Genomic DNA, 1,093,059 nt, shown 5'->3' on the forward strand with positions numbered 1-1,093,059 from the left:
TCATGACAAAGCGAGCCCAGGGATAGAACCCGCGTCCTCATGGATACTCGTCGGATTTGTTTCTGCTGTGCCACAATGGGAACTCCTAAAATGACTTTTGGGAGCAGTGAAGCCAGATCTTTCCAATTCTCTGTAAATAAGGTAAAAAGGAGAACAACTTTGAGCCTGAGAAAGAGCTTCCTTTCATCATGTGACGTCAGGAGGCCTGGATGGCCTCCACTAGTTTGGACCTTAAACCCTGGTTGGTGGCTTCCCTGAGCCTTGACTCCGGCAAGCTGCTCAGGGCTGCCTCGACCTCAGGGTATGTTTCTGGTCTGCAAATGAGGGTCCTTCCTCATAATCTCCTTTCTGAGGTCATAAGACGAGACACCTTTATTACTATTATTTTTTTTTTCCTTTTTTGGCCACTCTGGCATATGGAAGCTTCTGGACTAGGGGTTGAATGGGAGCTGCAGCTGTAGGCTTACACCCCAGCCATGGCAACACAGGATCTGAGCCACATCTGCAAGATACCCCACAACTTGCAGCCACGCTGGATCCTTAACCCACCGAGCGAGGCCAGGGATTGAACCCACATCCTCAGGGACACTATGACAGGTTCTTAACCCGCTGAGCCACAACAGGAACTCCTCATTACTGTCTCCAAAGCCCAATAACCCAGAATCTCCCGTCTCAGTTAGAAGCCTCTGCCATAAACCAATTAACCAGGCAGTGCTCACCAAGCTTTTGCAAAGGCAGGACAGCGGGGAAACATACTGTTTCAGTGCATCATGAAAAGAAAGGGAGCCGAATGTCAAACTTAACAGCCTCATTTTAATTTCCAAGTGCTTTTGGGTTTTTTCATGTTGGCTTCATGGAAATTTATGTCTGCAGAGAAGCCTGTATTTGCTACATGGTCTCGCTGTGTTCATTTAGCCTGGTAATAAAAACCGTCTGCCTGAAATCCTTTTTGGAACAAAAAGGGGTATAAACAGATAAGCAAATGGTCATAAAAGACCAGGAGGGAGGGGGAGGGCTGTCTCCGAAGGAGGAGGGGTGTGCCCAGCGAGTGCTGTCAGCCAGAATTTGCAGGAGCTCCGACAGCTGAAGGGAGGGGTAAGGTGATTATATAAAAATCCATGCAGCTTTCAAGTTCCCATTGTGGTTCGTCGGGTTATGAACGTGACTTGTGTTCATGAGGATGCAGGTTCGATCCCTGGCCTTGCTCAGGGGGTTAAGGATCTGGCGTTGCTGCAAGCTGCAGTGTAGGTCACAAATGTGGCTGAGAGCCCAGCCCTGCTGACACCTTGATTTTGAACTTCTGGCTTCCAGAACTGTGAGAGGATAAAGTTCAGTCACTTTTAAGTCTCCTGGTTTGTGCTGATGCATCACGGCAGCCACAGGAGCCACATCCAACCCCCTTGCTGGCTGGGAGCTGTTGAGGCTAGGGGAGGTGGGGCCATAAGAGAACCAGGAATTTGGTCAAATCCTTGGCCCCTGAGTTAAGAATCAAGGTCCGGGAGGAGGGCAGAATGGATCTTGAAATAATTCTTAAGCTTTATTGTTTGTAGAGTTTGTTGTCCTTCCACTTGAGAAGAGCTGGAGATTCCTGGGCTCAAGGAATAAGAAGATGGCCTGAGAAAGAACCTCAGGGTCAGCTCCATGGACAGGGGAGCCACCCTCAAAGCCTTGGCTCAGCTGGGGGCTGCATGTAGAGAGGGCTGCCCTCTGGCTTCCCGAGGAGGTAGGGCTTGGGAAGAAGTTGCAAGAGGCACTAGGTTTAGGGCTTCTGATATCTAACATAGCTTTTATATCTCCAGCAAGACAGTGTTCTTCTTCTTCTTCTTCTTTTGGCCACACTCATGGCATCCAAAACTTCTGGGGCCAGGGACTGAACCCACACCACAGCCACAATGGTGACAACTCTGTATCCTTAACCTGCTGAACCACAAGACAATTCCAAGACAGTGTTCTGGAAAGCTGGGCATTGGCAAGAGAATTTTTTTTTTTTTTTTGTCTTTTTAGGGCCCAGGCCAGAGATTGAATCAGAGCTGTAGCTGCCAGCCTACACCACAGCCATAGCAACATGGGATCTGAGCTGCATCTGCTTGTAGCAATGCCAGATCCTTGCCCCATCAAGCGAGGCCAGGGATTGAACCCGCATCCTCGTGGATACTCTGGGTTCTTAACCTGCTGAGCTAAAACAGGAACTCCCAAAAGATCGTTTTTAAAATTCCTTTATCTTCTATTTACCATATCAAGATCCAGACCCTGAAATTTACTCTCTGAGGTCCTTACAATCCAGAAAACTCAGGACATCGCATACGCATTTCTGCACGAGGAGTGGGGGACGCAGGAGTTTTCCAGCGCTGGCGGATGAGGGTGGGGATGGAAGCTGAGGTGGGGGAAGCCAGAGGCCACATACCTTTGCCCCAATTTGCCCCAAGTTGAACGTCCTGGGTGGGGGCCCAGAGAAGATGGGCTTGTCTTCTGCTTGGATGACCCCATGGCAACACAGGGGCACGTGGGTATTGGGGAGTACAGCACCACTGCAGGAAGATGGGATGAGTGAACTGCAGCCACGGTGCCCGAGGGCCTTCATCTTCTCTGCAGTGCAGAGGGGACCCAGGGATCCTCAGTGGCCCCCGAGCCAGGATAGCCTGTAACCAAGAGCCTTCTGGGAGCTAGCGGCTGTGAGGGGACCACCTTAGGCAGAGATGGAGTGGATATCCTACCAGCCCTAGGGGTCTTCAAGGTGACGTGGTCACACCTGAGAGCCCCCAAGCCTAAGCCCTCCATTCATGGCCTTTAGTGGGGACATCAGCTGGATGTAAAAGGCAGATGCAGCCGTGCACCCCCGGAAGGGCACGTGTCAGCTCACTCACCAGGACCAGCACAGCTTCCTGGCAGAAGGCACCACTGCAGGGGAAGGACAAGACCAGGAGACCTGTGCCCTCCCCGTGGGGACCACGAGCTTCCCTGTGCACCCGCTGCCATCTTGGATATGAGGGTGGGGAGGAGAGAAGGGCACTGATGGGAGCGGAAACTACCAATACATATTTCCTGATGGACCAATTTCCACTGAGGGTGATGGTTTCAGCCAGAGGGCCCAGAGGTAAGATGAATGACAAAGGAAACTGCTCTGTCCCCCTTGCAGAGGCTCCGTGGGAATGAACGAGGCAGGTTTGTGGCCCTCGGACACCCGGATGGTGGGAGTGAGTCTGCGTTCCCATCTCATCCTTGGAAGGATGATGGTTATGGGCTGAACTGTGTGCCTCCCAGAATTCCTGTTGAAGCTCTACCCCTCAGCACCCCAGGATGAGACTGCATTTGGAGAAGGGGTCTTTACAGAGGTGATTAAGGTAAAATGAGGTCCAGTGGGTGGGTTCTGATCCAATCTGACTGCTGAACCTAGACACAGTCACAGAGAGGACCGCAGGGGGACACCACATGAAGGCAGAGGCAAGGACTGGAAGGACACTGCCCTAAGCCAAGGGGTGCCAAGGCTTGTTGGCAACGTCCAGAACCTGGAAGAGATGAAGCGCCTTCCTTGGAGCCTTCAGAGGGAGCCTGGCCCCGTGGACGACTTCGTCTTGGACTTGGAGCTTCCAGAACTGGAGAGAACTCATTTCAGTTGGTTTTTTGTGTTTTTTGTGGTTTTTTTTGTTTTCATTTTTTAAAGTTTTATCGACATCTAGTTGATTGGCCAAGTTGTCAACATCTCTGCCTACAGCAGAGTGATTCGGTTCTGCATGTACACTCAGTTGTTTCAGATGCCCGTTTCTGGTTCTTTGCTCCTGCAGTCCTAGGGAGCTGAAATACACGGTTTTCCAGAAGGTAAGCTTTCCGAAGGATCGTGCTCAATCTGAGCAGACTAGAGGGTATAAGTTTCCTCCAGATTTTGACTCCTTGGGGAATTCAGGGCACAGGAGGACACAGGGCATGTCCTCAAGCAGCCCTTGCTCCCCCTTCCTGGTTTAAACCATCTGATCTGGAGCCCTAAGAGCAAATGCCCCTCCCCCTTCATTTGGGGGCTCCCTCCCACCCCATCAAGAAGCAGGGGGAGGAAGGCAAAGAGACGGCAGAGAACACAGCTTTTCTTTGCTTTCCAACAGGAAGCGGCCTCAAGTCTGTTTTTTTTTTTTCTTCCTCTTCCCTTTACATTGATCTTTCATATCTCCAATAACTCTTATCTTTCAGCAAACTCAAGCAGGCCCAGCGGGAGCTGTGAAATGACCAGACTTCAAAGGTTTCTCACAAATCATCTAAAAGGCCTGACCTGAGCCCAGGAAAGCCGGAATGAGGCCGAGCAGTCATTCCTTCTTTCATCACCATGGAACTGAGACATTGTCCCCCCTCACAGGTCACATCTGTCACCTTAACTGCCCCACTGGGGTCCCAACCACCTTGAGACACCTGCGTGACCTACCCTTCAAGGGCTGAGCTAGGAGCTGTGCTCCAGACCTGCTGCCAGCCCCTGGGATGTTATTCCGGGTGAGCCAGCTCTGGGGTAGCCTCGAGAAAGCCACGGTTTAATTTCCTCTGTTGCTTTCAGGGTAGTTTCAAAGGGAATAGGCAGAAGTGATGGTTTTCCGTGGTGGTCAGTGTTTCTTAGTCTCAGTCACTGGTGGTGATGGCACAGAGTGATCCTGTTTTGGTTTTGGTTGTGCTTGAGACCTGCAGGAGTTCCGGGGCCAGGGATCGAACCTGCGCCACAGTCGTAACCAGAGCCATAGCAGTAACAATGCCGGATCCTTAACCCACTGAGCCACCAGGGAACTCCAGAGTGACTTTGCTGACAGCAAAGGGGTGCCTTTGTGAGTTGGGACAAGGGCAAGCAGAAAGAGAAGAAAACCAGTAAAATAATAACAATAACAATAATAATGCCTTTTCTCCAGTCATGGAGGATTAAAAGTTGACCTTCCCTTCCCCATGGAATTTTATTTTACATCTCTTGTCTGGATTTAGCTATTAAAGACCAATAGGACAACTGATGGAAAAAAGATTTGTATAGCGGCAGCAAGACAAGAGGTTGAGCAAGAGAAGAGGTTTCCAGGCTTGAACTGGACACGTGCACTTATGTTCAACAGACACGTTGGGGGTGTGTTCCGTGACAGCCTGGTGTTGGTGGTAGAAACCTGAAAATGGATAAGAATCAGAGCAAAGCTTTCCTCCTGGAAAAGACACACACAGGAAGTGGTGTAGCATCCAGCAGCCCGCAGACAGCGGGGAGCACCCTCAGCAGGGTCCTTCGGCTGCATATAGAGATGAGAAAACAGCCTTAGCTCCGCACTGGGGCCCTCCGTCTGGGCAGCATCAGCTCTGTGCAAACGTGGGCCTCTTGGGAGCTGAAACCCCCACGGCTTTGCTGGCCGAGCTCGCTTCCCTGCCCCAGGGGTCATGTCCTTTTCCTCTAGGGGCTCACTCAGCAGAGCCACTTTTTTATAATCCAGCCACTCGGATAAAGGTGTCTTTGCCATCCAGGCGGCAGAATGAGGTGTCTTTTTTTCCACGTGGCACAGTCTCAGGGCACATGAGTGGCCCTGATCTGACAGAAGGGTGGCTTTGGTGAAGTGTCACTGGGGTGTCAGGGGGAGAGATGGCAAGCCTCAGGAAGCAAGCAACATACCACACCAGTTTGGTGGAGGCGGGCAACGAACCCCGAAAGTCATGCAAAACCAGCCGTCAGAATTTTCATGTGATCGGAGTTCCTGTCGTGGTGCAGTGGTTAACGAATCTGACTAGGAACCATGAGGTTGCGGGTTCAGTCCCTGCCCTTGCTCAGTGGGTTAACGATCCGGCGTTGCCATGACCTGTGGTGTAGGTCACAGACATGGCTCAGATCCTGCGTTGCTGTGGCTCTGGCGTAGGCCAGTGGCTACAGCTCCGATTAGATCCCTAGCCTGGGAACCTCCATATGCCGCTAAAAGAATTTTCATGTGATCAGGGCCATTTACCTTCAGCCTTTTCCAATTTTTGATTTTATAGGGGTTGTCCAGGACGAGAATCTAGGGAGGAAAATGGGGGTTCTGTGTTTTCTCTTTGAAATGACTCAATGCCTACATGGGAGAACAAGGCCCCCTCTTAACAATCAGTTGAGGGAGTTCCCATCATGGCTCAGTACTAAGGAACTTGACTAGTAACCATGAGGACGTGGGTTCAATCCCTGGCCTCACTCAATGGGTTAAGGATCTGGCATTGCTATGAGCTGTGGTGTAGGTTCCAGACATGCCTCAGATCCCACGTTGCTGTGGCTGTGGTGTAGGCTGGCAGCTGTAGCTCCAATTCGACCTCTAGCCCTAGAAAAAAAAATCAATTGGTACACGTTTAATTTCTGGAGGCGGCTCAGGAACCTTGCCTAAGCACATGGCCATGGCGGTAACAGTTTGGGAAACACGTGGAAGAGGGTGGATCAGAAAACATGCGAGGAGAGCAGAGTGTGGTGGCTGCTGTGTCCATCGGTTTCCTCCCCTGAGAACTGTGCCGCCTGTCCACCCTGGATGCTGATGGAGGGAGGTGCAGTGATGGGGCTTCAGCCCTACCTCTTCATCCCCTGGCCATCCTTCGCTCCCTATAGATGTGTCTTCAGCTTCTTTTCTTCCTCAAGCCCCCTGTATTAGTTGCTTAGGGCTGTCTGAAAACCACAAACATTAGAAGGCTGGAAGTCCAAAATCAAAGTGTGGGCAGGGCTGGCTCCTTCTTGTAGTTCGGAGTGAGAATCGGTCCACGAGTCTCTCCAGCTTCTGCTGGCTGCCATCACCCTTCAGTGTCTGTGTATCTTTTCTCCTCTTATAAGAACGCCAGTGGTGGTGGATGAAGAATCCACTTTACTTCAGTGCGACCTCATCTTAACTCTACTAATATTACATCTGCAGCAGCCCCCTTTCCAAATAAGATCACATTCTGAGATTCTAGGAAGGACATGCATTTAGGGTAGGAGACACCCGTTCAACCCAGTACACCCTCGTCCTCCACGGACATGGAAATCCTTGGAACCCAGTGCACAGAATTCCGTGGAATTGAATCACCCATGGAAGCTCCCAGGCTTGCAGCTCACCTCATCTCTGACTGTTTGTGCCCTGTTCCAGAAGAAGCCCTTCTCTTAACATTATGCTCTGACGAAGACATCCAGTCACCTGTACCTATTTAACCAAGTCTAAACTCTGGCACCCGAATTTTCAACCTGCCCCCTAACCCCAGCACAGGCATCATCCAACTATTGAGGTGGTTGCCCCTGCCCCATCTCCCAGACCCTGCCCTTCTCGGCTCTCCACCCCTCAAGCCCCAGTCATGCTGCTCTTCCCCTCTTTCCCCTCACCCACCTCTCCTCCTTCCCCCTCCCCTCCCCCTCCTCCCTTCCAGCAGGGCCCTTCCCCCATGCCATAGAGCAGCTTGTCCTTCAGCTCATGCTTGCTCTGCTGAATGCGATTCCTTGCCACCTTTCTGGAGCTCCTTAAGCTGCACTCACAACCTTTGTTTCCAGTCCCTAGAGCCACCCGTTATCCTTTGCTTCCGGATGGGCCGGAAGTCTCTCCATCCCTGACTTGCTCGCTGCCTCTCCAGTCCGCTGGTGTTTGTTTCACTAAGGAGACATCTCCCCAGGTAGATTTTAGGTTTCGTGAAGGCCAAGGCCCAACCGTGCTTCTGGTCCCCCCACCCCCAGCACAATCCAGGAACTGAGGAGACGCAGTAAGTTTTCACTTAAAACTTGCACAAATGTGGCCATTTTGCTTTCTGGGCTTGGGTTTCTGCAGAGAAATACTTGTCAGGGATTGAGTCAGTGGGGGAGTGTCAACACAACACGATTGGGATTAGAATTTAATTGTGTTAGAGTGTGGATCTAGAGTTTAGAGTTTCCAAGGGTGAGTCTTAGGTCTGCCCGTTTCAGGGCTGGCAGGGTTGCCTGTTAAAAGGGAGGTTAACTGCCCCGACCCAGATCTGCTGATGGAGAATTGTAGGAGGTGGGTCCAGGAATTTAGTGTTTACGTCAGCCCTGGCCCCGGCCCCTGGTGATTCTGATGCGTGGTCAAGTTGAGAATCACTGATCTAGACACGTGGACAATAAATATTGATTCTAGATGTGCTCGCAGAACTGAAGATAAACGGGTGACTTATTACAGGTCACAGAGCCAGCTGGGACAAAGCCAGAGATGATGCACTGCTTCCCAGCTAACCCATCACTCCCTATGGAGGACTGACATTCTCACAATATCAGAAGGCCAGTGGCAGAATCTGGGGGGCCTCTGGAGTGGCCCCTGGATGGTGCTGAGCCTGAAGCCTGCCCCAGCCGTCAACAGTCTACCTTGCCCTCCTGCTGGCCCTCCCCCACCTCCCCCCCACGGGTGGAGAATTAGAGCACGCTGTTCAGTTCTAATGTTTGCTTTGCTTTTGGAAACACCTCAGGGCAACTCAGGATAGGTTTTCACAGTGGTGTTTGACTTGGCTTGGCTGCAAAGTTCCCCCTTTTTAGTCTATTTATTACAAGTTAGCACACGGCCCCAGATCCAGGAGCTCAACACTAGTTCTCACAGAAATCAGGGGGCAGATGCAAGAAATGAAACATGGGGAGGGCCAAACAGCACTTCCCCATGCCTGTTCCTTGGCCTGGAGCGAACCTGAGGACAGGGTGGGCATCAGGCTGCCTGGGACTTGGCAGCCCCCAGCCTGGGCAGCCCAGGGATGACTTGGGACAGTGGGACACGTTGAGCCACAGCCTGCCCCACAACAAGCTCTGAAGGATTATTTCCCAAGAAAGAGATGTATTCCATTTTTAGCTCCTATTTGGCTTACATATCTTATCTTTTAAAAAGTCAATTAACTTTTGGTAGCAAATTCCTGTGGTCCTCCCCTCCCCCTGCCCTGCCTTTATTTTCCTTTTTAGGGCCATACCAGCAGCATATGGAAGTTCCCGGACTAGGGGTTGAACTGGAGCTGCAGCTGCAGGCCTACAGCACAGCCACTGCAACACGGGATCTGAGCTACATCTGTGACGTATGCCGTAGCTTGTGGCCACACCAGATCCTTAACCCACTGAGCAAGGCCAGGGATTGAACCTGTGTCCTCACAGACACTATGTCAGGATCTTAACCCACTGAGCCACAACAGGAACTCCCAACTGGTCCCTCTTGATGTCTACTCTCAAGTTTCAAGCCGGGGCCATGTTGCATTTGGATGGTGTCCCCATCATGGCACCTGCTGGCCCATTTACACTGTTTCATTTAATCTGCGCTCCATGTGCAGGGTATTATGAGATCCCCTTTAATGGTGAGAAAGCAAACTCAGAGAGGTTAAGTGAGCAGCCCAAGGTGACCCAGCTAATAAAGGGGGAGGGAGCAGGGATGTGTAACTCCTGGGATCACACCTTCTCAGCCACTTGGTGACGACCTCCTCTAGTAGGTACCTTCTTTTCTTGCCTCAAAGAAGGAACGAACAATGATTTACTGTGGGCTGAAAGATTTCACTTAAGTTTAGCTCCTAATTGCATTAAGCATATCAGCCCAGTGTCTACTGGCACGATGAGAATTGAGGAAAGTTCTGGGTTTATAGTGACTAGTTTGCAGGGCATTAAACCACACTGTTAATGGGAGCTTCTGTCTACACCGCATTTCCTTTTCACAAAGGTGAAAAGCCCGTTTGAGATTCACAAGTGTGGGTGGTAGAGTTTAAAATCTATTCAGGACATAACCAAGATCTTTGAGATGTGGCCCCCCCTCCTTTGATCCCAGGGAGGGTGGTGCTCAAAGTTACGTTGGGTGAAATCTGGGACATTTAGGGCTGAGTCAAATTCAACTAGAATTTATGGGTTTTAGAGAATGGGCCCACAAACTCCCAATTTTTTCCCATGAGAAGCTCTTCTTCCTACTATCTCCCTTCCATAGTTCCTGTGGCAGTGACCTGGACACAGCTCTTCTGCCCACACCCATAGGTCACATTGTGAACAAAGACTTCAGGCTCTGTTCATCTCTCTCATCAGCAGCCTGGCCTTAGTTCAAGGAGCCATGGTTCTCTCTCTATATGTAAAGGGACACACGGCAGGTTCCCAGCCAATCCCTGGCCTTGGATGGAGGTTGTTTTTGGTGGAAGGAGGGAAGATTAAAACGAGAATATTTTAGGACTATGATACTCGATCCTTGAGAGAACACCTCAGGATGAATTTTAAAAGCCCAGTTGTTGATTAAATCCAAGGAAGCCCAGAAAGGCGAAATTACTGGTTTTGGCTTTGTTTTTCTCTTTTTACAGCCGCACCTGTGACATATATGGAAGTTCGAGGGCTAGGGGTTGAATCAGAGCCCCATCTGCAACCTATGCCTCAGCTTGAGGCAACACCGGATCTTTAACCCACCGAGCAAGGCCAGAGATCGAACCCACGTCCTCAAGGACAGTATCTTGGGTTCTTAACCTGCTAAACCACAACAGGAACCCCTCAGCTATTGTTTGTATATGGATCTTAGTTCATAGAGGCTGGATGAGGCGGGCTAGAAGGGGTTAACTGTACCATGCTGCCGTGAGTATTCTGGAAAACACTGTCTTTTGACTCTGCAATGAGCGAAAAGTGGTAAGAAGAAACCACCATGAATGATAGTAAGTGCGGCTCCCTTTGCTGCCCGTGTGCATTTCACGTTTATATGTTTTAACTCTAATATCCACAGTAGCTGATGAAGTTGGTGTTGCTATCCTGTGTGCATCTTGCAGAGTAAGAGGTATGATGAGTTCAGTCATTTGTACCAGATTAGAAAGTCAGCAGTTGGTGGGCCCCAGAAATGAATGAAGGCCTTTCTTCTGGAAACTGTCTCCCATGAAACACTGTTCTTATCCCTGCTGTGGCTTGCTAGGTATCACATTCTACTTTGGTCCCAGCCAGAAGGTCAAGGGCAATTATACCATCGCTATAGTCTGCTTCGGGGCCAGTCTTGGAATTAACAGAGTGTGCTCACAGCCAATGAGAGAGTATTCCAAGCAAATGATGTCTTAGATTTTTTTTTTCCTTTATTGGTAAACATTTACTTGGCAGGGTTATGGCCTATTAAAGATACATTACTGTGACATCTTGTAAATGTTATAGCTACTGTTTTATACTTATTCAGCATTCCTGATCTCACTGTGCTGTTCAAATAATAGTGAGTGTGTGTGTTAGAATCAAAGGCCTGTCCATTGCTTGATGATACACTAAACGACGGTGTCTTCAGGAATGAATTTTTCTCGAATATCAGGGCTTTTGTGTTATTCATTATTGCTTAAATACATGGAGTTTTTTGCATTCATAATTATGATAGCTATAAGAAATGAGTGGCTTACTATAAAACAAAATGCCGAATATTTCTCAACTATTAAAAAAACCCTATATAATCTAAAAAGCATGTGGTCTAAATGCAGGAGAAAGGTCTCAGCTTGGGCTGCACATTAGAAGGTAGAAGCTTTGGAAGCCCTTACAAGCTCCTAAGGTGTGGGGTCCATCCCTAGACCAATCAGATAAGATCTCTGAGCAATGTTTTCTGGCTAGTTATAGTTCACAACATTTGCAGGCAATTCTGAATGCAGTCAGCATTGAGAACTACTGGACCTAGTCAGTAATGGATTTTAATTTTTTTAATTTTTATTTTATTATTATTATTTTTTAAAGGAGACCTCATTCTTTTTAGTTTTTTGGGGTTTTTTGTCCTTTTAGGGCCACATCCACAGCATCTGGAAGTTCCCAGGCTAGGGGTCTAATTGGAACTGTAGCTACTGGCCTATGTCAGAGCCACAGCAACACCAGATCTGAGCCGTGTCTGTGACCTACACCACAGCTCAGGGCAACGCCAGATCCTTAACCCACTGAGCGAGGCCAGGGATCGAACCAGCAACCTCATGGTTCCTAGTCAGATTCATTTCTGCTGTGCCATGACAGGAACTCCAGTAATGGATTTTTAAATTCATAGCATTAGGTCTCATTAATATCGATTCATTAATGTATCATAAAGCAGAAAGACCCACATTAGGCATTGTAAGAGTTTTGAATATAACACACTTAAAATATAAAGAGTGAATATATTAATGAAATAAATAAAGAGGTTATAGGTATAAAGGAGATGCTCAATAATAATACTGAGAAAATGGCTGAATGAACATCTTGCAAAGTTTCACATGAAAAATCATATTCGGACAAAACTAAGACGTTATCAATTGTAAGGCAAAGCATCACTGAGAAAGAAAAAGTCTTAAACTATGATGTGCCATATATTATAAACCACAACTCAATTTCACAATTTAGAGATGCGGAAAAATCTGATTCTCTTAATTAATGAATTAACAGTACTTATAAACTGCTGCATTTTAATTTTTCTGCCTTGTCTACTCCACTTGTTATATCACCAATTTCCACCAGATGCCGCTGTGACCCGCTACTTCCAAAAGGCAGTCTGAAAACCACTTTTTCTGAGTATTTAAAATTGAAACAGCCTGCACCTTTAAAGACAGAAGAATTTTAAAATCTCATATTTTGAGGGATTGTTGCTCACAATTTCCCTTCTATTACGATCCATCTTGAGTATCTCACAAAGTGTAAAATAATTTAAAAAGCACATTGAAAAGTTTTAATGGCTTGATAGGGAAAACTATCACTTCTCTTTTATTCACACCTGAATTACTGCTTCCCACACCGGAAAAGCTGTGTGGAAAGGGGACTACGGTCAGTGCAGCAGAGCCCCAAGCTAAACCCAACAACAACATTAATCCTGGGGACTGACCCACGGCCTCCATGGCTGAAACGTGGGACAAACCCCCCTACCAAATGAGAATGGCTCTCCCAGTGAAATAAGAGAGGACTTAGGATGGAAAGGAAACCCGCAGATGCTTCTGGGGGCTACTTCAAGCAGTGTGACTCCAACGGTTCCTCACCTCCAATGAGATGAGAACAGAAATTGAGAGCAAGCATTTCAAAATGCTTCTATATCAATATACCAAAGTGGAGTTCCTGTCATGGTGCAGTGGAAACAAATCTGACTAGGAACCATGAGGTTGCCGGTTCGATCCCTGGCTTCAATCAATGGGTTAAGGATCCGGCTCGGATCCTGTGTTGCCATGGCTGTGGTGTAGGCAGGCAGCTGTAGCTCCAACTGGACCCCTAGCCTGGGAACCTCCTACATGCCAAGGTTGCAGCCCTAAAAAGAGAAAAAAAAAAAAACAATATACCAAAGTATGTTTTTTTTTTTTTTTTTTTTTTTTTTTTTTTGCTTTTTAGGGACACACTTGTGGCACTAGGGGTCGAATTGGAGTTACAGCTGTCAGCCTACACCACAGCCACAGCAATGCAGGATCCGAGCCACATCTGCAACCTACACCACAGCTCACAGCAATGTCAGATCCTTAACCCACTGATTGAGGCCAGGGACCGAAACCGCAACCTCATGGTTCCTAGTAGGATTCGTTTCTGCTGCATCACGACAGGAACTCCAATGTTATGTCTGTTAAATGTAATAAAAAGAAATTGGGCTTGTATTTTGTATTTATTTTTTTACTTCATTTTTCTAGTAATTCAGTTTTTTCTAGTGTTTTGCAAAAGTATCAGTCCATAACCGATTGGAAATAAAAGAGTAGTCCTTCACCTCAAATAGCTTGGGAAGCACTGCAGAAAGCCCACCCTGAGCTGTCGAAGGAAGGGACCCCAGAACAATGGCCCTATCAGTCTCCTAAATAATTTCACAGTGGACAAAACAGGTAGAAAAGGGCTGAAGAACAGAAGCACTTGGGTTGTGAAGGACAGGATGACTAGAGAGGTAAAAAGAAATCCCCAAACAGTATGCCTCGGGGAACCCCAGACCCTGAGCCCACAGTCAACAGCTCACTCCAGAACTCCCCCATCTCTGCAAAGGCTTGGAGACCCCAAAACATCACCCCAAAGCTGCTGCCGTCACCCAATGCACACACAGCAATTTGAACTTGGGACAAGAGGAACTCAAGGGGCTGCAGTGAAAAGAAAACCACCCAGAACTGCCCCAATCTTATATATTTAGCTTCAGAAGGGAAATGCAGAAAGATGTCCATAGTTAAATTCCTCCCTGGCTTAATCCAGTCCAAATCATCTGGCTTTGATGCAAGAGAGGACTTCATGCCCTGTCAATGTCCGTTTGTGAATAACTGAGCTGCCATTGTGATTCCCAAAAAACTGCCCTATACTCATGCTCTATGCCCCATACTTACACTATATGCCCTATACTGCCTTATCAGACTGTTTGTATCGTTTTGGGGAAGCAATTTGGGATGAATTATCAAGATGTAAATTGTGACTACCCTTTAGCCCCACTGTAGAAATTCAGCCTAGAGTTATACTTTTAAAGCAAGCAAAGGCACACAATCCATTGTCCAATACTCATGGACTCTGTGGGAGGAAAAAAAAACCCAACAAACCCACTAAATAAAAGCTAAATGTCCTCAACGAGTGTCTAGCTAACTGATGACATCCATAAACTAGAACAGTACACCCCTTTGAAAGATTACATGCTTCTCAAGGGTCTCACGTGGAAAGAATTCCATGACACCATTTTAAGTAAAGGAAGCAAGGTGAAGCTCAGTGGCTGAGTCTGGTCCTATTTGCGTAAAAAAAGCAGCACATATACTTTGATCATGCAGAGAACCCTCCCAAGGCTCTGTCTGTTCACAGGGGTCGTCTCTGGGAAGTGGAGCTAAGGCTCAAGACTGGGGGGAAGCAGTTTCACTTCTAACACCACACCCTTCCATGTGCTTTGGACTTAAGTAAAAATAAGTACTAATTTCTGGACCAAAAATTAATATTTTATTCCAGAAATTAATATGGAACAAAGTACCTACCACAGAACAAAAAGAGCTACAAGAAATAGCAACAAACATCAGTCTGCCAAAGACAGGTCCTGAAGCAAGGGGCTGCATAAAGCAGTCATGTTCTAAATAAAGCTCGAGAGACTCTGGTCCATATTAACAAAGAAAAAACCTACAACTCCTATATTGCTCTCTTCCATGGCTGGTGAATATTTTTAGTGACAGGCAATACCAGTTGTGGGGGGGGTGGGTGGAGGGGGAGCATGCAACCCGGTGGACCATGTGGCAGGGAACCCAAAGCTCCCAGGCATCATGGCCACCACCACCAGGTGACAAAACCCAGAGACAACTTGCTTGAGTATTTAATTACTATGTGGAAATGGAAAGGGATTGGGGTTGGTTAACTAAACAAAAAGCCTGGCCCCGCTTCACAAATAGAGGGAGTGCCTTGGCTACTAGCAGTGCTGTTACTTTTTGCAAATACACACACACATTTGTTGTTTAATTTTTTTAAAGCTTTTTAGGGCTGCACTTGCGGCATATGGAGGTTCCCAGGTTAGGGGTCCAGTTGGAGCTACAGAAGCTGGCCTACACCACAACCACAGCAACGCAGGATCCGAGCTTCATCTGGGACCTGCATCACAGCTCACGGCAATGCCAGATCTTTAACCCACTGAGCAAGGCCAGGGATCAAACCCTCAATCTTGTGGCTCCTCATTGGATTCATTTCTGCTGTGCTGCGACAGGAACTCCTGTTGTTTAACTCTACCCTGCACGGTGCCAATTCATTCTGATACCATTAGCCTCAGAAATACTTTCCCTAAAAATTATATGTAATTAAACACACACACACACACACACACACACACACACTTTACTCTCAGGATGAGCGCTAGGGAGGGAGGCCTGTCCCCTTTGGGACCTTCAGCTCAGCACCCTGCACTAGACAGTATTTTCAGTGCTCTCCTCAGTTGAGTGTGTTCTGCAAATCACACCACTTACTCTGCTTTGGTCTTTCTCTCTGCCAGCTGTGGGTGGGTGGGTGGGTGGAGGGGGAGCATGCAACCCGGTGTTTCATGATCTAGGTAACAGTTTTGACCCCTTGTTTTGGGTAAATGGTGTTTGGGTGGTTACTCTGGACTTGCCTCAAAGGACAAAGGAAGGGTATTATGTTGGATGTCAGAGAGCCAGTTTCCAGGCAGCTCAAGTTACCTTCATGGAAATGGAGAAGCAGAGGGTGAAGTTCTGCCAGCCACTGGGGAGAGATGGCAACTAGCCCTGTAAGCAAGCAGTACTGAGGCCTGGGCATACAAAGAGGGCATCAAGGCAGAAGGCAGAATTACCCTTCTAAAGACCCAAAGGGCAATCCTGTCTAACCTCTGTGCACCTTCTGTGTCATGGCCTATCTGACACATGCTGGGGTGCCCCGGTTGCCAGGAGTGGTGGGCAAGGGGCAGGCAGGCTCAGAGCCACCCCCTCCAGGAACAGGGAGCACTCAGGCTTCCCAGTACCGTTGGAAAGAAACCACATTTCCTTTTAGCCAGGGTGGGCCAGCTGAACAGCTGCAGCATCACTGAAAACAGTAGCAAGACAGAGAGAGAGTCTTTTCTAGATCCGCCTTCAGGGGAAACAGCGGGGGAGAGGGGACGAGTACTTAAATAGGGCCTGGAATGCGGGGTTCTCAAGGGCCTGTGTAGGACAGTGTCTTCCGAGACAGGCGGGTGCCATTCACTGTGGGGCTTTTGTTTGCTGGGGGGGAGTAGAGGGAGGGATGGGCTGCCAATTTGGGGCCAGAAATGAATTCTCTGCAGGTGGGGGACAGGGTGAGGCTACCTCCTGGGGCTATTTTCTCCCACTGGGCCCTTCCTTTATTTATTTAGAGAACTCAGCCTTTCCTCTAAGTAAATACCAAAGAGACATTTTAAAACCACCCCTTTAAGACAGCAGCATATTGTCATCCGGGTCTCCACCTGGCAGAGGGCATGGCTGCCGTGCTCCCAGCCTTACGTCCTGACTTCCGGCGGAGCAGGAGGAGCCCCGCCCGCGGAGGACGGCACTTCCGGTGTCGGCCATCTTGGGAGGAAGCCCCGCTCGGACCGGAAGTGCACGGGGAGCGCGGCCTGAGGCCTCACCTGGGGCTGCACTAGGGGAAGGGGAGTGGGTGTGGGGTTTACCAGTTGGAAGCAGGAATTGGCATGGGGTGAAATTATGCAGACCCAGAGAAAGGGAGCTGTGCCGAGACAGCTGAGGTCCATGGAGGGTGATAGATCTGGTGGGGGCAGAGTCACTGTGGTGGGCAGGGCTGTCCAGGCACGAATTTTCTCCATGTAACCACCTCAGAGGCCTGGAGATCTTCTCATGAGGAAAGCAGGAGTCACCCCCTTAGAGGCACTGGTTTTAGATCAACATCTTAGAAACAAGAAGTCGGTTTCCTCATCACCTCCGCAACCTGTTAGTCCTCGAAAGACCATAAAGGCTCAGGGCCCTGCTGTAGACATCCTGCACCTGGTCTCGTGGGAGAGGTCCAGCCTTTGCTAGAGTGAACGGCATGAACAATCAAAGCCCGTTGCATCCAGGGCTCAACTGGAGTCTTGGCCTCCTCCTCATCCTCAAACCTGGAGAATACAACTCCCGGCTCAAGCCCAGCAAGTAGTGAGCTTCCCAGGACATTCTCCCACCAGCCAGACTGGAAATACTGGAAAAGCCAAGGTAGCTGCCCTCAGAGGCAGGGCTGGTATTTTCTTTTCTTTGGGCCAGTTTGGTTTTAACTAGAAACTGGAATAATAATTATAATGATACATGTTTACAGATCTTAACTAATTAATCCCTCAGAGTCCACTTTTGGGGGGGGAAAGCATTCGACCCACCTCATACATCAGGAAAACAGGGCCATGTGGTTTGGCTGGGCTGGGTGGTCGCTGGTGTCAGTACAAGAGCGGAGGCCTGGACTTCAGCAGTTCTTGACTTCTTGGCCTGTGTCCAGATTGCTGGGCCTCGCAACCCCTAGAAAGGTAACACATGAGAAATTGAAGTGGGCCAGACCATAAACCATCAGGAGCAGTTGGCTCTAGTTAGGAGGGCGGGCTCCACGGCCCTGCCTGTGCCTGTTTCTTTTGGAGAGACAGGCTTGGAGAGGAGGAAAAACCTATTTCTCCAGGGCTGTTTTGCCCACCTCTAATTACCAGTTAAAACAAAACATTCTATAGAGAAAACGGCCCTTGAAAGAAAACCCAAGTTGCTGGGAAGGTTTCATCTTTCCCTTTCAAATCCCAAGGTCCACAGCCATGTAATTCAGTGTTGGCCTGAAAAAATATTTGACTACAGAAACACCCACCTGGGGTTTTGGGGACACCCGTGCCCAGGCTGGGGGTGGAGGAGCCTGCATGGTAACCCTCAGCCAAATCCCTCCAGTTGGGTTCTGACCTACTTATTATGAACCCTCTTAAACCCCTTTTAACCAAAAGTATCTAGGTTTTTTCCTAATTCTTCTCTATCTGCCAGCAATATTTTTTCTCAACAAATTAGGGTGAGGTAGAAGGTGTGGGTGAAGAGAGAAGGATAATCCAGGTCTTTCAAGGCCATGGCTGTTTCAATGGAAGGGAGGAGAAACACAGAGCAAGGCAGGCTAGGAACCTTTCAACCCCAACAGTTGAAGACACATATAGAGGTACCCAAGTTGGCAAAGAAATCCAGGCTGGGTCCCCAGGGAAAATCACTTTTTAAAAAAATAAGCAAGCAGGCATGGTCCAGCATGATCCTCTCAGAGTGTATCAAGGCCGATTACCAGGCCCGTTTGAGAGCAGAGCCTTGCTGTCTCAATGGATTCTCCTTTTCAACCCCATATCAGCTTATATCATTGTCCAGTTCTTCATACGTGGATGTCCTCTTTCCCCCAGTTTAGTCGTTGACTTCCCAGTGGCAGGGACCAGAATTTTCATCATCAATAGTTTGATTATGATCACAGAGTTTCCCCTTGCATGCTATCAGCTGAGGGCCATAAGCTAATTTCTTTTAAAATCATTATTAGTCCTTCTGCAGCTCCATACCAAAAAAAACAAACAACCTCATCAAAAAATGGGCAGAAGATCTAAACACACAGTTCTCCAGAGAAGACATACAGATGGCCAAAAAATGCATGAAAAGATGTTCAACAGCACTATTAGAGAAATGCAAATCAAAACCTTACACCAGCCAGAATGGCCATCATCCAAAAGTCTACAAACAATAAGTGCTGGAGAGGGTGTGGAGAAAAAGGAACACTAGTACACTGTTGGTGGGATTGTAAATTGGAGCAACCACTATGGAAAACAGTATGGAGATTCCTCAGAAAACTAAAAATAGAACTACCATTTGATCCAGCAATCCCACTTCTGGGCATCTATCCAGAGGAAACCATAACTCAAAAAGACACGTACTCCAATGTTCATTGCAGCACTATTTGCAATAGCCAAAACATGGAAACAACCTAAATGTCCATCGACAGAGGAGTGGATCAAGAAGATGTGGTATATATACACAATGGACTATTACTCAGCCATTAAAATGAAAGAGATACCAGCATTTTTAGCAACATGGATGGACCTAGAAATTATCATGCTAAGTGAAGTCAGCCATACAATGAGACACCAACATCAAATGCTTTCACTGACATGTGGAATCTGAAAAAAGGACAGACTGAACTTTGCAGAACAGATGCTGACTCACAGACATTGAAATACTTATGACCTTTGGAGGATACAGTTTGGGGGTGGTGGGATGTGCTTGGGTTATGGGATGGAAATCCTGTGAAATTGGATTGTTATGAGCATTATACAACTACAGATGTGATAGATTCATTTGAGCAATAAAAAAATAAAATTATTATTAGTATTATTTTGTTTTTTTTTAGGGCTGCACCTGTGGCACATGGAGGTTCCCAGGCTAGGGGTCGAATTGGAGCTGTAGTGGCTGGGTTATGCCACAGCCACAGCAATGCCAGATCCAAGCTGTGTCTGTGAACTACATCACACCTCATGGCAATGCCAGATCCTTAACCCACTAAGCAAGGCCAAGGAGGGAACCTGTGTCCTCATGGATACTAGTCAGATTCATTTCCCCTGAGCCATGATGGGAACGCCATACTAATTTCGGTCTCACCCTCATTGCTTAATTTCCTTTCATAGTTCCAGGGTTCCTGTTAAGGTCCACATTTCGAGAGTCCTTATATGCTGAAGCACATCTGGAAGACATGTGTTTCTTTTCTTTGCTCCTTCAGGATGGTAATTTTTTCAGCTACTACAGGAAGCTTGGCAGATTCAGAGGTACAAGGAGCCCCACCAAGACTCAAGATGATATTCATTGATGCTATCAGCAGGTCTGAAGGCCAACATCTGCTTAAAGGTGTTTGCTCAGAGAAGTTCACCCAGTGCTAAATTTGGTGGGTCTGTCTTGAGATGACAGCCTCATATTGAAGTAATTTCTCCCCACCAAAGGTCTAGAATAGGTTCAGTTGTAATCTATTTTATGTAGTTGTGACTGCCTCAAGAAACCTGGAAAGGGGTACTAAGGGTGTGGGTGTGTCTAGGCATTTGGATAACTGTTCCCGCTCAACAGTCTGCGAACACCATTAGCAGCCCTTAAAATGGTTCTCCAGGAAGCCAGGGCTGTTAATAACCCTGACCTAATGCTCCTATGTGAGCCAAACAATGTATAACTTTGCAAGTAGCTCAAGTGCTCTGAACTGACAACCTGTTAGGCAGGTGGTGATGGTGTGCCACCCTGCACCCAGAAAATAGCGCCAAAGGGACAGTGGAAAATGATCACCTTTTCCTGGCCAATAGGTTGATGTGTCACTGTCATTAGACGAAAGAGTGACAAACTAATAGATTATGGAACAGTGTCCCTTCTGATGGCTCAGAAAAGGGCTCCATCTCAAGCAGTCAGAAGTACCAAGACTACTCTTATATGGAAAGAGAGAGACTCTTTCCATCAGTAACTGTTACTTGACTTTTACTTTGCAGGAAAATATTGTATTAAATGCTTGAGGATAAAAAGAAAAGTATGCCCTCGGGATGAGGCACAAGATTAAAAAGCTAGTTAAGATGTAAAGCAAAGGAATATCCACCCTATGGGATAACATTCCGCCACTGAACTGAATGAAGTAAGTCTCTAAGTACCGAGAGCTAAGTGGAAAAAGAGTAGTAGCCAAATGAAATAAAAAGGTAAAAATTAAAGCAAAACTCCTAGATGTGTTTACATTTGCATATATGCAAATGCATCAAGGGGACAGGAAGAGGACACTAAAATAGAGACTGATTCCTTCTGAGGAGGGCAGTGAAATTGGGAAAGGCTGTGAAGGACATTTTTCATATTTTAACTCCGCATGCTTCTGTAATGAATACATTTTTAGAACAAGATAGTATTTAAATATCTCTTTTGTTAAAAAAGAGGGGAAAATATAACAACAAAGTGAGCATGTGATAAGACACCAAGGGTGACCACAAAGGTAAGTTTGGTGGCCTCGCAAAGTCTGCAACTCCCCCACCCCCGGTGCCTTTGTCCTTGTCTTTAGAACCCAGTGTTGCTCAAGAATGAGGGCATGTGTCTCAGAAGATATAGGAAAGATAAAATCATGGTGGCCCCATCCCACTGTGGTGATTCCTGAGCTTGATAACATAGCATAGTCAGGGCCAATGAGATGTAAGGGGATGTCTGGGGGGCAAAGCGTTCTTGCTCTTAATGAGAGGAATGAAGACGAGAAAGCACATCTTCTTCCTTCCATCAGAGCATCTGGATGTGACTCCTGGCAGTGTAGTGGCCATTTTGTGCCTTGGGGAGCTACTCTGGGACCAAGCCAAACTCTGAGGATGCTGCTAGAAAGACGGAAAAACATCTGAGTCTTTGAAGACATTATGGAGCCAATGAATCAACATAACCCAGAGCTGCTCTACCTTGGGACAGCTGCTCCATGAGAGGGCACATTGTTCTTTTCACTGAGGTGGGATTATCCGTTACTTGCAGCCCAATGCATCCAAATGACACAACAGGCAGCAGGAACCCCATATGATTAGCTCCTTGGGCACATCCGAGGGAAACTTCAGGTCCTAGGAGCATACCCCCTGGGCACTGGCTCACACTCCAGAATGGAGACAAGGCCATGAGCCTTGTGGCTGCAAGAAGAGAGGCTTGGGGAGGCAGGGAGCTCATCCTGAGACCAGGGCACTCGTTCCCGTGGCATCTCAGTGCATGAGTGGGGCTGCCAGTGTGAGGTAGGAGGTTATCAGACAAGGGGCCCCTCAGCCTGGCCCTTGAGGTGTTTGATACAAGCTCCTAACAGAGGAAGGAGCTGCACTTGGGAGGCCATGACAGCATCACGGCCTCAGGCTAACTGCAGGCCCCGGCTCTCCTGGGAGGGTGCCTTCTGGGGGTGTAGGGAAGGCGCACAACAGTAGCCTCCTAAGGGCTGGAGCCAGCAGAGCCTGGGCCAAGTGGCTGTGGGGTGGCAGCACTTTAGGGGTGGCAGCACTTTAGAAGTGGCTCCCTACCACCAGGCTGTGGGGAAGAGGTGAGAAAGCCCCGGAGATGGCCCGCCGCAGGTGCTCCCAAGATCTACCACAAATTTCCCCAGAATTGATGAGGATTTTGGTTGGTTTTTTTATTTTTTATTTTTATTTTTGCTTTTTTTTTTTTTTTTTAGGGCCCCACCTGTGGCACATGGAAGTTCTCAGGCTAGGGTCGAATAGGAACTGCAGCTGCCAGCCTATATCACAGCCACAGCAATGCAGGATAAGAGCTGAGTCTGTGACCTACACCACAGCTCATGGCAACACTGGATCCCTAGCTCACTGAGAAAGGCCAGGGATGGAACCCTCATACTCATGGATACTAGTCAGGTTCATTTCCGCTGCACCACAATGGGAACTCCTTGTTTGTTTGTTTGTTTTGTTTTGTTTTGTTTTGTTTTTTATCTTTTTGCCATTTCTTGGGCTGCTCCTGCAGCATGTGGAGGTTTCCAGGCTAGGGGTTGAATCGGAGCTCTAGCCACCGGCCTACACCAGAGCCACAGCAACGCGGGATCTGAGCCGCATCTGCAACCTACACCATGGCTCACAGCAAAGCCGAATCCTTAGCCCACTGAGCAAGGGCAGGGATCGAACCCGCAACCTCATGGTTCCTAGTCGGATTCGTTAACCACTGAGCCATGAAGGGAACTCCAAGGAACTCCTTGGTTTTTTTTAGAGGAGTCTACCTGAATTTAACTCCAGTGACCCCCCACACTGCTATTAATTTAAAATGTTTTAAACTGGAGTTTAAACACTGTAGTGTTGGAGCTGAGCTCTGGAAGGCAGAGTAGGGAAATGAAGGCTTCCCTGTTGTGGTTGCCTTGAGTGGGGGAGCGAGTGGGAGAATTAGAGGGACAGAGACAGAGGTCCAGGGAGAGAGTGGGAGAGGGACCGAGTGGTTTCTCGTTTAGCCCGATCCTAAAGAGGCGGGTAGCCAGTTCCCACAGGGGCTCTGAACACCAGCCCTTGCATAGAGATACCTGTTTCCTTTTCCGATCTCACCTCCAGCTTGAAATCAATTCCCCCACTCACTTCATGGAGTAAAGTCAAGGAAGCTTTACTCTTAAATCACAAATTCTGAGAGGGGGTAAAACAACAACCACCACCACAATAGCACTGGCTTTTGAACTAATTTGTGGAACTTAAAGTGACATGAAAGTGCTTCGGGGGCTTCAAATGCACCACTCAAATCTCATCCTAAAAATGCTCTGATTCACTTGGGAAACAAATAAATGAAATGGAAAACGGGAACCAAGTGTTGGTGAGGATGTGGAGAAATTGGAACCCTTGGGCATTGCTGGTGGGGATGAAAAATGACACAGCTTCTGTGGAAAACAGTATGGCGATTCCTCAAAAAAAATTAAACATAAAATCTAGCAATTCCATGCCTAAAGAATGGAAAGCAAGGACCCAGACAGATACAAACAACCGGATTCATAGCAGCCTTATTCACAGTAGCCGAAAGGTGGAAATAATGCAAATGTCTATCAAGGGATGAATGGATAAACAACGTGTGTCCTATTCAGACATGGAATATCATTCAGGTTTAATAAGGAATGATGTTCTTTTTTTTTTTTTTTTTTTTTTTTTTTTTTGTCTTTTTGCTATTTCTTGGGCCGCTCCTGCGGCATATGGAGGTTCCCAGGCTAGGGGTCCAATCGGAGCTGTAGCCACCGGCCTACGCCAGAGCCACAGCAACGCAGGGTCCGAGCCGCGTCTGCAACCTACACCACAGCTCACGGCAACGCCGGATCGTTCACCCACTGAGCAAGGGCAGGGACCGAACCCACAACCTCATGGTTCCTAGTCGGATTCGTTAACCACTGCGCCACGACGGGAACTCCAGGAATGATGTTCTGATACAACAACCCAGACAAACCTTGAAAACATCACACTAAATGAAGCCAGTTACAAAAGGACAAATACTGTATGATTCCATGTGTATGAGGTACCGAGAAGTGCTAAATTCATAGAGGCAGAAAGGAGGGTAGTGGTTGCCAGGCACTGAGAGGGAGGGAGGAATAGAGATTCTTGTTTAATAGGTTCAGAGTTTCTGTGTGGGATGATGGTGATAGGTGGATAGTGGATAGTGGTGATGGGTGTACCATATAAAAGTATTCAATATCACTGAATTCGACACTTAAACATGGTTAAAATGGTAAGTTTTATGTTGCAGATATTTGCCACAATTTTTTTTTTGGCTGCACCTATGGCATACAGAAATTCCTGTGTTAGGAATCGAACCTGCACCATAGCAGTGACCCGAGTCACGGCAGTGACAACACTGGATCCTTAACCCACTGGGCCACCAGGGAACTCTTATTTTACCACAATTTTAAAAAGTTAACAATTTTTTTTTTTTTTTTTTTTTTTTGCTTTTTAGGGCCACACCTGCAGAATATGGAAGTTCCAAGGCTAGGGGTGGAATCAGAGAGGCAGCTGCCAGCCACAGCCATAGCAATGCCAGATCTGAGCTGTATCTGTGACCTACAGCACAGCTCATGGCAATGCCAGATCCTTAACCCACTGAGGGAGGCCAGGGATTGAACCCATGTCCCCATGGATAATGGTTAGGTTCATTTCTGCTGAGCCACAACAGGAACTCCCACCAAATTCTAATTACTAAAAAACTATAATAAAGACATCATAACCTTGCAAATACTCAAAAATACATGAAGTGTTCAGACATGGAAGACCACGGTCTGTGAAACTGGGCTTCCTTTTGCTTTCCTTTTGTGCCTTCCTGGGAATGAAGCTTTTTTTCAGCACTCCTCCGAGGGATTTGCATTCATTGCAAAGGTGCCAGGGATTAGGAAGTTTCTATCTCCTGCACTGAAATTTGAAAAATTCAGACTTGCCTTTGTCCAGTTAATGAAATTGTGGGAGCAGAGATTGTCACAGCCGCGGGAGCATGTTTTGTAAAAAATACCTTATGACATGCCCAACCACGACATCGTATTTGTCATTTATTCAAAGTTTCTGATGTTTCCTGTCTGACTTTGATATTCATGAGTAAGAATATGAAGTACCATTAGATATCTTTGTAGGACTGCTTTGGAAGAGAAACTCTCCTCTCCTTTTTCAAACACCTGGACAGTTTAATCAAAAAGCATCTTGACACAGCCCTCTGGAGCATGCCTTGATTTTTGTATCCATCAAAAATATACAGATGCTACCCATTTGAACTCATAAAATTTTACTAATAAAATACTACATTTGTTTCAAACATTGGGGTTTCTAGAAGATTCAAATCCCCAAGGGTTTCTGCTGATAAAAATAAAGTTTGAAAAGCACTGTATCTGATCAATTCCCCTTTCATTCAATTCAATGAATTTTTTTTTTTTTTTTTTTTTTTTTTTTTGCCATACCCACGACATGTGGAAGTTCCTGGGTCAGGGATCAAACCCAGGCCACAGCAGTGACCCTTGCCTCTGCAAAGACAATGCTGAATCCTTAACCTGCTGAGCCAGGAACTCCCAACGAACATTTCTCGATGGAAGTTCCCAGGCTAGAGGTCAAATTGGAGCTATAGCTGCCAGCCTATGCCACAGCCACAGCAATGTGGGATCCAAGCCATGTCTGTGACCTACACCACAGCTCATGGCAATGCCAGAACTTAACCCATTGAGCAAGACCAGGGGTCAAACCTGTATCCTCATGGATGCTAGTCAGGTTCGTTACTGCTGAGACAAAAGGAACTCCAAGAGTTAAGTTCAGATCACCTGCCAGCTAAGGATGGTTTTTACATTTTAAATGGTTGGATTAAACAAATCAAGATGAGAGTAATATTTCATGATACATGAAAAATTGTATGCAACTCACATTTCAGTGCCTATAAATAAAGTTTTATTGGAACACAGCCAACTTCATTCATTTATATATTGTCCACGGCTGGTTTTGCTCTGCCACTGCAGAGCTGGGTGGTTCTGACAGAGACCATGCCATCCCAAAGCCTAAAATATTTGCTCTTGGGCCCTTTACAAAGTTTTCCAACCCCTTGGATTAGACCTTGTCTGTATCCATATGAAGTCTGAACATCAAGACCCAAGAAGCCCATCATTCGCCTTGATATCGCCAACATTTCTGCAAGACTACCACATAATCCATCTGGATCAGTGCTTCTCCAGCCTGGGTAGAGCCAGCCCCCAAGGGGACATTCAGAAATGAGTGGGCACAACGTTGCTGTAACACTGATGGGGACGTTATCGGTGCTGAGTGGACAGGGACCAAGGGATGTGAAACATCCCACAATGGACGGGACAGCCCTGCACAGTGGAGAATTGTTCTGCCCCAAACATCAATGGCACATCCTTTGACAAACAGTACCCAGACCGTTCCTTGATTGGGCCATGGAGCCCAGATATTTGGTCAAACAGTATTCCAGGTGTGTCTTTGAGGTTGCATTTTGGATGATTAATATTTATTCATTTGTTTATTTATTTATTACTTTTTAGGGCCACACCCATGGCATACGGAGGTTCTCAGGCTAAGGGTCAAATCGGAACTGCAGCTGCAGGCCTATGCCACAGAAATGAGGGAATCCAAGCCATGTCTGTGACCTACACTACAGCTCATGGCAATGCTGGATCCTTAACCTACTGAGCGAGGCCAGGGATCGAACCCACATCCTCATGGCTATCCTGAAGATCTAGAACTTGCCGAGCCTCCACAGTCAAGGGAGCCAATCGATTCCTTAAAATAAATCTTTCTCTCTGTGAATGTGTCTCTCTATATAATATAGACTTCCTGTGGGTTCTGTTTTTTACTAATACAATTACTCAATTTTCCAGTTTCTGGTAAGTGATTTTTTTGGTCCACTTAATCCTGGGCTTTGCAAAGTTCACCTTTTTTTCACATTTCAAAAAATTTTTTTTCCTTTTAGGGCCATGCCCACGGCATATGGAAGTTCCCTGGCTAGGGGTAGAATCAGAGCTGTAGCTGTTGGCCTACACCACAGCCACAGCAACACCAGATCTGAGCCGCGTCTGTGACTAGACCACAGCTCATGGCAACACCGGATCCTTAACCCACTGAGTGAGGTCAGGGATCGAACCTGCAACCTCGTGGTTACTAGTAGGATTTATTTCCACTATGCCATGATAGGATCTCCTCAAAATTTTTTGCATTAAAAAAATGAGATAAAATTGTGAATTTTATCTTATCAAATGATTAAAAAAAAACCTCTCATGCAAACTATAGCATTTGGAATGGATTAACAATGAGACTGCTGCGTAGCACAGAGAACCATATCTAGTCACGTATGATGGAACGTGATGGAGGAGAATGTGAGAAAAAGAATGTGTACGTCTGTATGACTCGGTCACTTTGCTGTACAGCAGAAATTGACACAAAACTGTAAATCAACTATAATTTTAAAACATAAGGAAAAAAACCCCAAACCTCTCACATTCCTGCTCCTAGGACTTTAATTCAACTATGAAGGGTTTAATTGAACACCGGTGACACAGGGGTAGACGCAGTTTAGGGAGTAAGGCAATGTTAAGACGGAGTCTCTGTTCAAATTTACCCAAAATTAAAAAAAAAAAAAAGAGTTCCCGTTGTGGCACAGTGGAAATGAATCTGACTAGGAACCATGAGCTTGCAGGTTTGATCCCTGGCCTCGCTCAGTGGGTTAAGAATCCAGTGTTGCCATGAGCTGTGGTGTAGGTCGCAAATTCAGCTTGGATCTGGCGTGGCTGTGGCTGTGGCATAGACCAGCAGCTACAGATCTGATTAGACCCCTAGCCTGGGAACCTCCATATGCCGCAGATGTGGCCCCAAAAAGACAAAAACAAAAAAACAAAAACCAAAACAAAAAAAACAGATTTATCCAAAATTTAGAGAAGACTAATGGGGACGCAGCAAATACCAGACCAGCATCAAGAAGCCCTTTTACACGGATACAAAGCAGTGCCTGAGGGAGGGCTTCTCATAGGATGAGATTGTAATTCCAACTGGTCAGCTTGGGCATTCCCAAAATCGATGTTTATTTTTGTTTTCCTTTTCCCTCCTGGGTGATTTCTCTCCTAATCGGTATCAGTAAAGCCATAAATAAGCCTCTCTGGTTTCCCACCCCCATCCAGTAAGAGACAAATCCTGGGTCCAAATTCTGATCTTTCAAGTCTACCTCCTTTGGGCCATGAGGGCCTCTGCCCATTCAGCTGCTCAAAAGCAAGACACCATTCACACTGGTCACACATCCCATCTTTACCCACACATAGCAGCTTATCCCTTATTTCCAGCCACTCAGTGCGGCTCTTAAGTTCCTCCAGCACAGAGCCACAGGAGCAGGTGATTTCAATACAAGAGCCACAGGCATCCAAGAGGGCGTTTCAACTTCCTAGGCTTCTGTCCCCAATGGCCACAAACCAAGGGGTTTAAAACAATGGTTTATGAGCTCACAGTTCTGCGGGCTGGAAGTCTGAAGTCAAGGTGTCAGCAGGGCCATGCTCCCTCCAAAGGTTCTTGGGGAGGATGCCTCCTGGCCTCTTCCAGCCTCTGATGCTTGTTTGGAACCCTTGACACTCCGTGGCTGGTAAAACCATCACTCCAACGCCTGCTTCTGTCTTCATGTGGCTGCCTTCCCTCCCTGTGTCTGTGTCTCTAGATTTCCCACTTAGAAGGATGACAGCCAAAGGCTTAGGGCCCATCCTGCTCCAGCAGGATCTCAGTTATATCTGCAAGAGTTCCCACTGTGGCACAGTGGGTTGAGGACCCAACTGTAGCAGCTCAGATAGCTGCAGAGGCAAGAGTTCGATCCCTAGCCCAGTGCAGGGGGTTATGGGATCTGGTATTGCTGAAGCTGCAGCGTAGGTCACAGCTGCAGCTCAGATTTGACCCCTGGCCCAGGAACTTCCATATGCCGTGGGTGTGGCCATAAAAAAAGTTCTATCTGGGGTTCCCGTCATGGCACAGTGGAAACGAATCCAACTAGGAACCATGAGGTTGTGGGCTCGATCCCTGTCCTTGATCAGTGGCTTACGGATGAGCTGTGGTAGGTTACAGACTCAGCTTGGATCCTGCGTTGCTGTCGCTGTGGCGTAGGCCAGCAGCTATGGCTCTGATTAGACCCCTAGCCTGGAAACCTCCACATGCCATGGGTGTGGCCCTCAAAAAGACCAAAAAAAAAAAAAAAAAAAAAAGAAAAGAATGGGGTGCTCCAGAGACAGATGTAAAAAGAAAAAAAAAAAAAACCTCTATCTGCAAAGACCCTGTTACCAAAGAAGATCACGTTCACAGGCTTCAGAGCTGAAGACTTGAGCATCTTTTTGCAGGGGGAAGGGGGCACCATTCAGCCCACAACAGCTGCAGACTCCCCGCTTCCTGACAATGCACCAGAAGCCGCAATGACCTCAGGTGACACATCAAGCCCTGTCCAGCCCACTCTCCAACCATTCATGTGGCCACAGCACCATCACAGGGGCCCTCCCGTGGCACCCGGGCAGGGAGAGGAAACGAGTCGTGCCTTTTTCTTAGATGTTTGGCAGCAGGGAGCCAGTATGCCTCTTCTACCCTCTTTCTGGGTCCCCCGTGGACAAGGCTCACTGGTTCTCAGTGTGACCCTCTCGGGCTTGTTAGAGGTCAGATGCTGTGGTCTGGGCAACTGCTCACTTCGATATTGGAAAGCTGCACAGAGCAGAAGGCCAACGTGGAAGTGGTTTGGGGGAAGGCCAGGCTTTCTCAAAAAGCTGTCATTTCAGAGAGGAAGAAAAAAAAATCCACTTTTTTGGGTGGCAGGGGTGAGGGAGAGGCGCTGAGTGTCAAAGATTTAAAAACTTGGCTCTGACCACAAAATATCTGAATGTGGAGACTGTTTTGTAAAGATGAGCTTCTTCTTAAACCACCAGGCCATGCAACAAACAGGCTCTTGGCAGTGTCGGAGCCAGGATGCTGCCAGCAACCGGCTTCCAGGAGAAGCAGGAAGTATCACATGGCCGCTTCCAGCATTCATGTGGAAAAGGATGGAGAAGCAGAAAGAGGACAGGGCCCGGGGGTGGGTTGGAAGTTTTGTTTTGTTTTTCTTTTTATTGCCACACTTGCAGCATTTCCCAGGTTAGGGGTCCAATCGGAGCTGCAGCTGCCAGCTTACACCACAGCCACAGCAACGCCAGATCTGAGTCGCATCTGCAACCTATGCCACAGGTCAAGGCAATGCCAGATCCTTAACCCACTGAGCAAGGCCAGGGATCAAACCTGCCTCCTCATGGATCCTAGTCAGGTTCTTAACCCGCTAAGTCACAATGGGAATTCCTGGGAAGGTTTTCTTTTTCTTTGGTTTTTAGGGCTGCACCTGTGGTGTATGGAAGCTCCCAGGCTAGGGGTCAAATCAGAGCTGCTGGCCTACACCACAGCCATGGCAGTGCCAGGTCCAAGCCACTTCTGCGACCTACACCACAGCTCACAGCAACGCCAGACCCTTAACCCACTGAGCAAGGCCAGGGATGGAACCTGCAACCTTATGGTTCCTAGTCAGGTTCATTAACCTCTGAGCCACAAAGGGAACTCCCTGGGAACGTTTTCTAAAGGTGGTTTCCACCCTTTTCCAGCTCACTGAGACCCGGAACAGGAAAGTTCAGTGGCCTGTCGAATAGCTACAGAGGACAGAAACACAGCTTCAGACATCGCATCTTGTAACCAGAGCCATACAGCCCTCTACTTCTGCACGTTCCCATGGCCAAGACACAGATTTTCACCACATTCCAAGAAAAATCCTGAACTTGAGTCCTATGGATGGCTTGGAATGTTTCTGGCCAAGACAATGATCTTCCACGCCTCAGAGAGGCATCTGGGTGGGGGGCCCCAAGCTGCTGGTCACTGCTGGGGGCGGGGGCTGGAATGCAGGCTGGAGGGGGCGATCGAGCCCTGAGGCCCAGATAGTGCTGGGCTGGCCCCCCCCCCCGACTCCGCCCCAGGCCAGCTGATGGGGGAGCAGCAGGGTAGGATTCAGGAATACATCTGCTGTCCTAGTTCCCCTCTCCCCAAACTTCTCCGATGAACTGGCAGCTCCGTCATGATTTCCCAACTAAAACTCATGCAGGGGAATATTTAGGGCTGTCTAAAGAAGCTCCGAGGCTTTTGACTGTTCTATCAATGGCAAAATGTCAGTGGCAAAATTCCTATCAAGTTATTCTAGGAAATTTATTCATGCCTGAACTTTAAAAATAAAGGCCTGCCCCTCCCAGCAGGATCTCTGCTCTCTTCTAATGGAGACACGGATTTCCCCAGCTGAGATGAACAGCAGGGTTTCTGGCACCTAGACTTATTATAAGATTCATCTTCTTTTCACATCCAATAGAATCAAGGCAGCTACACCCCACGCTCAGCCGGCCCGTCCCTTCATTCCCCAATTCCAGGCCCCACGCCACACGAGAATACATGCCATTACCCTGGTAGGCAAGGAGCCTATCTTCAACTACAGTGCATGAGAACCACAGGGGAGTGACTCAAATCGTGTACCTTAGCTTGGCACTCCTGTTCCCACTTATTAACACTGAGCACTCCCCATGATGGGGGTGGGTGGGGGGTTGTACTCCCTCCTGCCCCAAGGCCAAGGCCGGCAAATTGCAAAATTGCAAAGGCGGGAGGAGTCCCCAGAACTGCCCCTCCGCCCCCACCCCAGCCCCTTTGGAGACAGAAGCTGGTTCCTGCCCGTTCCGGCTGCCCCGGATCACCAACTCCACACGACGGCATCTGGAGGACGCTGTGATATATGGTCCCTTCCAGAGAACAGGATACAGATGCGCGGGGGAGGGTAACCCGAGAATGGTGCGAGAAGATGCTTCTGTCCCCCAGAGTCCAACACATAAATTACAAACCACAACCTCAGATCCGAAGGGAAGTATTGACGTGTCTCTCTTTTGCAAACTTTGGCCTTTCTGTGCTCAAGGTAAGTTTGAGAGGAGTGTAGCTTTCACCCCAAGATGACTTCTTCCCATTCTAGTTCAGTTGTCTGCTGGGTCCACAACTAAAGTCAGTGTGTCCGTCTCGGTGACTGGGTCATGAGCAGTGAGGACCTTGCCTCCACTGCCCTGGCACTGCCAGCCACAGATCCCTGGGGTTTGCATGTGGTCTTTTCTGGGGGCAGAGGAGATGGGGGAGGGAAAGGGGGTGATGAGGGGGTGCTGGGGGCAGATACCCATGTCATTACAAAGACCAAGCCTAAGACCAACCAGAACATTCAGCATGGATTGTCCCCTTGCCACCCCATTCCATCCAGCACCACTCACTGTCCTCTCCTTACCCGATACTTTCATCCTCCCAGCTCCATGGAGCAAGAAACGAGCCTGAGCACACCCAGTATTCACACGCACACACGAGGGCTACAGGCTCCGTCACCCTCTTGTATATTTCTTTTCATTGTCTTTGTACAGAGCAAACTGACGGTTTCAAATACTAGATGGGTTTCCTGCACATCTTGCAGGAAACCAGGTTTTGGAAAGAGCAGATTCATCTCTTGAAACTTCATCTGGACACAGATCAATGTTTTGTGTGTGTGTGTGTGTCTGTGCATGCACGCATGTGTACCAGAAGAAACACTCTTAAGCTAAATTGTTTAATCTGTGTTCACTCAAACTTTTGCAAACAATGGATTGCACTCAGGATTGAAACTTTAATCATTTAAAAAATAACCCGGGACGGTTCCCAGTTGAGGTGGAAAGTGGATTAGGCACCAACCCAAGTGACAAAGGGATGTCCCTGTCAGCTGACTGCCTGCTCTGAGATGCTGCAATCCCCTGGCCCCTGGAGCATTACGTCCAGGACAGTGGAGCAGCAACGTGACAGATGGGGAGACATGTGACCTCAGCACTGGGGCCTGACTGCCCTTCCCGAGCAGGAGAAACCCTCCTGCAGGTATTTCCCCGCCCCCACCCCCCACCCCCAGCAGCACAACCGGCTAGGAACGGTCATCTGCCTTGAGTTTTAACTGGCACCGAGGGAGACAGGGGAATGGGTGACAGTGAGAATCAGGCTCCTCTCCCTTCAGGCAAGGCTTCACAAGGTGGAAGGAGAGGCCCAGAAACCAGCGAGACGGTCTGCAGGGGGCCATGTGATAGCCGGGATCACATATCCAGAACCTGCTGGACCCGGGCCCACTAGGGCGAACGCAGCCACTGGGTGTTCAAATGTCACTTCCAGTCCCCATGCTGTATAGCAGAGAAAATAAATTAAAAAAAAATAATAATAACTTGCCCCCCTACACCCCAGCCCCTGGTAACCACCATTACTCTTTCGGCTTCTATGAATCTGACTTCTGTAAGTACCTCACATAAGGAGCATCATACAATATTTGTGCTTCTATATCTGGCTCATTTTATTTAGCATAATGTTTTCAGGACTCATCCTCATTGTAGCATGTACCCTCCAAAAGTTTTAAATTTGAAAAAAAAAATTTGTTAAATGGCAAAAAAAAAAAGTCACTTCCAGACACAGCCACCGGCTGCTTTCCCACAGGACCGGTAAGTCCTGGTTAAGACGGGAAATAAGACTGGTGTGGCAGCTCCTGTCCCAGGTCCCCTAGGACTGGGACCTGGGTAAGAGTCCAGGGATGGCCATCTTTTCTAGGTCATTCCCGTGCATGCTGGGGATGCAAGGTGCTCTTTGCTTTGGCCCTCCCTTGGCCGCTAGGCCACCTTGACCTTTGCCCTTAGAGTTCTGGGCCCTCGAAGAACCCTCATCTTCTGCCGCCCATGGAAGCTGTTCTGTGGTCCTCTGCCCAGCTGAGCAGCCCCACAACCCACACGCAGAGGCTCCGCGAAATATCAGACCAGTTGTCCCCCAGAGAATAAACACCAGGGCTGGCCCAACCACTCAAGAATCACAGAACCAGGAGCTGCCCGTCTGTCAATATACGCTAGAGGAGTTGGGGGAGGAGAGACTGGTGGGCTTCGTGGAGGAGGTGAGCACTGAGCTGAGCCTTGAGGGATGAAGACATGGAGGCTGAGGGCGGGGGGAAAAAGGAGGTTCTGGGGCTGGAGGAGGAGCACAGTGGTCAGGATAGGGGATCTGGGGGTAGCCAGAGGATGGCGAGGAGCCCCCAGGCCAAAGCATGGGACAGCAGAGGAGCCAGCGTGAGGCCAGACGGAGGGGGACTTTGAGAACTGGGCAGAGGCTTTGATGGTGACTTCAGGAGCTGAGTAGTGACAGGCTGGGAACCGTGAGGATGGGTCTGGCAGCCACATGTGGGATGCACGGGGCAGAGAAGACGAGAGCTGATGCCCTTTTGGTGGTGGAGGCGGGGTGGCACATCTGGCCCTACAGATGAAGTGCCACCTACCAGATCCCCAGTGTGGCCCTTGGCCACACACTGTCCTGCACAAGGGAGGCCAGGTCTTCAGAAGGAGTGAGGGGGCCCCAGTACCCTCGATTTCCTTGTCGGGAATTGTCCACTGCTAGAGGGTTGTTGCGTCTTTAAAACATGAGGTGGGAGAGCTCCCATTGTCACTCAGCGGGTTAAAAATATGACTAGTATCCATGAGGATGTGGGTTCGATCCCTGGCCTCACTCAGTGGGTTAAGGAACTGGCGTTGCTATGAGCTGTGGTATAGGGTCGCAGATGCAGCTTGGATCCTGTGTTGCTATGGCTGTGATGTAGGCCGGCAGCTGTAGCTCCGATTTGACCCCTAGCCTGGAAACCTCCATATGCAGTGGGGCGGCCCCCAAAACCAAAAAAAATAAAATAAACAAGCTGGAGTTCCTGTCACGGCTCAGCGGAAACGAATCCAACTAGCATCCAAGAGGATGTGGGTTCGATCCCTGGCCTCACTCAGTGGGTTAAGGATCCGGTGTTGCTGTGCGCTGTGGTGTAGGTCACAGACGCAGGCTCAGGTCCCGTGTTGCTGTGCCTGTGGTGTAGGCCGGTGGCTACGGCTCCGAATAGACCTCTAGCCTGGGAACCTCCATGTGCCATGGGTGTGATGCTAAAAAGAAAAAAAAAAAAAAAAACCACTAAAATAAAACATGAGCTTGGGCCCCTCCCCAGCACCCCCCTTCCACTGTGAGCCTCCGAAACACGGCCTCTGGGGCAGAGGGAGGCAGCATCGGCAGGGAAAATACATTTATTCCAGCCCATCCAGCCTCCCCTTCTGTGCTCTGATTGCCTCGATGCTGTCCCTTCCACTCTGGTACCCAGAGGGCTCCTGTTTTTTTCCTTGTTCCCAGAATCAGAGATTTCAGGAAGAAACCTACATGGGGACCACCCAGTCCAGGGGCCAGCAAGTGCTCACTGGCATGGGCCAGACAGTAAATATTTTAGGCTCTGTTGACCACATAGTCTCTGGGACAACAGCTCCACCCTGCCCTTGCCGTGTGAAAGCAGCCGCGGTGGCACCGAAGCCCACGACATGGCTGCATTCCAATAAAACTTTATTTACAAAAGCAGACAGTGGGCCAGATCCAGCCCTTGGTCCGAGCTCTCGGCTCCGGCTCTTGGGCTCATCTTTACATCACCAATGATGAAGCTGAGCCCCAGAGAAACGGGCTGACGTGAGCAAAGACTCAGAGATCTTCAAGTCCAGCAGGACCCGTTGGGATGTTTGTGTTTTCACTGGGGTAGAGAAAATAAAAAGAGATGATGGGCTTTATTATTCTCCTGTAAGTGTGTTCATTGAAATCACCCTTAAGCCCAGCCAGGCAACCAGCAGCCCTTCACTCTCGTGAGATTGGCCCTGGGTAGTAATACCGAAGACAGACTTCACTCCAGTTTGATCATCACAAAATCTTTCCTTGGGGCCTGAAAAATCGCCTATTGAGTAGCAGAATCTGTCTCATTATTGAAGTCAGCCCTCGGCGAGGTACGGGAAGGTCTCATCGCAGACAGGCTTTTGTGGCTGGTGGGAGCCACACACCGACCTCCTGAGATGTGGAGCATTGATGGGCAAGACCTTGGCTCTGAGGACCACTGGAGAAGTGCCCGGTTCCCCAAAGTTTCAGGCATGCTCTCTCGTAAGGGCCTCTTATCATGGTCATTGTCAACTGCAGGTACCATATGCCCCAACGAAGAGGAGAGCAAATGCTCTAAAAGGGAAACCTTGGGCTCCATGCCACGTAGGCGATGCGCAGATGGTGCAACACACGAAGCTCAACTGTCCTTCCTTCCAGACGGGACAATTCCACCCACCCGGACCACCCTGTCAACATGTCAGACTTAAAATATTACACGTGGAATAATGAAAAATTGCCAACATCTCACCACCATCTTTTGATTAATGGGTAGCTCCTCAGAGATTGATCAGTTTGTTTGATTTTGTTACTCAGAGTGACGGATGGCTATTTTAAAAAATACTTAGCTTTAGAGCTACCCAACGTGAGATAATTTTCATATGCCTTGTGTAGCCCCGTCCAGAATAATTGGACTTTATTGCCTTCCTTCCATGCATGAACTGAGGTTCCCTGGAGAAGCAAAACAGATTCAGGCTTTGTTGCTTTAATATTTCCATGTAGATCAGCTGCTGTATTCAGAGCGCAGCTTTGACCAGATGGCCAGCCAGCCTCGTAGTGACATTTCCCATTTCCCGTCTATTACTCACGGATGGAAAATAATGCGACGTGAATTCCCCATTTTGGGTAATATGTGGTTATATCCTTGTTGTACCTGCACTAAGATAAATGACTTATGGTGCAATAATTTCTTAACTCCTTAGGGAGAAAAACAGGAGGAACAGCACTTTACCAAGTTTAGCAGGAAAAGGGAATCGTCACTGTTCAGGCATTTACCAGGACATCTATGTTTAAATTCTTAATTTATTTTTTTCCTGCTTATTTTTACATTACTTTTTTCCCCTGTTTATTTTTGTTACTTAGGTAGGGGTAAAATCCCTTTTTTTTTTTTTTTTTTTTTTTTTTTGGTTGCACCTGGCATATGGTGTTCCCAGGCCAACTATCAGATCTGAGTCACGGTTTCAACCTACACCACTGCTGTGGCAAGGCTGAATCCTTAACCTGCTGTGCCAGGCTGGGGATTGAACCTGCGTCCCAGCCTTCTGGAGATGCCACCAATTCTGCTGCACCACAGCAGGCACTCCAGGAAACTTATTTTTGCTGCTTAAAACCTTTTAAGCTTGGGTTTTAGAAGGGACCCTCCAATCCAATTTTTGTCACAGCCCTCAGAGGTCTCTTTCTAGACACTAGCCTGATGCAGAGCTGAGGTGGCCAAAGTTAGTGGGAAAAAGTCCAATTTTATCATCTAGAGTACCTCGCATCAGCAAAATTTTTTGCTTTTTAAAATCTTAGTTATTACTCTTCACTCTTTGACACAACGTTGCAAAGACTCTAAGATCAGCTTTGGCTTTCAATGTCTCTCACCTCAACCCTTGGTGGTAAACATTTTTTCACTATCACTCCCATTTAAGCAATAATGATATAGCCGTGTTAATAAAGAATATGTAATTAAACACTGTAAACCAGCCGTAATAGAAAAAATAAAAATCATTATATATATTAAAAAAAGAATATATAATTAAAACTAACATTTCACCCATCTTTAACATGTCTCAGGCAGTGTGGGAAGAGGATTACACCCTGAAGTCATGTCATGGTCACTACTGTCCTTGGGGGCAAGGACTGTCATTACCATCATTTTCCAGGTAAGGCAAGGGAGGCTGGAGAAGAAACTAACCTGCCTGAGTCCCACAGCTTGAGTGGGATGCGAACCCACGAATCTGATTTCAAGCTTTGAAACTCTGTGCATTGGGGAAGCCAAGCGCTGGGCAACCCTTCTTTCTGAACATCCGAAACTTTCCCATCCCAGAAAAAAGGCAACTCAGCTACTTCCTAGTTTTTGCTATTCCCACTGGGCTGTAGGTCTCTCCCTGGCTGGTTCTCACTGGAGGCAGAGCTAAGGAACGGGGCTGGGGTTCTTTCCCCATCAGCTGATGCTGAGGAGGATGTGTCCCCTGAGCCACCCATCCACGCAGGGAGCCTCTGTTCCCTGTCCTGTCCTGGACACCCGTGGCCCCGCTCAGTGGGTTAAGGATCCAGCATTGCCATGAGCTGTGGTGTAGGTCACAGATGCTGCTCGGATCTAGTGTTGCTGTGGCTGCGGGGTAGGCCGGCAGCTGCAGCTCTAATTCGACCCCTAACCTGGGAACCTCCATAACTGCAGGTGCATCCCTAAAAAGCAACAGCAACAACAACAAAAGAGTGAGGGTTCCCAGGCCCGTCTAGCCTGTTTCTTCTTCCATCACTACCAAATGTTTCCACTCCAGGGGAGTGATTCACCCTAGGCGCTGGGTTGGCTGCTAGCAAGTCGATTTTGCTCAGTGAAATAATCTGCACGTTGGCAGAAGCAGAAGGTTCTGGAAGTGATAGAAAGTTCTGGAAGCGGTGGAAAGTTCTGGAAATGGCTTCCACTCTTCTCCTCTCCCCTGCCTTTACCACAGGCAGAATCTGCTCCAGAAGGAGCAGCCACCTTGCCGTGGCCCTTGGAGCCCAAGAAGAATGCAAGCCAGGCTGCGGCTGAGAGCAGCTCTCAGCAACAGAACTCAAACCGAGACAGTCACCTGCCCGGAGTTTACCCCATTAGAAACTCAAGCCTTTTATGAACTCATTTGTATTCATCCAGACGGCTGTTTTGGCTAGAAAGAAATGCTTCCTCCTCACTAGAATTACAAATAATTTGAGCAGAAAGCTACAGGCAAGACGTATTAATCATGTTTGAAAGGATGTATCTTTTCATACGAAGGGTTTTCTCTATGAAAAACTTTCCCCAATCTGGACTTATGTCTAATGGTGGTTTTTAACACAGAGAGGATGGACAGCTTACTGGTCGCCTCATCTCATTCCCACCTCCCCTGCAGGTGAAAAGTTCATAACCTTATCCCATGTAGGGGCCCCTTTAATTACAGGCTTCCTTGGTAACTTGGGGGAGCATCCGAGGAATAAACAGCTATGTAGATTTTTCCATACGTTTCCCCTTATCCCTTATTTGCATTTGTGAGTTTAAAAAATTAGCATCACCAGATATACAAAATATGAGAGCTGGAAATTTTCCCATAATATTTTTCTTATTTCTTATATTTGTTAGTCCCAAAAATTAGCACCACCTGATATCTGAAATAAATGTAAAGAAATGTTCTATGTGGAGCAAAAAACTGCTGTATGGGTTTGATATTATGATAGTGTCAGAGCAATGCCAGCTAACTGTCCCCCTCCCATGACCCAGCATAACAGATACCAGAGCGGGGTGATGCCCAGGGAGAAGGGTTTAAATAGGATGATTGCAAAGGTTGGCATTGCCATTATTAGTTTATGCTCCACCCTGCATCTCAGTTAAAGATTAAGTTCATGTGTCAGGTTTTAGCTCAGAGGTAGGTTTAGGAGGGATGTGGATTTTTTTTTTTTTTCTGTCTTTTTAGGGCCACACCCACTGCATATGGAAGTTCCCAGACTAGGGGCTGAATCAGAGCTGCAGCTGCAGGCCTACACCACAGCCACAGCAACAGGGGACCTGAGCCCATGTCTGTGACCTACACCAGAGCTTGTGGCAATACCAGATCCTTAACCCACTGAGCGAGGCCAAGGATTGAACCTGCATCCTCATGGATACTAGTTGGGTTTGTTACTGCTGAGCCACAACCGGAACTCCCTGTAAAAGATCTCTATTATGTATGTATCTCAAACCAATAACAGTCTCTAGCAGGAGCAGGAAGGAATTAGGATTGGGTATGGGGGGTCTGAGTGGACTGTGGGGTTTTTTTTCTGTAATGTTTTTTCTTTTGTAATTAAGGAGAAGACATTCCATATTACCTACATAATGAGAAAATATTTTGAAAAGTTAAATCCACAATCTATTTTCATCCTAACACACGGACTTAAGGATATTACATTACGTCCTACGACGTTTCTGTTTGGTATTTTTTAGCCCCCTGGCTTCTGGAGAAACGGAATTACTGATCCATAAAACCTGGAGCTCACAGAGTGGAATGCCTTTCTTTCACATATGAGAAAATGCGGGTTTCTTGGGGTCTCTCTATTTATAAGCACGGGAAGAAGGATGTAAAGTAATTCATGGAAAAGTCATTGTTTTTTGTTTGTTTGTTTTTGTCTTTTTGCCTTTTCTAGGGCCACTCCCATGGCATATGGAGGTTCCCAGGCTAGGGGTCTAATCAGAGCCATAGCCACCGGCCTACGCCACAGCCACAGCAACGCTGAATCCAAGCCACCTCTGCAGCCTACACCACAGCTCATGGCAACACCGGATCCCCAACCCACTGAGCAAGGCCAGGGATCGAACCCACAACCTCATGGTTCCTAGTTGGATTCGTTAACCACTGAGCCACGAAGGGAACTCCGGAAAAGTCATTGTTGCCTTTAAGTTTTCCAAGCAGCTAGGAAAACTGCATCAAGATGCCCCCCAGCCCTGCCCAATTCATTTGCCGAGTTGTCTGCAAAGGGGTGCTCGAGTACAAGGCTCAGGTATAACACACTAGCAACCGGGTCAGGAGTCAGGCGAGTTCACTTCTGCCCAGAAGCCACCCTCAGGGTCCCCAGCCCAGTACGGCGGATTTTCTGAGCCCCCAGGAAACACCATTACCCCATTTACAACAAGATTGGGCGAGGCCAGTTTTATCTGTGAGGATAGAACGCTAGCCTTAAAAATGGGTTCTGAACTTATTTCAAAAGTGAGCTTCTCACCTAAGCTTTGCAGGATCCCTAATTCAAGAGATGGTTTGACAGAGTCAAAAAACACAAGGGCTTCTCTGGAGAATATGGCGAGAAAGAGAAATCACTATTTTGACTAAAGAAAATATTTAAGTTATTAGAAATATATTTGTCTAGATGTAAAAAAGGGGCTTCCCCCCTTAAGTATTCACAGCTGGCTCACTGACCAATGACTCAACTCCCAACATCTGTATTGGTGGCTGACACAACGTACTAAGGGCTATCGAACTCTGAATCACGACATCCCTGTTTGATGAAGGTTTATTTTATCAGCACCAAGAGCCTTGCACGTTTAACATCTGTGGGGCTGCTCCTAAAATTCCAAGCCATAAAACAAGTGAATTCAGCATGGGCTGAAATTCCAGAGCCTAGCAACCAACTGCGCAGAAAACAGGCTCGGAGGGGCTGGTGGGTCATAGAGGAGGGTTTATCCCCGACAGGACTGCACATCTGGCCGCATCTTCTAGGAACAAGTGTGGGAAGAAGGAAGCAGGGGCCCCAGGGTCCAGCTGGGCAGGGAGGGACGGATGGGGCGATTGGCACGGGAGAGGGCTGCTCTTTGCCCTGCGGTGGGGGCGATCCTAGTGCAGTTCACCATTTAAGGACCAGATTGTTGAGACGGAACAGAGCTCACTCATATCCCATGTATTGAAGCCACATCTGAAGATGACTGTAGCCTCTGCCATCATGGACTCAGCTCCAAGTCCAGTGCAGGGGAGTTAAGTCACACCTGCCTGCCTCTGGAGGATCACGGAGTCTTTAAGAATGATGGTTCCATAGACACTGAACCATGAGGGGAAAATACTGATGGTGAGACTAAGCCGAAGACAAAAAGCAGAAGAACCCAAGGCAGCAGCAACAGATACTCTGGTTAATCAACTGGTAAGAACTGACGTGCACACACAGCCCAGGGCCAGAAGTAAACACGGGAAAAGAGCAGTCGTTCCACTTCCTGGAGTGAAGTGTTTCTTTCCAAAAATGCTTCCATTCTATCCATGGAAATGCATAATTTTATGTTCTATGAATGGAAGTTATACTAAAGAAAATTAATCCTCAAAAGACACAATGCCTGCTTTTTAGGAATCCCAGAGTTCTGGGGGAGGCATGGAAGTGGCATATGAATGCAACACGGGTCAACAGTGATGGAAGTTATGATAGAAACACAGGACAAGCACCCCCCACCCCCGGGGGTGGGGGCAGTTAGAGTAAGTAAGATCATGAACTTCAAAGCACTTTGACAAGTACAGGATGATAAAGACATACAGCTTCTGGACAACTCACGGTACCCACATCTTCCCACGTGGCTGACACCCAGAGACCTTTCAGGTCAGTCTTCCCGAACACACGTGATGCTTTAGGTGCAAACTGTTAGAGAGAGAGATGCGGGTGACCGAATCACCACAGTGCCAGGCCACCAAGACGACCCACAGACTCTTCCCTGGCCAAACACAGGTCTGGCCACGCCTGCCCAATGTCCTACTCTGGGAGCCAGCAGCCTCTAACTTATCTGCCATCGCCAGCCCCGTGTCCCATTTTCACGATGCCACCCAGGTCTGGGTTCCTTCCTGCTGTGGCCCGTGTCCTCGCCCCTCTCCCAACACTTAGATTTCAGTAACATGACAAAACTTCAGATGTGCTGGCTGCATCTCACCAACGAGAGGAAATGCCATCACCTCCCCGCCCCTCCCCCACTGATGGCAGAAAGAGCAGCAGGAAGCTATGATCATATTGGGTAATTACAGCCACAGAAGTGTGATTTATGTAGGATGAAAAGGAGGGGCGGAACGATAGACTTTATCCAAAAATAGGGTAGTGGTTAAATTGCAGCACATTCACTCAATGGAAAATCACTTAATCTATTTTTAAAAATGACTTTGTAAAGATGATTACCCAATGGAAAAAAGCATATGATACAAAAATGAGAAGAGATACCACACAAAATTGATTATACAAATTATGATTATAAATATAAAAACATCTTTAAGGACTGTGAAGAAATACAAATACACATGTGTTTACTCATATTCATCTAATATAAATACAAGTATAATCATCGGTAGTCCTGTCGAAGAAATTAACAGGTGCACTGACAGAGAATGGGGAGTCCCTCTGAGCAAGAGGCTTAGCTAATTTTCAGAAGCAGGGGATCATGGGGAATATTTTTTCTCTATTGCCCAAAATTTCTACGAGGTCATATATAATGTGTAATTGCAAAATTATTATCTGAGACAACATGCATTTTCTTTTCTGGCAGACACTTTTCTAGAGTTCAAATGGACAAACTAAACCACACAGGTTTAGAGGGACACATTTGGCAGCTAACCCACCCCGGTGTCCTGCCTGGAGGCAGAGGCAGGACTGCATAAAGAAGGTCCTTCGTCTTCCCAGAGAATAGAGAAAGGGAACTCAGCTTCACTGTCGACTTTCTCTAAATGTTTTCCCAGGCAGGGAGGAAAGCAGCACGGCTGTGCTGTTAGGAGCTCTGGTTTGGCACTTAAGTGCACAGAAAAAAATTGATCAGAAAATCTTGGTGGAGCTTGTAAATTTAGCTGTGGTCACCTCTGCACACAGGTTGTCAGATTGGGGGTAGTCCATCTTGGGGAACCCACAGCTCAGGCTTTCAGCTTCATCCCGAAGGGCCAGCTATGCACTTGCTCTGTTTCTGCCCCCTCCCCCCCAGAGTTCAGCTGGGATCAGGGTCCAGCTGGGACCCAAGTGCTTCTGAGGACCTGTTCCCAGTGGCCCACGGAGACAGCGGGAATTGAGGACAAGAGTCAGGGCTGGGCAGTCCACCCATCCTCAGGGCACATCAGCTCTAGCCTTGCACCAGGTTAGATGCAGACATCAACTTCTGGACTAGACTCGCTTTGGTTTTTTTATGGCCGTGCCTGCAGCAATGGAAGATCCCAGTCTAGGGGTCGAATCTGAGCTGCAGATCCGAGCCTCACCTGTGACCTGCATGGCAGCTTGTGGCAACACCAGATCCTTAAGCCACAGAGCAAGGCTAGAGATTGAACCCATACCCTCATGGAAACTAGTTGGGTTCTTAACCCATTGAGCCGCAACAAGAACTCCTGGACTGACTCACTTTAGAAAATGATTTCACCACCTTCCGTTTTAATGCTGTGTCCCTGGCTTTGACCTTCTGTATTATAGAAGCAGCTCAGTGAAGAATGTTCCTCAACCATTTAGGAAGCTGTTAAAGAAGCTGCTCATTACTTTGATGTCATTTGTCTAAGGATTCATGGGACCTATTACTGTTATAAAACTAGTGTGTATAAGGCTCATATGTCCTGAAGATTTTTTTTAACTTTTTTTTTTCATTTGTGCTTTGGCAGCCAGAAACTCAAAATTAAATCTCATGTTTAGTTACGCTAACAGCACTAACATATGTTTATGACATATGTGCCTTCTCCTTCCCCTCCACCATCTCTCTCCATGTTAAAAACATTTTCTCTTTTCTTCAACAGACTTTCTATTTCATGGTAAATGGCCTTAGATTCTTTCTAGGAGGAGACAGTTTATAAATAAACCTGCACAGTACCGAATCTTGAGGAAATTGACCATTGGCAGAGACCCAGCTTTGTACATGAAACAATGCTGTTAACATCGCTCAACCAAAAACAAATCTACAGCCAGGACAGATCCAGAACGTGGCTTTCCATAAAACAGCTGGACCGGGCAGTTCAAAAGTCAAAGCCATAACAGAAAAGGCAGAGAGACTGTTCTAGATTGAAAGAGACAAAGAGACACAACAACCAACATTCTGAACTTTGATTAGATCCCGGTTTGAGCTAAAAAACAAAACAAACAAACAGCTATAAAAGATGTTTTTGATGCACTTGAGGAAATTTGCATATGAACTGGACAGCAGATGATGTTAAATTTTAATAGGTGTGCTAATGGTATTGGGATATATAAGAGAATGTTTTTCAGACAGTGATATATTTATTGTGAAGTGTCATGATTATAATTTACTTTTTTTTTGTCTTTTTGCTATTTCTTTGGGCCGCTCCTGCCAGAGCGTTCCCAGGCTAGGGGTTGAATCGGAGCTGTAGCCACTGGCCTACGCCAGAGCCACAGCAATGTTGGATCCGAGCCGCGTCTGCAACCTACACCACAGCTCACGGCAATGCTGGATCCTCAACCCACTGAGCAAGGGCAGGGACTGAACCCGCAACCTCATGGTTCCTAGTCGGATTCGTTAACCACTGCGCCATAACAGGAACTCCTATAATTTACTTTTAAATGGATGAGAAAAATGAAACACGTGTGTGTATATATATATACATATATGTGTATATAATATATATATACACGTACCTATATATATGCAGAGAGAGAGAACAAATATGACAAAATGTAAACAATTGCTAGATCCAGGCAGAGAGTCTTTCATTGTCCTAATTCTCTGATCTTGGCTGTGTGTTTGAAAATTTTCACAGGAGGTTGGGCAGAGGTATACAAAACTCCAACACTTGTAGATCAACCAAAGATGTTTTAAACCTGATGGCAGATCATTTTTGGGGACCCTAGGTGTGCCCCAAACGTCAATGATTGGGGCAAACACTACTGATAGGGCTCAAGGAACAGTCATCGACTTAGCAAGAAAAAAAGAAGGTAACCCCCACCACAATGTCACCATTGTCACAGGGTGGAGGAGGGCAAAGGAGCAGCATGGCAGGAAGGAATGGAATTTCAGAGGGTGGAGCTGCCCAGTGCCACTGTGAGGAGAGACTCCCTCTGAGATCTGTGACCCACTCACTTGAGGCAGATGGACTTGGTTGCCTCTTAGGTGGTCCAACAAGACCCGTGCATCAGAACTGGGGTGCTAGAGTTCCAAAGAAGCCGCTTCTATTAAAGCCTCTTTATTTCCATAGTCTTCGTGGACAGCATGCAACCCAACCAGTACCGACACTCCTGGACCTCCTCCTCTAACTGTGGGGATCACCCGAACCCAGACATGGTCAGAAGAAGAAGCAGTAGGGAGTCCCTGGCACCTGACCACCAGCAGCACTTCCAAGGCTGCAAAAATCCCACTTGAGTCCTTCCCATTTCCACCCCTACACGGAGGGTGCTGATCAGTGACGCTCTCTAAACTGAGCTTTTAACCATGGATTTGGAGCCAGACCTCCTACACTGTCCTCACTCCAGACTTTGGCTGGGCCGTCTCTGTTGCTGCTCATCTCAGTGTAAGGGATGCTGAGAATGCGCTCTGAATCACTCATTCATCCTTTTGAGAACATCTGCTGAGCACCTACCCTGGGCCAGGCAATGTGCCAAAGGAGAACATACCTTTGTGAATAACTCAGATAAGGATCTTGTATTCATGGGGCCTGAGGTCTCGCGGGAAATATAAGTAATGAAACAAGCAAATATGTGTGTGTTATATGTACACCTGTAAATGCAACTATTACGAATTGATTTGTCCTCTAAGGGCAACATATGGGGTCCATTTCAATGATGGCATTGATCACTCTCACTGATGTTGGACATTGGGCAGCGCTACCCCTGAAATCCTGCCTTTTTCTGCCATAAACGGGGGTGGTTCAAGACGGTGTCTCTGGGGAAGCGATTTGAGGTCAAGTCCTAGAGGAGGGGAAGGAGGGAGTCAGCACAGGTGAGACTGGGGGAAGAGGAAGCCAATTGCAGAAGCCACGTGAGGTGGGCCAGGTGAGGCTGGAGGAAACTGACCCAAGGTGGGCTTGGGAGGTGACATCAGGCCAGACCTCACAGGTGGCGATAAGCAGCTCTGCATTTATTCTGAGTGGATGGAGGGCCACTGAGTCATCTTAAGCAGTGGATGGACACAATGTGACTTAAGTTTGAAAACATTATCCTGCGGCAAGTTGGGTGCAAGTGAGCAAGCCTGTAAGCTACTGCTGTAGTTCAGGTGAGACATATAATTCTTAAACTAGGCTGGTGAAGTAGGAAAGAAGTGGATAGAGCTGACAAGTTTTGCCAACAGGCTGAGAAAAGAAGGGAAACAAGGGTGGCTTGTAGATCTCTGGTTTAAGCAAATCCTGGTGCCAGTTAGAGAGAGCAACACAACGAGAAGGGAAGAGACGGGTATAGGGAACATCTGTAGTACACAGGGCAGAGTTTTTCATCTTCTGAAGAATACCTCCTCCCTTCAAGTCAGTCAATTAACCAGGTGGTACTTGTTAAAGGTTCATCAGGCATCGAGCTCATTGTGTTTACCCTGACCATATATTTTTTCAAAGATGATTTGAAAGGACTTGCATTAAAAGTCACAGATGCAAAAAAAAAAAAAAAAAACCCTCTATTGAAAAGGTGTGTGCGTGTGTGTGTGTGTGTGTGTGTGTGTGTGTGTGTGTGGGAGAGAGAGAGAGAAACTACAAGAGCCAAGTAACAAAAGGATGGAAATAATCATATGTCTTAAATCTAAAAGAAGCTGTTATGTTTGCAAACACAAAACTTAGCTCTGAGCTTCCCAGCAACCAAAGAAAAAAGGGAAAATGTGAATTTTGTAGAAGACATCGTCCAAACACCGGAAGCAGGCTGACTTATGTGGAGAAATGAAACTATGCTTATTCTCTACTTTGAAAGCATTTTTATCACTACATAGCTTCTGTAAGGGCCAAGGATAAATACGGCAAAGTTTTGTTAATAACAATTTAACACAAAATACAGAGCCCTTCTATACAAAAGCTAAAAAGACAGCTCAAACACCCAGTAGAATGGACCATAGGGAGCACTGGTCCAGGGTACAGGTCTTTGGTTTCGTTTTTATTTTTTATTTATTTATTTTTAGGGCTGCACCCACAGCATATGGAGGTTCCCAGGCTAGGAGTCCAATCGAAACTGCAGCCGCCAGCCTACACCACAGCCCCACAGTATCCGAGCTGCATCTACGATCTACACCATAGCTCATGGCAACGCTGGATCCTTAACGCACGGAGCGAGGCCAGGGATGGAACCCCGCGTTCTCATGGATACTATTGGAGTTCACTAATCGTTGAGCCACGACGGAAACTCCTGGTTTTATTTTTAATCATGTCACTGTGATGGTTATCTTGGTATCCACTGATTTAACTTAAGGTTCATTTGTCTTGGGGTGTATATCATTCACGAGTCTCTCTCTGAAGATGTGTGTGTATTCCTTTTGCGAGTGAACTGCAGACTTTCTAAGACGATGTGATAAACCTTACACACTTCCCTCACCCCCACCCCCGTCTCCACCTCCGCCTCCCACCACCAGGAAAATTCTGACTTCACTTGGCTTTTGGGAGAGCAAGCTTCACGCGACAGTTTCCAGGCCTTGTCCCTGTCACAAGGGAAATAAATTCGCATGAACTCCTTTGTTTCTGTCCTCTATCTGCTCAACTGACACCCCCCACCCCGCCATAGCCAGGTAGACCTCTCTTACATCAGAACTTGCTTCTTGGGGGATTCCAGACACTGTAAGCTCCTTGGGGCCAACCTGAACCAGATTCCATTCTAAATATCCCGAAGCGGGAAGAAACGCCCCACCCTGGCTAAGGGAGACGCACACAGGAGGTGCCTGGGATGACCAAACCCCGGCAGCCTCGAACTCACCCTTTCTGGGCGGCTTCACACCAGCTCATGGCCGTTCATGGGTCCTCAGCTTTTCAGGGTAGGATCCTGGAGCCAGCTGCCTGCGGTGCAGCCGCACCGCGTTCCTGTGGGCAGCCCTGCCGCACTGGGGCCTCAATGGCCCGCAGGTGGCTGAGCACGCGCGAGGAGCGGATGAATAATTGACTAATTGAGACTGCGGAGTGGAGGAGTGGAATTACCGCTGCGGCTCCATCCCTCCGCAGCCCACACCTGTCCTGTGGCCGCAGCTGCCGCCACCTTGGGGAGGAGCGCTGCTCTCTGCCCAGGACGCCCTCGCCGCCAGCTCCGCACAGTGCACTGCCTTCTGGCTGGGGATCTATTTGCATATTGCTTTCAGGTTCAAATGTGCGCGCACAACCTGGGCAGGTTCCCCTCGGGCCAGGCCTGTTAGGTGTGAATCCCACCCCCCTACCCTGGACAGGGAGGGACCCATGGGCTGAGGCTGGGGCTGGGGCTGACCTCTGGGGTGGAGGGAGTCCCAGTTTCCATACTGAGGCGCTCAGAAACTAACTGGCTGCCTCCGTTCTCCATGCCTTTTTTTGGTTCATTTTTTTCCCCCAACAGATATTCATTGAACATCTACTATGTGCCGGGGCTACGTGTGTGAGGGAGGGGGAGGATATAGCCACGAAAAAAACCAAGTCCCTGCTTTCTTAGAGCCTCCATTTGGTGGGGAGGGGAGACACAATAAAGAAATAACATGGGGGGGGGGCAGATAAGAGCAATTACCCAGAAAGGGCAAGGGGAGTGATGCGAAGATAAGATGCTGAAAAAGTACCTCCCTCTAGCAAGTATCATTTATCAACTATGTTATTATTTACTGACAGCACTTATGAAGCATTATGATAAGTGCTTTCACATTTTTGCTTTATGTGACTGTCACAACGACCTAATGACATGTATCTTATTGCGCCCCTTTCACAAAAGGGGAAATTGCGACAATGGGTCCCAAGGCCACACAGTTAGTGGGTAGTCAAGCAGGGCTTAAAACCAGGCAGTTGGCTCCAGGGCCCCACTCTGAAATGCTGTGCCTACACACGCGCACACACACACACACACACACACACACACACACATTTATACATGTGTATATATATTTTTTATTTTATATGTATGTGTGTGTGTATATGTGTGTGTATGTATGCATACATATGTTTCACCCTCATTTCCAAATGTGATGGGGCCAAAATAAACTGAAATACACATTGCAGTGTTTTGAAAAGGGCCACACCCATTACATGATGTTTCTTCTCGTTCTTGCCTAAATTTCTAGTTGGTTTCTAAAGCGAGCAAGAGAATGTGGGACGGACTATTACTAGCTGAGGGAACTAAGTCGCCCAAGTGTCCCCAAGCTGCTGGCAGACAGGTGGCTTGTGTCACCAATCCCACCTGCTATGCTGAGCTGCATTTGCTCTGGCTGTGATGCTAGTGGCCAGTGGGTGACACTCAAGAAGCAGTCACATCAGTTCCTGGCTCCTGCCAACAAGGTTCCCATTACAAGGGTGCTGCCAACCAGCCGGGTGGGCAGTGGGTGCCCTCCAGGAACCAGTAGGAGACCAGCAGGATCACACCATGCCCTGCTGGGTCCTCGAACTGGGCTCCACCGTGCTGCTGTCCACCCCTGTTCACGAGACGGGTACCACTCCAGACAGTGCCCTGTACCTAAGCAAGAAGTGCCAGGGAATCCAGCCCCGGGGGGCAGAACCAGGGATCAGCCAAGACTTCTGAGCACCTCATCCCCATCCACAGGTAAAGCTGGATACTGGGTGCCTAGAAATCTTAGCCCCTGACATTAGAAGGAAATTCTCCCAGGTCACCCCTGCCCCCACCACCTGACTGTTCCCATAGGAGGACTAGGAGGTGTTGAAGCTGGTATTTGGAAGGAACAGCACATTTGAAGCTGGGTAGAATTTGGACAATATTGTGCATTAACCATGGTGAGCTATCCCCTCCCCCTCAGACGCCCCACAAGACAAAATAAAATTTCTCCGTGTTTTATCCAAATATGCTGTGGACTTTGGAATGAACTCTTACTCCTCCTTCCTGCTGACCCGACTGCAAATCAGCTTTGGATGGGGTTGGACAGTTGGGAGAGATGGGCAGCCATCACACTGAAATATGATGACAGGGGCAAGACTGTGAGGCTGTCCTCCAAGTAAGACATGTGCAGGGAGCAGCCATGTGAAAGTAATTAGGACAATAAATTTACTAATTGCTGAAAGTAACTTAATAACAAAACCACAATGCTCTTGGCCATTAATCCCAGCTACCGAGGCGGGACGGGTACAGATCGCCTTTTGCTTGCTGGAGGGGTTGTAAATATCAGGCCGGGGCTGCAGTGTTTGTGGATATCATGTGAAACAGCTTGCGTGGCTTTTGGTAATTGAAAAGTAAACCACTCTACAACCTCAAACCCATGTAGGGGTCCTTGGGGGTTTGAGGCATTTCTTAAACCTGTGCAGAGAGAGAGGAGGCAGGGCCCTCTTTCCTGCGAGGATTCTCTCTTCCTCTCCAGCCCCTTTTCTACCTGCTCCATTTAAACTAAAGCAACGGGAGTTGCTTAGATTTGGGAGGCTGGGTAATTGATTTTTAACAAGTGGAGATTCAAATGCCATATTTTAAGGAGACTTGGATTCTTAAGGTTGAATGGGTAGAAGGAAAGTGACAGGTAGGCTCAGGGATTCATTTGGGGTTTGGGTGAGGAGACTTCGGTCTCTGGGTGCCCAAGTAACCTGGGGGAATGCTTGTTCCTGATGGTTCTCCTGGTACCAGGAGTAAATGCAGTATGTTTGGAATAGAGAAGGACCCTTATCCCCACAGAAGATCAAAGATAACCATCAAATATATCATCGTCAAGAACCCACCAATGTGGAGTTCCTGTTGGGGTACAGTGGGTTAAGGATCCCGCATTGCTGCAGCTACAGCTCTGATTCGATTTAATTCCTGGCTCTGGAACTTAACTTCCATATGCTGCAGGTGCCGCTGGAGGAAAGACAAAAAACAAAACAAAACAAGAAAACCTTGAACTCACCAATATACGAAGGACTGCAAGTTCCCTGAGTAGGTGGGTTTTTGAGCCCACGTCTCTTTAAAGGTTTCCCAAGGCTTCAGGATTTGGGATCATTCAAGCTTAATTTTTTTCTCTCTAAAATATTCAGAAAAAAACAGGCCAATATATATATATACATATATATATTTGCAATATGTTTGTATCCACCTTCACTCTGTATCTGACGGTACTTCAAGGGGAAGTTATATTTACAAAAGCTGGGGGTTCTTTGGTACTTTATTGTGATGTTTTCATCCTTGCAATAGGCAGGTTAACTATTTCCCCCCCCCAATTAAAATAATAGCCCAAAGTTTCAGAGTTTTAAAGACCAAGTTTGCTCCTTGGTCCCTAGAAGATGTCCAGACAGCCCTGCTGGATGGCTAAGTGGAGGAGGGGTAAGAGGGATGCCAAACTCTTCCTACAGGTCCAGCCTCACTGAGGGATGCTGTTTTTCCAAAAGGCCTTAAGCTCTCCCTTGAACGGCAAGAAGGAGAGCCAGGGGGACCTAAACTGTTTCCCCCGAACAGCCACCTTCCAGGAAAGTCAGAGGTTATCACTTTGGACTTACTAAAAGTTTGGAGAGAAATCATGTTTCTGAGACCATGCAACCTCTAGCCCCTCTAAAGCTGGTTCTTGGATTAATTCAGGTCTTCAAAGACCTGCATGTGGGAGTGGATTGTTTTCATTCCTTGTGGAATCACTTTTACTAAAGTGCATATTAGACTTATCTCTTTGGCCCACTTCTAAAGAAGTAAGAGAACAAAGTCTCAGACACCATCCTAGAGTCTGAGCATTTCCAGGGGAGCCTGAGAAAAGCTGTATCCTGCTAGTGAAGTTCCTGGGCCAGGGGTCAAACCAGTGCCACAGCAGCAACCAGAGCCACTGCAGTGACAACAGTGATCCTTCAGCTACCAAGCCACCAGGGAACTCCCTCTGCTGATTCTTTTAGTCAACGATTGTCCTATAACATTTCTTTCAAGTTTCATTGTTAGGAAGAACAGTACTTATTCTGAACAACTGGTTTATGTTTTTTTTTTTCATCTCTAGACTCTTGTGCTTTTAACTGATCCTGTTATTTCTTTGGATTGATTGCAGGAATTCCAGATTCAAACCCACCCCTTGCAAAATGGACAAGACCTTACTCAGCCCATGTACTTTATGTCCATCTTCTAATTTCTGCCTTTGCTTCCCCTCTGCAAAGATGCACTTATCTTTCTTATTATGAAAAATTTCAAACATACACAAGAAAGCAAGTACTGTAATAAACCCTCATATGTCCATCACCAAGCTTTAAGAATGTTCAACTTCAAGAGTCAATCTTTAATGAGTATTTTCATGCTTGTTAGAATTCTGAATCTTCTGGAGTCCCTCCAATCCCTTTTCTAAGGAGATGGAGGGTATGTTCTAAATAACCACAGTATGTCAGTGGTTCTCATATGAACTGGTTTTGCCCCACCATCCCACCCCCTTGCCTGAGGACATTTGGAAATATCTGGGGGCATTTTTGGTTGTCACGACTGCAGGGAGGGCAGTGTTGCACTGACGTCTAGTGTGTGGGGTAGGAGATGAGCAGGATGGCTCCCACAGCAATGTGATGCTGCCCCAAACACCAATAGAAAAACTGGTGCTAAATGAAAAGTATTTTTCAAGCCAGACTCTCCCTAGGATGTTGAGTTTGAGTAAAGCAAAAACCGTATTTTCAAGTTGAAAACTATTCCACATACCATAGGTTTGGTGGTTTAGAATACATTCACAGGGGAGTTCCCACCATGGTTCGGTGGGTTAAGAACCCAACATAGTCTGCATGAGGATACAGGTTTGATCCCTGGCCTTGCTCAGTGTGTTAAGGATCTGGTGTTGCTGTGGCTGTGGCTGGGCCTGGCAGCTGCAGCTCTGATTTGACCCCTAGCCCTAAACTTCCATGTGCAGCAGGTGTGGCCATAAAAAAGAAAAAAAAAAAAAGACATTAATGGTACTTATGTTAGAACGTCAGCGAGAAACTTGTTCATGTGGTTACATCTGGGAAGGTGGGCTGGATGACTGGAGGACGGGGTGAGATAACGACGTGCTGTATTTTTTCTACTTTACTAATAAATCTATAAGCTTTTTTAAAAATTGAAGTATAGTTGATTTACAATGTTTCAGGTGTCCAGAAAATGATTCAGTTATAACATAGTATTTATTCTTCGTGCATATATCCTTTTCCAGGTTCTTTTCCATTATAGGTTCTTGTAAGATGTTGAATACAGCTCCCTGTGCTAGAAAGTAGGAGCTTGTTTATCTCTTCTCTACATAGTAGTGCGTATTTGTTAATCTCAAATTCTCAATTTATCCCCTCTCTTTCCCTTTTGGTAACAGTAAGTTTGCTTTCTAAAAGATTTACTGTTTCCTATGTATCTGTTCATGTTGTTTCTATTGTTTCTGTTCATGTCTTCTGTTTTTCTTCTCTTACCTATTTGAAATAGTACACTCACATAAGATAGAATGACTGCTTCCAGAGGATCAAAAACCACAAAATTCATCTTAAAAAAGAACTTTTCAAATGTCTGTGTAAGGAGACTGAAGAGAACCTTCCAAAAGGGCTTTGCAGAGCACCGTGAGCCTGTCAGACATCTCGTGGGACTTGGCAGAGCCCAGGACCATTAAGTGAATCAGAAACACGTGGAGGGGCGGCCGTCTGGTCCCAGCATGATGGATCAATTGTGGGAGAGACAAGTTAAATGAGATGGCCCCCGTGCCAAGCCTCTGACACTAATGAGCCTTCAACTCAGGGAGCAGGTCTCTGGTCAGGCAGGCAGGGGTGGGGGCGACTTGCAGACTTGCCCAGGAGCAGGGCAGGCAGGGGGTGGCCTCAGGCTCACAGGTTGGGTCCTGCTCCTGCTGGCTTGTGGCTACGTGCCCCAGGGAGGTCATTCTTCCTCAGCCTGATCTTTTGGAGGAGATGGCTATGATGAGCTGTGTACGTGGTGATGGAGGTGAGGTGAGATCCTTGCTTCTTTCAAAGAGAGCCACTGGCTAGCAGTTCCAACAAAGAGGCTGCACTCTGGGTGGGCTTGTAGGCCCTCCCACTTTTCCATCTCCCTCTTCCTCCAGGCTCCTTTGCCCTCTCAGCTCCAGCTCCCAAAGCCTTGCATCAGTACCTCGTACTCATCAAGTTCCCCTCCACCATAGGGCATTTGCACATGCTGTTCCTTCTATCACGCACACTATTCCTATTCCTCTCCCCTGGTTAATGTCTCCTCATGCTTCATCCCCTCCAGGAAGCACCCTTTGACTCCCTTAGTAGGTCAGATCCTTTGTTACAGGATATCTGGTCTGGGATTTCTCTCCCAGCACTTGGAGAGATGCATCTTCATACTGTTGATGCAATGACGTGATGCTACACATCTCTCCTCACTGGTCTCTGAGATCTGTGGAGGCAAGGTCTGAGTCTAGATCCTGGAGCAGCACCAAGAACATTCTTGGGACTCAAGTACCTATTGACCAAGTGACCCAATGAGTAACAGAAACAACCATGCCCCAGGGATGTGACCACTGAGAGCTTGTCAAGGCACTCCTGGAAGAGCTGGTGATCTGGGAGTAATGGATGAAGCCTCCAAGATGTGGGGGGAGGAAACCTGCATGTTCTGGAATCTTCCATGACTTGGCCAGGGGTGGAAGCCTATGTGTGGCCAGGTCTGGAGTCTGCCAGAGGGCATCTGGATTGTTAACCTGCCCACAACTCAGCATCTTCTGTTTCTCTTCTCTCCCACCTGGTGTGGATGGAGCAAGGCAGAGCTCAGTGATGCTTGAGTGATGAATTAATCTGATGTTTGTCGGTAGATGTGAGAAGCCAGGGATGGAAGAGCTAAGATTCTCCAGGATGATCTGGGGAAAATGAGGAACCCTCTTCCAAGTTGACCCTTGGAGAGGGGGGAGGAGGTCTCACCTTCCTGGCTATGGTGACCCCAGACTGTGTTGGATGCCCTTCCTCTGCATTCCCATGATGCTCTGAGCATACTCCAGTTGTTTAGCGACAGTAATTGTGCCCAACGAGGTTGCCAACCCCCTGAGAGCCAGACTGTGGATTTTTCTCCTTCCTGCTAATCCCCAAACCATACACAATGCCTCAATGATTAAGGTACTCAGTAATGCAGACGGAATGGGCTTCCCACTTTATGACATCATGCCTAGACAGTTACTTTTTAATTTTTTTAATTAGAAACATTTTTTTTTTTTGCTTTTTTAGGGCCACATCCATGGTAAATGAAAATTTCCAGGCTAGGGGTTGAATGATAACTGCAGCTGCTGGCCTCCACCACAGCCACAGCTACCTGGGATCCAAGCTGTCTGCGACCTGTACCATCACTTATGGCAATGCCAGATCCTTAACCCACTGAGCAAGGCGAGGGATCAAACCCACATCTTCATAGATACTATCTGGGTTTGCTACTGCTGAGCCACAATGGGAACTCCCCTAAAATTTTGTTTAAAGACATTTTTTTTGGTACTTTTTTTTTTTTTTCATTTTTGGTTGCCCTGCAACATATGGAGTTACCAAGCCAGGGATCAGATCTGAGCCACAGTTGGAGCTAAGCTGCAGCTGCAGCAACACCAGGTCCTTAACCTACTGTGCTGGGCAAGGGATCAAACCCACGTCCCAGAGTTCCCAAGACACTGCTGATCCCCTTGCGCCCCAATTGGAATCCCTTGATTTTTTTTTAACAACTTGTCCATCTTGCTGCAATTTCTGTCTGCATGAGAAGGGAAGGCTGAAAGACAGAGGGTTTGCTTTAAGCAAGACCTTTATATTCTTTCAGGTGTTCATTCAAAACACCACACCACACATACACACACCCTTCTCAGCTATCAAGAATTCTCACTGAAGCCGACAGGGGTAGAAAGAAGTGTAAGGAAATGCTGTAAAAAGAGAAAGATGTATTTGGTGTTGAAAAGTGAATTGATGGGAAGGAGTAACGTGTGGGCTCCCGGGTAAGGTGAGCCGCCTTGGGGACGCAGCGGGCTCAGCCGGAGCCGAGACCCACTGACAGGTGTGCGGGCCTCCCCAGGAGAGCCCCGCAGAGGCCGTGGAGGACGTTTTTCTTTCTCTTGCTTCCTACAGAGACCAAACCTCCTCCAGAACGTTTCTGTTTCCCAGAGGAGGGGCGGGAGGGGTGGGAATTGCTGCTGGGGGGTTGTACCAGCCACCGGCTGGGGCAGGGAGAGGAGAGGCTGTTGTCAGGAACTCTGGTCAATCACGCAGCCACTTCCAAGTGTGGGCTCTAGGCTCTCTGGCAGCTAGAGGAAGTCACCTGTGCCGGGTAAGGATGGGGACGTCAAGGACGACCTTGAATCAGAGACCTTCCTCTCGTCCTCCAGATCATCACTCAAATGTCACCTTCTCAGGAAGCCCTCCCCTGGCCAGCTTCACACCTGCAGCCCTTTCCTGGCCTCACAGGGCCACGTGTCCCCTCCCTGCCATGCTTAATTGTTCCCCTGAGCACAGGTGGCCTCCAAAGCCCGTGCTTGTCCCTGATTTCCTAACATCTCCTTCCCTCCTGAACTGTAAGCTTATAAAGAGTCCCTTCTCTGCTCACTGCTCTGTCCCCAGCATCCAGACCACAGCCTGGGAGGTGTGGACTACATGTCTACTGAATGGCTAAAAAAGCAAATAAATGCTGACTTTTGGAATGATGATGACCCCGTGTTCTGATTTGTCTAAAAATATTGCCTTCCAGGAGTTCCTTGTGTGGCTCAGCAGGTTCAGAACCTGACGAGTGTCCTTGAGGATACAGGTTGGATCCCTGGCCTTGCTCAGTGGGTTAAGGCTCTGGTGTTGCTGTGAGCTGTGGTGTAGGTCTCAGACGCAGCTCAGATCCTGCGTTGCTGTGGCTGTGGTGCAGGCTGGCAGCTGCAGCTCTGATTCAACCCCTAGCATGTGCACTTCAATATGCCACAGGTGTGGCCATAAAAGATACCTAGATAGATAGATAGATAGATAGATAGATAGATAGATAGATAGATAGATAGATAGATAGATCTCCTTCCAGAGTTCCCTGGTGGCCTAGCGGTTAAGGATTCAGCATTGTCACTGCTGTGGCTCAGGTTCAATCCCTGGGTCTAGAACTTCTGCGTGCCATATGCATGACCAAATAAATAAATAAAAATACTGCCTTCCTAAATGCCCCAAAGCACAAAGTGGTCCCAACCTATATTTGAAGCCCAGCAATCCCACTCCTGGGCATCTATCCAGAGAAAACCATGACTCAAAAAGACACATGTACTCCCATGTTCATTGCAGCACTATTTTCAATAGCCAAGACATGGAAACAACCTAAATGTCCATCAACAGAGGAGTGGATCAAGATGTACATATACATAGTGGAATATTACTCAGCCATTAAAAGGAACAAAATACCAGCATATTTAGCAACATGGATGGACCTAGAAATTATCATACTAAGTGAAGTCAGTCAGACAATGAGACACCAATGTCAAATGCTATCACTGACATGTGGAATCTGAAAAAAAGATACAATGAACTTCTTTGCAGAACAAATACTGACCCACAGACTTTGAAAAACTTATGGTTTCCAAAGGAGACAGTTTGGGGGGTGGGAGGATGTGCTGGGGGTGTGGGATGGAAATCCTATAAAATTGGATTGTGATGATCATTATACAACTATAAATGTAATAAATTCATTGAGTAATTAAAAAAATAAAAAATAAAAGCAAAAAAATAAAGTTTGTGTCATTTTCTCTTTTTTTTTTTTTCTTTTCAGGATACACTTTACATGGTATCTGGGACGTTGGGGCCATGGCACCTGAGTGCCCAGGTTTTGTCCTATTTCTGCCTTTTGCACAGGGGGCCCATTTCCCGTCTTGTCTGCAACAGGGGCCCTGGACCGCCGGCTCCCACTTCTCCGGTCCTCCCTGGTTCCATCCTTCAGGTCTCCGTCCTCACCCCTGGCCTTCGCCCATCCCTGGAGAGCTTTTCTCCTCTCTCTCTGCTTCTGTATTACACCAGCAACAGCCCCCGTGCCAAGGGAGATGCCAGGGCCCCCAGCCATGCTGCCAGTGGAGACTGTGGGGGCACTGAGCAGTGACCCTGTGATGAGAAAATCTTCTTTGAGATGTTCCGTGGGCATTTCACAGTGTGGCAGCCCTGCTCACACCAAGTCTGGACATTTAGATCCAAGCCTGAGGTTGGGATTCCCACCCCAAATTCCCTTTTCCTGGGGCTTGCTTTCTTTCTTTCTTTCTTTCTTTCTTTCTTTCTTTCTTTCTTTCTTTCTTTCTTTCTTTCTTTCTCTCTTTCTCTCTTTCTCTCTTTCTCTCTTTCTCTCTCTCTCTTTTTCTTTTTAAGTTTACACCCATGGAATATGGAGGTTCCCAGGCTAGGGGTTGAATCGGAGCTGCAGCTGCTGGCCTACGCCATAGACAGCAATGCGGGATCTGAGCTGCATCTGCAATCTACACTACAGCTCATGGCAATGCTGGATCCTTAACCCACTGAGCAAGGCCAAGGATGGAACCTGCATCCTCATGGATATTAGTTGGGTTCTTAACCTGTTGAGCCACAACAGGAACTCCCCTGCGGGGCCTTTTAAAATAACCACTTAAGAGTTGAGCCTGAGAAAAGTGAGTGACCTCCGGCCCAGCCACCTTATACGTCACAGCTACCTGCTGTTCTGCTCTGCATCCCCCACTGGCCATGACCTGGGATGGACAACAGACCGTCCTCCGGCTCACAGTGTCCCTCCTTTTCTGGGATCTGTGAGTAGTATATCTTGTAAACTTGACTTCCTTTGTGTGAATGAACTGAAACTGCGCCTCGAATCTAAATGACCTGGGGTTTTCAACTTTTCCAGAGGGGTAGCTCGGCTGCTGATGGAGTGACCTGCCAGCCCTGCGTGGGTGGCCTCCATGGTCAGCAGTCATCATCTGGATATCCTCAAATTCACACCCCAGCTCTGGCTGCCCAATTGCCCCCCCCCCCCCCGCCCAATTCATACCCACCCAGAACCTCAGAATGCGACCTTCTTTGAAAACAGTATCTTGGAGTTACTGTTGTGGCTCAGCAGTAATGAACCAGACTAGTATCCGTGAGGATGCAGGCTCGATCCCTGGCCTCACTCAGTGGGTTAAGGATCCGGCATTGCCACGAGCTGCGGTATAGCTTGCAGACATGGTTTGGATCCCACGTGGCCATGGCTGTGATGCAGGCTGGTAGCTGCAGCTCTGATTCAACCGTTAGCCTGAGAACAGTGTCTTTCCAGGTGTAATTAATCAAGATGAGGCCATACTGGAGAGGGTGGGTCCCTAACCTAAGGTGACTGGTGTCCTTAGAAGAAGGCTATATAGAGACACACAGAGGGAGGAGCTCAGCAGAAGATGGAGGCAGGAATGGGGGTGATGCCTCTACAAAGCCAAAGCCAAGGGTGGCTGGCAACCACTGGAAGCAACTGGAGAAGCCTGGAATGGTTCCTCTTTCAGAGCCTCCAGGACAAACTGACCTTGAAGACACTCAGATCTCTGGCCCCTAGAACCATGAGACAATAACTTAGTGTTGTATAAACTGTCCCATCTGTGGTGCGTGGTGACAGCAGATCCAGAAAAGTAACACACAGACCCGATGGCCTGGCTGAGCTCCCCTGGGCCTCCCCACTGAGGGAGAATGTGGACTCCAGTGAGACGTAGAGGTAAACATGCTGTTTACCTTCCGATAGGCTTTCTTGCCTGAGCTTCGTCCTCTCCTGTGCTGACGACTGGCACGCTGTCCACAGCCCACCTTTGCACATAGTGCTCTAAGGGTCCAGTTCTCTTGTCTGCTTTCCTTCCCACAGACTGGCTTCCAAGGTGCCTGGCACAGGGTAGGGTGATGCAAATAGCGGTTGGACCATAGCCACATGTTATAGGGAGCAGTTGGAACATAGCTGTTAGGGAAGCTACTTTTCTTTTTTAAAAATTTTTAAAAATTTATCTTTTTAGGGCTGCACCTGCAGCACATAGAAGTTCCCAGGCCAGGGAATTGGAGCTGCAGCTGCTGGTCTACACCACAGCCACAGCAATGCCAGATCCGAGCCATGTCTTGAGACCTACACCACAGCTCACGGCAGTGCTGGATCCCCAACCCACTGAGTAAGGCTAGGGATTGAACCTGCATCCTCATGGATACAAGTCAGATTTGCCACCAGCTGAGCCGCAGCAGGAACTCTGGGAAGCTACTTCTCTGATCTGGATCTGAGATACAACCTGGGCGGTGGGGGACGGTGGGGGACCTCTGAACCAGCTCTGTCATAACCACCCCTCCTGGAGATCCCAGATGCACCAGGCATGCTCCCTTGTGGGACCACACCCTAGTGGGACAGATTTTCACACGAAAGGAGAAAATTCCCCCAGGCTGCTGGAGATGCTGAAACAGACAGCAGCTCTGTCCCGCCAGCTGAGAGGAGGAGCAGCTTCAGCCTGCCCCTGCCTTCCCTGGACGCAGAGCAGCCATCCTTCTTGGCTCTAATTTTCATCGTGTTTAAAGGACGGTTGGGGGTGGGGAAGGTGGGGGAGTAGAGAGGAGGCTGTCTGGTGTGAGATTTCTACAGTTTGCTAACAGTAAAAAATGGGAGAAGTGATAAAGTTACTACATTCATCCGTCACACACCCTGAAACATTTGCAACTGATTACGTTCCTCAGAGCTGGCACTGAGTCATGAGGTAGTCTGGTGAGCAGCCTGCTGGCATGAGCCAAATGCAGGAAGACTAGAAGGTACCTCTGGAACACGCTCAGAAGGAAAATTCTCCCAAGCGATAAAAAAGATATAGAGACCGGTAGTTGCTTTTCTCAGCAGCAAAGCATCCAGTATTGCTTGAAAATAATAATAATAATAGCAACAACAGCAATAATAATAATAAAATCAGAATGGTCCTAGCAGCTGTAAAGATGCATGGGCTTTTTTGGCCTCAAATGGACTTCCTGAATCCCTGTCATTGTTAAAACATGTCCCATGGGGGAAGGGGAGCTGATGGTTGTATCGATGGGGTGGACTTGTGGGCATGTGTGGGCTCTGGGTTACATTCGTGGCCAAGCCCAGTTGACCTACCGCAGAATTCATTCTCCTTAAAGGGTCATGAATGACACCTGCTGGAAAACAATACTCCAGGTGCTCTCTCTCTGGCCTTCTAGAAAGGGCCACGGGGAGTTCCCATTGTGGCCCAGCAGTAACAAAACCGGCTAGTATCCATGCAGACAAGGGTTCGATCCCTGGCCTTGCTCAGTGAGTTAAGCAGCCAGTGTTGCCGGGAGCTGTGGTGTAGGTTGCAGGTGCGGCTCAGATCTGGCATGCCTGCGGCTGTGGTGTAAGCCAGTGGCTACAGCTCTGATTCCACCCCTAGCCTGGGAACCTCCATGTGTGTTGAGTGCAGCCTGGGAAAAAAAAAAGACAAAAAAAAAAAAAAAAAGGCAAAAAAAAAGTTCTGGAAAGGGCCATGATTGAATTGGATTAGGACTCCTGTCCAAAAAAAAACTACCCTACTTTTGGGCAAACTAGTTTTCATTGACAGGAAGTAAAAGAAGTTCGAATCCCTATCACAGGATGAGAGGGAATGAGACCTCTGCATTTCCTGAAACGCCCGTCCCCCGGATGCGTGCCATCCTTGGAAGAGCATGGTCTCTGCTTTGCATCCTTGGTCTCCCAGCTGGAAGGAAGCCTCGTTCCTCCCTGTTTCCTTCTCTGAGCTGGACCACCACCTGCTGGGGGGTGGGAGGAGGGTTCGGACTGATTCTGGGACTGATGCTGTTGCCTCGTGCATCCATTTCCCTGTCTAAGCAGGATAATTCAGCTGCCCAGCTGCCCTGCTGCCCAGGGGTCAGCTGAGATGAGACATATCAAGCCCTGGGCCAGGGCCTGATGGCCAATAGGAGCCGTTCCGGCATCAGCTGAATGTGCACTGACTCTGCAAGAGGCAGCTGCTTGGAGACCGAGGTGCTGCATCATCACAAGGTTGCTGTGGCCACGGGGACCCCGTTGGTGGGAGGACCCCCTTCTGGCTGATGGGGGCAGCTGGCAGTGCCTGCTGTGGTCTTACCTCTCCCTTCTTCGGCCTCTTGCTTTCCTGAAATAAGAGGTGCAGGGGCCCGGAGAAAGGGAGGGTGAAAATGGCAAGGGGGTACATTTCAATACAGTGGAGGCTGGCAGCTCCCACGAGGCAGGGTCCCCTCCAGGGGAATGGATGCCCGGGGGTCTCCAGCTCAGCTGCTGCTGGAACGACACACCTTCCAGCTCTTTTCTGCTGGGAGCCCCTTCACGGGCCAATACTCAGGGAGACGCGACAGCCAAGCCCAGCAAACCAGACTCCCTTCTCCCTCATTTCCTGCCGTACCTTTCCCAGAGCCCTGCTGATGCTGTAGAGGAGCCAGGCTCCGCGACGCTGAACTAGGCAGGCAAGTGGATGGGCTACCCTCCCACTGTGGGCAGTCAACCTCCCCCTACCATGGGCAGGATGCTGGTCTCACTGGTCAGCCCCTGGCAGGACCCTGCCACAGTCAATAGCACCTAGGGGAAGGTATTCAGGCTACCGTGCCTGAGCAGGGGGAGGAACCACAACCAGACACGCCATTGCATCCAAAGCCGTCTCAGCTCCAAAGCGGAAACCACGTCTCACACCATCTCCTACAGGAAAGTCCATTCTTTCTTCTGGGGACACTGATGGCTTCCAGGTACAGGCCTGGTCCCTGCATTCCAGCCACAGACCCTGCCTCCAAAGGCGGATGAGAGCACCTAGAACTGCAGTGCAGGATTAGAGGTGCTCCATGGTGGGGCAGGGGTGGGGTGGGGGCGGGCCGTGGTGGATAAAGGGCTCGGGTTATAACAGAAACGGCTGCACAGTCAGTGCTCAGTGTGAACCGGGCCTGCCTTGTTCTGGTCCACTCCTTTATTCCTCACAATATTCCTAGGAAATAGAGACTATCAGTATTGCCATTTCATAAAGGGGAAAGTGAGGCCCAGAGAGGTGAAGAAACTTGCTCGAAGTCACACAGCTGAGACCTGAAGTGAAAGCTGGTATTTGGGGATTTTACCCACTACATTCCAGTGTTTCCACAGGACACAGGCCTGTGATGTCTGACCTTCCCAATGCTAGTTAAGCTCCTTGAGGGCAAGGGGCCTATATATCCCCCCCAGAGGAGGTATTATCCTGGAAGAAGCACTTAATAAATCCTGATTATGTTCTTCTGCTTCTACCTCTGCAGGGTCAAGGGGCCCGAGGCAGCCCCGGAGGGATCTGCAAAACCTGATAAATCTCCCATATAACTTTCTCTGATTCTAAAGCCACCCCCAAATCACAGAAACAATTGTCTTTTGCCAGATTCTTCGATGATGTTTATAGGAGTGTTTCCTCCTTTACCGGGCAGCTCAGCTCACGGTGGGCCCCCTGAGAGCAAAAGTCAGCCTCTCTTCTATCCCCAGGGATCCCCCGGGCCAGCCAGAGGCCTCTCAGGCCACGAGCCATGGGCGGATGTTTGTCAAATGAATACATGAACACCCCTAGTCCTGCCCAACTCTGAGCTTCGAACAGCGCTGCTTTGCTGGAACACCCATCACAACTCTGCCTAACGGAGCAAGGGCTGCTTTTCTTGTATTTGGAAGCTATTAGGAGGGGGTTCAAATAAATTGCCAATATTCAACAGGCTAAAACTACTGTGGCTTTGCCAGAAATCGCTGGAGAGTTCTAGCTGGGGAGGGGGCTGTGGGCCAACGACCCTCACGTGCACTTCTCAGCACGGGAACCCAGGGAGGGGAGAGTAGAAATGCTTTGGCTCCCGGCGCCCTGCCTGGGGGTGCACTATTAGGCCTCAAAACAGAACTTATCAACGATTTAGTCTCATTAAGTTGTAAGAAAACAGGCTACGTGTTCCAAGGTCATAAGTTTTCTCCAACGTTCAAATGTTTCCAATGTTTTGTAAAACCAGAGGAGGCCGGGAGCCCCCCGGGGCTGGCTGGGGTGATGGATATATGTGGAGTTTGGAGGGAACTTTTCCAGCCGTCTTCAAAGCCAGCTCACTACCACTCCACCGGCTCCGGGAGGGCGCTCTGAGTCCCCAGCGAAGGCTGGTCAGTTGGTGTGTGTGACGATGTCCAAAGACTCGTAGGTCCCACTTAGCAGTTTCAGCTTTAACAGAGGCTTCCGAGACTGCACATGTGGACACACACAGCCAGACTTCCCCAGCTTTTCTGCAGGGCAGGGTGTGTGTGTGTGCGTGTGTACACAGTCACAGGTAATTTTGCATGGCAGATCTGATTTGGGCAGCACTGGGATAGGGAATTCAAAGACATTTCACTGTGATCATTACTCATCCCTTGTCTCCCCCTTTTTTTTTTTTTTTTTTTGGTTTTCAGGGCCACATCAGTGGCATATGCAAGTTCCCAGGCTAGGGGTCGAATTGGAGCAGCAGCTGCCAGCCTATACCACAGCCACAGCAACACCAGATCCAAGCTGCATCTGCGACCTACACCACAGCTCATGGCAGCGCCAGATCCCTGAGCCACTGAGTGAGGCCAGGGATGGAACCTGCATCCTCATGGGTACTAGCGGATTCATTTTCACTGCGCCACAATGGGAATTCCCCCACCTCTGTTTTAGCCTCAGAGATGCTTCTCTGTAAACATTGGCCCCAAATGGCAGTGTTCCCCCAAGGCCACTTTGCTGGGGTCCAAGTGACTGGTGGACAGTGAGTCATTTCCTTACTTCACTTCCTGATGCTGAGCAGGGCCACCTTGCTTATCAGCTGGCAGATGAGAGCAGCGGTTACAGCTCACCTTGGGGGCCCTTCTGTCATCCACCTTGCAGCTCTCAAAGCAAAGAGACTTGGTGTTTGCTTCTCTGAAGTCCTCAGTTGATAAGATGTGTGCTCCAGTCTTTTCTAGTTAAAACAGCCTACATTCCAGGTAGGAAAATCTTCCCTTTGGATCAGACTCACCTCCTGTGTTATTGGAGGTGAAGTCTACACGGCGACAGAGAAGCAGCGAGGTGCTGTCATGGGTGGCCGTGGACACTGTGGTCCTTTCGATACAATTCCTCTGAAGGCTCATGGCCATCGGTCCACAGCTTTAGGCTGCGTTGGAAATTTAGCTCAGCCCCTTCCAGGCAAACTGCCCATGTCAACCCTCGGGGCTCCCGCTCTGTGGGGAGAGATGCTGGCTTCAGCAGGTGGCTGGCTGTCTGCATGAAACCAGATGACCAATAGGAAAGCACTTAGAACAGTATCAAAGGGATGAGAGGTACCAGTCACTGAGAAGTCTCTTTACCTACCCTTGTCCTCCTAAAACAAATCTCAGGATATGAAGTTGCCTTCCCATTGGCTTACACAGCTCTTGGCCAAATTTCTTCTTTGTTTCCGGTTGATTTTCAAAGAGGATCTTACTCCGTGTCTACGTGCAGCCTTTCCCTCACCTCTGGGGTCATTAAGTTAATCAGCCCCGAGACAAGACTTGTATATGTTTGAAGAGGTCATTAAGGCAACCTGAGGTAGGTAGATCTATCTGAAAGTCAAGCATCCTCAAAATTCAAGAATATGCCTCTGTAACAGACAGGACTGGTGAAATGTGGGTTTGTCCACACATAGACACAGCTATTTGTCTTTAGAATGATCCCCATTGACAAGGGTGAGATCAAGACCATGGCGCCAGAAGGGAAGATTCCTGAACCCAGAACTTGGTTTCGCGTCCGTAAAGTCACACTTTGCTGGGACAGCAGATTCATGTACTCCTTCAAATGGGGCGGCTCTCACATCTGCATTTCTGTCTCTGAGCCCCACACTAGTTACCTCTTAGGACTCATGCCACTTGAGGGAATACATCTCTTGGGGGTTAAGGCACCCTGGGAGGGTTGGGGGGGTGCCCCCCCAAGAGGACACTCTGCAGGTGTGTTCCCTGAAGGTGCCATATGAGCTGGAGCCAAAAGGAGGCCTTGAGAGATGCGGTGGGGGTGGGGGTAGGATATTCATTCTCATTACAATTCCGACGTGCAGGAAACTTTGCCACGTTGCTTCTTTAATTTTTCCCAAAACTAATCCGATCTACCTCTACAAGTCCCTGTTCACTGACTTGAAGGGAAAAATAGTTCATCTGGTTTAAATCCTGGTCCCTTCCAACATCCAGTGCTTTCCAACTATCTGTGGTAAGGGGACCCTTTTTTTTTTAATTTCCAACCAGCTGCAGAGACTTTCATAAAATGCAATCGAAATGGATTACTGGAAAATAAAATTTAAGAAGACATACAAAGTACAAGCCAACATTTTTTATGATTGATTTCAGTAAACACGAAATTATCCTGTCAAATTGCTCCAGGGTGCTTCTGAATATCTACCCCCAGTTTTACTGTTTCTATCATCTCATGCCAGCAGCGTTGGAGGACCAGCCCAGCCCAGTCCTCAGCCCCAATGGGAGAAGCACTAATTGAAAGTGTCCAGAGATGCAACCTGACCCGTCTCGATTCCATCCTCACCCTGTCATTCTCCCCAAAGTAGTGTCTGGGCACAGGGAGGAAAGATGGGGGTTTGTGTGCATGACTGTGGGTGGGGCTGGTTGACCCCCTTGTGGGTAGAGCTGGCCAGCTGACCTCCGTGGCAGATGCAACCAAAGGCTATTCCTTCCTGACCCATCAGAGCCAGGTGGTGAGTTGGGGTAAGGTAGGGAGCCTTCTGGGATTCTGCCATGGCATCCATCTGCCTCTAGACACCCTCCGATGTGGGTCACTTGGCTCCCACCATAATGGGCCACTTGACAGTCCCTCCCCGACTCAGCTGAGCTAGCTGACAGCCCCTTCCCCACTCCGCTGAGCTCGCTAGTGGCCCCCTGTCTAGTGTCACTAGACTCTCTCGGCTACATAGTGCTCCACCATCCTCTTGGTTTCTCAAGGGCCTCTCTGTGCTTGTGAGAAATCACCCGACAGAGTGATGTCCCCCCAAATAAAAAATACAGAATGAACCCCTTTGCTTTCACCATCCCTTTGACTTAGCAAAGGTACGTCCCTCTCTGGGTCTCCCATCCCGGAAGAGGCAGGAGTGGGACCCACACAGCTCACCGCTAACTCGTCCTTCGGGCAGCCCGCATCCCACAATCTTCTAGGGCTGGAAGGTGCAGACGCCACTCTCCCTTTCCTTCTGAGTGTACAACTCTATGGTTTAGTCCTCCACTCCTGGCTTTGGGTATGCCAACGGACAAGAGGGAACTGAAGCAGCAGCAACGTGTTAGAACTCATCAACGAATTTGGCAAAGTTGCAGGCTACAAAATTAATACAACAGAAATCAATTGCATTTCTATATGCTAATAATGAAAGATCAGAAAGAGGAATCAGAGAGAATCCCATTTACAGTCAAAACAAATGAAAAGGAATTGAAAAAAATCTTTCTCTCTAAAATGCCTGACTTTTTTTTTTTTTTTTTTTTTCAGGGCTGCGCTCACGGCAAATGGAGGTTCCTAGGCTAGGAATCAAATCAGAGCTGTAGCTGCTGGCCTACACCACAGCTCACAGCAATGCCAGATCCTTCACCCACTGAGTGAGGCCAGGGATCAAACCTGTGTCCTCATCAGATTTGTTAACTGCTGAGCCATGATGAGAACTCCAAAATGCCTGACTTTTAAGCTTATTGTTTTGCTGCAAAATCCTCTTTTGTATAGCAGAAGCTAAATTTTTTATTCTCATTTTCTTTGCAATCCATCCATGATATTCTCAAATCTCTTGAAGAATGAAAGTGCAGTGAAAAATGACATTATTGTCATTATCTTCATCTAGGAGAGATGACATACCATCTGGCTAATGTATTCGTAAGGACCGTTTCTCTGACTCATCTGCCTGCATCCATTTTCAGGCAGGGAAACAAAGTCTGAAGGAATAGGACTGGGGTGGATGAGGTCTGATGGGGGTGAGACATCTGAGGCAACGAGGTTTTCCAGGAGACCTGCAGCGAGGTGTCCTTTTAGTAGACAGGAGTCACCAGGAGGACTCAAGGACAGGAATAGGCTGTAGCGAACAGGTGGGGTCCCCGGGGGGAAATGGGAAAAGCACAAAGATAAACTCCACCCACTTTATCATTCTACTTCCGGCTCATCTTTCAGCTACATTCTAAGCTTATTCTCACTTTCTGGTTCTGGAAACACAACGAAACTTCTGGAGCATTCCTCAGAAAAAGGGCCCATTTTCCTCCTTTATCACAAACCCCACCAATTCTCCATGCTGGATGGCTTCCAACCCACATGTCACCTTGTGTTTATGATTTATCCATCAGTGTTGCTTCAAAAAAAAAGTAAATTTCAGTAACCTCTGAAGACATGCGTTCTCTTATCTCTAAAATATTCAAATGACCCATCACCCGTTCTTTTGGCATGAACAAATTACACCTGGCTTCTTTCCCACCTGGTGCGTCAACAGGGATCGTGTGGGATGGAGACGTGGCTTGCTCTCCCCACCATGTCTGTTTGTCAGGCGGTGTAGTTTTGTGGTGAGCCCACTGGCCTGGGAATTCTAATAACCCTGGCTTCATGGGTAATTTGGGGTAAGTTATTCATTCTGTTCTTCATTGGCCTCCTCTGCAAAATGGGGCAAATAATAACGCAGCGTGATGTTGAAGCCATAACAAGATGATGGGAATGAAAGTGGTCGCCTTCATCTAACTATGAACTTGGGGGCTGCACGAATGTGGAATGAAATGTTATCATTCTTCAGTGGAGTCGGATTTCATGAAGCGCTCCATGTTTCACTCTTTTTTTTTTTAGGTAAAAGAAGGAAAGAAAAAAATGATACATGACTTCAGCCTGGGACACATGGGTTATGTTTTCTGTTGCTTGTTTGAGCGAGGGAAGTCCTACATGGCTTTGAAAAGTTAAACACAGGGCGCGCTGGAAGGGTTGCAACAGGCCTAGTGGCAGGTACAATAGGAAAAATACTGTGGCCCGAGAATCTCTAGGTATTATTTGTTTTTTAAAAAACTTTCGTTGAAGCATAGTTGATTTACAGTGTTGTGTTTATTTCCTCTGTACAGCAAAGCGAATCGGTTATACATGTATATTCTTTCTCGTGTTCTTTTCCAATATGATTTATCACAGGGTATTGAATACCCAGGTATTACGTGGATTTTAAATTCTTTTATTTTTTTCACGGAACTACATTTGATTTACAATGTTTCAGGTGCAGAGGAAAGTGATTCAGTTATATATATAATTCAGTTATAGGTATATAATTCAGTTATATATATAATTCAGTTATTTATATTCTTTCTCAGATTCTTTTCCATTATAAGTTATTACAAGAGAGTGACTATAGTTCCCTGTGCTATTCAGTAGGTCTTTATTGTTTATCTGTTTTATATATAGTGTGTATCTGTTAATCCCAATCTCTTGATTTATCCCTCCCCCTTTTCCCCTTTGGCAACCATGAGTTCGTTTTCTATGTCTATGTGGATTTTAAATTCTAAACCACCATATAAAATAGACGGTTTGGTTTAGGCTACCCAACTAGACAGGTTGGCCTGGTTTCCCTGCTCCAGAGCTCTCTCCCAATTACCAAACAGAAAAAAAGCAGGGCTTTTTTCAAAGTTGCAAGTCCATGTGCTGTAAACATGGGTCTGAGGTTAGAATATTGAATTCCACGAATATCAACAATCTGTCTTACCCCATTAATCAGAGGTTTCCAATCTCTACAGTCTCAGGAGCCATGGGGCCGTCATTGATAATTCTCTGTCAAAGAGAAATGTAGTCATCTAGACGTGTGCTTGAAGAGGAATTTTTCCCCTTGTTGATTTTACGTAGGAAATGATTATTAGAAAATGTTGGCTCACAGGCTGGACGTTTGGGGAGGAGGCCTCACACTGGGGAGGGTGGAGGCGAGGGCGACACATGGGGCTCTGTGACAAGGCCCTGCAGACCCAAGGAGCCTCAGCAATTTGTGGGGCTGGGTCACCTTGGGCACCTCTTCCAGATCAGATCAGATCATCCTCAAATCCACTCCCTCTCCTCGGGGGCTAATATGATGAACTTGAATTACATGATCGAGAGACAGACGTTGGTTCAGTTCCTAGACCCCAAACTCCAAGGAAATGGTCCTGCCTGGGAGAGAAAGCCCGCGTAGTGAATTAACTGTATTTCTTCTTTTCTTTTTTGAGCCGCACCCATAGCATATGGAGGTTCCAAGGCTAAGGGTTGAATTGGAGCTGCAGCTGCCAGCCTACACCACAGCCACGGCAATGCCAGATCTGAGCCACATCTTTGACCTACATCACAGCTCATGGCAATGCCAGGTCCTTAACCCACTGAGCGAGGCCAGGGATCAAACCCGCATCCTCATGAACCCAACTAGTAGTTGAGTTCTTAGCCTGCTGAGCCAGAGCGGAACTCCCTGAAAGCTATGTTTCTTAAGTCCGGCCTCCCTGCTCCCCTGCCGGCTCCACCCTGCTCTTTTAGATTCTTGGAAATGACTCCCTGAGAACGAAGCCTGACTCCAACGGGGGTGTGTGGGGGGGAGTTATCCAGGCCCACATTCAAGTCCCCCAAGAACAGTCTGTGTGATGTGTCAAGAAGGATGCCTGGTTCTCCAAGGTGGGTGCACTCCCTCTGTGTAGGGTTTGAACATGTGAGTGAGGGTGGCGGGCATCAGAGAAGGCCCAGCGGTACCCAAGCCAAGCAGAGCTGGAAACAAAGGACATGATTTTAAAGAGTTTGGATACAGTAATCATTTGGGGCAGGAGAATACTAACACCTCTAATTTTTGTCCTTAAATCTATGGAACTACCAGAAAAACCCATTCCCGGGATCCAGAACAGATATGGCTTCACTCTGCATTTCCTTGGCCATCACTGAGGATAGAGCCTGGGGTGGAGTGACTTTGGTTGGGTTCCTCTTAAAAAAAAAAAAAAAAAAAAAAAGGAGAGGGAGATGTAACTTGTTTTTTTCTTTTTATAGCAGCACCTGCGGCATATGAAAGTTCCCAGAACAGGGGTTGAATCAGAGCTGCAGCTGCAGCCTACGCCACAGCAACACTGGATCCGAGCTGCATCTGCAACTTATGTTACAGCTTGCAGCAACCGCCAGATCTGTAACTCACTGAGCAAGGCCAGGGATTGAACCCGCATCCTCACAGAGACAATGTTGGGTTCTTAACCTGCTGAGCCACAATGGTAACTCCTAGATAGATGTAATTTTATTTTATTTTATTTTTTTTTTTTATGGCTAAGAGGTTGGATTTTCTTTTTTTTTTTTTTCTTCTTTTTTTTTTATTTTCCCACTGTACAGCAAGGGGGTCAGATTATCCTTACATGTATACATTACAATTACATTTTTTCCCCCACCCTTTCTTCTGTTGCAACATGAGTATCTAGACAAAGTTCTCAATGCTATTCAGCAGGATCTCCTTGTAAATCTATTCTAAGTTGTGTCTGATAAGCCCAAGCTCCTGATCCCTCCCATTCCCTCCCCCTCCCATCAGGCAGCCACAAGTCTCTTCTCCAAGTCCATGATTTTCTTTTCTGAGGAGATGTTCATTTGTGCTGGATATTAGATTCCAGTTATAAGTGATATCATATGGCATTTGTCTTTGTCTTTCTGGCTCATTTCACTCAGTATGAGATTCTCTAGTTCCATCCATGTTGCTGCAAATGGCATTATGTCATCATTCTTTTTTATGGCTGAGTAGTATTCCATTGTGTATATATACCACAGATAGATGTAATTTTAAAGTCACTTCCAGGGTGTTTCACTGAAGACTTAGGTGGCACATGTTGGTACGACAGGCAAAATGGTTTCGCACCAAAGATGTCCACATCCTAATCTCCAGAATGTCTTGTCACAAGACAAGGGTCAGTTAAGCCTGCTAACCAGCTGGTTATAACAAGATTATAATATAACAAGATTAGTGTGGACTATCTGCATGGGTGCAATGCAGTCACAGGGGTCCTTACAGAAGACAGAATCAGAGGGTCAGGGTCAGAGGGATGCGATGTGAGAAAGACCCCACTGGCCATTGCTGGCTTTGGTGATTAAAAAAATGACCAGGAGCCAAGGATGCAGGCGGAAAGAAAGCTAGAGGCTGGAAAAGGCAAGGGGCTGGATTCTCCCCTGGAGCCTCCAGAAAGGAACACAGCCTGCCAACACCTGGGTTTCAGCCCAGGGAGATCCATCTCTCCAGAACCTTAAGATCAAAAATTGGTCTTGTTTTAAGGCAGTTTCTCGTCATCTATTACAGCAGCAATAGGAAATGAACACTTGCTTCACTGTTTTCCTCCAATTGACACAAGTTACAAAAGAACTGATTTTGCCACTCTCAGCGTCATGGCAAGTTAAGTGGGAACAGGGGGCTAGAGCATCGGCAGGCATGTGCATGAAAGCAGGTGGACGGGTCTGAGGTAGCAGGTGGCTGAACAGTTTTGTCGCTCGGCCTGCCTCTCTCTGTGGCTTGTGAGGACAGGATTGAGGATGCTGTGCTCTCTCCCTGGTTCTTTTGAAAGGTGGCCATTTATTCTTCAGAAGCAAACCTGCCATCTCTTTTGGCTGCCCTGGGGCATATGGGATTCCCAGGCGAGGGATCAGATCCAAGCTACAGTGCCAGACTGGGAATCGAACCTGCATCCTGGCACTGCAGAGATACCACCCCTCTCATTGCATCACAGCGGGAAGTCTTCTGTACTCTTCTTAGAGTATCATGGTTTCTACTTTTCCCAGTGACTCTTCCTTTAAAAAGTTCTTTTAATATGCAACCCTGCTTTGTTGGAAAGTTCCATAAGTTTCAGACTTCCTTTGCTGACGGCATGCTGGTCAGTTGGTTCTGGGGACTGGCAAAGCAGTTCCACTATAGCGTTTGCCAATTTCCATGGTATAAATGCTTCCACCAGGGCTGAGGTCAAGGTACCAACTTAACATCTCTGAAAGCAGAGGTGGGAAGAGATGTTCACAGTCTGAATTGAGCAGGCTTCAGAGCACCCCAGAGAATGTCCAAACCCTCAAAAGTGCAACCTGGGGTCCTGGGTTTTCAGAGAGCATAGCACACTGACTGTAGTTTGGCCCTGCCTGTAAACAGCACTGTGGAGTCTTTCAAAGCAATTGTGCTTTGTTTTACAGCTGGTCCTGTAACTAAATGCCCTCACCCTCTGCTGCAACTGCTCAAGACCAAGGGGAATTACAAAGAGCCAAAGAGCAGAGTTACAGGCAGCCATGAGTTGATTAAATACCCTGGTCACCAGTGGTCAAGCCCAGTTTCAACTCTGCAGTGGGTTTTCTTGAATTCTTTTTTCCTTTTTAACAGTTATTCTTCAGTCTAGTCTGATTGTATAAGCTTATTTGAAAACCACTGAAACCTGAAACCATCAGTCTCAGGAAAATTATTAAGAGAATTTTGATCAAACAAGCATGTCTTATTTTATAGCCATCATACCTGAAAGGACTAGTCAGTCTCATTTCTACCACTGACTATACCAGATCTATCAGTTAGCAGTTTGGTGAAGTGCTTAAACCAGTTTGTTGGAGGAATATTTACACACACACACACCGTGATATTATATACACCTAAAAATCCTGGAGTTCCTGCTGTGGCTTAGTGGTCTAAGAATCTGACTAGTATTTATGAGGATGCCGGTTCGATCCCTGGCCTCGATCAGTAGGTTAAGGATCCAGCGTTGCTGTGAGCCATGGTGTAGGTCACAGATGTGGCTCTGATCCACTGTTGCTATGGCTGCAGCTCTGATTTGACCCTTAGCCTGGGAATTTCCATATGCCATGCCTGTGGCCCTAAAAAAAAAAGCAAACTTTGCTTTCCAAATAGATTTGTCCAAAGAGTAAAAAAAAAAAAAAAAAAAAAAAAATTTAAAGAATGCAATTATTGACTTTCAGTGATATGAGGAGGGGAAGGATAGTACCTCCTGGTGGGACTGTTAGAAAGAGTATGTGAGTTAATATTTGTTAAGCACGTGGACTCACAGTAGGTGCTTTAGAAGTGTTTGCTCTTTGTTAAGCAAATAAACATGACTTTAAAAAATCAAGAACGTAGGAGTTCCCATCATGGCTCAGTGATTAACGAATCTGACTAGGAACTATGAGGTTGCAGGTTCGATCCCTGGCCTCACTCAGTGGGTTAAGGCTCCTGCGTTGCTGTGAGCTGTGGTATAGGTTGCAGACGTGGCTCAGATCCCCTATTGCTGTGGCTGTGGTGTAGGCTGGTGGCTACAGCTCCAATTCAACCCCTAGCCTGGGAACCTCCATATGCCATGGGTGTGGCCCTAGAAAAGACGGAAAGACAAAAAAAAAAAAAAAAAATTGAGAACGTGAAAGAACTTTGACTTGGGAGACTTAAATATCATTCAATGCTATAAACACAAATCATGGCATAACCAAATAATTTCTCCCTTGCAGTTTTGTTTGTTTGTTTTTTCATTTCATCTAAACAAGACACTCCAAGTGACTCTGCCCTTCGAGTTGGGCTTCTGGGGCCGCCCTGTCACCGCAGCCCTAGCGGCTCCAGTTTATGAGGCTCTGGGTGCAGCTGCTCTCGCGTGATTTAGAGGCCCCAGCGCCTTCCCTTCCAAATGGGAGCACCAGCAGGCTGCCAGGTGCAAGAGCCCTTTTCTCATCTGCACAACCCGAAATGAGGTGGTGGCCCCTTCCCCAGAGGCTCCAGTGTTCCCCCCCAGATTCACTGCCAAGGCCAGGTGATGGTCTGGCCTCAGTGGGCCCTGCTCACCGGGTTCAGGGTTATAAATCAGGGAGCTCCTGCTGATGGGCAGGGAGGCCGGAAGACATCTGTCTGCCAGCGGGGAGAAGGAGGTGCTTCCAGCCACTGGGCTGACTACAAACTCTTAAGCTCCCGGGAGTGGGAAGGTTGGGATGAAAGGAAAGGCGAACATTAAAGATGCTGGAGCTACATTTTCCAGAGCACATCTTCATCCCATTGTGAATTGATCTGCAGCCCTGGATTTCATCAGCTGCCTCATAACCTCAAAGTCGGCCAGGAGAGACAGCCGGCCGTCCCGAATTCACCAACAATTAGGAGGCCTGATTGGAGAGGCCTACCCTGCCTCAAGCTGGAACGTTGAGAGCATGTGTGTGGGTACAGACGCACGCCAAGAAAGGCTCGCCTAGCGATTGAATCCAAGTCCTTCCTGTGTTTGTTTTGCATGTTTTGCAATCCACCCTTGGAAGGGAAAGTTGGGGAAGGAAGACAATAATTCTCCAAGGCACACTGCTTCAATTAAGAGATAGAGAAGCCTGGAGGGGCCCAGGGGTTTCGAGAGGAGCCAACCGCAGATTAATGGATGTTGAGGAATGCCGGGTTCGAAGCTGGGAGCCACTGATTTATGTCTGTTCGCGTATTCCGAAGCATTTAACTCATCGGCATTCCTTAATCATAGCACGATTACATGACCACTCTCATCTGGGGGGATGGGCTGAGAGGGTCTGTTTATGTGGCTGAGCTTTAATAACTTCATTCTTTATTGCAGTGTTCTTGGTGAAAGCGTTTTTGTAAACTGAGAACAGTTTCCATCCAATCCCCTCTGTGTCTCCTTCTCTAGTCCCACATGTATCCTCCTTGGCCATTCTTTTTTTTTTTTTTTTTCTTCTTTCTTTGGCCTAGCCTGTGGCATGTGGAAGTTCCTGGGCCAGGGATCAAATCTGCACGGCAGTTGGGACTTGAGCCACAGCAGTGAGAGCAATAATAGACCCTTAACTGCTAGCCCACCAGGGAACTCCAATCCTTGCCTTTTTTTGGGGGGGAGCTGCACCTGAGACATATGCAAGTTCCCAGGCTAGGGGTAGAACCAGAGCTGTAGCTGCCGGCCTGCACCACAGCCACAGCAACATCGGATCTGAGCCACGTCTGTGACCTACACCACAGCTTGCAGCAACGCCAGATCCTTAACCCACTGAGCCAGGCCAGAGATTAAACCCACATCCTCATGGATACTAGTCAATTTTGTTTCCACTGCTCCACAATGGGAACTCCCTCCAGCTATTCTTAATGTGCAAAATGTTTTCTTTCTCTGAGCCTGAAATTGTCCAGGCTCCAACACCCCTATCCCAGGTGTTCTGTACTTGGTTTGAGCGAATTCAGATCTGCCATTTAGTTCACGGAAGAGGGAAGGAGAAAAGTGAATGCAGGACAAGCCTAAGTCATCCATCATGCTTTTCATTCATTTGTTCCACTCGGAGAACATTTACTGAGCACCTACTACGAGGCGGTTCCATGCTGGGCAGGAAATGTTCAGAAAGAAATAAGATTTCCCCCCTTTCACATGTGCTCACCGTCTAATAGGGGAGGCAGATGAGAAAATCTGTAATTACGGTAGAGTGAGAGGTCTTGAGAAAAGGCAACTAGGAAACACTTCCAGGACTAGAGGAACCCGGAGCTGAATATGGAGGCACATGTGGAGATTTCCGGGGCAGAGGCGAGCCTGCTTGGACCCGTGACGGAACTCAGCCTCTCCAGGAAGCTGTGGGCAGCCTGCGCTGGACGGAGCACGGGTTGGTGGGAACAGGGCCCATGAGGTCGATGAGGGATCCACCCTATGTGGGTGTGACCTGGGATGTGCTGCTCGGAACGTTTCGGGAAAGACCACGCTGCCTGAGGTCACCTTCCAAGCCAAGGTCATCCTGTTCTCAGGGTTCCCCCAGCCACTGGCTGAGAAGAAGGAGACCCCAGGCCTTGCTGCCCACCATGGAACTCCTCTACCAGGCAGTCTGTGCCCTGAACTCCCCTCTCAGATACCCGAGGGCCCCTGGCACAGGTGGGGGGAATTAGAATATACTGGCCGCTCTGATGCTTTTGACCAATGACAATGCAAAACTTCAAAATCCCAATACATGAAACAATGGGGGGATCTTTCTACACTCCCTCTCCGCTTCTCACAAACACACCCTCCTCTTATTCCTTTAGGGACCCTGAGACTGGGTCACTATGATGCTACAGGACAAGCCATAGCATGCAACGGACTGCCATTTGAATCCAATCACCAATCAACTTACTCAGTTTGACTTTATTGCTGGACTAAGTAGTTTTGAACTTACTGGTGCTCTGCTATCTTACAGACCTGAAATCCCATCAGGGGCTAAAGCCATTTACATCACGAGGCATTTACAACCTAAGGACACAGAGTTATTTTATTCCAAAGGTTCCAGATATTAAGCCAACCTACTCTAAACATTGGTAACTAAAGGAAAAATATTGGGAGGTATATCAGGATTATAAAAGAGCCCTGATTTGAGAAAAACCTCATTATGAAAGGGTGCTAGCAAAAAAAAAAAAAAAAAAAAAAGAGGAAAGAAAGAAAAGAAAAGAAAAATGGGAATTCTTGTTGTGGCTCAGTGGTAACAAACCCAACTAGTATCCATGAGGATGCAGGTTCAATCTTTGACCTCCCTCAGTGGGTTAAGGATCTGGCGTTGCCATGAGCTATGGTGTAGGTTCCAGACCCAGCTCAGATCCTGTGTCTCTGTGGTTTAGGCCAGTAACTGCAGCTCCACTTCAACCCCTGGCATGGGAACTTCTATATGCTGCATGTGAGAGAGAGAGAGAAGGAAGGAAGGAAGGAAGGAAGGAAGGAAGGAAGGAAGGAAGGAAGGAAAGAACGAAAGAAGGAAAGAAGGAAAGAAAGAAAGAAAGAAAGAAAGAAAGAAAGAAAGAAAGAAAGAAAGAAAGAAAGAAAGAAAGAAAGAAGGGGAAGGGAAGGAGAGAGGGAGGAAGGAAGGGAAAGGAGGGAAGAAAGAAAGAAGGGAGAAAATGAAAGTAAGCGAGCTAGGAAATGCAATAAATACTCAAAGGAGAAAACCGCCATTTTGGAGGCTTGAATGAAACAACGGACCCAGAGCAGGATTGCTGATGGATGCGAGAAGTATTCCTGGAAAGAGGGGTCAGGAGCCTGATAACCCACAGATGACTTACTCGTCATAAGGGTGAACAGATTATGATGGAGAGATCTGTGGTGCCCTCTGAACCCGGGCATCAATCTTCACATCCCTCAGAGTGGGGTCACCTGGCACCGACCTGATACAGTAGGAAGGACACAGCATTAGCAGGGAAGCTTTCTTGGCAAAAAAAAAAAGTTTAACTAGAAATCAACCAGTCCATGGAGTTCCCGTCGTGGTGCAGTGGTTAACGAATCCGACTAGGAACCATGAGGTTTTGGGTTCGGTCCCTGCCCATGCTCAGTGGGTTAACAATCCGGCGTTGCCGTGAACTGTGGTGTAGGTTGCAGACGCGGCTCGGATCCCGCGTTGCTGTGGCTCTGGCGTAGGCTGGTGGCTACAGCTCTGATTCAACCCCTAGCCTGGGAACCTCCATATGCCGCGGGAGCGGCCCAAGAAATAGCAACAACAACAACAACAAAACAACAACAACAAAAAAGACAAAAGACAAAAAAAAAAAAAAATAAGCCATTCAGAGAACAGAAATGCACAGCATACTCCCTGTAACACCTGTACTGCTATGTTAAAGAGAGTAATTACATTGAGTGTGGTTAAAATTATGCAAGATAGCTGTTTTTTGTTTGTTTGTTTGGCCCTACCTGCAGCACATGGAAGTTTCTCACAGGGTGCAAAGCCAAGCTGCAGCTCACAGCTCACAATACCAGATCCTTAACCTACTGTGTCGGGCTGAACCTGCACCTCCACAGCGCCCCAAGATGCTGGAGTCAGATCATTAACCCCCTGCACCACAGCAGGAACTCTGCAAGGTAGTATTTTATCGTATTTCTTTCTTTTTTGGCCGTACTCACAGCATTTGGACCAGGGACCAAATCTGAGCCTCAGCTGTGATCTACACCACAGCTGTGGTGACACCGGATTCTTAACCCACTGTGCCAGGCCCAGGACCAAACTGGCACCTCCTAAGAGACAAGCCAGATCATTAACCCACTGCACCACAGTGGAAACTCTGGGAGTGTTTTATAAAGCGCTTTTAAAACCTCCTGCTGCATCTCTTATGATGCAGAATGTATTCAATACAACGTGAAGATTGGCAAACTGTCGTTTCTACCCTGTTCTTCGTTGACGACATGGCCAGCGGTGTTCAGCGTGGCGTTACCGATCCCAAGAGCATGTGTCCTTCACTGTTGGAGACAAGGGGTGCGACTCTCACTCTGCGTCCCAGGTTAGAGACCCAGAGTTCAGAGAAGGCCTGTGGGTTGGAAGCCTTCCAAGAATGAAGGCGTGAACTCCAGACCTAACCGCAGATTGAAAGGATGGAGAGTCTTGGAAAGGAATGCCTTTTGGAATCAAAGAACATCCCGCTACGTCCAGGTGCCCTGATGGATGTGGAAGAGCCCTGCCAAATTCCATTCTCCAGACTGGAAATTCCAGGATGGTGCTGGTACCGGTGACTGACGTTTTCTTGGAATGTCCCCAGGAGTTTTAAAGTACTCTTCCCACCTCTACAGGTCTAAGGTATGAAGGGTAAAGGTCGTCCTGGAGCACATTTAAATTATCATAAAAACATCGCGATGGATTTAATTGGGAAGAATGCAGAGGGCGGATGGAGTCCGATGAATCGTCCCAAGCCCCTTTCTCAAGGATTCCCTCCTCCCTCGATGAAATCGGAGACAGCAGGGGGATTTTGCCAAGTTGAGTCTGCGCTGAGGCACAACAGGCTTTGTTTTACAAGCGTCTCTTTACGATTCCATAATCGGCCGCGTACAGGGGGACCTCGTGCTGTTCTGGAGCCCGTGCGCCCTGGGATTGTTACCGTGGGTTTTTACTGCCCGCGGTTGGGTTGGTTTTGTTTTGTTTGGGGATCGCTATGTAATTCCAGCCCTGGCGTCATCTGCGTCTGGGCAGGGGGCTTGTGTGGGTTGCGTGCTGGCGAATTGGATGCCCTCCCCAAACAGCAGGGGCACCCCAAGGGTGCTCCATGCAGCCTTCTAACTCGGCCTGCAGAAGCGCATCATCTAGGACCCCGTGGGCGACCTGCCCTCTGCGGAGGCTGGACTTGTGCTGGGTCTCCAGCCACGGAGCCCCACGGCCCTCACACAGCTCCCCATGGTACTCAGGGGTTGAAGATCCTGGTCCTCCTAGCACCTGGCTTAGCTGATGCAGAGACTGATCACCGCCCCCTCAACCCCAACACGGTAACAAATAAAACCAGGCATTGCTTCCTGCCAGCCTAAGAATTCCCAAGGCTGGCTAAATTCCTTTTTTCTTTGCGATACCCAGGGAGTGTAGAATTATGATTGCTTTTAAACAGATGCTTTAGAAGAAACGGTCAAAACTGTGAATTCTGAAGTCAAGAGTTTTGATGCAAACTTGATTTCTGCTAGGTATTGACTGTGTGACCTGGCAGACAGCTGGATCTGAGCCTCGGTTTCCTCATCTGTAAAACAGGTCTAAGGATGATTCTAAGTTTACAAGTTCTTTGAGAGGAATGAAGGGTGCTTGTCAACTGCTTAGCTCAGCTCCTGGAGTGTAGTCAGTGCTCCCTAAATGGATACTAGTCAGGTTCATTACCACTGAGCCACAACGGGAACTCCTGACACAACATTGTGAATCAACCATACGTCAATACAATTTTCTTATAAAGAATAAAGTATTGATTCACCCACAATATGGATGATAACATAATAACAATATAACATCTAACATATCAAACCTATCATGACACAACATATCAAAAGAAGTCACACTCAAAGGAATAGGTACGCTTTGATTCTGTTCACAAGAAATACAAATAAAGACAAAACGAAATCTCTACATAATCTATGAAGAAGTCAGAAAGTGATGGGGTGGGGGAAGGAGACTGGAGGGAAGTTTCTGGTATAATGGAGAATATTCTACATCTCGTTTTCAAGGGTGATTACCAAAGAGTATACAATTCTCAAAGCTTGTTGAGCCAAACACCTCATACCTGTATGTTTCATTTGTACAAATTATACCTAAATAAAACGTTTTGAAACAAGAAATGGAAAATTATTAGGGAGGGAATGTTTAATTGGTGAACTGCTTTCATGTTACATCTGTCCTTTCTCTACATGCTATTGCAGTGAACGCGTGCATGATGATGGCATCGGTCCTACCATATGACGTTTTCAGTTGTAGCCCTGTTTGAATTTTTAGGGTTCTTTTCATTCGAGGTTGTTTTGAGTAATGAAAGCGCAATAGAATATACTGCTTGTGGTGCAATTGTTTCTAACACAAAGAAACTCGCTTTTCCACTTAACCTAAATGACAAGGTTTAGATTCTTTTTTTTTTTTTTTTTTTTTTTTTGTCTTTTTAGAGCCCCACTGGCAGCATATAGAAGTTCCCAGGCTAGGAGTTGAATGGGAGCTGCAGCTGCCGGCCTACACCACAGCCACAGCAATGTGGGTTCCAAGCTGTATCTGTAACCTATACCACAACTCGTGGCAACTGGGGAATCCTTAACCCACCGAGTGAGGCCTGGGATCAAACCGTTGTCCTCATGGATATTAGTCGGGTTTGTTACCCCTGAGCCACAATGGGAACTCCTTGATTCAGTTTTTTTTACATTCCTATTAAATTTCCAGAGGACACAGGAAATGAAAGTCTTTATTTATTTGTCTTTTTTCTTTTTAGGGCCACACCCGTGGCCTATGGAAGTTCCCAGGCTAGGGGTCTAATCAGAGCTACAGCCTACACCACAGCCACAGCAACACCAGATCCGAGCCACATCTGTGACCTACACCATAGCTCATGGCAACGCCAGATCCTTAACCCACTGAACAAGCCCAGGGATCGAACCCACAACCTCATGGTTCCTAGTTGGATTCGTTTTCACTGCGCTACGACGGGAACTCCCAGGAAATGAAAGTCTTTAAAGCCAGTTCCCAGTGCTTTGCTTCCTCTGCTCTGGCCCTCTCCCCTACCCCCTTATCTTTATTTACTGATGGAGACGGTTTTAAGAAATAAAGCCATACTTAGAAAAAAATCAAACAAAAACCAGACATCCCTGTCTCTCCCTTAGAATATGGTAGAGCATGTCACCGTTTTATCTTCTTACGGGCATTCTCTAAACCATCTTCTCTTTCTACAGAACTGAAGTGCCCACTCTGCAATTGAATCAAGATGACTCATGCAGGTCTGCTTGGCTGTTGTCTCCTTTGCTGTCAGGCAACATACAGGGGCTCCTCGGCTCCTCTTGGGTCGATCCACTTTATGGACCCTGCTGCTCAGTGATGTCAAACAGTGATAATCAGCCAAGAATCACCCATCCATGAACCGAACCCTTACGAGAGGCCAGGCACTGAACTATGTGAGTATGTATCTCCACATGCAGCCCTGAGGTAGGACTATTATTCATCCCCATTTTACAGATGCGGAAGCGGAGGTACAGAGAGGTTGCATAACGTACATCTAGTTATGAGCAGAGCTGGGGTCTGAATCCAGGGCGGGTTGTCCCCAGAATCCCTGTGCTTAGCCACCATCTCACGCAACCTCGAGTCGGCTTTAGCAAAAGGGAGCAAATAAAACCGGAAGCAGGTGATGCCGTCGTGCGTGGTGTTGGATGGTGGAGACGGTCTTGGGAGTGGGTACACTGTCCCCAGGAAGCACAGCAAGATTTATTGGCCTAGACTGACATTTCCAAACACAGCTCTCGTGATTTCATAGCTCTTAATGGTCTTGAATTTTATAACACTGAGGCTGCTGATGAAGTGCCTCTGGATTTATACCTGGTTTCACTTACTCCCTAGAAGGAGCCCTCTTGCTTTTGGACCATAAAGAACATCACCGCCTTTCTGGTGAACCAAGCTCGGAGACCCCGAGAACACGCCTCTCTGGAATTCCACCATGGAGAAGGCGATGACATCTCTGCAGTTGCGGGGGTCCTGGAGACCCCCGCACGGCCCGAAAAAGCACTGGGGTTGATCTTTCCTTTAGAAACCCTTATGACAGTGAACCCTTATGATAGGCCAGCCGCTGAACTATGGTCACTTTTATCTCCACATGCTTAATTAACCAACACACTGAATTAACACAACGTGCACGTATCTCCAAATTACTACCCCATTTCCGGTACTCATACTCAGTGATTCAAAGGTAAACAAACCATCCTTTTTTTTTTTTTTCTAGCCATGCCCACGGCATATGGAAGTTCCTGGGCCAGGGAGCCAACCTGCGCCACAGCAGTGACAATGCCGAAGGCTTAACCACGAGCCCACCAGGGAAATCCCAAACCATCCTTTCTTATTGCAGTAAGGGAAAAACAGGAAAATGTTTTGCCGACATCCTCAGAGTCCAGCTAGAGACATCTGTCTAGACTCCAGGCCATCAGAGTCACTTAGTAAAACAATATTAATATTTATCTCCACATACAGCCCTGAGATAGGACTATTATTAATCGCCAGCCGCCTCATCTATTCACCCTTCTCTTTCAATTTTTCTTTCCCTCTTTCGCTTTCCTTGCTCATCCTACTCCCAGATCACTTGCCTGTTCTAATTATTTTAACCTTCCATGGTCCGCAGAGATAAAAATTAGGCGCAGATGTAATTGACAAACCGTTGTGCAACTCACCAGCATTGGCGTGTCCCCAGCCTGGTCCAGCTCTACCTCTGAATGCTCTTCTGGGTTCCTCTTAAACCGCCCGCTCAGCCCCTTTCCCAGGTGCCCCGGGCTCTGGGCTTTCACCTGGCTGGGTCCCCGTGCCTTCTCTCAGCAGCTTCCCCCAGCATGACCTCACCCCCAACCAGAGGCACCTGGTCTCTGCTCGGGCTGCGCTTGGCCAGTCCTCCCTGGAGCTACCGAAGGCTCAGCTGGTGTCTGGCTCCCTCCTGTGTGGGTGTCACACAGGCCTGTGGCACACCCAGTTTCTGCTGTCAACACTGCCCTTTCCGTGCCCGCCATCCCAGCTCTGTCCACTCTAAAAAGGGGCCAGTGTCCTTCGGGCCCAGCTTAAATGTAGAGTCACTCTTCCCTTAACAAAAGGCCAATCACATACTAATACGGTTTCACTGACGGCTCTCCCGGCTCAAATGACCTGTTTTCTTAGGCCTCATTGTTGCCGATCACCACTGGTGCCTCTTGGTGTTCAAATTCAGAAGAGATGCCAGGCCGAGGGCGGCATTAGGAAGCAGGAAGATATCTGGAGGAAAAGGGAGGGGCTGAGGAGGGGTCATGAAAGAGACGGCATGGGCAGAAAGGCCCACAGTGAGGCCCAGAGAGGAGGGAGGAGACGATTGGCGGGTGAGGTCCACGCAGGACGGAGGAGGAACACTCAGGAGTGCCGACTGCAAAACTACCACCTGCAAGTTGAGAGTTAAGTTTTATTTGGGGTAAAATCAGAACTTAAGCTGGGGAGACAGCATCTCAGGTAGCCCTGAGAAACTGCTCCGAGGAGGCGAGGGGGAAGCTAGGATATAAGAGTTTTTGCAACAAAGGGAAGATAGTAGGAACAAAAGATTTACAGATACCTGGATTTACAGAAAATTTACAGAAAACCTGTTTCTATGGGAAGACGTGAAGGTCTTACTGAAATCACTCCTTTGATACGCACCTCAGCTGTGGGCTGTTGGTACCCACCCTCATCTTTAAGGAATAAAACCCCCTATAGGACAATAGAGAAGGGGGCTCTTCTCCAAACTCCCAGCAGCATTTGCTTTCCTTTTATAAAGACCTTGCTTGCTTGCTGCCTGTGTGTTCGTGGAGTTCATTCTTCGACTGCCGTAAACAAGAACCCGGATTCCAGTATCATCTTTCCGGTATCACAGCCATGCACCCATTTTACAGAGGTTTGCTGCTGGTCTTGTGAAAGTTACGACTAGTCACAGACACCAGTCATCACTGACGGATTTTTAGTGTTTTTCTAGATATGAGGCGATGCAAGAATCGGGCTCATGAAATCATCTCCTGAAAACATCTAACTCTCTGAAGACCTGTTCTTCCAGTTTTCCCAGAGCACAGAGGGCCTCCCTCCTGGTCTCCACCCTGAGGTCTGCTCAGGGGAGGCTGTGGGTTGGCAGTTGCAGTGGCTCATGTTCTACTCCATGGAGAGGCTGATGGCAAGTGCCCAACTCCAGTTCACAGGAAATGACTCCTTAAGAAGAGTGAAGGCCAGGAAAAGAAAACAAGACTATCAAGGAAAGAAAAAAGAAAGCAAAAGAGGGGGAGTCCCCATCGTGGCTCAGCAGTAACAAATCCAACTAGGATCTGTGAGGATGTGGGTTCGATCCCTGGCCTCGCTCAGTGGGTTAAGGATGGGGGGTGGTGAGCTGTGGTGTAGGTGGCAGACGTGTTGCTGTGGCTGTGGTGTAGGCCAGAAGCTGTAGCTCTGATTCAACCCCTAGCCTGGGAACTTCCATATGCCACTGGTGCAGCCCTAAGGAGGAGGAGGAGGAGGAGGAGAAAGAAAAAAAGAGAAGAGGAAAGGAAAAGAAAAAGAAAAGAAAAAAAAGGAAAGGAAAGAAAAGAAAAAGAGGCATTCCCAATGTGGCACAATGGGATTGGCAGCATCTTTGCAGCACCAGGATGCAGGTTTGATCCCTGGCCCAGGTATCCCATATGCTGTGGGATGGCCAAAAAGAAAAAAAAAAAAAAAAAAAAAAGAGTGGGACTTAAAGATCAGGGTTAAAGCTGTCTTGTTGTCTGGGAAAGTTTAAAGGAAAAGGAATTTCTTCCCTCTGTGTGTTTTCTGCCCCGGTAGCTTTCCAAAGCATGCCCAATTCCCTCTTCCCATAAGGACCTCATCCTAATGACTGAAACCAGGCAGGCATTCCTGCTTCCCAGAGGTTCATGGGTGGATTTGAAAGTTCCAACCCTCTACTCGCTAGGTCTTGCTGGTGACCAGGCCCATCCTGGGGTTCCACCCGAAGCCATCACTAGCAAATGCTCAAGAGGGACTTCTCATGAATGATGAAGGGACTCATCACTCAGGAGTGCCAAGGGTTTGAGGAGCTCTGTGCCAGGAACCAGGACAAAGACCAAATACATTTATTATTACATCTTCAATATCCTTGCAATGTGACACAGCAGATCTTCCTGCTAGAACTTGAAGTTTATTTCTCCAACCTTTGATCTGGGCTTGGCCAGGAGACTTTCTTTGGTCAACAGGATGTTAGAAAATGGGACACCAGCCGAGATCTGAAGGGTGGGTGAATGGGGGCTTGCTTTCTCCTGCTGCTAGGAACCCATTACCCGCCATGTAACAAGTGTAGGTTGGTCTCTTGCGGGGGGTGGCTGGATGAGAAACCCCAGCCATCCCAACCTTCCACCTGAAATATCAGACATGGAAGAAAGGCCAACTCAGACCATTCAACCCCAGCTAAGCTGGCTCAGACCAGAAGAACTGCTCACTCAACACACAGAATCATGAGATGCAATAAATGCTTTCTATTTTAATCCATTAAATTTGAGAATAATTTGTTATGCAGCAAAAGCTAACTGGTACAGCAGCTCATACCTGGTAATAATAACCAGTATTTATTAAGAGCTTATTAGCTACAGGCGCTCTGTTAGGTCTGCCATGCTGGCTCTCCCTGGTACCCAGGACAGAGTTTTGTTTTGTTTTGTTTTTCTTTTTTGGCCACTCCATGGCATATGGAATTCCCAGCCCAGGGATCCAATCCGAGCTGCAGTTGTGACATACACCGACACTGGATCCTTAACCAAATGTGCCAAGCCGGAGTTAGAACCTGCATTCCAGGGCTCCAGAGATGCCACTGATCCCATTGAGCCACAGCGGAAACTCGCAGGACAGAGTTTAAACACCAGAGATTCCTGGTAGGTATTGTTTTAAGAATTAAAAAAAAAATTTTTTTTTTTACTGTGCCTGAATCCAGAAAGCTTAAAAGGATACTAAAATACAATCAAATAGCAAAAGGTAAAAATAAATGCAGGAGTTCCTGTCAAAGTTGTACAGCAGAAATGAATCTAACTAGTATCCATGAGGATGTGGGTTCAATCCCTGGCCTTGCTCAGTGGGTTAAGGATCCGGCATTGCCATGAGCTGTGGTGTAGGTCGTGGATGTGGCTCGGATCTGGTGTTGATATGGCTGTGGTGTAGGCCTGTGGCTACAGCTCTGATTAGACCCCTAGCCTGGGAACCACAATATGCCATGGGTGTGGCCCTAAAAAAAGACAAAAAGAAAAAAAGCAACTGTGGGAGACATAAAATGAAATTTAGCATAAGTCAAAAAACAAAGGAAACATGAACATCTATATGATGGTTTGGGCTAGGTATATCAGTCTGCTGGGGTTGTCATAACAAAATACACCAAGTAGGTAGAGTACACAACAGAAATTTATTTTCTCACAGTCCCAGAGGCTAAAAGTTCAAGATCAATGTGTTGGCTGAGTCGGTTCCATTTGAGGCCTCTCTCCTTAGCTTCCAGAAAGCCATCTTTTCGTTGTGTCTTTACATGGTCTTTCCTCTGTGTGTGTCTGTATCCAAATTTTCTCTTCTTATAAGGATACCAATCATATTGTATTAGGGACCAAGCTAATGACTTTTTTTTTTGTTTGTTTTTTAGGGCTGCACCCACGGCATATGGAGGTTCCCAGGCTAGGGGTTGAATCAGAGCTACAGCTGCTTAATATTATCAGATACTCCATTGCCAATGTTTAATGGGAAGTAAAACATACTTGGCTACATTCGAAGTCTTGAAGGGAAATATGACCATTTAAACAGGCAGATATAAATAGAGCACCTATGCGTATTTTCTTTTTTAAGTTAGAAAGATCAAATACTGAGGAAGAGCTCATTTTAGCTTAATTACCTTTCTGAAGACTCCAAAAAGAGCCACATTTTGAGGTTCTAGGAGTCAGGGCTTCAACATATGGGTTTGATGGGGGTGGGGACACAATTCCGTCCAAAACAGTAGAAAACCAATTTGCTTTGAGCTTCCCACACTAACACCCAAAGAGAGACATGGACGATTATGCAAGGTCATGCCCATAAACTCAGGAAAAACAGAACTGGTGCTAGCTCTCAGAGCAGATGGAGTTTCTACAAGTTTCCTCATAAAATGTCATGCATTTTCAATGCTTCTCTTACAGCAAAAACAACAGTAAGTTACAAATCCATCCTCGGCATTGGTCAGGGGTCCAAGCCTATAGAGAAAGATGATTTGAACCAGTTTTATTCTCAGCCTCATTAAAAGAAGGAGTAGCCAGTAGACAGGATAGCTATTAACTTCTGGACCATTCTTTCCACTGGAATAGTTCCATTTCTTTGGACATTAAAGGGGTTTTTATTCTCAAGAATTTTCCATTAAAATGCAGCACCGTGGTTGAGAGCCAGTGAAGGTGAGAATGACCTGGGTGTGCTTACTGAAGACCCCAGAGGGTAGAGGGGGAGAGAGAAGGTTCTAGACAAGAGATGACATGTGCCAAGGGTGTTTCCCCTCTTTTGCATCTTAGGTGAGCTACACCCTAACTCCCAGCATCTTCCTCCTTGTATAGTGGACATGTTGATCATGACTACAGCCCCACCTAAGGGGAGATAACCCAGCGAGGTCCTCCATGGATAATCACGCACATGGCAGCCGTGACCCTCATCTTCCCGGTCTTGATGATTCCTACGACGTATAGCTTTGCACAATCAGGTGTGTTCAGCCAATCAGACTCTCCCTCTCTCTCTCAGGAAGTGTGCCAGATGATAGGGGGGACCAGATCCCTTGAGGGATCAAACACAGACTGAAATTATCAGGCAGCAGAAACTGCAAGGAAGCAGAAGAAGCCATAAAGCATTAAAAATAAAAACGCACAGAGAGGGATCAAGATGGCCAAGGAGTATGATGTGGTGCTCACCTTCTCCCACAAACACATAAAAAAAAATCTGCATATAGAACAGTTCCCACAGAACATCTACTGAATGCTGGCAAAAGAACTTAAACCTCTAAAAAGGGCAAGAAACCCTCCACAATACCATGTAGAACAAAAGGAATAAAAGAGAGAGAGAGAAGGATTCCGGACAGGACGAGCACTCCTGAGAGGGAGCTGTGAAAGAGGAAAGGAACCCACAGCCTGGGAAGCCACCTAACCAACGGGGAGATCAGCCAAGATGGAGGGACCTCAAAGCCTCAGGGAAAAGCACAGCAGCTGGACTGAGGAGGACAAAGCAGAGAGAGAGCCTCACATACCATCTGCACCACCACCCCCGGAAACCACAGCCTGAGATGCTTGGGTGGGGGCTGGGCACTGAGACTCAGGGTCTGGAGGTCAGTTTGGGAGAGGACTAGGGTTGGCTGTGTGGAGACAGCCTGAGGGGCTTGGGAGCCGTGTGCCATGGAATGGGGAGCCAAGTGCTATAGATGAGGGAACCTGGGAGGAGGTCTGGGCCTGCAGCCTGCAGGAACAGCAGGGCCCCGTTGTTGGGGAGGGCAAGAGGAGGAGGGGTGGACCGGCATAGGAATATCTTTCTCTGCATACACATGGAATCTCAGAGGGTGGGATGCCTCTGGCATAGGCTCTAGGTGATGGGACACCTCTTGAACAGGCTACAGGTGGCCAGGCACCTGTTGCAAGAGCTAAGGGCAGTGAGGGGCTAAGCTCGATGCAACACCTCTAACATGGTCTATAGGTGGCAGAGGCAGACCATGGCAATCATCTCAGACACCAGAGGGAGGAATGGCCTGCCACCACTAGGGGTCCATGAACAAGCACCACCTGTGGCCCCAGTCACCTCAGAAGTCTACACACAGGAGGGCACTACAACTGAGCACCACCTGTTGTTGCTCTCACTCCCCTGGGAATGCAGATGCCCTGCCACTGCCACCGCCAAACACTCCAGGCACCACATTTAGATCACTGTCACCTCCAAGTGATGGCAGCCTGTGCCACCTTCCCATGGGTTATTGCCACTGTCAAGGGCCCAGTGGCTACTAGCTCTGCCCATTGCCTCCATCTCCTTGGAGGCACACAGAGCACCCTAAAAATAAATAGTAAGCCCTCACAAAATACCCAGGGGCACTTATGCATATAAATAGCCCTCTAAGACTACAGTAGTCGTTTTCCCTAAACTCACAGAAAAAGAAAAATATAAGCAAAATGAAGATGCTCAGGAACAATTCCCAGTTAAAAGAAGAGAACTCCCCTGAAGGAGCGAACAATGAAACAGACCTCTTCAGTCTAATAGACACCGAGTTCAAAAAGGAGATAGTGAAAATATTGAAGGAATTAAGAATGGATATAAATAGTGATGCAGATTACCTTGGGAAGGAACTAGAAAATATAAGGAGGAGCCAAGAAAAATTAGAAAATTCATTTGCAGAGATGCAAGCTGAGTTAAAAGCATTGAAGAGCAGAATGAATAATGCAAAGGAATGAATTAGTGACTTGGAAGACAGAATAATGGAAATCACCCAATCAGGACAGCAGATAGAAAACCAAATGAAAAAACATAAAAGCAATTTAAGAGATCTACGGGATAATATAAAGTGGGCCAATCTACACATAATAGGAATTCCAGAAGGAGAAGCAAAAGAAAAAGGGAGTGAAAATATATTTGAAGAAATTATGGCTGAAAACTCTCCAAATCTAAAGGAAACAAATATCAAGATACAGGAAGCACAGAGGGCCCCAAACAAGTTGAACCCAAACAGGCCCACACCAAGACGTATCATAATAAAAATGGCCAAAGTTAAAGATAAAGAGAGGATTCTAAAGGCAGCAAGAGAAAAGCAAAGAGTTAATTATAAGGGAACCCCCACAAGGCTATCAGCTGATTTCTCTCTAGAAACACTATAGGCCAGAAGAGAATGGCAAGATATATTCAAAGTTCTAAAAGGGAAAATTTTGCAGACTAGAATACTCTACCCAGCAAGGATGTCATTTTACGTAGAAGGAGAAATAAATAATTTTTCTAACGAACAAAAACTGAAAGAGTACAGCAATACTAAACCCATTCTAAAAGAAATACTGAAAGGGCTCCTCTAAATAAAAAAGAAGTAAGAACAGGGAGTTCCCGTCGTGGTGCAGTGGTTAACGAATCCGACTAGGAACCATGAGGTTGCGGGTTCGATCCCTGCCCTTGCTCAGTGGGTTAAGGATCCGGCGTTGCCGTGAGCTGTGGTGTAGGTCGCAGACTCGGCTCGGATCCCGCGTTGCTGTGGCTCTGGCGTAGGCCGGGGGCTACAGCTCTGATTAGACCCCTAGCCTGGGAACCTCCATGTGCCGCAGGAGCGGCCCAAGCAATGGCAAAAAGACAAAAAATAAAAATAAAAAATAAGAAGTAAGAATAAATAGGATGGAGGAAATCACAATTGGAAAGCAATCACTTAAATAAGCCAGTACACGGAGCTAAAAGGAAAAAAAACACTATTGTAAAAGTGATGATAAGCACAAGGACAAACATGAGGATGTTAAAAAAGGACTTCAAAATCAAAAATTGTGGGGAAGGAAAGTAAGAAAATCTAGACTCTCCTTTTTTTAAAGAATGTGTTTGAGCCTATATGACTATCAGGCAAAAGCAAGCAGACAGAGGAAGGAGCTAACATACTTGAAAAACAGGGCAACCACAAATCAAAATCAAACATTACATTCACAAAAACTAAAAAGAAGAGGACACAAGCAAAAATAAAAGGAAATAATCCAGCCAAAAAAGAAAGGAATAAGGGAGAAACATAGAATCAACTAGAAAAACAAGGTTTAAAATGGCAATAAAGGAGTTCCCATCATGGCTCAGTGGTTAATGAACCCAACTAGGATCCATGAGGATGTGGGTTTGATCCCTGGTCTTGCTAAGTGGGTCAAGGATCCGCCGTTGCTGTGAGCTCTGGTGTAGGTCAAAGACACCATTCAGATCTGGTGCTGCTGTGGCTGTGGCATGGGCCGGCAGCTGTAGCTCTGACTGAACCCCTAGCCTGGGACTTCCATTAAAAAAAAAAAGTAAAAAAAAAAAGGCAATAAATACATAATTATCAATAATTACATTAATTGTCAATGGACTGAATGCTCCAGTCAAAAGACATAGCAGATTGGATAAAACAGCAAAAGCCTACAATGGGCTGTCTACAAGAGATTTACCTTAGGGCAAAGGACACATATGAATTGAAAGGGAGGAGATGAAAAAAAGATATTTCATGTGAATGGAAAAGACTGGAAAACAAGAGTTGCAATACTCATATTGGACAAAATAGACTTTAAAACAAAATTCATAAAGAAAGACAAAGGACACTATTTAATGATAAAAGGATCCATTGAAGAAGAGGATATTACACGCATCAATATATATGCCCCTAATATAGGAGCACCCAGATACCTGCAACAAATACGAACAGACATAAAAGGAGAAATGGATGGGAATATAATAATAGAGACTTGAACATCCCACATCACATCAATGGACAGATCCTCTAGACAGAAAATCAGTAAGGCAGCAGAGATCCTAAATGACACAATAGAAAAGTTGGACTTAATTAACATATTCAGGACATTACATCCAAAAAAATCAGAACGTACATTCTTTTCAAGTGTACATGGAACATTCTCAAGGATTGACCACACACTGGGGCACAAAACTAACCTCAACAAATTTAAGAGTGTAGAAATTATTTCGAGTATCTTCTCTGACCACAATGGCATGAAACTAGAAATCAACCCTAGGGGAAAAAAGTGAGAAAAAAATGACTACATGGAGACTAAACAACATGCTACAAAAAAAAAAAAACCCAAAAAAACACAAAAAAAAAAGAAAAGAAAAGAAAATCCAAGAGCTGGTTCTTTGAAAGGGAAACAAAGCTGACAAATTTCTGACCAGACTCACCAAGAAGAGGAGAGAAAGAACTCAAATCAACAAAATAAGAAATGAAAAAGGAGAAATTTCAATGGATACTGCAGAAATACAAAAAAAAAAAAAAAAACCGTAAGAGAATACTATGAACAATTATATGCCAACAAATTTGATAACCTAGAAGAAATGAACAACTTCCTAGAGACATATGGCCCACCAAAACTGAATCAAGAAGAAACAGATCAATTGAACAGACCAATCACTAGAAATGAAATTGAATGTGTAATAAAAAACACTCCCTACAAACCAAAGTCCAGGTCTAGATAGAGTCACAGGAAAATTCTACCAAACATACAAGGAAGAACTTGTACCCATTCTTCTTCAACTTTTCCAAAAAGTTGAAGAAGAAGGAACACTCTCAAAGACATTCTTTGAAGCTGCCATCACCCTAATACCAAAACCAGCAAAGATACTATAAAATAGAAAATTATGGGCCAATATCTTTGATGAATATAGAGGCAAAAATTCTCAACAAAACTTTAGCTGACTGAATCCAACAACATATAAAAAAAATCATACACCATGACCAAGTGGGATTCACCCAAGTTCACAAGGATGGTTCAACATACACAAGTCAATCAACGTCATACACCACATTAACAAAAGAAAAGTCAGAAACTACATGATCATCTCAATAGATGCAGAAAAAGCATTTGACAAAATCCAACATCCATTCATGATAAAAACTCTTACCAAAGGGGGTATAGAAGGAACATACCGTAACATAATAAAAGCCATTTATGACAAAACCACAGCAAATATGATATTCAACAGAGAAACTCTGAAAGCCTGCCTACTAAAATCTGGAATAAGACAAGGATGCCTCCTCTCAACACTTTTATTAAACATAGTATTGGAAGTCTTATCCACAGTAATCAGACAAACAAAAGAAATAAAATGTATCCAAAATGGAAGAGAAGAGGTAAAATTGTCACTGAATGCAGATGACATGAGACTATATATAGAAAACCCTCGGGAGTTCCCGTCGTGGCGCAGTGGTTAATGAATCTGACTAGGAACCATGAGGTTGCAGGTTCGGTCCCTGCCCTTGCTCAGTGGGTTAACGATCCGGCGTTGCCGTGAGCTGTGGTGTAGGTCACAGATGTGGCTCGGATCCCGCGTTGCTGTGGCTCTGGCATAGGCCGGTGGCTACAGCTTCGATTCAACCCCTAGCCTGGGAACCTCCATATGCCTCGGAAGGGCCCAAGAGATAGCAACAACAACAACAACAACAAATGACAAAAAGACAAAAAAAAAAAAAAAAAAAAGAAAAGAAAACCCTAAGTACTCCACATGAAAACAACTTGAACTGATCAATGCATGCAGCAAAGTAGCAGGATACAAGATTACTAAAAATAAAAGTGAAATATTAGAAAAGGAATATAAAAGTACAATACTTTATTGTGCCCCCCCAAATTAAATATCTAGGAATAAACCTAAGGAGGTGAAAGACTTATATGCTAAGAATTATAAAACATTAAGCAAGAAAATTAAAGAGGATTCAAAGAAATGGAAAGAATTTCCGTGCTCCTGGATTGGAAGAATTAATATCATTAAAATGGCCATACTGCCCAAAGCAATCTACAGATTCAATGCAATCCCTATCCAATAACCCATGAAATTTTTCAAAGAACTAGAAGAAATCATCCAAAAATTGATATGGAACCATAAAAGACACAGAATTGCCAAAGCAATCTGAGGAAAAAAAAAAAAAAAAAAAAACCAAGCAGGAGGCATAACTCTCCCCGACTTCAGACAATACTGCAGTAATTGAGACAGTGTGGTACTGGTAAAAAACAAAACAAAACAAACAAAAAAAACCAGACATACAGACAATGGAACAGAATAGAGCACCCAGAAATAAACCCAGACATCTATGGTCAATTAATCTTTGACAAAGGAGGCAAGAATATAAGAAAGGAAAAAGTTTCTTCAGCAAGTGGTGCTGGGAAAACTGGACAGCTACAAGTAAATCAATGAAACTAGAACACACCCTCACACCATACACAAAAATAAACTCAAAGCGGCTTAAAGACTTAAACATAAGACAAGACACCATAAAACTCCTAGAAGAGAACATAGGCAAAACATTCTCTGACATCGGCTGTACAAATGTTTTCTTAGGTCAATCTCCCAAGGCAACAGGAACAAACACAAAAATAAACCAGTGGGACCTAATCAAACTTACAAATTTTGTACAGTAAGGAAACCATAAAAAAAACCAAAAAGGCAACCTATGGAATGGGAGAAAATAGTTTCAAGTGATGCAACCAACAAGAGCTTAATGTCTAAAATATATAAACTATCCATACAACTCAACAGCAAAAAAATCAACCCAAAAGAAAAATGGGCAGAAGACCTGAATAGATTTTTCTAAAAAGAAGATATACAGTTGGCCAATAGACACATGAAAAAATGCTCAACATCACTAAGTATCAGAGAAATGCAAATCAAAACTACAATGAAGTACCATTCACACCAGTCAGAATGGCCATCATTGACAAGTCAACAAATAACAAATGTTGGAGAGGGTGTGGAGAAAAGGGTACCCTCCTACACTGTTGGTGAGAATGTAAATTGGTACTACCACCATGGAAAACAGTATGGAGGTACCCCAGAAAACTAAATCTAGAACTACCATATGACCCAGAAATCCCACTCCTGAGCATATATCCAGACAAAACTTTCATTGAAAAAGATACATGCACCCCTATGTTCAATGCAGCACTATTCACAATAGCCAAGACATGGAAACAACCTAAATGTCCATTGATAGGTGAATGGATTAAAAAGATGTGGTATATATATACGCAGTAGAATACTACTCAGCCATAAAAAGAACAAAATAATGCCATTTGCAGTAACATGGATGGAACTAGAGATTCTCACACCAAGTGAAGTAAGAAAGAGAAAGACAAATGCCGTAAGATATCACTTATATCTGGAATCTAATACACAGCACCAATCAACCTATCCACAGAAAAGAAACAAACTCATGGACATGGAGAACAGACTTGTGGTTGCCGAGGGAGAGGGGAAGGGAGTGGGATGGATGGGAAGTTTGGGGTTAGTAGATGCAAACTATTGCATTTGGAGTCGATAAGCAATGAGATCTTGCTGTATAGCATGGGGAACTACATCTAGTCATTTGTGATGGAACATGATGGAGGATAATGTGAGAAAAGAATATATATATATATATATGTATACATATTTATTTAAACGCACACATGTATATGACTGGGTCGCTTTGCTGTACAGCAGAGATTGACAGAACATTGTAAATCAGCTATAATAAAAAAAAATCTTTAAAAAAATAACATAGCGCCCTTCTTTTCCATTAGGAGTAGAAAATACTATCAAAGGAACAGAAAACAACAAGCATTGGTGAGGATGTGGAGAAATTGGAATCTTCATGCATTATAGGAGGAAATGTAAAATGGTGTGGCCACTGAGGAAAACAGTACCATGATTCCTACAAAAAAATTAAACAGAGGAGTTCCTGTTGCGGCTCAGTGGTTATGAACCCTACTAGCATCCATGAGAATGTGGGTTCAATCCCTGGCCTTGCTCAGTGGGTTAAGGATCTGGCGTTGCCGTGAGCTGCAGTATAGGTTGCAGATGTGGCTTGGATCCTGCATTGCTGTGGCTGTGGTGTAGGCTGGCAGCTACAGCTCTCATTAGACCCCTAGCCTGGGAATTTCCATATGCTGAGGACCTAAAAAGAAAAAAAAAGGGGGGGGGGAAAGGGAGGAATCTGGGACAGAGGGGAGAGAGAGGGAGAGTCCGCAATAAGGAGAAAGGCTGAGAAGCAGTCTAGAAGAAGCAAGGCATCTGCAAGGTGACCCAGGGATTGATCCGGGGAAGGTCTGGAGGCTGGACTTCTGACCCAGCAGCACCCCTAAGCTTGGTGTTAGAACCTACAGGCTATTCTCGTACTGTCAATCTGCCCTAATAGCACAGAGGAAAGCAGAGACCCAGCAGCAGTGTGGTGAATACAGGTAAGGCAGAACACATGGGAGAACATGTAGGGGAAAAAGACACAAGCAGACACCAGAACCCTGAGACCGTTTGATAACACAGAAGGCGACTAAGGAGGTCAGGGGGAGCCTTGGTCCCAAATCACAGTGGCAAAGACAAAAGCATGAATGTGTAAAGATGAACCCCCTGCTCCGCCCTGTCATCTGGTTTGAGCTGTGGGGTCCCACAGGTGTTAACTGAGTGTGTGTGTGTGTGTGTGTGTGTGTGTGTGTGTGTGTGTGTACCAAACATTTTTCTAGGTCTGGGGTTACAACAGGGAACCAAACGGAAAAAGAAAACAGAATCCCCCACCCTAGTGAGGGAGACAGACAATCACAAGGTGAAGTGCAAACCACAGGGCAGCTCTGACAGTGACGAATGCCAAGGAGAAAAACAGCACAGGGAATGGGATGAGAAGGTCCGAAGCTGTTAGCCCTTTAAAGAGAAGTCCTCCCTGAGAAGGTGGTGTTTGGATAAAAACCTAAAGGACAGGGGGACCAAGCAGTGAGGGTGCCTGGGGAGGTGCAGTTCAGCCTTGGGAGAACAGCACATGCAAAGGCCCTGTGGTGAGTATGTTTGGTGTATCTAAGTATCAGCCAGGAACAGAGTTGCTGGGTAAAATACAGGACACTTGGTTACAGTTGAATTTCAGATAAAGAATGAATTGCATTTTGAAAAGTATGTCCCAAGTATTGCACATTGCAATCTTCTCTGCCACCTCTCTGAGAGATCTTAGGGAAAGACATAGCTTGTTGGATGGGACACAAGTTGAGATGACCCAGCTGTCAAGAGGGATGAAGTCTATTCCATCCTGGCTATATTCACGCAAGTGCATTCCAACAAAGAACACTTCTGGAACAGCAACATCAGGAAACCCACCTGCCTTTCTTGCAAAGGCCTCCTAACACTTGCCTGGTTTCCTGAATGGCTTAGACCTACATTCCCCATGGTGTGTTCCAAGGAAACCCTATCCCAAGGATACTCTGTTAAAAAAAGAGTTCCAGGAGCAGAGTTTGTGAAATATTGCCTGCTCCATCCTACCCATTAAAGATTCTGAGATGTACTTCCATAAAATTAACTCTGCATAATTTTGCTTAACTCAGGAGTTCCCGTCGTGGCGCAGTGGTTAATGAATCCGACTGGGAACCATGAGGTTGCGGGTTCAGTCCCTGCCCTTGCTCAGTGGGTTAATGATCCGGCATTGCCGTGAGCTGTGGTGTAGGTTGCAGACGCGGCTCGGATCCTGCGTTGCTGTGGCTCTGGCGTAGGCTGGCAGCTACAGCTCCGATGGGACCACTAGCCTGGGAACCTCCATATGCCACAGGAGCGGCCCACGAAAAGGCAAAAAAAAAAAAAAGACAAAAAAAATTTTTTTGCTTAACTCAGCCTCTCCTAAGCTCTGGAGTCCAGAACCCTTTTATTGGAGGGTGCAGCTCATTTGCCAGCTCTCCCCCTAGAGATGGTTGATTTTGTGTGTTAACTTAGCAGGGCCATGGTGCTCAGATATTGGGTCAAACATTATTCTGGGTGTTTCTGTGTGGGTATGTTTGGATGAGTTTGAAAGAAAAGCAGGTGACCCTCCATATTGGGGGTGGGTCTCGCCCAATCAGTTGAAGGCCTGGATGGAGCAAAAGGCTGGCCTCCCTTGAGTGAGAGGGAGTTCTGTCATCAGATGGCCTTCAGGTTCAGCTGCAATATCTGCCCTTCATGAGTCTTCAGCCTGTTGGCCCCCTCAGCAGATTTTTGGACTTAGCCTCCATAGTCATGTGAGCCAATTCTTTAACCTTTCTGTTAGGATTCTCCAAAGAAACAGAACCAATAGGATATGCAGGTATAGCTCTTTTTATTGAGCTTTGCTTTTTTGCACTTTGCAGATAATGTGACTTCTATAAGTTGAAGGTTTGTGCAACCCTGCATCCAAAGATCAATTGGTGCCATTTTTCCAATATTTGCTCACTTCATGTCCCTGTGTCATGTTTTAGTAATTCTCCCAATACTTCAAGCTTTTTCATTCTTCTTCTTCTTTTTTTCTTTTAGGGCTGCATCTACAACGCATGGAAATTCCTAAGCTAGGGGGTGAATCGAGCTATAGCTGCTAGCCTACGCCATAGCCACAGTGACGCCAGATCCAAGTCGAGTCTGTGACCTACACCATAGCTCACAGCAACACCGGATCCTCAACCCACTGAGAAAGGCCAGGGATTGAACCTGGCTACTAGTTTGGTTCATTACCACTGAGCCACAGTGGGAACTCCTTCATTCTTATTATATCTGTTGCAGGAATCTGTGATCAGGGGTCTCTGATGTTCTACTGTAATTTGGGGGGGCACACAAACCACTCTCATAAATAATGACATTTCATCAGTAGATGCAGTGTGTGTTCTGATTACTTCACGAAGCAGCTGTTCCCCCATCTCTCTCCTCGTCAGGCCTCCCTATTCCCTGAGACAAAATAATACTGAAATCAGGCCAATTAATAACCTTGCAGTAGCTTCTAAGAGGTCTCTCACTTTAAATCAAAAGCTAAAATTGATGATGCTTAAAGAGGAAGACATCAAAAGCCAAAGAAGGCAGAAAGCTGGGCCTCTTGAGTGAGCCACGCTGTGAATGCAAAGAAAAATCTCTATCTAAGATAACGAATGAGGATCCATGAAACAGTGGATATTCAGTATAGATGAAACAGCTTTATCTTTTTTAAATCTGATTGAAGTATAGTCGATTGACAATGTTGTGTTCGTGTCTGTTTATAGCAATGTCTTTCGGGTGTGTGTGTGTGTGTATACATACATACATATATATATATATATATATATATATTCTTTTTCATATTTTTTTCCATTTTTATCACAGGATATTGAATATCATTCCCTGTGCTATACAGTAGCACCTTGTTGCTTTTCCAGCATATATAGAATAGTTTGTGTCTGTTAATCCCAAATGCCCAGTCCATCCCTCCTCCACCCCCTCCCTCTTGCCAATCACAAGTTTGTTCTCTATTATCTGTGAATCCAAACAGCCTTCTGCTGGAAGAAGATGCCCCCTAGGGCTTTCCTAGCTAGAGAGAAGAAGTCAATGCCAGGCTTCAAAGCTTCAAAAGACAGGCTGACTCTCTTGTTGGGGCAGGTGCAGCTGGTGGCTTGAAGCTGGTGCTCATCTACCATTCCAAAAATCCTAAGGCCCTTAAGAATGATGCTAAATTGACTCTGCCGTTGCTCTAGAAATGGAACAACAAAGCCTGGATGATAGCACATCTATTTACGACATGGCTTACTGAATATTTTAACCCAACTACAGAGACTACTGCTCAGAAGAAAAAAAAAAAAAAAAGATTCCTTTCAAAATACGGCTGCTCACTGACAATGATCCTGGTCACCCGAGAGCTCGGATGGAGAAGGACAACAAGATTAATGATGTTCTCATGCCTGCTAACACAATAGCCATTCTGCAGCCATCATTTGGATTTTCGAGTCTTTTTAAAAAATACACTGTGTAAGGCTATAGCTGCCATGGATAGGGGTTCCTCTGATGGATCTAGGAGAAGTAAATTGGAAACTTCTGGAAAGGATGCATTACTCTACATGCCATTAAGAACATTTGTGATTCATAGGAAGAGGTCAAAATATCAACCTGAACAGGCATTTGGAAGAAGTTGACTCCAAACTTCATGGATGACTTTGAGGGGTTCCAAGGCTTCAGAGCAGAAGGGAACTGCAGATGTGGTGCAAATAGTAAGAGAACTGGAAAGAAAAGATGTGGAGCCTAAAGATGTGACTGAATTCCTGCCGCCTCATGAGAAAACCTGAACAGATGGGGAGCTGCTTCTTATGAATGAGTGAAGAAAGTGGTTTCTTGGTATGGAAACTACTCCTGATGAAGACTGCTGAAGTGGCAACAAAGGACTTAGAATGTTATGTCAACTTAATTTATAAAGCAGCTACAGGGTTTGAGAGAAGTTTGAAAGGTAGTTCTACTGTGTATAAAATGCTATTGAGGGGGTTTCCATTATGAAGAACCTGACATAGTGTCCACGAGGATGCAGGCTCGACCCCTGGCCTCGTTCAGTGGGTTAAGGATCCGGTGTTGCCTCTGCTACAGCAGCATAGGTCACAGGTGCAGCTCAGCTCTGGCCTGGCTGTGGCTGTGGTGTAGGCCAGCAGCTGCAGCTCTGATTCGGCCCCTAGCCTGGGAACTTCCATATGCCATGGGTACAGCTGTAAAAATTTTTAAAAAGTACTATCAAACAGCATCACGTGCAACAGAGAAATCACTCTTGAAAAGGAGAGTCAATGGATATGGCAAACTTCACTGCTGCTTTATTTTAAGAAACTGCCACAGCCACCTTGCTCCTTCAGCAACCACCACGCTGCTCCGTCAGCAGCCATCAACATCAAGGCAAGCCCCTCCACCAGGCAAGAGGTTACCACTCACTGATGGCCCAAATGATGCTGCGCATTTTTTTAGCAATAAATTATTTGCAAATTAATATAGGCACATAGGTTTTTTAGACATAACATTGTTGCACACTTAATAAACTATGGTATAGTGTCAATATCCTTTATTTTTTCCTTTTTCGGCTGAGGCATACAGATGTTCCCGGGCCAGGGACTGAACAGATGCTGCCACAGGGACAACACCAGATCATTAATCCATGGTCCCACAGCGGAAATTCCTAAATATACCTTTTTTTCCTCTTTTTTTCTTTTTAGGGCCACACCTGTGGCATATGGAAGTTCCCAGGCTAGAGGTTGAATTGGAGCTGCAGCTGCCAGCCTACACCACAATCACAGCAATGTGGGATCCCAGGCACATCTGTGACCTACACCAGAGCTCACAGCAATGCTGGATCCTTAACCACTGAGTGAGGCCAGGGATTTAACATGCATGCTCTTGAACATTTTGTCATGTTCTCAACTCATTGAGCCATGACAGGAACTCCCTAAACATACTTTTTATAGGTCCTGGGAAACCAAAAAATGCAAGTGACTCACTTTATTCCCACAGTCTGGAACCAAACCCACAATATCTCCCAGGCATTTCTACATACGAACATTTAGAAAGAGATGTATTATAGGAACTGGCTCATGAGATTATGGAGGCTGAGCAGTCCCATGGTTTGCCAATTGCCAGATGGAGGCCCAGCGAAGGCAGCAGTGTGATTCCAGTCCAAACCCAAAGGCCTGAGAACCAGTGGTGCAGGTGTTGAAGGCCAGGGGAAGATGGCTTGTCCCAGCTCAAACCGAGAGCACATTTGCCCTTCTTCTACCTTTATGTTCTGTTTGGACCCTCGATGGCTTGAGCGCATTGGAGGGCGCATTGGATGGCTTCTTTGTTCAGTCTACCAATTCAAATGCCAAACCTTTCCAGAAACCCCATAGTGACACACCCAGAATAACAGCTCACTAGCTACGTTGGCATGTCAAGATGATACACAAAACTAAGCCTCACAAAACAAACATACCCATCTCTGGAGGACCCTAATACACTCCAGACCAGCATCCATAGAACAGCTGAGGAACATCAGTGCAACCACTGAGGTCTCAGCCAGACCAAGGGTCCTGTCACTGACGCAGGACTGGCTTCCAGAAGCCCCACCAGGCAGGCTGTCGGGGAAACAGAAAGGCTCACAGACCAAGTCAAGATGCTCAGATCACACGGTTTATGAAATCAACTCGGAACCACAGCAAGAAACAAAGGGAGAGGTCTGGGGCTGGCTAACTCAGGCTCACGTGCTGGTGGGGTTAAAGGACCAGACTCCTGAATCCTGGGCTTTGCAGCGTTCACAGGTCCTCTCTCTCCGCTGCGTCAGTCTTCCCTGCCAATGGGGTGCTTACTGGGACCAGCCTAGAGTCAAACCAGGAGGCTCAGCAGATAGCAGGAATGCTTGCTCTTTGAAGAGTCACAGGAGCAAGTTCACTTGGCCAATAGCTGCAGCTGGACCATTAGCCTGTTGAGTGGCTGTGGGCTTTACCTGCATTTTGGGGGGCAGTGCACACATGGAACCAGAAAAGGTAGCATCCATGAGTGGCTGGGTTAAGCCCTCGTGAATATTGACCTCCTCATGTCTATTTGCTTCCATCCCTCCTAACTCCATTCAACGCAGACAAATGTTCTACTTTATCCAGGGCGAACTGATTTCACAAGCTAATTGCTCCTACACCTGGTTTCATCTACCCTCCTTATTCATTTCTGTTATCTTCTCTAGCAAAACAGAAGAGTCTCCAACACAAGAACAAACACCCCTTGCAGACTCAATGAGCGAGATGGCAATGAAACACTTTGCCTAAAACTTAAAAAAAAAAGACCCTAGCAGAATGGCTATTATCAAGAAGACAAGAAATAAAAAATGTCGGCAAGAATGTAGAAAAGGGGCAATCTTGTGGGCTGTTGGTAGAAAGGTAAATCGGTGCAGACTCTATGGCAACCAGTACTGGAGGTGCCTCAAAAAATTCAAACGAGAACTACTGAGCAAATCCAGCATCTCCTCCTCTGGGTATATAGCTGAAGGAAATAAAATCACTCTCTCAGAAAGATCTTTGTACCCCCATGTCCATTGCAGCTCATCTACAATAGCCAAGACTTGGAAACAACCTAAGTGTCTATTGACAGATGGCTGGAAAAAGAAACTGTGGTGAAGAAGAAAGAGATCCTGCCATGGACCACAACGTGGATGAAGCTTGAGAGCATAATGTTAAGTGAAATAAGTCAGACAGACAAAGCCAAATATTGTATGAAATCGCTTATCTAAAACACAGGCACACATGTACACATACACACACACGAGAAGTCATAGATACAGAGAACAGGTTGGTGATTCTCAGAGGTGATGGGGATGGGAGGGGGAATGAGTGAAGGTATTCAAAAGGTACAAACATGCACTTACACGTCCTGGAGATGGAGTTCCCTTTGTGGCGCAGTGAAAACGAATCTGACTAGTAACCATGAGGTTTCGGGTTCAATCCCTGGCCTCAATTAGTGGGTTAAGGACCCGGCGTTGCTGTGAGCTGTGATGTAGGTTGCTGACACGTCTCGGACCCTTTGTGGATGTGCCGTAGGCTGGCAGCTATAGCTCTAATTCAGTCCCTAGCCTGGGAACCTCCATGTGCCACAGGTGTGTCCCTAAAACCAAAAAAAAAAAAAAAAAAAACCAAAAAAATTCCTGGAGATGTAATGTACAGCATGATGGCTATAGTTAATAAAAATTTTGAAAGATTAAAAAAAGACCCTACAGAATGAACTTCTTTGCAGAACAGATACTGACTCATCGACTCTGAATAATGTATGGTTTCCAAAGGAGACAATTCAGGGGGTGGGGGGATGCACTGGGGTTGTGGGATGGAAATCCTATAAAATTGGATTGTGATGATCATTGCACAACTATAAATGTAATACATTCATTGAGTAATAAAAAAATAAAAAATAAAATAAAATAAGACCCCAGCAAAGATCATGCTTATTTTGTATATTGTTGTTGAAAGTAAATGCCCTGGATTGGAGATGAAAGCAAAGCAGGTGGTTTTTACTTCATGAAGGTTAGACTCTGCTTTGTATTCAAAACACACCAGAAGTTGTGAATTTAAAAAAATGAACATCATCTTTAAGCAGAGTGAAGACATTGTCGAAGGCAATATTTTAACTGGAGAAATGGAATGTTCTGGACAAAGGAAGGGAGAGGGTAGCAAAGGGTATGCTGAGTGTGCTGGGCTCCGCCAAGGATAGTGGGCAGGCGGGGAGCGGGGTGCAGGGGTGTGATGGGAACGAGAGTGAGGCAATGCAATAAATTTAAAAAGAGGAACAGACGCATATGTAAGTTATAAATCTCAGAAAAGATAAATAAAAGATTAGGAGTGAGCAATGGGGAGGCTGAGAGGTGTTATCTGAATGAATACGTTGAATGAAGGCAAAAATTTCACAACAGGATTAGGTAGAAAAATGCAACTTTCCCCTTTAACCAAAAGAGGCAAGGACTCTCCGAGGAAATATATTCTGCTCGAGAATGGCCCTGGTGATTTTTCAGCAATAGAATCAGACATTTTTTGGGGGGGACCTAATAAATGGGCTCTATCTCAGTGGTCAGAATGTAAAATGGAAACCAGACTCCAAAGACAGGCATTGATTCCCTGGAGGAGAAAGGATAAAGCTGAGATGAGAATCAGGCCAGCGCCGAGGGCTGAGAATTGGAATGTCCAAGGTCAGATTCAGTCTGCTAATCCCTGCCTTGCCTCCACACGAGGACTTGTTCCAAGAGGCAGCTCATCAGCCCGCCAGCGTGAACCGTTCAATCTCCTCCCATTGCTGATGACGAACATGCTCCGCTTGGCTTCAGACCAGGAATTCGACACACGTTCTCTCCACAACAAACCAGCTGGAAGAGAAGAGTCTTAAGTCTCTAGCAATGGATGCTTCTCTCTACAGTACCTTCCATTATCTTGAAAATTAAACTTGGTAATGACACAGCAAGACCTGCATATCTCAGGTGCCCTGTCCTCAGCCCCCTTTTGATGGCACTAGCCACAGCAGAGCACCTGGACAAGGCCTTGAATGAGCTGTCAGCTCCTCAACAGCATCTGGAAGGATACAAGGGCATCCTTCACTGCCTGTTCAGGGCTCCTCAAATCAGCTCAGTCCACACAGAACCACCCCCTACGGCCCCTCCCCAGCCCTCCTTGTGATTTCATACAATATATCCTCACTCTGCTTAAAGATGATGGTTGGGTTGAATTAAGAGTCTCAGTCAGGCTATTCACAATAGCCAAGACAAGGAAGCAACCTAAATGTCCATCGACAGGTGAAAGGATTAAGAAGTTGTGGTATGTATATTACAATGGAATATTATTCAGCCATGAAAAAGAATGAAATCATGACATTTGCAGCAACATGGATGGACCTAGAGATTATCATACTAAGTGAAGTAAGTCGGAGAAAGACAAATATATGATATCACTTACATGCGAAATCTAAAATACGAGACAAGGAGTTCCCATTGTAGTGCAGCAGAAATGAATCCAACTAATATCCATGAGGTTTTGGGTTCAATCCCTGGTGTCACTCAGTGGGTCAGGGATCTGGCATTGCCATGAGCTATGGTGTAGGTCGCAGATGTGTCAGATTCTGCATTGCTGTGGCTGTGGTGTAGGCTGGTGGCTACAGCCCCAATTCAACCCCTAGCCTGGGAACTTCTATATGCCATGGGTGCAGGCCCTAAAAAGCCAAAAAAAAAAAAAAAAAAAAAAAGTCTCTGCCAGGTTTCCCCTCCTGCCAAGGCTAAACCCAGGAAGAGAGTAGGGATGCTGGGCTGGAGGGAGAGTGGAAGGAATCCCCTCTTATTACATGTGAGACAGGGGAAGAGTAGCCTCAAGGGACCTGAATGGCCCCTGGGGGCCTGTCTCACTACTCTCTGTAGCAGTCCAGATGGAATCTAGGGATTTCCACAGATAAATCTCTCCCATCAGGGACGTGGTTGACAGACTGGGAAGGGCTGCAGGCACCTGGGAGATGCGGGGCCTCACTGGAAGTGAAGCCATGGGTGTCCCACCTCCCTGCCACCACCCTGTACAGACCCAAGGCCACCTGGTATTTGCCATCACTTCATCTTCTCTCCACCAAAGGTCTACCTGCTCCTGCTTTCAGGGACCCGCATGCTGGAGGCTCCAGGGAAGAAGGCTTGCAGGCTTCTTCCAGCCTCAGCTATTTGCCAGCCGTCCTTGGGACTGTTTGGCTTGTGGCAGCCTGACTCCCATCTCTGCCTTTGTCGTCACATGATGTCTTTCCTTGTCTATGTCTCTGTGTCCACATTTCACTCTTCTTCTTCTTTGTTTTTTTTTTCCCAGGGCCACACCCGCAGCATATGGAGTTTCCCAGGCTAGGAACTACAGCTGCCAGCCTACACCACAACCATAGCAATGCGGGATCCGAGCTGTGTCTGTGACCCACACCACAGCTCATGGCAACGCCGGATCCTTAACCCACCGAGCGAGGCCAGGGATCGAACCCACATCCTCATAGGTACTAGTCTGGTTCATTTCCACTGAGCCACGATGGGAACTCCTCATTTCACTCTTCTTATAAGGACATTGGTCGTCTTGGATGTAGAGCTCACCTTAACCCAGGATGACCCTCCCTTAACTTGGTTACATTGGCAAAGACCCTATTTCCAAACCAGGCCACATGCAGAGTCTCCAGGTGGACATGACTTTCGAGAGGATCCAACTCAACCCAGTAAAAGAAACCAGAGCTTTGGACTTTGTAGGCACAGCCAGCTTTTACTATGGGATCCCGCTCTCCTCCCCAAGGCGCCCAGCAATGACCAGGGGGCTCCCCTTTTGGTTCTGTAAATCTGGTTGAGCACAGGCAGAGCTCAGCTTTCAACATCCAGGAGTTTTCCAGAGTCTCTGCAGGTAAGGACCTGTGTTAACAGGGACTGCTGGCCAGGCCAGGCCGGGGGTAGCTGTGAGGAGCCCCTCAGGATTCCATCCAGGGGAGAGGGTATGTTGGCAGGACTCCTGACTCCCTGTGCCCATCACTCACTGTCCTTCCTGGCTGGTGGGTTTGGAAGAGGAAACCAGTCGTGAGCAGTGAGAGGTCCGCTCTTAGGAGGGTGAGAGGTCCATTCTTAGGAGTGTGCTGTGGAGTGGGGGTTGCCCAGATCCACCAAAACCCTCTGCTATGCTTGGACTTTCGTATTAGAGAGCTTATCTGCCTACGGATACAAACCATGTCCTTACCCTGGCCTTGATCAATTGCAAAGGTAGCCTTTGCAACTCCATTATTTCTCATGTGGTTCAGAACTTGGGCAGGGAAGAGCTGGCCTTTGGGGGGGGGCAACTCAGAGAGAGACACACAAGGCTCACCTTTTATCTTTTTTTTTTTTTTTTTTTTTGTCTTTTTGCTATTTCTTTGGGCCGCTCCCGCGGCATATGGAGGTTCCCAGGCTAGGGGTCTAATCGGAGCTGTAGCCACTGGCCTACGCCACAGCCACAGCAACGCAGGATCCGAGCCGCGTCTGCAACCTACACCACAGCTCACGGCAACGCCGGATCGTTAACCCACTGAGCAAGGGCAGGGACCGAACCCGCAACCTCATGGTTCCTAGTCGGATTCGTTAACCACTGCGCCACGACGGGAACTCCCTATCTTTTTTTTAATCATTATTATTTTGTGGCCATGCCCCTGCCCTGTGGAAGCTCCCAGGCCAGGGAATCAAACCTGCACCACAGCAGTGACAGTGCCAGATCCCTAACCCCCTAGGCCACCAAGGAACTCCCCACAGGGCTCACTTCAACACTATGTTACATCTCAGCACTTTACACGCAATCCAGCACTTTACATACAATCCATTTGTGTCAGCTCTGAAGGTGCCAAAAAATACACCTGAATCTGGAAAGCAGAGCACCTGGCCACATGCCGGAGGAGGGAAGCTTGACCTCTCCATAAAAGGCCAGGGAGGGAGTTGATTTATCCTGGGGTATTCTTACCTCACAATAGCTGGTATGCATTCTAAATAAGGCAACAAAGGAGCTAGGCCAAGTTGGGGAGAGGAGTTCAAGTGAAAATCTTCCACACACCAAAATCTCAAAGGAGAGGAAGTCCCTGGGCACCCCCTCAGCTCCAGTCCACCGTAACAGAGCCCATTTCTATACACCAGGCTTCCACGATTATCTCTTTGCAGAAATGTACAAACACAGCCAGCATACTCTGTGCCTGTGGAAAGACCTGGATCAATAGAAGTAACAGGCGAATGAAGGAAAGAGAAAAGAAAAGGTTTTATCGAGCCTATTTGCTTTAAAGATGCCTTAAAGACCTGCACAAACACACCTGCTTCTTCAGCACCAGGCGAGAGCCAAGCAAACATCCCTCCTTTAAAAGAAAAGCTCGGCGAAAGAGACACTGCAGCCTCTGAGCTGGTTGCCCCGGGAGGCACTCCCACCTCAGCGAGAGAAAGCAAGAAGCCTAATCCTCAGGTCAAGGTTTTTTAAAAAAATGAGTCAGTGATCACTGTATTATTTATTGGTTCTGAAGGAAGCCTACATCAGCCCGGGGATAGTGGGACACTGGAGAATGTTTAATAACTTGACCACCAGGGGGAAAGAAGCCCCTGATTTGTAGCATCTGCCAATTTCTGTGGTGTAAATACTCCCACTGTAGCTGATTTCAAGCTACTAGTGTGGCTCATGGAAAGGGGAGTTGGAGCTGCAGCCTGTATAGGATGTTGCCGACATGCAGACACAATAGATGCAAAGGATGTGTCTCAGCACAGGGAAGAATAAAATGAACACAGTTAGGAAGTGATGAGTTTCGAGGATTTAGTACCTTTATTTTAAATGGAATTTACTGAATGGTAAGCTTAGCTATTTGAATTTCTAATAGGGACTGTTTAACAACCAACTCACAAATTTTAAAAATCTGCTCAAGTTGGAACAAGCTGTTTCAGCACATCACTGCCTGGGGAAGTTTCTGGAAATACCAAGATCCCCTCTCCTTCCCACCACGCCATTGCCCGAGGCCCACTGAGCCAGATCCCCTGATGCGGCCCACCGCTGCATATTTTTAAAAGCTCACCAGGGTGGTTCTGATAGGCATCTTCTGCTGAGAGATTCCAGGGCATCACTACAGAAAAGGAAACTGAGTTTCAGAAGTTTAAACGTCCTGGCTGTTGGTTATCGCTTGACCAAACCAGAGAATGACTACGAGTGAGGTTTCATTTCTTCCTCCAGGCCTTCCCACTCGGGGTTGTGCGCAATTATTTTAAAAAATTTTATTGGAGTATAGTTGACTTACAAGGTTGGGTTAGTTTCAGAGGTAGAGCAGAGTGATTCAGTTATGCATATATGTATGTATCCATTTTCATATTCTTTTCCACTATAGGTTATTACAGGATATTGAATATAGTTCCTGTGCTATACGGTAGGTTCTTGTTGGTTATATATATTATATTATATTATTTTTATTTTATTTTATTTTTGTCTTTTTAGGGTGACACCCACAGCATATGGAGGTTCCCAGGCTAGGGGTCTAATCTAATCCGAACTGCAGCTGCAGTCCTATGCCACAGCCACAGCAGCAATGCCAGATCTGCATTGCCATGTCTGCAACCTACACCACACCTCACAGCAACGCCAGATCCTTAACCCACTGAGTGAGACCAGGGATCGAACCTGCATCCTCATGCCTGTGGGTCTATTTCTGTAAATATGTTCATTGATGTCACTTTTTCAGATTTCACATGTACATGATATCAGAGGCTATTTTTCTTTCTTGTGGTTTGGTACAATCATCTCTAGGTTCTTCCCTGTTGCTACAAATGGCATGATTTTGTTCTTCTTTTTATGGCTGAGTAGTGCAATTTTTGACCTATTTTTGAAATACGGAGCCTTATGTTAGGATCCATATTGCAAAACCTTATTACTTTTTAATTATTTTAACAAGAGCTGAACTAATGTTTCCCTTTAAACTGCCTATGATGAAGAGAAAATGCTTAACCAGGAAATGCGTAGGTAAGATGACTCAAAGGAGATATCAAAGCCCTCAAGAATCTTTTAAAGCCATCTTTGTATCTATTTTATACAAATCATCTGTATATGAAAAACAAGTGATTCTCGTCTGCTCACCCACAGAGGGCTGACTGAGCTGGCAATGTTTCGTTAGTGGTTAGTTTATTCTTTTTACTTCAAAAATGAGCTTACGCTGGCTAGTAAGATTACAGGTGATTTTCAGTTACTGTGATGTACTCTTCTATATTTTTCCTAAATTTTCTTCAGTAAGCAGAATGCTGGAATGGGCATACACTTTTAAAATGTTTCCATAATCAGGGAAAGTTGACTTTTTTTTTCCTTGGTTTTTTAGGGCTGCATCCACATCATATGAAAGTTTCTAGGCTAGGGGTTGAATTGGAGCTGCAGCTGCTGGCCTCCGCCACAGCCACAGCAACACCAGGTCTGAGCCTCGTCTTGGACCGACACCACAGCTCACGGCAGCACCGGGGCAGCACCAGATCCTTAACCCACTGAGCAAGGCCAGGGATCGAACCCGCATCCTCATGGTTCCTAGTCGGATTTGTTTCCACTGTGCCACACCAGGAACTCCCAACATTACTTTTTTTAAAAGAAACAAAATCTATTTCTTTTTGCACCCAGACTTTTCACAAATCCTATCTGACATCTCCCCCTGAAGAAAGCAATGAGGGCTTTAACTGAGCCTGCAGCTCCTTTAAACTTTCCTTTCAGGATTTTCCCTTCTCTTCCTGAAGCAGAGAAAAACCTCCTCTGAATTCCCACGGGTCCCCACAGGACAGGACACGGTGACCAGCAACAGGTCCCAGGCCAGTTTCTCTCGCTCCTGCAATCAGTGGAGAGAATATTGCTCTCCTAACTATGAACTCATTCCCCAAAGTTATAAAATCTGAGTTTCAATGGAAGCCGGTCCAGTGAAGCCAAGGCCAAATCAGAACCCATCTAAGCTAAGAATGAAGCCTGCTAGGAGTTCTCTTGTGGCGCATTGGATTAAGGATCTGGTGGTATTACTGCGGTGGCTCGGGTCACTGCTGGGGCGAGGGTTCGATCCCTGGGCCAGGAACTTCCATGTGCCACAGGTGCAGGAAAAAAAAAAAAAAAAGAATGAAACCTGCTGATTCTAGCATCATCCCTGTCCATCTCCTGGGGACATCCTTGCCTCATCCTGTGCCCGCAGAGGAAGGGGTTGGTAAGGAGGTGATGACAAGGCCGGGGAGCTGAGTGTGCTGGGTGGCGGGTGCGGGGCTGGCTGGAGGCACCTGTGCTCTTTCCTTAGAACAAATGCATGCCTTTTATCCTCTTCTCTTCCAGGTGAGCCAGACTCCTTGAAAAAGCAATTTTCTTCTCACATCCCAGGGAGCTCTGGTCTCTGTAGCCACACAGGCATTCACCCCCTTCAAAGCCACACATGCTAAACCCCAATTCTTTTTTTTTTTTTTTTTTTTTTGGCTCTACCCACTGCATATGGAAGTTCCCAGGCCAGGGATCAAACCTGAGCCATCGCAGAGACAATGCTGTGAATCCTTAACCCACTGCACCACAGCAGGAACTCCTGCTAAACTGCAATGCTAAGCCAGGCTCCCTGAGACTTGGGTCTCCCTGTGGACACCATGTCTAGTGTCAGGTCTTCCAGCGGGATGCTGCCACACCTGCCTGCCCTTCTGATGCATCACTCGACCCCAGGGTGCTGGGGCTCCTCCCATAGACAGTTATAGGGAGAGTCACCCCAGCCACCCCTCTCCTGCCCCTATCGGATGAGTGTTTGTGTGTCCCATGGCCTCTGAGCACCTCAGTGGCCTCACTGGCCAGCTGGGGTAATGACGTCCATCCATGAATCAGTGTGAGTGTGCAAGGAGCTACTGTGCCTTGTGAATGGTGCAAGGGGCAGAGCTCACACCAGTGCCTGAAGTAGTCTCCACTCTCCCTCCTGAGGCCCCTCCTCTGAGTCCCCTTTGTCTCTCTGCAGGCACCATCCATCATGTCCCCTGCCCTTGGTATAATCCATAGGGTTGCCAGTTAAAAATCAGGACGTCTAGTCGCATTGAATTTCAAATAAACAAGTCCTTTTTAGCGTTAAGTATAGCCCATGCAATATTTTTATTGGCTAAATCTGGCACCCCTGATTAAAGGAGAGTCCATTCGTCCCTGGGGCTGGCTACCACATCTGATTCGTTTATGCGCCCAGCCCTCCCCCCCGCGTCCCCTGCCTGTCACAGTGCCTGGCACACACACAGAGTAAGTACTGTGAGAGCACACAGCAGATAGGTGATCACAACAGGGGGTGGTACTGCCCCCTAGAGGCGGTTTTGGAGATCGGAGGAGGCATTTTTTGATTGGCACCAGCAGGGAAGGAGGTGAAGGAGGAGCCTCCCAGCCTCCAGGGGATGGGAGCCAGGGACCCACCAGGCATAGAACAGCCACTCCCAACAAAAAATTGTCCCGTGTCTCCCACACGCCATTCATGTACGTGATAACCTGCTTGTGAGTGTCAGCGCCCAGAAAGCAGCTCCGCATGAGAGTACAGTGAATTCTGCACCCATTTTACAGACATGCAAGTCCTGTGTACACCAAGGGAAGGCTGTATTTTGTTTCGTTCTTAACCAAGAGATCTTCCTTGTGTCGGGAACCATCGTAGCTGTGGGCCTAAGACGGTCACCGCCTCTGCAGTTGGGTTCTCAGGGCTGCATCCATGAAAAGCACACTTTGCTCCCCTGCCTGCTCCTTTCAAGGCTCTGTTTCTTTCCTCTTCCTTCGCTCCTTCACCCCTCACCTTCCTGTTGTCTCCAGCTTTATCTTTTTTGTTTTTTAGGGCCACACCTATGGCATATGGACGTGTTCAAGCTAGGGTCGAATCAGAGCTGCAGCTGCTGGCCTCCACCACAAGCACAGCAATGCCCAATTTGAGCCACATCTGCAGTCTACACTGCAGCCTGTGGCAACGCCAGAGCCTTAGCCCACTGAGCGAGGCCCAGAATCAACCCACGTTCTCATGGATGCTAGCTGGGCTCTTGACCCCCTAAGCCACAGTGGGAACTCCTTTCATTTTATCTTTTTTTGCCTCCCTCCCCCTCCATCCCTCAGCAGCACCAAAGCCATCTGTTCACCCCGACGGTTCAGTTAGTTGTTTTTTGGGAAAACACTCAGAACAGGGCATGGCATACAGTGATACCGTTATGTGTGGACATAATTAAATAAACATAGAGTTAGTGCTTTAGAAGAAAAGGAAATAAAAGAGGGCCTGGAATGACCCAGACAGGAGAAGCATGTCACAACTTGGCCTTATGCCCTCCCTCCCTGAAGAGAGCTGAGTTACCCCTGCAACCCTCTTTTTGCCTCTTTACCCAGGCAGAGGGTAACACTCTCAGAGACCCCCAGCTGGCTGTGGGTCAGACATCGAGGCTCCTGGATAGACAAAGAGGAGCTTGTTTGGGGACAGTCTGTGGCTGACCCTGCCTGAGACGTTGCTACCCAGAGCCCATCTTCTGAGGACCCCTGGGGGGCTGGGATTTACATGCTGCACCTGTATACAGCATTCCCCCTGCCCTGCCCCAGATATGACAGCTCTGAGGGGTCTCTGCCTCTGGGTGCCCCTGAGGCAGCCTCGGTCCTCCCTCTTGTAACTCCTAACCCCATCCCCACACGTCAAGGCAAATCCACAACCAGAGGCCACCTCTCAAGGCAGGAGCATCCTCCAAAGAGTCAGGTGGGGGAGTCTGGGGAACTCTGTTCCTGTCTTTCCTTCTCCAGTTCCAGAGGCGACAGCCTCCATATTTCTTTCTTTCTTTAATTTTTAGGGCCGCACCTGCAGCATATGGAAGTTCCCAGGCTAGGGGTCAAATCAGAGTTACAGCTGTCAGCCTATACCATGGCCACAGCCACATCTGCAACCTACACCACAGCTTTCAGCAACACCGGATCCTTAACCCACTAAGCGAGGCCAGGAATCAAACCAAAATCCTCATGGATACTAGTTGGGTTCATTACCACTGAGCCATGAAGGAACTCTCTCATATTTGTTTTTATCCAGGCTCCTCAGGTAACCTCACAGTCTAGGAAAATGCCTCCTATTTTGCTTTACAAGAGATGCCCCTTTCTCTCTCTCTCTTTTAAGGGCCGCACCCTTGGCATATGGAGGTCAAATCGGAGCTACAGCTGTCAGCCTACACCACAGCCATCACAGTGCCAGATCGGAGACACATCTGCGACCTACACCACAGCTTTCAGCAACATCAGATCCTTAACCCACTGAGTGAGGCCGGGGATCAAACCCGCAACCTCATGGTTCCCAGTCGGATTCATTTCCGCTGCGCCGCAATGGGAACTCCAAACGATGCCCCTCTTTACTGCCTACAATAGGTAGACAACCTTCTATAAAGAGCCAGACAGTGACTGTCTGGGGCTTTGTAGACTATCCAGGAGCCTCTGTCACAACTGTGAATGGGTATGACTGGGTTCCAATAAAACTTTATTGATAAAAACATGCAGTGGCCAGATTTGGCCCATAGGTCACAGTTTGTTGACTGCTGGCCTTTGAAGTGAAAGAGTCTAAAATGCAGAGGCTTTTCTCTTGGGATCCCTGAAGCACAACACAGGCTCCCTTTCCATTTTCCTGGCCGGGTTGCTCGGGCTCTTCCTAATTTCTATGCCCCTTTTCTGCCCTGCCAATCACCGTGGCCTCCGAGTCCTGTTCCTCTTTCCCTGCAAGGTCCTTAGAACACACCGCAGCTTGTTAAAAAATCCAGAACCCCGTTTAGCCAGCACGTCCTCTCTGATGCGTCTTTTATACACGCTCAGGAACAAGCTCCGTTTTGAAAATGTTTTATTACTACCTCTCGCTGAGCCAGTGCCAAGCCTGCGAAGATGAAGAGAGAGGAGATGAGGTTCCTTTTGCTTTATGGAAAAGAACCACCTCTCGCCTGGAGCTCCTGTGCCCGTGGGTATTCTGGTGCCTTCTTCAGAGGCCCGATCGGACCGGGTGGCTAACACCAGTGACAAAAGGACCTCTCGCTGGGACAGAGACAGGGCATCTGGAGATCTTGTTAGAACAGAAGCAATTCCAAACACAAAGGATCCCCAGGGCTTTATTAATGTATTTTTGGACTGTCAGACAAAACAGCAGTGTTTCAAAGCCGGAGAAGCATGGGGTCTCTTCCTGGATGATAGATTATGTTTCCAAGGAGGAGAGTCTAGGTCTTGCTTTAATTTATCCGATGAACAAAGGTATGAACTTAACGTTTTTCCCTCAGAGCAAAGATTCCTCAGAACAGGATTTTAAAACTCCTTCAAGTAGCTTAGAGAGAGATTTTTCTCTGAGTTGAAAAGTGTCTTTGACATGTACTAAACATGCTGGGTTTCCTGAGTAGGTGATGTACAGCTAGAAGGCGAATGAGAAGAGTCTGGAAACGATACTTTCTAAAGGAACTCTGAAAAATACCTAAGAAAAGGAGAGGGGGTGGGAGGAAGGCCAGTTTTCATTTTCTACCTTCCTGTATTCTTTCGGTTTTTGAATCGGATCCCTCTAATACCCAGGGATTTCCCCCCCCCCATAAAAGATTAATTTAAAATTAGAATTAGAATGATGCTCTTTAGGAGTTCCCTGGCGGTTCAGCAGGTTCAGGATCGGGCATTGTCACTGCTGTGGCGCATGGCGTGGGTTCGATCCCTGGCCCGGAAATGTCCATAGCCTCCGCCCAAAAAAACAAAAAGCAAAAGATGCTTTTCATTGTTATCTTCAGTCCAGCGGGGTCCTGCCAGCCTTGCGTGGCGCGGTGGTGAAGAACAGCGCCCCCTGGCAGGCGAGGTGTGTCCTAGCTCTGGTTTTAAGACACTCCTACCTGGGCCCCGTTACAGTCCCAGTAAAGGGTATCGGGAAATTTTCGGGAGCATTTGTGTTTACTGATTTATTGCTAAATGAGCTAAAGAGCACATCTAGAGGCGCCGCCGATAGTTTCAGAGGGGATGTGTGGGCGTCAAGCGGACCTCGGAGCCATGAGGCCGGAGGCAAGGAACTGGAGTCTCCCAGCCTGTTTTATCCATAAAATGAGGGGAGATCACCAACCTTATAGAATTGTGAAGTCATCAGGCGATACATTAAAACTCCTTAGGAAATCGGCTTGTTCTCAATAAGAGAAGCCAAGGCCAGCACCGGCCCAGGAGGGAGGACCCCAGGGGAAGAGCCGGGCTCCCCCCCCCCCCAAGGACTCCTGCCTCCTCTGTCTCTGGGCACTCCCTCCAGTGTGGCCAATGGGCTGCCCACTCTTCCTCCTCCCGCTCCCCAGGCCACCTCAGCCTGGGGGACAAAGTTCTGTCCCCTTTGCATCCCCCCAATAATCAACACTCTGCCTCCTGCCCCTGCCAGTAGCACCCAGTGTGGTTTCTCCTGGGCACCCATCCTCACCCGTTTTTTTTCTTTTGGCTGCACCCCGCAGTGTATGAAAGTTCACCTGGGCGCGGTGGTGACAATGCCCAATCCTTAACCCTCTGTCCTCACCCTGCCAATCCAGACCTAGACAGAGCGCTGGGCGCAGGATGGATGGGGGCTGGCATGGGGGTGGAAGTCTCTCTCTGGAAATCTGAATTTTGAGGAGCTGGGCTGCAAGGTGGGAAATGAGGCCCTTCCCTCGCCCCTCTCCTTCCACTGCCCAGGACTCCAGGCCCTCACCGGCCCCTTTTCCACCCACGCAGGTCTGGACCCTTCCTCCAAGAAAGCCCCCCCTTCTTAGTTCAGAAGGCTCCCAATGCTTCAGGCGGATGCAGCCTGCAGGTTCTTGGGTTGTGGGCTCTGACTCCCAGGCGGATGCCTGGCTGAATCGTGAGGCACTGGCCAACCTGCACTGCATCTTTTGTGGGGGGGGATTTTTAGAGCTTCACCCATGGCATATGGAAGTTCCCAGGCTAGGGCTCTAATCAAAGCTGCAGCTGCCGGCCTACACCACAGCCACCGCAACGCTGGATCCTTAACCCACTGAACGAGGCCAGGGATGGAACCCGCATCCTCATGGATACTAGTTGGGTTTGTAACTGCTGAGCCACAACAGGAACTCCACACTGTATCTTGGTGTGTATCTGTCTCCTGCCTCATTCCCCGCCCTGGGAGGCCTGCGGCTGTCTTTCAGTGACCTCCTGCCCCAGCTTCTAGGACAGCATCTGGCCTGTGGGCCCTAAGAACTGCTTCGAAGGTGCGGCATTGAATGCAGAGGCCCGTGCATTACAGAGAAACACCACCAAGACCCCATAGCCTGGCCTGCGTGCCATCCACTCCCAGCGGGAAACCCTCTCTGTGTGGTTGTGACAGAGACAGCTGATCCCAAGGAATGGAGACTGCCCCACCCCACTGGGGCTGCATCTGGAAGCTGGTAGGGAGGAGCATGAGGGTGGAATTTGGGACCACCCGCTCAGAGCACAGAGCCAGGCATGAGGGGAAGGGAAGATGCTGAATGCCTGTGTTACACACTGGCTGTCCCTGTGCTGACACCCCCAGTGAGGGGCTGTAGGAAAACCCAAAGAGGAGTTCCCGTTGTGGCTCGGTGGTTAACAAACCCGACTGGTATCCTTGAGGACGTGGGTTCGATCCATGGCCTCCCTCAGTGGGTTAAGGATCCAGCGTTGTTGTGAGCTGTGGTGTAGGTTGCAGATGCAGCTGGGATCCCGTGTTGCTGGGGCTGTAGTGTAGGCTGGAGGCTGCAGCTCCAATTTGACCCCTAGTCTGGGAACCTCCATATGCAGTGGGTGTGTCTCTAAACACACACACACACACACACACACACACCAAAACCAAAAAGAAAGAAAAAGAAAACCCAAAGAGCTGCCCAGTGGCACCAACAGCCAGAAAAGGGACCCAGCCTGGCTTCCGCCACCCCAGCACCTTGGGGTCCCGGGCTTGGAGGAAGGATAGAAGAGGTGCTTTCAAACTCACCCCCAAACACAGAGCCACCTCCCAGCCCTCTGCCCCTAGGAACCTCTGCCCTCAGAGGCCACATCTTGACCTCCCTGGGGGCGGGAGGGGCAGAGGGGGTCTGTGTGGGCCCCCAGGCCCGCCCACACCCCAACACCCTGCAGAGCCCAGGCCCCTCTCCAGCTGATTCTGGCAGAAACGGCCGGTGCTTAGGAAACAGAGGGGCTTTTGACCTAATTATCCACAATCGGTTGTCTCCCTCGGTCACACTCTCTTGATAATTGCCTGACCCCCTACTTCTCACCAGGGATAAATGGGGTGTGAGGCTGGGAACTGTGCACCCCCAACTTTCCACACACTGGGCTTTTGTGGAGGGGCGTTTTGTTTATCACCATTAAAATGAAAGGGGCACAAGCAGGAACGCGGGGAAGGGGGGCTGGCGGGAGGCAGGAGGCTCCTCGGAGAGGGAGTGGGCTGCTGTAAGCTGAGCTTGGGGCCAGGCCCCCGGTGGGAGCCCCACCATCTGGCCCAGACCCCACTGGCTCAGTCCCTGGGGTTTGCAAACCTTGATCCTGTGCAGAACCCTGTCCGGGGTCCCCTCCCTGAGGCCATGTCAGGACCTCGGCCTCCTGGGCCTAGCATTCAAGGCTCCTCCAGGCTCCCTCATCCTACCCCTCTGTTTCATCTCCCACCAGCCCCCAAATGGACGCGTGCCCAGTTTGAGCTCAGTCACTGTTTCTGGAAAGGACACTGAATTGCCACCTGGGGCCCTTGGCCTAAGCCAGTGTGTCTCCCCGGGCCCTCCCTCGGTCCATTTTCTGCAGCTCTGTGCAGCTCCCCTGCAGAGGCTTGCCCAGCCCCCGCCAGCTTCACCAGCTCCTCCCTCCACACTCTGGCCACCCACCCTGCCTTCTGTCCCCCTGGCTCCCAGCCTGGGAGCCTGGGCCTTCCTGGCTGGGTCTGGGTCCCGGCACTTGGCACCCATCACACCCATTCAGAGCTCAGCACACACATAAGATAATTGGGCAACAGGTGGCGATCGCCCCACTGATCCCCTTCCAATCTTCTTTTTTAATTTTTTTGCATTTTAGGTCCACACCTGCAGCACATGGAGGTTCCCAGGCTAGGAGTCGAATCAGAGCTGCAGCTGCTGGCCTACGCCACAGCCGTGTCAACGTCGCAGCCGCACCTGTGGCAACACCAGATCCTTAACCCCCTGGGTGAGGCCAGGGATCAAACCCGCATCTTCATGGATACGAGTCGGGTTCTTAACCTACTGAGCCACAATGGGAACTCCCACTGACCCACTTTCTTTCAAGAGCTGGCCCAGGCCCCTCTCTAACCTGCAGCGACCCCCTCTACCCCAACCCCCTGCACCAATATCGCTGAGCAGAGACCCCCCCAACACACACTAGATGCTCATTGTCGTTGAGCCTCTGGTGCATGTGGAGCTCCCCAAGCCAGCCTAGCAGGAGGCTTCAGCAGTGAACTTGAGCCTCACTCCGACTGGTGTCAGATTCCTCTGTGCCAACAGCTGTGTGGACGGTCGGCTCAGGAGGATGTTTAGAAAATCAAGTGCAAACGCAATGGGTTGGGACTGATGGAGATATTTCTCTTCGAACATGATGAAGGGATTGCAAACCGACCTCTCCTTTTCTCCACCTTTTCCCCCCCAGTCACCAAAAATCTAGCTGATGTGGGAGTTCCCCAGTGGTCTAGGGGTTAGGATTTGGCACTTTCACAGCTGCAGCCCTGGAGTTCAATCCCTGTTCTGGGAAATGAGATGCTCCATCAAGCTGCTGCACACCATGGCCAAAAAAAAAAAGGAACCGACTGGACATCCTGGCCAATCACTAATGTCAACCTCCCCCAACTGCATGTCCCCAGCCCTAGTATGGGAGCTGGTTATCTTTGCTGAATCTGATAACGTCCCTGTTATCACTGCTGGGGTTCCCTATATCTGTGGTTCTCAACCATGCAGGGGTGACCACTCCCCCGCCACCCTGGGGTGGGGGGTGGCGGGGGGACAATGTCTGGAAAGGTCCTGGTTGTCACAACTGGGCAGAGGAGTGTTCCAGGCATGGGTGGAGGCTGGGGCGCTGCTCAGCCTCCTGCAGTGCACAGGCCAGCCCTCTCAAGGAGAAGTAATCAGCCCCAAATGAACTTAGTCCCGAGGGCAGGTGACCTACGAGCATTCTGCAGCACAGTGAGGTTCTGATCATGACCTGCAGCTTCCAGATGATCCATCTGTTTGATGTAAACCCTGGGTTGACATCCTCTGCTGCTCTTCCTTGTCCAGGGAAGCTGCCAGCACCCTCCCAGGGGGAAGAAGAATGGACAAGTAACTGGGGCAGGGGGTGGGGTGGGGGGACTCCTAACTTGGAGAGGAGCCAAAAGGCGCAAGACTCCATGAACACAGTGACCGGGGGAGCAGGAGGTCCAGCGTGTTTCTGGGAGCCTCCCTTTGAAATTCAGAGCCCTCATTCAATCTGGCTCACAGGAAGGCTCCGGATGAAAGGTCGATGAGAGACGTGTAAAGAGAGCACTTTTGTTTCGAAGCTTACGGGGATGGGCGGGGAAATTTGTGAACAGGGCCAAACCACACACACCTCTATCAGGCCATGAAAAATGTGCACATCACCAAGACAAAATAATGCATGTGATTCAGCTTTTCATGCGCCTGGCACACATGGCTTACCAACTGAAATGGGAAGGCTTATTTGTGTAGTGGCGATGCTCAAATAATGGCTCTGCCTGTTGCGGCAAGTAAAACGCATAGTTTAATTGTGCTGGAGTTTTTCAACACAGGATCTCTCTGTTTGACAATATTTGAACAGATGGTGTCGGGCAAGGTGGGGGGAGCACCTATGACAGCGAGAGGCCCCAGCGGTTTCCAGCTTGAGACCCGGATCCCAAGGCCTCCTGTTGTTGGCCGATGCGTTTCTAGAACTTGGAGCCCTCAGAGACCCTGCCTTCGGCATCCCTGAGACCCCACTGGTCTGGATTTTATTGACACTTTCCCCTGCATGTTACTGACTGTATCAGGACTGCTTCCAGCGGCAAGTCGTGGCTGACTCACCTAAGAGGCTGAAGCAATGAAGATAGTCGATTATGTCACATCACAGGAAATAAGAAGGAGAAAATGCCAGGGTTTTTCCCCTGTGGTTCAGGGATGTCACGGAGGACTCTTTTTCTGCTTAGATGGTCTCAGCAAGTTAGACTTTTACCCTTAAATGCATCACCTCTGGTCCTAAGATGCCTCTGAAGCTGGAGACACAGCATCTCAGACAGGAAGCAATGGTGGTCGGCACCCAGGGTGACCAGCCATCCCCCTCTGGCCGGGACTGAAGGGCAGTCTGCCTGGAAAGTGCCAGACAGCCTGGGACAGGCTGGTCACCCCATGGTCCTCTCTCATCAGGAAAGGACAATGCCTCCAGAAGCCCCAGCACACTGCCCTTGTGTCTGAGGTCAAACCCTCACGCTAACCCCATGACTAGGGGGTCTGGGATCCCCAGCCTGATTCACCCCCTGCCCCAGGCTTGCCCATGGCTCAGACAGGGGTGGTGTTCTATTGGCCAGAAAGAAAGTGAAGACCCAAACATCTTCCGGGAGTACAGATACCTGGAAAATGGAATTTTCCAATGAGCCGTATCTTACCAACTGAGCAATCCATCCATTCAATCATTCATCCATCCATTCAATCATTCATTAAACAAGTATGGGTTGAACCCTACCTACACCATGCAAATTGAAGGGGTGGGGGTGGGGTTGCGGGGAGGTGGAGGAGGGGGTCCAGGAACACAGGCTCGGCTTCCAACCGAGCATGCGAGGGCTTGCACTGAAGACCTTATTTCAGTGTGATGCGAGCTCCAAGAATCAGAGTTCTAGGGCCCAAGGTAACAGAGAAGCTAGCTAGTCAGGGGGGGTCTTCCCAGAGGAGGTGACATAAGCAGAGAACAGAAGGGTGGATAGAACCAGACAGGAGATGGGGGTTGCGGGGATCAAGTCACTAATAAAGGGAAGGAGAGCCACCACTCCAGAGGGAAAGACATTTCCCAGCCCTGTGGGAGGGTGGAGGGTGGGCAGGTGCCTGGAGGACCCCAGGGGAGGCTGGAAGGGTATGATGATGGGGGTGCAGGTTAGGCGACTGTAGCCTGGGGCTGGGGTCTCCCCTGCCTTAGCAGCTTCATTGCTTCTTCTCAACTCCCCAGCCTCCAGCGGAACAGACCTTCCTTCCTGCCCCTTCCCCCCATTTCCAGAGGGTGGCTGTGCTCTTGCCCCAGCCCCCTCCTCCTGGTCCCTGGAGACCCCAGAGAAGGGGGCATCAGCAGAGCAGATCCATCTCACCGCCCTTCATCTGGGAAGCCTGCACCCCGTGAGCTGAGTTCTTTCTGCCAACAGACACCTTCCCCAGTGCGTCCCATACTTCAGTGTCCAAGCAGATCCCCTGTGGCTTGGGCATGGCTGACAAGCTCCCAGCAATGCTGGCACCGTGGGTCCAGAGATCACACTATTTACAAGGACCTGGGCAGATTCTGGAAGCTCACCATGCACACGTCCTGCCTGTCTTGACCAGGAACAGCGGTCTCCCACACCTCTGCTTATCCATCTCCCCCATCTCATCTCCTCTGTCACTCTAAAATTTAGGCTGGGACTTTCCATGAACCCCAGCTGCCAAAGAAACCCACTTACATTAAAGTATTCACTCATTTAACGAACGTCCTTCCTGTGGCCGCTGAAGAATTGATGGAACTACACCCTCCCCCGCCCCCCTAAGGGCCTCCGTGGCTGTGGACAGCACAATTTAGTGAACAGGTAACTCTTCCATCAAATTGGAAAACAGTATGGAGGTTCCTCAAAAAACTGAAAGAAAAAAAAAAAAAAGAACTATCATATGATCCAACAATCCCACTTCTGGGCATCTATCGAGGAAACCATAATTCGAAAAGATACATGCACCCCAGTGCTCATTGCAGCACTATTTACAATAGTCAAGACATGGAAGCAACCTAAGTGTCCATCGAAAGAGGAGTGGATGAAGAAGAGGTGTTACATGTATACAGTGGAATCATAGCCATCAAAAGAATGAAATGATGCCATTTGCAGCAACATGGAAGCAACTAGAGATTCTCATACTAAGTGAAGTTAGTCAGTGAAAGACAAACATCATGTGACATTGCGTATTTGTGGCATCTAAAAAAAGGATACAAATGAACTTATTTACAGAAAAGAAACAGACTCAAAGACTTTGAAAAACTTAGGGTTACCCAAGGGGACAGGTTGGGGGAGGGATGGACTGGGGGTTTGGGACTGGCATGTGCACACGGAGGTATATGGAATGATTGGCCAATGGGGACCTGCTGTATAGCACAGAGACCTCTACCCAGTATTCTGTAATAATCTATGTGGGAGAAGAATCTGGAAGAGAATGGATGTTTGTGCAGGGGCAGAGCGGGAGAGGGAAAGAAAGTTACCTCTGCTTGAACCTGGGCAGGCTCCCTGACAGCCTTGACCCCTAGGATACAGAAAAGTGTGACTTCTGAAGCTGAGTCATGAAAGGCCATGCCCACTCCTTATTCAGTGGGAACCCTGGTTCTTGGAGCCCTGAGCCACCATAGAAGATCCACCACTCTGAAAAAGGCCCTGTGGGGGTGCTCTGGTCCTTCCAAGCCCAGCCTACCAGCTCTACCTCCCAAGGTGCCAGCATCGCTGTCCCTCCAGACCAGCCCATCTGCCAGCTGCATGCTCCCAAGGACCTCCCTCCCTCAACAAGCAGCAGAAGAATCACCCAGCCAAGCCCTGCCTGAATTCACGAGTCATGTGCTTTATAGCATTGTTTACAGTAGCCAAGACATGGAAGCAGCCCAAGTGTTCATCACCAGATGAATGGATAAAGAAGATGTGGTGTGTGTGATGTATGTGTAATATGCCATTGTGTGTGTGTGTGTGCGTGTGTGTGTGATGTATATATGTGTGTGTGAATATATATACACATACATACATACATACATACATACATACACACAATGGAATATTACTCAGCCATAAAAAAGAATGAAATATTGCCATTTGCAGCAACACAGGTGGTCTTGGAGAGCACTGTGCTAAGTAAAATAAGTCAGAGAAAGAAAAGACAAACACCGTATGATATCGCTTATAGGTGGAATCTAAAAAATATAACTAATGAAAATAACAAAAAGGAGACTCACAGATACATAGAACAAATGAGTGGTTACGAGGGGGGAGGGGGAGGGGCGATAGAGGCGGGGAGGGGGGCACTAACAGGTACAAACTATTATGTATAAAACAAGCTACCAGGATATATCGTACAGCACCAGGAATATAGCCAATACTTTATAATAACTATAAAGGAAGTATAACCTTTAAAAATTATGAATCTCTATATTGTACATCTGTGACGTAATATTGTACATCAACTATACTTAAAAAAATAAAAAGAAAAGAAACAAAATCAGGTGCTATAAGACAGTGATAGCCTCATAGTGTTGCGGTGGTTTATTACACAGCAGTAGATGCTGGAACATGACTAGTACAATTACATTTTTTTTTTTTTTTTTTGGTCTTCTTAGAGCCACACCTGTGGCATATGGAAGTTCCCAGGCTAGGGGTCGAATCGGAGCTGCAACTGCCAGCCTACACCATGGCCACAGCCATGCCAGATCTGAGCTGCATCTACGACCTATACCACAGCTCACGGCAATGCCAGATCCTTAACCCACTGAGCTAGGCCAGGGATCGAACCCACATCCTCATGGATCCTAGTCGATTTTGTTACCACTGAGCCATGATGGGAACTCCCACAATTACTTTCATTTATTATCAGTAACTATTACTGCAATTATCAGTGCCAGTATTAAAAGACTGTTGTCAGGTGCAACCGTGTTTTCCTAACAGAGCAGGAAAGAAAAGGACAAGAGAGTTAAAACGGTGTGACCAGGTGAGTTATGAACACAAGTAGTCTCCTGGGTTGGTCATCCCTCCATGATATGGCATGAGACTCTGTGCCACGTCTTACACTGACCATTTCTAGCTGGTAAACTGCCCTGTAGGAAGCTACAGAGATATTCTGATCATCTGCTTCTCCAGGTCTCCACCTCCAGGAAAATCACTCCCCCTCTGTGATCTGGCCCCAAAGCACAGACCAAACTCTGTACAGAGTAAACACTTAAACACTGACGCTCATCATTCAAGACACTGCCAGAGGCAAAGCAAACCAAACGCCACGCTCACAAGCACTCCTGCCGTAGACGTTTTGAACAAAAATAATGTAAAGTCTAAATTCCTACTTGCCCTGAGTACAGGGGAGCCTTGGCCGATGCCGTCTCTGTAATACACCAGCCGAGGGGGTCCGATGACCTGATCCTCTGTTCTGTCAAAGTGAAGGAAACGACACGGTGCTTTTAATCAATATTTATGTAACACTCACCCAAAGCTGGACTTGCTGAAATAAAATATAACCTTTCTCTTTAAACACCTTTTACTTGTTATTTGAATAGGAAGTTATTCTTTCAGAATTAGCTCCATCTGTCAGCCCAGCATGCCTGGCTGCCACATACAAACTTCTTCCCGTTTCCCACCTTCTCAATAACGTCCTCTTTAGCTTCAATTTTTATTTATTTCTGCCAGCTCCCCAGGGTTTCCTGACATGAGAAATCTTTAAGATATTTAAAGGGAGTAATATGGTTTTTACATTCAGGGTTATGTTATTTTTTTTTTTTTTGATTAGTGTTTTCAACTCAGAAGAAGACAGCAAGGACAGAGCCATGCCAAAGGCAGGGAGGATTTTTTTTTTTTTTTTTTATTAATGGTCCCACAGAACAACATCTGCGTGAAAGCTTCATGTTCCAACTTTCTGGTCTCGTTGGTCGGTTTTAAGAGGTGCCCGGCATGTTCTCAGATGTGCTTTTGTTGGATCGGCAGAGGTTATAGCTCTTTGGCAAGGAAAACATGGGCTGAGCAGATGAAAATTCCTCGGATTCTATCTGTGCAAAACCCCGTACCCTCGATTCCAGGGTTTCATTACGTTGTCATAAATTGATCAGAATAAAACTGCCCTCTTTCTGCCATGCACGGATCATGGTTTATAATCCTTTATCAAAGGGTTTTTGAGCTTTCTTTAGACCTTGGCTGAAAAACACAAAGAAGATTGCCGTCTGCCTTCTGTCTTGTGTCTCTCCCGTCCTCCCTGTGATACTGGAACCCTATCATTCCAGTGACACAGAATTAGTTAGGTTAGTCTTGGCAACTTTCCAACAGAATTTTACCCCTAAGGCGATGGCAGGGTGCAGCCTTGGCTTGCTCTCCTAGGAGAACAGCAGAGAGAGGACCACAGGCTGTCTCTGGGGGAGGGTGGTCCTAGAAGAGGAAGATGCTTTGTTTAGCCCTGATGGCTACAACAAATACCTCTGGCTTTCTGTCGGCCACTTCCCTTTGGGCTTTTCTGGATGTCTTCGGATGTAAGTGGAAACCAGAGAGGTGGAAACCAGAGAGGTAGATACAGAGCTCTTAAAAGAGTGAATGCAGGAGTTTCCTTCGCGGCTCAGCAGTTAAGGAACCCAACGAGCATCCATGAGGAGGTAGATTTGATCCCTGACCTCGATCAGTGGGTGAAGGATCCAGCATTGTTGTGAGCTGTGGTGTAGGTCGCAGACACGGCTCGGGTCTGGCTTTGCTGTGGCTCTGGTGTAGGCTGGCGGCTACAGCTCCCATTGGACCCTTAACCTGGGAATCGCCATATGCCAAATGTGCGGCCCTTAAAAAAAAAAAGACAACACAAATGGATTGGTGAGATCCTAACCCTTCTTTTAAAAAAAAAAAATTGGTGAACCACTTTTTACCTGCCAGACCCAACCATCTTCAGGTTCTTGGTTGAACACCTATGGCAGCTCAGGTTCTAACGAGCAGGCTCACTGTGATATGGTCCATATTTAACTTGAAAATATATATTATATATGGTGCCCTGCCTTGTTCCAGAAAGAGTTTAAGGCAGCTAACTGAACTATAAGATCACGAAAAACTGATTCAACTTATTTGGCTAAAGGCATTCTGTTGCGAATGGAAAAAAAAGTTGTCAAATCCTCCTTTTCATTATAAAGTGAGTTATTCAAGATGAATTCCTTGTTGTACAACAAACAGACGTTTCTAGTAATTGAATACAGTTAAGCATCTGTCCAAAAACTTTCTTTTGACCTTGTAAATTACAGCTAATATATAGTGGTTTCATTTCTCCTGAGCCACCAGGAAATCTGATGTCATCACATAAATTATGCAGAAGAAATGTTTTGCACGGGCAAAGCTGGACAATCACAAAATGTGGACCCCCCCTCTGAGGTCAATGAGTTTGGCGCAGAGAGTCCCCTGCTCTGACCCCTCCCAGGGTACTCCGACTTGTTATTTTATTTTATTTCCACACTGAGACACATCGCCTTCTAATTTTTTCCTTCCACAAGCCACGTTAAATCCCACGTTTCTGTGATTTACTAAAGCATCTAAATGCTAGGTGTTCCTGTTGTGGCTCAGCAGGTTAAGAACCCAACTAATATCCACAAGAATGCAGGTTCGATCCCTGGTCTTGCTCAGCGGGTTAAGGATCTGGTGTTACCGTGAGCTGCGGTGTAGGTCACAGACACAGCTCCAATTCAACACCCCTAGCCTGAGAACTTTCTGATGTGGCCCTAAAAAGAAAAAATAAAATATCCAAATGGCATTCTCTTATGTCAGTTTTATAAATAAACTCTTGCCTGTATCCATAGGGCAGGGCCAAGTCTACGGTTCTCTGGCCAGGCTTTGGTGGGGTTCCATGGCAGTTTGTGGTCATGAGGTCAGTTTCACTCTGCTGGTCACTGCCACTGTTTCCTGAATCGATGGGCAGCTTCTGGAGAAAGAAGGAGAAGAGAAACACTACACCATCACGGTGGAAACAGACACCCACGTCGCCCCTCCATCCTGCCTTTGTTCAGGTATGGGCGGGGCCAACATCTGGTCCCCTCTAGCTGCCTTCTGGTTGAGAGGATACCCTGCTTGCCAGCCCTCTGGCTTCCTCCTAAAACGGCCACACCAAGGAAGCCAGGTTTAAAGACACGGCAACTTGGGGGAGAGGAAGGAACCCTGGGTGGGTGGCAGGCCCACTGGTGCTGAGGGCAGAAGGGGGCCTTGGAAGTTGGCTCCCGCAGGGGTCACTGAGGGCTGGAGCTGGGGCTGAGGAGGTGGCTGTGCCCATAGCCAGCCACATGCAGGCCACTCCCGGCTGCTGGAGCCTGGACTCTGGAGCCTGTATCATCTGAGGTTGAGGGACTTTGTTATGGTTTTCATTTATTTGTTTAAACCTGCTGTGTAGCACAGAGAACTCCATCTAGTCACTGGTGATGGAACATGATGGAGGATAATGTGAGAAAAAGAAGGTATATGTATGTATAACTGGGTTGCTTTACTGTACAGCAGAAATTGAACTTTGTAAATCAACTATTATTAAAAATACAAATAAAACAGAAAACAAGACGGTACATCAAAGAACAAAACAGAAAAAGGGAATGAGGAGTTCCTTGGTGGCTCAACGGATTAAGGATCCATCATCACTGCCGTGGCTGGGGTCACTGCCATGATGCAAGTTGAGCCCTGCCCTAGAAACTTCTGCAGCCAAAAAAAAAAGAAGGGAGGTGGAAAATAAAATCATAGAGGGTGCCTTCTTTTAAAAAATTCCCAGAGTTCCCGTCATGGCGCAGTGGAAATGAATTCAACTGGGAACCATGAGGTTGTGGGTTTGATCCCCAGCCTCGCTCAGTGGGTTAAGGATCCGGTGTTGCTGTGGCTGTGACTCAAGCTGGCAGCTGTAGCACCAATTAGACCCTTAGCCTCAGAACTTCCATATGCTGCAGGTGTGGCCCTAAAAAGCAAAAAAAAAAAAAAAAAAAAAAAAAGAAAAGAAAAGAAAAGAAAAGAAAAACAAAACAAAACAAAATCCCTCCTCATGTTTTGAGCTCCACAGGACAGGGTGGTTTGAATCAGCTGTGGTACGACAGGAAAACCCAACACTGATCGTCACAGAGGAAGGAGTTTATACCCACAGCTCCCGAGAAACAGGAGGCATGACATCCGTGCAGGGCCACCGGAGGGAGCAGCGGGGTGGGGCAGGGAGAGAGGATGGGGGAGGTTGAGGCATGGCAGGGCAGAGGTAAATTTGAATAATTCGGGCAGGCTCTGGGCTGTAGGGCTGTCCCTGGCTGTCTGGTTCCTGGCCCTGGGGTGATTCAGGGCAGGGGGACTATTGACGTGGCATGTGACAGTTGCAATGCGGGCTGTGGGTTGGTTGGTAAGCTTACTGAAAGCATGCTTGCTGGGGAGTTGCTTGCTATCTGCAGGAATTAGCCAGCCCTGGGCTGGGTGTTCACTCCAGGTTTGAGACCCCCCAATGCAGAGCATCAAGAATACAGAAAATAAGAAAACATAGTTAATACACAGGATTGGCTTAAGTGCATGCAGCTAATAAGGGACAGAACCAGGGTTCAGACCCAGGCAGCTCAACCTCAAGCCCATACGATTCAGACCCATGAGATGTTTCTCGCCCCCTACCACCCACAGCCAGCTGCAGGAGCCTCTTAGGAGCATATTTTTGTTTCAGAGAAAAAGAAGAGAAACTCAGATATGACTAGATAACACACACATACCCACCCCAGAAAAGTCACCACAGCAGATCAAAGACATTTTAAATGCTTTGGCGGCACCTGCAGCATATGGAAGTTCCCAGGCTAGGGGAACTTGGATCGGAGCTGTATCTGCCAGCCTATACCACAGTCACATCAGCACCAGATCCAAGCCACATCTGAGACCTATATTCCAGCTTGGGGCAACGCCAGATCCTTAACCCACTGAGCGAGGTCAAGTATCGAACCTGCAACCTCAGGGACACTATGTCATGTCCTTAACCTGTTGAGCCACAACAGGAACTCCTTCAAGGATATTTAGGTTTTCAAGGAGGCTTATGATTCTTTCTTTTTTTTCCCCCCCCATAAACTAATAACACTTTCCTGCTTTCTTTCCTTCTTCAGACCCACCTTTTTCATTCATCTTTGGGCTGAGGAATCATGTCTATTTAGCCAATACTCATGTGCAACCTAGGAGGTTTTGGAGACAGGAGAAGTGGCTGTCAGAGCTTGAGTTTCCAGAGGGTTCTCCTGACGGTGGAGAACCACCACTGGCCATGGTCCACATGTAAGCCCACTGTCCACACGACTGACACACAGGCGCACAGAGGTCCATGGAACAAGTAAGAAACAAATGAGCATTGTGTTGAGAGAAACAAATGAATGCAGTAGGTAGAGACCAGCCCTGTCCCCACAGACCTGCCTTTCTCACTGCAGATGTAATTTAAATTTTTCCAGTGGCCACATATAAGAGATAAAAGGAAACAGGTGGGAAAAAATTAGAAATCTATTCTATTTAACCCAATACATCCAAAGCATTTTCATTTTAACGTGGAATCACATTGATATTATATAAAAATTGTTGAGATATTTGACATTACTTTTTTATTGTCTTTTTTTTTTTTTTTTTTTTTTAGTGGCCACACCTGCAACATATGGATGTTCCCAGGCCAGAGACTGAATCCAAGCCACAGCTGCAACCTGCACACAGCAACACCACCAGATCCTTTAAGCCAATGCACCAGGCCAAGGATCAAACTAGCACCTCCACTGTGATCTGAGTTGCTGCAGTTGGATTCTTAACCCACGGTGCCACAGTGGGAACTCCATTTATGTCTTATCAAGGCTTTGAAATCAATGTGTAGTAGTTATATTTACAGCCTATTTTAGCTCATACTGGTGACATTTCAAATGCTCAGATTTCCCGTCTCTGGTGGTTCAGAGCCACTGCCCTGGACAGAGGTCAACGAGTCCCGGGACATTTGGTCTCTCAGTATCTATGAGAGAAGGAGAAGAGCTGTCCCCCATCTGGATACAAAGAACTTACGGAAGAGAGCAGGGCTGACTCTGAGCCTTAGAACAAAGGTGGGACAGAGCAGCAAACTCTATTAAAGAGAGAAAGACAGGGAGGAGAATCACAGAAGAAGAAATAAGATGCAGATGGTGCTTTGTGCATCGCACATCTGTCTGCTGTGTGAGCTGAGCTCCCAGGACCATCACTCTGAAGTTCTCACAGCTCCACCGGGGGAGTTTTTTTGTCTTTTGAGGGCCACACCTGCGGCATATGGACGTTCCCAGGCTAGGGGGTCGAATCAGAGCTGCAGGTGCCAGCCTACACCACAGCCACAAGCAACACTGGATCCAAGCCGCAACTGTGACCTATGCCACAGCTCGTGGGAATGCCGGATCCTTAACCCACTGAGCAGAGCCAGGGATTGAACTCGCATCCTCACAGAGACAACGTCAGGTCTTTAACCTAATGCGCCCCAACAGGAATTCCATGAGGGTCCTTGTTCTAAGACATCTCAGAGCCTTTAAGATGCCATTGAGATGTATGACTCTGCCAGTCAGGGAAGGGGCCTCTAGCTTTTCCTCCCCTTTTGCAACTACAAACCTCCCACAACCAGCCAAGGAGCAGTTTGGGGAGGTGGTTCCACCAGGAACACACTTTGGGAAACAGCCGTACTGTGCCAACTAATCAAATGGACCCCGATTCGCCACCAGGAACTTGAACCTTAAAGTTTTATGTTGCTATAAGGAATTTTTTAAAATAACATAACCTACCTATAAATTCTTCACAGCTTGGAAATAGACATAGCTTTCCTTTTTAGAAAGTTCACATGACTTTGTGAGGCTATCATTAATTTTGATTATTTTTTCCACTCTCCTCTCTGTTTCAGTTGCAGCTGAAAATGTAATAAATGTATGAAACTGATATTCATGGGTTTCTGGAAAATGTGTTTGCCTCCCTGCGACAAGACTTTTTGATGCTATAAAAACAACAAAAGTTACATATCACTTCTCAACAATGAAAATATGTTTTAACAAAATGAAAGCGCATGCTTTGGTGTGATGATGGCAACACTTGGCATTCGTGAGACATCTCCAAGGGTCATAAATGGGCTCTGATTGGGGCCGTGGAACTATTCCAAAAGTGGCACGAGAATTAGATCATCTCAGATCATTAAGTGTTTTTTCCACGATGACTCTTTTCATCTGTAACACGTGAAATTAAAGTCAACTTTATATGGCTTTGGATTTCCCAAAAGTCTTCAAAAAGTAAAGTTCTATTCAAATGGCTCGAAAATAAAACTGAGAAATACCAGCACCCCCCAAAAAAGAAGTTCCCTTTGTATCGGTAATGAACCCGCCTATGATCCATGAGGACTCAGGTGTGATCTCTGGCCTTGCCTTGCTCAGTGGGTTAAGGATTCGGCGTTGTCATGAGCTGCGGTGTAGGTCACAGACAGGGCTCGGATCTGGCGTTTCTGTGGCTGTGGTGTAAGCCAGATGCTGCCGCTCCGATTTGCCCCTTAGCCTGGGAACCTCTATAGGCCATGGGTACAGCCCTAAAAAAGCTAAAGAGAAAAAAAAAAAAGAAATACCCTGAAGTCACCCTTTAAAAGAATTTTCTGACACACTTGATGGTGATACAGGCCGGGAGGGTCAGCTCCTCGGTCCAGGGCTCCCAGGCAGGCAGCCCCGCAGATCACAGACTCCAGGGTTGGAGGAGGCCTGACGGCCACCAACCAGCTCACCTGGGTCCTCTCTGGTTCATCCCTCCGGGTCCCAGCACAGGCCCTGGACAGACTCCTCCCGGGGGCTAGATCGGGTGGTACAGAACTGTCCCTCCTGTGCAACCAAAACACACTTCCCCACCATTTCCATCTCTCGGGGAAGGAGAAGATGAGTCTCATTCCTCTGTCAGGTGAGCACCTGCCAAATACAGCCAGATGAACATAAGCTAAAGGAGCCCCGAGGGTCCAGGACATCCGACTGGGCAGAGACAACCTAGAGCTGCTGTCCCCAGGGAGTGGGACAAGTGGCGACAGGTGGCATCAGAGCTGCATGGGACTAGAGAGCCTCGTCTCCCTCATCTCACTGTGTCACTGTGACCATGAACCCTCACTGCCACAAGGTGGCCTTTCTTCCGGGAGCCAAACGCTGAGAATAAGAGGATGTTTGTTCCTGCAGCAAACTGACTCATTCACCCGCTGCGCGGGTATGTACATACATGTCCATGTATGTGTGTGTGTGTGTGTGTGCACAGATACACACAATACGGCACTTAGATCACATGCATAGATTTGCATAATGTTTCTATTATTGTTCCAGGAGGAAGTGCTTTGTCATTTTTATCAGTGGTGGGCACCAAATCTAAGATTTCAGGGTGTTTTCCAAGAGCATGGAAACTACATTTAAAATATTCTACATCCCAGAGTTCCTGTTGTGGCTCAGTGGAAATGAACCCAACCGGTATCCAGGAGGATGCGGGTTCGATCCCTGGCCCCGCTCAGTGGCTTAAGGATCCAGGGTTGCCATGAGCTGTGGTGTAGGTCGAAGATAGGGCTCCGATCCTGTGTTGCTGTGGCTGTGCTGTAGGCTGGAAGCTACAGCTCCGATTCAACCCCTAGCTTGGGAACTTCCATATGCTGTGGATGCGGCCCTTAAAAAAAAAAAAAAACAAAAAACAAAAATCAAAAAAAAAAAAACTAACTCTTTTAGGTGTGGTGTCAAGAGAAAAGTCTAAAATCTATTCAAATTCCTGTTCTGTCAGCTCAGACTTCTTCAGATAACACAGGGGTTGCTTTTCTCCTCAGCGCTCCCTTTTACAGCCCAGACAACCCACTTCTATGACAGATGAGAGAAAGCATAAGAAATATTTGAAGAGAGTTTGGTCAGGCCTTCCTCTCTGTCTGGGGCTGCTCAGGGAACTCGGGTTTTGTCCCATGAGCCCAGAGTCCTGGCATCTCCACACACACACCTGAGTGAGCTAGAGGCCTCTGCTAACTGCTGGGGTCCACTCACCTCCTGGCCTTGTTGGGGACAATGAACTGTTGTTTTCATGAAGAAGAAAATGACGGTTTTTTTTTTCATTTTAGGGCTTCACATGGAGGTTCCCAGGCTAGGGGTCAAATCGGAGCTGCAGCTGCCAGCCTAGGCCAGAGCCACAGCCACACAAGATCCAAGCCATGCCTGCGAACTACACCACATCCCGAGGCAACGCTGGATCCTTAACCCGATGAGAGAGGCTAGAGATGGAACCCTCATCCTCACAGAGACTTAACCCTCTGAGCCACAATGGGAACTCCGAGAAAATGACATTTAAGGAGGGCACACCCCCCTCGGGCCTCTGTGCCCATGATCTCACTTGGAGGACACAGGGCCACAAAATGCAGTTGTGCCAGGTGCCCACCGGGAGCCCACACACCTCAGGCCACAGCCCCTCCCCCCACCAGTGCCCCCACTCCTGCAGGTGTCCCTTTGCATCGTGGTGCACCGGCCTCCTGAAATTGGATTTCACAGGACGGGACTTCAGGGCGTCCTGAAAGCAACAAACGAGCCACTGGCTTTTCCTCCCCCCTGGGGACAAAGCAGCCACAGTCAGTTAACTACTTAACCAAAAAGCTGGAAATCACAAAATGCTGAAATACCTTATGGATGGTTCTCCCAGTGTCAGCATCCACTTTGTCAGGAGAACCCTGAGGTTGCCACGGTGATGCCCAGAGGCCATCCTCCCCGCTCCTGTTCAGCTTGTGTTTCTGCAACAGCAAGGGGTGCCCAAGCCAACACCCCGGGCCCAGCGCCTATCTTCCTGAAGGACAGTAAGAAAATACCTGCTACCTGAGATCTTTCTGCAGGTGAGTGAAGGCCATGGATCCACACGTGTGTTGCATCATCCTCAGAGATGAGCCTGCCTTTTTAACACACACTCCACAAGCCTCTGCAGGAGAGTGAGTTTAACAGCAGCTGCGACTCTCCTAGGGCTTGCAGGCAACAAAGACTCAAGTGTCTCGAGCGCTTAAGAGCAGGGTGTGGTCCTACACCCCTAAATGAAAGTCGCCCCAAAGACCAATTGTCCCCTGCCCCCATCCACTGGGACCAGCCCTGAGGAAGCTTCTGAAGCATCGACACATGTGTGTGCAGGGAGCTTCCGAGGCTCCGCTCCCCAGGAATGCTTCGAGCAGCGCAGGACCCCTGCCATCTGCTGGACCTCACCTGGGGATGGTCTCAGGTCCTAAATGGATTTATGTCCCCTCCCTTCAGGACGCTCGCCTTCCAGGAAAGTGCTTCTCTGGACCCCACTACTTTGGTGGCCCTGGAAGGGGGTTGCTTCAGCATCTTCCTGTCTACAGTGATGCTCTTAGATTTCATGGAGGTCATGACAAGAGGCAGCTGGATGAGGAGTGCTTTGCATTTGGCCTGAAATCATTGTCAAGGGCATGGCTCATTTGGTCACCCAGTGAGTCCTATAGAAGCTCCAAGGAAAGATTTAATATTTTTTTTTTAGAATATAATGCCACAGGGGGAAAGCCTCTTAAAAGATTGCTGGTCCCCGCTTTCTAGTGATGAATATTATGCAACTCTGACTCCTAGGAAGTTTAGAGCCAAATTCAAGGATAAATCTCAGGAGGAACTGGGATCCGCTTACTGTATCTGCTTCCTTGTCCTTTGCAAGGTCTTGGGTCTTTTGCTAACGTTGCCATGCATATCATTTGGTTTGTTTGTAGCAGCTTCCGAGGCTTTTTGGAAGGAGATAGAGGGTAAAGAAATAAGGCTAGATGTTGCGAGAGCCACAAACAAGTTTAGCTCTGTGCTGTCTGCAAGAATCACCTGCATTTTCAGGTCTGGAGTCACTTCCACGGCACCGTGAGCAGCCTCCACCCATAATAGTCTCTAAGACATTTGCAAGTCCTAGACACGTAGTAGGAGGAATCCGTGTTGGCTTCGTGAGGGAACTCTCTGATTTTGTGGCTGAAGGGCAAATGCCAAGTCCTTTGAAAATGGGATTTCCCCACCTAATTCCAGGAAGTGATGGGACAGGCTACAGGACTTCCTATAAGAAACATTTCCTCTAAGAGCACATCCCACTTCATCCTCCCCTGAATAGTCATTTTTAAAAATAAATTGGAGTTCCCGTCATGGCTCAGTGGTTAACAAACCCAACTAGCATCCATGAGGACTCAGGTTTGATCCCTGACCCCGCTTAGTGGGTTAAGGATCTGGCGTTGCCGTGAGCTACACCTCCAATTGAACTCCTAGCCTGAGAACCTCCATGTGCTGTGGGTGCAGCCCTAAAGAGATAAGACAAAAAAAAAAAATTCCTAGCTAGAGAAACCCTGTATTGTCACTGATTGGAAAACAAAACAATATCTCAAAAAAGCAGACTCATGGTGACCAGTGGGGAGAAGGAATGACAATATAGGGGGAAGGGGGAAAGAGGGTTATTATGGGGTTTATATGAAATCATTTGTGTCAAACTTTTGAAAATTGTAAAGCACTGTAAGATTTAAAGAGTATTTTTTTGGCCACAGCCAAGGCATATGGAGGTTCCTGGGCTAGGGACTGAATCTGAGCCACAGCTGCGACCTACACCACAGCTGCACAAACACTGTCTCCTTAACCCCCTGTGCCACAGCAGGAACTCCTAAAGAATCTTTCATGGAGTTCTCTTGTGGTACTGTGGGATTGAGGACCTGGCATTGTCACTGCAGCAGCCACTGCTGTGGCCTGGGAATTTCCACATGCCACTGGCAGGCCAAAAAAAAACTCCCATAAACTTAAGAAAAAACAGTTTCTAAGGGATAATTAGCACACTAAAGGGGAAGCCTCTTAAGAACATGATTAATGCACTATGGTTTCCAAGAAAGTTGTTTTTTTATGACACCACCTAATAACCGACCTATTGTCAAGCACATACAGGATCTGGGAAGGAGCTTACAATTATCCTACCCTCACTGAAGATTTTTCTAGATAAAGACAAGAGGAGGGGAGTTCCTGTCATGGCGCATCAGAAACGAATCGGACTAGGAACCATGAGGTTGCGGGTTCAATTCCTGACCTTGCTCAGTGGGTTAAGGATCCGGCATTGCCTTGAGCTGTGGTGTAGGCTGCAGATGCGGCTCAGATCCTGCATTGCTGTGGCTGTGATAGAGGCCAACAGCTGTAGCTCCCATTCGACCCCTAGCCTGGAAACCTCCATATGCCACGGGCGCGGCCCTAAAAAGCAAAATAAATAAATTAATGAAAATATAAATTTAAAAAAATTAAAGAAAAAGAGAAGAGCAGGAGGAAAGGACCAAGTTCTGCGTGGTGTCAATTATCCTTTCAGTTACGCAGCCAAAGGTTCTAATTCCCTCCAACTCTGCCCTTGACAACTGCGTGACCATGAAAATGCCACGACTCTTCTTGGTCTCTGTTTCCTTATCTTTGAAACCAGAGCGCTGTCTTAGACCATCTCAACGTCTTCTCCTCCTCTGCGCCTATTGCATCTTGGTGGAACCAACCAACCACTCCTAGAATTGCCAGCAGTGTCTTCCTAAGAGGAGTACTCGAAATGCCCACCAGGGGGCGCTCGATTCACTGCAACGAGTGGCCCCAGCGGATGAGGACAAACTGCGGGCCCGTGGGGGGACCCCAGTTTCCCCATCCAGTCCTGGAAGGATTCCAAGCATCTGAGGATGTAAGGTCCTCCTAGGGATTAGGCTAGAACAGCACCATCTCCTCTACCAACCTGTTTTGCAATGTATCCCCACCTCCGAGCAGCTGGTGTGGACAACTCCGTATTTCTGCAATTTCTGGCATTTGATAGTTTGGGGCCAGCTGCCTATGTGGGAAACGTCTCAGTTCATTCACTTATGATCCATCAGAAGCCAAGAATCTGGGATCTGGTCAAAACTGGAAAGAAAAAAAGTCTGTCTTTTGCCCTCAATCCCTGGACGCTGAGAACTGGGTTTGCGGCCAGCAATGAGTACTATGATTTAGATGGGGCCGGTCAAGGAGGGTCCTGGGGGTGGGAAGAGGGCAGAGGGAGGAGTGAGGATGGGGGTGCCAGTGCTATTCTCCCAAGATGTCCTGAACACATCTCCCCTCCTGGAGCCTACAGGCAACCAGGGACAAAATACGTTGCCAGAATCTCATGCCACATGGGAATTCTCTGAGTGTAATTACACTCAGACACCAGGTGCCCCTGTGCCTCCGAGGAAGTGTTGATTCTTTGGGATGCTGTTTCTAAAGCTTTTGAAGAACTTCTCCAGGTCTGTAGAACATATGTGTTATGGGTTTGTTATGTCCCCAAAAGACATACTGTAATTTTAATCATTGGTACCTGTGACTGCGACCTTATTTGGAAGGAGGGTCATTGCAGATGTAATTGGTTGTGTTAAGATGAGGTCATTAGGGGGCTCTTAATCCAGCTGTGACTCATGTCCTTACAAGGAGAGGGGATTAGCACCTGGACACAGACCCACGGGGAGAGAAAGCCGTGTGACGACAGGCAGGTGGAGGTGACGCTTCACAAGCATCCCCCAGCAGCTGGAATAGTCAAGGAAGGATTCTCCCCTGCAGGTTTTGGGTGCCGACACTTTGATTTTGGACTTCTGGCCTCCAAAACTGTGAGCGAATCAATTCTGTTGTTTTAAGCCCCCCATCCCCACCCCACCCCCCAGTTTGTGGCACTTTGTTACAACAACCCTGGGGGAAACAAATACAGTGTGAAGAGTGAAATGAGGGTAGCTGGGTTTGCATACCGCGTGATGGAATGCCCTGGGTGGCCACAATTTTGAAAAAACAGTTCCAGCCAATGTTTTGTGTTGTTTTCTTTTCTCGAATAGGGTTACTTTGCTCTTTAAAGCTGAACACAAGGCAGCCTTGTCAATTGTCTCCAAACCTGCTCCTGGAATAACTGTCTTGCAGTCATCCCCCACCCCTCCAACCTTCCCAAGCTTTTTTTTCTCCTGTCTTACTTTGGCACTTCTGAAAAAAGACAAATAGATCACTAACATTTTTTAACTTTTTTTTTTTTTCCTTTCTATTTAGGGCCACACTTGAACATGGAAGTTCTCAGGCTAGGGGTCCAGTCGGCCTATACCACAGTCACAGCAACATCAGATCTGAGCCGTGTCCACGACCTACACCACAGCTCATGGCAATGCTGGATCCTTAACCCACTGAACAAGGCCAGGGATTGAACTTGCATTGTCATGGATGCCAGTTGGATTCATAATCAGCTGAGCCACCACAGGAACCCCCTTTTTTAATTTATTTTTTTCTTCTTAGAGAAATAGATCACTAACTTTCATCTATATTTTTTCTCTTCTTTCACTCTCAAAAATGTCGGTTTATAGTCACAGTGGGTTGAATTGCAGCCCTATCAAAATTCATGTCCACCTGGAACTTCAGAATGTGACCTTATTTGAATAAGGGTCTTTGCAGGTGTCATTAAGGTAAGGATCTCAGGAGGAAATCATGCTGGATGGAGGGGAGCCCTAACTCCGATGACAGGGTCCCTGGAAGAGTCAGAAATGGAAAGATTCCCAGGGAGGAGGCCATGTGTAGACAGAGGCGGAGGTTGGAGCGATGCAGCCACAAGCCAAGAAATGCCCAGAGCCACGGAAAGCTGGATGAGGCCAGGAAGGACCCTTCCCCAGAGCCCCGAGAAGGGGTGTGGCTTACCGACACCTTACTTCCAGACTTCTGGTGGGCACCTTACTTTCCGGCTTCCGGTCACCAAACTAGGAGAGACGAAATTTCTCTTTCTTCAAGCCCCCCATTGTTCCGTGGTCATCTGTGCAGCTGCCCCAGGAAACTGCTACACCATCCACGGTCTCCTATTCAGCTTTGACATGGACGGTCTTCCCTTCCTGGGACACTCTTCAAACTTGGCTGCCGAGGTCCTGTCCCAGCTTCTGTTCCCTCCATAAACATGTATCGACGAAGCACTTCCGATGTGCCAGGCACGCTGGCAGGCCCAGGGCTACAGGTGCCGTGATGGAGCGTCCCGCCCCAGAGAGCTTGCGCACTTCCACGAGCTGGTCTCTCCTGCCGTCCGTCCTTGTCCCGCTCACCGACTGTGCCATCTCCCACTGCCCCTCCCTCTGCCCCTTGAAGCTTCTGTCCCCAGGAACAACCCTCGGATCTACAACCCCGTCCTGTTCCTGTGTCTCCGCGCTTCCAGACCTGCCTCCTTTGGATGCTCCGCGATGCCTCCTGGGACCTCCTGCAAATGCCATCCTCCCTCTAAGTGCCCCTAGTTCCATCAACATAAGCCCGTTCTCCTGCACAGTGCCCCGGTGCCCACACACTGAGGCAGAGGGGGAGAATCATTTTCCCTAAAGGCTGGTGGTTCTTCCCGGGAGCTCTTCTGGGCCCCAGCGGGGCGAACAGCTCTGGGTATGGGTCTCAGACGTGAGACCAGGCACCACCGGCAGCAGGGTGGGGGTGGGGGGACAATGGCCCAGGGGCAGGAGAGAAGGCTGGGAGCAGAGCCACTGTGGCCAGAACCAGGGAGGGAGGGGAGACCAGGCCTCAGGGAGAGGCCCGGCCGACAGCTGTGCAGGACCCAGGAGGAGAAGAGGGGTCCCGGACCTAGAGAGGCAGGCAGCTGGGCTGGGAGATGGCCATGGCAGGCCAAGGCCAAGAGGTCAGGAGGGCAACTGCAGACCCAGATGGGGGGCGGGGGGGCAGTGATTGCTGGCAAGGCAGGCCCTGGGAGGATAGATGAGGAAGCTCACCAGCCCAGGAGCTGCTGCCCTGGGAGCCAGACCTCAGTGCAGCATCCTGACCTGGCTGCTAGAGGAATGTGTCTCTGAAAAGAGAGGAAAGCCTGTTTTCAGAAGGGGACTGGCAGAAGGAGCAGTTCCAGAAACCAAGCTCCTGAATGTAGGGCAAGTGCTCCCACCAGAGGTGAGGACCCACCGAGGATAGGGGGCTGGGGGTGGGAGGACACGTGCACAGAGTGGGAGGAGGGAGGGCTGGCGACCAGGCCTGAGTCAGGCCAGGCTGCACCTGTCCAAGAGCCATGCTTTTGAAAACCAAGCCACTTTTTGGGCTTTTGCTTTGTCTCCAGAGCTAGGGTTTAGAAAACACTCTTGGAGTTCCCATTGTGGCTCAGAGGGTTACAAACCCAACTAGTATCCTTGTGGATGCAGGTTCAATCCCTGGCCCTTCTCGGTGGGTTAAGGTTCCAGTGTTTCTGGGGTGTAGGTCGCAGGCGAGGCAGGATCCTACACTGCTGTGGCTGTGGTGTAGGCTAGCAGCTGCAGCTCCAGTTCCACCCCTAGCCTGGAAACTTCCATATGCCACACGTGCAGCCCTAAAAATAAAAAAATTTTTAAAAAAATTAAAAAAGAGCCAGACAGTATCCATGAGGATGAGGGTTTGATCTCTGGCCTTGTCACACGTTGTAGGGCAGGTCGCAGATGTGGCTCAGATCTCGTGTTGCTATGGCTGTGGCAGGCCCGTTAAAAAAGAAAGAAAGAAAGAAAAAGCAAGAAAAAAGAAAACACTCTTCCTGCCTACACATCTTGGGTTGAAGACCTGGGCAGCAGTCAATATAATACCAACCAACACAGAGCCGGCCTGGAAAGTAGGCAGCCCAGATCAGGAAGGAGAAAGTCTTATGTGGCCTCCACCAGGTTCTTGGGCGAGATGGGAAGGAGTGGGTGGGTGAGCAGCAGACACTGAAAACTGACCTGCATTGATGTTTGCGTTGCAAAACCCAAGTAACCAGAAGGCTAATGTTTAGCTTTCTGCTGCCATTGATAAGAGCAGAGCCCGCAGCTAAGTCACACCTTTTAGCATTTCCTGACCTGGAATAAAAAATAGCTTCTTTGTTCCATCATTAGATAGACAGACTTGGGGTTTTATCCTCTAGTGAGTTTGGTCAATCCACAAATAGTTCATCTTTCCCTGTAATTCTTTAAAAAAGCAAAAAAAAGAAAAAGAAAAAGAAAAAAAGGCCACCTTGTGACAATGAAAGGGAAAAGTCACTGGCAGGAATCATTTGCAATGTCTCTCTTCTCTTTCTCCTGCCACCACCCGCTGTTCCATTTTGGAAAAGTGCTGGCAGGGGCGACGTCTCTGGATTAGAAATTCCGCGGCACTGTGGCCTCAACAGACAGAGCTGACACAGGTGAGTGTGAATGGTTGATTCTTATTAAGTCTGAGAACCAGAAACCTACCAGAAAAATGGCCCCTCCTGCTTCTGGAACTGATTGTCTAAAGAACCAGGCAGACAGGGACACCTTTCCCCAGGATGCAAAGCTGGCCCTCCGCGGTGACAAACACGCACAGAATCTAAGACACCTGGACACTCCCATCTGCCACCCGGTTACACAAGCAAAGAGCTACCCAGGGGTTCAGGCCCCTGTATCCTGCAGGCAGGGTTTTGCGTGAGACAAAAGCAGCGAGAGTGTTCTGGTGGGAATTATCTACATAGGTTCTCTGGTTGTTTTATTTTTTTACCCAAGAAGGGCAGAACCTGACGGGCAAGGGAGAAGAGCCAGGGACCTGACGTTTTGGTCCCGGAAGATAGAGCCAGCCTGGAGCCTGTGGCAGCACTGCATCCTTGTCTCAGGCTGGTCCTGAGGGTCCTGGGGTCCCTGAATCCCACCCATGGGGATGGAATGTTCTGGAAGAGAACACTCCCCTTTGCCAACCTGCTCCCCTCGAGGCCTGCACTTCGCCAGGCTCCCCCAGCACCACCGTGTGTCCCAAGCCAGATGCAGGGGTCATGGGAAGAGGCTTTGTCCCGAAGCTGCCAAGGAAGGCGCTGACTTCCTGACCCACTTTAGGGACCACAAGCCCCAGCAGCAAGTTCCAGATGGTGGGAGCCAGCTGGGCTTCTGGGCCTGAGGTCCAGCACGAATGCCTGATGGCCACGAGTGCTGTGTAAACCCCCTGTGCACCTGCTGGAACACAGCCTGCAGGAGGTGGGGGCGGGAAGGAAGGAAGGGGAAACAGGTCCTTCCTGGTGGCCACTCAGTGACGCTACTCCCAAAAGGTGTGGGAGATGGCAGCCATGCAGCTTCTGAGTGATGGGGCAGGGCCAGCCATGAGCACCCCATCAGGAGAACACAGTCCCCACCGGCCCTTGGCTCATCCATCCTCACCCAGGCCTCCGTAGAGCTGCAGGGGGCCCATCTCACCCCATCTGCCCTCCCAGCCCAGGCTGGGGGGATGGGGGTGGGAGGGTGGGGGGAGTGGCAGGAAGGAGGAGAGGAACCCAAGCTGGATACCTGAAGACCCGCCAGCTACTTACCAGGAAGGAGGCCTGGGGCAGGTCACTGAATCTCCAACTCCACCTTCTCCTGCACAATGAAGAACCCCAGAGCCACCTCTGCTATTGTGACAATCAAATGCCCAAAGCCTGTGACCGTCCTTGGAGCTGGGAACAAGTAGAAAGCTTCTCTCTTCAAAGGCAGAAGGAGGGTCTGGGCTTCATGGCTTCTCAGAGCTGGTCCTGCAGGCGTGCCCTCGGAATGGGACAGAAGGCAGGGATTGAAGAATTAGGAACATCTGCCATCAAGCCAAATTTACCCCCTCTGTCTTGTTGCCTCTGTAACAAATCCAAGTATCCCCGTTAGCAGGTGGATATTTGGGGCAGGCCAGAGCAAAGGTAACCCTTACCTTTGAAATTAAAACCAAGTAAAATCAATTTTAATTTAATCTCCCCCTCCCCCCCCCCTGCTTTTTAGGGCCACACTCACAGCATATGGAGGTTCCCAGGCTAGGGGTCAAATCAGAGCTACAGCTGCCGGCTTACACCAAAGACACAGCAACGCAGGATCTGAGCCGCGTCTGTGACCTACACCACAGCTCACGGCAATGCCAGATCCTTAACCCACTGAGCAAGGGCAGGGATCGAACCCACCACCTCATGGTCAGACTCGTTTCCACTGTGCCACAACGGGAACTCCAATTTTAATTTAATTGTTAATTTTAAAATAAGTTTCCAATGTTAAAACACACCAGCCCAGGACCACCTGGGACACACTTGTCGTCAAGCAGAGGTGTGTTGGCTTGGAAGGAAGAAGATGGGGAAACGCAGAGCATCTCAAATGGGGATCAGGAATGAACACAGACTCTTCCATTGGCTCATCATAGGATGATGACTTGCAATCAAGGCAGGTTGCCAGAATAACATCTTATCTCTAGAACAGATAAAGAACACATGAGTCAGAGCAGAGTTACCTGAGATCGGCTTATCCATAGTCTTACTAAGAACATAGGTCTTGGAGTTCCCTTCTTGGGTCATGGTTAACAAACCCAATTAGGATCCATGAGGATGAAGGTTCAATCCCTGGCCTCGCTCATTGGGTTAAGGATCTGGCGTTGCCGTGAGCCGTGGTGTAGGTCGCAGATGAGGCTCGATCCTGTGTGGCTATGGCTGTGGTGTAGGCCAGCAGCTGCAGCTCCAATTCGACTACTAGCCTGGGAACTTCCATATGCGGCAAGTACAGCCCTAGAAAAGACACACACACACACACACAAATATATATATATATATATTTATATATGTGTTGGAGTTCCCTTGTAGCTCAATGGGTTAAGGATCTGGCATGTCACTGCTGTGGCTCATCTTCAATCCATGGCCCGGGAACTTCCTTGTGACATGAGCATGGTGAAAAAAAGTAAAAAAGTTTTAAGAAAAAAACATAGGTCTGAGCAAGCTTGGTTTGTCTCATGTGTGGTGGTTTAATCAGTTTATTTTTTGGGGATCATGACACAGTTTTGAAGGCGTGACTTCTGTTTTGATTCTGTTTCCTCTCTCAGCCTGGCTACCAGTGGGTTCTTTTTACTTTATCACACATAATTTCCAAAATTTACTTTATCATGCAAAATGTGCCACATCAAAATTACAGTGCCTTGGGAGTTCCCATTGTGGCTCAGCGGGTTATGAACTCAGCTAGCATCCATGAGGATGCAGGTTCAATCCCTGGCCTCACTCCGTGGGTTAAGGATCCAGCATTGCTGCAAGCTTCGGTGTAGGTCTCAGATTCAGCTCGGATCTGGTGTTGCTGTGGCTGTGGTGTAGACCAGCAGCTGCAGCTCTGATTCGACCTCTAGCCCGGGAACTTCCATATGCCACAGGTATGGCCCTAAAAAGAAAAAAGAAAAAAATGGTAATGCCTTATCTTGATGTATCACCTTTAGAGGAAAGCCCTATAACTTACAGCTATGAAAAATGATTTCATTACTGCAATATTCCCCCACCCCTCCACCTTCTCCCCATTTTTGTTAGTTTTATTTTACTTTCAGTTCTACTGGTTATATGTAGAATTTTCAACCATTACTTCTCAAGGGGGGGAGCATCATTCTTCTGAGATGTCATTGGGGGGGTGACTGGAAACAATGTTTGGCTGCTACAACTTGGGGTGCCAATGACACTAGTGAGTAGAAGCTAGCAATGCTGCTAAATATCTTATAGCGCACAGGACCACCCCACAGCAGAAAATTCTCCAGTCCAAACCATAACAGGGCCAAGGTTGAGAACCTCTGCTTTAAACAATACTTTAAGGAGTTCCCGTCGTGGCTCGGTGGTTAACGAATCTGACTAGGAACCATGAGGTTGCGGGTTCGATCCCTGGCATTGCTCAGTGGGTTAAGGATCCGGCGTTGCCATGAGCTGTGGTGTAGGTCGCAGACTCGGCTCAGATCCCGTGTTGCTGTGGCTGTGGTGTAGGCCGGCAGCTACAGCTCTGATTTGACCCCTAGTCTGGGAACCTCCATATGCCGCGGGAAGCAGCCCTAGAAAAGGCAAAAAGACAAAAAAAAAAAAAAAAAAAAAAAAAAAGCTCTTGGTCCATCCGCTTGAGACGCTATTGGGCTTTGCATCCTCTGTGATGAAGGTCTGTGGCCTTCCTGCCCCCTCTATCGCTTCTCTCTCCTTCCACCACACCAAGGTTTGATCACCTCCATTCTATTTAGAGCAGTAACTGAGAATCTGGTCCAAAACCCAAACCCCAATAAATAGTGTTTACAGCACTGTGATTATATAAATATGGATCTCTGAACCACGTGACATGACTCAACCCAGGAAGAAGGAAATCTGATGTTTTGCCACCAGGTGAGGCCCCTCCGACGAAACTGAGAAAGATGTCAGGGCTCAAGGGCAAATGAGTTCTTTCCTCTTAGGCCGCATCACCAGCTCCAGTCATGCCCCGCTGTAGTTTGCTTCACATTCGAACCATGACCCCCTTGTGCAGTTTCTGGGGTTTGATGGATTGCCTTTACTTTTCTGTCATCGCCCAGCAGAAATGAATATAACCAGTGTCCATGAGGACAGGGGTTCAATCCCTGGCCTCACTTAGTGAATCGGGGATCCAGAGGTGATAGGAGCTACGATATAGGTCACAGACACGGCTCAGATCTGGCATTGCTGTGGCTCTAGCATAGGCTAGCAGCTATAGCTCCAATTTTCCCCCAGCCTAGAATCTCCATGTACCATGGTGTGGCCCTAAAAAGCAAAAAAAAAAAAAAGAAGAATATGTTTATGAAAGAATATATGTATATTTTAAAATAATTTTGCTGTACAGCAGAAATGAACACACATTGTAAATCAGCTATACTTCAAAAAAATAAATTAATTAAAAAGTCCTAGATCCTGATCCCAAGTTCTCAGCCTGTGACTCCATCCTGTTTCTAACATTAGCATCAAAGGATCCAAAGGGTTGGTTATACTGAAATCTACCTCTTACCTGGAGATCCAGACATCTCAGAATCTCTTCGTCACGGCCCTGGAAACAGGCCGTCTTCTGGGTGACTAGGATGTGTAGACACTGCCCCCATTGTCTCCTGGGCACAGAAGCAGCCCATACAGCCTTCCTCTGCCACCTGCAGAGCCATCGGTGGCATATCGCACTGCTCCGAGCGTCTTAAAAAACGGCAGGATGTGGCTTTGCATGGTAGTTTGAAATGATCAAGAAAATACATATTTACCAAAACAGGAGCTAAACTAGGATGTCCGGATGCTGAGTGTCAAAGCACCATGGATCAGTGTTTTAACAGCCGGGGCCAGGCCATCAGTTTTACGGGACTGATTCGAATGATGTTTGCAACTGTATGAGCGATGAAGAAAAAAGTGGCACATGGATTGGCTTATAGGAAAACTTATACATAAAGGGAGAAAGAAAAAACCAATCCCGGGGCGGGGGTGGGAGTGGGGGGAGAAGGCTAAAAGGAAAAATAAATGTACAAATGTACCTCTTAAGTCTCACAAATCTTCAGGGATTTGTAACTCAGGAAAACCCTAACGTAAAACACAAATCAAAAAGGGACCAAGAGCCATAATCCACATTCCTAAATAAATTGTCTTTTCCGGTAATGAAAAAAGAATAAGACTGTAAATATACAATATCTCTCTCCATCATTACAGCTTCTTTCATTCCTTTCTTAAAATATTACAAAGCAAACAAATCCTGCATTCTAATCCATTATAAACCAGTTCCATATCTAATCAACTTGAAGCCAAAGCCATATGGGCTGTGCAAACATTTAAAAAAAAAAAGTAATTCTAAGATAAGCAAAAACAGGAAATTGGAGGTTGATGATGATGAAACTGATATCCACATGGTAATCTGAGCAGTAAAGTCACTAAACCCTTCCTGCACCATAAACAGGGTTTCTTGGGATGTGTTTCGTTTTCCATCCCTTGAGGTTTGGCGGTAGGTTATACCAGGCAGTGCAAATCATCATCTTTCACTTTCTTGCCCCTGAGATGGCCAAATGTGCCGGGGCTGCAGGATCCGAGTGCACCAGGCGTTCCCATCTGCTCTGCCAAACGCTGTGTGGTCCACCCTTCAGCTGAAGCCCAGGGAAAGGGCAGATGGTTTCCCAGTGTCTGCGAGAGCCAGCCTGCCCGTCTAGACCAGGCTGCTCAACCCCAGTGCTAGTCACACTTTGGCCCCGTTCTTTGTCGTGGGTGGCATGTCCTGTGCCTGGTGGGCTCTTTAGCCGCACCCCTGGCCTCTACCCACTAGATGCCAGCAGAAATCCCTCCAGTTGTGATGATCAAAAGTATCTCCAGACATTGCCAGGTGTCCGTGTGTGGGGGTGGGGTGTTTGCACATCCCCTGCAGCTGAGAGCCACTTTTTTTTTTTGAATCTTGACTCTACCTTTATTAGCTTTATGATGGAGGGAAAGCATCAACTTCTCCAAGGTTTCGAATCAAGTAAATCAGTTCATCAGCAGCAACTTACCGAATGCTTAAAACTAAAAAGATGGTATACACAAGAAGTTTGTGCTGTGTGGAGCATTATAAAAAAGAAAATAATATTGATAATAATAGAAGTTAAAATAAATGAAAAGGTAATATCCTACGGGAAGCATTATGATATCACTTACAGAGATCACACAAGTATATGTGTTTATAAACACATCAAGATAATATTAGCTCCCCTATGAGTGACTTGCAAGGCCGTCCATGATGTTAAAGTGAAAACAGCAAATTGCGTACAGCGTGATTTTATTTCAGCAGCAACAAGCCATCAGTCTGTGCTTGAATACTTGAATATATTTGTAGAAAGAAAGTAATGGAACAGGTCTTCAGGCTATCAGGGGTGTGAAAGAGGTGTTCAATTTTCATATAATTTCATATACACACCTGCACACACACGTAACTTTGTATCATTTGCATTCTTAACCACAAGTCCCTATTATATCTGAAATTTGAGGAACAAAAGGATTTTTAAAAACATTACTAATATAAACACTTGAGAGGAGTATTAATAATATCCCCAAAAAGTCACCCAAGTGTGCAAGAGCATACAAACGAGAGCCCCTTATTTAAAGGAATCTCTCCTGGAAAAAGCTCAAATCGTGCATTTCAGAAAGTATTACTTTATTAGACTTCACAGAGGGAATTAGTCATGATGCTTTGGACTTGAATGCGACCTCCGTAAGACCTCCCCTGATGGCCCTATTGAGACTCACCTACTATTTCCATTACTTTCTTGTCATATGTATTGTTCAATCTTTTCTCTGCCCTCCTAGAATACATGCAACTCCAGGCACACCACGGGTGCTTAAAAAGCAATTGTTCAGGAGTTCCCGTTGTGGCTCAGCGGGTTAAGGATTGTCTCTGTGTGGATGTAGGTTCCATCCCTGGCTTCATTCAGTGGGTTAAGGATACCGTGTTGGCTCAAGCTGCGGCATAGGTCTCAGAGGCTGCTCAGATCTGGTGTTGCCATGGCTGTGGCATAGGCCCCAGCTGCAGTTCCGATGTGAACACTAGTCCAGGAACTTCCATATGCCACAGGTATAAAAAGACAGAAGGAAGGGAGGGAAGGAGGAAGGAAGGAAGGAAAAGGAAAGAAAGAAAACCCAGCCGTTGTTGAGTAAATGAATGGATGGAAGCCAAACTCCCCCTGGCATAAATGATGAAGAAGTACTTCCCCCAAGACCCAGCAATAAACTCCAGGGTTTGGTGAGTGTGCAGGGCCACAGCCACAGACCCCAGGGTCCTCCCGTCCTGCTCTGCTTCTTACCCAGATGCACCAGTGCCCAGTGGGAGGAGTGGTTTCCTCCCCATCTCTTTTCGAGAGCCGGGAAGACTTCCCACAGCTCCTAGAAGCCCCCGCCCCAGATCTCATTGACCAAACCTGAGTCCCAAGCTCATCCCTGACTCAGTCCTTTTCAAGGGAGATAGGCTGACCTTAAACAGCACAAACTGGGTTTACTCCTCTGCTGCAGACAGGTTACTTTCCCCAAAGAGGGGAGACTTGAACAAAAGCACAGAAGTAACAACAAAGAGGAAGGGGTGAGGTGGTGAACAGGCAAGGTCAGGATCACCTCCAGGAACAAAGGCACAGAAAAGATTGGTTCCTGTGTAAGTCTTGTGGTCAACACAGTTTTGTCCTGAGTCTCTGGGCCCTGGTCCCTCTGGCTGCCTTTTCATCTGTGCCATCCTGTGTACCCTTCCCCAGAGCCAGGTGCCAGTGGTTGCTAACCCTGACCCTCAAGCAGCAGTGGCTCATGGAGTTTTCTTTCCTCGGGGACATTAGGACTTTCCTGGGAGCCTTGTCTTAAAAGTCTTTCATAGGCAAAGGAATTAATCTCTAATAGTCAAACATCAGATTAATGGGGATTAATATCATGGGATTAATGAATTTTCTAGGTGTCTCTCAAAGCACCCCCTGAAGTCCTAGCCTCCTCTACCATTTTATTGAATCAGTATGGAATCCCCGCTGTCTGTAGCCGCATTCTCCGATGCCTCTCTGGGCCTTATCACTGCCTCATTCCCCCAACACCCCCAAGGCCTGGTCCTTAGGAACTGATTTGTTGAGCGAATGGACCAGCACCTTTTCTGGAATCAAGACTTCTCTAGCGTAGGATATCATAGGACATGAGATCCTAATTTTTCCTGAAGTTTCCAGGACGTGTGGTACTTTGCTGGAACCCTCTGCTCTATTCAGAAGAGACAGAAGAAGGAGACAGGATCTAAAACCTGGGAGCAGCCCAGATTCCTATTACCAAAGCCCTTCCATCCCTTGTAGATGGGTCACAGCATCCACGTGGAGGAGGAAGCTGACACCTTGGGCCCTGGGAGCTCCCCCAGGCACCCAGACCATCTGGAGACCCTGCCAGAGCAGGTGGACAGTGACCCGAGAGGGCTTATCGACCCAGGTAAGCAGGTCTGCATTGTTCCAGCTGGGGGCCGCGCGGTGCAGTGGAAAGGACTTCCAGTTTGGGACCCAGGCCCACAGAGTCACAGCCTCCTCACTACCTGGGTGTGTTAGGGTTCCCCCGAGAAACAGAACCGATAGGATGAGAGTGTGTGTTTTGTGGGCATGTGAGTGTGTGTGTACACGCCCATGAGTGTGTGGGGAGAGAAAGAGATTTTTTATAAGGAATTGACTCACACACTATGAATTCTGAGACGTCCCAGGATCTATAGTTGGCAAATGGGAGACCCGGGAGAACACATCATGCAGTTCCAGTCCTAAAGCTGGCAGGCTGAGAACCTAAGACAAGCCTGTGGTTTCTTCCTTCCCTCATTCCCTCCTTCCTTCCTTCCTCTCTCTTTTTTTTTTTTTTTTTTTTTTTTTTTTTTGCCTTTTAGGGCCACACCCACATCATATGGAGGTTCCCAAGCTAGGGTTCCAATCAGAGCTATAGCTGCTGCCCTACACCACAGCCATAGCAACACCAGATCCGAGCTGTGTCTGCAACCTACACCATAGCTCATGGCAACGCCGGATCCTTAACCCACTGAGCAAGGTCAGGAATCGAACCTGCAACCTCAGGGTCCAGTTGGATTCATTTCCGCTGCACCACGACGGGAATTCTTTCTTTCTTCATTCCTTCTTCCCTTCCTTCTTCCCTTCCTTCCTCCCTTCCTTCCTTCCTTCCTTCCTTTCTTTCTTTCTTTCTTTCTTGGGCCACACCTGCAGCATATGGAAGTTCCCAGGCTCAGGGTCAAATCCGAGCTTCAGCTGCCAGCCTACACCACAGCCACAGCAGTGCAGGATCCAAACCACATTTGCGACCTACACCACAGCTCATGGCAAACGCCGAATCCTTAACCCACTGAGCGAGGCCAGGGATCAAGCCCACATCCTCATGGATGCTAGTCTGGCTCATTACCACGGAGCCACAGCTGGAACACCAGCCTGTGTTTTCATTCAAATTTGAAGGCAGGAAACGACCCGGCTCAAGGCAGTCAGACAGGAGCAGTTCCCCCTTATCTGGGGGAGTGTCAGCCTCATGAACAGTCATGCTCCAGTTTAGGAAGAATCGTGAGTATCAGACCCAACTTCAATTGTTCTGTCTAATTTGCTATAACATCATATGAGTAGTGGGTGTCCCCCAGATAACCCTTTTTTTAAAAGTTAAGCCAGAATCAAATGAACACTCAATTCACTTTGCGAAATGCCCCCTTGGGCCCTGATAGCACAGCTGTGCGCTCACTCTGTCCCATCGGGACACACTTGGATGCCACAAAGAGCATCCCTGCCTGCTGGGCACCACGTCCTGGGAAGCAGGGAACTGCTGGGAGAAGCTCACGGCTGCTCACTCAGCTTCTGTCCTCAGGGCTTCAGAAAGTTCGAGACTGGGTCTAGATTCTGATCCTACAATTTGCCTTTTCTGGCTCCTGTGAAGCACTCACGACGTCTCCATCAGCAGCACCATTTGTCACTCTGGGATGAGCTGCATTTTTTTTTCCCCCACTGGGGCTGGTCACAGGATACTCCTGCTCGGCTCAGCGCCATCCTTACAGGGGAGGGCCTGGCAGGGGTTCCAGAGGTCAAATGCAATGCCCCATCAGGGCTGCCAAGGCCATCAGGCTGTCCCTTTCCTGCCCTGGCCCATCCAGGTAAGAGCATCTGCGTCACTCCATTTCCACCTGTGAGCTTGCAGAGCCAGCCCACGGCCCTCCAGAACCAGGAAAATGCCTATACAGCCAAGCAGGAAGCCACATTCACGCCTTCCATCAGCATTTACTAAGCACCTACTGTGTGCCAGCCCTGCAATTGTGGTGCCCAGCAAACACAGCCCTGCCCTCCCAAATGGAGGCAGGCAAATCAGATTTGTTTTGTTTTGTTTTGTTTTTTGGCTGCATCTGCGGCATGCCAAAGTTCCTGGGCAGGGCTTGAACCTGAGCCATGGCAGTGACAATACCAGAGCCTTAACCCACTGAGCCACTCAGGGAACTCCCCATTTTGTGGCTTTTGATAGTCTCAGAGTCCTGGCTACAAAGCAAAGAATAAAGATTTTTAAATTGCAAGTATGTGAGTGAGAACAAGAGAGAAAAAGAGAGAACGTGTGACAGAATGAGCTCCTGACATACTCAGTAGGAATCATTAAAAACATGAGTTCCCACTGTGGCACAGTGGGCTAAGGATCCAGCTTATCTCTTTGGAGGGACCGATTCAATCCCTGGCCCAGTGCAGTGAGCTAAGAATCCAGTATTGCTTCAGCAGTGGTGTAAGTCACAGCTCTGGCTCAGATTCCATCCCTGGCACAGGAATTTCCCTGGTGGCCAAAAAAAATCTCCAGGAGTTCCCTTGTGATGCAGTGGGTTAAGGATCCTGCATTGTCATGCACCGGCTTGGGTCCCTGGGGTGGTGTGGGTTCAATGCCTGGCTCGGGAACTTTCACATGCCGTGGGCACAGCCAAAACAACCCCAAAACCCCCTCCATCAGTAGTTCCCCCAACAACCATCCCAAACACTTCATCAGGGAGAGAAAACAGCTCCTTTTCCTCTTGAGCGCTGGTAGGTGCAGTGCTGTTTTTCAGTGTTTCAAATTCATAAACAAACTCAGTTATAAAATCCTATTTCACTCAAGAGTCATCCATCTTCATCTCAAATGTACACTTAAGCTCCTTGGTCAGAAAAAGAGAAAACACTAAACAGCTTTTAGTGACCATTGCATCAAATCCGGGAGGGTGGAGGGGCTCAGCTTTCAGACTTTATCAAGTTGGAAGTAACTCCAAACGTGGGTGTCATCTGAGAGCCTTTACAGAGCGCGGGGCTGAGGGCGGCTGGGAGGAGGAGAGCCCTGAAGGAAATTTTGAGCGGGATATTTAAAGCGGAGTAAAATCCTGCACTATCAAAGCAAGATAGGTTTTTTTTTGTTTGTCTCTGTTTTTGTTTTTCATCACTTTCTTTTTTTGCATCACATGGAGGGTCCGGGCTAGGGGTCAAATCGGAGCTGTAGCTGCTGGTCTACGCCACAGCCACAGAAACGTGGGATCTGAGCCACAGTTCATGGTAACACAGGATTCTTAACACCCTGAGCAAGGCCAGGGATCGAACCTGTGTCCTCATGGATACCCGTCGGGTTCGTTACCACCAAGCCACAACGGGAACTCCAAAGCAACATAGGTTTAGTAATAGTAATAGCCTCCCAAGAGCCCCAAGTGAGGTGTCCACCTTCCCAATGAGAGAGATATGATTCCACTCCCACGAGAGTTCTCAGATCCTAACTTTCAGGAGCTCACCCCGAGAACACTGACTGAACAACATTTAATTAAATAAAATAAATATCTGCCACCTTTTTCATTTTACAGTGGTTCAGCTGGGGAGTTCCCTAGCGGCCTAGAAGTTGGCACTTCAGCATTATCACTGCGGTGGCTGGGGTTCAATTCCTAGCCTGGGAACTTCTGCATGCCAAGAACTCAGCCAAAACTAATAATAATAGTAATAATAATACCTAAAGATGGGAAAGTTCCGTTTTGGTGCTGCGGATTAAGGATCCAGTGTTGCTGCAGCTAAGGCCCAGGTTGCAACTATGGCGCAGGTTCAGTCCCTGACCCAGGAACTTCCACACGCAGCTGGTGTGGCCAAAACAAATAAATAAATGAAATAAATAAATAGGCGTTCCTGTCGTGGTGCAGTGGTTAATGAATCCGACTGGGAACCATGAGGTTAAGGGTTCGGTCCCTGCCCTTGCTCAGTGGGTTAACGATCCGGTGTTGCTGTGAGCTGTGGTGTAGGTCGCAGACGCGGCTCGGATCCCGAGTTGCTGTGGCTGTGGTGTAGGCTGGCAGCTAGAGCTCCGATTCAACCCCTAGCCTGGGAACCTCCATATGCCGCGGGAGCGGCCCAAGAAATGGCAAAAAAAGAAAAAAGAAAAAAAGAAAAAAAAGAAAGTAAAATAAAAATAAATAAATAAAATGGTTAATTTTATGTTATGTGAATTTTGCCTCAATAAACACACACAAACACACTTGTTACTAGCAACCTGAAAAGAGGGTATGGCTTTAAACTTTCGCTGTCACCTGAATATCTTCTGTAAGTTGTTATGTCTTGACAATGAAACCTCTTTCCAGTAACACACAAGACGTATTCTTGGATTTTGATAGTATTTATTTTAAAAGAGGAGAAACATGCTAGTGTAGGGGCCAGATTCTAATTCTTGATCTGCAGTGGAGTCATACAAATCTTGATAAGAATAATTAGGGAGTTCCCATCGTGGCGCAGTAGTTAACAAATCTGACTAGGAACCATGAGGTTTCGGGTTTGGTCCCTGCCCTTGCTCAGTGTGTTCAGGATCCGCCGTTGCCATGAGCTCTGGTGTAGGCTGGGGGCTACAGCTCCGATTCGACCCCTAGCCTGGGAACCTCCATATGCCGTGGGAGCAGCCCAAAGAAATAGCAAAAACACACACACACACACAAAAAAAGAATAATTTGCTTGAGGAGTTCCCATGATGGGAACACACAAAAAAAGAATAATTTGCTTGAGGAGTTCCCATGATGGCGCAGTGGAAACAAATCCGACTAGGAACCATGATGTTGTGGGTTTGATCCCTGGGCTCGCTCAGTGGGTTCAGGACCCGGCGTTGCCATGAGCTGTGGTGTAGGTCACAGACTCAGCTCGGATCTGGTGTTGCTGTGGTTGTGGTGTAGGCCAGTGGCTACAGCTCCGATTAGACCCTTAGTCTGGGAACCTCCATATGCCGTGGGTGTGGCCCTAAAAAGACAAAAATAATAATAATTGGCTTGAGGGGGAAAAAATAGCTCAAAGCTAGAACACATGGCTCTCTCCTCTCTAGGAGAAATGTCATCAATTCAGAAATGAGGGTGTTTAGGGAAGAACATATATTTTGGGAGCGTTCCCACCCAGCCTGTGTCCCCAGTGCACTGTTGTCCCTTTAGAAGCATGTGGTCATAATGACAGACTCTGCTGAGTGCCTCCCCCACGTGCCGCAGGGGCTAGAGGACATGAGCTGTTTGCTTCAGTGCTTGAGGAATGATATGGGATGTCAGGTGTCACAAGGCATCAAAATAAAACTGCATGGAGATGGTATGGGTACCGTGTTTATTTGGAAGGGCCAGTGGCTGCTTAATTGCAATTTTGTAGAAATGAACTATTGGCTGATAGTCAATTTTATCAGTCAGGGGTTTTATGTTTGGTTGCTTGTTTCTGCCATTTCCAGGGTGAGCCTCAACTCCCGAGGCTGGTCCTCTGAGGCTGGAGTCAATTCCTACTCAGGCAGGGGGCTGATGGCATTTGGTGAGGAGCTCATCGCAGATCCCTGGGGACTCTGCCCGGTCTCACTGCTGTCCCGCAGGTTCCTGTCCTAACTTATCCCCAAAAGGCTCATGGCTTACAGACCCGTGCCACATGAGGGACCACCACCCACTGTCTACCCTGGGTTATTCCAAAGCGGACTTGCCCAGTTTGGGACTCATTCTGGGCTCTGGCTTCCTTCCCCTCCCCCTCCTCTAGGCCCTTTTGTCAAATAGCTCCTCTGCCAGGAGGCTTAGGCAAGTCAATCAGAAGGAAAGAAAAATCAAAAGAAGCCCATTTTGCTGGTTTCCCCTCCAGGAACAGGAGAATGTTTGAAGGGGGAAGGAGGCTCGGTAATTTGTACCACCACAGCTCATGGCAACACCAGATTCTTAATTCACTGAGTGAGGCCAGGGATCGAACCCACATCCTCAGGGATATTAGTGGGGTTTGTTAGTGCTGAGCCATGATGGGAACGCTTCCCTCTTAATTTGTGAATAAAGGTCCCTGCATTTTCATTTTGCACCAGGTGCTATGTCTGATGCACAAAAAATAAAGCGAACAAAGCCAGCCACGACAACTCAGACTAAGTTAAACTAAAAGGGAAACTAAATGGCATGAAAAATTGAGAATCCTAGAGTAGAGCTAGCTTCAGAAACTCCAGGAACCCACATGCATCACCAGATCTATTTGGCTAACTATTCATTCATCCCTTCACCTGTCCACCTGTCCATCTGTCTTTCTTATGGTCCTGCTTCTATTCGAGTATTGTTAAAGCACAAGGCTCTGAAGCCAAACTGTTGAGGCTCAAGGCTGGATTCCATTATTTATAGCTATGTGGCCTTAGGACAGTTTACTTAAACTTCCCTTGCCTTGGTTTCTCCATCTGCAAAATGGGGACAATAAACTATCTCATAAGATTCATGAGGATAAATTAAATTATTCTTGGAGTTACCTTCATGGTTAACAAATCTGACTAGCATCCATGAGGACTCAGGTTTGATACCTGACCTTGCTCAGTGGGTTAAGGATCTGGTGTTGCCATGAGCTGTAGTGTAGATTGCAGATGTGGCTTGGATTCTGCATTGCTGTGGCAGTGGCACAGGCCAGCAGCTACAGCTCTAATTCGACCTCTAGTCTGGGAACCTCCATATGCTGCAGGTGCAGCCCTAAAAAGCAAAAAAGTAAACTATTCTTGTAAAGCCCTCAGAACAGCACTGTCACCCAGTAATTGCTCCATAAATGTCAGCTCTCACCAGTATTACTGTAGATGGGCTCTTTGCACATGGCTGGTGTAGGTACGGTGGGAGAGGGGTGAGGCATAGCTCCAGACAACTCCAGCCCTGTGCTATTCCATCTCAGAAAAACTAAAGGACAGAGAGAGCTTTGCTCTTCCCAGAATCCAAGTATAAAAACCCTAGGAAGGGACATTCTGGTGCCCTAGCCTGGGTCACATACCCACATCTGGGTCACTCACTCAGGCCAGGAGTGAGGTTCTAGAACAGACCAAGCTGGTGTCATGTGTCCTAGGAGTAGGGTGTGTGCTTGGCAGCCTACCCAGAGCCCTGACAGCGGGGTGGCTGTTACCAGGAGGCAGGGAGGACGAATGCTGGGTAGATTAAAGCCTCAATGTCCCCTCCACTGGTAGACCTTCTGGGAGGGACTTCAGCACCTCTCAAGGGTTGTATATCACGATCATCCTTTTAGGTCAAAAAGAAAATTCATAAATAGCTACAGGGTAGACTGTGATGGGCCATTATTTCAGGCCCACCCTCTGGGCTCCAGGGCCTTCTGCATACCCTGCACAGCTTCCAGGGCACAATGGGCAGCACACAATGGGTCCTTCTTGCCGATTCTGCTGCCTGCCCATGCCCATGCCCATGCCCATGGTTTCCTCTTGTGCCCTGGAGTTGTTATGAGCTTATCTTCATTGGGGATTGTTTCTTCTGAGTGGGTTCTTTGTTGCCTGGTTGTAGGACCCATTTTAGGCGAGTTCTCAGATTAAGAGTTACCACGGGGGAAGGGATGGACTGGGGGTTGGGGCTGGCACGTACACACTGAGGTATAGGGAATGATTGGCCAACAGCACAGAGAACTCTACCCAGTGTTCTGTGACCATCTCTGTGGGAAAAGACTCTGAGAGGGAATGGATGTGTGCAAGTACACCAGAATCACCCACACAGCAGAAATTTTTATCACAACCTTGTCAATCAACTATTTGTCCATAAAACTTTTAAACAGGAAAAAGAATTCCCACAAAACTGAGGGAAATTGGTATTATAAACAGCATCGGACTTGGGCTTCAAGTTTTAATTTCTCATGGGATAACATTATTCCCCCACTTAGAACTTTGCAAGTGAAAAACAACAACAACAAAACAGCCCTTGGCCTCTGAGTCCTCCATTCGCAGAGGGTGTTGTTGCCTTTGAACGGTCTTCTCTTTATGCAGGGAGTCTGGGATCCAGGTCCTTGTCCTTAAGTGGGTATTAAAACCCAGTGCTAAGACCTAATTCAGGTGAGACTCCAGCTGCAGTCAGTTGGCTCCATTTCCTTCTGGCTTCCAGTTCCTTCTGCATTTCTAGCACGGGATTTCCCCTTTCTTTCACCTATGATTTTTTTTTTTTTTTTTTTTTTTTTTTTTTTTTTTAGTCTTTTTGGGGCTGTGCTCACAGCATATAGAAGTTCCCAGGCTAGGGGTCAAATTGGAGCTACAGCTGCCAGCGTACACCACAGCCACAGCAACATGGGATCCAAGCCATGTCTGCCACCTACACCACAGCTCACAGCAATGCCAGATCCTTACCTCACTGAGTGAGGCCAAGGATCAAACCTGTGTCCTCATGAATGCCAGTTAAATTGTTCCTGCTGCGCCACAATGGGAACGCCCACCTATGATTTTTAATTGATTTAGTTATCTGGCTCTCACAGCACTTGTGTCCAGAGCTGCTCCACATCAGCGTGGTCCACCGTGTTACCAAAACTGGAGGTGCATTGTAGACACTCAGTAAGATGTTGCCAAAATCCCGAGTAACGGAGAAATACACCAATGACCTACCACCTCAGAGAAAGTGAAGAGCCATGGTTAGCTTGCCTGCTAGTCCTTGTGTTCTCCAACTATTTGAAAGACAATTCAGAGACTATTACAAATCTCCCATTTTTCCTTTCCCATTTGGTTTATGAGTTTACCCTCATCAACTAAGAGACAAGAACAGCCCAATGTCACTGTCATTAGCAGCCGTACAGATTGCCATCCTAGACAGCATGTATTCGCCAGGCACCAAACGGTTAGTAAATGCTTTACCAATTATCCCCTTTGATGTTCATTATAATTCTGCAGAGTGCAACTGTATGATCAGTCATATTTGATAGATGCCAAACCTGTGTGATCCAGGTGTGCTGGGATTGAACTCAGGTCATTCAGACTTCAAATCTGCCTGTTTTCAGTTTTGTTTTTTTTTTAAATGAAAGCAAAATAGCAAAGTGGGTGGAAAATGCTGAATCAGACTAAATTTCCTTGGCGTTCACGGGGGCCATGTTGAGAGAACACAGCGCTCAGGCTAATTTACTTCACTCCTTCCCCATCTCACCCTCACCTCCTGCTGTTTTCCTTGGCTCACCCTCATCCCTACCTCACCCCCACTTACAACGTCTTTTCCCTGCCCTAGATCCAAGTTGCTGAAGCCTACACTCTCCCGTGATCTGGTCCAGGAGTCAAATGGCTGCTCACTAGAAAATTCACAGGCAATGAATATCAGTAATGCCCTCTCATCTCCCCCAGTCTCCCCCCCAAGCCCAAGTCTAGGTTCCGCATCTGCACCCTCTAGGGTCTTGTGGTAGGCCCTCACCTCAAGTTCACACACAAGGGGGCCTCTTCCTCTTGATACAAACAAGAACCAAGTGTGCGTTCCTGAGACCGTAGTCCCAGAGACAGGCCGGTGTAAGAATCCGATTCCACCACACACCAGCTGCAGTATGAAGACAACAGTCTAGACCTCGATCAGACCAAGGGAGAACTTAAGAGTACCTATCCAAGATATTTTAGGGAATTATATGAAGGAGGGGAGAGGGTACCCCAAAGAGTCTTCATGCCAGAACATTCAACCCACTGAACTAGAACCATCGGAGCCCGCCTCCTTCTGTTGACCTCCGTCCATCCCCGCCCCACTCCTCCTCAGAGCTGCCCTTTCTTCTCTTCCAATAACTGTCTCTTTTCCCAGATTTGTCTTCCCCCCAAAAGCTTTATCCCTCCCCTATTTGATGTCCCATGTATGAATCTAAGAGAAAGATGTGCAGACTTCTCTTCTCTAACTTACCCTCAGCGTCACCATTCCACACTGCCCCCCGCCACCACCCCCCCCCGCCAACACACACACACACCTGACAAGTGACAAAGGTAGACATCTTTGTTTGTCATCTAGTGGAGACCAATGGCATTTGAAAAGGTTATTGCTCTTACAGTAAACCGTGTAGCCCAGGGACAGTTACCTTGTGAGCTTCTTTATTCATGAATCCTCACTCTTCTTCCCAGGATGGATGGGTGACAGCTCCTTGTTCTGAGCCTTTCTTATATATATTTACAGTAGTTTCCAAAGTACATCCTTAATCAAAGGGGCCATGACTCATTGACACATCTTTGGAATATTACTGAGTAACTCATTAAAATGTTAATAGCTTCTGTCCAGATGTATTGATCGTGATGTCAACTATTCTTGGAATAATAAATAACATTGAGTCTTCAAATTTTATCTTTCAACCATGCTGAGTGATGAGTGAGCCAAGGAATGTCTGAGGGGAAATGAGTTACCTTGGAGGCCTCCAGGTGAACTGGGATCAAATAAAGAGGAATCTAGTGAGCTTTGCAATGGAAAATGTCATGGCAGAGGGAGTCAAGTTCAAACCCAAATGCAGAGTAGGAGAAAATACCCAAAATCCATGGACCATGGGGTTTTTTTTCCACCCCAGGATGTTTCTAAGGGGACCAATCAACAACGGTGATTTTGGCTCAACAAATTGAAAACTATCTCCTGGCTTCCCCAGGGGCTCTTAGCGGTAGAGACATGGCAACTACAGATTGTGAGGAGCTAGAATTCCAAGAGGCACCTTCAGCTTCCCAAGACCTAAGTCCAGATGGGCATCCTCTGGTGCTCTGGCCACCTGCCCGTTGCTCTCTGGCTTCTGCCACATTGACCTTTCTACCATTTTGATCCTTGAACACGCCATATTCATACCTCATTGGCCTTCTGCCCTTGCTCTTCCTTCTGCCCGGAAGGCTCAGATGTCCATGAGGCTGTGGCAGGTGGGATCTTTCTTGCCTGTGAGCCCCCAACCCACTCTTGGAGATGCTGCGTGGACTTCCCATCCTGAAACAGCCCCCCTCCCCCCAAAGCAAAACCCTCCCTAACCTGAACCCACTCAATTTTTTTTGTTGTTGTCTTTTATTTTAGGGCCACGCCCAAGGCATATGGACGTTCTCAGGCTAGGGGTTGAATCAGAGCTGCAGCTGCCAGCCTATACCACAGACACGACAATGCCAGATCCTTAACCCACTGAGCAAGGTCAGGGATGGAACCCACATCCTCATGGATACTAGTCAGGTTTGTTACCACTGCGCCACCACAGGAACTCCCCCACTCAATTTTAATGCCACATCCTTCTCTGAAGTCATCCCTGTTCTTTGTTGACTTGATTTTTTATGCCTCTTCCCAGGATAATGAGTAGGGGAGCATGTCTGTCTGATCCCTCATGGCAACCCCAGCGTTTGGTCCAGGTCGGGCACACAGTAAGCACCCAGTAAATATTGGTTGAATAAATGAAGAGTCCCCTGAAACAAGGAAGGGATCCTCGGATGCCAAGAGAGAGTTAAGTCAAAAGGGGCTCTACTAAGAAAAGCACGGGAGAGGCTGGGAAGGGACCAAGGTGGAAAAACCCCAGGAAATGTTTCCCACTCAGAGGATGGGAAAGAGGAAGGAATCTCTTTGGGATGCGCATGAAAAAGTCCAATTACTCCTGGGAGCTCAGGTCAGGAGGGAAAATCCTTCACACGGCTCTGTGACTCGGGGCCTGGGTGCCCCGGTTCAAGGACCTGCTTAACCCTTACGTCAAGGTTTCCAGAACAAACACCCACCACCAGAAGGGGCCTGGGCCACTGACACTGCACACCCCTCTCTCGGTCATTCCTGAGGATCTGCCATCCCAGTCCTGGCTGCTCTGATACCCCATCAATGCGCCCATTCAGACGGAGCCCCGTTTTGCATATTATTTTTAATAAACATTCATAGCACAAGCCATAATGGCCCTTTCAAGGCCACGGCTTTGAATGCGTGTGAACAACAGAGTCCCTTTGTGTACTTGCATGTGAAAATACACTGGCCACCCTGTTGATACGCGGCATATATATTTATAAATATTTATCACCGAGTCATGGCTGACATTTTCAAAATGCTGCATTTGAACTAGACCTCGGCTGTTGTTTTTTTTTTCCTGTCTCCCAAGCTGAGAGGCCAGACGAGGTTAATTAATCCAATTTTGCCTAATAACGTGTGGCATAATGATCTCCATGCCCTGGTTTCATTTGTCAAGGGGGAGAGGGCTCCAAGCAAAGGGTGAAAGGAGGGGCTTCTCCCCTCCAGGCTCGATCTCCAGCCAGCCTGGGGCAAGGGAGACGTGCCCACAGCAGCTACTGGAGGAAGCAAGAAAGACGAAGAAGGTTGCAAATAAAGTCCAGGGCTCTGGACTCAGGTTAGCCCCAGGGCAAGGGGTAAATTAGTCCTCATAGGTTTCTCTCCCAATTCTCTCTCTGTCTGCTGCCCAAGCCCATAGGAGATTCCTGGGAGACTCCTCTGATTCAGAAACAATCCAAGGAGTTCCCGTCGTGGCTCAGTGGTTAATGAATCCGACTAGGAACCATGAAGTTGCGGGTTCAATCTCTGGCCTTGCTCAGTGGGTTAGGGATCCGGCGTTGCCGTGAGCTGTGGTGTAGATCGCAGACACGGCTTGGATCCAGCATTGCTGTGGCTCTGGTGTAGGCTGGTGGCTACAGCTCTGATTAGACCTCTAGCCTGGGAACCTCCATATGCTGCGGGAGTGGCCCTCAAAAGGCAAAAAGACAAAAAAAGAAAGAAAGAAAGAAAGAAAGAAAGAAAGAAAGAAAGAGAGAGAGAGAGAGAGAGAGAGAGAGAAGAAAGAAAGAAAGAAAGAAAGAAAGAAAGAAAGAAAGAAAGAAAGAAAGAAAGAAAGAAAGAAAAGATCCGAATGTACTTCGATGAACTTGCTCTTCATGATGTAGTTGATATGAGAACACTTGCGCCCCTGTCTAGGATGAAACAAGTATTGAATCTGATAAGGAGGGGCCAGCAGGAATATCTGTTTTTAAAAGGAGGGTGGGGTGGGATGGAGTGCATGGTGCCAAGGCTTTGACCTCCTGCGTTGAGTTGGTTCACAAACCACCATGTACCCAAGACTTTTCTGCAAATCTGACTTCTCTCAGTTATCCCCAGGAGAGCCTCTTGTTTTGTATATTTTAACCCCTATTCAGATTCATCTTGTAATTCTTTTTTTTCTTCTTCTTTTTATGGCTGCACCTGTGGCACATAGAAGTTTCCAAGCTAGGGGTCAAATTGAAGCTGCGGCTGCTGGCCTCCGCCACAGCAGCACTGGATCTGAGCTACGTCTGCAACCTACACCACAGCTTGTGGCAATGCCAAGATCCTTAACCCACTGAGCCAGGCCAGGAATCAAAGCTGCATCCTCACAGAGACAATGTCAGATCCTTAACCTGCTGAGCCACAATGGGAACTCCTCATCCTGTAATTCTTGAAGGCAGGAGGCATCTAAGCCAGGACAATATTTCAAAAGGAGGTCTTCAAAGCATGTCTAAATCCCCTGAATCCCTCCTGGTCCTACTCAGCTCCTGTTTGGGTCTCGGCTTTGCCTGGACATTGTGGCTGCCTCACTCTTTCGGGCAATGGCTCTTGGTATCTTAGGAAACCTGCTTTCCATCCCCATGCAGGCTTCCAAGTCCCAGAACAGAACTCACAGATGACAGCTCCAAGCTCATTCTGCCCCATCACCTCCAGGCTTGTCCCTGCCCAGCCCTGCAGGGTCAGTGAGCTTCCGCATCCCACGTGGTCTGCCAGCCCATGCTCACCTCCATCAAGCAAACCCGGGCTGTCGAATCCCAACACAACAGTCCCATTTAACAGCGATTAAACAAAACCTAAGAAGAGGAGTTCCCACTGTGGTGCACACCAGGATCGATGGGGTCTCTGCAGCATCAGGACAAAGATTTGATCCCTGGCCCTGCACAGTGGGTTAAAGGATCCAGTGCTGCCATAGCTGCTGCATAGGTTGCAACTGCTGCTGGGATCTGATCCCTAACTCGGGAACTCCATAGGCTGTGGGGTGGCCAGAATAAAAAACAAAACAAAACAAAACAAAACAAAACTAAAAACAGATCTTAAAAAAAAATAAGTCAAGCACCAGCCAGCACCAATTTAGCTTTTAAATCATCTATTTTTAGATCACCTGTGTGCCACGGGGGGTCATCAGCACCTGGAGCTCACTCCTGATGGAGCCGGAGTCATAGACACCTCACTCAACACACTCCCACAAATGGCTTGACTGCCCAGTGAGCATTCATTGCACCTGTGTCCTTTTCCTTGTACTGTACAGCCAGTAAGACAGCAATGGACTTGAAATCAGAAACCTGGAAGAAGAAAAAAGATAATCCCAGTTTTGCCGCCTGAAAGCTGCATAACCATGACCTTGGGCCCATTACCTAACCTGTATGACCCAGAGGTTATGAGCATCCCACAGGACCGTGGCGAGCCCTGAATAAGCCAGTTTTTAAAAGTATCCATCGGCGTTCCCTGGTGACCTAGCGGTTAAGAATGCAGCGTTGTCACTGCAGTTGCATGCGTTCGACTCCTAGCCCAGGAATTTCTGCATGCCATATTCGCCACCAACCAACCAAACAAAAAGAGAGCATGCAGTGTGTTGCCAGGCCAGAGTAAGTTCTCAGCAAATCTCTGCTGAATCAGTGACAGAAGAAGTGAAATCTAGAAATGACTTCATTTCTGTTGCTTAAAATCAGGTTCAATAGTGCCTTGAGAGCTCCAGCAGCTAAGCCTTCCACCTCATAAAGCTAATGAGAATTTGTTGAAAAAAAAGGAAAAAGGTAAGTAAAAAATTTTTTAAAAGGATGCCAACATTTTTTCTTTTATTTATTTACTTATTTATTGCTTTTTAGGGCCGTACCTGCAGCACATGGAGGTTCCCAGGCTAGGGGTCGAATTGGAGCTATAGCTGCCGGCCTACACCACAGCCACAGCCACGCCAGATCCGAGCTGCATCTGTGAGCTACACCCCAGCTCATGGCAAAGCCAGATCCTTAACCCACTGAGCGAGACCGGGGATTGAACCCACAACCTCATGTTTGTTTCCTCTTCGGACTCATTTCCACGGCACCACGATGGGAACTCCGCCAACCATTTTTTTAAAACAAAGTTTCCTCCCTCTCAAAGGACCCCATGAAACTTTATTTGTGGTCTTGGAGGTATGTCTATGCCAGAGTGGAATCCCCTGATTCCAAGGGTCCTTATGTCATTACGCCCCTGGTGTGATTTGTCCTTTATAGGCCCGGAGCCAAGGGGGCCCTAGTAAGTATTTATGGATTAGCATGTGGATGGGCATGTGCACCAAACACACCTAATATGCCCCTCGAGTTCCCTCTTCCTCCTGGGTGTCGAGCTCAGCCTCAGGGGCAGAACAGCTTCCTTAGGCCCTGGGGTTCTACTGTCTGAGGCCAACCAGCTCCACGCCCAGAGTCTCTGGCTCCTCCTGATCCTTATGGATTCAGCAAAAAAGGATGAAATGCACACCATAGGGCATGGGGTCCGACTTCTCTCTGGCTGGGAAGGAGCTGGATGTCGCAATTGGTGGTACAGGGAAGTTCGCTGACCAAGGTCAAGCAGGAGACCGAAGAAGCCAGGTAGATGATGGGTGTCTTCTCTCTCTCTCTCCACAGGAGTACTCAGACACAGTGGCATCCCACGGAGCTGAAATCACATCCTCTAACCAGCTAGATCTGTCTTCATGATTTGATGCTCGCTTCCCACCCACCGTGTCTCAGCTCTCCCTCCCCTGCCCTGAGGCTGCACCCCCCAAATAAAGCCTTAGTCCTAAATCTTTGCTTCAGACTCGGTTTTCAGAGGAAGCTGGACCAAGACAGGTTATTTAAATGATGCACAAGTTGGAGTTCCCGCTGTGGTGCAACAGTAGCAGTGGTGTCTTAGGAGTGCTGGAATGGAGGTTTGGTCACCAGCTGGGCACAGTGGGTTAAGGATCCAGCTTTGCCACAACTGTAGCATAGGTGGCCACTGTGGCTTGGATCTGATTCCAGGCCTGGGAACTCCATATACTGTGGGAAGGTCAAAGAAGGGGGAGGACAAACGATGCCCAAGTGAAGAACACAGGGAAAATCTCCTGAATTGAGACTGTGGAAGAGACAGAGGCCAGGAGTGTTCTTTAGTCTGCTCACTGGATTTCATTAAACTGCCTGGTGAGCTTGGCGCTATGGCCTGAATTATGCATCTTCCCTTCCCCTCCAAATGCATATAAGCACCAGTGTGATGCTATTTGGAAGTGGGATCTGGGGGAGGTAATTAGATCACGAGGGTGGAGCCCTCAGGAATGAGATTAGTGCCCTTTTAAGAAGAGTCACAGGGAGTTCCTCATGGCACAGTGGTTAAGGAATCCGACTAGGAACCATGGCCTTGCTCAGTGGGTTAGGGATCTGGCGTTGCCGTGAGCTGTGGTGTAGGTTGCAGACGCGGCTCAGATCCTGCATTGCTGTGGCTCTGTCGTAGGCCGGTGGCTGGAGCTTCGATTCGACCCCTAGCCTGGGAACCTCCATATGCTGCGGGAGCAGCCCAAGAAATAGCAAAAAAAAAAAAAAAAAAAAAAAAAAAAAAAAAAAAAAAAGAGACACAAGAGAGTTCCCATCATGACTCAGCAGAGGTGATTCTGACTAGAATCCCTGAGGATACAGGTTGGATCCCTGGCCCCACTCACTGGGTTAAGGATCCGGTGTTGCTGTGGCTGTAGTGTAGGTCAATGGCTACAGGTCCGATTTGACGCCTAGACTGGGAACCTCCATGTGCCTCCAGTGAGGCCCTAAAAAGACAAAAAGAAGAAGAGTCACGAGAGTGCATGCTTTCTCTCTCTTTCTCTGCCATGTGAGGACACAGCAAGAAAGCAGCCACCTACAATCCAGGAAATGGGCTCTCACCAGGAACCCAAGTGGCCAGACCTTCTGGCTCCCAGGATGATGAAAAATAAATTTCTGTTGTTTATGCCACCCAGTGTCTCTGGCATTTTATCACAACAGCCCAGGCTGTCTAAGACACATGGTCAGAGCAGCTGCCCCCTTGGAGCCCAAGTCATCAGAAAAGCAGGGGCACCAGCCTCTGGGCCCCAGGGGCCACCTCATCTCACTGGGCTCATGCAGAACTAGCGAGAGAGTCCAGAAAGCCCTGCTCCCAGCCCCTTCATCTGAGGCTGCCTTCCTTATTTGCTTCAACTCAGCCAAGAAACCCAATCCAGGGCAGAGCGTCCAAACATCTTCTCTTCTTGGCCTGGGTTGTGTTCATGGAGAAAACGTTTTGCTCTCATGAAATGCTGAAAATATGGCCAGACCAAGGTGAGTCAGATGGACAGGCAGAAGGCCTGGACTCACGAGTCTCTGAGGTAGGCTGATCCACAACAGGGACCTCATCTTATTTTCATCCCTGGAAGAGTTCACAAAAGCACAAAGCCAGCTGTGCTTCTTAACCAGGCCACACTCACCATCCTACAAAGAGAGGGAAGAGTGTGTCTCCTTCTAAAAGAGCCCAGTTGAGGGCCCACATAAGTAAATTCCTGATTAAATCCAGAAGCCAATAGATTACAACTTTATAATAAAACAGTAACACACGCCTTGGATGTGGCATCTACCTTTTTAAAAATTCTTTTCAGGCACACTGAGGTCTACAGAATGATTGGCCAATGAGGACCTGCTGTTTAGCACAGAAAACTCTACCTACTATTCTGGGATCATCTATGTGGGAAAAGAATCTGACAGAGAATGGACGTGTGTAGACATATCCCTGAATCCCTTTGTTGTCCAGCAGAAATGATGACAACGCTGTAAATCAATTCTACTTCAATAAAACTCTTAAAAATGACCCAAAAATAAATAAATGAAAATTCCTTTCCAGGTGTTGTGCAATTCCATTGGACCTACAGAAGCCACAAACCTCTGTAGCAGCCTGGTACTGGGTTAAGCCATATGACCAGGTTTGTAAGTCAAAAATCGATGAACCTCAGTCCCACATAGTTCAATGTTATTTGAGAGCCAGTGTCCAAATTCTGGAAAAGAAAGCAGCGTAAGTAAAAAGAGGTCTTGAGAAGGTAAGAGCTAGAAGAAGAGACGCAGAAAGGGGGGAAAGGAAGAGAAATGGGCATTAAGTTAAATTGCACCAACAGTGACCTCTTTCCTTAGTAACAGGAGTTCAGTGTGGTTTTGAGGTTTGAAACGCGATCTGTGTTCCTTCAACCCAAGAATCCTATTCCTACAATTAACACATTTAAAAGTAGGTCTTTAACAAGTGCTGGATGACTGATAAGTGGACACAAAGGTCAACAGAGGGAAAAGGGCTACCAGCACCCCAAAATGAAACATCTGAGAGTGAAAACATAGCTTGTTTGTCTAAGCGATGGTGGAGCTTAAGCAATCGTGGTTTCTAATGTGGAATAATTTGTCAGGTGACCTTGAATGAGACTGTTAACCCTCTTTTTGTTTCTGTGAGAAGGGGGATAATACTTATTCCATACAGGGCAGTGCTGAAGGGGATAAACATGATTGATCACTGCGAGTTTGGGGAAGGAAGACGGTGTAATAAATACTAATTATAATAACTATTCCTGGCTTCTAAGAAAAATGCCTTTTTAAAAAAGGAAGGAAGGAAAGAAAAATTCCACCAAAAGAGGGTCCCCAGGGGCAGCCGTGGGGTGTCACGGCCTTAGGCTTTTCTGAATAAATCCAAAGGGAGAACGGCTTGATTATAGCTCCTAACAGCCAGAGCAGGCAGAAAACCATCCTTTAAAAAATTCTTCTTACAGGAAGTTCCCATTGTGGCTCAGCGGTCAGAAACCCGACTAGTATCCACGTGGATCAGGGTTCGATCCCTGGCCCTGCTCAGTGGATTAAGGATCCGGCATTGCTGTGGTATTGTGGTGCAGGCCAGCAGCTACAGCTCCAATTGGTCCCCTAGTCTGGGAATTTCCATATGCTGAGGATGCAGCCCTAAAAAGACACTCACACAAAAAAATTATTCTTACATACTCAAGCCATAAAAAAGAATAAAATAATGCCATTAGCAGCAATGTAGATGGACCTAGAGATGATCATACGAAGTAGAGTAAGACATGACAACTGTTGATGTCATTTATATGTGGAATCTAAAATATGACACAAACGAACTTATTTACAAAACAGAAAGAGACTCACAGATATAGAAAACTAACTTATGTTTACTAAAGGAGGAAGGATTGGGGAGGGATAAACTAGGAATTTGGGATTATCAGATACACACTAGTATGTATAAAATAGATAAACAACATGGACCTATTATGCAGCACAGGAAACTATATCCAGTCTCTTGGGATAGACCATGATGGAAGATAAGAGAGGGAATGTATGTGTATGTATCACTGGGTCACTTTGCTGTACAGCAGAAATTGACACACCTTGTGAATCAACTATCCTTTTAAAAAAATGTTTTTGTTTTTTGTTTGTTTGTTTGTTTTTGTCTTTTTTTTTTCAGGGCCACACCCACGGCATATGGAGGTTCCCAGGCTAGGGGTCAAATCGGAGCTACAGCTGCCAGCCTACACCACAACCACAGCAACACCAGATCCAGATCTGAGCTGCATCTGCGATCTACAGCACAGCTCACGGCAACGTCGGATCCTTAACCCACTGAGCGAGGCCAGGGATTGAACCTGCAACCTCTTGGATACTAGTTGGGTTTGTTAACCCCTGAGTCATGACGGGAACTCCCAAAAAAATGTTTAAAATATTTTGTGATAACCTATAATGGAAAATAATTTGAAAAAGAATATATACATATATGTATAAATGAATCACTTTGCTGCACATCTGAAATATTGTAAATAAGCTATACTTCAATAAAAGGAAAATTTCTTCTTCAATTTCATCTTTCGATTGTCAAATTATCCCAATTTTATTATGTATTTATGCTTTGTCTTATTGTCTTTTTAGGGCCACACCTGCGATGTATGGAGGTTCCCAGGCTAGGGGTCAAATTGGAGCTATAGCTGCCGGCCTACGCCACAGCCACGGCAACACGGGATTCCAGCCGCGTCTGCAACCTACACCACAGCTCACGGCATCGCTGGATCCTTAACCCACTGAGCGAGGCCAGGGATTGAACCCGCATCCTCGTGGATACTAGTCGGCTTTGTTAACCACTGAGCCAGGACGGGTACTCCAAATTATCACAATTTTAGATTAACATGTTGGAGCCAAAACTGGCAGGTACGTGTACATTTCTTCACTTCTGTAAACACTAAATATAAACATTTAAAATGTAAACGTCATATATTAGCCTTCTATAATAACTCAGATATATATAGCAGTGGATATTTTCATCAGCATCCCTGGGCTGTATTCCTGGATGAATTTTTTCACATAGTCGTGGCTTCATGACTCCAGTCCTATGTCCTCCAAAACCGCAATGGAGAAATTTGGAAACAAAGGGGATCACTTGCCTGCATTTTTGAGACGGATTTTCCAACCCTTTAGTCCTTCTCCTCTCGGTCCTCTATTTCCTCCCTGCCTCTGCCCAATACGCACGTGGTTTCTAGTACTTCCAGCCCCAATACAACAAACTCCGCAGGAAAGGGGGCTGATTGGTTTAGTTTGCGGGCAGCCTTGTAAGGGGTGGTAATTGACACTTTAACGTATGACATGTTGCATTCTTGCATCTCGCAGCCGTAATTGAATACACATGAACCCCTCCCTGCACTGGTGACCCCGGAGTGTGCCACACACCTGGAAGTAGTGAGGTTCAATTAATGTGTCACCGCCACTAATAGCGGCTACCAGTGAGAACCACCAGCAGCCGAGGAACAAAGCTGAGAGCAGCGTGGTGTAAACCCCAGGAGCGCGGCTCCCCAGCAGAGCGGTCCTGGACCAGCTCTTAAAAATCTGGTTTTCCCAGGAAAACGATTTGCTTTTAATTATTCTAATTAATTTTACCTAATGGCTTTGCTCATCGCTCACTCAATGAGTTATTTTTGTGCTAAAACACCCAAGCAGTCAACTGAAAGGAAATGACAATGACCCAAGTAAATTTCCCTGATAACACATTTTAATAAAAATTTAAAAAAATGAGAAATTGAATACGATCTGAAAGGCGGGACTCAAGCTGAGGAAATGCAGAATTAGTGTGATGAATTCCATCCTTTCATTCTTTGGTTCATTCCCCCAGTGTTCGCGTAGTGCTTACGATGGCCCAGGGACCCTGTGGGGATTAGTGTAACGGGGTTCCTGCTTCCCCGGAGCTCACGGGCTCGGGGTGAGTCAGAACAGTTATGTGGGACCAGTGCCAAGAGGCAGAGGCGGGGCGGCTCGAAGCGAGCGGAGCCTCAGCGGCGACCTCCCCGGGCCTGTCGATTCCAGAGGAGGAAGGAAGCTGCATCTGAGCGCAAGGAGGAGCCAAGTTCACCAGGGAAGGGGGGAGGGGGAGAAAAGTTTTGGGGGCGGAGACCAGCGTGCGCAGATGCGGGGAGGCTAGAGAGAAAGTGAAAGAACCCGGGGAGGGGGGCGGTGAGAAAGAAGGGGGTCAAGATGGGGAGGGGGGCGCCCGGGGGAGCTTTGGAGGAAGAACATGGGAGCGAGGACGCAGCCAAGAACTACGACCTCCCCATCTTCTCTATACGACACGAGTTTGGGCTTCGGTGTCAGAGTCTAGTTACACTTTCCAGAGCCAGTAGCCTTTTTCTTCCTTAAACAGACGCGCACACACGCACACGGACACACAGTGTGGGAGAGCACTAGTATACTAGGATTTTTAAAAAGGGGCAAGACTACAATTTTGGCCAGAAAATTTTCGCGGAAGAAAGAAAAAGTATATTGCGTTTGGTATTTGACAATCTTCATTTAATTTACATTAATTAATGTGTGTAACTGTTAATGGATAGACCGAACTTCTTTGCAGAACAGATGCTGACTCACAGACATTGAAAAACTTATGGTCTCCGGAGGAGACAGTTTGGGGGGGTGGGGGATGTGCTTGGGCTGTGGGTTGGAAATCCTGTGAAATCAGATTGTGATGATTATTATACAACTACAGATGTGATAAATTCATTTGAGTGATTAAAACAAACTGTTAATGAATTGCAGCGATTTCTGAAAGAGTGGACGTAACACCAAAGCTGGAGAGCAACCTAGTTCTGGAAAGTGACGTTTCATCCCTGACCACGCCCACGCAGCTGTCACTCAGACCACGCCCGGTCCTCATTGGCTCTGACCACGCCCAAGCCACTAGGGCCCTGGCCACGCCTCTGCCAGGTCTTTTCCCACCGAGTACGCCTCCCTATTGTTTTGCAGAATTAGCTGCGCTTTGCTTTGGTTCCCTGGGTGTCAGGTTTCGCTGTGAAACAAGGCGGCGGCTCTGACGTTAGCCCTTGGATTGGCCTCCAGGAGAACAGGCTTCCAGGAGCCCCACTGGTCCCTCAGTGACCCACTCCTGGCCCTTAAGCACCTGAGAAAGGCTTCCTCCATATAGGAGCCAGCCTGGGGCATCATAGACCGGAAAGGACTGTGGGCGGGTAAATTTCAGGGCTGGACACACGTTTCCTCTGCACTCCCTTCACATCCCGCTCAAGTGGCAGAAAAAGCGGGAAAACCGAGCAATGTCCTCCAAGGACAAAAAGGTCAGAGAAGGAGCATCAGAAAAGACAAAACCTTTTGAAAGGTGAAAACAAAACAAAACAAAACAAAACAAACGGTATCTAACAAAGCAGGAGGGAGAAAGATGCACCCTACCTGCTGGAGGGAGGTGGCACAAGGGAGGGAGGTCATAAGAAACAAAATGGTCCCCGCAGAGCCGCAGAAAGGCCCCGGAATGGGGCGGGGTGGGGTGGGGTGGTGACTGTTTCTGAAGGCGAGGGTACAATGTCACATTGAAAACCTGGGAACTGGCTGAAAGATTGTCCAGGAGTGGTGGGACCCTTGGTCCCCTCCCCCAGTGCACCTTTGTGGTTCCCCAGGAGGCGCAGCCACACCCCAAGGCCCTGCAAGGCCTGGAGGTCCCGTGTGGGAAGGTGGAGGCCATGAGTGACCTGGTGGAAATTGTCTCCGAATGTCCTGGTTATTAGGCTTTTGCTCTCAGCTCTACTCCTCCCTTTACGCTGTGCTTTTTGCTGCTGGGGCAGGGCTCTGTGGATTCCGTTGCTTTTTTGCCTGGAGACCCTATCAGGCTCTGCCACCAGGCATTGCAAAGTTCCTGGAAGGGCTGGGACCCACTCCTTCCTACTGCCTATTCCTTTTTGTTTGTTTGTTTGTTTGTCTCTTTTAGGGCCGCACCCACGGCATATGGAGGTTCCCAGGCTAGGGGTGTAATTAGAGCTGTAGGCATCAGTCTACGCCAGAGCCACAGCAATGCCAGATCCAAGCTGCAACTGCAAACTACACCCCAGCTCACAGGAATGCTGGATCCTTAACCCACTGAGCGAGGCTAGGGATCGAACCCTCATCCTCATGGATGCTAGGCAGGTTCATTTCCACTGAGCCACTATGGAAACTCCCAGGTAATTTTGAAAAAAAGTAGTCATACGCCCAAAGAGTACATACTATGAGATTCTGTGTACGAGATGTTCAAAAACAGGCAAAGCGAATCTACGGTGACAAGAGCAGTTACTTTTCAGGATGGTATTGACAGTGGGGTGAGCGATCAAGCCTTCTGGGGAGTTAGAAATTCTCTGTAGCTGGATCTGAGTGGTGTTCCCTGAGGGATATACAATAGAGATAGTTGCTGAATTGCTTGCTTAATGTTTGTGTGCTTGACCATGTGTCATTCAACCTCAGTGAAAAGGAGGATTCGGTGGGGATTGTTCAGGCATCTCCTGTCTGGTTTGGGTTCTTCTGGAGGCAGATCCTGAGGCTGGGAGCGGAGGCGGAAGTTTTATTATTTCAGAGGTACGACAGGGCTTGTGAAATAATAGAAAATATAGGGAGTTCCCCGTTGTGGCACAGTGGAAATGAATCCGACTGGTATCCATGAAGATTTGAGTTCAATCCCTGGCCTCGCTCAGTGCATCGGGGATCCAGCGTTGCAGCAAGCTATGGTGTAGGTCGCAGACATGGCTCAGATCCCGAGCTGCTGTGGCTGTGGCTGTGGCCGGCCGCTGCAGCTCCAATTCAGTCCCTAGCCTGGGAACTTCCATATGATGTGGGTACAGCCCTAAAAAGCAAAAAAAAAACAAAAAACAAAAAAACAAAAACTAAACAGGAGTTCCTGCTGTGGCTCAACGGGAGGAAAGAAAATATACATAAATATATATATGTCTCTCCCCACCTTCCCCCCGCCCCAATTCCGGGCTCAGAGCCCCCAAACCCTTGTCATTTCCTGGGTGATAGGAGTGTCTTTTGTTCCAATGGGTGACTCTGGGTGGACTCCTGGATGGGGGCTCCTCCACTCCAATTAGACCCCTAGACTGGGAACCTCCATATGCCACAAATGCGGCCCTGGAAAAGCCAAAAAAAAAAAAAAAATCCCCTAATCTCCAAAAGTATAGGCTTTGGTGAACTTCCGGGCGGTGAACACGCGGAGGTACTGCTGGGAGAGGGTGTGTAAACTCCACGCCCCTTTCTCCTTACCTCCCCCCCACGTCATCTCTTCATCTGGCTCTTTGTTCATCCATGTCCTTTATCATATCCTCAATAAGTTGGTAAATATGGGTCCGAGTTCCAGGAGTTACTCTAGCAAATTCATCAGCCTGGTGGAGCCCGTGGAAAACTCTAATTTGTAGCCAAATTAGAAGCTATAGGTAACCTGGGAACCTACCCCTTGCACTTGGCCTCTGCATCTGGATGGGAGCAGTCTTGTGGGACTGAGGCCTTAGCCTGTGGAATCTGATGTCATCTCTGGGCAGATAGTGTTAGAATTAAGTTCATTTGTAGGACACCCTGCTGGTGTCACGGAGAACCGCTGGGTTGTATGGAAACTAGCCCCTTCCCAATTACACATTGTAATGAGACCTGATAATCATTTTAGCACTGGTAGGAATTGGAGGATTAACAAGGAATGATAAAAGCTGAGCTGTGGGGAGTTCCCGTCTTGGCACAGTGGTTAATGAATGTGACTAGGAACCATGAGGTTGCAGGTTCTATCCCTGGCCTTGCTCAGTGGGTTAAGGATCCGGCGTTGCCGTGAGCTGTGGTGTAGGTCACAGATTCAGCTCAGATCTGGCGTTGCTGTGGCTGTGGCGTAGGCCGGCGGCTGCAGCTCCAATTGGACCCCTATCCTGGGAACCTCCATATGCCTTGGGAGCAGCCCTAGAAAAGACAAAAAGACAAAAAAAAAAAAAAAGCTGAGCTGTGGAACCAGCTTTCATGGTTGGCAAATGGGCTTAATTCCCCAAGGAAATTTGGAGAACCTTGCAGAATACACACCTCAGAATTATCCCACCCAGGGGGTGAGGGAGCTGGGGTATTTATGCACCTGCTCTGCAGAGTCAGAAGTTGAGGACAGCCAAGGACAGGGGCAAATGTCCTAGAACTTCTGGCCTGAAGGTAGGTGGGGTCAGTGAGCCCTCAGGCAGCTGGAAGTCCACCAGCGCACACAGAGGGACACAAATGGGGCAATGCAGTATCTGTGACACACTCGAATGGTACAAGTCACACTGATAGTGCCCATTGGTTAAGAGAATTCACGGAGTTCCCGTCATGGCTCAGTGGTTAACGAATCTGACGCGTATCCATGAAGATGCAGGCCCCACTCAGTGGGTTAAGGATCCGGCATTGCCATGAGCTGTGGTGTAGGTCGGCAGCTACAGCTCTGATTCCACCCCTAGCCTGGCAACCTCCATATGCCGAGAGTGCAGCCCTAAAAAGACAAAAGACAAACAAGGGAGAGAGAGAGAATTCACTACAACAAAAAAATGAACTCTGAATTGCCATGAAAGAAATGTGTATTTGATTCCATCATCATCAGAAAGCCAGAGGTACTAATGTGTTTTTGAGAAGCATCATTCAGGTGGGTTCTTAGGGACTTGTGAAGGGTCTCTGGCCCCCAGGAGTCAGTTCTTCAACCACTAATTCTCTTTTGGATGTGGAATGAATCAGGTGCCCCCCCCTTCCCCCAGCCAGAGCTGTTAGGGCGGGGGGGGGGGGCATTTTGATGGCTTAGATCACCTGAAGATAAAGTCACAATTTGGTCTTATCAAATTCTGAATTAAATGGGTACCCAATACGATCAATGCTAGAGTGAGGAGGAGGAAGGGTGCTCATTATATATTAACTGTTGCCCTCTTTGGTACAGAACTGCCGACCACAGGTCCCGACAGAGCCAGCCTCTGCAAAGACAGTGGCCACCGTCCTCGCCCACAGAGCTTTTTGTGTGGCTGGGTGGATACCCCATACTCCCTGCCCCATGCTGTCTCGGAAGCGCTCTGAAAACCTGAGTCTCCTGCATGGGGGACTTCCTCTGGCTCCCCTGGTCTCAGACCCAGCTGCCAACCTGCCCACAACGGGGACAGGGCTGCTCCAATGGGCTGTGAGTGTGAGATCCCCACCGACACCGCTTGGTTTGTGGTGATGGGTGGAGGAGGGCACAGATTTTCTTTTTTTTCTGTAGCAACTTCCGTTAGCTCAAGCCCCGATTTCTGCTGGTGGCAGGATATATTAATCCCGCCAAGTCAAGTTAAAGTCCAGGCATTTGACCTTCAAAGCGCAGTCCCTTTGAAGGATCTCTCCAGATAATTCAGGTTCTCAGGTCAACTGCCAGGTGTCAGTCTCAGGTGATTCTAGCAGCTTCTGCTCCCTCTGACCGCTCCTTTCCCTGGTGTTGGCAATGACCCAGCAGCTGCCTCACTGGTTTCCCATGTCACAGCCTAAGTCCACAGCGTCCCCTGCCCTCAGGGACCCAGTGCCTGGCATTATGAAAATGTTCCGCCCAGGCACACACACACACTCACCCTTCACCCATTCCCTGTTGGGCTGGAGAGGGGACATCTAGGCTCCATTCAGGGCTGGGGGCATGGTCACCATCTCTCTTGCCCTCCCCCCCACATCCTAGTGGCGTCAGTGTTTTGTCTTCACAAAGACTCCATTCCCTCACGTCTGGTTTTTTGTGGACCAAACATGAGACCCCAAGAGGGGCCCGCAAGCCTGACTGGATACACGTGGGTTACGTCCAGGCATGACCCCAATCCATCCCTCATCCAACAAAATTCACTCTGACAACTGCTTGAGGTCCCTTCTCCGTAATGAGTCTTTCCTTCCTGTTGTCACGTCCAAAGAGAACAGTCCCTTGTGCCTATTTTGTCTGTTTCAGAATCTTTTCCTCCGTCCCAGTTCTCTAGCCACGTGCTGTCAACCTAAAGGAGTTGCTTTTGAGGGTGTCTAATCAAATGCAGAAACAGGAGAGGACTCTGGAACCCAGGGGAGAGCAGGGTTGCACACGCAATGAAACCGGATGGAGGAGGGTATCTATGCAGACAAAGGGATGAGAGGAAAAGCAGAACAAGCAAGCCAAAGGGCTGGACAAAGAATGAAATGAGTGGGGAACTGATGACAAATACCTAAGCAGAAGCACAACCCCCGGAGTTTCAGCAGCGGGGAACTGGGCAGGGTGTGTGCTTGGGCCAAATAAGCCTTCAGGTCCCCATATCTGGAAGACCATAAAGCAAGAGGATATTGACACTGGCCACCAGCCTAGTGCCTCTGTGATGCCTGACCCAGCTTCACCAGATCTGCCCAGGCTGCCAGCCTCCTGACCTCAGCCCCAGCTGGAATGGCCCCAGGGAAGTCTCCTGCCATTCTCACCATCCCCAAGCCCCTCTTGGCCTCCCCCCAGGGGTGAGACCCTAGCCCAGCCTCCATTGTGCCTCCCAAAGCAGGAACTGCATTGATTTTGGTATACCCACGTCTGGCCTGACCCTAACCATGAAAATTCTAGCAACTGCTGGGAACTACAATCTAGAAGGATGGAGCAGTCTTGGCCAGGAGAGACAGTGGAGGGAACCAGCAGGTCAGTTGCTTCCCCTTCCGGCCCCTCCCAATACCACCCCCACCCCCACCTCCACCCACCCAGCCTGTTCCTAGCAGCAGTGGTTGAATGTAGCCTGAAGCTTGGAGTTCCCAGAACTTAGCCCTCCCCTGTGAAATACTACTACAGCCTTCATCGTTTCATGTTAAATCTATATTAGGTCACATGGTTGCATAGCATTTTATAGTAATTTGTATGTTTTTTAGCTACGACACAACTGTATAATAAAAAGCTATATATACTTTAGTAGATGTTTATTATTCAAGGATAGCTTCTTATTTAACCTTTTCTTATTTTTGTATTTTATGTGTGCTCTTCATCTGTATATCACAACATCAGTCCATAGTTGTGACTGGAATAGATTTGGGGGACACGGCGTTAACACACGGCGCTTACTGTTTGATATACCAAATTTTAAAATTTTTGTATCTTTAATTACCTATAATAGGACACCATTAACAAAACAATAAACGTCACTTTTATAACCTTAAAAAAAAAAAAAAAGGTTTGAAGTTCCCTTGTGGCTCCATGGGTTAAGGACCTGGCATTGTCACTGCTGTGGTGTTGGTTCCATCCCTGGCCCGGGAACTTCCAAATGCCTCGGGCGCAACCAAAAAGAAAGGAAGGAAGGAAGGAAGGAAGGAAGAAAATACAGCCTCAAGCTGTGGCCAGCTGGGTAAGGACCTGTCACTCCCCTTCCTCCCTCACTCTTATCACTCCCACCAAAGAAAAGTATTAGCACATGAGCTTTGCTGCAGGCTGTTTCGTAGGACACCTGGACAAGCTTTGCCCCAGCGAGCAGGCCCCCCACCCCCCGCAGAGTGGTGAGAAACTGTGCGCCTGCGCCGGGGTGTAAAAAACCATCGCATCCATTTTTCGGAATGCGTGTTGGAGGCACAGTCGTCTATTTCCTAGGGCGGCTGTAACGACGTACAGCAAACTGGGTGGTTGAAAACAATGAAAATTCATTCGCTCACTGTTCTGAAGGCCAAGTCCGAGATCAAGGTCCCGGCCGGGCTCCGTTCCCTCCCCAGGTGCTGGGGGAGAAGCCTTCCTTTCCCCTTCTAGCTTCTGGTGGCTGCTGGCACCCCCTAGCGTTCCTTGGCTTGTGGCTGCGTGCCTCCTGTTTCTGCCTCCATCTTCACGTCGCAGTCTCTTCTGTGCACCTGCCCACGCCCTCCGCCTCGCCTTTAAGGACATTCGCCATGGGTTTGGGGCCTGCCTAGATTATCCAGAACAATCCCCTCCTCTCAAGACCTTTATTTTACCACATCCTGCAAAGTCCCAAACAAGGCTGCATTCCCAGGTGCCAGGGATTCAGACGTCGGCATATTTTGGCAGAGGCGGGATTTTCCAATCGACCATCCTCACTGCCCTGGTTGGAATATACAGTAGAGAGAAAGAAAAAAAGAAATCAAGTGAAATGCTAACTTTACCAGCAAACAGCTCTAGGGAGAGAGAAGCACAGGCAGGAAAAAAGTGCTAATGTTTCCATTTCTGGTGCCGTCTGGGGCACGGGAAAGGTCTCCCTTTCCATCTTCATGTCAACATGTGTTATTTCTTCCTTGGGAGAAGCAAAACCGAATAACCAGCTCACAAGTGGAAGAGCTGGGGCTGGCTGGGTGCCCCTGGTGGGTGGCGGTGAGATCTGCCCACCCAGCCCCTCCCCCGCCTCCCACCGGCTCTTTCCGGCTCCTTTGGGCCCCAGAGCCCCCAACCCAGCCATAGCGGGAGTGGAACTGTCAGTGCCCCCATTTAAAACCCATCTGTGAAAGGCTCATAAATCACACCCTTGGAAAACTCACTCCTCATTATAACTCAGCAGAGAACAACTCTGTGCAAAGATTTAAATAAATGTGAGTATGTAGTGGTAAGTTGTTGGGGTTTTTTGGGAGGGGTCTGTGTAGGAGGATTTTGCACCATATTCTTTTGGCTGTTCACATTAATCAAGCCAAGAATAATGACAGGCATTTCTCTAACTATAGCCCTCTCTCGTAGATTAAGAGGCGGAGTTCCCTTCTTGGCTCAGTGGTTAACAAACCCAACTTGGATCCATGAGGATGCAGGTTTGATCCCTGGCCTCGCTCAGTGGGTTAAGGATCTGGGCTGTTACCATGAGTTGTGGTGAAGGTCTCAGACATGGCTCGGATCCTGCGTTGCTGTGGCTCCGGCATAGGCTGGCAGCTGTAGCTCTGATTCGACCCCCAGCCTGGGCACTTCCATATGCCATGCATATGGCCGTAAAGAGCAAAAAATAAATTAAAAAATAAATAAAAATTTTTAAAAACTCAGTGGACACATTAAACAGTAGGTTACAGTGTTAAAGGGAGAATCCATGGACTGGAGAATACATCTGAAGAACTTAGAATACAGCAGAAAGAAAGAGATAAAGACGTGAAAGAGTATAAGAGATATGGAGTTCCCTTGTGGCACAGCAGATTAAGGATCCAGCATTGTCACTGCAGCAACTCGGGTCACTGCTGAGGCATGGGTTTACTCCCTGGCATGGAAACTTCCCCATGCCATGGGTGTGGCCAGAAAAAGTCAGAGTTTCCATCATGGTTCATGGAAACGAAACCAACTAGTATCCATGAGGATGCAGGTTCAATCCCTGGCCTTGCTCAGTGGGTTAAGGATCTGGCGTCGCCATAAGCTGGGGTATAGGTCACAGATGCAGCTCAGATCCCGAGATGCCTTGGCTCTGGGGTAGGCTGGTGGCTACAGCTCCAATTCGACCCCTAGCCTGGGAACCTCCATAGGCTGCTGGTGTGGCTCCAAAAAGACCAAAAAAAAAAAAAATGTATAGGAGATATGGAGGAAAGAATGAGAAAGTCTAGCACAGACCTTGGCAGACTTATGAGCCATGTGCCAAATCCAGCTGGCCACCTGTTTTGTAAATAAAGTTTTATGGGAGCCACCACACTCGCATGTGTACTGTATAAGGCTCCTTTCACACTGTGATACAGCTGAGTAGTCATGACTGAAACCATGTAGCCTTCAAAGCCCAAACCATTTACTCACTGGCCTTTTATAGAAAAAAAAAAAAATTGCCCCTGGAGGAGTACGTACATGACTGGGAACCCAGGAAGAAACGATGGGGAGAAAGGGAGAGAAGTAATATTTTAAAAGATTAAATTTGGAGTTCCCATTGTGGCGCCGTGGTTAATGAATCCGACTAGGAACCATGAGGTTTCGGGTTCGGTCCCTGCCCTTGCTCAGTGGGTTAAGGATCCGGCATTGCTGTGAGCTGTGGTGTGTGTCGCAGACGCGGCTCAGATCCCATGTTGCTGTGGCTCTGGTGTAGGCTGGCAGCTACAGCTCTGATTCGACCCCTGGCCTGGGAACCTCCATGTGCCATGGGAGTGGCCCTAGAAAAGGCAAAAAAGACCAAAAAAAAAAAAAAAAAAAGATTAAATTTAAAAGCTGACTAAATTTTCCAAAACTGTTTAAAATATGTCACCACATCACTGGAGAGTAAAATGTATTCCTAGCAAGATAGAGAAAAAGGGTCATGCTGGCAAGATACATCCAAGTCCTCGTCCCCAGTACCTGCGAATGTGACCTTATTTAGGAATAGAGTTTTTGCAAATGTTATTAAGCTAAGGATCATCCTGAATTTAAATGGGCCCTAAATTCAACTGTTAGCCTCCTCATAAGAGAAAAAGGAGAAAGAGAGAGCCAGAGAAAGGGAAGGCTATCAGTGGCAGAGATACAGGGGGAGTTCCCATTGTGGCTCAACAGGTTAAGGACCTGACATTGTGAAGATGCATGTTCGATCCCTGAGCTTGCTTAGTGGGTTCAGGGTCTGGCATTGCTGTAAGAGGCGGCAGATGCAGCTCAGATCGAGTGTGGCTGTGGCTGTGGTGTTGGCTGGCAGCTGCAGCTCTGTTTTGACCCCTAGCCAGGAACTTCCATATGCTGCAGGTATGACCCTAAAATGCAAAAACAAACAAATAAAACAGACACAGGGAAGAAGGCCATGTGAAGGTAGAGGCAGAGATTGGAGTGAAGCAGCCACGAGCCAAGGGACTCTGGAAGCCCTTGGACGATGGCAGGGGCACGGACGGATCCTTCTCTAGTGCCTTGGATGGCAGTGCAGCCCTGCTGATGCTTTTATTTTGGATTCTGTTCTCCAGAACTGCAATGGAAGAAATGTCTGCTGTTTTAAGCCACCAAGTTTGTGGGAATTTGTTACAGCAGCCCTGGGAACTAACCCAGATTTTATTTAGTGTGGTAGAATGAAGATGATTCCAGGCTTTTTGTCATTGTCCACACCAAGACATGTCATTTATCACCTCTTCATTGGAACCTGGATTGGCCCATGATTGTTTCAAGGAATAGACTATGCAGGAGTGATGCTGTGCCAGACCCAGGCCTAAGACTTTAGAAGTCCTGGCAGATTCTGCCTCTACACCTCTGGGAGCCTCTGGCTGCCTTGTGAGCAGTGCAGCTACCCTGCTGAAAAGGGCCCATGGAGAAGCCCGAAGAGTCAGGGTCGGGGGAGGCGGAGAGAGAGGTCCTGAAGAAAAGCTGGAGCACCCAGCATTCCAGCAGCACAGCCTTCTAGCCTGCTTCTGGTTCTGCCTCCCTCCTGTCCCCTTCCAGAGCCTGGTTCTCAGGACAAGAGCCACTCGTGTGTTCTTAATCCCAAGCCACTGCCCCAGAGAGAACTCAGGCTCTACCACTGCTGCCAGGGCGGGGGGGGGGGGGGGGGAGGGGAGGCTGTCCCAGGTGGGTGGCCCAGATTGGATGTCGCAGCTCAGTAGATCCCCAAGAAGATGGCAGCTCCAGGCAATGCCAGGTGCAGCAGAAGAACCACCCAGCTGATCCCAGGCCACGCAGAGTCATAAGCAGACGAGGCATTGACAAATGTTCAGATACCCTTCCAGATATGGGTCCTGCAGGCAAAACCAGGTAGAGATGAAAGGCTGGTTCTTGGTTCCTGTTCTCAGTAGATGAGTATAATAAATGCTTTAGACATGTATGTGTAGGAAATTTACAAAGTTAGCTCTTGGGTCTTAGTATCATATGACTCTGATTTTTGTTAACCACACACAAGGAGTGCTTTATTACTATTCTTGACAAACAGGGTTTTTTTTAACCCATGTAAATAAAGCTATTAATTAAATAAAACAAAACATCACATGAAGAAATATTGAACTAAAAAAATCATAAAATCAAACTCATGTGGTCAAATATTTGTCTAGGGACCAGAAACTTAACCACCAGGTGGAACTAGAAGCAAAATGGCATCTTTTTGCTTAGAGGGAACTCATGTACGTTTCATCCCACAATCAGAAAGGAAAAAACACATCATACCTGAGATAAACAAACCAAACAGGGTCATAAAATAAAGGAAATCTAGAGCCCTTCCTGTAAGATACAGCTTCCTAGCAAACACAACTTCATCCCAGACGTTTGCGATGCTACCGTTTGGAGACTTGTGGATAATACAACAATCATGTGATAAATTTGCTGCTTCTCTTGCCATGCACAGACTAACTGTAATTTCAGTAGCCTTGGTAATTTTGTGGGTCTTTTCCTTTAGATACTTGTGTTTTTATTTGATGATCTAGTTCTTCTAACTCCTGGACACTCTTACAGATCTTTTTCAAGTAAGCTTCCTTTCTACAGGCTTTTGTCTCCAAATCATCCATTTACAGAGGCCCTGAACTCAGGGACAGTAGGCAGAGGAGAAGGTGGGAGTAGGACACTGGATGGAAAACAGGAGAATTAAGGGAGCATCTATACGTGCCCCCACTCAGTTCCCAGCACACGGGAATGAAGTGTCTTTTCCCCAGGCAAGAAATGGGAGGATTTATCCAAAAGGAAACTAGCAGTTTTGTGGCTCAGCAGAAATGAACCCAACTAGCATCCATGAGGATGTGGGTTCGATCCCTGGCCTCGCTTAGTGAGTGAAGGATCAGCATTACCTGAGCTGTGGTGTAGGTTGCAGACTAGGCTCAGATCTGGTGTTGCTGTGGCTGTGGTGTAGGCCAGTCACTGTAGCTCCAATTCAACCCCCAGCCTGGGAACTTCCATATACTGCACTTGTGACCCTAAAAATTAAAAAAAAGAAAGAAAGAAAATGAAACTAAAAGACCCCAGTTAAAACACTTAGAGGTACTAATTGTTGGGGCCTCTCAGTCACCCCATGTGACTCAGCTGCCCACATGTCCTTCCAGAATGCACAGAGCTTCCAGTCGGACCCCTCCTTTGACTCATGGAAATGCCAAGATCATACCCTTTTGTTTGTTTGTTTTGCTCTCTGTTTTTGTTCAATGTTCTGCTTGTTGTTTCATCATTTTAGACACCATCCTCTAACATCATGGGAAGAGACATTTTTCTATCATAGTAACACAATAAATAGAAACAAACAGAAGAAAAGGCATATGTAGGCAGCAGAATCAAAGCGGCAAAGAATATACCCCCAAATTCCTAGAACTTTAGCTACCTTATCTGGCCATGTAATTAGTTATTTTGAGATGAAATTATCCTGATATAGTGTGCCCTATATTCCATGACTGGCATTCTTATAGGAGGAAATGGGGTCCACAGAGGAGGACCACATGACAACAGATGCAGAGACCGGCGTGATGCGGTCACAGATCCAGGAATGCATAGGGTCACCAGAAGATGGAAGGAACAGGGAAGGATTCTTCCCAGGAGACTTCAGAGGGAGCATAGCCCTGGAGATGCCTTGATTCCTGGCCTCCAGGACTATGAGAGAAGAAGTTTCTGTTGTTTGTAAGCCACCAAGTTTGTGGTAATTTTTTATGGCAATTCTAGGAAACGAATACAAGCCATGCTACTAGAGAGGCAAAAATTAGAATCCACAGACCACAAGGGAGGAGGGTCCCTGAGACTTCTGAGGCTCAGGATTTAAAAAAGTTTTCAATGGAGACCTCACAGCTATACCCTGAATCAAAGGGAAATTAGATTTAGTCTGAACACCAAACTACATCTCGAGAATGAACAATGGAGAAAATTGCACATGAGACATGTGAAAGGTATAACATAGGTATAACTGGAGTGAGGAAAAGATGAGGGAGAGTATGGGGAGAAGTGATGTTTGAAGATACACTCGCTGAGAATTTTCCAAAACCAAGGAAAGACATCAGACCACAGATTCAACCATGATAAGTACCAAGAAAATTATTTCTTGGCAAGTCAGTAAAACTAATGGCTAAAAAGACCCACAATTCAAAACAAAGAATCCCATAAAGGCAGCTAAAGAAAAGGAAAAAAAAAAATGCGTTATATTCAAAGGAGCAACAAGCGGACTGTCGACTTTTCTACAGGAACAATGGAAGCCAGAGGACAATGAAATAGGAAGAGAATTGCTTCATCTGGAGGCAAAGAAGTACCTACAAAAACCCTGCAGCAGACATTGTGTTTAATGGTGAAAGCAAGCTTTTTCTCTTGGGACCAGAAATGAGGTAAGGATGCTGGTTTTAACTACTTCCCTTCAAAATAGCATTGGAGGTATAGGAGGACCATAAGGCAATGGATAAATAAAATAAAAGATACAGTGATTGTAAAGCATGAAATAAAATTGTAATTATCAGCAAACAACATGGGCATTCTTTGGACAACTTGGTAGAACAAACCTCTCACCCATCCCTGTTGCAAATAGAGAGTGTGTCCTGGTGCAGAGGTCATAATCCTTTGGGGGAGCCCACCAGCTGTGGGAAGGAGGTAGGCCTGTCTTGATTTGGTGCAGGCCCACTGTCCCACCATGGGGCCCTTGGACACTGGAAGAGTCCATACTCAGCCTGAAAGCAGAAAATAACAAGAGCGGATGATTCTTCTTGGCAGTCCCTGCTTTGTCTATAATGCACCCCTGAAGTTGTGCACTGGGGTCAAATCTGCGGGGCTGGAAAAATAGATGTACCCTTGGAGAAAACTTCCAGAGATCCTAACTTACACTTTCTTCTCCAAATATGTTTTTAAATTTCCATGTGGTTTGGTATGTATTTCTGAAAGAAAGAAACTTTTTTTTTTTTCTTTTTAGGGCTGCACCTGCGGCATATGGAAGTTCCCAGGCTAGTGGTTGAATCCAAACTACAGCTGCTGGCCTACACCACAGCCACAGCAATGAGGGATCCAAGCCACAACTGGGACCTACACCACAGCTCACAGCAACACCAGATCCTTAACCCACTGAGTGAGGCCAGGGATCAAAAACCACATCCTTATGGATCCTAGTCAGGTTCATTAACTGCTGAGCCACAAAGGGACCTCCAGAAAGATAAGAACCTTTTTAAAAAATATGTAACTACGGGATTTCCCATCATAGCTCAGCAGTAATGAACCCGACTAGTAACCATGAGTATGGGGGTTCAATCCCTGGCCTCGCTCAGTGGGTTAAGGATCTGGCATTGCCGTGAGCTGTGGTATAGGTTCCAGAAGCAGCTCAGATCCTGCATTGCTGTGGCTGCGGTGTAGCCCAGCTGCTGCAGCTCTGATTTAACCCCTAGCCTGGGAACTTCCATTTGCTGCATGTGTGGCTCTAAAAAGCCCCCCCCCCCCAAAAAAAAAAGCAACTACAGTATTTTTAAAAAAATTTTTTAAAAATGACATTGCTTTGATAACATCAAACATCCAGTCAGTTTTCACATGCCCCTGATTTCCTCATAGATTTTTACAGGTGATTTGCCTGAATGAAGATGCACAGTCCATAGAGTTTACATATGGCAGATGTGTGTCTTCATGTCTTTTCATCCAGATTCCCTTCTCCCTCCCCATTTTTCTCATCATTTATTTGTCAAAGAAACTGGGCTGTCTTCCAGATTTGCTGGTAGCAAAACTGGTAGTTAGAAAGGTCGAGTTAGAAACTGAATCAAATTCAGCATTGATGTTTTGGGTAAGACTCCTTTATAAAGGATAAATACCCCAACAGGAAGTACATAAGATCTCCAAGTTATTCTGGAGCCTCTCTCTCCCTCTCCCTCTCTCTGTCTCTCTCCCCACTTCCCCTTGCTTCCATAAATGAAGTTCATAATTGGATCAGAGCTTTACAACACGATGTATCTTAATTCTTGCCTGCTGTCTTTTTTACCCGGGAGAATCAGAATACTCGTGGAGAGAGAAATTTCCCCTTGTTACCTATTTGTTTATTCCACACGTAATGCTACTGTTGTGGCATCTCAGGCTTGTTCTTTTCTGCTGTTCTTTTCCTTCACAACTGACTCTACAGTTGGGGAGTGTAATTTCCTGGGGTGTGTGCTTGAGTCTAAAGACCCATACTTTCACAATATCTAAGATTCCTTTCTAATGCTGTTGCATTGCATTTCTGAGGTTTCTGCTTTCCTTTCTCCATTCTCCACTAACTCTCCTAAATTGTTTAAGAAAGGATGCAATAAAATATTCAAAGAGCCCGTTGTGGCTCAGCTGTTAGCGAACTCCACTAGCATCCATGAGGACGAAGGTTCCATCCCTGGCCTCGCTCAGTGGGTTAAGGATCTGGCGTTACCGTGAGCTGTGGTGTAGGTCGCAAATGCAGCTTGGATCCCGCATGGCTGTGGCTGTGGCTGTGGCTGTGGTGTAGGCCGGCGGCTACAGCTCCAATTGGACCCCTAGCCTGGGAACCTCCATATGCAGTGTGCGCGGCCTTAAAAAGACAAAAAAAAAAAAAAAAATCAAAGGATTACACAAACCTGACTGAAAGCAAAGACCACAACGTGCTGAAGTTTACGGGCTTCACAGGGACGACTGCCGGACAACAGTTCAGAAAGGTCCTTCACCAGCTGATGCGCCTGAGGCCGGCTGTGATGGGGTGTGTACAGCAAGTGGGCAGACAATGCATAAAGTCTATGCATGAGAGTCGGGCATCTTATATATCCCAGGACTGCGCTCAGCTAGAGTCCTTCTGTCCGCAGCGGCCTCAAGGCAGCCAAGATCTTACTCCTCTGGAAGCACAGGCATCTCCCCTCAGCATGGAAAGTCCTCATTTCCAGGACTAAGGAAGAAATCTGGGTAGACGTGGAAACCTCCTGTGGATACTCACTCCCTTATTCCAAGCAATTGACATTCAACCCGTGTGTCTTTCAACTCACAATATCGAGGGACATCCAAGTATTTTGTTTATTTTACGGTTATTGCTGTAGCCTTTTAGCATTTGACATTGGGAGTCGAACTCATGTTTAATGCATGAACCGGGGGAAATTTTGATTGATAGGCCAGATGGCTAATTGGTTAAGAAATCACTTACAATGATCAGGCTAGACTTAAAACAGCGGAAACCCTCTAGTGTGTAAGTAGCAGGTCTTCTGCAGAATGAATATCTCACCAAGTACTTTGCAGGAAAGGAAGCCTCTCCGAGTGAGTAATCTTGGCTTTGACTCATGCTCCTCCTGACCCATTAAATTATACAAGGGCATCAGTCATTGAAAGCTAAAATTAACACTTGTGGGTCTCGCCAGAGAGTTCTGATACGTCCAGTGGGAACTTTCCATGCGCTTGTGACAGACTAGCATCCACTGCTGTTGCCATGGGGAAAAAAATAAGAATTGAGTTTCCTGCCTCGGTGTTTCCAGCAGTTGCCAAAGTGGGCAGCCTGCTTGGCCTTTGGTGACAACTCCGCTCTGGTAACACTGACTCAACAACTATTTATTGGCCATCCACTGCACGCCCGGTGCGATCCTGGGTGCTGGCAGTAAAAAGGGACATGGGACAGACAGGAGGTTGGGGCCCCCAGACCAGCCCCAGCACTCCTTTGCCACAGGGTTCAGGGCCACGTCTCCAAAACCAAGTCAATTCTAGGCACAGGAAGAGTTCCCAGTGAAAGCAACACTCCACACCAAGCAAGTAAGAGCTGGATTAAATCCCTGCTCTGTCCCTTACCAGCTGTGTGGCATGAACCTTTGGTCATTTAGAAATGGCCAGAATGGAAGAGGCAGCAGTCAGGACGGCTGAGTGAAAGGGAGAGCTGAGGGTGACCGCATGGTTGTAATTTCTTTTCTTTCATCAGAGTGTAACTTTCATATAGTTAAATAGCATAACATACCCAAGTCTTAAGGATGCAGCTTGATGAAGTTTTCACTTGAATCCCATGTAACCACCACCCAGACTGAGGCGTAAAACATGTCCATCACCCAGGAGGTGTAATTTTTAAAGTGAAAATTCCCAAAGTCAAACCTCAGGACCCTGATTAGGTCACCACAAGCCGTGCTGCCAGCTGCAGAGTTGCTTCCTGACGAATGGAGATCAGCTTATAGTTTCATCCTTCTGGTGACCTAGAGCAATATTTGTAAATCGGTCAGCTGGAGGGAGTTCCCATTGTGGCTCAGCTGGTTAAGAACCCAACTAGTATCCATGAGGATGGGAGTTTGATCTCTGGCCTCTCTCAGTGGGTTAAGGATCCGGCTTTGCCATAAGCTGGGGTGTAAGTTGTAGTCGTGGCTTGGATCTGGCGTGGCTACAGCCATGAAGTAGGCTGGCAGCTGCTGCTCAGATTTAACTCCTAGCCTGGGAACTTCCATATGTTATGGGTGCGGCCCTACAAAGACAAAATAAAATAGAATAATCTGCTGGACGTGGGGGTACAGATGAAGTCTGTAAATCTGGCTTGGAACAGAGTTTAATGTGTACCAAGCTAACTGGCCAAGCTGATAAAAAAGCTACGATCTTACCCTCTCCTAACACCAAACTTAAACGTACAAGTTCCTCCCGCCAGATTTTTCTTGTTATAAAATTTACTAAGTATCATAAAATTACTATGCAGCCAACTGTAAAAGTTAGAGGGATATTATTCATTGTAGCCCCAAAGTGAAAACAACACAAAGGACCATCAATGAGAGAATGGATAAACACAGTGTGGTCTCTCCATACAATGGAGTATTACTCAGCCATGAAAAGGAATCAAGTCCTGATACATGCTTGTGAATGAGCTGTGAAAACAGTATGCTGTGAAAGAAGCCAGACACAGAAGGCCACATACTATAGGATTCTATTCATGGGAAAGTCCAGGATAGGGAAATCCAAGACAGAAGGTAGATCAGTAGCTGCTTAGGGCCAGTGGGTGGGGAGCAGTATAGGAAATTGGTAGATAAGGAGGTTTCTTTTTGAAGTGATAAAAATGTTCTAAAAGGGACTGTGAGGATGACTGCACATATCTGTGGCTGTACCCTTCCATGGTTGAACTGCATGGTATGAAGTTTTAGTTAAAATTCACAACCTTCTTGGAGTTCCCGTTGTAGCGCAGTGGTTAACGAATCCGACTAGGAACCATGAGGTTGCGGGTTCGGTCCCTGCCCTTGCTCAGTGGGTTGACGATCCAGCTTTGCCGTGAGCTGTGGTGTAGGTTGCAGACGCGGCTCGGATCCCGCGTTGCTGTGGCTCTGGCGTAGGCCGGTGGCTACAGCTCCGATTCGACCCCTAGCCTGGGAACCTCCACATGCCGCGGGAGCGGCCCAAGAAATAGCAAAAAAAAAAAAAAAAAAGACAACAACAAAATAATAATAAAAAATAAATAAATAAAAAATTAAAAAAAAAATTCACAACCTTCTTATGAGGCAGCTATTATCCCCATTGTACAGATCACAAAACTGAGGGTTAAAGAGAAGCCAAACTAGGTTGACACCAAAGCTTGCACTTTTTTGTGTGTGTGTCTTTTTATGGCCACACCTGCATCATATGGAGGTTCCCAGGCTAGGGATCCAATTGGAACTTCAGCTGCTGGCCTACACCACAGCCAGAGCAACATGGGATCCAAGCCGTGTCTGCGACCAACACCACAGCTCATGGTAACACCAGATCCTTAACCAACTGAGTGAGGCCAGGAATGAAACCCAAGTCCTCATGGATGCGAGTCAGGTTCATTAACTGCTGTGCCACGATGGGAACTCCCAAAGCTTACACTCTTAACCATTATGGCAAATACTCATTTTTTTTCTTTCTTTCTTTTTTTTTCCTTGCTTTTTAGGGCCATACTTACAGCATATGAAGGTTCCCAGGATGGGACCGAATCGGACTTCAGCTGCCAGCCTATGCCACAGCCACAGGAACTTGGGATCTGAACCATGTCTTCGACCTATACCACAGTTCACGGCAACTCCGAATCCTGGACCCACTGAGCAAGGCCAGGGATTGAACCTGCATCTTCATAGATGCTAATTGAGTTCATTTCCGCTGCACCACAACGGGAGCTCCAGAAAATACTCATTTTTAAAAAGGCTTTTTTGGAGTTCCTGCTGGGGCACAGTGGGTTAAGGATCTGGTGTTGTCATAGCTGTGGTGTAGGTCGCAGCTGTAGCTCAGATTCCATCCCTGGCCGGAGAACTTCCATATCCCACAGGTGCAGCCAAAAAAAAAAAAAAAAAAAAAAAAATTAATAAAATGAAAAGGACTTTTTTCATATTAGAAATGATTTCTATGGGACAAATGATGAGAAATAGAATTACTAGTTCAAGAGCAGTGAACCTGTCTAGGGCCCTCGACCCCCATTCATAGGCCAGAGTCTAAGCCATCATTGGGGTGGAGAACACCTCCCAGGCAGAAACCAGCTTTTATCCCGTGAATGCCTGGCAGGAGGCCTGGCACAACAGCATGTGTGCAAGTGGGGGGGGAGGGTGGACTCCCCAATTCAAAGAACCACATTTTTTTTTTTTTTTGCCTTTTAGGGTGGCACCTGCGGCATATGGAGGCTCCCAGGCTAGGGGTTGAATCGGAGCTACACCTGCCAGCCTATACCACAGCCACAGCAACACAAGATCCGAGCCATGTCTGCAATCTATGCCATAGCTCACGGTAACGCCAGCTCCTTAACCCACTGAGCGAGGCCAGGGATCGAACCTGCATCCTCATGGATACCACTCAGATTTGTGACTGATGAGCCACAAGGGGAACTCCAGAACTGCATTACTTTTGATGCATCATGTACAAGCTCCTTCTAAGTGAAACGAGCCCTAGACCCATGAATAATGGACACCTGGAACACACTGCCTTCAACCTGTCTGTTGTAGCCACCTTCACACGCCAGGGGACTCACACACAGGCGCCCCAGTGTAGTTGACTGCAAAGAGGTCTACAACGACTTAATCAGTGATGCCCTGGTGCATCAGAGTGACCACACACTGGGTCAGAAATTGTATCCATTCTTTTAGTTTCAGTAGAAGCATTTTTTTTTTTTTTTTTTTTTTTTAGCAAATGCAACTGCTTCCATTTGGATTATTTAATAAGTGAGCTGCCCTATTAAATACTGATGCTCCCTCTATATGAATACTAGCAACAGACATATATTGCCTCCGTTCACCCATGGCCAGGACAAGTCAGGCTCTAAACCCAATGTTAAAGCCTTGGGACCTGCAAAGTTTGGTGGCAGGAAAGTCTGTCTTGAGAATGTCACCTCGAAGGTGTCAAAAAACCCGTTGAACATCATCTGTCCTGTAATCAGGTGGGTCTATGTTCCAATGGGTTTATCTGCCTTTCAGATTCTATCAGATGGGTTTTCCACAGTGTTGCCCCTGCCCCAGGGAAACAAAAAACAAAAAAAACAAAAAACAAAAGTTATTAAAGGTATTTCGTCTAGTGCTATCTGTACCTTATTCACTTCTTGGACTACACCATGCAGGGGCCTTTAAAAGAAGGGCATTACAACTTGCATTGTCCATGTAGAAAGTACCTGGAAGGAGTTCTCATCATGGCTCAGTGGTTGATGAAGCTGACTAGTAGCCATGAGGATGTAGGTTCAATCCCTGGCCTTGCTCAGTGGGTTAAGGATCCAGCACTGCTGTGAGCTATGGTATAGATCACAGATGTGACTCGGATCCCATTTGCTGTGGCTGTGGTATAGGCTGGCAGCTGTAGCTCTGATTTGACCCCAAACCTGGGAACCTCCATATGCCGTGGGTACAGCCCCAAAAAGCAAAAACAAAACAAAACAAACAAAACAGAAAATACCTGGAAAAACCTCAGATGGCTTATGTTCCACTGGCTGCTCTTACATCCCTGAAGAGCTATCAGGTCCTCCTGGCACAGTCAGAGGCAGGCTGGGAGGCAGTCTGACCCAACCAGACCTTAATGATTTTATTTATTCCACATGGCCTAAAAACATGTTTGAACATAACTTGCCATAATTTTTCCGGTGATTTCTATGAATCACTTTTTAATTATGAATAATGTTTTCAGAGACACTCCTGAGAAATTTTACCCAAGGTTCCCTTGACAACCATCTCATAAAGTATCTGAAGTGAAGCTGCTTCCATGACCAAACACAGAACATCAACTCGAAAGCACAGATTCCTGAAAGATCCATTTGTCATCTTCCCTCAGGATGAATCTCAGATTCACACATGCAAAGGGTCACTGAGAAATTCGGATCCACCCACGTAACTAGCAAAATACATTTACTGTCAAATGAGGATCAAAGGACTTTTATACAAATATAAATTTTCTAACTTCACTTGGAGCATTTCTCTCTCTCTTTTTTTTTTTTTTCTAGCTAGAAATTTTTGTTTTTCTGTGGGTCTAAGTTATTGCCTTCCTATCCTCAGCTGAAGGTTTTCAGTTTTTCCAGATCTTCTCTGGCCACGGCAGGAAGGATCCTTGCTTCTTGGCTCAATCCGGGCCACTCAGAAATTAAAATGTTTGTGCAGGATGGATGATAAGCACAAATTTCCATTTCTGGGATTTACTTTAGGAAAATCCAAAGGCTGGATCTCAAACAATCAAGTAAGGTCCAAGCACTCTTCTTAAAGGACAGATGGGTAGAGGTTGGCTGGGGAGTTCCAGCACTTTCTGCAGGTGCAGCCTCCCTGGCTTCCACTTTCTTTCATTTGTCAGAGCTGACAGCTTCTCTGAAAAAATGACGATGTATATACATCAAGCTAAACAGAAACATAAATAGGTCAATTAGCTTTCAATGGAGCACTCTTTACCTTGCTTAAACAGGGAGGTATTTTCTGGCCAATTACTTTAAGTAGACATCGATAAACACTAAAATTATTTGTGCATGGGGAGATCTGGCGCTGAGCGTTTTCCTTCCTAGCCCTCAAACTACCCAGGAAGCAAAGCAGGTTCACATAGAGCTTTCCAGTGCTCATTACCTTGTTTAAAGTGTTCAATAAGAGTCTGGGGCGATCACTTTTGCAGCCAGATGTGGAACCTGGCGCCTGTTGCCTCCCGGGGTCACCGACCACGCACCTCCGACCGTGTTCACCTCCGAGCTCTTTCCCCACACCAGCCTGTATTTATTCAAAAGTTCTATTTCGCAGTAAACTCTTCCAAATGATCCACCTCTCCCAGCCCACCGCCCCACCCCACCCCCCCACGCCCAGCTCAGGGTCCGGCCGTTGGTAGGAACTCTCCAAAATGAAATGCAAAATTGAAACTAGGTCTCACACCACCATAATAAAGTGGTTTGACTGGCTTTGATCCTGGGAGTGGACTAGCAGGACTAGCATGTGCACAACCCCATAAAGTTACACTCGCACCCGGACCACCCCGACCACCCCTCCCTCACGCAAAAGAGAAAGCCGGGACAAGGTGCCCCTGAACATGAAAATCTGCCCGGCGTGGCGCCCGAGGGCTCACCCCGCCTGTTTCAAAAGCTTCTGGGGAGAAAAGTACAGAGAATTCCGTAGTCAGATTAAATAATGTCTTTGTCTACACCAGCAGAGCAAAACGATGGTTGGTGCTATAACTACGATTATTTTGTTTCCGCCCTCCCAAAAATGAAGACGGTGCTGGAGTTAGGGCCAAAAATATTCACAAACCGCAGTTTGAATCCACCCTATAGTTTATCAGCTAAGCGATATTTTTGCCAGGGAAAATATTCTTGAATTGAGAAGGGAAAAAAAGTGTTAAATTTAAAGTCTCTTTTTATACGAAAACGGGCTCTACCCTGTGCCTCCTCCTCTGGGTTATTTGCTCTGGCACCTAAAAGGAATTCTGTCTTGCGGAGGTTAAAAGCGGGCGAAGGGGAGCTCCCCTCCTGGCTCAGCGGTAACAACTGGATTAGGGTCCATGAGGACGCAGGTTCGATCCCTGGCCTCGTGAGTTAAGGATCCCTCCTTGTTCCCGAGCTGTGGTGTGGCACAGACCGGGCTGGATCCCTTGTTGCTGTGGCTGCGGTGTAGGCCAGCAGCCATGGCTCCGATTGTACCCGTAGCCCGGGAACTTCCGTGTGCCACGAGTGCGGCCCTAAAAAGGGGGGGGGGGGCAGGGATGATGAGGGACCGCGGAGGGGTGTTGGACCTTCTTCCTCAGATCTCCTGGATCTCCCTCTAAGAAGGCTGAGCCGCCAGCGTGAGAATTCCACTCTGCATCCGGGCTAAGAGCGTGAGAGCATCGGCTCAGGGGTCTTTGGCAAAGCCAAGATGAAAGCACCGAACTCTTAATTCTCACCAGACAAGCCTCCACTCTTAAGCACCTACTCTCATCCTCTTCTGCAGGCCCCACGAGGACCCCAGGCTCCTCTGCGCCCTTCTTCCCACGTGGAAAGAACGGGGGGGGGGGGGACGGAGTCGAGGCTAGGCTCGTAGGGAAGGACGGGACCCGGCGGCGTCCGAACGGCCACAAGCACGCCTATGAACGTCAAGCACACCTCCCAGCTGGCACGGCCACACATGCTTCCCTAGGTGCGCGCAGGGGACCCCCTAGTGTACACTGCGACCCCGCCGTGAGCGCTGGGCGCACGCGTGCTCTAGATCTTCCCACTCGTTCGTGCGCTGTGCCCGCTCCGTGCGCACCGAGTTCCCTGCCCCCGCGTGTACTGACACCCCCCACTCCGTGCGCTCTGATCTGCTGGGGTTCCCCGAGCCCTGAGCCCTCGGTGTTTACTGAGCCTTTTCCCCGGGCGTGCGCATTGCGCCCCCTTCCGCCAGCCTGCCCAGGCGGCTTTTCTAACCACGCGGGCGGTCCCCAGACTTTGCGCGCGCAAAAGGCGGGAACAACACGGCAAAGCTTGTCTGAAACAACCTGCTCCTGAGGCGGGGAGTAGGAGTCCTCAGTTCCTTCTGCGGAATTGAGAAGACCTCTGGCGACAAGGAAGCCTGAAGCTCGGCCCGTGTCCCCGAGTGGGCCCGCAGATTCCAAAACCGGGATTCGTCTTAGGGCGGGGAGGGCCGGCTAGGGGGCTCCTCCGCCACCAGCCGCGAATTGCGTGCCCTGCCGGACGGGATGCAGTCCCCATCCCCGGCGTGGCTCCCCGCAGTTCTGATCTGAAGTCTGGCTTTGGCGCGCCCAAAACCTCCGACACAGGACGGCCCTCTGCTGTGGGCGTCGCCTCCTTCTCCAGGGAGGGAAGAGAGTGTTCTCAGACACACACCTCTCAGGAAACCCTTAGCATGCAGCCCTTAAAATTAAAGAGAAACATAAAAATCTGCGCGAAGCAGAAAGATGCTCATGCCCCGGGTTGCGGGCGGCTGCCCGCGCTCAGCCCAGGCTGGAGGTGGCCGATCCAGTCCGCCCGCCCGCCGGCCCGCTGGCCTTTCGGTAACTTTGTCTACTAAACGGAGAATGAATTAGCTACCTCTTCGTAGATTTATTTAGATTAGAGACAAGGTTTCCCCCACGTTCGCTTCGCTTTGCAAATCGGCCCTTATACTAATCAAACGAAACGAGTTTTTGTCTTTAAAGTATTATAATAGCCATATATATATATATATATATATATATAAAATCAGCCTGAAGATACGTGTCGGCTATTACCATTATTACCTGCTAGAAAAAAAGTAAGCCTATCATGTTTGTACTTTCTTTGATGTGCAGAAATATTTGTCTCTGGTGGATTGGTTTGGTTTGTTTTTTAAGGAAAACTTTTGGTTGATGTTTTTGAAAGGTGGTTTCAGTGCCGTCGTTAATGAACTAACTGGTTTTCAAATTTCAAGGCCGTGTGAAATTGATATAACCACTGAGGAATTTCAGCACGCACACCGGACTGTTAAGGCTCCTCCAACTCAAGGGTTTCCAGACACAATCCCCAGCTCACTGGAGGTGAAAAGCGAGGTGTTGCCGGAGCCGATGGGCTGCCTCCACCTGAACCAGGATTTTCAGGCGACAGTTCTGTTTAGCTGGGGCGAGAGCACTCTGCGTGGGAGCGGACTGCGGAGGCTTGGGGCAGCCGGGTCATGGAAAGATGGGGGGAGGTCTCGGCGCAGGGCCCTCAGCTCCCCTCTTTGTCCACCCGGATCCCTGGCCGGTCCCTGAGCGCCGCTCCTGGACTCCGGGAGCTGCCTGCTCTCCAATAGTATCCTCGCTGTCCACCAAGGACACTGGATGTCTCTGTGCGTGAGGGGTGTCAGAATCCCGGGGACCTTCCCAGAGATGGAGGAGAAATTGGGGCTAAGTCTGGGAGACAGGGAAGGGAGGCAGAGGAAAGGGAGGCCACCCTCTCACACCCACCCACTCACCCCAAGTAAAATCAGAAGAAACGTGTGGCCTTTTACCCAAACCTGGAGCAGCTTCAATGGCTCACTGTGGCCCTCGCTGGGGACTTTGCTAATTGCTGTAATTAATTACCAGTGGCACTGTTTTTGATCCCTAAATGCATCGCCCTGAGGGAGGGAAAGAAGAAGGCAGTGGGGACTCTGTTCCTTGGATAGGAAGTACAGCCCCAAAGAGCCCCTGGAGCTTCAATCCCAGAAACCCAAGTCATTGCGGACAACCGAGTCCAAGAAGGACCGAGCTCTTTTCAGAACCCCAGGGGTCAGAGTCAGCCTTGGGCTGTTCTGGTTAGGCTACCAGGAGCCATGTGGGGCACCCTGCCTGCACAGAACACACAAGCATCAAGGGACCCCTGGACCCGGTAGAGGAAGGCAAATCTGCCCTAGTTACTGCGATGGAGTCAAATAATCAGAGAGAAACTGACAAATTTAAAAGCAAGCAATTTCTCCAAAGGGGTAACATCCAGTGAAATAATTTATTAAAAGAAAAAGAAGTAAACTTCTCTCCCTCTGCTACTTGAGTGAGCAGAGTGAGTTATTGTCTTGACCTCTCAAGAAATGAATCATTACAAAATAGCTCTGGATATCTGTAATTCCTTTTACACACTGGGTAGTATATCGTAATTGTTGTTCTATCCTTTCTGGGAGCAGCACTGATCCCAGGAAAAGTTAGTGATATCTCCACTGAGCTTACACACATGGAGAGGAGTGAAAAAGCGAAGTACTTTTTCCAGATAGCCCAGACCAAAAACGCCTCCCAGCCACGAAATAGTCATAAACATGATGCTGAACCCAAGCGGGATTTTCTAGAGTAACCAAATCGTGCTGATTGTCTGTGTAGAAAAGGGTTTATAAATCGAATAGTTTTGAATTTCCAAAGTCTTAAGTTTTCTGTTGTTGTTGTCTTGCTCGGCTGGTCGAAGTTCTCCGTAAACACCGCCGCAAAGGTTCGAACCTCTTCCCCAAATCTGGTGCTAGGCCTGGGAAAAGTCCTCCCCTCCCACACCTCCTTAGGGACCAAGTCTCTGATTCCCCTTCTGCCACCTCAGCAGCCCATCCCCAATGGAACATCTGCACATTTCCCCCTTGATCTTATTCGAAAGTCGGTTTCCGCGGGGGAAGGGCCTCAGGTAAGCGCCGGGCGCGGCCTGGGGAAAAAACAGTTGCGGAGCATCTGAAGCGGAAAATCCAAGCAGATGTGGGGCGGTCGGGCCCCGCCCCTTTCCTCCTAGGGCCTCAATTTCTTCCAGATCAGTTTTCTAATGGAAAATTTCTAAGAGGTGGGGGGTATGCGGAGGCGTGCTGGTGCGCCTAGGAGTGCGCTCAAGCGCACGATGCCGGGCAGACCGGGGGTGGTGACGCCCCGCAAGCAGATGGCGCGGCAGGAAGCTTGCTGGACTAAAGGGGTCCGACCCTTCTTCTCACCTGCCCTCTTCCTGCCCCCAGCCTCCCTTCATTCTAGTTCTTCCGACCCCTTCCAAGCCAGTAGGAGAGCAGCCGTTTCCGGGTGATGCCCAGGACTTCCGGGTCTTCCGTTGCTCTGTGCTTCTCCCCTCTGGGGCTGTGTTCTGGGTGCCGCGCTCGACTTTCTACCCAAAGCATAGACTCCGAGGTACTGCCCACGCCTGGAGCAAAGAGCACGCAGTAGGTGTCCCAACCGGTGGGCACCGGCTCTGCTTACTCCACTTAACCCGTGTTTAGTGTTTTTCCCCATGTACACAGAGCTTCTAGCCTGTGAGTGTCGTCCTACGTGTCCTAAGGGCCCCCGGCAGTCCCTTCGGTAGGGAGAGCCCTTGAGACGCCCCCCAACCAGGCTCCAGGGTTCTTCTATGCCAGTCCACGCAGAGGTCACTATTCTTCCCACCTGGGAAATCTCGAAGTTCCCGCCGAAGTAGTTTGGGTACTTTGTGTGGTGCTATGAAGGAGTCCAGGCCCCACTGCCGCAGGCGAGCGCGGGCCCGTGTGTATTGAAAGAACACGTATTGAGGGGACACAATATCCGCTTGGACTTTTCCTGGGAAAGACCGTGGGTCTGAAAGTGTCCCACAACCACAAGTCTTCAAACATCCCATTGTGCCACTACGCGGTTCGAACCGGTCTCGCCGAGGCGAGAACAGCCGCTGCCACTGCGAAGACCGGGTATTGAGATCTCAAGTACAATTTCCCGGAAAATCAGGGAACTTTGGCTTAAGGAAAGTTTCTGTTCCTTTTATTTGTCGGGTTTCTCCCACTTCCGCTTAGCCATGTTTCTGCGATCAGAGTAATCCCTTTCAAGCCCGGGAGGAATTCTCCCGGGTCCATAATTGAGGATCGGAAATCGTGGGGGTGAAGGAAGCGTTAAATCCTCCCGAAGCCAGAAAGGGGCCGGAGCGCACTCAGGGGCGGCCTGCGCAAGCGGCGGCAGGGCCCAGCCTTCGGTCCCTTCCCCCCTGGAGCCTCTTCTCCCAGAAGCTAGGAGACGACTGTCGGCGCAGCCAGGTACAGGATTCCGGGCGGGGAACCGCCTAGCGCCTCGCGTTTGGGCACTGCGTACCCGAGCCGCCCGCGCGCCGCCCAGACCCTGTGCGCACATTGCTGGAAACAGGCAAGCGCTGCTGGAGTGGAAACCCTAAGGAAAAGTCCTGGTTCTTTTATGCACCCAGCTTTTGGTGGGGGGGCCACTAAGTCTGAAGCTCACGTGGCTCGGTGGTTTTGAGCAAGGCCACGGCTGTGGGTTCCGCAGGGCGCTGGGACAGGTGGGGGCCGAGCCGGGGTCTGCGCACACTGTCCCGCCCACCAAGGAAGATAAGACTCCCCCAAAGCCTTCGAACTTCTGACCTTCAAAGGGGGTCCCTGGAAAAGGTCTGGAGTACCTGCTGCAGACTTGCTCGCCGTAGGCCCTGCCCTCCAGATGCGGGCGAGCGAGGCTAGTACCAGGTCATTGTACCGCAGTGAGTGCGCGAAGCTCCTCCCGAGCCGCGGGGAAGAGGCTGCACCAAGAACTGAGATCCTAGCGCCCAGCCCCGCAGCTCCACCATCTCCCCTGCGGAGCTGACTTCCAGACCAAGCCTCCACAGACCCATAACCTCACAGCCCTACAGCCTCGGCTTACGACCGAGGGACCCCAGGACCCCTTGTCCTGAGTCCACTACCGCTGCCCTCTGACCCCGCGCGCCAGGAAGCGGCAGTCCTCCCAGTGCACGCGTCCACACCGCGTCCGGAGAGTTCAGACTTCTAAATGAGACGGGGTTTGTGCAACCCCCGTAGCACGGGATCGTTGCGGAGTCTATACAAGAAGACCCGAGATCCAGTGTGGCCCTGAGGGAAAGTACTGGCACGCCCTACGGCCGGCCGCGTCTCCAACTGCCTCCTACCCTCATCATTTTGGCCACCACTATTTGTCCGCTGACCCTCGCTCGGCGCCCCTCGACCTGAAGCACCCGCCCCACCCGCGCCTCCCTGAAACTCCAGCAGCACCGGATCGCGCTTCAGGAGCTGGTGCTATTGGGCCCTGTTTCCCGCCGCCGCCCAGGGCGAGGCCTCACCGGTAGGTTCGGCTCCCCCGCCCCCTCTCTCCGTCCGACCCGCGCCTCCAGGCCCTCGGAGGAAGGCGCCAATCTCCGTTCGCTCTCCGGTTTCAAGGAGAGAAAGGGCAGAAGGGTCACTTCCGAGCCTCACTCGCGCCGTTTCCTGGGGGGGGGGGCGGTAGAGTCTTCCCCCCCCCCCCCCGGCCACCTCCCGCTTTCGGTTCTCCGACCTGCGAATTGAGGAGGGTAAGGGCACCGGGTCCCCCGGGCTCGGAGAACTCTGTCATCCTCCGCGGAGCACTTTCGCCGCGCCCGCCCAGTACCTGCCCGGGAACCACAGAGGCGGACTCTGCACCCCTTCCTCCCTCCCTTCCTCCTCCGCCCCTCCCCGCTGCTCTGCTTAGCGCCCAGGTCCCGCGACCCGTTCGCCGAAGCCAGTCCCCGCCGCGCGCCCCGTGCACTCACCGCGACTTCCTCGAGGCCGGGAGCGCGCGGGTCGCTCCTGGGAGAGTCCCTGGAGGCAGCGACGCGGAGGCGCGCCTGGGACTCCGGGGCCGCGGCGGGGTCGGGAGGCGAGATTGGCCGCCCCCGCCCCCGCCGCGGTCCCTCCCCCCTCCCTGCCCCCCCTCCCCGGGCCGCGGCGGCCGAGTGCTCCGCCCGAAGGCGGGTCCGCCATAAACAAACGCCGCTCGGTCGCACGTGGACCGCGGAGCTGCTGCGCCTCGCGACAGATCGCGGGCTCCGGGCGCCCTGCTTCCAGGCACAGGGAACCGCCAGGGAGGGCAGGAGAGCGCTCCCGGGCCGGGCCCCAGCCGCCTCCGCTCCCCTCCCGCTCCATGGCTCCGCAGCCCCCGCCGCCCGTGCCGCCCTCCTGCTCGGAGGGGCCTCGCGGCAGCGGGTACGAACACTCCGTCAAGGACTAAACAGCACGGCCGCCTCCTCGCGGGCCGCTCTTCACCCCCAAGGAAAGCCAAGGCAGCGGAGACAAGAGGAGGGAGGAAGGAAGAGTGAGCGGAGGCAGGCGGGAAGCCGGGGCTCTGCTCTCCGCGGGACAGTCCAGCCCGAAGGAGGCTGCGCCCGGGGCGGCGGCGGGCGGAGCGCGGGGCGGCGCCCGCCGGGTTGCCCAGGGCTCTTGGCCCGCGGCTGCGGAGGAGCGTCTCGGTGCCCTCGGTCGGCCCTGCGCACCTGCCCGCGGCCTGCGCCCCAGACCCATCTGGCCCCCGGCGTCCCCTTCCCCATCACCGCCGCTGCTGCTGGAGCGGGGCTCCGCGGGCCTGGAGCACGGCCGGGTCTAATATGCCCGGAGCGGAGACGCGATGAAGGAGAAGTCCAAGAATGCGGCCAAGACCAGGAGGGAGAAGGAAAATGGCGAGTTTTATGAGCTGGCCAAGCTGCTCCCGCTGCCATCGGCCATCACCTCGCAGCTGGACAAGGCGTCCATCATCCGACTCACCACGAGCTACCTGAAGATGCGCGCAGTCTTTCCCGAAGGTGAGGCCGCAGGTAGGCGGCCGGGAGCGCTAGGGGGCCCAAGCGGGGAGCAGGAGCTGGCCCGGAGGGGCCGCCTGAGCCTCCCGGCCGCTGCCTGGATGTCTGGACAGGCCCTGCCGGGAGCTTCGGCTCCTGCTGGGGAGGGCGGCCGGGGCCTAGCTGCTGGAGCTACCAGACCATCTTCTGGCCCAGGGCTGGCGGGGGGCGTATCAGGAATTGTTCTATGAGCATACGGGTCTGTTCTAGTCTTTCTTCTTTCCTTTCCTCTTTCCCTCTTTTTTCCCTTTCTTCACTTTTTTAACTCTTCCTTCTTTTTCCTCCCTACCTCTCTTTCTGTGGAGGGAAGCATGTGCACCCCAGCCCGGGGGTGAAGGGTGCTTGCTGGCTCCAGCTGGGAGAGTGAAATACACTAGCAGGCCCAGGCCGCGCAGGCCCCAGCGCCCAGCAGAGCACCTGTGGGGGCTTGGGCCTCAGACTTAGGCCTCTCAGGCAGTCTCTTCTCTGCTCGCCTTCCTGGGGGCTGGGGCTCTGGAGGTCAGTGTGGGAGAAACCTACAAATAGATGAGCTGAGATGAGGGGCAGGAGAGAGAGGGAAGCGGTTAGTTTGGAAATGGCAGGCAGGCCTGAGCATAGGCTTCATTTCCAGGTGGCAATTATAAGCCTGGAGGGGCAGGTGCCACGGTGGGCAAAGGTCCCCAGGGCCCACGGGTCCAGCAGGCTCTCAGTGGTCAGACATAGTGGCTCATGGGGTGAGCATATGGCATACCTCCTGTGGGTAACCATGGCTGCCAGGACCAGCACCTCTGAGCAGCAGAACCAGAGGAGGCCTGATCACCACAGTGTCCCTTTTGGTGTCCCTGTGGTTCTGAACCGATCACCTTCCAGCCGTGGTGGTGGCTGCGGCCTGGCAGAAGGGATTGACACTTTCTGGGTCACTCTGCTCTGGGGCCTAATGGGCAGACCCCAAGACCTGCAGGCCGAGGCGCCTCAGAAGCCGGCTCTGGTCTAAGGAGACAACTTCGGCCACAGGGCACAGGAAAGTCACTGCAGCACCATGACAGGTGTCTCTCCAGTGCAGGGCGATCCTAATATTAAGACAGTCCCAGGCCAGGAGATCCATCTGAAGTCAGTAAGCTCACCCTTTTTACTGTGAGTTAAGCTGGTTATCTGTAATTGGCTCTGGGTCATGGAGTTGACCAGACCGTGACACCCTGCCCTTCACACCGCCTCCCGGGTGGAGCTGGGCTGGCTTGTCCCCCAGCACCACTCCAGCTCTGCAGCAGGCCAGGCTGGGGAGCCGAGCACTGCAGGACCGAGGGCAGAGGGGGCCGGAAGCTGTGGCCTGTCTGGCCTGTGACTTCCAACTGCGCTGCTCGGCCAGGCAGGCGCTTTCCTCCCCGGAGGAGGAGCCGGTGACCCAATCGCCAGATCCTGGAGTTCTTAGAAGGGAAAGTTCTTTCTCTTTCCAACCCCGATCAACGCACCAAGGGTCCCCTACTCCCGCTGGTGCCCCTCCCTTTGGGAGTTTCAGTTGCTACTGGTAGGCTCTCCACCAAAGTAGGGGTGATTCCTCTCCTGCTGAAGTTTCAGTGAAAGTTTATAAGGCCTAACGCTCCTTCCCACCCGGGGATGAGAGATAGTAACTGGTTTGCTTGGTGAGCATTTTCTTAATCCGCATGCTACAAAGCAGGTGTGCAGCCCAGACAGGACATAGACCTGCTCTCCTTCCCTCCCACCCCACTGGAAATACAAATCACAAAGAAAGATATCATCAGAAGATTAAGTGATTTTTAAATAAGCCAGAAATTACAAAGTGAGGTCTGGAGAAAAGGGCTAATCGTAAATAAGCTTTTTTTTTTTTAATTTCCGGGAAAGCTGCTAAAAATTGGAAAGTGGTGGGGGTACTGCTCCTATGGGTCTGTTGGTTCCAGCTCTAGAAAGCAAGTCTCCAGGCCAGAATTGTTTGGCCCCGAGTCGGCTGCAGGGGTAGGTTGGCTGCGGTCTGGCCCCTGAGCATCAAGCCCCTGTGCTTTGTTTCTCGTGGTCTGGTTGAGAGGCAGCTGGACGTCTCCTGGGGGTGACCATCGAGGGCTCGGAAAGAGCTGTTTGGCCCTAGGGTTTTGGGAAGAGCCCTGAACTTACGAGGTTCTGATGGATGGGAAATGGCGAGGACCTTGTGATCTTGTCCGCAGCGCTCCTGCCTCGTTGAAGCAGGGAGCAGGGGCGCCGGCCTGGAGGGCGGACCACGGCCTCCGGACTCCTTCCGGCGCTCAGAGGCCTGGGGCCTGCAGCTCCGAAGTCGGTCTGGGATTGGAGCGGAGAGAAGCCAGGTGTCTGGAGCAGAGGAAAAGATGAGTTTTGAAAGACCTCAATTATGCAAAATAACTCGCTTGTCCCTCCAGTAGCTCGGGAGGGCGCAGGGCGGGAGCTCGGAAGCAGCACCCGTCATTGATTGAACCTGTTCTCGGGAGGCTCGGGTGCGCGCCGTGGGGGAGGTGGTGCGGGACTGGGAACGGGCCTGGCGGAGCCACGGGGGTCAGGACGAGGGCAAAAGGGAGGGTTTAGGACCATCCCGGTCCTGCACCGCGGCGGGAGCTCCCGGCTCTACTCCGGCTCCTCGGCGGCGAACGGAAAGATGCCCGAGCGAAACGGATGTGCCAAGCGCAGCCCCGCTGTCCGGTAGCCCGGGAGCAGGCGGGACCCTTGGGTGAAAAAGAATCTAGAAGCCAAGTTAGGACTTCGGGAGTCAGAAAACGAATAGCACGGTCCGAAGGAACCGCGGGGATCGCCAGACCAACCCTGGGTCTTTGAGGAAATTGAGGCCAGAGAGGGGCGGGCGTTTCCCAGGATCCCGCCGGGGGCGCCCGGGCAGGCGGTGGCTGCTGCGGCAGGAAGGCCGCGGTGCCGCCTGAGCTCCAGCTGCGCAGAGGAGGCCTCCGGCCTCGGCCTCGGCTCCTTTCATCCCTCCCGAGAGTGAGCGCCGAGCGGGAAGAGAGAAAGAGGTGCTCGGAGGAGACCCAGCGCAGGGGCAGAGAGGCGACTGGGGCCAAGGTGGACCCTCCGCGGGGCGGCCAGTCCGCAAGCGTGGGCGTCCTGGCAACCTAGACCGCCAGTTCAAGGCTCCGCTCTGCCCCGCTGGGCCTGTCTCCTTGTCTGTAAAATGGGCCCAGTAGCAATTCCATCGCTGTGCAGGGTTCCTGGGATCAGGTGTGAGGAAGCAGGAAGCACAGGTGGAAATCTAACGTGATCTGACCCCAGTGTCTCCTTCCTGTGGGCTCACTGCCTTTCCTGAGCCAGATGAGGCTTAAAAGGTGGCAAGCCCCACTGGGTGGACCTCTGGGATTCACTGCTTGCAGCTACAAGACTGACGGTCTTGCTGTTCCTCACGTTTTCTCCCCTTTAACAGTGGACTGAGAAGTGGGAGGTAGGTGGGCAGGGAAGAGGGCAGGCGAGCAAGGCTGGCTTTGGCAGTGGACCGGGAATTGAAAACTGCCAGTTACCCTGGTCGGGAAGGCCTGGTGCTCACAGGGCTCAGGGAAGCGCTGGGGCCCAGGGTCTCCTTGCCCGCTGCAGTGTGGTTTTCCCTTCAGGAGAGGGGGCGCTTTGGAACCACAGAAGCACCCAGGTGACCATGCCAGGCAGGATGCAGGGCAAGTTCTGCCACTACGGCGCACGGCAGTCATCGCTGGGCCTCAGAAGGTGGGGGTCAGACCTTCAGGATCTCCCTGGCCAATCACCAGGGTCAGGCCCCTTCCCAGGAGCTGGGGTTTCCGTGCTCAGCCCTGGGGCCGAGGGTGGCATCCCCTCGGGGCACTTGTACCAAAAAGGCCAGAGAAGGGACTGGCTCCAGGACCCAGTCCAGGAATGGAGCTTGAAACTGAAGCTGACTCTGGGAAGAGAACAGAGCCCCTCCCCCTCCCCCTCCCGCCACCCACCCTGAGATCCCAGACAGGTGTGGGTGAGAGAGGGGCAAGGACTGTGACACTCATCCAAGGCCATTGACTTCAAAGAGGCAAAAATGTCACTCACACACATTAAGTGGGGTTGCAGGCCTGAATTGTTCCAGGGATTTGTCTGGACCCTTCACACACACACACACACACACACACACACACACCCCTGAGTGTCGAGGACGGGTGGGGAGACTGTCCTGGAAATTGTTGTTGGGAATGGAAATGCTTTGATTTGGAGGGTTTGGTGAAGAGAAACTCCTCACCCTAAGCCGACATGGGGTTACTGATCTGAGGCTTTTCTCTAAAGCAGCCCGAAAGAACGCAGATTTTTGTTTTAAAGTAGACTTATTTTTTAGAACAAAGTGGATTTTTACAACCCTCTCCCCATCTCTCCTTGGAGGCCTGCCAGTCTGTGCGCCCGGTCTGGGAGGGAAAACTCACAGACGGGGAACAGGAAGCCTCTGCACGGGTGATGGGAGTCCAGGGATGCCGGATCCTGGAAGTTGGGGGCAAGGATCTGGAGTGTGGCCACCACCACAGATTCAGTCCCTGGGGGTCAGCACCCAAGACCAGGCCAGGGGTGCTCCCGGAAGCCTTGCTAGGATGGCACTGGCCACGAGCACCTGAGTACCAGCTCAGCCAAAATGCCATCCCATCCTTCAAGGTCTAAGCATCCCATCCCAAGGCGGTAGGATCTCAAGGCGCATCCATCTATGGTCTGAGCATGTAGGACACTGGCCAGCCACCAGGCAGTCCATGGGCTAGAATCCCCTCCCCTCTCCAGACCGGTTGGGCCAAGCCAGGCCTTGTGGGGGTGCCCCTACTTACCACCCCCTTCATACCCCCTTCCTGCCACCACTAGTTTGGAAAATGGTGCAATGGCCAGGTTTTTCAGGGACTCTGGAGACCATGAAGCATTCCAAGACCTGGGAAGTTCTGAAGTGCCACTCAGAACCACTGTCCAAGGTTGCCCTTGGGGAAGTGTAAGAACCACTGTCCATCCTGGAAGTTCTTATCCAAGTCTAGACCCTTCTTGGGATCTGGACCCATTGGTCCCCGGCCACAGTGAGTCCTGCTCCTGGGTCCAGAGGAAGGAGCAAACCCAGATGCCTCCTTCAGTTCTCAATTTGTGTGTACAATCACCTGAGTGGGGCGGCCCTGTCTCACCATTGAGGGAACTCCTCTATAACCTCCCTTTCACTAGGAAATCATCTTATTTGTGTGGTTTAATGTTTCTGGCCTGTGACCTGAACTTGGCTGAGGCCCTGGCACAGCAAGTGCTCAAGAGCTGTTTGTTGACTGACTAACTGAGCACACAGAGAGGAGGGGCCATATTTAGAAGCTTCTGTGATGGGCAGGGCCTGGCAGGGTTTAAGCCAAACAGCCAGCTGAGTGTGGGTACAAGCTGCAGGCCCCCACAAACCCTCAGAGGCGGGGGCGGGGGGAGGGATCCCTGGTTCCCTTTTCCTCTGACCCCCGTCCCCAGTGACCTGGACATCCGAACTGCCAGGAGCAGAGAGTCCCCATGTGATTTCCCTGCTGGCACAGGTAAGGCAAGGGGGACCCCAAGCTCTGGCCAGAAACCCCAGGGCAGGTTTGGACCTCCTCCCCCTGCTCCCCTTCAGTCACTGGGGTGGGAGAGTTCCCAGAATCAAGGGAGATGGACCACCAAGGGCCAATAACTTTGGAGGAGCTTAGCCCAGTCTTTTCTTCTGCTCCTCTAGTTTTTCTAATAAATAAAGCCCTTTGTTAGGTCCAGATAAGGGCTGCATGCCCAGCGCCTCACTTTTCCAGGAGTGTATTTGGCTTTATGATAACAAGATGATTTTTTGTTGTTGTTGCAAAACTTAACCTTAGTCTCTACAGCCAACCCAAAGTAGATTTTTATGGGCCCGGTGAAAAGGCCTTGCCCATAGTGATTTCTAATGGAAGAGCTGGCAGCGCCATCACCCATGAGGTGGCATGGGGGCAGGGACGCTTGAGGGGAACCTTCTTACCACCTTCCCCTCTTGTGCCAGCTCCAACTCTCTGCTGGCAAAGCAGAGGCATCAGGCAATTACAGGAAAAATTATAATGATATAAGAGAAGAGGCTCTCTCGATGTGTCCAGGTATTTGAATCCTACAGAAAATTGTCCTGTGTAGCCAATGCACTTTTGCATGTGGGACCAGAGCTTTGGAAGAAGCCTTTGGAAGACCCAGGTGGGAGAGTCTGGTTGGGGGGTGGGCAGGTTACCCCAGAAGGTGAAGATTTCCCCAGGCCACTCAGCCCCAGACCCTGGGAGGAGCCAAGGCCACAGAGGCCAAAACCAGGGGACGGGCTCAGGAGTGGGGTAAAGGATGGTTACCAGGGCGAGTTTGTCCATGTTCAGACAGCAGAATTCCCGGGTCCCTATTATATTCTGTCTTCATTCAAGCCCCTGAGGCTTTTAAATTTTGGTTCTTTCCATTTCTGGTTAAATGGAGTAAATGCCACCGCCGCCAGGTCGGCCTCTTGGGTGATGGGGAGGAAGGAGCTACATGAGAGCCAGTGGCCCGGTACTAAGGTCACAGTGTGGTCACCCTTGGGAGTGGGAGTGCGGTGGACGGTGATTTCCTAGGGCTAAAGAGATACCTGGGTTCATACCCTGGAGTCTTGGGGGGAGGGGTGATCCTATTTGGGAGATCAGGATATGAGGAAATTAGCCCCTTCTTTGGGGGAGACCGGGATAAGCCGGTAATTCTAGAGCCCAGGAGGAGAACTAGAGCATCCCTTTTTCAGTTGCAAAGTAGAACTTGCCAAGAGAGGGGTCTCCAACGGCTCTGGGAGGAGAGGCTCTCGGTGGGACACCCCGAGTTTTCTGCCTGCTGGGGTCAAGGGCTTCAGAAGCCAGGATGTTCTGGGCACCCCTCCTGGACGGTGGAGAGACCCAGGGTGCCTGTGCGACACTCTCCGCAACCCACTCGTCACCCACCATCAGCTTGGAGGGGCTTTTCGGTCCTGGGAATGATCCTCGGATTCGCTCTGGCTGCTGGTCGGCACTCCCGGGAGCAGCGGGCAGGGCACCGGTCAGACAGGAGGGGAAGCGCCCGCACCAGCGGGACCCACAGCTCACTCCGCGGGGTCGCAGTTCCAATGAGAGGCGCGAGAGCCGGTCTAGTGCCTGGGAGTCGATCCTCACAGGGGGTAGGGATGCTACGACAGCGGTCACCAGACTTTGCCCCTTCGGACCCGGGCTGTGGCGCTCACTGGAGTGGCCCCCAGCGAAAGGACTCCCTGGAGCGGCTTAGATGTTCTCCCAGCTCGGCTTAGAGCCGCAGTCTCACCCGGCTTTCCTGCTTCCTCCCGAGTGTGTAGAGGAAAGCCTGGCATCCCCGGGGTCACAGCAGCCGAGCCGAGGGCGCGGGAGAGGCATGTTCGGCTGAGCGGGGCTGCCTTTCCCCGGTGCGCTTTCTGCAACCCTGGTGGCCTTTGGGGAGGCGCTGGGGAGCACCTGGAGAATTGGGTGGAACAGCTAAGAAGTGGAGGGGCCGTGAGGCTTCAATTATGTGACAACAAATACCTCCCAGTTGCCGTCCAGTCTCTCTCCCCGCCTTCGCCCATCCCCCGCTCCGCCGATGGCGCGTTGGGAGTTGGCCTTCGGGAAGCCCCCAGGTAAAACCCTTCCCAGGCTGTAGCCCTTGGACTTGAGGAGGGTCCGTCTGAGGCATCCATGGTGGCTGGAGAGTCTGGGGGGATTATAGGAGGTTAAAAAGATATTTTTTTTCTTCTTCTTTTTTCAATGCAAGAAGAGCTGCCTCCAGGATGGCCAGGGCTTTAAGTTTGGGCCTCTCTGTCTTTGGGAAAATGCAGAGTTGCTGCCCCACAGGGGAGGGAGGGGAGAAGGGCCCTAGGGGGGATATTTACTGGTCAAATCGATATCGCCGCCGTTTGGCGACGAGGATGGCTGATTTCGAAGCAGATTAGATTACTTTGTGGCATTTCACATCAAACTACAATTTCAGAGCCGTGAGCACGCGGGTGACCCATGGGAGCTGAGGGCCTGGCGGGCTTGGACCCAAGGCCTTGGCGGGAATTTCTCTGGCCTTTTTCTTTTTAATCCAAGGCAAAGGGGCGACAGCGGCGGCCGGCGGGCGGGATACTGGGTGCTGAGGCCTCTCGCTGGGCGCTGCTGTTTACTGGTTTGTGTTATTCCCCGTCCAGGTTTGGGAGACGCGTGGGGACAGCCCAGCCGCGCGGGGCCCCTGGACAGCGTCGCCAAGGAGCTGGGATCGCACTTGCTGCAGGTAGTAGAGCCACCGCCGCCGCCAGTGGCCCTGGCCAGCGCCCGGGTGGGGGGCTCCCTTCGGACCCCGCCACCCCCTCTCCAGGGGTCCTTCCTCCAGGAACCCCGGGCGGCTCCCTGGGCCGCCCCCAGGCTGCAGACGTCTCTGCCAGGCGAGAGGCAGCGACCAGACTCAGGCTCCCCTAATGCCTCTCCGAGGCCGGGACCGGATGTGGATTTTGCTCCACCACTGCAATCTCGGTGGCCTCCCACCAAGCCGGCACCTAACTCACCTTGCCCCCAGCCCCAGCCCCAGGACTCTCTAGCCCAGGAGGGCACCCCTGGGTGTGGTTAAGTCCCTTCCAACCTTACTTCCCTCAGCAAACTTTTATGGAGCACTTGCTCTGTGCCAGGAGCTGACACCAGAGTTGGAGTGATCAGAGTGAGGCAGCTCTAAACGTTTGACAGTTGTGTGTGTGTTTGGAGAGGTTGCAATAGAGGAGAGACAGCATCAGTAATTGAATATTAGCAGTTGACATTTACTGAGTTTACTACCGACCAGAGTCTATTCTAAATCTTACTGTATCACAGCCCTTCACCACCCACCTAGAATGTGTTCTATTTTTAAATCCATTTTTTCAAAGGAAGAGGTTGAGGCACAGAATGGTTAAGCAACCTGCCTGAGGTCACACAGCAAATGGGGGAGCCTTGTTCCACCCGAGAGGTCCTGCAGCCTCCAGGGTCACCTGGCTCACGGAGGAAACCCTTGCCGGGTTTGTGGCCAGCGAGCCGCTTAACGGCCCTGGCCCAGTCATTCAGTCGGCGAGAACGGCCCCCGACCTCGAATTTCTCCCGCGGTGTCTGGGGCTCGGGTATGGGTAACCGTGCGGACGAGCGGCCACTTCCAAGTACGCGGCTGGCGCTAGGTGGGGACAGCAACGCCTCGCGTCTCGGAATCTTTTAAATGCCCTTTACAGAGCCTCATCAACGACCCGATTCATTCCCCCTCCCGTCATTCGTCTCTGCCACCGAAAAATGCCTGCCGAGAGCTATTTTGCATTTCCTCCTTCTATTTTGTGTTTTCTTTAAAAGAAAAAAAAAAGTTGGCTTCAGTACTCTGCGACTGGGGTCAGCGAATCGGCTCCGCGTTTCAAAAAAGCAGATCTTTTGAAAACTCTTTTGCCCCAGATGCCCTACTGTGATTTATTTTTTTAAAAAAATTAAAAATGCGTGCGCCAGGGAAGAGAAGATCCCAGGGATGTATTTGAAACCCGAGGCTTTTCGAACAGAAAGCCAGCGGTGTGGGAGCCGACCGGGTAAACGGCGCTCCTGGAGCCCTTCCCGCGCGCCCAGGGCTCTGCCGTCAAGCCCGCTTCCAGCTCCGTGCGCCGTATTTTGCATGTTTGATGCTGCTGTATATTATAAGTGACACTAATATCGGGGACAACTTAAGTGCCAGGGAGCTCTAGTGAAAACCCCGTGGCAAAGTCAAGCCCACACGTGTCTCCACTGTACATTTCTTTAATTAATTCCGGAGTGTGTCTGTGGATGGGCGGCTTTGCAGTTAATATACATGCGAGAGCATTAGGTCATTTACAGCCAAGAAGGCATACCTGACATTTTCCATTAAGAATATTATTTCTCAAGTTACCACGGGCAATTTTCAGAACTTAATTATGATAACTTTTTCTCTTTTACTCCTATGGTTAGCTGTCTGATACCATTTCATTAAATGTATCTCTTTAATGATTCCGGGGTTAAGCAAGAATGCAAAATGTGCCAAGACGCTGGAAACATTTGAAATTGCTGAATAGTTTTGAAAAGGGGTTTGGTTGGGAAAAGAGTTTGTAGCTGAGTTAGAAAGTCAGGCTTATAATGAAGATGCTGATTTCATCCTCAGCACTGGGAAAGGTAATGATAGCTTAGTTGGCAAAGAAGTTTTTGCAGCAAAACTGTATTTGAGACAGCAGGATGTAAGGATACCTTTCAAGTTTCACTTCTACATTCTTTTTAGGCCCCCCTCCAAAGAGGGGGAGGATTAAGAAAAACCAAAGGTAATCTGGTTTCAATTACATGTTGTAAAAATAGAATTTGTGGCCAGAAATTAATTTGGAATATTTTTTATGGGGGCAACGTTGTGGGTTGTATGGGTCTTTCACCAGCTTTATTGCTTTTCTTTGGTTCTGGTTCTAAAGTATGAATGGGTAAATAAAATGCAGTTTCCTTTCTCAAAAATAATTTAGTGTTCTTATCCGTGCCACACATAATCGTTACCTTTTATTTGTCTTCATTACTTCTTATAATTTTATTTTTTTGAGGGCTAGCCAACTTAGGCAAAAACAGAATATCACTTAGGTAGTTTTCATTTTTCAGAAATTGATACTTTTCCTCCTTGAATTGTGCAAAGGTTGTTTGATCTCTTGCAAATTCCAAGTAATTAATTCTGTAGCCATAGTCTATGTAAAAATAACCTGGTGTTTTATTTTCTGGGGAGTGGTACTGTTCAGAATTTATTATTCAAATGGTACTTAAGGATAACTAGAAATTTGTGGCAAATAAAGCATATGTTCTAGTGGTATAAACGGCTGCCAATTATGACATAAAATGGTCTATACACTGGTAGTTTTTCCCCTAAGTACCATAGAACTCCGGATTTGTGCTAAGTGCTAAAATAACCCCAAACAATAAAGCTACTACGTTTAAAGTGAGCATGATAGGAATTCTCAAATGTTTTGCATGATTTTTGTGATGTGGATGTAAGACTGTTTTTAAAGTGTTTTAAAAGCGTTTGAGAGTCTGGCTGGGGAACTAAACCAACAGCCCTTCTCAAGTACCCCCCCCCCCCCCGCTTCATTTCTGTATTTAATGAATATGCGTTGATGATAATATTTTGCATATTTTTCTGTCCTAGTGACAGTACAACAGTCAGGTTTAATTCTGATGTCTGCTATCTCTTACATTGATGCTTCTTCTTTTACAGACTTTGGATGGATTTGTTTTTGTGGTAGCATCTGATGGCAAAATCATGTATATTTCGGAAACCGCTTCTGTACATTTAGGCTTGTCTCAGGTGGGTACTGTCTAATTTTATGTACAACTAAAATAATAAATTAAGTGTTGGTGGAACTTGACAGCCTTACCCAACTTGAAAATGAGTCTGTCCGAGTGTCTGTTTTTGTATATGGACGTAATCCAAAATTGCAAAATCGTCTCCTTTAGGGCTTTTCTTCTCCGGGTTACATTTCACTTTTTTACTTTCTTTTTCCTCTGGGATTAATGCCTAGTAATATCTTTGCCACAGTCAGCCTTAGTCTGATAGCCTGGACTCCGCTTATACAGTAGAAGCTGTCTGGTGCTAACGAGAGCTTCACAAAGGGAGATTTTTCAGTTCGCATTTGATGGTCTGCACGCGGTATTGTGAGTTGCTATGAAAGCGAGAGAGAGAGAGAGAGAGAGAGAGAGAGAGAGAGAGAGAGAGAGAGAGAGGGAGAGGGGGGGGGGAGGCAGGCTGATATAGAACATAGATTTTATGCAGAATGTGCTTTGGGGAGAGAGAAAAGCGGGGTAGATTTATGAGTGTTCACATGGAATTCAGGGTAATTTTTCCTGAGTTTTTCCAGTTCAGTGGTCGTTTCAGTAAAGCATTTTATATGCTTGTGATAGAAACTCATAAAACTCGGTTTACTACTGTTTTGCCCAGCAAGGTCCTGGTTTCTTTAGAACATTTAGATACTCCCGTTTTTTTTCTGGAATCTTCTAAAAAAGGGTTCGTTCCCCAGAGGAAAGAGGTGCACAAAGCTTTATCTATCCCATCAAGCCAAGGGTTTGGGAGAGAATTTGGCTGCTGTCTGGGCCATGGCAGGTCTGGATGGTGGGGGAGTCTGTTGCCATTCCTATTTCTGATTTAACAAGCACGGATCACGGTCACATTTTAAAAAATACATTTAAGGGCTAAATGCTTCCTTACATTGCGAATTATCAGAGTGCTTTTTTTTTTTTTTTTCGTTACAACTGAAGACGCACTAGAGTTAATTAGATACAGGAAATGGGCTCCCAGGAGGCACATGAATAATCTGTATTGCACCAGCTTCCTCGTGTAGTTAAGCCAAAATAAAACCTGCCGATTAAATTGGCTTGGGTTTTCTCATTGAAAAACAATATTACCAATTTGGAAAGCCACATCTAGTGTATTCCTTTTCTTTTTCTGCCAAGATATTTTTTTGACTTTCCATTTGTTTATACCCTTCTTTTCCAATGGATGTATATCCTCATCCATACCCAAGCAGGTTTCTCTGCCTGTGTGTTTCTTCTGCAGAGTCTTCTAAAGTGGATCACATATGAAAATTGTTGGTATTTTCTTTTCTCTTCTTTTTTATGATACCAGGTCTCCCAGATGAGATTTACTAAGGCTTGACTCTTACATATATGTGGTGCATAGGATTCGTGTACTTGTAGAATGGGAAATACTGTTGGGAAGATGAAATTTACTCTTTTTATATTTTCCAAAGTTATTGTTCTCTGAATTTCCACCTTATTATTTTCTGAATACTTAGAACTATTTAAAACCCTTTCATTGGACCCAGCCTGGTTTCTACTTCTGACTTGATCTGTGGCTGACTGCCTTGGCCAGATTACGTAACTTTTTTAATCATCACTTATAAGACCTTTGATTGATCTTATAATAAGGTCACAAACACGACAAAACTTTTCACATACTTTAAATTAGGTAGAGTCGCTTTCACCGAATATTAAATTTAGAGTTGAGCTCCCTAGCAGTCCATGCAAAAAGGGAATGCATTCAGTTATATGGTTTTCATTGTCTGATAAGGGCAGGTCATTAACCTCACTACACCATAACTTAAATAAAAATATAATGCCTGTTCCACCCCTCTTTCAGGATTGTTGTGAGCAACATACTCAAGTGCCCATTTTGTGATTTATTATCCCAGTTTCATTAGCACTGTCCTTCAGATAGCACAAAAGTTGCTTCAAGTAGCATCCTTTGGTGGGCACATGTTAGGGATTCTTGGTCATGGTGAAGTTCCTGGACCATCCGAAAGCACTGTACCCATACCAGGACATTCCAATTCATCCCATCTGACTGCTCAATCTAGCATCCTACACCTCTGTTATTTGTCTCTTTTAATGTGGGACATGAAAATGATTATTTTGAGCACAGTAATTGGTAATGACCACAAGATTGGCCAGGTAACCAAATATACCTCCTGTTCATGATAAATGCCACAAAAGGAAATCTAGGCAGAATGACAATTTAAATTGTATCCCTTCTGGTCCTAATGCGGACAGAAAACTTTGTGCTTCATAATTTTGAAAGCGGAGGGTGTCATCCACTACCATTTTCCAAGAAGGCTGTATAAGTGTCTTTTGCGTATATGTTGCTGGGAAAAGTGTCTCTTTAAAATAAGTCAAACTGACTGTGTCGAGCAGCTGATTTTTTCCTAATCTCCTGGCGGGACTGTCTCAGTATCAGTCTCCAGCTACAAAAACACTTTCGCACAGACGTGAGCCTGCGTGAGTGTCTGGGGAGTGTTTCGTGGTGAACTGTTTAAATAAGCAACAACACACTTTTCCCTCAAATCAGCCTCCTGTTCACGATTAGCCCTGGAAATCTAGGCAGAAGCACAGTGTGTATTTTTTTCTCTGTCGTCTTAAATAGAAAAGTAAGGTATTGAAAGGAATGTCAAATCCCCAAATCCTCTTTTAAAAAATTTTGTTTGTACTTTTTAGATTATTCCTGTTAGTAACAAATCAGCCAAATATATCAGACATGCAAATTTTATTAAAATAGGCTTCAAGATTTTCTTTAATCACCAGAGGTGAAAGTGTTAATAAAATTTTACCCACTAATCAGAGTAACCTTATATTTTTATTTCTTTATTTATTTATTTTTTGTCTTTTAGCCTTTTCTAGGGCCACTCCCGCAGCATATGGAGGTTCCCAGGCTAGAGTCTAATCAGAGCTGTAGCCGCCAGCCTACGCCACAGCCACAGCAACATGGGATCCAAGCCACATCTGCAGCCTACACCACAGCTCACGGCAATGCTGGATCCTTAATCCACTGAGCAAGGCCAGGGATCGAACCCACAACCTCATGGTTCCTAGTCGGATTCGTTAACCACTGAGCCACGACGGGAACTCTCAGATTAACCTTTTGAACAGATTTTCTGATGAATAAGGACAGTGATGGCTTCTATTTACACAGGGCTCTTCTGTGTTGGAAGTCCTTTCAGTGAGTCTCAGTGACAGCATCTTAAGTAAAATGACATCTTTCACATTAAATCAGGGTTAAACCCTGTGTTAGCAGCTCCTAGGGAACATAAGCTTTCAGGTTTGCCATAATTGTGTGATAATTCATTCCAAAGTGGGTTTATTTTTTTCAATCTACACTAAATAACTTTCTGAATGATCTATTTCAGAATAAAAATAATTCTTCCTGTGTTATAAGCCCATCTGAATTCAAGGCCTTTTTTCAAACTTTTTTCTTTTCTTTTTTTGGCTGCCCTGTGGCATATGGAGTTCCTGGGCCAGGGATCAGATCTAAGCTGCAGTTGTGACCTACACCTCCACTGCGGCAGTGCCGGATCCTTTAACCCACTATGCCCAGCCGGGGATCCAACTTCGTCCTGGTGCTACAGAGATACTGCTGATCCTGTTGCACCACAGTGGGAACTCCATGAACCTTTTTTTTTTTTTTTTTCTTTTAGCAAGTATTGGAATAAGAAGTCTACTTCCTATGAAGGAGAGTATTAGTTTATTTCTGTGTTTGCATTAGTAAAGGCAGCAATCTTTTGCTGTTAGACTTTGGTACCAAAAAATGAATAGTGAACCCAAAAAATGTTGTCTCCACCCACAGTGCACATGTTGGGAAAGAGAGTCAAGCTTCTGCTCGAAAATTCTATTCAGTGTTTGCACACGTTCCTAATACATAATCATTCGTGTAGACAAACGTATCTCCTCGGGAGAGGTAGCCTGGGGAAGCACTCTTTATCCTCCGTGTTTGTCAAATGATTTAACTTCATGGTTTTTTGGTTAACATAATGAACTTATATTTGAAGAAGGAAAAAAGCCCTGCCTACCTGGTGTGTATTTATTTCCTCCGTCATTCTTAAAGTATCCCTGTGGATTAAATTTCCTTACCGAAGTCGCTTATGGCATAGGACATTTAGGTAACGGATATACATTTTCACCTAATACAGATATGGATGAACTAGCTGCTCATGCACTACATAAAGGAGAATGTAATATTTGAGACTGTGGCCGGAAGCACAATCATAAAAATAGCCATGGTGTTGTTTGGGGCCATAAGGCCTAATCCTTTCACTTCTGAAATAAAGAGAAAGAACAGCGTTTAATGTTTGTTGACATAACTTGAACCCTGAAACCCAAACCATCTTATTTTAAAATGCTTAATTTACCATAGTCAGCAAAACACCCAACGCAGGGTAATGGGTGTTTGCAGAGTACTGGGTGACTTTCCCCTTCTGACCCAGAATATATCCATTTAGTGCTGTATTTATCATATGTAGGTTTCTTGGCAGGAAGAAAAGCTATTCAGCAAAACATAAAAAAGCTCTTAGTAGGAAAGCAATTCATTTTGTAGTGAGCCGAGTTTTACAAATACTAAAATACCACATGGAAGGTCTGTTTTAATAAGGTTGATGTATGAGAGCTGGGGAGTTTTATAGCGACAACCATAATTTTTTTTTTTTTTTCTTGGTGAGGTAGCCACATTTCTTTCAACATTCAAAAGCACGAATAGATATGTAAATACAGGAAACATCATGTCAAGCCTAATTTTGAGTCAAGGTCAGCACTGTTTTATCATTCCCAAATTTGTTCTTTAGAAACATTTCCGTTACTTGAAGACAACTTTACTTCCCTGACAGCCTTAGAGGGTTTTAATTGACTCGAGTTTACAGGAAATCAAGCCTTTTAATTCACGGACCTTCACTTTAATTCTCCCAACGTGCGTGATGAGAATGGGATCTTTGAAAACAGATGCAGCCACTTCGGGATTAAAAGACAAATCAGGTCCCTAGGAGCACAGATGCAAGTCTTTTCACAAGGGTGTGAAGGTGTTTCTCTAAAAAGATGTTAGTTACTTTTTTCTAAAAAGGAACTTTGAGCGAACCAGAATTGTCATTTTCCTCTAAAACCCTGGGTAAGGGAGACCTGATCAGCCAACAAAAAATTCTATTTCTTTTTTTTTTTTTCACTTTTTAAAATAAGCCGTTGAAATTGTGAATCAGTTTTTAAAATAGCTCCTGTATTTATTAGCCTCTAACCACCTGTCAGAATGTCTTGGGCCGCCGGCTGGGCTGAGAAAGTTCCCTAAACCCAGCCGCGATTCTGGGCCCCCCAAGGGTAGGTTCACCTACCCTTCCCACCTGGGCCATAGGGCTCCCACTGGACGTGGTAGAAGCACCGTCACTGACCTGGGGTTGGCCGGGAAGGGGGGGTCCCTGATCAACCCTGGGTGTTCTCACTTGCTGTCCTGGTTTGCACTGTTGTATCTATGAAAGGGAACCACCCAGCACTGCTCAGAAGGCGGCACTGTTGGTGGTAATTTCTGGAATATTCTCTATCACTGCTCATCTTCCGCAGGGTGAGGGGGCCCAGGTCCTGAGACTCGCTATCATCCCCGATCTGGGCACTTGTCTTTGGGAGAACAACCAAGTTCTCAAAGTTAGGAACTGAGTCTTCGGGACCCCCATGGAAAGACCGTGGCTGTGGAGAACCCCGTCCTGCAAAGCAGGGTCCTCTTCAGCAGGGTCATGTCCTCCAGGCCTGTGGGGTGACCTCTGCGGGGTGTGTCTGGAAGTGGGTGGTGTCTGAAAGTCGAGGGGAGCAGCCCCAGTCACGTGGCTCTCTGGAGCGGCCCAGACCCTCCCAGAGGTCACAAAGCCACCCCACCGCACCCAAGGGTGGGAGCCAAGGGATTAGCACAGTCACCCTGGACCAGAGACACGTTTCTGGCCACGTGAAAGAGATGCAGCTGCCCCCAAGGCTCCCCGGCTCAGCCCCTGCGTGCATGAGCTGTTCCATCAGGCGCCCTGCTCTGGGTGCGGCTGCAGGTCTCCCGGCGGCCTGTCCTCACAGGTAGCGGGTGAAGGATGGACCTGGCTCCAGCCCGGTTGATGCCACCTCCCGTGTGAAGACTGCTGCCCAGGCCGAGAACGTCCCCCCACCCCACGGCACACCTTTCCCTCCTGCACTGCTTCCTCCTGCTCAGGACTCTCCTGGCCTTGTTGGAAAGTGTGGGAGACTGCTGCGTGCTAATGGAGAAAAGGCAAACATTTCTGGGGGGCGGGGGTTGCAAGCAGAGATCCAATATACCTTGTGTACCTTTCACCTGCACCCCCTCCCCCACGGTCCCAAGAGGCTTCCTGACCCCTCTTCCCTCCCGCGGCAGGTGGAGCTCACCGGCAACAGCATTTACGAGTACATCCATCCCTCCGACCACGACGAGATGACGGCAGTCCTGGCAGCGCACCAGCCTCTTCACCATCATCTGCTCCAAGGTATGTCCTCCAGATGAAAAGAAACCAGAATGGGAGTTCCCCTCGTGGCTCAGTGGTTAATGTATCCGACTAGGAATCATGAGGTTGCAGGTTCGATCCCTGCCCTTGCTCAGTGGGTTAAGGATCCGGCATTGCCATGAGCTGTGGTGTAGGTTGCAGATGCGGCTCGGATCCTGCGTTGCTGTGGCTCTGGAGTAGGCCAGAGGCTACAGCTCCGATTTGACCCCTAGTCTGGGAACTTCCATATGCTGCAGGTATGGCCCTAGAAAAGACAAAAATTAAAATAAAATAAAAAATAAAAAAAAAAGAAAGAAGGGAAGGAAGAAAGAAAAAGAAAGAAAGAAAGAAAGAAAGAAAGAAAGAAAGAAAAGAAAAGAAACCAGAATGAATGCCAGACAATGCTCTTTGCTGAGGGCTTGTTTCCCCTGCTGCCCAGGGCCCTTCCAGCAAACCCACAGCACCTGCCAAGTAGGGGGTTTGATTTAATGCCTCCATCCTTTAAAATAGCACTACTCATCCCCTTCCATGCACCAGAGACTGAGAGGTGCAGGGTAGGAGACAGAGGAAAGTGGTCTAAGATTTCTTCCCTAAGGTCCTCTTAGTTTAGAATTTTAGCGGCACAGGTCTAGACCTGGGCTTCTTATTTATTTGTTTGTTTGTTTGTTTATTGCCATGCCTTTAGCAAGGGGAAGTTCCCAGGGCCAGGGATTGAACCCACACCACATCTGTAACCAGAGCCACAGGAGTGACAATGCCGGATCCTTAACCGGCGGAGACACCAGGGAACTCAGACCTGGGCTGCTTTTTAATTTTTCATTCATTCATTCATTTTTGTCTTTGCCCTCTTCACGAGGAAATTCCCAGGGCCAGGGATGGCACCCACATCACAGCTGTAACCAGAGCCACAGGAGTGGCAATGCCAGATCTTTAATCTGCTGAGCCAACTTGGGCTTCTTAACCAGAGGGTCTGAAGAGAGAACTCAGGGGGGCCATGAAATTGCCTGGGGAAGATTACATCTTTATTCCCTCTAGCTGCAACCTAGCATTTCCTTTGCTTATGGATTGCAGACAGTAAGCCATCCAGCTATCACTAGTACTTGTGGCTTTGCCTGCAACCAAAACCACATTATCTTTATTTCACGTTATAGGTGTTGCAGGTATTTCAAGATATCAGTTATGCCCACCACTGCTTTGAAATTTCAGAAGCTATGAGTCTGCTACAGGATCTCGTTATGTAATGTATTAAAAAAGCAGCATATTTATAACCATATCACCACTCAATAACTGTTTTCCAATACAGTTAATCCCCTTTATAATCTCATATATTTTATTTTATGCCCTTAGAAATATTATCCCGATGATCTGTAGGCTTTGTGCTCTGGTGCAAGTCAGTTAAGAAGCCCTCTGAGGAGTTCCCATCGTGGCGCAGTGGTTAACGAATCCAACTAGGAATCATGAGGTTGCAGGTTCAATCCCTGGCCTTGCTCAGTGAGTTAAGGATCCGGCATTGCCGTGAGCTGTGGTGTAGGTCACAGACGCGGCTCAGATCCCAAGTTTCTGTGGCTCTGGCATAAGATGGTGGCCACAGCTCCGATTAGACCCCTAGCCTGGGAACCTCCATATGCTGTGGGAGCGGCCCTAGAAATGGTAAAAAAAAAAAAAAAAAAAAAAAAGCAGCCCTCATCTTGGAGTTCCCGCTGTGGCACAAAGGGATCGGCAGTGTCTCTGAAGCCCCAGGACAGTGGTTCGATCCCCGGCCCAGCGCAGTGGGTTAAAGGACTGGCATTGCTGTAGCAGGGTTGTAGGTTGTAGCTGCAGCTCTGATCTGATCTTTGGCCTGGAAACACCATAGGCTGCAGGGTGGCCAAAAAAGAAGAGAAAAAAAGAGAGAAAGAAGCCCTGGCCTGGAGGGAAGAGACGCAGGTCCCTCTGGCCAAGCTGGCTCCATCTGGGGAGCCTTCTCCTGACACCATTTAACACGTATTTTTTTATTATTTATTTATTTATTTTTTGTCTTTTTCTAGAGCCACACCAGCGGCATACGGAAGTTCCCAGATTAGGGGTCTAATAGGAGCTATAGCCACTGGCCTACACCACAGCCATAGCAATGCAGGATCCAAGCTGTGTCTTCGACCTACACCGCAGCTCATAGCAACGCTGGATCCTTAACCCACTGAGCAAGGCTTGGGATTGAACCCACAACCTCATGGTTCCTAGTTGGATTCGTTAATCACTGAGCCACAACCAGGACAGGAACTCCCATTTAACACATATTGATGTGGTCCCCACTGCAGTGAGCACCCTGGTAGGACATGGGTGGTATGGCTGTTTGGTGGCCGGTGTGAAACACTGTCTTCACAAAACAAGTTCTTAGAATTGCCATGTGTGCTAGGAAGACATAGAAGAACTGATTCCAGGGGCCCTGGCCTGAAACTCCTTCTGATGGTTCAATGAGACCAACCAGGACTACGGCATCCCCACTTGGCCAAAATTCCCCAGTGAGATAAATTGCCAGAGAAGAAGTGTCAAAAAATAGTGAGAATGGGGTAGCCAGCCACAGAAAAAAAAGCGGGTTCCACTCATGTGGCTTCCTCCTGGGGAGGGTCATTCCCAGGCTGGGAGGAGAGAACACAGACTAGCACACAGTCATCAAGCCCCTTGAGGATCCAGCTATGCAGCCCCCGTTATCTAGTTCCAAAAATAGTCACCATGCATCCACGTAGGAGGGAGCCTGGAACATTGGTTTCTGAGATGAGATGGGGCTTAGCTGTAGCTGTGGCCTCTGATGCTTACGTCCTTAGAGATGGGCTGGTTGCATAAATGAACAGGAATACGACCCTGAAGAAGTAATTTTTAGTTCCTGTTGTAGCACAGTGGAAATGAATCCTGACTAGTATCCATGAGGATGCAGGTTTGATCCCTGGCCTCACTCAGTGGGTTAAGGATCCAGCGTTGCCATGAGCTGTGGTGTAGGTCACAGACATGGCTCAGATCTGGTATTGCTGTGGCTGTGTCTTTAGGCGGCAGCTGTAGCTCCAATTAGACTCCTAGCCTGGGAACCTCCATATGCCGTGGGTGTGGCCCTAAAAAGCAAAAAAAAAAAAGAAGTAATTTTTAACAAAATGAGGGCTAAGGAGAGTACATTGCTTCTGAATCTAATGCTTCCACCATGGAGGTTGCTGGGTTTTTTTTTTTGTTTTTTTGTTTTTGTTTGTTTGTTTTTTGGCCATGCCAGTGGAAGTTTCTCAGCCCAGGGATCCAACCCAAGCCACAGCAGCAATAATGCCAAGTCCTCAACCCCTAGGCCACCAGGGAACTCCCAACTATGGAATTGATTAAAGCTGGACAGAGACAGCTGGAGTCTTAGAGAAGTCCTCAGAACATTGTGTGTGTGTGCGTGTTTATCGAAGTATAGTTGATTCATAACGTTTTGTTAGTTTCAGGTGTACAGAAAAGCCATTCAGTTTTATATAGATACATTCTCTTCAGACTCTTTTCCATTATAGGTTATTACAAGATATTGAATGTGCTGAGTTCCCACTGTGGCTCAGTGGAAATGAACCCAAATAGTATCCATGAGGACATGGGTTCGATCCCTGCCCCTGCTCAGTGGGTTAAGGATTCGGCATTGTCATAAGCTGTGGTATAGGTCACAGACATGGCCCAGATCTGGCATTGCTGTGGCTGTGGTGTGGGCCAGCAGCTACAGCTCTAATTTGATCCCTAGCCTGGGAACTTCCATATGCCACAAGTGGGGCCCTGAAAAGCCAAAAAAAAAAAAAGGATATTGAATGTGTTGTTTTGTTTTAAAAGTTACACCGTGTGTTAACTGCATGGGAGTGGGTTTCTGCCATTAGCTCTGGTTTCATTTCACCTTCCACATCATAGCCTTGAAAAAAGTGTTTAGAAAAAAATGACAGCAAATGAAACTTGGGACTATCGTGAGACCCTTCTAATTTCCGGGGAGGTTAACGTCTGAGGTGGGGGCAACTGTTCAGGAGGAGAATGTCCGGGAGAGGTGGGATCACCCACCGACTCGTTTTCACAGCCAACCAAGTGTGCAGGCTTTGAGGGCCTCACGGGCTCCGTGTTCCCGGGGACTTCTCTCTGCAGAGCTGATTTCCTCTGGCTGAACTGGCCTTGTTGTTTTATGGTAATTGTGGGGGAAATGAACTGTCCCCAGCAGTGGATAGTGAATTCCCAGGGGAGGGTCTGCAGCCCTGCCGCGCCGACCTGCAGAGGGAGCCGCCGGGCAGCCACGTTAATGGGAAGCCTTCTGCCCCAGACCCGGCCTGCTGCGGGGGACTGTGGGTAAACATGGCAGCACCTCCAACCAGGGCCAGGTGTGGCCTCGGAGCCCCTTACCTCCACCTGGCCATGCCCTCGGGGAGGGCCGGAAGGCCTGGCTTCCATTCCTAGCGGTAACCTTTCTTTAAAAATTAATTTATTAACCACCAGCAAATGGCTGTTTATTTCGAGTGGCATGACCTTGCTCTCAGCCCGGGGCGAGGACACTCTGCCATCCATGCCTCAGAGAGCTGGTGTCTGCTCGCTGTGGCGGTGGGTGTCTCCTGAAGTGACATTTGCATTTGCAGGCGTGAGGTCAGAGATATGTGTGTGTGTGTGTGTGTGTGTGTGTGTGTGAGGCCTGCAGGGGGGATGTAGGCAAGGCTCTGGGCCAGGCAGAGAAAGGAGGGTGGGACAGGGGTGCAGAGAGGAGGGGGTGGTCCATCCCAGGCTGTAACTGAGGGCAAAGCTCTGATCTGGGACCCTGTGCCCCATCCCACATTGTGGGGCCACAGTGCCTGTGGCCATAGGTGCCCTGGCAGGAGGGGCCCTGGGACCGGCTCCCTCTGCCAGGGAAAGGCTTGCACTTGACTTTTACTCAGTTGGATGGGCAAAGTTGGAGGCTTCTGAGCTTCCTGGCAGGCTCAGCACCCACCCAAGGCCAGCCAAGGCCATCCTTCTGGTGCCAGGCCTCTCTGTGGCCACCACGAGGGGACCACGGGCTGGTGGGGCTGTGCTGGGTCCTCGCACATCATTCCTATCTTGGCCCCAGGCTGATGTTTCCCAAGTCTTTGCCATGGCTGTGTTTCAGGCTGCCCTTTTCTGGAGCCTGCAGAAGCCACACCAGGACTGGGCCAGTCTCCTCAGACCCCCTTGGGCCTGGCCATCAGCCAAAGCTCTCTGAGTGGGGGTCTGGGCAGACTGGGCCAAGCCCTCTGGCTGCCTGATCCAGTCCTGAGGGCTTTTTTAAAAAATAACAGTTTATTTACAATGTTCTGTCCATTTCTGCTGTATAGCAAGTGGCCCAGTTATACACATAAATACATTCTCCATCATGTTCCATCACAAGTGATTGGCTACAGGTCCCCGTGCTGGCTGGCAGGATCTCACTGCTTCTCCACTCCAAATGCAATCATATGCATCCACTCACCCTGGTCCTGAGGGTTTCTTGAGAGTGTGGGCATGGAGACGGGAGCAGCATCATGGGACAGTCTGCCAACCTAACCTCACTGCTGCTTTCAGAGTATGAGATAGAGAGGTCCTTCTTTCTTCGAATGAAGTGTGTCTTGGCGAAAAGAAACGCTGGCCTGACATGCAGCGGATACAAGGTACCAGGAGCTGCGGGCTTGCAGGTGGGAAGGGGGCATGGGGGGGTGGTCTCCACTGTGCCTTGTATTTTGCTTCAGGCAAAGCACAGGCCCCCGAGTGCTTTAATCTACCTAGAGTAGAACTTTCTAAGGGATGCCGCTCACGGCAAGCGTGAGAGCTGGCGTCTGACAAGGATATTCCCCGAACGCTGCATTTTCATTGTCTGAGACCAGGAATAAACAGGGCCAAGGGCATCATTTGACCTTGGCACCTACAGGTTCTACTTTGCACTCAGGGCAGTCCCACTGGAGCCCCTAGACTTTGTCCAGTTTCAGAAGAAGGAGGTCCTAGCCCATCACCCTGGAACCAGAGGTAGATGGGAGCCTTTCGGAAGGAGAATTTGTGTCAAAGAAGGGGGGTGAAGGGGGGCAGGGTAAGGAGAGAGGGCACAGTTTTGTGCCTTTGTCCTGTCTTTCTGGAATGCCCCTCCCCCTCCTCCCCATCCCAAGGCCTGCCTTCTCCCCAGCCTCCCCTCAGCCCCTCATTTAAGCCTCACTCTTAGCTCTTTGCTTTGGCCTCTTTTTTTCCCCTCTTAAGGCCACAGGTGGAAGTTCCTGGGCCAGGGGGGAAATCAGAGCTGTACCTGAGGCCTGAGCCACAGCCACAGCCACAGCAGATCTGAGCCATATCTGTAACCTGTGCCACAGCTTGTGGCCAACCCCGGATCCTTAACCCACCGATCGAGGCCAGGGATCGAACCCACATCCTTACGGACACTTAACCCACTGAGCCACAATGGAAACTCCTGCTTTGGTCTTTTCCTCACTGTGTTTTGTGGTAGGCAGCCTCCAGCCCTGCCCTGCACCCCATAGACACTCTTCTGGAGTGGACACTTCTTCTGGAGACTTGATCTGCCCCTTATTATGTCCCAACTGCCTGATCTTGAGCAAAACCCATACCTTGTCCTCAGTGTCCCCATCTGTAAAATGGGAGAAGAGACTCCAAGGATTTTAAGATATGTTCCAACTCTACATACCGAGAGTGTGTTCAGGAATCTCAGAGGAAAGTTTTTGGAAAGAGGATTTTAAATTTTTACAGAGTTCCTGTTCTGGCTTAGCGATAACGAACCTGACTAGTAACCATGAGGATGCAGGTTAAATCCCTGGCCTCAGTGGGTTAAGGATCCCACTGAGCATTGCTGTGAGCTGTGGTGTAGGTCGAAGATGAGGCTCAAATCTGTGGCTATGGTGTAGGCCGGCAGCTGCAGCTCCAATTCAACCCTAGCCTGGGAACTTCTATGTGCCGCACATGCAGCCCCAAAAAGACAAAAGAAAACAAAAAAGTTGTCAAATTCGATCCTGTCGAGAGATGATAAGCATTGTGGTTACTAAAGAGAACATTATGGAACAAATGGTTAGCCTTTGCTGTGTGCCATCTAATTGCAGCTTGGCCATGACTTAATTACACATAAATCCATTATATATGAGAGAGTCTTAATTTGTGGAGTTACTTGAGCACAGTCCATTACATAAAACAACCCTTATATTTTATTATGATATCATTTCCTAAAAAGCAGCATAGTTCATTTCTTCCAAGTCATCATGTATGGAGGCGTCTGTCACTATGTTGGCTCAACAGAGGCTGTGCTGGGGGATGTTCTAGCATGTTCTAGAAAACAAGCAGGCCCAGAGCAAGGGGCAGTGAGTGCCAGTCTCACCCCTGATCTGCTGCCAGCTGACCCTACCTCTGCTTTCCCAGGTCATCCACTGCAGTGGCTACCTGAAGATCAGGCAGTATATGCTGGACATGTCTCTGTATGACTCGTGCTACCAGATCGTGGGGCTGGTGGCCGTGGGCCAGTCGTTGCCACCCAGCGCCATCACCGAGATCAAGCTGCACAGCAACATGTTCATGTTCAGGGCCAGCCTCGACCTGAAGCTGATATTCCTGGATTCCAGGTGAGTTTGACACCTGCTGCCACGGAGTTCCGGAAGATACGGAAGGTAGAAACCGGCCCCTGGAAGCTACACTATTAAACCAAAATGTAACAAGCCATAAGCCACACTAAAAATGTGCTTTAGAAAGAGATTTAGTGAAACCAAGTCAAGAAATGAAAGCATCAGTATGGACCTCAATCCTCAGGGGGTAGCTGGCTTCTCCAGATTATAGGTATTTATTATTTTATGTGCTTATATTTTCCATATCTCACTGGAATTTGAATTGGAAAAATGTGTTGTGGGCTAAAGTTATGCTTTTTTGGAGGCCCCTGATGTCAGGATTCCGCCTTGTATCTCCGTCAAGCTGGTAGGACTTTAAAACAAACAAAAAGTTTCTGAATAGTATGTGCTGTGGGAGGGTTTCCAACTCCAGCTGGTGGGAAGCTGAGCTCTGACCGTCACTGCAGGGCTGAGGCAGTGCACAGAGAGGTAGACTTTGCTGGGACCATAGCTCAGCAGACCCTGCACTGGGGTCTGGGCTGGGAGGGCCATTCCAGCTGACGGGGAAGGCGAGGCTGCAGTGTCCCCAGAACTGTCTCCCCCTTGGCAATGCCCAGCAACTTGAGAATCTCTTTGCAGGGAGAGGAGGGAGGGTGCATGAGGCAGATGGCCTGGGCCTAGGGAAGCCTGCAGGGGTTGGGAGTGGTCTGTGCCTCCCCAGGGCAGGCTGCAGGCCTGCGGGTCTTCTATGGACTTCCGCTTTCTTCACGCACTCTGCTACCCACAAGGCTGTTGGGAGAGATGAAACTAGATAGTAGCTGTGAAGCATCTGTAGACGTGAACAGCCTGATATCCCCAAAGGTGAGCCAATTTGCCTCTTAGTCTTTGAGATTCCTCATCCATACAGACAGGACCAAGGGTTCAGATATCCTACTCCTGGAGTTCCCTTTGGGGCTCACTGGTTAACGAATCAGACTAGTATCCATAAGGATGCAGGTTCGATCCCTGGCCTTGCTCAGTGGGTTAGGGATTTGGCATTGCCGTGAGCTGTGGTGTAGGTAGAAGATGTGGCTCGGATCTGGTGTTGCTGTGACTGTGGTGTAGGCTGGCAGCTATAGCTCCGATTAGACCCCTAGCCTGGGAACCTCCTTATGCTGCGAGTGCAGCCCTAAAAAGACAAAAGACAAAAAAAAAAAAAAAAAAAAAACAGAGAGAGAGAGATCCTACTCTTGACTTTTGGTGTGTGTACCTGAGCTTTCTGAGGGAAGAATTTTAGATGTACATGATAAAATTGTATATGTATATATACTATATATAAAAGTAACTATGTATAATATAAAACACACACACACATACATATCTGTAAAACATATATTTTATTCTGCATGTCCTGAAGCTAAGATTTATTGCTTTGTTTCCACTTAAAAAATTGTGGTAAGGGTGTTCCCGTCGTGACTCAGCAGTTAGCGAACCCGACTAGCATCCGTGAGGACATGGGTTCCATCCCAGGCCTTGCTCAATGGGTTAAGGATTCGGCATTGCCCTGAACTGTGGTGTAGGTCAGAGATGCGCTCAGATCCCGCGTTGCTGTGGCTGTGGTGTAGGCTGGCAGCTGCAGCTCCGATTGGACCCCTAGCCTGGGAACCTCCATATGCCGTGGGTACGGCCCTAAAAAGACGGGGGAAAAATTGTGCTAAAATATACATGACAGAAACTGATCATTTTAACTCTTTATGGAAGAAAAATAAACTTAACCTGGCTAAGGATGGGAGGTGAAAACTTGATTTAGTCTAGTTCACTGTGATGCATCTCAGAACCATTCAGAGGTAGAGAAGTGGCAAGGGCTGGTCTGACAAAGTTGTCATGCTCCCAGAAATGCCAGGCAAAGAGCAAACATAACTCCTCAGGGAAAGGATGCTGTGCCTCGTGGGAGCGCCAGACGCTGACAAGGGCTGTGTTCCTGCAGCCACAAGGGAGGCACCTGCAGGGGTCGGGGAGCCTGGCAGGTGAGCTGCTTCCAGAGCTTGGTGATGTGCTAGACGTCACAGCACGTGGGGAAAGAACAGCTCTTTCCAGAATCAGGAGCCACTTCTGAAAGAGGGCTGCTGGCGTTCCCATCATCATGCAGTGGAAACGAATCTGACTAGGAACCAAGAGGTTGCAGGTTCGATCCCTGGCCTCACTCAGTGGGTTAAGGATCTGTCGTTGCTGTGAGCTGTGGTGTAGGTTACAGACGCGGCTCGGATCCTGTGTGGCTGTAGCTGTGGCATAGGCTGGCAGCTGTAGCTCCAATTGGACCCCTAGCCTGGGAACCTCCATGTGCCGTGGGTGCGGCCCTAAAAAGCCGAATAAATAAATAAACAAACAAATAAATAAATAGAGGGTCTGCAAGGGTCTCTCGGAGACTGGCTTGCTCCTGACGGGGCCTCGCACGTGGGTTTTCCTCTCCTTCAGGACACAAGGTCCACAACCCAGGCGAGCAGAAAAGCAAGGTGGCCATCCTGAGAAGGATGTCTGGTCTTTCTCCCCCGACACCTTTTTTCTCCCCCGCACAGAAGGCATAGAGGTTCCCAGGCTAGGGGTTGAATCAGAGCTGCAGCTGCCAGCCTACACCACAGCCACAGCAACGCCAGATCCGAGCCACATCTGCAATCTACAGCACAGCTTCTGGCAGCACTGAATCCTTAAGCCACTGATTGAGGCCAGGAATCGAACCCTTATCTTCATGGGTACTAGTCAGGTTCTTAACCTGCTGAGCCACAATGGGAACTCCCAAGATGTCCTGTTTCTACAGAGGACAGAAAAGTGCTTCCTGCAAAGTACCAGGAAGCCTCTAGCAAAGCCTTGAGGTCTTTCTGAACCCTCTTCTTCTAGGAGGTGCGTAAGGGGTTGGAAACATGCTCGAGAACTCTTCACACTCTGGTCTTCAGGCAGTTGCAATTCGGTGGGCTTTGAAGCGGGGGCGCAGAGGAGCTGGCCCAGTGCCGGGGGGGCAGCAGAATGGCCAGCAGCATGGTGTCAGCCCTGACATCCAAACCCCAGAAGCCATGGGCAGGGGTTGGCCTGAAGCCCAGCAGCCCCTGAGTCACAGGGGCCAGGGTGGTGGGCCTGGCAGGGGGGGCGCAGCTGCCCCCACCCCTCAGCATCATCCCAGACAAAACTGAACTCGGCATAACCTGACATTTGGTTCATAGGGGTTTTGTGGTATTTCGCTTTGAAACTGTAGCTGGTGCTTTTGCTAAGGATGGGTGAACCCAGCGATGTTTGGGGTTTGGCAAATCCCTCTGACAGGTCTTCAGACACTAGAGGGTTGGAAGAAACCAAGAGGGCGAGCTGCCAAACCCTTTCCTTTCCCTTTAATTTTTTAAAGCCAGTGTGTACTTTGATGAGAAACTTAATACATGTGTTTCTGATTCATTTACACGTTTGGGGCCGTTGTTCTGAAACTTTCCGTCCAAAGGGTCTGCAAAGCCTCTTTCATCCCCACACCGGAGAGAAGCCTGGTTTTCTTTGGGGTAGGGGGGAGCCAGACGTCTCAATTTTCCTGCCACACAGAGTTAGACTCCGACGGGGCTTGAAGGTCTAGGTGGCCCTTGGACAGGTCCCCCAAGCCCTGAAAGGCTCTGGCCTGTGCGAATTCCCTCTCTACCCACCTCGAGCCCCAGCCCCTTCCTGCCCGCGAGGAACACCATGGAAATGTGTACACCAAATAGTATGTGAGTCCAGAAAAATATGAGGTTCATGGAGATTTACGACCCGGAGCCTGCACAAAACTCCAGAGAACAGGGAGCAGGCATGGAAGCGAGGTCAAGTTTCCCCATTTCATTTACAGCCCCTGCCATCCCGTCCCCACCGACGTCTCACCACAGCCTCACCTCCTTCGGAATCCCCGCCTATCCCCCTCTTTCATCTGTTCTCGAATATCTGTCACCAAGATGTTCCGGCCACCTCTGTCAAGGGTACAGCTCCCAGCGCAGTTGCCCCAGGCCTGGGAATCTGTACCTCGGTCCCCAGCAATTTTCACCTACGGACAAGTGATCAAGTGCCTGTGATGATGTGGTCTTGGATGCTGAGAACCACTCGTCTTCAAAGTGGAAAGTTAATGTGGCCAGCGCTTCATGAGAATGGAGGAGGGGGGTGATAGCCTGCAGGCACTGGGAGAATGCTTCATCTCCACAGCGAGTTTATGGTTTGCTTTCCAGGGAGTTCCCCTTGCAGTGCAGTGGAAACGAACCCAACTAGTATCCATGAGGATGCAGGTTGACCCCTGGCCTTGCTCAGTGGGTCAGGGATCTGGCGTTGCCCAGAGCTGTGGTCTAGGTCACAGACACAGCTCAGATCCCATGTTGCTGTGGCTGTGGTATAGGCCATCAGCTTCAACTCCGATTCGACCCCTACCCTGGGAACTTCCATATGCCCTGGGTACAGCCCTAAAAAAAAAAAAAAAAAATTGCTTTCCAGTGACTCTAGTTTTGAGTATTATGCTATTTTGGGGTGGGCTCTAAAACAGCCCTCCACTGATAAGAAGCTTCAACATTCCCAGTTATTGCCCAAAGCCCAACTGTAGGAATCACCCGATCACAGCATCATCCTGAGACCAGCCATGTCCAGTGTGGGACAGAGGGTTACAGGCTCACACACCAAGAGGCAGAATGTGGAACCAACCCAAGCATCGATTATCAAGTGAACAGATGAACAAAATATAGTGTCTACATAAAACGGAATATTATTCAGCCATAAAAAAGCATGACGTGGGAATTCCTCCTGTGTCATGGTGGGTCAAGAATCTGACTGCAGCTGCTCAGGTTGCTGTGGATGTTTGGATTCCATTCCCCACCTGGTGCAGTGGGTTAAGGATCCAGCGTTGCTGCAGCAGATTTGATCCCTGGCCTAGGAACATCCACATGCCTGGGGTGCGGCTGAAAAAAAAAAAGCTTGATGTTCTTGGAGTTCCTTAGTAGCTCAGTGGGTTAAGGATCTGGCATTGTCACCGCTGTGGCACTGGTTGGATCCCTGGCCCCGGAACTTCAGCACACCAGGGCTGTGGCCCTCCCAAAAAGCATGACATTCTGAGACATGCTATATACCATGAATGAACTTGGAGAACATGTTAAGTCAAAGAAGCAGGACCCAAAAGGTCAAATGTTGTATCTTTCCACTTAGAGGAAATATCTAGAATAGACAGACTCTGAGAGATGAAAAGTAGAGAGAGGTTGCTGGGGACTGGGGAAGGGGGGAGCCAATGTTCAATGAGGCAGAGTTTCGGTTCTGGGTGAGGAAGACATTCTGGAAATGGAAGGGGGTAGTTAAAATGATAGATTTTATGCTGTGCATATTTTACCACGATAGTTTTTTAAAGCTTCACATAAGACTCCCCCCCCCCGCCCCCCCGCATATCCCCAGCAAGGGGCCCTTTCTCCTCCTGGCAACTTCTCCCAATATCGGTATCAAAGTTCAGGCTCATAAGTATCCTCAGATAAACTTCACTTTGAAAAGGGATGACGTTTTAAGCCATCCCAAACATCCTTCTAGCCTGTGGTTTCAGGACATTCCTGCTCGGGAGGAGTGTTTCATCGTGGGCTGGGGTTCATAGGCTTGCTTTCTGCAAAAAAGATCATTCTCCCTTTCCAAAATCAACACTCCCCCCTCCAACACCCCACCCCCAGCCCTTTAGCACTTGATTCGTTGGCAAAAACCAATGTTAGTTTAAATGAAAGGCAATCCACGGAGCAGTGTAACTCACCGAGCCGCCCGTCCTCCCCCAGGGTGACGGAGCTGACGGGGTATGAGCCGCAGGACCTGATCGAGAAAACCCTGTACCATCACGTGCACGGCTGCGACGTCTTCCACCTTCGCTACGCCCACCACCTCCGTGAGTACCGCGAGCCCTGGCGGCCAGGGAGGGGGCACTGAGGACAGAGTGGGGACAGTGTCCCTCGTTTGGCGCCGTCATTGTCCTTCGTGTGCACATGCATCTTAAACCTCAGGCCTGTCTCCAGGCAGAGACCCCTCCATCTCAGGACGGCCACGCGCTGTCAGTTCGAAAACATCCAGTGAAACGCTGGCCAGTGTGGGAGGGTGTGGAAGTTGCTGGATTCGAGATTATGAATTCGGAGCCTCAATTTCTCTATGACATCTGGACACCAGTTGTGGATAGAAGCAGCGGCAGTGGAAGAACTGGTACTTCCGTGGCCCTGGCTACTGTCAGGCACTAGTCTAAATGATTAAATACCCTACCAACCCAGTGGGGGAGGGTCTCATGTTCATGGTCCGCCTTTTGCTGTTGAGGATGCTGAGATTCTGAGGGGTTAAGCCACTTAGCCACGGTCACACAGCAAAGAGGAGGCACAGCTGGGAGCTGAATCCAGCGAATCTGGCCTCCAACCGCTGTCTGTCACCTGGCTGGGAAGCTCAGGGAGACCTTGGGCTTCTAGGACAGGAGACGTCCACGTAGAAAGAGGAGAGGAGTCCCTGTTGTGGCTCAGTGGAAACGAATCTGACTAGTATCCACGAGGATGCGGGTTTGATCCCTGGCTTGGCTCAGTGGGTTAAGGATTGGGCAAGGCTGTGGCTGGGGCACAGGCTGGCAGCTGCAGCTCGATTCGCCCCCTAGCCTGGGAACCTTCACATGCCGCGGGTACAAAAAAGACAAAAGAGAGGAAAGAATCGCATTCTGTCACCAAAGGAGGCAGTTTGGGGAACATCTGGATGCAAGAGTGGGGGTACCAGTCACTGAAACGTTTAAAGAGGTAATACTTTTCTTCTAGAATCTAAATTGAGGCCACAAATAACTGGGAAGGAGCAGAAAACATTCTCCCGCCGTCCGGCCCTGCCATGCCAATGGCCAGTCCAGGGGTGCTTGTTAGTGGGGTGCAGAGGGCTGGGGGAGCCAGAGCTCTACAGGGGGCACAGATGGCACCTGCTGTGTGTTGACAAGAGGTATCAGAGGCCAAGTTCCTGCCATTGGTTGGAGGTAGATTGGCGGGTCCAGGGCCTGCTCTGTCCTCATCCACATCGTCTGCCTGGCTGTTGGGTAACAATAGGGACCCAGTTAGCACAGCAGTCACTAGGGTGTCACTGTTCCCTCTTCCCGAGTCACTAAAGGCAGAGACCCTGGGGCACTGGCTGCGCAGATGCTGACGGCTCCTTCCTGCTCCGAGTAATTCACAACAGTGGGAAAGAGCCCCCACGCTTGGAGAGATGGAGTTGGGAGCAGCCTTTGATTTGATTTGATTTTTAATGGCAAAATCATGATCTCATATAAACACTTCTGTCCTTCTCGAAGCTCAGCTTTAGAAAGCAACTGCCCAGTGATTGAATGGGCCCTGTGGGTCAGTGCCACTGATACCATCGCTCAAAACTGTCCTTGTGCAAACGGGGCAGGAAGTGCCAGTTATAGAATCTGATCTTCTGGAGTCTTGGATGGGCAAGTGGTGAAGGGGAGCAGTGGGGACCAGCTGCTCTGGAGTAAGGAGAGCAACTGGGAGATGGAAGAGGCTTCTGCTGGAAGGTGTGCACCAAGGAACAGTCTAGAAGGAAGGACAGGCTGGGGGCAGGGTTCACGCCTCCATACCTCCCTGCCACCATCAGGGAGTCTGAGGGGACGTCCCAGCACTGGGAGGGCCCCCGCCCGCCCGCCTGCCCCGTCCCCCGGAGGCAGGAGCACACAGGGAGCCTCTCAGCATGGGAATTGAAAGCAAACTGTTGAATTACACACATGAAGAGTTGTTCTTCACGGGGGGGCTGCAATGTGAGAAATGAGGCCTGTAAGCGCAGAGAAAGGAAACTTACAGAATTAAAAGTCTTCATTTAAAATACCATACTTCCAGGAGTTCCCGTCGTGGTGCAGTGGTTAGCGAATCCGACTAGGAACCATGAGGTTGCGGGTTCGGTCCCTGCCCTTGCTCAGTGGGTTAACGGTCTGGCGTTGCCGTGAGCTGTGGTGTAGGTTGCAGATGCGGCTCGGATCCTGCGTTGCTGTGGCTCTGGCGTAGGCTGGTGGCTACAGCTCTGATTAGACCCCTAGCCTGGGAACCTCCATATGCCGTGGGAGCGGCCCAAGAAATAGCAAAAAAATAAAAAAATAAAAAAAATAAAATATCATACTTCCAAAAAAAAGAGAGAGAAAAGTTTGGAGTTCCTGCTATGGTTCAGGGGTTAAGAATTCTATTGCAGGCGTTCCTGTCATGGTGCAGCAGAAATAAATCCAACTAGGAACCATGAGGTTGCGGGTTCAATCCCTGACCTCACTCAGTGGGTTAAGGATCTGGCGTTGCCGTGAGCTGTGGGGTAGGTCGCAGATGCAGCTCCGATCCTGCGTTGCTGTGGCTCTGGTGTAAGCCAGCAGCTTCAGCTCTGAATCAACCCCTAGCCTGGGAACCTCCATATGATTCAGGTGTGGCCCTAAAAAAAAAAAAAAAAAAAATCCTACTGCAGTGACTCAGGTCACTGTAGAGGCAAAGGTTTGATCCCCTGCCCAGCACAGTGGGTTAAAGGATCCGGTGTTGCTGCAGCTGCTGTGTAGGTTGAAGCTGTGGCTTGGATTCAGTCCTTGGCCCAGGAACTTCCATATGCTGTGGGTGCAAGCCATAAAATAAACAAATAAATACCATTTTTCATCCCTCACACTGCTTGGCTAAGAGATGGGAGTAGGGTTTTCTCCCCCAGAGAAAATAAATCCAGTTTGTGCTTTGGAAATGTAATGAAGGCCACGGTGGTGGCCAGTTAGAGGCTCCTGTGTCCTCGACATGGACCTGATGCTTTTTCAGGTATGAAACTCAAGGGAAGCTGAGCCCGGTAGGCCAGGTGAGGCTGGAGGTGGAGTGACTTGTGGGCGGGACCAGAGCCCGGGCCTTCAGCCGTTTTCACCACACGAGGGGTCTAAACGCGTCCACCAGGAGTCCCCCTCCCGTTTTCCCCAGCTTCTCTGACTCCCCAAACTTACACGGGGTTTATTCGCGAGGCCTCCTGCGATTCGCGCGTGGAATCCACCTTCTGCACTTGGAGTTGCATTTCCAGACGTTGCAGTTATCCAAAGGGACCTGAGAGGGACGGGGCATGCCAGCTTCCAAGGGGTACGCAGAAAAGGCAGAGGGATTACACACCCCGGGGAGTGCGGCTTTCTTTGCCAAAGAGCTGGGACTGGTAAATCAGAGAAAACAGAAAGGAGCAGTAGTGACGGCGATTGCTCCTGTGCTGTGACTCCGACCTTGCGTGTGGCCCCGAAACCACTGCAGGCGCAGGAGGCGCAGAGCACAGGGCGCCAGGCCCGGGACGGCGGGCGTGGCCTCGGGTCCACCGCGAGCCCCGGGTCGGTCCGACCTCCGGAAACAGCCGAGGCTCCGACCTACACAGCGGGCGGCCAACTCCGGGCTTCCCGCTCCGCCTCTCCACCCCCAGGGCTGCTTGGCATCTGCTCAGTTTCCTTAAACTCCAGAAGCTGAGTCTGGAGTTCAAGTGCGGTAGGTTATTTGGACAGTGAAGCGGAGGCGGTGAGCGGGAAGCGAACCGTGGAAGGGAGGGAACCAGAGAAGGGGCTTGTCCGGCCGGCTGCTGCCCGCGTGACCGGCCCTCGAGCCCCCAGGCGCGCTGGGAGGCAGGGCAGGCCCCCTGCTCAGGTGCGGTGCGGACGGGGGTATTTATACGCCTCTAGGCATCCGCTGAGGCTGCTCTTGGGTGTCGATTCCTCTGACTACCCCACGTCAGTCGGAGTGGGCTCGGCCAAAATGCAGCCTCCGAGGGTAGATGAGGCCTCTAAGACCAAGTGGGGCCTCTGGGGGGCGGTCTGGGGGGCGGCGAGGGCCTCAGAGGGGAGCTGGGGCCTCAAAGGAGAGGTGGGGCCTCAGAAGGGAGGTGGGGCCTCGGGGGGAGGTGGAGCCTCAGAGGGGAGGTGGGGCCTCAGAGGGGAGGTGGGACTTCTGGAAGTTTCTGGTGCACCCATGGCAGGAGGAAGCCCCAGCCACCTCGTCACGGGTTCCCCTCAGCTTCCTCCCTGCTCTGGCTTCACGGAGCCATTTTGCATCCAGCCCTCCCTCCACAAGCAGCCCCTCGACGTTCCTTGCACGCAAGGGTCTCTTCTCTCTGGGGGGCCCTTCTGCCCTCAGTGCCCAGGTCCCTTTTGGCTGGAGTGTCTTCCACTCCCAAACTCCTGCCCTGTGAGAGCTGAGGCCAGTGCCCCCCATCCCGTTCCCTGTCCACGCCCAGCTCGGTGCCCGCGGCTGTTCCCTCCACCGGGAAGCTCATCCAGTTCCTTCCGCTGCCACCCCCGGGACCTGGGCTCTGTTTCTGGACATCACTTTTACCTCTTTCTGCTCAGCTCCTTCTGCGGACGGGGTTCGTCTGCTGGGGTGGCTGAAACAAAATACACCAGACTTCAGCGTACTGCGGAAATGTGTTTTCTCACTGGCCTGGAGGCCAGAGGTCAAGGTCAAGGTCAAGGAGTCGGCCAGGTGGTTTCTTTCCTTGGCGTGTGGGGGCTGTGTCCTCACCCATCTCATCTCTGTGTGTGCCTGTGTCATCTCTTCCTGTAAGGACACGGTCACACTGGCTCAGGGCTCACTCTTATGCCTTCATTCACCTCGTCACCTCTATTTTTTTATGTATTTTTTGTCTTTTTTTTTTTTCTTTTTTCTGTCTTTTTAGGGCCGCACTCTGGGCATATGGAGGTTCCCAGGTTAGGGGTCTAATTGGAGTTGTAGCTGCTGGCCTACACCACAGGCAAAGCAATGCCAGCTCTGAGCTGCATCTGCCACCTACACCACAGCTCAGGAGACTTAGAAGGTGAGAAGCGTAATTTCACAATGTGACTTTGCCATCCTGTCACCTGCTGCTTCCGTGGCCTGGCCTCGCCTCCCACATGGGTTTTCCGTGGTGGCCCTGCTGACTGGGCCTCAAGTCCTCCCATCAGACCACAGCTGGAACTGATCTGGGGGCTACCCCAGGGCTGGGCTCACTTTGCACCCAGCACAGCTGAATGCGGCTGGAGGTGGCCAGCGGATACAGTGACCCACTCTCTGGGCCCCTCAGGCCTCCAAAGCCCTGGGGTGGCGTGGGCAGCAGGGGTGGGGGGGATAACGGTGGCGGGGTGGGGTGGGGGAGGCCCCTCTTCCTGTGAGACCTGCAGGTGCACCTGTTCTTGCAGTAGTTGAGGTGACTCGCTTCAGGAAGGACTAATAGCTGTCAACACCCAGGATCAGAGCGAGGTCACTGTCCGCTCTTCCCAGGCCAAGCTTCCTCCACCCCCGCGTCCACACCCCAGGAGCCGGCTGAAGGGCTCTGCTAGAGGCCTGATGGACCCAAGGAAGCAGTGGTTCTGGAGGACCGTGGTCAGCCGAATGGTTTTCACACATTCTTCAAAATATTATCTTCACTGGGAGCAGGAGTCCACAGGGTCCGAAGAAAGCACAGCTCCTAAAGAAAGGGAATTCAACACCTTCCAGAAAGTCAGCTTCACGAAGAGAAGCCGGGCTGGCCGGTGTGGTGTTGGGGAGCACAGGCTTCCAGAGAGAGAGACCAGCAGGACAGGGGCTGGCACGGCCCTAGCCCCTTGGCCCCTGGTCTGTGTGGCCCAGGGCACCCCCAAGTGAGCTCTCCATTTAGACTGCCAGGCCTTTCCCCAGAACCTTCCAAGGAGAAGTGAACACGGGGTCCTCAAGGGACTGTCTTGGACCTTCCCAGCCAGTCCAGGTTCACTGGTCGTGCTGGCTGAGGGGAGGCCCCACCCTGCAGCCCTGTCACGGGCTGCCTCCTGGCCTCCCTGCTCCCTTTGGGAAGCATTTGGGAGATTCTTTCTTGTTTGTAGGGGGCTTGATCTTTAGGTCCTGGGGGCAGGCAGAGGGCAGCCTGGTGCACAGGTGGGGCAGGCAGGGCAGCCTTGGTCAACTCGAAGGTCTGCATCCAGGGATTTCTCGTGTTTTGGAGAAACTGTGATGTCTGCCTGGCTGTTCACCCAAAGAAGTAGAGAATTTCACCTGGTTCTCCAGGTTGGCCCCTGTCCGGAGTGGGCCAAGCCTTAATCCCAAGGAGAACACAGGCTGTGTCCAACTATTAGAACATTTCAGGAGTTCCCCTTATGGCTCAGCGGGTTAAGAATCTGACTAATATCCATGGGGATGTGGGTTCGATCCCTGGCCCATGCTTAGTGGGTTAAGGATCTGGCGTTGCTGTGAGCTGCGGTGTAGGTCACAGGCACGGCGTGGATCCGGTGGTGGTGTGGCTGTGGTGTAGGCTGGCAGTTGCAGCTCTGACTTGACCTCATAGCCCGGGAACATCCATGTGCCACAGGTGCAGCCCTAAAAAGAAAAATTTTCAGTGTCACAGAAAGTCTTCAAAGCCTGAATTTGTTTACAAATTTCAAGCAATAACTTAATAAATTACAGGACAGCTGGGTTAGACCCACAGGAAACACACCCTAAATGACATGCAGGGATTACAAACTCAAATGCTTATGAAGTCCCATATGTAATGTGAATTTATGAAGGATAGGCTATAGGGAGCGGTGGAGCTTGTGGCTAACGGGAGAATACATGGCTTATCCAAAGGTACTCTGAGGAATAACAGCCCTGTGGCCAGCAAAGCACAAAGCATGTCTGTGGACACATGTGGTCCATGGGACCTCAGGCACGGCTATGGAACAGGGACAAAGGTCTTGGAATAGAAATTCACTGGAAAGGAGTTTCCGATCTACTGTCAGGGAGCCTGGCTTCCGCTGCTGGCCTCACGTGCCTCTGGACTGGAAGTGGACGATGGAGTGTCCTCCACACACAGATCCTCTCTTGCAGCTGCCCTCTGAGCAGAGTCTGGTGACAGAAGCAGCTTTGTCTTGCTGAGGAAGGTGCAGGGAGTGTGTGCTTTAAGGCGGAACAGGAGCAATGAAACAGGAAAAAATCTAGAAAGCACAGTGCGGTCTACACAGTGTCCTGCTCCCTGGAAGCAGTTTTGGATCTTAAAAGGTGTGACCTGATGAAGTGGGCTGAGCCCATCTTCTGTGGTCAGTGTCACCTTGGGGTGGACACTCTTCAACCCACAACAGCCATTTTTGGTGTCCTTTTCAGCTCTTAAAATTCACAGCAGAAATGGAAATTATGCTCGAGGCCAAAGTTTGCTTTGCTTCCAGCGGCCAGTTTGTGGACATGGCTATGCCTCCAGGAAAATTTCTGGAAGTAGGGGGGAATTCTGGATGAAGAGGAAGGCCACCTGTTTCCCTGTATGTTTGTGGAACTACAAGTTCCATCCCAAAGTGGTCACAGCTTTCCATTTTTCCCACTTTTTTTTTTTTTTTTTTTTGCTTTTAAGGGCCACACCCATGGCATATGGAAGTTCCCAGGCTAGGGGCTGAATCGGAGCTGTAGCTGCTGGCCTACACCACGGCCACAGCAATATCAGATCTGAGCCGATCTGCAACCTACCCCACAGCTCATGGCAATGCCAGATCCTTAACCCACTGAACAAAGCCAGGGATCGAACCCGAATCCTCATGGATGCTAGTCAGGGTCGTTAACCACTGAGCCACAACAGAAACTCCCTGTTTTCAAAGCCAAAGAGATGAACAAGCATTTCTGTTGAAGAAGAATGATATCTTGGGAAATCCCTAGACAGGACTTTGGTTTGATCATGTTGCCTGTCTTTGGGGGCCATAAGCAAATTGGTTAGCTGGGTCTCCCCTAAATGTTGGCCCACCCCCACAAGTAGTGACCCGGAACCTTTGCGAGGTGGCTGCCCCCTCCTCCCACACAATGGCCACTTAGAAATGGGAGCCAGAGCACCTGGCTTGGGCCCCAGCTCTGTCCTCAAGCTCTGCTAACCCGTTTCCTGGTGACACCCACCTCCCAGGGTTGTGTGGGGATAAACTGAGGCAGCGCAGGTGAAACTGAGCAAGGAAATAGAAACTTTGTATCTGTTGTTTAAAAAAGCAAACCTCAGGTGTTCCTGTTATGGCTCTGCAGTAACCACCCCAACTAGTATCCATGAGGACATGGGTTCGATCCCTGGCCCTGCTCAGTGGGTTAAGGATCCAGTGCTGCCCTGAGCTGTGGTGTAGGTCGCAGACACAGCTCAGATGTGGTGTTGCTGTGGCTGTGGTGTAGGCCGGCAGCTGCAGCTGGTGGCTCAGTGGTTTAGGGATCTGGCATTGTCACTACTGTGGTGCAGGTTCAATTCCTAGCCCAGGTATTTCTACATGCCATGGGCACAGCCAAAAAAAAAAAAACAAACAAACAAACTTCAAAAGGAAAAGCCCTACTTCCTTGGGCTCTCCTTTTCAGCATGGGATCCGGTTCCTTCCAAGTAAGTCCACTGAGGTGTAGACATTAAGCCTAGGAAAAAAAGAGCTGGTCTCCGTGCTGTTCCAGAGCCCAGCCTTGGCCTCTGGGTAGGATGGTAGTTACCCATTTGTCCCTGGTTTGGTCCCTAGGGGTACGGGGCCCCAGAGACATTATATTTCCCCTTCCCACCCCCAGATAGACTTGCTCATGTGAAAAATAACCAAATTTTCCTTCTGATTTAAAAACTAATCCCCCCTCCTTGTTGGAAATTTAGAAAATCAAGAAAAGAAAGTTAGTTCCCACTGTGGCTCAGTGGGTTGGGACTCCAACTGCAGCAGTTAGGGTTGCTGTAGAGACTGAGGTTCAATCACTAGCCTGGCCCAGTGGGATAAAGGATCTGGTATTGTCACAGCTGTGGTGTATGTCGCAGCCGTGGCTTGGATTCAATCCCTGGCCCGGGAGCTTCCATATGCCACAGATGTGGCCATAAAAAAAGATTTTTTTTTTTTTTTTTTTAAAGAAGAGAGTTCCTATTGTGGCACAGTGGAAACAAATCCTACTAATATCCATGAGGGTATGGGATCAATCCCTGCCCTGGCTCAGAGGGTTATGGATCCTGCGTTGCTATGGCTGTGTTGTAGGCTGGCAGCTGCAGCTCTGATTCGACCCCTAGCCTGGGAACTTTCATATGCCATGGGTGCACATTTAAAAAAAAAAAAAAAAAGCAGGAGTTCCCGTTGTGGCGCAGTGGTTAACGAATGGTTCTGACTAGGAACCATGAGTTTGCGGGTTTGATCCCTGCCCTTGCTCAGCGGGTTAAGGGTCCGGCGTTGCCGTGAGCTGTGGTGTAGTTCGCAGGCGTGGCTTGGATCCCACGTTGCAGTGGCTCTGGCGTAGGCTGGTGGCTACAGCTCCAATTCAACCCCTAGCCTGGGAATCTCCATATGCTGCAGGAGCGGCCCAAGAAATGGCAAAAAGACAATAAATAAATAAGCAAAGAAACAAAAAAAAAAAAAAAAAAAGAAAATGAAAACTACTTTTTTGTTTTTTAAGATCAGTCTTGTAAGTGAAAGCTAGTATGTATTAAGCCTTCTGTGCATGTCTGCCATTGTTCTAAATCTTCACATAGATAATCTAACCCTCACAGCAACTAGACGTAATTATCCTCTGTTATAACTGGGGAAACCAAGGCACAGGAAGTTGTCACTTGTCCATGATGACACAGGTGGGGGGTGTGTGTGCATGTGCATGAGCATTTTTCATAATTAGGATTATACACGATACAGTTCTGAGTCTTTTCTTCATTTAACAAATTCTTATAAATCATATTTTTTTTTTTTTTGGTCTTTTTAGGGCTGCACCTGCAGCATATGGAGGTTTCCAGGCTAGGTAGGGGTCGAATTGGAGCTGTAGCCTCCGGCCTATGCCAGAGCCGCAGCAACACGGGATCCAAGCTGCATCTGCGACCTACACCACAGCTCATGGCAATGCTGGATCCTTAACCCACTGAGTGAGGCCAGGGATCAAACCTGCATCCTCTTGGATGCTAGTCAGATTCATTTCTGCTGAGCCATGACAGAACTCCTAAATCATCATTTTAATGGCCGCATAGTACTCCATAATTTATTTACCTTCTTTCTTACTATTAGACAGTGAAGTCTTTCCTCCCTTTTTTTGTAAATTATAAGCAGGACTGCAAGGAGTCTCTTTGCACTTGAGTGTTTGTTGGCATTACTCATAATTCCCATAGGAGTAACTCCTAGACCTGAAATCAGTTGTGAGCGGCATGAGCTGTGTTTCGTGAAGGACCTCACCAATGCACCTTTCTTCCCCTCCTGCATCCCTCTCCCCCTTCACTGTCCTGGAGACTCTGAGGGGAATCGGCGCTGTTTAGGGGTCCCTGGAGGCTTTGGAAGTGGGCTGCCCAGTAATCCAGAATTTGCACCCCTGCCTAGAAAATGGGCCCACAGGCCCAGTTTTCAGAAATTTTGTAGCCCACCAGGGGTCTTTTTTTTGTTTCAGTAACTACATCACTCCCACCTCCCTTCCACCTCTGAAGAGTTTGGGGGATGATACCATAATATTTGCGTTTCAGAAACTAAAAAAGCAAAACCAATTCTATCACTCTGTCAAGTGCTGATGTAGTTTGGGGACCAATTGCTTCTCCCAGGGAAAGCGGTGACTATTAAGAGTGCTTTCTTCCCAGGGGAGGAGACAGAGTGTCCCGTGGACCCCATGAAATTGTAGGCAAAAATCTTGCGTGTGTGCCCGTGCCTCTGTGTGTGTGTGTGTGTGTGTGTGTGAGAGAGAGAGAGAGAGAGAGAGAAAGAAAGAGCACGCGCACACACACCCACACATCCTCTGGCGGAGAAAACCCACTCCCTTTGTCAAATTCTCAAAGGTGTCTTTGACCCCAGAAAGGTCCCGAAGCAGGGCTTTTGGCCGGGCGTTGGCGGGGCGCCTCCCCCTCAGCAGGGGGCCTGCTAATCATCCCTCGGGATTCCTGTCACCTTGTGCTTGCAGTGCTGGTGAAGGGCCAGGTCACCACCAAGTACTACCGGCTGCTGTCCAAGCTGGGCGGCTGGGTGTGGGTACAGAGCTGCGCCACCGTCGTGCACAACAGCCGCTCGTCCCGGCCCCACTGCATCGTGAGTGTCAATTATGTCCTCACGTAAGTCAGACGTATTTGTCTCTCCCCTTGCTCGCTCCTCCTCTCCTGCCTCATCAGACCACTCTCCTAAGTCCATCTCTCTCTCCCGCTCTCTTTCTGGAACTGTCCATTTGTCTCCTGTTCTGTTTTATTGAGCAATCTGGCAGTTCGGGAAGGTCCAAACTATTTCTACGCTCAGCATCGAGAGCCGGGCGCCAGGCAGCGGTGGGCACATGGGCGGGGCTTAGTTTGGGACCAGACAGCCCAGGGGAAGGGACGTGGGTGGGCTGAAGATGGGGGCGGGATGGGGAGTGCCCCCCATCTGGAACACGATGGGAAGGGGACTGGCCGCACATCCCGGACCACAAATACAAACCTGCACTCTCTGTACCAACATTTGGGTCATCCAGCCCACCGGTTCCTGAGACGGGCTGGCTTCCATGTTTCCTGTCCTCCTGAATGGCCTGTTGTAAATGATAGTGAACATTTAGCGCCTTTAAACCCCCAGAAACAGAATTCCCGTTGTGGCTCAGTGGATTAAGAACCTGACTAGTATCCCTGAGGATGCGGGTTTGATCCCTGGCCCCCACTCAGTGGGTTAAGGATCCGGCATTGCCTTGGGCTGTGGCGTGGGCTGGCAGCTGCAGCTCCGATTAAACCCCTAGCCTGGGAACCTCCATATGCCACCGGTGCGGCCCTAAAAAGACTAACTACGTAAATAAATCCAACCCCAGAAGGTCAAGTTCAGTCACAGATACTTTCAAGACCATTAGAAGCATGGGATATAAGTCTGCTTGGGACTGTGTCTTCCTCTCCGCCCACTATGCCTATGATGGGTTAAATCACTTTGCACCCAGCTCTGGCCTTGACCTTGAAACCCTTATAATTCCCCCAGGCACTCCCCCGCCCCCCGCCCCCCCCCAGCCCCCAACCAGGTCCTCACAGGCTTTCTGATGCAGTCAGGATTCAGGCTTTCCATTCTTTTATAGAATGCCTGCCATGTTCCTGAGGTTTTTGGAGTGTTTTATAGGGGGATTGTTTGGGATGTTTTTTTAGAGGTAGGGTGATTTTTTTTTTTTTTTTTTTTTTTTTGCAAAACTATGTGGGAAACAGCATTTTAGTCCCTTAATAATTTATCCTGAGCAGACAGGTGCGGGCTGAGGCTGGTACTTTGGGCATCTTCCCCTCCCATGACTTTGACCATGCTCTTTAAGGACAGAAATGGGCCCTAGATGTGGAAGCAGAAGAGGCTGGAAGCCAGGCTCCTGGACCCCCCAGGTTCCCTGCTCACACCCCCTGGATGCTGAAATAGGGCAGCTGGGCCACAGACACTCACACTGATCAGTCGCATTTCTGCCCTCACCCTTTGCCCCACTGACACCCTTCCTGGTGGCTCATGGTGTCCCCGGGGAAATGTGTTTGGGGCCTTATGGGACAGGGCAGAGTCATGCCGCCCTGCCTCGAATCCTGCCGAGTAACACTAACCTCACTCAGCGTGTCCAGGGGTCTCCGAGCCCAGCCTGGGGCCTGCAGGGTGACTCTTACAAGGGTCAGTGGCCCCCACATCCCACCCCTGTCCGACCTCAGGGAAGTGACATGGTGGAGCTTCTCAAGTGAACTGCCCCCCAGGGATGGTGCCAGGGATGCCCCCCAGGGATGGTGCCAGGTGCCACTGCCCTTCCTCGCAGCCAGGGGCCGTGACCTGTCCCACTCTTGCTCCTCAGGGATATCGAATACAAGGAACTGCAGCTGTCCCTGGACCAGGTGTCCACGTCCAAGTCCCAGGACTCCTGGAGGACCGCCTTGTCTACCTCACAAGAAACTAGGAAGTTAGCAAAACCCAAAAACACAAAGATGAAGACAAAGCTGAGAACAAACCCGTACCCCCCACAGGTAACCCTCGCCCCCAGCAGGGGCTCCGGACACTGGGTATCTTAAGGGATGATGAGCCTCTGACTGCACGTGGGAGTCTCCCTGCCTGGACGTCCCTCTGGGATGTCCCGCCCACAGGGCAGGGACTGGGACCGGGGAGGAAGGCACCGCTAACATCCGGTGGACGGGTCAGGTCCAGGAAGCAGAGGACTAAGGTGGGAGAGCTCATCAGCTGCCAGAACCTGTGTAAACGTGGCTGCGAACACTGGTGCCTCTGGTTTCCATAGTATTTTGTTTTTAATGGAACCCTCCCATCTCTGTTTAAAGTCTTTTGCCAGCTCTCAGAAGGTGCAAGTGGCTACGCATATCTGCTGTGTTGAGAAGCTGTCTTTCCACGCAGAGGGTGGGTCCCTGGGGCAGTGTTCACCGGGCACCTGTCCCCAGGACCTGGCGCAGGTGGCCGGGCTGGGTCCAGCCCTGGGATGGGGCGGGCTCGAGAGGATCAGAAAGCAGTTTGCTCCCAGCCCCTTCATCCGTCTTCTTTGCTCTGCAGCAATACAGCTCGTTCCAAATGGACAAACTGGACTGCGGCCAGCTCGGAAGCTGGAGAGCCAGCCCCCCCGCCAGCGCCCCGGCTCCCCCAGAACAGCAGCTCCATTCAGAAGGCGGCGACCTTCTGTACGCCCCGTCCTACAGCCTGCCCTTCTCCTACCATTACGGACACTTCCCTCTGGACTCGCACGTCTTCAGCAGCAAAAAGCCTATGTTGCCGGCCAAGTTCGGGCAGCCCCCAGGATCCCCGTGCGAGGTGGCGCGCTTTCTGCTGAGCACGCTGCCAGCCGGCAGCGAGTGCCAGTGGCACTATGCCAACCCCCTGGTGCCCAGCGGCCCGTCTCCAGCTAAAAGCCTTTCCCAGCCGCCAGCGAACACAGCTCGGCACAGCCTTGGGCCAAACTACGAAGGTGGGTCCTGTGTGCACGAGGAGGGGGCAGGACTGTGAACTGTGCCGGTGGCGGCCGTGGGTGGCAGATGGAAAAGGCACCCGCACGCTCTGGGCACACTTGCCCTTGTTTCTGCTTCTGAGTGGGAATGGCTCTGCTTTCCTGCTCTCACTGCGAGTGCTTCATGAGGGTGACGGAGTCACTGTGCCTCGTGGGCACCGGGGGTGGGGTGGGAGGCAGAGGAAACCGGGTATTTGGCCACCCTCCGTAAAAATCCTGGCCTCGTCTGCTCCCCTAAAGGGAGGAAAAATGATTTTCCTATGTACCAAGAACCCCCAGCTGTATTTATTTTACAAGATGATTTTCTATTCCACCCCAAAATGAATATGGGACACTCTGGTTTTCTTTCCATGCCAGTTTTCGAAGCGTGGAAAACAGTGGTGGAAAATCACAGACTCGGGGACAGAAACGCCACTCACCAGCCCCGGCAAATAACACAAACCCTCAGTTTCTTCACCTGTAAGATGGGATCATAAGCCGTGTCAAGTGCCTGCCGCAGAGCCTGGCACGCAGACAGGAATGACCTTCCAGCCAGCTCCTCCTGATGGTGGCAGGCAAGCAGAGGTCCTGTGTGGAGGTGCCACCAGCTGCCCCAGGTCCAGACAGATTCCTGTTTGCTCACTGGGGCAACCCCAGGCAGAGGGTGGAAGGTGGGGATTGAGAGTCAGCTGCAAGAGGTGTGTTCTGTTTCACCCAGACCGCTCAGCCTGTAGGTTGCTCAGGTTTGTGCAAATGTCACTGAGGGGACTGTTACTAGCCCCAGAAAAGAGTCACCTGCTTAAAGAAGGGTCCCTCCTGCCCCTCTAACTTTCTCTTTGGAGGCAGAGGCAGGCAGGGCTCTGCTGCTCCAAGGGCAGCTTTGCAAACCTCTTGCCAGTGCTGTGATCCAGTCTTTACAAGCCTTTGAGCCACATCTCGTCTCCAAATATGAGAAAAGGCCTAGACCCCGGGAGAAATCCACCCTAACTAGGACATGTTTTTCCAAAGTAGTCATTTTGAAAAAAGAACATATCAGCAACCAGGGCAGGCCAGCCCTGCCTTTTGGCCTCAGGCAGCCCAGGAGCCACCGTGTCTCAGATTCGGATCCCAATACCTGTCAGTGCATTGGGCCCCTCAGATTTCAGAGGAAGGGGTGTCCACCAACAGCCAAGGAAAGAAAAACAAAACAAAGGGTTTTGAGAACAGATGAAAATATTATGCACTTGAGACTGATTTGAATCGGTCATTCTTTTCTGTGAGGAAGTTGGCCAATGAGATAATACAGTATTTGATTTTTAAAATTGCGCTTTTGAAAGTGAACAGAGGTTAAAAACCACTCCATTTGTCAGACACTGGGTAAAAAATGGACCTAAGGTGCTAATCGGGGGCAAGTGATCGACTTCCTAGTCTTTTTTATATTAAAGAAAGACAAAGAATGTCTTAAGGTTAAAGGGAGGAGGGCTAATTGATTGCAGACTTCTAATTAGTGGGCGGGGTTATGACTTTAATTGCGAGGGTACTCAAGGGAGCAGAGTCATTACCACTCCACCCCGCTGAGGGGGAAGGAAAAAAGAGGGCAGACTGGGGCCGTCTAACACTAGGGCCATGGAAGCCTCTAGAGCAGCCTTGCCCAATATGATGGCCACCACCAGCCCCGTGCGGCCAGTGCGATGTGCTCAGAGGGTCTGCCCTGCATTTCGAAGACGGAAATAAATACGCTAGCTCCGTGATGTTGATATTGATCACGCACCGAAACGTGCTGGCTCTGTTGCATTAGGTATCTTACTAACGTTCAGCCCAGGCTCTTTCCTGCGGCTACTAGAACATTTCAAGCAGCATCTTCGTGACTGGACACCGCGGGGCGCTCACGGGGAAGGGGCGCGGGCGGCCCCCGGGTGGTGGCGTCCCCAGGGCTCTCTGGGTTTAGCGTTGCTTTGGCAATGTCCCTTTCGTCCCTCGCGCGGGCGTCTAACGTGTCGCCTGTCCCCACAGCGCCCGCCGCCGCCGCGCGCAGGTTCGGCGAGGACACCGCGCCGCCGCCGCCGAGCTTCCCGAGCTGCGGCCACTACCGCGAGGAGCCGGCGCTGGGCCCGGCCAAGGCCGCCCGCCAGGCCGCCCGGGACGGGGCGCGACTGGCGCTGACGGGCCCGGCCCCCGAGTGCTGCGCGCCGCCGGCCCCGGAGCCCCCGGGCGCGCCGGCGCAGCTGCCCTTCGTGCTGCTCAACTACCACCGCGTGCTGGCCCGGCGCGGGCCGCTGGGGGGCGCTGCGCCCGCCGCTCCCGCCCTCGCCTGCGGCCCCGGCGTCCCCGAGGCGGCAGCCGGCGCGCTGCGGCCCCGGCCCCCCGGCCCCGCCGCCGCCGCCGCCGCCGCCTCGCCTCCCGGCGCGCCCCTGCCGCACTACCTGGGCGCCTCGGTCATCATCACCAACGGCAGGTGACCCGCCCGGGCCGGACCGCGGGGTCCCGGGGCCGCCCGGCCTCGCGCAGGGCTGCTCGCGGGGAGAAGCCATAGGCCAGCCTCCTTGGCTCCCGTTTGGCAGAGTCCAGCCGAGTCACGAGGGGCGAGCTGTATATGCACGATTTAAATTAATTTATACAGAGACGACTATTTTGCTAGAACGCCGCCGCCGCCGCCTTTTAGATTTGTACCGTAGACGCCATAAACGCCGCCGTAGAGGACTGAGACTGCGACAGGGGGAGACCTGACCGCCCGACCTTTGTTCTCCAAGAGCCGGGTTTTCTGAAAGGGCGAAGCTGAGCGTCCCCGACGTCCCACGTGTGGCCTCACTTACTCCGTCTCTGGGGACCCTTGGGGTCCTCACCTTGAAACCAGGCTTGCGCGCCTTGCCTTGGCCCAGATGCTCACTGCCCCTCCGGGGGATTGAAGGGGGGTCCCCCCGCTTCACCAAATCCTCTACTTAAAGGAGGAAAGCCCACCCTGATACAGGTGCAGGGGGGGAGACCTGGAGGCCCCCTGTGAGTAACGAGAGCCCTTTTAGAGAGGCAGAGTGTGACTAAGTCCTCTCTGAACGGACAACTCCTCTGTCTTACATTCATGAGTGTCATTAAAAGACGTTTTAATTTAACCCTTTCTTTAGTACAAAAGTCAACAAGCCGAGACCAAAGGGGTGATGGTGGGTGTGTTTCACAAGTGCATTCACGAGCCCTTCCTTCCGAACCCCTACGAACTCTTGATACCGCCAAGCAAAGCACCTTCGGAATGTCCTGAATAGGCATTAAATGCAAAAAAGATATTTTATGAGAATGACATGTGGATGAATTAGGTGCCCAGTGGATTGGCCACCCCTGTCAGGTGTGATGACAAGGCAAGTTCCCTACGGCCCACACAGACCTGTACTTCTCTAGGCTCGTGTTTGCTACAAGTAGTGCTCATAAAGCTAGTGAAATTGCATGTGCAATACGGAAAATTGTCAGTGGACTGCGCCTCGTGGAAGAAAACATGCAAAAGGGATGTAAGGAAAATGATGTCCACTTTGTCTTCAGCGTTTTCTGCATTTTATACAGAGCAAGAAAACTCCGTGTGAACCAGTCATGTGTGTAACAGGTAAACAGAAACCTTTTTACGAAGCACCAGCAGTGTTTTTAAAATAAACTTCCATTAAATTTTGTTTTTATACTTTTGCTTCAAGATTTCGCCATTTAAAACTCCTATGATGGCTCTGAAGTGGATCAATACATTGAACCACTGTCTTTCAATCCGCCCTCCCCTCAAACACTCCCTCATTTTGCTGCTTTTTCAAAAACTTCCATGAGTGGAAAGGTTACTCACAAATGTCTTGAACTCACTGTTCTAGAATCAAAGTGCACGTACATTGACTGTTCTCAAAATGTGAAAGGATCTGTTGCCAACCCAGTGTCACTATGAGAACCTGCCTTTCCCCTAGGACAGGGTCAGTTGCCTTAAGGTACAATTTGCAAATTTAGGAACGTGTGTCTTACAGTGAAGGGGCAGAGTCTTAAGAATCAAAGGCACACACCACTATAACTGTACCTTCTACCACACTTAGCTATACCTCATGAACAGCTTTTTGTGAGTGTACACACATTAAATAAGCCTGGGCTATTATTTTTATGCTGCCGAGACCCATGATTAAACCACGATTCCTGGAAAGTGCAGGTTTGATGAGCAGGACATATCACCTGACATTTTTCAATAAAGTACCGTAAAATGCTTTTGTGTCTACCTGGTTATTAACCATTGGGGGCTGTGTAAATAAATACAAACCATGAAGGCTTTCAGAGCAGTTTAATATCAAAGGTTACTGTTAGGAAAGAAGACCATTATAGATGTACAAATAAATAGGCTTAAGGCTGAGCGTATATGTACTTGAAAACTAAAATGAGAACTAGAAAAACATCCCTGCCCAAACACTCATCAGTTTTCATAGACTAGAACGCGCCCTATGCCACTGGGCTTCCAGGCAGCCAGGAGCTCCAGGCAAAGTTAAGAGCAGTTACCATGACAACCTAATATTGTTACTTCATCTTTTAGCCCGTACATTTAAGCTGGGGTATCATTTCTTGACGTCTATGGGCTCTGCAGGAGGAAGAGGAAGCATTTTAATAAATATGTCCATCTTTCACAAAAAAATGAAGAAAGTTAGAGTGGGCGCTAGCATGCCAACAAAAATGCCTGATCAGATGGATTTGAGAAATAAGCCCAGTTCAAGACTGGCTTGGCCCTGCCGCCACTGGGCCTCCCAGGGAAAGGAATTCCTTTATGTTCACGGAAGCCCTTTCTAGAAAAGCCATTCCATTCATACCTTTGTAGAGAAGTGAGCAGGGTGTGGGGCGCTGCCGGCTCGGAGGAAATCTATCAGAGCCTGCATTTTCTGCTCCGTCACCCCCACCCCTTTTATCCTTTTAAAGTCTGATGCATCCTAAAGGTGGGAGAGGTTACTCCGTCAATGAATCCCGTATAAAGTCTACCCCAAGTATATTTTCTTGTGACTGAAAGGCGGTTAAGGTCGACTGTGGGGGCTGCTACAGATAAAACGGAATAAAAAGAACATTTTCCAAGAAATTCCATAGAATTACAGGAGCCTAAAATTTTAGCAAATCGTAGCCCTTGGCTTAGCTAAGATGCATTGTTCAAGCTATTCCTAAACTTATGGATGTATGATAAGTAAAGGTTAAAATCTTGGAGAAAAACTGTTGAGACAAAAGTCAGGCAGTATTCACAAAAAAATAAGAACGATCCAACAAGAACAAAATCTGTTCTTACATTAAATTTGCTGTTCCATTCAACAATTTTCAAATATAATGTTTTACCACATGAAACTTATTTCTCACGTCAGTTAATTGTTTTTAACTTTGGGGTTTTGCTAACTCTTATTCTTTGGAGTAAAGCAATTTCTCTTTTGTATGATACATAATACATGTGTCAAAAATACATTAAAACAAAGCAATCAGCTTTCTAATACTTAGAAATACATACGTATTCCTTACTATGTAAAACTATTTATTTTAAAAAATGTTTAAATATGAATAAAAGTACTGTAACCAAGAGGAGTTGTGTATTTTTACAAATGAAACATGGTAAAAATAACAACGAGCCCAAACTATATAGAAAGTCTTAAAGTTTATTTTGGTAGACTTGCAGTTATAGGCATTGGTTTAAAGTAGTTACTTTTCAGAGATGATTCTTTGAAAAACGGAAGATGCTGAGATTTCACACTTTATTTTCAAATATGCATAGTAGTGCCCCAGGAATAAGGACTCTCCATCTTTGCCTGAGAGCAAACAGATCTACAGAATGGAAGTCTAAAATGACTCTTTTATGCGCTCTGAAACTGCCGGGTGAGGCTGGCTTCGCTCCTGGTTCTCAGACTCAAGGGTGAGGGCTGACCACGTGGTAGTCCTCCCGCATGTATGGGGCGGGGGGGCGGGGGGGAAATGCTGCAAGCGGCCCCTCTCTGGGTCTTGCACCCACCCTTCCTTGGGCCACTTGATCCCATATTAGGCGCCAATGTGCTGCAGCAGCAAACCCCACCGGACACAAATACTTCTGACTTTGCTCCTTGCAGTGTACGTGCTGCTAGGACAACCACTGCCAAGGAGCACTGACCCAGCAAGGGGCCGCAGGAAGCCCTGCTATTGCTGTGTCCTATTTTAGGGCATTTGTCCTCAAGAATTACTCTGAAATTTGCTACCAGCCCAGAGGGGAGGGTGTTTTGCCTTTTACATAACTTGGTAGATGCTCAATGCACAGCCTCTGAAGTGGGGCACAATTCAAATATCCTAAAAGCACAGGCCAGTCCTGAGGTTAAATGCAAAAACTGTGGTCTTTAAAGATTAAGAAGGAAATGCAAAGTTCCCGTTAAGACGTTGAAGCTCCTTGAGATCACAGATTACGGGGTGCACAAACGCCCCAAATGGATGAGTGCAGTATAGCAGGTAGACAAGCTTCCTTAATGCTAAGAGCTATCAGTCAAGTGCCTTTATCCAGCTGTTCTTCTACAGGAAGCAGAATTAAAAAGTCTTTGGTTCATCTGAGGCAAAATCAGGTTTATGTAAAAACACTGCTCCAAGTATCTTCATCTCTGTGCCAAGTCTGTTTCGTCCCCCTCAAGACAACTGGGTGTCGGCCCAAGCAAGACGAGTCTTAGAAGCACAGAGGCAAAGCGATACGCCCAGAACGTCTCCATTGCTTCGACGTGGCCACACTTCATTAGTTTTAATTTACCAAAAGGAAATTAAATGATAACCTTTTTTTTTTTTTCTTCTCAAAGCAGACTGTCTAGAATAGGACTTTAGCTTAAAGCAAATCATGGCATGTTTTTCATTAAATAACCCCCCAAAGAAATCCAAAAAGTCAAGATGGCAGCTCTGAGAGATGACTCGCCTTCTATTACAAAGTTTGAGAAATGAAACTTGCAACATTAGTCTGAGATCTTTCTTCTTGGTGATATTTTGCAGATGTCCTCTCAGGGGTGATTTTGTAATTCTGGGGTGCTGTGGACTTTTCTTTAGACTTGGGCATTTAAGAGAGAGTGGTCGATTTTTTAAGAAAAATAATTCTAATTGAAGCCTTATTTGCAAAGATTACTTCTGAAGTTACTTTAAAGTTACATTTCGAAAACGCACATATTGCATTGGTGTACTTAACTAAACGTGTTATTATTTTCCTTCCTATGGAGGGCTGCCTGTGCCTGGCTAAAGGTAGACCGATTTTATACTGCAAACCACAAGTTTCTGGAGTTAGCCTGACTGCGTAAAGCTGGATAAAGATGGTGCTAGTGTATCATAAGGGGATTTTGTTCAAAGCTGAGAGCCTCATCAAATTTTCTTTCGACTAATTTCAGCTGGGATTGGCAGGAAGAGAGAAAAACGGACCCAAAAATGGCCTTTTCAGGCTGTAAAGTAATGCGTATGATTCTCAAGTTCAAGAGAGATAGGAGTTACATGGAAAAAGCATGGAATACATCTGGAAATAGCAAATGTATATCAAAAGGCTTCCTTTCTTTTGTTCTTCCACGGAGACTCTTAGGGCATCAGATTTGGAACGTCTTTTAAAGCTACACACACACACACACACATACACACACACCCTCTTAACTGAGGGTACCACTATTCAGTATCAATAACATTTTCTTTTTTGGCAATATAAGAAAAAGGAGGCAAAAAATATGACTTACAAATGAACGGGCATGTATTTTTATATTCTGTGTACTGCTCAGTCCTGCAAGAACGCTCCACATTTCAAAGCAAGGCTTAAAAGCTCCAAATCCTCCTTTGCGTGTGGTATGAGAGGAAGACTTCATCTCCAGCTGTTAGAGCCAAATCATCCACCCTCACGGCCCAGCAATTGCCTAATCAACGCGTTAAGGATCTTGAACTTGATCCCAGCACTTCAGAATATGCAATAAATTTAAACTCATGAAAGGAGAGCTCATTAATTGATGTCAAAGTAATTGCAAAGTAAAGTTAAAGGTCATGGCAATCATACCAGCTAGATGTGCTTCTGTAGCCGTTTAGACATCGTGACTGGACCACAAACCACCAGGCTGAGAGTCACTCTTAGGCATCCACCCTCTCTTTTCTTCATTAACAAAAAAACCAAAATGACGACCGAGTGCCAGCATATGTTCTGCAGGAAAACACTTCGCTTGTAAACTGTTCCCATGACTCTAACTCACCAACAGCCTGGGCCCAAAAGCATTTTTTGAAATTTGTTTTTAATAGTCTAGGGGTAAAGCTCTCCGCTACAGGAAAACATTTATTCCATTGCTGTTTCCATGTAAAAACTTTGTTTTTGTTTTTGTTTTTTTTTTGGTGAATTAGCATACACCCAATTCCAAGAGGGAAGAACAATTTCACACCTGTGGCAGGGCTTTCACCCGAACTAAATCTTCACCCAAACATCTTCAAACACCAAATAAAATGACGAAAGAATAAAATTAAAGAAGTCATAGGTTAACCGGAGGGAGAAAAACTTCGCCTAGAGCTCAGAGTTAGTTCCGCAGATCCACGGGCTAGGAAAGGGGCAGAAATCCAGCTGGAATGCGTCTGCAGGGCACTCGCATCGGGCCCGACTCATCTGAGCGGCGCGGGGCCTGGCCTCTTCCGCGGGCACTAAGGCCGCTTGGGCACGATGAGGTTTCTCAGCATGTCGAAGGAGTTGCCGTCTGGATGCACGGTGACCACCTCGCCATTCTCCTGGTGAACCAGAAGGAACCCGGCATCATCGAGGCCGACTATCCACACCTTTGGTCCCTCGGTGCTTCCCAGGCGGACTTGCTGAGCACTGCAGATGAAGAACAGCCCCGGGTCACCAGGAAGGGTAATGCTTGAGGCAGTTGAGGAATTATCCGCTCTGCCAGAGGGTTGGGGCGGGGGAGGGGCTGGACCAGATACAGTTGCAAAGCATCTGAGTTGAAGTCTGCATCGTTTGGTAAGCACCAGAAGGGCGAGGGAAAGCCCAGGATGGAGTTAGGAACCGCTTCTCTTGAGAACGAGGCCACTGCTAATTCCCATCACCTGGAAGGGTCATCGGACGCCACTTCCCTGCCCTCTGGCCCTTTAGAGAAACCATGGCAGCCGGCTAGGTTTTTTCCCCCTGAGATGGGCCTCTCTGGGGCTATATTGAAAAGTTTCATCTTATTGAGTTGGGTGGCATCAATTATAAGTTAACCTCACTCCAATTCTACTTCTTTTGAGTATTTTCCAAATGTACCTATTGAATTATATGCCTGTTAACAGTTTAAAAATTATAGAATCTGAACCTCCCCAGTTTCTATTCTGAAGAATTTCAAATCAATAGAAAAGCTGAAACATAATGAATATGAACCTCATATTCACACCAACTGCTAACATTTTCCATATTTGCTCTCTTCGCACACAGACGGTTTTGCTGGGGAGTGGAGGTTGGCTGATATTTAAAAGTAAGTTGCAGGCATTGTGACACTTTATACTTAAATACTTCAGTATGTAGCTCCAAAGAATAAGAATAATCTCCTACAAAACCAGAATAACATTATCACTCTCAAAAAACTTGACCTTGATACAATGACATTATTTAATATGCAGGCCCTGTTCAAATGTCCCTATTGTCCCATTAATACCCTTTGTGGCTATTTCCTCCTTTCCAGGATCTGATGATGAATCACATATGGCATTTAGCTGTCATGCTGCTCTAGTCTTCTTTAATCTTAAAAACCTCCTACCTTCTCTTTGTTCTAAAGACACTGACACTGTTGAAGGGGAAGAGGCCTGGTTGGTGTACATCCGCGCTGCTCAAACTGAGGGGCTTGCAAACCCCTGGAGCCTTTGTTAAAACACCAATGCTAGGCCTCAGTCTCAGCGTTTCTGATTTCAGAAGTTCAGGGTGTTCTGATTTCTGGAGTTCCCGTCGTGGCGCAGCGGAAACGAATCCAACTAGGAACCATGAGGTTGTGGGATCGATCCCTGGCCTCGCTCAGTGGGTTAAGGATCTGGCATTGCCGTGAGCTGTGGTGTAGGTCCCAGATGTGGCTCGGATCTGGCATTGTTGTGGCTCTGGTGTAGGCTGGCTGCAACAGCTCCATTTAGACCCATAGCCTGGGAACCTCCATATGCCACGGGTGCGGCCCAAAAAGACAAAAAGGAAAAAGAAGAAAAAAAAAGAATTGGCATTTCTAACAAGTTCCCAGGTAAGGCTGCTAGCTGCTGCCTTGGGAAAACTTTGAAAACGGTTATTATCTAGAATGTTCCACAATTTAGATTTGTCTGTTTTGTCACAATTAGATTTGGCTTAAACACGTTGGGCTGGAAAACCTCCAGTGATACTGTGTCTTTCCCAGTGCATCCCACCAAGGAGGCACAAGACGCCGGTCAGTCCCGTTACTGGTGACGCTAACTTGCTCGAGGGGCTACCTACCAGGTTTATCCACCAGTAGAGTAGAAACTAGTGCTCAGCTTCTCCTTAAGATATTATGGTACTGACTTACTAAGGGAATTTTAAAGAAAACAAAGAAAGCCAGCACTGACCTGTGTATCCAATATTTATAATACAGAGGAAGAACGCCATTGGGCCCCTCCTCCTGAAATGTGTCGATCAGTTTCTCCAGCACGGTCACAGTTCGAGCGATGAGATAATCAGCTCTTAAGGGCTTCAGGCCTGCACTGTGTTGCTTATTGTATTCTGTGATGAGGTCGTTGATGCATATGGTAGGGTTACTGTTAGTCACGTTAAAGCCACAGCCTGGACAAAAACCAACCATTGAAAACATGAGCAACTCAGTCTAATAAAGGCATCACACATTTCTCTCAGCCACCTGGAAAGTTTTTACTGTCAACTTCCCGCTTCCTCGTCCTCATTTCGAGTTGTTTCTGGACGCTTAGAGAATGACTTAGGTCTTTGAGCCCATCTTCCTTTCTCATCCTTCCTTTACTGTCTTCATCAAGCCGGGACCATTCCAACCTTACTACAAATAAGTTGGGGAAAAAAGCAAGCCACACAGTGAGCTCCCCTGTGGCTCAGTGGGTTAAGGAGTCAGTGTTGTCGCTGCTGTGGTTCTCGCTGTAGCCATGGTGCAGCTTCAATCTCTGGTCCAGGAACTTCGACACCCCTCAGGCATGGCCGGAAAAAAAAGCAAGCTGCTTTTGATTCAGTTAAGCAGACGCTCTGTATCAGACTAAATAGGGTTGCTTCTGAACCCATACCTCCGGTGGTCTAGCCAAGGATTGTAGTTCTTCACTGAGCCCGAGATAAAATAAAATTTCTTGTTTCCTTTTCTACTTGAGTAATGGAGCACATGCTTGAGAACAAAGAATTTTATTCAGGTCTTAAGGAGTAAACGCTGGATTCAGAGATTTCAGACCTTGGTCATGGCATCACCCTAAAATACATCTTTTAATACTGTATCCTTGGCAGTCTTGGGTCACACTGTGGGCAGAGGGCCCCACTGGTGTCCAGCGGGTCTGTTACAGGCCCAACCCAGGGCCTCAGCAGAGGGCGTTACTGGCTTATCTCGGCTGTTCCCAACACCGCCATCCTCTGCAGGAGAGGTTGGTCCGCAGAGAAGCTGAGCCTTCGTTTTCAGCAGGGCCCTGAGTCACCCTCAAAGAGGCCTTCAATGAGAAATGAAACACTGCGAGGCAGTGAGACTGCCGTTTGTTCAGGACCTCTGAGACCAAAACAATTCCCCAGAGGTCGCCTCGGCGAGAACGATGACACTGACAATAGCAGTATTTTTGGGTAAATGTTCTGAGCCATTTTCAGTGTGATGGGAAGGATTGATTGGCCCCGGATTTTTTTTTTTTTTTTAAATATACTTGCTATTAAAAATACAAAGCAAGGTAAATTACATCTGGGGGAAAAAACAAGTAACTATAGCAACGGGATCAGAATCTGCATTTGTTCCTTTGTCCTTTCATTCAAGAATATACACAATAGCTGAAGTGCCTGTGGAGTAAAGGCATTGCATTGAGTGTATAAAGTGCTCAAAAATCTCCCATGTATTCAGAAAATCCAGCATCCTAGGGAAAATAGCAAGAGGGACCACTGCTAAGTTAATTTAAGGGTGGGTCTCCTGGCAGTCTTTCTTGCATTCTTAACTTGACCTTTCCAGGCCACGGGAAAGTTGCTTTCATTTGGACCCTCAGAAGATGCTCCAGGGAGTTCCTGTTGTAGCGCAGCAGAAACGAATCCGACTAGTATCCATGAGAAGGCGGGTTCGATCCCTGGCCTCGCTCAGTGGGTGGGGATCTGGGGTTGCCGTGAGCTGTGGTGTAGGTCGCAGAGGGAGCTTGGATGGTACCCAAAGCCCATCTTCTGACGACCCTTGGGGGGCTGGGATTTACATGCACCTGTGTACAGCTGTGGCATGGGTTTGCTCCCTGGCCTGTGAATTTCACATGCCGTAGGCACAGCCAGAAGGAAAAAAAAAAAAGAAAACAATTGTTTGATGAAATATCAATCCGTTGGTGTCCAGGGGCATAGACAGGAACACTAGTCCCTTTGAAAGGCTTTCTGCCAGTTGGGCCTGTTCTGCATGCACACTGTGTTCTAGAACTCAGGACTCAAGGAAAGAAAAAGTAACCCCATGTGATAAGGCACTCCCCTCAATGTAGCCATGTGGGAACCAATTTTATTTTTATTCGGATAAAAATTCCAAGGGAGAGGCTTTAAAAACTTACCGACAAGTATGTAAAATGTTTCTCCCATAAGTGTCGAGTTAACCAGAACGCCACCGAGCTTCATGAGGTCATTGTAATAAATATCGTTGGGCCACTTCACCCGTAAGTTGATGTCCTAAAGGAAAATCTGTATATTAATCAGGCAGTCACAAAGGGACTAGAGGAGGCTGTCCAGCTAAAAAAAAACATGAGCAGAATATTCAAGAAACAAGTGGAATATGGAGACGCATCCTGTCATCTTTTTCGGACGGCTCATCACTTCTGTGGAACAATCCAGTGTGAGAGCACCCTTGGGGCTAGAGGCAAGGAGACTCACAGAACACCTGCGACAGAAATCCCAGTATTCTCCCACCCCCTCACTATCTTAGTGCCAACCACCACCACCATGCCAGGGCTCTCTTCCCATAAGGAGCTTGTGCTCAAAGAAGGATGGCCCTGAACTAACCAGTGTCGTACAAGCCAGGTAGAAAGGTCTCCAGCAGAATGCTATGGTGCAACTCGTTTTACTTAGTTATTAGAGGAGGTCTCCACAAACTGCCAACAGTCAACTTGGGTAACAGACGTGGACTTGTCCGCTGGCCGGCTGCCTCTCCATCCTGAAGGATGGGGCCTGTGCCCCAGTCTCCATGGAAAGGTCCAAGTGTAGGTAGAGCTTTGAACTGGGGCACCCCGACCCCCACCTCCGGCCCCACCTGTTAAGCTGGGGCACACAGATGGGGCGAGACCCAGTAAGCGCCGGCACTGCCAGGACTCCTGGGCCCGGGACGGGCAGCCAGGTGTGGGCAGAGAAAGCCCATCGGGACACATGAGGCTGGAAGAGAGACACTCAGCAGAATAAAACCAGGAGACCAAGAGTAGCTGAGTCCCACAGGGCTGGCTCTTTGCTCACTGGGGCAGGCATGGCCCCGAGCCCCATCTCAGTGATAGGGATGGAGCAGGCACAGGTGGTGGTAGAAGTCCCAACAGGGGATCACAGATGAAGAGGGAAACCCGGGGGATGTTGGGAGACCACTGTGAGTTCAGGAAAGACATAAGAACAGGGCAGACTTGCTGGACCAGTGGAGATGCGAGAATTGCCTCAGGTCATTGGCTGGGGGATGGGATGAGCCCGCATTCAGATTCAGACCCAGGACGAGAGTTTGAAGACCACCCTTCAGCAGATTTGTATACACCTCACCCGACGCCGAGGAGGAGACACTACTCCCAGAAAGGAAGAGGAGGGCCTTTCCAACACCCACACCCCTTGGATGATAAAACGGTGGCCCACCGGATCCTCAGGCGGAGCTTCCTTGTCTGCCCGCCTGCATCTCTTACAAGCATCCAATCCTAATGAGTCTGTTTCTTCCCTATCACTTTGTCTCTGCTGAATTCCTTCTGGGCAAAGGCTTCAAGAACCTGAACCTTAGTGAGTCCGGACACAGGGTGAGTAACTCGAATTTAAAACCGTGGGTTTAAGTCCCAATCTGGGTTTAGGCTGGGTTCGGGCCGTTAGTGCTGTCAGTTTCATCAGCACTCGTCTGTATGGTACTTATTCCGAACCTGTGTTGGTACTAGCATCACCTCTAGTGGGTTCACGAAGGAAGGACTGAGCTTAAAGGAGATGCCTGGCCTGGCTGAGGCTGCACCTCTGGCAAGTGGCAGAGCTGGGATTACAGACCCAGGGCTTTCTGACAGCAAGCCCCCAGGTGCAAAGCCACCTGCTGCTGCTGCCAGGCAGTCCCCTTCTCTCCCTCCAGCAGCCTTCCTTTCACCTTGGCTAGTGGGAACGTGCTTCTGCCCTAGAGAAGCTCCTCTGTCCTATGATGGGAGCTTCATCTTTCTTTTCTGACTAGAAAAGGGTTCTCGATGGAGGGTGGGGGCAAGGGTGGGAAGCCCGCCCCCAGGGGATATTGGCAACATTGGGAGACATTTCTGGTTGTCATGGGTTGAAGGGATCCTGCTGGCATCCATGGGGAAACGCCGCTGGTGCTGCTCCACAGCGTGTAACACACAGGATGCCCCACAACCGGGGTGCCGGCCCACACGTCAGTGGCGCTGAGTGAGAAACGCCGGCCTAGAAAATCTGTCACTTGGAGACTGGACCTGGTCCCTCTCCTGACTCCCCTTCTTCCGCCTTTCTTTTCTGCCCGTGTGTGCCTGTGGCCAGCACAGTCCCTTCCAAAGCCCAGAAACAGCTCCGCCGCCACCGGGCCGCCGCTTACTTTGGCGCTGGCCCTGGCTTCTGCGTCACATCAGATGTTCAGGTCTAGTTAGCTAGCGATGCAATTTACGAAACTGTGGGTTCCCATGCAGTAAACAGGGACGTCTATTCCAAGATGAAGAGAAAGTCCAGGTGCTTATTTGTCTCAGCCATTATTCAAACAGCTGCGACGGGACCCCATGTGGAAAGCTCATGGAGGCTCTTTGGGACCAACATAAAACTAATCCTGCATACGAAGAGCTGGTTACTTTGTAGGAGCTAGAGCTGGACCACAAATCCATTCATTCCCATGGAATCCTGCTTCCAGGCAAGCTGTGGGAGCGACCACAGAAGTGGCTTAGACATTTAAAGTGCCATATGGTGTCGGAGAGGGAAGAGTCTGTAGTTAGAAGTTTCCGGGCACGGCGTCTGAGGTGGGCCTCCAGAGGAACAGGACTTGGGGGTGCAGAGAAGAGAGAGGGAGCCGGGCTGTGTGGGTCAGAGGGGTCAGAGCCAGAAGAGACAGCGGGTGCAAGAGCAGGCAGCCCAGCGCTGTTCTGGAAGGAATAGCGAGCCATCCACTGATGCAGCCTCTGGTCTGGAAAGGCAGGGTATGATTTGTGTGCTGATGGTGACCTCTGGCTGGGGACAAGCTGGGAAGGACATAAGGAAGGCCAGCCCTACAGAACAGGAGGTCTACTTCAACCACCTTATAGCTCACTGAGTGAGCTAATTAGATTGTATTAAAAATAAATACTGAAGAGCAGGTCCTAAAAATTCTCATCACAAGGGAAGAAACAATTTTTAAATAACTATATGAGGTGATGGATATTAATTCAATCTACTGCGGAGATAATTTTGAGATATATACATGCGTATATTATACATGTGCACGTATGTGTGACGTCATTCTGCTGTGCACCTTAAACAGAGAGGACCGCTTCTCCACTGAAACACCCAGGACAGGCCCCCTTTGAAAATCAGGATGTTAGCATTCTGCTACAGTGCAGTATGTCGGTTAGATCTCAATAAAACCGACAATGAAATCCCATACAGATAAGGCTGAGCTGGGCAACTGCAGAAATGGTGGGAGCTTCTTAAGGAGAATAGGGGCACACACGTCTGGGTCCCCACCCCCACCCCCGTCCTGCTGCCCCACACCTGGCAGAGCCCTTGCAAACAGCAGGCACTCAAAGAATGCTAAGTTAACAAGTAGGTCGAAATCAAAACCATGAAAAAGCTAAACAGACTAATTTAAGTTTTATTTTCCTAAGACTAATTAACCTGCTGCTAGGGTTAAAAACATGTCCCCCCCCAACAGAATTTTCTCTTCTCAACTGCTTAGCGCAAGGTGAAGTGTCTCATGCAGGGGCTGCAGGCTGGCCTTGTGAAGGCTGGTGACCGTCTGATGAGCCCAAGCCCATCAGACACAGCAAGGATGCTGAGCAGCCAGTAATAAATGTCACACCAGTGACTCGATGAAATACGGGTCCCACATACTGTGTCTATGAGGACAAGGCCACATGGGAGGAGCTTAAGGGGCAGCAGAGAGGACCGCTTCTCCATGAAAACACCCAAGACGGGCCCCCTTTAAAAGTCACGATCCTAACATCCTGCTTCAGGAAGTAACAGAATAATTGTTTTTAGTCTGAGAGCTGTAGGTGGGAGGGAGGCTGGGAAGGAACCCCCCTTTGATACCCATATGAAATTTTTCCATGAAAAAGGAGGAGGGGGATAGAGCAGTGGAGCCCGGGGAATGGGAGAATGGAAAGACTGCTCTCTTTTCCTCGCCTTCTTAATAACTGACACCAAAGCATTCGAAAGTAATGATAAAGCAGGCGCATCTGTCCCTACAGCTGGGGGTAGACAGTCCCAAATAAGCAGGCACATTGAACTTGGGCAGCCACTGACAAAGGACAGCTTTGCTGAGCACAGAGTGTGGTAAATGAAGGTAGGAAATGGAAAGGTTTGTCTAGGTCTATAAAACAAGACTTTTCACCGGAAAAGCCCACAGATAGACCCATCCAAGTCCAATGTGCTGGAGGGAAGGAAGAAAAGAAAGAAAGAGGAAGAAAGGGAGCGGGAGGGAGAGAGGACAGGAGGAAGGAAGGAAAGGCTTGTCTTTACTAGAGTATATGAGAAGGCTGACAACAGGACTGAAAGGGAATTCTGGGAAATAAACACATTCCAGCAAACCTGAAGCAGCTATAAAGCTGAAGATGCTTTTAAAACTGCAGGAGCACTCTGCTGCCAGCTTTACAAAGAGCAGGTGGAGGCTCTACAATGCAGCAGTCATTTGACGCATACAACAAACCCTACCTGAGATGTGCACGCGTGCTCGGGATGTCACGGTGACACACTGCACATACCTGGTACTGGGGAATGGACCTCACCGCCTCCACGACGGCCAGGGACATCAGATGCTGGACAAACGGGATCCTCTGTCCCAGCTGGGACCTCAGTGGGATGGTGAGAAGCAGCGTAGAAAGAGCACACCCCACGGGGCTCAGCCAAGCATTGCTTCCCCGCCCTGGAACAGAAGCCCCATCAGGAGACCAGCCGCTCTACCCCATGAACAGAACCAGAGGCACATAAAGCCAGACAGAGAACGTGCCTGCCGAGGACCCAGAGCCATACGTGGGAGACATGCCCCACTTGAATAAACCTGGACTGAGGAAGATGCTTGGATATTCTAGGGTTAACTCAACAACAAAGAGGCTTTTGAAGCCTGAGGCTCTGTTGCCAAACAATTTCCAATAATTAGCATGATGTCTGCCTCTGTGAGCTTATCATTTATGCTTTGATGAGTCAAAGTCCTACATAGTGTCTGAACATCACTCTTGGCTTAATTCCCACCACACAGCAATGCGGGCGAAAAGGGAGACAGTGAGTGGGGAAACCAGACTGAATCCATGTTGTGCCAAGGGAGGTCCTGGAAGCCACTTTTTAAAGGGAGCACGATGGCTGATCACTTTGCTGTACAGCAGAAATTAACACAACATTGTGTTAAATCAACTATACTTCAAAAAAATTAAAAAAAAAAAAAAAGAAGCGATCCTATCGTGATGGTCCCGCAACCCTGTGAACATATTAAAAACCACAGAAGTTTACACTTTAAATGGGGGGACTATATGGTGTATGGATTACATCTTGCTGTTATTGAAAAAAAAAGAAGCTGGGGAGTTCCCGTCGTGGCGCAGTGGTTAACGAATCCGACTAGGAACCATGAGGTTGCGGGTTCGGTCCCTGCCCTTGCACAGTGGGTTAACGATCCGGCGTTGCCGTGAGCTGTGGTGTAGGTTGCAGATGCAGCTCGGATCCCGCATTGCTGTGACTCTGGCGTAGGCCGGTGGCTACAGCTCCAATTAAACCCCTAGCCTGGGAACCTCCATATGCTGTGGGAGCGGCCCAAGAAATAGCAACAACAACAACAACAACAAAAAGACCAAAAAAAAAAAAAGAAGCTGAATTTGGAAAATGATCCCTGGAGTTCCCATCATGGCTCAGCAGTAATGAACCCGCACGGTATCCACGAGGACTTGGGTTCGATCCCTGGCCTCATTCAGTGGGTTAAGGATCCGGCGTTGCCCTGAGCTTCAGTGTAGGTTTCGGACTGCGGCTCAGATCCGGTGTTGCTGTGGCTGTGGTGTAGGCTGGCAGCTGCAGCTCTGATTCAAACCCTAGCCTGGGAACTTCTATAGGCCATCACTGTGGCCCTAAAAAAAACAAAAGAGAAAAAAAGAAGAAGAAGAAAAATGATCCCTGGGTTATTTTTCTTCAAATAGAAATCAAGAAAATAAAATAATCAAAATGAGAGGTATAATCAAACTTCTACGTCTCTTTTTTTTTTTTTTAAACTGTATTGAGCAGCACCACAGCCTTGAATAAAGTGAACTTTTTTTTTTTTTTTTATCTCTGAGTTATGTTCAAAAGACATGCTCAAGAGAAAGGAGTGAAAAACAGTGGACTTCTTATTTCGCTGCTTCTTCTAAGGAGGGCATAAGCGCCTCTGAGAGTTAAAAGCATGTTTGGGCGGGCTTGGTGCCAGCTGAAGGTGGGGAGGGGCGGGGCCAGTGGCCTCCTCTATGACTGAGCTGGATCTCCTGCGGCTGGACCCCAGGTGGGCTCTGGGAGGATGTGGGTCAGCAGGTGGTGGAAGCTCTGGGCAGCCCTCGGCCTCTCTGTGGTCACTTTGTGAAGAGGCGGTGATCTTTGCTCACTCCATGCAAATTCCAGTGCCAGCTGAGGTGGGGGCTGGCAGAGGCAAGGACTCCCCCCATGTGATACTCAGTATAGACACAGAAGGCACCTCACAGAGAACCTTCAGGAAAATAAATGCCTCTGTGACATAGTTATTGCTCACACACCGCAGTGCCTAGAGCGTGTCAGAAAGAATTTACAAGATGTAGGTAACGGAACATTAAAACCATCGCAAGCGGATGTCAGCTAATTAATAAACATCTCAGTTTGAGAGGATGCTTTCATTCTACCAAGGTTCAATCTTTGCATCAATTTCCCTCCCTCTTTCTCCATGTCAGGGTGTGGGAAAACACACAACTCCTCATGTGAGTCCTCTCAACCATCAGCACATGCATTCAATCAGCTCTCTGGCCATGAGAGTCACAGATTTTAGAAAACAAAAACAACAGAAACAGTAACAAAAGATGACTGACCTTTGCCCTGCGTTTGGCGGCCGGCGATGGCTATTAAACCCATTTCCTGTGGCATCTGAAACATCAACCTGCAAAAGGGGGGGAGAGACTGGTCAGCCAGAACAGGGGTCCAGCAGGGCTTGAAAACCCACGGCTCAGACCACGCGGGGACACCGCTGGCACTCACTGGCGAATGTGTGGGTGAGGGGGGGCTGTCTTCCGGGTTGTAGGGGATACCGACCCCCTTCGCAGCCTCTGTGGTGAGAGCGATGGAAAAGGGGATGAGAAGACACCACTGATACTGAAAAAGATGGGGGCTGGGGCGCACGTTCCTGCCCTAGCTAGTCTTCCGTTTATTTAAGACACTGTTAGATTATGTTTCTTTGGAATGTCCCAACAAACTCTTTCTCCCCCCCCCATGTGGTGTCCCTTCCTCAAGTGACAACTAGCAATTCCTGACATTTGTTTCTACTTACAGTGTGTTTCCATCCCAACACTAGAGCGTAATCATAACAGAAGTTTCTGATTATTCAGAAAACTAATATGGTGGCAGTAAAGCCGTTTAAAAGACACACTATCCCCTGAGAACTAATTATGCTTTAACTATAGTAAATAAATCTACACCTTCTGAGAACTCAGGAGAACCTGGGATCCTTTAGGGTTTGAGTTCAGCTTTTAAAATGGTTTTATTTCAAAGAATACAAACTTCCCTTTGGGGGATCGTGGAAAAGTGCACTATATCTATCTCTCCACCAAACAGTGCTTTTTTTTTTTTCTTTTTTGTCTTCTTCTTTTTTTTTTTTTCCCAGAGAAGGAAAAGGAAAAACCCCTCACTCTGAGAATTTCCTGCCAGCTCCACTCTACATATTTAGGGCCAGAGCAGGGAGGTTTTGCTCTGCATTCTCAGGAGTTGCAGACCAGGTATGAACAGGCATGGTTCACGGTAGGATTTATGAAACAAAACAAAAATCAGAATTGCCCGCTGTCCGTGCAGCTGCAGGGGCCCCTTTGAAATACTTTTTTGGGGGAGGGGGGAAGTGGCAAAGGCAGGGATGACTGTAAGATGGTATTTTGTATAAACCAAGTTTTCAAGACGAGACCGAAGGGTTCCCCAGCACCCGGGTGCTAAGAAAGACCATCTCCTTCTCCTCCCGGCTCAGGGAACGGGTTGGAACTTTACTAACGGGAGGAAAAGAAAAACACTGAAAGGCCAAAACCACCACAGCGTCTCTGCTCACCAGCTGGCAGAGGGTCACTGTGCACAGGCCGGGGCAGGAGGAGCCAGAAGGCTCCTGTACTTGGTAAGAAGAGCCGGGCCACTGGGCAGGGGCTGGGCTGGGCCGACAGGCACAGGGCATTCCCAGCGAGCAGGCAGCCCTGCTGTCGGTGTGCCAAGCCCACTTCCATCCCACATGAAATACAGCTCCAGAGCTATTTCTCTTGGACACCATGAATAGCCCATTGAGATGGACTATGCCTATACACTGTTGGGCTCCAAGAATAAAGCGTCCTTTTCTTTCTCCCGTCGGGCCGGCAGAAAATTCTAAGAAGGAAGCTTTGTCCACACAGGGAAGGAACATTGTCTTCTAGGAACCCCCTGCTCACCAGAGGGACCCAGCAAGGCTTCACCTGGGCTCCTAAGCCCACGGGCTCTGGGGCGGAGGGTGGCTAACAAACTTTTCGGGGAGGGGAGCTTAGCACATTGTGAGCAGATTGCAAAAGCGCGCTCCACGGCAGGCCGTCTAGGATGTTCTTTAAATAAACACATAGACAGGAGACCATCATGTCTATAGCCAGCGATGGTGATGGTGGGATTAAGTGAGGGGAGGCAGGGGGGGTCAGAAGCCAAGCAGACTTTTCTACAACAAAGAGAAATGATGAAGGGAACATATGCATTAAACTGCTGGAGGTTTGGCAGCAGTTAACAGGGCATATTGATGAGAAGACTGGGCTGGGGCTGCTGAAGGCCGAGAGGAAATTCTGCAAGGAGGGAGACAACGGGGGAAGGAGGTAATGCTTAGTTCGAGACAAGTGGAGGCCGCCAGATTTATTTGCGCTATCTGAGATAACTCTGGGGGCCAAACCACACGGCTCACGGTCAACAAAGAAGCATTTATGAACTTCTGCAAAATGTAAATTCTGCATCTCTGAAAAAGAAGTCGCTAGGTCGCTTTTGCAGAAAGGAGACACCGTAAATGCATTTCCATTCCGAGTTGATGATGTTCTCACCAAAGGAAACAGAAAAAGAGGGGGGGAAGGAGGGGGTTACATAACTAATTCCCTGCCATTTTTTCCCCCCTTTGTTGGCAAAAGCTGTTTAATAAAAGGTTTCTGTGAGCGGAGGCCGAGTGTGTGCACTGTATCCAAGGGGCATGCGAGGAAGGAGTTCCGGTTTGTACACATCCCCCTCGGGGCGAAACACCCAGAGCCCAAAGGCTCACCTTGCAAACAGGACAGCGCTCCGGCCACTGTGTTACTAAGTACCCACTAGGTGCTCTGCCAACCAGAACGTCCTGCGTTTCACGTGGTCATTGGAATTAAGTTTCAATAATTAACTGAGCTAACCTAGAAGACAGGCCAGTATGACTTAGTGAAAATTCTGAATGAACAAAAGTTTAAATTCAGACCCAGTCAATCTACTTGGAGGACTCGAACCTAAGGAAAGAGTCCGCGTTCACCACGGTGCTATAAAAGTAAAGATTTGGAAATAGCCTAAGAGCTCAGCAGGGGAAATGGTTACATAAATTACGGTACTGAAGCCAATGGAATAATTTATAGTCATTAAAAGTGATGGTTATGAAGACCAGATAGCCACACAGAAGAAATGCTTGCAGTGGAAGGCGCACTGTTAAAAGCAGAATACAAAACTCCATATGCTTTTTTCCCAGTTATGTAAAATGCATACCAAAGGGATGGAGGGAATTTGACAAAACAATAATTGTGTCTCCATTAGGATGATTTTGAGGTCTTTTCTTTAGTTTTGACTAAAAGATCTGCTTAAAAATAAGAGAATAACAGTTACCCACAGCATCCATTTTACTATAACCAATGAGCAAGACCTCACTTGATAAGTAATTAATGAACAGAAATAAATGCTTAAAACCTGTCTGTTCATATGCAATGAGAGCCTCAAAATGTTATACCTTCTGACCCTGTGTTTGTACTTCTAAGATTGACTTTAAAGGAGTATTCAGACGGGGAAATAAAATTTTAGGGACGTTACTATTCATCACAGAATTACACTGTGAAAAATAAACAAGACAAACAGTCCATGACAGAGCAATGAAAAAAATCGTAGCACCCCGTGTGAAAAATATCATATAGCCATTAGTGATACGGGCAAATGTCCGCTGAAGGCCGTTAGATGATTTAGTAGGGATGGAAAATTCAATACACAGCATGATTCCAATGATGTTTTAAAATACTTTTGAAAACTGTTAGGAAACATACCAAAATAGCAGCTGTGGTTATTTTGAGGAGTGTAATTATTGGAAAAATACAGGAAAGTACAAAGTAGAAAGATCATCCAAAGAAGTCCTTCTTCTCATAAGAAATGTATATTCTTCTAGATTTTGCCCCTTTGAGAAAACTTGATTTTGGAACTCTCAAAATAATGCTGTAGATATTTAGTTATGGATATTTTTACTATGTTGATAGTTTTTTTTTTTAAAAAGGCTTAAAACAGCATCATGGTATGATCCCATTTGGACACCTATTTACAGTGGTTACCACCAGAAAGTGGAAGTAAAATTATAGGATGATTTTAATTTCTGTGTCATGCTCTTCTATGTAATCTCTGGGTAGCAAGATTTCAAGTGGTTTTATTTTCTTTACACTTTTCTGAATTACTCACTATTTCTACACTTGGATGCATTCATTTTCCTAATCAGGAAAAAATGCTCAATGAATTCAGCAAAGTAGCAAGATACAAGATTAACATTCAGAAATCAATTGCATTTCTGTATACTAATGATGAAATATTAGAAAAGGAATATAACGATACAGTAACTTTTAAAATTGCACCCCAAAAAATTAAATACCTGGGAATAAACATGACCAAGGAGGTGAAAGACTTATACGCTGAGAACTGTAAAACATTAATCAAGGAAATTTAAGAGGATTCAAAGAAATGGTAAGATATTCCACGTTCCTGGGTTGGAAAAATTAATATTGTGAAAATGGCTGTACTACCCAAATCAATCTATGGGTTCAATGCAATCCCTGTCAAATTACCCATGACACTTTTCACAGAACTAGAACAAACAACCCAAAAATTGATATGGAACCATAAAAGACCCGGAATTGCCAAAGCAATCCTGAGGAACAAAAACCAAGCAGGAGGCGTAACTCTCCCAGACTTCAGGCAATATTACAAAGCCACAGTCATCAAGACAGTGTGGTTCTGGTACCAAAACAGACATACAGACCAATGGAACTGAATAGAGAACCCAGAAGTAAACCCAGACACCTATCTATGGTCAATTAATCTTTGACAAAGGAGGCAAGAATATAAAATGGGAAAAAGACAAGTCTTTTCAGCAAGTGGTGCCAGGAAAACCGGACAGCTGCCTATAAATCAATGAAACTGGAACATACCCTCACACCATACACAAAAATAAATTCAAAATGACTTAAAGACTCAAATGTAAGACAAGATACCATCAGACTCCTAGAAGAGAACATAGGCAAAACATTCTCTGAACTCAACCGTACAAATGTTTTCTTAGGTCAGTCTCCCAAGGCAACAGAAATAAAAGCAAAAATAAACCAATGGGACCTAATCAAACTGACAAGCTTTTGCACAGCAAAGGAAACCATAAAAAAAAAAAAAAAAAGACAACCTACAGAATGGGAGAAAATAGTTTCAAATGATGCAACTGACAAGGGCTTCATCTCTAACATATACAAACAAATTATACAACTCAACAGCTAAAACAAAACAAAAACAAACAAACAAACAAACAAAAACAAACCAACAACACAATTGAAAAATGGGCAAAAGACGTAAATAGACCTTTCTCAAGGAAGATATGCAGATGGCCAACAAGCACATGAAAAAAAAATGCTCAACATCACTGATTATTAGAGAAATGCAAATCAAAACTACTATGAGGAGTTCCCATCGTGGTGCAGTGGAAACGAATCTGACTAGGAAGCATGAGGTTGCGGGTTTGATTCCTGGCCTTGCTCAGTGGGTTGGGGATCTGGCGTTGCCGTGAGCTGTGGTGTAGGTTGCAGATGTGGCTCAGATCTGGTGTTGCTGTGGCTGTGGCGTAGGCTGGTGGCTGTAGCTCCGATTAGACCCCTAGCCTAGGAACCTCCATATGCCACAGGTGTGGCCCTAAAAAGACAAAAAAAAAAAAAAAAAAAAAAAACCTACTGTGAGGTACCACTTCACACCAGTCAGAATGGCCACCATTAATAAGTCCACAAATAACAAATGCTGGAGGGGGTGTGGAGAAAAGGGAATCCTCCTGCACTGTTGGTGGGAATGTAAGTTGGTACAACCACTATGGATAACAGTGTGGAGGTACCTCAGAAAACTAAATGTAGAACTACCATATGACCCAGCAATCCCACTTTGGGGCATATATCCAGACAAAGCTTTCCTTGAAAAAGAGACACGCACCCCTATGTTCACTGCAGCACTATTCACCATAGCCAAGACATGGAAACAACCTAAGTGTCCATCGCCAGATGAATGGATTAAGAAGATGTGGTATACATACACAATGGAATATTATTCAGCCATAAAAAACATACATACACAATGGAATATTATTCAGCCATAAAAAACATACATACACAATGGAATATTATTCAGCCATAAAAAACATACATACACAATGGAATATTATTCAGCCATAAAAAACAACAAAATAATGCCATGTAGCAACAAGGATGGAACTAGAGACTCTCATATTAAGTGAAGTAAGTCAGAAAGAGAGAGATAAATACCATATGATATCACTTACATCTGGAATCTATTCATATATGCCACAAATAAACCTTTCCACCGAAAAGAAACTCACAGACTTGGAGAAAAGACTTGTGGTTGCCAAGGCGGGGGGGGGGGAGATGACGTGGGGGCAGGGGAAGTGGGATGGACTGGGAATCTGGGGTTAATAGATGCAAACTATTGCATCTGGAAAATGGATAAGCAATGAGATCCTGCGATATCTAGTCACTTGTGATGGCGGATAATGTGATAAAAAGAGTATATATATGTAAAAAAAAGAATTTGTTAAAAATCCAGATTTTCTTTAACTAGGTTAAGGTTGCATCTTGCAGCTAACTAGTTGGCAAACAATGTATTCCCTTCCGAGAGACGGCAGATTTACAATGAGGGCAGCCAGCTATCTGGGTGTTAGAGGCTCACTGTCCAAATCCTCCTCTAACAGCACATAGGTGCAGACACCTGTCCCTCACACTCGTTCTCTGGTGGACACGTGACCTGTGCAAGGTGGCCAGCTGAGTCCAGTTACTGTCCACACACAGTCCCTCTGGGCCAGAGCTGCCAGCATCCTTGGGGTCTCCACCCCTGGGGGCCCTAAGGAGCTTTAACTCAGGTTCTTTCTGGTGCACCTGCTTTTCCTCTCCTCCCAGTTTTCCCAGTGTGGACAGAAAGCCAGGTATTCTCAGGAAGCAACCCCCCCACACCAAGTTTTCCATGTAAAAAGAAACCCAACAAGGAGAGCAGGGAGGAGGTGGGAGGAGGAGGAGGGCCCAGGCAGTCACACACTAATGGCTAAGTACTTATTTCTGATTTCTAAAAACTTTACTGGAAGATGAGTTCTGACTATTCATAACTGTGTTTACTTTTGTGAGGATCAAAGAAAACTGTGCTAATCTCATATAAAGTTATTTTTAAAAGAGTCTCCAATAGTACAAACAATCTTCTATGCAAGAATGTACATTGGTGTTGTTTTTTGAAAGAAAACAAGTAGTGTTTTCTGCTCCCAACAACACAAAGAATGGAGCAAGGAGGAGGGTGGGAGGGCTCTGCCACGCAGGGGATGTGGTCTGGGGTGGAAGGTCCTTCACCTCAGACCAGTGACTTCCGAACAGGTAGCCAGGCAAGAGGTGGGCAGCGCTGAGGCGGATGGTCCCCAAGGAGCCTGGTGCTCTCCAGGGGCCCTGGGGGCCGTTGTTCCTGAGACCTTGAGAAACATCACGGCAAGCCGACCCAGGAAATGGGACAGATCGGGATTCTGACTCCAGTACTGATGGGAACTAACACTGAGTAGGTGGCGCTCTCCATCTCTCCAGGCACCTTGGCACGGTCTCAGTACCGGTAAAGCATGAAGGATACACAAAATGCTTGGACATGGGGTAGCTGCCTGAGTATCACATTCTCTTTGTTGTGCAGGTCTCGGAACTTCTGCTACCAGAAGACAAGAAGGGCTCCCATTTCCTCCTCTTGGGGAGAAGGTAGGGAGGAGAACAGTGGAGGAACCTGTGCGTTTTAGGACCCATGGCAAACTCTAGAGAGAACGCTTCTTCTCTGAGCCTCTCTCCCCACTCCGCATCTCTCTCTCTCTCTCTCACATACACACGCACGCGCGCGCGCGCGCGCACACACACACACACACACACGAATGTGATCTGAACCTAGGCCAAAAAGCTGTTAGCTTAGCTCTTACAATTGGGGTTGCAAAATCTTCATTTCCAGTCCTAGGGTCTTTGAACCCACTTGGCAAAGCTAAAAATGGCTGAACCAACTATTGTCTGCTTTTTAAAGATAACCCTTTGGGGGGGGTTGTTACTTACAAATAAGTAAGCTTTATAATTTATTTATTTGTCTTTTAAGGGCCCAACCACAGCATAGGGAGGTTCCCAGGCTAGGGGTCTACACTACAGCCACAGCAACGCAGGATCTGAATTGCATCTGTGATCTAGACCACAGCTCATGGCAACGCCAGATCCTTAGCCCAATGAATGAGGCCAGGGATTGAACCTGCATCCTCACAGATACTAGTCAGATTCATTTCCACTGAGCCACACTGAGGACTCCTACAAATAAGTAAGCTTTAGATCATATTCCCTTATACATGTTTTGGTGAGCATTTCAATGAGAGGGAAAGTGGGAATCTGGACAGCTCAAGAGTAGAACCATCAGAACGCCCCCCCCGGGGGGGGCTCCCTGGAAGCAGAGGCTCCACCTGCATTTCTGTTGAAGGCTGTCTGTGGGTCAGATGCTCTTTTTGAATTCCTTATCTCTTCACTACCTATCATTCACAGGTTTTCATTTAATTCTCCCCATTTCCTACATCAGACATAACAGCATCTATACTACTGCTAAATCATTCAACGGCTCACAGGGAGGGAGTCCTGTGGACTCAGCTTTCAGAATGAGGCACCTTCCTAGCACATCAAGCATTTACAGATGTTGGGCTCCATTATTCTATCAAGATGAGCACATACCATTGTTTCTTAGCCCTGACACTGCATCATAAACACTGGGTGTCTGTGCAGTGCCGTTACAGAATTCACAGATGGACAACTAAACCTGTGTAGACTGAAGGACTCATGGTGTCCACAGCCACCTCTGAGGCCAAGCCTCCAAGACTGTCCGGATCCTAGATCTTCAGCCACCACATATGGGAATTCAGACTTTGTCTTAACGTCTCCCATGGAGCCCCCAGATCACAGAGTCTCCTCAAGCCAATTCTCAGGCGCATCAGAGTTCATCATCTTCTACTGTGTGGAGAGGCTCCACCATGGAGCTGACACCATGGCTCAGCTACCCAGCAGAGGGTCTTCTGTTTGGAAAAGTGGCTGCCATTTCAGAAGATGGACACTGACTCATCCTGACCACATGGCAAGCAGACATCTGGGAATCATTTTCCTGAAGGCACTGCAGACGTTTCCACTTGGTTACCTGGAACTGATGCCAATTTTCTGCACTACAAGTCACACTTTACAAGCATTATCTCATCTAAGCTTTACAGGTGAGATGAAGACAGTCCTGGAAAGGCGAGACCACTTCTCTAAGGCCACTGAGCCAGCAAATCAGGAATCCAAATCAAGTTCTGGTTGATTCTAAGGCCTGTGGTATTTTGTTTTTCTTATTGTTTTTAACCTTTCACTCTGAAGTAATATCACACTTACAGAACACTTGCAAGGATAGCCTAAGGAATTCCTGCCTGTGCTTTACCCAGAACCCAGATTTCCCAAATGTTAACTTTTTGCCGCATAGGCTGCTCCATGTCTGTCTGTCCATATGTTTTCCCCTGAACTACGTGAAAGCTGCGGCCATAACATTTCTTTATCCCTATATACGTCAGTGCATTTTTCCTAAAAATTAAAGGTACTGTTTTACAAATCAGAGTATAATGATCAAAATCAGGAACTCAACATTGATACAGCACTGTTATCTCACCTGCGGCTTTAGCAAATGTTTTCTGCAAAAGGCCAGGTCTTTGTGAGCCATATGGTTTCTGTTACAAGTATTCAGCCCCGCTGTCCCAGCACAAAAGCAACGCAGACAACATGTAAATGAATAAATCTGGCTGCGTTTTAACAAAACTTTATAGATACAGAAATCTGAATTTCACAATGTTCACATGTCACAATACAGAATTTATTTTCATGACTAGACTTTGGGTTTTGAGTGGCTTTAGGTTTACAGAAAATCTGAGCAGAAGGTACAGGCTTCCCCCAGATTCCCTGTGATTAACATCTTATGTTAGTGCAGTACAGTTGTTATAATTGATAAACCAATATTAATATATTATTATTCTAACACCCATAGTTTAAAAGTAGGGTTCATTCTTTGTACTGTACAGTTTTGATGAATGGAGAGTGACATCTATCTGCCACCACAGTATCATACAGAACAGTTTCCCTGCCCTAAAAATCCCCTGTGCTCCTTCTGCCCATCCCTCCTTCCCTCCCTCACCCCTGGCAACCCCCCAGGCTTTTTAATTGTCTCTACAGTTTCACCTTTCCCATGAGGTCATATAGATTTTACTTTTTAAAAACATTTTTTTTCCAGCCATTTAAACAAATAAAAAATATTCTGATCACTTGGGTGGTACAAAAACTGGCGGCAGGCTATAGTGTGCCAACCCTGATCCAATCTATAGAATCTAGTCCGATGTCACCCATTGTCCCAAGGATGCCCTTGATAGGAAAACAAAATCAGCTTTCTGGTTGGGGATCTAAGCCAGGATCATTTGCTGCATTTAGTTGTCATATCGCCTTCGTCTCCTTTAATCTGGTTCAGTTCTTCCTCTTGTCTTTCAGGATCTACACAGTGGAGGCAGTCATTCTGTAAATTGTCCTTCACATTAAATGATCTGAAACCTCCCCGTGGTTAAAGGCAGATTAGCATTTTGGGGCAGGAACACATGTTAGTGAGAGTGTACCCTTCTCAGGGCATCCTAGCAGGAAGCCCTCGGTGCTGCCTTGTCCAGTACCAGCGAGTTAATTTTGATCCACTTGGGTAAGGTGCTGGGTGCTAGGTTTTTCCATCAGTAAGTTATCGCTTTTCCACTGAGGTAAATTAAGTACTCATGGGGAGATAAATAATATCTTTCTCATGAAATTTAATCTACTAATCTTAGCATCTGTGGATGATTTTACTTGAATCAATCCTTTATTCGATGGTTGCCAAATAGTGATTTTTCTGATTATCTCATTTCTTCCATATGTACTTGCTGGGGTGCTACTTTAAGAAAGAGTTTCTTCTTCCCGCACTGACTTTTCTTTCTTCTTTTCTTTATAGCAGGATGGACTTATGGAGACCCATCTATTCAACAGGTTATTTATTTTCCTTATTTTGATGCTCAAAGTATCCCAGATATGGCAAGCAGAAGCTCCTTCTGGCTGGTTCCTATCTCCTACTGACAACTATCGTCTTTCAGTACTTCCTTACTTTCTGTCACAAGAAGAGCTCCTGGGTCCTTCTTGGATTTTCTCAGCACCAGCTCTGGAATTGGCCTTTTCTCTAAGCAGTTCTGGTTCCTTTCAGTGGAGAATGATATTTAAAAAACAAATCTGGGTGTTAGGAAAGAACAAGAAAGTGTATGTGTTTCCTTCCTTCTTTCTTTCTTTCCATCCATCCATCCATCTTAAAAACCAGGAATTTATTGAAAATTGCCAGTTCCAATCCAACAGCACAAGTTCCATTTTATTCTTCCCATTTAATATTTGCAATTCCTTCTCCAATGAGAAATCTGGCTCCTATTATCACAAATATATTTACTTATTTGCTCAGTACTGTCACACTCAGAAAGTGGTTTCAGAATTACTGACCCATACCACTGTGAAAAACAAATTTGCTAACTAGGGTTCAATATTTATCTACAGTTCTTTTTTGTCTTTAGCCTGAGGATATATAGTCACATATTATGTTTAAAAGTTTTTTGGGTTTGCTCTTTGTTTCTTTTGCCTGAGTGTGGTTACATTAGTCTTCTGAAATGGTTAGTTTAACTGTACCTCTGTATCCACTACAGGGTCGCCCCTCCCCCATCCTTGTTTCTTTATTCTTTAACTTGGTTCTAAGAGTCAGAACTATACAGAAAAGGAAACCCTGAGAAGTGTCACATTTCCCCTACTTATCCCTTCTACCTAAGCCTCCTCCTAGAACTACTCTCTGTACATAAAAATTCAACTAATCTCACTCGTTTCTGGTTTATTTTTTCTCGCGTTTCTGCACAAATGAACATACCTTGCATGCTTTCTTATTTCTCTTTCTTTCTTACAGAAAGTTACCATTTTGCACTCTTCTGTCCTTTGGAGGTTTTTCACTAGGATAACCTGAAAACACTCTCGAGAAGTTTGTAGAGCTGTTTCTCATTCTTTTCTAAAGCTGTGTAGTGTCCCATTGTGCAGATGGAGCATAGCTTATTCAATCACACTCCCGAGTGCCTGTAGGTAGTTTCCAAAAGGACTGTATGTATAATATATACCCTGGTTCACATGTATTTTTGTACAGTTGGAGGTATATCTGCAGGGTAAATTCCTAGATGTGGGATTCTGGGTCAGAGGATAAGTGACTGCATATGGAATTTCGTGAGATACCAGAGATCGTGATGTCACACTGTTTAGTTGGTTTTTGTGCCAATCTGATATGGAAGAGATGGTATTTCAGTGTGCTTGTAATTTGCATTTCTCTTACATGTGTGGTTTTCATTACATACACGCACACACACACACACACATGTCTTTTGCCTATTTTAAAGAGTTCCTAATATTAGGGAATATTAGTGCTTTATCTGTGTTATTGTGCCAATATTTTCTCCTATTGTTTGGCTTTTCCTTTTGCTGATGGTATTTTTCACCATGCCAAAATTTTTTATTTTTATGTAGCAAAATGTATCAGTTTTATTTTTAATTAATTAATTTTTTTTTTTTTGGTCTTTTCTAGGGCCACTCCCACGGCATATGGAGGTTCCCAAGCTAGGGGTCTAATTGGAGCTGTAGCCGCCGGCCTGTGCCAGAGCCACAGCAACGCAGGATCCGAGCCGCGTCTGCCACCTACACCACAGCTCAGCAACGCCAGATCCTCAACCCACTGAGCAAGGCCAGGGATCGAACCCACACCCTCATGATTCCTAGTAGGATTCGTTAACCACCGAGCCACGATGGGAACTCTCTCAATGTTTTCTTTTACAATGTCTTTTGTTCTGGTGTCTTCAAAGCCTTTCCCTATACTCAAGTTATGGAGGAATTTATCCACTTATTTCTAATACTTACAGGGTTTCACACTTTAAATTTAGAACCCTGATCCACTTGGAGCTTCTTTTTGGGCATGGTGAAAGGTATGGAATTGATCTTATTTCTTTCCCAATGTCTATCAAACTGTCCCAGGACCATCCGCTAAAAATTGTATCTTTGCACTGGAATTTGGGATGCCACCTTTATTATACACCAAATTTCTATATGTACTTGAGTCTATTTCTGGACTTTCTATTCTTTTCTGCTGGTGTCTCCATGTGCCAATAACATACCATTTTAATTATGGAGGCTTTATAATGTGTTTTAAAATCTAGCAAAGCTAGGACCCCCTCATAGCTTTTCCTTTTCATTGTTTACCTGGATATTCTTACATATTTTTTTTCCCAAATAAACCTTATTATATACTTGTCTAGCTCCCTTTTTTTTTGGGGGGGGGTGTCTTTTTGTTTCTTTTAGGGCCACAGCTGTGGCATATGGAGGTTCCCAGGCTAGAGGTTGAATTGGAGCTGCAGCTGCCGGCCTACACCACAGCCACAGCAACACATGATCCGAGCCACGTCTGCAACCTACATTACAGCTCACGGCAATTGCCAGATCCTTAACCCTCTGAGCAAGGTCAGGGATCAAACCCTGAGTCCTCATGGATGCTAGGTGGGTTCGCTAACTGCTGAGCCACAAAAGGATCTCCATTGTCTAGCTCCATTTAAAACAAACAAAAAAACTTAATACTATTTTTAGTACAAATGCATTAAATTTATAAATTAACCTGGGAAGAATTGCTACCTTTGTGGTATTGAGTTGTCCTATCCTGAGCAAGGAATGTCTTTTTCCTGAAAACTTATGAAAATTTATACTCAAGGATTAAAATAAAAATGGGGTCCTCACATTTTTTAAAGAATTGAAATAGTGTCATCCTAACTTTTTAAAATCAAATACTATCACACTTCTGCCAAAGTTCATTCGCTCTGCCTCACATGTCTAAGGAGGTATTTTCCAGAGTTCCTGTTGTGTCGCAGTGGAAATGAATCCAGCTGGTAATCATGAGGTTGTGGGTTTGATCCCTGGCCTCGCTCAGTGGGTTAAGGATCCAGTGTTGCCGTGGGCTGTGGTGTGGGTCACAGATGCAGCTTGGATCCTGCATTGCTGTGGCTGTGGTGTAGGCCAGCAGCTGTACCTCTGATTGGACCCCTAGCCTGGGAATCGCCATATGCTGCAGGTGTGACCGTAAAAAGCAAAAAAAAAAAAAAAGGTATTTTCCCTGCTCTACATACATTCTGTTTCAAACATGCTGATCATTCCTCACCAAATTTACATAAAATACTCTAATAAGCAGTTTCCTTACCTACAGAGCCAAGTGGCTGGTGAGACAAAGCAATGTGTGAAGGTAATGAATTTCTTCCTCTAGAAAGGGAAGCCCCACCCTGCCACTCGGGCCCTCACCAGGCCCTTTTTCCACCCCTATACCACTGCCGTTTCAAGACTAATTATGAGGAAGAATTCCCTGGCCCTGCCAGCTGGCTTCAAACCACTGCTCCTTCCGCCACCATTGCTGCCCTAGGTATCACCCTTCCTCTTTCCCTCTCAAGCTCAGACCTCTCTCCAGAGCCTTCCTTGCGCCCCGCCCTGCCAGAGATCAAGCAACATGCCAGAGCTTGCTCCACCAGGAAGCTTAGCACCAGCTTAACTCTTCACTCAACGGGACAAGGGGCCTCTTTCTTTATGCAAGGCTTTGCTCCGTGATATGCTGGGTTTACGGCCCCCATGAACTAAACCTGGTTCAGAATCCAACTTGAAAAAAGATTTTTGTTCAAATGGTTATTTTCCAATCCTCCCTTCTCCCCAATCCCATTTGGGGGGAGGGGAGGCGGTAGGGGGGATGAAGGAGAAAAAATAGCTTTATTGCTTTGCCAAGCAAAGGAGGGTCACAGCAGGCTAATGCCTTAAAAACTGTATCTCCCCCACCCCAATCCCATTTTCTACTCAACTCTGTTAACCCCTTGAGGCTGGCTTCTAGTTGGGCCCCATGCTAGCAGAACATTTTATATCCTGCTCCCTTACTGAATTTTTTTTTATTGTTTCAGTTAATATTTTGTTTTGTTTTTCTTTTTATGGCTGTGTCTGCTGCACATGGAAGCTCCCGGGCTAGGAATCAAATCAGAGCCACGGCTGCCTGCCACAGCCACAGCCACACCAGACCCAGCAGTGTCTGAGACCTACACTGCAGCTCATGGCAATGCTGGATCCTTAACCCACTGAGCAAGGCCAGAGATCCAACCTGCATGGCTACTAGTTGGGGTCTTAAGCTGCTAAGCCACAATAGGAACTCCTGTTTCAGTTGTCTTATCATTGATTCTCTAAGGTCTCCCAGGTATACCATCATATCAACGGCAAACAGAGACAGGTTTACTTCTTTTTCAATTTGTATGCCTCTAATTGATTCCCCCGGTCTATCTGAATTGGCTAATGTCTCCAAGACTCAGTGAAGCACAAGTGGAGATAGTGGGCTTCCTGCGCTTGTTCCCAGCCTTCAGGAAATGCTCTAAGGATTTGGCTCTCAGAGACCCTCACTCTTTCCCAATACTGAGCGTCCTTCTCTAGCCCCACAGATTTTCCAAGGGGCTCTGGGAAATCCTATTTCCTCCCTTGCCCCTTCAGGCCCAGGGATGGCAAAGGATTTCCTCTGTGGCTGTTCTCTGGAGACACCCCACACGTAGGGTCTGCCAGCCTGCCCTTGCTCCCATAAGCTTTCCCCCCCTTCGCAGGTGGATCATGTCTGTGCCCGGATGACTGCAGGTACCAACCTCGTACCCAGCACAGCGGGAATACAGTATCCTCAACCCTATTTCAACAGGACACTTGTGTGTGCAGAGGAGAATGAGCACAGAAGTCAGCTTTTCCTGGGGATTCCCGAAACATTTCTCTCCTTGGTATCTTTCTCTTTGTCCTGCCCCTTTAAAAAGAAAGTGCTTCCCATTTGTTAATTTTTGAGCGTTTTTACTGCCCTTTTATTTTGCTGGACATTTTATAATCAATCTTCTGTATATGTTTATATACACTTTTCTATTTAAACTATTTTTTTTTTTAAATCTAAAAAACATAGTACCATACCGCCAAAGGTGTCAGGAAACATGCTCAAATAAGGACGGGCTCCAAAGACTGCTCTGCCAACAAAATGCCAGTAAAATCTGAAACCCGGGTTCAGACACACTGGGAATGTTCCAAAATTTAAAACTTAAAGAACTTCTTTATTCCAGTAAATCAGCTTCCCTGTGAATACCATCAAAATCCTATGCTTTAATGAGGGAGGGAATATCAGAGGAAGGGGTGGAGAAGGAAAGGATTTGGACCAGTATGAAATTTAATTTAAAAACTATTATGAGGAGTTTAATTTCCCCTCCCCCAACTAAATACATAAATCTTTCCCCCGTACATTTTCTTTGTTTCATTTTCCTTTAAAAAAAATTGTAAAGGCATCCTGAACCATCTTAAACAATGACAGAGTAAGTCCAATGGGGTGGAGTTTTTAATAATAAATATATATTCACTGGATTCCTATTAATTAAAATGCCATGTTAGATATATGGGAGAATGCAAAGAAATCTCAAGTTGCATTCTCACTGAATGTTAACTCAAACTAGGGGCAAAAGAGCCCGACAACAAGAATAATCAGCAATACAAGACCATGTAGGCCAGCTAAGTCACAGGACAGTAAGAGATCTCAGGATTCCGGGGAGACAGCTCACTTCATGAAGGGGGAAGTGGGCGGGGAGGGAGGTAAAGACAGCAAACCCTGGACTACATTTAAAGATGTGAACACAGGTTAGCCCACCCTAGGGCACTGGCACTTCCACTCCAGGTGCTGGTGTAAGTCAGCTCTGGGCACTCTTTTAAAAGCATTCCCTCAGAAATGCTTGGGATGAGGCACCACTTTGATCTTAACAGGAAATTGGCAATAAGTGTCTGCCTTCTGGGGAGGCTGGTCTGTTCCAAGTCCAGTACAACCACCACTCTGCAGGCACTTGGTCCCACCAGACGGAGGGGCTGCTGGTGCAGGAGTCCTCTGGATCCTCTGGATATTCTGGAAAAAGAGGAATTGTCTTGTGTCTACATCCTACTTCCCCTGACTGTAAAGAGGATGAAGAGAAAAGACCGGTGAAAACACCCGATAATGCTAACAAGTGCTGCGGAATCTTACTGGGGACGGAGTCCATCTCCTGCCTGATAAAGGTCCAGACCAACTGTGCGGATGACCAGGTGAGAAGCCCCCTCTGCCGTTGGCCCATCCACCCGAGGGTTGTTAGGGGTCCTTGCGGAATATCGCAACCTCTTGCGCTTATTTCTTTGTCTTGCCATTTCTCAGATCGGCTTGAGTTTGGGCAGAGGTATATTTTGTTTCCAATTTGCTAAATTCACCTCACCTCCCTCTAGTTTTACTTTTAGTTTGGTGACCACTTCCCGTAGAGGCTTCGTCTTCCTGAAGCGCCACTGTGCCCGCGTCCCCTCTGCACCCTGAGGAACACGCACAACTGGCAAATCCGAGGGACACGCTGCACCAGGTAGGCGCATGCGCAGAACAGGCGTGGCACGGCACGCGACCCACTACCCGGTGAATTCTCCCGCGGAACGTGGGAGGTGACACACCTTCGGACCTACTCTCAATGCTGTCCCAGCGAATGACCCTCACCCAGCCAAGAACAATGAACAGAACTTAACATTCTAATGAAATCGAGATTGCTGGGTGTGCTTACACGAAATGAAACTGCCTGGAACTTCTCATACAGCTTTTTACGATAAGCATTAAAATGCAAAGGGAAAGATGAAAGTCCCTGCGGCAGAGCCGGACTGTAATGAGACAGACGAGGCCTGTGGGCGGGGTCTGCAGGAAAGGTTTATGTGCTGCGTTACAGTCAGAGATCATTATGGAAAATGAGTGTGTTATTAAAAGTATCCTTAAGTTATAAAAACTCAGAGGATTTTTAGGGAGGATGAATAACTTCTTTGGAAAAGATGAGGAACTCCTAACACTCTGGAACACGAGGGAGCTCCGAGTGCAGTCGCCCCCTTTCTTATAGACTGGGGTGCCATCTTAGGTAGGAGTTCCTTAATTGCTAGTTGTTGGATTTCATTGTTTTGTAGGGCAGTGTGTGTGTGTGTGTGTGTGTGTGTGTGTGTGTGTGTGTGTGTGTGTGAAATGAGGAATATATTGTTTGATTGAGAAAGTGCCAGTGGGTATGAGAGTCCCTCTGGCTGGCAGATGAATACGTCGATTATCCCACTAGAAGAGGGCAGTAAAAGATGCCCATGTCCTACAGCCATACCAACCACCTGGCAGGAGGTGCTTTTACTCCTAAAACAGTCCACACGACCACCGTTAATTGTCACAAAGAGCATGAAATCTGTAGTCTGATGTGGCAGAAAAAAAGTTTTCTAATGCAGTCCTACTTCTTTCGAATGCATTCAATGAATTAAAGTATGCTGAAGAATGAATTTGGGCTTGAGCTACTGAGTAATTTTAAATATTTTGCCTATAATTTTGTTTGTGCTCATCAACAAAGAAAATTTCAGCGTCATCTCTGGATAATCATAAATTCGAAATTAGTGGTAGCTAAACTAATGCTTTCCTTTGCCATGGTTTGAAATATGTAGGATATTTAATTTATGAAAGCAATAACACTAAATAGTTTGGAAAACAGAAATGAAAGCTTAACTCGTTCATCCTAATAATGACTATCACTTCTCCACATGTTCTAATCCTTTCTCTGTTGTATGTCATAAAGGTTTTAACCTACTAACTATAATTTATTTTAACCTGCTTCTTAATTGATCTGGCCATTTCTCTACAGCGTTAATCTTTCTGTTGATGGATAAAATTCCAAGGGACTGTATACAACACATTACAAATCTTCCAGAGTATGGATTTTTCCATATATCTGATTATTTCTTAAGGGTAGATTATCAGAAGTAGGATTATTGGGTCAAAGGATATGAACTTATGATTCCTAATGCCTATTTCGAAATTGCTTTTCAAAAGGTTTTTCCAGTTTACACTCCCACCAAGGTTTGAACAAGGTTTAAGAGTATCTGTACCTGTTTTATCATATCCTTGCCCAGCCTGGATATCATTTAAAAACACTGCTTCGGCTAATTTAGTGCATGAAAATAATGCTCAGTGAATTGTGTAGTAGAGTCCTACGATGTCATTCGCTCCTGTATTCAGGGTAAAGACAAAAATAATCACCAAGACCTATTCTGTGTTTGGCTGCCTTTTGTAGAGTCTTGGGTTTCTGCTCATCCACACAGAAAGATCCAGAAGGCAGCAGGAATGCTCCAGTGTGGTCTGTCAAGACTCAGGCAAGCAAGGGGGGGCTGTCTGCACTGGAAGGAAGGTCAGCCGAAGCCATGTAACCCTTCTGGCAAAGCCATCACGTCACTCTGCCTGCACTTGAGTTTCCAGAAGCGCCAGACGGCAAAGAACACCAGAATGGTGTTCTCTTCACTGGAAACCTTACGGGATCAGAAGAATTTTTTAAGTCATTCCCTTCACCACCACTGCCTCTCGGTGTTGATTTGGCACTCATGTGGCTTCTAATTTTTTTTTTTTCTTTTTAAGCAGAATTGGAGTATTAGACTATGTGCTTTGTAAATAGAGTAAAATGAAGTAATAAATTAAGATATGCCTTAGTTTGAGCTTGCTTATAATTACAGTGGCTTACATATAACTTATCGAAGGTCTTCTGGAACATGAATCATAATAGAAAAGATTTCACACCAGGAAAAAAAATAGCAACATAGAGGTCTCGTGGAAACAAGATCCATTAGGCACCTCACTGTGCCTTGGGTTACAAAAAAACACTCTTGGTTATAAAAAAACTCTCATAGATACAATAAATAAGAGGAGCCCCCCAACCTCGCTCCCAGTCAACAACTGATAAGACCTAAATACTTGCAAACTGGAACTAGCAGCCCACGGCTCCCTGAGCCCTCCTCGCCAGCATCCAGTGACTCCCAGCGAGGCGGCTTTTAGCATTTGCGAGAAGCAGCACTTTCAACTGCCAAATTCCTGCTGGGTCGGCCAAGAGGTATGAACCAAAAATGAAAAAACATGAAGGATTTGTTTTTTAAAAGCAATACATCAAACATAAAAAGAGCTCTTTTGTATGAATTTTCGGTGTGGGAGCCAGAGAGAAGAAAACCATTCTCCTTCCCAAGAGGAAGCAGCTTGACCTCACCTGCGACTTTTCTCTTAACAGTGTGGATTTTTCTCACCCCATTAAATGTAACCTATTCTACGTGGGTTTGTACCATATGAGAGAAATAGAGCGTGATTGGGAAACGGCCAAGGGCAGGCTGGGGCTGAGACCAGCATCAGCGCCCGGGGAGGCGGGCCCTCACGTGCCACATAAGCTGGGGCCACAGGGCCATGTGGGATGCGACTGTTTCAAAAGAGTTTGTTTGCTAGAAGCACAAGGATTAAGTTTCCGTAGCCTCAGAAAGCTTAGGGGGAGGACCCGCAAAAAACAATCTGTGCAAAGGGAAGAGGAAAAGGGAAAGAGGAGGAAAGGCAGAAAAAAGGAGAATACCCAGGTTAGAATGGAGTGTCCTCTCGCCACAAAGAAAGGGCCAATTAGGCCGGATGGAGTAGGTTTCCACGGGGACCCCCAGAGAAAAAGCAGCGGAATAACAACCACCTCCAGTAAGGCCCGGCCCAGCCACAGAAACCCATGCGCGCGCCTTAAAATCCATGCGGCGGATGAACTACCTGTCGTCAAGGCACTTAGGCCCTTGCCGCACCGAACAGGAAAAGACAATCTTAGAAACCGGGTCCCTAAATCCCCATCCCATTAGCCAGGTGCCAATAGTGAAACCTATAAAAGGACCGCAGTTAAGTCACCTGGTGGCCACTCTGCAGGCTCCCAGCGCTAATCCCTGGGGACAGGCAGCCTTTTCTTTTCTTCTGTCACAAGCCAGGAGAAAGAGCTCACTCTGGGACCAGCTGCCACCTGCTCACAAACCGCTCATTGTAGTAGAGTGTGAGCACAAGCATGGGGTGGAACCACAGGAAATCGCTGACATTCCTCGGTTTTAGACCAACCTGCGAAAATGGCACTTCCCTGGGAGTCGAAGCGAGGAGGAGGAGCGTCATCGCCAGCTGATTTTATTGCATCAGCTCCAGTGAGCTCCTGCTAGTGATTTTATTTCATCCGAGTTGGGGGATATTACAACCCCAACAGCAGAGGGGGCAACTGAAGTTACTCGTCTAGAGACAAGGCTAGGAAGACTGTGGAGGCCTGGTATTCACAGCAAATAACTGCTTCCAAATTACTACACCAACAGCCAATGTGTGTCAAAATCACGAAGCTGTGAAGACGTCTGGTGCCTCTTGGAACTACAGCCAAGGACAGGAAAAGGAAGATGGTAGAAAGGCTCTGGGAAGAGAAACCTTTTTACCGTGGCACAGACAGAAAATGCTATCTGCATCCTAATTATGAAAGCTACCTTTTTATGCCCTGTGAAGTCACATGCCAAAGACCTTGGGGCAACTGCATCAAAGATTCTCCAGAACCTAGGTCTGCTTACCAACAGCTGATGTGGTGGGAAAATGTGCACCCACTCCTCTTCATTTCATCATTATTGAACTTTGCACTCACTACCCCATCTTTGTGGAAATGTTCACAGTTGAACTTGAATCCCTAATGTATCTTTATATCTAATCTGACTGCAGGAAAAGTCGCACTGAGCTAAGAAATCCTTTCCCCTCCACATCCTCCCACACAGAACCCCCACCCTGCCGCCGCCATGGTCCTCAGTGTGCTTTAGAGTCACTTGGCCAGAATTTAAAGAAGTACTAATATTTATTTGCTATCTATTAAGTGCTGCAGTATTAGATAGCATTTCCAGGAAAATATAAAACATGTACCAACACCACCAGGTTTTCCTCTTTGTAGAAACAAAGAGAAGAAGGCTTGACTTTATTTGGAAAAATAAAAAGTCAAAGCTGTTGAGCTCCTAGTTTGAGTCTTTAGTTTCAATTGTCCTTTTGACCATAGTAAAAGCTTTTGCACAGCAAAGGAAATCACCGATAAGATAAAAAGACAACCTACAGAATGGGAAAAATATTTGCAAGCGATGACTGATAAGGGGATAATCTCCAAATATAGAAACAGTTCGCAGAACTCAACATCAATCAATCAATCAATCAATCACCCAAAATAAACCAGCAGAAGACATTTCCCCAAAGAAGACATACAGATGGCCAACAGGCACATGAAAAGATTCTCAGCATCGCTAATGATTAGAGAAATGCAAATCAAAACTACGTGAGGTATCACCTTCCACCAGCCAGAATGGGCATCATCAAAAATCTACAAATAAATGCTGGAAAGGGTGTGGAAGAAGGGAACCCTCCTACACTGTTGGTTTGTATATTAATTGGTGCAGCCACTATGGAGAACAATGTAGAGGTTCCTTGAAAAACGAAAAATAGAGCTACCATATGATCTTGCAGTCCCACTTCTGGGCATATATCTGGAAAAGAAGAAAACTAATTCAAAGATCTATGTGCACCCCAGTGTTCATAATAGCACTATTTACCATAACCAAAACATGTAAGCAACCCAAGTGCCCATCGACAGATGACCGACTTAACAAGATGTGGTACACACACACACACAAATATTACTCAACCATAAAAAAGAATAAAACAATGTCATTTGCAACAACGTGGCTAGAGCTACAAGGTATTACACTTAGAGAAAGACAAATACTATATGATATCACATATACGGAATCTAAAAAATAAAATAAACCAGTAGAATATAACACAAAAGAAAGCGACAGATACAGAGAACAAACTAGTAGTTATCAGTAGGGAGAGAAAAGAGGGGGAGAGCAGGATAGGGGTAAGGGATTATGAGGTACATACCACTGTGTATAAAATAAACAAGCTATAAGAATATATTATACAGAACAGCAAATATAGCCAATATTTCATAATAATTATAAATGGAGCTATGGCTTTAAAACTGGTGAATTACCATGTTGTACGTCTGAAACTTACATAATATTGTATATCAACTATTTCTCAATTAAAAATTTTTTTAATTACCCTTACTAATGTTCACTTCTGGACTTGACCTTAGGAACCACTATATTTCTCTAGGGCGCCTGCCTCTCACAAACTGTAGGAACGACCAGAGGCTTGTGCCTATCAGAGGACTCATGAAAACACAGACAGGGTGCATCCTCATTAATGTGTTAGTTTTACTCTGAGAAGCAAAAAGGCTGAATAAGCAGAGAGGTGAAAGTATAATTTTTTAAAAATTATTTATTTTTAGGTCACAAATTCTTCAAGGAGTAGCACCAGTTCGTAATTTTTTAGAAAGTGTAATTTTTATATCGAAACAAACACATGCCAGAATTACAGAGTAGAAATCATGGAAAATGTGCAACAAAATGTTAAAGATAAATCAGACTGCAAAGAAATGTGCCTGTAGTGAGAAAAGATACTGCTAGAACTGGTCCGTTTCTCTCTCGGCTCCAACATTTTGAGCCAAGAACCTTGGGCCATTACTTAACCTGTCTGAGCCTCGGGTTCTTCAGCTACTGCTGCCTCATTCATCGGGCTGTTAATGAGGGGCCATTAAGTTAGGACCTACATGGACAGCTGCCCAGAAGCCCATTACACCCTGCGAAAAAGGCACCATGCCTCTCCACAGAACGTGTTTTCAGACATACCCCGGATTCTGAGCTTTTGCTGAGGACAAGCTGAGGAGGCAGACTGGGCCGTGCCCCCTGAACTCCCTGGAGTGACTCTTTCCAAGCGGAGACCTCCTCAAGCTTCTTGGCGCACATCAGCCAGGGTACATATAATTCAGTTAACGAGTGCTACATGCCAGGCCCTCATCTAGGCTCTGGGGTTTTGTTTGTTTGCTTGCTTATTTGGGTTTTTTTGTTTGTCTTTTTACCGTGAGGCATGCAGAAGTTCCTGGGTCACGGATCAAACCAGAGCCTCAGCAGTTACCCAAGTGGCAGCAGTGACAACGCTGGATCCTTAACCCTCTGAGTTCCTAGGGAACAGCTTAGGCTCTGGGGTTGTTACAGGGACAATGCTCTGTCTTTGCCTAGGGAGCCTTCTGGGGCAGGGCAGGGGATGGGGTGGGCAAATGAACAGATAAATACATAAACTGTCAACCTGGTGGGAAAAAAAAAAAAAAAAGCAGAATGAGGGGAAAGAAATGGACAAGGGATAGGGTGTTGATTTTCTGTTGAGTGGTCAGGGAAGGCCCCGCTGTTCAGACATTTGATCAGAGAGCAGAAGGAAGCAAGAGAGTGCATCATGACGGCATGTGAGACAGGTGGGTTCTGGGCAGGAGGGACAGCGAGGCGAAAGGTCCTGAGTAGGTCTGGGGAAGAACAAAGTGGCTGGCTGGGGTGGCTAAATACATTGCAGAGGGTAAGGGGGAGGGTATACAGAAATGTGGGGCAGGGGCAGATTTAAGCCTTTCTAGGTCTGGATGCTGGATCTCATTTTATTTTTAAATTATTATCATTATTATTTTTTGGCCATATGGCATGTGCAAGTTCCAGGGCCAGGGATCGAACCAGTGCCACAGCAGTGACCCAAGCCACAGTACCGACAAGACTGTACGCGTAACCCATGATGCCACGTGGGTATTCTTGGATTCTGGATTTTATACTGAATAAGAGGAGCAATTCTGAACCATTCTAAACAGAGTGATACAACCTGACTGATTTTTTTAAGAGCTTCACATGGTTGCTATATGGAAAACAGCCTAGGGCAGTGGTCGTGGGGAAGCAGCTAGGAGGCTCTGCAGGGATGCAGGTGAGACATAACACTGCATGGGCTCGGGTGGGAGTGTCAGAAGCTGGAGGAGTAGATGTTCTGAGAGAGGAACCAATAGGGTTCAATGATGAATTGGGTTCCTTCAAGAAAGACAGAGGACAAGGGTGAGAAGATTTTTGGCCAGCACAACTAGAAAAAGAGGGATGTGCCATTTGCTGAAAGTAGGAAGTTAGAGTGAACAGATGAAGGAATCAGGTGCTGGGACTGGATCTGGAAAGTGTGAGTTGTCTACTGGACAGTCTAGAAAATTGAAGCAATAGTTGAGTTGAGGAGAGAGATCTGGGCAGGGCTATTCATTTGGGAACTGTTACCATGGAAATGGTACTTAGAGCCATGGGACCAGATAAGGTCAGCAGGGGAATGAGTCAGTCTAGGGAAGACAAGAAGCTGATTAAACTGACTTTGCTTCTCTGGCAAAGGCACCAGGTTAAGAATTCAGAAACCTATATGCCCTGGTTTCTTCTACAAACCATGGCAACCATAGCACATCATCACACCTGAGCTGCAGACCTTCCAAAGGTAGAAACATGGACTCTTCCTATGCTAAGAAACATGGACGGTGCATCCATGTGAAGAGAGCAGGGCTGGAGGGAACACACGAGTCCCCTCTTGAGCAGCTCATGCCTTCAAACACACTCTTTTTTTTTTTTTTTTTTTAAGGGCCACACACACGGCATGTGGAAGTTCCCAGGCTAGGGGTCGAATCAGAGCTACAGCTGCTGGCCTACACCACAGCCACAGCCACAGCCTTGCCAGATCTGAGCCATGTCTTTGACCTACACTGCAGCTCTTGGCAACACCGGATCCTTAACCCACTGAGCAGGGCCAGGGCTCCAACCTGCGTCTTCTTGGATACTAGTCAGGATCGTTACTGCTGAGCCACAACGGGAGCTCCCAAACACCACTTTTAACATGTTCAAAGTGGCAGTAAATGAGGACAGTGTGCATCTTCCAAAATACTGACAACCTTTGACACAAACTACTGAAATCAATTTCACAGTTCCTGTGCCATACACACTGCCATACACAATAGGCATAGCAGGTACTTATTCATTCATCAACTATTTAAAATGTATGTTTCTAACTGAAACTAGAAAATCTGGGACCATGACTCTTTTGTGGCTCAGTATGTATGCAAAATTACTCTTTTGAGAGAGTCAAACTTCTTGAAAGTTCCAAGTGGTCCAACTCCAGAATGGACATGCTGCCTTAGGTAGTAATAACCAGAGCCAGGTCTGGTTCCCTTCTGGAAGAAATGAGGGCATGGCTCTTGCCATTCATTTCTCCTCCAGTGCCTGGGATAATGCCCTGTACAGAGCAAATACCTAATAAATCTAAATGAATGTCAAATGAATGAGTGAATAAATATTCATTACAAATTAACTGGACAGTTAATTTAGGTCACTCACTGGAAAAAAGAAAAACAGTGGAACTAGAAAAGTATCTTTTTAATTTAAAAGGTTAATTAAGGACAAGGTTTTTAAAAATATTTTGGTGGCTTAAGTAAACCAAGCACAACTGGGGTTCAAAACAGCTGCAGTGTGTAACTCTGAAAACATTCCATTATGTTCCACAAATTATAAAAAGAGGAAAAGCTGCCTGATTCCTTTCATGATTCTAGTATAGTCTCAATTTTAAGTAGGCAAGAAAACAAAATAATAGCCTCTCTTTACTTATAGACATATATAGGAAAATCCTAAGTGAAACACTTGGCTAACTGAATTCAATAGTGCTCTTATATGTAAAATGCATTATAATCAAGTAGAAATGCAAGGATGGTTTAACGTCAGGAAAAAATGTGTCACTGTAATGCGTCACAATTGGGCAAATGAGGAAAATCATGTGACTGTCTCAACAGATGCAGAAAAGACATACGATAAATGTCAGCAGATCTAGGTCAGTTGTCCAATGACCTAGTCATTAGTCAGATGATCAGTTTCCTGAATTTACTAATTCTCAAAAGCACGTTTCTTTTTACTATTTAAAATATTACAGTAAGTTGATCACAATCTTTCCTACGTGATTTATGGCTGTGCCACTCAAAGACAGTATTTTGTGCCATGTCTAAAATCTTATAATCTGGCAATAAAACAAACTAACAAGCAACTCTTCAACGGAATAGAATGATAATGTGAGAACACAGTATTGGTTCCATGCCCACAATTTTTTTAAAGAGCATTTAAGTACAACATTGTATACATATTATTAAAATTATTTTCTCCTCACTATGCCTTATATTTTTATTTTATAAATGGGATGGGGGATGAGGAAGACTAATTAATAATCGGTGTGCTATACCTCATTCAAGTAGTATCGTAAAAAGCTCTATACTTTTGCAAAAATGTTAAGGATTTCCAGTTTTAACCTGTTAAATAAGGTATTAAATGCATCTGCATTCATTCTTGGGTGTGCACTGCATCAGTTTCTCAAACCTACCTGGAGTCGGAGCCTGTCCAGCACGTGAATGAATGAAAAGGCAAAGGCAAACCTGCCAACACAGCATGCAGTGGCCCATAACTTGACAAGGCACGCAAACCCTGAAGTCTCAGCCTATCCGTCTGCCTGCATTCTGAGCTGTGTACATTCATGTTGTTTACCTAGCAATTATCTATTGAAAATTTATTATGTAGCACTATTTTCTAGGGACCAAGAAATGCAACAGTAAGCAAAAGAGGCTTAATTCTGGAAGGAGTTAATAGGCAAATAAGTGCATTACACATTAGGTAAGGAGGTTAGAGAAGGAGTAGTGAATGCTGTTTTATATTTTATAAAGGATGGGTAGATAAGGCCTCTCTAAATTGATGTATGAGCAGAGACCTAAAGGAAGTGAGGGCAGGAAAGATAACCGGGAGAGGACTGGTCCAGGCAGGGAGCATCTGAGTTAGAGAGGGTGCTTGCCACTTCTGAGCCCTGACACACATGTGTGCATGTGTGTGTACAGGAGAAAGTGTGGGTGGTCGTGGGGCCACAATCATGTAGGGCATCCAGACAGGTAAGAACCATGGAACTTCACTTAGCATAACATTTCTGAGATCCACTCACGTGGCTGCATGGACTAATATTATGAATAATGCTGCTGTGAATATTTCTGTACAAGTTCTTTGTGTGGATAAATGTCCGGGGCAAATCCCCAGGAGTAATGTTGCTGGGTCTTATAAGGAGTATATATTTAATTTCATAAGATACTGACAGAATGTTTTCAAAGTGGCTATATCTTTTTTTTTTTTTTTTTTTTTTTTGGTCTTTTGCCTTTTCTAGGGCCGCTCCCGTGGCATATGGAGGTTCCCAGACTAGGGGTCTAATCAGAGCTGCAGCCGCTGGCCTATGCCAGAGCCACAGCAACGCAGGATCCGAGCTGCGTCTGTGACCTACACCATAGCTCATGGCAACGCTGGATCCCTAACCAACTGAGCAAGGCCAGGGATCGAACCTGCAACCTCATGGTTCCTAGTCAGATTCGTTAACCACTGCGCCACAACGGGAACTCCAAAGCAGCTGTATCATTTTTGCATTCCCACCAGCAATACGCGAGAGTTATAGTTTCTCTGCATTCCCACCAATACGTGGTATGGTTCGTCGCTAGGTTAGCCCTACTGACGGATGCATAATGGTAGCAACTGCAATTTAACCTGCATTGCCATGAAGATGAGTGATAGTGAGCATCTTCCTTTGTGCTTCCTGGCATTCATATTTTCTTTGGTGAAAGAGCTTTCCAAATCTTTTGCCTTTTTTTTAAAATTGGTTGTCTTCTTCATACTGAGTTACAAGGCTCCATACATATTCTGGCAGCAAGTCCTCTGTCAGAAGTATGTTCTGCAAAGATTTTCTCCCAATCTGTGGCTTGCCTGTTTTCTCAACTGTGTCTTATAAAGAATAAAAGGTTTTTTTTTTTAAATGAAACTAACCCCATTTTAATCACTTTTATCTATTTTGTGTCTTATTTAAGAAATCTTTCTATACTTCTATATCACAAAGGTTTTCTCCTATGTTTTTCCCTACAAGTTTAATATTTTGAACTCTCATATTTAGGTTGATGATCCATTTTGAATTAATTCTTCTATATGGTATCAGGCAAAGATTGAGATTCTTTTTTTTTTCTCATACAGATATGCAGTTGTTTGAGCACCATTTATTAAAATGACTATCTTTTTCCCCAGTGAATGATGTTGGCACCTTTATTTAAAAAAATTCAATTGACTAAACGTTAGTCCATTTCTGGATTCTGCTCTGTTCCATTAGTCTACACCTCTACCCTTATACCATCAGACGTTATCTTGACCACTAGGGCAAGATAACTTTAAGAAGTCTCTTATCTAAGTCTAAGTATAGTTTATTCACATATCCAGTCAGCAAATGAATGTGAGAATCTGAAGACTGAGATGTAAATTTGGAAGCTATCAGTTTAGAGATGATGTTTTGGCCACGCCCACAGCATGCGGAAGTTCCAGAGCCAGGGATTGAACCCACGCCACAGCACTGACAACTTGGAATCCTTAACCCGCTGAGCCACCAGGGAAGTCCTAGAGATAATATTTAATCAGGGGACTAAGGGTGTGTGCCCAATGTCACACTGGTCGGCTTGTGCCAACAAAGTACAGTCTCCCAAATCTCTGATCTGTAAGTAGTGGGTTCCTACCCCCTATCCAGTACAACTCTAACTTGAATCTGCCAGATTTCCAAGGAGTAGGAAACTGGACCCTATGAATCAGAGTCCCATATTCAGCCGAGAGGCTCAGGAAGTCACTCATTCCAGTATCCAAAGCCTCGGTTCTCGAAGTTGGAAAAATGGCACTACAGTAAGTAGCCCAAATCACAGAGTTGTTTGTGAGCAACTAATAACAGTAAAATGGAAACATTTGGAAAAAGCCTCATGAGGAAAATCCAGTCTGAGTTTCATGATTCATTTTCTTATCTATGGACTGTGCTTAGTATCAGCACAGAGAATACATGCTAATAACAATTTCTGGACAAGTCATCTTGAGACCAAATGACCCCACAGACTCTGAGGCCAGTCAGTCTGACTCCTCAACAGAGGATCTGAAAGATGGCAGAGGTCAGCATAGCAAAGTATTTCCTGCTTGCCACAGATAACACAGACGTGGACAAACTTGGAATATACACTCCTGGCACATACAGCAAGTATATACGTGTGCAGCATACGGCAGGAACCACATAAATACTTGGTGAACACACACAAAAACAACAGGCATTTTTATAATAAGCCGAGGAACTAAAGATCTGTATCCAGCTTTCCAACAAAGTGAAAATCAGCATTACATGTGGATCAGATGCGGTCAAGGCAAACTTACACAAGCAGGCGAGTGCTCGCACCCTACAGGTACCGTTCCCAGCATTTCACAGAAACGAGTCATCAATCTTATGAGGTAGAACTAGTATTAACTCCGCTTTACCGGAGAGCAAAGAGGCAGAAAGGCACTGTAATAATTCCACGCCACAGATAAGGAAAGGAAGACCCATGGGAGTAGCAGGGCCGGGACCTGAAGCCCGGGGATCAGGCTGTGGGGTTCCCAGCCACCATGTTTGTCTTCAGAAAGCTTCCGTCACCTCGTATAAGACCGAAATCTGAAAATTCCTTTTCCATCATTTGTCATTTTAATGCAGCCTAACTCACACAACCTCAGACCACAAACTCAGTTACCATGAACATACAAGAATGGTAGGTTCCGTGTTGGCTGCGATTTCTTTAACTTTGAGGGGTGAATTCTGTCCATCAGTTTTGAGAGTAGAGAGTGGTGTCGAAGGAAAGAGTTAAGATTAAAGACTTGAAGTCAATTCATCATAAAGCATTTGTAGCTGCTGCGGCCATGTCACCAGTAGCAGCATTTGCCTCAGTGGAAATTTATATCGTGGCTATGGTTCTTAGATGTTTAATTCAGATGGATGAAAATGCAGGAAATGATATTTGGCTGGACATATTTACACAGGAAAATTAAAGAACAGACTGAGAAATCATTGATAATCACGAACGCCCCCTGGATAATCATCCTTGATATGTACACCAGCCCAAACACACCCGGTTCACAGCAGAGATACATGTCATTTTTCAACCTGCAATAATCTGCTTGAAATTGATTTTAGTAGTTGCCTGCCCTATGACATCGTAGAAATCAGATTCTCGCACATAATTAGCTCCCAGCTCAATTCATCTGAGCCACATGCTACTGTAATAACAGGGAAGGGGTATGACAATCTAGAAAAGGAAAACACAAGCTTTCATCTCAGAAACCAATCTTAACAGGTATGAAAATAATTTGAAAGAAAAAAAAAAAAAAGGCCTTGTTTCAAGGCCCACACCTAAAATGTCTGGGGAAGTTTTTAGCCAAACATACCTGGCATATGTTAAGTGCTGAATCAAAGACAGTTAATATTCTTTTATTATTGCTAATGTTTCTAGGAAGTATTCACCTCTCAGTGTGTCTATTAACTAGCATTGCTGGTTAAGATGTGTACAAAAATTTTGTACATATCAAAACAAACTTAAGGTTACCAAAGGGGACAGGTGGCAGGGGAGGGGAGATTTACTGGGGGTTTGGGATTGGCATGTGCACATTGTGGTATATGGAATCACTGGCCAACAGGGACCTGGCGTTTAGCACAGGGACCTCTACCCAATATTCTGTGATCATCTATATGGGAAAAGAATCTGAAAGAGAATGGATGCGTGTGCACATATAACTAAATCACTTTGTTGTACAGCAGAAATTACCACAACATTATAAAGCAATTCTACGTCCATAACACTTTAAAACTGAAAAACAATTTAATAAAACTTTAGATATGGACTTGCATCGTTGTGAGCAGTTGTGTCCTAAATTAAAAACTGCAAATAGGTTGATTTTCATTTGCACTTTTAGCAATTATATCATATTATATAAATGACCTTAAACAAGAGTATGCTGTATTTATAATATACATAATGTAAGATACCTAAAAATACAATTATCTGTTAACAGTAGCAAATAATGTTCTCTTCCAAAATTGTGATTAATCAGGGCAGGCTAATACTAGCTCAAGCAACTCTAAAGGCAGTGGCCCAAGTCCAAAGCTAGTCAGACGGCTCTCCTCCAAGTGACTCGAGGACAGGCCCCTTCCAACTTGTGACACCACTGTTTTCCCACATGACCTCCAAAATCTCAATAGAAAGGGAAAGGGAGAGTGGGAGAATCTGAGGGGCCAGACCTGGAACATGTAAACTTTATGCCCATCCCGCCCACTGGCCATGCCCACGACTCCAAGCCAGTGGAAAGAAGATCTGCGTGCCCAGGAAGAAAATAAAACAGGGTAGGAATCATGTAATATTTTCTCTGCCACAAATATTAACATTTGCCTTGTATTTTACTAATGTTTACAGTGTACTTTTGTTTTGTTTGGCTTCTGGTTTCGGTTTTTTTTGGCTGTGCTTGGGGGCATGAAGAAGTTCCTGGGCCAGGGACTGAACCTGTGCCACAGCAGTGACAACACTGGATCCTTAACCTGCTGAGCCATCAGGAGACTCCCATACATGGCACTTTTGAATGACGTCTTATTTATTTATCACTAGAAAAAGTTGAAAAGTTGCTACTGTTATTGCCATTTTACAGACAAAGAAACTGAGGCTTGTAGAGTCATTTAGTGTCCAAGGAGGTGAGGAATGCAGTGAAGACACACATCCCTTCCCTGTGAATGCAGCTCTCAATCCTTGCCACTATTCTTTGCATTGTACTAAACTTCAAGAACAATGGAGTTCCTGTAATAGAACAGATTTACAACAGAACTAAGTTACCTTTTCATTTTTATCTCAATGTAATTCAACATAATCTAATCTCATAGAGAAGTACCATCCCTACACAATGTATAAAGGCGGAATCAATAGAATAGTTTGAGCAGCAAACCACATGTTACTAGTAAGCAGTCATATATTAGTCATTTCAGGGAGCACTTGAAAAATAAAATAGGAATTAATATGACAATAATCCCAAAACATGACCTCTAATTTTTATTTTGAATATCAAAGACATAGGTACAGATACAGGTACGTGTGATTAAACTGAAAATGAATGCTGTGGAAAAAGAATTCTGCACAGGGTCAAATTTCTAATCCTACTCCTTTAACTAAAAGTGAACCCCACACCTAACACTGGTTGTCATGGCGACAGTGAGCCAGATGGAGTTTGAAGGCAGGTCAGAAGTCACTGCTAGGAACTCAAAGCCCAAGGTACCCAGAGCTTGCACACCATCCTCCAATGACAAGGGAGCCTTCATGAAGTAAAAGTTCAAAGCCCCATCTTTGAGAACTAGGTTCATGCCTATCTGCCAGGGGCCAGGCAGATGAACTGCCCACAGCTTCCTTCTCCATGTTCTGTGTCTAGCATCAATATTTCCATGTTCAGGATGGAACAGATCTTTCTAGCATTTAAAGTAATGCTTTCTCTTTTCAAAACAAGGAAGAATGTGTAGTATTAAATCTGGATTCCAGAAACGCTGGCATAGGGTGACCTTGTGCCCAGAAGTTTATTGCCAAGGTTCCAGTTTATGCCCACAAGGCCCAGAGCAAGACTCCAGATGCAGCAGCAGATTTTGGCTCCAATGGGTTTGGGCTGCATGAATTATCTGGAGATTGATTTACTCCACAATTTAAATTTCTTTTCTCTCCATCAAAACAATTCTACACAAATCATTTCCATGTTTCCAAAGCAGAAGTGGTGGAGGGGAAAAAAACTTCCCAGGATTAAAAAAAAAAAAAGCCTGCAAACGGTGAAGGATTTGCTATCCAACATTCATTTCAGGAAACCTTCAGGTGGAATTAGGCAATGTAATGGGCAATTTGGTCTTGACTCCCCAGCAGGAACACGCCTGCACACACATATACACACATCCATTCCCAGGTGATCCCCCGCACCAGACCATGAGCTTCTAGTGAGACCCAGTTCCTGTCAGAAGGGCAGTTTCCTTTTTGTTATACCAACATAATGCTTCATTACACCAAGACATAGCACTCTCCAAACCGCCAGGTAAATAAAGAACAGGGCTTAAAATTTACAGTAACATTTAAAATGCTAAGCATTTCCACCTTAAATGAATGTGTGTTCTACCAAGTGCTTCCCGGGGCTGAGGCTCCACAGACCTTCCTCGAGGCCCATTAGTTCCTCCTGGGCGGTCCCCCAGCTCAGGGCAATGCTCCCAGCAGCTGCTGTAACCGCCTCTCATTTCCACCCCCATGTCACACTCTGCATTACCAACAAGGGAACGGGGCGCTGCCTCCACTGTTGTGGGCTATTTGTTCACCAGAAAGAATTTCAAGCCGCTGGAGGTAAGTAAATCCAGTTACTCACTGGTGTCGGAAAAGATGCTAGATTCACCATATGCCATCAGAAGCAACGCCAGCTTGCCAGGAAGTAACCAAGCAGTCTGCTCAGTGACTTCCTGGTGGACTATGCCAAAATGACTCGCCATGTGCCATGGAACCAATGAAACAAAACAGTCCCCTTCGGTTTCTCCAGTTAGACGGTGCCTGGAGGGTCTTGTGACCACAGGAAAAGTCACACTGAGCTAAGAAATCCTTTCCCCTCCACATCCTCTTGCACTGCTCCCCCGTCTGCCATGGTCCTCAGTGTGCTTTAGAGTCGCTCGGCCAGAATATAAAGAAGTACCAATATATTATATAGTACTATATATTATTAGTACCTTTAAAGAAGTACATACACACACACACATATATATGTATTTTTTTTTTGTCTTTTTAGGGCCACACCCACAGCATATGGAGGTTCCCAAGCTAGGGGTTGAATTGGAGCTACAGCTGCCAGCCTACGCCACAGCCACATCAAATCCGAGCAGTGTGCGTCTGAGACCTACACCACAGCTCACGGCAACGCCAGATCCTTAACCCACTGACAAGGCCAGGGATCGAAACTGCATCCTCATGGATGCCAGTAAGATTTGTTTCCACTGGGCCACAACGGGAACTCCCAAGAAGTACCAATACTTATTTGCTATATATTAAATGCTGCCGTATTAGATAGCATTTCTAGGAAAATAAAAAACTTGTACCAACACCACCAGGTTTTCGTATTCTCTACGTGACCATTAAAATAAACACCTACCTTGGCTACAGTGAGCGTGCCAACTAAAAGCAACTAATCCTGACATGATTCAGTAACACCACCTCAGAATGGAATAATGTTTGACAGTTTACTAACTGCTTCTATATTTGATCTTCCTAAGAGCTTGGCCAGGCGAGCGGGGCACATTCGATCACCTCCAGTTTGCAGCGAAACCAACTGGAGAGACGAAGGCAGGCCTCAGAGCTAGGGGGGTGTTCTGACTTTACCACACCGAGCCGTCTCAAGAGCCACTGTCTAACCTCAACACTGCCAGAAACAGGGCCACAAGAGACGGTTTTTAATACCAAAGAACATCAGCTTGGGAAATAGGAAGTTGGCAAAGACACAAAGATGCTCCCAGATCTTAAAGGAAAAAGCTACATCTCTCCATTCCCCTTCACTACTGCATCCTAAATAAAAGCAACGGCCGGTATCCCCTCGACCTGGGTCAGGCCCGGGTCTGCGCCGGCTTCCTCATCCCTGGCCGCACAGACATCTGAGCCTGGCTGTGGGTTCTCGGTTTATGGGAGGGCGGCATGAAGGACATGACCACCTAAGCCCCGTGGCGGGTTAAGCAGCCTGATTGAACGTTGCTGCTAATTGAGGGCCCCTGTTGTCTGGCAGGACCATGGGGTACCTTCTGCACTTGTTCATGACCACAGCACCTCACTCAGAAATTAACTCTTGATGAGTGCAGACAGGGGCCCAGCTGGTCCTCTCGAGTTCTCCCAAGTAGATAAATGAAGTGTAATAAGTATGCTGCTGACTGCCAAGGCAAGAGGGGCTCTCCGTGACCTCCTGGTAAAACCCAGAGTATACTTTTACCGTGACTTAATTCTCTGCACTGGAGACACTTAATGCAGCCAGGAAGAGTGTGAATAGGCCGATGGCCACAAGGAGTGCATTGAGAAGTCCATCACCAAATGTCCACTTTATTAAGTCTGAGCTAAAAGAATAAAGAGGCAATGTATGGGAAACTAATTTTCAATTGGCAAATATTTTCTCTAGGTGAGAGGTGCTATTTTTCCCCATAACTCTTCACAGGTGTAGGGACAATGGTGACTTCTATCAGAGTTTGCAAATTGTACAATCATTCCACTCAGGTTTAAACTATTAAAAATAAAATATTAAACATTCATTTTCTAGCACTTATAGAGGAAATCTTTCCCTAAAGCTCTGTTTTAAAAGAGGAAAACAGTGGTTATTTTTGTTGGGCCTTCCAGACTTAGAAATCTGAGAGAAAGCTGTGTTCTGGTTCACACAGTAGAGCTGGCTCCGGCGGAACTGGAATCCAGGAGTCCCTCTACTCAGTTGTGTGTGCTCCAGGGCAAAGATTCTCTGCTGCATTAAAGGGAGGCGGTTAGACATAAAGGGGTGAGTAGCTGTATTATGTGCACATCACAAGACTATATGCTTAAAAAAAAAAATCAGTGAAATTCAGCTGAGGAAAGTACTATACAGAATGAGAATACAGGAATTCCAGTTATGGCACAGCAGAAATGAATCCAACTAGGAACCATGAGGTTGCGGGTTCGATCCCTGGCCTTGCTCAGTGGGTTAAGGATCTGGCGTTGCCGTGAGCTGTGATGTAGGTCACACATCTGGTGTTGCTGTGGCTCTGGCATAGGCCAGTGGCTACAGCTCTGATTAGACCCCTAGCCTGGAAACTTCCATATGCCTCGGGTGGGGCCCTAAAAAGACAAAAGACCAAAAAAAAAGAGAATATAGAAAAACTATGTGTTATTTTCCTTTATTTTGATTTTAAGGGCTGCACCCACAGCTTATGGAAGTTCTCAGGCTAGGGGTCGGATCGGAGCTGCAGCAGCTGGTCTACACCACAGCCACGGCAACTCAGGATCTGAGCCATGTCTGTGAGCTACACCACAGCTACAAACCTACCAAGCGAGGCCAGGGATCAAACCTGCATCCTCATGGATACTAGTCAGGTTCATTTCCACTGTACCACCACGAGAACTCCTATGTGTTATTTTATGACTATGTACTGCAATAGCTATGAAATAGATTTTTTTTTTTTTTGTCTTTTGTCTTTTTTGTTGTTGTTGTTGCTATTTCTTGGGCCGCTCCCGCGGCATATGGAGGTTCCCAGGCTAGGGGTCTAATCAGAGCTGTAGCCACCGGCCTACGCCAGAGCCACAGCAACGCGGGATCCGAGCCGCATCTGCGACCTACACCACAGCTCACGGCAACGCCGGATCGTTAACCCACTGAGCAAGGGCAGGGATCAAACCCGCAACCTCATGGTTCCTAGTCGGATTCGTTAACCACTGCGCCATGACGGGAACTCCTGAAATAGATTTTAATCCATGTTCATTGCTCATAAAAAGTGGAAAATGTGAAAGTAAGATGAAGACATTGTCATCTATGATTCTACCACCAAAAAGCATTTTAGTGTACATCCTTTAACCTTTTTTTTCTATATTGCGCAAGAGTGTGAATATATCACCACATTTAAAAAAATTACTGTCATACTATAATACTTACTGCCTTTTCCAGTTAATACAACATTGGGAGCGTTTTTCCCATATTAAAATGTTCTTCCAAAAAAATTCTGTTTTAAAGGGCTACCATCATGTTATTCTAATCTAATTTTTAAAAGCTATTTCCTTTTACTCACTCGGTAGGTCAACACAAAACAAAAACAAAACTATGCTCCTCTGCTTCTCGTTTCCTGCCTTTAAAAGAGTTGTTTGAATATCCATTTCGGTTCTTCCACTGGCTTTTCAGCTATATTCCTTTGCGTTTTTAAGTGGCTGCACAAGGGATTACAGTACATGTCATAATTTTTCATAGTCCGCTTACAGTCAATATTGTACCACCTCCTGTAAAGGATAGAAATCCTGCAACAAGAGAGGTTCCCATCTACCCTTATGGTTGCTCTATGTACCATATCTACAAATGTTGTAACCCCACAGCACAGTTATAATTTTTGCTTTAAATAATTATATGGTTAATAAAGAAATTGCGAGAGAGAAGCCAAAATCCAGTATTTTGTATTTACCCAATTGTCACCATTTACAAAGCTCTTCATTTTTCTTGAAGGGTCTGAGTTCCCTTCAGCTTTAAGAGGTTCCTTTAGTATTTCAGGAAGTACAGCTCTACTGGTGATAAGTTCTTATCATATTCTTTATATGAGTATGCCCTTATTTTTCTTTCACTCTTCCTTTAAAAGTTATTTTATTGAGGTAAATACACACGACATAGAATTTACCAGTCGATCCCTTTTTTTAAAGGTATAATTCACTGGCATTAAGTCCATTCACATTGTTGTACAACCATTATCATGACTCACTGCTGAACTTTTTCATCATTCCAATCCTTCATTCTTTTTTTTTTTTTTTTTTTTGCCTTTTCAAGGGCCGCTCCCACGGCATATGGAGGTTCCCAGGCTAGGGGTCTAATTGGAGCTGTAGCCACCAGCCTACGCCAGAGCCACAGCAACGCGGGCTCTGAGATGCATCTGCGACCTACACCACAGCTCACGGCAACACCGGATCCTTAATCCACTGAGCAAGGCCAGGGATTGAACCTGCAACCTCATGGTTCCTAGTCGGATTCGTTAACCACTGAGCCACGACGGGAACTCCCCCAATCCCTTCATTCTTGAAGGATGCTTTTGCTGGATATAGAATTCCACGGTGAAAATTGTTTTTGTTCAGAACTTTAAAGATGCTGTTCCATTCTTGTCAGTCTTCCATAGCTTCTGAGGTCAGCCACTAACTGGATTTAGTTCCCTCGCATCGTTTCTCTTTTGCGGCTTTTTTGAGGTTTTCTCTTTACCTTTGGTTTTCAGAATTTTGGGAGAGTCTGCATGGGCTTCTCTGTATTCACTCTACTTGGTGGTCCTTGACTACCTCGTACCTGTACATTTCTATTTGTCATAGATTTGGGGTAAAAATTAGCTATTATTTCTCCCAACACTTTTTTCTGCCCCATCTTTCCTCTCTCCTTTGTCATTTCCTTTTGTCAGTGAATCCACCCAGTGAATTTACATTTCAGATACTTATTTTCAGTTCTAAAATTCCTATTTAGTTCTTTAAAAAAAAATCATTTCTAAGCCTCTTAAAGATACCCTACCTTTTCCTCCATTTCCCATAGTTATTCTCTTGGGGTTGGACTCTGCTGACTGTCCTTTCTCCTGAGATTTTATTGATTTTTCAACTGTTGGCTCTTTTACTTTCATAACCTAGACATGATGAATGTTAATTGGTTAGATTCTGGATCTTGTTATTTTTCTTTGATGAGTGTTGTTTCTGTTGTTTGGGTTGGCAATTATCTTGGCTGAATCTGACCTGAAAACTCTGTTCACTGAAGCAGCACCTTCAGCTGCAGTTGTTGTCCTCATGAGGTGCGTTTCGGCTATTCCGTGAGAGTAGTTTAGCCGTCAGAGATGTGCACAGACAGAGGGGATTTGGGGATCCCCTCTCTGACGCTTTCCCTTCTGGCCTTCTCCCTCCCCCTAGTGGCAGCACTTGGCCTGGGCTTCCTGTGTACAGCTCCAGTCCTGGGAGTACCCCCCCCCAAAAGATCTGCTTCTACAAGGGCCCACCTGCTTCTGTTTACTCGTCAGTTACTTCAGGTAACTGTTTTTTGTATTTGGCCCAATTTTAACAGTTATTTTGGGGTACAAGGGGGTCAGAGGTCTGGTAGGCTCTGCATCCATTATTCTCAGAAGGAGAAGCTAAAGATCTTGGTTTCTAAATAACATTTTCCACTAAAAGAATCCAGAGTTCCTTATAAAAATGGTCAATGCTGGAGCCAGGTACAAGGTTTCCCTGGGACAGCTTGTTGGGCCAGAGAATAAAAAACCATTTGCAGATAAAGGAGGGGACTCAGGAATCTAGAGGACATGGAAATCTGTTGGAAAGGAATACCAGTGGCCAAATCTGGGACAGTTTAGCCGAGGATAAGGACTATAATCGATGAAAAAACAATTCATAAATGGATAGTGTTGGCTGAGAGAGAGCAAGAGAGAGAAAGGAAGTCACTTGTTTGTTGTTCTAGAGTGACTGTGATATCAACTTCCTAATTTGATCCTTCACAGAAGAATACCACTTTATTTATTATTATTATTATTATTATTATTATTATTTTGTCTTTTTGCCTTTTCTAGGGCTGCTCCTGTGGCATATGGAGGTTTCCAAGCTAGGGGTCGAATCGGAGCTGTGGCCACTGGCCTATGCCACAACCACAGCAACACGGCAACGCTGGATCCTTAACCCACTGAGCAAGGCCAGGGATCAAACCCGCAACCTCATGGTTAACCACTGAGCCATGGCGGGAACTCCAACCTTGATATCATTTTTTAAGAGGATCTAATAAATCTAATGATTTAGAGTGCAATGCACAACCATGGAGGCATCCTGATTAGAAATAACAACAACACAAGAAATTTTTATGCACCTGAGGAGATTTGACTATAAACTGGGTGCTACTGAATTAATATTTATATAATAAATATTGGCATTATGTTTATGTAGGAGAAAATCTTTATTGCCAAGAGATGCATGCTGAAGCCTTTAGGGGTGATGTGAAAAGACGTCTACAACTTACTTTCAAGTTTTCCATTCAGAGAAAAAAAAAAATCAAGAAAAAAAAAGAACAAAATATAAACAATGGCTGACACTAGGTGTTGGATATACCGGCACTCAGTGTGCTGTTTCATCGATTTTCCAGTGTACTTAAATTTTTCATAATAAAAATTTGGAGGAGAATTCTAGCCCACATTTGCACATGGTTGTGACCCTAAACCTGGGATAAAATTAAGATTAAAGTGTTTTTTTGTGGTGCGTGTTGTAACAGGATCTAGGTGACAAGTCAACCACTGGCACGGTTCGCTCGGAAAGCAGCTTAGAGAAGGAGAGGGATTGGGAGGTAGTTCTTCCTCCTCCGTGGTCAATAACCTGTTGATCCAAGACACTGGGAAAATAAAATGCAGCACCTCTGAGAATAAGGTTGACTGGGACCACTGGATAAAAGTGAGGTTTTAATGCCATTAATTCACATTATTCACAAGTTGACCTGCAATATGTCAGACGCTGATTTAAGTATGAAATATACCCAAGACCTCAAAGGACTACAATGTAGTCAGAGACAGAGAGAGAGAGAAGAAAACAGGTCATCCAAGTCAATAGAATAAACAGGATGATGAGTCAAGCAGCGTACTCTGGAGAGCAACACCAGATGGGGCAGGGGAGAAGGAGAAGAGGAAACGCCCCATGGTAGCCACGGGTGGGTGTCACTCAGACATCCTGCAAGACAGTCTAGCTGACTGACAGCTTCTGGCCACTGCCAGGACACAGTGCAGTTCCAGGCCCATGTGTTAGGTGCACGGTCAGTGTTTAGTAACAAATACATACATCTCCATCACCCTGCTTTCCCCGGTCCCCGCCAGCACTTCAGATAAGTGTGATGCTCACATGGGTCTCAGTTCTGGTTCTCTAGTCCATTATAACAAACCACCCCCAAATTTAGTGGCTTCAGTGACCCCATCAAGGAATTTGCTCACAATCTGCAATCTGGCAGAAGTGAGCAGTTAGTGTCCGCTGGGGCAGCTCCACTGGGTGTAGTAGATCCATTTCCAAGAGAGCACATGCACCTGGCTGGCTGGTTGGCACTAACTGGGAGTTCGGCTAAAGCTGAACCAGAACAGAGTTCGTCTCCAGAGAACTACATGGGCTTTCTCCAGCATGATGGCTGGGTTCAAAAAGCAGGTGTTCTGAAAACAAGAAGTTGAAGCCGCCAATCTGCTGATGCCTGGGCTTGGAAATCGGTGTGGTGTCACTTCTACCATAGTCTATTGGTCCAAGCGGTTACAGAGCCCACCCAGACTCAAGAAGAGACATGGACCCTACTTATCCACGAAAGGATCCATCCTACCCACATTCTCTTATTTTGAAATAGGCTATTTAAGAACTGAAAGGTTATATTTACCTAAACTATAGTACACATATACACTTACACATCAGTATCCACTGTGTATGGCATTTGTCAGCTGGAATTTGGTAACAAATCATGGGCTCTCCTTATCAAGTCAAAAATGGGCATCACTTTCAAATTGGTCGCAATCTAACAGGGAGCCAAATTCATATACATTTAACTCTGATGGGATGGAATTCATGGATGTCGGTAGTGAGCAAAGCCCATAGACCCACGTAGAGAAGGAGAAGGAAAGACAGAGTTAATTTTCCCCACCTTCACCCACAGGTGTCCACTTACATCTTCATTGCTCCCTGTCATCAACAGCTGGGCCTCCAGCCTTATGCTCTAGCCACACAGAACTCCAAATCCAAACATACTCAACATAGATCTCTTTAAATTATACATCCCTAATTGAGTTACTATAACTTGAAAATTACTATTAATCTTATACAATATTTAGACAAATTTTAAATCAATTGACTCAAACAATACATACATGGAGTTCCCATGATGGTGCAGCGAAAACAAATCCGACTAGGAACGAGGAGGTTGTAGGTTCAATCCCTGGCCTCGCTTGGTGGGTTGAGGATCCAGCGTTTCCGTGAGCTGTGCTGTAGGTTGCAGATGCAGCTCAGATCCTGCGTTGCTGTGGCTGTGGCGTAGGCTGGGCGGCTACATCTCCTACTCAACTCCTAGCCTGGGAACCTCCATAAACCGTGGGTGTAGCCCTAAAAAGACAAAAAAACAAAAAAAAACCAACAAAAAAAACCAACCATGCATGCAGTATAAACCCCACCCCCATGTCTACAAAACAGTAGCAATGGCCTTTCCTAATCGCTTACTCTGGTCTCATCACCTTCAATTTACAAACCTGAAACCAGATCGAAGTGTTAACATCTGAAAGGGTGCCTCTTCCTAAGATCATTTGACTCAAATATCAAAATAACTCCCAGCTAGAAATGGACATTTCTGCGTTTCTGAGAAGGCTACTTCCTACTCCAGAAATCAACGAGGAGAACAAGATCCTAAGGGATTATTATCACTACTGACATCAAGAGACGCCCGAAGATGCTAAATACTTTATCTTGGTACCTTCCCTTAACTGCATTTCTCTGGGAGACTTTAGCTTGTTCTGCCATTTAAAATGCTTAAAGTGTATGTTGCAGATTAAGGACGGCCACAGGTTCCTAAACACGCCTATGTGGAGGGGGAGGGGTCTGCATTCCCTCCCCTTGAACCTGGGCAAGTTCAGTAATTAGTCTGACCAGTAGAATACAATGGAACAATTTCCTGGCCCAAACCTTTTGAGATGGGGGCCCTGATGACTGCTTCCTAGAGTCCTTTGAGAGTTTTGAGCGGCCATGTAAAAAGCCTGAGGGCCTTGAGACTGACAGGCTGGAGAGGCCAGTTGTTTGACCTGGCCACGGCCCACCAGCCTCCCCCACAAGGTGACAGGTGTGTGAGCAAAGTTGTTTTTGCCCCTCCAGATCAGCGCATCCACCAGTGAGGAGCACCACCGAAGCAGAATAACCCAGCCTTGACCAAATTTCTAACCCAGAAAATTACAGAATATAATAAAATTGTTGTGGTAATAAGCCATTAAGGTTTGGGATGGTTTTGAATTTCAATAATGGACAACTGGAACAAATTTTCATGTTGAAACTAATAACTTTGATTGAACGTATACAAGAAACAAGGAGCTCCCACAGTGGCTCAGCAGTTAATGAACATGACTAGTATCCATGAGGATGTGGGTTTGATCCCTGGCCTTGCTCAGTGGGTTAAGGATCCAGTGCCGCTGTGAGCTGTGGTGTATGTTGCAGATGTGGCTGTGGCTATGGCGTAGGCCCTGGCCAGACTGCTCCCATTTAAGCAGTTTGTGATAGACTCCAAAATAATACATATCAGGGTGTACAACTTACATCTTAATAGATTATCTCTTAAATGCCATTCATAATGTTGTCCAGTTGTCACACTTCTAACTATCAAACATCTAGTCCCTGATTATTGGATTCTGTTCAGGGACAGCACACTTCTACCCCTTTAACAGTATAACTACCATGCCCTTTAAAATTGCATTATTCTAGTCAATCACAGGTCAAGCTAGTAGTGACTTGCTTATCTTGCAGGACCATGAACAGTATGCATCCCTTCACTTATAGATGATCTTCAAAAACCATAACCCACGGTAGGTCAAACCTCTGCATTCAGTAGGCGGGCACAGTGCCTCAAGGGCAGAGGAGCAAGGGCCCAAAGACCCTGTGGTTTCCGAGCCAGCATACCCTTCGCACCGCCTCTATAACAAACATATCATCTAGAATATTAGGACAACCAGAGTCTCAGCTTGATGCTCTGGAAATCCGGACACGACATGGTTTGCCTCTTAGAAAACGAGGTATGGAAATAATACTAATTTTGTAGTGGTCTTAGAGAAATTTAGTTCAAAAATCAAATACCTTACAGAGCCCTCTTTCGCATGTGTGACACCGACGACTCAATGCAGTAATAACCTCTAAACTTGCAGAGTGCCTGCTTTCAGTGCTCCCCCACGCTCCTGAACGTGATGCTGAAGAAGACCCACAGCGGGAGGAAAGGCACAGGACCAGGGCTTGGGAGCCACCACAGCAAGGGTGGCTGGGCCATTATTAACCAGGGGAGTAGAGACAGATGCCTGCACAGCCCTCAGTCTTGGTTTCTTAACCTGTATAACCAGAGGGATGGGGAAAGGCTTGCGAAGGTCCCTTCCTCCTCTGACATTCTGTGATTCCCTACTGTTCTAGAAATGGCTGGGACACGGAGAACACTGGGCAGTTCCTTCCAGGCTTCTGTAATCATTCTGCATTAAGTAGGAAATCGCGGAAGACAAACACTAGCCTCCTGAACTCAAAGACAGATGTTCTGTTACAAAGGACAAGATGTTTGTATAGCCAGGTCAAGGCAAAAACTATTGAGTGTTAATATAATCAACTCTGTATCTAAAATCTACTTATTAGGTGTTTCTGCCCTCTAACCTTCTTAGAGTCTGCTCAAATTGGAAGGTAATGGGTTCTGAATGGATTTCATACAGAGGGGAGAAAAGATTTACCTTCTGTGGTATTATTTACAATTTTTATAACACACAGAGTAGGTTAGCTAAAAACATTTTATTTTATTATTATTATTATTATTTTGTCTTTTTGCCATTTCTTGAGCCGCTCCCATGGCATATGGAGATTCCCAAGCTAGGGGTCGAATCGGAGCTGTAGCTGCTGGCCTACACCACAGCCACAGCAACGCAGGATCCAAGCCACGTCTGCGACCTACACCACAGCTCACGGCAATGCCGGATTCTTTTTTTTTTTTTTTGTCTTTTTGCCATTTCTTGGGCCGCTCCCTCGGCATATGGAGGTTCCCAGGCTAGGGGTCTAATTGGAGCTGTAGTCACCGGCCTACGCCAGAGCCACAGCAACAGGGGATCCGAGCCGTGTCTGCAACCTACACCACAGCTCAGGGCAACGCCGGATTGTTAACCCACTAAGCAAGGGCAGGGACTGAACCCGCAACCTCATGGTTCCTAGTCGGATTCGTTAACCACTGCGCCACGACGGAAACTCCCATTTTATTTTATTTATTTATTTATTTATTTATTTATTTATTTTTGTCTTTTTGCTATTTCTTGGGCCGCTCCCACGGCATATGGAGGTTCCCAGGCTAGGGGTCTAATAGGAGCTGCAGCCGCTGGCCTACACCAGAGTCACAGCAAAGTGGGATCCGAGCCACGTCTGCAACCTACACCACGGCTCACAGCAACGCCAGATCCTTAACCCACTGAGTGAGGCCAGGGGTTGAACCTGAAACCTCATGGTTCCTAGTCGGATTCATTAACCACTGAGCCACGACGGGAACTCCCATTTTATTTTATTTATTTTTTTCAGTATAATTCTTTTTACTCATCATCTTAATTACCACAACACATATTCTTTCTTTTTTGCTTTTTAACTTATTTTAGTATTTTAAAATATTAAATTTTTTGTCAGATATGACTTGCAAACATTTTATCCCAATATGTGGACCTGTGAATATGTATTCACCTCTTGATATGGCCTCCTCTTTGCTTCTGGAGTAGGATTTCTTTTTTAAGGTTTCTGGTCCCTTTGGTTGCTCAGCCTTTAGTTGTGAATTTTGTTGTTTTTAGGAGAGAAGTTGAGCTCCAGTCCTTCTATTCCGCCATCTTAATCCCATCTCTTAGCTAACAACATTTTAAAGTTTTATACCCTTTATATCATCCATGCTATACTTTATCCTTTGACTTTTGATCAACTGTTAGCTGCAGAATAAGACTGCCTAAATACTGAAATCTACCAAATTATGTCTTATAATTTTAAATTTTAAAATAGGTTTTAAAATTGTGATGTAAGGCTTCATAAGCCCTTATGTGTTTAAAATAAGAAATTATATATGAAAGAGCAAGTCAAAAACCATATATAGAAAAGATGGAGAATGAAAATTATTACAATATTCATCTCTGCCTACTGTATAGCACAGGGAACTATATCAAAAGTCACTTGTGGAGTTTCCGTTGTGGCTCAGTGGTTAACGAATCTGGCTAGGAACCATGAGGTTGCGGGTTCGATCCTTGGCCTTGCTCAGTGGGTTAAGGATCCAGTGTTGCCGTGAGCTGTGGTGTAGGTCGGAGACGTGGCTCGGATCCTGCGTTGCTGTGGCTGTGGTGTAGGCCAGAGGCTCCAGCTCCCATTAGACCCCTGGCCTGGGAACCTCTGTATGTCGGCAGGAGCTGCCCTAGAAAAGGCAAACAAACCAAAAAAAAAAAAAAAAAAAGAGTCACTTGTGATGGAACATGATGGAGGATAATGCGAGAAAAAGAATGTATATATCTGTATGACTGGGTCACTTTGCTGTGCAGCAGAAATTGACAGAACATTGTAAATCAACTATAAAAACAAAAAATAAGAAACCACCACCAACAACAAAATGTTCATCTCTGACTTTTCTTCTTCTCAAAACTAAAAATAAAACAACAAAAAAGTCAGATATACAAGGAGTCTTGAATTTCCATTTTCGGGCAAAATTTTTGCAAATACATAAACTTCATGGATAATCTTGCTGCAGCCAGGAATCTCTCTACCAGATTATAAATTTAGTCTGCATTCCTCCATACAACCTACTCTGTGATACTAAGCAACGCAAACACAACCGACGTTTTAATATTATGCCTTCCATTTTTTCCAGGACATAATTTCCTGAAATAATCTCATTCATGCCTGAGGTCCAAAGACATTCTTATTTACGATTTCAGGTCAGTATGCCAATAGCAGGGAGACCCATTCTTGAAAGGCTGAGCTTTTAGAATGAGTCCTGAAAGAAAGGATTTTACCAACACTGCTTATTTCTCAAGTAGGGATAATGTAAAAAAAAGCAAATTTATAAGAAAATGATTCTAATGCCATTTTTAGTTAAAAGCACTGGGAGATTTACAGAGATCAAATAATATGCCAATTTCTTTTAAATGTCGCCAACACTTGATGCCAACACAATTACAAGTTGGAAAAATGTGTAATGAATGAGGCAGCTCATAATTTCCCTTAAAATATGATGTACAACTTATTAAGTGGCATAAAAAGCAAAGAGTCATGGCAAATGCTGAAACCTTAAATCTGAGATTCATTGCTTTAGGGCATGTGAGTCAAAACTCCATCATCTGGAAATACCTAACAATGAGAATGTTAGGTCACAAGCTGTTTTAGAAACACCTGCAATACCTTCACCTAATGAGGTGAATAAACAAGAGCTTCGTGTTCCCCATCAAATAAGAAAACCTAACAATTTTAATCATATCATATTAAATAAATTTAATAATAAGCCTAAATTTGAACGCTTTATAATGAAAATACTCACAGGGAGGGCATTTTCTTTTCCAAATTTTGCTGTTCAGCTGTGCCAGCTCCCTCATCTAAAGCCACCTGGTGGAAAAATGTGCCCCCAATTCTAGGGTGGTGTGGGCTTTTGCAGAGCATGGCTTAATTTGATAGTCACTGGAGGTTCAGAAAGGTAAGGTATAATTTTATCTGATGTCCTCTGTCCTCATTTCCCACTCCCCCAAACACACCACATACCGACAACCCAGATCAGGAGAAAGATGCCACTGAGAGCTCACTCAAAGTCCCAAGTCCCATGCTTTTCTAAGTTGAATGGGTGGCTCTCCAGGCTCACTCTCTAAAATCACTTGTTTACCGTGTATACTACCACTTTGTCCCCCAAAGGGTTATACTTTCTCATTTTCGTCCAACCAGGGTTGCCAGATTTTGCAAAGAAAAACATAGGATGCCCAGATAAACAACAAATAAGTCATCGGTCCCAAATTTCACAGTACGTACTTAGACTAAAAAATTCTCTCTTACTTCTCTGAGACTCAGATTTAACGAAGTGGCCTGTGTTTTCTCTGCCAAATCCAGGCAGAGCATTAACATCTTTTCCTCTTTCCGACAGTCCAGGAAGCAGAAAAGAGGCAGCAACGAGGAGGGGTGGGAGAGGGGTGGAGTAAGAAAAGGAAAATGTAAGGAGAAAATAAGGGCTTTAGTAGCTTTCCATGGGGGGGCTTCTCAAACTTGAAGATGCATACACATCACCCTGGGAGCTTGTAAATTTCACATGCGGACCCTGATGTGGTGAGGCCAGGAGGCCTGGAGCCTCCACGTCCAAATGCTTCTCAGGTGATGCTGGTGCAGAGGCCATGCCTTCTGAAGCCCTGCCAGGCAAGGTGAGGGACAGTCAATAGTGTGGACATGTGGATGGTGAGGCAGAAGGAGGCCAGCAATTAAGGCAGCTCTTCTAGCAGGTAAGGGGAAATACAAAGATCTGGTCTCTTTGGAATTTTCTTCTAATTTCCCACTGTGGTAAATAACCATTATCATCATATGTACGAAGAAACTAGTTTTAAGGGGAAAACAGAAACAAAGAGAAAACCACATATCAAAAGCAAATGCATCAAACCGTTTTAGACAGGCATGCATTGTACTGTTGAGAAACAAAGCCACACATTTAAGAATTCAGCACCAGGAGTTCCCGTCGTGGCGCAATGGTTAACGAATCCGACTAGGAACCATGAGGTTGCGGGTTCGATCCCTGCCCTTGCTCAGTGGGTTAACGATCCGGTGTTGCCGTGAGCTGTGGTGTAGGTTGCAGACGCGGCTTGGATCCCGCGTTGCTGTGGCTCTGGCGTAGGCCGGTGGCTACAGCTCCGATTCAACCCCTAGCCTGGGAATCTCCATATGCCGCGGGAGCGGCCCAAGAAATAGCAACAACAACAAAAAGACAAAAAGACAAAAAAAAAAAAAGAATTCAGCACCAAAGCCTTGTCACATTAGGATAAACTAGGAAAAATGGTATAAAATGTACAGGATTCATCAAATGAGTGCTCTTAAAAACTAACTTGAGACCTCAGGTTCTGGCCATGGTTTGGCCCATAGGGGAAAGCACTTGACAGCTGCCTAGAAAACTGGCCAAGGCTCTCCTTGCCCCCTGTCACCACCACCTCCCCTCTGCCTGCTTTCCAGGGACTGCCTCTCATCCCCAGTGGGGATGAGCCTGTTTGGGTCTATGTTTTGGACCTCACTGTGCCCATGTGAGCTCTCAGGAGACAAGTGCTCCATGCCCCCTAGGTCTGGCCACCCAGAGCTGTAGCCACATATACAGTAAAGTATATGTGGACACACAAGTGGCCAGAAAACAGGCAGACATTCTCCTAATTCTCCTTTTGTCTTAATTAGGAAAAATGCCCCAACATGTAAATTCCTCAGAGCATAACTAGGCAAAGGTGAGCAGATTTTCCATACTAGCGCTTTTTATGGATGTGGGCATTGTTCAAAAGCATTCGCATTGATTTAGTTTCTTGATGGCAGGGCCTGGGGCTGCTGCTTTTGTGGGTGGAATAAACAGAGAATACAGAAGACAGGTGTGTCCGGACTCTTGGGACACGAGCTGGGCCACGAGAGCACACACACCAATCGCTGCATGCATTTTGCATTCCAAGAGCTATTTAGAGAAAAGTCTCCCTCCTGTGCAGGCCACGGGTAGACATCCAGATCCTGGGGCGTATGTATGTACATGAGATTTTACAGTCTCCTTCATGCCTTTGACTCAAGACAGAGCAAAAGTCACCGGTGACCTGGGGAAACATCAGAAATCACTGTAGGCATCCACAGAGGATGATTCCAAATCCCAAATTAAACTACTCAATTCACCGATTATCATGAATACGATGTTTCCATTAGTCACCTATTCAGTCTGAGACACCTATCCGGGGTTTTAAGTTTTTGGCAATTGTTCTTCCTTAACTCAGGGAGCTCAAAGGTGCGATGGTCCAGAGCACCGGAGTCAACCTTCTGTGCTAAATCCCGGCTCCAGTGCTCACTACTGGTGCCCAGGTCCCATAACCACATCTGTAAAAAGGGGTCAGTGTGTCACTGTGATGCCGTGAGGGATTATTGAAGACAGTGTGTCAAGCGCCAAGCACAGTATTGAGGAAGAGTTTGATAACCTCCCTGTTAATATATTGTCATTGCTACAGTGGTAATTATTGTTATTTTGTTACTTTGCATGAAGTTTTTTTTTGTTTGGTTGGTTGGTTGGTTTTTGTTTTTTGGTCTTTTTAGGCTGCAACACTGGCATATGGAAGTTCCCAGGCTAGGGGTCCAATAGGAGCTACCTACAGCTGCCGGCCTACACCACAGCCACAGCAATGTCAGATCCAAGCTATGTGCCACGAGTCTGTGACCTACACCACAGCTCAAGGCAACACTGGATCCTTACCCCACTGAGCGAGATCAGGGATCAAACCCAAGCCCTCAAGGATACGAGTCGAGTTCCTTACTGCTGAGCCACGACAGGAACTTCCTGCATGAAGTTTTGAATTGCTCAATATTACTCTGAAACCATGGACTAGTCACCCTAGATTAGGTTACCTCCTTCCATTTAGCCTGCATAGTGATAAAGCCAGTTCTCTAGCTGGATCCAAGGATGAACAATTTTTTATATATAAGTTGATGCAGGCAGCAGACATGTTGATACAGAGATAATGCTCTATCTCAAATATTTATTTTGGGAAGTGGAGCCACACAGCTCGGGTTGGTACACCCAGAATCCTGGTCCAATAAGTACTAAATACATACATTTATCTTGAAATAAACAGCCAACTTTTCCATTCATTAGAATTCAATATTCCAGAAGCAACAGATGTCCCACCTGATCAGTTTCAGAAACAGATATGATTAATCTAGATCACCAGGAGCTCTCTCACTAGCACATCACAAATTATGTAGCCAGAAGAAGGTGAAAGGCACAATTAAACCTGTTTTATCACTAGCCACACCCACAAATAAGAATAGCAAGAAACATTTCCCAAACTTCCTTTCCCCAGAAACTATACTAGTGGAAGGGATGGCCTGGCATGAGCAAGAAGCACCAGGACCTTAGCTGACCCCAGATGAGAGTCAGAACATGACTGCATTCTCAAGTATCGCAACGATGGTGCCAAAGGCAGGAAGGCCACAGCAGCCGTAATCTAAGCACTGCCCACATCCCCGCTTTTTGTTTTATATCCACAGGTGTGAGAGCAATAGGTGGTAATATTTCCTTTTCCATGATTTTCAAAAAGTCTGACAATTATCCTAATCACTTAAGCAAAGGATCTGAGAAGGCAGCTGCTGCCACTGTGCAGATCCCAATAAGACTTCCATTAGCAAAAAGTAAAGTTGGCCTTTCTCCTTCCTGGCAAGCCTTCTGAGCAAGCTTGTTTGGCTGTAATACACCATGACTGTCGTAGGAACTTTCCAGAGCAAAGAGTAAGCACTTGATACAGATAAAGATTACATTAAAATGAAAGATTAAGCATTAGATAACAGGATGCAATTCATACCATATTATTTTCAAAATGACATGACTACTAACACGGAATCCTTGGATACAAAGGTAGATTATAAACGTCAATACTTTCTTTCTTCACTAGAATTTGAATAGTCTGGTCTTAGCATGTGCGTCTTTGCTCAGTCGGGACTTAATTGGTTTCTCTGCCATTCCCCATAAAATTGAATCTTTTCTCCAAATGACCCTGCATTGGCCTTCATTTGATTTTCTGGATTTATAGCGTTTTCATCTTCTAAAAACCCTTACTTGGGCCGTAGCTGCAGATCCAGCATTTGTTTGACCGTGGCTCAACATTTTTACATTTAAAAAAAGAAGACTCTAAATCTCTCCATTCTCAGACCCTCCCCTCTTCCACCCCCACCCCACTCCACCTCCTTCCCCACCCTTTACACCAGGGCTTGTGGTCTTTGACGTCATGCAATTCCCTGAATAAAGGAGACTGGAGTTTTGTTACCAGTGAAACGAACTTTACATTAGAGACATCCCAATTGCGTGGATTTGGTATAAGCTTCTTTGAAAAAGTACTACTCCATTATTGGGAATGTTTATGCCTGAAAAGAAGATTCTGTGTTCTATTGTGTCAGAAGCTTTCAAAGTGCAATTGTTCAATTTGCAAACTGCAATTGGTTAACCAAGCTAAACTTAATTAGTTCAACGATCCTAGAGCCCACATCAAACCCCACTGTTTGATGTATTCTGCGAGGTGTCCAAGCCGCCTACAGCTGTCTAAGTGCCACAATGAAAAGGCAGCCAGGCTTAGGTCTGGGAACTGAAATGAGCTGTTCTAAGTGGAGCTTTTCTTCCATTTTCTGAGGCTGCACTGCTCTGACCTTCTCCAAATCAATCCTTTGCGGATTAACATGTAAAGCAGTGTCGAATTAATTTCAGAAAGGGAATATGAGATCAGCCTAGGATCATACAAAACATCTAACTCCTAAATACACTAATGCTTCTAGCCATTCAATGAGAAGCTGTCAATAAAGGGAAAAAAGTCGGGGAGGGGGTCGGCCAGAAGGATTTGAAGGTTGGAGCAATCTATCAGACTAGTTAGCACATTGCCTACTTCTGTGGCATGGCTAATGCATTCCTCTAGAAGTTAATCCTATTTCTAAAGACCCTCCCGCTAGGAGCACATAGGCCGTGATGAATGAGAACTAAAATGCATTAAAATTCTCAACAACTTCACCAAAAGGCACACTATTAGATTCTGAGTGTCTACAATAAGACGGTTCATTAAAAGTGCTGGTCTCAAAGAACCTGCTTTTGTCCCTACACACTAGGGAGAGAGGGTCCAGTGTGTCACTTGTGACACCTGCAGCCAAAATATTTCTACATTAGGTTGTCCAAGTAATCACATGAGAAACAGTACATGAAATGGCCAGGGAAGGCCCTTTTCCACCGGCTGGCTTAAACACTGTTATTATGCGCCTGCACTCGGGGGAGGCTGTGTCTCCACAGTATTAGCCACACAACAGTGTCATTAAACCCACTTTTAAAAAAATCAGACATGAAAGAGCACTTATTCAATTTCCCTTGAAGAAGCTGCCGTGTTTGAACACTTCTCTTGGTCTCCCATTGTATTTTGCTTGTACTCAATTAAGAGATAATTTAGCCATTTATCATGATGCAGTCGAGACTGAGCATTTACATAGGCATTTAGTACAGCCTTTATTACAGACAAAAATCTGTAATTATCAGTAGTGGGCCTAATACTGACTAGAAATCACATCTTGACGAGTTAGTTTTTAGTGCCTGTCAATATACTAGAGGGAAAGGCTGGACTACCTGCAAGAAGGACTAAAACAAATTACAAAGCAATGTCAGTTCTAACATCAGAAATGCCAAGCAAGAGATGCTGGAGGCACCATGGAACCGAGGAAGCAGCAGTGAGGAGGCTCTGAAAAACAAAAACACAGGAGGGAAGCACACCCAGAAGTGGGAAGGACTCCATTATCATTGCTAAGTGAATGAATGAGAGAATGAATGGAGTTGAACTTGGACATTGAGCTCAGGATATTTACAGCAACTCAGTTGGCGGTCACGTTTAGCAAAAATTCATCCTTGAAGTGAAACCCAAGGTTCAGCTGGGGGGTGGGGGGAGAGGTCTGGAGGGAGGGAGAAGAGCACAGATGAATGTGTGATCATGTCCACTTTGTTTCTGTATTTCATCACTTACATATGTGCTACATGTATTCCTTGGTATCAAATTAAATATTACACTGAAGAAACCTGAAGTTAACTCATTCCCTCTGACGTTTCATTTTCACATCAGCATCTATCACTTCTTTGTGACTTCATTAAACCTATAAACCACTTATCAGACGATAAACTACGTTGCATCTGAACATAACAATAATCATGGTTGTGATACCAGTGGTGCCACTGAGGGATGGCTTCCAAGGAGTCTCCGTTTTACATACATTGGCTCTAACCCTCCCAGTCCTTCAGGGAGGTGGCATCCTTGGTTTCCAGATGAAACACCTGAAGCTCAGAAAGGTCACGCGGCCAGCAGGCCCCAGAGAAATGCACTGGGATCTGTCAGACTCAAAAATCCAAGCTTTTTCCAATACTCTATAAAGAAAACAGCTGGAGTTCCCGTCGTGGCGCAGTGGTTAACGAATCCGACTAGGAACCATGAGGTTGCGGGTTCGGTCCCTGCCCTTGCTCAGTGGGTTAACGATCCGGCGTTGCCGTGAGCTGTGGTGTAGGTTGCAGACGCGGCTCGGATCCCGCGTTGCTGTGGCTCTGGCGTAGGCCGGAGGCTACAGCTCCGATTCGACCCCTAGCCTGGGAACCTCCATATGCCGTGGGAGCGGCCCAAGAAATAGCAACAACAACAACAACAACAACAACAACAACAACAACAACAACAAAAGAAAACAGCTGTTTTTCTATTGCAGAAAAACAAAATATGGAGTAGCAGAGTTCTGGGGGTTTTTGCTGTGGCTGTGGCCTAGGCCGGCAGCTGCAGCTCCGAACTGGACCTGTAGCCCAGGAACTTCCATATGCTGCAGGTGCGGCACTAAAAAGCATTGATTAATTAATTAATTGCGTTAATTAAAATAAACTTTTCAGGAGTTCCTGTGGTGGCTCAGTGGTAAAGAACCTGACTAGTATCCATGAGGACTCGGGTTCGATCCCTGGCCTTGCTCAGTGAATTAAGGATCCAGTGTCGCCATGAGCTGTGGTATAGGTCACAGATGTGGCTCAGATCTGGCGTTGCTATGGCTGTGGCTTAGGCCAGCAGCTGCAGCTCCATTTCAACCCCTAGCCTGGGAACTATCATACGCCACAGGTATGGCCTTTAAAAAAAAAAAAGACAAAAAAATAAAAATAAACCTTTCATTTTGGAATAATTTTACATTTACAAAGCTTTTTGTTTTAGTTTTTGCCACACCCTTGGCATGTGGAAGTTCCCAGGCCAGGGATCGAACCCGCACTACAGCAGTGACAACACCAGATCCTTAACCGGCTGAGCCACCAAGGAACTCCCACAGTGTTTTCTAAGATAGGGCAAACTCAGAGGTTTTCTTCGTGATGGACTTGGCGCAGGTGATGGCCACCAGCACATACACACAGGCCCTCCCCAGTCAATCGACTTGTTTGGAGATATAAGAATAAAGACTTGGATGCAGATACGGTATCTAGATATAACTATGAATTCTACCTCTTGTGGTAGCACAAAAATACCACAAGCCCAGCCAACCCAAACTCCATTTCCTATTTATTTGGATATTGATGCCAGGCGGAGTAAGAACTAGGTAAATATTTACTGAATCAATGGATGGCTGCGGAGGTAACAGTCATTGGTTAATAGGGAATTACTTGCAGCTTGCTGACAAACGGTCCTCTCTCCCCTCCGTACCTGCGCACACCTGGGACACCCCCTCTTCTTGTGTCCTTCATTAAAAGGAAAAGTCTGTTCAATCATTATGGCTACCTCCTCACTATACACCATAATTGCCATGGAAACCAGAAATGCTAACTTGCTAACATCCTTTAAGGATTCAAAAATCCTTCCATGTACTCTGTATGTGAAAACACGTGAACTCCGTCCATGATAAGACTAACAATAGTCCATTTACAGGATGTACTGGTTCCCCTTTTTCTGCCCGTGCCTTTCTCTGTTCCTGAATAGGGCAGGGAGATGGTATGTGACATGTTCGCGTGAATGTGCTTCAGGGCAAGGCACATCCTATGTAATTTACTTTATTTATAGCCTCCTATGACCAGATGTACAGAGTCAGGATCTCCTGTGTAAATTAGACCCAACCGGGTTTTTGTGTATGCATTATCTAGACAAATATCTCTCTGCATGTGAACTATGAAGACCAGGGCTATCCATCCATAGAGGACAAAACTCAATTTGTTGTCCTTGGAGACGCTCAGTGTTTTTAACACCACGAGCGCAGATGCCATACTTGCTGGAACATCAACAAGAAGGACGGAGGACAATGAAGAGAACTGGTACTAAAATATCATCAATCCTCAATGAAAACAGTAGAGGGGAATGTCACATTATCAGAAATTCAGTGGTAGGCCACTAACCCTGCAGGCTCCCTGGTATCACAGGTGAAGAAAGAAATCTTATATATAACCATGAAAACTAGAAGTTGTTGATGAAATCCCACTAACAAGCCATCAAAGAGGCACCTCGGCAAACAGCCCTCCTCCCCAGGCTTCCCTGCCATGCTAGAGGTTGCCATATGGTGTGGTGAAATCCAAATCTGATGCCACCTCTGCTATCTCTTGTGGGATTTCCCCCTCTTCTAGGCTTTCTTTGCACCATGCTATGTGGCAAGCTCCTCCCCAGGGGACTTGACAAGACCCGGAACGGAAGTGGAAACCTGGGTGAAAGAGGCACACACACAGGAAGCCAGAATGAAGACACATGCACGACCCTCTCGGCCATGAAAGAAACACAAATTAAAATAAAGAGCAAGACGTTTTCAAAGGGCCTGATTTAAATCTCTAAAGAGATGGTGGCCAAATGGTTACAAACACATGTTGGTGGTGCTTTAAGTTAACAGAACCTTTAGGAAGCAAGTTAGCAGTGATGAACAACAGCCCGTCATGAACAGATTTACAGTCTTTAACCTGGTGCCCTTGCTCCTTGAGTCTGTCCTAAGACTTCCTTTTGAAAGATACACAGATTTTCACATTAAAATGTTCAATAGAGCTTCAGAACCACAGGAATTTGAAATGACCTAAATATCCCCCAGGATGGAGAACACTAAAGAATATCACACTGGGCCGCTCTGCTGACTGTCTTGGCGCAGCTCTTCCCAGAAAGGAGCCCGAGGTGAGAGCTTCAGGGCAGGGGGTTTACGCTGGAAGGTGCAGGTGTATGGGGACCAGGGACTCTTCAGAGGAGCGGCCTAGATCATGCCAGAGACTTGTGTGCCCAAGAGTATGTTTACCCGCCTGGTCAAGGGGTGACCCAAGGGAATTCTCTTCCCAGGTGTGCCCATGTGATGCCAGTCAGGCTCCAGCAAGGTCCCACGTTCTAGAGGTGGAGAAGCAACAGGGCACATAGCAAGCTGGGGGAGGTGCAGTCAGGTGCACCTGCAGCAATGGCCTGGGGAGAAAGGGGACACAGGAAGCTAATGCACCTTTGCTGTAATTTTTAACTATGAAGGCGATGTGCCAACACTGAAACACGTTTCTAGTATAAAATCTGGTGAAAAATGAACACAAAATTCTGTCCACACTGAAATTATAACATAAACTGATTTTTGCTTACGGACATGGCCTGTGAGCTTTTAGAAAAATAAAAATAACTAATATATTAGTGTGATCACAGAATTTTTTTATGTTATTTTCATTACAACACAGTGTGTACAATAAACACGAAATGTTAAAAAAATTTTTAGGAGTTCCCGTCATGGCATAGTGGTAAACGAATCCGACTAGGAAAAATGAGGTTGCAGGTTCGATCCCTGGCCTTGCTCAATGGGCCGACGATCCGATCCAGCGTTGCCATGAGCTATGGTGTAGGTTGCAGACACGGCTCGAATCTGGCGTTGCTGTGGCTGTGGTGTAGGCCGGCGGCTACAGCTCCGATTAGACCCCTAGCCTGGGAACCTCCATATGCCGCGAGAGCGGCCCTAGAAAAGACCAAAAAAAAAAAAAAAAATTTTTTTTTAAATCTTTTTTTTTTTTTTTTTTTGTCTTTTTAGGGCGGCACCTGCAGCATATGGAGATTCGCACGCTAGGGGTTGAATAGGAGATGTAGCTGCCAGCCTACACCACAGCCACAGCAATGCTGGATCAGAGACCTATCTGCAACCTACACCACAGCTCATGGCGGCACTGGATCCTTAACACACTGAGCGAGGCCAGGGATCAAACCTGCATGCTCATGGATCCTAGTCAGATTCGTTTCTGCTGAGCCACAATAGGAACTTCTCAAATGTTAAATTTTTTTTTTTTTTTGGTCTTTTTGCCATTTCTTGGGCCGCTCTCGCGGCATACGGAGGTTCCCAGGCTAGGGGTCTAATCAGATCTGTAGCCACCAGCCTACGCCAGAGCCACAGCAACATGGGATCCTAGCCACGTCTGCAACCTACACCACAGCTCACGGCCACACCGGATCGTTAACCCACTGAGCAAGGCCAGGGATCGAACCTGCAACCTCATGGTTCCTAGTCGGATTCGTTAACCACTGAGCCACAACGGGAACTCCATGAAATGTTAAAATTTTTAATCAACCAGAATCCCTGAAGACGAATCTACTGCAGTGGTTCTGAAATTGTACAAACCCTGGAATGTCCCAAGGTGTATTTCTGATAATCATCCGATGATTTTATTCCAGTGATTGATATCACCACGGATCATCGCTGCCAATATTCACTGAATAGCAGCATGTGCCCAGGAGGGCTGAGTGAGGACTTTGATACTTCACTTAATCCTTGTTTCAAAGGAGGTAAGTGCTACTGTGCTTTTATTTTACAGATGACGGTGGTTTATAAAGAAACGCTAACTGACAACTAAAACAAGACGTTTGAATGGTGGTTGTGTGGTTTTGTTAAAAGCTCTCAACCATTATATTATGCAACCGCAGGGGAGGGAGGGTATCTGGTTAATACCGAGCTCAGACTGGCCTCGTCAGAACAAAGCATGTTGCATATTCATACCACAGGGGCATGCAGGACAATCTAAAATCAACTTTGGAAGCCCTGCTATGAATGTCCACCAGGAACTCATCTGAATCAGAGTGGAGACCGTTCAACTCACTGCAGAAGGAAGCACACAGAGAAGCATGGAGCATCCCAGTAAGAGGGGGCTGGGAGCCACTTACCACAGAGTCTGGGCTTGTGCTGACAGATTCTAGGTAAGGGGTGCAGACAGGTGGAACTATGTTCCCCACCTCAAAACGTGAGAGACCTAAACCCTTGGTACCTCAGAAATTTGACCTTATTTGGAAGTTGGGTCTTTATAGACATAAGTTAAAATGAGGTCATTAGGGTAGACCCAAACCCAATATGACCAATGTCTTTATAAAAAGGGGAAATTTGGGGAGTTCCTACTGTGGCTCAGTGGCAACAAACCCAATAGTATCCATGAGGATGAGGGTTCAAATCCTGGCCCCACTTAGTGGGTTAAGGATCCAGCTATGGCTGTGATGTAGGCTGGCAGCTGCAGCTTAAATTCAAGCCCTAGCCTGGGAACTTACATACGCCACATGTGCAGCCCTAAAATGCAAAAATAAATAAATAAATAGGAAATTTGGACACAGAGACAGATACACAGAGAAGGAAAATGAAGTGAAAACAGAAGGAGAAGGAGGTCATGTGACTAGAATGATACAGCTACAAACCCAGGGATGTCAAGGACTGCAGGCAAGCACTTGCAGATACATGAGGCAAGGAAGATTCTTCCCTAGAGCCTTCAGGGAGGACCAAGTCCACTGCTACCATCATTTAGAACTTTTAGCCTCCAGAACTGTGAGATAATCGATTTCTCTTATTTTAGGACCCAATAATATTAATAATAATTAATCAACCATTATGAAACTCTGAACATTATGCTGCCTAGAATTCAAATTCCTCTGGCTTTGTATTTAAAATAGCTATAGTGTTCGTCAACCAGCTCTGGAGATTGTCTTGGTTCTGACACACATGTGCACATATGTATATGTATGTACACAACATATGCATATATATTGTACGTAGTGATTTTTAAGAAGCCTCCTTCATTTTCCAAATTGGTTTGATTCAATTAAAACGCAGGAGGTGGCTCTGGTTCTATCAGCATGAAACCAGATCTGGTGGAGTCCAGCCCCAGGATTCCAACATGCTATAAGCACAACTAGCAGAACTGAGAGCACTGATCAGCAGTCCTGACCGTCAGCCACAGACGGCATTTGTAACATCTGGGAGGCCACAGTCCAGCTCTGGGGAGGTGGCCCCTGGGGAACAAGGGGCGAGGTGGGAATCAGAATTATCTCAAGGATAACAGAGGCTGGCTGATGACATGCGGCTTTGAACAATGAAGAGAGAACTAGAAAGCTGGCAGGCTGCCAGCCCAGACCTCAGAGGGCAGCAATCACGGGGACCATCTTTTCTAAGCCATCGAGGGCGGGAAACACCCAGGGAGGGGACAAGGGGTTTTCACCCGGCACGAGGAGTTAGAACAGAGTGAGTGATACGAAAATGCTGCAAAAATCAAAGCAGCCCACCAACTTCCAACCTGTGAGTGGAATGACAATGGCGGGAAATCATTCAAAAACTGTGATTTGCATTACCCTGCATACCTTGTGAAATAATCCTTGACAAGCCCAGAAGAATTTCGGTTCTTTTAATCCAATATTTAAAATACATAGTCATCTTTACCACTCTGGGGTTTCATACGTTTCCCAATGAATGAGCCTTTTAATCCCACTGCCCCCTACAAACTCATTCTTTTCTTAAGCTCTTGCAGAATTCTAGGAGTCGATATTTCCCAAAGAAGGGCCAAAAGAGCCTCTCCAATGGTCACATAGTGAATTTCTGCTTCTCTCTTTTTTTTTTTTTTTTTTTTGTCTTTTTGCCATTTCTTGGGCCGCTCCCGAGGCATATGGAGGTTCCCAGGCTAGGCGTCTAATTGGAACTGTAGCTGCCAGCCTACGCCAGAGCCACAGCAACGCAGGATCCGAGCCACGTCTGCAACCTACACCACAGCTCACGGCCGGATCATCAACCCACTGAGCAAGGCCAGGGATCGAACCTGCAACCTCATGGTTCCTAGTCGGATTCATTAACCACTGCGACACGACGGGAACTCCTGCTTCTCTATCTTTATCATTTGGTATCTGTTTTCTTTCTTAATTCCTCTACTTTCCATTCTACTGTGTTGCTGGTGGGTTGTTTTTTCCAAATACATCACAGGCATATGTCAGGCACTAATTTTAACTTTTTAAGTGACAAACATGTCAATCCCCACACAAGTTTATATATAATTTGGCATGAAAATAATCACTACATGTAAAACGGAGGTCCAAGGTCCTTATGAACAGAGATTCAAAGGGAACACACTCACATGGGAAGTCATCCCCCAGGAGAGGGGTCTCAGGAGCTGCAAAGGCTGTTTGATGGGCTGATGAGGAAAGAGCACTCTGGGACTGTGATGACGCTGTTTCTACGAGGACACAAAGGCAACAGCAAGCAGGCACATGAACGAGTCATTAGGTGGTTGAGCCTGAGATGAAAGGAAGAGCGGAGCTAAGTCTGTGAAGGAAGATACACAGGAAGTGATAGATCTCCAGTGCCCACGTGTGGAGTCTTTAAAAACAAAAAGAGGAGCTTGGATTTGGTCCAGAGTTTGATGGAAGATCACTGTGACACTTTACAGAGCAACTATCTCAGAAGAAGGGTTGAGGATGCAAATGAGGGTTCTAGAGGCAAGAGACCAACAGGAGGGGAGAAGGCGAACTCTGGGGCCAGAGATGAGAAGTGAGAAGAGGAAGGAGAGTGTTCCTCTCATGACACAGCAGAAACGAGTGCAACTAGGAACCATGAGGTTGGAGGTTCAATCCCTGGCCTCGCTCAGTGGGTTAAGGATCTTGCGTTGCTGTGAGCTGTGGTGTAGGTCTCAGACGCAGCTCGGATCTGGTGTTGCTGTGGCTCTGGCGTATGTCAGCAGCTGTAGCTCTGATTGGACCCCTAGCCTGGGAATCTCCATATGCCGAGGGTGAGGTCCTGAAAAGACAAAAAGACAAAAAGACAAAAAAAAAAAAAAAAGAGGAAGGAGGACTTGACCATGACACAGATGGAAACAGCATCTCCAACTCCCTAAAAGGAAGGCTTTGGAGGCATATGACAAAAGTTGGCCAATTAGATGCACTTACATGATATTTGGAAGGAGGAGGAAAGGCAGGGACCCTCCCCTGCTGCTATGGCCATTGTGCATCTAGTCCCTGGCTTGGTGGGAACAGTGAGATCAAGCATCCCAAGGCCCAGGAGGCAGAGAGGCATGTGCAGAGGCAGTAGAGACCGGACCTCTGGTCTCTACTATAGGACATGCTCCTAAGTCAGCAGGTCCAGGGGCTCCCTGACCCCTCCCTTCCTTAAGGGCGAGCCGCTTCAATAGCTCTTTCCTGGGTCATTCTTGGAGTTAGCTCAGAGTCAACATCTTCAGCCCTCTCACTGATCTGCCAGGTATACAATCATGTGCACTCAATTTTCTGCTCAAAATACCTGGAATCAAACCCTGATTGATGCCTACAATGTGCCTTCCTTTATCTCCAACTCTTACTGACCAAAACAGTAATGTTCTAACATGCGGCACTTTCTAGAATGGCTGCATCAAGTTGTACACCTTATCACATACGGTTAGCGAAATTTCACAACATACCATTACTCCCATTTTACAAATAAAGAAGCTTGCCCAAGTTTACACACTTAGCAATGAAACTGGAATTCCATTCTGTTATACTGCCTCCCAGTAAAAGTTCACATAATGAATACAGAACAAATATTCAAATGAAAGAAAGGTGGGAAGTGAGGGCAATAGGGAGTCCAGCACTGGCTTAATAAGTACAACTATGATGTGGGCATGTTCTTAGGCAAAAGGAATCAAGAAGAGCAGAAAAAGAATAGTCAAATGTGTGGATGAAGAATTCTACGGTAGATCGGAGTTCCCGTCATGACGCAGCGGAAACGAATCTGACTAGCACCCATGAGGATCGGGGCTTGATCCCTGGCCTTACTCAGTGGGTTAAGGATTTGGCGCTGCCGTGAGCTGTGGTATAGGCTGCAGATGTGGCTTGGATCCCATGTCACTGTGCCTGTGGTGTACCGGCAGCTACAGCTCCAATTCGACCCCTAGCCTGGAAATCTCTGTGGCCATTAAAAAGACAGGAAAAAAAAAAACAAAAAAAAAACAGACTAGTACCCATGAGAATTCGATCCCTGGCTTCGCTCAGTGGGTTAAGAGTCTGGCATTGCCTTAAGCTGCAGCCTAGGTTGAAGATATGGTTCATATCTGGCCATTGCTGTGGCTGTGGCAGAGGCTTGCGGCTACAGCTCCAATTTGACCCCTAGCCTGGGAACCAAAAAAAAAATAAAAAAGAGTTCTAGTAATGTAGACAAGAAGCGGGAGGGGTGTGGACAGAAGGGGTGGTGCTCCAAGGAGACCTAAGAGGCAGGAGAACACAGATGTCTGGTGCGGGCTTTGAATGGAGGGGCCTTGCAGAAGCCATTGGGAGCCTCTACGTGCAGGCTGATTTGAGAATAAACAAGGATAAGGGGCTTAAAGTTAAGAAAAGTACTAAAGGCCAACAAGAGTTCTTCGATGAGGGTATTCACCTGAGAAATGAGAAAAAACTGCCTTGCTAGAAAGGAGGAACACATCATTCCCAAAGTCAAAAAGAAACTCAGTGATGAGTATTTTTACGGCTTCCGCATGTTCTGAGAATTGAAGAAAGGATTAAATTTTGGTTGTATGTGCAGATCGAGGCCTGATTCCGTAGGTTCAGAGGAAGCAATAAAACCAGGGACCAGGATAGAGCAGTGAGCGGAGCATTACTAACAGGGCCGAATTTCTTGAAAGAATGTTCACACTTGTGTCTCCAAAGAGCTCAGCACTTGATGGACAGGAGCCAGAAGTTTGCAGAATGAATGAATGGGGAAACGAATCTGACTAGGAACCATGGGGTGGCGGGTTCAATCCCTCGCCTCGCTCTGTGGGTTAAGGATCCGGCATTGCTGTGAGCTGTGGTGTAGGTCGCAGATGTGGCTCGGATCTGGCATTGCTGTGGCTGTGGTGTAGGCCAGCAGCCGTAGCTCCAATTAGACCCCTAGCCTGGGAACCTCCATGTGCTGCGGGTGTGGCCCTAAAAAAAAAAAAAAAAAAAAAAAAAAGAATGAATGCTTCACTGGAGCCAGCAGAAACAAAAGCCTGAAAATATTACAGAGTGTGTGGAACAGAACTCTACTCAAGGGGACTACTTCTCTTCCCTTCATCCTTCCTTCTTCATAAAGGGGTAATGGCCTATTCAGCAATTTTTTCTCCTGATTATAACATAACATAATACCTTATTTTCACTAACAGCAAAAACAATTCACATTAGTAGGGCTTCTTCCATCCACCAGAGTTAATTTTTTAAGTGGATAAGCAATTAAAGGTGCCAAGTAGATTAAAATTGATCCCTAGCCTAAAAGTTGTGATCAATAAAAAACAATCTGTAAATTTGATTGCATAAATCCTTTTTACTTAAGTCCACCATAAGCATAATTTTCAGGATCACTCCTTTGATCTCACCTTCTGGAAAAGAAAATGTAATAAAAATTATTGCTGTAGAACTTAGTTTCCAGAAAAAGACAATATGCCTATTTTAAATTTTGAAACACTCATGGAAGACAAATGTGTGATTATCAGACCATGCTGCTAATCGCGGAAAATGTGTGATTAAAAAGCCCCTTGGGTCTAGCCAACCTCTGACACTAGTATTAAAAAAATGCTCTCCAAAATGCAGTATGTTTTATTTAACTGGTTCCAACTACCCCTGACTGGTTTTTATGGTTTGGCAACTTCATACATTGTCCTCTGGCTTCCTGCTGTGAGGATTTAACTAATTTTATCCATCATCCATCTCTTAGTTGTGCATCTGTTGCCAGTTCTACTGAATGACTATGAAACGACAGACAACATACCAACAACCCCTCTTACTGTTTTATCTTGCGGCTCGGTTTTCGAGAGAAGCACTCAACTACTTCATTCGGCTCTTCTGCTTCTCCTCCCAACTCTGCCACCCACGGCATTTCCATTCTAAGCACACCTCTTCTCAGGGCAGTGGTAACTCTTGGGATCTTCTATTGTCTATCGGTTCATTGATACATACCACCTTTTATTCAATGACACACAAATTACATCACTAACTGTATGGATATTATTTACTACAGAGCCAAACAGTATACCAGGATGATAATTTCCTTATCAATGGAGAATTTTTCTAATATTAAAAAGATCTTTTTTTTCTGTAAAAGATATAGTTACACAGTAGGTTGAATGGTAGCCTGCAAAAGATATGTCCATGTCCCAATCTCCCAAATCTGGGAATGGTGCCTCCCTTGGAAAAGTTTCTTTGCAGATATAAGCAGGATCTTGGGATGAGGTCATGCTGGACTACCCAGGTGGGCCCTACAAGTGTCTATAAGAGAAAGAAGACAAAGACACACAGAGGACGATGAGGGTAGAGACGGGACAGATGAAGCCACAAGCCAAGGAGGCTGGCAACCACCAGAGGCTGAGAGACACCATCTTTCCCCAGAGCCTCCAAGGGGAACACGGCCTCAGTGACACCTGGACTTCAGGCTTCTGGCGGCAAGACCTGTGAGAGAACACACTTCTATTGTTGCAAGCTACCCAGTTTGTGGTGATTTGTCCTAACAGCCACTGGAAACTAATGTCACAGGTCTAGGTTTTTACTATGATTTTCATCTCTATACACACACTTGCAGTTTCCTTTCTCTTCCAGGGGTTTGCCTCCCGGGGTGCTGTTCATTCCACTCGGAGGGTTCACCTAGCCCTCCCTTCTGACTGTCTTCTCAGGACCTCCTCAACTGCTTTTATAAATTGGACCCACTCTTTCCTGGCTCTCATGTTTTCAACATTCTTGGCTTGCTTTCTTATTTTGCCAAAGCATAACCTCAAGTAACTTCCTAAGAAAAGATAAGCATGAAGCTAACTAACTTTGAGACTTCCGGTGTAGTTTCCCCAAATCTCTTTCCTTGACTTTAAATTTGATTCCTTGGGTCGAAACTGGTTGGAATTGACTGTTCTGGGTAGAAACGATTTTAAGTCAAGAATGAATTCTACTCAAATAATTGGGTGGAAACCATTCTAGACTTAAAATCATCTTCCCCCAAATTTCGGCACAATGCTCTCTCATTCCTTTGTAGATATTTAGGGATAAATATTTAGTATTTATCCCTCTCAAAGGTTTTAGAACACTCTCTCCTTGGGTCCCTGAGAATTTCACAAGAATATGTCCAGAGATATTAGATATTAGCTATTAGAAATCCATTGTGCTTGGCTGTATGGAGGGCCTTTCAACATGGAGTCATGGATTCACAGATTGTTTATCTGAAAAGCCCCGCCCCTTTCTACTCCCTTTTCTCTCGTCTCCTTACGGGGTATCCAGGCAGAACCTGCTGGAAATTTTCTATAAATCTGCCCTGCCCAATAACTGTGAGCTACATCTGGTTACCAAGCAATTTAAATGAGACTAGGTCACTAGGAACTAAACTTTCATTAATTTAAATTTAAATGACCACACGCAGCTAGTGGCTACTGTATGAATGAGGTCAGTTGGATCTTTAGGACTTATTTTCCAAGACTCTGGTATCTTCTCTCATATTTCCCATCCTTTCATATTTTAGTCCTTATCTAAAACACCTTCTTGACTGTATATTTACTCTGGCCTCGATTTCTTTCAGTTTGGCAATCATTATACCTTTCCAATATTGTAACTCTTTAATAGAATCTTATTCTTGTTTTAAGGATGAAATATTCTTGACTGCAGATTCATATCCTTAAGTACATGTTTTCAAATTCTATTCATTTCCTTGAATTTGCTATTTTTCCTCAGTAGTCAGTTTTCCTGTTTATCTTGGCCTTTTTCATTGTAAGTTTTAATAACGTTCTCCGTAATCCTTGGCTTTCCATTCATATTCAAACTCGAGGTAATAAAAAGACTGAGGAGAGTTGGGATACAATTCTCCAGGAATATTTTCACATTTTTGCACAGTCCAGGCATTCACAGCGAACAGCACAGGCCAATTTGATTAAAGGATGACCAAAGACAAAACACATCTTGGTGTACAGCAACTATACCTCCATAAATAAACAAAATGAAAAGCAGAGGGGATCCGCTTTGAAAGCTAGAGGTAGAATGTACCTCACTCCAGAGACTGATGGATCTCCTTGGACCATTTGTTTACACTTCAGGTTAGTAAAAACCTAGTGACTGTCCATTCTCTTCTCCTGCTGCCCCCTTTGCTTTCTGTCCCCAGAGAGGGTTTGCTTATATTCCAGAGGAAAGTGTCTCCCCTCCCCCAGAGGGGAGGAGGGACAGATGTGCCAATCACCCTATAAAAGGTCCAAGTCTCCTAATTCGGGAAGGCCTCTCCTTTGGTACAAGCCAGCTGCACATGCAGGCTGTTAGGAGCTGACTGTGTGCCCCGCTCCCTGCCAAGTTCACCATGTTGAAATCCTAAGCCCTGGTATCTGGGAATGTGACTATATTTGGAGACTAGGTCTTTAAAGATGTGATTAAAGGTCATTAGGGTGGACTTTAATCCAGTATGGCTGGTATCCCTGTAAGAAGAGTAAATTTGGACGCACCACACACACACACACACACACACACACACACACACGGAAGGCAATGGGAAGCTATCTACAAGCCAGGGAGAAGGGCCTTCCCTCGTGGCTCTCGAAAGGAACCAACCCTGCCCACTTTGATTTCAGACTTCTCGCCTGAGAACTGTGAGGAAATTCGTGCCTGCTGTCTAAGCCACCTAGCCAGTGATACTTTGTTATGGCAGCCCTGGCTAAGCAACACAGAGGGTAACATCGGCCTCTCGCCGCATCGCCCCATGGGGACTGGAAGCTGAGAAGCTCTGTGTGAGGAAAACAAGTTCTGTTCTCTGATTCAGAAATCTCGTGTTTCTCGTCAAAATATCTGTTTGTCTGCCTGCCTGTCTATCTATCTATCTATCTATCTATCTACCTATCTATCTATCTATCTATCTACCTACCTACCTACTTCTTTGAGGTGCCAATACCACACTCACCGCTCTAGTTACCACCAGAAGGTCACTCCCTTTCTTTAAAGACAGGACACTTTACTTGGCTGGAACTACCCGCCGTTTCTGCCGGGGGTGCAGAGGAGCGGGGCACTGACAACCGACTATATACATGGCCCTCTATGTTTCCAGTCCTTCACAACAGATACAGCCCAAATTCAGGGCTTGTGGGGACTCTGCTGTGGACTCCCCCAGAACTGCAGATCCCAAGTGTACCCGAGGCTTCACCAGACATGCATCTTCCATCTGCTTTCCATCTTCTAGAAAATGGTGTAACTCTCCTCTGCTGATAATCTCTTATTTTCTTTGATGTTGAAGATGTTTAACTTTGACTTGCATACATTCATTTTAATGGGGGCTCCAAAAGGGGAGAAGATGAACATATGTATGCTGACTGCCATCTGAAACTGGAGGTGCCAAGAGTTTTCCTCAACTATTATTTCATGAGACTAAAATAGGAGACTCAGGGTTATCGTAATTAACATTTAAGTTAACAGCTAGTTAATATTCTCAAATAGCCAAGTGAACATACGACAAGTTATACGATACTTTTTTTTCAAAGCCCTTTCCAAGCCCTATTGAAAAGTTTTAAAGGAAAAGTGAAGAAATGGAAATCCTTGAATATGGTCTAAGGGGAGGAAAGAAGTTAGAACTTTCAGAATATAGAAATAAAGCGCTTGTATCAAGAGAACTGTTTTGTCTGGAAATTGAAAAATACCATATTTAGGTACTGCATTTTTTGGAGTTAGGTGTTCTTAGGAGGTAAAAGGGAAAATATTTTAAAAACTACCTTTTTAAAAACTATAGTTTCTTACATTCTGTTACAGAACTGGTTTCTGACTCACTGACTCAGGAATCTCACTAGGAGTGCTCCCCAGTGACTTGCCCTAGTCTAACAGTATCAAGATAACTGATTAGACGTAAGACGAGCAGCCCGAGACACAGGCCACCGCCATGCTTTTACAGCTCAGATTTTCTAGCTTCCTACCACCACCGTGGAAGAGAAAAAAACTGCTCTCAATTCCCTGAGACATGTGTTCTTGCACATAAATTGGCATTTAGGCTCAATTAGATACTGATGACTTGGTCCTTTAGAGCCAAGCAAGAAAGTCCCACCCAGATGAGTTACTGCTACTGTATATGCATCAGTACCTCTCACCCATGCCCTGTCTACTGCCTGGGCAAGTGGCCTTCTGGCTTGTATGTGCTTAGAGCTATAACCTGAAAGGGCAAAGAAGTAAAAGAAATACCTGATGAGGAGGAAGAGGATGGAAAGGAAAGAACACAAGGATTTACCTTACCGTTTACATGACTGGAATCCCAGCAGACAGTCACACAGAGAAGCCCGACGAAGGCTCTAACGTAGAGCACACAACAGAGAAGCGCTCCTCCTTTACAGGTGACTCAGTTAATGTATGAAGACAGTTGGTTAAACACGAAACAGTAAAGTAAGTGACAGCTAGAGCTCCACAACCACACTTGGCAGCCTAAGCAAGGACCCTTGTGGCCACAGACAGATTAATGTGTGCCAGGCATGGCTCCAAGCACTTGACCACCATTGCTCATTTAATACTCACAATACATTATTTTCACTTTGCAGATAAGGAGAATGAGGTACAGAGAGGTTAAGCGACTGGTCAAAAGTCACACAGCTAATAAGTGGCAGAGCCTCAGACCTAATACTGACAGTTATTCTCTAACTCCCCGTTCATTGTTTGCCAAAAATTATCTTTAAATTGCTTTCTCTTATTTAAGAAATGAATACTATGCTAACTCAAGAGTCAATAAAATGTGTCCTCAAGGGTAGGTAGGAAAAAACATGTTACCTAAAAAGACAGCCCTCATGGCAGCATGAACCTTGAAAGGATTCACAAACACCTTCTCTTAGCATTTAGCTTTTGATTCCCATATTTGGATGACTAAAGGAAGCACAGGAGTTTGCTCTTTATTTTCCAGGTTCTTGTCCCCTCAGAAAAGAATTTGCTTGCATGTAGTATCTGTCATTGGACACACCATGGCTCTTCATTACCACTTACTAGTCACATTAGTCTCCTAGGTTCTTCACAGTGAGGTCATCTGATTCCAAATGTGGAAGTGAATTTTCTTCTCTAATTGTGAGTGGGTATATGCGACAAAAAAGAAAGTAACTGAGCCGAGGTGTGCCCAAGTATAGGAGACACCATGAGCCAGAAAGTGACTCATTGCAAGAGTGACTGAGCATGCGAGCATGACCAAGCCTGATAGACTTACTGCGGGAATACCATGCGCGAGACACGCAAGCCTGACCCAGGATGGGTATGTCCTAGAGCTTTGGGTCCAGCAGACTGAGATTATACGTGAAAAGACTTTTCCAGCAAATACGACTAAGGCTTCATATTCCAAGTTTAACAATAAATCTTCAGATAGACAAACAAGAACAAGTTCTTAAGAAAAGAGTAATTATCCATCAGGAATTGCCTGGGTCAAGGACTGGCCATTGGAAGTCTTTTCAAGAAGACCACTATCCTGGACACCCAGATGAAAGTCTCCAGCCTCGTCTCACCCATTCCCAGGGTCCCAGCCTTATGGAACCCCATAGGGACCCCAAGGGCTGGGGAGGAGCCATTTCCAACGGAGCAAGCAACTGTTTCCAAGATGTAAAGCCAGGGGATTTCGAGGCATCTGACTGAGATTATCAGTAAAGCAACTTACAGTTTTGTCTTTTCTAAATATTGTGACAAAGACTTTAATTTCATATTATGTCAAGAGTTTTATGGCGCCAAGAAGCTTTCCAGTACTGAATCTCTGGTAGGAATCCCACGGAAATCAGACAGCGAAAGCAGCAATCATAACTTTCACCTTTGGGGTCGAAATTTTGATTAAAACCAACTGACAACTAAAATGTATTTTATTAGCAGTAAGATTAAATCCAGAGCGTATGTCAAAGCTGTAAAGTCACAATTGCTCTAGATTACAGTTGGAAGCAGTAATTTTATAACTGGGCCCCTCCCTGGCCCATAAATCCAAATACAGTTCTGAGAGCCGCTCTGAGCTGCAGGGCCGAAGACCTTGGGGAGGTGCTCCTTTCTCTGGGGCCTCACCCCACCCCAAGGGAACAGGGGGCCACACCAGGGCTCCCTGCTCCCTCGTGTTTATGGGCCTGGGCGTGTCTCCTAATCCAGGACCGGGATCAGGTGTCGCAGGAGTACGGTGTTCCTGCGTGTCCTGCATCAACTGTTCCAGGGCAGACCTGGCCCTGGAGTGGTCTAATTAGCCACCATAAAGATGTCATGTTTTGCCAACAATAATCAGTACCAAGTCATCTTTAGACACAAAAATATCCCTTCGGGCACGTCAGGGGTGGTGGTGCCCTCTTTTTGTGGGCTTCTCATGCTTCAGTCACAGCCCCAAAGAGCTGATCCCCATTTTTTTTAATTCCAACCAGGAGTCACCTGGCTTATAATCCTCTAGCCAATCATGCCCACAGCTAACCCATCTTCTCACTCAGGAATTCCATGCAAATATGCCCATGGCCTCTTCCCAACTCCTATCTCCAATGCCACTGTCTGAATTCTCACCCTAACTATGGTTTGCTTGGATTAGGGACACAGTCACCACATCAATCTACCACTCCTCCTGGCCACTATCACAAGATTATTCTGGAACACAGCCCCACTCCACATTCAGAGGGGCAGTCCTATCCAGGCTAGTTAATCTGCTTCTCCATTGCACAATACGATCAGGACCTAGGCTCACCCTGAGGCTAAGACAGGGCTACTATTTTGCTTAGCAGTTCTGTGAAAATCCTGGTGCTTAAAACAAAACAAAACAAACAAAAAGGCAATAAGTGTTAAGGAATGAGCAAACTTTTTTCCCCAAATCATGGGAACCTTATCAGAAAATGCTTGTTGAATGATGATAAAGGAACCTGGATGGCCCTTGACCTGGATGGCCCTTGACGGTCTCAGCTCTGGGATTTGATGTGTTTATTGTTCAGAAAGCTATTTATAAAGGAGACCTAAAACATAACAAAAACTATGAACTACATTGTGTAAGTGTTTATAATGTGGGTATCCTTTTCAATAGAAATCTTTACAACACAACTCAAAATTCCCCAAATACACACTGTAACAAGTTTTAGACATTTAAAAATACAAGACAGCGCCTTGGCCACCCATGTCCGCACCAAGGAAAAGTTCAAACAGAATGAAAGAATCCAAATGATAAATCCCAGCCCCCCCCCCAAAAAAAATCTATTAATTAAGAGGGCATTAATGTTTAACTTATCCAGTGGGTGTGAGCATCACAACTCCTTAATCTCAAACACAAAATTATCAGCAGAAATGGAATGACATTTGTCTTAAAAAAAAAAAAAAAAAAGGAAAGAGAAAAAGATTCTTTCCCAGTAATGTTAGCACACTGAAGATCAAACATTAGTAAGATCTACAGCAGTCAAACAGGAAGAAATGAGTGGTAATTTTTACACATTGGAAGAGTTGGTTTTTCATAAAAGTATAATTTTCAAGAAATGTGCAAGTCAGCTGTAATCATGAACCCTGTATCAAGCTCCATAATGAAAGCCGCTTTTGTCTTCACAGGCTCAGCACAGCCCAGTCCCTGTTGAAACCCTGATATGCTGTACAGCTAACCAAGTTCTTACACTGGGGGGTGTGGGGTCAGGGTGAGGGAACAGCAACAAAATATAAATTGAAAACAAAATCAGTATGTTCCCTGAAACGAAGCCAAAATCTGAATAATCCTTAGGTAAATGACCATGTATGCAGTTGATGGTTTTCCAAGTTTTTCTTTCCACACTTTTTAAGTAACATGGAAATCTGGGCCAATTTTAAAGCCAGAGAATACTTAGAACTATTTGTAGGTTACTTCATCCCATTTTTGGTTGACTAGTGAAACCTAGGCGGTAGTTTCATCTCAAGCTGCAGAGGAAGGTATGCAGAGTTCTCCCTACACGGGCGCCAGGATGCAAGCCTCCGCCCTCCCAGGAAGCTGGCCAGCGACACTCTATCTCCCTTCCTGCCATCAGCTTCCTAGTGATGCGAGCTGTCCTCCCTTCAGTGGTGGGTTAATGGTGGCCCTCCCTCCCCAAAGACATGCCCATGTCCCGCTGCCCAGACCTGTGAATGTTTTATTTGGAAAAAAGGTCTTTGGAGATTTAGTTAAAGATCTTGAGGTGAGATCCCCAGGGTGGGCTCTAAATCCAATGACACAGACGTTTCTGAGACAGAAGACACGAAGACAGGCACAGAGGAGAAGGTACGTGGAGACAAAGGCAGAGGCTGGATTATGACAGTACAGACCCTCAAACGCCAAGACCACAGGGAAGAGCCAGAGAGTCTCCCCTAGAGCCACAAGGGGAAGCATGGCCCTGCTAACGCCCTGATTTTGGACGTCTGGCCTCCAGAACCGTGAGAGAATAACTTTCTGTTGTTTTAAGCCACCCAGTTTATGGCCATATGTTTCAGCAACCCTAAGAAACTAATACATTCCAGATACACAGATAAATTATTCTCATTTCTAAGCAGCAAAGAAGATCACTTAAACAGTAACGGAGACCAACTTCTCTAGAGCAATCTAAGCATTTGGTCCCACAGTTATATTAAATAAGACTGAACGCGGGCACTGATTTACAGATTCAGGGCTGTGCAATACTCAGGGATGAAAAGACGCAAAACGTCAATGGACGGAATTAGCATTTCACTTAAAAAAAAGAAGACATTTTTCGATGTTGCTTTCATAAACATTGGAATGAAAGGGAGGAGGCTTGTGTCAGTCAAAGAGTCAGAAATGAATCGGAAATTGCTGACCACCTTTGTTAGATTTACATGTTAGGAAGCAGGTTGAGAAGATACCTGACTCTATAATCTCTAGCAGGAGCTACCTGGCTAAGGGGGTTAAGGATCCAGCATTGTCACTGCTGTGGCTCGGGTTCGATCCCAGGTTTGGGAACTTCAAATGCTGCGGGCACAACAGAAAAGAGGAAAAAAACCCTCTAACATACATTTTAAAGACTCATTATTTTGTGAGAATTTGCTTTTCTTCCTATATGGAAATGCAACCACATTTCTGCTTTACTATGGTGGAATGTTTGTAAGAAGCTGTAGCTGTGGTGTAGGTCAGCAGCTGCAGCTCCAATTTGACCCCTAGCCTAGGAACTTCCGTATGCTGCAGGTGTGGCCCTTTAAAAAAAAAAAAAAAAAAAGAGAGAGAGAGAGAGAGAGAGAGAAAGAAAAGATAAGCAACAAAGATATATACTGGAATTATATTCATTACCTCTCTTTTTTTTTTTGGTCTTTTTAGGGCTGCATCCACAGCATATGGAGGTGCCCAGGTTAGGGGTCCAATTGGAGCTACAGCTGCCGGCCACAGCCACAACAACGCCAGATCTGAGCAGTGTCTTCAACCTACACCACAGCTCACGGTAACGCCGGATCCTTAACCCACTGAGCAAGGCCAGGGATCGAACCTGCGTCCTCATGGATACTCGTCAGATTTGTTTCCCCTGAGCCACAATGGGAATTCCTATAGCCATTATCTTATAATAGTTTCTAATGGAATATTATCTGTAAAAATACTGAATTACAAGGCTATACACCTAAAACTAATATAAATCAACTGTAGTTTTATTTTTTTTTTTAAGGAGGTAGAAAAGCTAGGTAGCTTCCCAGGGAAGAAAGGACTTTGAGAGAACAGATGCCAGCAGAGGACCACTGAATGCCTGGAGGACAAGACATCATACATGACAAGACAGGAGTCAAAAACAAAGCTCAAAACATGGGCAGAGGAAATTAATAGGCGTTATCACAGAAGAGCTCTAAGTCCAACGTCCACAGGAAGACGGTCCAGCTCACTGTTAATGTTGTACGTGCATGTTTTTGAAAATTCTACAATGTTTTAAATACAAGGAGACGCCTCATACCCAAATACTAATCTGTAATGACGTCATACATGTGTTTTCCAACCGAACTACATCAACACAAGTAAAACTCAAAATGCCTACTAGCTTGAAAGATAAATTGTAAAGGTAACATTTATTTCGCTGAATGCCAGACTTTCAAAGAGCAAGAGTGTTAAAATAGTTAAGTAATAAAAAAGTGTTTCATCTGAATCTTAGCAATATTAAGGTATTATTGATTAATACTGACAATCCTCTTTGAAGTATTTTTAGATTGCATATAGTGAAACTATGACATGAAAAAAAAAAGTCTTACATATTTGGCTTAAACTTAAATTTTACTGGATTGAATATGTCAACAAATACTCTGTTGGCTTTTGATGTCATTGTTCTATCTGCAAACAAAACAAATAAAAAACAAGCTATGGCCAAATAATAGGAACAATTTGTAATGTATGTAAAGATCCAGAGCTGATTAACGTTTGATAATAAATAGCCCTGAACCATTGGTACATTATTTGCTATTACAATTATTTACAGTAATAATAAAATGCTATCTATGTAGGATAAAGTAAAGGATAAAGTTAATGATCTCAATTACATTATCTAGAAGTCACATAATGCAACTTCTTTGGGAGGCAAGAGGATTTAATCAGTGCTTAAATACAGCAAAGGCAAAGACACCATGGGAGCTAAGAACTCAGGCGTCATCAGCCTAGGCTGGTTTGGGATCTGTCTTTAGTGGACCCAAACCTACTACTGTCTTTAAGACTTTGGACGAATGCCAACATCTCATCTGTAAAATGAAGATGATACAATTTATGGTTCTTGTGGACTAACACATGTGAAAGCACTAGGCACGATGCCTGGCCCATGGTGGGCAATTATAAACATTAGCTGTGCCCTTCAGTTGGCTTGGCTCTCTCTGTCCCACAGCTACAGTTAGGCTAGCATCGTAGCAATGCTTGTTGTTGACAATCCTCAAGTAAGAACGCTAGTGCAGACCTTGCAAGCCGGCTGACCCTGACCTCTCACACATGGCTGGCTGGGAAACGGTTTGTCAGGAGGAGTACAAAATCACTCAGGCCGACGTGTGCATACGTCACAACACAGCAATTCTACTCCTCGGTCTACACCACACAGAAATGATTACACATGTTCACCAAGAGAACCAGACTGTTCATAAGAGCACTATTCATAAAAGCCCCAAACCAGACACAACCTAATTGCCCATCAGTGGTAGAACAGATAAACAAATTGTGAAGCATTTACCAGATGAGTATTGAACAGCAATAAGGATGAATAAACTAAGCCAGGCAATGATGTGGATGAACGCAGAAGAGTCCATGGTGCATCAAGCATAAAGCCGGGCAAAACTAAGATGATGCTAGAAGCAGAAGAGTGTCCCTCAGAGGGGGACAGTGACCAGAAAGGACCATGACAGCTTGCGGGGTGCTAGATGGCTCTATTTCCTGATCTGGTTATACACATTAGTTTGTAAAAATTCAAGTGTTACGCACTTAGGATACATATATTTTGTATACATATTATACCTTACTAAAACTTTTTTAAAAAATCTACCTCTACCACTAACAAAAGCAAAGTCCGCCCTCTGCTCAAGGCCATGTACCCAGGACAGCCCGAACGACTCCAACCCCTGGCCCTGACTGCCGCAGACCTCTACCAACCTAAGCACTTGTCAAGGGTGTACGGGGGCCAGACGCCAACTCCCTCTCCCACCATGACTTCTTCACTCATTTCTTTCTTTTTTTATTTTTATTTTTATTTTTTTTGTGTGGCTTTTTGAGGCCACACCCATGGCAGCATATGGAGTTTCGTTCCCAGGCTAGGGGTCCAGTCGGAGCTGTAGCCACCACCCTATGCCACAGCAATAGCAACACAAGATCCAAGCCATGTCTGTAAGCTACACCACCGCTCATGGCAACACCGGATTCTTTTTTTTTTTTTCTTGTTCTGATTACAAGTCCTGTGTTTTTAATCAAGATGCCATTTCGTGTTAACCTTTATATTGCCTTAACATTTTCTTTTTTTTTTATTTTATTTTATTTATTTATTTTTTTATATATATAATTTTTTTTATTTTCCCACTGTACAGCAAGGGGGTCAGGTTATCCTTACATGTATACATTACAATTACATTTTTCCCCCACCCTTTCTTCTGTTGCAACATGAGTATCTAGACAAAGTTCTCAATGCTATTCAGCAGGATCTCCTTGTAAATCTATTCTAAGTTGTGTCTGATAAGCCCAGCAACGCCAGATTCTTAACCCACTGAGCGGTGCCAGGAATCAAACCCTCATCCTCAGGGATACTAGTCAGGATGGTTAACTGCTGAGCCATGACGGGAGCTCCTCTTCACTCATTTCTAAGCCTGCCATCTCTCGGGTGCTTTTCATCTGTTCAAAACTGGGGCACTTTTCCCTGGGGTATTCCTTCTCTTCTAGACTTTAGCTATCATCCATACAGAAGGAAACTTCAGGTAAAAGATAACACCTCAGGATACAGAGCTGAAATGAAGTGACTGACATCAAACTCTTTCCATTAAACACGTCTTACCTCAGGCAAACATTTAAAATAAATATTCACCTTAAAGATATAATTTTAAATAAATTAAACCTTAAAAGAATCGTTTCTTCACAACCAATTGAAATGAAAGCTAGCAAATGACAGAATTTTCTCATTCTTAGATGTACATCATACCCTATCAACCTTAGTAAAATATATAAGGTATATACGATGTTATTTTAAAACATAAAGCACATGAAAATAATAAGTTCTCCGGAATTTTGTACATTCAGTTATAAAACATCAAAATGACTATTTCTTTGGACCACTGGGAGGAGAAATAGTTTCTTCTTAAAGTAAACACATCATCATACGAGGATATTTCAGTCAATCATGCCCCCTCCTATAGATGGAGCATAGGGGAATCTTTTAATGCAATGAAACTATTCTGTATGATAATGTAAATGGTGGATAGGTGTCATTACACATTTGTCCAAACCCACAGAATGTACAACACACAGAGTGAACCCTAATGTAAATGATGCACCGATCAATACAAGTTCATCAATTACAATAAATATACCACAATAAGATGGTAATAATGGGAGAACTAGGGCAGGGAGGGAGAGGAGAGGGAATATTACAGACACTCTGTACTTTCGGCTCAATTTTTCTATAAACCAAAAACTGCTTTAAGAAAGGAAGGCTATTAGTTTAAAAATAGAATAAAAGTTTCCCAGCTTTTAAGATTTCCACATTTCACTTCGCCGGGTTTGCAGGAAACCCCCATTTTAGAACACAAAAGCAGCAGGAAAGAACAAAAGCTTTCACAGATTTTCAAGGGTTTGCAATTATACATGCAGACATTTTTCACCCATTATTAATGACTAAATAGACACATTTTAAAAAATTCTTTATGGAGAATAAGGATCTTGGTTTTTTCTTTTTTCTTTTTAAACTGGTGTGGCATACTGTTCTTCTGTGTTAGAAAATATAATACAAAGTGTATTCAAATAAAAGCAAGAATAAGGGTTGACTTTAATACCTCAGGGAGAAATCCGATCGATTGGGTCCATAAGGAAAGATGTATGCATTAGGCGCTCCCTAATTACGACTGCTTTGGTGGGCAGCAGCGCTGGTGAAACAGATGTTGCAGATCTATTAAAGAACGGGTTTCAAACATCTGCTTACAATTTTAAGGCAATTGTAAATACAGCAGAGAAGGTCAATTGGGCCAATTAAGGCCGATGTGCAAATCCATCGCTGCAGGTTTCTTTTCAAGCTTATATGGACTTGATTTTTTTCATGCTTCTATTTTCTTCAAGCACAATTTTTTTAAACACAGGAAATTGGTTTAATAACAACTTTTACCCATTTTGATTGTGATTAAAAAAAAAAAAACTAGCAACAAACTTTCTGTTCAAGGCATTAACTGCACACCTCTTCCTTCGGGATGAGTACGTTCCCTTCTTCCCCCTTCCACCCTCACCGCCTGCTGCGCAGCTCCCTGCAAAGGGGGTCCACTGTTGCAGGTCCCAGGGAGGCGACAGATAACCAGAAGGAACAAGGGCAAGCATCACCTCCAGAAAAGTCGGCACTGTGACAGGCAATTTAACAGGGCCCTTAGCTGCACTGATGCTGAAACTGGGAGCCTTTGCTATTTCTACCACAGGCATCTTCACCACCCTTAATTAGAAAATCATGACGTTTCATGACCAGTAAAACAGTGGCACATGTTTCTCTCCCTTCTCTAAGTATGCAAAAACTAAAATTGTCCCTTGGCAGGAAAAGCACACCCCCGTCAGAGATAATAAAAAGAAGGCTCTCCTAGGAAATTCTAGGCAGTGACTCAAAGACCAGGGCTCCTTTCCTGCTCAAAGGCTGGCTGGGGGTGGAGACTCAGAGAGACGCACAGGGCCAGCAAAGACATAGGTTTCAATAAGGTCACTTTTCTAAAAGCTGAACGTTTACTAGTTTAATTTTTATGGTTCCCATGTAGGTAGAAATATCCAAGCAGCCCAGGCACCACAATGACCAGCTTCGATGGGCATAAGAAAGTAGCCTGACCTACCTCTTACTCATGAGCTCAGGCAGATGGCAAACTTTTTTGGCGGCCCAGACCACTTTTTTATTCTCTTGATAGAGAGAGGGGAAAAAAGCAAATTTAGGCACACCTAGATCCAGACTCAAATTTTGCACTTTCCAGCTGAAAGACCTCAAGGTTTGTTTCCTCATCTATAAAATGCCACCTTGTAAAGCTTTAAATGCTGACACCTAGTAGGCAACGGATAAATGCTGAGTCTCTGCCCTCCTTCTGAGACCTGCAGGACCTCCACAGGGACAGTTCTAGGGGCTTGGACCTGTTCCCAAGGAGGAGGGTGGGAGGACACAATTCTCTTGAGTTTCTGTTTATTTTGGGGAAAGGTCTATTCAGTTTTTGCGGTGATGTTGTTTTGTTTTTAGTAAAGCAAAAAAGAGGGTGGATAAGGAAGCTCTGCTCTAAGTTCTAAAAAAGAGAAAGCTTTAGGGAGCAGGATGGGAAGAAATAACTCAAAAAACAAAGAAAATTCTGAAGGAAAGTCAATGTAACACAGAGAAATCAAAGTTGAGAAAGAACTTTTTATGTTCCCTTTTTACTTTTCAACCTTGAGGCTCAGCTCGCTCAGGTCTGAGCAAGAATAAAGGCTTCTGCTTGTCTAAACAACTGCTAAATCTGAAAGCAAACAGCTCAGCTCGTGGTTCTTCAGCGACATTCCTGTCAATAAACCCGACTTTGCTCGATTGGTCCAACAATGCCAGATTTGGAGCCATCCGCTCATCCTTCGTCCCGCATGCAAGGGGATTTTCAAAAGGCCATTCCAGGAACAGCTCTCGCAATTTTTGCAGCCTTTTCAAAAACACAAAACTCTAATTCATTTGGCTCACTTCTTCAGCTATCCAGCTTAAACTAATTTTAAAATCTCCCTTTTGTAAATACTGATGTTGGGAACACCACCACTGCCACAGTATAAAATGATTGTATTTTTCTCTTTTGCAACAAATTCCCATTGTTTTAGCACTGAAAAACTTCAGGCAGAAGCCTTAGGAAAAACTACCTGGGGTTCAAAGTATACAAATGGCACCAGATGCTGAAAATCTTTTTAATACCAAAATTAAAGTTCAGAGGGCAAAATTTTCTTTTTTAAAAAAAACGAGTGTTTAGCATAGGACATATAAAAGTGACCAATAAATAAACAAGAGCTGGTAGTCATAGTAGCGTGCTAAAGTTGAGATCTAGTACAAACTCATTTCTATGAATCATTTAAAGGGAATTTCATGGTGCTAACAGCATCAGCACAGAAATTAAGCATTAACAGTAAATATAAATATCTTTATAAATATTTTCTACTTTGTTTAGTAGATATATATAGCATCTTATTTACTACCCTACAAATTGGTCTCAATTTGTTAGAATTGCATATTAAGCTAAGGATTTGCTATCTAAAGTACTTCAGTTTTTTAATATCTTAAACATAGATTTTATTTAAAATATCACATCTAGTAAATTACAAAACCAAAATAACTTTTGGGTCAAACCTCCTATGAAGTGGGATGTCAGTGAGCTAGAAAGAAAAGAGCAGAATAAAGAGAATCCACTTCCTAATATTCCAAATGGCTAAAACACTGACAACTTAGTTCTTTCAATAGGATTTATTTTTTCTTCCTGTTTAGAGCAGCCATGCATAGTCACAGAAGAAATTTTAGAAAAATCACAAAGGGGGACGTCTCCCATAATTTCATTCCCCAAAAGAGAACTGTCTTTAATATATTCTGGTCTTTCGATGTATACATAAACCTTATTTCTTTACTTCTTGTATTTACTTATTGTTGGTTTGTTTGTTTGGGTAAAGGAGAAAAAATAGCTCTATTGTTTTGCCAGGCAAAGGAGGGTCACAGCTAGCTAATGCCTCAAAGACTGTGCCCCCTCTTTTGCTTTTTAGAAACAAAAATTGGGTCATACGCTGGGTATTGCTTCTTGATCTGTTTTTAGGGTTTTATTGCGTTTTTTTTTTTTTTTTTAAACAGCTATACAAAGTAGTTTTAACAAATTATACAAATAGTCGAATGGATATAAAATTTAACTTCGAGTTACTAAGCACTGAGACCACCTCTTTTTCTATATTATAAATAGTGGAGCAATGTACATGAAGATATATATATATCTGTGTGCATCTTCATAGTTTTAACTTCTACAAACTAAATTATCAGATAAAAATATATGCACATTTTAAGGCATGTATTACATGAGACACCACAGAAAGGTTGTATTAATTCTGCACCAACAGTGTGGGAATGCCCCTTTACCCATATTTTTGCTCATATAATTCTTTAATCTTCATAATTTAGGGTGCCAAAAAGCGTGTCATTTCCCATTTTTATAATAATGATATTGAGATGTTTTCCCACATTTTTAATGCTCACCTGATTGCTTCCACTGGGAAGTGACTGCTCACTTCCCTTAACCCATTTTTTAATTGCAAATTTTTCTGTGTATTGAAAATATTAGCCCTTTGATTAATATTTACTGTTCCAAATATTTTTTCTCCATTGCTGTTTGACGTACACAAATTTATTACTATACATAAGCCTATCTTTTTTTATCATTTTTCCTTGGATTTTTAGGCTTGGAAAGGCCTTTCCTATGCCAAGAGCAAATAAACAATAGGTTTTACATATTGAACTACCATCAGGAGGGCACTGAGTTTGATTGCAATGATTAAGAGGGCAAAGTAGAGTTAAGGAATGAAAGAAGAAGTCCCGAAGGATTGAGAAAGAGGTGAGAAGGCTTCTAAAAATAACATTTGGCAGACATCGGCTAAATGCAAGTCTAATTTGCTTCTTAGTTAATGAAGGAGAAAATGGAGATGGTGAGGAATAAAAGGTCCATTCTAGAATGGTACTAATAAAATCCCCTCTGAAGACAATAACAACATTCTGGTTATACAAGGAAATCTAATCCTAAAATAATAAAGAATATATTGATATAACAGCTCTGTGAATAAATTCCATTTAAGCTATGTTATTGTAACAATGACCCAGAAAACGCTGGAACTAAAGTAGTTTGTTACGTGCCCAGCTTGGGGAGGATAATACCCACTTAGAGAACCACAGGTTCTCAGTAACATACCTGGAAAAGGCCTTTTTGTCTGCAATCAATTAATCAATAACTGTGTGCCAATGGGCTAACTTGCACATTGCTTTTTCAGAGATCATGCACAAACATATGTGCATTTACATATGAATTTTACTTATTTCAAAAAGTTTTTTAGAATTTTTGCCATGGGGCAGTGGGTTAAGTACCTGACTGCAGTGACTCTGGTTGCTGTGAAGGTGTGGGTTTGATCCCCTGCCTGGGGCAGTGGGTTAAAGGATCTGGCATTACTGTAGCTGCGGCTTGGATTCAATCCCTGGCTCTTTAAGAATTTAAGTTTCTTAAAAATCTATTACATTTACTCTTCAGGGTCCAACAAGAAAAGAATGACTTTGGCAGCTCTTTGGCCAAGCCTCTGCTCCTTCTTCCTGTGGGTGGAGATGGAACCCCTGGGAGCGTCTGGATGGGAGATGGCCAGAGATTTGCAGACCAGACAGACTAGAAGCCCAGACTCCACCAGCTCTTCACTTTCTAACTTGCTTCCCCAGCTCCCTCCTGCAAACTTCTCCTTCCTTTTGTGAGCTACCTCCTCTGCTCATGTTACTTAAGTCTTGACATGTAAAAAACTCAGCAGTTCCTGACGTAAAATAAAACTTAAAACCTGGAAGAGAGTTCCCATCATGGCTCAGTGATGATGAACCCAACTAGTATCCATGAGGATACAGGTTCAATCCCTGGCCTTGTTCAGTGGGTTAAGGATCTGGTGTTGCCATGAGCTGTGGTGTAGGCCACAGAGGCAGCTTGGATCTGGCGTTGCTGTGGCTGTGGTGTAGGCCAGCAGCTGCGGCTCTAATTCAACGCCTCGCCTGAGAACTTCCATATGCCGAGGATGTGGCCCTAAAAAGCAAAAAAACAAAAACAAAAACAAAAACAAGGAGAGATGTCCTTGATGCAATCATGTCCTTGGCCCTGAAGAATGCTTACCCTACCAAAGAGCTACCTCGTTTCTGCTCTTTCCTTCCCAGTACATCTCACAGGGTTTGACACTTAATTTTGTTCCTTTCACTTTCTTCTCCTCGTGCTGAACACGAATCCCTAAAACGGGTCTGGTGGGAGAGATAAGGGGGGGAGAGCAGGAGTGAGAAGAAATGGGAAAGTTGGCCACTTTCCTACTACTTTTCAGAAAACAGTTGTACACCAGCAGCAACTTTCCTGAAGCAGCACTGTTCGAGGCTATTTCCCCCGTGTCGGATGTGCACCTGAACATTCCTGCGAACATCTCAATACCTGTGTGTTCTCTCAGGGCAACAAGGGGACGTGGAGGAAAGCTCGGGCAGAAGGATGATGCGGTGGTGACCGGAGCAGCACACCCTCCAGGGCCTTCCCTTTAGAATTTAGGAGGCTGCTCAGCACTGCAGAAGCCCTGCCCTGCTGGGGGTTGAGGAGATGGAGGAGATGGCTCTCCAGCCTGTGCCTCGGAGCTGGGGACCCTCCTCAGGCTTGCAGGGGTGACGGAGAAGGAAGCCCCCGTGGAGACTGAACATATACTCAGGAAGGTCCATGCTGCACAAGAGAGGGGACACATGCTCATGTCTCTCCTCAGCGCCCAGAGCGCTGGGTGCTCCCAGCTCCCCCTCCTCATGGGAGGGCACAGAAAAGGGAGGGATGCCCTTGGGGTGCCCTTTCTTTGTGGCCACTTCTGGAGATTCCAGGACTGGGCAGGGCAGAGCAGTTGCAGGTCAACAAGTTTGAAAGCCTTGGCTGAATTCTCTCCCTCAAATTTCTTACTGCATTTTCTGGGTCCCGTCACCCCCAGCTCCAATGAGGAACCCCCTGTCCTGGGGCAGTCAGGTTCCCCAAGCCAGCCAGAAAGCAGGGGAAAGTTCAGGTGTTGGCAGATTCCCCCCCTGCCCCAGTGGGGGTGTGGGGATGTGCCAGGCTGAGGGCACAGTCCTATGGCCGGGGGTGGTGGGTAGCCTAGGAACCAAACGCTCCAAAACTGGCTGTATTTTCTCTTGGCAAAAGCCTTTTTGTGCTCCACTCCTCCCCCATCCTCCACCAAAAAACAAAAACAAAAACCACTATGGAGTAAAGCATGGTATTTCAACAATTAGGTTAAAAACCTTCTACATTTCAGAAACATGTATTTGAAAAATTAAACATTAGAAAAAGTACAACTGAATTGACCAGTTTTAGGTATGGATTCCTAGATAAATCTTAAAGTTTTTTTCAAGCTAACAGTATTACACTACAGTGCTACCCTATGAAACTGGCTAGTGTTCCTACAGTGAAGACGCTTCTGAGGATGCTACTTATCCTGATCCAGCACCCTTCTATGATTATGGGAAGAATGATTCTGTTTTCTCTAAGTGTTATTTTTAAACTGTGACTAGTTTAACAGAGCAGATTTTACCCTTTGCTGTTAGTCATTTTAAGGAAAAAATTTAAAACTGCAACAGGATCGGGAGTTTCTGTCAAGGCTCAGTGATTAACAAACCCGACCAGTATCCATGAGGACATAGGTTCAATCCCTGGCCTCACTCAGTGGGTTAAGGATCCGGTGTTGCTGTGAGCTGTGGTGTAGGTTGCAGACATGGCTCAGATTTTGCGTTGCTGTGGCTGTGGTGTAGGCCGGCAGCTGCAGCTCCAATTAGACCCCTAGCCTGGGAACCTCCACATGCCCTGGGTGCGGCCTTAAAAACAACAACAACAACCTGCAACGAGATCAGTAGAGTTATCAGAAAATTACCCATGAGCTCCTTCCTCTATATTATCTGGGCTAGAAGCCACATGTGACTGGGGTTTGTCCTGTCTCTCAGCTTCCTCTGAAACCAGAGGACTCTTCTGGCAGAAGGGGCAACCCCCAGCTTCCCTGGGGTTCAAGACAGTATCTATAAATAGCTGCCCCCCCAGCCCGCTGTCCCACTGACAAAACACCTCTTCACCTGTCTTATGTGAAGTAAGAGCAAGAGGGAAACAGCATCCTTCCCCAGGACGTACACCCACTTCATTCCAGCACATGGCCAGGTATACCTTTTCCATCAGTACTGAAGGAACAGGGGACCTGAACTTTGACAGCCCGTTTAAGGCATCCCCTGTGGTCTTGAGACCCCATGCAAGTCCCAGGGCACAACAGGTGCCTTCTGAAAAGGGTCCAACCTTGGGTACAGATAGCTAATCTAAGCCTTCATTTTGTGCATCACTTTTATTCATTCCTACCTTTGCTTTCGATATTTTTATCCAACCTCTGTAAATCTACTGATGTTTCTCCTTTTTTCTCCCTCCCAATTTTAACTCAGGATCTGAGAGGTTTTAGCATACTTCTAAATTGCCTTAAATAATTTCTGGGACAGAGACAGACAGAAAGGAGGGAAAGAAAGGAAGAGACAAAAAACACAACTTCTCTAACTTTCAAATGCAAGCACTACTTTCTTGCACATTCTTTGGCTTTCTAGGACTCAGGGCACACGATCACTGCAAGATGCTCAGGATTAATGAGGATTGAAAATGTCCTAAAATACAGCCATCTTCACACTGGGGCAAAACATCTTTCCAAGAGGACATATAAGCAATGAACAGTTTTAAGGGGGAAAAAGTTCCCAGAGCTTTAATTTTCCATATGTGTTCTTTCCTAAAACAAGTCTATTTCAGAATGGACTTGGAGTCTGGGCACACACAAGCTCTACTTTTAAGCCTCCCCCGAGGAAGTCTGCATGTGGCACAGTGGGTTAAGGACCTTCGCTGTGGTGCAGGCCACAACTGAGCGTGGGTTCGACCCCTGGCCCGGGGCCTTCTATCTACCTGCCTCAGGTGCAGCCTGTGATGATGAAGATGACGAAGAAGGTGATAATAATAATAATGAACAACCTCCCCTGAAACGACGGCCTCCCTCCCACATGACAAGACACGGAATATTTCTCACCCTCCCCAGATCTAAGTGGAGCACAGCCCAGGATGTAAAAGCCCCCCATGGGGTAACAAAGGGGGGTAATGCAAAGCACTGACGACAGTAAAACAGAGCCTTTCATCAAACCCCGTAAACAAGAGATCATTCCCCATCTTAGACACCGTTTGCAAAGTGAGGCATTTGGAAATGAGGTGTTGTGAGCCAGGATGCATGGTTCTTGACCGAGATGTAGCCTAGGGTCCAGCAGATGGAGTGCAGATGACTTTTTCACTCAACAATCTTGCCTCTTCAACTGCCTAACTTGCTCCACACAAGAACACTTTACTCCTAGAAAAATACCAAAGAGAACTACTGAAGACTGGGGCACTTTATTTCATTCAGGGAACAAACTGCATTTCTCATTCATTCATCCATCCATCTTCAAGATGTGGTCATGGGGCATCAATATTAACATGTTTATCTGAATTGAAAAATCATGGTGGGCTTTCTCATAGAAAGTTTGATTTGGCTCCTTGGTGTGCCAGTGAGGACTGGCTTTGCCAATTAGGTTATAAGACAGGTACTTCCACAAAATTGGAAAAGTGAAATCTGTAACTCAAGATTTTTATGAAAGTACATTTAAAACTTAGGATGAAAGAAAATCACTTTGTTTAAAAAGTGTTATATTACGAGGATGTGTTAAAATGTACTATTTCAATTTTCTTAACTATTCTCAAACAGATTCAAAGAGGTATCTTTCCTTTTTTTGGCTGTGCCTGTGGCATACAAAAGTTCCAGAGCCAAGAATCAAACGCACACCACAGCAGCAACCCAAGCCACAGCAGTGATAACACTGGATCCTCCACTGGGCCACCAGGGAACTCAAGTAGTTATCTCTAAGTAAAGTATTAATAGGTATAATTATAACTATTTGCTAAGCCATAATAAAGTCTCTTAGGCATGATCGGATGTTAAAGCAGTAAAGGAGTCTAACGACAAGTACAACTCCTTTTATAAAACAGGTGGTTTCTGGAGTTCCCGTCGTGGCGCAGTGGTTAATGAATCCGACTAGGAACCATGAGGTTGCGGGTTCGATCCCTGGCCTTGCTCAGTGGGTTAGGGATCCGGCGTTGCCGTGAGCTTTGGTGTAGGTTGTAGACTCGGCTCAGATCCTGCACTGCTGTGGCTCTGGCATAGGCTGGTGGCTACAGCTCCGATTTGACCCTTAGCCTGGGAACCTCCAAATGCCGCAGAAGCGGCCCAAGAAATGGCAAAAAAACAAACAAAAAAACAGGTGGTTTCGAGTTCTTCGCATTCAATAAAACTGAAGGAGGACCTGAGCTATTTACTGATAAATCAGTAAAAATAATTATTTATGAGAGAGCAATGTAATTTTCAGCATATAACTTGAAAATATCTTGAAAAACTAAGTGACAAAGCCACACTTGTGACATCTAAAATGTGACAATGCTAAAAAAGTGTTATCTATTTTTTTATGTGAAGAAATGTTCTCATTGGTTACATACATTAAAAAGAACAGAATCAATGCTATATTCTCTCATTCTGTAAGTCATATTCCTCCACAGACAAATGAACTAATTAAAACAAATTAGCTCATCCATTCCATTCACGGATATATTTCCAGTAAAAATTGAGTTATGCTTAATAAGCATTTGTCTAAATTTAGAACTTTTTTTTGATATATTGTATACCATTGACAATTACAAGAAGAACTCAGTTCAGAAGAATCCTTGTTCTAAGAGCCTTATATACCTAGGAAATATGGGGTTTTTTTATAGAGAAATATCTTAGGGTGATCAATAAAAGACTTTCAAGCATAAAAATGTTTTATATGAGTGTAAAATTCTTTGAGGGAACTGGAATGGAAATAAAATTATGACGTAAAATTTTGACCAACAAAGAAGAGCTTCATATAATTTTAGTGGATAAGGTAGGCCTAAAATGGGTAGATTCACTAGATAAATTTTAGAGATACTATTCTTTTGAACATCAGCATTTATCACATGTTAAATGATATACTTTGTACTTATTTAAACCTTCCACAAAAACTGTTAGAAGTCAGCTTAAACATGTGTAAGGAGATTTACAGATTTCCACAATTATTTTAGGTATTCACAAGTAAGAAAGTTTAAAAAAACAAAAACATACAAAAAGCAAACAAACAAAACCACTGCTATAACAGCATCCCATGACTCTACCATGGAGACAAAGCTCACTGGCTTCCCAGCTGAGGCAGGCATGTCCTGGGCGTGGTGAGGGACGCTTACAAAAACATCCTTGTCAAAAAGAAAATTTATAACATACAGCAGTTGCAGCAAGCATCAAAAGGAGATACATACAGATCCTCAGAGCTCTGCAGAAGGAGTGACCTCTTGGGATTGCTCTGACAACGCAACATTTCAGAACAGAAGTGAAACTTAAGCAGGATCTTGGGGCGCAGGGGAATGAGGGATCAGGGAGGATCAAAGAGTATTCTTCTCTCACCACCAATGAAGAAAGCGTCCCTCTTGTTTCAAAGAATATGGCCAATAACTTGAACAGTTGAAGAAGAGAGAAGAAAGCTTAACAAGTAATACCGCACTGATGAAGCCAATGTCACAAGGTAGCCCCAGAAAAGAGGTCCTCTGTGGGTGTAGGACTGCCCCCTAGGGGACATTTCAGTTTTTGTTTTTTTGTTTTTTGTTTTTTGTTTTTTTATTATTTTCTTTCGTCTTTTTGCTATTTCTTTGGGCCGCTCCTGCGGCATATGGAGGTTCCCAGGCTAGGGGTCGAATCAGAGCTGCAGCCACTGGCCTACGCCAGAGCCACAGCAACGCGGGATCCGAGCCGCGTCTGCAACCTACACCACAGCTCACGGCAACGCCGGATCCTTAACCCACTGAGCAAGGCCAGGGATCGAACCCGCAACCTCATGGTTCCTAGTCGGATTCGTTAACCACTGCGCCACGACGGGAACTCCCCCAGTTTTGGTTTTTTTGGTTGTAACAATGACTAGAATTTGGTACACAGAGGGCCCGGGGCCTCATGCAGTCCTGCAAGGAACAACCAGACTCTCCCATTTACTGAAACAAATTTTTAATGTCCTTCTGGTCACTCATGTAGATGTACAACCTGTTCAGAACTATCTGACAAGATAACCTGATTTTATTTTTATATATAAACAAAAAGCACTTTCTGTACAGTTTTACTGAGCTCTTCATTTTCCAAGGATGTTACCATCATATAAATCAATGGATGATGGATAAAAAGAAGAAATAAGGTACAGAGTTGTTTCCCATTTTGAAAAATCCTGTCATCCCAGGCCATACCATCGTGGTGCCTCACTTACCCAAGGCAACACATCTTTATGAGTCTATCCAGCAGCCGTCACATTCAAGTGCAATCACAAACATCCAACTACGTCGTGTTTTCTTGAAAAGGTGACTATGAACACATATTAAAATGCAAAATATTTCTTTTTCATTTCTCCATTTTAATTATGCTTAGAATATTACATTGATTTTTTTAAAACTATGTCTGTGGATTGGTTATATGCTCTCTGAATTTAACTTCAAGAGGTTAAAGACAGCATCACAAAATATCTGTTATAAAAAGAAGTACGGACATGCAACAACATGAACAAAACTTTCACTCAAAACTAAGGGAAAGAAGCCAGACAAAAAAGGCCGAATGTTATATGATTCCATTTATGTGAAATGTCCAGATTCAGCAAATTTCAAGAGGCAAAAAGTGGATAGTGGCCTAGACCTGGGGTGGGGGGATGGGAAGTGACTGCTCACGGGTAGAGTTTCTCTTTGGGGTGATGAAAATGTTCTAAATTTGATTGTAGTGATATCATTGTAGTGGGAATATACTCAAAACCACTGAATTAACTGTACACTTTAAATGCTGAATTGTATGGGATGTGGTGAATATCCTCAAAAAAATCTATTTTTCTAAACGTACGGGTCTAACATGGTTGGAAACCCTCTATTACGAGACACTCACATGGAAGAAAAGGCAGCCCAGCACATGTGGGGACTCCTGCAATGCTAAACTGGTGCTGTGCAGTGAGAATGCTTCTGGTACTTAGATTGTGGACAGCCTTAGTTTAAAAAGACCTGCGAATGGCAATAATCATAGGTGGGACTTTCTAAAATAGAACCTGTCTCAGATTACGAGTAAATACCGTGGCTTCTAGGGGGTCTGAAGGACATAAATAACACACACCACAGCAACAGTAGTGCTTTGAAACCCTCCAGACCCAATTAACACACTGAAAAAAGCACTAAAACATAACCCGTTCTAGGAAGTATATCATCAGGCCACGTAATACAGTCCTCACAGCAACAAAAAGAAAAACAGAAGGAAGAAAAATACGTGAAGGCCCAAATAGCACCCACGACCAATAATCACCTAGTTAAGGGAAAACCACATCTAGGGATCACGTTCCCTCACCTCCAGTTATGAGGTGGGTATGAGCCAGAGCATGAAATGGCTAATGGATTCTGAAATCAGAAAACCAGGGCAAAAGAACCAAGATTTACTAGGACGTGAAACCACACACTCATACACATGCGCACGTGTGTGTGTGAGCGCGCGCGCGGAGACACAACCCGTGTACTTTTTCCTGGTGATGTCATACTTTGACTACCTTGAATTTATTAATTTAATAACATAGGCCATTTCCACTTCGCACGGTACCATGTTAACTGAAACTCATGGGTGCGGGAACCGTGTCCTCACACACCGCCAAGTGAGGTCTCTGTTCTGACACGTACCCATTCCAGCCACCGCAGTGCCATGCACAGCAAGGGAGCCTATACTGAAAATAGGCCAACCCCATGTTTTTTAAAGACTTGACGCTAATATGGGAGTATGTTTAAACCCTTGTCCAGGGTGGCTTACCTCCTGTTTCACACTCCATTTCATACCACAGCCACACTAGGCATTCCAGTTCCACGTTGGCTGCTTCAGCGACACTCCAGAACAGGACAAGGACAATCCTCTAGATACCCTCTCCCGCCCACTCTTGAACTTTCCTGCCCCAGCCCAGCCCGTCCCAAAGCTGAAGATTGGAGGACAGAAGGCAGAGGCAGAGTAAGAGAAATACAGAGACCCTCCATCTCCTTATTACGCCTCTTCTGTAGAAGCCTGTAATGATTCATGTTGTTCGTACTTTTATAATTGAATTTTTATCTTATACTGGAGTACAGTTGATTTACAATGTTGTGCTAGTTTCAGGTGCATGGTAAAGTGATTCAGTTATACATACCTGTGTGTATTTTGTCTGTGTGTGATGGAGGGAAGCTGGCCAGGTCCTCAGTGAGACCAGCCACCCTGAACGAGGGCTTGGTAAAACAGGAAGCTCCAGGGCCAAGGGCCCAGCCTAGACCCTCCTTTGCTTGCCCACCCCAAACCTCCTGGGGCTCTCCTCCTGGGAGTTCTCAGAGCCTCTAAGGGGCCCACACGCTGGTTGCTTCATACAAGTTCCCCTAGTCAAAGCAGAGTGGCCTTGTTTTGTCTAAAAATCCCAGTTCTTAGCTAGTCGTCATTTATTTGGGAGCCATTGTTTTAACATATACTTGTATTTTAAACATTTTCATTAAATACGTAAAGTCATTAAAAGTTTCTATAAATATCTTACTCATTGCCTTTAAACATAAGAATCCTCATTTCATCAAAAACATGACTAAATCTCCACTTCTCATCTCCTCCTTTTTCGTGTTTTATATTTAATTCTTTAATCCATCTGGAATTTTTGCTACATCTCCAAAAGACAGAAAATTCCAAAAGTAGCTACTGGCTAAACACTTCTTGAAATATAAAGTTAGGACCCTCTCCCTAACCACCAAGCCTCTAAGCGGAACCACAACTGGCAAAAATGAGGTGCGAAAGATCAGTCTCTAATTTAAAAAACTGAGGATTGAGGGGAAACAATCAAAACAGCATTAAATGTGTCTTCTCGATGCATCCACTCATTCAGCAAACATTTACTGAGCCGCTGCCTCATCCAGGCTCAAGGAATACAGGGCTCAACAAGTCTCTGATCTTGTTAAGTTTGAATTTTAGAAGGACCCAGAGCCAGCAAACAAAATCTGGAGGCCAGGAAAAAGTGTGGACAGAGGGACCCTGGAGTGAGGCAGCACCTGCTGTGTCACAGTGGTAGGAGCTGAGCCACCATGGGGACATCTGAGAAGAGGCCCCCAGGAGACAGAGAGCAAGCATGCACATGGGTAGGCCGGAGCCGTCCAGTGAAGGAGAAGCACAAACACAGCACGCCTAAGGTCTGTGAAACACCCGAGGGAGCCTGCTCAAGAAGCCTTGTCCCTGACCGCCTTCTCCTGGCTCAGGGCACCTGCAGCAGGCTGTGATCTGCTGCAGTCAGTTTCCCATGGGGTTTGTGGCTGGAACTTCATTGCCACTACATGGCAGGTTTGAGGTCAGGATGAGCAGGACAAGAATGCATGGGTACCTAGGCATTGACATGTATGTGCCTGGTATGTAACACCTGTAGGGAGAGCAGTTAATTTTCATTGAGAACCTGCTCTGGCCCTGGTATCAAATGTAGCTATCTGATTTCATCTAGGCAGGTATTACTATTTCTGATTTTTCCGACGGGGAAACCAAAAAGAGTCGTACAGCTTCCCCAAGGTCATCCAGGTAATAAGTGGTGGAGAGGACTCCAGCCAGGTTCGTCAGACTCTAAAGCCATGCCCCACCCCCTCCAGAAGCCATGCTCCGTCCCTAAAACTGACCACCTAAGACAAAGTTTGAATTAGTAAAGTGAGGAGGGCCAGGCAGATCACTGGTCAGGGAAAGCTGCTGAAGTTGTGTTGTTAATTACACCCCAAGTCCAAGTTTTATTTGGAGACATTCAAATTTTAATTTTAAGCTACTTTTCATTAAGCAAAATACACAAAAATTAACACACAAGCATTATCGTGTAAGTCACATACACTAAATCAAGTTACAACTTCAGCTTTCTTTTATAAGGAAAAGAGGCTGAAGGAAGGGGCAATAAATAAAAAAGGGAAAATTATTTCCCTTAAAAATTCACCTGATACAGAGATTACTGCAGGTTTCAAACCGTGTCTAGTTTAGACGTGGCACATCTGGTATGATAGATGCTGTGTATGAATGGAAACAAATTTAGAGTAATAAATGTTTCCCAGTGTTAAAATAAACACCTCAGCAGTTCAGATTTTGGCCAAGCAATTTCTCCACAGTAGGAGGCACTTATCTACTTTAACACTCTGCTACTTAGAAATTATCACTCAATCAATTACTGTCCACATGGGTTTATTTTTACAGAGAGCTTCAATAAAATGAGTGTGAAAATAAGTTAAACACATTCTATTCATTTTCTCAATTTTTCACCTCTCCCAATGGCGGATATGTTGACAGAAAAATTACTTCGTTTTATTTCAACAGACATTTATGGAATGCTGACCAGGTTCTGCGTAAGGGCTCAGAGACAGGATATGCCAAAGAGGAATGAAATGTGGTCCCCTGTAGTTTCAGGAGCACATATAATCTACCTTATAACACGGGCAGTGTCTCTACAGCCCAGATGAAGGCAAAAATATGGAAATTCTGGACCCAGCAATCTCACAGCTCACTCTTTCTGGTCCCAACCCCAAATCCTCTTCACTTTGCCCAGATAATGAACCTGAGTGTGGTCAGAGCTGCTATTCTATAGGCAGTCAAGCCACTCTCAGCTGCTTTTAGATGTGGAAATGCCTTTCATCAAGAGATGTTTACCGCATTTTATTTTTACAGAGTAGCTTCTTGTTACGTCATTTCTGACAAACCTTTCTGAATTTCTGTATCACCTATCTTTTTTAATAACAGCTGTATTGAGATATAATTCAAATACCATATACGTTCACCCTTATAAAGTGTCACATCCATTGGTCTTGGTATATTCACAGTTAAAAAACCGTTCACTATCTAATTCCAGAACCTGGTCATCACCTCCAACAGAAAACATTTACCCAGGAGTAACCATTCTCAAATTCTCCACCTCCTTCCTGGCACCTTGGACATTCATGGAAAGGCTAGTAAAACCAAGTAAATTCTGCCACTGTGGCCAATAGCTGTGCAGAAAAGAGTTACGATCCCAGCTCCTGCGCTTATCCGTAGAAAGAGCTTGCACGGTCCTTGACTGGCTTCTGGGCCTTGGGTGTGAGGATATTCTCACCATTTCTAACTGATAATGGTGGCTTACTATGCCTACACCGTCTGTTCAAATAATATGGTTTATGCTGAATATCCACCCTCCTTCTGGGAGTCTAAAATTTTGCTAAGAGCCAGGCAGAGGGTGCCTACAAGACCAGCCCCCAAAAGAAACCCTGGGCACTGAGTCTCTAGTGAGCTTCCCTGATGGACAGCATTCTGTATCTATTGCCACTGCTCATTGCTGGGGAATGAAGTGCGTCCTGTGGGAAACCACGAGGAGGAACTTTCAGGAGCTGGCACCTAGTTTCCTCCAGGCTTCCCCCCTGTGCCTCTTCCCCTTGCTGATAAATCACAGCCATGAGTACAACTACATGGCCTGTGGGTCCTCCTAGTAAATCAGTGAATGTGGGGGTAGTCCTGAGAACCCCAATGTAATAATTGTACCAAAGGTAACTTCTTGCTTTTGATAAATGTACTTTGGTTGTGTCAGATCTTAAAGAAAGAGGAAGCTGTGGCAAAGTGTTACAGGAATTCTGGTTTTGCATAATCCCTATTTCAAAAAACAATTGTTTAAAAAATAAGTTAATTTTACTGACTCCACAAGTAATTCATGCCTATGGGACAGAATTTGGAAAATAGAGAGGAGCATAAAAAATAGAAATAAAATTCTTAGCAACCCTTTCTTCCCAAGAAGAACAGTCAATGATAAAATAACAACTCGGGAGTTCCCATCGTGGCTCAGCAGAAATGAATCTGACCAGCATCCATGAGGACACAGGTTCGATCCCTGGGTTAAGGATCAGGAGTTGCCGTGAGCTGTGGTATAGGTCACAGATGCGGCACGGATCTGGCATGGCTGTGGCGTAGGCTGGCAGCTACAGCTCCGATTCAACCCCTAGCGCAGGTACCTCCATATGCTGAGGGTGCGGCCCTAAAAAGACAAAAAACAAAAACAAAACTCTTCTCCCTCACAGGTTTCTACCCCATCAGATGCTTTCTCCAGAAGGACATGGAGAAAGAATTAGGGGCAATTCCACAGTAATGACTGTGGGGAAGCAGGTCTTAGGAAAGTTATATTGACTTGATGGGTCTCACAAGCTTCTGCCATCACACTTCAGCTGTAGATAATAATGCTGCTCCTTTACCTATAAAAAATTTTTGTCTGAAATGGATGGAAAAATGAAATGAAAGCAAACAGAGCTCATAAAAATGCTACAGCATACTGCAATAGGGAGTAATATAAAACAAGACAACGTATTTTTAAACAGGAGTTGATTCTTATTGTGCCAGAAAATAAGAAATGAAATGTTATGGTCCATCGAAAGGAGACAGGAGTTACTCTGAAGGGGTTGCTACTGGACAAATCTGGAACACTTTGAGCACCAAAATAAATATGACCTCTAGTACATTATAAACCACTGAATAAAATTAAAATCCACACATTTGTCCTGATAAATAAATACGACCTCTAGTACATTATAAACCACTGAATAAAATTAAAATCCAGGGAGTTCCCATCGTGGCGCAGTGGTTAACGAATCCGACTAGGAACCACGAGGTTGCGGGTTCGGTCCCTGCCCTGGCTCAGTGGGTTAACGATCCGGCGTTGCCGTGAGCTGTGGTGTAGGTTGCAGACGCGGCTCGGATCCCACGTTGCTGTGGCTCTGGCGTAGGCCAGTGGCTGCAGCTCCGATTAGACCCGTAGCCTGGGAACCTCCATATGCCGTGGGAGCGGCCCAAAGAAATAGCAAAAAGACAAAAAAAAAAAAAAAAAAAACAAAAATTAAAATCCACACATTTGTCCTGATAAATAAATACATGGATAATGAATGAGAAAGGAAGGTTACGTCTTACACAGAATCAACAAAGACTGTCAAAGGAATGACATGTTACCACCCGATTCATGCAAGATTCATGATAAAACTATTGGGGACAAGTTTGAGAAGGGCCTCAAAGCATCTCTCCATAGATTATTAGTTCCAAAAGGAATCTGGTGACCTATGGTCACCACCTTCACCAAGTGACACAAATTAACCTTGCCAGTTATCATGATGACAGGACACGACATCACATGTACTACATTCCTGCCCCAAATCGCCTGCATCAAATCCAGAATTCCTCAAACTATCAATGCCATGAAGGGTGAAGGAAGGTTGGGGTAGTGCTCCAGGAGACTCCAGAGACATGACGAGCAAATGCAACCGAGGGATCCTGGAATGGGGGGAAATGACTGCAGAGGAACGACTGGGACGCACGGCAACGTGTGCATAGACATGGTCAGGTAACAGCATTTTGCCAGTGTTCACCTGGCTAATTTTATAATTGTGCTGTAGTTACATAAGACAAAGTCTTGTTCTTAGCACTGAAGGCCATAGGGGCTTGATGGCTGTAGCCAAGTCTCAAATATGTATGTGTGTATTTATTTATTCAGTGAGTGACAGAGAAAAAGCAAATGTGCTAAATTGTAATTGGTGAGTCTTTACACCCATCTTTATTTCAAAAAAAAAAAAAAAAAAGAAGTTTAAAGGTTGTTATAACTATTGCAAAATGGAAATGGAAAATGAGAAGCAATGACGTCCTCAAGAAGCCTGCCCTGTCATCCAGGACAGCGTTACTCTAGAGTCATGCTAACAGCAACTCCCTGCACAGAAACAAAAGCAAGACAGAGCACTGGGGATGGGACAGCTTGCCAAGGCCAGATGGAGCTGGGGCAGTAGGTACAACCTGGAGAATTAAAAGTCATAGACAAGAGGCTGCACCAAGGAGAGCCCAGCCCAGTTGTTAGTAAAAACAATGGTGGCCATCCAGGAGAAGGTGTGCCCCACCCACGAATCCCAACAGAAGAGGTAGGTGACTGCTGGGGGAGGCGTCCCACTGGGTCAGTGGGAGAGGGGCCAGATCTGGAGACTCTTGCAACTAAGAATGGGCAAGATGGGTTCTGTGCCCTACAGCAGGAGGGTAGAAACTAGGGAGGCATAATTATTCATTGTAAGAAGCGACGCTGGTCTGGCTTCATCTTGCACACCTGCACAAGAAGGGGGAGAGAGGAGGGCATGGGAAAGGCTCTTGGTACATCCAAGGGCTCAATAAATATCTTTTAACTGGGTAACTCCTGCAAAACTAGGGAGCAAACCAAAAAGGAGGATGACAAAGGATCCACGAAAGAAGGGACACAGCATAAGAGTGAGCCAAGTATTGTCTCAGGATAGCGGCAAAGGGGGCACTTTCAAATGACAACAGGGCAGCAGGCCTAGAAGGAGGCTGCTGTAAAGGGAAACTGGAACCAATAAACACATTCAAACATATGGGAAATAATGCTGATAAGTCATATGTGCACCTACTATTTAGAAGTTTCAGAACTTTTTTTTTTTTTTTTTTTTTGTCTTTTGTCTTTTTTTTAGGTCCGCACCCTCGGCATATGGAGGTTCCCAGGCTAGGGGTCGGATCAGAGCTGTAGCCACCAACTTAACATCACAGCCACAGCAACGCCAGATCAGAGCCACATCTGCGACCTACACTACAGCTCATGGCAACACTGGACCCTTAACAAAGTGAGCGAGGCCAGGGATCAAACCCCCAACCTCATGGTTCCTAGTAGGATTCATTTCTGCTCTGCCATGATGGCAACTCCCAGAATATTTTTTATCAACTCCTCCCAGAATAATCTCCTACCCGTTATACATCAATCCCTATTCCCCACAACTGCCAACCCCTTGCAACTACTAATCTTATTTTCTGTCTTTAGCCTATTCTGGGCATTTCATATATATGGAATCATACAATACCCAGTCTCTCGCGTAGCACAATGTTTTCAAGGTTCACTCGTGCTGTATCACATATCAGTACCCCATTTCTTTCGATGGCTGAACACTATTGCATAGTATGGATAGACCACATTTTGCTTAACCAGTCATCTATTGGGTTATTTTCTCCTTTTGGCTATTGTGAATAATGCTGCTACAAACATCCACGTGCAAGCTTTTATGTGGGAATAGGTTTCATTTCTTCTGGGTTGATACCCAGAAGTAGAAATGCTGGGTCATACAGTGACTCTCTGTTTAATCTTCTGAGGAACTGCCAGACTTTCCAAAGCCGCGGCACCGTTTTACATTCCCACCCCCGGCATATGGCTTCCAACTCCTCTACATCCTCGGCAACACCTATTACTGAGTGTCTTTTCCGTCGTCGCTCTCTTAAGTGGTTTTGACTTGCACTTCCCGGATGGTGGATGATGACGGCTATCTTTTCACATGCTTTATGAGAAGATCTGTTTTCCCTCACAAAACATTCTAAGACTTCATGTATTCTTTCAAATTTCACATTTTACCCTGCCAGTTCGAAACGCGTGGCATCTGCCCCTCTCACCTCCTGTTCCCTGTGGTGTGCCTGCCTGCCTCACAGCCGAGGCCTGCGTGATCGTCCCACTCACGGGTGGCTGACAAGCCCTACAGAGCCTATAACTCAGCTTCCAGACATGGAAGGAGATGAAAGAACCTCTAATCAAAGCACTTATGAATTTGACAGACCAGAGAAAGAGGCAGAGGAAAGGCCCAGTGGCTTGCCAAAGCGAAAGCCATTCAGTGATGGCTGAAACGGAGACCCAAGGTCTCTGGACTGTTCTTTCCACTAAGTCAGGCCCCGCCCCTAATTCAACACCTGCCATTTCTTAACTGCCACAAATTCCCCTAAATACCACGTAAGCCAAAAAGGACCTGCGATCATGAACATGAGGGCCCTTTATTACTTTCCCATACCCAGTGTGGCATGGCACGAATAGAACACTCATCCTGCCTCTGGGTGTGCACAGTGGGGAGACACGGCACACACAAGTGCCAGAGTGATGCGGGGTGTAGGAGGGAGCTCTGAGCCTGAGCTCCACACCCAGAGACTGAAGGAGGCGTCCAGGGTAGAGACCTGACCAAGACTGCCCCGTGAGAATGAATGAGATGGAAAAGGCTGAGGAAAATATTCAGGCAGTGGGAATAACACATTCAAAGATCCACTTTCTTGGGCTACACCATGATGGACGACAATATAAAAAAGGGAATGTGAATATATATAAAAAATAAATGTGTTATATATATGTATGCATGACTGGGTCACGTTGCTGTACAGCAGAAATTGGTACAACGTTGTAAATCAACACTTTAATTTTAAAAGATGGAGAAAAAGGATCCACTTTACATGAATAAACATCTTTAGTCAGAAAATTTCATTCCTTTTCTCCTTTAACAAGAATTTCACCTAACCCCCAAAATTTCATCCTAACAATTTCAAGCATAAGCATGCTTTTATGCTTGAAAGCCTAAACCTCCCTGATTCATTATCAAATGTTTAAAGTATATAAACACTAACATTTTTAATTGTTTTAATTCCTCTAACCATAAAGCCCTAAGTATTAAAATATTTTATTGTAGGCTGATTTATAGTTGTAATTATCAATAGTAGAGAATTAACCAAAATAGAACTGTTTCAAATTTTAATAAAAATAACACATATATAGGAGTTCCCGTCATGGCACAGTGGAAACAAATCTGACTAGAAACCATGAGATTGCAGGTTCGATCCCTGGCCTCATTCAGTGGGTTAAGGATTGGGTGTTGCCAAGAGCTGTGGTATAGAGGTGGCTCAGATCCGGCATTGCTATGGCTGTGGCATAGGCTGGCAGCTACAGCTCTGATTGCACCCCTAGCCTGGGAATCTCCATGTCACGGGTGCAGCCCTAAAAAGACAAAAAGACAAAAATAATAACACATAATATAAACTTGAAATCCATTGGAAATACAACTCTTTCTTGCATCCATGAATCGATTATGACTTATTGTTAGAATGAGACAGAGGTCAACATCAATTCTATTTCTACTTTCAATTTTTATAGATGTAGACACTAAGAAATCTATCCAGGAGCTCCCATCATGGCACAGCAGAAAAGAACCCAACTAGGAACCGTGAGGTTGCAGGTTCGGTCCCTGGCCTCGCTCAGTGGGTTAAGGATCCAGTGTTGCCATGAGCTATGGTATGGGTGGCAGGCATGGTTCAGGTCCTGTGTTGCTGTGGCTCTGGTGTAGGCTGGCAGCAACAGCACCGATTAGACCCCTGGCATGGGAAACTCCATATGCCACAGGTGCAGCCCTAAAAAGACAAAAGACAAAACAAAAAAAAAAAAAAAAAAGAAAAAGAAAAAAGAAATGTATCCACATACATAAAAAGTACAAGGCAATAGAATTTTTACTATAGCAATGTCACTTAATTCTTTAAATTCTTTCCAACATATTTGCTAAAAATCACAGCCTCATCCATCATTAAAAGGTGTTTTTAACGATCCTTCAGCTGACAGATGGTTAGGTCCTCCTTCAGTTTTATCTAAAAAATTGGAAACCACCTGAAACGTAAAAGGAATTGCCATTCAGTGTCATTTGCTTTCTCGCACCAATACTTCACATTGTCCTTTCATTTGCCACCCCAGAGGCTGCTCCATCTTGGACAAGGGGATGGGTGAAAAGGAATTGTGATGGGGTGGAGCGTAGGAGGATAAAACGGGTCTGATACACCACACCACAGGCATTTGCGCCGGCGATCAATGTCAGGAAAATGCCCTTAGGCGCCTCCCGCACACGTTCCCCAGAATGTAACCCCAGGCAGAGACCACTGTCCCAGCGCACATGTCTACAGATTCCTGTGTCTTTCACTATCCTTCAGCTTTGAACTGGAGGCTCTATTCCCATCAAAACCAAGAAAGGATACCACAGCAGGAATGAATCAAAGGTAGAGAAGAATAGGAAAAATGTTAGAAAAAGAGAAAAAAAAAAAGAAAAAAAATTTTAATAGACAAGATTTGCAAATTAGAACCCTGCCACATGCCACACCGAGTCCACCAAATGAAGTCTGCCTTTTCAGCTACGTCCTCCCCAGCTCCTGCTTCTCTCTCTGTAAAAGCATCCGCAAAATCTCTTCTGACTTTGCACTTGCTTTTTGTTGTTGTATTTGAAGCAAAGGGTCATCATTTCAACTCAAGCTTTTCCAAACAAACAGTAAAATGGGATGGTCAATTCCAAACAATCCACCACCAGTGATCCTTACTATTCTGATACAGTCTAATAACTCAAAATTATTCCCCATCATATGCACTTCATATGACATCAGCTACCACACGAGTTTTTAATACACAGTAAGCAGGTGGCCCCAGCAATCTCTCCTATATCTCACATCTGGTATTGTACTCCATATAAGGTGCTGAGTCCGATTTTTTAATAAAAACATGGCCTAAGCTTGTAAAAGTTCAAGTAAAATATACCTCTAAAACTGCTGCATTTAATTTCCAGTCATGAAAGTCTAAAATTATTGTAAAATAATACTCAACTTTTTCATAGATCCGTTCAATGAAGCTTTAAACTACTTTCCTTTCAGAAAGGAAAAACGCTTCATAACTAACAGCTTCTTGAATTCACATGTGCTGTCTTACTTTTGCAAGCCCGAATTGTATACATTTTATAACCTTTCAATCTGGACAAAATTAGTTTGGTTAGTAGTGCAAAGAAATAATACATTGAAGTTTCTGGATAATGGCTGGGGGAAGGGAACGGCAAAGAGAAGGGCAGAAATGCTTACAATTAAATCAATAACCGGTAACTTGGATAAATTCACCTTTTTGCAATGAAATTTAAGATTTAAAAGATACAATCAGACATAAATCTGCTAACAAACACATAAATTATAAACACTATCTTATAATTAAAGAAATGACCCTTTCAACCATGCTATTTACTCTGTATATGACATTGGTACAAAAGGATGCCTACAGGAGTCCCCGTCGTGGCTCAGCGGTAATGAACCCGACTAGGATTCATGAGGATGTGGGTTTGATCCCTGGCCCTGGCTCAGTGGGTTAAGGATCCGGCACTGCTGTGAGCTGTGGTGTAGGTCGCAGATGCAGCTCAGATCCTTCGTTGCTGTGGCTGTGGCACAGGCTAGCAGCTGTAGCTCTGATTCGACCTCTAGCCTGGAAACTTCCATATCCCAAGAGTGTGGCCCTAAAAAGACCAGAAGAAAAAAAAAGAAAAGGTATGTCTACAAAAATGTACAGATTTCTGCAAGTTGAAACTGATATTCATGTATCTAACTAGACATAAGTTGTTGCGTTAGCACTAGATCTCCCCTCCCAGTCAATGGAAGGTAGGGTCTCTCTATTTAGTTAGTTTTATTTTTATTTTTTGTCTTTTCTAGGGCCGTGCCCATGGCATATGGAGGTTCCCAGGCTAGGGATCAAATCGGAGCTGTAGCTGCCAAGCCTACGCCAGAGCCACAGCAATGCCAGATCCGAGCCACGTCTGCAACCTACACCAGAGCTCACGGCCACGCCAGATCCTTAACCCACTGAGCAAGGCCAGGGATTGAACCCACAACCTCATGGTTCCTAGTCGGGTTCGTTGACCACCAAGCCATGACAGGATCTCCAGTCTCTCTAATTTAGATGACTATTTTCATGATTTGAGCAAATCCACAGCGGAAACACAGGGATCACATTCCTTGGATCATAAATTCCTCAAAAGCAATCTTGCTCTAAGGCAGCTGGTTCTAAACTAAAAGGTAACTTTCATTTCCTTTAAATAATTTGGTTTCATCTTTAACCATCATCTTCAACCACAGATTTTTAAATTGTTACTAAATTGGGTAACTAAGTAGAAATAAAGTAGTATTAGATGCCGGCTATAAAACAGAGCCAAGAACTAGTTTTTTTTTGTGTGTGAGTGTGTGTGTGTGTGTGTTCTGCACTAATGAATCTACTCAATAATAAATATTTCTGCAAAGAATTTTCATATTAGTATTTCATTTTTGTTTTTTTTTTGCAGGGGCGGGGAGGGGAAGGTTACCCTCCCTTACTGTAAATTAAAATCCAAGAATCAGCCCACAGGCCATTGTAGAAAAACTGGTTCTCTCCAGCTCCAAGTGAAATATCCAGTTTAACAAAGGCTGTCCAAACTAAAGACACATCTGTGATGACCCAGTTCCCACAGAAGAGGAAGGCTGCACATGTCCATAGCGAGCAGTGTGACACATGTGCCCTGCAAAACTGACTCCAGGAGCAAACGGTGGAGACCGGCTAGCTCTCTCTCTGTTAAGAAGGAAATTGCTAAACAGAGTTTTGCACAGCAAAGCAAACCATAAACAAAAAGACAACCCACAGAATGGGAGAAAAGAGTTGGCAACAAGAGATTTATATATAAAAAGAAAAAAAAAAAAATGGGCAGGAGTTCCTGTTGTTGCTCAGCAGTAATGAACCCAACTAGTATCCATGAGGAGCTAGGTTCGATCCCTGGTCTTACTCAGTGAGTTAAGGCTCTGGCATTGCTGTGAGCATTGGTATAGGTCGCAGATGCAGCTTGGATCTTGCGTTGCTGGGGCTGTGGTGTAGGCTGGCAGCTACAGCTCCAATTTGACCCCTAGCCTATGAATTTCCATATGCCACAGGGGTGGGCCTAAAAGGCAAAAAATAAATAAAATAAAATAAAATAAAATGGCAGAATATCTAGATAGACATTTCTCCAAGGTAGACAGGTGGCCAAGAAGCATATGCAAAGATGCTCGATATCACTATTAGAGAAATAGTGATAAAACTACAACGAGGTATCACCTCACACGGGTCAGAATAGCCAGCATCAAAAAGTCTACAAACAATAAATGCTGGTAAGAGTGCAAAGAAAAGGGGACCCCTCTGCACTGTTGGTGGAAATGTAAATTACCACTATGGAGAAGAGTAAGGAGCTTCCTTAAAAAAACTAAACTTAAAACTACCATATGATCCAGCATTACACTCCTGGGCATATATCCGGAGAAAACCATAAATCAAAAAGACACATGGCAGAGCCTCCTTGCCTGCCAGCTTGCATCTCTCACAAGTGTCTATCTTAATAAATCTATTTCTTGCCTAAAAACAGAAAAAATGCATGCATCACAATGTTCACCACAGCACTATTTATAACAGTCAAGACATGGAAGCAACCTAAATGTCCATCAACAGAGGAGTGGATAGAGAAGATGAGGTGTGTATATATACAACGGAAATATCATTTACAGCAACATGGATGAACTGACCACTCTATTTCTGTCTTATTCTATCTCTTATCATGCTCTTTCTTTTCTACTCTCTTTCATGCTCCCTCTTACACACAAAAGACACACACAGGGTTATAAAAACAACAACAACAGAGTGGTATGCTCGTGCTGTGGAATATTATGCAGTGGTTAAAAGGGATAGGCCAGATGGACACGCCTTAATAGGAAGTCTAAGATGAACAGCTGAATGATAGAACAATGTAGTAGCAAAGACAGAATGCACCCAGATCTGTTCTCCCCTTCTTCCTGGCTATGCCATGAATCTCTTCCCTCTCCTCCTCTCAGGACAGATGTTTGGGACCAGGCTCTTGACAATGGAAGGTGAGTGTGTGACACTGCGACCTCACTCATTCAGAAGAAAATCTCAGGCCCATTCTTTCCACCCTTTTGTCCTTCCTGCATTCAGAAGAGCAATGACCAGACGGACCTAGGAAGACACATGTTAAACATGCCAAGCCAGGGGACCTGGGATAACTGCATGGAACACAGCAGCCCACAGACCTGGATGACTTATCCTGGACTATCACATGACACATAACTGAAGGCTTTTCTTTTAAAGTCAATTATTGTTGGGTCTCTTGCTATTGAGCAACTCAGTCTTTTATCCCAGTGTAGACAGAGCTACAGTTAAGATATCTTCAAATAATATTATATTAAAAGTCCTTGAAAAAGATCTCTTAACAGTGATTACAGAAGTGGGAATGAGGGATGGGAGGGTGGGGTAAAGGAGACAAACAGGATTGGGTGGGTGTCAACATTACTTTTTTTTTTTGTCTTTTTGCTATTTCTTTGGGCCGCTCCCGCGGCATATAGAGGTTCCCAGGCTAGGGGTTGAATCGGAGCTGTAGCCACTGGCCTACGCCAGAGCCACAGCAACGTGGGATCCGAGCCGCGTCTGCAACCTACACCACAGCTCACGGCAACGCCGGATCGTTAACCCACTGAGCAAGGGCAGGGACCGAACCCGCAACCTCATGGTTCCTAGTCGGATTCGTTAACCACTGCGCCACGACGGGAACTCCACTTTTAATTTTTCATAGGAAAATATGTTCCTGTGTTACTGGTATAACTGAAAGCTGGTAACAATCTACAGATGGTCCCCAACTTAGAATGGTTCAACCTACAATTTTTTGACTTTATGATGGTGCAAAAGCAATATGCACGCACTAGAAACTTCAAATTTTGAATTTTTACCCTTTCCCCGGCCAGCAACATGTAGTACAACACTCTTGTGATACTGGGAAGCAGCAGTGAATCCCAGCTCCCAGTCACCCACACGATCATGACGGTAAACGATCAAGACTCTTAGAACCATTCTATATCCAGACAACTGTTCTGTTTTTTGCTTTCAGTACAGTATTCAATAAATTACAGGAGATATTCAATACTTTACTATAACATAGTCTTTGTCTCAGATGATTTTGCCCAACTGTTAGTAAGTGTTCTGAGCACATTGAAGGCAAGCTAGGCTAAGCTATGATATTTAACACAGCGTATTAAATGGATTTTTGATTTACACTATTTTCAACTTATGGGGTTTATCAGGATGTAACCCCATCATAGGTCAAGGAAGATCTGTATAAGATTTCATGGCTTTAAGTACTGATTCCATTTTTCCTCTAAATTTTGCATTGAGCTTATAATTTGATTCTAATTTAATTCCAGAAAATAGGTCCTTCCTCAAAGAAAATGATGGCCGAAAATCAAAATTGTAATGGGAAAAAAGCTTCAAGAAAACATTGGTTGCCTGCTGCCTTCAGAGAAGTACCAAACAACTGGCTGATGAAGCAGAGAACTTTGTCTTGAAGGAGTGTGGCCTGTACACGGTATCCCTTTCGCGAGCCAACACGTGCACCTTGGTAGTGCACGCCGGCTTCAGGATCCAAAGCACAGCCCATCCCCTGCCAGGAGAGTACCAGGCATGGCCAGCAGATGAAGGAAGGAGCACGGTGCCTGCTTCTGCCTCCTGAAGCATCCTTCCTCTGTCTGAGGTTGTCGGAGGTTAGAGCATCCTTCCTCCACCTGAGCTGTAGTTTCTTCCCATGACACACTGAGACACAGGTTCTTCCTGAGCTCTACCTCAGATAGAAGCCTCGGCTGGAATGCACTAAGGGGAAAATTACAACTTTTTTTTTTAATGACCTAAGTCAATCTATTAAGAACAAGAAACTGAATTTTACATGCGTTTCTGTCAGCCATCTCGTGATGTGTCAGAAAAGAAATTTTCATTTTCAAATCCCATTTCTTTCCTTAGTGTTACCCATGCTGATTTTATGTTTTCAAAATGTCCTTTGCTTTTAAAAAAGCAGTAGTAGGAGAACACAAGACATGCTTAAGAAGTTTCATAAAACTCAGAGAAAAAAAATTTCTGCCTTCAATAATTCTCATCTTTACCAGACTCACAGTTCTATGAAAATATCCACCACACCTAGACCACTGCTCTCTGACATACACCACATCCTTATTTTGTAAGTCCTTCACTTTAAACTTGCTGCCATCTTTAATCTTGTGTTTATATCAGCTGAGTTAAAAATCACAGCTCTCAGAACTACCTCAGGGATCAAATCCAATGCCTTTTTTTTTTTTTTTTTTTTTTTTTTTTTTTCTTAAGGAGAAAGGTCTTCCCAGCTAGGATCGTTTTATTAACAAAAAATAAGGGAACTTAACTTCTTGGGAAATCCTAGATCATTGCTTTTGGAATTTTTTAGGAGGGGAACAGGGGTAAGAATAGCAGAGAACCACCTTTAAAATCCATGACACACAAGTTGTACAGACTCTGAAGAGTAAAAGTTGTTTGCCCTGATTTTAAAATTAATTCTACACCAAAGTATATGTGCTTTTCACTTAAGAGATGCCAGAAATTGATGCTGAAGGACTGTCAGTGGCAAGATCTGGAGGCTTTTGTTTTTGCCTCCGTTACAGCAGCAGGAGTACAGCCTGTGGCCACCACCAGCCGGCACTCAAATTCGGCGGCACCTCCAAGGAGCTGGCATCTGGATTGTCGAGTCTCCTCAGATTTCAGGCTTCTTAATACCGCAGAGGGGCGTGGCGAGGAGTAAAGGAGAACAGGCAGAAGGTTCTTATTTAAACCTTAACTCTCTCATGGTTAGGAGCTATTAACTCAATATTTGTATTAGTTATTATGAGCAATGATTTTCACTTATTAAGAGCACACTTTTACTTCCCATTTCTTGAAACATCTACCCATCAAAAACTAGATTATCAATAAATAGGAAGAAGCTGGATTACTACCTATGTTACCACTCCATCAGTTACTGGCAAATTTGGAGATAGGAGGATTTTTACCTCAGTTCCCACACCAGAGGTCCTTGCTAAGGAATCATAGTTGAAAGTATCCCTAGAAATAAGCAGAAAGTCTTAAAGAGGGGCTTCAGGACAAAACATCACATAAGGGAAATTATCTTAAGGACTGGTTAACAAGAAGAATGTTCAAGAAAATTATGAGCTAGAGCAAATCAACTATGATAAAAAAATTTTTTTTAAACTGTGAGCTAGAGATAAAGAATAAAAATCCAAACACAAGAGAAGGAAGCTAACTCCTCATAGGTCCACTATGACTATCTGAAAGGACCTGGGCAGAAAGGTCTGGAAAATAGCATCCTAAGGGGAAGAGAAATTGGCACGTACCCCTCTCACCTCACCTCTGGCTCGAGCCTTGGAGAGGCTCTTTTGAGCGATTATGGAGTAAAATTACATCAGAATATACATTAATGAGAATATTTTAAATAATGAGAACATTGCTAATTATATCTTCCCCCTTTAACATGAGGTCAAACACTTTATGGCAACCCTGAGACTCGCAGCGTGCCCAGCAGGGAGCCTCCTATTCCGCACACACTTGTAAAGGCCATGACAGCAGGCTGGATGACATGAGGTGTGAGAAATGAAAACTTTATGTGCAGACAAATTTAGATTTTTTAAATATTTTCACTAGAGGCATAAGTAGAAAGAAACTAGACCACTGGGGTTTCAGAAAATGAGAATACAGACGGTGATTTTTGTTTTAAATTTTAGTACTGAGAATACCCAATACCTAAGGAGTAAACAATCCAGCTAGTCGCAAAAAGCAACACTTCAATTTTAACTTTTCATATATTTTAAGCTATTTTGTTCAGAGAAGGAGAGAAAAGTGTGTGCATTTAAACAAAAGAAAGAAGACGAGAGAAAAATGTATGAACGTGGGAAATAACACATATTTCATAAGGGGACCTTGATATTCAAGGGGTTACACCAAGAAGTTACATGAACACAGTTTTTCATAAATTTTAAGTTATGCTCATGGATATTTTTAAAAATTTTCCACAGTAATCTACTTATTATAAAAGTATTAATACATTACAGCAAGGGTGAAAATTTAGAGTCAACACTCAAATTCGTACCAGCTAGATTCTATTATTAAATTCTATTATACTTGCTTTAGTATATATTTATCAACACATCTACCCACCCACTTATTGTTCCATGTATTTCAACATAAACTGTAGATCCTCCCTCCTTGATACTTAGGCTAGCATTTAACTAGAGCTCAATAGTTTAGCTTTTATATAAAATTTGCCTACAGTGATATTTATAAGATGTGCTGGGGTTTATACACCTGTTAAACCTGTTTTAGTAAAATAAGAAACATTACTGTCACTCAAGGAGACTCCTCACAGCTCTTTCCAGCTGATGTCTAACCCCATCCCCCCAGAAACAACCACCCTTCTCCGATTTCCTCCCACCATAGATTAGATTTATCTAATCTAGAACTTCGTAAAAAAGAGACATACAGCAGGTACTATCTTGTGAAAGGCTTCCTTCACCATGTATAAGGTTTTTGAAATTCATGCAAGCTGGCGCATGTATCAGAAGTGCATTCTTTTTTCTTGCTGAGTGGTGTTCAACTGTATGAATATGCTACAGTGTATCCTATCCATTCATCTGTTGATGGGCTTTTGGGTTGTTTCCAGATTTGGGCTATTACAAATAAAGCTGCTATGAATGATGATGTGCAAGTCTTTGTGTAGACACATATTTTCATCATTTGTCCTGGGTAAATGACTAAGTGTAACTAAATGTACTTGGAAAGAACATGCATTCAGCTGGGTGTCGTGTTCCATAAACATCAATTAAGATGAACGTGGTTAAGAGTATTATTCAGATCCTCTTTGTCTTTCATGATTTTTGCTTAGTTGTTCCATCATCTGTAAAAAGAGTCATGTTAAGATCTTCAACTATGACTGTGGATTTGTCTATTTTTCTCTTTAATTCAGTCAATTTTTGTTTCATGTATTTGTTTTTAGAAAGCAAACTACCATGCCATGTTTGGGAATTGTGGCCTTGCCTAGTTTTATATATACATATATATCCCCCACACTGGCCACACTTGTGACATGCAAAAGTTCCCAGGCTAGGTATAGTCCCTTTTTCTTTAGCCTTTAGTGGTTTGTCTACAATGTGTCTGAATCTATTTTCATCATATTTATCCTACTCAAGGTTTGCTAAACTTCTTGAATCTGTCCATTTATGTCTTTTACCAAACTGGGGGATCATTTGGCCATTAATGATCCTCAACTTTTTTTTCCGCCCCAGTCTGTCTTTTTTCTCCTTCTGGGAATCCAGTTACACCTATATTAGACATTCCAATCTCATCCCACAGCTTCCTGAAGCTCAGCTTATTTTTCCTCAATCTTTTTCTCTCTTCTTCAAAGTGGATTATTATTACTAGTCTATTTTCAAGTTCAGAGACCCTGAGGAAGGTACCATAAAGTTCATTATGGCTGATCTTTGAAGAGTTACTGTGAACTAAACAGAAGCTAAGAGACATGCCAGTCTAATTTTGAGAGGAAATTGTGCTAACACAAAATGATCTTGCTCTGCTGAAATTCAAGGAAATAAGGAAATTACTACCGTTGAGCACCTATCACCACTATTGACACCAGCATAGTACAGGAATTATACTGGCACTTTCATATATACCATCTGATTTAATCCAGATCACAATCCATTAATATAAGTATCAATGTCCACATTTCGCAAATAATTGTACGGAAGAACAAACAAGTAACTGTCCCCCTAGTGAGCTCAAGGACTGGGCCTTTACCTTAGGGCTCCTGTTACCGCCCTTTCCACCACGCATCCCATTTCACAAGAAACAATTTTTTGGGAAACTCACTAAAAATTATACATGTCTCCCAGCCTGACTTCCTTCTGTAACACAATTAGTACATTAGTAGATGTTAGAAGTATGGTGGATATAGTATATTAGGATTTCAAAAAAGCATCTGTTGAAGATAATACTGTACTGGGGATTAAGCATTAAGGCTCTCGAGACAAATCTTTTAAATGCTGCTTCTACCACTGAATTCTTAATGTGGCTCTGGCCAAGACATTTAAATTCCCTAAGCAATAACTCCTAAAATGGAAACTATGATAGCATGTATCTCATAGGGTTTTGCTAAAGACTGAATAGGAAACACAGTAGCTGCCATGTAGTAAATGCCAAATTAATGTTAGCTATTATTATTATTATTATTAAAGTATAATATCTCTGATGGAGTTCCCATCGTGGCTCAGTGGTTAACGAATCCGACTAGGAACGATGAGGTTGCAAGTTCGATCCCTGACCTTGCTCAGCGGGTTAAGGATCCAGCGTTGCCATGAGCTGTGGTGTAGGTTACAGACGCAGCTCAGATCCCATGTTGCTGTGGCTCTGGTGTAGGCTGGCGGCTATAGCTCTGATTTGACCCCTAGCAGCCTGGGAACCTCCATATGTCGAGGGAGCGGCCCAAGAAATGGCAAAAAGACAAAAAAAATAAATAAAAAATAAAAAATAAAGTATAATATCTCTGTGGATAAATGATAAAATAATATAAAATCATATAATGGTGAAGAAATATAAATGAGAAATGTTACTAGCCTCATTCTTTTCAACTTCTATCAATGTCTGCTTTTATTTTGTAATTTTCCAATTATCTTTTAGAAAAGAAATATTTATGATGAGATCAAGAAAGATTCATATGGAACTGCTAGCTCAAAAAGTATACTTATTATTTATAGTAGGAAAACACTGGAAATAACAAGAATGCATTTGTAGCAGATTGCTTAAATAAATTACAGTCAAGCTATATGCACCCAATGAAAGACATGTTTTTCTTGTTTCAGACCATTTGATTGCATAGGAAGTGCCTATCTCATATACAATATAATCACAATTTTATATGTGTGTGTGGAAGGATAAAAGACTAGCATGAATATAGCAAAAAATTAATACGACCTGTTATAGGTGGTGACATTACAGATGATTTTCATCTCTTTATTACAAATTACTGTATTTCCAGGTTTTCTGTAATGAATACGGATGCTTTTTATAGTAGAAAAATATTTTGAGAAAAATAAATCTGAGTAATTTTATGTACCATGACTGGCTTCTATCAAGGTTTCTGGTCCTTCAGAACTAAAATTTTGATCTCCAACATGGAGATCCAAAGAAATGTTTGTAACTGAAGATGCTTAGAGAAAAGATGACGTGAGGATAAAGAAGGCCATAATAACTTTCCTATAAACTATCTTAATAATTAACAAATCTAACTATCATTTGGGAGAAATGTAGCTTTCCCTATTTGGATTGATGGCAGGATTTCCTTTGTGGAATCGGGTGAGTTCGAAAGGACCCATCCTGGGAGAGAGCACTATTTTAAAACTGGAATGAGCCACCTCAAGTTATAAGAGCCCAATATACATCCGTTAACTGGATAAATGGCAGGAATCTGTTCACTCTCGGGGTACTCAGGCACAGAGCAGAGGGTGTTGGGGCAGTTGAGGGCAACTGGTCTTCCAGGCACCCTCCCTCCAGATCTAAGAGTTTTGTGATGCACTCTTGCTCTGATTTGGGACTAAATGTCAAATCCTCAATGTATCCAATTATGACATCATGCTGGAAAATTTTGGTCTGTTTTATGGCAGTTTTCCACATGCCACAGTAAAAAAAATGAAACTGCCTGTAACCTTACAAGCATGCTCTACCTCCTTCATCCCAGAGGAAGTGCTCCCAGAAGATATCTAAGGACCTTCTAACACTTTTTTGAGGGGGGCATATGCTCTGCACATGGAAGTTCCCAGGCTAGGGGTCAAATTGGAACTGTAGCTGCCAGCCTACACCACAGCTCATGCCAACCCCAGATCCTTAAACCACTGAGAGGGGCCGGGGATCAAACCCGAATCCTCTTAGATAGTAGGTGGTTACCGTTGAGCCACAACAGGAACTCCCTGAAATTCTTGTTAGAGGAGAAAAGGAATTAAAGTTTCTAACTAAAGAAGTTTATTCATGTAAAGTGGAACATATTTTTTTCATTTTTTAAAAATTAAAGTATTATTGAACTTCAGGACCTTTAACACTTCAGAGGCACATACACTCTGCCTCAAAAAGAAGAGATGAGAAGGCGAGGTTAGGGAACAGAAAGGAACAAAACCTAAACCAAGAGCTATGGGAGGCATTTAAATTAAATTAAACAAAAAACATAGGAAGATGCGGTATATATACATAATGGAATACTACTCAGCCATAAAAAAGAACGAAATAATGCCATTTGCAGCAACATGGATGGAACTAGAAACTCTCATACTGAGTGAAGTAAGTCAGAAAGAGAAAGACAAACACCATATAATATCACTTATATCTGGAATCCAATATACGGCACAAATGAACCTTTCCACAGAAAAGAAAATCATGGGCTTAAGAGAACAGACTTATGGTTGCCAAGGGAGGTGGGGGGAGTGGGGTGGATGGGGAGCTTGGGGTTAATAGATGCAGACATTGCCTTTGGAATGGATTAGCGATGAGATCCTGCTGTGTAGCCCCGGGAACTATGTCTAGCCACTTACGATGGAGCATGATAATGTGAGAAAATAGAATGTCTACATGTCTGTGTCACTGGGTCACCATGCTGTACAGTAGAAAAAAAATTTGTATTGGGGAAGTAACAATTAAAAATAAATACATTAATTAATTAATTAAAAAACAAAACCAACTTCTTGTAAGACAAGCTCCACACCTGAGATTCACAATCCTGACAGTTTATGAGTAACACACATACAGCTTTGACATGATGCTAACAACCAAAGAAACGTGGTATAATCCATTCTGACTCCACAGTATACCTACAGGAGGTACAAAGAACTTATAACAGAGAAACTTAATTCCCAATGCCTTATATCCTCTTGGAACAGGCAGTGTATAAAAAGGTCCAGCCAACCAGTCAGCCTGCCATTAAGATACAACCATCCCCAGTCAGCTGGGCCTGTCCAAGTTGGAAGGACCCTGGCCAGTGATCTCGACACCCATGCTCTGAGCAACATGGGCTCCCCAGAAGAAACCAGAAGGCTTCCCCAGCCCAATTTGTGCAGAAGGATATTGCACTTGAAAGGGATTGTACTGCTTATTTAAAAAAGAAAACTGTTGGAGTTCTCATTGTGGCTCAGAGGAAACGAATCTGACTAGGAACCATGAGGTTACAGGTTCAGTCTCTGGCCTCACTCAGTGGGTTAAGGATCCGGCTTTGCCGTGAGCTGTGGTGTAGGTTGCAGACATGGCTCGGATCCTGCGTTGCTGTGGCTGTGGCGTAGGCTGGTGGCTACAGCTCCTGATTCAACCCCTAGCTTGGGAACCTCCATATGCCGTGGGTGCAGCCCTAAAAAGCCAACAACAACAATAAAAAAACTCGTGGATACATACAACCCTCTCATTTTAAAGATGAATAGACAGGCTCAGAGAGGTTGGGTGCTTTACCCAACATCGCACAGATAGTTTGTCAAAATGCCACTGATAAAGTTACAGCCTAATTTTTCAGAGTTGTTGACACAGCCACTCCACCAGGTAGTTTTATTTTTAAGCAAATTCTATATACTCATGTAATCCAGTTTTAAACCGTGAAAACCACATTAGCATCCAGGTGACCTCTGGAGAAAGAGGTGGGTGCAGACCTCACCGTAATTCCTTCCCCTTCTCTTGTCTCCTCTATCCTTCCCACATCTCAAGGAAATACTTCCCTGCCAAGCAATGACTTCAACTAATTTGAATACTCTCGTGGGAGAGCCAAACCAAAAATGAAAATGATGAATGACTCCTTATGCAATGCAGAAAAAATGCAGTGATTCGGATCTCGATGTGATGGAATACCCTTCATGCAGAACATACTTCTATCCAAAACAAAAAAGCAGAAACAAGGGTACCTCAGAGCTCCCAGTGTGTTTGGCCAAATGGCAGGTGTGCAAGAGATCATAAAGGGGCAGATGAAAGCAAACCAACCCTCACCTCCAAAACAGGTAGGAGTTTTCTTCTAAAAGAAAACAGAAGTTTTTCTAAGTAAATCACAAAGCAAAGTCAGGGGAGAAATAATAGAGGAGAAGGATGTTGAATAAGGGTGAAGAAAAAAATCTGCTTGATTATTAAATATCTCTACAGATTTTTGCCAAAAACATTTTTTTTGTCCTTTTGGGCCACACGATGGCATGTGAAGGTTCCCAGGCTTGGGGTCTAACTGGAACTGTAGCCACCAGCCTACGCTACAGCCACAGCAACTCGGGATCCAAGCCAAGTCTGCGACCTACACCACAGCTCACGGCAACGCCAGATCCTTAACCCACTGAGCAAGGTCAGGGATTGAACCCACAACCTCATGGTTCCTAGTCAGATTTGTTAACCACTGAGCCACGAGGGGAACTCCTCAAATACATTTTTTAACTCAAGAGCTCAGCCTCTATCTTCTTACCACATATATACAGGTAGGCAGTCATACTTGAATTATCCCGATCACTAAATTCTAAAAATATTTTTAAAGTTTTCCACACATACATTAATGTTAATTCATAAACCAAGCTCTGGGTTTTTTGTGTGTTTCGAGAAGTGTTTGGTTTTTAATTGGTATGTAGTTGAGATACAACATTGTGTAAAATTAAGGTGTGCGTGTTAATTTGACACATTTATAAATTACAATATCACTGCCATTCTAGCAATAATGAGCATCTCTATTGTTATATAACTATCATTTCTTTAGAGTGGTTGGAATAATTAGGTTCTGGTCTCTTGCAAGTTTGATGATTATAATAAATACTGTCAACATCCACTCTACCGTGCATTTGATCTCTAGTACTTATCTACTGCCTGTTGCAAGTCTGTATCCTTAAACAACATCTGTTCTCCCCCTACCCCCAGCTCCTGGTAACTACCACCTTACTCTTTGGTTTTGGCTTTTTCAGAGCCCACATATAACTGGTATCATACAGTACTTGCCTTCCTCTGTCTGACTGACCTCACCTAGCATAATGCTCTCAAGGTCTAGCTACATTGTCTCATTACCAAGTTTTTTAAGTGCTGTTTATTTACTGTACATATCTTTTGAAATCAGAACCTTGGAACATATTCTCACCCTTCATTTTTGCTATTTCCAAGTAAATGGCCATCAGCAGCCCCCGTAAGGGAAAAGCATCCGTCTTAGAGGCGCTTAAACCTAAAGAGGACCAGGGAGTTCCCATCGTGGCACAGTGGTTAACAAATCCGACTAGGAACCATGAGGTTGCGGGTTCAGTTCCTGTCCTTGCTCAGTGGGTTAACGATCCGGCGTTGCCGTGAGCTGTGGTGTAGGTTGCAGACGAGGCTTGGATCCCGAGTTGCTGTGGCTCTGGCGTAGGCAAGTGGCTACAGCTCCGATTCAACCCCTAGCCTGGGAACCTCCATATGCCGCGGGAGTGGCCCAAAGAAATAGGAAAAAGACAAAAAAAAAAAAAAAAAAACCTAAAGAGGACCAGCATTTGCTGACCACCTGCTCCATGTTGGGGGCTGTTTGACAGGCCTCACATTTCACTATTCCCTTTGACTCTGGCAACATGAGTGGCATTCCTGAATGGGCGTCCCTACAGTTTACCCATCTTAACACTAGAAGTGGTAAAATTCTCCCCAGGTGAGTTAGCAGCCAATGAAGCTCCAAGGCCTGTGCTGCTGCCCACCCAGTGTAAGCCAGACAGCTAATAAGCTCACTCTAGGTGCCCCGAGGTCATTTCAATGGCTCAGCTGCTGAGAAGTAACCCCTTTGCACTCCACAGCTATAGCAGAAAACATTCCACCCATCAAAAGACTCAATTCCTGGACTTCCCATTATGGCTCAGCAGGTTAAGAACCTGACAAAGTGCCCATAAAGATGCAGGTTCAATCCCTGGCCTCCTCACTCAGTAGGTTAAGGATCCACCGCTGTTGCTCGGCTGTGGCTTAGGCCAGCAGCTACAGCTCCGATTCAAACCCTAGCCCAGGAACTTCCATATGCTGTGGTTGAAACCATTAGGAAAAAAAAAAAAAAAAAAAAAAAAAAGACTCAATTCCTTTCCAAACTACAGTTACCACTACTGACTTTCTAAATTTGAATGGGAAAAAAAAACTTCACAACAACAACAAAAAGACACAAAAGACAAAAAAAAAAAAAAAAAAAAAAGGAGTTCCCGTCGTGGCGCAGTGGTTAACGAATCCGACTAGGAACCATGAGGTTGCGGGTTCGGTCCCTGCCCGTGCTCAGTGGGTTAACGATCCGGCGTTGCCGTGAGCTGTGGTGTAGGTCGCAGACGCGGCTCGGATCCCGCGTTGCTGTGGCTCTGGCATAGGCTGGCAGCTACAGCTCCGATTAGACCCCTAGCCTGGGAACCTCCATATGCCGCGGGAGCGGCCCAAGAAATAGCAAAAAGACAAAAAAAAAAAAAAAAAAAAAAAAAAAAAAAAAAGACTCAATTCCTTTCCAAACTACAGTTACCACTACTGACTTTCTAAATTTGAATGGGAAAAAAAAACTTCACAACAACAACAAAAAGACACAAAAGACAAAAAAAAAAAAAAAAAAAAAAGGAGTTCCCGTCGTGGCGCAGTGGTTAACGAATCCGACTAGGAACCATGAGGTTGCGGGTTCGGTCCCTGCCCTTGCTCAGTGGGTTAACGATCCGGCGTTGCCGTGAGCTGTGGTGTAGGTTGCAGACGCGGCTCGGATCCTGCGTTGCGGTGGCTCTGGCGTAGGCCGGTGGCTACAGCTCCGATTCAACCCCTAGCCTGGGAACCTCCATATGCCGCGGGAGCGGCCCAAGAAATAGCAACAACAACAAAAAGACAAAAAGACAAAAAAGAAAAAAAAACTTCTGTCACCATCTTTACTGAGTGCCTCTTCTAGCACCAAACCTTGCTTTCTCTTGCATCACCTTTTGTAGTCTCTTATTACTTGCTTAAATATAACAGAGACAGTTATACTCTATATATCAAGTATGGTATAAAATCAAGCAATTCTGCAGAGGAATAAATATCTGAGATGTTTAAGGAAATCCAAGAGAATGAAACAGTACCGAAGCCATGCATTTCGACTGACACAAAATATTAGTCCTTGGGGAGTCACCCCTGGGGGTTCTCGAGGAAGATGTGGGTAACGCATGAGGCTATCCTCAGGACTGACAAACATGTTCAAACAGTGAAGATGGGGCTCTTTTGAATGGACTCAGAAGTTCCCGTTGTGGCTCAGCGGTGACAGCACGACTAGTAGCCATGAGGATGTGAGTTTAATCCCTGGCCTCGCTCACTGGGTTGAGGATCCGGTGCTGCTCTGAGCTGTGGTGTAGGTCACAGATGCAGCTTGGGTTCCAAGCTGCTGTGGCTGTGGCATAGGCTGATTCACTCCTAGGCCGGGAACTTCCATATGACGATGGTGTGGCCCTAAAAAGAAAAGAGAAAAAAAAAAAAAAAGAATTGACTCTTGACTCTTGTTACCTAGGAAAATGACAAAATGATTCAATTAAAGAGAAAGTCTTATTAAAGGTAAACTCGAACAACACATTCTTGGCAAGAGAGTCCCAGTGATGAACAACTGTGCTTCTAGTGTGATGAGAAAGAATGTCAGAATCATCAACATAAACTCCACCCCAAGAAAACATACAGCACAATCTTGGCACAAGTTGACAATGATTTGATTCACGGACACCCATAGCACTCACAGAATGCATTGTTAAGGTCAAGAAGAAGAAGAAAAAAAAAAAATCACATCTAAATTTTGAATAATAATAGGAGTTCAATGAATATGAGCCATGAAATAGGCAAACATATTTCAGTACATTCTCACCCTGCCCCAGAGTGGTGCGCAGGCCTCGGAGGAGGCCCCACATCTGCTGTGTCCCCACTGAGTCCCAGGGCTTAGTGCAAAGTCCCACACACAGCTGGTGCTAAAGAGAAATTAGCTCAGTGATTGAACTTAAAAAGAAAAAAGCTGAGACTCTTACCAGCTACTTCATACAGATAAGGAAGTGAAGGCTTGGAAGGTTACTGGTTTGCCCAAGTTTATCCATGCAGTAAAAGGCGGATTCCAACCCAGGGCAGCAACACTCCTTTCTAAGGTCTCAGCCCCTAGGTCAAACCAACCCTCGGTCATGGAAAATGAGGAGACATGGGGAGCTTTGTGGCTTCTGCAAACACCTCCCACGGTACCTAGTTTTCTTCCTCTAAAAGTCTGGCTTACCCTCAAAAAATTAAGACCCATCATTGAGAACCTCAGAAGCCCGTGCTGTGAGTCTGGAAGAGGACCCCAGTGTAAGCGCAGCAGAAGCACCACAACGTCCTACATGCCCTGAAGTGTCCCAACACTCGCAGGGCATCCCTCGGTCTCACTCTTCTGGAGAGTAAAACTTGGGACCTTCAGGGATGTTAAACATTCAACATCAAGCAACAGAAAATAAGATCCAAGTCTAACGAAAATGCTGTCTAAACAGAACTCACTGTAACCATCACAAAACAGCAAACATCAGACACGAAATGTAAAAATAAACATCCCAGAACACAAATCAATGTGGGGACATTTCTGCAAAATACTAGGCCGTTTTATACTTCAATTCCAGGAGCCTGGCATGTGAAAGGTTAACTTCCTCAGGTGTTGAATTGAGACTTTAAAAAAAAGAAAGGCATTTGATGGAGAACTTGCCAGACTAACTCTTCAGTCATGACCACTAGAGTCAAAGGCTGGAGTTATAATCTAAACCTTAATTTAGAAGTAAACATTAAAATGATGATTTCTTTAAAATTCTCCAATAATTTTCACTTCACAAGGACCAAACTGGCCCATAAAAAAGCTCACACTAATTATTCCAAAGCAATCAACTTCTTCAAAACCTTTTATTTCACAATTAGACTAACATCCCATTAATTTGGGACACTTACCGATGTATTTATTCTTTGCTCATTACCTACGTGCACATTAAGAGTACACCAATAACACAATACAGGCATTAATATGTAAAACATCAACAAAAGCCATCTGGAAAGCTAATGAATAATCAAGGGATTTCAAATTAAACTACAGAATTTTCCCTTAGAATCTTTAGGACAACACTGTCAAGTTCAATCTATTCACTTTGCCTCCAGAATCAATTTTTCAAACTTTATGACAGGTCTAATGGCTTCCACCTGTGTCTCTAGCTTGACTCTTGACTGGCATGCTACCAGCCAGGGTGGAAATGTAGACAAAGACCCCTATTAGGATCCGGCTGTTTCTCTACTGTGAGGTCACTCAGCCATTAAATTAGTTCCAGCCCAATTTCTGTCCTCTCAGGCCTCAACTTCAGGGGAGGAGGGTGTGCACAGAGCCGAGTTAGGGGAGCAGAATCAGAAGGGAAAAGGGGGGAACGAGATGGGTGGGACTGACTAGACACGTACGCATAGAGGTGAAAAGCTGGGATCGGCCTCAAATTAGGAAACACAAATACTATCCCCTTGCTTAAATGATGCTGGCTATCCTCCCCTGTGCAATTTCCCCCAAATATTTTTTTCATGACTTCATGGGATTTTACCTTTTCTTTCCTTTTGCTTGTTGAACGTCAACTGTCTCCCAGTCAATATGGTTTCCTCAACTAACATGAAGCTAATTCACAAAACCATTCCAGCCCAAAGGCACAGGAGGTTACTAGAGCTAGAAAGGAGCAGAGCTGAAGGTGCCTGGGGAGCATCCAGTGCCCAGATCTCACAGGTGAGGAGGCCACAGAGACAGCTAGATAGCTGGTGATAAAATCTGCATTTCCAGCCACTTCGCTACCAGACTATGAGCCTTAACTGGTCCAAAAGCCTCATGGCTTGGTCTACGTCTCTCCCAGCATCATGGTACCTGCCACACCCACTTCTCTCAGACCAAGAAGCGTCTGTATGAACTGAAGGTGCACTGGGATCTGCTTCTTCCAATGCACTGTGAGGCAAGGACAGTGTCCTCCCATCAGTCTCTCTCTAGTGCCCAGCACAGTGCCTGGCATACATAATGCTTGTTCCATGTATGATGAAGGCAAACTTAAGCCTGAAAAAAAATCAAGGGACTTAAACAATGATAAGAAAATAAACTTATTTAATAAGGAAATCTAAATTATTCTTTACAAATAAAAAAATAGTCCAGCCATGGCCAGTTTCCTCAGGATATACAGGTGTGCAAAGGAAATCAGTATCAGCAAGTTTGTGTTCATCTGGCTCAGCACACACTGTGGCTTCGCACATAAGTAGTTTCAATATCTGACGGAGGTTTGGTACAAGTCATGGAAAAGATACTATCAGTCCAATAAAAGATGATTCCAAAGTAATCACAAGGACTCAGTTACCCCAAACTCTGTGCTTTGGGGTGTAGCTTTCCCCGTCCGGCCTACCCCAAAGCTTAGGGTCAGTCATCACTGATCAGGACGGTCAACGAAATAAATATGCATCGCTCCTGACCAAACCAGGGCACAGCGAGCACTTGGAGGTGCTTGTCGGGCAGTGATGACAGATGAGAGGTGGCCCATCCACAGCCCTTGTCTAGACCCCACCACCATCAACACAGTACTAAACCCATAGCCCTGGGACTCTATCCAAGCAGCTGAGCTAACTGGTGGTCACAGGGAAACCTATCAGGAAATAGCACAGGGAAAAAAAGAAAGACTAAGTGAACCCAAATCAGCAATTCAACCAAAAAGTGTTACCCTGATAAAAGAGTAGAAAATGCATTTCATAGTCAGACACACATGTCAGAAAAAAATGACTGGATTGGGAATCAGGGGGCGAAAGCACCGCTTCCACCCAGCTTTGGTCAGGTGGCACAGCCAGGTCAGATCATCAGGGAAGCATGACTTACTCAGATGGTTTTTGCTTTTTATTTTGGGAGGGGGAGCCCACCGAACCCTCAAATACCATGACGTTATCAGCAAGAAACTCCCATATTTCCCTCTGCCACTCCTCCTACCTAGAGCTCTTTCTCCTCTATGGAACCACAAACTCGGTTTTATAAATTCACAGGTGAGGCAGGAGATAAAGGTGGTGGTGGTTTGTGACTTCAAGACTAGCCTGCTCCCCTATCTTGAGATCAAATGAAAGTTTTTCAATGTCTACCTCAGTACCATAGTAATTTAAGCTGGGTTTGTGGTCAAAGAAGAAAACATGATACCCTCCAATAATTTGTCAAAAGAAAAATTTCCAAATCCTCTCAGATTTACAATAACACAGGAAAAATACCTCTAATGACACTGAGTAAGCAGTGAAACAAAACTAGCGTTGCCTGTCAAATAATGATTTCCTTCTAGGATTTGAAATCTTGCAAGCATTCTGGTGACCATAATACACTACTGAAAGGCTTCCAGTTACTTTTTTATTAGAGCGGCGAGCAGAAAGGAGATACCTGTGACAAAGACTTCCAACTGTCCGCTAATCCCCACCCTCCTCCTTGCGAACAGAACCCTGACTCAAGGGTGCCCAGCATAGAGACCGCGCATTTCCTAGCCTTCCGTGCAGGGAGAAGCACCACAGGACTACGTTCTAGCCCTGGGATTGAAACAAGAAAGTTAAGAGCAACTTCTGAAAGAGTGCGTAAAGAAGGGGAGCACACCCTGGCTGACCCCTTCCCGGTTACAATGAGAGAAAATCTGCAGGTCCCTTGTGGCACAGTGGGTTAAGGGTCACTGCTGTAGAGCAGGTTCCATCTCTGGCCCAGGGAACTTCCACATGTGCCATGGGCGTGGCCTAAATAAATAAATAAAGAAGCGGGAACATAAATACCTGAGTCACCTCTTGGACCACTGTGCTGAGGTGTCAGATCAACGCAATTGGGCCCTTGACATTGTGAGCCACAGGCTGGCCCTAGGCTGTCTACCTCCGTCCATCTCATTTACAGGAAATAAACTTCAATCCTATTTAAGCCATTTTCATATGGTGGGGTGGGGAGAAATCACTGTCTCACACAGCTGAACCTAATCCCAACTGACCTGGAAACTGGCAGTGAATGGGTTGTGCCAGGGCTTAGATCTTGGGCGCCCCACAAGGAACAAGCCTAAAAATGCAGGGGGACCTGGGTAGGGGCAGTTGGCAAGGACATGGGTCTCCCAGTTCCACCTCTAATTGGACACTGTCATGCAGCAGCAAAGCACTCCATCAAGGCCTGGCCTTCAGAGCTTGGAGGGTAGACCATGTGTCTGTTAGAAGTTGTACCGTTTAGGAAAAAGCTCTGCAAACTCACAATGTCAGTGTTTGCCAGAAATAAGCATAATTCCACAAAGAGTAAATTCTATCACCTAGCACTCTACATCCTGGTGTGATCTATGAAATTAGTCAATACATGTAAAGCACATGAAATTAGCCAATGCATACAAAGTACATGAAAGCAGTGTCTGGAAGATAAAAGCTTTTAACACATATTAGCAATTATCATGTTTGTTATTACCACCACAATAGACTATGCTCTGGTGAAGATAACTCATGTAAAAGCAAATCATAATATGAGCTGGAGAGATGTTTTTGGTCTTCCTCTTAGAAAGTAATAAGCCATGTGTTTCATTTATCTATCTTAGGGGCCCCTTCTGGACAATTTTGGGTGTTTTTGACACCCAGGTGACCTCTTTGAGTTCCTTCTCCTAAAGAAGGCTACAGCCCCCCAGGAATGTCTCACCAGGCTCACCGACTCAGCAGGCTTTGGTAAGAACTTTCTCTCTCAGTGTCAGGAAGGAACCCAGCACAGTGGAAGAGGGTATCTATAATAAGTCACCGTGAGCAACAATCGCATATTGTGTGTGCTCTGTGCCAACCAGCGAGGCTAATCATTAACCATCAAAGCCATTCTACCCTCTGCAGAGAAAAGACAAGAAAAGAAACAAAGAAGACTCCTAAATGCTCTGGGAAAAGCTGTAATGTTTTTCTCTTTTGTAAAAATAAAAACGTATGGAAGGTTCTGACTCCACTATGCTCAGCTAAGCACTTTTGCAGACCCAAGCTGCTTAAGATGGATTTTTTTTGTGTGGGGGGTGGGGAGGGGGCTTGTTTTAGGGCTAGACCCAAGGCATGTAGAAGTTCCCAGGCTAGGGGTCAAATTGGAAGTGCAGCTGCCAGCCTACACCACAGCCATGGCTACAGCAACGTGGGATCTGAGCCACGTCTGTGACCTACACCACAGCTCACGGCCAGATCCCCAACCCACTAAGCAAGGCCAGGGATGGAACCCTCGTCCTCATGGAGAACCTGAATCCTCGTGGATGCTATCAGGTGCTTTTCCACTGTACCACAAGGGGAACTCCCTGGAATTTTATTTTTTTTAAAAAGTTCAATATCAGAGTTCCCATCATGGTGCAGTGGTTAACGAATCGACTAGGAACCATTCAATCCCTGGCCTCGTTCAGTGGGTTAAGGATCCAGCGTTGCCATGAGCTGTGGCGTAGGTTGCAGATGCAGCTTGCATCCTGCATTGCTGTGGCTCTGGTGTAGACCGGTGACTACAGCTCCGATTAGACCCCTAGCCTTGGAACTCCATATGCTGCAGGAACGGCCCTAGAAAAGGTAAAAAAAAAAAAGACAAAAAAAAAGTTCAGTATCAAAAATGAGCTGAACTGATACTTAAGGGTAATAAAGCCATGTATCTACACAGCATGTGTTTTCCATCCTAAAACACAGGTTCACCAGGGTATAAAGAAACCCACCACTCTGATTACTCTGGCACCTCGGTCTCCCCACTCTAGCAGGCAGGGCACGCCCAGCCCTCCTGGTGACACAGTGCCCACTGCCCAAACTCCGCTGTGTAAAGGCTGCCCCAACACAAGATAGTGTCACTGTTCTCCACAAAAAGAACAAAAGTGGTCTGGAAGTGCCAATGTTTTTCTCTCTGAATTCCACCTCCCCAAATCTTTTGTGAAATGTTGTGCCTGCTTTTTTCATCTCGAAAATAGGATTACAGTGGGTCACCCTTTCAACATAACATAACGTTCACCGGAATAACAAAAGTTTATCACAGAGTTAGTACAAGCAGGTGATAATTGCTCCATTCAGGCTTTGTCCTTCTCTACAGGGATGGGAGAGATTGGCAGGGGGAGGGAAGTGGAGGCAGGAGGCAGGGGAACACTTAAAAACAAAAAAAAAAATGCCTATGACAACACAAAACAACTCAGGAAACAGGAACTGTTCATACCTTGGCGCTCATGATGCCCTTCCTACTCTGCCCCTCGCTCTGCTCATTCCCTCTACTTCCTATACATACACTAAAACTTCCATTCCATGACTCTGAATATGAGTCATACAACCCTAAAATGATCTCATCACTTGATATCAACATACTAGCAAATTCCAGAAATTATTGTTAAGAAGAAAGGCCAAAAAACTTCCATGTGTTCCATATGCTGAATTAGGTACCTCTCTAACTGTGCAGTCCCATGGGTGAAAAGTACCTAGAAACTGTGAATCCAGGGATGTCTGGGGGTTTTTTTTGGGTTTTTTTTTTTTTTTTTTTTTTTTTTGGAGACTTACATTCCTTAAATTTAGCCCCATGTTGAGGGAAGATGCTTTTCTTATTCACTCCCTCTATACCTCATATTTTCAACTATCTCAACATAAACATATGAATTAATACTAATTTGGAGTTTAAAAATTCCTTTCCTCTGCTTTCCATTATTTAACCTTTAATCAAAGTCCATGAAAGAGAAGGAATAAAAAGGAAAACTTGGAATAAGAGTAAATTTCGAACATTCAAATGCCATTACAGAGTGCTTTAAAAATGCATTGGATAGAAACATACCAAAACTGGTTCAAAAGTAAAAAGCTCTAAATTTATTTCAATTTAACACAGATTACGGGTTGTTCAAGTTTGCTACCCTAAATGCCTCTGCAAAACATCTTAGACTGGTTATAACATCTTAACACCAGTTATAACAACACAAACGTAAAACAGGAAGAGGAACAATAGCGCCACCTGTTAAACATGTTTTTTCATAATGTTCTTTATTCCAGATATTCTGAAAAGCCTGATTAGAGGAAGAGAGTTGCGGCGTTCCCGCTGTGGTGCAGTGGGTTAAGAATCCACTTTCAGCAGCTACAGTCACTGCGGAGGTGTGGGTTCAATCCCCAGCCCAGCACAGTGGGTCAAAGGATCCAGCATTGCCACAGCTGAGGAATAGGTCACAGCTGAGGCTCAGATTTACCCCCAGCCCCAGGAATTCCCATTTGCCATGGCTGAGGCTGGGGGATGGGGGAATAGGAAGGAAAAGAATTACAAGGCACAAGAATCCCCTGATCTTTAAAACACAAATCTTTGACCAGAGAACTTTAATTTCTCTTCCTACTTTTTTCTTTCTTGGCCACCCCATGGCATATGGAGTTCCCAGGCCAGGGATCAGATCTGAGCCATAGTTTCGATCTACGTCACAGCTGCGGCAACACTAAATCTTTAACCCGCTGTGCTGGGCCGGGGATCGAACCCACAATTCAGCACTCTAGGAACACTGCTGAACTCCTCTCTTCCTACATTTAAACTCTCCCATCTTGCTAAAGCTTTATTAAGAGCTATTATTCTCTATCTCTATTCTTCTCACCCTGCACTGGTTCAAGGGAACGGTCAACCTAACTTGGATTCCTCCAAGCAGCTACAGAAGCCTGCTGGGCCAGAACTCACCCGTCCAGAAGACTCATTGTGGTGGATGTCACTTCGGCAAACAGAATTATTTTTCCAAGTTTCTTGGTCTGCAAATTCTGTCGGTAGATCTCAAAGTTAAAATTTTCTGAGGAGAAGGCCGCCGTGCCAGTCACCACAGGTATGGCAGATGGGGTGATGTCCACCTCAGATGTGTAGGATGAAACGAATTTAAGGGAGAGCTTGCTAGATGTTATAACTCCTTCAGGATCCACGTGTTTCCCCAGCCACTGCATAAGAGGATCCCGGATTTCCTGTGTCGTAAACAAAGAAATGGAAAGATCGCAATTTGGCATTATGTTAGATGATGATAGCTTGTCCTTAAAATGCCATTTTGGTAAGATAAGTACTTCCTAACTCATGACCAGTAAATACCATATTAACATATTCTGAACACTTAAACTATGATACGGTAGACAATAAGAACACTAAGTGCTTAAGTAAACCAAGATCCAAGGAAGGAAGTACACTTCTAGCCTACACTACATCCTTAATTCCCAAAAGTCCTCTCAGGTTCCAGAGTTCCCGCGTGATCCTCTAGTTCTCTGTGCATTTTACAGGAAATGTATGACTGTATACTTCCAACCCTCAAGGAAATTCATTGTCTCATCTGGGGGAATAAAAACCTAGACAGGTGAAAAGTCACAGAAGACAAAGCATCTGCTCTCAGCCTCTGCAGGATCCCACCTCCTCCCACAGACAAGTTGACCACCATCTGCCATGAACGGGTCACCAACAGGGAAAATAAGAGGGTACCCAAAGATGCTTTCTCTTTGCCCCAAACGCAGGTGGGGGGAGGAAGCGGGGGGTGGAGGCAGAACTACAGGAGATAACACCTAACTCACTACAGAGCTCTCTATCCTATCTCCCAAGAGACTGCAAATTCCTCTCGGACCCTGGAAGACCCTGACGGGGGGAGTCATTATCCCAAGAGGCCAGCACAAAACATATTAAAATCTGCCAGTTATTTTATTTATTTATGTATTTATTTATTTTTTGCTTTTTAGGGCCGTACCCGCAGCATACGGAGGTTCTCAGGCTAGGGACCTAATCGGAGCTACAGCCGCCGGCCTACGCCACAGCCACAGCAACACCAGATCCAAGCCATGTCTACAACCTACACCACAGCTCACAGCAAGGCCGGATCCTTAACCCACTGAGTGAGGCCAGGGATTGAACCTGCAACCTCATGGTTCCTAGTCGGATTCATTCCCACTGCGCCACAACAGGAACTCCAAAACCTGTCAGTTATAGTAAATGCTTATCTGGGCTCCTGGGCTACCTTCATACAAATGCCAGGCACTTTGATCCATGTGCCTAAGAGAAGCAGCTGCAAAGATGAAATTTCATTTAACTAAATTCAATCACCAAAACTTTAAAACTCATTTCAACTTTGCAAAAAATACAGAGGACAGAGGGACAAGACAAGCAGCTTTAGAAGGAGGTGATCAGAAGAAATCCAGAGGGTGAGACATTTTACAGACCAAGAATCTCCGTGTGTGTGTGTGTGTGTGTGTGTGTGTGTGTGTGTGTGTGTGTGTTAGGTGAAAGAGTGTCCTGGGAATCCAATTCTGCAGGCAGCAGGAAGGTAGGAAGAGGATGATGGGCAGTGAGGACTGAGAAGTGACCACAGGACTCAGCGTGGCACAGCCTATCTCATGGAGGCAAAGCTGAACAGAATGGTGGAGGGTGAGAAACTGCAGACCCCAAGGACAAAACTCTGGTAAAGAGTTTCTTCTGATGGGAAAATGAAGAAGGGTTCAATGGCTACAGGGAGGAATGAAGTCAAAACAGGTTCCGTTTGGTTATTAACAAGAAAGAAGTAACAGCATGATTTTTCTAAGATGATGTGAATGATCCTGTGGAGAAAAGAAAACAGGAAAACAGGTAAAAGGCAGGTCCAAACTCTCAAGCAGAGACACTGGTCTTGAAAGCCCAGCTGCTCATCCCTCTGGAGACACCAGCCCTCCCTCACGCCTTTCTGTGCACAGAGCCATCCAGAAGAGCCCTGGGAACAGGTCTATGCTGCTGCCCCCCTGCTCCAAGGCCACCCCCAGACGGGGGTCCTGGTGGTGGGCGCTGGCGATACCACCCTCTGATTCCTTCTATTTTCTTGATAAACAGGAAGAAAGAACATCACCTAAGAGAGAAAAAGAGGAAGAAGGCATTGAGGTTTGAGAAGGGAGAGTGAGAAAATGAAGGAAGCAGGGATAATTGCATGGGCAACCGGAAGCATTCAAGGTTCACCCAAGGTTAGTGATTCTGAATTCAGAGTGAGCAGTCTGCATGATTTTGTGTTTTTATGCAGCTACACTCAGCTATGTGCCATGTGGGACAGGCACAGAGGAAGCTGAAGATAAACAGAAAACACCGACGTGACTGACCTACCACAGATGAGGCACTGGTGGAAATATACAGAGAAATAACGGAAGATCCGGGCCTAGAAGCTTAGAACCCAGTGGGGAGGAGACTAAGGAGTGCCCAGGACAAAAGAGGATGGAACAAGACAGGCAGAACAAAGCACCGCAAAAGAGGTGAAAAATAGGGGATGAGCCTGCTTGAACGGGCTCCAGAAAAAAGTCATTGGAAGAGGTCAGATTGAACGGAGACATCAGGAGCTACAGCACAAACTTTCCATCTTTGCACAAAGAACCAAGATACATTTTTAAATGGAATAGTCCCTGTTCCCTGTTAATTCGTTAATATACTTTACTAGAGGAAGAAGACAGAATGAATAAATTATAAGAGCAGCCCCTTTTATTAGAGCTCCCACTGTGGCGCAATGCGATTGACAGCATTGTGGGAGTGCTGGGACACAGGTTCAACCCCTGGCCTGGCACGGAAGTAACGTTAAGGGTGCAGGGTTGCTGCAGCTGTGGCCGAGGTGGCAACTGCAGCTCGAATATGATCCCTGGCCCAGAAACTCCCTATGCTGCAGGGTGGCTAAAAAAGGGAAAAGATAAAATAATAACCCCCTCTTATGGACTGATTGTTTGTATCCCCTCAAAAGTCCTGTAATGAAGTCCTATTCCCCAAGGTGATGGTATTTGGGGTGATTAAGTCATGAGGGTGGAGCCTTTATGAATGGGATTAGTATCTTTATAAAAGCAATCCCTGAGACCCCTCATGTTCTCCAAGCTAAAGGATGTTTGTCTGAAATCTGGGAGAGCGCCCTCACCACAAACACCATGCTGGCACCCTCATCTCAGACTTTCAGCCTCCATAAGGGTGAGAAATAAGTGTCTGCGGTTTATAAGCTGCCCAGTAAATGCTACCCTGTTTTAGCAGCTTGTTGACCAAGATACACCCAAACCCCAAACCTGGCCATTAGTTATAACCAACTTTGCTCCCAGTGCCGTTAAAACATAAAGTGAATAGATCTGAACTTCCTTCATCAGATTCCCCAGAACAGTTAACTATGACAAGGGCCTTATACAGGCTAAAAATAAAGACACATCAGTGAAGAGGTTAAATCACAAAAATAGACAGGTAAACTAGTCTGTACAACAAACATTTCTTAACTAACTTCAGCTTTCATTAATTCAAGCGTAGTTAAACAGTTATTCAGCAGGTGCAGGAAATGTGAATCTCCCATTCAAAGTGAATGAAAATCAAGATGAAAACAAAAAGAAATAACACCAGGTCAAACTTTCAGTCAGTCTCCTCTGGAATGATTATCCAACTGGTCATTCACCTAATAAATTGCTTGTTTTTTGAAAGCAACACTTAGAGATGCAAAACGATGCAAACTAAATTAAAATCGATGTAAGCAAAGTACAAGAGTTTGTTGTTGTGTTTCTTATGTTTCTTTCACATAGTCTTTTAGGACTTAATCAGAGCCAAATAAGTTGCTCAGAAAAAAAGAGAACCTAAAGATACAAAATGAGGCATGGACCCTCTAAAGAAATATAACTATATACCACCTACAATTCTCCTAAAAATTTATATTCACTATAGTGAAATGCAACTTTAAGCCATTAAGTATCACTGAGTACACATGGGAAGTCTTTAGGCTCCCCTGCCCTTCATTATCTCTGGACAGGAAAATAAAACTCCAGTTACAAGAAATATCAAAATTACTACCTGTTGATATAGTAACCTACCTTGTATGTCCTCTCAAATGCACTCAAGTTACAATGATGACTTAAGAGCTGCAGAAGTAGCTGCTAACACATATAAGAAATTAATTCATGATTCTTGGCTTAACTCTAAGGTAGGAGAGAAATGCTATTGAAGGAATTCCCACTGAGGCTCAGTGGGTTAAGACACCGACAAGTATCCATGATGATGTGGCTTTGCTCAGTGGATCTGGTGTTGCCGCAAGCTGCGGTATAGGTCGCAGATGCAGCTCAGATGTGGCATTGCTATGGCTATGGCATAGGCCAGCTGCTGCAACTGTAATTCAACCCATAGCCTGGGAACTTCCATATGCCATGGGTGCAGCCCTAAAAAGATCCAAAAAAAAGAAAGAAAAAAAAAAAAGAAATGCTATTGAAGAAAAAAGTTTAGGAGTTCCCTGGTGGCTCAGAGGGTTAAGGATCTGGCATTGTCACTGCTGTGGCTCTGGTTTTTGCTATGGTACGCATTCAATCCCTGGCCAGAGAAATTCCACATGCCACAGGCAAGGCCAAAAAAAAAAAAAAAAAGAAAAAAGAAGAAAGTATGGATCATATATATCAAGCCAAATGGGCTGATATATGTAGTACTACCAACCCTCTACCCCAAAACCTACCTAATTAAACACAACTGCCAGAGCGTGCAAAAATGTCACTTCTTTAAAGAAGACTTCTCTGACCCACAGCCCGTCCCAGTCCAGGTTAGGACTCTCTTTCATAAACTTAGTAACCTTATAGCACTTTTCAAATTGTAATTCCACAGTCTGTATAACCATTTATTCAATATCCCACTGCCTTGCTAGCTCCACAAAAACAACAAATGCATGTTTCTGTTTTGCTCCCCAAAGATAACCGTGGCACCCAGTACCAGGTCTGGCAAATAGGGCATGCTTAATAATCACTCATTGTATGAATGCATATTTAATTCCTTACCAAATAAATCCCACAAGTAACAGGCATAAATAGGTACATATCATACGGTAAACCCCCAAAAAAAGGCAATGATAAGAGATGGCCTTGAAATGGACATATATACATCAAAAAGAAATGTGAAATCTTTAAAACCAAATCAGTTCTGTTGAAAATAACTGCTATCAAATTCCATCCCAACGAAATTCATAAAAACCTTCTAATTAATGTTATTTTTTTAACATTTGAACTTCAAGAATTTAGTATTTACCTTTCTCTAAGATTTCAGGCTAATTAAACACAATTTGGGTGGAACCAAAAACAACATTTTATAGCCACATAAATGCTGGCGCCTTTGAATTAGCCACAGCACTAGGGAAACACTAGCTATTCTCAAGGAATGTGATTGTGCTGTTGTTTTTTATTGGGATATGTTGCACATAACCTGAAAAACCTCAAGGAATCCACCAAAAATGTACTAGAACTAGTAAATGAGTTTTTAGCAAGGTTACAGAATACAAGGTCAATACACAAAAATTGAGTATATTTCTAGCTATGAATGTCTGGAGTCTGAATTTTCTTTAAATACTATTTTCAACAGCATCAAAAGATCTGAAACATTTAGGAATAAGTTAAAATATGTGCCAGACCTGTACAACGAAAACTACAAAACACTACTGAATATACAATTAAATAAATCCTAAATAACTAAAGAGATATACCATGTTCATGGATCAGAAGACTCAATATTTTTAAGATGTCAATTCTTCTCCAAATTGATGTACGGATTCAGTGTAGTCCTAATCAAAGTCCTACCAAGCTTTCTTTTGTATAAATTGACAGGCTAATGCTAAAATTTACACAGAAATAGAATAGATCTAGTATGACCAAAACAATTTTGGGAAGGAAAAAGTTGGAAGACTTACACTACCTGACTTTAAGACTTATTATAAAGCTGCAGTAATCAAGACAGAATGATATTGGCATACAGACATATATTACTGAAAATAAAGTCCAGAGGTAGGGCCACAAATACATGCACAACTGACTTATCAACAAGGCAATTCTCCTAAAAAACAATCATCTTTTCAATACACAGTGCTGAAACAACTGGACATCCATATCCAAAAAAAACAAGACAACAAAAAACAAAATTTTGCCCCTTACTTGTATATGGAAATTAACATGAAAGGAATCATAGACTTAAATGTAAAACTATAAAACTTAGCCTGGGAACCTCCATATGCAGAGAGTGCAGCCCTAAAAAGACAGGAAACAAAAACAAAAACAAAAACAAAACACATCCACACAGACTTATACACCAATGGTCATAGGGACTTTACCTTTTTTTTTTTTTTTTTTTGTCTTTTTGCCTTTTCTAGGGCCATACCCACAGCGTATGGAGGTTCCCAAGCTAGGGGTCCAATTGGAGCTGTAGCTGCAAGCCTACACCAGAGCCACAGCAACGCGGGATCCGAGCTGCGTCTGAAACCTACACCACAGCTCACGGCAACACCAGATCCTTAACCCACTGAGCAGGGCCAGGGATCGAACCTGCAACCTCATGGTTCTTAGTCAGATTCGTTAACCACTGAGCCATGACAGGAACTCCGGGACTTTACTTTTAATAACCAAAAAATGCAAACAACCCAATGTTCACTAACAGAATAGATAATTTACAGCATATCCATGCAATGAAACACTACTTGGCAATAAAAAAGGAATGAACTACTCCTGTAAGCAACAAAATGGATGAAACAAAAATATAATGCTGGTTAAAATAAAAATAAAAAGACACAGAAGAGAGAGTTCCCACCGTGGCTCAGCAGTAACAAACCCAACTAGTATCCATGGGGATATGGGTTCAATCCCTGGCCTTGCTCCGTGGATTAAGGATCCGGTGTTGTGAGCTGTGATGTATGTCGCAGGCAGGGCTCAGATCCCAAGTTGGTGGCTGTGGCGTAGGCTGGTGGCTATGGCTCCAATTCGACCCCTAGCCTGGGAACTTCCATATGCCACATGTATGGACCTAAAAACCAAAAAAAAAAAAAAAAAGACACACAGAAGAGTATGTAGAGTATGTATTGTATGATTCAATTTAGATGAAGTTCTGGAAAAGACAAATCTAATCTATAATGACAGAAAGCAGGTGAGTGATTATCCAAAGATGGGCGTGGGGGTGGGAGAGTGGATGAAGACAATGAGAAACAGGATAAGGGAATTTTGTGGGATACTGGAAATGTTCTCTATCTTGATTGTAACAGTAGTTACTCCAGCGTATATACTTATCAAATTCTACAGAGAAATACATGCTTTTTCTGGAATATAAATCATTACCCAAAGTTGATTTTTTAATGCAAACAGCAACAACCTCATGCAACACTCACAAATAAAAACAATAACTAAAGGCCATGAGATGCTGTATTCACTAATGTATCTTATGGTAACCAAAGGGGAAAGGTGGAGGGAAGGGCTGGACTGGGGGGTTAGGACTGGCATATGCACACTACTGTATGTGCAACAGATGGTCAACGGGGAATTGCTGTATCGCACAGGAAACTCTACTCAGTATTCTGTGATAACCTATATGGAAAAAGAATCTGAAAAAGAATGGATGTGTGTATATGTATAACTGAATCCCTGCATTGTGAAGCAGAAATTATCACAACATTGTAAATCAACTATACTTCAATAAAACTTTAAAAATGGGGAAAAAAAGGAGTTCCCATTTTGGCTCAGCAACCACAAGGACACAGGTTCAATCCCTGGCCTTGCTCAGTGGGTTAAGGATCCGGCATTGCCATGTCCTGTGGCATAGGCCAATGGCTACAGCTCCAATTCAACCCCTAGCCTGGGAACTTCCATATGCCATGGGTGCAGCCTTAAAAAACTAAAAAACAAAATAAAATAAAAGTGGGTGGAAAAAACAATTAAAATCCACGAGACGTTACATTCACGACTAATGTCCAAAAGAACACCCATGGTGTCCCCACTTCTGAAGAAATGAATACTTAAATTTACATTTAGTGCAAATACACACAAGCAGTTGCCCCACGGTTAGCTAACATAGCTAACATATTGTAACATCTGCTACAGGGAATTAAGAGATCAGAGATGTGCAGAACGCTATGTTAGAGACTTTCCACCCATCGGTTATCTGCTAAGTTCATCCATCTAACAAGATTCAGTGTGTGAAACAGAGCCACACCTCTGATTCAACACTGGATGCAAAATACTTATTACCAATTCTGCATTTTGGTGCTCTTTTTCCCAAGAAACACCAAATAACAGATCTTAGCCTTTAAAGGTTTTCTATCTCAGAGACACACTTGCCTCATTGTAAATAATCAGATTAGATGTGCTTCAGTCATAACATTGTAAGTTGCTAGGCAACCACAAGCGGGTAAATCAGAAAATGAATCTACAAAGTCAGAGACTATAAGCTCTTTTTACGGTTGTTTTCCTTCTCAGTTAAATATGAGAGGAAACAGAAGTAGCAGATTTTATATGAAACTCTATACCAGAAAAACACACAAATCTTACTACCAGTATTTTACAAACAAAATATTCACTGCCAATTCCACATTCACTCAGTGTCTTCACACAAGTGATAAAGGCACACAGCACAGCAGATCTTTACAATGAAAAGATGCTGCTCCTGAAAGAGCAGGACTGGTTTTGGCCCTGACCTCATCTAAGGCAGGAAGTGCTCATACGGCAACCCTCAGGGTGAACGTTCATTCTGAGCATCAGAACCCAGCAGAGCAAAGCCTCAGGCAGGGTCTGAGACATGTGCGTTCCTCCTCAGCTGAGGGTCCCCCATGCACATGCTTCTGTTCCAGTTCCACGGGACCCACTACCGTCTCATCAACCACTATCTAACTTGTCCAGATTCCTCCTTGAATGGTACTGCACCCCAGCTTGGATTTCCAAGGCCGCCTGCCTTCCTGCTTCCCCAAATATGCTCAGCCCCTAATCCTCAGCACTCTCACCCCAGAATAAATGGATGGACCTGGAGGGGCTTCTAGCTTCAGTGACATATCGCTGAAAACAGTCCACCATCCCCATAAACATGCAGGTCGACTATTACCAATGGACCCAAGGGCCAAAATAAACCCAGGGACATGTTTTCCTTGGCCCATCCATTTGAAATTAGTTGTAACACTTAAAAATCAGGACACTTCACATCAAATTTCCTGCTTCTTTTGAAGAAATGGAAACTTTCCCACATGGGAACACCTGGCTAGGCTAAGTAGCACTATCTTCATTATATGGGGACATACGCTCTACCTAGAGTGCTGTGTGCCACCCCTTCTGCCCCTAGACGTCTGGGATTGAGACCACCTATCTTGGCCCTGGTAACCAGTCTGTCACCAAATCAGCAACATCTCCCATGAGGCCCTTGATGGTGTCTTTCTGGCTGAGTCTGATGTCATTCATCAGAGTGAATCCAGTGATGCCGACTCTCGAAAGAGAAGAGGTCCAATTTGGCAGTTCCTCAAAAAGTGAAAGATAATTAACACAAAAGCCTGCAATTCCCCGGTATATACCCCAAAGAATTGAAAGAAGAACCTCTAACAGAAACACCAGTGTTCAGTGCAACATTGTTCACAATAGCCAAAAGGGGGAAATAACTTGTCAATTCACAGATGAATCAACAAATGAATAGGTAAACAAAATATGGCATACACACACAACAGAATGCTAGTCAACCATAAAAAGAAATAAAGTTCTGACATGTGCTACAACATAAATGAACCTTGGAAACATTACACTAAGCGAAAGAAGCCAGCCACGAAGGGACATATATTACATGATTCCACTTCCATGAAATATCTAGAATAAGTAAATTCACAGAAACGGAAGGTAGAATGGAGGTTAACTGGAGCTGAGTGGACAGAAAATGAGAAGTTACTGATTAGTGGGAACAGAGTTTCTGCTTGGGGGGGATGAAAAAGTTTTGGAAATAGATAGTGGGGATGGTTGTACAACACTGTGAATGAAATTAATGCCACTGAGTTGTAAACCTAAAAATGGTTAAAATATCAAAATCTATGTTAAATTTTACAATTTTTAAAAAAGGGTCAAGCTATTTTCCCCCCAGAAGCTCCCTGTTCCCTCTGCAATCAGTCCACTGCCCACTGCCCTACATGCTCAGAGGAAGGCAGCCTGCACTGCAACCCGAGGACGCAACTATGCTTTCCTCAGGGTTCCTCCTTGCCTAACCTTCAAAGCACTAAGGGAGGTTACGACAGTGACTTCTTACAACAGGTGTTTTCCCAAGTGACTTTCCACCTAAGATGGTTAAGTGGTTGGCAACAATGCTTCTTACTAAATGACTTTTAAGTTCTGTCGGGTCAGGCACTAGACTATATCCACGGCATGAAAAGCTACCATTTATCGCATACCCACTCCATTCCAAGCACTGGTGCTTTAGACCAGGTTCCCAGTCCTCACCAGACAATACCACAGCACCATTACCACCATCTACAGAAGAAGAGACGGCATCTCAGACAGCTCTGATGATGCTCAAACTAGACAGAAAGTCACACAACTGGAATTTGAACCCACGGATCCAAATCTGTCTGGCTCCCAAGTCTTTGTTCTAATTCCTATCCCATAGTTAGCAAGAGATCCTGACCCAAAATGAAGCAAATAGGAAATGCCTATTATTTATTTATTTATTTAATCTTTTTAGGGCTGCAGCTGCAGCATATGGAGGTTCCCAGGCTAGGGGTCGAATGGGAGCTGTCACCGCTGGGTTACACCACAGCCACAGCAACGCAGCATCCTTAACCCACTGATGGAGGCCAGGGATCCAATCTGCATCCTCATGGATGCTAGTCAGATTCGTTTCCACTGAGCCACAGTGGGAACTCCGAAATGCCTATTTACTGTAAGCAAAATGCCAAGACACTGCAAAGAAAGATATAAACTTGGTATGACATGCATCAATGAAATAGTGATGAAACAGATATACGTACTTGGAGCTGGGGTCGGTGGGGGAAAGGGTAGCGGGCAAGGATTAGAATGCTTGGTAAGAGAAAGTTAAATGCGAAGCTTGGATCTACCATTAACTGTGTCGACACAGGCAAGCCCAGACGAGGTTATTTGCACAAATAAAAAAATTTTTTCTTTTTTCTTTTTTTTTTTTTTATCATTTGATTCCCTGTTCATCCTTTTCCAGTTTTAGGCAGAAAGAGATGTATACTCAAGAGCTCAACGGAAAGGCTGTTTGCAGAACTGTGTACAGGGTTAAGAGAATTAAAGAACAGGGATGGGGAAGCACAGCGACAGGCCTGGAGGAGCAAGAGGACAGAGCCACCAAGACAGGGCAGAAAGGAAATCTGTCCACCTCTCCCATCTCCCTGCCAGCACAACATTATGGCCGAGAGCAACCAGAGCCTGGGACAGGGTAAACTGGACAATGGCCAACACAACCGTTGATGGAGGACACAAAGCTGGGAGTGGGGGGCTTGCTCTGCAGTGCCTGCCTCTCACATCCTAGCCTTGGGGTATACAATCTGCACCCAGCAACAAGACCAACTTCTACACACCCTGATCTCTCATAATGACTAAACCAAACTTAGAATGGTAACTCCAAAAAACTTACAACAAATGGCATCAGATATCAAGAGTCCAGGAATAGGAGTTCCTCCTGAGCTGAACTTGTCACAGTCATTTCAGGTCCCCAGCACCTGGGACACAGTAGGCACTCAATAAATGTCTGTTAAACTGTATTCCTTTCATTATGTAAAGGTTTCGCTCAGGCGCAGGCTCGGAGAGGCCACGGATTTACTGCATTTTTTGTTACCTGCCAACTAGCGAAGACCACAAAAGGCTGGGGTGGACCCATAAAACAGAGGTAATGAATAAGTCATTTCTAACAAGGCTGGTTTTATAGGCATCACACCTCCGCTGGGCCAAACGGGCTCATTTTAGAGGTGAAATCTATTCTGTAAGTGCGGAGACCAAAAGAGAGCCACGGGCGGCACTAAAAGAAAAGGAGGCGTTCCGGGTCGGAGCTCAACCACCGCTCCTACTCGAGAGGCGCTAACTTCCACTGACGGGGCCCGTGGGTTTGGGTTCAACATCCGTAGAAGTCTCCAGGGCCTTCATTAAGCCTGCGCGTGTAAAACGCCCGCCATTTGTCCGAGGCCAACACAAACAGGCTCCTGACAGAGCAGGGAGCGTAGGCTGGGAAGCCAAAAAAGCCCTGCGTCCTGAGGCCGAGCTGCAAACCTCTGAGGCAACCACGTCTGCCTCGCGCTGGGCTGGCGTGTCCTGGCTGGCACGTGCACGGGCGCGCACATACGCACGCACGCACGCACGCACGCACGCACGGGGGACGCACGCATGCGCACAAAGCACGCACGCGCCCGCCTGGGCACTCACACGCATGCGCACGCACAGGTGGGAGCATCCACACCTCCGCCACGCGGAGGACGCTGCAGGGCAGGAGCGCCAAGCCCGGAGTTGATTTTGAGTCATAAGGCCCCACCCATTCTAAACTAGGGGCTTGTCATCCACAGCCTGGACTTGTCCTCTCTGGAGCACCGCGCTTGAGGACAGGAGCCTCTAGCAGAGAATCGGGTCAATAGCTCTGATCCCAGCTGGCTGGGAAGTCGTGCCTGTTACTCATTTTTGAAACGAGAAAATTGCAACTCCCCCTTCGAGCTTTAACACTCCAGATTCAGTGTCCTGTTTGTTTAATGCTCAGTTAAAACTGTAACATCATTTCTTGGATTTCAAAATTAAAATATACATGTTACCGACAAAGAGAGAAGTGACCAGTATGAAGATTAAGAGAAAGCAGAGAGCTTTCTATTCCGGTCCACTTATTTTAGCAAAGCTTCATTTTTTTCAACCGGTGGTCAAGACACTCTGGAAAGTTCAGAGAATCCCACATTGGAGGGGAGAAGGGCAGGTGCCCCATTCTCCTGGCCTACAAGGAGAGGGCAGATGTGCAAGCCAGCATCCCAAGGAGACAGTCTAAGAGGTCTGCCTTTTACAAAGCCCTACTACTTGACTGGAAGGAGCAGCTGACAGACCGGTGTGTACTTGGTATAGTTTCTAAACTGGAAAGCAGGTTAACGACAGGTAAGATTATTCCAGCTTTTTCCCAAAGCTCCATCTTGTCAGTTTTCTTCAGGTACATCAACAGCTGATTCTTTTATAAACTGTTGAATATGGTTGTTTATACCTGGATAAAGGGTGACAACCTAGATTGGACAGGGCAGCCAGTCCAAGGCCAGTGGGCTGTTTACTGCTGGCCTGTCCCCCTAGGCTCCTCCAGTCTCTTAGACAAAGAACTGGGGGAAGTGTTTCACAATACCTTAGTGGGAAAGACCAAAACGTTTTTTAAAGTCTTCAAACAAAACACACGTACTAATGCCTACTACAGGCAAAATACTGGAAAAGGGATACATAGGTTAACAACATATGGTCCCTTGCCTTCAAATGACCTTCTATTACAGTTCAATGGAGTAGACAGACATTCTCATAATATAATAGTATTTGTACACTACCAAAAAAATTTTTAACCTTCTTATAAAATACATGGGTTAGAAAATTGAAAGAAAAATTATAAATCCTGTATACATAACACGGTCATCAGTGGAATTTTCCTAGGTCAGTGTTGAGAATTCCTTTGCTGGGCATAAAAGATCAACTAGTCTTCACAGCTAAGATGTGGCTAAGATGTTTTATGTTACAGTTTAGAACTTTGAAAATGTAGGAGTTCCCGCTGTGGCACAACAGGATCGGTGGCATCTCTGCAGCACCAGGACACAGGTTCAATCCCTGGGCCAGCACAGTCGGTTAAAAGGATCCGATGTTGCCACAGCTGCAGCCCAGGAATGCCAAAAGCCACAAAGCTGCAAAAAAAGGGGGGGGGCTTGATATTTATTAAAAACAATGAAGATATTTAGGACATCAGTCACTAGATATCAGTCCATATTCACTACTTATATAGATTAAACATTCTATAATCATGAAATAACCTTAGCCAAAATCTTAAGACTATTTTTTTTTTGGTCTTTTTAGGGCCAAACCCACGGCATATGGAAATTCCCAGGCTAGGGGTCAAACTGGAACTGTAGATGCTGGCCCATACCACAGCCACAGCCACAGCCACAGGGAATCCTAGCAGTATCTGTGGCCTACACCACAGCTCACAGCAATGCCAGATCCTTAAGCCATTGAGCAAGGCTGGGGATCCAACCCTCATCCTTCAAGGATACTAGTCGGGTCCTTAACCCACTGAGCCACGATGGGAACTTCTCTTACAGACTTTAAATCAAGGGTATTTCTGTCATAGTCTACTGATCCATAGAATGTGTGGTTGATAGACTCCTCAGTAACTTTCAATCATGTAATTTATTTTATTTTATTTTTTTTTTTTTTTTGTCTTTTTGCCATATCTTGGGCCGCTCTTGCGGCATATGGAGATTCCCAGGCTAGGGGTCCAATCGGAGCTGTAGCCGCCGGCCTATGCCAGAGCCACAGCAACGCGGGATCCGAGCCACGTCTGCGACCTACACCACAGCTAACGGCAACGCCGGATCATTAACCCACTGAGCAAGGGCAGGGATCGAACCTGCAACCTCATGGTTCCTAGTTGGATTCGCCAACCACTGCGCCACGACGCGAACTCCCAATCATGTAATTTATTAAGAATAGGGATGCTTTTTTTCTTTTCCAAAAGAGAAATAAATTATACTGTAAGAATTTTGTAGACACCAACCCGTGTGAATGAAGGTGAGGTGTGTCCACAGCCCAGCAGGGTGACAACCAGCTCTCCAGAACCATTAGAAACCAGTAGGCTACTGTTTTTAGTTCAAATAAAGAAAACAAGGCCAGGGTCCGATAGAAACTAGTGCCACTCTCTTGCCAACTATTAGAAGCAAAAATGTGGAAGCCTTATACTATCATAAATAATTTACAAGTTCTATTCTTTGTATTTGACTTAAAGGCAGTAACATAGATCACTTATGATAAAACCAAACACTCTTTCTCAAATTGTGGCAAAATGTTAATCAGCGGGGAATCCAGGTGAAGGCTACATAGGGTTTGTGTACTGTTCCTTCACCCTTTCTTAGGGCTTTTTTGTTTGGTTTGGTTTTAAATAAAACGTTGGGGAAAAAAATAAAGGATTTGCTCCAGAAGCTCTCGCTAAGGCTTCTGCCAGCTCCAACATTCACTGGGTGTTTTTGTTCTGCTGTTAATCCTGGACTCATCAAAGATGTTGCCTTTGTTAAGTTTAAAAAAAAAAAGAAAAAAGAAAAAACCAAACAACCACCAAGAATACCTTCTAGAGTTCACACCTTAGTTGGACTGGCAAAACTCTTCATGCTGTCTGCATTAGGGCTGGGTTGCTAAGGTCACTTTAGGCAAGAACACCTCCCTGAAAAACTTTTTTTTTTTTTTTTTTTTTTTTTATTGTCACTGGCCACACCTCCGGAGGCCTAGTTCTTCAACAGTCCAAAAGCAGAACGTTCTTTCCTGAGCACAAACCCCAGTGCGTTTCATGAAGCTTTTCAGTATACGTGGAATCAGTGTATTAATAACAGCTTATTGGCACTGAATGAAAAACACACAAGTCTTAATCTCAGGTCTTGAATTTCGTCCAGGTCCTACGTAATAGCTGGCTGGAAGGGCTAGAGCCGTAAGCATGCTTGGTGACTGGAGGCTGTGTAGTGAGACCCAAAGTCTTGAAACCAGGATTGGTAGCTTAACAAAATTTACTGGTTGTAGAAAAAGTAAACTTGCCTCTAGGGAGGTGAGCTCAGCCGCACCATTCTGACAGCAGCCCCTGGTGGCCAGTTTAGTAAGAAGTGTTGGCTCTGATGCTGAAAGTTCTGACCTTGCCTTAATGAAGGTTGCTGCAAGCAGACAAGCCATTCTAGGTTAACAGCTAGAGGGTGATTAGGGAGGCAGCAAAAAGCCAAACTAGGGTGCGCCTTTGAGTCACATGAACTGACAAGTCATTGGCGTACCTGTCGCTTGCATTAAGCAAAAATGAAAAATAAAAATAAAAAAGGACTGCCTTTCGGTCTTTTGAAAGTAGGAGGGGAGTTCCCATTGTGGCTCAGCAGTAACAAACCCAACTACAATCCATGAGGACGCAGGTTTGTTCCCTGGCCTCACTCATTGGGTTAAGGATCTGGGGTTGTTATGAGCTGTGGTGTAGGTCGCAGGCATGTCTCGGACCTGGTGTTGCTGTGGCTGTGGTGTAGGCCAGAAGCACCAGCTCCAATTCAATCCCTAGCCTGGGAATTCTCATATGCTGTGCGTGCAGCCCTTAAAAAAAAAGACAAAAAACAAAAACAAAAAAAAAAAAAGGAAAGGAAAATTTATTTTAAAGGGGCAAGATATTGAAAGTTATCTCATTTCTTAATTATGTAGGAAACTTGCATTCCTACACAAAATAAAGCCTGTTCTACTTCCCTACACAGCACCACCAGGTACGCTAATTTCCACATACCCAATACTGGGAATTCCTACCGTAATAAAAGGAATTTCTCCTGTGGCAGAAACTTCTAGAAGTTGCCATCATTCGTTCAGAGAATAAAATAGTCAAGATAGCGAGTGAAGCCTGATTTCCAGCACCACAGATTCACACCATTTCACTGGATATAAACAGAAGAATGTTCAGAGGCTGACAGTTGGCTGCAAAGGCAGACAGCAGTAGAAGTAGAAGCCACAAGCTTCAAGCTGACTTCTTCGTAAGGTGCAGTCTGTCCTCAGCCACGAGAGAACAATCTGGAAACAATCTGCTGGGCAGCTGCTCTCATCAACAAACTGTTTATTGTAAGAAAGTGGTTGGGTCAAAGGCTAAACATCAACCTGAACCGAAAGCATACGAGCAAAAATCAATACCGTCCCTGCTAAGGAAACCCAGGACTTCACAAAAAAGAGAGGGTGAGAAATTCATGTTTAGTTCTGAAAGGGCAAGAGTCGGAACAAAACTTCCAGTCCTCAATACGCAGGGCTGTTTTGCATGTTATTACAAATACTTATTTGCTTCTATTTTCAGAACAGGAGCTAAAATATGACATACAAAACATACAGGAATCAGCTTTATTGATCGCTTTCCCTAAAAAAAGTTGCAATGATTTATATCTAGTTGCTTCCTTCTTGCATTTGTTTTATAAAAGGACTGACATGCTTATATACAATGCATGGATAATAAAACCCATCTTAAATAAGCCTCATCAGTAACTGCAACACCAAGAGATTATATGAAAAGAATTGTTTTATTGTAGATGCGATGGTGAAATATCACTGCTTATGTTTTTAAACAGAGGTTTTTTTGTGTGTGTGTGTTTGTTTTTTTAGGGCTGCACTCACAGCACATGAAGGTTCCCAGGCTAGGGGTCGAATCAGAGCTACAGCTGCTGGCCTACACCATAGCCACAGCCACACCAGATCTGAGCCAAGTCTGCGACCTACACCACAGCTCACGGCAACGTCGGATCCTTAACCCACTGAGGGAGGCCAGGGATCGAACCCACAACTTCATGGTTCCTAGTCGGATTCGTTTCTGCTGCGCCTCGAAGGGAACTCCCCCTAAACAGAGTTCTTATCTTTTAGAGACTCATGCTGAAATATTTACAGATGAGAGACGTGAACTGGGATTTGCTTCAAAGTAGTACAGGAGAAGTGGGTAGGAATAAATACAATAAAACTGGCCAGAATGGAAAACTGAAATGGAATGATAAATACATATGCCGGGGCTCATTACATTACTCTGTTTACTTCTGTATATTTAATATTTTCTATAAAACATTTACTTGTATGCCTAGTTCAGCAGTTGCTACAAAATAAGTGTTCTCTTAAATAAAAGTATTAACCTATCACTGCAAACTCATTAATTCTCCATAAGATTATACATACACCGAGGTATTACTAGCTGCCCAACATGGCTGTTTTCGAGCCGTGTCTAAAATGAAGTTGTTAAATTCTGAGTCAAACACTGGAGAAACAGAGACATTTAGGGTGTCCCAACTGTGTTCATGACCCACCAAGCCAGAATCTGACCACATGGCATTCCACGGTTTCACTGCATTATGGAGCATGAGGACATATCAGAACTGATAAGAAAAACCCAACTGACATAAATAACGGGACAGTGTTTTGAAAAGAGCCAATTTAGCACACAGACTTTGAAAACACAACTTGTTTGTAAATTTGAGGCTCCTGTATGCTGCACTGTTAATTCTTAAGTTAACAGGAAAATTAATTTGAAAAAGAGCCTTAAATAAATAAAATAAAGCAGGAAGCAAAACATTCCTGGAAGTTCCCCTATGCCGCAGTGGGTTAAGTTTGATGCCAGGCCAGGGAACTTCCACATGCCTCGGGTGTACCACCTAAAAAAAAAAAAAAAAATCCTTCATTAGGCTTAAATCAGTTGTGAAAATGTATCTATCAATGACTTCAAATTTTTCCAGGACAAAGGTAAAATAGTAATAATCACAAATTCTTAGAAAAGAATGCATTCAAAGGAACTGCTTTAAAAGTTTAAAAAAAAATTTTTTTTCCACATCCACTTGCTTTGCTGACACCAGCATAAATCCTACAGAGTCCTGAAAAGGATATGAAAGTTCTTTTTATCTACCCTCCCCAGACAAAATAGAGAGGATTTGGTGTTAAGAATTCAGTGTCCTTTAAAAGCAGAGTTCCCACTGTGACGCAACAGGACCGGAGGCATCTCTGCAGCTTCAGGACGCAGTTTGAACCCCTGGCCCAGCACAGTGGGTTAAAGGATCCAACGCTGCGGCAGCTGCAGCACAGATTGCAACTAACTGCAGCTCCGATCGGATCCCTGGCTGAGGAACTCTGTACACCACGGGGTAACCCAAAAATAAATAAAAATAAATAAAAAGCCACCCTCAGTGTCAGATTCGCCCGGCCCATCTAAAACAGCAGACCGGATCCCATCGCCATGAAGGGAAAATGCTAAAAGGAGACCTTTGGCTTTTAAAGCATTTTATGGACTGAAAAGCCACAAAAAAACTTCATGTACCTCACGGTTGCCTATGAAAAACAACCACCTAGAGTAACAATCTAGGCAATTCGAGGTGGACTCTGGACATTCCCCACCCCCCAAAAATGAACCATCGCTTTTGAATTTATGAAACCACAGTGTTTCCTTTTGAAATATATTTCCTTATTCACTGAGATTAAAAACCAGAAAGGGGACTAGTGGTGCCATCGTTCAGTTACTCTCTAGTAACTGCTGTTTACCGAATCCATTTTTCCTCAAAAATAAGCAATTTATCACTTTCCTTGGCACAGAAAAGCAAACTTTTTCGAAGTTTCCGTAGAAGAAAATTCACTTTTAACGCCTGCAGAAGGCAAGCAGGTTTAAACTAAGTTTTTACAGATCAGGGCTCAGGAGAAGACTCAAGGTTAATGATACTGACTCACGTGCCCATTGTGAATCCGGCAGTCCTGCTGCCTGGAGAGGGTCGGTAGCATTCTATTAAATAGAAGGTCGGGATTTTAAATCTTGGAGGTACAGGAGCTGCCTGCTAATGTAGTCTTTCTCTTTGCCCATAACCCCTCTCTCTCCACACTCACACATACACGCAGGAGACACTCAGGAGAACTTAAACCCATAGAGCAAAACGATGCTGTAGGATAAGCAATGAGATCCTGCTGTGTAGCACTGGGAACTATAGTCACTTATGATGGAGCCTGATAATGTGAGAACAAAGAAGGGATATACATGTGTGTGACTGGGTCACCTTGCTACACAGTAGAAAACTGACAGAACACTGTAAACCAGCTCTAACGGGAAAAATAAAAATCATTATTAAAAAAACGGTGCTGCTGTGTATCTCCATGTGTCACTGGGAAAGCACATTTTAACAAATCTCTATGTATAATAACCTAAGCCTTCTCTCATTCTCAGGGATAAATGGAGAGAGACCTCCACATCAAGGATGGCCTTAATTCAGCAATCTTAGAGCATTTTAAGATTTTAGTTAAATCATATGCATATAATTATGGCATTTCTTTATAAGACAAATACCACTAAAACATGTTCATTAAAACAAAAATTCTAAAGATTGCCAATTACTCTCATTTGAAGCCATGTTCTTCAATTGATCAAATGAGGTTTGATCTCATCTGTCTAGGTTTTGTATGAGGGATGATATCTTTGCCATTACTAAGAACAAGATTATAGTCTACATGCCAGTATTTCTTCCGCGGATTATATTATTAAACCAAAGCCTGAAACCATTTTAAGAAAGAAAAGTACTCACAACACAAGCAGAAGGATCATGCAGAACTGCATTTCTTGGAAATATTCGGGACCTGGAAGGCTGTGGGCAGCACAGCAGTGCCTGGCGACACGCACCTGCTCCTAGGCAGCCACAGAGGGCCAAAACAGGAACATGACCAAGAAGGCGATCGGAACTCTTCTTATCTCCAAGAGAAACTGATGGAAAAGTTTTGGCCGAGTTTTCCTGTTGCCAAGTTGGCCTGCTTTCCCAAGGAAGCCAAAGAAACTTTGCCCCGTACTGACCCAGCCTCCCTCCCGAGGTCCACCTCGGACCCAGGCTGCCGCTGCCCTTCCCGCTCAGGCAGGGGAAACGAGGATTAAACACCATTCCAGGTCCACAAACTGCCTGTCAGTGCTGAAACCCTGAAACACCATGAACATTTTCCCAAGACAGCACAATCCTCGGAGCAACATTCTCAAATTATTACCATGAATGGAAACAAAACCTGCTCCTCAGCTCTAATTCCCATCCCCAAAAGCTGAACTAGAACATTTCTCAAATGGGTTTTGGGTCTCAGACCCCAACATTCCTGCTCTGACTGGCAGCTAGGCCGCCAGGAGAGCCACATTCTGATGGCTCTGCTGTGACCGCGGGCTGCCTGGCTGCTGTGCCCACCTCAGTCCTGCCCTCGGCTCTGCACCTTATCATAAGAGGCCCTTTGATCACGCCTGCTAACCTGTATCCATGTGGCCTTATTCCCTGAGACGTATTTTTTGAACTTGGGAGACAAAAATCTGTTCTTAAGAGCCTTGCAAGACTTCCTAGAGACAGCTCCAGTCGACTTCCCCAGGAGGTAATGCCATAATCCATACGCACTCACACATGGCAGCTATTAGGAGCTGGTGTACAAGACAAAAAGCATTTGGTCCTGGAGGATTTTTTATTCCAAAAGAGCCTGCTATCCATCCACAAATCTGTAACTGCATAGGAGGAAGGTATAAATAGTCTGAGGAAATAAAACCACCCTTCCTCGATAGGGTGCTGTCCCCAGAAGGAAACCCGGAAGACGATGCTCCCTCCAACCCACTTCCCCTCCCCCAGGTCAGCCAGCAAGGGTGGCAACACAGGACTTCCTTCTGTGGCACAGTGGGTTAAGCATCCAGCATTGTCTCTGCAGCAGCAAGGGTTCAATCTCTGGTCCAGTGCAGTAGGTTAAGGATCCAGCATTGCTGCAGCAGTGGCGTAGTTCATAGCTGCGGCTCAGATTTGATCCCTAGCCTGGGAACTTCCATAGGCCCTGCGTTCAGCTGGAAAAAGAAAAAAAAAGCTACAACACGGAAAAAACCCAAACCATAAGAACATCAATTAAAAGTGGAGAACAACCAAAGTTGTGTCTGTCTGCATTTCCCACGAAGCACCACCAGTCTCTGCCTCTACTGTAGTCCAGGAGTAGTCACCCCAGAATCGCTCTCAAACTTTCTTGTGGAATCAAGATTCGAGTAAAGGATTTCCCATTGTGGCTCAGTGGGTTAAGAACCCACTAGTATCCATGAGGACGCAGGTTCGATCCCAGCCTTGCTCAGTGGGTTAAGGATATGGTGTTGCCGTGAGCTGTGGTGTAGGTCGCAGACGCAGCTCAGATCCTGAGTTGCTGTGGCTGTGGTACAGGCCGGCAGCTGTAGCTCCGATTCAACCCCTAGCCTGGGAGCATCCATATGCCACAGGAGTGGCCCTAAAAAGCAAAAAAAAAAATTCGAGTAAAAATTCAACACATACAGTAGCTGAAAAGCCTGCCCAACCCCCCAAAAAAACAGAATAAAAGGAAGGCATTTTCTAAGGAAAACATCCCAAGTATTCTATCTTTTGCATTTCAATGTCAAACTCATCATGTCACCTTTGCCATAGGTATTATGTTTGATAACAGGAAGTCAGTTGAAATGAACAAAAAATTTCCAGTTTGGGTGAAGGGCAAAGGAAGAAAGAAAAGAGAGCAAGAGGTATTTGAAAGACCCTTAAAAACATTCATAGCTATAAAAGCTTTTAAACGTTGGCTTTAATCTGCCAGCTGCTCTTGAGCTGGTGCCGAACTGTAAAATAGCCGCCACGACAGCCCATCAGCCACATGTCAAAAGCCATTCAGGGTGCACCTGGGATTCTGAGTTTCCCTCTACTTTGGATCTTCAAAAATTATTTTTAAGCTGATTTTAGAGGAACACTACAAGTTTCCCTCTCGCTGTACATTCAAGATTCAGAACTCGGATTAAAGGTGGAAGGAGGGAGGCTTCTGTGCCCAATGCTGTGCTAGAGAAAATGGAAAGCAAAGATTTCTGTTCTTTTTTTTCTTTCTTTCTTTCTTTTTTTTTTTTTTTTTCGCTTTTTAGGGACACACTCTCGGCCTATGGAGGTTCCCAGGCTAGGGGTCGAATTGGAGCTGTAGCTGCTGGCGGCCTTCACCACAGCCACAACAATGCAGGATCCAAGCCACATCCGTGACCTACACCACAGCTCATGGCAACCCACTGAGTGAGTCCAGGGATCGAACCTGCATCCTCATGGATGCTAGTCAGATTCATTAACCACTGAGTCACCACGGGAACTCCAGATTTTTTTTCTTAATTGGAGAAGCCTAGGTAAGTCAGAAAAATACGTGAGACTCTGGAGTTCCCTTTGTGGCTCAGCGATTAACGAACCCAACTAGGATCCATGAGGATGTGGGTTCAAGCCCTGGCCTCACTCAGTGGGTTAAGGATCCAGTGTTGCCATGAGCTGTGATGTGGGTTGAAGATTTGGCTGGGATCTGGCATTGCTGTGGCTGTGAAGTTCCGATTTGACCCCCTAGCTTGGGAACTTCCATATGCCAAGGGTTTGGCCCTAAAAAGCAAAAAAAAAAGAGTAATTCCTGGAGTTCCTACTGAGGTGCAATGGGGTGAGTTAAAAATCCAGCTGGTCTCTGTGGAGGTGCCTATTCGATCCCCTGCAAAGGAATTTCCATATGCAGCAGGTGTGGCCAAAAAAAAAATTAAAACATTCCCTTAGGTAGAAGGGGTTTTTTTTTGACACATTTACAAATATCAAAACCATTCTTATTAACAATACCTGTTTGGGCAGAGGGAGAAATGTTTCGCAACCAATTTGGGGTTGAATCAAAATGAAACTTAGACAAAAAAAAAAAAAAAAAAAAAAAGGAGTTCCTGTCGTGGCGCAGTGGTTAACGAATCCGACTAGCCATGAGGTTGCAGGTTCGATCCCTGCCCTTGCTCAGTGGGTTAACGATCCGGCGTTGCCGTGAGCTGTGGTGTAGGTTGCAGACGCGGCTCGGATCCTGCGTTGCTGTGGCTCTGGCATAGGCTGGCAGCTACAGCTCCAATTAGACCCCTAGCCTGGGAACCTCCATATGCCGCAGACACAGCCCAAGAAATGGCAAAAAAGACAAAAAAAGACAAAAAAAAAATGAAACTTATACTGGTTTTTGTTTTTAAGCACATGTGATCCATCCCACAACTCCCACACCACCAAAATTACACACATGCACAACATGGTAATTTTTTTGCTCAGTTGCTTTAATAACAAACCCAGTTGTCACTTCTCGTTTCGGTTACATCTTGACCCCAAGGCAAAGGAACCACATGCCCTGTGGCGGGACTCCTGCCAACATCCTGCCTGCTTCTGGGACTCAGGCTGCCTCCATGCCACTAACTACCAGCTGTAAGGAACGCCCAAAGAATCCCAGCTTTTTTTAAATTTTTAACTGGCCACACCCATATCATATGGAAGTTCCCAGGTCAAGGACTGGATTCAAGCCACAGCTGAGACCTACACCACAGCTGCAACAATGCTGGATCCTTAACCCACTACGCCAGGCCAGGGATAAAACTCTCACCTCCCCAACTACCGCAGTCAGATACTTAACCCACTGTGCTGGTGCGGGAACTCCAAGAATCCCAGGTTTATTGTTTCAGAAAGAGCAGGGGTGCCCAAGATCCAAACGGGGTGTCACAGGACAAGAGGGACAAGCTCTCCCAGGCTGCTGAGCTCTGCAAAGGGTTCTGCATGATCCCGCCCCCTTCCTGCTCTTCCTCCACCTCCTCCTCCCTCCAGGGGGATGGAAAAGGACCCGCTGGGGGCGGAGGTGCCGTCCCAGCCTGTCCAAAGCCACCAGCTGCCCCTCTGGACACAAACCCCTATTATCTCACTGCACATCTTCCTTCTGGCATTTCCCTGGCAGAACTAAAAACACCGACAGAGCCCAGAGAAATGGAAACAAGAGGGTGAGTTTCTGGACCAATTAGGCTTAGGGACTAACAGGGAAAGAGTGTGGCTCTTCTGTGAAATCAGTTTGTTGTGCACAAACACACGGGTGCCCCCCCCAACGCACACACACAGGAAAGGTGGATCCTTGCTAATGGCCCGTCCCACCAACAGTGGGAGGCCGGGCTGGCCGCCTAGCAGTCTCACTCCACAGACCCTGTGGCCCCCACGTTGAGTCTCAGGATCTAGCCACGCCTTCAGAAAGGAAGCTACCTGTTTAAAGGGGGCTGCCACCAAGACATCATGTCAACATGTATGTGGTCTCCTTTGAGAAATGGTTCACAATAGCTCCAAAGGCAAGAAACAGCGACATCCAATCAGCGGTACACTTGGTGGGGACACTTGAATTAGCAACTACAACCAGGGAGTTCCCACTATGGCATGGTGGGTTAAGGATCTGACTGCAGCGGCCTGGGTTGCTGCTGAGGTGCAGGTTTGAACCCCGACCCGGCACAGTGGGTTAAAAGATCTGACATAGCTACAGCTGTGGCTCAGTTTCAGGCCCTAGCCCAGGAAGGTCTTTATATCACAGATGTGGCTGTAAAATTAAAAAAAAAAAAAAAAAAAAATGGAGTTCCCATTATGATGCAGTGAAAATGAATCCAACTAGAAACCATGAGGGTGCAGGTTCAACCCCTGGCCTCGCTAAGTGGGTTACAGATCCGGCATGGCTGTGGCGTAGGCCGGCAGCTATAGCTCCGATTTGACCCCTAGCCTGGGAACCTCCATATGCCCCAAGTGCAGCCCTAAAAAGCAAAAAAAAAGTAAGTACAATCCAGCCACAGGAGCAAATGGATGGAGAGCAGAGGCCCTGACACACACATGCTGACCTGAGGGCTTCAAATCAAACCTAATCGTCGTAGCCAGAGTAAAGTCATTTAGTAACAAAGCTAACCCTTCTACAATGATTAATATAGGTGTCAAATGTTAAATAAAATATCAATACCCGGCCTTTTGCTTTGACCATTTATGAGATGCCTTCCAAGTCCAATGACATACAGTAATTTGGTTTTCTAATTTGTTGTTGTTGTAATTGTTTGTTTGTTTGTGTTTTTGTCTTTTCTAGGGCTGCACCTGCGGCACATGGAGGTTCCCAGGCTAGGGGTGGAATCAGAGCTGCAGCTGCCAGCCTATGCCACAGCCAGAGCAATGCTGGATCCGAGCCATGTCTGTGACCTTTACCACAGCTCACGGCAACGCCAGATCCTTAACCCACTGAGCGAGGGATTAACCTGCAACCTCATGCTCCTAGTCAGATTCGTTAATCACTAAGCCACAATGGGAACGCCATGGTTTTCTAATTTTTAATAACTGATTTTGCTCACTATAAAAATAATGCACATTCATAATAAAAAATTTAGAAAGTACAAAGGTATTTCTTTTTTTTGGCCTTTTTTGCCTTTTCTAGGGCCACTTCCCATGGCATATGGAGGTTCCCAGGCTATGGGTCTAATCGGAGCAGTAGCCTCCAGCCTATGCCAGAGCCACTGCACCGCAGGATCCAAGCCAAGTCTGTGACGTACACCACAGCTCACAGCAACCCAGGATCCTTAACCCATTGAGCAAGGCCAGGGATCGAACCCGCAACCTCATGGTTCCTAGTCGGATTTGTTAACCACTGAGCCATGACGGGAACTCCCCAAAGTCATTTCTTAAAGTGCATTAAAATAGTTACGCCCACCACCCAAAAATATACCCCTCGCGTACACTGTATATCCTTCCAGTCTGTTTTCTACAGACACATGTATGTGGCGTACAAGTGTGTGGGTTGTATGGTTTTACTACATGCTGCGATTTTGCAGAGCCCTAAATTTCAGTCCTGCTCCTGGAAGATTCAATTAAATGGAAGACCTTGGTTGGAAAAGAAGTCCAGCTCAGCCGCCCAGAGACTGCACCTCCACAGAGCCTTGAATTCGTGTCATGCAGGGTGACACGCATGAAGTCATACATGACTGGATTTTATAGCAGAAATCACATGCTACTGTGCTGTCTGGGTGTCATTGAAGGTCTCAGAACACACCTCCAGCAAACGCCAAGGGTCCACTGTACCTTGGGTGTTTTTTTCCCTGCATGGATCACGTGCTATTATTTTTTCCATTTCTATCACTGTAATATGGAAACACATAGGTGCCTCATAAATCTTCTGTACTATTTGCTATAAAGAGGGAGTGTCTAGGCACCAAACTGTATAAACACAGCTGGTATGCAGTAACAGTATTTAGATAACTAGGGTGTTTATTTTGCTCTTTCAGAGTCTATTCTGTAATAGTACCTAGTACACAGTAAATGTTTAATGAAAGATGAGTATTATTAACCGACTCTGAAGTTATTTCCACAGCCCCCCCCAAAAAGTGCCACCAATATAATGGAAAACTACTAATTATACTATGCAAAACTGATGTAGAGAGAGGAAAAAAATCCAATCTCCAAAGCACTGCTTTAGGGATCAGGATGCCCGCTCAGCAGGCAGCCCTAGCTCAGCAGCGACACCTTGTGGTGAGAGGTCTGAGTCCCAGCAGCACAGAGTATTTTCCAGGAAGCAGGAAGCCAAGAGCCGGCACAAGAATCTAATCCCAAAAGTAGGCCTTGTGTTACAGACGGCGGGATGCCAGGATCTTCCCCTGTAACTTAAGTCCATGGGGAGCAAGGAGACCTCTTAGGAAGGCTCGGGAAGGAAAATCGGATAGAAAGTACGATCCAATTCTATTACCAGTGGTCATTCTCCTCTTAATACTGAGCCACCCGCACAATGACTGGAAGGTCCCCAAAATGTCTCCACCTCAGGGAGCCCCAGGACTGGCCTAGCTGCCTCCACAAAGACCATCACAGTCAGTACGCAGCCACCTCCACATTTATTTGCATGATAATCCCTCAGAGAACCTGTATTCCAGAAATTCTGAATCCTTACATCCTTATCCACAGCAGACACAGGGTCATCTAAGAAGAGTAACAAACACTAAGAAAGGAGGATGCAGAGTTCCCTTCGTGGCTCAGCGATTAACGAACCCAGCTAGGATCCATGAGGATGCAGGTTCGATCCCTGGCCTCACTCAGTGGGTTAAGGATCCAGCATGGCCATGAGCTGTGGTATAGATCACAGACGTGGCTCAGATCCTGTATTGCTGTGGCTGTGGTGTAGGCGAGTGGCTCCAGCTCTGATTCGAACCCCTAGCCTGGGAACCTCCATGTGCCATGGGTGCGGCCCTGAAAAAAAAGAAAGAAAGAAATGAGGACGCATATACATAACAATCATTCACTCACGCTCAGTCCTTGGGCTCCCAAAGGAAAAGTAGACCAGAGGATAGATTCTCAGGAGCAAGCAGACCAAGAGGAGGACCCGAAATGAGAAGTCATTTGAAAATTACTCTTTCCCAGAGTTATTATGTAAGAAAGGGTTTGGTTGGCTTGGGGGCTGTGTGGAGTGTTTGTGTATGTGTCCACGGAGCAAGAATTTAATCTTATTCAAGCATTGCATTCCCAGGGTTTGTGAACAGGAGTTACCAATCAACAGGGGCAATGTGTTCCCCAGCCCTAGGCAGTTTAAAGAACCAGCACACAAATATGAAGCATCTACTGTGTACTGTACTATATACAGACACGCAAGACAAAGCCGTAGGTATTTCAGGTCATGCCCATCCTAAAAAAGACACCGGGAAAGCCTAGAATTCCACACCTCTGCTCACAGAACACCATGAAAGCAAGTCACTCTTTCCTCTCCCTTGCTACACCCAAGGGTCTCGGGACCAGCACGGCCAGAAGAATTCATGCGAGAGGTCAGGGAGCACTGTCAGGGCCAAGCCTGGGTCTACATGGCTCCCCGACCCGGGAGCAGGCAGGCACCCCTCACACGTCCCGCCTCAGCTCAGGAAAGGTCTAGGAGAGTGATAGCCACAGCCCCTGAGGACCAGTAACCCTCACCCCCAAGGCTCGGCCCAGTCCTCCCAGGTGGGAGGTCCAGAGGTGGCTGAAGCTGTGAGGACCGGCCTTATCTTGATACGCTTTTGTAAGTCACAAGACAGAGCCAATGCTTTTTCTATTAACATATAAAACAGAAATGATATGAGGCTTTGAGTCCTGAGATGAAGGTGCCCACAAAAGTCGTACCAGTAATTCCCAAGAGCACCCATTAAGAAGAGGGCAAACTGGCTAAAAAATGCAAACTGCAATAAAAATCCAATGAATATTTCTTCAGTGAAAAAAAAAATCACCCTTTGCTATAGTTTAATTTTTTTGTTGTTGTTGTCTTTTTGCTTTTTCTAGGGCCACACCCACGGCACATGGAGGTTCCCAGGCTAGGGGTCCAATAGGAGCTGTAGCCACCAGCCTACGCCAGAGCCAGAGCAACGCAGGATCCGAGCCGCGTCATCCGAGCCACGTCTGCAACCTACACCACAGCTCACAGCAACGCCGGATCCTTAACCCACTGAGCAAGGCCAGGGATCGAACTCATGGTTCCTAGTCGGATTCGTTAACCACTGAGCCACAACGGGAACTCCAGTTTAAATTTTTTTAATTAAATATATTATTTAGTCTTAAAAAGTAAGACTTTTTTTTTTTTTTTTTTTTAGCTGCACCCGTGGCATGTGGAAGTTCTGGGGCCAGGGATCGAACCCATGCCCCAGCAGCAACCAAGCCACTGCAGTGACAAAGCTGAATCCTTAACCCACTGCGCCACCAGGGAACTCCTACTTTGTCTAGACTAGGTACCAGGCATTTAAAAGGCACAGAATACACTTTTAACTCATTCAGTCGCCAAACAACAATAGTAACTGCACTAAGGCTTAAATAACACAATTTACCCGGAACTTCCATATGTATTTCATCGGTCCTCAAATAATCCTAAAAGGTATCCTAATCCTAAATGCTCTCAGCTTTTCTGTCTTCTCCAAGGGAGCACATCCTACCCGATTGCTCACTGCCCTACTCTCCTCTGGAAAGTAAGTTTGCCAAGGGTCAAAGGAGAATCCAAAAGAGAACTCCTGGAGTTCCCATCGTGGCGCAGTGGTTAATGAATCCGACTGGGAACCATGAGGTTGTGGGTTCAATCCCTTGCCTTGCTCAGTGGGCTAAGGATCCGGCATTGCCATGATCTGTGGTACGGGTCGCAGACGCAGCTCAGATCCCACATTGCTGTGGCTCTGGCGTAGGCCGGTGGCTACAGCTCCAATTGAACCCCTAGCCTGGGAACCTCCATATGCCTCGGGAGCGGCTCAAGAAAAGGTAAAAAGACAAAAAAAAAAAACTCCTCCTCTCAAAAATGTTGTGGGAAGGAGTTCCCTGGCGCCTAGTGGTTAAGGACCTGTAGTCACTGCCGTGGCATAGGTTCAATCCCTGGCCCAGGAACTGCCACATGCTGCAGGCTCAGCAAAAAATAAAAAGTGAATTAAAATATTGGGTGGAGGGTATGATTTGTTCTTTTCGAGAGAAAGCAGGTACGTTTGGTGTTTAGACGCACCTGGACTATATCAGGTATTTGCTGAAACTCCTCAGTTACATCACTAAACTCACACATTTCCCTAGTCAGGGGAGACAGAACTAAACTAACCAAAAGCTTAGCAAAGCAAAGGGATTAGGGAGAAGACACAGCTGGCAAGTCTAGCAACCTGCCCCAGCAGGCAACAACCACAGGGAAACTCCCGAATACATTCCCAACAGCAGGGCATTTTCCTTTTAGACAAGAGGACAAGATCTCAACTGAAATCCAGAGCCCCTTCTGCCACAGGAGGGCAGACACCAGCACAAATAAAAGGTGTGATTTTCCCAGGCAAAGACTCACTGAGAAAGGCCCAAATCAAAGCGAAGATTTTTAATCCCAATCGAATAAACAGTGGTCTCTAAGTACGCTCTTGACACATAAAACAGGGACCTTTTCCCCCTCAGGTGGAGAGGGCCATAACTTGAAGACAACACCCTCTAAACTCCAATGGTCTTCTCTCCCTCCCTTACAAAAAACACCAAAAAAATTAGTTACATTTGGACAACTTTAAGGTGGCTCCCAAACCTGAAGTCAAAATAGAAAGGGAAGAGACCCAAGTTCCCGTCGTGGCACAACGCTTAATGAACCCAACCAGGAACTGTGAGGATGCAGGTTCGATCCCTGGCCTCACTCAGTGGGTTAAGGATTCGGTGGTGCCATGAGCTGTAATGTAGGTTGCAGACACGGCTCGCATCTGGCATCGCTGTGGCTGGCGGCTACAGCTCCAATTCAACCCCCAGCCTGGGAACTTCCATATGCTGCAGGTGCAGCCCTAAAAAAAAAAAAAAAAAGCAAAGAAATAGAAGAGGTCCCTTGTGGTGCAGCAGGTTAAGGATCCAGTATTGTCACTGCCCAGGAACTTCCATATGCCACAGGGATAGACAAAAAAAAAAAATTAGAAAATCTAGTGGCCATCATTAGTAAATCAACAAATAACAAATGCCAGAGATGGTGGGGAGAAAAGGGAACCCTCCTATACTGTTGGTTGAGAATGTAAATTGGTACAACTACTGTGGTCCTTTTTTTTTTATTATTTTTTAGGGCCATACCCGCAACACATGGAGGTTCCCAAGCTAGGATCCAATTGGAGCTGTAGCTGCTGGCCTAAGCCACAGCCACAGCAATGCCAGATCTGAGCCATGTTTGTGACCTATACCACAGCTCACGGCAACACTGGATCCTTAACCCACTGAGGGAGGCCAGGGATCAAACCCACAACCTCATGGTTCCAGGTCGGATTTGTTTCCGCTGCACCAGGACAGGAACTCTAGGTACAACCACTATGGAAAAAGTTCAAAAATAAACCCTATGAGGACACAAAGCTGGCTGGTCCCATCTGGTCTGGAAACTAGGAAACATCTCTGGGACAGTGACTTCTAGGCAAAGCTCTGAGGTGAGACAAAGTCAGCTGTGCGTGGGTACAACCACTATGGTAAACAGTATGGAGGTACCTCAGAAAGCTAAATCTAGAACTACCATATGACCCAGCAATCCCACTCGTGGGCATATATTCAGATGAAACTTTCATTGAAAGAGATACATGCACCCCTATGTTCACTGCAGCACCATTCACCATAGGCAAGACATAGAAACAACCTAAAAGTCCATTGACAGATGACTGGATAAAGAAGATGTGGTACATAGACACAACGGAATACTACTCAGTCGTAAAAAAGAACAAAATAATGCCATCTGCAGCAACATGGATGGAACTAGACACTCTCATACTAAGTGAACTGAGTTAGGCAAATACCATAGATCACTTTTATCTGTAATCTAATACATGGCATAAATGAACCTTTCCACAGGAAGGAAACAAACCCATGGACATAGAGAACAGACTTGTGGTTGCCAAGGGGGAGGGCAAGGGAGTGGGGTGGACGGGGATTGGGGGGTTAGTAGATGCAAACTATTGCATTTGGAGTGGAAAAGCAATGAGATCCCACTGTACAGCACAGGGAACTCTATCCACTCACGTGTGATGGAACGTGATGGAGGAGAATGTGAGAAAAAGAATGTGTATGTCTGTACGACTGGGTCCCTTTGCTGTGCAGCAGAAACTGACAGAACACTGTACATCAACTATAATAGAAAAAATTTTAAAGAAAGAAATAGAAACTCTGAACAGAAATCAAAGTTGAAACCCCCCTCAACTGAATGAGTCCCCGTTTTGAAGACGGTCATCTGAGCGTGATGACCGGCTTTCACGGCCGAGCACCCACTCACCTCGGCGGACAGCAGGTAGAGAGGGGTTAAGGCAGGAACTTGCTTCACGTCACAGCTCAGGCCCAGGGTGGTCAGGATCTCCCTAAGGACTTCGTATCTTCTAAAATTGCTTGATTTGAGCAGATCGAAGTCCTCTTGAGTTTGTACCGCTGGAGAACTGGGAGGTAGTTCCAAGTGCACCTGAGGGAAAGAAAACACCCCTTCCGTGACACGGAGGCCCTGAGCAACATTAGGAGAAAGTGTCTTGGGGGAAAAATGTAATTGTAATGTATACATGTAAGGATAACCTGACCCCCTTGCTGTATGTCTGGGAGTTCCCGTCGTGGCGCTGCAGAAACGAATCCGACTAGGAACCATGAGGTTGTGGCTTCGTTCCCTGGCCTCGCTCCGGGGGTTAAGGATCCGGGGTTGCCATGAGCTGTGGTGTAGGTGGCAGAGGTGGCTCAGATCTGGTGTTGCTGTGGCTGTGGTGTAGACCAGTGGCTACAGCTCTGATTCAACCCCTCCATATGCCGTGGGTGTGGCCCTCCAAAAAAAAACAAAAAAATTTTTTAAATAAGAGAAAGTATCTTTACCAGTTTTCCTGAAAACTTGCACATGAATCCTCCAAATTTATCAGCAAGACATGAACTTGCAACCTGAATATTTGGAAAGGAATGACAGGCAATAAAACGATTGGTGGGAGCCCATTAAAACCATGGCCGTGAGGTTGAAAGGACATGGCAGACGTGACCCTGGAGAGGAATCAAATTTCCAGGTCCTGAGTTTTATCACTCATCGGTCATGGGCAAGTCACTTAACCTGGTTAGATGACCAAATCTTTAGGAATATGGTGTGCTGGGAACCCCAGTACAGTGGCCACTGAACCCAGGGAGGCACCGTGGGTCCTGCTCAAAGCCACTAGTCCACCTACTGGTCGGAGCTACTGGGGGCAGGAGTGGCCTTAGTCACTGCTTTAAGAGACTCTGCAGGAACTTTCCTCTAGCCTGTGGTACTGAGTCAACTAAAACTACTTTCAGCTATTCTTTTTTTCTTTTTTTTTTGGTCTTTTTGGGCCACACCTGCAGCATATGGAGGTTCCCAAGCTAGGAGTCGAATCGGAGCTATAGTCACTGGCCTACACCAGAGTCACAGAAACAAGTGATCTAAACCACATCTGCGACCTACACCACAGTTCATGGCAACACCAGATCCTTAACCCACTGAGCGAGGCCAGGGACCGAACCCACGTCCTCATGGATGCTAGTCGAGTTTGTTAACCACTGAGCCACGACAGGAACCTCCCTTTCAGCTCTTCTCAATTAACATTTAGGTAGGTGCTTCTGGAGTGATGTTATCCTAGTTAAAGCAGTTTCAGGTACGTTGAATGCGGTTCTTTTACACCACATCATCGTGAACACACTGGGAGGTGTGCTTTTTTTTTTTGGAAAATTCAAGGTGCTAGATCCCTAATACAAAGGGGAACATTTCTCATGTTTGTTCATTCCAGTTTATTTCCATTTAAAATCGCTTAGGTTAAGTGTAAGCTTTTTCAAAGTCAGTTTTGAAAACTGAAACACATTGCTAATACTGTAGGAGCTGGTGAGGCCTTGACTTAAAACTCTCTTTGTGCTGTGACTGCCTTTTGAGTGTATTTTGCTCAGCGAAACTTGTTACATTTTTTGTAAAGAGTGCCCGTTGTGGCTCGATATGAGCAATAATGAACCCGATTAGTATCCATGAGGATGTGGGTCTGATCCCTGGTCTCACTCAGTGAGTTAAGGATCCAGCGTTGCCGTGAGCTGTGGTGTAGGCCGGCAGCTTTAACTCCAATTCAGTCCCTAGCCTGGGAACTTACGTATGCCATGGGTGCAGCCCTGAAAAGAAAAAATAATAATAATATAATAAAATAAATAAAATTTTTGTTAAATTTGACTGTGAGATTTTTTTTCTTAAAAAGTCGGTTTCACACACACACACAGCATCTGCAGGAATTCAAACAGAGGAGTGGGGCCTGGGGGACTCCAGAAAGGCTGGTGGCACCTCCCTCCCTCACCTGATAAGACTTGGAACCTCATATGTTTAGGTCAGGCTTTGTTGTACCATTAGAGTAGCTTCGCCTATCAACAGTCTGTGTCTTGATACAAAGGAGCATACCGGGACTTCTTGCTGCTTTGAACTAGAACTTTCCAATCAGTGGTCTGTGTCTCGGCATGAAGGAATGTACTGGAACTTGTAGCTCTCTTGCGCATTAGAGCCTGGTGGGTGCCAGAATACTGACTACCCAGGAGAGCAGCCTGAGCTTGTTTATTTCATTGTGCATTTGCCCAGGGGCAGCTGTGGGCTTCTGTTGCATGCAGAACTCCCAGCCCGATGTGACAAGAACATTGTAAATAAAAAGCACAGTGCCAGCCTTCTTCAGGCAACTTAAAATCTCTCAATTCCCACTCAAGCCTCATCCAAACCAAAAACACTATCCATATGCCCAGTCCATAACAATCCAACCCAAGTCGAGGCCAGTCTGAAGATGTCTGTTGAGGCCTATCCAGCAGAGTCCGCACACTCCAGCCGCTCAGCTGAGGGCTGCCTGCTTCACCTGCGACTGAGCCTGTCAACCAGGAGTGGCCTCTGAACGGCCCACGAGAAGAAAAGTGGATCCCTGAAGGTGTCCGAGTCTAACTATGTCTCCTTCTACTGTGCATTCTTACCCAGAGCGTGTGCCTTCCTCTCCAGGGGACAAAGCCAGTGCTGTCAGCATGGCAGCAGGTCACATTTAATTCACGGAAGCAGGTGAGTGTCCCCGTGACAGGTGGCAGAAGTCAAATGAGTTCTTGCCCCACCTGGGCCCAAGGAGAGGGCCGGACGAGTGAGTACACAGATCTAAGGAACAGACTAGGGTAGATTTTCAGGGTAGACGGAAGTCAATGTCACATGGGACAGATGCCAAGAAGGAAAAGGACTCCCCCTATGAGCAGGCCTCTGGATTCCAGAGGTAAGAGGAAAGCACAGACGTTGACACCATGAGCTATTGTCAAGTTTTTTTGTTTGTTTTTTTGGGTTTTTTTTGTTTGTTTGTTTGTTTTTCGGCCATGCCCAAGGCATGAGGAAGTTCCCGGGCCAGGCATCAAACCTGCACCAGAGCAGTGCAAAGATCAAGTGCCTCACCGCTAGGCCACCAGATTCAAGATCGGATGCTTCTACAATGGCTCGGCACCCAATCCACAGGGCAGAAGGGCCACCGGAGCACGTGCACAGCACCCTCCAGGGCCTCTGTGGCAACCAGCCAATGTCTCATCCTCTGGTCTAGTGCTGTTAGCATGGTGATAGGCCCATCTCTGGAACCTGGCTTCATCTAACATGAAGGCTTTTAGGAGTTCCCATCATGGCTCAGTGGAAACAAATCTGACTAGCATCCATGACAATCCAGGTTCGATTCCTGGCCTCGCTCAGTGGGTTGAGAATCTGATGTTGTCATGAGCTGTGATGTAGGCCAGCAGCTACCGCTCTGACTGGACCCCTAGCCTGGGACCTCCAAATGCCATGGGTGCAGCCTTTAAAAAAAAAAAAAAGAAAGAAAATGAAGGCTTTTAGATCAGACCGAAAGCCAGAACTAAAAATGTCTCCAGTCACAGACGGGGGAGGGGACGCTATTAGCATCTGGTAGGTAGTGCTGTTAGCACCCAACAAGGCATGGGACGACCCCACAACAAAGAAGGATCCAGCCCAAAATGTACGGCAATGCCAGGGGTGAGAAACTCTGCTATAAAAGCTGAACCACCTCTGTCATGTGCTAAGCTAAATAAAACCACAAAATGTTTCAAAGCCATTTTAGAGGCTTGATGTGGGAGTTCCCACTATGGCACCATGGACAGAGTCTTTGTAGCAGCAGGGATGCAGGTTCAATCCCCAGCCCGGCACAGTGAGTTAAGGATCTGGCATTGCCGTCACAACTCCAACTCAGATTCAAACTCAGATTATGCCGTGGGGTGGCCAATAAAAAAAAAAAAAAAAAAAAAAATAGAGGCGTGGTGTGGACAACTTCATGCCAAACTCCTGGTCCAGTTGATAATCAAATGCCAGCATTAATCCACAGCCTTAAATGTTCCCTGCAAACCCAATCAGGAGAGCGGGTCTACCCAAGTTTCCTTTTTCTGTATATGAGGAGGCATCAGCTCCTTGGCCGTGAGACCACCGCCTACTGCGCAGCTGTGGTTTGCCTTGAAGTCCTCCTCTTACTGGGTTACATCATTACTGCATTTATTACAAAGATGAAAACTAGGTAATTGAACAGGGGAAGAGGAAACTCACCAGCCTGTGCTTATATTTATTAGTTGATGTTGGCGTCAAGCTACGGTACTGACACAGGCCTGAGGAGAAAACAGCGGCCCTGTCACACAGAGACTGGAAGTCATTTAAAATCAAAAATGACATTCTAATCCTCCGAATCTGATTTTTGAAGCTGCATCATATTGCCTGGGTTTTTTTTGGTTTTTTGGGTTTTTTTTTTTTTTTTAGGGCAATGCATGCAGTATCAAATTTTATGACAGTATTGGGGTCAATTTAAATGGTGCAGCAAGCAGATTTGCTATGTAACTTGGAGAAATGGATCGCAACAGTGCCGAATCAATTTTCTAGTTCACGTCTGCACACAGGGGTGGTAAAATTCACTACTCAAAAGTGAAATACGGCTCAAGGAAGTCAGGTTTTTAAGTGGATTTTCTGAGAATGCACAGTTACTATAGCGACCATGTTTGCAGAGAAAACGATAAGAAAAACATTTATTAGGCCTCAAAAACTAATTCATGTGGCTTATGGCTCACAACATGCCTGCTTGGGTTATACACGCTCATCTGCGCTGGTTCAGATTATCTGCTCCTGAATCTTAAGAACAAGTGAGTAGGCTTTAGAATAGTAAAGAAGCAAATCTATGCTCCCCCCCCCTTTTTTTTGTGTTTTTGCCTTTTCTAGGGCTGTTCACACGGCATATAGAGGTTCCCAGGCGAGGGGTTGAATTGGAGCTGGAGCTGCCAGCCTATGCCAGAGCCACAGCAACTCAGGATCCAAGCCACATCTGCAACCTACACCACAGCTCACGACAACGCCGGATTCTTAACCCTCTGAGCTAGGGCAGGGACCGAACCCGCAACCTCATGGTTCCTAGTCGGATTCATTAACCACTGCGCCATGACAGAACTCCAAATCTATGCTCCCTTGAAGAATGTTTGGTCAGAAAACCCAAGAGACTTAATTTCTAGGAGGGCTGGAAAGACCCACAGCATTTGAAAAAAATAAACCACACCAAAAAAAGGAAGCAATTCTCTAACTCAATAAAAAGACCCCTATAGGAGTTCTCATCATGGCTCAGCAGAAATGAATCTGACTAGTATTCATGAGGACACAGGTTCAATCCCTGGTCTCGCTCAGTGGGTTAAGGATCTGGCATTGCCATAAGCTGTGGTACAGGTCACAGACAAGGCTTGGGTCTGGCGTTGCTGTGGCTGTGGTATAGGTCAGTGGCTACAGCTCCGATTTGACCCCTAGCCTGGGAACCTCCATATGCTACGGGTTTGGCCCTAAAAAGACAAAAAAAGAAAAAACAGACAAAGGTCAGAAGCATCCTCTACCCCAGCAAAAAGACTTAACAACCTTTCAAAGTACAGCCTTAAAGAGCAAATGTGGGAGTTCCCGGTGGTCTAGTGGTTAGAACTCAGTGCTTTCACCCCTGCAAGCCGGGTTCAATCCCTGGTGTGGGAACTAAGAAGCCACATCAAGCCGCTGCACACCACAGAAAATACAAAGAGCATACTGCAAGATCATCACACGATGCTGCCTCCCTACCTGGCAAAGAACAGCTTCTCCTCCACGTGTCCCAAAAGGCACTTGCACAATCAGCCTGTCTTTGTCCTCACTGTCCAGGTGGCCCTGGAGCTGGCCCAGGCCAAGCGGCTCCACGGGACCCCCCTCGTAAATGCAGCCACTGCTCAGGATGCTCAGCTTCACCTGGCTCTGGTCAGCCTTGTAGAAAACCAAGCTCTGGACCGTGTCCTGCAGCAGGGCCTTGCTTGTCACTCGGAAGCCAGGAAGCGTGAAGGACGATGCCAGGGCCAGAACCTTCCCTCCCTGAGAAAGATAGGCCAGGAACCTCCGGGACAGGTCCTCAGGGATGGACTCCCTGGCGGCAATGACCAGCAACAGACAGTTGTCTGGCCACGGGTCCCTGAGGGCACTTTCCTGCGGCAGGTGGTAGAGGGTGTAACAGTCCGTGTCCACGCAGTCGGCCAGAGCCGACCGGACCTGCTGGAGCCGGTCCAGGGCATCCTGGGAGCCGGCGCCCACGTAGAGGAGGATGTTGGGTGCCTTTCCTGAGACATTGACCCTCCTCTCTCCTCTCTCAGGGCAGAGGTCATCAGCGACGCCCTCCAGACTGTAATCGTAGGGAAGATCTGGAATGTTCTCTGCCGAGGCGAACTTGACGGATTCAATGGTGCTGTTCTCAAGCTCCAAACACTCGTGGCAACTAGACAGATGGAGGTGACAGTGCTCGACGGGGCCCACGCCCCTGTCACTCTCCTCGGCAGGCTCCACCCCCGGGACACTGCCTTTGCCCAGCGTAGGCGCAGGACCCAGGACCTGTGGGTCCCCTTTGCCAATGTGCTCCATGGCATTTGGCTCGGGCTTCCTCTCAACAGAAGATTCGGGGTCGGGCTGGAGGATCTGGGCTGGCGTGTCGGAGGCCTGCTCCCTAAGTCCCTTCAGCGCGGAGTCCTGCAAGTGCACCGCTAAAGGGTGAACAGAAAAAACAATCCATCAATCCTTCCAGTTTGCCAAGCAGCCCAGTTCAAATCCTCAGGAGGCTCTCGGCCTCTATGACCTCTGTGCCAGGGCAGCCCGTCCACACGGTTCCACCTGCATCCTCGCCCCACACGCAGCCTCCTCCCCACACGCAGCCTCCTTGGAAACCACAGAAGAGCTCCCGCCTGCGAGGACCCCACCCCGCCATCAGAGGGAAGGAAATGGAGACTCCACAGCACCATTCCCGAAGGAATCAGAAAACCTCAGACTCCCTTATTGACCAGAGAAACAAATAAGACCTTAGAGATCATTTTTTCCTACTTACTTATAGATTCGATTTCATGAGTGTCAACCTCCTAGACGATAATGAAACTAAGAAACAAAAAAGGCACGTATCTCGAGTCTATCTGAGCACGCCCCAGGAAAAAGGACACTTCATGGGATCAGCCCAGGAGAAGGGTCTTACCAGCATCTTGTCTCAGGACTGAAAGATAATTTACAATCACTGATTCAGAAACCATTTATCAAGCACGTTCCTACACATGGGACATGGGGAAACTGAGTTATGCACATTTCCAGAGCTAGTGACACTCCTGTGCTCCAGGTACAAATGAAGTCTTTCCTTTTGGTTGACTATATTCCACTAAAATAAAATTTTGTTAAATATATATGTATATCTAAAAGAAGACTTATAGGAGTTCCCGTCTTGGCGCAGTGGTTAACAAATCCGACTAGGAACCATGAGGTTGTGGGTTCGGTCCCTGCCCCTGCTCAGTGGGTTAATGATCTGACGTTGCCGTGAGCTGCGGTGTAGGTTGCAGACAGATCCCGCATTGCTGTGGCTCCGGCATAGGTTGCAGACGGATCCCGCGTTGCTGTGGCTCTGGTGTAGGCTGGTGGCTACAGCTCTGATTTGACCCCTAGCCTGGGAACCTCCATATGCCGCGGGAGCAGCCCAAGAAATAGCAAAAATAAATAAATAAATAAATAAAAATAAACGAAGACTTACATAGATAGAAAGCCAACTTTGAAGGCTAATTAAGGAAGAACATTTTGTGTGTCTCCTGAAAAAGATGTGTTCATTTTGTTTGTTTGTTTTTTGCTTTTTAGGGCCATACCCAAGATATATAGAAGTTCCCAGTCTAGGGGTCAAATTGTAGCTACAGCTCACAGCCTACAACACAGCTCACAGCAGCACCAAATCCTTAACCCACTGGGTGAGGCCAGGGATCAAACTCACGTCCTCATTAATACTACTCTTGGATTTGTTTCTGCTGCACCACAGTGGGAACTCCCAAAATATTATGTATATATACATATTTTTTTTTGCTTTTTAGGGCCGTATTCACTGTCTATGGAGGTTCCCAGGCTAGGAGTGGAATTTGGAGCCGTAGCTGCTGGCCTACACTACAGCTCACAGCAACGTGGAATCCGAGCCATGTCTGTGACCTACACCACAGCTCACGGCAACGCCAAATCCTTAACCCACTGAGTGAGGCCTGGGATCAAATTGGCAACCTCAAGGTTCCTAGTCGGATTCATTTCCGCTGCGCCCCAAAGGGAACTCCCATTGTATGTATATTTTAAGTTAAAAAACCTGTTCAATTTAGAACTTCCCAGTAACACTCGCTATGCTCTCCATTCAATTAACCTAGAAACTAGTTATATTGCATTAGATCATGTGAAATAAATATTATCATGGATTTTAGAGTTTCCTGGTCCTCCGAGGGTTAAGGATCCAGGGTTGTCCCTCCTGGGGCTCAGGTTGCTGCCATGGCATGGGCTGGATCCCTGGCCTGGGAACTACTGCATGCCATAGGCACGACCCAAAAAAAGGAATTCAAAAGGCACTAACGGGAGTTCCCATTATGGCAAATCAGAAAAGAATCCGACTAGGAACCATGAGGTTGCAGGTTCAATCCCTGGCCTCACTCAGTGGATAAAGGATCCAGCGTTGCTGTGAGCTGTGGTGTAGGTGGCAAACACCACTCAGATCTGGTGTTGCTGTGTCTGTGGGGTAGGCCAGGGGCTACAGCTCTGATTCGATCCCTAGCCTTAGGAACCTCCATATGCCACAGGTGCGGCCCTAAAAAAAAAAAAAAGAAAAAAAAAAGGCACTAACGAAATACTCAGGGATAGGCACCTCAAAAAAAAAAAAAAAAAAAACTGAAAAAACAAAACCTGAGAAGTTCCCATCGTGGCTCAGTGGTTAACGAATCCAACTAGGAACCATGAGGTTGTGGGTTCGATCCCTGGCCTTGCTCAGTGGGTTAAGGATCCGGCATTGCCATGAGCTACGGTGTAGGTCGCAGACGCGGCTCAGATCCCGCATTGCTGTGGCTCTGGAGTAGGCTGGTGGCTACGGCTCCAATTCGACCCCTAGCCTGGGAACCTCCATATGCCATGGCAGTGGCCCAAGAAATGGCAAAAACACAAAAAAAAAAAAAAACCCAAAAACAAAAAAACAAACAACCTGACATATGCATGAATGTTACACTACAATGGTTCCATCCAACCTATGGCCTGTTGCAATGCTACTGCAAGGAAGCCTAGCAGACAGGAGCGCTCAGCAGTCCTTAAGCGCATAACTGTGACACCCACACTATGACACATTTCTAAAGTTACTTACAAACGATCTTTTGGGCTATCAGCCCATTAGCCATCTGCAGTCTGTCTTCCAGGAACGCCACCCCCAGCTTGCTGAAGTCCTCCACACTCGCTTTGGCGATTAATTGATAAGGATCCCCAGGTCTGCAAGCTAACGGCAAACAACAGTCCGACCACTTCACAGTCTGAGAAAAAGTGGATGAGGGATGAGGAGGAGAGACAGGTGAGAGTCTTCTTCTCTCAGGCAATCTGATATCTTACTTTTCCCTCTAGCTCCCACAACTATATTACACTCAAAGACAATGAATTACTAGATATTGGATTGTATTCACAGCAAAGTTGTCCTGGCTCAGGGTCAATGCTGTGGTCACTTCTTATTATTTACAAATAAATAAATAAAAGTAAATAAAGTCTTAACTGCTTTTTAAGAGAACAAAAGAGGGAAGGGCCATTCCCTGGACGTTGGAAAAACATAAACTTGCCCTTCAGTAACAGGAAACCAGAGAAAACAACAAGTCCACAGTATCCAATGATTCATGACCAGCTTTTCTCAAAGGGGGGGCTCTAGGAGTTCCCTCGTGGCTCAGCGGGTTAAGGAGCTGGCATTGTCACTGCTGTGGAGCAGATTTGATCCCTTCCCAGGAACTTCTGCATGCCACAGACACAGCCAAAACAAAACTGATTCCTGTTGTGGTTCAGCGGGTTATGAACCCGACTAGTATCCACAGGACTCGAGTTCGATCCCTGGTCTTGCTCAGTGGGTTAAGGATCTGGCATTGATGTGAGCTGTGGTGTAGGTTGCAGACGCGGCTCACATCTGGTGTTGCTGTGGCTGGGGCCAGCAGATGCTGCTCTGATTCAACCCCTAGCCTGGGAACTCCCATATGCCACGGGTGCGGCCCTAAAAAGCAAAACAAAAACAAACAAAAAAAAACTGGTGTTCAAGACCCCCTGCAATAGAACTCCCCAAGAGCATGCGAAAATTTCATGTTCCTGGGTCCTTCTCTCTGTCTGATGCCTCAGACTCTCTGAAGTTGCCATTCAGGAATCAGGATTTTTTGAACAGGCTTCCCCACTGACTACTGAAAGGATAAAAAGCCAAGGACGCTCCAGAGCTCCTGCCTCTCGCAATTCACATTTCCACCACAAGGGGGACAGGGGAAATGAGAGCAAAGCTCAGCCCTTTTCAGCCTTTCAGTGTTAAAAGAATTGGAAGCTTGAACAAGGATAAGGGGAGGCGCTTGAGGTTGAGAGCCTGGCTCTGGAGTCCCAGGTCTGGGTTTGGGTCAGACTCAACTTATTGTTGCTGTGTGTCCTTAGACAAGTCTCAGCTTCTTCATTCATAAAATAGGAATAATGCTACCATCAACTTACAGGTTTGTTACGTTAATGAGATTAAAGAGTTTTTGTAATGCCCAGTAGAAAGTTTTGGGCAGAAAAATTACTCAATTAATGAAAGCTGCTGTTATTAGATATTATGAATCTGGCTTTAAAAGCAATATTGAATATAGTGGTCCTTTTGAAGATGCCATGAATAATTTCCCCGCTTCCCAGGGATATACTGCCCCAAATTTCATGATCAGAAATACTTTTGGAGTTCCCACTGTGGCTCAGAGGGTTAAGAACCCAACATAGTGTCTGTGAGGATGTGGGTTCAGTCCCTGGCCTCATTCAGTGGGTTAAGGATCCAGTAGGATCGCAGATGCGGCTCAGATCCCACATTGCTATGGCGTAGGTGGGCAGCTGCAGCTCGATTTGACCCCTGGCCTGGGAACTTACATATGCCAAGGGTGCAACCCTAAAATGCAAAAAAAAAAAAAGAAAACATGCTTCAAAGAGCAGTTACAAGAAGTGAAAAAACAACTCACAAAATGGGAGAAAATATTTGCGAATTGTGTACTTGATGAGATTTGTATTCACAATATATAAAGAATTCCCATCACTCAACAAAAAGATACCCAATCTAGGAGTTCCCATCGTGGCACAGTGGAAACCTAATCCAACTAGGAATCATGAGGTTGTGGGTTCGATCCCTGGCCTTGCTCAGTGGGTTAAGGATCCGGCGTTGCCATGAGCTGTAGTGTAGGTTGCAGACATGGCTCAGATCTGTTGTTGCTGTGGCTGTGGCATAGGCCAACAGCTATAGCTCCCACTAGACCCCTAGCCTGGGAACCTCCATATGCTGCAGGTGCGGCCCTAAAAAGACAAAAGACAACAACAAAAAAAGACAGATACTCAATCTAAAAATGGGCAACAGTTTCCACTGTGACAACAGGATTGATGGCATCTTTGGCACGCTGGGACACAGGTTCGATCCCCAGGATAGCACAGTGGGTTAAGGATCCTGCGTTGCCACAGCTGTGGCATAGGTTGCAAGTATAGCTCAGATCTGACCCCCAGCCCAGGAACTCCATATGCTGCAGAGTGGTAAAAAAAAAAATTTTTTTCCAAAATTTGTTTTTAATTAGACTTTAAAAAAAGATTGAAACTCACTGATCAGTCTAGAATATTTGGAGAATTTTCTTTTTTTAGCTCTACATGTAGTCTTCCCTCCCTTTTACCACCTACTTCCGCCACCTCCTACAGACACACAGCCACAGGATACACCTGGCAGTCAGGGTGGGTTGGCCCTGAGCAGGGTTGCAGTCGGATTCTGCATTTCAAATACGGCACCTTTGATTCAGGATGGAGAGTTAAAGTGTACCATTCAGACAAATATTTAGTTGATGTCCAGCTCTGAGAATGCAGGAAGGATGTCAGCTCAGGAGGATAAGATAACCATCACCTTGGCCAGAGCTGACTTTGCAGATGAGGGTGAATGGGAAGCGTGACATGGAGTGATGGAGGCTAAAAGCACCTTTGAGCTCAGCCAGTGGAGACCCAGCGCAGGATTTAGTTGTTCCAAGGCTGATTTAGCGCCCTGCCGCATCAGGCACTGCCGGCGTGGAGCTGTGACCTTAATGTAAAAGGAGCCACTAAGTAAATCCTCCACCGGAAGAGAGAAGCAGGAGATAAACCTCGGGGAAGGACAGGAAGCAGCCAAAGAACAATACACACATGTCTCTGATCAAGTTTCTCAACTGCGGCCGGCTGCTTCCTCACTTAAGTGCATTTCCTTTTTCTAGGAACGTGGTCCGTGAGCCACAGACCGTGCAAACTCCTCCATGCAGCACTGCGGGCCCCCATCAAAGCAAAGCCACCGGGATTCGGCCAGGGCGCTTTCCCTCTGTCCAGAACTAAAACAGGGCGCATGCCATTTGCACTTTGAGATGGAGACAATGGAGACAATGGGGCAGAGAAAGAAAGGGGAAGTCAAGCAAAAGGTTTACCTCCAAAGATCAAAGCCACGGAAGCCCCAGTCACCCTACTCAAAGGGATTTCCTCTCCTGAGCATCACGCAGAAAGCACTCCCATAACGGAAGCTCGTGACTTGAGCCTGCACTGATGACAGCAAGCAGTGATGTGTCTGCTGTGCTCAGCACACATGTGCATGAGGAAAGGGACCCTGGGACCAAAGGCGCTGGGTTAAACTCTCATCTACCTGCCTGCATCAGGTGCTGAGCTGAAATTCTGCAGCAAATGGCGGTACAGGAATCTCACCAACCATGAGGTGATGGTTAATTTTATGTGCCAACTCAGCTAGGCTACAGTACCCCGATATTTGGCCAAATATCAGTCCAGAGGTGACTGTGAAGATAAATTTTTAGATGAAATTAACATTTAAAATGAGTTGACTTTGGGTCAAGTAGATTATCCTCCAAATGCAGGTGGGCCTCATCTAATCAGTTGATGGCCTTACAAGAAAAAGACTGAAGTTCCCAGAAGAGGAAATTTTGCCTCCAGACTGCCTTCCAACTTCAAGCTGCAACATCCATCTTCCCTGAGTATTTAGTCTCTGGCCTGCCCTACAGATTCTGTACTCACCAGACTCCACAATCATGTAAGCCAACTCCATAAAATAAGCCTCTTTGGGAGTTCCCGTCATGGCGCAGTGGTTAACGAATCCGACCAGGAATCATGAGGTTGCGGGTTCGGTCCCTGCCCTTGCTCAGTGGGTTATGGATCCGGCGTTGCCGTGAGCTGTGGTGTAGGTCGCAGACTCGGCTCGGATCCCGTGTCGCTGTGGCTCTGGCGTAGGCTGGTTGGTGGCTCCAGCTCCGATTCGACCCCTAGCCTGGGAACCTCCATATGCTGCGGGAGCGGCTCAAGAAATAGCAAAAAGACCAAAAAAAAAAAAAAAAAAAAAAAGCCTCTTTATCTCTGTCTCCCTCTCTCCCCCATTTCCTCCCTTTTTCTCTTTCTGTATGTGTATATACGTATATTATATAAAATGCACACACACACCCTATTTGTTCTGTTTCTCAAGACAATCCAGACAAACATGTTACAGTTGCCTTAGGTAAGACCAATGTCAGAGCATCGACACTGCTAATTTTTTGGCTCTTGTTTCTCCTAATTATATGTTGGGGGGTTGCTTTTAATGACCACACCCACGGCATACAGAGGTTCCCAGGCGAGGGCTCAAATCAGAGCTGCAGCCCCCAGCCTACACCACAGCCACGGCAACACCAAAAGACCTACCCCCACAGCTCAAGGCAACGCCGATCCTTAAACCACTCTACCAGATCCTTAATCCATTGATCAAGGCCAGGGATCAAACCTGCATCCTCAAGTGTACTAGTGGGGTTTGAAACCTGCTGGCCCACACTGGGAACTTCTAGATGTTAGGTTTTTTTTAAACATCCAGTACTGAGTTGCGTTAAGGAGGACTAGACACACAGAGACCATGATAATGCGGGGAAGAGGTTATTTCCACTTCTGAGTTATTTTCTTTTCTTTTTTTTTTTTTTTTTTTTGTCTTTTGTCTTTTTGTTGTTGTTGTTGTTGCTATTTCTTGGGCCGCTCCCGCGGCATATGGAGGTTCCCAGGCTAGGGGTCCAATCGGAGCTGGAGCCACCAGCCTACGCCAGAGCCACAGCAACGCGGGATCCGAGCCGCGTCTGCAACCTACACCACAGCTCACGGCAACGCCGGATCGTTAACCCACTGAGCAAGGGCAGGGACCGAACCCGCGACTTCATGGTTCCTAGTCGGATTCGTTAACCACTGCGCCACGACGGGAACTCCCCAGTTCTGAGTTATTTTCAATGCAGTTTGGGTTTAGAAACAGAAAGGATACAGGAGTACTACAGAATTCATTTTCAGGAGTTCCCGTCGTGGCGCAGTGGTTAACGAATCCGACTAGGAACCATGAGGTCGCGGGTTCGGTCCCTGCCCTTGCTCAGTGGGTTAACGATCCGGCGTTGCCGTGAGCTGTGGTGTAGGTTGCAGACGCAGCTCGGATCCCGCGTTGCTGTGGCTCTGGCGTAGGCCAGTGGCTACAGCTCTGATTCAACCCCTAGCCTGGGAACCTCCATATGCCTCGGGAGCGGCCCAAGAAATAGCAACAACAGCAACAACAACAACAACAGACCAAAAAGACAAAAAAAAAAAAAAAAAAGAATTCATTTTCCCTCTCTTATTTAAAAGGATACTGGAGTTCCTGCTGTGGCTCAGCGGTTAATGAATCCGACTAGGAACCATGAGGTTGCAGGTTTGATCCCTGGTCTCACTCCGTGGGTTAAGGATCCAGCGTTGCCATGAGCTGTGGTGTAGTTCACAGACGCAGCTCGGATCCCAGGTTGCTGTGGCTGTGGTGTAGGCTGGCAAATGTAGCTCCGATTGAACCCCTAGCCTGGGAACCTCCATATGCCGCGGGTGCAGCCCTAGAAAAGACAAAAAAAATAAATAAAAAATAAAAGGATACTATGCTCTAAGATGCTTTTTTTAAAAGGGGTACTGGAAAATCATATGAGAAGGGGCTTAAGGCCACAAAAAGTAGGTAGGAGTTGAAACAGGAGTTCCCGTCATGGCTCAGCGGAAAGGAATCTGACTGGCATCCATGAGGAGTCAGGTTTGATCCCTGGCCTCACTGAGTGGGTTAAGGATCCATCATTGCTATGAACTATGGTGTAGGTTGCAGACTCGGCTCGGATCTCATGTTGCTGTGGCTGTGATGTAGGTCAGTGGCTACAGCTTCAATTTGACCCTAGCCTGGGAATTCCCATATGCCTTGGGTGCAGCCCTAAAAAGACAAAAAAAAAAAAAAAAGAAAAAAGCAAGAGCTAGAGCAATAAAGTAGCCCACGTGAGATTTAGGTGGTTCTGCAAAACTGTGATGGACCAGACACTCAAGGAAAACGGTGGTCTGGGTTCTAATTTTCTGAATTACTGAGAGGTAATCAGGAAATAAGAGCAATACTCCTGTTGCCCTAACTTTAGTCTATTATGTGTGTTCTTTAAATGCCCCACAAGCACCAGAGGTCCAGCGTCTAGAGAGTAATGCATCAGCATCCACAATTATTCGCTGCCCACTTTCTACCCCTGCCCTACTGATGTTGGTAAGAGGAACAGCAGCAAGCTCTCTTCCAACAAGGAAAAGCAGAAGTTTTAACAGGCAGACCAAGTGTTCTGGTCTTCCTGACCCCCAAATTTACTGGCTTACACTAGTCATTAGTGTAATAACAAACCACCCCCAAATTCAGTGGCTTACACTTGTCATTTCTTTTGCTCACACATCTCAATTTGGACAGAGCTTGACTAGGAGGGCTCAACTCTGCTCTACGAGGCAACAGGCTAGACCTGCTGCCCCAGGTGGGTGCCAGCGTCAGCGCCCTGGACGCACCCCCAAGGAATGCTGCACCTCAGATTGCCATGGCGCATGCGCTGCATCAAGCTGCGTAGCCCCACCTCCAGCTCCCTGGGGAAATGACCTGACAACAGCTCAGGAAGAGAATCTGATTGATGCTGGTGTAGGCAGGTGGCATGTGGGCCTGTGGTCAGCCCCAGGACGCTGATCGGCACACAGTGGCCGAGTACACTGGACACTTCGGGATGCCAGTCACAGCCGGCGGCGGCATCCGACCATGGGGCACGTGGTCAAGACCCTGCTTGCACCACCACAGAGGTGAGAGGTTCAAAACAAAGTACTGGGGGTGTGGAGTTCCTGCTGTGGCGCAACCCAATCGCTGACATCTTGGGAACACTGGGACCCGGGTTCTCTACCCGGCCCAGCACAGTGAGTTAGGATCCATCGTTGCTGCTGCTGGGATCTAATCCCTGCCCAGGAACTCCATATGATGCAGGGCAGGAAAGACTGGAAACAAACAAAAACATGAACGGGGGGTGGGGCTTGCTGGATGCATGGAGAAGAGCAGCAGCAGCAGCCGGGAGCACTACTTCTCCTTCACAGGAGACAAAACGAAGACTGCACAGGCATCTCGGCCTCGGTTCTGAAGCTCTTCCTGCCCCCACAGCAGGTATCCAGCAGGGCTGCAGGGAGACCTGTGCCCATATGTCTACGGTCCATGATGTACCCAACGAGCTCAAAGTTTGAGAAGCAAATCACATAGACTCAGATTAAGGGTGGTAGCCAAGGCCTGCAAGCAGTTTTGCGGATTTGGGGGGGGGCATTATTTCTGTTGTTGTTGTTATTTATAGGGCCACACCTGCTGCATATGGAGGTTCCCAGGCTAGGGGTCAAATAAGAGCTACAGCTGTTGGCCTACACCACAGCCACAGTAATGCAGGATCCGAGCCATGTTGGCAACCTACACCTCAGCTCTTGGCAACACAGGATCCTTAACCCACTGAGTGGGGCCAGGGATTGAACCTGCATCCTCATGGATGCTAGTCAGGTTCGCGATCGCTGCGCCACTGCGGGAACTCCCGAGGCCTGCACTCTTAGGAGATGCTGCTGTCCTGAGGACGGTGGTGGAGTCTGAGGAAGAGGTGCCCAGGGTCCCCGTTGGGGCACAGCTCCCTCCATAGCTGAGCGGGTCCACAGATCTGCACCATGAGTTCCCAGCTCCTTTCCAGGGAAAGTGGAGGGGAGGCCCTGAGGATGGGCAGACCCTCCCTGGTCACCGCCCCGTAGGTTCGGGACCCTCCCACCCAGTTCCCCTTTCTGCAGTTCCCTGGGGCCATCAAGCCCTGCCTATGTCTCAGGTCTCTCTGCTGCAGCCTTTTCCAGCCTGGCCCCAACTCCTGGGGCAAGTGCCCAGCCACACTTCTCCTGGAAAGTCCCCCTTCCCATGCTGTGGCCCCCAAAGCCCTGTGGCACTTCTAGGCTCCTGATCTAAGCCAGAGGAAGGCCTCTGCCCCTCCCCGCTGGCTGTCCGCTACCTGGCCCTGCCCCTCAGGCCACACACCCCTCTCCTGGCCCTGGGGAGGAGGCTGCCCATCATCCCTGACACACCCCCATCTTGGTGCAGCAGAAACAAATCAGACTGGGAACCATGAGGGTGGGGGTTCAATCCCTGGCCTCGATCAGTGGGTTAAGCATCCAGCGTTGCCCAGAGCTGTGGTGTACGTTGCAGATGCAGCTCGAATCTGGCGTTTCAGGGCTGTGGTGTAGGCCAGCAGCTGTAGCTCCAATTAGACCCCTAGCCTGGGAACCTCCATATGCTGTGGGTGTGCCCTAAAAAGACAAAAAGAAAAAAAAAAAGGTTGGTCTCTTTATACCAAAATCAAGAGATTAAACTGTAAGCACGGCTTGGCTGGACTTTGGTTAATATAAACTTTACTGCTATGACTATGGAATCTCAAAGCCTAGATACCTTTAAAAATGGTCATTTATTCTTATGGCTGCTAAAAAGGATAAGGACACTGGTTAAAACCTTATCTACCTGGAGTTCCCGTCGTGGCGCAGTGGTTAACAAATCCGACTAGGAACCATGAGGTTGCGGGTTCGGTTCCTGCCCTTGCTCAGTGGGTTATGGATCCGGCGTTGCCGTGAGCTGTGGCGTAGGCTGCAGACTCGGCTCGGATCCTACGTTGCTGTGGCTCTGGCGTAGGCTGGCAGCTACAGCTCCAATTAGACCCCTAGCCTGGGAACCTCCATATGCCACGGGAGCGGCCCAAGAAATAGCAACAACAACAAAAGACCAAAAAAAAAAACAACCTTATCTACCACTTAGCAACTGCTGGCCTTAGAAAGGTCATTTAAATCTTATAATATCACTAATATGTAGAATATTAAAATATGATTGTGGCTCAGCAGGTTACGAACCAGACTAGTATCCATGAGGATGTGGGTCGATCCCTGGCCTCATTCAGTGGGTTAAGGATCCGGCTTTGCCAAAAGCTGCAGCATAGGTCGCAGACACAGCTCAGATCTGGTATTGCTGTGGCTGTGCCATGGACCAGCAGCTACAGCTCCAATTCAACCCCTAGCCTGGCAACTTCCATATGCCACAGGTATGACCCTAAAAAGAAAAAAAGAGAGAGAGAGGAGTTCCCACTGTGGCACAACTGGATTGGTGAGGGGGAGACAGAAACAGACTCACAGACATAGGAAAAAACTTATAGTTACCAAAACTATACTTACCAAAGGGGTAGGGGGGGATAAATTGGGAGTTTGGGATTAGATACAAACTACTATATATAAAATAGACAAAACAAGGTCCTACTGTATAGCATAGGAAACTGTATATATATATTTTTTAGGTCCATACCTGTAGCATATGGAAGTTCCCAGGCTAGGGGTTGAATCAGAGCTACAGCTGCCAGCCCACACCACAGCCACAGCAACAACAGATCCCCAACCCACTGAGTTAAGCCAGGGATTGAGCCTGCATCCTCATGGATACTAGTCGGATTCATTCCCACTGCGACTCGACAGGAACTCTGGGAAACTATATTTAATATCGTGTAATAGGAGTTCCCGTCATGGCGCAGTGGTTAACGAATCCGACTGGGAACCATGAGGTTGCGGGTTCGGTCCCTGCCCTTGCTCAGTGGGTTAATGATCCGGCATTGCCGTGGGCTGTGGTGTAGGTTGCAGACGCGGCTCGGATCCTGTGTTGCTGTGGCTCTGGCGTAGGCCGGTGGCTACAGCTCCGATTCAACCCCTAGCCTGGGAACCTGCATATGCCGCGGGAGCGGCCCAAGAAATAGCAACAACAACAACAACAAGACAAAAGACCAAAAAAAAAAAAAAATCATGTAATAAACGATAATTAAAAGAATAGGAAAAAGAATACATACATACCTATCTGAATCACTCTGCTGTACACCAGAAACACACTGTAAATCTACTTCGATTTTTTTTTTTAATGTCGTTTAATTTCATTTTTCTTTTCTTTAAAATGACACCACTGGGAGTTCCCATCGTGGCTCAGTGGTTAATGAATCTGACTAGGAACCATGAGGTTGCGGGTTCGATCCCTGGCCTCGCTCAGTGGGTTAAGGATCCGGCATTGCCGTAAGCTGTGGTGTAGCTTGCAGATGTGGCTCGGATCCTGCGTTGCTGTGGCTCTGGTGTAGGCCGACCACTACAGCTCCAACTGAACCCCTAGCCTGGAAACCTCCATATGCCATGGGAGTGGCCCAAGAAACGGCAAAAAGACAAAAAAAAAGAAAAAAAAAAAAAAGAAAAAGAAATAAAATGACACCATTAATATATTCTAGAATTGTGAGCATTAGAAGTAATGTATGTAGGAGTTCCCAATGTGGCACAGCAGAAAGGAATCGTAGTATCCCTGAGGATACGAGTTCAATACCGCACCTCGCTCAGTGGGTTAAGGATCCGGCGTTGCCATGAGCTGTGGTGTAGGTCACAGATGCAGCTTGTATCTGGTGTTGCTGTGGTTGTGGTGTAGGCTGGCAGCTGCAGTGCCAATTCAACCCCTAGTCTGGGAACTTCTATATGCTACAGGTACGCCCCACCCAAAAAAAGGGGGAGTTCCCTTTGTGGCACAGCAGAAAGCAATCAGACTAGTACCCATGAGCATTCGGGTTTGATCCCTGGCCTGGCTCAGTGTGTCAGGGATCCTGCATTGCCATGAGCTGTGCTATAGGTCACAGACAAGCCTCAGATCCCACATTGCTGTGGCTGTGGTATAGGCCAGCCGCTGTAGCTCCGATTCAGTCCCTAGCCTGGGACCTTCCATATGCCACGGGTGACAGCCTAAAAAGCCAAAAAAAGAAAAGAAGTAATGTATGCAAAATGCCCAGCAGGGGCTCAATAAATGGTATCATTACTATCCTAAGTATATATAAAGCTAAATGAAACCTTAGGAACCTGCAGGAGAAACTAAGTCATAGCACATGGGTGACTCTCAGGCCACCTGCCAAATCCTATGCCTCCTTCTGAGCCCCAAATACCGTTGCCTGCTCTCCTTTAACTTGACCTATCTCCTAACGCTCGTTTCCGTCCACCTTAAGCTCGAGTCCGTTATTTCTTTTTTTTTGTTTGTTTTTTGTTTTTTGTCTTTTGTTGTTGTTGTTGTTGTTGTTGTTGTTATTGTTGCTATTTCTTGGGCCGCTCCCGAGGCATATGGAGATTCCCAGGCTAGGGGTTGAATCGGAGCTGTAGCCACCGGCCTACGCCAGAGCCACAGCAACGCGGGATCCGAGCTGCGTCTGCAACCTACACCACAGCTCACGGCAACGCCGGATCGTTAACCCACTGAGCAAGGGCAGGGATCGAACCCGCAACCTCATGGTTCCTAGTCGGATTCGTTAACCACTGCGCCACGACGGGAACTCCTGAGTCCGTTATTTCTCATCTTATTTCTCTCTTTTGTTCATCCCAATCCCATGTCCTAAAGACAGTGTTGGTGAGATGAGGTCCAGTGACCACGGCGGTCATCAGCAAAGTCCCTCCTGGATTATCCGTGTGGCAGACGGGGAACACACGCTGGGTGAGTGAAGGCAGAAAGGACTCATCTCAGACACCCAAGCAGAAGCAGCCACAGCAGAGGCGAGGGCCTGCCTCCCGGGAGCCCGAGAGGCAACCACCTCTAGGGAGAAAGCACCACTGAAAGCTAAGGCAGGAGCTTGTCCCCACTGGATGTGTCCAGAAAGAGAACTCTGGCCATCAAGAGGACACCCCACAGAAGGGACACACAATAGGATGCTGTTTTCACATTCGCTTTCCCAAAAAGCTAATGAAGACGAGAATGGAATGCGGAGGAACGGAAGTGAAGGAGTAACGCTGAAACCCTTGGGGAGTGGAATTAGTAGATCTCGTGACTGACTGGCAGGAGGAGGTGAGAGGAAGCACAGTTTGGGGTGTCCATCTGAGATCTTCTATTTTTCTATCAGAGGAATATAAACAACCAGTTTGGGCTACATTAGTGTGTCCGAAGTGCTTTCAGAATACTCAGAGTGAGATGTCTAGGAAGTATGTGGCGATATAAAATCAACTGATTTGGGGAGTTCCCGTCGTGGCACTGTGGAAACAATCAGATGAGGATCCATGAGGTTTCAGGTTCGATCCCTGGCTTCGCTCAGTGGATTAAAGGATCTGGTGTTGCCAGGAGCTGTGGTGTAGGTCACAGACGCAGCTCAGATCTGGCGTGGCTGTGGCTGTGCTGTAGACCAGTGGCTGCAGAGACCCCTAGCCTGGGAACCTCCATATGCCTCAGGTGCAGCCCTAAAAAGACAAAAGACAAAAAAATAAAATAAACTGATTTTGGAGTTCTCTTGTGGTTCCTCAGGTTAAGGACCCAGTGCTGTCACTGCAGCAGCTAAGGTCTCCGGTTTGGAGCAGCTCTGATCCCCAACCAGAGAATTCCACAAGCCGAAGATGTGGCCAAAAAAATTTAAAAATAACTAAGTAACCAAATAAAATTTGGGGAGGAAGAAGTTGCGGGGCTAGACGAGAACACTGCTGCCTTCAAATCTAGCAGCCACATTAAAATAGTAAGGAAAAACAGGTGAAAGTAATTTTGCTAATATGTTTTTATTTAACCCAAAATATCCAAAAAGCAAGGGGATCCCAAAGATCAAGAAAGTGCACTCCTTAAAAAAACAATTTAGGGAGTTCCCGTTATGGCGCAGCGGAAACGAATTCGACTAGGAACTGTGAGGATGTGGGTTCAATCCCTGGTTTCGCTCAGTGGGTTGGGGATCCCATTTGCCACGAGCTGTGTGTAGTGCAGGTTGCAGGCGTGGCTCAGATCTGGCGTTGCTGTGGCTGTGGCATAGGCTGGCAGGCAGCTGTAGCTCTGAAAGGACCCCTGGCCTGGGAACTTCCATATGAGGAAGTACGGCCCTAAAAAGCAAAAAAAAAAAAAAAGTAAACCAGCTATAATGGAAAAAAATAAAAATCATTATATATTTTTTTAAAAAGGCAACTTAGGTTTGATTAGGTCATACAGGTGACAATACACACAGTACTCACAGTTTCTGGACAGGATGCCGGCCTCGGTCCCTCCGTACCCTGCGCCCAAATGCTCTCTGTCACAAATGCTATGTGCTCTGCTTCAAGTATGAAAGGAGAAACCAGAAAGAGCGCCCATTTGTTCAAGTCATCAATGGACTGGAAAGGGGGAAAGAAACACAAAGAGAGAAGATTTAATGTGACTCCAGAGGACAACTGCCACTTATCTCAACCTCCAGGGCATCTCTGTCTCTGTCATTCCAGGTGGCAGCTAAATAAGGTCACAGGCTACTCTCCTTGAAACCACATTAACCCTGCATTTCTTGTGTTGAACTGTGACTATTTAAACAGCTGCACATCCCTCGGGGACTCATGGCAGCTTCAACATCTGTAGGTATTTGTAATCAAGCGATTAATTCTGAAACTTATTCCCACCATTCCTTACTGCTGAGAGCATGTCGCAGCTTTCCAAATTATAACTTGGAAGCACATTTAAAGATGCAGCGGCTGAGAAGTGTGAGCCGGTCAGCAGATGCCTGTGGAGCTGCTCTTTCATTTCCTGCAGCCCTTACAGCATCAAGACTGGTTAGCAGATTGCTTGTGTCCAGTTATCTCTGCCCTCTTAGCGAAATCTATCTTAAAGGACCATGCATTCATCCTAAAAGGCTTTCCACCTGCTAAAAACAAGGCACATCCAGAGCAGAAAAAGCTGAAAACTAGGACTGCAGGTGAGAGCTATCTCACCACCACCACCACTCCCCCAAAAAAACATTTGGGTCAAGCTCCTGAGTATTGCTTATCAATTCAAATTTCCATTTGTTGGGAAGATCAGAGGGTGTTTTCAGGCCCGCTAACCTGGCACAAAGCAGAAGCTTAATAAATATCGGTTGAACTAATTAATGCATGAAAATGTAAGAGAGAAAAAAAAAAAAAAAACCTCCTTCTATAGATAAACATAATTATCAAAATAATAGTTAAAAACAAAAACATGAGTTCCCATTATGGCTCAGCAGTAATGAACCCGACTAGTATACATGAGGACATGGGTTTGATCCCTGGCCTCGCTCAGTGGGTTAAGGACCCAGCACTGCTGTGAGCTACAGTGTATGTTGCAGACACAGCTTGGCTGTGGCTGTGGTGTAGGCTGGCAGCTGCAGCTTTGATTTGACCCCTAGCCTGGGAACTTCCATATGCCACAGGCGCAGCTCTAAATAAATAAATAAATAAATAAATAAATAAATAAATAATAAAAAAAATATGGAGACAGCAAAGGCAAAAATTCAGTTCTACAAAGATACTTCATGGAGTTCCTGTCGTGGCTCAGTGGTTAATGAATCCAACTAGGAACCATGAGGTTGCAGGTTTGATCCCCAGCCTTGCTCCGTGGGTTAAGGATCCAGTGTTGCCGTGAGCTGTGGTGTAGGTCGCAGATGCGGCTCGGATCCCGCGTTGCTGTGGCTCTGGCATAGGCCAGTGGCTACAGCTCCGATTCGACTCCTGGCCTGGGAACCTCCATTTGCCGCGAGAATGGCCCTAGAAAGGCAAAAATATATGTATATACAAAGATACTTCAGTCCAGGTAGACTGACCAAACAAATTGAGGCAGGAGGTAGATGGGCTCCAGGATAGACATTGGCAAGTAGCCTCTTATTACACTTCCTGAGGCAGGAGATAGGTGGGCTTCAGAGCAAACATTTACAACCAGCCACATCCATCTATACCATAAGATAGAAATTAACAACAGGCACAAGGCAAATAACTGGTACTTGTCTTCTGTGAACGGGCTAAACAATGGTACTGACAGAATCAAGAGGGGCTGAGCCCTGCCTGGGCAGAAGAACAAAGACGTCACATAGTCCCCGTCTTCAGGGTCAAGGAGACCCCAACTGCACGTGCGCAGGGAGACCCCTCTGGGTCAGAAAGGGAGGGGGTGCCGGCCCTAAGTTTGGAAACCTTCCTGCCATCTTGGAATCTGGAATCCATCTTGGCCAAAAGATGTGCACACAGATGGGGAAGCGGCCCTGGGGCTGGTCAGGTGTGAAAGATAAACAACTGGCTAAACGAAGACAAAGACCTGGAAGAACTACCCCACGCAAATGGTGTAAGTCACCTCTCTGCCTTGCTCCTCATTCAGGGGGACGCCTGCCCCCTCACTCCTTTGGGTGTATATTCCTGCTTTACTCTGCCTTAGATATATAGATTACCTCTCTGTATTTCTATGCTCTCTCACACGTTGTACTGTGTTTCTAATAAACTTTATACCTGTTTTCATAGTCTTTGCCTCCTTGAATCATTCTTACTTTCAACAGGGGGCAAGAATCAGGGCAATTCTACTTCTAGCCTCCAGCTAGTCTAGTGGCTAGGGTTCCTGCTTTTCATCCAGGCTTGCCCAGGTTCAATTCCTGAGCAGAGAATTAAGATCTCGCTTAAAACCATCACTCACTGCTGTCTCTTCACAATCAAAATCATAAGCCTCACAGTATTTAAAACCTTAAAATAACAGTAGCTAATCGCAAATAGGCTTTCCAATTGTAGGTAGGCCTCAAACATGGCAGCTTAAACTCAACCTCTAAACACTCCTTTATTCATTGAAATATTGAGTGACAGTTACAGGTCAAGCTTCTAAGCTAAACTGATATCGTTCGTAAGGAGAAAAAGATAAAAACTGGAAATACATGATTTAAAGTCTATTGAGGACACTGGAGTTCTCTTGTGGCACCTTGGGTTAAGGATCCAGTGCTATCACTGCAGTGGCTCTCATCACTGTATGGTGCAGGTTTGATCCCTGGCCCGGGAACTGCCACATGGCTCAAGCAGGGCCAAAAAATTCAAAAATAAACCCTATGAGGACACAGAGCTGGCTGGTCCCATCTAGTCTGGAAACTAGGGAACATCTCTGAGACAGTGACTTCTAGGCAAAGCTCTGGGGTGAGACAAAGTCAGCTGTGCGTGGGTACAACCACTATGGAAAACAGTATGGAGGTACCTCAGAAAGCTAAATCTAGAACTACCATATGATCCAGCAATCCCACTCGTGAGCATATATCCAGATGAAACTTTCATTGAAAGAGATACATGCACCCCTATATTCACTGCAGCACCATTCACCATAGTCAAGACATAGAAAAAAACCTAAAAGTCCATTGACAGACTGGATAAAGAAGATGTGGTATATAGACACAACGGAATACTACTCAGTCATAAAAAAGAACAGGAGTTCCCATCATGGCGCAGCAGAAATGAATCCGACTAGGAACCATGAGGTTATGGCTTCGATCCCTGGCCTCCCTCAGTGGATTAGGGATCCAGCATTGTCGTGAGCTGTGGTGTAGGTCACAGACACAGCTTGGATCTGGTGTTGCTGTGGCTCTGATGTAGGCCGGCAGCTACAACTCCAATTGGACCCCTAGCCTGGGAACCTCCTATGCCTCAAGTGCTGCCCTAAAAGTACAAAAGGCAAAAAAAAAAAAAAAAGAAAGAAAGAAAGAAAAAGATACATGCACCCCCATGTTCACTGCAGCACTATTCACCATAGCCAAGACATGGAAACAACCTAAAAGTCCAACAACAGATGAATGGATAAAGACACGACAGAATACTACTCAGTCATAAAAAAGAACAAAATAACGCCATCTGTAGCAACATGGATGGAACTAGAGACTCTCATATACTAAGGGAAGTAAGTTAGAAAGAAAAAGACAAATACCATATGATATCACTTATATCTGGAATCTAATATATGGCACAAATGAACCTTTCCACAGAAAAGGAACTCAGGGACTTGGAGAACAGACTTGTGGTTCCCAGGGTAGGGGGAAGTGGGATTGACTGGGAGTTTGGGGTAAATAGATGCAAACTCTTGTATTTGGAGTGGGATGAGCAATGAGATCGTGCTGTACAACATAGGAACTATACCTAGTCACTTGCAATACGATGGAGAATAATATGTGGAAAAGAATATGAATATATATATACATGTACAACCAGGTCACTTTGTTGTACAGTGGAAATTGACAGAACACTCTAAATCAATAGTAATGGAAAAAATAAAAATCTTTTTTTTTTTGTCTTTTTAGGGCTGCACCCGCGGCACATGGAGGTTCCCAGGCTAGGGGTCCAATTGGAGCTGTTGCTGCCGGCCTACACCAAAGCCATAGCAACACCGGATCCGAGCTGTGTCTGTGACCTACACCACAGCTCGTGGCAATGCCAGAACATTAACCCACTGAGCGAGGCCAGGGATCAAACCCGCAACCTTATGGTTCCTAGTTGGATTCATTTCTGCTGCACCACAATGGGAACTCCTGTTCTTTTTTATGACTGAATATTATTCCATTGTGTCTATATACCATATCTTCTTAATCCATTCATCTGTCGAGGGACTCTAGTGGAAAAAATTAAAATCTTAAAAAAAAAAGAAAAGAAAAGAAAAGTTAACTGTGCGAAGAGCAGGAGCACATCAAGTTACAAAATCCCTAAAAGCTCAATGCTGGTTTGGCCCAGATGCCCCTACACCCAGCTGGAGCAGTCAACAAGGGCTGAAAAGGGTTAGTTACAGTTACGAAAGTTTACAGAAGACCCATAAAGTCATAAAGATGTGCAAAAGGAAAACATTCTTTCAAGAAAAGTAAGAATATTTGCATCTCAATATATTTGAATGTTCTCTAGGAGTTCCCATCATGGCTCAGCGAGTTATGAACCCAGCTAGTAACCATGAGGATGCAGTTTGATCCCTGGCCTCGCGAAGTGGGTTAAGGATCCAGTGTTGCCATGAGGTGTGGTGTAGATCACAAGCGAGCCTCAGATCCGGAGTCGCTGTGGCCGTGGCCGGCAGCTGCAGCTCTGATTCATTCCTAGCCTGGGAATTTCCATATGCCACAGGTGCAGCCCTAAAAGCAAAAGAAGAAATAAATAAATAAATAAATAAAACAAAACAAGCAAAAAACCTAATCTAAACCTCTTGGAGGAATTTTCTTTTCTTTTTTTTTTTTTTTTAAGGAAATGAATCCTGTTTGGAAACCACTCCTATAGAAAAATCCGCCTCTCAGTTTTTTCCTCATTTTATTATCTTTCTCAGTCAGGGTTCTTTAAAAGAAGTAAGTCCTCCTTTGCAAGGTGTGTCCAATCTAAGAAATGAATTAAAGTCTCCCCCTTGCCTCTAGGCAACTCCATACACACTCTCTTAGAACTGACAAAATACATGCTGGTTTATACAGTTCGCGAGCAAGGATGGGTATTTTTGATTTGTAGCACCAAAATATAACCCCCTACCTAAGCATAACCTCAGCAAACTATTCAAACCTGAGATATAATTTTTAATGCCCACAGGATGTATGGTTTTACATACAAAGAAAATCTCAATTTAATGCTAAGAGTGATCCAACTTTCCAGAGGGAAGGGGAGGGCAAGAAACCAAACCGATTAAAAGCAAAACCCTTTTTAACGTTAAACAACGCGGTGGTGTCAGCGGAAATTTGCGCAGAGCTGCACTATGCAGCCCATTTCCAATAGCTGTGTAGAAAGAACTATTGTTCCTGTTCACAAAAAGGTTTTGCCGAGATTAAACGGCTGCCCCAGGTCACACTGTGGGAGACAGCCGGCTGAATGTGTAGCACCAGGCTAAGAACTGGGCCAAATGACAAGGCTGCACGCAAACCGAAACCGAAAAGATATCAAGATAATTTGCAGGTGCCCGGGTTGGTAAACGAGGCAACTGACAACAGAGGTGGACAGGGCAGATCCTGTCACCATGGAAATACCTGGGAGAAAGCTGAGGATTTGCTGTCTTTCTCTAAAATCGGGTTCAACCACACTCCAGCCCAAAGGGTAGGCAGGAAGGGATGTCAGGAAAGAGACTGGGTGGGCACTCAAGTGCGAGTCGACATCACACAGGTACACGCCTATCCTGGACCGCCAAGAGCCCAGGCGTCAACCACCCGCGCCCGCACCCCGTGGACAAGTGACCAGATCCGGGTTCCGTGGGCATCGCGTGGAGTCCCCAAAACTGGCCCTCCGGGACCCCAAGTCCGCGGCCTGGGGGCTGCGGGAAGGGGGGCCCCCAGCCCCCCAGCCCCCCCCGCGGCTGCACAGCCCAGGGCGCAGCGCAGAGTCCCGGGGGCGCTTCCGGCCGGCGGCCCGCCCGGAGGCCGCGCCCCCGCCCCGCCCCTTGCGCCCCCCGGTCCGCCCCCCCCCCCCGGCGGCGCTCGCGGCGTCCCGCGCCCGCCCACCTGGCTCTCGCCGACGCAGAAGACGCGGCCGCCGTGGCTCAGGCACACGCGGGCGCCCCGGGGCTGCGCCGCCGCGCCGCAGAAGGTGAAGGAACAGCGCGAAGCGCGCAGCCGCTGCACGGTGGTGCGCACGAGGGCGGCCGGCCCGCGCCCCCAGCGCGCCCACAGGTACAGGTAGCACAGCGTGATGAGCATGGCCGGCCGGCCGGCGGCGCAGCGCGGGCCCGGGACGCTCGCACCACCGGCCGGCCCGCCCGAGCGCCCGGCCCCGCCCTCCCGCCGGCCGGAAGAGGCCGCGCCGCCGGGGAGAGGCCGCACCGCCAGGGGAAGGCCGCGAGGTGGCGGGGGAGGCGGGAGGGAGGTGTCGATGGAGGCAGATGGGAGGCTGGGCGAGAAGGGAGGGGGCTGGGGGCTGGGAGGTGATGGAGCGTGAAGGAAGGCGGTGCCGGGGGAGGTGAGTGGCAGGGGACCAGGAGAGGCGGCTCTGGTAGGAGGATGGAGACGTGAAGGCGGACGGTGAGGTGGGCTGGGGACCTGGGGGAATAAAGCCCAGTGGCTCCCTGGCGCGTTTAAGCCAGAGTGGCCTCCCTTCCTTATGAGGTGGGCGGCCGATTGAGGAAGGGGCTGCGCATGTTTATAATGTCAACAGCTAACATGAATTAATTAGCCCCGTGCCAGGAGCCAGAGTGTGCTAATACACACAGCCGCTACCCAGTGCAGGTGGGAAAATAAAGCGAGGCTGTTTTCTTATACTGGGCCTTCACGCAAAAAGGATTTTAAGATAAATTATATAAATTCATGCAATGCAGTCATCTGAGTGTTTCTGGACTCTTTTAAAATAAGGGCAGGAAACAAGTTGGAGGCAGATGAGTGTCTTGTTTTATGTGGGTCACCGGTTTGTGAGCATCCTAAGATCACTACAGAAAGGGAAAGGTCAGTTGGGATTCAGTGTTCTTGTCGCCTGAGAGAAGCATGATGATTCCTGACGCTGAGAGAAGTTTCTCCCCTGGAACCTTGTTTTTTTTTAAGGCAGTATGTAAAGAACAAGGCCCTCAGCCGCTCCGAAGGAGAGCACAGATTTTCCCCACTTGCTTCCTGTTCTGGCCTCTGCTGTAAGTGGGTAGCATAATGCAGTAACAGCAGTCAGAGAGGCCACTCCCAGGTCTTTCTTAATCCAAGGGCTGATTTTTAAAGTACCCTGACCATGTATTCACTTGCTTTAAAACAGCAAAGGAAACCCACTTTTGGAACCTCAGATTTCTAGAAGACCTAAGAAATCCTCCTCACTGCAGATTGAAAAGGAGACAGAAACCAAGAAGAAATAACCGGGCTCGTATGCAAGGTAAGCATCGGAGTTCCCGTCACGACGCATCGGAAATGAATCCGACTAGGAATCATTAGGTTGCAGGTTTGATCCCTGGCCTCACTCAGTGGGTTAAGGATCGGCGTTGCTGTGAGCTGTGGTATAGGTCACAGACATGGCTCAGATCTGGCGTTGCTGTGGCTGTGGTGTAGGCCGGCAGCAACAGCTCTGATTCGACCCCTAGCATAGGAACCTCCATGTGCCACAGGTGCGGCCCTAAAAAGCAAAAAATAAAAACAGAAAAACAAGGTAAGCATCACAGTGGACCAGAAATGGTAGAAAGCTGTTAAGTAATGAGCTGGGCTGAAGCCATATCCTACACTTCCCTGCAGGGCAGTGGCCGATGGAAAGTAGATTCCAGCACAGTAACAAGACCTACAGTTGCGTCAAAGGAGGAACAAATGAGCAAGTCTCCTCAGCCCCTTCAACAGCAAGCTACCAAGTCAGGAATTTTGAAAATGGGAGTTCCCATCATGTCTCAGTGGTGAACGAATCTGACTAGGAACCATGAGGTTGCGGGTTCGATCCCTGGCCTCGCTCAGTGGGTTAAGGATCCAGTGTTGCCGTGAGCTGCAGTGTAGTTCGCAGACACAGCTCGGATCCCGCAATGCTGTGGCTCTGGCATAGGTTGGAAGCTACAGCTCCGATTTGACCCCTAGCCTGGGAACCTCCATATGTGCAGGAGCAGCCCTAGAAAAGACAAAAAAAAAGAAAAAAAATTAAAGGGCTTAAGAAAGTGATATCGGAGTTCCCATGGTGGCTCAGTGATAAAGAACCCAAAGAGTATCCATAAGGACATGGGTTTGATCCCTGGCCTTACACAGTAGGTTAAAGATCCAGTGTTGCTTCAGTGACTGTGGTGTGGTCAGCAGCTACAGCTCCAATTCAACCCCTAGCCTGGGAACTTCCATATGTTGCAGGTACAGCCCTAAAAAAAAAAAAGACAAAAAAAAAAAAAATGTGGTCCTTGGATGCATGGGCATCACCTGGGGGCTTGCTAGAAATGCAGGATCCCAGGCCCCACCACTCACCCCCTGAATCGGCATCTGCCTGCACAATAAAATCCCCAAGTGATTCACAAAGTTCACACAGCACTGCAAAGGTCACCTCTGTCATTCCCTGCTCTGGATTGCTCTAGACTCTCTCTCTGTCTCTCTTTTTTTTTTTTAGTGACCACAGGCATATGGAGGTTCCTGGGCCAAGCCACAGCTGCTGACCTATGCCACCAGATCCTTTAACCCACTGTGCCAGGCTGGGGATCAAACCCAAGCCGCTGCAGCCGGATTCCTGACCCACTGTGCCACAGCAGGAACTCTGCTCTGGCCTTTAGCAAGACTTCCAAATTGCTATGGAGAAAAAGACCACAGACTAGGAATTCAAATGCAAGACACTTCCAAGAACATCACGGCAGGAAGGAAAACACTGCTTAACTGCCAGCGACGGAAGACCATCTCAGTAAGCCATCAAAGTGATTGGCTTCCCAGACCCAGTCGCTAGTCTTCAGGCCTTCAGAGGCCTGCCCTGGAAATGATGGTTTGCTAACAGGGCAGAGTGTAAGCCAAGGAATATCACTCCAAGGGAAGCTGTCCTGCCCCCCATTAAAAGGATGACTGCCCCCCCCCCGGAGAAGCATATCATCGAGACATTAGCTCTGTATAAAGTTGGAAAGTATTCAGAATGCTAATTAGCCAAATAAATGGCCAGAGCTGGGAAAAATAGTTTGTTTTTGAAATAAAGAATAAAGAGCCTAGGAGTTCTAGTTGTGGTTCAGTGGCAACGAACTATACTAGCCTACGCCACAGCTCACAGCAATGCCAGATCCTTAACCCACTAAGCGGAGCCAGGGATCCAACCTGAGTCCTCATGGATACTAGTCAGGTTGCTACTGAGGCACAGCAGGAACTCCCCAAAACTCATTTTCTGATTAATGATGATGATCTTTAATATTGATTATGTGTTGTCATAATATTTTGGATATATTGTGATAAAAAGCATTCAAAAAAATTTTTATATCTTTTTTTTTTTTTTTTTTGCCTTTTCTAGGGCTGCTCCCACAGCATGTGGAGGTTCCCAGGCTAGGGGTCGAATCAGAGCTGTAGCTGCCCACCTACGCCAGAGCCACAGCAACTCGGGATCCGAGCTGCGTCTGCAACCTACACCACAGCTCACAGCAATGCCGGATCCGTAACCCACTGAGCAAGGCCAGGGATCGAACGCGCAACCTCAAGGTTCCTAGTCAGATTCATTAACCACTGCACCATGACGGGAACTCCAATATATTCATTCTTTCTATTCCTGTGTCATGGGCTGAATTTATAGGGACCTCACATTTCCCATGACAGAAATTCTTATGTTGAGGTCCTGACCCATTTGGAGAGAGAGCCTTTGAGGTGGTGATTAAAGTAAAATGGGGTCCTATGGGCGGACCCTAATCCAGTATGACTGGATCCCTCATAAGAGATTAGAACACAGAGAGGAGAAACCATGTGAAGACACGAGGAGTTCCCATCGTGGCTCAGCAGTTAACGAACCTGACTAGCATCCTTGAGGATGTAGGTTCAATCCCCAGCCTTGCTCAGTAGGTTAAGGATCCAGCGTTGCCGTGAGCTGTGGTGTAGGTCACAGACACAGCTCGGATCCTGTGTTACTGTGTCTATGGTATAGGCTGGTAGCTGCAGCTCCGATTCGACCCCTAGCCGGGGAACCTCCATATGCCAAGGGTGTGGCCCTAAAAAAAAAAAAAAAAAAAAAAGACACAGCAAGAAAAGAGCCATCTACAGGCCAAGGAGGGAGTCCTCAAAAGAAACCAACTTGCCAACACCTTGATCTTGGCCTTCTGGCCTCCAGAAGGTGAGGAAATCAATTTGTTGTTTAAGCCTTTGTGGTCCTTTGTTATGGCAGCTGACCCACACATTCTAGTTCCAAGTAACTCTCTTCTGTCTGAGTCAGAATCTTTTTTTTTTTTTTGTCTTTTTGGCTGCACTTTGACATGTTCCAGGGCCAGGGACTGAACCCACAGCACAGCTGTGACCCGAACCACAACAGTGACATCTGATCCTCTAACTGCTAGGCTACCAGGGAACTCCCCACAGGTGAGTCTTTGCCCTCAGCTCTCCTCCTTGCCTCTGCCTGGATGGTTCCACTTGCCCTCCCGGTTTTAGTGGCCAACTGGCCACAATGCACAGGTCCTCTGGCCTCTCCCAGGCTCCCAAGCCACAATCACTGCTTCTACATTTCTGTTTGGATGGGCTTTTGGTATCTCAGGAGCAACATGAATAAAGCCAAATGCAATGTTCTCCCGCAAATTACCTCTTCATCCTTATTCCTCTCTATTAATGACATCACATTCTTCTCTTCACCTGGACCTAGAAATTAGTCGCCTTGGAGTTCCTCCTGCATCCTGTCTAGTTCTCTATCAGTGGATGGTACACACAGTCATTCAAGAATCTCATCTTCCCAGAGTGCCCTTCATGGCGCAGCAGAAATGCATCCAACTAGGAACCATGAGGTTGCAGGTTCGATCCCTGGCCTGGCGCAGTGGGTTAAGGCTCCGGCGTTACCGTGAGCTGTGGTGTAGGTTGCAGACATGGCTCAGATCTGGCTTGGCTGTGGCTCTGGCCGGCAGCTACAGCTCCGATTAGACCCCTAGCCTGGGAACCTCCATATGCTGAGAGTGCAGCCCTAGAAAGCAAAAAAAAAAAAAAGAATCTCATCTTCCCATCACTGTGCCTCCAGTCCAGGCCCCCATTCTGCTCCACTGGCACTGCCTCCCCACTTAATCCAGCACTCCTGCATTTGACTCCCTGATGCCGTCCCTCCCCTTCCCAAACCTGGTGCCTGCCCCTGGCCACCAGCAAGTAAGTTCAGGAGGTTCTGCCTGGTATTCAAAACCTTCCATTGTACCCACCTGCCCTTACTGCCGTCCATCCATCCATCACTCCACATCCACGGCACACCAAGCACTGCTTACCACTCCTCCACTTAACCCTCTGAGTAATTCTGCAAGCTAGCTGCTGTCCCCATCTTGAAAAGGAGGAAATTGATGGGGTTTTTGGAGGGTGAGGGGGTGGCATTCCCAAGTTCCTAAGCCAGGGGTCAGACCTGCACCACAGCAACCCAAGCCACTGCAGTGGCAATGCCAGATCCTAAACCCACTGAGTTTTAGAGCAATTAAGTGACTTGCTCACAGTCCCACAACTACTAGGGTGGAAGCTGGGGACCGGATTTATGTGTTTCTGGCACCAAAGTCCTTCAGTTGATAAACTGGGCACCTGGAAGTGAAGAAAGCTGTATGCACCACAAACAGTAAATAGAAATGAGACTCAAGCAAGATCCAAACACCAGTGACAAAAGTACCAGGCTGGGCCATTGCTGGCCCTGAGGACAGCCATTCGTATCCAGATCAGATAGGCTGGGGCTGTCCAGAGTTTAACACACCCAAAAAGCTGCGGATGGGATTTCTCCACAGCAGACAGCTGGCTCTGTAAACACACAAAACATCCTCCAATACAAGAAAGAGGCTTCTCGAATTCCCATTGTGGCTCAGTGGTGGCAACAAACCCGACTGATATCCATGAGGACGATGCGGGTTCGATCGTGGCCTTGCTCAGTGGGTTAAAGATCCGGTGTTGCCATGAGCTGTGGTATAGCTTGCAGATGCAGCTCAGATCCTTTGTGGCTGTGGATGTGGCGTAGGCTGCAGCTCCGATTAGACCCCTAGCCTGGGAAATTGCATATGCCGCAGGTGCAGCCCTAAAAAAGGAAAAAGAAGCTTCTGATATATTTTCTGTACAACAGAAAAATGTCACTAATTCATTCCTGTTTTAAGGAACCTCAAGTATTTGCAAATCCAAAGTTGAAAACTAGAGTCTAAATGCAGTGTGGTATCCTGATTAGATCCGGGAACAGAAAAAGGATTTTGGTGGAAAAACTGGTGAAATCTGAAATTTAGTTATTAATATTGTACTTCTGTTAATGTATGACTTTTGACAAATCCATGATTGTAACACTGGAGGGAGCTGGGTAAAGGAACCCTATTATTTCTGTAACTTTTTTTCTGAAGTCCAAAATTACTTCAGAATAAAAACTTAAGAAAATTAAAGGATAACCTTCTACTGAATTTCACGGGCATTTTTTCCCGTGTCCTAACTAGCCATGTGGTCTCAAGCACATCATTTCATCTCTCTGGATCCGAGTTTTGCAGCTGTTTTAAAAATCAGGAGGGTGTCCACTGCTGGCTCAGCAGGTTAAGGATCCAGCGTTGTCACTACTCTGGCTTGAGTCACTACAGTGGTACAGGTTCAGTTTCTGGCCCAGGAACCTCGGTATGCCACAGGCATGGACTAATTAATTTTTTAAAAAAGCAGGAGGGACAGGGAGTTCCTGTCATGGCTCAGTGGTTAACGAATCCAACTGGGAACCATGAGGTTTCAGGTTCGATCCCTGGCCTCGCTCAGTGGGACTCTGATTAGACCCCTAGCCTGAGAACCTCCATATGCCACAGGTGCGGGCTGCCCTAGATAAGACAGTAAATAAATAAAATGCCACCTTTAAAAAAAAAAAGGGCAGGAAGGACAGAAACCCAATCCTCTCCAACTTCCCCGTCAAGCTCTAAAATTCTCAGATCCTGACATTTCTGCTGTGGCACAACGGGCTAACGACCCAACATTGTTTCTTTGGAGGCCCCAGTTCAGTCCCTGGCCAAGCCCAGTGGGATATGAGTCCAGCTGTGGCATAGGTGGCAGCCATGGGTCAGATTCTATCCCTGGCCTGGGGAGCTTCATATACCATGGGGGTGACCAAAGAAAAAAAATTATAAATAAATAAAATTCTCAGATCCTAATACGTTTACAGCATGATTCAGTTTACAAGGGTTTGATCTGCAGTGACCTCTCATTCACCTCCCCAAGCCCCCCCATCCAGCATTAGCACAGTAGGTGCTCCCTAAAAGTTTTTGAAACTAAACTGGCGCATGGAATTTCCCATCGTGACTCAGCAGTAATGAACTTGACTAATATCCATGAGGACAAGGGTTCAGTCTCTGGCTCGATTAGTGGGTTAAAGATCCAGCGTTGCTATGGAGCTCCGATGTAGATTGCAGACTAGGCTTGGATCTGGTGTGGCTGTGGCTAGTCAGGCAGCTGCAGCTCCAATTCGACCCCTAGCCTGGGAACTTCCATATGCCACGGGAGCGGCCTTAAAAAGACATTCAACCAACCAATCAACTGGCTTATACCTCTTTGTACAGTGAGGTGGTACTGTTACCTCTTTCACTCAGTTGGCCACTAGAGAGCGAAATACTCAAAATTTCCTCCATAGAAAGCAAATTCATATCCATCCAGCAGAGGGGAGCGGTTCTTTCCAGGTCTGGCATGTAAAAAATCTCTTCCTGGTTGGGGAGGTGGGGGTCACCATCTGTGAGCAGTTACCTCCCATCAGTTGGGGTGCCTGGAAGCTTCCAGAAGACAGGATGACACCACACACACACAAAGCACTCAGCAGCCTCAAAAGTATAAACCACGGCTATGGATGGGAGACTGAACTACAAACAGGCGAGCCCTACCTACTTCCTCTGAGGTCTTCTTAGAGGTCTTGTCCCATTTTCTGAACAATGGTCTTAACCTTTTTTTTTTTTTTTGCTTTCTAGGGCAACCCCTGCAGCATAAGGAAGTTCCCAGGCTAGGGGTTGAATCAGAGCTGCAGCTGCCAGCCTACACCACAGCCATAGACATGCAGGATCCGAGCTGTACCTGCAACCTATGCTGCAATTCACAGCAACGCCAGATCCTTTAACCCACTGAGCAAGGCCAGGAATCAAAACCGCATCCTCATGGATACTAGTCAGGTTCGTAACACTGAGCCACAATGGGAACTCCTTTTTTTTAAAGATCTCACTTTTAAAGGGCCAGCTACAGGAGTTCCCTTGTGGTCCAGGGGGTTAAGAATCTGGCATTGTCACTGCAGTGTCTCAGGCTGCTGCTATAGTCCAGGGTTGTTTTTTTTTGTCTTTTTTTTTTTTTTTTTTTGCTTTTTAGGGCCAAACCAGTGGCATATGGAGATTCCCAGGCTAGGGGCCAAATTGGAGCTGTAGCCACCAGCCTATGCCACAGACACAGCAATGTCAGATCCAAGCCATGTCTGCAGCCCACACCACAGCTCACAGCAAGGCCAGATCTTTAACCCACTGAGCAAGGCCAGGGATCGAACCTGCGTGTCAGATTTGTTTCCTCTGAGCCATGACGGGAGCTCCTGTGGTCCCCGTTTGATCCCTGCCCTGGGAACGTCCACATGCTGCAAGCACAGGCAAAAAAAAAAAGGGGGGGGTGGCAGTTACAAAAATTGACTAAAACCTTTACAACCAAAATGAGAAAGCATTAGCAGTGCAGCCCCCAGCAGCACAGGACTGAGCCTGGGCGACCTGCAATTGTGTATAGTGAAGCATTCAAGGCCCCAGTCTGGAGGCAGGCATCCTGGGTTTAAAATGTTGCCTCAGACCCCAGACTCCACACACACGTGCTCACATACACATGAATGTGGTCGGTGGCCCTGTGACCGTGGGCAGGTCTCTACTGCAGGAGTAACCGCATCCACACAGCGTGGGCTGTGAGGATGGCTGAGCGGTGACTGCTCTGATCAGGGAACAGCCGACCTGGACCACGTCAAGAGGAGCAGAAGGGCAAGGCGCTTCCATTTCATCGGCATAAGAACTCTGGGGTGGACAGCACAAGAAACTTGGGCTCTGAGTTCTCTGCAAAGCGGGGCTCTTTTCCTGTAAATGGAGTACCCGTTCTCAGGCATGGAAAAGCACCTCCGCCTAAAATTCTTTTTTTCTGGCCACATCCACAGCATGCAGAGTTCCCAGGCCAGAGATCAAACCGAGCCACAGCAGCAAGCAGAGCCACGGCAGTGACACCACCAGATCCTCAACCCGTTGCCCCACCCGGGAACTCCCTAAAACAGTTGTCAGTCACAGTGCCTGAGCTATCACTTGAGTTACTCCTTAAGGCTAAGTCCTTTCATCTCCCAGCAGAATAACTGAAACTGAAGCCAGTGTCAAGCCTTGGGCTGCATCGTTTAATAGTACTTATCACATTAATTTAGAAAATTCAGAGTAGGATCACCCCCCCCAGGGCATAGAATGGGAGACAGAAACATTAAAATATTCCAGTATAAACTGCAGCCTGATGATTTGCTGGAAAGCAGCTTGGACAGGGCATATCTGAGGCCTGAGAAGGGGGCAAAAAAGAACACAGGGAAAAGCAGAGGGGCATCTGGGCACTGCTAGAAAAGTTCAAGGCACTCAAGGCTCAAAAGCTAAAAGGCCCTAAGGCTGAGTGCCCTGGGGGTGTTCGTATCCCCAGCAAATCACAGAAAAAGATGACTGTCAGAAATCCTGAGTCAGGGAGTTCCTGTCGAGGCAGAGCAGAAACAAATCCTACTAGGAACCATGAGGTTGAGGGTTCAATCCCTGGCCTCACTCAGTGGGTTAAGGATCTGGCATTGCCGTGAGCTGTAGTGTAGGTCACAGACATGGCTCAGATCTGACACTGCTGTGGCTCTGGCACAGGCCTGCAGATACAGCTCCAATTCGACCCCGAGCCTGGAAACCTCCATATGGAGCAAATGCAGCCCTAAAAAGACAAAGAAAAAAGGATAAAGAAAAAGAAAAAAAAAAAAACACAAAGAAAGCGGAGTCAACAATTAAAAAAAGAACAACAAAAAAGAAAGAATGCAGAGTCAGCCTGAAATGGCAGACACCACGGTGACACCCAGGACACCCTCCCCCCCTGTGGCTGAAAGCTCCACACAAAGGGGCCATTGAATCACATAATAATTTTCTCTTTTCTCTTGGCGCACCTGAACATTTTCCCCTAGAACTGAAACTCCGGTGATTAGAAAAAGCCAACTGCGGCTTAAAAGGAAAAAAAAAAAACACAGTCGTACCTATGATAAACTTTTGTTACAGGAAATTTCATGAGTTTGGAAAGGGAAGTTTGGTGAAATCAGTGGGACACCAGGCGCATGGATACAGCCTCTTACAGCCCCAGCATGGGGGCTTTGCTTCCTTGTTTTCACTGAATTTATGTTTCCATAGAGTCACCACTATCCAGTCTCCAGCAAGGGGGTCCAGGGAAGCTGCACTGCTCCTGTTGAAGTTCCTTGCTTTGCAGGTCAACCTCTGATTTTTAAAACGCCTTTATGCAAACCCTGCTTCTTTGCCCCCAAAGCTAAAATTTGATAATAAAAATAACAGCAAATCTGGTGAAATAAAAAGAAATTCAGACCGTGGACAAGGAAGAAGCAACTTAGTAACCACGGAGCTGGTATGTGCCCTGATTATAAAATGCTTGTAAAGCACGGGCAGAGAAAGGGCAGAGAAAGAGCACTTCCACGGAGAAGCGAAAGGCAAATGATGTAGCTAAAATGCAAACCGCTGTGAGCAGCTTGCTGTGAACAAGGTTGCAGCCCTGGAAAGCTGATCGCATCTAGCCCCCAGTCAGGCATCTTGAAAATGAAAAAAAGCAAAAGCAGAAGAGCAAGCCGTGATTAAACTGCTGCTTTCTATAAATAACTCCCTTTGGGGGATAAACTGCACAATCAGAGGCAGGAAACCAGAGCCCTTTGGTAGGGAACCCACCGACCAGAGTGCCCCTTTACCTGGCAAGACCAAGCTCCGGAATCGGCGCCGCAGTTGCATGTGGGCCGTGCAGGGACCCGTGGCAACTCTCTGGGCCTCCTGGCCTCCTGGCCTCCGGGCCCCGCGCCTGCGCCTGGTGCTGCTCCGCTGCCAGAGTGGGCGGCCGCCGCTGAAATGCACCCGAGGGGAGCAGGGGCGTTGCTACCAAGGACAGAGCAGGTGGCAGCGGGGGCGTGGGAAAGGCAAGGTCGGGATACCCCTTAGTGGGGCCCCGCTGCTGGGGCACAACCCCAAATCCTGACCGCTCCGCAGCCGGCTCCGACCATCACTGGGCACACTGGTGGGGAGGTCAGGCTGGTCCTTCTCGCTGCCCTCCTCCACTTGGCGGGCTAGAACAGAGCCTCGCCTGCCTCAACATCCTCCTACCTAAAAATTAGGTCTTGCCTTAACTGTCAAAATGTCACCTTACACAATCCCCTGGAACAATCCTCCCCACTTTGTCATTGTTGATGCAATGTGTCTGCTTTCCCCTGGAGACTGGAAACCCTGGGGGGAGAGGGGGAAGGATGGATCTGTCTGTATCCCGGGCTCATGGTGACTGTGGCGGAAGGTTTTGCTGAATGAATGAGAGAAGAAAGTAGCCAAATTGGGCTGCTCTTTTACTTTCTTTTTTCAGCCCTAACTGTAGGCATATGGAAGTTCCTGGAGGTGGCGTGGAATCAGAGCTGCAGCTAAAGTCTACACTGCGTTTTGCCACGAAGGGGGATCCACATTCCACTGAAGGAGGCCATGGATCAAACCCACATCCTCACAGAGACTACTGTTGGATCCTTATCCCACTAAGCCACAATGGGAACTCCCAAATTGCACTACTCTTGATAGGCTCTTTGGTGCAGAGCAAGGAGCTTAAATTTTTACTTAGTGGATTTTTGGTTTTGTTTTGGGGTTTTTTTGTTTTTGTTTTTTTGCTTTTCTTTTTTTTTTGTTTGTTTTTTGTTTTGTTGTTGTTGTTATTGTTTTGTTTTGTTTTTTGTTTTTTGCTTTTTAGGGCCAAACCTGCAGCATATGGAGGTTTCTTTCCCAGGGGTCTAATCGGAGCTGTAGCCGCTGGCTTACACTGCAGCCACAGCATCATCAGATCCGAGCTGCATCTGCAACCTACACACCACAGCTCTTGGCAATGCCAGATCCTTAACCCGCTGGTTGAGGCCAGGGATCTAACCCACAAACCCGAAGGTTCCTAGTCAGATTCGTTTCCACTACGCCATGACGGGAACTCTTACCCAAGTAGATTTTTTTCCCAGTGTTACTCCTTCCTTCATTACAAGAGTAATTCGAGATCTGGATTGTGTGTGTGTGTATGTGTGTGTGTGTTTGTGTGTGTCTTTTTAGGGCTGCACCCAAGCCATACATAGGTTCCCAGGCTAGGGGTCGGATCAGAGCTGTAACTTCAGACCTACACCACAGCTCACAGCAACACCAGATCCTTAACCCACAGAGCGAGGCCAGGGATCGAACCTGTGTCCTCATGGATACTAGTCATATTCGTTTCCACTGAGCCAAGGCAGGAACTCCTGACCATATTTCTTATGCTCTACATTACATCCCTATGGCTTATATATTTCATAACCGGAAGTCTGTACCTCTTATTCTCTTTTACCTATTTAGCCCCCCGCCTCAGTCATCCATTTGTTCTCAGTACCTATAAATCTCTTTGTCTTTTTAGATTCCACGTGTAAGTGAGACCATATGGTATTTGTCATTCCCTGACTTACTTCACTCAGCCTTGTACCCTCCAGCTCCATCCACATTGGCGCAAATGACAAAATTTCATTTTTTTCTTTTCTTATTTTTTTTTAAATTTTTTTAGGACCGCACCCATGGCATATGAAGGTTCCCAGGCTAGGGGTTGAATCAGAGCTGTAGCTGCTGGCCTACCCCACAGACACAGCCACGCACGATCCAAGCCGCATCTTGGACCTACACCACAGCTCATGGCAACGCTGGATCCTTAACCCACTGAGCAAGGCCAGGAATGAATCTAGGTCTTCATGGATGCTAGTCAGATTTGTTTCCACCGAGCCATGACAGGAACTCCCAAGATTTCTTTTTTTTTAAGAAACTTCATTTTATGAGTTCCCGTTGTGGCGCAGTGGTTAACGAATCTGACTAGGAACCATGAGGTTGCGGGTTCGGTCCCTGCCCTTGCTCAGTGGGTTAAGAATCCAGCGTTGCCATGAGCTGTGGTGTAGGTCGCAGATGCAGCTCGGATCCTGCATTGCTGTGGCTCTGGTGTAGGCCGGTGGCTACAGCTCCGATTGGACACCTAGCCTGGGAACATCCATATGCCACGGGGGCAGCCCTAGAAATAGCAAAAAGACAAAAAAAAAAAAAAAAGAAAAAAGAAAGAAAAAAGAAATTCCGTTTTATCACAACACAACAATGGGAGGAAAAAGTATGTATACATGCATGTGTAACTTGGTCCCCATGCTGTACAGCGGGAAAAAAAAAAAAAAAAGAAATTCCATTGTATAGATATACCACATCTTCTTCCCATTCATCTACTGATGAACACTTCGGCTGCTTCCACATCTTGGCTGCTGTAAATACTGCTGCAATGAACCTTGCTGTACATGTGTCTTTTCAAATGTTTGTTTTTCAGGTAAATACCCCAAAGTGGAATTGTTGGGTCAGGTTAGTTCTATTTTTACTTTGAAGCACCTTCATACTGTTTTCCGTAGAGGCTGTTCCAATTTACAGTCTCACCAACAGAGGGTACCCTTTTCTCCACATCCTCTCCAACGCTTGTCATTTTTGTGATAGTCTTACTGACAGGTGTGAGGTGTTATCTCCTTGTGTTTGATTTGTATTTCCCTGATGACTAGTGATGTTGAGCATCTGTTCGTGTCTGTTGGCCATCTGTGTGTCTTCTTTGGAAAAATATCTATTCAAGTCCTCTGCCCACTTTTGTCTTGTGTTGGTTTTGGCCGCACCCATGGTACATAATTCCCAGGCAAGGGATCAAACCCAAACCACAGCAGTGACAATGCTGCGTCCCTAACCTTCTGAGCCATCAGGGAACTCCCTTTTGCCCCTCTTTTAATAAGGTCGTTTGAGCTTGCATGAGTTTTGCACTGTTTGGATATTAACTCTTTATGAGACATATTGTTTTTCCCATTCAGTAGGCTACTTTCTCATTTTGCTCATAGTTTACTTTGCTGTGCCAAATTCCATTTTTCAGTTTTTTTGGTTTTTTTTGTTTTTTTTTTCTCTTTTTAGGGCTGCACCTGAGGCATATAGAGGTTCCGAGGCTAGGGGTCTAATCGGAGCTGTAGCTGCCGACCTACACCACAACCACAGCAATGCCAGATCTGGGCCACTTGTCTGCAACCTACACCACAGCTCTTGGCAACGCCAGATCCCCAACCCACTGAGTTAAGGCCAGGGATCAAACCCACAACCTCATCGTTCCTAGTCGGATTGTTTCCACTGCACCATGACGGGAACTCCCATTTTTCAGTATTGACATTAGTGTATGGTTCTTATTGTTTCAAGGGGTTTTTATATAGTAAGGATATTAACTCTAGGCTAGACTATTTGTGGCATATATATATATATATATATATATATATATATATATATATATTTTGTCTTTTTAGCTATTACGTGGGCCGCTCCCGCAGCATATGGAGGTTCCCGGGCTAGGGGTCCAATCGGAGCTGTAGCAACCGGCCTACGCCAGAGCCACAGCAACGCGGGATCCGAGCCGCGTCTGCAACCTACACCACAGCTCACGGCAACGCCGGATCGTTAACCCACTGAGCAAGGCCAGGGACCGAACCCACAACCTCATGGTTCCTAGTCGGATTCGTTAACCACTGCGCCACCACAGGAACTCCTGCGGCATATTTTTAACACAGTTGATCATTGCCTTTTAATTTTCTTTAAGATGATATTTGAGGCACCATTTTTACATTTTAATTAAATAAAACCTCAATTTGTTGTAACTTTTTCCATCAATTTTATGTTTAGAGTATCCTTCCCAATTTTCCAAACTATAAATGTCCCCTGGTACTTATAATTTTAGATTTTTTGTCTTATCTTTATATAAATCTAGCAGGGTAGTTAATAGGATGGCAGTTCCTTTTTTTTTTTTAAAGGCTGAACCTCGTGACATATGGAAGTTCTCAGGGTAGGAGCCAAATGGGAGCTGTAGCCGCCCAGCCTATGCCATAGCAATGCCAGATCTAAGCCCACAACCAGCAACACCAGATCCTTAACCCACAGAGCAAGGCCAGAGATCGAATCCACATCCTCATGGATACTAGCTGGGTTCATTACCACTCAGCCACAACAGGAAATCCCTGTAATTTTTAAATGGTTACATTTCAGATTTGATCATCTTGAAACCCTCTTCCAATCCTAAAATCTTATGGTTTCCTGATTTTTATCTACATTGCTATTTTCTTTTTTATACTAAACTTTATTTTTTATTTTTTATTTTTGGCTGCACTCAAGGCATGTGGAAATTCCCAGGCAAGCTAGAGATTGAACCCATGCCACAGCAGCAACCCAAGTCACAGCAGTGACAATGCCAGATCCTTAACCACTAGGCCACCAAGGAAACCCCTACATTTCTATTTTCAAATGTGGCATACAGTAACAGTAGGTACCAATGATTTTTTTTTTTAATTTTAAGCTATTACTCAACACCATGAGTAGAATTTCTGTAACCCATATGTAAAGTACAAAGTCTAGCAATAAAACGAACATTGAATACCTACCCCTCAATGTAAGAACTAGAATATTGCTGGAAACACCTGAAAGCTTAGTGAACTTACTTCATATCAAATTCTAAAGATTTATATTCTAAAAGTCACTAATCATAATCTGTATCTTTTTGTCTTTTTTTTGTCTTTTGTCCTTTTAGAGCCACACCCGTGGCATATGGAGGTCCCCAGGCTAGGGGTCGAATCAGAGCTGTTGCTGCCAGCCTACACCACAGCCACAGCAATGCCAGATCCGAGCCATGTCTTCGACCTACACCACAGCTCACCGGAACGCCGGATCCTTAACCCACCAAGTGAGGCCAGGGATCGAACCTGCAACCTCATGGTTCCTAGTCGGCTGAGCCACAGTGGGAACTCCTTTTTTGTCTTTTTAGGGCTGCTCTGAACATCCCCTTACTTATCACCAGGACCCATGGGCAACAGACCTAGAAGAAGAATTACTAGATCGAGTGAATATTCACTGTTAAACAAAGAAATAATGCCAACACAACATTGTAAATCAACTATGCTTCAGTTAAAAAAAAAGATAATGTGGAGTTCCCATCGTGGCGCAGTGGTTAACGAATCCGACTAGGAACCATGAGGTTGCGGGTTCGGTCCCTGCCCTTGCTCAGTGGGTTCACGATCCGGCGTTGCCGTGAGCTGTGGTGTAGGTTGCAGACGCGGCTCGGATCCCGCGTTGCTGTGGCTCTGGTGTAGGCCAGTGGCTACAGCTCCGATTCGACCCCTAGCCTGGGAACCTCCATATGCCGCGGGAGCGGCCCAAGAAATAGCAAAAAGACAAAAAATAAATAAATAAATAAAATAAAATAAAAAATTAAAAAAAAAGATAATGTTAACCTAATTTCTAAAGTGGTTATACCAGGGAGTTCCCGTTGTGGTGCAGTGAAAATGAATCCCCGACTCGTAACCATGAAGTTGCGGGTTTGATCCCTAGCCTTGCTCAGTAGGTTAAGGATCTGGCTTTGCCCTGAGCTGTGGTGTAGTTCCCAGACACGGCTCGGATCCTGCGTTGCTGTGGCTGTGGTATAGGCCAGCGGCTACAGCTCTGATTGAACCCCTAGCCTGGGAACCTCCATATGCTGCAAGTGCAGCCCTAAAAAAGCAAAAAAAAAAAAAAATTTAAGAAAATTAAAAAAAATAATAAAGTAGTTCTACCAATTTACATTCCCACTACCAGTGGTTTTTGTTTTTTCAGGCCAAATACTCTTTTTGTTGTTGTTGTTCTTGCTTTTTTGGGCTGCACCCTCAGCATGTGGAAGTTCCCAGGCTAAGGGTCAAATAGGAGCTACAGTGCCGGCCACAGCCACAGCAATGCAGGATTCTTGACCCACTGAGCGAGACCAGGGATAGAGCCCACATCCCCATGGATACTAGTTGGGTTTGTTTCCACGGACGGCACCACAATAGAAACTCCAAAATACTCTTTCTGTTTGATCTTAGATTTATACTCATTTTTGTAACTGTCTGGGAGAATTAGGAGCTTCTTGAACACAAAACATCACATCCTAGTTTTTAGGAAGATCCTTGAGCAGCAGCAAGACAGCGCATCAAACACCTTATTGGCCTATGTCCAAACGTAGGGCATGGAGGCTTGGATTACACGCATGTGTCCCAGGACAACGGAAGGGGTGTCACTAGCCTAAACAGTCTGCTGTAAGCGTGGTGCGGAGAGTTTTCCAGTAAGAGGAGAGTCCTTGGCGTGAGCGGCTGCTCTCAGAATCTCCTGCTATTTGCAGCTCGATGCTCTCACCTCCACATCTCATACAACCTTCTATTTAAATCAGCCACGCTTGGCATCTTGGGTTACTACTCCCTGCTCAAAGGCCATAAAAACATTTAACTCTTTGATTTGGTGCTCATAATTCTGAGCATTTATCCAAAAAATGGTAACAAAAGAAGAAAAAAAAATCTTTGTAAAGATGTTAATAGCAACATTGTTTGTAAGAATGATTTTTTTAAATTGGAAAAAATTGATAATATTCCACAATAGGGGAGTTCCCGTTGTGCCTCAGCAGTTAATGAACCTGACTAGTATCCATGAGGATGTGGGTTCGATCCTTGGGTTGCTCTGAGGTGTGGTGTAGGTCCCAGACACAGCTCCAATCCCATGTTGCTGCCGCTGTGGTGTAGGCCAGCAGCTACAGCTCTGATTTGATCCCTAGCCTGGGAACTTCCATATGTCCCAGGTGCGGCCCTAAAAAGACCAAAAACAGGAGTTCCTATCGAGGCTCAGTGGTTAACAAATCCGACTAGGAACCATGAGGTTGCGGGTTTGATCCCTGGCCTTGCTCAGTAGGTTAGGGATCCGGCGTTGCAATGAGCTGTAGTGTAGGTCACAGACACAGCTCGGATCCCGCGTTGCTGTGGCTCTGGTGTAGGCTGGCGATTGCAGCTCCGATTGGACCCCTAGCCTAGGAACCTCCATATGCCAGGGGACCGGCCCAAGAAATGGAAAAAAAAAAAAAAAAAAGACAAAAAACAATAGGGACTATATTTTGCAAATTGTGATGTAGCCACTCAGCAGTACAAGGTATACCACAGACTTTTTCTTCCCTGAACCGCTTGAGATTAAGTGGCAGAAATCATGACTTTTCACCCCCAAGTACTTCAGAGTGTATTTCCTAAGAGCAGGAAGGCTCTTAGGTAACTGCACTGCAGTGAGAACATTCAGAAAATTTAACATGGATCCAGTGCTAAGATCCACTCCTCAGTCCATATTCACATTTTGCCAACTGTTCCAGTAACATCCTTTACGCAATATTATTCTTCCCACTACAAAGCACAGCCTTCATGTAGTTGTCATGTCTCTTTGTCTTTAATCTGCAAGTTGGTGGGGTTTTTTATTTTTGTTTTTTGTTTTTGTCTTTTTAGGGCCTCACCCGAGCCACATGGAGGTTCCCAGGCTAGGGGTCCAATCAGAGATGTAGCCGCTGGTCTACACCACAGCCACAGCAACACCAGAATGGAGCCTCGTCTTTGACCTACACCACAGCTCACAGCAATGCTGGATCTTTAACCCACAGACCAAGGACAAGGATCAAACCTGCGTCCTCATTTTTTTTTTCCCCTCTGACATTTTTTAAGATTTAGGCCCATTACTGTGTGGCCTGTCCCTCATTTTAAGGTTGTCCTATGTGACTTCATGATCCACTTCTGCTTATGCAGTTGCGCACACGATGTCAATTCATCCCTTCTCCATGACACTGACATTGACTCCACTGAATTTTCTCATTATAAGGCTTCCTTTTTAACTTTATAATTAATAAATAATCTGTGGAGTTATCCTCTTCTTTTTTTTTTTAGGGTCACACCTGCGGCATATGGAGGTTCCCCGGCTAAGGGTCTAATCGAAGCTGTTGCTACCAGCCACAGCCACAGCCACAGCAATTCCAGATCTGAGCCTCGTCTGTGACCTATAGCTAATGGCAACGCCGGATCCTTAACCCACTGAGCAAGGCAAGGGATCGAACCTGCGTTCTCATGGATGCTAGTCGGATTCATTTTCGATGCGCCACAACAACACGGGATCCCAGCTGACCCCTAGCCTGGGAACCTCCACATGCTGCGGGTGTGGCCCTAAAAAGACAAAAAATAAATAAAAATTGGATTTTAGTTTTTCATTTCCTTCGTCTTTGAGTTATTTACATATTTGGGATATTAATCCTTTATCTGTAACCTATGTTGCCAGGCTTTTATTTTATTTACAGTTGAAGTCTGTTCCTTGATTTGGCTATATGGTTTTTGTCTTTCAATGTAATCAAATGTGGCAATTTTTTTTCTTGTCTTTGGTCATTAGAAACCACTACTGTATGGATCAGAGGAAATGAATCTTACTAGTATCCATGAGAATGCAGGTCCCATCCCTGGCCTCGCTCAGGGGGTTAAGGATCCACTACTGCCGGGAGCTGTGGTGTAGGTCACAGACACAGTTCGGATCTGGTGTAGCTGTGGCTCTGCTGTAGGCCAGCGGCTACAGCTCTGATTTGACCCCTAGCCAGGGACCCTCCATTTGCCACGGGCGCGGCTCTAAAAAGGAAAAAAAAAAAAAAAAAAAGGAAAAGAAAAGCCACTGCCCACACCCAGGTTGCAGAAGAACTCGCCCACGTTTTCTGGCCACGATTGCGCCAGTCCTATTCTTTGCCCCTAATACTCGCATGTGGGACACTGAGCCTGACGGAGCCAGCAGGCCTGGAAGCACTCAGGTGGCGTGGGGCCGCGCGTGCGCACTGACTAGCGAGCCGAGCCGGCAGGGGTCCAGCTGGGAGGCGTGCGACGGCGGCGGGGCTGGGCATCCGCCTGGTGTCCTGCTCGGCCTTTCCGGAAATTCGGCCTCCTCTCGCTCCAGCCTCCAGCCTTCTCGGTGCAACCCCGTGGTGCTGAAGGACCGCACGGCCCTCCCCGGAGCAGCGCCCGGCCGGTCCCGTCCGACCCGGAGCCGCACCGCGCCCCAAGTTTTCCTAGAGAGACCTGCCAGCTCCTCCGCCGGGGGTCGCCCGCGTGTCACCGCCTCGCCCTGCGCCCCCTCGTGGCCGCCAGACCACCGCGCGGCCTGGGGCTACACGGACGGCTTGCAAACACCCCGGCTTCTGCGGCGCCCGGGAGGATCCTCTAGTTAGACTCTGGACCTCCCCTAGAAGGGACAGAGAGCCCCCCACCCATGCTTCTCTTCTACCAGCCTTCTCTGCCCACCACGTGCCCGTCGTAGACTTTTTTTTTTTTTTTTTAGCCCTTCTTCAAGCAGCTCTCCAGTCCCTCACCCGCTTACTCCAGCCTTATAAATCCTTCAAGATGCTCGGCAAAGAGGCCCTCCGGCTGCCTACTGTGGTCTCACCACCCTACACACACCAAATAAATGCTTTTTTCCAACACAAATGACCAATTCTACAATTCTCTGCCCCCGCTTGGGACGCCAGCCACAAATGTGGTACCCAAGGCTCACCCGCATGTCTGAAGCCTGGAAGACTACACGTGCAAGGGTTCCCACCACCCAGCCCTCAGGTGTGATAATTCCCTGGAACACTCACTGAATTCAGCTGAGAGCTTTACTTACTCTTTGCAGTTTACAGCAACAGGCGAGACGAAGAGACAAGCAGAAGAAGGAGGAGGCGGCCCCAAAGGGTCCTCGCCCTCTCTGGGTGCCACTCTGGCAGCACCTCTCTCTGCGTAGGGTTTTTTATGGAAGTTTTAGGATGCAGATCAGGGAGAAAGTCCCAAACCTCTAATCACAAGGTTGGCTCCTCTGGCTTCCAGCCCCCACCCTAAGCCATTTATGAGCTCACCATTTATCACCTCATTAGCATAAATGCTGACCGGACTGAGAGGGGCTCATTAGGAATAACAAAGACTCTTATCACTTGTGAAATTCCAAGGATTTTGGGAGCTCAGATTTTAGGATCTGGTGACAAAGACCAAATACAGTTCTTCTACCACGCTCCTTGCAAACACAGACCCCAGATTCTGCAGGAGAGAAACCTCTGTCAAGGTTATAATAAGGAGTATCAATCAAAGAGCATCACAGCCTAGAGGGCCCTAGGAGATCTTTAAATGTAATGTGGTATCTGGATAGGATCCTGGAACAGAGAAAGGCCATAGGAAAAAAACAGGCGTAAGCAGGTAAGTTAGGGGATCCCTGGAGACAGAGAGCCAGGGACAGCTTTCTAGGCAGAAGAGAACCCATTTTTGCCTAAGCCATTTCATGATCTAACCCTGGAGCTACAGGGAGGGCTTGCAAATCGCCCAGCTTCTGCAGCGCCCAGAGGATCCTCTAGGCTAGACTCTGGACCACCCCTAGAAGGGGCGGAAAGCCACCCACCCATGCTTCTCTTCTGCCAGCCTTGCCCTTGAGCAGGTTTTAGGAATTAAGGATCTCCAGGCAAGAAAGGAATGCAGAAACTAGGGAAGAGCAGTCAAGAAACAGTAATGCAGTCTTGAATATCAGCTGATATGCATGGGAAACATCTTTGCCTTCTGCAGGAACTAAGGTGGAAAATGGAATGGTATTGACCCCTCAATCAACTAAAGCTTGGTCTCTGTCAACATTTGACCTGATTCTACGTTAAACTCTCTACTCAAGCATCTTCATGAATATGCATGTACCCTTAGCCTAAACTTCCCCAGGAGTTCCCGTTGCGGCTCAGCCCTAACAAACCCCACTAGTATCCATGAAGACTCGGTTTCGATCTCTGGTCTCACTGGGTTAAGGACTTGACATTGCCACAGGCTGTGCTGTAGATCACAGATGAGGCTCAGATCCCATGTTGCTGTGGCTGTGGTGTAGCACGGTGCAGGCAGCTGCAGCTCTGATTCAGCCCCTAGCCTGGGAACTTCTGTATGCTGTGGGTGTGGCCCTTAAAAAAAAAAAAAAAGACATGCACAAAAAAACTTTGCAATTTTACTGTTTGAGGAGACACTGCTTTGGGAAAGATCCCCAGTGTTCTCCTTATGTGCTGCAAATAATAATTCCTTCCTCCTCCCAGCCTTTGGCTTGGTTGTGTCCATCAGCTTGACCAAGAGGTGAACCCAGTTTTCAGGTAACACAGGAAATCTGAATAAAGAATGGACTACAGTTTTGATGGGGGGGGGGGGGAGTTGGCTGTGCCTGTGGCACACAGAAGTTCCCAAGCCAGCGATCGAACCCTCACCACAGCGGAGACCCAAGCCACAGCAATGGCAATGACAGATCCTTAACCCACTGAGCCACTGGGGAACTCCATGGACTGTAGTTTTTAAAAGTATCAATATGGGGAGTTCCCGTATTGGTTCAGTGGGTTAAAAATCTGACTAGTGTTCATGAGGATGCAGATTCCATCCCTGGCCTGGCCCAGTGGGTTAAGGATCTGGTGATGCCATGATCTGCAGGGTAGATTGAAGACATGGCTTGGATCTGGCCAGCATTGCTGTGGCTGTGGTGTAGGCTGGCAGCTGCAGCTCCAACTCATCCCTAGCCTGGGAACTTCCAATATGCTGCAGGTGCAGCCCTAAAAGAAAAAGAAAAAAAAAAAAAAAAAAAAGGATCCAGCGTTGTTTACATTGTGTATGAAAGGCAGGAGCCTTGCTACCTGAAAACTGGGTGAATAGTGAGCCAATACACACAACTAAGCCAAATTCGGGAAAAGGAAGGATTTATTACATGGAGCAAGTAAGGAGAACGCCAGAAATCTTTCCCCAAACAGTGTCCCCCTAAACAGCAAAACTGGGGAAGTTTTAAAATAAGGCATATTCATAGGGGCTTGAGCAGAGGAGAAGTCAGCATAGAATCAGGGCAGAAGCTGACAAAGTCCAAGTTTTAGTTGATTGAAGTCACCGTTATTGTTCCATCCTCCGCTAGGGTGGGGGGTCCTTGTTCCTGCAGAACTCGAGGGTTTATTATGTCTATCCCTTGATATACAAGGCTGCATTATAATTTCTTTTTCTTTTTTCTTTTTGGCCATACCCGCAGCATGTGGAGGTTCTCAAGCCAGGGACCAAACCTGCACCACAGCAGTGACCTGAGCCCCCGGCAGTGACAGTGCTGGATCCTTAACCCCTGCGCCCCAAGGGAACTCCTGCACAATTTTTTTTTTTTTGACTGCTCCACCTTTGTTCTGCATTCCTTTTTTCCCTTAAGATCGTGAATTCCTGAGATCTATTCAAGAGCAAGCTATGTGGCCAGGCTTAGAACACAAGATGGCTTAGGCCAAAACGGATGCTCTTAGGTCAAGAAAGACATTGCTGGATCTTGTTTTCTGGGGATTCCCCCCCCCACCAGTGTAAATGCTTACAGTTTGATAAGAAAATATAACTGGGGAGAATCATCATCTACTGGAAATTTTAGAAAGTTAAAAAATATCTTGGAGCGTTCCCGCTGTGGTACAATGGGATCTGAAGTGTCTTTGTAGCACTGGGAAGCAGGTTCAATCCCCGGCCTGGCACAGTGGTTTAAGGATCTGGCATTGCTGCAGCTGCAGCATAAGTCACAATTTATGCTGGGAAGCTCTGATCTGATCCCTGTCCTGGGAACTCCATATGTCACAGGACAGCAAAAAAAAAAAAAAAAAAAAAATTGTCTTGGAGTTCCCTGGCGGCTGTCAAAGATCCAGCATTGTCACTGCTTGTCACAGGTTTGATCCCTGGCTGGGGAACTTCTGCATGCCCCAAGTGTGGCCAAAAAAAAGCAAAAAGAAATTATAACTGTACTTGCTTTTATGTGCATAAGGAACCCTGAAGCATACAACAGAAGCTTTGAAGAGTGAGAACAGGGATGGAGTGATGAGAGCCAGGGTAGGAAGGGAACTTTTCTCTCTGTCATTTTTTTTTTTTTTTTTTCTTTTTTGGCTGTTCTTCAGTATATGGAGTTCCCGGGCCAGGTAACAGATCAGAGCTGTGGTTGCAACCTAGGCTGAAGCTGCCACAACGCCAAATCCTTAAGCCACTGTGCCAGGCTAGGGATCAAACCTGTGTCCCAGCACTCCAGAGACACCACCTATCCCATTGCGCCATAGCAGGAATTCTGGCTATGTCATTCTTTAAAGGTTGTGCCCTGCTCCTTTTCTTGCTGACTCAAGCTGGGCAAATTACTTTATTTCAAAGATTAGAAAAAAGTACATTCCAGGAGCCACAGATGCCAAGGATTTTCCTGCTTTTTCCTCCTCCTATTCTGGGTTTCTCTCTCAGCTCCATTAAAATACATGTACAGGAGTTCCCATCATGGCTCAGTGGTTAACAAATCCGACTGGGAACCATAAGGTTGCAGGTTTGATCCCTAGCCTTGCTCAGTGGGTTAAGGATCCAGCATTGCCATGGGCTGTGGTGTAGGTCGCAGATGTGGCTTGGATCTGGCGTTGCTGTGCTGTGGTATAGGCCGATGGCTACAGCTCCGACTGGACCCCTAGCCTGGGAACCTCCATATGCTGCGGGTGCGGCCCTAGAAAAGACAAAAAGAAAAATACATGTACGTGTCCTCACTGGAGTTCCCACTGTGGTACAATGGGATCTATAGCATCTCTGCAGCACCAGAATGCAGGTTCAATCCCCGGCCTGTCACAATGGGTTAAAGTATCCAGCAACGCTACAGCTGCAGCATACGTCGAAACTATGGCTCAGATCTGATCCCTGGCCTGGTGACTCCATATACCCTAGGGCAGCCACACACACACACAGGAAAAGTGTTCTTGCTTTCAACACCATAAAAACCCAGAGGGGCAGAGGAAACAGTCGGGGTCTGAATTTCACCTTCTAAGAAGAGAAGCACAACTTCAGTGTGGCCCAGAGCCTGGATGGTTTCCTTTGAGGACGATTAGAATGAGCCACAGATCTCGCTGCCACCATCCATTCCCCTCCCAACATCATTTATCCTTCCTGTGATGGGCCTCTGAGCTGTAAAGTGAGATCAGTTCCAAGAGGGGACAGCAGGAGCCCTGTCTCCTGTGCATCATGCTTGCTAAGCACCTCCTAAAAAGAAGACCACAGGCCCCAATGGGGTTCCGAGTGCTAAAATTCGTGATACGAAACTTAGGTTTGTTTGTTTGTTTGTTTTTTGCTTTTCAGGGCTTGGGTTCAATCCCTGGCCCAGGAACTTGACTAAAAAAACCAAAAAATCCCAAAAAAACATCAGGATGCTACTTTCAGAGGCTCCTTGCCTGTGTCTGTGTTTACGTATCTGTTTTTCAGCTTGAGCCTGGAGGTGAAAAACAACCATTTGGATCGAAGGGGGCCTTTGGGTTTCAGGATCCTGTAAGGTAATATCTGACATCGACAAAAGAGATCTATCATTCCCTTTTAATATAAGCATCAATACACTTTAGTATCTTCACGTGTGTAAAGTTTCAACAAATAGGAAATAATTCAGTATATGCCCCAATATTATTTAGTTATTATTACCCCATGGAACTTCAAGGATTTTTTTTGTTTGTTTTTAGGACCACACTCGCACCATATGGAAGTTGGAAGTTCCCAGGCTAGGGGTGGAATTGGAGCTGCAGCCACCAGCCTACGCCACAGCCACAGCAATTCAGGATCCAAGCCGAGTCTGCAAACTACAGAACAGGTGACAGCAATTCGGGATTCCCACAGAGTGAGACCAGGGGTCAAACCCACACCTCGTGAGCCAGAACGGGTAGTCTTTTCTTTTGCTGATAGCTCCCTTGGTCCATCTTCTTCTTATAAAATCCTTCTATTTTGCACAGCACCACCCTTTTATTTATTTATGTATTTATGTATGTATGTATGTGTGTATTTATTTATTTTTAGGGCCGTACCCATGGCATATGGAGGTTCCCAGGCTAGGGATCGAATCAGAGCTACAGCTGCCAGCCTACACCACAGCCATAGCAACACTGGATCCGAGCTACGTCTGGGACCTACACCAGAGCTCATGGCAATGCCGGATCCTTAACCCACTGATTGAGGCCAGGGATCGATCCCTCAACCTCATGCTTCTTAGTCGGATTTGTTTCCATTGCGCCACGACAGGAACTCCAGCAGCACCACCCTTTTAGCATCGCCTAATAACGCCAGTTAGATCTCCAAATGGACTAGGTTGGATTTTGTGGGTTGTTTGTTTGTTTGTTTGTTTTTGTCTTTTTGTCTTTTTTGTTGTTGTTGTTGCTATTTCTTGGGCCGCTCCCGCGGCATATGGAGGTTCCCAGGCTAGGGGTTGAATCGGAGCTGTAGCCACCGGCCTATGCCAGAGCCACAGCAACGCGGGATCCAAGCCGAGTCTGCAACCTACACCACAGCTCACGGCAACGCCGGATCGTGAACCCACTGAGCAAGGGCAGGGACCGAACCCGCAACCTCATGGTTCCTAGTCGGATTCGTTAACCACTGCGCCACGACGGGAACTCCTGGATTTTGTTTTTTAGCACTCCAGATCCTGGAGAGAGTCCTCCTGGGTTCATGTCTAAGCCCTGATTTTCTGGGTGACCTTAAAGAAATGCCTTAACCCCTCCATGGTTCAGTTTCTTCACCTGCAAAATGTAAATAATACTGCTCTCTTCCTTATGCGTTTGTATGGGCTGAGTGAATTAATATCCATTACCCACTGTGGCAGCCACAAAATAAATGGTCAGTAAATGTCTGCCAAAGTTATGGTTCTATGCTAGCTATTAGGAGTGCAGTAGGCAGGTCACCTCCTGAGTTTCTGACATCTCGCTCCTGAAATGGAGAAGAGCCAGGAATTGAACTCATCACTTCTAGCTCAGGCTCTGGGGTCCAGAGTTATATCTATATCTGTAACTGTATCTACACCTATATCTGTATCTGTGTCTATATCTGCCTCTATATTTATTTATTTTTACACAGCACTACAAAGTAGCAGGCAATATGCAACTAGGAATGTCTTTGTCGTCTTGCAGATACAGCTAAAAGGCTGAATCTTAAAAAAAATTTTTTTTAATTTAAAAAAAAGACTGAATCTTAGAAAGTTACCGTTGTGGCTCAGAGGCGTAAGAACCTGATATAGGGAGTTCCCGTCGTGGGTACAGTGGTTAAGGAATCCGACTAGCAACCATAAAGTTGTGGTTCAATCCCTGGCCTCACTCAGTGGGTTAAGGATCTGGCATTGCTGTGAGCTGTGGTGTAGGTCGCAGACGTGGCTCGGATCCCAAGTTGCTGTGGCTGTGGTGTAGGCCGGTGGCTACAGCTTCAATTAGACCCCAAGCCTGGGAACCTCCATATGCCACGGGTGTAGCCCTAGAAAAGACAGAAAAAAAAAAAAAAAAAGAAAAAAGAACCTGATATAGTGTTCATGAGGATGCAGGGTTGATTCCTGGCCCTGCTCAGTGGGTTAAGAATCCGGTGTTGCCCCAAGCTGTGGCTCAGATCCAGTTTTGCTATGGCTATAGTGAAGGCCTGCAGCGGCCACTCCCATTTGACCCCTAGCCCAGGCATATCAATATGCAAAAAAAAAAAAGAAAAAGAAGGCAAAAGAAAAAAGAAAACTGAATCTTAGACATGACTTTGGAGGATGTGTTAGTTACCTGGGGCTGCCATAACAAATTACCACAAACTGGATGGATGGAGTTCCCAGCGTAGCACGGTGGGTTAACAGTCCAACTGCAAGAGTTCCCATTGTGGCTAAGCGGGAACCCAACTGGTATTCATGAGGATGTGAGTTCGATCCCTGACCTAGGAACTTCCACATGATGCTGGTGCAGACATTTAAAAAAAAAAAAAGACACAACAACAATAACAATAACAAAACCCGGAGTTCCCGTCGTGGCGCAGTGGTTAACGAATCCGACTAGGAACCGTGAGGTTGCGGGTTCGGTCCCTGCCCTTGCTCAGTGGGTTACTGATCCGGCGTTGCCATGAGCTGTGGTGTAGGTTGCAGATGTGGCTCGGATCCCGCGTTGCTGTGGCTCTGGCGTAGGCTGGTGGCTATGGCTCCGATTCGACCCCTAGCCTGGGAAACCTCCACATGCCGCAGCGGCAGCCCAAGAAATAGCAAAAAAAAAAAAAAAAAAAAAAAAAAAAAAAAAAAACACCACAAATTACCACAAACTGGGTGATCTAAAATAACAGAGATGTCTTCTCTCACAGTCCTGGAGACCAAAAGTCTGAAATCAAGGTGCCTTCAGGTTGTTTCCTCCTGGAGGCTCTCGGGAAGAATCCACTGTGGGCCCCTCTTCAGATGCCTCGATCCTCAGCATCACTGGCTTGCAGGTGTATTCTTCCGATCTCTCCCTCTGCCTCACATCTTCTCCCTGAGTCTCTGGGATCTCCTACCTCCTTTCTCTTTCTCTTATAGGGACACCTGTCCTGTCGTTGAATTTGGGGTTCACTCTAAACTTAATTACATCTGCAAAGACCCTTTTTCTAAGTAAGGTCACACTCTCAGGTTCTGCAGGTTAGGACTTGGACGTAGCTTTGTGGGGGCCCCTATTCAATCTATTATGGCTGGAATACCATCCTCTTTCCCTTGGGACAGCCTGAAGTGAGACCCTATTACTTAACACTGGCCACATGTAGATAAAGCGTTACTTTCCAGATTCTCTCATGTGGGGTGTTAGGCCAACATACATACATGGCCGCTGCCATGTGGTTCTTCATTTTCTTCTGAAGCTAGATGTGGCCGCAGCCACACACTCTTCAACACCTACACCAACAACATCTGGCACCCACTATGTGTCAGATGCTGTTGTAGGCACCAGGATACAGTAGTGAACAAAAACAGTCAAAAGCCTTGCTTTCAGGGAATTCTCATCGTGGCTCAGGGAAAACGAATCTGATTAGTATCCATGAGGATGCAGGTTCGATCCCTGGCCTCCCTCGGTGAGGTAAGGATCTGGTGTTGACGTGAGCTGTGGTTTAGATTGCAAACACAGCTCAGATCCCGTGTTGCTGTGGCTGTGTGTAGGCTGGCAGCTGCAGCTCCTATTGGACCCCTAGCCTGGGAACGCCCGTATGCCAAAGGTGCAGCCCTAAAAAGCAAAAAAAAAAAAAAAAGAAAAGAAAAGAAAAGAAAAAGGAAAAGAAAAGAAACGCAACAGTAGGGATTGAACCCAACCTGAGCAGCAACCCAAGGTACAGCAGTACAATGCAAGATCCTTGACCTGCTGAGCCACCAGTGAACTTGGAAAGACTTTTGTCGGCAGAAGTGAATAGGAAGTTAATGGCACCAAAAGCAGACTGGTCCAGGCAAGTTCCCTTTCCTTTAGGAGGTGGCAGGATCTATCAGGCAGATGACCTCACCAGTGCTGACCAGGTGATTCCTAGTTAACTGGTTCAAGATTCTCTTTCTGGGGGTTCCCTGGTAGCACGGCAGGATGCAGGTGCTGTCACGACTGTGGCCTGGGTTCCATCCCAGGCCTGGCGCCCTGGGTTAAAGGATCTGGTATTGCTGTAGCTACGGCGAAGGTCTCAGCTGCAGCTCAGATTCAGTCTCTGGCTTGGGAACTTCCATATGCCATGGGCGAGGCCATACACCTAAGAAAGAGAGACAGAGACAGAGATAGAGAGGAGAGAGGAAGGAAGAAAGAAAGGAAAGAAGGAAGAAAGTGGGTAGAATAGAAGTCACCAGAGGCAAGGGAGGGGAAATAAGAGTTATATTTTGTTTTTTTGTTTTGTCTTTTCAACATTTCTTGGGCCACTCCCTCAGCATATAGAGGTTCCCAGGCTAGGGGTCCAATCAGAGCTGTAGCCACAGCTACAGTGGCTCAGTGGTTAACGAATCTGACTAGGAACCATGAGGTTGCAGGTTCGATCCCTGGCCCTGCTCAGTGGATTAAGGATCCAGTGTTGCTGTGAGCTGTGGTGTGGGCCGCAGATGTGGCTTGGATCCCGCATGGCTTTGGCTGTGGCTGTGGCTGGCGGCTACAGCCCCGATTCGACTCCTAGCCTGGGAACCTCCATATGCCGCAGGAGCGGCCCAAGAAATGGCAAAAAAAATAATAATAATAATTAATTTAAAAAAGATAACAATAAATTAATTAATTAAAAAAACAAATACCAAATATATTACTTATGCCCATGGAACAAATATATTTTTTTTTGTCTCCAAAAAAATCTTTTAGAAAATAACATCAGCAGCAGCAACATCTTGCAGCTTCTAACTCATCTTTCCGAGGGGCAGAGCGCTTTGTGCCGTGGGTGACAGGAAATAGGTTCCGTCTAAACAGAAGGAAAGGAAATGGCCATTTCCCTGCTTGTCTTCAACACTGTTTATGTAAAAATACTCTGCCCTCTCAGATGTTTGGCCTCTTGATGTCCTCCCTCTAGGCAAGCCGGAAACCCTGAGGCTTAACATCTTTAGTCTTTGTTTCTAAGTATCAGCTACAAGTCAATATATGAAAAAGAATTTTTTTTTTTTTTTTGTCTTTTGTCTTTTTAGGCCGCACCCCTGACCTATGAAGGTTCCCAGGCTAGGGGTCTAATCCGAGCTGTTGCTGCCGGCCTACACCACAGTCACAGCAACGCCAGATCCTAGCCGCACCTGTGACCTGCACCACAGCTCACGACAATGCTGGATCCTTAACCCACTGAGCGAGGCCAGGGATCGAACCTGAAACCTCATGGTTCCTAGTGGGATTCGTTAATCACTGATCCATGACAACGGGAACTCCCTGAAAAAAAATTTTTAATTAAAGAAAGGAAAGTAAGAAACAGAACGTCAATTTTCTTAATTTCCCACACTATTTCTCAGACAGGAATATACATACTTGAAGTTATACATTTTTTTTCCTGGTTTATGAACGAACCATGGGCCTAATTAAATTGAAGTTTTCTTTTCTTTTTTTTTTTTTTTTTTGCCTTTTCTAGGGCCACACCTGCGGCAAATGGAGGTTCCCAGGCTAGGGGTGGAAACGGAGCTGTAGCTGCCAAGCCTACACCACAGCCACAGCAACACGGGATCCTTAACCCACTGAGCAAGGCCAGGGATCAAACCCCAACCTCATGGTTCCTAGTCGGATTCGTTAACCACTACGGGAACTCCTAATTAAATTGAAGATTTCTCTACCATTCGCCAAATATTTCCTTTATCAAAGAAATCTTCTCTGGATCCAAAAAGCTTAAGAAATAATTATAATTGGTAATGCAAAAGCCCTTTGAGTTCCCAACAATCTCAATAGCACTTTATTTCTTTTCCTATATTTTAATTATCTTATCTGTAGGAAAAAAAAATTATTTAAAAAATCCCCCAAACCCGATTCTATGTTATCAATAAATTTATTTTTAATTAAATATATTTTTATCAAAAGCATGCATAATTTGCAATTTCCTGGTGGTCCCGTAATTAAGGATCAGATGTTGTCACTGCTGTGACTCGAGTTTGATCCCTGGCCAGAAGCAGGTGTGGCCAAAAAAAAAGGGGGGGGGAAGAAGTATGTATAATTTAAAAGCTCTTGTCTATAAAATCTCACTCCACCTCCTTGAGTGTTGAGTATCTACACACATTATTTGGAACTCTTGTGCCAAGAATACTTGTCTGTTATGCCAGGCAAAACAGTATTTATTGATGGTATGAATGGAGAAATATGCATACTTTGGGCTGTAATCTAATACTGTTTTATGGTTTTGTTCAAATTGTTCTAGCTTTGGCCAGTGTGATTTGTTTTTTTTGTTTTTTTGTTGTTGTTGTTGTTTTTTGTTTTTTTTTATCTTTTTAGGGCCACACTCACAGCACATGAAGTTTCCCAGGTTAGGGGTCAAATTGGAGCTACAGCTGCCGGCCTACACCACAGCTACAGCAACACAGGATCTGAGCTGTGTCTGCAACCTACACCACAGCTCACTGGCAATGCAGATCCTTAACCCACAGAGCAAGGCCAGGGATCAAACCCACAACCTTGTGGGTTTCTAGTCGGATTCGTTTCCACTGCACCACAACGGGAACTCCATGGCCAGTGTGGTCTTGCTTGTGTTTGGCACAAGGAAAAAGAAAACAGAAAGGCAAAACTGAGTGGGGGTGGGGTAAATTAGGAGTTTGGGATTAACATATACACACTACTATATATAAAATGAAAAAAGGTGGAGTTCCCATCGTGGTAGAGCAGAAATAATCCGACTAGGAACCATGAGGTGGTGGGTTTGATCCCTGACCTCGCTCAGTGGATTAAAGGATCTGGCATTGCCGTGAGCTGTGGTGTAGGTTACAGATGCAGCTCAGATCCCTCAGTGCTGTGGCTGTGGTGCAGGTCAGCAGCCACAGCTCTGACTTGGCCCCTAGCCTGGTAAATTCCATGTGTCATGAGTGTGTCCCTGAAAAAAAAAGACCCAAACAAATATAAATTTTAAAAAATAAAAAAAGGGAGTTCTCGTCGTGGCTCAGTGGTTAACCAATCTGACTAGGAACCATGAGGTTGCGGGTTCGATCCCTGCCCTTGCTCAGTGGGTTAAGGATCCAGTGTTGCCGTGAGCTGTGGTGTAGGTTTCAGATGTGGCTCAGATCCCGCGTTGCTGTGGCTCTGGCGCAGGCCGGCAGCTACAGCTCCGATTCGACCCCTAGCCTGGGAACCTCCATTTGCCGTGGGAGCGGCCCAGGAAATGGCAGAAAGACAAAAAAATAAAATAAAAAAGGATCTACTCTATGGCACAGAGAACTATATTCAATACCTTGTAATAACCTATAATAGAAAAGAATTTGAAAAAATATATATGTAGAACTGAATCACATTGCTGTACACCTGAAACTACTACAACATTGTAAAAAAAAAATAAAAAAAGATAACGAGAGTACCTCCTGTGTGCAGGGGGTGTTTTGGCTCCTTGGCAACACCAGATCCAGGGACCCTGCACCTCTGTAGTGACCCTAGCCTCTGCATGAGTTCTTAACCCCCTGTACCACAGCGGGAACTCCTGTCTTGGGTACTTTTTGCCCGTTAGATTTATTTTATTGGTATTTGGTTTCCAAAGCCCACGTACCTACCAGGACCAAGAGTGTTGCTTCTTTAACCAGATGGTGATTTTGCACTTGTTATCTACCTTCTTTCAACCCCATTTCTTAATCTGTAAAATGGGAATGATTCCTGTTTACAGGATTGGGTGAAGATTAAGTGGGTAACATAAAATTAATACATGCTCCACAAGTGGAAAACTGATTCCTATTATGCAAGCCTAGAATAGTCAAAGCCATAGAGACACAAAATAGAATGGTGGTTACTGGGGGTGGAGGGGAGGGAGGCATATGGGGAGTTAGTGATTTACTTTATTTTTATTTTATTTTTTTTAGGCCTTCTCCACAACAGGGAACTCCAGCAAATATTTTTTATTAGCCACCTGATGTTCCACTATCATTTATTTAATCATTCTCATATTTTCAGACATTTTTTTCTTTTTCATTTAGTTTTTTTAGACATTTTTTCAAGATTATAAAAAAAAACCACCGTAATGAACACCTCTCTGGGATTAAATACATCTTTCCTTTTTTTTTTTTGTCTTTTTGCCATTTTCTTGGGCCACTCTCGCGGCATATGGAGGTTCCCAGGCTAGTGGTCGAATCGGAGCTATAGCCACCAGCCTACGCCAGAGCCACAGCAACGCTGGATCTGAGCCGAGTCTGCAACCTACACCACAGCTCACGGCAACGCCGGATTCTTAACCCACTGAGCAAGGCCAGGGATCGAACCCGCAACCTCATGGTTCCTGGTCGGGTTTGTTAACCACTGCGCCATGACGGGAACTCCCTAAATACATCTTTCATTCTCTCTCTTTTTTTTTTTTTTTGGCTGTGCCTGCAGCATATAAAGCCCTTGCCACATGGAGTTCCCATCAAGGCTCAGTGCTTAACGAACCTGACTAGTATCCATGAGGACGAGGGGTTTGATCCATGACCTTGCTCAATGGGTTAAGGATCTGGCATTGCTGTCAGCTGTGGTTTAGGTTGAAGATATGGCTCGGATCCGGCGTTGCTGTGGCTGTGGTGTAGGCTGGAAGCTACAGCTCCAATTCGACCCCTAGCCTGGGAACGTCCATATGCCGTGGATGCATAAAAAGACAAAAGACAAAAAACAAACAAACAAAAAAACCTTGCCACAGCAGTAACGATGCTGGATCCTTAACTGAGCCACCAGGGAATTCCTTGGAATGCATCTTTAATATAGACACAGAAGTAGAGTTACTGGTCCAGCAGGTGAACATTTTTAATGCATGTGATGTAAGTTGTCATCCTTTTCTGCTGGCCTACACCACAGCCATAGCAACCAGTCCCAGTGGAGTCTGTGACCTATGAAGAAGCAGCTCCAGGCAACAAGGGATCCTTAACCCACTGAGCGAGGCCGGGGATGGAACCTCCATCTTCATGGATACCAGTCGACTTTTTAACCCACTGAGCCACAATGGGAACTCCTGTGTGAATTTTATAAAGTCTTTTTTATTAACCCCCCTTTGCCTTTTATTAGGTTTAATTATTGCCATAACCTGTTGCTCTTAAAGGAAGTAATATGGAAACATGTTAATCTCTGCAGTTTTATATATTTTTTATTTTGCCTTTTAGGACCACACCCACAGCATGCGGAGGTTCCCAGGCCAGGGGTCTAATCGGAGCTACAGCTGTCGGCCTACGCCAGAGCCACAGCAACGCAGGATCCAAGCCGAGCCTGTGACCTACCCCACAGCTCAGGGCAACGCCGGATCCTTTAACCCACTGAGTGAGGCCAGGGCCCGAACCTGCATCCTCATGGTTCCTAGTCGAATTCGTTTCCGCTGCACCACGATGCTAACTCCTAATCTCTGCAGTTAAAAAAAAAAAAAAAAAAAATTTAACCCATTAATGTAAATCACAAAAGTAAGCTCGCTTTCTCAGCCAGACACGGAGGCAGTGGGGCACCAAGCAGCGGACCGAGTGCAGTCCTCAGGATGCTGCCCCCCCTCCCCGTCTCCGTTTCTACGGATGCAAAAGCACTCCTCCCACCCTCCGCTAGGGCTGGTGACAATGGCGCGCTCTCCCGACCCCGGGAGCCCTGCAGCCGGAGTTCCCAGCCCTCGCGCGCCGTCCGGTCTCATCAAGGCGCTTTCTGAGCTTGGCCCGGACTAACCAGAAGAAAATTACACACCAACTCCCAAAGAAAGCCATGTCCCTTCCCAAGGTCCCCAGCGTTGGGAAGGGTGCTCACGTCTGGGGCTGGGGGCTCTCTCCACGGCCTTCCACCGCCTGGAAGCGTCGCTGCAGCCCCATGCCCAATCTGAGCTTCGCGGTCCAGCAAGGCAGGGCAGGTCCACAAGCTTCAGCAGCAGCCCCCCCAAACCTCGCGGCCTCTTTAAAGTGGTGGATGTGAGATTCTCCGCAAAGCTGGGGACCTAGATGCCCGCCCAGGAACCAGAAACCCGAGGACTGCTTAGACCCCAGGGAAGAGGAAAGAAGCCAGAGACCCTTCCCCTCCTACACCGCGCCAGGGTGGCCCCTGGTCGAGGGCCTTGCTGCGCTCAGCTCCAGGGAGTGCGCCCGACGCCACCGCCCAAGACCCCCGCCCCTCGTCCCGCTCTGTGTCACTTCCCGACGTCCCCTCCCCTAGCTTCCTCGCCCGCGACCCCGGCGACCCTCCCTAGGTTTCCTTTGTCCCCTCCACACCCTCGTCCCCGGCTTCCCGATTCCTCTCTGATGTCATCCCCTCCCCCTCGCGGCGCTCCCTCCAGGACCTTTGCTGGTCCCCTCCCGGAGCTTCTCCGGAGCCCTCCCCATCCTCTCCCGGGTTTCCCGTGTCCCCTCCCCGCCCCGCCCCCGTTTTTAAACCTGGCGCCCAACGCGCGGGTAGGTGAGCGCCCTCGCCCGAGCGGTTAAAGGCGCGGCTCATCGCTGGCGCCGCCAGTGGGGCGCGGGCTCCGAGGGCACCATGAGACCCGAGGCGGCGGCCGGAGCCCGGGAGGCACGGGGACGCGTCTGTCACTGCCCCGGGGACGGTCCCCGGGGACCACCGCCGGCGCGCGGGCTGGAGAGGTGAGGGTGTCCCCGCGGCGCGTCAGTGCAGGGAGCGCGGAGCAGGATGCTCCAGCCGCGCTGAGCCCCTGAGAACCCGGGCAGAGCCCGCGCGCCCGACGGCAACGCCGAGCAGTTTCCTTAGCCGGAGAATGGGACGCAGAATGCTCTCGGTTCCAGAGCGCAGTTCTGGTGCGGAGGCCCAGGAGAGGCCCGGCAAAGAAATGGGCCACCGCTTCGGTTTCTTGATCTGAAACCTACCAGGCTGGGAACGTTGACTGGGAACGTCTTGGGGCCCCTCAGCGAGCTTTGCAGGGGGTCCTGTCACGTTGACTGTCCCACTCATGGTGACATTCTTTGATTGCCCTGTGCTTGGAGCTCAGCGTTCGATGTTCTAGGGGCACCGGCCCTTTTTAAGGTAGTAAAGTTAAAATCAAAGGAGCAGGAAGGGGTAGATGTGGAAGGGGCTGGGTGACTAGGCAGCTGGAGAGGAAAAACCCATTCCACCGTTTTGCGTGGTAAAACTGTAGAATCACCTCTATACATTTAAGATCTTTCAGTAGTCTAGGCAGTCTAGGTGGCGTGGTTGAAATTGAGGAGTGACAAAGGAGCCAGCTGCAGTAGGAAATCAAAATTGAAGTATCCAGCCAGAGTGGGAGAGAAATTCCTCAAATAATGTGTACCCTGATAATTGTATCAGATTTGGGAGTTCTCACAGCCCAGTGAAGGCAGAGAACTGGGAATGTGGCAGGAGAAAAAAACACAAATGGCACTGGTTTATCCACAGATTAGGAACTTGAGAAAACATTCTGTGTTGACTGACTTTTTTTTTTTTTTTTTTTTTCTCTTTTTAGGGCCGCACCTGTGGCATATGGAGGTTCCCAGGCTAGGGGTCAGATCAGAGCTGTAGCTGCCGGCCTACACCACAGCTCACAGCAATGCCAGATCCTTAACCCACTAAGCAGGGCCAGGGATCGAACCCACAACCTCATGGTTCCTGGTCAGATTTGTTTCCGTTGAGCTAAGACGGGAACTCCTCGAGTGATTCTTAGACATTAGGAATGGTAAGAATGATAACTCTTACGATCTAATTTTAAAAGGAGAAAATGCTGAGGTTCACTCTTGGTCCCTGCCTTTCTAGCCAAACGCCGTGGAGACCTTGGATCCTGACCCCCCAGGAGGCTGAGCCCACCAGAACTGGAAGCGAGGTAAGGTTCAGCGTGAGCATTGTAGGTATGAACCATTTCAGCCAGAAAGTGGCACCATCTCTAATACAAGGGACTGTGAGAGGCCTCGCTGACCCGTCCCTCCCAGGGTTACCTAATGCAGAAATGCCGTGGGGTCTGGCAGGAGGAGCCTGGGCCAGCCAGGTGTTGATCGGATCCAAGCCATATATTAGCCACTGCTTGCTTCTCCTTTACTCGAAAAGCAAGCCAGTATGGCAGGACTCTTTCAAGGAGATTTCTTCTACGTTGGGTTTTTTCTTGCTAACCAACAGACAGAGGAGGGGAGAAGGCTGCCTCCGTCCCCCTCACCTTAGAGAAAAGTTGAGTGTGCCATTAGGGCTGGGCTGGTGCCACAGTGCAAATATGGGCAGAACCCTGTCTGGGGTGCCCAGATGATGCGGTTAAAAATCCCCATCGGCCGTCTGGCCCTTTCTGAAGCTCTTTGGGCCCAGTCTGCAAGCACTCCTGGTGTAGTCATGTTGTCTGAGCAAATACACTCCAGCTGATGGCTTTGTGGGTGAAGATTAATTGCCACCACTATTCTTTTGTCTCCTGTATTGGTAACTACACTGCTTTATACTTACTAGAGTAATGACTCGCTTTCATAGAGTTTGCCTGTCCTTTGTTCCCTTTTAAAATATAAATCGATGACTTTTTAAATGTTGGAGTTAGGCTGGGAAGGACCATTAGGTAACACCTGTTGCAGAGTGTGCAGATATAAGAAACTCAGGTTCAGACCTTTCATGCATTTCGATATTTAGACTCCTTTGTTAAATTAATCTGATTAAGAGGAGGGTTTTTTGTTTGTTTGTTTTTATGGCCACATTCATGGCATATGGAAGTTCCCTGGCCAGAGATTGAACCCGAGCTGCAGCTGAACAGCGCTAGATCCTTTAAGCCACTGCGTTGGGGTGGGGATCTAACATGCTGCTGCATAGGGAGCCGCTGCAGTCAAATTCTTAACCATAGTGGGAACAACAATGGGAGTTGTACTTATTTAAAGTTACTATTATTTAAAGAATGAAGCAAATCAAATCCATATTAAATTAGCAAGGAATTTTTTTTAGCCCAAATCATTCTTATATTCAATATCTAAATAATGAAACTATTTCTCTTTTTTGCATTCAAACTTAAGTTCTTCAACATAAAAGGTGCTTGGGAGAAAAAATTACCCAGTCTCCTTTGAAATAAAATGTATGTGGAGCCTCTCATTTTTGTTTTGTTGTTGTTGTTTTGGCTGTGCCGCGGCATGCGGAAATTCCCGGGCCAGGAATGGAACCCGAGCCACGGCAGCAATCTGAGCCACTGTGGTGTCAACGCTGGGTTCTGAACCCACTGAGCCAGCGAAGAAATCCTATCAGTTCTTTGCAAGAATGAAAATATAGCACACTTTGTACCGTTAAGATAGTTTATTTTTCTGTTATGATGACAATGCCATTTGTGAAAAGAATGAAGATGACTCGCAGAAAAATGTTGATCTATAACAATTTTCTAGTTTTTCACAAGCATGGCACAATGGATGAAGCAATTGCGTCCACGGATTTGGGGCGGGGGTGGAGAGTCGGTGTTCGTGGTGGCTGAAAAGCTCTCTGCCCAGCTACCTCCCACAGCCAGCTCTTTCCAGAGCCTGATTGGCGGGACAGTGTGGACAGCAGCGGGTGACTGCAGACCCGGATTACTGCGCAGGATTCTCCTGAGATGCTGCATTGTACCGCAGCCCGGCTCGGGGAGGGACCGGCTGCTTGCTCAGCAGCGCCCTCTCCCGACAAAGTAGGAGAATTCCTCGGCTCCTGAGCCTGTCGTGAATTTCTTGAGAAATATCTTTGGCTGGGAATGGTAGGGGTGGAGCTGGGGGAACTACTGCCTAATGACTTGTGCCAGGATTGCAGGTAAGCAGATCAAAATTAGAATACAGTCTAAGTTAGAAGGACAGTCTCAAGACGCTGCTGGGACTTATGTAAAGAGATACAGGAGTTCCTGCTGTGGCTCAGCGATAACAAACCCAACTAGTAACCATGAGGACATGGGTTCGATCCCTGGCCTCACTCAGTGGGTTAAGGGTCCGGCGTTGCCTTGAGCCGTGGTGTGGGTCGCAGATGTGGCTCGGATTAGGTGTTGCAGTGGCTGTGGTGTAGGTAGGCAGCTCCAGCTCTGATTCGACCCTTAGCCTTGGAACTTTCCATATGCCGTGGGTGTGGCCCTAAACGGACACAGACACAAAAAAATAAAAGCAAAACAAGAAAATCTCTATCACCTCTTGCCAGATGCCTCCAAGCCCTAACCTCACCAATCTAGGCTACCCAGTGTTGCCAGCAGCTACCATGATCCTTAAAATACAGAATCTGATTGTTGCACTCCCAGCTCAAAAATCAGTAATGGTCGGAGTTCCCGTCATGGCGCAGTGGTTAACGAATCCAACTAGGAACCACCAGGTTGCGGGTTCGATCCCTGCCCTTGCTCAGAGGGTTAAGGATCTGGCGTTGCCGTGAGCTGTGGTGTAGGTTGCAGACGCGGCTCGGATCCCATGTTGCTGTGGCTCTGGTGTAGGCTGGCAGCTACAGCTCCAATTGGACCCCTAGCCTGGGAATCTCCATGTGCCGCCGGAGCGGCCCTAGAAAAGGCAAAAAGACAAAAAAAAAAAAAAAAAAAAAATCAGTAATGGTCTTGAGTGCCTGTCTCCAGAATGAAACAGAGATTCCATAGCGGGTATTCAAGCCATTCAGGATCCGGACTCAGCTTCCCGTGGGAACCCTTTCACCAATGCAGTCTCTCATTCATTTCTCACTGGGCTCTACCCTGCATACCCAAGGGGTGCTCATGTCTCTGCCAGGTTCTCATGAACCCTTTCCTGATCCTCTTCCTTTCATAAAACAGTATCTTACTATGTGATGCTTTGTAGGGTGGTTATTTGCCTTCATGTGTGTCTTTCTCCGTTAGATTTAAAATGCATGAACTTGGGGACAGTGTCTCATCTTTCCATCTTGGGATCCCTCACAGTGCCCAGGACATCATGACAACAGCAAGAAGAAGAGGGCCTTTTTTTTTTCTTTCTCCTTTTGGTTGCACCCAACATATGAGGAAGTTCTTGGGGCAGGAATTGAACATGCGCCACAGCAGCAACCCAGGCCCCAGCAGTGACAATGTCAGATACTTACCCTGCTGGGCCACAGAAGACCTCTGACTTAGATTTTCCTTCTATTTTTTCCTAAGGGCCGCAGCCGCAGCCGCAACCACAGCATGTGGAAGTTCCCAGGCTAGGGGTAGAATCGGAGCTGCAGCTACCGGCCTACACCACAGCCATAGAAACACCAGATCCAAGCCGCATCTGCAACCCACACTGCAGCTTGTGGCAATACCAGATCCTTAACCCACTGGGCGAAGCCAGGGATCCAGCCCGCATCCTCATGGATACTATTGGATTCCTTACCACTGAGGCACAATGGGAACTCCCCTTAGATTTTATTTTTAAAAACTTTGGGGAGTTCCCGTCGTGGCACAGTGGTTAACGAATCCGACTAGGAACCATGAGGTTGCGGGTTCGGTCCCTGCCCTTGCTCAGTGGGTTAACGATCCGGCGTTGCCGTGAGCTGTGGTGTCGGTTGCAGACGCGGCTCGGATCCCGCATTGCTGTGGCTCTGGCGTAGGCCGGTGGCTGCAGCTCCGATTCGACCCCTAGCCTGGGAACCTCCATATGCCGTGGGAGCGGCCCAAGAAATAGCAAAAAGACAAAAAAAAAAAAAAAATTTTGGGATGCTACAGAGTTCCCTGCTGGCCTAATGGTTAAGGATCTGGCATTGTCACTGCTGAGGCTTGGGTTCAATCACTGACCTGGGAACTTGACTAACCCCCCCCAACCCCACAATTTCAGGATGTTACTTTTAGAGGCTCCTTGACTGTCTGTGTTTATGGATCTGTTTTTCAGCTTGAGCCTGGAGATGACCAACAACCACTTGGATCGAAGGGGGCTTTTGGGTTTCAGCATCCTGTAAGGTAATATCTGACTTTGACCTAAGAGATCTATCATTTCCTTTTAATATAAGCATCAATACACTTTAGTATCTTCAAGTGTATACAGTTTCAATAAATGGGAAATAATTCAATATATGCCCCAATATTATTTAGTTTTTTGGGGTTTTTTTTTTTGTCTTTTTTAGGGCCGCTCCCATGGCATATGGAGGTTCCCAGGCTAGGGGTCTAATCGGAGCTGTAGGTGCCAGCCTATACCAGAGCCACAGCAATGTGGGATCCAAGCTGCGTCTGCAACCTATACCACAGCTCACGGCAAAGCCGGATCTCTAACCCACTGAGCAAGGCCAGGGATCGAATCCACAACCTCATGGTTCCTAGTCGGATTCATTAACCACCGAGCCATGACGGGAACTCCTTATTTAGTTATTCTTATCTTAAGGAACTTCAAGGATTTTTTTTTTCTTTTTAGGGCCACACCCACAACATATGCAAGTTCCCAGGCTGGCAGTCAAATCAGAGCTGTAGCTGCCAACCTACACCACAGCCTTAGCAAGGCCAGATCCAAGCTGCATCTGCAAACTATACCACAGCTCAAGGCAACACCAGATCCTTAACCCACCGAGTGAGGCCAGGAATCGAACCTGTGTCCTCATGAATGCTAGTCAGGTTCATTTCCGCTGAGCCCTGATGGGAACTCCAAGGATATCTTTGATTATGGGAATCCCATCCATCCATCCATTCATTCAGTGTTTCAGTTGCAAGTTGGAACTAGCCTCTCTTTTCTTTTTTGTCTTTTTAGGGTCACACCTGAAGCGCATGGAGGTTCCCAGGCTAGGGATCTAATCAGAGCTGTAGCTGCCGGCCCACACCACAGCCGCAGCAATGCTGGATCTTTAATGCACTGAGCGAGGCCAAGGATCGAACCTGCAACCTCATGGTTCCTAGTCAGATTCGTTAACCACTGAGCCATGATGGCAACTCCTGGCCTCTCTTTTCTTTATATCTTTTGTTTATACCTCTCATTACATACTTTGCCTTGTGCTAAATTTAATTGCATATGAATTATATGTGCCCATCTGCTTATTTACTTAGATATTTAGGTACCTTTCTTTTTTTCTCCTGGGGTATGCGTCCTTGTATTGCTGAGTGCGAAGTAGCCCTAACCGTGAGTGGAGTAAGTGAGGGATGGACAGATGCTGAACCACAGGAGGATGCCCTGGCCTCTCTGCACGCTCTCCTGGTCCTGGTGGGGACCAGGACCCTCACTGCTGCATCTCTCTTACATTTCATCCATTTCAGGAAAGTGGTTCATGCTCAGGATTTGTATGTTTTTCTGTGTCCAGCCATCTCTCTCCTATTGCCCGCAGCCTGTCTCTCACCAGCTCTCATTTCCTTCCCCAAAATAAACCTAGCCATGGTTGTCATCTCTCGTGAGAATACTTTTTTTTCTATTTTTCAGGCCACACCCACAGCACATGGAAGTTTCCAGGCTAGGAGTTGAATCAGAGCTGCCACAGCCACAGCAATGCCAGATCTGAGCTGCCTCTGCAACCTACACCACAGCTCATAGCAATGCCGGATCCTTAATCCACTGAGCAAGGCCAGGGATCGAACCCGAAACCTAGTGGTTCCTTCGTTAACCACTGAGCCACGATGGGAACTCCTGCAGTTGGATTCTTAACCCACTGCACTACAGTGGGAACTCCTGGAAGTTTCAATAGAACCTAACGATACTAATGGCTGGAGATGAAATTAGGGCCCCTCAGATGAATCGAAGAGTGATTTTTGGGAAAAGCAAGTTTTCCTAGTGTTTTACATCAGTGGACTTCAATTGTTGTAGAATCACCAGGGAAGCTTTACAAATAGATATGGGCTAAGGATGACCTGACCCCCTTGCTGTACAGTGGGAAAATAATAATAAAAAAAAAAAAAAAACAAATAGATATGGGGCGATTCCTCTGGGTGTTCTAGAGAAAGGCTCAGGTATCTCTTTTATGTCCCTGCCGGGGCATGTGGAAGTTCCCAGGCCAGAGACTGAACCTAAGCCACAGCAGTGACCTGAGCCGGTGCAGTGACAACCCTGGATCCTTAATCCCTGCACCACAAGGGAACCCCAGGTATCTATATTTTTATAGGCTTCCCAGGTGACCCCAATGTGTGTGTTGGAAATTTTAGAAAGTTAAAAATTGTCCCAATGTTCCCTGGTGGCCCAGCGGTTAAGGACCTGTCGTTTTCACTGCTATGGCTCAGGTTTGAGCCCTGGCCCAAGAACTTTTATTTATTTATTTATTTATTTATTTATTTTGCCTTTTAGGGCCAGAGGTACTGCACATGGAAATTCCCAGGCTAGAGCTCATCTCGGAGCTACAGCTGCCCGCCTACGCCACCGCCCCGGTAACACCAGATCTGAGCTGCCTCTGTGACACATGCCTCAGCTCATGGCAATGCCAGATCCTTTAACCCACTGAGCAAGGCCAGGAATTGAACCTACATCCTCATGCATCCTAGTCAGGTTCTTAACCCACCAAGCCACAACGGGAACTCCCAGTGGAGGCATTCTAAATACTTCCCATGTATAACTGGAATCCTGAGTTCACAAAACCTGGATTTAGAGGTTTCCACTTTTCCATATTTCCTTCCTTCTTTCCTTCGTTTCCCTCTCTCCTTTTCTCTTCCCCCATGCATCTCTCTCTCTCCCTCTTTCTTCTAGACAAATTGCCAGGGTTGCTGTTTTCTATTCTGCTAAAGCGAGGGACCCACCCCTGCCGCGTCTCCATGGCCACATTCAAAAAGATGAGCTGCTTCTCCAGACCAGGGCTTCAGGGTCAAGTTTCCTCCAAAGTCACAAGTCCCCTGCTTAGAGCCGGGCACAGGGGAAATGGGTTGGGAGACAGGCAATACCTGAATAGCACCTGTTTTATCCCAGAATGGGTCAAGTCCTCTGACTTGACCTTGAACCTCAATGCTTTACTCTCCTTTTACCTTCAGGGAAGCACAGCCTTCTTCCTAACTTGTTCACTCAGATTACAGCTCATTTCTGACCTAGCGTGGGGTTCACTCCCAGGTCCCCACAGTGTTGTGTTCTGGGGTTGCAGCGAAGGCAAAATCCCAGAGGAAGAGTGGGAGTTAGTTGCTTCTAGGGAAGAGGATCCTCTAAACAGAATTTAGGACTGTTTGCACATTGATTAACAGTGTATTTGTTTCTTAAATATTAGACTTTATTTACCCATTTCTAAGCGTCAAGAGTACCTGCAGAGTTCTGGGGAGAAGGTGCTGGCCAGTTTCCCAGTGCAAGCCACGATTCACTTCTACGACGACGCGTCCGAGTCAGAAGAGGAGCAAGAGGAAGAAACCCAGCCCTCTGACCTTCAGGACCAGGAGGCGGAAGACAGCTCAGGAAGGAAGGGCAGAGACCGGCAGATAAACCCAGAACGGGGACCCGGTGGCCCTGGTGGCCATGGTGGTAAGGGTCCCCTCCCCCGCTATGACTCTCCAGAAGATGCTGAATACCCTTCGTCCAAATAAGTGTCTCCCCACCACACCTCCCAGCTCATGTGTACTCTTGGGGATAACCATACCAGGACACTGACTTTCCACTGGCTGTACAAGGACTTTCATTGTCTCCGGCCAGCACCCCAGTGGTGGCAAACACCCAGCTTTTACACATCCTTCTCCCGGTGACTCTTTGTGCCTCATCTCATTCATGCCTCTGAGAAAGGATCCTAGGACCAAGGCATGGTTTGCGTTCCCATGGGTTGTTATCGGTGGGGCCAACTTCCAAAGCACGCTCAGCAGTGTCACCGTGCAGATCAACGGACAAGCCATTCCCCCATTGATGAATAAGCTCTCGTGCCTCTCACTTAATCTGAGACTCCCTATTTGGCTGTTTCCACTTTTGTCAAAATGATTTCGCTATTGGCCAAGGTGGATGTGGTTGTTTAGTGACATTCTGAAAAAAAATTTATGTTTGCAAAACACCCGAAACACTGAATCACTTCCATAAGAGTAACAAGAAAAAGATAAGGATTTGTGGGGGATTGTTGTGGATAAAAATGTCTATGATTCTTGTCTGAGGGCCATGTGTGTGAACAGAGAAAAGAGCTTTCACGTAGTTGGGGACTGCTTTGGGCTTGTTCCTCGAATAGAATAACTTTTCAATCAAAATACCCAATGTAATATTATTTTCAGCTTTTTATATCTTGTTGACCAAATGAGTGTATTTGTTGAGGTTTTTTACTTAATTATCTTACATGTGGTTGTCTTCCTGGCTTCTACTTGAAATAAATATTTTGAAAGACAAAGTTGTTTGATAATCACTTTTCTTTTCTTTTCTTTTTTCTTTTTCTTTTTTTTGTCTTTTTAGGGTTGCATCCACCGCATATGGAAATTCCCAGGCTAGGGGTCGAATCAGAGTGGCGGCTGCCAACCTGCACCACAGCCACAGCCACACCAGATCTGAACCTCATCTGTGACCTATACCACAGTTCACAGCAATGTCAAATCGTTAAGCCACCAAGTGGGGCCAGGAATCGAACCCACATCCTCATGGATACTAGTTGGGCTCATTACTGATGAGCCACAATGGGAACTCCTGTTTAGTTTTAGTTTTTTTTTTTTTCTTGTCTTTTTGCCTTTTCTTGAGCTGCTCCCATGGCACATGGAGGTTCCCAGACTAGGGGTCTAATTGGAGCTGTAGCCACCAGCCTACGCCAGAGCCACAGCAATGCAGGATCCGAGCTGCATCTGCGACCTACACCACAGCACACGGCAACGCCGGATTGTTAACCCACTGAACAAGGGCAGGGACCGAACCCACAACCTCATGGTTCCTAGTCGGATTCGTTAACCACTGCGCCACGACGAGAACTCCTCCTTTAGTTTTCTTAATAAATCTATTTTACTGAGAAAAAGAGATCTGGCCCAAGCACCAGTTCTACTGCAAAGGAAACAAACCTAGGAGTTCTCCAATGGCCCAGCTAGTTAAGGATTTGGTGTTGTTGCTGATGCTGTGGCTTTGGTTCAGTCCCTGGCCCAGGAACTTGTAATAACCCATAATTGAATTCGAAAAAGTGTATGTATATATATGTGTGTGTGTTTGTGTACGTGTACAACTGAACCACTTTGCTGTACATTGGAAACTAATACAACACTGTAAAGTTTTTTGGTTTTTATCTTGTCTGTGGCGTGTAGAAGTTCCCAGGCCAGGGATCCAACCTGCACCACAGTAGTGATAATGCTGGATCCTTAACCCACTGTGCCACCAGGAAACTCCACAACATTGTAAATTAACTGTACTTCAGTTTTTTTTTTTCTTTCTTTTTGGCCCCATGGCATATGGGGGCCCAAAAATCCCTGGGCCAGGGATCAGATCTGAGCTGCAATTGCCGTCTAGGCTGCAGCTGCAGGAACTCGGGATCCTTAACTATAATTTTTAAAAATAAAAGAATAAAAACTAAAAGAAAAAAGAAAAAGGAATTCCCGTTGTGGCCTAGTGGTTGACGAATCCGACTAGGAACCAAGAGGTTGCGGGTTCGATCCCTGGCCTTGCACAGTGGGTTAAGGATCTGGCGTTTGCCGTGAGCTGTGGTGTAGGTCACAGGCGTGGCTTGAATCTGGTATTGCTGTGGCTCTGGTGTAGGCTGGCAGCTGAAGCTCCGATTAGACCCCAAGCCTGGGGATCTCCATATGCCTCGGGTGCAGCTCTAGAAAAGACCAAAAAAAAAAAAAAAAAAAAAGAAAGAAAAAAGAAAAAAAAATTAATTGAGTCTGCACCCTAACATATACTCACTTATAAACTCTCCCTTACATTGAACCATTTGAAATTGCTAATGTTCCCTTGATTTGACCTACAAAAATAGCAATTTCATATGATCACATACTATCAGGCTAGTAGTTCTGCACGTTATAAAATATACACACATGGAGTTCCCTTCACGACTCAAAGGTTGTCTTTTGTCTTTTTTGTTGTTGTTTTGTTGTTGTTGTTGTTGCTATTTCTTTGGGCCGCTCCCACAGCATATGGAGGTTCCCAGGCTAGGGGTTGAATCGGAGCTGTAGCCACCGGCCTACGCCAGAGCCACAGCAACGCAGGATCCGAGCCGCGTCTGCAACCTACACCACAGCTCACGGCAACGCCGGATCGTTAACCCACTGAGCAAGGGCAGGGACCGAACCCGCAACCTCCTGGTTCCTAGTCGGATTCGTTAACCACTGCGCCACGACGGGAACTCCACAACTCAAAGGTTAATGAACCTGACTAGGATCCATGAGGATGTGGATTTGATCCCTGGCCTCACTCTGTAGGTTAAGGATCCAGTGTTGCCCTGAGCTGTGGTGTAGGTTGCAGACATGTTGTAGGCTCTGATTCGACCTCTAGCCAGGGAATCTCCATATGCTTTGGGTGTAGCCCTAAAAAAAAAGCAAAAAAATAAAAATAAAATGTGGAGTTCCCATCGTGGCGTAGAGGAAATGAATCCAACTAGGAAGCATGAGGTTATAGGTTCAATCCCTGGCCTCGCTCAGTGGGTTAAGGATCCGGCGTTGCTGTGAGCTGTGGTGTAAGTCACAGATGTGGCTCAGATATGGCGTTGCCATGGCTGTGGCATAGGCCAGGAGCTACAGCTCCGATTGGACCCCTAGCCTGGGAACCTTCATATGCTGCAGGTGTGGCCCTAAAAAGACAAAAGACAATAAATAAATAAATAAATAAAATATATACACTGTACAGATTTTAAAAGACATCAAATAGCCATTTTAAACATAATTTTAAAATATTTTTGCTCATATATATTTATTATATAATTTAAGTTATCTCACAGAGAGCATAGATTCATATGAAAGAAACACATCATGCATGTAATAAATCACAGTATTTTTTTTTTTTTTTTGTCTTTTTGCCTTTTTCTAGGGCCGCTCCGGCGGCATATGGAGGTTCCCAGCCTAGGGGTCTAATCGGAGCTGTAGCCGCCGGCCTATGCCAGAACCACAGCAACGCGGGATCCGAGCCGCGTCTGTGACCCGCACCACAGCTCACGGCAACGCCAGATCCTTAACCCACTGAGCAAGGGCAGGGATCGAACCTGCAACCTCATGGTTCCTAGTCAGATTTGTTAACCACTGCACCACGACGGGAACTCCATAAATCACAGTATTTTTTTCAATGCCATCTGCACGTTTTGGAGAAATTCTAATTGTAGTTTAATATGTAAATTTTCATCTTCCTTGATGTCAATTTATTGTTTTTGGAATCAACAGGTGTTGCGTTTTGTATTTTTATTGGTGTACATAATATATTTATATCTTAGCCTAAGGATTCAAAAATGCCCTGAAAAATCTTAGAAGATTTATAAAACATTTAAAGTGCTTTCGTTTTTTGTTTGAAGGTATACAGATTTGGTGGTGTGTTTTTTTTTAACACATCAATTTCAGAAGAAAAACCACCTAATGGTAGAAATAATTCCAAACATCCATTTTCACAAGGCTCTTCATCATACCTGAGTTACTTTTTCACTTGTTTTTAAGAATATCATCTTTGCATCGAAGAAACCATTCATTTGTGTGTGTGTTTATCTTGTTAAAATATTTGCTAACTGGCATATTTCTAACAATCACTTAGCCCCCAAAAAGATCAGAAAAATGTAAAAAACTTTTTAGTTTGATATTCTTAAGTGCTTTGCTGAAAGATAGCTAGCTAACTTCTATTTGTTTCAAAATACCATTGGGGTCACTCTTCATATGATGACAAATGCTTGCAAAACTTTCCTTTTTGAGGAGTTCCCTTGTGGAACAGCAGGTTAAGGATCCAGCATTGTCAGTGCAGTGGCTTTGGTCGCTGCTGTGGTGCAGATTTAATTTTTGTCCTGGGAACTTCCACATGCCGAAGACACCGGCAAAAAAAAAAAAAAAAAAAAAAAAAAAAGAAAGAAAGAAAGAAAGGGAAAAAAGAAAAGCTATTTGAAAGGTCTTATTTTTATAAAGTTACATTGTCTAAACTTTCTGGAGTCATGAGGCTACCACTGGCTATTTTCATCCTACAGCAAAACAAAGAGCAGAGGGAGAGATGATTTCTCTTCAAGAAATCATCCTTTCACGTTGGCTTAATTAGGGAATTTCTTTTAAAAAATCTGCTCTCTGGCAACTCAGTTGGAGCTGAGTCATGGCTGTCCCCATTGAACAACCTTACACTTTTCGGTTCTCCAGTCTCCACCCTTCCCTATTGCATATCCTCTCCATTACTATTCATCTACAAAAAGAAAAACAAAACTCTTTGATGGTATTTTCTGAAATCTGCATTTCCCCTTCAATTTATTTCTTGCAATACGTTGCATAAGAATGATACAGCATGTAAATGGCATATATATGTGGGGTGCCATCTCTCTGCCTTTTCTCTGAAATGCTAAAAGTTCAAATCAGGATTGCTCTGGTGCCTCAGTAGGATAAGCATCTAGCATTGTTACTGCAGTAGCTCTGGTTATTGAGGTCGTGTGCGTTCAATTCCTGGCTGGAACTTCCACATGCCATAGGCATGGCAAAAAAAAAATTCAAATCAAAGCAGCCACTCCAGCAATGGTTACACTTAGCCATGGTCCCGTGCCACATCTGTAACCAGAGCCATAGCTGTGGCAACACCAGGTCCTTAATCTGCTGAGCCACAAGGGAACTCCTAAAACATATCTTGAATAAGTAATTTATGCTTCAGGCTGACATCTCTGACATGGTTTACTTGTTTATTTAGTATTTAATTAATTTATTTTTATCTTTTTACGGCCACGCCTGCAGCATATGGAATTTCTCGGGCTAGGGGTCACACTGGAGCTGCAGCTGGCCTATACCACAGGCATAGCAACACCAAATCCGAGCCACATCTGCGACATACACCACAGATCACGGCAATGCTGGATTCTTAACCCGTTGATCGAGGCCAGGGATCAAACCCACATCTTCACGGACACTGAGTCAGGTTCTTCACCTGCTGAGCCACAACAGGAACCCCTTGATTATTTTTCTTGATAATGTCAGCTATGTTTTGCTGCCTTCTCCTCAGAGCTTTTCACCTTGTTGATGTGGCTAAAGATGAGCTTGTGATGAACAAAGGTTTTGGCCTTGCTGTTGCAGCTTGTATGTGCTTGCCTTGCCTATATGTGCAATCCAGTTTCTTGGGCAGAAATTGTTTTTATCGAGTAATAACTCACTTAACTATAAAATTCACCATTTTGTAAACAACAAGGTCCTACTGTATACAACACAGGGAACTATAGTCAATATCCTAAGATAAACTGTAATGGAAAAAGTATTTTAAAAAAGAATAGGGAGGAAAAATTATGTATACATGTATGTGTAACTTGGTTCCCACGCTGTACAGTGGAGAAAAATAAATAAAAATATAAAAAATAAAAAATAAGGAGTTCCCTTTGTGGCTCAGTGGTTAACGAATCCAACTGGGAACCATGAGGTTGCGGGTTCGGTCCCTGCCCTTGCTCAGTGGGTTAATCATCCAGCGTTGCCGTGAGCTGTGGTGTAGGTTGCAGACGCGGCTCGGATCCCGCGTTGCTGTGGCTCTGGTGTAGGCCGGTGGCTACAGCTCCGATTGGACCCCTAGCCTGGGAACCTCCATATGCCGCGAGAGCGGCCCAAGAAATAGCAAAAAAAAAAAAAAAAAAAAAAAAAAGACAAAAAAATAAATAAAAAAAAAATAAAAACAATATTTGCAAGAAAGGGGAAAAAAAAACCCCACAGAATATAGGAAGGTCCTGAGTGGCTCAGTGGGTTAAGAATCCGGAGTTTTCATGGCAGTGGCCAGGGTCGCTGCTCTGGCTCAGGTTCTGTCCCTGGAAACTTCCACGTGCTGTGAGTGCAGCTAAAAATAAATAAATTAGGGAGTTCCCGTCGTGGCGCAGTGGTTAACGAATCCGACTAGGAACCAGGAGGTTGCGGGTTCGGTCCCTGCCCTTGCTCACTGGGTTAACGATCCGGCGTTACCGTGAGCTGTGGTGTAGGTTGCAGACGCGGCTCGGATCCCGCGTTGCTGTGGCTCTGGTGTAGGCCAGTGGCTACAGCTCCGATTCAACCCCTAGCCTGGGAACCTCCATATGCTGCGGGAGCAGCCCAAGAAATAGCAAAAAAACAAACAAAAATAAATAAATAAATTAATTAATTAATATTTAAAAATAAAAATAAAAAAAGAATGTAGGCATTCCCTGGTGGTTCAGCAGGTAAAGGATCCGGCATTGTCCCTAGTGTGGCTCAGGTCACTGCTATGGCACAGGTTTGATCCCTACCCCAGGAACTTATATGTGGTTTTGGCAGGTCCAAACAAAACAAAACAAAACAAAACATGGGAGTTCCCGTCGTGGCACAATAGAAATGAAATGAATCCGACTAGGAACCATGAGGACGCAGGTTCAATCCCTGGCCTCACTCAGTGGGTTAAGGATCTAGCATTGCCGCGAGCTGTAGTGTAGGTGGCAGACGCGGCTCGGATGTGGCATTGCTGTGGCTGTGGTGTAGGCCAGCAGCTACAGCTCTGATTGGACCCCTAGCCTGGGAACCTCCATACGCCGTAGGTGCAGCCCTCAAAAGACAAAAAACAAACAAACAAACAGAAAACCAAACATGTATGTATGTATAACTGAATCGCTTTGTTGTACAGCAAAAACTAACACAACAATGAAATCAACTATACCTCAATTAAAAAAAAAAATTTTTTTTTTTTTTTTTTTTTTTTTTGCCTTTTCTAGGGCCGCTCCTGCAGCATATGGAGATTCCCAGGCTAAGGATCGAATTGGAGCTGTAGCCGCCGGCCCATGCCAGAGCCACAGCAACGCCAGATCCGAGCCGTGTCTGCAACCTATACCACAGCTCACGGCAACACCAGATCCTTAACCCACTGAGCGAGGCCAGGGATTGAACCCGCAACCTCATGTTCTTAGTTGGATTCGTTAACCACTGCGCCACGACAGGAACTCCAAAATTTTTTTTTTTGTTGTTGTTGTTGTTGTTGATGTTGCTATTTCTTGGGCCGCTCCCTCGGCATATGGAGGTTCCCAGGCTAGGGGTTGAATCGGAGCTGTAGCCACCGGCCTACGCCAGAGCCACAGCAACGCGGGATCCGAGCCGCGTCTGCAACCTACACCACAGCTCACGGCAACGTCGGATCGTTAACCCACTGAGCAAGGCCAGGGATCGAACCCGCAACCTCATGGTTCCTAGTCGGATTCGTTAACCACTGCGCCACGACGGGAACTCCCAAAAACTTTTTTAATTACCCTTTTGGCATATACAATTTTGATTTTAGTATATTCACATTTTCACAACTATGTCCATGATCTCTTTCCAGAATAATTTTATTATCCCGAAAATAAACCCATTTTCCTTCTTTCCCATTTCCCCCCAAGTCTTCCAACTACTAACCTACTTTCTGGCTCTCTGGATTTCCTTATTCTGGAAATAAGGAATATATATATATATATATATATATTTTTTTTTTCTTCTTTGTCTGACCCAGCACCTATGTAGTGCCCAGGCTAGGGATCAGATCTGAGCCACAGTTGCAACTTAAGCTGCAGCTGTGGCAACACTGGCTACTTAACCCACTGGGCCAGGCCAGGGTATCAAACCACTGACCCAATGCTCCAGAGATGCTGCTGATCCCATTGAGCCATAGCTGGATGTTTGACATTATGGAACAGCTGGATATTTGACATAAATGGAACCATACAGCTTCGTTCATTTATCGTGTTTACAAGGTTCTTTTGCTGCAGTATATGTCAGTACTTGGTTCTTTTTCAATGGCCAAACAACATTTGATTGTGTGGATAGATCCCATTTATTTACCTGTTCATCAGCTGATGGACATCCGGGCTGTCCATGGACCCCCTAGCACCCTCCCCTGGGCTGTGTGCAGACCCCCTGGCCTTGATTACACCATCCTCAATTCTATACAATCTAGTTACCTGGGCTCAGAGGAAAAAATCGTTCTGAAACAAGAAACAAGCAAAACCTTGTTTTGCAAATCTCTGCAGTTGGCCAGGCTAGAAACACTGTGTTCCCCCAGCGGCTCCCCCCGCCCCCGGATGAGTCAGTAGGACCTTGCAGGTCCTGACTCATGCTGCATGACTCACTGTGCTTTCAGGAGCATCATCTCACGCAGGGGGAACAGAACATTCATTATCAAAAAGGCTGCGAAGAAATAGCAGCAACATGGACGGAACTAGAGACTCTCATACTAAGTGAAGTAAGTCAGAAAGAGAAAGACTATTTAAATACCATATGATTTCATTTATATCTGGAATCTAATATGTGGCACAAATGAACCTTTCCACAGAAAAGAAAATCATGGATACGGAGAAGAGACTTGTGGTTGCCAACAGGGAGGGGAAGGGACTGGGAGGGACTGGGAATTTGGGGTCAATAGATGCAAACTATTGCCTTTGGACTAGATTAGCAATGGGATCCTGCTGTATAGCACTGGGAACTATATCAGCTCACTTGTGATGGAGCATGATAATGTGAGAAAAATAATGTATATATGTACGTGTGACTGGGTCACCTCGCTGTGCAGTAGAAAATTGACAGAACACTGTAAATCAGCTATAATGGAAAAAATAAAAATCATTATTAAAAAAAAAGAAGGCTGCAAAGAAATAAAATATGCACCACCCAAAACCCATACGCCCATGGGATATACTTCTTGAGATTTGGTAGTAGGTTCTAGTGGGCTTCATACAAAGGAATTGGAGACTTTATTTTAGGTAGATTTTAAAGGCATAAAACTGCTCTCTGAAGTTATAGAAAAGATTATCATTTCTCATTATATTCCAGAGGTCTACTTTTTTTTTTTGTCTTTTTAGGGCCACACTCGCGGCACATGGAGGTTCCTAGGCTAGGGGTCGAATGGGAGCTGTTGTCGCCAGCCTACACCACAGCCATAGCAACTCAGGATCCGAGCCGCATCTGCAAGCTACACCACAGCTCACGGCAACGCCAGATCCTTAATCCACTGAGCTAGGCCAGGGATCCTACTTGCAACCTCCTGGACGTTAGTCGGGTTCGCTAACCACCAGACCGCCTGTAAGTTTACCATTAAGAAAATAAAATCACCCTTTCTTCCCTCTAGGCTATTTTTTCTTTTCTTTTCTTTCTTTCCTTTTTTTTTTTTTGGTTTCTTCCACAGTATTCGGAAATTCCTGTACCACGGATCAAAACTGCACCCCAGCAGTGACCCAAGCCTTTATTTTCTGAACTACCAGAGAACTCCTAGGCCAATTTTTTTAATGAGGCTTATGGAAGTTCCCAGGCCAGGAGTCGAATCGGAGCTGCAGCTGCAAGACTAAGCCACAGCAACCTGGGATCTAAGCTAAGTCTGCAATCTACACTGCAGCTCAAGGCAATGGCAGATCCTTAACCCACAGAGCAAGGACAGAGATGGAACCCTGGTCCTAGTTGGTTTTTTTCTGCTGAGCCACAAGGGGAACTCTTTTGCGGCTTTTTTTTTTTTTTTTTTTTGCCTTTTGTAGGGGCGCACCTGTGGCATATGGAGGTTCCCAGGCTAGGGGTTGAATCAGAGCTGTAGCTGCCGGTCTACACCACAGCCACAGCAATGTGGGATCCAAGCTGCGTCTGCCACCTACACCACAGCTCACGGCAATGCTGGATCCTTAACCCACTGAGCAAGGCCAGGGATCGAACCTGCAACCTCACAGTTCCTAGTCAGATGCGATAACCACTGAGCCATGAAGGGAACTCCCAAGGGGAACTCCTTAATGGAAATTTTTTTTTTTTTTGTCTTTTGTCTTTTTGTTGTTGTTGTTGTTGTTGCTATTTCTTGGGCCGCTCCCGCGGCATATGGAGGTTCCCAGGCTAGGGGTCCAATCGGAGCTGTAGCCACCGGCCTATGCCAGAGCCACAGCAACGCAGGATCTGAGCCTCGTCTGCAACCTACACCACAGCTCACGGCAACGCTGCATCGCCAACCCACTGAGCAAGGGCAGGGACCGAACCCGAAACCTCATGGTTCCTAGTCGGATTCGTTAACCACTGCGCCACGACGGGAACTCCCTTAATGGAAATTTTTTATTGAAATTAATACACCTGTAGAACTACATATATCGTAAGCTTGGTATGTTTTTGATATGTTAATGGGCTTTTACTTGCCTCTTTTTTTGCCTGCCCCTCAGCATACGGAGCTCCCCGGCCAGGGATCGGATCCAAGCCACAGTCTCAACCTAAGCTGAAGCCGAGGCAAAGCTGGATCCTTAACCCACTGTGCCCGGACAGGGATGGATTATGCGTCCCAGAGCTCCCGCTGCACCACAGCAGGAGCTCCCGTATATTAATGTGCTCATGAGAACAGCAACCAGATCAAACACAACACAACCCAGCATCACCCTTATGCTCCCTTCTGGTCGCCACCACCTCCAACACTGTAGATTCCATTTGCCTGGTTTTGCACTTGATCTCAGTGGACTCCCACACGTGCTCTTTTGTGTCTGGCGTCTCTCCTGTCATTGTGAGCTTCATTTATTCCACGCGTGCAGTTGTGGATGCGCCGTTCTCCTTGCTGAATAAACGGCCCTTGTGTGAACAAACCACCATTCCTTCATCCCTTCCATTGATGAGTACCGGCTTCGTTTGCAGTTTGAGGCTATGAGGAATGACACTGGTTTGCCCGTTCCTACGTATGGCTCTCAGTGGATACACGGGCCCACGTCCACTGCGTGTTGGTATAGGAATGGAAACACAAACACACTTGTTTATGCATCCACCTGCATGTGTCCGACTTCCTCCAGCCAGAAGATAATTTAAGAACCCCCGTGGGTGTCCATCGTCTCTGGAATCGTCCTTCTTCCTGAGTTGGGATTCTATAACGGGATTTAAGAGTTTACTTCCATGGGCACGGGATGTGAAATGGAAATGAGAGGAGACCTGAGACAGCCACAATCCCTTAAGATTCTGGAGAAGGAAATCTGAGGACGCTTTTCTGCAGGTTCCAAGAAATTTTCAGGAACTTCTTCAGGTTTCAAGAAAACTCTTGAACTCATTGCATCCCTTTCCATACAGAGAAAATCCAATGACAGAAAGTCACCTCTGGGAGTTCCCGTTGTGGCTCAGTGGTTAACAAATCCGACTAGGAACCATGAGGTTGTGGGTTCGATCCGTGGCCTTGCTCAGTGGGTTAAGGATCTGGCGTTGCTGTGGCTGTGGCGTAGGCCAGCAGCTACAGCTCTGATTAGACCCCTAGCCTAGGAACCTCCATGTGCCACGGGAGCAGCCCTAGAAAAGGCAAAAAGATCCAAAAAAAAAAAAAAAAAAAAGAAAGTCAACTCTGAAAACAGAACCCACATCTCACAAAATGCCCTCTTTCCAGCACCTGTGACGGAGCAGCTTCCCTTACCAGGAATTGCTTGCCTGGACCACTGGCCATGTCACTGCTCATGTCTTTCTGTAGCACATCCCTGCCCTGTGAATTATAGAGAAGCTACTGAGATTTTTCCATTATTTTATTTTGGACCATAAAAAAGGGACTGAACTCAGTGGTTTTTTGTTTGTTTGAGCAGTTTATTTTTATCACCTTTTTGTTTCTGTGATAGGAAGATGACATATCTAAATAAGAGAAAAACTGCCCTACAGACAAGTATCAGAGGGATAATTTTCTACTTTCCTGCAGGGTCATGGCTGCATGATTCATTTTTGTAGAACTGCTGGTGAAAGACTAAGGCATAAATAGGTAATGTTTTATGAGAATCACGAAAATGATGGATGTTAACAAAAATAACTTGACTGCCTCAAAGGTTGTTGGGCAAATCTAAAATACAGTATTACTATTACCATTTTACTTTTTAGGCCCTCACCCATGGCATATGGAAGTTCCCAGGCTAGGGGTTGGACCAGAGCTACAGCTGTCGGTCTACACCACAGCCACACAAGATCTGAGCCGTGTCTGCAACCTACATGACAGTTGATGGCAACACCAGAACCCCACCCACCCTTGGCAAGGCCAAGGATCGAATCTGCATCGTCATGGTTACTAGTCTGCTGCACCACAACAGGAACTCCTAAACTACAGTATTATTTTAATATTTCATTATACCATTACACGGTAATCTTTACAAGCAGATTGTATTTTATAGTTTCAGACATTTCAAAAAGATGCTCAAAAGTTATTAGTCATCACAGAAATGCAAATTAGAACCACAATGAGATACTGTCATGCACTTATTAGAATCCTTACAAATTTTTAAAAATTGAACTATGTTGATTTACAATATTGTGTTAGTTTCAGGTATATAGCAAAGTGATTTAATGCATATTTACTCTTTTCCATTATAGGTTATCACAGGATATTACATATAGTTCCCTGTGCTATATACAGTAGGATCTTGCTATTTATCTATTTTATATATAGTGGTTATCTGTTAATCCCAAACTCCTAGTTTTTCTTTCTTCACCACCTGCCCGTTTGGTGACCAAAATTTGCTTTCCTATGTCTGTGAGTCTGTTTCTGTTTTGTAAATAAATTTATTTGTATCACTTTTTAAGGTTCCACACATAAGTGATATCCTAGGATATTTATTTTTATCTGGCTTATTTCACTTAGTATGATAATCTTTAGGTCTATTCATGTTGGTGCAAATGGTATTATTTCATTCTTTTCTATGGCTGAGTAATATTCCATTGTATATATGCACCACATCTTCTTTATCCATTCATCAATTGATAGACATCCAGGTTGCTTTCATGCCTAGGCTTTTGTGAATAGCGCTGCTGTGAACATAGGGGTGCACGTAAATTTTGAATTATAGTTTTTAGTTTTTTAAGGAACCTCCATACTCTTCTCCATAGTGGCTGCACCAATTTATATCCCCACCAACAGAGTAAGAGGCTCCCTTTTCTCTATCTCCTCTCACGCATTTGTTATTCGTAGGCATTTTGCAGTTGGCCATAAAATGATTACCTTTTTTTTTTTTTTTTTCTTTTAAGGCTGCACCTGCAGCATATGGATGTTCCCTAGTTGGGTTCATTACCACTGAGCCACAGTGGAAATTCCCAATGATTACCATTTTTAAAAGACAAGTGTTGGAGTACCCATCGTGGCTCAGCGGTTACTGAACCTGACCATATCTACGAGGATGCAGGTTTAAACCCTGGCCTCAATCAGCATGTTAAGGATCCAGCATTGCCATGGCTCAGAGCCTGCAGTGCTCTGGCTGAGGTATAGGCCAGCAGCTGTAGCTCCAACTCAGTCCCTAGCCTGGGAACCTCCATATGCCGCTGCTGCAGCTCTAAAAAGACAAAAGACAAGTGTTGCCAGGGATGTGAAGAAACTTCCAGGATGTGGAGAAAAATGCCAGGGACTGGAATCTTCATACATCACTGGTGGGAATCTAAAATAGCTAACAGTTTGGAAAATAAATACTTTGGCCGTTTCGTTAAAAAGTTAAACAGGAGTTCCCATTGTGGTGCAGAGGAAAAGATTCCAACTAGTATCCATGAGGATGTGGGTTTGATCCCTGGCCTCGCTCATTGGGTGAGCTGTGGTGTAGATTGCAGATGCAGCTCGGATCTGGCATTGTTGTGGCTGTAGAGCAGGCTGGCAGCTGTAGTTCCGATTCGACCCCTAGCCTGGGAACCTCCATATGCCGCAGGTGTGGCCCTAAAAAGACAAAAAGACAAATAAAATAAAAAGCAGCATAAAGAAAAAGGTTCTAAAGAAATCCTTTGGGAGATCCTGTTGTGGCTCAGCAGGCTACAAACCCGACTAGTATCCGTGAGGATGCAGTTGGATCCCTGGACTCACTCAGTGGGTTGTGGATCTGCCGTTGCCATGAGCTGTGGTGAGGTCGAAGATGCAGCTTGGATCCTGTGTTGCTGTGGCTGTGGGGTAGGCCCCTAGCTGTAGCTCTGATTCCACCCGTAGCCTGGGAACTTCCATATGCTGCAGGTACAGCTCTTAAAAAAAAAAAAGGAAAAAGAAAAAGTCCTTTGGGAGTTCCCTGGTGTTGCAGCAGATTAAGGATCTGGCATTGTCATTGCTGTGGTGTGGATTTGATCCCTGGTCCAGTAACTTCTGCATGCTGTGGGTAAGCAGGCAAGAAAAGAAAAAAAAGAGCGAGGAAAGAAAGAAATCCTTTGGTTTCTTCTTTGGTCCTCTTATTAGTTTGTGACTCCCCTGGGCTTATCAAGTTCCTGTCTTCTGCACACTTGCAGTGACCTCTGAGCCATCCATCACATAAAGGTAAAGAGGTCCCAGGTGTACTTTTAAGAGGATGACTTCAATTCCAAAGTAAGACATGAAGGGGAGACCAGAGGCTGAGCTCCAGGTCATCACTAGGCTAGATATTTCGGCGAGTCTCTTAAGTTACTTTAAACGCCAAGATTATGTTGTTGAACAATGCAGTTTTCTGGGCCAGGTATTGAATCTGAGCCACAGCTGCCACCTGTGCTACAGCTGTAGCAACACGGGATCCTTAACCCACTGCACCACAGCGGGAACTCCGATCCATTCTATTGCTGCCAGACAGTTGGATCGCTTCCAGTTTGGAGGCTATTATGAATCACGCAGCTGTGAACATTTCTTCATAGATGCCTTTTGTGGCCACACATGTACATTTTGGCTGTGTAGATATCTAGGAGTGGTCACTGGGTCATAGGGTATGTGGAATGGTAGCTTGAGAAGAAATGATTTTTATTTTGCTAAAATCTAGAAAACCACTGGAAGTGCTTTAAGCATCAACATTCCTAAATGCCGAAATTTCCTAAATATAAACACACGTGCATTTTTCTTCAGAGCTGACCTGAGCAAACACAGGGGTGGGCAGGACAATTGAATATCAGTCACAGAGTTACTGGAGTGTGATCTTTCACAAACATAACTTCTGAAGACACCGTCTCCTGTGGGTTTTGGCCCTCAGCAGAAGAGGCCCAAGTGAACTTCCTGGCATTTCTGCAGGCTCCTGGGTGAAGTCTGGATGAGCGTGGTTTGTATTTGCCTTAGCTTTGATCTGGAAGAAAGCATTAAGTTTGTTCAGTTTTCTCTGTGGTCTGAAAATCAATTTTTTTTTTTCTTTTTAGGGCTGCACCCATGGCATATGGAGGTTCCCAGGCTAGGGGTCGAATCGGAGCTGTAGCTGTCAGCCTACACCACAGCTCACAGCAACGCTGGATCCTTAACCCACTGAGTGAGGCCAGGGATCAAACCTGTCTTCATGGATGCTAGTAAGACTTGTTTCCACTAAGCCATGATGGGAACTCCTTGAAAATCAATTTATTTTTCAGGGTTTTAAAGAGTTCAAGGTAGGGAGTTCCCTGGTGGTATAGTGATTAGTATTTGGTGCTTTCACTGCTGCAACCCAGTTCCATCCCTGGTCTGGGAACTGAGGGAACTGAGACCCATATCAAACCACTGCACACTTCGGCCAAAAGAATATGTCCAAAGTGATTATTAGCATGCTGAGTCTTTCAGGTTTTCTTTTTCTTTTGTCTTTTTAGGGCTGCACCCTTGGCATATGGAAGTTCCCAGGCTAGGGGTCGAATCACAGCTGCAGCTGCCGGCCTACGCCACAGCTACAGCAATGCCAGATCCAAATCATGTCTGCAATCTACACCGTAGCTTATGGCAACGCCGGATCCTTAACCCACTGAGCAAGGCCAGGGATCAAACCAAAGACCTCATGGATAATAGTCAGGTTCATTACCACTGAGCCACATTGGGAACTCTGGGTCTTTTGGTTCTTAGTGGGCATTTTGCTGTTTTCTGGAACTCCCTGGCTCTGTCTCCTGGGAGGCTCTATTGCCCAAAACGAGTTCTTCTGGGGTGGTTGTGCGCTCACATACTAGCCCATGTCATAGTCCAACCCCGACTTCCCATCTTGATATTTGAAGTCAAGCCAGGGAACACTGACTCAGCCCACTGTCCAGGGAACACTGACTCAGCTCAGCCCCCTGTGTATTCACGAGGCTGTCTCCACAGCACAGGTAAATCTTAGACATCGAGAGGATCTTCCCCAAAGAACAAAACTTCCCAGGGAGCATCCACATTAATTCCACTTGCTGGTCTCTGGACTAGAGGTCCACTGGGTTTCCTATGAAAACAAAGGATCCCCTGTAGCTTGACACTTGTCCTTGGGAAGTGGAGGGGTTCACCAGAAATTGAACACTTTGAGGATTTTTTACAACCTAATGAATTTGGCTAGAGGGAAGTTTCAGTTTTATTTTCTTTCAACCCCCCCCCTTTAGTCTTTATACGGCTGCACCCACAGCATACGGAAGTTCCTGCGCCAGGGGTTGAATCGGAGCTGCAGCTGCCGGCCACAGCCACAGCAATGCAGCAGCCCAGCTGTGTCTGCAGCTTACACCACAACTCATGGCAACGCTGATCCTTAACTCACTGAGCAAGGCCAGGGATTGAACCTGAATCCTTATGGATTCTAGTTGGGTTCGAAAACCACTGAGCCACAATGGGAACTCCTATCAGTTAGTTTTGAGGATGCTGTCCAAGGTTTCCACGAGGTCTGATGGAATGTTGGACCAGACAGCTCTGCTCAGATGGTAGCTGGGGCCAGGTCCAGCCTTGGAGAATTCGCAGTGCCTTGCCATCCTGCATGCTCACATCTCTCCTCCCGCTTCTCTCTCCTGCCTGCTGTGCTTTCATCCTGCAGCTGCCTGCTGGCCCTGCCCTGGGTCCTCCTGCAGCCCTAGCAGAAAGAGTGCTTCCTGCCTGACCTCGCCATCACCTCCTCCTCCAGTCCGGAGGCCCCAGGTCCAGCCCCTCCTCTTGTCCCTTTCTATCTGTCCTGTGTGTTTTGCCCACAACATTTTGCCTGGGAGGGCTGATAAGTCCAGAAAAATTCCATTTCCTTATCTGCATTGTGGGTTTATATCTCTCTGCAATCTTTTGAAGTCACGTGTTCCTGAACAGCAGGGGCCAACCCCTGGAAGCCCCCCCCTAGGCTGGGCTCAGCTGCCCCCTGCTCCCTCCTGGCCCCAGCCCTTCAGATTCTATCTCTGTCTTATGCCTGAGTCCCTGCTGGCTTCCTTCCGGGACTCTGATATTTTGTTGTTGGTGGTGGTTATTTTTCTTTTTTTAGGGTTGCACTTGTGGCATATGGAACTTCCCAGGCTAGGGGTTGAATCAGAGCTGCGGCCACAGCAACGCCAGATCTGAGCCATGTCTGCAACCTACGCTGCGGCTTTCAGCAACTCTGGATCCTTAACCCACTGAATGGGGGTTGGGATGGAAACTGCATCTTCATGGATGCTAGTTGGGTTCATTTCCGCTGAGTCAGAATGGGAACTCCATCCCTCTGGGGCTGTGGTCTAGTCTGTATGTCTCTTAGGTACCCACTTACCTAGCAGAGGGCTGGTCACTGCCAGCCGATCCCACCTGAATCTGACCTGGAGTCTCTTTGAATCTCCCCTAAGGTACCTGCCCACCCACCCAGGTCAATGGACCTTGAATGGCATTTCCACCCAGGGTCCCCAAAAAGAACCTGGTCAGAAATCAGAGGGGCCACCAGGCAGAGCAGTGGGGGCGGGTGAGCTGAGCTGTTGTGGGATAAAGCATGGCTGCTGCATGGGCGAAGGCCACTGCCCTGGGCCTCTCCTGATCTCCAAGGGCCTGGGCAGCCAGAGTGCTGCTGAGTCACCCCAGGATCCTGCTGGTCCCCCAGGAATGATACTTGCAGATTTCACCTGCACCTGCACCTGGCCTCTTGGCCAACAGTGACCAACCTGCCAAACTACCCATTGGACCACTCTTTGCTATACACCCTTCTGCTTTGGTGACAGGTTGTTTGTTCAACCACTCAGGTCATTCAATAAAAGTGTATTGAGCACCTACTATGTGCCTCAGGGACTAATGTCGGAGACCATTGAAACTGCTGAATGATGTAGTAAACAAATTTGGCGCACGTGCCACTGTTTAATCTCATTTTTCTTCTCTTATAGTAGGAACATACCATGTCCAGCCATCAGGACTCATCGCCCCTCGCCAGCAGGAAGCAGCTACAGAAGAGGGGACCGTTGCCCCTATCCCATTAAAAAAAAAAAAAAAAAAGCTGGAAAAATAGGTTCCCAGGAGGATGGAGACAGACCCCATCCCCTGAATGTGGCTGTTCAACTTGGAGACCTGCTGTGGACATGGTCTGCAGAATTGGATTGATCCACAGAAACCAGATGAACGCTCTGCAATCAAAATTTACTAGGACTGAAAAAAAAAAAAAAAAAAAAAAAAAGGAGTTCCCGTCGTGGCGCAGTGGTTAACAAATCCGACTAGGAACCATGAGGTTGCGGGTTCAGTTCCTGCCCTTGCTCAGTGGGTTAACGATCTGGCGTTGCCGTGAGCTGTGGTGTAGGTTGCAGACGCGGCTCGGATCCCACGTTGCTGTGGCTCTGGCGTAGGCCGGCGGCTACAGCTCTGACTCGACCCCTAGCTTGGGAACCTCCATATGCCTCAGGTGCGGCCCAAGAAATAGCAAAAAAAAAAAAAAAAAGAAAAAATTTATGAGGACTGTTCTTATGTAACAAATAAAGGGGCAGATACTGGAGACCATTGAAACTGCTGAACGATGCAGTAAGCAAATTTGGCACACGTGCAAAAGCACGACCACTAAGATAGCTTTATCATTACCTGCATCTGACTTTGCTCATGAACCTACGTCACCTTCCCTAATAAAAGTCATGTGGGCTAAAGCCTGGGCGCCTTTGGTCTGCAGAACGGAGTGCGACCTGGTCCCCACTTTTCTAAATGTAAGAGTCTTCTGTGTTCTGTTATGCCATGCGTCCCCTCTTCGAGCATCTCACGTTGCCCTGCAGCGCTGGACGTGGCAGATTAAGACACAAGAGGTGAGTAAGATAGATGAGGTCTTTTCCCTCCTTGGAGCTCACAGTCTGATGGGGACAAACCAGTGAGTCTCACGGTGGTGGTGGGGTGGTCTGTGGACATAGGGCCACAACCTATGTGTTACTGGGCTCACACAAGGTAGTGTGGAAGTTCACAGAAGGTTTTAGGAAATTCTCTAGTTCTTTGACCAAGTCATTTTTTTGGCCACGCCCATGGCAGGTGGACGTTCCTGGGGTCAGGGATTGAGGCTGAGCCACAATAGCAACCCAAGCCGCTGCAGTGACAATGCTGGATCCTTAACCTGCTGTACCAGGGACCCTGGGGAATTCCTTGACCAAATACTTTTATCTTTGTCAAGTCTAGTTAAAGAAGAGACTTTTTTTTTTTTTTTTGTCTTTTTTGCCATTTTTTGGGCTGTTTCCATGGCATATGGAGGTTCCCAGGCTAGGGGTCTAATCGGAGCTGCAGCCACCAACTTATGCCAGAGCCACAGCAACGCGGGATCTGAGCCGCGTCTGCAACCTACACCACAGCTCACGGCAACGCCGGATCCTTAACCCACTGAGCAAGGCCAGGGACCGAACCTGCAACCTCATGGTTCCTAGTTGGATTCGTTAACCACTGCGCCATGATGGGAACTCCAAGAAATTTATTTTCTGATGTGACAAAGTGAGTTAAGCATCCTACATTCCCACAGCTGTGGTCCAGGTCACAACTGGGGTGCAGGTTCAATCCCCAGCCCAGGAATTTCCATGTGCCATGGGTATGGCCCCCCCCAAAAAGAGAAATTTTATGTCCCTTATGCTTTTATAAATATTTTCTAAGGATATTATCATAAATAAGGACAAATATGTTTATAGACAGATATTTGTTTTACTATTTACTGTTCTTTTTATTTTTTTCTTTTTAGGGCCACAACTGCGGGTGGTTTATGGAGTTTCCCAGGCTAGGGGTCAAATCAGAGCTGCCGCTGCCGGCCTATACCAGAGTCATAGCCAGAGCCGTGTCTGCAATCTACACCACAGTTCATGGCAATGCCAGATCCTTAACCCACTGAGGTCAGGGATCGAACCCATGTCCTCATGGATACTAGTCAAATTTGTTACCGCTGAGCCATGATGGGAACTCCTGTTTTAATAATATTTATAAGAATGAAAACTTAGAAGCATCCTAAAAGTCAATAATGGGGAATCTGCTAAGTCGTGGTGCTTCCATATGACACAATATTACATAGTTGCTAAATGCTTACAGTGTTATTTGAAAAATGAGGCAAAATTATATTTACAGTGTGATTTTTATTGTTTTGGTTGTTAAATACATACATCCTTAGAAGGGTTATACAAGACTATTAAGAGTAATTATCTTTGGGTGATGGATTATTTAAATTTTGTTTCCTATAGTTTTAAAATTCTCTATATCATGTACATATTGCTTTAAAAATAAATGACACCAGGAGTTCCTGTCGTGGCTCAGTGGTTAACGAATCTGACTAGGAATCATGAGGTTGCGGGTTTGGTCCCTGGCCTTGCTCAGTGGGTTAACGATCTGGCGTTGTCGTGAGCTGTGGTATAGGTCACAGAGGTGGCTCGGACCTGGCGTTGCTGTGGCTCTGGTGTAGGCTGGTGGCTACAGCTCCGATTGGACCCCTAGCCTGGGAACCTCCATATGCCGCGGGAAGCGGCCCCAGAAAAGGCATAAAGATAAAAACAAAAAAAAGTAGGTGATACTATATGCCGCAAGTGTATCCCTAAAAAGACAAAAAATAAGTGATACTTATAAAAAACAACGTAATATTTAGGCCATCAGCATTAGATACTATCCATATCCATTACTTGTGTACATTAAATATTCTATAATCATGAAATAACCATGAAATAACCTTAGCCAAAATCTTACAGACTTTCAATCAAGGGTATTTTTGACATTCTTGATCCACAGAATGTATGGCTGATAGGCTCCTCGATACATTGTATTCGGCTCATAGCATTTTCATGATTAATCCAACAAGAAAAATCTGATTTAGTCCAAGGCGCTAACGACCACTAATCTTATTGGTGACAAGAAGCTCCTGATAAGAATGGATTGGAGAGGTGAGGATGAGGGCAAGTTTTGGGATTTAACTTCCCCGGGACCATTTTCTTTGAGGGATGGGATATCTGATCTGATTGCGTTTACGGCAGATCTTTGAACAAATCATTACAGAGGGGTGCAGGGGAGGCAAGGATTTAAGTCTCGAAGGAGCACTTGATTTAGGATTTGTTTTGCAATCACTTATCTACTGGGTTGTTGACAACGATAAACATTTTCTAAGTACCTGGAGGAATGAAATTAAATTGTCTCCCAGTAAGAAGTGGCAGAAGAAACTTGGTTATTTCTCTATAGTCATTCATTCAGATGAATGTTTGAGAAGGAAAACAAAACAAAACAAAAAAACTGAAAAACAACCCCCCCAAAAACAAAACGAACGAAACATAAGTTACTTTTTTTTTTTTTTTTTTAAGTTAACTTTTAAATTGGTCATGCCTCTGTTCCTGGTGTGTGGCCCTCTTTAAGATGACCTATGATAGATATTTATTTGGTAAAATAAGTTCAAAAAGGCAAAGATCTCATCAACTACCAAACATGCAGCGACTCCTGCAAATGGACTGTCAATAGGCACTGACATACATTCCTTATTTGGGACAGGAAGGGGTAGAGTTATTCTCAAGGTTAAGTAAAGGTCATCGCTCTCGGCCAACTGCCACTCAGTGGTGATGGAAAAGCGAAGGCTGGAGGTGGCTGCCTGGAAATTTCACTTGAGAAACAAGTGGCCCCAGTCTGTCTGCTCGCTCAGGTCATTTCGGTAGGTTTTCCCATAATTATACTAGATCAATCGTTAAGTGAAACGACAGACGCATCACTGATAGAATCTCTGTCCTGGGTTGACAATACTTTTATTTGTGTGCCTTCAAGAACAGAGGCCATTATTTCTAACTGCCTTTTCATCCTGCTGCAGTTCACCTATCTTTCACACCCACTGATTTTTTTTTTTTAATTTTAATTTTATTTTTTTGCTTTTTCTAGGGCTGTACCCACAGCATATGGAGGTTCCCAGGCTAGGGGTTTAATCGGAATTACAGCCACCAGCCTACGCCCCCACAGCCACAGAAGATCCAAGCCGTGTCTGTGACCTACGCCACAGCTCATGGCAATGCTGGATCCTTAACTCATTGAGCAAGGCCAGGGGTCGAACCCAAAACCTCATGGTTCCTAGTGGGATTCATTTCTGCTGTGCCACGATGGGAACTCCTCACACATGTTGAATTTAGTCTTTGTATTTGATGATGACTGGGAATCTGGTCTGAAATAGCTACCAGACTAGGTTCGTAAACTTTTGTAATTTCAGGGGAAAAAAATCTTTTCAGGCTCATCAAAATTTGAAAGTTGAAAAGAGATAATGATGGCTTTCCTGTTGTGGCTCAGTGGATTAAGAACCTGACTAGTATCCATGAGGTTGCAGGTTCGATCCCTGGTCTTGCCTCGATTCCCGTGTTGCTGCGGTGTTGGCCAGCAGCTGTAGCTCCGATTCGACCCCTAGTCTGGGAATTTCCATATGCCACAGGTGCAGCCCTAAAAAGCAAAAAAAAAAAAAAAAAAAAAAAAAAAGACTGGGCCCAGGATGAATCAGACAGGTCCCCTGGAAGAAAAGTAAAAACCAATAAAGGATGTGTGTGGACTTGTGTGTGCAGCATAGGGAACATCCAGAGGGAGATGGAAGCACATCTGCAGTGCAGACAGGGTGCAGCGGTGAGAACTGTGGGCCAGGCTCTGTGAATTCCAGGGGTTTCACCCACTCCCCCTGATTCAACTGCGGGATTATCCTGAGGCAGGTCTGTCCATTTAACAATGAAGCCAGGACTTGAGAACTGGTGTCCAAATCGGCTCTGATCCAAAGCTCACATTCTTCTTCTTTTTTTTTTTTTTCTGACTTTTTAAATAGCCAAGACATGGAAACAACCCAAATGTCCATCAACAGATGATTGGATTAGGAAGATGTGGTATATATACACAATGGAATACTACTCAGCCTTAAAAAAGAACAAAATAATGCCATTTGCAGCAACATGGATGGAACTAGAGACTCTCATACTGAGTGCAGTAAGTCAGGAGGAGAAAGACAAATACCATATGATATCACTTATATCTGGAATCTAATATATGGCACAAATGAACCTTTTCACAGAAAGAAAGTCATGAATTTGGAGAATAGACTTGTGGTTGCCGGGGTTGGGGGGGGAGGGAGTGGGATGGATTGGGAGCTTGGGGTTAATAGATACAAACTGTTGCCTTTGGAATGGATTAGCAATGAGATCCTGCTGTGTAGCACTGGGAACTCTGTCTAGTCACTTATGATGGAGCATGATAATGTGAGAAAAAAGAATCTATACATGTATGTGTGACTGGGTCACCATGTTGTACATTAGAAAATTGACAGAACACTGTAAACCAGATAAAATGGAAAAAAATAAACATCATTATATAAAATAAAAAAAAAGAATGAACCAAAAGCTAGAAATAAGATGTGAATTTAGCAAGGTTAGTGAATACCATGTCAATATAATCAATGCTATTTTAATATAGTAGCAATGAAAAGTTGGAGAATGATTATCATTTACATATAATTCAATATATGAACTGCTTAGAGATAAAATGAATAAATTATGTACAACACTAATACACTGAAAAAAAGTTTTATTGAAATGTAGTTGATTAACAATATTGTGATAATTTCTGCTGTACACAAAGTGATTCTTTTTGTTTATTTCTTTTTCTTTTTTTTGTTTTGTAGGGCCACACCTGCATCATGTGGAAGTTCCCAGGCTAGGGGTTGAACCTGAGCTGCAGCTGCTGGCCTAAGTCACAGCCATAGCGACACCAGATCCAAGATGTATCTGTGACCTTCCAGGAATCTTTAACCCCCTGAGAGAGGCCAGGGATCAAACCTACATCCTCATGGGTACTAGTCCGGTTCTTAACGCACGGAGCTACAACGGGGACTCCCCAGCAAAGTGATTCAGTTATGTATATACACACATCCATTCTTTCTCAGATTCTTTTTCCATATAGATTATCACAGAACACTGGGTAAAGTTCCCTGTGCTATGCAGCAGGTCCCTGTTGGCCAGTCATTCCATATACCTCAGTGTGCATATGCCACTCCCAAACCCCTAGTCCATCCCTCCTCCCATACCTGTCCCCTTTGGTAACCATAAGTTTGTTTTCAAAAGTCTGTGAGTCTGTTTCAGTTCTGCAAATAAGTTCATCTGTATCCCTTTTTTTTTTTTAGATTTCACAAATAAGTGACATCATATGATGTTTGTCTTTTGCTGTCTAACTTCACTTAGTTTGATAATCTCTAGGCCCACCCATGTTGCTGCAAATGGCATTATTTCATTCTTTTTTATGGCTGAGTAGTATTCCATTGTATGCAATGACTTCTTTATCCACGCCTCTGCTGATTGAATGTTTAGGTTGCTTCCATGTCTTGGCTGTTGTAAATAGTGCTACAGGGTATCTTTTTGAATTATGGTTTTCTTGGGATAGAGGCTCAGGAGTGGGATTGCTGGATCATATGGTAGTTCTGTATTTAGAAGTCCTAGATCAAGGCAAAGGTACATTTGGTGTCTGGTGAGATCTCTGTTCCTGGTTCATAGACGGCTGTCTTCTCACCATGTCCTCCTGGGGTGCAAGGAGGAGAAAGCTCCTGGGGTTTCTATTATTAGGGCACTAATCCCATATTAGGGAGCCCAATGAGGCTCCGTCCTCACATGTCATCACCTCCCCAAGGCCTTGTCTCCTAATACTGTCCCATTGGGGGTAGGATTTCATCAAATGAATTTTGGAGAACACAAGTATTCAGTCCCTAACACCACATGACTGTTGAGGCAGAGGTTGGAGTGACCTAGTTACAAGTCCAGGAATGCTGGCAGCCACCAGATTTGGATGAGGCAAAGGACAGCTTCTCCTGGAGCCCCTGGGGGGCCCAGTTGAACTGATGTCTCCAGAACTATGAGAGAAGACATTCCTGTTAATTTATGTCTCTAAGTTGGAGGTGACTTGTTCTGGCAGCCATGGATAGGATGATGCCAAGAACTGGTGGAGATGAAGCCCAGGTCAGGGCAGTGCTCACCATGAGGAAAAGCAAGAGGTAGAATTAGGATTACCTGAGTTCCCATTGTGGCTCAGTGGGTTAAGAACCCAATATAATGTCCATGAGCATTCAGGTTCAATCCTTGGCCTTGCTCATTGGGTTAAAGATCTGGTGTTGCTGCAAGCTGTGGTGTAGATCGCAGATGCGACTCAGATCTGGCGTTGCTGTGGCTGTGTTGGCAGGCAGCTGCAGCTCCAATTTGACCTGTAGCCTGGGAGCTTCCACATACTGCACAGGCTGTCGTTAAAAACAAAACAAAACATATCACGATTAATCATGATATTAGATAAGTGCCTACTGTGTGCCAAGCACAATTTCAAGTACTTTATACACTTCATGTTCCCCTACAGTCTATAAAATATATATTGTTTTACAGTCAAAGAAAATGAGGCTTCGAGAGGTCAAACACAGCCAAGGTCACTCTGCCTGGAAGGAGTCGAGCTGGGATTTGAACTCAGGGCTGATTGATACCAAAGTCCATGTTTTTTTACTTTGCTTCTTGGATGTTTGCATGTATTTGAATGTATATTTGGTCCCCATTTATATATAATGTTGAATTTTATTAGTATTCAAGTTTACAAATTAAAACTGCATATCATTTCTTTCTTTTGGCTGAGGCTATGGTATGTGGAAGTTCCTAGGCCAGGGATTGAACCGGCACCACACCAGTGACAATGCCAAATCCTTAACCACTAGGCCACCAGGGAACTCCTATTCCTTATTTTCTATATTAACAAAAGGGACACACCGTGATTACCGAGTCACATTCAGGCGTCTTGCTCATTTTTATACTATAGGTTCACCAAAGAAAAAAATACAGTGTCTTTCTTTCCTAACCCAGGAGGAACAGACCAGGAAGAAAGGATGGAAGTTTCCTTTCGTGGGGTGGTGAGTGTGTGTGTGTGTCTGGAGGAGGCGGTGTGGAGAAAGGATGGAAGTTTTTGTGCAGGTGGAGGGGAATTTGCAGCCTAGAGAGGAGCCCCAGCCAGGCTTTTCATCTCAGAGGCTTGCCATCTCCCCCTGTGTGGTCCATGGTCTATCCCTTTCACTCTCTAAGGATGCTTATTATACATGCAGATTCGGAGGATTTCCAGGCTCAGTGGAGCTGCATGTCAGCAGCCCCAGGTGTTCTCAGCTTCAAAGGTTGAGGCTAGACACCCCCGACCATTCTGGCAATTAGGTAGAGATAACGTCTCTGTGCCTAGACCCTGAAGGGAAATGTATGGCCTCAGGTTTGGCTGTGATCGAACCCAAAGTAACACAGGATTCAGGCTCTTTCTACCTTTTCGTTCTGCCACGTGGCTTTTACTTCTTGGGTCACTTCATGGTCCAAAGGGACACTTCAGGAGTTCCTGTTGGGGCTCTGTGGTAATGAACCTGACTAGTATCCATGAGGATGCAGGTTCCATCCCTGGCCTTGCTCAGTGGGTTAAGGATCTGGTGTTGCCACAAGCTGTGGTATAAGTTGCAGATGTGGCTCAGATCTGGTGTGGCTATGGCTGTGGTGTAAGCCAGCAGCTGCTGTCTCAATTCGACTCCTGGCCTGGGAACTTCCATATGCCATGGTGCAACCCTAAAAAGACCAAAAAAAAAAAGGGGGGGGACATTTTGATTTCCAGATTTCGGGTCATTGCCTCCACATGCTGGGCAGCGGGAATGAGGAGGAATGAAGAAAGGATGCTTGTCCTTTGAAAGGCACTTTGCTGAAGTTACACTCCTTCCCCTGCCTGGAAAAAACCGAGGCAGCGCTGCCTCGCTGTGAGAGAGGGGGCTTTGTTCCAGGGGACCACGTGGGAACCACTTCAAAGGAAGCTGGGGGCTGGTGAGCCTCCTGCCACAGGGTGGGTGCCTAGCCCCCCCCACCCCCGACCCCTGGATATGTTAGCAGAGGAGAGCAACTGAGGTCAGCTGGCCTGTGAGCGCGCATCACCCATGGTGGGGTGTCTTACAGGAGGTGTGTGGCCATGTGCATAAGCCACGTGAGCCTGGGGGCATCCGGGGGCCGGGGAGAGGGTGGCACAGTGGCAGGGACGGCCCACACCGTGGACTGAAAGCCAGTCTTTTCTCCCATTTTCTTGGATGGAATAAACATAAACAGCCGGGGAGGGCAAGGAAGGCCCCCAGTAAATGATTCTGAAATGCTTTAGTCAGATTTGGAAAAATGGAACACGGTGACATTTCAATGTCCTCCAAATGTGGGGAACAGCTCACACTCAGCTGTGTGTGTCAAGGTCTCCAGAGAGACAGAAGCAAGAGGGTGTTCACAGAAGCATAACGGCTTGTGATGGGAGTTACTATGGGAACCGGCTCACGTGGTCCTGGAGGCTGCGGTGTGCTGTGCCGCAATCCACCACCTGCAAACTGCACAACCAGGAGAGCAGGTGGTATGATTTATCTGGTCCAAAGGCTCCGACGTTCAAGGGCGGGAGATGAATGTTCCTGTTCAAGAAGGGAGAGAATTCCCCTCCGCTCTGCCTTTTTGTTCTCTCGGGGCTGGCCACGGATTGTAAGATGTCCACCCACACCGGGAGGGCAGATCTTAGTGCTTTTTCTTTTTTTGGGGGGGGGGGCAGACCTGTGGCATATGGAAGTTCCTGGGCCAGGGATCAAACTTGTGCCTCAGCAGTGACCTGAGCTGCTGCAGAGACAACACCGGATCCTTAACCTGCTGTGCCACAGCAGGAACTCTTTTTTTTTTTTTTTTTTTTTTTAAGATCTTCTTGGTCTTTTTTCTTTTTTTTTACATATGGTATTTGTAAATGCCATACACTTGTGGCATATGGAAGTTCCCAGGCTAGAGGTCAAAACATTATTTCTGGGTGTGTCTGTGAGGGTGTTTGGGAGAAAGATTAGCATTTGAATCAGAAGACTAAGAGGAGCTCCTGTTGCGGCTCAGCAGGTTAAAAACCCAACAGAGTGTCCACGAGGATTTGGGTTCAGTCCCTGGTCTCCACCAGTGAGTTAAGGATCTGACATTTGCTGCAAACTTCAGCGTAGGTCCCAGATGCGGCTTGGATCCAGCTTGGCTGTGGCTGTGGTGTAGGCCGGCAGCTGTAGCCTCCATTCATCCAGTAGCCTGGGAACTTCCATATGCTGCAAGCATGGCCCTAAAAAGAAAAAAAATAAATAAAATGAAATAGGGAAAAACAGGAGACAGTCTAAGCAGCCAGTGCAGGGGAACTGTGGGCTTTCTGCTCATTGCTACCTCGGTACCTGACACGCCTCTGTCTTCCTGGTCATTCTCTCCAGTCCCCACGCCTTACCCTCCTGGGGACACGTGTGACAGCGCTGATGGGTCGAAAAGGCAAGGGTGAGTTTCTGCCTGACCCTCCCAGGCTGCAGCCCACCACTCTCTCTAGTGTCTGCAGCTGCTCTGGCCAAGTGGCCGGTTCTACAGGTCCAGCCCCCTCGTGTCAGCTTTTCTTCCCAAAGCCTGGTTAGGCTTCAGGTTCATGAAATGGATATTGTATTTTAATTGCTGTTGAGCGCTTATCCTTCACAGAACAGTGCTGAGGAGGGACTGTGCTTCCCCCAGAGCTCGCCACCCCAGGAGCATGGAGAACACGGGAGAGAGGTGGGGAAAGTTTGCGTGTGTGTATGGGGGGGGGCTCTTGAATGGGTGTCGCAGCCGCCGCAGGCTGACTCACTGCTGCCTCTGACGTGCGGGGGCTGCATAAACATGTTAGTAACACGAGTGGGCCATTCCGGTCGGTTATGGTGCAATTGGACTGTGAGTCACTGAGAGGCTGGCATCATCCGGCCCTGGCTGCGTGATGCTCTGTGATGTGACCCACACAAGCAGAGCTTGGGCCCTCTGGATTTGCAGAAATAGCCCGAGACAGGTGTTGAAGTGAGGTTTTTTTCCTCTATCACGGGAAACAGATCTAAATTTTGGCCCAAAGATGTCCTCATTCAGAAATGATGACTATTTTCTATAATGCCATCATTTCTGACTGTGGTTCCCGAGGTTTCCATGCCATCTCTGCAACACTGGGACTCATGGACTTATGCGCTGACAAGGCACAGCGGGGAGAGAACATTTAGGCTTGGTCCTGAGTCCCTAAGGGGGACCCTTGAGATGTCGGCTGTCTCTGTCTCCCTGGCCCTACTCAGATTTGGTGGCTATTTCAAAGTGCTCATCTTTGAAAAATGAACTTTGTCATGTTTTGGCTTAGATTATCTGATTAGAAAAGGTGGAATAAGCAAATTTCTGCCCATTCCCAAGTCGTAAATGGTGCCACGGCTGTGGGTTTTACACTGAATGATGTGAGCATTTTGACACATGCCCCAGACTGCCCCTTAAGACGGGAAGACAAACCCAGAACTGCTGCTTTCTCTAGTTCTCTCCCACATCCCCTGCAGCCTGCACTGCCGTGACCGACGAGGAGGGGCTGTACTGTCCCAAGTACTGGGTTCTGGGATTAACTGCTGGAGCAGCTGCTTTAATCCGGCTTTCTAAGGCCCTGGGCTCATAAGTGATCTTAAGTGACTCTCAGAAAGTGGGATATTCAAGATTTTTGGCTGGTTCCATTGCAGTGACACCTGTTTTTTTTTTTTTTTTTTTTTTTTTTTGTCTTTTTCCCATTTCTTGGGTTGCTCCCACAGCATATGGAGGTTCCCAGGCTAGCGGTCGAATTGGAGCTGTAGCTACCAGCCTATGCCAGAGCCACAGCAACGCAGGATCTGAGCCGAGTCTGCGAACTACACCACAGCTCACTGCAACGCCGGATCCTTAACCCACTGAGCAAGGGCAGGGATTGAACCTGCAACCTCATGGTTCCTAGTCAGATTCGTTAACCACTGTGCCATGACGGGAACTCCTGACACCTGTTCTAATGAAAGCCGAGGCAGCAGCTTGTTGAGAAAATCCAGGCACCCAAGAGATCCTTCTGAGGAGAACAGGGCAGGGCAAGAAAATGAAGAAAGGAAGCAGCAGAATTTTGGATTTCAATTCTATTGGCTTTTTATAGGTGATTTCCTATTTGGATTTTTTTTTTTTTTGGTCTTTTTGCCGTTTCTTGGGCCGCTCCCTCGGCATACGGAGGTTCCCAGGCTATGGGTCTAATCGGAGCTGTAGCCTCCCGCCTATGCCAGAGCCACAGCAACGTGGGATCCGAGCCTTGTCTGCAACCTACACCACAGCTCAGGCAACGCCGGATTGTTAACCCACTGAGCAAGGGCAGGGACCGAACCTGCAACCTTATGGTTCCTAGTCGGATTCGTTAACCACTGCGCCACAGCGGGAACTCCCTATTTGGATTTTTTTTTTTTTTTTTTTTTTTTTTTGGCCTTTTTTGCCTTTTCTAGGGCTGCTCCCATGGCATATGGAGATTCCCAGGCTAGGGGTCTAATCGGAGCCGTAGCCACTGGCCTACACCAGAGCCACAGCAACGTGGGATCTGAGCCGCGTCTGTGACCTACACCACAGCTCACGGTAACGCCGGATCCTTAACCCACTGAGCAAGGCCAGGGATCGAACCCACAACCTCATGGTTCCTAGTCAGATTTGTTAACCACTGCGCCACGACGGGAACTCCCCTATTTGGATTTTTAATTCTCCTTGAAAATCTAATTACAGGAGGAGGTCTGGCTAAAACTGGAACATTTTTATACCACTGACTTTTTTTTATTTGGAGTATTTTATGATATTAGTTGGGCTTACTGCAAAATACAGTCTTTCAAATGTTTTTTTTTTTTTTTTTTTTTTGCCTTTTGAGGGCCACTCTCGTGGCATATGGAGGTTCCCAGGCTAGGGGTCTAATTGGAGCTGTAGCCACCGGCCTACGCCAGAGCCACAGCAACGTGGGATGCGAGCTGCATCTGCAACCTACACCACAGCTCACGGCAACGCCAGATCCTTAACCCACTGAGCGAGGCCAGGGACCGAACCTGCAACCTCATGGTTCCTAGTCGGATTTGTTAACCACTGAGCCACAACAGGAACTCCTTTTAGTTGCTGTTGTTGTTTTTTCCAAATGTTTTTCTTAAATTATGACATGCAGCAGGGAAACGCATCATATATCATGGTCCTACAACTGAAGCAACATTTTTACAAAATACAAACCTGTCAGCCCAGGCTCCCCTGAAAGCAGAGCCAGTTGACAAAGGCTTGTGTGGGCAGCTTATCTGGAAAGTGACGCTAGGGAGGAGTGGGAAGCAAGGGAGCAAAACAAAACAGGCGCCTATGACAGAGGTCACCGTTGTCATGGTAACCGCAGCTCAAGCTCATAAAGACCTGCCTGGAGCTCAGGAAAAGCAGCTCAGAAACAGCTCTTGGGGAGCTGTATGCCTGCCCAGGGTGTCCTGCTTCCAGGGGCACCTGTGTGGACCTGGTCAAAGCAGCATCAATGGCTGGAATAAGAGTGGGAGAGAAAGGACCTGAAGTGGCCATAAAAGGGGTTCAAAGAAGATAATTACCAAGTGCAACACTGCTACACGATATTGTACACACACACACACAGACACACACTAGTTAAGGCCCGCTAACCAGTGCTTCCCAAAGTGTTGTCTGGAGACCCTTTTCAGAAGGTCTGCGAGGTCAAAACCATTTTAAAATGACATCAAGATCCTATTTGTCTTTTTCACCCTCATTCTCTCAGGAGAATGCAGTGGAGTTTTCCACAGGCTTTGTGGCGTATGGTATCAGAACCTACTGAATGCAGACCCAGAGATGAGAGCCCAGCTGTCTTTCATTAAGCCAGAGGTTCAACAGATTCTACAAAAATGTAAAGCAATTCTACCAGTCTCACTGAATTTGTTCTGGAAAATATAGTTATTTTTCATAAGGTATGTTACCTAAATATATCAGGATGTAATGGGTTATTTATAAAGAAATACTTAATAAATTTTTACTTTAATTTCTAAATATAATTCACATGCATAAAAACTTTTTTTGGTCTTTTTTGCCATTTCTTGGGCCGCTCCCGCAGCATATGGAGGTTCCCAGGCTAGGGGTCAAATTGGAGCTGTAGCCACCAGCCTACGCCAGAGCCACAGCAACTTGGGATCCAAGCTGACCTACACCACAGCTCACGGCAACACTGGATCCTTAACCCACTGAGCAAGGACAGGGATCGAACCTGCAGCCTCATGGTTCCTAGTCGGATTCATTAACCATTGAGCCACGTAGGGAACTCCACATGCATAAAAACTCTTTGGGGCTCTTACTCTTACAAGTATAAGGGGGTCTTGAGATTTTAAAAAAAGGTAAGAATCACTGCACTTAGAATGATCACAGCCTTTAAAAGAACTGCAGCCCATAATATGGCGAGAAGAGGATAGCTTATTAACTGCCAGTTTCTCCTCCGAAGTGAACAGCTATTCCCCTGGCTGAGCACAGTTTTGGTTAAGGTCAGTCAATTAAGGCAGAGGTTCTGACCCTGGCTGCATGAGTGTCTAGAAAACATTAAAAATTATCCCAGCCTGGACCCCACTCCAGGCCTCCAGATAAATGAATCAAACTTTCTGAAGGTGAGACCTGGTACTGTTCTTATGAATCTGACCAGAATCTGTGAGGACACGGGTTCGATCCACGGCCTCGCTCAGTGGGTTAAAGATCCGGCATTGCCGTGAGCTGTGGCGTAGGTCACAGATGCGGCTTGGATCTGATGTTGCTGAGGTTGCGGCAAAGGCCAGCATCTATAGCTCCTATTCGACCCCTAGCCTGGGAACTGCCATATGCTGCAGGTGCGGCCCTAAAAAGACCAAAAAAACCAACAAAAAAACCCCCAAACAAACAAACAAACAAAAAACGAACAAATCTTGGGAGTTCCTGTTATGGCTCAGTGGTAAATTAACCAGACTAGTAACCATGAGGACATGGGTTTGATCCCTGGCCCTACTCAGTGGGTTAAGGATCAGGTATTGCCGTGAGCTGCATGTAGGCTGCAGACCTGGCTTGGATCTGGTATTGCTGGGCTGTGGGCTGGCCACTACAGCTGTGATTCAACCCCTAGCCTGGGAACATCCATATGCCATGGGTGCAGTAGCCCCCTCCAAAAAAAAAAAGAGCACAAATCTTAACAATTCTATTTTGTGTATCAACTCTGTAAAATTATTAGCTTTTTCTTTACTTTCATTCAGAATGTATAGTTACATTTGCATAAATTAAAATGTGCGGCTCCACTCCTGTGTAGAGATTTCAGTTGTCACACAACAGCAATGAATCTGACTAGGAACCATGAAGTTGAAGGTTCGATCCCTGGCCTCACTCAGTGGGTTAAGGATCCGGTGTTGCCTTGAACTGTGGTGTAGGTCACAGAGGCAGGTTGGATCTGGCATTGCTGTGGCTGTGGCCAGCAGCTGCAGCTCCGATTGGACCCCTAGTCTGGGAACCTCCATATGCCCCAGGTGCGGCCCTAAAAAGACAAAAAAAAAAAAAAAAAAAAAAAAAAAAAAGTGAAAAGGCTTTGAATGCTAGATGAATTAGTTTTGGTCCCACTGGCCAACCATGAGTATACTCTTACTAAGTAACATACGGTGTGTTTTTTAAACTTATTTCTATCTAAACTTTAATCTTACAGGAGACAGACCCAGATATTAACAAGGCAGTGTTACTCAAAGTAAATCATATACCCTCCAACCCTCAACTGCAGGTCCCCAAATCTGATTAGGTAGAAGCCTCGATCACCTACTCAGTTCCCTAGTCCAAAAAAAGCCTAGGAATGACCTATGATCCCAATTCTCTCAGGAGCCTACCTACCCCACACAACCAGATCCATCTACCCTGTCAGCAGTGGCTCTACCCAAAGCTGCAAAGCCACCCACCCTTCCCCAGCTCCAGCGCCTCCACGCTGCTCTAAGTGGGAAGCATCTCCTGCCTGGACCAATACAGTAGCCTCCTGCCTGGTTTCCCTGCTTCCACTCTTCTTCTTCTTCTTCTTTTTTTTTTTTTTTTTTTGCATGTTTTGTCTTTTTTTGTCTTTTCTGGGGCAGCATCTGTGGCATATGGAGGTTCCCAGGCTAGGGGTCTAGCTGGAGCTGTAGCCACCGGCCTACGCCAGAGCCACAGCAATGCCAGATCTGAGCCGAGTCTTCAACCTACACCACAGCTCAGGGCAACACCGGATCCTTAACACACTGAGCAAGACCAGGGATTGAACCTCTAACCTCATGGTTCCTAGTCGGATTCGTTCACCACTGAGCCATGACAGGAACTCCTGCTTGTTTAGTTTTTGTCTTTTGTCTTTTTAGGGCTAAACCCAAGGCATATGGAAATTCCCAGGCTAGGGGTTGAATCAGAGTTGCAGCTGCTGGTCTTCGCCACAGCCATAGCAACACCAGATCCTAGCCATGTCTACAACCTACACCACAGCTCACAGCAACGCCAGATCCTTAACCCACTGAGTGGGGCCAGGGATCGAACACACATCTTCATGGATATAAGTCGGGTTTGTTTTCACTGAGCCACAACAGGAACTCCATACTTTCCTTACAGCCTCCTAATAGCTCGGTATCTAAAGCGCCTCAAAGCCATCACAGTGATGTGTAAATCCAGACGTCTTACACTGCCCTACAAAGCGCTGGCACCCTCCCGCAGCAGGTGCTAGGCCCCCTGCTGGCCTTCTGTCCTTAGGACACACCACGCTCCTTCCCAGGGAAGGTCTCTGCCCTGGCTGCTGGCCATGAGAGCTCCCTCCTCCCCCTCTATTCTTTATAAGACTGGCTCCTGGTTTTGCTAATCAAATCTCAACCCCAAGATCTGGCGTTGCTGTGAGCTGTGGTGTAGGTTGCAGATGCAGCTCGGATCTGATGTTTCTGTGGCTGTGGTGTAGGCCAGCAGCTACAGCTCCGATTCGACCCCTAGCCTGGGGACCTCCATATTCCGCAGGTGCAGCCCTAAAAGGACAGAAGACAAAAAAAAAAAAAAAAAAAAAAAAAAACCCAAAAAAACAACAAAAAAAACCCAAAACCAAAACCCCTCGACCCCACTGCCTCTCTCTGAGCAGTCTTCTCTGACCACCTGTGAATCTGCTGGCAAAGACACACATTGGATGTGCCCTTCTCCCAAATCTAAGGGTCTGAATTGTGGGCTTCCTCTTCTTTTTTTTTTCTTTTTAGGTGCAGCAGCGTATGGAAGTTCCCAGGCTAGGGGTCACATTGGAACTGAAGTTGCTGGCCTACACCACAGCCACAGCAACACTGGATCCTTAACCCAGAGTGAGGCCAGGAATTGAACCTGCAACCGCTTGGATACTAGTCAGATTCTTAACCCACTGAGGCACACACCAGCATCTCCTGAATTGTGGGCTTCTCAGAACAAACAGCAGGAAGAACACAACTGCCTTCTGAAAATTACCATATGAATGCATGCCTTTCTGGAGGGACTTTTTGCTTCTACTGATGCTTCGTTTTTAAAAAGTCTGCCGTATGGTAATGCAGTATTTTAATTATTCTGTCCATTAGTGACCACTATTTGAGAACATTTATAATATTAATAGAATTTAATCTAAGAGAGGTTCAAGTTACATTTTTTATAACATTTATATACATTTTTATAACATTAAGACAGTCGAAATTATTATGGTTTTTTGGCTGTGAGAAAGAACATTTGGTTTACTTCGCTAATAGGAATGTCTCTTAGTGCTGGGATGGCCTCCTCTTGGTATTTCTTCTGCTGCTGATTTTTAGCATAGTTGTCTGTAAAAAGAGGACAAAAGGCTCTGTTCACTCAGGCAATTTCATCTACAGTATCTCTGGTTTGTGGGGAGACCCGCATCGTTCACTAGGCTAATGTTTGGGTCAAAAAGCAAATACCATGTTGAACATAATGAAAAGGCTACTTAAATTCTCTCTCTACAAGAAACAGCCCCGTGAGAATAAAAACCAGCAATGTACTTTTTGCAGTCTTTAACTTGGATAAGAAATTAATAATACGGAGTTCCCTTCGTGGCGCAGTGGTTAACGAACCCGGCTAGGAACCATAAGGTTGCGGGTTCAATCCCTGGTCTCGCTCAGTGGGTTGAGGATCTGGCATTGCCCTGAGCTGTGGTGTAGGTCACAGACGCGGCTTGGATCTGTCGCTGCTGTGCCTCTGGCATAGGCCGGCAGCTACAGCTCCAATTAGACCCATAGTCTGGGATCCTCCATATGCCTCGCGTACAGCCCTAGAAAAGACAAAAAAAAAAAAAAAAAAAAAAAAAAAAAAAATCATTCCACTCTACAGTGATGATTCAATTCCCATCTGGATATTTCCCATAGGAACAGGATTACATCCAGGCTTGGTAAATATATTTAAATCAGCACCCCAAACCATTAAAGCATTTGGTACAATCATTTGCACAAACCTAACAATCTCCTCTCTTTGCACAGATTGTCTATTTGCGGTAATTCCAGCCAAGTATGCTGGGAACACAGTAGATTATCATAAAAGAAATACCGAAAAGGTAAAAACATCATACCAGGAATTAAAAAATAGTTTGCTTCCTAGAATCCAAGTAAGCTTGCATTTATTTTAATCTTTGGAGTTGAAATAAAAGAACTTAAAAAAACACAAAAAACTACAAAAACATGCTATGGCTCTTCTACCAACTTAATTGGGGCAGGTATACACTGTGATTCCGAGGATGCAAACCCCCAGATTCCTCCTCCCAGACAAAGTCTGCACGGACCTCTTTGTACCCCTTGATCAACAGGGCCTGCTCAGGATAAAAGAAGTTTCTCTCAGGCAAAGTTGCCAAGGAACTTATTATATACTTGCGGTTTTTATGGGAAAATACACCTGTTAACTAGTTCTATAAACAGCATGTGCAGGAGAGCTTATTTCTGCCATGTAAACATTTCCTCTGGCAAAACCGTATCTATTTCTCTTAGTTTCTTTTTTTTTTCTTTCGGCTGTGCTGAAAGGATTCAAACCCGCACCACAGCAGCAACCAGAGCCACAGCAGTGACAACCCCAGATCCTTAATCTGCTGAGCCACTAGAGAACGCTTTGGTTGCTTTTCTTTTTTCCTTTCTCCGCCCCCCACCCCCCCAATTTTGGCTGCTCTGTGGCATATGGAGCTCCCAGGCCAGAAATAAGATCCACGCTGCAGTTGTGACCTAAGCCACAGGTGGGGCAACACCGGATCCTTAACCCACTGTGCCGGGCGGGGAACTGAACCCGAGTCTCAGTGCTTGCAAGACATCACAGATCCCACGGCACCACAGCAGGAGCTCCACGGCTGCTTGACAGAAGTGTTAATACTGCACTCCTCCCCCCAGCACTTTCCCTGGCTATAAATTTACCTGTGATTGTATGAATGGAGTTGAGCGGAGAGGTACTCATCATGTTGATCCCAAACAAGAGCACGTAACCGATGACTATCGTGATGAGCAGGTACACAGGCAACGCCACTGCCCAGTATCTGCGGAAGGGAGTATCACGTAACAGACGTCCTGAAAAGTTGCAGTTCTCGAGGGTTCGTTACCAACATACTTTTAAAAGTTAAATTTCATTTGTATTAAAATAATACATGCTACATGAAAGATGGTCAAATAGTTCTACAAGGCCTGTAATGGAGATGCCATCCTGTATCCCTCGTCTGGACCCTGGCGTCTTACTTCCCCAAAGGGAACACTTTGAGCACCTAAGCTGTTTCTTCTGGTACTTACCCCCATTTTTCTATACAACATACTCATTTCTTGAATTTTTTTTTCCAATTTCAGACATTTTCTCTGAACTTCCTAATACAGAGATGAAGAATTTAGCTCTTTCACGCCTTACTCTTTTTTTTGGTTTGTTTTTTTTTGGTCTTTTTGCCTTTTCTAGGGCTGCTCCTGCGGCATATGGAGGTTCCTAGGCTAGGGGTCGAATCGGAGCTGTAGCTACTGGCCTACGCCACAGCCACAGCAACGCCAGATCCTTAGCCCACTGAGCAAGGCCAGGGATCGAACCCACAACCTCATGGTTCCTGGTCGGATTCATTAACCACTGAGCCACGACGGGAACTCCTTTCACACCTTACTCTTAGCCTCTCACTGTACTTAAATCACAATCTCTGGTCATTATCAGCAATTTTTAAAAATTATTGTTAACTATGTAAATAATGTTTGCAATGAGCACCTTCATGAACGGTTATTAAGTTTTCTTGTGCAATTTAATGTTTTTCCTGAAATCAAGTAATTATTACTTTTTGTCTGCCTGGTTTCCCATACAGTTCCCTATCAATACTCAATCCTCAAATTCTACGACAGGATTCTACTGTGCCTCTCAATATATCAAGTGCTCTGTCTCACATGTTTTATTGGGTATGTTATTTAATAACTTCCTCCCTGTTTTCTCTTTCTGGAATTTCTTTTTTTTTTTTTTTCTCTTTAGGACTCCACCCACCGCATATGGAGGTTCTCAGGCTAGGGGCAGAATTGGAGCTATAATTGCCGGCCTACACCACAGCCACAACAAGACCAGATGCGAGCCAAGGCTGTGACCCACACGACAGCTGATGGCAATGCTGGATCCTTAACCCACTGAGCAAGGCCAGGGATTGAACCTGTGTCCTCGTGGATACCAGTCAGATTCGTTTCCGCTGAGTCATGATGGGAACTCATTTCTGTAACTTCTAAGAGATTTTTTTTACTGTTATATTTCCTCATCTTTTCTCTACTTTCTATTTGGCTTTATTTTGTTCTGCTTTCTGGAGATTACTTTTGGTTTTTCTTCTAATCCTTCAATTAAAACTTTAATTTTGCCATCAGTTATAATTTCCAAATGCAGTAATTCTCTGAGTATTCACTATTTTATAGCATCCTAGCATCCTGTTGATTCACAGTTACCGTCTTTTATTATTTTTGAGGATTTCGTTATTTTAAAAACTTCCTCTGTTCTTTGCATTAGCTCCATTTTCTTCCTTTTTTGCGTGTGTGTTTCATTTTGGAGGCTTTTTTTTTTTTTTTTTTTTTTGCAGTGCCCACAGCATGGGGAAGTTCCCAGGCTAGGGATCAAACCTGCACCACAGCAGTAACCAGTCACAGCACTGACAATGCAGGATCCCTAACCTGCTGAGCCACCAGGGAACTCCCTTAAAAGAATAAATATTTAAGAATTGCATTCTCTTAAAGAAAAATCTGATTCTTCAAAACAGCATTACGATATTTTTATTTTATTGAGGAAATATATTAAACTTACTTTTGAGGCCAATAGGTTAAGCCTAGAGAGTTTAGCCAAGATTCAGGAATAAAAGCCCACACAAGATACAGCACTACAGGAGAGGGGGAAAAAAAAAAAGGACAAAAGGTCAGTAAAGGCATGCATCCAAACTATCAAGATTCAGATAAAAAAGCTCCTTTGAAGCTTCCCTGATTAACTCAGAAATTTCCTCTCCTTTTAGTTCTAGATCCCTATCTGTACCATTCCTATAACATATAACATCACAATTATCTTCTGCTGGTCATTCTTAAAAATTGAGGTTAAAAAAACTCCAAGATTTACCACCTTAACCATTTTTCAGTGTAAAGTTCAGTGGTGTTAAGTGTACTCGCATTGCCGTGAAATAGATTTCTGGAGCTTTTTCATCCTGTGAATCTAAAACGCTATACCCATTAAACACCTCCTCTAAGTCATTTAAAAACTGTCTTACCTCACATTACTCACACGACATGGTAAGCAATTTAAGGGCAGAAATCACGCCTTAGCCACTGTTAGAATCCTAGAGCACCTAGCAATTTGATTTATACGTAAGACTTCCTCCCCCTGGCGTTGAAATCATTACAGTTTAATTGCATAAAGGTGAAGGTATCTGCTCTTGCTCTGGTCTACAACATCCCTCACCTCCCGGAATACATTCTTACTTCCCACAGTCTAGGTCTCTGGCACCCTGTACTGTGTCTCTATATAAAAACAACGGCTAACCTCTGAGTACTTACCGTGGGCTAAGCACGCTGCTAAGCACTTTCTATGCATTATTTCATTTAATCCTCAAGACAACCCTATGAGGTATTATGTGATTTTTTTTTTTTATAGAGGATGAACTCAGATCTTAGTAGTTACATCATCTGTCCAAGGTAAGTGGCAGAGACAAATTGCAAACTACCTGCATCAATGATAGAGGATGAACATCTCAACAAATATGTACTATGGAATTCTGTATGTCAGGGGTGTGTAATACTTTGGTGAACCCAAAAGAGGTAGCCTCTGCGGCCTATGTAGGTTACAGATGCGGCTCAGATCCTGTACTGCTGTGGTGTAGACCGGAAGCCACAGCTCCGATTCAACCCCTAGCCTGGGAATTTCCATATGCTGCAGGGGCAGCCCTAAAAAGCAAAAAAAAAAAAAAAAAAAAAAAAAAAAAGAAAGAAAAGGGGGAGGTGACATCTTTGGGGGACCCCTAAGTGGTTTTGGAGTGACAGGGCATAGAGAACAAAGCTGTGAGAGGTCAAGCTGGAAAAGTGAACAGGGTCCAGACCATGAACAGTTTTGAGTGGGGAGTATGGACTTTATGCTCTGGGCAAGGGGTGCAACTGGATATTCTGTTTGCAATTTAAAGTTACAGCAAACTACCAAGAGAGAGGTTTTCATCAGGGGAGTTTAGGTCTGGACCTCAAGTGTGTCACTGTGACTGCTGCGTGAGGATGCGTCTGTGGAAGAGGAGAGGCAGTCGGAGGCCCCAGCAGACTCAGTGGCAGGAAGAGATGAATGAGTCGGGGGAGAGGGAAAAGCACAAATGAGAAGGACTCCCAGGCTCTCCGAGTGGGTGTCTGGAAACTTCTACCTGGACGCAAGAGATACCAGAGCAGTCACTCTCCACACAGCATTGAGAGATTTTCCAAAAACACAAATCTGACCACATCACTTGTCAGTTCGAATCTTTCGATGCCCTTAGAATAAAATCCAAACTCCGTCCTAGGCTTGCAGGAACTCACACGGTCCGGCTCCTGCCCACCTCTCTGTGTCCAGCCTTAATGCACTCTGCTTCAGCTCCAGACAGTGTCTCATTCCTGGGCTTCAACAACCTCGCGGACCCAGGGTCAGGGCACCCTAACCCTAACCCTTTTCTGCCTGGAAAGCTCTTCCTCTGGCTCTTGCAGTGGGAATGCTTCCTTCACTTTCTTCATGTCTCAGCTCAAATGTCACTTAAGAGTGGCTGTCCCCAAATCACCTGCTATTCCAGCTGTGTGACACCCTCATTACTGCCTGTCATTTCACTTTATTTCCTTCAAAGCCATTCTCACAATCTGCAACTACTGGCAGGGACTGCGTATTTATGTCTCCCCACCCCCAGTTAATATGCTGGAACTCTAATCCCCAGGGGGATGGGTTTGGAAGTGGGGCCTGTAGATCCCGATGATGGACGTCCCTGCCTCCAGAGCTGTGAGAAATAAACATTTACGGTTTCAGCCCACTGGTCGACAGCAGCCTGAGCAGATTAAGACAATCAGCTTTTTTTTTTAATGGCCACACCTGCAGCATAAGGTGTCAAAAAGGGGCTGCAGCTGCCGGCCTACACCACAGCCCCAGCAACGTGGGCCATGTCTGTGACCTACACTGCAGCTCATGGCGATGCCGGATCCTTAACCCACCGAGTGAGGCCAGGGATCTCACCTCCATCCTCATACTGGTCAGGTTCTCGACCCACTGAGCCATGACGGGAACTCTGACAATGCACTGAGATAGTCATGTAACATCGCCGCCCCCATACCCACCACCTAGTTTCATCACAGCTGCTGGGTACTGGCCTCTGACCTCCTCTGTCCTATTACTTTCTGCCTCACTGCTGCAGGTTTCAACCTCACCGACCTCTACCTGTTCCCTGAAACCACTGGCTAGTCTCTGTCTGGGAGGCTCTTTCTCCACATGACTGACTCTCACTTTTCATGTTTGTGCTTAAAAGTCATCTGACCGAGGCATTTCCTGACTGCTGTATTTACAACAGCAACGCCTTATTTCCTCCCACGCCTTATCCTTCTTTATTCCATCACCATCTGACATTCTGCATGTTTTTTGGTCTTTTTTTGTCTTTTGAGGGCTGCACCCACAGCATATGGAGGTTCCCAGGCTAGGGGTGGAACTGGAGCTGTAGCTGTGGTGTGAGCCGCGGGCCCCACGCCGCATTTTCGGCCCACACCACAGCTCCTGGCAATGCCAGATCCTTAATGCACTGAACGGGGCCAGGGATTGAGCCTGCATCCTTATGGATGCTAGTCAGATTCGCTTCTGATGAGCCATGTTGGGAACTCCATGTTTTACTTATTTAATCTGTCCACTGGCTTTCTTCCCTCAGCAGAATGAAAAGTCTATGAAAGCAGAAAATTTTGGGCTGTTTTGCTCCTCCCTTGACTGGAACAGTGCCTGGCACATGGTAAGTATGCAAGAAAAATTTGCTGAATTAATTGCTGGTTGTGGGTACTATTGGATTTAGGTCTTAAAGTCACCTATTTTACAGCTTCTAATCTTTCAAACACTCTTAGAACATGGATTTATAAAAACGATGACGCTGATAACAGCAGCAGCAGCTAACATTTAATAAGCACAAGTATCTCCTGTTTTTCACAAGTTTGCTTTAAGCCATTTCGAGTTTGTGAAAGACTACATTAGTATCTCTTTTTGCTAACCAAAATAAACCTGAAGAACACTGTTGGAGTTCCCGTTGTGCTGCACTGGAATCGAATCCGACTAGTATCCATGAAGATTCGGGTTTGATCCCTGGCCTCGCTCAGTGGGTCAGGATCCAGTCAAAAGCGGTGAGCTGTCGTCACAGACGAGGCTTGGATCCTTATGGGGACGGACTGAGATACGGGAATGTTTATTTTATTTTGCTTTTTAGGGCTGCATCCGTGGTATATGGAAGTTCCCAGGCTAGGGGTTGAATCAGAGCTTTGTCTTCGACCTCCACCACAGCTCATGGCAACACCGGATTCCTGACCCACTGAGCAAGGTCAGGGATCTAACCCAAATCTTCATGGATACTAGTCAGATTCCTTTCCGCTGCGCCACATCAGGAACTCCTGAGATCTGGGAATGTAAAGCACAGCTGCCTTCTTTAACCTGATTCCTGTCGCTCTCTAGCTCCCACAAGGGCCAAACCATTACTTACTTCCAAGCCCCACCATGCCTTTGCTCAAGGCCTTCCCACTTCTTCCTTCTTAATGCTGAAGACAAATTCCCTGGGAGAAAACTAACTCTGATTTTCTAGTTTAATGTCTCGTCTCTCTGCTGGGTCCCCACAGCACTTAACACAGTGTTAACTGCAGATTTACTCATGTCTTGTCTACAAAACCGTCACCTCCTGAAGGGCAGGGACCAGGTTTCATTCACCTGGCAATCCTGTCTGGTGCTACATAAATATTTGAGATTAAATATTTTACGCTAATGTCTGGCATATAGAACACTCTGAACAAACAAGAGCTCCCTTCAGGTTTTCTCAAGAAGAGACAAAGGTAGAAAGAGTCACAGTTCACGTGTGCATATTCTATAAACAAACGCAATCATTTCCTTGTCCTTGAACTCCAGAGAATGGACCTGGCCATCCATCAGGAAAGTACTTACTGAAGCCAAATTGGGAGCTTAAGAAAAGAACAAAGCCATAAATCGCTCTTTCTGGCAATGGCGACGGTGAATTTTCCACCATTTTCCCTGTGGCTTTTGGAAATCTGTGGGGAAAAAAACACAATCATCTGTCAGTGATTCACTCCTCTTCACCATTGGTCTATTATAACCTCATCGCTTTGCTACGGGCGCAGCCTCTGCAGTTTACTTCCCAGCCTAAACCACTGCAAACAACCACCCTGCGCACACACACCTCCAACACAAGACTGCCCGCACAGTGGTGTACACGAGCACCCATACCTCGCCTGCACGCGCAACCAGCCCCCAAACCGCACGTGCACGCGCACACAAGCACACGCATCAGAGCGCGCATAGCCTGCAGTGGAGGATCGGGGAAGCGGGGGAGCAGGGGAGGGACTGATTCCGCTCCAGCTCTGCAGGCTTCGCCTTGGTGCGAAAAGGGAAGGGAAAGGCAGGGCAGGATAGGAGGCGTGCCCCGCCTCTCCAGGCCGGGGCTTCGGGTGCCCAGGAACGTGCCCTGCCCTCTCGCGGGGTTATGGTTCTCATTTCAACCTGGGGATGAGAGGCGCGGGTGGCCCTAGACCTTGGGCCCACGCAGCCACTCCCAGCAGTTCCGCCACCTCCGCACTGAGTCCGTTGCGCAGGCGCTGACCAGGGAGCCTCAGGGTGCGAGAGCACAGAAAACCCGAGAAAGGCCGAGTCACCACGGCAACCCCCGCCCGCGCGCAGGCGCACCGCGACCCTCGCTGGGCAGAAGCGCGCGGGCGCGGGGGCCGGCGGGATCGCTCGGCTCGTCGCCGCGGAGGTGGGGGCCGGGCGGTGCGACGGCGCATGTGCGTTGCAGCCCACGTGACGCGTCTGCCGCCTGCACAGCCGCCCGCTCCCCGCCGCCAGCTGGCTGACGTGGAGGGCCCGAGGCGGCGGCGGCGGCGGCCGGCGTCCGAGGCTCGCGGGCTGCCGGCCCCGGTGAGTGCACACCTGGCGCGCGGCAGGGCTCCCGGATGTGTCACCTTGTCGCGCTGCAGCGGAGATGCCCGGGGAGAGGGGCCCTCCACACCCCCTCCGTGGGTGTGTGGTGAGTGTGGGTGTGTGCGCGTCGCCTCGCGTCGTTGGCTCTGGTGCCCGCAGTGTGCGTGGGTTGAGTGCCGGTGCGTTGGGGGTGTGTGTGTGGCAGCCTTTGTAGGTCCTAGCGGGTGTGTCCCCTTTGTCTCGTGTCCCTTTTCTGCAAATGTGGTCACCTCTGGGGGTGTGCGGGGGTGGGAGTAGCCCCTTTGTGTGCGCACTCCCGGCCGCTTGCACACCCTCGGTCCGCTCTGTGCGGGGGCGTGCACCGGCCCGAGCGCGTGGGCACGCGCCCGTGGGTCCCCTCTCGGCCGCTTTGTGTCTGCGCAGGTTTTTCTCGTCGACAGCGTGGGCGCCCCCGGGAGTGTGGGTGGCCCCCCCCTTTTGTGTCACTGCCCCTCTCCGGGGGGGTGCGCGCCCCACGCGCGCGTGGCCGTGCCTCCTGCAGTCGTGACCCCAGCTGCAGCATCGTCCGCTGGGGGATGCGTCCTCGTGTGTCCCCGCGCGCCTGTTGCCCCTGGACCTGTCAAGTGCGTGATCTGTTTTCGGGTGTTCGTTCGCGAGTGTTCGTGAACGTTCTTGCACGCCCTGTCCTCTGTGTTTTGTGTTCTTTCTATCTGCGCCACCTGTTTTCGTGAGAATGGCTGCCGAGTCCGTGGAGGGGAATTGGGGGGGGAGAAAACCCAACCCTCTCTCCTCCCCTCGCCTTTTCGGAGCATCCTACCTCCCCCCAACGCTAATAAGGAGGGGGGACCGCAGCGGGTCTGGCCAGCTGTTCCAGAGTGTTTAAGATGTCAAGTAGGGCCAGTCAAGCCAGCCTTTTGGGGACGGAATAAGGAGGCCGAGGGCCAAAAATGGAGCCAAGGCGTAGGTGAATATTGGCAGGTGCCAGTGTGACGTACCTTGATTCAGAGGAGCCCTGGACGCTCAAAGCCCTTCAATTGCAGACTCCTTCCAAAACATATGTACACGACAACTGGGCAAATACATTCTAGCCGATCCTGGGCTTTCTTGATAATACTTAACGGTTCATGTAGTGTTTATGGCGTTCACATAAATTACCTCTTTTGGTTTTGGCCAGTGTCCTGGCTGGGGGAACAAGGTAGAGACATGTTACAGATTGTACTCCTCCCTTGGGGACAGTTTTCTGGTAGTTACAGCTCTAGTTAGGACATTTCGTCTTGGAAGAAATTTGCATTTTATCCTAAGGCAAATGGAATTTATTATAAGGATACACAGGGAAGGAAACATCGAACCTATGAGACCCAACTGCTTTTGCTCAAAGGTTTGTGCTCTGCGCTCAAGGGCTGCGTTTTGGTGTCTGTTTCTCGCTATTCATTTGCTGAGTTTTCTTACTCTTGCCTAATTTTCTTACCCTTGACTAATTAACTTCTGGATATTTCACCTATGAAATAACAGGGGGAATCTAACCAATCCATGACTAGGGTTTACAGATGTAATTATTTTGCCAAATTTACTTCAGATTTTTTTTTTTAATTATTAAAGGATCTAAAATTGCAGATATTGGAGGTGCTCTTAGGTTCCTCCCCCTCCTTGCCTAGGGATAGTCACCCTAGGGTTTGGGTTTGTGTGTATTATTTCTTTGCATATTTTATACTTGGATCACGGTGAATCCATGAACAGTATGTAGTGTTGTGTGTTTTAAACTTTAATGGTATTAAACGGTATGTATCTTTTTGCAACTTGCTTTTTTTGATCAGCATCACATTTTCAGATTAATATATGAATAAGTTGAATAATTATGTTTGGTTCACTCAATTTAATTGCTGGTATAGAATTCCATTGTATGAATATACCATAATTTACTTTATCCATTTTCCTATTGATGGACTTTGAAGTTTCCGGTTTTTGACTCTCAAAATCCTGCAGTACACACCTTTGTACTTGTCTGCTTGTGCACACGTTTGGAAGTTTCTCCAGAAAATACACCTCTTAGTGGATTTGTTGGGTAGTTGGATATGTGCATCTTCAACTTAATCAAATAGCACAAAAGCTGTCAAAGTGGTTGCACTAATTTTCACTCTAATCACTGGTATTGAGTGAGGACAGCCAGTTCCTCACATCCTTGCTGACACTTTGTGGTACCCGGCTTGTACATTATTGCCTTCTCTTTACTGACCAGCCTGTTTACAACCTTAGCTTGCGGCTAAATTTGCTTGCAGCCACCTTGGCTTCTGCTCTAGTCCTGTGTCAGCCCATGGGTTCATTTCTCACAGCTAACTGGCTCAGTCTTTATCTCATTTGGTTCTCATAAGGTTAATTTCAGTAAACATTGATTTTGTACCTAATGTATCAGTTCCTATGGTCGGTGTAAAGACAATTTCCATGGTATGTTATGTATACTTTTAGTGGCAGGTGAGGTGATTTAATTAAATACTTGTTTGCATATGATAAATGGCTTTTTAAAATCTTTTTTCCTTTTTAATGTAATATTTGATACTTTAAAAAATATGTAACATATATGCAAGTTGTGAAGCAAAACAATAAAATGAACACCTTTCAACCCACCAATCCAAGAATCAGAATGACCGACATTGAATGTACTTATCTCCAGAGTGACTACTATCCTGAATTGTGTGTCATTCCTTGGTTTTTTAAAATTAATTTGATCAGATATGTATATATCCTTCAATAATGTATTGTATGGTTTCTATTCTTTTGAGTTTAAGAAAGAAATACTGTATACAGCTTTCTGGGGCTTATTTCACTCAAGGTTATGTTTCTAAGAGTCACTGATATTCAGTACAGTTGTAAGTCATTAGTTTTCACAGCTGTGTCATATTCCATGGGTGAATATAACACAGTGTTTGCATTCTTCTGTTGAACATTTTGATTGTTTCTAGGTTTTGCTATTTTGAAGATTCTTGTACATATCTTCCAGTACACAGTTGCAAGAATTTCTCTCATTTTTGCAATGGGGCATAATGACTTCCCGGGGTGGGGGTGGGGGAGTAATGAAGAGTTTCCAAGGAGTACGTGGGCACAAGTGATATTAATGAATCAATTTGTAGATCATTAAATTTCATGTGTACCTTATCCTAAAATTGGTGATGCCTAAGGTGTGCCATAGACATGTCTTCTGGTTTCTGCTTTCCCACCTTCCCTTTTCAGTAGTACTTCTGCTCACCCAGAAGGAATCTTACCGGGGTGATGTCCCAAGCGAAAAACTGTCCATGGAAAACAAAGGGATAATTTAAAGTACATGCAGCCGTATAGGGTTAGGGAATGCCTCTTTTAATTTAGGCACCTCCCAGCTCCACAAAAGCTGCTTTTCCAATAAAATGTAACTTTTATGTTTAATTATCAGCATGTATACTAGTTATTTTTGATCAACTCTATGCTGTAATAGTTATGATGTTTTAAACCAATGATATGTTAGTTTTATTTTAAAATGTCACTATGAGACTCTAGAAATTCATCCATTGGAATTATTTATACTTAGGGCTGAAATCTTAGCTGTGAAGAGTGTGATTTGTTTTTCGTGGTTTATGACTAAGAGAATGTTGGAATACCACTGCGGTAAGCTATTTACTAGAAGTGGAATTGCTGGGTTAAGGGGTATGAATGTTCAGCTTGACAAAATGATACCAAATTGTTTTCTGAAGTGGTTGTACCAGCTTGTACGTTGCAAACGGTTTTGTCAGTTTATATAAGTTGATTAGCCCTGTGAAAGAGTTATAGTTGATCTGTATCCTCTTCAACACTTTTTACTCTTAGACTTCATATTTGCCTGTCAAATGGATACGAAATGATGTGCATTGTGGTTTTAATTTGCATTTCTTTGATTACTAGTGAGTTTGAGCCTTCTTTCATTTGTCTGTGAACCATCTGTTTCCCTTTTGTGAAATACCTGTTTGTATCTTTTGCCCATCTTTCTATTGGGTGGTCTTTTAAAATTAAAGACGCTGGTAACACCAATCGTTTTTTGAGTATATGCATTGTGAATAGCTTCTTCCAGTTCATGGTCTGTCTTTTCACTCTTTACAGTGTATTTTGGTGAACAGAAATTCTTCATCTTAATGTAATCTAATCGGAAGTTTTCCCTGCCCTGGGATTATAAATACATCCTCCTGTGTTTCTTTTTAGAAGTTTTAAAGTGATGCCTCTCACACTTAAGTTCCTAAGCCATCTGGTACTGATATTTGTGTATGGTGTGAGGTAATGATCCACATTCATTTTCCCCATGTGGCTGCAGTTGACCTCATACCGTGTGTTGAAGTGGCCCTCTGTTCACCAGTGATCTGCTGAAACCACCTTTTTTACATATTTAGTTTCTATTAGCATGGGTCTGTTTCTGGCTCGCCTTTTAATGCCACTTGTCCACTTGTCTGTCTCTGTGTTGATACCACACTTTCATTGTTATTGATACTATAGGTAAAGCTGTAGTATCTGGGTATGTATTTCAAGTATCTGAAATCTTGAGATCTGCGGGGCACTTGAGTCTCATTTGTTCTTAGACCTTTGTTCTTGGAAGCATCAGCTTGTTATATGACATGAAAAACACTTTCAGAATTAATTGGAATGATTGAAATCAATTTGGGGGACTTGAAATCTTTAAGATTTTGAGGTATGTATTTCCATTCATTTGGGTTTGTAATGTCTTTTAATATAGCTTTGTAAGTTTTTCCTTACATATCTAACATTAAAGTGTTTCTTCTGATGTTTCTAGTAATTTTATTGCTAGTACAAATGATGTTTTTTAGGTTCTATTTTCTGTTTATTAGTAGAAATTTAATGGATGTTTTTACATTCATCTTTAGTCATCCACTTGATAAACTGCTATTCTGATATTTTCTGTAATTCTTTTGGGTTTTCTAGGTGGATAATTATGTCACTTGTAAATAATGACACTTTTGATTCTTCCTTTCCAATTATTTTCTCTTTTAATTTTTTTTTCTTAATATGCTGGCACACTTTTAGATTATGCCCAGTGGGTGTGATTGGGGTTGTTCATTAGGAGTGATTGCAGTGAGCATACATGTCTTATTCTGGATTTTAAAGGGAATGTTTCCCCATTAAAAATGGTTGTTGCAAGTTCCTTTAAATGCTCTTTATTAAGTTATGGACATCTTTACTTGCAATTTAATCACAAGCTTTTCTGCATCCATTGAGAATACCTTGTGGTTTTTCTCCTCTTAATTTGTTAAGGTGTGATGGATTCTAATTTACATATTTTAAAATTCTTAATTCTCTCTTACATTCATTTTTAAGACAAACCCAAATTGACCTTGATGGATTGTTAGGAACTACTGGATGGAGTTTTATAATATTTTATTTAGGTTTTTGTATCTGTTTATGAATGGAATCACCTGTCATTTGTCTTTATTGACGTTTTTGAATCTTGTCTGATTTTGCTATTCAGGTTACACTGGCTTTATGCTGATTAGAGAGTAGTTCCTCTTTTTCTCTCCCCTAGGACAGTTTGGATTGGAGTGTTTTGTTTCTTAAAGGTGTTGGTGGCATTTATCTGTGAGATCATTTGGATCTAATTTTCCATGTATGTAAATTGTTAATAATTTAGCAGTGATTTAAGAAAAATAGTACTAATTATCAGTTGAATAATGATACGGTTTTAGGTTTTCCATTTCTTTATTTTTGGTAAGTGGTAGAAATTTGTTATTTCAACACAATTTTTAGGTTTATTGACATCAAATTCATGGTATTATCTTAATTCCTTTGTTAATGATATTTTATTTGTAGTTATGATCCCTTTTCTCAGAATATTGTTGTGTGGCTTTTTTCTTCATTAATCTTGCTAAAAGTTTGTCTATTAATCTTGGCAAAGGATGAATTTTTGGCTTAATTATCTCAATTTCGTTTTTGGTTTTTAGTTCGTTGATTCCCCCCCCCCCCTTATGATTCCCTTCCTTTTCCTCTATGAGTTTTTTTATTTTTCTAACTTGCATGATTAACTTATTTTCAGCCATTCCTGTTTCCTTCTATAAGCATGTAAAGCGATACACTTCCTTAAAGTTCATTTTTGCTTTATGTAAAATGGTTTAGTGTACGGTATTTTCATTAACTTTGAAATTTAAGTGTTATTAAAATTTCTATTTTGATTTCTTCTTTGACTTATGTTTTATGTATTTTAAAATTCCCAAATGTTTCTGTATAATATTTTTCCTTTTTGTCATTCATTTCTTAAATTGTGTTGTCAGAGAATGTGGTATGTATTTTATCTTTCTAAAAACATTTGTCTGCCCTTGCTTTTTGGCCTTGTGCATAGGGAGTCAGAATAGCCATTCTATGTGTGTCTATTAGATCAGGCTTGCAATTTGTATTGTTGAGACTGTCTTTACTAATTTTCATTTGTTTGACTTGTTATAAGAGAAATGTGTTGCAGTCTTCTACTGTTACCTTCTAACAGATTTCCTGTAGCTCTTAGAATTTTTCTTTTTTGTATTTTGAGATGGATTAGGTACATGCAGGCTAAATGTTTTCCTCGTGGGTTGAACCTTTTCTGTTACGTTGTGATTCTCTCTGTGCCTAATTTTGTTTCCTGTCTTAGGGTCTGTTTTGCCTATCCCACCTTTCTTTTGGTAGTAATTTTCCTAGAATAACATTTTCCTTTATTTTACTGTCACTTTTCTCATGTCCTTAGGTTTTTAGGTGTCTCTGTTGAAGACTATATAGCTGGTTTTTATTTTAATCCATTCAGATAATTTGTGTTTAATTGGTATTTTTAGAAGTTAGTTCAAGTCTCGTCGTGGTCAACTCATTTTTTATCTAAAATTATTTTATCTTTTTCTTCAGAGGTGATTTTGATGGGTATACAGATCTAGGTTGATACTTTATTTTCTGCCTATCTGGCGAGTATATTATTTTACATGTGAAGTTTGCTACCAGTTTCAATTATGGTAATTTGAAGAAAATATTCTTTTTTTTCCAGCTGCATTGGATTTTCTGTCTTTGGTGTTACATCTTCACTTTTGAGTCTAGATAGTGATTAATTTTTATTTATCCCGTTTGGGATATAAGTGTTTCCTGATTCTGAATTTTATTTTTCATGAGGTCTAGAAGATTCTGAGCCATTTGTTCTTTAAATATTCTTTTACCTATTTTCTCCACCCAGAAATTTAACTTTTTCCAGGAATTTAATGTATATAACACCATTTCCAGATCACTTACTTTCATCTTTCAATCTTTACCAGGACTTACAGTGCTGGATAATTTTATCAGGCACATCTTATTCATCAGTTTTCTCTTCAGCTGTGCCTAATCTTCTCTTTGAGCCATCTGTTTTATTTTCTTTTACTTTTAACAATTATATTTTTAATTTCTCAAAGTGCTTTTTTTAAGTTATACCCAGTCATTTTTTAAAATAATCTCATGTTGCTTGCTCACTTTTTTTCACCTATAGATATTCTGTAGACTGTATCTGGCAATCCCAGCATCTCCTGTCCTTAGGGGTCTAAGTTCATTGCTTGTTTTGTGTTGTTTTTGCCTTCCTCACGGTGGTGTCATCTCCTGTGCCTAGTGATTTTCAGTTATGGACTCTTACTTGATTAATCTTCCCCTGTGGGAATCTTGAGCGTCTGAAAGGATTCGTATCAGCTTTGGCGGGGAGCTTCACATGGGACCACTTTATGGTTCCCTCACTTTGCTTATGGCCTGTGACTTAGTGTCCTGACCCCACTACTGCCCTTGGCGTAAAGATTTGTTCTTAATTATCAGGTTGAGTTTTTAGCTAGAGTTTCATTGGTTTTTTTGGCGAGGGGGTGGCTTTAAACGTTGCGTATTTTTATGAGCTCAGCAGAGTTTCAAAATTAAAAAAATCTAGCATCTGCTTTGTTTTCCTATTAGGACCAGAGGTCCTTTACATTAGTATTTAGTTTTTATAATGTATTCATTTTAGTTTGTATTAGAAAAAAATTCTATCCTACTAAACTTGAGATTTCTTGGTGATATCAAATTTCCTACTGAAAAAAGTTTACATCTGGGTTAAAAGTTGAGTTATTCTAAATGAAAATATTAAGTGACTAATAGCACAGTTGGCAGGTGGATTTGACAAAGTGTTCATACTTTGGGGAATGTGAATAAAAAATTTGGGAAACACCGAAGTAGGGAATCAAGATGAGTAGGGCACCGTGTTGTACCCTCTAGACCCATAGTGAACCTACAGAGAGACACCTGTAACGACCAGTGTGAGAGCTGCTGCCAAAAGGATGATGAGCAGGGTGTTCTGGGCTTACAGAGAAGAGGTTCAGAAATCAATTGGTGGTAGTGGGAAGTTCAGGAAATGCTCCTTAGAATCAAGCGTTGAGGACTGGTAGGCATTCTGACTGCAGAGTAAGGTGTGTTTAGGAATGACTAGCAGTTGAGTCTGTCTGGCTTCTGCATGGCATGTCTTGGAGTGGCTAGAGAACTCAGGAACAGGATTACAAAGGTCTTTTGCGCTGTATAGTAGGGAGTTGGCACTTCATTCTGAAGATGAAGAAAAGCTGCCGAATCATTTTAAGCAGTAAAATGTTATTGTCAGGGTTTTAGAAGATGCTGAGATGGAGGGTAAGTCCCCAGTTAGGAGACTGCTTGTTAAAGTAGTTCAGAGGAGGTAAGATGAAGCTACAGCTAAGGCATGGGCATGAAGAGGGGTGTGTGTGTGTGTGTGTGTGGACTTGGAGGAGTCAGAATGACATTGGGTAGGAATGTTGAAGGAGACTGTGGAGTCCAGCTTGACCTCCAGATTTCTGGTTTGGGTAAGCAGGTGGCGTGTAGAGCAGTTAACTGGTAACATACAGAAAGAGGAAAGAACTTGGTTCCATTTATTCTTGAGAAGAAAAGATAAGTGTGTTTTTGAACTTAGTGCATCTGAGAGGCTTGTGGGACATCTTGGTTAAGATCCATTAGCAGTTGACAGGGAGTTTCTAGAAGTAATGAGATGCAAACCAGCCTGGAGAGAATTTGAGCGTTTTCAACATTTGGACATTTCAGCCATTATTTGCTACAGGGAGCATAAGATAATTTAAAGTGGTACATAGATGAACACTCGAACCATTTTTCAATAGTTAGGAGTTTAATATGTCTGAAGAACATAAGCTGTACTTCAAATTTATAATGTCATGAATATTAATCACTTAGGCCAAGTGAGCCCAATGAAAGAAGAATATTAAGTACCTAAAATACATATGGTCTGTGGAAATGGCAAAAATTGTGATGAAGCTATGCAAATGATGGGGAAGTTCAGAAAGTGCTGTTTTAAGCCGTGGGTGTGGTGGAGAGAGTAAGCATGAGAAGAAGAGAGAGTTGACATTTGGGTGGCGGGGAATGGAGAAGAAGAGCCCATGGAGACTGAGGAAGAGCAGCCAGAAGAATAGGAGGAGAACCAGGAGAAGATGGTCTTTGGAGTCCAAATGAAGAGTTCTGAGAAGGAGGAAGTGGTCAACAGCGTCAAGTAAGTTGTAAGCTGAAAAGTGCTCTTTGGACTTAGCAAAATTAAGGGAGACCATTTAGTTGGAGGCATCCAAGAAGTAGATTAAAAACCATAGTTGTCTAACATTAATGTTAACGATAGCTGATACTTTCAGCATTTCCTATGTGCCATGTGCTCTTCACAGCACTTTAAATGTGTGACCTCATTAATCAGGTGGGTAGTATTACTGACCTCATTTGATAGTTGAGGAAACTGAAGCCTAGAGAGGTTAAGTAACTTGCCCAAGATCACACACTCAGGAAATGCAAGAGCCAGGATTCATGCCCAGGCAGTCTGGTTCCAGAGTCCATGCTCTTAACCACTATGCCACATCGCCTCTCTGGTTAAAAAAAAATAGAAAATAAAGGTAATACCAGTGTCATAAGCGTGGTACAGTTGGTGTAGGGAATGATGTTGATGAGATATGCCAGGCTATGAATGACCAGCATGATGTCACAGTGGCTCGGTCTGCCAGGTATGAGCACATTAACTGTTTTGTAACCGATGCCATGATGCTGATTTGTGGGCTGTGACAGACAGTTCTTGGCTCTTTCTGTATTTATACACAAAAATCATTTGTGAGACAAATGAGCTTAAAAGTGTATATATTCCCCAGAACAGCATATATCCCATATTACGTGCCATACTTTAGGTGCTGAAATGTCTTTTTATTTTTTCTAGTCACTGTTTACTTTTGGAGTTAAATTCTCTAAACCCTGGAATTATTGTTCATCCAGAATAGGTCAGGTTCAGGGCATCGGAGATCTCCAGTCTACTGTAAAAGCTCACTAATGACTTTATTGAAACAGCTTCCCTAGAGTGATGGAAGTGGAAGTCCAATATTAGGAAACTGAAAATGAATGAGAATGGAGGATTTGATTGGGAGAAATAGGAAGAATTCTTGATGAGGGTGAAGAATGTGGTAGTGGGTAGGGAGATGGGACCCATAATGACTCTTGGCCATGGTCAGAGAGAAGCGAAGCAGAGTAAAACACTTAAAAAACTAGTTTAGACGTGGGCACTCATCAAAGGTGTGGCCTTGTCAAGGAAGAGCCTAGGTGAGGTGGACAGTGACGTTCATTTTAGGTGAGGATGTGGTTACACTGCAAGGCGAGGGTCTTGAAGGAGTCATTCACATGGACCTTGATGTGGCTGGGATGATGGTAGCGTTTGGAGGAGAGAGGGGACACTGTGAACCAGTTACCAGTGTTCTTTAACATGACAGCAACCAAGAGGTAACTAAGTGGCAATGATAAGGAAACATAGATTGAGTGAAACGTGTTTGAGAGGAGAGACCATGGAATCAGAAGACCTAGGTTTGAAACCTCCCTAGCTTGGTGACCTTGAGCAAATTACTTAAATTTGCTGTGAATGTTTCCCATGTGTACAGTGGAGATGATGCTAATTGGACCTGCGAAGAATTGCTGTGAGGATTAATGCGATGGCGCATGTAAAATGCTTGGTACAACATGTTTGCTAGGAAGACTGTTACTGCTCTTCACTTCTGATGTTGTGAGATTGTTTTACAGCAAATTGGACATAATAAGGATGGATTAAAGAAACAGTTGTGTTTTTCAAGGACTGATGGTGGTCTTGCTTAAGAAAAAAGAAACTTGGTTTATTCTAACAAGAGTGGATAATGGTGGTGATATGAAAAGATATTAAAAACGGTGTTAATGACGGTGCTGGCGATGACAGGGAAAGAAAGCCATTACTTGGGCAAGAGGTAGAAGTAATGCTGCATTTTTTTCATTGATATGTAGGTTTTGTAGCTGTTCTCTGATAGCTATCCATTTTTATTATTGAACTTTCTTCAGGAAAAAGGCCTTAGTCTGAAACTCCAGCTCTAATTTCCCTCTCTCTCCATCGACATAACCGTTTTTAAAATGTGGTTGTTAATGTGAGGGTTTTGTCCACTGCTGCAGTCTAGCAGTGCTGACTGTGTTGTAGTAGTTGTGAGAGCACTAGAAGTGCTTGCTAGGAGGATGGAAGGTCTGGATGCGGCTCTGAGGAGTTAGGGGTTGACATACTCTTCAGCTCTGCCCTTTTGCCTAAGACAGAAACACAACTGAGGCGTGGATAGGAGAATAGGAACAGCTGATAGGAAACTATTTTCTCAGTGGCATCAGGATTTAGTCCCAGCCAGGAGGTTGAGCATGTGGCCAAGTTTGTGTGTGATGAAATAGCCTATTTCACAGACACAGTCACAGCAGATGGGGTAAAAGGGCAGCAGTGGAACGATGTCTTTTGCTCATTCAGCAGACACTTATTTGAGGGCTTAGCAGGTGCCTGGCACATAGGTGAACAAGATGCCCTTAGTTGTCCTCTATCTAAGGAAGACATGTAAACAATTAAATGCAGAAGAGAGATGGTGACTCTTTGAACCTAAGAAGAAATAGATTAAACTGGTCTTTGAAGGGCATCAAGGGGAAAGAGTAGCAAATGCCAGGATGAGAATCTTCCAGAGCTGAGTGTTCTTAATGGGGTTCTTTCCTTGGGGTATAAGTTCCAAGTGTTTTTCTAATACACCATAGAAGCTAGGAAACTGCGTCTCATAGCCTCTCAAGTGCTTTAACCATTGATGAGGATTTGTGTTGTGTCCTTAGGATGGTGTACTATGGATGATTTTGCTCTGGGAAATGTCACTGTAGCAGATTATGCCTTGTTAGAAGATTGCGCTTATGTGGATGATTGTGTCTTTGCTCCTGACTTTATGTCCAGTGACTATGTTCGTGTGACTCAACTTTACTGTGATGGGGTGGTAAGTAGATTTCTTAACTTTTTGTTTTTAACGTTGTGACGTCTTAAAAGGGTTTTTTTTTTTTTTTTTTTTTTTTAGTTGAGATGTAATTGGCATATGACGTTAGTTCAGATGTACAGCACAATGATTCAATATATATACATATAGTGAAATCAACACAATAAGTCAAGTTGATATCCATCACCACATACAGTTACACTTTTTTTTTCTTAAAAGAACTTTTAAAGAACTGAAAAAGGCCTACAGATTCATTGGTTGAAGATGTATTCAAAGTGTATAAGTAAATGCACAGAAATTTTTTAGTTTAGTATTGATAACTCTTCCATTAAAAATTAAAAACTGGGGAGTTTCTGTCATGGTGCAATGGAAACGAATCCGAAGTTGCAGGTTCAATCCCTGGCCTCGGTCAGTGGGTTAAGGATCTAGCGTTGCCATGAGCTGTGGTGTAGGTTGAAGACAAGGCTCAGATCTGATGTTGCTGTGGTATAGACCGGCAGCTGTAGCTCCCATTGGACCCCCTAGCCTGGGAACCTCCATATGCTGAGGATGCGGCCCTAAAAGGCAAAAAAAAAAAAAAAAAAGAACTGTAGGGAGTTCCCATTGTGGCACAGTGGAAATGAATCCAACTAGTAACCATGAGGTTGTGAATTGATCCCTGGCTTTGCTCATTGGGTTAAGGATCCAGGGTTGGCGTGAGCTGTTCTGTGAGCAGAACTTGGCTCCTGTGTTGCTGTGGCTGTGGCGTAGACCGGCAGATACAACTCCGATTAGACCTCTAGCCTGGGAACCTCCATATGTCATGGGTGCAGCTCTAAAAAAGCAAAAATAAATAAATAAGAATTGTACTTTTTGCTTTTTATCAGATACAAATCAAAAGGATTTTTTTCTTTTTTTAGGGTAGGCAATACAAAGATTATACCCAAAGTGAGAGAAACTTAGGTGAGTACATTGGTATTTTAATTTGTTGAAACAGCGATCAAGGGAGGTTCATGCATTCACTTCAGCAAAACAGACTTAGGTAGCTTTAAAAAATTTATTCTTACTATAATGAAGGAGAAAACAAATCACCGTGTAACCAAGGCTAGGTACGGGGGCAACCTGCAGCAGTGCTGAGGCATCCAGCTATAACAGAGCTCCTCAGTTCTTCCCTCTGAAGCCCTGGAGGGTTTTCAAGCCTACTGAAACACGACAGAGCAGTGTCATCCTGAGCCAGCTGTCCCGTCTTTAAAGCCGTCTGAACACTTTGAAATGAGACTCAAGGAAAGCTAGTTATAGAAAAGATTGAAAACTGGAATAAATGCTGCATAAGGTGACTTCAGATCAAAGTTATGGTCTCTTTAAAGAAATGATAGATCTAGAAAAAAAACTTTTTAAAACAATTTTATTTTAAAGAACCATTCAATCAGTTACTTTCCATAAGAGTGAATCTCCGGTGCACACAGTTGTTAAACCTCACTCACCAGCTGTAAAGGCTTTACCCCCAGATTAGACCTCTTTCAAATCTGCTGTTCTGGCTCTTCAGTTTTTTGAAGGGCAGTCCCGAGTAGTCTGCAGGATAACAGCAATGGATGGTGTGTTTCTGGGGGACTGGACACAGACACTTTGGCTTCTATTTTCTTACATGTATGAACTAAACATGAACTGACTGAAGTTCTATCAGCTCCCATCTGAAAGACCAATAGAGGAGACTATGTTTATCTATTAAAGTAATTCGTAAATCTTTCCTGAGTACATTCTTTGTACCAGGCACTCGGCAGATAATGATAGGTGAGAAAAATGAACCTCTTTGTACACCTTTCAGTATGGAGAGATAGAAGGGAAGTTCCAGAGGGGAACAAGTCTTACAGTATATATGTTGAGGGGAGAGGGTAAGTCTGATAAAGTTATTTAATCTTAAAAAAAAAATCATTCTTACTATTTTTTCCACTAGCAAATAAAAAAGGTTTCTTTGTTAAAATAGTTTTAGCTAATACTTAAATATACTTAACATTTGACAGATTAAAATACTTCATCCAGGCAGTTGCCGTCATGGCTCAGTGGTTACCCAATCCAACTAGGAACCATGAGGTGGCGGGTTTGATCCCTGGCCTTGCTCAGTGAATTAAGGACCCGGTGTTGCTGTGGTATAGGTCACAGACGCAGCTTGAATCCTGCGTTGCTGTGGCTGTGGTGTAGGCTGGTGGCTACAGCTCTGATTAGACCCCTAGCCTGGGAACCTCCACATGCTGAGAGTGCGACCCTGGAAAAAGACAAAAAAATATTTCATCCGCTCATTTCTTAGCCTCTACCCTTAACATTGTTGATTCATTCCAAAATGAGGCACACAGTATTAATTTAAAATTGTTTTTTAATTAAGAATTCGACATCTGCACAATGTGGTGTAGTAAGCCTATTTCTGTCCTGCAAGATTATTGTGATGCCATTAAAATACACGTCTTCTGGCCACTTCTGTTTCAACGTCAACACAGTTCTGTACTATCACGCTTGCACCCCTGTGTGGAGGCCAAGTAAGTTCCTACATACACCTATTTTGTATAATCAGTGGTGAGCCTGTTGCCCACTATGGCGGTATGCCAAGAACAGTGGAAGGATAAGTCTCATTCTTGTATACTCTTGAGCTCTACTTTTGTTTAGTAGAATGGAAAAAGTTAGTACCTGGGATTTGGATATGAATGAATAATCACAGTAATGTTATAATGAGTGAAACCCCTAAGAACACTAGATGGTAGATTTGAAGCTGAGTAAGGAAAAGTTAATGTGCTTATTTATAAATGCCAGCATTATAGTACAGAAGAAAGAAAAAGGTGTAGAATTTTGTCTACTTAATAAACAGCTTATTATTACCTGGAATGAAGAAAAGGAGATCTTATTTTTTTTTCAGGTAGTTTAAATTAGGTATCACATATAGTTAAGTGTAAAATTTGGTGAATTTTTATATATGAGAACCTAATCTGTTAAAAAATAAATTTATTTTTAAGCAGTTCTCCTGCTTCTGAGATAAGTTTGAAGAAATTACAACATCTTGAGTTAATGGAAGATATTGTCGATTTGGCAAAGAAAGTGGTGGTAAGTGATAGAATGTTTCTCCCCCTTTATGTCAAGAATATAGATATTGGAGTTCCTGTCATGGTGCAGAGGAAACAAATCCGACTAGGAACCTTGAGATTGCGGGTTTGATTCCCGGCCTCGCTCAGTGGTTATGGATCCTTTGTTGCTATGGATGTGGCGTAGGCCCATAGCTATAGCTCCAATTCAAACCCTAGCCTGGGAACTACCATATGCTGAGAGTGTGGCCCTAAAAAGCAAAAATAAATATATATATATATGTATATTTATATGGTGTCAGGCCCATGTTCCTGGTTGATAGTCGGTAACACGTAATGATTTTAGTTTTCGTTAACTTGAACTTGCTCTACTGCCATGAGTTTCTGCTGTCTGAGAGACCAGGTAGATAATGCTGACATGATGTGTTGAGGACTTCTTTGTCATTAAGGAATAGAAGTTGGAATTTGTCACAAATCAAAGTGTGTTCCTGGTTCACAAAAACCTTTGCAGTAGGTTCTGAAAATTATACATAGGTTCTATCTTGTAACGTAAAATCATGCCACTGTTACCAGCACTGCTACAAATATTTTTTCTTTGGGGTAAACTTTATTGTGTCAGATTTGGGGAGGTATCCTTGTATTCCACTGAGGGTTTTGTTTTGTTTTTTCCTTGAAGGCCATTTACTAATTTTTCTTATTTCAGTTGGTTATGGAGCCAAGCGTTTTTCTTAATGACTCTGCACACTTAAATTTAGAAAGGGCATTCTGATTTATTTCCTGCAGATAATTCTTTGTAGTAACTTATATCAGCCAGTGTAATTTTATAGAAAAAATTTAGGTGTGATGAACTTTAAAATTCATACATATAAGAGTTGCACTAAATCATTTTATTATTAGAACCCTGTGTCAGACTATTTCCGACTTCTTGTTTTAGGGTCTTAAGGCAAATTGGGTGTAAAAGTGCTGTGGGAAGTGGACTACTCTGTACACGCAGTAGTAGTCCTAAAATGTTGGGGTTTTTGTCCTTTGGATAAAGAAAATATAATTGGGTGAATAAAGGGAAAAAATGCTTTGTCGATTTTTCTCTTTTGCAGAATGATTCATTCTTTATTGGAGGCTTGTTGAGAATTGGTTATAAGATAGAAAATGTAAGTACTCAGAGGGGAAAATCCAGCACAACCGCTGGTGACAAGTGGCGCTTGTCTCACTGCTCATTGCTCCTTGCACTAGGTCCATAGAGTCAGCCTTTTGAAGTTAGCATTTGGGAGTACTGATTTCTGCGTTTTACCTAAGCGGTCTCCTTGTTGTGGGTAGGGGTTTGCATCATTTTCTTTTTTTTCATATGTGTGTAGTGTAGTTTTGAGCTTCTTTAACAAGTTGATTGTTTTTTGTCTTCTAGATTATTTACCTGGCATATGTTCTCCCAAATGAAATTATTAAGTCCCTAGGATAAACTTTCTTTTTCCTTTTGCTGCCCTGAGGCATATTGAGTTCTGAGGCCAGAGATCAGACCTACACCACAGCTGTGGCAGCGCTGGATCCTTTAACCCACTGTGCTGGGCCAGGGATCGATCCTGTGTCCTGGTGCTACAGAGATGCCATGCATCTCATTGTGCCATAGCAGGAACTTTAAACGTTTTTGATACAATTGCTAGACAATCTCCACATACAATGATAAACCAATTTTAATGCCACTGGTGGCATAAACATGTACGTGTTCCCCTTAAGTCTGACACCAGCATTGGTAACTCCACTATTTAACTCCTGAAGTCATTTCAGACACTAGAAACATGAATAATATTTTGGTGAACACTTGATCCTTCATGAAGGTCATTTTTGCACTCGGTGCTGATTTGCCCAGCCACACCCTCCTCTTGTTGTCTGTATCCTTATTCTTCTCTCTGCCACACATCATTTAAAACACACAGTCCCGGAGTTCCCGTCGTGGCGCAGTGGTTAACGAATCCGACTAGGAACCATGCGGTTGCGGGTTCGGTCCCTGCCCTTGCTCAGTGGGTTAACAATCCGGCGTTGCCGTGAGCTGTGGTGTAGGTTGCAGACGCGGCTCGGATCCCGAGTTGCTGTGGCTCTGGTGTAGGCCAGTGGCTACGGCTCCGATTCGACCCCTAGCCGGGGAACCTCTATATGCCTCGGGAGCGGCCCAAAGAAATAGCAAAAAGACAAAAGTAAATAAATAAATAAAATAAAATAAAATAAAATAAAATACACAGTCTCAGAGTTCATTTGTGGTCCAGTGGGTTAAAGATCCAGCCTTGTCCCTGCAGTGCTTTAGGCACTGCTGTGGTGCTGGTCCCTCCCTGGGGATTTCCACATGTTGCTGGTGCAGCCATAAAAAAATTAAATCACATAGTCCCTTTCATGAACCTTTTCTTTAACCTTGAGATAAGGATGGAAGTCCTAGTTTAGTTGAGACCCAAGACCACTGGTCACCTTGTGTTATGGTACTCTCCTGCTAGCCAGGGCAGTGTCTGGCCAGGTTGTAGACCTCAACTTCCAGGTCTGTAAGTCATTGTAGCAGCATCCCGAACTCTGAGGGTGGCCTGAGATTGCCTGAAAATGTAACATGTATGTGTCTCCAGTGTCTTTTCACTTGTGTTTTGGGGGTCTAGCTGTTCTCATTTGCATGCTAGACTAATGGAAAATACGAGGTTGTACAAGTTTTGTATTAAAAATCTGGAGCTTCCATTGTGGCACAGCAGAAATGAATCCGACTAGGAACCATGAGGTTTTGGGTTCGATCCCTGGCCTCACTCAGTGGGTTAAGGATCCGGCGTTGCCATGAGCTGGGGTGTAGGGCGCAGAAGTGGCTCAGATCTGGCATAGGCCGGAAGCCATAGCTCTGATTAGACCCCTAGGCTGGGAAACTCCATGTGCTGTGGGTGGGGCCCTAAAAGGACAAAAGAAAAAAAAATCTGAAATACTGTGTAAGATAAATCGATAATGCCATAGGTCAACTTATAATTAATACTCCAATCACATTCTTCAACCCTCTTTTTGAAACAGAAAATCTTGGCAATGGAAGAAGCTTTGAATTGGGTGAAATACACAGGCGATGTAACTATTCTACCTAAATTAGGAGCAGTGGATAATTGTTGGCCTATGTTAAGTATTTTCTTTACTGAATGTAAGTATCAATGCTTTAAATTGTTACTTAACTCAAAAGAATGTATATATAGATACATAACTGGGTTACTTTGCTGTACAGCAGGAATTGACAGACTGTTGGAAATCAAGTATAATAAAAACATTAAAAAATTATTATTTAACTCAGTTTTATAAAGGTGCTCTTTCGAAAACTAGAATGTGTAGCTGAATGATTTCTTGTTTATCTTAGGATTTTTAAAAATGGTTTTCACTTGTTGAGAAAAGCCTAAATAAGAGACTTTAACCTTATAGTTAATTTTATATTTCCTGTCTTGATTTCTGTGACATTATACTTTCTAAACATCCTACCGAATGGACGCCTTAAGTTACTATCTATAATATCCAGAGAAAGAGACCCCACTGGGGCTCATGTATTTTCATTTATAAGAGAAGTGCGTAACTGAGCTAAGATTATAATTTTCGTTTCTGTAGTGAATCTGTTACTCTTATGTATGATGACACTACATAAGTTAGTAGTTGACTGTTAGTATAGTTATAGGAATCTTGAAACAGGAAGTGTTTATTTGGCTCTTTAGTTGATAATGACTGGTAATTTGCCCTGTCTACTTGACCTAAGTGGTAGAAATTAAGCTTAAACATGAAGACAGGTTTCTCTGATGTTTTTTTAAACAGTGGGCTATGGATAGAGGTGGTTCTCTTTGTTATTTTGGAAACCTTTATTATAGGCTAGATTTTATGGTGGAACTAAAGGACCAGTGTCATGTACTGGGCCCCATATGGGCTTGTTTCTGACTCTTCTTTATAATAGCCCTGCAAGGTAGTTGTTGTGATCCTGTTTTAGAAATGAGCACATAAAGCTTTGAGAGGTTAAGTGATATTTCTTCAGTAAGTAGTAGAACCTAGATGAAAAGTCAGGTCTCTCTGATCTCACGGCCTAGATTTTTGTTCTGTATTCTTATTTTGTCCTCTTAGTATTAGTTTACTTTATTTGGTCACCTTCCAAAATCCTTTCTGCAGTCTTAAATTTTAGATACTAGTTTTTCCTTGGAGATGAAATGTATTTGGCTAGAGGCATAACTCTAGTTTTGCTCCAATAAAACGGTTACTTACCACTTAAAAATCTTTTTTATAAAACAGCCTAAAATACAGAAAATGAGGTCTGGTAAACTTTTTTTTTTTTTTTTTTTAAGGGCTTCACCCACGGCATATGGAGCTTCCCAGTCTAGGGGTTGAATCGGAGCTATAGCCGCTGGCCTGCGTCAGAGCCTCGGCAATGCCAGAACTGAGCCGAATCTGCAACCTCTACCACAGTTCATGGCAATGCTGGATCCTTAACCCACTGAGTGAGGCCAGGGATTAAACTTACGTCCTCATGGATACTAGTCAGATTTGTTTCTGCCGAGCCTGGACGGGAACTCCAGGTCTGGTAAACTTTTAACATAAACTTTAGTTATTACCTATTGCATTTTAATTAGTTTATTAAATTTTTAGAAGAAATAATGCCTCAGATGTCTCATTTCAACATTCATGACAGTCAATATGTTGAATTAAGACCTTTAAAATTCTTCATTTTTTATAACAGATACATTTTAGAACATAGTTTCCTTGGGTTTTGTTTGCAGAAATTGTAGTCGAACTTTGTGGCAAGTACCCCATAGGCTGTCAGTAATGTTTCTTGAGTTGAGTAATTATAAGTCCTACGTGAAATGTGTTAACAGAGCATTGTTAACTCCAGTTCGAACTAGAGGTCTAATAAACAAGTGCTTTTTAATGCTAGAAATAGAACAGATTAGATTCATAGCAAGCAACCAATCTAATGTTTTCTGAAACATTTTATCAGTTGTTTATTTAAAATATATTATTGATACATATCAAGGATTTTAAAAAACATGCTATTTAGAAGGTATAGTAATGTAATGAACTTTACAGACTCACCTGCCTAACCTAAGAATTAGAACATTAATAATACCAGTTTTTTTTTTTAAACAAAATGTTCTCTCTCTCCTAAAAATAAAATTTAGACAAGTATCACATAACTAAAGTTGTAACAGAAAACTGCAATTTGCTTGAAGAATTTAAAACTCAAAATTGTGCGGAGTGTATAGAGGTGAGAATAAATATTTACTTGTAAGTATATTTTAAGATTTGCTTATTAGAACTTTGATTAACACTCAGAGGAAGTTCAGTAAAACTGCTGTCTGACAATACACAAGAAACTACTACAAAATTTAGTAACATGTTTGAGGGAAACTTTTAATACTTTGTTTAAATGTTTATTTCATTTTATTTTTTATTTTTTGCTTTTTTAGCCTGTACCCTTGGCATATGGAAATTCCCAGGCTAGGAGTCTAATTGGAGCTACAGCTGTTGGCGTACACCACAGCCACGGCAATGCCAAATCTGAGCTGTGCCTACAACCTACACTACAGTTCATGGCAGCACCAGATCCTTAACCCATTATGTGGGACCAGGGATCGAACTCAAATCCTCATGGATGCTATTTGGGTTCATTACCACTGAGCCACATGGGATCTCCAATTTTTATGTATTTTGATTGGAATCTTTTTTTTTTTTTTTTGACATCTTGATCAGAGTTTTCTAATGCTACAGATTTTAAAAGAGTTCATTGAAAATGGATTTTTTAAATTGTTTTTATTTTTATTTTTTGTCTTTTTGCCATTTCTTGGGCCGCTCCTGTGACATATGGAGGTTCCCAGGCTAGGGGTCGAATCGGAGCTGTAGCTGCCACCCTACGCCAGAGCCACAGCAATGCGGGATCCGAGCCGCATCTGCGACCTACACCACAGCTCGCAGCTCATGACGGGAACTCCTAATTAAGTTTTTAATTACTTGAGGGAATATGATTTTCTTTGGGAACAGCTTTATAGATATGTAATTCACACACCATACCATTCACTCATAGTAAATATGGTTTTAAGTAAGTTTTTTAAAAGGAATTTTGGAAAATATGTAATATTCTATTTAATTTTCTAGCTAAAGCCATTGACATAATCCAGCTTATTTTAGTTAATTTGTGTATTTTAAAAATTGAAATGTTTGAAGTGAAAAGTTTCAGTTATTCTGTAGCTTCTTTGATTTCATTCTTTTTTTTTGTTTGTGGTTTGTTTGTTTTGGGTTTTGTTTCACTCTTGCTAACTTTGTCACCTAATTTTTTGAGGGGCAATGAGTGTAGTCAACATTGCCTATATGTTATTGATCTAGATACTGTTTTTTAAGCACTGAGATTTCTTGAATAATAATATTTTCTGAACTAAAATTAGAATTTTGCCTTGAATCTATTTTTTCTGCATATGCAGGCTTAATAGGGTGTGTTTAAAAGTAGACCTACCAAATACTGTACACGAGGTGATTAGTATTATTCATAATGTGATGGTTTTGTAGACTTCTTAATAGTCTTTTATCAAAGTTAGCATTGAGTTATCAGGGGCAGGTTTCTTTAAATGTACATAGCAAAATACTGAGTATTGAGTTATCATTTTCTTCATAAATAATTCCCTAGGTTATTTCTGATATCCAACATGGAAACCCAGAACCATTTTTCCTAGATATTGGGGTTCCTGATTGTCTTTGCAGTTAATTGATGGCTCTTCTTTTGCCTTGATTTCTCAGCAAGGAGAACTAATGAAAATGAAAGGAAATGAAGAGTTTTCCAAAGAAAGATTTGATATAGCTATTATCTATTACACCAGAGCCATTGAATGTAGGTAAGAGCAAAATAGAAAAATGAGACCTTTTTTATGTGGCAAATCAAGGTAGAATCCTAGTCTACCTTGATGAGGAAATTGGAGAATATTTTCTGTTTGTTATGTAGGATGTATTTTCTCACCGTAGGTATTAGAAGCATGAGAAATGACCTGAATAGATGAACTTAAATGAAGCAGTATAACTCAAGCAATTGGGGAGAAATTGTGCATTTAGTTTATCCTGCTATAGTTTGTTGCCAAGCTTTCCAATACAGAGTCATCTATTTTTTCTTATTCTTGCTTTCCCTTCAACTGATTCCTTCCAGATTATTCAGATTATTAACTGATCAGAAAGGGTTCGTTACTAATACTTAAGGTGTCATCTATTCAGGGATTTGTGCTTTCTAGGGGGGAATAATAGTTGGAATTATTGAGAGAATGAACCTGTTCTCTCTGCCTTGTCTTCTGTATGCTCAGCTGCTAGAATTTTGTAGCATTCCTGCAAGGGTGCCCCAAGCTTGGCATTTCATTGGGGCCACCTAATATTGTAGCAGCCTTAGGAGGGTGCTCTGTAGACAGCTCCTCTCTTTCCTGCCTCCCCCGTCTCCATAGGGAGTGTGCGACTCTGAGTGGCACCCCACACCTGCTGCCCCGTTCTTCCTAGGAAGAGGTAGAGGAAAGGGGAGATAAATTCAGCCACACACATTGAGGTAAAACTAATAAGGATAACACTGGAAATTTATAGATTTCTTTGTCTGAGTTCTTTGTCAGCGTGGTATAGTCCTGACTTACATAAGTATTATAAGTAGTATAACTAGTTACCTGGGTGAGAGGCGAAGGAACCAGGTCTTAACCAGTTAGACTCGAAATCCTATATTCTTTCTGCCCCAATACACAGATAAACAATTTTTGAAAACAATTTCATGCCTTATGATTTCTGTGTTATGTTTGTTCTGTATGTAATGTGCTTTACTGATGAAACATTATTTCTTTTAAAGACCTGAAAATCACCTTCTTTATGGTAACCGAGCTCTTTGTTTTCTTCGCACTGGACAGTTCAGGTAAGTTGGTTAGAGTGCCTAATCTCTGCGCTATTATGCTAAATACCTATTTTTGAGAAATAATTTGTTTTACAGTTAGGCAAAGAAAAATCCTTCATTACTTCTTTGGCAGAAATAGTTAAATGGTTGAAAGAGAACTCCGTAGGTGTTATATATAACAACAACAAGTGACAGACAGCTATTCTGAGTCGGTCACATATGCTCTGCATTATTTTAAGCACTTCACATAGTGTATTGAATTCTCACAGCACATTGACTGTGTAGGTGGTGTTAATCTCCACATGTGCATTTGGACAGACTCATACCATTAATAATTCGTAATTGTGAATTTGGTTCTACCCTGCTCCCCTCTTTTTTTCTCTTTCTCTTTTGAGCTCTGATGTAGCGATGCCAAGATTTGAACACAGATCTCATCTAATGATGTCAAAGTCTGTGTTTATAACACCTATATTTTCTTATTTATTTATTTTTGGCCACATCTGTGGCATATGAACGTTTCTGGGCCAGGGACTGAATCCAGGCCATAGCTGTGACCTGTGCCCCAGGTGTGGCATCTCCAGGTTCTTAACCTGCTGCGCCAGCCAGGAATCAAACTCGTGCCGCTGCAGAGACAATGCCAGATCCCTAGCACTGCCACAGTGGGAATTCCCTCTATAACCTTCTTTTGCTCTATATAGTTCTGGAAGAATTTTTGCTCTTTTTGTTTCCTCTGTCTTGATATCAAAAAATTAACTACCTGTCCTTTGTAAGAGATATTTAATGTTTTAGATATGGGCGTGAATTAATTCTTAGTCCTAATGTTTAATTGAACTGTATTAGTTGAGATTGTTGACACTGCACCATGATTTTATTATTTCTCACTATAAGCATTAATATTGAGCAGTGTAGACTGTTAGGTTTAGCCACATTCTACCTTATTGTAAGAAGGCTTTAGGGTTGTTTCAAGAAGACATCCACTCAGTAGAAAAATAGTAAAAACAAAACAAACTAAAAAACCAAATTAGAGCCTCAGATCCTCAGAATAAAGCTGCATAGGCATGAGATCCTGCTTAGTTATAATTGATATTTGCGTCTGACTTTTCTGTTGCCCCAAATAAAAAGAGAATACCTGAAAAGTTACATAATTCTCACTGCCCATGAAGAAAGAGGACACTGGTTGCTCAGGTGAAACTCTTTTCCTGCTGTTTGTTTCTGGAAGGCATGTCTTACATTGCTTAGAAGTCATGTGGATGGCACGGTGGAGTAGAGGAGAACCTCAGCAGCAGTCCTGTTCAAAGCAGAAGCCTCCTTGAGAAGGCAGCTTTGGGTTTCACAGATTCCTTTTTTAGTGAAGTTGTCTCTCGAAGGAGGAATCTGGTAGCAGTTGTTTTTCAGTGAAAGCAGTTGGGTTGGGATGCGGGAGGGTGGGAGTGGGGAATATAGTATATTCCAAGTATGTAGCTTTCAAAAGTAACATTTATGTTTTTCTTTTATTATAAACAGAACACTTTCTCATGGTAGAAAATTTGGAAAATACAAGAGTTTAAAAAGAAGAAAATAAAAATCACCACCTCGGAGAATACCGCTGTATTAACGTTATGCAGCTTTTAGATGGCTTAAGCCGTGGATAAACCGAGGCTTTCTAGTCTAGAGGAATGGATGGGCTTGACACAGTCTTCCATCAATACCACTGTCCTCAACTGGTTCTGACAAGAGATGAGCCGCAAATGTCTTTAGGTTATTGCCTCTGGCTAGGTCCAGAATTGCACGTAACCTGTGCTGTTTGAAGGTGAATCTGTATGCTTTCAAGGTGACTAGGTTGGCAACTTGGCTAGCCACTTGTGAAAATCAAGGCTAGCTCTGAAAACCTCTCTGAAACCTTGATTGGGTGGGAGGTCATCCCCTTTGCAAAGGGGGTCGCCGGGAGCCGAGAGGCAAACCAGGGGGTTGCAGCCCTCTTTCCTGAGAGTTTAACAGCTAGACACTCAAGCAGGATCCTGCTGAAACCCTGCTGTAAAGGAGGTGCATCAAAATAGAAATGCAGAAGCCAGGTAGCCTGGTAAGGTCAAGGTCAAGAGCAGGGTTGTGCATCCATCCTTGTACCTCCTTCCTCACGGTCTAGCTTTATGGTTCAACACCAGTGGTGTTTTCTCTAGAGGCAGGTCAGCATTTCCTTCTTAGGCAATCACCAGTATGTACTGGATGCTTATTTAATGTCAGAAACTCTGTGCCACATTGGTTTTACTGGTGTTTCCTACCTCATTCATCGTTTATATGACTTGCTCAGTAATGTAGGGAAAATCTTTTCTGAATCTGCAACGCACATAACTCCTGAGCAAGTGAGTAGATAATGTGTTCAGAAAAGAACACACTGCTGGTGACTCAGACATGCCATTGACCCAGAAGAACCCATACCATTTAGCTGAGTTACCAAGATGTTCGAAGCCCTCACAGCTGAGGGTCAGTAGATCTGTTATGGGGACTGGCTGAGGGTAAAGTGTCAACCTCCCTGGCACTGTGCTGAGCACTTTGCCCATATTAACTCATAAAATCCTCACAACCCTGTGAGGTAGGTGCTGCCGTGTCTATAGATGAGGAGTCTGAGGCCTGGGGAGGTCAGGCAGTGTCCTTGGACACTAAGTGGGTGTGATAGAGCCAGAATTTGAACCCAGGTAGCCTAGATCTAGAGTCTCTTCTATTAAATCACCATGGAAAGGTGATGATTGGACCAAAGGGCAATGTGAAAATTGAAAAAAATTGAAACAAATCGTCTATAAATATTTAGTCAATAAACATGATTATCCTTACAGGACATGCAGATTAAAAACTGAGTCTTTCGTACCCATCAGATTGGCACAAAGTAAAAAAAACTTCATAATGCCAAGTGTTTGAGAGGATGTGGAACAAAGGAAACTTTCATGCTCGGCTGGAGAAAGTGTAAATTGGTGCAATCACTTTGGAGAGCAATTTGGCAAGGTGAAGATGTGTATACTCTGCAGCCCACTTCTGGGCTACCCAAGAAGAGATGTACAAGCCTTCATTATAGCGTTGTTTGTAAGAGTAAAGAAATGGAAACAACCTAAAGGTCCATCAGTAGGGGATGGATAAAATGAATTATGGTATATTCATACAATGGAATTCTGTGCAGCAGTTAAAATGAATGCAATTGAGTGAAAAAGCAAGTTGCAGAATGATTTGTACGGTATGATGCCATTTATATGATGTTTTAAAATGTGCAAAATGATATGCATACCCATAATTAATACATAGAGTGTATTAACAATGTTTTCAAAGTGCATGGCATGTTGAACACCAGGGGAGTGGCTGTCTCTGGGGAGGGAGGAAGGGAAAGCATTGGAGATGGGAAAAATGGTTCACAGTGGGCGTCAACTGTAACACAACTCTGCAAAAAGATCTGAAGTAAATATGGCAAAATGTTAAGATCTTGCTAAGCTGGTAACATGGTTGTTATGTTAATGTTATTCTCTGTACTTTTATGTATACTTGAAATATTTGATATAAAGTTACACAAAGTGTAATTAAAAATGCACGTAAGATGAAAAAAACCACTAAATATTAAGGATGCAATAAGCAAAAATAATCTTGAAAGAGAAATATAAATATCTTAAGACCAATGGTTGGGAGCCTGAGGTGAAGCATGTGGGAAAGATGATTCGTTCAGAAATGGTCAAAGTGGCGTCGGAGGTTTTGATGCCAGTCACCTGACCACCTTTGGGTGGATACGGGTCAGGCCAAGAGCCACTCAGAACTCTTTATCGTTCGCCGGAGGTGTGCACCTCCAGATCTGCAGCTCTGCACTGGGAAGTACGCCGAATGGGGTTGCGGGGTGGGGGGTGGGGATGGGTGAAAAATGCTCCCTCCAGCCCCAGCTTCTCCCCCTGAAGCCTTCCAGTGGAGGCTCGTGTGCGGTGTATCCCAGAACGCCTGGCTTGGATGAGGCTGTGCTTTTTATTTTTTATTCTGGTCTTCTATACGTTCACTTTTAAATATCATTTGGGATAGAGGGCATTTCAGAGTGACCGTTTTAATTGAAGTAATTAGAAATTTTCAGAGTAGAGGAGAATCTAGAAAAGATACAGGTGTATCTGTAGCTTTTGTCGTTAAAACAGTTACGCAAGGTATGCAGTTAGGCTTACTGTTTTACTTCATTCTTGAACTTGCATATGGGTGGAAATTTGAAATCTTTGGTGGGATGGGATAACCTGTGTAATGGGAAATGCAATTGGAAAAAAAGGGAAAGCTTAGCCTTGGGTATTTCTTAATTCATTTTGGAACGTTATGGAATTTTAAACTTCGATATTTACTTTGATGTTTTGGTATTTAACTGTCTGCTGATTATATGATATTCCCTTCTGTCAGATCCCAACTTGTGGTTAACAGCATGTGGATAGACTTTAAATGGGGTGTGTATGTGTGTGTTTCTGAATTTCCCTGAGGCTTGGGGTGTAATCAAGTCAACTGTATGTTTCTGTGCGAATTTCAAAAATCTTAGTGTGTTGGGGGGAAGCTTTAAGTGTGTGTGTTGGTTGGTGTTATTCCTCATGCTCTTCTCTTGCATCGTCTCTTTATTTTTGCTTAAAAGCTGCTGAATTTGCTTTTGAATTAAAGTTATTTTTTTTAATTCTTCAGGGTGCAACCCCTTTTTAAAAAGTAATAACAAATGCACATCGTAAAAAAATTGAGTACAAAAGGAGAAACTGAAAACCCTTGCCTGGCTGAGACCCCTGCCCTAATTCCTTCCTTCAGATGCTTGTGTATTTCCATATTTTATGCCTATCCTAACACTTATGTTGAGCCAAATCAAGTTGCTGCTTTTAAAAGTCGGAATAAGGCAGTTTTGTTTGGTTCAATGTCATGTATATGCCTTTTTTTTTTTTTAAAAACATGGGTAAGAGTATATTGTACACACTGTTGTACATCTTGCTTTTAATATTTAAATCTTGGAGTTGTTGCATATCAGTGTATATAGACATCTACCCCAATTCTTATTCATGGCTGCATAGTCTTTTACTCAGTGGATTAGTTTGCATTGGAAGATAGATGATTTCCAGTTTAAAAAATCACATACAACTCTGTAATATCCTCTTACTTATGTTCTCTGTTCGGATGCATATACATATATAATATATTCTATATATATGTAGGATAAATTTCTGATAAAAATTTACTTTGCTTGGTTGAAAGAGTATATGTAATTTCAATTCCAGACATTAACTTTAGGCTTAAAATGTGTTTATTCAGCCAGTGGTTAATTGTCTACATATTTGACGGTAACAGACCATGACATCTAAATCCTGCTTTTGTTGCTTCACTGTAAGTTTTAGAAACTTGGAGTAGTATTGTTATTTCTCTGTTAGTTTGGTTAGGCCCTCAAAGTGATGAATTACATTAGGGGAAAAAAATAACGCTTTTGTGGCTTAGAAATTCTTACATATTTACGTGTTGTGGTTTCAGAGGGTCAGGTAATAGCATCTCCTTCCTGTCCCCAGCCTAGAGTTAATTAGGAGATGGAAGCAGCAGGCAGACAAGTGATAATCCAGTCTTGCCTCTGTTACTAATGCAGTTGTTGGAGAACAGGACCTTTTCTGATAGCACATGACTTGATGTTAGTTCACCCACATCACAGGCAGAATCAGGCAACCAGGGGCCCTTGTGAACTTGAAGCTTGGAGGAGGGGGAACTGTGGTGTTACGTTGATGTTTAAAATAAAGTCCCCCCTCCCCTCACAGAAAGACAAAAAGAGCTCCCATTGTGGTTCACTGGTAATGAATCGGATTAGATGAGGATGTGGGTTTGGGTTTGATCCCTGGCCTCAATTAGTGGGTTAGGGATTCCCCAGTTACCATTAGCTGCGGTGTAGGTCGCAGATGCGGCTCAGATCTGGTGTTGCTGTGGCTGTGACATAGGCTGGCAGCTGCAGCTCCAATTCAACCCCTAGCCTGGGAACTTCTTTATGCCATAGGGGTGGCCCTGAAAAGATAGGTAGGTAGGTAGATAATGGATAGAGTCCCAAAGAGTGAGAAGAGGTTAAGCCACATGTGATGAATGTCTCTCCCCCACCTTTGGATAAGTTGTCATTATTCTCTTGGGGAAAAGTCAGGCTTGGGGAGAGGAGAGAGCCTAGGAGTGAAGATTCTAGCTAAATCCACATGGAAGCTAGAGGAGGGGGAGGTAAGTGTTCTTGCCTAACTTATTTTAGGGCAAAATGTAGCAGATTGTATATGAGGAAATGGATGGGGGCGGGAATTGGAGAAATACACTTTCCCCTGTAAAGGAATACATTGGAGCATCTGGGCTAGAACTGATTCTTACCCTCTGTTCAGTACGCTCACTGCTGTGTCACACAGTCTTCAAGAGTGAATAGCCATTTACATCTTGGATTTCCCTGTTTTCCTAGATGTATTGCGCAGGTGTTGCTGCTGCTAAAGTCATTCCTGCTCTCCATGGAGCAGGAATGACCCTGGGCCTCAGCGATTAGGATGAGCAGGAACACCATGTAATTTACTCTGTCCACTTTGCTTGAGTAGGTTAATATGTCAAAGGGTGGTACATGTGAAAACATCAGTATTAATGTTATCAATATACACATATATTATGATTTTTATAATACATGGGATTAAAATTATGGCCATATAGTACCATACATTATAGATGATATTGTATATTATCAGACATACACACCTAGTCCCCGTGTTCTAGACAGTGGACCAGCAGTGCGGGAAGGAGCATGGTACATTCCCATTTCAGTGTGTGTACTGCTGAAGTGAGCACAGTGTGTTGCGTTGATGGAATTAACAGCACGCCTGAATACAGAGGAGGAGGGGAGACGGGTGGTCAGGGGCTGGATCAGGAGGTTCTCGAAGGCTTCCCTGAGGCTGCCGGCCTTTAAGAGCATCAAGAAGAGAGTAAAGGACTTTGTTTTATTAGTTTTATTTTGTGGGTGCATGCACGGCATATGGAAGGTCTTGGGCCAGGGATTGAATCTGAGCCACAGCTGTGACCTACAGCAACGCTGGATCCTTTAATCTCTGTGCCAGGCCGGGGCTTGAACCCATACCTCTGCAGCAGCCTGAGCCACTGCAGTTGGGTTCTTAAATCACTGCACCGTGGCAGGGGAGAATAGCATGATTCATATCTTTAAAGAGCAGCCTAGTTGCAGTGAGGAGAGTGGGTTTGGGGGGATGTAGCATGAGTGCGGCTTAGGAGGTTGTTGCAGTGCAGCCAGAGGTGATGGTGGCTTGGAGCAGGGTAGTGGCGGTAGCAGTGGAGTAGAAGGATCTGGGATATTGGGAGATACAATTGACAGAACTTGCGTGCGGTTTGGGGTTGGGAAGCAAGGGAGAAGGCTGTGTTTGGAAGTACTGTGAGGTTTCTACCTTCATCTTCATGGATGATGGGCCCACTCCCTGACACTGGCATCACTCACTGGAAGTGGTGGAGTTGTGGGAGTGTAACTTGACTTCACCCTTGGACATACTGAGTTAAAGTGCTCTTGAAGGGTCCAAAGTGGAATATCATGTAGGCAGTGAGTGATGGGAGTCTGGTCTCCAAGGGCAGGTTTGGGCAGGAGACAGCAATTTAGGATAGTTAACCTAGGTAATTTGAAGTTGTGGGTGTGGATGAGATTGCTTAGGGAAGTGATTCTCGGCTCTTACTACACACTGGAATCACCTGAGCTCTGAAGGAGTTCCTGCCTCTTCCCCCAGAAATTCTGATTTAATTATTTGGGCTTTCAGAAGACCCCTAGATGTACTCATGTGCAGCCAAGGTTGAGCCCCGCTGGTCTAGAGAGAGTATGAGCTGAGATGAGAAGAGGATCTAGGACTGAGCTTTGAGAGGACAAACAGTGGCCAATTAGAGAGAGGTGGACCTGCCTGGGAGATTATTAGGAGGTGGCCAGAGTAAGTGTGGGATCGTGAAAGAGTGGCCAGCAGTCACTGGTTGTTGCTGAGAAGCCAGTTGAAATTTGGCCTTGGTTACATGGACATCTTTTAGTTGCCAGAGGGAGAGCTGTGGTGGGAAGCTTGGCGCAGGTGCCAGCGTGGAGTGGGTTGAGAAATGAGGGTGAGGAAGTGGAGACAGCGTAGGTGGCTGTTGAAGATATTCGGGGGTCAGGGAGAGGCAGTGAGGAGCGGAAGAGTTTGCCATTGTATTCAGATGTTTTGGGCTGCAGAATACATCTCTTATTCAGCTGGTTTAAATGAGGAAGAAGACTTAAACCTTGTCAGGCGTTCCAGAGGGAGGCAGTTCTAGGGTTGTGTGTTTAGTGGTTTAACCGTGTCTTCAAAGACCTAGGTGTTTGGTTTTTTTTCCCAGCCCCACTTGGTGACCCGAATCTCAGGCTTCCCTCTCAGATGGCAGGATGGTTACTGGATGTTAACCATCTCCAGCAGAAGTATCTTAAATAAAAATCTTAAAAAAAAACTTAATACACATACTGAGGAGTGTACAGTCCATAAGTGGATAGATTGAGTTTTCAGCAACCAAATGACATAACTAGCACCCAGGTCACAGCCCCAGCGCCCCTGAAGTCCCCCTTGTTCCTTCTTCCAGTCACTACCCATCTCCTCCCCCACGATAACTGCTGTCCTGACTCACAGCGCCATAGGTTAGTTTTGCCAGTTTTTGTGCAATATAAACAGAACCAGATGGTATGTGTTCTTGTATGTATGGTTTTCAGCACTGTGTTTGAGATCCATATTGTTGCATGTAGTTGTAAAGTGTTCATCTATTGCATGAATATACCACATTTTATCCATTCTATTGTTGATGGGCATTTGGTACTTTCTAGCACTTTTACAGGTGGTGTCATTGTGAACATGCGTCTTCATTTCTGTTAAGTATATAATCAAGCAGTGGAGTTGCTGGGACAGGAGGGTGTGCTGCTATCCAGCTCCAGCACGTACTTTCCAGTGTGGTTGTATATCATTTTACACTCCTGCCAGCACCACATGAGAGTTTCAGTTCCACGTCCTCACTAACACTTATTATTTTGTGTCATTTCATTTAGACATTCTGGTGGGTCTGCAGTATACAGTGCTGTGATTTTAATTTGCATTTCCTTAAGTTGAGTAAGGAGATTTAAGTTGAACATTTTTCATACGCTTATTCACTATTCAGAGACTCTCTTCTGTGAAGTGCCTGTTTGAATCTTCTGCTTTTTTTTTTTTTTTTCATTGAGTGTCATATTCATTTGTAGGAGATTGTTTTTTTTTTTTTTTAAATTCTGGATATGAGTCACTGGTCAAGTATATGTATTAGAAATACCTTATCACACTCTTTGGCTTGCCTTTTCACTCTTTATGTTTTCTTTTCACAGATGGAAGTTAGTAATTTTAATATAGTACAGTTCATCAATTTTTTTCCCATGATGATAAGCACTTTTTATGTTCTGATTATAATCTTTTCCTACTCTACAAAATGTTCTTCATTTCTTCTCAAAGTTTGATGGTTTAACTTTGATATTTACATCTGTCATTCATCTGGAGGCGGTTTTGTACTTAGTATGAGGTAGGGTTCAAGGTTCATATGAATGTTAAATTAACCCAGCCTCATTATTCTTTGCTTTTTTTCCTTGGGCCCAGGACCCCCCTCCTCGCCAGGGCCTGTCTTGGTGGAGCTGCAGTCCCAGGACAAGAGAGAGGGGCTCCCACTGCCCCAGCCCTGTCTCTGAGGGACAAGCCAGAATAGGGCTCCTGCCCCTACCCCCCGCCCCTGTGCTCCTCAGGCAGCCTGTGAATGGGGATCCGTCCACCTCTCACCACCCCTCAATCCTGCTCCTGCTGAGGTCACCCCTTTCCTGGCCTTACCTGCCGCTCAGCCCGTTTCCTAGAATCCCGTGCTCTGAGCACCCACCCAGGGAACCCACCTCCTCAAGCACTCCCTCTGCCCTGAGGCATCCAAACCCAGCTCTGCTGGGGGGCCCCTTACTTCTTTGCCCTTGGACACCGTTAGGTCTCTGCCCTTACCTCCAACCCTCACAGGCCCTCAGGCCCCCACCCTGGGGCCAGCCCATCACTGCCCTCTCTTCACCTCTGTGGCCTGTGCTCACTTCCCCACCCCCTGCCGCAGACTCCGTGCAGTCAGTCACCCCTACTTGGGACGCTTTTCCCTGGAATCACGGGGCTCTCCCCCGTCTCTGTTTGAGTTTCAGCACAAGTGTCACCTAGAAGTCTGCCCTGATCCTCCTCTCCATTCACCCTCTGTCTTAGTAGCCCTCGTATGGCTTGGAAATCACGTAGGTATTTGTTCCCCTATTATCTGTCTCCCCACTAGAACGTCAGCCCCAAGAGACCCAGGCTGTGTCTGGCTTGTCCACAGGGTGTCTGTGGTACAGCACCCAGCATGTAGAAGATGCCCAAGAAGGGGGCGGTTGCAGGAGGGGGCCTTCGTGGCTTCTCCACTTGCTCGCAGACCCACAGCCTCTTTGTGCTGCTGCCTTTGCTCTGCCTGTGGTGTGTGTGTGTGTGTGGAGGGCACATTCACTTATCTTTCAACATAAAACCAACAAGCATCTCTGTGCAGCAGGCTCTGCACTAGCTGAGGTATGGAAGAGCCCCTCAGCCAACCAGCCCTGTCTTCTAAGCGAGTGTGTTCTCCGTGCATTGCACTGCTACCTGCCACATAGATCATTGATTAGATGTAAGGAGCTGTTCTGATTTCTGTATCCTGTTCTGTTGGTCAGGTTGTCTACCTTTAGATAGCTTTTTATTTTTATTTAAAATATAGATGGCCTTTTAGTAGTTACTGCTGTCTGGTAGAATAAGGTATGTAGTGTTCTTCTTTGTAACCTGTGTAATTTTGGGGGGGGGGTAATCTCTTTAAGAGTGAGAAGTCCCATCAGGTCTTCATGACTAGCCCTAAACCAGTCAGTGGGGAGGAGCATGGGATTGCCGTGATTGGCTAAAACGAATTGGGAATTATTTTTAAATCTTTTTCTTCTCTCTTTTTTTTTTTTTTTTTTTTTTTTTGGCCATGCCTATGGCGTGTGGAAGGTGGAAGTTCCCAGGCCAGGGATTAAATCCACACCACAGCAGCCACCCGAGCTGCTGCAGTGACAATGCCAGATCCTTAACTAGCTCCCAAGGGAGCTCTATTTCTAAATCTTCCATTGGTGAGGTGAGCCCTCACAGCACAGGGCTTGTAGCCAGCTCAGAGGAGGGGCTAGCTGTGGCGTAGAGCACCAACAGGGTTTCCTTAGGGCGTAAGGCATTTTTCTAAATGTGTGTTTTTAGAGATGAGAGAGATCTGAGCATATTAAAAGTTGATAGGAAATTGCATAACGTTAATTACTTAATATCACTTTACACTTGAAATGGTTCCAGTGGTAAATCGTATGTTATATGTATTTTTACCACAATAAAAGTTGATGGTGTAGATTTTTGAGAAGGAATGGCTAGTTTTACAGGTGAGAGCTAGTTGATATTGGAAGGATGCTTAAGTTATATGGCACCTGTGGAGAGACTGGCCACATGAGGTAGACAGTTATTGTAAGGCTGCTGGAGAAAAGGTAAGGCCTGATGTGGGTTTGTCCTTAGGTTTTCGGGTAGGAAATTGAGAGCATTCTCTCTGATGTCTCTGGTTTACTCATTGAAATAGGAGCAGAGGCCATCTGCTGAGAGAAAGAGGAGTTGGAAGTTTGAGGAAAGGACACAAGGTTTGACAAAATCAGTTTACAAAAGTGGAGGATCTGATCTAGGATGGTTGGTAACTGTTGCAGGCCCTTGGAATCCCGAATAGTAGCGCTGCCTTGTGCTCTGCTGTGTGATGTTTCTCCAGCAGTACTTGGCTCCCCAGATGTCGTCATGGGCAAAGCAGAAAGCACGGTTGATCCAGCCTTGGGTTTGCTATGGAGCAGGGTGTAGACATGGGGACAAAGACGTATAAGGGATTCGTATGCATGTGAATATGAAGTGATGAACCAGTGACTCTTAGGCTAGATCAGTAAGTTAAAAAAGAGTCAGTCAGTCAGTGAGTTGGGCACCCTGAGGAGGCAGTAGGAAGAGTTGAAGCAAGAGAGGAGCTAGGTTATGGGGAGAGAGCAGGACGCCTGAATTAGTGATTTTAGGGTTTGAACAGTTTTAAAGTGGTGATGAAGTTCTCTGGGAGGGCAGGGCTGGGGTGGAAGAGCAGCAGGTCCCTGAATATAAGGAAGCCAGGAAACGAGAGACTAGCTATTAGACCAAAGTGCTTGACACCTTACAGAGTACTGTGCTGTGGCATAGTCTCTAAAAACAGGAAGAAGAGAATTATCATCCTCATTTTACAGATGAGAACGAGGGCCCAGAGAAGTTACTAACTTCTTAAGAGCCCCAGTGAGAGTTAGTGATTGAATTGGACTTAATCCCTGTCTCATCTCCCAGTATTCATGGTCTGTCCAGTATAGCGTAGCCAGTGTGTTGTGTCAAAGATCTGGGAGTTTTATTTTTGGAGATCAAAAGTCTTGCTAACATGCAAAAATAGCAACCCCATCCCCTACCAAACCATACAAATAGTAACAAAAAGTTAGACATAAATTAGATGTAGATTATTGTGTGTGAGGAATACTCCAGAAATATTAAAAGTAATTATTCCTGGGGAGTTGTGATTGTGACTCTGGGTGACTTTTTCCCTTTGTTTTACTTTTCTGTATTTTCCAAATTTCCTATAATGGATATATATATCACAGATTAAAAAATTAAAAACCAGATTATATATGGAAAATTAAAGTACAAATAGATATGCAATTTATAATGCTTTTATTTTTTAAAAGTTTGAGTATTTTATTTTATTTTGTTTTTAGAAATGCACTTGGTGATGGAAAGAGAGCTATTATTCTGAAGAACAATTGGACAAAGGTAGGTTCCTTTTATATTTTACATCAGGCAAATAGTGCCGTATCTGTTTATAGAAAGTAAATCTGTGTCAGAATGCTGGAGAAAATTATGCATAGCTCAGGATGTGGCTGGGGAATGGTCAGCTCTGTAATCAGAGGGAGTGGGGGAGTTCCCTTGTGGCACAGCGGGTTAAGTATCTGCTTTGTCACTGTAGCAGCCTGGGTTTGATCCCTGGTCTGGGAACTTCCGAATGGTGTGGGTATGGCCACAAAAAAGAAAGAAAGAAAGAAAAGGTGCAGCACAGCAGTGAGGGGCCCCCCAGTCTGAGGAGGACAAGTTGCCCACAGGAATCCTCAGGACCCCTCAGTGGTTGAGATGTTAACATCTGCATATTCTGGATGCATTAGAGACCTGGCTTTGGAAGATGAAACTTGAAACTTAGAAGGAACTATGGGAGACTGTAACTTTCATTTTTTTTTTTTGTTTCTTAATGAATTTATTACATTTATAGTTTTACGATGATCATCACAATCCAATTTTATAGGATTTCCATCTCACAACCCCATAGTATCCACCCACCCCCCAAATGGTCTCTTTTGGAAACCGTAAGTTTTTCAGAGTCTGTGAGTCAGTATCTGTTCTGCAAAGACGTTCATTCTGTCCTTTGTTCAGATTCCACATGTCAGTGAAAGCATTGGATGTTGGTGTCTCCTTGTATGGCTGACTTCACTTAGCATGATAATTTCTAGGTCCATCCTTGTTGCTAAAAATGCTGCTGTTTCGTTCATTTTAATGGCTGAGTAATATTCCATCGTGTGTATGTTCCACATCTTCTGGATCCACTCCTCTGTCGATGGACATTTAGGTTGTTTCCATGTCTTGGCTATTGTAAATAGTGCTGCAATGAACATTGGAGTACATGTGTCTTTGCGAGTTGTGGTTTTCTCTGGATAGATGCCCAGGAGTGGGGTTACTGGATCAAATGGTAGTTCTATGTTTAGTTTTCTGAGGCATGTCCATACTGCCTTCCACAGTGGTTGCACCAATTTACATTTCCACCAACAGTGTACTAGGGTTCCTTTGTCTCCACACCCTCTCCAGCACTTATTGTCTAGACTTTTGGATGATGGCCATTCTGGCTGGTGTCAGGTGGTACCTCAGAGTGGTTTTGATTTGCATTTCTCTCATAATGAGTGACGTTGAACATCTTTTCATGTGTTTTTTGGCCATCCGTATGTCTTCTTTGGAGAATTGCCTGTTTGGATCTTCTGCCCATTTTTTGATGGGGTTGTTTGTTTTTTTTGGTATGGAGCTGCAGAAGGTGTTTATGAATTTTGGAGATGAATCCCTTGTCAGTCGATTCATTTGCAAAGATTTTCTCCCATTCTGTGGGTTGTCTTTTCGTTTTGTATAGGGTTTCCTTTGCTGTGCAGAAACTTTTAGGTTTAATTAGGTCCCATTTGTTTATTATTGTTTTTATTGTCAATACTCTAGGAGGTGGATCTGAGAAGATGTTGCTGTCATTTATGTTGGAGAGTGTTTGGCCTGTGTTTTCCTCTAAGAGTTTGATAGTGTCTGGTCTTATATCTAGGTCTTTCATCCATTTGGAGTTTATTTTTGTGTGTGGTGTTAGGGAGTGTTCTAATCAGCACCACTTACTCAACAGGCTGTTTTTTCGTCATTGTACATTCTTGAGAAGGCTGTAACTTTCAGATGGGAAAAGATTTCTCAAGTAACGTACAGTGCATGCATAGATCAGTGAAGAGAAAAACTGATAAATTTGACTATGTCAAAGTTAAAAATTTCTGTATGTCCGGACCCCATGAAGGAAGTTGTAATCTGGGAGGAGGTAGTTTGTCATAGAAACAACACATATGGCTGATAGGATTTGTACTCAGAATAGGCAAAGAAGTAAAATAAGTAGGAAACCCAGTAGAAAATGGGCAATGGAAATAAACTATATTTCCTCGTCATTAAAATTGTAAAGAAATAGCAATCAAGAGGGCCCAGTAGAGAGCCTCTAAACAGACCCACATGCACACAAGTATACCCACAGGTGGAAGAAACACAGGTGGTGTTTGGGCCCATCAGATGGGCAAAAGTTCAGAGACCCGTAGTCCCACGGTTGGTAGTGTGCGTAGGAGCAGGAGCTCTCAGAAAGCCAGTGGGTGTGCATTGGTTATGCTCACCCTGGAGAGCAGTGTGATGCTGGGGTGTCATGACCGATTCCAGGATGTGCGATCCACAGACAGTCCTGTGGTGACATGTGTGCCCGTGGTGAGATGTGCAAGACTGGCCATTGCAGCCTTGCAGTAATGGCGCAGAACCACAGACACCTGAGTATCCATTAATAAGGCAGAGGTGTTTTCACGTAATCAAAGTTGTTCTTATGATCTGTTTGTCTGATCGATCCGCAGTCTTAATGCTGACCTCACTCCTCCTGCTCTCTCCCCGTCCCCCAGCTGGCCTCCTCACGCCTCAGACGTGCCAGGCTCATCCTTCTGCCTAGAACGTGAATGCCTTTCCCCAGGGCATGACATGCGAGCTTCCTTATTTCCTTTCATTATTCGCTCAAAGTTCTCTTCTCAGTAGAACCTTCCCTGACCACTTTGCTAACATGCCAAAGCTGCCCCTTCCAGACATTTGCTGTCCTTCTCTACTTTTTTACCTCTTTATATTTACTATTATTGAACAGGTGATATATATTGTTTTTTAAGCTGTGGGGTTTTTTTGTGTTCTCCAGTACAGTGTCAGCTCTCCGAGGACATTTTTTTGTTTGTTTGGTTCACTTCTGATTCTGGCCTGCCTGATGAGCTGCTTGGCACATACAAGGACTCAGTAAATATTTGTTGACTTAATGGCAGTTAAATAAATGAGTTGAAATTAGTTAACTGTCTTACCAACATTTATCAATTTTAAAAAGTATTTATATATTTGTTTTTAAATCAGAGTGAATAGAATCCTAGAATTTTTGGGCCCCCAAATTAGGGCCAACTGTGACTCAGTTGGCTTAGAAGAGTCTGGGGATTATAAAATTCTCTGGATGAACTTCTGTATCCAAAGTTTGGGGTCATTTTAAATTTTTTAATTTTTTGCTTTTTAGTGCCACACCTGTGGCCTATGGAAGTTCCCAAGCTAGAGGTCAAATTGGAGCTACAGCTGCTGGCTTGCACCACAGCTCACGGCAACGCCCTATACCTTAACTCTGAGCAAGGTCATGGATCAAACACACATCCTCATGCATACTAGTTGGGTCATTTCTGCTGAGCTGCAACGGGAACTCCTGGGGTCACCTTTTAAATGCCTCATTTTATAGATGAAGAAATTGAGTCCCAGGAAGGTGTGAAGTATGTTTGCAAGGTGTTGTTGCAAGTAAAAGACAAAATCGAATTGAGACTCCAGCATTGGAAATGTTTTGTATTTGAAGGCAGTCAGGTTGTTTCCATTTTTGTTAATGAGTTGCCATTGTACTTGAAATAGAATCTTTGCTGATCACTGAATCTGGCATTTGGCAGGTCCTCTATAAATTCATTTACAGAATGAATGGATGATAGACTTAATGCTGAAACCTACACCATGATGCTGGTTTTCCAGAGATGCTAATTCAATATATTGCCAATTTAGGAAAAGAAAAAGAATACCAGAACTTTTTAAATTACTTTGAGGATTTTATGTGGAATGTTTATTCCTGGCTTAATTTACCAAACATAAAATATTTGCCCTTTTTTTTCTTAAAGACTTTCCTAAGAGTTGTTTAGGTTCAAGAAAAATTAGGCAGGTCCAGAGATTCCAGTAAGTTCCCTGCCCCCACACATGCCCAGTCTCCCCCATTATCAGCATCCCCCAACAGAGTGAACCATTTGTAAAAACTGATGAACCTGTGCGGACGCTTCATAATCATCCCTAAGTGCTGTGCGTTCTACAGGTTTGGACAAATGTACAGTGACATTTATTCCACCATTACGGTTCATCCAGAGTATTTTCCCTGCCCTGAAATCCTCTAATCTGCTTTTCCATCCTTCCCCCCCTGCCCCCAAACTCCTGGCAATCATGGATCTTTTTACTCTCTGCGTAAGTTTTACCTTTTCCGGAATGTCATATAGTTGGGATTGTAAAATGTGTAAGATTCTCAGATTGGCTTCTTTCACTTAGTAATAGGCATTTAAATTTCTTCTTTGTCTTTTGATGGCTGGATAAGCTCTTTCTTTTTATCACTGAATAATGTTACATTGTCTGGATATACCTCACTTTATTTATTCATTCATTAATTGAAGGACATTTTGATTGTTTCCAATGCTTGGCAATTAGAAATAAAACTGCTAGAAAAAAAAAAATCTGTGTGCAAGTTTTTGTGTGGACATATGCTTTCAACTCCTTTGGGTAAATACCAAGGAGTGCAATTCCTGGATCACATGATAAGAATAGGTTTAATTTTTTAAGGAACGCCAGACTTGCTTCCAAAGTGGCTGTGCCATTTTGCACTTACAGCAGCAGTGAATGAGAGTCCCTGTTGCTCCATACCCTCCCGGCACTTGACATTACCAGTGCCCTGAATTTTGGCAGTTCTGATGGATGTAGTGGATCTTGTCGTTTCAGTTTGCATTTCCCTGGTGACACGTGGAGCATCTTTTCATGTGTTTATTTGCCATTTTATATCTTCTTTGATGAGGTGTTTGTTCAGGTCTTTGGCCCATTCTTTATTTGATAGTTTTATTGTTGAGTTTTAAGAGTTCTTGTGGATAAGATACATAAGAAATACAGTTTTACAAATTATTTTTTTGCAAATATTTTCTCATTTTCTTGATGTCTTCTTTTACAGAGCATAAGTTTTAATTTTCATCAAGTTCATCTTATCAGTTATTTCTTTCATGGGTCACGCCTTTGGTGTTGTGTCTAAAAAGTCATCATCGTATTCAAGGTTTCTGTGTTATCCTTTAGGAGCTTTAGTCGGTGATCTATTTCAAGTTAGTTTTTGTGGAGTGTGTAAGATTAGGATTCATTTTTTCTGCATGTAGATTTCCAGTTCCAGTGTCATTTGTTGGAAAGACTGTCTTTGCTCCATTGCAATGCCTTTGCTCAAAGATTAGTTGACTGTATTTATTTGGGTTCACTCATTTTTTAACTTGGGAATTTTTTGGTGACTGCAAAAGTATTTATGTAGATGAAAAACACAACTCTTAGTGTAAGTATTCAAAAAAATTGGTAACTATGTATTGAAGTCATTTATTATTTTATTTTACCAGAAAGGCGTGTTCATTAAAGCATAGTTTAAACTTGGAAAACAAAATAAGACTAAGGTGCATTCTTTACTTTTATAAGAGTCCTTTTACTTTAGAATTAATTATGAACCTGAGTCTTTTTTGTTTGTTTGTTCTATTATTTTAATTTTTTTCCACTGTACAGCATGGGGACCAGGTTACTCTTACATGTATACATTTTTTCCCCCACCCTTTGTTCTGTTGCAATATAGGTATCTAGACATAGTTCTCGATGCTACTCAGGATCTCCTTGTAAATCCATTCCAAGTTGTATCCAATAACCCCAAGCTCCCGATCCCTCCCGCTTCCTCCCTCTCCCCCCCGGGCAGCCACAAGTCTGTTGTCCAAGTCCATGATTTTCTTTTCTATGGAAAGGTTCATTTGTGCTGTAAATTATATTCCAGTTATAAGTGATATCATATAGTATTTGTCTTTGTCTTTCTGACTCATTTCACTCAGTATGAGAGTCTCTAGTTCCATCCATGTTGCTGCAAATGGCGTTACGTCGTTCTTTTTTTATGGCTGAGTAGTATTCCATTGTGTTTATATACCACATCTTCCTAATCCAATTGTCTGTCAATGGACATTTGGGTTGTTTCCAATGTCCTGGCTGTTGTGAATAGTGCTGCAATGAACATGCGGGTGCATGTGTCTCTTTTAAGTAGAGTTTTGTCTGGATAGATGCCCAAGAGTGGGATTGCGGGGCCATATGGAAGTTCTACGTATAGATTTCTAAGGTATCTCCAAACTGTTCTCCATAGTGGCTGTACCAGTTTACATTCCCACCAACAGTGCAGGAGGGTTCCCTTTTCTCCACAGCCCCTCCAGCACTTGTTATTTGTGGACTTATTAATGATTCCCATTCTGACTGGTGTGAGGTGGTATCTCATGGTAGTTTTGATTTGCATTTCTCTTATAATCAATGATGTTGAGCATTTTTTCATGTGCTTGTTGTCCATCTGTATATCTTCCTTGGAGAACAGTCTATTCAGGTCTTTTGCCCATTTTTCCATTGGGTTCTTGGCTTTTTTGCTGTTGAGTTGTATAAGTTGCTTATATATTCTAGAGATTAAGCCCTTGTCAGTTGCATCATTTGAAACTGTTTTCTCCCATTCTGTAAGTTGTCTTTTTGTTTTCTTTTTGGTTTCCTTTGCTGTGCAAAAGCTTTTCAGTTTAATTAGGTCCCATTGGTTTATTTTTGCTCTTATTTTTGTTGCTTTGGGAGACTGACCTGAGAAAATATTCATGAGGTTAATGTCAGAAAGTGTTTTGCCTATGTTCTCTTCTTGGAGTTTGATGGTGTCTTGTCTTATATTTAAGTCTTTCAGCCACCTTGAGTTTATTTTTGTGCATGGCCTGAGGGTATTGAACCTGAGTCTTTTGAGTCAAGCCTGTAGGATATAAGCCTCCATAAGAAGGTACTCTGTAGGTTTCCATGTGTGGGTGGGCTATTTTTTTCTTCTTTTTCCATACAGGTAAGACTGGTACAGCGTTAGTTATCTTAGATATACTTTTATTTCTTTCTTTATTATTTGTTATTATTTGTTATTGTGTTGATTTATAATACTATATAAGTCCTAACACATACTTTTAGGCTTAAGAGAGAGTGAATTATTGTATCCTAAAGAATGGGTTGGTTTTTTTTTTGTTTTTTTTTTTTGGCCCCACTTGGGGCGTGTGGAAATGGAAACTCCTACGCCAGGGATCGAACCCATGTCACAGCAGCGACAATGCTGGATCCTTAACCTGCTGTGCCACAAGAGAACTCCGGGAGTGAGTTTTTATGGTATAGTCAACAGCTATTTATACTTCCATGTGCATTGTCTTTTTTTTTTCCTAATTGAAGTATAGTTGATTAACAGTGTTGTCCCTATTTGCATTGTCTTTAGGTGATTCTGTATAGGATACAAACCAATAGCCTCACAAAATGTCCTCAAGAACCTTTTAATTTACAAAACCTAACTCGGATATGGCATAAGTAGAAGAGGGAATTTATTGGTTCATGTAATTGAAAAGTCTCGGGGTCTGCTTCAGGCATGATTGGATCCAGATCTGTACACATTTTTCTTTCTATTTCTCAGTGGTGCTTCCCTCTTTGTTAGCATCATTTTCATTGTTTTTTTCTCACTTTGCTTTCTCTGTTCCGTTTTACCTAGGTTCTGTTGCTCTGTCCTCAAGTTCACTGATCTTTTCTTCTGCTATGTCTAATCTGCCTTATTTCCATAGCATTCATCTATAGAATTTCAGTTTGAGTATTTCTTATATATTTCATGTCTTTAATATGTTCAGTTTCCTCTTAGCTCTTGAACATGTGAAATGTATTTATAACTGTTTTAATGTCCTTATCTACTAATTCTATCACCTCTGTCAATTCTGGATTGTTTTCAGCTGCTTGATTTTTCTCTTCAGTATAGATCACATTTTCCTTCTTTGCATACCTAGTAATTTTTGATTGGATATCGGATATTGTGAATTTTACCTTGTGTTATACTAGTATTTCTGTATTTCTGTAAATACTTCTGAGTTTTGTTTTGAGATGTAGGAAGTTGGAAACAGATCCTTTGGGGTGTTGTTGGGTACTACCATAGTGGTATTTGGTCTAGGACTAATTTTTTCTTCTGAGTACCCTATTTAATACCTACAACTTAATATTCTGTGAATATGTTTTCCCTTCTGGTCCATGGGAATAGAAATTATTCCTGGCCCTGTGTGAGTTCTGACTGTTGTTTGCTTCTCATCTTTCATAGTGGTTCTCTCCCTAGCTTGGGTAGTTGTCCCACATGGATGCACTGATGGATACTGAGCTGAAGACTCAAAGGGGACTCTGAAGATCTCTGGAGTTCCTTGTCCAGCTCTTTCTTCTCTGGTCCTCTGCCCTGTGAACTTGAGCTACCTTGGCTTTCCTGGACTTAACTGAGATTTTATCTCTCCTTGGGCTCCTTCTTCCTGTGCCGTGGCTTAGAAACTTCTTCACTAAGCCAGAGCAATCATAGGACTTGATTTCTGTGTTTCTCATCTCTCAGGGATCACTCTCTTGTTGGCTGATAAGCAGTGTCTTGCAAACCTTTGTTTGGTGTATTTTGTCCTTGTTTCTTTGTTTTAGGCAAGAGGGTACATCCAATTCCTGTAACTCCATCTTGACCAGAAGTGGTAGTTAGAACACAGGCTCCCTTGGCTTCATTTTGAAAAAGTAGGAGTCCCAAACTGACTGATACCCTAATTAATTCTAGTGGAAAGAGAACCTCTTTTAGTATTTATATAGTATACCTATTTATATAGTATTTATATACCTATAGTATGCCTGGTTGAGCCATGTTCCTACCTGTGGATCAATTACTATGTCCCGGTAAGTGGTGCATTTCACTTGGCCAGTTTCGTGGGACACCACTATGCTTCTCCTTTACCAGCCATTGTTGGGATGGGGGCACTGAAGTTGACAGTCCTGCCATTACTGTGTGGAGTAGGGACATGATGGCACCCGAAAGGAGTGGATGTTAGGCAGATGGACAGTGTATGTGGTAGAGAATGAGAATGGCAGAGAAGAGCAAAATTTTCTATTGTAATTGGGCTCAAGAAACTTTGTGAGATGCCTTTAATTTTAGCATCACTCAGAAAGATCTCAGAAAGCATCACTCAGAAAGATCTCAGAAAGCATCACTCAGAAAGATCTGAAAAAACCCCTTTCTCAACTGATAGAATTTTACAGAGGTTAGGGGAAAGGACCCAGTAAAAGATGAGAAAGGTGGGTGGAAAAGAGAGAGAAAAATAAAGTGTTCCCTACACATTTAGCAGGTAAGGTTTATAATTTCTCTGAATTGCCTATGCTGTGATTTTTTTAAATGCAGTTATCTAAACTTTGATGTTGATAACTGTTTAGTGGATAGAATTTTGATCTTGTAGCCTATCTGTGAGATCTCTTTATTTGCTTATGCCTTTGGAGGTAATGCAGAGTTTAACCACATGCTATCTGAATGTGAATCAATCTGAGCCTGAACAATCTGGCCAAGAAGTGCTCCGGGACTCACAGTCTGGGCGTGCGCCAGGGCAGGTTATATAGGCACTGAACCTGCGTGCACGGAGGTCCTCTGCTGGTTTCTGCCTCCTTTTAGTGAAAGGCTCATCTTTCTTAAAAGGATCACTTATTTCTGATTTCATATTTTCTCATAGAGTCAGAATATTCTTTGTAAAATGTGCAGCAAAGAGAGAAGAGCTCTGGACCTGGAGTCCTAAGTTCTTTGGTTTGTTTCTAAATCAATGTGGCGTTAGGCCAGGTTGTAACCCTTTGCGCTTGTAAATCATTTCTTCAGTGGAGATACTGTACCTAAAACGAGTTTGGTTTGGGAGTAGTTAGAAGAGGGCTTGGCTTAGTTAGCCCCGGGTTTGGTAATATTAGTTTTCTAGACTAAAATCTTCAGGCTTTATGTAGACTTCCCAGAGTGCATAAATGAGGCCAGCTGCAACAAAATAAAACAGCCTGATCTTTATAGAGTTAAGAGTAAATCAGTGGTTTTTGCATCCTAAAACCAAGAACTATACTGAGAGATAAAATAATTAAAAGCTGATTGAGAAAGGTGTAGTTGGGAGTTCCCGTCATGGCACAGAAGAAACGAATTTGACTAGGAACCGTGAGGTTGTAAGTTCGATCCCTGCCCTCGCTTAGTCGGTTAAGGATCCAGCATTGCTATGAGCTGTGGTATAGGTCGAAGACGTGGCTTGGATCTGGCATTGCTGTGGCTGTGGTATAGGCCGGCAGCTGCAGCTCTGATTCAACCCCTAGCCTGGGAACCTCAATATGCTGAGGGTGCGGCCCTAAAAAATGACAAAAGACCAAAAAAAAAAAAAAGAGGTATTTGGAATATCTAGCCTGGATGTACCCCTTATCTGTGCCCATGCTTTTCAGAGGGGTTGGAAAACTACTGCACAAGCTGATTCTAGCTCTAGAGTTCTTTTGATTTCAAAGGTGTAGGGAATGTAATGACTGAGAGGCTTATTTACTGCTGAAAGTATTTTTTTAAAAATTAAGTGACATAATGAATCATTTTTTATACTTTAGGACAAAATAATATTATTTCTTTATTAGTAAAATATGTACAATAAAAGTTAATCATTTTCTTTGGAGGAGTACAAAAAAATCTCAAGTGGAAAAACTGACTACTAGTCAATTGTTAAAAATTATTATGAATACTGTTCATAGCTTTTCACTTAGCTCATTTAGATAATTTTATTTCCTGAGAGGTTATTAACATTTTTATTTAGTTTTTATTGATAGGATCCTAATCTAACATTTTAAGTAACTAATCAGTTTGCAAGCAAAATATTCTTTTCTTTATCTATTTTCTTTAACTTAAGCCTATTTTTGAGAAAAAAATTAAATTTATCTTTTTGGAACAGGGTCATTATCGTTATTGTGCTGCCCTTTCTATGCTGGGGGAATATGACTGGGCCCTGCAAGCAAACATAAAAGCTCAAAAACTCTGTAAAAATGACCCTGAGGGCATCAAGGATCTAATTCAGCAGCATGTAAAGTTACAAAAACAAATAGAAGACCTGCAAGGTATTTCACATAAGATTCTTTTGGTTAACAGTTGAATTCCCTTTAAAACTTTGGAAGATGGGTTTCTTGGATTAATGGAGGACCATAAATCAAGATGATTTGTACTGATTTTGTTATGTTATCTTGGTCAACTCACTTAAGTTTTTAATTTCTATTCGTGTGGAAATATGTTAGTGTTATATTCCAGTAGGTAATTATAAATGATTTGTATTTTTTATTTGAAATAGATAGCAACAAATTATTTATTCTTCTATAGAAAAATGTGCCTTCTTGAAATTTTGAATGAAGTAAAGCCTTTTAAAAAACGAATTGGGAGTTCCCGTCATGGCTCAGTGGATGACGAATCCGACTAGGAACCATGGGGTTGCGGGTTCGATCCCTGGCCTTGCTCAGTGGGTTGGGGATCTGGCGTTGCTGTGAGCTGTGGTGTAGGTCACGGATGCGGCTCAGATCCTGCATTGCTGTGGCTCTGGAGTAGGCCGGCTACAGCTCGGATTAGACCCCTAGCCTGGGAACGTCCATGTGCCGCAGGTGCGGCCCTAGAAAAGACAAAAAGACCAAAAAAATAAAAAACGAATTGGTTGTAAATTTTTCTTTCATTATTTACAGTTATTTCCTAAAGAAAAGGCCCCTCAGTAGCGTGGTTTGATGTTTTTGCACCAAGTTTGTGGCTAATCCTGTAGCCTGCTGAATGTACATATATACACATATACATCAGAAATTGGTGTGCAGGCTAGGAATTCCCAATTTTTATTCGGTCCTTATTCTCTCTCCTGAGTCCTTTTGCCTTCTCCAGTGCCTGAAATCACCTTACTCTGCTGTGAGCATACAGCTCTTTCCTGCTCTTTCTTCTTGGGGTGGTTCGTGTCTTAGGAAGCTGACTTGAGTAGTTCTAGTTCTCTAGCAGATGCTGTCATCCAGCAGAATATGAGGATAAGATTGTGAGCTCCTTGAAGACAGGTACCATCTCTGATTCAGTTTTATAGATTGCTGCATCTAGTCAACGAAATCAGGTAATACGGGAGGTCACATGAGGTTTGTGTAACATTTTTGTTGACACCATCCTAAAACTAAAAATGTCCAGAAGTATAAGGTTGTTTAGGTTTAGTTTTTGGTTTTCTAAGTTCGATACTCTTACTGTCAGCTTAAAGGAAATGTGAAAATCTTTTAAAATATGTGTTTTCAATCCACTGATTACTATGTGTGTGATTCATTTTTACAGGTCTAACTCCAACTAGGAATCCAATTAAGGCCTTTTATGAGAGCAGGTGAGTTAACTAGCTGTTACTTGGAACGATCTTGCTCTGTGAGTTTCGGAGTTGCTATTTTACGCTGTGGTAGATAGTAGCAACCATTACAATAAAGTTGGGGTTGGAAGGACTAGAGGAGGCTTTTTAAGTGTTGGTTTGGGGAGAGAGTGGGATGGACTGGGAATTTGGGGTTAGTAGGTGTAAACTATTACATTGAGAATGGACAAGCATTGAGGTCCTGCAGGGGGAACTATATATCTAGTCTCTTGGGATAGAACATGATGGAAGATAATATGAGAAAAAGAATGTATATGGAGTTCCCAACGTGGCTCAGCGGAAATGAATCCACCTAGGAACCATGAGGTTGTGGGTTCTATCCCTGGCCTTGCTCAGTGGGTTAAGGATCCAGCGTTGCTGTGAGCTGTGGTGTAGGTCGCAGACACGGCTCAGATACCAAGTTGCTGTGGCTGTGGCATAGGCCAGCGGCTACAGCTCTGATACGACCCCTAGCCTGGAAACCTCCATATGCTGTGGGTGTGGCTGTAAAAAGAAAAAAAAGACAAAAAGAGAATGTATACATGTGTGTGACTGGGTTACTTTGCTGTACGGAAATTGGCACAACATTGTAAATCAACTATGTAATAAAGTTTTGGAGTTCCGCTTCATGGCTCAGCGGTTAACAAATCCGACTAGGATCCATAAAGATGTGAGTTCGATCCCTGGCCTCACTCAGTAGGTTAAGGATCCGGCCTTGCCATGAGCTGTGGTGTGGGTTTTCAGACACGGCCTGGATCCTGCATTGCTGTGGCTGTGGTGTAGGCTGGCAGTTGTAGCTCCAATTCAGCCTCTAGCCTGGGAACTTTCCTATGCTGCAGGTGAGACCCTAAAAAGCAAAAATAAATAAATAAATAAAGTGTTTGTAAGATCAAGCGACTCTTGACTTGTTTGATTTGTTTTGTGGAACCATTTGCATATGTATATATTGGAGATCCAAGCCTGTGGGGTGAAGTGTTAATTGGACACCACTGTGGTTGATTGGCCCCAGTTTTGGCCCCGAGGGTCCTGGCAGCCTAGAACACCAGCAAGGCTCACCTCTGTCCTGGAAACATCTGCCTCCAGCCTGCTGATAGCTTTTCACAAGCTAACACTCCTGCTAGAAACAGGCAGCAGATAGACATGAGTATGTTCTTAAGAAAACAAATAGCTGTCAGGATTCTCCATCTTTTTACTTGGCAATTAAAATAGATAAAGCTTTTCCCACATGCTTAAATACCTAAGATATTGAAGCTGTTAAATTAAAGCAGACTGACTTATTTTAATATTAGAAACCAGAAAACATAGAAACTGTTCATAGTCTATTTTGAAGGTTTTTTTTGTGGGGGGAGTGCTGCTCCCCTGGCAGGTGAAAGTTCCCAGGTCAGGGATCTTACCTGTGCCACAACAGTGACAGCACTGGATTCTTCATCCTCTGTGCCACAGGAGAACTCCTATTTTCAGTTTCTAACCACAAATTTAAAGTAATATTTATGTATAAAACCCAATCGCAGAGGTTGAGATTCTTTTTGAAGCTATATGACCTTGCTTTCAAGGAAAAAAGGCTATACTTGTTCTTTGTTTGAAGTTTAACTTTTTTTTTTTTTTTGTATTTTTTGCTATTTCTTGGGCCGCTCCCGCGGCATATGGAGGTTCCCAGGCTAGGGATCTAATCGGAGCTGTAGCCACCGGCCTACGCCAGAGCCACAGCAACACGGGATCCGAGCCGCGTCTGCAAACTACACCGCAGCTCACGGCAACGCCGGATTGTTAACCCACTGAGCAAGGGCAGGGACCAAACCCGCAACCTCATGGTTCCTAGTCGGATTCGTTAACCACTGCACCACGACGGGAACTCCTGAAGTTTAACTTTTAACAAATATTAATGGAAATAAAATAGTTCTTCCTTTCTTTCCTTTTTTTTTTTTTTTAAATTCATTCAGAGCCTACATACCTAATTTATCAGCACCTGCATTTAGTACTTCACTTAACTTTGTGGAGACTGAAAGAAATTCCAGAAAAACTAACCACGAAATGGCAAACGGTGGTAATCAGAATCTAAAGGTAAGCTCGGTTAAAAATTAAAATTATTTCAAGTATAGATGGTCTCACATTTTTACAGTATTTTTATGGTAATGGAAACTAAATGTTTTGATAATATGAACCCATTTTGCCTATTGGCATTGAGAGAATGATTCTTTTAATTAATCTGGTTCCCTCCTACAACTACTATTTCAGCGTTACAGAATTTTTTTTGAAATCACATTTGTGGATTTTCCCAATGTTTTTTCTAAATTTCATTTTGCCATTTCGATAGTTCTCTTTTTCCCCTTTACATGTCTTAGTCCAGTAGCCACTTGGAAATGAGTGACAAGTGACTGCTTGGCTGCTTGGCAGTGCACCAGCCCAGCCACCCTGTTTGTGCTGTGCTGGGCCTGGGAGGCACCCTATTCCTTTCTCTGCCCAAGGTATTTCTCCCGTCTCTTGTTCTTAACAGCAGGGATCCCCAGCCCTTGGTTCATTACTGTACTCAGAACCTATCTGCTCGTTTCCTAGGGCATCTCTAAGCCTGTAAGCTGGCTCTGTGATCAGTGTCCCGGAGGATGTGTATCTGCGTTTTCCTCTCAACTGTAGCATACTCAAAGCTCAGCAGGTTTAACCAAGTTCACAGTGATACTTCCTTCTAGGGCTTGAGGGGGAAAAAGCAAAGCGATGCCCTGGGGTTAGGTGGGTGGTAGGCGTTGAAGGGAACTTTTCCAACCCGCGGTCTAGTCCTTTTGTTGTTGACAACGAATGTGCCAGAGAAGCTGTACTCAGGGAGAGGAGCATGAGGAAAGTTGTGATAGTATTAATCCAGTAACTGTTGTTCAGTATTTATCATTTTATTTAGTCATCTGGTAAAGCTGGGTGTTTTAGGCACTTGGATAAATTCTGTTCTACTCTGTTTTATTATTTAGCTATTGAATTCTTCATGGCTGTATCTCTTTGAAAGTCTGACTCATTTTATTTTCATGGCAGGCGGTAGATGAAGCTTCGAAGGTAGATGATTGCGACTGTCATCCTGAGTTTCTGCCACCATCAAGTGAGTTTTTTCCTTATGTAAATTGGTGTTAAATGAGTATAGTGTTGCCTAAACTCTTGCGCCCTAAAATTTGCAGAAGCTTCACTCATGTTTGTTATCCCTCTTCTTTTACTTTACGATGCTTCAGTGTCAAGAAAACACTGAACATTTTTTTGAAATCAGTGCTCAGTCTTATATTGTTTAATGCATTTAATTTTGGACTCCAAAGAAAAGGAATGGAAAGGAAAGATGAAGCGCTTCTTGGTCTGCTGATTTCCCCTAGGCCAGTGTCACTCTCCTTTTATTTCATCATCTGCTCCCTGCCCCCAGAGCCTTTTTAGACATCTTTCCCCCTAATTACCCTGCCCTCCTGGAACTTTAATACCATCTGTTTCTTTCTTTATATGTTGTATATACATGTGTGCTTTATATATGAGGAGTTAGGTTTCCTTCATCGTCCAGTAACCAGTTACTACCTTTTTGCGGGTGATGTACCTGTGTTGAGAATGGATGCTTTAGTCTAATACTAGTTTGTTTAAATTGTATGTGCTTAGTGCATTTGTTTATTTCTATATCTAGGAAGTACGCAGACACACACAGCAAGACCTCATACACACCTTGGCACCTTGGGGAAATGAAAGGCTCCAGAAAAGCAGATACTCAATGCCTCATTTCTCATTGTCCATTTATGCTACTTTTGCTTTTGAAGGAAATCATTCTATGGTGGATTACACTCTTCTCTGCCTTTTAAAAATGGAGAGAATTCAGATTTTCTTGACCACTCAAGGTTGTTGTTACACACAAGCATCTCACGCTTTTGTGTGTTCCTTCTAGGGTTATTGTGGTGAGATTGTTGACCTCTAGTTACCGATCCTGTAACCTTCTTTTCCTTTCAGTTATTTTTTGGTTCATTTGTTTTTTCAGTGCTTTTACTCCTGGCAGCCATTTCTGTCTTTTACTTCCCGCAGTTTTGTCTTCTTTGGGGCTCCAGTGCCTTGTACCCACCCATTACTGCTGATTAGCACTTCAGCACAGCTACAAAGAGGGGGAGACGCAGGTGTTTGTCTTACCTGAGAGGACTCTAATAGCACGTGAAAAGTCTTTGAGAATAAAACCTTTTTTGCGAAACAGCTTTTAATTTATGGCATGTCTTAAGCCGTTATTATCAAACAGCACATTGAAGTAATTTAAATACCCTTCACACTTCCATATCTACATTCAGTTGAAGAAATTAAGGTCCCAGAGTTAAATAGCTTTGTCCTAGGTTTCATAGAAGGAATCACACTAAAAACTTGTTTCTTTCTAGAAACTGCTGTCGTTTTCTGAGGCCACCCAAAGCAGCTCAGGCTCTCATCCCCTCCCTAAAACACAGGCTCTGACTTGCCTTTGCCAACTCTCCCAAAGCTTCCAGCAGATACTCCCAACCCCTTGCTGTGCTCTGTGCTACACAGCTTTGTGCAGGTCACCCCCGTCCGCCCAGAAGCGTGCAGCGCCACTCTTCTCCTTCCAGAGGGATGAAGGCGCGCTTTCCCAGCTGGAGAGTCGGAAGCACTGGACCTGTGACACTCACCCCACCTGCCTTTGCAGCCCATTTCCAGTCTGCCCTCACTTAACTCACCAAATCACACAGGTGTACTTAGTTTTCTTATCATGAACTTCACTTGGCCCATTCTGTGCAAATCCTACTTGTTTCTTAAAACTGAACACAAATGCTACATTCCCACTAACGCTTTCCCCAACCACTCCAGATTGAAGAGATTTTTCCCTCCTAGGAGTTTTAAGAGCAGTTACTGTGGAATTAATGTGGCTATGTCAACATGGTACCTTCTTTTCCTCTTAGTGAGGATTGTTGTTTAATTATTGAAGGACCTGTCTTTGCTTCCCATCTGATTAACTACCTGAGAACAGCAACTCTAGCCTGTATCTTCTGTGTCCACTCTCAGCCTAGGTGATAATCATCATTATCATTTATCTTTGCAGTAATTTTCTAGCATACGTAGAAAAACATCATCCCTAGCGTCCTTTTTGGCTTGTTTATAGTTAGACACACATACAATACTGCTTTCTTATTCCAGTTTGCTTTTTTAAAAAAAATTGTTTCAGTTTCAAGCTTGTAGATTTTTATGTACACATTTCAGGAACAAATACTTCTGTATTCACAGGTCAGCCTCCAAAATATAAAGGAAAACAAAAATCCAGAAACAATGAATTGGAGAAGTTCAGGTATGTTTTTTATCTATGTTTCTTGTTTTGTTTCTGTAATGTCTTCCTCCCAAGAAAAAAGAAAAAGGAAAAATAAATCTCTTTTAAGTAATAGCTACCTTTAATTATGTGTCCTATGACAAGGTACTAAAATATCTATATATTTGAAAACATATCTTCAGGAAAGGGAATATCTTCAGGAAAGGGTCATTTTTGGCTAAAATATTATTAATCCTGGGATGTTAATACTGATTTCTGAAAGTCATGTAGTATGAGCTATATTAGTATTAATTTTTTAAATTAAATCTAAAATACATGCTCATAAGAGAAAAAATATTCAGAGAAGTATAAAGTGAAAATTTAGTATTCTCCCTGTTCACTTTATTTTACCTCTCTCAATTCCTTCTGTAGTGCCTTCCTTTAGAAACTTGCAGTTAGCAGCTTCTTGACCACCTAGAAACTTACTCTGCATATACCGAATACATAGATACATGTGTATATTCAGAAGCCCTATTGAGTAATTATCCCATTAGAGGAAAGGATTTACTGATGAACTGACCACTTATAAAATTAGTTCTAGGAGTTTCCATCGTGGCTCAGCAAACGAATCTGACTAGCATCCATGAGGACCCAGGTTCGATCCCTGGCCTCACTCAGTAGGTTAAGGACCTGGCATTGCCTTGAGCTGTGGTGTAGGTCACAGACTTGGCCCGGATCCTGCATCGCTGTGGCTGTGGTATAGGCTGGCAGCTGCAGCTCCAACTTGAGCCCTAGCCTGGGAACCTCCATATGCTGCTGCGGTGTGGCCCTAAAAAGACAAAAAAAAATAATAATAAAATAAAATAGAATCTGTTCTATCAAACATTCCCCCCGCTAGGAACTCTTGCCACTGTAGTTAATCCCCCATTACCTACAAAGATTGATTGCAAAGAGAAATTGTAAATTTTAGCACAGATACAGAAATTCATGAAATCAGTGAAAGTAATGCTGGAGAAACTGCAAAGCCAATTTTGCTACAGTTAAACTGGTGTTTAGCTTTCTCTTCATTTCTTGAGGCTGATTCCTTGTTGGGTGCTGTTTTTGATGTTGCTATGAAAGCTAAATATAAAGCAAGGCTATAGTACTTTATGTTACTCAGAAAAGTCCTGAGTCTTCCTCTTAGCCCCCTCCCCTCACCACAAAAAGAAGCCAAATCAAATGCTCATTCTGGAATACATAGTTAAAATTTTAACTTGTTTTGTTAAAGATAAATTTATTGATACTTTGTTTTCAAACGGAATGCTCTTCTTGATTATGTCTACTTTATGAGTTATTTAGTGATTAAATGGGGTAACTCCGTAAGACACTGAGCACCCTGGAACACAGTGAATGCTCTCAGTACACTTGACCTATCATTATTGTCAGCACTATCGTCTTCATTGTTGTTAGAGCCATTCTGTCCTTCAGCTTGCTTTTCTCTCTTTCCAAATGCCTTGAATACTTTCCCATATCAGACCATGGAGGTCTACATCCCTCATTTTCATGGCTGCAAGGTATTTCATAGTATAGATCTATGTGAAGGAGAGATTTCTAGAGTGCCATTGCTGTCAGAGGGGACATGTGGTTTTTTTTGTTTTTTTTGCTTTTTAGGGCCAAATCTGCAGCATATGGAGGTTCCAAGGCTAGGAGACAAATTGGAGCTACAGCTGCCGGTCGGTGCCATGCCACAACAACGCAGGATCCAAGCTGTGCCTGTGACCTACACTGCAGCTCACGGTAACGCCGGGTCCTTAGCCCACAGATGGAGGCCAAGGATCGAACCCGCAACCTCATGGTTCCTAGTTGGATTTGTTTCTGCCGTGCCATGACGGGAACTCCCCGGATGTGTGATTTTAACTTCAGTAGATATTGCCAGATTTTCCTGGGAAAGTGAGCCGTGTTCACAGTCCTACTAAGCTGTGAGAGGGTGTGGTATAATAAAAATGTATATGTATTCGGCCTCTGTCCCCAGTTCCTGGCACAGAGCTCCTAGGACCTTTGGGATTTCCTGAGAGAGGAGAGCATCTTTGTTATTCATAACAAGCCCCTTCCTCCCTGCTTGAGTTTATGCTGATAGAGTGGCTCTAGGCTGGGCTCCTCCTTTTGGGGTTGAAACTGCTGCCCAGAAAGACCAAGGGTGTGATGGGTTGGAACTTTCAGCCCCCTACCCCTGATCTCTGGGGAAGGGAAGGAAACTGGAAATTAAGATAAATTAAATCCAGTAATTTAATCACTCATGCCTGTGAATGAAACCTCTATAAGAACCTCTAAACACAGGGGCTCGGGAACCTTCTGGGTTGGTGAATACATCGAAGCGCTGGGGAGGTGGCGCACTCTGGGACAGCGAGAAAGCCAGCGGGGCCCCCCCTCCCCACGTCTTCCCGTGCCTCTTTTCTGTTGGGCAGCTCCCAAGTTACCTCCTTTATCCAAACTTGTGACAGTAAGTAAAGAGCTTTCCTGGGTTCTCTGCGTCGTCCTGGGGAGCTCGGGAAGCTAAGGGTTGGTCACGGGAATCCCTGAATTTGTAGTTGGCAGGGCAGAGGTGTGTAGTCTGGGGGCCACATTGTTGCCCAGGTGATGGTAGTCTTGTGAGACTGAGCCTTTAACCCACGGGGCCTGAATTATTAACTCCAGAGTTGGTGTCAAAATTGAATTGAATTGTTGGCTACTCGGTGTTGGAGGATTGGTGTGGAAAAGTAACTGGTACTTGGTGTCAAAAACCTACACCTTTAGCGTCAGAAGTGGTGTCAGAAAACACCACCTGGAGTACCTGAGTCTTTCTAAGCTTCACCAGCATCGGAGGTCAGACCTTTTGAAACAGTTATATATTATTATTCGATTTTCACATGAGCTGGAGCATCGTTACAGTGTTTATTGGGTACCTGTCTTGTTTCAGGACTTTGTTGTTACTGGTGACTGTAGATGTATAACAGTGTTTGGGAATCAGCATTAACCCCCCCCCCCCCCCGTTTCTTCTGTTTTTCTCAAGAGCTATTCTTCCATATCGTCTTTATAAATCATTTCATCTATTCTCCCCCACTATCACAGGAATTTTTATTGGATTTAGAGAGTAATTTAAAGATAATTGGCATCTTGGTAATATTCCTATTTAGGAACTATGAGTCTCCATTGACTTAGTGTTTAAAATGACCTTCAGTAAATAATAAATTTTTTAATACAAGCAGGATTGTTTTATTTTAAAATAATTGAAAACAGTGCTTTTCTCTTTTAGTTCTGATTCACAAGGGAGTTTACCAGTAGATTTGAAAAACATCTTGGAGAAACAGTTTTCGAAATCTTCCAGAGCTGCACACCAGGTAAAGGCAAAGGTTTTGCTGATGGAAAAGCAAAGTCTTTGAACGTAGCATTTTTCACAAGAATTATGTCTAATCATTTACATCTCTACTATTTTAAAGATAATTTTAGTTATAGACATATAATTTAGTAAATGATTGCTAAGAAACCAAACTGTCACTGATTTAATTCTTTTTTTTTTTTTGCCTTTTTGTCTTTTGTTGTTGTTGTTGTTGCTATTTCTTGGGCCGCTCCCGCGGCATATGGAGGTTCCCAGGCTAGGGGTCGAATCGGAGCTGTAGTCACCGGCCTACGCCAGAGCCACAGCAACGCAGGATCCGAGCCGCGTCTGCAACCTACACCACAGCTCACAGCAACGCCGGATTGTTAACCCACTGAGCAAGGGCAGGGACCGAACCCGCAACCTTATGGTTCCTAGTCGGATTCGTTAACCACTGCGCCACGATGGGAACTCCCCTAATTCTTTTTTTATTTTTGCCCCACCCATGGCATGGGGAAGTTCCCACAGTTGCTGCCTGTGCCATACCTGTGGTCATGCTGGATCATTTACCTGCTATGCCACAAGAGAACTTCCAAACTATCACTGATTTCAATTTTAACTTGATAATTGTGTGAACCAGAGATGTAACTAATGGTTAACCCTGCAGAATTGTTTGCTTCCCAAAGATTTAGCAGGAAGAAGCAAATCTTCCTAAAGATGTAAATATTTGGGAACCTTTGCTTCCCAGAGTTTTAACTATTAACTATTTTAAGATTTAAATAATTTTTAAAAGTTTAAACACTTGTGGTTTTATTACACTTACTATAAGCCATTAAAGAACAAACTTTTTCTTCTTTGACTTACCGGATAATGCTATATAAAATTTTTCTGTGGTATTTAGTAATTAATGAAAAAATCTACATTAAGGGGGAAGAGAGGAATAGGCAGAGCACAGAAGATTTTTAGGGCTCTGAAAATCCTCTGTGTGATAATATAAATGATAGATATAGTCACATATTTGTCCAGACATATGGAATGTACAAAACAAAGAGTGGATCATATGGTAAATTATGGACTTTGGGTGATGACGATGTGTCAGTGTAGGTTCATGCTTGGTTTAAAAAAGCATTCACACACATATACATACACGTACATACTTACCCACACAGACGCATACATAAAAAGCCACACACCCACCCACACATACACATAGACACACGTATGTACACACCTACACACTTATATGCCTACACACATGCATACATGCATGCATACACACACACACACACACGTACACACAGAATTCTGAGAAGAATGTGAGGGGAGGAGGGTAGATGGAAATCTCTGTACCTCCCTCTCTGTTTTGTTGTAAGTCTAAAAGAAAACATCTTAATGCGAAAGAGTACATCTAAAAGATTAAAGGAAATTTATCAAACTAAATGCATGTATTAAAAGAACAAAAGACATTTAAATTAAAGAAGCATTCATCCCCAGAGCTAGGAAGAAACCCCAAAGGAGAAGGAGATAACAAAATAGAAAATAATGAAATGGAACAACACATAATGAAGGCTCCACAAAACTAAAAGTTGATTCTTTGGCAATGTAAGTAAAATTTACACACCAGGACAGAGACTGATTAAGAAAGGGGGAAGAGAAGACACAATAAAACAATTACAAGGATGAAGAAGGGTGCCTTACTATAGACCCTTGAGTATTACAAATACCATAGCAAAATACTATTATGAACAACATTATACCAAGAAAGCTGAAAATACACACAAAATGGACAAACGCTTAGAAAAATCCAGCTTATAAGAACGGAGTCAAGGGAGTTCCCATCGTGGCGCAGTGGAAACGAATCTGACTAGGAACCATGAGGTTGCAAGTTCGATCCCTGGCCGTGGTCAGTGGGTTAAGGATCTGGTGTTGCCATGAGCTGTGGTGTAGGTTGCAGACACGGCTCGGATCTGGCGTTACTGTGGCTGTGGCGTAGGCCAGTGACTACAGCTCTGGTTAGACCCCTAGCCTGGGAACCTCCATATGCTACAAGTGTGGCCCTAAAAAGCAAAAAAAAAAAAAAAAAAAGAAAAGTCAAGAGGAAATAGAATTTTTGGCCGCCCTACAGCACCTGAAAGTTCCCGGGCCAGGGATCAAACCTGCACCATTGCAGCAACCTGAGCCACAACAGTGACAGCACTGGAAACCTTAACCTGCTGTGCCGCAAGAGAGCTGCAAGAACTAGGTCTTGATGGACTCTAGAATTTATAGAATGATAGCCAGTCACCATCCCATCATTGAATGCCTGTAGACGATGTGTTCCCAGGGAAAGATCTCTCTTGGTTAAATGGGTTTCCTAAGTCTGCTTTGACAGTACAGTGCTTTATGTAAATATAGTTCTGTTTCTTCTAAAATAAAATGTTGGATTTAAAGTTAACCCCTCAAAGTGTGTATTAGCATGGAACACAGTGCTTATGTAATATGTAGGTCATTTTAAAATTCAGTAATTACTTTAGGTATGTATGACAGATAATCTTACTAAGGGCTGCTGGAATGTAGCATGTTTCAAGCATTTTTAATCGTTTTCCTACAGCTTTCTAGTTAGTTGCATTTTATGCTTTTAGCATTCTTAGAATTTCTAATGGTTGGAGATTTTTAAATTGTCATTTTTATTGACCTGACTGATTCTAAAAACCATGAAGAACTTAAAGAGATGAGAAGATCATTTAAATCAAAATGATCTGTTATTTTTGAACCTTGGTTTGTTCATTCAGCACATGTTTAGTTGGCCCTTGCACATGCTGAAGACTGAAAGGTATGTGTGGTGCCAGTCAGCCCGCTTTCCTGCAGCTTTCAATGCAGATCTTGCGGCAGATGATCTGTTTCCTAGAATGAAAGAGATTAGAATGGAATCAGTTCCTTCAAGGCCAATTAAACTAGTAGTTGCAGGCACTAGCCCATCATTTCTGTAGCTGTTAAAATTCCTGTCTTAACATAAATATGGCTGTCACGGAGCTTTTTTTTTTTTTTAATTTTCCCACTGTCACGGAGCTTTTTAAATACTGTGTAGTAAAGACCAAGTTTATGTGAGAGCTGCTCTTTGCCATGTGTATTCTGGGGGAAGGTTCCCTTAAACTTTGATTCATTGGACAAGAAGCGACAGGCACTTTTATTACTGTGTGGCCAGCCTGCTTTCCCTGTGTGCTTTTGTGCAGTGGGTTCTGCTTTCGGATCCTCACTGATCCTTAGGAACAGTGAGATGTGTCACTTACTTGCATTTCCTGTTCCCTTGAGCGTGTACCTGTGTATGGCAGGGTGGGAGGAGATCAGGCGTAACCTCTAGGCTTGCCGTGCCAGTCTTTATGAAACGTTTTGTGTCTTACAGTTATTGCCATGTAACTAAAATTTAATTTCACATAATAATGTATGCACATGTATATTCAAACCAGAAGTTTTTTCTCACTTTATTTCAGGGTACATTATAGCATTTTTTTTCCTTTATGCTCTTTGCTTTGCATTTAACCTAATAATATCTTTCCCAATAATTTTATCTAGTTATATTCAAGTATATGTTAGGCAGGATTAGATTGAAATACCCATTTCTTGCAGAGAGTTAAGGTTTGATCCATGGCATGAGGCAGTTGTTAAAATCTGATAGTGACCAACAAATTGATTGCTTGTTCTTATTTGATTGTTTTGGTCTCAGCCAAATAATTCACTCATTTAAATGATGGCCAGTGTTCTTTGTCTCTGCTTTTAAAACTTGCAGATACTGTCTGTTTTGTCTGGAAAAGTGAGCAAGGCTTCACACCATGTAGTATAAAATGAACCACCCTTTCTTGTCATGGGCAGCACTGGAAGTGTTGGGATTCGGATGGTGAAGCAGTACCTTTTATTTTCCACTTTAAGGGTGCTGTGCTGAGGAAGGAGCACAGTGCATGGAGGGCAGCTTTGGGTATTTACATGTTTTATGGCCAGTTATACTTTGGCATCATAAGTTTTCGACTAAACATGTATAACTCTGGATTACTGAAATAGAATTTCTTTTTTGCAGGATTTTGCTAATATAATGAAAATGCTGAGAAGCTTAATCCAGGATGGCTACACGGCTTTGTTGGAGCAGCGCTGCCGCAGTGCCGCACAGGCCTTCACAGAATTGCTCAATGGCTTAGATCCTCAAAAAATAAAGGTTAAATTGCCCCTCCTGTACCTTGTCGGTCAATGCTAATGCCTTACAGATGAGTGTAGAGAAAACCAGGGCTTTGATTCATTGTATATTTTAGACCCTGTGAAGATGGACTGAATCTGCTCCAGGTTGTGAGACGCAGATAAGGCTCTGACTCAGCCTTTGTGGTTTCACGTAGTATACAACCCAGGTTTGGGCTCTCCTCGCATTAGAGTTTGGTGTTCCTTAGAACTCCTGGCTTCTTCTCTTATTAGAGTACTAAATCGAGGATTTGGACTCACTTTAGTCACATCTTCTTATCTAAAAAGAAGGTAATTAGGTTAGTGGTTTATGCAAGGTTGCAAGAGGGCAAATAACTTAGTCTATTACTAATATCCATTATACACAAAAGAATCTGACCTCAGTTTTCTCATCTGTCAGCAACCATGCCTTCGAGGAACTCTTGAGACAGTGATTCTGTGCTTTAAATACTTGATGGCAGTATAATTACATGTCTTTGCAAAGTGTATTTTCTGTTTCTCTTTGGCCTTTATCCCAATCCTAGTGATTATTAGATGTTATTATACTTCTTTTACTGTTGTGGTTAACGGGTCGGCACGAGGCAGATTGGGCAGAATCATGTTCAGATGTTTAATTGGAGTGCTTTTATTGACAGCAATTGAACCTGGCCATGATTAACTACGTCTTGGTAGTCTATGGACTTGCCATTTCACTCCTTGGAATAGGACAGCCTGAGGTAAGATGTGTAGATAATAAACCATTAAAATATACTGTTAATTTTAGAAGACCTGTTGAAATAGTTTTCCCATTTTGGCTTATTTCCTTCTGGGTACTTTTTTCTTCTCTTCCAATTTTATTGAAATGTAATTGACATATAACACTCTAAGTGTATAGGTTTAAAGTGTACAGCACGATTTGACTTAGGTATGTCGTGAAATGATTATTGCAGTTAGCTTAGTGAGCACTATCTGTATTCTTTCCTGATAATTTTTTTTCTGAAATGCCTACATTTATGTTATTTTTTTTTTGAAAAGAAAATTTGGTTTATGTTTACATTAGAAAAAAGTAAAAGTGCTAAAGTTATTATCTCTTAGTTCTGGATAGTAAGTACCTGGGTATTTTATTATTTCCCGGAGTGTGGGCTTCTTATAACACACATATGGGTGTGAGCACACGTGGTTTCCGTTACTCAGGGTCCTTCAGGGCTCTCCTGGAAAGCTTATGTACCTGCACTGCTCAGATTTATACTTTGCTTTCCATGGTTTTGCATTTTTGATAAAAACTGAAATGGTTCTAGAATTACCTCAGGAATAAACAATATCTCCTTTCTACCAGCTTGAGCTTCAAGCTTCCTAGGCTGTGTGAAGGTGTAACCCTAATTGCCACCTGGTAAAGAATTATTCGTCTTTCATGTCCCCTCTCTCAGTGCTCCATACAGTACCTGTGGTTCATTTTTCTTGTGACATCCTGCTTTCCTTGGACTTGATGTGACAGATGAATGTCTTTCTTTAGGGCCCCTCTAATTCTCTTTTCTCATAGATTGTTGGAGACGGGCCTGAATGATCTCAATTCTGTTCTTGACGGAGGAATAATACTTTACTCTGTTGTGCCTTATCAGAATTGAAGACATAGTTTATTACATTTTTTATTTACTTTGAAGTAGTGAGACTGATTTAAAAAAAAAATCAAATGGGTGTGATAGAACTTAGACATATTTAAAAGAATTTCATTTATTCAGAGTATCCCCTGAAGCAGTGTATTTTACTCCAGAACAGCACCTGTTGAAACATTTTTGGAATGCCTGCTTTGGAACCAGCCTCAAAGCTTCTTTTTTTTTTTTTTGGTTTTTGGTTTTTATCTTTTTAGGGCTGCAGCCGAGGCATATGGAGGTTCCCAGGCCTAGGGGTCTAATTGGAGCTGTAACTGCTGGCCTACACCACAGCCACAGCAACGCCAGATCCAAGCCACATCTGCAAGCTACACCACAGCTCATGGAACACCAGATCCTTAATCCACAGAGCAAGGCTAGGGATCGAACCTGCAACCTCATGGTTCCTAGTCGGATTCGTTTCCACTGCGCCACGACAGGAACTCCTCAAAGCTTCTGTACACTTCATTTTATATCAATGTTTCTTTTTTTACCCTCAGTGGAATTACTAATATTGCTTTGAGCTGAGTGTCTTGGATTTTTTCCAAAACAGAGTTTGTCCTCAGCATGAACGTTTCCACTGTTGAGAAGATTCAAAAGAATCTGGAGTCCCCGCTGTGACTCGGGAAACGAATACAACTAGGAACCATGAGGTTGTGGGTTCGGTCCCTGGCCTCGCTCAGTGGGTTAAGGATCCGGTGTTGCCATGAGCTGTGGTGTAGGTTGAAGATGCGGCTCGGATCTGATGTTGCTGTGGTTCTGGTGTAGGCTGGCAGCTGCAGTTCCAATTTGACAGCTAGTCTGGGAACCTCAATATGCCGTGGGTTGGGCCCTAAGAGGCAAAAAAAGAAAGAAAGAAAGAAAATGTAGGTTCTGTAAAGCTTTTACTAACAGGTTATTTTTAAGACATAACATTTGTCTTATGTCACCAAACATTGTGCCAACATCATTGGAATTCCTATGATCCCAAGGGAGCAGTATGTACTAGGAAATGTGTTAGGGTGTGTTTGTATCCAGATCAGTCTTTTTACCATGAATTCACACCTCTTAGTGTTAGCCAGCCCACACTGGGCCCTTCCCGTGGGTTGGTGAATGCTCATTTGGTTGGTTGTCTGTGTTTGGTGCCAACTTTTCATTCTGGAGCCACATCATTTTGGTTGTGTCTCTTAGTATCCATATGGTCCAAATTTATATAACTCCTAAGAAAATGAAATGCAGAAGTTGTAATTTTGCTGTAGAAATTTGTGGATATATGATTGTTTTTAATGTTACACACAAAGAATCAGCCGTCATGGAGTTCCCGTTGTGTTTCAGTGATAACGAACCCGATTAGTATCCATGAGGATGCGGGTTTGATCCCTGGCCTCGCTCCATGGGTTAAGGATCTGATGTTGCCATGAGCTGCAGTGTAGGTCACAGACGCAGCTCTGGTCTGGGGTTGCTGTGGCTCTGGTGTGGGCTGGCACCTGCAGCTCTGATTCGACCCCTAGCCTGGGAACTTCCATATGCTGCAGGTGAAAAAGAAAAAAACAAACAAAAAGAACCTTCAGGTGAAGGCTGTTGAGAATCGCTCTTTTTGTGTAAGTGATCACTGTCCTTGTTCCTGAAGGAATTATCTGAGGCTGAAAACCAGTTCAAGAGGATGATTGAGCACTATCCTAACGAGGGCCTGGACTGCCTGGCCTACTGTGGGATCGGAAAAGTGTACTTGAAGAAAAACAGGTCGGTGGAAACCCCATCCAGTCGGTTAACTCCCGCAAAGCCCGCCGAGATGTTGATTCCTTTCACGAGTTATTTTGGTATCTTCCCTGTGGCACGCTGTTATAATTGTGCTTATTTTTAAGACAGGCCTTTCAGTATTAATTATTAAAGTGAAGCCAGTCAACTCAGTTCCGAGTGCTTTCTAATTTTGAATCTAAGAAGGAAGTCAATAACAGTAATTGGACACAAATGACTTTATATTTTATCCTTTAGTATATGTTATTTATAAATGCTGACTGAATTGATTAAAAAAAAAAGTAGTGCTTTACAGGTCTGATTGTATGATTTTTTGGTTACATACCTATTTCCCCTCAAAACTTGTTTGAGGATGGTTTTACTGTGAAGTTTATATATGTTTAAAGACATCATGAGTTAGGAATAAAAATCTCTTTGCTAAACCTATAGTTGAAATCCTTACGCCAAGTTTACTATGTAGCTGTTCTCTAATTGTTTCATGTCTTAGCTCAATAAATGGCTGTATGACCATTAGGGGACAGGATTATGAATTGAGCTTTAAAAACAAACGGAAACCTTCCTGTTCCTGCCACTCGTACCCCATACAGTGGTAGATTACTTTTATAAAGAAATAATTGTTGGGAGTTCCCTTTTGGCACAGCAGGTTAAGGATCCTGTGTTGTCACTGCAGTGGCTTGGGTCACTGTTGTGACACAGATTCAATCCCTGACCTGGGAAGTTTTGTATGCTGTAGGTGTGGCCCCCACACCCCCCCCAAAAGAAAGAATTGTTGACTGTTTGAATATCATTAGTAACTTAATTATCCTTAAATTTTCATCTAATTGTTTAGAGTATATTTTGGGAATCTAGTCTTGGAGGAAGCCAAGAACACCTTTAAATGTCGAAGAAAGTTCTCTTACTTCCTAAAGCTACTGTCTGAGCAGCTCAGCTCTATTAAGAAACAGGGGAAGGAGTTCCCGTCGTGGCGCAGTGGTTAACGGATCCGACTAGGAACCATGAGGTTGCGGGTTGGGTCCCTGCCCTTGCTCAGTGGGTTAACGGTCCGGCGTTGCCGTGAGCTGTGGTGTAGGTTGCAGATGCGGCTCAGATCCCGCGTTGCTGTGGCTCTGGCGTAGGCCGGTGGCTACAGCTCCGATTCAACCCCTAGCCTGGGAGCCTCCATATGCTGCGGGAGCGGCCCAAGAAATAGCAACAACAACAACAACAACAACAAAAGACAAAAGACAAAAAAAAAAAGAAACAGGGGAAGTGAGGGTTTAGTTACTTTCATAATAATAACAAATGAAATTAATTTCAGAGTTTAGCTATAAGTTATTTAGGACATAACCTGTTTAATGCAGTGGTCCCATGCAGATATTCACAAGATTTGGGAAAATAACATAAATGTGTAACATCGTGGGTGTTACGGTAAATGAAGAAGTATTTTGTCGTTTTGGAAGGCGTTTAAATTTTAATTTCAAAATAATACAGTTTTGGGGTTCAGCGTCTAATAATCTGTTTTTTGCCGTTGTAATGTGCAGTTTCTGGTTTAATGTCCTGCTGTTTATGACTGTCTTAAGGTGGATGGTGGTCTAGCTTTTCTGTAGGTGAGGTCTTCTCTACCCAAAGGCAAAAATGAGTTCTTAAGTGGGGAGGTCGTTGCACGATGAGAGAGCAGGGACCCCTCTTTTTTCTCCAGTCGGAAGCAGAGGCACACTAGGATAACTTAATGATGCAATATTTTGATAATCTTTTACTGAATGGACTGTGCGAATCTGTTGACATTTTTTTTAAAGCCATGAATCAGAACTAGAACATTTCATGTTTATAGTTAAAAGAGTTTACATACATATTTGTTCTGTTAAAATAATGCGCTGCTTTTTAGTGGAAGAAAGATGTCTTGAATACATGATCTCTTTAAAAATTTTTCAGCAGAGAGCTTTTACTGTAGATGTCCTATTTGAGTCAAGTTTAAGAGCAATTTTTCTATATATGATTGTTTAGCTGAAGTAGAGCATAATTGTTGCTCTACAAGAATCTACTTTAGGAGTTCCTATTGTGGCTCAGCAGTTAAGGACCCGACATTGTCTTCTGTGTGGTGATTTATCAGATGTACTCTTGCCTCTTAATCTTGAAATCTGTGCCTTGTTGTGGGGAATGAAAATTCGCATCATGCCTTTAATGCCGTCTTCTTCATAACTATGACTTTAGATTTCTGGAAGCTCTTAACCATTTCGAAAAAGCAAAGACCTTGATTTGCCGCCTTCCTGGAGTGTTAACTTGGCCCACAAGCAATGTGGTTATTGAAGAGACTCAGCCAGGGAAAATAAAGGTAACCACCGTTCATTTCTGTAGAGAGCTTCTTTCGAGCCGTAAAACCGTCTGCTCTCGGACTCGGGGAGCAGAAGACAGGGAGGTCAAAGTACTCTGTCCTCAGGTCCTCCGCGTGCACTGCCCCTCTGAAGACTGGTGAGAATCACCAGCATTTACTGCCTGTTCCCCGTGTGCCCGTCCCACACCTTGCATTTATCCTCACCTTTAACCATTATGGCAGCCCTCCGTGACGATGGTTCCCGTTTTACGGATGCAGAGGATCACTCTCAGAGAGGCTGAGTGATGAGCTCAAGGTTCAATAACTAGGAAACAGTGGAGCTGGAACTTGAATCTAGGCATCCTGACTTCAGAGCATGGGTTGTTAATCAGTGCGATATACTAGTTACACTTAGAAGTGTCATTGTTTCATCATGGATATGGAGCTGGAATTTGAAGACTGAAAGTATAAATTCAGTCCCATATCCAAAAGCCTAGAATTCTTCACCATTCTGGAAAGACTACATGATGTGAATTTACTGGGATAGGCCTTTGCTTGTGGTGAACTGGGAATGTACTCTGAACTCCTTTTGGTCGAAGCTTTTAAAAACACAGGAAACAGCTTTTACAAATAAAGAATAAAAAGACACTCTGATTAAAAGTAGCCAAAAGAGGAGTTCCCGTCATGGCGCAGTGGAAACAAATCCAACTAGGAACAATGAGGTTGCGGGTTTGATCCCTGGCCTTGCTCAGTGGGTTAAGGATCCGGCGTTGCCGTGAGCTGTGGTGTAGGTCACAGGTGCGGCTTGGATCTGGTGTTGCTGAGGCTGTGGTGTAGGCTGGCAGCAATAGCTCCGATTGGACCCCTGGTCTGGGAACCTCCATATGCCACAGTTGTGGCCCTAAAAAAGACACAAAAAATAAAAGTAGCCAAAAGCTCTGAATAGGCATATATGCTAATAAGTTGTATAAATTATAGACATGTAAAGTGTGTTCAACAACAGCCATCAGAGAAATGGAAATTAAAACAAGATGCTACACACCCACTAGGGTGGCTATAATCAAGAAGGCAGACAATTGCAAGTGTTAGCAAGGAGGTGGAGAAATCAGTACCCCCCCCATACATTGCTGATAGGCTTGTAAAATTGCTTTGGAAAACAATCTGGCAGTTCCTCATAGATTAAAGATAAGAATTCCCACATGACCCAGCAGTTTCACTCCTAGGTATATACAGAGACAGGAAAACATACATTCTCACAAAATTTTATAACATGAGTGTTCAGAGCAACATTATTCATAACATTCAAAAAGTGGAAACACCTTGACGTCTATCACCCGACGAATGGTTAAATAAATGCAGTATGTCTATAATTGAATATCATTTGGCCATCAAAAGGAATGAAGTACTGACACATGTTACAACATAGATGAACCTCGAAAACATTATGCTGAGTGAAAGAAGCCAGACACAAATGACCACATGTTGTGTGCTTCTGTTTATCTAAAATCTCCAGAACAGGAAAATATATGTGTAATGACAGTCAGTAGATTTGTGGTTTTCAGGGGAGATTGAGGGAAGATGGGAAGGGATTGCTGATGGGTGTGGGGTTTCTGGCTAGGGGGCGAAGATGTTCTAAATTTAGGTATGGTGGTAGTTGTACAACCCTGTCAATGTACTAAAAAGCGCTGAACTATATACTTTAAAGGTATGAATTATATGGGATGTAAATTATGTCTCAACAAAGTTATTATAAAAGATAAAACATAGGGACTGTTGGCATGGAGGCATGGGATCTGGTGATAACAGGACGGGGTCTTGGGGGCCTCTGGGCAGTGGGAGAATTCTCCAGGGAAAGAACCACAGGTGGAGGGACTCGGGGAGACAGCCGTCAGAGTGCTAGGATCCTAGGTGAAATGACACTGGGAACAAGGAGAACAGTAGAGAGTCGTAAGGGTTATTCTGCCTCATTTGACTCCCTTTCAATGCTCAAAGGAGATTTCTGAGAGCTGCATGTTGTCGAGCAAGGTTTGAGAATTATAACACAGGATAAAAGTTTGATTCAGAGTCTGAAATTCTGAAAGAATTTTCAGTTCTTTCTTCCCATCTTCCTCTCTAGACTTGTCTCTCTGTCCGCCTCCTAGAAGGAAGAACTTTAAACGTTGTGTGTCGTTCTTGGCTAAAAGGCATTTAGTCATTCCTATGCTGGAAATATTTTGACGGCAAGAGCTTATTGAAATCACAAGCATTTTATCGATGAGTTAGTGCTATGATAATAATGTCATTTTTGTATACGTTTGTTGTAGATGCTGTTAGAGAAATTTATTGAAGAATGCAGGTTCCCTCCAGTGCCGGATGCCATCTGTTGCTATCAGAAGTGCCGTGGATATTCCAAAATCCAGATATACATAACTGATCCAGACTTTAAGGTACTTAATGAGTGTAGAGTAGGACGTTAACTTGTGGAATTCTGCCTTAAAATGGATTCAGAACAGATTTGGTAATTGGAGGCACCCAAGTTCTCTGGCTTGTCATTTTTTTTTTTTAATGTCCTCTTGTCCACCCCATCCCCTGGGCGTCTTCATCATCTCTCCCGGGGACCCAGAGCCATTGAAATAAACACGAGGGCAGGGGTAGTGACCTGAGAAGACAGGCTAGCTAATTCCATTTCCCCGTTCTAGCCACTGTTCCTTAGGAGCACAGGAAACAAAGTGAGGTTGTTGCCTCTGATTTGTTGCAGTTCTAATTTCTTGTAAAATTTGACTCCAAGAACCTGAAGGCCATTGTGATCACTGAATTAAATAACTCCTGGAGACTTAAGTCTGAGACGAAGTCTGGCAACATACTGAGTTGGGCTTGGTTTATTCAAGAGGATAGAAGTTGCAGTTCCCGTTGTGGCTCAGTGGGTTAGTGGCACATAGTGTCTGTGAGGATGCGGGTTCAATCCCTGGCCTCAATCATTGGGTTAAGGATCCAGTGTTGCTGTGGCTTTGTTGTAATGCACAGCTTGCAGCTCTGATTCAGCCCCTGTCCTGGAAACTTCCATATGGCACAGGTGTGGCCATAAAAAAAAAAAAGAGGATGGGAGTTCCCATTGTGGCTTAGTGGTAACAAACCTAACTAGTGTCCATGCAGGTTCGATCCCTGGCCTTGCTCAGTGGGTTAATCATCTAGCGTTGCCGTGAGCTGCAGCATAGGTCACAGACGCAGCTTGGATCCTTCATTGCTATGGCTGTGGCGTAGGCCAGCAGCTGCAACTCTGATTCGACCCCTAGCCTGGGAACCTCCATATGCCATAGGTGTAGCCCCAAAAAGAAAAAAAAAAAAGCTGCCCACTGTCCCTAGTTAGAAGATCAGATGAAATAAAGCTTATAGAATATTTGATATTGTAAAGGATAATACAGTTATAAGCTATGGAAATGACTATGTGTGTTTCCAACACTAGGCATTCTGGCATATAGAGGTATTATATTCCCCCATGAGGAAATGTGATATCCAGCTATCCGTCTGCCAGGTGAATGCAGACGGCTCGCTCTTTACCTTAATATGTGTGTGTTGCGAGTGTGTGTGTGTGAGAGGAAGAGAGTGGGGATGTGTGTATTTCTGTCTCTGTAGACACCTTTTAAATGCAAATTTCAAATTGTTTTAACCCCCCAGGGTTTTATACGAATCAGCTGTTGCCAGTTCTGTAAAATAGAATTTCACATGAACTGTTGGAAGAAGTTAAAAACAACAACCTTTAATGATAAAATTGACAAGGTAAAGCTAACAAGATTGTTTGGATTTTCTAGTATGCTTATTGCATGTGATTTTTTTTTTTAACCTGAGAATCTTCAGGGATAGTCGTAAGAGACTGTGACCTCCTCCCTGTGCATGAAAAATAATTAGTATTCACTTAAAAATTTAATGGTAAGGTAGAAAATCACTTTTTGCTTTTATTTTTATACAAGTGTGAAGCCAGTACCCATAGAGGCTTTTAGGAAATTGTTGGACTACCTTTTACATTGGGAATGTTAAGATCGAAAATAACAATTTAAGGAGTTCCCTGGTAGCTCAGTGGGTTAAGGATCTGGTATTGTCACTGCTGTGGTATGGGTTTGATCCCTGGCCCAGGAACTTCTGCATGCCATGGGTGCAGCCAAAAAAAAAAAAAAAAGAATTTTAAATGTCTGATTTTATTGTTATGATGTATATTGGGGCTTCGGATTTTTTATTTTCTAATAAAATTTGATGACATAATTTGAACTAGAAAATCAAATTTTGTCCTGCCACTTCTCCCTGGGGTTTCCCTTAATTAGCGAGGTAATGGTGTTTATTACCATTATACTTTGAGAGAAGTCATAATTTTATAATCTTACTTGTATTCATAGAATTAGTTTCTGATCCATATAAGCTATGGACTTAAAAAAAAACCAAAAAAACCCCCAAACCATTTACTGTACTGCTTAGCCACGTGTAAACCCCTGTCCTTATTGAGGACAAAAAATAAGGTGGTTGTGTTAGGTGTATGTTACCACTAGGAATTAAGTTTAGTAGAAGTAAATTCTCACATTTCACACATTCATGTAGTTAATGTACATGAATTGATCAAATAACTGTTGCCATGGAGTCGCTTCCTCTCTGTCTCTGTCTTCTTCCTTTAATTGAGATTCTCTAGCTATAGGTGCACTTCGTGATCTTAATCATTCCCATGGATTGAAATACCCTCTGTTAATTAGCTTTCACCAGGATCTATTGAAAATGTAGCCCAGATATCTCATAACCTTCAATAAGAAAGATTCATTTCTTGCTTATGTTACTTGTCCTGAAGTTTCGCAGTTGTTGTTCGGGGTCGGGTTGTAGCAGCTCTAGTCTGTGTTGTGTTGTTTCTGACTTGAGGTTGAGGAGTGACTAGAACATGTTCTCGTGGCAGAGGGGAAAGGAGAAGTAGACTCCATTCCGAGTTGCGTCAGCTCACCCTACGGGAGCTGAGCGAGTCCTACGGTCAGTCCATCTACAGCTGGAAGTACCTTCCTCCTTCAGGGAGGCGCCGGAAGTCAGAAGGCAGTGAACTGGGGCTTCGCAGTGCCTCCCTGAAGGGAGGTTTTCCGTCATATTTTGACTGTTCTGATGTAAGGTGGTATATACGTGTATAGCTTTCTGCAGAGAGAGATGTAGCCTCCTTTTTTTAAAATTATTATTATTATTAAATAGGATTTTCTACAAGGAATTTGTCTTACTCCTGACTGTGAAGGAATCATTTCAAAGATTATCATCTTCAGCAGTGGTGGTCAAGTTAAATGTGAAGTAAGTACCTAACAAAGGGGAACTCTTACTGACTTGATACCCAAAGTGCTTATGCCTTAAACAATACGATTTAAGTGGAAGTTGTACGATTTGGATCATGTGTTTTCCAGGAGACATACAAGAAGTTATAGGAAATAATAGGATGTGAGAATACTTCTTTGCAGTGAGGGATTCTCATATTCTTTTATCTCCTAAAGGGAAAGGATGCTTTTCTACATCTTACTCTTTGATAACCTTGCTTTTTTATTCCCCAGTAAAATTTTTGGGTACTGGTGAGGTGAGGGCCTAACGGAGGGAGAAGAGTGTCTTGAGGGGTTATTTTCAGCTTCACTGCGTGAGAGTTGTAGCAGTGGATTATTGTGATGACGTGTGTAGTTTATTTTATCTTCTGCGTACTCTTAATTTTTTTTTTTAACTTCTTAAAGCGTGTCTATTTTTCTTGTTCCTCCTTTCAGTAAATTGTTTATGCTAAAGTTCTCTGGGCTTTTCTTTGGGTCAGAACATCATCACTGTTCTCTATCAAATTGAACATTGACTGTATGCTTCTGAAATGCTCGTTACTTGTGGTTTTGTGCTTTATGTCATGGGAGCATGAAACAAATTTTGGATGTCTTTGTTTTATTTAAAGTTTGAACACAAGGTCATTAAAGAAAAGGTTCCTCCAAGACCTATTCTGAAACAGAAATGTTCTAGGTAAGATTTTTTTTAATAATCAATCACCTTAATAATGTCTGTTAGAATATAATTCTGTTAAATGCAGATTTCTAAATTATGTAGTTTTTAAAATTGGCTCTGCACACAAATTCAAATAAGTATTTTTAAGTGAATTTGATGGATTTTATAACTCAAGAGTACTAGCCTAGAATGGTTATTACATGCTAAAAAATTTACAAGTAAAATTATGACATTTGAACTATGACATGACGTATTTAATAAATTTGACGTTTGGATGAAAATTACATACTTATCTCAGTTGTTTAAACTTTAATTCCAAAAGCATCTTTCCTTTTACTCTTTTCAGCAAACATTGTGAATCAGTGACTAGTTCTCACTCCTAAATATTCAATGATCTGTCAGAATTATTCACTTCTTTGTATCTTATTGTTCAGATCAAATAACTCCAATCCTTTTTTCTTTTCTTTTTGGTTCTGCTTCTTGTTTTCCATTTTAAGAAGTTATTTTTTTCATCATTGGTGACTAAGAAAAATCAAAAGAAAAGATGGAACAGTTATTTGTTGAAGAGAATTCATTGTGATCACATCTCCAAATTTTAATGTTGTGGGCCATTATCGGGTTGTGAAAATTAGATTCTCCCGTGGGATTTTTCTTTGAAATGAGTTGTTCGCATGTATTGTCTTACTGAGTGATTTTTACTATTCCTGTTTACCTGAGCAGTAATTTACATACATGGAAATTACATCTGTGCGATCTATACATGCCACCCTCAATCAGAAGTCACTCAATCATTGAAGTTCTTGTTTTCATGAAACAAGGGTTCTTGTTTTGACTGAATTGACCACATGTTAAAATTTTTGATAATGTTCCAAAGTTTCAGGCCAAGTTCTTAACTAAAAAAGGGAACTTCTAATTTATATGAAGAATAGTTTCTACAATAGGCAAAGGGACATAGTTAACTGAGTTTATAACAAAGGTGAATTATCAGTTAACTGAGTTTATAACAAAGGTGAATTATCACTAATTGTAAGTATTTATCAGCCTAGAGAAGCTAAGGCTGAAAGAAGACAAAAAAATGAAGCGCAAGATCCAAAAAAAGGAAGCAAAAAAGTTAGCACAAGAGAGGATGGAAGAGGACCTAAGGGAAAGCAATCCACCCAAAACTGAGGAGCAGAAAGGTATGCCTGGGAGTCAGGGCGTGAGAACACTCTGTTCTTGCTTCAAAGTACAGTGATAAATGTTCATCTTATGTTAATTTCTACTGAATTGAAATTTAGATTTTAGTTAGTATTTTGATATTATCACCATCTCCTGATTACCCTGAGCTGGGGAGGTGTCTGGTGTGAGGGACACTGGATTTGGAAGCTGCACACAGGGATTGAAAACGGCACCTCACCGCTGACTCAGGGCGAACCCTGTGTCAGTTTCCTTATCTCCAAAGGGAAAGCGAGAATAATACCTGAAATGCAGGTTACATGTCTGACAGCAGTCTGTAGACTCGACTCTACAGATTTAACTTTGAAGCATTGAACTGTAGATTATCTGAGATATGCCAAGTTCAAATAAAGAAGCAGTTCCTAAAAGGTGCCAGAGAGATTTCCTAGTCCAGTCTTATGTTGTCTGCTCATCTTGTCACCCCTCCCTGATCCACATGAGAGCTGTCTTGGTAATTTTACTGTTGCTGGGAACTTACTTACTTGCAGGCTTTGGAGGTTATTTGAGTTTTTAAATTGAAGTGTAATTAGTTTCAGGTGTTCAGTGTAATGATTTGATGTTTGTATGTATTGCAAAATGATAACTACAGTACATCCAGTTGACATCTGTCACCATACATAGTTACAGAATTTTTTTCCTGAGCACTTTCAAGACCCACATGCAAATACACAAGACAGAATTGTGAACTATAGTCACCATGCAGTACATTGCATTCCCAGGATGACTTCCAGTTTTAAGTTAAAGTGCATTATCTCACTTTCCACTATGATTGCTGTTCCCCAAAATGAAATATTTCCAGAGTCTTTATTTTTCACTTACTATTTCATTAATGCTTCACATATTAGTCAAAGTTATCTTTCCTACCAAAAAGTTTTCAGTGAACATTTGTGTATTTTTTGTATTTTATTAGTATTTTGTTTTATATTAGCGTCAAGAGGCTAAATGGCCATTTTTAGGGGAAGATGAGCTTCTGAGATACTTTCCAACTTGGGATCAGCAAGTCCACAGGTCTCCAATTTAGGATCCAGCAATAAGATGAATATCAGTAACAAAAACTACCAAATATTAATTGAATTCATACCTGAGGAAATGATCCTTTCGACTCCAGAAAGAAAAAAAAGAAACATAACCCTTTGCATTTATACCTGAATATAAGGTTTGGGTAGTTGATGGGGTTCAGTTAGGATTGTTGAGGAAAGCACCTTATTTTGGAGGAACTAAGTTTTTAGATGTTAACCTTTGTTGTACAAGGGAAGAAAAAAAGGGCACCTGATATGTTTGATTTCATGTGAACCGTCACACCTTTTCATAGGTGTTGTTCAATGTTTTATTTATTTCCTCATTTAAAATGTTCGGGTTTATTTACGTCAACATGAAGACTACATTTGGGTCATGTTTTATATTGTTTATATGATGTTACATTAATTTTTGAGCGTATGTTTTTGCAAGGTCGTCTTTTTTCACTGACCACTGTTCTTTATCCTTAGAAACCATAGGCAGTGTTCAGAGTTGCCAGTTCCTTGATGACAGAATCCTGCAGTGCATAAAACAGTATGCTGACAAAATTAAGTCTGGTATACTCAATACTTCCAAGCTTCTCAAAGAGTTGCTTTCCTGGAAGGTTTTAACCACAGAAGACTACACAACCTGCTTTTCTAGCAGAAATTTTCTGAATGAAGCAGTGGACTATGTTATACGCCATTTGATTCAAGAAAAGAACAGAGTAAAGACAAGGGTTTTTCTGCATGTTTTGAGTGAGCTTAAAGAAGTGGAGCCAAAATTAGCCGCCTGGATCCAGAAGCTTAATAGCTTTGGTACGTCATTAAATTCTAAAGATGTGGTTTAGTAGGAAGGATAAATGTGGGTCTCTGAAGGCTTTTTCATTTTCCTGGATTTATTTATGCTTTTTTAAATGTAGGACTATAGATTTATATGGTTAAAAATACTATTTCCCACCAACTTAAAAATTTTAGGTTACTTTATGAATGGGTTACAGCATACTTTTTCAAAAGTTGTAATAATCACAGGAAAGTTGAGTCAATAAGAAAATCCAGAGAGTTCCCTGGTGGTCTAGTAGTTAGGATTCGGTGCTTTTGTCATTGCATGCCTCAGCCAAAAACTATATATATCCAGTCCCACTAAACTGTTTGTAAGTGTGTAAACTATGTGAATACTAGGCACAACTGTGGGTGAATAGCTCCTCCTGGAGTCAGCTGCTGTGGAGTGCCCCCTGGGATTGTGCCGTTCAATAGTCAGATTCCTTAGTGAAATATTTAGAGGGCAGAGTGGATGGAACTAATTGCTTGGGATACCTAAGGCAAATCTGTATCTACAGATTAAGGGACAAATACCCAGGGATTGACTCCGTTACTCTGTCCTGATTTTCCTAATTTGGTTGGGGAAGAACCCTCCAGGCAGGCTCTGTGACCAGCACCACGAAGGGTCTGCGGAGGACAGCTGCAGAGAGAGATGCCGGCTGATACTGGAGGGGTGATCTCTTTGGGTACCTGCCAGGGCCTTGTTTGTGTTGGTGACCAGTCTGGCAACTGCCTAATGCAGTAGGTGATCCATTTAGCAGCCATTGGGCAAAAGGCTGGCCGGAGCCTCAGCAGGGCGGGCTCTCTCAGCAGCGGTCCATAGGGAGAGCCTACCCAGCCTGCCTGAGTGTTTAAACACGGAGCTGATAGAATTCCAGGGTTTTGGAGGAGATGTTCATAAATTTCTGTCAGCAGGGACAGTCAGGTGGCAGCAAACTTGATATAGTTGACAGCTTCAGTGATTGCTGCTTGGAGCAACAGCAGATCTCCATGGGTTTCTGGCCTCAGAATTACTCTTGAGTGATGATGGCATTAGTGTCTATGACAATCAGATAAGTAAATTACAAAGTAATTTCTTTACTCTGCTATAGAAGAGATTAGTGGAGTTCTTCTGTAGCTCAACAGGATCTGCATGTCACTCCAGAGCCAGGACACAGGTTCAATCCCTGGCCTGGCACAGTGGGTTAAAGGATCTGGTGTTGCTACAGCTGTGGCATAGGGTGCAGCTGCAGTTCGAATCTGATCCCTGACCTTGAAACTCCACTATGCCAAGGGGTGGCGGGAAAAAAAAAAGAGGTTAGTTTAAACACAGCAAGAAGGGCGGGTTCACATTTCAGTACTAGATATGCTCTGCTGCCTTCCCTTCAGCGAGCGCAGGCTTCACTGTGAGCCTTTGATGGAGAAGCAAATTTGGGGTTTATTTTCTGGTGATTCCTCTAAACCTTGTATAAGTATTTTCTGTGGTCCCTGATTCTGGTGTTTAAATATATTAAATTTTCATGTAACATGACCTGCAAAGCTGTTTCCTCCGGAAGAAACAGCCATCCAGAGTAATTTTAACTTGGCCGTCTCTGCTTCCTACGCTGACTGACGACCTGTGGTCCCAGTCATGTTAGAGGCGTTTGGGGGAGAGAGCAGAGCCACCCTTTGCCTTTTGGAGGCTGTTAGGAAGTAGGAGTGGGTTCTCCATCCTCTCAGGAGTAGCATGTGAGGATGCAGCCGCCTCTTTTTCTGTGTGGAGAAGGGGGAGTAAAAGCGGAAGCAGTGACTGCCTTGATTCTTGTGAGAAGCCGTGATGTTTGCAGGGTTGAGGTGCAGTTCTTGGAGGTACGGGGGAGGATTTTACCCATTTTCCGCTTTAAAGGTATTTTGGAAACTCAGTATATATATTATGTCTTGTTATTATGGACTATACATAGAAAAGCATTGTAGTCTTTCTAGCTTGTACTAATTGGAATCAAAATATTACAAATTAGTGAAAAAGTTATCATATTTTAAAGGAGAGTAATGCTTTAGAAAGGGCCTTTTAAAGAGATTTAATTCCTTTTATCTCGTAAGTCTAATAAAAACAACTATACTAATAGAAGCCTTTGGCCCACCTCATTCAACTAATAGATAAAAACTACTATAATTAGGAGTTCCCATCGTGGCTCAGTGGTTAATGAATCCGACTAGGAACCATGAGGTTGCAGGTTCGGTCCCTGGCCCTGCTCATTGGGTTAAGGATCCTGTGTTGTGAGCTGTGGTGTAGGTTGCAGATGCGGCTTGGATCCCACTTTGCTGTGGCTGTGGCCCAGGCTGGTGGCTATGGCTCTGATTTGACCCCTAGCCTGGGAACCTCCATATGCCACAGGAGCGGCCCAGGAAATGGCAAAAGGACCAAAAAAAAAAAAAAAAAAAAAAAAAAACCAACTATAATTAGCATAATAATGTGAAATGGTATTTCTAAAGTGTGTAATAGCTTGAATAACTTTGTTCTCAAGTATTTAAATGTTTTCACTGAAAATGTAAGCAAATTATAATAGAACCAGTTTCAGAAATATGAAACAGAATGTGATTTTTTATAGCAAATAATTTTTCCCTTCTTCGGACTTGATTTTTGTTTTATTATAGGCTTAGATGCCACTGGACCTTTTTTTTCTCGTTATGGGGCCTCTCTGAAGGAGCTTGATTTCAGCATCATGACTTTTCTCTGGAATGAGAAATATGGTCATAAGCTAGGTTCTATAGAAGGAAAGAAGCTTGATTATTTCTATGAGCCAACGTCCTTGAAGGAAGCCCGATGTTTAATATGGCTGCTGGAAGAGCACAGAGACAAGTTCCCAGCACTGCACAATGCCTTGGACGAATTCTTTGATATAATGGGTATGTGGACTGAGTTTCAGTTTATATCTAATCTCAGGAGAAGATCCGTGAAGGATCTAGCTTAAAAACTTAGCAAAGAAAATAGTGAAATTTATGATGGTACAGCGGGATTATTTGGGGAAGTTAGCATTCAGAATGGTGACTTTTTTTTTTTTATTGTCATAAAACGTTTTTACTCTCCGAAGCGAAGTGTTGTAGAGATACGCACATGGGTCCATTACACAGACTACACATGATTCAGTTTTCATGACAGGCATTTTGACAGTGTCATGGCAAAGACTGCATGTTAAAGGGATGGAATTTATTAGGAAGTGGTTTGCTTTGTAGCATTCAAGAAAACATTGGCCTGCAGAGGTAGGTGATGTTTGCAGAACCTATAGCAGAGAGCGTACCTGTTGTAGTGGGGAGAACCTAGAACAGGGAGGCAGGAAAAGTGGGCTATGGTCCAGCTTCTTCCCTAACTCAAAATTCTTTGAAAACCTTCTGACTGCTGTTTCAAGGCCCTGTGCTAGGTGTTTACAAGGAATTCAGAAATACGTACATTAGTCCCTGCCCTCGAGGACCTTGTGTTCTAGAAAAGGGAATAAGATGAATATACAGATATACTGTGATATGGGAGTAAGCGCAATAAGAGAAGCTCAGAAGAAGTGCTGAGGGTCCTCCTGGGGGAAGAGGAGAGCCTTGGTGCAGGGGTTGAGTCCCAGCCTGGCTGTAAACGTCCAGGTGGAATTGGACAGGGTGGAGGGGAATGGGGGAGCTGTTTGGATAACAGCCTGGAGTCCATTTTGGCAGAATAGGGTAACTGGTGGTTAATTCCTTAGCTTCTCTTGGTTATTGGTTTCTTCTTCATGAAAATGAGTGGATTTGGAACCAGTGATGTGTGTGATTCCGTTTAGCTCAAAATTCTAATATTCTTAGATTCTAAATTATATTTCTCATCTTTGGTACTGTATGTATATCTTAGGGTAATGCCTGCCCCCTGTCCTCACTTTTTTCCTCAGCACCAGAAATCTGCTTTGTATGTTGTCAGGAGTCAAGACCTTCAAATTTCATATTGTTTGTTTTATAGGTACATGAAAAGATCTGACTTTGTACAAAAATGTTAACATGTTACAAAGTTCAAATGCAGTATAAGGAACAGAAAAGCTTACTTTTGTTTTGGTTCTTAGGAGAGAGTGCTCTCAGATACAGACAGCTTTATTTTTCCAGGACACTGCTTCATGACTGGAAGTGACATGCTTCTTGATAGACTGAATTTATTGCCATCAGTTTCCTGCTGCTGGTAATAAAATGCTTTTCTGGGACTGAGCTTTCAAAACTCAGTGCATGTTTGGATCACGCAAGACAGCTAAAAGGACACAGTCCCCTGTCGTTGTGCATTTCCCCTGATTCTTGTGTTCTAGACCTAAAATACGCAGTCCATCCAGCTGTGACTGTTTCTCTGCTTTTAGTCATAGATATGGAAGCCACCAACCACATGACTAGCCAGCACATTTTCAAGCCAATACCTCTGCCTCTCATCTTCATCCCAGACATTTTCAGCTTTATCTCCTTTCATTTAAAGAAATGATTGTATTTCTTAGAACTTTTCAAAATCCGCTGATCTCCTAAGTAAGGATACTCAACAATATTACCCATGCCCTGATAATCGGGAGACCGGGATTCTCTCCTGGACTCTGCGTGCATATTTCCCTGTTGGAGTTTCTGTGTAGACGGCCACGAAGCCCTTTAGGAGCAGTGTGGCTTAACCCACTTGTAACTCCAGAAACCTGCTTTCCTAAATTTATCTCAGATAATGATGCTGTGTATACTGCTTTTAAGCAGGGGACTCTGGAATTGGTCTTGACTTTTCCCTTTCCCCGTTACCACATATCTAGTTTGTTGCCAATTCAAATAAGCTTTATTCTTTTTTTTAATGATTTTTATTTTTTCCATTATAGTTGGTTTACAGTGTCATCAGTTTTCTACTGTACGGCCGGGTGACCCAGTCACACATACATGTATCCATTCTTTTTCTCACATTATCCTCCATCCTAAGTGACGAGATATAGTTCCCTGACCTATATGCAGCAGGACAAATAAGCTTTGTTCTTGATCTGTCCTTCCCTGTCCATCTCCACTTCCCTAGGCCAGGATCTTAATAAGCTTTCCGTGATCGCAGCAGCCCCCAAACTGGTTTCCATGCCTCTGACCCTCCCACTCCCAACTCTTTCGTTTATATTGCTGCTGTTGACTCTTCTAGAACATCTGTCTGGTCCTGTTGACTGTTGTTTTTTGACACACGCCTGCTTAGTTTTGCCTACAGATTGAATTCACATTGTCTGTCCCGGCTCATTATCACTCTGCCCAGCTGCCCTCCGAATACAAGCCCCACTTCTTACTGTGCCCAAACTTGCTTTGTGCTTTCTGCCTCCTGCTATTGCTCATATCCTACTCCTTTGCTTGTTCAAGTCCCCTCTTCCCCAAGCTTCCCCTGACCCCTTCTTGAGCGGCTCCTCTTGAAGCTTTGTTTTCACTGTAGTAACTGTGGCATTTAGCACACCGGGATGCAGGTGTTTGCCTCTGTGTAGTTTGCAGAACATGAGTTTATCGATGGCAGGGACTTTTCTATACATTTCTGTATTCCCAGCACCTAGCATAGAGTTTGGTGCCTCGAAAGCGCTCAAATATGCTGAATTGCACTGAAATTCTGTGGTTCTTTGTAGTTGGTTTTCCACTGAGTTAGCCATTTTGCTCTTGGTTTCTGAACTAACCTGGGTCGGAGCCAAATAAAAAGTAAAATAGTGGATGTTAGTAGTATCTGGGGTGGTTTTCTTAAGTCTTTTGTGTATCGTATGGCAATATAAATGTTTTGTTTCCTCATGAAACCATCTGTATCTTCCTACAGACAGCCGCTGCACTGTGTTAAGGAAACAGGACAGCGGTGACGTGCCAGTAAGTTACTTGATCACTTTCAGTGTCACATTCTAATTTGTGTCAGCCACAGATTAGAAAGGAGGACCAGGCCAGTGTTGACTTACACCACGGCAGGCGCACCAAGACCAAGTCCGGAGGACTTCGGATGTCACATACTGTTTCACTAGAAAGTTCATGCCAGTCTTCCTCTTGGGATTGGAGCGACAACCAGCAGACTCTGAAGCTTAGATTAGACAATGTCCGTGCAGTTTCGCAGCTAATAAATGTTAATCGTAGAAACAGGAAAGGAGTTCTTGTGTCATCTCCTGAAATAAAAATGAAATGTTATCTGTAGTGATTAAAATTATAATGTTTTGCTTTTCCAATTGAGTTTCAGTTAAAATCCAGATTTCTCTTCTTTACTAGTTTGTGGTAGTGTTCAAACAGAAGAAATGCTTTTGTTTACTGATTTTTACAATCAAGTCATCTACATTTGAAATTTCGTCTCAATTCACTTTACTAGACATTGCCTGGCTAAATAAGGAACAGCTAACATCGCCCGTAGGAAGTTAAATACTTCTTCTAAATTCACTGTGCTCTAGTGTCTGGCCAAGTGCAGAATGTCTAGTTTGGCTTAGTAAAAGGAAAATCATTAAAATATGATAAGCATATAACTGAAATTACTTTATTAGTCTGATAAATTACTTGAAATCACAATAAACCTTGCTGAAAATGAGTTTAAGATGTTGGAATAATTTAATTTTAATTATAACATTAGGCACCATTTTTTATTTTCTATTATAGGTTAAAACACTAGGGCTAACACACTATAGTGTTATTTTTGTTAAACATTTTATGTGATTAAACTTAGCACTAGTCTATAAAAATCACTATGGCATCTTTATAATAAATGGCAGCTTTATAATGTTGTTATTTGAGTCTTCAGTAATTTTTTTCTGTTTCAGTTTAATTCTACCAAGATAAAAAACAAAGGCAAGAAAAAGAAGCCAAAAGATTCAAAGGTATGGAGTATTTTCTGTATTGATTCTCATCTAAAATAATTAAATATATAAATAAGAATTAACCAATTCTTGGGATATTCTGAAGCATTTTGTAGAGAAAGACTAGGTTTTTAGTCTAAAGGTGTTTTGACCATCTTCTACATTTTGAGGAAGTTTAAGGTTCATATTGCATATAAGTAATTTTTCAAAAGGACTCTTTATGGTCCTTTTTATTTTCTAGGTATTTTCTAGTGAAATCATTGTCATAATATAGAACTTTGTGTGGCTGGTCATGGAGCAGCATGGCCAGGGCTGCTTTGGGATCAGGCAGACCCGGGTTCTTGTCTTGGTTCTACTAATTATTATTTTTATTATCTCATCTTAGTTCTACTAATTATTTTTTTTAACCTCTTGGGCAAGTTATTTGACTTCCCTGTGCCCTAGTGACATCATCTGTATGACAAGACACATCCCTATGATTAATCACTAATAATTATCTAAACTACTCAAAGATGATAAATACTAATCATCATGACAGCCTCAGAATTGATAGGATCTCTTCTTTCATCTCACCTAAGGCTCTGCTTCAGGCCCATAGATAAGTAGGACATTATTTTTAAGTCATACAGGGGCTCTCATGTATTTGGCAGAATCAGATAGAGGGCAGGGGTTGAGAAGGTGAACAAATATTAAGGGAGAATGAAAACAGCTTGTAAGTTCCAGTAACACTGTTCTTGTCATTGTTGAGTATGTATCTTTAGTTTATCTAAAATGAGAGTTTGGAGTTCCCACTGTGGCTCAGTGGTTAACAAATCCGAGTAGTATCCATGAGGACTCAGGTTTGATCCCTGGCCTTGCTCAGTGCGTTAAGGATCTGCCATTCCTGTGAGCTCTGGTGTAGGCTGCAGATGTGGTTCGGATCCTGTGTTGTTGTGGCCGTGGCATAGGCCAGCAGCTACAGCTACGATTCAACCCCTAGCCCACGAACTTCCACATACCGCAGACATGGCCCTAAAAATACAAAAAAATAAATAAAATGGGAGTTTACACTGAGTGATAGTTTAAAAAATTTTAGATCATTGAAAGCTACCTAAATGTAAACATTCATTTGGGCCTATTTATGACTGTTGAAATTTTTATTACTGTATGTTCCTGTTCACAAGAAAACTTAGGTAAGTCATATGTATTGACAGTTTGCATGTGTATTTATTTAAGCATTCATTGGTTTTAAAATGGAAAATCATTGTCATTTTTCTGTCTTTTAAACCAGCCTATGTTAGTTGGGTCTGGAACAAGCTCAGTAACACCAAATAATGAGACCATCACTTCAGGTGAAGATATGTAAGTACAGTTTAAAATGTTTTGCTTTATTTTAACTCAAGTGTTTAAACTTAAAAAGTGTGCTTTAAACTTGTGTTTTATTTCCCCTAACTCCTCTGTCCAGAGTTGTACACCTACTCTGACAGCCTTTGTGACCATCGTGGTTGAATTTATAGCGTGGCTCATCACTGTTAAGAATTCACATAAACTGCGTTGAAATCACAGGGCTGACGACATTCATTTGATAAGTTCGATAACCTACTACATGCAAGATACTATGGGAAAATCCTAGAAAGTATTTTTTATTTATTTATTTATTTTTTGTCTTTTTTTTTTTTTTTTTTTTTTTTGCTATTTCTTTGGGCCGCTCCCGCGGCATATGGAGGTTCCCAGGCTAGGGGTTGAATCGGAGCTGTAGCCACCGGCCTAACGCCAGAGCCACAGCAACGCGGGATCCGAGCCGTGTCTGCAACCTACACCACAGCTCACAGCAACGCCGGATCGTTAACCCACTGAGCAAGGGCAGGGACCGAACCCGCAACCTCATGGTTCCTAGTCGGATTCGTTAACCACTGCGCCACGACGGGAACTCCTAGAAAGTATTTTTTAAAATGTTTAATGAAGAGAGTGTCCTGTTGATAATTACTAGGAAGACGTTTTGAAGGCTACGTATGATGTTATGGTTTACTCTTAGATGTTATTGATAGCCAGTGGTAACTGGTTGTTGAAACTGAGTTTTCAAGAGATAAATAGACATAAAAAAAGTGAAACTACTGTTTACAAGAAGATCCTGCTGAATAGCATTGAGAACTATGTCTAGATACTCATGTTGCAACAGAAGAAAGGGTGGGGGAAAAAATGTAATTGTAATGTATACATGTAAGGATAACCTGACCCCCTTGCTGTACAGTGGGAAAAAAAAAAAAAGTAAACAAAAAAAAAAAAAAAAAGGGAAACTACTGAATAGCAGTGACCTTCTTATATCATACTCCTTTATGGACCAAAAACTCACAAAAAATTTTCCCCCACATTTCTTAAATGAGTTGTAATAACAGTTGTTTGGAACATTTTCATGGATTCTTTAAATGGAAGAATTGTTTTAAATTAAAATAATAATAGCCTAGGAGTTCCTGTCATGGTGCAGCCGAAGCAAATCTAACTAGGAACCATGAAGTTTCGGGTTCCATCCCTGGCCTCGCTCAGTGGGATAAGGATCTAGCATTGTTGTGAGCTGGATCCCTTGTTGCTGTGGCATAGACAGGCAGCTGTAGCTTCAGTTTGACCCCTAGCCTGGTAACCTCCATATGCAGCGGGTGTGGCCCTAAAAAGTAAAATAAATAAGTAAATAAATAAATAGTTAAAATTAAAAATCGTTGCAATTCTCATTTGAATAATAAAAATGAAAATAAAAAAATAATAGCCTATACTTTGATAATACTTACTCTCCAGGCATTATTCTATGAGCTTTGCATGTATAAACTCATTTAATCCTCCTGCCTTTCTGGGAGATCAGTGCTATTAATATGTCCATTCTGTAGACGAGGAAACTCAGGCACAGTGCAGTTGAGTGTTGTGCTCAAGGACTCAAAGCCTCTCCATAGCAGAGCCAGAATTTAAACCCACAGCAATCTGGTTCAGAGCCCACACTCAAACTACTGCAACTTCTCAGAGTGCTAGAATCTTACATTCTTTAAAAATGTCTTTTTATACCTTTTACCAGTCTTAATCTCACTTTAAATTGATAGCAGTTATGGTAAAATCTGTCATTTTTCTCTTAAGTTACAGTTCATGCAGCATTGATTTTTTTTCTTCTTCTTCTTCTTCTTTTTTTTTTTTAACCAGAAGTTTAAAAAAATTTGCCCTTGATAGCAAGAGTAATTAAAAGTGCTTACTCAGTATTCAGGTATATATATATCTCTTGAGTGTACTTGTGGAAAGGCAAGTTTTCTGCATTAAATTCTCTGGTAGCGTTTTTTGCATCCTAAAGCTGAGTAATACATTATTGTATTTTTCTCCATTTAAATGTTATTCTGGGTGTCCTAAAAGTTTATTATTCACATTTTTTTTTCTTTTTATTAGCAAACGCAATTCAAATTCTGCAGGCCCATTTGTAGTGCCTGACCACCTTCGCCAAGATGTGGAAGAGTTCGAAGCTCTGTATGAACAGCACAGTAATGAATATGTTGTCCGGAATAAGAAGCTGTGGGACATTAACCCAAAACAAAAGTGTTCAACTCTTTATGAGTAAGTCGTTTAACGTTACAACAACTGTTATTTTATACTGAGGCTGCCAGTCAGAGTCTTAAATTGTTCCATCTGTGTCCCTTATGTTTATTAAAGAATCTTAATTGGCTCCTAATGATTATTGGTTTTGGCAGTTTAAGCTGCTAATGTGGATACCTCCTCCTTCGCAGAGTATGTTCTACTGCCTGGGTATGTTCTGATAGGATGATAAACAGAGTTTCCAGGTGGTGGATTATTTGATCTCATTGTCCATATGTTGATGATGCAGTTGTTTGGTGTCTCGTAAGCCCAGGGGCAGGTAACATAGCTTGGTGAAATGTTCCCCTTCTACTGGGAAAAGGATCCAAGATCTCATTATTAGTTCTTTTGAGATAATCATTTAGCTGGTATGATAGTTCAGGCATCAGGAATCTGTATTGTATTGAAAACTTGACTTCCTGATGTTGATCAAATAAAAGAGAAACATACTTTCCTTTTTAAGTAACTTTGGGCTGAAATACTTTTGGATTGCGCCACCCAAAGCACCACGAGGGAACTTCCTATACTTCACTTTTAAAAAGAAACACAAGGAGTTCCCATTGTGGGAACAAACCCAGCTAGCATAGGTGAGGTTGAGGGTTTGATCCCTGGCCTCGCTCATTAGGTTAAGGATCTGGCATTGCCGTAAGCAGTGGTGCAGGTCGCAGACGTGACTTGGATCTGGTGTTGCTGTGGTACTAGGTTGACATCTACAGCTCGGATCTTACCCCTAGCCTGGGAGTTTCCATATGCCATAATTGCGACCCTTAAAAAAAAAGCAACAAAAAAAAGAAAAAATAAAAGAAACACGGTAAGATAACATCTCGCAACTGTTAGAATGGTTTTTCTCAAAAAGACCAGAAAGGATGTGGAGAGAAGGGAGCCCTTGCGTGCCGTTGGTGGGAAGGTAAATTGTAGACTACTGTGGAGAACAATACGGAGTTCCCTGGAAGTTGAACACATGTCCATGGCAACCACTAGCGTCTCCAGTAGAATAAACTTTATCATTATTGTTGTTTCTCTTGTCAAGCACAGTGTGCCCAGTCTTTGCCTGTGGTTCTAAAGTTGCAAGAACACTGTCCTTATTAGAGGCTGAGATTTTGGAGGGGGATAAAAGAGGAGAAGACTTTTGTCACTTGACTGAAGTTGAAATGATCGTGTCAACCTTCCCACCTCACTTGCATTTAGCATCTTAGCTCTTTGGAGTTCCCTTGTGGCCTAGCAGGCTACAAATGTGGTGTGTTGTCACTGCAGCAGCTTGGGTTGCTGCTCTGCCTCGGGTTCGATTCCTGGCCAGGGAACTTCCGTATGCCTCGGCCAAAAAAAAAAAAAAAAAATGAAAAGCTTTAGCCTCTTTCATATCTACTAAACAGCCACTCCCGCACCACTGTTCAGTGTGTTGATAAATGGATTCTAAGCCCTGTAAAACACCGGGTTATGAAGAAATAAGATTTGTGTTATTTTGGGCCCCATGTTTGTCTCACAGAGACCGTTTTACAAGGTTAGAAAAGTATATAAGTAGAATTAAAGTTCACTTTGTGTTGCATTTCAAGTAACAATTAGTATAAAAATTTTATTCCTCATGTGCTTATGACTCCCATTTCTCTTTGGGCTTAGTGACCTTTTTGAATTAAATTGTGTTGTTTGAATTTATGAAAAATTCATTGCTATTTAGCCAGTGGAAAAAACATGGAGGCTCTGTTTCTTTGAAAAAACTTTTATGATTATAAAAGTAATGCAAATTATTATGGAAATTTTTAAAACAAAAAAATTTAAAGGAAAAACTAAAAATTATGAGTAATTTCTGTCTCTCAGATATCACTACAGCTACCTTTTGGTGTGTATTTTTTCAGGCTTTTTTTTTCTTCCTCAGGCTTTTAAAACTTGTAAATATATAAAATATATTTTTAAAAATCTATAAACTGTGATTTTTTTTCTATGCACTCATCATTGTCATTTGCCCTTGTCACATAAAAATGCATGGTGGGCATTTTTTTGTATCCTTAACTGCTCTTTAAGAATCTGCCTTTTTTTTTTTTTTTTTTTTTAATTTTTTTTCCCCTCGCTGTACAGCATGGAGACCAAGTTACACTTACATGTGTACTTTTTTTTTTTTCCACCCTTTGTTCTGTTGCAATATAAGTATCTAGACATAGTTCTCAATGCTACTCAGCAAGATCTCCTTGTAAATCTATTCCAAGTTGTATCCAATAACCCCAAGCTCCCGATCCCTCCCACTCCCTCCGTCTCCCCCTGGGCGGCCACAAGTCTATTCTCCAAGTCCATGATTGTCTTTTCTGTGGAAAGGTTCATCGGTGCTGCATATTAGATTCCAGTTATAAGTGATGTCATATGGTATTTGTCTTTCTGACTTATTTCACTCAGTATGAGAGTCTCTAATTCCATCCATGTTGCTGTAAAATGGCATTGTCATTCTTTTTTATGGCTGAGTAGTAAGGAATCTGCTTTGTATTAGTCACTTAGTAATCATCACCAGATCTGCCTCATCAGTTATGTTGCTAGCTATTGAAAAACTCATTGCTCAGTTTCTGATAAGGATTTCCTTTCCTGTGGTCTCTGTTCTTTAATTATTACATTTTGTTTTGTGTTTTTGCCTTTTGAGGGCCACATCTGCAACCTGCACCACAGCTCACGGCAATGGCAGATCCTTAACCCACTGAACGAGGCCAGGGATCAAACCTGGCCCCACAGATGCTAGTTGGGTTCGTTAACCGCTGAGCCACAACAAGAACTCCTTTAATTATTCCGTTCTGGATAAGTATTTCAATCCAGGTAGAAAAGCTTTATTTTTCAGTGATTCTGTCCAGTATGCATCATGAAGAGCAAAATGTAAATACACATAGACCATTAATGAATTATTCTGCTCTTGCTTGATAGCAGCTCAGCACCAACTAGAAAGGTCTCTCTCAGAATAGATGGTGGGGCCAGTGTTACTTTTACCCGTCAGCCAAAATCCTCAACAAGGGTTATTGTTCCTGAGACTACAGTGATTTCTTTTTGCCTCACCCTCCCACAGCCCTTTCTGCCTTTAGAAATTTTCATTAAAGATGAAATCTTGGAGTTCCCATCATGGCTAAGTGGTAATGAACCCAACTAATATCCATGAGGATTCGGGTTCGATCCCTGCCTCACTCATTGGCTTCAGGATCTGGCGTTGCCATGAGCCATGGTGTAGGTGGCAGACGCGCGCTCGGATCTGGTGTTGCTATGGCTGTGGTATAGGCTGGTGGCTGTAGCTCCAATTCGACCCCTAGCCTGGGAACCTCCATATGCCATGGTTGTGGCCCTAAAAAGAAAAAAAAAAAAAGAGAGAGAGAGAGAGAGAGAGACTGATATCTTTGAAGTATTTAGACCAGCAGTGCAAAGAGAAGTGGCCTTTGGTCTTTATGTTTCAGTGTGGTGGTTGCTTTGAATAGGGGTTAATCACTTGTAGTTGTCCTGTGCATTTCTCTGCAGCAGCATCTGCACATAAGGTGGTTTTCTTTTGCTTCAAAGAAGTATCGTTTTTACCGTCCTCCTAAATAAGTTATCTTTTTGGTCAGCATTAAACACAGCGCCCAGATGGAGGCAGGTTAGGGGATTGGCCCCTATCTGTGGATCCTGCACTGTGTTGGTTTATTGATCAGACCCAACTGATTTCAGTATTTCTGAATCACTGCATATTTCTAAGCAGAAAAATGTTAATAGATTTACTATATACAAATTCCAATAGGGTTTTTTTGAGATTTGATATCCCACTTCTCATGTGATATTCTTGTTATTGATAGCCTTGTTATTTTTTCTCAAAAAAGTTTTCTTGCTCTTCATTGCTTTTTAAATAAGATTGAATAATTATTTAATTGAAACTTACAATTTTTAAATCTCCTTTTTTTTTCCCTAAAAAATTTTTAAAAGACTATTTCCTGAGGGGCAAACAGAATTTTATTTATAGTGTCATAGAGTGCAGTTAACCTTTCCCAGATTTAATATGAGTGTAATTTGTTGGGGAGGTGTTGAGATCAGTTAGGAATGAAGTATTTTGCTTTGGGAAAATTTTGGGGAAATACTTTTTTCAAATAATCAAGAGCGTCCTTATAACTTATGCAAATGTGAATTTTTTCTCAAGTTATTTCTCCCAGTTGTTGGAGGAACATGGCCCCTTGGACATGAGTAACAAGATGTTTTCCGAAGAATATGAATTCTTCCCAGAAGAGACTCGACAGATACTAGAAAAAGCAGGAGGTTTGAAATCTTTTCTCCTGGGATGTCCTCGTTTTGTTGTGATTGACAACTGTATTGCACTGAAGAAAGTTGCATTACGGCTCAAGAAAAAGAGAAAGAAGAAAAACATTAAGACAAAAGTCGAAGAAATTTCAAAAACAGGAGAGTACTTACGAGTTAAACTACCGCTGAATCCAGCTGCTAGGGAATTTAAACCAGATGTAAAATCCAAACCCGTATCTGATTTATCTTCAGCACCAGCTTCTGAGGATCTGAAGCCCCAACCTACTTGTACTAATTCTGCCCAACCAGCTTGTGAAGCTGTGAAGCCAAAACCAATTTCCGATAATTCTTCCAGATCAGTTTCTGAGGATGCGAAGCCCAAAGGGGTCTCTTCTGATCCCCCCAAACCAGTCTCTGAGGAGGCAGGTCACAAGCAAGTCTCCAACTGTCCCAAACCAATTCTTGAGGATGTGAAACCAACCTATTGGCCTCAGCCGCATTTGGTCACAGGATACTGTACGTATCTTCCCTTTCGGGGATTTGACATTACCCAGACGCCACCTGCGTTTATAAACGTGTTACCGACCATGCCCCAGTATAGCATTTACACACCTCTGGCCACCGTTTCTTCTGAATATCAGCTGCAAAGATCAATACCAGTGGTGCCATCTTTTGTAGCCAGCGACATAACAGACGTGCGTTTTGAGGGTCACCATTTCATTGCCGAGAACGCCCCTGGTCCCCAGATTGTCCCTGAAACACAGATCCTTCAGGACTCTTCGGAAATACCAGTAAAGCCACAGTGCCTCACAGATGGGGCTGATACAGCCCCCAGTGAGTCTAACAGAAACGATGGTCACTGTGGAAATTCTGCCAAGTGGGAGGAAAATCCAGAAAATACTGATGAAGTAACAGATACTCCACGTACACAAATGGTTGCCATACAGGTAAGACTGAAAAAGAAAAAAGTCTTCTTAATACTGAAGTTAAATTTTCCTCTTCATTTTTCATTGCCATTATATCTACTGAAATTGTTTAAAATGATGGAGTTTGTGAACCCTTTTGTAGAGTGTGACAGATCATTTCAGAAGGAATTTGGGGGTTTTAAGTAATAATTCTTCTTCCTGTCCAAGTTTTGCACTAGTTGAAAAATTTAAGAGAGTGGAATCAGCAGATGGAGCCAAAACATCACCTTAATAATTAATAAAAGTGTGGTGGAAGGTGTGGCTGTTTCTGTAGCGAGAGCATGTCCTAACAGTGAGGCCCGTGACATTCTGGCTTCCCCGCCTGGTTACAGCAGCCCTGGGCTAGGAGGCCCCCCCACTCAGGTGCCTGCCCTGAAGACAGACCGCTTGGAGAAGGAAGGGAGTGTGCGTTCTGCATGGGCAGCTGCCGAGAGGAAGGAAGAGGGGGCAGTGAGGGCTACACACAGCAGGGGAGGAGTGAGGAGTTAAAAGAGACAGTCAGGCGGAGAGACAGGAGGGATTTGAGTTAAAGTTCCTTCTAACAAGCGTGAAAGTAGCTTAAGGTTTCTCTGTGGTTAGCTTCAGCAGACACGGGTTCCTTAAACCCCCACTGGATTATTCTCCTACTCATTAAGTTTTTTGTTTTCTGGTAGGCTTTGAAAAAACATGTGAAGAGAAATGAGTCAAAATCATTTTCTTTTTAATAATTTGAATGTCTGTAGAAAGCATCTAAACTGGCGAAAAAAAAAAAACCTTGAAAAAAAATTATGGGCATGTTTGAAAATGTTATTATGTAACGTAATGGATTTATTTCACTAGTGCAATTGAGATAGATTGAATTTAAAGTGTTTGTTTTTCCCCAAAGGTGTCTTGGAATATAACACATCAAGAAGTCAATACTGAGCCATATAATCCTTTTGAGGCACAACAGGTTAGTCAAAATTGTATTAAACCGTTTAAAGGTTTAAATTCATTAATTTAACTAGATGGGAATAACAAATTTAGAGCTATTTTGGAGCCAGTTATTCATACAAAACATTCTTATAGAATAAGCTTTAGAAACTTAACAGGAAATTGTTGCTTTTGTTATTGAAATTTGGGAAGGGGAGGCAGAGGAAAAGATAAGTTTTTAATCTGGCTTATTTATTTTGAAGTATAATGTTTTTGTGGTTTTAACTGGTAATATGATCCAAACTGATTTATCAATAAGAGCTTGTTCACATGAATAATAAGGAAGTGTGAAGACCTTCACCGCTTTAAGAATGATTCGCTGAGAAAATCTGTGAATAAAACTCGTAGTGTATCTTAAGGGAAAAGTTGTTTAATCAGCTCCGTAGTTGCTGAAAAGATATTAGATAAAATTCAGGGTTTTTTTCCTTGACTAAAACTCATAGTAAAATGAGAATAGTTGAGTACTTTTCAATATGTGTATTATATCTTTCTCTCTTAAGCAAAACGCCATCATCTTGCTTCAAAGTTATATATCATCCTAGTGTTTATTATCCTGGAGATAATAGCTGACAAAATTAGGTAAGAGAAAACAAGATTTTAAAGGTGGAGATATGAGTATCATTATTTATAGAGGGTAGGACTGTCCCTGGAAAATCCAAAATGATAACTGAAAACCTAATGACAAAATGTTAGAGAATTCAGAAAAATGTTTGAATAAAATATTTTTCCATATATTAAGAACCCATTGCAAAGTATATTAAAAGATTCCATTTTCAGTAGAAACAGAAAGGTGAAACACGTGGAGAGTTCCCACTGTGACATAGTGGGATCTGGGGTGTCTTGGGAGCACTGGGACTCAGATTCAGTCCTCAGCCTCACAGTGGGTTAAGGATCTGATGTTGCCACAGCTGAGGCTTAGTTCACAGCTTGAATCTGATCCCTGGCCCCGGAACTGCATGTGCATTGGGGCCGCCAAAAAAGAAAAAGATAAAATATGTAAATTTCTTTACAAAAAAAAAAAAAAAAAAGGAGTTCCCGTCGTGGCTCTGGTTAATGAATCCGACTAGGAACCATGAGGTTGCGGGTTTGATCCCTGCCCCTTGCTCAGTGGGTTAACTATCCGGCGTTGCCATGAGCTGTGGTGTAGGTTGCAGACTCGGCTTGGATCCCGAGTTGCTGTGGTTCTGGTGTAGGCCGGCAGCTACAGCTCCGATTGGACCCCTAGCCTGGGAACCTCTATATGCCGTGGGAGCGGCCCAAGAAATAGCAAAAAGACAAAAAAAAAAAAAAAAAAAAAAGACAAAATATGTAAATTTGTCAAAGAAAACTTTAAAATGCTACTTTGAGTACTATTGTGGCTCAGTGGAAATGAATCTGATTAGTATCCATGAGGACACAGGTTTGATCCCTGGCCTCCCTCAGTGGGCTAAGGATCCGTCGTTGCTGTGAGCTGTGATGTAGGTCACAGACACGACTGGAATCTCTCATTGCTCCCGCTGTGGTGTAGTCCGGTAGCTGTAGCTCCAATCTGACCCCTAGCCTGAGAACTTCCATGTGCCTCGGGTGAGGCCCTAAAAAGTCAAAAAAAACAAGATTAAGTAAATGAGAAAGTGTTCACTGTACTTGACCAGGAAGACCCTATTATTAAAGAGATTAACACAATCTCAGTACAAACAGAATGCATTAGTTATCTGTCGCTGCAGAACAAGTTAGCTCGCAATTTCTGTGAGTCAGGAGTGGAGGAGCAGTTTGGCTCGATGCTTCTGGGTATCTCTTAACCTTAGTTCAGTCATCTGCAGGAGTCACTGGGACCAAAGGTTCTGCTTCCAGCAGGGCCCACTCCTGTGCCTGGCAATACGGTGATGGCTGTTGGTAGGAGGCTTCATTCAGTTGCTTGCCCGGCCTCCTGGGGCCTGGCTTTCCCCAGAGCAGGTGATCCGAGGCAGAGTAGTAGTGGCTTTCTTGACTTACTTGAGGAAGTAGCAATGTGTCACTTCTTCTGTATTTGTGTTGGTCACACAGACCAACCCTGATAAATTATAGGAGAGGTATCTCGGGGGGGTCCCCTTGGTAGCGGGCTGCTGCATAGAGTTTATCTGAAACTGGACGAATTGATTTTTAACTTCATAGAGAAAAACAAACAGCAAGATTGCCCATGGCAAAGAAACCGTAAGAAGGAGCGTTGTTTAGCTAGATATTAAAATATAATGTAAATCTATATTAGCACATAAATAGACCACGAGAATAAGAGTCTAGTAGAATAAAATATAGAAATGTAAGGTTTAATAAAAATGTTAACTATCGGTGAGCAAAAAGTAGATTATTAAATACATGGTGTGAGGGGAAATGGGTTGCCAGCTAGAAAAAATTTAGATCCTACCTCGTTCCATGTGCCAAAACAAATTCCAGGCTGATCAGATATTTAAATATTAAAAAATGGGCCCAGAAAAGTACCTAGAAAAAAAAGGAAATTTTTTTCATAAGGTTAATGAACAGCATGACAAAAAAAGTATGTTTGTGTGCATGTATACATACATGTGCATAACATATATGTATGTATGAACAAAAACATATACATACAATACCAAAACACAAATGACCAACTAGGAAGATTATTTGCAGCATAGGACAGAGAACTGATTTCCTTGCTTAACATACAAAGTTTGAATAAATCAACTAGGAAAAGATTTATAATCTCACACAAAAATGGGAATGGATGGGAATATACAATCCATATTAAAAGAAATAAAGGTGGTTTTTAAACATATAAAAAGGTGCTCGGAGTTCCTTGGTTAACAAGTCTGACCAGGGACCACGAGGTTTTGGGTTCGATCCCTGGCCTTGCTCAGTGGGTTAAGGATCTGGCATTGCCATGAGCTGTGGTGTAGGTCGCAGATGCAGCTCGGATCCCATGTTGCTGTGGCTGTGGCATAGGCCAACAGCTGCAGCTCCGTTGACCCCTAGCCTGGGAGCCTCCATATGCCTCAGGTGCAGCCCTAGAAAAGACAGACCAAAAAAAAAAAAAAAAAAAAAAAGGTGCCCAACCCCACTTAAAGCAAGAAAAACAGTTATTTATACACTACTGAAAGAACATAAAAATGTAAGTTTCTGAGAAAGGCAATTGGAATTTATCTGTACTCATATATGTGTACAGAGACCAGTGACAGGGTATTTGTACATTTGTTTAATCTGTATTTATGTCAACGAAAAATTGAATACAACTTGAATATCCAGTGTTAGACTAGTTAAATTAATGTTAGACTAGTTATAAGAATTTATAGTACACCCAGGAGTTCCCGTCGTGGCGCAGTGGTTAACGAATCCGACTAGGAACCATGAGGTTGCGGGTTCAGTCCCTGCCCTTGCTCAGTGGGTTAAGGATCCGGCGTTGCCGTGAGCTGTGGTGTAGGTCGAAGATGCGGCTTGGATCCCGCGTTGCTGTGGCTCTGGCGTAGGCCGGTGGCTACAGCTCCGATTGGACCCCTAGCCTGGGAACCTCCATATGCCGAGGGAGTGGCCCAAGAAATAGCAACAACAGCAACAACAACAACAACAGACAAAAAGACAAAAGACAAAAAAAAAAAAAGAATTTATAGTACATCCATATAATGAATATTACTCTATCATTTAAAAATGAAGCAATTTGGATTTCCCATCATGGTTCAGTGGAAACGAATCTGACTAGTATACATGAGGACACAGGTTCAATCCCTGGCCTTGTTCAGTGGGCTAAGGATCTGTGGAGTTGCTGTGACCTGTGGTGTAGATTGCAGATGTGGCTCAGATCTGGCGCTGCTGTGGCTGTGGTGTAGGCCAGCAGCTGCAGCTCGTATTTGTCCCCTGGTCTGGGAACCTCCTTTTGCCATGAGTGTGGCCCTAAAAAGACAAAAAAAAAAAAAAAAAAAAAAAAGAAGCAATTCTGTCATTACTAATAAGGAATGGTTTACAAGATGTGTAAGTAGGAAGAAGTTTAGAACTTTGTGTTATCTGCTGCTATTTGTGCAAATAGCTGTACAGTTTTAGCCAATTATAAAATATAATGAGCCCTTAAATTTTTTTAATGAACAGTACTGAAAATTATGGAAGAGAAATTATAAGTCATCTGCAGCCCCATCACTCATGTTAATATTTCGATGTGCAACCTTCCAGGCTTTAACATTTGCTTTTAAATAAGCGATGCTGGAGTTCCCATCATGGCTCAGTGGGTTAAGAACTTGACTATGCATGAGGGTGCAGGTTTGCTACCTGGCATCACTCATTGGGTTAAAGGATCTGGCATTGCTAGCTGCAGTGTAGGTCGCAGACGCTGCTTGGATCTGGCGTTGCTGTGGCTGTAGTGAAGGTCCACAGCTGAAGCTCCAATTTGTCCCCTAGCCTGGGAACCTCCATGTGCCACAGATGTGCGCCCCCCCTGCCCCCGAAGAAAAGTGATGCTTTTTAAAAGATGGGATCTTACCATATATGTTGTATTTCAGATTATCAGTCCTAATATATTAGACTTTTTCTATGTCAGTAAATATAGACTTTTTTACCATCTTTTTTTTTTTTTTTTTTGTCTTTTTGCTATTTCTTGGGCCGCTCCCACGGCATATGGAGGTTCCCAGGATAGGGGTTGAATCGGAGCTGTAGCCACCGGCCTACGCCAGAGCCACAGCAACGCAGGATCCGAGCCGTGTCTGCAACCTACACCACAGCTCACGGCAACGCCGGATCGATAACCCACTGAGCAAGGGCAGGGACCGAACCCGCAACCTCATGGTTCCTAGTCAGATTCGTTAACCACTGTGCCACGACGGGAACTCCTTACCATCATTTTTTATGCCTACTTGGTATTCCATTACATGAATGCATGGTAATTTTTTTGACCAGTTTCTTATTGTCGAACCTTGGGGTCGTGTCAGCTTTTCATGCTTACAGGGCCGTGGTGAACATTTTTCCTAAATATGAATATTTACCAAGTAGAACGAGTAGCGTTGAATTCTTATTTGGTACCTAGCTTTTAATCAGTTATGCTCTGTTGTTTGAGCCTCGGTGGTTTTGCCCCGTAAATAAGTATTTTCTTTAGTGTTGGGAAAACGCACACATGCTTTCTTAAATTCAAGACTGATGTTAGTATGGTCGATAGCTTCTCAACCAGTGAGGCAGTTGTTCCAAGAGCAGCTTCTTTCTTCTGGGACTTTGGGAGGTGGCCTGACCTCTCTAAACCTTGGTTTTCTGGTCTATAAAAACTGAAAATAACATATTTCTTGTAGAATTATGGTGAAGTTTAAGTATAATAACATAGAGATGGCATATACCTTGCCACCTGTCTCTGTTGGTGATTTGGGGGCATATGAGTTAATTCATAATACCAAGTTACTTTGAGATCTTTTAGCTGAATTGAGAATGAAAACAGAAATAACTAAGGTCTGAAACCATGAAGGCTTACTCATGGGTCATAGTAAGGTTCATGATTTTTCAATTATGTAAACATAGACAGTATGACTATTGCTGAACTTTGAGTCTGGACAGACAAACAAACTAGTGCTCTCCCCAGCAAACTGGCATGTGTGGTCATCTTAGCCATAGTTCACAGTTCTCTAACTGGTAATTCACAGAATCCCAAAGGCTTGATTCCCTGCCTTTTTTACACTTGGAAGAAGCTGAGATGCTGGGAAAGGGGCAGGAGGCAGGGAAGGTGGACGACGCTGGGGTAGATTTTTGAAGACTGGCTGCCAAGGTCCCTGCGTGTCTAGGCAGCGCAGTCACCTGCAGTTGGGAGGAGTTGCCAGCATCACACAGGTGCTTCTTTCAGACACAGATGTGTGATTGCTGAAAGCTTTAGTGGTGTGAAAGGCTTAAAAAAAAATAGGTGAATAAATGGTGCTTATTGTCCGCCAGCGTTTCACATTACAGTATGACTTCTGTTTGCTTTTGTTGTAGCTATCTAGGCAGACAGGTACATAACTGAGAATAATCCATTGATAATATTTTAACTTGTCTTTTTGCAATAATCAGCAGCTATCAGTTGAAAACTTTCTAAAAGTAGGGCCACAGTTGATGTGTACTGTTCATATCTAAAATATGCATGATATTTATAGTTTTTAAACTTAATAAGTAGTGATGTCAGTCGTGGAGGATGACATTCACATCCAACTGTTAATTTAATACCGAGCCTTCTAAAACAAATATTCAGAGCTAGTACACACGGAAAAGTTTCCTTGTGAATTCCAGTGATACGAATAATTTTTTTTTTAAAGAGCTGGCTTTGCCGAACAGTTTGTTTTTAATTCCTGAATTATTGTGATATTTCCCTTATAAATTTTCATCTGCCTTATATTCTCCTCTATTTTGAGACGGTTCAGAACAAGATCAGAAATAGGCTTTTTAAACTACTTTTAATAGAGAATTTTGTTTTGTACTTTCAGGGAGATATTTCACAGATTGAAAAGGAGTACCAGGTTTTACAAGAGCAGCTTAAGGAAGCCTGTGAAAACTACGAGCAGAGGAATATCGAGGGCTCAGAAGAGACCAAGGACTTGGAAGAAAAGTTGAAAAGGAACATAGAAGAAAATAAGGTATTCCTGTCTGAAAGCTCATGCAGTGCAACCCACATTGTGCTTGTGCAGCCTCAGCTGAGCTGCAGTGTTGGCCAAAGGATTCTTTCTCAGCGTTGTCGCTTTCATATTTCTCTGTGACATATTAAAGTGACAGTGTTTTTTGCATTGTTTTAGAACCTTTTAAGTTGCTATGTAAGAAAAAGGCTGGGAATTTGAATTTTCATTTATCTGTAATTCAGTTTGCGTGATTAACTAAAACTAATTTCTGGTGACTAAGTTCCAAGTTAGATTCTTGTTTTTAGTGAAAGAGGCAGTATAGCATTAGTGGTTCAGAGTATGATGCTTGGAGTCAGGCTGACTGGCTTCAGATCCAGACTTGGTTCTGCCCTAATTCTGTTCTTGGGCAACTTATTGACCATTTCTGTGCTTTGGTTCCTTATCTGGAGAGTTTGGATAATTATAATAAGCTCCCATTTTAGATTAGGTTAGATTAATACTTGTAAAGTACAGTCGTCCCTTGCTATTCGCAGGGGATTGGTTTCAGGACCCCCTCACAGACACCAGAATCCACAGATTGTATCCACCTTGTATACAGCGGTAGCATTCCGCATCTGAGAACACAGAAGGCCAGTTGTACTTACAATTGCCTGGTGCTTAATAGGAGCTTGTAAATGTTGCCTGGCACTGCTATTACTACTACTACTATCATCATCATCGTACTCCTCAGGAAATGCAGGAATGACCGTGGAGGTTTGGCACACTAGAACTGTAAAGTCACCCAGCGTCTCCTGGTCGAGTCTGCTGCTCTTGGATTCCATCCGCTAAGATTCACTTTCATTTTCTTGTAATTGGCTGTTGGAGTAACACTGATTAGTGGCAAGGCCCAGTTGAGTTAGTGGGAAAATGGAGTTAAAGATGTAAGGGAAACATGGTGTATTTCTTTTTTAAAACTAAGGACTTTTTTTTAAAAAATTGAAGTATAGTCGATTTATAATATTAGTTTCATATGTAGAGTGTAACGATACACATACATATTTTATTAGATTATACCCCATTTAAAGTTATTACAAAATAATGCCTGTATTTCCCTGTGCTGAATAGTATCTTTTTTGATTATTTATTTTATACGTAGGAGTTTGTACTTTTTAATCTTCTACTCCTATCTTGCCCATCATCTCTACCTCTCCCTATGGGTAGCCACTAGTTTGTGTTCTATATCTGTGAGTCTGGTTCTGTTTTATATTCACTCATTTGTTTTATACTTTCGATTCTATGTATACGTGATAAAGTATTTCTCTGACTTATTGCATTAAGCATAATACTCTGTAGGTCCCTCCGTGGTCTTCATTCTTTTTCGTGGCTGAGTAATGTTCCACTGTATATCTACACCACATCTCCTTTATCCCTCCATCTATTGATGGTTGCTTAGTTTGCTTCCATATCATGGCTGTTGCTGTGAATATTGGGATGTGTGTATCTTTTCAAAGGAGTGACTTTGTGTTCTTTGGATACATACCTAGGAGTGGGATTGCTGGATCATGTGGTAGTTTCAGTTTTTCGAGGCCCCTCTATACTGTTTTCCACAGTGTACAAGGGTTCCCTTTTCTCTGTATCCTTGCCAACATTTGTCATCTTTTTGATAATAGCCATCCTGACAGGTGTGAGGTGATAGCTTATTGTGTTTTTGATTTGCATTTCTCTAATGATTAGTGATATTGAGCATCTTTTAATGTGCCTGTTATCCATCTATTTGTTTTCTTTGGGGAAATATCTATTCAGGTCTTCTGCCCATTTTTAATTGGGTTGTAAAAACTGAGGTCTTTTGTATGGAGGTTACAAAGGGATGGTAGTCCATTTAAGAAAGGAAAAATTTGTTCCAGAAGTCTGAACCAGTAGCTGAGGTCACATATATTACATGGAAGAAAATTAGCTTAGTGGGACCTTAACAAACTCATTTATTGAGATTTAAGTGTACCCAGAAGAAGAGGGTTTGTTCACAGAGGTAACTGTTAACAGCATTCCTTAGGATATGTTTTTACTTGGGATGAGACTTGGGAGATAGGAGGAGTAAGAAGGGGCCAGCCTTGTTGCTCAGTTGCTGAGTTGAATGAAGTCTTTTTGATTGAGAAGAGGAGAAAATGAGCAAAAATAAAACCTGCACAGTCAGAGAACACTAATTTGGATAAGCTACTTGGGCAGGGCTTAACAAAATGAAATATTTTTGTGAACTTTGTGTTGCCCCAGGGAAATTCCCTTTTCATTTTAATAAGCCATCTCTACATGTGGATCACACTTCAAAGTAGTGGTACTCTCTTTTGTTCCTTGTATTTTCGTCTGTGTACATCCTGCAGCCACCTATCATGTTGGATGAGAGTGCCCGTGTCCACCCCCGTAAGTAACGAGGGCAGATTTGCAGGTACAGCCACTTAATTTACGGTGGGCATCCAGTGAGTGAAGTTTATGTCTTTCTGACAGAGGCCTGTCCAGTTTTATTAACTGCTGGTCTGACTGAGTCCTGTATTTGTGAATTCATCAAGACTTCTTTATACACAAGAAATGTATAGTAAATTATCACCTAGGGAGGAGGGCTCTGAGGGAGCAGTGGCTTTGACTGGTGGGCGTGGGCTTTTGACCTGCTTTTTAACTTTTCTAAGGCTCTGGTTCTGGTTGCACATGGTTGTACTTGAGGAGTCAGTCCATTTTCTTTTAAAGAACCATTCTTGGAGTTCTCGTATGGTGCAGCAGGTTAAGGATCTGGTGTTATTGCAGCGCAGCTTGGGTCTCTGCTACGGCATGGATTCAGTCCCTGGCCCAGGAACTTAGGATGTCATGGGTGCAGCAAAAAAAAAAAAAAAAGAAATTTTTTTTTTTAAAGAGCCATTCTGTAGTTGCCCAAATTACAAGACCCGTTAGGTTATTAGACTTCCCATGTAAAGTGTATACTCATTTCCTATCAGGATAAATTGCTCATCTCAGTTCTTTAGCTTGTTGTCTGTACAAGAGCAGATGAGATTTAGCTGTGGCCATTTCTTTTTTCTGTTTTTCTTTTCTTTTTGGGGGGGGGCGGGGGCGTGCTGTGCTCCTGGCATGTGGAAGTTCCCAGGCCAGGGAAGACTGAACCTGTGCCACAGCAGAGACCTAGGCTGCTGCAGCGACAACGCCAGATCCTTAACCCACTGCACCACAAGGGAACTCCTTAGCTGTAGCCATTTCTTTATTTATCATGATTATGCCTATAATTTGCTTGTGGAAAAATCTTTTATAAATATAAAAAAATTGTGTTTTTATTGCTCTTTCCCTTGGCCTTTGACTCTAGACCACTGAGGTTATGAGCTAATACTTGATAGCACATTTGGATGTATTGGATACAGCATCCCTTTCCCTTTACAGAGAAGTAAGAGGCAAGCAGTAACAACTCATGTTTAAGAATTTGGGGAGTTCCCTGGTGGCTCAGCGGGTTAAGGATCTGGTGTTGTTACTGCTGTGGCTCAGGTTCAGTCCCTGGCCCAAGCACTTCTCAAGGCTGTGGGCACGGTAAAACAACAACAACAAGAAGCAACAACAAAGGAATTCGGGCAATCGAGTCTGACTCCCTGGCTGGTAACTCCAGCACCACCACCTATAATGGCTTTGTGACCTAAGATAACTTACTCAACCTTTTTGAAATAGAGATAATAATATCATCTCTATTTCATAGTTTTGTAAGGACTCACAGGGGTGGTCGGAAATGGGTAGGGAATAGCCAGAGATAAGTATAATAAGGAAGAATTGTCCACTCAGAATGCCATCATGCCCTTGTTGAGAAAAATCGCTTGTTTACAAAGTACTTGAAGAATGTTTGGCATTTACAAAGCATCAGTACAAATCTGAGCTAGCTATTAACTTGAAGCTGATGGTGTTTGATTATCATAAGCTGGAGACGGCCCTAATAGATACTTAGGCCTGTTCCCTGCCAAAGTAAAATAGCCACTCTAAAGCCGGAGTCTGCTGTTGTTTTTAGTGTACCTCTGACCTGCAGCCAGCAGGTTCTGGATAGCTGGTTGCTGTATTGCTCAAAGGAATATGTTCTTTTTTGTTTTATTAAGATAAAATTCACATTTAACCATTATAAAGTACACAGTTCAGTGGCTTTTTCAGTATATTCACAGTGTTGTGTAGTCAATTACCACAGTCTAATTCCAGAGCCATTTTCATCACTCAGAAAGAAGCCCTGGACCATTAAGTAGCCACTCCCCATCTCTCCTAGGTCATATGTTCTTAAGGTGCTTTAATGAGGGTTCTTCTACCTAAGATGGGTATTTAGTTGACATTGATACTTAAATGTCACTATCATTTTGGCCCAGAATAATTTATGGAGTAGAATTTGGAATTCTGTCCTGTTTCAACAGAATCTGTGGCCCCTGCCTGCCAGAGCTTCCTCAGCCCACATCTGTAGAGAGATGGGTTCTCCTGTTCACTTACGGTCCTTGCCAAGTTCCGCCTTTTTTAATCTAACATTTGTGGAGCTCACGTTATGTGCTGTAAGCAGTTGTACATTTCTTACGTGTATTATTTAATTTCAAGCTGTCTTAACATACTCGTGTTAGAGTATGTAATATTATCTCCATTCTCCTGATAAGGAAATAAGAGGCAGGAATCGCTAATACCTCTTGCGCCAAGTCACAGCAGTGCGAAGTGGAACAGGTGCTAAGTGTCAGGCTCCACATCCTTTGCGTTTGTCCTCCCCTGGGAGAATGTCAGTTCCACAACCAGTTGAAAAACATTCCTCAGCACTTCATGAGTAGTGTGATGCCAGGTAACAACTCCCCACAAAAACCTCAGTGACATGTACCAATAAATATTAAATGTGTGAGTCTGTGCGTTAGCTGATCCTGATTGGGCTTGGCTTTCACCTTTGGGTCAGCTAGGGCTCAGCTGTTCTTGACTGTGCCTGCTCACATGTCTGGGGTCAGCTGGCTATGGATTGATCTAGAATGGCCTCAGCTGGGACAGTGGGGACAACTGGGTCTGTTTCACGTGTCTTGCATCTTCCAGTAAGTAAAAGGGCAAACAAGGACCATCCCATAAGCACAGTTCAAGTCTCTGCTGAATCAGGTCTGCTACTGTCCCATTAGGCAAAGCATGGGAAAGAGACTGCCTCTTTAGTGACGGCAGCCCCGTGGTCCCCACACGACAACAGGTATAGGTAACAGGAGGGGTGAGGGAGGGGAGGATGCCGTCCCACTGCCACAGTGATCACCAAGAGCTTAAAACCCTTCTGTCGTTGGTACCTCCCTCCGTCTTCAGCCACCTCCCTGACCAGTTCTCTGCCTTGTCTTCCACACTTCATGTGATTTCCTCTCTTCTGGACCTTTCCCCAGCACTGCTCCTTCGTCCTCAGACACTTTCTTGAGGAAGTGGTCACTGACGGCAACCTGAGGCTTGGTTAAAGGCCCTTGTTAATGCAGTGGTGATAACCAGTACCTCACTGTATTATACAGCAATTACCATTTATTGAGATACGATTCAGATTAAAATTCCCCCACTGAAAGTGTTCTTAGTACATGCACAGAGTTGTGTAGCCATCACCACAGTCTAAGTTTAAGACATTTTTATCACCCCAAAAAGAAATCTCACAACCACTCCCGGTCACTCCCTATTCTCCCTCCCCGAGCCCTGGGCAGCCCGTGATTTATTCTGTGGATATGTCTCTTCTGGGCAATTTATATAAATGGAATCATACTCTATGTGGTCTTCTGTGAGTGCCTTCTTTCCTTTGGCATAATGTTTTCAAAGTCCATCCATGTACATCCGTTTATCTGTGTAATGTGTTTCAGTACTTCATTCCTTTTTATTGCTGAGTGATATTCCATTGTTTGCTATGTTACATTTCATTTATCCATTCATCAGTCCATGGACATTTCGGTTCTTTCCACTTTTTGAGTATTATGAATAACACTGCAGTGAACATCTGAGTACAAGTTTTTCTGCAGAGATAGGTTTTCATTTTTTCTGGGTATATACCTCGGAGTGAAATTGCTGGATCATATGCTAACTCCACATTTAAGAGATTGAGAAGCTACCAGACTGTTCCAGAACAGCCATACCATTTTACATTTCCACCAGCAGTGTATGAGTGATTCAGTCTCTCCACATTCTCATTAACACTTTAACTATCATCTGTCTTTATGATTTTAGCTATTCTAGTGGGTGTGAAGTGGGTTTCTTATTGCGGATTTTTTTTTCCTCGTTGTGGTTTCGATTTGCATTTCCCTTAAAGCTAATGGTGTTGAGCATCTTGTCATGTGCTTAATGTCCATTTTTATCTTTGGAGAATTTGGAGAGATGTCTTTTCCCGTCCTTTGCCCATTTATTAATTGGGTTATTTGTCTTTTTATTTCTGAATTAAGTTTCATATATATTATGTATTCTAGGTACAAGTTGCTAATCCACATATATGATTTAGAAATGTTTTCTCCCATCTTTCATATTTGCAAATATATTTCTCCTACTCTCATTTTGTGCGTTATCTTTTCACTTTCTTGATGGTATTGTTTGCAGCACACAAGTTTCAAATGTCATTGTAGTCCGGTTTCTCTATTTTTTTTCTTCCTTTTATTGTATATGCTTTTAGTGTCATAGCTGAGAAATCAGTGTCAGATCAGAGGTCACCAAGATTTCCCCCCTATATTCTAGAGTTTTGTAGGTGTAGCTCCTCCATTTAGGTCTGTGGTCCTTTTTGAGTCAACTTTTGTTTATGGTGTAGTAATGATCTTTTGTGCATATTTTTCGTACCAAACTGTGATCTCCCTGAGAGTAAGGGCTGTTTCTTAGCCATCTTTGGAGCTCAGCCTACAGACGCTAGCTCTGCCGATGTTGTTCATTGTGTACTTGGGCTCCTGAAGAACTGGGTTTAGTGAATTGTGTCTTCATATGTCGCAAGTTAGCCTACGTGAAAGGCTAGCATGTTGTTGAGGGTGTTACTCATTCTTTCATTTGACCAGTATTTATTGGATGCTCCTTAAGTGTGCTGATCTTCCAGGACTTTTATGCAGTATCATCCTCTTTATGAGGCCCTGAGAAGTTGTTTCTCTGTTTCACTACTTGGGTTTCTTGGTGCAGTGAGCTTGTTTTTTATTTGACTTCTGTTTGCCAGAAAGTTTGAATACGATTTCTGAAGAATAGTTAGGACCTCGTGCCATTCATTTTTATATAATTCTCACTTTTGGTTTTATACTATCTTTTCTATCTTGTGTTTTCTTTACCTAGCATTCTTTTTTGTATTTTTTAAATTATATGCAATATTAAAGGCACCTCCAGTATTTATTTTAGAACACAGTTTCAGATTTTGAAAAAAGGTATGGAAAGCAAACGTTTTCTGAGTAAAAGACCTTCCGAGGTATTTATAATCATGTCAGTAAACTGTGCATATACAGGATGCAGTTGTATATAGCCTGTTATTTCTTTTATTCTCATGTTTCACAGAAAAGGATTCTGATTATTCCCTTTCATGTAGCCAGAGACAAGCTCATGATAGCTGCCCTAGGCCAGCTTGTCATTAAAGGGTGGTTAGTGCAAATGACAGATGAACTCAGGTAGCCTTTTCCATGGCTGAGCTGTGTGTGTGTGTGTGTTTACAATACTTTGTGCCTTTTGATACCTGAACTCCTTTAGATACTTGTTGCCAAGTAGGTTCTTGTGCCCCAGCATAACCTTGAGGTTGCACATCATCTCCTGGCCAAGGGGCTGAATCCGAGGTGAAATCACTGGCTCAAAATAGAGCACAGGATAGGCGAGAACAAGTTTGGCGTAGCCGCCAGCAGCAAGTCATGCGAATGGCCGTGGGCATGCACATTGGTCATGGTAGCAGAAGTGAGCCAGGTAAATAGACTCTAGGTGGGGAGGCATGGTGGTCACCACCTCTGTCACAGTAACGATTCAGCAAATTCAGGATCAGCCAGGTTGCAGCAGGGAAAAGGGGAGTTGAGCTGTCCCCATGCTAGAGGGAGTGTCACTGCGCGGCTGAACCTCTGCTGCCTAAAAACAGTTGGCCTGAGCGTTTCAAGGCCGCTGGAGTCAACCCTGCTTCCGAGGTAGGACTTGAACGTCCTTAAGGACCAGGACTGCCTGGCAAGCCCGCCTCCCAGGAACATTAGAAACCTTGACGTCTAAGGCCGCTGAGAAGTGTCCCTCCTTGACGCTGCTTTTGACTAGAGAGCGGAGTCTGTGCAGCTTGGCCTCAGGTACTCTGTCCTCTCTGAGGGAGGAGGCGCCGAGTTTCTGTAACTGAGTTCTTGTCCTCTGTGACCTTGTCACATCCTAAGCCTCATTTAAGCAGGAAGTTCAGGCAGCAGGGAACCTCACAGGAGGTGGGACATGAAAGGCTCCCGAAAGCAGAAGTGAAGCTGGGATTTTATTAAGCAGTTAGTATTAGTAGAATTTCAAACTGGAAGATATTAAATATAAACTTGTTTCTTTTAGTTTCTTCCAAATATGAGTCCATTCTGATTCATACAGTGATTGTTAGAAATACTTATACAGGAGTTCCCGACGTGGCTCAGTGGTTAACGAATCTGACTAGGAACCATGAGGACGCAGGTTCCATCCCTGGCCTTGCTCAGTGGGTTAAGGATCCGGCGTTGCTGTGAGCTGTGGTGTAGGTCGCAGACGCGACTCAGATCCCGAGTTGCTGTGGCTCTGGTGTAGGCCGGTGGCTACAGCTCCGATTTGACCTATAGCCTGGGAACCTCCATATGCCCCAGGTGCGGCCCTAGAAAAAGACAAAAAGAAAAAAAAAAAAAAAAGAAAGAAGGAAAGACAAATAGAGAGAGTATTTTTTTTTAATTATTTTGTCTTTTTGCTATTTCTTGGGCCACTCCCGAGGCATATGGAGCTTCCCAGGCTAGGGGTCCAATTGGAGCTGTAGCCACCGGCCTACGCCAGAGCCACAGCAACGCGGGATCCGAGCCGCGTCTGCGACCTACACCACAGCTCACAGCAACGCCAGATCCTTAACCCACTGAGCAAGGGCAGGGATCGAACCTGCAACCTCATGGTTCCTAGTCGGATTCGTTAACCACTGAGCCACGACGGGAACTCCCAGAGAGTATTTTATTTTTAAATGACCAGCATTGACAAGCCACATACCTGCTAGCGTTAGGAAGATGACACTTCGAAAATGACATAAAACTTTAAGAGAATTTGTAGATTCAGAAGACATTTGTTTCACAGGGCAACACTGATGTAAGAAAGCTGACTTCTCTGTGTGTGAGGTGGTGGTGTCCGTAACTGTCCAGAGCCTCAGGCTACAGCTTTTCACTTCCTTGGGTCACACCGCCTGAAATCGTGGTAGGTACTGCAAACCAAAGTCCTCTATGACTAGGCAGAGACAACACAATTGTATTTTAAAGAGCACACAAAGAACTATTGGACTTGCCATATGCAGACTTCCTGTAGACAAAGAGTGAGGTCTGAATACTTCGGGTGAGTTGAAGTGGCTCCTCAGAGCACCTTGCCACAGTCAGGCGCTCTGGCAGCGAGGGACTGGAAAGGCAGGAGCAGAAAGGCGTTTAGGAAGAGTCCGCCTGGGAGTCGGGCAGGCCCTCGATTGGGGTGCTTATGTCAGGGCTCTAGAGAAGCTTGAAGGTTTTGGGGGAGGGAGGCTAGAGGTTGGAACCCAGTACCAAGAGCAAGATGGGAGGCTCTGAAACCACCTCTGAAACCTCTTAACTTTCCTCCTTGTCTTTCCTGCACCACATGTCTCTGCTCCCAGAATCCAGGTTGAGACTGTTTCTTCCTCAGTCACAGAGACTCCCCTGGCCCGGGAACGTGTCCTCTTTGGCACCAAAGACCTCATTGTATTCAGCTTACCACTGAAACCATAAGCTTCGAAAGTGTTGGATGTTTAACTGATTCTTCTCACATGGCTTTTTAGGAGGAAATGCTTTCCAAGTTACAACCAGTTAACTGGTGACTGGACTTTTGGATTGTAGAATATTAATAGGATGGGGGTTTGCCGTATTGGAAAAGGTGGTTTTGGGGAGCCAAACACACCTGATTTGATGATGTGCTAAATAACTTAGCTAGAATAGCCTCTTAGAAGATGTGTGAATAAACAAGACTTAGAAATGCGCTATTCCTTTCTGGGTGATTATTTTGAAAGACCGTTTGAATTCAGTATTTTATTTCATTGATTTGTAAACTTTGTCAAGCACTTATGAATTTCTCCTCTGTCCCATCAAAATGATTGCAAGGTCAAGATGACTGAGTATATTTTATTGTTTCCTCATAAATTTATTTGGACATGCTTACCTTGGTTCATTTCCCTCTTTCCTGTACCTCCTAGTACATGTTTCCCAGTTCTCTTTTTTTGTTCATAGAATTTTGTGTACTAATGCATCCAAGGTAGAAACTTCCCTTAACTCTGTCACTGTCTGCTTTACATCTTACATCCCGAAGGACACGTGGTCCTCCGGGTTCTCGCTTCCTAAGGTTACTTTGTTTCCTTTCGCCATCCCTGCAGTTATCACCACCATCCTCGTTGTCGCTCACCTGGGCTACTGCAGTGAGATTTTAGATTTTACCTTCTTCTGACAGAGACTTTAACATTAAAGGTTGTAATTCATGATGGGGCATGAAGTCAGTTTAATGACGGTGACTAAAATTGTTTTTAATAATAGAGTATTTAAGAACAGAAAGATCAGAAGCCATTTCAAAGAGTGAGAACAATTTTTTTTTTTAGTTTTTTATGTGTATACATGCATACCTGTGTACACACATATGCTGTGCATCATTATGTAAATGTGTTTGCTGTACACACACACATCCCAGTCAAGAAAATGTGAAAGCTGCTGCTCTGGTCTAGCTTTCGTGTACCCTCTCACCCACCGCTCATCCACCTCTGTGTCTTTCAGAGTTATTTTTCTAAAATAAGAATCTCCTCATCTCACTGTCCTGCTGAAGAGCCTTCATTGGCTCCCTGTTGTCTGCAGGTTAAAGCCCACGCTCCTTAGCACGGCTTACAAGGCCCTTTGTGGTTGTAACCCAAGGTGCCCTGACTTGTATACGTCCCCCTCACACTCCAGCCCTGTGGCACCTCTTGCTTTTTTGTATAGGTGTGCCTTCCTCTTAACCTCTGCCTCGCTGTTCTCCCTGCTGGGAATCCGTTCTCCGTGTGACAGATCAGATAGCGCTGATTTTGAGAAGCTCTTCCCAAGTACCAGATAGTCTGTCATGTCTCTATCCATTCTTGTTTAACGGCCTCTCCTCTAGCCCCGATTCTCAGAGGCCACGTGAGGCCAAGACTGTGTGTTGTGCGACTTTGTGTTCCAGGTTGGGCCAGGGTAGCACAGCCTGCTGCAGCCAGGTCCTGGGTGTGTGTTCTGCGGAACTGGAGGCTTCCGTTAAGCTGTTCCACTGCCGCAATTCTGGTCTTTCAGGCTCTTTTTTTTTTTTTTTTTTTAATAAATCATTTTCATTGATTTAGGTACTTTCTAAAATGTTTTTAGATCTCAAAGACAGAATTAGATTGGTTCCTCAAAGACTTGGAAAAGGAAATTAATAAATGGCAACAGGAGAAAAAAGAAATCCAAGAAAGACTAAAGGCACTGAAGAAGAAAATGAAAAAGGTTTTAAATACCAATGAAACGTAAGTAACACTTGAAAAGCAGTGATTTTCGTTGTTTTGGGTTTTTTTTTTTCCCAGTTGGGGTATATTTTGAGTTATTTAAGCTATATCAAGTAAAGTGAAAATTTTGGATACTGTTTTCATTTTCAAGACCAATCCTTTGGGGAATTATCTCACCTAAAATTTTTTTCTAAACTTGCCAACAAAGATCTGACTTCCTTTCAGTCTGAACACCATCTCTGAGCTTTACCTTTGACCCCTTTTCCTCATTATAAAATGAGGGGGCTTGTCACAGAGATGATCCAGTGACACCTCCTGTGCTGAACCCCCTAGACGTACTCCGTCTGCGGACAGCGAAGACTGAAATAGGCGGTCTGTGCCGCAGGCATATGGCCTAGAGTAAAGAAAGAAACAAGGGGTCTGCCTCCAGGTGTGGAAGGAAAACTTCCCCCAAAGAAAATGACCCAAATTCTTTGCATACTTAGAAAATATTAGAAATGAAACCAAAAGAAATGTAAAGATTTCAAGAAATGTTTGCATGGATGTAGGTAGAATTTACTGTGTGGGGTCATGTTTTTTAAACTGTTTGAAAATTAATTAAAATGTTGTGGTTATGCTTTCATAGGTATACCCAGGAAAATGATGGAAAGGAGAAGGAACATGAATTACTTCTGGATCAATCCATTGAAATCAGGCAAATTCAGCTTAAATTTATTTTAATGTCTTATTATACTTTTAATACAGAGGCACAAATCTAAATATATTTAGACATCCAAATATATTTTTGCCTGTTTCTTTTAAATAATTATGTTCCTCTTTTTAAAATTTTCTGTTTCTATTTTATTTATTTGCTTACTTACTTACTTATCTTTTTAGGGCCATACCCACGGCATATGAAAGTTCCTAGGCCAGGGGTCGAATCAGAGCTGCAGCTGCCAGCCTGAGCCACAGCTCACGGCAATGCCGGATCCTTAACCCACTGAGCGAGGACAGGGATCGTACCTGCGTCCTCATGGTTACTAGCTGGGTTCATTACCACCGAGCCACAGTGGGAACTCCTGTTTTTATTTTATTCCTTAATGTTTAAATAAATTTATCCTTTAAATATTTGTATTTTAGATGTTGTTTCTACTTTGATTTCATGTTGTTGTAAAAAGTCCTTAGCTTTTTTTTTTTTCTTTTTCTTTTTTGGCCCCACTTGTGGCATATGGAAGGTCCCAGGCCAGGGACAAAATCTGGGCCACAGCTGTGGGCAGCACCAGATCCTTAACCCACTGTGCTGGACAGGGAATCAAACCTGTGCCACTGCAGAGAAAACTCTCGATCCTTAGCCCGCTGCATCACAGCCGGAACTCGTGAACTTGTTGATTTCTTTCCCTTTTAATTAGCTTGGAACTAAAAGTGTGTTTTTAAAACTTTTTTGGGGGTTCCCCTGTGGTGCAGTGGGTTAAGGATCGGACGCTGTCACTGCAGCGGTCTGGCTTGTTGCTGTGGCACAGGTTCAGTCTCTGGCCTGGAAACTTCCATGGGTACAGTGCCTCCCCCCAAAAAAATTAATAAACATTTTCTTTGTTGTTGTTACTTGAATTAACAGTCTTAACTGTATTATGGTAGTGTGTTCTGCAATTATAGATTTGTTGAAGAATTTTTATTATGAACCCATAAAGAGTTTTAATCTTGATCCAGGGAAATACTGTTTGCATATACTGGTAACCGATATATTCAGATAGTAAGCAGTCGTATTCTGCTTTTCTCATTTAATATGGTTCCATATACATGTTTCCATTCACAACGTGGTCCACAGCCCCCCATATTTTTTTAAGCAGTTGTAAACAATGCCACGAACAGCTTTGTACAGATCACTTTTTTCATTTGGGTTATTACCTTGTAGTATGTGTCCGAATAGAATTTCTGACCTAAAGGGTGAGTGTGTGCTATCAAGTTTATTAATATATCACTTTACACTTCACCTAACCACATAAAAGCGGTAAGCCAGTTTCTCAGCATTCCCGCCAAATGCTCTTTATTTCCCAGCTTCCTTTGACCATTGTAAGTGCAGAGAGCACATGTGAGTCTTGTACTTGTTATAAGGTCAAACACGAGGCAAGGATTTACTCCAGAAGACGTGATGAAGGTCTCTTTGAGGCACGACGTCAGAAAAAACCCGGCTTCGGCCTTCACGATCTCACTGGTCTTCTGCACTAAGGTTTTTCCGTTGTTACTTGCAGTAACGCATTCACAGAGGAGAAAATGAAGATGGAAGAGTGTATAAAGAAGCGCAGAGAGCACTATGAAGAGAGTCTTCAAAGGGCTGTCGAGGCAGAGGTGAGTCTGGGACACTTGGTGACAAATGTGGCAGGATGTCATTTGTTTACTTTGTGTGTAAATACACATGCGGCACGATGGGGTTACTGAAACCGGTGGAGGCTGAGGGGTATCCTTTCACCGGTAATTCTCCCTCCCTGAGATGACCGCTCCTTCCTTGTCTGTAGCTTTTGGAGGTTTTACCCTTATGCTTAGGGAATTACCCATTGTGCACCGTTTTGTACCCTTATTTAACATGAGCCAGTCATTTTCCATTCTCTACACTTTGAATGACTTTGTCATAGTTGATCAAGTGATGTACCATGAAGTAGCTAACCAAAACTCCATATATTTGCTGGAGTTCCCTGTTAAGAACCTGACAGAGTCTCTGTGAGAATGCAGGTTCAATCCCTGACCTCACTCAGTGGGTTAAGGATCCAGCGTTGCTGCAAACTGTGGCCTAGGTCACAGATGCGGCTCGGACCCAGTGGTGTGGTGGCTGTGGTGTAGGTCAGCAGCTGCAGTTACATGTATAGCTCTCCCTATATATTTGTCAGTGCTAGAAAAGGAACTTGAAAATAATCCATTTATTAAGAATACACTCTGTCCTCCTCTCAGAAGAATATATACCAATGTCTGTATACTATTTGAGAAAACTACTGAGACAAAAATAAAGATAATGACCTCTGGCTATATTTTATGCACTTCCTGAAGCATGGTTGTCTTTATTTTTCTAATTGAGAAGTAAATTTTTTGGGGGGAGGAGGCTTTTTGTCTTCTGAGGGCTGCACTTGTGGCATATGGAGGTTCCCAGGCTAGGGGTCTAATCAGAGCTGTAGCTGCAGGCCTACACCAGCGAGCCGCGCCGCGTCTGCCACCTACACCACAGCTCAGGGTAACGCCGGATCCTTAACCCACTGAGCAAGGCCAGGGATCGAGCCCGCAACCTCATGGTTCCTAGTTGGATTTGTTTCCGCTGCACCACGACAGGAATTCCGAGAAGTAAATATTATTTTTATTAGCATATGTGTCGATAATTATTCTAGGAAAATTAAAAACTTAGCTTATGCAGTCTGCAGACATGAGTCTTTCAGTTAAGTATCAACTATGCAGCTGTTTCTAAGGAAAAGTCAGAGTACTTCTACTTTCGGATCCTAGCCTGCATCTGTATTCCCGAGTGGCTCCTTTCCTATTTACCACCATTTGGCAATCAGGTCACTGTCAAGGTCCCTGACACCTGGATTAAAACAGGGCAGGTCTACGTTTCCTCCAGTGACTCTTATAAAAATGGCCAGTTGGTTTGTGGGGAAGCCAGAGAGTCTAAAGTGTTAAAAACACGCCCTAGAGGCTTTTGGTGCCCTTGCTGAGAACAGCTTCTCTGAGGCCTGGGGGTTATTCTGCAGGCCCCTGGCCCTCTGCTCGCCGTGGACAGGGCCATGGATGATGCACACCTGGTATCTTCATCCAGGTAGCCTGGCTGCGTGCCTGTGTACAGCCTAGGCAGGCAGCTGTGGGGAAGGGTTCATATCTGAGAAAAGTATCATTTTACGTACATAAGTTCACTGTCATTTTGTTACCGTGTTTTCAGATCTCAAGTTTTAATTCATACTCACCTGAGAGAAATTACAACATAATTAGGTTTTGGTGATTCTGTCATCCTGTATGGGGAAACTTGAATGTGGTTTAGAATGTTTGTTTTAACAAGCTTAAAATAGTTTCATTTCTTCAGTTTTAAAACCCTTACGTTCTCTGATTTAACGGTAGGTATCTGTGCTTGAAAACTGGAAGGAGACGGAAGTGTATAAATTACAAACCATGGAGTCACAAGCTGAAGGGTTTCTTAAGAACCTGAAGCTAATGAGCAGGTACTGTGGTATCACAGGTGTCTCTCTAGCATGTTGTTGGGTCTATAAAGAGGAGGGCTGATTTTGAAAAAAGAAATTGTATTAAGACCACTTTTATTTTTAATAGTTAATACAATTAATATATTTGTTTATAGAAAAATCAAAACATATAAACAAAAATAATACAAAGTACCCATAATTCCAGTTTGAGCTCTAATTAGTTAATATTTTGCCGTAAATCCACTGAATATTAATAAAAGAAAATACAATTTTTCACTAGTATATAGGAATCTTCCTTTCATATCAGTAATTGCATTTCGCCAACCTAGGAGAAGGTTGAAGGTTGAACAGTAGTCCAGTTTTACAAACATGTCATGATTTTTTAAATACCACTGTAATGGGAGAATTAGGTTGTTTGTACATTTTGTTAATAAAAGCTGCACTATAGCAAGTATCCTTGTAGCTTAATTTTTATGCACATTATTAGTCATTTCCACGCAACAGATTTCTAGAAAGAAGATCACATTTCTAAGGTTTTCTTAACAGTTGCCTTCCTAAAGAACAGTTACTAAACAGTCTTAATGGTAGCGTATACGAATATTGCTTCAAAAGGCTTTCACATACGGTCATTTTTCTTCCAATCCTCTGTAATCTTTACTTGTTTTTATTTGTTTTGCTTTGGTTTTAGAAGAAGGTCTACCTGGAAGGTCTCCTTCAGTCTAGCATTTAGCACTTGTCTGTGTGGATTCTTGCACATGGGATTGCATTTCATCTGGTCCTTTGATCATATTCCACACGCAGGCTTTGACTTTTTAATTCCTAGTGCTTTTTGATTTAAATTTCAAACTCTCAGTGTTGGACCAGAGAGTCTATGGGTTATGGAGAAACAGTTTTCATATACAGTTTTTTATTTCTTCATTTTTCAGGATTAAGTTTCTTTCACAGGAAAAAAATCATTCTGATAAAAGATAAATTGATACGCTGATTCAAATTGCAGGACTAGTACAGCTGAGGTTGAGATCGGGTGGTGTTCAGGTGCCAGGATTCAGCACAGCCCTAGGCTCTGCATTGTCCATCTGGGAGACGGAGATGTCTCAGGCCTCCTCTTTCCTGGTGGTGTTGATTGGCTTGTTAGTGAGCTTCAGACTACACGTAGCTTCTTTGTTAAGGAGTCTCTGCTAAATCTGCCTGTTGGACCAAAGGATAGCAAAAGAGAACAGCTGTTAAAGCAGTGTTCTCAGTTTTCCTGAAGATGTGTGATGAGAATGGACACAGTCACGGATTGGTGGTGTGATTGTCAGTAGGAGCAGAAGGCTTGTTTGTCACCTGCCTTAGGCCAGATTCATGAGGTTCTGAGAGGATTAACAAAGCCTGTCAGACCCCACCCTTTATGTTACCATCAGGTGGGAGTGAGGGGTTTTATTGGAGTATTTCCAGGCTGCTTGTGTTGTCGTTGTTTCTCAACGCAGAGGTGGCCTCTGGTGTTAAACATGAAGATGTCTAATGAAGAATGGTCAGACCTTCAGATCCGGGGAAGGAAATTCCAGAGAATATTTGCTCTCTGCCCACCAGTTTTGGGGTTTCGGTTAGATCCGTAATTTAAACTTACTAAAGTGTCTCTGGTGGTGACTTGATGAGATAAATGCAGTTTTTTAAAAGTAGTTGGGGGTTTTTTGTGTGTGATCATGTTTCTCTCATGCTTAAATGTTTATTTTCATTTGTACTTTAATGCTTTCAATTAAAAATATTTCTAAGTGGACATTAGCAGTTTCATATTTTTTCTGCTTTTTTCAGTGATTCTGCAACGTATCCTGACACTGAGTCTGACATACATTCATGGGAATCATTTCTTTCTGAGGTTAGAAAAGAAATTGAGAAAGCAGAGGTAAGTTAGAAAGTATTTTATAATTCTGTTAAAACCATCAAAATCTGTCTGATGGTTGTAATTCTAAAGAGGCAGTGTCATGTCGAAACTGTTTTTTGAGCTAAAGGCAATTTTTTTTTTTTTTTGGAATGAAGACTTTTTCATGAAAGAAATGCTGTTTTCTTAACTGTCTCAATCTTTGCCCTTGGTTGATGAGATAAGAGGAGTTGTGTTCAATAAAGGGAATTGTGATTAATAAGGACTTATTTTGAACTTCTTTCCTTACAAGAAGTAACCTTTCATCTCAGTTATGTTTCTTCGAAGATGGTTGGCCATTTGTAATGTATAGTAAGGAGAAAAAAATATTGACAGTTGTGGGTTTCCCTCGGAATTTGTTAGAAAAACTTAACACTTTTCCTTCTACCCACAGTCTCAGTTCGAAGAACAAATTCAAGCGATTAAAAATGGTTCTCGGCTCAGTGACCTTTCTAAAGTGCAGATTTCTGAGCTTTCATTTCCTGCTTGTAACACAGTAAGTCTGTCCACATCTTTTTCTTTCTTTTTCTTTTTTTAAGGAAAGAGAATAGAAAACTAGTGAAGCACCTTTTCTTTCTTAACTACCAAAAGTAGTTTTTTGTTGTTATTGTTTTGGGAGTGCTCATGAGATGGATTAATAGTTATCTTAATGTTTTCAGTAAGCATTAGGGCGAGCCCCTGTTAGGGGTACCCTGGGTACCCTGTTTGCCCCTCACCCTGTGACCCTTCTCTCCTATGCATTTGGTCTCTTAACTTAGAAAACGAGCTCTGGAGCTGCAGGCTGAAGCCTGATCTTAGGAGTTCCCTAGTGGGTCAGTGGGTTAAGGATCCAGCATTGTCATGGCTGTGGCATGAGTTTGAACATCCACATGCCACAGGTGCAGCCAAAAAACAACCAACCAAAATGAGAGAGAAGCTGATCTTGAACGTCTTTTTTCCCCCCATACCTTGCACACTAAGCATTCAAACTTATTATGGATTCATGTGCAAAAAAAAAAAGAAAGAAATGAATTGTGGAGTTCCCATCGTGGCTCAGAGGTTGACGAACCTGACTGGCATCCATGAGGACGCAGGTTCAATCCCTGGCCTCATTCAGTGGGTTAAGGATCTGGTGTTGCTGTGAGTTGTAGTCTTGGTCCCAGATGCAGCTCAAATCCTGCGTTGCTGTGATTGTGGCATAAGGCCGGCAGCTACAGCTCCGATTCAGCCCGTAGCCTGGGAACCTCCATGTGCGGTGGGTACAGCCCTAAAAAGCAAAAAAAAGAAACGAATTGTAACATTAAAAAAGTTTAGCCACCTTGAACTGGGTAAAATATTCTATTGAGTGCCACCATTTTTTCTCTTCATAGAGAAAGCTTCTTTCTAGTGAAGTAAGAAATACAGTTTTATTTAGAATTAAAGATCACCTATTTGTAGTGTTTCCAAGTTCTTCCAGCAGACATGGAGGGGAAAAAAAGCATTAGAGCGCAATAGGATATTTTACTCTTAATTTTTAATTCTAGCTTATGTGACTAGAATTTTAATATTCAGAACCTTGGGACCTCTTAGTGTGCCAGAAGCTTGAGTAATAACTATCCCTAACAGTGATTCCCTTTTTGTGTCATTTCTCCCCTATTTATTCTTGAGTACTTAGTGGTGATCAAGATTAGATGTGGTCTGTGACCTCAGAGTACATATCGGGTTTGGGAAATAGAGACTTTAAACCCATAATTACAAGCAGAGTGTGCCAAGGTTTTTCATAGGCGCCTAGAATGCTATGGCAGCATAAATTAGAGGCGCTAACCTAATGTAGAGGCCCAGACTGGGCAAAGATTGCCTCCTGGGGGTCTTAGTGAGTCAGAGATCTGGAATAGGAATTAACCAGGCAGGAGCGGGAAGTGGCTGTGTTTTTGCAGAGGGGTGCATGGTGTCTGCAGGGTCAGGATGCTCCAAATGGAAGAAACAGCGTATTTGGAGGCTAAACAAAAAGAACACTCCTTTCACAGCCGAAAAAGTAGTTGGCTTTGACAGAGGGGGCTGCAGGGAGAAAGGTTGTGTTGTGTTGTGTTGCGCCCACAGGCCAGGACGGAGGGAGCCTTGTCCAGTAGGGAGGCGTGTTCACAGGGTGGACCTGGCCTCGGGTCACTAGGAAGCCAGGATAGGTTTCCAGTCCGGGAGCGACATCAGCTTGCCCTTGGCTGCAGCGTGCCGAGGTGGTGGGCGAGGGGCTCGAGTGACTTCCAGTTGACCAGTTCCAGCTCACCACGCCAAGCCGTGTCCTGGGTCAGGGGAAGGAAAGCAGATCTGAGGGGTTGAGGAGGTCACCTGAGAGAACCGTGCTGCTCCTGAGATGGGGCGCAGTGTGCGTGTGCTGGGAAATTGAGCCGAGTCGTCTTCCGGTCAGTGAGGTGGGCACCAGAGGACGAGCGGGTGAGGAGACCGCGCCGAGGCCGGTTTGAAGACGTGAGTTTGAGTGCCTCTGGAATCACCCAGGTGGACCTGCCCACACGGAAGTTTGGGTTTGCAGATTTGGATCTCGAGGGAAAATCTCTGGACCCGAATCTTTTTAAAAGTGGGCGTTACTGGCCGCAAGCACACAGGCCCCGAGGTGTGAGAGGCTGTGGCGTGCAGTGGACATGTGAGCCTCTGACAGCGGCAGGATGCGCAGGAGCCTCAGGGAGAGCTAGGCCAGGCGCAGAGCAGGGGCGGGCCGTCGGCCGTGTGGAGTCACGGAGAGCCCGTCCTGAGCGAGAGACGGTGACCAGGAGCCTTGCAGGGCAGAAACATTGAATTTCTTGTATTCAAGTTTCCCGAGCATTTGAGCAGGCAGGTTTTAATGTAGCTGTGCCTGCTTGTTCGTCTTTGTTTATGGCTGTCGCTCTCGAGTGACCCAGTTACTCTGATGTGCTCCTCACAGGTTCAGCCTGCGTTACTTCCTGAGCTGCCAGGCCATCATGATCAAGATCCCTCCACTTCTACAAGTCATGAGACCGGAGACCCGACAGCAGTTCTCGAGGATTCGAGTCTGCTCCCTGCCACCGATGGCCTGGAGGAGTCTCCCTCCTGCGAGCTGGAAGTCGCCCCTCTGCCCGAGCCTCAGAGCCCTGGCCAGGCGGCTGAGTCAGAGCCAAGCCTTGCCGCTGATCAGAAGTCACCCGTTGCTGTGGGACGTGCCACCCGTTCAAGCCAGTCTCCAAAAAAGCCGTTCAATAGTATCATCGAGCACCTGTCAGTGGTGTTCCCATGTTACAACAGGTACGAATCTAAACTGTCGGTGACTCTGTTAAATGCCATAGTGAACTGAGGTTTCTTAATCAGATAACATTACGGGCACTTAGGGGCTGAAAGGGAAGGAACTACAGAATTGCTTTCCTCAGAAAGACAAGTGCTACATTTTTTTCTCTCTGTAAACATAAACATGAGCATTTTCAAAGAGATTGAAAACATTGAGCCCTGGTTAAGAACCCTTGGCAGTTTGCTAAGATTTGGGTGGACTCAGTAACACACTCCAGCGCTAGTTGTGGAATCACGAACTGAACTGCAAAACATTGGTTTTTTTATCATTTTGGGGAAGAACACCACATATGGCAAAGAAGGCAGCAGCAGCTTATACCCTGTCAGATGGCACGTCTGATTTGTTTGAGGCGTGAGGTTGAAAAGACCAGATGCAATTCGATAGCGAATCAGGTGTGTGAGCACCTTACAAAGGGGTCCTTACTAGAGGGGGGAGAGCCGCTCTTAACTGAGCTAGAGTTGTCGTCAGGCACTTCAGGGGGCTTCTGCATGGACCTCTGACTGCCCTCTCCAGGTTGGCGTGAGGCGCAGCGGGCTTCTTGTCTCAGCCGGGAGACGGGGTGGAGTGGAGGGAGTGTCTCTGGCATCCAGCTTGGAAGAGAGGTCCACATCCATGAGGGACCCTCTGCACGTCCCTCGTTATTTCTGTCTTTGATACGGTATTAGCCACAGGCTCTGGAATTCTACTTTTGAAACAACCTACTGGTTAAATTATGATTGGCCAGAATTAATGGTTTGCATTTGTCACTTGGGCCCTACCCTATCTGGTCTGCACATGGGTGTGTTCATACTTAGTCTGGCTTAAGTTTGAGAAACATTGTAAGTTCTCTCGATAGTAATAACCATGCAGGTTAGTAAAAAGAGTCAAATTGTAATTACCAAAAGTACCTTCAAATAAAGTGGTTTGTAATTCTCACTGAATTTTGCAGAATGTAAACCATCAACAGATACGCATCCTAGTTTTCTGCAAGTTAAAACTCTTGAGGTGTTAGTCCTACAAATATGAAGTTCCTATTGATTAATGAAATAAATCACATCTACTGATACTTATGAAAAATTTAGGCTTTGAAAATTGTTATTGGTTAGATTTTTTTTTTTTTTTGTCTTTTTATGGCCGTACCTGCGGCATATGGAGGTTCCCAGGCTAGGGGTTGGATCCGAGCTGTAGCTGCCAGCCTATGCCACAGTCACAGCAACACCAGATGCGAGCTGTGTCTGCGACCTACGCCACGGCTCTGGATTCTTAACCCACTGAGCGGGGCCAGGGTTCCAGTCCGCACCCTCATGGATACTAGTCGGGTTTGTTTCCACTGAGCCACAACCGGAATTCCTGTTGGTTAGATTTTTAAAGGGAGAAAGTCAACAAAACTAGTTTGTTCTTAGACAAGAGATTTTATTGATTTCAAGTCAGATCCGTTGGTGTCTGATCATTGATTTTGCTTAAAGCCACAGTATATCCAAGCTGTACAGAGTTTGTACAAAGCTGTACCTGACTTTGTACAAAGTCAGGTTTCTCAGTGGAGATGGTGATCTCAAATGGGCCTCACAGATACGCTCTTGCTTTGACAGTCTATTAAAATGAAAATTTAGAAATGGTAATGGAATTTTCATAATGCTCTGAAAGAGTGATTTTTGCTGCTTTTATGTACAGTTACTGTTTGCAAATGAATATTTATTTATTTTGTCTTTTTAGGGCCTCGCTGGCAGCATATGGAAGTTCCCAGGCTAGGGGTCGAGTCAGAGCTACCTACAGCTGCTGGCCTACACCATAGCCACAGCAACGCAGGATCTAAGACTCAACTGCAACCTACACCAACAGCCCGTGGCAACGCTGGATCCTTAACCCACTGAACAGGGCCAGGGATCAAACCCCAATCCTCATGGAGAGTAGTTGGGTTCATTTCTCCTGAGCCACAACAGGAACTCCCATTTCGCTTCTTCTAGCTGTTGGGTTAATAGTGGCACATACTATTTCTTTGCAATAGAAAACTTTTGGCTTTCTCTTTCATTATCCTCATTTTCCCTTTAGCACCGAACTTGCTGGTTTTATTAAAAAAGTGAGAAACAAAAACAAGAACTCGCTCTCTGGATTGAGTATTGACGAAATTGTCCAAAGAGTGACAGAACACATTCTAGATGAAGAGAAGAAGAAAAAGGTCAGTGTTTCATTCAGGTCCGATAAAATGTTCTACTTTATTCTTATTTATTCATTGAGTGTGAGAGTCGTGAGCCCAGAGGTGGAGAGCCGCTCAGTGGACTGCAGATGGTCAGTCTGGGTAACCGAGCCTGCTTCCCTCCTCCACCTTCTCACTGCAGCCAAATCCAGGAAAGGACCAGAGGCCTCCAGAGCCCAGCTGTGCCGCTTCTGTGACCGGGGCCACGCAGGACCTGCCGTCCGTGGTTGCTGGATCGTCACCCAGAACCAAGGGGCAGAAGACCGAGGACATCCTTGTGAGTGTTGTGTGTGTGACCCTAAGTCAGTCCCGTTCTGATGCAGATCAGGAAGGAAACAAAACTGCTAATGCATGGTTTAGCCCCATTCTTTTCATTTCTAGGTCAGATTTATTTGATCTTAAAATTAGAAACCAAGTTTAGATGTACTTGAATGTGTTGTTATAACGGCCAGTGAAGGCTGAGGGTGTCTGTCCACCTTCACAGGGGCCTTGGGGCCCCTGTGCACAGAGACAAGGACAGCTGTGACCGCCTTGTGGAAACCGAGCCTGTAGACAGATACATTCATCTCAGGTGTAAGTAGGAAAATTGATTTTTAGATAATTTTCTTCCACGTGACCATGGGCTTTGCAATCACTTAGTAACGCTGCGGTCTCAGATCACATGTGCCTGTTGGGGTTGGTGTCTGCAGAAAGAGCTGCAGCACAGTTAGCAGCATCAAGGGCTCTGCTGCGTCTGGAAAGGCTGGTTGCTTCCCCCACTCTCCCCTCCGGTGCCGGGGGATGGGGCACACCAAATAGGCTAAACCTGCCTTTAATTTGATGTATGGATGCAAGTTGTTTGTCCTCCTTCTAAACAATGGGAATGTTACAGTTTCAGAGACCTTTTTATGAAATACTGTGTCTGTGGTCTTGGTCCATAAGGCATCACACCTGCCTCTATCTTCTGACTGAGGACACAGGGCTGGATGACTCCTGCATCTCGTGAGGCGCCTTCCTTTGGTTTGGGGGCGGTTCCTGTCCTCACGTCCCTGACCAGCTCGTGCTGGGGACTGTGTGGTAGGGGCCAAGCGTGTGGTTGAAGGAGAGGTGGTCACTTGGTAATCCATGTTCATAGAAACCTTACCAGCATCAAAGAAAAAAGTTAAATCTGTCCACCACTGTTAACATTTTATCTTTGCAGACTCTTTGCTGGGCATTTCTGTACGCACACATTCTCTTTTAAAAAATTGAATTACGTAGTCATATGATACATACTGCTTTGTGGTCTCCTTTTATTCAGAGAGTTTTTGTGTCAGGGCTTACAGAGTTCCATCAGATTTAATGGTAAATCTATAGTGTAGAGGTGTCATAAATTGTTATTGTTTCCAACCAGTAGACAATTAGCTGAATAATTCAGCTAGGACTTTAGGTATGGGATAGAAGAGGGTATGTAAGTATAACTGAGAATGAGTTAACCATATAAAACTTTTTTTTCTGAAAAAAATTAAAGCTTTTTTTCCTAAAAAATGTTATTTAAAAATAAGTTGTTCCTGGAGTTCCTGTTGTGGCTCAATGGAAAGGAATCCAGCTAGTATCCATGAGGATGCAGGTTCCATCCCTGGCCCTGCTCAGTGGGTCAGGCGTCTGGTGTTGCCGTGAGCTGTGGTGTAGGTTGCAGATGTGGCTCAGATCTCGAGTTGCTGTGGCTGTGGTGTAGGCCAGCGTCTACAGCTCCAGTTCGACCCCTAGCCTGGGAACTTCATATGCCTCAGGTGTAACCGTAAAAAAAGGCAAAAATAAAAATAAGTTGTTCCCTCAGTCTGCTTAGCTGTAATTAGGCATAATTTGCCGCCTTGGCTGCAGAAGTGTTGGAAGCCACTTGTAAGAAGAGCTCATGCAGTGAAAAGTTCTCCTTTATCATGGAAATGCATGTGTCTCCACAGGTGTCTGATGCACAGTCCTGTGAAATATGCCACGAAGCGTTCAGATCCAAAAATGTGCGTGTGCTGAAATGTGGGCACAAGTTCCACAAAGGGGTAAGAATTCTCTGCCATCTTCATGTCAGGCATTTTGACTGCAGAGAGTTTGGACAGTAAAAGGGGACTTTTTTCCTAGGCTTTACTCGTTGGGTTTTCAGAGCATTTTCTTTGTAAGCCTTCCCGTGTCCGAGGTCCTTGTCTCCCCTCCCAGAGGCTGGTGCTGTGACAAGGGAGCAGGTGCCTGGGCCCTGCAGGGCACACTCTGCACGCAGTCCTCACTGCCCTGTCGTGGGCAGAAAGGCGCACTGGCGCCGTCAGTGGCTGAAACTCAAAGTTGATTTCTTATACATGTGGTTGAAGAGATCCACAGTGCAGCATTTGTCAGTTTAGGGCAGTGTGTGAAGTAAGTTTCCATTGTAGAGGAGAAACACTAAACCTGACTGGGTCTGTTGTGCCAGATCCTAGAAGATGCTGGCTGTACCCTTCCAAGATTGGTGTTCATTGTTTTGGAGTTTGGGGTGCTCTAAGCATGAGTCCTGTATCCCTGCTTCTGGGTTAGAGCAGACCAGATCTCTGCCCTGCCAGCTTATGACTCCCTGAGAGAAGGGATGCACGTGGTAATGGGACAGCTTGCGACTCTCGAGTGGCCTGCCTCCTTCAGGGAGGGTGAACTGCCTGGGCTCTTGAACTTAAACGCCCTCAGCTCTGTAGCAGCAGTGGGCCAGCCAGGAGCAGCTTGGGAGCATGCCGTGGAGAGAGGCTCCAGGAAGGCTGGGTGGTGTGCAGGCTGGTGGGGTGGGCAAGGAGCAAGACCAGGCAGACAGGGGTGAGTCCAGGGGCCCAGAAAACGCCAGCCTCCAGGAGTCAGGGCAGCTGAGGCACAAGCCTGGAGCAGAGTGTGGGGGAGGGGAGGGCAAGGCCACGCCCAGGGTCAGGCCCCAAGTGTCTGTGACCACAGTCTCAGGTGGGATTCTTTGTTCCGGGGGTTTGGGCCACACTCCTGACCTGAGCAGGACCTGGAGTCCCTGCGTGTTGGGCCTCTGGGCCCCATCCGCCCTGGGCCGTGTCTTGAGGAGCGGGCCCAGGAGAGCTGAGGTTCCACGTGCTGCCAAGGGCATCAACTGAGTATGTTTTCTCCTTTCAGTGCTTCAAGCAGTGGCCTAAGGGGCAGGGCGCTTGCCCAGCCTGCCTGGACTGTGACCTGTCAGAAGAGTAGCCTGCCCTCCGCAGAGGCCCGCCTGCTGTTCTAGGTAGTTACAGCCACTAACAAGTCTCTACTCTTTGTTGATGTACTACCCTTGATGCAAAAAGCAAACACTTGAAGATTCTTTGCACTGTCGCAATGCTACTAAATGGAAATCTTTAATATAGTTGAGAGTAAGTCATTCCCCAGCTCTGCTGAAACACCTTGATAACAGCCAGAAGGTGGCTGGTCGAGCTGGTGTACCAGCACCTTTCACTGTTGGGGCTGCTGCGGAGGGGCTCTCTGAGGTGAGTGCCTCAAAGCAGGACCCGAATTCTAAGTATTCCTGACCTATTAATGTGCCCCACGTCAAAGTCTTTATGAGATCAGTGTTCCTGAACACATGCCTGCAGTTTTCCTCAGAGATTCTGCATTTTAAAAACCGGGCTTAAGCAAACCACATTTTAATAAGTTGTAGTTAATGTTAAAATATTGGCTGATTTAGACCAAAAGATTCAGCTCTCCCGTTCATTGATTTTGATTTTTCATTTCATTATTGTATTTCTCCCCAGTAGAATTGTTACGTGCTTGTTTTCCATCTTCTGAAGACATGATGATTTTTGAAAATTAATTACGAAACACTAGTATCAGCTAAGACTTTTTTTTACCCCCGTAATCAAGGCTACTGTATATTCATCATCCGAACCCCGCATCTGGAGCTTACTCTCTGAATACCTTACTGTACTCGTTGGTGACGTTCGTCCCTCCTCGGGTCAGACAGCAGGTGTTTGCATATCTCTGTCTCGCACGCAGTGGGCGCTGTGCGGAAACGGGCCCGTCAGCCCCTTTCCTTACCCCCCCACCAGAGGGACACTTGTGTAGTTAGTCCTGAGGTGTCCCTGTCAGACGTTCGTTCTGTGCCTGACGTGTGTGTGAAGTAATGCATGCACTCCTGTCCTGTGGCCTGAGAACAAAACTATAACCGCGGTAGAAGCTGTTAGAAAACTAGTTATCTGTAGTGACTTAGAGACAGTAGTAAACATAGAAACATGAATCCTGGACACATTCCATTTCTCCCAAGTGGGAAGGATCAAAAAACACTTTCCCGTGTGTTCTTTGTTCCCCTCTGGAAGCTCAGAGTCCCAGGCTCGTGAGCTGACTTGATCGCCTCCCTCTGCCTCGGTTCCTCGTGAGTTTTGATGTCCTAGTGACGTAGTGCCTAGAAGCTCACCCCATATCTTGAAGCAGATCCTTGAAACACTGTCTGCATGTTCACAGTAACCGAGGACCGTGGGTCTGAAGATGCATAGGGACGAGTTTGTAGCAGCAGGTACCAGGGAGGGAGGAGCGGCTGGACAGTGCGAGGTGTTTTGTACGTGACTTCAAGCGTAGTTGTGAACATGCCTTACCCGTGTCCTCTAAGTGTCAAAATAAAGAGTATTCCAAAATGATCTGTTTCCTGTTGTGCTTATCCATTCTTTATCAAATGATATTTAAAATGTGTTCTTGAAAATTCAGGACACGACATACACTACGCCAGCGTTTTAAAAGGTGACTTCATTCTGAAAGGAGAGCCGTGGTACGTCTGCGTCTAACAAAGCAGTCTTAGGGCTTTTTAGAGCCTGGATCAAAACATCCTTTGTGCCTAAATAGAGGTTGGCAAACTCAGTTTTTTACAGAGATGATAGAGGTCCCTATTGTAGGCTACGGTAAGAGATTTTTTTTCATGTGACAACATATAAGAACGTTAATCAGATTGCATTCCTCAGTATTGAGTTTTTGAGAACACTTCTGATGGTTAGTAGACGTTTGGTCCAAAGCAAAATGTCCTTGATATTTGGACCCGTCCGGAGCCGTTTGACATGAACTAAATATGCTCATGGATTTTTTTGTTGCTGTTGTTTTTTGGGTTTTGTTTGGTTTTGTTTTTATTTATTTAGTTAGTTAGTTACTGCTTTTTAGGGCTGCACCCATGGCATATTGAAGTTCCCAGGCTAGGGGTCATACTGGAGCTGCAGCTGCCAGCCTACACCATAGCCACAGCAGTGCCAGATCCGAGCCAAGTCTGTAATCTACACCTCAACTCATGGTGACGCGGGATACTTCACCCACTCAGGGGGGCCAGGAATTGAACCTGCGTTCTAATGGATACCAGTCAGGTTCATTTCCACTGAGCCACAATAGGAACTCCACATGGATGTTTCATATCGGACCAGATTTCAAGAGCTTTTGATCCTTTGGGCTCATGGACTGCTGAGGCTAATCTGAAGGGTGTCCCTCTTAGAGGACCTTCTGGGTGTGTTGAGCACTTAAGAGATGATTGGAGAAAGCAGGTACTGAAGTTCCCACTGTGGCACGACAGGATCGGCGACGTCTCTGGAGTGCTGGAGTGCAGGTTCGATCCTCAGCCCGGAACAGTGGATTATAGACAGGACCTGGTATGACACAGGTTGAATCTGCAGCAACTGCAGCTCAGATCTGACCCCCGGCCAAAGATCTCCTAATGCCATGGGCTGACCAGAAAAGAAAAAAAAAGCCAGTATTATCAGTCTCTGTCTTTAATCTGATAGCGTTTAATCCAAAATAGTGTCTAACTTAAAGCAGTGACTATTCCTAAGAGTATATTTCCCTTGGTGAAAAGTTTATGCTATAAATAATGCGTAACCCAGTGTAACATTGAAATGGTACCCCAGCAAAATGTTTCTACATTTTAAAGGTAATTTCAAAGACTGTACAGCGGAAGCAGGTAGGCAAAGAGATCACACCGCAAAACGGAAGGAATGGAACTCTTTCAGGTAGTTTTTCCACCGGATGACCCTCTCTGGAGAAAGAGATTAAAGGAAACAGGTAAAAGACAACATGAGGTACTTGCAGATGATGCTGATGAAACGCAAAGACCGGGTTGTGGATCGGATGACTTGTCAGAAGGAGGACCGAAACATCTCCAGTGTGACCCGTCCCGAAAAGGAGGAAGAAATCCATTCCAGGAGTTCCCGTCGTGGCTCGGTGGTCCACGTACCCAGCTAGCATCCATGAGGACGCGGGTTTGATCCCTGGCCTCGCTCGGTGGGTTAAGGATGCTGTGGCTGTGGGGCTGTGGTGTAGGCGGGCAGCTACAGCTCCAGTTCGACCTGTGGCCTAGGAACGTCCATATGCTGCAGGTGCAGCCCTAGAAAGACAAAAAAGATAAGTACATTTCAGGTGTTTTATCTTTAATCAAATGTGATTAATAGATGTTAATCATCAAAATTTGTTAAAAGAATAATCATAAGAAGAAAGGGTCATCAGTCGTATCTAATCCCCCTTCCCCTCTTCATTCTGACATCTGTTCAGAGGACATGTCCGCCTTCACAGAGCCATGTGCCTTCAGTGCTTTGCTGAGAAGGATGGGCAGCCTCAGACCAGTGAAAACAAATGTGTGTGGAGTACCTACTGTGCACCAGGCCCTGAGCTCACATCTTTTTTTCCCACCCTTGTCTTTATAGGGCCGCACCTGCGGCAGGTGGAAGTTCCCAGGCTAGGGGTCTAATCGGAGCTGTTGCTGCCGGCCTACACCAGAGCCACAGCAACACCAGATCCAAGCCACATCTGCGACCTAGCCCACAGCTCACGACAACGCTGGATTCCTAACCCACTGAGCAAGGACAGGGATCAGACCTGCCACCTCACGGTTCCTGGTTGGATTCGTTTCTGCTACACCGCAACGAGAACTCCTTTTTTGCAGGGGAGGGGGTGCTCACATCCTGATGCGGCAGTGAAGGTGGGGCAAGGACTCTTTCAGTGATAGACAAAAAGCAAATTCAGAATGTAATTTCAGGTGGTGAGAAGGGCCCTTAAAGAAGTATCAAGGGAGGTGTCTAGATTAATAATAAGGAGTTCCCATTGTGGCTCGGTGGGTTAAGAACCTGACTGGTATCCATGAAGATGTGGCTTCGATTCCTGGCCTTGCTCAGTGAGTTAGGATCCAGCGTTGCTGTGAGCTGAGGTGTAGGTCGCAGATGGTGGCTCCGATCCGGTGTGGCTGTGGTATAAGCCGGTAGCTATAGCTCCAATTCAGCCCCTAGCTCGGGGATTTCCATGTGCTGCAGGTGCGGCCCTAAAAATATATAAATAAAATTTCTGAAAAGTGTCTGCATATTGCCCAGCGCATTACAGGAAGCTAGTGATCATTGCTGAGGTCAGGATTGGCACAGGGGGAGAGCTTGCTGGGCCTTCAGAGGAAAAGCTTTATTAGGTCAAGACTTAGATTCCTCAGTGAAGCCTGACTGTGGAACGTAGTCAGATGGACAAAAGGTCAAGAAGAAGTCAGGTCACCTCGAAGTTATTTTGAAAAATAGCGGTTGTGTTCCTGAAATCTCCGGGTTGACTTTGATGGCATCGTGATTCTATAGTAAAGGATCCTCTCACCTGTGGCTTTCCCAGATTACCTGGGTGAGCACTTCTGTTCAGTTTGGGTTTAGAACCAGTGCTGCATGCCTGGGGGAGGCAGGCGCAGGCCGACCGCAGCGGAGGAGGCGTGCAATCCCAACTCCCCCGGGAGTTTGAGGTGAGACCTGTTCTCTTCACCTCCAGTTTATATCATCTCTTCCTGTTTACCCTTTAAAGGGGAAGGAAGGGGAAAAAAAGAAAATGTTTAGCAAAAATCCAGAAATTAAACAGCACTAGAAAGCTACAAAATCCTAATGAGACAACCATCAAAAATCTGAAGAAAAGTTTTTAGCTGCATTAAATATAATAATTTGGGGTATACATTTGGGAAGAAAACATTGATCTCACACCACACGGAAACATCAATTCATGTTTCCTAATGCCCTAAATGTGAAAGATAAAATGATGAAGCTTCTGCAGGAAACACGGGGCCCAGGTTTATTGTCTTTTTAAAAATTTTTAGTTTTATTGAAAACAGTAACCACAGAAAAGTGCACACATTGAACCAGCCCCAGGAATGAGCTAGTTGTTAAATTTTCAGGACTTTTGCCAGCTAACTGTTAAACGCAACAACTATTAAAAATTGAATTGGCATTCCCATCATGGCTCAGTGGTAATCAACCCAACTAGTATCCATGAGGATGAAGGTTCGATCCCTGGCCCTCGCTCAGTGAGTTAAGTAGCCCCTCCCGAGGCCCCCGTGCTCCCCCGTCATGCCCGGCTCTGCTGCGGCTCCTCCTCTGCTAAAAACCAAGGAAGGCTCCTGCCTTGCTCCGGCCAGGCCCTGCCTCAGGAGCATGCTGGTAAATCCAAAGCCCATGAGCTTCAGGGTTGCCCAACAAGAAAGGAGCGTGAGGATGGCCCAGGCCAGCGGCTGCTGACTCATCGGCTTCCCGAGGGAGGGAGGATGGGGCACAAAGCGGGGCCAACGCTCAGCCAGGAGCCGCTACCGCAGAGCAGCTGGTGTTTATTCCCGGCTGCTGTGCAGGACACGTCAGAGGGCTCGCACTTTCTAAGGTGTTTTTGCATCAAACAGAGATGTCATTGTTCTCAGCAAATACCTTGGCTTCCCAGTGAATAAATACCATTCCGTTTTCTAACATTTTTCCCTCCACTTTTCAACATTGTGTATAAAGGCATTTTGCCTAATTCCTTCAGCCTGCTCTTTCAGCTTCTGTTCATTTGGTGTGATAGAAAGGTCTTCTTAATTTAGATCTCCCCGCTACCAGTTTCAAGAAATCTGCTGTTGGCTCCAAGCTCCGTGTCCTGAAGTGCCACCCTATCCCAGCGGGGTGAGCCAGCCTCTGAAGAAAGAAAGCAATTGAATGGATCGACCACGTGCTTCCAGAGCCAGCGGGACTCCGGCTCTCACTGGGGCCTCACTGGAGGCCACATTGCTTTTGCTTCCAGGTTTAAAACTACCACCACCTCTAACTTGGTCAGGCCTTTGAAAGCGGAGGCTTAGCCCTTGCTGCAACCCTTCTCTGTGACAGATGTGGCCACAAAGCCCAATTTCCTGGGCCTGTATGAGACAGCCATGCCTACATCTCCTTGTCCCCACTGTGGCCTCTCCTGGGGGGACAGGGACCTCATCACCCCTTCCCTTCTCCAAGGGAGCCTCTGTGCATCCCCGCTGTGCCCTCAGGAGTGAGCCACATGGCCTTGACCTTTTGATGGGCTCTCCATTCAGTCACCAAATCTCTATTCTGTCCAGCACATGAGGGCACTGCTCTAAGTGCTGGCGATGTGACAGGGGACAGAAGAAACAAGAGGCCTGTCCTCGGGTCCTTGGCGTTCCAGTGGGGGAGCCCGGTGAGTTCGACACTAATGGCAGGTGTTTGGTATGTCTCTGCAAATCTGGAGAAAAATGGAGCCAGAAGGGGACGAGGCCGTGTGCCTGGGAGGGAGGAGGGTCACGACTTTAGACCAGGCCAGGGGTGACATTTGCATGGAGGCCCCCTGGAAGAAGGTGGGGAGGAGCTGTGGTGGAAAGGAAGGGCAGCACCCAGAAAGAGGAAAGGCAGGAGCAGAGCTTTCCATCTGCTGGTGTGGAAGGAGCAGGAGGCCAAGCAGCCTTTGCTCTGGTGGCCGGTGCAGAGGTGGGAAGTTCTCTGGGCCAGGGGGCTGGGGCTTGGGGCTTGGACCTGAGAGCAGCAGATGGTGAGGTATTTCAGCAGCTGCCAGGCAGTGCAGTCTGCGGCTGACCCTTGTTCCATATGCTTGGAGTCACAGGGGACAGCCCCGGGCCAGGCAGAGAGCATTTTGGATACGATTTCAGCTGCATTCATCAGCCTCCTAAGTGACCCTTGCCTCCCCCTCAGCCCCTCGACCCCACCCCATTCCCCTCTAATCACCTACCTTCACTGGATCCACCTTGCAGGGTGGTGGGGACACCGGCGGGCCCACATATCCTGGACCGGAGCCCCTTCCCTCCCTGCCACCCTCCACCCTCCACCCCAGGTCCTCAGCCTCCTCCTTACTTCCCTTCCTCCACCTAGACTGTGTAGCCCTCACCTCAGCGCCGGCCTGCAGCAGCCGGCACCCTTTCAGCGCCCCCCACAGGCCGACACCCACGCCTCTCTCCCGCCCCATGCTGCCCGCATCCCTTTGGTAGTGTGCCTTTGGCAAATTATTCCACCTCTTGCAGCTTCAGTTTCCACCTTCATACAAGAAGGATTCAATGAGTGTGCTTGCATGTAGTAGCTGCGCAGTGAGCACTTAAAAAATACCCCAGCTCAGGCTCAGAGCCACCACTGCAACATGGCAAGGGTAACCTCTGAATCTGGTGCCTCCCGCCCCACCCAACCTGCCTCACAAGCCCCAGACACAGCTTCTGCCCGTCCCTGTCTCCCACGTGCTGTCTACAAACAGCCATTTCTCGAGTGTAGTAGAATGTTCTGGGTACTGCACTGAGTGATTGCAAACATCTCAGCACTTAATTTCTCCAAGAGGCCTGCAAAATAGAACTATCTCTTACCCCCATTTTACAGGTGAGGAAACAAACCCAAAGGTCACATAACTTCCCCCGAGGTCACATAGCTGGGAAATACCAGAGTTAGCATTTGCCCCACTCGGCCAGCTTGCTGCTCCAGCAGTTCACCTGCTGGCTGCTCCTTCCCCTTCAGCCCGCACAGCTCAGGTTCTCACGTGGCAACAGAAATTTCTCCAACCACCACAGAGGCTGAAAGCGCTCAGCCTCTTGCCACTAAGGATGATGTTCGCTGTAGGTTTTTCATAGACACCCTTTATCAGATTGAAGATTTTTACACTCCTAATTAGCTGAGGGTTTTTGTTTTTGGGTTTTTTTTTTTTTTTTTTTTTTTTTTTTGCCTTTTCTAGGGCAGCTTCCCTCGGCATATGGTGGTTCCCAGGCCTACGCCAGAGGCGCAGCACCACCAGATCCGAGCCGCGTCTGCAAGCTACACCACAGCTCACAGCAGCGCCAGATCCTTAGCCCACTGAGAAAGGCCAGGGATTGAACCCGCAACCTCTTGGTTCCTAGTCGGATTCATTAACCACTGCGCCATGACGGGAACGCCGCTGAGAGTTTTTTAAAATCAGGACTTGACGCTGGGTTTGCCAAATGCCTTTTCTTTAAAAAAATTTTTTTAATCAAGGTAGAGTTGATTTACAGTGTGGAGCAATTCCTTTTCTGCATCATGTTGGATCATTGTACAGTTTTCCTTTTTCCATCTGTTAATATGAGAAGTTACCTTGATTTCTTTTCAAATATCAAGGCGATCTTACTTTCCTGGGCTAAATAAACTCCACTGAGCCATCCTATTTGTCCTTTTGAATTTGATTTTCTCATTTGTTTTAGAACTTTTGCATCTATGCCCATGAGGAATTATCTTTTCTCTGTTAAGTCCTCTGGTTTTGATAATAGGGTGATTTCAAAATATAATGAGTTCAAAATATTCTTCCTTTTTGATTTGCTGAAAGAGTTTGCATGGAATTGGTACTATTTCTTTCATAAATGTTTGGTAGAATTTATCATTAAACCTGTCTGGGCCTGTATTGTTGTGTTTTCATTTTGAGTCAGTTCAAAATATTTTTTAATTTTGATTTTGATTTTCTCCTTGAGCCATCCATGGGTTGTTTAAAAGTATATTATTTACCTTCCAAATATCTGGGTTTTTTTTTCATGTATCGTTTTGTTAGTGATTTCTAATTTCATGTGTCATAGAACACGCGTTGTATGATTTGAATCCTTTTAAAGTTATCAAGTTGTTTTATGGCCCACAATTATTGCCAAACTTGGCAAATAGTTCATGTGCACTCAAAAAGAATGTGTGTTCTGCTTTTGGTAGGTCAAGTGTTCTATGATGTCAACCAGTGAAGTCAGTTGGTTATGTTCTTTAAGACTTCTATGTACTGGAGTTCCCGTCGTGGCTCAGAGGTTAACGAATCCGACTAGGAACCATGAGGTTGTGGGTTCGATCCCTGGCCTCGCTCAGTGGGTTAAGGATCTGGTGTTGCCATGAGCTGTGGTGTAGGTTGCAGACGCGGCTCGGATCCCGCGTTGCTGTGGCTCTGGCGTAGGCCGGTGGCTACAGCTCCAATTCGACCCCTAGCCTGGGAACCTCCATATGCCGTGGGAGCGGCCCCTAGAAAAGGCAACAAGACAAAAAAACAAAACAAAACAAAAGCTTGTATGTACTTTCTGATTTTCTGACAATTCATGCTCCAAATTAGAGTGTGACACTTCTGACTGGCAATTGTGGATTTCTCTCTTCTTGGAGTTCTAGCAGATTTTAGTTTGTGTATTTTGAAGCTTTGTTATTAGGTACGTAAATATTTAGTGTATGTCCTCTTGTTGAATTGCCTCCTTATCATTATGAAATGACCATTTTTTTATTTCTAGTAATATTCTTAGATTTGAAATCTACCTTGCCCGATATTAGTATAGCTACTCCAGTTTTGTTTTATTGTTGTTGGTTAGTGTTGGAACAGTATATATTTTCCCATCCCTTTACCTTTACTCTATTTATGTCTTTATATTTAAATTAGGCATTTTGTAAGCAGGATATAGTTAGGTATTATGTTTTTAGCCAACCTGACAATTTATGCTTTTAATTATTTACATTTAATGTAATTATCAATATGTTGTGTTTAAATTTAGTATCTTGCTATTTGTTTTCTACTTGCAGTATCTTTTCATCCCCATTTTCCTATTTTTGCCATGTTTTTGAGGAATCGTTTATTAATTTTTTGATTTATTAGCTATCTGAGTTTTGGTTTTTGATTTATGATTTATAATACACATTTTAATTTCTTTTTTAGGGCTGCACCTGCAGCATATGGAAGTTCCCAGGCTAGGGGTTAAATCAGAGCTGCAGCTGCCAGTCAATGCCACAGTCACAGCCATGCCAGATCCAAGCCGCATCTATGACCTACACCACAGCTTGTGGCAACACCATATCCTTAACCCACTGAGCGAGGCCAGGGATGGAACCTGCATCCTCACAGATACTAGTTGGGTTCTTAACCCACTGAGCTATAATAGGAACTCTCCTTTGACTTCCTTAAAATATTATGCTAGCTTTCTTACAAAAACCTTATAGCAGTAGTCTTCCATTTCCCCCTCCAGGCCTTTGTGTTATAATTGCTATACATTTTAAACCTGATAAATTATAAGCTCAGCACATTGTAGTTGTTTTTGTTGTGAACAGTCAGTTATGGTGTTTGGAAACAATTTTATCGAACTATAATTCACATACTATACAATTCATCCCTTGAAAGTGTCTAACCCAAGGTTATTAATACATGCAGAGTTGTGCAACCATCACCAATTTAGAATATTTTTATCCTTCAAAATGAAACTTTGTATCTTTAACAGTCACGCCTCTTTCTTCCATCCTGTGAATTCTAGATGACCACCAATCCACTTTCGTCTCTATAGATTTGTCTCTTCTGGACAAGTGATATGAACAGAATTATACAATATGTGGTCTTTCGTGATCACCTTCTTTCATTAGCATAGTGTCTTCAGAGTTCACCTATTTTATAGCATGTTTCAGTACTTTGTTTCTTTTTATTGCAGAATAACATTCTCTTGTATGAATGTGCTACATTTTATTTATCCGTTTTTCAGTTGATGGACATTTTGTCTGCTTCCACCTTTTGACTTTTATGCATAATGCTGGGATGAACATTCATGTTCACGTTTTTGCCTGGACATATGTTTTCATTTCTCCTGGGCATATACCTAGCAGTGGAATTGCTGGGTCATGTGGTAACTCTGTAATTAACTTTTTGAGAAGCTGCCAGACTGTTTTCCAGAGTGGTTGGCTGTACCATTTTTACATCCCCACCAGCAAATATGAGTGGTCCAGCTGCACAGTCTCACTGGCACTTGCTGTTGCCTGTCTTTTTCACATAGCCTCCTAGTGGGTGTGAAGTGCTAACTCATGTGGTTTTATTTATTTTCATTTTTATTTATTTTTTTGGCCACCCTTGTGGCAAATGGAGGTTCCCAGGCCAGGAACTGAAGCCACACCATAGCAGTGACCCTGGCTGCTGCAGTGACAGTGCAGGATCCTTAACCCACTATGCCACAGGGAACTCTGATTTGTATTTTTTTAATGGCTAAGGATGTGCATCTGTACCACCAACCTGGCTTTTTGTTGTAGAGTGATTATCATAATAATGTTAGTTAACATATCCATCACCATGACAGCACACATGAGTTTGCGTGTGTGTGTGTGTGTGTGTGTGTGTGTGTGTGTGTGTGTGTGTGTGTTGGGAACTTTAAATATCTAGCAGTGATCTCTTAAGGGGTCTTTTTAAATAGGTGAAATAGTCTTTTATTTCAACGTGTGTAGATTTCTAGTACTGTCTTATATGTAGGTACAGATTGCGTTCTGGAATTACTTTTCTTCTGCTTGGAGGATTTCCTTTAGCATTTTTTGCAAATCAAGTCCCCTAGTGATGAAATCATTCAGCTTTCGAATGTCTGAAAAACGCTTCTTTATTTTACCTTTTTGTGAAATATGTTTTAATACATATAGAAGTCCGAGTTTATAACTTTTTATTTTCAGTGCTCTGAGTATATTTACTTCATTGTCTCACTCTGGTCCCAGTATGAAGTCTGATGTCATTCTTATCTTGGTTTCTCTGCATGTAATGTGCTTTTTTTTTTTTTCCTCTGGCTGCTTTTTAAGATGTTCTCTTTATCTCTCTTGCGATGCAATGGGTTAAAGATCTGGTGTTGTCCCTGCAGTGGCTTGGGTCGCTACTGTGGCACAGTTTGATTCCCTGGCCCAGGAACTTCCCTATGTCTTGGGTGTGACCCTGGCATTAGGCTCCTTGAAGTTGTCTTACAGCTCAATGATAGGATGTTCCCTTTTTTTTTTTCAGTCTTTTTTTTTCCCCTCTGTGTTTTATTGTGGGTAGTAGCGGTATATCTTTAAGTTTCTTTTTTCTTTTTTTTTTTTTTTTTTGCTACAGAGTTTGATCTGTTCTTAATCCCACCAAAAGTATTTTTCATCTCAGACATAATTTTCAAGTCTAGAAGTTCCTTCTAGGTCTTGTTAGTAGTTCTGGGTCTCTACTTAATGTGTTTAACATTTGCTCTGCCTTCCTGAACATAGAAAATATGGTTATAGTAACTGTCTTAATGTTAATATGTAATGTCCTTGTCTGATTCTATCATCTATGCCCTTTTTTGGTCTGTTTCTCTTGATTGATTTTTCTCATCATTACGGATCATATTTCCCTGCTTCTTTGTGTGCCTGGTAATTTTTTATTAAATACTAGACAATACAACTTTTATCTTATTGTATGGCAGATATTTTTCTGTACCTATAAATATTTTAGAGCTTTGTTCTGCAATGTAGTTAAGTTACTTGGAAATAGTTTGATACTTTTTTCTTTTCCCTTTTTTTTTTTTTTTTTTTTTTTTTGGCTTTTTAGGGCCACACCCACAACATATGGAGGTTCCCAGGCTAGGGGTCGAATCCGAGCTGTAGCTGCCGGCCTACACCACAGCCACAACAATGCCAGATTGGAGCCGTGTCTGCGACCTACACCACAGCTCATGACAATGCCGGATCCCTCACCCACTGGGCAAGGCCAGGGATCAAACCTGTGTCCTCATGGATGCTAGTCAGACTCGCTTCCTCTGAGCCATGACGGGAACTCTAGTTTGATACTTTTATTGTTAGTTTTAAACATAGTTGAGACTAGAGTAGATTTTAATCTGGGGCTAATTTTTTCTTCACGTCTGTAGCAGTACCGTCGGAGTCTTCTGTCTGATGCCTTGTAAATTACTGGAATTCGCTGGAACCATTCCTGGTTCTAAGTGAAGCACAGAGATTACCCCGTCATTCCCCGGGGGGATTCTTTGCCCAGTCTGTTAGCGTCTTATTCGCGTGTGCTGAGCAGTACTCAGCTCAAGACGCAAGGGGGCGCGCCTGCGCATCCCCAGGCCGCTCTGTCTGACACCTTCCCTCTGGGTACTCTGTCTCCCCCTCTGGCTGCCTTGGCCCTTCTCACTCGCAGCTCCATTCAGGGAGACCACTGTCTCCACTGGGGTCTCCCCTCCTTGCGCGGTGGTCTGGGAACTCGGTCCCTGCAGTACGTTGGGACATTATTGTCTCGTCTCATTTTTCCCCTTTCTGAAGGATTAGTCTGTGCTGCCTGATGCCAGTGTCTGCGTATCATTGTTTCGTCTATTTTTTCTGGTGTTTTAGTGTTTGAAGCAGGAGCTACCTCTCGTCCTTGTTGTTCCTGGAAGCAGTTGTCTTAGAAAGTGTTTCTTAAAACTTGGGGTAAAACATAACATAAAATTTACCATTTTAGGGAGTTCCCATTGTGGCTCAGTGGTTAACGAACCCAACTAGTATCCATGAGGATGTGGGTTTGATCCTTGTCCTCCCTCAGTGTTGCCATGAGCTGTGGTGTAGGGTCTGGTCAAGGATCTGGTGTTGCCATGAGCTGTGGTGTAGGTTGCAGATGTGGCTTGGATCCCTCTTCCTGTGGCTGTGGTGTAGGCTGGCAGCTACAGCTCCCATTTGAGCCCTAGCCTGGGAACCTCCATGTGTCATGGGTGCAGCCCTAAAAAGAACAACAACAACAAAAAACTACCATTTTAAGTGTACGGTTCAGCAACATTAAGTATGGCTGACCCTTGAACAACGGACACCACCCCCCTCCCCTCAGTGGAAAATCCACGTATAGCTTTACAGCTGGCCCTCCGTGTCTGGGGTTCCTACCCACTGTGGATCATGCGGTGCTGTAGTATTTATGGAAAAAGTCCACGTGGACCCCTGCAGTTCAAACCCACGTTGTTCAAGGGTCACCTGTACATTCTCCTTGTACCATCATCACCACCATCCACCTGCACAGCCTTTTCATCTTCTCAAACTGAAACTCTGTACCCGTTAAACACTAACTCCCTTGGATTACATACTGGATATCTTGGATACTCCACTGTTGAGAGGCTGTGTTTGGTCGTCATCCTTTAAATAATGTGTAGATAATGTGTAGCTTTATTCTGAAAGGCACTTAATTTGCTGAGCACTCTTACTCCTCCCAGGTTTGTTAATAGGCTTTGTGCATGTAGGGTTTTTTGTTTGATTTGTTGTTTTTGCATTTTAGGGCCACTTCTGTGGCATATGGAAGTTCCCAGGCTAGGGGTCTAATTAGAACTGCAGCCACTGGCCTACGCCACAGCCATAGCAACGCCAGATCCGAGCCACATCTGTGACCTACACCACAGCTCACAGCAACGCCAGATCCTTAACCCGCTGAGCAAGGCTAGGGATCGAACCCATGTCCTCATGGAAACTAGTCAGGTTCATTACCACTGAGTCACGACAGGAACTCCATGTGTAGGTTTCGATGGCCTTTGCCCTGAGGCTGGCAGAGTCCTACTAACAAGCACTACCTTTTTCGCAATTAAATGACCAGGATGTTAAGGTCTCTCTGGTCTGGCTGGTCAGAACCTCAGGTGCTTCCAGCATTTTGAGATGTCCAAACTCTTCACTCATCTCACAGCCCCTCGGGAGCAGGTCTCTGCCAGGTCCAGTCCTGCTCACCCACAGCGGAGTACTGGGCTGAGCTGGGAGGAGCTTCTCTGCCCATTTCTGGAGCCCCTTCTCATGGGGGAGTCCTCCTCTCTTTACCCTGCCCCATGGGTGCCAGCCACCTCAGCATGCCAGTCAGTCTCTCTTATTTGTCCCCATTGAGAACCTCCCTGCTTGTGGGACCACTCCCCTAAGCCCCAGGAGGGAAAGTGTCCCCAGGCAGAAAGCTATGGCGAGTCTGCACTCACCTCACGTCTCACTTTCCTTGAGGACTGTAGTCCTGTGATGGTTCTTATCCAAGGTCTGGAAGCAGTTGCTTCATATTTGTCCAGTTTTATATTATTTCATTGTGAAGGAAGAAGTCCCATATCTGTTCTTCCATTCTGACCAGACCTGAAAGTCCTGGGGGGCATTTCAAAAGCAGGATGTCTAGGAGTTCCCGTCGTGGCTCAGTGGTTAACGAATCTGACTAGGAACCATGAGGTTGCGGGTTCGATCCCTGGCCTCGCTCAGTGGGTTAAGGATCTGGCCTTGCCGTGAGCTGTGGTGTAGGTTGCAGACGCGGCTCGGATCCTACATTGCTGTGGCTGTGGCTGTGGCTGGCACCTCCAGCTCTGATTAGACCCCTAGCCTGGGACCCTCCATATGCCACAGGAGCAGCCCAAGAAATGGCAAAAAGCCAAAAAAACAAAAACAAACAAAAAAAAAAAACACAACAAAAAAAAAACCCACAAAAGCGGGATGTCTAACAGGCCATTTGAAAATACAAATCACCCCTTCCCAACCCTCCCACTTCTCCGTGACAGCATCTATCGCGGTTAATCTGTGTGAGCTGAGGTCCTGCGCGTGGACAAGGTTGGGGAGGAGTTTCAGGACTCGGTGAGCTGCAGAGCAGAGCAGCAGACACCTGGAGCAAGAGTTGATCTAAGGACAGAAACCCCGTGGAACTTGCTAGTATGTTTAGGGGAAATTCGGATTTTGACAGGGCAAGGCAAAAAAAAAAAAAAAAAAAAGATTCAACTTAAACTTGCGTGAGGCAGAGATCCAAGAAAGCCTGCTGACACCTCAGTTACCTTTATATTCCCCGTATCGCACCTGACAGGGGCTTCCACTTAGAAAAGAGTAAGACGTTATCACAGGAACACAGCGAATAAATGCATGAAATGAGATTATGTTCTCACTTCGGAGGCAAAAGAGGGTAGTGACCTCTGTGTTTCCGTAATTTTTTTTCTCAAGCGGTCAAAGGATTTTAGATTTAAGTTCTGCCGTCAAACTCTCTTATATCCTAGTGCTCCCTCCCCCCACCCCTGTGCCACACTCTAAAAGAGGGTGGCTTTTTCCGTCTCAAAAAGCCTCTGCGTGTCAGGGCGGCCCCACCGCCCCGAGCAGGTCCCTGGCGGTCTGGAGCGGCAGCCTGGCGGGGACCGGGTACCCGAGCCCGCGCTTCCTTGGCGGGGCAGGTGGCGGAAAAGGGCCTGGGGGGGGGGGGGGGAGAGGAAAGGACCATGACTGTACCGAATGGAATCTACGACGTGTCTCCAGTGTCTGCTGCTCTGAACCAAAGCCCGGCAGGCTCTGCCAGCGGGGGACCAAGCCGGTGAGCGTGGAGCCCAGAGAGCGCCTAATATGGCATTGCCATCTCTGGCCCAGCAGACAGCGGGGAGCGGGGAACCTGGGCTTGGGGGGCCGGCCCTGGGGCCCCGGGCCGCCCTGCTTTCGTGCCTTCTCGCTGCCCTTCTCACTTTGGCCTTGTCAGCAACTCCCTCCCTCCCTTCCTGGGCCGGCAGGACCAGAGCTGTGCCCCGGCCCCAAGTTCCTGAGTCCGCGGCGGCCACAGAGCCACGTCCTCCTGGCGCTGAGTTGGGGGGGGGTGGGGGGCGGGGGGCGGGGAGGGCGGAGCCCGCAGAGCGCGGTCCCCGCAGATAAGAAACTGGGAAGGGGACGACGGGGAGGCGAGCCTGGAGCTCAGATGCAGGAGATGCTGGAAACTCCTTCCGCCTTCTTGCCAGTTGTTACCACACTGATCCTAAAAATAGTCTCTAAACCCCAGGAAGCAACTAGAGGAGAAATCCACTTTTTTTTTTTTTTCAAATATATTTTATTTAAAAAAAATTTATTATAGTTGATTTACAGCGTTGTGTCAATTTCTGCTGTACAGGAAAGCGACCCGATTTTATATATATATGTGTGTGTGTGTGTGTGTGTGTGTGTGTGTGTGTGATATTCTTTTTCTCACATTATCCTCCGTCATGTTCCACCGCAAGTGCTTAGATATAGTTCCTGTGCTATACAGCAGCGTCTCATTGCCTATCAGGACTGGTTTATTTTTAAATCTTTAACTGTTAGAGTGGCTGTAGGACACTCCGAGTTTCTGGCTGTCACACCCTCTGGTGTGCGCTGGAGCGAAGGAAACAACTGGCAGCTTGTGCCCCCCCCCCCAAAAAGAGGGCAGCAGATAGACACAGGAGCCTAAAATGAATAAACCCATCGGGCCTAACGAATGTAGCGCTGCTCCCATTTTTACTGCCATGTTTCCTCACAGCCTGAACATGGCCAGGGTTTAGGGTCTTGGAGTGGAGCGGCTGTGAGTTTAATGCCTGGCTGATGGCTTGTCTTGAGTGAGCATCGCTCTGGCTGCATATTGCCCAGCTGATCCAGGACCGCAAGGGGGGAATGCATCTGAAATAGAACCCTTCCCTGCTTCCCTGTCGCAGGCTCCTGTCCTTAGGGTGTCCAGTTGATGTCATCACTCAGCCGGAGTCTGCGGGGCCCAGGAGAACCTGCGGACGCTGCTCATCCACAGGCTGAGAGCTTAGTCCTCGCTCAGAGGGTCTCAACTGTGTCCTACTCAGAATCCCTGGATGTATTTCGGCATCCTATGACCAGCACCCCCAGACCTACTCAATCAGACTCCTGAGAGGTGAGATCCACACTATAGACTCAAATTCTGAGGTCCTAAACCCTATGTGACTGTATCTGGAAGTAGAGCCTTTAAGGAGGCAGAACCCTGATCCAAGGGATGGTGTTCTTACAAGATAAGGAAGAGACAGAGTTCCCTTGTGGTGCAGAGGGTTAAGGACCCAGCGTTGTCAGTGCCGTGGCGTGGGTTTGATCCCTGGCCGGGGAAATTTCATATGTCAAAGGCACAGCCAAAAAGAAAAAAAGAAATGGAAGAGACACAGAGACACACATAGTGCATAGAAAAAAGCTCCTATGAGGATGTAGTGAGAAGGCAGCTGTTTGCAAGCCAAGGAGAGAGGCTGCAGGAGAAACCAAATGTGCAGACACCTCCAGCCAGGATCTGCAACAGCCAGCTCCCGGAACTGTAGAGAATTTTTTTTTTTTTTTTTTTTTTTTTGTCTTTTTAGGGCCTCACCTGCGACATATGGAGGTTCCCAGGCTCGGGGTCAGATGGGAGCTGTAGCTGCCAGCCTACACCACAACTACAGCAACATCAGATCCGAGCAGCATCTGCGACCTACACCACAGCTCATGTGATGGATCCCTGACCCACTGAGCAAGACCAGGGATTGAACCTGCGTCCTCATGGAGGCTAGTTAGATTCGTTTCCACTGAGCCATGATGGGAACTCCGAGAATAAATTTCTTATTTAAATTGGCCAGTGTGTGATATTTTGCTATGGCAGTCCTTGAAAATCCAGCGTCAGCATTTTTCCTTCTTCAAAATAACGTTGGCTATTCTAAGTTTTTTGCATTTTCAATTTAGAAACAGATTTGTCATTTTCTACACAAACCCTGCTGGGGGTTGCAGGACTGCATTGAATCTATGGATCAGCTTTGGAAGAATAAATACCTGAACAATGTTGATTCTTCCAATTCCTAAATGTGATATATCGTCATTAATTTAGGTCATCTTTAATTTCTCTCATCAATGTTTTATAGTTTTCAGTCTGGTCTTTCATAGCTTTCTTTACATGGGTCCCTAAATATTCTATGTATTCTAACACTACTGGAAATGCTATTTTTAGACTTCATTTTCTAAAAAATCCAGTTTTTGCGGCATACAAATATAACCTTTGTATATTGACTTTGTATCCTGTAACCTTGATAAATGTTACTAATCTCGTAGTAGTTTTTTTTTATTTTTAGAATCTTCTATGTAGACAACCATGTCTGCAAATAAAGACAATTTTTTTTACTTTTCCCCCTCTGATTAATATTATGCCTTTCATTTTTTACTTAACACACTGGCTAGGACTCCTATAAAAGACATTGTCACCTTGTTCCTAGTTTCAGGGGAAGAGAATTTAGGCTTTCACCATTAGTATGATGTTGCAGTAAGGTTTTTTGGTTTTGTTTTTTTGTCTTTTTGTCTTTTTAGGGCCGCACCCACGGCACATGGAAGTTCCCAGGCTAGAAGTCTAATCAGAGCTGGTGCTGCCGGCCTATTCCAGAGTCACAGCATCGCCGGATCCGAGCTGCATCTGCGACCCACACCACAGCTCACAGCAATGCCAGATCCTTAACCCACTGAACGAGGCTAGGGATCGAACCCACAACTTCAGGGTTACTAGTTGGATTCATTTTCGCTGTGCCAGGACAGGAACTCCTTAGCAGTTAGTTTTCCATTCGATGCCCTTTATCCAGTTAGGGAAGTTTTCCTTCATATTCCTAGTTTGTTGAGAGAGTTTCGTGGGGTTTTTTTAATCATCAATAGATGTTGAATAGATTGTCAGAGTTTTCATGATCGTATGATTTTTCTCTTTTATTATGTTAATGTGATAAGGCGCATTGATTTTCAAGTGTTGAACCTCCAATAAACCCTATTTATTCAAGATGTATATATTTATATATTGCTGGATTATATTTGATAATAATCTACGGAAGACATTTGCATCTGTGTTCATGAGGGAGCCCAGTCTAGGGATTTATTTGTTGGAATGTCTTTTTTCAGGATGTGGTATTAGGGTTTTGTTGACCTTGTTAAAATGAATTGCAAAGCGTTCCCTTTTGTAAAAGAGTTTGTGTAATGTTGGTATTATTTCTTTGTTAAACGTTTGCCAAGTTGGATTTATCTCTGTGAAAAAGTTTTTTTATAATGAATATATTTAAAATATATAGGACTATTTCCATTTTCAATTTCTTTTTGAGTCAGTTATGGTATTTTGTGTCTATCAAGGAAGTTCATCAAAATTGTCAAATTTGTTGGGATAAAGTTTTTTTTTTTTTTTTTAACTTTCCCTTTCTGATATTTCTCTCTCTCTCCTTTTTTTTTTTTTTTTTTTTTGGCCATACCTGCAGCATGTGGAAACTCCCAGGCCAGGGATGGATCCTGCGCTGCCGTTGTGACTTATGCCACAGATGCCGCAATGCTGGATCCTTAACCTGCTGTGCCACAAGAGAACTTTCAAAGTTGTTTAAATATTTCCTTATTATCCTTTTAATATGTAAAGGACCAATAGATACTTCTTCATTCCTACTATTGGTTATTTGTATTTTCTTTTTCTTCATTAGTTTTGGCAATTTATCAGTTTTACTAATCTTCTCAGGGAACCAACTTTTGGCTTTGTTAATTTTTTCTATTGTTTATTGCTCTTCTTCTTCTAGTTTTCTAGATCATTGGTTTTAAACGTATTGTCTTTCCTATTGCATGCATTTAAATGATAAATTTCCCTCTAAGGCCTGCTCTAGTTACATCTTACAAATTTTGATATGTTATGTTTTCATTTTCATTCAGTTCAAAATATGTTTTAAATTCCCTTATGAGATCTTCTTTGATCCATGGATTATTTAGAAATGTATTTACCCCAATATTTGAAGTTTTTCTAAATCTTTTTGTGATATAATTCAATTATATTGAACTGTTGTGACCTAATGTAATTCAATTGTGATCTGAGAACCTACTTTGTATGATCTGAATCCTTCTAAATGTATTGAGATTTGTTTTATGGCCTAGTTTATGAGCCATGTTGGTGAATATACTTGAGTCTGTGCTGCCAGAGGAGGATTTGAAACATCAAAGATGAATCCAGGGGCAAAGGGCGGCCAAGGCGGTGAGGGCTGCAGCACGGAGTGTGCGGCTGAGGGGAGGAGGAGGCTGAAACTAGTGAAATTAATTTTGGCAATATATTTTATTTAACCCAGCATATCAAAAATAATACGTCAACATATGATTAGCAGAAACACTACTGAGATATATTCCATCCTCTTTAAAAAAAATGCTAAAGGAGTACCTGTCATGGCTCAGCGGTAATGAATCTGACTAGCACCCGTGAAGAGGCGGGTTCAATCCCTGGCCTTGCTCAGTGGGTTAAGATTCCAGCGTTGCCATGAGCTGTGGCGTAGGTCACAGACAGGGCTCGGATCCCGTGGTGCTGTGGCTGTGGTGTAGGCTGGCACTGCACCTCCGACGCGACCCCTGGCCTGGGAATGTCCATATGCCATGGGCGCGGCCCTAAAAAAAAAAGAAAAAAGACAAACAAATAAACAAATGCTAAACCTAGCCAACAACATGCAAAGCATCCACATTTCAAAGCCCAGTAGCCACATGTGGTCAGTGGCTCAGGCTGTGGAATTGGGCAGTACCGGTTGAGACCCTACCTTTATTTTATGTATGAATAACAAGTATCTTTTGAATTTTACTTGAATTTTCTAGGAATACGTTACCATACAAATAGACTGTATGGTAGACCATACAGTAGACCGTACTTTGACTGTACTTGGTTGCTGTTGTTTTTTCTGAACATCATGAAGAGCTGTTTAACATTTTGGAAAATATCCAACAGCACCCTGATTCACCATGTCTGAATCGCACCACCACACACCCAGATCAGCCCCGTTTGTAGCTGTCACGCTCATGGTCTGAGTGCTTCACTCCTCTGTCTCGAGGTCTAGTTTATCTGTGCCTGAGCATCTACTTACTGAAATACATATTATTTTGTAGCACGTTCCTTTTATTTCTTCTAGTATTATGGTTGACCATTATATTGATTTATTGTTCCCTTTTTGGCCGCACACACGGCATGAGGAAGTTCCTGGGCCGGGAATCAAACCTTTGCCACAGGCGTGACTCGAGCCACAGCAGTGACAATGCCAGATCCTGAACCCACTGCTCCACCAAGGGAATTCTGAAATTGATTTTTTTTAATTATGCAGTATAGGTGGCTTATAGCATGTGTAAATTTCTTCTCAGGTGACTATAAGAGATATTTAAATATATCCAACTAATATTAAATGTAAACATCATGTAAATATTGGTTATAAGTAAAGATATAAGAAGTACTAGTTATTAAGAGGAATATCGGCCCAGTGGGGGAGGCAGAGGAAATACCCGCAGGCTGTACAGCCGAGGAGGGGCCCTGATTTGGTTTTGTCCCACCCTGTCTGGAAACAGAACAGAAATCAGAACTGGTCTCCACTGTTGTCATGGAGAAAAGGGACAGATAATTTACTTTATTTGCTTTTTTATATGAAAGCCACCCCAAAATATCCCTGATTGTAGAAAACTTGGTGATGCCTTCAGATTATCCTCTAAGGTAAAGCCCTTCCCAGCAAATATCTCCTACCATGTAAAATGACTTTATAAATGCCATTTTCCCCCCTTACTAAACCAGATATTTCAACTATCAGGACCTCCTTTCATCCTCTCATCTCGGAATCCATTTCCGGGTCTTAATCTAATTCCATCCACCAGCATCTTTCAAGTTCCCGGCTCTGAGAAGTTCCCTCTTACAGTTGGGTGCAGCAGTTAATGGTTCATCCAAAGATTCAGACTATTATTCGATGCAATCACCTGGTCCCTTGTTACGCAGCAAAGGGCTACAGAGGAAAATACATTTTAGGCTTTTACATTTTTCTCAATGGCAATAAAAATAAAAGAACACTGATCTTTAGGTGTAGTAACTAAAACAAAAGAAACATTTATTGCCAGGATATTATAAATTCCAAATTTCTCAGAACTTTTAGCTCTTATTTTCTAGTTTGTTTTACCCTGAAGTGAGAGGCCAGTGAAGACAGGGGACCTCTGCTTGAGCACAGGGCCTGTCCCCACCATCATGCCTGCCCGCGGTGAATGAGCAGTGGGTATTTATTGATTAAGTTGACCTGTGTGTCTGTCGCTTGGTTGTACGTCTCGAGGGACTAGTAATGGCCCCCATTGACCCGGTGGCACTTCTTATGGGCCAGGCCCTGGGCCAACTGTTTGAATCCTTCAAGGTGGGAGTTACTGCCCATATTTTATGGATGAGGAAAGATGAATCTTTCTGCTGCAAATGCAGGCCTGAGGATTACATGCCGTCACTAACTAAATGTGGTTGAGCTAATTTAGGTTTTAGGCTCATCTGTTTTTCAAAACAATGGCCAATTCAGCTGTCCTAACCACAGGATGGTGATCTCACCATCTCCTTTCCGGGCCCTGACTCGACAAACTTTGTCCAGCACCTGCCCCAGGCAGGACCTGGGAGACTAATCAAAGCCTCTCGTCCTGGGTGATGTGAGCTGGGCCTGGGGTGTGAGATGGGAAACCCTGTTCCCCCAAAGTACTGCTCCGTATCTGAGGGCCAAGTTATTGAACTGCCAGAAAGCAGGGGTCTCAATGAGCCAAGCTCCAGTGAAGGCCAAGGTCCTCTGGCTACTTATGCATTGGAATCGCCAGAGGCCAGGCCTGGGCTTTCTCCTCGGTGGGTAGGGGAATCAGGCAAATTGTGGCCTAGACACTTGCCACGTGCGCCAAGGTTGAGGACCCAGGTACCTGCAGACGTTGGCCACTTGGGCAACTGAATCGATCACATGCGAACCAGGCCAGGAAGGGCTTTCCTTGAGAAGCGCCCGGGTTACCTTCCTCCCCGCAGTCAGGGACCTATGTGGGGACAAGCAGTGGTTGGGACAGCAAGCTCCAGCACTCACTTCTGGGTGACCGTGGGCAAGCTACACTGACCTTGCAATGCCTCAGTTTCCTCATCTGTAAGATGGGAACATAAGAGTACTCTCTTCACAAGCCTGTTGTGAGAATGAGGAGTTCATACATATGAGGCACCAATAAAAGTGCCTGGCGCCTGGTCGGTGCTAGATGGATGTAGCTGTTGTTAGAAGCTGCTTATCAGGTTCTGCCTCTCCTGTCTCCAGACACTCAAGCACAGCAAAGAAGGAAACCTCAGCCTTTCTTCCTCTCTGCTAGGCTGAGAGGCCTCCTCTGGACAGATAGTCCTGCCCGGTGTGGATGGAACCTGCGGTCATGGACGTAGGAATCCTGGCCAAGGCCTAACCAACAAGGACCATCCTGGAGCCCCGCAAAGGACCCCTTGAATTACGCAATCTCGTCTGCACAGGTCTCACTCATTTTTCTAGCCCTCTGCCTTTTCAGCACTTTCTGAGTCTTTACTCTTTTTTTTTTTTTTTTTTGGCTTGTTTGTTTCAGGTTTACATAAATCTCAGGATGAAATCTGTACATTGGCAAAGATTTAATGTCACATGTAGGAGCTCCCCTTGTGGCTCAGTGGAAATGAATCCTCTAGTATCCTTGAAGACGCAGGGCCTGGCCTCGCTCAGTGGGTTAAGGATCTGGGGTTACCATGAGCTGTGGTGTAGGGTGCAGACAAGACTCAGATCCCATATTGCTGTGGCTGTGGTGTAGGCCAGCAGCTGTAGCTCTGATTGGACCCCTAGCCTGGGAACTTCTACATACCACAGGTGGTGCCCTAAAAACAAAAAGCAAAAAAAAAAAAATAATAATAATAATGTCACATGTAGTATGAAAATTATAGCACACTTTCTTCACTTTAAAAGAATATTTTGTAGAGATTTATTTTCCCCTTGATTTGTACCATAATGTATTTGCATGTGTATACATAATTTCTATATGTCAATTTACAATCTCATCAGCAATGCCTTAGAACAATTTTAATCAAATTTTTTCTCTTTTTTTTGAGGTGTAGTTGATTTAAAATATCATGTTTCAAGTGTACAGCATAGCGATTATTCTTGCAGGTTACACTCCGTCGTAGGTAATTATAGGACAAGGGGTATGATTCCTGTGCCATGTGGTGTATCCTTGACACACTACTTTCCAGTTTGTGGGGCTCCCCACCCTGGAGGTATGGGGTTACTTACATCGCATAATCGCCCCTCCTACCTCTTGATGTGGCCTCCTCTTCTCTTCTGGAGAAGGATATCTTTTTGCAAGTTTCCAGTCCATTTGGTTGAAGGTTGCTCAGCATTTGGTTGTAATCTTGTTTTTATGAGAGTAGGTGAGCTCCAGTCCTTCTGTTCCACCATCTGAATCCCGTCTCCTGTGTGGTGTATCCTTGTTGTTGATCTATTTTATATACAGTGGTTTGTATCTGTTAATTCCAAACTTCTAATTTGTCCTCCCCTCTTCCCTCTCTCATGTGATAACTATGTGTGTGAGTCTGTTTCTATCTTGCATATACATTCATTTGTATTATATTTTAGATTTCACATATGTGATATCACACAATATTTGTCTTTCTCTGACTTAGACTTAATTTATTAAGCATAATATTCTCTAGGTCCATCCACATTGCTGCATGTGGTTCTTTCTTCCTTCCTTCTTTATTTCCGGGGCCGCACTTGTGGCATATGTACGTTCCCAGGCTAGGGGTTGAAATTGGAGCTACAGCTGCTGACCTGTGCCACAGCCGTGCGGGATCTGAGCCACGTCTGTGAACTGCACCACAGCTCACGGCAACGCCGATCCCCAACCCACTGAGTGAGGCCAGGGATTGAACCTGCATCCTCATGGATACTAGTTGGATTTCTTTCTGCTGTGCAACAATGGGAATTCCTGCAAATGGTGCTTTCATTCTTCTTTATGGATGAATATTATTCCATTATAAACACATACACACACATATATACACACACACATAGATAAAGCACATCTTTTCTTTCTTTTGGCTACACCTAAGGCATATGGAAGTTCCTTGGCCAGTGACTCAACCCGTGCCACAGCAGGATTGACTCAAGCCATTGCAGTGACAGTGATGGGTCCTTCACCCGCTGTACAAGAGAACTCTTATATACCATGTCTCCTTAATCCAATCATCTGCTAATGGGCACTTGGCTGTTTCATGTCTTGGCTATTGTAAATAGTGCTTCTATGAATGTTGGGGTGCATATACCTTTTCATGTTTTTCCAGCTATTTACCTAGGACTGAATTGCTGGATCATACGGTAGTTCTATTTTAACTTTTTGAGGAATCTCTATACTGTTTAGTGGCTGCACTCATTTGCATCACATTCCCACCAACAGTGTATGAGGGCTCCCTTTTTCCCACACTCTCTCCAACGTTATAGACTTTTAATGATAGCCTTCTGACCAGTGTGAGGTAATGCTTCAATGTGACTTTTATTTACATTTCTCTGTTGATTAGTAGTGCTGAGCATCTTTTCATGTACTTACTAGCTATCTATACATCTTCTTTAGAAGAATGTCTTCTGCCCATTTTTTGATTGGATTGTTTGGTTTTGATATTGAAGTGTGTGAGTGGTTCTGTAGTTTGGATATTAACCCCTTGCTGGTTGCCATAGCGCAGATATTTTCTCCCATTCTGTAGGTTGATCGTTTCCTTGGCTGTGCAAAAGCTTCTAAGTTTAATGAGGTCCCATTTATTTTTGTCTTACTTCCTTTTGCCCTGGGAGACTGATCCGAGAGAATATTGCTACAATTTATATCAGAGTGTTTTGCCTGTGTCCTCCTCTAGGAGCTTTGTGGTTTCCTATCTTACATTTAGGTTTTTAAACCATTTTGAGTTTATTTTTGCATATGGTGTGAGGGAATGTTCTAACCTCATTGTTTTACATGGAGCTGTCCAGTTTTCCCTGCACCCCTTGTTGAAGTGACTGTCTTTTCTCCAATGTATATTCTTGCCTCCTTTGTTGTATGTTAATTGACCACAGGTACATGGGTTGATTTCTGGACTCTCCTCTACTCTCTTCCATTGATTTGTCTTTTTTTTGTGCCAATACCATGCTGGTTTTATTTTCCCCTTTTTTTCCAGCTGCACCTGCAGCATGTGGACATTCCCAGGTTAGGGGGGCGAATTGGAGCTGTGGGTGAGGCCTATGTCACAGCCACACTGGATCTGCGCTTCGCCTGCAACCTACACTGCAGCTTGTGGCAATGCCAAATCCTTAACCCACTGAATGAGGCCAGGGTGTGAACGCACATCTTCAAGGACACTATGTTGGTTTCTTAATCCCCTGAATCACAAAGGGAACTTGTACCATGCAGTTTTGATTACTGTATCTTCGTTGTATAGCCTGAAGTCTGGGAGCATTAGATCTCCAGCTTTATTCTTTTATTTAAGTATTGCTCTGGCAACTTGGAGTCTTTGTGGTTCCATATACATTTTAGGATTATTTGCTTCAATTCTTTGAAAAATGTCCTGGGTATTTTGAAAGGAATTGCATGAAATCTGTAGATTGCTTTGAGTAGTATGACCATTTAGTAATAGTAATTCTTCCAATCCAAGAGCATGGGATATCTTTCCATTTCTTTGAATAATCTTTAATTCCTTCTTCAGTATTTTATAGTTTTCAGAATATAGGTTTTTCACATCCTTGGTTAAATTTATTCCTAAGGATTTTATTCTTTTTGGTGTAATTTTAAAGGAGAGTAGTTTTTTTTTTTTTTCTACATTCTCTGATATATCAATATTAGTGTATAGAAATGCAACATAATGGGAGTTCCTGTCATGGCTCAGTGGTTAACGAATCCTACTAGGAACCATGAGGTTGTGGGTTCAATCCCTGGCCTTTCTCAGTGGGTTAAGGATCCAGCACTGCTGTGAGCTGTGGTGTAGATTGCAGACGCAGCTCGGATCCTGCATTGCTGTGGCTCTGGCGTAGGCCGCCAGCTACAGCTCCGATTGGACCCCTAGCCTGGGAACCTCCATATGCTGTGGGAGTGGCCCAAAAAATGGCAAAAAGACAAAAAGACAAAAAAAAAAAAAAGAAATGCAACATATTTCTGTATATTGACCTTGTATATTGCAACATTGTTAATTAGAATAGTTTTGGGGTGGGACTTCATGTCCTCTGCAAATAGTGAAATTTTGTTTCTTCTAACTTAAATGCACTTTCTTATTCTTGTCTGATTGCTATGGCTAGTATTGCCAACACTAGGTCAAGTAGAAATGGCCAAGAGTGATCATCCTTGTCTTCTTCCTGAATTTAGTGGGGAGGCTTTCAAATTTAATCCATTGAGTATGATGCTGGTGGTGGGTTTGTCATAAATGGCCTTTATTATATTATGTTCCATCTATACCCACTTTGATGAGAGGGTTTTTTTTTTTTTTAAGTCATGAATGGATGTTGAATTTTGCCCAATGCTTTTTCTGCATTTATTGAGATGATCATGTATTGTCTTTTGTTAAGGCAGTGTATCACATTGATTTTCATTTTCTCTTTGCTTCAGTTTGGATATTTTTGCTCTTTTCAAATTCACTGTTTTTTTATTCTATAGAGCCCAAGTATTATTAACCTAACACTGTGAATTTTTATTTCAGATTTTTCATCTCTGGAAATCTTTTTTTTTTTTTGCGACACCTATGGCATATGGAAGTTCCCAGGTCAGGGATCGAATCTGAGCCACAGCTGCAGCAACACCAGATCCTTAACCCACTGTGTAATAGTGAGAATGCCCTATAAATATTTTCTTTATATCTTCAATTCCTTTTCTCATGTTTTTCCACAAATCCTTGAGTATATTTTAATAGCCATTTAAAAGTCATTATCTGCTAATTTGACTACCTCTGCCATTTCTGGATTTTTTTAAAATGGATTTTTCTACTATGTATGGACCACATTCTTCCTCTTGGAGTGGATGCTAGATATTGTACATTATATTGCTGAGTGATTGGAATTGTTGCTTCTTTTAAAGAGTGTCGTTTTCTGTTGTTGTTGTCATTTTGGGGGCCGTCAGTTAAACTTTTTGCAGATCAACTTGACCCCTTCAGAATTTGTTTTGTTAGGATGGGTTTAAGATTAGCCCTACTACTTACACATTAACTTTACAGAATCTACAAGCTGTTTGTTTGGATTTAAATAACTCCCAGTACTATGTCAGCTCTGGTAACTATTCAGCTTACGGATACCCAGTATGTATTGCTTTTTGAAGTTTCACCCTACACATAAGTTTTTAGCAAGAGATTCAAGAGGACTTTTTTCAAACTTCTGGGTCTCTTTATATGTATTTCTCCTCTCCAATATTCTAGTTCCTAAATTCCAACCATCCCAGTCTACCCAAACTCCAACTGCTCACTCCTCAACTCAGTGATGGACTTGGATCAGTTTCCACTGTGTGCATGGCCCATGGGCAAAGCCTGGGTACCACTACAACTCACCTTTTTTCCTTTTTTCAGGGAGCTCGGTTCTGCACTGGCTGTTCAAAAGTCTAAACATAGGTGTTTCACGTATTGAGTCTTCTAGTTGTTTATGACTAGAAAGCAAGTCTGGTACCAGATACTCTTTCATAGATCTAAGTTCCTAAGCACAATTTTTAAAATTTGTATCTTTTATTATGTATCATTTTAAACCCCATGATGGCATAAATGTTGATCTGTAAAAAAAGATTGGGTTTATGTGTAGGCTTAGAATGTGTGTTAAACATTTTAGTTACTTTTTTTTTTTTCGTCTTTTTGACATTTCTAGGGCCGCTCCCATGGCATTTGGAGGGTCCCAAGGCTAGGGGTCCAATCGGAGCTGTAGCCAGCAGTCTACGCCAGAGCCACAGCAACGCGAGATCTGAGCTACCTCTGCAACATACACCACAGCTCACGGCAACGCTGGATCCTTAATCCACTGAGAAAGGCCAGGTAACGAGCCCGCAACCTCATGGTTCCTAGTTGGATTCGGTAACCACTGAGCCATGACAGGAACTCCATTTTAGTTTATGTCTATTAAATGTTTGTGAAAGGGAGGTAACAAATCATGGAACCTATCTCAAAAATTAGAAACTTGGAGTTCTCTGGTGGTTCAGCAATTAAGGATCCAGCATTGTCACTGCTGTGGCACAGATTTTATCCCTGCCCTGGGAACTTCTCATGCTGTGAGTGTGGCCAAAAAATACATAAAATAAGGTAAAATAAATAGAAGTTTAACAGAGAAGAAAGCAAAAGATAGGATTTTATAATTTCAGTGAAAATAACAATCATATAATTAATGAATAAACACTATTTCATCTAAATTTTTTTTTTTTTTTTTTTTTTTTTAGGGCTGCACCCAAGGCATATGGAGGTTCCCAGGCTAGGGTCGAATTGGAGCTGTAGCCACTGGCCTATGCCACAGCCACAGCCACTCGGGATCCTAGCCAAGTCTTCAACCTATACCACAGCTCATGGCAACATCAGATACTTAACCCACCGAGTGAGGCCAGGGATCAAACCACACCCTCATGGATCTTAGTTGGGTTCATTAACTGCTGAGCCATGAAGAGAACTCATCTAGAAATTTTTATTTAAAATTTGAATCTTGTTATATCCAGCAATTTCTTTAAACCTAGAAGTTAAATAATATGTTGAGGGTGTTAAAGACTATTCAGATTTAAAATATGTGATGAGAGTATGTATCTTTTTCTTTTTCCTAATTAATCTATAAATTAATTGACTGATTTGTAATACTTATTTAGCAAAGAGTAAAAGCACAGAGAATTTGATTATCATGGAGCAGAGCCAGATTTTAGACCTAAGTAGTGTTTCTTTTCTTTTTTTTTTTCGGTCTTTTTGCATTTTCTAGGGCCGCTCCTGCAGCATATGGAGGTTCCCAGGCTAGGGGTCAAATCGGAGCTGTAGCTGCCATTCTGCGCCAGAGCCACAGCAATGCCAGATTTGAGCCGCATCTGTGACCTACACCACAGCTCATGGCAACGCCAGATCCCCAACCTACTGAGGAAGGCCAGGGATCGAACTCACAACCTCATGGTTCCTAGTTGGATTCATTAACTGCTAAGCCACGACAGGAACTCCTTAAGTAGTGTTTCTTGTTTTAATCTGCTTCATTGGTAGTAAGTTCTTTATCTCCCAGAGTCATAAATACTTTGTATCCTGTTTCTGTTGTGAGAAAAGAACAGAAATGTGTTAACAGAGAACCTGAACAAGAACAGGTTTATAGGTCATGTAACTGCCATTACAATTTTTCTTTTAAAAAAATTTTTTTAAAAGATTCTCACTTTTCTGATTTCATATATTTTTGAATCAAAGAAAGTTCTGACTTAATTTTATTTCCACATTTCTCGTAATACAGAGAACTTATGTACGTTTCAATGTCAGAGAAGCCATGCTTTTTACCCCATCATTAGGTATTCCAGAACAGTGGCTTATAAATATTTAATAAATGTATTTGCATACATGTAGAAATTAATGAGGCCTTTTTTCCACGAGTTTATTGGCCAAAGGCTTTCTTTTGTATTGTGAATTATCTATTCATATTCTGACCTATTTTCGCTTAAGGTGTTTTTTTATCTATAAGAATACTCATATATACAGTGTGTCACTACATATTTTTCCTAATTTGTCTTTTGAAATTTAACTTATGAAATTTTATTTATTGAAGGTTTTTTAATTTTTTAAAAATTTATTTTATTGAAAAAATTTTATTATAGTTGACTTACAATATGTATTGATTTTTACTTTTTTCATCAATATTTTTCATGATTTCTGTCCTTAGTGTCATGTTTTAAAAGTTTCACCATCCAAGTTATATATTATCTTTATTTTCTTAGGGTATTATGATGTCATTGACTTTTTACGTAGTATTCCTTGCTTGTCTCACATTTAATTCTTAATTATACATATAAGTGCAACTAGGAATTTTATATTTGATCGACCTATTTCTTTTGGCACCATTACCACATGGTTTTAATTCTCATATCTTCTTAATACTATTGAACATCAGGTTTTCTTACCTCTTTTCTTCCTTTTCAAAATGCTACTATTCTAAAATATTTATTCTTCCATATGAACTTCAGACCCAAAGAAAATATTACATTAAAACCTGGGAGTTCCCGTCGTGGCGCAGTGGTTAACGAATCCGACTAGGAACCATGAGGTTGTGAGTTCGATCCCTGGCCTCGTTCAGTGGGTTAAGGATCCAGCATTGCCATGAGCTGCAGTGTAGGTCACAGATGCAGCTCAGATTTGGTGTGGCCATGGCTGTGGTGTAGGCCAGCAGCTGTAGCTCCAATTGGACCCCTAGCCTGGGAACCTCCATATACTGCAGATGTGGCCCTAAAAGAAAAAAAAAAGAAGACCAGAAAAAAAAAAATCTGCATAGAACAGGAGTTCCTGTCCTGGTGCAGTAGAAATGAATGTGACTAGGAACCACGAGGTTGCAGGTTCATTCCCTGGCCTTGCTCAGTGGGCTAAGAATCTGGCAGTGCTGTAAGCTGTGGTGTAGGTCACAGACTCAAATGTGGCTCATATCTGGCATGGCTATGGCTGTAGTGTAGGCCAGCAGCTGTAGTTCCGATTCAACCCCTACCCTCGGAACCTCCATTTGCCCCAGGTATGGCCCTAAAAAGCAAAAAAATCCAAAAAAACAAAAAAACTGAATAGAACAAAGTTAAATGTTAAAATTTAAAAATTATTTTGAGGGAGTTCCCACTGTGGCACAGTGGAAATGAATCCGACCAGGAACCATGAAGTTGTGGGTCTGATCCCTGGCCTCGCCCAGTGGGTTAAGGATCTGGCATTGCCGTGAGCTGTGGTGTAGGCTGCAGATGCAGCTTGGACCTGGCGATGCTGTGGCTCTGGTGTAGGCCGGCAGCAACAGCTCTGATTAGACCCCTAGCCTGGGAACCTCCACATGCCACAAGTGCAGCCCTTAAAAAAAAAAAAAAAAATTAACATGAGGGGGCTATCAAGATAGTGGAGTAGGAGGTCATAAAGCTCACCTCCTCCCACAAAAACTTCAAAATATGCATCTATAGGAGTTCCCTTGTCATAGAGAATCTGTCATGATCACTGCAGTGGCTCAGGTTGCTGCTGTGGCTCAGATTTGAGCCCCAGCTTGTGAAACTCTACATGCCGTGGGAGCAACCTAAAAAAAAAAAATACATCTATATGTGGAACGATTCTTAAAGAATACCTACTGAACACTGGCAGAAGACCTTGTCTTCTGAAAGGACAAGAATTTCCTCATAACCAGACAGGGCAAAAGAAAAGAAAAAGAGAGAAAGGAATCTAGATGGGATCTGCACCCCTGGGAGGGAGCTATGAAAGAGGAAAGGCTCCCCCACCCTGGGCAGCCCCCTCAGAGGCAGAAAGACCATTTAAGATGGAGGGTGAGCCTCAAAGCCTTGGAGGATAGTGCAACAAATGGTTTGCAGAACAAACCTGCACAGACAGTCCGTGCTGCCACACTGTACTCCCCAAATGGACATGCATCCCCCAGTGCAGGAGGGGGCTGGGTGCTAAAGCTCAGGCTTAGGAGGTCAGATGGGGACAGGACGAGAGTTAGCTGCATGGAGACAGCCTGAAGGGACTGGAGTGTGGTGCACCCACAACCAAGGGTATACATGGACAGGGCCTGGAGCTGCCATGGAGGTGAGATGCCACTGTTGGAGTCTGCAAGGAGGGGGAGGGCAAGGCTGCCACAACAATGTCTTTCTCTGAATGTGCAATCAGCCAACAGGGCACTGCCTCCACTGGCCCTGCAGTCAAGCAACAGGTGCTGCCACCAACACTCTCATGGGTTCCATGGCTGCCTTACCTACATACCCCCTCTCAAGGCGATAACAGCCAGACACATACCAAGGAAAGAGGTGGCATGCATCCATACTGAAAACAGTCCTTGCACCAAAAACATTAAACCCATGTAGGAAATACAGGGACACTCTCACATAAAAATAGCCTTCCAAAACCACAGCAGATAATTGTTTCTCTCACAGAGTAAGAGAAGTGTTAAGTCAAATGAAGAAATAGAGGAACCACTCATAGTTAACCCAAGAGAATTCCTTTGAAAGAACAATGAAACGGACCTCTTCAGTCTAATAGATATCAAGTTCAAAAAGGAGATAATGAAAGTACTGAAGGAATTAAAGGCTATAGACAGAAATGTGCATTATTGTAAAAAGGAATTAGAAACTATAAAGAGGAACCAAGAAAAATTAGAAAATTCATTTGCTGAAACAAAAGCTGAGGGAAGGGCAATGAACAGCAAAATGAATAATGCAAAAGAACAAATACATGACCTTGAAAATACAATAATGGAAGTCACCCAATTAGTAGAGCAAGAAGAAAGCCAAGTGGAAAAAATAAAAATAAGAGACCTATGGTATAATATAAAGCATGCGAATCTATGTATATATAATAGATTCCAGAAGAAGAAGATAAAAGGAGTCTAAAAAGAATTTGAAGAAATTATAGCTGAAAACTTCCCAAACCTAAAGAAGGAAACAGATATCCAAGTATAGGAAGCACAAAAAGTCCCAAACAAGATGAACCCTAACAGACTTTCACCAAGACATGTTATAATTTAAATGGTAAAAATTAATGATAAAGAGAGCATTCTAAAAGCAGCAAGAGAAAAACAAAGAGTTAATTACAAGGGAATATGCATAAGGCTACTGGCTGCTTTCTCTACAGAAACACTGCAGTTCAGAAGGCAAGATATATTCAAATTCCTGAAAGAGAAAAATCTACAACCTAGAATACTCTACTTAGCAAGGTTATCACTTTGAATAGAAAGAGAGAGAATTACTCAGACAAGCAAATACTAAAAGAATACAGCAATACTAAATCTATCCTAAAATAAATTTTTTTTTGTCTGTCTTTTTTTTTAAGGGCTGCACCCATGGCACATGGAGGTTCCCAGGCTAGGGGTCTAATTGGAGCTGTTGCCGCCCACCTATGCCAGGGCCACAGCAATGCCAGATCCGAGCCTCATCTATGACCTACACCACAGCTCACAGCAATGCTGGATCCTTAACCCACTGAGCAAGGTGAGGGATCAAACCTGAAACCTCATGGTTCCTAGTTGGATTCGTTTCTGCTGTGCCATGAAGGGAATTCCTGTCCTAAAAGAAATATTGAAAGATCTTCTCTAAATAGAAAAGGAAGAAGCTATTGAAAGATCTTCTCTAAATAAAAAAGGAGGAAGAAGCTATAGAAAAGAGAAAATCACAACTGAAAAATCCTGAAGAAAATACTAGCAAACCCAAAGCAGCAACATATGAAGAGCATTATACAGCTGTTCCTCAGCATCTGTAGGACATTGATTCCAGAACTCATGTCCCTCCATCCCATGGATGCCAAAATCCATGGATGCTAAAATCCTTTATATACAATGGCAAATTTGAGGAGTTCCCATTGTGGCTCAAGTGGGTCAAGAATCCAACATAGCATCCTTGAGAGTTTGATCCCTGGCCTCACTCAGTGGGTTAAGGATCTGCAGCATAAGTCACAGATGTGGCTCGGATCCACTGTTGCCATGGCTGTGCATAGGCCAGCAGCTGCAGCTCCCATTCAAGCCCTATCCCAGGAACTTCCATAAGAGCAGGTGCAGCCATAAAAAGAAAAACAAAAAGGGCAAACTCTATCTGCAGTTGGTTGATTCTGTGGATATGGAAACCTTGGATACAGACAGCCACTGGCCACATTGTCAATTTATTCCAGGAATGCAAGGTTGACTTAATATTTGAAAATCAATTAATGGAATACACCATATTAACAGAATAAAGGGAAACAACCACAAGATTAAAACAAAAGATAGAGAATAAACAATTTAAAAAATACAATATCCTTTCCTGGTAAAGACATCCAATAAACTAGGGACAGATGGAACTTCCTCAACCTGATAAGAGTATCTATGAAAAACCCCTATCTAACATCATTCTTAATGATGAAAGATTGAAAGGTTTCCACCAAGATCAGGAATAAGATAAGGGGAGTTCCTGTTGTGGCTCAGTGAAAACTAATCTGACTAGTATCCATAAGGATGCAGGTTCAATCCCTGGCCTTGCTCAGTGGGTCAGGGATCTGGTGTTGTCATGAACTGTGGTGTAGGTTGCAGACTTGACTAGGACCACATGTTGCTGTGGCTGTGGTGCAGGCCGGCAGATGTAGCTCTGATTTGACTCCTATCCTGGGAACTTCCATGTGCCATGTGTGTGGCCCTAAAAAAAAAAAAGAGTAAGACAAGTATATCTATCCTTGGCACTTCTATTCAATACTAGGGGATCTAGCCAGGGCAATTGGTTTAAAAAATAATAATAATTAAGAGGTTTTCAGATAGGAAAGCAAAAAGTAAACCCATCTGTATTTGCAGATAATGTGATCTTGTACGTAGAGAATTATAAAGAATCTACCAACAAACAAAAAAACCAAAAACACTAAACCCAACAAAACAATAACAACCAAAACCCTCATCCATCAATGGGCAGACATCAGTCCAGGACAAACACAGACCCACAGTCTGCAGACCCAGCCCACCCACCAGCAGGCTAGCACCAATCCTGGGAACAGATAGGTCCTGGCCCCACCGACTAGCAGGTCAACACAAACTTCAGGACACCCTGGACCATGCAGCCAGCCATATTAGGAACTGGCCCCACACACCAGCAGTCCAACATAAGTTCTGGAATCCTTGGGCACTGCAACCAGACCCCAGGGGCTTGCTTTACCCTCCAGTGGGCAGGAACTAGACCCCTACCTAGACCCCTACTCTACCCAACAATGATACCATACTAGCCCTGGGACCCCCCAGGCTTCCACAGTCAGCTGCTTTGTGACACTGCCCTGTTAAGTAGTGGCCGTCAGCCTCTGCACAAGGTAGGGCCTGGAAACCAAGCAGACCAGGGGCCAACCAAGCCTACCAGACCACCCACAGTAGTCAGCCTGCTCCAACAGAACTCATGCAGCCCACACAGGGGCACTCCTAGAGCATATAGCTTTGGTGACCAGAGGGGAGTGCTCTGCTGGGATGCATAGGGCATCTCCTACAAAAGGCCACTTCTAGAAGGTCTGGAAACATAACCAAACTACCAAATATATAGAAATAAAAACAGCAAGTTAGGCAAAATTAGGCAACAGATGAACATATTCCAAATGAAGAAACATGATAAAACTCCAGAAGAATTAAAGTGATGTGGAGAAAGGTAATCTGCCTAAGAAAGTGTTCAGAGTAATGATCATAAAAATAATTATGGAATAATAATCAGGAAAAGAACAAATACACAGAGCAAGAAGTCTTAATTTTTTAACAGCTGGAAAATACAAAGATCAAACAAACACAGAGATGAATACAAAAAATGAAATGAAAAATACACTAGAAGGAATCAACAGCAGACTAAATGATAGAGGAACAGATCAATGAGCTGGAAGACAGAGAAATGGAAATCAATGCTGCTGAACAGAAAAAAAAAAGAATGGAAGAAATGAGGACAGTTTAAGAGACTACTGGGACAACATCAAGCATACTAATACCTGCAGAAGGAGAATAGAGTGAGAGAAAGGGGCAGAGAACATATTTGAAGATATAATGGCTGAAAACATCCTAGAAAACCTAGAAATGTAATAGATATCCCAATGAAAGAAGTGCAGAGAGTTCCAAAATGTATTAATCCAAAGAGGAACACATTAGGATGTAATTAAAATGGCAAAAATTAAAGATAAAGAGAGAATATTAAAAGCAGCAACAAAAAGCAACAGTTACATACAAGGGAGCTCCCATAAGGCTATCGGTTGACTTTTCAACCAAACCTCTAGACCAGAATGTAGTGGCACAATATGTTTAAAGTGATAAAAAAGAACAACCTAAAACCAAGAATACCCAGCAAGGAGTTAATTAAGATTTGGTGAGACCAAAAGTTTTACAGATAAGCAAAAGCTAAAAGAGTTCAGCCACATCAAACCAACTTTACAAGAATTATTAACAGGACATCTCTAAGCAAAAAAAGAAAAGGTCATAACCGTGATAAATGTAAACATTACAAAAGGGAAAATCTCATTGGTAAAGGCAAATATAAAGGTAGTAATACTCATCCATGCACAGAGCTAGTGGGATGCTTAAAAGACAAAACTAGTAAAATCAACTATATCCACAATAAGAAGTTAAGGGATACAAAAAAGAATTAGATGATGCCAACTGTAATATATGACATCAAAAACAATAATCAGGAGCTCCTGCTGTGGCAAAATGGGTTAATGATCTGGCTTGTCTCTGGTGTTGCTGGTTCGAACCCAGGCCCAATGTAGCAGTTAAGGGTCTGGTGTGGCTACAGCTATGGCACAGGTTGCATATGTGGCTCAGATTTGATTTCTAGCCTGGAACTTCCATATGTTGTGGGTGTGGCTGAAAAAGGAGAAAACAGACAATATTCATGAGGAGAGTAGAATACAAGTGTAAGGTTGTAAAAATGTGTTAAATTAAAAGATCAGCAACTTAAAACAACCATATATATATATATATATATATGTATATATATATATATATATATATATATAATGGTAACCACAAAACAAAAATCTATAATAGATATGCACACAAAAAAAAGAATCCAAACATAAATTTAAAGATAGTTACCAAATCACAAAAGAACAAAAGAAGACAGTAATAACAACAAAAAAGACCTACAAAACAACCCCAAAAGAGTGAACAAAAGGGCAGTAGGAAAATACATATCAATAATTGCTTTAAAAGTAGATAGACTAAATACCACAATCACAAGACACAGAGTGGATGAATGAATATAAAAACAAGAACTGTATCTGTGCTGCTTATAAGAGTCTCACTTCAGATCTAAAGACATACACAGACTGAAAGTGAAGGGATGGAAAAAGGTATTCCATGCAAGTGGAAATCCAAAGAAAGCCAGGGAAGCAATACTTATATTAGTGTGATTTATCCCAGGGTTATACGGATTTTTCAATAGCTGCAAATCAATAAATGTAATTCATCACATTAACAAAATGAAGAATAAAAATCATAAGATCATCTCAGTAGATACAGAAAAAGCTTTTGATAGAAATCAGTATCTGTTTATGATGAAAACTCTCCAGGGAGTTTCTGTTGTAGCTCAGCAGTAATGAATCTGACAAATAACCCAAAAATTTATATTGAACCATAAAAAACCCAGAACTGCCAAAGCAATCCTGAGGAAAAAAAACCAAGTAGGAGGCATAACTCTCCTAGACTTCGGATAATATTACAAAGCTCCAGTAATCAAAACAGTGTGGTACTCGTATAAAAACAGATATAGAGACCAATGGAACAGAACACAGAATCCAGAAATAAACCCAGACATTTATGGTCAATTAATCTGACAAAATATTATAAAATGGGAAGAATATAAAAGGGGAACAAGACCTGAATAGACATTTCTCTAAAGAATACATACAGGGAGTTCCCGTCATGGTGCAGTGGTTAACGAATCTGCTAGGAACCATGAGGTTGTGGGTTCGGTCCCTGCCCTTGCTCAGTGGGTTAATGATCCGGCGTTGCCGTGAGCTGTGGTGTAGGTTGCAGACGCGGCTCGGATCCCGGATTGCTGTGGCTCTGGCATAGGCCAGTGGCTACAGCTCCGACTCGACCCCTAGCCTGGGAACCTCCATATGCCACGGGAGCGGCCCAAGAAATAGCAAAAAGACAACAACAACAAAAAAGAATACATACAGATGGCCAACAGGTACATGAAAATGCTCAACATCACTAATTATCAGAGAAATGCAAATCAAAACACAATGAGGTGCCATCTCACACCAGTCAGAATGACTATCATTAACAATTCAATGAACAACAAATGCTGGAGAGGGTGTAGAGAAAAGGGAACCCTCCTACACTATTGGTGGGATGTATATTGGTAGAACCACTATGGAAAACAGGTTGGAGGTACCTCAGAAAACTAAATCTAGAACTACCATATGATCCATCAATCCCACTCCTGGGCATATACCCAGACAAAACTTTCCTTGAAAAAGATACATGCACCCCTGTGTTCAATACAGCACTATTCACTATAGCCAAGACACAGAAACAACCTAAATGTCCACTGACAGATGAATGGATTAAGATGTGGTACATATCCACAATGGAATACTACTCAGCCATAAAAAGAACAAAATAATGTGATTTGCAGCAACATGGATGGAACTGGAGACTCTCATACTAAGTGAAGTAAGTCAGAAAGAGAAAGACAAATACCACAGGATATCACTTATATCTGGAACATAATATAGGGCACAAATGAACCTATCTGCAAACAAACAAACAAAACAAATTCATGGACATGGACAAGAGACTTATGGTTGCCAAGAGGGAGGAGGAGGAACTGCAAGTTTAGGGTTAGTGGTTGCAAACTATTGCATTTGGAATCAATAAGTAATGAGATCCTGCTGTATAGCTCAGGGAACTATATCTAATCACCTGTGATGGAACATGATGGAGGATAATGTGAAAAGAAGGATGTATACAAATGTATAACAGGGTCACTTTGCTGTACAGCAGAAATTGACAGAACATTGTAAATCAACTATCATAAAAAATTAAAAAAAAAAACTTAAAATGGGTTAAAACTCTAAATGCAAGACTGCATACTGGAAAACTCCTAAAGGAAAACATAGGCAGAACACTCTTTGACATAAATCACAGCAATATTTTTAGGTTCTATCTCCTAGAGTAATGCAAATAAAAATAAAAATAAACAAATGGAACCTGATTAAACTTTAATGCTGATGCACAGCAAAGGAAATCAATGAAATGAAAAGGCAACTTACAAACTGGGGGAAAATATTTGCAAATGATGCAAATGACGAGGAATTAAATTCCAAAATATACAAACAGCTCATTCAAATTAATATCAAAAAAGTAAACAACCCAATCAAAAAGTGAGAAGTCCTAAATAAACGTTTCTACAGAGACGACATGCAGATAGCCAACAGGCACATGAAAAAGATGCTCAGTACCACTAATTACTAGAGAAATTCAAATCAAAACTGCAAGGAGGTATCACTTCATAGTAGTCATAATGGCCATCACTAAAAACAGAGGTACCTCAGAGAACTAAATGCAGAACTTACAAATAATAAACGCTGGAGAGGGTATGAAGAAAAATGAACCCTCGTAAGCTGTTGGTGGGAATGTAAATGGGTGCAGCCATGGAGTTCCTCTGTGACTCGGCAGGTTAAGGACCCAGTGTTATCACTGCTACAGCTCAGGTTGCTGCTGTGCTATAGGTACAACCCCTGGCCCAGGAACCACCACCTGCCATAGGCATGGCCAAAAAGAGAAAAAAATGGGTATAGCCACTATGGAGAACAGTATGGCTTCTCACAAAACTAAAAATAGAGTTGCCACATGATCCAGCAATCCCAGGCCTGGGCATGTATCAGAAGAAAACTATAATTAAAAAATAGGAGTTCCTGGAGTTCCCATCATGGCACAGTGGTTAAAGAATCCAACTAGGAACCATGAGGTTGCAGGTTCAATCCCTGGCCTTGCTCAGTGGGTTAAGGATCTGGCGTTGCCGTGAGCTGTGGTATAGGTTGCAGACAAGGCTCGGATCCCGGATTGCTGTGGCTCTGCCACAGGCCGGTGGCTACAGCTCCAATTAGACCTCTATCATGGGAACCTCCATATGCTGCCGGAAGCAGCCCTAGAAAAGGAAAAAAAAAAAAAAAGACATATGAAAAATAGGAGTTCCCGTTGTGGCACAGTGGAAATGAATCCAACTAGGAACCATGAGGATAAGGTTTCGATCCCTGGCCTCAATCAGTGGGTTAAGTATCCAGCGTTGCCAGTGAGCTGTGGTGTAGGTCGAAGATGTGGCTCGGATCTGGCATTGCTGTGGCTTTGGCATAGGCTGGAGGCTACGGCTCTGATTCAACCCCTAGCCTGGGAACCTCCATGTGCTGTGGGTGTGGCCCTAAAAAGACAGAAAAAAAAATGTTTATAGCAGCATTATTTACAACTACTAAGACATGGAAACAAATCAAATGTCCATCGATAGATAAATGGATAAAGAAGATGTGGTACACAGACACACAAACACAAGGGAATATTACTAAGCCATGGAAAGGAAAGAAAACAATATCATTTGCAGTAACACGGTGGACCTAGAGATATCATCTTAAGTGACATAAGACAGAGTAAGACAAATATACAATAGCATTTATTTGTGGAATCTTTAAAAAATGATATGAATGAACTTACAAAACAGAAAAAGACTCACAGACATAGAAGAAAATGCTTGGTTACCAAAGGAGATAGTATAGGGGAGGGAATAGGGGATTAACATATATACTATAATATATAAACTAGGTAAACAACAGGACCTATTGTATAGCACAGGAAACTATACTCAATATCATGTAATAACCTATAATGGAAAATTATCTTTTTTTGTCTTTTTAGGGCCACACCCAAGGCACATGGAAGTTTCCAGCCTAGGGGTCAAACTGGAGCTATAGCTGCCAGCCTACACCACAGCCATAGCAACGTCAGATGTGAGGCACATCTGCAACCTACACCACAGCTCACAGCAACGCTGGATCCTTAACCCACTGAGTGAGGCCAGGGATTGAACCTGCATCCTCATGGATACTAGCTGGGTTCATTACCACTGAATCACAACAGGAACAGTGGAAAAGAATCTCTCTGAAAGAGAACATGTATATATAACTGAATTACTTTGCTGTGCACTTAAAACAACACTATAACTACATTTCAACTTAAAAATTATTATTATTATTATTTTTTTTTGTCTTTTTTTTTTGTTGTTGTTGTTGCTATCTCTTGGGCCGCTCCCGAGGCATATGGAGGTTCCCAGGCTAGGGGTTGAATCCGAGCTATAGCCACCGGCCTATGCCAGAGCCACAGCAACGCGGGATCCGAGCCGTGTCTGCAACCTACACCACAGCTCACGGCAACGCCGGATCGTTAACCCACTGAGCAAGGGCAGGGACCGAACCCGCGACCTCATGGTTCCTAGTCGGATTCGTTAACCACTGCGCCACGACGGGAACTCCCTAAAAATTATTTAAAAAAGAAAATGCCGAAGTTCCCTAGTGGCTCTGTGGGTTAAGGGTCCAGAGTGGTCACTGCTGTGGCATGGGTTTGATCCTTGGCCTGGGAACCTCTGGTTGCTATAAGCACAACCAAAAAAAAAAAAAAAAAAACCAGAACAAAAAACTCAAGACACAACCAAAAACTACTAGAGCTCTTCAATGAATTCACTAAAGTTGCTGTATACAAAATTAATGTAAAGAAATCTATTGCAGAGTTTCTGTTGTGGCTCGGCAGATTAAGAAGCTAACACAGTCTCCACGAGGATGTGGGTTTGCTCCCTGGCCTCCCTCAGTGGGTTAAGGATCTGGCACTGTCACAAGCTGCAGTTTATGTTGCAGATGTGGCTAGGATCTGATGTTACCATGGCTGTGGCTGTGGTGTAGGCCAGCAGCTGCAGCTCTGATTTGACCCCTAGCCTGGGAACTTCCATATGCTGCAGGTGTGGACATAAAAAGAAAAAAGAGGAATCTGTTGCTTTTCTATACAGTAACAATGAACTATCAGAAAGAGAAATTAAGGAAGCAATTACATTTATAATTGCGTTAAACAGAAGAAATAATGTAGGACTAAGCCTACCTACTGAGGTAAAAGATCTGTACTCAGAAAACTTTGAAGAGTTCCCATCGTGGTGCAGCGGAAACAAATACAACTAGGAACCATAAGGTTGCAGGTTCGATCTCTGGCCTCACACAGTGGATTAAGGATCTGGTGTTGCCATGAGCTGTGGTGTAGGTTGCAGATGTGGCTCAGATCTGGTGCTGCTATGGTTCTGGCGTAGGCTGGCAGCTGTAGCTCCAATTAGACCCCTAGCCTGGGAACCTCCATATGCCGTGGGTACAGTCCTAAAAGGACAAAAGACAAAAGACAAAAAACAAACAAACAAACAAAAAAAAAACCCCAAAAAACCAAACCCCACAAAGAAACAAACCCCAAACCTTTAAGACACTGATGAAAGAAATTGAAGACGACACAAATAGATGGAAAGATATACCATGTTCATGGATTGGAAAAACTAATACTGTTAAAATGACCATACTACCCAAGGCAACCTAGAGATTCAATGTAATTTCTATCAATATACCAATGGCATTTTTCTCAGAACTAGAAGAAAAAAATTTTTAATTTGTATAGAAACACAAAAAACCTTGGATAGCCAAAATAATCTTGAGAAAGAAGAACAGAAATATGCTTCCTGACTTAAGACTATACTACAAATCTACAGTATTCAAACTAGTATGGTACCAACAACAAAAAGGAACATAGATCAATGGAACAGAATAGAAGGCCAAGAAATACCCTACTCACTTATGGTCAATTAATTTATAACATAGGAGGAAAGAAGATACAGTGGAAAAAAGAAAATACCTTCAAAAGTTGTGCTGGGAAAACTGGACACCTACATGTTAAAGCGTGAAATCAGAAATTTTCTGATACCATAAAAAAACAAACAAACTCAAAATGGATTAAAAACCTAAATGTAAATCCTCAAACCATAAAACTCCTAGAAGAAAACATAGGCAGAACATTCTTTGACATAAATCATAGCAATATTTTTTTATCCTTCCCCTAAGGCAAAGGAAACAAAAGCAAAATCAAGAAATGGGACCTAATTAACCTTAAGATCTGTTTCATAGCAAAGAGAACCAACAACGAAATGAAAAGATAATCTAGTGAATGTGTGAAAATATCTGCAAATGATATGACAAATAAGGGGTTAATATCTAATATAAATAGTTCGTACAATTCAAATATGAACAAAATATGATTAAAAATGGACAGAAGACCTGAATAGACATTTTTGCATGGAAGACATACAGATGGCTAACAGGCATAAGAAAAGATGTGCAATGTTGTTAATCACCAGACAAACACAAATCAAAACCACAATGAGATATATTACCTTACACCTGTCAGAATGGTTATTATCAAAACAACAAATAACCAGTATAGGTGAGGATATGGAGAAAGCAATGAGGTTGTCGCCTCCCACCAGTCAGAATGGCCATCATCAAAGAGTCTACGAATAGCAGTTCCTGTCGTGGCTCAACAGTAATGAAACTGATTAGTATCCATGAGGACGGGAGTTCGATCCCTGGCCTCGCTCAGTGGGTTCAGGATCCGGCGTTGCCGTGAGCTGTGGTGAAGGTCACACATGTGGCTCAGATCCAGCATTGCTGTGGCTGTGGTGTAGGCCAGCAGCTATAGCTCTGATGTGGTCCCATGGTCTCCCCTGGGAACTTCTATATTCCACAGATGTGGCTCCAAAAAGCAAAGGAAAAAAAAAATGTCTACAAATGAAAAATTCTGGAGAGGATATGGAGAATTAGGGAACACTCCTACGCTTTTGGTGGGAATGTAAATTGGGGCAGCCAAAATGGAAAACAGTATGGAGGTTCCTCAAAAAATTAAAAATGGAACTACCAACAATCTAGCAACACCCCTCTCCTGGGTGTTTATCTGAGGTAAACAAAAAGACTAACTCAAAAAGATATGTACACCCCTATGTTCACTGCAGCATTACAAGACCCAAGATACAGAAGCAAACTAGGTGACTATCTATACTTAAATGAATAAAGAAGATGTGTTGTATATGTTGTATATGTATATACAAAAGAATATTAATCAGCCATGAAAAGGAATGAAACCTTACCATCTGTGACAACAAGGACAGGCTTGGAGGGTATTATGCTTACTTAGTTAAATAAGTCAGAGAAACACAAATACTATAAGTTAATCATTTATATGTGCAATCTAAAAAGTAAAACTCATGAATAGAAAAAGACGCACAGAACTAGAGAACAAATCAGTGGTTACCAGTGGTGAGAGGGAAGTGGGTAGAGGCAAAAGAAGGGTAGGGGATTAGGAGGTACAAACCACTATGTCTGAAATAAATAAGCTAGAGGGATGTATTATACGGCACAGGGAACAGAGCCAATATAATAACTATGAATGGAGTGAACTTGAAAAAATTGTGATTCACTGTGCTGTAATCTGAAACTTTATACAATACTGTAAATCAACCATACTTCAATAAAAAATAGCCAACTTATAAATAAAAATGACTAATGAAAAATATCTACAAGCTTGTGATGATTACATGAAATAAGCTATGCCAAATTTATAGCACAATACACCTGGCACATAATAAGCACTCAGTAAGGTTATTATTGTTGTCGAAGATTTTTTTTTTTTTAATCTTTTTGCCTTTTCTAGGGCTGCTCTCGTGGCATATGGAGATTCCCAGACTAGGGGTCTAATCAGAACTGTAGCCACTGGCCTACGCCAGAGCCACAGCAACGAGGGATCCGAGCCGCATCTTCGACCTACACCACAGCTCACGGCAACGCTGGGTCCTTAACCCACTGAGCAAGGCCAGGGATCGGACCCGAAACCCCATGGTTCCCAAGTCAGATTCCTTAACCACTGCGCCACGACGGGAACTCCGAAGATTTTTCTAACTACTGTGTAGTCTATGCAAATACAAATACAAGCTGCCATGGAGTATATTTACATCCATATTCTAGAATGGATTTATTAGGTCTGCACACCCAGAAATGTAAGCAGTCCAATTCTGATAGTCCAAACCAAAACATCGGGCTCTGGTACCTGAAAGGAACGGCATGAATTTTAAGAATGTTCTATTTGTAGACTACAACCCCTTATCTCCAGCTTTTTACTCTACAGAGAAAATGCATGGATGAATTACTTATTTGGAATACTCATAAAATATGGTCATTACCCACTAATTAAAAGTAAATCTAGGAGTTCCTGTCGTGGCGCAGTGGTTAACGAATCCGACTAGGAACCATGAGGTTGCGGGTTCGGTCCCTGCCCTTGCTCAGTGGGTTAACGATCCGGCGTTGCCGTGAGCTGTGGTGTAGGTTGCAGACGCGGCTCGGATCACGCGTTGCTGTGGCTCTGGCGTAGGCCAGTGGCTACAGCTCCGATTAGACCCCTAGCCTGGGAACCTCCATATGCCGCAGAAGCGGCCCAAAGAAATAGCAAAAAGACCAAAAAAAAAAAAAAAAAAAAAGTAAATCTAAACTCTTAGGTATGAAATAAGCTACAAGGATATATTGTATAATACAGGGACTAAACCAATATTTTATAATAACTGTAAGTGGAGTATAACCTTTAAATTTATGAACCACTATTATACACCTGTACCTTATACAATATTGTATGTCAACCACACTGCAATTTAAAAACGTTTGAACATTTAATACAACCGACTGAGTGACAAGACTGTATTTTTAACGCAATCATTTTATATACCCGCAACCTCATGGTTCCTAGTCGGATTCGTTAACCACTGAGCCACGACGGGAACTCCTCACTGGTCCTGTTTTAGAAATGAGGAAACTGTGGCTTAAGGAATTTAGTTATCTTGATGAGGGTTACGCAAGAAATAAATGACTCAGTGCCCTGTTTCTTAGTACCTGCTTCACATACAAAACTAATAATGAATAATCGTGGAATTAGTGACTGTTACGATAAAATTTTTTTTAATGTAAAAAATGGGAGTTCCGATTGTGGCTCAGCGGTAATGAATCTGACTAATATCCATAGGGACGCAGGTTCAATCTCTGGCCTCGCTCAGTGGGTTAAGGATCTGGCGTTGCCGTGGCTGGGGCATATGCCAGCAGCTGTAGCTCTGAATTGACCCCTAGCCTGGCAACTTCTATATGCTGTGGGTGCTGCCCTAAAAAACAAAAAACAAAAATAAAAAATGAAAAATGTAAAAATGTCATGAGGCACTGATGCACATTGCAATGCAGATGAACCTTAAATGCACTTTGCTAAGTGAGAGAAGCCAGTCATGAAAGACCGTACAATGTATGATTCCATTTATAGGAAACATCCAGAATAGGTAAAGCTACGGAGATACAAAGTCACTTAGTGGTTGCTTAGGGCTGACCAGAGCAAGAGAGTGACTGCTAATGGCTTCAGGATTAGAAAATGTTCTAAATTTAAATTTTGGGTGGTGGTTCCACATCACTGAGAGTACACTAAAACTACTGGACTGCATACTTTAAATTTTGTGGTCTCTGAATTATCTCTCAGTAAAGATGTCAACACACATCTTTGAGTATGACATAATATGGCTCTGTCCTCTTCTCTGAGATCTCCAAAATAAAAGGTTAAAATAAGGGAACACGTACCTTGGGGTATCCGTCAAGATGATCCTTAAGAGAACTGGCACCTGACCTTTGACCTTCCCCCACGTTTATCCCTTCTCCCATCCTGCTACCCAGAATGCCGATGTGATGGCTGGAACTAGCTGCTACTGCCTTAGACCCCAAAGACAAGGACCACATCCTAGACAAGCTACCACAGTGAGCGGGAAGTAGCCTGGATCTTTAGACCTCTTGGCTCTAAGCTGCTGTGTGAACTCCAGACTACCTACCTATGGACATTTATGAGGCCTGTTTAAGCCAGTCTAACTTTGGGCTTCCCTTACTCACAGCTAAACCTAATCCTAACTGACAATGTCCCATTTTACATTAGAGCTAGGTTAGTTTCATAAAATAATTAGGAGGTTTTTTTTATCCTTCTCTATAGCCTACAACAGTTTAAACAGCCGAGGAGTTATCTACTTTTCAAAGCTTTGATAGAAACCTGCTGTAAAATCATTTGGGTCTGGCACCTCCTCAGTGATATTTGAGGGGGTGGGTGGGGCGCTTTTTAGGGCTGCACCCGCGTCATGTGGAAGTTCCCAGGCTAGGGGTTGAATCGGAGCTGCAGCTGTCAGGCTATGCCACAGCCACAGCAACTCCAGATCCAAGCTGCGTCTGCAACCTACACAAGTCATGGCAACACCCGATCCCCGACCCACTGAGCCAGGCCAAGGATTGAACCTGCATCCTCATGAATATTAGTTGGATTAGTTTCAGCTGCACCACAATGGGAACTCCTCAGTGATATTTCTTTGGCAATTTTTTCTTCAATTTCTTTCTAAAAGGTTATCATTTTACTCAGACAGCCTGCCTTTTCTAGAGTCACTCCTTATTTTATTGACATTGCAAGTTTATTAGCAGAAAAAGGATATACTATAATTCTTATTAGTCTCCTTATAACGTGAAATTTTTCCTAGTGTTACATATTTCTTTTTCTCCCTTTGTTTTATTTTGTTCTATTAAAAGATCGGCCACTTTGAATTAGTCTGTTTTTCTCTTTGGCCACTCCTCAGCATGTGGAAGTTTCCAGGCTAGGGATCAAACCTGCACCACAGCAGTGACCAAAGACACTGCAGTGAAATGCCAGACCCACTGTGCCACAAGAGAACACCCAGTCAGTCATTTCAAAGTATAAATCGTGGATTATTTATTCATAAATTTCCAGTCTTTTAAATTTCATATCAATTAATTACAGTTTTTATAACTGTTTTCGATTTATTGTTTTCCTAGGCTTTTTTTTTTTCAGGGCTACACCTGTGGCATGAGGAAGTTCCCAGGCTAGGGGTCAAATTGGAGCTGCAGCTGCCAGCCTACACCACAGCCATTGCAACATGGGATCTGAACCATGTCTGCAACCTGCACCACAGCTCATGGCAACGTGGATCCTGAAGCCACTGAGCAAGGCCAAGGATCAAACCCACGTCCTCATGGATACTAGTCAGATTTTTAACCTGTTGAGCCATGACGGGAACTCCTGTTTTCCTAGATTTTTAATTTGAATGATGAAATCAATAGTTTTCATTATTAAGTGTAACAAAAACATTTAAGGCTATGAATTCTCCTCTAACTGCAGCACTGACCATAGTGCAAAGCTCTTGCTATACAGTATATTCATTTTCATTAACCTATAAGGCTCTCTGGAGTTCCCATTGTGGCTCAGTGGTAACGAAACTGACTAGTATCCATAGAGATGTACGTTCGATCCCTGGCCTTGCTTAGTGCCAAGGATCCAGCGTTGTTGTGAGCTGTGGTATAGGCTGCAGATGTGGCTTGGACCTGGCATAGCTGTGGCTGTGATGTATGCCAACAACTACAGCTCTGATTTGATCCCTAGGCTAGGAACTACCATATGCCTGGGGTGTGGCCCTAAAAAGACCAAAAAAAAAAAAAAAAGAAAAAGGCTCTTTATATATTCTAACCCTTGGACAGACTCAAATATAAGTAGCTTTCAGTGGTCAGAGTGGAAAAGATAACAACTGGAGGCCTTACTCTCACCTCCACCTCTTAGACCCACATATATGCATTTTTTTCTACCCAAGTGGCTAGTTTTGACAGTCATGGGGTTCCAGAACTACTTATATTCAAAAGGCTTTCCCTTCACAGAACATTTTCTTAGGCAAAAGTTCTGCTGTATGATTTTTCATCTCTACTCTTATGCAGGCTCCCAACATAAGTTAGCTTGGATAAGCCTTACCATGAAAACAGATTTCTCCCTAGAAAACTTTCTTCTACTTTTCTTTTTTTTTTTTGCTTTTTAGGTCCACACCTGTGGCATATGGAAGTTCCCAGGCTAGGGGTCGAATTGGAGCTATAATTGCTAGCCTATGTCAGAGCCACAGCAACGTGGGATCTGAGTCACATCTGTGATCTATACCACAGCTCCTGGCAATGCCGGATCTTTAACCCACTGAGGCCAGGGATTGAACCCGCATCCTCATGGATACCAGTCGGGTTCTTAACTGGGCGAGCCACAATGGGAACTCCTCTTCTACCTTTTTGAAAGACAGCTGGGAATTATGAAGAGTCATCCACAGCAGTAGTTCATGATCATAGCTCCCGGAACGAAATCACACGTGTACTTTGACGACGGCTGGGTACCTAATTCCCTGTGGGGGTGATGTTAAGGCAGGAGTCGGCACAGCAGGTCACATCTTCTGAGAGCTCAGCTGCACAGAATATCCCCCGAGAAGGCTCCTTTGAGGTCATTTACTAGAGGAACGACCTCATTTACTGGCACTCTGAATGGGTCTAGAATAGCCCCTGATATTTTCACCCCACGTAAAGGCTAGACTACGGTCTGATTTACTTTGGACTTTTGGGTCTGCAATCACTGGCTTCACTCCTAAACTGCATCCAGCTGCAAATGATCTCCTAGTCATTTGACTCAGCTGCTCAGAGCTGCAGTGATGACACAAATGACGTGTGATGGGGAAACAGCAGAAAGGCACATCACTGACCTGGCCAAGTGGAGCTGAAATGAAGCAAGGTGATGGGGGACCAGGGCTTGGTGCAGGTAAAATCAAACACATTCAGCAGATGCTCCCGCAGGTGGAGGGGAGGTGTGTAGAAACCCGGATGGGGGGCCTTCCGTCCCCTCGCCTCTAAGTGGGGAGAAGACTTCCCTCCTCATGGGCAGCTACAGAACTAAGAAAACACCTGACAGCACTCAGCACAGGGCCCGATCCAGAGTAACAGCGATGCAGACACACAGCCGGTGTCCAACCCTCCTGCAGGCACAGAGTGGAGCCCTGGTTGGGAGCAGAGGCCCAGCCCTCGGGGGTAGGGGGGTGGGGGTTGGCCTCACCTGAGGGGCACCTCTGGCAGGTTTCAAGGTCACGTGGGAGGCGGTGCTGGACCACAGCAGTTCTGCTCCCAGAGCACAGGAGGGAAGGGCTGCATCATGGCTATAACCACGGAAATTATCTTGGTGTCAGCACCTCTCAGAAAACCATACCCAATCTTTTAAATCAACTGACCGGTTAGCGACCGTGAAAACCACTCTGGTCAGGGCTGTTCTCCTGGGTCGGCGGGGTCCTCCCCGGCATTTGACCCTTGTCCAGGAGAGGTTCTGGATCCCTGAGTCTTGAGGCAGAGGGTGGGCTTGAAGACAAGAGAAAGGAGTGGTTTTTATCCCCCACGCGTGTGGACCTCCGGCCTTAACAAGTGGCAGTGGGTGGGACTAGACCCAGCCTGTGAAGTCCCACCCTCCCAAAGCAAGCCCAGGGCTCCTGCAGCCAGGACACTGGAGATGACCCACTGCCTCTCCCTCCTGGGCTCATGACACAGGCGGGGGTGGGGGGGAGGCAAGCTGCTCTGCTCCCACATTCCCTGTGCTCCAGCACAGGCCGGGAGGATGCAGGCGTGGGAAGGAGCCCACACCAACTGCAAAGGAGTCGGAAATGAGCCTCCAGCCGGGTGGGCATGGCTCCATGGAAATGCAAGCGTACTTCTGAACCAGAAGGGGAGTCACGGGAGGCTGAGGAGAGCACTGGCGATCCGCCACAGCCCAGTCGCCACCAGCACAAGGAGGTAATCTTGCCCCGAAGGTCTTCAAGGTACATCAGACTCAGACTCAGGAATTATGAGACGCCAATGCAAAGGCGGAAGCGGCATCAGCGCTCCACCCCCGCCTGCCCCCAGGAAGCTCAGGAAAAACTACGGGAGAAGTCAGGCACAATGCTTCAGCTCTTTTTTTGTGTGTGTCCTTTTTAGGGCCGCATCTGCAGCATATGAAGTTCCCAGGCTAGGGCTTGAATCAGGGCTACAACGGAGGCCCACACCACAGCCACAGCCACAGGCACACTGAATCCAAGCCCCATCTACAACCTACACCTCAGCTCACAGCAACGGCGGATCCTTAACCCTCTGAGTGTGGCGCAGGATCGAACCCGCGTCCTCATGGAGACGAGTCGGGTTCCTAACCAGCTGAGCCACAATAGGAGCTCCAGCTTTTTTTTTTTTTTTAAGTTTTCTTTCCAATTCACCATCTTTACTATGGAACTTGCAAGGCGGCAGAGAACGGCAGCTGGGCTCCATTTCTGCTGGAGCTCCCAGAGCCGAAAGGAGTTCCCACTGAAATGGGCATTTCCCCAAAAATGGGCTGTTAGAGGCTCAGGGGTCACAGATCCTTTCCTTCACCCCCTTCCTCTCCACCTGCTCTGATGGGAGACCTCGGCAATGGACACGCCAGCTCCACCCAGGGCAGCAGCGTGACGGCTGCTGCCAAGATACCCAAACGTCCACGGTTTTCCTTGCTAATCGACAGTGGAAGTGTCGGTCCAAGAAGGGGAGGAGGTGGCCCTGGCCTGGCCCTCGGGGATGAATGAAACACTAAAGGTGACCTGGCTCCTGGCAGCTCTTCCGGGGATTATTCCCTAAGGAGAGTACCCACCACATTTACAGCCATAAAATCGGTTCGCTTAAGACATTACATAGCTATATACGTCTCCAAACTTTTCTCAAAGTTCTCATTTAGCAACCCCACCCCCGCCATTAAAAATGATTTCTACCTTTGAAGTTTCCCAGAAAAGTATGGACGCCTTGCTTTCGGCTCGTCTAAACCCATCATCAGATCATTAGTAATGTCACGTGCACATGAAAGGTGATTATAAACCAGAAATGTATTCTCTGGGACCATCTTCTCAAGGACTCAGTGAATAAGCCGCATCCAATTCACTGGCGAGCGGCACAGGTAAGCCGATCCCGAGTCAGGTTGCCTGCCCTCAGCATCACGTGTCACTGGAGCTGTCCTGGGACAACGACAGTACCGCCAGGGGACCGTCGGCAGGAGCCCCCCTGCCCAAGCATGCCAGGCAGAGGGGTGTCGGGGACAGCCAGGCAGCTGCAGAGGGCTTGTTTCTGAGGCCTCGCTAACTGCAGACCACAGAGACAACGGCAGGATGTGACGAAGAAACGCACCCTAACAGGCCCACCTCACACCACCAGTCACAAGGGCAGGCGCGGGAGAAAAAGGCTTCGCGCCAACCCCCCTTGGCTCCAACACAGGCCCCGAAGGTGGGGTGGAGGCGGGCCAAGTTCGGCCAGTCCAGGGCGTTTTTCTGGCCCTACTCAGCGTAGAGGGGCCTTGACTACCGGCCTGGGCCAGCTTCTTACCATTCAGAGCCCAGCTGACAACTGTAGGCACAGACACATTTTTATCCCCTTACACAACCTCGCATCTTCTGAGAGCAGGGCAGCGGTTCCTGAGATGTCAGCAATGCAGTGCCAGCCGTCACCTCCTGCCCCCGTGAGAGCAAGGCACACTTTCCCAGGCCCCTAAGGGCTCTGACGTTATCACGAAAAATGTTATAAAGAGAAGAGAGTGGAAAACACGCCCCATGTCCCCATGCCACGGCACCCTCCTAGCGGATGTGCAGAGGTCACAAGCACCTGCACACCCGTCGCCGCCCTGCCACGCCGCTGTGCTATGGACAGCCCAGGCCACACCCATCAGCCACACAGGTTTCCTTTGTCCCTGGGCTCACTTTCCAGCAAAGGTCAGACTCTGGGACAACTGCTTCCTGAACCCAAGAAGAAGCAGGTTAGTCAGGAGTCACGGGAAAGGTGCTCCGGGCGACGACCCTGCCAGCTCCGCTAAGAGATCCTGATGCGTTTCCGAGGAGGCTCTGATTAGAGGTGCCGCTGGGAGCAGGGGCCCCGAGGAAAGAGGAAGAAGGGTCCCCCTCGTTCCTGATCCAGAGCCATCAAGAAGACAAGTTCAACACTGCCGCCTCGGGCTCCCACAGTCGGCCACGGCTGCAGGTCCGCCTGGCCGCTCGGGCCATTCCCGGCCTACATCCTGCAGAGCTTCAGCGGGAAGTTCTCCGTGATGAGGTGGTCGGGGTGGAGCAGCACGACAACGTTGACCTCGAACTCTGGGGAAGAAAGGACAGGCTTTATGTTCACCGGCCCCAAGTGGGGAAGCCAAACACCAGCCCCACCAGGGGCGCCTGGAACTCTCAGCGGAGAGGGAATCCTGGGGCCTGCGCGGGTTTCCACAAGCTTCATCCCAAGCTTCCAGGAGAACCCGTGTAGACGGCTACACTGGCGCTTCTGCCTGAGTCAGTCTGTCCTCTCACCTGGGAACATGCTGCAAGGCCTCAGCTTCCCACTTTCCTTGTCCTTGTCTTTACTAGAATCTTCTAGAATCCTGTCAACTCATCTGTACTCTTTGGTGTTATTCTGACGTCTCCTACAGTTCTTAATGGAATAGCAGACTCCGAACTGGCCCGCAGCTGTTTAGGGACAGGTCTCCCGCCCCAGGGGAGAAACTGTTCAGAAGCAGCACGCGGTTTAACTGCGGTGCCTTCAGATGTCGGCTGACTTATCTGAAGCACCTGTTCAAACACTCCTCTTTACCTTCCAGCAGAAGGTACACCAGTCTTCCTCTACCAGCTCTGTAGCTGCTAAGGCTAAGCTTGATGGTGGCAGTGAAAAGGGTGTGGGTGAGGACGGAGCCCCCTGAAGAGAGACAAGCCCGACCCCCCCCCCCCAACACACACACACAGTGTGAGGAGGAGGGCAGGCAGGGCCCGCTGTGTGGCTGGGAAGCGAGCTGGGCCCGAGGGGGAGCACGTCGGGGGAAGGGGCTGGGTGTCAGCTCGGCTGGGGCCCCACCTGCGGCTGGATCCTGAGGACAACGTCCCTGTGTGGGGCTGTTGCCTGGGCTAAGCATCGGCCGGCACAGGAGTCGCACACCAGCAGCAGCGTCCTGTGACTCCGACAACCCTCACACACCGGGCCGCCTTCGGCCGCCTGGCACCGCTCTTCCCGCTCCTCCAGCCACCTTGGTGTTCTCCCTGGAGGGGGCATGATGTGGCTGGAAGAGCAGAGGGAAAGGCCCACGACAGGGAGCTGCCGAGGACAGCGGCACCGTGCAGCCGTGGGCCTGGCTGGGCATCAGACGCTGCCTGAGGTCAGCACCGCTGGGGTGGGGAGGGGAAGGGGCTCAGCCAGATGTGCACCCAGCGAGGGGTGGCTCACCCCCACCCCACCCCGAGACCAACCTCGCCAGCCACACAGCAGCAACCCGGGTCACGAGGGGCTGTGGCGCTCAAACAACGACCTCGTCACCTCCTTCCTATGGGACTCCGTGGGGGGGAGGTGGGGGGGACGGCGGGGGTGGTGCAAGCCTCACACTGAACCACGCAGGAGCCACAAAGACAAAGCCACTGACATCCTGGCCATGGACGGAGGGAGTTATTCACGGGGGGAATCACAGGCAGCACATCAAATGTCACATGGATGCTTTCCTAACCTGACAGAAACAACGTGCAGAAAATACAGATGCCTAACACATAGCATAGCAGAAAAAAACCATTTTCAGACCTTTTTTTCAACTTTATGTATGAAAACCAAGTTGAGAAATCATGGGATGAGCCCCTCTTTAACTTAAAGTACAGGGGACCCTTGAACAAAACGGAGGTGGGGGCACCGACTGTCCAGGCAGGCAAAAACCTGAGGATCATTCACGGTCCGCCCCGAGTTCGGGGGTTCCACCGTATCCGCCGTGCCTGCGGATTCAGCCAGCCTCGCTCCTGTAGCACCACGACATACTCTACTGAGGAAATCCTCAAGTGAGCAGACACACGAAGCTCAGATCCTATTACACAACGGTCAGCTGCACCCTGAGGCAAAAAATCCCCCTTCAGGAGTTCCCGTCATGGCTCAGTGGTTAACGAATCCGACTAGGAACCATGAGGTTGCAAGTTTGATCCCTGGCCTTGCTCAGTGGGTTAAGGATCCGGCGTTGCCGTGACCTGCAGTGTAGGTGGCAGATGTGGCTCAGATCCTGTGTTGCTGTGGCTCTGGCGTAGGCTGGTGGCTACAGCTCCATTTCGACCCCTAGCCTGGGAAACTCCATATGCCGTGGGAGCAGCCCCAGAAAAGGCAAAAAGACAAAAAAGAAAGAGAGAGAGAGAGAGAGAGAGAGAGAGAGAGAGAGAGAGAGAGAGAGAGAGAGAAAGAAAGAAAGAAAGAAAGAAAGAAAGAAAGAAAGAAAGAAAGAAAGAAAAAAGAATCCTTCAGAAGAGGGGGTGCAGTGTCGGAGGAGCACCCCAGGTGAGACACACAGGGCTGGCCTGGCAGCTGCTGGAGCTTACCCTGCACTCAAGGCCCTGGTGTCTCTGGATCCTGCACCATCGGCACAGGGTTTTTTAGAAAATCGTGGTATTTTACTAGCTCAGGTCAAGTTTGCGCAACGTCGTCTCTCAGCCAACCTTGCTGTGCTTTTCCATGTTTGGTGACCTGCTGAGTCTGCTGCCTCTTTGCTACTGAGGAGGGTGTCCGGAGCCCATGATGCTCTCGCTACAATGTGACATTACAGATAAAGCACTTGAGGGCTGCACAAATGACAGTGCTTCTGACCCGCTGGGCTGGTGGCACCCAGGGACGCATGCTCCACTCGGGGCACAGACAGGTCCCAGCAGTGCCTGGTGATGCCAGGAGCAGCCACTTTTCCTCCTCTTTATTAAAGAGCACAGACTCAACTTGAGGGATGAAACGACTTCAATTTCAAGGTACATTACTTAGAATTATTTAAAGTAAAATCAGAGTCCATAACAACATCAAAAATACTCGAGATTATCTAAAAATAAGTGCCTAATTGGGACTGATACATACACACTACTATATATAAAATAGGTAAGTAACAAGGACCACCATACAGCACAGGGAAATTTACTCAACCCTGCATACAGGAAAAGAACCTGAAAAGGGAGGGAGTGGGAGGGATCGGGAGCTTGGGATTATCAGATACAACTTAGAATAGATTCACAAAGAGATCCTGCTGAGTAGCATTGAGAACTATGTCTAGATACTCATATTGCAACAGAACAAACGGTACGGAAAAAAAATGTACACATGTAAGAGTAACTTGATCCCTATGCTGTACAGCAGGGGGGGAAAATAACCTGAAAAGGGATGGATATTTGCATATGTGTAACTAATTCACTGGGCTGTATACCTAAAACTAACACAACTCTTTAAGTCAACTATACTCTAATAAAATTAAAAAAAAAAAGGTACAGGAGTTCCCGTTGTGGCACAGTGGAAACGAATCCGACTAGTATTTGGATTACCAGGCGGAATGAGGTTGTGGGTTCAATCCCTGGCCTCACTCAGTGGGTTAAGGATCCAGCGTTGCTGTGAGCTGCGGAGTAGGTCGCAGATACAGCTCAGATCTGGTGTTGCTGTGGCTGTGGTGTAGGCCAGCAGCTCTAGCTCCGATTCAACCCCAAGCCTGGGAACCTCCATATGCCACAGGGACGGCCCTAAACAGCCAAAAAATACAAAAGAGAAAAAAGAAAAAGTAAAATCATGGTCTAATAAAAAAAAGAAAGTTCTTTCTGAACTAATAATAATGCACATCAGACGATTTAGGGGGAATGTGACATTAATAGAACACACTGGCTTAGGGAGTAAGTTCTCATTTCTCAATGAAGCAGGTCAAATCAAAGAACCACTTGCCAAAACCTCTGCCTCCCACCTATTTACCAGTGAACCTCGGGCCTGACGCTGAGCCGAGGAACACCTCTGTGTCTTTTTGATCTCTCTGCAGAAGGTCGGTCAGCCAGGGCACAGTCCTGCAGGTCTGTCCTACTGCGTCCTGGTAGTGGGGTGATGATTTTATCAGGATGGATGCACCATCGAAATATTTTATAAGAACCCTTGGTGCCATGGAGATGTTCACAATACAAAGTGAAGGGAGAAAAGACAGGCTGGAAACCTGCGTCTGTGCCGTGATTCAGATCTCGTGAAGACACGCATCCGTACAACCATGGAAAATGACCAACACACACCCCTCAGTCGCCGGAGCTCAAGTCCCCGGGAAGCCTAACATTCACACTGTGCTGTCACACGTGCTGCATCTCCATCAAACGCCACCCCATCAGAGAGCCAACCAGATGCCCCATGCACGCGGCTGGCCAGCCGCTGGCTGTGTTAGTGTCCTTCACAGAGTTCACGGTCACCTGCCCGGGCCCATGCCATCTCCCTGAGTGATGACGCAAGGGCCTCAGAGGCAGGACTGCTCACCGCAGACCCTCAGCACAGCTGCTCTGCGTGGGCTCTCGCTGAGTGACCATAGGACTGGGTGCTCTGGGCTGCACCTGCCCCAGCAGACCAGCGTGTCCAGCCCCTGCTGTGGCCACGACCTTCCCAGGAGCAGCCCGAGGGGAGTGCACCTACCCACTTTGAAGTTGGTGGTCTCCAGCGTCGGGCAGGTGAACAGCCGGGGGAAGACCATGTATATGGGCACAGAGAGGCTCCGACACACGTCCCCGTCGGCGATCTGGATGTTCTGAATCTCAGTGGCATCGCGGGCATAGCCTTCTGCACAGCCTGGAGCAGGGGTTAAAGCATCGCTTGCTCAGAACACAGCAACCCCCCGACCCTCTGCCATCAACCCAGTCACCTGCTCTCCCCCGGCTCTGTAGGATGCTGGAGGCTGCCCCTGCCTCTGCATCTCACGTTCCTCAAACCTACGTTCGGTGGAATCGATCAGGAACCCGTGGTCAAGGGCCTGCGGCCGGGGGGCCTTACCGCACGTCTCCACGCGGACCAGCTGCAGCTCGATGCTCTTGATGGCGGCCTCCGAGCTCTCCACCACCAGCTCTCCTGTGAGAGGCTGGGTGATGACACAGTTGGTTGAGTTGAGGTGTCCTCTGATGAGAAATTTGGGGAGCAAGGCTCTCTAAAACAAAGCCAAAACAAACACATCAGGAACGGAAGGTGCCAGGGGAAATTACTCAACAGTCACTTTGATAGAAATAAAACCTGACAACAGAGTCAGGTGATTTTCATAAAATCCACTGGGACCCTGGTTTACAAAATGGGACAAAAGATACAACAGCCCTTAGATCCTCTGACAACGTAACAGACTGAATTATTCCGCAACTACTGAAACAGATATAAGGCACCCGGACATTGCTGGTCCAGATGACCAGACCTCTCACAGGATCATCCTGCCTGGACTAGGTCCGGAACGCCCCCTCTCACCGAGCAACACGGCATAAAAATGTTGAGGAGTTGCCGAGAGTGTTTAAGGAGAACCAGTCACCACAAAAAAAAAAAAAAAAAAAAAAAAAAAAAAAAGGTTTTAAAAAGATAAATCAATTTAAAAACGTTTCCAATTACACATTTCTGAAAGACAAGACATGAATTTTATTTCAAGGACATTTAAAAAGAGATCTGTCTTCAAGGTCTGACTAAAAGCCTATGGACCTCTTCTCTCTGAACAGGGGAAAATGGCCATAGGCAGGCGAGGATGCTGTGGGAAAAACAGACCTAAAGATTACAGACAACGGTCCAGCAGTCTTTACTCCAGCTGTGTCCCAGTTACTGAAGATAATTCAGAGAACACCGCTGGGCAACAGAAACTTAACGTATGCCACAAATGTGAAACAAATGTGTAATTGAGAATTTTCTAGAAACTTCTAGGAGCAACATTAAAAAAGTAAAAGGGAATAGGTGAAATGAACCAATACAACCAAAACATTATCACCTCCACATATAACCAGTATTTTACAACTATGAATGGTGTTTACATGCTCTTTTCCATCCAGAGGCTTTGGAACCACTCAGTACTTCACACTTAAGCTCATCCTGAGCTGACCAGCCCCACCTTGGGGTCAGTGGTCACAGGTGCCTGGAGGTCAAGAGCAAGGGTGCTCCTAGCAGGTGGCCCCTAAAGGCAGAAAACTCTGAAAAAGTCAGAATTCTAAAAATAACCAAAAGAAGCGATTTGTTTAGAAAGTAAGAAACAGTAGCAGTTCACATTAAAATTCTTTTGGGCAACCGCCTGCCTCAAATCAAGGCTTAAATACCTGAGAAGAAAAGCTGACCAGCCCACTGGGGTCATGGCTCTCCAGAGACCAGAGACGGGAGAGATGTTGGAAGGCCCTTCTGAAAGGCTCTCACGACACACCCCTGCCTCAGCTGCGCCTCCCAAAGGACAAAGCCAATAATCCTCAAAAACTGGCTTCTAACCCGACTCCAGTCGGGAGGGTTTGGAGGGCAGCACGCAGATTAGGGTGGGGACAAGAAGACATGTCCAGGAGAGACCAGTGACCAGGGAAAGCCAAGAGACAAGGGGGCGTGGCCATCAAGACAGGCAATGATGCCCCTGAGGCTCAGGAGAGAGGCCTCTGACCACAGCACAATAAAACCGAGGAAAGGTGGAAAAAATGATAAACACATACCCTCTCTTCTAAAAACCACCCTTACAGGAGTTTCTGTCGTGGCTCAGTGGTTAATGAATCTGACTAGGAACCATGGGGTTGCGGGTTCAATCCCTGGCCTCACTCAGTGGGTTAAGGATCCAGCGTTGCCATGAGCTGTGGTATAGGTTGTAGCCGAGACTCGGATCCCACGTCGCTGTGGCTGTGGTGTAGGCCAGCGGCTACAGAGCCGATTCAACCCCTAGCCTGGGAACCTCCATATGCTGCGGCCGCGGCCCTAGAAAAGACAAAAACGAAAACAAAAAACCCCACCCTTCCACAGAGTTACTGAATTTAAGAAGAAATCAAGGAGTTCCCTGGTGGCTCAGCGGGTTAAGCATCTGTCATCACTGCCATGACATGGTTTGACCTCTGGCCTGGGAACTCCTGCATGCTGCTGCCTGGCCAAAAAGAAAAGAAATTAAAAAGAAATCAAAATTGAAAATATGGACTATACAAATAAAAACTTCCTCTTCCTGATGACTTGATATTCAGACAGAGACCAACTGGGCAGGAATCTGGCAGCGGATGTGGTTCCTGGGAAAGCCTCCCCCGCACTGGCCGCAGGGAGCACGTTACCTCTTTGACATTCTGCAAGGTGTCAGGTGTGATGGTGAAGTCCACAGGACTTGGGGTCAGCTTTCCCTTCTGCGGCTAAAACAGGAGGAACAACCAAAATCAGCAGAGAGTTCCACGGATCAAACCTGTCTTTCCCCATCTAAAGAAATGCAAGGCAGGGAGTTCCCATCATGGCTCAGTGGGTGACGAACCCGACTAGCATCCATGAGGATGCAGGGTCAATCCCTGGCCTCGCTCAGTGGGTTAAGGATCCAGTGCTGCTGTGAGCTGTGGTGTAGGTCGCACACATGGCTCAGATCCCCCATTGCTGAGGCTGTGGTGTGGGCCAGCAGCCACAACTCCGATTCGACCCCTCGCCTGGAAACCTCCACATGCCACCGGTGCGGCCCTAAAAAGCAAAAAGAAAAGAAACACAAGGCAGCACGGTGAACCAAGAAGACCCTGGTCCTAAGAGGCAGGAAGACTGGGTTCCAAACACAGCTCTGCCAAGAAACAAGGCAGTGTTCTGTCAATGTCTTCGTCTCTGTGACTCAGCTGCCTCATCTGTGAAATGAGGGCACAGGCTTCTTAGTCTCTAAGGTCCCTCCAGGTCCAGAATCCAAAAATTTGACTTGAGAGGCAGCAGTATCACTGGGAGATATTTACTCTGAATCTCTCATAGAATAAAAGCACACACACGCGACACTGAATCGGCACGTCGCAGCCTCTAGGCACAAGGGGCCGGGGGCCCAGCTCTGAGTGGGGGGCAGAATCTGGACCCATTCTTCACAAAGTTGGGACACTCTTTTCATTTAGGACATAAAATGGCATGCATCTTTTCCAGAAAATAATCTAGATTAAAAAAAATTTTTTTTTGCTTCAATTTGAAAATCTTTGATGGAAAAAAGAAAAATACGCCCGATTAAATCAAGTGACTTTCGAAAAAGAAATATTTTCATTATATTTTATACAAAAACATTGTATCACTGAAAGAAATACTTAACACTATGATTATTTTAAACATTTATAGAGGGAAACTAGGAGTTTCCACTGTGGCACAGCGGGTTAAGGAGCTGGTGTTGCCGCAGCAGGGGCCTAAGTTGTACCTGCTGCCTGGGTTCAGTCCCTGGCCTGGGAACATCCATGTACCGTGGGTGTGGCCATGAAGAAAATAAAAAATAAACAAAGAGAGAAACTACAAATATTGGCAGTTCTAAAAAGTCACAAAAATGATGCAAGTAAATAAAGGACATGAGTGATTTTGCTGAACTTAGGCCCAGAAGGTCTAAGCCTCACGTTTCTACTTCATCACCGTTAGGTGCCCACGCACATCTCCTACGAGGATAAAAGGCCCTGCCCCACAGCCACTGGGATAAGGCCCAGGAGAGGCTGTCACAGGAACCCAGGGCTGTGGGCAGGTACCTGCCACCCCGTGTGGCCTGCAGCAGTTGGGGGAGACCTGACCCTCTAAGTTGGCGCCTGAAAAGAATCTTTAAGGATGCTCTGTCACTGCAAAATACAGCAGACGGTGCCGAGCGTGCCTGTATGTTCTCGCCTTGTGTGCTCACAGTGCGAGGCCCTGGCCCCCTCGCCCCAGGCCCGGCCACTTCTCTGGCTGTCTGCTGAGGCTCCCTTGAGGGGTGGGGGATGTCTCCTTCCAGGACGAAGAGCAGGCCTGCTCACCACCTGCTGTAATGAAGGGGGCTTCCCAATTGGGGCCCCTCAGCTGAGGCACAAACCCCGAGGGGCTGTGGCATCACCCTGAGGCCCTGGCCCAGAGGAATGACATACTGAGGCTCGTGCTGCTGGCTGTGCTTGGAGAAATAAGGTGTCTGTCCCTGAGCCAGGAGTCCCAAGTCTCTCCCCAGCATCTAGCAAACACCGCCAGGCTAGCTTAGTGCGGTTAAGTGGGGTCAAGTCCCAGCCCCTGCAGAAGACTCCGATCCCTGAGCGCAGAGCCCCAAGCAGAGCTTACAGCCGAGTGAACGATGAATTCACAGGTCTTTGTCAGGTCCTTGGCCAGCAGGGACCGCTTCATGTCGCAGCGCAGAGTGTACTGTGGGGAAAGGCAGGAGAAGATGTCCTTTTAGATGGTTCGCTTTCATCGTGGAATTATGTCCAAGACACCAGTCCACACAATTTAGGGAAACTGTGCAATTAATGCCTTTTATGAAATTAATATACATAATGTGAGAGCTACTGTTCAAAATAAAGGCCTCTCTATAAAAAACCACTTTGAGGTAATTCCTCAGCCACACCCACAGCCACGCCCATGGCGGGACCCACCGAACAGGGGTGCAGAGTCTTGCCTGCAGCACAGGGGAAGACCAGAGAGGTAGAGCAGGAAGGGCACACAGGTAGAAGCGGAAGCCAGCTCAAACCCGGGTGTCCCTCTCACTCTGTGAGCCCAGACAAGTAACACACCATCTCTGAGCTTCAGCCGCCTGCCCTGGAAACTGGGGAACGAACACTGCCTTAGTGAGGACCCAAGGGATAAGGTGCGATGAACACAGGGCAGTGCTAGGTAAAAGGGCAGCTAGTTTGCTGTCTGGATTGAAAAACGCAGGCAGCAAGGGCTGGAAACCCCTGGACAGACAGCATCTGGAACTTCAAGAGCCAACTTGGGAGACATGGGCCACCCCCCACCTCCCTCTCGCTGGATGGGCTCTGTGTGGGCAGCACCTTGGTTGGCACCGAGCAGAGCCACATCCTGTGTCACAAAGAGAAACGATGCATAGAGACAAGCTTAAAGTCCTGGCGTTCGGGATGCTGGGGCATCTCAAGACTAGCTTCATATCTTAGCCTTAGGAGGAATAAAGAAGGGGAAGTCTTTGCAACATTTTCATCTTGGAAAATTCAAACGTATGCAAAAGTAAGAAGAGGAGTCTAAGGAAGCCCCACATATCCACCAGCCACCTTCCCCAAGGGTCGGCTCGGGGCTCATCGCATTCAACCTCTCTTCCCCTCAACCCTCTCCCACCTGCCCACTGCCCCCTCTCCCCTGCGCCCCCAGGCCCACACAGATACATCCTCTGAGCAAAATAACACGGAGAGGAAAGGAATGGCGCATCACCTTTGTTTTGTTAGAGTTTTGTTTTTTTGTTGCTGTTTTTTTTTTTGGCTGTGCCTTAAGCATGTTGACAGTCCCCTGTCAGGTATCAAACCCATGCTAAGGCAGTGACCGGAGATGCCGCAGTGACAGCACAGGATCCTTAACACGCTAAGCCCCCAGGGAGACTCCTTATCACACTTGCGTTGAACTTAACCATATTCGATTTCTCTGGTCTGTGTGCTATTTTTCTGAGCTGGCCACCACCAGTGCACCTGCTGCAAGATGGGCTCTGGCCCCCGAGGTGGAGCCCACCTATCTTCCCAGGGCTGGGCAGTGAGCTGAAAGCTTGGCTTCAGCCAGGACAGTTCCCTCACATCCCTGTCACTGGGTTGAGAGACTAGTAACAAAATTCTACAAGATGACTGCTATCTTAAGGCTTATGTTAAAAAAAATCAAGTAAGAGTTCCTGCTACGGCCTAGAGGGTTAAGGACCCACAGTTGTCTCTGAGGATGTGGGTTCGATCCCTGATCTGGTTCTGTGGGTTAAGGATCCAGCACGGTACATAGGTCACAAATGCAGCCCAGATCAGTGTTGCTGGGGCTGTGGTGTAGGCCGGCAGCTGTAGCTCCTATTCGACCCCTAACCTGGGAATTTCCATATACTGCAGATGCAGCCCGAAAAAGAAAAAAAAAAAAAAAATCATATAACATATGTTTAATAAAGTTACTGCGGTTTTGATCATCCAGGAAAAACTTTAGAATTATGTTAAAAATAACTTGTAGAACTGGAACTTTATGTATAGTTGAGTCAAGAAGCTACAACTATTAAGAACAATGTGACCACATTAAACATGAAGCTATTTTGGACCTAAGGTACTGCTGGGAGGTTAAAACTTTAAAAAAAATCATCCCTGTCCGCAAGGATGGATATATACAGACAAAATATTCCCTATCGGAATTTCGGTCGGGTTTCCCCAACCAGAGGAGCTCAGGAAGGCTATACTACGTATGCACGCAGCACGTGTGTGGTATCTACCTCTATGTGTGTGTGTGCCGTCTTCCTCCCGTACAGCCCACACACTGTCTGGAATAGGCAATATTCTGTTCTGACTTGACTGGTCTCCTTGATCTTCTTCCCAATGGGAACGTCCCTCACTTCCTTTTAGTTGCAAGGGTTTAGGCGGGGCTGAAGCCCCCCCACCCCGCCTGGCTGTGGAAGTGACCAGAAAGCCAGGACTGCTGCCAGGCTGTGGGGCAGAATCCTTCCTGCTGGGGTTGCCAACCCAGGAAGGAGACCGCAGGCCTGCAGCCACCTGCCAGTGGCCGGCTTCGCCAGGGCAAGCAAGAGCATGCCCGGGACAGGTCCCGCCTCAGAAAAAAAGGCCAAGCTGGAGGTGGACTGGTGTCCACCCCGGTCTAGCCAGCCCCTGCAACGGACAGTTCCATGATCCAATATCCCTCTTCCGGCTAAGCGGGTTTGAGCTGGGTTTCTATAACTTGCAAATCAAAGAGTGTGTGTAACAGGCACCAGCTTTTGGCCACTAAATGTTTTTTAAGCACGGAAGCAATGGTTGGTAATGAAAGGGATGAGTCGGGAGGGGGGAAAGGTACACAAAAGAGGACAATCCTTTGATGTCATTTACGTTCTAGGAATTGCGTTAAGTCCTTTTCCATGTACTCTCTTCAGTAATTCTGACAACAGGCATGTAAGAATCGTTAAGATAAGACAAGGAGAGTCACCATAATTCATTTCGTCATTCAGCAAGTATTCACTGGGCACATTCTAAGCACTGGGAACTCTGCTGATAAGTACTTCAACCCAAGACCGAATGAATCCTCTAGGAGGAGAGGCTGTGAAGGCCACTCGGGGTCATAGGGGTGGATGTGAATTCATACCTACCTGTCGCCAAAACCTATGGCCTGAGTCCTTACGCAACACTGTAAGGCAAGCCCAGGTCTGTCTGCTGCAAAGCCCTGGCTCTTTCACTCTACCGTGATCTTTCCCAATGACTACGGCGCGATCCAGGTGGTAAGAGCTACAGGAAGTCAGAGGGGTGGGCAGAGTCAGAGGCGGGCAGGGCGCCCCAGGAGGTACATGGGCTGGAACAAGGAAAGAAGATGCGTGTCCTTCCAGAAAGGTCATCTTCCCCGTGAACAAGGAGGACTAGCATCTCTATCATTTAATTCTGAATATACCACTTCAGCAGACATGTTGATACCACCATACTGTGTGCTGCAGTATAAAATCTTGCTAGTGGGCCACAAGAGCAGAACAGACATTACTCTTGCCTGGGATTTGAACAACTTTTAAAAGAAAAAGTGAGTTCCCATTGTGGCTCAGTGGTTAACAAATCCGACTAGGAACCATGAGGTTTTGAGTTTGATCTCTGACCCCGCTCAGTGGGTTAAGGATCTGGCGTTACGTGAGCTGTGGTGCAGGTTGCAGACACGGCTCAGATCCCACATGGCTGTGGTTCTGGCCTAGGCTGGTGGCTACAGCTCTGATTAGACCCCTAGCCTGGGAACCTCCATATGCCATGGGTGTGGCCCTAGAAAAGGCAAAAAAGAAGAAAGAAAGAAAAAGTGATTGCACAAAGGACAACTAGAAAAGACTAACAGCTTCTTGTACGTACTAACAACAAAGATGAGAAATGGAGGCAATGTGGCCGAGAAGAATCAGAGCAAATGTCATCAAGCTCTCCATCCAAGAAGTTACAGGGAAACCAACCCCTGCAAGTTGGCAATACTGGCTACTTTTTTTTTTTTTTTTTTTTTTGGTCTTTTTAGGGCTACTCCTGCAGCATATGGAGGGTCCCAGGCCAAGGGTCGAATTGGAGCTGTAGCTGCCAGCCTACACCACAGCCACAGCAACACGGGATCCAAGCCGAGTCTTCGACCTACACCACAGCTCTTGGTAATGCTGGATCCTTAACCCACTGAGCAAGGCCAGAGATTGAACCCGCATCCTCACAGATACTAGTTGGGTTCGTTAACCATTGAGCCACCACAGGAACTCAGATACTGGCTACATTTTGAATCCTTGATTTTGTCATAGGATCGTTTCCGTTTTTACATGATGTTACTACAACACGATTTCAGTGATGTAAGATGTCTTAGCATCTCTATAATTTGAGAAAGAGGTTATCAGGGTTCAATAACAACACTTTCTATCCAAAGTCACGCGCCCAGAATCTTCGTGCAACAAGCAACAGCATTAAGAAGGTGATGCCCTGTGTGACTGTGGTGGTCACTGTCCAACAGGAGGCCAGAAAAAGACCTGTTTAGAAACTGAGAGAATGAACTGATGAATGAAAGTGAATCAAGAAGCATAACCCTAGTTTCTCTCGAGAACTATATTTCTCAATAGAAGCAATGACCAATTTGAGTAAGAACTGGAAATTAGAGGAGTTCCCTGGTGGCCTAGTGGATAAGGATCTGGTGGTGTCTCTGCTGTGGCTTGGATCCAATCCTGGGAACTTTTGCATGCTGTTGGTGTGGCCAAAAAAAAAAAAAAAAAGAAAAGAAAGAAAAAAGAAACTGGGAATTAAATGTTAACTGTGGTTAAGCAGAAGAATGTCCCTATTTTTTGGAGATAAACATTGAGGTATTTTGAGGGGGTGTGTCAAGATTCTGTAACTAAACTTGAAATGATACAGGAAATGGAGTTCCTGTCATGGCGCAGTGGTTAATGAATCCAACTAGGAACCATGAGGTTGCAGGTTCAATCCCTGGCCTTGCTCAGTGAGTTAAGGATCCGGCGTTGCCGTGAGCTGTGGTGTAGGTTGCGGACACGGCTCGGATCCCGCGTTGCTGTGGCTCTGGTGTAGGCCAGTGGCTATAGCTCTGATTCAACCCCTAGCCTGGGAACCTCCACATACCGTGGGAGCGGCCCAAGAAATGGTAAAAAGACAAAAAAAAAAAAAAGAAAAAAAAAAAAAGGAAAAGAAATGATACAGGAAAAAATAAAGAGATGAAACAAAGACAGCAAAATTCTAATAAATGTCGAATCTAGGTGGTAAGTGTAAGGCTGACAAGCTCTTAAAATTAGAGGTTAAGACGACATCTCTTCCTTTTCAGAAACGTATGAGATATTTGGGGAGGTGCACAATTCCAAGCTGAGGTTAACCCTCAAAGTGGCAAAATCTGGTGACTAAAATAAAGGGGGGGAGTTGAGGTTATTATTTACCTTACTAGAGAGTTAACCACACGTTAACTCTCTTTTTGCATTTTAACTAGTTTTCAACTACAGCCAGCTACACAGGAACACACATCTTGTATATATATATATCTGTATGTTTTTCTTGGCAATATTGGGAAAAGGATGAGATTCCCAATTTTATTTGAAACAAAGTAATCTTTTAATAAGAATGATAAACCCAGGAAAAGAAACAAGAAGTATGACCACAGAAAAAACCTGATGTTACTCTAATCAGTTTCTAATGAACATACACTTCTATTATTAAATAAATGGCATCAGAAAACCACAATGGGTAAAAGCAGGTGGATGCCGATTCTGGCAAGAGAATAAAAGTAATTTTGAAAATCATCGTTTGAGGTATTTTCAGTCTTGCTAAAAAGGCGGTTTTATTATCTTTCATGGTGAAAATAGTTTCAACGTACAGAAAACTCATCAGAGGACCTGGGCCTCTGTGTCTGAAATCTGCATGTCTATGCTGGGAGCTTCCTTCGCCCCTAACACTTTACTGCTACTTCTCACAGGCTGCCCAAAGCCTTCAGTATACACATGGCCTGAAACAGGTGCACCGATAACAAAGGTTTTCTTTAAAGGAAGGTATTTATTGCAAAAGAGTACATCATACCACTTGTGTTTCTCCTTGACCATCTTTTAGGCAATTCATAAAACTCACATACACACAAACCTTTGGGTTCAACCTGCACAAGTGTTTTGAGGATTTTTTTTCTTTTTTTTTTGTCTTTGCTAGGGCCACTCCCTCTGCATAGGGAGGTTCCCAGGCTAGGGGTCCAATCGGAGCTGTAGCCTCCGGCCTACGCCAGAGCCACAGCAACGCGGGATCCGAGCCGCGTCTGCAACCTACACCACAGCTCACGGCAACGCCGGATCGTTAACCCACTGAGCAAGGGCAGGGACCGAACCCGCAACCTCATGGTTCCTAGTCGGATTCGTTAACCACTGCGCCACGACGGGAACTCCCAGGATTCTTATTTTTAAAGTGCTATTTTTTTAAGTAGGGGAATGGTCTCTATCAAGACCAAATGATCAGCTACAACTTAACAAATAAATCACAAACTTTCCTAACTTGCAGCTCTCTTGCACAGACGCAAGACAAAATACTTTTGTCTCATCCAGCAAGGGAAGGGCCGCAAGGCTGGTATCACAGAAGTACCTTTCTTTCAGCTGAATAAAGGAAAGGCTCTCTTTCTCTCGCTGAGTCATGACTCCAGACTGCGCCTGAGACAACAATAGCAACTGTGAAAGACCTCGGAACAGCCGAGGTGGGCGGGAAGTCACAAATCCACTTCCCCCTCCTTTACGAGGTTTGTTCGATAAAGAATACAAGCCTGTGTCAGAGCAGCGGCCTTTGGGTACTAAACAAAGAGATACTTATACGCATAAACAGACAAGTTAGCGCGGGTGCCAGAGAGGAGGGAGGGCCTATCTATTACCAACCATAAAAGCGCTTCTTACAGTGTCAGCGCGGCCGGAATGGAGCCCCAAAGAAACAGCGGAAGCTCTGAAAAGAAGCTACAGCACGGGTCCCTCCGGACGCCCATCAAAGGAAGGGTCGTGCATGAAGTACGTTCTGCAGGGAAAACTGAGACGCCTCCACCAGAGAGTTCACGGGAGGGCTTGGCAAGAAACACAGAACTAAAGAAATAAGAATACAGGAACTTTCAGTGAAAGAAAGACCGAGCTGTTTTGCAGAAGAAAAGTTACGGAGTCCAGGGCTCGGGATGAGGAGACGCGCACCTGGATGTTGACAAACACGCCGTGGTAAGTCTCATACAGAACTTTGGTGCCCTTCACGTGGAGAGGAAACTCAAAAGGAATCTCGGTTTTGCCACTGGGGAATTTTCCTGGCTTCGCCATTTCGACGGTGCTGTTGATGATCTGGATAGGCTGTAAAGAAAACCAAGCTTAGTCCAACAACACGCACTTTTTGATGCACCTTCTTTCAAGTTACTGGGTTGATTAAATAACCTTCTGAGAGACACATGCGCCAGCCCTTGGCCGCCACCATCCTGACGCCTGGGCAGCCAGGTGCCACGTCTGCAGACCAGCGCTGAGTCGGCCCAAGTCTGGTTCGTTTGCAGGCTGGACGCTTGGTGTTAGGTGCACAGTAAGAAGTGAACCAATGTCTCTCTCCCTCGTCCCCCGAAACATCTCAGTCCACTCTCCTAACACCCCTCCTGGCAGGCACCCCCATGTTCCGAGTGAAGCAAATGAAAGGTACTTGGCCAGGAGCAGGACCCTCCAGCAGCCCAGGGCGCCGGGCGGGCTTCCTGGGCCGGCCCAGGGAGGGGGACACTTTGAACCTGCCTTAAAGGCGGGTATGACACCTTCCTTAGTTAAGGTATTCTAAGCCTGGGTTTAGAATCCTTCTGAGAAAATCCGTAACTTTGGAAGTGAGTCTCTAAGTGCTGAGGGAGGAAAGTAAGAAAATTGTGGAAAAACCCCAGGAAGGCCCTGAATCCGAGTATTGTTACTGAGCCCTTCTTTCCTCCTCTTTCCCCCTCAAAACGCAGAGTTACCAAATCCTTCAGGAAAAGGAAGCTGTATAGCAAAAAGAATTTACATCCTGGAACACATGGCTGCACCCACAGCATATGGAAGTTCCCGGACCGGGGACTGCACATAAGCTGTAGCTGTGACTTAAGCCACTGCTGTGGCAACGCTGGATCCTTAATCCACTGCGCTGGATCCTTAATCCACTGCGTTGGACTGGGGATCAAACTCATGCTGCTGCAGAGACAACGCTGGATCCTTAACCCTCTGCACCACAGCGGGAACTCCCAACACAGAACTTTATTTTTATTATTTTTTTTAATGGAACATTCCTTTTATTTACTTAGTTTCAAATTATTAACCATACAGGAATTGAGATGAATGATTTTATAGTTTATACTTGGATATCAAAAGAAAAAATGAGAGGTGTGGCATAAAATTCGATACTGAAGCTTTCCTCACAAGTATTTTCTGTTCAAGCCTTTGGTCCCTTGGATCCCCGAAGGCAGTTATCATCCAACACATAAGCAGGTCACAGTAAATCCTAAGCCCAAGGTCACCTCCCTCTCCTCCTCCTCTCTCTCCCCACCACGCACACACAAAGCTCTGAATGTGTAAAATCCTCTCTTGTGTCTGAAGAATCTAGGCAAGATTCAGAAATGTTTCTTGCAAACAGCAAGGCACCATCTACAGCCATGATGAACCTCACATTTATTTTGAATTTAGAGCCTCTGACCTGTAACAACTCTTCAGTGATCCATTGGTTGTTTAGTAGCATGTTGTTGAGTCTCCATGTGTTTGTGTTTTTTGCAGTTTTTTTCTTGTTGATTTCCAGTCGTATAGCGTTGTGGCTGGAAAAGATGCTTGACATGACTTCAATTTTCTTAAAGTTACCGAGGTTGGATTTGTAGCCCAGGATGTGATCCATCTTAGAGAATGTTCCATGTGCACTTGAGAAGAATGTGTATTCTGTTGCTTTTGGATGGAATGACCTATAAATATCTATTAAGTCCATCTGGTTGAATGCTTCATTCCGGGCCTGTGTTTCCTTATTGATTTTCTGTCTGGTTGATCTGTCCATTGCTGTAAGTGGGGTGTTAAAGTCCCCCACTATGATTGTGTTATTGTCGATTTGTCCTTTTGAGGTTTTTAGCAGTTTCCTTATATATTGTGGTGAACCTGTGTTGGGTGTGTAGATAGTTAAAATTGTTATATCATCTTCTTGGACTGATCCTTTGATCATTATGGAATGTCCTTCTTTGTCCCTTAAAATAGTCTTCATTTTAAAGTCTATTTTGTCTGATATGAGTATTGCTACTCCAGCTTTCTTTTGATCCCCGTTTGCAGGAAATATTTTCTTCCATCCTCTCACTTTCAACTTGTATGTGTCCCTAGAAGTGAAGTGGGTCTCTTGAAGACTGCATATACATGGGTCTTGTTTTTGTATCCATTCAGCCAGTGTACGTCTTTTGGTTGGGGCGTTTAGTCCATTCACATTTAAGGTAATTATTGATATGTATGTTCTTATTGCCATTTTATTAATTACTTTGGATTTGTTTTTGCTGCTCTTTTTTCTTTCCTTCTTCTCTTGTTCTCTTCTGCCTATAGAAGTTCCTTTAGTATTTGTTGTAAGGCTGGTTTAGCGTTGCTGAATTCTCTCAGCTTTTGCTTATCTGTGAAGGTTTTGATTTCTCCTTCAAATCTGAATGAGAGCCTTGCTGGGGAGAGTAATCTTGGTTGGAGGTTTTTTCCTTTCATCACGTTGAGTATCTCATGCCACTCCCTTCTGGCCTGCAGAGTTTCTGTTGAAAAATCTGCCGATAGCCTTACCGGGGTTCCCTTGTCGTTACTTCTTTCTTTTCCCTAGCTGTTTTCAAGATTTTCTCTTTGTCTTTAATTTTGGTCAGTTTGATTAATATGTGCCTCAGTGTATTCTTCCTTGGGTTTATTTTATATGGTACTCATTGTGCTTCCTGGATTTGAGTGAGTGGTTCCTTCCCCATGTGAGGGAAGTTTTCGGCTATTATCTCTTGGAATATTTTTTCTGTCCCCTTCTCTCTCTCTTCTCCTTCTGGCACCCCTATAATACGGATGTTGGTGCGTTTCATGTTGTCCCAGAGTTCTCTGAGACTCTCTTCGTTTGTTTTCAATCTTTTTTCTCTTTTCTGTTCTGCATCTGTAATTTCCACTAATCTGTCCTCCACCTCGCTTATTCGTTCTTCTGCCTCCTGTATTCTGCTGTTAGCTGCTTCTAGTGAGTTTTTTATTTCAGTTATTGTATTTTGCATCTCTCCTTAAGTTTTATATCTTGTATCTCTTTGGTTAGTGTTTCCTGTAAGTTATCTATCTTTGCCTCCAGTTTATTTCCAATGTCTTGCATCATCTTCAGCATCGACAGTCTAAAGTCTTTTTCCTGGAGGCTGAGAGTCTCCTCACGGCTTAGCTGTTTTTCTGGGGTTTTTCCTTTCTCCCTCATCTGAGTTTTATAGTCCTTTATCTTTTCATTTTTATAGGTTTTTGGTGTGGTGACCTTTTTACAGATAATAGAGTTGTAGCCACTCTTACTTCTGAAGTCTGCCCCCCTTGTGGCTGAAGTCTATATGGGGGGCTTGCTGTAGGCTTCCTGATGGGAGGGGCTGATGCCTGCCCCCCCCCCCCCGTAGGTGGAGCTGATTCTACTCCCTCTGGTGGGTGCGCTTAGCCTCTGGATGGGATTAGAGGCAGCTGTGTGCCTGAGGGGTCTTTAGGCAGCCTGTTTACTGAGGGGCGGGGCTGTGATCCCACCTGGGTTGTTGTTTGCCCTGGGGCTTCTCAGCAGCTGGCTGGCTGATGGGTGGGGCCAGATTTTCCCAAAATGGCCCCCTCCAGAGAAAGGCACAGCTGCTGAATATTCGCAGAGCTTTGCTTCCAATGTCCTTCCCTCACAACAAGCCACATTCACCCCTGTTTTCCCAGGATGTCCTCCAAGAACTGCGGTCAGGTTTGACCCAGATTCCCTTGGTGACTTTGCTTTGCCCTGGGACCCAGTGCACGTGAAAATCTGTGTGCACCTTTTAAGAATGGGGTCTCCATTTCCCCAGTCCTGTGGAGCTCCTGTGCACAAGCCCCACTGGCCTTCAATGCCAGATACTCCAGGGCTCTTTCTCCCAGTGCTGGATCCCCACACGTGAGAGTTTGATGTGGGGCTCAGAACTCTCACTCCTGTGGGTGAGTCTCTGAACCAGTTAGTTTTCAGTCTGTGGGACTTCCCACCCGGGAGGCATGGGGTTGTTTATATCGTGAAATCGCCCCTCCTACCTCTTGATGTGGCCTCCTCTTTTTCTTCTGGAGTAGGGTATCTTTTTGAAGGTTTCCAGTCCATTTGGGTGGAGACTGCTCAGTCCTTAGTTGTGAATTTTGTTGTTTTTAGGAGAGAAGTTGAGCTCCAGTCCTTCTATTCCACCATCTTAATCCTGCCCCTCCCAACACAGAACTTTAAATGGCAAAAGAGAATGGCTCTCCCTGCATCTTACATGCCTGCCAGATGCAACAGCAACTGGGTTAAAGTAACACGTAAACGCACAGGTTTGTTTAGGAAGGAGAGGGCCAGGAGGCCCAGGTGTGACTTCTCAGAAGAGGGCTGGTCTCTTTGATGGCTGAAATTAGTCGACTAACAATCCCCCTAATCATAACAGGAATAAAAGCAGTACTCAGAATCAAAACATCTGAGGTTTTTTTCAGTTTGATGAGGAAGCAGCTAGGGCATGACTCTCATCATCCCTTGCAAAATAACGACAGCGACGGTACAGCCAGACAGCAAGCGAAGACCACCACACGTCTCCGCACGATGGACTGACGATGCGCAAGGCAAGCAGTCTTACCTTAACAGAATTATAGAACGCTTCGAACACACCCACGCTCTTGGCACTGAGCTGGAGGTTCACGGTTCCTTCCACTGTCAAGGAGACTCCCTGGTGCTGGACTGAGTCCTTGCCGGATATGACCACCACGCCGGAGAGCATCTCCTGGAGACAGAGAGAGCCACTGCCCCATTAGTGCACCTCTTTCATCCACCTGCTTTAGGAGCAAAGTCAGTCTCTGGAACGATTAACTCAAAGATGCAGACATTCACTGAGTGCTTATTAGAGAACAGATGCCTGGATGCCAGGATGGAGAAGGCCTGGGACTCTGCAGGGATGGAATCTCAGCCCATCGCTGCCCTCAGACACATCTCCACGCCCGCTAGAGAATCTGGTTTCAAAAGGGAGTTCCCGTCGTGACGCAGTGGAAAGGAATCTGACTAGGAACCATGAGGTTGAGGGTTCAATCCCTGACTTCGCTCAGTGAGTTAAGGATCCAGTGTTGCCGTGAGCTGTGGTGTAGGCTGCAGATGTGGCCTGGATCCGTGTTGCTGTGGCCGTGGCGTAGGCCAGCAGCTGTAGCTCTGATTGGACCCCTAGCCTGGGAACCTCCATATGCCATGGGTGTGGCCGTAAAATGCAAAAAAAGGGGGGGGCAAAGAGAAGGGCCTAGGGGAACAGGAGATTCAGAGCCATAGTACATGTGTGTGTGGTATCTCTTCAGAAAGAGTATGACACAATAGGGAGTTCTCTGGTGGTGGAGCAGGTTAAGGATCCGGGCTTCCACAGATTGCGGCACGGGTTCAATCCCTGGCCTGGGAACTTTCACACACCACAGGCATGGACCAAAAAAAAAAGGCTTTTTTGTAGGTTCTTTCTCAATTATGCTGGCTAAGATGACTATACCCTGTCAAATCTATGTGTTCAAACTGAACACAACTGCTGACCAGGTGTCCTTTGCCAGGAGGGTCTCGTGAGAGGACCTGCATGTCGTGGATGTAACACCCCCAGCAGCCACACAGCCCTGTCACTAAGGCCCTCCTAGGCCCCTCCATGTCCTGCTTTCTGCTGGGAGACAGTCGAGCTTAGATTTCCCTGATGAAACATTTAAGGAAGACTTTGCAATCAACAAGGACCGGCAGTACAGCACTGGGAACTCTCCTCAGTATTCTGTGGTAACCTGTGTGGGAAAGGAATCTGAAAAAGAATGAATATAATATGTATATACATGTGGCTGAGCCACTCTGCCCTACTGACTCAGCACGGTAAATCAACTGTACCCCAATATAAAATACAAATTCATCTTAAAAAAAAGGCAGAGTTCCCTGGTGGCTTAGTGGGTTAAAGATCTGGTGTTGTCACCGCACTTCACAACAGACTCTGTCTATTCACTTCTTTGGAGATGATTCCTGGACGGCAGTTCTTTCCTGTCGAGATGAAACCTGGAACTTGAAGGTCTCCACTTGCGATGGAGGTTTACATGGAGAAGTCGCGGAGATGAACTAGCACCAACTACAGTGAAGAGAATCCACAATCAATACAAAACGTGGTTCTGAAATGACCTTCAGAAACGGCGCAGGACGGGAGTCCCGGGGTGGGGGCTGGCGGGTGAGGATCCAGGCCCCGGGTGGACTCATTCCCTGGAAGCTGCACAGCCTCGGCAGGTGGGTCCAGGCTCAGCCCAGAGGGAGGCCTGGAGCAGTGGCTTCAAACACACACCAAGACAGGAGGCGCCCAAAGCCTCTGGGGCTCCCCGCTTTCTCCACAGAAACCACCCTGAGCTTGTCCTGAAAGTGGGAAGAGGCTGCGGCCTCTAACCCTGCCTCCTCTGGAGGTAGAAGGCAGCCAGCAAACCCCACGGCTCTTCTCTTCTTTGTTCTCTGGAATTCGCACCAAACCCATAATTAGGGCTCTGTGTTGGAAGGTGGTGGTGTCGAGTCAGCATCCCCCCCCTTCGCCCGGCCGCCTGGAAATCACCCAAAAGAACAAGACGCAGAACCACAAACTCCATCTCCAGCGAAGCAAGGAGACCATCAAATGCCATGAAATAGGCCGAGAGGAGCTGGGGCGGGGGCGCGGTCGAGAGCCAAGTGAGGCCCTGGCTGGGGCGAGGTGCTCCCAAAGGTGAGGGGTGGCGGACAGAGGCCTGGGAGCGGCTGGGGACCAGCAGTGCCTCCAGCCCACCCCAGCACTGCACCCCGCAGGAGGCAGCAGCTGTGAGTCCCTCCCCCAACCTGGGCGGAGAGGTGAGGGACAAAGGTTAAAGAAACTCACATCAAACCTCAGCCCACGGGGTCTAGGAATAAACATCTCCTATGAAGGAGCTTTTGCGAGAACGAGCAGAGGTGCTCAGGACACGTAATAGCCTTAAAAAGGAGGGACCGGGGAGATGCAAACAGCAGATGATGAATAAACACATAGAAGCCAGGCCAGGTGGCTTAACTCCTCTGTGGAGGCGCCTCATCTCACCCAGGGTAAAGGCTGGTCATTTCCCCCCTGTCCCCCCAAGGGGGGACCTGCCCGACCTCATCTCTAAACCCTCCCCCTGCACCACTCCACTCCCAACCACCAGCCCTCTGGCTTTGTCTTTTTCCTTTTTTTTTTTTTCTTTCCTGGCTGGCGCCTGAGGCATGCAAAAATTCCTGGGTGGGGGATCAAACCTACGCCACAGCCATGACAACACCAGGTCCTTAACAGCTAGGCCACCAGGGAACTCCCTCCCCGCTACTCCTCTAAAAGGCCAGGCTGGTCCAGCCTCCGAGCATCTGTACACACTTCTTCACCTGGAGGCTCTTCCTCCAGAACCCATAAGGCTTGTGACAGTCTCTCTCCTTGACCAAACTCTAGCAGCCTCTCTTGAGCGCTTTCTCAACTAGGCCCTGACTTTCGGTTTCCATGTTCCTCTCTCTGCTTCGTGAATGGCAGCAAGAATTCTGCTAAGTCAGATCAACTGTCCTGGGACTCCAACACCCTCAATATCTCATCAGCCTCCTCATCCTCCACCCCCACCCCACCCTCGCTGCAGAGGGTGTCTGACCAGCCCCACCTGCCTTCAGCACGACTCCTGTGAGGAGCAGGTTTATCCACCGACCCCGCCTCTGCTCCTTGGCTGTGGTGCCCACTTGCTCCCAGGGGACCTGCAGCTGAACCCGACCTCTTTCCCCCACTGCAGACCCCACTGCAATGCTCCCTCCGTCGGTCCCAGCAGCTGCCCCTGAATACAGTCTCACTGTCTTTAACAAGTGCCACGAGTAATTTTTTTCTCTCAAACTCTCTTCCTCCTTCCCATCAGGTTGGTGCTCAAAAGACCCCATTTTCATGGCACCTCCTCTGACCCCTCCTCTTTGAATCTGCACGACCCTCTCCCCACACTCCCTTATCCCCCTTCCTGACTCTGCTCTGTAGCACTGTCACCTTCTAAAATACAACATAAATACTTAGCTATCTTACTTATTATCGTACTCCTGGAATGTAAACTCCACAAGGGGACAGAGGTTATAAGGTTTACTAAACCATTAAACGACCACCCGCCAGGAAAAAACAAAAAACAAACAAACACCATCAAGCAGATGGAAACTGTGAATGTGTGTTTCACCATGAATTTTTTAAATATAAAGAAGCAACTGCTTCTATGAAAGATGAACACAAAACAGAGCTATGCGAGCTTAGGGATGATGAGGTAACAGAAAGACAAAAATGTAAGAACAGCTCAGAAAAGAAGTGGAAGGGAAAAAAGTAAAACAAAACCATCACAGAAAAGGAGGTGAAACTGAAAGGGGCTCAAAATACAGGGCAGAAATGAGAAAATGCGAACAAACTGGGCAAAAATTTAAGAAAGAATTAAAAAGAATCACCCAAAAAAAGAGAGAAATATGACTGACCATAAGGAACATCCAACACATGCATAATGAAGTTCCCAAATAAGAAAAACGAAATAATAGAACACATCAAATATTTACTGATATAATTTTTAATGACTGAAGGAGCAAATGAATTAGGTAGGGTTAAGAAAAAGACTCTAGTGAAATTATTCTACTTGAAAAAAGAGAATCCTTTTGGAGTCAGGTGAAAGAAAAGTCACTTATAAGAGGGGAGAAAAAAATCAGATTCCTTCTAAATGCAACTCAAAATGAAAGCACAGAGCTTTCGGCGGGGACCACCACGTTTCAGTAATTTGCCAAAATGACCAACACTCAAGGAGAGAAGAGGGGCATCCCTCTATGTTCTCTAGGCCTTTTAGAAAAACATGGAGTTAGGAGTTCCCGTCGTGGCTCAGCGGTTAAGGAACCCGACTAGTATCCATGAGGATTCAGGTTCGATCCCTGGCCTCGCTCAGTGGGTTAAGGATCTGGTGTAGATCACAGACGCGGCTCGGACCCTATGTTGCTGTGGCTGTGATGTATGCTGGTGGCTATAGCTCTGATTCAACCCCTAGCCTGGGAACCTCCATATGTCGCTGGGTACAGTCCTAAAAAGATAAAAAGACCAAAAAAAAAAAAACATGGGGTTGTTCCTCTGGCCACATACATGTGAATCGACACGAAAGGTGATGAGCACGGCTCAAAAGGGAATGCCCCACAAATGTTACCATGGCAAAACTGAGGCATCTACAGCATAACCCAGCATGCTGTTGGCACTGCTGTAAACACACAAATGAAGGGCAAGATTCTTGCCAAAAGAATATGCATATTGAGCACAACAAGCCCTCTGAGAGCCAAGACAGCTTCCTGAATCATGTGAAGGAAAATGATCAAAGAAGGAAGCCAAAGAGAAAGGAACCTGGGTTCAGGTGAAGTGCCAGCCTGTTCCACCCAGAGAAGGACCCTTTGTGAGACCCAATGGAAAGGAGTCTGAACTGCTGGAATCCATTCCCCATGAATTCATGGGATGATAGGTGTAAAGAAAATGAAAGACCTGGACTATGGAAAAAAAAAAAAAAAAAAGAAGAAGGAAGAAAAGAAGTAAGTATAGCAATACGCACTGCAATGCTCAAGGAAACAAAATATGATCCTAGAATTTTAATTTTTTTATCAAAGCCCATGCTTTATTCAGAGTTTGTTATCAAAGCCCATGCTTTATTCAGAGTTTCTTCATTTTCACCTAATATTCCTTTTATGTTCCAGGACTCCATCCAGGATACCACATTACACTTAGCTGTCATGTGTCATGATCCAGAATTTCATACCTACCTAAACAGTCACTCATGTATAAAAGAAGTTTTTTTATTTTTTTCTTTTCAGGGCCACACCTGAGGCATATGGAGGTTCCCAGGCTAGGGGTCGAATTGGAGCTACAGCAGCCAGTCTACACCCCAGCGAGAGCAACGCCAGAGTCAAGCTGCATCTACGACCTACACCACAGGTCACGGCAACGCCGGATCCTGAACCCGCCACCTCATGGTTCCTAGTTGGATTCATTTCCACTGTGCCACAAAGGGAACTGTTTTTGGTTTTGTTTTAGAAATTTTAAATATGCAAAGGCAAGTAAACAAACAAAACCCCGAGGAGCACTACATGAAAAGCGATCTTGAGACGCTGACTAAATAGTTAACTGTGACTCTTGAAGGGATGGCAGCAAACAGTGTCAAAGGAACCAAGTGCGAGGACCAGACTCGCTGAACTGGAAGAATAAGACTAAGAGGTATGTGATGATTGAGGTGAGAGGACAGAATGCAAAATACAAGCCCTGAGAGTGTAGACTATTTAAAAAATAGCAGTTGGGAGAATGAGGGAGCAAGACTGTGAGAGGCTGTACAACGTACACGGTCTCCTTACCTCTGACAGCTGGGGTTTCAGATACATCATCAAAACCATGTTCTCCAAAACGGCAGCCAGCAGCCATACGTGGCCATTTAACTTAAATTTATATTAAGCAATATTCAATAAAATTTGAAGTTCAGGTCCTCAGTCACACTAGCCACATTTCAAATGCTTAAAAGCCACCTTATGGCTAGTGGCTATCACAATGGACAAAGCAGATAAACAATATAGTCATATCATCACAAAGTTCTACTGGCTGATTTTAAGTTCATAAATCGAGGAGTTCCCGTTGTGCCTCAATGGTAACGAATCCGACCAGTATCCTTGAGGATGTGGGTTCGATTCCTGGCCTTGCTCACTGGGCTAAGGACCCTGCTTTTCTGTGGCTACGGTGTAGGTAGACTGGCAGCTGCAGCTCGAATTCGACCCCTAGTCTGGGAACTTCCATAAGCTGCAGGTGTAGCTCTTAAAGTAAAAATAAAGTTAATAAATTGAATAACATAGTACAAATAAAGTTAACAAGGGTGAACACCCACAAAGGTAGTATTTGAAGTAACTAAGATCAGTTGGTAGAAGAGACGGGAGAAGGAAAGAAGAGGAAACATTAATTTCATCACTGTTCATAGCAGAGAATTAATAAATAACATCCAAAACAAAGAAGATTTAGGGTACAATAAAAAGTTGTAATGGTGGCGTTCCTGTTATGGCACATCGGAAACAAATCTGACTAGAAACCATGGGCTTGCAGGTTCCATCTCTGGCCTCGTTCAGCGGGTTAAGGATCTGGCGTTGCCATGGGCAGTAGTGTAGGCCAGCAGCTCTAGCTCCGATTGGACCCCTAACCTGGGAAGCTCCATATGTCGTGAGTGCAGCTCTAAAAAGCAAAAAGCAAAAAAAAAAAAAAAAAAAAAAAAAAAAAAGGTGTAAGGGTAACAATTATATCAAATAAAACTCCAAATTATTAGAAAATCATACAAACATAAAGAAAAGAAAATAAGACTGCAGAGGGTAAAGTATTTTAAAAGCTACTTAAAAAACAATCCCCCCAAATGATAACAAAGCAGCAATGGCAAAATTAATGCCAAACATATGTCATGTTAATAAATGGGCTAAATTAGTATCTATTTAAAAAAAGACATTCAGATTATATCTCAAAGTAAAACCCAATTTTATGTTGTACGACAGAGATGCACTTAAAAACGGCAGGGGTGAGGGTGGATTTGGAAAGGCTGAAGAAGAAAGAATAAGCAAAGGTATATGAAGCAGAAGGAAGAAATAAATTGTGGGCTGTAATCTTACTATCAGACAAGGCTGAGTTCAGAGAAGGAAGGACTGATAAACACGACAAAGAGCACTGCAGGATTCTATAGGGGGGTAACTCACAGCAGAGACCCACGGGCTCGCTATGCATGGATCGTGGATCGAATGACACAGCATCAACATTCAAAGCAAAAACTACAGGGGATGCAAGGAGACGACTTGAGTAAACAAATTCAATGTGCTCAGGACAGTAAAGAGGACAAAAATAATCGGGAATATAAAGCACCCAAATCACACACCAGTAAGATACAACTAATTGAACTCTAAAGACAACATGCTGATTCTAAAAACAGAGAAAAAACACTCTTTGTAACATCCATTCACAAAAACTGACCAATTAGTCCACAAAGAGGTCCAACAGGTCTTTCTTTAGGGGAAAAAAAAAACAAAATGAAGCAAAGGAAATTACTAATCCAATCAAGAAATAAGAGCTAAATCAAAGATATCAAAGGTATACTAGTAATTAAAATAATAATAATAAGAGATCACACTGTTCAACTGCATGTAAGTAAATCTGAAAAGTAGGTAAAATGCATCATTTTTCTAGGAAAACATAATTTACCCAAACTAACTCCAAAGGAGACATGAAACCTAAGCAAATCAACCACCATAGAAAAAAATCCCAAAAAGTTATATATGAGCCCTCCCCAAAGCATCAGCCCCAGAGAGTTTCATGGATCATTCCCAAAGGTGTAAATTACAGAAAATTCCAATACTGAAACTATTCCGAAACACAGAAAAGAATTTCTTTAAAAAAAAAAAAAAAAAAAAGCAACTACAACAATAACACCAAAGTAAGAAAAAAAAATCTATACACACACAGGGAAAACTAGATTTTTCTCACTTACACATGTCAATGTAAAAGTTCTAAAAAAAATATTAGCAATACAATCCAGGAGCAACTGGAAGGAAGATCACACCATAACTGTGGAATTTAGTTCAGGAATGTATGGATAGCTCAAGTGTCCAGGAAAGCTACTAACGCAATTCATGGTATTAATAGCTCTCCAGAGAAAAATCACAGTCATCTCCACAGATGCTAAAAGTCACCTGCTAACATTTCATCTCCATTCTTGATAAAAATCTTAGGAAAATAAGAATAGAAGGATATTTCCTTACCCAGAAGGCAGCATCAACCTTAATGGGAAAGGAGATACGTGCATTGAAGTCGGGAATAAAACAAGGACGACTGTGATGACCACGGTTAACGCACTACAAGTACTACTTAGTACAATAAAAATAGAGATGGATTTGAGAAGTGAAAAACGCAGGCGAATTATCGTTATTTACAGGTGCCATGATTGTGTGCCTGGAAGAGCCCAAGGGAATTTACTCAGCACATCAACGTGAAGAGAATTTCAGGAACGACGATAGCTGGGTACAAAACACACGGAAATTGATAAGGCAGCATGAACACAACAGTCAGTGAGAAGACACACTGGAAGAAGCACCTTCTTTTCAAAACAACAAAAAGTTAAAACATTATAAAGCAACTTAACAGGAAAAATCTAAAACTCTCATAAGACGAAACCGTAAAACACAGCTGAAGGGCACAAAAAAAAAACAGACGGAAGGGCTACCGTGTTTTTGAACAGGAAGTTTTTTAACACCTGGAATGTGTCTATTTTCCCTCAATCCGTAGATAAAGACAACATAATCCAAAGAAAACACCATGGGGAATGTTTTTTCTTTTTTCAGGGGTGGGATGGGATGAGAAGAGGTAGACTAGACAAGCTGATTTTCAAGTTCATCTGGAGTAAGAAACTTTGAAATGAAGGGGGAGACTAGCCTAGCCCTACGAGGTTGTTATAACACTACAATAACTCAGAAAATGCGGTACACGTAGAGGCTGAAAGATAAATGCTACAGGATGGAAGCACCAGAACTAGACCCAGGTAGTATGGGAATTTAACAGATGATAAAGGAAACATTTGAAATACAGAGGGAAAAGGCAGAATATTCACTAAATGATACTGGTAAACTAGTCAGAGATCTGGAGGGGGCTATGGGGTGGTATCTGCCAGAGAACTGGCAAAAAAAAAATTAAGTTGGATCCATACACCAAACCTTTGTTAATAAAAGGTTCTAAAAGCATCAAAGACTTAAATGTAAAAACTGAATAACCAAAATTTTAGAAGAAACGACCAGGAATGATTTTTACCATATCAAAGTAGGGAAGATCTTTTTTATTTAAAAATTTTTTAATTTTTATTTGAAATATAGTTGATGTACAATGTTGTGTTAATTTCTTTTTCTTTTTTTTTTTTGGTCTTTTTTTTGCCTTTTCTAGGGCTGCTCCGTGGCATATGGAGGTTCCCAGGCTAGGGGTCTAATCAGAGCTGTGGCTGTCGGTCTACACCACAGCTGCAGCAACTCGGGATCCGAGCCGCATCTGCAACCTACACCACAGCTCATGGCAACACCGAATCCTTAACCCACTGAGCAAGGCCAGGGATCGAACAGGAAACCCCATGGTTCCTAGTCAGATTCGTTAACCACTGAGCTACGATGGGAACTCTAATGCTGTGTTAATTTCTGCTGTCCAGCAAAGTGATTCAGTTACACACGTGTATATATACATGTTTTAAAACATTCTTTTTATGGCTTATCTTAGGCCACTGCATACAGTTCTCTGTGCTCTACAGTAGGACCCTGTTGTTTATACTTTTCTAAGACTGTTTCAAAACTCTGAATAAATATGACTACAAACACAATTAAAAAGTTTGTTACACAAGTGATTATGAGCAACGTCAAATAAATGATAAACTAGGGAAATAATGCAACTTAATATAACAGGCATGGAGTTCCCATAGTGGCGCAGCGGAAACAAATCCAACTAGGAACCATGAGGTTGCAGGTTCAATCCCTGGCCTCACTCAGTGAGTTAAGGAAGGATGTGGCGTTGCCCCGAGCTGTGGTGCAGGTTGCAGACACAGCTCTAATCTGGCGTTGCTAAGGCTGTGGCGTAGGCCGGCAGCTGTAGCTCTGATTGGACCCCTAGCCTGCGAACCTCCATGTGCAGCAGGTGCGGCCCTAAAAAGACAAAAAACAAACAATATAACAGGCAAGGGGCTAATTAATTCTCTAATATTTTAAGAACTCCTTAAAAAAGAAAAAAAGAAACTACGTATACAACCTAATAGAAAAACTGGATGACAGGAACAGAGTTCACAAAAAAGGAAGTGCAAATGGCTCCTAAGCCCATGAAAAAGGCTCAGTCTCAATGATAACATGAGAAAGGATCATAAACCATCCTAAGGACTATTTCGCCCTATCGGATTAGCAAAAATCAACAACGTGATGACACAGTGGTTGAGGAGGGGACACCAGGCATTCTCACACATGGCTGGGGGAGCTGAGAGCACCACAACCTTGTAAGGGCTGTGCAGCAACACCAAAAACATTTCACAAAACCCTGAGCCCAGCAAGTCTACTTAAGAGTTGTCTTTTTTTTTTTTTTTTTTTTTTTTTTTTTGCTTTTAAGAGCCGCGCCCTTGGCATGTGGAGGTTCCCAGGCTAGGGATCTAATCGGAGCTACAGCTGCCGGCCTACACCAGAGCCACAGCCACACCAGATCCGAGCTGCGTCTGTGACCGACACCACAGCTCACGGCAACACCGGATCCTTGACCCACCGAGCAAGGCCAGGGATCGAACCCGCAACCTCATGGTTCCTAGCTGGGTTTGTTTCTGCTGTGCCACGACGGGAACTCCCAGGAGTTTTCCTCAGATACAGCTGCATGTTGAAATGACTTACAAACAGTCGTTACCCACTGCAACATGGTTGTAACAACAAAAGAATATGGACCACCTAAATGCCAATAATAGGAAAATGCTGGTTTTCCCCTTTAACAATGTCCTAAAGAGTATTCACGTTAGTACATACACGTTCTTTTTTTTAAGGTTGCATACTGTACTGCTGTGGAAAACGGGGGAGAAAGTGAACCTGTGTACATACTGACTTGTAAGTGCACACAGTATCTTTGGCAGGAATCGCAAGAAATCGAGAGCTTCTGGTTGCCCTAGATGAACAGCGGAGGGTACCTGCATCCCTCTTGAAACTCAGGAATTAAGAACCATCTGCACTGATTAACTGGTAACATAATCAACTTTAAAATAAGAGCAATCCCAGAATGTACGAAGTTCTAAGCCCCTTAAATCTGGAAAACCCCAGGGCACAGTCCCCAGGAAAAGACCTAGAGTGTAAGCCAGAAAGTCCTCTTTCTCTGGATTACCCCATACTTTGGACTAGAACACAACTGTCAGGGAAGTAAAAGCCTGTGAGCTAAGGCCTCAGCCAATCCTCCGCCAGCATCTTTCCTTCCTGATGGTCCCAGGGCGCGACGGGGCGCGACACCCATCTCTACTCCCAAGAGTCCTCTGCGTCTCTGAACAAACCCTTCCTCCCTGACATTTCAGCAGTCTTCTTAGAACCGCCTGAGACCCTCACACCACACTGGCCTGGAGATCTTGCACACCGAGAGTGAGTGGCCTCTCATTTATGAACAGGCATCAAACGTGTGAAGGAGTTACCTAATATTGAGGAAATCACAAGGCAAATCACTGAGCTCAAGGTAGAGGAAAACAAGTGGACAATGAATTGCTTGCTCAAACACTCCAGTCCTTCCTAGAGGCACTCAGAGACCCATTTGGTTGGAAGAGGGAAATGAGACACATCAGAGATTTCAACCTGTATTCCCGCCTTGCACACCATTCCATGTAACAGCTGTTTTCCCCCTTGTGTGAAAACACAATAAACCACCAGCAGCTATTTCTCCACATCTGAAGTAATGAGCCAATACTGTGCGGTGTTTACCAAGGCTGTAGATTGGAGAATTCTGAAGAGAGGCATCATCTCCAATCTCTCATTAAAACCAACACAAGGCTAAGAGACATCGCACTCTTCCATTTACTCAAATGAAATCAAAGATTACGTTCACACCCAAAAAATCTGTACATAAATGTTTCTTGTAATTTTATTCATCATCACCCAAGTGTCCAAGAGGTGAATGGACGACCAGGGACGCACCCCCAGACAAGACAACTCAGCAATAAAATGGAACGAACTACTGACACGCAGAGACTGAATGACCGTCCAAGACTAAGTGATGAGGCCAGATTCAAAAGGCTGTATATCTTATAATCGTACTTTGCCACATACGGGACCCCCTGCAAAAGGCCAACTACAGAGGCTAAGACCAGATCACTGCTTGCTTGTGGGCTGGGGTGGGTGTGTGGGAAGAAGAGACTGAGTAAGAAGGATGCAAGGGAACTTGGGAGAGTGACAGAAGTGTTCCCTATCTTGACTGTGACAGTGGCTAAGGTCTCGAAGAACCCTGTGCTGAAAAGAGCGATCTGCTGCAAGGGATATACCTCAACTAAGAAACCCACAGCGGGAGTTCCTGTGGGGGCACAGCAGTAATGAACCCAACTAGTATCCATGAGGACGTGGGTTTGACTCCTGACCTTATCCAGTGGGTTAAAGGATCCAGCATTGCCATGAGCTGTGGTGTAGGCCAGAGGCTGCAGCTCTGATTTGATCTCTAGCCTGGGAACATCCATAGGCCACAGGTGCGGCCCTAAAGAAAGAAATGCACAGGAGTTCCCTTCTTGTGGCTCAGCAGGTTAAGGATACAGCATTGTCATTGCTGTGGCTTTGGTCACAGCTTTGGCATGAGTTTGCTCCCTGGCCCAGGAACTTCCATATGCTACAGGGGCAGCCAAAAAAAAAGGGAAAGACTGTGCTTGTGTACCACATCTTCTTTATAAAGGGAAAGAGTGTGCTTGTGTACCACATTTTTATAAAGTAATATTCCACAATGGAATGGAATATTACTCAGCCATAAAAAGGAATAAAATAATGCCATTTGCAGCAACATGAATGGGACCTAGAGATACTAAGTGAAGTTATGAGAAACAAACATCACATGATATCGCTTATATGTGGAATCTAAAAAAAAAGATACAAATGAATTCATTGCAGAACAGACTCACAGACTTTGAACAAACTTACGGTTACAAAAGGAGACGGGTGGGGTGGGGGAAGGGGTGAACTGGGGATTTGAGATTGGCACATGTACACTGTATACTGAATGCCTGGCCAGTGGGGACCTGCTGTCAACACAGGGAACTCTACGCAATCAATATTCTGTGATAACCTATATGGGAAAAGAATCTGAAAAAGAACGGATGTGTGTCTGTGTGTAACCGAGTCACTCTGTTGTACAGCAGAAATGATCACAACTTGTAAATCAGCTCTACTTCGATAAAATTTTCTAATATGGGGAGAAAAAGGAAAGAGATTCACAAAGATAATCAAATATAGAAAGAAAGGTATTCTACCTTCTTGACAACAGGGTCATATTCTAAAAGAGACTGATACTTTAGTAAAAATCAAGCAGTAAAGAGACTGATAAGACTGATACTTTAGTAAAAATTAGCAGTGGAATTGTAACAAAATACCAATGATAATTTGTGTGGCTTACATACACTTACTGGCAAAATAGCAGAAACAATATAATCATTCATCCGACAAACACTTTTGGCGTACCTACCATGTGTCAGATACTGTTCCAGGCACTAAGGATAGGGCAGTGAACAAAAGAGGAACTCAGGGGGCTTCCATTTTAATACTGCATTCTCATGCTGTACTACTATGGAGAAATACGGCAGGCTGCTTCTTAGTATAGTGTCAGCATAGGTCTAAATGCTCAGTAAAATGAGCTGACAAAAATCACAGCTATTGTCTGATGAGGCTACTCTGAAATTTCTAGTTCTGAAATTTTCTTGAGTCTGGAGAAGAAACCTGAGCCACCAAATAAAAAGTCTAGAAGAAAGGAGCACAGCAGGTTAAGGATATGGCATTGTCACTGCAGCGGCTCTAGTCACTGCTCTGGCATTGGTTCCATATGCTGTGGGCACAGCCAAAAAAAAAAAAGGGGGGGGGGCAAAATGAGACTGTCAATACTGGTCAAAAGAGGAAAACTTCCGGGGAGTTCCTGTAGTGGTTAACGAATCCGACAAGAAACCATGAGGTTGGGGTTCGATCCCTGCCCTTGCTCAGTGGGTTAAGGATCCGGCCTTGCCGTGAGCTGTGGTGTAGGTCGCGGATGCGGCTCGGATCCCACGTTGCTGTGGTTCTGGCGTAGGCTGGTGGCTACAGCTCTGATTCGACCCCTAGCCTGGGAACCTCCATATGCTGCAGGAGCAGCCCTAGAAAAGGCAAAAAAAAAAAAAAAAAATTTACACTATTATCTTTTTATAATTTAAAAAAAGTTCTTCTCCTAGAGCTCCTGCTGTGGCACAACAGGATTGGCGGCATCTTGGGAGCACTGGGTCGCAGGTTCCAACCCCGGGCCCAGCACACTTGGTTAAGGAGCCAGTGTTGCTGCAGCAGTGGCTTAGGTTGCAACTACGGCTCGGATCTCATCCCCGGCCCCGGGAACTCCATATGCCACAGGGTGGCCAAAAGTGAAAAAAAAAAAAAAAAAAAAAAAAAAAAAAAAAGTTCTTTTCCAGACTGTTACTAAAGAGGGGAATTTCTGTCCATCAACCCTTCACTTTTCTATTGATGAGACTTCTAGTCCTTTCCCAAAGATTATGATTTGTGTTTGAGAGTAATGGTTTTTTGGTTTTTGGGTTTTTTTTTTTTTTTGTCTTTTTGCCTTTTCTAGGGCTGCTCCTGCGGCATGTGGAGGTTCCCAGGCTAGAGGTCGAATCGGAGCTGTAGCCACCGGCCTATGCCACAGCCACAGCAACGCCAGATCTGAGCTGCGTCCACGACCTACACCACAGCTCACAGGAACACCAGATCCTTAACCCACTGAGCAAGGCCAGGGATCGAACCCGCAACCTCATGGTTTCTAGTCGGATTCATTAACCACAGAGCCATGACGGGAACTCCGAGAGTAATGGTCTTAAATGATCTTTTCTGATAAGACAAAGGGCAGGCCAGTTTGGGGTTGACATGGTGGGTGGCAGTGAAACTGTAATAAACTGCATAAATAAGGACATTATCATGGGGAACAGGGCAGTGGGGATTAATGGACCCGCCACCATTAGAAAGCACATTCACCAGGGGGATACGCTAAGACCCTGCCCACCAACTGGGAGACAGCCAGTGTAACGCTCACGGTTCCTCAGGGACAAGGTCCTTCTTCGCATCAGAACCCCAGGGTCAGAACAACTTAATCAGGGACAGGCTCCCAACAAGAGCCAAACGGCACTGACCATCTCACACTGCCCTTTCCAGGGTGAGTTCAAATATCGGGAAGAACAACAGGAGTTCCCGCTGTGGCTCAGTGGGTTAAGAACCTGATTAGTATTCATGAGGATGCGGGTTTGATCCCTGGTCTTGCTCAGCGGCTTAGGGATCCGGTGTTGCCACAAGCAAGGTGGCAGATGCAGCTCAGATCTGGCGTTGCTGGGGCTGTGACTGACAGCTGCAGCTCCAATTAGACCCCTAGCCTGGGAACTTTCATATGCTGCAAGTGCAGCGATAAAAAGGAAAAAAAAAAAAAAAATCAAGGAGAACAACAGTGAAAGTGGACAAGACTCCACCAACTTCTGCTGGGTCTACTGTCCAAGAGCCCAGGGGAGCAGCTTACAAGGAGGAAACTGGCAGAAAACTAACCAAGGATGGTCATTCAGTCCAGAGTTGGAATTTATGGATGGTGGGTCTACAATCAGTATGGACTACTTTTTTTGAAAAAAGAGAGAAATTAATACCTTTATTTATTTATTTATTTTGGCCATGCCCATGGCATTCAGAAGTTCCTGGGCCAAGGACTGAACCTGGATCACAGCAGTAACCCAGAGCCAGAGATGTGACAACACTGGATCTTAAAACTGCTGAGCTACCAGGGAATTCCCAAGACCTTTTTTGACTTAAATCCTCCAGTAGATAAAAGCAAAACGTTTTAAGCCTGTTTGTATGCACCGCATCCTATCAGAAAGTTAACAGACCCACTAGAAAGCGACTCACAGCACCACTGTGGCTCAGTGGGATTGGAAGCATCTCTGCAGTGCCAGGAGGCAGGTTCAATCCCTGGCCTGGCACAGTGGGTTAAAGGATCCAGCACCGCTGCAGCTATGGTGTAGGTCACACTGCAACTTGATTCCAATCCCTGGCTCGGGAACTTGATATGCCACAGGGCAGCTAAAAAAGAAAAAAGTCAACGGAGCCTATGTTTTGGCATAAAATAAAATGGGTTGCTACAAAAAAACTTCAACCTTGTTGGCTCTACTGGTCATTACATCCTACAATTAGTACTTTTCAATCTGTGGACCACTGGGCCCGAGGTGTGTGCAGAGGCCTCAGCAGCCACTCTGGGATGTGAGGAAGGGTCAGGGAGTGGAGCAAAACGAAAGAGCTCTGTTTTTATCTGCTTATAAGATGAACTATTTCAATGGATATTGTATTTATTAAAACTGATATATTAGAATGCTCTGTGAGATTTAATTTAGTAAAAGAGTCTCACTGCTTAGAATTGGGGGGGGGGGGGTAGAATCTTTATCCTAAACAAACAATGCTGTTCATTTTATTGAGCTGTTATGAGGAACCACTCACTGTAGCTTGTGATTTAAAAGGGAAGAGATACTTTTCATCACCCTGAGAAAGGTACCATTTCTCTGAACCTGAATTTTCTTCCACAGCCATGCTGACAGTAAAACACCAAGGCAGCCTTTTTAAGAGCTGCTCACCATACAAACGTGCCCAGAAGGTCCCACGTGCAGGTGGAGGATCATACTTGAAACTGATAAGCATTCTTTATTTCACAAAGGAATTTTACAAAAATTTTATCTTTACCTGTTTGCGACTTTACGGAAAAGTATCTGAAAAGAACCAGGACCTCGAGGCCTGTAAGCATCCATACACAAGGCAGGATCTACTGCCCCACGCAGGGATGGGGACGGGCCTGAAGCGAGTCACTGCACTAAGTAACCTCTCCCTAAACCCTCTGTCCAAATAGGCCAAAGTTTATTTCTTGGCTTTGGTGTGTTGTGCTCTTTTTGTTGGCATCAGTTGCTGACTTGCTAATAACGCTCTTCGGAGACAGTCTGGCCCTCGTGCGCTCCCTGGGAGGGGATGCAGGTCAGCTCCCCCCCCGCCCCCCGGCTGACAGCTACAGATAAATGTCTGTTTTCCCAAGAGAATCAAAGCTGGGAACACTACCTGGGCGTGGGGCAGGTGTCAGCCTCGTCTAGTAAATGAAGTCCATTTACATAGGACAACTACCTGATTAAAATCTTTGAATGAAATCAAGAAATATTCAGAGCAAAGGGGTTAAAAACTCCCAAGTGTAGCTTAGATGAACACAAGAAATAAATGGAAAACCAGCTTCAACTCAGAACTTTTCTGGAACCTGCCTGTGCTAAGAGAGCAGTGACAAGCAAGAGGGCTGGAGAGCACATGGCGACAAAGGAGCCAGGGAAGGGAAACAATGGGAGAAGAGAGGTGCCACCCCCCAAAACCTGCCTGTGCAGCACATGGGGCGGGGGGGGGGGGGGATTCAGCGCTGGGGGACAATCCCTGGACAGTCACTGTGGGAGCGGGTGGTGGGCAAGGACTGCCAGTTTCAGCCCCCGGAGAGGACATGGCTGGCTGCACAGGCTGAACCCGGGACCTGTAAGGTTGGGGGTCTGGACTGCGGACTCTGCATCAAGAGGAAGGCAGAGGAAAACTCTACCACCTGGCCAGAGTCACAGCAGCCTGTGGGGGAGGGGAGGGGCAAGGGCGTCATGGGTGGCGGTGACAGGTCGAGACCTACCCAGCTGCTGCAGAGTCTAGAAATGGGAGGCCCACGGAGGCCAGGCAGGGGTCTCCGATGCTCAGGCCAGTGCAGAACCTGCTGCAGCAAACACCAAACTACATGAACACCCAGCGCATCCGAGGGTTCAAACCACCTTGGATGGTTCTGAAAATCAGACATTCCGTGAGGGTTGGGCTAGGACCAGGAGACAAGTCTTTTTAGGAGTATTAGACTACTGGTGAGAAAAATGACCTTAACGTTCAGATCACTGCATTCCTTAAACAGCTCCCCCTCCCCCCAACAACAAAAGTATCTTGAGATCCCTCTGAGCTCAAAACTCCTACTTTTTTTTTTTTTTTTGTCTTTTTGCCATTTCTTGGGCCACTCCTGAGGCATATGGAGGTTCCCGGGCTAGGGGTCGAATCGGAGCTGCAGCTGCCAGCCTACGCCAGAGCCACAGCAACGCAGGATCCAAGCCGCGTCTGCGACCTACACCACAGCTCATGGCAACGCCAGAACCTTGACCCACTGAGCAAGGGCAGGGATTGAACCCTCAACCTCATGGTTCCTAGTCGGATTCGTTAACCACTGCGCCACGACGGGAACTCCAAAACTCCTACATTTTTTTCCCCCCTGTTTTGGCCACCCCACACCATATGGAGTTTCCAGGCCCAGGATCAGATTTGAGCCACACCTGTGGCAACTCGATCCTTAATCCACTGTGCTGGGCCAGGAATGGAACCTGCATCCCAGCACTGCAGAGACTCTGCAGGAACTTCTCAAGGTTTTACACCTTTATACTCTATCTGGACCAGCATTCACTATAATCGACCATTCGTGTATCAAGAATCCAGTAGAACAAAGTAGAAGAGCCTTTCTTGCCTACTGTCCCAGCTTTACGATTTTTCTTCATAATAGCGAAATGGCATGTAAAGGATTTTTCCTCTTTAATCTTTTTTTAAAAAACAAGAAACTAAATGAAAGCCAAATAAGACAAAACACAAATCCAGAAGTTCTTGCAGTAGCAATAATCAGCCCAGCATGCATAAACTGCTTACCATGTAACTGGCTATGCTGGACAGTCAATCTCCAATTTATGTTTTTCACAATTGTAACATTTAACAGTGTCATTTTCATGAGTATGTGTGCCAGGATTTCAGAATATAAAACATTCTTTACTTGTAAAAACAAATGAACTATATTTACGTTACAAAAAGATTTACTGCAGGGCTCTTTTAACCAATAAGCTTCTCTAGCACACTGAAAATATAATGTGATTTACGATGCACTTGAATCCAACTTTTGGTTCAGGGATACGTCTACTGCACCAAGCAAAGGGCACGGCAGTGCCAGAACCACGCCCAGCTTTCAGTGCCCAAAATGCTGTCACCTCTATCTGCTCTCCTGGGTCACCGGCCCTCCATCCTCCAAGCCCACCGTGGAGAGACGTCCAACCATCTGTATCGCATATGACGCGCACTGACTATGCTATTTGTAAGGGTACAAATGATGTGATTACCATCAAGACAGAGCAATTCTGAGTCTGAAATGACCTCGTGAAAACAAAACGAAAAGTACCACCATCTATCAGCTGAACCCCTACTTTAGGTCAGAACCTATATAATAAATGTCTTAAAACATTATCTCATTTCAAATTCACAACAAAACCTCTGAGCAGGTTATCAGCCCCATCCTACAGCGGGAGAAGGCACAGAGTTCTGGGCTTGGGAATAAAAATGATGTGATTTCAAACATTCACTCTTAACATCAATGCCCTTGGCCTGTCGCTGATCTGCGCCTCCATCTCCACAACCGTAAAATGGGAGGAAATGCCATCTCTTTGGTACTTGTGAGGACTGAAGCAGCGTGTGGGTCAGAAAGGGCCATGCAAGTACCACGTGTTGTTATAAAACAGTTAATCAGCTAAGCATCCGCATAGGGTATGAAAACTTTTGCTGGAAATACGGAACTAGGGAATTTTTTTTCACGTTCCTGATTGTCTGGTACCATACATGGAGCTTTGGAAACACAAGTCAAACTTCTAAACTCACGGTGGGGGGGGTCTCAGGGAGAAGGTGGCATGGCGACGTTCCCACGCCCTGCAGAAGGTCTCCTCTTGGAGCTGTGGACACTGTGAAGGACACTCCGGGGGATCAAATCTGGGGTCCTTTCCTATTATTGTCTATTTCTGAGTGACAGAAGACAACCATATTTACAGGAATTCTGAAGTCCCCATTCCCATATTTATTTGAACCATTCTCTGAGGAACGAGTGTCCTAAAGCAAAAACAATGGGGGGATCCATGGGTAGCTTTGGGGGTATATCAAAGTTAGGATCTTATCAGCATTTGTCTAGAATTTACACCTAGAATACCATGTATAAATACAAAGCAAAATCTATAATATATCGATAAGATAGGGGTTTTTCCTTTCTGATCAATGTATTCATAAAACTATTAGTCTTGAATTTTGCTTAAAGTGCCATTATTTCATTCTTTTTAATGGCTGCATAATATTCCATTGAGTATCTATACCACAACTTCTTTATCTGTTCATCTGTTGATGGACACTTATGTTGCATTCATCTCTTACAGCATATGGAGGTTCCTGAACCAGAGATTGAACCTGTACCACAGTAGAGACCCAAGCTGCTGCAGTGGAAACACTGGACCTTTAACCTACTGTGCCACAAGGGAAATCCCCAGACATTTTTCAATACAGCTTTAATTGCATCCCGTAAGTTTTTTGTTTTTAAGAGGTTGGTGAATTATTGTATGAGCAAAACATCCTTGTAGCCCCACCCAGGTTCTTCAGGAGACGGGCAGGGGACAAGGAGGGAGAGAGAGAGAGATGGGAAGAAATAGAGTCACTGCCTCGATCCCACAGAAGACGCTGCTCCAAAGCAGTTCTGTGGGGATGCAGGGAGACCCTAAAATAATGCTCTATTGCCATGTCCCACTAGATTTGATTTGTGGTATTTTTATAACTGTGAGCTTAAATATCTTCTAATTTCTATTACCATTTTATTTGACATATGATTCGTTTATTTTTTACTTTATTGAAATATAGTTAATTTACAATGTTGTGTTAGTTTCAGGTATACAGCACAGTGATTCAGTTTTGTGTGTGTCTGTTTGTATGTCTCTTTTTCAGATCCTTTTTTCTTATAGGTTATTACAAAATATTGACTGTATTATGAAGAACAGTATGGAGGTACCTTAGAAACCTATACATAGAACTACCATATATATGACCCAGCAATCCCACTCTTGGGCATATACCCAGACAAAACTTTCCTTAAAAAAGACACATGCACCCATGTGTTCATTGCACCACTATTCACAACAGCCAAGACATAGAAACAACCCAGTATCCACTGACAGATGATTGGATTAGGAAGAAGTGGTATATATTCAAAATGGAATACTACTTGGCCATAAAAAGAATGAAATAATGCCATTTGCAGCAACACGGATGGAACTAGAGACTCTCATCCTGAGTGAAGTAAGTCAGAAAGAGAAAGACAAATATTATATGATACCAGAGTTCCCGTCATGGCTCAGTGGTTAACGAATCTGACTAAGAACCATGAGGTTGCAGGTTCAGTCCCTGGCCTTACTCAGTGGGTTAAGGATCCGGCGTTGCTGTGGCTCTGGCATAGGCCAGTGGCTACAGCTCCAATTCGACCCCTAGCCTGGGAACCTCCATATGCCACAGGAGTGGCCCTAGAAAAGGCAAAAAGACAAAAAGAAACAAACAAAAAAACCCATATGATATCACTTACATCTGGAGTCTAATATACGGCACAAATGAACCTTTCCATAGAAAATCATGGACTTGGAGAATAGACTTGTGGTTGCCAAGGAGGAGGGGGAGGGAGTGGGGAGGATTGGGAGGTTGGGGTTAATAGATACAAACTATTGCCTTTTTTTTCCTCTACTGTATAGCATGGGGACCCAGTTACACATACACGTACACATTCCATTTTCTCACATTATCATGCTCCTTCGTAAGTGACTAGATATAGCTCCCATATGCCACGAATGCGGCCCTAAAAAGACAAAAAAAAAAAAATCACTGCCAAAGTCTCTTCATCAAGTTGTGCTGGAAAAACTGAACAGTCTCAGGTAAACCACACCACATACACAAATAAACACAAATTGTTTAAAGACCTAATTGTTGGAGTTCCCATCATAGCTCAGTGGTTAATGAATCCGACTAGGAACCATGAGGTTGTGGGTTCCATCCCTGGCCTTGCTCAGTGGGTTAACGATCCGGTGTTGCCATGAGCTGTGGTGTAGGTTGCAGATACGGCTCAGATCTGAGTTGCTGTGGCTGTGGTGTAGGCCGGTGGCTAAATATCTGATTAGACCCCTAGCCTGGGAAGCTCCATATGCCACAGGTGCAGCCCTAGAAAAGACAAAAAATAAAGACCTAATTTTAAGACATGACATCATAAAACTCTAAAAGGGAATATACACAAAACATTTTCAGACATAAACCTCAGCAATACTTTCTTAGATCAGTCTCCCAGGGCAAAAGAAATAAAAGCAAAAATAAAAAAAATGGGACCTAAACTTAAAAGCTTTTAAACAGCCAAAGAAACCAGCAACAAAACAAAAAGACAGCCTACAGAATAGGAGAATAATTCTTGCAAATAATAAAACCGACAAGGGATTGATTTTCAGAATACACAAACAGCTCATACAGTTCAATTTAAAAAATAAAAATAAGGAGTTCCCATCGTGGCGCAGTGGTTAACGAATCCGACTAGGAACCATGAGGTTGCGGGTTCGATCCCTGGCCTTGCTCAGTGGGTTAAGGATCCGGTGTTGCCGTGAGCTGTGGTGTAGGTCGCAGATGTGGCTTGGAACCCGGGTTGCTGTGGCTCTGGCGTAGGCCGGTGGCTGCAGCTCTGATTTGACCCCTAGCCTGGGAACAGGCCTAGAAAAGGCAAAAAGACAAAAAAATTAAAATAAGAATTAAAAAATGGGCAGAAGACCTAAATAGACTTTCTCCAAAGACATACAGATGGCCAAGAGGCACATGAAAAGATGCTCAACATTGCTAATTTTTAAAGAAATGCATATCAAAACTACAGTGAGGTACCACCTCACATTGATCAGAATGGCCATCATCAAAAAGTCTGCAAGTAATAAATGCTGGAGAGAATGTGGAGAAAAGGGAACTCCCCTACACTGCTGGTGAGAATGTAAGTTGGTGCAGCCACTACGGAAAACAGTATGGGGGTTCCTTAAAAAAACTAAAAATGGAACAACCATATGATCAAGTGATCCCACTCCTGGGCACATATACAGAAAAGACAAAAATTTTAATTTGAAAAGAGAGTGCGCTCCAATGTTCACAGCAGCACTTTTTACAATAGCCAAGATGCGGAAGCAAACTAAATGCCCATCAACAGGACCACTGGCCTGGGCAGACGTGGTATTTACATACACCGGAATATTACTCAGCCATAAAGAAGAATGAAATAATTTCGTCTGCAGCAACATGAATGGACCTAGAGATTACCATATAAGTAAGTCAAACAGAGAAAGACAAATATTGTATCACTTATATGTGGAATCCAAGAAATAATACAAATGAATCTATATACAAAATAGAAACAGACCCAGAAACATGGAAAACAAACTTTTCGTTACCAAATGGGAAAGGGCATGGGATTTACAGATACAAACTACCACACGTAAAACAGCTAAGCAGTGAGGATCTACTGTATAGCACAGGGAACAATATTCACTATCTTATAATAACCCACAATGGAAAATAATCTGAAAAAAATGTTTACATATAACAGTATCCTTTTACTGTACACCTGAAACTAACACATTCATAAATCAACTGTACCTCAATTTAAAAACTATTAATTAAAAAAGTTACTGTCAAGGGGTTTCTGCTGCAGCGCAGTGGGTTAAGAATCTGACGGCAGTGGCTTGGGTCAATGAGGAAGCACAGGTTCAATTCCCAGCCTGGCACAGCACATTAAAGGATCTGGCATTGCTGCAGCTTCAGTGTAGGTTGCAGCTATGGCTCAGATTCAATCACTGGCCCAAGAACTTCCACATGCCATGGGTGCAGCCATTAAAAAAAAAAAAAAAAAAAAGATCAAATTAGATAAGGATGACAGGCTGTAAAAGATGGGGAAACAGAGTAAAAGAAGTCATTTACTGGACTCAAGATCGCTTTGCAAATATCTTCCATTTTTTTCTCGCTTTGTTCACACTGTCTATTCCTTCTGATGGAGACAGTGCCAGGTGGGGAGGGAGACTCAGCTTTTAAAGCTGGGAGTGGGGGGCACTGTGGGTCAGCAAGTTCATAACCCAACTAGGATCCATGAGGATGCAGGTTCAATCCCTGGCCTCACTCCATGGGTTAAGGATCTGGCGTTGCCACAAGCTGTGGTGTAGGTCACAGATGCAGCTCGGATCTGGCGTGGCTGTGGCTGTGGTGGAGGCCAGCAGCTGCAGCTCCAATTCAACCCCTAGCCTGAGAACTTCCATATGCCACAGGTGCAGCCCTCAATAAATAAATAAGTAAATAAATAAAACTAGGTGGGAGCATCACCACCTCAGTGGGGCTCCACGAGGGCCCCTCCCCAGCGCTGGAACCACCACACCTACTCTGTGCTCCCCTCACATCCCGCATATCCACCCACTCGAGCACATCAGCACCTTTTGTTTTAGGTCTTTACCTCTCTCTCTAGACCTAGAAGCCCCAGGAGATAAACAGACGTTGGCTGAATAAATTTGTTTTGAATAAGTCTTAAAAGAATCGGATTGACGAAGATGTGGTGATATGGAATCCAAGATAAAGCTGAACTGTTAGGCGAAAGGAACAGGTTTTGTGTGTGCGTCTGTGTGCGTGTCTGTACGTGTGCAGCCATTACTCATAGGAAACGTCTGGAATAGGGCAGAGACTGCCAGCGGATACCTCCAGGGACAGGAAAGGGGGTCAGGGAGGGGAAGAACCTGACTTTTCACTTTCCGGCCTTTTGTAAAATGTTGTTAACTTGGCATGCGTTATGTCTGTATTTTTTTTTAAATGATTCAACTGTGATTTAAAAAAACTCCATTGTTTTATCAATGAGCATAGACATATGTAGGTTACCAGACCAGGGATCAAACCCACGCCACTGCAGTGACCCAAGAAGTAGCAGTGACAATGCCAAATCCAAACCTTCTGTGCCACAAAGGAATTCCTATAGCGGGTGTGTGTGTGTGTGTCTGCATGTGCATGGTGGGTTTTTTTTGGGGGGGGGGGCACACCCACAGGATATGGAAGTTCCTGGGCCAGGGATTGAATTCGAGCTGCAGCTTTGGTGCAGGTCACAGCTATGGCAACATCAGATCCTTTAACCCACTGTGCTCCACCAGGGATCAAACCAACGCCTTTCCCATGATCTGAGCTGCTGCATTTTGATTTTTTTTTTTTTTTTTTTTTTTTTTTGCTTTTTGGGGCCATACCTGCAGCATATGGAGGTTCCAGGCTAGGGACTGAATTGGAGCTACAGCTGCCGGCCTACACCACAGCCACAGCAACATGGGATCCAAGCCACATCTGTGGCGTACACCAACCACAGCTCATGGCAACGACAGATCCTTAACCCACTGAGCAGGCCAGGGATCGAACTCACAACCTCATGGTTCCCAGTCAGATGCGTTCCTGTTGCGCCACAACAGGAACTCCATGTATTTTGATTCTTAACCCACTGCACCATAGCAGGAACTCCCCATAGCAGTTTTTTAATTGAAATGTTACAATGCTGGAGTTCCCATCATGGCTCAGTGGGAATGAATCTGACCAGTAACCAGGAGGACGCAGGTTCAATCCCTGGACTCACTCAGTGGGTTAAGGATCCAGTGTTGCCCTGAGCTGTGCTGTAGGTCACAGACGAGGCTCAGATCTGGCATTGTTGTGACTGTGGCACAGGATGGCAGTTACAGCTCCTATTCAACCCCTAGCCTGGGAGCCTCCATATGCTGTGGGTGCGGCCCTAAAAAGACAAAAATACATATATATATATTACAATGCTATTCATAGCACTCCTAGGAAATTAATAAAAACTATCCCTACATTAAAAATTCCTCCATCTTGCACAGAAATGGGGATCGTTAGGGAGGTGGTATCATGGTGTTGGCTGGACATGCTTTGCAATCTGACTGACCTGAGCTGGAATTCAGGTTGGTAATTAGTTGGTGATCTTGGATTTCAGCTGTCAAGAGTTGGTGATCTTAAGCAAATTCTTCAACTTGTTGAGCAGCAGCCTCCTCATTAGTAAAATGGGAGTGATGCTGCCAGGCTCACAAAACCCTAGGCCAGTGTTTTCCGAGTGGAACATGAGGCTGTCACCGCAGACACAGACACCTCTCACTTGAATGACAATCACCCAGGAGCTAAGAGTCAGGCTCACATAGGTGGCAGCCACCTCAAGGAAACCTGGAGAATTAGGGGTGCTGTGTCTGGCAGGCCCCTGGAGGAGTCAGATATTTAGCAACTGACTCCCCGCTGACGCTATCAAATGTACAGAGAAAAGTGCAAACTTGTACTTATTAGTCCCGCAGGCAGCCAGCTAAGAGTGGGGAGGGTGAGAAAGAGAGGACCCCTCCCCTCCCTCGCACAACCAAGGGGCAAACCAGGCTTGACACACATGCTGTCTGCGGGCACCAAGAGTTGATCAAGCAGCCAGCTGGCAAGAGGCCTGCCTGCTGGAGCTTCAGAAGCAGCCCTGACAGTGCTGGCCACCCACTCCCCTGATCCTGAATCACAGGAGTCACCCACCCCACATAGTATGCCCAGGTGTGTATTTTGTCAAATGATTACATTTATTAACTTAAATTTTTGGCTTTAATGATATATACATATACAGTTGACCCTTCAACATGGGTTTGAACTGTGTGGCTTGCTGTGTATCTTTTCCAACATTTTTGGAGATTTGCAACAATTTGAAAAAACTCACAAGATGAACCACATAGCTAAGAAACAGAAAAAGTAAGAAAAAGTTATGTCATCGATACATAAAATACACCCAGATACTAATCTACCCTTACATAGGCATAAGTGGATGATATTTAATATAAAATAAATGTGTTAAGTTTTCTCGCTGTTTTACAACTTTGATTTTAAGGAATTATATTACTGTACCTTATGCTTCTCTGTAATTGGAGAAACAGTCTATCGGCCTACCATGACAAGTAAGTTTTTTAACATAACAATGCTTCCAATCCTGTATTGTGAATATGTAATACTGTGTGCCAAAACAATTTTATAATGACGCATTTTTAATGTGTAGGCTAGGCTACTGCAAAGCAATCATATGGAGTACACTAAGCTACCAAAAAGCCATCATGTTACTACTTCTCCATTAACAATGTATGAATCGTTAAAATAAAAACAGTACACAAATATGAATTTGTTTACATTATCTTTTTTTTTTTTTTTTTTTAGGGACACACCCTCAGCACATGGAAGTTCCCAGGCTAGGGGTCGAATCACAGTTATAGCTGCCAGCCTAAACTACAGGCCACAGCCGCAGCCATAGGGGATCTGAACCACATCTGCGACCTACACCATAGCTCATGGCAACACCCAATCCTTAACCCACTGAGCGAGGCCAGGGATCGAACTCACAGCCGCATGGATCCTAGTTGGGTTCGTGAACCGCTGCGTCATGAAGGGAACTCCCTGTTTACATTACCTTTTGATTTCTGATTGTTAGTAATGCACATAGAATCTACAGTATTTGTATCATGTAAGACAATATGCATGTAGGTGCTGACAGATGCTTTATCTCAACAGACCACACAGAGTATTGATAAATACAGTACAGTACTCGGTAAATGTATTTTCTCCTCCTTATGATTTTCTATGTAACGTTTCCTTTTCTCTAGCTCACTTTAGTGTCAGAATACAGTATAGAACACACATAACATACAAAACATTTGTTAACTGCTTCTGTTATTGGTAAGACTTCAAGTCATCATGGGTCAAACAACAGTTACGTTTGGAAGCAGTGGAAAGTCATATGCAGATTTTCAACTATGCAGGAGGTTGCCCAGTTCAAGGGTCACTGTACACAGCAACCCTCTGTTTAGGAGAAATTATACTGGCGTTTCCTTTCTAACCACTGCAGAAGGTCTTCTTTTAAAATGCGTTTAGTGTAAAATGCACTAAATGCAAAAGTGACTGAAGACCGGGAAACACTGTGAAAAGCCAACAAGCGCAGATTCTGTTCCTAATCCGGGCATGAAGGCTGTGCACCTGATGGGCAGAGCTGCCACCTGAGAAGAGTGGTCTTGGCTTGGTAAGATGTGTAAAACCGACCATTCCAGTTTTTCATCTTTTTCAAATGTACTTTTCATGACTTATACCATATTTTAAACCACAGAAAACATCTCAGCTGGAATAACATCTTTGAATGGAACGTGCTAACTTTTGAATGAAGATAATAAGTTACCAAAGCTAAATGTACATATCACCTGTCACTGCCTATCTCAATTCTTACTTTCCTATTTCACAAGCTACAGAAAAATTAAGGGCATAGAATAGAGGAGAAATTGGAACCATCAGACACTGCTGGTGGAATGCAGAGCTGTGCAGGGGCTTTGGAAGTTTGGTAGGTCTTCAAAAAATTAAATACAAAGTTACCCTATCACCCAGAAAATCCACTCCTAGGTATGTACCCAAGAGAAATGAAAACATGTGTCCACACAAAAACTTGTAATAGGAGTTCCCTGGTGGCACAGCAGGTTAAGGATCTGGCATTGTCACTGGTGTGGCATGGGCTCCATCCCTAGCCTGAGAACTCCCACATGCTGCAGGTGCAGCTGAAAAAACCCCACAACCACCTTGTACTAGGATGTTCACAGAAGAAGTATTCATAACAACCTAAAAGTGAAAAGAACCCGAACGTCCATCAACAGAAGAATGGAATAATGTGACATAGCCATACAACGGAAACTCTTCAGCCATAAACACAAAAGAAAAACTGACCCGGGCTACCACGTGACGTTGACAGCACTATGCCACAAGCTGTATGTTCCCATTTATGTGAAATATCCAGTCAGGCAAATCCAGTGAGACAGAAAGTACTTCCACGATCACCAGGGGCCGAGAGGGAGAGGGGATGAGGAACGACTGCTAATGGTATAGGGCTTCTTTTCGGGTTGATAAAAATGTTCTAAAATTAGATGGTGGTGACGCCTGCACAACTCTGAATGTATTAAAACCCCAGGAGTTCCCATTGTGGCAGTAATGAACTGACTAGTATCAATGAGGATGTGGGTTCAATCCATGGCCCTGCTCAGTGGGAAGGATCCAGTGTTGCCATGAGCTACAGTGTAGGTCACAGACGTGGTTTGGATCCTTCGCTGATGTGGCTGTGGTGTAGGCCAGCAGCTGCAGCTCCAATGTGACCCCAGCCTGGGAAGTTCCATATGCAATGGATGTGACCCTAAGAAAGCAAAAAAAAAAAAAAAAATCCAAAAAACTAAATTGTACGTCTTAAAAGACTGAATTTTATGGTATTAGATCTCAATAAAGCTGCTTTTTTTTTTTCTTCGTAAAGAATACAAGGTAGATCCATACAGCTTTCAACTAGTTACCAATTTTTCTTTTCACAGCCTCACCTGCAGCATACGGAAGTTCCCGGACTAGGGGTCAAATGAGAGCCACACCTGCGACCTATGCCACAGCTTGCTGCAATGCTATATCCTTAATCCACTGAGAGAGGCCAGAATTGAACCTACATCCTCAGAGAGACGACATTGGAGCTTAACCCACTGAGCCACACCGGGGACTCCGATCAGTTGCTAATATTTTGGTACAGCTGCCTTCTTGCTCCTCACATGCACACACACACACAATTTATGGCTGGACCACTTAAAATTTAGTTACTGTGACATTTTACTCCTAAACAATTCAGCGTGTGGAGTAGTCTCCCACATAACCAAAATATGAATATCATACTGGGGGAATTCAACACCAATACAAGACTCTAATACATAGCCCATATTCAAATTTACTCATCAAAAATTAGGTATTGTGCTTGGTTGTCACAGCTTTCCTCTCTTGAATCTAAAAATACTGTTTTGACATATTTAAAGAATCCAGGCCAATTACTGCCTCGAATGTGTCTCAATTTGAACACACCTGTTTCCTCATGGCCTGAGTGAAGCACTTTTGGCAGGAACACTACACAGGTGAGTTGTGTCCTTCTCTGTGCTTCGTGCCAGGACCCTCTATTACCCTCCCAACATATTGTCAGTCTCATAGTGGTGAGTAAAGTGGTATTCACTGTTGGTCTTGGTTAGGATGATAACTATCAGATTCCTCCATTATAAAGGTAGCTTTTTCCCTTTGTAATGAATAATCTGGAGATGACCACTTGAACCTGTGTGAATAATAGCAGGCTGAATTATCTTGCACTCAAAGGTGTTAACATCCCTTTTGAGACCTCCCTGCATTCAGGTGACTAACGTCTACTCTCAATTTTATGCCACAGAATGTGAGACCTGGCTGGGATTTCAACCTGCACATCACGTCTTTGAAGGGTGAGACCCGGGTCACTGTAGTTTTAAATTCCCGGAGTGACTGATACTCCTAAGGCTGAGATTCCCCAAGTTAGAGGAAGAGGAACTTTGCATCCTCATTTGGCAAATAACAGAGGCCTGAGGAGGTTAGGGAGCCAGTGGCGCAAAACTTGTTAATTGCATAATTAAGATTTTTTTGACTCGTATTTTAAAACGATATTCCTTCTTAAAACAACAAAACCAGAGACATGAATAACTTTTACACGGTTTTTAGAGCTGACCAAGGCCTGCGTATTTCTGCTTCCAATTAATTCTGCCTGTTATGAGACTTTTGCATTCCCCTTAGAAGTGAGGAACGGGGCGTTTGGTCTCCGAGCTCCTCCGCCCTCAGTGGTCACTTAACAGCTCTAGCCCGCGGGCCCAAAGCCGAGCTGCACGGTCAAGGGGCCGCAAGCTTAGCGTTGGAGACCTAGCGCCAGCACCTCGGCCCTGCGCGGCTCCCAGCCGCGGAAGCAATTCCGGCGTGGACCGCTCGAACGGCAACCAACCGCACTAGCGAGACCGACCTGGCGGGAATGCAGCTGGCCGGGACGCACCTGGCCGGGATGCACCTGGAGGCGCGCCTCGCCCGGCCCAGGAAAGCCCAGAAATGCGCCGGACCTCGGAGACAACAGAACCTGCAGGCCCGTCCACCCCACTTACCCCGGCGTGATACACCTTGTTTGCTCTTTTAATCTTAATGTCCAGAGTGGTCCCCATCTCGAATAATCCGCTTCGGGCGCCACTTCCTGCTGCGCGTGACCAGAGGATAGAGAGCCGACACGCCCTTCCACCCGGAGCCCCGCCCCTTTCTCCTGTCCGCCGGCAGTTGCGTCACGTGACCTCGCGCCGGACGTAGCGTCGCCTCCCCGGCCTTCCTCCTTCCGGTGCAGGGGCGGGCCTTAGCGCAGGCCGAGGGGTTGTCACTTCTCGCCCCGCCCTCGCTGGGCGTGAGGGCGGGACCGAACTAACCCCTCCTTTTCCGTAAGACAGTCGTAACACCGGAAATACCCTGCTCCTCGCCCGTTTCCTAGAGGGAGGGGGAAACCCGGCTCTCCCGGCGTGCCCCGCGGCGGGGGGCGGTGCCGAGGAGGTGTCGCCGGGGCAGCCTGTTCTGTGGCTGAAGCTCCCGTCAGGCTGTGCGGCGCGAGGAGTCGCTGCGCTATTGAGTTGGCTTTAGGGCGGTGATAACTGAGAGTGCCTTCCCTTCCGATCGCCTTTTTCTCGTTGACTTTCGACTTCCCCGCTTTCTTCCGGGGGCACTGAGGGCGAAGGCCTCATGTCCGTTCCGGGCCGGGTGGTCCTCCCTGCCCTTTCCGCGGCCCCGCACTCCCGGCCGGCAAAGAAGCGAGGAACGGCTCTCCCGTCCCCACCACCGGGCCCGGGGCCAAGGTCTTGGGGAGCGCGAGTGACCTCGACCGCCCCGCGGGAGCCGCGGGGGCTTGTGGGTACTCCCCCGGCGCGCGCCCTGGAACGGGGTGTTGAATATTCATATTCGTGCGCAGATTGTGGGGAAGCGCCGCTGGCAGGCCCTGGGTCCCGGCAGTGCCTGGAAATGAAAACGTCAGACCTGAGACGCACGTCGTCGTCTTTTTATTCCCAACAAGAGTGGCTAGATAAAACACAAGAAATACATTGCTTTCTGGAAAGATTGCCTCCAGGCAGGGCAGCAGTACGGTGCTAAGCAACACACTACGTTTATTGAAATAAAATCCTTTGTCGGTGTTTTAAACAAGGACTTTTCCAGTAAGAAGTAAATTTTTAATTGTTTTGATAACTAAATATAGTGAAGTGCTTTTTGTTTTTTAAAAATTCTTTGATTCTGGTATTTATTTTTTTTCGACTTTTACCTTTTTTATTAAGATTTTTGTCTTTTCTGTTATAGTTGACGATATTTGTTTTTAAAGTGCTTTACTTGTAGGGTTACAAGAGAATTTTTCCACAATTTCCTGAGTTAGTATCACGAGTGCCTGTCTCTTGAGAATTTATTTTACAGGACAACAGTGATAGTGCTATAGCTACAGTAGCTTTTGAAGGTTGATACATGGATATTTCCCAATAATCAGGTCTCAGTTTTCAGCTCCTCTCTGGCCTCAGGGCTTCCCTCTCAGTCTGGGATAGCTTCCTGGCAACTCAAACGCAGCAATGCTAAAACAATTCATTAGGGACTTAATAATCACAGCCTGCTCTGCAATTCAAGAAGTGGATCCCTCGCCATCAAACCCATCATTTCTTAAAAACAAACAAACAAACAAACCAAAAACGGTGAAATACCAATCTTGGTAGACAATGCAGGAAACAGGAAAAGAAACACCTTACAAGAATCCACATTCTAAGCTTGATTGCTTCAACAAACCTGCTTTATACTTATTTTGCAACAGAACGTTTCTTGTTCTTCCAGGACAAGTGTGCTGTATTTCACTCATTTGTGTAGGTTGCACACAATCTATATGGAATGCTGGTGCACTGCAAAGAGCTTTATTTCCAAGCTATTATCGCTGTAATCAGTTTGTTGAGCCGTCTCTATGGGATGGATTCCAAATGGAAGAACAGTCCATTTTTCTCCAGCACTTCCCTTTTGAATCTTTTCTAGCCCTTATCCACACCTTAGGTGATACTGGGACATTCTGGTCAATTTCATTACTAAAAATCAGACTCTGTCAAAGTGTCAGTCTCATGGCTTGAGTGGGACCCTAGATCCTTAGTGATGGTGCAAAGGTGCAATTCATGGTTCTGGCTCTCACACTGTGTTCTCCACAAGGCCCGCTACCTCCTTCTGTTCCTTCCCCTGCCTTCTTCTAGAGATTGAGAAGGAGAGGATTGAGAAGGTATTTCACGGAAGCAGGGCTAGATCAGCTTTTAGTGTCCAGCTGCAATTGTAGGCATCTTTTGATAGAAGATGGGGTCCCGTGTTGTTTTTCGCTGTGAGTTTCACGCCTTTTCTGGGACAGGAAGAGAGGCCCTACTAAGCATCTTTTAGTGGATGCTGTGATGCTCTGGCCAGACCCTTCTTCCAGGACTAAAGGGCATGTTCCCTGAGCTGCTCAGTGTTATGGTCTCAACAGCTCTCAGCAAAGTCACCGTTCAAAACTTGTTCTAGGCTGAAGAAAACTGCCCAAAGTCATGGTCTCTTTTGGATAGGATTGCCCATATCTAATGCCTAGTCAATTTAGGGTACAAAGGCCTATTTCCCTCACCCCAGTTTGGGACGACCTTAAAGGACAAGTATAGCACCAAAGCTCTGAGTATTAGTGTCTATCCCAACATATAGTAGTTTAAAGTAGGTCAAGAACTTAGGAGTAGCTTCACTCAGTTGTGCTGGTTCAAGGTCTTAGGTAGTTGGAGTCAAGATGTTAAGGCCACAGTCATCTGAAGGCTTGACTGGGGCTGGAAGATCCAAGATGGCTTCTTCACGGGGCTGGGGGCTGATGACCTCAAGGGACCCTCCCTAGGCTGCCTGAGAGTCCTCACAGCGGGGCAGGTGACTTCTCCCAGAACAGACACTCCCACAGGGAGAGTAAGCTGTGCCTTGAATGGCCTAGCCTCTGACTCCTCACATTCGTTTTTCTTCTGTTCATTAGATGAGAGTCACTAAATCCAGCCCACACTGGAAGGAAGGGGAATTCGGCTCTGCCTTAAAAAGGGAGCATCAGGGAGTTCCCGCTGTGGCTCAGTAATAATGAACTCAACTAGTTTCCATGAAGAGGCAGGTTCAATCCTGGGCTTTGCTCAGCGGGTTAAGGATCCAGCATTGCCATGAGCCGTGGTGTAAGTTGAAGATGCAGCTCATGGCTGTAGCTGCTATGGCTGTGGTGTAGGCCGGCAGCTACAGCTCCGATTCAGCCCCTAGCCTGAGAACTTCCATATGTGGCACACGTAGCCCCCCTCCCCGCCAAAAAGAGCATTAAATAATTGTGGATGTGTCTTAAACCACTGAGTTCCCACTGGATGGAGAGCCTTTACTTGTAACTGCATGACCGTTCAGTCTTTTCCACACTCACCCCCTCCACACCGGTTGTTCACCTCCTAATATGCTTCTGACATATTAGTCTCCATCTCGGAGCCTGCATATCTGACAACCCAGCCTGCAACAATCCTGTCCCTCTAGCTTCATGACTTAGCTTCTCCGAGGCTCAGTTTTCCTCATCTCTAAAATGGTCTCATAATACTTTCATTACAGGGAAGTTGAAAGGATTCGTAAGAGGTCATATATCTACAAAATGTAAGGCAGGCACTGTTCCAAGCATTTTAAATATTTTAATCTATTCCATCTCCATAATAATCTTATGCTATAAGAATAGTTATTTCCTCACCTTTTAAAGGGAAAAACAAAGGCACCGAAAGACCACGTAGCAACAAAGTGGCAGCCATTCTTTTTTTTTCTCCTCTTTATGCCACACCTGTGGCATATGGACATTCCCAGGCTACAGGTCCAATCGGAGCTGCAGTGCTAGATCTGAACCACATCTGTGACATACACTTACACCGCAGCTTGCAGCAATGCTGGATTTTTAACCCACTTCGGGAGACCAGAGATTGAATCTGCATCTTCATGGATAGTAGCCGGGTTCTTAACTTGCTGAGCCACCACAGGAACTCCACAGCCATTCATTTTGATTCCAGAGCTCACATATGCAATTACCAATCACCATGCGACGTCTGTGGGCACAACAGAAGCCTGAGGTTAGAGCAAGGAGGCACGGGATCTTAATTAAAAGACTGAGCAAAGGTCTGCCAATCAAATGTGGACATCAAGCAGGGGTACAATGTCACAGTCAAAGGTGATATTAAAGAAAGGAATTGGGGGTCATTTATCAACTGACTGTGAAGACCCAATATTAAAACCATGGCAAGACTTCCTGCTGTGGCGCAGTAGGTTAAAAACCCAGCATTGTTGGAGTTCCTGTCATGGCGCAGTGGTTACCGAATCCGACTAGGAACCATGAGGTTGCAGGTTAGATCCCTGGCCTTGCTCTGTGGATTAAGGATCCGGCGTTGCCGTGAGCTGTGGTGTAGGTTGCAGACACTGCTCGGATCCCGTGTTGCTGTGGCTCTGGCACAGGCTGGCAGATACAGCTCCGATTCAACCCCTAGCCTGGGAACCTCCATATGCCTCGGGAGTGGCCCAAGAAATGGCAAAAAAAAAGAGACAAAAACAAAACAAAACAAAACAAAACCCAGCATTGTCTCTGCAGCAACTCAGATTGCTATGGAGGCTTGGGTTCAATCCCCAGCACAGGGACTTCCATATGCGGCTGGTATACCCCCCTCCAAAAAGAAGCATAGCAGAATTGTATAATGTATTAGTTTACCAGGACAGCTGTAATAAAATGCAATACTACAAACTGGTGGCTTAAAACAGCAGAAGTTGTTCTTTCACAACTTCTGGAGGCTGGAAGGCTGAGAACAAGGTGTTGGCGGAGCCGACTCCTCCTGAGGGCGGTGAGGGGAGGTTCAGCTGCAGCCTCTCTTGGGCTCACAGATGGCCATTCTTCCTGGTCCCTCCACATTGTCTTGTTTTTGTGTGTCTTCATCATCACCTGTCTTTCTCCCTTTGGCGTGTGTGTCTCCACACTGTTCCTTTTTGTAAAGATACATGGTATTGTATCAGGGCCCACACTAATGATCTCATCATGACGTAATTACCTCTGTGAAGATCCGATTTCCACTCTGTCACATTCTGAGATGTTGGGGGTTAGAACCTCAATGTATGAACGTGGTGGGGACACAATTCAACCTGTAACATATAGTTATTTATTTATTTATTTACATATTTATTTGGCCATGCCCATGGCCTGCGGAAGTTCCTGGGCCAGGGATTGAACCCGTGGCACAGGGGCAACCCGAGCCACAGCAGTGACAATGCCGGATCCTTCATGTGGTGAGCCACTAGGGAACTCCAAAATATTTCAGCATATAAAGATAGACAGGTAGAATAAGTACAAGATGTTAACATAATACACTTTATCAAAGATTGAGTGGATAAAAAATAAAGACATAGGAGTTCCCATTGTGGCTCTGTGGTAACGAACCCTACTAGTATCCATGGGGTTGCAGGTTTGATCCCTGGCCTCGTTCAGAGGGTTAAGGAGCTGGCACCTGTGGCGTAGGTTGCAGACGCAGCTCAGATCCCATGCTGCTGTGGCTGTGGTGTAAGCAGGCAGCTGCAGCTCCAATTCGGCCCCTAGCCTGGGAACTTCCATATGCCAAGGATGTGGCCCTAAAAAGACCAAAAAAAAATTTGAAAACCCAAAAAACAAAAATAAAGACATAGAGAATTTTAACAAAACAACTAATAGGAGCAATTAACAAATAAGATGGAATCCCAGGGAATTCACCTTTTCGAGTGGCCATGATGCATTTATAAGAGTTGGTTTTATACTAGGCCATAAAGAAACTCTCAAATTCAATTAAGTATAGTACTGGTACTTTACCAAAACTTTAACCATTTGGAGATTAGCACATACTTTCCCAAAATACATTAGGTCAAAGAGTAAATAACCAACTAAAAATAACAAGGTGTCTATGCTTCAGATCAAAACCTATGGGGTACAGCCAAAGGAAGAATCCTCTGAAAAATTGTTAGAAAAAGGGTTTGAGATTTTGGCCAGGAGTGAAATGATATGAAATCTGGGGTTTGCTACAAAATAACTCCAGGAGGAGGGACAGAAGGAAGAAGGGAGGAGTTGTGATTGGGCAGGATGATTGTTGAAACAGATGGTGATAATTACTGAAGCTGGGTGATGGGGACATGGAGTTTCATTACACTCTCTCTCCGATTTCTATGTGTCTTTGAATTCCATAGAAAAAGAAGACAAGATGAATATAAGCAGCAGGAGAATATTTTTAAACTATTAGCTAAATTTTTTTTTTTTCTGGCCACCTCCTGGCATATGGATTTCCCAGGGCCAGGGATCAGATCCTAGCTGCAGTTGTGGCAACGCTGAGTCCTTAACCCACTGTGCTGGGCCAGGGATTGAACCTGAATCCTAACACTTCCAGGACACCACCAATCGCATTGCGCCACAGCAGGAACTCCAGCTACAGTATTTTTTATACCTTGTAATTCGTAGTAAGTGCCCCCCAGCACTCCCTTCATCAAATGTATACTCTGAATCACAACAAGTGTGATAAGGAGTTCCCATTGTGGCGCAGTGGAAACAAATCCCACTAGGAACCATGAGGTTGTGGGTTCGATCCATGGCCTCACTCAGTGAGTTGAGGATCCTGCATTGCCGTAAGCTGTGGTATAGATCACGATACGGCTTGGATATGGTGTGGCTGTGGCGTAGGCTGTGGCGTAGGCTGGCAGCAATAGCTCCAATTAGACCCCTAGCCTGGGAACCTCCATATGCTGCCAGAGCAGCCCTTAAAAAAACAAATAAAAAATGAAAAAATAAAAAAATAAAAATAAAAGTGTGATAAAGAGATGAAATGTGTTTGGTCTAGAAGAAGGGGTATGAAAGGATAATGAATCAAAAAAGCCCCTGGGGTTAGATCTGGCTGCCTGTCCTCTGAAATGACAGCCCACTTCGGGGTGGGGTTGGACAAAGCTGTAGAAAATGGTAGAAAACTCAGAGACTGAGTGCATGTGAAGGAGCAGAAAAGTAGCAGATGCAGCCACGGTGAGCTGCGGGCTGAGTCAGCAATGGAGAGAATCCCTCTAGCATGGTGCTGTCTGGGCTGACAGGGACTGCAAATTACTCCAACTGGGACGTTGGCCAAGATATCTGGCATTTTCCAAACATGTGCCTCTCCCATCCCAGGTAGAAAACTTCAGAGAGAAGGCAAGGACAATAGGCATGGGAAGAGAGAAGGAAAAACTATCAGTTGAGTTCCAACTAAGTAATAAGATTGATTTTTTTTTCCCCTGCCCTCAGCAGAAATTATTGCTGGAGAGCTAAACTGAGTTAATTTATAGAGAAATGAAGGCTGTTACTTTTTTGGCCATTTATATGTTGTGCCTGTGAATTTTAAAACAGCTACATATACAAAAATCAATAGGCATTTCTATTTAACAGCAATAATCAGTTAGAAAATAAAATGAACGTAGGGATTGTATTCTCAATAGCAATAAAAATATAAAATACTTGGAATAAACTGAAGGTAATGTATATTTGAGTGACATGAATAAAACTATAAGGCTGAATTAAGATCTATGAATTATGAAAATAGATGTATAGTACTGCTGATTTGGAAATCTAAATACTTTTAAATGCTCAGTCTTATAAAATTAATTTTTATTTTTAATTATTATTAATTTTTTTTGGCTGTGCCCACAGCATCTGAACCTGGGCCACAGCACTGACCCGAGCCACAGCAGTGACAATGCCAGATGCTTAACCCACTGAGCCACCAGGGAACTCCTAAAATTAATTTTTTGGCTTAATTAGTTCCTCTTGATATAATTTTAATAAGGAAATTTAATGAAATGATGTTAAGGTTATTCTGAAAAATAATGAACGCTAAAACAATAATATATCTTTTTAAAAAGTTAATTGAGGTGGCTTAAAGACTTAAATATAAGACAAGACACTATCAACTTCCTGGAAGAGAACAAAGGCAAAACATTCTCTGACATCAATCTTATGAATATTTTCTCAGGCCAAGTCTCCCAAAGCAACAGAAATAAGAGCAAAAATAAACCAATGGGACCTAATCAAATTGACAAGCTTTTGCACAGCAAAGGAAACCAAAACGAAAACAAAAAGACAACTTACAGAATGGGATAAAGTGTCAAATGATGCAATGGCCAAGGGCTTAATCTCTAAAATATACAAACAACTTATATAACCCAACAGCAAAAAAGCCAACAACCCAATGGAAAATGGGCAAAAGATCTGAATAGACATTTCTCCAAGGAAGATATACAGATGACCAACAAGCACATGAAAAAATGCTCAACATCGCTGGTTATAAGAGAAATGCAAATCAAAACTACCATGAGATACCACCTCACACCAGTCAGAATGGCCATCATTAATACGTCCACAAATAATAAATGCTGGAGGGGGTGTGGAGAAAAGGGAACTCTCCTGCACTGTTAGTGGGAGTGTAAGCTGGTACAACCACTATGGAGATCAGTATGGAGACAGCTTAGAAATCTATACACAGAACTACCATATGACCCAGCAATCCCACTCTTGGGCATATATCTAGACAAAACTTTCCTTAAAAAAGACACATGTACCCACGTGTTCATTGCAGCTCTATTCACAATAGCCAAGACATGGAAACAACCCAAATGTCCATTGACAGATGATTAGATTAGGAAGATGTGGTATATATGCACAATGGAATACTACTCAGCCATAAAAAAGAATGAAATAATGCCATTTGTAGCAACATGGATGGAACTGGAGACTCTCATCCTGAGTGAAGTAAGTCAGAAAGAGAAAGACAAATGCCATATGATATTACTTCTATCTGGAGTCTAATATACGGCACAAATCAACCTTTCCACAGAAAAGAAAATCATGGACTTGGAGAATAGACTTGTGGTTGCCAAGGGGAAGGGAGAGGGAGTGGGGTGGTTGGGGAGCTTGGGGTTAATAGATACAAACTATTGCCTTTGGGATGGATAAGCAATGAGATCCTGCTGTGTAGCACTGGGAACTATGTCCAGTCACTTATGATGGAGCATGATAATGTGTGAAAATAGAATGTGCACATGTATGTGTAACTAAGTGGGTCACCCTACGGTACAGTAGAAAAAAAATTGTACTGGGGAATAACTATTAAAAAATAACAACAATAATAATTAAAAAAGTTAATTGAGGGAAGCAAGCCCTGTTTAGCACAAAACATAGTAAAGCTATAAGAGTTAAAACCACATCATTCTGGCATAAGATCAATTGGACAGGCTAGCTCAGAATAGATCCCAATATATTAGTGTATAAGGTTTTTATATATGATAAAAGTTACCACAAATCTATAGGGAACAGAGGATTATTCAGCAAATGATGTAGACTAAATGACTTGATATCTAGAAGAAAAATTCATCTAGATTTTGCAATCCCACTCTAAGTCCTCCTATCCCCTCCAACCCCCCCAAACTTAGCATGATTAAAGAGTTCAGAAAATAATAAAACAAGTGAGGCATAGACTTTTTTTTCTTTTTTTTAGGGCTGCACCTGCGGCATATGGAGGTTCCCAGGCTAGGGGTTCATTTGGAACTACAGCTGCTGGCCTACCCCACACTCACAGTAACACCAGATCTGAGCTGCGTCTGCAACCCACACCACAGCTCAAGGCAATGCCAGATCCTTAACCCACTGAGTGAGGCCAGGGATCAAACCCGCAACCTCATGATTACTAGTCAGATTTGTTTCTGCTTCACCACAATGGGAACTCCCAGGCATAGATTTTTTGAAAATGTGAAAAACCTGTGTGAGAAAAACTATTAATGTCTTTTTTCCTTTTCTTTCTTTTCTTTTTTTAAAAGAATTTTTGGCTGCTGCATGGCATATGGAGTTCCTGGGCCAGGGATCAGATCCCAGCCACAGCTGCAACAACACTGGATCCCTAATCCACTGTGCTGGACCAGGGATAGAACCTGTGTCCCAAGGCTCCCAAGACACCACCCACCCTGTTGCGCCACAGCAGGAACTCCAAACTATAAATGTCTTGCAAGAAATCTAACATAATTTGAGTGGAAGGAAATGTGTATTGTGTGCTTGGATAGGAAGTTTCAACATTATCAAAATATTAATCCCCCCTACTTAATTTATAAGTTTAAAGCCGTGTCAATAAACATACCATCTTCTCTTTATTCCTGGAGCCATGCCGACTGAATATAACATTTATTTATAATAATAAATGAGCAAGAATAGCCAGGAAAATCCCAAGAAGAAGCGAACAGGTGGGAAAGGGGGCCCGGGCCATGTATGGGGGATATTAGCACATGTAACTTACTTTTACCAGTAGCATGAGGTGAAGGTTCTGGGCCTAAGCCTTAAAAAGGCCTGGCAACTTCTGCTTTTGTGTCTTGAGAGCTCTGAGAACCATGTATGATGTCCCAAGATCCTGGTGGAGAAGCCAGGTTGAGGGGCTACAAAGAGCCCCCAGGTTCTAAGACCAGCCTTCCTGCCATTCCCTCCAGGGCCCCCCAGGTGAATGAAGCCACCTTAGACGTTTCACCCCCACTACCATCTGACGGCAGCCACGTGAATGACACAAGCCAGACCCGCTGAAGAATCCCTTAGCTGAACCTCGGTCAACCCACAGAACTGAATGAGAAATAATACAATGATGATTGTTTTCAGAGTTTCTGGTGGCCTAGAGGTCAAGGATCCTGTATTGTCATTGCTGTGGCTCAGGTCACTGCTGTGTTGAGGATTTGATCCCTGGCCTGAGAACTATCTCATGCCATGGGCTTGACCAAAAAAAAAAAAAAAAATGGCTATAGTTTTAAGCCATTAAGTTTTGAGATGGTTTGTGGTATAGCAATAGATGGATGACCAAATCATGCTTACCTTCAATAAGGGGAAAGACGAATCAAAGTGGGGGAGACAGAGATGGAAACTAGACGTCTCTGAATGTACCGTAGAAGGCCAGAGAATATTGACTTGGAACCTGTAAATGTTTTAGTTCAGTAAAAACAAAACAACAACAACAACAACAAACTTTTTTGACCCATGGCATGAGGAAGTTCCCAGGCCAGGCTTTGAACCTGAGCTACACCAGTGATAACACCGAATCATTAACCACTAGGTCATCAGAAAACTCAATTTTTAATTAAAAAAAAAAAAACACACAGAAGAGCTACAAAATATAATTGAATTTTTAAAATTTCAGTGGGGGGGAGGGGGGGTTCCCAGTGTGGCTCAGCTGTAACAAACCCAACTAGTATCCAAGAGGATGCAGGTTGGATCGCTGGCCCCACTCAGTGGGTTAAGGATCGGCTTTGCCGGGAGCTGCAGGATAGGTTGCAGATGCGGCTCAGATCTGGCATTTCTGTGGCTGTGGCTTAGGCCGGCAGTTTCAGCTCCGATTTGACCCCTAGCCTGGGTGCAGCCCTAATAAAAAAAAAACAAAAACAAGAACAAAAAACTTCAGTGGGGTTAAGGTAGATATGAAAAGACTTTCTAACTGGAAATTGACTGACAGGGAAATTTCACGATGGGGAAAGAGATTCAATTTAATACATATAGATTTTTACTATACCTGGAGAAAACCATAATAAAAAGGAGAGAATATATTGGAAAAGATATGCAACAAATATTACAAGCAGGGAGTTCCCGTCGTGGCTCAGCGGTTAACAAACCCGACTAGCATCCATGAGGATGCAGGTGTGATCCCTGGCCTTGCTCAGTGGGTTAAGGACCCGGCGTTGCCATGAGCTGTGGTGTAGGTCGAAGACATCGCTCAGATCTGGCGTTGCTGTGTATGTGGTGTAGGCTGGCAGCTGTAGCTCTGATTTGACCCCTAGCTGGGAAATTCCATGTGTCGCAGGTTCGGCCCTAAAATGACAAAAGACAAAAAAAAAAAAAAAAAAAAAAAAAAAATTGCAAGCAAAGATCTTATCTTGACTGTATAGTCAGGATGTGTTAGTTTTCTCTATCTGTTCCAGGAACTTGAAACAACATCCATTTACTAGCTCACAGCTCCTTTGGTCATTGAGTCTGGGTGGGCTCAACGGGGTTCTCTGCTTAGAGTCATGCAAGGTTGAAATCCAGGTGTCTGCTAGGCTGAGCTATTATCCAGAGGCTTTGTAACATCTCCCTCCAGGCTCATTCAGGTTATTGGCAGAATTCAGGTCCTGTGATTGTGGGACGGTGAGCACGGAGCACCCCAGGTCTTAGAGATCTCCTGCCTTGCATGGGGACCTCTCCATCTTCAGAGCCAGCAACAGTGCATCGAATCCTTCTCCTGCTTTGAATCTCTTTGAACCCCTTTCTACTACCAGTCAAAGAAAAATTTCTGCTTTTGAAGAGCTTATGATATTCAGTTAAGTCCCCCCGGACAATCTCCTTGTTTTATGGTGAACCATGCCACGAAACGACATTATCCTGGGAGGGATATTTCCTCATCTTCGTAGCTTCTGCCCACACTCAGAAGGGAGGAAATTATACAAGGGTGAACGTCACTGGGGTCCTTCTTAGAATTCTGATTATCAAATCTGTAAGAAGAACTCTAAAACAGGATATGAATAACATTTGCCAAAGAGGAAATTAAGTAGTAAGAAGGTATATGCAAAAAATGTTTAATTTCAATTTAAAAAACCCAAAGAAATGCTAGTCAGAAGCTTCCATTTCAGAGGTTAATTTAGCAAAAATGAAAAAACAAAAGCGCACACTCAATATTGGCAGATAAGAGGTGAAATGAACATCTTTATTCATTTATGATGGCAATGGGAAAGGTACAGCACAAATAGAAAAAAATTGGCAATATATACCAAAGTTGTTTTGTCTGTTTTTTTTGTTTGTTTTTTTGCTTTTTAGGGCCGCCTCCGAGGCATGTGGAGGTTCAGGCTAGGGATTGAATTGGAGCTGTAGCCGCTGGCCTACACCACAGTGGTAACGCCAGATCCAAGCCGCATCTGTGACCTACATTCAAGCTCATGGCAACATCAGGTCCTTAACCCACCGAGCGAGGCCAGGGATCAAACCTGTATCCTCATGGATGCTAGTCAGATTTGTTTCCGTTGAGCCACGAGGGGAACTCCCCAAAGTTTTTTAAGTGTTGATGTTCGTTGGCCCAGTAATCTGACTGCTCTGAGTCTATTGAAAGAAAATAATCCTAGGAGTTCCCTTAGTGGCTCAGTGGTTAACAAACCCGACTAGGTTCCATGAAGATGCGGGTTTGATTCCTGGCCTCACTCAATGGGTTCAGGATCCGGTGTTGCCATGAGCTGTGGCGTAGGTCGTAGACTTCAGCTCCAATTTGACCCTTAGCCTAGGAACCTCCATATCCCGAGGGTGCAGCCCTAAAAAAAAAATTTTTTTTTAAATCCTAAATTTGAAGAAAAAACTTAAATATCATGATATTCACAGTGTATCATTAGTAATGAAAAATTGGAAACAACCAATTGACAAAACAGACATAGTTTGGAAAACTATACCTTCAAATCAGTGAGAAATTATCAGCTACTAAAATTTACAGTTATGCTAAAAGAAATAAAAGAAGATCTAAATTCCTAGAGAAATATTCTATGTTTATAGAGTACAAGACAATATTATTAAGATGTCCATTCTGCCACTCAATGCAATCCCATTCAACAACCTCAGTAGCCTTTTTGGTAAAAATGGACGAGCTAATTAAAAAATGTATGCAATAGGAGTTCCCATCATGGCTCAGTGGTTAATGAATCTGACTAGGAACCATGAGGTTGCAGGTTCGCTCCCTGGCCTTGCTCAGTGGGTTAAGGATCCGGCCTTGCCATGAGCTGTGGTGTAGGTCGCAGACACAGCTTGGATCTCACGTGAATGTAGCTGTGGTGTAGGCTGGCGGCTACAGCTCCGTTTAGACGCCTAGCCTGGGAACCTCCGTATGCTGTGGGGGTGGTCCTAGAAAAGGCAAAAAGACCAAAAAAAAAAAGACAATGAAAAGATGTCCACACAAAAACTTGTATGTTCATAGTAGCATTATTCATAATAGATAAAAACTAGAAACAACTCAAATATTCATCAAGTGGTGAACAAAGAGTAGTATAGCCACAGCGTAGAACACTGCTTCTCAATACAAAGAAACAAGCTACTGATACACACAGCAGCATGAATGAACCCCAAGATAGGCTGCATAGAAGAAGCCAGCCATGAGGAATTCCCATTGTGGCTCAGCAAGTTAAGGCCCAGACCTAGTGTCCATGAGGATGTGGGTTTGATCCCCGGCCTTGATCAATGTGTTAAGGAGTGTTGCCTTAAGCCGCGCCATAGGTCACAGATGCAGCTCAGATCCAGTGTGGCTGTGGCTGTGGCTGCAGCTGTAGCTCTGATTTGACCCGTGGCCCTGGGAACTTCCATATGCCTGGCAGGTGTGGCTGCAAAAAGAAAAATAAATAAATAAATAAATAAGCCCATAAGGCCACATACTTAAGTTCCAAGCAGGCAAACTAATCAATAATGATATAAAATGGATTAGAGGAAACCTGTGAAGTGGTTGGGTGATGGACTCTAAGAGAAAGGAGGGTACTTTTTAAGCAGAAGGAAATTATCTATATCCTGAATGGGAGATAGTTACACAGATTATCCTTTTGTTATAATTCATCAAACTGTGTATACATATGGTGGGTGTGTTTTATTTTATATAAATTATATTTCCATAAATTGCCTTCAAAATTCAATAATATAGTTCAGCCAATCATATTCTAACACAGAAAATGGTTGTGCTAAAATAAAAATAAAAATTAAAAAGGAATTCAGAATTTTAGCTATGACATGATTATAGCTGGGAAAAACAGGCAAACAAAAGGATATACGCAACATAAGTCTCTAAATTCAACAGGCCAAGTTCCCAGCTGTGGTGCAACAGGATCGGAGGCGTCTCTGCAGCTCAGGAGGCAGGTTCAATCCCTGGCCCGGTACTGTGGGTTAAAGGATCCAGCATATCTGCAGCTGTGGCATGCATCGGGGCAACTGTGGCTTGGATCTGATCCCTGCGCCGGGAACTCCATAAGCCTCAGGGCAGCCAAAAAGGGAAATAATTAATTAATCGAACAAACCAAAAAAGCACAGAAAGCCTGGCAGACTAAGAAATGCTCCTGGGACTTCCCGTCGTGGCTCAGTGATTAACGAATCCGACTTGTAACCATGAGGTTGGGGTTCGATCCCTGGCCTTGCTCAGTGGGTTAAGGATCCGGCGTTGCCGTGAGCTGTGGTGTAGGTCGCGGACGCGGCTCGGATCCCACATTGCTGTGGCTCTGGCGTAGGCCAGCGGCTACAGCTCCGATTCAACCCCTAGCCTGGGAACCTCCATATGCTGTGGGAGCAGCCCAAGAAATGGCAAAAAGACAAAAAAAAAAAGAAAAAAGAAATGCTCCTGGGATATTAACAGTGTCTGTACTAAGGTGATTAGGGATATGGGTACCTATTGTTCTTTTTAGCTCTTCTCATAAATACACATTATTTCAAAAATATTTACCATCAATTTTCAAGTATTTACTCTTAAAAAGAACTAGTTATTAAATTTAAAAAAAAAAGGAAATTGATAAGAACAGAGTCAGGGGTCTTTCAACTGCAAGAGCCAGAAACGGATTTAAATGATCTTAAGCCAAACACAGAGATTATTGCCTTTGGTAACTGAAATCCAGGATGGAATTAGGTTATACGCAAGATTAATTTATTCATTACTGGGTTTTCTTCATTACAGAAGATCCTTACCATTTATTGGGAAGACGCTTTAAATATCTCTCATGAATATCTCTCAAATAGACAAATTGGTGAGTACTACATAATAAACATTTCCGGTATTAAAAAGACAATAAAGGAGTTCCCTGGTGACACAGCGGGTTAAGGATCTAGTGTTATCCACTGGATTGCTGCTGTGGCTCGGGTTGGAGCTCCTGGCTGGGGAATTTCCACATGCCAAAAACGAAAACAAACAAAAAAACTAAAAAAAAAAAAAATTAAGATTGGTGAAAGACATGTGACAAATCAGTTATAGCCAAGTGTTCATTCCAGAATCTCGGTGGTAGACATATGCCTGTTTACTGTACAATTTTTTCACTCCCTCTCTATGTTGAAAGTTTTAAAATAAAGTTGGGGGTGAAAAGTTCCTGTCGTGGGTCAGTGGTTAGGAAACCCAACTAGGACCCATAAGGACGCAGGTTCAATCCCTGGCCTCGCTCAGTGGGTCAAGGCTCCAGTATCGCCACGAACTGTGGTAGAGGTCACAGACACGGCTCCGATCCCGTGTTGCTGTGGCTGTGGTGTAGGCCAGAGGCTACAGCTCCCATTCAACCCCTAGCCTGGGAGTCTCCATATGCCACAGGTGCAGCCCTGAAAAGACAAAAAACCAAGAAAAAAGTTGCGGGTGAAAATCGAAATAGAGATACTTCTACAACTTACGGGGAACCCATATTACTCTTCCATTAATTTATTGGGTGCCAATTAGGAATTATGCTAAATTATGCTAATTATGCTAAATCTCACAAGACTCACAAGAGAACAAAACCGTTAGAGTTTTCCCTTCATGTAGTTTACAGCCTAAAAGAGAAGAGAGATGGTTGGACAAGCAATTCCAGTAGAGCATGAAGAGTTACTGTAGGGTTCACTCAAATGACCCCGTCTCACCTGATTCTCTCTCTAAAGACCCTACCTCCAAATAAAGTCTCATTCTGAGCACCTAGGGGTTAAGAGTCTAGCATATCTTTTTTGGGAGGGACACCATTCCACCTAGAACATGAGGTGGGCCAGCTGTTCACTTTAGAAAGATCCTTCCCGGAGTTCCCGTCGTGGCTCAGTACTTAACGAATCCGACTAGGAAACATGAGGTTGCAGGTTTGATCCCTGGCCTCACTCAGTGGGTTAAGGATCCAGTGTTGCCAGTCAGCTGTGGTGTAGGTCGCAGATGCGGCTCGGATCCCGCATTGCTGTGGCTCTGGCATAGGCCAGCAGCTACAGCTCCGATTAGACCCCTCGCCTGGAAACCTCCATATGCCACGGGTGCGGCCCTACAAAGACAAATGTCAGATCCTTCAGGATGTGACATGCAGACTATGTTGGAGAGAAACATCTCACTAAACATCTCAGGAGGTGTTTCTAGTAATCTCCGCGAGCGACGGTAGTAGCTGGACAATGATCATAGTGATGAGGTAGGATGGAAGGAAGTGGGCCAACAGAGAACGTTCTAGGAGCTGGCCTCATGGGTCGACGACCGAAGGGACTGAGCTGGGAGAGTGAGACGGGTTCTCCCTATAGAGGAGAGGTCAGGGTCCCACGTCTCATTCAAACTTCCATTCCCATCGGTGTGGCCGTGTGGCCTTGATGAAACGTATGGTCAGCACAGGGAAGTCCAGTCCCCTTCCTGGTTCTTCATGCTCTGGAGCTTTCCTTCTCTCTGAGATGGCACCCCCCCCCACCCCTTTCAGGAAGAGGCCAATGATCCAGCCACTGATAATCAGTAGATCATTCGCTGCACTCTAAGCTTCTGATGGGAAAACTGTTTATTTCTGGAACCGTCAAATTTCCATGTCCTGTTCTTCCCTGGAAAGTATTTCTGTGACCCTTACTTTTTTCTCCCCTAAGGGAATATTGCTGTCTCGGGGCTGCACAGAGGATGCTTGTTGTATTTCTCCAAAGATCTGCACGAGACTAGCAGCAATTAGGCAAAAACTGTCTGCCTGCTGGAAGCAAGCACACTTGCATGGGAATTGAGTCCATTCTCTGAAAATGTACATGCGGTCGTAGGGATTCAGTCAGGAACTCTGGAAGGCATGTTCGATGCCCCCAGCAGAAGTCCTCCCCTTCTTCTGTAGTCGTAGAAATTCCGTTTGTTTGTTTGTTTTTTAAAGCTTGGTGTTTGGCTGCCCAGAATAATGCCTCCATGTCTGTTTCAATAATTTGTTGGAAAGTCTCACAGAATTCACTGAGAACAGTCCTACCCATGGTTATAGTTTATGACAGCAAAAGGATAGAGTTTAAAATTAGCCAAGGGAAGAAGCACACAGGGCTGATTCCAGGAAAGGAGCCAACATGGAGCTTCCCTTGTCCCCTCCCTGTGAGGTCGTGGATGTGTTTCCATCCTGGCATGGATGTATGACGACACATCTGGAACACTGCCAGCCAGGGAAGGCCAAACGCTTTGAGTCCAGAGTTTTCACTGAGGCTCCATCACATAGTAATGCCGACTGACCAGATGGCTGAGCTCTGTCCCAAGCCCCTCTTTTTTTTTCCTTTTTAGGGCCTAACTCGTGGCATATGGAGGTTCCCAGGCTACGTAGGGGTCAGGTTGGCGCTGCAGCTGCTGGCCTACACCACAGCCACAGCAATGCCAGATCCAAGCCAAGTCCATGAGATATACCACAACTTGCAGCAACACTGGATCCTTAACCCACTGAGCGAGGCCGGGGATGGAACCCGAGTCCTCAGGGATACGTCGGGTTCTTAACCCACAATGGGAACTCCAGGAACCTAAGAACTAATTGACGTGAGTTTCCTCCAGAGGAAATAATCAAGGCCCCAGGGAAATCAAAGAGATCCAAAGGTCGCCCTGCCAATGAGCAGCAAAGCCAGAATCAGCACCCGGGTTGTCCTGGCGCCTGGGTCAGAGATTCTTCCGAACATCCCACATGTCTTCCGTGATGGGGACAGAAGTTTCCATCATCAAGGTTAAGACGAAAGATCTCAGAGTTCCTTGGCAGCCTAGTGGTTAAAGATCTGGCATTGTCGCGGCTGTGGCTGGGGTCGCTACTGTGGATTCAACCCTCAGCTTGGGAACTTCTGCATGCCGCTGGTGTGGCAAAAAAAATTATTTTTAATTGAAAAAAAAAAATGGGGAGTCCCCGTCGTGGCTCAACAGAAACAAATCCAACTAGTAGCCATGAAGATGCGGGTTCAATCCCTGACCTTGCTCAGTGGGTTAAGGATCCAGTGTTGCCATGAGCTGTGATGTAGGTGGAAGACTTGGCTCAGATCTGGCGTTGCAGTGGCTGTGGCGTAGGCTGGCAGCAACAGCTCTGATTCGACTGCTAGCCTGGGAATGTCCATATGCCCGCAGGTGCAGCCCTAAAAAGACCAAAAAAAAAAGATGAAAAATCTCATAAGCTGCAGACATGTTTAGATGAGCCCTCAGAAAACAATTGAATCCACCTAACCTGTGCTCTTCTGATTGAAAAGAAACTTGTATTCTAGTGAAGCAAAAGATTTCTGTCTCCAGAATAATGCAGAAACTATTTTCCTGCTGAGCCAAACCAAACCAAAGGAAGAACATGTCGATGCCCAAAGTTCATCAGCAAACACTAATCTGCTGAAGAATAACACTGAAAACACATCTCGTGTGGTTGTCCATTCCTCAAAGATAAGATTTTGTATCTGCTCGTGGTCTTAGCACAGGATTAGTGAGGAAATTTCTTTTTAATGAATGAAGTCTAGAAATCATTGCTTTATACCCTAGCATTGTGCCCCGTTCAGAAGAAGCACTTGGTAAACATATGTCTAATTTCCTGCACTGTCAAAAATACTCTTTAATCATACTGTTAAAAATAAAGACCCCCACGGCCGCCTGAACTAAATTCTTCAAACCACTAGATGCTCTTTCCTCGTTGGGCCACTCAGCTGTGCAGCCGGAACTGGATCGTGGCGAGAGAGCTGCAGCTTTTCCTCAAATACCCCGGAATGTTGGTATGTCAGAAAGGGTTTGGAGAATGCTTCGGAAGCCGAGAGACTATTTCCAAAGCGATACACATGCAAAGATATTTGAACCAGAGAATATGCACTCAAAAATAGATTCATGGAGCCCGTTCACAGAATATCACGTTTTTACCAGGTTGAGAAGCTGCAGTGCGTTACTGACAACCCAAGAATTAAGGTAACTGGAAAATCTGAGGGCCACAGACTGGTGTACTTGCACTCGGCGCATAGTTTTCCATTGATCATCTTGTGAAATATGTGATCAGGCTCCCAGCCGTATTATCAGTGGCATTACCAGGTAAATGACACTAGCGGGTTTCAGATAAAATCTGCATTAACAGTTAGATCTTGTACGTGTAGGAGGATAATGCAAAAAAAAGACTACGTATATACATATGTATGACTGGGTCACAGTAGAAATTGGCAGGACGCTGTAAATCAATGATAATGGAATAAATAAAAATCATAAAAAGTAAAAAGACTAGGACTGTTTGCAATGCTTAGGGGTCATATCATGAATGTACATTTTCTATTCCTTTAAAAAATTGACTTCCCTTATGTCAAATAAATATTTTTAAACATATTAAAATTCCTGTTGATTTAAAAAAAAAAAAAACAGCAATATTTTGACTTCCCGTTGTGTCTCAGCCGGTTAAGAATGCAGCATGGTATCCATGAAGATGCTGGTTCGATCCCTGGTCTTGCTCAGTGGGTTAGGGAACCAATATTGCTGCAAGCTGCAGTGTAGGCCGCAGATGTGGCTTGGATCTGGCGTTGCTGTGGCTGTGGAGTAGGCCTCAGTTGCGGCTCCTATTCAACCCCCAGCTTCGGAAACTTCCATATGCTGCAGGTGCAGCCATTAAAAAGATGTATAATGGTTTTTCACTGAAAAATAGGTATCTTTATTTGAAATCTACGTACATGAGCTGAGTGTTTAACCCACATTAGAACCGTCCTCTCTCATTCTCTGCCAACTTGCACGCTCAAAACGGTGTGTAAACTTCCCCACTGGACAGCACAGAGACGGGGAGGAATTGTCCAGTGTTTGAGTTTCTAGTCATGGAAAAGTTCCAACCACACCAATGTGAAAACATTCTGTTTCAGCGAGTAAAGACAGCCATCAGGACATTAAAAGAATCAACCCAATGGAATGCCACTCAGCAGGTACAAGGCACCAACTACCTATCTACACATCAGCCTGGATGGATGGAGGAAGTTTTCACTGAGTGATAGCGGTAAGACACAAAGACCACATCCTCGTTGATCCCATTTATATGAAATTTCCAGCAAAGGCAAAACTACAGAGACAAGTCGCTCAGAGGTTGCCTGGGGTCCCAGGTGGGAACAGAGAACAAACAGGCAAAGTTGCTTTTGGGGCGGAAAAAAGTGTCGGGAAACTGGATTGCAGTGGTGGTTCAGAAATGTATAAATTCACTGTAAATTGGTGTAGCAACTATGGAAAACAGTATGAAGTTTCCTCAGAGAACTAAAAACAGAGCTACCATATGGTCCGGCAATCCTACTCCTGGGCATATATCCAGAGCAAACGCTAATTCAAAAAGATGCATGCACCTCAATGTTCATAGCTGCACTATTTACAATAGCCAAGACATGGAAAGAACCTAAATATCCATCCACAGATTAATGGATAAAGAAGATGTGGTACATGTGTGCAGTGGAATATTAACCGCAAAAAAGATGAAATAATGCCATTCGCAGTAATATGGATGGACCTAGAGATTATCACACTAAGTGAAGTAGGTCAGAAAGAGAAAGACAAATACCATATAATGCTACTTATATGTAGAATCTAAAGTATGACACAAATGAATTTATCTATGAAACAGAAACCCTCAGAGACGTAGACAACAGACTTGTGGTTGCCAAGGGGAAGGGTGTCAGAGGGGGCATGGAGTGGGAGGTTGGGGTTAGCAGCTGTAAGCTATTATATACAGAATGGATAAACAACAAAGTCCTACTGTATAGCACAGGGAACTATGTTCGATATCCTGTGATGAACCATAATAGAAAAGAATATGAAAAAAAATGTATACATATGTGTATATATGTATAGCGGAATCACTTTACTGTACAGCAAATTAACACAACATTGTAAATCAACTATACTTAAATATTATTTTATTTTATTTTTGTCTTTTTGCCTTTTCTAGGGCTGCACTTGAGGCATATGGAGGTTCCCAGGCTAGGGGTTGAATCGGAGCTATAGCTGCTGGCCTACACCACAGCCACAGCAACACGGGATCTGAGCCACGTCTGCGACCTACACCACAGCTCACGGCAACACTGAATCCTTAACCCACTGAGCAAGGCCAGGGATTGAACCTGCAACCCCATAGTTCCTAGTAGGATTCTTTAGCCCCTGAGCTACGATGGGAACGCCCCAATAAAATATATTTTAAAAACATGTATAAATTCACTAAAACTTGCCAACTGTACCCTTATGGTATGGTGGTGTTTATAGCATGTAAATTGTACTTCAATAAAGCTGTCTTTATAGCACAGGAAAACCTACTCCATACTCTGTAAAAACCTATATGGGGGAAAAAGAATGGCTAGAGGTATGTGTATAACAGAGTCACTTTGCTGTACACCTGAAACTAATGAAGCATTGTAAGTCAACTCTAATCCAGTAAAATGCATAAATAAATAAATAGATAAGTAAGTAAATAATGCTTTTTTTTTTTTTAAAGAGAAATTAAGAGAAGATTCTTTCAGAGCCAGTCCAAGAGATCTTTACACAAACAGGTGTCCTCGCCGGTAATATTTGTGATGGCCGTTGTACTTTCCAAACGTGAGAGTATTTCTCCCAACAGGATGCCTTGACATATAAATCTAGATACTCTTCTATCAAATCAGATTGGTGGAGTTCCCGCTGTGGTGCAGCAGAAATGAATCCTACTAGGAATTATGAGGTTGCGGGTTAGATCCCTGGCCTCGCTCAGTGGGTTAAGGATCTGGCATTGCCGTGAGCTGTGGTGTAGGTTGCAGATGTGGCTCAGATCTGGCATTGCTATGGCTCTGGCGTAGGCTGGCAGCAACCACTCCAATTAGACCCCTAGCCTGAGAATCTCCAAATGCTATGAGTGCAGCCCTAAAAATACAAAAAAAAAAAAAAAAAAAAAAAAAAAAAAGATTGGTGACGTTTCCAAAATTAGAATGTGCAATTTCTAAACGTAATGATTATCATATCAGTCTACTCCCAGTAGTGCCATGTCTATGAATGTTAGTATATTAAATTGAGGGAAACCTACAAAGCACTTCCCTCATTTGGGAGATGGTGGTATGACTGGGACCAGGAGAGCTTCATGAGCTTTTCTTGAACCAGGCAGCTGTTTAGGTCAGCTCCTGGGGTAGGAGGAAAGGTATTTAGGGTGTAGACTTAAATGCTTTCACTAACAACTGTGGTATGCTGGCTACACTCATCTCTATCACCACAGAAATGTGGGGAAATTATATTAGGAAAATTCATCTTCTTAAGGCAGAAGAATGAATGGAACATTCTGGGGTCAACTGGACTGGTGTTCCTGGGCACAGCAAGTGGTTCTCATACTTGAGTGAGCATCAAATTCTCCCAAGCTGTTAAAAAAGCATATTTCCAGGCCAGGCTCCAAAGCTGCCAAATTGGGTAGGAAAGGAGTCTGAATTTTTTTTTTTTTTTTTTTTTTTGGCTATGCCCTTGGCATGCAGAAATTCCCAGGACAGGGATTGAACCCACACCACAGCAGTGGCAACACTGGATCCCCAACACACTGAGCCACCAGGAAACTCCAAGAGTCTGAATTTTTAACAAGCTCCCAGGTGATTTTTATGCTAATGGTCCTCAAAGCACAGGTTAGGAAAGCTGAAGGAAGGAAGAAGAGAGGGAGGGAGGGAGGAGGAAAACTGCAGGAGTTCCTGCTGTGGTGCAAAGGGATTGGTGCAGTCTTGGGAGCACTGGGACACAGGTTTGATCCCTGGCCTGGCACAGTGGGTTGGGTATCTGGCATTGCCACAGCTTTGGCTTAGGTCGCAGCCGTGGTTCAGATCTGATCCCTGGCTGAGGAACTCCACATGCTATGGTGCGGTCCCCCCCAAAAGAATCTGACTGCAGCATCTTGGGTTGCTGAGGAAGCCTGGGTTCAATCCCTGGCCCAGCACAGTGGGTAAAAGGATGCAGCTTTGCCACAGTTAATGTCGATCGCAGCTGTGACTCGGATCCAGTCTCTGGGCCTGGAACTTCTGCATGCCTCGGGGGTGGCCATAAAATACAATTTTTAAAAAGTGGAAATATGAGTACATAGTTTATAGTTTTTATTGGGATATAGTTCATTTACAATGTTGCATTTGGTTCAGGTTTACAGCAAAGTAAGAGTATGTTTTATTTAACAAAAAGTCCTTGTCTTTTAGAATTTACATATTGAGATATTTACACTCGAAATGATGTAATGTCAGGATTTGCTTCTAACTGATCCCGGAAGGCAGGAAGTGGGTGAGAGCATAGATGAAATGTAGTTGACCTTGAACTGATAATTGCTGGGTCTGGGTAACTGGGGTTCACTGAATGAGTCTGCCTACTTTGCTATATGTTTAAAATGTTCTTTAAAAAGAAATTCTAAAAATGCTGTGGGGATTTTTTTTCAGGGGATTACCTCTGAAATAACACCGCAACTATCAACATTCTAAAAAGTAAGAAGAAATCCAATTACATGATGGAAGATAATTAGAAAAAGAATGTGTATGGATGACTGGGTCACTTTGGTGTACAGCAAAAATTGGCACAACATTGGGTAAATCAATATATAGTAAAAAAAATTTTTTTTTGTCTTTTTTTTTTTTTTGCTATTTCTTCGGGCCGCTCCCGCAGCATATGGAGGTTCCCAGGCTAGGGGTCCAATCAGAGCTGTAGCCCCCAGCCTACGCCAGAGCCACAGCAACACAGGATCCGAACCGTGTCTGCAACCTACACCACAGCTCACGGCAACTCCGGATCGTTAACCCACTGAGCAAGGGCAGGGACCGAACCCGCAACCTCATGGTTCCTAGTTGGATTGGTTAACCACTGCGCCACGACGGGAACTCCAAAAAATTTTTTTAAAGTAGATAAGCAACAAGGATATGTTGTACAGAACAGGGACTTACAGGTGTTCTTGTGTAGTAACATTTAATGGAGCACAATTTATAACAATACTGAATCACTTGAAACTAATATTGTAAATCAAATATACTTCGATAAAAATAAATGAAGTAAAATAAAATCTCCACCCCCAAAAAAGTTAAGAAGAAACTTCTTAAATTGAAGATCTAAAAGCGTCACTCCATCCCAGCAGATAATCTTTGGATGATGTGTATCTTCCATGTCATGGTCTAGTCTATGCAGGAAAAATAAATAAATAAATAAAAGTGCCACCCCAAAGGCAGTCACTCCCAATGGGAGTGGGTCGAGTGCAGCTAGAGGGTGAATAAAAAAGTGTCAGGTGTGTGTGTGTGTGTGTGTGTGTGTGTGTGTGTGTGTGTCCCCTTCCCTTGAATGAAAATGGCAACTTAGAGTTTGTGTTCAATTCATCTTTGATGGTGCAGTTCAAAATAAAATGTCCTAAGATCTACAGCTTTCTTTTAAATTAAATTTAAAAAACCCCTACACCTACACACATTTAACTGTATACTTAGCAGGTTTTATTTGATTAAAAATTATTGGGTAGATTTAAAAGTGAGAAACATTGTCTCAAAGTAGAATGTTTTCCAAATAGGTGGAAAGCATGTGTGCAGGAAAATAAAGCATCCTGGCCACCCTCCAACAGCTCCCAGAGGCTCCGTGTAGCTATGCATGGGGATGTATCCAGGCATACCTTCTTATTTAGAGGACTGAGTAGGAGGTGGAGGTGGAGGACGCCTGCTGAGTATTCAAGAGCATCTGACTTCACTCTTTATATATTCACTACGGTTGAGAGTGGTCTTTTCTGGGGCTGTGGATTTGGGGAGACGTATTCAGAGTTTTCCTTTTCAGTAGTGATTGTCCATTTACCTCCATCCCCACCCATTTGCAAGGTGACCAAAGTCAGTTCTCTGTAAGAGCCAAGTGGACTGACTATCTGCTCCTTGCATGACCCATTGCCGTCCCGATTATATGCTTACTCTCCTGTTGTACACACATTTGGGGCCCATCTCTGAAGCCAGGAGTCCCAGTTGCCCTATCAGTATCTCACTGTAAATTCCTTTTCTTTTCTTTTCCTTTCCTTTTCTTATCTCTTCTTTTCATAATAGCTCATAATAATTTTGAGCTATTATTTCCTTATACAACTTTTGAGCTATATATTTCCATTACATTCTCTCAGGTTCAATCCCACTCTTGGGCATGTATCCAGACAAAACTTTCATTGAAAAAGATACATGAGGAGTTCCCATTGTGGCACAGCAGAAACGAATCCGACTAGGAACCATGAGGTTGCAAGTCCGATCCTCGGCCTCGCTCAGTGTGTCTAGGATCCAGTGTTGCCATGAGCTGTGGTGTAGGTTGCAGACGCGGCTGGGATCTGGCATTGCTGTGGCTGTGGTATAGACCGGCGGCTACAGCTCTGATTAGACCCCCAGCCTGGGAACCTCCATATGCTGCAGATGTGGCCCTGAAAAGACAAAAGACAAAAAGAAAAAGAAAAAAAAAAAGATACCTGAACCCGTATATTCATTGCGGCACTATTCACAATAGCCAAGACATGGAAGCAACCTAAATGTCCATTGACAGATGAATGGATTAAGAAGATGTGAGATATATATACATAATGAAATACTACTCAGCCATAAAAAAGAACAAAATAGTGCGATTTGCACTAACATGGATGGAACTAGAGACTCTCATACTGGGTGAAGTAAGTCAGAAAGAGAAAGACAAAAAGACAAACACAATGTGATATCATTTATATCTGGAATCTAATATACGGCACAAATGAACCTTTCCACAGGAAAAAATTCATGGACTTGGAGAACAGACTTGTGGTTGCCAAGAAGAAGGGGGAGGGAGTGGGATGGACTGGAAGTCTGGGGTTAAGAGATGCAAACTATTACATTTGGAATGGATAAGCAGTGAGATCCTGCTGTATAGCACAGGAAACTATATCTAGTCACTTGTGATGGAGCAAGGTAATGTGAGAAAAGAATGTATGTATATATATGTATGATGGGGTCACTTTGCTGTACAGTAGAAATTGACAGAACACTGTAAATCAAATATGATGGGAAAAATAAAAATCATAAAAAATAATGTTGCAAAAATATTCTTACATGTGTGTCATTCTGTACCTAAGCTAAAATTTTCCTAGGATATGTACACAGAAGAGAAAGCGCCAGGTGGTAACCTTTACCATGTAGCACCACAAATTGTCCTGTAAAGTGACTTGTACGCCTGCTAGCTGTGTAGGAGAGTTGCCATGTCGCTGCATCTTCAACAGTCTCCTCCAAGGAAGCATCTGCTGGTGCCTTAGCCATGCTGTCAACAGATCATTGCAATTTCTAGCAGGCTAACTGCTTCTGGATGCTGTGGTTTGTGACTCTACCATTGAACCCCATGTGTAGGGGTCTACCCTGTACCTCCTTTATTGTAAAGTGAGTCTCCGGTTGGATTCGCGTTGTATAGGATTCTTTGTAGACTGGGCGTTCTGTAAACCCCCAGATAGCGGTGAAGGCTGGGGTTTACAGGCAGGAAATGTAAGCCCAGGTCAAGGATAAAATCCATGCTGTGAGGATGACCTACTCAGGATGGATAAGGCCCAGCGTAGACAACTGGCCACCAAGAGAATGATTGCTCTCATGGAGGAACACTGCCAGTCAGGAGTTCAGGACTGGTCTCTGCGGCTGGCAGTTGGACATTGGAAGTGATCATAGCTATCCTGGCCTTGAAGTGGGAGTCCATGCTGTGGGAACCTCACCTAGCCTCTATCTACGCAAGGGGCCCTCTTATTCAGGTTCCATTGCTATGGACTGAACGCCTGTATCCTCCAAAAGCAGGTGTTGCAGCCTAGTTCCCAATGTAATGAGATTTGGAGGTGGGGCCTTTGACAGGTCATTAGGTGATGAGGGAGGAGCCCTTATGAATGGAGTTAGTGGCCTCATAGGAAGACACCGGAGAACTTCTTTTCTTTTCTTTTTTTTCTTGTCTTTTGTCTTTTCAGGGCGGCACCCACGGCATATGGAGCCTAGGGAGGTTCCCAGGCTAGGGGTCTAATCAGAGCTACAGCTGCCAGCCTACACCACAGCCACAGCAACTCAGGATCTGAGCCACGTCTGCAACTCATAGAAACGCCAGATCCTCAATCCACGGAGCGAGGCCAGGGATCGGACCGGAAGCCTCATGGTTCCTAGTCGGATTCGTTTCTGCTGCGCCACGACGGGAACTCCGAGAACTTGTTTTCTTCGTCTCTCCACTAGGTGAGGATATGACAAGAAGATGGTCCCGGCCAAGGAGATACCGGATCTGCATCTGCCTTGATCTGGAGGTCGTGCCTCCAGAACCACGAGAAATAAATTTCTGTTGTTTAAGCCTCTCAGCCTATGGGGATTTGTTACAGCAGTGAGGCCAAGCTAGGAAGATGTTTGCTGTGCCAGTTGGAGTGGCTAATGACCAAGGCTGGCTTTAGTGTCACCCAACTGAGTCTTTTGTGTACTTGGTTGGTTTTTGTTGTTGTTGTTATCGTTTTTCTTTTTTCTTTTTAGGGCCACATCTGCAGCATAAAGTTCCCAGGCTAGGGGTCAAGTCACACCACAGCCACAGCAACGCCAGATCCGAGCCGCATCTTCGACCTATACCACAGCTCCTGGCAACACCTGATCCTTAACCCACTGAGCAAGGCCAGGGATTGAACCCTTGTCCTCGTGGATCCTGGTCGGGTTCTTCATCCACTGAGGCGCAGCAGGAACTCCACACTTGGTTGTTGAGTGTCTCTGCTGTGGGGAACACTTTCCTCTCTTCCTACCGCTCCCCACAGCTTTATTGGGGTGTAATGGTTAAACTGCAAAGATCTGAAATACAAAATTGGGGTCATTTTAACATACATATATACCTATTCATTCACAGCAAGATAATGAACATATCATCACACCTCAAAGTTTCCTTGTGCTCCTTTGTCCTTCCCACCCTCCCCCCAATTTTTTTTTTTTTAATTTTAAGTCTGCACTCACAGCCTATGGAAGTTCCCAGGGCCAAGGATTGAATCCAAGCCAAAATTGTGGCAATGCCAGATCCTTTATCCCTCTGTGCCAGGCTAGGAATTGAACCTGTATGTCAGCAGAGAACCATGCATCTGCAGTCAGGTTCTTAATCCACTGGGCCACAGTAGGAACTCCCTCTCAAAACTTGAAGAGACACTTTTAGGCAAGTGATTATCAAAGTAAGTCTGACTTATATAAAGAGGTCAGAGAAACCTGCTTTCCTAAAGTCCTGTCTTGTTTACATGAGAATCACCTTAAGGCACATGGAATTACCATGGCTGTATTTTTTGTTTGTTTGTTTTGCTTTTTAAGGCTGCACTTGTGGCATATGGAGTTTCCCAGGCTAGGGGTCCAATCAGAGCTGGAGCTGCCAGCCTACACCACAGCCATAGCAACACAGGATACGAGCCGAGTCTGCATCCTGCACCATAATTCACAGCAACCCGGGATCCTTAACCCACTGAGCTAGGCCAGGGATCAAACCCTCAATCTCGTGATTCCTGGTTGGATTTGTTTCCACTGCACCACAATGGGAACTCCTGTATTTTTTGCGTGCGTGTCTTTTTAGGGGTGCCCCTGGGGCATATGGAGGTTCCCAGTCTAGGAGTCGAATCGGACGCTATAGTTGCCAGCTTACGCCACAGCCACAGCAACACAGGATCCGAGTCTCATCTACAAACTACATCGAAGCTCATGGCAACATCAGATCCTTAACCCACTGAGTGAGGCCAGGAATCCTCATGGATAAAGTCAAGTTTGTTACCACGACGGGAACTCCTCTTGTATTTTCTTGTTAAAAAAATATATTGAGTTATAACTCACATACCACGAAATTCACCCTTTTAAAGTACAAACAAAATGAAACAAAATAAAATTTAGTGTATGTTCATAAATTTGGGCAAAGATTGCAACTATCAAATTCTAGAACATTTTTATGCTCCCCAAAGAGAAACTCTGCATCCAGATATCAGTTAGTCTCAACCTCTTCTCCTCCCAGCCCCTGGCAACCAGAGGTCTGCTTTCTGCCTCTACCAATATACCTATTCTGAACACTTCATATAAATGAATCATACAACGCACAGGGTTTTCTGTGTCCCTGCCTGCAGCATTGGGAAGTTCCCAGGCCAGGGACTGAACCCTCGCCACAGCAGTGGCAACACCAGATCCTGAACTGCCAGACCCTAGGGAAATCTCTGACCAGATTATTTCACTTACCATAATGTTTTCAAGGTCCATCCAGGCTGTAGCTTGTGTCTGTACCCATTCCTTTTTATGGCTCATGAATATCCCACTGTAGGGATATACCACGTTTCGTTTATTCATTCATCAGCTGGTGATAGTTGCATTGTTGTCGCCTTTTGGTTATTACGAAAAATGCTGCTATGAACATTTATGTACACGTTTCTCTGTGGTCATATTGTTTTCATTTCTCTTGGGCGCCTGCCTAGGAAAGGCATTGTTAGGTCATATGGTAACTCTGTGTTTAACTTTTTGAAGAACTGCCAGAATGTTTTACAAAGCCATTGCTGCTTTCTGCATTCCCAGCAGCAAACCATGAAGTTACAGTTCTCTCTTTTCTTTAAATGGCCACACCCACGTATGGAAGTTCCAGGCCAGGGATTGAATTTAAGCTGCAGCTGCAGCAATGCCAGATCCTTTAACCTACTGCTCTGGGCTGGGAATCCAACCCATGCCTCTGCAGTGACCTCGGCTGCTGCATTCAGGTTCTTAACCCGCAGCACCACAGCGGGAACTCCGAGGGTTACAATTTCTCCATATCCTTGCCAACACTTCACTACCTGACATTTTTATAGTAACCATCCAAAATGATACGCGATAGTATCTCATTGTAGCTTTGATTTGTATTTACCTAATGATGACTAATGTCATGCATCTTTTCATAGGCCTCCTGGCCATTCATATATCTTGTTAGGTGAAAGGTCTGTTCAGGTCCATTTCTCATTTAAAAAAAATGAATTTTTTATTATCGAGTTATGAGTTCTTTACATATTCTGTATACAAATTCCTTATTGGATATATGATTTGCAGGTATTTTTTCCCAATCTGTGAGTTGTCTTTTGACTTTCTTCATCATGTTCTTGGAAGCACAAAAGTTTTAAATTTTGATAAAATCCGGTTTCTCTACTTTTTCCTTTGTTGCTACTGCTTTTGTATCTAAGAATACATAGCCAAGTCCCAGGTCATGAATATTTACTTTTATGGTTTCTTCTAAATGTTTTATAATTTAGCTCTTATGTTCAGGTCTGATCCATTTTGAGTTAATTTTTGTCTACGGTGTGAGGCAGAGCTGTAACTTCATTCTTTGGTGTGTGGCTATCGAGAGTCCCAGCTCCATTTGTTGAAAAGACTCTTCTTTCCTCATTAAATTGTCCTGGCACTCTTGTCAAAAATCAGTTGCCCTTGGAGTTCCTGCAGTGGCTCAGTGGTTAACAAACCCAACTAGTAACCATGAGGTTTTGGGTTCGATCCCTGGCGAGCTCAGTGGGTTAAGGATCTGGAGTTTCTGTGAGCTATGGTGTAGGTCACAGACGCAGCTCAGATCCCATGTTGCTGTGGCTGTGGCATAGGCCAGCAGTTGTAGCTCGGATTGGACCCCTAGACTGGGAACCTCCATATGCTGTGGGTGCGGCCCTAAGAAGACAAAAGACAAAAAAAAAAAATCTATTTCCCTTAAATGTGTGGGTCTATCTCCAAACTCATTATAGCATACAGTTGTCCCTTGGTATCTGCAAGGAATTGGTTCCAGGACTCCACTGCCGATACCAAAATCCAAGGATTTTTTTTTTTTTTGTCTTTTTTTTTTGCCATTTCTTGGGCCGCTCCTGCGGCATATGGAGGTTCCCAGACTAGGGGTCTAATCAGAGCTACAGCTGCCAGCCCTACACCACAGCCACAGCAACTCCGGATCCACGCCGCATCTGCGACCTACACCACAGCTCACGGCAACGCTGGATCGTTAACCCACTGAGCAAAGGCAGGGATCAAACCCGCAACCTCATGGTTCCTAGTCGGATTCATTAACCACTGCGCCACGATGGGAACTCCAAAAAAATCCAAGGATGTTTACATCACTTAGTGGGCCCTCCCTATCCAGTTTCCGTATCCAAGGATCCAACCAATCACAGATTCTGCACTATGCTTATGATCTTCAGTTGTTTGAATCTGTGGATGCAGAACCCACAGATGTGGAGGGTCCACTGTATTTCAATGGACACTTGTGCCTCCTCTGTCCAATGAACAAGCTTATTAGGGGGAAGAGCAGGGAATCAAAACCACAGGTAATAGGAGTTCCCGTTGTGGCGCAGTGGTTAATGAATCCAACTAGGAACCATGAGGTTGCAGGTTCAATCCCTGGCCTCGCCAGACACGGCTCAGATCTGGCATTGCTGTAGCTACAGCTCCGATTAGACCTCTAGCCTGGTAATTCCATATGCCTTGGGAGCAGCCCTATAAAAGGCAGAAAGATCAAAAAAAAAAAAAAAAAAAAGGAAAACCAGAGGTAACAAATACCACCTGGTGAACCACTATCAGTTTGAGCTCAGGTTTTCACCCAATAGGAAAAAAATGAGAAAAAAATCAATGCACCAAAGTGAGGTTTTCATAAAGGATATTTAAAAGAATAATCTTTTGAATAATATTTTTTGTTTGTTTTTTAAATTTTTATAGCCACAGCCGTGGCGTATGGAAGTTCTTGGGCCAGGGATTGAATCTGAGCTGCCACTGCTAACTTTGCTGCAGCTGTGGCAAAACTGGATCCTTACCCACTGCAGATCAAACCTCCACCTCCACAGTGAACCAAGCCACTGCAGTTGGATTTTTAATCCACTGTGCCATAGTAGGAACTCCTGTAATAAAAAGTTTTAACGTTAAAATGTATTTTTAAAATGAAACTGGAGAAATTCACGTCATGGCACAGCTGAAGCGAATCCTATTAGGAATGATGAGGTTCCAGGTTCGATCCCTGGCCTTACTCAGTGGGTTGATGATCCAGCATTGCAGTGAGCTGTGGTGTAGATTGCAGATGCCGGCTTCAATCTGGTATTGCTGTGGCTGTGGCTGTGGCTGGCAGCTGTAGCTCCAATTAGACCCTTCGCCTAGGAACCTCCATATGCAGCAGAAGTGGCCCTAAAAAGCCAAAAAGACAAAAAAATAAAATAAAATGAAACTGGAGATACAGATGATTTTTCTTTTTCTTTTAATGTCATATTTGGCAAAGGAAAAACATTAATAGCCATATACTAGCCATGAAATTTGTTCAGTATATTTTATTGGTCTGTAAAGCAGGTTACTTAGGTGGGATATAATGAAAACATTGAAAAATCACCGCATTCAGCAGTCAATTGTCTTTTAACAAAAATTTAATTATAGAGGAAATCATATTTTAACTCGTACCATTTCCAGTGCTTTTTATTCTTTTGTGCGGACCTAATGTTCCCCTGATATTATTTACCTTCAGTCTGTAGAGTTTTCTTTCTTTCTTATTTTAGTGTAAGTCCACTGGTGACAAATTTGGTTACCTTTTATTTGACTGAAAAAGTTGTATTTCCCTTTCCTTTGGGTGGGGAGAGTATTTTTGCTGGATATAGAATTCTAAATTGATGGTTTATTTTAATCCTTTAAAGATGTCTTCCAATTGCTGCTGGCTTTTTAGTTTCTGAAAAAATTCCACTGTAATATTATGTTCTGTCCTTTATCTTTTTTCCTCTGGTTACACTTAAGATATTCCCTCTATCATTTGTTTTTAGCGATTAGATTTTGATGCATTTGGATTGGTGTGTGTGTGTAATGACATCCATCTGGAGATCACTGAGCTTTTTGGGTCTACGTGTTTATTGTTTCCAAATTTGGAAATATTTTCAGCAGTTATCTTTTCAGATGTATCTTCTTTTTCTTTTTTTTTTTTTGTCTTTTTAGGGCCACATCCAAGGCACATGGAGGTTCCCAAGCTAGGGGTCAAATCAGAGCTGTATCTGCTGGCCTGTGCCACAACCAAGGCAACATGGCATCTGAGCCCAGTCTGTGACCTACACCACAGCTCACGGCAACTGGATCCTTAACCCATTGAATGAGGCCTGAATGATCAAACCCGTGTCTTCATGGACACTAGTCAGATTCATTTCTGCTGAGCCACAGTGGGAACCCCTATATTTTCTAATTTCCCCTGGAATTTCTTTTTGACCTATTATTTAGAAGTAATAGGTTTACTTAATTTCCAACACTTGGGGATGTTCTGTTTACCTTTTTGTTATTAATTTCTAGGCTAACTTCACTAGGGCCAGAGCACATTCTCTTTATAATGACCGTCCTTTGAAATTTGTTCAGATTTGCTTCATGCTCAGCATATTGTCCTTTTTTGGTAAAGATATTGTGCATACTTCAGAAGAATAGATACTTTGTACTTACAGTCACAGTGACCTACATAAGTTAATTACATCAGTTTATTTGCATCGTTTGCATTGTTCAAATCATCTATATTGTCAGCGATTTCTTATTTATGTGACACATTGTATCTTCCAGAGACAGCTGTAAAAAATATCTTCCATTCCTCAAGATATTCTATAATGTGTCCTGGCTACTCTTCCCATTAAAAGATGAGATCTTTGGAGCTCCCTGGTGGCTCAGTGGGTAAAGGATCTGGCATTGTCACTGCTGTGGCTCTGGTCACTGTTGCGGCACAGGTTTGATCCCTGGCTTGGGAACTTCCATATGCCACAGGGTGACAAAATTTATTAATTAACTACAATAGGAAAATAAAAGAAAAAAAGCAGAAAAATCTCCCTCCCCCTCATAAAAAAGAGATGAGGTCTTTCACTCCCTTTGGATCTAGTGGTTGCAAACAATGGACTATGGGAGGATTTTAGCTGTATGACTTCCAAGCGGAGGTCGTAAGTGGTGATTTCATTTCTGTCTTGTTTGCTGGCATCCTCATCCTTAGATCCTTGGGCTGCTACTGATAGAGGGCTGCAGCCCAGGCCACTGTGCCACGGGGAAGTCAAGCCCAGTAGAAAGACAACTGGTAGGTGTTTTGGTCAGCAGTCCTTGTTTCCCAGCTCTGCCAGTCATACAAGTGGATGGGTCTTCAGATGACCCCAGCTCTTTGCCACTGAACCCCTCTGGCCTTCACATCTTCCCAGGTGAGGCAGAGACAGACAGCCATCTCACCATGCCCCATCTGAGTTTCTGGTCCACAAATCTGTTAGCATAATAAAAGTGTTGTTTTAAGCTGCTAAGGTTTGAACTAATTTTTTCTTTTCTTTCTTTTTCTTTTTCTTTTTTTCTGATTTTTAGGATGGCACATATATGGCACAAGGAAGCTCCCAGGCTAGGGGCAGAATCAGAGTTTTATTTGCTGGCCTGCACCACAGCGACAGCATCTCATCCGAGCCACATCTGTAACCTACACCACAGCTCACTGCAATGCTGGATCCTTAACCCACTAAGCAAGACGAGGGATCAAAGCCACATCCCATCCTGTGTCAGGTTCTTAACCCTCTGAGCCACAAAGGGAACTCTAAAGTTTTGGACCAGTTTGTTAGGCAGTGATAGTAGCTGGGACAGAAATGCAGTATCTGGAATTGGGGTGCTACCCAGAACAAAGTAGCCAGCATAGGCCTTAGGCCCAGCACTGGATAGAAGCTAGAAAGGCCCCAAGGAGATCATTAATATAAACTTGAAGTCACTTGAAGAGATATTGTCACAAGTGAGAAACCAGGGAGGAAATTACTACTGGAGGATAGGAAAAGGCAGCCCTGGAGTTTCCATCGTGGCGCAGCAGAAACGAATCTGACTAGGAACCAGAAGGTGGTGGGTTCAATCCCTGGCCTCCCTCAGTGGGTTAAGGATCTGGATCTGTGGTGTAGGTCAAAGACTCAGCTCGGATCCTGCGTTGCTATGACTGTGGTGTAGGCCGGCAGCTGTAGCTCTGATTAGACCCTTAGCCTGGGAACCTCCATATGCTGCAGGTGGGGCCCTAAGAAGCAAAAAAAAATTGAAGAAAAGAAAAAAGGCAGCCCTTTTCTTGTCACGCTGTGAACTTTGGCACCACTCTCCCCTGTGGTGATACAGGAAACAGAAAACACATCTAATCAACTGATGGATTTGCCTAAGGAGCTATCTGGACAGAAACTCCTTTTTTTTTCTTTTTTTTTTTAAGGGCCGTACTCGTGGCATGTGGAAGTTCCCTGGCTAGGGGTAGAATCGGAGCTGAAGCTGCCTGGCTACACCACAGCCACAGCAACGCTGGATCCAAGCTGAATCTACGACTTACACGACAGCTCACGGCAATGCTGTGACCTTACTGAGTAAGGCCAGAGATTGAACCTGAATCCTAACTGATTCTAGTCGTGTTCTTAACCCACTGAGCTGCAGTGGGAGCTTCTGGGCAGAATCTTTAATGTGTCAAGTAGTTTTACCTGGCCACAGATGCTAACATACAAATAAAGAGTAGGAGTTCCCATTGTGGTGCAGCAGAAACGAATCCCGCTAGGAACCGTGAGGTTGCGGGTTCGATCCCTGGCCTCACACAGGGGGTTGAGGATCCGGTGTTGCCGTGAGCTGTGGTGTAGGTCCCAGACGTGGCTGGGATCCTGTTGCTGAAGGCCGGCGGCTATAGCTCCGATTCAACCCCTAGCCTGGGAACATCCCTATGCTGTGCGTGCGGCCCTATAAAGCAAAAAAACAAAACAAAACAAAAACAAAACAAAAAAAATGAAAAACAAAGAGTAAAACATTTTTCAAGAAAAATTTAAAAAACCATGAAGAAGTCAAGATTTTCCTCTGAAAATACATAAATAAGAAATCAGTGACAATACAGATGATTAGAACAATGCAAATGATGCAAATAAACTGATGTAATTAACTTATACAGATTACTGTGTATATGTATACCTATAACTCTAAGCACAAAGTATAAGAATAAAATTGCTTCTTCTTCCTGGTCTGAGCAAAAGATTTTCAAAGAAAGAAACAGTTTCAAGTCAAATATCAAATACAAGATTCTGTCAGAAAAAACCTCTCAAAGTTAACTGGATGATTCTATTTAAATTTCCAATTGCCTGGAATACCTAAGGATTTATTCATATGGCTAAATCAATGTTAACTCATGAATTAAAGCTCAATTTTAGATTTAATGTCTGTTTCAATCAAAGTTGTTAACTGTTTCCAAATTATGTCCCTTATTTTGTGTATGTGTATGCATAAAAAATTTCTAGATGGAGTTCCCCCGTCGTGGCTCAGCGGTTAATGAATTCCACTAGGAACCATGAGGTCACAGGTTCAATCCCTGGCCTCGCTCGGTGGGTTAAGGATCCAGCGTTGCCGTGAGCTGTGGCGTAGGTTGCAGACGTGGCTCCGATCCGGCCTTGCTGTGGCTCTGGTGCAGGCCAGCGGGTACAGCTCCGATTAGACTCCTAGCCTGAGAACCTCCATATGCCGTGGGTGTGGCCCTAGAAAAGGCAAAAATGCAAAAAGACAAAAAAAAAAATTTCTAGAGGCATACCCACTGAAGTGTGAATGGAGGGTGCTTCTGGGATATATAGGATGAAGAATACATGAAGGGGAAACTTTTCTTTCTCTATTTCTGTATTTTTTGAAATGTTTTCAATGAGAATGTATTAATTTTATAAAAATTAATTCAAAAACTTGAATGAATGCAGTAACAGGTGTGGTTTTGTGTTCTTGCCTCATTATTTACTCAATAAATATATAGATAAGTGACTGGACTGATACGGAACGTAATTTCGGGATATGTTTTGCAACCAAACCCTTGATATAATGTCTATTGATTTTGTGCGTGTTTCTCTTCTAAATGTAGAATGAGTTGTTTTTTAAAGCGAATATGAACATTTCCCAATAAAGCCATGGGAAGATAAAGAAGGCCTCTCCCATGGGCATGATTGGAAATCATTTTGAAAGTTCCAACTAATGCAAAAGGGAAAATACATAAGAGGAGAAAAATGATTATTTGTGGGTCGTAGCATTGCCTACCCAGAAAATCACAAATAATGAGCTAAAAATCTGTTGGAACCAGAAGTAGAGGTCATTGAGGCAACCACCTCCTAGATAAACACCCTACACAGAAAAAATGCTCTGCTTCATTAAAGATAGTATTTCCATACACTAGCGGTAACCAGCTAGAAAATATTATTAAAAGGAAAACAATTCCAGAGTTCCCCTTGTGGCTTAGCAGTAATGAACCTGACTAGCATCCACAAGGATGCAAGTTCAATCCCTGGCCTTGCTCAGTGGGTTAAGGATCTGGGATTGCCATGAGCTGTGGTGTAGGTACAGACATGGCTTGGATCTGGCATTGCCGTGGCTGTGACGTAGGCCTGCAGCTGCTGCTCTGATTTGACCCCTAGCCTGGGAACCTCTATATGCCTTGGGCTCAGGCATAAATAAAATAAAATAAAATAAAAGGAAACCAGTTCCCTTCCCAATAGCAACAGAAAGCTAAAAAGTAGTAAAAACTCAACAAATATTTGAGACCTCTATGAAAAGAACTATGAACCCCCCTGAAAGACATTCTGATTATGTAACCACAGTATTTCTGTTCTTGAATATGACCTTTAGATGTATTGAACACTTTTTATGTGGCAGGCACTGTGCTACTCACTTTATATGTATATCATATTTAATTCTTGTAATAGCCTCATGACATGGATACTGTTATTACCTCTGCTTTAAAATAAAGAAATTGAAGATTCAGGAGATTAACTGACTTGCCAAAGCAGAAAAGCTGTCTTTGTCTAATGCTTGTTTAATCATCATTGTTTTCAGGCTGCCTTTTCATTTCTCCCCAAGTGGTTATAGAGTCAACTCAATTCCAAGCAAAATCTTACGGGAAAGTGCTTTGTTTGTTTTTTTCTTGTTTAGCCAACCAGCCACACATGGAGTTCCCTGGCCAGGGTCTGAGACACAATTCCAACCTATGCCACGGCTGCCCCACTGTGCCTGGCACTGAACTTGCATCCCAGGGCTGCAGAGACATTACCAATCCCGATCCTGTTACACCACAGCAAGAACCCCAAGATACAGTGTTTTTGAAACTTAAAACTCCATCTGAAAGAGTAAATGTTAAAAACTGTTAAGATGTCTTTGAAAAGAAGACTAACAAGGAAAAAAAAATTGCTCTAGTAGGTCTCAAAGTGGACTATTAAAATAATGTCGGAGTTCCTGTTATGACTCAGCGGGTTAAAGACATGAATAGTGTCCATGGGGATGGGGGGTTCGATCCCTGGCCTCACTCAGTGGGTTAAAGACCTTGTGTTCCTGCAAACTTCATGTAGATCACAGACACCCCTCGCATCTGCCGTTGCTGTGGCTGTGCTGTAGGCCTGCACCTGCAGTTCTGAGTCAACCCCTCTCCTGGAAATGTCCACATGCCACAGGTGTGGCAGTAAAAAGAAAAGAAAAATAAAACCAAATAAATAAAATAAAACAGTGTCATTGAAAGAGTGCAGTAGAGGCCCCCCCAAAACTCATGTATTGACTCGGTAACATTGGGATTTCAGCTCTGCAGGAAATTGTATAAGAGGTTTTGGCTACTCTGCTGGGTTTTTGGTTTGGTTTTTATTTGCCTGTTTAGTGCCGCATCTGTGGCATGTGGAAGTTCCCAGGCTGGGTTTGAATCAGAGCTGTAGGGGCAGGGCTACGCTGCAGCCATAGCAACGCCAGATCAGAGCCTCTTCTGTAATCTACACCACAGCTCACGGTAACACTGGATCATGAACCCACTGAAGAAGGCCAGGGATCGAACCTGAGTCCTTATGAATGGTAGTTGGATTTGTTACCACTAAACCACATGGGGAACCCCTGCCTACCCAGCTGGGATCTGTGTAGATTAGATAGTATCTTCAAAAATAATAAAAAAGAGTTCCTGTCGTGGCGCAGTGGTTAATGAATCTGACTAGGAACCATGAGGTTGCAGGCCTTGCTCAGTGGATTAAGGATCTGGCATTGCTGTGAGCTGTGGTGTAGGTCGCAGACGAGGCTCAGATCCCAAGTTGCTGTGGCTCTGGCTTAGGCCGGCGGCTGCAGCTCTGATTGGACCCCTAGCCTGGAACCTCCAAATGCCACGGGAGCGGCCCTAGAAAAGGCAAAAAGACAAAAAAAATAATAATAATAAATAAATAATAATAATAATAGTAAATAAAAATGAAATTTAAATGAATTGAAGGTCTAAATCAAGCAATGAGTACCAACAAATAATACAGGCGAATATACGCAGGGATAATCTTTCTAAAAGACATTAAACCTGGAAACAAGAAGGAAAAAAATATGAGTGACTGGATAACTTGAAATATTAGCGTTTCTTGCTAAGAAAAAAAGCTCGGCTTCCCTGCTGAATAGGACAATGCAGATAAAACAAGATATCACTTTCCCTCCTATCATGTTAACAATTTTTTTTTTTTTTTTTTTTTTTTTTTTGGCTGTGCCTTCAGCATGTAGCAATTCCTCGGCCAGGGATTGAACCTGCATTGTAGCAGTGACCTGAGCCACAGCAGTGACAACACCAGTTTCTTAACCCTCTAGCCAATTTTTTAATGGTACTATTTGTCATTAATGAAGGTATGGAGAAAACCTCTCATTTTTGGTAGAAATGTTAATTGGCACAGCACCCTTAGAGGACAAACGGCATATCTAGCCAAATTTTAATATGCATTCCCTTTCACCAAATGAGCACACATTGAGTATTGGTAGATTAACCATAGATATGAATCCAGTACTGATGAATGGGGCAAAAAGAAAACTCTCTCTGACCTCATCCCAAAGGAATTTTAAATTTTATATATATATATATATATATATATATATATATACACATATTTTTTTTTTTTTTTTGGTCACACACAGCATAGGGAAGTTCCTTGGCCAAGGCTTGAACCTGTGCCACATCAGTGACCTGAGCCACAACAGTGATGACATCAATTCCCCAAATGCTAGGCCACCAGGAAACTCCAATAAGATATCTGTTTTATGCATTTATACCATTTTACATTCTCAATAACAGTGCACAAGTGTTCTAATTTCTCTGTATCCTCACCATGACATTGCGATTTTTAATAAGAAATGTATATTTGCATTCTTCCCCTTTTCTGGCACAGAACTCCTAAAACCTGAAGCGTTTCCTAGGAGATGAGAGCAGGATGGGGTCTTTTGTTGTGTTTACAAGATGACTTTTGGACTCCACCTGAGGATGGGGACTTGATGCCACTGAAGCCAGCCATGTGACTAGAGAGATGGAACGCTCAGCCTCACCACCTCTCCGTCCACCGCTGTCCAAGGAAGGGAAGGGTCTGGAGGTGGAATGGATTGGCCACAGCCATCGACTCAATCAATCATGCTTATATAATGAAGGCTCCATAAAAAGCCAGTTGGGTGGAGCTGAGAGGAAAGTGGCACACTCGGCCCCCATATCTTGTTCTATGCATCTCTTCCATCTGGCTGTTCCTGAGTTAGATCTTTTTGTAATAAACTGTTAATCAAGTAAGTCAATGTTTCTTTGAGTTCTGTGAGCCTGAGACACTCTGGCAAAGTAATGGAATCTGGTCAGGTGTTAGAACCTCTCATCTACAGCTGGTGGGTCAGAGACAGAGGTGACAACGTGGACTTGCAACTGGTGTCTGAAGTTGGGGTGGGAGGGGGGTCAATCTTGTGAGACTGAAACCTCAACCTGTGGGAGGTGGATAGATGCTATCAGAATTGAGTTAATTGCTTAATGGTGGTAGGGGACCCCTCTCCGCATTGAAATTGTGAGCAGAACATTTTACTCACAAACCCTTGTTATTGTATGGGTTCTGGGTTCTGGGTTTTGGATGTGTTTTTTTGTTTGTTTGTTTGTTTTATTTTTTGGCACTAGCCAGCTTAATGGGTGTGGAATCTTCCTCCTTTAATAGTGAATTTAACCCATTCATGTTTAATATAGTTACTGATTCTTGATATCTTATTTTAGGTTTTTTTATTTATGTCTCCCCCCTTTTATTTTTGCCCCACTTGTGACATGTGCAAGTTCCCAGGCCAGGGTCTAAATCCACACCACAGCAGTGACCTGAGCCACTGCAGTGATGTCAAATCCTTAACCCACTGCCCCACAAGGGAACTCCCTACATCACTTTAACTTTTCTATTTGTATTGAATAAAATGATCTTTTTCTTTTTGATCTCTGCCTTCCCCTTACCCATAATTTGGAAAGTTATGCATACTATTCCTATTCTTATATTGACAGTCCTTTTTTTTTTCTCTTTAGGGCTGTACCCACAGTATATGGAGATTCCCAGGCTAGGAGTCTAATCAGAGCCACAGCTGCCAGCCTATGCCACAGCCACAGCAATGCCCAATCTGAACTGTGTCTGCAACCTACAGCATAGCTCACGGCAATGCTGGATCCTTAACCTGCTGAGCAAGGCCAGGAATCAAACCCAAAACCTCATTGTTCCTTGTTGGATTTGTTCCTGTTGCACCACAACAGGAACTCCAGACAGTCCTTAATTTTATTAGCACCACGCTCTAACCAACTGAGCTAACTGACCCTTGCCTAGACAGTCCTTAATTTTAACACTATTTTTAAAAGCTTATATTTACTGAATACTTATATTCCAGACCCTCTGCAAACCATTGAACAGGTCTCAGTAATTAAGGGAAGTGAGGGAATATAGGAACAGAGGAAAAGTAGTCAAGCAACAATTAGAGATAAAAGAGTCTTAGTTCATCCTCAAGGAATATATATAACAACCTGACACACGTCTTTGCCGTCTGCAGAAACCAAAGCCCACAACCAGGTGGAGGAGGGAATGATGGTGTCGACCTTGACTTCAATCGCATGTAGCTTGGACTCCATTGACCTTCACCTCAATTCTCTGCAGACTTCTCGGCTCGAGCCTCTTCATGAGTATGCCTATACCCTTAGCTTAAAACTTTCCCAAGTTTGCTGTTCAGGAAACACTGCTTTGGGCAAGATTTCTGGTGTTCTCCTTACTTGCTGAAAGTAATAAATCCTTCCTTTCTTTCGCTCTTTGCCTTTGTCTTTTGGCTGGACACCCGCCAAGAGGTAAACCCAGTTTTCTGGTAGCAGTATTTCTTTCTTTCTCTCTTTCTTCTTCTTCTTTTTTTTTTGTCTTTTTGCCTTTTCTAGGGCCGCTTCCCACGGCATATGGAGGTTCCCAGTCTAGGGGTTTAATTGGAGCTGTAGCCGCCAGCCTACACCACAGCCACAGTAAGGCCAGATCCTGAGCAAGGCCAGGGTTCAAACCCGCAACCTCTTGGTTCCTAGCTGGATTCGTTAACCACTGTGCCACTACGGGAATGCCGCAATATTTCCTTAATTTTTGCAAATGTCTTTGATCTGATCCAGGATACATTACGTTTCGTTGTCATATCTCTCTAGCCTCCTATTGGCTATGACAGGTTCTCAGTCTTTCCCTGTTTTTGATGAATTGGACAATTTTGAGACAGCATTTAAATTTTTTTTTTTTTTTTTTTTTTTTGTCTTTTTAGAGCCGCCTGGAGGCATACAGAGGTTCCCAGGCTAGGAGTTGACTCGGAGCTGTAGGCACCAGCCTACACCACAGCCACAGCAAAGTCAGATCCGAGCTGCATCTGCAGTCTACACCACAGCTCACAGCAGCACCAGATCCTTAAGCCACTGAGTGAAACCAGGGGTTGAACCTGTGTCCTCATGAATCCTAGTCAGAATCGTTTCGACTGAGCCACGATGGGTACTCTGGCACTTAAATTTAATAAAAACTTTAAAACATGCTTTTCTATAAGCATTTAGAATGAATCAGTATAACTTTTCCTTCTAGAACAAGGTAAAATCTTTAACATATGTTGTAGAGCAATAACATGAAATTTTTGTTCCAGTTTATCATTAAACTTTTTACATTTTTCTATTTTATTTCTTTAAAAATTTTCTTAAATGTCTTAACTTTAAGATTTAAGTATAAATTTCACTAGCATATTTTTCCCATCACTTTTCTGTGTTTTGAATTTCATTCTCTTTCTTGGATTCCTTGTTTTTCCCCAAAAGCAAATTTTTCAGGAAAAATGAGTGGGTGATAAACTTTCTGAGTTCTTAATGGTCATGCTTTATTTTTATCTGCAAAGTGGAGATTATACCTACCTTATAAAATGTTGACAATTCAGTGAAGCAGGAGTTAATCTTCCAGCAGAGTGCCGGGCACCTTAGAAGCAATCCATTAAAGATAGTTTTTGTTACTATTGCAATGAGCTTGGATTATTTTGTAATTATAAAGAAAAATATATTCAGACATATGCAAATGAGGAAGAAGAGTGACAAGGAAGTTTATCATAAAGAAATAAAGAAAGATTTGATAGAACAATAGAATCGGTGATGTCACCCTTGTGAGCAACATGAGAAGTCCGGACAAAAGCCTGAGCATTTTTGGCCAACGATTTTAACCTGGGTTATGCCGTCACCTAGTCCAGAAAGCCACGTGGGTGTTCAAAGCCACACAGCCCATCTCTCTCCACAGAGGTCACTAGAGTTTATCAGCTGTTGGGTACCCTTCGGATGAGTCAGGAGGGTTCTGGGGAAATGTCTTTCTAGTTACAAGGACTGACAATTTAGTTCAAAGATTAATAAACACAAAATAACACTTGAGAAGCATATGTCATATGTCAAAGGAAGAATGTGTCTTTCAGAGGGAGGAAAAAAACCTCCGAGCGTTCCTTATACAGACCAGAATTTCTTCAATTGATTCTTTGTTATTCATGAGCCAGGAGAGAGAACAAATTGTTATGCCTGACACCAGATTTCAGGACTGGAATTTTGAAGTGTGATTCATGTAGCTATATTTAATATTTGCAGAGTCACAGAGTAACTCCTGTCCAAGCCCAGGGACGCCTTCACCCAGGGGATCCCTTCTGTCCCAGGGCCCTGCTTAGGGACCCTTACGGGATGGTCTGTGTACAGCCTGGAAATTCATTGCCCCTTTCAGTGGCTGTCCGGTGACTCCATCAAGATCAATGCTGGCAAAACAGCTCTAGGTCTTTCATATTAACTTAAGAATGTGTTGCCCTTATAAAGATAATGTGTTTACATCTCTTGATCTCACGAAAGGTCTGTGACCAGTCTGGAATTTTTAATCCCAGGGCCTTTGCTAGTTTCCTGGGTTCAGCTGCTGGAAACTGACATATACACACATGAAAAAAACAACCAGAGAAAAAAGTCAAATTTTTAAAAATGTGTGGGTTTGAGATCATTAGGGAAGGATATTGTGTTTAAATCTTCTTAGGATGTACTTGTAAATGTTGATGGAACAGTATTTAAATAACAAAAGACATGGCTTCATCAATTTGTACTTTAAAAGCTTTCACAGGAAAGAGATAAAGGACGATGTGGCTAATAAAGGAAATGCTGATAAAGTATCACAAAGAACAGAACTCTTCTGATGGCTTCACCTTCTGAATGGAAGCCTGGGAAATAAGCGAACACAAAATAAAACAGCTGGATGGACTCAAGGGAAATAAGAAAGATTTTCTCCCCTGTACATTCCTCCAAATAGAAACTAAGAGGAAAAATAAAAAATTGCTCCAAATCATTCCAGGAGAACATTGAAGAATCCTAATACTGTAAATAGATATGCAGGTTCAGCTTCCATGCAAAACTAGAACAGGGAATAAATCCTTAGGTGTCAATATAGTAAGAACATTTTCAGAGGTTTAAAAAAAATTACAGGATTTCCCGTCATGGCTCAGAAGAAAAGAATCTATTATCTATGAGGACGTGAGTTCAATCCCTGGCCTCACTCAGTGGGTTAAGGATCCAGTGTTGCTGTGAGCGGTGGTGTAGGTTGAAGCTGTGGCTTGGATCTGGTATTGCTGAGGCTGTGACGCAGGCCTGCAGCTACAGCTCTGATTCGACCCCTAGCCTGGGAACTTCCACATGCTGTGAGTCTGGCCCCAAGAAGCAAAACAAACAAACAAACAAACAAAAAAAGAAACCCACAAAACAACAAACAACAACAAAAAACCCATTCATTGTGATTGATTCAAGTATCTCTCTCTCTTTTTTTTTTGAGAAATTTATCTTTAATTGCCATGAATCAAATAATATTAAGACAATTTTTCCAGTTTCTTCTTGTTCTTGTTGAGTTTTTAATAATGATTTTTATCTTTTCCATGATAGTTGATTTACAGTTTTCTGTCAATTTCTACTGTACAGCCAAGCGACCCAGTCACACATACGTAAATACAGTCTTTTTCCCACCTTATCCTCCATCATGTTCCATCACAAGTGACTAGATACAGTTTCCTGAGCTATACAGCAGGATCTCATTGCTTATCCATTCTAAATGTAATAGTTTGCATCTATTAACCCCTAACTCCCAGTCCATCCCACTCCCTCCCCCTCCCTCTTGGCAACCCCAAGTCTGTTCTCCAAGTCCATGAGTTTCTTTACTGAGGAAAGTTTCATTTGTGCCACATTTAAGATTCCAGATATAAGTGATATTATATGGTATTTTCCTTTCTCTTCCTGACTGACTGCACTTAGTATGAGAGTCTCTAGTTCCATCCATGTTGCTGCAAATGGCATTATTTTGTTCTTTTTTATGGCTGAATAGTATTCCATTGTGCGTACATATGACATCTTCTTAATCCATTCATCTTGTGGAAAGTAACATAATGTCTTTTCTATCAAAGGAAATCTTGGTTACTCCATTTTGCTCCAGTTTTGGCTGAAACACCCTCCTGTGTGACACCCTCCTCTTTCCCTCTTCTCCCAGCAACAGTTTGTTTCAACTAGCCAACCAGGAAGAATGTGCACCCTGACCTGACCAATGGGAAGGGGACAGGTACATCACCTGTGTTAGGGATAAATAGGGAGGGTCTTTTCTTCTTAGTGCGTGCTTTCTGAGTACCCCCTCCCTTCTGCAGAAGTAAAAACCCTTGTCGAGATCTCCCTGTGTTCATGCGTCTCTTTTTCCAACACCGACAATCCGAACAATTCTCCAACAGTTTGTCGATGGACATTTAGGTTGTTTGCATTTCTTTGCTACTGCGAATAATGCTGCAACAAACATACAGGTGCATGTATCTTTTTCAAGGAAAGTTTTGTCCGGATATATGCCCAAGAGCGGGATTGCTGGATCATACAGTAGTTCGTATTTCGTTTTCTGAGGTACGTCCATGCTGTTTTCCATAGTGGTTGTACCAATTTACATTCCCACCAACAGTGTAGGAGGGTTCCCTTTTCTCCACACCCTCTCCAGCATTTGTTATTCGTAGACTTATTAATGATGGCCATTCTGACTGGTGTGAGGTGGTACCTCGTAGTAGTTTTGATTTGCATTTCTCTAATAATTAGTGATGCTGAGCATTTTTTTTCACGTATTTGTTGGTCATCTATATATCTTCTTTGGAGAAAGGTCTATTCAGGTCTTTTGCCCAGTTTTCAATTGGATTGTTGGTTTTTTTGCTGTTGAGCTGTATAAATATCTCTCTTTATTTATTTACTTATTTATGACCGCACCCGCAGCATGTAGAAGTTCCTTGGCCAGGGATCAAACCCGTGCCGCAGCAGTGCCCGAGCCACTGCAGTGACAGCCCCAGATTCTTAAAACACTGCACCACACGAGAACTCCTGATGTATCTCTTAGGACTAAAAGGTCTATGGGTGCTGCCGTGATTTCTCCGCTACCCCCTCCTGCAGGTCTCACCTAGGACTCAGCTTTTCATCCTCTGCCCGAAGGCTGTACCTCTGAGTTCCTTCCTCTTCTATTACATCCAGGCTCTAAAGACTCTGAAGATCTAGCAGAACTGTTAGTATCTAGGAGTGAGTGAGAAAACTTTTAAAAGAGCCCCTTCAACATTACCGAGGACACTTACAGGTCCTTACCCCTGGCTAAAACCTGTGTTGATCACTGGTGTAAGAAACACGAAAGAAAGAAAGAAAAAAAAAAAAAACAAGAAAGGCTCTCCAGTAGAAATTTCTCTGTGCGCTCACAGAGGTCCTGCTGGTAGCGACGTCATCCGTGTGGAATGCTTTAGAGGAGAGGCCTTGACACAGGAAGTACAAGCAAAGTGAAGCATGGGCAGCGTGTGTGCTCACCTTCAGGGCATCCTTGAGTTCACCCAGATGATGATTCACGCACAGGCTCAGAGACGTCGGGGACAAGAAGCCCCAGCTATAAGCCAAGAAAGAAAAACCTGGAGGTTTCCTAAATGCCCCTTGAAGAGGGGAAAAGCAATTCAAGAGTCGATCATTTAAGTAAAGGGAGATGGGGACACTCCATCAGGTCAGTGTCCAGCCAGTCAGCCAGGAGGCTCATGGGACAGATCCCGCAAAGAATGCTGCCCCTGGCTCCCTGCAAAGTTTCAGGAACTGGCTCATTGGGGCTTTAGCAGTAAAGAACTGGAGGCGAGTCCATCGACGCCCCACCTCCGTCCCCCTCATAGATGAGGAGACGTCAGCCTAGAGGGGCTGTGAGGTCTGCCCCCAGCTGACCCCCACTTAGCCGCAGAGGAGAGGGGAGACGGGCTCCCACGGCCTCTTCCAGGGCATCTCCCTCTCCTCTGCCTCCTTCTACCAGGTGTCTAGAAGGAGCTGACAAAGTGTTTGAAGCAATTTGAAGGAAATCACCCCAGCAATAAAGGTGGCCTGATGATCACCCATGATCTTGAACCCGGAGGCTCCCCTGCAGGGGAGGTAGGACTTTCCCTCTCCTTTCAAGGATCCCAGGCCAGGTCTTTGAAGTAAACTGGCAACAGGCAGATTGACAGCAGAAAAACATATACACATTTATTCATTGTTATTTTTATGTTACTTTTTTTTCATTTTTGGCTGCCCCACAGCACATGGAGCTCCCAGGTCAAGGATCTGACCCAAGCTGCAATCATGACCTAAGCTGTGGCTTCGGCAATGTGGGATCCCTAACCCACTGTGCTGGGTTGGGGATGGAACCTGTGACCCAGCGCTCCCATTCGTTTTTAATGAGATATGTACGGAGCATCACAAGGGAAAAAGCAGGTACTCAATAATAAATTGGTATTATTTGAGAGTTTAAATACTGTTGGGATAGGAGAAGGGGAGGCGGGGTGAAACCAGGTTAGGGGAGAGCAGATGATTTCCAGGAAAGGCAAAGGGGCCCTTCGGAGAAGAGACGGGAGACGGGATAGCTTGTGGGAAATTTCGTCTGGGTACCGAGCCGACATCTAGTCTCTTCTCCTCTGATAAGGGTCAGTCTTCTGCTGGGGAAGGGATTTATGACATTTGCGGTTCTTCTGGAGGATCTGACTTGAGGCAGATAAGGGGAGTTCAGAGAAAGCTCTCCCTGCATTTGCTGTTTTTCCAGTGGCTTCAGCACAAAATAATCAGTATTCCAAAGCATCATGTGTTGGGCTGGCATGTCCTGAACTCTTTCGCCATTAAATCTATTAAATGTTTGCTGAGTACGTCCATGTCACAAGAATACTGGGGGGAGGGGGGTGTCTTTTGCTTTTATTTTATTTTTTTTAGTTTTTAGTTTTGTCTTTTTGGGGCCGCACTTGCGTCCTATGGAAGTTCCCCGGCTAGGGGTCGAATCAGAGCTGCAGCCACATCTTTTGCTTTTAACATCAGGCTTGTTTCTCAGACTAAGTCTATGCCCTATAGCTCATCAGGTAGGTTCCTCTGGAAGATGAGGGTTCTGTCATCTGCTTTAGCACTGGTTTTTGCCCCAGCGCCCCTTATTTCCTCTTCTCTGCAACCCCGCCCCCCCCCCCCACGCCCCCTTCCTCGTCTTCCCATCACCACCAAGGATCAACTTATTTTGTGCAGAGGGTGGTCGAGAGTGGCTGGCAGGAAAGTAAAAAGGGACCATCTATTCGATGCCGTCTCTGCCCTTGAACTCCTTTCTGCTCCCTTCGGAATCGTAGTTTGAAAGGTATCTCTCATTATCAACGTGTTCTTTTTATAGATAAGAACTCCGGAGCCTAGAGAGGCGGGGGTCTGGCTCAAGGTCGCCTGAAGTGTCAATGGCAGATCCAGCCCAGAAACCAGGTCTCTGCGGTGATCGGGCTTTGGATCTTGCTTTATCGCACCAGAGAATCACATCTATTCAGCTACTGAGGAATTTTTGCAGAAACAATTTCCATTTGTGGTTGAGATGACTGACACAAGAATTTTCAGTAACAGAATTTCTGGGGGTAGATGAGGGGGGAAAAAAATCCCCACTGGGAACTAATTTAAAATGAAAAGCTGTGAAAATGAATGCCTCTCCCAGAAAAGGTGTTTAACCTGTTTCCTGGAGTAACTTGTGTTAGAGAACACTTAGTAAGCACACGCTGACCCAGTTAACACAGGGAAGGCATCAAACTCCAGCCAAAGGAGACCTGAGAGAGAAAAAGTCATCTTCTGAATGTAAACAGATACCATCTTCGTTTTTTTTTCCATTTTACTTTATTTATGCCCATAGGGGCAGTTTCAATACCTAATCATGAGCAAACATCTAGCTGTGAGCCATTCTATAAGACGACTGGAGTCCTGTCTTCAAAAAACAAAGTGTCATAAAGAATCTAGCAGGGCAGAGATTCTTCTAGCATTTAAAAGTCCAAAGAGGAGTTCCCACCGTGGTTCATTGGGTTAAGAACTCGACATAGTGTCTGTGAGGATGCAGGTTCCATCCCTGGCCTGGATCAGCGGGTTGAGGATCCAGCATTGCCCCGAGTCGCAGTGTAGGTCACAGATTAGGCTTGGATCTGGTGTTGCTGCGGCTGTGGTGTGGGCTGTCAGCTATAGTTCCTATTGGACCCCTAGCCTGGGAACTTCTATATGCCTCAGGTGTGGCCCTTAAAAAACCCAGAGGAGTTTCCATTGAGACTTGGCAGTTAATGAGCCTGTCTAGTATCCATGAGGACATGGGTTTGATCACTGGTCTCACTCAGTGGCCTTGCCGTGAGCTGTGGTGTAGGTTACAGAAATAGCTCCAATCTGGAGTTGCTGTGGCTGTGGTGTAGGCCAGCAGCTATAGCTCCTATTCGACCAAAAAGACCAAAAGACCAAAAAAAAAGTCCAAAGAGATAAAATATCCAAACGCAAACTATGTCTTTTTTTTTTTTTTTTTTTTTTTTTTTTGCCATTTCTTGGGCCAATCCCGTGGCATATGGAGGTTCCCAGGCTAGGGGTCGAATTGGAGCTTTAGCCACCAGCCTACACCAGAGCCACAGCAACTCGGGATCCAAGCCGCGTCTGCAACCTACACCACAGCTCACGGCAATACCGGATCCTTAACCCAATGAGCAAGGGCAGGGATCGAACCCGCAACCTCATGGTTCCTAGTCGGATTCGTTAACCACTGAGCCACGACGGGAACTCCCAAACGCAAACTATGAAATCTGAGTCTATCCTGGATGGAAAAACTATACATACAAACAACTTTTGGAGGACTGTTGAGGAACTTTGACTGGGGATTGCCTATCTATCCACATAGGGGATCCTAGACAATTTCCTTAGCTGTGGCAATGATAGTCTGTGTCTGGAGGAGAATGTCCCTGTTCTTTTGGGGTTTGTTTGTTTGTTTGTTTGTTTTTGTCTTTTTGCCATTTCTTGGGCCGCTCCCGCAGCATATGGAGGTTCCCAGGCTAGGGGTCGAATTGGAGCTGTAGCCACCAGCTTACACCACAGCCACAGCAACGCTGGATCCGAGCCGCATCTGCCACCTATACCCCAGCTTACGGCAACCCCGGATCCTTAACCCACTGAGCAAGGCCAGGGATCGAACCTGCAACCTCATGGTTCCTAGTCGGATTCGTTAACCACTGAGCCATGACGGGAACTCCTGTCCTTGTTCTTAAGGAACACCAGCTGGAGTATTTATGAATGAAGCTTTGTGATGTTTTCAACTCACTTCAAGTGGTTCAGAAAAAAATGAGAGAGAGAGAGAAAGCAAATGTGGAATCCAGGTTAAGAGTACGTGGATACTCTTTACTGTACTAGTCTTTAACTTTTATACAGATTTGAAAATTTTCTAGATAAAAAATCAGAGAAAAAAAGTCTATTGGGAAAAATCTCACTAGAAAATATGTGGTCTCCTGTTTCCACCCACTTCCTGTTTCCCAGGCTACCTGCTTTCAATGCGTTTAGTTGCTTGTTCTGGTTATGCACCTCCAAAGGTAAAAATAAATGCAGATGCTGCTAATTCTTAAGTCTGCAATTTTAGATCTATCTAATAACTTTCTAGGATAGAAAGTGACACTTTTAGCTCTTTGGTGGCGAGATCCATATTTGGTGTTTTCACACTCATAATTAAACAATATAAGGCCATCTACTGATTAAAGAATGAATGTACAATGACATTTCTTGATTTGAAAAAAATGACCTTTTTTATTTGACATAATTGCTTTATTTCTTCAGTTCAGTTGGTTTGCTTTTTTGTGTGTTTTTGTTTGTTTGTTTGTTTTGGCCACACCCAAGGCACACAGAAATTCCCAGGCCAGGAATCAAACCTGCAACCGAAGCTACAACAATGACAATGCTCAATCTTTAACCCACTGAGTCACCAGGGAACTCCTCAGTTGCTTTGCTTTTCGTGAGCTTTTTTTCTTTTTCTTTTTTTTTTTTTTTATTCCTTGCTTTTTAGGGCCATACCTACAGCTTATGGAGGTTCCCAGGCTAGGGGTCAAATCAGAGTTACAGCTGGCAGTCTACACCACTGTCACAGCCATGACACATCTGAGCTGCATCTGCAGCTTGCACCACAGCTCACGGCAATGCCAGATCCTTAACTCACTCAGCAAGGCCAGGGATCGAATCCAAATCCTCATGGATACTAGTCGGATTTGTTTCCACTGCCGCACAACAGGGAATCCCTTCATGAGCTATTGTTAAGTGTTTTCTCACCTAAAAGTAACATCTCTGGAAGATCCCATTCAATGCCATTTTCCCACAAACCATCTTGATAAGTTGCATTTTCTTTCTAGGACAGCCGACCGGGAACTCTCTGAGTACCTGATCGGGTCTGGACTGCCTGCTCCCAGGTTTAGCATTAACGGGGACCTTCCTTCACCATCTCCCTGCGAATTCCAAGGCAAGTCTCCTGTGTTCCTGGAGCCCATGTTTTCTTTGCTTCCTTATCTTAGAGCTATCTGCGTTTTGTTGAGGAGATGAATTCCATTCCAATTCCTGACCCTATGTTGGTGACCTCTTCTTCTCTCAAAATTCTTAGGATATTTCCTCGCATCTGATGTCCTGACATGGCACCATGGTGTTCTTGGATATTGGTCTTTTTCTACTCATCACGCTGGACACTCGTGGAATTTTTCATTTGGAAGCTCGGGTTCTTCAGTTATGGGAACTTTTATTGAACTATTTATTCACGAATTGCCTTCCTTTCTTTTTCTCTGTTCTTTCTGGGACTCCTGGTAGCCAGATTGGAGCTTCCATATTGAGCTTCTAATTTTGTTACTTTTTTCTCCTGCGGAACATATTCTTTTTGTTCCACTTTCAGAGAGATATTTTTCAGCTATTTTACTATTTTTTTCTTAATTGCTATCAAATGTGTTTACGTCCATCATACTTTAAGCTTTCAAGGATCCATTTTTTTTCTCCAATTTGTTCCATTTTAAGCATCCTATTCTTATTTCATGGCTACAATAGTTCTCTTATTTTCTGAGGATATATTTTTAATTAATTTTTTTTTAATTTTAATTTTTTTGAAATACAGTTGGCTTTTAGTATGTAGATTATAGTCCATTTAAAATTTTTCCAAAGTTATGACTCTATTTCTCTGTGCTATACCATATATCCTTTGCTGGTTATTTATTTTATACAGAGCAGTTTGTACCTCTTAATTCCTATTCTGATCTTACCTCTCCCACCTCCCCTCTCCCCACTGGTAACCGCTAGTTTGTTTTCAATATCCGTGTTTCTGTTTTGTTTTATTCATCTGTTTGTTTATTTTTTTAGACTCCAGATATGAGTGATAACATAGACAATTTGTTCTCTGACTAATTTCACTAAGCATATTACTTCCGGTCGATCCATGGTCTTGGCAAATGGCAGAATTGTTTTCCTTTTTCTGGCTGAAAAATATTCCACTATACTTATATATAAAACATCTTTCTTTTTTTTTAGTTGCTTCCATATCATGGCTATAGGAAATAATCCCTCTGTGAACATTGGGGGGCATGTATTTTTTCTAATTAATGTTTTCGTTTTCTTCAGATATATACCCTGGAGTGGGATCCTGGATAATAAGATAGTTCTATTTTTTTTTTTTTTTTTGAGGAATTGTTTTCCATAGTGGCTGCGTCAAATTATATCCCCACCAACAGTGTACTAGGCCCTTTTTCTATACATCCTTACCAAAGCTTGTTATTTGCAGACTTTTTAAAAAACTTTTATCGATGTAGAGTTGATTTACAAGGCTGTGATCATTTCTGCTGTACAACAAAGTGACTCCGTCATACATATACTCATATCCGTTCTCTTTCATATTCTTTTGCCACATAGATCATCATAGAATAATGCGTAGAGTTCTCTGTGCTGGACAGCAGGTGCCCATGGGCCACTCATTCCGTATATCTCAGTGTGCCTATGCCAACTTTGGTAACCATAAGTTTCTCAAAATCTATGAGTCTGCTTTTGTTCTTGCAGACTTTTTTAAGGATAGCCACTTTGGCGAGTACGAGGTGCTATCTCATGGTGGTTTTGATTAGCAATTCTTTGATGATTAGCAATGTTGATCATCCTTCTAAGTGCCTGTAGGCCATCTGTATGTCTGCTTTGGGAAAATGTCTGTTCAGGGCTTCTGCCCATTTTTTAACTGAGTTGTTTGTTTTTTGGATATGGAGTTGATGAGCTATTTATATATTTCGGATATGAACTCCTTATTGGTCATATCATTGGCAAATATCTTCTCCCTTTCAATAAGTTGTTTTTTTGTTTTATTGATGGTTTCCTTTGCTGGGTGAAAGGTTTTAATTTTAATTAGGTCCCATTTGTTTATTTTGCCTTAGGAGACAGATCCAAAAATTATTGCTATGATTTACATGAAAAAGTGTTCTGCCCATGCTCTTGTATGGTTTCAGGGCTTATATTTAGGTCTACTTTTTTTTTTTTGGTCTTTTTGCCATTTCTTGGGCCGCTCCCGCAGCATATGAAGGTTCCCAGGCTAGGGGTCGAATCGGAGCTGTAGCCACCGGCCTACGCCAGAGGCACAGCAACGCAGGATCCGAGCCGCGTCTGCAACCTACACCACAGCTCACGGCAACGCCGGATCGTTAACCCACTGAGCAAGGGCAGGGACCGAACCCGCAACCTCATGGTTCCTAGTTGGATTCGTTAACCACTGCGCCACGACGGGAACTCCCCCAGCACCAGTTATTGAAGAGACTGTCCTTTTTCCATTATATTCCTGCCTACTTTGTCATACATTAATTGACAATAAGTGGGTTTATTTCTGGGCTCTCTATTATTTGCCATTGATCTTTTGTGCCAGTATCATACTGTTTTAATTACTTTTCCTTTGCTGTATAATCAGATGTCAGAGACAGTGAAACTCTCTGCTTTGTTCTTTTTCTCAAGATTGCTTTGGCAATTTGGGGTCTTTGTGGCTCCATATAAATTTTAGGATTATTTGTTCTTTTTTTTTTTTTTTTTTTTTTAGGGCCACCCTTATGGCATATGGAATTTCCTAGGCTAGGGGTCAAATTGGAGCTGTAACCACTGGCCTATGCCACAGCTACAGTGGCCAGATCTGAGCCACGTCTGTGACCTACACCACAGCTCACAGCAATGCCAGATCCTTAACCCACTAAGGGAGGCCAGGAATCAAACCTTCATCCTTGTGGATGTTAGATTCGTTTCCGCTGAGCCGTGATGGGAACTCCTAGGATTATTTGTTCTTGTTCTGTAAAAAATGTCATGGATATTTTGACACAGATTGAATTAACTCTATAGATTGCTTTGGGTATTGTGGACATTTTAATAGTATTAATTCTTCCAGTCCATGAATATGGGATATCTTTCCATTTCTTTGTATCATCTTCAATTTTTTTCATTACTGTTTTATAGTTTTCAGAGTACAGGTCCTTCACTTCCTTGGTTAAGTTTATCCCTAGGTACTTTATTCTTTTTGATGCAATTTTAAATGGGATTGTTTTCTTGCTTTCTCTTTCTGAGAGTTCAGTATTAATGCTTAGAAAAGCAACAGATTTTTGTGTATTAATTGTGTGTCCTGCAACTTTACTGAATTAATGTGTTAGTTCTAATGGTTTTTTGGTGGCAACTCTAGGGTTTTCTATATACAGTATGATTTCATCTGCAAATAGTGATAATTTTACTTTTTCCCCTGAATTTGGATGCTCTTGCTTCTTTTTCTTTTCTTTTCTTTTCTTTTTTTGGCCACATTCACAACATGCAGAAGTTCCCAGGACAGGGATCAAATCTGAGCTACAGCAGTGACAACATCGAATCTTTAACTACTAGGCCACCTGAGAACTCCAGTAATTTTCCTTCTTTCGTAGAGTTTTTGTCTGGTTTTGGTATCAGGGTAATGGTGGCCTCACAGAATGAATTTGGGTGATTGTTCTCTTTTCTTCATTTTAATGGAATAGTTTGAGAAGGATAGGTACTAGTTTTTCTTTATATGTTTGATAGAATTCCCCTGTAAAGCCATCTGGTACTGGACTTCTGCTTGCTAGGAGTTCTTCTTTATTATTACAAATTCAATTTCAGTACTATTTATTGATTTGTTCAGATTGTGTATTTCTTTTTGATTCAGTTTCAGAGGGTTGTGTATTTCTAGAGATTAGTCCATTTCTTTTAGTTTGTCAAAGTTGTTGGCATATAATTATTCATAGTATTCTCATGATTTTTTTTTGTATCTCTGTGATATCATCTGTTACATCTCCTCTTTCATTTCTTATTTTGTTTATTTGGGTCCTCTTTTTTTCTTGATGATCCTGGCTGAGGATTTATCAATTTTGTTTACCATTTCACAAAACTACCTCTTGGTTTCATTGATTCTTTTTTTTTTTTTCTCTGTTTTTATTTATTTCCTCTTTGATGTTTATTATTTCCTTCCTTCTGCTGATTTTGGGTTTTGTCTTCTTTTTCTAATTCCTTTAGAGGGTAGGTTAGGTTGTTTATTTGAAATTTTTCTTTTTTCTTGAGGTAGGGTCTCTATTGCTAGCAACTTCCCTCTTAGAACTGCTTTTTGCTGAATCCCATAGATTTTGTGAAGTAGTGTTTCCATTTTCATTTGTCTTGAGGTATTTTCTAATTTCCTTTTTGATTTCTTTATTGAACTACTGGATTTTTACAGACTCATTGTTTAGTCTCCATGTGTTCATGTTTTTCCCATTTTTTTGTAATTGGTTTCCAGTTTCATACCATTGTGGTCAGAAAAATACATGATGTAATTTCCTCCTATATTTGTTGAGACTTGTTTTGCAGCCTAGCAATATGAACTATCCAGGGGAATGTTCCATGTGCACTTGAAAAGAATGTGTATTCTGCTGTTTGGGGATGAAATGTCCTATGGTAACTGATAAAGTCCACCCAGTAAAATGTGAAATTTTTTTTTGCTTTTTTAGGGCCACACCCATGGCATATGGAGGTTCCAGGCTAGGGATCGAATTGGAACTGTAGCTGCTGGTCTACACCACAGTCACAGCCACAGCAACATGGGATCCAAGCTGCATCTGCGACCTACACCACAGCTCATGGCAATGCCGGTTCGTTAACCCACTGAGTAAGGCCAGGGATCAAACCTGCATCCTCTTGGATACTAGTCAGATTTGTTAACCACTGAGCCATGATGGGAACTCCAAATGTGAAATTTAAGTCCACTATTTCCTGGACATTCCATTGTGGCAAAGACTGTTAAAAATCCACCATTGCCACAGCTGTGGTGCAGGTTCAATCCCTGGCCCAGGAACTTCCATCCGTTGGAGGGGTAACCAAAAAAACCCCTCACTATTTCCTTGTTTTCTGTCTGAATGATCTGTCCATTGAAGTAAGTGGGGTGTCAAAGTCCTTCACGACTGTTGTATTATTGTCAATTTCTCTTTTTGTATCTGTTGACATTTACTTTCCATAGTTAAATGGTCCTGTATTAGGTCCGTATATCTTAACAGGTGTTACATCTCCTTGTATTGATCCCTTTATCTTTATATAATGGTCTTCTTTTTCTTATGTTATAGACTTTGTTTTAAAGTCTGTTTAGTCTGATATGAGTACTGCCAACCCTGCTTTCTTACGTTTCCATTTGTATGAAATATCTTTTTCCATCCTCTCACTTTCACCTCATGTGTGTCTTTAGCTCTGAAGTGACTCTTGTTATCAGTACATAGATGGGTCTTATTATTATTTTTTTTTTTTGGCTTTTTGCTATTTCTTTGGACCACTCCTGTGGCATATGGTGGTTTCCAGGCTAGGGGTCGAATGGGAGCTGTAGACCCCGGCCTACGCCAGAGCCACAGCAACGCAGGATCTGAGCCGCGTCTGCAACCTACACCACAGCTCACAGCAACACCAGATCGTTAACCCACTGAGCAAGGGCAGGGACCGAACCTGCAACCTCATGGTTCCTAGTCAGATTCGTTAACCACTGCGCCATGACGGGAACTCCAGGTCTTATTTTTTTTTAATTCAGTGAGCCACCCTTTATCTTTTGATTGGCCCATTTAATCCATTGACACTTAAGGTGGTTATTGACCATTGTGTACTTATTACCATATTGTTACTTATTTTCTGTTTTTGTTTGTTTGTTTGTTTTTTAGTTTTTCTCTATTCTTTCCTTCTTTTAGTTTATTCCCTTGTGGTTTGATGGTTTCATTAGTGGCATGCTTGTGCTCCTTTCTCTCTAGTTTTTATGTATCTATTGTAGGTTTTTGATTTGGGGTTACCATGGGATTCATATATGTTGATCTATATAGTTGTAGTTGTTTTAAATAGGTAGTCATTTATGAGGCCAGGGATTGAACCCACATCCTCATTGATACTAGTTGGGTTTGTTACTGCTGAGCCACGACAGAAACTCTGGTTTTTTGGTTTTTAATCTTTGTCCTAGCTTATTTAAGTGGTTGGTCTTCAGCCCTAACTATATATTTACCTTTACTGGTGGGATTTTGCCTTTCCTATAGATTCTTATTTCTTTTTCCCTTAAAGAAGACCCTTTAACAATTCTGTCATGATGTTCCAGAGCACTTATGTATTATTCTGTATCACCCAGTCTGCTGTTAATTCCTTCTAGTATGGTTTTCATTTCAGGTGTTTTATTTTTCAGTTCTGACTAGTTATTTTTATATTTTCTAGTTTCTTGTTAAAATTCTCACTGTGTTCTTCTATTTTTTTCCCTAGTTCAGTTAGCATTCTTATTACTAATGCTTTAAACTCTTTATCTTGTGAAGTATTTAATTCCATCCTAATATTTTTTTTTCAGGGTTTTTATCTCTTTTCTTTCCATTGACACAAATTTCTGTTTTTCTCATTTTGCTTAACTTTCCCTGTCTCTATGAAATTAGGTTAAACAGTTATGTATTGTGGTTTTGAAGGGGTGTCCTTGTCTACATGTGCCCACTTTGACTGGAGAGCTGGATCTGAGACAAGCATGAGTCATATCTTCCCCTAGCATGTGCTGGTAGTTGTCACTTTGATAGCAGGTGGACCTGGAGATGGAGAAGCTAGGGCCAGAGCCAGAAGTCAGCCAGGAATTCCCTGCTTAGAGACCAGTACCACCCTACTGGGGACAGGGGTGAATCCCAAGTTTTTGGAACAGAAGCCCTGAGCGTCAGATCTGAGCTGGCTCTGTTCCTTTTAAGTGTGTGCTCTCCCGTCTCCCAGGACTGGCACCCTTGCCCCAGAGCAGAGCAAAATTGAAGCAAGAGGGGCTGCTGCTGTAGATGGTTGCCATGGCCACAGTCAACATCCTGGACTGCTTTTGATGCATGGCCTCCATAAGCACCAGCGATGGCTGCCCCCCATCCTGCTCAGAAACTGCTAAGGACTGAGCCACCTTTGCCTCTGACAACTGAGCTCTCCCCTCAGCCATAGCAGGATTTATATCTTTATGTCACTTGCCTTTGCTATCTTCAAAGTATAACCGTACTAGTAGCATTTTAATAATTTATTTATACAAATCTTGCACATTTCCTAATAAGTGAAATGTTACCATTACTTGTTGCACTTGAAATACTTTTTCTTTCTTTCTTTTTTTCTTTTTTTTTTATTAGGGATTTTTTTTTTTTTTGTCTTTTCTAGGGCCACTCCCGCGGCATATGGAGGTTCCCAGGCTCGGGGTCTAATCGGAGCCGTAGCTGCTGGCCCACACCACAGCCACAGCAACAAGGAATCCGAGCCGTGTCTGCAACCTACACCACAGCTCATGGCAACGCCGGATCGTTAACCCACTGAGCAAGGGCAGGGACCGAACCTGCAACCTCATGGTTCCTAGTCGGATTCATTAACCACTGCGCCACGAAGGGAACTCCCAAATACTTTTTCATTTGAATTCCATAGTTAAACCACCTGACATTTTTTTGTGAGAGGATTTGTCTGTTTTGGTTCCCTGGTCTTCTGGGGTCAATTATGGTAATTTAAATTTTCCATGAAAATTATCCATTTCATCCTATTTTTCTATGTGTTTGCATAGAATTGAGCAACATATTTAAGTTTTTTTCTTCCTCTGGTAAGTACTTTAGCTGCAGCTCAGAAGTTTTGAGTTAGCTTTTTTTTGAGATTATTTCTCAATATTATTCAATATATATTTTTATGTCTTGTGTAACCCAAATGTTTAAGAAAGAATTTTTCACCTTTCGGGAGGTAGCAGTCCTTTGTTTTTATATTTATTTATAACTAGTTATATTTCATTGTGATCCAGAACTGGGTTTTTTTTGTGCTATTCCTATTTTGGGGAATTATTGGTAATTTGGGAGAAGAAGCTGAGATTCTCTGTGTGGTCAAATATGTTAACAGTTTTGGCGAATGTTACACAGGCACATAAAAAGAAGTTAATTTTCAGACTAGAATTGTATATCACTTTCATCTGCCACAGTAATTATGTTATTTAGGTCATCTATGTCCTTATTCATTTTTGGTAATTTGACCTACTGTGGAATGAGAAGTTCTCTTTCATTCCATATGTTCCCAGCAATTTTTGTTTTGTGGGTGTTGATAATTAAAAATGTTCTTGGAGTTCCTGTCATGGCTCAGTGGAAACACATCCTGCTAGGAACCATGAGGTTGTGGGTTCGATCCCTGGCCTCGCTCAGAGGGTTCAGGATCTGACGTTGCCTTGAGCTGTGGTGTAGGCTGCAGACGCAGCTCAGATCTGGCGTTGCTGTGGCTCTGATTAGACCCCTAGCCTGGGAACCTCCATATGCTGTGGGTGTGGCCCTAAAAAGACAAAAAAAAAAAAAAAAAAAAAAGGAAGTTCTTCTTTGTCTCATTTTGCCTAGAATTGACCTCTGTGTGATATTAAGATCATTATATCTGCCACCTTAAAAAAAAAAAAAAAAAAAAAAAAAAAACTAAGGTGTTCCCATTGTGGGCTCGGGGTTAGAACCAAACTAGTATCTATGAGGATGTGTGTTCGATCCCTAACATCACTCAGTGGGTTAAGGATCCAGCGTTGCCGCAAGCTGCAGTGTAGGTCACAGACGAGGCTCAGATCCCGTATTGTTATGGCTGTGGTGTAGGTCGGCAGCTGCAGCTCCGATTCAACCCCTAGCCTAGGAACTTCCACATGTCACAGGTGTGGCCCTAGAAAGCAAAAAAACAATACAAAAATAAAAAACAACCAACAGCAATAACAAAACCTAATATGCCTTAACTGGTTCTTTTATTAGCAATTGCTGTGTAAATCCCTCCAAAGTGTTTCATCTCAGCTATAGGGAAAGTTGAGTCTTTCATTGGCCTGTCAGCCTTGCGTGGCCTGGCTTTCCCTGACCTCCCCAGGTGTGTTGCCCTCCTCATTCTCCATCTACCTGCAGGCATTTCTTCTTCTTTTTTTTTTTTTCCCAATGCCTGGGGCGTGCGGAAGTTCCAGGGCCAGGGATCAAAGCCCCAACGCAGCCGTGACCCAAGCCACTGCTTGGATCCAGTGACAGCACTGGATCCTTAACCCACTGCACCACAAGGGAACTCCTACTGGCACTTCTTTATGAGCTTCATTTTTCTCCAAAGGCGTCAGCATCATTGGATACACCATCTATTTGCTGGTTTCTTTTTTGTCTGTTTTCTTCTTTCCAAATTGAAGCTTTCTTAGGGTAGGGGCTTTGTCTTATTGGTTCATGGGTGTCTTTCTATCACCTACCTTATCCTGATAAAACTTTCTGAGTCACTGGTTTTAGGTATGTCTCTTGGAGACAGTTTGACTTAGTAATCAAAACTGAGATGGCAACAACAAGAACAATAACAGCAACAACAACAACAACAAAACTGAGATGGTTTTTTCCTTAGATACCACATTTTGACTCTATACTCTAAGGAATATTGAAATATTTTATTTTCACTTCAGCCCTCTTCCCTTTCCCTTTCACCATGCAATTCTACTTAAGTGTAAGATTTTTCTTTAATGTTTACCTTTATATATTTAAATATATGTATGCCTCATTTAACAGCTTTAAATTATTTCATCTTTTCATCTCTGGTTATCAAAACATAAAGAAACCTGTTTTTCATCTTTCCATGTTACTCACAGTTAGTTTCCAAGTTCTTTCACTTCTATAGTCTCAGGATTTTTTTTTTTTTTTTCTTTTTTTAGGGCCACACCTGAGGCATATGGAAGTTCCCAGGTTAGGGGTCAAATTGGAGCTGTAGCTGCCTGTCTACACCACAGCCATAGCAATTCAGGGATCTGAGCCACGTCTATGACCTACACCACAGCTCACAGCAATGCTTAACCCACTGAGCAAGGCCAGGGATTGAACCTTCGTCCTTATGGATACTGGCTGGGTTCATTACCTCTGAGCCACAAAGGGAACTCCTATAGTCTCAGGATTTTTCGTGTTATTATTCAGTTTGGTAAATACCGTCTCCCTGTTTGTCATATAGTTAAATGGATTTAATGCTCATTAATGCTTTGTATGGGGTTCTGCTATTTCTTATTTGCTATTCATTCCACAGTAATTTCTTTAAAAAGTGTTCATGGGAACCACAGACCTAGAAATAAAATACTTAGGATATGCATACTTTCGCTGAGAATGTTTGGAATACTCACCAAATGTTGCTATGGAGAAGCTGGAAGTTAGATAGGTTAAAAATATATATGTATAATTAAAGTTTATATAATTATTATATATAAAATTATATATAAATATAAAGAAATTATTATATTTTATTAATATATTTTATTTTATAAAATTATTATATATAAAATTATATATATATAAAGTTAAAGAGAAATAAATCAGCAGTCACAAACAAGGCAAATCCACAATCATCTCTCTCAATAAGTGATAGAACAAAAAAATATCATTAAGAACATAGAAGATTTCAGAGTTCCTGTTGCAGCGCAGCAGAAATGAATCCAACTAGGAACCATGAGGTTGTGGGTTCGATCCTTGGCCTAGTTCAGTGGGTTAAGGATCTGGCATTGCCATGAGCTGTGGTGTAGGTCACAGACACAGCTTGGATCCCATGTTGCTGTGGCTGTGGTGTAGGCTGGCAGCTGTAGCTCTGATTTGACCCCTAGCCTGGGAACCTCCATATGCTGTGGGTGTGGCCCTAAAAAGCAAAAAAACAAAACAAAACAAAACAAAAACATAGAAGATTTCAGCAGCATCAATAGCCAAATTGACCCATCAATCCAACTGATATTTATAAAACACTTCAGCCAACAATTGCAGAATACAAACTATTTTCAAGTCCACATGAAATATTCACTAAAATAGACCCTCCACTTGGCTTTTGTTGAGCCATAAAGCAAGTCCTAACAAATTTCAAAGGACTGAAATCACACTGAGAATATTCTTTCACTACAATGGAATTAAAGCTGAAATTAATAACAAAAACCATCTAGTAATATGTGAATAGTAAGCCAAACATTCCTAAATAACCCATGTTTTAAATAAAAAGCACAATGAATTAGAAATATCTTGACTTGAAATAATAACTAAAACATAACCTATCAACATGTGTGGGATATAGCCAGAGAAGTGCTTAATAAAGGGATTTATTGTTCTAATGCAAAAACTAGAAGACAAGTTGAAAGTTAACTATCTTTACTTCCATCCGAAAGAGCTAGAAAAATAAGACAAAATTTAACCCAAGGAATGTAAAGGGAAAGAAAAACTTTAAGTAAGATCAGAAATGAAAGAAATGGAAGAACTGACAAAATAGACAAGAACCAACAAGACCCCCAAGTTGCTCTTTAGAAAAGAATAATAAAGATAGTATGGATGTTTATAAGACTGATGAGCGAGAAAACACAAGTTATTAATACCAGTTATGAAAACTGAGATATCATTACAGATCCTACAGAAATGAAACGGATAATAGGAGGACTTTGAGAATAACATCATGTCAATAAATTTGACAGGGTTGATAAAATGGAGACATTTAAAAAAATCCATTTATCAAAACTGACACAAGATATCTGAGTCTTCTCATATCTCTTAAAGAAATGAGATCTGTTATTAGAAGCAGTCCCTGTATGAATACCTCCATCCCCCAAAATTCTTTCCAAATGTAATGAATGGAGTTCCCATTGTGGCTCAGCAGTAATGAACCTGACGAGTATCCATGAGGATGCTGGTTTGATCCCTGGCCTCGCTCAGTGGGTTAAGGATCTGGCATAGTTCTCAGAAGTGGCTTGGATCCCACATTGCTGTGGCTGTGGCGTAGACGGGCAGTTGCAGCTCTGATTTGACCCCTAGCCTGAGAACTTCCTTATACCATGGGTGCAGCCCTAAAAAGCAAAAATATATATATAACAAAGAAGTGATACCCATCTTGTATAACCCTTTCATAGGAAGGAGAAAAAGGGGCTATTTCTTCACGCATTTTATGAGGCCAGTCTCACTTTGATAACAGAATCTGACAAAAACATTATAAGGAAAGAGAGTTACAGACCAACATCTCCAATGAACCCAAAAATCTTAACCGATATTAGCTGTCATTAGCAAAATAAAGGAGGAAAACCATGATCATCTTAACAGGTGCATAAAAGTCACTCAGTAAAAACGGGAATAGAAGGAAACTTCCTCCCTTTAAATAAGGGCACCTGAAAAGCCTATGGCTAGTATATGAAATTCTGAAGTGTGAGTTACCGGGAGTTTTTCCCACTAGAATCAGACAAGGCGAAAATGTCTGCTCTCACCACTTATATTCAACATTATATATATATATATATATTTTTTTTGTCTTTTTGCCATTTTCTTGGGCTGCTCCCACGGCATTTGGAGGTTCCCAGGCTAGGGGTTGAATCGGGGCTGTAGCCACTGGCCCATGCCATAGCCACAGCAATACAGGATCTGAGCTGTGTCTGCAACCTACACCACAACTCACGGCAATGCCGGCAACGCTGGATCCTTAACCCACTGATTGAGGCCAGGGATCGAACCCGCAACCTCATGGTACCTAGTCGGATTCGTTAACCACTGCGCCACGACGGGAACTCCATTCAACATTATATTAGAGGTTCACATCTGTACAGTAATAGAGGGAAAAAAAAAAAAGAAATAAAAACCACACAGTTTGAACACGAAGAAGTAAAAGTATTATTCACAGATGATTGTGTGCACAGAAGACCCAAAGGAATTTACAATCTATTAAAACTAATCAGAGAATTAAGCAAAACTGTAAGAGTCATGGTTAATATGCAAAAATCAATTCCTTCTATATATTTGCCACAAAGTAATTGGAAAATAAATGGTGGAGTGAGAAAACTTTTAAAAGAGCCCCTTCAACATTACCGAGGACACTTACAGGTCCTTACCCCTGGCTAAAACCTGTGTTGATCACTGGTGTAAGAAACAAGAAAGAAAGAAAGAAAAAAAAAAAACCAAGAAAGGCTCTCCAGTAGAAATTTCTCTGTGCGCTCACAGAGGTCCTGCTGGTAGCGACGTCATCCGTGTGGAATGCGTTAGAGGAGAGGCCTTGACACAGGAAGTACAAGCAAAGTGAAGCATGGGCAGCGTGTGTGCTCACCTTCAGGGCATCCTTGAGTTCACCCAGATGATGATTCACGCACAGGCTCAGAGACGTCGGGGACAAGAAGCCCCAGCTATAAGCCAAGAAAGAAAAACCTGGAGGTTTCCTAAATGCCCACTGAAGAGGGGAAAAGCAATTCAAGAGTCGATAATTTAAGTGAAGGGAGATGGGGACACTCCATCAGGTCAGTGTCCAGCCAGTCAGCCAGGAGGCTCATGGGACAGATCCCGCAAAGAATGCTGCCCCTGGCTCCCTGCAAAGTTTCAGGAACTGGCTCACTGAGGCTTTAGCAGTAAAGAACTGGAGGCGAGTCCATCGACGCCCCACCTCCGTCCCCCTCATAGATGAGGAGACGTCAGCCTAGAGGGGCTGTGAGGTCTGCCCCCAGCTGACCCCCACTTAGCCGCAGAGGAGAGGGGAGACGGGCTCCCGCTGCCTCTTCCAGGGCATCTCCCTCTCCTCTGCCTCCTTCTACCAGGTGTCTAGAAGGAGCTGACAAAGTGTTTGAAGCAATTTGAAGGAAATCACCCCAGCAATAAAGGTGGCCTGATGATCACCCATGATCTTGAACCCAGAGGCTCCCCTGCAGGGGAGGTAGGACTTTCCCTCTCCTTTCAAGGATCCCAGGCCAGGTCTTTGAAGTAAACTGACAATAGGCAGATTGACAGCAGAAAATGTATACACATTTTTCATTTTTAATATAATGCGTTTGGAGCATCACAAGAAAAAAAGTGAGCACTCAATAAAACAGTAAGGAGTTCCTGCTGTGGCGCAGTGGGTTAAGAATCCAACTGCAACTGCTTAGGTCACTGAAGAGGTGTGGGTTCAGTCCCTGGCTAGGGCAGTGGGTTAAAGGATCCAGTGTTGCCACAGCTGTGGCTTGGATTCAATGCTTGGCCTGGGAACTTTCTCCTTTTTTTTTTTTTTTTTTTCTTTTTTTTGTCTTTGGTCTTTTTAGGGCCACACCCATGACATATGGAGGGTCCCAGGCTAGGGGTCCAATCGGAACTACAGCTGCTGGCCTGCACCACAGCCACAGCAATGCGGGATCCGAGCTGTGTCTGCGACCTACACCACAGCTCACGGCAACGCCAGATCCTTAACCCACTGAGCAAGGCCAGGGATTGAATCCCAAACCTCATGGTTCCTAGTCAGATTCGCTTCTGCTATGCCACCTCGGGAACTCCGTGGGAACTTTCTTATGCTGCGGGTGTAGCCGTAAACACACACATTTGCACACACACACAATGCACACACACACAAATGTAAAATTTGAGAGCTTATGCATCTCCTTAATAGGGGAAAGGAAGCAGGGATATAACCAGCTTAGAAGAGAGCAAGGGATTTTTAGAAAAGATGAAGGACCCCTTAGGAGAACAGGCTGGAGATAGGATAGTTTGTCTGGGTGTGGTGCTGGCTTCGAGTCTCTTTTCCTGGTTGTGTGTGTTTTTTTTGTTTTGTTTTGTTTTGTTTTTTTTTTTTTTTGTAACTTTGGCATGTAGAAGTTCCTGGACCAGGGTTTGAACCCAGACCACAGCAGTGACAACACCAGATCTTTAACCCGTTGTGCCACAAGAGAACTCCTAGTCTCTTCTCTGTGATAAAGGTCAATCTTCCAGGGGAGGGGATTTATGACATTTGATTTTCTTTCTTTCTTTCTTTCTGCATATGGAGGTTCCCAGGCTAGGGGTCCAATCGGAGCTATAGCCACCGGCCTATGCCACAGCCACAGCAACGCCAGATCCAAGTGCATCTGTGACCTACACCACAGCTCATGTCAATGCCCGATCCTTAACCCGCTGAGTGAGGCCAGGGATCGAACCCGCAACCTCATGGTTCCTAGTCGGATTCGTTAACCACTGAGCCACGACGGGAACTCCCCTAGTGGGGTTTGTTAACTGCTGAGCCACGAAGGGAACTCCCTAATTTTCTTTTCTTCTTTTTTTCTTTGGCGGGGGACTTGCCCTTGGCATGCAGAAGTTCCTGGGTCAGGGGTCAATGCAGTGCCACAGCAGCGACGTGTACCATAGCAGTGACAATGCCAGGTCCTTCCCTCGCTGAGCCACCAGGGAGCTCTACATCTGAGTTTCTTTTGCAGGATCTGACTTGAGGCAGATAAGAGGAGTTCAGAGAAAGCTCTTCCCACATTAGGTCTTTTCCCAGTGGCTTCAGCTCAAAACAATCCATATCCCAAAGCATCATATTTTGCGTGGGTATATCCCGAACTCCTTCAGGAAAAGCAATCTTTACACAAATATTTTTCTCCTCCTTTAATTCTCATGTCCACTCACTACTAGGCATTCTAGGTTACAAGATGAAAGCTGGAAGGGTGGATGAACCCTAAAGCATACACAGAGTGAGAAGCTTCAGACTGGGATTCCCCTGGACAAATTTCATCTACTCCTTTGTTAACCTGTTGCACCGCATGGGAACGTCCAGTCCTGCTCTAGTTTGTCTCCTTTCTTTCTTTCTTTCTTTTTTATTTTGGGAGCCCTGCGAATATGGAGTATCACGACTGCAGTCACAACCGATGCCTCAGGTGCAGCAGTGCCAGATCGTTAACCCGCTGTGCTGGGTTCCTGGTGCTGCAGAGATGCTGCCGATCCCATTGTGCCATAGCGGAAACTCCTTATCTGTCTCCTTGTTGATTTTCTCCTTCTGTCTTAGACTCTGCCAGGATTGGAACCCAATCTAATTCATCTTTGTATCCCCAGCACCGATCAGGGCATCTGACACAGAACAGACACTCGAGTGCATGTGGAGTCAGTTAATAGTAAGGACCATCGCTACAGGTAACTTACAATTCAGTTTGGAGCAAGTGGTGCCTGCATGCATGAAAGCATCATCTCAGAGGCCAGTTAAGGAGGAAGATGAGTTCTCCCTTGACAAACTGAGACCTCTGGTTTTTTGTTCCATTCGCTTATGTTTGATCACTCACAGTCTGGACCTTCTTTGTGGAAAAAAAACAAAAACAAAAAAACAAAAAACCCTTTAATATACAAAGTGGTGAGCAGATATCATATCTGCTTTTCTTTCTTCAGGGCAACGAATTCCAGTCCGTTTGGAAATCCAGTGATCAGAAAATAGACCATACTCTAATACAACATCATGAGTGTGGTGGAAGAATTAATTCCTGGTATTTTACTGGCTTAAGAATATTTCAGAATGGTGGAGCTGGCGTTTCTTTTACATGGTTCTTCTTTTAAGAAAGATATGTATGCTTTGTCTGCTTCTTCTTGGGAAGGGATTCCAAATCAATAGCTTGATCAAAGCTGGAGGTACAGCCAATGTCATTTGTAAGATGGAATAGAAATCAAATCATAGGCAGCAGATGAAGGAAATTTTAATGAAAAGGAAGGCTATGGGAATAGTTTTCAAGAATTTAAGGACATAGGAGTTCCCGTAGTGGCCCAGTGGAAACAAATCCGATTAAGAACCGGGTTTTGGGTTCGATCCCTGTCCTCTCTCAGTGGGCCAAGGATCTGGCATTGCCATGAGCTGTGATGTAGGTCCTGCATTGCTATTGCTGTGGCTGTGGTGTAGGCCAGCAGCTATAACTCCAATGGGACCCCTAGCCTGGGAACCTCCGTATGCTGTGGGTGTGGCCCTAAAAAGCAAAAAACAAAAACAAACAAACAAACAAAACAGAGTTTAAGGATGTAAATGAGGAACTGAGTACTTTTTGGATGCCCATGAGACTCCTGGTGTTCTGGTCTTATTGCTACATATTTATTTCTGAAATGAAATGTTGGAAGAAGCCTGTTCCAAAGATTTAGAACCTGGGCCATTAAGTTATAAACTATAGGGACATAGGGTCTATTTTTTCTCCCATCTGATCTTTTCAAAAATTTGAAAAAATCCACAAAAGCATAAAGATCACCTATAATCGTACCCCTCTGTCCTAAATATTACAGAAATTATTTTAATGTATGTACTTTTATCACAAAATTGTAGTCATACAAAATCTAGTACTTTATTCTTTTATTACATGTTCTATGTTGACATGACGCCGCATTTTTTTAGCTGAGCCTTCACTCTTGGACGTTTAGGTTGTTTCCAATGTTTCAACTTTAAGGATGCCCTTGAAGGAAGTCACTTGAAAGGTGGTGGGTTGGTCTGGGCAAGCATTAAAAGAAAAGGAGATGTTTAGCCTAAGAAAGACTAGATTCGGGTGGGAAAATCACAGCTTTCTTTCAATACATAAAGGTTAGCGTGTGGAAGAAAAATAGGACTTGGTCTGGGTGGTCCCAGCAGGGAAGATATGGAAACAGTGGGTGGAGACTAAGGGGAGATGGATTCATGGTGTATAAATTAAGGGTGACCTTGGACGGTCTGGGTGGCTTCAAGAGGTAGTGAGTTCCCAGCTCATGAAGATGTTTAAACAGGTGAAAAATCACTTACATTTACAGTAGGAAGACCCAAGAGTTTTGAAAACATGGAAGAAGTAACTAATTAATTAATTAATTTTTTGAAGGGGACGGTGTCTTGAGAAAGGATTCAAAAGCAAAATTTTGGGGGTTCCCTATGGTGCAGCGGGTTAAGGATCCTGCACGGTCGCTGTTGCAGCTCAGGTCATTGCTGCTGTGGCTTGGGTTTGATTCCTGGCCTGGGAACGTCTGCATGTCACAGGCGTGGCCAAAAAGAAAAAAAGCAAAAATTTGGAGGCAATTCTCTTATTGTTATTATTTATGTCAGGACCCATTATTTATATAATGATTTAGGTTCACAAAGTATTATAAAGAATCCCCTTTTTATTTTTGTTTATTTTATTTATTTATTTGTTTTTGTCTTTTTGCTATTTCTTGGGCCGCTCCCGCAGCATATGGAGGTTCCCAGGCTAGGGGTTGAATCGGAGCTGCAGCCACCAGCCTACGCCAGAGCCACAGCAACGTGGGATCCGAGCCATGTCTGCGACCTACACCACAGCTCACGGCAACGCCGGATCGTTAACCCACTGAGCAAGGGCAGGGACCGAACCCGCAACCTCATGGTTCCTAGTCGGATTCGTTAACCACTGCGCCACGACGGGAACTCCTATTTTTGTTTATTTTTAATTGAAGTACAGTTGATTTACAATGTTGTGTTAATTTCTGCTGTACAGCAAAACGATTTTGGTTGGAGATATATTTTTCTTAAAATTTTTTTTTTTTTTTTGTCTTTTCTAGGGCCACACCTGCAGCATACGGAGGTTCCCAGGCTAGGGGTTCAATTGGAGATACAGCTGCCAGCCTACACCACAGCCACAGCAAGGCCAGATCTGTGCCACATCTGAGACCTACACCACAGCTCACGGCAATGCTGGATCCTTAACCCACTGTGCAAGGCCAGGGATCGAACCCACAACTTCATGGTTCCTAGTCAGATTTGTTAACCACTGAGCCACAACAGGAAACTCCTCTTTTTAAAATATTCTTTCCATTATGGTTTATTGCACATAGTGAAAATAGTTCCCTGTGCTATAGGAGCTTGTTATTATCCATTCTATATGTAATAGTTTGCATCTGCTAACCCCAAATTCCCAATTCATCCTTCCCCAACCAGCCCCTCCCCCTTGGCAACCACTAGTCTGTTCTCTAAGTCTGTGGGTCTCTTTCTGTCTTGTAGATAAGTTCATTTCTGTCTTTTTTTCTTTGGCCATGCCTCCAGCATGCAGAAATTCTGGGCCAGGGATTGAACCCAAGCCACAGCAGTGACGTGGCCGGATCCTTAACTGCTAGGTCACCAGGAAACTCCATTTGTGTCATATTTTAGATTCTACATGTAAGTGCTATTGTATAATATTTGTCTTTCTCTTCCTGACTTACTTCACTTAGTATGATAATCTTTACTTTCATCCATGTTGCTACCAATGGTATTATTTCAAGGAATCTCTTTTTAAAATGAGAGGACAGATTGAGAGATGTTACGTAAACCTGCCAAGATCCTCTACCTGAGAGGTTGTGGAGTTAGGCTAGATTCCCACATTCTTAGTCCCAACAACCTCTCTCTCTCTCTCTTTTTTTTTTTCTAGTTGCCATTCTTACTCTGTTGAGCCCACCTGTCCTTCTCTTTTTTTAAAAAAAAAAAAAATTTATTTTTTTATTTTTATTTTTTTGCTTTTTAGGGTTGCACCCAGGGCTATGAAGTTTCCCAAGCTAGGGATCCAATTGGAGCTACAGATGCCGGCCTACACCACAATCAGCAACGCAGGATCCGAGCCGTGCCTGGGACCTACACCACAGTTCACGGCAATGCTGGATCCTTAACCCATTGAGTGAGGCCAGGGATCGAACCTGCCACCTCATGGCTTCTAGTCGGATTCGCTTCTGCTGCGCCATGATGGGAACTCCCACCAGTCCTTCTTGAAAGTCCAGACCCACAGGACTTTGCTTAGGCCCAGCTTCACTGAAAGAAAATGGAGATGTCCCTGAGACTGCAGTGGAGAGAATGTTACTGTACGGCTCAAGGTCAGGTCAACTCTGTGTATCTCCTGCGCCAGAGCAGTGACTTCATGATGAGGGTTTTGACGGGTGAGGTTGGTGTTCCTTCCTCCTCCAACATCCTATGATTCTATGATGTCTCAGGTGTCTTCTGCTCAGGACAGGGCCCCCTTCCCTGGTGGTCTGAATTAATAGACCTGCCGAGGGAGCCTTCTCTCATAGATACCTTCAACTTGGTGAGTTCAGGCCCCTGGAACACTGGGATCTGAGCCTCCACTCTGTCTAGCTGGGAAGCACACACCCAAGAAGGTATTCCTATTTCTATCACCCACTCGGAGTCCTTGTCTTCCCCGAGTCCTTTTGGGCTAAGCAATCTAGAAGGGTTGTCCTATCATCTTCTGGTGACCAGCTCCCAGATGCGCTCTTGGGGGCCCCTACTGCTCCCCCTGCTGCCCCCGCCTTTCTACCAAAGCAAGTCAGAGGGTCTGGTGATGGTGACCTGCTCCTCTGAAAACACCCTCCTTCCAGGCTCCACGAATCCCTTCCTCTGGGTTTATAACTCTCCCACCCTGGCTTTCTCCCAATCTGCAGGAAGCCTGCATCCTTCCACCAGGGGAGGGAGAGGAAGGCCGGAAGCAGATGGCTATCCCCTCTCCAGCCTAGAGAGAAGTGCATTCCTCTTGCTTTTAACCATTTCCTGGTTTCAGCTGCTTGCCTACAGGGGCCAGCTCTTGTAGTTTTGCAATTTGATGGTGACTCCATTCTTTTTTTTTTTTTTTTTGCCTTTTCGGGCCGTACCTGTGGCCTATGGAAGTTCCCAGGCTAGGGGTCGAATAGGAGTTCCAGCTGCCGGTCTACATCACAGCTACAGCAATACCAGATCCAAGCCATGTGGAACCTAGACCACAGCTCATGGCAACGTTGGCTCCCTAACCCACTGAGGGAGGCCAGGGATGGAACTTGGATCTAAGTCAGGTTCCTAACCAGCTGAGCCATAATGGGAACTCCCAGTGGCTCCATTCTTAAAAAAATATTTACTCGGTTCCCAGTATATGCCAAGCACTGGGGGGGTGGGGGGAAAGGCAAGCAAAGGAGGTTTCCGCTCTTGAGGAGTTTCCTTTCCTCCTGGCAGTTGGAAAAGGAAATCTGCAATAAAAATGCAGGAAGAGAAATGCTTTGATGAGGGAAGGAGACCGACCAGGGGAGAGAACAATGTTCTGGGGGTCTCCGTTGGGTAAGGCGCTGCCAAGAAGGCCCAAGTGGTCAGATCATAAAAGGACTGGGTGACAAACTAAGGAGGAGGAATGTTTTCTTCAAAGTAATGAGAGTCCTTTTGGTTTTCAGCAGGCAGTCGTATGATACTGAATTTGAGAAAGAGTCCTCTGCAGTCTGCTGGAGGAGGGTGAAGGAGGAAGGAGATGAGGCTGGGAGGAGGCTTGGACTCTTAATTTCATTCTGTTCTGTTTGGATTTTCAAAACACACGCTTGGATTGTTTTTATTTCTAAAACAGTCACTGGAGTTCCCATCATGGCTCAGTGCCTAATGAACCTGACTAGTATCCATGAGGACATGGGTTCAATCCCTGGCCTTGATCAGTGGGTTAAGGATCCTGCATTGCTGTGAGCTGTGGTGTAGGCTGGCAGCTACAGCTCTGATATGACCCCTAGCCTGGGAACCTGTGTATACCATAGGTGTGTCCCTAAAAAGACAAAAAACAAACAAACAAACAAAAATCACCCCCCAAACCCAAAACAAATGAAAAAATCAAAAAACAAAGTCATTATAATGGGTTTAGTGGTTCCTTTTGTCTTTATTCTTACATTCTTTATGTTACAGATTTTAAAAGGAAACACAATTTTTTTCTTTTAAAATTCTGGAAGTACATGCAGACATGGAAATGGACTAGTGTGTTTGCTGTCCTTCACAAGTGGTTTGGGTATTTGACTCTGCCCTTACGTTACTAACAGTACAAGCAGGTGGAAGGCTATTATTTTTTGCCTTTGGGATACAGAGTTCCTGCCTAAACCTCTCTCTGATGAGAAACCGGAGATTTCTGGGATGACCTGTGGACTGTGCAGAAACACTGGTTTGAGAAGCACTGTTGAAAGAGAACTAGCTACATGGTAATCACTATCATTACTGTATCTCTTCAGTGGAATTTTCTTTTTCCAGCTCTACTTACTGCAACAATCTTTCCTCTGGCACTAGAGAAATTCTGTCCATTTTAAGATCAGAGGAGAACATTTCCTGCTTCGATACAAATCATTGGACAGTTTCCCCTAAAGTCTGATGATTGCCAATAACCTCACATAGGATGGAGGAAAATAGGAAGAAAATAGCTGCAGATCACCATTCACTTAAAAATATAAAACAAAACAGTATTTACAGTTTGCCAGATAGGGTACCAGTGATACAAAGATGAAAATATATACTCAGCCATAAAAAAGAACAAAATAGTGCCATGTGCAGCAACATGGATGAAACTAGAGACTCTCATACCAGGTGAAATAAGTCAGAAAGAGAAAGACAAATAACATGTGACATCACTTATATAGGGAATCTAATATATGGCACAAAGGAACCTTTCCACAGAAAAGAAACTCATGGACTTGGAGAAGAGACTTGTGCTTGTCCAGAGGGAGGAGAAGGGACTGGGATGGACTGGGAATCTGGGGTTAACAGATGCAAACTATTGTATTTGGAGTGGATAAGCAATGAGCAAGCTCCTGTTGTATAGTACTGGGAACTAAATCTAGTCACTTATGATGGAGCATGATGGAGGATAATGTGAAAAAAAGCGTGTATATATGTATGTGTGACTGGGTCACTTGGCTGTACAGTAGAAAATTGACAGAGCACTGTAAACCAGCTTTAATGAAAAAAAATCATTTAAAAAAAGATGAAAACATAACATCCTCGCCCTAAAAGCACTTATCGTTTAAAACAGGCATGCAAATATGATATAATAATGTACCCCCACTGCTATACCTACATAAATATCTTTTGAATTGATTTGAAGCAAACATAGGAAAAATGTTGAAGATGGTAGCAGTAAATGCACATTTCAAAAAACACTGTAAGGGAGTTCCCTCTGTGGCTCAGTGGTTAACGAATCCGACTAGGAGCCACGAGGTTGCAGGTTCAATCCCTGGCCTCGCTCCGTGGGTTAAGGATCTGGCGTTGCCATGAGCTGTGATGTAGGTTGCGATGCGTTTCGGATCTGGCGTGGCTGTGGCTGTGGTGTAGGCCAGTAGGTACAGCTTCAATTCGACCCCTAGCCAGGGAACCTCCATATGCCATGGGAGCGGCCCTAGAAAAGGCAAAAAGACAAAAAAAAAAAAAAAACAAACAAACAAACAAAAAAACCACTGTAGGAATATGAAATGATGTCCACTACATTAAAAAGCCAAGAAAATAGCCCAAATTCTAAAGAACTGTTGAGCTAATGAACCATTGAAGTATTTGCAGCAACATGGGTGAACCTAGAGATTATCAAAGGAAGTCAGAAAGTGAAAGACAAATACCATTTGATATCACTTAGATGTGGGATCTAAAATATGGCACAAATCAACATACCTATGAAACCAAAACTGGCTCACAGACATAGAGAACGGACTTGTGGTTACCAAGGGGGAGAGGAGGGGAGGGGAGGGAAACACTGGGGGTTTGGGTTTCGCAGAAGTAAACTATTATACACAGGTTGGATAAACAACAGGGTCCTACTGTAGAGCACAGGGAACTGTGTTCAATATCCTGTGACGAACCATAATGGAAAAGACTATGACAAAGAATATACATGTAAAATATACATATGTACGTATGACTGAGTTACTCTGCTGTATAGCAGAAATCAATGCATTGTAAATCAACTATTCTTCAATAAGACTTTTTAAAAGATGAAGTAGCCTTTGTAGATTTCTGGGTCTCCCACCTAATTTTTAATTCCATGTACTTAATTGTTTTTCAGTGTCATTAGGACTTTTTCCCTCAACCTGATAATTTTGAGGATGTTATGACATATGTATGAATCAATATATTGCCAAAATGTTGCAAAATCTTTCAAGATATCCCCAAACAGTGCAAATATCCACTTTAACCTACCACTTCACATTTTCTATTCATCCTTTATCTTGATGTCACAGGAAAATAAAGTATTAATGATAATTTATGAAATAATATTGGTGGATAATTTTTTTTTTTTTTTTTGGCCCCACCTGTAGCATGTGGAAGTTCCTAGGCCAGGGATTGAAACAATACCACAGCAGTGACCTGAACCACAGCAGTGACAACGCTGGATCCTTTAACTGCTAGATAACCAGGGAACTCCAGGATTCCTATATGTTAGAACAGTAATACATATTGTATGGCTCTATAAAAACGGCACTGTTAGAATCACATCTTATCCTAAAACAATGTTGCAGGCAACCTTACGATGCTAGGAGAATGGCAGCAGAGCACTTGATCCAGGTGTCTGGTTTAAGAGGAGGGAAAAAGGTGAGGGCAGTGGGCTGAGAGCAAAGAAGAAGTCTGGGCTGGATCCACTGAGAGAGAGAATAGATCAACGGGGGTGACAGATATCTGGTGTTGCTATCAAACACTCACCTGACAACAGCATACAGCTTCCCAGTTTTCTCTCTCTCTCTCTCCTTTTTTTTTTTTTTTTTTTGGTCTTTTTGCCCTTTCTAGGACCACTCCTGAGGCACATGGAGATTCCCAGGCCAGGGGTCGAATTGGAGCTGTAGCCGCCGGCCTACGCCACAGCCACAGCAATGCCGCAGCAATGCCACAGAGCCGCGTCTGCGACCTACACCACAGCTCATGGCAACGCCAGATCCCCAACCCACTGAGTGAGGCCAGGGATCAAACCCGCAACCTCATGGTTCCTAATCGGATTTGTTAACCACTGAGCCACGATGGGAACTCCAGGATTTCCAGTTTTCTTTCTTTCTTTCTTCTTCTTTTCCTTCTCCTTCTTCTCCTCCTCCTTCCCAGCCATATTTTTTATAAAGAGAAATCAATGAAGAGATGACACCTCTTTCCTTCTCCCCTAAATGGGCATGGGATATATAGAAGCAGGGAACAAATAGCCAATACACATGTATAAAAAAAAGAAGACACTAAATGGTCAAGGAAATGCAAATTAAAACAAGAGAGTGGTGGAGTGTGGGAAAAAGTCATTCTCACATACCACTTTTAGGAGTGCAAATTGGTGAAATCATTTCTAAGAGATATTCTGGCAACACGAATCTCACATTTTAAGGATACATGCCCTTATCCTAAGGCAATAACTGAATAGGTGTGTAAAATGCATATATGTGATGTTTATGCAGCTTTATTTTTAATAACAGAAAAAAAGGAGGAAAACGTCTTTAAAAAATAGAGGAAGAGTTCCCATCGTGGTTCAGTGGTTAACGAATCTGACTAGCATCCATAAGGACGCAGGTTCGATCCCTGACCTTGCTCTGTGTGTTAAGGATCCAGCATTGCTGAGAGCTGTGGTGTGGGCCAGCAGCTGTGGCTCCGATTAGACCCCTAGCCTGCGAACCTCCATATGCTGCGAGTGTGGCCCTAAAAAAAAAATAGGAGCAATTAAATGAATTATGGCCCATTCAACTGATGCAATACGTAGCTTTTATTTTTTTATTCATTTTTAATTTTAATTTTTATTTATTTTTAATTGTTATTTCTCCAATCCAATTTTTTTTTCTACTGTATAGCATGGTGACCCAGTTATACATACATGTATACATTCTTCTTCCTCACACTCTCATGCTCCATCACAAGTGACTAGACATAGTTCCCAGTGCTACATACACAGCAGGATCTCATTGAACTTGTAGCTTTTAAAATAATGATCTAGGAGTTCCCTAGTGGCCTAGTGGTTAAAAATTTGGCATTGCTACTGCTGTGGCTCGGGTTTGATCCCTGATCCGGGAACTTTTGTTTGCTTCGGGTGGTGGCCAAAAAAATTATCTAAATTTCAGTTGATTAACACAAAAATGTGTTCACAACATAACTGTGAGGAAAGAAGGCAAAAGGCATAAAACGTGTCTCTGTGTGTTGTATGCGTGCACATGTGGTCATGCCTCCTTAAGAAAGTCTGCGAGGACATGTGCCTAAATGAAGATGATCATAGGTTTATCTCCGGGCGACATCTCTCAATAATCTTGACCTCTTCATTGTTTTCCATATTGTAAAACTGTCAGTAACAACCATACATTACCTTTATTTTTTGGTTTTGGACAGCCACTGTAAAGAACTTAAAGAACTCAGTATTTCCTTTTTTTTTTTTTTTTTTTTTTTTTGTCTTTTGCCATTTGTTGGGCCGCTCCCGCGGCATATGGAGGTTCCCAGGCTAGGGGTCCAATCGGAGCTGTAGGTGCCAGCCTACGCCAGAGCCACAGCAACACGGGATCCAAGCCGAGTCTGCGACCTACACCACAGCTCACGGCAACGCCGGATTGTTAACCCACGGAGCAAGGGCAGGGACCGAACCCGCAACCTCATGGTTCCTAGTTGGATTCATTAACCACTGCGCCACAACGGGAACTCCAGTATTACCTTTTTTTTTTTTTTAATGGTTTTTAGGGCCTCACCTATGGCACATCAAAGTTTCCAAGCTAGGGATCAAATTGGAGCTTTGGAACTGCAGTGGCTGGTCTACACCACAGCCACAGCTTTGCTGGATCCGAGCTGCATCTGCGACCTACACCACCTACAAGCTCATGGCAATGCCAGATCCTTAACCCACTGAGTGAGGTCAGGGATCGAACCTGCATCCTCATGGATGCTAGGTGGATTCCTTACTGCTGAGCCACAACAGGAGGTCCAAGTATTAACATGGGTTCATACAGCATACTACATTCATCAGCTTAAATAAGGCCCCTCTCTTGTTTTAATTTCTTTTTTATTTTTACATTTCATTTCTTGGCAGCACCCACAGCATGTGGATGTCCCTGGGCCAGGGATCAAACCCATGCCACAGCTGGAATCCAAGCTACTACGGTGACAACTCCAGATCTTTAAGCTGCTGTGCTGCAAGCGAACTCCCTTAATTTATTTTTTAAATGTTTGATATACATGCATTAGTTTGAAAAGCAGAACAAACAATATAGTTGTACAGAGGAACAATCAAAAACTTTCACTCAAGGTGTTAGATTCTGGCCTCAGCACCGTCCAGCCATGAATTGTAAATTGTTCACTTTGTCACCTGGTTTGAGGGACAGAGATAGGCTTCTTGGTTGGTTAGTCGTTTGTCCTTGGACTGGCCATGAACAGGTATGGAATTAAGCAGAAAAAAAAAAAAATCTCGAATTTTGGCTTAGATGAGTGTATCAGTCTGCTGGGGCTGCTATAACAAAATATCACAAATTGGGTGGCTTTGACACAGAAGCTGTATTGTCTCCCAGTTCTGGAGGCTGGAAGTCCAAAACGGAGGTGTTGGTGAGTTTGGTTCCTTTTGAGGCTGTGAGGGAGAATCTGTTCCAAGCCACTCGCCCAGGTCCTGGCAGACTCAGGTGTTTCTTGGCTTGTAGGTGGCGTTCTTCCTCTGTCTTCACATCATCTTCCCTGCGTGTATGTATCTGTGTTTCAAATTTTACCTTTTTATAGGGACACCAGTCATCCTGGATTCAGGCTTACACCAGTAACCTCATTTTGATTACCTCTGTAAAAACCTGATCTTCAAATAATCTTGGATTATTTTGGTGCAGTGGAAAGAACATAGGCTTTGCAATTATGTATGAGTTTATTTATTTTTATTATTTTTTTGTCTTTTTGCCATTTCTTGGGCCGCTCCCATGGCATATGGAGGTCCCCAGTTAGGGGTCTGATCGGAGCTGTAGCCGCTGGCCTATGCCAGAGCCATAGCAATGCAGGATCTGAGCCTCGTCTGTGACCCACACCCACAGCTCACGGCAACGCCGGATCCCTAACCCACTGAGCAAGGCCAGGGATCAAACCTGCAACCTCATGGTTCCTAGTTGGATTCGTTAACTACTGCGCCATGACGGGAACTCCCCTATGGATGAGTTGAAATCTTGGCTTTGCCACTTACTGGCGGTGTGATCTTAGGAAAGTTATTGAATCATTTAGGACTTGTTTTCACACTGGGATAATGGGGAATGTGATGTTGCCGAGCTGGAGAGATACTCTCTCCAGAATGTGCTGGATGTATGAAGGCTGTCACCATCTGTGATTTGGGGGTATTTGCTTTCGGAGGTTAATTTCTCTTTCTTTTTGTTTTACTCTTTTTTTTTTTTTTGCCCCACAGCATTCGGAAATTCATGGGCCAGGGGTAGACCTCTTGCTCCAGCCGTAACCAGAGCCACAGCAGTGACAGGCCTGATCCTTAATCTGCTGAGCCATGAGGGAACTCCTAGAGGTTATATTTCTATTAATGGATAGATACCTTTGTTATATTATACATCTGTCAGTAGATCTGACAGAGAGATACTCAGGAGAGAACAAGGGTTTAATCACTGAACCTGGTCAAAGCTAAACTGGCATCTGTATCAGAGTCCTTCCTGCCTACATGTGTTCACCTGTTTTGGGCAAGCATAATTTACAGGTGACTTTTTCGGGGAAGCCAATATAAAACCATTTTACAGCATTTTAAGCTGGACACGAAAGTTTATTGGTCAATGGTGTGTAAGGCCGTCACTCCGGGAAGGGTTGTGGTGGTGGTGGTAGTGGCAGAAAGAGTGAAGCCTTCTAGATACGAAGACCAGCAATGCTTTCTATTACTGCTTGGCTCAAGAATCTGCTTTGCCCTCCACTAGAATCTTCTAGATTGACTTGACAAGGGCATATTTCTTGAAACATTATCATGTTCTTTTTAGGTTATCTAGAAGATTAATTACGCAAGTTCCCTTCATGACCAGCAATAAAAAAAATGGACTGGGGGAGAGGGAGGGAGTGGGGTGGGTTGGGGAGCTTGGGGTTAATAGATACAAACTATTGCCTTTGGAATGGATTAGCAATGAGATCCTGCAGTGTAGCACTGGGAACTATGTCCAGTCACTTATGATGGAGCATGATAATGTGAGAAAATAGAATGTGTACATGTATGTGTAACTGGGTCACCATGCTGTACAGTAGAAAAAAATTATATTGGGGGAAATAATTCTTAAAAATAATAAAAATATATATTAAAAAAAACGGACTCAAATTTAACTTGGTGTTAAAGGTTGCAAATGCTTAAGGGTCCTGAGAGAAGTGAAACTGCCTGAACAGGATGGGGGTGGGGAGCAGGGAGAAGAGAAAGAAGCAGGAGGGAGGAGGTGGCAGTGTAAGCTGGGGAGCCGTCAAGATATCAGCCTCTTACCCCAGCAGGGACGCTTTTGGCCACTTCCTCCTGTTTAAGATGATGCAATGTAAATCCAGGTTGTAGTTAATTTAACAGAAAATAAACTGGAAATTAAACCACCACCCTAACTCCCCCCCACCAGAAAACAATCAAGTTGAATGTGGACTTTAATTACATTAGCAGGGCAATTTTGAAAGTCCAAAAAAACTCTTGATAGTCATGGCAGTTTGTGATACCATGAGAATCGGTCTAAGCTATTGGCCTACTTTTTGCCTAATTTATCTAAAGTTTAGTCTGTTTTCTTTCACGGTCTGTGCTAATTTCAATGGATGCCTTAGTAAATCAAGGTTCCAGTAGCCAGAGAAGAGAAACATTTATTGGAAACACTCGTGTCTTTCCTTGAGTCATAGAGGATTGAGCTCAGTATTTACTGTGGGGTTGTTTTTCTTTACTGGTATCTGCTGCTGCTTTACTTGTGAACAGTCCAAGCTTAAGACAAAATTGATACGAACACTATCATAAGATGGCAAAATCAAGCTTAGAAATCAATCAATAAATTAGGGACTTGGTGTAAAATAATATCCATAGTATCCTTTTTGGCAAAGATTAAATGCCATTTTACTAGGAATGGTACAAAATACAATTTTTAGCCAGTGGCTGTCTACTGATTACAAAGTAGCCAGTACAGCATGGCTACTTCCATACCTAGGTTTCAATGCCGAGAGAGAACACCTAGTAATATTCAGCCAGCCAGAGGGGTAGACAGAATAAAGATAAACGAAAGCGAGACTATTAATCAAGAATTGTGGGCGAATTAAAAATCTGGAAACTGAAATGGTGCATGAGAAAGAAAATCAGGGAGTTGGACAACGATACGGTATAGCCTAAGACGATTAATTTTAGGGGCATTCCGATGGAGAAGGAAGACTGCCTGAAAGGTGGGGAGGGGTTTGAAATCGGTGGGAAAGCCCGGCTGAGCATGCACAGCCTAAAAAAGTTTGTATGATGGCTCCGTCCATGATTTCTGAACGCTGGCACTGGCCGCAGCAAAAAGCCGAGTGACATGATTTAATCAAGGTGTCAGCCGCAGGGGCATCCCGGATTCGGGCGAAGCGTCCGGAATTCCTGAGATGTCTGAAACGCGGAGGCGGCCTCTTCCCCACCCCCCACCGCGGCCTCCGTGGGCATTTTCCGGCGAGGGGGGCACGCGGGGCCTTCCAAGAACAGTTTAAACGCGCGGACGTGCGCTGCCGGCGCGGTCCCCGGGGATGCAGGTGAGAGTCCCCAGCGCGGGCGCACCGGAGTGGGCTTCCTGGGTCCCCGCGCGGCCGCAGAGCCCGGCCCCCTCCCCCCGGCGCGGGCGGGGCTGCGGGCGCACGACGCGGAAGCGCGGGGCTCCGGGGGCGGCGGCGCGGAGGCCGCGCGCGCTCTCCGGGCCGCAGTCGGCGCGGGCGGCGCGGGCGCGGCGGGCGCGGGGCGGGGCGCGGCCGGGAGGCCCTGGGCGCTGGAGCACAGGCCGGCCGCCGCCTCGCCCCCCTTCCTCCGCCCTCTCCCTCCCTCGGCCCGGCCGTCCCCCTCCTCTCCCCTCCCCCGAGCGAATCACGCGCCCTCCTCTGACACTCGTAGCGGGCCTGAGCTCCGAATTTATCCTTCACGTGACCTGAGGGGGTTGGGTGGTTGGTTGGGGACGGAGGGGGAGAGGGAAAGGAGGGAACGGAATCTGCCGTTGCCCGAGCAACAGGCCCCGCCCGCCGGCTTGGGGCCGGGGGGCGGGAGGAGGACGTCAGCACGTCAGCCGGGGTTTTGCGTTTTGATTGACAGTTGCTATAGCGACCGGGTCGGTCCGTCGCCATTTTGTTGGTTGGTTTTTTTTTAAACCCTTTCGCTTCCCGCCCGAATAATAATAAAAAGCCCCATTGGAGTGAGGCGGGGGTGGCGGCGGCAAGAGCGGCGGGGGGATCCGGGGAGACTGCTGCCGTCGCTGCTGCTGATCGCGGCCCAGGTCGGGCTCAGGGAGCGGACACCCCGAGCGGGGGGTGCGGGCGCCGCCGCCGCCGCCGCTTCTGCTGCTGCTGTTCCTGCTGCTGCTGTTGGTGCCGCTGCCGCCGCCGGCGAGCGGGCGGGACCGGTGTGAGTGTGAGAGTGTGTGTGTGAGTGAGCGTGTGCGAGTGTGCGTGCGTGTGTGTGTGTGTGAGTGTGTGTGAGTGTCTGTCTGTCTGTGCGGGGACTCGGGGGCGGGCGGTTCTGGCTCTCCTGGCGGAGGAGCCGCCGCCGCCGCCGCCGCCGCCGCTCGGGCCCCGGCGCTTCTCGCTGCGCAGGTTTGGAGCGCGCGCCATTTTGTGAGATTTACAAAATCCTCCTCGGGAAGAAGCCGCCGGGAGCAGCCGCGACTCGGCGCCCGGCCTCGCCGCCGCCGCCCTCCGCGCCGGGCCGGGCCGCGCGGCCCCGCCGCCGGGAGTCGGGGTCCGGGGACTGCGGTATTTGCCGGGGAGGGGGCTGTCGCCTCCCCGGCCCCGGGCGCCGCTGGAACCGCGAGCCGGAGAGAGACTGAGAAGGCTGCGGCTCGGCCGCGGAGCCGGGAGCGCCGGGGGCGGAGAGAGGCGGCCGGGGCGGCGCTGGCTGCGGAGGCCCCGGCGGGAGCGCAGCGGCGGGAGCCCAAGGCTGAGACTCACCGGAGGAAGCGGCGCGAGCGCCCCGCCATCGTCCCGGTGAGTGTCCGGCCTGGCCGCGGCCCCGCCCGGCCCTGCCCGGCGCCCGGCTCCCCCCGCGGCCTGCAGCCGGGCCCGCGCCGAGGCCGGCCGGGCGGAGGGAGGGACCTGCCATTTTAGGAGGAGGCGCCGCGGCCCGGGGCTGGCCGCCGGGGGAGGGAGCCCGACGGGCCCGGTCCCGGAGGAGAGGCGGGTGCGAGCGGAGGGAAAGTTGCCGAGGGTGGGAGCCGAGGCCGCGGCCTCCCGGGAGCCGGGGCCTGGGGGCCGGAGAAAGCGCCAGACCTTCACTGGTCGCCCGAGCGAAGGGGAGGAGGTTGTCTTCCTCCTCCTCCTCCTCTTCCTCCTCATCCTCTTCCCCCAGCTCCTCCCTCGTCCCTCCTCTCGGTCCCCACCAGTGTGGGAACGGCCGGGGTTCTCCGCAAGGACAATGCACGGGTTAAGAAAATGGGGCTGGCTGCTGGGCGAGGCGTCGGGGAAGGTCGGGCGCCCGGTCCCCGCGCGGCCCTTGGGGCGTGGGCTGGAGCCAGGGCCCTCGGCGTGCTCCGAAGTTGTGCCGTGAGTGCGAGGGAGCCCGGCCCCTGGACGTGGAGGAATGACCTGCTTAGCGGGCGGAGGAGTTGGTGGCTGAGGATGCGTAAATTGGGACGGATACCTGCATACTGCCACAAAACTTCGCAAGTCTGTTAATAGGCACAAACCCACTCCCGCTTAGACCCACCGGAGCTGCTGAACAGCTCAGCGCTCAGCCGAAGGCCCCTGCCGGGTCTGAAGTAGCTAAAAATGGCAGAATTAGTGAGTGACTCTGACTCCTTCCCTGTGCCTGCCGTCCAACCCTAGATGATAGGGCTGGATCTTGTAATCGAGGTGCAGTCCTTGAATGCCAGCACCACTCCGCCCAGGTTGTCCGAAAATCCACCTTATAGCATTGTTTTCACATTGATTTAAAGATGAGGAGGAAGCGTGCGAGGCGCTCTTCTTCAGGGCTTTACGCGTATTAACTCGCTTATCCTCCCGGTAGGAACTGTTACCCATTTCACAGATGAGGAAACTGAGCGGTGAGTCATCCAAGGTCATACAGCTGAGACTCCGGGAGCCAGGAGTCTGCTGCCAGCCTGGACTCTTAATCACTAGGTTATAACTCATTATTATAAATACTGGCAAATTTTGGAGCGATTTGTGTTTAATGATTCAGGGTTCTAACCTGGAGCCGTGTCCAGGTATAGTGTTGGCGTGGAATTAACTTTGTGGTTTGCTTAGGTGGAAAGGAAAGATTTGAGGCGAGGCCCCCTTAATGACACTAACTTGTCAGTCTTCTTCCTCCCCCCGGAAAATTATGTAGACAGTTTTTGAATGGAAGGAATTAAAAAATATTCTTCAGTGCGATTTGTTCTTAATTTTAATTTTAGGCATTTAAAAACGCTTACTTTTAATAACAGGCATTTGATGAGTCATTAGAAAGTTTTGTGTAAAGTTATTTTTTTAATCTTTGAATACTTATATTTTCTCTGTGATTCTTCAGACTTTACATGCACAAAGTGTTTACGAATACATACATGTAATACTTTGATTTGGGGGGCATTTTATAATTCAGTGGAATTACCTTTAGTTTTTCTGTAAATTTCTCATATCTTGATTAGTTCCTTTATAAGACTATTACTTCAGATTATAAACGTGAGACTAGAATTAAAATTTCCTGTGCCAAGATTTGAACTGCAAGGAGATAGTTTCAGAGAAACAGCAGTCAAGAAAAAAGTTTACTTGGTTATATCAAGATTTTTAGTATACAGTGACTTACACTTAAAGTAGCCCAGTGCTTTTGGAGGATCTGCCTTGGAATAGCTGTGGTGTTTATGGTGGCTGTCCAGATTCACTTAGACTTCAGACCTTGCCCCAAAGTTGAGCGCTCCTGTCAATGTCCACGAAGTCGTGTTGTAAAACTGAGTGCAAGACGTTCCTGAGAGGCATAAACTCGGAAATTAATTCTCCTAGGAGGAAGGGTTACCCCTGTGTTTGTAAGGTGAAGGCCTACTCCTAAAAGAGATTTTGGCTTTGAATAGACTTGAGTGAGTTGGTGGTCATTATTGGTAGGGTGGGAGGTGAGCTCGGTAATCTAGTGAGATCTATATGGAATTTAGGCTTAAGATATTTTCTTAAATTTCTTTTAGAACCTTTGGTGGGGCTTATTGGAAACTTAACATACAAAATTACTGTGTCCTGGGAATTCAAAAATTGAGTTAGTGCAGTCTGTAAGGGCACTGACATTCAAAAGAAATGAAAATATTCCACTCTAATGCAGTGTCTTGTTTGGGAAGGTAGATAGGAAAAAGAAAAAAAAAAACCAACCCTGGGTTAGAATATTTTTCCCCTTCTGGAATATTGTCTGATGTCTGCCCTTTAGTTTTATTTATGGAGAGTTTTTGTGTTTATGACTTAAAGATGTGGGGGGTGGGGAATACTACAACTGGTATTTAAAGAATTTACATAGGTTTTTATAGTGGTAGGAATATTGGGAAAAGCAGAGTTAGAGATAACTTGTTATAACACATGATTAGAGTAACCTTTGGCCTACATTTTGTTTTGAAACTCTACAAAGAAAGAAGATGCTAATTTGTATTGAATCTTGGGTACTACTTGAAAACATTAAAAAAAAAATAAGAGCTAGCTTAGAAATTTAGAATGCACAGGGATGTTTTCACATGTATGTTTATGGTTGGGCCACTGTCTAGTCATGAGAAGAAAATTTGGGTAGAAGTCACTTTATTCTGAGTAAGAAGGAAGTTGATTGCCTTATATATCACCTTAAACATAAGCTTAATAGGAGAGGGAGCTTCATTTTGTGACCTTTTTGGCATTTGTGATAAGGTATGTGTCACATTTTCTTTGCCTTAGCATTCACTTTTCAAAGAACGTTCACGTTTCTTCCACCCCCACCCCCAGCCCTTTCTCTTTTATCCCCCAGAGAAAGAAGTTTAAACTATCTGAACCCAGCAAAACCTCAAAACTTCCAGAGTCTTCATGAAGAACTTGATTTCTCTTCCCAGATTTTATTAGTCTTAGAATTTTGTTGTCGTCCTCATCAGTAGTTTTAACTGTGAGCTAAGAATCACGACTTTCTGTTGGGTTTTTTGGTGTTTACCTCCAGATACTTGTGCATATTTTCTATTTTAGAAGGAGAGGTACTACTTGAAACTATCAAATGTGGTCACCTGAAACTTGATACCAGCACACTTTGTCCTGTGAAGTGAAATGAGTGACTTTATACTTTTGTGTGAGCACATTATGAACACACAGTGGTTATGCCTTTCACAAGGCTTCTAACCATGTTTTATTTTGACCATTGGGCAATGTTTTGATGGCTAGAGAAATTATAGTAGTTCATAACCCAAGGGTTGCACAATTGTGGGTTAAAATCTTTAGGGGGTTAGCATTTGTGTTTAAAATCATCAGATTATTTTAAATTATCTAAAATGTCTCCTCGGTTGCCCCTCAATAAAGAAATCATTTGAATCTTGCCTTAGGTCAATGCTTTATGTAAAGCTAGAGCCAAAAGTTTACCGTTGGTTATGTGAAAGTGCAATGTTGACTTCACGTGACTTAGGTAATTAATTTAAGATTCATATTAGGTAATTAGAGACAAGTCTTGTTCCCTAACCTAGTGGCTACAGGCAGTCTTAGTTTCATTTTTTAGTGTATGAAAACATGACTTGGAAATACGCGTTGTATAAACCAGCTACATTTTTTTTTTTTTTTTAATAAATGATGCTTTTGCTTTGAAATCCTACTTCCAGAGTTGTGTAGCAAGTTAAAATTCTTAATGGGAGGTGACAACTTAGAGTACACTTGAATATCTAAAATAATGTGGTTCCTTGCAGTCATACTTTTTACTAATACAGAACCATTTTGGCTTCTTAGCAGTTGATTATTCTTGCAGAGCTATGCATCTTCTTTTCTAGAAGGTGATTTTTAAAAGTTTGTAATAATGGTAAAGTTTTGTTTGTTTTAATTTTTGTTTGAGGAACATGTGCCAGTATCTAATATATAGTGCATAGTAGTTTAAAGTGTTTCTTTTTTTCTTGACGAATTGTTTTTTAGTTTTTATCTCCCCATAATCGAATTGCTTGTTTAAATTGACTTTGTGGACAGGGGCTTAGTGAACTGACTTAACATGGCATGAATCTGGCTTCAGCATCACCTTTATTTTTAAGTACATCCCTGTTAATTAAATAATTCCCCTAATTTTTCTAAGTATGTAAAATTTCCACTGACAAGAATTGATTTTTTTTTTTTTTTAATTTTATGGATGTTGTGGTTAAGGTTGGCATCTTAGCACATGCATTTGGGTAAGAAGATGCCCACATTGTGACATCTGTCCAAAGTCTGCTTGATATCTACTTAGAGATAGCGGTAGAGGGAGCATGGTAACTCTGGAGAGAGTATTGGCCTGTGAGATGGTACCTGGCAGGGTCTCCAGCATCAGGCACGTCTGGAATCTCAACAGGTCCTGCCACTCACTGGCAGTATGAACTTTAGGCACAGTGATTTTGCTAATCTTCAGTTTCTTCATGGTAAAATGGGGTTGATGGTACTTACCACAGGGTTCTTATGAAGACTGAGGTTACACACATAAAATTTCTTAATAGCCTTCTCCCTTCTCCCACCTTTTCTCTTCCTGGTACTTATCCTATGGTTTCAGCATGAATTCTCCTTCTTGAGAGAGGCCTTCCCGCAATCCCCAGTCTAAGTGAGACTCCTTGGCCATGCTTCTTAGAGGACTCTGGTTTTTTCCCCACAGCCCTTACTGTAAGTAGCTGTACAACTATTCATTCACACGTATTCATTCATAGGTACATTTACTCATTTACTGTCTCTCTCTCCGTTAGATTGTAAGGTCCCCTCTGGATAGGAATAATTCTGTAACTCCAGGGTCTGGCACATAGCAGGGGTAGATAAATGTGTCTGTACACAGAATGATGGAGGAACCTGTACGCCGAATCCTGCCTGAGCACCTCTCCTTAGTTGTGCAATCTTGGGCAGAGTAGCTTTTCTGAGCTTTAACGCCCTGTATAACAAACATGTGCAGCACCAGCTGGCCCTGCCCAGGGTTTCCAGAATGTGAAATGAGATACTGTAATGAGGTGCTTTGCAAAAGTGTAAAATGCCACAATAAATATAAGTTGGTACAGTAGCAATAATTTCAGTAGTGGGGTTACCAAGAATTTGTAATAAGAGTTTCAGCTTTACTAAGTTGGTATGTAGCTATTATGTAATATTTATTAGTAACTTCAACTTTCTGTGTGTGTGAGTTAGAACCCAAGATTGGGCCTATGTTCTGACTGAGTAGAGTGGCTTAAACAAGTTTATTTTTCTCCCCTATAAATCATCTCTAAGTTATAGGGGACCTTGGCTCCTGCTGTACTCTGTCTTGGTGCTTTCCTATGCTTGAGAAGACACCATTTCCTATGTGGTGCAAGGCACCACGTTCACGGTCCAGGAACAGGATGTGGGGAGAGAACATCCCCTCTTTAAAGACGAACCTGGAAGATGTGTACATGATTTTTGTTCATCCCTGTTGGTCAGAACTCAGGTGGCCACGTGTAGCTGCAGAAGAGGCTGGATATATGGTCTGTGGCAGGGGGCTTGTTGGGTCTGAAAATCGGTTTCTCCTGAAGAAGAGGAGAATGGGGATTATGAAACATTGCTTGTCTCACTTTCAGGTGTTTTGGAAGAAACTTGAAGAAATGAACTTTGAAAAGACAACTTATTATAGTAGTTAATAAGTTCATATTCCATATTTGCTTATGAATCTTTTGAACTATGGTGTGCAAATTTGAATAGACCATTAGTAATTGGTATATGTAACACACATATATATAGTCAGATTTGAGAAATAGCTAAACTTCCTAGTAGTAAAGGATTTTGGGTCTAACAGTACATAATTTTACTGCTGGTATTTTCTGGTAGAAACATGATTCTTGATTGCTGTGACTATTATATGTAAACTGTATTTGAAATCTAAATTTTTGAATTTAGTTTTAGTAGTCCCCTTGACTATATCGTATGGATTTGTGCTCAGATCCTCAGTAAACAATACTAGGATAAGACTTGTATCTTATCAGGCTATTAGTGAATGTGTGAATCACTGAAGTTGTAAGGAGGAGTATATCAGTGATACTTAAACATTTATTGTCCGGTGTCTTCCTCTTTATTTCTGTGGGTTTGACAAAAGAGGAAGGTCTAGGATTCCTTTGAACTAGATTATAATTCGGTCAGGTAGAGACCTGAGGAACTAATGGTTCTCAAAGTCTTTGAGAGAACTTGTCAAAGTTGTGGGGTTCCCAGACTCAGATACTTCTCTTTCTGTAGGTTTGGGGCGACGCTCTGGACTCTGCTTTCTTAATTAGGACTCCAGCTAATCCAGATGCAGTAGAAACATTGTGAGAGACATTGACATAGTTCTTTCCTCATTTTATTATTATTATTATTTTATTTTTATTTATTTATTTTTTGGCCATGCCTTCAGCATACAGAAGTTCCTGGGTCAGGGATTGAACCCGAGCCACTCCAGAGACTTGAGCTACAGTGGTGACAGTGCTGGATCCTTAAACCTGCTAGGTCACCAGGGAACTCCTCATCTCATTTTAGAGGAGGAAATGAATGCAGAGAAACTAAATGAATAACCAGTGCCTCAGAATAAACAGGTCTGAGGGAGTAGAATTTGTTTTCCTGACTCCTGGTTCTTTGTTTTTTTCTATAAAAGAAGGGGCAGAAGACTAAGTACCAACTGGTGGTGAATGGTTGGCTCAATTAAGTGTGCTCTTAGCCCCTTAGGAAAAGAGACTGAGTTGGTCAAGTAAATATTTAAAGGTGAGAAGTTGCGGATTTAAATCAGGTACTGTTAGTGTCAGCCCTGTAGTGGGTAGGGAGTGTATCTCCAGTATGAGGGGAGGTGACAGATAGGTGTCGAGTTGGCAGGATTAAAAGGAGCAAAGGTAGTAGGTCTTCAAGTTATTACTTTCTTTTTCATCTGTTTTGCTTACAGTTCTCACTGTTGAATTCTTTCCTTTAGATTAAGTAAGAGCTGGATTCCCTAGCTTTTTTTTTCTTTTTTCTTTTTTCTGTCCTTTTTTTTTTGCAATTTCTTGGGCCGCTCCTGTGGCATATGGAGGTTCCCAGGCTAGGAGTCGAATCAGAGCTGTACCTGCCGGCCTACACCACAGCCACAGCAACGCGGGATCCTAGCTGTGTCTGTGACCTACACCACAGCTCACCGCAATACCGGATCCTTAACCCACTGAGCAAGGCCAGGGATCAAATCCACAACCTCATGGTTCCTAGTTGGATTCGCTAACCCCTGAGCCACGACGGGAACTCCTGGATTCCATAGCTTAAAGTGGAAATATTCCCAGAGGAATATCCTTTATCTGTTATCAGGTTAACACTTTATTTTTATCAATTAGTTGGCTCTCATTTTAGACATTAGAGATTAGCACCTGCACTAAGAAGAGAGCTTTTTGGGATGGGGAGGGAAGTGTAGGGCACACGCCCTTGCCAGGGAAAATGAAGGGCATGTTTGTGAAATGTCTGCTTGTAGCGCAGTCCTGGAAGGATCCGTGGGGGCTTCTCTTGTGCCTGGAGGTTAGTAGCATTGAACTGGTGCTTACTGGCCTCCTCTCACTAAAAGGGAGTCGGTGATGGGACTATGGATAATTTTGCTGCGGACCCATTGGGCTTGATTGAAATAATTGTTGGAGTAGGAGTACCCTCTTTTTCTTAGTGTCTTGTGTGTTTAGGGCTCCTATTTGAGCAATCTTTTTTTTTTTTTTTTTTTTTTTTGTCTTTTTGCCTTTTTCTGGGGCTGCTCCTGTGGCATATGGAGGCTCCCAGGCTAGGGGTCCAATCAGAGCTGTAGCTGCCGGCCTACACCACAGCCACAGCCATGCCAGATCCAAGCTGCGTCTGCGACCTACACCACAGCTCACGGCAACACCAGATCCTTAACCCACTGAGCAAGGCCAGGGATGGAACCCGCAACCTCATGGTTCCTAGTCGGATTCCTTAACCACTGAGCCATGACGGGAACTCCTGTTTGAGCAATCTTATATCAAACATAAAAGGTGTGGTTTTGATCACCTAGGGAGTTTTAGTTTTTAAAGATGAACAGGTAATATATACTCATGGTTAAAAAAAAAAGATCCAGCCCTAGAGAATGGTGTCACCTGCATCTGCCCTCCACCCCCATCCCAGTGCTCTATAGGTAATAGCGACTCAGTTTTCCCATCAGAAATGTTCTCTGTGTATATATGTACAATTACATATAAAAACATTTAATATATGCATGTATGGTACAAAGCTGTGCTTAGTGCAATCCTTTTTTTTTTTTTTTGTCTTTTGTCCATTTATTTATTTATTTATTTTTTTGTCTTTTTGCCTTTTCTAGGGCTGCTCCCACGGCATATGGAGGTTCCCAGGCTAGGGGTCCAATCGGAGCTGTACCTGCCGGCCTATACCACGGCCACAGCAATGCGGAATCCTAGCCTCGCCTGTGACCTACACCACAGCTCACAGCAATGCTGGATCCTTAACCTACTGAGCAAGGCCAGGGATCGAACCTGCAACCTCATGGTTCCTCGTTGGATTCATTAACCACTGCGCCACGATGGGAACTCTTCTTTTGTCCTTTTAGAGCCGCACCCGTGGCATATGGAGGTTCCCAGGCCAGGAGTCTAGGGGTCTAGTTGGAGCTGTAGCTTCTGGCCTACACCACAGCCACAGCAATGCAGGATCTGAGCCTTGTCTGTGACCTACACCACAACTCACGGCAATGCCAGTTCCTTAACTCACTGAGCGAGGCCAGGGATGCAGTCCACAACCTCGTGGTTCCTAGTCGGATTTGTTTCCGCTGTGCTAGGACGGGAACTCCCTGATTTGTGTGTGTGTGTGTGTGTGTACACTGTGTCTGTGTACTTAGGATCAAAAGCAAATGGGATCATGTTGAACACAGTTTTGCAACTTAAGCTTCTTGATCTGTTTTATAAATATTCTCATATTAGGTGATAGTGTTTCCCTGTTGTTTATACTGATTGGGAAATATCCCGTGTTATGGATGCACCACAATTGAGTCAGTCTCCTTAAAGAGCATTTGATTTGTTTTCCAGTTTTTGCTATTTTAGACAGTGCTGCAGTGTACATCCTTGTACGTGACACTCTTCTGTGAGCGTGAGCTAGAGGATATATATTTATAAGGGAGATTGCTGGTTCACCAGGTGTATGCACATTTGACTATGTATTGCAAAAAGCAGCACCAGTTTGTATTTCATCAGCAGTGTTTGAGAGTGTACTCTTTCGTGTATTTCACTGACTGGTGTTATCAAAGTTTAAAATCTTTGTTGATTTAATAAGTGAATAGTGAAGTCTAGTTGCTTGAATTTGTATTTCTTTTTTTCTTTTTTGTCTTTTTGCTATTTCTAGGGCTGCTCCCGCGGCATATGGAGGTTCCCAGGCCAGGGGTTGAATCGGAGCTGTAGCCTCCGGCCTACGCCAGAGCCACAGCAACGCAGGATCTGAGCCGCGTCTGCAACCTACACCACAGCTCACGGCAACGCCGGATCGTTAACCCACTGAGCAAGGGCAGGGACCGAACCTGCAACCTCATGGTTCCTAGTCGGATTCGTTAACCACTGCGCCACGACGGGAACGCCTAAAGATGTATTTCTTTAATGAGTGAATTTGAGCATCTTAAGTTGCACTGTAAGTCTTGAACTTTACATAACAAAAATGTCGTTCTTTGTCTGATGTATAGTTAAAAATATTTTGTGATTTTCCTGTATTCTCTTCAATGAAAAATTGATATTTTCATAAATTTCGTAAATGCATAAGTAATTATAAATGTTGATAAACTGTACAAGAGGATTCTTGTTCCTCTTCATCATTGGGCTGTCCTCTGTATAAGAATCATGAATTCTGGTGGTGGAAACTTTGGCTACAAAAGTGAAAAAGATTTGGTGATCTCTGCTGTTGGTGTTGCGATAGTCTTGTGTGCAGGCAGAATCAGCACAGGAAAGACCATGGCTGCTAGCTGTGAGAGATGTTGATGTACGGAGAACTAGAAGAACCCAGGGAAGTTAAGACAGATCTGGGGATTTGAGGTGCCTTGTGGAGGAGCAGGGATGCATCTTGGTCTTGAAGAATGGGTGGGCTTTTTCGGTAGAACTTGGGTAATTGACAGTCTCTTCACTGGAGGAGACCATGTGGGCACCCGTGGTGGGTGTGCCTGTTAGGGAGAGAGAGAGAGAGAGTGTGTATGTTTGTGTGTGTGTGTGTGTGTGTGTGTGTGTGTATGTATGTGTGTGTGTTATGTTATGTTGGGGGAGGGGTGGGGACACTTGCATGAGAAATAAGAGTGCTGGGTCTTAAATATAGGGAATTTGAATTTGGGGCAGTTGAAAGTTTTTTCAGCAGGATGATAACAAATCCATGGGTTAGGGAGATGACACCCTAAGTAAGAAGGAAGTTTTGAAAGGCAGGCTCATTCTAGGTGTACAGGCATGAAGGAATAAGGAGAGGGGAAAAGCAGAAGACAGCCGGAAGAGTCAAGTTTGGAACAGCTTAAATTCTCTCTCACTTTAAAAAATTAAAGTATCGTTGATTTACAGTGTTGTGCTATTAAATTCTTAATTATTTAATTTTCAACAGAACAAGGTGAATATTTCTGGATTCAAATAACCGGTTTTTACGAAGATAGGAGAGAATTCTACCAACCTTGGTTGTATAGTGAAAAGTCATAAGAATCAAATGATTGGCTTAATGGGGCAGTTGAGAACATTTCCTAGTAAGTCCTGAAGAAACTGGAAGAACAGAGGATAGAATTATTATTGTAGTTCAAACCTTCTGTTAGTGACAGGTGGAAATAATTTATAGCACCATTAAAAATGAGATAAAGGGGAGTTCCCCTGTGGTCTAGTGGTTAGGATTTGGTGCCTTCACAATTGTGACCCAGCTTCAGTCCCAAGTCTGAGATCCCATGTCAAGCCACTGCATACTGCAGCCAAAAAAAAAAAAAGGATAAAAAATGAGGCAGTGGGAGAAGGCAGTGTTAGAAGTTGTGCTTCTGGGCAGGAGAAGGTTGTATCATAGTTCACAGTTGAAAAGTATAGAGTAGTTCACCGTGTGACAGTTTAAAATTTATTGAATGTCTTAATATTTTCCTGAAATCATATTTATTCTGTTTATTTTCATTTGTATCCTTATTGGGAGACCAAGCATCTAAAAAAGCATTTATCTTGTGAGGTGGATAAAGATCTTTGTTGAGTACCTGCTAGTGCCAAACATGGAACCCAGGGCCTGGGGATCAATGCTGAAACGAAGGCTGTGCTGTGTGTGCCATCATGGACATTAGTTCTAGTTGGGGATCTTTAATAGTCTCTGGAATTAAGGACTCAGTCTAGAGTAGACATACATTTTCATTAGAGGAAACACAGTCTATGAAATTGAATAAATTTTGATGCTTTTGTTTTTTGTTTTGGCCACACCCACAGCATGTGGAAGTTCCTGGGCCAGGGATTGAACCCGAACCACAGCAACTACCCAAGCTACTGCAGTGACTGACGCCAGATCCTTACCCTGCTGTACCACAGGAGGACTTCGATGTCGCCTTTTTTTTTTTTTTTTGGTTCCCAGGCTAGGGTTCTAACTTCCGGTCTATACCCCAGCCACAGCAATACAGGATCCATCTGCACCTTACACCACAGCTCACAGCAACGCCGGATCCTTAACCCACTGAGCGAGGCCAGGGATTGAACCTGCAACTTCATGGTTCCTAGTCGGATTCATTTCCACTGCGCCATGACAGGAACTCCCTCTGTAGTTGCTTTTGAAGGTCAGAATTTTTGTTGCCTTTATTTTGACAGTTAATTTTAAGTTATAAGTTTATTTGGGTATAAATAGAACTCCTGTCCTTAAGACAGATACTGGTCTGCTGAAAAACTTGTTCTGGTTTGATCATTTCTCCTTGAAAAAGAACAGCTGTCATCACAGTAGCGTGTTTTACTTCATCTTTGCATCAAGCGTGTTTATTTTTGAGAGACATTACTTCTGTGGTACAAAAGATTTTTCATAAACGTTTTCCAAAACAACAATAGTAAGAAAATTATTGGGATCTCAGCGTTATTTTACAGTCTAATTTCACTTTTTGAATTTCCCTATAGTGGTTCTGTGGTACAGTTCAGAATATCAGTAATGCTAGGTAAATTTACCTAGGAATTGGCCTGAAGGCCCACGGTTACTCAGCAGTGTTGGAGTCAGCTAAGCAAAGGGGAGAAATCGAAGACTGAGTCTTAGGATTCATGGGAGACATTTGGAAGAAGACTCTTGAGTAAGCTACAGATGTGGACCTCTGGTAAAGGGTGTGAGCGGATAGGGAAGGTCACGGAATAAAATGCCGTAGAGTGACTGGAAATGGACGAGGAATGTAAGCAAGTGGATGAACAAGAGTTCTCAGTCCTTAACAAGCAGTCAACAGACAGAACCCCACACCTCTTTAATGATTCATTGTGACTTCTGGGGTGAAGATCCAGTTAGTCAACAGGCTCCCCAGCCTGGAATTGAGCAGTCTTTACCTCCCAGGTCTCGGGATCCCATGTCTTTGCCTCTCTGTTTCCTGGGCCAGCTATCAGCTCCTTTTTTTTTTTTTTTTTTGTCTTTTCAGGGCTGCACCCTTGGCATGTGGAGGTACCCAGGTTAGGGGTTAAGTTGGAGCTGTAGCTGCTGGCCATATCTCACCACAATACTGGATCATTCACCCACTGAGCAAGGTCAGGGATCCAGCCCGCGTCCTCATGGATACTAGTTGGGTTCATTTCCGCTGTGCCATGACGGGAACTCCATCCCCTCCTTGTTTAGTTAGCTTCTTTTCCTCCTTCCCTTTCAGTTCAGATACCACTTTGTCAGGGGTGGCAAACCCCCACCCTAGTCACCTCTTCTGTTTTAGTATCTCATGTCTCCCTGTACTTTTCTTTCACAATGCTTTTCATAGTTGGTCTTTTCTTTTCTTTTTTTTTTTTTTTGTGTTTTTGCCATTTCTTGGGCTGCTCCGGTAGCATATGGAGGTTCCCAGGCTAGGGGTCCAATCGGAGCTGTAGCCGCCGGCCTACACCAGAGCCACAGCAACTCGGGATCCGAGCCGCGTCTGCAACCCACACCACAGCTCACGGCAACACCAGATCGTTAACTCACTGAGCGAGGCCAGGGATCGAACCCGCAACCTCATGGTTCTTAGTAAGATTCGTTAACCACTGCGCCATGATGGGAACTCCAATAGTTGGTCATTTTTTTAGTGTTTGATTAATGCCCGCCAGAGAGGAGGGACAGTGGTGTTTTGCTCCCCCTTGCAGTCTCAGCAATTGGCAAGTGTTTGGCATATGGTGAGTACTAAATAAACATTTGTTGAATGAATCGGTGAGTTGCATTTTGATTTTTACTAGTTGGTCTTACAGACCAAATGACTACATCAGGGGAATGACCTTTTGTAGTAACAGTTGGGCAGGGAATATGGGAGCCTTGAAAAGAAAGAAGAAGGTAAACCCTAACTTTTCAGAGATAAGTTTGGAAAACTTTATGTAGCCAGTAAAAAGACAAAGTTATTTACTCATGGATTAAAATTTTTTTTTTTTTTTTTTGTTCTTTTTAGGGCTGCACCCATGGCATATGGATGTTCCCAGGCTAGGGGTCAAATTGGGGCTGTAGCCACAGCCTATACCACAGTCACAGCAATACGGAATCTGAGCTGCGTCTGCGACCTACACCACAGCTCTCGGCAGCTCCAGATCCTTAACCCGCTGAGTGAGGAACCTACGTCCTCATGGATACTAGTTGAGTTTGTTGCCGCTGAGCCATGATGGGAACTCCTACTCGTGGATTCATTTAACAAATGCATGTAAAGTACTTACTGCTGTTAGAAGCTTGATGTTATTATGGAGTGGAAAGATTGTGCCTTTATTAAAGGAGTACATTATTAATAGTTTATTGAAATAGATACAGTCCTTGGTGGTTTGGAGTGGTTTTAAATTGTGGAGGGAATCAGCCTGGATTTTTTTTTATTATTCTTAGCTACAAAAGTGAGGTTCATTCAACGATTATATCTGAAATGTCAATCCAGCATTTGCAGTAGCTGTCAGATTCATATTTAAAATAAACTCTAGCTTTGACTCCATTTAAAAAATAAGAGGAGAAGTTCCCGTTGTGGCTCAGTGGTTAACGAACCTGACTAGCATCCATGAGGACTTGGGTTCCATCCCTGGCCTTACTCAGTGGGTTAAGGATCTGGCCTTGCCATGAACTGTGGTGTGGGTCGCAGATGTGGCTCGGATCTGGTGTTGTTGTGGCTGTGGCATAGGCTGGCAGCTACAGTTCCGATTGGACCCCTAACCTGGGAACCTCTATATGCTGCAGGTGTGCCCTAAGAAGACAAAAAAAAGTGGAGTTCCTGTTTTGGCTCAGCGGATTAAGAGCCCAGCATAGTAGCCAGGAGGATGTGGATTTGATCCTTGGCCTCGCTCAGTGGGTTAAGGATCCAGGATTGCTGCAAGCTGTAGCATAGGTCCCTGATGCAGCTTGGATCCAGTTGCTATGGCCGTGGCGAAGGCCAGTAGCTGCAGTTGGGAACTTTCATATGCCACATGTGTGGCATATGGTGTGGCCCTAAAAAACAAACAAGCAGAAAACAAAACAAAACAGAAAAGTTTGTTTGTTTGGATGCATTTTTGGCATTACTTTTGCTTCAGATTTAGATGATAGAACAAGAAGAATGCTTGAGAGAAAGTCACTGCATGGATGATTTTTCAAAAGGAGGAGTCTTGTAGTTAGAAAGTCATTGACACTGTCGAGCTCGCAGGTGAATGAGCTTTTTAAAAGCTTAAAATGGATGTTTTAAAATACTGTGGACAAAAAAAAATTGTTCTGAAACCTTTCTCAATGACTAGTTTCTGTAGTAAATATTTAGGAAAGCAGGTATTCAGATTTTATTTTTTGGCTCTTTGCCTGGCCCCGGGCTAGACCCTTGGGACATAGTCGCCAGTCACATGGTCCCTGCCCTCAGGAAGCTCTTCAGTGTAGTTGGAGCTCACCGTAGAGAGCTGGAGAGGAAAGGTGGCTGGCAGTGAGGGCCAGCAGTTCCTCGATTCCATCCGCCCGGCCTCCATTTATCCATCTGTTTATGTGTTCCTTGAACTTAGTTTTGGTGTCAAATGTTAGACTGCTGTAAGCTACTTACTTGCTGCTTTATCCCTGGCAACACAGGGGCTGAGGGGATAACATTTGCAACACCAATTCAAAGTGGAAACTTGGGTCTTCAACTGGTATTGGCAGATTCTTTTTTTTTAAAGAGAGATGTTCGTATAAACTAGTGAGCGTCTCTTGTTAAAAAATAACAATAGTAGCATAGCTGCTATTAATTGATTGCCTGCTATGGGCCAGAAGCTGTACATATTCATTATTAGTTATTTTGATATTGTTAGCAACCCTAGAAGGTGGTTGGTAGTATCTAAGTTAGGAAACTGAGATTCAGGGAAGTCAGTTTGCTTAAGGTTAATTATAGTAGATTGCTTATGCTGCTTCCAGGTAGGAAAAAACCCAGTACAGGGCCCTAAAGGTAAACATTTTAGAGAGACAAGAAAGAGAAACCGCTTCTGTAACCCTTTAATTGAAGAAATAGATAAAAGTTCAGGAATGCCGGGGTTGATGCCTTGTGCCACTGATTCATTAGTCTTTCAGATAATAAACCAGAACATCTAATAGCTTTCTGTGTTTGGGGAATTCTTAAGAATCTTGGTAGGAGGTAGAAATCTTCTGTTATGAAAGCCAGTTGCTCACTTTCTCTGCATCTTTTGGAGTTAGGATGCAGTAATACGACCTGGGGCCTCCATTCCACTACCTGGGAAGCCAGTGATTTGCTGAAGCAGGCACTTTGTGGAGTCTGTGTTCTGCAGTGCAGGGGGAATGGCAGCTGTGTCTCTTCTGGAGGCGGTCAGTGACAGATCCAGTCGTAGCATTTAGTTCCGGTGTCAGTGGTAGATGTACTCATCACGGGGAGCAAATCCTGTGCAGTCTCCACTGGACCAGATCTGTGGTTTGAATTTTGGGTGTTCTTGATTATGTAGCCTTCCAGCCTGGCCCTCCTGGGGTTTTCTATGAGTTGCCTAATATGCTTTAATAACTTCCTTTTCAGTTTCAACAAAGCCAGAGTTAGTTTCTTTTGTTTGCAACAGAGAACCTTTACTTAGATGGTGCTCATTAAGCTAATAGACTATTCTGAGGAACTCTCTAGGATCAGGGTTACCTGTATCTAGATTAGCATTTTCTAAGTGGAAGAGTTCACAGCATATGTTAAGTGAAATACTCCAAAACCACTTTGCTTATTAATTTAATGAATTTGCTGAATTTGAGTACCTGTTCTAGGCCAGGATGTGTTTTAGGTGTTGGCGACACAGGAGTGACAACATAGAGAAGATCCCTGTACTCACAGAGCTTATGTTCTATTACGAAATGTAGACCAAGCAGGAAAGCAAATAACCTCCTGACAAAGAGCGATGAAATATAGAGAAAAATGGAGACAGGGTAATGTGGTGATGATGTGTGTGTTGTGTTCGGGCGTTTTATAAAACATTTACTTTCAAATTGTTGTCAGGAGTCATGACTTCTGCTTTTGACTATGAATTTACCCTCCTACCATAGACAACTAGGAAACTGGACAAAATAGGTGGAAAAACTGTTTTCAGGTATTAGTAGGCAGTGTAGAACTGTGATCCCTGACAGATGGGAAACAAACAAGGTGAGTCCTATGATGGTCCCGTTTTCTGCCTAAAGGCAGTTTTCAGGTCTCGTTGCAGGGAGGGGATCCCAAATAAAGCCCCGTGGCCTTAATGAGTTGTGGAAACAAATGTTGGAGTTGAGGGAGGCCAGAATGGTTCTGATTTGAGAAGTAGAGTCTGGAGAGAAAGCTATGCAGAGAAAGAGTGCCATAAATCTTAGTGGTCCCCTTAAATGGTGACTGAATGCCAGGCTGTGGTGCACACATAGGGTATAGTTTCATAAAGGAACAATTTCTGGGGACAGAATCTACTGGGAAACTGTAAGCACGAGAATTTTCTGAGCTCATCTAGGGCTGGGAAACATTTGAGTAACTTAGAGCCAACGTAGAAAGATCTGTGCTCACTGCGAATCCAACAGGTCATGTCTCTGTGGGAGCTAAACTAGTCCTAAAATAAAGGCTACTCTAGGTCTGTTAGAAAAAAAGCTTAGGAAGGAATTCCTAAGTGGGTTAAGGACCTGATGTCTCTGTGGTGGCATGGACTCGATCCCTGGGCTGGCGCAGTGGGTTAAGGATCCAGTGTTGGTGGAGCCGTGGCTTGTATATGATCCCTGGCCTGGAAATTCTGTATACTGTGGGGTGGCCAAAAATAAAAAAAAAAAAGTCCATCATTCAATAAAAAATTATGAAACGTGTGAAGATGTAGGTTAATGTGACTTTAATAATTATGGTATCAGTAAATTGAAACCAACCAAGAACCAGTAGATATTAGAATTAACAGGCAGAACGTGAGAGCAGTTACTGTATTCCAAACGTACAAAATGTTAGGCAGGGATATGAAAGGTATAAAAAGACCTAAATAAAACTTATTAGAGGTGAAAACTAATGTGTGGAATGAAAAATACACTGGATAGCATTAATGATAGATTAGACATTTCAGAAGAAAAGATTAGTGAGCTTGAAGACATAGAAAACTCAGTAAATATAAACAGAAATGACGGAGACTGTGGAATTGGCAGACAAGGTTGTTAAAATGGCAACTACGAAATGGAAGGTCAGATGTCAACTCACTGTTGTAACTTTATTGTACAACAGTGTGTTGTTTCTTGATAAGTAACAATATTACCATAGAGTTAGAAGCTTAAACTCATATATTTATGTTCTCACAATGTCTGTGTACAACTCAGCAGGGTTCTCTGCTTTTTAAAATCTGCAGCATATGTAAATTCCTGGCCTAGGGATTGAACCCGTGTCCCACAGAGACAACGCTGTGTGCCACAGCTGGAACTCTTCTGGATTCTCTGTTTTAGGGTCTCAAAGAGCTTATGATCAAGATAGTGACTGGGGCTGTGGTCTCATGTGAGGCTTGACTGGGCAAAGATCTCCTCTAAGCTCATATGATCGTTTGTAGAATTCAGTTCCCTGTGCGGTTTTGGATTGAGGACTTCAGTTTTTTGCCACTGATTGGCAGGTATTTGTTCTTTGCTGAAAGATAGTGAAGGAAGAAAGTCTACACACTACACTGATGTGTAGTCTTATGTGTCATAACCACAGAAGTGACATCTCTTCATCTTTCCTCGGTTCTCTTGGTTAAAAGCAAGTCATAGGTCTTGGATTAAGAACAAGCGTCTGGAGTTCCCGTCGTGGCACAGTGGTTAACGAACCCGACTAGGAACCATGAGGTTGCGGGTTCGGTCCCTGCCCTTGCTCAGTGGTTAGTGAGCTGTGGTGTAGGTTGCAGACGTGGCTCGGATCCCGCGTTGCCGTGGCTCTGGCGTAGGCCGGTGGCTACAGCTCCGATTGTACCCCTAGCCTGGGAACCTCCATATGCCGCAGGAGCGGCCCAAGAAATAGCAAAAAGACCAAAAAAAAAAAAAAAAGAACAAACGTCTGTGGCATGAACTGCAGGTGGCTGTTATGGGAGCCACCTTAGAGTCTGTCCATTACAGACAGATACATTCTCTGGATTCCACTCTAGATAGCTGGCTTTGAATCCTGGCCCTGTCTTTTCCCAGCCATGAAAACTCCCCTGAGCCTCAGTTTCCTTGGGGGGTGGGGTGTGTGTGCAATATAGGCCTACTATTTATAGTGTTTGAAGAGTAATAGAATGCTTATAAAGCAATTCGGACTTCATCCTATTAACTCCTACTCATCTTCCGAGTCTCAGTGTAGATGTCATATATTCTGGGAAGCCTTCCCTGACTCTTCTTTGACTCCCCCCATCCTTCCTGTCTGGGTTAGCTTTCAAAACACCTTGAACCTTTCCTTCTCATTGCTTCACATCTGTTCCACCTGAATTTTATAGCTGTTAGGTTTACTTATTTCTGTATCTACTTGCTTTAGATTAAGCGGCTTAAGAGCAGGAGTTGCATCTAACTTTGTTCACTGTTGTATCTTCAGGGCCTAGCGTAGAAGGACCTGGAATACAGAAAGATTCTGTAAATGTTGGGTGAATAACTGAAAGAATGAGGTTAAAGTGCATGCATTGAATCTTTGAAATGGCATTTTTGGTATCACCATGCTGTCTTTTTCCAGATGCTGAAGCAGTCAGTCTAAAAGAGATTTCCTCTGTTTCTAGGATGGTCAGATCTAGCGTGGAATGTTGAGGCGTAATAGTCAGAATTGATTATAAAGGTTTGCAGAGTGGATGCTAAAAAGTGTTCAAATAAATAAAGAGGCTGTTGGGATAAGAAAACAGTGGTAAAAATCAGTCCTAGTGGATCAGAAGCAGGAAACACAGTAGGGAGCGTCTCTTGCCGTAAACGTGCTTTGTGGATCACGCCTTGAGATGGTGTGGTATGTAGGAAGTAGTCTCCTACACCGTGGAGACTCACGGTGCACATTAGCATATTCTAGGAAACCTGTTAACATGTAAAGGCAGTCTTTGTTAGGTGCTCTGAACACGTTATAAACATACATATAGTGCAGTCTACTAAGGTATTTTCAAATATCTGATGATAAAAAATAGGTGAAGTAATTTTCCTTAGTGGCTGATGAAATAGGATTCAGTCAGACCAGGTTCGGCCCTCACTCTTAGTTATTATCTGTATTGCTTTTGCGGAGTATGTTTTAGCAAATGTTAGATTAATTCCACAAGAGCAGGGACCATGTGCATTGTGTTTATTGTGTGTCTGGGACTGGAGTCTTGCTTTTCCCTTAATATGTGGCTGAAGGAAGGGTTTCTGGTATTATTTTAAACTGTGCTTCGGCTTCCCAGGATGAATTATTTGTACAATTTGAAGAAGAGTTTGGTAGATAGGAGTTAGTATAATCCAGTCAGTATAAGGTACAACAGAAAATAATTTTGTGTTTCCACTTTGTGTGATTGCATGTCCCTAAAGAAGAAACATCTGTGTAGTCTGCCTCCTTGTAAGGATTCCTCTCGGTCACTTTCAGATTTATTACCTAGCCTTCTTGAGTTTTATTTCTGAAATAGTCTTTAGTTCTTTTATTTTTTTCTTTTTATGTCTTCACTTGTGGTATATGGAAATTCTTGGGCCTAGGGGTTGAATCAGCTGCAGCTGATGGCCTCCACCACAGCCACAGCAGCACGGGATCCTTAACCCACTGAGCAAGGCTAGGGATGGAACCCACATCCTCATGGATACTAGTCAGGTTCATAACCTGCTAAGAAACTCCAAGTTCGTTCTTTATGTTATTATTAATGATCTCCGTAAAGATCAGATCTTTAGTCTCTTTTTTGCTTATTGCAGTAATATTTTTAAGAATTAATTTTTAGGAGTTCTCTCGTGGCATACTGAATTGAGGATCTGGTGTTGTCACTGCAGTGGCTGGGATCTTTGCTGTGGTGTCAGTTCTGTCCCTGGCCTGGGAACTTCCACATGCCATGGGTGCAGCCAAAAAAAAAAAAAAAAAGAATTTTAATTTTTAGTTTTAACATGCATATGGTCAAAATCGAATACTACTGAAAGGCTTATGATAAAAAAGCTGTTCCCAGGTACATAACCTCATTAGTCTTAGTCCTGCTCCCTGGAGCAGGGCTTCCCGAACTCTTCCACCTTAGGGTCTGTATGGACAAAACAGAAGAGGCTGTTTGGATACCCTCAGGTCCTTAGGGGATTTTGGTACTTCTCGAACTTTTGGTGGCACTGCATGTCACGTGTACTAGTTGACAAGATCTGTCCCATAAGTAATCACTTTTACCTCAACTCTTAGCTATTTCTTCTGCTGCTTACCTTTCTGTTTCTAAATTATATGCTCATCAGTTAGGATGCTTTTGGATGCTAGTACTGAGACCATGACTCAAAATGACTTTCAAGTAAGAGAATTTAACTCACTGTTGGAAGTCCAGAGGTAGGGTGGGCTCTGGGGCTAATTAGTTTTGTGGCACAGTTATGTCTTCAGGGCCCCAGTTTTTCTCTCTCCCCCTTTAGTCACTGGCTGGCTACATCCACAACTTAATAAGATGGCTGCAGCAGTTTCGGGAGAAAGGACATCATTGTAGCTGTATGAGACTGTGGAAACTGCTTAGCGTCTCCAGCAGATTTATCTCCTGGGTTATATGCCTGTTTCTGAAACACTCACTAGAAAGGGAAATGGGATTACATTTAGACCAGTTAGGCATGGCCTGGAGCTAGCGCCTTCGCTGAGCGAACGCCTAAGTGGATGGATGTTCACGTAGGTTCTGGACAAAATTAGTTTCTGTTACAGAGGAAGGAGATTGGAGGCTAGGTAGGTAACTTTGACCCTATTTTGCTGTTTGACTTAAAATTTAAGACCTTATCTATTGATTTTCCATCAAAGTAGATGAATATTTAACGGTAGGAGTCCCCGTTGTGGCGCAGTAGAAATGAAACCGACCAGGAACCATGAGGTTGTGGGTTTGATCCCTGGCCTCACTTAGTGGATCCGGTGTTGCCGTGAGCTGTGGTGTAGGTCGCAGACGCGGCTCGGATCCCGAGTTGTTGTGGCCCTGGTGTAGGCCAGTGGCTACAGCTCTGATTAGACCCTTAGCCTGGGAACCTCCATATGCCACGTATGCTGCCCTAGAAAAGACACATACACACAAAACAAAAACAATAAAAAAATTTAACGTTAAACCACTTGCCTTATATTTCTTTTTCTGTCTATTCATTGTAGTTGTATATATATATTTTTCATTAAACATATTCAGTGCTTAATTATGACTCTGTAAGTCTGGAGCCAAATTGTACACTTTGATTACATTTCCCTCCTTGCATAGTTTTGTTTTTCCCAGCATTAACAATTATATTCGTTTGCTTTGTTTTCTAGGTACCTTCCAATATCCTCACAGTATAGTTTGCAAAAACATCAGTGAAACAGTTGTCCTGCCCCTTGTTCTCACCCACCCTCTCCCTCACCCTCTTCTTCAAGAATGTTCTTCAGGGGTCCTCCATCAGACTACTCCTGCGTGGAATTCTTGCAGTCTGGGTCTAAATGGGGTTCCTTTTCTGGATCTCCAACAGGTTTGGATCTCCTGTCAGCTAGGGTCTCTGACCTTTATCTTTCTCGTTTTTATCTTTCATTTTGCTGGAGCACAGCTTTTAGTACTTTCTGAGAAAAGGTGTATGAAAGGTTAATTTTTTTGAGACATTGTCTGAAAATATATTTAATTTGCTTTCCCTCATAAGTAAAAGTGTTTACTGGGTACAGAATTGCAGCTGGAGTATAGTTTTGACTGGAACTGTAAGTTTATTACTTCATGGTCTTCTAGCTTCATAGAGCAGATAGAGTTTGTATTCTGGATCTCATAAGAAAGAGTGTGTGGAAAAGTTAGCATAATACACTCTCATGTATCCATTACTTAGCTTCAGCAGTGATCAACTCTTGGCTACTTAAAGGAATTTTATAATCCTGTCCCCTCCTCCCCCACCTTTGATTTTATATAGGCAAATCCAGATATGTAATTTCACTTGTGAATATTTACAGTATGTACCTCTAAAAGATAAAGGACTAGTTTTTAAACTCTAACTTCAGTAGCATTATCATACTTTTAAGAGATAACAGTAATTCTTCAGATATCCACTTAAAGTTCAAATTACCTTGATTGCCTCATGATTTTTTTTTTTTGTCTTTTGTCTTTTTAGGGCCGTACCCACAGCATATGGATGTTCCTAGGCTAGGGGTCTAATAGGAGCTGTTGCTGCCAGCCTACACCAGAGTCACAGCAACGCGGGATCCGAGCCTCGTCTGAGACCTACACCACAGCTCACGGCAACGCAGAATCCTTAACCCAGGGATTGAACCCGCAACCTCATGGTTCCTAGTTGTATTTGCTTCCGCTGCACCACAGTGGGAACTCCTCATGATTAAATTTTTAAACAGTTTATTCAAATTAGAGTTTAAGTTAGGTCCATAGACTGTCATTGATTGACAAATCTCTTAGGTCTCTTAATCTCTTGGTTGTTTTTTTTACTTCAGTTTTACTTTTTATTTTATTTTTCCTGGCCACATGCACAGCATGCATAAGTTCCTGGGCCAGAGACTGAACCTCTGTCACAGTAGCCGCCTGAATCTCTGCAGTGACAAAGCTGCAGAGCCACAGGAGAACTCCTCCCCTTGAGTTTCATTAAACTGCATCATCTGTCTTGTAGTTTCCTGTAGCCTGCATGCTCTTGAAAGAAACCCTATGGTGTCATTGGCCTATTCTCCCTGCCCCCCCACAGTGTATTTCCTCTTAACTTGGTAGCAAGACCTAGAGGCTTGATACAATTGTACTTTTTTTGTCTGTTTTTTTTTTTTTTTTTCTTGGAGGGGTGGTGTGTTACCTTTAGGGGACACAAAATATCTAACTCTCTGTGCTGTTAGTGGCTGCTAAATATTTGTATAGATCCATTAATTTATCAGAGGTTTTGGTCCTTTCTATGAGGGGACCCTGGTGCATGCCAGCTGCCTAAGTTTTAAGGATTCGTTCTTCATCGCTGGTGTGGTGAGCTTTGTAGGATATGCTGCAGCACGGTGTTTCATTGTGTTGCACCCATCCTTTTAGTTTGATGATGCTAGTTTTTTAGACCTGGGACATTTTCATGTATAATTTCCTCGCTAATTTTTTTCATTTTGGCCTTCTCAGGTGATGTGCAATTTTATTACCTTGTCTATTTTCTGTTTGTTTATTTATTTATTTATTACCGCTGAGAGATCTTTTTCAACTTTCATTTTCCATTAGGGTATTTTTTTTTTTTTAACGTCCTCTGTGCACCTCCCCCTTTTTCCCCCCACTAGTTACTTTGTTTTTAGTTCATAAATATATAAATTCTCTTCAAACACATTCTTTTCAGACACATTCATATTATGGTTAATTGTCCTTTTTTCCCCCTCCTGACATTGTCACAGTTTCCTCTGGATTCCTGTTTTTCTTCTTGTTTTGATTTGTCTTTGATTTTTGGCAGCTTTCCTCAAATATCTGGCCATTCCTGGGCTGGTGGCTTGTATTGAGGAGGGCTTTACCGTGAAGCTGAAGGAGGCTCTTTCTGAGGGTGTGGTGTGTTCGCTGAAGCCTGGGTCGGTGCTTGAGGGGCTCAAGAATATGAGGATCCCCAGGGCTTTTACTCCAGGGCTCTTGGCGTCTCCCCTGAATCCTGTGCCTGGGGGAGAGGGAGTGTGCTCCCGTTGCTGGTGCTCTGCAGGCAGTTCTGTAGAGACGCCTCCTCGGTTCTTGTCTTCAGGCCTGCGCCTTGGGCCTCTTCTCGGCTGTGCTCGGTTGCTTTGTGTGTAGCACCTCCTTGCCTTCTCTCTCCCCAGTGGTCTTCATGGGAGGGAGATAACAGCCTGGGGGCCGGACACATACTTTGTTGTTGCGCCTTTGCAGCTCTTTAGACTAGATCCTCAACTGTTCTTTCTTTCTAAAGTATTGATATTTCTGAAGAATATAGGCCAGTTATTTTATCGGGTCACCCTCATTGTGGGTTTGTCTGATGTTTCTTCATAGATGTAGATTAGGCATCGTTGCCATGAGTACCATAGAAGTTAATTTCATTGCATTTTGTTAGATGGTGTATTATTGGCTTTCCATTTCTGCTGTAAAAAAATTGCCACACGGTTAGTGGCAAAACACAACTGTATATATTACAGTTGTGGAGTTGAGAAGTCCAAAATGGATCACAACTGAGCTCAAATCAAGGTGTCAGGGCGCATTCCTTTTGGAGGCTCCGCAAAAGAATGTTTTCCTTATTTTTCCAGCTTCAGGAGGCTTCCTGCATTTCTTGACTTAGGGCCCCCTTCCTCTTGTTGCAAAGCCAGCAGCTTTGGCCCTGGTCCATCTCATGCTGCTGTCTTTCTCTCCCTGTTTTCCTCCCTCTTTCACTCTTTTTTTTTTTTTTTTTTGTCTTTTTGCTGTTTCTTGGGCCGCTCCCGCGGCATATGAAGGTTCCCAGGCTAGGGGTCGAATTGGAGCTGTAGCCTCTGGCCTATGCCAGAGCCACAGCAACGCAGGATCCGAGCCAGGTCTGCAACCTACACCACAGCTCACGGCAACGCCGGATCGTTAACCCACTGAGCAAGGGCAGGGACCGAACCCGCAACCTCATGGTTCCCTAGTCGGATTCGTTAACCACTGCACCACGACGGGAACTCCCCTCTTTCACTCTTAAGGACCTTTGATTACATTAAGCCCACAAGGATAATCGAGGATCATCTCAATTTTAAAGTCATCTGATGGGCGCATTTAACTTCTTCTGCAGTCATAATTCCCCTTTGCCATGTCAGGTAACATAGTCACCAGTTCTAAGAATTAGGATGTGGGCTAGTTTTGGGGGGCATTATTGTGCCTACCGCAGGTGTCATGTGATTTCATTTTGTCCCCTCATTGACAGCGTTCGTTTTGATCACTTGATTATGGTGGTGCTTTCAGGTGTCTCCATTTTCAAAGTTACTTTTCCTCCCTCTTTGTAATATTTTGTGTAGGGAACTTTGAGACTATGTGAATATTCCATCTAAAGATAAAAGAAGTTAGACTTTTAATTTATTCACTTGCTTTCTATCATTATGGGTACTTGATTTTCTGTTTTATGCAATAGGCTGTAATCCATTACCATAATTACTTATTTTGATGCCTCACTTGTTCAAGATTTTGCCAGTAGAAGCCCCTTCAAGTTGGCTCCTGTGTCCTTTAAGCATATCTTCATCATTTTTTGGAGCATTTTCCAGGTTATGTTGAACTTCTCTCTCAGCTTTGGTATTGGAATTTGCCATTTTTCTAAGGAGCCCATTAAAAAAATTCTTTATCTTGAAGTAATTACAGACTCATAGAAAATTGCAATAATAGTATAAAGTCCCATGTACCCCCTTCATCCACTTCCCCCCCAGTGGTAAAGTTTTGTGTAGTCTGGTATCAAAATCAGGAAATTTGGTATATCTGGAACATTTCTGTTAATGGCACTGTAGAACTTTTCATTATTTTCTGTACCTGCATTTGTGTGTGTGTGTCTTTGGTTTATTCTAACTAATGTATTCTGTGTATAGATTTCTGTAGCTAACTCCACAGTCAAGATAATAGAGCTATTCTATCATGTTTTTTTATGTTTAAATTTACTTATTTATTTATTTTTGTTTTTCAGGGCTGCACCTGCAGCACATGGAAGTTCTCAGGCTAGGGGTTGAATCAGAGCTGCAGCTGCCAGCCTCAGCCACAGCCACGCTGGATCTGAGCTGCGTCTGCAGCTCATGGCGGTGCCGGATCCTTCACACTAAGTGAGGGTGGGGATCACATCTGCATTTTCGTGGATACTAGTTGGGTTTGTAACCCACTGAGCCACAATGGGCACTCCTTATTTCTAAAATTTTTAGAAACTTATTTTTATTTTTATTTTTTGCTGTGCCTGCAGCATGTGGAAGTTCCTGGGCCAGGGCTCAGACTCCATCCACAGCAGTGACAATGCTAGATTCTTAACTAGGCCACCAGGGAACTCTTTATTTATTTATTCATTTTTTTTCAATATTTATCCCATTTAATCCTTAAAACCTACTACCAAAATCTGGGCACTATTTTTAAAAATTTTATAAAGTTTTGTTTTATAAAAATGGGAAAAATTTTATTGCAGTTATTTATTGAGTTCCATCATTTTAGAAGAACTTGGAGTTCGTGTCGTGGCTCAGTGGTTAACAAATCTGACTAGGAACCATGAGGTTGCGGGTTCGATCCCTGGCCTTGCTCAGTTGGGTTAAGGATCCGGTGTTGCCATGAGCTGTGGTGTAGGTCGCAGACAGCTTGGATCCCGCGTGGCTCTGGCTGTGGTGTAGGCCGGCAGGTACAGCTCCGATTTGACCCCTAGCCTGGGAGCCTCCATATGCTGCAGGAGGAGCCCAAGAAATGGCAAAAAGAAAAAAAAAAATTTTTTTTTTGAAGAACTCTTTTGCTATGTCTTTGTAGTCTCAACACCCCTTTCCCCCACAACCCCATTTTGGCTTGTTATATGAATGGAAACATACAGTATATAACCTTTTGAGGTCAGTGTTTTTCAGGAAGCATAATGCCTTGGGGTCCGTATAGGGTTGTATGTATCAACAGTTGATTGCTTCTTGTTGCTGAGTAGTATTCTCGTGTGGGTGTACCAGGTTTGTTAAACCATTCACCTTTTGAAGGACATTTGGATTGTTTCCAGTGTTTTGTTTAACATTATGAATCAACTGCTTTGAATGTTTGAGTATAGATTTTCATGTGAACATTAAGTTTTCCATTTTCTGGGGTAGAAGTTGAAGAGGGTGATTTCTGGGTCATATGGTGAGTGAGTGTTTTAGTTTTGTAAGCAATCACCAGCCTATTTTCCAGAGTGTGTGTACCACTATATGAGGGATCTGGTTTCTCAGCATCTTCCCCATCATTTGGTATTATCAGTTTTTTTATTTAGCTGTTCTCATAGGTGTGGTCATACCCTATTTTGGTTTTAGTTTGCAATTCCCTAATGACTAATGATAAACATCTTTTCATAAGCTTGTTTGCCATCTGTATCTCTTTGGTGAAATATCTGTTCATGTCTTTTGTCCATTTTCTAATTGGATTTTTTAAAAAAATTTAACTGTTATGAAAGTTCTTTATGTATTCTATATCCAAGATCTCTATTGGATATGTGGTTTGCAAATACTGTATTTCTGTCTGTAGCTTGTATCTGTGGCAAGTGGAAATTCCTGGGCTTGAGCTACTGCAGTGACAACATTGGATCCTTAACCTGCTTTGCCACAAGGGAACTCCTGTAACTTGTCTTTTCATCCTCTTAAGAGTCTTTTTTCAGAGGAGAAGGTTTGAATTTTGATGAAGTCCCGTTTTTAAAAGTTTTCTTTTATAGATTATGCGTTTGGTGTCAAGTGAAAGAACTTTTTGCCTAGAGCACTGGTTCTTTTTCATGGCGAATGGTATTTAGAACCCGAAATCTGAGCATTAGGTTTGCTTGTTCCTGTTAGGGTGTGGGTGCTCTCCAGGCTTCAGAGGATATGGAGAATATGTGTGTCCTAGGCCTTTCCAGGCTTCAGGGTACATTAACTGTTTTCCTTGGTATCTCCAAGTGTAGACACTTACTCTGTGCTTCCCTTCCTTCTCCTAAGTCTGCTATCACTGCCCATCTTTTTTTAATTCTCTAAAAATTGGTCTATTGCTTTCTTGTATTATTATTTTTGGACTTCTTTACTAATTTTAGGTGGGTTTTATTTTCAGTGAATCTTTGTGAGAAAACAGTTGTAACTGCATGTATTACCCATGTGTACTTGTTGAAGCTGTAATACTCCCTTTTCAGATGTTTATTTTTTCACACTGTCAGTCTTATCCCACTCTTGCTATACCTGTTTCCACGCTGATAGTGCTGTTTCTCAGTAGCTTGTAGTCATCTTTGATTCTCTTTTCCGTGTTATGAAGGTCAAGTTTATTAAAATATTTAGGTTCTCTTTGGTGCCCAGCTTACCTTTCCATTCTCTATTTCTGCAGCCCTCCCATATTTGCTCCATTCTAGAACTATTCCGAGTAGCTTTACATTTGCCTACCTGTGTTATGCTCTTCTCTTTTCCTCTCAAGTTTCCTTTGGAACATATTGTCTCTGCCTCTTTCTTTTTATAGTATTGTCAGTAGAGCACAAAGCTTGGCATATAATAGGCACTTGATGCATGAAATATACAAGCAAGTGGTACTTCCTCTAAAGTAATAATAGCACCCCAAATTTTTATTGCCTGTTAACATTTTCCAAATACTATCATATAGTATCTCATTTTATTCTCAAAGCAACTCTCCCAGCTATTATTCATCTTTTATAAATGATGCCAAGTGAATTTTCCAAGGACATAACTGTAGGACTTAAATTTAACGAATGTTTGTGAACCTGTTACGTGACAGGTCCTGATTTAGCTGCTAGAGACACTTGGGGAACAAAGCAGACAAATGTGCCCCTCGTAGAAACAATATTAGAATGTTTAAATTCTGACCATTGTGGGGCGGATTTTGGGGGAAGTCTTCCATAATCTTACTCAACTCAGGTGTCATCTCCTTTAGACTTTCTTAACTCTCCTGGAAGGAGGCAGGAGTAGGGTAGAAAGAATAGCTCTGTCTTCTGTGTTCTCATTAGTTCCTTTTTGTGTTTACATTGTGCACAGTTTTATGCTAAATAGTGTTTCTAAAACCATTATTTGTATTTGGGGCCTTTGCTAGATTGAGCATATGTGGGCAGGGATCTTTTTCTGTAGTATCCAGGATGCCTGGCACATAGTATATTCTCAGAAAGTATTTGAACCCCTTAATGTAAAGACTTATCCATGGTTGTCATTTACTAATAGCAGGTAACATTACTCTTCAGTACTCTTCAGTGCCACATGTAAGGGAACCAGTTTTAAAAGACTCCATTCTGGAGTTCCTGTTGTGGCTCAGCGGTTAACGAACGCGACTAGTGTCCATGAGGACATAGGTTTGATCCTGGCCTCACTCAGTGGGTTAAGGATCCGGCATTGCCGTGAGCTGTGGTGTAGGTTGCAGATGCAGCTTGGATCCCACGTTGCTGTGGCTGTGGTGTAGGCCGGCAGCTGTAGCTCTGATTAGATCCCTCGCTTGGGAACCTCCATGTGCCACATATGGGATCCTAAAGAGACAAAAAGACAAAAAAAAAAGACAACCCACCTCCCAAAAAACCACCTCCACTCTATTCTTAGTTAGAAGGGCATATTTTCTGAGAGGTTATCTAAAAGGCAAATTTTTACTGAAGTTTAACAAACTTTTGTTTGTGGGTGTGTATAGGTCTCAAGTCTGGAGATGGAGTCTTGACATCCTTCTCTCCTCAGTATGACCATCAGGTAGGAGTTCTGAGTTATTGTTAAAGAGGTAATGCTAATGCAATATAAGATGTCAGAATTTACCAGTCTATTTTTTCAAGTTCAGGAAGAGAAATTATTGGAGTTACCATTGTGGCTTAGTGGCAATGAACCCGACTGGTATCCATGAGGGTGCAGGTTTTGTCCCTGGACTTGCTCAGTGGGTTAAGGATCTGGTGTTGCTGTGAGCTGTGGTGTAGGTTGCAGACGAGGCTTAGATCCTGGGTTGCTGTGGCTTTGGCATTAGGTGTAGGCCGGCAGCTGCAGCTCCAATTCAACTCCTAGCCTGGGAACTTCCATATGCATCGGGTATGGCCCTAAAAAGCACCCCCCCCCCCCAAAGGAAGAGAAAATATTTGAGAAGATGTAGGGTGTTTACTTTCATTTTGCAAAAAGGAATGATGTTAATTTTTTTCCATGTTTGCATACAAAATGTTGGGGTTATCTATGTTTATTTGATTAACCATGTCAAAATTCAGTGGCTTAAAACAACCAATACTCTTTCCTTTGCTCACAATTTTTTAATTTGGGCAAGCCTTGCCTCCATTTCACATGGTGTCTCCTGGGACTGGAAAGGCTGAGGCGTTGTGTTCCAGCACCTGTGTGGTGTCTGGGGCATCTTCTTCCATGTGACTTTTCCACCTGGTTACCATAGGCTTTCTCACGGCATGGTAGTTGAACTTCTTACGTGGTGGCTGGATTCCAGAGGTGGTGACTGGATACTGGAGGTGTCAACAGCAGCAGCCACTGTGCTGTCTTAAGACTTAGGCCTGGAGCTAGCATAGTGTCATCTATGCAAAAAGGCAATTATAGGCCAGTCCAGATTGAAGCAGAGGGGACTTTATAAGATGTGGATACTGGCAAGAGTAGTTTATTGGGGCCACCAAGGAACACTCCACCACATGAACCAAGTATCTTTCTGAATGGAAAAAGATGACTTTTTCTGTCCTGTTTTTTATTATCTAATCTGAACAGCTTATTCATTTTATAACGCAATAATGTGATTATATGCGTAACTTTTTGCTATAACTACATTCAGATAGCTATATAATTTTGATATAATTTGTTGTATTCAGTTAAACTATGGACTGGTAATTTTGGTAGGGTTTATAAATAATAGATTTGAGATGGGGTGGAAGACAGTACTTTATGGGTTACTCAGATCCAAGTTACACCTAAGTTACAGTACCAGATAAAGTACTAGATAAAAACCCTGAATGTGTACTTACGAAATAAGTGACATAAACCTCCTTTGGGGTCACATATTACAGTCCATAAAATATCTCAAGTATTTCTCCAGTAATCCTGTGGTGGTCCTTTGTACAGGAAAGAGAAGAGATAGACAATCTCAGATCTTCTGTAATTGTAGCTTAAGACTTTCTTTTTTGCCTCCAAAAAGATCTCTCTTTAATGCCTGGAGTGTTTCATTTCATTTAAATAGTTCTCATCTTGATTTCATATTGACCTTATCCTGTCACTTGGCTTGGGTGAGACAGTGGAAATAAGCAACATTGTGGCTTATTGACCATGTGCATTGGAGTCCTCTGGAAAGCGTAAAAGAAATGCAGATTTTGTGTGTGTGTGTGTGTGTCTTTTGTCTTTTTAGGGCCACACCTGTGGCATATGGAGGTTCCCAGGCTAGGGGTCTAGTTGGAGCTACAGCTGCTGGCCTACACCACGGCCACAGCCTCGCCAGATCCGAGCTGCGTCTGCAACCTATATGGCAACGCTGGATCCTTAACCCACTGAGCAAGGTCAGGGATTGAACCTGCAACCTCATGGTTCCTAGTCGGATTCGTTTCTGCTGTGCCACGACGGGAACTCCAAGAAATGCAGATTTTGAGGTCTAACTCCAGACTTGGTATATCTGAATGTCTGAGCAGAAGTCAGGTGACATGAAGTTGAGGATCATATTTTTAGGTCTGTAACATACGGACACTCTGCCGGTGGTGGTCATTCCACAGAGGAACAGAAGATGTTCCTGGCATGGGGGAGTGAAAAAGTCTTAGCTATTACAGCATTTTGTGACTCTGTATCAGTCAGCCCTACCTGCCCAAAATCTTATTCTGTAATATTTAATTTCTCTTGTTAAGGATAAATTTAATTTAAATTACATTTTTCTTCTGGAGTTGGGAATAAAGGAAAAAATGAGTTCCTGGGTGGCCTAGTGGTTAAGGATCTGGCATCACTGCTATGGCTTGGGTTCTATCCTCGTCTGAGGAACTACTGCATGCTATGAGCACGGCAAAAACAAACAAAAAAAGGTCGATAAACATTGTCATATAGAAATTATTCTGACATAGTACCTGTTCCATAGGACCTGAGCCACTCCGCCCCCATCCTGGAAAACCTTAGTATATGATGTGGATAATGCTTTTTTAACACTAAGATTTCACCGACATTAAATAGATATTCCTTTAAAAAATCTGGAGGGTGAAAGCATTTTTCTCTATGGTGTTTTTGCATCCAGGCAGATCTTATCATTCTGGACAAAGCACTGTTAGAATGGACTCTGCTCTGGGATTTGGAAAGCTTCTAGCTTTCCATTAGTAAATGCTCTTCCTGTTCTTTTAGCTTGTTAACATACAGCTCACCAGGATCCCTTGTATTCAGGAAAGGACATATCCTGTCTCCTCGGGGAGTGCAGGCCCTGGGGGACTGGGGTGGGTGGGAAGGTAGGGCCCTGGGCCCCTGTTCTCTGGGAAGAAGGAGGAGTGTAGGATGAATACTACTCCTTGGACTTGCTGGCCTCTTTCTTTGCTTTGGGCTGGAGACAAGTGGAAATGCTTTTTTGTGATGGGGGTGATAGAGGGCAGTAATGGAAGAAATAAAAGTTTCTAATAAGTTTTGATTTGAGTACTTCTGGGTCCTTCAAGGTACTGTTAACATCTTTGTACTTGTTTTGTTTTCTGGATAATTTGTTCAGATCTGGCATCACTGCTATGGCTTGGGTTCGATCCCCGTCTGAGGAACTTCTACATGCTGTGAGCACGGCAAAAACAAAAAAAAGGTTTGTAACGCTCAGGAGAGTTACCGACATGGGCCAGCCAGGAAACTAAAGGCCTCTGTAAATCTGCATTCACCTGAAAACCTGTTGCTTGACAACTGGCAGATGCTGGGTTATATTATTTGTTGAATCAATGAATGAAGTTATTCCAGAGGTTATTTTTATTTTTAAAAATTTTCTAAAAATTAAAAAAAAAGTGTTAAGGCCACGCCTACGGCATATGGAAGTTCCCAAGCTAGGGGTGGAATCTGAGCTGCATCTGTGACCGAGTTGCAGCTTGGGGCAATGCCTGGTTCTTGCCCTACTGAGCAAAGCCAGGGATTGAAACTGTATCCTCACAGAGACTACATTGGGTCCTTAACTTGCTGAACCACAATGGGAACTTCCCAGAGGTTATTTTTAAAAATGTAGTTCTTTTCTGTGATTTTAGAATCTAGTCTTAGCATATGTGGAAGGAAGCCTGACTTGGGAAGTTCGGAGACCCAGGGTCCCTGTTTTTAAAAAAAACCTGCCATGTTTTTTTAAAAAGACCTCTAGACTTGAGTATCAAAAGAACTTGAGGTATTTTGTAGATGATCTTTTTAGTTTTTTGTTTGTTTGTTTGTCTTTTTAGGGCTGCACCCATGGTATATGGAGGTTCCCAGGCTAGGGGTCCAGTCGGAGCTGTAGCCACCAGCCTATGCCAGAGCCACAGCAGTGGGGGATCCGAGCCGCGTCTGTGACCTGCACCACAGCTCACGGCAACGCTGGATCCTTAACCCACTGAAGAAGGCCAGGGATTGAACCTGTGTCCTCATGGATGCTAGTCAGGTTCGTTAACTGCTGATCCAGGACGGGAACTCCTGTAGATGATCTTTTAAGAACCCTTGTCAATTTTATTATCAAGATGTCTCAGAAATATCTTAAGCTGATGTAGTTGTTAGAAGGAGTTAGTTCCATATGTCAGCTGCTGTAACTGGGAGCCAGTACTTGAGTGGCTCTGAGAACATAGAACCATCTCCAGGAGAATCGCCTTGCTGGGGGTGCTGCCTCTGTGGGTCACATGGAGACTTATCCTTCCTCTGCCTCGATCCTTCACTGTACTCTAGGGCACCATCTTCTCTGTTGTCCCAGGAAGCTGAGGAGACAAGGAAGACCGAAGGTGTCACACCATACTTTTTTCCCATTCTGTCCTTAAAAACGTAGTCACATGGCCAGACCCAGCTGCAAGGGACGCTGGGAAGTGTGACCTAGTTAGGCTTGACTGTAATTAGGAAGAAGGGGGATGGCTGTCTCTGTCACAAATAGTGTAGCTGAAACCGTTCCGCATCCTTATTGTACACTTCGAGGGGAAGCTTTTTACGTGATGTTTTTTGTTTAGCAAATATGTTATAATTAATACAGAGAGGAAGTAAATTACTTTCGCATTTGGGTTAAAATGCTGAGTAGAGTATATCAAGAGACAAGCTTTGAAACGAATTAGGAACATCAAACTAACCAGCTCTAGCTATTATGCCATTGTCTTCTCAGTGTACAAGCCAGGGGAAGAGTCAGTTTACTCTTTGCCGTGTTCTGTGTGCCTACAGACACTTTGGTGCAGTCAGTCACAAGTGACATCTCGTTTCCAGACTAGCCCATAGTTCACTTTGGTAAACTAGCCCAGGGAAAGGAAGATCCTTAAATACCGTCAGGCCTCTTGGGCTCTGGATTCCTTTTTTTTTTTTTTTTTTCTTCTTTTGTCTTTTTGCTATTTCTTTGGGCCGCTCCCGCGGCATATGGAGGTTCCCAGACTAGGGGTCGAATCGGAGCTGTAGCCACTGGCCTACACCAGAGCCACAGCAACGCGGGATCCGAGCTGCGTCTGCAACCTACACCACAGCTCACGGCCACACCGGATCCTTAACCCACTGAGCAAGGGCAGGGACCGAACCTGCAACCTCAAGGTTCCTAGTCGGATTTCTTAACTACTGCGCCACGATGGGAACTCCTGGATTCTTATAAGTTCATAAATTTGGCCATGTGTCAAAATTGCCTGAGGCCTTTATTCCAAATATAGGTTCAGGCCCTACCCTCTGGAGGTTCTGATGGTTGTGTCTCCGAATCTGAATTTTTAACAAGCCCCTCAGGGTGATTCTGATGCAGCTGTCAGTAGTATGGGAACCGCTGCTTTAGATAATCTACCCCACAGTTGCCTCACTTATGAAAGTGCAAGATTACACTTACCTGGCTTCAGAGGGTTCAGACAGCATGAAATGAGTCGTACTTAAAATTGTTTCATAAAATAAAAAGTACCACCAAGAATAGTAATGGCATTATAAGTCTGTGTCAGAAATGGTGCTTATTTATTTGCACAACAAACCTAAAAGGTGAGTGCTCTCATCACCGTTTAGAAGTAGCTGGGAAGTTACTGTAAGAAATCTAGACTTCTTTATCCTTGTCTAATTGAACAGGGATTCTGGAAAAGTTGTCTGCTCAGCATAACTACCAAGAGCAGAACAAGACAAATAATTTGCATACTTTTGACTTAACCTAATGTTAAGATATTGTGGATCAACTTGGTGTCTTCAGTTAAATACATGTTCAGTGTCATCTGTGTGAGAAACTGTGCTTTGAATGTGATCTAGTCTCTGCCCATAAGGAAATTACAGCCTGATAGAGAAGACTTATAAACAAACCACAATACCATTCTTGAGAACATTTTCTTCTTAAGGAATGAATTCTGACTCTTACAAGGGCAGGTTCTGAATATGATGTTCAAGTTCAGAGGATGAGAGAGGTCCTGTGAGGTGACGGGTGCAGCTTGAGACGGAGGAGTGACTTCCTTTTTTCTTCCTGTCCCAGAGAGACCAGCCTCTGTCAGGTACTAGGACTCCTCTCTCCCTTCTTTGCAGTTGCCAGGACCTTGTAAGGCAAGTAACATGGTAGAAAAGCTTGTGAAGGTTAAGAATGTGTCCCCTTCTCTGAAGTAAAGGCAAGCAGAACTACGTTTGATAATGCAGACCACGTGTTAGGCGCTCAGGTATACCTCCTTAATAATTCCAGCAGTTCTCTGAGTTGAGAGAGGCAGTATCCTTTAGTGCAAAGAGCATGGGATTTTAAAACCTAGAAGCAGTTGATAGTGTTGGAGCCAAATCTGGTCTGTGATAGATGTTCAAGTAAGTGGCTTTTCTTGGTGAGACAACTTTAAAGAACGGACTGTTCTTTCCTTTCAGCATGTTAGGTTTGCCTGGGTTTTGGCGAGGGCATGATTGCTGCTTAACCTCTTAAGATATTATGGATGGAGACCTGGGAGTTCTTTATGAAGCTTCAGAACAAAGGAAGGGGAAGAGTGGTAAGGAAAGCACGACGTGTTTGGTAGTAGGGAATCCTGACAGGAAATAGAAAGGCCGAACTTGGTTGATAAAATAATGTACCAAAAGTTAAAGCAGTGAAAAACACAAGTGCAGTTTGTACCCTCATGTCATTGACAGCCTTGGTTTGACATTTTAACATTTGCTGTTTGTGATAGAACATGTGAAAACATTCTTGAACTGTCCCAGACTGGGTAGCTCAGTATTGGGTTTCACTGAGCATGACAGTGGTGGGGATTTTACACTTCGTGTTTTCCAATGGTTATGTCTTTTTATTTAATTTAATTAATTAATTTATTTATTTTTGGTCTTTTTTTGACTTTTCAAGGGCCGCTCCAGCGGCATATGGACGTTCCCAGGCTAGGGGTCCAATTGGAGCTGCAGCCGCCGGCCTACACCAGGGCTATAGCAACGTGTGATCCAAGCTGCCGCGTCTGCGACCTACACCACAGCTCACGGCCACACCGGATCCTTAACCCACTGAGCAAGGCCAGGGATCGAACCCGCAACCTCATGGTTCCTAGTCAGATTTGTTAACCACTGAGCCACGACGGGAACTCCGGTTATGTCTTTTTAAAGCTGGAAGTAACTCCAAAAAAAAAGGCGGTAGGATTGCAAATCATTCCAAAGAGATGTTGACATAAATTCAGCATACTTTTCTACATCCAGAATACAGATACTGGTTGCAGCATTTTTCATAGGTGACATTTGTAAATGTACGTATTTTAAGAAGATTTGAAATTGTCTTTCTTACCGCTTTGTATTAGTTTCTTGTGGACTCTGTAACAAATCACCACAAACTTAGTGACTTAAAACAATTTATCGCCTCATAGTTCTGGTAGCCAGAAGTCTGAAATCACTACCACTGAGCTGCAATCAAAGTGTCAGCAGGCCCAGGGATCTCTAAGAGACAATCTGTTTCTTGCCTCTTTGGGCTTCTGGTGGCCGCCAGCATTCTTGGACTTGTGGCCATATCACTCAGATCTCTGCCTCTGTGGTCACACTTCTTTTTCCTCTTCTGTCTGTGTCAAGTATCCCTCTAGTGTTCTCTTATAGGGACATTTGTGATGGCCTGTAGGTCCCACCTGGATCATTTCCTCATCTCAAGATCCTTAACATAAATTGTAACCACATCTGTAAAGACCTTTTTGTAAATATGGTAACATCAGAGTTCCTGTTGTAGCTCAGTGGGTTAAGAACCCAGCTAGTATCCATGAGGACACAGGTTCGATCCCTGGCCTCACTCAGTGGGTTAAGGATCCCGTGTTGCCGTGAGCTGTTAGGAGGTTAGCTGTTAGGTTGCAGACATTAAGTATCTGGTGTTGTTGTGGCTGTGGTGTAGGTTGGCAGTTGCAGCGCTGATTCAACCCCTAGCCTGGGAACCTACATGTTTTGCATGTGCATGTGTGGCACTTTAAAAAAAAAATAATAATGGGAGTTCCCGTTGTGGGGCAGCGGAAACGAACCCGACTAGGAACCATGAGGTTATGGATTCGATCCCTGGCCTCGCTCAGTGGGTTAAGGATTTGGCGTTGCTGTGAGCTGTGGTGTAGGTTGCAGATGTGGCTCGGATCTGGCGTTTCTGTGGCTCTGGCGTAGGCCGGCAGCTGTAGCTCTGATTTGACCCCTAGCCTGGGAACCTCCATGTGCTGCTGGTATAGCCCTAAAAGGACAAAAAAATAAAAATAAAAATAACATCTGTAGGTTGCAGAGGTTAGGATGTGGGTATCTTTTGGAGGGTGACATCTTCCAGCATATACTCATATATTTGGTAGCATAGGAAGGTTGCTTTTGAAATAGTAACTTTTATTTATTTATTTATTTTTATTTATTTATTTTTTTGTCTTTTTGCCATTTCTTGGGCCGCTCCTGTGGCATATGGGAGGTTCCCAGGCTAGGGGTTGAATCGGCCCAGCCTATGCCAGGGCCACAGCAACGCGGGATCCGAGCCGTGTCTGCGACCTATACCACAGCTCACGGCCACGCCGGATCGTTAACCCACTGAGCAAGGCCAGGGATCGAACCTGCAACCTCGTGGTTCCTAGTCGGATTCGTTAACCACTGTGCCATGATGGGAACTCCCTGAAATAGTAACTTTTAGATATTCATGAGTATATTCCCAATTACAGTAAAACATTTATAATGTCTTTTACATTTTTTCAGTGTTAGCTTGAGATTCAAACTTGGGATCCAAATTGAATATATTGCCCCCAGTTTTACCTCTTCACATGTCCTTTTTTATAAGAATAGTTTTGAGCCACTATTCTCTAAATAGTGGAGGTTACTGTACTTTTAGGGCTGGCTCAAGGTAGCAGTGGTAATTTTTATCAGGCTTTATTTATTTATTTATTTATTTATTTTGTCTTTTTGCCTTTTCTAGGGCCACTCCGGTGGCATATGGAGGTTCCCAGGCTAGGGGTCTAATCAGAGCTGTAGCCACCAGCCTACACCACAGCCACAGCAATGTGGGATCTGAGCCACATCTGCAACCTACACCACAGCTCATGGCAATGCCGAATCCTTAACTCATTGAGCAAGGCCAGAGATCGAACCCGCAACCTCATGGTTCCTAGTCGGATTCGTTAACCACTGAGCCACGATGGGAACTCCTTTATTAGGCTTTATTAAAAATGAGTCTAAATTTAGGAAAATGATATAAATTATTGGAACTCATTTTAGCAATCTAGGAATTTTAATGACTTTGTGAGAAGATATAGATTGAAGGAGAATAGTGAAAAATATACCATGCTTACCCTTTTCCTAAAATTGTTCAGTTGTATCAAACTTGAAAATGTGTTACAATTGGAATATACATATTTTTATAATGATGTACTTTATTTTAGCTAATTTTGGACTGGTCTGATTTAGCTCATTTTGAATAAGATATGAGTACACAGTAAAAACAGTGTTTAAAAAAGAAAAGATGTTCACACTTAGAATGGAAGGTACCAGTGGAGGGTTTTTGCAGTTGTGAGCCAGTTCTGAACATAAATTTAAGTGTGTGTATTAATTTCAAAACTTGGCTCTTTCTTGACTCTGCCTACTCTTTTTTTTTTTTTTGGTCACCCTTAAAAAAATTAGACTCTTTATTTCTCTAAACATCTTAAGATACATATTTTAAAGTTCTTTTCAGATAGCTCTATTGTTTCCAGTTTCTTGGATGTGAAATTTGGTTGTAAACCACTGACTTTCTCTGGTAATGGAAGGTTTCTTTGTGTGTTTGTAATTACTGTGCGTGAGCTCTTCTGCATAGGAACTTCCGAAGGTGTTTTCTGTATTTTGAGGGAAGTTCATATCTGTTTTCAAATATTTGGAGTCAGTGACACTTTCCACTTCGCATTCCCCATTTCCCAAATGTAATAACCACAAACACTATCAAGCTGTTTACCTGCCTCCCACTTTGTGCATATTTTTTACTCCTACGTGTGTTACTCCTCCATATGTTACAATTTTATAATTTTAGCTTTAAGTACATTTTGAACTCCAATTGAGGGTTAATTTTTGATTTACGCAATTAATAATCTTTTAATTACAAGAAGGAAAAACTACTCACTTATGAAACTTCATGTACTTATTTACCATTTGTGGCATTCCTTATGTACGTTTGTGTTCCTATCCAGTATAATTTCCTCTCAGTCTGGAGAACATTCCTGTAATAGTCTTTGTAGTGCAGGTCTGCTGGTAAAGAATTCTCTCAAAAACTTTTTTTTCTAAACTTGCAGATGTCTTTATTTGACCTTTGTGCTTAAAGGTTATTTTGCCTGGACGTAGAACTCTAGGTTGATTGTTTTTGTCACTGCGCACATGAATGGTAATTAATGTTCCACCGTCTTCTGGCTTCCATTGTTTCCCGTGAGATGTTAGTGATCATTTCTGTTTTTTCTGTGTATATTGTAGATGGTGAATTTTTCCTTTCTGGCTGCTTTCAAGATTTTTACCTTTGATTTTAAGCTGTTTGCCTATGAGGTGCCTGGGTGTGGTTATAATTTGAGAGGTTTTTAGCCCCGTGATTTCTTCAAGTATTTTTCTCCTCTTTTCTCACTGTCTTCTGTGATGTCTTTTCCATTTACTTTTCTTGTGTGTTACAATGTTTGATATTGTCCTGAGGGGTTCTTCGTTTTTTTTTTTTTTCAGTCTTTCTTTTTAGATTGGATAATTTCTGTTGATATGTCTAAAAGTTTACTAATTTTTTTCCCTGTCATTTTCAGTAGGCTGTTAAATCCATCCAGTAAAATTTCTATATAGTTATGATATATACATATGTATGTGTGTATGTATGTATATATACTCACACATATACACACACGTGTGTGTGTGTGTGTGTGTTATATGTATATATCCTCCCCCCCCCTTTTTCAGCCACATCCGTGGCATATAGAAGTACCTGGGCCAAGGGTCAAATTGGAGTTGTAGCTGAGGTTGGCGCCACAGCCATAGCAGCACAGCTTATGGCAGTGCCAGATCCTTAACCCACTGAGTGAGACCGGGGTGAACCTGCATCTTCACAGAGACAACATCGGGTCCTTCATCCACTGAGCCACAGTAGGAATGCCTGTATTTTTCACTTCTAGAATTTTTGTTTTGTTTTGTTTTGGTAGTGTAATTTCTTGGCTGAGATACTTTGTTCACACATTAAACAGCAAATGTTCCTTAAAGTTTTTGAACGTATTTTCTTCTAATTCTTTTTTTTTTGTCTTTTTTGTTGTTGTTGTTGTTGTTTAAATCTTTATTTTGATCTAATTTTTTTTTTTTTTGTCTTTTGTCTTTTTGTCTTTTTGTTGTTGTTGTTGTTGTTGCTATTTCTTGGGCAGCTCCCGCGGCATATGGCATATGGAGGTTCCCAGGCTAGGGGTTGAATCGGAGCTGTAGCCACCGGCCTACACCAGAGCCACAGCAAGGCGGGATCCGAGCCGCGTCTGCAACCTACACCACAGCTCACTGCAACGCTGGATCGTTAACCCACTGAGCAAGGGCAGGGACCGAACCTGCAACCTCATGGTTCCTAGTCGGATTCGTTAACCACTGCGCCATGACGGGAACTCCTTTTCTTCTAATTTTATGTGTAAAATATCTGCTTTAAAGTTGTTGTCTGCTAAATCTTAACGTCTTGTCCAGCCTGGGGTTGGTGTTCTACTGACTCTTCAACTCCTGTGACTGTGGATCCCATTTATTACTCAAGATGTATGGAAAGCTCAGAGTGACTCCCAGCACCTCTAATATGGTGGGATATGACTTCCAAATGTGGATCTTCCTGTGGCTCTCATCTAGGTTTTTTTTTGTTTTTTTTTTTTTTTTTTTTGTCTTTTTGCCTTTTTTCTAGGGCTGCTCACTCGGCATATGGAGGTTCCCAGGCTAGGGGTCTAATCGGAGCTACAGCTGCCAGCCTACACCACAGCCACAGCAATGTGGGATCTGATCTGCCTCTGCGACCTACACCACAGCTCATGGCAACGCCGGATCCTTAACTCACTGAGCAAGGCCAGGGATCGAACACTCAACCTCATGGTTCCTAGTCAGATTCGCTAACCACTGAGCCACGACGGGAACTCCCTAGGTTTGGTTTTGAACATACTAGTTTTGGTCTGGAGTAGGCTGGCTGCACTCTAAGTTGTGGTTCTTAGTCTTGAAAGGGGAAAAGGAATGTTAGGGTGTGTATTAGGGTTCTCCAAAGAAATAGTTACCCAGCGGAAGATGCCTGATTTATTGTAGAAATTGGCTCATGTGCTTAAGGAGGCTGAGAAGTCCCGAGGTATGCACTTGGGAAGTTGGAGACCGAGAGAGCCTGAGGTGTTAGATCTAGGCAGAATCTGAAGACCTGAGAACCATAAGAGCTGATGGTTTAAGTTCTGGTCTGAAAACCAGCAGGTTCAAGATTCAAGAGCCAGTGTTTCAGTTTGGGTCCAACGTCAGGAAAAAGGTTGGAGTCTCAGCTCAGTGCAGTCAGGAGTTCCTTCTTACTTGTGGGAGGGTAGCCTTTTCATTTTACTCAGAATGAGGGCCGCCTGTATTAGGGAGAGCAGTCAGTCTAGGATGCAAATGTAAATCCTATCCAGAAACATCCTCACAGACACTTCTGGAATAATGTTTGACCAGCTGTCCAGGCACCCCGTGGCTCGGTCAAGTTGACTTAGGTAACCTTCACAGGATGATAAAGAGATTTTCTTCACTGAGGCTGGGCAAAGCCTCTGAGAGCTTCTAGGCCCGCTCATTCTCTCATTTCTGTTCTGCTCTCAACCTCTCAGTAGTCACTCTGCTAAGCTTTGGGTAGTCTCACCTTGCACATGTACATTCTGGTCCTTTTGGGTCCCCAGCACAGCTTCTTGCCTGTTGCCCTGTCTTCCATAGATTCCAGCTGCTTCAGACTCTGTCTTCACATCTCAGCAGGACCCCCCAAGTTTTGCTTGGATTCTGTCTCCCTCCACCATGTCGGGAAATCGCCCCCAGAGAACCAGGGCAAACAAAATAGGGTCAGTAGAGGAGACAGTTTTCTTTTAAAATTCTATTTCCCTGAATATATTTCATGGAGCAGGCTGATTTTTAAATAATACTGTAGTGATGTGGGCCTTTAGGTGAAGGTCAGGTCAGAAGAGGAGGCTCTAGAATAAATTGTACCCTGCTTGCCACTTAGTTTTGGAACTATAGCCAAGGCAGAAGCCATGGGTCCCACCTTTGCAGGTACTTGCAGTGACTAGGGGCTGTCATTCATGAGCAACTCTCCCATTATTGAATGCTTTCATTCTTTCATTCATTCTCTACTTGTTCTGTAACGTTCTTATTCTTGGTTTTAGTGCAAGTCAGTTCATTCCATCCCCGAGACTTGCCTAATTATTCGGAGAGACATCTAGTCACTGCTCCTTGAGTCTTTCATTGTCTTGGCACTTACAGATTCCCCCCCACCCCCCAATTACTTTCTCAGAAGTTCTGAATTTTCTTTCTCTTTATGTGGATCTAGAAGTTGAAAGAATTGTAAACTTAAGCCTTACACACATAAAGACTACAAATCTAGGTCTCCTTGTCAAATTCTTGGAAAGATTCTGATAACCCCCTTCCTGAAATCTAAAATGGTTCTTCCCGTCGATCTGTTCTTTTAGCAGTCGGTACTTACCCTCATAATTATTTGCACAGTTTGCAGTCACATATTAGTGTGATTTTGCCTGTTCCCCACTTGGTACTGTGCATTTGCTGAGGGCAGACACAGTGACAGTAAATCACACACTCTGTCTCCAGTGCTCAGTACCGATTGGAAGAAATGAAGGATGAATTTGAGATGCTAGTCATCAGTCATGTCATTGTCTGATTTTTAGGATGGTATTTGTGTGTAAGCAGTCATAGAAAAATATTTTTCAGTTGTTTCAGTAGATGGGAAGGATGGTGCTTCTGAATCCTGTACGGTATGTATGGTTGGCTCACTTTCGACTTTGTACCCATCCCCGTCCACTCCTACCCCACCCACTGCCTTCTCAGACCCATCGTCCTAACTAGGGATTCTGCTATGAAAGGTATGCAGTTATCTTTCATTTACATATAAGTATGCTAATGTTTTACAGATATATATTTGCACTTACTTCTGTGTAGCAGTGGAGTTTGAATGCCCAGTTCAAATGGCACTTAACTGTTATTTTGCTTTTATCATTAGTTTGATAGACTTTTCAGTGTTTTACTTTCAGATCCCTTAAGTAAGGCACATACCTCTAGACCTGTTTCCACGTTGAAATGAAAGACCTCTTGCTCTAAATCTGATAATTCAACATTACTGTATATTCATTGGTATTAGATACCACAAAAATGTGTTATTCTGTATTTATAATGTAAAAAAGTAGGACGATCAGAAATGAATTATGACTTCAGGTAGCAAGGGGAAATTTTGGAGCAAGTTTTTAACATGTTCAATTTTTTTTCCCTCCAAGAGTGGCTAGAGAATGTTATCTGCTAAAACTAGTGGTGGGAGCTGCCTTGTGGACTTTGGCACTAGAAAGTTTGTGCTTTATTGATCTTGCAGAGCTAGCTGATGACACCCTGAAGGGAATTTCACCCCAACTCCCCGAATGTTTACATCACAGCTGTGCATTTATTAACACAGTAAAGATCCCTGGAAAAATTTTATAGAACCCAAAGCTTATGTAGGTAAATCTTTGTTAGAGATTTCTGTAAAACTGTAATATATATATGTATATGTATATATACATATATATATATATATATATATTTTTTTTTTTTTTTTTTTTTTTTTTTTTTTGGTCTTTTTGCCTTTTCTAGGGCTGCACTCATGGCATATGGAGGTTCCCAGGCTAGGGGTCTAATCGGGGCTGTAGCCGCCAGCCTACGCCAGAGCCACAGCAATGCGGGATCTGAGTCACGTCTGCGACCTACACCATAGCTCATGGCAGTGCTGGATCCTTAACCCACTGAGCGAGGCCAGGGATCAAACCCGCAACCTCATGGTTCCTAGTTGGATTCGTTAACTACAGTGCCATGACGGGAACTCCCATAAGACAATATTTTATGTAAAGTAGTTTCCCAAGCATCTTTGACCTCTCCTCCCAAAAGTGAATTTTTAAAAAAGCAAATATTGTTTAATCACGGTATATTTGTAAGTTCTCTTATCATAAAATACAATCAGATCTTTAAATTTCTTTTAGTTTCTTTTGTTTAAGTATCTCACTTATTCTTTTTAGTGCCTCACCCACGGCATATGGAGGTTCCCAGGCTAGGGGTCTAATCGAAGCTACAGCTGTCAGTCTGTGCCAGAGCCACACCAACGACCTACACCACAGCTCACGGCAACGCCGGATCCTTAACCCAGGGATCAAATCCTCAACCTCATGGTTCCTAGTCAGTTTTGTTTCTACTGCACCATGACCGGGAACTCCTCACTTATTTTATAGTTTAAAGAATTATATTCTGATATTTCATATGTCACTGCTTTTATTAAAAAATTTTTTTATTATGGAAAACTTCAAATATTCATAAAAGTAGAGAGAATAATGTAACGAGGCCCCATGTCTTTGTCCTCCTGCTTCCACAGTCATCACTGCTTTGTCTGCCTGGTTTACTAACATTTTCAATGTCAGTAATACCACATTTTAGAATACTGTCTTTAGGAACAAGCCTTGATGTTTAAAAGTGGGGGAAAAAGCCCGAAACAAGAAACAAAAACTATGCCTACACTTTATCTGATTATGGCTATTTATAGAGAGTTGATAATTATATAAAACATTTTTTTAACTCATATTCCGTTTTCTCTATCAGAAATACTAGAATTTGTCCATTGAAATGAGTTAGCAAAGTCATTTGTTCCATTATTAGGTTGCAGGTGTGACTTAATTGTGCTTATCTTGTCTTAAATGTTAAAAATTTTTAACTCACTTGTTTGAACAAAGCAACCAAAAGCAGGTAGTTTTTGGAGATGATGTGGTTCGACGATTATGGTTTTCTTTTCCTCCTGTGTTCGTAGACTTTTGAATGATGGCCATTCTGGCTGGTGTAAGGTGGTACCTCATAGTGCTTTTGATTTGCATTGCTCTGATAATGAGTGATGTTGAACATCTGTTCATGCGTTTTTTTGGCCATCCGTTATGTCTTTGGAAAACTGTCTGTTTAGATATTCTGCCCATTTTTTGATGGGGTTGTTTGTTTTTTTGGTATGGAGCTGTAGTTCCTCCTGTATTGAGAGTCAGCTATAGTTTGAGGAAGCTGTCCTTCTGGAGGGTGAGATGAAACAAAGGCTTTTCCCACTTTCTGGGGCTAGGTGTGCCATCTGCCTACAGTTCTAGGCAGAGTGGGGTTAGGGCCTTAATTGTGGTGTAAATATTGCTATGACAGGGTTGAGGGGAAGTGATTCTGTTAGGGGTGCTGGGGGGAGACTCTGTATGTAGGCGAAAGCATTGGTGTTGGACTTGGAGCATGATGTTGACAGGCAGAAAAGGAAAAAAGGCTCTTGAGTAGACTGAGCCAAAGAGTGGTATTTGAGGAGCGGGCTTTGTCTGTCCTGGCTAAAGTGTAGATTTGTAGGAGATAAGACTGGAAAGATGGAGGTAATGACAGTGCAAAATGTAACAGTGTGAAGAAGTGAAGGTGGAATGAGCGTGCTTTCCAGGCAGTGTTTTAAATACTTTATGTGTGCAGTGCCATGGATTCCTACTTTATAAATGAGGCCACTTAGTCACCCAGGAGTTTAGATCCTTGTGTGAGGCCACTAGTAAATTGTGGAGCCAGGGGTTAGATAAACTAGGGCAGGCTGACTCTGGAGTGTGAGGGCTTTGGGCCTTGAACACTGGATTAATAAGCAAGTGTTCAGGCACTTTTTTGGGTCTTACTGTGAACAGTAACCTAGCAGTATATTAAATGATTTTTAAAAACAAAGATCTTTATTAGTTTATTTTCATGGCCTTTTAACCTATATTGGAGTTTTAAAAATTGGAGGTATTTAGGGGTTGTTCTCATAGTTGTGACCTTTGTGACCTTTAGCTGGATTCCATGATGACTTTTATGTTGAGATGGAGCCTGAATTTCTTGGACTGTTTTCCTCTGATTGTAAAAGATGTGCATATTTATAAAAGTTGTGATGCACTGAAAAGTATAAAGGAAATTAAACATCACCGTGTCTTTTATTGGCCAAAGACATTCATTATTAATAATTTTATGCATTTTCTTCTAGAGTTTTTTTCTATGTATGTATTTTGCTTTCCTGAGACTATGCTTTGATGAAGATTTTGAGTTCTTTCTGATAAAATGTAATGCATGCTTTTTTCCTTATATGATTATCATAAGAACTTAAATGATTACATAATGTTAAATCATGTTCCATAATCTTTGTCATCTTTTCTTTCAGTGTTGAACATTTTAATTTTTCTAATTTATTTTTGATGACAAACTTGTGTATAAATTTTGTATTTTCCATTATGAAATTATTTTTAAAGTAGAGATTGAACATGAGTCAAAATAGACTACAAACTGAACATGAATCAGTGCTACATGAAGAAAACTGCATAGGAACAGTACTTTTTTTTTTTTTTTTTTTTTTGTCTTTTGTCTTTTTGTCTTTTGTTGTTGTTGTTGCTATTTCTTGGGCCGCTCCCGCGGCATATGGAGGTTCCCAGGCTAGGGGTTGAATCGGAGCTGTAGCCACCGGCCTACGCCAGAGGCACAGCAACGCAGGATCCAAGCCGCGTCTGCAACCTACACTACAGCTCACGGCAACACCAGATCGTTAACCCACTGAGCAAGGGCAGGGACCGAACCCTCAACCTCATGGTTCCTAGTCGGATTCGTTAACCACTGCGCCACGACGGGAACTCCGGAACAGTACTTTTGTCAAAGCTTATATTCAAGTATAGTGTGTACAGATTTGAAGGTCATACATTGAAAAATAAAGCCTAAGATTTGAGCAAGAAAAACACACTGGGTCTGGCTAATTAGATTTGAGGAGAGAATTGAGTATCTTGATGTTCAGGTGGAGAAGAAGCTGAGGGGAGGTGTCTTTGTGCATATGGAACATTGTGTGGGATCTGTGTAGCTACTTTATATTTCTTCAGAGAGCAGAAAAAACATCATGAACTTAAGTTAGTATAGAGGGATTCATCATGCAGTTTGTGGCTAAGAATTGAAAAGTCTTGGAGTTCCCTGGCGGCCTAGCAGTTAAGGATTTGGTATTGTCGTTGTGGTGCAGGTTTGATGCCTGGTCTGGGAACTTCTGCATGCCAGAGGTGTGGCCACAAAAAAAAAGATCCTTTGATCATGATGAGAATTATTCTTTCAGATGGGTAGATTTTCACTGTATTTAGGATTTTATTCTGTGTAAGGAGGAAGGGGTGTTTAGGATGACAAAGCTATTGCCAGGGCTTTATTCCTAAATTTTATTTTAATTCTAATTTTAGTTTTCTCACCTGTTGTATGTCTCCTTTTTGATATGCAAATAAGAGGGCAGTCATATTCCATTAAGATCTGTGGTTTTGATTCAAAGGACAAACCAAAACAAGGAAGAAAAAAAACCCCACCCAGACAGCTAGCAAAATAGCCTGTCCATGTATATATCGATTTGCGTGGCTGTGAGGGAGGTCCCCAAAGCTGAACATCCAACCTAGTGAGGCCAGTGGAATTTGAAGTGTAGTTGGGAAACGTTGACATTAACAGATCAATCATAGGTATTAGAAATGTGACAGTAGGGCTACTGATACCCCATGTCAGTCATTTTTACAGAATTTCCATTAATCAGGACAATTCTAGGTTAAGATTTTAAGGTTTATGGTTCTATTTTTTTTTTTTTTACAAAATACACATTCATTTTAGAAAATTCAGAGAATACAGAAGAATGATGATTTCTTGCAGTTCCTCTCTTAGAGATGACTACTATTTGCATTTTGTGTATAACCTGTCATTTTTTTCCCCTGCACACAATTATTCTTCTCTCCTTTTTAAAAATAAATATATTTGCATACTGCTTTATAGCCCACTTTTTCTATATAAGATGATATTTTCCATGTTATGATTGTGTTATATCAGTGTACTTAAACGGAACGTCTGCCAGCATATAATGGAAATGAAATTGAGATTCACCAAGCAGTAGATAGTATCCCCTGAGTAAGGATGTAACATAAATAATTAATAAAATATAGTGGTAGGTAATTAAATGCAAGTATAGAGGAGAGACTGGAGTTAGCTTTAGGCCGAATGAGGAAGAATGGAAGTGGTCTTGAAGAGTGGATAGGATTTAGGCAAAGAAGAGGCAACGTATAGGCAGGGGGAATGATTTGAGCTTTGATGCAGAAGGAGGTTAAGTGGCATTTTATAGAATGCCATGCTGAGCTTTTGAGTTCAGGGCAATAAGATTTGATCTAATGTTCCAAAGTTACAGAGGGGTTAAATCCAGGTTGAAAGTCTGTGCTTCAGAAATATACGTGTGGCAGCTAAATGTGCGATGAAATGGGATAAGGAATTAGCGGTCTTCGAGTAAAATATTTCCTAAGTCCTCCTGTGCTCGAGTGACCTGAAAGTTCTTGTTTAAAAAAAAAACAAGCAGATTCTTTTGTCCTTTATCCATGCTTCCTGAATCAGAATCTTTGGGAGTGGAACCTGCGGTTTGGAGAACCTCCTCTATTGTTTCTGACATACCCTTTGGCCTAGGAGATGCTTATTTTAGGAGGCATCATGCGAAATAAGGACCTGGACCAAGGTGATGGCAGTAGGCACGGGGAAGAATGGAATGGCACGAGGCAGGTTGGAAATTGACTTAGTGAGGTCATTTGAGTAGTTAAAGAAGTCAGCACTAGAGAAGTCATGGAAAGAATGGTTGGGGGGGTGGAGGTGGGAATGTGGGTTGTTGGTAAGGAAGGGTGAGGATGCCGTTTAGGTGGGGCCAGTCGAGGTAGTTACGTGGCACTGTAGGTGGCATCTAACAGCTGTTGGACTAGATACTGAGTGCTTAGGGTTGAGAAAGGAGTCCAGAATCAGTGCAGAATAAACCTTCGAAGTACTTCTTTCAGATGGAAAGATGTATAAAAAAATTAGTGGAGGGGCCAGGTGAAGTAACACCTGAGTTTGGGCTAAAGGTCAAAGATACATGGAGAGTAATTGGTGCTGTGAAATATAAGACCACACATGTTAAGAATTTCTGAGGTAGTGTTTCTCCTTAAGTTCCACAAAAATCTAGCAAGGAAAATATAAACTTATTTTACTGCTGTCAGTAATAGGCTTGTTGGAAGAAAATGAAAGCTGTTAATACTAGTATGTGTTTTTTGATTATTTCTGGTTCTTGTTATTTTTCTGTATTTCTGAAATTCAAGGATAATTAAAATCAGTGGTTTATAAAATTATATACAGTTATATGTATAGAAGTATACATAACCAATTAAGTATGTGTGTATGCACTTATGTAAATTATACATAATGTATATTTTACAAGTAAAATGGGGTTGTGTGTATACACACACATATAAAATACTTTAGACCATCCTCTTTATTCGTGCTATCGAAGGCAGTGAGCAGAGTGGTTTTTTTATTAGGAAGTGGCATTTAGAAACTAGTTATGAGGAGGGACTGCAGGCTATTCCTGATTAAACATATTCTTCTAAGCATCTTGAGTCTTATGGATGTGCTTTGTCTTTAGAAGACATGCAAGCGTGAGAGCTCCCCATGTGTTCAGGTTAGGGATGGAAATGGAACAAGGGATGGCGCTAAACACTGCATCTCAACCTTGTTTGGGTCTCAGAGCACCTAGAGGTCATGGGCTGCTCTCTTTTAATTCCTCTTGTGAGCAGGCTTGATTGAATAATAGTTTGAGTACATCATGTGTAGGTGGTATGAAGTGGGCGCATCAACAGAAGAGACTGAAAAAAATTCTCCTTCATATCACTTTACTCTTTTGGTCTTTTGTCCTTTCTAAAGCCGCACCCACGCCATATGGAGGTTCACGGGCTAGGGGTCTAATCAGAGCTGTTGCTGTCAGCCTTTGCCAGAGGCACAGCAATGCTGGATCCTTAACCCACTGAGCGAGGCCAGGGATCGAACCCACAACCCATGGTTCCTAGTCGGATTTGTTTCCGCTGCGCCACAACGGGAACTCCATATCATTTTGCTCTTAATTCCTGTTTCCAAAAGGTTCCTGTACCCAGGCCTGTGTGTGTGTGTGTCTATTTCAGAAGGAAGAGGGGCTTTTTCACACCAAACAATTTTCAGATGCCAGCAGGGTGTCTGAGAAGTCAGCCCAATTCTGACACTGTCTACCTGGAGGGAGAATCAGATCTCACAGGGAAAGGGCTCAGTCCTGTAAGACCACCCTCCACTGCCGACACCAGTTGTAAGTCCAGGTTGTTACCTGTGCTTCTTACTGACTACGAATTGGAGGTTTCTATGACCTCCTTCTCAGGTTTGATTCATTTCCAAGAATTTCTCACAGAACTCAACTTTTCTAAGGTGAAATCCAACACCAAACTTGGTGGATGGCATGTGAGGTAAGCAGTAGGAAAGAGGTCCTAGATGATTAGGGTTTTAGTTTGGGGGATTGGGATGTGGAGACAAAAACTGAGAATACAGAAGGAGAAATGGATTTTTTCCCTGTCCCACCTGGTCTTTCTTCCTCCTATTTTGAACAGGAGAGAAGAGTGGGGAGACGGTAAATTCACTTCAGTGTGGGCCTGAGATCAGTGACTTTGGAGGCAGTTTGGTTGGATTTGAATCTGATTTCTTTACAATGAATCCTGGGTAACTTGGAGTGACTTCATTTCTCTGGGCCTTAGTTCCCTCACCTGTAAAATAGGGGTAATAGTGCTACTTAACTTATGTAATTATTTATGGGAATTAAGTGAATTAAAGAAAAATGTTTATGTGCCCATGGAATAGAAGACATCTTACATGCAGTAATTGGGGAACAGTAATAATGGGACATCAAGCTTGGTTCACTGGACTCTCAGCGATGTGAGCCTGAAACTCTAAGGAGAGACGGGGGCCAGACACATAGCTTTTAATTTAATGAATTAGTTAATTTTTGCTTTTTAGGGCCGCACCCACGGCGTAGAAGTTCCCAGCTAGGGGTCACATCAGAGCTGCAGCTGCCGGCCTGTGCCACAGCCACAGCAGTGTGGGATCTGAGCCGTGTCTGCGACCTACACCACAGCTCACAGTGACGCTGGATCATTTAATTCACTGAATGACGCCAGGGATCAAACTCACATCCTCACGGATACTAGTCAGATTCGTTTCCGATGTGCCGCAATGGGAACTTGATTTAATTTAGTTTAATTTGGCTGTGCCCGTGGTTTAATTTAGTTTAATTTTTCTGTGCCAGGGATTGAACCCAAGTCATAGCAGTGAACCAAGCTGAGGCAGTGACAATGCTGGAGCCTTAACCACAGACATAGCCTTCCACAGACATAGCGTTTTAAAAGTCTGCTTAATTCCACATACAACGAAAACAGTCCTCAGTGTTATCTTTCAACCAACTATCTTAGTTTTTTTAATTTTTTTGTCTTTTTAGGGCCACATCCATGGCATATGGAGGTTCCCAGGCTAGAGGTCTAATCAGAGCTACAGCTACTGGCCTATACCACAGCCACAGCAACACCAGATCCTCAACCCACTGAGCAAGGCCAAGGATCAAACCCGAAACCTCGTGGTTCCTAGTTGGATTTGTTTCCGCTTCAACACGATGGAAACTCCTGTTTTCATTGTTGTAGCTTTTTCTTTTTCTTTTTTTTGGAGGGTACCTTATTCTTAATTGGCATCTTCTAAACTATCAGAATTGTCCTTTTAAATTTCATTATGCATTATATTTTATTTTTTCATGTGGGTTAAATTTTTTAAATTGTGACTATATGAAAATGTATATAACATGTAAAATTAAAAGGTAATAAAAAACAACTGTATACTTTCACCCAGCTTAAGAAATAAAGTAGTACCTACCAGGACTTCTGAAGCTTTGTATCGTACTGATTCTTTTCACCTGCTGCTTATACTACTTCCCTACTACCTTAGTTATTTTGAATCTAGATGTAACTTTTAGTTTTGCATCAGTACAAAACATTATGTCATTAGAGAATACATCAGTACCTGCCATTTAGTTCATTAACTCTTGAGTTAATCTGGATTTGCCTTATCATGCTAATGCATTCATTTCAATCACAGTTTTGCTGCTTTAGTTTTTTTCAGGTTTGTATTAATTTTATGGATCTCAGCATGACATTGCTTTTAATTAGGTGTCTTGATATCTTCCCTCCCTCCCCTCTCCTTGTCTTTCTCCCCCCACCCTTCTTGAGAAAGAGACAGACTCCAAGAGAGTGAAGAAACTTAGCTTCTTGAAATTCTGCTATCCTGTAGATAGATGTACTGTAGGCTAATTTTATGCAGTGACTTTCAGACAACCAAAAATGGTTTGTAAGTTCAGCTTCAAAAACCACTTAAGCTCAGTTCCTAGATTGTTCATAAACCATTTTATATTGCCTGTGGCGAAATGTGAGCTAAAACATACTGTAAAAGATTTTGAGGATTATGGGAGGTTCCTGTGGTAAGGGTAATAGATGCTTTTCATTAGCATCTAATTTGACTCCATAATTTTTGAATGACTCTATTTGTGGGGGAAAAGACAAAAAATTCACTGTAGGTTTTTCTCAGAAGAAATTAAAATATGACTGGATTTTTAAGCTTCTTTAGAAAGAAAATTATATCTTCAGTTTGCCAAGTATATTTGGTATTGGCTGTTACCTACTCATTGTCGTAAAAGTCACATCTGATATAAACAATTGTTTTTTGAAAAATGACCAGCCCTAATAATCACTCGAATCTTTATGTAAGGTTATTCGGAGTTCCCCCCATGGCGCAATGGAAATGAATCCGACTAGGAACCATGAGGTTGTGGGTTTGATCCCTGGCTTTGATCAGTGGGTTAAGGATCCGGCGTTGCTGTGAGCTGTGGTATAGGTCGCAGACGCGGCTCGGATCTGGCATTGCTCTGGCTCTGGCATAGGCTGGCAGCAACAGCTCCAATTAGACCCCTAGCCTGGGAACCTCCATATGCCGTGGGGTGTGGCCCAGGTAAAATTAAAAAAATAAAGTTATCCAAGGTCAAGACTTAAGGAGTTTATCATTACTCAGTATATGATGCTGTAGTTGCTGCATATGTCAGCAGCACATTTTATGTTTAACTCTACAGGATCCCCCCAACCCCCAGTCTTTTTGCCCTTTCTAGGGCCGCTCCTGGGTTATATAAATGTTGCCAGGCTAGGGGTCTAATCGGAGCTGTAGCCTCTGGCCTACACCAGAGCCACAGCAACTCGGGATCCAAGCCGAGTATGCGACCTACACCACAGCTCACGGCAACGCTGGATCCTTAACCCACTGAGCTAGGCCCAGGGATTGAACCCGCGACCTCATGGTTCCTAGTCAGATTCGTTAACACTGAGTCACGACGGGAACTCTACAGGATTCTTTAGCCTGTGCTAAAGCGTGCATTTCAAATGAGTAGTGATTAAGTGGATAATTTTTATAAAAGATGACAGTTTCAGGGTGAGGCTGTTTTGATAATCAGTAATCAGATGCATTATCCATTGTGCTACTGGCCCACCCATATTTCTTACCTTTATATATTTAAAACAGTAATGAAATAATCTGCTAATTTCTCACAACTCTTAACAAAAAGAATACTAATGTTTTACTTGATTGTGCTCTTCTTATCAAGTGCTTTTGTATTAGTATCATTTCCTTTTGAAACCTCTGACGTTGGCAGAACATAGATGGCATTGTGACATTTACAGGTGAAGAATAAGTGGTTGAGGGCCTGAAGGATTTGAAAATTTGTAGTTCAAAGCTAGAGATTTAATTCACATTTTCCTTTACCATAGTTCCTGTTAGAATTGTAAAGATTGACCATTTAGGAGGGAGAAATTACTAGAAAACTGTCTTTGAAGTAAAAAATCTTAAACTGTTAATTCACATATTTTTTGCAAATAAAACTACTTTGATTCCGTACTTTAATGTTTATCCAAACATCTATTTCCACCCTCCATAGGGTCCCAATTCGTCTCATGTTTAATTTTAATTGATACTATAGGAGCATCTAAACTGGAAAAGTGGTTCTTCAGGAATGGAGTCTGGAATATAGGGAATGATTTCAGACACGACTCCTAGTTTACAAGTAATTCATACATTTTTAAACCCCTGTGCCTGAGCTCCTCTTCCAGTTGCTACTATTTGGAGTACAGATTTTCAGCTTTTAAAGAATCTGGGCATTGAAAAGTGGATTAAGAAATAAGTGAAAAGCAGGAATATTTGGGGTCAGTAAATGCAGACTCAAATCCATATTATGACCCATTTGCCTAAAAACGTTTTTCCCTCAAACTAACTCAGTTTTAACATTATATTTTGCAGCACTATTAGACTTTTACCAGTTAGGGGTCTATTTGGGCTAACTAGCATCATTGATTGAAAACTGCAAATAATTAAAGTGAATTACTGTCAGCCTAGTTGATTTCTCCCTATTACATACCTGAAGTGAACTATATTGAGGCAGGAGGAGCTTTGGGTGGTAATTTAGGAACATATTTAGGGGAAAGGATTATTACTAGGATGATTGGAATGCCATAACGTAAAATTTAGGGAATTACAGGCATCAGGAATTGAGAGAGTGCTAGCAAAGGAAAAGAACCAGAGTTCCCCTCGTGGCTCAGTGGAACCGAATCTGATGAGTGTCCTTGAGGACGCAGGTTCGATTCCTGGCCTGGCTCACTGGGTTAAAGATCCAGCATTGCCGTGAGCCGTGGTGTAGGTCGCACACGCGGCTCGGATCTGGTGTGGCTGTGACATATGGCGTAGGCCAGCGGTTACAGCTCCAATTGGACCCCTAGCCTGGGAGCCTCCATATGCCACAGTTGTGGCCCTAAAAAGAGAAAAAAGGAAAAAAAAACCCCACCAAGGAAATAACTGGTTTTGGAGTTTTTCTAGATAAAGAGAGGATCTAGAATTGGTTACGTTTCTGTGTTTCTTATGCAGGGTCCTTAGTGCCTGTGACAGGTATAATATTTTTTGCGCTCAGTAGATTATTTTGGCTAGCCTGCAAACTTGGCCAGCATAAGCAACATTGTTTCATTAGGAATAATACTGCATTCCACAGTATCAATTAAAAAAACCAGATTTTTAGACCAGACTCATTTATAAGTTAGGTTTCAGCCTCTGCTTTTCTTTGTCTTCTTTGGCATCATGTGTTCTCAGTTGATGACGACAGGGTTGCTTTTGCTTTCCTGTCCGTCATTATGGAATTTGCTGGCGAATCATGAAATACCAGTGGAAATAACAAGTAGGAGTACAGTGCATGAGTTCTAGTAAGCAAGGGAAGCCACTCAGAGAGCAGGAGAGGGCTTGTGGGCTTAGGGGAGCAGTTGTGAGCAGTGTCTTGGAACTTAATTTACTATTAACATTGGTAGATTGACACGTGATCTTTCCTATAAGGTAACTTTCATTACCTCTGATAGTAAGCCACGGTGGAAAGTGAGTTCACATTCATACTGATTTGTGAATTGATAAAAATTACAAAATATAGGTTTTATTCTCGCGATAAATTATATGAAGTCGTGGACTGTTGATGGCTTATTTCGTACCTAGAAATTGTGAAATTTTTGTTGGTAGTCAGATTTTAAAACTTTCTTACAATTATACATTCGCATTTTATATATAATTGATTTTCATTAATAAAAGTTATTTCCAAGTAAGCTTAAATCACTGTTAGTAAATGAATTTGCAGTAATTTTATGTTTTGGGGGTTGTGTTTACGTTAGATGTTCCTCAATTAGGGGTAATTGTCTTGCATCCTTATCTCTTATCATAATCTGTTTTTCTTCACACAGTGTTATAGTTTTGCTGCTGGACTCTTCCCTCCCTTCCCCCACCCCATCAGGATGATATGAGACTTGAAAGAAGACGATGCATACAGGTGACTCAAGTTTTGAAATACAGTAAAACTGTGGTTGTCTGAGAGAATGTGGGAACTGGTGGTATATTTTGAATGGGGGAAGCTTTCTGATAAACAGCAGTAGCGGGGGAGAATGATTTAGCTTGATAAATACAAAGATAGTTGGGATGTTTATGAAACTTTGGGCATCAGTTTGATAATCAGTGACTGATAGTGGTATTAGTGCAAATACAGCATAGTCATTGCTAACACTTGACCTTTTCAAAAGGGGATGGCTGGCTAATAGTACTTTGGTGAGAATTGAAGTGTTTCTGGTAAAATAAATAAAATATTCACCTTAAAGGTTGAATGCATGTTTCCCCCAGATCCCTATTAGAACAGATCTTTTAAAGGCGTAGGGAGTAGATGTTAGTAGTGTGTCTTAAGACTCTGACAGTTAAATTGAGGATAATACACCCATATGTATGATTCCTTAAAAAATACGGCCTGGGTTTTTGTTTTTTTCTTTTCTACCCTTCTCCCTCCTTTCCTCCTTTCCTCCCTTCCTCCCTTCCTTTTTCTTCTCTCCTTCCCTTTTACTCTTTTGTCATTTGTATTTATATAGGAGAAGCAATATAAAAGGTATTTTTGATTTTGTGATTAATTGAGGTGATCTTATTTATATGGAAAAATGGAGGCTGTTCCATCTGTGGCTGTGTTTGAACTCTTGAGTGTAGCTAATGGGTAGAGTGATAGCAACTTTTAAACTTGTGTGTTCTTAGATCAGGCTGATCATGAGGCATTTTGTTGAACCAAGTGGCTTATATTTGAAGACCTGGTCAGAGATAGTCTTATGTGATTTATAAACTTTTTGAAATGTGGTCTTTAACTGGAAAAGAAGTAGCTATGTAAATCTTGAATACATATTTAATTACATTACAGGTGAAGGTATTAAAGTTTTCATGATTGGTTTTTGTTTTGGTGATCTTTGTTTTTTAAAAGGAAAATACTGCCATTTTTGCCTTCAGAGTGGGATTTAAAAAAATAATGTCTCAGGTGTACCATTTTGTATGAAGAAATGTGCTTGAAGGTATATTAAATTTAATTACAGATCAAATAATCATTTACATTCATGAGGGACTCAAAGAATCTGATGGTAATTCTTTTTTGAGTGAAAGGTGGTTGATTATTTGTGTACTCTCGGGGTACACAGATATTTGTGCCTTTGAGGGGTACCCCATATACACATTCTGGCTGAGTAGCTGATGCAATCAACATGATGCTAAGACTGAATTTCACTGTCATAGAGAAATAAGTAGGAGTATTTACAGAAAAAAATTTTAGAATTTTATGAAAATTTTCTTGTCGGATTTTATAAGTTTGACCTTTTGGTGCAGGACCAGTTTCTCAGCACTGTCAGCTCTCGGATTGCTCCTGGGGCACTGTGCTGCCCGCTGGCTATCCAAGTAGATGCTCACTTTCAACTGAGGTCAGTAGAGGAACAAAATATTTTGGGGGTATCCCATAGATTTATCCGTGAAAATTAATGATTTTGGAGATTCTCCCTTAAGGAATTTGAGGCAGCAGAGTTGCTATTTTATTTCTAGCTTATCTTCACAAAATGTAAAGGGTTTCCGAATAGCTCTTTTTCTTGAAAGGCTTATGTGTGAAATGAAATATCTAAAGAGTAAATACAGTTTATATAGGTTATCTAGATTTTAAAAATTTAAACTTATTTATTTAATTTCTTTTCTTTCTTTTTTTTAAAGTGTGGACATATGGAAGTTCCCAGGTTAGGGGTCAAATCAGAGCTACAGCTGCCAGTCTGCATCACAGCCACAGCAATGCCACATCCGAGCAGTGTCTGCAACCTACACCAGAGCTCAAGGCAATGCCCGATCCTCAACCCACCCAGTGGGGACAGGGATTAATCCTGCATCCCCATGGATAATACTAGTTGTGTTCGTTTCCCCTGAACCACAATGGGAACTCCCAATTAAAAAAAAATTTTTTTGTGGCTGCACCTGCCGCTTGCAGAAGTTCCTGGGCCAGGGATCGAACCTGTGCCCCTGCAGTGAAATCACCAGATCCTTAATCCACTGATCCACAAGGGAACACTTACCTAATTAGTTTTTGAATGTTAAAACACACAAAAAATTGACAGATACTAGACTTACGATATAATCCAATCTCACTTACTTGGCTTTGTAGTCTTTAAAAATTATCAACATTTATTGAGCTTCTAAAAGAACATACCCAAGAAAGAAATCTGACTCTAATATATGTGTTAGCTGTTGGTGTATTTCTTTTTCAACAGTTTGAAAGTTAACCATTGTTTTTGAATGTAACATTAATAGCTTTCACAATCATCGATTAATTCAGTTTACTGTTGTTTTACTAGGCACACATTTATCCTTCAGCTGATAGGAATTTAACACATAAAAGCTCATAAGGAGTTTTTCATTGAAAGTTACTTCTAGAATATGCGTTTGCTTACTTGAAAGTGAATATTGTTTCCCCAAGCGTTCATGGTCCTGCCTTTATGTTGGTTAGATGTGATGATACCTAACTTTCTCATACCATTTCATTGATTAGGTTCAGGGATGCTAGAAAGGACATTTTTGTGTGTTTTGACTGACTGGTCTTTCAAAAGCCAGTGCTTAGTAGTGGATTTTACTGAACGGCAAGCCAGAGTTAAATCCTAATGTGTCTCTGGTACATGTGAATATAGGTGTTCCTGACGTGTTTAATTTGAGGGTGTTTTTGCATATTTTAAAATATAGTTAGAATATAAATAGTATAAGTTAGGTAAAATTGGGTAATTTTTGGAAGAAAAATCATTTATGACCAAACATTTTACATAGCTAACACTTGCTTTGTACCAGGTACTGCCGTAGTGCTCTGTTCATAAGGACCATCCTGCTTAGGAATCCTGCTTACATTTCAGTTGGAGGAGGGGGCAGATGTATAGACAAATGATACGGCTGGTTTTCTGGATAAATTTTAACCTGTCTGTTGAAGACACGGCGTCTAGAGTGAAAACAGAAAGCACTTCCCTCTGGTTAACGGCGTTCATGGTAATGGCTGTGCCGGAGCCCTACACGCCTGTGGAGATCTGCCTTTGTGTCCCACTCTTGGCTTCTAAGCTTTAGCCCCTGTAACTGCCTTCTGGGTGTCTGTCCTACACACACTCCCGCTTTTCCTATTTCAACTTGTTAGTGACCAGCGACACCATTCTGCATCCCAGCTCGGGTCGTTCTCAGAGCCTGGGAACCACTCTTTACCCCTTTGAATTGAGAGGTCAGCAAGTTCACTTTATTTAGGATATAAAAATCACTGACTTAGGAGATCATATTTGGAAAACTCACTGTCTCAGAGATCACTGTGCACACTAACGTAAAGGTTTTTGCATTTTCCCAATTTATTTGGTAAAAAGGATGTCCTCCCCATCCCACCCCATCCCCCCTTTCCCTTTTTTGGCCATTTTTCTTTTTAATGCCGTTTTTTTCTTTTTCTTCTCTTTTTAGGGTCACACCCGCAGCATGTGGAAGTTCCCAGGCTAGGGGGTCAAATCAGAGCTGCAGATGCTGGCCTGCACCACAGCCATGCAGGACTGAGCTGCGCCTGCGACCTACACCACAGCTCATGGCAACACTGGATCCTTAGCACACTGAGCGAGGCCAGGGATCAAACCCACGTCTTCATATGTGCTAGTCGGGTTTGTGTGACTGCTGAGCTACAATGGAAACTCCTCGATGCCATTTTTGGTTAAGATCATCCCTCCCTTTTATTTCTTATTTATATCTATTAACGTCCAATAGAACATTAGTGAGAAAAGCTGTTGGATACAGCAGCTGATATCATTCTTTACTGGGCTTCTTAGCAACTGAAATTGCTTTTTAACAGTAGTGATAGGCTGGAGTTTCCGCTTTGGCTAAACGGTAATGAACCTAAGACCTGTGAGGGTGCGGGTTTGATCCCTGGCTCCGCTCAGTGGGTTACGGATCTGGTGTTGCCGTGACCTGTGGTGTAGGTTGCAGATACGACTCGGCTCCTGAGTTGCTATGGATGTGGTGTAGGCCGGCAGCTCCATCTGTGATTCAACCCCTAGCCTGGGAACTTCCATTTGCCACGGGTGCGGCTCTAATAAGTCAAACAAACAAACATAAAAACAGTAGTGATAGGCTAGTTATTTTAAAACTTTAAATATTAGAACGTACAGGACTGTAACTCTTTGATAATAACATTAGTGATTTATTTTAAATTTTGATTTGTTCATGTTGTCTTTGTCATATTTCTATACATTCAAGTGCTTAAAACCATTTTTTTTTTTTTTTGGGTCTTTTTTTAGGGCCACACTTGCGGCATATGGAGGTTCCCAGGCTAGAGTTCTAATCGGAGCTGTTGCTGCTAGCCTATGCCACAGCCACAGCAATGCCAGATCCAAGCCATGTCTGTGACCTATACCATAGCTCATGGCAACACCAGAGCCTTAACCGCCTGAGCGAGGCCAGGGATCGAACCTGCAACCTTGTGGTTCCTAGTCAGATTTCCTTCCGCTGTGCCACGACGAGAACTCCAAAACCATTTGCTGTATCAGAGTTTTTAATTTTAGATTCCCTAACTCATTTATTTTTAATTTTATTTTATGTTTTTAGGGCTGCACTTGCGGCATACGGAGGTTCCCAGGCTAGGGGTTGAATTGGAGCTGCTGCTGCTGGCCTACTCCACAGCCATAGCAACACCAGGTATACTAGAAAGACACTACGCTACAGCTATGACAACTGTGGATCCCTAATCCACTGTGCTGGGCCGGGGATTGAACCTTTGAACCTGAACCTCTGCAGAGAGAATGCTGGATCCTTAACCCACTGTGCCACAGTGGGAACTCCAGAATCTGTTTTTATGTTGTTAATATTTTCTCTTATTGCCTAGCATTATGTTGTAAATGTTTCCCTGTGTCATCAAAAGTTTATTTTAATGATCTGCTCTCCCCTTGAACTTAGAGCAAATTCAGAACATTCAGAACTGTGACTCTGTGAGGATGAAGTGCTTTAGAAGTGTGTTTTAATGTATGCCGATGTGAGACTATTTCCTTGTGTGCTTATTTCCTGTTTAAGTTAGATGTCGCTCTCTTTTTTTAGTTATTTATTTATTTTTGCTTTTTTAGGGCCGTACCCAAGGCATGTGGAAGTTCCCGAGCTATGGGTCAAATCAGAGCTATGGTGTGCCGGCCTACACCATAGCCACAGCAACTTGGGATCTGAGCTGGGCCTGTGACCTACACCACAGCTCTTGGCAGTGCCAGATCCTTAACCCACTGAACGAGGCCAGGAATTGAGCCTGCGTCCTCAGGGATACCAGCGGATACTTTGTTTCTGCTGCGCTGCAATGGGAACTCCCTGTCTCTTAATAGTAGTAGTTGTTTTTTTTCCTTTTTTTTTGTTTTCTTTTTAATGGCTGTACCCAGGGCATGTGGAAATTCTTGGGCCTGGGTGTGAGTCTGAGCTGTAGCTCAAGGCAGGATCATTTAACCCACTGTATCAGGCAGGGAATTGAACTCTCTTCCTGTGACACGAGCTGCTGCAATTGGATTCTTAACCCACTGTACCACAGTGGGAACTCCATCCTCTTCACTAACATCTCTGCATAAGTGTTTGGTTGTATGTTAAATTATTCTCTTTATCTTAAATTATTTCCTTGTAATTTATTCCTAGGAGTGTGAGTATTAGGTCATAAGGTTTGAAAAAATTTTAAGGCCCTTTATATAACTTTTTGAAAGATTTTTGGTAGTTGTACCAATTTACACTCACTAGCATTAAATGAATGTTTGTCTTTCAATGTATCTTTGTGAGCATTGAGTGCTATACTTAAAAATAAGTTTCTAATTCAGCTGGCAAAAAAAAGAATCTTCTATTTTAGAAAATTTGAAAGTGATAGTGTGTACTCAGTAGAAGAAAAAGTTCATTTGCTTCAGAAATGCAAAGCGACAAACCGAATGTAGTTCAGTAAATAAATATTCACCTTTAGCAAGTGCTTGGTTTTACTTAATGCTTTTATGGCATTTGCACATGTTTGCTTACCTTTTTTTTTTTTTTTTTGTCCCAGCTAGTCTGATTCTCAAGGTCAGAGGGCCATGGCTTATTCTCTCTGTGTGCCCTGTGTCTTTCTAGCAGGGTTCCTGTGGCATAGAAAGTGATCGACAAATACTTGCAAAAAGAGCAATTTTTTTTTTTTTTTTGCCATTCTTCTAATGCCTGGAACTGTCTTACTCTGAATGTCTGCTTTAATACATTTATTCAAATGGTTTTAAGAGTTCCACATTTTTTTCTATTTCCTTTTTTGTTTCGTATTTTTATTGTTTATAAGTGAAAGCAGTTAATAATACTTACATCATGTGTGTAGCACATCAGAGAACATGATCTTTATAGAAAAGATGATGGGAAACCTGAGGTTAGCCATGTTGTAAAGTTGAATTTTTAGGCCCTAGTGCCTTTATTCAAGACCTAGGTGAAAGCTAATAGATGCGTATTCATTATTTTAGATTTTAGAGATACCTAACTAAATGTACCTCCAAAAGAATGTTTGAGTTCTGGGAAGATGACAACAGGGCATAGTTTTTTGAATCTTCACTATTTTTTCTAAAAACAGAGTAACCAGGACAGCAAAACCAAAAATTCATGGGAACTTTCTTTAGGATTAGGTGAAGAGTATCACCACAGGCTCTGATAGAAGTAGGTGGGGACAAATATTGAATAACTACCAGATCTGTAAGGTGAAGCAGCAGGTGTCTGGTGGACCTTAGAACGGGAAAGCCCCAAGCTGGCTACCAAAAAGTCCCTGGAGAGTGTGGCAAGCAGGTTTGAGAACGGCAGCTGAAATGAAGAGATGATTTTGAGTTCCCAGGATACCAGGAGCCCACAGTGAGTTCTATGAGTTTAGAGCCATCTGGTCCTTAAGAATTTTCGAAACTTAACAGTTGAAGCTCCCTACCTGGTCCTCATAAGGAGACATTTGCCGTTATAAGAATCCAAATTAAAAAGGATGAAGACAGTGAGGAAAAGGCAAAAAGGTCAGGTGGAAAGTACAGGAGACCTCATTCTTGAGACTGTATTTTGGTATCTTTCATTTCCTCTCCATGAAAACAGAAGAGAACTCTCACTGAAGCCAGAGAAGCTACTCCAGTTTCCTGAAAGTTTTTTATTTTATATGAAATAGAGCAACTGATTAGGATCACAAATTCCCTACAGTTTTTTTTTAATTAAAAGGAAAGAGTAAGGAGATGAATAATATTTCTGCAGACAATGAGAGCATTTCAGAAAGAAATGTTCATAAAACAAATGAAAACTGTCACCTAATGTTTCTAAACAAACCCAAAGAAATTTGGAAAATGATACAAGTATGGAAGAGCAATATAAATCCGAATAAGGAGATCTTAGAAATATAACTCAGGAAAGGAGAAGTAAAAGAAAAATGGTTAAAATAAATGAAGCCTAGGAGATCCGACTGTGGTGCAACAAGATCAGCGGCATCTCTGCAGCACCAGGACGAAGGTTTGATTTCTGGCCTTGCACACGGGGTTAAAGGATCCCGCATCGCTGCAGCTGCGAAGCGGAGGCTCAGATCTAATTCCTGGTCCGGGAACTCCATGTGCCTCGGGGGACCAAAAAAGAAAAAAAGGGCGGGAAAGAAGCCTAAACTAGAAAGGTACACAAGAGTGAAAAAACCCAAAGAAAATTTCTTCAGAGAAACAGAAGATAAATCAGAAGAATTTAAACAAGAAAGAATTGAAGAACAATAAACTTTTTAGAGAAAGTGACATTTACTAAATGGAGGCAAAGAAATTTCAGTGAAGAAATAAAGCAATGAAACTTCATTAATTCTAATAATCGTAACTCAAATAAATTTTCTGACATTAAAAAAAGGTTTGCCATTACATTTGGAGAGGGCATGTTGTATACTTGGATAAATTGATGCAGAAATGCTCAACATGCAGACAACCTCTTTAAACATTATTGAACTTTAAAAGAAAGTTCCTGGGGTATCTAGGCAAAGACCCAAGTCTCTAAGGGGAAGAATAGTAGGTTGTCTGGTTTTGATACGTGTCTTATGGTAGAAGCTGTAGAATAACATCTAATATATGCAAGGAAGAGAGAGCCAGGAGTTTTATATCCAGCTAAATTGAAGTATAAAGACAGCAGACAAAATGTTATGAACATGAGTATGCATTAGGCTGTTGTTTTTTTGAGCACTTGTTAAGGAATCTACCGAAGAATAAACTTTGGCAACTGGAGAGACTGCAGGAACATTGATAAAAGGGGAGAGTTAGAGATACCTGTGCAACTGAAACTCGGTGAGGCTTGCGGGTGGGTGTAATGTATAATGGCTGGAATCTCTGCAATGAGGAGACAGTACACAGCAAAACAAGTAGAATGAAGTTTCTTATTGGCTCATAGTTACTAATGGGAAGTAAAAGAATATTACATCAGATCAGATGGTTGGAGAAGAGGGAAGGGAAGGGGAAAAAGTTCCTATTTAAATTTCAGTGGTGTTCCTAAATAGGGGGATCAGTAGGTTATTACACCCCTTCACCCCAGACCTTAATGAAAAAATAGGAAAATAGAAGGGATTTGGGTAACCGTGAGAACTAAATACAAAGCTCCAGATCTCACTTCATTCAGGGAATAGGAAGCATAATAGTAATAAAACCGCACAGTGTAGTTCGGAGTGCATACACAGCACATGCCTGATACATACATGTACGCTGTTGTTATTATTTCTGTTGCCTCCCCACTCAGTTGCTATTTCCGTACTGTTCGTGTGTATTTGGGGCTTGTATTTTCTTTTCTTTTTTTTTTTTTCGTCCTTTTAGGGCTGCACCCACGGCCTATGGAGGAGGTTCCCAGTTTAGGGGTCTAATTGGAGCTCTTGTTGCCGGCCTACACCACAGCTCACAGCAACGCTGGATCCTTAACCCACTGAGGTAGGCCAGAGATCAAACCTGCAACCTCATGGTTGCTAGTCGGATTTGTTTCTGCTGCGCCATGACCGGGAACTCCTGGATTATATTTTCTTAAACTTCCTCTTTGATAATTTGGCATGTCGTCTCAAATCACATGTTAATGTCTCACATTTCATCAGAAATACAGTTAATTCAAATTCATCTTATTTATACCTAATTTAAAATTTGTGTGGAAGCACTTTTATTTATTAGGCATTGGAATTATGCTGAATTTTTCTGCTTATTGGAATTATTCAGGCAGGATTTATTTGCAGAAGCATGTTAGGGAAAATGTGACAGGTAAAGTTTTTTTTTTCTGGGAACCAAGTTACAATTTTTGTCATATTGATATATTTGAGATGACTGTCTAACATCTATTTTTACATAACACTAGTAGAAAAAGATTTTGTTACAGTTACGCAAATAAATTTATTTATTATGGCCGCACCCATGGCATATGGGCATATGGAATTGAGTCCGAGCCACAGCTGTGACCTTTGCTGCACCTGCGACAACACCAGATCCTACAACCCACTGGGCCGATCCAGGGATCGAACCAGCAGTGCCACAGAAACAAGCCAGATCATTGACCCCTGTGCTACAGTGGCAACTCCGCAAGTTTATTATCGAAAGAGATCTGAAATACTTGAGTTCTCCCTCTTTTCCGTTAAATAAATCATGAAATGTAATTTTTTTTCTTTTTGAGAGCAAGGACTTTTTCCTATCCTTCACCTTTTATATGTGTATTTGAATGTTCTTTGACATATTTGCATATCAAAAATTTATGCATTTTATGAGTACGTTTGAGGTTTTAGTGAATTAAACACTTGTGCAGTATACACACACATAAACATACACACGTTTTATTTTTGTCTTTTTATGGCTGCACCGGTGGCATATGTATGAATGTTCCTTGGCTAGGGTCAAATCGGAACCGTAGCTGCGGACTTACGCCATAGCTACATCCTCGACCTATGCCACAGCTCGTGGCAACCCTGGATCATTTACCCACTGAGCGATGCCAGGGATCAGACCCAAATCATCATGGATACTTGTTAGGTTCTTAACTTGATGAGCCACAGCGGGAACTCCCAGTTTATATATACTTAATTAAAAATAATTCAAGCTCATATAGAAGTTCTATGAAGAAGAAAATAGAAGTCAGCAGTAAGCCAGAGAATATCATTGTATTCTTTTAGGTTTATGTATTGTTGCTTGTTACCTTATGTACATGAAGCTCCTTCAGATAGTATTGAAGAAGCAAAATTGGGGTCCCAATTTACTTTTATCTAGTCTTTTAAAATTTAAACATTTCTCCACCATCACTATTCTTTTATAGCATCACTTTTAGTGAGTAATTAGTATTTCTGCAAATCAGCTACTATTTAACCTACTCCCCATTGTCGCAAATGAGTTGCTAATAATGTTTAAGTGACTGTTATGTGATAGTCTTTGTCTTCATCTTTGACCTATTGCCTCAGGTCCAGGTCCTAGAAGTTGCATTTGAGTTAAAGAATATGTACATTTTAAAGACTTTACGTATTTTCAAATGTCTTTTTAAAGAACCCTTTATGCTTTTAGTAGCTATACAACAGAATTTTACCATATTTAGAATCCTGAGTATTTAAAAATATCTGCCAGTTTGATAGACAAAACAGAACTTAATATTTTAATTTACATTTAGTTAAATATTAGTGAGATTGAGTAATTCATGCCTGTATATGTTCTGTGAATTTCCTTTTAATATCTTTGCTGTATTTATCTCGAGTATTTTTAAAAAAACACCTGTAAAATAGCTGTTCTTCATTTAGTCTTACTGTATGCCGGGAACCATTCTAAACTATTTACATTTATTAACTAATTTTTTCTTGATAATAACTCTCACGTATGATGATGAACCCCGGCAGAAGTTAGGTAGTCTGCCTCAGGCCACACAGCTAGTGAGGGATAAAGCTTAGACGCAAACCCCGGATATTGACTCCAGACTAACCCGTGTAGTCCTGCTTTGTAACTTCTAATAAATTTTCCAGCTTATGTTTGTTTTAATTTTGCTCATAGTATCATTTTGTATAGGAGCTTTAAGTTTTTGTTTGGAGAGACTAGGTCACATTTGTTAGTGTAATGCCTGGAACGTAATCGATTCTCAAATATTTCTTGAACAAATGAGAATAAACCCATTAACAATTTGTTGATGGCGGTGACCTTTTCTGTATTTTATATCCTCTTTTACAGGAATTCCAAAGGGCTTCATAAAAAGTTTACTTTTTGGTTTTGATAAGATATGATAAGCTTATCTGTAAGAGCTTTGCTGGAAAGTCTGTAGAAGTAATTACTGTTTTAAAAGGAACATGTGTTCTTAAGCAAATATGAGTTGTGAAGAATGTGTATTATTGACAGTGATTTGAATTATAGATTCAAGTGAAATAAAATACTTGTTTTGGGTGTAGGGATAATTTGGTGAAGTTTGATTTTTGTAGTTTTAGGAAATGGATAGATTTGGCTATTTTTAATTAAGCTTTTTGAATAATATTTGCTTGAAGAAATAAGATATTTTTAAAGGAGAACTCAAACTTGTAAAGTTGATGTTAAAAGTTATTGCTTAAGGGAGTTCCCATTGTGGCTCAGTGGTAATGAACCCACCTAATATCCATGTGGGTGTGGGTTCCATCCCTGGCCTCGCTCAGTGGGTCAAGGATCTGGTGTTGCCCTGAGCTGTGGTGTAGATCACACATGTGACTTGAATCTGGTGTTGCCGTGGCTGTGGTGTAGGCTGACCACTGCAGCTCCAACACTACCCCCTAGTCTGGGAACTCAGGTGTGGTCCTAAAAAGCAAAAAAACAAAAACTGAAAAAAGTTAACTGCTTAAGGTTTTCATAGTGTAGATCACCTACTCCAAAGGAACCTAGATGTGCTTTATATGAAGTTATAAAAGCTAAAAATTTTTGTGGAATCCTTGCTTTTTCTGTAAGCTCTTGGTTACAACCAGCCTTTTTCCTCCCACTAGTAGTAGTATTTTTTAAGCTGTGCTTAGCAGACATGTTAAAGTCATATTTGTATTTTTCTGTGTTAGGCATTGATGACTCAGTTTGGAGGCATTGATTAAGAAAACAATCTATTCTGGAAGTAAATAAATGAAATACCAGTTTTCTTTTCCTTATTCTTTTTTAGTGATCTTCAGTTTTTAAATTCTTCCATTGGTTACTTACATCACATTAAATACAGTAATGTGTGTATAGACCTACTTTATTGTTTAAAAAACTAATGACTGTCCTCTCAGAAAGATGAAATCAAATACTTCTCTATGCTGCCTTTCTACCAGTTTCTGTTCCTCTTTTAAAGTTTTTTGTTATTATTAAAACTTTATAAAATTGATTTAAACTTCTCTCTCGACCTGTTAGTTTTAGACAGTTTCCCTTGATTTTCCAAGGTACAAAATGATGGCTTTGAGTACCCTTTCTTTTTACCTCACAGCCTTTATCCACCAGACAGTTACTATTACATGGAGCATGATAATGTGAGAAAAAAGAATGTATATATGTATGTGTGACTGGGTCACCTTGCTGTACAGTGGAAAATTGACAGAACACTGTAAACCAGCTGTAATGGGAAAAAAAAAAAAAATCGTTAAAAAAAAAAAAAAAGAATATACAAGTTCCCGTCGTGGTGCAGTGGAAATGAATCTTTGACAAGGAACCATGAGGTTGCAGATTTGATCCCTGGTCTCCCCCAGTGGCTTAAGGATCTGGCATTGCCGTGAGCTGCAGTATAGGTTGCAGATGCAGCTTGGACCCTGAGTTGCTGTGGCTGTGGCATCGGCCTGTGGCTGTAGCTCCCATTGGACCCTTAGCCTGGGAACCTCCATATGCAGTGGGTGTGGCCCTAAAAAGCAAACAAACAAACAATCAAAAAAATACAGTTACATACCTTCCCTTGACTGTAATTGAGTTCCATGATTTTGTCTTGAGATCCTGCTGAAAATTTTAAAAAGGTAAAACTACGCTGGAAAAAGTAAAGTGTATTAGGACCTATAGAGAGGGATATACAATAAGCACTCTGCCACTCTTAGGAGAAATGTTACCACTGGGATTGGAGATGAAATATAAAGTCATAACGATTTTAAAAATTGATTTAATTATGTGCATTCAACTTTCACTAGGAAAACCTTTTTAAAAAATCTCAGATGCAGAGTAATTGTTTATGACACTTGTCACCTTTGGTCTACGTAAGGCCCTCTTTTATAATATTTTAATTAAAAAATACTTGTAATTCTTGTTGCCCAACTCAAAAGTCTGAACTCCCTCTGCCATTATCAGCTCCTCTTCCAAGTGAGAGAACGAATGCAGATTTGGTGTTTGTGGTGGGACCTGGTGGCTTCTGTTCACTGAGTGTAAATTGGGATTCTGCCAAGGGGGTTCTCATCCTTTCATTGCCAGGTTGAGGAGGCCCCAGGGAGCAGTACCGACCTGTGCTGCTGCCTGTCTAGGCCTTCCTTGCCAGGTGGTTTAGTGTCTTTCTGGGCATTTTTTTGGCCTCAGCCTGGGGGTGACTGTTCATCTGCGTTGAGTGGCTGGCACACTCATTATGCTGCCTGTGTGATAGATACTTGGAGCTGTTGAGAGAGGCTGGCCACACAGCAGATAGTTGTGTGATGATCATGTCAACTTCTCCTACCTCAGTTTTCCTTTTCCACCCAGAATGTCACCTGCTACTTCTGCTGTGGTTTGTGGCATTAGCTTTCAGCTCTGGGTCTTTCTGAAATTCTTTTGATGATAGGTCTGGTCCTCTTGGACTTTTTTTTGGTCTATTTAGGGCCACACCCATGGCATATGGAAGTTCCCAGGCCAGAGGTCAAATACGGAGCTACAGCTGCCAGCCCATGCCACAGCCACAGCACCGTGGGATCTGAGCTACATCTGTGACCTACACCACAGCTCACTGCAACACTGGATCTTTAACGCACTGAGCAAGGCCAAGGATCGAACCCTCGACCTTGTGGCTACTACTCGGTTTCATTACGGCTCAGCCATAATGGGAAGTCCCTTGGGCTTTTGTCTTTAAAAAAAAATCTGTCAGAATATTTGGCTCACTGTATATCCCCATCCCATGCTTTTAGCTAATTGATTTTTTTATTTCTGTGGCCTTTTTTACTGCTAGCTAGTGGGTGTTACGGAGGATATGAACAAGTATGCTTAGTCTGTTCGGTGCTGTAGATGGAGCCTTTTTAAAGGCACACTCCTCTCCATTTAGGAAATGGAACTTCTGGGTTTGGTGATGGGTCATTCGCTTGCTGGTAGTCTTAAAGGATTTTTTTCAAGCATTGCTCTGGTTGTGGCCAGCCTTTGTCCTATTTACTAGTGGATTCTGGGAGTAAATATGAAGAACTAGGGTAGTACTAGTGGTCTTGATAAAACTTGTACTACCCACCTGTAGCATACACTTCAAGTAGCCCATGAGAGAAATAGCTCTCTTAAGAGTCAACACTTGTACCTAGTTGTGACTTAGTTCTGCCTTTGTGACTGATTTGGGCTCTATTTGGAAGCAGTGTTTTTTTGTCCTTGACCTGTCCATGTTTTGTCCATTGCTTCCACATGGTCTCTCCTTGTTACTAGGTTTCAGCTACTCTTTGGAGGATGACTGCTTATTTCTGACCAAAGCTTCTTGAAAGTAAATATTTCGTGTTGTTCATTTTTAAAATCAAACTGAATATAATCCCTAAGGGTGTTAAATCAGTTCATTTGTTTTCATTTGCCATGGATATTGACAAGAAAATACTTAATGCGGTTTGTCTAGATGAAGATGGTTAAGAAAGATAAACTGTTACTAGATGTTATTGTTTTAATAAGCATAATACAGGATTTCCTGTATTGTCACAGTGCAGTGGAAACGAATCTGACTAGGAACCATGAGGTTGCTGGTTTGATCCCTGGCCTCGCTCAGTAGGTTAAGGATCTGGCATTGCCGTGAGCTGTGGCAGACACGGCTCAGATCTGGCGTTGCTGTGGCTCTGGCATAGGCCGGCAGCAATAGCTCCGATTCGACCCGTAGCCTGGGAAACCTCCATGTGCCATGGGTGTGGCCCTACACACACACACACACACACACACACACACACTCACACTACAAAAAGTTTTTAACCCTAAAGTTAATTTTCAAGAATCTTTTCTTTTGACATAGTACATTAATTATGATAACATTTAGCTAAAAAAAGCTTGCTCAGTCAACTTTCATATTTCTGTGATACCTGATGAGGGAAGAAAAATACATTTTAAGTACAACAGTGAGTATTCATAGTGCCTTATTTATTTTGGGAGAGAAAGTAGGAGAAGGATGGGACCATTTCTCAAATGTGAACTTTAGTTGATCCACAAGAATTAGAGAATAGTCCAAGATTTTAAAATTTATGTCATAATCCAGATTTAAATAATGGTTTACCTTCTGCTTTTTATAAGCAGACTATGAGAAGGGGAGAAAAAAACCCATCAGGATTGCTCTGAGGTTGAAGAATATGTATATCTACTGGACTTAGTTTTTTGTGAAGGATATCCAGCAGAACAATATGATAGCAGCCTCACTGTAGAATAAAGGCATTATAAACCTGATCAAAGTAGTTGCTCAAAAATATTTTTGAATATTTTTCCAGATTTAATGGCTTCAAGTTAAAAAAGGAAAATAGATGTCTATTTTCTTGCCACTTTTCAAAACTATAAAGCTACATTGTATTTCTCCCTAAATATAAAATCATTGGAATGGTGAGATTCATCATTTGAGATAATCTTGGATGATTTATTACTTGGCATAATAATGGTCTGTTACACATTGAAGGGATAGAGGCTGTTTATATATCCCGAGCATCATTAATTGCAGATGATAAGTTCCCAGTTAATATAGTCTAAACACATTTCTTCTTACAGTATAGGGGAGAAAATGTAACTGGAACTGTATCTTTTAAAAGTTAATGATCAGTTGCATTATTTTCTTTACTAGGAATTCTAAAATACATGTTTTATGTAATGAATTTAGTGAGTTAACTATTTTTAAACATTTTAAATGTTTAATTTCTGATTCTGAAAGTAGTACTTATTGATACTCTCCTAAACTCCATTTAAGTAGCTTTTAAAAGAACTGATGAGAGACTGAACTACATTTAAATTTAAGATGTTTTATCCCAGAGCATCTGTCATCAGGCAGATATGTTTTCTTGTGTCTCTAGGTCCCAAAGGAAAATAAGAGTGCCAAGGTTTTACTTTTATTTTCTTCTTCAAGGATGGGAAATTTTTGTCGTATAAGGAATGTTTAAGAGGTGGCCCAGGAGTGTCTTTGTTTGCATGGAAAATGCTTTTTTTTTTTTTAAACTGCTGTATATTGGAAGACAGGCTGGATTAATATCACTTTATCAATGTGGAGGAAATAAGAGAAGCTTGAACCTGGGAGAAATGACCAAGATATTAAAGATTCATGGGGCAGGAGTATGAATGAAATTGGCTTCAAGTCTTTTCCCTGAATTTCTTTCTTTGCCTTTGTCCTTAGGAATTAAAGGAGGCTTATAAGAGTTCCAGGTACTTCAGAAATACACCAAATGATCTAAAGTTGAAAGTAAACTGAGATTGAGTCTTTCAGGGAATGGATTAAGTGCTTGGAGTTCGAGTGATTTTTCACCCCTTAAGTGAGCCTTGGTTAGAGGCTGTTGTGAGATAATGGCGTGGAACATGTTTCTGAGCTAATCTTTTAAAAACATTTATGTTTTAATATATTTTCATATGAACAATAAACTGTGAGACCTACTGGTACCTGACTGATATATTGATTATTCATAGATACTGTTAGAAGATTATTTGGAAGGGTTTTGATTTTTATCTGTAGGATCTTATTATTTTTCTAAAAGTATAATTTCTTTGTTTATAGAACAAGGGGTTAGTATAAGATGGTCTTTGTTTCTGACAGCTTTAAAGTTTTTTCCCTCTAAGAAGCTGACTCTGGCTTGGTTTTATTGGACTTTTTAAATGATTTTCATCTAGAAATCCTAAGTGGAGAGAACATGAGAAGAAATTAGGAGACTACTATAGGTGGTGGGTATTTGGAGATGGTGGAAAAGGGGCTTCAGTTTTCTTAAGGGGAGGATAATTTGCAGTGATTGAGATAGGATCAACATGCTGTTTTCTTTGATGCTTGAAATCTCTTTGTCTTAATTCTCAATATATTTTATAAATGCTAAAATCTTTCTGGAGCCATAGACATTTCGTGGGAAAATATACTTGAAAGTTACTGACTTCTTGATATGGGATAAGTCTGTACACCATTTAGAAGGACATAATTGCTAGGATAGGTGGAACAAGTTGATCTATTTAAAAAAAAGCTATCTTTTATAAAGATACAATTATAAGACACAAATGGGAACTGCATCTCCTTGATATGTTTCAAAGCATTTCTCTGAATATGTGAGATTAAAGAAATTCTCTCAACCACTAAGAATTGTCAGAACATTGATGCTCTTTAAGACTGTATTTATTGCTGTTAGTAGGTACTGACAGAAGATTTTTGAAAAGTTTTATTCATTATTAGAAATTTTACATATGGATATAATGTGTTTATGTTACAGTCATATCTTGATCTTGGTTCCAAAATATATGAGTATTATTTTCTTGGTCCCCAGTTTGCATATTCTAAACTCTATAGGTTAATAATTAATTGGGTTTTAGTATTTTAAAGTGGTATATATTAACATTTGTTATAACCCAAAACAAATGTTATTTTTCTTCAGTGTGATAAAACTTGTTTGAGACTTCCAGTGAGCCATGTGTTCTGTCCATCTTTTGTTTAGGCTTTCCATAATAGAATAAAAATGCTTTATGGGATTTCTCTAAAATGTAGTGTTTGAGTATCTGAATGTATAGACATTTACATAATGCTTGCTTTTGAGTAGTGAGGGCAAAAGTTGAAATATTGATGGCTGCTTCTGTTAGAAAAACTCATAGCTATATAGTAAAAAGTTAAAATTACAACAAATACACTACATTAGCTGTATTCTGTGTGTGTTACCGTTGGATTGCTTTTGGAGTGGAAAGTAGAATATGAATCTAATCCTTTATAGTTGCTTTTAATTTTGCTCTAAACCTGAAAGTGTTAACAGCAACTTGAAAATGTGACAAAGCTCAATTTCATTTCTTGTTTATTGCTTGTTTTCCTATTGGACAATTGAAGGTAGCTCTGCCCTGGCAACTAAAATAGGCTATTTGCATAACCTAGTTTGATTGGCTAGCATTCCGACTAACAGTTCCAATCATATGGTGTCGGTTTAGTGGTAGGCTATGCTAATTAGCTGCTGTTGCTGGGGTTCAGGATGGTTTCTGTGTGCTGTTCTGCTGCATTGTGTTGCCTGGTGAGAGACACTGATAAATGAGTGTTTAATGATCTGCAGCAGTTCCCACTCACTGCGGGCAGGCGGATTTTAGAACAGAAGTGGAAATAAGGATTTAATTGCTTTGTTAAATACCTGTAACCAAAATATGTGTATTAAATTATGAAAGTTAAATTGTATAAAATCTTTACCTAATTAAATACTTTATAACAAAAAAAGGAAATACTTTAGCTTTGTCAAAATACAACTCAGGGAGCAGAACTATGCACGGGTTTTCTAAGACTTCAGTAAAATTGATCCTTTTTCCAGATTAGAAGTAGTACCATTGTAATAAGTGGCGTATTTGTTATTTCATGTGATTTTTGGCCTTTATAATGGTACATGTTTGTTTTTAATAAATTGGCGCAAACTTTTGGGGAGAATTTGTCGTGTGCTGCTCATGTAATCTAGCAAATGGGAGCATAACTTGAACCCCCTGTTCATGTTCTTCTGTTCCTTTGGAAGATCAGGTTGTTAGTCATCACCTCTTGTTATACTTGCTGATTTAAGTCAGATGTTTGTAACTATTGCTTGTACTGTATTGTCTTGGTTTACATCAAGTCTTTATTGAGTACTGTTATATGGGAGATTCTGTAGGAAATTGAAAACTAAGTGCTTTGCCAAAAGAACCTGAGGTGAAGAATAAACACATGTAAAGTTAGGTAAAAATGTAAGACAGTCATGTAGAAAGTGCCATAATTATTTACCTGGAAGAGTACAGGATTAAAAAACAAAACCAAACCACAGGCTCTTTGAAGATAAGGACATGGGAAACAAGTTGAGTGGTCTGGGAAAGGCTTTTGAGGAAGGCCATAGAACTTTGTTAAAGTTTTAAATGTGACTTAAATAGCTGGAGAGTAATAGGAAGGAAGAACATTTTAGTGTGAAGAATAGACAACAGTCAAACAAAAGTAACATTCTAGTATTATTTCAGTTATCAAGTATAGATGGTCACAATGATTAAGGCTCCAGTGTCTGAGCTTTTAAACCAGCTGGTGTCATTTCCTGAAAAAAACTGTGCTTTTACTGTTCTAGCTCTAATTTTCCTTGGCTTTTCTTCACTTGGTTTTGTGGCACCCAGTGCTCTTTACTTTTGTTGGTTAAAACTTAGGACTTTTAAAATTTTATTTCCTTCCTTCTTCTTGGCCCTAAAACATTGAAACAGCGTGATACCAAAAATAATTCATGTGTTGTAGATGTCTGTATCCAGTTTTCTCATTTACCCCTTTAATTGTTAATGCCTTTTATTTAAGGGCCTGGTGAAATTAGACAAACTAATTGGACAGTCTTACAGCCTTGCAAAGAATGGAAACAAAAGTTAAACCTTAATATCTATTATTTATTAAGCTTTTCTAGGCATATCTGCTGATGTACATAGTGCTGTATGTCAGTTATATCCCAATAAGACTAGAAGAACAATAAATAAAAGTTTTTAAAAAATACACACAACAGCTTTAATCATCCACATTGTCAAAGGGACATAGACTTGCACTCAGGGAATTTATAGTTTGATGGAAGTGGATGAGATAGGTCTTATGATATTGTTATGTGAGGTAGGGAAGTAGGCAAGAGAGATGGGAATTCGGAGGAGGAGTGATGCTTTTTCAGTTGGGAGGGACTAAGCAAAGATTCTTGGTGGAAGTGTTTTTCCCATGGTCTTAGGAATGCTTGTTTACTCTTTTTTTGTTTGTTTGTTTTCCTTTTTATGGCTGCACCTTCGGCATATGGAAGTTCCCAGGCCTAGGGGTCAAATGAGAGCTGTAGCTGCTGGCCCACGCCACAGCAACACGAAATCCAAGCCGTATCTGCGATCTACACCACAGCTCACCACAACCTGGGAGACCAGGGATTTAACCCACATCCTCATGGACACTAGTTGGATTTCTTTCCGCTGAGCCACAACGGGAAATCCTTGTTTGCTTTTTATAAGTTGTCTTTGGTGAAGTGTTCAAATCTTTGTTCAACTTTTTTCCCCTTATTATTATAGAGTTTTGAGAATTCCTTGTCTACTTTGGATACAAGTCCTTTAGCAGATATATGATTTGCATATAATTTATCTTAGCATATGGGTTATTTTTTCATTCTCTTAAAAGTGTCCTGAAGAACAGATGTTTTTAATTTTTATGAAATCTAATTCATTGATTTGTTCTTCTGTGGATCATGTTTTTGGAAAACTTTTGCCTAATTGTCCCCAAATCTAAAGGTTTTCTTATGTTTTTTCCCTCTCCAGATTTTATAGTTTTAGTTTTTACATTTAAGTCTGTGATCCATTTGGAGTTAATATTTGTAAGTGGTGCTGTAAGGTGTAGGTAGCTAAAAGATCACTTTTTCTGTAAATGGGCCATTTGAAGAAAGTATTGTCCTTTCTTTACTGAATTTAGTTTTGTATCTTTGTTGAAAATCAGTCTTTCATATTTTTGTGGGTCTGTTTCTGGACTTTCTGTTCCATTAATCTATTTGTCTTGAAGCCAGTACCATATTGCCTTTATTACTGTAGCCTTATAAGAAGCATTGAAATCTGGTAGTGGTACTGTTAGTCCTACAACTTTTTTTTTCTCTTCCAAATTTGTAGCTTAACAATTTTGACTCATTAAGACTCATGCTCATTTTATGTCTCTCCCTTTATTTAGGTTTTTCTTTATTTGCTGTAATTTTCTAATTTTAAGTGTCTAAGTCTTATGCATCTTTTGTCAGATTTATAGAAGTATTTCATTTATTTGATACTGTTAAATGGTTTTTAAGTTTCAGTTTTTGATTATAGTTGCTAGTACGTAACTAGCAATTGATTTTCGTGTATTGAGCTTGTATTCTATACTCTTGTTTAAATCCCTTAGTGAATCTAATAGCTTTTTGGCAGATTCCATCAGATTTTCTACATGGATGATCTTGTTTATGGTGAGGCAGCTTTGCTTCTTTTTTTCCAGTTTGGTTAGCTTGTATTTCTTTTTTCTTGCCTTACTGCACTGTCTGGGACCAAGGAATGTAGAATACATATAAAACACAGTGTGGGAATGGAGGTGCTGAAGAAGGATACATTGTCTTTTTCTTGACTCCCCCCCCCCCCCCCCCCCCCCCCCCGAATTTTAGAGAAGTATTTCTTTTTGATGGAAACATTGAATCATCACCAAGTATGATGTTAGCTATGGAGTTTTTGTCAATGTCTTATCACACTGAAGAAGTTGACTTCTATTTCTAGTTCACTATAAATCTTAAAGATTTTGAATGTTAGATTTTGAGATTACTGTGTGATTTTTCTTTTTTAAAAGTTAATTTGAATAGCATTGATTTCTGAATGTTAAGTTGATGTTGCATTTCTGAAATAAAGACATTGTTATGATACACTGACTTTTTAAAAAGATATTTGAATTCAGTTTACAATTTTGTTCAGAATTTTTGCATCTTACGTTCATGAAAGATAGTGGGGTTTCATTGACTTTTTTTTTTTCTATTTTGTAGGTTTCTACTCTGGATGTTTGTTATGTTCTTTTTATTCTGTTAATTTAGGAATTTGTTTTGCTTTTTTCCAGTTTTTAAAGGTAGAAATCAGTAAGTCATTGATTTCAGAACTTTTTTTTTTTTTTTTTGTCTTTTTGCCATTTCTTGGGCCGCTCCTGTGGCATATGGAGGTTCCCAGGCTAGGGGTCGAATCGGAGCTATAGCCACCAGCCTACGCCAGAGCCACAGCAACGCGGGATCCCAGCCGTGTCTGTGTGTCTGTGACCTACACCACAGCTCACGGCAACGCCGGATCGATAACCCACTGAGCAAGGGCAGGGATCGAACCCGCAACCTCATGGTTCCTAGTCGGATTCGTTAACCACTGAACCACGATGGGAACTCCAGGAAAAATCTTTATTCAGGTGGAGTATTGTCTAAATGTCAGTAAGGTCAAGTTCATGGATGGAGTTCCTAATCCTTACTAATTTTCTGTCTACTTGTGCTATCAATTATTGAGAGAAGAATATGAGATTTTCTAATGTAATTGTGCCGATACTTTTTTTGCTCTGTGTCTTTAAAAACTTTTAATAGGTGTATACGTATTCAGGATGACTATATTCTCTTGATGTTTTGACACCTTTGTCATTATTAAATGACCTTCATTCCTAGTCATACATATTCTTTGGCTTACTGAATACTTTGTTTCATATTAATATAGCTATTCCACCTAAATTTTGATTAGTGTTACCATGGTATATATATTTTTCAGCTTTCTACTTTTAATATATTAATGTCTCTCTTTGAAATGTGTGGGTTTTTTCTTTCTTTCCTTTAATGGCTGCACTCCTGGCATGTGGAAGTTCCTGGGTCAGACCTATGCCACAGCTGCGGCAACACCAGATCCTTTAACTCACTGTGCTGGGCTGGGACTGAACCCCCATTTCCAAAGCAGCCTGACCTGCTGCAGGTGGAATATTAACCCAGTGCACCACAGTGGGAATGTCTACTTCTTTGTCCTTTTTCCTTCTGGTCTCATTTTCCTTCATCCTCATTACTTCAGTTTTTTGGTTTTTGTTTTTTTTTTTAAGTGCTGGTCTCCCGGTGACACATTTTCTTGTCTTTTATATATCTGGAAATGTTTGTATTTTATTTTGTTTTTGACGTATATTTTAATTGGTATAGAAGTTTTAGGTGAGTTCCCTTGTGCGTCAGCAGGTGAAGAATCTGGTGTTGCCACTGCTGTGCTTCTGGTTACAGCTTGGCGTGGATTTGATCCCTTGCCCAGGAACTTCTGCATGCCACAGGCATGGTCCCTCCTCCCCCTCCCCCCAAAAAAAATTGGGGGGGATAATTTTTTCTTTTAGCAATTTAGAAACATTGTTCCACTGTTCAGTCACTTGCATTGTTCCTTCCAAGAAATCTTTTTTTTTTTTTTTTTTTTTTTTTGTCTTTCGTCTTTTTTGTTGTTGTTGTTGCTATTTCTTGGGCCGCTCCCGCAGCATATGGAGGTTCCCAGGCTAGGGGTTGAATCGGAGCTGTAGCCACCAGCCTAACGCCAGAGCCACAGCAACGCGGGATCCGAGCCGCGTCTGCAACCTACACCACAGCTCACGGCAACGCCGGATCGTTAACCCACTGAGCAAGGGCAGGGACCGAACCCGCAACCTCATGGTTCCTAGTCGGATTCATTAACCACTGCGCCACGACGGGAACTCCCCAAGAAATCTTATTTGATCCTTACCTTTATTCCTTCATATATATTACATCCTTTTTTTCCCTGACTGCTTTTAAGATTTTCTCTTCATCATTAGGTTTTTTTTTGTTTTTTTTTTTTGTCTTTCTGCCATTTCTTGGGCTGCTCCCGCAGCATATGGAGGTTCCCAGGCTAGAGGTCCAATCGGAGCTGTAGCCACCGGCCTACACCAGAGCCACAGCACGCCAGATCCTTAACCCACTGAGCAAGGCCAGGGATCGAACCCGAAACCTTATGGTTGCTAGTCGGATTCATTAACCACTGAGCCACGAGTTTTCACCATTAGTTTTGAGCAATTTGATTATGATGTGCCTTGGTCTGGTTTTCTTTATGTTTCTTGTGTTTGGGGCTTGTTGAATTTCTGGATCTGTGGGTTTATAGTTTTTATCAAATCTGGAAAGTTTCTGTTCACCTTTTCTATCAGCAACTTTATATGTTTACATGTATATTATGGTATTCGAGGTTGTCCCAGAACTCAGTCAGTGTCTTTGTATTTTAATCTCTCTTTCTTTTTAACATAAACTTTATTTTCTATGTTTTGACGGCAAGTTTCAGGTGTCGAATTGTCAGTTAGAATTCTGAAGTATTTTTATTGCTGTGTCTTTAGGTTCACTCTTTTTTTGCATGTCTAATTTTTTTAAAATCTTATACTCTGTAGTTTTCATTTGTACAGGTTTAGATTGCATCTTAAAAAATATTTTCTACAACACTCCTTAACTATTTGAATATGTGGGAAATAGTTAGAATACTACCTATTTTAATGTCCTTACCTGCTAACTTTAACATCTTTGTCAATTCTGTATCAGTTTCCATTGACTGATTTCCACCCCCATTATAGGTTGTATTTTCTTGGTTCTTTGCACGCCTGGTAGTTTTGATTGTGTGCTAGATACTTGTGAATTTTTACTTTGCTGAGTACTGAGTAGTTTTACATTTCTGTAGATTTTCTTGACCTTTTCCTGGGACAGTTAGATTACTTAGAAATAATTTGATCTTTTGAGTTCTACTTAAGATTTTGTACATGTTTAGCCTGATTATTCCTCACTATTGAGAAAATACTATCCTGTTTAATTTATTTCACTGTGTGAGTCTTGGCGTTTCCCAGTCTGGTTTTTGCCTAACTTCTGGTGGTTTGCTGGCAGTCTTTGGCATGCCTCGACCTCTGCTGCATCCCCCTGATTCTGTTTTCATCTTCACGTGGTGTTCTCTCTGTGTGCCTTTCTCTGTCCAGATTTCCTCCTCGTACAAAGACATAGCATAGCTGTCCTGGGTTAGGGTCCACCATACTGACTTTCTTTTAACTAATTATATCTGCAATGACCCTATTTTCAAATGAGGTCAGTTCCAAATAAAATTATATTCTGTGGTGCTCAGAATTTTTAACATGAATTTTGAGGGTACACAGTTAAAGCCATAACCCCTAGAGGGGTCTCCTGCATATACCACTTTTATGTTTTTAGGTTCTTCTTACCTATGTTCTTCTCTTACTTTAGAATGCCCCCCCTTCTCTTTCTTTTCTTTATCTTAATTAAAAACTATCTACTAATCAGAGTTAATGTCTGTTTACTTTTGTTTGTTTGTTTTGTTTTTTGTCTTTTTTTAGGGCTGTATCTGTGGCAGTTCCCAGGCTAGGGGCCTAATCCGCGCAGTTGCAGTTGCTCCCGGCCTACGTCAGATCCGAGCCGCCTCTGTGACCCACACCACAGTTCACGGCAACGCTGGATCCTTAACCCACTGAGCGAGGCCAGGGATCAAATCCGAAACCTCATGGTTCCTAGTCGGATTCGTTTCTGCTGGACCACGACGGGAACTCCCTACCTTTTCTTATGCGTATTTACATGGCTGTTTCTTGCACATACTTGGAACAGTTTAGAAGAATTGGAGAGGGCTCATTTTGGAGTTGTGCCCCAGTTCTCTCTTCTCTCCCCAATACCGCCTTTTCTACTTTATAACTAGTGGTTACTTCAATTGAATGTGTATTAATGAGTGTGTCTAAGCAGACATGTTGTAGGTATGAGGCATTTTATGAAAGATGAATAACTGTAGGAGGGACTCGGGTCTGGACTCGTGGAAAACGTTTAGGAGGTGAGTATGGTAAGCCAGATGTGTATTTGTTTATTAAACAAATGCTTATTGAGTCTCCTAGGTACAGAACCCTTGACTAGATGTTAAGAACTGATAGACCTATGAAAATTACAGGATCTGCCTCTGTTCTCATGGAATTTACTGTCTGTGGACAGTAGTGATGTAAAAGCACAGAGAAGATGGATACGAAGTGATTTCCTAAGAGCCGTAGATGGGACTTAGAGAATGTTTAGTCGTGCAGGGTGGAGGATGAACCAAGAGCTAAAGTAGCATGACATCAAGCCTGGATGAGTGGGAGAGTGTTATTAGTGAAATGACACGTCAGACAAGGGCATTCTTTTTCGGGGGGAAAGATAAGTTAGTTTGATTCTGGATAAATACATAGAACCTCTAAGTAGAAATTTTAGACTGCAGAAAATTCAGGAGTGAATAGTGAATTGATAGATACTGGTCTTGCTTTGCCATGAGAGGGAGAGAGACCATGCGCTGATAGTTGGGGGCAGTGCTGACAGTTGCCAGCAGGCCTTGCCTGGCTAGATGATATTCTGAAAATGTTTGAAGGAGGAGTGAAGGGGGAGCTGGAGAACTGGGAGGTGACACTGTGATGATAATTTCTCTCTCTCTCTTTTTTTTTTTTTTTTTTTTTTTGCCATTTCTCGGGCCACTCCTGTGGCATATGGAGGTTCCCAGGCTAGGGGTCCAATTGGAGCTGTAGCCACTGGCCTACACCACAGCCACAGCAACACCAGATCCAAGCTGTGTCTGTGACCTACACCACAGCTCACCGCACGCCGGATCCTTAACCCACTGAGTGAGGCCAGGGATCCAATCCACAACCTCATGGTTCCTAGTCGGATTTGTTTCCACTGCACCATGACAGGAACTCCGATCATTTCTATTTTAGTAATGAGGGGGCTAAGGCATAGAAAGTTAAGAAAGGTGCTCAGGGACATAGTAAGCGGTGGAGCTAGAATTCAGACTGGGAATTGTGGCTCAAGGGTCTCTGCTTTTGGATATTACTCATTCTCTCTCTGATGTTTTTCTTAAACATGTACTCGCTTATTTAACATGATACATTTTTCATAAGGAAACTCTGATCCTATTACAAAGTTAGGACATCAGCCTCACCTGTCACTTATTAAAGATAGGCATAAAAATAAGTGGAAATAAATAGAGGGAAACCAAAGCAATTCTATTAAATTTACACAACTTATAGAATGCATTGTCTGAAAATAATGCAAACAGTGATCAGTTACCAGCTGAGGGATATTCTGGTAGATGTCAGGTCGTTTAAGGAAACGGTGGGATAAGCAACACGTATTTATTGAGCATTTGTTGTGCCGTGCAGTTCCTCTTGGTGTTGAGTATATACTAGTGGACCAGACAGAGCCCTTACTTGAACGGAGCGTATGTCCTCATGCCTACAGATACACGGTAATCATCTAAACAAGCAGGAGGTTGGGAGAGGTGCAGGTTTTGCTGGGAAGGCCAGGGACGTCTCTCCAAGCGTTTGCCTTACTTCAGTTTCATCTGACTTGCTTCAAATGAACACATGTGTCTGTAGGATGTTCTTTTGTATAGAGCCAACCACAGTCCTGCATAAGATCTTGCAAACCTATTCTTTTATCCAGAACAACTTAGCACTTTTTCCCAGTTGGAGTAGAGAAATAATAGTTGTCCATATAAAAGCCGAGCGTTCTGTCTAAAAGAGAGGTCGTTTGTAATCACTGTCCACCTCATCATGGAGACAAGGAAAGGGGAGAACTTAGCACCCTGCTCCTCCTGTCGGCATTAGCATCTAAACGTCAATACTTTGGGGATAAGGGCTTCCCTGCTTTTAAAACAGTAAATATGTGTTGCCACCAAAAGTGTCTTTGGCGTTAAAGCAAGAACGTAACGTTGTGCAGGAATCTCCTTGCTGGTGCCCGTACGTACCATCCATAGTTCTTTGTTTTTCTTTTTTTGTCTTTTTAGGGTCGCACCCATGGCATATGGAGATTCCCAGGCAAGAGTCTAATCGGAGCTGTAGCTGCTGGCCTACGCCACAGCCAGAGCAACACGGCACCCAAGCTGCATCTGCAGCTTAACACCACAGTTCATGGCAATGCCGGATCTTTTACCCTGAGTGAGGCCAGGGATTGAACCTTCGTCCTTGTGGATACTAGTCAGGTTCGTTAACCACTGAGCCATGATGGATCTCCCATCTATAATTCTTGAGAGTTAATATGGAAGAACATTTTATAACTGACCGTTTGAAGAAATTTTCCTGAGCACTGGATCTCTCAAACTACTCATTTTGCATAAAATGGATTGTATGCGTTTATTTTAACCATTTCCTAAGTATTTCAGTGTCTCTGAAAACATAGGCATAGTAACTTTTTTCCTAAAGCATGTTGAACTAGATGGCGTTCCTATTGAATCCTCAGTGCAGCGGGTGAGGTCTATGGGGGGCGTTTAAACATTTTAATTGACGTTAGTTTTCTATTCAATAAAGTAGTTAATAGGAAAATTGGTACGATTTTCCAGCTATTAAAACATTAGGATCCTGACACTTGAGAATTTATAGCGTCTGAAGGCAGCTTTCAAAGCTTTCGTCTTTGATTTTTGGTGGTGCCTTAGAGCTTACAAAGTGTGTTCACATGTGTTAGCGCATGTGAACCTCTCATAGGTGTTGGAATGATTTGTCATTGTCATTTTACAGGAAGGGCAGCTAAGCCTTGAAGACCACCGGGGTCTCACTGAGAGTAGAGCTGAGGCTGGAATTCGTTGGTCTTTGCAGTGCAGTGTTTGCCCCATACCTGTTGTGTGCCACAGGTGCTGTGGACAGCACAGCAAGTAGGTCCTGGCTGGCACGCTTGCTGCCTCCTCGCTCCTGAGCACAGTAGCCAGGGTCAGTGGAAAGCTCTCCCTTAGTGTCCCCTTGGTAATTCTCGGGCATGGAGTTCCTGATAAAAGTCACAGCTCCTCCTGTTGATTTTAGTCTTGCGACCATTCCTCCTCCTTGTCAGTGACAGTGATGGCTTGGGAGGGGAGGAGAGCGTGGGTTTGTGTGTAATAATCGGTCTACTGTCCTAGAAGGAGAGATTTGTTCTTTTGTATCCCCTCCTTCCTGTTAATTTGTGTTTGAGTCTCCTTGTATTTGAGTTAGTTGAGCCAGGCAGTGATGGGTTTTGAGTGCCATTATGTGCCCATTCACTAAAGATTTGTCAGTGAATGAAGCAGCAGTTTCATCCTTAAGGGCTTTGTATTATAGTTGGGGTGAGAGAGAATAATACAAACACATGTACTGTGTAGATAAATATATATACAATATATGTAGACAGGTAATATACAGATATAGAAGCATGTGTGTGTGTATGATAATTTCAAGGTGCCTCACACTAACCTTGCTACCTCTGAAGGCTCAAGATCCCAAATCCAGCCTATTGCCTCTTTTTTTATAAATACACAGCCACACTCATTGGTTTATGTTTTGGCTGTGGCTCCTTTTGTGCTGCAAGGTCAGAGTTGATTAATTGCAACAGAGGCTGTATACTCAATAAAGCCTAAATTATTCACATTCTTGCTTTTAAGAAAAAGTTGGCTGACCCTTTGCTCAAATTCTTGCCAGCTGTTGTACTCGAAGGTAATGGTTCAACTTCAGGGCGGGAAAATAAAGCTTGATTTGAGAAGCCAAGTATAGACAGTTAGAACTTTTGGGTGGCGAGAGTAATTTCCATCCCCCAGGTGTGGGATCACAGTGGTAACTCGGAAGGTAGCGGTGACAAAGTAATTTTTCTTTGAGGTAGAGAAACTTAGAAAAGAGGGCATTTATTGTGTTTTCTAGTAAGTGCATCTTGTGGTGGTTTAAAGTGATGTAATAACAGTATGTATAAATTAAATAACGAGAGTTGTTTCTGTTTCCCTAGAGCCCCACTCTTCAGAAATATTATTTAGAGCTGTTAAGACATGGATTTTTCCCTGTGTCTGAATATTCCCTTCTACCCGAGAGTTTAACAAAGAAAATCTCTTTTCTGATCGTACATTGTGACCCCTTAGTTGACTTGGGTCCTCAGAATGCAGAGAATTAGGGGTTGTACAGTTGAGTATTCATTACATATAATATTAACGCAATATTTTAGAAAGGATTTTAATAGAAACCTCCCCATCAGTTGATGAATTGACCTTGTAGATTTTTATAATTTTTTCTCTTTTTTTTTTGCTTTTTAGGGCCTCACCTGAGGCATATGGAAATTCTGGGCCTAGGGGTCAAATCAGAACTGCAGCTGCCGGCCTACACCACAGCCACACACAGCAACTCGGGATCCCAGCCGCATCTGCGACTTGTGCTGCAGCTTTGGGCAATGCCAGATGCTTAACAAACTGAGTGAGGCCTGGGATCCAACCCGCATTCTCATGGATACTAGTCAGTTTCTTAACTTGCAGAGCCACAATGGGGACTCTGACATAGATTTTTGAAATTATGCTTTTGTCCCAAATACTAAAGCACTTGGTACTATAGTATCACTGTTTTAAATCTTAAAAATTTTAATCAAAACACTTGTTCTCGTGGAAAGGCCCCATAATCTGATCATGTGGGAAATGTTTGAAAAAGATTGATGTCTAGTCCCCACTTCAGACCTGATCTTTACAGGTTAGGGCGTCATCTGTATTTTTTTAAGTTCCTCGAGTGAGCTCTTGAGTAGGTAGCACTTAGCGTGATACAGCTTTCCTATAATTTATGGGAAAAAGTTTAACATGCTTCTAGTTCATGATTTATCCTGGAAAAAAAATTTTATACCAGTTTCTTTGAATTCAAACATTGAACAAAGGAGACAAATACGGGTAAGACCGGGATTATTTATCTTAGTTTCAAGATTCACATTAATTCACGCCCTCCTATCTTCTGCTTTTGTACTTATTCACCAAGAAAAAGTCTACCCTCTCAAAACCAAAAACATAGTTCTTAACTTTTGGGTGGTAGCTTTGTTTTCATTAGTCCAGATCCTTACTAGTGGTAAGTGGCATGCATCTTGATCTTTGGGAAATAACATTCCTTTTTGTAGTTACTAACCTTTCTAGGTAGGTAGTATTTTCTGTAATCACTATGGTGGGCTAACTGGTACAGACACATCCAGCATTTCAGTAATTCCCTGCAGTGTGTGTGCTTTTACTTCTGTGCGCCTTGCAAGAGTAACCTCTTGAGATTCTCTGACCAGGAACACCTGACTGTTAAAGGCTGGTCCCTAGCACAACCCTTCTTACCAAGGAGTGAGGAAGAGTGAATTTTTGCTAGTGTTTGACTTTTATAGTCAGGGGCGTGACTTTTTTGTCTTCTCTGATTTCCACAAACTCTGATGGGGTGTCTAGATACTGAGGGACCAAAAAGTGACATCCTTTCCATCAGGAGAAAATATCCCGTATGATGCGTAAGATAGGAGACTGTTCCAGTTCTGACGGGGCCACAGACATTTTTGTACAAGTCCTTAAAACTCTGGGGTGCAGGTGCCCCCTTTACATGGATGTCTGATCGTAGTTGTTCATGCGCTTAACTCACTGAGTAAAATATTTGAGTGCCTTTATGTGCTGGCATCAAAGATGATTGAGAGAGACATCCTGGCCTTCCCGAGTTCAGTGGGTGAGCATAGAAATCATTCTGATACAGTTAGGCTAGGACAGCGGCTCATGAGGAGACCCCTATCTGGATTAGAGGGTTGTGGGCAGGGGAGTCGCAGATCTCTCTTGGCTCGGCCATTTGCTCATTCATGGCTACTTTAAGCCATTTACTCATCCGTGGCGACTTTAAGCCTTTGCACTGTTGTCTTTGTGAGAATATGTAAACATTGAGACTGGTCCTTCCCTCAAGGGTGCTCATTGTGAGGGCATGCTGGTTACTTGAGCACTGGGAAAGTTTCTTAGAGAAGATGACGTTAGATCTGGATTTGGAGTTTGAGTTGAAGATGTCTAGGAGCAGAGAAAAGGAGAAGAGGGCCGGCATTCCTGACAGAGGGAACACCTCTGCTCAGCACTGCCAGTGCAGTTCAGAGCAGAATGCATCCTGGGGGGGCAGGGTGGAGGGAGTGGCGGCAACGAGACAGGGAGGCATGAACACTTAAACCTCTGGAACCTCTGGATGTCTCAAAGTGTTAGTGATCTTGAAACTTTTCTAAAGAAGCCAGGTTTGACAGCACTGGGGAGAAGGCACAGAGACTGGGCAGGCAGGCATTGTTGAATCCTTCGAACACTTTGTTCTGAATTAAGATCTTGACACAGAGTATAGAAACAAGCAGATGGGAATTGCTGTTGTGTCTCAGTGGGTTAAGAACCTGACTAGTATCCATGAGGAGGAGGGTTCGATCCCTGGCCTTGCAGATGCGGCTCGGATCCTATATTGCTGTGGCTGTGGTGTAGACGGGCAGCTGCAGCTCCGCTTCTACCCCTAGCCTGGCAACTTTCATATGCCGCAGGTGCTGCCATAAAAAGGAGCAGGGGTAGGGGGGAAGAAAAAGAAAAAGAAATAGCAGATGGATTTGGGAGACATTCCTGACCAAAGTCACAGAATGTAGTTGAGTTTTGTGTGCAGGGAGGTGGAAGTGAGAAAGTGAATAAGGCTTGAGTGGATGCAGTTTATAGAACTGGGTCATACTTGGCACTCCTCTCTGCTCTCCAGCCTGGGCACACGTAGCACGTCGTGCTTTCTCACTGAGGCTCAGATGAGCCCTGGAGTCTCTAAAGAGTGTGTGTTTGGATGGCCACTGCTAAGCTGGGTTTGTACTTGAGAGGAAACCTGACGTGAAGGTGAGAAAGAATAGAAGATGGCGCTCCTCCAAAAGGTTCTCTTTTCCTTGTTTTATTTTCTTCAGAACTCAAATCATTTTCAGACATTATCACATTCACTTATTATCTGAGGATCCCGCCCTCCTCCCACCAGCAATAAAATAGAAACTTCAGGAGGCCAGATACTCTGCGCTTTATCTTCACATTTATGTGCTTAACAAAGCTAAGAACTTTATCTAGAACAGCCCTGTCCGATAGAATAGAATAGAGGCCACCTCTGTAATTTAAGTTTCTAGAAGTCACAGTGTAGAAAGCAGGAAAAAGAAACATGGCGTTAATTTTGGCGGTCTGTTTTACCCAGTGTATCTAAAATGTATTATTTTATTTTATTTTATTTATTTTTATTTTTTTTTGTCTTTTTGCTATTTCTTTGGGCCGCTCCCTCGGCATATAGAGGTTCCCGGGCTAGGGGTCTAATCGGAGCTGTAGCCACCGGCCTATGCCAGAGTCACAGCAATGGGGGATCCGAGCCGCGTCTGCAACCTACACCACAGCTCACGGCAACGCCGGATCGTTAACCCACTGAGCAAGGCCAGGGACCGAACCCGCAACCTCAAGGTTCCTAGTCGGATTCGTTAACCACTGCGCCACGACGGGAACTCCTAAAATGTATTATTTTAAAATTAAAAATTATTGTTTTACATTATTTTTCTTTTGTACAAAGTCTTTGAGATCTTGTATGTGTTTTACATTTACAGCTCATCTCAGTTCCAGCTAATTATGTCTCACGCATTTGGTAGCCACCTGCGGCTAGTGGCTACTATATTGTTTAGCTTAGGTCTGCAGCATAGAAGGGGGTCAGTAAATATTTGTTGAGTGAATGAATTAGAAGATAGACTGGTTGTTAAAGGAACACGTAGAATCCAGGGAGGATATTGTTTTTAGAAATGAGGAAGTAGAGCATATTTACATGTTTGCCACAACCGGAAGGGAGAAATTTAAGTTTCTAGAAGTAACTGGAGACAGAGGGTCTAATTGATGGAGGAAATTCCCTGGAGGAAGAAGACCCTGGAGGAGGTGGTCGGAAAAGGGGTCCAACAGCCCAGATGGGAGGGTTGGGAGGTGTTTTGCCATCTTCCCTCCTTTGGAAAGGTGTTTTTTCGGAGTTCCCGTCATGGCTCAGTGGTTAACGAATCTGACTAGGAACCATGAGATTGCAGGTTTGATCCCTGGCCTCGCTCAGTGGGTTAGGGATCCAGCGTTGCCATGAGCTGTGGTGTGGGTTGCAGACGCAGCTCGAACCCCGAGTTGCTGTGGCTGTGGCCTAGGCCAGTTTGTTTAGCATAAACTTCCGATTGTGTTACATCTATTCTTTTAGCTCATTTTAGGTATTAGATGGTTGAAGGTTATTTAAAAATCTTAAAAATGGCTTCCCTAATGACTTAAAAAGAAAGGATCAAATTATGATTATTACTACTGCTTTTTAGGGCCGCAGGTGCGGCATATGGAAGTTCCCAGGCTAGGGGTCGAATCATGCTGGCCTATACCACAGCTCTCAGCACGCCGGGTCCTTAGCCCACTGAACAAGACCAGAGATTGAACCTGCTTCCTCATGGATACTAGTCGGGCTCATTACTGCTGAGCCACGAAGGGAACTCCCAAATTATTATGTTTTACACCTGAAACCAATAATAATGTTATATGTCATTTATACTTCAATTAATTTTGTTTTTAATTAAAAGAAAAAAATCATCCTTTTAGGTGGAAAGACGTGTTATTGGCATGTTTACTTTGGTGTCAATTAGAAAAGAAGTATTTTCTGTGTTGAAATAAATCAAACCTGATTTTTAGCATTATTTTTGGGAATTTAAAAAATTATTTGTATTCTACATGTCTGAGTATAAAATGTTATTTCTCCCAATTATTTCTCAGTCCTTACATATTGTCTCTCATAAGGCACACTATACTGCTCACTCTTACTCTGGGCGCTAAAAGTCTATTTGAGCATGACACATAAGCATGGAGGAACCTCTTTCAGTGGTAGTTTTGGAAGCTTATGGAGATCATTTGATGTAATGAATCTGTTCAAAGTGAGGCAGAGAAATTTAACATAAGTTTTGAAGGTTATTACATCATGTCTTTAGGTGTTGATGTTGTAAATAAAACTCATAACCTTTTTTTTTTTTTTTTTTTTGGTCTTTTTGCCTTTTCTAGGGCTACTTCCCGTGGCATATGGAGGTTCCCAGGCTAGGGGTCAAATCGGAGCTGCAGCTACCGGCCTACGCCAGAGCCATAGCAACTTGGGATCTGAGCCGCGTCTGCAACCTACACCACGGCTCATGGCAACACCAGATCCTTAACCCACTGAGCAATGCCAGGGATTGAACCCGCAACCTCATGGTTCCTAGTCGGATTCGTTAACCACTGAGCCACGACGGGAACTTCTCTCATAATAACCGTTTTGAAAAGCATTGTAATAAATAGGAATAATGAATATGCCCATCAGATTAATGGAAAACATCAACTCTTGTAATTTAAAGTTTGTAAAATCATATTGGTATTTGGGATGATATAACCAGTTATACTGTCATACAATGATTCAAAAAGTGTTGTATTTAGAATAGTTTAGAAGTGAAGGTTATGTGCTCTGGAAAACCTGGGTGACTTTAAAGGAAATCTAATGATGACAAGAAACTGGTATTGAAGATCGAAAGTAGGCTTTTGACTGTATTGTGATGGGCTCCTCTCACATGTGTAGGTAGACACATACAGGTCCACCTGAGAGATGTTACGGCTTCGATTCCAGACCTACACAATAAAGCGGGTCATGAGAACTTTTTGATTTCCCAGTGCACGAAAAGCTGTGTTTACAGGAGTTCCCGTTGCGGCTCAGTGGTTAATGAACCTGACTAGCATCCATGAGGATGTGGGTTTGATCCCTGGCCTCCCTCAGTGGGCTAAGGATCCAGCATTGCTGTGAACTGTGGTGTAGGTTGTAGATGCTGCTCTGATCTGGCTGTGGCTGTGGTGTAGGCCGGCGGCTACATCTCCAATTGGACCCCTAGCCTGGGAATCTCCATATGCTGCGGTTGCGGCCAAAAAGACCAAAAAAAAAAAAAAAAAGTTATGTTTACACTCTTCTGTCATCTATCAAGTGTGCAGTAGCATTATATCTTTCCTAAAAACTATATGCCTTAATTTAAAAACACAAAATAAATTACAACAGTAACATCAAAGATCACAGACACTATAACAAATACAATAATAATGAAAAAGTTTGAAATATTGCAAGAATTACAAAAATGAGACAGAGAGACATGAATTTAACTCTTCATGCTTTGGGGACAGCCTTATATTCCTGACTGTGGTATATGCAGGCGAATATGATAATGGCAAAGCTGGAAGTGACTAGGGAGGTGGTTATTCAGGGGTGTTCAACTTTCTTTTTCTACCCAAGCATCCAGAGCAGGTTAAGTCAACACCTGTCAAAAACTGAGGTTCTGGAGTTCCCATCGTGGTGCAGTGGTTGACGAACCCGACTAGGAACCATGAGGTTGCGGGTTTGGTCCCTACCCTTGCTCAGTGGGTTAACGATCCGGCGTTGCCGTGAGCTGTGGTGTAGGTTGCAGACGCGGCTCGGATCCCGAGTTGCTGTGGCTCTGGCGTAGGCCAGTGGCTACAGTTCTGATTCAACCCCTAGCCTGGGAACCTCCATATGCTGCGGGAGCAGCCCAAGAAATAGCAAAAAAAAGACAAGACAAAAAAATAAAACAAAACAAAACAAAAAACTGAGGTTCTCTAGGAAAAAGCTCTGGGGACGGGGAAGAGAGGAGAGTGATACATATGTTTTGAAGAAGCCCCAAATAGGTAGTGACACTTCCCAAGTGTGTGATGTTGTCAGGGTGGGGCTGTTGGGACAGCTGGCATGTTTTCCCCAGTGTCCTTTGAGCTTGGACCAGAACCCCGGGTTTCTGCTCCCCAGGCCAGTTGGTTGTTTTTCTGTCATACCCTTTTCCTTTGCTTTTTATTTTTTTTCCTTTCTATTTTCAAGAAAGTTTTAACTGTCATGTGCTTGGTAGCATGAAAACCACTGAGATGTACTAGGAAGCAGTCCTTGATAAATCATTACATTTAAGGAGGTGTCATTCCACCTAGTGCCCTTTTAGCCTTTCTCATCATCACCAGTGTTTTCCAAGTCACCTAGGCTCAAAACCTCTGGGTCGTTTTTGAAATCAGCTTGTCTCTCATTTTCCCTATTTAAACAAGTTTTTAAGTCCCGTCATTTCTCTCAGCGTCTCCTTCCCTTTCCTTTTCAACATCAACATCCTAAAGGCTTGCAGAGTTCTTTGCTTGGACTGTTGAAATTACCCCCTGATTGATCTCTGCTGGAAGATTTTCCCTGTTTCAATCCATATCAAACCTGTAAATAATAAGCTTAAATAATACAGTGTTAATTGAGCGCTTACCACGTGATGGTTACTGTTGCAAACATTTTGTACTTTTCATAGTAGTCTTGAGGTTCAAGCACTTGTTGGTAACCCATTCTGCAGATGGAAGGGGAGGCCCAGGTTGAATTATCCAGTCACTCAGTAGCTAGGTATTAAGTGGCAAAACTGAATCCAGACACTCTGGAGTGTTTAATTGTTTTAACTGAAAACATAGCTAGAGTCATGTCACTTCCTCCCTAGCACACTCTACCTATTTACAGCGTCCAAGTTGCTTACCTGGCTGAAGGACCCTTTGGTCCAGCCTGCCTGTCTGTCCCTAATCTGCTCCTCTGTCTATGCTCTGCTCTCTAGTCAGACTCGTTTTGTGACCTTTGAGCCAGTGTTTGGATGCGAAGTGGCAGTTGGTCAGGGAAAGCAGCAGAATGAAGACTGCGCGGGGCAGAGCGCAGGGGGCCCGGGGAGAGTGGGGTCCAAGCCGGGGAGGGCCCCTCACGGGAGGCTGCAGGATCGGGTGCACACTTCTAGTCTTGTCTTTTTTCCACAGGACATTTTCCTGGGTCCTTCACAAAATTCACGGGGACTAGAGAATGGCGTTTTTGTAAGGTACTTTTGTAAAGTTCGATGTGCAGTTTTTCTGTTTTTCCCAGATTCCTTTTTCAGTTCCCCTCTCCTCTGGCTGCAGCCGTAGCCGTTTGTCTGTTTTCACTAGAATTGCAGCAGGTTGGACTTGGGAGGGAACCGTCTCAAGCAGGGGCCTGTTTCCCAGCCCAGCCTCTTCCCCTTGCTTGTTCAGTTTTCTTCTCTCCTTTGCAAGGACCTGGCCGTCTTGTCTAGTAGAGCGTGTTTCCTGTGTCTCTTGAGCTCATCCCCTCTGTCCTAGAGGCTCGGATCAGAGTGGCGAGGAGAGTGGGCTCTGCCGAGCCTGCCTGCGTGCGGCTGTGCGTGCGCGTGCGGGGCCGCCGCACTTCCAGCTTCTCTGTACACAAAGTGTAACGTAGGCTGTGATGATGCCCCTGAATTCATGGAGCCTCTGTGGATCTGAGACATACTGGAACAGAATTTGGCCTGGAAGAGGAGTTCCATGAATGTTGTTACTATTTTTTACTTTTACTGCTTTTTCTTCAACTGTGCAGAACCACTGAGGGCATTCTGATAAAGGGTTGTAGAGGGGGTTCTGTCTGGTTTGGGATAATGTGCTTGTTTGAGTGGAAAGAATGAAATCTCATTGCTACCTATCTATCGACTGACTGACTTTTAGTGAGTTTTTTGAAGGTTCCCCCATATGCTTATTATTGGTTTGTGAGAATTGCATCTTTTTTCTTTTTCTTTTTGTCTTTTTGTCTTTTTAGGGCCGCTATGGAGACTCCCAGGCTAGGGGTCGAATCGGAGCTGTGGCCGATGGCCTACGCTAGAGCCACAGCAGTGCGGGATCCGAGCTGAGTCTGTGACCTACACCACAGCTCACAGCAACGCAGGATCCTTAACCCACTGAGCAAGGCCAGGGATCAAACCCGAAACCTCATGGTTCCTAGTCAGGTTCATTTCCACTGTGCCACGACAGGAATTCCAAGAATTGCATCTTTGGTCTGACTTTTTTTCTGTGAGGTTGGGGGAGGTGCAGGTCTTAGTGTTTTTAATTGTATTGTTAGAGAACTTTGTATGTTTAAGGATATTATATAATGCTTTGAACAGTAACATTTTCTAGACTGTTTTTATTTGGTATGGAACTCAGATGACAATTTGAAACACTTTTGCACAGTAGATTATGGAAGGGGGAAGATTAACAGTGAGCTCTAAAATGATGTGTTTATTTGCTGCATAAATGTACTTTTAATAAAGGATTCCTTTTTTATATTATTACATTTTATAACCTTTGTTGAACAATTAACAATTTTCTCAGTGCTTAACTTTTAAAGTGTCTCTGGTCAGATGAATATCTTGCCTTTCAGGCATTTTGTAATGGAAAATCCCTGTAAATATACAGTGTTTTAATTGGAATCACAAAGCCAAATGATTGCCTCATTGGATAATTTTAAGTGTTATGCTGCAATTCAATATAGGTACCCAACCAAGTGCTTAACTAGATTTAGAAATATCTTGTACGTTTAACAGCTGTCTACGAGAACTAAAAAGGAGGAGAGGAGTTACGTATATGGTTCTCCTCTTTTCTGCCCAAGATAGGAGAGGTGAGAGAGTTTTAAAAAGTGTATTCTTTTCCCTCAGCTGCTGTTGCTGTGTCTGCTCTGGGAGAAGGCAGAGGCAAAGATCAGGGAAGGTTTGAGGCAGCTTTTCTTTCCCAAGAAACTTTGTGTAACACCTCCAGACACCTCTTAAAGTGGCATGGTTGTGGCCTGGCTGAAGGTGATGGCAGCCTGTGGTAGGTGACATTTCCACCTGTGTTTTATTTCCTGGCTGCCTCCTTCTGTGTTCTGATTCTTCTTCCCCTGAGGGGAAGACAGCTAAGCAGCCATTGTTCAGCTTTTTAAAAGCGTCATAATACTTCAGCTTTTAGGTGTGTTGTAAGATATCATTTCTTTTCTTTTCGTACTTTCGGGTTTCTGAAAGGCAACTTAGTGTGTACAGACCCTGGCAAAGTTACAGTCAAGAGATGTGAAGAAAAAATCCTAGAACTAGGTGGGGGAGGGAGCATCTTTGGGTAATTCAGGTTTTATATATATGTACATATTCACACATTGTGTTTGTGTGTATATATATGCACATGTCTGTATACGTGTGTGTGTATAAAACATTTAAAGTTTTTTTTTCCCCCCATTTTTGGCTATCCCATAGCATATGGAGTCCCCGGGCCAGGGATCAGATCTGAGCTGCAGTTATTAACCTTATTAACCCATGTGCCAAGGCTAGGGATCGAACCTGTGTTAGTGCTTCCAAGATGCTGCCGATCCCATTGCACCACAGTGGGAGCTCCAAAAGTTTTTTTAGATAGATTGTATTTTACTATGTTTTTATGTAGGTTTTTTTTTGGAGGGGCGGTCTTTAGGGCTGCACATGTAGATTTTTTAAAAAGGAAATAAGTTAGATTCTAACCTCCATTCATTAAAATGTCTGTGAAGCTCTAAACAGATTTTCGAGCGAAACTTTCCTTTCCTCTGGCAATGACCCGTATAATTTCACATCCAGGGCGGTACTTTGCATTTACAGACGGGACAGGATGATGACTCATCACATTTCATGTATGAGGAAACTGGCTTGTTTGTCACCATGTTGCATTTGTGCCAGTGTCATGGCAAGCAGAGGTAGTCTTAAATCCTAGCTCAGAGTATTTCTGTGTAGCAAGCTGAACTCTCCAGATGTAGTTTTCATTGTACCTGTTTTGTAAATGAACATGCTCCATTTGCCTGTGAGATGCGGAAAGCAGAGCCCCAGGCCACAGGCGTCACAAAGGTGCCGATGAGATCTGCAGTTTTCCCACCAGGATGGTTTCAGTGCTCGCCCTTAACTCTCCCGCCAATAGCTGACCCGAGAGGAAGTGAATGAAAACACCGTCTTCTGACTGAGAACAGACAGTGGCATTAATTTTAAAAAAAAAGTGGCATTCATTGAATGCACATGTCACGTTAGGCTGAATTGAACTGTTTCATGTGTTGACTGCTGGCAGTCCTCTTCAGGTAACTGCATTTTCGAAACCGTCAACAAGGGTACGTCATCTGACAGGTCCCAGTAAGAGGGACAGCTGTCTGGTAACCTTGAAATGATGTCACTGTCATCATTTCTTTCATTGAAATTGTGGTTGAAAGACACGCTAGACTCTCAGGGTCTGGCTGACTAATCTGAGTGATAATAGTTTCTTAGCTTGCTTGAATTGTTTCTTGATTATAACCAGTCTGTCGATTTGAACAACTTATATCACTTTGGTAAAGCTTTTGGTAGCTTTATTTATGAAAGTTAAACTTACCGAAGGCCGAATGACTGCCGTGAACACATGAATCCTTCAGTTAAATAAGTGTTTAGCATTTATACAGGCACTCTAGTCAGGACCCCAGTTGTTTGCTCAGTTTCTTTCATATTAACCTGGATACCTGATAGAGCAACCAGCACTGTTCTGTGTAGATCTTCTAGATTCTTGAAAATACCATTTATTCTCATAGAGGTAGTATATTTTTTTCTTTTAAAATTTTTTTTAGGAGCTTTATCTCAGTTTAGCCTGGTTAGTTACCTGTTGAATAAATCATGTTTTTGTCATACTGTGGCTAGAAAGAAATTAATGTAAATAAGGTCTTATGTTTATATGTGACACGGTTTTTGTGTTGAGACACTGATAATGCCTGAAAAGGCTGCTTCAGCAGCTGTTGTCTCATCTGCTGTTTCCTTGTGCTGTTATCTGAATTCTGCTGGTGCAAAAGGCATCCTTTTCTGCCCCTCTGCAGGGCTGTCCAGTGAAACAACATCTAAAATTAAACTACCAGAAGCCAGTTTGCTTTTTGTTTCCCCTTAAGACTGGCGTAGGATGGGGTGGGTGGGTTAGAGACTGTATAAATTTAAAACAGTTATAAGCCAGCAAGGATCACACAGCTATCGTCATGAAAATAAACCATTTTAAATTGTATTTGCTTCAAACGTATTTGCCTCTGAAGCATGTTTTTGACCATCTTGTACAAGTAGCCATTATTTTGGTTGCTATGTTAAGTGTTTCTTTAGCATGTAATTTTCATAGTAAAGTTTTAGTTTTCAGTTTTGAAAAGTTTTGTTGCAGTCACTTAAATTTTTTTTTTTTTTTTTTTTTTTTTTTTTTTTTTTAGGGCCGTACCTGAGGCATGTGGGAGTTCCCGGCTAGGGGTCTAATGAGAGCTCTAGCTGCCGGCCTACACCACAGCTTCTCAGGATCCAAGCCGAGTCTGTGACCTACACCACAGCTCAAGGCAACGCCAAATCCTTAACCCACTGAGTGAGGCCAGGGATCGAACTTGCATCCTCATGGATATTAGTCAGGTTCATTAACTGCTGAGCCAAGACGGGAACTCCTGCAGTCACTTAATTGGTTAATCATACTAAAATTCATCAGCTTATATGTTTAATCTATTGCAGCATAATAATCTTCCATTTTGTGTTGGCACTTCTAAATTTTCTCCTGATGGCAGGTTCATACTTATAAATTTGTAAATGCCTATACTCTTCACACTCCATAGTCAGTTGGTTAGGCAGTAGCTACTTAAAGCATGTCCACTATGTGTTGAGCACTGTTTAAGCTCTGGAGATTGGGAAATGAACAGAGCTGGAGGACAGTAGAGTTTATGTTTCAGGAACGTTATTAACCAGGAGGCGGAATTCAGCTACTAATCCACTGGCAGTCCCTAACTAGCTACCAGGCCAAGTTAGAGAGTCACTGATCTTCATCTTCTTGGAGTGATTGGACTTGATCTCTTGAAAGGTTTAATCTCACCTCTGAAATTTCACGGCGACCTTGTGTATCTTTGTTTACCTGTCTTTTGTTTCAGCCCCAACCCCTGCTACCCATTCCTGAAAATTAAGGGCTTAAAGGCTGCTTGACACCATGTTTCCTATTAAAGGGGGAAATTGGTTTTTTACTTAAATAGGTTTATTACTGATTGAACATGTTTATTTTATGGGCCCTATAAGAAAAGGTATTTCTCTTTCCACTTGAAATTTTTATGACTGCTCACAACCCATAAAATACCCAGGTAGTATTATCCGTTTTATTTATTCTTACTATTTAAAAATATTTTATAATTTTAGAATATTAGAGAAAATATAAATTTACCCATGTTATCTGTTACATTGTATAATAATTTATGGAATCTAGCAGCTGTATCCTGAGCTGTATCCTGATTATTTTAACCCTTTTTGTGTTCCAGATGCTATTATTAAAAATAAGTTCTTAGAGTTCCTGTTGTGGCTAAGGGTTAACAAATCTGACTTGTGTCCATGAGGATGTGGGTTCGATTCCTGACCTTACTCAGTGGGTGAAAGGGTTCAAACATGGCTTGGAGCCCAAGTTGCTGTGGCTGTGGTGTAGGCTGGCAGCTGCAGTTCTGAAGAGACCCCTAGCCTGGGAGCTTCCACATGCCGTGGGTGCGGCCCTAAAAAGACAAGAACAAAAAAAAGTTCTTGACTTTTTACTTCAGCTGTAAGAATTTGGTTTGTCTTTTGTAATTGGAAGGGCTAGGGACCATTTACTGTAGGGTTAAGTAAGAATTCCTGTAACTGAATTGAGGATAATCCATCCACCCACCCATCCATCTGACCTTTTTCAGGGGTTGCTTGAGGGCTTACCACATGCATCCTTAAGTTACATTGTTTTCTACTTCTGTTTTACCTCTTTTGTCCTTGGTCTTGTGGTTTGTGTGTGTTTTGCTTTTCTATATGTTGTAAACTCCCAATATATTATGTTTTTTGCTTTAAACAGAAATTTTTAGAAAAATTTAAAATCTTAAATTATCTTTTAAAATCATTGATGAGAGAAATGTCTTTACTATTTTATCTATCTATTTTACATTTCCAGCTGGCCTTTATTCTATTGTGTAGATCACAATTTCTACCTGGAATCATTTTCCTTCTGTGAACTGTGAACAGGTTTTTGTCCAAATTTGCTGTTGACAAATTTTTTCACTTTCATTTGTCTGAAAAAGTGTTTTGCCTTCATAATTTTGAAGGATGTTTTCACTGGATATAGAATTGCAAGTTAAAGTCTTTTTCTTTTGTCATTTTAAAGATATTGCTTGGGAGTTCCCTAGTGGCCTCATGGTTAAGGATCTGACATTGTCACAGGTGGTGGCTTAGGTCACTGCTTGTGGCATGGGTTTGATCCCTGGCCTGAGAACTTATGCACGGCCAAAAAAAAAAAAAAGATACTGCTTTATTTTTTTCTGGCGTGTATGGTTTCTGATGAGAATTCAGTGGTTTTCCTTAGTGTAAATCTGTATTTTACACCCTATGGCTGATTTAAAATTTTTTCTTCATTGTTGGTTTTCAGACATTTGGTTCGTGTCTCAGTGGAATGTGGTGTTTTTATACTGCTTGGGGTTCTTTTAATTTGGGTCTGTGTGTTGATGCTTTCATTGAATTTGGAAAACTTCTATTATTTGTTCATAAATTTTTCTCCCCGAATTTCTTTCTCCTCCAAACAGGTATATTAACTTGATTAGCAAACTGTCTAAGTTTTGGATACTTCTTTTAAATTTTTTTCCATTAAATTTTATACTTGTTTTCAGTTTGATTGTTTTATATGCCTTTGTTTTTAAATTCACTGATTTTATTTCTCCCTTCGGCAGTGGCTAATCTGCCCTCGAGGTCCATTCAGTGAATTTTTTCACTTCAATTATTTTTCATTTCTAAAATTTCTTCTTGGTACCTTTTTATAGTTTCCATTTATCTAGTAAAATTTGCTGTTCCTTCTTTTATTTTGTCCATAATTTCCTCTATGTTTTAAATCATTTCTAATAATCTGTTGATTGTGTATGCACGTTAAGAATGCTAGGCTGGGAGTTTCTGTCATGGCTCAGTGGTTAACGAACTCGGTTAGTAACCACGAGCGCTTTTGGGTTCGATCCCTGGCCTCACTTAGTAGGTTAAGGATCTGGTGTTGCCGTGAGTTGTGGTGTAGGTCCCAGACACGGCTGGGATCCCGCGTGGCTGTGGCTGTGGCGTGGGCTGGCAGCAACAACTCTGATTCTGCCCCTATCCTGGGAACCTCCATATGCTGTGGATGCAGCCCTAAAAAAAAAAAAAAAGAATGCTAGGCTGTTAGGAGTGCCCTTGTGGTGCAGCAGGTTAAGGGTCTGGCATTTTCACTGCAGCAGCTTGGGTTGCTGCCATTAGCGTGGGCTTGATCCCTGGCTCTTGAACTTCTACATGCCTCCGCTCCCCCAAAAAAGATTGCTTGGCTATTGAGCATCTGGGCTGTGTTGTCCTCCTTTAAAAAGCGTTGACTTCCTGGCAGGCTGTTGGTTTACTGGGAGATCATCTTGATCCTTTGTGGTTGGTTTCAGTCTCTGTTAGGACCAGAAGGAGACAGCCTTTTTACAGGGCCAGTAGAGCTCTCCTCCTAGTGTGTGTGGATTTTCTGGGGTCTCTTGAAAGTCTGTGGGTTTCCACTCTAAGTGATTGAAATACTATCTCCCAGTCCTGTGTGAGTCTGGTAGTTGTTCAGGCCTTCAGCTCTCTGTCACTTGCTCTTTGCGTGGCCTCTTAACCTTCACCTGTTGATCGTGCAGCTTAGTGTTTGGCAGAAGAGTCAAGGGGATCCCTAGGCATAGATTAATGGAGCTCCTTATCTGCAGTGCTCCCCTATTTCTACATTCTGCCCCACAAAGTCCAGCCAACTAACTCAGCAGCCTTGAACTCTCTTCTCTTGTCCTCAGCTCAGCAAGGCCACTGTGTTCTGTTTGGTCTCCCTTCCTGTACACTGTACTCTGGAAATTGTCTCTAGATAGAAAGTCAGGGTGATCGGGGCTCACCAAGTTTTTCCTCAGTAGTCACAGTTCTGTACGGCCTATTATTCGGTGTCTGAAAACATAACATATGCTTTGACCAGTTTTATAGTGGTTTGTAGTGAGCGAGGTGTTTTGATACCAGGTATTCTAAAATGGTCAGAAGTGGAAGTCTAATAACACAAGCTTTAAAGAGAAATGTTTTTATCCCTCTCCGATTGTTTTTCTTCTTCTTTTTTGGCCGTACCCACAGCATGTGGAAATTCCCTGCCCAGGGATTGAATCCGTACCATGGCAGTGACCTGAGCTGCTGCAGTGACAATGCCAGATCCTTAACTGGCTGAGCCGCAAGAGAACTCCCCATTGTTGTTCTTCACACTTTAATGTACGGATGTAATTAATGTTCCAGACTGATAAACCTGAGCATTTATTTAGGTCTTATAGGAACAATTTCATCCTGTTTGCAGACCTGTTTTGGCCAGTAGGTTGGAATGTGAGTCTGTGTGCATATATACACATTTATTCTGTGATGATGTATATTGGCTGCTAACTAGAGGGGTAATAAGAAATCAGTTCATTTGTCCTTAAAATTAAATAGTTTATAGAATCATAACATAGTTTCACCTTAATATATATTTCTTTGACACTGCCTGTGGAGGCAGATACTATGCTATGTGCCTGGGATATAAAAATGAGTAAGAGAAATTGACTGTCAGCAATAGAAGTAGCCTGTGCTATGATTAGACTGTTCTTTTCTTCTGACTCATGAGCCCCTCATTTTAAAAATTCTTTCGTCCTTATCCGCTCAGCTTTCTCCCTCCCTTTCAGAACTGTTTCTTCACGTTCTAAATATTGAAATGATGGATTCGTTTCATTTCTTCATTGAACAAATATCTATTGAATGCAACCACATCCCAGACCCTGTTCTTGGTACTGGTGATATCTTCTTACTCGTGGACTTCCCTTCATTTACCCTCTTGATTGTGTGCCTTGTTTCCAGCCATCAGTCAAACTGCAGCTGGCTGTTCTTTTAGCAGTTCTCTTCTCTTTCATTATGGGGATGTCTTGTTGCTAGGGGTCTTGCAGGTTTCTTCCCACTTAAGCTTAGTTGCCCTTCTCTCATTTCCAAGGGGAATCTGTCTCAGAAACTTGGCCTCATAAAAATTTCTACATTTGAATGCTGTAGTTTTAATTAACTTGAATTATTTTCATTTGTTTTTGTTCTTTAATGTTGTTCTGTCTCTTTAAAATCTAATGTGGTTTAATACTGTCGCAAGGATGTCCCCATCGATACATTAACAACGAAAAGAAATTCAGTTCAGCTACAAGTGGAGCTACACGTGGGTCTTATATCAGAGATAAATGGCTATTATTTTCACTCGGGGTGTCTCCTAGGCTTTTCTGTTTGGCATTTATTTCCTCTATGTTAACCTCTGCCTTTTTGAATCTTGCCATCTCTCAGTCTCTGAGATCTGCTTATGGGATGTTTCTCTCTAGAATCAGCGCTAATATCTGCTAGTGTTAGGGTCTTTAGTTATTATAGTTTCTTGCTAGAACTTAGTAACTTGACTGTAGTGAGAAAGCTGCTTCATTTTTTGGTAAACTTTATTTACCAGCAACATTTTCTGAACTTTGAAAAAGTTAACAAAAATATATTCACGATAAAAATGATCCATAGAGTTTGGAAGGATGTAGAAAATTAAGACAGGATCCTACATTCATACTTTTCTCCAACTTGCCTTTTGTACTATTCGACAGCAACTTAAAATATTATTTTGGACTTAAGCTTTAAGTAATGATTTTGAAGATAATTTTGAATCAAGTGTTACATATTTATCATTAAAATACCCACTGTTGCAGCATGTGTTGTGGTACATTCTTGGGCTAAAATTTTTAATTTAGTTGAATAAAGATTATATGTAATATGGTAGGTACAGGTGAAACCACATGGAATTGCTGTTTGTAGGCCGAAGGAGCGCCTATACCAGCAGTTTCTTATAGGTCAACCCAGGACTTTATTATCATTGTCACCTCTGTTAAAGGAGGAACCGAGTCTTTTTTCTCATTAACATTTGGATTAAAAGGGAATATGGAAACTTGAGAAAGAATAAAAACCATGGTGATTTGCTTAATTATTTTAAAATCAGGTTGACAAATGCCCACATTAATTTGTGTTCTTGGAGCCTTATTGTAGGAGAGGAATGAATGAGTGAACACCTTCAGTGCTTTCCCAGCCTTGTGGGGGGAAACTAAACTGGAATCTGTTTTGGGGTTTCACACACAGCAGTTTGTGCTAAGAAAGGAGACGGTGGGCTTGTGGCAGACTCAGCTGTACATAGACCTAAGTTATGAGGCCTTAGTGCTAGAAGCTTAACTTTCTTTCACCTCACTAAATAACTGGTAATGCTAGTAAGTAGTTATAATACATTTTATAGTCAATAGATGGTCTAGTAAATAGCTTTTTAAAAAAAACCCACAAGTGAAAAACAGTCATTTCTTGTTGAACCACACTTAGGTTACCTGTAGCAAATTTTAAAAGGAACATTAGATTCTTTGTCCCATATCATACCAGCCTTATGAGTGGGAATATGTATTCGTCTTTAAAAAAAAAAACCCACAAACCCCAAAATCTAACTAAGAAGGTAAATCTGTTGGGGGAAAAAAAAATCCTTATGGTGTACTTTGTAATCAGAATATAGCATATTTTCGGATTATCTTCTACATGCATTAGCTGGAAAATAGGTTTCTTTTATTAAGGTGAGCAGTTAATTTTTTAAGATGCTATTCAAAGCAGCATTGGCATCACCTGGTGGCTTGTTAGAAACGTAGACTCTTAAGCTCTGCCCTCGATCTGCTGAATCAGTATCTGCAGTTTTAACAAGATTCAAAGGCAGTTTTGAAGCATGTTCAAGTTTGAGACGCACCGTTATAGATCATGAGTTACGCTGTCACCCTCACACCATGCCATAGTTATTCCTCAGTTCAGTGTGTTGAACTTAATGTATGTAATTGACTGGATCTAGATTCAGAAAATGAAACGTATTTAGGAGGACAGTTATAACTAATAAGTAGCAGCTGTCCATTTCTTTATAGTTCTTTCATAGCTGTTTGGATATCAAAAAATTATCCCCCATCCCTCCAAATGTGTTCTTGAGTCTGGTTCTACTTCCTGCTGAGTGATTAGTTGCTGTCTTGTGATCGTGTGTATATGTACACAAGTCAACAAAAGTGTATAAATTAAAGGAATAATTATATTTGGATGAGTCAAGTGTATATAATTCATATTGTAATGTGTAACTTAAAAATAATAAAATACTAAAGCAAGGGGAGGTATAAAAAGTTTAGCAGAAAACGAGAAAGGAACATAAAACACTTGGAATAAATAGAAAGGTTATTAGTGTTCATACATGACTAAAACTGCATATTGTTTTCGTAAGAAACAGACTTCAATGTAAGGAAAAATTGAAAGTTAAAAGGGTGGATGCAAAAAGTACCATGAAAGGATTAAGGAAAGGCTTGGTTTGGTCATATTAACTAATATCAGACAAGGTGAAAAGCATTGTTGGAAACAAAGAGGGGCAGATTATAATGACAAAAGGTTTTATTCATCAGAAAGGTAAAACAGCTTTGAGGTTAGGTAATCCAGTAACATAAATGGGAGACTTTTAATATACCTCTCTTGCTAACTGATAGAATATCATGAGTGCAGAAATAGAAAATGCATGTAGAAGAGGATATTTAATAAAATTAACAAACCAGGAGTTCCCGTAATGGCGCAGTGGTTAATGAATCCGACTAGGAACCATGAGGTTTCGGGTTCGGTCCCTGCCCTTGCTCGGTGGGTTAACGATCCGGCGTTGCCGTGAGCTGTGGTGTAGGTTGCAGACGCGGCTCGGATCCCGCGTTGCTGTGGCTCTGGCGTGGGCCGGTGGCTACAGCTCCGATTCGACCCCTAGCCTGGGAACCTCCATATGCCGCGGGAGCGGCCCAAGAAATAGCAACAACAACAACAAAAAGAAAAAAGACCAAAAAAAAAAAAAAAAAATTAACAAACCATTGATTAGACTGATGACAAAGAAGAAAGAGAAGGCCTTCTTAACCTATCTTTGGTGAAGGGGCTATCACTGCAGTTATATCTACATTGATTGAAAAGCTTAGAGGATGTTAACGAAGAAGTTCCAATTTAAAATTTAGACAAAGTTAACATACTATTAGAAGAATACAGACCCACCAGAAAATTTATAATCTGAATGATCATGTTAATTGTAAAACGTACCTACAAAGAAAACTCCACAAAGGTGGTTTCGTCACTGAATCTACTACAAAAGGATCATCATGACCAAGTCGTGTTCTAGGAGTACACAGTTGGTGTAACATTCATAAACCAGTCAGTGTATTTCACCACAGTAACCAAGTTATCAGGAAACTCATGTCGTTTCAATGGATGCAGAAAAAGCGTTTAGTATAATTTAGCATCTATTCGTGAGGAAACTAGAAGGGAACTTCATCAACCTGATGGTAGTTAGTAATTAAATACGTACAGCAACCATAATACTGGAGAAATGTTGAAAGCTTTCTTTCTGAGATTGGATATAAGACAGTGTACCTATATCTTCTATCACCACTGTACCAAAGGTCCCAGCAAGTAGAATAAGGCAAAGGGAAGCACAGAGGTTGGGAAGGAAAACAAAACAAAACTGTGCAAGTCCCCAGTTGTGCTAGTAGCTACTTATTAAACACTGCAGGTAAATCCATCATTACAGAACATTCTATTGGACAGCGCTGTTCAAGACTGCAGTTTCAACCCAAACCCTGGCATGAGTTTGTTTTGGTGAATTTGACGAGGTAATTCCAAAACATAGATGGACACACAAAGGGCTAAGAAAAGCTAAAACATTCTTGAAAAACAGAATTCTCTACTAGATATTAAAAATTTGAAACTATTGTAATTTAGGCAGTATCTGATTCTTACATGAAGATCTAGGTAATTCTGTATCTAGCAGAACAAAATAAAGAATCCAAGCACGTGTGGGTATGTAATTTATGATAAAGATGATGTTACAGGGAAAGTTCCCTTTTAATAATTGGTTCTAGGTTACTCAGCTGTCTTATTTTGGTGGCGGGGGGGTGGAATGAAACTTGATTTTTATTGCAGACATACATGGAAATCAGATCCGAGAGCATTTCTTATCTCTAGATATGAATGGCAAAACCCAGCATCTAGAAGATAACATAGAATTTCTTTATGACTTTGGTATAAAGGAAGATTTCTTAAACGGACACCAAAAGTAGTAATTTTTTTTTTCCTGCATTTTAGGGCTGCATCCTCAGCATATGAAAGTTCCTAGGCTCTGGGCCGAATCAGAGCTGCAGCTATCAGCCTATGCCACAACCACAGCAACGCGCAGATTCCGAGCTATGTCTGCAGCCTACACCCAGCTCCTGGCAATGCCAGATACTTATCCTCCAGCGAGGCCAGGGATCACACCCACATCCTCATGGATAATAGGTTCATTACTGCTGAGCCACGGCAGGAACTCTCAAAAAGTAGTAATTTTAAACCAAAAGTTGATAATGTTGAGATTGTGTTCATCAAAAAACCCCCCAGGAGTTCCCGTCGTGGCGCAGTGGTTAACGAATCCGACTAGGAACCATGAGGTTGCGGGTTCGATCCCTGCCCTTGCTCAGTGGGTTAACAATCCCGGCGTTGCCATGAGCTGTGGTGTAGGTCGCAGACGCGGCTCGGATCCCGCGTTGCTGTGGCTCTGGCATAGGCTGGCAGCTACAGCTCCGATTGGACCCCTAGCCTGGGAAACTCCATATGCCGTGGGAGCGGCCCAAGAAATAGCAAAAAGACAAAAAAAAAAACAAAAAACAAAAACCCAAAACATTAGGAGAGTGATAGTGTAAGTTGTCTATAACCCAAAACAGCTTATATCCAAAATATGTTAAAAAATAGGATTTCATGAAATTTTAGAAATTTGTAAGAAAAGATTCTTTGATAGAGAAATGGAAAAGCAATCTGAATGGGCATATAAGTGGATATCCAGGTGGCCAATAAATAAATGAAAAGATGCTCATAGTCACCAGGAAAACACACACTAAAATCACAGCCGAGTACCACTGCATACCTCCTGTAGTGACTGAAGTCTAAGTGTTAGTAAAGGAATGGGGCACAGGGAATTTTCATAAACAACTAAGGAAAAACTAGATCGATTAAATAAAAACTGGGAAAAACCGCAGGGCAGCATCTCTGTATGTCCCATAGGTCGCCTAATAGGAATCTTCCTGGTGGCTGGATTCATAATAGCTCTGAACTGGAAATAATCCAATGTCAGTCAAAACTAGAGTAGATAAACTAATGACTGAACAAACCACAGTGTATAAGCCTAACATGATGTGAACAGATTCCTTTATACAAAGTTAAAAGTAATCTGATTTTTGAGGTCAGTACACTAGTAACTTTGGGACAAGGGGGAGTTGTGTGGGGTTTCTGGAATGGTGGCAATTTTTATTTTTCTTCTTCCACAGGTTCATTTGATGATAATTGCTCTAGCTATATACTAATGATTTCTGTACTTTTTTCTATATAACCTATAAGTTTAAACGTAGTATATATATATAAAATGATGACATTGACTAAAGAAACAGAAGCTAATTTTTTAAAAAGTGCTTGTGAAGCACCAGGTTCTGTTTTGCGTGTCTCTTTGTGGTGTCTTATTTAAACTTTATAACATACTTAAGGAAATAAGATTAGTATAATACTTCTGCTGTAGGTGGGGGAACTAGGACCCAGAGTGGTTACGTTATTTGCCATTCTGGGCCTTAGTGGTTTTACTCTTTATTTCTAAGAGTTATTTGTATGTCAAGGACCTCATTTCTTTTCATATATATTTATATTTTTTCCCAACTTTCTTGTTTTTAACAGGCAGATTTAAAGATGAACACCCTGCTCTATTTACCATTTAGGTTTCCACTTTTTTGCTGTTGCAAGCAATACTCAGGATAAATATTCTTCCCTAACTATCTTTGTGCCCATCATCTATTATTTCCTTTCCTTAGGACAAGTTTTTTTTTTTTTTTTTTTTTTTTTTAACTGAACAGAATTGCTCCACATAATTGGAGTAATTGGATGTATTTTTAAATTATGGGTAATGAGGTGTTTAGAGAAGTTATCCCATCTGTCGTCCAAGGATCCCTGTCCTTTTACTTATTCAGTAGATGTTTATTAATCATATGCTCTGGGTCAGTTAAGGGCCTCCTGCTGTAATGAAGACAGAAGCTAAGGTCTAAAAGCAGTGCTAAGGCAAGTGGTGTTTCAGTGGGGTAAAGATGAGATTGCACTTTAGAGAGGTCACTCGAGCCATCGTATTGAAGAAATACAGAGTTGCAGATGGGCAAGGTAAAGAGAGCAAGCTATTAGGAATCTCTCTGAGTCATCTAAATCGGGCATGGGGTCATGGAGATGAGAAGAGGTTGTATTGGAGTGTCCCGAAGGAGGTAGACTCGGCAAGGTTGGGCTGCTTTTTGCATGAGGTGGTCTTTGGAGGAGACCACCTTTCAGTGTGACTCCTATAGCTTTGATTCTGGTTGTCTGGGTGGAAGACAGTGGAGTTCGCTGTGGTAATATATGGAAGTGGAACTTCTGTGTGGGGAGAATTGAGCTTTGTTCTTTTTAGTTTGCAGAGTCTGTGCAAGATTCAGGTAGAGACTGAGTGCTCCACACGAGGTGTGCTGGCGCCATCATCCTTTATGTTATGGTACAGGAATTGCAGTTGATGTTGTCTCTTAATTGCCAGAACTCTTCTAAGCACCTTACAGGTATTAAAGCACAGCTGTTTGAGGTAGATTGTTATCATTATCAGGAAACCAAGTGTGCAAGGTCACACAGCTGGTTAGTCTGGGGCTGAAATTTCAAATTGCAACAGCCTAGCTAAGAATCCCTGCTCTTCACTTTTGAGCCATTGCAGCTGTATGTTTCAAAACAAGTTGACTTTAGGAGTTCCCATCATGGCTCAGTGGTTAACGAATCTGACTAGGAACCATGAGGTTGCGGGTTCGGTCCCTGCCCTTGCTCAGCGGGTTATGGATCTGGCGTTGCCGTGAGCTGTGGTGTAGGTCGCAGACGCAGCTCGGATCCTGCGTTGCTGTGGCTCTGGTGTAGGTTGGTGGCTACAGCTCCGATTCGACCCCTAGCCTGGGAACCTCCATATGCCACGGAAGCGGCCCAAGAAATGGCAAAAAGACAATAAAATAAAATAAAAACAAAACAAGTTGACTTTAGAAAATGTACCCTGGTTTTGAACAGTGTAGTGTGTCGTGTGGTGAGAGTTCACTGGTTTACTCAGGAAGACAAGCCCAAGTATTCTGGGCTGCTGTTGGTTGACTAGGGTGTTTTTATGCTTTGCGTTTTGGTTCTAGTCTGTGATAGCAAATTTAGTTGAATATAAGAAGAAAAGTCCTTGGATGGAATATGGGCATTATTGCTTATTTTTCACTGAAATAAAGCAGTCTGATTATTATTTTAAAAGAAGAAGAAGAAAAGTATTTTTTTCTTATACAAGTTAACTACCAAATACTTCTAGGGACCAAAATGTTAATTTTCCATTTCTACTGTGAAAGTTACGACTCTGGTCCCAACCTACCTGTGGGGTAATTATTGATTGTTCATTTTTGTGGCAAGCTTGCCTGGTCTAGGTTCTCTTAGGACTGTCAGAAGAGTGCAGAGGAATACAGCAGTCTGCGAATTTGTTTCCATGTGTTGTGCACTCAGCCTTTAATTACTGTGTCCACAGTGAGCCCCGCTAGGGCGCCATTTTCCCCCGGACTTGGGGGATATTAGGGCTGTTGATCACCATACACATGGCACGGGCAAAGCGGAATCTTAGCAGTGTTCCTTGGCATTGATTTCCAAAGAGCTGATCCATTGGACAGGTCCTTTGCAGGAATTCAGAGATTACTTTTGCAACTTATGGTTCTCAATTGATGGAAATCTCACATGTGAAAATGAGTATTAAAGGTTATTTCCATTGCTTTACAAAAAAGATTTGCTTGCAGTGTTTTCTTAAAACAGGTTTATAGATACTCATTACAATTGGTATTGTATTTTATACCATTTAATGTCCAACAGTTGTGTTGAGTGTCATATCCTCATTGGTAGTTTTAAAGGTGTTTAATATTGTTGAACATCCTAAAGTCCTTGTTTAAAGATCTATCAAATAGGTCAGAAGATACAGACATTAGGATATGAATGCGTCTTTTAAACCTCACTTACTATCTTCTTATAGGAGGAGAGACTTCAGCATGCAAACCTTCATCTGTTCGGCTTGCACCGTCATTTTCATTCCATGCTGCTGGCCTTCAGATGGCTGGACAGATGCCCCATTCACATCAGTACAGTGACCGTCGCCAGCCAAACATAAGTGACCAACAGGTTTCTGCCTTATCTTATTCTGACCAGATTCAGCAACCTCTAACTAACCAGGTGAGTTCATGACGTATCAGAAATGATTTGTTAGAATGGTAATTTATTCCTTAGAATGGTGTAATAGTAAATGGGCAAAATGCCTTAATGCTTTTCAGTTTTACATGTCACATGGGATTCCCTATTGACAAAATATGGTGTTAAGTTTCCATTAAAAAGTGTGTTGTTGTTTTTTTCTTTTTTCTACGTATTTCACTCTATAGTTAAAAACACTTACAACAGCATTCTCTCATTTTGCAATGGGGGGGAAGATTTTTGCTTTTTTAATAGCCCCATTCATGTCATATATACATTCCCAGGCAGGGATGGAATCCAAGCCACAGCTGTGGCAGTGCTGGATCCTTAACCTGCTGCACCACAGCAGGAACTCCCAAAAAGTTATTTTGAAAGAATATTAATTAAAAAAAGGAAACAAAGCTTATTTTTATGGAAAGACGGTTAGATGGAAAAGCATAAGTTACAGCAAAACAATTCCAATTCCGTTGTAGCAGACACATAGAGCTGATTTTACACTGTTGGCAACTTTGGTATGCATTTATAAAAATTAGTATGAAACTCCTTAAAATTAAAAAGAGGAGTTTTTGCTGTAGCACAGTGAGTTAAGAATCTTACTGCAGCAGTTTGGGTTGCTGTGGAGGCATGGGTTTGGTTACTGGTCCAGTGCAGTGGGATACAGAATCTGGCTTTGCTGCTCAGATTCAGTCCCCCGCCTAGGAACTTCCATATACCTCAGGTGCAGCCATTTGAAAAAAAAAAAAAAAAAAAATTGAAAAAATGTTAATGTAAATTAACCATGCCGATCATTCTTACATTCAAACTATAGATTTCAGCAGTTTTCCATAAGATGGGTAGTACAAAATGAATAAATGCTGAAACCTCTCAGTACACATACATACGTGTGCACGTGTGCGTGCGTGTGTGTGTGTGTGTGTGTGTGTTTACTAGCTTTAACTGCATCCATTCTGTTGATTTCTGGTGCGGGGAGAATTTTTTTTACTAGCTGTAGTTGTGGTAAAGTTTCTGTGCCCATTGAGGCCATGTGATGAGTGCTGAAAATGGCAATTTTTCCCATGTACTTAGGAATTTGGCTTGTCATTGTTCATTTAGGTCTTTTAATATGAACCAAAACTTGGAAAATATCAAGGTATTTCTATATTGGTTTATTTAAAGGAAATGTTTTTTCTCTAATTCAATAATACGTGGTTTTAGTGAGCTGTTGGCTGCAGTTAAGTAGCATTATTTGCGTACACCCTTGTATGTATTTTCGTAAGACTGTCAATAGTTGAGCGGAGTTTACATTGATAAAGTGTATATAGCACATGAATAACATTCACAGTTAAATAGTAAGATAAATTATGGTGGGTCTTAAGAATTTGTTTTATGCAGTAAATTGAGAAGTTGTATGTTTGAGAATTGAGCAGTTGGTCAGAATTGGAAAGCATTTAATCATGTACTGGAAGAAAGCTCTGGATGTCCAAACAGTAGTGATAGCACATGACTCGTTTGCATTGTATTTTTAAGAGAAAAAGATTTGGGTTCATTTTCCCGCTTGTTCAAAAGCAGCCTGTCAGGCAGGATGCCTGTTTTCAGTCTCTTTTACAACCGAAGGGACTGAGCTCCTGTTAGTGACTCTCCAAGACTGTAAGCTGCAGTCTCGGGGGGCCTGGCCCAGGCAGGCTTCTTTCTGCTTTCTTTCTGCTCATCAGTTCTAACACCTGGTGTCTATACGGAGGGCGAGGGAAAAAATCCAGAACTTTAAGGTCCTTGTTATGGTTATATGATTGTAGGAGGTAATTTAGTTAGCAAGGTACCTATTTTTAGGTACAACTAACATCTTATTTGTGGATTATTTATTTTCAAATAAGAGATAAATTACTTAGTGTTTCCATTTTAAGCTGTAAAATATTTTTAAAGTCTCACATAATGTAAAAGGACTTTAAGAAGTAATATTCAGCCGGATATTTCTAACAGACTCCAAAGATTTCTGAACCTAATAAGCTAGTCAGATTAAAAGCTGTCTTAAAACTGCTGTCTAAAGCACTAAAACTGTGAGCTGACACAGAGGGGTCTGCTAGTCATAAGACATGGACTCCAGGTCTTGACTCATGATCTTGGTGTGTGGCTTGAGTCGGGTCACAGAGCCTCTTCTGTCAGTTCTGGAATGTATGATTATGCTTAGACTAGAACTCCCAAGTATACTGTCTAGCTCTAAACTCCTGGAATTTTATTATTTGATTTCCATTGCTGCTTCTTAATCACCCTATCAGTGTCTTTAAATAAGTCTTATGTACAAGTAAATTGAAATGAGCTAACTTTAACATTTTATTTCTTGTAGTTAATCTTTCTCGTATGAGTGTTACATGTAAATTTAAAACAGTTTTCAAAAGATAAAATGTATTTGGAGTAAGTGTAGGAAAGTATGATCGGATGTTTGAAATGCTTTTCTAGTTTTCCCAGTACCTTTCACGGTTCTTAAAGCATGTGCTCTGTCCAGCTTCACGCATAGCTCTCAGGAGAGCAAGAAAGGGAGGTGTCAGGGTCCTCATGCACTGAGATGAGTGGTGATGTGAGGTAAACATAAAATGGGTAGGGTCGGTGTTATTAAACTAGAAAACAGTCTTTTAATAAAGTCCTAGCACATGGTGAATCTTTTCAAGAAAAGATAAAAGATTGTTTTTAGCTCCTGCAACTTACAGAGGTTCCCAGGCTAGGGGTCAGATCCGAGCTACAGCTGCCAACCTACACCACAGCCACAGCAACGCTAGATCTAAGCCGAGTCTGTAACCTACACCCCAGCTTTCGAGGCCAGGGGTTGACTCCACATCCTCATGGATACTAGTTGGATTCAAAATTGGTTGAGCCACAGGGGGAACTGTCTCCTGCCTGTTGTTGGGTTTTGTTTGTTTGTTTGTTTGGTTTTTTGCTTTAAGATCTGTGTCTTTCCCCAGAAAGTTCCCTTAATTAGGAGCATTTGGGGGTGTGTGGTTTTTCTTGGCTCCCAGAACCAGTAGGAGGATAGCTCAACAAGTTCCCTTTTGCAAGTGAGGACACTGGGGACTGGGGGGTGTCGTGGAGGGGAACTGGCTCCCTGCCACAGCATGGTGAGCTCCTGGGTCCTATGTACACTGGGTTTTTCACCCAGCTGTGAAAGGGAAGAAGGGACCTCGCCACCTTACATTCTTCTGACTTTGTGAGAAGTTGAAAGTGGACAAAGCATCAAATGCATAGGACTGGTCTGAGTCCTGGTATAGATTTATGACTGAGTGTGTATTTGGCAAAGTTGTTTTCTAATTCTGGATTTGAGCTTATGGCGCCACAACAGTGAAAAATGGACAGTTTGGTTTACCTAATACAAAATGACAAAGTTAGTGGAGAAAATGTTATTTAGTTTATGGAAATTGATTTGTTCTTTTCTATATATTCTGAGCATCTACTCTGTACAAGGTGCTGTTTGAAACACTGAAATACAGTCTGACCTAAAGACCAGTTTTTTGTGGGTGGAATGCATCTGGCTTATATATACAGATGCCCCTGGAATAGTAATTTCTGCTGCCAGAAGTATATAAAAAAGTAAGGTATTTAGAATTAGCTAATCAATTTGGCCTTGTAGGCAGTCTGGCCAGTTGTAGAAGAGACTAGCAGTATATAGTGACAGGTCAGGCTCAGTAGCACACATTTGTGTATTGAGTGTAAAAAACATTGTTAGTCAAGATTGTGTTCATGTTCAATTTCATGTATGTACTACTATACATTTTAAATTGATTTTTTTTTAATTGTGTGATTTTGGTGTTTTAAGTGAGCATAATGAATTATTCCTGAAAAGATGTAGTCACTGGTTCTTTTTTCCAGTGTTTGAAATACCAGTGGAATTGTAAGTGGATAAGTTAAAAACTTAAACATATTCGCAGTTTCAAACGTAATTAATTTTAGTAAATGCATTCATTTATTTTATTGGTATTTTTTGTCTTATTTTCATTATCAATCATATTGGTATTTATTATGCATCACTCAATTATTGTGCCCAACAAATAGCCTAAAAATGATTTGACCAAGAGGAGAGAATGGGCGCCTAAAATTAACAAGGGAGCTTCTGGCCCAGTGCCGTGGTTCAGAGCATGGGTATTTAGGCATGAGACTACCTCAGCTGTCAAATCATCTGTTTTATTTACTGGCTCTAGGACCTCGGTCAAGTAACTTTACATCAGACACTCAGGTTTCTGATTTGAAAAATGGTGACAGGAACATTCCTTATTCTCATGAGATTGTGGGGAAGATTACATGAAGGAGTAAAGTAATGCATACTCAAAAAAAGTAGTGTTTGGCAAATATTTGCTGCTACAATTAGTATTTTATTATTAACTACTGAAGTAATTCACCTGCGTCTAACAAAGTTAGACCATCTATCAACTCTCGTTACAGTGGTAAAGTATTTCACTGGTTCAGCCGTCCCTGAAACCTCACTGTGAGGCTGTGCTCCAGTAGTCCAAGAAGGTCTTGCCAACCACATGACCTACTTGAAACTACTGTCATGGCCTTAAAAAATAAAGAAAGAAATACATTAAGGTAAACCCTTTCATTACATTGAATGCTTACAGCGTTCATTCACGTAACATTTTATAATTGACATCCTTGTTACCACTGTCATTTATTCGTTAAATTAAGTCTCCAAGGACTGCTATAAAAGCAAAATATTCTGCGAACCCCTCCTTTTGTATTTAGAAAAATAAAGCAATTCTCTATTTTAAAAAGTATTCAGATTGTCTTATGAAGTCTTACTGTATTTTCAGACAAGTAAGTTATAATTAATCACTGAAGGTTTTTTCCCCTTAAACCTTATTTGGAAACCTTATTTGGAACCTTAAGGAGAGGGTCATGGGAAAAGATAACAATTATTAACTTAATATAGTAATTTAGTGAATTTTCCATCTTGATAATTTTTTAAGAGTTTGAGTACAGATGCAGAGGAAATGAACATTGTATTGGTTTAAGAGAAAATACACCTAGATAGTTGCTGTGCTCACTCTTTCATACCCCAGGGATGGTGGTTCTTTTCTGTTCTCTCTGTTATCACCTTATAACCCTAATCTCTTCCTTTAGTTAGTGTGGGTTAGCTTGGTTAATTTCCAGACATTGCTGTGAATCCTTAGTATGGTGTGTTTACTGTCTCTCTGCCCTTAAATTGACCAGAGAATCCTTTGAAAGGGGCTGTATCAGGGGCTTCTGACTCAGTGGATTTTGCTGGTATAAGTGTCTGTAAAGGCTAGACAGGAACTCAAGGAAGGCTAGTGGTAGTGACTAATGGGACCTTAATGTAATTAACTGGTTTCGAGGATCTGTTGGTTGCACGTCGCCCCGCTGGGACCCCTTGCTGAGGCTTGGCACATGGTAGAAGAGTGGGGTGAGAACAGCAGTCCGGGATCATTGGTGTGCTAGTTGCAGCAATCCTGGGTGTGTTTGCATCTGGAGGACATCGTGTTTCTGCCCCACACCTCTAGCACAAAGCTCCAAGTTGAATGCCCACTGCGTAATTGGATAGGAGAGAGACGTGGTTTGGCATTGGGGTGGAAGTATAGTTGAAATGAGTTTTTTAAAAGAAGGTTTCATTAGCTTTAAGGTGTCAGAGGACCTTATGGATGCTTCTTTGTGGTCAGCTCCTAGTGTAACCCTAACTAAGGATATTGATATCATGGATTCCTTTGTTTTTTCAACAAATATTTATTAAACACCTACTATATGCCAGGCAGTTTTGTAGGCAAAGGGAATATAACTGAACAGAAGAATCCCTACCCATTGGAATTTTCCTTGTAGTAGAAGGAGGAGAAAAAAATGGAAACCAGTAAATGAGTAAATGTACACTAGTATGTCAGGTGGTCAGTGCTGTGGAGAGTAACTCAACGGGTGGGGGCGCAGGGAATGTGGAGAGGGTAAGGTTGGATTTTGGGGGCGGGGTGTTTTATTCAGTCACACTGAGGAAGTGCGTGCAGATGTCAGCCTTGCTGACAGGCAAATGCTTGCTTGTCAGAGGGCAGGGTCTGGGGTGTTGGGAGCTGCGTTCCTGCAGCACCAAGCTCCATCTCTGCCCCATGGCCTGCTCGCTTCATGGTGCCCGCTGGGGTCTGTCTTAAGAAGCTGAAAGGTAGGTTAGTCTTTGTCTGCCTGTTGCGAACCTGGTCAGGCTTTAGGAATTAATTCAGAAGAAACTTTCCCTTCAGCGGAATGTATGGTGGAGACGCCCTTATGGACATCATGCATGTCTCCTGGACGAGGGGTGTGTCTGTAATCCTCTTGTTTAATTTGGGGAGTGGAGGCAAGCCTTGAATAGCTGGATATATTCTCTTGATTTTACTTATTTGTTCCAGTGATTGTTTTCATTGAATTCTGATTGAAAAAGATAACTGAGAGAGAATATATAATCTAATGTAGATGTCTCTCTTTTTTTTTAAATACATATACACAGGTTACAGAAGAGGGAATTCATACCAGTTCAGCATAGTTAAAGTGCTAGTCTTTTCTGTCTATTTAAGGTGATGCCTGATATTGTCATGTTACAGAGGCGGATGCCCCAAACCTTCCGTGATCCAGCTACTGCTCCCCTGAGAAAACTTTCTGTTGACTTGATCAAAACATATAAGCATATTAATGAGGTAAGACTGTTGCTGTGTTACAATAGCATTTATCTTGCAATGGGGGAGGAACGTTATTTTGTGACACATTTAAACATAACTAAATTTTTTTACTCTCAGTGATTGTCGTATTGATTATTAAGAAGATTGGTAAGTTAATGATTATAGATAATTATGCAAAAGAAAGATATTAACAAGGACGGCAAAAAATTTAGGTAATTGTGGATAACTCTTTCAAATTTGTATTTAATATATACCAAGTTATCATTTCTATAACAACTCTTCTCTAAAGCAGGAGAGGGAGGGAGTAATGACACTTTAAGTCTGAATATGTTAAGAGTTTTGCATAATTTTTTTTTTTTCTTCTTAGCGTTTTTTTCCTATGGATGTCAGGAAGCTCTGAGATGTATTTAATACACAGTAAAGACTTTGGCCTATTTTGCCTGATCTGTTTATATTCATGTGGTTTTAAATTTTCTTTTAAAATGAATGTGTATTCATTTATCTGTTTCTTTTCATTGTATAATACCCGAAAACCTTTTCTGTGGAAGTAAATAGGATAAAAAGCATAGCTAGCAGTTTGAATTACTCATCTGCCAACTTGACCCTTTGCCTCCAAAAACTACTGTTGTGGTGTCTTAGGCCTTTGGTGTGATTGTTATTTGCTTCTAACCTCCCCTTTAGCGCTGTAAGGAATTACCAAATGGGCTTTTCTGGAGAAGAGTGGACATGCCCATGCTTCTTTTTTCTTGCAAGGGACCCCATAGCCTTTTGCATTATAAGGCTTATCTTCTACCAGCTTTAGAGCCAATTAACTAAAAAGATGTTCTTGTGTGTGTGTAAATCCACGGCACTTTAGTGCTGTTGAATGCCAGCATTACGTTGTCGTGGCGGTACGGCAAGGTAAAACTGGAACGGACTCAGGATCATTTCTAAGTCGGATTTTGTACACAGTTCTTGTGCGATAAAAGACGTGCCGCACTAGCTTCTGGTTATCTGAAAATATCTGAGAAATCGTTAAACCTTAACAGTAGCTTTGTTGAAGCTTGTTTTTTAACTGTTTTGCCCCCTTGTGGACTAGAGTGTTTCTGATGTGCTAAGCAGGAAAATTTCCTCAATGTTAGTACCAGTTACTTGACCTGTTGTCTGGTCTACCTATTATTTTTTTTTTACTAATCTTAGAAACCATTTTATAAGAAAAACAGATATAAGGAAAATAACAGTCTCAACAACAAGGTTTATGGCTTTCAGTGTGGATATGGGGCATGGCTATTTTTCGTTAATATGTTACCATAGGCTTAAAAACTGGGCATGTTTTTTTTATAACATCAGTTATATATATTTAAATTTTCATTTAAAAAATCTTTTCCCTTGGAGTCAGGTATAAAATTGGGGTTGACCAGAAGGGGGTGTGAGGCAACCTGAATGTAATGAGATGCAAATATTCTTTATTTTGCTTGGCACTTGTTGATAATATCAGGGTATATATTTTTTTTCAAAATCTCCTATATGATATACTCCATTAAGATCTATATCATCTCACTATATATAAATTATATCTTAGTTTAAAAAAATAAAAATGTCAATCAAGTCCTATTACTCTTCTTGAATGGGAGTCTTTGGCCCAATCACTTAACGTCTCCTGTCTATAAAATGTATAGACAATATAATTCTAAAGTGAATTTTACTGTAGATATTTTCCATTGGTTATAGATCAGTGTTACTCTGTAATTCTAATAGCAACTATAGAAAATTCTTTATTTTTGTTGTGTGTGTGTGTTATAAAGAATAAAAATCCATCCATTTCCTGCTAAAGGCAGATTTCTGTATACTCTGGATATACGGAGCACTGTGTCCTGCCCCCGCCCAATGGTGATTTAATTACACAGTTGACATTATATATTCTCATTTCAGGTTTACTATGCAAAAAAGAAACGAAGACATCAACAGGGCCAGGGGGACGATTCTAGTCACAAGAAGGAGAGGAAGGTTTACAATGATGGTTATGACGATGATAACTATGATTACATTGTAAAAAACGGAGAAAAGTGGATGGATCGTTACGAAATTGACTCCTTGATAGGCAAAGGTTCCTTTGGACAGGTAATTTAATGGAAAATGCCGACTTTCATAAATTAGAACTTTTTAGTGAATCATGTTGTATCATTTTCTCAGTAGTACAGTTCTAATATTTGCGAATAGATCTAGACAATGGAGATGTATTTGGATTATCATGTTTTCTAAAGGTAATAAAACTACATCAGTAGTAAAAAACTACATTAGATTTTTTTTTTCCCCCTTTGGTCTTTTGTCTTTTTAGGGCTGCACCCACGGCATATGGAGGTTCCCAGGCTAGGGGTCTAATCGAAGCTGTAGCTGCCGGCCTACACCACAGCCACAGCAGTGTGGGATCTGAGCCGTGCCTGCGACCTACACCACAGCTCACGGCAATGCCGGATCCTTAACCCACTGATCGAGGCCAGGGGTTGAACCTGAAACCTCATGGTTCCTAGTTGGATTCATTAACCACTGAGCCACAATGGGAACTCCAGAAACTCCATTAGATTTTTTTAAAAAGAAGATTTACTTTCTAAGCTACCAAGGTACTTATTTTACTAATACTAGTGGTTGAATTTAACCACTAGTAGATGGTGTTGCCTCTTCCATGTTGGCTTTGTCGCCTGTGGATGATTCTTCATTTTGTGGGCTGGAGATAATTACCTTTCTGTCTGACACTCGTCCTCAAAGGGAACAAAGTTTCTTATTTTCAGTGGGTACAGCAGGTGCCTACTCACTTCTTTGCAGTCTTGGGATGCCAGGGGCTGTGCTTGGAGTCCATACTCAGCTCCTCTTCCAGCTCAGTCAGGTCTCTAAGTGGGCAGATGGTCTCCAGGATCCCCTCTTCAGCCCTCAGGGCATCAGTCACACTTGTTGTGTTTGGCCTACTTCTGAAGGGCAGGGCCATTCAGGCAGCTTCTGCCAGGAAGAGTGAAGTGGACCTGGTTTTTTCCCTTCATTCCTGGCCTCTTCTCTCACCCACAGCTGTCTTCTCATCCCTGCCCCGACACACAGCGCAAGACCTTCACTGTGTTAGTCTCTCTTTTTTCTTTTTTTCCTTGTCTTCTAGGGCCACACTCACGGCATATGGAGGTTCCCAGGCTTGGGGTCTAATTCGAGCTGTAGCCGCTGGCCTACACCACAGCCACAGCAACTCGGGATCCGAGCCACATCTGTGACCTACACCACAGCTCACGGCAATGCCGCATCCTTAACCCATTGAGCGAGGCCAGGGATCAAACCCCGCACCTTCGTGGTTCCTAGTCAGATTCGTTAACCACTGCGCCACGATGGGAACTCCTCGCTGTGTTAGTCTCTTACATCAGCTGTGCCCAGGCTAAGAGCTGTCAGACCTTTCTCCAGACACTTTTTTGTTTTGTTTCAGGGCCACACCTGAGGCATATGGACATTCCCACGCTAGGGATCAAAGGATTAAACCAGAGCTGCAGCTGAGACCTACAGCCACAGCCACAGCCATGCCCGATCTCCACGGCTTGCAGCAATGCCAGATCTTTAACCCCCTGAGGGAGGCCAGGGATCAAGCCGGCATCCTCATGGATACTAATTGGATTCTTAACCTGCTGAGTCACAACAGGAACTTCCCTCCTTGAACTTTTAAAGAGCTTTTCTCTGGCTTTGGATCCCCCAGCTGCTCCCACTTGTTAAATATTCCTGTCTCATCGGAGCTGTTTATTGTTTGAGGTGTGATGTACTATTAATCCTAGTCTCCTTTGCCTTGCAACTTTTGTGCAGTGAGTCGGTAATTAACTTGTAACCCAAATACTTCTTTTGACTTTTTGACAGTTTCTTGGTTCTTTTTGCTTTTGCTTTTTTTTTTTAAACTACAGAACTGTGCTCTTACTCATCTGTTCTTACCCTGAGAGAAAGCAAAATATGCTTTTTTTCAACCTGTGAGGAAAAATTCATGTGTCAGTCTAATCATGCTTAGGATGTTAGAACTCTAGGCCATTAGCAGCCACAGGTCTAGACCAGACAAATCGAGTGAATAAATCTGTAAGAAAGATGCACAAGGTTGTGAGAAAACTTCTGTCACCCCAGTGTGGCTCTGTTAGGCCCTAGTCACGTGTGCGATAGTCTGCCCCTTCCCATGATTTCAGGAATTTGAGGGATTTTACATAATTCAGGGCCTTTACCCTTGATTTGTAACCTCTTTTTCTTCTAAGCGAGGGCTTTTTCAGTGTTTTGGGAGTCCCTCTCGATGAAAGTATTACCTTTTGTCAGAAGCAGCTTGTGCTTCTCTTTCAGAGCTTCTTGAGGAAAAGGCATTTTTCAGGCCTACAGTAAGGCTGTGAACAGACGCCCTAGGTAGAGTGATTGCTGTCTTCCTCAAAATGACACCAGCATTTAGGCAGTTGATTTTAGCAGGACGGTTTTCTGACTCCTTTGACGTCCACCATGAAACTCATGGCCATACAGCTTAAACTTCACATACTCAGTCTTTGAACTCACTGTGGTCTTCCCCCTCCTCCCCTTTGCTTTAATTTTCTCATACTCTGACTCCTAAGAGCAAGTGAACGTAGTAATAAACCTGTGAAAATCGAGGCCTGTTTGACGTCACAGTCTCTTTACCAGATCAGACTGATGGGTGCCTTTCTCCTAGGCTCAGGTGTGTTTGGGGTCAGGACCTAGACCTGTCACTTCCAGATAAAGTGTTCCTTATTTCCTTGGTCAGACATTGTTAAAATTCTCTGCTGATTCTTGTCACAGTAATGGCACCTTCATTGCTTTAGCCGGTAGTTATCAATCCTGATTGCTCATTGAAGTATTCCGGGAGCTTTGGCCGTGGTGGGGGTGGAAGTGGGGAGGAAGGACGGGTGCCTAGGCTCCAAACCAATTACAGCAGAGTCTCTGTGACTGGGTCCCGGCTGTTGGTATTTTTGAAAACTGCCCATTGCATGTGTAATTCAGAGTTGAAAATCATTGCTTTAGCATTGAGCCGGTTAATTTGCTGTGTCAGTAGGTAGTTGGGCCCCTGTTAGTGGCCTTTGTCCTGGAGACCATTAGGATCTGGGCACTGAGCTGCGGCTCTTGGTGCTGTCAGTATGGTCAGTGAAACAGAAGAATATCAAAACCTCTTGGTCAGATGTTTACATGGGTCATCTCTGATTTAAAAGACAATAGATAGTATTTTTTAAAAATTGGGTAGACCCAGAGATATTGGCATTTTTCATTCCAAGTTTGATTTCATCGGAACAATTTATGATCTGTTGTTGACAATGACCGTGAATGATGTGGCTCCTGGCCCGTACATTCCATTCCTCTAATCTAGTGGTTCTCACGTTGGAATGGCTTGACATTCTACCTGCATCTCCAGACTTTCTGAATACACAGGCAATGCATCTAAAACGATTACCTATTCGGATTATATATAATATCATTAATAATAGTATTTAATCAGTTTTAGTGGTTGTTTCTGATTTGTAGATACCTAGTTTTCTTTTTATCTCTTTTATTTCATAATTTTTATGTAGATTTGCTAATAGTGTGAAATTTGTTTTCTTTTCTTTTTTAAAAAATTTATTTATTTAGCTTTTTAGGGCCGCACCTGCAGCATATGGAGGTTAGGGGTCAAATCGGAGCTATGGCTCCACAGCCACAGCAACACAGGATCTGAACTGCATCTGCGGCCTACACCATAGCTCACGGCAATGCCAGATCCTTAACCCATTGAGCGAGGCCAGGGATCGAACCCGCAATCTCATGGTTCCTAGTCAGATTTGTTTCTGCTGCATCACAATGGGAACTCCTGAAACTTGTTTTAAATGAATAAAATTTAAAACGAGGTGTTCTTGGTGACTTGCTCATGAATGCTTCAGTTTCCTTAGCACTGATTCTCATTTTAAAACTCAAAATCCCCTAATGATGGCATTTTAATTTATTTCCCGGTAATTTGTTTTTGATTTTTCTTTAGTTGTAAACTAGTTCTTCTGTTTTTTATTTATGAAAATGTAATTTAAATTTAGAAAGTTAACTACATTTTTCAGATGACTTACAACCTTGGGATATAAACCAGGTTTTTGTCTTACTGAAAGAATAGTTGGAATAATTATTTTATAGTGTTACTTAGTATGAAAGATGAAAAACAAAGCACTTGTCAAGATTCATAATTTATTTCTGAAGGAGGAAAGTTGGTTAATCTAATTTTGTTAAGAAAGTTATCTGTTTTGCAGATGTTTAAAAATGCTGTAATGGTGCAAAAGAAATCCAATTGAAAAATTGATTTAAAGTGACAATAAAGTAGTAAATGGATGTTGTTGAATGGAAACAAATAGAACCTCTTTTAGCAAGGTCAGAAAAATGAGCATTAGCTAAATGTACAATTCAGGTGAATTGTAAACTGTTGTTAAATTGCATTAGTGAAATAGATATTATTTATCTTTTTTCTCTTTTAGGTTGTAAAGGCATATGATCGAGTGGAGCAAGAATGGGTTGCCATTAAAATAATAAAGAACAAGAAGGCTTTTCTGAATCAGGCCCAGATAGAAGTGCGACTTCTTGAGCTCATGAACAAACATGACACTGAAATGAAATACTATATAGGTAAATAAACAAACAACAGGCATACTAAGCAGTGTGCCAACCCAGACCAAACATTTGAGTGAATGGTTGTTTTTATCTTAAGGTGATTGAATAAATATTCAGTTTTTTTGCTGTTGTTGGAGGACGTCAATTTATATATGTTACTTGATCTGGCAGTAAAATTTTAAATCTTTGGGAATTCATATTCCAGGTGGTATAGAGCATAAAACCATATGAAAATACTGTATATGCATTTGCACCTTACAAGTGCCATTTGCATGCTTTAATGATGCATATTTATCTTGAGACTTCGCTTTCTGTTTTCGTTGATCATTTCTAATACAGCTCAGAAATTAAAAGTAAGCTAATATGTTAACGGTTATAAAATCCTTTTTGGAATGTTTGAGCCAAGATCTCAGGCTCTTCTTCAGGATACAACAGCTAACCTTTCTTGAACTCCTACCATATTCCTTGGGCTTTCTTGCATCATCTCTAATAGTCAGAACAGCCCTGTGAGGAAGGTAATAGACTCCAGATATTACAGGTGGTTTGACAAAGTGTAGCATAGCCAAGGTCCTGGGCTCCTCTGCCCTACTCCAGAGCTTGTGTTTGTTTCATTGTCCTATGATGTTTCTTCTGAATACAGAAGAATGATGAAAATAGTGGCTGGTTGACATATGGGCAAAACATCTTTTAATTACATGTTCTTTAATACTCTTTTTAATCGAGTCTCAGATGCCAGTGATTGTCAGACACCATTGTTCTAGGATTTTAAGTGCCACCAAGACAACAACAAATTGCTACTAACTATAAAAATAAGATGCTATTATCTCTTTTAAGATAGAGACCATAGGATCAATTAATTATAGACTTTTTATAGGCATGTATTAGCAAGTCATGCTTAAAAATGCTGGCTTTACTGAGTTTTATTAGCAAACTCCTTTTTAAGAAATGAAGGGAGGCATTATGGTTCTTTAGTCCCCTGAAAGTGATAGAAACAAAAAAATCTGTTTAAAGATGTAAGGTTCAGATACTCAGATTAGGTTTCATTTACGAAACACCCTTCATTCCCCATTGTTGCAATAAAGTGAGCTTATGCAGGAGTTCCCTGTGGTGCAGTAGGTTAAGGATCTGGTGTTGTCACTGCAGTGGCATGGGTTGCTGCTGTGACGAGGGTTCAATCCCTGGCCCAGGAACTTCTGAATGCTGTGGGTGCAACTAGAAGGAAAAAAAATAAAAGAGCTTAGTGCTATTAACTTTTCTTTCTTAATGTCTTTTCTGTAGTTATCAGATAGAGCCCATAGTAATAACATTTGTATTTAAAACCTTTTCACACTTAGTGAATGTTTGCTGTTCACTGTCAGTTACAACTTAGTGTAAGGTGAGCACATTTCCATTCAAGAGGCCGAGAAGGACTTTCAAAGACTGCTTGACTTACAAGGTCATCTCCAAACTTACCTTCCCTCTTCCTCCTCATTCTTGTGTATTTTATTTTGAATTTTTGCATAAGTAGTAGAGAAAAATGTTGATAGCATTACTATAACATTTTAATTCTGCCTTACTGAAAGAAAACAAAATGTTAGCTACTTGGTTATGTTAAACTAATAATGGCTATCATTTTTGTTTTAAATAAACTGACTTTAATGATTAATTGCATCAGTCATTACAGATATTCTTTTGGATAAGTTTGGGTTTTTTTTAAGTTCTTATTTATGAAGATGATGAATTCATGCAGAGTGTCTCAAGAAACTGAGGTTCTGTCTTAGAAAATAAGCAAAAAGAACTTCAGGTTTAGATACAGGCATGCCAGTGGAGTTGATACTTTAAGGTGTCTGGAAGTTGTATTGCTCTCACGATTTAGCTAATTTTTTTATTTTGAAGTGATTTGATTAGTAAAATTTATTCTGATGAATTTTATAGTCACCTTTGAACTTTTTTTTTTTTTTTTTTTTTTTTTTTTTTACTTTTTTCCCCCCTTTTTCTTTTTTGGCTGCCCTGTGGCATATGGTTCCTGGGCCAGAGATCAGATCCAAGCCACAGTTGCCCACTGTGACAGGCCAGGGATCAAACCTGTGTCCCAGAGCTCTCAAGACACTGTCAAACCTGTTGTGGCACAGCGGGAGCTTCTTAAGTCTTTGAACTTAAAAAAAAAAAATCTACTTTAAAAAAAAAAAACAAAAAAACCACACAGCATAATTTCTTATCTGGATTATTTGTTGCCTGTCACTGTCTGGTTAAAATTCATTTTAGGTCTTAGAACAAAGTCTTGCCAACCCTCCATTCTCTCCAAAGTTCAGTTTCAAAAAACTGAACAAATATAATTGTGTTTGAGCTTTCTTCGACAATGTTTTTAGTGCTCAGCACATTATAGATACTCAGTAAACAAGTGATGAATCGGGGAACCCAGAGGATTGTTCTTCCTTTGGAAGAACATTCGCATCATAGTTTCTTAGAGGGATTTTCATAATCCCATTTGAATTCCGACATCAGTTACCTTTTGCATTCCTTTCGTGGCTGCTTCTTAATCAGATCACACTCTTACACGGACCATGTCTCTAGGGTGTCTTATGTCACAGTGGGTCTCTGTTTTTAGTTTAAACTGATGAACTCTGATTAAGAGCATCTAGCATCCATTCTTAGGTAACTGCCGCGGAGAGTTGAGTTGTGCTGTGGACTCCTGTGGAGCCCTGCGGTGGTTGTGTAGTGCTCCTCCTCCTGACTTTAGATCACGGAAGTGACCTAAAAGCAGCAATACCGACATTAATTGTTCAGGGCTGCTCCCAGGACAGCACAGTGTATCCCATTCTCAGAGACCAGATGTTGAATACTGTCTTAGTTATTCCAGATAGATCTGTAGAGAAACCTCTGTTTTACCGGATCCTAAAAGACCAAAATGAAGGTCACCTTGACAAATGGTTGTTTTATATCATTCTAGTTGAGTTACAGGTGCTCAGTTTGGTATATATAAGAATTTTTATACTATAAAGCAGTGCTTTCCTTTATTGAATGACTTCATCTGATGTGAAATTGGTATTAACACTTAAAGCACAACAGTTTGAAGCATTTATTGACTATTTAGCCTTTTTAGAGAGTCAATACTGATACCAAGTGATGTATTCTATCCTCTTTCCCCATTTATAAGCCTACTCATAATTTCTTGTGATTGAGCTTTAGTTTGAAGTTTCCACAAAGGTTCAGTCTTAGACAAGATGTCCCAGGTACCAGTTTGATGAACATAATCAGATGCTTTGACTACGACCTCTCAAAGACCATACACCTTGATTTTCAAACTTTTGCTTGCCTAAAAGGAAAAAAAAAAATCTGTCTTCCTTTGACAGTTGTTGTGGGAAATTACTGGTAAAATCTAAGCTCAGCAAAGCAGATTTATAGATGTCAAAGCCTCCCAGAGAGGGCGGCCAAGTATCTCGCTGTCGCAGGCTGGACATCCCAGTGGGTGGAGCAAAGTGCTGAGGCGGGTGCTCAGAAAGTGAAAAGTGTTTTCTTTTACAAATGAGGATAAAATTAGCAAAGTATTTCCAGTACTGTTCGTCAGTTTGCTGCTTGTATTTTCACACCTGACTTAATTTTTTTTTAATAAGGCACTTTGTTGGTACTACTTACATTATATTGCTTATTGGCGGACACTGTACACTATATGAATTCAGCAGATGAGCAGTTTAGAGGTTCTTAACTGATTAAAGAACGTGCTGTTTACTGCAGAATGCTGATCTCCAAATTTTAGTTTGATTTTCACTCTGCATTTGACGTCGTGTATAGATTGTTAGAGAGTTCATGCATGTGTTATTCTCATCTTACTGCTATGTATAATTAAAAATGAAACTTTTTTCTCTTTCAGTGCATTTAAAACGCCACTTTATGTTTCGAAACCATCTCTGTTTAGTTTTTGAAATGCTGTCCTACAACCTCTATGACTTGTTGAGGAACACCAATTTTCGAGGTGTCTCTTTGAACCTAACACGAAAGTTTGCACAGCAGATGTGCACTGCACTGCTTTTCCTTGCGACTCCAGAACTTAGTATCATTCACTGTGACCTAAAACCTGAGAACATCCTTCTTTGTAACCCCAAACGCAGTGCAATCAAGATTGTTGACTTTGGCAGTTCTTGTCAATTGGGGCAGAGGGTAAGTATATTTATTTCTGGACTTGTGAATTCAAATAGAATTGAGTAAAACGGTGTAGATAGTTAAAATGTTATTAATCTGTACACAATTTGGAGGTAATTACAAGATGGTTTATGGTTCAAATGTAGCACTTGACTCACCTTGTGTTTTACCTATTTGGCGAAAATACCTTTTAAAATGCAAATAATAATACTTTGAATTAGAATGTATTGGTTTTTCAAAGTTTATTTTAAAAAATTATCTGTATGCAAAAGGCAAAGAAAATAGGGGATGAATGTATTAAATATTAGGTGATTTATTAAAAATTTAGTTCCTGGGAGTTCCCATCATGGCTCAGTGGTTAACGAATCTGACTCGGAACCATGAGGTTGCAGGTTTGATCCCTGACCTGGCTCAGTGGGTTAAGGATCCGGCATTGCTGTGAGCTATGGTGTAGGTTGCAGATGCGGATCTGGCGTTGCTGTGGCTATGGTGTAGACTGGTGGCTACAGCTCCGATTCGACCCCTAGCCTGGGAACCTCCATATGCTGCAGGTGCGGCCCTAGAAAAGACAAAAAGACCCCCCCCCCCCAAAAAAAAAAAAGATTTAGTTCCCAAATAGAAGTTTTAGTGTAAGTTTGGGGAAATTCCAGTAATAGAAATATCGAATCCTTGCTGTAAAATATTTCACCAAATATAGCTCAAGATAAGTGTTTTTCCTCAAAAAGCTGATGGGTTAGAGTTCCTGCTGTGGTGCAGTGGGTTAAGGGGTCTGGTGTTGCCACAGCTATGGTGTAGGTCATAGCTGCAGCTGGGACTTGATCCCTAGCGCAGGAACTTCCATATGCCATGGATGCAGCACCACCACCCCCAACAAAAAGCTGATGGGTTAAAAGAAAAAAAAAGGGAGGTAATTTTGCATTACACATGGCAATGTAGTTAGAAATTACTCAGTTAGTAGACATAGTTGTTTTGATAAATAAGTTTAAATTTTTTTTCCTTTTATAAATTTTTAGACGTATCCAGACTGATTTTCCTCAGAATGCTGAAAACAGACATGTCCATAGCAATAAATAGATTTAGGTTAGATGATTTAGGAAAGATTTTTCCTGCTATTCTTTTGAGCATTATGAAAGCTACTCTAACAGTATTTTGTATATAAAATAGAATTTACAGATTCTCTTCTTGAAACTAACTAGGGTCACCATTTGATAACACTTCATTCACTTTTTAATTACTATTCCTATTTAACTAAGTATTGAAACTACATTTCTTTAAAAAAAAGTAAAAATATAACTAACATTCAGGTATCACTGTTTCATAATGGTTTTCCATTTCTTAATTTTCCAAATTAATGAGATTTCCTGTTCTGTCCAACTTTTTTCCAGCTTTTAAATACAGTAGGTTTATGGCCAGTTAACAGGATTGTCCTTTTATTACTTTCTGCAAATTATCTTATGAAAGCAGTACTATAGATCATTGAAATAATTTTTTTAAATAGATGGATTAGGAAGCAAGGTTTGCTGTTTCAGATGCCTCTCAAAATCGAGAGATACTCATAGTCACTGTGGGATAAAGTCTATTGTAAATGGAAAATACGTGCCCATCTTGAGAGTAATTGCAAAAGATTTTAGACTTGCATAGTTTTTTCCCTCTTTAAACCAAATCATATCTTCTGTCCTAATGTCAAACACTGCTGTGTCTCTCCAGCCAAACCAAGACAACTATGCCTTTAGCTCAGTGAGTTTTTACCTCTGTGAGTGTGTCAGAATCCCATGGGAATTTGTTTCTAAACTAGGCCAGCACTGGCCCTACTTTAGGTCTGCTGGCTCAGTCTTAGAAGGTGACAGGGCAAGTATGTTTCAGAAAAAGTTCCTCAGGGGATCCTGGTGCATAACTTTGTAGACAAACCAACCACCGCTTTAACCGACTGGATGGGTAGCCGACAAATTTCCTTTGATAAACTCGGAAATAAGATAGTCTCAGTAGCTTTGGGGCTTATAAAAACTTGGAAATGTAATACTTCTTCTTGGTCCCTTTGAATTAGACTTTCTTTGCTCTGAGAAGATCTTGAGGTTGGGTTGACTTGCTCGTGGAAGCCTGAGATGATTCTCAGAGGCTTAGCTGGAGTTGTAGTGGCGCCGCAGAAGCTTTTGTGAGAAAGCAGCTCCATGCTGCTGGCTGTCTGTTTTGAGTGTTAAAGTGAGAGAGTTTAGTTAGGAGGAATTTTATTTCTTTCTCTTCCTTTTAAAATCAAACTGTCTTTGCTTTTGTGATATTTCTAGGTAGAAATTTTAAGTGGCTAAGAAGAGATAAATTAGGCTCTTAAGGAGTCTCAGATCACTTCATTGAAACTAATCGGTTTCAAGGTTTTCTTCTTCGAAGAAGCCTTAGGAGTGGGATGGGGTGGGGACAAGGTAGAGAAGCGATTAGTCAGAAATGACACTCAGCTGAATCTTTAGATGGCAGTGTTTCTAGGATTTATCTGTGAAACTAGTACAGTACAGATGTCTGAATCTTCAGTTACACTGTGCTGAGTTTATGACTCCTAATGCTTTAAATTAATGTCAAGAGTGTATTTCATTCCTTAGGTTAGTTTAAATACAATTTAACTGTTAAATTAATGGTAAGCCAAGTACCAGCCATAGCAGGAAAGAATAATTAATAAGGAAATAAATTGTTCTCAAGAATATTTTCCTCTGATAATATTTTCTTTATAATTGTTTAAGATATATCTTGATTACCAGTTAGGATTGAATTAAATAAAAGGACTTGAATTTTATATATTGTGCATTTCACTCAGATTTACCACTCCCTTGAAATGTGTTTAGTTCTTTAAACAATATTCATAGACTAATGTTGAAATCAGTAAATGGAACTCAACCCAGTTGTTTTATTCTGTTAATATTAGATTTGTGTTAATACAGTGCTGACTACAATTAAAACTTATTTTGGAATTAATACTGTTTTGAAATATATTTTAGATATACCAGTATATCCAGAGTCGCTTTTATCGGTCTCCAGAGGTGCTACTGGGAATGCCTTATGACCTTGCTATCGACATGTGGTCCCTTGGGTGTATTTTAGTTGAAATGCACACTGGAGAACCTCTGTTCAGTGGAGCCAATGAGGTATGTGATGGATCGCTTTAAAAATTGTTTCTCTTTTCATGGTTTCTTTTTGTTTTTAATCTCTGACAGTGTAATATGAGAGTTGTTTAGAGGAAAAGATGTCTATTTTACCAACTTAGTCATTCAGGTGTTAGGTCAGTTTTGAACATATTTTATCCATTTTTAATTTTTTCAGTTATCATGTAATGGTGAGTTTAGAATTATGAGATGGAGTGTGAGATCTTTCATTCTGCTAATGGAGAACGATAAATTAGATTGGCACATGTTAAGTACTTTGATATAAATTTTACAGATTTTAAGTAAAATTTTCAAGAAAAAAATAATCTTGAAGAAATGAGGGCCTCCCTGAAAACAATGCAAACATCCGTGTAAAACTTTGACAGTATGATTTGAAATAATGCATGACCAGTAGGGTTGATGGATGTTTGATCTGAATAATTTCGGGTAAGTTAGGACTGTAGAATTTTAGAGCTACAGACTAAGTATAATTCTTCTAGTCTGCAGGTTTTCCGTCTGCGTTCTTGGATGGTTTCGAAGGGCAGAGGCAGTGCCTGGCAAGGGGAGGAGGGCAAGAGGGAGAAAGCCCAAGCTCCCTTACAGTCAGAGGAATTGGGCGTTCATTGGTTTTAAAACTATTTGCTTGTGGGGTTCTGTTGTTTTTTGTTTCTTTCTTTCTTTTTTGGCCACCCCAGGGAACATGGAGTTCCTGGGCCAGGAGCCAGATCCTAGTCACAGTTGTGACCAACACTACAGCGGCAGCAATGCTGGGTCCTTTAACCCACTGTACTGGGCCGAGAATCGAACCTGCATCCTGGCACTGCAGAGACACTGCCGATCCTGTTATGCCACATTGGGAACTTCTGTTTTTTGTTTCTTTAAGAGAAGTTAACCATTGCAGATCAGTCCATTCATTTATACATGAGAAAAGAAAGATGGGATTCCCCCTGTGGCTCAGGGGGTTGAGAACCCAACATAGTGTCCCTGAGGGTGCAGGTTGGATCCCTGGCCTGGCTCAGTGGGTTAAGGGTCCAGCTTTGCCATGAGCTGTAGCATAGGTCACGGGCGTGGCTCAGATCCCATGTGGCTCTGGCGTAGGCTGGCAGCTGCAGCTCTGATTTGACCCCTAGTCCAGGAACTTCCGTATACCACAGGTGAGGCCCTTAAAAGAGAGGGAAAAAAAAGACTAACAAAATGTAATAAATTGTACTGGGTTATACAGCTCTTTAATAGCTAGTGTCAGAAACCTGTCCCTTCCTCTTGCCTTTAATTCAATTCACTGTAGCTAGTGAGCTGCTCTTTTCGAGTAACTACCATAGTGTAAAAAATTTGTTGTTGTTTTTGGTCATTTTAGGGCCGCACCCTCAGCATATAGAACTTCCCAGGTTAGGGCTTGAATCGGAACTGTAGTTGTAAGCCTACACCACAGCCACAGCTATGCAGGATCCAAGCCGCATCTGCAACCTACACCACAGCTCACAGCAGTGCCAGATCCTTAACCCACTGATCGAGGCCAGGGATCCAATCCGCGTCCTCGTGGATACTAGTCGGATTCGTTACCACTGAGCATAGCAGGAGCTCCCTGTTTTTCTTTTAGTCATAAAGAATATTACCCTCTTGTCACCTTTTCATGGGCATCTGAAGCTTCAGTGACTTCCACCCCACTCATGGTGGAAGTCACAGTCCTTTGAGTAGCTCGGAAAGCGCCCCGCCCCGCCTGTTCTCTCTCCCACCTGCCCTGCCGCCTCCCCAGCTCTCTCTGGCCCAGCCACATTGCCTTGGCGCTCTCCCGGGCCTGCCCTCACTGCCTTTAGGTTTTGCTTTGCTGTCACCTTCTCGGTGAAGCCTTTCCTGGCACCCTTTTTTTTTTTTTTTGCTGTTTCTAGGGCTGCTCCCGCAGCATATAGAGGTTCCCAGGCTAGGGGGCGAATTGGAGCTGTAGCCACCGGCCTACGCCAGAGCCACAGCAACGTGGGATCCGAGCTGCATCTGCAACCTACACCACAGCTCAAGGCAACGCAGGGTCCTTAACCCACTGAGCAAGGCCAGGGATCGAACCTGCAACCTTATGGTCCCTAGTCAGATTTGTTAACCACTGAGCCACAATGGGAACTCCTGGCACCCTATTTTAAGTTGCAGTTCCTTCTGACTCCTCATCCCCTTTTAATTTTCTTCATGGTTCTTAGACAGATCTAATAAATTTTACTATGTATTTATTTGTTCCTTGGCGATCTCTTCCTCTATGATAGAAACTTTGGGGCAGGGATTTTTGTCTCTTTTGTTTACTGCTGAGTTATAGTGGGCATGGTTTCTATCATATAATAGACACTTGATCTGTTGAATGAATCTGCACTTAAAAAAATACTTTTATTAGGTCCACACTTTAGTAAACCTTTTGTGTGGGGTTATTTAACTAAAACTCTCCCAAAACTTAAAAGTTTAAAAACTCCCTCCAGTCATTCCTTATTCTCCATTGGATCCATGACCACTTGCCATCCCACAGATGTATGTGTTTACTTAATTGTCTGCCCGCCCCTCTGTGGAATGTTGGGTTTCGGGAAGGCCGGGACTTTATCTCTTTTGTTCATTATTATATGCTTAATGCCCAGAGGAGTGCCTGACACAGGAGATGCTTAAGTTATTTATTATTTATTATTTGTGAATGAATGAATTGATGAGCAGAAGTAGGATGGACTACAGTAGAAATTACAGGTTTTTTTATTTTTATTTTAATACAGGTAGATCAGATGAATAAAATTGTGGAAGTTCTGGGTATTCCACCTGCTCATATTCTTGACCAAGCACCAAAAGCAAGAAAGTTCTTTGAGAAGTTGCCAGATGGCACTTGGAACTTAAAGAAGACCAAAGATGGAAAACGGGTAAAAATAAGGGAATATTTTTTTGAGCAGTCACATTTCTTTCATTGAGCTGTCTTTATAGCATATTTTGTTATTTACTTGAAATCAGTGTTACTGGTATCAGTTATTAACAGTAGTTCCATTGATAACTTAGGTACATATTTTCTTCACAAGTTGATTATAGTTTGACCTGAACTGTGTGTATGGACCAGCGTTTGCTTATAATACTCAGAATTTTCTTTGAAGCTTCATTTTGTCTGCCTTTCGTGGCAGCTGATCAAATCACCATGTCCTGTGTCAACAGTAGAATCAGTGACTTTTGTTTCTCATAGTTTGGGTATATAGTGAAGTCACAGGTATAACAGTTCTGCAGCTGTGAACATCAAAATTCATAATTGCAGTAAATGGCTTTTTTTTTTTTTTTTTTTTTTTAAGATGAGAGTAAAGGATTTTTGACTTAGGCAGTTTGTGACAAGAATATGAACCTACTAGGTGGTTCTTTGATTTCAGATTCCTAGCTTGGATAACAGGAATTTCACATCTCTAAAATCTTTGGAAGTGAGGTTTTTAAAACGATAATCTTTTAGGAATTTTTTTTTTAATCTGAGAACTTCTTTCAGATACATAAGCTTTGTCACTTTAATGGCGTGGATGATGACAGTTTTGCATCTTGACTTATACCTCTTTGTTTTATGTATCTGAGAATAATCATAGTTTGTAATTAGATTTTTCTGTTATAGATGAATATAGTCCATAAATATGTCATTTATATACCATCCACCTTGCGACTGTAGTTTTGCATTTTTAACACTTAAGAGATTTTGTTTTGCCACCATTTTTATTTGCCCTTGCATTTTAGTGATATTGCCACCGGGTGTCATTTCCAGTGAACTGAAGGTGCTGCTTGTCTTCTGTAATTGACCTTCGTCTATGGAGTCTTTAACTTTTCATATCAAATAGTTTGTTTTTGAATATATTTTTTAAAATATATATGTAATTGTAGCTTCCATAACTGATTTGTGGCTTGCTGCATTTTGCTTTATTCTCTGAAGTTCCAGGCAGTGCAGTATCTGACAGCTAAATTATGCCTACTTTCCATGGAGAAGGAATGGAAAGTACCAAGCTGACATCCTGAGTCCTTTTGCATTTGTCCACATAGCTTATCAATCACGGCCCCTTTTCTCATTGAACCAAAACACAGCCTGGGAGTCCTTGGCTTCATCAACATTCAAGGTAGCCTCCTACCAGTTGATTTCAATTAGCATTGAGGATGCGAAGCCCCCTTTACGTTTCTCTCTCTCTCTCTCTGTGATACCGGCTACTACTTCTTTCTCCAATTTGAGGTTTTGTTGCTCTCTCTCTCTCTCTTTTTTTTCTTTTTAGAGCCACATGTGCGGCATATGGAAGTTCCCGGGCTGGGGTCGAATCAGAACTACAGCTGCCGGCTTACACCATAGCCACAGCAATGTGGGATCCTTAACCTACCCGAGGCCAGGGATTGAAACTGCATCCTCAATGGTTACTAGTTGGGTTCATTACCACTCAGCCACAACGGAAACTCCTGAAGTTTTGTTACTTTTTTGTCCTTCTATATTTTTAATTTTTCTAAATGAAACATCTCATTCCATTTCCCTAATCTCTATCTTATAAAACCAGTTAAGTCACTACAATACTATAAGCTGTCATTTCTCCAATACTGATAATAATTATCATTTATTTTATAATAAATATTTTATTTTATTTGTAATCATTTGTTCATTTTATTTTTGTTTGCTTTTTAAGGCTGCACCTGTGCCATATGGAGGTCCAGGCTAGGAGTTGAATTGGAGCTACGATGGCCGCTCTTCACTACAGCCACAGCAATGTGGGATCCGAGCCACGTCTGCAGCCTCTACACCATAGCTCATGGCAACACCGGATACTTAACCCACTGAGCAAGGCCAGGGACCGAACGTGAATGCTCGTGGATAATGGTTGGGTTTGTTACCGCTGAGCCACAATGGCAGCTCCAATATTTGTTATTTTAAATTGTTTTGGGGGGGACATTTCAGAAAAGAGTAGATAAATTTTTTCCCTTAAAATTGAAAGTACCTTAACCTACATTTAATATGTATTAATTGTAGATTTTATGAGAGTTTCCTTAGCTGCAGTCAGCAACTGACTGAAGAAACTTAATTTTTAAAAGTATGAAATAATTAGGAGGTCACTTGTGGCACAATGGATTAAGGATCCTGTGTTGTCACTGTGGTGGCTTGAGTTGCTTCTGTGGCCTGGGTTTGATCCCTGGCCCAGGAACTTTCACATTCAGTGGGCGCACGTGGGGGAAAAAAAGTATAAAATAATGATTTCTCTTTAAACTGAAATTTTCAACAGCAATAAAAAATCAAATCTGTAACCAAATGATTAATTGCATTATGAAGGATGCACTAGTTATTTTAACCATAGCTATAAATAAATGTGCATGTGCTGTCCTTGGGTATAATTGTGCAGTTTATTTCCTTAGTGATTTTACTTTTAATTCATCATTTCATGTTTCAAGGACCCTTTTGGCTTTCTAGTAATGATATCCATACCTATTGTATACATACTTTTCTGGTTACCTCTGTCACCATACAAAGATATTTTATTATTATTGACTATATTCCCGATGCTCTGCATTTCATCCCTGTGATTCCTTTATTCCATATCTGGAAGTTTGTACCTCTTAATCTCCCTCACCTCTTTTGCTCATTTTTTAAAAATTAAAGTACAGTTGACTTACAATGTTGTGCCAGTTTCTACTGTACAGCAAAGTGACTCAGTCATACATATATACAAGTGATATATGGTATATATATATATGTATGTCATATATGTATATATGTACATATACATATATATGTATCCTTTTTTTAGTAGATTATTTTCCATCATGATCTGTCCCAGGAGATTGGATATAGTTCCCTGTGCTATACATACAGTAAGATCTTATTGTCTATCCATTCTAAATGCAATAGTTTGCATCTATTAGCCCCAGACTCTCAGCCCATCCCCCTCCCTCGGCCCTCCCCCTTGGCAACCACAAGTCTGTTCTCTATGTCTGTGAGTCTTTTTCTGTTTTTTAGTAGGTTTATTTGTTTCATATTTTAGATTCCACATTTAAGTGATATATGGTACTTGTCTTTCTGACTTCACTTAGTATGAGAATCTCTAGTTGTATCCATTTTGCTACAAATGGTATTATTTTTGTTCTTTTTTATGGCTGGGTAATATTCCCTTGTACTGTTCCCTTTATTAAATATTTCTCTCTCTTCCCCTGGCTGATTTTTATGTAGATTTTTGGTTTTGTTTTTTGTTTTGTTTGAATTTTTCAGCAGTTTGACTATTAGGTCCTTATGTATGATTATGTTTGTATTTAGTTTCCATGGAGTTTGCTGAGTTTGTTAGATCTGTGAGTTGATCAGTTTTTGAAAATCCTCAGACATTATCTTTTCAAATATTTGTTCTGCTTCACTTGCTCTTCTACTAGTTATCATTAAATGTATGTTATAGTGCTTAATATTATCTCAGAGTATGTTCGGTTTACTCATTTTGTTTTCTTTTTTGTGTGATAGTTTGGATAATTTATTTGCTCTGTCTTCTAGTTCACTGATTGCTTTTCTTCTGCTGAGCCTAGTCTCCTGTTAAAATCATTAAATGGAGTCTTCATTTCTGACACTTCATTGTTTGTCTTTTTTAAAACATAATTTTAATCCCCCCCCCAGTCTATCCACATACCTTTTGAACTAACATTCTTTTTTTAATCATAGTTATTTTTAAATGCCTCTTTCAACTTTTGGGTCATTTATATGAGTCCCCCCCCCGCTTGATTATGAACCCATTTTGTTTCTTGTGTCATTAAATTTTTTTTTTTTTTTTTTTTGCCTTTTTAGGGCCACACATGCAGCATGTGGAGGTTCCCAGGCTAGGGGATGAATCGGAGCTACAGCTGCCAGCCTCCACCACAGCCACAGCAACATCAGATCTGAGCTGTGTCTGCGTTCAAAACCACAGCTCATGGCAACACCAGATCCTTAACCCACTGAGCGAGGCCAGGGATCAAGCCCGTGTCATGGTTCCTAGTCGGATTCGTTTCTGCTGCACCAAGACGGGAACTCCTGTAATGTTTTTAATGTATGCTGGACTTGTCGTATTTAAGAACAGTTGAGGTGGAAGTAAATCTTCTCTCCCTTTAGAAAGAGGCATGCCCCTTACTCCGTCAGGCCACTAGTGTGATGAGCCTGAGTCAGTTTTGTGGGTAGTTTAGCTGAATCTGGGCTTTGTTTGGTTTGTTTGCTTGATTTAGATTTTATTCTCCACTATCTTCATAGGTTTTAAGCAGTGTTTGTGAAGACTCGAGAGATCTTTTATACGTCATTGCCCAGCCAGCAGCCCACTCCTAACTTGGTGCCTCAGGGTGGTCCGTGTCCACCCCGCTGCTCTGGCCTCAGCTTTGCAGAGCGCTGGGGGATCCTTCTTGGATCGTTGCCTGTCCCATCCTTCGGCCTGGCCACCACATAGAGCTGTTAGAAGTTGGTTTGGAGTTGGGCTGGACTCCTTAATCAGATCTATGGTATTTGCTGCTTCTCCCACCATAAGTCTCTTCTCTCCTAGAAAAGGCTTTTCATTTTTTGCTATTACGTTAATTCCAGTTTCTTTATTCCTCAGCTCTCCAATGGCTTTTTTTTAAAAGCAGTGCTTTTTGTGGTTTGTCTTCCTGGCTTGTTCTTGATTTTAGAGTAAGAGCAGTGGCCTCACGAAGATTTCGACACCGTACCTAGAAGCAAAAAATCCACTGATACTGTTCTGAAAAAATTCAGTATTTATAGGGATTTTAAAGGCTATACTGTCATCTGTTTAAAAATGAGTTTCCAGTGGTTCCCTGGTGGTCTAGTGGGTTAAGGACTTAGTGTTGTCACTGCTGTGGCTCAGGTCCCTGCTGTGGCTTGGGTTCAGTCCTTCATCTGGGAATTTCTGTATACCACAAGCACAGCACCGCTCCCCCCCACAAAAAAAACCCCACCAAAACCAAACGTGAGTTTCCAGAAAAATCTCAGCTCATGTTAAGGCAATTTATTATTAAACATATTTTCTAAAGGGAGGCATAAATAATTTGTGTTTGGTTTCTTTATCTGAATATGAGCAGGTAAGTGATTCGCTATTAGGCGTGATTCTCCACAGCTTTAATGAGCCACTGTTACTGAGCAGGCTCACCTAAGTGCACAGGTGCATTGGGCAGAAAAGAGGTTCACGACCACTGCGATGAGCAAAGGCTGGCACACATCCTCTCTAAAGGACCATGTCATAAAGCTTTAGACTCTGTGGGTTTCTGATGTGAATTCTTATGTTTGTCTTGATAGTTCTTAAAAACATAAAAGGCATTCATAGCTGGGCTGTTTAAAAACGGGCTCTGGGCCAAGCTGTAGTTTGCGGATCCCTGGGCTCCAGGATGTTTATCGTCATCTTTGCTCTTAACATTATTTTGAATTTTTCCTAACTATGGCGTGTTTGGTATAGTGATGTGTGAAATACAGGGGATCTAATGGTGAAGCATTCTTCTTAATAAAAGCCTCAACATACCATATGAGTAAGCATGTCTGACGTTACGTAGGCTTTTACATATTCCATGAAATTTAGACAAAGCCCTTTTATTTTCCTTCCCTCTAGGAGTATAAACCACCAGCAACCCGTAAGCTTCATAACATCCTCGGAGTAGAAACAGGAGGGCCTGGTGGGCGTCGTGCTGGGGAATCGGGTCACACGGTGGCTGACTACTTGAAGTTCAAAGACCTCATCTTAAGGATGCTTGACTATGACCCCAAAACTCGAATTCAACCTTACTATGCCCTGCAGCACAGTTTTTTCAAGAAGACAGCTGACGAAGGTACAAACACAAGCAACAGTGTTTCCACGAGTCCCGCCATGGAGCAGTCCCAGTCCTCGGGTACCACGTCCAGCACGTCGTCCAGCTCAGGTCTGCTCTTCCGATGTTACATCTGACTTTGAAATGTTTCTTTTCTTGACAGTGAGGGGGTTATTTTCAAGTGCTTTTAAAGTCCGTTAATGGGTGAGGAGGAATTATTTTTCCTAAATGTATTCTTGGTGGCTAGTAAAAATAAGTTCACCTCCCCCAAAGCTCCAGTACTTAATTATGCGTGTAATACATTCTGCTTGGAGACAAACTCTTTATTAAGCAATTAACAGTTTTTCATTGTTTTTAACATGGAAATACTTGGTCCACGTGCTTGCGTTTTCCCTTGACTTAGTGAAACTTGGTCATGTTTTAGTCCAGCAGTTGGCTGTGAAAGAACGTAGAGAAATGAACGCCTTTTGGGTGTGCTTTCAGGTTGATAGAGATTTTTTTTGGTGATACACTTAGTTTTAATGTTACACTTTTATGATATATACTTGAAAAAAATTTACTTAAAACTCACAAGTTGTATTGTGTCCTGATGCTCAAGGTGGATCGTCGGGGACGAGCAACAGTGGGCGAGCCAGGTCGGACCCAACGCACCAGCATCGGCACAGCGGTGGGCACTTCACGGCCGCCGTCCAGGCCATGGACTGTGAGACACACAGTCCCCAGGTGAGCTGTCGTACCACCCTCTGCCGTGCCGGGGGTAGCAGTGTCGGATGCCAGGTATCTCTGGGACAGTTACGTCATTTAAAGGTTCATAGCTCCCTCATTGGGAAGGTATTCTAACTTCCTTACGGCTAGAGCAGCACATCCTAATAATCTCCTCCCTTCTTGTTTAGAAATAGCTAGCACCTCCTGAGTGCGTGCCAGCTGTCCCTCCAGGCGTTTTCTTCCTGCGTTCTGGCTCATCTACTGTGGCAGCCACTTGAGCCCTGCGCCGTTTGGATTTTCATTTTACAGTGGGCCCTGAGACTTGATAGGTTAGAATAACTTTCTGAGGCTCATGATCTTAATTGCTGCACCCTCCAGCCTCCCGTGATCTTTTAGTATTGATAGTTGTAGATTCATAGTCCGTTCGCGGTTGGATTTTCACCTTCATGTTGCTTTGTTTTGAAGGTTTTTTGTTTGTTTTCTAAACCCTTTAAGAGGGTCTGAGTAGGTACATTTTGTAAGAAGTGAAGCAGATGGAGTAGTAAAAATGTCCTTAGAGCCTTTTTGTAAAATAGTAAGTCAGTGCTCCTGAGTACTCTGTTAAGGTGTCTCAGGACAAGAGGCCAGAATACACTTGATGAGTGAAGGCAAATGGAAGAGGATGAGGAGCACGCCCTCTCTCGGGTCCAGGCCTGCTGCGCGCCGTGGAGGAGAGCACGCCCGTGGGCACCGTTGTCCCTCCGGTCATGCCCCGGCCCCGGCCCCGGCAGAGCAGGCGCCCCCGTTTCCCGGTCGCCTCGTCCCACTTGCATTCTCTTTAGTAGCTGTCTCACAGTCTTGTCCTCCTCTTAGAAACCTTTGGTCTTCCCTTCTCCCTCCTCACTCACTCACTCGCCGCCGTGTAAGGAACCGCGTTCAGAGAGGAGCGTGTCACCAGAGGCCTCGTCCAGCCTCGGCGCGGCGGCTGCTGGTCTCCGGCCCTGGTCACAGACGCGGCAGCTTCCGGCGCGGCCAGCCCGCCTCGGCCTTCCCCTCTCCTGCCTGCTCTGTCCTCTGCTCCGCTGCCGCTTGGCCGCCTCTGCTGGCTCTCTCCCCGTCGGCACCTGGTCAACCCTGGGCCTCTCCCGTTGGCCCGGGGCCTTCTCCCCCCACGTCTCTGCTGCCCCTGGGCCCTGTTTCCTCCCCTTTACGACTCTGCAGCTTCCTCCAGGGGGCTGCCTCCTGATCGGGAAACGGCTCCTGCGGAGTCACCCTCTTTGTGCCTCGCTCACATTGACAGCGCTGGCTTCTCCCTGCCCCTTGAAGCCCTCTTCTGTGCCTTTCTTGCCAGAAGGGCCCTAATCCTGGCCCGCGGCCCTTCCTTCACTGTCTCCATTTTGGATTCTCTTCTTCGGCCGTCGTGTAACCGTAGGTGTTGTGTGCCCTCTCTCTCACCTTAGACACTTCCTGGTGACCTCCCCTGCTCTTACCAGCGATTAGCTACCATCCTGATGTAAGTCACTTTGCATCTTTATTTCTGGCCTAGACGTCACTCCTGAGCCCCACCTCTTTATTTCTAATCATTTACTAGAAATATCACTTTGAAAGTCTACACAGCATGGCACAACAAATTCGTGTCCTGTAAACCACCATTTCCTCCTCCAGCACAGCTCCTCTGCTTTTTTCTGTTCTTGGTGTAAATGGCCCTGAATTCACCCCTTTGCTCAAGTCTTGTACCGGGTGCTTGGGGAGTTAATCCTTGACTCCTCCTGCCTACCCACCCACACTGAATCGAGTGGTAAACAGTATGGATTCTGACTTCAGCCTATCTTACTGTAAAGGGTGTCCTCACTTGACTTGAAGTGTTCGGTTTCATTCACCAGTCCACCTTTTCTCTTCTCTGCAGCCAGGTGAGTGTTCACTACAGCAGTCTGATCCGGCTCTGTCCCCTGCTTTCAATGCTTTTGTCTTTCGTGTTTAAAAAAAAGTGATTTCTGTGATCTGGCCCTACTCAGGTCATCCCTCATCTGCAGGCACTCTGGTCTCAGTGGCGTTTTTTTCTTTTTTCGGCAGGAGCGTCCTCCTCCCTTTGGCCTTTCTCACACCGGCTCTGCTCGGCCTCGAACACTCTTTCCTTCCCTCCCTGCTTTGGTAACTGTTACTGTGTATCCTTCGGGTCTTAGAGATCACTGCCAGGGGCTTTCCCTACCTCTTCAGAAGGAGCTCCTTTCTTCTTTTCCTTCCCTTCTCCTCCAGGTAGAGTCAGTGCTGCCAGGATACGGCTGGGTACCAGGAGGGACACAAACCAGCAAGGACCTAAGACGTGTGTACACCTCCGGCCTGTAGTCAGCAGAAGTCATTATTGCTCCTCATTTGCCTCACATCCTTTCTTACTTAATTTTTGAATAATTGAGATGTTCACGTGGTTTCAAGATAAATGTAAAAGAGGATTCAATGAAAAAAATCCTCCTTCCATGTCCTCTAGCCACCGAATTCTAAATTAATGTTACTGGTGTTTGAGAGTTTATACATATGCATGCAAATGCAATTCTGTGTTCTTCACCTAACCTTTGTACAGGCACAGTATTTCGTATCCTGTTTTTTTATTTTAACAGGTTTACATATACTTTTAAACATATATTATGGAGCTCTTTCCCTATCATTACATAAAGAGCATTTTCCTTCTTTTCGTTTGGTTTTTAGTAGTCACACAGCATTCTGTTGTTCAGATATTCCGTGAGTCATTTCAGTAGTTTTCCCTATTAATGCAGTCCCCTTTTAGCTTATTTTTAATCTTTTTTTACTACTACAAATAATGCTTTAATAAACAACTCTAAATATAAATCCTCCACACTCATGCAGTTTATCTGTGATATAAATTCCTGGACATAAGACTGTTGGATCAAAGAGTAATGTGGTTTGTCATTTTGATAACTGTTGCCAAATTGCCCTCCATATAGTTTTACCAATTTAGCTGCAGCCAGCTGAGTTTGGAGAAGCAGTCAGTGCGGCTAGTCTGAAATGACAACTGGTGTTGGACAGAGAATGGTTATATTGTTCTTATTTCTTCCTATGCATGAATTTGAGTAGGTTCATAGTTTTAAGAGCCAATGGTATTTTCTGAGAACTTTCTATTTTTCTACTGGATTATTTTCAATAATATTTCTTGAATTCGGGGTTTCCTGTTGTGACTCAGGGAACGAGCCTGACTAGTATCCATGAGGATGAGGGTTTGATCCCTGGCCTCACTCAGTGGGTTAAGGATCTGGTGTTGCCGTGAGCTGTGGTGTAGGTCACAAATGCGGCTTGGATCCCCAGTTTCTGTGGCTGTGGCCTAGGCCAGTGGCTACAGCTCCGATTTGACCCCTAGCCTGGGAACTTCCATATGCCATATGGGTGCAGTCCTAAAAAGCACAAAAAAAGAAAATTTCTTGTATTAGATTTTGAGACCACCTTCATTGAGTAAATACTTAATGGTCTTTGCTAGCCACTGGTGATAAAGACACGAGTATTGCCTTCCTAGAGCTTACAATGACACAGTAAATAAACAAAATGAACTAAATGACTAGAAATTCCAAGTACTATTACCTGGGAAGTCAGGATGTACTCTAGAATTGCTGTTTGTTGGGTGAGAATGTATTAATTCAAGCAGGCCCAACTGATAACAGACAGGGTTCCAAAATGTGGTAACTTAGAGGATGTGAAGTTTCATTTTTACACGGTAGTCTGGAGTGGGCACTGAGGTTCAGTGGCTCTCTCCCGCGGCTCGGGTTCCCACCGTCTTGCGCCATTCCTATGGGCCTGGTTATCGGCTGTGTCCAGCAGGCAGAAGGACTTGGGAGGTGTTTGTGGGCCTGAGGTGGCTGTAACATAGCAACTTGCATTCATATTCAGTTGACTAAAATAGTAACACGGCTGTGTCTAAGTGCAGGGGGGGCTGGGGAGTGAGCGTAATGCAGTCATGTGGTCAGGAAGAAGAATATGGTTTTTGAGGACAACTAGTAGCCTCTGCCACAGGAGTTGGGACCATCTTAGCTAGACTGGTGTGGGAAGACTTTGGAACTGAAATGATAAGAAGTAGGCATCCACACAGAAATTAGAAATCGAGCCTTCTAAGCAGAAGGGAACAGTAAGTGCAGCTGCTCGGAGGCATTTGAAAGATGTTGACCTGGTCAAGGTAGAGCAGAAGAAGGAAGACCCGGTGTAGTGGGGACTCAGGTGGCTGGACTGAGCGGATTGTTTATGGATTCTTAACCCACTGCACCACAGCGGGAACTCCTGGATTTGTGTTTTAAAAAGACTGTTCTTGCTGCTCTTTGGAGAATGGCTTGGGGAAGGGGAAAGATGGGAGTTGAGTAGGAGGCTGTGGAATTAGTCTAGGCAAGAGATGATGGTGGCCTAGGATAGAGTTATGGTGGTGGAGATAGAGAAAAGAGGCCGGATTTGAGTTCTGTTTTAGTAGTACTTGTGATTGTTTGGATGGAGGAGTGGTTGAACAGCTAGAGGGGTAGTGGTGCTTCTCTTAAAATAGGAAGGATGGAGAGAGAACGGGCTCGAGGGGGAGAGTAAAGAGTTCCCTTTGGACCTGTCAGATACTTACAGTCTGGCTCTTTCCAGAAAAAATTTGCTGAAACCTGGTATAAATAATGCTTCCGAGGAAAGAAAGTGGCCAGTAAAATATATGCGCCTGTTCATGGGTATAACTTGCTAAAAGTTGCAGCTTTCATGGTAAAATCGTTTTCACTCTTGAACATATTTGGAAGTTTATGTTATAGAACTATCTAACACCTTAAAACTTCAAAACCCTCTTTCTGATCAGTGCAAATGCTGGCATCATAGCTGTTAACTGGAAAGTAAAGCTTGGAAACGGCACTCTGAATACCTTGTTTTAAAATCTGTTCTTACAGGTGCGTCAGCAATTTCCTGCTCCCATTGCTTGGTCAGGCACTGATGCTCCTACACAAGTCACTGTTGAAACTCATCCCGTTCAAGAAACAACCTTTCATGTAGCCCCTCAACAGAATGCATTGCATCATCACCACGGAAACAGTTCCCATCACCACCACCACCACCACCACCACCACCACCACCACCATGGACAACAAGCCTTGGGTAACCGGACCAGGCCAAGGGTCTACAATTCTCCAACAAATAGCTCCTCTACCCAGGATTCTATGGAGGTTGGCCATAGTCACCACTCCATGACATCCCTGTCCTCCTCAACTACTTCCTCCTCGACATCTTCCTCCTCTACTGGTAATCAAGGCAACCAGGCCTACCAGAATCGCCCAGTGGCTGCTAATACCTTGGACTTTGGACAGAATGGAGCTATGGACGTTAACTTAACCGTCTACTCCAATCCCCGCCAAGAGACTGGCATAGCTGGACATCCGACATACCAATTTTCTGCTAATACAGGTCCTGCACATTACATGACTGAAGGACATCTGACAATGAGGCAAGGGGCCGATAGAGAAGAGTCCCCCATGACAGGAGTTTGTGTGCAACAGAGTCCTGTAGCTAGCTCGTGACTAAATTGAAACTTGAGTTTGTTTCTTGTGTGTTTTTATAGAAGTGGTGTTTTTTTCCAAAAAACAAAGTGCAAAGCTGCTTGAATCAGAAGGAGATTAACACACTGAACCGCTACAAGAGGGCAAAGCTGACTTTTTTTTTTTTTTTTTTTTTTTTAACTTGAAAAGATTGCAAAGGGACAATGAAGTTTTTAAAAGAGCCATGTCCAAACCCATCTTCATGGATAGCTCAGAGGTGTCCTCTTTTTGCCTCCCCCATTTTAACTTGCCACATCCCAGTCATAGTGGGGTTTTTTGTCTTTCTATTCCACAGACGTTATTGTTCAGATGTTGGTCTTGATCATTTGCCAACTAGTTTTAAAATAAAAGGCACTGCACATAATTCGCATAAAGGGCCCCATGAGGGTGTTTCTTTCCCCTTTTTGTTTTTCCTTTTTCCCCCCCGTTTTTGTTTGGTTTGGTTTTGTTTTGGGTGGGGGGTGGGAAGTTTGGTTTTTGAGTCCTCTGAACACACTTGGGTGCGGAAATGCAGTACTGTAAGGAAGAGGGACCTCCCGCTCACACCGACATCACCTTCAGCTGTATGGAAGGGACGGCTGTATTGGAGTTTGTAAGGCACAGTAAGCATGCTACGTGGCGGGATCAGAACTCTCCTGTCTGAACCTACTGAGGAGCAAAGCAGCAATTACCTGGGGTCCTGTGGGTCTCCCGTTGTCGAGGCCACAGTGAGATAGTGATGGAACGTGACTGGTCTCCTAACCAAGGTGCACTGAGAAGCAATCAACGGGTCAGTCATGGCCAGTCCTGGGGAGGTCTGAGTGGTGGTCTTTGGGATAACCTTTGGCCTTATGGATTTGGACTCGAAATTAGAAGAGCCTACCATTTCAGATGCAATCACTTTTGGACACGCTTTTGCAGACAGTCCTTAATGCTGAAAACACAGAGAATGGGTAATTCAAGAGGCCTTTCTTTTAAAATAGACTTTTGTGACCCACTAATTGTAAGGTATTGCAAGGTCACTTTGCGTGTGTCATAAAGTTGACTTCCTTATTGGTTGAAGGTCACAGAAGTAGTGGTTTGCTTTGATGGAAATAGCTACAGCTGTGTCCCTTCCTGCTTTTTACTTTTTCTTTTGCTTTTTCTCGGCACGTGGTATCTCCACCATTTCTTCTGCACAAAGATGTCTTCTGTTCATCCTGAACATTTTTAAAAAATGCAGAATTTTATGTGACTGCTTTTTTGCCTCACAATTATGCTGTGAATTTTACAAAAATTTATTTTCTTTTTTGATAATTTATTGTACCAAAGCTGTTTTTATAGCACATAGATGTCTGTAACCAATAATGTAGCAGTTCTGCACTTTGACACAAGGTGTAACTAGACCATTTTTAAATGTCAGTTGAAAATTATGGCTGTACTATTGCTTAAACAAAACTGGAACTGTTGTTGAATCCATAGCCAATACATTTACAGCAAATCTGTGTACTGAACATAATAGATTGACATCTAATTCAAGATGACAACATCTGTTACATTCTAAATGTGTTCAGGCTTCTGAAGGTAAAGGGACACTGGATCCAGAAGCTATGGAACCAGCAGTTGATTCTTGTATTCCTGATTAACCTACTTGTAGACTTGAAAGCAAGACCTTGATTGCACCACCAGGTCCAAAATACGAGCACGAGTGAAGCAGAACTCTCACGCATGACCTGAAGCGAACAGGCTGGTGTCTAACAGGTGCCTAGTTTTGAGATTATGCTGCCTTAATGTAACACAGTCTGGCAGTTGCTAAATTTGTGTTCCCATTTTTAAATTGACCAATTTTACGGTGTTATACATTTGAGCGGTTGAATTGGGAGAATGAAGATAAGGAATTTACCTGTCCAGGATCAAAGAAGCCTAGAAAAGAAGCAGTAATCTACCTCTGCCAATAACCCTGTTCAAAAGAAACTCCGCAGAACACCACATTACTTTTTATTGGTCAGTCCCCTGGGGCTGACTAGGTCAACTTTTTCCGAACAAAAGCAGGTTTTTATATGTCAACAGTGACAAAAGAAAGGCTTAACACTCTGTGAATGTGAATGGAAACTCGGGAATATCCGTTTTTATAAACCACAAAGTTTTTTGTTGTTAATCAGGAAATGCATGTTTATTTTGTAACCAAATGTCAGGCCTGTGGATGATTTTGAACTTCCTAGTTCATAAAGGTTTACAGTGAGCAAAAGGAGACCGTCCTGAGCCCAGCAATATCAGGAGGAATTCAGTAGTTGCTGCCATTAGGAACATGAGGTGAAGATACAGGGGTCAGGCCATTTTTTTCTGTGCTGGTTGCCACATCTCAGCAAGCACCAAAAACGAAAGCAGTTTTTAAACCGCTATTTACATAAAGGAAATCATAAAATCCAATGCTTCTGCATACTGTGTTATGTTACAGTCCAGTTTTGTGTGCTTTACTACACGGTTTGGTTACAGGACTTCTGTGCATTGTAAACATAAACAGCATGGAAAAGGTTAAATACCTGTGTGCAGATTGTAAGATCTGGTCCGGACTTGCTGTGTATATTGTAACGTTAAATGAAAAAGACTCCCCTTTGTATTATAGTCATGCGGTCTTATGTATGATAAACAGTTGAATAATTTGTCCTCAGACTCTTTACTATGCTTTTTTAAAGTTAATTTAAGAAAAATGTAAACATAGTTAAAAAAAAATCTTCCTATGCAATTTAGCTGGTCCAGGTGTTGGTCTGGTAGGTAGGCTCCGTGTAAGCTGAGCCAAGTGTGTAAAAAGCAAACTAGGGGTCACTTTGACATAGACATTCAAAAACCTTGGAAAGTAAAAATTGGAGGTTTGACAGATGATTTTGCTTTTTAAAAATTGCTTTTTTAACTGAATGGTTAGTATATTCACCTTTTCTGATTCAGAGTGCGAATAGTTTGTAGTGTTTAGGACGGATGTGAGATTTAAGTGATTTTCTCTAGGTTTTGACCTGCTTGGAAGCCAGAAGAAATACAAGTATTGTTCCTCTTCCCCAGATTGTGGTTTGGGGGCCCATGAAGGACTTTTCCTGTCCAGAGTCTAGAATTCCTGCCATAGTGAGTTAATCCTGACCTAAAGCCTCCTCTTTTTTGGACTGAACCCGCATAAGTATATATGAAAGCGGCTTTCAGAGGGCAAAAAACTTAACTGTGGAAGTCAACTGTGATCCCATAAAGTTACACTTACCACACGTTTGAAAGAACTTCCTTTAGTGTTTTCCTTAGGGTACTGGGCACATTTCATTTTCTGTATAACATCAGACTCCAGAAAATCTAGGCTTATTTCTGTGTAGTAGTATTAGGAGGACATGTGAAAAATTAAGGCTGCAGTCATTCTGGAAGGCTCACAAGGTAACTGTTGCGTTTGTCACCGCCCCCTCTTTTCCACCTCCTCTGTTGTTGAATGCATTCTTCTAAGTCTTATGATAAGGAAATACATGCAGCGATGAGGTAGTAAGTGCTAAATTCCTTCTGGGTCACTTCCCCAGCTTCCTTTTGGCCTGCCTGTACTTTGTTATCTCTCAGGATGCACGTTCAGGACTCAGTTTAACATCCATTTTTCAGTGGTGACCAAAAAACGTGTTAGATCAGACAGCGCACTCCAGATACGGAACTTGGTCCTCGTGCCATATGTGAAAAAGGGTTGAAATCTTAAGATGAAGGTTGGGAGGAAACCTGACTTTGGTATACTGAGGCTGTACTCAGAGTGCCTCGAATCCTCGTTGGGAAGCCTTTGGTGTCAGGAAGGGAGTAGTTCTCACTTTCTTACCCATGGATCTCCTTCCCTAGACTTGATTCCTGGGTGAAGACATCCATCAAGAAATCTTTAGTACAAAGAACAAGGGGAGAAACCCCAAGAAAACAGTTTATCTTGATCATCCCTCATGATGCATAGCAGTATCTTGTCCGTGTGTCCACTAAGAACCAGCCTGAGTGTCACCTGGGCCTTCATTCTCTACGAGGCATTTTTACCTTTCCTTAGGTCTAAACCACTCGTTCTTTGTGGAAGACTCATTTCCTAGGGTAAGTGGTCGTTTGTGTGCTTGTCTCTCTCTTTGGTATTACGTACAGCCAAGGTCCCGGATTTCAGCTCCTCCCAGTAAAACATGATCAAACGGTGTTCTTTTGCATTCCCCTTAAAACAGAGAGCGCCCAAGGTATTTGTCATCAATTTGTGTTCCCAATTTCCTACCTTAAATCTTTAAAGAAAAAAATTTTTTTCTTCAACTAAAACACACCAAACAACTTGAGTAGAACCTCACAGGTTTCACTATCAGTGTCTTTACCTGAAAACACATGGGGTTGTTTTTACCCCCGTGGTTTCATACCTTGAGGTATGACATTTCGTTAAGAAGTGAGAGGGGTGGGAATGAAAAGGTTTCAGTGGCAGTGCATTGCGGATCCCCGCCACCTGCAGGACTTGGGGCTGCTGCTTGGGCACAGTGACGAGGGCAGAGGAGCTCTCCTTTTTGCTTTAACTGGGTATCACCGTCCCATCTCAGCAGGGTTCTGGAAGAACAGAATGCTAGAGGAGGCGTCGTGGTGGCTAATACAACGTATTTTAAGTGTGGGGCAGGAGGAGTGGTGGCAAGGCTCCTGGTGAAGGATGGAGGAGATGGGGAGGGCACAGCCCTTGAGGGAGGGCACACCTGTTCACGGTGGGAAATGGCACCCTTGGGTGACACTAGGGGGGCCCGGGGGGACCTCGTGTTCCCACATCTGGAGAGAGACTCAAGGGATTTTCAGGTTGCAACGTATAAAAAGACCATTGTTGGGCTATCTACAATTTTTTTTTTTAAATTACTTTCTTGGGGTTTTTGGTTTTTTGGTAAATTTTACTCCCAGTATTTACTCATCAATCACTATAATTGCCTCTGTATTCTTTAGCTGAAGCTGCAGTCAAGGGGAAGTTTCAGAGCCAAAGGAAAAATAGGAGAGCCAGCCCTGGGTGTGTGGTCATTCATCACCAGGCTGGGCCAGTTCAGCCAGTGTAGCCGCTGTGGCCAGAGGCAGGGTCCTTAACTGCCCAGGCAAGAGGTGGGAGAGCTGAGCCCAAGGGTGAGGGAGGGCTGCCCAAAAGGAGCAGCTTGGCCAGGAGAGTGCTGAATTGGTTAAAATTGAGTGCAGGGTGAGTCCAGGCTGATGAATTGGTGAGTCACTCCGGACTCAGGAATGCATAGCAATGTGATAGTGAGGTGGGTGAGGTTGAGGCTTGTCAACTCCCTTGAAACTGAGATGACTTCAGATGATGTCCAAGGGTTATTTATGTTCTTAAAGATCTGAAAGCTTAATACAGTGACCCTAAGGAGAAAGTCCATTTTTAGGTACATCCCAGGTAATTCCCAGGCTGCTGAAGAGGTGACAGGACGGGGTTCTGAGCTTCAGGCACCACTGCACTTGAATCGACCAAATCACTTAACAAGATCTAGGGAAAAAACGGTTTTGGTGAAATCTGGGTGATCTTATCATACTGCTAAATCACTGCTTATCAAAACAGGAGGTTTGGTGCACATCAGACTCGCCTGTAAGAACTTTATAAAAGCACAGATATGCTGACCACACTCCCAGAATTGTTTTGGGTTTTTTTTTTTTTTTTTTGGCCGCACCTCGGCATGTGGATCTCCCAGGCCAGGAATCAGACCTGTGCCGCAGTCTCAACCTAGGCCACAGCTGCAGCGACGCCAGGTCCTTAACCCGCTGTGCCGGGCTGGGAATCACACCTGCGTCCCAGCACTCCCAAGGTGCCGCCGATCCTGTTGCACCACAGTGGGAGCCCCGTACTCCAGAATTTTTGATTCAGACATGGGAGCCAAGCCTCGGCATCTGTTTTTCAAGTGGCTTTATAGGCAATGGTGCATCTGCACCATTAAAGATGGTGTGACTCAGGGCATGGGGTCTGCATTGAAGAAGGTTTTAAAACGTTTCATTATGGAGGTTTGTATAATTAGCTAAATATGTATCTGTGAATAACTGAAATTCACAACTTAGCCTGGATTATAAACTATAAACAAACCTCCAAGAAAGACAGGAAGTAGCAGATGTAAATGTGTAAAACTTTGACACTTTGCTTCTTGTCATCTTCCTCTTTGCAAGTGGGTGGTGTGACAGCCTCTCGGCTCTTGGGCGTCCCATGAGAATACACATGTTAAGATTGTTCCCCAGTGCTGAGGCTGCACGGCTGCTCACCTCAGGCACTTGTGGTCTTGGAGGGGCCATCGGGGGCGTCCTTCAGGGCACCAGCCACCTGGTCTGAGCAGGCAGACATGGGGGAAGCCCCCCAGGACGGTAGGGATGGTTTTCAGCTCTAGAATCAGGTTCAAGGCCTTGCTCTTATCCTGGGCAAGTTGCATTACTTCCCTAAGCCTCACTTTCCTTTGCGTAAAATGGGAGTCACTGTCATATCCATTCTAGGATTTTATGCAGATTCCCCTGAGATAATATACATGAGCATCTTAGCTCAGTAGAGGAAGTGCTCACTAAATACAATTTCTAACTAGAGAGCGTACGTCCACAGCATGAAGGAATCTCTTTGTTGTATATAACAGGCACCCTATGGGAAACTGGGTAAGTAGTATTCTCTGTGAATGATTAAATAGGAGTATTTTCCAGTGTCCTTTGCTTGTTTGTTTTGTTTTGGTTTTTTAGGGGCTGCACCTACAGCATATGGAGGCTCCCAGGCTAGGGGTCCAATCGGAGCTGTAGCCACTGGCCTACACCACAGCAGCGCCAGATCCGAGCCTCATCTGCGACCGACACCACAGCTCATGGTAACACTGGATCCTTAACCCACCGAGCAAGGCCAGGGATTGAACCTGAGTCCTCATGGATACTAGTCAGGTTTGTTAACTGCTGAGCCACGAAGGGAATTTACCAATGTACTTTTCTTTCTGGAGTCTGTAACTGGATGTTAACGTTACCACTTGATTTTATTACTGCACAGTACCTACATCTGCTGGGAGTTTTGAGCTTGTGTTTTGCAGTTCGCTTTGATTTATTGTGTGATATTTAGATGTCTTATACAGGATTTTCTTCCGTCAGTTAAAGGAGGCATAACTATGGGAAGGTCCCCTTTTGAAAAGAGCGCTGTCATTTGACCTGGCCATCACGGGCCCTGCAGCCCCTCCCCTTGTACTTTTCCCATTCGAAAGCATATCTCGCATTTTTAGCTTTCAGAGATTTGACTTAGATCAGGGAGAAAAGAGGCTAAGTAAAAAAAAAAAAGCGTCAAGTCAAAAATGTCTCAGGATAGAGAGCGTGTTCGATTGTGTTAGGTTATGAATGTGTGGCTGACGTTACCTCACAAGAACATGTGCTCAACCGTGGCCGGAGGCTGTAGCTGGTTAGGGCTTGTGACGGTCCAACCATGGGATTTAAATGTCCCCTAAAGGGAGAGAGAATGCTCTGGGGAGCAAGTTCCCGTGGTCCTCAAATTCAATACAGTAGACCACCTTCGAGTTGTCAGGCAGGCTGGGCTGCTTTTGAGCCTCTTAATAGCACCCCGTCTTTCTCTGACCTGCTGGCACATCCCTGTGCCCCGGACATGCTGACCGCACACCTGAGATCAGAGGAAGCTCAGGTGACTCCGCTGTCCTGCTTATGACAACACTGCTGGGACCTGAGAGATGCTTTGCTGTTGGCAGGGGCTCACAAGCTTTGGTCACCTCTCTGACTCAGGGTGACCCCCCTCCCCAGGCCCTCCTCCTCCTCCTGCAGGGGTGTTGGCGCTGGTGAGACCACGCACACGTCTCTGAAGGTTCCTCCTGCCCCGTTCACACCTGCAGGGGCCATGGGGAGTCGAGTTAGGAACTTGCCCCCTGAAGCTTCCCACGTGGATAGCCACCTGCCGTGGGCTTTGTACTCAGCTCGCCATGCACTGTGGAAGAGGGCCTGCCTCGTTTTCAGGAGAAGCCCGAGCAGTGACTCTTCTTTACTGGTGGGATTGAAACAGTGAATGTGATGTAGCTCCCCTGCTTCCTGCAGAAGACACTCCAAATCAAAGAAAGCAATCGGTACTAATCCTGGAAACGATTTACCAATGAAAAGACCTAGAGAAAAACGTTATGTCTTGGGGCAGGCGACTGACCCATGAGAAATGGTGGCCACCCTGTCACGTGCAGAGCCCTTGGCTACCTCCCAGGGGTGACACCAACCACTACAATGCTGTTTGTTCTCGGGGTGGGACAGCCAGCGAGTAAGGCCCCAGTGGAGCCGGGTGTTTAAGAGCCGGGTGTGAACAGGGGCCCTATTCTGGTCCAGAGGCTGGAGAGAGTTTTTCCCGTGGAATTAAGATTTAGGCTGATACCTAATGGCTAAGCGGGAGGGTAGTCAGGTGGCGGGAATGTTCTAGAACCTTAAAGAAGGAAAGAGTGTGTTCAAAGCCTGATGTAATGAGGAAGTGAGAGGCCTTGCAAGTATCCCTTGACAAGTGAATGGCGTTCAGAGCTGCTTAGGAAGGCGCGCTGACAGGCTGGGGAGTTGAGGGACCTGGTGAGGCGGGGGAGGGAGCTCGCTCGAGCTGCGTGGCGGCGGCAGAGCCGTGACTGGTACTGGGCGCCTTTGAGGTGGGACGGGCTGCCACACAGTCACCGTGCAGTGTGGGACGCTGAGTGCAAAGGGCTGATAGGCCTCCACGGGGAGATGTCAAGCGGATAATCGGATACAAAAGAACAGACTGAGGGGGCGGAACGTCAGGCCTGGGTCGGTGGACTTCGGCCCTTCTCGTGCAAGCACGTGGTGGTGACGTCAGGAGAGGACCTAACGGGGGGCGGGGTGGGGGGGGGCGGGGAGAGCCTGGCGCTTGATTACCCGAAACCTGGATATTCCAAACATGAGCATTCTCAGGCCTGCCCTGACCCTTCAGAGGTGTCAGAACCGCCCAGGGGTTAGAGGTCCTCTGGTCCTTGGCCACTAAGCATCCAGCCCGGCAGCATCTGAAATGCAGAGTCTCAGGCCGGCCCAGCCCTCCCGGGCTCCTGCGGGCTAACAAAGCCTGCAGGTGACTCACAGGCTCGAGCCAGTGCCAGAGGCCCACACCTCCCTTCACCTTCCAGAAAACCGGAGCCTTTAAGCAGCTGGTTGGAGATGACACCTGACCAGCGACAGCCTCCAGCTTCCCGCCAGGCCCCGGCCAGCTCCCTCCCCCATGACCGCGACTTTCCGGATCAGGTACCACAGCCTAGAGCTGGACGATCCCTCCCAACGTGTGGTCACCGGCCAGGCAGGGACCTGTGAGACTAATCTAATATCCGATAATGTAGACTCTTGAATTAGGGGCTGAGGAAGCTGGCTTAGTTCAGATGGATCGCGGTGCCTTCGTGAACCGCAGTGGACAGGCTTTCCCAAATGTGGAAACGTCGAACGGGTTTACCTCTGATTTTCCAGTAACCGGGTGAGCTCGCAGAGGCTCGAAGGATGAAGACAGAGGCTCTGAATCCCCTTCTCTTTCTCCTCGCCCCTCTCCCCGCCTTCTCCCCAGGTCATTTTTGTCCCTTCTGGTTTCCAGGCTCTGTAGTTCTTACTCCCCTTGGTGGCATTTCAGGCTGGTGTCTGTGGCACTGTCTGTGTTGTTGTGTCACAAAGTCGGGGAACAGTGACACGGCAGCCACCGGCCCTCTTGTTCCTCCCGTCTGTCCCCCAGTGCAAGCAAAGTGCACAAATCCAGATGAGTTGTAATTGAGGCCCTCTTATGTGAGAGGCCCCAGCTGGGCCTCTGGATTGAGACAGGGAGGCCCTTGAGGACACTTTGTTGTTGCTGTTGTTTTCTTTTTAGGGCTGCACCTGTGGCATATGGAGGTTCCCAGGCTAGGGGTCCAATTGGAGCTGCAGCTGCCGGCCTAGGCCACAGCCACAGCTATGGCAGATACGAGCAGCATTTTCAACCTACACCGAAGCTCACATCAACGCTGGATCCTTAACCCACTGAGCAAGGCCAGGGATGGAACCTGCAGCCTCATGGATCCCAGTCGGATTTGTTAACCACTGAGCCACGAAGGGAACTGCCGACCCTTGAGGACTCTGAACACAGGTGAAAACAGAGTTGTAAGTGGAAGAGAAAATGGGGTTCATTATGTTTTAGTGCCTGCCAGGGAAGCCTTCCTGTTTTCTTCTCTCGGAAGCGTTTCTGCTTGCTTTCTTGTTATGCCACGTGTGGCTGGCAGCACACCTTCAGCCCATCCTAGCAAAAGGCGCCGGGCCCTCCGGGAGCAGAACCACCCTTGAAAAGCAGGGGTGACTCTGGCCTGTGCTTCCTGTTGTCGCCAAAGATGAGGTACCAGCAAGTTACAGCTACCCTCCTGTTTTCATACGGCCCGCCCAGGTAAGAATGGTTTTTCCTCTTTAAATGGTTGAAAAACATCAAGCAGAGAACACTGCGTGATGTGAAAATTATACGAAATTTAAATTTCAGCCCCCACAAGTGAAGTTTTATTGTAACACCACCACCCTGTAAATCCTGCATATTGGAGTTCCCGTCGTGGCTCAGCGGAAATGAATCTGACTAGTACCCATGAGGACACAGGTTGGATTGATCCCTGGCCTCGCCCAGTGGGTGAAGGATCTGGTGTTGTTGTGAGCTATGGTGTTGGTTGCAGACGTGGCTCAAATCCCACATTGCTATGGCTGTGGTGTAGGCCGGCAACTGTACCTCCAATTCGACTCCTAGCCTGTGAACTTTCATATGCCACAGGTGCAGCCCTAAAAAGAAAAAAAAAAAATAGTCCTGCATATTGCCTTTGGGTTTTTTTGCTATGCTGGCAGCATTGAGTCGTTGCCACAGTTAGCATGTTTGGCACAGTCATTCTGCCCCTGCTTCTTGCCCTACATGTGGCAGCGACAATTATAAGTCAACAGCATGCTGAATGCTCCAGGTTTTACCATGCCACCCATTTATTTGTTACCAATGAGGCCATGATGTCAAAGCACAGAGAAGGGGAAAGTCGACTCTCGACTTAAAAGTCACTGCAGCTTTCAAGATATAGTGGAGTAGGGGTTGTCTTGTTCCTGAATTAGGTGGCAAAGTGCAATGATACTGTAGCAGTCACATTATAACAAACACACCATACGTTGGCATTATCAGTCCAACTCGCAAGAAAGCCATGGTCAGAAAAATTAGAAGATTTAACACTGAAGATCGAATTACAGAATTTTGTCTCAGAAAAAAAAATGTGAAAATGAGGCTGCAACCAAAGTTAAGTTTCTGAGACTGGCTCATTTGTCAGCCAAGCCAGGAGAGCCACTTCCCTGTCGTGGGTTGGTTCAGTCGTGGTTGCAGCAGCAGCTGGAGGAACAGGATGAGGGAAAAAGTAAGCTTGTTTTAGATGGACCAGCCTTTTGAGGTAGCTGTTGGTCAAAGTGTTGAGGACATCAGGAGCAATGAAGAAAACAAAGCCGATGTTTTGAGTGGTTTTCCCCAACTCTTGTTGACATATGTAGTTCATTAGAGGTGCCACGTAGGAGGTAACTGAACAATTGGCTTTTGTCAGTAGCCTGTGTGTAACAACTACAGGCAAAAATATTTTCAACGTTGAGAAAACTAATTCAGTGCAACCTGAAGTGGAATCTGCTAAGATGTGTTATTACCCGATGGTGGGGAAAAAAAAAAAAAAAGATGTGTGGAGTAGAAAAAGCCTTAAAAGGACCAACTTACAAAGCATGTGATAATAGAAGGTATTAAAGCCTAGGGTTATTCATTGTATTATTTAAATCAATGGGTATTTTGTGGAAGATATTTGAATCCTGTGTTATTGAACCAGTATGGTCAACAGTGAACTGTAGTTGCTCTTGTGGACTTAACTGTCAACAATTCCATGAATTTTTGATTGAAACAGCAGCTGAAAATCCTGACATGGTCTGTAATAGCAGTTCAGTGGTTGTGTAGTTATAAAGTTTTATTTCAGTTTTTGAGCACAGGACCAAGACTGAAATTGTTCCGAATGAGAAGAGCTGCCCTTAACCACTGTTGTCAAACACTGAACAGCTTTGGAAATGGGCATTTGCTGCTGATTTGGTCATGTTTCTTAATGAATTCTATCTAATCGTACAAGGCAGACAATGTTTACACGTGGAAGTCATTTCAAGGAGAACCAACACAAGTAACGTTAACATTGTTGTCCAAAGTTGAAACACAAAACGAGAGTTCCATTCCCACATTCCCCACACACACTTTCAGCAGATATGTTATCTGAGCTCAAATGACAGTTCCAGCAGCCATTTTTAGACCTTAATACAAACCCAAAAGAAATTTCCACATTTCAAAACCCATTTAGGGAATTCCTGTTGTGGCGCAGCGGAAATGAATCTGACTAGGAACCATGAGGTTTTGGGTTCAATCCCTGGCCTTGCTCAATGGGTTAAGGATCTGCCGTGAGCTGTGGTGTAGGTCACAGACATGGCTCAGATCCCGCGTTGCTGTGGCTCTGGCGTAGGCCGGAGGCTGCCGCTCTGATTCGAGCCCTAGCCTGGGAACCTCCATATGCTGTGAGTGTGGCCACTCCCCCCAAAAAACAAAAACCATTTAACTACAACTGGGGAGCTTCCACATAAACTTCAACTGAAGAGATGAATCTGCTAAAAGGCAAACATCAAGAGAAAAATCTAGGAGTTTCTGTTGTGGCTTAGCAGTAATGAACCCGACTAGTATCCATGAAGACTCAGGTTCCATCCCTGGCCTCGCTCAGTGGGTTAAGGATCTGGCATTGCCATAAGCTGTGGTGTGGGTCACAGATGCAACTCGGATCTGTCGATGCTGTGGTTGTGGTGTGGGTTGGAGAGGGGGCCCAGATCCCCGTTGGCTGTGGCTGTGGCATAGGCCAGTAGCTGCAGCTCAGATTTGACCCCTAGCTTGGGAACCTCCATATGCCACATGTGCAGCCCTAAAGAGAAAAAAAAGAGAAAAATCTAATAAAATTCTGTGACTGCCTTTCAGGTGAGAAATATGCTCAGTTAAAAATCTTATGCTCATTGACTGATACCAGGGTTGGGAAAGTGCCCCTCTGTGGGAAGACACTTTCAAAGATGAAATATGTAAAATCTCATTTCGAATCAGCTTTTACAGGTAAACATGTACAATTAATTTTGATGATGGACAGCATTAGCTTTGAACTTCAACTAAGTGAAATGTTATCCCCCCAAAGAATTCAAATTATTCACACTACTAGACTTGTATCACAAAAAATATACTCAATTATTATTTTGGATTTTTACCAATTAATTTTTTTCTTTTATTATGTAAATCTCTAAACAAGATTCTATATTTTTGCCCCGTGGCCCAGAAAACCGAAGACACTTCATATCTGGCTGTGCCTGTGGCATGTGAACATTCTGGGCCAGGGATCAAACTCACACCATAGCTGTAACCAGAGCTACAGCAGTGATGATGCCAGATCCTTAACCCGCTGAGTCACCAAGGACCTCCCAATATCTGGCATTTTAATATGTCTGCCTACCCCCTATAAATAGAGAGGGTAAAGAAGGAGTAAGTGGGTTGAGTCCCCCAGATCATTAACCCAAAAGGCAAGTTTGGGGCAAGGGTCCAGGACCCCTCCCTCCCCCAGAGACAGTCTCTGCTCCCCTAAGAGTGTCTGGGCTGGGGTCTGTTGGCACAGCCTTGGGCCACGATGCAGGGAACCACCAGCTGCCCCCAGATCCCACCCCGCCCATCATTTTGCCTGTGCAAGGGCCTGTGGCAAGGTTTATGGTTCTCTCCTGATGCCAGCCAGTTCCCTGGTTCTCCGAAGACATGGGCCTCACCCATGGCATATGGAGGTTCCCAGGCTGGGGGTCTAACCGGAGCTGTAGCTGCCGGCCTACACCACAGCCACAGCAACACCAGATCTGAGCTGCATCTGTGACCTACACCACAGCTCACGGCAACGCTGAGCAAGGCAAGGGATCGAACCCACAACCTCATGGTTCCTGGTCGGATTTGTTTCAGCTTAAATTCAGTTCAGTTAAATTCTGACACGCTACCTGGAGTTAGCACCCGATCCCACAGGTGAAAGGGCTCAATGCCTCAAACCCCCACTCCTGCAGAAGCCGGCCCCTACTCCCCAGCCTCCTGTGCTTCTGTTCCACCAGGACGGTCGCTCTCTCTGGGTCTGTTTCCTCATCTGTGGGACCGGGACAAGGCTCTTACCCACCCGTGGGGTTTTGTGGGATTAAGTGAGTTAATACAGCTGGAGCTCTTAGACAGCCTGGCACTTAAGATAGCAGGGCTGAGTAACTCAGTTCTCATTAGCTGTTCTGCTGCCCGGGAGGTGAGGGCTGTTACCCGCAGCTCAGTAACTGGCCCAGGGCTGCAGCGCTGTTAATTTTGGAGTCAGTTCTCAAGTCTAGGTTGAGTGAATCTACTCACTGTTACTCCACACTGCCTCCCAGCCAAGCCTCCCCAGCTCTGTCTTCCATCTCCGTGTCCCTGGTCCATCCTTTACCTGCCAGCATTCTCATGGTCAAACACTGCCCCCTTCCATTTGAAAATCCGACCCCTGGCACTGCCAGGATGTCATTTTTCAGGTTCTGGAAAAATTCATTCAAGAGCTGACACCCACCTGCCCTGCCTACCTGCAGCCTCCTGTGTTCCAGCTTCACAGGCTTCTCAAATGTGCCTGAACCAGCCTGTGCTCCCAGCCTAACCTGCAGTGATGCTCCCCTGGTCCCAGCCATGTCTGGGTTCCACAGCACCTGTGGGTTCCCCCCCCCCCCAGCCCTGTCCCCTTCATTGACCTGCTAGACAAAGTTAACAGTGTCTGTCTGGCCCCCTCCTGGATGGCGAACTCCTGGAGGGCAGGGCCTGCTTCTTCCTCTCCTCTCTCCGATGCTGGTATAAAGTCGGTACAGGATGTGGGTGCCTGTGGAATAAAAGACTGAATGGGAGCACTTGCTTCCTGGAAAGGAAGAGATTATGGCCGGACCAGTGAAGTCTCTTTCCAAAAGCTTTTTGAAGTTCTTTCGATTGTTTGCTAATTGAGCCGGAAATGACTCCCTTGAACAGGAAGCTGCTCACAGAATCACAAACCAAGAGACGCCTTATCTCACTCTTACACCTGGCAGAACCTCCTCAGGCTGGAGAGTGGAGCCGGCTCGGTCCACCCCTTGGGTTTTAGGGTGGTGCCGCCCCTCCGTTCATGGCATTGACTGAAGGAAAAACGCAAGACACAAGAGTTAGGTTTTGGAGTTCCCACTGTGGCGCAGCCGGATTGGTGGCCATCTCTGGAGCACTGGGATGCAGGTTCGATCCCTGGCCCCCCAGCAGTAACCACAGTAGGTTAAGGACCCAGCATTGCCATGGCTGTGGTGTAGGTCACAGCTATGGCTTGGATCTGATCCCTGGCCTGGGAACTTGCTCTGCCTTGAGGTGGCTAAAAAAGAAAGAAAGAAAGAGAAAAAAAAAAAAAGAGTTACGAGTTAAGTTCTATTAAGGTACCTCACTGAGGATGATAGCCCAGGAAACAGCCTCTCAGTAGCTCTGAGGGAACTGCTCCAAAGAGGCGGTGAGAGAACAGACGATGTGGTTTTTGACCAGGGAAGAGCTGATCTTGGTAAAAGACCACTGCTAGTCGCAATGAATGGGGATCTCAAGATTTTAGTGCTTGTCTGTGAATGAGAAGATGCAAGAGTCTGGGCTCATTGAAATTCTTGCTGAGACATGCATCCCGCGCTCTCAGGAGCGTGTTTCCCAAAGCACAGAGTACCTCTTCCTTCCAGGTGCACCGCGGGTCAGCCACTGCAGCATCAGCCACTGCAGCGGCTAAGGACTCAGTCCTCGTAGAACCGAACAGAGGGCAACGTTCTTTGTTTAACAGTGGACGCCACCCTGGGGGCAGGTTCTTTTTGTTTTGTTTGCCCAGATCAGAAGCTTGGGACTGGGGGCCATCCAGGGCAGTCCTGTGTGCGTCCAGCATCTGGACTGGGCAGGGCTCAGGGGCGCTGAAATGAGGGTGAGGTGCCAGCTGTCAAGGAACTGGGATGGGGGTGCAGGGGGCTTGAAGGGAGCAGGAACAGGCATTTGACCTGCAACTGAAGGAAAACTGAAAAAAATAGGTAAGAATTGCACCAAGGGAATTTTGGTTTTTGAAGCTAAAGACAATTTTTAAAATTTTTTATTTATTTTTTGTCTTTTTTTTTTTTAGGGCCGTTCCCAGGCTAGGGGTCAAATGGGGGCTGTAGCTGCAGGCCTGTGTCACAGCCATAGCAACTGTCACAGCCATAGCAACCCCAGATCTGAGCCGCGTCTGCGACCTACACCCTGGTTCATGGCAACGCTGGATCCTTAACCCACTGAGTGGGGCCCACATTCTCATGGATACTAGTTGGGTTCTTAACCCACTGAGCCACATGGGAATTCTTTTTTCTTTTTTTTTTTTTTTTAAATGGCCAAGGTCTTTGGGTCTCTGAGTATTTAATAAATGGTTATGTGTTTTATTAGCCTAAATTGCAAAAAGAATCTGTGGTGATGAAGAGTTGGCTTGAGAAGTGTGTCCATCTGGGTCTAGGGTGAGGCTCTTCCCCTGAGCAGACAGGGGACCGAGGCCCCAGGTCACCAGGTAGCCCAGTGTCACAAGGGCAGCTTCAGGAGTTTATAAGATGAACACAAACCCTATTCAAGATTAAATACATAAACCTCAGCTTGGGAGGTAAAGGCAATTGTCAACCTGTTGTGGAAGGAAACGTCTTCCAGCTTAAAACTGTCTCGAGGACACTGACAGCCCAAGCTTTCTAGAAAGGCCCAAGGCGGCAGGCCCTGCTGGCTGCCCCCTCTGTGATGTGTCCGGTCAAGCTGAGTGGTGACCTTTGCCCTGGGAGAGACGAGATTGCAGCTTCTGTCCTTTCTCGACCGAGCCAGGGTTTGTACTCGTGTGACCCAAGTTCTCCCACGCCAGGCGGCCCTGGAGTGAAAGAGGGCTGTGGTGACAAGACGGCATCTCCCTGGTGCCCCGCCCTTCCCTGTCCCTGCCCTGTCCCTGCCCTGCTCCCAGCTCTGCCCTGGGGAAGGGGTGTGCACAGTCCTGCTGCTGCTGCTCCGGCCCGACTCGGGGCATCCTGGGCCGTCTGCGGAGCTGAGAAAGTGGAGCCGCCCTTGACCCCATTTTCCCAGGGCTCCGCTGCATCCCCGGGGCGGGGGCTGGGAAGGCTGTGGGCACGCCCGCCAGGACTCCTTCTGGACAGACGCTTCCACGTCTTGCCGCCCTCAGGCCCCGCTTCCGGGCCTTGCTGACCTGGGGCGGGGCAGAGGGAATGATTTCCTCCTTTTGCAAAAACCCCTGGCAGCTGCCCTGGCAGTCCTGGGGCGCGAGGCCGGGTTCTCTTAGGCACTAAACCAGATATAGCACAGCTGGCTATGCGTGTCCACTGGTGAGAGTTGATGTGGGTGCCGTTTGGGGCATTTTCTAGAATGATTTTTTTTTTTTTTCATGACAAAATTCAGACTAGAAAGTAGTGAGCTGCCCAAATTAGAAGGATTCAGAGCTTTTCTGAGTTCCTATGATAATATACCAGAATCACTGCAACTTAATATTTTTTTTCTGCTGAAAACATGGTATTTTTACCTCAAATTCTTTCAGTAACTTGCATCTCTAAAGAAATGACCATTTCCTGCTTAGCCAAACAGAATTAACGATAATTCCTTAGTGTCATCAAATACCAGGTCCATAGTCAAATTTCCTTAGGGTCCCCAAAATATATTTCACCGCTGGTTTGTTCAAACTAGGATTCAGTCAAAGTCCAAATGTTGCGTTTAGTTGTTTTAAGTCTGCTTAGATCCAGAACAGTTTGTTCTCTGTATTTGGGGTAGTAGGAAGGGTCTCCGCACTCTAATACGTTTAGTGGTTTCATTTTTTTACATTTAAATCTGACCCATTTGCAATTTATTCTCTTATATCTTTTATTCTTTAGAGACATGCCTTCAGTACATGGAAGTTCCTGAGCCAGGGATCGAACCGGTGACCTGAGCTGCTGCAGTGACAATGGCCAGATCCTTAACCAGCCGAGCCACCCACCAGGTAGCTCCTATTCTCTTGCTTCTTGTGAGGCAAGGATTTAATTTTGTCTTTCCCCAGATGGCTATTGGGTGTTCCAACTCGCTTTATTAAAAAGTCTCTTTCCTCCATTAATTTAAGACTTAACATAAATCCTTTGTCATATGGCAACTGTCATAATTCTTAGGTTTTCTGTACCTTCTCATATGTTGCATTGGTTTGCAAGCCTAGTCATATGCCTCTAGCAAGCCGTTTTCATTATAGAGGTTCTGTGGCATGTTTTAGCACCTGGCAGGCCAGAGCCCCCAGGTCACTGCTCTTCTCCTCAGTTTTCCTGGTTATTTATTTATTTATTTGTTGTCTTTTTAGGGCCACGCCTGAAGCACATGGAAGTTCCCAGGCTTGGGGTTAAATCGGAGCTGCAGCTGCCGGCCTGAGCTGCAGCTGCCAGCCTGCGCCACAGCCCCAGCAACGCCCGATCTGAGCCGTGTCTGGGACCTACACCACAGCTCACAGCAATGCTGGATCTGTAATCCACTGAGCGAGGTCAGGGATGGAACCCACAACCTCATGGTTCCTAGTTGGGTTCGTTAACCACTGCGCCACGACGGGAACTCCTGGTAATCATTTGTTATCTCACAGTTTCGTTGGGTGAGGAATTGGGAGCAGCTGTGGGGTAGTTTGGCTTGGGGGTCACCAGCGTTTGAGGTTGCAGTCAAGATGTCCATCAGGGCTGCAGTCATCTGAAGGTTCGATTGGAGCTGAAGGGTCTCCTGCCAAGATACCTCCCTCCAGACTGTTGATAAGACGCGTCACATATTCGCAGAATTCAGATGGGAGCCTCAGCTCCTCACTGTGGGGAGCTCTGCCTATGGCTCCTGTCGTATCCTACTGCCATAGCACCTCTGGTCCACCAAATCCAGTGACCCAAGGCGGAAGCTACAAAATCTCTGGGACTCATCTTGTCGCTCTGTCATCTCCTCAGGATCTTATCGTCTTCCCTAAATGTGGGAGGGTCCATGCAGCAGCGTGACTATCAGGACCTGGATTCTGGTGGCCATCTCCATGGCTCTTGGTTCCTCTGGGCTTTCGATGCCGCCTTCTCAGTCATCCTTCCTTTTTCACAAAAGAGAGCTGATGCTGGCTGAGGAATTGTTTTCTGAGCCTGTGTTTCAGTCCAGGTCCACCCAGAAGACCCAAACCACACAGAAACTTGTACAGGGAGAGCTTGGTATAAAGACGTATGAGCAGGGGTCCTGGAGATTGGCTCATAAAAGGGCTCTAAAGAGCACAGGAGCAGCAGTCATTTCATCTGGGAGTGAGGCCAGCCCATCCCCAGGCTGAGCCTCAGACCCATGAGAGTTCGGGCACCGCTTATGGGGTTACAGGGGCTTCCTTGGAAGGACTTGCTTGAAATCCACCTTCCAACAGAACCCTCCAGGCTCATCAGAAGGTGCCGCAGAAGCCCTGCAAGAGGAGGAGTCTGGCTGGGGACTGTCCTGTGTGAACCTGCCTGAGGGATGGTGATGGGAGACCACATCACGAAGGGCCGAGGGGGTGTGTCCAGGGCACTGGGTTCCCGGCTGCCTCACCTGCTGGCACCTGGTTGCTCTAAGCCACCCAGGGAAGCTGTCTGTGGGCAGCTCACTGCCAGCCATCCAAGAAGTGCCTAGCTAGCAGCATTAATTAATACCGAATACACTAAACTAGTAACATGAGGCCAAGGGTTAATTAATTTTGTAACGAGGGGAAATAACGCTGCTTAGCTTTTTTTTTTTTCTTAAGGCCGCACCCTCAGCATATGGAGGTTCCCAGGCTAGGGGGCAAATCAGAGCTGCAGCTGCCCACCTACACCACAGCCACAGCAACACAGGATCTGTGCTGCATCTGCGACCCACACCACAGCTCATGGCAACGCCAGATCCTTAACCCCACTGAGCGAGGCCAGGGATTGAACCTGCCTCTTCATGGATACTAGTCAGATTCATTACCACTGAGCCACGATGGGAACTCCTTAGTTTCTTTTTTGTTTTTATTAAAAATTTTTTTTTACATTTATTTATTTATTTGTCTTTTTAGGGCCGCACTGGTGGGATATGGAAGTTCCCAGGCTAGGAACCTACACCACAGCCACAGCAATGCCAGATCCGAGCTGTATCTGCGACCTACACAGCTCACAGCAATGCTGGATCCTTAACCCACTGATTGAGGCCAGGGATCAAACCTGTGTCCTTATGGATGCTACTCAGATTTGTTTCCACTGAGCCACAACAGGAACTCCAGTTTCTTTCTTTTTTTAAAAAAAGTTTATTTTATTGGGAGTTCCTGCAGTGGCACAATGGGATCGGCAGTGTCTCTGCAGTGCCAGGATGCAGGTTCGATCCCCAGCCCCGCCTGTGCAGTGGGTCAGAGGATCCAGGGTTGCCGAAGCTGTGGCTTGGATCTGATCCCTGACCTGAGAACTCCATATGCTGTAAGGCAGCCAGAAAAGGAAAAAAAAAATTACTTTAGTGAAGTATGGTTGATTTACTTTCTGTTAATTTCTGCTGTACAACAAAGTGATTCAGTTATACATATATTTGAAAAAGAAGCATATACGCATATGCTTCTTTTTCATATTATTTTCCATTACAGTTTATCACAGGATATTGAATATAGTCCCTTATGCACTAAGGTAGGACCTTGTTTCAAAACGTCCTAGTTTCAATCTAGCCACTTACTCATTTGCCAAGTGGTCAAGGTCCTCGTTGTACTCAACATAAACTCTGAAAACCAGCCCCGTGGGATTGATGGCTATATTTAAGGTGTACAACTTGATTAGTTTCAGTGTATGTGTACACACGTGTAACCACCACCACTGTCAGGATAACCGTCCCCTCTCCTCCATTTGTGATCCATCATTCCTTCTGCCTCATCCCTAGGCAACCGCTGATCTGCCCAGAGTGTTTCTAATTGGTTAAGACAACCTTGAAATGTATATAGGAGAGTCAGTTCCTGTGAGGATACCAACAAAGGCATGATGAGGAAGAGGGATAAGGAACGGAGAGACTGCCTTACTGGATGTCAGAATATACTGCAAAGCTACTGCTACCAAATCAGTATGGTATCAGTCTGGGAGCAGACAACTGACATGCTTTTATTAGATAAAGACAGAGATTAGGACTTAATGAAAGAAAAGGATCTACCACCCAAACACTATAGGGAAGCCAGAAGGGCTATATTAATACCAGAGTACCAGACATAAAGAAGTATCAACACAAATGATGGAGAGGCATTTTATAATGATAAAAGGCACTACCACAAAAAGACAGAGCAATCCTAAATATGTAGGTACCTAATAATTGCTTCAGAGTATATGAAGCAAAACCCAACGAATTGTAGGGAGAAATTTCCAAATCCACAATTATAGTTGGAGATTTTAGAAATTCTCTTTCCATAATTGATAGAGCCAGTAGTTAACAAGTGTAGTAAAGATAGAAAAAGATGTGGATAATCCTGTTGATGCACATAACCTGTTTGTCATGAACAAAACTCCACACCTAACAATAGGAAAACATCTCTTATTATTAAGTGCTTATGGAACAGTCACTAAACTAGACCACAGAATAAATCTCAACACTTTTAAAATGATTGAAATAAAATTAATTAAAAACACTGAGATAATTCCAAAAAAAAAGGGAAAATTCTGAAGTATTTTAAAACAAAGTAACATTTTTAAATAACCCATGGACTAAAGAAAAAATAACAACGAAAGTTAGCAAGTTTTTTAAAAAAATACTTTAATAAGGATTTTAAAATGTGTGAAATTCAGCTAAAGTAGTACGTAGAAGGAAACACACAGCTTTAAATAATACATTACATAAGAAGAAGAGTTTAACATCCATGATCTATAAAGCTAAAAATGAAGAAAATAAATTAAATCCAAAAAGTAGAAAGAAGGCAATAATAAGATGAGCAAAAATTAGTGAAATGAAAAATTAAGAAACTGTGGAGAAAAATCAATAAAACAAAAGATGACCCTTTGGAAAGATTATTAAATTTCATAAATGCCTCAATAGACTGAAGAAAAACACAAACTATATCAGGAATGAAAGAGAGGCATCACTATAGACTTGAAAGTCATGAAAAGGATAAGGAAATATGAACAGCTTTCTACTAATAAATTCCATAACTTAATGAAAATGACCAAATTCTGGAAAGACACCAATTTATAATATGGTCAAAGAAAAGCAGAAAATCTGAATCACCCTATATCTGTTGAAGGAGTTGAATTTGTAATTAAAAACTTTCCCACAAAGAAACTCAGGGCCCAGATTGCTCACTTGTCAGTTCTACCAAATATTTAAGAAATAATCATGCACATCTTATTCAAATTTGTTTGGAAAATGGACAAAGGAAGCCCGGACATCAAACCAGACAAGAACATTTCAAGGAAAGAAAATTACAGAAGGATATCCTTTCAGACATGGATGCAAAAATCCTTACCAAAGTGTTGCCAATTAGAATCCAACAATATATAAATAGGATAATCATGACCAACGAAGGTTTATTCTAGAAATTCAAGGTTATTTCAATATTCCAGGAGTTCCCATTGTGGTGCGGTGGAAATGAATCTGAGTAGGAACCATGAGGTTGCAGGTTCCATCCCTGGCCTTGCCCTGTGGGTTAAGGATCTGATGTTGCTGTGAGCCGTGCTGTAGGTCGCAGACATGGCTTGGATCTGGCATGGCTGTGGCTGTGGTGTAGGCTGGCAGCTGTAGCTCCGATTTGACTCCTAGCCTGGGAACCTCCATGTGCTGTGGGTATGGACCTAAAAAGCAAAAAAAAAAAATAAATAAATAAATAAATAAATAAATAAACATTTTGAAATCCTTAGAGATAAATTTAAGAAAATATATGCGAGATTTATACATTTAAAACTAAAATATTTCCATGAGAGAGATTGAAAAGCCCTAAATAAATGGAGGAAAGGCTATGTGTATGGATTGAAATGTTCAAATTATAAAGATGTCTTTCACTCTTAATTTAGCTATAGATTCAACAAAATCTCAATTAGAATTCCAGCAAGCTTATGGGTAGAATTTGACAAGGTGACTCTAATTTTTTTTTTTTTTGTCTTTTTGCTATTTCTTGGGCCGCTCCCTCGACATATGGAGGTTCCCAGGCTAGGGGTCTAATCGGAGCCGTAGCCACCGGCCTACGCCAGAGCCACAGCAACACAGGATCTGAGCCACGTCTGCAACCCACACCACAGCTCACTGCACCGCCACATCGTTAACCCACTGAGCAAGGGCAGGGACCGAACCTGCAACCTCATGGTTCCTAGTCAGATTCGTTAACCACTGCGCCACAACGGGAACTCCCCTCTAAAATTTTTTAAGAAGTTTAATTTTGATAGAAGTGTTATGGTATAGCCAAAACAATTTTGGAAAAGAAGGTTAAATTGGGGAAATTTTTACTACTTGATTTCAAGACTAACTATAAATATATAGTAATTGAGTCTGTGTGTGTTGACAGAGAGATAGAAAAATAGGTCATGGAATATAGACTCCAGAAATTGACCCACAATTAATATTTGATCCACATTTAAATGGTCAGTTGATTTTCAGCAAAGATGCTAAGATAATTCAATGGGAGGAAGGATAGTCTTTTCAACAAATGGTACTGAAACAACTGGATAACCAAATGGAAAAAAATGAACCTCAATAGCATGTTAAAAACTTAACTTGAAATGGGTCCTTGACCTGAACATAAGGATTAAAACTATAAAATTTATAGAAGAAAAAACTTGTAGAAAAAGAACCTTTACAACTCAGTAAGACAAACAACCCAATTAAAAAGGAGACAAGATATTTGAACATACACTTCACAAAGGAAACAATATTAATTGCCAATTGGCTCATAAGAAAGTGTTCCATATTCATCAGTAATACAAATTAAAGTCATATCGATTTCACAGAACTGGAACACATAATCCAAAAATTTATATGGAGCCATAAAAGACCCAGAATTGCTTCATAGCAATCCTGGGGAAAAACAAACACAACCAAACAAAAAACCAGGAGGCATAACTCTCCCAGATTTCAAACAATATTACAGAGCTACAGTCATCAAGACAGTATGGTACTGGTACCACAGCAGACTTACAGACCAATGGGACAGAACAGAGAACCCAGAAACATAACTAGACACCTATGGTCAATTAATCTTCAACAAATTAGGCAAGAATATAAAATGGGAAAAAAACCATCTCTTCAGCAGGTGTTGCTGAGAAAACTGGACAGCTGCATGTAATTCAATGAAACTAGAACAGCTCCTTGTACCATGTATAAAATAAACTCAAAATGGCTTAAAGACATAAACATAAGACATGGCTTAAAGACATAAACCATAAAACTCCTGGAAGAGAACAAAGGCAAAACATTCTCTGACATAAACCAAAGCAATGTGTTCTTAGGTCAGTCTCCCAATGCAAAAGAAATAAAAACAAAAATAAACCAAGGGGAGCTAACCAAACTTGCAAGCTTTTGCACAGCAAGGGAAACCATAAAAATAACAACAACAAAAAGGACAACCTATGGGAGTTCCTGTTGTGGCTCAGTGGTAATGAATCCAACTAGTGTCCATGAGGGTGAGGGTTCGATCCCTGGCCTTGCCTAGTGGGTTAAGGATCTGGTGTTGCTGTGAGCTGCATTGAAGTTTGCAGACTTGGCTCGGATCTGGCGTTGCTGTGGCTGTGGTCTAGGCTGGCAGCTACAGCTCCCTTTGACCCCAAGCCTGGGAGCTTCCATATGCCGTGGGTGTAGCCCTAAAAGGCAAACAAACAAACAAAAACCCCCAAAACAAAAACAAAGAAAAGTACCTTAACAGCAGGTGGGCATTACGAAGCCTCTTTCAGGATGGTTCTGCATCAGATCCAATGCTGTGGATTGGACCCTGTCTCAGGACTCTCCTCAGAGAGCCAACACTTCTGTCCCAAGACTGGATCTGCAAGTGTCCAGTGAGTGTGCAGACCGCAGCCTTCCTCTGCAGGAGCGAGGGCTGGGAGCTCTGGTGGCATAGAGATTTTAGGCTTGGTCGATCCCTAACTGTTGGTCGTAGACATGATTCCTGCTGATTCTGGCCCTTCTCTCCCCAGCCGCCTACTTGGTGTGTACGTAGATGCCAGTTATGCATCCTGATAGATGGGATTACCATCCCTGGAAGCAGGTGGTTCTCGTAGTTGGTACCCAAAAGAGGCTGTGGGTCCAACTGAGATTTTGAGTCTCAATTCCTTCGCACCCCACGCCTGCAGTGAGATCCTTGTATTACCCTTTCATGACCCAACTGAGCTAAGACACCACAGCTGTGGAAGGTTCCTCTTGAGATGCGTACCTGAAGAAGGAACCCCGGGCTGTTGCCACAGATAAGGAAGGAAAAGTGTCTTGAAGGAAAAACAGTGCCTTCACTGGCTGCGAGGATAGCCTGGTGCTCCTGCAGGAAGATGCCCTAGGAAACCAGGACCTGCCTTTCCAGGTGGAGTTTGCAATTTTCAAGCCCCCGTGAGAGGTGCATGTCCTGCCGATTTTGCGTTTCAGGGAGAAAGGAGGAGAACAAAACAGGCTTGGTCCCCAGCAAATTCCAGGCTGATTTTTTTCCCATTGGTTTTACTTTTATGTCTGAACTGTTTTTTTTGTTTGTTTGTTTTGTTTTTGTTTTTGTCTTTTTGCCATTTTCTTGGGCCGCTCTCACGGCACATGGAGGTTCCCAGGCTAGGGGTCCAATCGGAGCTGTAGCCACTGGCCTGCGCCAGAGCCACAGCAACGCTGGATCCAAGCCTCGTCTGCAACCTACACCACAGCCCACGGCAATGCCGGATCATTAACCCACTGAGCAAGGGCAGGAATGGAACCCGCAACCTCATGGTTCCTAGTCGGGTTCGTCAACCCCTGCGCCACGACGGGAACTCCTGAACTGTTTTTTTTTTTTTTTTAAGTTTTATTGAAGTAGAGCTGATTCACAACGTTGTGATCATTTCTGCTGGACGACAAAGGGATTCAGCTCCACATATACGCACATCCATTCTGTTTCAGACTCTTTTCCCTTGTGGGTTGTCACAGAATGTCGGGTAGAGGTCCCTGTCCTGTACAGCAGGTCCCCACTGGCCAATCATTCCACAGACCTCAGTGTGCAAATGCCAATCCAAACCCTCAGTCCATCCCTCCCACCCCCACAACTGTCCCCTTTGGTAACCACAAGTTTTTCAAAGTCTGTTTCTGTTCTGCCAATAAGGGTATACCTAAAAAGGGTATAAATCTAAAGAAGAGAAAAGAAAAGAAAAGAGAAAGAAAGAAAGAAAGAAAGAAAGAAAGAAAGAAAGAAAGAAAGAAAGAAAGAAAGAAAGAAAGAAAAAGAAAGAAAGAAAAGAAAAAGAAAAAAGATCCAGGCCTGTTTCTTCAGCCATTGCAGGGCAGGGGCTCCTGGTGCAGCAGGACTTTGCATCACAAGGTGGGAGAATGTGATGGAAGGGATGAAAAATGAGGCCTTTTCCAGTAGAGCTGGAGCCAAGAATAAGGAGGCTTTGGGGGAAGGCTGTGCTGTGTTCCAGGATAAACTATTGCTATTACCTAATTTTTTTTTTTCCAATCGTATCTGCCCATAGCATGTGGAGTTCCTGGACCAGGGATCAGATCTGAGCCGTGGTCACAACCTAAGCTGCAGCTGTGGCCACGCCAAGATCCTCAACCCACTGCTCTGGGCCTGGGATCGAACCTGCAACCCAGGGCTCCCAAGATGACGCCGATCCTGCTGAGCCGCAGTGAGAACTTCAGTTATTACCTAATATTTCAGTCTTGTAGCCTCTGGTTCACACACTTCACCTCATTAACCCTCAGAACAATCCGGGGAGATAAGTAGGACCATTCCCAGCTTACAGATGCAGAGCCCTCCGTGATGAGCTGGCTGGTCCTAGATCACAAAGCCAAGGGGGACTGAGGCTCAGCCGGGTGTGGGGAAGTCCGTGGCTCCTGCCCTGGGAAGGATGCTGGTCTCATGAGGCCACGGATCCAGCGGGAGCCTCCGAACTCCTCCAGCGTGAAGATCTTCCAGAAGGACTCTCCACCATGCAATGAGGCAAGAAATTTATGGCTTGGCCTGATTTAATGGGCCAGGCAGTTAAGAGTTCTTTGCCAAGCTCTGAGCATAATTTAAAGGAACCAGGGCAGGAGAAAGGGCCCCATAACTCACATCCTTTAAGGGCTCGGAGAACAAGAGACACGTTGGATCGTTGAAAACATCTCTGCTCCTCAGGCCAGAAAATACCGGCCTGTTCCTAGGGATTTTGGTCAAAGAACCAGAAGACTGCATGAATAGATGTGGCAGAAAAAGTAAGGAAAATATGTACAGGTCATAAATTTCTAGCCTAATGTTTCCTTTGTTACGTTCTGACCGGCTTGGTATTTATTTCATTGTGTTCTCACTCTTGGTGTCTGTCCCCGCACCTTGTAAATGCCACCTTCTTAGCGGAGTAATTTTTCATTGACACGAACTGAAATATTGCCAGGACAGTGGCTTTGAGATCGTAGACATGGAGCTACAGACGACGGAGTGGGAGTTCCCTGGCGGCCCAGCAGTTAAGGATCTGCCATTGGTACTGCCGTGGCTCAGGTCACTGCTCTGGGAAAGGTCCTATCTGATCCCTGGCCAGAACTTCTGCATGCCATGGGCGTGGCCAAAAAAAAAAAAAAGGTGAATAAGTTGATGGAGTGGAAGAGTATGGGATGGGAGTGGAAGGTGTAGTTTGAGTCCTGGTCCTTTTCTTCTGTGATGTTAGAGGTGTCGCTTCATCTTTCTGGACCTCAGTTTCCTTTTCTGTAAAATCGAGAGTTTGGACCCATCATCTTCTCTCTGCTTTGAACTTGCAACCATGAAAAGCCGTAATATTTTCATTGTTCGGCATCTGGAAGTAATGCACGCGCTCTCTAACCCCCCAGAGTATTTTATCTCTGGGTTAAAAAAGGGCATTCATCACTTTTTCTCTCAAGTTCTGGTTATTCAAGGCCACTTCCTCCCTCCCCCCACCCCACTGGGACTCTGAGTGCTTTGGGTGGGCCTCTTCCTCCTTGTACCCCTCCCAGCCCCCGCGGGGCACCCTCTCACCCAGTCACCCTTTGGGGTGGATGAAAATGAGTGAAAGAAGACAGCCTCTACTCGCTCCCACTCTGTCTTGAGGTCGGATGACTTGATTTAGAGTTTTTCCTACAAACGGTACATTCTTTCTGTTTGATAGCATTTAATATGTGCTTCAAAAGGCAGAGTTAGAAATAAATTTCATTTTTGTAAGATCCTTTTATTTTAGAAGGATCTTATTAAAATGAGTCTTTGCCCATACCAGACTTTAGATCAAAGCAGCACATTTTTCGAGTTTTCTGGACGATGCTACTCCACGGACCTCATCGTGGCTGCGCTCTCCTCTCTGCCCCAAACTGGTCATGCGGATTATTGTCGAGCCATAATTTCCCTTATCACTGTGGACACAGTACACCCGTTGATGCTGGGCCTGACCAGGTTGGCTGGCTTTGCCAGTGGGACGTTGGCAGAAGTCGTACATGGGTGCTTTTCCTTACCTCTGGGGCTCCTGCTACTGTCATGAAAAGAGCATGGGGAAGAGACCAGAAGCCACGCCGCAGTTGAAAGGCAGCAAAGCACAGTCAACATGCGACATCATCAGGAAGTCAACGAGGTGATCCGAGTTGACAGGTACCAAAAGGGGTCAGGTGGCCGTGAGGATCTGGTCTCAGACACACATCCCTGCAGCCCCGAGAACTTGAACTTTCTGCAAACTGTACCAAACTCAAGGACACCATCAGCCATTTTTGAAACAACACCTGCCAGCTGCCACCTTGTGGTCTCAAGGTTGTTCCCCCTTGTAACTATGCAACCGTTTTGGACCCCAACCAGAAAACAACAACAACAAAAGGAATACACCTTAAGCAGTACCCGGAGTTTTCACTTGGACGTAGATTTTGTTTGTTTGTTTTGTCTTTTTAGGGCCTTACCCATGGCATATGGAGGTTTCCACGCTAAGGGTCGAATTGGAGCTACAGCTGCTGGCCTATGCCACAGCCACAGCAATGCCAGATCCGAGCCATGTCTGCAACCTGCACCACAGCTCATGGCAACACTGGATCCTTAATCCACTGAGTGGGCCAGGGATTGAACCTGTGTCCTCATGGATGCTAGTTGGGTTTGTTACTGCTGAGCCACAACAGGAATTCCTGGACATAGATTTTTAAACGATTTTTCAGCCTTCCTTCTACCTCCCATGTCCTAAACCACATCATAAAAATAGTGGCAGATTTGGCTTAGATCTGGTGTCGCTGTGGCTGTGGGGTAGGCCTCAGCTGCAGGTCCAATTTGACCCCTAGCCAGAGAACTTCCATATGTCTTGGGTGTGGCCCTAAAAAGAAAAAAAAAAAAAAAAAAAAGAATAAGAAAAAAGGACAGAGAATGTGCAGAAGGAGGCCCCGGGTGTTCTGCCTCTGCTCTGGGCAGGGGTCTGAGTGGGTCTGTCCTGCGGGCACTGAGCCTTTCCAGGGCTGGGCCTTCCAGCCACCTGCCCTCACACCGGCCCCAGCAGCGCCTCGAGAACCTCAGGAGGGGCTCTTTGCACAGAGAGACTGAATGTACCATGGAGAGACCATGTAGATGCAGCTCTGGGCCTAAGACCACCAGGACTGGTCAATGATTGCCAGCTTCACTCCATTTGGCCCTGACTTCCAGCTCAAGACCAACCAGAGAAAGCTAATCGTAGGATGCCCGCTTCTGCTCAGCTGCCTCCAGCTCCTTGGGCCCCCCGATCAGGGCCCACCTGAAACCGTCCATCTTGTTCACGCTAAAGTTTTTCCCATTTCCTGCTTTGCTTGCCTTCGAGTCTCTGCCGGAGGCAAGGGTTCTGGGTTGAGTTGTGTCCCCGGAAATTCAGATGTTGCAGCCCTGATCCTCAGTAGCGCCGACTGTGACCTCCGTGGAACTAGAACCATTGCGCTGTGATTAGTTCAGATGAGGTCACAGGGGATGAACAGGCCTCTGATCCAGTGTGACCGGTGTTCTCAGAAAACAGAGAAACTTGGACAGAGAGCTTCTGCAAAGAGATCTGCCGGACACCCGGGGAATGCATTTCCAGGTCAGGGAGCCTCACAGTTGCCAGCAGCCCGCAGAGGCCAGGAGAGAGGCCGCGGACCTTCTCTCTTCAGAGGGAGCGTGGCTTTTCTCATCCCACCATCTCAGACTTCTGGCCTCCAGAAGTTCCAAATAAACGGTAGCCTTTGTCTGCTGTCACTGGCTGGTCTTCCTCTGTTTCCACAGCACCCACTGCCCTGCTGTCGGAAGGCCAGGCCTTCAAGATGGAGTTTGCAGGACTCCGGGAATCAGGTTTTCAAAGGTGGAAGTCCAGTGTTCCTGTTGCGGCTCAGCGGTGATGAACCCAACTAGTATCCGTGAACACGCGGGTTCGATCCCTGGCCTTGCTCCGTGGGTTAAGGATCTGGCATTGCCGTGAGCTAGGGTGTAGGTCACAGATGCCACTGGGATCTGGTGTTGCTGTGGCTGTGGTGTAGGTGGGTAGCTGAAGCTCTGATTCAACCCCTAGCCTGGGAATTTCCATATGTGGCAGGTGTGGCCCTAAAAAAGCAAAAAAAAAAATAAAAGGTGGAAGGCTGCCAGAAGCATTTCTTCAGGCTTGTCATAGTCCTGCAGATGATGTGAGGCGGTCCCACAGGCTCTGGACTGACCATCGGGCCAGCTCAGGGCTGTCCTGCCATTGCCTCTGCGGCATGTTACCCAAGAGCTTCCCATGAGGCAGTGCGAGGGCTGGGCCTGGCTCAGGGTGGTGGTGGGCTGGCTGCCCAGCCTCAACCCGACCCCCAGGCCCCCGGTGCGCACAAGACAGCTGTGGCCCTGGAAGGCCGCGCTGCTGTTTTAGTCCTATCCTGCAGAGAGTTTGAGGCTCATTCAGAGGCCTTCCCATACTTGGGGAACAGGGGCCTCTTGCCTCCCACGGCCATCAGAGGCCGACTGGAAACAGGTTATTTTAAGATCCGCACAGACTGTACCGATAACAGTAATAGTATTTCATTGCTGAAGTCGTGTGAGCAGCGGGTGGGGGGAGAAGAATGCAGATGAGTTTTAAAAATAGAAGGCTGTAATTAGCCAGAGCGGAGATTTATTCTAGAAGGCATTGATGCCTCCGGCAACCGCACACCCCAGTTCCTCCAGGACAGTCTTCCTTCCATGGAATTCGATTCTTTCCAGTAACGGTGATCTTTGTTCAAAGACCAAGGGCAACTCAGTGTTGTGGAATTGTACGACGGCACATGTACATTCATTCACAAGTCCAAACACCTTCTCATGGCATCACTCGCTTTCTCGCTTTCTTTTTATTGATAATTTTTTCTTTTGTCTTTTTTTTGTTTTTAGGGCTGCACCCACGGCATATGGAGGTTCCCAGGCTAGGGGGTGAATCGGAGCTGCACCTGCCGGCCCACACCACAGCCATCGCAACTTGGGATCCGAGCTGCAGCTTGTGGCAACTCAGGATCCTTAACCCACCCAGCGAGGCCAGGGATCAAACCTGCATTCTCATGGATCCTAGTCAGGGCCTGAACCTGCTGAGCCACAATGGGGACTCCTCTTGCTTTCTGTGCTGTGAATATAGGCGTTGTGGCTGTGGTCTTTTCCTACAGGTTAAAAACTAGTTGTGAAGAGAAGCATCCAGGCAGGTGTGTGTCGATGTGAGGATGCTGAGGAGGTACGAAGCGGGCAGTTAAACTCCTTGTTGGACGAGAAGCAGACTGTGTATGTGTCTGACTGGGTCACTTTGCTCACAGCAGAAGTTCGCTCAACACTGTAAATCAACTATACCTTCATTAAAAAAATACAAAAACTCCAACCAACCAACCAACAAACCACATCTTGGCTGGAGAGCTGGATGTTTTTTATTGGACATAAATCCAAGGGACCAGTTCTCAAGTTTTTGCTACGTGCCGTAGGCTGCCTCTCACCGAACTCCAGCACGGAACACGCGTGTGAGCTGCTCTGTGTGTGGACAGTTATGGCACGTATATCGCGCTTACCCACGATGTGATGGAGGCAGACGTGCTAACCATTACACGGCAGGAATGCGTGATGGGCGTGTGATGAGCAGCATTTGTGCAAGCGCCTCCCTGCAAAGCCAGAGCCCGGAGCTTGGGGCCAGAGAGACCAGAGGGGGGCACCAGCATGGGGGGGGGGGCGTCCCTTGGGGAGAGGAAGCCATCATTTCTTGCCTCGGTTCTCAGGGGTGGCGGTGATGGCTGTGTTGGGCAGTGGATGGGGGGGCGGTTAGAGGTGACGAGTCCAGGAGGCGAGGACCCTGGGGTTGGGGGTGGGAGACACCTACTCACCGATGGTGGCTGGTCATCGTCGCCCCAGAAACTTACATTTTGGAAACGTGCATGTTTGTTGCTATTTGTATTTTCAATAGCAGCTAAGGATTCGCCTTAGTCTTCTGCAGTCTTACGTCTATTAACATTCTTTGGGGAGTTCCTGTCGTGGCGCAGCAGAACTGAATCTGACTAGGAACCATGAGGTTGCCGGTTCCATCCCTGGCCTCGCTCAGTGGGTTAAGGATCTGGTGTTGCCATGAGCTGTGGTGTAGGTTGCAGATGCGGCTTGGATCCTGCATTGCTGTGGCTGTGGTGTAGGCCAGCAGCTACAGCTCCAATTTGACCCCTAGCCTGGGAACCTCCATATGCCGTGGGTGCAGCCCTAAAAAGACAAAAAAAAAAAAAAAAAAAAAAAAAAACTTCGGGAAATATCAGTTAGTTTTGATTATCCTTAAGGGCTAAGAGGTAAGAGGCTTTGATCTAGGACTGGCATTTTGATGGGCATTGTGGAAACTGGAATTAGGGAAAACCCACTGTCCAGAGGACAGTGAACCTTGGAGGAAGGAGCCTGGGAGCCCTGGAGATGAGCTGGAAATCTCTTGTCTGTCTACCAGCCTCTCCTCCAGACCACTTCTCCGCTTGAACTTGCAAGGGGTTTGCACTTTGGTTTGGAAAAAAAAGCTGTTCTGAATAGAAATAAAAACAAAAATAAAACATATGGGACCTACTCAAACTGACAAGCTTTTGCGCAGCAAAGGAAACCATTAAAAAACAAAACAAAACTGAAATGACAACTGCAATGACAGGATGGGAGAAATAGTTGCAAATGAAGCCACTGACACCGGCTTAATCTCCAAAACACACAAACAACGCATACAACTCAACAACAACAAAACAACCTGATCGGAAAATGAGCAGAAAACCTAAACAGACATTTCTCCAAAGAAGACATACAGATGGCCAGTAGGCACATGAAAAAATGCTCTATGTTGTTAATTAAATGCAAATCAAACCTGCAATGAGGTTCCACCTCACCCTGATCAGAATGCCTGTTTTTAATAAGTCTTCAAGTAACAAATGCTGGAGAGGGTCTGGAGAAAAGGGAACCCTCCTACGCTGTTGGTGGGAATGTAAATTGGTATGACTGCTATGGAGAATGGTATGGAGGTTCCTCAGAAAACAACATCGAACTGCCATGTGACCCAGCAATCGCACTCCTGGGCATCTATCTGGACAATAGTACAATTCAAAAAGACTCATTGCAGCACTATTCACGTGTGTGCCGTCACAAGGCGAAGACCCAGGGAGTTCCCGTCGTGGCGCAGTGGTTAACGAATCCGACTAGGAACCATGAGGTTGCAGGTTCGGTCCCTGCCCTTGCTCAGTGGGTTACGGATCTGGCGTTGCCGAGAGCTGTGGTGTAGGTTGTAGACTCGAATCGGATCCCGAGTTGCTGTGGCTCTGGCGTAGGCTGGTGGCTACAGCTCCGATTCCACCCCTAGCCTGGGAACCTCCTTATGCTTCGGGAGCGGCCCAAGAAATGGCGAAAAGACAAAAAAAAAACAAACAAACAAACAAAAAAAAAACAAAAAAAACAAGGCTAAGACCCAGCCCCAAGGGAACCCCAGGTGGACAAGCCCCCATGGGACTTAGAAGATATGCGCTGTTTCCAAAGACAGCGCTGCTCAGACCTGCTGCTGACTCTGGGGCTAGACGTGTGTGTGTGTGTGTGTGTGTGTGTGTGTGTGTGATGGGGCTCCAGCCACGTTCAGAGCTCGGAGGCCCCAGGGAGAGTCTGGGGGTGACAGCTCCAGTTCTTGAAGGCCAGCTTGAGCCCAGCCCTCCAGGGAACACAGTTCCTTTCAGGGTCACCAACCCATCGTGATCTCTGCTGACTCCCAGCGCCTGCGGCCTTGGGGTCCCGAGCCACCCAGGGCAGCTCCTCCTGGCTCTGGGTCTTGTGCAAGTGGGATGATGGAGCCGTGGGTGCAGGGGCCTTGGCATCTTAAAATCCCTCATAACACCCTGTCTGCCCTGGGGTGCAGAGTATGTGCACCGGAAATCGAGTTGGTTATTTAATTGTCCAGGCTTCCTGTCTGGAGATGCAATGGTCAGTTTTCTGACATGGTCCCCACTTTAGGTGACCAGGACGTGAGGGATCCTTGCCAAATTTAAAAAATGTTTATTGGGAGTTCTCGTTGTGGCTCAGCTGGTTAAGGACCCAGTGCTGCCTCTCTGAGGATGCAGGTTTGACCCCTGGCCTCACTAAGTGGGTTAAGGACCTGGCTTTGCTGTGAGCTGCAGTGTAGGTTGCAGATGTGGCTCGGATCTGGCATTGCTGTGCCTGTAGTGTAGGCCAGCCGCTGCAGCTCAGATTTGACCCTTAGCCTGGGAACTTCCATGAGCCTCAGGTGTGGCCATAAAAAGAAACAAAAAGTGTTTATCAAACAGATGTATGTAGTTGAAGAATTATCTAGAACTGAAAGGCGCAGATGGACCCGAATATCTTTGGGGACCATTACTCTGCTGCTGGCACTTCCGTTTGTGCCTATACTATAATTTCCCGAGACACCTGTCTTTTCCACGTGATCTGCGGATCTCCCACGACAAGACTCAAGGATTTCACTTTTACATCTTTTCCCACCTTATACCTTAGTATTTTTTTTTTTTTTGCCACGCCTACGGCATGTGGAAGTTCGATCCTGGGCCAGGGATGGAACCTCTGCCATAGCACTGACAACACTGGAGCCTTAACCTGCTGAGCCACCAGGGAATGCCACTCTTGGTGTGTCATTAAGACAAGAAATAATGGTTCACTGCTGAGGCAGCTCATACACTGCGATTTCATTCCCTTCTCTATAGAGCTTTTCTCCCCTGGACTTCTACTTGCCTTCATTTCTGTCCCGCAATTTAGTCTGACCGTATTCCTATGTTTCTCCTGGAACCCTCCCTCTGAGAGCCTTCCGACCTCAGGTTCCATAGGGTCTCTGGCTATCACACAGCATGGTCGCTGGGTATTAAGGGTGTGTGCATTCTGAGAGCGGGAGATGGGAAGGAGAGATGTATCTACCTCTACCTCTAAATCCATATCTATATACCTATCTCTATGTACCCATATATCTATATCTCTGCCTACATACCTATATCTCTATATCCATATATCTCTATATCTCTATACCTATGTCTGTATATCCACATATCTCTATCTACCTATAGCCATATATCATATATCTATATACCTATATCATATATCTCTATATCACACATCTCTATATTGATATATCTCTATATCATATATCTATCTCTATCTCTACATATCTATATACCTACGTCTATGTATCTGTATCTCTGTCTATACCTACACATCTATATACTTATCTCTATGTCTCTGTATTTGTCTCTATATTTCTACATCTCTATCTAGATCTATAAAGAGAGAGAGAAGGAGGAGAGAGCTGGAGAGAGAGGTGGGGGACATGATGTGTGTTTTGTGTGATGGCAGAGTCAACACTGCCAACGATGGGAAGGCCAAGGGGAACCCCTGCCTTTGGACCTGGCCTTGGGGTCAGAAGTGTTGCTTCTGCTGCATTCCAGTCCTCACATTCTATGCTCAAAGGCCCCCCAAGTGTCAAGGGGAACTGGGGATAGACACCATCTATCTCTCTCTCTTTTTTTTTTTTTGCTTTTTAGGGCCAGGCTAGGGGTCTAATCAGTGCTACAGCTGCCGGCCTACACCACAGCCACAGCAATGTGGAATCCTAGCGGTGTCTGTGAGCTACACCACAGCTCACGGCAATGCTGGATCCTTAACTGACTGAGTGAGGCCAGGGATCGAACCTGCATCCTCGTGGATAAAAGCTGGATTTGTTTCCACTGCGCCACAATGGGAACTCCCTACGCCATCTCTTAAAGGGAGTATGGCAACATCCTGGAAGCATATGTGAGACCAGAAATATTACAGTCACCGACTTTGAAAAATATCAACCTACCATACGGTGTAGCACAGGTCTTTCTCAAACACGACATTTGTTCTCTAAGAGACTGGTGCTAGCTGAATAAAAAAATGCTTTTTACCCCATCTGCTCTGCTCAATATAGCTTATGTTTCCTAGTGGCCATTAATGACACTCTCCTGAACCTTTAAGACAGCCTTTCTCTCATGTTAGTTCCCATCTTTTAAAAAAAATTTTATATGATATCTTTTTTCTTTGCTTACTGTTAGAAAATTACTTTTTTATTTTTACTGAATCTTGAATCGGAGCTGTAGCTGCGGGCCTAAACCACAGCCACGGCAACGCGGGATCTGAGCCTCCTCTGTGACCTACACCACAGCTCACGGCAGCACCGGATCCTTAACCCACTGAGCAAGGGCAGGATCGAACCCGCAACCTCATGGTTCCTAGTCGGATTCGTTAACCACTGAGCCACGACGGGAATTCCTTTTTTTTTTTTTTCTTTTAATTTGGCTGTACCTGCAGCATATGGAAGTTCCCAGGCTAGGGGTCAAGCCACAGCCACTGCAGAAGCCATGCAGAGTAGTTATGTTGTGAACCGCACAGGAAGTCCAGAAGATTGTTTTTTTTAAAAAAAAATTTTTTTATTTATTTAGTTAGTTAAATGGCTGCCCTCGAGGCGTGTGGAATTCCCAGGTCGGGGATTGAATGTGACCCGCAGCTGCCACTTAAGCTGTCGTGGTTCGAACCCTCCCCCCTCACTCCCCACTTGTTCTTGTTTCAAAACACACTCTTTTGAAAATAAATAATTGGAGGCACCCTCATCACAATATGATATGTTGTGGCCCAAATCAACATTAAATTGAAACCTCAGATTATTTAGACAAAAAGCAACCCTACCAAATTACGTGTGGATTTCACAGTCTTCAAAGCATCAAGGAGTTCCCGACCTGGCACAGTGGAAACGAATCTGACAAGGAACCACGAGGTTTTGGGTTTGATCCCTGGCCTCACTCAGAGGGTTAACGATCCGGCATTGCCATGAGTTCTGGTGTAGGTTGCAGACGTGGCTTGGATCTGGCATTGCTGTGGCTGTGGTGCAGGCCGGCAGCTGCAGCCCTGATTAGACCTCTAGCCTGGGAACCTACATATGCCTCGGGTGCAGCCCTCAAAAGACAAAAAAAAAAAAAAAAGAAAAGAAAAAAGCATAAAGCCATAGCGATCAGAGGCTGCAAGGTGCACGGAGCCCCTCTCAGTTATGTACTGTGAGCGCCCCAAGGTCACCCAGGGAAGCCCTACTTCCTTGAGCCTGACTAGTGCAGGGGCTGTTCGGACCTTTGAGACCTCGGTGGTGCTTGGCTTAGGTCCTGACCACAGAGTAGATTGTGTTTGCTGCTTGGGGAGCCTGTTCATAGGAGTGTGTTTTCCACTCTAGGCCGCCTCATACGGTGGTGCGAGTCAGGCACTGAGCAACTCCAGGGGCGCCATTCTCACCACTCATCCCAGGTCAGGTTTCTGGCAGTATCTTGAGGAAGGCGTGCCTCTTCCTAATTCAGCAGAAGTGCAGGCTGCCTGGGGCGGGGGTGGGGGTGGGGCTATCATAACAGGAATCAGTGGCTATAACCCTGCTTCTTCTGCTCAATGGCCAGGCGACTGTCCTCTGGGTGTTAGTGGGCTCAGGTTGCCATATTCAAATATCACAGACTGGGGCCTGAAACAACAGCCATTTATTGTTTTCTCCCAGTCCTGGAGGCTGGATGTCTGAGATCAGGGTGTCAGCAGGGCTAGTTTCTGCTAAGTCCTCTCTCTTGGGTGTGCAGGTGGCCGTGCTCTCCAGATGGTCACAGGGTCTTTCCTCTGTGTGTGTCTGCATCCTAATCTCCTCTTCTCATCAGGACACTGGTCACTGGCTTAGGGCCCCACCTAATGACCTCATTTAACTTTCGTTATTGCTTTAAGGGCCCTTGTCCAAAGGCAGCCACCATCGGAAGTTCTGGGGGTTGAGACTCCGTAGACTCGGTTGGGGGGTGACAATTCTGCCCATCACACTGCGCCTCAGGGTCCTGACCTTGGGTTGTGATGATCACCCTCTCGGAGGAAATTATGTGAAAGTGCTTTGCAGACCACAAGGTTCCATGCAAATACACAGCCTGCCCATTGCCTTCGTCCTCATGACTTGGGCCTGGATCCCTGATGCGACCGTCTGGATCTAGCAGAAATACCAGGCAGAGTCGGTCGCTAGGAGGTAGGAGGAGCCAATAAGAGGCAGTAGGGGGAGTTCCCAACGTGGCGTAGCAGAAACAAATCTGACTAGGAACCACGAGGTTTCGGGTTCGATCCCTGGCCTCCCTCGCTCGTGAGTTAAGTGGGTTCAGGATCTGGCATTGCTGTGAGCTGTGGTGTAGGTCCCACTGATTTGACCCCTAGCCTGGGAACCTCCATGTGCCTTGGGTGTGAAAAGCAAAAAAAGGTGGTGGCTGCTCCTCCTGCATCAGGGACCTCACTTCCCTGCCACCCCAGCTGTGGACGCAGGTACTTTACTCAAGGGATGTTTGGTGGGCACATGCTCTGGGCCATGCCTCTGGGCATGGGCTGGAGGAGGGGAGGGAAGAACCAAGACATAAAAGGCCTGAGAGTTCTGGGGGCACCGGGCCCCCACATAGTTAGAAGTGATGGTGTCTTTCCTGGGGAACCAACAAGGTCACTGGTGATGGGGAAGCCTACCCCCACCCCACTTTCATCGAATCAGATCAGATCTTCCTCCCTGAGCAGAGTAAGCATCTGCCAGTTGGTGAGCGGGGGGGCGCACTGAATGTGGAGTTTCCTTGGGACCACTTGCTTCATTTTGATATTCACGTTTCTCAAAATTTACAGATGAGCTCTTGCTTTCTGAAACTACCCTTTACTTCTAGAAGAGTGGGGAGGAAGTTCAGATCTCTTCCTCAGATAAGAAATGATAAATCTCTTCCTTGGTGCCCCATCTGCAATCTTTACCTTCCCAACTTGGGCTCTGAAATCAGAAGGAGTCTGAGCAGGTGGAGTGAGAGTCAAGAGCGTGTCCAAATTGAATATTTTCTGCATTTTAATAATAATGCTATGTCACTGTGAGGGCTTTTTTTTTTTTTTTTCTTTTCAGGGCTGCACCTGCAGCATATGGAAATTCCCAGGCTAGGGGTGGAATCGGAGCTGCAGCTGCTGGCCAGTGCCACAGCCACACATGATCTGGGTCGTGTCTGCAGCCTATACCACAGCTCATGGCAATGCTGGATCCTTAACCCACTGAGCAAGGCCAGGGATTGAACTCGCATCCGCATGGACACTAGTCGGGTTTGTTACCTGCTGAGCCACAGCAGGAATGCCCAGTGAGGTTCTTAGTCTCTCCTTTAGAGCCAGCACCATTCATCTATCCACTCATTTCCCCTCTTCCTTTCGCTTCATGGCTCTTTCTCATTATTTCTAATTATGGGTTGGGAAGGAGAAATGGTTTGCTTTCTGGAATGGGAAACAGAAGTGGTTCTGCTGAATCCTGGGAGAGGTCAGATCTTACTCTCCGAGGACATGGCTGCTCAGAGGGAGGTTTGGCCAGTAGAAGGCCTTGGGATTTCTGTTCCTATCCTTGGAATGTGGCTGTGAGCATTCAGTAGGTTTATGTGGTCTCAGAACCCCACAAAAGGCAGAAAAGCACCCCACAAAAGGCATAAAAGCACCCTTTGAGACATATTAGGTGAGTTGGAGAAACCAGGTCATATAACTTCCTGAGTGATTTGTGCCAAGTGGGAAGACCCCGCTTAGACTCTTCCAAGTCCCTGGAAGTGGGGTGCAGGGTAGGCTTCCCCCTTGCTCGTGTCCTCTCTTCCTGCTCCCTAGGGACCCAGCACTTTAATTTGTCCCCTCTTCTATGAGAAAATTAGGGATTTAGGGCATTTCATCTACTAAGGAATCTAAAAAGGATGGGTCTTAGTCCTAGAGAATTGCTCATGGTGGAATTTCAGGAATTTCCAAGGAGAGTGTGTTTTAACCACAGTGGCCTCTGACTGACCAGGAGGTTGCTGAAGTAGACTGGTTTGGCCCTGTCAAGATATCATGTTGCACAGGAGACAAACCTTCACTTGACACGAATGAACTTAAGTTTTAATATCCTCTTAGGCGCCCTCAGAGAAGTGTATCTGAGGGAGGCCATTTTCCACTCCTGCCCAGCCCTATGGTTAAGAAGTAGCCCTTCGTGGCTAGAACATTCTCATTACAGCTGAAATCCATGGTCCTACACCTCCTTCCTCCAGGCCCGTGTGAGCAAGGCCCGGGGCTGGAAGGCTGGGTTCAGGCGCAGCACCAAGGCTGGAGGCATGCGAGGGGCTCTGATGGGGACTGGCTGACAGGCTGTCCTCTCCTGGGGATCCGAGGTTGGATTTGGCAGGTGGCACATCTGGAACAGGGAACCAGGTGCATAGCGCCACTGGGCCGAGCCTTTTCCCTCTGACCTCAGGGTCCAAGTCAGGCCTGCAGCTGGTCACGCACAAGCATCCGTGCTCTGATGGGAGATGGCACGTGGCTGAGATGCAGAGCCGGGCTTCGTGCAACCTTGAGCAAGTTCCTCGAACCCGTCTGATCCTGTTTCCTCATCTCGAAAATAGAGACGACGAAGCCCGCACTGCAGCGTAGTTACAGGACAGGGCTGGGGGGGATGCTGGCGCCTCTGTGGGATGCGCAGGCGCGAGGTGCTCTCACCACATCTTCTCAGAGGAGGTCAACCTCGCATTTCCTCCTGGAACACCCTCCCATGCCTCCAGTTTCTCAGTGGACAGAATGCAGAGCGGTGACAAAGATGTTTTAAAGCCGGAAAATCACGGAAGCCGAGGCTCCCACCGATGCCTGTTAACCCAGTCGCCTCTTCGATCCCTGGAAGTGCCGGTCGAGGGTCCGAGGGCCCCGGGGTCGGATGGAGGCGACAAGATGACACCTGGGAGGCGTGCAGCCGTCCCCGACCCTCTCGCCCTCGCCCTCGCCCTGGCCAGACCTCCTGCACTGGGTGGCAGAGCCACGGCAAAACCCAGCCGCAAGCGGCGTCTGGCGGAGGAAACGGCTGGCAGTGTGGGCTGCTCTCGCGAGAGGATCCTCGGGGAGGGGGGTGCCAGCGGCCTTTCGCCACGTTGGGCGGAACTGCCAGGCGGAATGCGGAAGTGCCGGGCTCGCCGGCGATCACGTGACCGTGAGCCCGCGGCGCCCATTGACCCGACGCCCCGGGCCACGCCCGGAGGGCCGGGTCCTTCGCTCCCGGAGGCGGTGCTGCCGCTGGCTGAGTGGCGTCCTCAGGCGCCCTCGGGTGGGCCGGTCTTGGCGTCGTGAGGTCGGGGTCAATTCGGGATCTGTGTTGCTGCATCTCGGTTGGCCGCGTACCTGAGCTGCGGTGAACTTGGCGTCCTGCGGGGCAGCTCTCCGACACAGGGCTTTCTAGAGCGTGCCCCGGGGCTCCAGGGTTGGGCTACGAAAGAGCCCCTGCACGCGGGGCTCTCACCGTCCTGAAGGCTCCCTCCCAGGAAAATTCTTGCAGAGGCCATCTTCCCTCCCTGCACTATCCGAGCCCGGTCCCAACTTACTTTTTTCATCGTGCTTCCCTCAGGACACCCACCTCCTCTCCTGCCGGCCGCCAGGTTCCCCAAGGTGGATCTGCAGTGAGACCTCTACCGTGACTCGCGGTTGCAGGCGTTATTTCTCTCCTTCCTGACAGAAGGTGGCAGGCTGCTGCTGGCCCTCATTCAGGTGTCTGGAGAGTCACAGATGTGATTTCTGAGTGAATTTACTGCAGAGCGAGCTGAGGATTCCCACGAACTCTGCGTGAATGACCAGCGAGTCCACCTCTTCCACCTCCTCCACCGGCTTGGCAGCGCCAAGTACAGTGTGAGCACCGACTCAGCAGACCTGTGGAAAATAGAGAACTCTGCCCAGTGGAACTCACTCTGGAAGGGGAGAGAGAACTGGCCCTTGGACAATTCCAGTGCAATATGCCACAGCTTCCACTGTCAAGTGGCCCCGGTTACGCATTTGTTTGTCAAATGCAATGACCCTGTGAGTTAGATATCACCTTCATTTCAGCCAGGAGGACTCTGAGGCTCAAGAGGTGGGACTTAGGAGGTTGTGTATGCATTTTTGTGTGCATTTTTGTGTTCTCCACGTGCCCGGCACACTGCCCACTGCACAGCTGCTGATCATTTAGGCAGTGATGATTACCAGTTCATGAACCAGGCTGTGAGAATCAGTCTCCCGGCCAAGGCCACCAGCCACTGGGTATTGTCCCCACCGGAAAAGTGTCTTGGCTCTGCTCTGGTCTCTACTTGTTTACAAGGAGTAGAATTGGGTTAGACCTTGTGAAACCCATGCATCAACTTCTCAGTCATCACCTGTTTTCATTTTAAATGACTGAAGTCCTTTGCCATTCCCTTCACTTTCTAATCAACCCTAGTGTTTCCTCAAAACCAATTGGGGTTCTCAAGCCCTCTGGGACCTCTGTTTTCACTGGCTTTTTTTTATGAAGCAATAGAAATTTAACTTCAGAACTTCTGGTTGAAATCTAAGGATAACACCGTGGATATTTTATTCTATAGATCGCCAGGTCCTCAACGTTGACAGAAAAGCAAAGAGGAACAGGAGGGCAGACTGTGTTTCCCAGTGGACTGTGGGAGGGCCCCTGACCCAGAAGACAAGGTCCAGGTGGCTTCCTCGGTGTCAGGTGGAAAAGGTGAGAGCTGCAGGGTCAGAAGGGAGCTCCATGGAGGAGGAGGTGTGGGAGAGAGAGAGATTTTACAGCCTTTGCAGTGCAAAGCACTGTGTTGCATCTTCTTACACAAGAGCCTGAATTCTTCTTCAAGACCTCTGGGGCTGATTTATTTTATATTTTGTTATTTATTCTATTTTTGCTTCAACCCTCAAAATTAGACTTCAAGGCACTGCAGTTATAGTCTGGCTACCTAAATTGATCTGAATACCAAAACACATTTCAGTTGATCTCAGGGCATTGGAGCAGTTGATTTTCTTCCCAAAGTGAAGTACCATGGAGTAGCCCAGGAAAGAAACTGAGCAATGATTCCGTCCTTCTGTCGAGGTGGTCCAGGCCGCACCTGCATCAGAAGATCAGTCCCTGGGCCACAGTAGGACGTGCTGAATCAGACTGTCTGAGGACAGAGTTTGAGAATTTGCCGTTTTAATGAGCTCTCAACAGCTACATAAGCACTAAAATTAGACAACACCTTCTCTAGGCCACCATTTTTATCACGTGGTTTAGGACATGGAAGGCGGAAGGAAGGCTGAGACCACTAGAGGGCAGGAGCTTCAGGCTGACTCTGCTGCTCCCCAGGCTGAAGGGCCCTCCGGCCTTGCTCAGATGGCCTCACGTTTCCGTGGTTGTTTCTTCATAGCACACAAAAAGCAGAGTCTTCTCCTGAAAGGAGGAAAAGATGAACTGATGACCGCGTTCAAAAACCTACGTCCAGGAATTTCCCATCGTGGCTCAGGGGTAATGAGCCTGACTAGCATCCATGAGGATGCAGGCTTCCTTTGCATAATCCTCTGTAAACTCTTTTAGATATCCTTCTGTTGGAAAGCAAGACCACAGCTTCCTGTTCCTACAAAGCATTCCTGCAGGAAAGGGTTCCTGTTACAGGGGGTCCCGCTGAGCTGTCAGTTGTGGTTAGCGACCTGGGATGCAGGAGGTGGGCAGTGTTTCCTGGAGGGATGACTCTGTTCTTGGCCCCCCCTCTCCGTGAAGTGGATCTCAGCAGTTCAGTGTGTCACGGGGTTAAATCCAATCTGCCACCCACGCCTGGAGAGTTTGATGATGGTTTTGTGGGGAGACAAGTAAGGCTTGAAATGACACATTCTAAAGCAAAGCTGCCTCCAAACTGGCTTCCGGTCCTGCTCACGTCCTCTCCCAGACCTGAAGACCCGCCCTCGCGCCTGTCTCCCTCTCTGGTTCTCTCCTGGTCTTCTCTCCAAATCCTGTCCCGGGAGCTCCCATTCCATCTGTTTTCTCTAGACTGCAGGTGCTTCTCGCTTCTGGAAGGCTCGGGGGCGGGTGGGGGAGGCAGATCATGAAGCACAGATGTGCCCTCTCCCTCCGTCAGTCACACGTGTGTGAGTGCCTTGTGTCATCTGGGGCGAGCGTTTTGACAATGGGATGTCATTGGCATCCGAGCATTTGAAGTCCGGTGATCCCAGCCCTGTGTGCTCTGTTACACATATTCTCTCTTTCCAGTAGTTTCGAGTCTTTGTGGAAACAGAGATGGTACCCACCATCCTCCATCCTGCATCCCATCCACAATCCTAACATCGAGAAGAAAGGGTCCCAAAACACTGCAGCAAACTCATTTGGGAGGAAGATCTTGACCTGAACCATGACTATGCTTCAGGGATAGTCAAAAAAATAAAAATTTAAAAAAAAATATATATGACATATGGAATTGTTTTAATTTATATACTTATTTATTTATTTTGGCCATGCCCATGGCACACGGAAGTTCCCAGGCCAGGGATTGAACCTGCGCCATAGCATTGATCAGAGCCCCAGCACTGACACCAGATCCTTAACCAGCTGAGCTGCCAGGGAACTCCTATGTAAAATTTTTATTTATCCCACTTAGTGAGACTATTTGTTTTACTATGGAAATGCCAATGTGTTTGATTACAGCTGCTGCCGTGGACTTTGCCAGCGCTGCTATCATATGTAAGTTCTATAGATCTTATTCAGCCAGAATAGGCTGAATTACAGAGCACCCCAAGAGTTTGAGCACCTGTACAACTTTATGTCTCCAAGCAAGCTGGACACAAGCCCTGTGCTCTTGTGGGCTCCATGAGACCACATGGTCTGAGACCAACACTGTGCCCGATTCGACACATGTCCCCATAAAGATTCACCAAGTGAATGCACGGGGCTTGTCCGTTGACAGGACTGCTCAGATCTGTGTGGGCTTAAATAAATTTGCTCATCAGTTAAGACAGAGCCCTGCGAATGTCCTTTGATGCCCATGCCTCGAGAATCTTTTTCTTTCTTTCTTTCCTTTTTTTTTTTTTAATATGGACTTCCGCTATAGCCATGGCAACACCAGATCATCAACCCACTGAGTGAGACCAGGGATTGTACCCACATCCTTACGGACGCTATGTTGGGTTCTTAACCTGCTGAGCCACAGCGGGAACTCCTAGTCTTCATTTTTAACAGGGGCATTCTTTACTTCTGGTCCATGGGCTCTTTTCTTTAATAATTAAAGCAGATGTACCAGATATGTGAATAGGCCACAAATGGGCTATTTTAGTTAGCATGAAATTCAAGTTAATGCATATGTAAGTCAGAAGGACTTCCGTATCTCAATACGTGAAGATTTCCTGTATCAGGCTTTTTGTTCTTTCTGTTGACATTACTCTCCAATTGTTGTGACAGAGTTGCAGACATGCTGACAGTCCCCAAATGATCTGACACAAGCTCCTTGGTAGGTGTTCTTCAGGCAGGAAGTCTCGCCCTTGCTGATCCGAGCTGGTTCTGGATTAGAAACCCAGGTGGGAGTATGTTTGACAGATCTGCCAGGAACTGCGGCATGACTTTCCTGATCTGGAAGAGCAAATGTCATACATTTTACACATTTGCAGGTATTTTAAAACAGTTTTGTAAAATGCAGACTGCACACGTGCAATATTGTGGGGTTACCCCAGGTTTATCGAGACAAGAGCTCAGTGGTATCTATACGGAATTCTGGGTGTGCTCTATGACCTCTGGCCCCCCTCACCCACCGACTTCTCTCTGGTCCTCAAACTCCACTCCCCTGGGAACCCTGATGCTGATGGTCAACTGGTGCCTTTTAGGCTTCATCCTCCAGGACCCATTCCGCCCCCTGGGGCTTTGGCCAGAATCTTTCTTCTGCTAAACCAACTCTGCCACTTCCTTCAAGATTCAGCTCAAGGAGTTCCCGTGGTGGCTCAGTGGGTTAAGAACCTGACTAGTATCCATGAAGATGCTGTTTGATTCCTGGCCTCGCTCAGTAGGTTGAAGATCTGGTGTTGTCACAAGCCGTGGTGTAGGCTGCAGATGCAGCTCAGATCCAGTGTTGCTGTGGCTGTGGTGTAAGCCTGTGGCTGCAGCTCCAATTGACCCCTAGCCTGGGAACTTCCATATGCTGGAGGTGCTGCCCTAAAAAGAAAAATTAAAAAAAAAATTAAAAAAAGATTCTGCTCAAGACTCTCTTCCAAGGAAACTTTCCTAAAAACCCAGCTCTGTATGCCGAGTTTTCATCACTAGCTTTCCCCACACCCTCGGTAAGACGAAGTGTGACAGACAACTCTGTGCAATGGCTATTTGCATTCACATAACTTCTCTCTTCTTTTGAATTATGTGCTTACATTCCCAGGAGCGAGTTGACTTGGATTGAAGCATATAGACGTCTTTATGGCTGATAGAATCCACTCATTCCAAGATATTTATTGAGCAGCTCTGGGGTACCAGGACTGGGTCAGCAGCTGGTGGTGAAACAGCAAACTCTTAGCCTTCCTGAAACTTACCGCCAGTAGAGGGTGAAGACCACAACCAAATAAACAAGCAGAAAACGAGGCTAGCAGAGAGATGCCAGCTATGGGGAAAACAGCCTGGAAGTGCCAGGGGTGGAGGGTAGTTAGGAGGTGTAGGGAGTTGCTGTTTTACACAGGGAGGTCAGGAAAGGCCTCGGTGTTGAGGTGATGTTTGAGCAGAGACTGGAAGAGGAGAGTGAGTGAACCACACTGGCGTGTAAGGGAAGGGCAGCTCAGGCAGAGGAGCAATAGGTGCAAATGTCCTGTGGCAGAAAACACCTGCAGGGGCTTACTTTACATGAGTGTTGGTACCCTGGGTGGTGTCCCACAGCTCTCTGAGACCCTGTTCATTTTTATAAAAATTCTCCTGGAGTTCCCTGGTGGCCTAGGAGTTCAGGATCTGGTGTCGTCACTGCTGTGGCTCAGCTTCCACCCCTGACCTGAGAAATTTCACATGCTGTGGGCGTGGTCAAAATCATTCTTTTTTCTTTCTAGGGCTGAACCTGTGGCATATGGAAGTTCCCAGGCTATGGGGTTGAATGGCAGCTGCAGCTGCTGGCCTACACCACAGCCACAGCAGCACCAGATCCAAGTTGCATCTGTGACTTCCATACACTGCAGCTCGTGGCACTGAGATCCTTAACCCACTGAGGGAGGCCAGGGATCAAACCCCACATCCTCACGGATGCTAGTCTGGTTCGTAACCACTGAACCACAGTGGGAACTCCAAGAACTCTTTTTTCTTTCTGCTGTGGACTGGAAGTTTTGTGTCTTCTCTTCTCTCCGAATTCATATGTTGAAGCCCTAATCCCCAGTGTGATGGTATTTGGAGGTATGGCCTTTGGGAGGTGATCAGATTTGGATGAGGTCATGGAGCTAGAGCCCCGTGAAAGGCTTGGTGCCCTAATAAGGGGATAAAGGGACCAGGACTCTCTCTCTCTCTCTCTGTGGAGGAGCCAGTTCGATCCCCGGCCTGGCGCAGTGGGCTAAGGATCCAGACAGAGTTTCTGCAGCTTTGGTGTAGGTCACAGCTCAGCTTGGATTCGATCCCTGGCCTGGGAACTTCCATATGCCTTTCGTGCAGCTGAAAATGAAAAAAAAAAAAAATCCTGTCTCTTTCTTGCTGTTATTTGTTTGGTGTGACAGAGTCCTCACGCTGTCTTTTTGTTCTCAGACACAGCGGCCTTCCGTTGTTTGGATCTATTTATAATCGCTGATTTAGCGTCTTTATTTAGTAAGTTTAACATCTGGGCTTCCTCAGGGACAGTTTCTGACCGCTTTTTTTCCTGTGGGTCATATTTCCTGTGTCTTCACAGGTCTAATAACTTTTTTTTGGGTTGAAAACCGGACACGGTAAATCATGTGTTGTGGAGACTCCAGAAATCACATTTCCCAGCTCTCTTGGCAACAGCTGCTGTTTGTTCTCCAACTTCCCTGAACTAAGTGTGGACAGTAGATTTTTCCTTGTCATGTGTGGCCACTGGGATTTTGAGGGAACTCGCAGATGGGACAGTAGTGACAGATCCTGGGAATGGGACTTTGCGGGGAGCAACGTGCCTCAACTGCCTCGGCTAGGAGGAGGGAGACGTGCTTAGGGCAGGTTAAAATGCTACGAAGCTCACATTTTTTACTGTGATTCAGCCACCTTTCTTGACTAACTCTCCTCAGATTGATGCATATCTTTGGTTAATTTTCAAGCACCGAAAAAGTCGCTTTGGACCATCTTCTGTCTTTTGCAGCTAGACCTAGTGTCTGTGTTTGCTCGAAACTCACTTTTATATCGCTTGCATCCAGGTTTGCAGAACTCTTTACTCATCATTCGCTGGATTGCATCTTTTTTTTTTTTTTTTTTTTTTTTTGTGTGTGTGCTTTTAGGGCTGAACCTGTGGCATATGGAGGTTCCCAGGCTAGGAGTCTAATAGGAGTGGTAGCTGCCGGTCTACACCACAGCCACAGCCATGACAGATCCAAGCCACGTCTGCAACCTACACCACAGCTCACAGCAATGCTGGATCCTTAACCCACTAAGTGAGGCCAGGGATTGAACCTGCAACCTCGTGGTTTCTAGTCGGATTCGTTTCTGCTGCACCATGACGGTAACTCCTGGATTGCATCTTTAATCCAAATCACCCCCATGCTGTCAGAGGCTCCTGGGTCACTGCCTCTCGGTGGTAACTTGCTGCCTCACTAGGACACTGGCCTTTATCCCCAGCTTTGTCACATCTGGGCATTTAACTTGCCATTTTCAGCTGGAAGGGCAGGAAGGGCTGTTTCCTGACTGTATCATCTATATGCTGATTACATAGCCTTCCTTCCATGGCTAAGTGATTGGAGAATTGACTAAACATTATATCTAGATGTCAAGGTCAGTTTTCTTTTCCTTTTTTGCCCAAGACACGTGGAAGTCTGGGCCAGGAATCGAGCCCATATCACAGCAGTGGACCAGAGCCACAGCAGTGGCAATGCTGGATCCTTAACCCACTGAGCCACCAGGGAACTCCCCAGGTCAATTTTCTTGATATGCCTTTAAAAATTGAAGAACAGATACAATGAGCTAACATTTTATTGGGGGGTACACATGTATGTGTGTGTGAAAATCTCTGAGCAGCTAGAAGGAGGGCTGATTGATTGAACAGAGAAGGAAGGAAAATCAACAAATGGGTGTTATTACTCACTTGTCTCAGCCTCGCCAGAAAGGCAGATTGGTTGGTTGGTCCTGTGCACTGTCTCCGGGCAGGCTGTGTGGACATGAAGCTTCTCAGAACCACCCTTCAGGAGGCAGGCAGGGAGAAGTCACCCACTGGATCCTCGTGTTCTGTCTCCCATTGTCAAGTTCCCTTCACACAACTTCCCACACTCTTGGTCCTGCCACCTGCCCAGGAAGCCCCAGGGTTGGAACCTCTCCTGGGATGGTCTCACACATTCTCTGGTCAGTCTGCCGTATTGATTGATTGATTGCTTTTTAGGGTTGCACCTGAGGGCACCTGAGGCATATGGACGTTTCCAGGCTAGAGATCAAACTGGAGCCACAGCTGCTGGCCTACACCACAGCCACAGCAATGCAGGATCCAAGCCATGTCTGCAACCTCTACTGCAGCTCATGGCAACGCTGGATCCGTAACCCACTGAATGAGGCCAGGGATTGAACCTGCATCCTCATGGATACTAGCTGGGTTCGGGAACTCTATTTATTTATATGGAAGTATAGTTGATATACAGTGTTGTACTTTTTTCTTTTTATAGCTGCGCATGTAGCATATGGAAGTTCTCAGGCAAGGGGTCGGATCAGAGCTGCAGCTAAGGCCTAGGCCACAGCCACACCAACACCAGATCGAGTCACCATAGCTTATGGCAACACCACATCTTTAACCCATTGAGCAAGGCCGGGGATCAAACCCGCTTCCTCACGGACACTATGTTGGATTCTTAATCCACTGAGGCACAACAGGAAGTCCTTTCCCCTCTATTTTTCTGGCTCTATATTCTTTCCTTTCTTCTTCATATGACAACATTTTCAAAATACGTGTAAAAAGAGAGGATGGGAGTTCCTGTCGTGGCGCAGCGGAAAGGAATCCAACTAGGAACCATGAGGTTGCAGTTTGATCCCTGGCCTCACTCAGTGGGTTAAGGATCCGGCGTTGCTGTGAGCTGTGGTGTAAGTTGCAGATGCGGCTCAGATCCTGCGTTGCTGCGGCTGTGGCGTAGGCCGGCAGCTGTAGCTCTGATTCGACCCCTAGCCTGGGAACCTCCATATGCTGCGGGTGAGGCCCTAAAAAGCAAAAAAATAAAATAAAATAAAATAAAATAAAATAAATAAAAAGAGAGGATAGATTGGTAATTTGATCTTTTCTCTGGCATCTGTGATTTATTATTGACAGTTTGGCAAAGAGTAATTACTAATTAATTAATCATAACTTCACAACTCATTATTGGTATTATGTAAAGTGTTAGGATTGTTTTTAAAATTGAGACCATTTCTATTGAGTTTATTTTACAAATGAGCTTTAAGATTACAAGGCATTTCAAGTTTTCTTGGGATTGACTATTCTTAAGTATTCTTTGGACTGACATCCATCTTTAACCAGATGGTCATCAATGTCCTTGTAGTGACATGTTAGGAGTTTTATATCATCATCAGTGTCAGTATTCAGCGTCACATAGCAAAAAATTGAAATCTTATTTCAACATGATTCTAAGATTCACTTCTCATTATTAATTGGACAACAAATCATTTAAGAAACTATTATTTCTATTAGAAATTTATTTCCTTGTCTTAATGATTTGCTGTTTTTAGGATCATCTAAACTTTTTCATTGTTAAAATTCTTTTTTCAATAGTGGAATAATTTCTGTTGTTAATTTCTCATCTTTGTTGCTTTGTAAACTATTAATTTTTATGTGTATTTTTCTCAGTGTTTTAACAAATTTAATGTCAAAAAAGGCACTTTTTATACATGTCCATATGAGTCTATAATTTCTTACTTGTTTTACTGAAACATACCAATATTTTCAAATTGCAGTTAAACTAACATATTTAAGTTTGATTGACTTTTTTGAATAATTCTCTTTTGCATTCCCGTTGTGTTCAGGTTTTTCTTTTGAGCCTTTAAAGACATATATATTAAAGTACTTATAATATTATTATACCCAAGTTACAAGACTCAAATGAATTTATAATGTCTCTCTATAATTACAGACTCTTAAAAGAAAAATTCAGTTGATAATGTGTGCTTAAAATACTCAATCACTGAACCCCAAAAGAAAACATATGGTTATTGAAAAAAAAAATCACAGTAGTTAACAATTTTAGGTCTTATGAAGGCAGTTTTTTTTTTCTCCTGTGAGATTAAAGAAATGAGCTGCTCAAGCATATATAGTGATATTCATGTCACCAAGCAAGGTGAATTGGGCCAGTCGGCAGGAAGCAGATTCCTGGAAATTGTTTCTGCACTGAACTGGTTTCTCATTTCATTTCTTTGCTGAAATTCCTTACATTTTTACCAATTTTGCCTACATTTCACTTTAAAGCTGTTAACATATATATTAATACATTTAAAATCTTCTTTTGCTCATGATGCTTCTGGGTCATCCCTGGGTCTTTTTCTATTGACTATTTTTTCCTTCTATTTATAGGTCATATTTCCTGGCTTTTTCACATCTTTTAGTTTTTTTTTTAATTAAATGCTGCAGTTTAAGTATAACAGAGCAGTCAAAAGTGACAGAGATTGTGATTTTTTTCAGGAAGTGCTTGCTGTTTTGTGAATCCAGTATCTTGGACTGGGATCTGGTCTCTGGTATCTTGGTCTCATCAATCTAATCATTAGTTGAGCTGAGTTAGGACTGGGGTTGCTGCTCTAGTTAATTTAATTTACCTCTGGCTTTAAATATCTTCAGTGTGGTCCAATTGAAAAAATATCTTGAGTGTGGGGTCACTCTCCTTCCAGCAGGGCTCTGAGATCTAAGCACCATGGTAGCACAAAATTTCTTTTTAATTTCTGGTGTCATCTTTCTGGCCACCATTTACAAATTTACTCAGTAAATTTCTGTGGGAGAAGGGCAACAGACAGTGCTGTCTGACTCTTTGTTTGGGACTCCACCAGAGGCCAGTCTAAACATCAGTGGTTAAACACTATTTCTCCTCATTCCCCCCATTTTCCTCTACCTGGAGGTTTTCTCTGCCTCTCTCTTGTCTGCCTGTCCAGGCTCCTATGCTTGAAAACTTACCCCAGTAATGGAAGAGGTTAATGATTCATGCTCAACAGAGAAGGGCTCCGCCTCCTCTGAATTTTAGTTTATTTGAACTTCTTTGATTCTACAGAATGGCTTTAAAGAAAAATACAGTTTCAGGCTTAGCCAGTGCTTTCTCATTTGCTGATCTTTTACATCTTAACCATCTTAACCAAACCTCTTCATTTTGTTTTGATTTTTTTAAAATCTGCTCTTTTATATTTTGTTTCTTTTCAACCATTATTTGTTTTTGTTTATTGCTTTTGATGTCTCTTCTAATTTAGTTCTTTTTTTCTGAAAACTTTTCCTTGTACTTCTAAGCCTGTTGTGAGTTCTGCTACCTGTCCTTTTAAATCTTGTGTCTGAATGTTTCTGATTATGATTTGTTACACTTTAATAACATCTATCATTTTCTTAATTCCTTTCACTTCATTTCCAATATCAGGTTACATTTTCATCTGCATTGTACAGCATTGTTTTGCTTTCATTGTCTGTTGGGACAATATTATGTTCTTTCCCTCTTTTTCTCTTATAGTAACTTTTTGTTAGAATTGGCCATCCTCCTTTTCTATTGCCTTTTTTTTTTTCTTTTTACGGCTGCACCCATGACATATGGAAACACCTGGGCTAGGGGTTGCATCAGAGCTGCAGCTGCTGGCCTACACTGCAGATCGGAGCTGCATCTGTGACCTACACCACACCATGCAGTATATAGTTGTTCCCAGGCTAGGGGTCAAATCTGAGCTGAAGCTGCCTGTCTACACCACAGCCACAGCAACACAGGATCCAAGCTGCATCTACAGCCTACACCACAGCACATGGCAGTGCTGGATCCTTAATCCTCTGAGTGAGGCCAGGGACTGAATCCACATCCTCATGGGTACTAGTTGGGTTTGTTACTGCTGAGCCACAACAGGAACTCCTGTGGGGCTTGTCTTGAAAGATGCCTCTATGTGTGGCTTTTGAGGGCTCCCAGACTGCTCCTTCATGGTCACAGTGTTGCCCCATGGTCCTCCTTTCTCTCCCCTGTGGATTGGATGCAGCTGTTCTCAACTTGGACCTCCCTGTGCCTTCAGTGAATACAGGGGAGCACATTGTGGTTTTCCTGCTCTCTGGGCTGTTGGACTCCCTCTCATTCCTCCCACACAGATCCTCAACCAGGTTTTGTAGCTCTTGGTGATTTATTGTGCAAGATCCTCATGTGTTTATTCCGCAAAATCCATTAGGATACCTTGTCAAATATTTTGTTGTATAAGTTCGAGTTCTTTGATTTTTTTTTTTTTTTTTTTTTTTTTTTTTTTGTCTTTTTGTCTGTTGTTGTTGTTGTTGCTGTTGTTGCTATATCTTGGGCCGCTCCCGCGGCATATGGAGGTTCCCAGGCTAGGGGTCTAATCGGAGCTGTAGCCACCGGCCTACGCCAGAGCTACAGCAACTTGGGATCCGAGCCGCGTCTGCAACCTACACCACAGCTCACGGCAACGCCGGATCGTTAACCCACTGAGCAAGGGCAGGGACCGAACCCGCAACCTCATGGTTCCTAGTCGGAGTCGTTAACCACTGCGCCACGACGGGAACTCCTTCTTTGATTTTTATACACTAGTTGCTTGGTCTGATCTGATGGGAGAATTTGGAGAGCTTAAACCACCATGACTCATAATCTCCCCAGAATCCTTGTCATAATTCTTTTCAAATGGTTGTAAAAAAAAAAAAATAAGTTTACTGCTGATTCACCTCTGATAGCAGTCAACTGGTATATTTCTAGAGAGGAAGGTTCTGTCCCAGTTTGGTGGCTAAACAAGGCCATGTCACTCTCTATGACATGTTTGCATAGATTCCCACAAACTCTCATCCGGTTCCCTCATACCTTGTATTTTCTCTGTTTTGGGCTGAACTCTGTTCCCATCAGGTATTGGTACTGATGTCTACCTCCTCTGCCTCAGAATGTGACTGTATTTGGACATAGGATTTCGAAGAAGGTAGGTCATCAAGTTTGGGAGTTTCCATTGTGGCTCAGTGGAAACAAACCTGACTAGTTTCCATGAGGATGCGGGTTCCATCCCTGACTTGCTCAGTGGCTTAAGGATCTGGCATTGCCATGAGCTGTGGTGTAGGTCGCAGATGCGGCTCAGATCCCACGTTGCTGTGGCTGTGGCTTAGCTCCAATTTGACCCCTAGACTGGGAATGTCCATATGCTGCGGGTGTGGCCCTAAAAAGCAAAAAAAAAAAAAAAAGGTCATTAAGTTTGAATGAGGTTGTATGAATGGGTCTTAATGAAGACTGGTGTCTTCTTAGAAAAGGAGATTCAGACACAGAAGGACAGAGGGAAGATCATGTGAGGATGGGGGCGGGGGACGTGTGGGGGGGAAGACAGCCGTGTCCAAGCTGAGGACAGAGGCCTCAGGAGCAACCAACCCTGCTGACACCTTGCTCTCAAAGCCCTGGCCTCCAGAACGGATGGAGAGTAAATCTATTTCAAGTTTCCCAGGCTGTGGTACTTTGCTATGGCAGCCCTAGCGTAACCCACCCCCTCCCCAACCTTCTGCCTCCCTCCCTCCCTCTCTCCCTCCTTCCCTTCCTCCCCCCTCCCTCCCCCTCTGTTTCCCTCCCTCTCCCTCCCTCCTTTCCTTCCTCCTTCCTCCTTTCCCCGCCCCCATCTCTATCTCCATCTCTTACTCTCCCACTGCTTGGGAGAATCGGTTCCCAGGTCACCACACCTGGCATCCAAAGACCATCCCAAGGCCTTATTTTCCCTCTCGATACATAAGACTAGTTCTCTAGACTTTTCGCTTCTTTAAAAACTCATTTTGGAGTTCCCGTTGTGGCTCAGTGGAAACGAATCCGACTAGGAACCATGAGGACGCAGGTTCGATCCCTGGCCTCGCTCAGTGGGTTAAGGATCCAGTGTTGCCATGAGCTGTGGTGTAGGTCGCAGACATGGCTTGGATCTGGTGTAGCAGTGGCTGTGGTGTAGGCTGGCAGCTGTAGCTCCGATTTGACCCCTAGTCTGGGAACCTCCATATGCTGCAGGTGCAGCCCTAAAAAGCAAAAACAAACAAACAAAAACAAACGAAAAAACCCAAACCCCTCATTTTGTGGAAAGAATAAGCTACACTAATTTTTCATTTTATTTTGTGGTCTTGGCTCAGGCAGAACCCAGAGGTGGCTGACATTCATCTGTTGTCTTATTGTCTGTTCCTCGTCCAGCTGTACCTACGAGTGTTTAAATTACCCTAAATATATTCTCTGCATCTCTCTCTTTCTTAGGCTTTCAGTCCAAAGGCTTATCTGAGGGGGAACATGACAGAAAGAGGGCAAGCGTTTTGGAACGAGAGAGGGGGGTTCAAACCTTTTGTCTGCTGCTCACGTGCGGGTTACTGGGTGAGCCACCTAACATCTCCGCTTCCTCCCTTGCAACTGTGAAATGATCTTCCTCCTTGAAGGACAGGCATGAAGGTCACACAAGATAAAGCTGTAATTTGCTTCCTGGCACGTAACAGATATCAAATAAGTGCTGTTCTCCATTTTTTTTTCTCTTCCTTCTCCCAACTACATTGAGCCAGAAACAAACAAACAAACAAACAAACAAACAAACAAATGCAATTACAGACCAAAGAAAGTTTCAGTTAATTGAATACATGTTTAAATTTTTGCCAATTAGCCACATATTACTCACCGCACTCCAGAATGTCAGCAGCATTTCCAAGGGATGCTGCTTCCACACTTGGGGAGCACCCCACTGCCTTGTTGCACTAACAGCTCTCTGCACGTGGCCCTCTCTGCAGAAACAGAGGCTCTTTCAAGAATTCTACGTGCATTGTTTTTTATTCAGCAACTGGCAAGCTGCTGTCCCACCTAGTGGTCAGCAGGAGGTAGCCCATTTCAAAAAGACATGGGAAGACATTTCCTATGATCTTCTGCTGGACAGAAGCCCGGAGAACTACCAGTTTATCTTTTTTTCTCCCCATTTACAGAGGCCCTGGGCGGTGGAAAGCTCTTGACATGAGAAGTAGCAGGGAGCAAGGTTGTGTGTGCAGATGCCTGGGTAATGGTGGGGCTGATAAGAGAGATTCTGCTTGAGAGAGAAAGAGTCCGGAGTTCCTGTTGTGGCTCAGTGGATTAAGAATCTGACTAGTATCCATGAGATGCGGGTTTGATCCCCGGCCTTGCTCCGTGGGTTAAGGATCCCATGTTGCGGTGAGCTGCGGTGTAGGTCGCAGACGCAGCCTGGGTGAGGGGTTTTTGTGGTTGTGGCGTAGGCTGGCAGCTGCAGTTCCAATTTGACCCCTAACCGAACCTGGGAACTTCCATACGCTGCAGGTGCAGCCCTAAAAAGACCAAAAAAAAAAAAAAAAAAAAAAAAAAAAAAAAAAGTCAGTACATTAAGAACTATACTTTTGAGAGGTTTTCTTAAAATATGTACAGATTTCAAATATACAGAAAAGTTCATGATCAACACAGCACTTTGACCCCTTGGCTCTGCTGAGTTCCAACCTTTTGTCAAACTTGCTTTCTGTTTCTTTAAAAAGCAGAAGAGCAGAGATGCTGGGCAGAAGCTCCGGGTATATCCTTCCTCAATCCCTTTCTTTTCCCTGTCCCTCGCCAGGGCTGACCGTCACCTTGAATTTGGTGTTTAGCTTGAACAGCATTTGGAAATTCCATGAACATCCTGTATGTGAACCTACATTTTTGCATGCTTTCAAAAGATATTTTATGGATATGATACTGTATGTATTTTTTCTACTGCAAACAAACAAAGCAATAAGCCCTCTTGTGCCATTTTCCTCATGAGACTTCTGCAAGAGTTTATCTATTGTTTTCCTAGAAATGGAACTGCTGGCTTAAAGAGCAAGGATTTTCTTTCCAGAGTGATTGGAGCAAATTACCTTCAAATACCCACGTGTCAGTGATCCCCATTGCTTTTTATCTGCTCTGATACTGAAATTGTTAGGCTTCTGGATAGTTCCCAATTTGATGGTTATAAAATGGTTTGGTGTTTTAATTTATCTTTCCCTACTTTGCATTTATATTTAGCATCTTTTTTTATATGTTTTTTTGGTATCTACCTCTGCAGCATGGGGACTGGTAGCCAGAAAGACCACTCTCTATTAGAAGCCTGGAACTTTCAGTCTCATCCTCCAGCTTCTGGGGAGAGAGGAGGGGCTGGAAGTTGAAGTAATCGCCAACCCATGATTTATTTATTCATTTATTCAAATTTTATTGACGTATAGTTATTTGACAAGGCTGTGATAATCTCTGCTGTTCAACAAAGTGACCCAGTCATACATGTGTACACATATCCATTCTCTCTCAGATTCTTTTTCCACAGAGATTATCACAGAATATTGGGTAGAGTTCTCTGTGCTCTATAGCAGGTCCCTATTGGCCAATTGCTACATGGACCTCAGTGTGCCTATGCCAACCCAAATCCCCAGTCCACCCTCCCACCCCCCACCTGTCCCTTTTGGTAACTGTAAGTTTTTCAAAGTCTGTGAGTCTGTTTCTGTTCTGCTAATAAGTTCATTTCTATCCTTTCATTTCTATCCTTTTTGCTTTTTAGAGTCCACATAATAGGTGATATCCTGTGATGTTTGTTTTTCACTGTCTGATGAACTTAACTTAGTATGACAGTTTCTAGGTCCATCCATATTGCTGCAAATGGTGTCATTTCATTCTTTTTTCACGGCTGAGTAATATTCCATTGTATATGTGTACCACATCTTCTTTATCCATTCCTTAGTTGATGGACATTTAGGTTGCTTCCATGTCTTGGCTATTGTAAATAGTGCTGCAATGAACGTTGGGATGCATATATCTTTTCGAATTATGGTTTTCTCTGGACAGATGCCCAGGAGTGGGATTGATGGATCTTGTGGTAGTTTTAGTTTTTTAAGGACTCTTCTTACTGTTTTCCATAGTGGTTGCACCAATGTACATTCCCACCAATAGTGTAAGAGGATTCCCTTTTCTCCACACCCTCTCCAGAATTTATTATCTGTAGACTTTTTGATGATGGCCATTCTAGCTGGTGTGAGGTGGTACCTCATCATTACACCAGCTAGATTTGATTTGCTGTTCTCTAATAATTAGTGATGTTGAGCATCTTTTCATGTGTGGTTTTTTTTTTTTTTTCTTTTTTGCCATCTGTATCAACAACCCATGATTTAATCAACTGTGTCTATAGAGCTTCTGTGGAAACTCCTCAACAACAGGATTCAGGGAGCTTCCACATTGCTGGACACATTGAGAAGCTAGAGGGCATGGAAGCTTTGTGTCCCACCCCCGGCCCCCATGCACCTCTCCCATTTGGCTGTTCCTGGGCTGTAGCCTCTATAACAAACTGGTCATAGTAAGTGAAAGGGCTTCCTGAGTTCCGTGAGGATTATCAAACCTGAGGAGGGGGTCTTGGAACCTCTGATTGGTCAGAAGACTGGGGGTCCCGGAACTTGTGACTGACGTCTGAGGTGGGGACAGACTCGAGGGATGGAGTGACCCCGTAACCGACTCGGGGTAGAAAGTATTGGAATTGCATCGCATTGCTGGACACCCAGCTGGGGCTGGCGATTTGGAGAAGTGATGTGTTGGAAAAGACACCACAGGGTTGGTGTCAGGAGGAAGGAAATCTCTCAGGATTGTACATAATGTGCGTGGGGTGCTGATCACGGAGGGAGCAATTGACAAGTTCATTCATTTATTCCACAAATGTTTACTGTACAACTGCTTCATACCAGAGACTGTTCCAGGTGCTTGGGGGGTGCATAAAGAATAAAAAGTCCCTGCCCACATGGGGCTAATAGGGAGCAAAGAAAAAAGAAATAAACAGTCAGACAGAGAAAGACAAATACCATGTGATACCGCTTATAGGTGGAATCTAATAAAAATGGTACAAAAGAACTTATTTGAAAAAGGGGGGAGTTCCTGTGGTGTCGCAGCAGAAATGAATCTAATTAGTATCCATGAGGACTCAGGTTCAATCCCTGGCCTTGTTTAGTGGGTTAAGGATCCAGTGTTGCCATGAGCTGTGGTGTAGGTCGCAGATGTGGTTTGGATCCCACGCTGCTGTGGCTGTGGTGTAGGCTGGCAGCTCTAGCTCCAATTTGACCCCTAGCCTGGGAACTTCCATATGCCACTGGTTTGGCCCTAAAAGCAAAAAAAGTAAAAAAATAAAAAAATAAAAAAAAGGGAATGCATGTATATGTGTGACCGGGTCGCTTTGCTGTACAGCAGAAGTTGGCACAACACTGTAAATCAATTATACTTTAAATTAAAAAATCAAAAAAGAACTTATTTACAAAACAGAAACAGACTCAAATATTTTGAAATGAAACTTGTGGTTACCAAAAGGGAAATTATGTATGTGTAGGGGGGAGATAAATTAGGAAGTAGGATTAGCATAGACACACTACTGCACATAAAATACATAAGTAACAAGGCCCTACTGTGTAGCACAGGGAAATCTACTCAAAGTTATGTAATAACCTACATGGGAAAAGAATCTGAAAAGAGTGGATATATGTGTGTGGAGAACTGACTCACTTTGCTGTACACCTGAAACTAACACAACATGGTAAGTCGCCTGTACTCCAATAAAACTAAGCTAACGAACAGGTAGCAGGTCAGGAAGTGTGTTAGTTTGCTAGGGCTGCCATAACCAAGTACCGCAGGCTGGGCAGCCTAAACAACAGAAACGCACTGTCTCTGTTCCGGAGGCCGGAGTCTGTGATGAAGGTGTGGACGGGGTTGGCTCCTTCTGAGGCTGGGAGGGAGCACTGACTCCAGGCCTCTCTCCTTGGCTTGGAGTTTGTCGTCTTCTCTCCCTGTCTCCGCATCCTCTTCCCTCTGTGTGTCTTTGTGTCCGAAGTTCCCCTTTTTTATAAGGACACAGTCAGAGGGATCAGGACTCACCTAATGGTCTCATTTTAACATGATTAGTTCTTGGAAGAGTCTATCACCACGTAACTTCCGCGGTAAATGGGGATTAGGATTCCAACATATTTCGGGAGGAGACGATTCAACCTGTGACAGGTAGGTATTAGAGACCAGGAAGGGTAAGAGCTGGTAGGCCCTTTTTTTTTTCTTTCTTTTTTTTTTCGTCTTTTTAGGCCCACATTTGTGGCATATGGAAATTCCCAGGCTAGGGGTCGAGTCGGAGCTGCAGGTGCCAGCCTACACCACAGCCACAGCAATGCCAGATCCAAGCCTCATCTGCGACCTATACCCCAGCATATGGCAACACTGGATCCTTAACCCACTGAGTGAGGCCAGGGATCAAACACGTGTCCTCATGGATATTAGTTGGGTTTGTTACTGCTGAACCACGATGGGAACTCCAAGAGCTGGTAGGCTTTTGAAGGTATAGAGTGGTCAGGGAGGGCTTCCCTTGGGAGGCAGCGTCTGAGCAGAGACCTCAGAGGAGAAGGAACAAGTCCTGCAGGTGTCAAGATGTGGGGGAAGATTTGTCCAGGCAGGTGGGGCCCTGAGGCCCTTGCTGGGGGTTTGCAGACAGCAAGCAGGCCAGGGTGGCCTTGGTGGGGCGGTGTGCCGGTCATGGCGGCACCTGCTCCTTGTGATTCTCTCAGTGGCCTGGGGCTGCTGTGACAAGAGGCCACACACTGGGTGGCTTAAAGCAAAAGAAATGTTTTGGAGACCAGAGGTCCAAAATCAAGGTGTCAGCAGGGCCAAGCTCTGTCCCCTGGTGGTGGCTGGCAATCCTTAGCATTTCTTGGCTCACGGCAGCCTGATTCCACTCTCTGCCCCCATCATCTCTCGGCCATAATCCCTCTGTGGGTCTGGGCCGTCCCTGGTGTCCTTCTATGGGCATCCCTGTGGGTCTCTGTCTCGCTGTCTCTTCTCCTCTTCTTGCGAAGACATGAGTCCTATTAGGATGAGAGGCTCCCTGCCTCCCCGACTCCAGTGTGATTTCATCCTAATGTACATCTTTTTTTTTTTTTTTTTTTCCTTTTTAGGGCTGCACCTGTGGCTAGGTTTTCAGCTACAGTTTGGCAAAATCCACAAAAACCTAGATGTTGACTTGGAGCTGCAGCGGCTGGCCTACACCACAGCCTCAGCCATACAGGATCTGAGCTGCGTCTATGACCTATGCTGCAGCTTGAGGCAATGTCAGATCCTTAACCTACTGAGCGAGGCCAGGGATCGAACCTGCCTCCTCATGGATACTAATCAAGTTCTTAACCTGCTGAGCCACAATGGAACTCCCTAATGTACATCTTAATTTTCTCTTTAAAGATGCTATTTCCATGTAAGGTCACATTGGCAGGCACCCAGGTGTTAAGACCTCAGTGTACCTTTTGGGGGACACTAGATTACCCAATAGGGACCTTGCCCTTACAGTACTTGAGGCGGGGCCACTAGACAGTAGGGGTCCCTGTGTGTCTGTACTCTGCTCGGTACTCTGTGACACACAGAAATAGCTGCATAGGATAGAGCGTCTTTTTGGTGACACAGCCCTTGCCTATTTTCAGAAAAGCTTAGATGCAGCTAATAAAGGCAAGTGCATGGGGAACAGGACAATTACAAAAGAAAGGAAAACTATCTAATTAAAGAGCTGAGAAAGAACTAAGCCTTGACCCTAGGAATGTATCAAAGACTGAGTTCCCTGGCAGCAAAGGCAAAAGGGAGAAATTGACTTAGTTCCAAAAATGACTTATTTTAAAAGTGAAACATGAGAGCCATAGGATAGTTTGGTGACAAAGGTTTTTAGCTACAGTTTGGCAAAGTTGTGGAAATCTCCCCAGCGTCTGTTTCTTGTCCTGACCTTCTCTCAGTCTTGGCCAGAAGTCGGCACCCTGGGGACTGGCTGAGGGTGCAGGGTCCAGTTCTCCAGAAGCTAAAAAACCTCGCAATGTCTCTTAATCCAAGGAGGGTTTTCTTTTCTTTTTCTTCTTTAAAAATTTTTATTGGAGGCGTTCCTGCTGTGGTGCAACGGGATCAGCAGTATCTCTGCAGTGCCAGGATGAAGGTTTGAGCCCCAGCCTGTCACAGTGGGTTAAAGGATCTGGCATCACTGCAGTTGTGGCATAGGTTGCGACTGAGTGTTGGATCTGGTCCCTGGCTCAGGAACTTCCATATGTCATGGGGCGGCTAAAGAAGAAAAACATGAATTGGGGTCGAGTGGGTTTACACTGTTGTGTGTGTTTTAGGTGCACAGCCAAGTGAATCAGTTGTCCGTATACCTACAATATACATAATCATATACACGTAAATTCACTCCTTTTTAGATTCTTTCCCCATATAGGTTATTACAGAATATTGGGTAGATTTCCCTGTGCTGGACAGTAGACCCTTGTTAGTTGTCTATTTTATCGGTAGGAGTGTGTCTATGTTAGGGCTTTCTTTGTGGAGAGTTGAAACCACACACTTCCTAACGATTCTATTGAACACAGAGTTTGCATTTAGAATCGAGAGGGTGGGACAGCTAATGGAATCAGGTCTAGACTGTGTTGAATTGACCTCAAATCACCATTAGAATAACCACACGTTGACCCCCCCCAGTTCCCCATTCTAGGTCACCTCGACACCTGCCTCTTCTTTCCCTCCCATGTCCTGGTGAGTCCTCCTTCAGTGCCACCTGTGAACATGCTTCTTTTCCTCTCCCCAGCCACCACCCCAAATGGCCCTTTGAGCCCGCATCAGCCTTATTTTATGGGCCTCCCAGACTCCTCTACTCTTAGAGGAATCTTCTCAAACCACAGCATGTGTGGAGTTCCCGCCGTGGTACAATGGGTTAAGAATCCGTCGTTTCTCTGCGGCGGCTAGGGGCACTGCCGTGGTGTGGGTTCAATCCCCCACCCGGCGCAGTGGGTTAAGGATCTGGCACTGTTGCAGCTGTGGCATTGGTCGAAACTGCAGCTTGGATTAACCCCTGGCTGGGGAACTTCCATATGTCGCGGGTGTGGCCAAATACAAACAAAAAACACAGCATGAGCACATTAGCCCTTCTGCAGGGACTGTCAGTGGCCCTAAGCCCTCAGCCTGGCCTCAGCGGCAAGAGGAAGTTGGAGTCACACAGCCCTGCCTCTTAATCCCCTCCTAGATTGATCCTCCGGGAACCTCAATTTCCCTGGGTGTCAATTAGCTGGGGTGCCGCTTGATGGCTCGGCCCTGGCACACTGGTAACGATGCCAGGGCATCTTGGGCAGCTTTGCCCTCCTCCTCCCTCTCGCTGACACCACGTTCAAAGCTCAGGGGGCAGCCTTATCTCTTTAGGTTCTTAGGAGGTGTGCCGTCAGGTGCTACGGACGGTGTTGTAACGTGGCCAGGATTGGGGGCTACTGGGCAACCCGGCTTGAACTCGGGGGTGACACGGTGGACCATCTGCTTTCTCAGATGTATATCATCTCCTGCTCCATCCACGCAGAGCTGGCCCACCTCTGACAAGAGAACTCTTTTATTTATTTATTTATTTATTATTATTTTCATTGGCAGCACCCGTGGCACATGGAAGTTCCCAGGCTAGGGGTTGAGTTGGAGCCACAGCCATAGCAACGTGGGATCCGAACCATGTCTGAGACCTATATCGCAACTTGTGGCAACGCCAAATCCTTTAACCCACTAAGTGAGACCAGGGATTGAACCTGTGTTCTCATGGATACTAGTTAGGTTCTTAACTTGCTAAGCCACAATGGGAACTCCCAAGAGAACTCTTTTAGAAGCAGAAGTTTGCTTCTTTTTTCTATGAGTTTCCATTTTTTTTTTCCCTTTTCTCTTTTAGGGCTGCACCCCCAAGATATGGAAGTGCCCAGGCCAGGGGTTGAATCAGAGTACAGATGCCGGCCTATGCCACAGCCACAGCAATGCCAGATCCAAGCCACATCTGCGACTTATACCACAGCTCATGGCAATGCTGGATCCCAGACCCAGTGAGTGAGGCCAGGGATCGAACCCTTGTCCTCAAGGATACTAGTCGGATTTGTTTCCGCTGCAGCACAATGGGAAGTTCCTCCAATTTTTTCCCCCTAACCTAGTAGGCATAATCTTCTTATTTTAGGTGCTGAATTAGCTAACATGAGAGGCACTTTACAGAAGAAATGATAACTTTCAATTGTGCCCCAAATATTTGTCTCGGGGTGACGATCAGCAGCGGTGGGTTGCTAATGAAATAGTTAGAAGTGGCTGCTTGAAGTTTCCTCCATCTTAACAATGCGAGCATTCTTAATTAGGGGTGACATGAGGCTGACAGGCATTTTGACAGCCAGACCCACCAGAAACAATTATTTTCCAGACAAATTATTGCCACTCAGGCCTTCAAAGCTTCTAGAAATGTCTGTTAGCTCCTGGACCGTGGAATGCTTAGTTTTAGCTTAGTCCATCAGAGGCATCTGAACATACCGGGGTAAGACACCCAGGATGCTTTGTGTGGCTGTAAATCTGAAGGCAGGCTAGAATCTTGGCTCCCCTCTTCCTATGAAGCCTGGAGCAGATCACTGAAGGGAACTTTGGTAGGGAACTTGGAGTTTTTCAGTGCGGTAACTTGACAGGTAACTGGTGATAATCTTTCCTGACTATAATGGTTGGCTGCTGGTAGAGGGGCCAGGCACTTAGCTGAGCTTTTGCTCACAGCATCTCATCCATCGGCAGTACCACTCAAGGTAAGTCCTGCGGAGCATGCTGAGGCTCAGGGAGGCTGAGAGAATGGCGCGGAGATGCACAGAATGGCAGATACACCTCTGCGTCCTCCCTGAGTCCAGATCGGTGGCATGTAGCCACTATGCTACCCTGTCCTCTGGGGCTTTCTGCCTCGGTCAGCTCCCCCAGCGGATCTGTAAACTCAGAGCAGACACCAAACTGGGCTGGCAGCCCACCTGGACCTTGTGTTCCGGGAGCTGGCAGAGTTGAAATGCACAGGTAACACAGAAAAATGTCATCCTGGGTGGGAGTGCGACGTGCACGCAAGCAGGGTTGGTGGACTGATGGCAGGAGGTCTGACGGTCACTGCTGGAAAGGGGACACTCAGCTACCTGCATCTTCTTCTGGCCTTCAGCTATGAAATGAAGGATGAGATTGTGGTACAAATCCTTACAATTACTCTGTGTGCTCTAGGGTTTCAGGAAAAAAGGAAGCGACCCATGACTAGAGGGAGCCGGGGTGGATCCGTGTCCTTTGCCAAGCAGTAGGCTGCATGGGGAGATTTCCAGACTGAACTGGGCTCTGCACTGTCTGCAGGGGAGTCCTGGTCCTGCCCCAGGTGATCCCTGATACTGACCCTGTTGAGCCCTGGTCCTGCCCCTTGCACTGCCCACCTGGGAGTGAGTGCAAGCCTGTCAGGTCTCAGCGCCACCTCAGCAGATGGGTTGGTCCAGCAATTCCATGGAACCTGCCCTGACTCCGGTGCCCAGAGTCACAAAGTCTGGACGCCTTGGCCTCCCTCTCTAGGGAGCTGCTTCCCTTGCCCTCCTCCCTCCTAGGAATGAAGACCTCCAGGGGGCCCCACACCCCTTTCTTACACATGGCACCCCTCCTTGATATCTGTGGATGAGAAGAGATGATTGCTTCTCACAGAGGCCCCCTCTGAAGCTGGTGCCCTGCTTCATGCAGGCAGACAGACGGTGACCTCGGAGGATGGGTGGGAGCCAGAAGGGAAGGCAAAACGAAACTCAACCCTGTGTCTTCTATTCTATTCCATTCCATTCCATTCATTCCATCCTATCCTATCCTATTTTTCTTTTTGGGTCACACCTGTGGCATAAGAAAATTCCCAGGCCATGGGTTGAATCAGAGCTGCAGCTGCCAGGTCTATGCCACAGCCACAGATACATGGGATCCAAGCCGCGTCTGCGACCTATACCACAGCTCACGGCAACACCTGGATCCTTAACCAACCAAGCGAGGCCAGGGATGGAACCTGCATCTCCTTTCCCCTGCCCCTTGTTGTAGGTGGAAGAGAGACATCGTGGGCTCTTTCATTCTTTCCTTGTGAACCGGGGGGACAGTACCAAGGTGAGCTGCCATTGTCATGACGTTCTCGGGGCCCCATGGCAACGTCTTCTGGGTGGAGCCCAGGCACCGAGGAAATCGCTCCTGTTCAGATTGGAAACTTTTGAACCTTGCATCTCCCAAGATCAAGGCAAACATGGTAGGGTCTGGACCTGACCGTGTGGCTGCCTTTCCTCCTATATGTGGTTCTGTTTCTGGATTTCTCTTGCTTTGCTAATTGGATGTATGGGGTTCGCGCTCTGTGTTCAGTTCCTAGGGCTTCGGAACAAGTTCCCACACGGCGCACCTTAAAAAAACACACCTGTGTTATCTCTCAGTCCTGGAGGCCCCATGTCCAATATACAAGGTCAGCAGACCCGGCTCCCCCAAAGGCTCTGGGGGAGGATGCTTCCTGCCTCTTCCGGCTTCTGGTGGCTCCCGGCTTCCTTGGCATGTGGCTGTATCTCCAACCTCTGCTTCTGTCCACTTGGCCTTCGGCTCTGCCTGTACCTTTTCTTCTTTGGAGGAGGGACACTAGTCATCGAATTGGGGGCCTGGCCTATGATCTCATCCTAACCTTAACTAACTACCTCTGGGAAGACTGTTTCCAAAGAAGGTCTCATTCTGAGTTTCCGGGTGGACATGAATTTCTGGGGAGTACTATCCAGTCTACCACGAGTGTTAACCTTGGGGTCAGCGTGGGGTAGCCACTCATTCACAGCCCAGTGGCCTGGAAGCTCCTTCCTTCAGGCCCCAAGACAGGCCACTGACCCTGACCTGACTGTAGAATGTTTCTCTGCTTCCTCTCTCCAGCCCTCGAGGTAGCTCTGGAATTCTCTTTTGCTCCCTGTTGGCATTTCCCTGGCTTTTTTTTTTTTTTTTGGGCTGCACCCATGGCATATGGAGGTTCCCAGGCTAGGGGTCTAATAAGAGCTGTAGCTGCTGGCCTATACCACAGCCACAGCCATAGCCACGCCAGATCCGAGCTGTGTCTGCAGCCTACACTGCAGCTCATGGCAAGGCTGAATCCTTAACCCACTGAGTGAGGCCAAGGATCGAACTTGCGACCTCATGGTCCCTAGTCAGATTTGTTTCCACTGCACCACTATGGGAACTCCTTCCCTGGCTATTTTTACAGACTACCCCCTGCCCACCTCCCACCGTCGGCTGTACCTGCTGCATATGGAAGTTCCCTAGGGATTGAATCTGAGCTGGAGCGGCAATCTATGACACAGTTGTAACAACACTGGATCCTTAACCCACTCTCCTGGGCCAGGGATCCAGTTGGTGCCTCCAGAGACAAGCCAGATCATTAACCCCCTGGCACAGCCGGAATTCCTGCAGGCTTGTCTTTTTGAAATCTTCCTTTTTTTCCCCCTGTCATTTTAAGTAGCTTACAGTGAAATCAAAGCCGTGTCTGAATGCTGTGGTTCCTGAGAGGGTAAACATTTTTTTTTTAAATGCTAAATTGTTCAAAAGTAAACATTTTAAGATGAATTAACTAATTAACTAATTAATCTTCTTAGGGCCACACCTGTGGCATATGAAAATTCCCAGGCTAGGGGTTCAATTGGAACTGCAGCTGGCAGCCCACACCACAGCCACAAAAATGCCAGTTCCGAGCCACATCTGTGACCTACACCCCAGCTCATGGCAATGCTGGACCCCTGACCCACTGAGTGGGGCCAGGGATCGAACTCTCGTCCTTATGGATCCTAGTCAGAGTCTTAACCCACTGAGCCACAAAGGGAACTCCCAGAAAGAAAACATTGTAAAATTGAAAAGGGCATGAAGATGCCCACAACATATATAATTCATGGGGCTGCAAAAAATACTCAAGCCAACGTCTTCTTGTTTGGCCTCGGCCCCCTCGCAGCGTCTCAGCTCGGCTATCAGTCTCCGCGCCCCTCTTGGGCTTTGTGGGGATTTCATTCTGCCTGCTTTTGTGCGCAGGGAGCAGACATGCAGGTCTTGGCAGCCCTCAGGGACCAGGTTCTGGCAGGCAATTACGGCCAAGACTCACTTCCTTTCAGGAACTCATGGTATTTTGTTCCTTGCCCTCCTGGGCTCAGGCAGCGCTTCAGTGCTGGGAAGCACAACTTGTCACCCGGAGGCTTCTCTCTTTGGGCACAGAGATGGTAGCTGCAGGTGAAAGAGGCGGGTGAGGGCACAGCCCCAGGTCTGGTCCTCCTCCTGTCGCTGGGGGAGGGCTGGGCGGTGGAGGTGGTTCCAGCTCATGTATTTCTCTTGGGTCCTCGGCCCTGACAGTCTCCTTTTAGCATTTCCTGGAGAGGACAAGGCCCCAGGGACTGTTTGTTTGGTTTCTATTTGCCATCAATTACCTTGGTCAAGCTGTGCCCTAGGGCCGTCTGGGCAGCTGTCTGATTGCATTTCTCATCTTGGGCTTCTCCTGACTAAGCTTGTAAACATAGCTCCCACCTCTCGTTTGAGTAAAGATTTTTTTTTTTTTTTTGGTAATGGAGCTTAATTCATTACTTAAAAAAATTAAAAATTGGAAGTTCCTGTCGTGGCGCAGTGGTTAACAAATCCGACTAGGAAACATGAGGTTGCAGGTTCGATCCCTGGCCTTGCTCAGTGGGTTAAGTGTCGCAGACGCGGCTTGGATCCCGTGTTGCTATGGCTGTGGTGTAGGCCGGCAGCTACAGCTCTGATTGGACCCCTAGCCTGGGAACCTCCATATGCCGTGAGAGCGGCCCAGGAAATGGCAAAAAGACAAAAATAAATAAATAAATAAATAAAAATCGAAATATAGCTGGTGTACAATATTATTTATTAGAGGTGTTCGCTATAGTGATTCACAATTTTGAAAGGTAATATTTTAGGTTTTTTGTTTTTTTTCTTTTTAGAGCCGTACCTGCGACACATGGAAGTTTCCAGGCCAGGGGCTGAATGGGAGATGCAGCTGCCGGTCTACACACTATAGCCACGGCTATAGCTACGTGGTATCTGAGCCGCATATGCGACCTATACTGCAGCTTGCAGCAATGCTAGATTTTTAACCTACCGAGCAAGGCCAGGGATGGAACCTGCATCCTCACGGATGCTATGTTGGGTTCTTAACCTGCTGAGCCACAATGGGACTCCTAAAGGCAAAATTTTATATTTATTACAAATATTGGCTATATTCCTCATGTAGCACAATATATCCTTGCAGCTTATTTTATACATTTTTTTTCTCCTTTTCTAGGACCTCTCCCGCAGCATATGGAGGTTCCCAGGCTAAGGGTCTAATTGGAGCTGTAGCCACCGGCCTACGCCAGAGCCACAGCAACTTGGAATCCGAGCCCTGTCTGCGACCTACACCACAGCTCACGGCAATGCCAGATCCTTAACCCACTGAGCAAGGCCAGGGATCGAACCCGCAACCTATGGTTCCTAGTTGGATTCGTTAACCACTGCGCCAGGACGGGAGCTCCATACATGATATTTTGTACCTCCTCATCCCCTTCCCCTATCTTGCCCCCTCCCCCACTGTTAACCCCTAGTTTGTGAGTCTGCTTCCTTTTTTTTATGAGGATCATTTTATAAGACAGCTCTTTGTGACTTCAGCGCAGATCAAGACTCAGGAAGGACAGGACTAGAGGTCTTGACTGCTGTGTTGTCATCAGGGAACCACTACAATGCTCTACTTGGACTGTTATTCATAGCATGGGGTTCCTTCTACCACACAGACGTGGAGAGCAGACCTGTGGCTGCCAAAGGGGAGGGGGAGGGAGTGGGATGGACGGGGAGTTTGGGGTTAGTCGAGGCAAACTGGTCCATTTAGAATGGATAAGGTCCTGCTGGACAGCACAGGGAACTCTATCCAGTCGCTTGGGATAGACCATGACAGAAGATAATATAAGAAAGAGAATACAGGAGTTCCTGTCGTGGCTCAGCAGTTAACGAACCCCACTAGTATCCATAAGGATGGGAGTTTGATCCCTGGCCCTGCTCAGCAGGTTAAGGATCTGGCACTGCCGTGAGCTGTGGTGTAGGTCACAGATGTGGCTCAGATCCCGTGTTAATGTGGCTGTGGTGTAGGCTGGCAGCTGTAGCTCTGATTGGACCCCTAGCCTGGGAGCTTCTGTATGCTGCACTTGTGGCCATAAAAAAAAAGTGTCCCAATAAACTGGTGGATAAAGATTCCATCTGCTCTCCCAGGTGAAGGTGAAGAGAGGGGTCTGTTGGGGACCAGCAGGGTACAGGATCCCTTTGCAGGCCTGGGTGGAGCCCTGATCTTCTGGCCTCTGGGTGGGAGCAGAACAGCTGGAACAGTGAACACACATGATCCACACGTCCAAGGTGTCAGTCCTCGTCCCCCCACTTAGCAAATGCCTCTTGAGCTCACACCGGCCAGGCACGCAAGACAGGGGTCAAACAGACACAAGTCCACTTCCAGGAAATCCCTGTCAGTCCCTGGGAGGGGGAGGCCGTGAGGAGTGGGGGCTCAGCCAGGTGCGGGGTCGCTGGGGAGTGGGAGGGGGCTTGCTGGGGGTTTGGGCTCCCTGATGATGCATCTGACCAGTGTCCTCAGATCTGTCACGTCCTGTTTGCCTGCACCATCTCTGCCTGCTGATGTGGTGCCACTGGGCTGTCTTCTCTGATGGCCACCCTGTGGAGAGACCCAGCCCGGCCTGGCGTTAGGGGAGAGACTCTGCTGAGGATGTCGCTGACAGCAACCCCCCCACCCCACCCCCGACACCCCTGGCCACTATCAGCCAGCATTGAACTCCTGCTGCTCTTGGCTCCTTGGCTAACATTCTGTTGGCCCCTCCTGGCTGGAGCCTAATGACCCTGTCACTACATACATAGTGATGGTTAGTTAGCCCTGGTTTTGATTTCTTCCTCTCAACAGGTGCATAGTATAGTATATACTGTATAGCACATACCATGGTGTATACGCTGGATCATCTCAGAATGTTTAACATGTAATTGACAGTATAGCCTTCAATTCAACATGATGACTGTTCTTGCCATGTCATTTTGGACCAAGTATTATAATCTCTGAACCTCTCTTTTCTCGGAAAATGGGACTAATGGTACTGATTTTGCAAGGCTGTGAGGATTAAAGAAGATAACACATCTGGAATTCCTGGCACTTCTACGTAAATGAGCTAACAGGTGGTAGGTTTCATTGTTGTGGTTGCGCCATGACGCAACCAGGGTTCCTAGAGGGAAGATATCAACTTGAGTCTATAAAAGTGGAAAAACAATGTGTTTGGGGACTGGTGGGAAAGAAGCTGGAGCTGAGACCTAAACTATATTGACGGTGGCCTTAAGCAAGTCTGCCCTGTCATTGGTTTTCCCAGCTCTGGCGAGGACAAGCTGTGGTTTGAGGAGCTGGCCTTCTAGTTTTCTTGTCTTTGGGATTCCTTGATGCTAGAGTGTATGTAGGATGGCAGAGCCTGGTCTGCCCAAAGCATCGTTTGTAGATGGAATTTAACCACTAACTCTTTCTTCTAGAGATGACTTCAGGACTTTCAGAAAAAGAAACCTGCAGTTGTGACTTAGGAAAATTGTAACCTGAGCAATTGTTCAGAAGACCCAGACTGATGCATTTCTTTCTGAGAGAAGAAAGATCATATTGTATGATCAAAACTTGTGAAAAGATGTGTGCATTGTGTTGGTTAAAGAAAGCCTAAGGTGACCTTCAGGAAAACACTAGCAGTGGGAGATGCTGGCTGTTCTGAGTCCCACTGGATATAATACTCATCCCTCCTGATGGGTCCAGCCAAGTGATGAATGTGAGAGCATTTGCCTTTCTGTAAGGTATATATTGACTCAGGTGGCTGAATTGTACCCTACTGCTTGTAAATGCCCAGGTCACTGTAATGAGCAATGATCAGACAAGAGGACTTATTTTAAAAATGTAAACTAATGAGTTTCACAGAAATTACTCATTAGGGTGTGCTAGGGTGTGAGCAGTGGAGCATGTTTTGTCAAAATGTCAGATGATATGATTTGTTAGAATAAACCATTCCATCATAGATGGAGGCACCAGATCATTCCCAGTTGGCAAAGAGTGGGATTTTTCAAGATACAATGCAATTGTGAATTCAGTAAGAGGGATTTCTGTGGCTGCTATAGTCACCTGAATGCACTACTCTTTCTACTCTGTCCATCTGTCCATCCATCCACCCATTCACCCATCCATCCATCCATCCATCCATCCACTGATCCATCCATCCATCCACCCATTCACAGACTCGTCCATCCATCCATCCACCCATTCACAGACTCGTCCATCCATCCATCCAGCCAGCCATCCAGCCATCCAGCCATCCAGCCATAGAGCCAGCCATCCACCTACTCATCCATCCATTCATTCATCTATGCATGCAACTAAGCACAAACCAAGTGCCAAACATTGTGGAAGGTGCTGGGGAAAAAGATGACCAAGACAACCTTTGTCCATAAAGAGTTTGTTTTCTATTGGGAGTGACAGATAAGAAGAGTTAATACCCAGTGTCGTGTTAGTTTACAAGCTCTGAAGACCTAGATTTGGAAGCCTGCTGGGGAGTTAGGGAAGGACACATGAGCTCCTCCAATGGCTCCAGATTCACATTCCAGGAAAAAAAAAAAGCAATGTTTCCAAAATCTAGGTGGCCTGGGTCATGTGCCCTGTTGGGGAGTGTAGATATTTGATAAGGAGGGCTAGGGGGTAGAACATGGGTCTGGACGTGATGCTGCACAGCGGTGAACAGCCTTCAAGGACAGTGGCCCCAGGGAACTTGGGTTTCAGGGGCAAAACTCATAACCTCCACCCCTGATGCAACCAGGAAAGTCCACCTCTGTCTGATTCAAATTGTGAGCTTCTGCTTGAGGATTCCATCTTCTGAGAAAATGCTCTGCAGCTTAGTTTGAAAACCATTAAAGTAGATGAGGCTCCAGCTACGACTTTGACAGGAGCGTTTCTTTAGACAATCCTTCTGGGGTAACGTGGAGAGTGGTTCCAGGGGAGTCAGCAGGAAGTAGAGACAGGGGCTCTTCCTTTGGGTACCTGAAGGGATGGATGCATCTCCATGGGTTTCTGTTGCTCATGGTGAATGCTAAGTAACACAGATGCAAAAGGGGCTGGGGGATGTAGATGACAGGTCAGTAACGCCATGGGGCACCTAGGAGACTGGGTGGGGTTCATGTTAGGAAAGCGGGATGAAATAGTGATGGTGTCCTCAGGGTTTTAGTGCACATCCACAGGCTCTGGGAAACGATGCACCCTAGGCATCTTTTTAGAAAACTTCCTTCTTTCATGTTACAGTGTGAGGCACCCAGTGTGTCATCTGAAAACGCGGCTGAACTCGGGGTTCCTTCATGCCCCCCTAGACAGGGTGTGAAGCCAAGCCACTGGGTTTCTCCTGGAGTGAGGAGTCAGAGCTAAGGTGCTAGAGTTGGGCAAAACCAATCTGAGAAGGTGAAAAATCCTTCCAGGAACGTTTCTTTAGTTTAACAATGGACTTTATCATGTATTGTTAAACTCCTCTAGTTGAGATACTTAGAGTTGTGGCCAGCAGTTGTGAACTGCTCTGCTAGTCTCTAGGTCCCTTTCATCTTTTAAAGTTTCATAAGGGGCAGATAGCAAATGGGTATGGGTATCTGATGGGGCCCACCTGAGTATGGGCATATATGGAAAAAAGCACAGATGACCCTTGGCTGAGACCTGGGGAGTGGGCACAGCATGGGAAGAGATGGGTGGGAGAGGGGAGGGGAGACACAAAGAGATGGAGAGACAGAGAGGGAGAGGGAGATAGGAAGAGAGAGATATATAGGAAGAAAGAGGGAGTGGAGAAGAGAGGAGAGAGAGAGAGGAGAGAGAGAGAGGGAATTATTCTAAACTTACTATACCGTCTATGGGGGTAGGTTTGATATCTTTGGCACTTCAAAAATGATTCATGTTCCCCACCTGCGGAAAAGGTTGACCTCTTTGTAAACACACACACACACACACACACACACACACAGAGAAGAAACCAAGGCCATATCAAATTTTTTTTTTATTGTTCCAGTCAAAAAAAAGAGGAACACCTCAATATGTAAACAGTTACCCTAATACAGCGAGTTCTTAAAGACGTATTTTTTATTCTAAAAAAATTTGGCATTGTAGTGATTTCTCAATACATAATTTGTGCTTTCGCATTTTGCATGCTTTCGCCTCATTGTCCGTGCACAGACGTACTTGGAGTTGAATTACAACAGGACTGAAAGTTGGGTTAGGAGCCAAACCAGTACTTGAGCCCTACCTGGGTTTCCTTTTCAAAAAGCATGGTTGGAAGATTGAAATTACTGACCTCAGAGGCCAATCTAGTTACATATCATGAAGAAAAGTCAGAAGCCTTAGTAGGATATTTTGAAAGATATATTTACTTATTTTCTTTCTATTTATCTCTAAAGGATCATTGGTTTTGTTCAAATAAAACTTCATTTTGTGCATTGTATTGTTTAATATCTGTAAATCTCTTTTATAATTACTCTTGTTTTATGATTTTCCTGACATGTAGTTTACTAAATGCTATTGAAATTCCACCAATGATTTATTCTTTTCTTCTTTTTTTTTCCTCTTTTTGGCCGCCCCATGGCATATGGAGTTCCTAAGCTGGGGATCAGATCTGAGCTGCAGTTCCTACCAATGCCACAGTTGCGGCAACTCAGGATCCTTAACCCACTGGGCTGGGTCAGGGATTGAACCTACCAGAGACGCTGCCAGTCCCATTGTGTCACAGTGGGAACTCCCCAATGATTTATGCTATTTTCCATAGAATCACTGAATCATTTCAAAGTGCTTGACAGTTTTGTCAAGGGCATTTTGTTTTTTTCCCCAGTGAATGTTATTCTATTAAAAAATTCATTTCTAAAGCTTTAAGAGCATTTAAGTGCTATTCTGGGTTTATCAATAAATTCTGCTGTGCTATTCCTTCTGTAGTCCCTGTTCCTTGGATGAGAATCTCAAAACTTCTACAGTTTAGCACCAGTTTTCAAGATGTGTATTTTATCAAATCCTACAATAAGCCATCTCACCCCCTCCAGGCTGTCCACCACCACCTCCCAGTCTTGCTCTGTGTGCACCTATCTTTGGACTCTCTCTCCTGCTGGCTCCTCAAATTAAAAGGAAGGCCTTCATTCCTGGATCTTTGTCTTCCAAATCCCATCCAGTGTCAAGGAATGTCAGGACGAATGTCCCTGCCTTTCCTAGGGAACAATTCTTGATTGCTTATCTGGAAGCTGATCTGCTTTCTTTAAGTTCCAAGACAGTTGTTGTACCTTCTCTCTTAGGTTGTCTTATTCCAAAAACTTGAGCATGTTAATTTCCCTCCTATGCCTGAGTATGTTCATTTGTAAAATGGGAGCTGATATTTGCTCACTGGGCTTTTGTGTTGCTCAATGCGCCCAGCGTGTGTTGTCACAGGGTGAAAGCTGGTAGCTATGAGGATGTAGGTTTATTGAGGGCAGAGGAAGAAGTCACTGTTTCTTAAGGTCTTCAGAGTAACTTGCTGAGGACATCACCCACTGCAAGTGCTCCTGGGCCAATACTCAGTCAAGCGTATGTAGGTTTAGAATGATAATGTATGTGGCATCAGGCAGCTTTTAGAATATTTTGGGTAGAGTTCTGTCTTTGTCTAGTTTTTGTTGGTAGCTTAGATCCCTGAGAATGGAAATACAAGTGCATGGCTGCTCCCAGTGTTGGTGAGCTTCATGGACCTTGAGAATGAAATGCCATACTTTTATATAGGAGAAATATACTCAAAACTCACATTCTTAAAAGAGTTTCTGGGAACATGCTGAAGATCAAGTAGGTCTGTGCCTGGTCTCTTTTTGGAAACTTGCATTCTCTAGAAATGGATACTGGCCCTGGACATCAACATGCATCCCAGCTTGATGACCTGGTCCTGGGAACGGTCAGCTTTGTTTTGTTTAAATAGCTCCTGATGGTTCTCCGTGGTGGTAATAGTGAACTTTCAGGTCAATAGAAACATGGATGCGCAAACATGCAATGCTCAAACCAGATTAAGACTTATCCTCAGCTTCACAGATTCAGATGCAAAAGACTGTTGATGTTTAGGCACCGCTGAGGAAGTGCCCCATCAGATGCCAGAGCAGAACAATGCCATCTTTGTCAGGCAAGACAGTTTGGAGCTGAGAGTCAGATACAGCCTGTATCCAATACCTCTGCTCGGGGTGAGTCCTGGGAGATCCGCCAACCCCATCTCTGAGCCTGGAGGTGGGACCAGGGAGCTGCAGGTGAAATTTGTTGGTGCTCTGGTGCAGTCTAGAGGCTGCCTCCTCCTCCACCAACACTCAGCCCTTCTCTTGACTCCCACTGCTGCTCAGTTCTGAACTAGTTCTGAGGTAGTGAACTTTCCAGAATAATTTTCTTTGTAACTTAGGAAATGGCTCCCGGACAACCTTGTATTTTGTCCCATAGTAAATATTTTGGCCCTTAGTATTGTGATATTTTACTAGGAAAAGCATACACAATGAGTTATCTTTCAATTAATAGTGGAAGAGAGTGATAAGACTGAACTACACCAGTTGAATTAAAATGTTATTATTGTTTAAGCTTTTTGCTGCCTTAATTATGTTCTGCTTGGTTTATTATTATGATTATTGTTATTATTATTTTTTCCTGCGGTCCTACATGCATGTTTCAGGGAAGGTAGAGCTGGATTCAGGTTAAGAGTAAGGTGCCAATAACCCATTGAGTCTGATTGAGCTGTTCATGGATGAACTTGTAAGACATAGGTGTGCACTTATTTTCTACCAAAGATGCTAAATTTTCTTGGGGCTTTTTCTTCTGTAGAGGAGAATGTAGTGCTTCTCAAGGAATATGTCACTTATCTAGAAAGCACCTAACTCACAACTTGTCTATTTGCTACAGGTTTAGTGCTGGTAGAAGAGAGGCAAGAAGGATGTGGTTGGTGAGAGGACGCTGAGACAAGCATGTGGATGGTAATGGAATTTCACTTCTGCTAGCAAAGGAATCAGTGAAGGTATTAAAAGCAGCTAAGACTTAAAGCTAAACCATCTTGGGCTATTTAATGTAAAGATGGTATAGCCTGGATCTGATATTAGAATCATAGAAGCAGAGATGGTAGGATTCAAATGTTCTCTGAAAAAGATTAAACTAAGAGTAGACATGAAGCTTTAAACTTCAAGCTCATATGAGACACTCAGCAAGATAAATGACAAAGTGGGTCATAAAACATGTTCTAACAAACTTAGAATGATAAAAATCATGCGATGTCTGTTTTAGACCACGATGAAATTAAAGTAGAAATGGTTATCAGAAAGATAGGTGGAAAATCACAAAGTACTTGGAGATTCAACAGCACATTTCTAAAACACATAGGTTAAAGCAGAAATCTCAGGAGAATTAAAAAAATGTTTTGAACTAAATGAAAATGAAAATACAACTTACAAAATTATGGGATTCTATGACACCAGTGCTCATAGAGAATGAGAAGGAAGAAATAAATTGTCTTTGTTTGCAGATGACATAATTGTATATGTGGAAAATCTGAAAGAATCAATAGAAAAACTTCTGAAACTAGTAAGTCATTATAGCAAGTTGCAGGATGCGGGGTTAATAGACAGAAAGCCAGTCACTCTCCTATATAACAGCAATGAACAAGTGGGATTTGAAATGAAAAACACACCACTGTTTACATTGTAACACTTCCCAAAATGAAACACCCAGGTTTAAATCTAACAAAATATATATGAGGAAAACTGCAAAACTCTGATGAAAGATAGCAAAGATGAACTAAATAATTGGCCAAGTATTCCATGTTCATGGATGGGAAGACACAATATTGTCCAAGATGTTAGTTCTCCCCAAACTGAACTACAGATTCGATGTAATTCCAATCAAAACCCTAGCAAGTTATTTTGTGGCTACTGAAAGGCTGATTCTCAAGTTTATATGAAGAAAAAAAGCCTCAAATAGCCAACTTAATAGTGGAGGAGAATAGCAAAATTGGAGGACTGACTGACACTTCCCAACCTCGAGACTTACTACAAAGCTACAGTAATTAAGACAGTGTGGTATTGGTGAAAGACCAGACAAATGTATCAATGCGACAGAAGAGGGAGGCCAGAAATAAACCCACATAAAATGGTCAACTGATCTTTGACAAAGGCATAAAGGCAGTAAAATGGAGCAAAGATAGTTATTTTAATAAATGGTGCTGGGAAAAACTGTGCACTCATATACCAAAAAAAAAAAAAAAAAAAAAATCTAGATAGAGACCTTACACCCTTCACAAAGGTTAACTCAAAATAGATCATAGATTTAGATGTAAAATGCAAAACTCTAAAACTCTTAGAAGAGAAATATGAGAAAGCCTAGATGGGTATGGGTACAGCGATGGCTTTAAATACGAATAAATACCAAAGACCTGTTTCATGGAGGAAAGAATTGAGAAGATGTTCTTCATTAAAATTAAAAATTTCTGCTCTTCAAAAGACATCACCAACAGAATGAGAAGACAGATCACAGACTTGGAGAAAATATTTGCAAAAAATTCATCTGATAAAGGGCTGATATCCAAAATACACAAAGAGGAGTTCCCATCATGGCTCAGTGGAAATGAATCTGACTAGCATCCAGGAGGACACAAGTTTGATCCCCGGCATTGCTCACTGGGTTAAGGATCCAGCATTGCCATGAGCTGTGGTGTAGGTCGCCGACGTGGCTCAGATCTGGCATTGCTGTGGCTGTGGTGTCAGCCGGCGGCTACAGCTCTGATTAGACCCCTAGCCTGGGAACCTCCATATGCTGTGGGTGTGGCCCTAAAAAAAAAAAAGACAAAATACATAAAGAACTCTTGAAACTTAACAATAAGAAAAAAACCTGATTAAAAAATGGGCAAAGACCTGAACAGACACCTCATCAAAAAATAAATACAGATTCAAATAAGCATATGAAAAGATATTCCATGTCATATGTCATCAGGGAAATGCAAATGAACCCCCATTAGAATGACCAAAATCGAAAACGGTGACAACACCAAATGCTGGCAAGAATGTGGAGCAACAGGAATTATCATCCACTGTTGGTGGGAACATAAAGTGGTACAGCCATTTGGAAGACAGGTTGGCAGTTTCTTACAAAACTAAACATAGTTTTATCACATGGTCCATCAGTTACCTTCCTGGCATCTACCCAAGTGAAAAAAAGACTGTTATGTCTTTACAAAAAACCTGCCCACAAATATTTACAGCAGCTTTATTTATCATTGTCAAAACTTGGAAGCAACCAAGATGTCCTACTGTACGTGAATGGGTAAATAAACTGTGGTACATTAGACAGTGGAATGTTACTCAGCAGTAAAAAAAAATGACCCATCAAGCCATGAAATGATGTGGAGGAACTTAAGCATACATTACTAAATGAAAGTTAATCTGAAAACGTTATATACTGTATGATTCCAACTATGCGACATTGCGAAAAAGGCAAAACTATGGAGACAGTAAAAAGATCAGTGGTTGCCAAGGTTTAGGGGAGGAAGAAAGATTTTCAGGGCATTGAAATGATTCTGTGTGATAACCATGGTGGATACACATCATTTTACATTCTACATTTGTCAAAACTCACAGAATGTACTAAGAGGGAAGATTTATGTGAACTGTGGACTTTGGGTGATAATGATAAATCAGTGAGGGTTCCTTGATTGTAACGAGATAACCATGCTGGCTGGGGGTGCTGATAATGCAAGTGTGGGGACCAGGCTGGGGGGGGGCGGGGACTCTGTATTTTTCACTCAGTTTTTCCTTGCACCTAAAACTTCTCTAAGAAAATAAGGTTTATTAAAAAAAAAAAACCTTAAGAAAATTTTCAAACATTTTCCCCTCAAATGAATTACCACCCACCCACACCCACACACACACCCACACACACAAAATATAAAGCCAGGAATTGTATCTCACAGTCCATTTTGTTTATGATTGTGAATAGCTCTAGGTTGATTACTAGAAAAAAAACTGGTTGAAAATGTTTGGTGGAACACAAATAGTCAAAGAAACAAATTGAAAATTAGGAGTTCCCATCGTGGCTCAGCAGTCAGGAACACGACTAGTATCCAGGAGGATGGGAGTTTGATTCCTGGCTTCTCTCAGTGGATTAAGGATCCAGAGTTGCTATGAGCTGTGGTGTAGATTGCAGATGTGGCTCAAATCTGCTGTGGCTCTGGCATAGGCTGGCAGCTGCAGCTCTGATTGGACCCCTAGCCTGGGAACTTCCATATGCTGCAGGTATGGACCTAAAAAAAAAAAAAAAAAAGAAAAAGAAACAAGAAAAGAGAAAGAAAAATAGGAAAATTAAACTGAATATTCCAAGTTGGCTTTTTTCACATATTGATAATTTGATACACCAGGATTTGGTAAATTAGGAAACATTTATAGATTGGAGACAGAATTTTGAGCAAGACAGATATGGTGTCTTCCCTTAAAAAAAAGATGTTTTATTAATTTAAAAATGAGAAAACTGTTTCAAAGCAGTTCATTGCTTTATCAAAGACTATATAGCCCATCTGGGACTTCAGTCAGGACCAGAACCCAGATCTCTTCAGGCTGAACACAGGTTCCCTACACACCAGTGAAAAGAAAGGCTACTTTATGACATGAACCTGTGGGTTCAGGAAAGCATGTGGTACATTTTAGAAAGAATATCACAGTGATGCCAGGGAAAGTGTTACTATTTTTTTTATGGCTGCCCCCGGGACATATGTTAGTTCCTGGGCCAGGGATGGAGTCCAAGCTGCAGCTTTGACTTCTGCTGCAGCTGTGGCAACCCCAGATGCTTTAATCTACTGCGCTCAGCTGGGGGTTGAACTCATGCCTCCAAAGTGACGAGATGCTGCAGTCAGATTCTTAGCCCACGGCCCTACAGCAGGAACTCCTGATTGTTACTCTCAATGCTTTAGTTTTCTGGAATTTACTTATGTGGACCAGCTCGTAACTTCCTAGTAATGATTGGGAAGGGTAAGTGTGTGTGCGTGTGTGTGTGTGTACACATAGTGCATGTATATTTGTGTTTCTTAGTATGTGTACGTAAGGAGAGGTGACTGCATTTGTCAGTGGATATGTTAGTTACAAAAGGCTGTAAGCTCCCTCTGCATCGTGTAACATCTTGTGGAATCTTTTGTCTTTTAGAAGAAGAAGAAAAAGAAATGTATGAAGATATAATATAATAGACAGGAGAACATGCCACATGTCTTATGGATACTGTTGAAACAGAACAGTAAATAAGATGGAAGACATCTTCCCGTGTGGGTGTTTGGGATGTGGAAAGTTCTCAGTTATTCCTCAACACCCCGTATGCACACAGCCAGCTGACCAGGGGTGCTGCAGACTCAGGGCTCTGACCTGGCCTGACTGGTAAAGTGTGGGCATGACTCAAAGATTTGAATACTAAGGTCTTGTCTCTCTGAAAGCAGGCCATCATCTTGAGCACCCCATATCCAATTTTCCCTGAGGTTGGTGCTGCAGACTTGTGCTGGTTACTAGAGTTTATTTTGGCATGATTCCTGGGGCCAGACTGAAGGGAACTCTGAAAGCTTCAGTGTTAAATTCCACTTCCCCTTTCATGCCAATGTCAAGGAGCCTCTGCGCAGGTTCAAAGCCAGATGGAAAATGGAGAGTTCAAGAAGAAATAGTATTTGGGGGGGAGGGGCTTTGCATCCTGGGGGCAAAAATGGACATGTCTGATTTGAAATTAGGTTTTCTAAAAGAATTTGTAAGGAAATTTTAAACATTACTTTGTTTTGTACTTGGGTTTATTATTGAAACACTCTTTAACTCTTTATTTTGGGCCAATCTTAATCGTTTAGGCAGAGATGAAGGAGATGGTAGGTATTTGGACACCCATTACACCAGATAATGTGAATTTAGTTTTGGTTTTGGAAACTTTTTTTTGGGGGGGGAGGCAAATGTGATTTGGGTGTGGAAGAGTGTGTGTATAGGGATGATGACTTAAAGAATATATATACATTTTTAAGGATAAGTTTGGCCACCTAAGTTCATGCCATCTTAGGAAGAAGGGATAGGAATATCTTACACCCGGCATGCTGAATGCATACCTGTTTGCCTGGGTACTTCCCCATATCTGCTTGGCTTACCCCAAGGCTATTTACAGGTGGAGCAGTCCTGGGGACCCTAAGCCCCCTGGGGCCTCTGCCAGTTCTCATCAAAGAATCCCACAGAGTGGTCTCTGCTGATAGACCGTGGTTGCCGTGGCAGCCACCGTGTATGTCCTGGGCAAACAGGAACTGCATAGGTGCTAGGTTTTCCCCCAGAGCACACTCTGTGCAGATGACGGGGGAGGAAAGACCACTTCGCACCAAGAGATATTTGGGTAATCATTTCAGAATGCTGCACACATGTGAGAGTTCCCTGTTGTCCCTAGGTGGCTCTCATTTTAGGTGCAGAATCATTGGGCCAAATTAAGATATTTGGGATATCTTTGGCAAGCTGGCTAGCTTATTCACAAAGACAAGATTTCTCTGGAAAAGTCCAGCTATCTCTTCAACACAAGACTTCACTGATGCTCTACGTGGTCATGGGCTGATGTCATAATGCCCAACCATCACTCATGGGCTCTCAAGGTCTCTTGTCTAGGGGTGGGAACAGAATATTCTTTGTTTTTGGTCTCAGGCAGTCAGACTATGGACATATTATATGCTCAGTTAAAACTGATGGTGGACAATCAAGTGGTAAGAGATTGGACTGGCCCCAATGACAGGTTCTTGACTGCTGCTCAAGAATGGAGTGAACACTGAGAGGAAGGTGCCAGGAGAGACGGCTTTTGGCGGTTAGCTGAGGGAGGAAATTCAGAAAGAGGATCTGGGTAGAGCACTTGGTTGTCAACCTGTGATGACATAAAAGCTGTGTGGGCACCTGGGGACAGCCTAAGTTATGTCTCCTAGTGTTTCAGTCCAGAGGTGTTTGTAAATAAAAAGATCCTTGACATTGCTGCCTCATTTGCTGTGGCTGTCAGAGGAAAGAGAAAGGATATGCAATGTCTTGCCAGAGCAGCTTTCATTTGATTGTGGGGTGGGTTCGAATAGGTCAAGTAATCAGACCTTCTAGGGAGATGGCTGAAACTTACGAAGCTTGTGCTCATGGCACCATGATACCAAAGAGTGAGCATTTCTAGGGTTTGAAGATTTAGATAAGGAAAGGAAAATTAAGCAGTGAGGTAACCACCATGGGAAATGAGAACTTTTTTGGACTTCCTTACACTTGCTCCCTTTGTGTGTTGGTATTGTTTGAATTTGACTTACATATGGGAGGCTCTCCCCTGTGCAGAGGGGACTCAACAGGTCTTCCTTCTGTTCTTACATGGAAAGTCATCATCCCTGACCCATGTGGATGCTCTGTGGGGTCAAGACTGCTGACCTAGATAAACTCAACAGACACAGGGTTCCCAGCAGATGTTTCTGGAGGGTCATTGTTTAGATGGGCAGAAACCAGGACTGCAGGGAGAGACTCACCCGGAGAGGTGGTGGACATGACCAGGGCTCTGGACTACCCAAGGCTGAGCCACAGGCCAAGGGAGTGTATGGCTCCTATCTAACCCTGTGGACAGCTATGCTGAGAGATGGTGCCAGAATGGATCTGAGAACAGTGTTCCCTCTCCTTCTTTAAGAATGCTGGCTAAAGACCCAGAATTTCCAAACATGCACAGCTGTTGGGAACCCAGCTCTCTGTGTTCCAGCTCATCCAGTTCTGCTAGTTGTGTTTAGTGGTTATAGACCCAACATTGCAATGCTCCATAAGGCATTCAGCTTGGACTGGCGTTTTAGTACCCAAGGGGGTTGGATCTTAGGCTCTTGGGACATCTTGCTCCTTAGGATGGATATTGTATAATTTCTATTAGAATTTTAGAAATGATGATGAATCACATGTTTATTTCACTAGTGCTTGTTGGTAGCAGATATTTACATTGCCTGAGAAAAACAGCCCTTCGTATTCTTATAAAGATTGGTTGGTTGATATCACAGTATTCAGGATCAGTGTTAATACAGTGGGTGCGTAGCCTTCGTCGTGAAATGGTCCATCAGTTCCTCTTTGTCAGTAGGAACGTTTAATTCTCTGAAATCAAACTCTGTGGTCACAATTCTCTAGCTGATCACAGAGTGCATAAGAGATGATGTCTAGGGGAGCAGTGTCTAAAATAACTGCACAAATATCATTCCCACTGGTGACGAATCTCCATCACTTAGTCATGGCGACTACTTCGATGAACAATTCTCGCGCGTGTTAAAATATTATGTCCTTTCCTCATGACTCTCCTATTTGAATTAGGTGGATGCATGATGCTTTCTTTCACCAAGGTAATGAGGCCAAGTAAAAGTTTGACTCCTTTTAACATTTATTTAAGTTTTATGGTGTTGAACTTTGAGATTTTTTTCCCCTCCCACTTAGTTATTATGCTGTTCCATGCAGTTGCAGAGTCAAAAGCTTTTTGCATGATTGCAAACACCATCACCTACTTAGTTTCAGACACAGGACCAAATCCATCTTAATGTCCATCATTTATCTGTCAGCAATACAACATCACAATGATTTGTTACAAAATTTTTTCTTTCCCACGTAATTTTCAGGAAAGCCCTCATAAGAGAACTTGATATATTTTTTTTGATAGAACTAAAGAAATAGAAAACCTAGTGTGGCTGACCTATGACTGGCTTTGGAAATGCTTCCTTAAAATACAAGTGAGTGCAGCTTAGTGATACTAAAGAACGTCATTTAATATTGATTTATCTCAAAACCCCATCGTCTGGAGTTCTTCAATCCAATATTTCTGTAATAACCAATCTTTATCTTGTGCTTCAGACTCAGAAAGCAGCAAACATCCCAACAACCCTTTACTGCTCCTCTGTTTCTCCCTGAGCTCTTTTCAAAGAATCTGTTTGTTTTCTAAGAGAAGCATTTCATTTTTATTTGCATGTTACCCTTTTAGCTGAGTAGCTAGAGGGAACCAGGAGTAGTACATTTAGACAGGAGTGGTGGTTCAAGGCTCTTCTTACCACACTGATCAATTGTGGGCTAGGGAAAACTAGTGAGGAAAGACAGAGAGACAGCTCAGCAGTCTAGTTCATTCTGCCCCAAGAAAGCATTAGGGAGAAGGCATATGGGGGAGGGGAATTCGGATGGATGCGGCAACCAGAGCAAGTCCAGTTCATCTCAATCGGCAGAAACTTGGGGGCCCAACTGTCTACATATTTAAATGCGTATACTTGTCAGTGAAGCCACACCTCAGTTCCTGGACTGGAAATTCTCATGTGTTTATTGTTCATCATTCATTGTTTTACTGTATCACTTTCTGAGCAGGTCACTGAATCTTGCCTGGCTGTCTACTCTATTTACCACCCTTGGGGGAATAGTTATGAAAGGGAGGAGTTTTTCTTTGAGACATAACTCCAAGTTCTGTGAAGCAGCTGTCCCTCTTACCAAAAAAAAAAAAAAAAAAAAAAAAGAATTCTTTTTACTCAAACAAACTTATGCACAATACTGGAAAACAGATTCGTATTGGAAAATAGATACATACTGGAAAAAGAATGTCATTATTTTAAGCTGCTTAGGAATCTCTTAATAGTACAGTATAATACATAACAATACTTAATGGTACA

At 44.8% G+C, this 1,093,059-nt stretch overlaps 7 protein-coding genes and 8 long non-coding RNA genes across 125 annotated transcripts; 8 read left to right on the plus strand and 7 right to left on the minus strand.

The window, feature by feature from the left end:
* Positions 1–13,158: 13,158 nt before the first annotated feature.
* LOC146397885 (uncharacterized) lies at positions 13,159–48,823 on the minus strand. Of its 2 annotated transcripts, none has more exons than XR_014825170.1 (4): positions 48,510–48,823; positions 17,619–17,754; positions 15,340–17,526; positions 13,159–13,246 (listed from the first exon to the last, which is right to left on the minus strand). It is a non-coding gene; the product is annotated as an uncharacterized LOC146397885 (long non-coding RNA). The 2 variants fall into 2 exon arrangements; XR_014825172.1 differs by having other exon boundaries at positions 13,160–13,390; positions 15,485–17,526.
* Positions 48,824–179,329: 130,506 nt separating this feature from the next.
* Positions 179,330–202,368, minus strand: LOC110256484 (uncharacterized). Of its 4 annotated transcripts, none has more exons than XR_014825192.1 (5): positions 202,281–202,368; positions 193,826–194,751; positions 188,584–190,161; positions 186,542–186,699; positions 179,330–183,822 (listed from the first exon to the last, which is right to left on the minus strand). It is a non-coding gene; the product is annotated as an uncharacterized LOC110256484 (long non-coding RNA). The 4 variants fall into 4 exon arrangements; XR_014825191.1 differs by having other exon boundaries at positions 186,535–186,699; XR_014825193.1 differs by lacking the exon at positions 179,330–183,822 and having other exon boundaries at positions 186,460–186,699; positions 189,933–190,161.
* A 113-nt stretch (positions 202,369–202,481) lies between these two features.
* SIM2 (SIM bHLH transcription factor 2) lies at positions 202,482–252,532 on the plus strand. 5 transcript variants are annotated; one of them, XM_084992132.1, is made up of 11 exons: positions 202,482–203,318; positions 211,441–211,523; positions 214,482–214,571; positions 220,935–221,043; positions 226,573–226,658; positions 228,397–228,596; positions 234,341–234,447; positions 245,360–245,507; positions 247,211–247,379; positions 247,912–248,320; positions 250,331–252,532. In XM_084992132.1, exons 1-11 carry the CDS (start codon positions 203,132–203,134, stop codon positions 250,774–250,776), a joined length of 2,034 nt encoding a protein of 677 aa, XP_084848258.1. In that variant the 5' UTR covers positions 202,482–203,131; the 3' UTR covers positions 250,777–252,532. The 5 variants fall into 5 exon arrangements, with proteins under 5 accessions (XP_084848258.1, XP_020926626.1, XP_084848260.1 ...); XM_021070967.2 differs by having other exon boundaries at positions 202,482–203,306; XM_084992134.1 differs by lacking the exon at positions 250,331–252,532 and adding an exon at positions 248,717–250,095.
* A 1,389-nt stretch (positions 252,533–253,921) lies between these two features.
* Positions 253,922–466,462, minus strand: HLCS (holocarboxylase synthetase). Of its 9 annotated transcripts, none has more exons than XM_013982582.3 (11): positions 455,371–455,633; positions 449,165–449,302; positions 435,960–436,122; positions 432,377–433,317; positions 426,560–426,739; positions 394,275–394,546; positions 267,830–267,897; positions 265,526–265,686; positions 260,978–261,092; positions 258,827–259,040; positions 253,922–257,105 (listed from the first exon to the last, which is right to left on the minus strand). In XM_013982582.3, the coding sequence occupies exons 1-11, from the start codon at positions 455,563–455,565 to the stop codon at positions 256,934–256,936; spliced, it is 2,619 nt and encodes an 872-aa protein (XP_013838036.3). In that variant the 5' UTR covers positions 455,566–455,633; the 3' UTR covers positions 253,922–256,933. The 9 variants fall into 9 exon arrangements, 6 of the variants coding, with proteins under 6 accessions (XP_013838036.3, XP_084848217.1, XP_084848219.1 ...); XM_084992091.1 differs by having other exon boundaries at positions 253,922–257,815; XR_014825174.1 differs by having other exon boundaries at positions 255,948–257,105; positions 258,827–260,682.
* LOC146397886 (uncharacterized) lies at positions 318,026–324,708 on the minus strand. The gene is made up of 2 exons (XR_014825195.1): positions 322,200–324,708; positions 318,026–321,904 (listed from the first exon to the last, which is right to left on the minus strand). It is a non-coding gene; the product is annotated as an uncharacterized LOC146397886 (long non-coding RNA).
* Positions 374,910–794,561, plus strand: LOC146397887 (uncharacterized). Its single transcript, XR_014825198.1, has 3 exons — positions 374,910–379,173; positions 673,842–673,932; positions 794,391–794,561. It is a non-coding gene; the product is annotated as an uncharacterized LOC146397887 (long non-coding RNA).
* LOC110256485 (uncharacterized) lies at positions 455,365–476,032 on the plus strand. 6 transcript variants are annotated; one of them, XR_014825186.1, is made up of 4 exons: positions 455,365–455,538; positions 456,599–456,712; positions 459,732–459,825; positions 475,509–476,032. It is a non-coding gene; the product is annotated as an uncharacterized LOC110256485 (long non-coding RNA). The 6 variants fall into 6 exon arrangements; XR_014825187.1 differs by lacking the exon at positions 475,509–476,032 and adding an exon at positions 474,960–475,096; XR_014825188.1 differs by lacking the exon at positions 475,509–476,032 and adding an exon at positions 474,035–474,146.
* Positions 491,384–500,988, plus strand: RIPPLY3 (ripply transcriptional repressor 3). 2 transcript variants are annotated; one of them, XM_001928073.6, is made up of 4 exons: positions 491,384–491,513; positions 492,634–492,700; positions 496,641–496,708; positions 499,903–500,988. In XM_001928073.6, the coding sequence occupies exons 1-4, from the start codon at positions 491,410–491,412 to the stop codon at positions 500,210–500,212; spliced, it is 549 nt and encodes a 182-aa protein (XP_001928108.4). In that variant the 5' UTR covers positions 491,384–491,409; the 3' UTR covers positions 500,213–500,988. The 2 variants fall into 2 exon arrangements, with proteins under 2 accessions (XP_001928108.4, XP_084848267.1); XM_084992141.1 differs by having other exon boundaries at positions 499,925–500,988.
* PIGP (phosphatidylinositol glycan anchor biosynthesis class P) lies at positions 512,222–544,897 on the minus strand. Of its 11 annotated transcripts, none has more exons than XR_014822233.1 (6): positions 544,748–544,897; positions 544,175–544,278; positions 539,819–539,891; positions 537,940–538,058; positions 514,337–515,685; positions 512,222–512,559 (listed from the first exon to the last, which is right to left on the minus strand). XR_014822233.1 is itself a non-coding variant. In XM_084986564.1 (5 exons), exons 2-5 carry the CDS (start codon positions 544,254–544,256, stop codon positions 515,675–515,677), a joined length of 285 nt encoding a protein of 94 aa, XP_084842690.1. In that variant the 5' UTR covers positions 544,257–544,278; positions 544,748–544,897; the 3' UTR covers positions 512,790–515,674.
* TTC3 (tetratricopeptide repeat domain 3) lies at positions 545,092–671,431 on the plus strand. Of its 25 annotated transcripts, none has more exons than XM_084992067.1 (47): positions 545,092–545,161; positions 554,357–554,669; positions 557,294–557,448; positions 558,345–558,387; positions 559,805–559,955; positions 560,427–560,514; positions 561,587–561,640; positions 563,517–563,637; positions 565,640–565,725; positions 567,249–567,343; positions 568,321–568,383; positions 581,165–581,219; positions 591,848–592,010; positions 593,233–593,278; positions 595,237–595,357; positions 596,312–596,375; positions 598,517–598,577; positions 601,807–601,891; positions 605,921–606,055; positions 606,708–606,788; positions 609,310–609,422; positions 611,628–611,748; positions 614,031–614,153; positions 615,382–615,483; positions 616,918–617,010; positions 617,639–617,703; positions 618,727–618,863; positions 620,388–620,714; positions 623,331–623,582; positions 626,470–626,516; positions 627,443–627,499; positions 628,749–628,819; positions 630,878–631,042; positions 635,187–636,231; positions 637,115–637,180; positions 643,608–643,757; positions 655,226–655,365; positions 655,970–656,038; positions 657,573–657,669; positions 659,413–659,513; positions 661,287–661,377; positions 661,787–661,888; positions 664,289–664,626; positions 666,695–666,821; positions 666,982–667,116; positions 668,762–668,854; positions 669,942–671,431. In XM_084992067.1, the coding sequence occupies exons 3-47, from the start codon at positions 557,305–557,307 to the stop codon at positions 670,011–670,013; spliced, it is 5,955 nt and encodes a 1,984-aa protein (XP_084848193.1). In that variant the 5' UTR covers positions 545,092–545,161; positions 554,357–554,669; positions 557,294–557,304; the 3' UTR covers positions 670,014–671,431. The 25 variants fall into 25 exon arrangements, with proteins under 25 accessions (XP_084848193.1, XP_084848195.1, XP_084848191.1 ...); XM_084992069.1 differs by having other exon boundaries at positions 560,430–560,514; XM_084992065.1 differs by lacking the exon at positions 554,357–554,669 and having other exon boundaries at positions 545,092–545,270.
* On the plus strand, positions 685,764–697,369 carry LOC146397888 (uncharacterized). The gene is made up of 3 exons (XR_014825194.1): positions 685,764–686,033; positions 687,151–687,356; positions 693,572–697,369. It is a non-coding gene; the product is annotated as an uncharacterized LOC146397888 (long non-coding RNA).
* Positions 722,693–775,693, minus strand: VPS26C (VPS26 endosomal protein sorting factor C). Of its 13 annotated transcripts, none has more exons than XR_014825177.1 (8): positions 775,540–775,693; positions 744,483–744,626; positions 739,867–740,016; positions 732,840–732,920; positions 730,886–730,960; positions 728,631–728,781; positions 727,083–728,429; positions 722,693–725,946 (listed from the first exon to the last, which is right to left on the minus strand). XR_014825177.1 is itself a non-coding variant. In XM_003483358.5 (8 exons), the coding sequence occupies exons 1-8, from the start codon at positions 775,594–775,596 to the stop codon at positions 723,882–723,884; spliced, it is 894 nt and encodes a 297-aa protein (XP_003483406.1). In that variant the 5' UTR covers positions 775,597–775,693; the 3' UTR covers positions 722,693–723,881. The 13 variants fall into 13 exon arrangements, 6 of the variants coding, with proteins under 6 accessions (XP_003483406.1, XP_084848262.1, XP_084848263.1 ...); XR_014825180.1 differs by having other exon boundaries at positions 722,693–723,964; positions 728,277–728,429; positions 730,886–731,198; positions 732,014–732,920; XR_014825181.1 differs by having other exon boundaries at positions 722,693–723,964; positions 728,277–728,429; positions 730,886–731,080; positions 731,300–732,920.
* LOC146397889 (uncharacterized) lies at positions 753,868–760,006 on the plus strand. The gene is made up of 3 exons (XR_014825197.1): positions 753,868–754,014; positions 754,398–758,573; positions 759,494–760,006. It is a non-coding gene; the product is annotated as an uncharacterized LOC146397889 (long non-coding RNA).
* On the minus strand, positions 763,465–767,233 carry LOC146397890 (uncharacterized). Its single transcript, XR_014825199.1, has 2 exons — positions 766,662–767,233; positions 763,465–765,978 (listed from the first exon to the last, which is right to left on the minus strand). It is a non-coding gene; the product is annotated as an uncharacterized LOC146397890 (long non-coding RNA).
* Positions 794,562–858,414: 63,853 nt separating the features above from the next.
* Positions 858,415–1,009,518, plus strand: DYRK1A (dual specificity tyrosine phosphorylation regulated kinase 1A). 43 transcript variants are annotated; one of them, XM_084992124.1, is made up of 14 exons: positions 859,023–859,911; positions 892,899–892,982; positions 916,636–916,721; positions 918,077–918,168; positions 971,251–971,447; positions 977,999–978,091; positions 979,985–980,173; positions 984,541–984,688; positions 988,524–988,810; positions 991,774–991,920; positions 994,656–994,796; positions 1,000,461–1,000,767; positions 1,001,255–1,001,379; positions 1,006,248–1,009,518. In XM_084992124.1, the coding sequence occupies exons 5-14, from the start codon at positions 971,328–971,330 to the stop codon at positions 1,006,869–1,006,871; spliced, it is 2,181 nt and encodes a 726-aa protein (XP_084848250.1). In that variant the 5' UTR covers positions 859,023–859,911; positions 892,899–892,982; positions 916,636–916,721; positions 918,077–918,168; positions 971,251–971,327; the 3' UTR covers positions 1,006,872–1,009,518. The 43 variants fall into 43 exon arrangements, with proteins under 43 accessions (XP_084848252.1, XP_005670391.1, XP_084848233.1 ...); XM_084992110.1 differs by lacking the exon at positions 918,077–918,168 and adding an exon at positions 889,899–889,954 and having other exon boundaries at positions 859,023–859,205; XM_084992125.1 differs by having other exon boundaries at positions 859,023–859,063.
* The last annotated feature ends 83,541 nt before the right edge of the window (positions 1,009,519–1,093,059 follow it).

Source organism: Sus scrofa, chromosome 13, assembly GCF_054392235.1.
Source record: "Sus scrofa isolate SSC_HxYL_T2T_F1_AM1 chromosome 13, Sscrofa_HxYL_maternal_Yorkshire_Landrace_v2.0, whole genome shotgun sequence".
In the NCBI taxonomy this organism is placed as follows: domain Eukaryota; kingdom Metazoa; phylum Chordata; class Mammalia; order Artiodactyla; family Suidae; genus Sus; species Sus scrofa.

Coding starts and splice junctions, on each gene's coding strand:
- SIM2 (XM_084992132.1), top strand. CDS start 203,132: ATGAAGGAGAAGTCCAAGAATGCGGCCAAGACCAGGAGGGAGAAGGAA. Junction 221,044..226,572: donor TCACCATCATCTGCTCCAAG/GTATGTCCTCCA, acceptor TGCTGCTTTCAG/AGTATGAGATAGAGAGGTCC. Junction 248,321..250,330: donor CCTTGGGCCAAACTACGAAG/GTGGGTCCTGTG, acceptor CTGTCCCCACAG/CGCCCGCCGCCGCCGCGCGC.
- TTC3 (XM_084992065.1), top strand. CDS start 557,305: ATGGATGATTTTGCTCTGGGAAATGTCACTGTAGCAGATTATGCCTTG. Junction 581,220..591,847: donor TGAAGAACAATTGGACAAAG/GTAGGTTCCTTT, acceptor TTTTTGGAACAG/GGTCATTATCGTTATTGTGC. Junction 618,864..620,387: donor CAAAACTGAGGAGCAGAAAG/GTATGCCTGGGA, acceptor CTTTATCCTTAG/AAACCATAGGCAGTGTTCAG.
- PIGP (XM_084986564.1), bottom strand. CDS start 544,256: ATGGTGGAAAATTCACCGTCGCCATTGCCAGAAAGAGCGATTTATGGC. Junction 539,892..544,174: donor AAGCTCCCAATTTGGCTTCA/GTAAGTACTTTC, acceptor CCTCTCCTGTAG/TGCTGTATCTTGTGTGGGCT. Junction 538,059..539,818: donor TTAACCTATTGGCCTCAAAA/GTAAGTTTAATA, acceptor TCCCTTCCGCAG/ATACTGGGCAGTGGCGTTGC.
- RIPPLY3 (XM_001928073.6), top strand. CDS start 491,410: ATGAGACCCGAGGCGGCGGCCGGAGCCCGGGAGGCACGGGGACGCGTC. Junction 492,701..496,640: donor CCACCAGAACTGGAAGCGAG/GTAAGGTTCAGC, acceptor TCTGTTTTTCAG/CTTGAGCCTGGAGATGACCA. Junction 496,709..499,902: donor GGGTTTCAGCATCCTGTAAG/GTAATATCTGAC, acceptor CTTAAATATTAG/ACTTTATTTACCCATTTCTA.
- VPS26C (XM_003483358.5), bottom strand. CDS start 775,596: ATGGGGACCACTCTGGACATTAAGATTAAAAGAGCAAACAAGGTGTAT. Junction 728,430..728,630: donor GGTCCGCGTGGAGACGTGCG/GTAAGGCCCCCC, acceptor CCCCTGCTCCAG/GCTGTGCAGAAGGCTATGCC. Junction 723,965..728,276: donor GACCACCAACTTCAAAGTGG/GTAGGTGCACTC, acceptor TTTCTTCCCCAG/AGTTCGAGGTCAACGTTGTC.
- HLCS (XM_013982582.3), bottom strand. CDS start 455,565: ATGCTCATCACGCTGTGCTACCTGTACCTGTGGGCGCGCTGGGGGCGC. Junction 265,687..267,829: donor CCGCCAAACGCAGGGCAAAG/GTCAGTCATCTT, acceptor CTTCTGTTCCAG/GGCGGGGAAGCAATGCTTGG. Junction 257,106..258,826: donor TATAAATATTGGATACACAG/GTCAGTGCTGGC, acceptor CTTCATCTGCAG/TGCTCAGCAAGTCCGCCTGG.
- DYRK1A (XM_084992097.1), top strand. CDS start 955,896: ATGGTTGTGGCCTGGCTGAAGGTGATGGCAGCCTGTG. Junction 980,174..984,540: donor GCAAAGGTTCCTTTGGACAG/GTAATTTAATGG, acceptor TTTCTCTTTTAG/GTTGTAAAGGCATATGATCG. Junction 984,689..988,523: donor TGAAATGAAATACTATATAG/GTAAATAAACAA, acceptor TTTCTCTTTCAG/TGCATTTAAAACGCCACTTT.